This window comes from Rousettus aegyptiacus, unplaced genomic scaffold, assembly GCF_014176215.1.
Source record: "Rousettus aegyptiacus isolate mRouAeg1 unplaced genomic scaffold, mRouAeg1.p scaffold_m13_p_12, whole genome shotgun sequence".
Classification (NCBI taxonomy): Eukaryota; Metazoa; Chordata; class Mammalia; order Chiroptera; family Pteropodidae; genus Rousettus; species Rousettus aegyptiacus.
Window position 1 is genome coordinate 67,638,758 of NW_023416287.1, and position 1,153,433 is coordinate 68,792,190.

Consider the following 1,153,433-nt stretch of genomic DNA (forward strand, 5'->3'; position numbering starts at 1 on the left):
GGATGGCTGCAGACAATAGCATCCACGGTGGTGTTGGGGATGCTCTTGGGAATATGAAAAGGCAAAGAGAGAGGAAGGGGCATAGGAGCATTAGCTAATTGGGGTTCCTGGAAAAGACCGTGAACAGTGAGAGAGGTGTGTGTACCGCAACATGACAGGAATTCTCTGGGAGTGTCACCGGCTGACTAGATTTAAAAGAAAATGGCTTGAAGTGGTCTGGTGTAAAATTCAAGCTTACTTCAGTTGAGATGTGAATTGTCAATGGAATAGAACTGAGAGGGAAGCCGAGGAGGGATTCAGGGCCTGAAATATTCATTGTAGTGTCTGTCCTATAAAGGAATTTACAGCTCAGAGAATCCTTGGGGTGGAATGTAGCTGTGTGTGGCTGTATCTTATTTATTCCTCACTGCTGGGGGCTGTGTGTATATTAACATCCTCAGGAAATTGAGCCTCAGAGAGGCTAAGAAACTTTTCTTTATTGTTTATGCCTACAGAACCTGGTCTTCCTAGGTGGTCTCCCATCCAAGTACGAACCAGGCCTGACCCTGCTTAGCTTCCGAGATCAGACGAAATCAGGCTTGTTCAGGGTAGCATGGCCATACACTAAGTAACTTTTCCAAAGTAACACAGAAGGTATTTGAGAGCCCTGGGATTTGCATCCCAGAGTAACATCAAAGCCCATGCCTTCTTCACTCTGATGCGCTAATCTCCACTCCCCTCTTGGTCTGGGCAGCTCCTGGTTGGACCTCCACAGAGGGTGCAAGAGAAATGGAGATGCTCAAGATTTTCTGAAGAGATGACTATTTAGGCTAGCACGAGGTAAGAGAAGTTAGGGTGACGAGGGGACCATGTCGCTGGTGCTGGCTGTCCAGCCTTCCACTGGCCTTCCTAGCCAGGCCTCAGGGCATCTGAGGGTGTTGAAGACCAGAGACTGATGTGGGGGAGGAGGGCAAGTAACCAGAGGGGAGACAGCTTAGAGGAATAGAGAGAGGGGCAGTAGAGAGAAGCTATAAAAAACTTGTACTTGCAAATATTCATCTGATGGGAAAGGGACTGTTGGCTATGCTTTTGTTCCAGAAAGCATTTCCAGAAGACCTACCTCTTCAGAACATGCCTTCGGTTGTCTGCAGTTTATTCTTTCCTTCCTTCCTTAACTCATTCACTCAGGCAGGCAGTGAATCAACACTGACCGAGTATCTGACCGCCAGGGGTGAACAGTCTGTATCTCAGATGGGACATCAATGGTAGCTAATAATTTTTATTTCGGGCAGATTCCCTGTGGGGAGATAGACAAATGGCATTCACAACCAAGTCTGATGCTGTCACCTTGGATGGGGCGGCACCCCTGAGCTCACTGTCCAGATGTCTCTTATTCGATGGGGAGTGTTCATTTGGGTTCAACCCAGGTGTGAGTCAAACACTGGCCCTGCAGACCTGGTGCCAGGAGGAGCTGCAGATTTGCCTGGTCTAGTGGCAGCAGTGGAAGATAGAGGACTTGGGGTCACTCCTATAAGTTAGGGAAGCTCGGGGACGTCTTTGTCTCACTGCACTGGTGCTCTGTGTACAGGAGTGGGTGAGATCCAGCTCTGAATAGGAAACAAGTCGGATCTTTATAAAAACCCAGAAGGAGATGGAGCTATTAACTGAAACAGCTCAGTAAACATATTCTTTGTAGATCAGCATCACGCACAAAAGAGAGGAGGAGAGAGAGAAGAAAAGAGAAAAGTGAGAGAGAAGATAGGAGTACAAAGCGGGTAGATGAAGAGCAGAAAAGCTTTAGAAAGTGCTGGGGGAAGGGAACTGGAGGGAGGCCTGGGGCTCGCCCTAGGAGCCAGGGCCCACCCTTGGCTAAGGCTGGGAGGTCATGGTTCCCTGCATGAGGCTGCAGCAAGGATACAGCTACACGACAAGCTGGAGCCAGCCTTTAGACATCAGGGCAGCAGGGAAAGCATGAGGGGGAACTGGAGTATCTACCAACAAAATGACTTGATATCTGGGATGTGTTTCAATAGAACTCGTGAGCTGATGTACGTTGACACTAGGTGGTAGGGTACATGGGAGCTCTTTATGTAAGTATCTGTACTTTTTATTAAGTTTGAGATAAAAGGTTTATAATAGTAAAAAGTCTTTTAAAAATCAGGGAGCTATGAAGGAATTATACACTGCAGGTAGAATAATAACAGAAGATTATAAGCCATAGAACATAAGCAGAAATTAATGAGAATTGTGTCTTTTCTTCAATAACGCTGTAGACCAAGGGTTCTTAACCGGGGGGTGATGGATGAGCTGCAGGATCCCCAATCTCCTTGTAATCATGTGCAAAGTGACCCGATAGTTTTCAGCAAGTTTTCAAAGAATCTGTGACTTTCCTCTGGAGGTTAACAAATTGAGTTTTCTCTTAAATGTACTATGCATATATTAGTTACTTTGGCGTGTGGTTTTTAAATAGAGGGTTTGCTTTCTAGAACTGACATATTCACATCTAGGCCCTATGTTTTCACCCCTTCTCTCAGTCAATTATGCCTTGAACAGAGCAGAACTGGCTGGCCTGCTTTGAAGCCCAGGTCCCTGGGGGCAGCTCTAGGGCCCCAATGCCCCTGAGCCACCAACAGTGCAGGGGGGGAAGGGCTGTGTCAGATGAAGGACGCACAGTGGGAGGTGGGGACAAAGGAACAGGAGCTGTCTGGGGAGGCCAGTGAGGCTCCCTGGGGTCTGAGAGAGTGACAGGAGGAAGAGTTGTTGAATTTTGTCATCCTCTGGTAGACTCACTGGTTTTCAGTTACAAATGTCCAACAGAAATCACAGTTTTAAATAGTCTGAGGCTGAAAACCCAAAGAATTCCTTAGAAAAAACCTTTCCATCCCTCATGCAGTAGCATAACACCAGTCTGACCTCTAGCAATTTGCGGCAAATTCTTCTGAGAAGTCCAGGGACCCACGGGCTCCCCAGAAAGGGACAGAGCAGGCTGTCACCTGGGCTTGCAGCCTGGAGGTCAGGGAGGTGTGGGTTCATGTAGGGGACAGTGAGGCTCTCATCTGGGAACCATCACCACATTCAAGTCCAGGCTGGAAGGCCTATCCCACCCAATTCCTGAGGTGTGAAGGTCTTTTCTCCCCAGGGTCTGGTATTGTTCTGTAGCTAGGGCTCTGAGTTCTGCTCTCTACCACTCCCCTTCAGAGAAAAACAGGTAAGGGTAGAAGCCATTCCCCACTCTCCCACAGGAGGGGTACATAGACAGACAGACAAAGACCTGTGTCTCCCTGACCAGGCATCTGAAACCATTCAAATGCCCATCCCTTACGCAGAGGGAAATGGAGACCCAAGATGGGAGTCTGCCCATTCCTAGAATAGGCTGCAGGGCTGCAGGCTGGGGGGCAGGGGCGGGCGGATGGGAGAGCATCAAGAAAAAGGTCTGTCTCAGAGGCGCCTGATGCAGGCTTGTGGCTGGCGTGCATCCACCTGGGCTCTCACCTCAGAAGCTGCCCAACTCCTCTCCTCCGCCTCTCCTCCAAGTCCTGGTTCATGCCTTTCCTCATTCAGAGCCCTCATCCTGTAACTTTCCTCCTTTGGCATTCAGGGTTTGGATACCTCTTTCTCTGTCTCATGATGGAGAGATGGGCAACACCCCAGGGATCTCTTCTCTACACCCCGCTCCCACCAGAATCCTGACTCTGAAGGCATCATCCAGAATCCTCAGTTTCCTCCATCTAGGCAAACTGTGCGGGAAGATGCAAGACCAAAAGCAAAATGCTCAGTGGCAAATTCGGAGTTGTGTCCTCATTGTTCTTTATTGTGGTCTCTGCCTCCACTGCCTCCTTCCCCAGTTCCTCACAGCATTTTGACCCACCCTAACTCAGGTCAGGTGGCCTTGGTTTCCTCCTAGCAGGGTGGAGGGGGTACTTTCTGTTGCGCTTGGGCACTGTGGCTACCTATGCCCAGGAACCAAAAGAATGGGTTTGCAGTGGAGACTTTCAGAGACACATACCAGTCAAGAGAAATTTTTCTAATTGTGGAACAAGACTTCCTTTAATTGCTCCCATCACTTCCCAGAAAGCACTGCACTCTGCTTGGGCTCTAAATGAGGGCCGCAGACAGATTCCATGGAGAGAAGGACCAAAGCTACTTCTATGGCTGGCCTTGGGGCTATGAGACACAGCTAGCTTGATTCTAGGAAGCACAGACCACTGAAAAAGAGTCTTTTTTTTTTTTTAAACTGTGCTTTATTTAGGGCTAAGCTGGAGAAAGCGTCATCCAATAGTTACAGAAGGTTACAAGGAGTTTTAGGGAGTTGAGTGTGAAAAGAGCAGTTGTTCTGAACTGCAGCTGTTTTTTTTTTTTTTTTACAACATCAGGACATCCTAAAAGGAGGAGCCAAGAGGAAGAAAAAGAAAAAATTTTAAATAATAATTAACCAACAAAATAGAAAGAAAGGAAAGGCAGGAGGCCTGAGAGGAACCAGATAGTTGTTCTTCTGAAACAGAAAAGGAAAAAAAAAAAAAAATGGTAGGTCCGAGAGACCCCTGGCCTCCAGATGATCTGGACATCAATGAGAGAAGGGCATCAAGGCAGAATGCCAAAGCAAGTCTTCCCAACGATGCAAATAAATTATAATAAATATGTTATACTTTAAAATATATGTGTTCTTAAATAATTCAGTGTTTTTTATGATTCTGAGTTTTTTAAGCAATGTCTTTTTTAACTGCTCTAAAGTCATTTACCAAAGATAAATATCGTGCTTTCATTAAATAGTTTTCCTTGTTTTTTTCTCTATCATTACAATTAAAAGTCCTACAAAATATGCAAATTTATTTACAGAAAAACAGAGCCGGCATCATTTAAACATCCCTGTTTTTCAAAATTCCTTGTAAACAGTTTCAGAAATTCTTCAAAGATTGTTTATTTTTCTCTCTCTTGTTTAAGGTTTTTGTGTGTGTGTGTGTTGTTAGTTGTTTTAAGATGAAAGTTCCCAGGTCTCCCTTGCCCGGAAAGTCTCTGGAGCAAGCATGGAAGGCGAGTGAAGCGGAAGGTGTCGAGGGCTTGCGGAGAGCGGGCGAGGGCGCAGCTCCCGGAGCGAAGCGAGGCGAGGGCGGCTACAGTGGGCCTTCCTGCTGATGGCGCGGCCTCCACCGGAGGTGGGCAGCCAGGAGCCCGCAGGTCTGGGCAAGTCCAGCCTGACCCTCGGGGTCAATGGCGTCGTCCGACAGCACTCGCGGGGAGAAGGGATTGATGCTCAGTCTAAACTCTACAAAAGTACAGTCCTACAACATCTGGGATTTTAGCAGTAACGCTAACTTCTATAGGTTTTTTTTTTTCCTTTTTTTTTTTTTTTTTGCTTTCCTCTAATTTTTCTTCTATTATATAGGTATTTTAAACTTCTCCTTTTTAAAATTCTGTACAACTATTATGATTTTAAGAGGGGGAAGAGTTAGAAGCATTTACAGACTTTTCACAACAAATATCTTGCATTGTAAGTCCTTTTTTTTCCCCTCCTGTTTTCTCACACTTCACAGTTAATGAGTTTTAATATTTTTGTTGCTTTCCCCAAACATCCACCAATTTGTTCATCTTAACAGCTCCATCCAGACATATAATACAGAAAACCATAGGAAAGTGTCATAGACTTGAATGAGGGTAATCAAAGCGCCTCTCAAAGTATCAAAGAACTATTTTCTTGCTGTTTTAAAAGCAGTTAAGCATAAGGTTTTCTTTTTTTGTGTTTTTGATTTTTTTTGTTTTTTTTTTTTTAAATTTTTTATTACATTTTTCATAGAATCGCTCTAAGCTGTTTCAAGAACAGCCAGGAGGCAGGAAGGAGGTTCTCCTCCGTTCCCCCTCTATTTGACATAGAGCTACACATCTGCAATAAAAAGTTTGGTCCTTTGGTCCCTAAATAGCTAAAGGAATGACAGATAGAGATGCTCAGTGGCGGCCTCCCAGCCGCCCCCTGGGGACCAGGTCCCGCCACACCGCTTGCCCCAGCCTGCCGCAGGCGCCCATGGGCTGGAAAAGCCCCGGGGATCGGTAAGCAGCGACTCTTCCCAGTTCCCAGCCCTTCAGCCTCCCCATCTGGTCTCAAGTTATTTTGTTTTAAAAGTTGCCTTTTTTGTGTGTTTTTTTCCTCGTTTTTCTTCATCTTCTTCTTCTTTGTCATATATATTTTCCCCCAAACACGAGCCCTCTGAACTCCATAGATGCTATACTTTCCTTGAAGAAATGTTACAGTCACAGAGAGTGTCTGGAGTCCTCAGCTTGATTGATATTGGCTGATATGTCAAAGGTGTCATCCAACAGTTCTCATTTATAAATAGAGAGAGAGAGAGGTTTGTTTTTTTAATGTAGCCCGTTCAGCATCCTGCCCTAAAATGAAGAAAATCAGGGCTGATTAAGCCAAGAGAGGAAACACAAAATGCATTGAAACACCAAAAGGAACCTGCCTGGGGATTAGGGTGGGAGCTCTGGGAGATGGTGGGAGGGAGGGAAGAGACCAGTATGAAAATTAGTCATGATCATGATACATGAAGAGGAAATTGACTCTTCTATTCAGAGTAAGAAACCACTGGGAGATCTAGTGGTGATGTCAGTAGCTAAGGTTTAGTGGTTGGGAGAAGGGTCTCGATTTGGGTTCCTTTAGAGTTCTAGATTGGGGGTGGCTTGATCTAAGGAAAGAATTTGGGACTGTGGAACATGAATTCATCATTAAACTAATCTCTGAGGGATCTGGCCCAGATACAATATGTATACAGAAGCCTAGCAAACAAGACAGCAAAATTCTAGCAGCCCAGCCCACTCCTCCCCCACTTGAAGAAAAGAAGAAAGATTCGTGACATGAATTTCGCTGAATCCTTGCCCAGTTTCCAGCCAACCGCTTTTTCCCCAAGGTCAGTAACTATTTGCGAGGCTATGTATATATATATATCTGGATATATGTGTAGAATATATTCACATATTCACCTGCACATATGTGGCTATACATGGATATGTGTGTATGTATATGCATAGATACACACATACACACACACACACACAATATTTTTCTCATACATGCCAGGGAATTTAGGGGAAATTCAGAACTTCAAGGGAGTGGATGGGAGAGCCTAAAAGAAGTTAGAACGGATTTAATCATCAAACTTAAATTAACTTAGCCAGTTCTCGATTTTGTTTTGAATGGTGGCTTTTTGGTGTTTTTTCTTTTAAGAAAAAAAAATCATGATCTGACTAGAATCAGGAGGAGAATGCTTAATCATTGTGAATTAACAAATGAGACTCATCTCCATTCTAGCAAGCAGCTTCCACTTATACATGGGGGGTGACTGGTTACATCAAGAAAGTTAGAATTGCAAAGCCCCCAGTTGAGGGGACAACGTCATGCGTATATCAATCCATGCTGGCAGGTTTTTCACACTGTTGATTCAACAAACAGCAAACCGTACACAGCAGTCTAAACAATTACAACACCAAATAAAATAATAATAAAATTAAAAAACACTTGTCAAGGACCCTTTTTCAGTTGTAAACAAAAAGGTGCATTTTGCTTTTGTCAGTACTGTTTTTTCCAAACCAACCAAAAACCCTCCCAAAACCCCATTCCCCCCCCTCCCCTCCCCGCATTTAATTTAGCGTAAGTGGCTACAATACAAACCTTATAAATGTTACCAGGCTCTCTCTCAGAGGCCTCTGGCTTTGTACTCTAGTTTTTTGGTTTAGAATTTTTTTTTTATCATTCTGTTACTGTAGAGATTTCATTTTTGTTTTTTTGTTTGTTTTGTTTTGTTTTTCCTTTTGAAGTGAGATTTAAAATGGCCTAACTGGAAAAAGACCAGACCTAGGAAAGTGTCAATTGAAAAAGGCCCCCAAATTTCTAGAAAAAAATAAAATCACAATATTTTCAAGTGCAAGTAAATCAACCACGCATAGATATTTTTAAGATGTTTTCCTTAATTTTTAAGAAAAAAAATAATGGTTTGCACAGTTAAATGATCCCATGTTCGATAATTCAGGAATTCATCTTTATTTTTACTATTTTTTTTTTGTGCTTTTGTTTTGTTTTTTTCTCTATGTGACATCTAAAGAAGCATAAAAAACGCTGAACAAGAAAAACCAAACAACAGAAAGTAAAACCACTGCAAGCACCAAGAACGAAACAAAAATGAGCACAGCAAAAAAGATCGTGGCAGCACAAAAGTCAAGAGAATGCACGTGTGATCATGACTGGCCAATCATCAACTGATACAACATCCAAGAAAAAACGCTCCAATCACAGCACCTCCACGAAACTTGACGGCAATTGTCATGCAACCGATTCTTAGCCTTGTTACATGACGCCATCATGTCACACTGTGAACTTTGAGTTGATTTGAACTTACGGATGGGGGACTGTTTTCTCCACTCTCATGTGATTACGTGAACTTTATTCCTAGCTCAGCGCGAGACTGTGGTGGATTTGACTGGCCCTGGTTGGGTTGTTGGAATTTGATTGAATGACAAAAGAAGAAAAGATTTATATATATATATTTATATATGTAGAGAGAGAGAGAGGACAAGAGTGTGGGCAAGGGGGGAGGAAGAGGCAGGGAAGGGTGGGTGGGGTTGGGGAGTGTGGGAGGGCAGGGAGAGTTGGGTGGAGGGTGAAGAAGGGCAAGGAAGAAATTAAAACAAAATTCAAAGGAAAAATATTTATACAGCACCAGACCACAGCATCAATCTAAAAGCTCTGATGAGAGAACAGCAGTCAAATCATAAGAGAACTGAAAAGAACTCATAGGATGGAGGAAGCCGGCAGACAGACGACACGGGCACGTCAACGCACACACACACATACACACACGGTTGTTTATGCAGACACATGATACACTGTGAACAGCAGCAGAACCTTACACAGGGCCACTAAGGGCGTCCATCATGCGTTGGGAAGGGGGCGGCGTGGGCGGTTTGGCGAGGGGGCCAGAAAAAAATAAAACAGCCCCTCAAACCACCTTGGCCGGCAAGCAGATCAGGGAGCACGGTCTCTGCTTTATATCACCCTCGATTCTTTCTTTCTCCCCCAGGTGCCGAGCTCTCCTCACCTCCCCAGCCTTCTGTGGCTTCAGCCTGTGGACCAGCAGGGGGAGCCTGTCAGGGTGGCCCTGATTCGCCAGGTAGGTCAGAGGCTGGCTAAGGCGACTGTTGTATCCGCGGGGTACACTTCGCTGTCATAGTACAGACCACACTGGCAGCAACTCGGCCCTCCCACCCTTGGGTCCCACCTCGGCCGCCATCCCCAGAGAAGGGTGTCTCCACTACAAGAGCACCCACTGTATGATTTTATGATACTCTTCCCTTCCACTCTGCCTCAACCCTCTTTCCTTGGAACCTTCAGAAAATTAACACATTTAGCTTTCGGATTTACATTAACGTTCTTGGAAGTCTACAGACACACCTTGGCACTACTGATTTCATTTCATGATCACCTGACACCTTTTGCTTTGCTCCCAAGGTGGTTTGTACCCATGTGGCCGATATGGGGCTGCTTCTGGGCACGTGGAGTCTTTAGAAGGCTCTGCAGCTGTGACCCATAAGGCCCTATGGAAGACTGCAGGATGCCCTGCGGGGTAGGTAACACAAACAAGGACAGTCCACCAGAGCAGGGAGTGTGATAGCCCCAAATCACTAGTCTCTGCTGCTGTCACTTTGATCTGCTGACCTCAACTCCACCTCCTCCTTCTCCATCCCTTTATACCTCACAGCCCTCCACGTACCGCTTTCTAAACTGACCTGCCTCACAGGCCTTGACCTGTCTTCTTTACTGGTAGAGCTCTAAATGGCTGAAGCTGGGTTCCATTCTCTGTCAAGCATCATTGAATTACTCCGCTTTGTTGTCTTTTGCACTCCTTACCATGTCAGGGTCCTTTGCCCCCAGCCAGGAATCTGGGGAGTCCCCAGCACCCTCCCTGCCTGTGCCAAAGCCTGTGCCCCAGGTTTATCTGTAGGGTTTCCAATCCACCAGGTTTCTACACATAACCAATTTCCATTCTCAGCTTTGTTTTCCTTCAAGGAAGGTGGAAGGGAAGCCTGGGATTGTGAAATGTCACTGTGGGTAAGTTACAGAGTACCTGAAAGGTGACTGCTTTAAGCGCAAACCCGGCCTCCACCTCTGCCTTCGCAGAAATCCTCCCAGCCCCTCTTCCTCCACAGACCCCTGTCCTGCCTGCCCATCCAAGGTGGGTGCTCTTCCAATAGCAGATCTCCTTCACTCAGACCTGGGCCCATCTGCATGCCCACTAAGTCCTGATTACCAACCCATCCCAGAAGAAAGCCCTAAGACCTACCCATATATTCAATTGGTGGGCCCTTTGGGTGGGAAAAAGGACTAGGAATGGAGCAGGGCAGTGCTATCAGGTGTCAGCTACAGCAAGTGCAACTAAGGGACTCCCTGGCGACCCCTTCTTTCCCCTCCCCACCCCAGTCCTGAGCATCCCAGAGGTGTCCCCTCTTCTCTATTCTGTTGTCCTCCTCTGCCCACCCCCAGCTTTCCTCCAGCTGCCCTTCAGTGCCTGGCACTATCCTCGGTGCCAGGGATTCAAGCTGGAATAGTACACAGCCCCTCCTCGAAGCTCAATCCAAGGAGCTTTCTCATACACACTCTCGTCTCTCGTACACACTCGGTCCCCGACACACAAACATACTCTCACACTCATTCAACCTCTAAGGAGCCTCTCCAGGGTTCTGCATATGAACAGCTGATGACTCTCTTCATTAGGGAACAGCTGTGCCTCTGCCTACCAGGGGACCCCTTCCTGACAAGCCTCGGAGAGCATAGCCCTGTGGTGGCAGCAGGGTCACTGACCAGCATGGGGGAGCTTGAATCAGCCCTGGGGAGCTCCAATTCATGACCTGGGTGAAGAAATGATGGCCAGGCTGAACTGATTCAGATGCCAGGTCCTAAACATGAGCAGGGCTCCAGCCAGGGAAGGCCCAGGCCCAAAGCCACAGCCCAGCCCCATGTGGATCAGATCTGAAGCACCTGTGCCCACAAAACTTGGAGCAGACACTGTGCAAAAGCACACTCAGAGCCAATGCCCAGGGCCCAGACAGGACAGGACTCCATCGGAGTCAGACATGATATTCAATGTATCCTCCGATCCAGAACTGCCCTTGCTTGGGGTCCAGAGCCTGCTAGTGAGCTTGGTAGGGGACAGAAGACTTGGGTATTTGGCTGCTAGCTGTAGACCTGCCCATGTCTGTATTTTTGCCCACTCTTCCTGTCTTTTTCCTTCCTCTTAGTTTCCTGGTAAAGATTTTTTGGAGAAACTCTCAACTTGGCACAAGATCATAAACCCAAGCAGCCAGAGGGGCAGGAAAGCCAGGAACTGGAGAGGAAGGATAGCCATGCTCTCAGGAGACCCAACCCCAATCCCACCCACCTGGGGCCTCACTTTACGGAACCACAGTTCCCCACAGCTCCCCACAGCTGCCCTGCTGGGACCCTCTCCTTTCCCAGAACTGCCACACTCTCATCCTGACTTAGCCTTGGCCTCCAGGCCTATTGTACCTTCTGCCTTCACCACTGTGAGTTGCCAGCCCTGGCCCTGAGACCCCTGTCCATGTCGCCTCTTTGCTCCTGGGGATGGCTTGTCTCTCAGACCCTGCTCAGGATAGCCCTGCCCTTCTGAACACCTAGGATTTATCATTTGTAAACAGCATTTATTAGCCTGTAAAATTGTGCAGTTTTTTAGCTGCTTTTGCATGCTATTTCCTCCATCTCTGGCAACTTGACAGTGGTCACTTCCTATTGTCATCTCCAGGCCTGCTCCTCATCTTAGCACCCTCCTTCTGTTATAGCCTCTAATAGTTTTGAGGTGGGAAGCCTGAAAGGACCATGTTAAACTGCTGTCCAGATAGAGATTAAAGGCAAAGTTTATTATAGAGTTATGGCACATCTTTTTAGAAGACTGCTTAATAGGGAGGAGATAGTCAGATGCCTGACTCCTGAGAAGTGAGATGGCAGGACACACCCCTCTGATATTCAGGACAGTCTGGGGTAGGAGGGTTGGAGTGACAACAGCAATGGGGGTTTATCATTCTCCATCCATAAGGGAATTAAGAACATAGCCTCTGAAACTAGGCCCCGGGCTTCAGATCATGGCTCTACCAGTAGCTAATGGGCAAGTGACTTAATCTCTCTGCTTGATCTGTAAAATGGGACTAATAACACTACATCCCTTATAGACAGTTACAGCTATATACTTATATATAATAGTTATTATCGATAAGAACTGCTCCACACGGGCAGGATGGTGACCCATTCACCTTTGCTTCCCCAACTGTAAGCCCACAGGAAGGTGCCCACGCTCTGAATGAACCCGAGTGTCTGCACCTTCACCCAAGCCAGAGATGGGCAGGGGCGGGAACTCAGGAAGCAAGAGAGGCACGTTTTGCTTTTCCCACCTTGCAGAAAGTGTAGGCTCAGCATCCTCTGCAAGAGAAGGTAAGTGTGGGCTACTCCTGGCTAGATAAAGGGGTGTCTTGCTGGCAGCAGTAGGATTTGAGGGGAGACAGGGAAACTGGAGACTTCCTTCTAAACTCCAGACACCGAACCTTCACTCAAATGCCTAACTCTCACATGCCTGATCTTTCTTCCAACGCTTCTTCACCTCTGGGCATAAAAACTGTCATCCTTGACTCCTCTTCCTCTCACACCCACCTCTAATTCATTACAAACAGCATCCTTGGCTCTGCCTTCCAAATATATCTAGAACTCAACTCCCTCACGCCACATCAAATGCTATCATCTGGACTGAGTGGGCAGTGCTCTAGACCTTTGCTTTGGGCTCTGCAATCTATTACCACAGCAGCAGCCAGGGATCCTGCTAAAATGCAGGTTAGTCACACCACTCCCTACTCAGCTCTCCAATGGCTCCCCACTCCCAACCCCATATTAGAGAAGAGGCCTAAGTCCATACAATGGTCTGCGGGGCCTCCACAGGTGGCCCTCCTCACCTCTGGAGTCTCTTCTCTCATCATGCCTCCATGCTCGTTTCTCTCCAACCACTTTGGTCTCCTGCTCTTCTTCGAATATATGACCCTTGCCTTGGAGCCTTTACACTGCCTGTCCCCTCAGAGGGCAGTCTGCCTCGCCCTCTTCAGATTTGCTCAAATGTCACTTTCTCAACAAGGTAGACTACCTGATTTAACTATAACCAACAATTTTGACATGCTATGTAATTTACTCTTTGATCACATGTCATTGTTTATTGACTCTCTCCCCTGCTAAGGACAAGAATTCTTACCAGTCTTACTCAGGACTGTGTCCCAAGTACTTAACAGTATCTGGTGCACAGTACTATTGAAGGGATGGAGGGACAGAAGGCTGGGTGGCCTGTCTCTATCCTGAGAATGAGCTGACACTGCTGGAGCTCACAGTAATGGGGAAAACCAGTCTGAAGCTGGACTTTTGATGCCCTGGCACATCTCTCCTGTCCCCCCTTCCCCAGGAAGCCACTGTGTCTCCAGCTACAAAGCAGGACCCAGACTGAGAAGGAAAAGGTGACGACTGCTCACTCATCATGGCCTCTGTAAAACAGGCAGAGTAAGTGACCCCAGTTTAATACCATCACCCTCCTTAGCTTCTGTCCCATTCAGTTCTGTTTTAGCTAGAGTTCCCTTTGAAAAGTCCTGCCCCTCCTCTCCAGACTGAGCTACAGGGAATTGGAGGGGTGAGGGGTCAAGTGTCTAAATGCCACCAGCCCTCCAGGGAGGAAAGCTGGGGAGGGGAGAGCCAGGGAGTCTGGGAGGCCCCAGCAGAGGGCTACAGCTCCCCGCAGAGCCTATTCTGCCGCCCCTAAAGTCTCCCAGCCCTGAGCTTGCCATCTGTTCACCCCAGGGTTTTTCTGGCGAATAGAATTGCCAGTGGAGAACTGGAGGCGCAGGCTCGCCCCACCTTCTCAGAAAGCTTCCCTCTCTCCCGCCCCTTTTGGCTCTGCGCCTGCCCCCTAGGCACCGGGCGAGGCGCAGGTGGAGCAGGGCGCAGCGGGTCCAAGGCACAAGCCACGAAGATCCAGCCCACGAGTCAGGGGAGGCGGCGGGTCCGTCCGGTGTCCCCTCCCCAACCGCCCGTCCCCGCACCCCGGCCGCCCCCGGTTACCTGTGCGAGTCCTGGTCTCCCCCAGGGGACGCTCCCGCCGGCGCTCAGTACGGGCGATTGGCGTCTTTGGGCCGCTTCAGCTGCACCTTGAGTCTCTTCATGCCGATCTGAAAGCCGTTCATGGCCTGGATGGCGGTCTGCGCGCTGGCCGGGTTGTCGAAGCTCACGAAGCCTGGCGAGACACGAGGGACGAGGGCCTGGGTTTCCACTGGGCCGCCCCGGCGGGGACGGTTGGGTGGGGAAAAGGTCGGGGGCCGTGGGCGGGGCGAGGCCTGGCGGTGGCGGCCCCGCCCCGCGCTCCCGCCTCGCCTCCGGGCGGGGGCGGGGCTCGAGGCTCCTCCCCCCGGGGCCCCGCCGGCCTCGCGCCCCCTCCCGAGCCCAAGTGCGCGTGGCCCCTCCAGGGGCGAACGCTTGCGAGGCCCCGGGCTCGCCGACCGGCGCGACCCGGCCCTGGTCCCCAGCTCCACCTCGGCTGACGGCGGCGCCCTCTGGCCCGGGCCGGGAGCCCGCGGCGCAGCGAGGCTCGGACAGGCGCCCGCCCCCCACCCTGGCCGGCCCCGGCACCTCGGCCCTCTCCTGCGGGGGGAGAGGGCGGACACACCTGCGGGTGGAGGAGCTTATTGGACACTGTCCTCCCTGACAGGAGGGGGCCTGGCAGCGGGAGGGCACAGGGTGCCGGCCTGGGGAGAGAGAGGAGTGCGAGGGGGAGGGAGGGGAGGCACCACGGAGAAAACTTCACCGCCGTTTCCGGCCGCCCCCCTCGCGCGTGCTGTCCGACCCCAGGGAGGACATCCTTGCGGCCCCTCCGCCCCCTCCCGGTCCTGGACGAGGCCATCCCCAGCCGGGCTCCCGGTGGACACTGGAGTTCAATCCAGATCGACACGCTCTAACCCACCAACCACCTCGTACCCAGAGGCTCTGGCTGCCAGCAGGTGCTCTTGCCCTGAACTGAGAACGCACCAATTTGTCCCCTATGAACCCCTCCACAATAATAATACACACTACTAGTAAAAATCAGTCGAGAGCTATACCACAGACCGCGGAAGTGCTTTTCACCCCTTCACTCCTCCCCACATCTCTCCCAGGATGATATAAAACCACCCTTCTGAAACACGCAGTTCCCAGATGGGGATGGATCAGACTCCCAAATTTCATTTAGAAGTCACATTTTTGAAACTTGGTGTCCATCTATTTATAGAGACTACACATTACATAGGTATTTCCCAGAATGCCCCCTCGAGGAAGGGACTTCTGTGGTCAAGTAGATTGAGAGCCAGGCCCCTCTGGGTCAGTTCAAGTCACATTAACACATAAAAACATCCCCTCATCCTCCCAACTTCTTTAGTAAATAAATCTTTATATCTTTGTTTAACTTTGTATGTCCTGGAAATTATTTCACTTAGAAGCCTTCTCTCTATAAAATCTGCCTTTTATTTATTTAATTTTCCTGTAAAATCTTCCTGCAAAATAGGTGAAACTAAGTTTGACGAAGTTCTTAGGCCATCTGGTAAACCCGCGTCATTTGGGGTGCTTGTTCCCAAATTACCATTAGACATATAAGGGATAGATACACAGACCCACTGAAGCAGAAGCTGTCTTCTCCGTTAACTGTCTCTTGTACTTCTAGCTTGCCGGCAGCCCCTCGCTCACTCTCTCCCTTTTTACCTTGCCCCAGACACTGTCTCCATCTGTCCTCTTTTTCTCGTGTTCTTCCTGCATTTGCCCACATTTGCTCTTGCAGCCACGCATCATCAAAGACAGAGAGAGGGTGTGTGTACACACATGTGAGTGCAATCAAGAGCATGAGCATGTGAGCCCAGACGGAACTGGTCAGAGCCCAGCCCAAAGCAGCATAATCAACATCTGTATGAGTTATATGCCAAAATAGGAGAGATTTAGGATTATCCACAGTTGGAGATTAGTGCCAATAATCCTCCCACCTCCTCCACTCATCCTTTCCTGGCCCATCCCCTCCACATCAACTTATGTCTGATGACTAGTCAAGTTGTCAGTAGAGCAGAGCAGTTTTGAAATATGTGAATTATGTGTCTGTTATACTGCTCTCTCTCAGATTAAGGAGGGCGATGAACTAAAGCCTCTCTCCCTGCAGGGACAAGACAGCCTGACTGTAGATGACAGGTTACAACCCTCCCTCCTCTGCTGGCCCACCAACAGCTCCAACTACCTCACTACCTGCACTTGGTGGCTGTTTTTGCAAGGGAGAAAACAGGAGAAAAATAAAAAGGGCTGGAGGTGCTGTGATGTAAAGAAAGGGACAGCCACCAAGTGGGGAGAGGGGGCAGAGAGGTGCGGGAGGAGAGTGGCCCAGCCTCTGAGGAAGAGCAGAGTCTCCAGAAGCCCAGGGATCTGAGAGAACTTTTCCTCAACTAGTTTTGTTAACCGGCCAGCAGTCCGGGCAGGTTGCTCGTCCCATGCTGACAGGGTTATGGTGTCCAGTGACATCTTACTTCTTCTAGAACCCTTTCCCCTTTCCTTCCACCACTGAGAAAGCTCCTATTTCCCAGACCATGGGAAGCCTCACGGGTAGGAGGCCCTCCTGGTGCCCCTCGCCCCAGCCCTTCTTTCAACTTAGCAACCACTTTTGCTGCACATATGCTCACGAAAGCCTCTGGAAGATTCTGCTCATGCTTATGAAGAGTGAGTGGGGCCTTTGAGGGTTTCACTTTAACACAGGACCACGTTTACGACAAAAATAGCCCCTCCTTTTGGGAATGTAAGGGGAATCTAGAACTTCCTGAGGTTCCTACTCTGGCCAAGCCCCTCACACACCATCTGGTATAACCTCGTAGCATCCCTGGCTAAAGTCCCCATTTTACAAATGAGGACACTGAGGCTCAGAGAGTTAAATGACTTGCCCATGAGTGAGTGCTGGAGTTTGTTCTCACAGGAAAGGTTTCTGGGAGAGTTTCCGAAGGCTCAGCTATGAACCAAAACCCAAGAGGCTTAAGGAGGAAATGCTGGGCTGAGCAAGTATGGCAGGAGACTATCCTTCTTCAAGGCCAGTGGACGTTTAGCACCAGAAGTTTGTTCAGGAAGAAAAGATCCTGAGTAGAGGTACTCAGAGGATTTTTTCCCCCAAAAGCAGAGGAAAAAACCTTGGTCTTGGAGTATTTAAATGAGCTAATGGCAAGGGTATTGTTTGGGCAGGCTCTGAGGAAATGCCTTTAAAAAGCAGGGTTGCTCTTACATCAGACACAACATAAATACAGCAAGGATACAGCTGTAGACCAAGCCTGGCTCCAGCTCAAGTGCCCAGTGCTTTGCGGGCTCTTAGTCTTCTGTGGTGTAGGTAACATCTGAGGATTACTTAAAGAACAAATGAAAAGATCTCCAGGTTTTTTTTTTCCATACATAATTATAATTTACTAGAAGAAATAGTGGTCTAATATTGGAGGGGTACAACCGGGTCTTTTTCTCTGGTTTTGTTTTCTCAATACCCAAAAAGAAACAAGCTGCTAAGGCAACTCTATACCATTGAAGTAGCACAAATTTCGAGAAGGGACAATGGTGCAAAGGTTTTGACTGCTTTGGAGAACATGCTCTGAAACCTCAGGTCCTTCGTGGTTCTGGAAATTTGGTTTCCAAACTGGAATTTCCTTCACATGCTCTTCTTGATGCTTTCGTACTGTTTTACCTTCTCCCCTCTACCACCCCCAAGCTGTGACCTCAGTTCCCTGGCCAACATGGCCTCCTACTCTGTCCTCACAGGCCCCTGAACCCGGGGTCAACCTGGAGATACTGAGCTTCTGGCAAACTCAGCTCTGCTTGCATGTGTCACTCTCTGGGAACTGGACTCCTCAATCCTTGGTGAATCACACGAGTGGCAACAGAAGGAAGGGTTAAGGGGGGTGGAAGAGCGAGTGAGAGAGGGACCGAGGAGGAATGGAGGAGAGAGGTATAGGGAGGGCTTCCAGGTCTGAAGCAAATCAAACCGTAGGATGCCCAGTCAAACTGGAATTTCAGATAAATAATGAATACTTTTTCAGCATAAGTATATCCCGAATATTGCATGGGCCATGTTGAATGTAACATTCAGGACATACTTATACTAAAAATGCATCCATTGTTTATATGAAATTCCAATTTAACTAGGCACCCTATGTTTTAAATGACAACCATACTCCAAGATCCTCCCTAGTCTTCCATCTCCCATCTAACACTCTGCAACCAAGCAAATTCCCTGAAAGCTGTTATCTTCATTCCATTGCTCTCAGCTCAAAGACCTCCCATCATCTTCCACTGCCTACCACACCGCACGAAGCATGAAACACTCTCATTTTGAATGGTCAAGACCCTCCCCAGCACAGACCCTCCCTCACAGCTGGTCTCACCGAAACCTCCTTCCTCCCCAAAGCCTGCAGCTTCCTCACTCTCTGTCCTTCGACTCTTCTCATCCCAGCCCCATGTCTTTGCCCATTCTATTCTCTCTGCCTGGAATTCCCTCCCCTTCCTTTATTTACACCTGCCTTCCTCATTACTCCATTACTGGGTGCCTTGCAGATTTCACTGCTGTCGAATAGGTCTGATTTTCATCTAAGCTCAGACCTGAGGCTTCCTGAGGGCAGGGACCATTATCTTCTTCCTGACTCCTCAGTAGTGTGACTCTGGTGGCCTGGGAGGGGTGGGTGGGGGAAGGTGCGTGTACTGGATGGCAAGAGGGGAGCAAAGAACAGGGTAGACAGAGAAGGGGGTTGGGGACAGGATAGAGAGGTGGACAGAAGAGGCCAAGGGACAAGCAGCTGGGCAGAAACCCCGCCCCAAAGATCATGCTCAGTTTTCACCCCAGGGCCACTCTGATGATGATAGGACAGGGGCTGCTGGGAGAATGGGCGTTGCTGGGCTCTGCTGGCTGCCCCCTCCCACCCCTGCCCAACGTGGCTCCTCCCCCTCCTCAATAGTGGGACTTGGGCCTGTGGCTTGGAGGGGAACCTATCTCTAGGACTGGGAAAGTGGAGATAGGGAGCTGGGGAGCTGGATGGAGGGGGGTTGGGTGGGCAAGGAAAGCCAAGAAGCCAGAGTATAGAAGAGAGAAGAGGAGTGAGAGATGGTGGCTGGAGGTTGGGCCAGAGGGAGCACCTGGGGGGGGGGGGGCTATGTGAAGGAGCAGGTTAAAAGCAGTTGGACACCGGTAAATTGGTGCGAGCACCGCACTGTCCTAGGTGAAGCTAGTTGGTTTGTTATCTTTACCCACCAAAGCATTTACTTTGGTTAGTCGCCCGATCCACAAACACTTTCGAGGAGATGACATTACCGAAAGGGAGGAACATCTGCATCAGCTCAGCGTCCCCAAACTCCTGGGGCAGATGGTAGATGAACAGGTTACAGCCCTCGGGCCCTGCGGTGAGGGGAGGGGGTGGGGCGGGGGAGGAGGGATGGCGGGGTGGGGGAAGAGAGAGACAGAGGAGAGGTGAGCGAGTTAGGCAGCGGCAGCAGGGAGGGGTGGGGGCAAGGTTAGGAGGGGGGGTCTCATCCAAGATCCAAGAAGAGTGGGGGCTGCTGAGCCCCTAGTCTGAACTCTGGTCTCCACTCTGCCCTTGGACAAATCACTGAACCTCTCTGTGCCTCAGTTGCCTTTTCTGCAAAATGAATCTGTAATAGGGTGCCTGCCTGGCAATTCTGGGGCTCCAGGGGCAGAGGTGATGAATAGGTGAACGCAAGGCCTGACCAGCAGTGGAAATCAGGTGCTGAGGAGAGGCAGAGGTAGGGAGATAATGGGGGGACCTGCTGGGCGTCCCTCCTTTCCAACCACGCTGCTCAGGGGGAGGACAGAAGAAATCAGCCTGGGGCGGCTATACCGGTAGTGCCGGTGCAGGTAGGTGGCGCCTCCTAAACCTATGGGGTGGCAGCTCTGCCCATCCTCCTCCCTGCCCTTCAGTTCCTTCTCATCTGGTTCCCAAAGGCCCCACCTTCTCCTGTCCCAAACCTAAACCTCGGCCCTGGTCTTGAGGACAGAAATCAAGATTTATCCTGCCTCTCAAGTGGGCTAGGTGTGCAAGAGGGGCTTCACAGCAAGGCTCTGCAGTTAGCCAGGGGAACCCATGTGCCTCATTACATGAAAGGCTCTCCATTTCATTACAACAGTAACAGCTCTGCCCCTTCTACAGTTGTCATAGTGTCACCCCACCCCCCATACACACACTTCACAGATGAGGAAACTGAGGCCAGAGAGGTTAAATCACCTGCCAAAAGTCACACAGCTAGTAGGGGATGGAGCCTGGATATGGGCTTAGGCCAACTGCCTCCATAGTCCGTGCTTTCCTCTCTCTCTACCTCGCTGTCATAAATCTCAATACCCCAGAAACTCTGAACACAGCTGTGCCCTTTGGATTTCTGAAATTTCCAAATAGCTAAAGATTTACATTTTTCTGTTTCAATGACCCAAATGCTCAATTTTAGCTCTTTGAAATGGAAATTTCTCCAAGCTACTTCATCTATTTCCTGCCATCTTAAACGTAGTATGCCACAGATGATTTAACCTTTTAAAGGGTGGTCATTTCGACAGTTTCTAATCCGTGGAAGACATGCAAAGGAAATAGCTGCATTTGTTAGTTGCGTAAGAAGCAAGGTTCTGATCAGAGGCTGGTAGACTAAGCATGAACTCAAAAGTGAAGGCTGTAAGGCACCGACATAGGCTGATATGCAGCTTTCATGGCCAGAATCAACTGTCCTGGTTTCCTGGGAAGCGCAAGGCTGCCGGATAACCCAGTCCTGGGGCAAAGAGCTCACTCTGGAGTCTCTCTGCCCTTCTCTTCTTCCTCTCTTCTCATCTCCCACTTTCCTCTTTCTTCCCTCCAAAGACCCCTCTGACCACCAAAGCTGCCCTCTGAGCTGCTGGCCTCCTCAGTCCTTGGTCCCTGCCCTGCACCATCTGCCCACTCACCACCCTCCCCTCCCTGGACTGCTGTCTCCCAGGCAAGTGCCAGCTGACGGCGCGTTCAGAACCGGCGCAAGCATGCTCCCCCACCCATTTCCAGGGGTCCCCCATACTGGATCCCTCCAAGTTCTGGTGGCCCTCCCCTTAGCCCCATCCCACTGGTTCATGCTCTGTGAATTTGTCCCTTAATGGTCCCCAGCTAGATGTGAGTCCCCTTGGGGCAGGAACTAGCTCGAAGGCCTAATCTAAGCCACACCTCCTCCAGGACCTCCACCCAGATACTCCCCACACCCTCTCTCTTCAGTTGCTCCCTAAGTTCATACTCCATACTCTGTGGTCTGAAGCTCCTTCTCCTTTGTGCCTGGGAGGTTTTCTCTCCAGCCCAGACGGGACGATCTCTAAAGGCACAGGCATGTGCTGTCTCTTGTCCTCCTGTCCACCCCACCCCCATACCAGTCCCCCAGCATGTGCCTTCCCTCCTCCTCCCATCCCCATTCTTCAGAGGTTCCCTCTCCACTCCATGTCATGCTGACACCTGCCTTGAACTTGAGCCCTCACTCCAAGTTCAAGTTCTGCAAGGTGCTTTTATGTGGATGTTATGTCTGTTCTCCTTGAAGAGACAAGGAGCCTTTGAGGGCAAGACCTGTAGGCTCGGTCCCATCAGCATAAGCTGTGGCTCAGCCCTCCCGGCCCCAGCCTAGCCCCCTGCCCCTCACCCCTCAGCTGGGAGCCTACACATTGTCTTCCTTTGGCTGCCCCTGAGCTCTCACTGCAGCCCCTCATTCACAGATTATAGAGCACCCAGATGGCATAACCAGCAGGACTCTGGACATTAATCTGGTCCAACCCAGCCTTCTGAGAAAGTGAAATAAAGTTCTAGAGCAGAAAGTGACTACCTCTGACCACAAGGCAGCTCCTGGAAGAGCCAGAAATGGAGCCAATCCTGAGAGTAACCTCAGCCCATCTGTGGGGCAGACAGCCTCTGGGGATTCAGGCAGCTGCTGATTTTCAGGCTCAGCTCAAAGACAAGGAACTAGAAAGAGGGTCCTCCCCAGCAGCCAACGTGTCTGGTATTTCAATAGCATTACATGGGGGATGTGACCATTATGTAAAAAGACCAACCACTGGTGTGGCTAAAGGAATACAACCTTCTTTGTCATCATCCATACCTCATGTGGACATGGCTGTGGTCTGGCTCTAAATCACCCTCGACCTGTCTCCTCCCCATCCCCAGGCTCATCTCATCTTTTGCAACACCCATGCCTTTGCTCCTACTGTTCCCCCACCTGGAATGTCCATCTCCCCATCTCTGTGTGCTGAAGACCTCATTCTTCAGGACCCCCCCCCCAACCCCACCCCAGCACCATGAGCTTGCCCTAGGATGCAGCGTGGCTCTACAGGTATCTGGGTTTGCATCTCATCCTTCCCGAAGCTCTGCTCCCCAGGTTGGCTCATCCTGGGCACCAAGTCAGGCAGAACGAGGATAACAGTGGGAGATCCCTTGGCCTGAGGGGAGGCTGCAGTGGTGACTGCCCACACAGCGTCTGGTCTAGGGAGCAAGACATGGCAGTGGGGGACTGAAGCTGCTCAGAGACGGAGAGAAGGTATGAGGAGTTCAGAGCTAGATGCATGCAGTAGTCCAAAGTGTGAGGTGGGGGGCAGGGCAGGGACCAGATGGAGGACCTGAGTTTAAGGCCAGTGGTAGGGGCTGTCATGTGTGTTGTTCAGAGCAACACCAACCTATAGCCGTGCGTATGTGTGGGTGTGAGTGTGTGTAGCAGGCTTTAGATACCCTTGAGCCCACAACTTAGATTGCTATAGGGCGAGGGTGGGTCAGCCTGAAGCCAGTGGAGTGACAAAAGTAGTAGTGCCTGTGGGCTCAGCTCTCTGTCTTGCAATGGGCCACACTGGGATTCCTGGACCCCACCCCTTGTGGCTCTGATCTGACAGATGTGGTGCTGGAAGGCTAGGACTGGATGGGAAGAGGGCAGAGGCAGGACAGGCTCCAGGGCTCCAGCCCTGTGAGGGATCCCACTTCACTGATGGTGAGCCCAGGTGTCACTCAGGCATGGTCAGGGGGTCCCACTGTGCAGGACACCAAGGCTGAGAGGGGAGGAGTTGGCTAAGCTGGAAGTGAGACTCAGACGATTTTGCTTCCAAGCCCGGGCTCTTAGCTGTTCAGGCTCTGGGACTTGTCCGAACAAAGGGGTTTGGATAAGCAGACCCCTGGGGGTCTTCCCAGGACTAACGTATAACCCCAGCTTTGGAATGGTCTGCTGCTGAAGCTCTCTGCTGTCCACCTGGAGATGAGTGGACCCCGTTGGCCATATGGGCTACTGGGGCAAAGGTGGTAGCCTTGTTGGCCGGGTTACCCTTTTCATGGGGTTCGGGAGGATAGGACCTTGTCAGCGTTCCTGCCCCATGGGGCTAAGCTCTCTGAAGCCCAAGGAATCTCTTAGGGCAGACTTGCTTATGCAGCTGCTATAGGTCTCTAGACTCTGGAATGGGAGGGCACTGGGGGTCTTTATGAGTCCCAGCCTCCTGGGCCCACTGGCCTTGGACGGCCAACCCTGTTCACACCACGGCCTCTGGATGTGGTGTTCCAGGATCTCCTTCCACTAGGCCTGCACTGGGACATTCCAATCCCCTCACCTGTCCATGAACGCCTGCCCTGGGAGCTCTATCTCTCTCCCTGGTCACCCAGAGGGCACAACTTCTGTCCATGATGAACTGGTCTCCCTACTCCCTAGACACCCAGCCATGAACATTCCTACTTCTCCCCTTCCTCTCCACTGGGGAAGGGGGGATTACTGGACCCCAAGTCATCCAGGACCCCACCTTCTTAACCTCCCACCACTGGGGTTTGCAGAGATGCCCACGAGAATTCTGCCTCGGTATTTGGATTGGAGAGCACCGCATCTCACAATCCTTCCTTCTTCTCTCCCCCTCAACACAACACAAAAACATGGTCGTCTTTCCAATAAAATACCCAGCCAAAGGCCCAGGAGAACGGCCTCTTTGGGGAGAGAAGGGGGTGGGGAGGGGCCTGGGAGCCCGGCTGGCAGACTCACCTTCTCTCTGTTGCTGGGGGATCATTGGAGGTGGCTGAGGAAAGGCCTGGCTTATCTGACCATAGGCAGCAGGGTAGGCGGCTGCTGGAGGGCCAAAAAGAGGCAAGAGCGAGAGACGATGACAGCGACACGGAGAGAGACAGGGTAAGAGGCAGGAAGAAAGAGAGAAATTTCAGTTTTGAGCAGTAAAAGCAGACCAGCCAAAAAGTGCATTTCAGCTCAGACACTTAAGATAAAGCCAGCTCTCAGGAGTAATGAAGGAGAAGCAGCAGAGCAAAGAGGGCAGTGTGTGCATAAACGTGAGTATGGGTGTGTGTGTGTGTGTGTGTGTGTGTGTGTGTGTGTGTGTGTTACGGAGGGGGTGGAGGGAGAGAATTGTGACTGACAGCTCGCCTTGGGCTTTCTACAGTGGCTGGTCTCCTTCCCATTCAGCGACCCAAGAACATCTGCTCGCCCCAGGGCTGCCTCTTCTGGCCCCTCCTTTTTACTACCTCTGGCAGGGACCACTCCAGCTGCCTGTGTATGCCTAGCAGGAAGCAAGAGGTAGAAACTGCTTCCCCTCTAGGGCCTCTCTTTCCTTCAAACCCAGGCATCAATGCTTCCTGGGCCAGTGATTGTGAACAGCGGTGGGCAGCCCCCCAGCTCTGGCCTCGCCCCCAGTGCTGCTGTGTACATTGCTGCTCCTGGACAAATTGGCCCTGGCAGCATCATGGGGAAAAGAAATCTGGCCTCAAAGATGGGTAACTGCACAGCAGTCAAATCTTCAGTCAGGCTCACCAACTTGTTTACAGTTTTGACCACCTACCACTGCAAGGGCACCTATGCTATGATGGGTAAAATCTGCCTGCATGCTAGGGGGCCTGAAGAGAAGTAGGGAAGCCTGGAGTTGGGGTCTCTGGCAGTAAAGCCCTCCCTCCTTCCACCGAAGCCCTCTGCCACATCCTCCTCCTCCCCCCTCCCACACAGTGCTGGGCCAAGGCCTGGGGTAGGGGGGGCGCTAGAGCCCAGGCAGGAGCGGGGAGAGCCGTGGGGACGTGTGGATACTAACGACCTGCATACTGCTGCACTCCAGCGTAGGCCTGCTGCAGGGGGTCCGCGGCGGTGGGGCTCTGCGCTGCAGGGGAGCCAAGGGAGCAGAGGTCAGCGATGCCCGCCCAAACCAACCCCTCCCCCACCGTGCCCATGGAGACGACACTGTGGTTACATCGCCCCCTCTCTGGTGTCTGTCCCGGGGCAGGTCATCTGAAACAGGAACCCTGAGTGCCTGGACTCTGTTGGGGTTCCCTCTTCCTCAGTCCAAGGCCCTTTGAATAGAGTGGAGGTTGCCCACCCCGGCTGGCAGATGCAGGCCGCAGCTGGCGTGAGGTGAGGTAAGCGGGTGGTTCAAGGCTAAGAAGGGCTGGGAAAGAGATGCCAGAGGGGGCTTTGCCACGAGGGGCTTCGTGGAGACACACGAGGGAAGTGGCCATGGAGAAGGGCTGTGGGAAAGTGGGAAAATGGGCGAGACGCTGTCAGAGGGGTGGTCTCATTCTCACTTATCCTCAGCAGAAGGCGGGGCTTTTCCCAGCTGAGTGCGAGAAAGGGCACAGGGGGCCTCACTCTGCCACTCTGTCCTCGCGGGCCACTCACGCCTGCTCAGAGGGACCCCATCCCTTATTCTTAGAGAGTTTGCACAAAGCTTAGAGGCTTCTATTCCTAGGCCATGGCCAGGGACTGACCACACAAATGAGGTATGCCCCCACGGGCTGGGAGAAGGGTGGTGCCCACAGACACTGAAGAATAAGCAGACCAAGGACCTCCCTCCCACCCAAATTCATGACTCTGGGATGTCTACTGCCTAGTACAAGGAGAAAACCCTTGTGCTGATACCTTGGCAAGCAACTTAGAGCATCTGGACTTGAGAAAGGCTTAGTTCGCTTATTGCCTCTGCTGTGTCTGCAGAAGCTGTGGGCAAAAGCCTGGTGCATGGGCCAATGGTGGGTACTGCCTTTGGTGACCACAGCTAGCGATGACTGACATGGGAATGGGCCACGGAGGTGGGTGAAGACAGATCCAGCTACAGTATGTTTAGGGCAAACTGGATGACAAAGGGAGGCAGAAAGAAAACCATCTGGGCGTATCTGCCTGGCGACCTAGGCCTGCCAAGCTAACAGGCAGAGCCAGATTTTGGGTCTGCAGACCAGGCTGAATCCCCGAACTTCCCTTCTGAGCTCTTGTTTCTGAACTTCAGTAAAGTCCCACTAGAACAATAGCACCTGGGCCTCAGGGGAACCAAAGGAAATCCTGTGGCAGAGATCTTCAGAGACAGTGCAGGTGACAGCAGGAGAGCTGGGCCAGGGCACGGCTCAGAGGGGGAGCTGAAGATGGGTCAGGATGCAGGCCCTCGCCTGACCCTACCCTACCCCTATCCCTCTGTTGCCCCCATGGTGGAGACTGAAGTCAGGAGCTCCCAGTGCTGAGGTGGTGGTGCTGCTCGGTGGGGTGGGCCTCTTCCTCCTTCCTGCGGCTTCCTCTCTCCGACCCCTCTACCAGCCTCAGCTCTCTGGAGGGAGAGCCACATCCAGCTTGTCCCTTGGTCTCCTCAGCTAGCAACCACCTAGTACCTTCATGCAAATTAGAAAAAGGTTTCTCTTCCTCTGGGCACAATTTGGCGCGCTGTGTAAAATAAAACCTGAACACCTTACATGAGAGCCCCCGCCTGGCACAGTGCCAGGGTCATAGTGAGTGCTCAGCAATGCTGTGACATAAAGACTAAATGAATGGTCCTTAACGTTTGTGAGAGCCACTCCTTCAAGGGTGTTATGTGGCAGTTAAGGCCACACTGTGTGCTTCCAACATGGTCTCGATAAGCAAGAGGGCTAGGAAGTGGAGAAAGGCATTCCTGAGACCCCTCTCTGCTTCTCTGCTTAATGACCTCATTAGTAACTGCCAAAGGATGAACATTTTGAAGGATCTCGCTCATTATAGTGGCTCCAAACTCCACTTTAAAGATGGTAAATTAATTTTTCTAATGTACTACTTTTCTCCTTTCCTTTCCTCCATCCCTCCCTCCTGCTCTGGCAGGGAATTGTTTATAGAATGTGGCAGATTGTTACAAATGGGGGAACGTAACATTTCCAAATTCCATGAGTAAAATAGCTCACAGATGCTGGTGGAGGTGGGGAAGGAACAGGTTTGTCAAAATCCATGGCTCCAGATGGGCTTGTGGGCATGGAGGAGGGGGGAAATGAAACCACCCAGATGTGCTGGGGACTGTATCTCCCAGCCCATGAGCCTTAGGCAGGAGGAGCCCAGGAACTTGAGCTTGGTAGGCCCTCTCCCACCTCCAGCTTGCCAAGCCCCTGCTCTGTCTCCCTTGGCATCCTGGAGTCTTCATTCTGAAACAACACTCCAGACCCTCTGGGCCCTACTGCTTCTCTCTCTAGGCTTCTCTGGCCTCTTCTCTATGCACTGAGGGGTGAGTTGAGAGGCAAGCACTAGGACAAGATCAAGGACAGCTCCAAGTTCAAAGTCAGGATATTCTCCTCTATTTTTCTCTAGCACAGTGACCTTGTACTCTGCTGCTGCTGCTAGAACTTTTATATTCTCTGGATATCTGTGCCTCATTCCAGACACTGAAATCAGAATCTCTGGGCTTCTGAAGTTTTACAAAGCCACACGGTGGATTCTGATGGACAACCAGAGTGGGAAGCACTGCTGAGTCACATCAGGCTGACCTTTTCTGCCCTTGTGTGGCCAACCTCCTCACCATCCCCTCCTCCTCTTTCTGGGCCTCCAGGACAGCTGCTCCTTGTTCACCCTCCCCTCTCCAGGCCCTACCCATCTGTTAAAGTCCAATCTGAGCCTCCTGTCAGGACAGCTCTGTTGGGCTTCTTCAACCTACAGAACTCTCCCTTCATTCGAATTCTTTAGTATGTCAAGTTAGAGAGCATTCGGTCTTGATCAGACTCCATTTTGCTTATCGTTTAAACCTTCGGTCAATGTATACTGTGTTCCTGACTAGACTTTACCTCCCAGAAGACTGGCTCACATCTTGCTCTCCTTCTTGCCCCGTCCCCCCTTTCATCCAGCACACACTGGCACTTAATCGTAATTACGGGGACTTTGTAACCTCAACATCTGCCCTCTGAGGAGGAGGATAGCACTTTTGACATCCCTAATACACTGCCCCTTGCTGGTTTACTCTAGGGCTTCAAGCTCAGCTTTCCTGCTCTGTCACTCCATCTTCAAGACCAGAGACAGGAGCACATGGGAGAATTGCTAAGTTCGAGAGGAACAAAGTTAATTAGGAACGGGCCTCCTGGATCTTCCTGTGTGCCATCATTCATGAAAGCAGGGCCCGGGAGCTGTCCGATGTCCTGATATTCTGTCTGAAGTGCTGACCAGGGTTTTGTGTGCACCAAGGGACCTAACTGGTATGACCCTGCCAGAATGTCAATCTATACACCTCCCCCTCCTTTCCAAAAGAGTCTTTTCCTGTTTAACACTAAATATAATTATTCTTCAAGCTTCTATCCCCTCATTTATTGTGGGTCAAATTCACTATGAATTTGCAGTTACTAACCTCTCTGCCTGGTTGTAAAATTACATCTATTCTCTTTTTCTCCCCCGAGGGAGTCCCAGGAATGCGGTTCTTTATCACCTATCAGACTAACGCTTCTTCAAAGATGGGAATTTGGTCTCTCCCACCAGAAGCTCCCTGAGCGAAGACAGAAAGCTGGTTCTCCCTGATCACATTTGGGGTTCCGGTAAGGAATGGGCAGAGGGCAGGAGACACACATTCTCTGTCATAACAGCAAGGTCAAGGATAGAATGAACAAGAAGTGATGCATGGGTAAGGAAGGGCTGCCGGATGTGCTTACCTGGGTAGGGATGGATGCCATTGGCAAACACAGCTTCTGCAGCAGGCTGCCCATTGGCCTGTGGGGGGAGGCCAGTGAAGCCATTCACCCCAATGGGAGACGGGATGCTAGGCACGGCTGGTGCAGTGATGCCCGGAGGGGTGCTGCCACCTGGTTCCAGAGGTTGAAAGGGGTGGAGGAGGAGGGGAAGCAAGCAGAACAAAGGTGAAGAAAGACAACCCATGGAGCTGCATCTCCTGGTTCCAAGGGCCTGGGGATAGACTTGGATCTCACACACCAATTCAATCTTATCTGTGAATCATGCCTTGGATTGTCTTTCTGCATAGAATGATTCCACTCATTTCAACTGTACCCATCTTTCAAGGCAAAGTCCAAATTCCACCTACCCATTGAAGACTTCCTTGACCACTGACCACTCAGCCTTAGAACTGCAGCACATAGACTATTCTCAGTGCCCTTGACTTTGATCACACTTGGTCTTCCTTTAGTCTTTTTCAGTAGTTCTTGCTCAGCCCAGCTAAGTCAGGATGGGCTGGTCCTTGTTTAGCCACCAAAGGGTTTCTAAGTTGCTGGCTCTGCTCTCTTGTCTGGATCACTGAGGGGCTGATCTGTCTCCCCAGGAAGGAGTTTTGCTACTTAGGTGGAGGAGGTCTTAATTCTGGAGTTCCCCTGCAATGAGGGAGAAAGGACTTTACAGAGTCCAGACTCAGCCTTATCCATACACAAAGTAGATGCCTTGACCTCCTCCAGCTGAAGTAATGGTGATGCTCATCACCACAAGGGCAAAGATGGGTCAGATGACAATGACAATATCCTGTGCCCTCCCTATGTGGGGTGGGTGTAACCAAAGCTGTGGCTGGGTAATTGTGCTGAGGTCTCAGAGGCTGGAAAGGGCCTTCCTCTTTGTGTAAAAAGCAGGATCTCTTTGTGGATAAGGACTTGAGGCTGGCCTGGGCTCGGAAGTATCCATAAGTTGGAAACCAGAGCTGTGGGGTAGTGCTCAAGTTGGGCCTGAAGATGGCACAGTCTTCTTTTTTATGGCTTTTATCTGGGAAAGAAATAGCTCCTGGGTGTCATGAAGGCTGCTGCTATGACTTGGGTGCAAAGAGCAAAGGAAGCTTGGTGAATGAGAGCCTTGCATGTTGCTCCGGCCCTTGGGACTAGAGGTCTTCTCAACTTTGACACTATTGACATTTGTGGCCAGACATTACCTTGTTGTGTAAGTATGGGGGTGGAGGGCGCTATTCTGTGCATTGTCGGATGTTTAGCAGCATCCCTGACCTCTACTTACTGGATTACAATAACATCCCCCTCCTCAAGTTGTGAAAAGCAAAAATGTTTCAGGACATTGTCAGATATTGGGGTTGGGGACACCAAATTGTCCCAGTTGAGAATCACTGAACTGGACAATGATCAAGATCCAATTAAAAACACGCTTCGTGAGCAAAACTCTTTCCAACCTCCTTGTCCTTCGACAACCATGGTTCTCTCTTGCTTACTGTATAGTTGTCTTGGAAAAAGCCAGCGATTCTATGCTGGGTTAAAGGGAAATTAAAAATGGACTCTTCTTCTGTTTGGACCAGGGACCAAACAAGGCTACAGAATGGGCAGAACTCTTCTCCCCTCGGACCTCAAAGGGAGATGTGTTCATGTCAATTTCTTTCCAAAATGACTTGAGTGAAATTCCCACCACCCTGAAATCACATCATGGACTGGATGGGGCTAACATTCCATCCTCCCTTGGGTCCCTAAGGATTAGAACATTTTTGAGACAAACTGACAAAGGATGAGGCCTGCTTGAGCCCAGACACCATGTGCTCTTGCCACAGGATGGTCCATTGATAGCCAAAATTGGCCACGCAGAAGGTCCAGCCTGGGTCTAGTTGCTCTCCTGCTGGGCTGGGTCCTGTGCTGGTATCTGCCGGCTCACCTGAGGTTGGGGTCATGGGCGCGGCTGCCAAGCCATTCATGTTGAGGGCCGCCATCTGCTGCATCTGGGCGGCGGCGAAGGCAGCCATGGGGTTCAGGTAGCCGCCCTGTGCGACTGATGCCATTAGTGCCGCTTGCTGTTGCATCAGCTGGGGCAGAGGGAGTGGAAAAAATATCATGCGCTTCCGGGGGCAGCCCTCCCCACCCCCAGGGGGCTCAGCTCTCGGACACCAGCCTCCCAGGCCCTGAACCCCAGGGAGCTGAGACGCATCCCCCCACCGCCACCCCCAGAGAAGCCTGATGCCTCCCTCATTCCTGCCCTAGTTCTCAATGGCTATTAGAAACCACTCCTGAGAGGTAACCATTCAAAAGTAGCAGAGGATTATTAAGGACTCTAAAGTTGTTGTAAAGAGTCAAGGAAGGGGACTGGCTCCATGGGTGCCAGGTCAGCCCTGTGAAGGCCTGTCATTCATGGAGATGTGACACCCAAAGCTCTAGGGACACGTTGGATGAGCCTCTGCAGAATTAACTTAGCATGGATTTCTGTCCAAATGTTCTTACAAAAGTGAGTGGGGACTGGAGAGGTTGTTAAAATTGGCTAAATTTGGATACTGCTGAAGGAATGAGGTGAGCTTGCATTTTTAGAACCAGAACCCTGTCCTACCTCAGTACCACCCATGTGGGGGTTGTGGCTACATGTCTGGGAGACAGCTTAGGGGGGATGCTGGCAGAGCAGGCCCCAATGCAAAAGAAGTCGGTGGGCCAGGAGCCTGAGTCAGGGCCTGGAAGGACTGTTGGGAACCTCATAGGACCAGAGGCCTGAGGACACTCTTCCATGAGTGGGCACAAGTGTGGGGTGATGACAACCAAATACCTGGACTTCTCTCCCTCCTTCCAATTGGTGCTTCCTAGGATTCGACTAGCAGGAGAGCATTTGGGGTAACCCACTTCGCTGGCCTGGCTTTCTCTCCAGCTCCCCTCCTTAAGAAGCAGGACAGCAACTCACCTCCTCCTGGCAGCCACCAACTCACCTCCTCCTGGCAGCCACCCTAGATTGGACCAGCCTTCTCTCAAACCCCTCTGGCTTCCACTTCCCGGGTTCATTTCTGACCACTCTTCACTCCCCAGGGCTAGAGCAGTATTTTCTGGGCCGGGAACAGGGCTTCCCTCAGCAGTTAAGTGTCCCTGATGTGGGGCTCTAAGCAGAGTTAGCTAGAGAACTGCTGCCCTCCACCCGTTCACGCCCCCACTTACTGCCTGTGCGTAGGCACCGTAGGCCCCGAACGGGATGGCCATGGGGTTGAACATGCCCATCTGGCCAGCCATCTGCTGCATTCGCCGCATCGTGCGCTCCTTGTCGGTGTCGGCGAACTTGACCACGAGACTGGATGAGGCTCCCTGAAGCCGGGACTGCGCGTGAGGCCCACCTGCCCTAGCCGCTTCCGCTCCCAGCCGTCCAGCTGTCCGTGCCCTTGACCTAGGCCCACCCTTTCCTCTCCGTAGGGCGCTAGTGGGGGGTGGGGGGCCCACACTGGTGCTAGCCCAGGAGTCTGGGGTCTTAACTCAACCGCGGGCGTTTTCTGTCTGGGTGACCGCGAGCCAGTTCCTTAACATCTCTGGGCCTCAGTGTCCTTATCTGAGAAATGGGGTAATGGTAATGTTTTCCTATCTCGTGGGGAAGCTGTGAGCGCGGCACGCGTTTGTCACTGTACAGACCGAGCACGAGGGCGAGAGGGGGCGCTGTTGGTGCGCTGGGTTGGGCTGGGGTGTCGGTCCGCCACTATCCCGGTCCCCGCCCCACCCAGGGGTGGCCTCACTCACCGGCATGGTCTGGCTGCCGTGCAGCGCGTTGATGGCGGCTTGCGCCTCAGCGTGAGAAGAGTACTTCACAAAGGCGCACCCTGAGGGACAGGAAAGGCTGAGCCAGGGTCCGAGGGCTCAGAGGAAGGCTAGGGAAGCGCGAGGACTGGGAGGCGGGGCACGGAAGCGACCGAGGGGGCAGGGCGCATCCCAGAAAAAAGCAGAGTGGGTGAGACGGACAGACCAAAGAGAACAAGAGACACCGAGAAACGCAGAGACAAAGACCGGGCCGGGCCGGAGATTTAAAAGTACCCTAAGTCTCCCCGTGCCTGTCTGGACTTGGACCGCGACCCCTCCTTACCCACAGACCCGACCGCCTCGCCCCTTCCCGGCTTGTGGGTCCCGGCCAGCTCTCGGCGGCTGCGCACTCCGCCGGCAGGCTGGCGCCAGGCAAGACCCCACCCCGCTCACTCCCACCCCACCCGGCTCACTGCCCCCCCCCGACCCCACCCCGCACTCCCGCCCCGCCCCCACTCACCCTTGCTGTTGCCGTCGGGCCCGCGCAGGATGGTGCACTCCTCGATGTTCCCGAAGGCTTCGAAGAGGCGGCGCACGTCGTCCTCAGACTGCTGCTTGTTGAGCATACCCACGAAGAGTTTTCTATCTTCTGGAACAAAATTAGGAGATGCTTACCCGTGCCGAGGGCCAGGCGGCGCGTGGGCAGGCCCGGGGTGAACAGGGCACGGCGGGAGGAGAAGGGTTTCAGGAGAGAAGAGACTGAGCAGAAGCGATGGCCATGGCGGGGTCTCAGGGAGAAGATGGGGGCGAGGGTGGGGCATAGCCAGCTGGGAAGTTGAGGGAAAAGGGGTCGGGTCAAGCGGGATTGGGATTGCAGCGACTCTGCCCCCTCCTGCCCAAAGGGCAGGCCGCCCAGTGAGGGGGCAAGGCCACTCGTCTGGCCGCTTGCTTAGGACGAAGGGATCGTTCATGCAGCCCTGAGGTCCCTCTTTCCTCCTCTTAGACGCAGTATCTTCTTCAACCACCTTTTCTCACAGATGAGTGAGAAGAGTACTTCACAAAAATTAACTCACAACAGGCAAGCCTGCCACAGGGCTTTTGCATATGCTGTTCCCTCTGCCTTCCTCATCCTCCACATCACAAGGCTGATTCTCCTAGGTCTCAGTTTTATTGCTTCCTCATCAAGGCCCCTCCTTCCACTTCTCCTTGATCTCTGGCTCAGCCCCTCACTCTCATGGCCTGAATTTCAAAGGACAATTATTTACTGCTTTGCCTGTGTAGTTGATTTCTCTCTAGCTTCCTGCCACCACCCCTCCCTCAACGTGTGCTCCCTGGTGAAGAGACCAGGCCTTACTGGAGAAGCAGTATCTGGCATATAGCAGGCCTTCAGGACAGAGTTAGGGAATGAATGAATGCTTTACGCCATTCCCGGGGACATATCTCTTTTCTGTCTCACGTGTTTTTGCCTCCATCTGGTGCCCCCTCCTTGCTCCGGGTCTTCCTATTTGTTCATGCTGCAAATTCAGCCCTGGGGACTTTTGAAGAGCCTGTTCCTGAAGACTGGGCTCTCTCAGCAGCTCCCCCACACTTGTGTTGAGTACCAAATGGTTTGCTGACACAACTCAGCTGTGTGCTTAGGGTGACAGAGGTCACATTGGGTTGTCTGTACCAGCTTGTGACTTTGAAAAGATTGTCCACCTTGCAAGCTCTTCTTTCTTTCTTTCTTTTTTCTATAAGCTCTTATTTCAATGTGACTCCACGCCTCCCATTGAGCAATGGGGTTTATGTTCCCTCCCCTTGGATCTGAGTAGAGCTTGTGACTGCTCTAATCAAGAATGGCAGAAATGATGCCATCTCACTTCCAAGGCTAGGTCCTAAAAAGGATCAGCTTCCACTCAATTCTCTCTTTTGGTGATACTTGCCTTGTGGAAGCCAGCCACCATGCTGTGAAGAACCCTCAACCGGCTCACACCATGAGTGCACACAGAAAGGAACCCAAGCCCCCAGCTGCCAGTCAACAGCAACCACCAGACATGGAAGTGAATGAGTCCTCATGTGATTCTAGCCCCTAGCCCTTGAGTCTTCTGCCTGAGGCCCAGACATCCTGGAACAGAGACAGGCCTTCCATGCCATGCCCTGTTTGAATTTCTGACCCACAGAATCCGTGAGAATAATAAACAGTTGTATTATACCGCTCGCTTTGGGATTAAATTGTTATGCAGCCGTAGTAGCTGAAACAGGGGTCCTGTGGTGACAGTACTCAGCAGGTACTCACTAGATATATGTTAACTACTGAAGACTGGCACACACAGGCATACACAACCAAGGCTGCAGAAATGCATACACACGCCCCTCCCAAAGCTGCAATCGGCCATGTGTTTATGGTTTTCTCTGAAGGCAAGGGCACTCTGAGACCATGTCTCTCTGTATTCAGGGTGGTTGGTACCTCCTGCCCCCTCACCCACACTGCCAGGAGAGTTCACATAGAGCTGAGGGGCTGGAACAAAGTAGAGAAAACCTCCAGGTCCCTTCACTACTTCACGAGCCACCCCAGAGTCTTCCTCTTCAGGAAGGCCTAACCACTACCCTACTGGTACCGCTCAGCCCCGAGCACTTAGCACTGGGCAAGTGCTCAGTGATGAGATGGCCCTGGGTTCCAACTCCTTCCATACCCTGCAGTGCACCGCTGCCATTTCCTCTTACCGGTTTTGAGGCAGGGCACTCCAGCCTGCCCTCCACTACTAGTAAGCTTAAGCCAGAGCTCTGGGCCCGGGGCCCTGACCCCACCACCTGCCCCGGCCTGGGCTACTCTACCTGGCTTCTCCAGCCATGGCAGGGCTGGGCACACCACTACCTCATCTCCAGGGCTCACCAAGCAAGGAAACCAAGAGAAAGGGAGAGAGAGAGAGAGAGAGAGAATGAAAGGAGTGAAGCTGAGGAGGGATGGCAGGAGATGGGGTTGGGAGTAGAGAGGGAGGGAAAATGGCAGACATGGATGAAGGAAAAGGAATTAGAAACAGACACAGAGCAAAGAGAAGAGATGGGCAGGAAAGGGCAGAGACAGAGGAGAGAAGGTAGAAGGGCTTATGTTTAACTACCAGAAGCAGCAACAACACTTACATAAAATGAACTGGGAGCTTTTAAAACCTTTAGTGGAGTAATTGAAACTCTTCTCCAGGCCCAGAACAGTGCTCCCCCATCCCCAGTGCCTTTTAAAGGCTCCAAATTAATGGGATTTCCAGAAAGACAAAGAAGTGAAAAACCGCCTCCTGCTAATCCCAGGCCCTCCTACTTAAATATTTCTTTTCCCTGGGAAGGAAAAAGGAGGGGAAGAGAAGGCCCCTCCTCTGCCGGAGACTGATTTAAATGCTGGGACCTCAGCTCTGAGCCTTCTCTCCTGACGTCTGAATGTATTCCTTTATTATCATCATGACAGCTTTCTGATTGCATTAAAATTCATCCACACGTGCCTTTTTACCCAGCCACTTCCCTTTTGCCAGGCGGTTTTTTTTTTCTTCTTCTAATTCCTTCTTCCCCTTCCCCTGAAATCTCCCTTTACTGCCCAGTTCTTAGTTCTTTGCAGTAGGCCTGAGTCCTTCCTTCTTGAAAACTTTCCAAATGTGAAGGGAGTGAGGCTCCCCTTCTTGCTACTTGCCTAGATTTTCCCAGGGAAACTACAACTAACCTCTGAAGGCTGCAAGAAACCAAAGAAACCTAGCTCCAGGCTCACTTCCTCCGGGGTTCTTGAATGACTCCGCCCAAGGCAAAGGCTCGTTTGTTTCTAGAATCCTCAAATGGATTCAGTTTGTGCCCTGTTTATTTCCAATTGGCTTTTGTTACTAGGTGAGCAATTCTAAGGCTTGTCTTTTAAAATTAGCGGCTGGAAGAACTCTGAGTCTAAGGGTCAATCTCCTTCCAGCTCAGGCCTCCTGGCTCAGACCCCAGGGCCCCTGTACTCCTGCTGTAAAACTGCTCCCCCGCCTCAGTTTTTAGGTCTATAGAATGGGCAAAACTAGGCCCTCCTTCTGCGGCGGGTGCTGGGGTTCCAGGAGATGCTTCAGGGACAGGGCCTGGCTAGCAGTAATAATAACGGTGATGACCATTACTGCGACTCTCTATTCAGGAAGAGGAGAAAATGGAGCACCTTTCCCCCTTGGTTTGCCCTGCCCTAATTTGAGGAGGAGACAGAGATCATTTGGCGAAGAAGTCAGATGATCCATCCCTGATGGAGAGCACTTGAAGTAATAAGCAGGACTTCACTTAGGCTGTGGCTGACCGGCTGAGCTGCACAACCTCCCCATCCTCTCACCCCCTGTGGCCACTTTCCCAAGGCACTGTACCTAAGCTGTGTCAGATGACCAATGATAGATACCATTTGGCTGGTATTTTGGAACTGATACCAGTGAGTCTCAGAGAATGACTCAGTTCCCAACCTCCAACATTGACACAGACCCCTACTTCTTGGGACAGGCTCAGCAGTGGTCAGGACCACAGCCCGCCTGTCTGAGTGATATAGGGTCCCTAGGTGATGATGAGGCTATGGTGCTCTCACTTCCCCCCATGAGCCCTAAGCCTGAACCCACATTTGGGGTATGCGTGTGTTGCTGTTCCTTTGAGGCGATGCTCATTTAGGTACTGCTGGAACTGGGCCATACAGGGCACCTTGAAGGAAGATGAAGACAGGAAAGATCTCAGAGCCAGGATGGAGCCAGGTAGGAGGCCGTAGAGGCCACATGAGGCCCAGACGTGGGGTGATCAAGTGGGGCTGGTCCGAAGCTCTGTATCCTCCTCTCGGCAGAGCCCAGCGTAGGGCAGGGTGCTGCATTACGCTCACCTTCTGACTCCCAGGGCTGAGCACAGTGGCTGGCACGGGAAAGCACTGGCCGTCAGGCTCCTGCAGTCATTCAACTACTTGCTACGCACCTTCTCTGTGCTAGACACTGTTCCAAGCATTGCTTCTAAAGCAGTACACGAGAAAGGTGAGTCTGCTCACTGGAGCTCACATCTAGATGAGGAGACAGGACATCCACAAGAAACAAGTTCCCAAATAAGACAAAGGTCCTCAGGGCCATCACACAGTGGCTCCGAGAGCTGCTGTGTCCTACCTAGGAAGAACAAGGCCACAGAACGGCAGAGCTGGGAAATACCAGAAAATGCCAAGGGCCTCACCTTTTTTAGATGAGGAAATTTGGGGCACAGAGGGAGCTCAGGATAAACATCTGGGGTTCAGACTAAACATAGTCTCTTGACTTTCCCACATTGTAACCCCCTTGCTGCTGCCTTTCTGCTCTTTTAAAATGTGGGGGCCTGTGTCTGGGGTTGGGGGCAGGGTGAAGGAGCACCTCGGGTTCTGGGGAGCCTGAACCCAAAGAAGGCAACTTGGCTCACTGTGCCCAGATGTCCTGCCACCACTGCTGGGGAGTGGGCATAGTTTATACCCCCCAATGCCCCACCAAGGAGCTGTGGGTGGAAGAAGCCAATAAAATAATGGATGAGAAAGGTACCCAGTTCTGTCAGATGAAGGCGTTTATGGCAACCTCAGGAGGGACTGGACCAGAGCACCTGTCATCCCTCTTGGGTCTATCCCTTGGTCAGGCTTTCAACAGGCATTTATTGAACATTTATTTTGCACCTGTGATTTGGCTGAACAGGGCATCTGAGATGATTCTTGGGGGTACTCCTGGGTTTCCTTTTTTGGAGGGTTCTCTTCCAACAGGTGGGTGTGGGAGTGTGCATAGTTCTCGGGTCCCTGGGGTAGCCAGTCTTTGGCCCCCAGAGCCTCTGCCATGGGGTCCCTCACCCCCTTCCCATGAAAGAGGACAGTCAGGCCTGCTTTGCCACATGCAATAGCTCTGGACCACAGGCCAGAGGAGCCACTGAGGGGAGGGGGACATGGATGTATCCTGAAGTCTTCTGTGGCGAGGTGAGGAGGTGGGCTGGAGTTATGATGTCCAGAGGACATGCAGGGGAATCTAGGTCCACAACAGAATTTGAACACAATCCGAGGAGTGGAAGGGCCTCCTTCAGCGGCTCTTTTCACCTGCTCCCAAGTGGCCCCCGCCTGTGGCGGGGCTTGCAAGAAGTTTAACTTCGCTGTTCCAACGGCTGCTTGCCTTCTCCCTCGCCCACCAGCGTACATATTTCCCATTCCTCTGGCCTCCGGACTCCTATTTTCCCAGAACTCAATTGCACTGTGTTTGAGCTTCAGTGTCCCGACCCTAAAAAGCTTTGGGTGACGCCTCCCAGGAAGCAATAGGTGCGATGACAAAGCGGTGGGATCTCCTTGCCAGAGTCCCGGTTTTCCTCCACTCTGCCTCTGAAGGAATAGGTTTCTGTGCTCACTCACTCAGGCTGTCAGGGCAGAATGGGGCTCTGGCTGCAGGATTTACACTTTCAAAGGAGAGTCCAGAAAAAAAGAGAAGCAAGGCACCTGTGGCAGGTTTAGGATAGGCTCGTGCAAAGGAAATTTCAGGGTGATGCCTTAGGGCCCTCCCCCACAGATGGGCAGGTAGCACCTTGCTGGCTGCCCAGGATTAGAGGACCCCTGAGGGAGGGCGAGGCGGGCGGCAGTAGCGTCCGCTTGACTTGCCAAATGCCAGCGTCCTGGAGCTAATGCTCAAATTCCGGTTTAATTTTCAAAATTTGATTCACTCATTACCATCGGCATTAAACAATATTTTCTGCTTAAGGATAGACGGCTGCTGGGGCACTGTAGACAAGTGCTCAGATGGTTAATGACTTTTATTGCCGCAATAGATTTTTACCGTTCTCTCCCCTCCAGCTGCTGAAGAAGGGTTTGTAAGGAGACCTGAGCTGGGGAGAACCCCGGGGGTCTGGGGCCAGGAGGGCTGCCGCTTCTCTCATGCCCTCCAGCTATTGGCCCTGGACGTGGGCACGTTGGTGGCAGAGCCCAGAACCTCACGTGCTCCGTGCACCTGGCCCTCAGCTGCTGGCAGAGGCCTGAGCGCTGGAAGTTGTCCCATGCAGGGCCCTCAGGCAGCTCTTAGGCTGTGGGACCAGGAGACTTCCCTGGGTGCCTCATGGATCTAGAGGCCATCTGCCCTCCCTATAGATGACCTCGATGTCCCCGGGTTCACAGTTAGTGAATCTGAATGGAAAGGACCTTCTCCCTAATGTCACCATGGATGAGGGAAAACCTTTAATCAAAGGGACTGAGAGGCACGCACCGCCTCCACAGGAGTTGCTGGGTGGGTGGCATCTTCCAAATAGTAACTGAAGCTGTTTGTTAAATCCTGGTTGCCTGTTGCAACCTTAGGAAAGCCATGTACCCTCCCTGGGCCTCCGTTTCTTCATCTGTAAAAGGAGAGAATAATTGCACACCCTTCTGAGGGCTGTTGGGAGATTACATGAGTTGAGGTATGTGAGTTTTTTTGTGTGGATTGTGTGTGTGTATGTGTGCGTGCGTGTGTGTGTGTGTGTGTGTGTGTGTGTGTGTGTTTGGGGGGGTGAGTTGCACAGCCTTGCACTGAGTGAATGCTTAATAAATGCCCTTAAGCTGATTATAGCCATTCCTACTGCTCACCCATAGGAGTTCCTGCTGGTGGGCGAGGATGCCTGCCCCACTCCCCACCCCCACCCCCACCCCCATCCCCACATCGCAAGGTGTGGAAAGGACCCCTAGGGACATCGAACTGAACAAAATCCATGCCTTCCTCTGGCTAGCCTGAGAAGCCAGGCTTCCCTTTGCCTGCCCCTGACCAAATGGCAATGTTTGGGGGACCACTAAGATGCTCCCCAGCCTCCTCCAGGAGGTCTACCTGGATTGATTCAAAGCAAGAAACATTTCCCTTGAAGTTACTGAGCCCCACTATATGCTATTTCATGAATTTTCTTGATCCAGACCCGTCAAACACCTATGGCTCCTAAAGGGACCAGTCGGGATGAACCCAATCATTGAATCTAAATCTGTGCCATTTCCTACATTGCTGACACCCCTACCTCTAGTCTGGAGAACTCCTCTGCCTCCTCCTTGCCCTACCTCACTCCCTAGGTGGGTGGCACACAGTCTCAGATCTGCCTTTCGAGTAGAGAAGCAGTGGACAGAGCCAGGACTCCACATGCCCCTCCTCTCATGCCTGGGAACCCAACGGCCGCTCACTCTCCAGTTGGTTTGGGCAGTTTCCAGTATTTCCATCCACATCAGGGTGAGGGGCCTGGATTCAGATGTCTCTGCAGCTGTGTGACAGAGTCAGGTCCCCTCCTGAGCCATTCCCTTCACCTGAGATATGAGTCCCAGGCCAAGCATAGGAGGGTTCTCAGCACGATATGAACCAGTAAGTAGAAGAACTGTGCCCCTACTCTGTCCCCACAACATACACTGTGTCAGAGCCAGAGCGGGGGTAGGGGATGGGGGTGGAGGGAAGTGGGGGGTGGCGCAGATGGGTGGGAGACTCCTCAGCAGGATAAAAGCCTTCCTGCCTGGGAAGAAGCCTGAAGGAGACATCAAACCAGACCAAAGCCTGCTGGGGATGGGGGCTGAGATAGGGCTCCCCCTCCACCGGGGATGCAAATGAGGACTCTCAGCTGGATTTGGACCCCCAGGGAGGCGGTGCCAGGTCTTGATCTACAGCGCTTCTTGATCTACAGCGCTCCCTCCAAACAGTCTCTGTTTGATGTTGAGGGTGGGAGGAGGCAGGAGACTGGAGAACCATCTAGTCCCCTGGTAAACTAGATGTGTTCTCCCCGCCACTTGCATTCCTTCAGGCAGCTCTGCCTTCCAAATGCTTCAGGGTCAGGCCCAGTCCATGAGAGTGGCCTCCTCACTGTCTCCTGACACCGACCCAGGACCTTGCTGTCTGCGTTTCACACAGCAGCCAGAGGGGTCCGGTAAATCCCAGGCAGATCTCGACTATCTCCTGGTCAAACCCCATAGTGTCTCCCATCCCACTGAGGACAAGCCCAAGTCTTCTAGTGCCCTGTACACAGGCACCCACACTCCATTTCCCCACCCCCCCGATCCCTCCATCCCTCTGCTCCAGACACATAGGTCTCCCTCGGCCTCCCTGCCAGCTCCAGAACCCTTCACGCCCACCCCTGCCCAGGGCGTTTGCACTTGCTGTTCCTTCTCTTGTCTCAGGGATCATGTCCTAGACATCTGTAGGGTGCTGAGCTCCAAGAATCCCCAGAAAGTAGGAAACGAGTGTCCCCTGGAGATGAGTGGGCATCAGCCATGGTGTGAACAGAGAGCCCGAAGCGATGAGCTCTGTGGGCAATGAGGGGAGGGGGTGGAGAGGGGTCTAAAAGGCTTGAGCTGGGCCCCGAAGGATGAAAGCCTGGGTTTGCCAGGTGGAAAAGGCAAGGGGCAGGCTCCCAGGTCAGGGAGCAGCATGTGCAAGAGCAGGGAGTGTAAAGGGGAATGTGGTACGGGACACACACACACACACACACACACACACACACACACTTTTCTGTTTTCTATTCTCCCATCCATCATGTTCTAAACATTTCCCTGAAGGCCCAAGGCTTGGACCGTCACCTCTGATCATGAGAAGTTTGGCCTGGGACTCAGACCTGAGTTCCTCTCCTGCGTCCATTCTCACTGCCCACCACGCCCTTTGGCTCTGTCTAGCTCCTTCATTCATAGTGGCAGCATCCTGTCCCAATGTCACCCCAGTCCCTTCATGACAACAGCTGGTGGGACTCACCTCCCACATCATAGAACCTCTGCAGTTCCCAGAAAGCACTAGCTGGACCAACTCCCTCCCCAGGGCTTTGTGGTGCTGCCGCCCACGACAGCAGCTCTCACCTGCTGACTCTGGGAGGTGATTATAACAGCAACGATAATAAAATTAGCATGGTTCTCATTTCCGGAACACACTAGGGTCAGGCACTGAGATAAGCACTATACAGGTACAGCGGGTATTTTATTATTTCCACTGCAGAGAGGAAGAAACTGAGGCACAGAGAAGTTAAGTGCCTTCCTCAAGAATACATGCCCCGTCGTTGGTGAAAGCCGGGACTCACACTCAGGTAGACCAGCTCTCATCCTCCATTCTGACAAAAGATGGTGTTACCTGGGTATCTCACCTTTTTGTCTTTCCCCCACTCCTCTAGCTTAGCACAGACAATGGGCAGAGGCCTAGTAACCCCATTGCTCTGCAAGGGCCAGGATTTTGGTTCAGGGCTCGAACAGGAGAATGGCTGAGGCGCTATGGCCCCTGTGGATTTCTAATTGCCCAGGGAGCCCAGGTGTGCCTCACAGGGCCCTCACTAGTCTCACTCACCTCTCTACCCAAAGCCCAGCTTTCTTGAAGTCCCCTGGGTGACCAAAGAAGTAAGCACTTTCCTGATGAGTCCCCAGGCCTTTTCCTCACCAGGGTCTAGGCTGCAAGGACCTCTATCTTCACCACACCAGAAATCAGACTTGCTGGCAGAATCCCCTCTAACTACCTGCAGCCAGACCCCTGCTGGCTGCCCAAGATACAGTGGTGGCTCTGTGCTCTCTGGGGCTTACAGCATGTTTGAGGAACAGGACTAGAACTGGGGACTGTCACCACCCTGGGGGTCACGAGTGGCCAGTATGCCCTCATCTTTTGCTTTCTGCAGGTGTGGGGGCCTTCATCTAAGCAATAACTGAGCCCTGGAGACTTAGTACAGGTGAGGGGTCTGGAGACCACATACGCACCACCTGCTGCCTCCCTCTCTGGCCCTCTGACCCTTGACCCTCAGCTCTCTTGCTGGTAAGTCTGCATTAGGCATCCCAGTGGGAACCTGGGACACATTGTGGCTCTAGTAGAAGTCACCTTTTCCTGGGGCGGCAGTGCTCAGCCATCTCTCCAGATAACTGATTATACATTTGATCTGCTATATTATCCTTACCAGGCGCACGGCACACGACAGACAGCCTGGAGTTCTGTGGGGACTTCTCGGCAGCCGAACCCTGTTGTCTAATGGGGTTTCCACCAGCGTCTGGTGCACACTCCAGCATTTCACCCCTCACAGGATAATTTATAGCATAATGGAGACTTTTTTCCTTTATATTATGCGGAAGCATAAATTATTGCCTGTTTGTCCTCAGCTCTCAAGGAGACAGACAAAGCAGAGCTTTATTCCAGCAAGGGAAGGCAGTCTCTGTAGAGGACCAGTCGAGGCAGGGTGGTCCACGGCAGGAGGGGTAGGGGCAAGAGGAGGAGAGACCAAGGAATGCCATTAAGCACATCTCATTGACGGGGCAGAGAATGTAGTCAAGTCGGCCACAGATACTGGAGAAGAAGTAAAAGACCCACTTAGAGCTACTTGTCTCTATTAACATGGATAGAGGGCTTGTTAGTTGAGAGCTAGAGCTGCACAGTGGAGGCTGTAAGAATACACTCACCTACAGGCAACTTGACCACAGACCAGCCTCTAACCCTAGCCACAGGCTGACTCTCTTGTTGGCTGCAGATCCTCCCAACTGTGGCCTGACTCCCACACCCTCACAGAGAGAGTGAGTGGTCAGGGGTCCACCCCCTCCTCCCTGCACGACCCCTGCCACAGCCAGAGACAGAATGCAGTTGCCGGGGAGCTGGGCAGACCTCCTGCCTCTCTGATCCATGACCCATTTTTAACCTCGATGGGGGAACTTTGCTTCTTATAAGATGAAGCGGGAGAGTGGCACTCCAGCTTCTGACAGTCTGATGTCCATTTTCCTGGGGAAGTACAAGCACCTCAGGGTCACCCTTGCTAGTCTAACACAGCAGGAGTCACACTTGAACCCAGAGTCTGCAGCTTCCAAGCCCATCCCCCACTCCTGGACACTGGTAAGTTCTTCTGGGGACCCTGGGTGGGTGTGGGGTCTTCAGATGCCACCTGGTCCAGCTTCCTACAGTACTACTTAAGGAGGAGATGACACTTCCCGAACACCTCTGCAGAAGTCTCTCTGGCTCCCTGCCAGGCCAGGAGGAAGCCTGATAGAAAGTGACCTCATGTGCCCCCCCTGGAGGGTCCCACACTGTCCAGAGCCCAAGTCCTGCTCTAGAGCGCCAAAGGCCACTCCTTCTTCTTTGGCACTCCACCTGAGAATAACAGCAGGAGTCTTGGATCTTGTAAAAACAGGGTTCTCTGCCATGGCTGCTATGAAGATCACTTGGTGGTCTCCAAACATAGATGTCTAGAGCCAGCTCCTGAGATACAGATTTGTCTGGAGCCCAGGCATCAGTATTTTGGCTTTTGTTTTTTACTTTTTGAAAGTTATTAAGGTGATATCAATATACAGCTAGGGCTGGAAAAGGCTGAGGTGGGTCTTCTCCAGCCTGCCACTGCCATCTCTTGTTGGGCATGACCTCTCTGGCCTTCGGCTTGCCCACAGGAGCTCAGCCCTTTAGACTGCGGGATTCTGCACCCACCTTCTCTGCCCTGCCAGCTGAACCTGGACAACCGCCCACCCCCCCCACCCCCACCCATCCTTCACAGGGTCGTTCTGGAAAGACATTGTCATTATTTGGAGAAGCAGATGGGAGAGAATTATCTAGGTCGCCACACATTCGCCCTAGTGGCATCGCAGGCTGCCTCTTCTTTTCTCTCTCGTGTGCCTCTCTCCCCTCATGCCTCTGGCCAGCGCTGCTCTGAGAAGTGAGTCCTGGGCTCCTTTTTCATCAGCCCGCCAGTTTCCTTCCTGTCCATCTTTGTTCCAGCCACCCTAGCCCTCCTGGAGTGACTGCCGTCCCCACCCTTTCCCCACAGATCGCAGATAGTCCATGCTTAAGTACACACTGTATTAACTCATGACTGATAACGGACTACAGATAGACACAGAGATAGATGGATGACAGACATGATTAATAAATGCTAGATATCCAGATTAAATGCTGGATGATAGATAGATACACAGATGAGAGAAAAATGATTGCAGAAAGCAGATAGATTTATGATCAATGGTACATAAACAGAGATAGGGAAATGTGGATGGATAGATGGCCAAGATGTTTCTGAGGACTTCAGATACCTGAACTTTAAATTCGAAATGTCAGGAAACTAGCCATGGCTTCCCATACCTGTTGTGGTATTGGCTTTCAGAAGAATAAGGAATCCTGTTCTGTTTAAGACCTATTTTAAATCAGCTTCTCTTTTAACTTAGGTCTCTACCTCCACATGTCTGATGGGTTTGTGGTTAATGCAGGTTACAGTGGGGCTGGTTTCTGCGGACATGTGAAACTTCTCTTTGATGTTTCTCTGAGCCTGCAGGCAGGCGGGGGTGCCTCCTGAGCCCCCACTGTGCCTGTTGAGAACCTCCCTTCCTGGAGGTAGGCCTGTCCATCTCTCCCATAGGGGCATGCTCCTCAAAAGCCAGAGCCATGCCCTCCAACCCCACAGAGCGGGCTGGTTCTTGGAGTTAAAGGCAGGTGTCAGACCATCTGGTATACACAGACTCATCCATTCCCTCTCTCTGTTTGGGACCACAGCCTCAGAAAGGACAGTGTGAGCTGACTCATCCTGAGGCCTCACCGCGGGCCAAGCACTGTCACTTTAATGATGAGCACTTTAATTTCATGAGATGGGTACCACTGCCACTTCCATTTTACAGATGGGGAAATCGAGGCGCAGAGAGGTTTGGCAACTTGCTGGTGGTCCCACGGCTAATCAACAGCAGGGCCAGGATTGGAACCCAGGTGGTATGGTTCCTGAGTTCTCATCCACCATGGAAAAGGTACCCCTCACCCTGCTCACCAGACCAGACGCTCATAAGGTTCTGGTGAGCTCAGGAGAGCACATGGGTCTGGGAACTGGAAAGGGCTGCACAATTCGCAAGATGTTATTATTTCTAATGACTAATGAGACTGCAAAGGGAGTGTCAGTTTCCTCGAGAGAACAAACTGTTTTGCAGGGTGGCAGCATATTAACTGCGGGTGTGTGGCTGGCATTGCTAAGGACAGAGAGCCTGCTTTTGCCATTCAAAGAGGCCCTCTGAGACCTTCAGGTTGCAATATCTGGTTACCATGAAGTTCAGTTTACAGAGCGGCAGGAAGGGGAAATTTCGTGTTTCAGAAACCTGCCTGCCAGCTCAGGACCCCTTTTATTATTCGCCAGTCGGTCATGCAGTTAGTTGGTCAACGAACTATGTGCAAGGTACCGGGGTAGGAGATACAAGGAGTAGGTCTGGTCCCTGGATAAAAAGGCTTTGAAACTGGGACCTGAGTGGCCCAGCTGTGGAACAACAGATCTGGCTGGGGTCTGACAGAAGGGGAGCAGTGTGGAGCATGAAGAATTCGCCAGGGAGGGGCATCATGACAGCTGGGGTCGTAGGCACAGAGTTCTCTGAAAAGAGTTGGGCGTGGAGGGGTGCGGAGAGGGAAGGAAACCTGGGATGGGAGGCGGGGGAGAAAATGCAAAGAATTTCACTCAGTACAAATTAAGTGCCTGTTTGCTAGAAATTACAGAATCTTATTTTGAAAAGCAGAACATGCCCTTCCACCAGTAAGCCCTGGAGAGAGGTGGAGGGAAGTGACAAGCACATGGGGCCTACTGTGCCCGGAGCAGGTTTGCCTGGGAGTGAAGGAGGAGGGGGTGGAGACCCCACTAGCTGGTCAGTTCTCACCCGGCCACAGCCAGTTCTTCTACAGGGAGTGGTGCTGGCCGCCCCGTTGGATATCCCGGCAGCAGGTTCTGTGCCGGCTGGGCACTTCCACGCATTCTGCCACGTTTCACTACCATGCTTCAATGTAACATGCTTATACTCCCATTTGACAAATAGTTAACTGAGGCTCAGAGAGGCTGAGCAACAGGCTCAAACTGAGCAGTGGTGGTGCAGGCGGGATTGGTGCCAGGTATCTCTGCTGGCTGAGCCATGCCTGCTCTGGTGTGCAAAATACCATGTGACTCATGTGTGCCTGTCCTGGGGCCTGGAAGTCCATCCTTTGGGTTCTAGGCCTTTGGACTCAGCATAGCCCTCTTTCTGAAGGCCTTCGAAATATGGTGCTTATATCACTTCGACATGACTGATTTTGCCAGAAGATGTCCTCTGTGATGGAAGGGACCAGATAAGGATTTAGGTTTGCAGTGCCTGAGGCTGGACATGGAGCAGCAAGAGCTGGGAAAGAATTAGAGACTGAGAAGGAGGGTAAGGGACTGGGGAGGAGGATGTGTAGTGTGTGGGAGAGGGGCCATGAGCCACAGAGGGAAGGCTGGGCTGGAGGGGAGGGATTCGTAATGGTAACGGGGCCTGCTGTGGGGCCAGGTGTGATGGGCAGTGGAGCCAGGTGTGATGGGCAGTGGAAAGCGTAGGCTACGGCAGCCCCAGGAAGGACTCCACCTCCTTTCTTCTCCCAGTGCAGAGCAGCCAGATGGCCTAGGGCAGTAGTGCCATCTGACCTTGGGCTCCCAGGTACCTCAAGCTTTGTCTGCTGACTGCATCAGAAATGCTTCACTCTGAGACGGATGTGACTATTTTTCAAATGCATATAGATGCTGTTGTGACTTTAGAAGTACCAATTCATTTAAAAGCACTGCTGAATTCAAGGTAACTTATTGCCATTTTGCATTCCCCCAAACAATGGATACTGGAAGTAAAACATCTATCAAGGGGGGCGGGGTACTGATGAATTTTTGATGTTAAAAATGGCTCTTAACCTTGAAAAGCCTGGGCATGGGATCCAAGGAGGACAGTGGGAGCTTGAGGAGCAGAACTTTCTGTAGCCAAATCCTAGGCCTTTTGCCATCTCACCTGCAAGACCAGTGTCACCTACCCAGAGGTAGGATCACGGGAGGAACAGCAGGGAGGACTTTGGACCTGCAATTAGGAAACTTCCTCTAGCTCTGAGTCTCTCAAAACTGCACCCTGGGCCTGGTGTCTGCCCTTCTCTGAGCCTCATCCTCACGCTCATCCTTGGATGCAGCCAGGAGAGTGAAAATGATTGAGTCCCACAACAGTTTCCAGTTAAAAACCATGAGTCGGCATCTCTACTGATGCCAGGAAAGAAGCTTGCTGTCTTTCCACTATTGCGGGTGCCTAGTGGAGTGTCTGCCACATAGCACATGCTCAATAAATGCTGTTTGACTGAATAATAACAATAACCAACCTATTAAGAAAGAGATTTAGTCTGAGAATGCTCAAGTTGGGGAATGAAGCCTGGATCCACAGACATGTTTCTTTCCACCATATTTCCTTGTGTGATCAGGGTCTACCTTCAGGGAAGATTAAATGGAATCCCACCTTGGCCTTAGTGGCTGGGGGCTTGAATTTGGCTCTGCCTGTTGTCACCACCTCTGCAGGGCCATGGGACGATGAGGCTTGCAGCGACATGCTGACATGAGGATCCCATGGGTAAGGCCATGTAGATGTGGGATTGCTTTGAATAATGAACGGTTCATAGAGCAGTTGCCTCTTCTCATCAACTCCCCCACCCCACACATCGGAGATGCTCTTATCAGGTTTCCAGGGTCCACAGGTGTCCCTAAGAACATCCTATTTTAGCCAACTCTATTCAGACAGCACCTATAATTAGATCCAGTCCTTCTTCTAACCTTTGTAAAAACTGACCAGCCCCTGTCCCAACACAAGGCCCTATACCTTGTGGGCTTTAGAGCACTAATGGTAGCTACTGAGCCAATGAGGTTTTCTTCCAAGGACAGGTGCGTTTTTGCAAGGTCCTCCAAAACCCTGATTCAGAGGGATGAAGTTTATGGTGAAAAGTCAGGTCCTCTGACAGCAGGGGAAGATGTGTGATGGCTTGGAACAAGGAAACCTTCCTAAGACCCTCAAACCACCCTACAGAAGCATCCACCCATTCTGCCTTGGGTAGGGCTGGCTTCCAGGAGAACTGACTGCTTTTCTTCCTTCCCTGCTGACCGGAAGTGACCCACATGGGCCACGTACTTAGCACATTCCCTGAAACGGAGGAAAGTTGCCTGGTTATTAGTGGTGCCTAATGATATTTGCATAGATTAACAGACTTTAATGCAATCATGAATGCCACAATCCCGAGAAAATAATGAAGAAATCCATTACAAAGTCATAAAGTAACTAAGTCAATAGAGTAATAATTTGATCCCATATTAGTAATAATTTCATCTCCTGCTGCAAGGCGATTTTACAATGTGCACCATTTCTGGATACTTTTATAAATTTCACCTTTGTTTGAGAGAATTAATTAACAAAATAAAAAATACACTGCTGATATTTTATACAATAAATTAGTCATTAGTCTAAAGTGGCAGGCTGTAATAAAACTTATTAAGATAGATGTGCTAGGATTTCTAACTTCTCTTCAAGTGGCCTGTAACCCACTCACTAGCAAAACCTAGAGCTGCCTGGTGGTGGTGGTTCAGGTGGACAGTCAGAACTAGCAAGAACCCATGAAGAGGCCCACCCACACCTCTCCCTGGAAGCCCTTCCTGACTGCTCCAGCCCACACCAATGCCCCACCCAAGGAACAGTCCCTGACTCTGGTCCCACTCCCAGTGGAGCATCATTTTCCTAAGAGGAGTTTTCCTTCAGTCAGACTGAGCAGGGTTAGCGTTCTGAGGCTGGGAAGTCGATGCTGAATGGAAGAATACCTCCTGCCCCGACCCCAACCAAGGGCTGAACCAGAGAGCAGAATCTCCCTTCCGGCCTTTTCCCGTGGACCCATGGGCCTATTTTGAGCAGGATGAAAAACACTCCAGACTGAAACCAGACTCTGAAAGAGCTCTGACCTGTAACCAGAAATCAATTAGGGCAATATCAACAGCAAGGGGGAGATAAGAGGAGAGCAGGGAAATCAAAGACCAGACAGCGTGGAGGTGGGTGGGGGGAGCAGGCAACAGAGAGGCAGCTGGAAGGGGAGGGATAGCTATAAACCTTTCTTGTTCTCACACTCTCTCAGTCTTTTTGCCCACCGTTTTCACACAGCAGATCATCGGTGAGGTGTGACATGCAGGTAAAGGCACTGGGTGGCCCCTACCCACTGCCTTCCAAGGGGTCTTGAATCCCACCATTAGAGCCTCATCTCTTTGGGGTAAGCATTGCTATCTTCAGAATTCTCTTTGAAAATGCAAAATCACTTTATCCCTGTAGTCAACCTCTAACACTTCAGCGCTCATTCCTTTATCAGATCACGTTCCTCCTGCCTGCAGCTGCCTCAGAGCATTTGAGGGGGTGGGGTGGGGAGACATTTTTCCCACTGAGGCAGGACATCCTCTTAGGGGGCTGACCTCTCTTAGTTCTGTCTAGGACACACCATCCTTCTTAGGTTTTGTTTTGTTTTTTTTTTTTTTAAAGATACGATTTGCCAGCCAGCAGTGAAATGTACACATCTTAAATGTATCACTTAATATATTTTGACAGACACAAACACCCATATACCCCAGACCCCTAGCAAGACAACAGAACTTTGCCATCTTCCCAGAGGTCCCCTCCCGACCCTTTCTGGGCAGCATTCCAAACTCCTCAAAGGCACTCAGCATTCTGACTTTTCTCAACACAGTTTGGGTTGGCCTTTCTGGAACTTTATACATACTGTACTCATTTATGTCTGGCTTCCTTCAATCAGTATGCCCATGAGATTCAGCCATGTTGCCTGGGCCACGCCAGGGCATTCTGGCCCCTCGGTGCATCTGCTGCCTTCTCCGGGAGCTCAGTGGAGCCTGCTGGATGTGGAGCAGAGGCACTGCCACCCACAGTGGATGGCTCTACTGCTGTCTTCCTCTTGTGCGAGCTGGGAAGGGAGCCTGGCCCTGTCTGCACTGGGCTCGAGGGATCTATTCACCTCAGCTCCACAGATGGGCTAAGGAGTAGGGGTGTCCACTGGAGTTAGAATAAGAGGCCCAGGAAAGTGGGCTCTGAATCCAGGGCCACAGGACCTTAGGGGGACTATAGCTGAACTGTGAGGTCCAGGAACATCTTGAGAGTGTGCATAAAATGACCCAAGGATGTGCAAATGCTTCGTCTTCCAAAGACTATAGTTTTTCCCACCACAACATCCACTACCCTGGTTCGAGCCATGTCCGCCCCTCCTTTGCTACTGCAGTAACCTCCTAACTGTCCCTTGCTTACACCTCATCCTCTACACTCTGTCTCCACACAGCAGCCAGAGAAGCAGAGCATGTCCCTTCTCCACTCGAAGCCCTCCAGTGGCTCCTTGTTTTACTCTGAATAAAGCCCATGGTCTTTTAAATCAGGGGTACCCAAACCCCTGGCCGTGGGCCCGTACTGGTCTGTGGTCAGTCAGTTAGGAACTGGGCCGCACAGCAAGCGGCAACTGGCTGGCAAGTGAGAGAAGCTTCATTTGTTTTGGCAGCTCCCCAGTGCTAGCATCACGGCCTCAGCTCCACCTCAGAACATCAGGCAGTAGACTCTCGCAGGGGCACTGGCCCCTGGTGCCAAAAAGGTTGGGGATGGCTGTTTTAAATGTTCTACAAGATTTACACAGGATCTGTTCCCATCTTCTCCACCCACCCCTTCTATCCCTTCACCAGTAACACTCCGGCCACCCTGAGACCTGTCCTGACCTTGAACACTGGCTGACTCACTGGATGTTTTGATTGGGGATCTTGCTTACTGTCTGTCCCCTCCCCTAACTTGTAAGTCCTGAGAGGGCAGGGATTGCCCAGCACGCAGAACAGAGCCTTGCTCTGCTCATTAACCTTCTGTGACACAATTGAATGGATGAATGAAAAGCTTCCCTCAGTTTCCCAAAGGGGTCTGTGACCCAGAAAGATTAAAATCCTCTAGGCAGAGCCAGAGCGGGCAGCTTCAGTCGAGGCCAGGCAGAGAGGGCTCCAGGCGAGCTCCCTCCAGGCTCTCACGCAGCCACGGAGCCCTGGGGGAGCCGTGGGTAAAGAGACTGAAGGGGGATGGCGATGACCAAGGGCAGATCAGAGCAGGCGCAGTGGAGAAGAAACGAGGGTCCCGAATCAGTAATCTAGGCCAAGAGTTCCTTAAGGCAAAATATCTGGGTCTCTGAAACACACTTGTTGCAAAGACTTCCTTGATTTACGTGTTGTTTTACTCCCCCATCCTTTAGCAGGGAGTGGGTAAGGAGGGGTGGGAACAGGAGTAGCCCGGGGCTCAGCCACCCTGGGCTGGGAGGCTCGTGGGTGTGAGGGTCCCAGGGACCTGGTATCGGGAGCAGGGACAAGGCAGAACTGAAACAGAAAGGGCGTCTCGGGGCATCTTAGAACTCTCCTATCCTCAGTGTCCAGCTCATGGAGACAAGGAGGAGCTAGGGAGAGGGTACAAGGGAGCTGATCAAGGGCAGAGAGCCTGGGAGGAAAGGCCGAGGAGGGGAGAGGCTTGGTGGGCTCTCGCTGAGGATGAAAGGCACAGTGGATGTGGCCAGCTCCCACAACGAGCACTGCTGCCTCCCGCTCCCTCACTAGAAACCCCCTGTGTCACTTAATGTTTGCAGTTAAGTATTTACAGATATGTTCCCATGGCAACCGAGGCTTCAAAGTTACTCTCACAGTTCTGTTTTCTCAAATGTGTTTTCTCTGGTTGATTGCACAGTTTTCTGGAAGCTGGCCAGGCTGAGTGAGTTGCATTTCCAGCCCTGTGCGGTCCCCATCCCCCACTCCCCTTCTAAACACACCCTCTTGCGGCCCATAGTTCCCCTAGACTCCCCCTAGATGGGGGAGCTTGGTCAGGCTGTCCCAGGTCCCACTCCCCTTCATTACCTGGAGCCTCCAGTTTTCTGAGTTCATTGCAAGATTCCCTTCTACCAGGAAACCTTCCCCAGCTTCTCAGCCCGTGAGGAAGATCTGAGCCCAGGATTCCCTCTGTACTCCTTGAGGTTCCTTGAAGGATGGACCTTCCCTCTTCACCTCTGACCCCTGACACTTGGCCCAGGACCTGGTATATGTAACTTTGGCATTATAGACAGTCCTAGTTGTACCCCAGCTGGTATCCTGTACCCCAGCTCTTTCACAGCATTGCCCATATGTGTCCTGTGCATTCATTTCCCGAGCCTCTGCTCTGGGCCAGGCACTGTGCAAGGCGCTGAGATGCGGAGGAGCAAACACAGAAAGTCCCGGCCTGCATGGAGCTCCCCTTTAACTGGGCAGAGGAAGACAAGAAAAAACCAGGCAGTGGTCTGTGCCATAAATAAAATTTTAAAAGGTGGCCAATGGTGAAGCTGGGACTCTGTGTTAGCTGGCAAGTCAGGACAGGCCTGGGCGAGAGGGACACATAGGCTGAGACGTGATGAGCAGTGTCATACGAGGGAGAGCCGCTGGCGGAGGGGGCAGCTGGAGCGAAGGCCGGAGCGGGGATGTTTCAGCAATAGCTGTGAGGCAAGGGGGCTGCATCAAGGGATGGAGGGACTTGTGGCCGAAGATAGAGGCGGCAAGACCAAGGGAGGGAAGGACCCTGGACTCCTACCTGAGTGAGACCACCAGAAGCCCACAGAGAGCTGTGCACTGGGGAGACAAGCTCTGATGGGGCCACCACGTGGAGAAGGGACTGTGGGAGCATAGGTGGGTGTAGGGACATGAAATGGAGGGGGCACGGAGAAAGGAGAGACTCTGAGTGGGCAGGGGATGGAGGAAAACGACTCCAGCTAAAGTGAGGGGCCACTGCAGGAGCTCCCGCAGGCCCCGTGTCCTCACACTCTCGTCCCTGCATGATTCGGCTTTGTCTTCCGCCAGACCTGACACCGCAAAAAGGTAGAGATGAGTGTTGTTCCCCTGCCATTGTTGATGGTTATCATTCGCTTGCTGCACTGCATCCTGCACCCCATTACAGAACCCAGCAGGTTCTTAGAGAGCAAAGAGGCCTCCTCCCACAGCCCCCAGGAGTAATATTCGTCCCAACAGTGAGGTTTGCAGGGCGAGTGCTCCTAGAGGTGCCGCCCAGAGGAGCCCTGAGGACAGGTGTTCTCTCTTCATCTCATACCAGCGTTGTCTCATGCAAGGCAAGGGGTTAGCCCAAAGGACCAAGTGGCTTCTCCCAGCTCAGCCTTGCCTGAGCTGTACCTCACTGGGGAAGGGGTGGGTGGGGGGACACGCGCCTGCTCCTTGCCATTCCTCCTCTCATTCTGTGAGCCCCGGGAGCCTGGGTCCAGCCATCACTCTCTGTCGGACCTTGCTAGGAGTGAGAAGTCGCTGACTCTGCTAATGGTTCATTGAGTGGCTGTATCTTTATTATAAATGATTTAAGTCACCGGCATTTAATTGATGCTATAAATATGATATTTATGATACGGTATGGGAAATGACACATTCTTTTGTTACCATACATCATGGAGCATGTATCTTTCTGAAGTGGCATGCCTTCCTCTTCCACCTCCTCCCTGCTCTGCCGGCCTTGTCACCACGATCCAGACCTCTTGCCTGCTCCGGGCCTGGGCAGGCAGAGGAGGAGGTGGGCTGTCGGTGTGGGAACTTGGACCTGCCCTGGTTCCTCCACCTGAGCCTGGCTCTGGGGAAGACCTGCAGGAAGGGCTCTGAGCCTCAGGAAATGCATGACTTTGAGAAGCAAACGCACACACATACACACGCCAACGAAGCATTGTGCAGAGCCTGGGGGAGGACAGGGAGGGCCGATGCCTGCAGGGAAGGCTTTCTGGAGGGAGGAGGCTTTGAGCTGGGGTTTATGGCTCGGCAGGATTTAGAGAAAGAATGAAGAAAGAAGGGGCTGAGAGTCAAGACAGCAGAGTCACCCACATTTGGATTCCATTTCAGTCATTTCTATTTAATTTTAGTGTGACTGCGGGTAAGTAATTTAGTCTTTTTGAACCTGAAATCCCACATTTGTAAAATGGGCATGTGATCTTATTAGTACAAGTAGAACCATTACCTCCTCTATTCTGGATACCATACTTCTCTAAGATGGCCATACTGCAGGTAAATCACATTAAAACTCTTCATACTGGCTATTCTTAATTAACTCTGTGCCCACCCTGTATTCACAATGGAGAGGACGGAGAGCTAGAACCAGACTGAGGGGGCTCTTGAACACCAGTTAAAGGGAATAGGAAACAGGGAAACAGTCTAGATTTCTGAGTTTAGGAATAAAGTATCGGGAGGGTTTGTGGAACGCCAGTCTTGTGGAGGAGGGCAGGCTCATTGTGGGAGGAGCTGGAGAGGCCTGGCCGGGATAGTGGCTGGCTTCCTGTTCCACCCCATGCTTCTCTTTGCCCTGTCCCTCTAGCACCTCATTCTCTGAGGGAGACTCATCACTTCAGACTAGTCTCATGCCTGCCCATCCCCCATTCGCTTTTCTCAGAACAATGTCAGGTAGCAGAATGGGTTCTGAGACTGACTGAACTTGGGCTCACAGCCAAATTATAGATGCCGTCTTATTGCACCATCCCCACAAGGCCGCTCTTCTGAGCTTCGGGACCCCTTATCACCTCTCTCCCCTCTTTCATGCTTTGAGCTACTTTGTGGGAGGTCAAGAAGCTGCTACACCCTGAATCTCAATCAAGGAAGGGCAGCAGGCTGAACGACTTCTCAGCATCCAGGGGTCCTGGTTCCATGGCTGGGGGCAGGTCATTCAAATCTATGGGCAACCTAAAAACTCAGGTGATCCAAAGGGTTGGACAGCACTCACATCAGTTGGGATGTATATTGACTTTCAGAGTGAACCAGTTGGACGTTATGGGAATTTGGCCATTTTAGGAAAATGGCCAAGAATACACTGGAAGTACTCCTGTGTACCTCCTTCCTGGTTGGAATTACCCACCTAACACCTCTCCCCCTCATTATCCCCTCCCCCATCCTTGCTTCTACCCTCTCCTGCTGCCGCTTCTGAGTGGCAAAGTCCCCAGTACATTGGGAGAGTGCAGCTTCTGTCAGTATCAACAGGACTTGAGCCCCCCACAGTACCCCCTCCATGGAAGGGGCTAGAAGGCCTCACACTGCCTCTACCCCCTTGTCACTGTGGCAAGCGGCCTCCTCATGATCACTCGCATCTGATGAGGAGACAAGCTGAACAAAGGGCAGACTGCCACGAGGTCACCTAGGAGGTGGGGGCCGGGGGGTGCAGTCAATGACCGTGTTGGAAGGTGCCGAGGAGACACTGGGGAGCACAGGACACCCAGACCTGTTTCCGGTGGTGAGGGGGAGGGAGGGACATGACAATGAGGAGAGAAGCATGGGGCCACTTTAGATGGGAGGCAAAGCAGAGTTTCCTAGAGGCCGTGGGGTAGAGACCAGTCGGCTGAAGCAGTGGCATGGCAGCAGGTCAGACCCTTTGGGAGAGCGGGGGTGGGGGCAGCCGTGGCTGGGTGCAGACCGCCCTCCTCTGCCATTTTCCTTCCTGGTGACCGTTTTCATGGATTGGTTAGCAGCAGCAAGGGGCACAGGCTGTTTGCAAAACAGGGCACACCAGCCAGATCAGAGCAAAGGGACATTGAAATGGAGAGGGGGAATGAGGCTCCAGGAATTGGGGGCCCCCGAGGGTGCTGAGCAGGCAAGCACCTGAACATAGTATGACAATGGTGATCTGGAAGGAGAACAGATAAGGAAGCAAAGCCTGGTGGAGGAGGCCTGTGAGGAACTGGCTGCAATTGCCCCGGTGTCCTCAAGCACTTCCTCTGGCTTCCATTAGACACCCTGGGGTGAGAGCCCAGGGGCTGTAGACTGTGACCAGAAGCATGGGCGGGGGTGGGGGGCTGGGAGGTGGTCAACAGAGCCTAAGACCCCCAGACAAAGAGGCTAAGAGGAAGGGTGTCCTTGGCCTCTACCCTCCCCCCCCCCCCAGCCCCTCTGTAGGCATTGCCTAAGCCTGCTCAGCTTTCTCTGTCACGGGGAGAGATTAACATTTGAAATCCATGTGAAGGCCCTTACTCCCTCCCCACCCCTCGCTCCCCCCAAAAAAGGAAAACAGTCGTTGAAATTGAAAAATGGTGCTCAGTGAAGGGTTTAAAGACATTTTGAATTTAAAATATATTTTAAAAGTCATTTTCAGCAGTAATTATGTTATGATGGTGGGGCTCTTAGCAAAGGCAGAGTCCCACAGTAATATTAGACTAAATGAGAAGCAGCAAGAGCCTTGGTCTCCTGGAGCCCTCCGAACCCCATGGGGTGGGTGGGGGCGGTGGGGATAGAACGCTGTGCAGCACATTCTCCCTTCAGAGCCAATGTCAGAGTCACCTGGGTTCCCAGGACACAGGGAACTACACAGTTAAATGTGGCCCTGGCATTAAAGGGTCCTCCAAGACTTCTCCCAGAGCGCTGCAACCTGGCTGTTGGTATTCGCAAGGACCCTCTTGCGCCCGGCTTCCTGCCTGAGGGATATCTTACCTTCCTATGTCCCATTTCCATCCCTCACACAGGCACACCCTTTCCTTCTGCTTCCAGACACTTGCTCTGGGGGCCTCCTGGCAGCAGTCTCTCCACCCCTTTCTGAGGGGCCAGCTCCATGGGGAAGGCTCATTAGAAGTCTCCCCTGGTCCACAGCACCACCTGACGTGAGTGCTGCCTGCTAGGCTTGGACCTGCTACTTCCTGAGCTGGCAGCCGAGCTTGCAAGGAGCTGCCTTTCCGTGCTCCTTGACTGAGACTGTGGTCTACACTTTTGGGAAGTGATCGAAGACATGACTGCACTTATTTACACCTCAACGTTTTCTATCCTGTATCCCCAATGAATAAACCCACCTGCCCCTAGGCCCACTTTTCGCCCTCTCAGCGAGTTTACCCATCCTTCGCAGGCAGCCTCACCCACACAGAAGCACAAGCTTGTTGCAGCAAAGCAAGGTATGAGCGTGTACTGTTAATCAAACTCTGGAAGGGCCGGCCAGGCCCCAGGGGGTTCCACGAGAAAGCAGGCTGGCAGGCTGTGGGGAGAAAAGACAGAGGACAGAGGGCAGTGGAGAAGGGGTGTGTCTGGGTGTGTAGAAAGGTCCAGACCAAGACGCTAAAGGTAACTCGGGAGGGCTTCATGTAGGAGGTGTGTGAGACAGGAGCACAAGCCAACAAAAGAATAAGGAACAAGGAGCAGAGAATAAAAAAATAAGCTGAGGCTTCAACCTCTCCCAAGCAGAGAGAGCGCTGGCAGCCACCCTGGAGAGATGAGTTCAGCTCCCCAGGCTTCCTTCAAGTCCCCAAAGTCAGCAGAGACCCCGCGATGGGGCGAAGAGTACAGAACCAGGGTCTGGGAACTGTTCTCTGGGCATCGCCCAGCGTTCAGCCGCCCCGTCCCCGCGCGCTTTTTTTGAGGGAGGCTAGGGGAGAAGCAGTCGGTCGACCTGGCTGTAGTCCCCTCATCCCCGCGGCCCAGAGGCGGACGGCCAGGCGGTAGGTGCGCGTGGGTCGCCTAAAGAAGCGGACACGGTCTGGCTGCGCCTTGCTGGACAAGGGCACCCGCGCCTGGGCTCAGGTGGTCCCCCGGTTCCAAGTGGGAGCCACTAGGGTGCGGGGAGGCAGTTGGGGGACTGCGGTTGTGGCTAGGGACCGGAACCCTGAGGTGGTCTTAGTATGGATGGTGGCAGGAAGAGGGTAAGAGGCGAAATATAAAAATATCTGGGAGAAGCGCAGCGCCAGGCTACAGTGTTATTAACGAGAGCATCTTATAAAACTCTAGCCATTAATAACAGGCTGCCGCCACATCGGGGTAATTTATTCAAATTGCGGGTCCGGGACGGAGGAGCAGATGTTTCAGAGCTGCTGGTGTCACGGAACAAGTTCCAAGGGAGGAGGGGGCGGCGCCGCGTTCCTGAGGGGCGGGGCGGGGCTCTTCTCCCGCTTAGAAAGTCCCGCGTTCCACGGGGAGGCGGGGACCTCACCGCGGGCTGCGGGAGCCGGGAGGAGGGGTCCGGGGGAGGACAGCTAATTTAGTTCAACAAGTGCTAGGATAGAAAACCAGAGTGTGAGAACAGGCAGGCGGGTCCCTGCTGCCTAGAATGTGGCCGCTCCAGTCCTATCCAATTGAAATGATATGTCCTACTTAAAGTCCTCCACGGTGTTTCCAGATATGCAGCCTGGTGCTGGGAATCGGAGGGGCCTGTGCGCCTTCCCAGATGCACCCACCACCCACCAGATGTTGATCCCGGCAAGTCGACCTCTGTACCTCACTTGCCTCACCTATACGATAAAGCAATAATATCTAAGTCATGGAGTGGGGACAAGAGGAAACACGATGGCCTATGGAAGGACCTGGCCCACCCAGAGGGTGGGTAAGAGCGGTTGGTTTTCTGTACTACGCGGAGTGGCCCTCACTTGTGGTGAACTTAGTGCTTTGATTCCAGGTCTTTTCCTGCCTCCTAATGGCTTCATTGCTTTTACCCCAGTCTCAGCTAGACTGTAAATCGCCTGCGGCCAGGAATCATGTTGGCGTGGCCCATCCGTACCAGGTGTGGTGCGCACACAGTGGACGCTCGACCAACACTTAGGATGCCTGTGGCATGCGGAGGAGGCCAGGAAGCTCACACCGGCCTCCGTTTGGACTCCGTTACCTCTCAGCGCAGTTCCCTGGGTCTTGGCCCAAGCTGCGTGGAGTCCTAGTGGCGGGCTGGGGGGAGGGGGGGGGTTGGGGGGGGGGTGGTCAGAGCTTCAGAGTCTAGCGACAGCTTCCAGGACAGTCCAGGGAAGTCAGCTGGCCCCTGGGCTCCTGCCAACACTTGGGAAAGCAGAACTGTAGATAAAAACCCACCTGCCCGATTTTGCCCTTTTTGGCAAAGCAAATATCTTCCTTGTTAAGCCATTTCCGGCTCTAATTTACCCCCTTCCTGGGAGTGTCTAATGCTGGGGAGCAGCGGAGGACGCTGTCCTACCGATGTCTTCATGCTGCGAGTCTCGTGTTGGTGGTATGCCGGCAGTGGAGGTGTGGTGGGGTGGGGGTGGGGGTGGCACAGAAGGGCCCAACAAACTCCGGGTGCTTTCACTATTTAAAATGGGTGAAAAAAGATTTCCTCCTCCTTTCTGTTTTGCAGATCTGGATACCGTCTTACTGAATGGGCTTAAGCAGGACTCGGCCCAATCAAAGGACGATCTGTAATGCTCTTGGGTGTTCACCCTCATGCTTGGGTTCCATGCCCATCCATAACAAAAGGCCTTCGGCGGCCCCTCATGGCTTGTTGTGGTGAGCGGTGAGTGGCTACAAGAGTGACACTCTGGAAATGTCCCAGTTGGAGGCAGACACATCTCTTTGCACAGGCCCAACCCTGATGGTGACATCATACCGTGATAAGAGGAGAATGAGGAGGCCCTTCTGTCCCCCACACAGCCCTGACCTGAAATGACACCACTACAATGCTATTCCGTTAGGGAAAGATTGCTTAAGCAAATTCCGCCCTTGGCAGGACAGCATCAGTGCATTTATCAGATGCCGAGGGCCCAGGGACCCAGCAGAGGGGCCACTTTTGCCATCTCTGTGGTCTGGCCTGGGGACTGCCTGGACACGAGGGTGGGTTGGGGATAGGCTGTCAGAAGTTTGGGGGGAGACTATGAGGGCCTCCAATAGTGCCCCTGCTCCCAGGACAGGGGAGGAGAGGTGGGAGGGCTGAGATGAAAGGGGAGGGCTTGCTTCCCCTAACTCTCAGCCTGGCCCTCCCCCAAAGCGTTCCCTGCCCACCTGGCTCAGAGGTCAGAGGCAGCCTCCTGCCCCATGCCTCTGCTCCTGGCAAATCGGACCTGCTCGTAGCTCAAGGTTCATTTCAAATGAAGGAGAAAGTGAAGCCCCACACTCAGGGGCAATCAGCGTACTCCATGATGAATGGAGCCTGTGTCACTCAGTGAAAATGAATATTTCTTTGCGATAATGGCCAGATGGTAGCAACTCTCCGATCCAAATTAAAACATGCATGATAAATGCCAGGAAAACAGAGGAAGACAAAACCCCAACCTGGAGTGAATTCTCTCTATAAATCTTCCCCCTGTGCCCCCCTCCCCCACCGCCACTGCGGCCCTGCTAATAGCCATTAAATTATTAAGATGCGCTGCAAGGAGAATGCCAATGTCAGCGGCACCCTCCCTGCCGCCCACCTCTGCCCCCTGCCTGTGGGCCTGACTTTGAGGGGGGGGGGTTTGGGGGTTGGGGAGACAACAGAAGGGTCTGCTTTTAGGCCTGCAGAGAGCCAGGATGGTGGAGAAGGTTCCCGCTTAGAGGCACGAGTGGGAGCTGGCCTCGTGGTGCCATTACTGAGGGAGGGCCTGGGGCACAGATAGACTCTGTGGAGGGTCGGACATGCCTGCCCCCAAGGAGGGCACAGTCTTTGTGGAGAAACGAGAAACTCGCATACACTGCTTGACTTTATGGCTCAGACAGAGGGCAGGAAGGGGGTCCTGGGCCAGGAAAACCAGTGAGGAACAACCGGAGAAAGCATTCCAGCAGGGCGGGCTGACCTCCAGCCTCTGCAAAGCCTTCCTCCTCCCCAGGCCAAGACAGACAAGGCCCAGAGCACCCAGACTGGCTCTCCTCTGCTGGGAAGACATGGAGTCCAGACATAGACTCCCCTAGTCAAGTCCAGCTTCAGACCCTCCCCGAGTCCCTCTATACATCCTCCCTCCATTTCCAAAGGCATGGGTGAGAGGAATGAGGAGCTGGAGAGCCCAACCTGAAGGCTAGGTCCCAGCCTCATCCTTTGTGCCTCTGGTGGGTGGCATTGATATTGGGAGAACTTCCTCTGGGTGTCAGCACCCAGTGCAGACCCGTGAGAAGGTAGCAAGGCATGTGGGTCTGCCCAGAGGGGCTGAGGTGTGGAGGCTGACTACTGGCTGTGTGGTCTTGGGTAAGTCACCTCTCCTCTTCAAACCCTAGTTCCCCTCTCTATGAAAGGGAGTGCTGCCAAGTCAACCCCACAGGGCTGTTCTAGGGCTTGGGGACTCTTACTGGAGGATCAGATGGCTTCATGCGGTGGAGGTGGGGGTGGGGGTGGGGGGGTGGGAGGGTTGAGTGAGGCTGTACTGGATCTATCCATCTTCCTACCAGAGCCGTAGTGTGGTTTTAGCAGTAGCTGCTGCAACATTGCCTGAATCCCATGTGCGTCGTGCCGGGCTGGGCGGGGAAGGAGCAGACCTCTCTCACAGCAGGCAGGGCATGTCTGATCAGGAGGGCTGGGCAGCAGCATAGAGAAATGAGACTCTGGGACAGGCTTGGTGGACTTGGGCTGAAGGGTGAGAAGAGACAGGATTCCCCTAGACTCAGACACTGTGTGCATGTGTGTGCATGCCCTGGAATTTGAGGAGCCATTAGACCCACAGTACACCTACTCTGAATCTTCCAGAACATGGACCCTCCTCTCCAGCCAAACCAATTCTTCTACATTATTTAAACATATCTAAGATGCCACATACGTGTCTCCGTCTTCATGTCTTTGCCTGTGACACTTAGCCCGCATACTACCTCTTGGTAAACATGTTATCTCAATAATCTCCTCTTCCAGGAAGCCTTCCTCGTCCAGCCCCATTCTGGTAATTTAATGCTCAGTACAGCTCTGGCCCAAGACAGTGTAATTTTCATTTGCGCTTTGCTGATCACTCTTTGTCAGAGGTCCCGCCCCTGCCACTTCCTCTCTTTTTCCACGGACTGTACTCTAACAATAAAATAACTACAGCAGCGGCCATAAGGGAGGAGTCCACGGTTCACCAACTACATTCCACCTACAGGGGCTCCAAGGCGGTGTCATCGACCCCTTTGCCAGAGGAAGTGGGAGGGCATCACGTGGAAAGGGCAGGAGGTTTGGAGTCAGAGCACCTGGGGTGACCCAGCGCCATCCCGGCTGGCCTCTTGCTCTGGCTCCCTACCCCATCTGGTTGAGTGGCCCTGGACTACTGTTTCCACAGTAGCACTCCTATCATGTCACGGCCTGCCCCGCAGTCTTAGATGGCTTCTCTTTGCCTAGATGCGTCAATTTAAAGTACCTTCTGGAAATCAGTGCTTTTATACCTTGCCTTCCCCCCAAAGTAGACCCCTTGTTCCGGCCCCTCCGGCCCCTCCAAACTTGCCTTGGCTCAGGTTATTTTTCCTACCTGGGAAGCTCTGCCCTTCCTCGCTCAAATCCTCTCCCCTGTGAAGGCTGAGCAGGTGTTACCTGTTCTGATCACTCTGGTCCGTGCCATCTCTCCCAGCCACCCCCTTCCTCCCCCTGCACTACCTCTCCACTCCCATGTTATCAGGCTGTTCCAAGTGGAGTGAGCCAGGGACAGGGAGGGCACTGGAGACGTCTTGTCCTCATCACGTCTCATTCGATGCAGCACCAAGGACTGCCTGGCCCAGGAAGGACTGCCTGTGACATTCTCTCTCATCTTGCCCATCTCCTGAGAAAGGGGGGCTCTTCCTCCTGCGTGCACACACAATCTGGGCAACAGAACGCCATGGGAGTGGCTATGGGGTGGGAGCCAGAGGGTCGTGGTCCCCTCTCTCTGTCATTCCTATTCCTGTCATCAGCTCCTTCAGCCTGGGCACACAGGAGGCAGCTTTTAAATATCATCCAGGAGCCCATTTGCAATGATTAATATCCCATTTCCCCTGAAACAATCCTTTGCTAAATTAGCCGGGGCCGGAGGGAATTTGGCAAGGAGCTACGAGTCTCAACTTAACTTGCCGAATGGATTTAAAAAAAACCCTCAAAAACAAAATGCAGATCAATCAACACCCCTTCCCCCAGCTGAAAACGGAAAGTCCATTTAAACTCAGCAGGTTTGCAGTTAATTATAATTTCGCACCTATGGCAGGAGTTACGAGGTATTTATAATGTGTCTGCCCCACTAGAGCCTCCACAGGGTCTCCCTAGGGACCCTTCCCACCAGCCACCTCCTTCCCCCACCGCAAAGACCTGTCTTCACGCAGCTGTTGTTTGAGTTAGAGTGTGTAAACTAGAAGAGCTTCACGGATTTTTTAAATGTCTTTTTAAAGGGGGCTTGGGAAAGAAAGGAGACAAAGATTCTTTTAAGTTTTAAGTCAGAAAGAACAGGAATTATGAAGAATAAAACCGCAGAGCAGAGATACCTTGCACCTTGAGCTACAGAACCTACCAGATAAAAAGGCTTAAACAAAAGTAGGAGGGATTGTGGTCAGATATGTAGTAGAACTTCCTGCCCATCAAAGAAGTCAAGTCCTGGGTGGGCCACTTGGCCTGGTGATGAGGTGTCTAATCCTTCAGCCCTTCCCAAAGGCTGATCACCAGGAGAGGGCCTGCAAGGTCTGCAGTCGCCCCAGGCTGCTCCTGGAACACCACGACAGTCTAGGCCTTGCTCAAACTTCCTGACTCAAACTTCCTGAGCTGAACGCTGTGATGGCTTTTCTTAAAGACTGGTCCCAAATAAATTAGGGATTCAAGTACACGAAAAATCTGCTGGAATATTGGCTTTGGGGCCAATGTTCAAGGGAAAACATTACGATCTACAGCTTGAGAAATTCTGGAGGGAATAGGATAGGACAAGCTGATAAAACAGGCTTCCCAAACCCTAAAGAGGCAGACTCGAGGTGGAGGGTGAACGCTGAGGCTCCTTAACTGTCCCCCAGCTAAAGGTTCACCGTGACCCCTTGCCCAAGGCCCCTGGGCCCAGACACAGCCATGAGAAGGGAGGATGGGGATGTCGCAGTCCCCATGAGCTGAGGATGCTGGGGCTCTGTAGGCTCTGGTCGGGGTGGGGAGAAAGGAAATGCATCACCCCTAACGCATACACACTCACACACTCACATCCACGCCCGCAGTGGAGTCTCAACTGCCCAGCTTCCAGGGGTTGCTGCTGCGGGCACGCAGAAGGGGTGGGGGCGAGTGAGGGCCGGCTATTTCCTGCTCTGAAGGCAGACCCCTTCTGCTTTGGGTCCTCAGTCACCGGACCCCTTCTCAGCCCAGGATCACAACCTCTCTGCTAGGGTGGAGTTAGCACTGCACACTCAGGGGTCTCTCAGACAGGGTACAAACCGGGAGCCCCAAAGTCTGGATCCAGGGGGTGGCTCCTGGGGCTGAGCTGGAGGGGCTCCTGCTGTGGGGCTTGACTGGCAGCTGAAAAATGAGGCTGTTCTGCCCACCCTAGCCCCACCTCCCAGGGGGACCTCACCCAGGAGGTCTCACAGGGTGTTCACACCTGTTCTTCAAGCCTTTCCACACACTCTCCCTGCCCCTCCCCCTTGCACTTCATCGCTCTCAGGGGCTGCCTAGAGCAGAGGTCCCCAACATTTTGGCACCAAGGACTGGTGCCCCTATGAAAATCGAATGCCTGATGCTCTGAGGTGGAGCTGAGGCCGTGATGCTATGTTCTGAGGTGAAGCCGAGGCAGTGATGCTGGCGCTGAGGAGTGGCTGCAAATACAGACGAAGTTCTCCCGCTTGCCAGCCGCTCACCTCCTGCTGTGCGGCCTGGTTACCAACAGGCCATGACCAGTACAGGTCTGCAGCCCGGGGGTTGGGGACCCCTGGTCTCGAGTGCTATGTTTTTTTAAACCTTGTTTCCTATTGTCTCAGTGTAATTTTAGATGAATCTTCTATGCACTGGGCCCTGGCCTTTTGGCTTTAGGTTTCATTGTACACCCCCCACCTCCAAGTCAAGGGCATCCTTGTAGAACCCAGAGGCTTTTGTCAAATGAGTCATTTATTGTCTCCTCAGAGAGGAAAATTGAAACTTCTTTATATCGAATTTTTATAAAGCGGGACCAGCCTGCATATCCATTTCATCTATAGGTTCACTAAACTGATTCCCTGCAACATGGGACTAAAATGCCAGAAAAGCTCAGAAGTGAGAAACCGAGCATCCACGGGTCAAGATGGGGCCCCAGGACCTCGCAGCAGCAGAGACCTGCCCACCTGGGCCCACACCCCTCAGCTGGTCCCCACAGCCCCTCCCGCCAAGGCCTCCCTGACCACACGTTGTCTGTCTGTTTGGAATAAAATAATGCTCGGAGGAGAGATGAGGAACTTAATAGGATTTAAAGAGCCGCAGAAAACAGTGGGGCTGCAGATGGTGGAGGGGCAGAGAGAATGGAATCAGCCACGATTTTATGGTGGGGAACGTGGCCTCAGGAGGGCCTCAGAGCCGGGTTCGCATGCACTGTGTCCAACCTCATTAGCCAGCCCAGCGGGACTCCACTGCCACACTAGCGCCGGCCACGGTGAGGGGGGACAGGTGCCCTGAAGATCCTGTTAAATGACGGAGGAGCAGCGAAAGGCGCAGGGACTCCGCGTGGCTGAATGACTGGGCCAGAACCTGCTTCGGGGACTCATGTGAAAAAGGACTGACTCACAGGCCGTTGCACCTGCCCCCGACCCTCGCATGGCTTCCTGGCCCTGCCCAGGTCCTGCCAGAGACAGGATAGAGAGCAGGAGCTGGTGGGGATGAGCGGATGTGGGGTCTCTGGTCTGGAAGGGGAGGAAGGAGTGAAGCCTGCTGCAAGGTCCTTCGGCTCCAGGCAATTCTGAAGGACTCAAGGGGATATAAAAGAAGTTCCTTCACTTTCTAGAAGCTTTCCTGGGTGTCCTCAGATAGTAGATTACTGTAACTACTACTCCAGGGCCCTCTTCATGGCTGGAGCTCAGGGCTGCTCCCCTTGACCTCTGTTGAGCCTCCCCCAGGCCCTGCAGCCAGTTGGGGAACAACAGTTCCATGGCGCCCTTCCTCGATTCTGGGCTTCTCAGGGGAGCCTCAGCTGCCCCCTTAGCCTCTCTTCCCAGGGCCTGATAAAGGCCTCCCCACGAAGACGAACCTGGATGGGCCAGGGAAGGAAATTGGAAGCCCCCACCCTAGGCCCCCTCCCCCAGTGGTCCCCATCACTGAGAGGCCGTGACTTCTCTCTCGGCTTGGACCTCACACGTCCCAGCCAAAGGACCCTGTTGTCAGGAATGTGACTGTGTGCCTGTGTGGTTTTCTGTTCTGGGTCCTTTGGAAAGGTGAAGGGGATGGTGGCAGACCCTGTGAGACGGTTCACCCTGGTGCCGCACCTGCCCCCTTCCGTGGGGGCAGCCCCTCGGCATCTCAAACCCCTTCTTTGCCAGGACTCCTTCCCAAGCTGTCTCAGTTTCTGACTTCCCCAACTCATTAGCCAGCCATCTTGCTGTGTTTTCTATCGTTTCGTGCTGATGAGATAAATTCTGATGCCCCAGTCTGTGCCCTCCCCCAGCCACTGTGTCCCTGGCGGGGACATTTATTTTCCACCCTATTTGGAGTGTGTGTGAAATTGGGTGTGTGTCTGTGGGTGCCTTTGCCAGTGTGGGCCTCGGCATGTTGGCAAGGGTGACGGTGGTGTGACTGCAGACACAGCACAGATGAGGCCCACTTTAGCTACACCTGTTAACCTGTGGATGGTTACTGGCAAGAGGAGGGCGGTTTCTGGTGCTGGGGGCTTTCTAGGGGTGGGGGAGACAGCAGGCATCTGCGCGTGTGTCGGGGAGTAGTGGGGTGAGGGGAGGTGGTATCAGGCCAGTGTCTGCTATACCTGGCCCAGGTCTTAGAGGCTCCTTCTCTCTTCAGGGGCCCCTACTTGGCGGCTGACCTTCTGGGCCCTTTGAGGAGATCCCCAAGCACTCAGAGCCTGAATCCCTGGAGGGAGCCCTCACAACCTATCTAAGGGAGCTTTGCTGGTGGGAGAGCTTGTCCGGAGACCAGGAAGGATGAGGAGGGGGTCAGGGCTGCAGGCTGAGAGTGAAACTGAGAACCTGAAGGGCCACTGCTTCTGTGGAGACCAAATTCAGACGCTGACCATGAACCAGCTCTTGGGGCAGGTATCTCTGCCTGTAGAATACCTCAGAGCCTGCCCTAGGGAGAGTCCTTGCCTCTGAGATGGCCAAGGCAGGTCGGGGGCGCCCTCCGTCCTCCGCCCTCCAGGCCTTCACCCTCTCTGTCCACAGCGTACCTCACTTCCCTGGTTAATGAACTGGCTGGCTTATTTGAGGTGAATGTCAGTTTAAGTACAACTCCCTCCAGTAAGTGCTGTGGGGTTAACTGGGTCCTTGCATAGGGATGGCTCCTGACCAGGCCCTTTCTCTTTCGGTTTTCTTTCCCCGTCTCGCTGGAGCCCTGGCTCTTGGTGATGGTAGCAGAGCCTGTCTCCTTTCTTCCTGCCCACAGGACATGACAGCTGGGACACATTTTCTCTGCCTTGTCCCCCTGCCAGGATCAGTGGCTCTTGCTTCTGATGGAGACAGGCCCAAACTCTTGGCCTTGTGTTCAGGGTCCCATTTTCACTTTGTGTCCCTGCTGTCTCCTGCCAAGTCTACAACTTTTGGTCTCACCTCCTCCAGTAAGTCCTCCATGCCTGCTCTAGGCCACAATGAGCTCTCTTTTCTCTGACTCCCTCCAGCCCTGGAGCTCCTTGTCCAGCCTGGCTTTGCCTCCCTCACCTGGGACCCTGCTCTTCTCACTTCAGTTGCCTTTAGAATGGGCCTAGAAGCATGACAAATGCCTGTGGTATCTTCCCACTGTCCTGAGTCCCAGAGACTGTCCTGGGAGTCTGAGGAATGCAGAGCACCAAGGTGCGGGTGACTGACAGGCAGGGGTTTGAATTCTGACTCTGCCACCTTCTGAAACAAGTTACATAGCCTCTCCGTGCCTCGGTTTGTACCTTTAAGTGGGGCCAGTAACTTCCACTTCCCCAAACTGTTTTGTGGATTAAACGTGTTTGTTTAAAACCCCAGCCCTCAGTGGTCGCTTGTAAACAGTAGCTTTACTGGATAGTGAGTCTTCCTATCACCAGGGTAGAGGTCCAGAGTGGGGTGCCTGGGCAGGAGCGCAGTCTAGGCAAAGAAGGGCCAGAACCAGGACTGCCATCCTGTACTCTTTCCGGGGTGTCCCAGCCGAGCACCCAGCCAGCACCTCTTCCTTAAGTTCAGCGTATCTCTGATCCCTGCATCTTCACTCTAGTCTCTCTGAGGTAAGGTCGGAGCCACGCCCATACCAGAGAAAAACAAACAAGGCCCCTGGCCGTTCCCACTGGACGGTGCCTGTCAGCAGCAGCTAGCAATTCACGTGGGAAACTGGAGCACACGCAGACCTCCTGCCACCCTTCTCCATCCTCACGTGTCCCCGGGCTCCTCCTCCTCTGAGCGTGGGCCCATGTGACCACGGGATGCCTCTAGGAGCGCGAGATTTGAAATAAGAAGTTGGGATCTCGATGGGACTGCAGTGGGCCTTGGCCGCCCTCTGTGGCGGGCAGGGCCAGGAGACGCCTTCCTCACGCCCCCTGGCCCGAGGCGTGAACCTCAAATCCTAAGCAGAAAACTCATCACATTGCGCTGCTCCTGAGCATTCGGGTGCACTTGGAATCCTAAGGTTTACGTTTATCCCATGTCCTCAGGGCCTTTGGGAACAGTTTCTGGAGCTGGTCAGAGGAGAGCCAGGGTGGGGCAGACCCATCGTCTTCCTTTGGGGCCATTTCCTTTTCCTGGTTTCTCCTTTCTCCTCCTAGCTGCACCCCGAGTCTCCCCAGCAGCCTTGCATCTTCCCCTAGACCCACTTTCTTCCAGGCCTCTCTCTTCTTCCCTCCTTCTGGTCCTTTTCATCTTCCTACGCTCTTCCTTTCCCACTGAGTCCTACTCCTCCCTCCTCCACTCCCGTCCTTGCCTCATACCCTTCTCCCATTCCCATTTCTTTCATTTTTTTTAAATATTCACCTCTCCCCCATCCCCTCCTCCCAGAAGAAGTATTTAATGGATATTAAATTATTTTAAACTGACTTTCTCTTTTTAAAAACTAGCATGGTGATAGTGCTGACTCAGGATCATCTCACTGTTTAATATTGAATATGCAATTAATAGATAGATGTTTAGGTTTGGCTCTGCTTTCCCCCTTTCTACCGCAGGAAGAATAAAAGAGCTGATTAATCTGGTTTGGGGCAAGTGTCAGAGGCAGGAGATATATAGGAGAAAGGAGATGAGGTTAGCAACTTGTAGTCAGAGAACTATTGCCTCTGAGGCAACGGAAGGGAAGAAGGGTTTGAGTTAGAGCTCAGCAGAGGGGCTCCCGCCACCCCACTCCCGTTCTGGAGAAAACTGGCTGGACTTGGAGCTGTCTGCTCCGCACCAGACGGGCCCTCTGCTGCCACTTAGGGGCCTCCCTCCATGGGGCTCAACTCCTCCAGGTATGGTATCTCCCCTCCTTCAAGGCTACTTCCTCCAAGTCCTCTCTCTGGCTGTCTTCTTCCTGGGGAGCCCGTCTCTGAGACTGCAGGTGGCACTTATTCTCTGAGCTACCCACCAGGAAGGGAGGCTCTCGGCTGCATCCTGGACCTACTGCACCAACAGAGTGTTGCAGGTGAGTCATCGCATGATGGGGTGAGCCGGGCCCAAGCCCTGCTGGGCCTGCCTTCCAGAGATGGACTCCAGAAGAAGCCCAAGCTCTGCCATGTGCCACTGAGGAGAAGCCCTGCGTGAGGCCCTGGAAGGCCGAAGCTCTCATTGCCAGGCCAAGGGTGCCTGGCACAGGGTGTTTGAGGAGCTCTATGTACAGAGGGGACTGAAGCAACTTGATTGCCAGGAAGCGGGCAGGAGCAGGAGTGTAACCCAAGTGGGCTCTACTCGCTCAGGCCCTTTGTGCCTGAACCTTCTTTACCCCTAAACGGACCCATCTCCACTACCCAGGTCCTCTGGACAGAAAGCTCTTGGTGGGTCCACAGGAAGGTGTGTCTGTGACCTGGGACATGGGGCCCCATTTTGGAGTCACGACAAGACACCAGCTGGGCCCTGGTGGGTGGAATTCAAGGCCCAGGTCAGGAGGGGGCGGGAGCCATAGAGGCCACGTCCCCAGGTCAGGCCCTGCTGGGGCCCAGAGGGCAGCTGGAGGGACCATGGAGGCCAGGAGCAGGCAGTCTCCTTTTGTGACCACACTGTGTAGTTCCCTCAGGATTCTGACTCTGAATTTTGCCAAGTGGCTTTTGCCTATTTTACTTTTTGCTCTTAATTTTTTAAAAAACTTTTTTTTTGGGGGGGGGGGTTGTGAGGTGTAGGGAAGGGAAGGGAGACAAAAATTCCTCAGTTCCTCAGTGCCTGCCTGAAGTGAGAGGAGAGTGACCTTTCCACGCCCAGGCGGGGACAGCCAAGGGGCAAAGGGCCCTGGCCTGGACGTGGTGTGGGCACAGGCACTGGGCCAGAACCCAGGACGGCGGGCGCTTGGCAAAGGAAGCCAGGAGCCTGGCCAGGTCGAGCCTCTGTGTGCACTGGGGGTGGGCTCCCACTGGAGGGAGGGCGGAGTCTCCTCTCGGAGAACGGGGGCCCGTTTTTGGGGCGAGGCCTGCTCTGTCTGCTTTCAGACATCTCCATACCCCGCTGAATCAATCTCCAGGATCTTGACCTCAGCAGTCCAATGCTCCCACGGGCAACCTTTCTCAGATTTGCCTGCTCTGTCCTGGACCATCCATTTCTACCTTCCGACCAGGAAACCTTCAAACTGGGCAAGTCCCATCAGTGGGGGTTTCCTTGGTGACATGGAGGTGGGCTCACCTTTAAGGTGTCCTAAAGGAGGTAGAAGAGTGTCCCAGGACATGTAATTGTTTACTCACTCAAGGAAAGGACCGAACCCCACCATCCAGTAGACCCCAGTCACTGTCTCCCCACCAGTCACCCAGAGCTCTAAAGCCTTGTCCCAACCCCGACAGGGGACAGGGGAGCAGGAGGAGGCAGCGGGGAGTCGCTGCGTTGCCGCATTGGGGAGAGGGAGGGAAGGAGTGGGAGGAGGGGGGCAGAGACAAGTGGGCCCTCACGTGAAGGGGGCTGGCGCAGGCAGCTACTACCTCCTCGGCTCTCGCTGTCCGCAGGCTTCACCTGGATCGGCCGGTTCATCTGCAACAGAGCACGAGGGACAGTGTTAGAGCAGGCTTGGGGGCGGGGGCAGATACACCGACACCCAGGTGCGCAGGTATTCACAGGTAGATAGGCACACAGACCACGGCTACAGACACGTCCATCCAGGCACCCCCACAGCTGCAAACCTGCGTGTCTTCTCTAAAGCCCACACTCGCCTGTGCAGGGTCTAGGGCTCCATTGTTGCAGGAGAGTTTCTCTGAGTTAGAGACAGTGTGGTGTCTCCATCCCAACTTTGAGCAGCTCTCGCTAGCCTGTGATACCAGAATGTGCGATGTCCCCACAGTGCAGCTCTGGCTGGCCCTGGTTCACAGCTGGCTTTGCAAAAACGAGCTGATCTCCTGCTGCAGACTGCCTTCTGCCCACGCCTGGCATGGCAGCACGTTCCACCCCACCACATGCTATCTCGCATATGTGGGCTGTGGGTCCTGGGGTCCCCGAACCGCTGGGCTAGGGCTCCTGACTGCAGCCAGGTCCCTCCAGGGCATTTCCTGATTCCCCAAGCTTCCCGGCTGCCAGCTTCTCTCGGGGATCAGCTTCATGCCCGGCTCAGGCCACTAGGGGTCTCTGAACTCCAAGCATCCCAGCTCCGCAGTCTGTCTTTAATCCTCTCTGATGCTGAGGCACCAGGGGGGGGCTCTCCAGCCCCGAGGTCCCAAGATATTTCAAGCAATAAAAATGGTAGGAATCGCACAAATATAATCATATTTTATGTCTTTGCCAGTGCTTTTCCCTGCCATGCACCCCCCTCATCCCTGATCACATCTGCATCTCTCTCTCAAACACAAACCCTGGGAGGCAGGCAGGATGGGCACTAACACCCCCATTTTACAGATGGAGAAGCTGAGGCAGGGCCACCCTGGCAGGATGGCCCGGGGAATCTGGGTCTGCCAGGGCTATTTTGGGGCTTCCACCCCACACCAGGTGACTTTTTGTTGCCAGTTCCCCTAGTGTCCGGAGGCTGGACTAGTCAGTCACGAGCTTCCTCAGGCCTTCCGGTCTCCCGTTCGAAGTGAGTTTTGGCTGCATCAAGGCAACTGGGTGGGGAAGTGCGGGCGCCGGTGAGTCAGCAAGGTGACAACGGGGAAGGGCAGATTCACTGCCAGGAGGGACACAGGCAGGGTACAGAACGGAGGAAAAGAGGCCGGGTGGCCAGGAGGACAAGCCAGGACACTGGGGGCCAGTCCACTGATAAGGGGTCAGGGTGTCGTTGTTTGCCACGTGGCTCCCACGTGGCACACCTTAAGGAGCTGAGGGGAAGAAAGGTGATCTGTATGTAAGCTCTGCCAGCAGAGGAAACTGTTGTGTCACGAAGAGCTCCAGTCACAGAGAGAGGGAAGATGGACCTAATGAAGTTCCCGGCTTCACTTAGGGGGCCCTGGCTTCCCCACACACCGCCTCCATTTTAGGCATTTGGCTGTAGGCGAAAGGCTCCAAAAAAGCTCTCCTTGTTTCCCATCAGTACTATCAGGACTCAGCACCCACCCTTTCCTAGACTGCCTCTCCCTCCTAGAACACCCCTTTGTCTTAGTCTCCACCAAACCTACAGTATTGTCCTACAGAAAGGCCCCATAACTGACCTGGACCCAGCTCTGGCCATTGTCTTCCTTGAGGCATCTTTCCACAGCTCTCCTGCTTGTGTAATTACTATACTTCTCTGAGGGAGAGAGTGTTATCTCTCTCGCGCTCATGACAAGCCAGAGCTCCGAGGGGCAGCACATCTGGGATTCAGCCGAGACGGGTAGGCACAGTGCTAACAACACAATGGTGGGTCGGCTGACTGTCTATACTTAATCTCATTTGACCCCAGCTGCTCTTGGAAGGAGGGAGCCCAGGCAGGAAGTCAGTGGAGACAATGTCCATCTGGCAAGGGGAGTTTGGGGCCAGGTTCCTTGGGCCACCAAATCAAGTTCAGCCTCTTCAGCATGGTCCCTCCCATCTGGCCCCCACCTCCTCTTGCATCACTCCATTCCCTACATTCTAGTACCTTCCTCCCCCAAGTCCGTTTCCTTAACTTGCAAGCTTGTCTCCCACACCCGCACCAGCCTCCTCCTCGCGACTATGAAGGCTTCTTGGTACCCCATTGGGAAGCGTCCTGCAAAAAAAGTTCTCTTTTCCATCTAGAAGGTAGAGCAAGGCTGAGAACTGAGTTGCAAGGAAGGAAACTCAGGTACTCCGAAGGGCACACAACGCCGCTGCACCTGGAGGAACACGAATAGCTGCCGCGTGGCTGATGTTGCTATGTTACCATAACGTCCCCTATGATGCATGCCACTAGAGCTGGTCCAACTGTAACCCAGGAAATGGGAGTTTCCGAGAGGTTCGGAAAGGAGCCCGAGGTCACACAGGTGGCAATTGGTGATATCAAGACAAACCAGGACTCTTGACACCTGACTGCATGTTCGGGAGATGCTGGAAACCAGGCACGACAGGCTGAGGGATGGTCCAGGAAAGGTCAAAGCAGAAGAAGGGAGAGCAGGGGGCCAGGTGGAGGATTCGGGCTTTCCCGGCAAGGAGGGAGAGAAAGATATGGCTGAGGAGCGGCAAGTAGACGTGTATGAACTGAACCCAGCTGGGCTCTGTCGCTGTGGAGATGAGGAAGGGATGGTACCTGGGTGTTTGTGACTGACTTCTCTGCCCCAGGCTTCCCAGCCTAGGCCTGATGTGCTCCCTGCTCCCCTCCCCTGGAAGCTCTCCCTGACCAGGCCGGCCCTGGATGATGCTCCCAGACTTCCCCCGCGACTTGAAGCTTCCACGTAGGCCCCACTGCTTCCCTCTAATTTGACCATGGGCTTCCCGGGTCTTGTCCAACCTACCACCTGCCCTCAGCCATGGACTAGGCACCCATAAGGTGCTCCAAACAGACTGGTGGAGTGGAATTGAGTTGGCTTCTGGGTCGTTTTTCATGTCCCGTTATAATCTAGGGGTGGTCAACATCCAGACAGCCTCTGCAGGGCTGTCAGAGAGATGCCAGGTAGATGGAGAGATAAAATACGGCCTGCACTTTCTGAACTCTTAGCAGAAATAAAGTGTCAGGCCCTGTTGAGAAGGTTTCTCTGCTGGAGCAGGCTCTGTATAGATGCCTCTGGCCTCAAGGGAGAACTTCCTCCCTCGTCAGTGGCTCCCTTCCCGGTTCCAGACTCTGGCCCCATCCAGAGTCTTGTGGTCTGGTTTCGTCTTGAGGAGGGGGGAGTGGACAGATTGAGCCTGTCCTGGAGAGAAGAGACCAAGCCTGGGTGCAGAAGTGGCCAGTGAGGAAGGGGACTTCAAAAAAGGGGAGAAAGGGTAATGGAGAAGAAGGTAGGAGGGGCACGTGCCATCTTCTGGTCCTTCTTCTAACTTTGCAACCTTGGACCTTGGCCATGGCCTCAGGACCTCTCAGCCATACAGGTCCTAGGGCATTTCTTACGGATGAATATTGTGCTTCCAGGACGCCAGAGCTCACTTCATGGTGCCTTTCCCTTCCCCCAGCTCTTGCTCCTCTGCCCAACATCCTCCTCAGCCATGGTATCATCCTTCCAGGAGGGCCAGGGGCTAGGGGCTGCTGCAGACCTGGGCTGGGATGCAGGCACCTTTCTTGCTGATTCTCTTTCTCAGGTATCATCAGAGTCTCCATGTGCCCCAGTGGTCTACAGCCCTGATCATGTTTATAGGTGCCTGAGAGGGGTTTGGTGACTCAGGGCGATGTTCCCTGGGACAAGAGCAACTCCCTGCAGGCTTCTGCGGTCAGGCCTCCGGGGATACATCACCAACTTTTGTCTACTATGTTTCTGCTTCTAGCCCAGGGCCCTCTCAGGGGGAGTGAGTGGTCCCGGCCCGGGAGTGGGCCCCTCCCTGCTCCCAAGCACAGCAGAAGGCACCAGGTGGGTAGCTCCTTCCCACTCAGACCCTTTCTGCTCAGGCTCTGCCTCCCCTCCCCCTACCCATCTCTGCCACTTTTTGCATCAACACATATCCATGCATTAAACAAGACATTCCATTAATTTCTTCATCATCATAACTTAAGCTGGGACATACCCTTTAAATATTCATTCAGCTATGAAAACTGGGCATTAAAATTTTAATAATGTCAAGCTCATTTGAACCAGGCTCCTTGGGGACGATTACGATACAATTAGAATAAATACAATGATTGAGCCGGTCTAGTGGCTTTACCTGTCCGTGCAGCGTGGCTCCCCTGAGAAGGAGAGGCCTGTGGCCAATGGGCAGACAGACAGACTGACAGACAGGCCAGCCCAGCTCTTAGATTATGCCTTCTCTCCTACTCCCACATCCCTTCCCTCTTGCCTCTGTTCCCAGCTGTCGTTTGGCTGCTCCCACAGGTGTCTGCAGGTCTCTGCTGCTCCCTGCCCACTGTGGGCCAGGGTGCAGGAGCTACCCTCCCCAATCCGGGAAGATGACCCTGGTTAACAGGGTGGTTCAAGTTACCTCTTTCCTTTTTCTACTGGTACAAGCTGGGCTGTGCTCCTGTGCTTGGTCCTGTGTGACAGCCATTTCCCCATCTGTATCTCTCTTCACCCCCATTCTGTCTGTGTGGTTCCCCCAGGCTGGAATGAACACCCCAGCAGAGTGGGCAGGCCTACAGAGGGGGCCACCGGTCCCTGAGAGCCCAGATGTGTTCTTCCAACAGACCAGGAAAAGACTGTCTTCACCTGGCTTCCCTTCATCTGCCACACCCTCCTGAGGGCCCCCTCCACCTGTCTCCTCAGGCACTAGAGCCCTCTGCTTCCCACAAGGCCCCACTGTGGTCAGCTCAGAGCTGTCTCACAAATGCAAAGACCTGGAAAGCTTCCTGTTACTCCTCATTGGCCATCCGGACCCTGCTCTTCCTCAGTCAGACTGTCCTGGTTATGGCTCAGGCCCCTAGTCACACTCGGCCCTGCACCACTTTGCCTTTCTTTCTCTTTCTCTCCCCGCCACCCCCCCTCCCCCCCCCCCCCCCGTGCATACACATGTGCATGCTTGAGTAGTACTCTTAAAAGAATTCATGTGGGTTGGGGATTAAATGAGATAACGGAGGAAACTGTATAATAGGCTCTCAATAAACATCAGCTTCCACGTTGTTTTTCAATACATGACCCAGAAATGCCTCCGGGAGGTCTGGACCAATGTTCTGCACAGCGCCCGAAAAAGGGGAGGGAAGGATGGTTGAGGGGACAGCAGCGTGCTCTCCAGCCAGCAGCTGAGCCCCGGGATGTAGTTCCAGGGTGGGTGTCCAAACCTCCAAGCCGAGGGCCCCTTCCGGCTCCTTTTGGGATGTGTGAGCGGCTGGTTACACCCAGCTCCCTGCTCACCAGAAGGGCTTGCATGTCCCCAAACCATGAAGTCATGTGGCGTGTGGCCATGCCGATTCTTCTCTCATCCGAACCTGCGGGCTTCCCCGGAGGCAGCTCTTATCTCAGTCCCTGCCCCCCTATGCCTGGATGTGCTTGTGACAAGCCTGGCTCCTACTCCTTGTCTGTCCTGCTGTTGGTTCTCATCCCCCCAGAGAACGCTGGTTTTACGCTGTCTGCCCCCCTACCACAGCACGCGTGATGGTCATAGAAACAGTGAAGTAGCAGACCCCGCCCGCTGGGGCCCATTGGGACGTCTGTGCCCCAATCCCGAGGCATCACTGCTCTGGGAAGAGAGAGACATAATTTGCAAGTCCCTTTGTTGAAAAAGCAAGGAAAAAAGCATCATTAAAGCACTAAGATAAAACTTTTCCTTTTTTCCACAGTCTCTCTCTTTCCTGACTTGTCATGGTATTTTTATTTGCTATTTGATGTCGTTTTAAGTAAAGACAAATATAAATTTCAAATTATTAGCATGGATGCTACCATTCATCTTTTTATGTGTGTGATGTCAGTTTTAAATGCAAATATTAGAACATTTAAGTCCCATGCAGAATCACCAAAATTACACAATTTGTTTTTTTTGTGGCACGTGCCCGGACAATACCTTGAGCAGGCTGGAGGAAACAAAGGCAAGCCAGACTTAGACACCTTAAGGAGGAAGAGAGGGTCCCCTTAGGTATGGAGACCCCTCATAGGTACCCAGAGCTCCACCCTGCAACACAGTGGGGTGGAATGAAACTGAGGATTGCAGGGTTCCCCGTTCCACTGACCACAGGCAGACATGTTGCAACTTAGCTGAGGGTGGTCCCTGGGAAATCCTGCCAGACTTCACCTCTGCTCATGGCACCCCTCAGTGAACAGGAAACTCTCAGGGACATTCTAGGTACCAGGGCAAGAGGCTCACCCCACTAAGACATGGCCTCTGTTAGCCAGCCAGACATGCCACAGCCCTGTCAGCCTGAGGTACCACAGGTTGAGTGGAACCAGTCCTCCCCTGACCTGTACCCATGCCACCACCGCTGACTGGCTTTGAGGGCAGAGTGGTTGCACTTGAGGCCTGGGTTGTGTGTGGATTGCACAGGTGCCGGGAGGCAGAACTGCGCATGAGCAGAGGCCCCAGGCCCCCGTCATGCTCTCTTTCGTCCCATGGCTGCATTTACGAAACAAGGTCGAAGATAAAATTTAAAAACTTTAAAGAAGGTGATTGTAGAGTGCAAAACCCCAAGCATGGGACCCTTCTTAGTGTGGGGCCCTGTGTGACTGTATAGGTTGCATGTCCATGAAGCAGCCCTGAAGACAGTGCCTCTCTGGGCCCCCACCCACCTGGAAGTTTCTATCCTCTAACTCTAGGCATTAGGCATTTCCTTGACCATCAGGTGTTTTCAGCATTGCTCAGGTCTGTGCACACACACCAGCTGCAGAAAGGCTATGACTCAAGATTTATCTTTTAGAGATGACCTTGGACAATTTTGGAAGGGTATGCTGAGAATTTTCAGTCTTTGATATAAAAGGGTTAGTGGTGAGGAAGCAACCATCCAATCAGGACAGAGAACTCACGCATGAGATTATGGGACCTTAGCCTGGCGGCTCTCCAGCGACTCAGCCCTCCACCAGGACTTTGCACTTAGTAAAACGTAATTAACAAATTAATTAATAGAGAAGTTATTTGTTTAAAGCCCCAGGAGAGCAGATTCAGAATCACATGTCCTGTTGGAGTCCCAGTACTGTGCATAGTAGGCTCTCTGTAACCTTGGAATGAAAAAATGAACTCCTGCCCCGGTCCCCTAGTGAGAAGGGATCACAGGGGAATGGCAGCAGCAGTGCACATTATTTGTAGCTTGTTGTAAATATATTAATGTCGTAATTACCTCCTTAATAAATTGCATATGGTTCAGTCTATAAAGAGAGGTTAGAAATTCAAGGAAGCCTGCCTGTCGTCATCATAAAATTCTGCCCCAAAGACACCCCCAGTGGTAATTGCAGATTGGTACCTGCCTGGTGCCCCCTGACCACTGTCCAGACTCCAACGCCCACCCTTCCGGAGTGTGAGTGGCAGATTCCAAGGGTTACTTGTGGGTGCAGCAGTTTGGTCTCTTTTCTGCCTGGCTACCTACCAAGACTCCTCAGCTCTCAGCTTCGCCCTGGACCTTTCAATCCAAATTTGGTGTCCTTTCAAGCTCCCCATCTCTCCTTCATCGCCTTGCCATGACTTGGGACTACAGGGACCACTATGGTACGAAATTTGTTCTTGCTGCACAGAGAACGCAGCGTGGCACCTGGCACATGGTAGGTGTTTAATAAACGCTCACTGACCAAATGAATGACTGAATCCTCTGCTGTGCCCCATCGCCGGCATTGTTTCCTCCTGCCTCAGACATGCCCCTGCGGCAGGAGCGTCCAGAGGCCAGAAGTGGTCACTCGCCCAACAGCTGTTTCCCGCCAAAAGAGAAAAGCCCTTTAATCCTCCCTCCTCCAGCGAAGTGGCACGTTGTTGTATCTTCAGATTAGGAAGAGCTTATTGAAGCGGGGAGCATCGTTTAGAGAGACAGCCAGTGAGCGCAGATCAGAAGAACCCAAGGTTCTTGCTAAAATATGCAAGTCCACAGCCCATTGATATGCAAACCCTCCAGATAAGATTTTTTAATAAATCTGGTTCTGCTCCCACTTCCCTTTCTGAGAAGGCCATCTGATTCTCGTTGGGTTGGACACGTACCGGCATGTAGGCCCTGTCAGCTCTTCACCCCTCTCCTTATTGAGGCCATCCAGCTTGGAGCTGCTCCTGGGTGTGGCTGGCTGCCAGCCAAGGTTCTCAGCCCTTCTCTCAGCAAAGTACTTGAGGTCACCTCTGGGTCACCCACAAGAACCTCTCCATGTGTCCCCATGCTGCCTGCAAGGCCTCCTCCCTTTCTATTCTTTACCTTTATCCTCACCTCCTCTCACATCTGTCTAAAGAGCAGAGTCCAAAACCTTCGTGTCCTCCTCCAGCAAGCCCTCCATGATTGCGTCCACCCAGTCACACTAGTAACTCTGCAAGTCATGGCCTCTGGACTCATTTTGGTCTGCTGCTGTCAAACATGGCCCCCAGAGGATGAAGGGGAGAGGCCTGGGAAGCAGAAGGCACCCAGTTATCTTAATGACATGGCTGAGTGTGGACCTGGATGGGGGATCAGGAGGCATGGGAGGTGACAGTTATCAAGTCCTTCCCAAGCTCCAGACTTTGTGCTGACCACAGACGTGGCTCATGTCCTGTGCTCTCTGAAACGAAATGAGAGAGGTAGGCTATGGCCAGGGGTGGAAGGCATTCAGGGGCAGGAAAAATAGTAGGAAACCTGGGTGACTTGAGGGAAGGGCCAGCAAAGTGCCAAAAAGTATGAGGAAGGTCTCAGAGTATGTGTATGCAGGCAGGTCAAGCAGAGACAAGGAGACTGGTGTGACCCAAGGGAGGTCTGAGCTTGCGCTGTGGATACTGGCATCCCCTGTCAGTTTTGGGCAGCGACGACATTCCACTGCGGCCACGTTCAGAAGGAATAAGGGGGCAGCCACGTGCACAAGGGAGGGGAGGTGGGTCAGGGGTGCCTGAGAAATGCCAGGTGAATGTTTAGATCAGGAATGGCCAGCGTTGTATTGTTACCTGGTCCCCTCCCCACGTGTGGGAAGACAGAAATCCAAGGCTTGTGCACAGGATTGAAATAAAATTTCCCAAGCTGGGCTTTAATTCTTGGTTCTAGACTGACCTCTAGCCCCAGCCCATGCCTGGCCTTGTGTGCCTTCCATTGGAAGGGAGTCTGGGAGAAAAGGTGGTCAAATCTTAGCGTACTAAATGGTAGGGGCTGGGAGGACACCTTCTGAAGGCGCATGCTTCCTGAGCTAGCGGTCACTCCAGGCAAAGTAGGGCGGGGAGCTCTGTGTATGTGGCGAGGAGGCACGTGGCTCATGGAGCCTTGGTCCTAGCAGCCCCCTTTGCAGCCCACCAGCCTCCTTAGTTCAGCCCCCACGAACAGGCCCCTGGCAGTTGCTATGCAACAGGCTGCTCCACTCTGCAGTGTCCAGCAACAGCTAGCAGCACCGCAGGAGCCTATTGGTGGGGTGCCTGGGGCTGCCCCTCCCCTTCTCTCTGCTTTCCTCTCTCCCTCCTCCATCCCTTTCCGGCCTCCCCCTTGTCCTTGCTCTCTGCAACCTAAGTTTACAGAATGCTTCCCCCTCATCCACAGGGCAGGGGGTGGATTGGCACAAACAAAGGAAGTACCCCTAACCCCGGGGACAAGTCAGAGGTCTCTTCTGCTGGTTTTCAGGAGGGAGAGACTCCGTGGTCAGCTTTTTGTTCCCCCTTGTCTCCGCATTGCACTGGGGTTGTGGTTGGGAGCCATTTGTGTGGGTAAAGGCTTCTTGGCGCTGTAACAGGTGCGGTGGACAGGACCGACGCAGTCAGAAGTCGCCGAGATGGAATACAGTAGTGCAGCTGGGCTCACACGCCTTTATCTCCCAGTCAGGTCCCCCTTGGGTCCACGTAGCCAGGAGCAGCCTGTTTCTTTGTCTCCAAGCCCCACGTCTGTCTCACTCGTTCCCACCAGCATGCCAGGGCTGCCCTGGCCAGGGCGGGAAGACCTTCATGGTCTTAATTAAGACTTGCTGCCGTGGAAACCAAACTTATCAGCCTGCATGGCCAGGCTGGTTGCTAACCTTCTTCAGGGTGGGGGTGTGTGTGGATTTTTTTTTTTTTTTTAACAGCAGTGGATAGATGATTCTGGATGAAACAAGCCTCGATTTAGTTGGGAGGCCTGGATTCTAGTCCTAGCTCTGCCACTTACTTGCTCATACGAGATGGAACAATTATTTGACCTCTTAAGAGTCGCAACCCCAGGGGAGGATAGAGAGGATTAAATGCGATAGCTCAGTTAACAGTCTTAGCACAGCGCCCAGCATCTGGTAAGTGGTCAATACATGAGCGGCAGCTATCTTCTCCTCCTTCCTTCCTCCCTCCCTCTCCCCTCCCCTCTTCTTCTCTTCTCTAAGTATTTTCATCATTTTTGAGGGAATACCTAACGTCTGACTTTTTTGCTTCCCGCCCCCTATCCCCTGGGCTCTCTTTTGGACTCTACTAAACTGAAAAGATTGGACAGTCGCTGGCGAAGAGCTGAGACCTGGAGGTGGGTGCGGGAGTCGGCAAGTTCACCCTGAACTCAGGGACTTGTTGGTCAGCCATGGTCCCAAAGCCTCTCCTCCACCTGCTCCAGCTCTGCCCACTCTACTGGGCTTATCGGTACTGAAAGAGCCTGTTGTTTTGATGGGCCACAAAGTTCATTCATTCATTCATTCATTCATTCATCAATTCATCCACTCATCCATTCAGTCCTTATTGAACACCTCCAGGCGCCAGGCCCTGTTCTCTGGCACAAGGATGGCACAGCAAACCTGAATGACACGGCCCTTCCCTCCAGGCGCTCCTCACTGAGTCTGCAGAAGGGCCTTGATGACGTGGTATTCAAGCCCACACTTTCTGGTCTCCAACCACGCATGGAGCCTTCTGCCCTTGTGTAACTGATTCCTCAAACACCCAGCTACATAGCCCCACATTTGGCAGGAACCAGCCCCTACTCCTGTGGAAGTCCCTTCCTTAGCTCTGGTGGGTGGCTCACACATTATAGGGTGGGGGTGGGGCTCCCTTCTGCATGGGATGTCCTGGCACATTGATCAGCTCCAGTGATGAAGAGGATGTTTCCAGCCTGAACCTACTTCCCCTTGTTCCCCCTTATCGGCCCTGGTTCCATAGCTCTGCAGGGCAAAGCAAGCCCACCTTCCGAGCTCAGCTATGCAGACTTGAGAATCGGTTTCTTGCATGAAAACATTCTCACAGCCCTCCTTTCACTACAGGATTCTGGTTTCAGCCTGAGAGCTCACACCTGACTAGGGCCTGGCTCTGGGGGTCTGGGGTTCTGGGGCTCTGGGTCTCTGGGCATCATGGCGGGGTTCTCTCCAGCTGGGTCTGACCTTTCTTAGCCCACAATGGGACCACTGCCTTCCTGATTTAGACTCTGAGCCTCTCAACGAGCTGAGCAGGATGGGACTATGAAGGGGAATGGGTAGCCTGGCTCTGGAGGTTGGACAGATACCCTTGTCTGCGTTAACTGTGGCCCATTGTCCCTTTTGCTTCTCCCTGTTTCTTTTCAGCCTATCCCTGAGTTAAATGCTCTGAGTCCTAGCCTCCTTCACCCCAGCAGGTTGCCCTGGGACTGTGGACCCTGTTGCCAGGCTAAGCTCCCTCCATGACTGGGAGAGGGGTCCTGTCTTCCCCTCCCACCCACCCACCCGGCCCAGGGCCCCTCCTCCCCGTCTCACTGGGGCCTCCTTCCGAGGCCTGGAGAGAAAGTCCCCAGGCACATTAAAGGGAAAAACAAAGCCCACACCAAGTAAATGACAAATCTAGAGGAAATCAGCACCACAGCCTGATGATGCCGGCCAAGTGCAAATCTGAGTCATCCTAGAAATGGCACCGACATTTGCTTTTGGAATTTGTTTTGTCTCTGGGTTTTAGATTTAATCATTCTCTCTCTCTCCCTCTGCCCCTTGCTCTCCGTTTTCTAATATGAGGCTGTACCGCCAGCTCGTCCAAGTCTGTTTTCCTGGCATTAATTAACACAGCTCTCCAGCCTCCAACAGGCTAAATGATGAATCAGGTTAAATTCCAGACAACAGCCACACACCGCCATCAATTAGCCATCTCCGGGGCAGCTTCATTTATAAACATCGATCATGGCCCTCCTCCTGGAACGCACCGGGGTCTCTGGGTCACAGGCACTGCCCACAAGCGTGTCAGGCATAGGTGTGAGTGTGATCATGTGTGTGAAGGCTGGAGTGCGTGGTGCGTGTAAGCATGTGCGGTGCGTGTGGGGTGACTGTTGTGTGTACATATGGTGTGCATGGGGTGTGTGTGTGTGTGAGTGAGGTGTGCTCGGCTGAGGTGCGCGTGAAGTGTGTGTTGTGTGTGAGGTGTGTGGGGGATGGGGTGCTGGAGTGCATGGGTTGGCTCTTCATGCTGGTGCCCCCTCCTTGCTTCCACTGTTTCTTCTGCTTCTTTTCTGAATCCTCTGCCCTTCCCTGCTCATCCATCTCTGTCCCCTGAACACCGGGCTCTCCCAGGCGCTTCTGGTCCCTTAGCCTCTCCCCTTCCCTCCCCTCAGGGACTTTATCCAGCTTCTTCTCTTCAACTCGCATTCCCACGGAGGCAATCCCCAAATCCCCATCGCCACCTCTGCCCTCTTTCTCTGTCACATTCTGGATCCTCTTGGTCATTCTCCCTTGGCTGTCTCACGGGTATGCATGACCTCCAGCCCGAAGCCAGCCTGACTCTCTCCGTGAGTTGTCTGGGTTTAGGAATGTCACTGCCATTGCCCAGTGGCTAGGATCACACCTTCCAATACCTTCTGAGCTCGAAGGTTGAAATCCAACCCTATGACAGGCACTAGAGTCCTCTGCCTGGATTGTCCCCTCGTCCTGCCTCCTCTCACATTCTTTGCAGGAAGCAGGAAGCTTCTGATCCGTGACTCACTGGTAATCCCTCAGGGACTCCCACCTCCTCACACGGGACAAGTTCTTCCTCAGCCTCTTGGTGCTCTCCACCCAACCCCTGGCTGCATCCGTGTCACCCTCCCTCACTGGAGGGCTCCCGGCCGATTGCGCCCCCTAACGGCCGCGGCAGATGGCTACATTTCTCCCTCTTTCCTCCGTCCTGTCTGGTTCACAGAACCGCCGCCCCATGCAATGGCCAGAGTCGGCAACGCCTCGTCGGTAAGGGGAGCACCGGAGCATCGCTGAAAGCCTGATTTAAAGGGGGGCGGCTGGAGTTATTCTCAGACTCCCTTCCGGGAGCCCGCGGGCCCTGGCGCGGCGCGCAAAGGGGGATGGACATGGCCTCCGAGGCGGCCACCAGCGGATCATCTCCTTAAAGGTTAATTAAGAATCTGAAGCGGACAACGTGGTGCGGCCAGTGACGGCGGATGCGGCGTCTCTCCAGACCATTAAACACTAATTAGGTTTAGAAAGTCTATTGAGCTCGCGAGGTCTCGTCAAGGCAGGCGCTGGCCCCCGGATGCCCTTCGAAATGCCAGAGCTGTCACCCCTGACCCTCGGCTGAGCCCCCGGACCGGCCTCAAGACCTCGGGCTTCCGCGGAGTCCCGCTTCATTTCTCTCCATCTCATTGCCTCTCCCTCGCCCCGGCGGCGTCACTGCTCTCGCGTCTCGCTCCGGCGGTTCGCTGGCCTGGGCGCCCGATGACCTCCTTCCCTCTGCATCCCTTTCCTCTCCTGCGCTCAGCATCACCTCTGTCTCCCACGTCCTCCTTAGTGGCTCAGAGGTGCCGATTACAAAGCGGTAGCCGCGGCTGGTGGACGGGAAGCCGATGGTGGATGCAGAGATGGTGGGGTCGCGGTGTCCCCCTGGCCCCAGGGATCGCTGAAGCCAGGATAGAGGAGGATGTGGTGGAGAGATGGGGGAGGCCCAAGCCCCCTCCTCGGAATCCTCCCCACCTATTTAAGGCTCCTTCCTGAGACCCCCTCCTCCGCACGCCCGGCCCAGGCCTCGGAGCTTCCCCTCACTGAACTCTGCCTGCGCCCTCTCAAAGTCCCTGTTTCCCCAGGCACCTGGCTCTCCTGCGAGGCTGTCTTTAACAGGGTCTAATTTCATCCCCGGCCGCTGACTTCAACAAGTGCATGCATTCGTTCCTTCACTCCATCTTCGTTTGATTGAAACTCTTAAGAGCACTTAAGAAGAAAATGCCCATCAGAAGGCTCTCTCAATTTACTGCGATTTTACCCCCAGACTGGAACTCTGGTGGCAGATCCGTGGAAGTCATTTTTCCATCACCCCTCCTTATCTTTAGCACAGATAGCTTGTCACAGGGTGAAGGGATTTTCCACTTAGTGACAGAAGAATGCTCATGTCCAGATCTACCAGGAAAAAAGACTGCTCCACTTGTTTCTGGGTCTCTCAGGCCGTGGTGTAGAATTCTTGGCTCATTCTTCTAGAAAATTTGTACATTGGAAATAAATTTATATCCAGTGCTGCCTGCAGGGTCTGTCTGTATTTTACCTTGACCTCTTGCCCTATGTTAGTGACAAACATGTCTGAAAAGCCACCATTGTCACTATCTCTGTCACCCTCACCATCATTGCCATGACAGTCAGCATCACCATTGCCACCACCATTATTACTGTCACCATCACCACCACCACCACATTTTATAAACTAAATAGGATATGACTTAACTCATAGGGGTATTGCCAGCAGTAGAATTCTGGGTTTTGGAACAGGCAGGGGGATGTTTCAGGTGAGGTGGAGCCTTCCTGAGTCCCCTCACACCACATGGCATAGGCAGCCCTCTACAGCCTTTCTACACCTGTGATGTGAGAACAGCACAACTGGCTCTGTCATGACTAGCTGTGTGTCCCTAACTTAGTCACTTAACCTCTCTGTGCTGCAGTTTCATGGACTTGAAAACACAGGATAGAATTCTCCACCTTAACAGCATAGTGTTAAGAGCAGAATAAGCCATGCTGGCAAAAGAGCCCAAGACACGGCTTGACATAGGTTAATTTGCTTTCTTTTATTTATTTATTTTTTTAGTCAGTGCCCTGCACCCCAACGTCCTCCAAGGAAGGCTGGGAAAGGAGATAGGCAGTGTCACAATCATTTGGGTCTCACCACCCACCCGGGCCCCAGCTCCCAGGGTCCCCAACATCCTCTGACAAACAGAGCTGAAGTGGGCCTGTGGGCACTGGAGGCACAGCCCAATTTTACGAGAACAGAGTATTATGATTGCATTGATTTCCATCATAAATCATATTTCGTATCTTCTGCCTCGTTCTCCCGTGTGCCCCAAGTTAAGCTTTGGTATTTTCTTTAGCTGCTGCCACTGTCAAGCTTAGAGATTATATTAGGATAATGATGATAAATTTTGCCCTGCTGCCAAGCCACTCCCTCAGTGTGGGGAGGAGGAGTATTTGTACCCCAAATAGATCCTTTTACTGTAAAGTGGGGACTTGCGCTGGGCCTGGGGGAGGGTGTCACCTGAGGTTGGCTGTGTGGGTCCTTGCCCCTGAACATAGGGATGCATGTGTGCCTGTGCATGGAGTCATGTGTGTGTAAAGGCTTAGAAGTCCTTTTCCTAGGGTGTATTTTGTGTGGACACGTGGTTATGCTCCTACCAATGAATGAACACATGGCGGGAGGGAGCAGAGATGGGAAGCTGAGGGGAGAAGGTCTGCATGGAGCTTCCTGAGAGGTAGCTGTCCCCAGGGTTGGTATTTCCAGTGACCTGGGATTCTATGTGTCCCATTTTGTGCCCCATATGATGCATCCCGCATTAACCCTCATGCTGGCGCCTGGGGTTGCATGGTGGATGTTGGCACATATTTTTCTATAAGACCCAGGCTCAGGAAATTCAGTCAGCTCCCAGGCTATCCATTCTAACTTCAGAAATGCCACATATATTTGGAGGATGAAGTTGGTTTATGGCTCTCTGAGCTCTCAGCCATATGCCTCTGAGCTGGGCTGGGCTTCCTCAAGTGATGACAAAGAGACTGGGTCCCAGGTACAACATTGCAGCGTTTCTCATGAGGCTCTAGGCTACACCCGATAAAGTGGGGAGTCCTGGGGGAACCTGAGGGTTCTCTGAATTGGAAACCAGCCTTGGAGCGGGAAGAGGATTCAGCAGGGATGTAGTCTTGTGGCTGACCATTCATTCCCAAGTCGAGAGCCCTCTCCTGTCACCCCATCTCAGAAGCCTGAGAGTGGACCTCAGGGGCCAGTGTCTACACTAGGGCCTTCCAGACTGAGATCCTTGGGCGGCAGTCTGTCAGATTTTCTCAGATGGTCATGATAAACATGTCTCGTTCTTGAAGAATGTGTCCATGGTGATGGGGATGACAGTGACAGACTCAGAAGATGATAGGAGTCTAACCCCGCCACCCATGAAATACTGGCAGCGTTCTTACATCACCCTCCATCCCTTAAGCAGCCCCAACTTGCATGCCTTCCATGATGAGGAGCTCATTCCACCCATGAGTCGGATGTCTCTATTAGACACACTGTCACCGATGTCAGGCAGAAGCCCGAGCCGCTTGCAGCTTCCGCCCCTTCGCACGCTTGTATTCATATAGGAAATGTCTAATCTTTCTTCTTTAGGACAATTGTTAAAGTGAGGATGTTTGCAAGAACCACCGTGGTGAGTGGGAAAGAGCACCAGACTCTGGGACTCCTTGGGTGAGGTCCCCATGGGATGAGGTAGACTAGGAAGCTAGATTTCAGCAGATCTGACTGTGACCTGCAGGAAACTGATCTGTGAGTGAGTAACCAGCTCTGAGGTGTGGCTGTGCGTGCTGCAGGGGGTTCTAGCCAGGAGTGCAGGCTGTCTTCTCTCTGGAGATCCTAGAGGAGTGGAGGGGGAGGGAGCACTCACTCGTGCAACCAGCTCAGGATTCCAACTGCTGCTGACAGGAGAGGAAGTCTGGGCCACAGCCCACGCAAGGATGCCAACATATAGGTGGAAATATGCAGGGTGCTCAGATATAGAATAAGAACATCCATTTGGACCCACATTTTAAGGGGGTGTTTGGAAGCTACCTTACATGAGGGTTGGAGCAAGGGAAGGGGTATCACATTGTCACCAAGAAGCCGGAAAGGAGAGGGTGGTGGGTGTAAGGGTTTTCACCTAGCTCTGGGGTTAGGATGTGTCAGGAGCATGTCTTGCTCCAGCCAGGGCCCAGGCCGCCTCATAGTGTGGGGGGACTGCCACCTGTCTTGGGAGGGTGCTCTGGCAGATCAAGGGGCTGCCGTCTATGCATATGCTCAGTTGGGCCCAATGACTACCTAGTGTCCTTCTAACACTAGGATTGTAGGATAATGAAAGAAAAAGCTCCTGGAGCCAAGAAGGCTAAGGTTTCCATAACAGCTCTGCCACTTTCTGGCTATATGACCTTAAATAGCTTACTTGACTTTGCTGAGCCTCTGTTTCCTTATCCATAAAAAGGGAAATGTTAATTCCTACAACAAAGGAGTATTAAATAAGATATTCACACTGAGTTGCTAACCATGCTTGCCTCATAGCAGGCATTTGTCTTGCTAATGGATTTCTGAGGCCAGTACGCTCAAGAATCCCCCCTCCTCCAGGAAGTCTACCGTAATTAGTCCCACTTCTCTCTGACTGATCTAGGTTTCTCTGTTTGTTTGTGGTCTACCTCTAAATGGGTGTCTGCAGGCTGCATTATCTGTGGGGCTCAGGGTTGTGTGTGTGCGTGTGTGTGTGCGTGCACACACGGGTGCACATGTGTGCATTCTGGTCTCAAAGAATGGAGAGACATTGGCGCTCATCATAGGTGCCACCTCCAGTCTCTTCCTTCCTCCTCCAGCCCCCTCTACTTAACCTTCTAGAGCCATCCCTAGTAATTCTGTCCTGGGAGGGCTGTGCTCATTTCGCATCCATACGGAAATTTAGACTGGGGAAAAAATAACAGTGTGTGCACACACACAAACACAGACGCAGACGCAGAGGCATGTGGCAGATTCTCTGCCGCCTCCAAGTCCTCCTACTTCCTGCCAGCAGCCCCTGGGGCCCCTCAAAGACGGAAGCCGGAAGCCGTCTCTGAGCAGCTTCAGCTTGGCCAGCACAATGGCTGGGCCCCCTAACCGGCTCCAGGGGCAGCCTCCACCTCTCACAGAAGAACTGACCCCTCCTTCTGTTTTCTGTTAAGGTAGCCTCAGTGAGGGAAGGCCGCCGCCTCAGAGTTGGGGAGGCCTCTGGGAAGACCAGGAGTGAGGAGTGGGCATCCATCCTGCTCCGCACGTCACAGCCACACTCTGCCTGTCACTGGGAATGGCATCCCTAGGCCTCCGTTCTGCAGCAGCCCTTGCCCTCCTCGGGGAGCATAGGCCAAAGCACAGGGGAGGGAGGCTGGGGTCCCTGCAGCTAGCTCCTGGTCTTGTGACCCTGGGCGAGTTAACCTCTCTGAACCTCAGTGCCCTCATCTGGGAGATAATGGGGGAAGTAATAGCTTGTGTTTGAGCTAGCGTATGTAAAGATGTGTTGTGAGCCTCATGGGACAAAACCAATGCAAGAGAGTGTTTAATTTCACCATTCCTATTAGCGCGAGGAAGCCCCTGGGGTTGTAACATGTGATGGATTATGTGATGGGCCCCCGGTGTGGTCCCCGGGGCATATGTGTGTCTGTGTGAGCATGCACACTAGTGTGTGGGGGGATGTCTGCGGACCATCCGAGTCCTGACATTGAAGAAGAAGGTCCTAGAACCACGAGAGCGCCAGCAAGATGTGTGAGCTGAAAGCCCTGCGCAGCGTGACCACTGGAGAGAATGAACTGCATACTGGAAACAGCCCAAAGCTGAGTGGGAACACGGAAAAGATGTTCGCTGTGGCTATGTTCGTGCTGGGCTATGAATAGTGTTTTCTATCCTACTTCCTAAAAATTTAATTCGGGGAGAAGAGGTACAAAGAGACGGGAGTGAGAATGACTGTGCCTGCGTCCATTCGCATCTGCTGGAGTTTTCTCGTGAGGTCTGTGTGCATTTGGGTTGAGGCGGTCATGTCATGCCTAGCCATTGATGATTCTGTGTGTTCGCGTTAGGACTGAGCATGTCACTTCTCAGCGTGATACCCCAAAAGGCTCCAAGAAGCCTGAAACCTCAGAGGGCGCAGTGCTCCACACAACCACCAGATGGCACCCAGGTGCAGTCTAAGGGTTCCAAGCTTTGGGTGTCCGCTCCAGGCAGGCTTTGTGTTCAGCCTCCATGTCTGCCCCTCCCGCTCCTCCCCTATTCCCCGCCCGGGGGGCGTGGGGAAAGTGTGCGTGCCTCGAGGGTAGGGGGCAGGAAGAGACCAAGACCATCTGGGCACTGCCCACACTCCATGCCCTGCAAACCCTGGCTCTTCTGGAATATGAGTACAGACAAGTTTATGGGTGTATGTATGTTGTAGCAGACCCCATAGAGCCTCTTCATTCCCCAGACCTTCACCTTTCGCCCCTGCCAGTTGCCCCCACCAGGTTCCTCCCTCTTTCCTTTACTCACGCTGTGCCCCTTGCCAAGAAAGGCCTCCCTCCAACTCCATTCCTACCCATTCTTCAGACTTCTAAGAGTCCCCCTTCCCCAGAGAGCCCATTAGATCTCCTCAGCATTGGCCTCTGCCCTCTGCCCCTGTTTCGCTCCTTCCTTGACCACCTACTGTCCAGGACCGTTTAGCAGCTGCCTGCTGGAGATGGCTCATTCCTGAATCTCTCTAGAGAGGCTAAGTCCTGCAAGGGCAGGGCGGTCCCAGCGGGGGGGCTGGGCACCCAGAGTAGTCGCCGGAGGCCAGATCATTGAGAGTCACATTTTCCCACCTCTCCTGTTCCATAGGGTTCCAGGGAGCCGAAGCCAAGGTCAGGCTATTCGACTACACCCCTCAATCAGCCTCTGAGACAGGGGACAGGTGACTTGGAGATCCTGCACACTGTGGTGGAGCCCTGGGGTCCTGAGGGACAGAGGGAAAAAGAGGTAACACGGTGGCTCCTAGGATCCGTTTTTAAGACTCAAAGGTGGGCCATCTTCTTCCTAGTCAGGTATGGAAAGGAGGTCGCGGCAAGAGAAAGTACAGGCAGGCTCTGGAAGAACCTGTCCTTGCTGAGAGGCTCTGGCGTGAAGCCTGAGAGTTGTCTCCCTTGGGAGTTAACGGGAGTCACAATCGCTGCGTGCATTTACATGGCTTTCTGTTTCTTTCACTCTGTCTGCTCTCTGTGCACTAACGCTATGTTACATGTTGGCAAAGGACACACAGCTGCTTGTGAGCCTGAAGACAGGCTGGATTGACAGATGAAGGACACACAGCAAATGCCACCCACGGGGGTGGGGGGGGCGGCATTTGCCCTGGAAGCCCAGCCTGTGAGTGGCCTTTCAGCCTCCTAGTTTCATCCTCAGAAGTGCACAAAGGAGTTCTTCTCAGTTTTGAAGATTCCGGGAGGAGTATGTGCATTCCCTATTCCATTAGTGCCCATAGCCCCAAATTCCACTCCACCCTCTGGAAGCCTCTTCCTGTTTGTCCATAGTCTACACCAGCCCATGTGTGCAGGATGTAGGGCACGGTGAGAGGGGGAGAATTGAAGCAAGGGTGCGGAGAGCGGCTGAGGGGTGTGAGCCCCCTCGAGGGACCTCAGGCGCTCCGGCGGGGCTGGAGTCCCAGGACTGGTGGTATGGCACTCTTATAAGGATGGGTCTAATTAAAGCATCATTAGGCTGGACCAGGCCTGCATCCCAGCAGGGGCTGCACCCACTGCCTGTTCCCACAAAGGGAACTGCAAGGAAGCAAGGAAGTTGCCTTTCTCTGATTTTATTCATTATGCAAAATACCCTAAATGGGAGATAAAGTCGGGAAACAGGATTGAGATGAAGAGAGAGACAGGACAGAGAGATCTAGAGGGAGAGGCAGAGATGCCAGGGATAGAGCAAAGGGTCTAACCTGAGAGCAGGTATGACTTGGCAGCCTGGTCACCCATGGCCTCACTCTAACCTGGTGTGGGGACGGGGAAGTGGGGGCCGTGGTGTCTCTAAAGATGACTGCAGCAGCCAGCGCCTAGATGATGCTCCGTAGATGTTTAAACTAACTACGTGCTTTGGTGTGGTGATGGGCTGGCTTTTTGCTCTGTAGGGTCTTGGGCTGGGGACCCCTAGGAGGATTCCTTTAGGAGTGGCTGGGAGGAAGGCAGCTGTAGGCTGGGACCCTCCTGCAGGCACTTGTCTTTTGGGCAGGACTCAGGCAGGTGTCTTGCTGCTCCAGGCTGAAGGGAAAAATGGAAAGAGGCCCCCAAGAGGCTGGGGACCACTGAGACAGAAATGCAGGCAGCCTACCGTGAGGCTGAGGTTTCTACGACAACCCCGGGGCCTCTCTGCTACCTGGGGACTCGCGCTCACTCCCACTTGCCCACCCGCCCTCCTCAGCGCCAAGGTGGCTGAAGACAGGCTCTGCCACTCCCAGCATGTGCCTGACCCACGGCACCCCCAGGAGTTCTGTCCCAGTTCCTGGAGTGGCAGCTGGGCAGGTTACACACATTTAATTACTAGTAATTAAAAAACTGATTACTCCAAATGGTGCCTTCCTGGGGAGAGGCATGCTGTGCCTATCCTCTTGGCCCACTGTGGAGGCCATCTCTGGGGCGCGGACCAGGGACGTCCCACAGTCACCTCCTGTGTGTGGTAGGGGAATGAGGGGGTTCGCTCTGGTCCAGAACAGTGCCCACCTCCTCCAACCCGCCCACCCAGTGCCTAGTACCACACCACTGGAGCATCGCACTATTGAATGCGTCGCAATCCCCTTCTCCGGGTCCCTTTCTGAATACACACCCCTTGGGAGGTGACACACTCGGAACATGATAAGACAGAAGGAAGACGCCTCCACGAGGAGGCCCGGGGAAGACTGGGGTTCGGGCCCCCAGGGAGGAGGCAGGAGATGAACGCAGAGTGGGAAATAGGTGTGACAGAGTTGCCACCAATTTCATAACCGGCATACTGGAACTGAGCTGCTTCGGTCACCATGTGATTGAGGTTTGGTGCCAGGTATGAATGGCCCGGTGCTGATGGACCAACCATATCGCTAGGGCAGTAGGCAGACATCATGTATACCCGTAAACTATGTATGAGCGATGAGGGCCGTGAAAGGCTGGCAGGAGCAGAGAAAAGGTGGGGGTGGGGGCTGCCCAGTTTAGATCGGGCAGCTGGAAAAGGCACCTCTGAGATGTAACTGAGGGTGAGCACAGGGAGCCTCTGTTGGGCAATGGGAGCTGCTCGTGCAAAGGTCCCTGGGGTGGGCACCAGGTGGGGTGCGGTGGGTGGGGCAGGAGTAAGGCGCTTCAGGAAGGCTGGGGCGGCTGGGGGAGACAGAGCAGGCTCAGGCGGGGCTGGGGAAGTCAGCAGGGTTCCAGGACCCCATCCCAGTGAGTTGATGGGTTGAAGGAGGGAGTGCCTGAGCCGAGCTGTGGAGGACACAGCGGAGGGAAGGAGGAAAGAAGGTAAAGCGGGTAAGAGGTGGCCTGGAGATGGGGCCTCCAGGACCTGCTGATGGAGGGGTTAGAGGAGGTGGGGTGAAGCCTGAGGAAGCAGTTCCCAACAGCAGCAAGAGGCTGTGAAGACAGCTCCAGGGGACTCTCCAGGCTGTCTGATGGGGGGCAGGGTGTTACAGAGAAACTTGCCGACTCTGAGAGATCACTGCTAAGAGCAAGGGAGCCCCAGAGTGCCAGAGGATGCACTAGAAGTCCCCAAAGTCTTGCTGTCACTCTACCCTCCCTGGCCAAGGGGATTGGTGACAGCAGCCACGCACGGAAGATTTATCCATGGCTTCGCATGGAAGATGCTGATACACTGCTGTGCTCATCAATCAGGGGATCCTATGCCAATTATTCATTTATTAAGAAGGGGTTTGCGAGAACCTCCCCTGCCCTGCTCCAGTCTCTCTGTGCCTGAGTACCTGCTTCTAACCTGGAAAGTCTCCCTGCCCCCTTTGCCTGGGCAGGTTCCCCTCCCCCACCAAAGGACCAAGCAGCTGCACACACTCTGCTGAAGTTTCCTCCGGCCCTGCCCCGCCTCCCTCCCAGCCTGGGGGAGTCAGGGCCAGGTCTGAGCTCCTCTCAGAGGCTCCCTGGCTCCACCGGGAAAGGTTCAACAAGGAATCAACAAAGAAGTATGAGAAGATGGACAAAGTGGTGCCACTGAGGATTCAGGGTGCATGGTGCATGGGGCAGGGGTACCCAGTGTTTGGGGAAGGGCTGGCAGGGTTTAGCAGAGGGAGTTTGGCTCTCTTTGGCCTGACTGCTGTCACCTGACCTACAGGGACAGGGAGACTTGGCTCGGGTCCTCAGATGAAAGCTCAGTCTAAGGTGGGGCTGCCCCAAGGGGTCCGTTTGTCTCTTCCTCCAGCTGATTAAAAGGCTTGCTCCTGGTGGTGAAGACAAGGGCCAATCTTGGCTCAGAAGTGCCTGGGGGAGAGGCCGACAGGCTTGGTGTGGGTGGGGTGGGGTCGGGGAGCTTGAGCTCAGCCTGGCAGCCCCCCTTCCACCTCCCGGATGCCCTGCCACCCTGGATCCCGAGTTCCCTCCCATCTCATCTACTTCTGCTTCTCCTCTGGCTCTTCTCTCTGGATCTTTTTTCTTTTCTTCTCTGAACAGTTTTACAGAAAAACTGCAGAAATCCATTGGCATTTGACCCCTCCTAGCCTTGGTTTCCTCATCTGCTAAGCGGATCAAAATCCTTCACCTGGGTAAGGTGAGGCTCAGATGTGATAACACAGATAAACCTCCTGAAAATCACCCTGTATAGGAAAATCGTCCCAGCTCACCCCGGCTTTTTGCTGTCCCTTCCGTACTTCCCCACCAGAGCCCCCTCCCTTCAGCTAGGGATATGCACCCCCCCCCCCCCAGCCCACTTGCTCTAGACACGGGATCCTGTCTGTCCCCACAGCACAGCAGGGGTTCTGGGCATGAGGGGAGGAGCATTACTCTCCATAATCCTCCCTCCATGAGCCCATTCCACAGGCCTGGGGGTCCTCAGGGCCCAAGATGCATCTCCCCTTTGCCATCTGCCTGGATTTGCATCTCAAGGGACAGAACCCAGGCCTATGAAAGTCTGTGGAAAATTCCTTTCTCCCTGCCTTGGCCTTTGTGGATTCTCTCAGGAGACAAACCAGTCCAGAATCATTCCTTGTCTCCGTCCTTCTTCATTCTTCACCCGTCCTTCCTTTCCTTTTCTCGGAGGAAGCTTTATTATCACACACCTATGAGGCGAGGCACAGCCCTTCCCTCTGCACTGGGGGGAGGGGAGGGCAGTCACTCAGGGCCACCCTGGGCGGTGAAGCGATTACAGTAACACTGATTAGAGTACCACTGATTGGAGTAACTCCGTGGGTGCGGGGAGAGCTGGAGTGGGGATGGGGCTGTGAGAGGCGGAACTCACAAACCCACCCTGGCCATGCTTGCCCTACTGATCAATGCGCAGCTCCAAGGACCAAGCAAAGGAAGAACAAAGTATGAAGGTGTGTCTGTGGCGCGTGAAGAGAGCTCTGGAAGAAAACGGCCAGGCCATTGTGGGGTGACAAGAAGCCAGAGGGAAATGCAAGCTGTGGTCAGAGGATAACTCGCTTCTCAGAAACCAGGTCAGAAAATGCTGAGACAGGGGTCTGCATCGTCCTGTTTCCTAAGATGACTCCTGCACTCCCTCCCTGAGTCTGAATCAAGAACAGGGACTGTCCTGTCCCTCCTCTGGGGAGTCTGTATAGGATCTAACAGGAGCAGAATGGAGATAGTAGAGGAACTGGGAGGCTTCCAGGTCAAGGTCAGGGGGCCTAGGTGGCCTGTCAGTATGGAGATGTGGCTGGCTGCCCACAGTAGAGTTTTGGAGAAAGGAGGTAACCAGTAGAGCTCACATTAAATCAGAAGGCGTTACCATGGGCCTAAGGAAGAATGCCTTTTTTTATACAAAAGGTAATAATAGAAAGATGTATCCATTCACTCCGCAAATGTGGACCAGCTACTGCACAAGCACCAAAGGCATACTTGGAAGAAGACAGCCTCCACCTGTAGACAGATGATGTAGGTGGGGAGCTGACACCAGGCTTGCAGCTTGGGCCAGGCCTTCCAGGCCGTGAAGCAGCTTGAGGGCGGCTGGTGCAGTCGATTTCCACGGGACAGACGAGGGTTTGTTTGCCAGGCGCACGGCTGAGAGGGGCATTTGGGCTGAAGCTCAGCAGATGCAAAGGCTCAGAGACAGGAAACTGTGTGAACCACGTGGAGGGTGGAGGTCTACATGGAGGGGCCACTCAGAGTTCACACTACGGGATGGGGAGAGAGGAAATGGAGGTGTGTGGGGAGAAGCAAATGAGGACCAAGTCGAGGCCCCTGTGGGTGTCAAGGCCAAGTGAGAGGACTTGGTCCTGTAGTGGTATGCAGTCACCATGTTAGAATTCATAGGACCATTCTGGCAGCTTCCATGAGCAGAGGGCCAGGGAGGTCCTGAAGTCAGGCAATGGCAGTGAAATTTAGGAGAGGGACATGCTAGAGAGTGAGTCAGAAACAAGAAGTGATAAAATTCAGCATCCAGGTAGATGGATGAAGGCCATTAGCAACCATGACCAGGTGCCTGAGCGGGGCAGAACCTGGTCACACCGACAAATGCAGCCATACTGTTTGATGGATGGAGACCATACTGTCCACATAATTATGACTTGACCATTCCAGAAAATTTTCAACCCAGAAAGAGAAGTCTCTTTACTGTTTGTTCCAGGAACTTTCTGAAAATCCACGCTTCTGAATAATAAACCACTGGAGACCCCCTTTTGGGGATAATAGATCACTCACCTGGGCAAACCTGCTCTCCTGTGAATAACTGTTCACTCACCCTAGCCTGCCCCAAAGCCTCACTTTGCTGTGTCCGCCAGTCCCATACTGTCATATCGTGGACCTACTGGCTCCTTGACTAAACTTTAGCCAAGCTCCTTTCGCCATCTAGGCCTTGACCTTGGTGTCTGTCCTTGTCGGGTGTGATCACCCAGTTTTAGCAAGAATCTTGTCAAGTCGTTTAGCCAGAATCCCCTTACCCCTGATGTCTCCTCTTAAGGAATTTCCAACCACTGACCCCACCCTGCTCCTTGGCTGTAAGTCCCCACTTGTGTCCCTGTTTATTTGGAACTGAGCCCCGTTCTGTATTGAGGTCTCCATTTCCCTATTGCAATAGCTCCTGAACAAAATCTGTTTTTCCTGTCCAGCTCTGGTTTTATTTTGACAACACTGCCCAATCCCCATCAGGTCCCCACATTGCAAGACCTACCTTCAACTGGACCCCCAAACTTGTGGATAGCTCCCCCTTCTGAGACATCACCAGGGCCACCACAATCGTGGGCGCTCTGTCTTAGTGATATGAACAATGGACTTGGCTTTGTTTGGTCAATGGGTGGTTTTGCTGGTCTTTTGGGGGAGGCAGGCTGAAATCAGATGACCTTTCAAGGGTTCCTTGATCTCCCAGAGTCTAGAAATTTCAGAATGTCTGGTTCTGGGGTTGTAGGCTTCTCTCGCCCCAGACCCTAGGATTCGGGGAGTCCTAGTCCCAGGGTTCATGGTGTGTCTGACCTGAGTCCTGAGGGATACCGAGGGGAGGGAGAATGAGTCAGGACTCTACCACAGCAAGGCCGCAGGGAGAAGCTCTGACTAGCCTGGGCTTTGATCTCCTTACTGCCCCTCCAGGAAGCACTCGCCCAGAGGGCTTCTCCACACTGCCTTCAAGGTGACCTAAGTCTCACTGTTGGTCACATTCTTACCCATTTCCCCCCTTCTTCTTACAAGGTTTTATTTTTGGCCAGGTAATTAGCATAGCTCTTCTCATTAATATTATATTTAAAAGAGAAAAGGTGATGGTGGGGGACAGAGGAGGCTGGAAGGGAGGGGCCTGCATATGCCAGTAATTGTCTTGACAGCCGGAGATCCTGGTACAATGACAGTCTAGTTTAAGTGGCCCAATTAGCATAAGAAACGGCTCGCCAAAAGTTCTGAAGGCATCGTGTTGATTAATGCAATTTATCTTGCAAACCAGCGGCAGACAGCTGAATCGCTGCTAATGATTATTATATACATTTATACACATTATGTACATGTGGCCTCCTCTCCAAGAACCGCACCTCTCCCCTCTCCGCCTGCCCGTGCCCCCTGCCCAGGAGATCCCGCATGGCTCCTCCAGCCCCAAACCTCTGCCCAGGTTTCGGATGCGGTGACCTGTGTCCTCAACTTCAATTAACTAGTGGCCGAAATGGGTTGCCTTTCATATGAAAGGGCTGATTTTTCCCTGAGATTGCTTTGGAGTCTAGAAACAATGCTTTCAGGAATAATTTTCACCGCTCAGGTGACGCACCAAGTGGCCAACGGATAAAGTTAAGACAGTGAGGAGTCAAGACTGGACATACAGCAGGAGCCCTGGTCTTGCCACGATGGCCCGGGCCGCCACCCTTGCAGCTACAGACTCTGGTGTTGAACCAGGATAACAGTTTACAGCTCGATGCTTGAAAGGGAAGGGAGCGGGTGCTGCCAGCACCACACCACGCATGCGCTCTGTGCCACACCACGCATGCGCTCTGTGGGTGCACTGCTCCGAGAGGAGGTGGCATGCAGGAGGGACCAGGAGCCATTCAAGGGGACTCGAAGGCTTGATGGCAGCAATGTCATTGACAGTAATAAGGAAGTCAGAAGAGGGGATGGTGGTGGACTGGGGAGGACTAATGGTGTGGTGGTAAGGGTCCTTAGGATGAAGGTCGGAGCCAAAGGTGTGGGTTTGGAATTTTATTCTAGGACTTAGACTTTTAGGGGAGGAACTGAACTTTGTTGAGCACCTACTACGTTCCAGGCAGTGCACCAGGAGCTGGATTCCCCTCCCAACAGCTGTATGAGGAATATTATTATCCCGTTTTACAGACCGTCAAACTGAGTCTGGACGAGTAACTGACCAAGATCATGCAGAGTAAAGGAGAGCAAGCCTAGCCTCGTCTGATACCGCCCAGGCTCTGAGTTCACCACCAGAGGAAACGGGGCACCGCACATTGAGGAGCAGATGCCGAGGACCTGGGCATTCCCATCCTAATCTCGGAGAACTTCGCCAGACCTGCGTTAGGATGTTCGTCCTGGGGGCCGCAGACACATGTACGCCTGAAAACATTCTGCTCCCCATGGGCAGGTAAAAATGCACCTATTCTCTCAGCAAACTCCTGGTCCATTGTGGACCAGGTTCTAAAATTGGAGGGCTCAGAACAAGGGGTTCTCATTTTGCCTTCTGTTCCCTTAACTCCTTATCCTGTGGCTTGTGAGAGACTTGTGTGTGTGGGGGGGTGCTTTATGGGGCGAGCCGAGGTCCAGGGCCAGGGGCTCCGGGAGGGCAAGGGCCCCCTCAGCCCTTCCCACCACCCCTCCTTTCCAGCCCTTCTCATCCTCCGGGAGGTCTCTGATGAGCTTTTTGGTAAGGGTGTGCCCACTCTGTCGTTCAGATAATTTTGGTAATTCTGGGTTATTGTGGGAACCAGGAAATAGCTTTCAGGCCCCAGTGAGGCCTCTGCCCCTGGAAAGAGCGGTTTCAATAGGGAAGCCTGCTGGTTTTCAGCAGCTCCTTCTCTGCAGGCACCCAGGCAGGGCTCTTAGGGTTTGCCTGCAAGAGGGTGTTCAGGGGAGGAAAACTGCTCACGGGAAGACCTGGGCACAGCAGTGCAGCGGACACTTTGGTGCCTATTTATTAGAATGACGTTATAGGTGAAAGTTGATCACTGTGTGCACGGGTATATGTGCACGAGTGTGTATCTGCATGTGTGTATATGCGTGCGTGCATGCACGTTTGTGCTCTTGTGCTTGTGTGTGTGTGTGTGTGTGTGTGTGTGTGTGTGTTACCCTGGAAATGCCCCATTTGTGTCTGAGCATAGCTGGGTTTGTATGTGGCTGTCTGAGATGGTTGACAGCGTGAGCCTCCTTGGGGATGTGAGGTATGAGTGAAAAGGACACCGAGTTGTGTCTGTGAGTGTGTGCCTGACTGTTGGTGTCTATAGGCCTGTGAGTTTGCACACCCAGGTGAATATGTTTGAGAACATGAATCCCCATAAAATGACCTAATTGCCTCCGGGAATGCATGTGATGTTTTGGGGTCTATATACGTGTGTGTGAGACTGCGTGACCATGTTGGGAGGGAGTGTGTATGTGTGTGTGTGTGCATGCGTGTGTGTGCACGTGCACATGTGCTATAACATGATGAGCTGTAAATTGAAAACTGAAAACACAGGCCTGGAAGGACAGAGACAGAGGGCCATGATTAGAGTGGGTGGCATCAGTCTAGGAAGGCTCCTAGGTGGAGGTGCTTCTGAGCTGTAGATTCCCCCGCACTGCCTCCCCACCCCAAGCTGGGACCAAAAGTGATCCAAAGGCAGCCTCCCTGGGCCCTTGTGCTGCTGCCCCTGGGGGCTACACTAGCAGGGAGCCAGGACTCAGAGCCTAAGAGGCCTCTGCGAGGGAGCTGCCTCGGGGAAGCCTGCACAGAGGACCCAGGCAGGGCCTCTGAATGCCCTGCAGCCTCCTCTCCGAGCCTCAGCCTGCAGCCTCTCCCTGCACCAGCCACAGGCACCTGGCCCAGCCCTAAGCCTCTCTGGAAGAATTGCTATGGTGTGCTGAGACATCCTTATTTTCTGTTTCGGGCGGCCTGAAAGATGCCCCTACCTTCTCACTTACTATCATGGAACAGTGACCAATGGCCAAAACCACCTTGGGGCCATCATCCAAGCTTCTCTATCTAGTTTTTGCTTTTTAATAGGAAAATAGAGTATGGCACTCATTCACTTTAAAAATGAAAAACAGGAGACATAAAAGTTGATTTAATAAAGACATCAAATAATAAAATATTCTCCTGTTCTGCATTATGGTAATTGAAAAGAGTGACATAAAGGTAGAGACAGAACAGAGAAAGAGAAAGGGCCTGGCTGGGTATGCAACAGGGTCCCTGAAAGGCTCAAAGTGAGGGAAGGTCACAAAAGGAGGTACCAGGAAGGACAGAGGTGTAGAGAGAAAAGAGAGGCAGAGACAGAGCCTGGACCCTCAGGCACAGGGAGGACGCCAGTGTCCGAACAACACTAGAGGCCACCAGCAGTGGCAGCACAGTTCGTATCTGTTCTCACCAAATCTTGAAAGATACTATAGGAAAGAAACATGGAGGGCAGCAAGCTTCAGCAGCTTGCCCAGGTCCCTAGCTAAGCCACGTTCTGCCCTTGGTCTTGCTGACCCCAGCCCAGACTACTCTACCTGTGGCCCCAGCTTATGCCAGGTGCTCAGCGTCGGGCTCATGCCCTGCACCTCCGCCCTATACCCCTGGGCCTCTGCCCCAGCTCAGCCCTGTAATACCTCTCACTCCAGTGACCACAGCAGCCTCCCCTTGGGGCCTTCTTGCCTCTACTCTTCCTCCCTGGCCTGTGCTGCTTCTCCTGTAGGGCCCCAGGCTCTGGCTGCCCCCAGCCCCTCTCTCACCCATTCTTCCACCTGCCTGTGTTCTAGCCACTGTCTCTCTCCAACACATTGTGTGCTTTTTGTCTTGAAATTCCCATGGAGACCACGGAGGTGTGCGCATGGCCCAGTGGGAAGCTTAGAGGAGGATCTGGGGTGTCGGCAAAGTTTTCCAGAGTTGCTGAGGTTTGTGCTTGGAGCCTGAAGGCAGGTGAAGGTCTAAGAGCATTCCAGGTGGAAGGAATAGCAAGCGCAAAGGTGGGGTGAGAAAGTTTGTGCAAGGTGGCGGGGGCTGCTCCTGCGCGGGCAGAGAGGGGCCGGGGTGCGGATGGCAGAGACAGGTTGCCTGAACTATCCTCTCTTGTTCCGGCTCCTGAGAGAGCCTGGATGCACCTTGACCAAACATGGGCGTGGTGGTGCTTTGCAGGTGTGTGGGGTGTGGGGCTGCAGGCCCTTCCTCAAGCTGTTGCCTGATGCGCTTGCGGGTGGTGCTAGGTCAGCTCACAGTTGCCTGGTGGGCCATACCCTCCAGGAGGGCGCACAGTGTGTCTAGCTTTTCCCCTCTGGCTTAACACACAGTAGCAGCTCAGTTAAGACCCCCCCCCCCCCCGAGTGAATGAAGGGATGTCAGTCTTCAAGGAGAAAGCAAAAGACAGACTGGACCAGGTACTCCAAAGACTTGCTAGGAGTATCTTAGGTTTGCCTGGGAGGGCTGGCCGGTGGCCATCTCTGTGCCTGGAGCTGAGCAGCTCCAGACCACTTGGACCCCAGTGAGTGCACCCATCAGTTGTTGCCTTTTAGGCTGAAGCAGCCTGCTCTGCTCTGCCTGCCCAATGCCCCTAGGGTCTCAATCTCCAGGTACTGCCACCTGGGTCCTCAGCGTCTGACCCAGGAATGGAGCCTCAGAGGAAATGCAGGATGTGCATTAGTGAAGTTATTTAGACTCTTGTGTTAATGACTTCAAGGACAGCCCTCCTCCTGGATATGCAAATCAAGCCACGGGGGCTAATGACATGAGCCTGCTTAGCTTCTAATCGCACCCCCTACTTGGCTCCAGAGGTGTGGCCTGGAATGGTGCCTGGGTTCCACCCACAGATAGGAGCGTGGTATGAGGAGGCAGGCTTGCCCTGTGGTTCCCCTTAGCTCCAAGCTCACTTCCAGCTTTTTTCCTCCTGAGGGGTCACTCCCTCTCATCAAAGACATTTTAAGTGGCTTTTAAAGCCTTTGCTCAGGCTCAGTGCAGACTCCCCTCAGAGATGCCCAGCTGGGAGCTACCTGGCCCATTAGAGCTGTTCCTGTGGCAGCCCAGCCAGGGAAGGTGGGGGAGAGTGGGAGTGGGACCTGGGGAAGGAGAGGTGGAGGGGGGCCAAGGGAAGCTTCAGAGAGGGGGGGTCTGCGTGACCCCTGATGTCCAGGGGCACAAAGGCCATGATGCTTGAGGAGCAAGCAGGAAGCCAGAGTATCAAAGAAACCCTATGGTCAGACCCCTACCTAGACTTGTGGTCTGACAAAAGACTGCAAAGACCCCAGTATGTGTTCTGTGTGTACCCGATGGCACTGTCCCTCAGTCTTGGTGAAATGATCTCGGAGCTCAAGGCAGGGCTGGGCCCGGAGACCTCTGAGTAGGGAAGAAGGTCTGGCCATACTCACTTCGGCCCACATCACCACCTTGACCCCCAGGTACGAGGAAGATCTTTAATTGGGTGTCTGCTGAGCAGGCTCCTCCAGCCAGACGCCCTGCCCAGCTCTAGCGCCAGCTCTGAGGTTGTTTGTTGCAGCCCGGCTGCTGCTAGTCCTCGTCCTCCTCCTCCTCCACACACCAAATGGCATTTAAATGTTAATCAAGTCAGGGTTGCCATCTCTCTGCTCCCTGCTCCCAGCGGCTACTAAGGTCAAGACCAAGCCTGAGAGGCAGCCCCTACCTGGTCTGGGATTGTGGATTCTGCAGGTCTTGTTTACCCAGGGCCTGAGAGCAGCCAGACTCTGGGCTCCCAGGAAGGGGCATGGCCCACGGATGGGTGGGGGTCCAGGACTCAGGGCTGGGATGTGGGCAAAAAGCACAGAGCAGGCTGCCTTGCTGGGCATTCCTCTGCCAGGACACAGGGAGCACCGCAGAGCTGCTGCAGCCCGGTGGATTTACCCTGGACTTATCCGAGGGGCCTGTAGGTCAGAGGTAGCCCTTTGGACCCCTTTTCTCCTCACGGCCCTCCCTGAGCCCTCTGTCCTGTGGCTCTGCAGCCTTTCCCTTCCATCTCCTCCTACCCATCGCCGGCTTGCTCTCCATTTCCCTGCCTCCCGGGCCTTCCTCCTGTCTCATTCTGACGAATCTCTGTGCATTTGTACACTGCGGCTCAGGGTTCAGGCACGGTTTGGGCAGCTTCCTTGTCTGGATGATGAAGGCGATATTTGCACACGAGCCCCTTGGGAGATTACAGGAGAAGATGCCCAGGAGACAGCCTGGCACACAGTAGCCCCTCTCTAAATCCTCCATGCCCTCCGATTCCCTCTGAAACTCTCATTCCTCTCCATGTCTGCAGAGAGTGGAATCCCAGCTCTCTGGCGGCGGCCTGGAGGGCTACTCCGGCAGACGTGCACAGGTGCGCCTAGGCCTTTGTGCAGGGTCCTGGACGTGGGCTTAGGTGTGTGTGAAGAGGAAGGGGATGGAGAGATGGGTGAGGTCAGAAGACGCTGAGCATGCTTTTGTGCTTCAAAAAAAAACCATTAGTAGCCTCACGAAAGGAAGAGAACTTCCCACCTAGGCAATATTTTCATGTACAGAAATTTATCACTTACAAGGATATAGACAAGAAATAGGAAAGGAGGAAACATTTTTTTTCAGGTATCCAAAATCAACATAAAGAAAATAAGTACAAACATTTTTCATATCAGATCTTCTCAGGCCTTCTCTTACAGCCTTGTAATTCTTACTTAATGATATCGATAATCTGGGTTGTAAGCATAGAAGAACTTGGAATTAGAACGTTATGAGGGGTAGGAGGTGTTACCAGAGAGTTGCTCTAGTAGAAGTGGAAACTGTCAGCTGCCAGACACCTTACAGGGAGGATCATGGAAAGACCAGTGAGATTTTGGCATTAGAGAAGTGCGGGTTACCAGTGATCAGGGTTATCTGTGGTATTGAAATCAAGTTCTTTACTAAGGCTTCTGGGTAACTGGGTTTTAAGCCCTAAGGCTTAGGTGTCTTGGCCACACCTAAGTTGGGAGATGAAGGGTGGTTGACCCCTTCCTGACCACTCTTCCCACCCTTGCCAAGGGGCAGGAATCCTCCTTAGAAGGTAGGGGCATCTGCCCTCCCCCCAAGACTGAGGTTGGAGCCAAGGTCTGGGGAGGGGTCTTGATGAAGCGGAACAGAGAGGAATTCCCTCACAGCCCTTGCAAAAGGATAGGAAGAATTTAAAACTAAGTCAACAGCTGGACACACCACTCTTAAAAAATGACATTTGTCACGGACAATAGTTAAATTTTACCTCTGGGTCCAGGAAATCAACTGGGTGACTGTGACCGAGGGCTTCTTCTTGGCAGTAATTTGTATGATCATGACATAGAAATCTGGGTCAGAATTTAAAGGGAGACCAGCTTTAGATGAGCCTAAGGAAGAACTTTCTAACCCTTAAAGCTGTCTGACCCTGGCACTGAACATCTTGAAAAGGCTGTGTGCTCCCCGAACTTGAGATGTTTGAGAAGGAGAGGCCTTGGGTGGAACATTATCTGTCACTGTGTTCTCTAGCTCTTGGCCCTGCCAAGGAGAACATTCTCTGGTCTCTGTTTTCCCCAGACCAGAGCACTAGGGCTTGGGTAGGAAGAGCCCTGGAATGGACTCGGAGAACTGCTTACAGTGCGGAGCACCCGCCCAGCCAGGCCTTTGTTGTTACCATGGTTGTTAAGAACATCCACAAGGACACTCAAGTCACACACAGGTGTCAGCTCTGCCGGGTCCCAGGCCCTCTGCTCCTGACTTCCACCTGCTAGCTCACCCCGCATAAGTGTCGCAGGATAGGTCCTATTCCCTTTTGCAAAGAATGAAACTCAGAAGTGGGTGGCTCACGTGGGGGTGGAGGTGGAGGGGGCTGCAATCTGCCCAACCCCGATCCCATCTTCCCCACATCTTTGCCTGGTCCTCTCCTGGTGCAGTGTGACCTGAAGCTTGGTTCCCATGGAGATGGAGCCGGTGAAAGATACATGGGTATTCCCAGTGGAAGACCAGGAGGCTGGGCTCAGAGAGGGGAACAACATCCTTGGGGCCTCAGAGCACCAGGCTTGGAATCTGGGCTCTGCTCACCTGCCGCACTTCTGCTCTTCCCACTACACCCAGAACCACCCTGCCCTTCTCTCTTCTCTCTGCTTCCGCCATCTCCCATCCCCCTCTGAGCTCTTCTGGGCTTCTTACTGGTTTCCCATTTAAGAGATATTTACCAAAGACCCAGTGAAAATGCTAAGTGCTGAAGGATCCAGGAGTATAGGGGAGCTGGGATCCTGGTCTCGCAGAAGTTTTAACCTGAATCTGGGGGAGAAAATCTGGGAGGCTGTGGGACCTGCATCCACTGGAGGAGGGGATGTTGTAGGGTGTACGTGTTGGGGTGTTTTCAGGGGGAAGTGAGGGAGATGGGGCTCCAGTGGTGGGGATGGAGAGCTTCCTGGAGGAGGTGTGACCTGAGAGATGGAGAGGATGAAGCAGATGGACAGGAAGGTAGGAATGATGGGAGAGAAGAGCCTAACCAGAGACAAACATGGGGAGGGAAGAGAGAGAGCTGGTAAGAGCTGGGGGCAGGGCATGTGGGGCTTTAGGGCTTGATTTTTCCAAACTTGGGGAACTGCAGAGGATTCTTGAGCTCGAGTGGGGGTGGGAGAGGATACTCTGGGGATATCTTTCTTGTCTTGCATGACCCGCTTGAGACAAAGGGGACAGGGGAGGCACATCTGACTTGGATTTTTTCACAAGGAGCTCTGATGTTAGGTGCCCACCAGGTGCAAGATGCAGGACTGTTTTCCTCTTACCTGCTCTAAGAACATGAAAACGGAGGAAGGAAAAATGTAAATCAAATTGGGGAGGCTGTTTTTTTTTTTTTTTTTTTTTTTTTTTTCCTTAAGAGGCAGAAAGAGAAGGAGCGCACAAGTGACATTTGGAGCCATAATACCTTAAAGTCAATATCATTACCTCTGATATTTACTGTCAGCTTCGAGGCGCCGGTGAAGTGGGAAAGTTCATCCATCTCTCCCTACGTCAACTTCAACGTAGCGTCTCCAAGAGTCTCCCCATCCCCCTACCCTGCACTCCACTCCCCTTCATGCAATTTCAGTTAATTGTTTAGCTGTGTTAATATCCCCCACACTCAGCCAGACTTTCAGCAGGGTCAGGGCGGGTGGCCTTGGTGAAGAGGCAGCTGGTGGGCTGGGTCCACAGGGACATGAGCTGGGAATTCTTGGGGTGGAGGGAAAGCTCAGATCCAGGTTCCAGCCCCATCCAAACACAGCCTGTGGGCCATTTGGGTCTCAGAGTCTCCATCTGTGTGTGACCTGAGTATGGTGATGCTAGACATGTCCCAGGATACAGGCATCACTCACTTATTCATCAATCCATTAGACAAAGACTCATCCTTCCCCTTCCCCCAGCCCACCTTTGTGAGGCTTTGGTTTTCCCCTGCAACCCCCCACCCTCCCGGAACCCCCGGCGAGCCTGCCTTCCTCCTTCGCCCCTGCACGTTCCTCCTCTCGTCCTCACTCGCTTACACTCATGTTTGCAGGAACTTCTCTTTTAACCCTGGCTGCCTGTCTGGTCCTGGGGTCTTGACCCTTCCCCCAACGTGAGACAGTGGCCTGGCTCCACAGGCAGGGGCGAGAAGGCGCTGGCTGCTCGCCTTGGTTCCCCGCTGGCCTGTCTTCCCTCTGCCCATCCTGACTGCCCTAGTCCCTGACCAGCCTTTTCCCTGGGGGCCTGGTTTGATTTCAAATCCAATTTTCTGCCATAAAACTTCCTTTTTGTCTGTGTTGGCAGCCGGCTTCTGTCACTTTCAGCCAGGAAAGTCATTTTTCCAGACTGACCCCAGGGTTTGGGGCCACCTTCGTGTGGAGGGAGCAAGCAGCTGTGCCCTTTCCCGCGTAAGTACATGAGCCCAGGCCTGTCTGTCGGCCCAGTCCTTGTGGACAGCCACACACACACACACTCTCTCTCACACACACACACAGACACACACACAGCGAGCTGTCCATGCACACCTGTGTAGTCTTGGCCTCGTGCACCATCTGTGAGCGAGCGTGAGCAGGTGCCTGAGGACGTGGGTGAACACCTGGGTGCCCCTGTATGGGTAGGCATGCCTGTTCCTGCGGCACCCAGGCCTGCACACATGAGGCCATGGGCACGGCAACCCTCAGCGGCGTCTGCCTTCTTGGGGCTGTGTGCTTGTTTATGGGGTAATGGAGAGAATGGAGAGGAGAAGGAGGAGCAGGCTGGGGTGAGGTTCTTTAGAGATGCTTCCACAGAGGGATACAAGCCTCCTGCCCTCTAGTATCTCCCAGCTGCTCAGTCTCCCCCTTGTCTGTAACCTTTACTATGGGCCACCAGGGCCTACAATATGTAAATGTGTAACTGTCTCCCAAAACACCACTGAGGGGCCAGTGGGAGGCTGGGCTTGGTCCTAGGGTTCAGTGGGACCCAAACCTTAGCCCAGCCATTGCCCAAGGGCCATGCCTACCTCCAGATGCCTCCTTGCCCCAATTTACTGTGGTTATGGTACCTCATGGGGGACCAGCTCTCCGGGCCTTCTAAAGAATGCACGTGTGGCTCTGGGGGCTGCAGGAGAGGAGCGTAGGGTGCTCCCCAAATGTGCGGCTGTTTACCCCGGGTTTTCTGAGTCCCCGGGCTGCTCCCTCTCCTTGCTGTGCTTAAGGACTGACACTGTTTAAAAACCCTGGGATTGCCCCTTCCTCTCCAGTCTCCCTGTCGCTCTTTAGTTCCACTCCTCATTGCCCCACACCTACACCCAACTCCACCACACAGCTGCTCAGAGACACGCTATGGCTCTAGCTCTAATCCTCCAGTCTGGCATTCACTGTCTTCTGGGGTCTGGTCCCAGTGACCCTCCCAGGATCATGCTTCTTCTAACCCCATTCACATTTTCTGCTCCAACCAGGCCGTGGACTTACACTTTGTGGGGATCCAGCCACCATGGCATATTCTGAGAGACACAGCCCAGGAAATGAGCCAGTCCCCTGGTCCCTTGCATGAGACCTCTGCCAGTCTCCTTTGTGCCCTGGGGCCCTGGGCTGTGCAAGCTACAAAAAACTTCCTCTGAGTGAGGTTATACAAAGCCTTTGTTCTCTCTCCTCAGAGACTCACTAGATCCCCTCGCTGGCCACAGTCGAGTGTCGCCCTAAAGCAGAAGGCACCTACCGTTTGCAGTTAGAAGGTTGAGGAGAGAAAAAGTGAGGAAGCAAGAGACACCCCTAAATCCTAACTCTCGAGGCCTATGCGCTGAGGGCCCACTGAAGTTCCCAGCTCCTAGTCTAATAGACATAATCGTAGAAAGCTTCTCTGGGAAGAGTCCTTGCAGTCCTCATCTGGGGGACAAGCCACCCTACTTTCCTGAGTCTACAGAGAAGCAGGAGAGGCTACCGCCTCTCTGTCAGGGTGGGGCCGTCCTCCCAGGGTTATATTACTAATGGATTCTTTCTGCTGCTCAGAAGCAGGGGGTGGGGTTCCACTCTTCCCACCAGCCCCATCCTCCTTGCTCTTGGAAGTTACTGGAACAATTGCACTTAGGAGGGCGTATGGCAGGGCGGAGACACTCCTGGGAATTGTCCATACCCAGTAGGAGTCCCTGACCCCAGATGCACTTGCAAAGGAACTTCGAAGCCATCCGGTCTCTCCACATCTTGACCATAAACCCTCACTGAATTTCCCCACTTCATCTACACAGAGTGACAAGCCCACTGTAGTGCCTACGCATTCTCTATCCAGCAATGAAAGTTAGCATGCTTTTAGTGTTTACCTGAAATCTGACTTCTGGTAGATTCTGTAAGCGGCCCTCATTTCCTCTTTTGGAGTCACAGGAAGGAAACGAGCCCTTTCCTTGGGACCACCCTCAAATGACCATTTTCCAGTTGCTGCTCTCTCGGCTTAGCAATGACACGTCATGTGTCACACATGTAAAGTCTTCCACATCCTACCACGCGCCTCTGCATACAATGTCAACTGTCCTTGCACTGGGTCCCAGAACTGGTTCAGTAGCTCAGAGCAGAGTGGGACCAACAGTTTTGTCTTTCTATATAATACATAAATAATGCATTGGCAAGTGGCATTTCTGCCTCAACTTGAACTTTTTAAACCAATACATATATTTTTAAATGCCTACAGCACCTGGTAATCCTAGGTGATCTCCCATCCAAGTACTAACCAGGTCTGACCCTGCTTAGCTTCTGAGATCAGGGCGGCATGGCTGTAGACAGTTTTGTCTTTCTAGATGTTGTACTTGTCTTCATGTCATCTAAGGTACAGTTAGGTCCCAGAGCAGCTATATTATACTGGAGACTGCAACTGAGCTGTCAACAGCTGTTTGAAGCCACATCTTTCTGTGTGTCTACAGTTAGGCTGTCCACCGTAGGTGAAAGGCCCCAAATTTCTCCCTACTGAACTTCATCTTGTCAGATTCAACCTATTGCTTTAATCTGCTGAGATATCTTTGCATTCTTATTCTGTCACGTAATAGATGCACCTTTCCTCTCAGTTTTAAGGCATCTGAAACTTTGGTGAGTCTGAGTGACATACTTGAAGCCAAGGCACTGATAACAACGTGCCGTCAGGCAGGACCAAGGCCAGAGGCAGCTGCTTGATCCCGAAGACATCTCACTGAGTCGATGCTCTCTTAATTGTCATAATGCGTTAGAAACAGGTCTTCAACCAGTTACAGACCTCTGATTATTCTGTCACCCAGATCGTTCTTTCTTGACTGTCCGCAAGATCCTCATAAGAAAACTTGCTGAGGGTCACCCAACTCAAATTGACCTGTCAGTGAAGGACACCAATTGTCCGGCCTGCCTTTTGGGGGAGTCCTGAGAAGGACCCCTTCTCTCCGTCAGTGCTCATATGCCATCTACTTTAGGATGTTGCTGAGGGCTGACATGTACTCGCTGGTTTGTTGCTTGAGGAACCATCCTTCCCTCTGATGGAAATCAGACTTACATTTTCCTCTCTCAGCCTCACGGCATCATTCCCATTTGCCACGATCCCTCAAAGGTCATTAACCAGGAATTCAGTCAACATATGTTTACCACCCATGCTAGGAACAGGCAAGTATAAAGCTGAAAAGCTCATGGTACTAGCCTTGGAGCAGTTTACAAGGTGACAAGGTCCTGGGGGTGCCTGGTGGTTCCCTGGGGCCTGATTGCTGACCAGAAGCCCTGGGACTCTGGCCTCTGAGGGTGTGCGTGGATCTTCCTGGGGTGAGCCTTTTGCAGGTATTCCATCTAGCACCCCCTTTTCTCCAGGACTGCAGCCAGGCCTCTCCTGAAAGGAAGATCCTTCCTTCCATGCAGGTCCTCACATTGAATGGCTAGAAACTTCTCATGATCTGCAAGTAGAAAAGCTCCTTGAGCAATGCTAAGATCCTAGAATGGGGTTTCTTGGTTTGCTGCTGGATTGCGAGGAAGGAAGAAAAGAAGCGCAGTCTCGCTACCAGGACTTGGGCTCTCAGAGGCTGGATCGGGTAGTCAAGGTGCTCTGTGCTCCCGGTGAGTGTGACCAGAGAGCTGGCCCAGGACTGAATGAAAACAGAGCTAGGGTAGGTTTGGCACAGTCCTGAAACAGTGCCAGGTTTCGGTGGTGACAATAAGGATGACTGTGATATGCAACTGACTCAGGAGCCCAGGGAAAACAAGGCTCTGGGACCAAAGAGGTCACAGGACTGGCTTGGGGATGGGTATGGTTCAGATATTCCTAAGCACACCTTTCTTTTCTTTCTCTCTTTCTTTGTCATTGTGCAGTGGGAATGTGGTAAAAAAAAAAAAAAAAACAGTGTAGACAATAGAGCCTTGGAGAGAGACATGTTCTCTCTGGGATGGGCCTGCGTAAACAAGTGACTGGTGTGGCCTGTTAAGGCCTAGGGTGGCAGATGAGCCAAGGGACACGTGAGCACCTAGGTTTCCACCATGAAGACTCAATCCAACAACAGACACCCTTTACCTGCTCATTCTTTAAAGGTGCGTTCATGGGCACTATCCCCTCAACATCTCACAGCAGGTGAGGAAGATACCCAGGGAAAAGATGATTCCCATTTTACAGGTGGGGGTGCCAAGGTGGTGTAGAGAAACCATGGCTAGATTGAATTCTACCTGGAAAGTGATGGCAGAGCAATGTGAAGGGGGTGGAGCAAGCTCTGTATACTCCACCCGCCCACTGACCACACACTGCAACATCCCCAGACCCTGCCCGCAGACACCGAAGAGCCCCGTGCACAGGACAGAGTCTCCGGATCCTTGAGGAGCTTAGTGGGAACACAACACTGAAATCATAACGGTGGTGAACAGCATAACCGATGATTAGCAGATCTGAACGTTCACTCACTGGATTTTTACCACCATCCTGTGAGAGCCACACTTGGAGTTACCGCTTTACAGATGAGGAAACTGAGGCACAGAGAGGCATAGTGTTGTGCCCAAGGCAATCCAGCCTCAAAGCTGGCTGTGTCTCAACACCTCCCTGCCCAGGGTGAAAGAATGGCTCGGCCTCCAAGGAAAGGGGCATCGGTGGGAGGAAGTGGAAGTGTCTGAAAGGGTAGACCGGTGAGCGGAGGGGGCTGGGCAGGCCATCCGGGTGGGGGTGCCCTAGGCATGCGTGCTCCTGCCAGTCTGGAGTGGACACGACAGGCCCAGGTGGGCAGGCAGAGAGGTTCCTCCCAGCACCGCAGCCTCAGGCGAGCTGCCCGTGGGCTCCCAGACAGGTGGATGATCTACAGCTGCCTGGTGAGAAATCCGCTTTAATTGAACAATAATATTGGGGAGCGAAGAGCCACCATACATTAGCTCTCACCAAATGAAAAATTTGAAACCGTGGGAGGTGAGTGATGGACTGGGAGTGTGCATTTTATCCAAATCTACAGCAATTTACAGGCTAAAGAGACAGCTGTTCCCACAGGCGAGCCACTGAGCTCCCAGCGCAGCTCGGCCAAGAAGTTCCCTGCAGGCCCGCCTCACATCCCCCGTGCCCTTAGCCCAGCCCTCGTGGGCTCGCAAGACTAATTTTTTTCTTTCTTTTTTAAAAAAATTATTGTTTTAAGTTCTCCAATGGCCGGGTTTTATTTTTAAATTTTAAAAATTGTGGTGAAATACACATAACAAAATTTACCACTGTAACCATATTTAAGTATGTAGTTCGGTGAACTAATTTTTAAAGGCAGGCAGGGGGGCCGTGAGCCCTCTGCCTAGGCAGATCGCGGTCTGTGCCGCCCTGCACAGGTGCCAAAGGCATGGCCCTCACTGTCCTGTTGTCACATTTGCTCCACTTTGACCTCCGGCTGCCTGGATCCCATGACTTGCAGCGTCCTCCCATCCGCTGCCCTGCGGGAGGCTTCCTGACTCATCCTGTGCTCACTGATCTCTACCTTCTCTGGCCACCACGGAGCTCCCTGTCTGTCGTGGGGCTGCTCAGGTCTGAGTGCTGACCACGACAGGCTCGTGTGCAAAAGCTGGGTCTCCTGGGGTTTGCCCCCAGGTGTATGCAGGTGGGCACTCTTCCGCCGGGTGCTCCTGAAGTCCGGAGGTATTGTTCTGAATCAATCCTGATGGAAAAGCCTCAGGAAGGACATTGCGTTCCTCCTTCCTTTTTTCCTTCCCTGCGGAGGCTGACCCCTCAGAGCAGGGGAGCAGAGCAGAGGGCTGCTGTCTCCGCCCAGCACTGCCCTCAGACCTCCCTGTGCTTCTTCCCGGCCCTGGGTCTGGCCGTCTTTTTGAGCTGCAGCCTCTCCTCTGGGGAATGGAGATGGAGCGAGCTAGCGGCTGGTTGTGAGCGGGTGGCACAGGGCCCGGCCCAGTGGGATGACGATGTGGACGCGGGTTTGTCTGTGGCGTGGGCCTGTCCAGCCTTGGATCCGAGTTTTCAGGCTGAGTGTGTGCATGGGGTGACCATCACTCATCCACTGGCTACGGTTGGCCCGAGTGGGGTGCGGCACGAGGGCCTGTGTGCGTGAGCGTGTGCGTGTGCGTGTGCGTGTGTGTGTGACCTCCAAAACCTCCTTGCCGCAGAGTATAAATATTTATACAGATACCTGCCATAAATCTGCCTGCCTGGCAAACAAATGAATTGCAAAGGTAACTTTGGGGGGTTTTACGAAAGCGCTCGGCGATGGGGTTAAAGGACAAAGCAAAGGAGAATTGACATGACGTAGCCCCGGGTCGGTCCTGGGGCAGGCAGCCGGGTAACTTCAGGGCCTTCAGTGCTGGTCCCCTCAGTGAGGAGGGAGAGGCACACCCTACAGAGCCCCCCACAGACTGAACCGTGATGCCAGCATGGGATAGACGCACGAGTCACCCAACAACAGCCAACTCTCACTGACCACCAACCCTCTGCAAAGTTTGATCTCCAATAGCTCGTTTAATCCTCCATATTCCTGTGAGGTAGAGAGGAAACTGAGGCACAGAGAAGGAAGTGGCTTCCTTAGGTGGTGAAGCCAAGCCACAAACCTAAGTCTGTGAGGTCAGACCTGGCTCCAGCCAGCACCCAGTGCTGTGGCCCACGGCCTGGCAGGGGCTAGAGGCCTGAGTGTGGGGACGTGGGGTTGGGGTTTGGCCCAGCTCTCCGACTCTTTCATCCCTAAACATCTGCTTCTGATGATCCTCTCATGCTCCCAGTTTTCGGGCTCAGTCCCCAGGGAGCCTGAACCATCCAGAACCTCCCATGGGCTGGAAGAGCCTTTTAAATTGTGTCCACAAGAACCTATTACCTGGTATCTAGTTCCTCTGCTTTTCATGTAACAAATTATCCTAACGATGTGACCTGCGACCAGATGTTAATTGTAATGGAAAGTAATCAATTTTCTTTACTGAGCCCAGACTCGGGGGCAGGTTAGTCAGGAGCAGAGACGGGGTTCTTAATGAGGAGGGCACCTGAAGCCTCCAGTGCACCCCCATGGCTGCCTGCCTCCTCGTCCTTCCCCTAGCCCTCAGCCCTTCCTGCAAGGACATGCCTTGCTCCAGCCTTTTCCTCACCGGGCAGCCTCTCACTTCCCCAAACCATGTGCTCTCAGGGCCACCTCGCTCTCAGGAGCTCCTTTGGTTCCCTGACCTCATGGGTCCAGCTCAGTCCTCCTTGCTCTGTAATCTGCTCCAAGCCTCTTCCTGGCCTCTTCGTCCTTCTCTCCCCAGCTGCGAGCTCCCCTGCGGTCTGAGTGCCTCTGCACGCCCTGCACCCATCCCTTTCCGTGCTGTGTCCTGCAACTCTGCCCTGTCCCAGGTGTGCTCCCTCCGTCTGCATCCCTTTGGCCAGAGCTGTATTCCTCTGGACTTCAAGGCTTCCACATATACAGTGCTGGGCGCTGGAGAATTCCAGGAAGGCCTCGAGGAAGACTCGGCTGCGACAGAGCCCCTCTCCACTTCTCTTCTGCATGACGCATGCTCTAGGCTGAAGAACAAGAGTCTTGGGGTCCGGCCTTGCCTTGGTTGTAAATGGGCCAGGGTCCTGGGGCCTCCACGAAGTAGGCGGCAGTGCTGGCCTGGCTCACCTCCTAGGATGCAGCTTTCCTCTGCCCTCATCACCTGGAGTTCAGTTCATCGTGGTGGACGTGGAAATTCGAAAGCAGAGCAGACAGTCTCTTCCTACCTCTTGGGCATCTGGGGTTTTATACTGAGAACTGGCTTTCAGTGGGGTGAGCAGTAGGGAGGGTCGGGGAGCGGGGAGAGTGGACAAGAGTGTCCTGAGAAGCAGGAAGGCAGAGGAGCAGGGCTGGGAGGGCAAGGGGTGCACGCTCTGGCTTTGGGGCTGGCGTGGGCAACGCTCGCCTAACGACCCATCCATCTACTGAGGACACCTCTGGACTCTTTGGGAGCTGCCCATCTTGCTTAAGGCCCTGAGATTTACACAGCACAAAGGACTCGCAGTGTCAAGAAGAAAAAAGAAAGAAAGAAGGAAAGAAGGAAGGAAAGGAGGGAGGGAGAGAGGAGGGAAGGAAGGAAAGGAGGGAGGGAGGAAGGGAGGGAGGGGAGAGAGAGAGAGAGAGAGAGAGAGAGACTCGTTCCAGAAGAATTTAGTCAGAATCTGTGTGGGCCCCTGGCGTGGGGTGTTTTTTCAGCCTCTCAGTGGTTCTAATGTGCTAGCACTGGATGCAAGATTCAGGGGGGCAGGTGCCAGCCAAAGGGTCATTTCCAAAGGCCTTAGAAATGAGGGGGAGGCACCTAGGAAATAGCTCTGAGAGAAAATGAGTGGGCAACACCCAGGGTCTGGAAGGACCAGGGCCCCTCCTCTGTGCACGTTGAGTATGGACAGGCTGGACTTCCAGGAGCCTCACACAGGATAGGGGAAGACAGCCGCAGACCTCAAGAAACTAAAAAAGGTCAGCGGCCACTCACCCTGGCCCCTCTCAGGGGCAAAGCCGGCTCTTTAATTTTCCCTCTCTGCTCTGCTCCCACCTCCCCTCAGCCCACAAGTGCTCCGCTCCTCCATGCTTTGGGCAAAGGCTGGGAGAGCAGAAGACCCCTTGGATGCTTCCCCCCTCTCCCTGGGGCGTGAAAGGGCCCCGCATCCTCAGCCGCCCCTTGCTTGGGTAGCAGGAGTGGGGTCTGGCCTCGCAGCGGCTCGGCTGGCCTGGGAGGAGCAGGGAGTCTGGGGAGAAAGAGAGGCAGGCACTGGCAGGCCAGAGGGGTGGCCAAGGACAAACTCCCCTGACTTTACAATTTCCCTGTGAGTCCACAATTCTATTAAATAGGATAATGGATTTTAAAATGCCCAGAAAAGCGGAGAGTGCTGTAAGGTGGGCGGCATTATCGTTATTAACAACCGCATCCTTCTTGGAGCGTTGAGAGGAAATAAATCAGACAGTGTTCGCAACGAGCAAGTCCCTTGGAAGCATTCATTGCCACGAAATAAATACATATATATTATAAACCCCAAATTAAAGGGAAGTAGCACTTGGGGGTAGGCCATGCTTTTATTTTTTTAGGGTCTTATGGAAACCCACAGATGCTAGGAAAGTAGATCAGTGAGGATCCTGCAACCACACTTAGGCGTGCCGAAGCCTGACAGAAGGGGGCAGGGCGGGGTGCACCGGCCCCCAAGTCAACATGGAGGTAAACGTGGGGGTCCAGGAAGGCCAGGGTGGTCCCAGGCAGCCAGCACCTCCGGAACCCCTAATTACGGAGCATCAACTCTTCCTCGGCGTTCTCAAGGCCGACATACCTCTTTCGCCAGGAAGTTTCCCCCACTGCTCCCACCCTAACTAACCTCCCGCTCCCCCTTCTAAGCACCTTGGTCTTCCTGTCTTTGTATCCGACCCACAGGTCGCCCTGCTGTCCATCATGCGGTGTTGCTGTCCTGCCCCAGCCATGAGACACGCCTGCCTGCCAGACTTGCGTAGCCGGAGCTACTGAGGAAGTACAGAGGAAGCAGAGACGTGGCGACCATCCTACAAGAGACTATGGACATCATTTTTTCTCTTTTACCTCATTAGGCTTAGCTTCCAATTATGTGTTAATGATGCTGGCTGCCTTTCGTAGGTTGGAGTTTACTGCAGTGTCTTTAAATTTAATCACCTTCATAATGGCCAGCTCTGGCATTGCAAATAAGAGGCCATGAGAAAAAAAAAAAAAAGGTATAGTCCTTTGCTCCTAAATGAGCCGGTAAGATCTGGGGCCCCATGGAGGCCAGAAAAGTCTTTCAATGTCTCCTTGCCCTAGAGAAGTCCCAGGAAATTCATAGAACTGTCTTATACAACCCCCCACTGGACTCCCTCTGCTTCTTCATCTACAACTGCACCAAGAGGGATGGAGGTCAGACTCAGGGAAGGACTTCCTGCCTGGGCTGGGACATGAGCTAAGCTGGAAGGAGTTCTCCTGAGACAGTGCGTGCCTGAGCAATTCCGCTGGCCCCCTGCTGGCCCTCCTCTTCTTCTTCCCGTTTGTGCATGGTGCATGGTGTTGGAGAGAGGCAGAGGGGTGGATTCAATGTCAGGCTCTCAAGGAGCCTCAGCGAGAGAGGCTAAGCTGCCATTCTGCTCTGAGGCCCTTCATCCCTGGACCCATCCTCCTGCTCACAGGGCTGATGAGTCTCAGGGGTCTGGATTTTTTCCACTGAGCCAGAGCCCAAATTTGAGGTTCCTCCCAGCTTGGGGCTATTGCCCCCACCCTTCTCCTCAGTCCTGTTTTTGTTTGATCCAAAGATGAGTCACTGGTGACAGGGATGGCCCTCCCAAAACTGCTGTGATTTTGGAGCTACAGAGAGAAATTCCCCTGACCTTACCTCCCTCTCCGACCAGCTGCCGCCCTACCACATCCTGCCAAACACCACTCTCCCATGTCCCGCTTTATCTGCCACTATCCCTCTGGCGAAACTTCTGTCTTCCCTAGGGCCCACGTGGGGCTCAGCTCTCCTCTCCTTTGCTTCAGGCTGAAGGTCTGTGCACAACCTCCTTCTCCTCATTATTTCCACCAAGCAACACCCCACGGTGTCCTCGTCCAACCCCACATTCACGCCCTCCTCTCGACCCTGGCCTCTGCTTCTCCCGCCACTCTTCTACAAGTAATCTATTCATTACCCTTCCAGTCGCCATCCATCCATGCATCCACGCACCCCTTCATCCATCCATTTATCCATCCGCCCACCAACCATCTAGTCATGCATCCACTATCCATCTATGCGTCTATCCATTCATCTGTCCATCTATCTAGCATCTATTCATCTATTTATCCACCTGTCCACCCATCTATCTATCCATCCCTCCATCCATCCATCCATGCATCCAACAACCGACAACCTTAATAGGGCCTACTTGTTGCCAGGTCCTTGGGATTAGGTCTAGTTTTGGTTTTCAATGAGTCATATTGGAATACAAAATGTTGATAGTCTACCAGGCAATTTATGTCACAAAATCAGGAAAGATTTCTTGGAGAAGGTGAGCTGTAAAGAATAACTGGATAAAGTCCTCAACCTCTGTCTGGGATCCAGACTCTAAGATCTCAGAATACTGAAGGCTGGATCATATTGCATGGGGGCTCCTACAAGCAGGTGGCTTCCTTAGGCGGGAGCCTTGCAGGTGCCCTGGGGTAGGGACTGAACCCTCTGTCACATGAGCATGCCTTTAGAATGGGAGGGAAAAGAGCACCTTGCCTCTGTCATTTGAATGGGGTGTCCCCCGTGGAAGAGGTGGCACCCTCTATTCCTCCCCACCTCTTCCTGCTGCTCAGGCCAACACTGGAGTTTTTAAAACTCAGCACAGAAGGTGTCTTGTGGCTGATTTGCTGACTCCCAGCTGCCATCTGGGTTAAGGCTCAGCTTTCTGTTGGCCCCCAGCTCTCCCTCTTGCTTGGCCTGCTTCTTGCATCTACAGAAAATTCATAGCAAGTCCTTTTCCAGTCCTAGCCTCAGCCTGAGCTCTCTGTCAATTATCAGCACTGATTGAACATTTATTGATGGGCCCAGCACGGGCAAGGAGGGGAGGGGAGAGGCAACCCAGGGACTTGTAAAGGAGGCTTCCACCTGCTCCAAGTCCTGGGAATAGGAGCCTCTGGCTTGGGAGGCTGTCATAGGTAATAACTAGCACTGAAGGACCACTCTTTAACTTTTGTGGTCCTTAAAATGACCTGGTAAGGAAGTTAAAGCAAACCAAAAACACAGCAAATATTTACTTAGAGCTTATTCTGTGCGGGCACTGACTGCTCTAAGTGCTTGGTATCTGTTAACAGAGATTATCCTCATAGCAATGTGGGGACTATTAGGTACCATCTCATTTTATAGGTGGGAAAGCTGAGGCACAGAGAGGGGGCGACAGCCTGCCAGGCCCACAGAGCTGGTATCAGCAGTCAAGCCCCACTCTTGGCAATGCTCCAATCACTCTTCTGCTCCCTCTCTTGGAAAAAGCTTTTTGTAGAGAATGGGAAACACAGATCCAGGAAGATTCAGGCTCCCCTCCCCTCAAGCTGGTGGTCCATACCTCAACCTAGTTCCATCTCATTCATGGCAACTGCAGACTTGGGGCTTCTACTCCTTCGCCTTGTACCTCGTGCATGGAGAAAGGGAGGCATGTGGTGGCCCACTGCTTCCAGAAGTTCTGTTCATTCCTCCCAACCATGCAAAGGCTGATGAATTCACAGATACATATACACACATGTGTGCGTACAGACATGCGGATACACATACGCACACGTGTAATGCCTTTGCCATCTATAACACAACTAGCAAGCAAGCTTTCTCACTCTTCAGAACACAAGAGAACCAGGAAGTAGGTCATAAAGACCCCTAAGGTTTATTAATCCCTTCATTGATTCAACAAATGTAAAAATATTTACGGTCCATGTATTAAAACTCTTAAGCACTTTGTTCATAGAAAACCCGCTCTAGGGCTGGTAACCACTAGTTTACAAACACTGTCGAGAGGCTACTCCCCCACTTCCCTCCCCAGAAATGTGAGCCCCCAAACCTGGTCGCTGCTATTTTCCATGCCAGGGGCAAAGTCTGGCACACAGATCCCTGGATGACTGAGTGAAGCTTAGTAATTCTGGTTCCATCACCAAAGCTGATGGCGCCACTGATTTAGCCAAAAACACCAAGAGGCAGAGCAGAGCCAGTGGCACTGGGCATAGCAAGAACCCTCAGAAGATGGAGCGAGCGGGCGGTGGCCACTGCCTGCACACAACGGGCTCCCCCCACCCCACCTCCCCACCCGCCCTCCGCCCCACGCTGGCAGGCTCTTGACACCACTGCCCTGCAAAAGACAAACTCAGGTCAGGAGGAAAACATTAGGTGATGTTTTTACACTGAATAAGAAAACAGGCACTGAAATGCATTTGAGAAAGATATTCCCTCCAAGCAGTTAAAATAAAGTTTAAAAGTTTTGACGCTTGAAGGAAGCAATCCTCAGCCGGCTGAAAACTCTATTATACATAATCCTTAATTTCCAGATGGTTCATGTATAATACAGAAGTCTGTAATATACAGCCCCAGGATTTTTTCTCCCCTGCCAAATGCTATGTGGCATCTGTAAACCCCTCCTTCCTTTTCAAAGCACGTCCATATCCTTTATCTGCTTTGAGTCCTGTAATAGTCCTGTGATGCGGGGAGTCAGATATTAACCCTATTTTACAGAAGAGGAAATAGAGGCTCAAAGAGACGCTAGGTCTCGTGTGAGTTACGACAGCCACCTGCCCGGAGCCAGAGCTCCTGACACGAGTCCTGTGCTTGTGCTGCTTCCCTAGCCTCTCTCCTCACTGGCCAGGAAGGCGGCGACTCTCAGGATCTCGGGAAAGCACGAATTCTCCCCTCAGCCCGTCATACCCGCCCTGTGTGGGGGCCCAGATGCCCGTCTCTGGCAGGCCATCCAGATACCTTCGACACAGTGAATTCTCTCCTGCTGCTTGGCACAGCACTTCCCCCGCCCACTCCCAATAGTTCCCAGCTTGTCCTGCCTCCTCCATGGCTAATTGTGAGACTGGGCAGAGATGCTCAATGCCAGGAGCAGGGCAGTGGTATGGGACACTGAGAGATAAAAGATGATAGATGATCATGATGATGAAGATAGATAGATAGATATATCGATATATCGATAGATCGATAGATCGATAGATAGATAGATAGACAGACAGGAGTAATATGTGAAGGTTGGGTGATGGGAGGGGGATAAGTTTGGCTTCTCAAGAATCTTGCTTATGGGGTGGGGGAGGGGAGAATCTCTGTCCTTTCTGAGCTGCTAAATGCTGTCACAAAAACATTTATTAATATGCAAATTCTAAGTGGCAATCTGGACCCAGTCGGGTTGTGCTAATTTGCACATTAATATCTGTCTTCAGGCTGGCCTCAGCTCTGGAGAGAGAGGGGGTGGGGCTGGGAGTGGGGACTGGGGAGAGAGGGAACAGGTGGGGCAGGATGGAGGGGGCCTGGAGGGGGCCTGTGGCTCCTCCCAGCAAAGGCAGGCTGGGAGGGAGCCGGTGGAGGAACGGAGAAGCACTGAGGCTCACAAGGTTCAGTCTATGATCAAGACGCATTCGAACATTGGCTCTGGCCCCTACTGGTGCCTGGAGGTCCCCAGGGCCAGTTGGTAGTTATGCAAAGACAGGGGCCCTGCAGAAGTCTTAGCTCAGAGAGTGTGCTGGTCCTGACAAATGACAGAGTGAGTGTGGCAGGAGAAATAAGTGGATACATCACAGGACAGTTTGGCTGGCTAGAGTTGCTGCTGTTGTCTCACCGACAAAAACGGCATCTTTTGGGGTGAAGAAATGGCGAAGGACCCCTCCTTGGACTGGGGCCTGCCCTCCATACTCAGTGGTGGCTTCCTCTCTCTGCTTGTCCCTGAGCCACCTGCCCTCCTCAGTGCACTCGTACCCCCCATCCTGTACTAGTGAATACAGGACCATACATCTCAGGTTTGCTGCGTCAGCCCCGGTTCCAAACCTTGTTTCTTTGTCTCCATAAATATGGTTCTATTTGTCAGACCCTGGGTCTTTCTTTCTTTTTACGATCTCTTCTACGAGGTTCAGCAATGGCGACAGTGGCTGCGGTGGGATGGTCAAGGGGAGAGGGAGCTGGGTGCAGCTGCCTCTTTCTACCCTCGGATAATCAGACAGGCCATTTGCCATTAGAACCAATGCGTCCCCTCCTCTCAATCTACACCACCCTCCTGCCGATAGCTTCGTTCTAATTGGATTCAGTTTTCAAACCCTGCCTCGCGTTCCAAGCCTTCTTGATATCCCATCCAGAACTCTTTTTCTGTGGCGCATTGTGTCACCCACCTGCAGTTTTGAATGTTTCTCTGATAGTTTCATGTGTATATCGTGTTTTTCTAGCTACATGGGGAACTCTGTCCTCCGTGGTACTTGGCAGAGACCAGACATGTGGCCTGTGTTCAAAAAATACTTATAATTGTCCAAAGTAATTTCATCAGTTAACACCTTTTACCTTAGCATAGGCCTGTGAAATGGCCAGGCTGTTATTTCCAGACACTGTATTCATAGGGCTCGAGTGTGACATTTATTGTTACTTCACAAATTTAGAATTAGGGAATTCGTTTAATTAAAATAAACTAAACTTGCAATTCTTAAGATGGCCACCAGGTGGTAATATGCACCTTGGTATAGCCTTTTTGCTTTGAGTAGGTTTTCCAAAGACCATACATTAATGTATTTATTTTTCTTATTTTTCTACTATTTTAATTTACCTGCTCTTATGTTGCAGGCATATCCTTCCCCACCGCCAAAAGAGTGTCTGCTCTGGTGACTGACAGATGTACAGAGGATGACATTATCATGTGATATGTGTTGAAATAAATCAAGAGTTTTGAAAGCTTAAAGAAATAATTAACTTAAAGAAAGGGAAGACTTCACAAAGGAGGTAACATCAGAGGGAGGCGAATGAGGAGAAAACAAGAGTTTGTCAGGAAAGGTGTGTGTGTCCATGGGGAGGGAGGGGCCTTCCACAGAATGAGGTCGGAATGTGCAAAGAGCAGAGGCGATGATGAGGGAGGGATACGAAGGGAAGTGGCTGGCTGGAGAGTTTCCAGAACAGCGACCGAGGTGCTTCAGCAGCACGTGGGCCAGACTATGAGGAGCCTGAAACCGCTTCCCTTCCCCGCACTCCTGCAGGAAGGGTGGAGCACATAAAGAAAATGGCAGGAGTGTTTAACGGCGGAAGAAGCCGGCCTGGGGAGGTGCGGGCGGGCGAGAGGTGAGAGACTGACCTTTGGAGGCTGGCCGCTGAGCTGGAGCACGGCAGAGTCGAGGGGAGCGATGGAGGAAGGCGATGCAGCGTGGCAAGGGGAGAGGGTTGGACGTCAGGGGAAGGGATGGGCGAGGAAGAATCAGCACCGGTGATGAGCTGCCCTGACCTGGAGACAGTGCCGATGACGACACCATTAACCAAGAGAGAACACACGCTTTCCCACTAATTATCCTTAGAAAAAGTCAAAATAGAACTTTTGACTGAATTAAATTAACTCGAACATGGCACCATTAAGCAGGAGATTGGAAAGTCTTATAAAACAAGCCTATAAAGAAAACAACACCTAGGTACAATTCAGTCCCTTTCTCAATAATCTTTAACTGTTATGGTCCTAAATAGTTTCTCTTTTCCTAAATAGTTTTCCCTCAAGGATTTCAAAGAAGAAACCCTTGACTACACGCTCACCTCCTTGCTTTGCTCTCAGGGCGTGTACAGAGTTGGGTTCTGTGAATTCTCTTCACATTAAAAACGTTTTATTGGCTTCTCTAAGATAAGCCTGCACTCCCTTGCAGTGACCTGAAGAAGAAACCACCAGCAGAAAAAAAACTGAAAAGTGTGCCTCTCATCCTGGAGCTTTCTCGGCTCTTCATCTAAGTGGTAGCATCAGAGAGATGGGGTTCATGGGGTTGTGCCTGCTGTATCTAGAGCTCCCCAACCCCTGATGGGGATGTGTAGGTATGACTTTGAACCTCTCTCAAGGCACAAGTTCTAGAAGCTCAAGGAGAGAGATGACTCCAAGTTCCTCTGGTTCCTTGTGCATTATTTGTGCCTAAGTCTCTTCAGCAGAAAACTAGATGCCCTCCCCCTTTTCTGCCCTCCTACAGGTGTCCACTTTGTTGGGAGTCAAGGGGGTCCCAGAGAGTGGGACCCTCGACAAAACTGAACTTATGCCTTTGGGCCCTGCTCCTCACCCAGCAGAACCTGCCCTGGACCTTGGCTGGCCTCTGTCTCCATGGTCTGAGCCCTGGACGCCTGGGAGCACAGCCGCCCGGTTGCTTCCTGAACCTCCAAGTTCCCTCTTGTCATGTAGATGCTTGTGTCCAATCCTGGAGGTCCAGAACCTGCAGCCTTCCAAGTGCCAGACTTAAGACCATGACAGTCTTTACCCCAGGGAACTGGGTTCAGTTACTTCTCCTGAACCTCTTTGGACAGACCCTAAGACTTGGTAGAAACCCGAGACCCAGGTCCAAGGCTTTTTCTGGCCTCAAGAGGCTGGTGGCAGGGTCCAGGTTCTTCCTTTACCTGGCAGCTCCTTGTTTCAGCAGCATCCTGAGCAGATTTTCATCAACATGTTCTGCTTTCCATCCCAACTCATTGCTCCTTCTCTTTCTAATCCCCATAGATCTGTGCTGGCCCACATGCCCCAACTCCCCAAAGCCAAGGTTTGTCAGGGAGCCCTGGGCAGCGAGGGGCAGCAAGACCCAGAGCCCAGCAGAGCCAGGGTGCAGTGGCAGCCAGCCCGGGGTTCAGGGAAGCCCTCTCTCTCCATGGTGTCCACTCTGAGCCTCCTCCTTCCCCACCAGCTGATGACGCTCCAAATCCCTCTATGGCTATGGCCTTCATTATCCTTGACATGTCCCGGGGGCACAGAAGTGTGAGTTAGATAAGTCCTTTTCTTGGGGAAGATTTTATTAAGGGGAGAGAGGAAGGGAGGAGCCATCTGAGGTGAGAGAGGGGGCTTCTGTGAAGAGAAAAGGAAGGTAAGCACGAGGGGTCAAGGCCAAACGTAGTGCCAGACTTGATCCTAAATTTGATGACTGCTCTGGCTCTTCCTTATTCTCCCCCCATCCTTCCCCTGCCTTCTTCTCTGTCTCCCTCTTCACCACTGCCCTCTCTTCATTCTGTCCCTGCCAGGTACCAGCAGTGCCCTGGCCCAGATGTGATGCTGCACCATCCCCTCCCCAGCTTTTCCGATGCACGGGGCTCCGTTCCTGGCTTCCTGATTCGCTCGAGGGGGCAACACACAGCCTTTCAGGTCCATTGCTGTGATTCGTTAGCATAAGGGGCCATACGGTGAGCAGCTATTGCCATAAACGTTAGTAAGAAGGAAGAGGAGCCAAACTCCCCTGCACTGGATTGGGGGGGGGGCCTTACCAGGGCCTTGGTACCCCAGGGCCTCCTTCTCCAGCCCCTCCTCCCTCTACCCTCTGCTTCTGCCTCAGCACATCTGCACTCTCTATCCTGGCTGCTCTCTCATCCAGAAGGTCCTGGAGGGTGACCAGGGTCCATTCCATCAGAGGACAGGAATTTCCTGCTGTCAGCAGGTACTGTGGCTCCCTCCCTGTGGGCCTTCTTGAGGCTCCCTGGGACCCCCACCCACACACTCTCACCTGGGGCAGAGTCAGCACCTCATATACAGACCTAGAATCTTGTGCTGGGGAAACAGGGCAGGGGCATCTCCCCTACCCCCCAAATCCCCGATGGTTGGTTTAAAGTGAAAAGAAATACGGAGGGAGAGGGGTCAACAAGGTTGAGAGTTGGTGACATACCTGAAACCCTGGGGGGTGGAGCCAGACACAGTCATCGGTCTGACACCATCTGGATCGGAAGTAATAGGGATAGAAAAGAGGGTGGGCATCGGGGAGGAGGCTTTGACTCTCTCTCAGGAAGCCCAGACCGTCTCCTAGACGTGATGGGGGGAGCCCACGCCCAAAGGGCTGCTCGTCTAACTGCTGAGCACGTTAGGCCATGGGAATGCAGGGCTCCTAAAATTTATGGCTAGACTTTATGACAATGGAAATATTTTTTTAATTGAGGTTTGCACCACCATTACACTGCTAATTTAATTATTCCCTATATTTCATCCATCACCATCTGATCCTCAGGAAGCAAATAGCTTGTCTTCTTGACAAGAAAGCACCAAATTGATTAAAAGTGTGTGTGGGAGGGGGGCTGAGCTGATTTACTCACTATGGCTGGACCTCTGCGTGCCCAGGGGAGAAGGAGAGCAGGAGAAAGCAGGGAGCAGACATCAACTAAGTATGGTGACCTCCAGTAAACCTGTGAGTTCGAGCCCTGCAGCCACACGGTTGCACTGGAATACACGCTCACACCTCCATTCACACACACTCACACACATGCGCTCAGACATATTTATAGACGTAGCCTCAAGTATACCAGCAACACACTCCGCCCTACCTACACCTAACCTGTCACACAAGGCCGTGCACGCACAGCGTCCCAAACACACACAGTCACGCCTCACACAGTCGCACCTGGCTGTCTCGCAGAGGACACTGTCAGGAAACGGTCCGAGTCCCTCACGTTCCCTCACGCTCCGCAGGTCTTTCCGGGTGGGCCCGTGGTGAGTTCTGGGGCTCGAGGCTTGGTTCCACACAGAACTCAGGGCCTCCAGCCTGCACTGTCCCACCCAGGAGAGAGAAAATAGCAGCTCTGCCCTAGCCAGCACTTCCTGACCTGCTGGCCTCAGGACACCCTCCGCGGTACTCTGCCTGCCCCTACCGTGTGTGCGTGTGTCTGTAGGCATGCTCTGTGTGGGAGCCCACAGGGTAAGTTGATGGCGGTGCCCCTAGCCTGTCAGTTACACCATCTCTTGGCCTGCATCTCCTCCCAGGCTTGGCTTTATTTTCTAATGGTTTAGTGCAGGTAGGTCTTCCTACCCCACCTAGAGGGAACTCTTTAAGGGAGGCACTGGGCTTTCTCCTCTCCCTTCCTCTGATGGGTACACAGGGCCTGATGATCAATTTAAAGTGAGAAGAGGGACTTTCTCACTCCCTCAGTCAAGGCTTGCTGGCTGGAGCAATCCCACTGCTCTGTGAGAGAGAGCACTTGCAGTGTGCTGGGGAGGAGGGCCCTGGAAAAGTGGCAGGGGAAGCAGGTTCGGCCAGGGGTGAGGGATGGAGCAGAAGTATGGAAGGACAGAATGAAAGAAAGGAGGAAGGGAGGGAAGGAGGGAGGAAGGAAGAGCGGAATAAGAGCCACGAGAGGGAGGGAACAAGACGCAGCCCTGCGAAGAAGAGCTAGGTGGACGTGAGGGCTGGCAGAGGGGGTGGGTGCCATCAGTCATTGTGAAAGCTCCAGGTGCCCGGTGCAGGCCCAGCAGACCCCTGACACAGCCTGATCAATCCTAATGGAATGGAGCAGAGGAGCAGCCGCCGGAGGGAGCAAGCCACCCGTCCTCCCTGACGTCCGTCCTTGTAACTTTGTCAGCTGTCACAGCAGCCTAGAATGAGGAGGCTGCCCGCCTCCGTCATGTCTGGTCTCATCTAGCTGGGGCAGGGCTGCCGCCAGACAGAGGACAGGGGGAGGAGAAGGCAGAGGACAGATAATTTGGGGAAGGGGCACTAACTCATAGCCTATAGGTGGCCAGAGACAAAAGCATAAGGAGCAGGCGGAAAGAGAGGCTTCTGGGCAGAAGGCCCCTATACTTCAACCCACATTTGTTTCTTGAGAGGAATAGGGGGTCAGGGACCCCCAAACTTTCCATTAACCATCTCGGACACATGGACACACCCTCAGGCAAATCTGCCTCTCTTTGTGGTGTAGCATCTATGCCCACACCTGCAGGAATTCACCCTAGTGCTCCTTGCACAAGCAACTCTCTCTGTTCTCTGAAGTCCCATAGTAGCAGCTGCCTGCATGGCTTGTTCTGAACTCAGTGGGGGGACCTCCTGGCTCTTGGTGCTTGATAAAGTCCCATGTGTCAATGGTCCTGTCTTCCGGGTAGAAGCCTGGAATGTTTCTCTCAGTGCTGCGATCTGCTTACGAGGCTGCCTCCTGCACCATGTCATGGCTTCTCTTAGTCGTTCCTCTCAACGCCCAGCTCCTAGCTCAGTGAGCGGAACCTAGTTGATGCTCAGTCAACATTGGCTTCGGGAGCGAGTTCTGCTCTCCTGCACCCACCTCGGGGCTTTGCACAGGGCCACCCACAGATGGGGAGGCCTCCAGGGGCAGAGGGCAGGCGGCCAAGGGGATGGGACTCAGGAGAGATGGGGAGGAAAGGGAGGAGAAGCAGAGCTGGGATAGGGAGGTGGGGAGGGGCATGCTGAGCAAAGACAGGAGGCAGGCAGTGAGGTGGGCATTGTCAGCTGCAGCGTCTGCCTGCTGTACCCAACCCCGAGTGCTCAGATCCAGGGCACAATTGGTCCCAGGGCGGCTTTTCGTGTGGAGCTGAGAGCGCGGAGGGGTAAATGATGCTGCCTGCAACTGGGTCACAGGAACCGAATTCAGGCCCGGGGGGCCGTGGGCTCTCTGCTCCCCTTCAACCAGGATTACTTCTGTGATGATGATTCAGCTTTACATGTGCATATCCACTCATCAGTGTGGTGGGGGAAGGGGACAAAGAAAGATTTTCCCAGAAGAACAGGCTGGAAGCTGAGTCCTGTGGTGGTGGCTTCATCACCTATGAGAGGACCTCCATGTGGCCAGCCAGCCCACACCGCAGGGGACCCACGTGAAATGGAATGCCACTCTGAGTCACTCTCATTTTGGCTTCTGGGTTTGCACTAGGCCATCTGTTTTGCATAAGGGGCACACCCTGAATACTCTGTTGTGCACACCATGCAAGAGATGTGGACTATGATGAGTCTGCTCCGCACACGTCATGCTGACCCCGACCACTCACCACTCTGACTGCTAAGAACCCAACTAAGGTGAGAGAAGAGAGTCGGGGAGACCACTGCAATGCTGGGCTCTGCCTTTCTCAAAACAACAGGCTGTTTCCTTGGAAAGTTCTTTTGTGCTCACAGGGGGATGTTGCCCAGTGCAGCCAGGCAGCTGTCCCCTAGTGAGTGGGCCATTTCCCAGAAAGTCCTGGTCCCCAGAGCACGGGGCCCAAACGCACAAATACCCATTCTGTAATTCACAACTCAGACTGATTTTATCTGTTACAGAGATGCATGCACGTGTGTGTGTGCACATGTGTGTGCGCGCGCGCGCACACACACACACAAACACACACACAGCATCTTCTGCTGCCAGAGAGAGCCAGGTCTCTGTTCTGGCACATCTGAGAGACTTTGCTGAAGAAGGTGAACCTTGAAGAAAAGAGCAAGGTTCGAAGAGGTGAGGAAGGTAATTGGGAGGTGATTAGGTTTAGAGGAAGTTATGAGGGTGGGACCCTCATGAGGGGATTAGTGCCCTAATAAGAAGCGACACCAGACAGCTTACTTCTCATTCTCTCTGCCATGTGAGGACATAGCTAGAAGGGGGCTCTCTGCAGCACGGGAAGAGAGCCCTCACCAGGGCACCAACCCTGCCAGCCCCCTTAATCTTGAACTTCTAGCCTCCATAACTGTGAGAAATAATTTCTGTGGGATTCTGTTATGGCAGTCTTGGTCGACTGGGACAGGCCTCATGTGTTAAATGAACAATGGGGTTGGGGGGACAAAGCAGAGGGTTGAAGACTGGCTCTGTTCCTCTTGGGAAGACCCTGATGTCTTCCCACTACTGCCAGCTTGGCCTGGCCCCCAGCAGGCAAAGCCCACAGCAGACCACAGACCTCCCTGGCAGATGTACCTCGGACTTCCTCAAAGCCACTCAGAACTCTGGAAATCTAAGATGGGGTAAATGTTACATAATGGAGACATTCTTTGCTTTTCAGGGATTTTTAGGTTAGCCAAGAATTCACCAACAATTCCTTTGAAGAACCAGCTCTCTCCCTATCTTTTACGGGAATTTGACACAAAATCTGACCTTTTGGGGCCCAACGTTCACCACCAGGAGGGGCTGGCCAGAGACATGTGGAGAGCATGGAACCAGCCCTCTGGACACTCAGGCTCAGGTAAATGTGGGCAAGGCGGACTTGGGCTGCCAGGGGTCCTGGGCAAACACATTCCCCATGGACTGAGGGCATTGCTAGCAGGCTGAGGCCCCAACACCCCAAGCAATTCCCCAAAGGGACAAGCCCAGGAGGGGCCTGTGGTGTGGGAGTGGAGATATACTTTGGGGCAGTTCCACAGTCAGGGGGCGTAGATTTGGAGATGGGCTTCATGTCCCAGGACAGGTGTCTGAGTCTGTCCTGGTGATAAGGGTGCCCCTCTAGACAGATCCTTTTACCTCCTAACCAGCAACCGCCACCTCCAACCCCAGCAGCCTCTGAAGGTGAGAGGCGCAATGGGGAGCCACAAACGCAAAGTGCAAATAAAATTAAATAAGTGATATTCTTACCTGCCTTAATTTTTTTTTTTTTAAAGCAACACTAACGGTTGCAACTACAAAGGCTAAGAAAGGGAAGAAAAAAAAAATCAAAACCACCCCACCTCCTTGGAGCTCAGCGCCAGCGGCCGGCTCTGGGATTTGCATGACAAAAGCACTCGACAAACAACAACAAATTGCCAGCTTGTCGGGGGCCGCGGGGCGCACGCGACAACTGGCGTGCTCCTCCCGGGCAGCAATCGGCTCCTGGGGCCCGCAGGAGGGGCCGGCGGCAGATGCTCAGGACCCGCGGGCGGGGGGAGGTGGGGGGAGGGAGCGGGGAGGGGCGGCCTCGATGCCAAACCAGCCGTGACAGTGGCCTGAGCTCGCTCGACAACAGCAGCCACCCGCTCTGGACCAGGGGTGAGGGGCGGGGCAGAGGGCACGGGCTGAGCGGCCAACACGGAGAGGGAAGAGCGACGGATGTGGGCGGCCTTTTCCCTTCGGCTCACCTGCCACCGCTTTGCTCCTAGACCTGGCCTGCACCATCGGGCACACCACGGGAGCACCGCCGCCAACTGCCCCCAACACGCAATGGGATGGGGGTCCTGGAAAACAGGCTGCCCTTGGTCTAGGGTCCCCGCCGGGTGGGCAGCCCCTGTCCCCTGCTGGGCCTTGAGTCCAGCTCAAAGGCGGGGCTGGGAGGGGAGAGGGAGCAGGCCTCTCCCTGCAGCGATCTGGCTCCCCCACATGAGGTCCGGGCAGATGGCTGGTCAGAGCTAAATTGATTCATAATGATTTGTGTCTTCCTCTGCCCAGCAACGGGTAACTTTTCATTAGAGACACAGATGTCTTAATAATGCTATGCCAGGGTCCTCCCACAGCCACTCGGGGATCCACTCCACTCTACCATAGACAGAGGTGGGGGAGGTGGTGCACAGGGGTACAGCGGTGAGAGGACTGAAGAGCCCACCCCCATGCTAGCCCAGCAGAGTGCGCCATCTCCAGGTCCCTAAATGTCTGCTGCCCACTCCCCACGGTGGAACTCCTGATTCCCCGTGATCCACTGGGGCCACCCCCTAGCTTCTAGGCGGTGTAGGGGTGCTGCCAGCATTACTGCCTCTCCCACAGCCCATCTTGAGGACCCTTGCTCCTGCTCAGCCTCCCCACCATTCCCATGGCACGACCTTAAGTGAGCCCCATCCCCACTCCCAGGGCCTCCATTCCTGCTCCCCAATAATGTCTGAACTCCAGTTCCCAAAATCCTCCAGCACCATGGCCGCAGGGTTACCACATCTGACTGGCCAGTTTCTTCTCCCTGTTCCTTGGAATCTTTGCTCATCACAGTTCTGCCTTCTGTCTAGGTAAACCCAGCCCATGGTCTCAGTCCAGGTTCTGCCTTGCCCTCTATCTCTGTCTAAATATGCCCTCACTGGGCCACCTCCCCAGCAGTGCCTAGCACAGGGGAGGTGGGCTTACTCCCCACCGTGTCCAGGCCTCCTGCAGTCCTGCAGCATTTACAGCCATGGCCATGTGGGAAGGACCAGGCATGCTGGATCCTCTCACGTACAGCCTCTTGTGACCTGGAGCCTGGGTTAACGTCTCTGCAACCTTCCTGTCACCGTGTCCCACACTTTGTGCACAGCAGGTGCTCACTGGAGATTTGTCGAGAGAATGAGTGACAGTGTCTTGGTTTCCACCACCAGCACTATTCGTCATTTTGCAATTAGTAGGCCCTCGCTGGGCCACTCTTGTAAAACATCAACCCCACCGAGAGGTCAGATCAGGGAGGAGTAAATGCTAGGGTCCCCATCACCAAGTGTGACTGTGTCACCTGGAGATTTCCAGCCTTGGGGGAGGACTTCTTCAGCTGGTGGGGATGCCGAAGACCAATCCTGCGGACCTCTTGTTTGACTGTGACTAGCTCTGCCTGCCCGTTCGTGAGGATTCCAAATAACACGCCCCAGGGCCTGTTCTGATGCCTGCACACGGGGTGACGCTCACAGCAGAGAGGAAAGCAGGCTGGCATTTGGGGTGCTCTGCCTTCAATGCTCCCACAGCCCAGGGGGCCCAGCGTGAGCTCCCCAGCCCCAAGCCACATTCTCTCTCCTGTTGTCCTACTCCCTTCGCGGGCCCCAACAGTTTCTCTTCCCTGCTCCTTGGAATCTTCGCTCATCACAGTTCTGCCTTCTGTCTAGGTAAACCCAGCCCACGGCCTTGGTCCAGGTTCTGTCTTGTTTGTGAGGGCGAGTCCTTTCTCTCCATAAGCGGGCAGTGCTTGACCTCTTACATTTTCCCGAGGACCCAGCAGAGGCCATTTGGGTGAACCTGTGGGATGCTTCCTGAGAGGTTAGAAGCTCCTCTGCTCCCCCAAGTCACCTCCCGCTACACCACACACAGCTCTTGACCTCAGATTCCCTTGTACAGCCCTATGGGTGCACCCCACCAGTCCCATGCCCGTACAGCACATGCTACAAGGTTCCAAGAAAATGTGGTTCCAAGGCGGGAGTCCAAATTCTTGTCCTAGCTGTGCTGCCCTTTTCCCATCTGTAAATTTTGGCTATCGAGAACATGCCTCAAGATGGTGGATATGACTAGGATTTGAAAAGGCTTAGAAACAGACAAACATAAACGAAAGAAATTGCAGGGTGAGTCACGGCTAAAGGGCAGGTGGAGCAAACAGCCGGGAGGGCAAGGAGCTTGCATAGCTCATTGCTGTGTCCCCTGCACTGGGCTTGGCGCTGAGTGGCCCCCGTACTGAGTTCCGGCTTAGTAGGTGCTCAACAAACAATGGCTGGGGGGATGTAGCCGCCCTGTTTTGCCGCTGAGACAGCATAGATGAAACGGGCGGCTGGTCAGAGCTAGGTCACTTTGAGGCTGTGGTCAGGGGGGTCAGTCTGGGAAAGAGAATTTGGGTTCTTTTCTTTCCTTGCTTGTGGAGCGTGAACCTGTGACCTCAGTCTCGCTGATAGCACAGCCAAACCACCAAGCTTTCCTTGCAGACAGCCCTCCTGGAGGGAGCCAAGAACCATCCTTTCTACCTCCCCTGGCATCTCCCAGGCAGACTTGCCCTGCTCGTGTCTTTTGTTCTTCTTAATTAAAGTAGCAAGAGCCAGGATTCCGTCTCAGAAGGTTCAGCATCGTGTCTGGATGTCTTCATTTTGGCTGCGCCATCGGCGTGCCCGCCTGTGCTGGCAGCTGGATGCCGGGCCTCACAGGCCCCAGTGAGGAGGTGAGCAAGGGGGCCCTGACGGACTACCGCTCAGGCCACATGCCTTCCAATTGCCCCTGTCACCTCCGGCTTCTCACAAACCCTCACACCCCTCCCAAACCTTACAAAGTCTGCGGTTTGCCCTGGCAGATGTGGAACAGCTGTTCGGGGTTGGGTGCCCGGCTGTGGCCCCTGGCTTTTTCTGCGCTCCCTACAGCGCCTGCGCACGCAGCCTCTCATCTCTCTCCATTTAGAGAGCCCAGGCGCATGCGTGCACAGAGAGTCTTGGCAGACACTTCAGGGGCATTTGTTCAGGGAAATTTGCTGAGCTCTGTGGTCGGCCTGCTACTGGGCTGGAAAACTGCCCTCCTGGAGTTTCCAGTCTAAACTGTGTGGGGGAGGGCACTGCGGGCTGAGGCAGGACAGCTGGGGTAGCTCTGGGAGGGCCTCCTGCCCTCTCTAGGCTTCGTTTTTCTCATCTGCAGACTGAAGGTGTTGGTTGGGATCCGCAAACGGTTTACTGAGGAGCCCTGGGGAGTCTGTAACGGGGTTGGGGGTCTGGGCTCTGAGCCTCTTCTGGCCAGTTCCTCTTAAGCTGTACGGGTCATGCTGCCCAGAAACCAGACCCAGACCACTGTCCTGGTGTACGACTCTCTCTGTATTAGTAAACAATAATTGTGAAAGAACCCTACGAGGCAGGTATAGCCGGTTTTTTTTTTATCCTGGACGACATCCAGGCTTGGCTATGTGGATACAAGCTGGGACTAGAACGGCTGGGACAGGAACCCAGCTGTTCTAGGTCTCCCTCCGAGCCTTGCCCGTCCTAGGGGTCCTGTGCCTGACCTGGGGGCTCCTTGGATGTGCTTTATTCTGATTTGAGGTTGGCTCTGCCCTTAGAATCTAGAGATCCTCACAGCCCCCGCTGCTGTCCTGATTATGGGCTGTATCTTCTCTCCTGTCCCTCCCTGCCCAGGCTTACGCCAAACAGCAGGGCTGTAAAGGGGCCCTGGGCCCACCCGGAGTGTGAAGGGCACGTGCTTCAGGGAGGACATGTGCCGGGTAAGGGACAGGCACTGCCAGCCCCCGCTGCTGGGAGGCAGGGAGAGCTTTTATGGCCTGTGAGACTTGCCTCCCCTTCCCATCCAATAATAGTTTGGCCAAATTACTTCCTCCTCTAAAGTTCTGGAGTTTGGAGGTCAGAAAGGAAACATGCGCCAAAGAGGGACAGACGACAGCGGCAGTTCTGTCCTGGGGGAAAGGGTCGGTGTGTCGGGAAGCAAGAGCAGAACAGTGCTATTATGGATGGTGGCCTCTGCTGGGAAGGAGTCCCCGCTGCTCAGCCACGGCCCTACACACGTGGCTGCTCCAAGGCCTGGCTCCAGACAGTGCAGGGCCACGGAGAGCAGACCTGTTCATCTTGACGAAGAACCTGGCCCAGATCGATGGGAGGAGGCCTCTTGCTGTGGCTCAGAAGTGGGGCAGCAGGCTCCCCAAGAAGGCCTCTTGCTGAGGTAAGGCTGCACCAGATCCCTCCATCTCCCCCTCCTCCTCTCTGGCCCTTTGAAGTCCTCCAAAGGACACCAGCAAGTAAAGAAGGGCAGGCAGGAACACCAGCCCATGGACACTGTGTGGAGCCCCGGTCTGGTTCTCTGAGGGGTGGGATTCACGTGAGGGGTGAGTTGGTGGGCAGAGCGCTATGCTGCAGTCACAGTCACCTGAGCTGCCGCCATGAAGCCATGAGTCCCAGCATCTTGGGAAATCCCTTCTCCTGCGCCCCCTCTCCCCCGCCCGCCCCCTGCCATGTTCTCTAACCATATCCCCTCAGGGAGCTGGGAGCATTAACAGAGACCCTGTGCAAGAGGCTTGCAGGCTGCTCGCCCTTCATGCGCGTGTGCTTTGTCATGGGTGTGACTGTCCCACCTGTGCTAAGGCCTGCCGCTCCTCTCACTCTAGGAGACGTTCTTTACGGTTGGCAATTCCAGGGCCCCTAGTTCGATGCCGGGCTCTGTGCCAGATGACTGGGCACCGAGTTGAAAGCACAGAACAGTTCACGGTCATATTGAGTCAGAAGTACCAGGGATGCCAGGGGCTCTGTGGGGGCTTTTACTAACTGCTGGGCAATGGTCAGTCTAGAAGGTCCCAAACGATAGAAACACAAGGTGCCCAAGACCCGCCAGTCACTGTCCACTCGCCCAGGGTTGGTTTGCAACAGCTGCACTCCTGCGGAGCCTCGGCCGCTTGCTGTGCCTTCCAGGCACACGACCCTGCCCAGGACCCGGAGTGGGCAGAAATGCTTGGTCTGCATGGCTGGTGAGAATGCCGTGGTCCTGACTCTTGCACACAATTGTCCATCTAACTAGCTGTGTGACCATGGGCAAACCAATTCAACCTCTTGGCTTCAATTTCCCCAGTCATGTCCTCCCCGGGGCTCAGATATCCCCTGATAGTTTGCTTCCCACTCATGCAGGTGAGCCTCATTGATTCAGGCCAGCTGGAGGCCAAGACGTCAAGGGAAAAGTAAACACCAGAGGCAAACCTGGTGAGATGGTTCATTTTGTGTGTCGGCTTGGCTAGGCTACAGCACCCAGTTAGTCAATCAAATGATAATCCAGGTGTTGCTCTAATAGCATTTTGAAGATCTGGTAACAGTTAACGTCAACTGACTATAATTAAAAGAGATTATTCCCGATTGTGTGGGTGGGCCTCATCCAATCAGTTGAAGGGCCCTATAGGCAAATGGAGGTATCCCTGAGGAAGAAGAAATCTGCCTCAAGGCGGCAGCAACAGCTCCTGCCTGAGAGCTTCTAGTTTGTTGGCCTACCTTACAGATTCCCTTGACAATCACATGAGTCGATTCCTTGAAATAAATCTTTTAATCTATATTAACATATATTATGTATATGTATGCATTTAGTATATATAAATATAAGTTATATGTATGTGTGAGTGTGTGTGTGCATATCTCCTATTGGTTCTGTTTCTCCAGAGAACTCTGACTGATACTCCTGGGATCAGGAACATTTCCAAAGAAATGTGTTTGTTGCTTTCACATTCTTTCAGCAAATACTACTTAGAAACAAATCAGGCTGCCGACTTCAGTAAATGGAGACTCATTTGCAGTTAGGCATATCCATTGATCTTAAATATCTCCTCCTCTTTACCACGGAGCCACCCGCCCAGGCCCCGTTTCTGAAATCAGACTCGGTGTCTCCGTCCACCCCGCCTGCCCAGATGCATAGGCTGCAACTTGGATTCATGACCCCTAGACTCCGAGTGGATGAAGTACATTAGACGATATATTTTTTAAAAAGTTGACTGGTGTCTACATTACTGTTCTGAGCAGATGATGTTCTTTGTTTATGGGAGAAATTAGGCCAAATTCAACTTTTCCACAGATGGAGAAGCCTGAATTATTTATCAGAGGCTCATGAATTTGGTTCTGGCAAATGGCAGGGCCGAGGGCGGCTGATTTGTGTTTCGTTGTTGGAACAGCTTGATCCCAGCAGGTCCTGGGCCATCTTGATGCAGTGCTGGGCTTGGGGGGCGGGGGTAGGGCTTAGGGCTGGGTCTGGGCAGGGGTAGGTGGTGGGGACCCTTTCTCAGCACCTTCTGCTGGTTCCCGAGGCTGTGGGACAGGAGCCTCTGACCGGCTGCTTGGATGCCTGGGCTTCAATGGGTCCCCTGTGAACCCTAAGATTCAGGCGGGCTTTCTTCACTCAGAAAAGAGAGGGATAGAAATGGAGAAGATGGTCATTGCAGCTTGCCTGCTCCCACCAGGCCATTCTTTCCTTCAAAGCTGGACTGCAAGGCCCATTGGCACGTGTCCAGCAGCTCGGCAAGCACGGAGCGTGTGAAGGCCTCGTCTGGGGCTCCTCCCGCTGGGCACGGCAGCTTCATGGAAGAGAGAGTGGGCTCTGCGTTTGTCATGGAGGATGACTCAGGAAAATGCCTTTTAGTGTGATGGGGGCCATCTCAGTTACTCACACCAACTCATGTTGACCGAGAGCTGATTCCGGGTCAAGTGCCAGGCCTGAACTCATTTCGTCCTCAGACAGCCCTATGAGCCAGGTCCATAGAAAATGCAGCTAGGGAACCTTCAGGAGCCTATGTAAGACCTCTCACCCAGCGAGCCACAGGGCCCAGCTCAGGCAGTACTCCTGACCTCACATGACATGGGTCCGGGGGTCCCCTGGCACCAGCCATGAGTCAGAAAACCCCCAGCCTTGAAGGCTTTTGTAGTTGAATGGGGGAGATACTGTGGTAAAAAATCCTTTCCACCTAACACACTCACACAGGCCACTTCTCACCTCCCTGGGGGTGCAGGCTGTTATCAAGCCCAGTAAAGACGTGGGGACATCGCACTTCAAGAGCTGAGTTGGCCTGACAGGCGGCTTGCAGTCACCCCAGCTTTTTCTATCTGTCCAGCTATGTAACACCCTGGCCATGCCTGCTGTCTCTTTGAGGGCTGTCTGGCTTTCAAACCAAACTATGTGTGTATTATCAATTTACTGGTGGCCTGGGACAAATCATTACACCTCTAGGCCTCTTCCCCACCCAGTCCCCGGGTCATCTGGACTCCTTGTTCCTGGGCTTCCCTTCTTTTTTATTTCTAGGATCACTTGGTGGGGACCAGTCCCTTTTCATGGAACAAATGATTTGGTGGGGATGAGTAAGAAGCCTACAGAGGTGAATCTTTAAGTGTTTGGTTTGAACCATGTTAATTTGCAATCAAGTTTAATTACCATCATCTTTGAAGTAGCCTATGTGGGAAAAGAGGTATTTTGGCCCCAGCATGCTTGCTCCTGCTCCTAAAAGCTACTTCTACTGTCCTGCCTGGGACGTATCCCCGGCAAACCGCCTCCTTCTGGGCTATGGAGCTGCCCCTTTCCCTGACCCCTCCTGCGCTGGGCTCCACAGTATCCCCCATCCTTCTCTCCTGTGTTCCGGGCAGAAGCCCTTTTTCCTGAAGATGGGGTATGGGTGTGGGACGGGGTGGAAGCTCTTTGTCATTCTTTATTTCAGCAAAGAGCCAGAGTCTGGGTGAGGAAAAGGTGAGGAGGACAGACAATAAATAAGTAAAAAAAAGTAAATGAAAGCTCGAGTTGAAAGGAACTCCTCAAATTCAAAGTGGTCGTCCTTGCCCCTATCAGAGCCCCCTCCCCCATTGTCCCTACACTCAGTTTATTCTGCCCTGGAGACCGATGACGCTGCTCCTCTCGGCAGTCCTATGCCCTTCCACCACCTACCAAGTTCAAGGTCTGTTTCAGGCCTAGCTCAAGTGCCCCCTCCTCAGTGGAGCTTTCCCCAGCTCCTCCCCTAACACAAACCTTATCTTGACCTCCCCTCCTCCATGCACACACAGGCTCCCACACCAGTTTCCATGGTTCTGTGTAGGCCGTGTCCTCACACTCACTGGGCATGCTGGCCAGCTCCTGGGGAGGAGGGCTGGGAGGCACGTGGGGGACCCAGCAGAGAAGGAAGAGGGTAGAGAAAGATGCTTAGGCTGAGACAGCCAGAGTGAGGGGAGAGAGACATGGAGAGAGGCAGAAGTGATAGAGGCAGAACAAAGAAAGGAAGGAGGAGGGAGGGATGAGCCAGTCAGCAGCGCTTTTTGGACTAAATACAGTCCCGGGACAGCGAATAATTTGGGCCTGAGTCAGCGAGTTTCACCTATAAATTCTTAAGCATCTGTCAGGCCACCACTCCCCACCCAATGCTGCTAGGAACAGCTGCTTCAAAGGGAGCCTGAGCGGACAGTCTCATTTAGCAAATGAAGGGATGGTTTAAAAATAACGCCAGGAGTCACCCTCCAGGAAGGCAAGGCCACTCCCTCTCCTGCTGGTCTCCACGCCCCTCCCCCAGTCCAGCAAGGTTCACAAGAAAGGCTGGGGACAAATGGCTAGAGTGGAGGAATGGGGTAGAGGTGTTGGCATGCGACAACGTGTGACACTGTGTGACACAGGGAGGCAGTGCGGAGGGGGGTCGTGTGCTGTTGGGATGACCTGTGTTGCTGTGCGGGTGTGTGATGGTGCAGACATGTGAGGCCTGGCCCTACTTGTGCCTGAGTGTGTGTGCAGTCTTCTGGATGTGAGACTGAGAGATGGAGCTTGTGACAGCGTGTGACCTCGCAGGTTGGGGTGACAGATGCTATTCTGTGTGTTCCCACCTGGCAGAGGGGTAGTATTGGGCAGAAGCATAAGTAATGCATGTCAGCATTTCCATAAATGCACATTCAAATGATATGTAATGGGTCTTGTGCATGTGAGTCAGACAGACAGACACTAAGGCAGGGACCTAGCACATGGATCTTCTGGGTTGGGGCTGCCCTCAAGAAATAGGCCATTGTCCCCTCCTTTGAGATGGTCTTGGCAACAGACTCTCCCAGATTCGGTCCCAATTCTCATTTCTTGTTCTCAGAGGCCACTCCCTCATTTTGGCTCTAGGTGCCAATGGCTGGCCTTTCCCTGGCCTTGCCCCTGCCGTGAGGCCATCTGTCTGGGAGGCAGAATCCTTGCCTGGCAGCCAAAGTGGCTCAGAGCCAACATCTGAAGTGAGATCTCGACCACCATCCACTTGTTCCTTATTCCCTCCCAGGGCCTGGCTACGCCTCTGCATGCCTCATGTTGGTTACTCCTGCAAAGGTCCCTAAGCAGGTGCACTCAGCCATATTTCACAGACAAGACAGCTACTACCTAACTTGGAGAAGTCAAGACATAAGCAACACATGGACCCACCAGACTTCTGCCCAGCTTGTGGCCCATTCACTAGTCCACAGGGAAGCAGAGGGTCCCAGCCACACAGTGGGAGATGTCTCTGCTCTCTGGACCACACCCCACAGAGCAAGGGGCCTCCCTTTCCCATAGAACTCACCCCTGGGCTTCTTTGAGCAGGGTGCCTCCAGAATTAATTAAGTCGTTGTTTTCAGACCGTCAGCTTAATGACAGAGGTTAAATGGGGTCTGGGGATGGGAGATGGGGAAAGAAACTTAAAAAGCAGGAGCCTCGGCCTGGCCTGACAGGGTGTGTGTGCACCTGGATGCCCAGGCCGCCTCACACCTGGGTCGTGCCTGCCTCTGATGTCATCTGCCCTCCCACCAACATGCTCTAGTTCTTGGCGAGCTGGGCTCACAGAAGACTCAGAGGTATCCCGAGAAGACTCAGAGAACTAAGATGGAAGGCATGTCCCTTACAGCCAAGGCCAAAGTGATTCTTTAACAGTTCAATCCAAGGCACCTGGACAGCACCTGCCTTTCTAGCATCTTCTCTGTGAATCTGACCTGGTGACTGACATATCACCATTAGCACTTAATTCGGGGGTTAAGCATTGCCTTTCCTTTCCACCAGGCTTTTTCTTGCCCCAGTATTTTTATTTATGCTGCTCTACCCTCTAATATGTCCTTTATTTGTCCCACCAGACATACATTCCTTGTAAGGCCTGCCCGGGGTCCAGCCCTGCACCAAGCCTTTTGGCCTATGGGGAAGCTGGGCCAGTATCTGAAGGCAGATCTCACCTCTTCAGTGACCGTTTCTTTAGATCCCTGGTTCCTCCAGCTATTCCTCGCAGGACCTGTTTTCCAGATACTTCCTTTATCTCACCATGCAGTCGTTTTCACTAACAGTTGAACATACAGTCATTTTACAGTGGTGTCTGCAGGCCCCACGGGATTGTGTTTGGGGATTTCCTCAGCAGGGGCACAATCTACGAGATGATCCCATCCTCCCATTCCCTTGCTGGTTCAGATCTCTGCTCACAGGCCTGCCTAGCCTCAGGGCCAGGTAACCCGTCCTCACCTCTGCCCATTCCAGGACAGGCTCCAGTTCCCGCCTTTACCCTTCCCAGAAATAGAGCACTGCCCCTGGGCAAGGAGACCCAGAAGGTCTGAGAACCAGGATAGAAGTGTGTATATCTAACCACTAAGGCCAATGAGGTCCATCTTCATGTTCCAAAATGCAGGGTGACCCTTTCTCTTTATAGCGATCTTTTACTTCATCTGTAAAATGAGGTTGAGAGCTTAACTATGTGTGTATGTGTGTGTGGGGGGGGGCGGGGGGAGTAGGGTATCCTACGATTGCTTTGAATTTTAAGAGCCTGTAGCCGTGTCCTCCCTTCTAAAAGGCAACTGGAGTCTCACCATGTGTTGAAGGACAAAGGGCCTGGGCCGTGGGCAGGACCTGGGGCAGGAGTTTTGCAGGTGTGCCTGAGTGAGGAGGGAGTGTTCCAGTCAAACGCTAGCCAAGCTCCTGCCTTCCTCAAACACCCATCCGTCCCTGTCCTTCCCCTTCACACATCATTTCCATTACTTTAGACCAGGTGTGGAGTTTAGGGGGGTTGCTCTGAGCCTTCTTCAGCCAGGAGCGGAAAAATCCATCACGCACATAACATATATTTTAAAATAACTTACACGCATAACACCCCCACGCTTTCATTTCTGCGTCTCAGATCTGATTATCTGAAGCTCTCTCTCTTTTTTTAATAAAAAATTGCTATAAATCTTTTTGTCACTGAAGATATAAGACGCACGTTTGCTGGAGAAACTGCCTGGCTGCGTTGTTTTGTAGGCAGTTTGGTGCCTTGCTCTGGCTTATTTTTTAACTTCCCTATAGCTCAAGCTGAATTTCCAAGATGAGAGTAAAGGAGAGCTGCCCTGGCTGGCATTAAAGGGGAGAAAGAAGTTCTAGGTTTGACAATGTCCGTCTCAGCTCTACCTCAGGAATCCCATGCATGCTTCCTACACAGTCCCGTCTGGACTTGTCAGTGGGACCAAGGGGAAGAAGTGGAGATGCCCCAGGGTAAGCCCACCTGATAATGCATTAAAACCATCCATTCCTATTAGAAAGAATCCTTTGCTTTCCATATACATCCCCATTCTTCCAGCCTAGACAGACCATCATGTGCTATAGGCCTGTTGGGAAGGGGAGGGAGTGGGGGATGGGATGCCGGACATGGGGGAGCATAGTCAGTGGAGTCACCAAATATTTGCATGATAAATAATCCCAGATGGATATCTTGGAAGGTGGCTCTTTGCTGGGAAATTGTCCCAGCACACCTGACCCATTTGTTACATAGGCCACAAGCACTCTGAAAGGAGACGATATTCCCTCAGATGCTTCACTGGGGGTCAGGTAGAAGGAAAGGAAAACCCATTAATGCTGCACGGGGAATACAGCCCTTTGGGTGCAGCAGTCAGCAGATGCTCAGCAGGTGGACCCAGGGACTGCAGGCTGGGGAGGGGAGGTATAAGGTGTGCTTTTGAAAGAGGTTAGGTAGGGCATTGAGGGGGTGGGGAAGGGGAAGAGAAGTGAACCAGGGAGTGGAGGTGGGCACATCTGGGGGGTGGTGAAAGAGACCAGTGTGAACAAAATGAAAATCTGGGAGAGCTGCTACCAGTCTACTCATCCATTCATCCATCCACGAAGAGAATGCCAGGCCTCACATTGCTACACCTGAGGGAAGGCACGTGGCTTAGTGAAAAGAGCAGGAATCTTAGGGTCAGACAGATCTGCCACTCAGTGTTCTCTAGATCTGGGCCCATTTCCTCACATCTTTGTGCCTCAGTTTCCTCACCTGCAACACAGAGATGATAATACCGTCTTTATCGTTGCTATGAGGATTAGAAGCACCAGTATACATTAAGCTGGGCATGCAGGGGACGCTCAGCAGATGTTGGCCTGTCCCCCAACATCACTCCGGGGTGCTTTAAGGTGTCTCCTCCTGGTCCCGCCAGGCCCGCTTTACAAGGCAGGTTTTGCCAGCCCAGCGTAAGTGAGCAAAGCACAGCGCTCCCCAGTCATTCCCCCGTCTCATCATCTCCTGCCCGGGCTGCTGCCGGAGGAGACGTGTTTATTTGTATTTAATAAAATCCAGTAGCGTGGCCGTTTATGAATCATGCTGTAATGCAAAGAATAGATACCAGATAAATGTATATGTATGCGTGTGTGCATGTGTGTGTAACTATATATACACTCGTGTACATGTTTATTGGGATTTTCAAGCCCACCACATTATTAATCTGATTCAAAGCCTGCAGCCTGGTTTAATATATTAAGTGAAATGGCAAGTCTTTATCCATCTTTCCCTCCTCCTGCCCTCTACCTTCTGTCTGCTCTCCAGGACAACACCATACATATGCCATATTAGATTCCATTTTGGTCCTGTTCTGATAAGCAGGAGATTAAATAATGAATGAGATTCCCATTAGCTCAATTTTTTTTTTGGCATATTTCAGGCAACCTTTTCCCTTTTTAATTAAATCGGCTCTGTACTGCAGAATATTTTTACATTGATTTGAAAAAAAAAAAAAAGGATTTTTTTAAAGGCCTGGCTACACTGACATCCCTGTGTGTACGAAAACTTGGCCCTTCCGGAATATCGGTGAAGGGACGTGGCCGGGGTGCAGCTGGAGGGCAGAAAGTGGAATTTAGAAATGACCCCAAAATCTCAGGCACGGTAGCTCCATCCGCCTTTTCTCCTCCCCACCCCACGCCTGTCCGCTCTCCTGTTTCCGGGTCTCTGATCTCAGACTAAGGAACTTGGAGAGACGCGTTACTCCTTTATTTTTATTAGAAAGCAAGACCATTCATTAAATTGTTACCCCAAGCAAGATGAGAATGATGTGTGCGGTGCCCACCTGTCAGGAAGCCTCCCGTGCTGAGCTGAGGCCACTGCTTTTCTCTTAGGAACACTGGGCAGCATGCTTCGCCCTTTCAAAGGACAGCACGAGGGACCCAGAGCCCAAATTCCCCAAGATTCTCGCTCCTCAGAATGTCCTCTCCACTCAGGCTGCTTCTCTCCTGCTCTGACAAAACAAGTGTGTTTAATGGAAAAATTAAAAAAGTGGTTTTTCCAGGGGGCTGGATATAAGAAGAGAAGGCTTGGAGATGCCTTATAGGTTTGGCAAATCTAAAGGCCTCATCACACTTCGCTTTATGTTTCTTCCCTTCTTCTAGATGTTGAGGCAGAGTGTGGAAGCCCCACATTCCAGGCTCCTTTCCTCTGGGCCCTTCTCAGAATTTCCAGGCTCTCTTTCGTCGAGTCTCAGTGCTGCATGAGGCAGAGTGATAGGTAACGTAGCGCTAACCCTCCCAGCGACACTTCAGGCAGGCATCATCAGTGTTCTCAATGAAGGGACCAGGAGGCCAGGGATCCACACACCTGAGCCACCTGTCCACAGGCCATAGCTAAGAAGGATTTTCACAGGCCCCTTGTGAAAATCCGGGGTGCACATTGTCTTCCATCAACACAGGCCTTGCTGGGGGTATCCACAGTCTGGCTCTTCCTAGTGCAAGGTCCCCAGTGCTCCCTGCTGTGTGGTGCTTGGTGGAGTCTCTGCCCCCTTCTCCATTCCACCCCTCCTCTGCTCTGGGCTCAGCGGGGCTCAGTGGAGGCCTTGGTCTCGTGGCTGCAGTGGACGAGTTGAGTGGGTCGGGGCTGGTGATGTGCAGCGAAGAGAGACATGAGGAGGGTCTGGAAGCTGCAGTAGCCATGTCCTGGTCCTGCACGGGCCCCTCTAGACCGTTGGGGCCTCCTGCACCCAGCGCTTAGTACACATGGGTTGACTGACTGTCAGTAAAGGCCAAGTGGGGCAGGGATGGTGCTTGGCCTGCTGACTCTCTTCAAATACCCAAGGGGCGGCCATGCAGAAGAAACTAGAGCCTGACCCACATGTCTCATGTCCAGGGGATGTGGCTTTCCCCAGAGGTGATTTCCCATGTGAGTAAACACTTTCCTGTGGGCTTCCAGAGGTGACTGACCAGTCCTAGAATGGGGCTGGCACCTCTTGCTCCCAGGGTGAGTGCCCCAGGAGCAGGAGCAGAGGGTGAGCAGTGGGTGGTTGTGGGGAGGGTCCCCTCCTCATGTAATGCACTGACTTTCACTGAGCAGCACACTGGGTCCTGGAGGCAACTCACCCAGTCACTGAGTTGAGATGAATCTTGGGGTTATCAAAGTTCCCTCGGGGAAGCCTCTGGAGTGGGGCAGCTGGTCCCTGCACAGGAGGCCACCGGTGTTTTAGGACAACCTTGCTGTAAGCAATCTCTTCACGCCAGGCTAAATCTGCCTGCCAATCCCTCCTATACCCTGGTCCACTCTAGAATCCCCTTTAAGGGGCCTGGCAGACCCTAGCCCTGACCCTGCCAGGGAGGATCATAAAGCTTGAAATGGGCGCTACGTCCAGGAAGGGTTGGATGTAGAGGGTAAAGTTCACAGAGCATGGGCAGCTACGCCCTCCCAGCACCCCGCCCCGCCTCCCCCAGTTCCCAGCTCTCTGGCAGCTCATGGTGCCGCTGACAAGGGAGGAGAGAGCTGAAGGGTATGATGGAGAGGGGAGCAGAAGGACAGGCACTCGGGTTCTACACCTGAGACCTACCCTAGAGGATGTGACTCAGTTTACAGAATGGCTTTTTGCTTTTCCCTGCTCAGACCTAACATCTTCCAGCCTCGGCTTCCTCTGGGCAGTGACAGGATTTGCTTTGCCACGTGAAGGGAACACTTCACATGCAGTGCGTCAGAGCCATGCGCACCACCGGGCAGAGCGAGCTGCTCAGGCCCAGCCTCAGGGCCATTCCCTTCCTGTGGTTTTCATTGGTTGTTAGTTTTGGGGATGAGAAAGGCTGACAAGAGTGTTGGACGCAGAGACGGCCCCAGGGACATTTTCAGGGGTCAACTGGACAGAGAGGCCGCCCTTCCCTGTGAAGATGTGCGTGAGGTCCTCAGGAGAGTGTGACAAGTAAAGGACAGACGGCGGTGATAAGAGAAGCGAGCCGTGGACCCCCGCCCTCCCCCACACCTGCTTCCCTGGCAGCCTGGGCTTACACAATCCCTGGCTCGCGTTCCAGGTCCAATTAATCTACTCTCTCCCCTGTCTCCTTCCTTCTCCTGCTCCTGAAGACAACGGAAGGAGAGTGTGCCCTTTTGGCTGATACTGCTGCTGAATTATTTGAGAGACGAGACTCTAAATGGATGTTTAAAGGGCCAGAGGCTCAGGCCTCCGTTCCTGGGCACGGGAAGGTTTGGGCCAGCAGGCCGGTGGGACAGCCCCTGCCCTCCGCCCACCCCTTCCTGTGCTGCCAGAACCTGAGCTTGACGACCCAAGGATGGGGCTTGCCATCCCCACTGTGCCCGTGTACACGCATGGGCATCCTGCGCACATTCATGCCTTCACACCTCTGTGCATACTTGTACTGGCGGGTGCTGTCTCTGCACACAGGCCCAGACACAGTTTGGGAATGTGGGGACATGTTGGGAAGGGACGAATGTGGTGTGCGAAGGCTTCACGTGTGCCTAGCAATTGCTTTATGCGTGCCTGCATGTTGGCACAACTACCTGATTAGGGTGTGCATGAGTTAGCACACTCTAGCGTGCTCTCTGACGTGAGCAGAGAGGAGGTGAGTGTGCAAGTGGGCCAGACGTGGGTGTGTGCCCCCAGCCACATCTGCGGTTGGCCTCTCGGCATGGCAGGCGCTGACCTGTGGGGTGCTGCTCCCTCGTTCCCGGAGTCCTGTTTCTGTGAGATGCTGATAGGGAGAGGGGCTGCTTTCCCAGAGACAAACCAGTTTGTCTGAGTTTTGAGGAAGAGTCTTGAGATTTATTCTGAACTCAGAATTTAGAAGAGAGGGAATGAGTAGCCCAATGTGGGAGACACGTGCGTGTTTCTCTGTGCGTGCGATGGCACGTGTGAGACTGAGTTTGGGAGAACCCGATTCACATTAGCCACTGGTTCCTCTGTACGTGCGTGTGTGCGCATGGAGAAGGAGGAGGATGGAGGTCCAGCTTTGGTCAAACCATTCCCGGGAGACAAGGCAATGGGGCAACTTGTCCATGCGGGTTGCTGCTGCTCCTTCCTTCTCGTGCTACCCCTCTGGTAGGCGAGGGACTTTGGGAGCCGATTGGCATCGAGGCATGTAGCATACCTGAAATCCTGCGGTGTCTACCAGGTTCAGCCACATTGAAGGTTTCTGAAGCCCAGAACAGCCAACACTGAAGCAGAGCTCTCGCCGGGGTCAGAGGTGAGCATCAGACCAGTGGCTCATCAGGAAGGACGGCCGGAGGGAGGCTGAGCTGGGGCTGCCCGGGGAGCTGGTGTGGCTCCTCGTGTGCTTGGGTCACAGCCCTCAGGGGCCAGTTCAGCGGTGGTGATTGTCTTACTCCCAGGAGCAGTGCCCATGGTTTCCCTTCTAAGCCACTGTTTCTCCACATTCCGGCAGCCAGGAGTGACAAGAAAGCTTCTCCTCCCTGTTCACCTCCTTCGTGGAGCAAGTCCTGCCCACTCGGCACCCCTTTCTTTGATGTGTGTTGGTGTCTCTCTGTCTCTGTCTCTCTCTGTCTCTCTCTCTCTGTCTCTGTCTCTCTCTATCTCTCTCTCATTCCCGTACTACTCATCAACCATGAGCACTGCTGCCTGTCAGGTGCTAGGGGATGAGTTAGGGCAAAACCACATAAAACCTCGGAGTCTGCTTTCTGAACTTCAATTCAACCTCATACAAATCCATCGAATGTTCACTGAGCATCTACTGTGGGTTAGGTGTCGAGCATCCATTGCTGGATGATACCTCCTGCAGAGGACTTACAGCCTGGCGGGAGAGCTCACTAACAACGTGGTTATACACTGGAGTGTCTGGCGCTGTCTGCGGATGCAGAGGGGATGGTTGGAGCACATGGCAAGTCTCCAGGTGAGACTTCACTGAGACTCACATCCAATCCCAGAGCAGAAACTTCCGGGGCGGGGCAGACAACACTTCCCTCTTGCTATCACCTCCACAACCGTTAGTTCAGGTCTGTTTGGATTTTCACAGCATAGGGACAGATGAACATAAGGACAGATGGATGCACGGATGTTACTTCTATCACGCTTTGATCTCGTCGCTTTGGTCAAGTGGGTCAGAATTCAGCGCTGAGTGGCAGCGGTGACACTCGCTGCCTGCCATGGCTCACGCCAGGCCGTGGGGGATGGGCACAGGAGGCTCCCTCCCGGCCCCGGCTGTGCATACACAGCATTGGCTCGCTCCTCAATCATGCCTTTTCCAGCTAGCTGCTCCTGTCACAGCACATCTTGTTAGCCCTGGAGGCTCAATGAAATGGAAATTCATGTTTAAATTTAAAAACAACATATTGACCCTGGGAGCCGGCGATGTCTACATTTTTAATAACTTACTCAGAATGAAGGCTTGGATGAGCGGGTGTGTTTCTTCGCGTCTGTGTGTCACCCACGTGTGGACCTGTGTGTTTTATGGGGTGCAGTCCTGCCTTTGTTTATGTGGGCGTCTGTATCGGATTTCACCTGTGTCCGTGGGTGTCTGTGTGTAAGGGAGGGTGGAACGTCGTCATTCGTTCTGAGGCGCTGTGTGTTTCTCTTTGTGGTTGAGGCTGTTGTAAGGGTATGTTGGAAAGGTTTCATTTGACTGGGATGTGTTCAGATAGGGGAACTGGAGACAGGTGTACCTGACTGGGGACGTAAGACAATCCTCGCTTCTGCACGTCCATGCCTCTCCACCCTTGTGACATCTGATCTGGGAGCCTCCCTGTCATATGGTCCCTCTTTATTTCTTTATTTTTAATTTTTTTGATTACTGGACTTGATTACCTTTATCTATTTATTTTTAAGATTTTTTTTGTCTTTCCACCATTATTTTTATTCCCATTCTCCTGCCTCTGGCAGTCCCTCTAGTCTGGGCCCTCCATCCAGATGACCCCATGGGCCAAATGTGAGAACAGTCCCAGTCTATTGGGGTTTCCAGGTCCTCGGAGAGCCCTTCACCCTTTCCATCGTTTGGAAGGATCAGCACAACCCCTTGGGACAAATGATTCCTTCCCACTAGAGTCCCACAGCCTGCCGGAGCCCCTCTAATGCGCCTACCATCCTCCCTCATGTATGTGGCCCTCTGGTATGAAAGAAGAACAGTAGTCTGGTGGTCTGGAGGCCCAAGATCTGACCCTGCATAACCAGCTGTGTGGTCAAGCTAAATGTCTAAGGCTCTCTATACCCCAGTCTCCTTTGTAGGGTAAGAGGCCACAATAAGGTCTCCAGAAGGCCCATCCGAAAGGTCTGCCAGCTGTCATGTTATAATTTCCACTCTCCACTTCAGACTGATCATGATAATTCTGTTTCAAGCACACTCAGTGTCGGATCATTGACTAGGTACATGACAGGGACTCAGCAAACGCTTGCTCATTGACTGAGAACAGCATGATGCCAGCTTAGCTCTCCTATTTCTCTATTCATCCATCTATTCGTCCATCCATTTGCCTATTCATCTGCCTACCCTTGCATCTATTCACCTATCTCCTATCCACTCACCCTCCATTTACCCATCTACCCCTCCATCCATCCATCCATCCATCCATCCATCCATCCATTCATCCATCCATCTATCCAACCACCTACCAATGGATTCATTGTACAAACACTTCTTGCTTTCTTACTATACTCAAAGATGTGAAAGATGGCCTCCATCCTTGAGATGCTTGTGGCTTTCTGGTAAGAGTATAGAGCAGTGTAAGAAAGGCCTGGGGTGCTCTGGGGAGGGCTTGGAGGGAGAGACAGCATGTCTGACTGGTAGGATCAGGAAAGGTTTCATGAGCAAGGTGGTAGCTGAACTGAGCCCAGGGGGCTGGATAGGTCAGATGGAGAAGAAAGGAGACCAGGAGGGGTCCTCCCAGCGATGCACACAGAAGAGTGTTTGGCATGCAGTAAATAAGAAGAGGACAGCAGCAGAAAAAATTCAGCCCAACTGCCGGTCAGTGGCCTAGCGCACTTTCTTTCCTATCGCCTTGCAATTCTCTCATTACCCTCAGGACAAAAGCACAGAGGCACCATCACCTCTCTTTTAGAGATGAAAAACTTGGTGCAGGATGGTTGAGTGTCTGGCTCAAAGTCACACAGCAAGTATGTGGCAAAGTAGGGACCACGACCCAAGGCTCTGGGACTCCTTGACCTGGGGTCCTCCTCCCAAGGATGGGATAAAGAGCCCATCCAGAAATTCTTTTAAAAGTCTGAGTTTTTAACTTCAAGAGAAGTGGGAAGGGGTCTGCAAGCACTTTGTTTCTATTACCTATTGAAATTTGACATAATGTCTTGGCAGTTCCCCCTTAATATTCTGCTGTATATGGAGCCTGACGATTTCCACCATTGAATGTGACAGGTTGGGAAGATTAAAAAGAGGAGCTAAACTAGCAGCAGTTGGAGATGAGGAAAAGTAGCACATTTATGAATAATTTCAGCTGAATCCTCACAACACGACACTCCCTGGACAGAACACATTCATTATCTTATTCACCACGACTACTGCAATATTAGTGATTTGTTACCGAATCAATTATTAATTCATACAGGAGAACGAGGCTCTGTCACTTAACTCTTCTCTGAACATTGGGCCCGGGGTGGGGCAGGGAGGGGAAAGGAGCCAGATTTAACCTTCATTGTCTTGTTTGGTCTCTTCTAGAATGTGGAAGGACAGTTAAGGGTGGTGGCAAGTGGGTGAGTGAGAGGTATGGTTAGGGGGAATGTGTCATGCCCCTCAGCCCTGGCCTGAAACCATAGACACACAATACACGAGAGCTACGCAGAGCCTAGCGATCTGAGGGGGCTGATTCAGGCCATCCATCCATCCATCCATCCATCCATCCATCCATCCATCCATCCATCCAATTTATTGCCTGCCATTTGAAGTGTCTGACTCAAATAATTTGCTCTTGCCTATAATCCTCCTTCCTCTAACAACCCATGAAAATTCTCTCAACTGTCAGAGCCCAGCTCAAGTGCTCCACCTCTAGGATCCCCTGCGTCTCCTGCTCCCCATCCCCTATCTTGGAATTCCCCAGCCCTCAGCTTGAGGTGGATCCATACTTGGTCAAACACAATTTTCATGTGCGTGCCTTGTCTCCTTCACCCAAAATTCATCAAAATATCTTGGGAACGGCTTTATATCACCTGGTCTGCTCTTTGAAAAGAAAGATGCTGGGCCTCGTGGCAGACATACGGAGTCAACTCTGGGACTGGGGCCTTGGAACCAGCCTTTTAAAAGAGGACCCAAGTGGCTCCTTGGGCACACTCGCAAGTACAAGTCTCTTTTTCCCCAGTTTCGATGTCCTTCCCACATCTTCCCTGGGCAAAACAAGCAGGCACAGTGGAGACCTGAGGGTGAGTTGTCTAGTGAGGTGCTTCTTGCATTGTCTGACCAGTAGCTGGAACTCCCCCTCAGAAAAATATCCTGGCCCAGAGCCCACCAGGACAAAAAGGAGAGACAAGGTTACAGATGCCATCTCCACAGGGACCAAAGAGTCCCCAGTTTGATCCTAATCTTGGCCACCTTCAAACCCTGCCAACCCTATCCAGATGTTTTGTAGCTACTGTCAAGCCCTCTGGGCATCCCAGGCTCCCTGTAGAGACCGCTCAGAGCCAAGACCTACAGAGGGTCATGTTAAGAAATGTCATCTGCTAATTATGGGTAGTGTAGTTAATAGATTTATCTGCAGGATGGTCACAGGGTATTGTGGGACTGACTGAACCCAAAGTTCCTGAACCCAAAGTTCCTGAACCCTCAGTTCAAAGGCTGGCACCTGCCCATGCTTTCGGTGTGCTTGATCTAAAAGTGCCACCAATTAGAAACATCGTAGAAATTCGCCTCTCCTTTGAGACCAGTGTGACCCGACTGAAGACCCCAACTGTGTCTCCTCCTGTGCCTTTCCGCTGTCCCCTCCCCACTGAGCGGGAATGCAGAATGGTAACCACGTGATTGGGGAAGGGTAGCAGCCCCAGTGCCCAGCTCTGCTGGCAGTAATTACCACTGGATAAATAAACCAGAGCGGGACATTGTCTAGCAACCTAATTACAATGAGGTGCAGAGGCTTCAACCTTGGTAAAGTAGGGGTAGGTCTGATTTAGGTGGTGTCACAAACCCTGAGCATTCCTCTCGTCCTGTCCTGGCTGCTCTCTCCTCCTCAGGACCACCGGCCCCCTCGGAGCCTCCAAATGTAGTCCCAGCTTTCCCAGACTCAGGCTCTGTATGTATCCTTTGTCTCTTTCCCAAATGAAAGAGACTTTAGAGACCATCAAACCCAACCCTGGAAAGAGCAGTGAAGAAGGAACTGGAAGGTCTGGGTTCTGTTCCACTCCTCTCACTGTGTGACCCAAGTCAAGTTCTTTGGCGTCTCTTACATTTTCCTCATTTCCACGTTTAATGTGGGATAATAACATGTATTCTGACTGTCTCATAGGGTCGCTGTGAGATTAATGAGAAAAAAAATTGCAAAGCAACCCCCAAACAGGAAGAAGACCATTGGACAGCCTTTTTAGAGGCAAACTAATGCCCAGAGAGATTCAGTAACTTGCCAAAGGCACACAGCTCCACAAATCATTGAGCGGGCACCGGCTGTTAGTGAGCATGTTTGTTCCTTGAGAGCCAAGTTTTCTGAGCAAAGGGTAGGTGTACTTGACAATTTCTTCTAGAAGACTTGGCTGGCTTTTCGTGCTAACCTGGTGTCTCGTATGGAGCTGCTGCACACAGAGCGGGGGGAGGATGGAAGGGACCTGCTAGATCCCTTATGGCTGCAACTCAGGACTCTAGCAGTGAGCTCCTGGGGTTCAGGACCCTGCTGTCCTCGAGGGAGGGCACTGCCCTATTCCTCTTTATTGCCTCAGCTCCTAGCTCAGGGCTAGCACCCAGGAGGGGCTGAATCAATGTGATGGAACATATAGGCTAATTGCTAATCGATATTGGTTTTACTTTTCTGTGTTTGATTACATGGGTTTACAAATGAATTGCACTTTTAAGTGATGAAACTGCATTTCTTTATAATGATTCCAGGAGTATCTTCATGGTTGAAACTCAAGAAAGATGGACTGGGGAGGGAGTTCTACTTGGGGAATCATAGGTACTTTGTGAATCAGGATGAGAGGCAGGGGATAAGGGGCCAGAGTTTAGGTTTGTGACCCCAGAAATACCTCCTACCTGGGGCCACTGCCTCAGGGCTACTGGGAGCTGGAATGGGGGCCACGCCTGAGAAGGATTCACCGCATTCCTGGAAAATGGGGGGAGCCTTCCATCTTACCTTTCCTGGAGGAAAGGAGCCAGGAGAGATAGCTTGGAGCCCCCACTAGGGAGAGGCCCAAGGAGCTGTCTCAGGGTGTGGTCAAGGTGAGAGGCGGGGAGGCGGCCTTATCGCCTGAACTCTTAGATTCTGCCCCCATTGGTCAGCAAGTCAGCCTGGCCACCCTCTCCCAGGCAGGGTGGAGAGGGCTGAGGGAGGTAATAAAACCTGCAGGTACCAGCAATAGAGATCCTGGGAAAGAAATAGGCGCTCCCTATGGGGAGGGCTCCTTCAGGATTGTTTTAAGAACACAAAGAGCAACAGTCCTGCTGGGGTTCCTGGCCCATCTGTTCCTCCTCTCGAATCCCTGGGCCTCAGGCAGGACCAGTGCGTAGTAAGGATCCTGGGGAGGAATCAGTCCTGTGGTGGCACAGGGTCAGTAGAAGGGGCGTCCTCTGTGAAGGACTCACACAACGGCCACTTCGGGCTTCTGGCGGCAGCACCTCACACCCATGCGAGCCGCCTGTGTTTCTAATCCAGCAACACACTGACCCACCAGCTTTTGGCATCCTGCTGAGATGCTTGAGGGTGGGGTGAGGGTGGGGGGGAGTGGACTAAAGACATCCAAGCCCTGCCCTTGCCTGAAAGAGGCCTGCCCCAAGCGAGGGGACACTGGCCCTCGGAACAGGAGGACTGCAGAGGCTAATTCATGGCCAGCACCTTATGGCCGGCAGCAGCTGTGAGAGACAGTGTGGCCTCGTAGTTAGGGTGCAGACCCTGGAGCCAAACCGATGGGGGTTGAAATCCTGTCTCGAACCCTCAGTATATGTGACTCTGGGCAGCTGCTTCACTTCTTGGTGCCTCAATTTCCTTATTTGGTAAAAGGGATGACAGCACTCACTTCACAGGGCTGTTAGGAGCGGTGAATGGAAGAGTGAGTGTGATGTGCTGAGGAGGGTAAGTGCGGGGAGAAGCCTGGCTGTGCGGGAATCCTCAGGGAAGGCTTATGTAGGAGGTGGGACTCGAACTGGGTGGCAAGAGAAGGAAGTGCACGGAACTGTGTGAGCAAAGCGTGGAGGTGGGACATGAGCTGGAAACATTGGGCAGGGGGTGCTGTGTGTTCCTCACCAGCTTGTGATGATGCTCAGCACAGCAGGGCAGGGTTGGGGTGGTGCACGTTCCCCCAGCTCCTGGCAAAGAGGAGGAGACAAAGGCTTGTTCCCTGAGCGTGGGGGCAGGGCCTGCCTAGTGGTATAATTGCTTCAGCAAACAGGTAGAGTAGAGGCTTTGTGAACCCCATAAAGTGAACTTTCTGAGCACAAACCATCAGCCAGGTGCATCCACTGCCGACTAGGAAAAGTGCTCTCTAGTGCCCCCAGTAGATCTGCTTCCTGCTCTACTTGGGAGCCCCAACTGTCTGGAAGCCTGTGAGGGACCAAAAGGCCTCCCTTCGTCCCAGTAAGAGCCTGATTCCCTGCCTCGTTGCCTTGTTCTGGTCATGGCTCAAATCTAAGTCTCCTTAGCCAAGGTTCCTCCTCTCCCAGCTCGCTCTTTTCTTCTTTCCTTTCCCACCATTTGATCCAAGTATAGGATCTGCTGGATCTTTGGTCTTGGCTCTCCCACCTCTGACCTCATCTTCTCCCTCTCAGCCCTCTCAGGCCCACCCACATTCTGCCAAGAGTCTTGCAGCCCAAGGCAGGGTGCTTCCAGTTTGCAGAGGTGGAAACTAAGCTCAGAGGATTAAACAGGAGACATAATAGGCAGGCTGTAACCAGAACACAGGTCTCCGGCTCCCAGGCCAAAGCTCTTCCCACTCAGCCTGACTTCTCCGCCTCCCTAGGCTCTGGCTGGCTGGCCTTAGTGTCCACGGGGGTCTCTGCCTCCTTAAATACAGGGGGCCTCATCACAGTCATCCTGGGCTCACACAAAGCTTTCTTCTCTAATCACGTCAGCTCACAAGCATCTCTGCCTGGGATCGAGGAAGCAGCCTCTGGAGCCCGACCCTAACTCTCATGCTCTGATTAATGGCCACCCCCTGCTCTCCATTGTGTCATGTGTGTGAGTCATGTCTACTCGGCCAGACAGTGACCTGGCTGCCTGCTGCTGTGGCCACGTGCTCCCTTCTCCAGAATCCCCGTGGCCAGAGCGCACAGTGGGGACGCAGTGGGACCCGCTGACTGATAAATGGCTTGGAGACTCAGGCGTGAGAGTGATGGAGGCTGACCTTTGCTTTCTCTGTAGAGAAAGGGGCCTGTGGAGCAAATTAACCGTCAAGCCGCCCCGGCACAGTCATGTGCAGCCTGTGAGATGTGAGCTGTAAAACATCTGACGTGAATCCAAGCCTTCCGTAGTCAGTGTGGATTAGCATGGCCTGATTCTCTTCGGGAAGGCAATCCTCACACCTCCCTCTGGTCACCCACGCCAGTGTCTTTTTAGAAAGTGGCAGAGTGTGAGCAAACACGGAGAAAAGATATTCCTGGATCCTTGCCTTTAAGAACTCTCATTTTCAAAAGCCAGTCCTTCATATCTAACTCAGATCCTCTGCTGTAAGAGACGCCATTCAGTTGCCATGCCGTGGGCAACACGTTGTTACTTCCATGAGCTAGGTGGGGAAACTGAGTCTAGGGGGAAGGTGCTTTCCCCAAGATCGCAGAAAGGGTCAGCGCCTGAGCGGGCACCAGGCTCCAATCCCCACCGGGCGCTGCCAGTGTGCCCTCTTCCCTCTGTGAGTGAAGGAGGGTGGGGAGGCGACGGCAGCCCGCCTCACCGCCGGGATGGCCAGGCAGTGGCAACCCTTGTGGCCCATCAGGAAAATCAGCTGCGTTTTCCCTGCTCCCGCCAGGCCACCGCCTGGTGAAACAAACAGGGCAGTTACCAGAAAGGAGGAGCCTCGTGGCTCCAGTGCCCCCTTCGGTCCCACTCCTCTTAGCTTTGATTCCAAACACCTGCCCTTATTAAGTGCACCACTCAAAAGGTCAAGTCATCCCTGCCAGTGTCAGGAATGAGAGGGGAACCAGGAGAAGAGACTGAAGCTTGGAGGAGGGAGCGCGCACCTGAAGGAGGTGAGAGGGAGTGTATGGGCATGCAACTGTGAGTGTGCGCGTGTGTCAGTGTGTGTGGGCATGCACGTGAGAGGAAGTGAGGGAAAGCCTTGTGTCTAGAGGATGCTGCCTTTGACAGTTGTTCTGGTTACATTCATGGCTACACTGAAGCTCTATCCCGACATGTTTTGCCATGGAAACCAGCCAGAGACCACCCCCACACCTGATTTTCTCAATGGAAAAGCATCCTAAGTCAACTCTTGCATTACTTCTCCAGAGGAAATGACCCACAAATTCTCCTGCTCCTCCAAGCATCTGCAATGAGCAGTGCCCACCTCCAAACCTCTCCCGGGTTCGTCAGAGGTCACACAGTGCCCATCCCTCTGCCTCGTTTCTCTAAGCCACTTTCTCTGCTGCTCAGTAGGGCTGGGAAGGGTATAGAAGCAGCCAGTGCTCCCTAAATAGTATGCAGGTCCTACAGTTAGAAAGGATCCTCAACACACAGCTGGCTCATCAGCCTGAGATAAGCCCATGAAATGCCCTCTCTGGTGCTGTGCTGAGATCTCCAGAGGTGGGCTGGGCCCTGTCCTTGGCTCATCCGGGTCCAGCTGGGCTGGGAAGGTCTTCCTGTGAAATATGGCACTAAGGATTTGGCTGGGAGTCCTCAGGTCTTGTGTGGTACTGACTCAGGGGGACTGGTTTTCATGGGGGAGGGAGTCCCTGTGGGGCCAGAATGGGGTGAGAAAGCTTCCTGGAGGGGGTGGGGCAGAGGCGGGTCTGCAGCGGAGTTAAGAGACATGGTTGGCAGAAGCTGGGCCCTGAGTGTGGCACAGTTGAACTCGTTCCTGGCTGAGAGCAGGATGACGTGCTTGTCCACACTGCTGGCACGCGCTTCCCTGCTTCAGTGGCCTCGTTCTCCTCCTCCAAGCCCCGGCCTCGGGGGCAAAACAAGAGGCAGGTGGTGGGGTAAAGCTATTCTAGTGAGAAATCCAAAGAGTGGAGGTGCCCAAGTCCCAGCAAGAGCCATGGCCTTGGGCTCCTGAAGCTACCTGCCTCCCTCATCCCTAAGCCCTCTGGAAAAGAAGAAGGCTGCCTGCCCTCCCTTCTCCTCATCTCCATTAAAACTTCCAGGAGAATGGCTTTGGGGGCCTTCAGGGAGACTGGCCATGGCCGAGATGCTCTTAGATCTTTCACTGGGCGTTCATAATGCTGTCCTTTGTTGGCTCCCCAACAAGGAGGGGATACTTGGCCATATACCATGTCCATCTCTCTGGACAATGGCTAGAGGGGCAGAAGGCACATTGGCAGTCAGAGACTGTAGCCACCAGATCAGAGCAGGACACAGCCCTGCCCTTGAGTGAATGCAGTCCCACCTCTGGCTCTGGGCCTGACCCCTGAGAGCAGAGGATGGGCACCTCAGCTCCCGGCAGGACCTTCCTGCAAGCTGAGTCCTGGCCATGAGGAGGGGGAGGTGGGCACTCACTCCTTTACCTCGCTGTCAAGCCACCGCTTCTTCTCACTCCTGAATTTGGCTCCATGATTCTACCATGGGATGTATGCTATCAAGTGGTTATCAGGTGGCAGCCCAGACAAGGGGTGTCCCCAGAAGAGGGAGTATGGACAGAAAACTGGGCAGGAGATAGAATATTGGGACACCTGTCCTCTGTCTGCCATAGATGCTCAAGGAGATGAGAGGAAGTCAGATCCCCTCTCTGGGCCTCAGTTTTCCCTTAAGTAAAAGGCGTGCTGGCCTGGGCATCTGCCTTTCTGCCTGCAACTCTGGTGCTGGGGTTTGGTGGTGGGCTGGGGCCTGAGCAGGCCCAGGGGCTTCAGGGAGAGAGACCGTTTAGTGACACAGCCTTAAAGGGGGGCTCCGGGCCACACAGGGCCCTACAGGTGACCACCCAGAGCTGAGCTGGGGGAGATCCCCTGGAGGAAGCCACTAGGGCCCACAAAGCTGGTAATACACATACAGAAAATTGGGAGGGACGATTGCCTTTTCCGAGTGGGCTGAGTAAGGGCCAAGGGCGGGCTTGATGGTTTCTAGGGTCCTCGGCCCTTTCCTCCATCTGAGAAGCCAGTGACTTCTCAGCTCAGGCCGTGGAGGCACCAGGTTCTGGGGCAGAGACGGCTGGGGGCAGGGCAGCCCGACATGGAGTTGACGGGGGATGGCATCCTGTTTCCTTAAAAGTCTCATTAGGACACGTGGAAAACAATTTGCCAGGCCATGTTGCGTCGTCGCCCTGTGCGGTTTGCTGCACATTAAATTCATTATTTTAACAGGTCAATGCCTCTGACAGATATTCATTTGTGGGAGATGAGCACGGCTGCTTCTTTAATCCCCGTGGATTACTCGGCTCTCCCGAAAAGCGATCCCAGCAACTTGAAGAGACTTTAATCCCGATCACTCCAGACTGTTTATAAGGAGAAAAATAAACCTGCCCCATGAAACCGTGTGCCTGCCTCCCAGTCCTCTCCCAGTGCTGCCAGCTCTGCTGGGCAGAGGTTCGGCCGTGGCAGGTGCTGGCGACAGCAGGGACACGAAGCTGGGCCGCCTGGGTAAAGCCACAGTCCCGGCAGCCTAGAGCACCTCCTGCCAGAGGTCTGGGGAAGGTCCTAATTCTGATGACCAGCTGGAAGCTGGTCTTTCCTCCTTTGGCCTGTGCAGGATCATGGGCCAGAGCGGAAGGTAGGGGTCCTGGGGTGGCATTTTGAACACATTCTGTGAAGGTCTCAATAGTCCAGATAGGAAGTAGCACAAAGGATTGTGTTTATGAATGACAAGAGATTTCTTTCTGTCTCTTCTGGCAGGCACCCAATTCCCCAAATCTAATTCCTCCCAGGGCTGCATGGGGATCTGCTCTGTGGATGGCACAAGACCTTGATGGATCTGCCGATGTCCCCAGCTGGGTCCCTGTGGGGAGCTGATTGTCTCTCAGAGTTGCATCCCCTGTTGGAGGGAAGCCAACTTGGGCCTGACCCTGGACACCCTCTCGGTGGCTTCCAGGGATCCTCATGTCCTGGCTTCTCCCTCTCTGCAGCTCCTCCTCTTGCCTGTGGCTTACTCCCTATGCAGAAGTCACTCTCTTAGTTGGGTCTTCAAGGGCCTCCTTCCCTTCTCAAGGCCCTGGGTCACTAGCTCCAGCCGCCATTCTTGAGAACTTCCTTAGCTCGGGGCATCTCCTCTCAGAGTTGTTGCTCCCTGGGCACTGAAGCAGGGGTACAAAGAGAACCCCAGGCCTGCAGAGTCGTCAGTGTGACAGCGATAGGGGATGGCATGGGACCAACGACCTGCTATGCAATGCTTTGCTTTCCTCCCAGTAACAAACACACAGTGCTAGGCCTGACTGCTATCGGAGAAAATGTCTGGGGCTGTGCGTGTGCATGCGCGCACATGCTCATGCATGTCTGTGTGCATCTGTTGTATGTGCGACTTCACCTACTTGGGAGGATGTCCATCCATGTTCTGGGGGCAGTGGCTACCTGTCCAGTGCACAAGTAATTAATTGGTGGGTGATAAAGCAATTAGCCCCAGAGCTTTCGAAAATAATGAATGAGGGTCCTGTAGATGTCAATATTTGAAAATACTAATTTAAGGCCTATTAGCTGAAACAAATTTTAATTAAACAGGGAATAATCAGGGTGATGAGAGGAAAATAAAAGCTTGGGCCAGTGGTTGCGCCCTCATGAATGCAGAGCAAGGGGAAGGAGAGGCGCGGTGTGGATCTGGGGCTTGAGCCTGGCCAGCTGCCATTTGGCCTATGAGCCAGAGGGATGTGTAAAGAAACGGAGGTCACATTCCTGCACTGGGGTTCAGTCTCCTCACCTGTACAAGGAGGCTTCCAGAGTGGTCCTCAAGCAGACTTCTGACTATCAGGAAGGAGATGCTGGGGGCAGCAGCTAAGCAGAGAGGGTTTCCTCCATGAGGGTATCTGCGTGTGGCTGTGATTCCAAGGACGTCTGTGAGGCGTCACCCTACAGTAGCTGTGACAGTGCTCGCACACTCAGAGGAGCTGCGTCAACTCCAGTCCAGCTGACGAGATACATCAGCCTTTGGAAGGACTCATTACTTTTGTTTTCCCAAACAGGACCATCTAATTCCCTAAAATCTCAGCTTTGTACAAACTTTAAATCTGTACTTTGAGGAGGAAGATCTTGTGGAATGAGAGGATCTGGCTACATGCATGGTGCTCCTCTGAGTATCTGCTCGGAATGTTACTCCCCACCCTGCCATCGGACACCTAAGGCTGCTGACAATATTCTTTTTCAGCGAGAGCATGTTTATTCTCATTTCCCACTACGCACTCTCCACCTAACCCTCTCTTGGAAGAAGGACCCCCCACCATGGGTGCAGCCAGCCACGGAGGGAGGTCCGAGGGCCAGGAAAGCAGAAGTCTGCGTGTGTCTGCGTGTGCCTGCCTCTCTACGTCTGTGTCTGTGTGCACCATGTGTGCCTGTGTGTTCTCGTGTCCGTGTGCATCTATACATATGTTTGTGTGTAGGTCTGTAAGTGTGAACATGTGCCTATACGTGCCTGTGTGTCTTTGTATATCTGTATGTCTGTTTGTGTGTGCAGGTCTGAATGCGTATGTGTGTCTTGGTGCATGTTTGTGTGCATCCACGTGTACTACTGCTGTGAGTGTGTGTGTGTATGGGGGGGGGTGGTCCTGGGATTTCTAAGCGAGTAGTGCCCCCCATGCCGAACTGCTTTCTTCCTGGAGTCTGCTCTAGCAGGCAAACACAAGAACTTCAGCTCACCCCACTGCTCGGTTATTTATTTATAACCCGCCATGTTCCACAAATGATTGGGGGTGAAGAACTTGGTTAGCCTGGGGCTCCCCTTGGGCCAAGCACGGAGGCTGTCCTCTAAGGCTTAAGCTCACTTCAGTAAACCAGAACAACCTCATCTGCGTTTCGGACTGAACTCTGTTGAAAACAACACACATGAGCCGTATCCTTCCCTCCCTCCGCCTCCTGAGTCAGCAACCACCTGCGGTTCCTGCTTTCTGCTTCGCTTCTAGCATCCTTGCCCAGCCCCTCTGTTTCCCACTCTGAAACCAAAAGTCCAGGCCAGCTGGTGCCTCCAAGATCCCACCCTTCCTTCGGGTCCCTCTCCCTTCAGCATCTCCCTTTAGGGCCTGTGGCTCTCAATGCCCACTTTTCTCCTGCCCCCACCCTTGCAGGAGGTAGACTTTGGCTTTGTACCGTGTCCCCAGCCACCTGGCCTTAGCTTAAACTAGATTTGTGGCCAGAAAACACATGGCCTCCTGCCCAGTCCGCCCATCCCGCCCTTTGCAGCTGAGCACGGGCCGAGGGCCCTGTACACACAGTCAATGCTGCTGGAATTGAAAGTTGCATAATAACCTGGGGCCCCTTAGAAACTTTTCATCTCAACACGGAGACTGATTAAATAGCAACAAAAATAAATTATGTATACACAGGGTTGTAAAAGCACCCAGAGAAGGGAGACTTGGGGTCTGTGCCTCATATAAATGCAAATACTGTAATAGCATTGCAGTGGGTCCCCACTGCTACCCCCCGCCCCCCAGCACACACCTGGGGTGGGGAGGCTCAGAGCCAGGGAGATGATGTATATTATAGCAGACAACAAGCTCAAGCCTGCTGGGACTTTAAACAAAACCTAAAGCCAGGCGCAAAACCCAACCCAGTATAGAAACTGACCCGGGTCACTATGGTTTAGGACCTAGTCTGCAAAGGAAAGGCTGCAGAAGCAATTTGTGCGTCTAGAATCTGCTGGGCAGGTAGGGGCAGAATCTCAAAGGTGACAGGCAGGGTGTTGAGAGGAGTACTGAGCACGGAGCGGGGGGCGGGGGGGAGCTTGTTTTCCTGTCTCCTCAGCACCCTAAGTTGCTGTGAGACATGGCCTTCGAGCCTCGCTCCCCTTCGGGTAGCTAAGGGAGTGGTGTGTCAGGCCCACTCCAGTAACACCCCAGTCCCAGGGCTGAGCCGAAGTGCCCCCCCTCATTCCAAGATGCCCAGCTCATGCTGCTCCCCCCAGGGGAAGTGACTGCTGTTTCTCCTCACCCCCTGCGGATCTTAGCAGGGTGCTCACATCAGCAGCTCTCACTTGGTCTGAAGGTGGGGGCAGGAGCTTTTTATAGCTGCAGGTGTCTCTGGGTAAGTCTACTTCCCCCCACACACCCTCCCTTGCCAGCTTCCTCCCTCAACACTGGTTCTGGGGAACACATCTCCGAACTTGGCTGCTGGAGACCTGTGCAGCTGGGTCTGGCCTGGGTTTTGGGAGGAGGAAAAGAGGAAAAGACTCCAGACCCCACCTGCTCTGACTGGGCATCATGGCTGAGCTGTGCGCCAGGAGTGGGGATGAGTCATGGAGCCCCCTCCACTCTGCTCTGCTCAGGGACAGCTCTCTCCCCTAACTGCGCCTTATTTATCACCTGCCCACCTTTTAGTTTACTCTCTGGCATACCATAGGCACCCAGTTAAAAGTGGCCAACTGATTAAAAAGCCACTGGGCTGAGGATGAGAGTTCCTTTTCCTGGTGGTCTCTAGTACCCTCCTTATTGTTATTCTTCTATTACACAGCCACTCTGTCTCCTTTAAGTTATGTGAAACCTCAGTAAACCGGTCACGACAATAAGCTTAAAGTATTAACTTCCCCGGCAGGTGAGCCCAGCACTTTATACTTTTCAAAGTGCTGTCTCAACCTCCTAACACAATTTGCAAGGCTGACCATCACACCCAATCTACAGACGAGGAAACTGAGGTCCCAGGAGGCAGCTGACACATGCTCACATAATTAGGCCTCCTGAGTCCCAGGCTTCTGTTCTGTGGAAAAGCTATAAAAGCACGAAATAGGTTTCCCAGCCTTGAATATTTAATTTTCCACTGATTTGCAAGGAATGAAAGGCATGAAGGATGCCCACTTATTGCTGTGTCTGAGATGGGGCTGAGAGGCTAGAATGCTGGGGGCCTAGGCCCTTTACCTTGTGTCCCAACCGATCCCCTCTTTGGGTCTAGTTCTGCTGGTCCCCAACCTCTGGGTCACAGTGGCTGAGGACCAGCCAGCACTGCAAGACTCTGGTCCTCAGTGGATACTACCTTCTTATCTGTGCATCTCATCTCAGATGGCGGGCCGTAGTGAGGGTCGTCTGACAGTGGGGGGACATAGCCTGCAGACGCCCTGACTGCCCCGTCCCAAGAGAGTTTCCCCCACCTCCTGCACATCCCACTTAGGCTACTTGGGGAGCTTGGAGGTGGGGTAGGAAAGAGGGCATTTGTTTTCCTACAATTTATTTCAAAAGATCAAGTGAGAGAAAGAAGAGAAAAACAAATAAAAGAAATCATGTCAGGCTACACCATCTTGCACCTTTTATAAACAACAAACCAGGGGCCACGAGGGCTGCGCGCGAGCCAGGCAAAGGAAATCCAGTGCAGAGGGCTCAGGAAGAGCTATAAGATGCTATGCGAGCACGTTCAGAATGGAAAGTGCCAGGAGAATACAGCATCTTCTCACTCACGTGGTGTGGTGGAAGTGTCTGTGCAAAGAGTGTCGCCATGTGTCAGTGTCACACCTGAGAATGAGGGGCCACTTATTCTTACTGCTTCAGGGTTAGCAGCATTAGTCAAGGCAGGAACTTGGATGTCTCCTGGAAGGCCCCCCGAGGACAGCCGCCAGGATCCATGCCTAAGTAGTGCTGCCGCCTCCATGAGGCCCCGTGGGGAGACTGTCCTCTTGGATCGACCTCCTACCTCTGATGATTGTCCGAATATGTCCTCTTCGCTTTCATTGTCTTCATATATTTTATGCTCCTTTGATTTGCTCCTGGTTAGCGATGAGCTTTCAAGTAGTGCCACATTTCTTTCAATGCCCAGCTCCTGTCCCAATCCATGGTAGGTACAATGCAGGAATTCTATTGCCGTTCACACGTATTTCCAACACTATAAAACCAATTAACCGATTTGGTGAACTGGATGACCTGCCCGTTGGAGGCGAGGCGTGATGTAAAGTCGGCGGAGATGTGCCCCAAGGCAGTGAGTGTCACCCCTCCACCTCTCCATGTTCAATGCCTCCTGAGCTGATCTCTCTCTAAGAAGTGACTGTGCTCCCAGGAATACGAGAGCCAGCATGAGCTTGAGAGGTCATGTGAACCAACCTGTTTGTTCTACAGGTGAAGAGGCTAAGGGCCGGCCTAGGGAAAGAGCTGCTCGAAGCCGTCCAGTGGTCAGAGGCTGCCTCAGGACCAGGCCCAGACACTGTGGCCCGTCATCCGGTGTGCTGGTCTTGCCAACACTGTGTAGCACTTGATGTTTTCCATCGGTGGGGGCCATTTTTATAATGTCTGGCCCCAAACTAGATTGAATATTGTTTGAAGCAAGGATCGCATCTTCCACTCTGCCTGTGCCCCTAGAGTGTCCACCAGAGCACAGAGCACACAGTAGGTAACTAATAGTGCTATTAATATCAGAACCATTTTTGTTCTAACTTTTGGTCTTGGAAATGGTCTCAAAATGCCATGTCATGGTCATGACTGCCTTTGTCCTGGAACATATCATGAGCACTGGTTAACAATGCAATGGGTCACATGGCAAGTGGAGAGGTGACTGCAGGAAGGCGCATGGAAGCAAAGACCAGGTGACCTTTTGTGAGAAATGCTGGGGAGAGGATTCCTAGAGCAGTATGAGGATGGACCATGTGATTTCTAAGTTTCGTCCTCTCTCTAAGGTTTTATGATCCTGTCACTCTAAGGAGGAAAGGAGAGACGGAGCAGTAGACCGGGTAGCACAACCTGGAGCTCTGGAAGAAGGCTTGCTTGATAGAAAGCAGTCTTTGAGATGGGCCAGCTCCTACAGAACTTGGAATGTCTACGAGAGGCGGAGTTTGGAAGGTTTTAAATAGAGAAAACTTAGTGGAGCACTCATTACAGGTAAGGCACTATTTGCTGTGCTAGGTGCCAAGGGCAAGATAGAGAAAAATAAGGCCTGGAATTGGCTTCCGTGAGCTTAGAGTTTTGCTGGGAGAAGGGAAGCTGCATATAAACTCTGAAACATAAACTCTAAAAAGTAAATTAATAATACAAGAGTTAACTAATAGTTCCAAATAAAAAGAGAAGTGATGTTTTAAGGCCATACACGATTAGCTGCCCAATGATGGGTATAGACGACAAGGCCTTGGGTTGCACTGAGGAGGAGGGAGCACCCACTCCTAGCTGCAGGGCTCATGGAAAGCTCCAGAGGCTGATTTCAGGCATTTGCAGCCTATTAAATGCATTTGCGACCATTGGGATTTGAATTCCAAGAACCATCCAGCAGATCCCACCAACGTTCAAAAGCCCGAAGTCACTCCTCAAGCTCATCTAGGGGAGGGGGACGCTGTTACCCATTATCTTCAAGGGCTTCTGTGGCTCCTGTCCCTAAGGGCAGAAAGGGCTGACAAAACAGGGATCCTGCCCTTGATAGTAGGAGACCATAGCTGTAATCAATGAACATCTACTGCTACCAGCCTGTTCCACTGGAGGGAGGGGAGAAGAGACTCTTGTCCCTATACCTAGTTCTGCAATCTCCCCAGTGCCTGCTTTGGGATGCAGCTCCCTAGGCGCACCCTTGAACACCTCTTTCCAACCCCAGCCCCCACTTCTCTTCCTAGCTGAAACCCTAAGCAGGGAATATAGGCACCTCGTTTCTTTGCTGTCTCTTATATTCCCTGGGGAAGGACGGCAGCTTGGTGGCGGTGGTGGTGGTGGGGATCGGATCTTTGGATCACTTCCTCTAAAACCCTGGGTAGGAGGAATGGCATGTCCACAGAAGGGGACGCTCTAGGGAAGTGGTTCCCAACCTTTTTGGCACCAGGCACTGGTGCTCCTATGAGAATCTAATACCTGATGATCTGAGGTGGAGCTGAGGCAGGGATGCTAACGCTGGGGAGTGGCTGCAAATACAGATGAAGCTTGACTAGCTAGCATGCCACTCACCTCCTGCTGGGGAACCTGGTTCCTGACAGGCTATGGACTGGTATTGGTCTGCAGCGGGTGGTGAGGGGTTGTTGGGGATCCCTGCTCTAGGGGGATGTTGTGAGGGTTCAGAGCAGGCCCTGCCCTCCCTTAGTGGTTCCCACCTCTCCCAGGCCTTAGGTCCATTCTGGGGCTGCCCCTCACCATATCCCATGTTTTAGGACTCAGACTCAGCATTCTGGCTGCCTGTGAACAAATCTTCTTTTTAGCTGAGCTGAGACAAGGGGAAATTTTTTTAGCTGAACTTTCTCTGTGAGAAGAGCATGAGCAACTAGAAGGTCCAGGAACTGTAAATCTCCCAGGGGACCCAGGGCCTGTTTGGCTGACAGGTGAGATCTTGTTCTGGGGCTTGGATGGTGTGTGTGTGTGTGTGTGTGTGTGTGTGCACACGTGTGTGTGTGTGTGTGTGTGTATCTGTATTGTGAGGGGGGTGCTCCTGGCTTGTGGGGTGTGTCTGACATGTCACTGCCTTGCTGTCTGTGGTCCTATAGGGGTCTGGAGTAAGGCTGCTGCACCCCCTTCTCTCCACAGCCAGTGGCAGCTCCTCAGGTCCTTCGGCCACTAAGTTTCTCTCTCTTAGGAAGGTCTCCAATCCTCAGTTTTCTTTGCTGAGCTGACTGAGACAACTGACAGGTTTTGAACTTAACAAATGATCAAGCTCTTCTCAGCTCAGGATCCCAGCAACACCCACTTGCCTGGGTTCTTGGGGATGATTCATCACTCAGGTGCCTCTCTGGGCATCACAGCTCCCAGGTCCTAGCTCCCAGCTCCCAGGAACCGGCTCCTGGCTCCCGGCAGAGGAGGCCATGCCCTTTGGTTCAGCCTCAGTTAACATCCTGGTCCTTGGCCCTATGGCCCATGTTAGTGTGTCTTCCCAAGGGGCAGAACCCAGAAGGACCGTGAGCTCTCAGGCAGAGCCCTGCCCTAGCATTAAGAGAGCCTGCAGGGAGGGAAGGAGGTAAGATAGTGGATATGAGGAGACAAGCCTGGGAGGGTTAGGGAATGGTATCATACCAAGGCCAGAGTGAAGGGGTGGGAGGCGGGTGGAGGAGCTCAAGGACCTCGAGAGGCTGCAGCCCACTTGTCTCCTGTTCACCTCTCCCCTGGGCTGGGCCAGGATGGGAGGGGTGAGCTGGAGGCAGCAGGAGTGACTTCACATCCCTGTTGCTGTAGCTGCTGGGCTGAAAATAGTCCTCTCTTGGGCAGGCTGGCTCAGGGTGTGAAAAGCTCTGCTCCCAGGGAGCGGCAAGAACCAGCCAGGGAGAAAAACTAACCACAGGCCTGGTACTTGCTAGCTTAGCTGAAGAATGCAAGCATCAACTCGGCCCTGCTAACCGCTAAATTTGTCTAAGACCTGGTAACCGCAGACTCACCCTGCATAGCTCAGCACAAGTCCAATGTTGCCAGTTCAGACCTGCATCTGCATCAGGTCATTTCCCCAGGGCTTCCTGCCACAGGCACTGGCTGACAGGTGCACACCTCACAGCATTCAGTCCTCCAGCCACCATGGACACAGGGGGTTACCACCTCATTTTATAGATGTGGAAACTGCGGCTCAGAGAAGTTAATTAGGCTGCCTAAGATCACACAGCAATGGGGTGGGGTCGTGTGCCAGGGCTGTCTGGTTGCAGCCCTCTGGGAAACGGTTCCTCTTACTCCCATTTAACTGATGGGAGCCCCCCAAGACCGCCGCGCTTCTCCGGCAAACACTTCAGTCTGTAAAAGGTCTCCAGTCCCCATTCCTTATCGCTCAGGCTGCTGCCTGCTTCCTGCACAGGAGACAAGTGATGTGAGAAACTGCGCTCTCCCCATGGTGCGGGGAGTTTCTGGGCTAGGCAGAGTGGGCACTTCCCTACCTCTCTGCCCAGGGGCCTGGCATCTAAGAGCCTGTGAGATCACGGGTAACTTTGTCCATTCCCAGCACGATCCCCTAAGTTCATTTCCACCCTAAAGTATACCAGATAATTAAGTCTCTCTCAGGCCTCCTCAGTATAATGCAGATTAATTTATTATTTAAATCTGAATGGAATATTAGCTCATTGTCTTAATTGTTCTGATAAATGCTCCCACTCACCCCCTCCCCAGGCAGAATGGAAAGACCCCACAGGACCGGTGAGCAGCTGGTGGGATGGGCAAAAGCCCCGGGGCTGGGGACCCCGGGGAGCACAGATGGGCGTGAGCACCCATGTGGGGTCCTGCATGTCCCAGAACGGGCTCTCTCAATGCAGGCGCTGCCTCCCATCCAAGAAAGAAAGAAGGAGAAGGTGGGGAAAGCAGCTCAAGCTGGAGGCTTATGGGGCGGAGGGAGGAGGGGGGAGCCTCCTGTCTGCCTTCAGGGTGGAGAAAGCACTGTGGGGCCAGTTTCCGGCCATGTGATCTGAGAGCTAGGAAATTCTGAGCACCTGTCTGCCCTTCTCAGAAAGGGTTCTGGGATAAGGACACCTTCACCAAATGATCCAGAGGTGCTTTCGGTGGGGTCGGTTGTGGGGAGAAGTCCCACAAAAACTAGAGGCATGGGGTGCATATTGTCTTGGCTTTGCCAACACTCCACTTTCCCCTCTCCTCATCCTGTGTCCCAGGGGATGTTCAGCCTAGGAGGGTGGCCTCTTCATGGGAGCGCCACCTCCTCTCCTGGGAAATAGTCTCTGCAGAGGATTCTCAGGCAGACTCCAGGGCTCTCCCTGTTGCTTCTGGCTCCCGCAGAAATACTTGTTCAGCCTCCTGATCTCCACAGCCAGCAACAGAGATAATAAGACCCTTAACATCCAGAGAAGTACGCTGGCACGGGAAGGGAGCTGTGGACCTTCCTGCTAAGCACCTCTGTTATGACTGAATGCTTGTGTCCCCCCCCCCGAAGTGATATGTTGAAGCGCTAACCCCCAATGTGATGGTATTAGGAGGTGGGGACTTTGGGAGGTGATTAGCTTTAGATGAATGAGGTGATGAGGGTGGGGCCCGATCATGAGATTAGCACCCTGATAAGAAGAGAAAGAGACCAGAGCTCCGCCCCTCTCGGCCAGGTGAGGACACAGCGAGAAGGCGAGAAGGCGGCACTGTGCAAACCAGGAAGAGGGCTCTCACCAGGAACTGAATCTGCCTGCACCTTGATCTTGTACTTCCCAGCATTCAGAACTGTGAGAAACAAATGTCTTTTGTTTAAGCCACCCAGCTGGTGGTATTTTATTATGGCAGCCCAAGCTGACTAAGGCAGCCTCACCTTACATACGTGGAGATTGAGGCTCTAGAGGTCAAGTGATTCTATTTTGGTGCACAGTAGGGTGGTCACAGAACAAATGATGTGACTGGTGCTCCAGGTGCCAGTGTTCTCCATTGACGTATGGACTGAGTGTCTCTTGTGGGGGTGCTTGGCAGGATGGGATGGATGCACAGAGAAGACAGCCATGTGGTCCTGTGCCCAGGGTAGTGATGGAGTAGAAGTTACCTCTTCACAGAATAGATGTAGCTCAAACAGCTACCATGATGAATGAGAAAACCGAGGCCCATGAAGTTGGGGCTGGTGGAGGGGAGGGGCACCCTACTTCCTAATACTCTGTGCCTCCACTGTGTCTGAAGCTCCCCGGCCGCACCTCAACTTGGGCGTGGTTGGTATAGGGTCATGTTTACCCTGATGTCCCCCCGCCCCGGCCCTGCCAGGTCTAGAGTTGAATGGGAGCCCTTGGCGTAGTAGATATTGAATCTAGCCAGGAAAATATATGGGACCCGTCGTGTGGCTGTGGTTTTCTTCACACCATCCAGTCATACAGCTGGCAATTAATTTCCCCTATAAATGAAACACCTTTCATATCACTTTATCTGGAGAGTTTGAATTGACAGCAGCGGGTGTAATTTATACATACTTTTTACCCATCTGTTAGCATTCAGGCTTCAGGCTGCTTGCGTTTTTTTCCTTCAATTCTCTCCCCAAATTGAAAGGATTAGGTTAGGATTAGGTGAGTGTTTTAACCAGATATTCACAAAGATGGATGGCAGCGTTTCCAGACGGCCAATGCCCAGGGGAAGCCCTCACACAATGGTGGCCAGGTGGGGCTCAGTGAGCTGGGAAATTGCCTCCACCTGAGAGCCCAGCAGCCCCTGCCGTCCAGATGCTGGAGCTGCAGAGGGCTTCAGGGACTCTCCAGCCCTGCCCTTCATTTAACAGATGAGAAAACTGAGGCTCAGAGAAGCAAAGGGACTTGTGCAAGGTTGAACAGCTGGCCGGAGGCAAAGCCGGAGCTGGACCAGGGTCCAGCTCCAGAGAGCACTGCAGGGGTGTCAACTCCATTTTACCCTGAAAGGCGTCGAAGGGGAATGGACAGGGCCAGGAAATACTTGGCTGGCCAGGGGACAGTCCCTCCTGTCCTTTGGTGTCCATAGAAATGGGTTTCCGTGAACTGAAGCAGGTCCAAGTTAGGGCAGTTTCTGGAGGCGTTTATCTGATTGTGCATGCACCTGCATACGTGTGTGTGTGTGTGCACGCACGCACGCACGTGTGCATATGTATGCAATAACTGGGAGCACAGGAGGGCTGTGCCACTCCCGTCTGAATATCCACAGCCCTGTTATAGAATCCCATGGCCTTATTTTCTCTGATGTTCTGTGCCATCTTCTTTCAGGATTCTCTTCTTCCTGATCATTACAAGGGCCTTGGCGGATGGGTCCATGCTAGAATCCTTGGGGAACTCCACACCTGACCTGGTCCATCTTCATAGGCTTCTCCAGGAAGCTTCCCTCACCAGTTCCCCTGGCCCCCAAATTCCTGGAGCTCCCAAGTGGTATACAAATAAAGCCCTCAGGCTGGACCAGGTGCAGAGTTCAGTTTAGCTGGGCAGAATTACATCATCTTTGGTCTGGGCTGTGGAGCTAGGGTACAGGTGTATGTCTATTTTTGCATGTCATTGGGGAAATCTGTCCCCAAGACCCCTGAATCTTGAATACAGTGGCCCTTTCATTTGTACATTCTTTTGGCCACCTTGTATTAAATGTCTGCTGTGTATATGACCCTGTCTTAGGCTCCCGGGATGTAGAAATGAATGGTACAGGGCCCTGCCTTTAGAGGTCACATGCAGACCTCTAGCCTTGGGAATGGCCCAGCTCTGCCACTCAAGGCCATAGCAAGGTGTCAATGGCCACCCTGGCCACCGCCTCCTTCATTACCTCCTCTTGCCTTGGCTCAGCCCTGGAGCCATTAGCAGTGTGACTCTGTGAGTTAAAACCAGTAAGATAGCTTTGTATTAATGCAGGGGCCTGAAGAGATTTGGCCATTAAATGTTACATTAGACCCAAGGTGTCCTGTACACGCTCCCGGTGGAGTTTTTCAGGCAGCCTTGGCTGGGGGGCCTTGGTGAGGGGGAACGTGCTAGAACTAACAACCAGGTGGAGAGGAGGGATGCTGGGCTATGCGCTCTCCCTGGAGCTCCGAGGACATCCTAGAGAAACAAGGAAGAAGGGCAGGCGTGTCCTTGCCTCCCGTTCAGCCCCAGCAGGTCCTGCTGGCCATGGCTCGGTGCCCAGTTTGTCCTGGACCCAGCAGGGCAGCAACCAAGCTCACCTCGCAGTCCAGGGGCAGCCCTGATTTCACTTCTCTTCCCATCTAAGGAGCACTTCCTCCTCATTAGGCCAGATGTCCTGAGTTTTAGCTCCAAAAATACAGGCCCGGGATGGGAGACAAAGGAGAAGCTGGTTCCCCTTCTAAGGAAGAGGTGACACCCGAGGGGAATAATTAGCGAATGGCATTTGCTTAATTTAAAACACAACAAACTGCATCCTAGGGAGCAGGTGATTACTGCCTTGAGTGGCCAGGAGGGGAGAAATGGATATTGGCTAAAGTTATCTAGTCTTTCTGTGACCTATCTCACTCCCCAGCCACTCAATCACCTACCTCACACCATCTCAATACCTGCCCACCTACTTCTCCACCTGCCCAACTAGCTATTATCCAATTACCTTCCAAGGACCTTGGGCAAACCATGCAGACTCTGTCTTGGTTTTTCTGTTGCCAGTAGAGATAAGATTCTCCCCTGATTTCCTGAGCTTGTTTAAAGGTTCTGATTGACCCAAAGATGATTTGTAAAGTGGTACAAGGAATTCAAATACCAGATGGTGGGTATATTATCATCGTTGTCACTCCTACTGCCACACTGCTGATACCTAAACCCTACCTGACTTGAGATATTTTCTGATTCTCCCTTCTTTTGGACTGGTAACTATGCGCAGCCGCTGTAGGAGGACTTGGGGTTTGTTTTTAAAGACCTCTTCCCAGCCCTGGAGGGTGAGGCTGCTCCTGGGGGAAGCTCCAGCGGCCCAGTCCCCTCTTTGTTTTCCTGATGTTTCAGACACTGTTTTTAGAGCTGGCTCCTCCCTGCCTCCCAGAACTCAGCAATAGGAGGAGGAGGAAGGCACCGGGAGAGTCTGGAGAGCAGGCCTACAGGGCAGTAAGAGCATTATTGGCTGGGCCTGTTGCAGGGAGACCACAGACAGATGCCGGAAGTGTTTGTGTTTTCAATGTTAGGGCCTCAGAACCAGAAAAAACAAACTGGGAGCTTCAAAACCAGGAGGCTAATTGTTCAGATGGGAAGATATCATTTACAGTAATGGGACATGTAGGAAGGAGAGAGTAGAGCGAGCCAGAGTGGTTTGGCTGGGGCGGCCCAGTCCATCCTGGTATGGGTGATGGGGCAGCCAGGGGGGCCGACATCTTGAGCCAGGCCATCTGCCGTTAGTCACCCTCTAGATGACACAGTTACCCTCTTTTAGGGAAGGCGCACATCAAACAGAAAGGGACACCTCTCCACCCAGGGAGTTTAGGGTGGCAGCCAGCTCACTTCCTCACCCACTGGTAGACAAGCGGCCCTGGGGAACTTCTGTTTTCACCAGCTCAGTGCCGCCTTGAAAACCTTCCTGACCACTGTGACTCACACGTAGGCTCCCTCCCGGACCGTCCTGGATCTCCAAGTCTGCACTGCAGAGAGAAACCCTTGACCACGCAGCACCCTCTATCTGTAGCTTCTCCTTGGCTGGGCTCCCGCTGTGCCTGATACAGGGCTGGGCCCAATCAGACTTGGGCATGGAGACTGAATTACACAGGCGCTTTGGGAAAATGAATGGAGGGGGAGGAGGGAAGGATACAAATCAGCAGCAGTAGTTCAGCTGAAGGAACAGATGAAAAAAATGAGTAACACGGCCCATATGGGGTCCCAAGCCTCGAGTCCCTCATTCATCTGTCAGCTCGCTTGGTCTTGTCATAAGGAAGTAAAGATGGAAGTTAAGAATACACACTCAACATGCACCAAACTCTTAGATCTCAGATTGATTTTGGCTAGTCATATGAGGATACTTAAAACTGCAGATCTCAGGGAAAAAAAAAATCATCTTCCCTTTGAAGCAGAAAATGGCCCATTTACAAATTAATGGCTGGGTGGGCCAAGAGCCCCTCTAGGAAGGGAGAAGGGAAGGCCTTGTCAATAGCTCTGGAAGGGCAGGAGGGTGGAGGCTGAGGTGACGGTCATCACATGGGGCTTGACCCAAAGAGCATGGTGAGCCATGAGAAGGCCCTGTGGCGACTCTGGGGAAAAAGAAACCAGACATAGACGGCTTTCAGTTGACAGGGCATGCTTCCAAATACCAGGAAACAGATCGTGCTGTGCTTCTCCTCTGGACATTTGTTAAGAAGTGGCTGGGCAGCCAGGAGCACAGAAGGCTGGAGGGTGGTGGGAGCCACACGCACAAGAACGGACGGAAGCGACTTGGAATCTCATACTTCTCCAAGGAGCGCCAGGCAGGGCTCCATGATCTCTCCTCTCCTCTCTGCTCTGCTGAGCTCTCCCGCTTTTTCCCATGTGGTGCCTGCTACCAACCACGCCGCCTTCTCCGTCCCCCGATGTGCTGGCTTAGTTGCGCCTATCTTCCTCTTCTTGACTTTGCTCCAAAATTCTGCCCAATTCCTAAGGCCTCCCTGATTCCTGCAGCACTCAGGGTCCTCGCCTTCCAAGCACATGCGGCGAACACTGGGCCAGTGAGTAGCTCTATCTTCCTGAATGTGAGTCTCTGGGGGATGAGAACCTGGTCCTCTGTGACCTGCAGTGCCTGGGCATCCTGGCAGGCTGAGGCCCCCTCTCCTGCGAATTTGCACCAGGGGGCGACACTCTCACTAGTCTCTGCCCCCAAACCTCCTGGGATTTCTTTTCTCTCCTTCCTTTGCTGACAAAAGTGAAGGAAGAACCAAAGGGTGCCACCTTTTGCTTCTGTAAAAGTAGACTCAGGAGGCAGACTCTGGGCGGCAAGGGAGGTGAAGGGGTATCTGCCCTGCCCCACCCCACCCCGATTCCAGCACACTGTGCCATCCCTGGCGTGCATGGGGAGTGGGGGACAAGGCTGGCCGTATGAGAAGTATGAGATTCCAAGTCCCTGGATGGCTGGAAAGAGGCTGCCAAGCTCTGTCCCTGGAGGAACTCAGAAAGAGAGGCCAGGCCAGGGGGTCACAAGTGTGGAGGAGTGAGGAGCAGAACCCCGAGTCCTTAGCTTCCCCTCTGTCACCATGGGGGTCACTGACATGAGTCCAAGCCTCTCATTGAACTAACAAGCTCAGTCTTTTTTGGGTCCAATTTGTACAGCCTTCATCTATCAGATATTTACTGCCCATCACAAAAAACCCAGTAAGACATCAATTTAACAAATGTAGATGCTTCTCTCCTTAACAATGGGGTTATGTTCTGATGAATGTATCTTAAGTTGAAAATATCTTAATTTGAAAATGCATCTAATACACCTAACCTATTGAACATCATAGCTTAGTTTAGCCTACCTTCGACATGCTCAGAACATTTACATTGGCCTACAGTCGGGCAAAATCATCCAACACAAACCCTTTTTATAATAAAATGCTGACTGACTCATGTAATCTATTATGTGTATCAGTTTCATACCATCATAAAGCCAAAACATCATAAGTCAGGAAGTCTGAATTCAGTGTGCATATTTTGAATGGGGAGCCCTAAAATAGATGCTAAATTTTAGAGGTTTATGTAACTGAATGCAAGTCAAATGATACAAACGCGTGTATCGGTGAGAGTCCCCTCATCGTCTGTAATGTCTAGCCTTGAATCACAGCACTGCCACATACTGGTTGTGGGAATTGGGACCAATTACTTAACTTCTTCCTACCCCAATGTTCTTGTCTGTAAAACTGGTCATTGTGCCCATAAAGTGAGTTAATGCAAGTAAGCGCTTAGAGCAGAACCCCCTGAGATCCTCCTCTGTGTGAGGCTTGGTGCAAGGCTGAGCCTGGCACTGAGTGTCCTGGCCCCACACCAACCGCCTCTGTGGGCAGGGCAGGCCCCTTCAGGCACAGAGGAGACAGGAGCCCAGGACAGGTTTGGGAACACTGTGTGCAGTTGGTGGGGAGCTGCTGCTTGAGGCTTTGATGGACCTCCTGAGAGAGGCAACTGTGGGAGAAGGTGGAGGGCATCATCTGTGAGTCCTTCGGGGGTGCTGGAGTCCATTTATGGTGAGGTCGCTTATGAATATTAAATTCTTCGCTTCAGGCTCCGAAGAGTCCCACTGCCCTGCTCTACCCAAAAGTCAAGGTTACAGCCATAATAAACAAAGTTGCCCTTCTCCAGCAGAAATACTCATGAGTGCTCTCTCTCACGCGCGCACGCGCGCGCACACACACACACACACACACACAGAAAACAGTATCCAAGGAGGCACGGGGCAAGTGCAAGGATAGGCTCACAGGGGCAGTTTAAACCCTGGCTTCTCGGAGATGGATGAGGTACTTCTCTGCACTGCCATGACCACAGACTCAGCTCATGGTCCTTCACAGGCTCAGGATGGGCCCTCCAGGGGAGGCCCTGCCCCTCTGCCTCCCCCTTCAGCTAGGTTCTCAGAGACACTAGATACAGCCACCAAAAGCAACAGGAATTTGACTTTCCAAAAAATAGAACTTCCAGGAGAGGGTGCTGTTGGAACATCCTGTGAGTGGGATGCTGGCTGTTGACTGCAGTGGGGACACAGCCTGCTGCTTCCGGGGCAGAGGCCTGGCTGGGGCCTGTCCTGTTGGGAAGGGGGTGGGGGCCATGTAATTCTAACTTTGATGCATTTGTTAAAAATGCAGTAAGCCTGAGCGCGGAACCCTGGAACTTGCCTTCCAACTAGCACACTCAGTGCTGGCTGATTTAGGGGGTGGCAGAAGACAGGCCAAAAATGGTTGGGTGGGGCAGTAGGATGATGTGTCCTCCCCACTCGCCCCCATACTGAAAGTGAGGCCCCAGGATCTGGTCTGAGCCCCAGCTCCTAGGCTTCCCTGCCCCAGCGAGCATACCCAAGGGGCTTCTTCTCCATTTCCCTCTAGAAAGAGAAATAGAACCAGGAAGGGTTTACCAGTCGCAGAGGGGAGTTTGGGGCCTGCTGAGAAGGGGTCTGGGGTCTGGCAGGCACTGCGCTGGCATCCAAACGTGTGTGTGTGTGACTCAGGGTTGTCACCTCGTGGGGTGTCGCTACTGCCAGACAGCCGGGGCTGAGTCGCAAGGACACAATGATTAAGATGATTAAGCAAAGGAGAGAGTGGGACAGGGGAGGGGGAAGGGAGGCAGGGAGAGAGAGAGAGACGTGCACATAGACCTGCGGATGGGGTGACAGACACAGGGAGACAGAGCAGGGCGAGGGCAGAGGGACAGAGAGACAGGGAAGCGGGGCAGACGCAAGGACGAGAACTTGGAAAGAAGGGAACTCGGGAGAAAAGCGAAGGATGAGTCTGATTCATTTTGAATCTCCCACAGAGCTTCCCCTGAGGAGCTGAAAGAGGATGTTTGTTGAAAGAGAAGAGACAGGCTCAGCGCGCAGACAGACAGTGGGGCAGAGACGCCTGGGAGCGGCACATGGCCTGCTTGCCTCCGGGCCTCCCTCTGCCCTTCCATCGCCACCTCCATCCTCCTCATTATTATTATCTGCCCTTTGAGTGTCTGTGCAATGCCAGGCACCACATGCACCCCAGCTTTTATCCTCATAACAGCCCTCCAAGGCAGGTATTAATAGAAAATGTAGAAAGGGACAGGGAGGCTCAGGATGGATGGAACTAGCATCCTGACCTATGACTTTTTAGTGCCATCTTCCCCTCATCCTTGTTGCTGCTGCTCCAAGGCAGGTTCCAAACACGGAAGGTTTGCTTCCACAGGAAGAGCCCAACCTGGGCCATGAGGCTCTGATTAGGTGGGCTGGGACTGGGGTGTATGTGTGCATGTGTGATGAGGAGGAGGGTAGGGACTCTACAAATACTACAGCCATCCATCACTTTTGAACCCTCGCTATCCACATGCAGGCACTGAATAGATTCAAAGGGAGGATCCAAATCTATTTGGGAGAAGTGTGAGAAGTCTTGTGAGCTCCTGCCCACCCCTCCCTTGCACAGCCCCAGCCTGGAGGGGTGATGGATACCAGCTCTCCAGGATCCTCCCTGGGGGATGCTCCCCTGGAAAGACGCTACCAAGGAGCCAGGTAGAACTGGAAACAGAAGACCTCTTGTTGCTCCCAAATGCAGGCTGCGGGTACCCACTGCCAGGCTGCTGTGAGACAAAGGTCAGGAGAGCTTTGGGCTACTGATCCCACAGGGTCAGCTCTGAATCCTGCCTCTGCCATGAAGGAGCTATGTACTCTTGGCTAAGGTCCCTAACCTCTGTGACAGCTCTCCCACCTGTAAAATGGTCCCAGCCTCCAGGGTACAATCAAATGAGAATCCATGTAAAGCATCCAGCACAATTTCTGCCACACAGCAAGCCCTGGATATTCACTGACATTTCTTTAATTTTTAACATAATAATTCATTCTCCTTCAGCTGCTCCCCCTTCCTCTCTCCCTACCTCTCCCCTGCTCCTCTCCCCAACTGTCAAACCTGTTTTCAGAGGGTCTCCTAGGTGTCACGCCTCTGCTAGGCTGGGAGCCACACCTGGGAAGGCTGAGGTGTTGCTGGGGGAAAAAATTAAGTCAGTTCAACACTACTGGGCCTTTTCACAGGGCACAACTCTGTGATTAACGCAAGGCACATCAGCCTTTTTTCTCTCTTCAAAGAGCTTCCATCAAATAGAACCAGGGTAAGTACACAAGTGACTTCACTCATTCACTCACTCACTCACTCATTCACCATTAAAAATTCCTTCACTCATTATCCAGCAGTGTAGGATTAGTTGTAGAAGTGAAGAAATAGAGCAAAATTCTGCCGTGGCACTACAAGTGAAGTGAAAAATAAAGAAGGATCAGGCTGGCGAAGGTGAGGTCCCCTTCTGTGAGGCTGATGAAATGATATGGGGACGGCCTGGGCAGCCAGCAGGCAAGGGGCTCTGGAGCCCAGGAGCCAATCACCAGACACACCGAGTCTAAGTTCACCTGCCCCTGAGGGTGCCATGGGGGGCTTTACCCTGGTTATAACCCTCGCCCTCATGGTCGAGGCTTATGAAGGGCCTCGTGTGTGTTTTCTCTCCACGTCTTCTCAGCAGCCCTGGGAGGGAGCCACGCTGGGGCTGAGGTCCCCAGTGTCACTACAGACATTCATTGCATGGGAAAAGACAGCGACGTGCCTGTAGTTCCCAGCAGTGACTGTCAGAGCTGGAGCCAGAACACCAGACTCGCTTGTACCCAGGGGCTCCCTTTAGGCCTCATCGCCCCCACCTGGGCCTTCTCCAGATGCTGGATCGGGGCAGCTGCTTTTGTTTTTCTCTCAGCACTGGCTCATCCCCCAGCCCCAGGAGTTCCTGAGCAGCCCTCAGGGCCCAAAGGGACAGTGCCCTCCTCACAGCTCAGCTGCCAAGTCATTCATGTGGGCCCTGGGGTGGGGGTCGGGGTGGGGGTGGGATATCTGCACCCTCCACGCCTCTGGGCTTTGATCTGCTCTTCTGATTTGCATCTGCCCTAGTTTCAGGTTTGGGCCAATATTCCTGACTTCTTACTAATCGTTTGCCTTTTGGGGGGACACTCATTCATTGAGTCAGCCCCTGGCCTCACTACTGTTCATTCACATGAGCTGACTGAGCACCGGATGGCCAGTGCTATTGGGCACGTGTCCCCCTCGCCTCTGCACGTGAGCCTCTCCAGATCCCCCCCAAGACCCCAGCCTTCATTCTGCAGACAGGAGGGCGTCTCTTCTCAGAGTCGCCCTGGTGAAGCCTAGGTCTTGGCACACGGTGGAATTCAGTGCTCCAGCATAGCGAGAACTATGAGGCGGCTGAAAGGCCTATTGTGCAAAACATGACGTGGTCAGTACAGATAACTTTGGACTCTCGATTGCATCACCACACATCTGCTTCCTGCCTTGAACCCAGAGGGAGTGAGTTTCTCTTCACCGGAGGCCTGCGGATCCATGGTGACGATCGGAGCCTGAGGCCTGGGCAGGTCTCAAGGACTCTTTCTTTCTCCTCTGGAAGATCACAGGCTTTTCCGAGGAGGATGGGGCAGGGCTCCAGCCCACCTACCCTCGGAAGCCTCCCTGACCACCACAGCTGCCACTCATGGCCGTACCTGTTTCCCACACTATGGCCCCATGTTGTCCCCTCAGAAGCCGAGTAGGTCTCTTATTTTTCCAACTCTGCCCTCGGTGTCCATGCAGGGGATGTCCAGTTACGAAGCATTTGTTTACTGGCCAGGATGGGGAGTGGCTACCTTCCCCACGCCCTTTCTCTCCTGAAAGGGCTCTGGCGGCGGGAGCAGGCTCTGGCACCCAACGGTGCTCCGGCATCTGGGAGGCTGGCGGGAACTGCCACCAGCCGCTCTGACCGCCTTCAAGGGCACTGCCAGGAATAGATGCGGCCACCCCACTGCCTGCATGGGCCTGGCAGCCTCAGAGTGCCCTTTCTCCAGGCTGTGTGCACTTCGCAAGGAGCACTCAGCCCCAGCCGCCTGGTTCTTCAGGGGTGAGAGCTCAGCTTGGCCCCTGGTCTTGGCTCTTTATAATGTGTCCAGCCACCTTTCCACAACACAGCACAGCAGTCGCTACCTTGCCCACCTCTTGGCTACGGTCACTGGTCAACCAGATGCGGAGGCGACTGGCTGTTCAATGCCAGCACAGCACAGGCCTGACGAGCCCCTCAAAGGGTTTATCTGAACAGGAGAGGAGCCCTTAGTGACAGAGCTGTACCCCTTTGCTTTGTAGCCAAGAAACTATGCCAGGGAGATGAGGTGACTTATTCAGAGTCACAGTTTGCCAGCAGCGGAACCAGGCTACCAAACCACAGCTCCCCATCCCAGCTAGTAGCCTGGTTGTCCATAAGAAAAGGATGGCTCCAGGGTTGGGGGCGGGGGGCAGGGTTTTGGGTAGGAAAAGACACCTGAATCCTATTGGACAGGCGGGATTCAGGTCCTGAGAGAAGATGTGGAGAAGAATGAGCTACTTTTGAGTGACAGTGAGTGGCTCATTGTGGCCTGGATGGCGGGCCCATGGGGAACAGGGAAAGGGAGAGGGTAGCCTCTGCCCTCCTTTCTCTCTCTCTCACACACACACACACACACACACACACTCACTGTCCCAGGGAAAGGGGCACTGAGACACGGGAGCTCTATCCGAACTCTGCAATGTGACTCCAGGCTGGTAGGAGAAATTCCACCACCGACTCATTCAGTCTTTCAGGGTTGCTGAGTGGCCCCTGGTCATGGCATGACCGGTCCTGTTCCAGTATCTGGAGATAGAACAGTGAGCAAGGTCTCTGCCTTTATAAAGCACATAGTCTAGTGGAGGAGGACCAGCAATAAACACATAAGTCAGGGCAAAATGGGTTGGGCGGTGCTAGAAACAGCGAAGCACTGTGAGGGGGAGAGGATGCTGGCCGCGGGGCCAGGGGGTAGCTATTTTATGTGGAATGGTGTCTCTAGATAAAATGACATTCAAGAAGAAACCCGAAGGCAATGAGGGAATGAACCAAGTGAGCATGTGGAAAAAGTATGTTCCAGACAGAGGGAATGGCATGTGCAAAGGGCCTGAGGCAGGCATGTGTCGGGCAGCTGCAGGAAGAGCCATCTACAACCTGTGGTAGGAAGTAGGCCACAGGAATTTCTCAGCTCGCCCCCTAGGACAGTGTCCTCAAAAAGAGCCCATTGTGCATGCATGGCCCTGTTCCTGTGCCTCAGGACAAGCAAGTGGGGTTCTTCCCTCAGCTAGGTGGAGAGCTGAGTCAGCTTTGCTAAAAGGTGATGCAAAAATGAAATTTGGAATCTCTGGCCCAGACAGGAAAGGAAAAGACAAGGCCCTTAATCCTTAACTTCAAGGCGTGTTCTTAATTTAGTGTGAGGTGTTTTTCTCTGCCTACAACCTCCTGCTTCCACCCATTCTTCCACATGCAGACCCTGAGCAGGGACTCTATGCCTGCCCCCACGGACTGCAGGGGGCTGAAGTCCCTGTCTAAGGTGGGGAGAGTCCTGGGAGAGGCATGAGGGCTTCCTGGAGGAGGAGCCCAAGGAATACAGGCCTTTGGAATGACCAGTGCAGGGCAAGAGAGAACAAAGACTGGGAGGCTGAAGAGTGTGTGTGTGTGAACGGAGAAAAGGAGTGGTGAGGTTCTGGCCATGTGTCTGCTCCCTGTTAGGACTCGAGTTTGTTCTATTTTTCCTCTTCGTGTTTCTGCCTGAGTCTCTCTGCCAGTCTCTGTGTGTGTGTCTGTGGAAATGTCTCTCTCCGTCTCTATCTCTTATTGTTAGTCTCTGTCTCTCTCTTGGTGTCCGTCTGTCTCTGCCTCTGTCTGTGTCACTCTCAGTTTCCCCTCTTTATTTGGCTCCCTCTGTCTGTCTCTCAGGCTCTGTCTCTTTCGGTCTCCCTCCTCCCTGCCCCCCTTCTCTCTCTCTCTCTTTCTCTCCCTCCCTCTCTCAAAACAGGAAGAGGCCTGCAAAGGACTGCGATTTCCCTCCCTCCTGCCTCCCCACCTCTTCCCCTCCCCAGGTTTTTTCTCTAGCTCCTTATTCAAGGCAGATAAAGTACGCACAGCTGCTCCCAGCTGAAACAGGCTTTAATTGCACCCCCGTTGCCATGGCGATCCCTGATGATCTCCGTGGCTGGAATGATGCCCTCCGATCTCCCTGCTGGGGCCTTGGGGCTACACAGCCTTGCTGGCCCTGGAGCTGACCTCACGTGGCACCCTGGCACTGCCTCACTGTACCTCACGGTCCCCAATGCCTTCCCCCATCCCACTCTCCTGCCTCTGACACTCCTTGGGACATTCTGGAGTCCAGTGTAATAATGCACAAACTCCTAGGCAGGGACAAAGCATTCCTCTGTCATCAGCCTAGGTTCAAGTTTTGTGGGTGGGATGGAGGGGATCCAGGTCAGAATGCTGTGCCCTGGGCCCCCTCCCCTTACCTGGGGATTTTCCATAGCCACAGCCACCATGAATGTGGGAGGTGTATCAATCCAAAGCAGCCCATTTGCTGTAATTTCTATTTGAATGAGCCCCGGGCACAGGGAGGTGGTGGGCTCTGCCGAAGGAAGGACTCAACCGCCCCGCCGCCCCAACGGGTCTGTAGGGTGACCACTGCAGAATCAGGCTTCTTCCAGTCCCACTGCAGAAGACAGCAGGAGGGCAAGAGCAGAGACCCCGCTTGGCGTCTGGGGGTGACAGGGACACTGAGGAAACCACAGTGGGGTCATGCCATCTGGTGCCTGGGGGGCCCAGGCAGAGCCTGCTGTGGTCCAGGAATGTGAGCCTGATACAGGAAGGTGGGGAGGTGTGTGTGTGTGGGTGTGTGTGTGCGTGTAAGCACATATATGTGTGCATGTGTGGTCTGGCCTACTTCTCTGCTTTACACTCCCCTCAGCACACCCCTCCCCTGGACTCCAAGCTGGGCCACATTAGAGTGTGTGTTCACAGCTCAGTGGGTCCTGACAGGGGTCTCGGGGAGGGCAGGGTACTTAGTGCCCCAGTCAGCACACCCTGAGGAGCCATCAGGCAAGAAGTAGGCTGGCTCTGAGCAGCCCAAGAGGGCCTACTGCTGGCTCTGTTCCCTTGCCATCTCTGACTTCTTCTGGGCTACCCAAGCCAGCCCCTGCATCTAGTGGGGCCTGGAATGGAGTGGGGTTTTCATATCCTGGATCCGATGGGCTCCCAGGCCCCTCATCCACCAAGTAAACCTGAAGATGAGGGGGATGTCACTGCACTTTCTGTCCACCACCTTCCTTAGCATCTGAGCCCTCTTCTTGCCAGGCGAGCAGGTGAGCAAGGCTCCACTCTCCAGCCTGTGCCAGAATCCAGGGCTCTGTCTCCACTGGCCCCTTCTCTGGGCCGGCATGTGCTGCCTACCCATGGCCAGTAGGTGAGACAGTGAGATGCAGGGCAAGATCTCTTAGAATGGAGCATCTTTGATGGCCCTGCTCCCCACTAGCGATGGTGGCAGCTAAATGTTCACCACCCCAAGCCACATTTGTTAATATAATAATAGTAATAAAAGCAGCAGAGTCATAACAGCTACTGCTTATTAAGTGGTCACTACATGCCAGGTGCTATGGGTAGAACTCTACATGTACCATAGCATGATTCTCTCAACTCTTAAGGTCAGGACTGTGAACTTTGCAGGGATGGGGCGACAGGTGTCACCTGTCCAACCAAGGCCACTCTGCTCTTGGTGGCCATGCTTATGGGACCCTGAGGTAGACCCAGAGACCTGTGTCTGCCCCACACAAAGCTCTAGTGAGAAGCTTCCTGGTGGGCTGGCGGGGTCTCAGTGCCTCCTGCTATAGTAAGCCCACGGGTCTAAGGGACTAAAACGTCACCTCCTGCCTTGCTCTGGGGGCGGAGCAGCTGTTTCTGGGGGAGGCTTTCCACACGGGCGTCTGTGCCAGTGGTGCCCCTGCCTCACTGCTCACCCCGAGTCCACTGGCTGCTTCTCAAAGAATCATCTTTGCTCTCTCATAGACTCCACATTACTAGGTCTTCCATAAATATTTGCTAAATAAGTAAAGGAGTAGAAGAGTTATACTTCTTATATTGACTTAGGGCCTTGTCTTGACTTTTCCCTTTTCTCAATCCCAAAATGGCTACAGAATTCATCTTCCCTACTGCATAGCTGAGACTACAGTGTTGCCCCAAGCCAGGTCTCTGCTGCCTCTGGCCCCTCCTTTGTCCCCATTGCCGGAGGGAGTCTGAAACGGCTGGTACATCACCTGTGTGTGCAAGTCCCCTTTGGCCTGTAGAATCATGCCGCCTTCTAGGCCATTCCATTTCGTCCAGAGGCCAGACCCCCAGCCTCCTCTCTGTCACCACTTGCCACCCTCAGTTTTCTACACCTGGCCCTTGACCTTGTTGTTTCCTCTACCTGAACTACCCTTCCTCCTTTCCTCGGTCTATGGAAATAATACTCCTTTTTGGTCTGACTTATTTGTCACTATTTCCTACTGCACTCATTTTACTAAGCCGACCACGTTATGCTATGTGCTATTGCTATTTGCTGAATGAACAGATGCATATCAAGTTAGAGGAAACAGGCTGTATGTCTGGGGCACTCCCTAACTCTTAGCCCAGTGCTAACACTCATGAACATTCCCTAAACAACACCTGGTCAGCAGCCCTCAGGGCCATGGATAGGGGGAGTGGAATTCTAGCTGGAGACAGTATCTCCATCAAGAACCTACTATGTGTCATTCCCCAGACAAGACTGTTCCCTGCCAGAACCTTCACTTGGAGTGAAGGGTACTGTCCAGACTCTCAGGGGTACAGGATTTCAGACAAGCAGTTAGTGAAGAGGCTGACATTTGAGCTGAGAAAGACTTGGATGGAGAGAGGTTATTTTAGGCAGAGGGACCCTCAGGGGCAATGGCATGGAGGTAGGACAGTATAGTAAGGATCAATAGTGAGGAGGCTGGCTGGCCTGGGGAGCAGGCTGAGGGTAGGATGCAGACGGAGCACGGAGAGTCCAAGACAGGCTGCAGTCACGGGGTGGCAGGGGTATTATTCAAAGAAAATGCCCAGAGTAGCCTTTGCCCCAGCTTTTCTCCTAATGATAAATAAGGTAAAACAAAGATGCTTATTTTCCTAGAAGGAATTATGAACTCCCCAAAGGCAAGGGCTGGTTCTTCTCCTCCCTCCCATTCTCCTTCCACCCTGTGTCTGCCCTAACCCAGATCCTGTCACTCAAGCTGACCTTGGACTTTGCCTGGAGTTGACTGAGCAGCCCTTGGGAGGCAGCATCCCCCGCCGCATGCCCCGCCCCCATGCTTTCTCCTCCACCAATCTGCCATTCTAGCCAAAAAGCTATTTCCTTGCTGCCAGACAAACCTATCACATTAGGAAAGGAAAAGTTGTAATTCAGGCAAAAAAAAAACAAAAAACACACAAACAAAACAAAAAACAACAAGCAAAACAAAGAAACGCACAACTGGAAACAACCTTGCCAAGATTTTATTAGGTGGGAAGAAACTTCTCATTGCCCCGAAGGGTGCTGGGAGGTGCCAGGGGCAGGTGGCTCTGTTCTACAGAGGAGTGCTGAAATTCCAGAGTCTCAACCCATTCGAATGTCCCAGTCAGATCACTTGACTTCCTTGGTGACCCATTCTTGGTTGAACAGAAAGGAGCAGCCTTTGGCTGGCCTTCCTGCACCCTTAGCACCTGCCTCAGAACAGGTAGCCCCTCGCATGCCTGCACGGGTTCTACACACCTGGTTCTCCCTTATGCTCCTTAAAGGCAGCGATGTGGCTTAATCTTCCCTGCTTTCGCCCGCAGCCTTGCTTATACCCCAGCAATGAGCAAGCCATTTAGTTGAACTACACTGATGTAAGTCACGGCTACCCTGCGGACACCTGTCAATGTGAAAATGACCGTCAGGCATCAGGAAAAAGATGACTTTTTCCTGCAAAGGAGATTTTTCTCTCAACATCACGCATTGTTTAATTAACTGTCTCCATTGGGGCTGTCGACACACTAAAAGATATTTTTAAAAATCACATGATTAACCTTGGGAATGAAAGAGTCAACTAAACACATTATTTCCATCTTATCAGCTCAGGAAATAGGCTCTGGGTGTGCTAAGGCCCCTAATGCGGAGAGTGGCCATCAGTTACCTAATAGTCCTTGACCCTTTCCTTGCTGTGGCCACACTGGGAGGACACAGGCACCCATCCCTGGAGTCAGTCCCACCCCACCCTTGCTGGTGAGAGCATTCTCCAGAGCCGCTCAGAGTTTGCATTGCTAAGTGGTACTTTGGGAGAAAAAAAAAATCTACATTCATATATATTTCTCTCGTTCTCCACTCAAAATCTCTGGGCTTTTTAATATGAGAGCCTTTTATTTCCTTAAAACAGCAGCTGCTTTCATTTAGTTTGATGGATTTAACGCATTTCGAGGCTGGAGGAGCGGGTGGGAAGCAGTGGATTTCTCAGGCCTACCTGCTCACATCCCCCAAAGGATGAAGGTAACTGGTGAGGAGCAGCCCGCATCTGGGCAAAAATGAATTCTCCCTTCCTTTGTCTTAAGGATGTAGTTCATTGCGAAGATGCTCGTGAATGAGATTCTCCCTTTTAGAAATCTCTCTGCCTCTTCTTCCCCTCCTCCTCTCCCGCTACCTTCTCTTCAGTTCTAGCACTTGCCCTTCACTCCTGCATCTTCTTATCCTCCTGGGAAAGCACAGCTGGTAGCTGGGGCCACACCCAGGTCCTCCTCAATGCCATTCTCCTGGCAGGAAGGAACACACCTGGGGGGTCCCCAAGGACTGAGAACCCCTCCCTTTCGAGAACCATGATTGAGGAGCCAGAGCTGACAGGTCTGAGCCCAGAGAGCTTTTGCCTCCATCCCACAGAATCAGGGCTATACATAGGGTCGCAGAATTTGCAACTAGGTAACGATGATGGTGGACAGATGGTGGGTCCTTGTGCAGACCCAGACTGAAGAGACACAAAATCTCAGGTCATACACAGGGTCATGGCGGGGGTTCTTCCCCAGGGAATGGCTGACCATGAACTCAGAGCTCAGGAAGGCCGCCTCACTCCCTCTGGGCCCTGTGGGGCGCCCTCGCCTGACTGCTCCACAGACCTTGTTCACTCTTCTATCTCCAGTGCCATGAATCCCAATGAGTGAGTCCTTGTGGCTGATTCTGGGCCCTGTGGCTCCTGCTCTCATCCTGAAGTATCTATAACTGGCCTCGAACACCTGTGGCAGAGGGGACCCCAGAGCCTCAGTCCTGCTTCTGTACCTTCCTCTTTAGCAGCCAGCCGCCTCCAGGTTTCTCCCAGCTAGAGCTGTCCCTGGGCCTTCTCTTCCTTCTCCAGGGAAGATATTCCAGCCTCCCCTTCCCTTCTGGGGCCTCATTTCTCTCTTGATATTCTGAAACCCACCCTTCGTCTTGGTGCTTAGTAAGGGTTCAGTGGGGGTGAGCCTCATAGTGCTGGTTCTTTAAAGAGACAGGCTCATTTCTACCAGCTAGGGTCTCTGCCCTCCCTGGATGGACTGAGGAGGAAAGTTCTCGCCTCAGCCCCAGACCTCTGGGTTAGAGACCTAACTTGCCTTTCCCTGCCCAGCCTGCACTCTGAAAGCATGTAGTCCCTCAGGGAACCCTCTCAAAGGGCTACCCAGCTCCTTGATGGACTGGATTCTCTTACTTACAGGGTAAGTAAGGGCTTCTACTAACACTTTCTGATAGGATTCCCTTAGATCAAAGGCAGGGCGGGTCTTCTCAGCTCCCATTCACAGCTGGGGAAACGGAGGCCTAAGAGATCATGTGACACACAGCCATGAACAGTAGGACTGTGCTCCTCTATGTATCCTCTCATGGGCATAGCCATGTCCAGGTGAGAGACTGAGACCCATATCTACTCTTTGGGCTGCCAGTCTAGTGATCAGGCGAGGAGTATGGCCTTCGGGAATCTCCTCCAGGCCCAAGGCTCTATGTTTGGGTATCTGGGCTTCATCCCACTTCTTCATCCCCTTCTCACTGGGTGTGACAGTGTCTCATCCTCAGAGGCCTGCAGAATGAGCTCAGAGGCCTGCAGAATGAGCCTGACCCACAGACCTCCCTTTCTCAAGCCTCCTCTCATTGGCACGTCCTGTAAGCATCTCTCCCTGAGTGGTGGCATCCTCTCCTGATGGAGCTGTTGAGACTGGCTCCCCATCCCAAAGGTGCAGTGAGTGAGAGAAGGATGGCTCCATTGCTGGGTGCTTGCAGAAGCCAGCTATCTCCTGGGGAATGGGAGGGCTTCTGAGCAGCTGTGGTTCTCCTTGCAGGGTGAGGAGCTGGATCTACATGACCTTTGTCACCTCCAGAGCCTGCTTGGTGCTGCCTCCAGCAGACGGCCAATGGCGGTCCCTCATTGTAACCTGGGTCACTGCTGAATATAACCTTCCTCCTCCTCTGAAGGGTCTCCTCTCTTGAAAGCCCCCTCCAGGACTCCTGGCCAGCTCTTTCTGTGACCTTCAAACCTTGAAACCCAGGGCTGAGTTCTGGTAGGCCTCTGGGAGTGTGCTGTGCTTGGAGAGGGGTGGGGGAGGAGGCTTTCCCAACCCACCTCCCAGGCGGTCACTGAACAAATCCAAGGAGTTAATAGGAGCCACACAAAGCCTTTGATTTGCTCCAGAGATCAAGGGTCAGCCTGAATAACTCATTAATTAACCGAGCAAGGCTTCCTGCTATTGACAAGGTCTGGGAGCTCAGCCTAGGAGCAGACCTCAATCCTGCAGCAAGAAGACCATCCCCAGCTCCCCCTCCCCGTCCTTTCCTACTGGGCACCCACTCACAAAGGAGATGTCAGGTCTCCCAGACAACTGATAGATCTTAACTTCCCCAGGAGGATCTGGCCTGGCAGGATTGTGTAACCTCGATTTTCAGTTTTCGAGCCCGACCCACCCATTGTCTTCTTGTTCTACCCCCACCCACTCCCGCCCAGCCCTCACTGGCATAACATCCGATGCTCCAAGGATCCAGGCACGTGCTGGCTCCCACGCACTTTTAGACGCATCTCTTGGATGTCTGTCACCAGGGAGAGGACATGACAAGCTGATTCACACTGAGGTGGCAGGCTGAGGGTGTTGGAGAGTGGGTGGGTGGGTGGCTGATGATTTCATTTTAACAAGGGTCATGCTTTGACTTGAATAGTGTAGCTCTAATGGTGGGATTTTAGGCATCAGAGGCAGGCTAGGCAGCAGGATTATTTTGGTCAAGAGTCTTTCCCAGTGACTGCTAAGGTCATGGAGTGGGGCTGCTCTGTCCTAGGCAACTTTTCCGCCCATTAGAGTCCAGCTTCTTTCCCACCAGTATGAATGTCTAAGCACCTGCTTTGGCTACCTCTCTATCAATCCCTGGCACCTTTGTAAAACCTGAGTTTTCAAAAGGCATGCTGGAACTTCCACCTCTGAGGTGTTCTTTGCTCTAGGCTGCACCACTGAGGGAGATTTCTTCATGGAGGAGACCGGCCACCCATCCAAGCGTTGTCGAAGAGAGAACCCTGTCATCACCCATGGGCCTGCCTAGAAAGAGCACTGCATGACTAGGTATGGGTAGCATGAATAAAACTTTCTTCAGCCTACTATTTCTAGAGACCAAGACATGGAAGACCTTTATGCAGTTTGTAGCACCTCTGTTATTACTTGCTGAGGTCATTCCTGCCGATTGACATTTGCAGAGCCTATTGCTGCTTGCAGGGTCAGCTGTTTCTAGAAGGTCTCATCACTGGCTTTAGAGCTTGTTGCTATTTGTAGAGTCTGTTGTTAGCAGAACCTGAGCAGTGCATGCAGAACTCATCACTAGCCACAGAACTTGTTACCACTTGTAAAGTCCTTGGGGTTTGCAGACCCTGGTATAGCTTGCAAAACTCATTGAAGTTCGCAGAACCCACAGCAGTTTGCAGAGCCTGTTGTTTGCAGAGTCAGTCCTTGTTTGCAGAGTTTTTCACTAGCTTTCGAACCAGGTACTGTTTGTAGAATCTGTTGTCTTTAGCAGATGCCAGCTTTGTAGGCTGAGCTCATCAGTACCCACAAAGCTTATTGCTGTCTGCAGAACTTGGCTCTGTGTGCAGAACCTTTAGTGTTTGCAAGCCTCCTCTTGGTTGGAGAACCTTGGCTATTTGCGAGTGTGACATTGTCTATAGGATTCATCATTGATGATGAAGCCCTGAGATATTTTCTGATTCTACTTCCTGTGCCTGGATTATCTGCCTTGTGGTGAAGTTTAGAATGGGTGTCCACACCATCAAGTTTTAAAGTGTTTTCTTGAATGTATGAGTTTGGCATTCTTTCCGACATGGCTGCTGAGTTTATTCTTCACATCATTCTCTCTGGTCCCTATGTGTCCCCATGGTGCTGGCTTAATGCTTAGACTCAGTTTCTTCTCTAAAGCCAAGATGCTCAGGTTCTCTCCTTTCTACAGCTAACAGTCCATATAACCAACCCTCCCATCATCTTTGCTTAGAGCTCTTGAACTTCTAGTCAGGAACCTGGGTTTCCTTTATCTTTGACTCAGTATGTCTAAGGTCCTGCAGTCTACTCGCTGTAGACACCTAACATTTCCATATTCACAGATACTTATAGAATTCATGGGCATGACATCCTGGCAAGGGGGAAATGAGGACTAGACAGGAGTGGGGTGTTTGTGTCACAGGTGAGTCCTAATCCGTACCCTGGGGAGGCATATAACTTTGCTACTCAAAGCCTTGAAAGACTTATGACTATCTCCATCATCTCTGCCTTGTGGGCCTTTGTGCCCCATGAGGACTGGTATGAGTCTTGGCATTTGTTGTGCAAGGCTGTCCTTGGCCATAGCTGACACATTTGATTAACCCAGGTCACCTTTGGACACATTTGGCTCCTAACACACACCAGTTTAGGAACTCTGTGCTGGGCTAAGTATTTTTTGTGGGGACCAACTCTTCTAAATACACATGTCCTTTGACAACAGGGTTTGAATGGCACGATTCCAGGTACTTCTAACAAAAACCTAGTAGTTCAAATTCTAAATGGACTAGCAGTGTTGGCCAAGAGGGATGGAGTAGAAGAAATCAGCCCAGATGTCGCTGATGCTTCCTTAGGAATTTTCCTAAGAATCACCACCACCCAGGGCTTGGCATGTCTGAACACAAGTAGGCCCATGTGGAGATCTTAATACCAAGAGTTTCTGTTCTCAGTAAGTCTGTGATATGAAAACTCAAGTCAGGAGGTGATTATACACTTCCAATAACTCCCCAAACACATTGAGAATGGACTATGTTCCTGTCCACAGCCTAACTAGGAATTTAGCTTATGCTGCACTAAGGGCTCCTGAATTACCCTTGTTTCTTCTCCAGGAAGCCTAGGGAAGTCTCAGCTGAGGATCTGGTCTGGGCTAAAGATGAAGAGTGATGAGGTCTGGACCTCCTTGTCTTTCTCTGCCTCCATGCCTTGGGATGGCCTGTGGTTCAGCTTATGGAGGAATGGAGCAGGCTTGAGGCACACTCTTTCCCTTCCTGAAAACCATTTTTCTGTCCTTTGTTCTTTAAAGAAATTGAGCTCCAGATACATCTCATTGTTGGCTTTGTCCACAGGGCCCAAGGCAAGCACTACTGCTCAGGAGATAATTCAGACTGCTAATGGCATACAGATGCATGCTAATTCATGTGCACACACACAAATTAGGCTGCAATTATCACACTAACTATTTGCTAATGCTGGTTACCATTTGAACTATTACTCAGCCTTGGTTACCACAGACTCTGGTCAATATAACTCAGTATGAGGCCTGCCTCTCAGGCAGCCTTGGAAACTGACGGAAACTTAAGTCAACTTTAAGTAATTGTCATGTGTTGCTTCATTATGGGAGGTGGGCCTCCAAAGTGGCTGTGAGAATAGAATGAGCCTGATGGAAATTGACATTGAGATCCCCTCAGGAGAAGGAAAAGCCATCCACAAATACCATATAATACAACACATTATATGTATGGAAGACCAAGAGTGTAATGCACAAGGTATAGACATCCCATTCAACAGCTCCTCCTTGGCTGTCTACTGTGTGCCTGGGAGCAAGTAAATTAGAGGAGGAAATGTAGGCTAACAAGTAGTTTGTAAGATAAGAGCCACCCCACAGAAGCAGCCAGTAAACCCACAGGCATGAAGGCTGATTCACTGTTAAGTCCTGGAGGAGTTCATCAGGCCCCCTAGAGAAGGCAGGGCTCGAGGTTTGTTGTTAAGGACAGACAGATTTTAGGCAGGTGAGAGGAAGGGAAGTATCTCAGGCAGCCAGAACTGCTCTATAAGGAAGGATTGATCATGTGCGTTTTGCAAGAAAGGAGACAGAGGCCCAGAACAGTTAAGAGATTAGTTCCAAGGCCACACCGTTGGCCTGGTTGGGCTGGAATTAGAACCCAGGTAGGTCTGACTATGGGTGAGGACACGCAGAACAAGGTAGGATTTGAGGTAACTGAGAGGAGCTGTGACAATGGTGCTACTTAAGGGCACCTAGGAGGATCAAATTCATTCCACCTGGTAGGGAAATGTGGCCAAGGGACAGTAAGTGATACCATGTTTGGTCCATGGTGAGCAGGCAACAGAGTAGGGCAGGCGATGAGCTGTGGACTTACCATGAACACTTGAGTCCCTGGAGCCCTGCCCCCCAGCAAAACAGAGGTAGGAGCCAGTCTGGGTATTACCCTTGTATCTGTTTGGCCACCCTTGTCAGGAAAGGCTTCTCTGGCATTGCCTGGAGGTCTTAGGTAAGAAGAAAGAGAAGTGAGGGTCACTGATCTCCTGGGGGTATCCAATGGCCCCCAAAGAGCAGTTTGTTCCACTTCCCTTGGGCAGAAAGCTAGGAGCACTGCTGGCCCTGGTGCTGTATCTGTTCTCCCTACCCTTCTCTCTGCTGCCCTGGAGGCCTTCCTGTCTGGCTGGCCGTCCTTGGGCCCTGTAGGTATCATCTGCCTTCTCTACTAATCCCTCCCCTGTGGATGTGCCCGAGTTCTCTGAGCTGCCAGCCTGGCGGGCTCCTGGCCACCAGAGATTGGAGTTGACGGCGAGGCTGTCAGCATCCGCGAGTTGATACTGTGGCAGGTGCTGACATCCATTCTCCTCTGTTGAGGTGGGAGCTAGGGCCCCCAGCTTTGCTGAGGGAGATGAGTAGATTGCTGGGAGATGCTTGCAGGCCCCTTCAGGGGCAGGAAAAGAGGCAGCATGTACAAATAGATGGCCCGAAGTGATTTATCTGGGGAGCATGGGGGTGTTCAGGATCCAAGAACCAAGTAAAATACTAGAGTTTTTTGCAGAGTGCTTCACTGAACCCAGCCTGCACTCTGCAGACAACTGGAGAAGACTCAGTCCTTGTCCTTAGGGAGCTCCTTTTCCAGGAGGCATGATGAACACACAGAAGTCCCCAGAGAACATCCTTGATCTGTATAGGGTCCATGGGAGACTCAGTGGTTCTGATAGGACCAGTAACATAATTCACAGGTTTAAATTGAGAATGCAGACCCCCTTGTTCAAAAATTAAGAATTTCAAGATGGAGACAGCAGAGCATTAGATCAAGTGCTGAGCCCTCTAAGAATGAGGCTTTGTGTGACTGAGCCATAGTCTCACGAAGCTGGCCTGGCTACAGCAGGTCAGGAAAGGACCAGTTCTTCTCCTTCCAAGCCTTGCTTGCCCTGTTCCCCTCTTGATCCTTGGACACTAGCCCTTCAGAACCAAAGCAGGATCACCCACTGGGGCTCAAGATCTTTCCCTGGAGAGATCTTCTCGGGCCGTGACCTCTCTCACTTCCCAGGACCACACCCCAGCCCCCAGCCCCATGTTGCCCAGCATTCAGCCTGGAATCAGAGTAGGTCCCAGAGCCTGTCCTGCACAGAGCCCATGCCCACTGAGCACTCCTGCCAACCCAGAGGTTCTATACTTTTTGTGGGTCATTTTCCAATCTGTCCCCACCCCACCTGAGTGTGACACTTTACAGTCAGATTCCTACCTCCCTTCTCGTAGGGCCATTAAGGGCCGCTAATGAGGTTTCCCCTGGTTTATAGTAATGATACCTCCTGTCCACTCCCCCACATAGAGCAAACCACACCCGGCCACCCCCAGTCCCCTCTTCCTGACCTGGAACTGGGGTTACCCACCCTTATAGGCCTCCAGCCCGATGGCATATTTACAGAAATGCCACTCAGCAGAACAACCCAAATCAAATGAACGTTAACGGGAAAGCTGCTAGCTTCCAAATTAGCGGTGCATAATTAGTTTCATGCATAAACCTCTCGAAAGCACCGGCGTGCAGGCTGGTGAGACAGACAATTAGTTTTTGCGAGGATGAAGAGGAAGAGCAGAGAAGGAGTCAGGGAAAGCGGGGAGGGGGCGGCAGGAGAGGGGTGTGGGTTGAATGAAATACAGATTGCACTTGTACAGCAAAACCCCCACATTGCCTGCGTGCAGTGTTTTTCTCATGCCTCCAGTCCTCCAGCTTCGGGCTCTAATGGAACCCCCATCCCATCCATGCCCAGTCCTACTCCTTCCCCTGAAGGTTCTGGCCACAGAAGACACTCAAGAGGACCTTTCCAGGCCCCTGGCTGAGGCTGCGAGGAGAGACACTTTGATGCACTTGGGCCCTTGAGGGGAGATGTCGGAGCTTTGTCTAGTCTGCCCCATGACTCAGGGCTCTGCCTGGAGTGTGCTGGGTGTGGAGATGCATTTTGCAGATGGGCTGGCTGAGAATCACAGCCCCTTGTGAATTTTAGAGCTCCTGGCACTCCCTGATCGCAGCAGCCCCACAAGGGGAGGTGTCTAACAGATGGGGAGTATGGAAGGCCCTGTTTGCAGCTTGCCCTGCCGGGTTAGCATGGAGCCAGAGCTCCAGTGTGATCTCTAGACGTCAAAACCCAGCTCGCTCAGCCTACTGTACACCCATAACCTGCCCAGAGGAGGACCCTGTCCCGATGTCCTCAGATACGCTCCGAGATAACTACGTGCTCCGAATGCATTCCCAGTAGGTGCACAGGTCCCTGAGGACTCTCCCTGGACCCTCCCAAGTGCTCAGAACACAGGCAAACCCCATCCCCTAGGACCTCTCCAGCCACTCAGCCCTGCACTCTCCCCTCTCACACCACAGAGAGTCTGCCCTTCCCTTGGAGGATTCACAACCACACCCTGTCCTCAGCCATAGCTCTTGCTCAGATCCAGGCCTCCACCTTCTCCACCGCTGCCTCCCCAGACCCAACAAGTAGCCAGTAATGGGTGAGCGGCGGCAATCTCTCATGACTCAACTGTATTGCTGAGATGGGAGGATAGCTTAGGGGGTTCAGGCATGATAATGAGTGGCGGTGGGGGGTGGGGGAGGCTCTGAGGTGAAATGTGGGTGTTTACTCTCCTCCCTCATGTGAGAATCGAATCTGCATTTACCCTTGGAAGGATGGCAACACCAACCTCATGCTCTGCCTCTGGTCTCCATCCTGACAGGCCTATGAAAGGTCAAGGGCAGGACAATGGGTTTCTAGGCACGGCTGCTTTTCCCTGGGCTCCCAGGCAGGTCTTTCATCCTCCACAAGCCTTGCCCTATTTCCTCACCTCTCCGTTGGAGATAACAATCCCTGCTCTTCCTTTCTCAAGGTTTTGTAAGGATCAGTGGCAGCAGAAAGTGAAAGGCTTTCTGTTGATGCAGGCATTCTTCTCATTCACAGGTGTTATGACTGGGGCCCACAAAGGCTAATGCTCACCTTGGTTGTGAACCCTGCCAAGAACTTGGAGTGGCCAGTGTCTCTCCGGTCGGGGTTCTGCTGGGTGTCTAGGGCCCACCACAGGGAGACACTGTGATCTGCCCAAGGAGAGCTCTTTCCATGGAGGTATGCAGTCGTTATTGCTTATTATATATTATTTATTTAGTCTTAATTTGTAATTGTGTGATTGCCAGAGGATCTTAGTGCCAGAGGGACAGAAATGTACTGCCCAGTCCTCAATAAAGAATGCTTTTCCTGCCATAAATAAACAGAATATCCAATCAACTACCCATCAAATTGCTTGGCCCTGGCACAAACAGAACACTGCTAATGAGACACAACACACATTAGCTTAATGCTCTAGCAGGGGGAGCGAGCTGGCCTCTGAGTGCCAGCCTGGGCCATGGCGGTGGCCTGGAATGGGAGGGCCTCCACATGGGCACTGGGGGAGAGCTCTTCCAGCCAGCACCCGTTGCCAACGAGGCACCCTTAAGGAGCGGGGCTTGTCTCAGTGGGATCATTGCTGCTGACCCACTTCACTTAAGATAACATGGGTTGACTCGTACCCCTGTGTGCCCGGGTGCTGCTGGGTGCTGCTGGCAGCATCAGCAAGTCTTGTATTTATTCTGGGAGACACGATTCATGAGTTCAATGTGGGTTAGATATTTGAGTGAAATCATGTTGCCCATGTAGCAAGGGCGTGGAAGGTTGGTATGGGGGGAGTAGTCATGGAAGGCTGCTTGGAGGAGGAAGGTGTGAGCTCCTCATTCAAGGGTAAGCAAGAAATGGAAGGGGGTGGTTAATTCAGATGAAAGTCACGACATGGGCACAGGCATGGAAAGAAGGATGAGTACAATGTGGTGGCAGCAGAGATGGGCACCCAGGGGCTGGGGCAAACCCTGATTCTGGGAAAAGCAGGGGAATATAGATCATCAAGGATAAGGGTTGGAATCTGGGTTTTGTTTGGTAGCACCAGGGAGTCGTGGAGGTCCTGGGGTTCTGGGAAGATCAGGGTGGCAGATTTGAAGGCCACTGCAGACCTAGTTTAACCAGGTTCCTTCCCCAACAATCTTTCTTCCCAGCCCGGTGGGGCCAGCACAGCTTACTTTTGCCCTGTCTGGTCTGTCTGCTCTTTATCACTGTCAGCTGCTTAAAGCCAAGCCTGAGACGGCTGCCCTCCCCAGCAGAGCTGAGCTCCCCGAAGATAAGATGAATGTCTGCAGGCCACAGAGCTGAGATGTTCTGGAGGAAGTGGAAGAGGAGGAAGAAGGAATAAACACCCGTCACATTAATAAGAGTTTGGGAGAAGTGAGGGGCTGAAGCCAGGAATCTCCAGATGGTGTTTAGTGAAATGACAGTTTGATGCTTAAGAGGAAAAATGGAATCGTGGTATGATGGGAGCTTCGATCTTCATGGGGTAGGGATGAGGGGTGTGGATACATGGAGCCTGGCTCACACAGGCCTGACCAGAGACCATTCCGGGTCCTAGCAGAGAGAGCAAAATACTTCCAGAATGTCCACTCAAGGGCCTCACAAAGTGGCTCTGGTCCCAAGGATTCAAGTACATACCCGCACACACTTAGCAGCCAATCCTTGCACCAATGCTGGGTCCACAGGGATGGGTAGGACCAAGTTGCTGCCCTCCAAGAGCACATGGTTCAGGGAGAGGGACTGGCTGAGAGTTCATGTTAAACTCTGGTAACTGAGGTAGGCACAGAGACCTCCGGGGATACAGGAGAGGCATCTTATCCAGCCTCCTGTTTGAAGAAGGCTTCCTGGAGCATGTGATGTCTAGGCTGAGTATGGAATGTTGACCAGGCACTGGCCTGGCAAAGAGTTCGGGATGTAGGAGAATGCCAGGCAAGGGGGAAACAACAAGGCAAAGCATGGAAGAGAGAGTCAGGAGCTTTGGAGTGTTCCTGGATCCTGGCATCAGGCGGGAGTGGTGAAAGGAAGCTGGGCTAACATTCAGGGATGGGTGGGGAGGGCTCGGATGCTCCTGAGGGTGTGGAGAGTTAGTATGGGGTGTTCACCAGGAGCATGGGTACATGAATCTTTCCTGATCCCATTCCCTTGTCCATAGATGGCATCATCAGGGAGGCATCAGAAAACTTTTCCTACAGGTACCTGAAATTCTATACTTTCTTTGGGTTAAATAGAGCACAATTTTAGCATCCATCCTTGATCATGCAAGCACTTTCTCTGCTCTCTCCAGGGTGGAGGTGTCTGGGGCCTATAGGCCTTGGGGGGCCCTGAGGAGCAGTAGGGCCTGGGTGATGGGAGGCCATTCCTCCACCCTGCTGGGGCAGCTCTACTGGAGGGAATTTGGGTAGAGCCAGAAGGGCGGCAGCTTTGTTTGTTAGCAGTGGGGAGCCATGGCACTCTGAGAGGATCGGTCTGGCAGAGTTGAGGCAACTGTGGCCCAGGCTGAAAATAAGGGGCAGAGAGGCTGGTGTTGGGTGGAGGCTGTGGGGGACAGGCAAGGGAGGGGAGCAGGGAGACAAAGGAGAGAGCGAAGCAAGGAGAGTCAAGGAGTTCCAGGCTTCTGAATCCATTCTGTTTCGATTTCCCCCCAAGTCACACAGCTGCCAGGGTTCAGACAGATGCTGTGATTAGCATTTTAATGCATTTCAGAGGACCTTGTCCGAACTGCTCTGGAAATCAGAAATCAAGAGTTTATCTTCAGCTGTCCCTGTAGAGCTACATTCTTTTTCAATTCCAAAGGAGCCTGAGGAAGAGTGTGCGCGTACGTTTGCATACATGTGTGCGTGTGCCCGCGTGTGGGCATGTCAAGGATGCCCGTGTATGCACATGTCTTCCTATACGTATGTGTATTTACACATGCATCTGGTGTATGTCTATTCCTTCACATACACATATATTCCATGAACCCTGGTGTGCGCATGTGTGTGCATTTGAATTTTAAGTGTGTGCATACAGCTGCATCTCTGTGTGCACATGAACATTTTGCACGTGTGTACTTATTCTACACGTGCCTTTGCAAGTGTGACTTCATCCAGGATCATTCACGTGGAAGAGGGAGAGCTTGACGCTGGTTGAAAACAGGTCAGTGCTGAGTGACTCGGGCTGTCAGGGCGTCTGGGCCTCAGGTAATGGGAAATGCATTTCAAATGCGGCTGCAGCTGCTTGGCCTGATGCCAAAGCCATGTTTCCAAACAATGCAGGCTAGCAGGATTTTCGAGCAGTGTGGATTTTCTGGAGTTAGAATTCCACACCCCTTCGTCGGTGCCGACAGACTCGGGCCCAGCCTCTGAGAGGTCTCTGGAGCCCCAGACGGCAGATGGGACAGCTCCTAGTGCGTCTGGGCAGAGGGTGGGACTGGGAAGCTGGGAGCCCATCATGACACATCCTGTGCGATGGGCCACCCCTTGCGTTCCCTCTACCTGCTTCCCAAAGCTTTCTTCTTGTCACCCCAATCTGGCTACGGCTCACATCTGTTGAAGTTGTCCGGCTTCTGGCTGGGTGTCACCAGCCATTCAACTAGCTTCAGATGGAAGGATTTCCTTCTCTTTCCCTTGTCACCCTCCCTGGACATCCCCCTCACCCCAGGGATTGTAACTCTCAGCCCCAAAGGAAGGTTTCCAGGACCATCTTCCCATATTAGGGACAATGGGACCATCACTTTCCTTCCTGCAGGGAGGAACCTGTTCGACACCCAAGGCGCATCATCTTTAAGGGACCAGCATCACTGGCTCCTTTGTCTGGCATCAACTAAACTTCAGGTCTTTAATCCCTGCCAGATCAGCTCCTTCTGGAAGGAAGTAGTCTCAAGGGAATTACTTGTAGTCTCAGAAGCCCCTCAGGGCTGCTCTGGACTCAACCTGGATGGCACAGACTTCGAGGTGAGTTGAAAGGGGGGTGGGGAAGCAGCAGATGTTTCTTGTGAATTTGTTTAATGTAAATACATCCTCTATTTATCTTTGGCTGTTAATAAATTCACGCATTATTAGAAAATCCTTCATACCAGCAGACCCGCTGCATTAGATCAGCCCGTTTTAAGAGATTTCCTGTTGGCAGGATTCAAAGCCCACACCTGCAGCCGGCCCAGGCACAAGGATTTAACTGAACGCCGCAGATAATTAGATCAGTTAACCTCGCAAATTAAAACAAGCACATCGCATTAGCTCAGTTTATCCTAAAAGAAAATATTAAATTCCCCCAGATAAATCGTTTAATAAGAATAGAGGAAGATGGCACACACTATCTTCCCAGAACCTGTGGGCAGGAGCAGGGAGGGCTCAAGCAGCAGCCAGGTAGGGGGTTTGCCTCCTTGGACTAATGGTGACAGTTCAGGTTCTTGCCCGGTGATCTAACAGTGGTCAAAAGTGATAAGGAGCCCCAGGCAGGGTGCAGGGTGAAGCATTGGAAACACTACAGAGCTCCATGGGGTATGAGAAGAGTGAGCAGTGTCAGCGGGATTCAGTCCACTTTTCCACTTTACAATACAGGATGTTCCCTAGTGAAACCTTGCAAGTGTGTTAGAAAATGGGGTTCACTCCATCAGGGGAGACTTCTTGAAGAGGCTGTAACACACTACAAGTTCCTTCCATCTGGGAGATGCTCACTACTTAAGGAATTGGTTGAAGTCTTTATAAATTTCAAACCCAACAAGTCCGAAGAGCGAGTATTTTGGACTTCAGGAGAAGACAGTCTTTGCGAAATCTATGGCATAAAAAATTTTGGCCAGCAAAGGTATAGTGCAGACGACACTACTGTCTGCAGGAATATGTTACCTACCTAAGGAATGACGTGATTGCAAGTGGCTTACTGCTACTGTCACTCCATCCCTGTGCTGATTACACGTGCTTTGTATCTGTTCATTAAAGCAGCTTGGCAGGGCATTAACCTGGAAGCACTGTCGGATTGTCTACTCAAAAGTGATAAAACTGCACCGAGCACACCTCATAATGTGGGTGCTAATGGAAGCGAGTGTCCTCTCTAGTTCTAGGCCGTGTTTACTGGGTTTCTCAGTCAAGGAGCCTCTTTGAGATAAAGGCCGTGTTGCAAATGAGACAGGACCCAAATGTGGCATCTCGGCAGAGCTGTGCCCAACGTGTATGAACCTTCTTGGGCTGTATGCCCTCTTTGGGCTTCTGAGTCTCCCTTGCAAAATAGGGGGAGGGGGTGTGGTGCAGAGTGGATGATGCTAAGGACCTGTCCCACTCTAGTTTCTGAGGTTCTCTGGCCTTTGGGAGAGAGACATATTGGCAGAGAAGAGTCCCATTTACAGATTAAATCAAGGCTTCCAGACATCGCCGGACAGAGATTGGGATGTCCAGGATCCCAGAGCTGGAGGAGAACTGACATCACTTGGGGAGCATTTGTAACATGGATACCTGGTCATGCCCTGACTTCAGGCTTGTGTGTGTGTGTGTGTGTGTGTGTGTGTGTGTGTGTGTGAGAGAGAGAGAGAGAGAGAGAGAGAGAGAGATTTTGATTTAATCTCTTTTTTTTGCATGTGTTACAAATCTGAATATCTTAGAAGAATATCTCTGACATGCAGTCAGGTGGTTTAGGAAACCTCTCTAGCACCCTCCTGGGTAGGAAAGTCCTCCTAGTGGCTGGGGGAGGGAGTGTTAAGTTCCACTTATCCGCTGCAGGGTCACAGAGGGAGCCAAATGTTTCCCTAGACCCTCCTTCAGCAGGCTTTCCCAGTACTGAGTAGCCTCTGCCAGCCTGCGCCCCAAGTGTGCTACCTCTGCCCACCGAGGCTGCTCAGTGAAGGGAGACTCCAGAAGGCTCTCCACTCTCCCCAGCTCCCATTCCTGATGAGGGACTGGCATAGGCCTTCCTCCATCCAGACCGCACTGCTTCTCACAGTGAGGCTGTCACTCTCCTACTCAAGAAGCTTCAATGGCTCCCAAGCATGAAAAGAAAAGAGACCTTCCCCGTTTGGATCCCAAATTTCCTCTAACGTGAGATCTCCCAACCTCTTTTGAGCACCCTGAATTCCAGAAGTATAGTCTTCTCCCTCAAAGCCTTAACCCCTCCCCCTCCCTTGTGAACGCTGTCACCTCATTGGAATGCTGTCTCCAGCCCCTCTTCACCCACCCAAATCCTGCCCATCCTTCCAAGGACAGCGCCCCCAGTGCCCAGCGTGGCATAGCTCATGGAAGGCACTCTGCGCCTGACTTGCCCTGCTGCTGGACTACTCAGAGCTCTAAATTTCAGTCCAAAGTCTCAATCCATTGTCCTCTAATTGCTTGGCATGTATGTCTTTTCTCCTCTGCAGGAGGGAAAGCGCCAAGGGGCAGCAGGGTCCTTGGCCTCTCCTGGCTTCCACCTGCCAAGCAGCACCTAGCACAGGGCCATGCTCCTAGTGGGGGCTCAGGAAACACTTATGAATTGAATTAAAAACCTTCTCTCAGGCTCTGAGTGGTCCCAGCTGTTGGCTGCCAGCTGTCAGGGCTGCTGGGAGAGGCCGAATGCATAATCATTTCAGATTCCTGGGTCACCTGGCCTTGAAGGGCCAGCCTCCTGGACCATCTTCAACCACGTGGATGTCAGGGCATGATTCTGCTTCTGTTCTCACTGATTAGGGTTTTAAATCTTCTGGGCTCCCCTCACCCAGCTTCCAGGGCTGGGTGTCAGTGAACAGAGGGTTAGAGAGGGAGGTATGTAGGTCTCATGTTGGGGTTGTGTGAACCATTATGATGAACTTAGCTAACACGTCTTGTGGGGTCATGAAGTGGTGATCTCAAACCACTCTTTTTAAACACAGGCTGACCTCAGCAGAGAGGACCAGCAGCCTCCAGGAGGTTCCCGCCAAGCCCACACTCGGCTTCCATCCAGCGGGGTTTGTCCCTTTCCCCATGTGGCCAGCCCCATGCTAGGCTATGCAGCTGGGGTCTTGCTGTTGTGCCCGTGGGTGAGTTGTCCTCCAGACCATGGCTGATGAGCCAGAGTCAGGGAGACTCATTTCTCTGGGGTAGAGAAAATGGCTGTAGTAATGGCAGTAGCAGTGGAAGGACCATCACACATCTTGCATGTCTCCACAGGGTGCATGGAGCTTTGCACGCATCACTTCATGCTATGTGTAAACAGCCCTGGATAAAGGCACTATTGGCACCCCAGGGACAAAATGAAGAAACAGAGGCACAGAAAAAGGAAGTGATTTGCCCAAGACCACACAGCTCAGAGTGACAAAGCTGGGCTGGCTGAATTTGGGGCCTGAGACTGCCCAGTAGTGTGGTGGGCTTGGTCTCTAGGACCTGAGGGTCTTCAGGAGGGGAGAGATAGGGACAGATGGCGTGGTCATGAGGACTTCGTCCTGGGTTAAGTCCTGGGAATACAGGACAGCTGGTTTTGGCCAGGGGCTGAGGGCTACTGGGATTGCTTTGATGTGGAGAAATAAGTAAAATGCAAATAAGATCATGGGATCTTGGCTCAACTCTTAGAAGTGACTTGGTCCAAAGTAGGAATTAGCTGCACTGTCCTCCTCCCACCCACAGACTCTGTTTGAACACTTCTGTGACCAAAGGCTTATCATTTCTTGGGACAGCCCATGCCACCGGAGGGTGGGGAGGGCTTGCAGGCCTTCCTCATGCTGCTGCTGGAGGCGAGGATAGAGGGCCTGGGGAGCAGAGAGGAGCACAGGACAGCCCTGGGGCCATCTGTGACCTCTTCTTTTCTAGTTCTCGGTCCAACCAAGCTGAAGCTTATCATAAGTGTCAATTCTCATTTCTCTGGCAGGCTTTGCACAGGGCACATCCACCTCACTTCATACCCTCTTATACCAGGTTGAAAGTGTTGTGCTTCAGTCTCTGAAAAGTAAATTAGTCACCATGTTGCTGGCCCTGAGAAACTGGCGAGACCACTTTCAGAAGGTATGTATCCACCACTGCAGTGGTCCCAAACCAGTGAGAGTGGGGAAATGGAATGGAATGCTTGCGACATGGGACAGCTGTCTGTTGGCACAGTGGCCTTTGATTCTTTAATATTTAAGCCACATATGGAGCAGAGAATAGAAATTCAAGAAACAGATGATAAAAATATGGTACCTAAAGCGAGGAAATCTTCATGCCTCAGTATGAATCCCATGGAATTAGAAACCATGTCAGTAGTAGAATAGATATGCTGAGTTAGCAGTGCTATGTTGAAGAAATATCTCTGGAACACACTGTGAAACTACTCTTTCTGACTCAGCCTCCTCATATAAGCATCAGGTCATGATCTGAACTGAAAGCAAATACTGCCTGCATGTGGAGTGGGGCTGCTGCTCTGCCCAGCTTGCTCTTCTGTGACCTCTACTCCTTTCTATAAGGCTGGCAGGGCAGGCTCTACTGGCTTCTACTCTCTTCTCCTTCACTAACGAAAGCACTGTTTTGATCATGGCAGATATATGTCTGGTTTTGGCAACATATCCTCTTTCCCAGCCTCCCTTGCAGCTAAGGTAGTCATGTGACACAGTTCTGGCCAAAGAGACATACACAGAAGTCTACTGGGGAGGGGCATCTGGGATATTTTTTGCATTCCTGATAAAAAGCTCTATTACTCTGCTTGATTGTAGATAAAATGCAAGGAGCTGGGGCAGCCATTTTATAACCGTGAGGGAAGAGACTCTGACACTGACATGATCATGCGTTTGCACCAACACCAGATCCCAGACTCTGTGATATGCAAAAAATCAAAGCTCCATTTGTCAAAGCCGCTGCAACGAAATGTATATCTAACTGACGGAGTAGTCACTAAAACGAAGATTCAGAGAGGTTAAGTAGCTTCCTAAGGGCACACAGTACGGGTTCAGGCAGAGCTGGGGTTGCAATTCGATTCTGATGTCCGTGCAGAACAAGATTTCTCCAATCCAAAGGCAGTTCTGTAGGGCCGCTGCCCTGCCTCACATGGCCCCCTGGCAATCATGGCAGAGTTCCCTCTGAGAGCAAACTGGTCTCAGCCTAGGGGTGATAGGGACTAAGGATGATAACACCGTTTCTGCTCCCCGTGAAGCTCAGGTTTTCCATAGGGTTGGTGCCCCAGGATATGATGGAAGGAGCATGAGCCCAGGAGCCAGACTTCCCCCTGGCTACACGGCCTTGAGCAAACCCCTTCGCCTCAGTGTTCTCTTCCACAGGATGTGCTGGCATGGCTTCCTTGAGAGTGCCTGTGCGATGCTTTCATGACAAATAAGTGAGATAGTAGTTGTGCAGTGTCTGGCCCACAGTGATATAGTAGTCATCATGGCCTCTGTTAACTGCTCTTCCATTTGGCAGTCTGAAGTTAGAGTAGATCTGAAGCAGATGCAGACAGTGCCCTGCACATAGGCCCTTGGTCACCTCACTGTAGTGGCAGTGGCCCGACTTCCAATGGCCAGCACCTGCACTTGTTGCTCGAGGGCTTTCTCTGGCTATGGAGCCCATTTGCCACCCATACACAAGCCAGAAGAGCTGGGGAATTCATGGTTCCTGCACACATCCTCAACCAAAGACTGGTGGAAACTGGTGTACAAATACTCCAGCTCCCTTGACCTTGGGTGGATGGCCTTGAGGACTGTGATACATATTGGTCTAGAGTCCTCAGTGGGATTAAGCACTTACACTGGGAGCTGGTCTGCCTGAAAACAGAGTAGCTTTATTGGTTTCTTTTCCTTCTTGTTGGACTTTCCCACTATCTCCCCATGTTTCCTGGGGTCACCACTCAAAGAAGCCACTGGCACATTCCAAAGCTTGTCTGGAGTCTTCTTCTGGGAGCACTCAAACTAAAACAATATTTTTTAAAGCCTAAAGTGAGGCCAGTGGCCATCAAACGTTTTGTGCATGTGAATCTCCTAGGGATCTTATTAAAGTGCAGTGGGGTACAGTCTGAATGACATGATTCAGGCAGTCTGAGGTGGGGCCCAAACTGCCTTCCAGCAAGTGCTCTGGTGATGCTGATGTGCTGGCCCACATGTTTTCCAGGGTTTGGACCTCCGGTACTGTTGAACTTGTTTAAACAAGGGGAGAAGAATGTAGGTTAGAGCAGCCTAAGAGAGCTTCCTAGAGGAAAGCTCAGGCTTGGAGCTAAGTCCTGAACCTCGGAAGGACTGTGGTGAGTGGGCAGGGGAGGCAGGCCTTTCCACAGAGGAAGGAAGTTGGGAATTGCTGGAGCCTGAAGCTGTGTCTGGAGTGAGCAGGATGTGGTGACTCATCTGCTTGGAGTTGATTGGAGCCTGCAGGCTGCACGGGCCAGAGGTTCTGAAGGGCGGCAATGTGAGAAAGGCGTGCTCTGTCCTCCAACTGCATCCTCCCTGTTCTTATCCCTAACTCTGGGAGGAAAATTGGGACTTTCCTGGTTCTCTCCTTATTACCTTTCCAATTTCCTCTCCCTTAATGCTCTCCTGGACTTCGTCTCCCCTCTATGAAACCCTTTCTGGTCATTCTAGCTAACAGTCATCTTCCTCTTCTGAAATGTAATGAGCTATATATTCCAAATTACACATTTTACCATTGTATATTTTTATGGTCTATGATTATTTCATGTATGAATTAGGAGTCACCAGATTTTACTGTGGCAAAGGACTCCGAGGTCATTCACACTTACATCATTGTTTTGTCATTCATAATGATACCTGGATTATTTATAGCAATCCCCAGCATATAAGGGTCTTATGTGTAAGATTTTCATTATAGAATTAAGAAACAGGCCCTGAAAGGTAGGCTTGTGCCAAGTCACCCAGCTTCTTGGTGTCCTCCATGGACAGGAAGTGTTTCGGCATTATTTTACCTCTACCGTGCTGGGCACGGAGTTGGGCACATCAGGCTCACTTGCCTTGTGTCCACTCAGCCACCAAGAGAGAAAGCCACCTGCCTGGCACCCCCCACTGGTATCATCGAGAACACCACAGGTGTCTTTGATCAAAGCACACACTGGAACCACAAAAAACTGGAACCCTAAGAGACTTCACAGCAATTGTTTTTGTGAAGAATTGAAAAATAAAAAATTATACTGCTTTCTGCCATCATTACCCAGGGTTGTCCATCTTTGTTGGGACACGGCAGCCCACCATTCAGGAACAATGCAGATCAATGACACAGATGCCTGGCTCTCTGCTCATCCATACACGTGCCCTCTAGAAAAAATACCTCCAACCCTAAAACACATCCATGTGGGAGCAGGAGCTCACGCAGACCTGGTAAAAGGTCAACAGACCCTTTAAGAGTCTTATCTGGACTCACAAGGGCAGGTCCGCGAACAGCCTGGGACACCATCTCTGGCTGATACACATGTGCAGGGACACTTCTTCACTCCTGTCATCATCACCCACTGAGACACACGCCCGTGCCAGCTGTGACTGACTGCCCGGGCCACAGCACCTTCTGCACAGCATTTCCTTCCTATGAGCACGACCTCAAAGTGAGACTTCATCTTTCCAAATGTCACCCTGCAGTGTGAGCTGAGCTGAAACTTTCTAGAGAGGCCTGGAGGTAATGTGGATGGGAGAGGAGCCACGAGAATGGATCTGCTGCGATGCCGCTGGGAGGTGACAAGGCCAACAAGGTAGATGAGCAGGAAGAGAAGCCACCCCCTTGCTGCTGCCCCTTGCTCTGAATCAGCTCCAGGCACAGGAAAGCATTAGGGTCAGGGATTCTGAAAAGTGAAAAGTCGAGTTAACTGAGCCGCGTGGGCCCGATAGGCTTTGCCAGGTGCCACTGGGGACTGGAAAGCTTTTAGAGAGGGCCAAGAGTTTTTACAGAGGAAGTGATATTGGATTTGGCCTCCAAGAATGACTAGGAACTCTCCAGGCAGAGGGAATGACATGGAAAAGAGGAGCCTGAAGGAAGGTGATGTGTTTAGGCAAGAGCTCCATGGGTTTGGAGGGTTTGTAGCCAGGAGTCTGCACCCGCCCCCCACCCCCCACACACACACACCCAGCTGATTCTTAGGGATGACAGGAAGCCTGTAGGGTGGTCAGGTGGTTAGATCTTTATAATAACTAAGGCCGCCCTAATGAAGAATGCATTAGGGGGGTGAGAGTCTGGAAGCAGGAGACCACTGTGGTAGTGTGGGCTTCTCTAGGGCACTCTAGTTTGTCACAAGCTCTCTGTCATCTCAGCTCCTGGGAACTCCCATCACTACCATTTTTCAGTGTCTAAAGATATTTCTGGATCGTGAGCTGTCTTCACGCTTGTCTCCCAAACCCGATTGTAAGCTTCTTCAGCAAGGGGCTGTGTCTCAGTGATGTGTTTCTGATGCCAGACACCCCACCTCCTACAGAGAACTCTGCACAGGGCAGGTAATCTGCAAACATTGTTGCTGCCAATTCGGGTGATGACAACCATGATCCAAACCACACTAGGGCAAGTGCTCAAGAAAGTTGCGAAATGTCTGGTTTCCTCCGAATAAAACCTGAGCAGAGGGCAGGAGAAAGGCTTGGGCTGAGGGGCAGGGGTGGATGTGCCATCGGGGAGCCAGCTCTTCACTGCAGTCCTGCCCCATAACTGGTCCTCGGGAATGGGCAGTTTGGCTGTTAGAGAGACATATCTGACCTGTGCTTTACTGCACTCATCACAGTTGGAGTTGGGCAATGGAGAGGAGGAAACACTTCCTTGCCCTCCCACTCTCCTCTCCTCTTTCTGTCATCTTAAGTAATCTGAGTAATGCCAAGTCTATTATTCTTAGAATTTTAAAGTATGTCAGAGCTAGAAGGGACTCCAGAGGCAATCTGTACCACTGCCTTCTTTCACAGTCTAGAAGGTGGAGGCCCAGGGAGGTTCCAAACTGAGTGCTTTGCCCAAGGTCACAGGGCTTGTTTGGGGCAGGCTGGACTTGGAGCCCAGGTTCCACAGCCCTCGGCCAAATTCTGTCCATTATCTTACATGGACTCTGATTTATTTCTTTCAAGTTAGATATGATTTTGGACACAGAATCTCTCTGGTTCTTTCAGACAAATCAGTTGGGGGTCTTACTGATTTGTCTTACATAGTCAGGCCTGGGCTCTGTCATGGGGGCCACAGAGAAATGTCTTTGTGGGAGTCAAGAGTCACTTGCCTGAAAAATGGGAATGCCTTCCTACCCAGGCCAGTGTGCGTAGGGGCAGGGAAGAGGAGAGTAGGTTGTCTAGGGAAGAGGGGCAGTGTGGGCTAAGCCTTGGGCATGAGGAGGACTTTGAGATGTCTCATGGGAACGGGGTTAAAGAATCTGTTGATGGAAGCAGTGGGAGGCGAGCTGGGGCCATGGACTGGTGTGGAAGAGGAGAGGCAAGATCCGAGGGTGTCCCAGATGTAGCCTCTGCCCATTTGGCCCTCAGTCTCTGGATTTAAAGCATTTCTGCTCCTCCCTCGGGACCTTGGTGCTCCTGTCTACATAATGGGCCCAGCAGGGGTCCCCGGACTCTCAGCCCCAGTCCTTCTGTTAGTGGCATGGTTTATGTCACATGGTGAGGAGCTGCCAAATCACACAAATGTCTGCCCGATCTGTTTCCCGTCAGGAGGGGCTCTTCGGTAGGAAGGGACTGGAGAAACCCCATACACGGGTAGGCTGCCAAGGCCTGGGTTCTGGTCCCAGCTGTGTCATAAGCAAACTCTCAGCTCATGTCGCTGAGATCACAGATCCCACGTGGGTAAATGAGAGAACTGAGCTGGAAATTGGTGCTAAAACTGGCACCCCTTGGGCCAAATCTGGCCCACGGTGTGTGGGAATGGCCAACCAGAAATGATCTCTAATGCCTGGAGGTTGGCTTTGCCCTATTCCACTGCCCACTGCGCCCTCTGTGCTTACACCATCTGAATGTGTACCCTTCAATGAGCCACCTCTCACCTCTTACACTGTGGGAACTCTTGGGCTTGTCCCCTAAAGTTAGTGAGAACTAGTGAGTAAGAGAGAGGAAAGCCTGTCCCAGGCCTCACTGTGCCTTTTCCACCCACGCTTGGCCCTAGAATAAGGTTCTACACCTTAGCGCTGCTGACATTTTGGGCCAGATAATTCCCTGTTGTGGGGGTCGTCCTGCGTATTGTAGGGTGGTTAGTGGCAAGCTGGCCTCCTCCTATTCGATGCTTGTCATGTTTCCAGGCAATGTCAATATCCACTGGGAGGCAAAATCCCTCTCTGTTGAGTACCACTGCCCTAAACAAACAGATGAATAGTTCTCTTTGGGAAATAAGGGAGAAGAATGAAAGTATTTCAGTCATTTCCCCAACAGAGGGAAAAAAATCCATGAGGCAGAGGAAGAGCTGGTGAGACTCTTTCCCTCACCCCAGCTCCCTGTCCCCAAGACTCAAACGCTGTTGAAAACTGCTTATCTTTCTGCCATAGAAGAGCTATAGGGCTGCCCATTTCTCAGTGTTATGGGTTCAATTGTGTCTCTTCCCAAAGATGTTAAAGTAGGATCCTAACCTCTGGTGCTCGTGCATGTGACTTTATTTGAAATAGGGTCCTTGCAGATTATCAAGTTAAGACAAGGTCATTAAGGTGGGGGCAAATCCTATATGACTCGTGTCCTTATCAAAAGGGGAAATTTAGACATAGAGATAGATAAGCTTGCAGAGAAGATGACAACCTAAGGGTACCACCTATAAGCCAAGGAATGCCTGAGGCTACCAGAAATGATAAAAAAGACAGGGAACTCTCCCTCACAGCCCTCAGTAGGTATCAACCTTGCCAATACCTTGATCTTTTACTTCTGGTCTGAGAACTGTGAGACAACAAATTCTTGTTGTTTAAACTCCACTCCCCACCCTGGGTTCGTGGTACTTCATTACTGCAGCCCCCAAACAAGCACACTCGGCAAGAAGAAAAGCAGCAGGACTAGAGTGCTTGACGTGTGTGAGAATCTGGTTTGTGACTTCACCATCTGAAGCAGAGACACAGAAGGTGGCAGGGGCTGAGAGAGAAGATGCATGTACTGATGAGACCCAGGCTCGCCATGTAGAGACAAAAGCCAACACTGTGCCTATAGGATAGACAAGTGGAAATACACCGCATCTCTAAAATGAAACACTTTGTGCCAATCACCAGAAGTTGTAAAACTACCCTGAAGAATTAACAGCCTCCGTACATGCTAACTACATCCATCATAAATTCGTCTTTAGTTTCTGTTATCATATCACTGTCTCTGGGGACCCCTGTCTTGTCATCATTTGCCCTTTATAATTTATTCATCTTGTTCTTGCCTGCATCCTTTCTACTTATCATTCATCTTTACAGTTGTACATAAAATTAGATGGATCCTCCCATGGCAAGGCTGTCAGGAGAGAGATGGGCCTCATCAGGGGAGCCCCAAGAAAGCTGGTGGAGGTCCTTCAAGAGCCGCTGTGGGTGTCAAAGTAGAGGTGGGCTGGGCAGAGGAGAGGGAGGGAGGGCAGGAGGAAAGGAGGAGAGGAGAGAGGCAGGAGAGGCAAGTGAAAAGGATAAACGAAGAAAGGGTGGAAAGTGAGAGGGGGAACGAGAAAGAAGAAAATGACCAGAAGGGAGAGAAAAGAGGCATAAAGAAAAAAGAGAGACAAAGAGAAAAAAAGAGGAAGACAAAATGGGACCTAGGAAAACGAAAGTGACAGGAAGGGGGGGAAGGAGAGACATCCTGAGATAGCGGTGCCAGAAATCCAATTGAGCTTTTTTTTTTTTTTTTTTTTTTTTAATTTTCCATTTTAACATCTTTCCTGATAAACTCAAAGAAGGTCACATTGAATTTCCATGGAAATGACCCGTCCTGAGTTGCGGTGACCTGAGTCAGGAGGTGTGATGGCAGCGATGTTGCAAGTCTACTGGGCTGAACAGAGGGGTGGGGGTGGGAGACGGCCCAGAGGAGTGTGTTCGTTTGCTTTATATTCTCAGGTTGCCAGAGTCAGGGCACAAAAGCCAATCTTTAACTAGTGAATTGGAACTTTAATGTTTACCAAGCAGATACAGCTCCCACTCTCCCCACCCTCTCCTCCCCCTGCCTGCTCCCTCTTCTCTCTGCTTCTAGGTCTCTTGCTAACTGGACCCAGTTCTTTCCCTGCAGCAGCCCTGGTGAGGAGCCCCTTCTGCTGCCAAAGAAACAGAATGCTGGCCACTGCTGGCCGTGTTGCCCAGTTTTCTCTAATCAGAGCCTCTCCTCTGAGTCCCTACATTCCTAACTGGGGAAACAGATGGGCTCTTCCTGGAAGACAATTCCATGCAGAGTCCCAAAGGCAGGGGGAGCTTGGACTAAGCAGCAGGGACCTATTTTAAGGAACAGAATTCTTCTAAGAGGCCTCTTGGGTACTCTCAGGCCCCAGGGGGCTCATGGATCCTAACCTATCACACATGTCTTATTACTAGGCTAGTTCTCAGGCCAGTGCTCCCATCTGACATACTCATCTTCCTCCCAACTCTCCATTCCCACCCTGCCCATATCCTGAACAGAACCTTTGAGAAACTCCTGTGCCCCATAGTCATCCAGGTCCTCTCTAAAGCAACCAGTGGCGCTTTAGGAGAGGTGGGTGTCCTGGGTTTTGGTAGCAGACCTGGTGCTGGTGATGGCTTGGCAATTTATTAATTATGTGCCTTGGGCAAATTGTTTAATCTCTCTAAACCTGAGTCTGCTCATGTGTAGGGTATAATCATGATATCTTCCTCATGGGGTAGTTGTGAAGATAAAATAAGATAATGAGGTAACATACTTGTGGTATGGTTTTTGAGCTTCCACTGATCTCAAGAGACATGCCAACTTGCCTCTCAGTCCCCAAACGAAGACACTGGTGGGGGGTATCTCTAGTTCTGTCTTTGTTGTTGTTTGGGTTGTGGCGGTGGTGTGTGTGTGTGCATGACCACAAGGGGATTGTTTTCCTTGCTGCCAACAGGATGCTAGGCTCTGTGACTTGCTGGGGAAGCAACAGAATGGGCCGCCTGCACCATCTTCTCCCCTCCTTCTCTCCTCAGTGTGAAAGCGAAGGGCTGGTTTTAATGGATTGACTTTAATGGATTTTGAAGTCTGGAAAAGTGCCTAAATTGCTGAGGTTACCAGTTTTCCAGGTTCTTTTTTCAATTTCTTTCTCCTAAGTCAGGCATAGCGTGCACTCACCAGGGTACCTACTGTGGTCACTGCAGACCAGAAGGGGTCTCTCTCTGCTCCCCAACCAAACAGACAGCCATGAGCGAAGCCTCAGTTGGTAGAAACACCCATTATTTGGTTGAATAAAAACATTTTGCTTGGTCCTGTTCTTGTATTTGCTAGTGGTATACTTTCTCTGATCTCAAGGGAGAAAACCAACAAACAATAATAATGCCAGCCTGTTTTCTGGCATCTAAATGGCTCCACCTTAAAGTGTAATATTTTTTTTTTGGTCATTTTATTTTTTGTTTGCCTCCATGTGAGTTTGTGCAGGGACAATGTGCCTTGGGAAGTTCAAGCTGCAATCCTGTCTTTTCTCCCTGTCCCTCCCACTGTGGGCTGTGCCTGCCCTGAGAATTGTGATGAGGTCTTTGAGGCCATGAGTCTCCCCGTGAGGCCTTTGAAGAAAGGATGGTATTCCAGGCACTTCAAGGGGACTCTAGGCTATGTTTTAGTTCCATTGTTGGACTCTCTCCTCACCCCTCCCATTTCCCAACATACATTCATGTTTCTTTTTGTCCTTTCTCTCAAACTTGCCCAACTCGTCTTTGTGATTTCAGAAAAATGCCACTGGATCTCCCAGTATGAAGGATTAGCACAGATTATGGGGAACAGTGTTAATTATCGGTGGAAGGGGGGCTGGAGCCTCGCTCCAATGTGCTCCTGATTTCCCCTGGGCCTTTCTGCCTGGTAATAAGCCTTCTTTAATCTGGCAGGCCCCTTGGTGAAATCAGCACCACGGACAGTAGTATTGATTGCTTCTGAGAAACCATCACAGCTGCTCAACCAAATTACCTTTGATATGTGACCTTTAATGTAATTACTGCAACATCAAAGTATTTCTATAAATTATTAAAGAACTAATACACTCCATCATTTAGCTATTCTATTATATGTAAAATAAACAACTACAAGTTAATGTTAGATCCCGAACAATCCACACTTGCTACTGAAATTTCCCCAGTCCTGGGCCTCTCCCCCTTCAAAATCATAAGCCTCCCCCTCCCATCTTCCCTTTCTGTTTCCCCATTTAATTCCCAGCTTTTAGCCATCACAAAACTCCCTAGCAATCTCTCTCAAGCTGATGAAGGGCCTCCCATAACAATGTGGTATTTTCTATTCGATTTGGGTGGCTCTAAAATATCTATCACAATCTCCCCCCAAAACAAAGTACTATAAACACTTTATTAATCAGCACAAACCTTTCTCAGAAGCCTTTGATTATCTTACAATATGGCTTTATGCTTCGTGCATAACATGGGGCGATGTGGAGCATATTTCTGCCATCTTACAGAGGGCATCCAGAAAGTAATTACTATAATATATGTGCATGTAGCCGCCACTAAAAACCAACTGGGGAATGGCCACCGTGCCAGAGCTGGGTTCAACACAAAAACCGGCGTGGTGCACGATTTCCATACATTTGCATCTGCGGGAATGTTATTAAGGTGACTCAGCCCCGTGCTTTGCAATCACAAACACCAAAATACAATACAAAGGCTGTCTTAATGGAAGGAAGGCCCTCTCCACCCCTGAACGGGTAAAGAAGGATCTTGGATGGAAAGAAAAGACTGCCACGGCCGGGGGTAGGAAGGGGGGTTGCATTTCTCTCTGTCTACCTGGCTAACCTTTCTTGCTGTGGGACAGAAATGGAAGCGTGTGTTTACATACGTTTTGCTTTGTAAGAATGTAAACATGCATGTGTAAACATTGGTGAGCATACATATGGAACACACGTGCTTCCCTGCAGTGGCCATTGCATAACACAGTTTAAACACGGTATATTTATAAATTTTTAAAATTATGCCCACAAACACGTCTTTCTATTTAGCTTTAGATACCCCGCGAGCTGTATATCTCAGCCCCCCTCCCCCCATCTCTCTGAACCCATGGGAGATACAGCACAGACCCTTGACCCGAGAAACACTTCTTATTTTATGGTGATGAACTAGCCTCGATAATAGCCATGGCTGATATCACACCCAGTTAGGGGGGCCATAAATAATTCTCTTCTCCCCCGCACAGAAGCTATAAACCAGGGCTGAGGCGCGATAGTTTATCAAAGACGAGGGCTGGCTCCTTAAATAAACTGTGGTGATCTCACTTGCGGCGCCGAGCCTGGATGGGGAGGCGCCCCCTCCCGCCCTGGCCCCCACCCCAGAAACAGCCGGTGTCCGACGACGACGATCGGCTGGCGCTGAGGCGGCCCCACCACCGGGGCCCCGCGGGGCCTGTGGAGGCAGCTCCGGGCTCCGGGGACCGGGCACCCCGTGTTCTCGCCCGGGGCTCCCCGCACCGGCAGCGCGCGGAGGAGCGACCAGATCCGCAGGGGAGGAGCCCCGCCCGAGCTTTGTGGCCAGGCCGAGTTCACCCCTCGCCGGGGATTCCGTTGGGCCGGGACCGCGGAGTGCGGAGGCCACCTGGCGAGGTCTGAGCTCGGCGCCTACGAACCCCCGCCGCTGCCCGGCGCCTCGCGGCTCCTAGGGGTGAGAGCTCCCGAGCGAAGGCAGGCGGCGCGCGCCCCGGCCCGCGGTCCCCACGCCCGCCGCTTCGCAGCCCGGCCTCCAGAAGTCGCCCCCTGTCGGCGCGCCCGTCGCTCGCGCCTCGGCGGGCGCCACTTACCCCGGGCAGGGTCTTCTGCTCGTGCAGCGCGCTCTGGGCCTTCAGCGCTGACTCACGCTCACAGTAGGTGAGGAAAGCGCAGCCTAGGGAGGGAAGCAAGCGCCAAGAGGGTCAGTGGGGCGACCCCGGTCCACTGAAGCGCCCTCCAGTCGCCCTCCAGTCGCCCTCCAGTCTCCAGCCCCTTCCTCCTCTTGGTCCCTCTCCCCACCTCTCTCTCTCCTGAACACCCAGCTCGAGCCTTCTTGCTTCTCCGTTTTCCTGTCTGCTTCTCGTTCCTCGCGTTGCTGTTTTGTTTTGCTCCCTCAGCGAAGTTTCCCCACGCTGCATCTTCCCCCCTCCACGCCCCCTCTCCCCGCGGGTCTCTTCCTGTCCCCGTGCCCTGGTGCCTCGGGTGCCTCTGCCCTTTCTCTTCCAACCTTTCTCCCTCCCTCCCTTTCTTCCCTCCTCTGGGTGCTGTTTGCCTGTTTCAGCTCTGACTCCAATATCTCTCTCCCATAAGGGTCAGCTTCCGCCCCTCACCCACAGCACCTCTAGTTGCACTTGACCATGAACTCTTGTTTCAAGCCCTTAGGGGCACTGTTGCCTGCTGCTTCATCAGGGATGATGGAGAGAGCTCTCGGCCTTCCAAATAAAAGCTCCACCTGTAAGGAGGCCCCCAGGCCAGGCCGTCTTGAAAAAATGAATGGGGCTGCTCAAGTGTCCCCTGCCCCAGGCCATTGTCACATCTGCAGTGATATCTTCACATCCCTCCTAGTTAGAGAGCTTCTTGGGCATATCCACCCCGCCAATGTGCAAGGCTGGATCTGAGGTCAACTATTGATGTGTTTCTAATTCCCTGGGCGACCCTACCCCTGGCGAATCACGTCTCCAGTCCTACCTCAGTTTCCTCATGTGCATGAACTGAGAGGGTTGACCCCGAGTGGTCTCCAAGGTTCAGTCTGGGTTTCCCCTTGAGTGAGTCTGACAATGCCACACCAGGGCATCTAGATTTTTACAGAACACTGTGCTTAACTCAAGGGGTGACTGTTCAATGTGGGCCTTTCAAGCACAGTGACAAAGCAAAGAGAATGTTCGCTAATGGAAGAGTCTTTCTGGGAGTTCCCTCAAACTACCAGTGTCAGGGGCCTCATCCTCTGCCGAAGGATGTGGCTGAATGTGACTTGGCCTGCAAGGCCAGGGACCACAGGGAATGTCAAAAAGCCAACTTTGGCCAACAGCAGGCTTGAGTTCTGTGGGGGAATAGTGGCTTCGGACTTTCCAGAGCCACCCATGGCCCCAGAGGAGGTACCCTGCTGGCTGGCCACCTCCTCGTTTCGTCGTTTTCGTTCCCTCCCTTGTTTCATTCTCCTGTTGTCTGACCCCCCCAACCACTTGTCGTCACCATCCCCCCCTTTCTTTTGTTCTCATAGGCTCCTCACTTGGCACATCTCTCTCTCCATTTTCACTTCTCTCAGTCCCGTCCATCTTTCATGACTCCGATCAAGGTTCGCCTACTCCAGGCAGCCCTCCTTGACTGGTCTAGTCCATCACAACTACCTTTCTCGACTGTCCACAGCTGACCACTTGCTCATTCTTATGGCCATTTATTAACTGTTTCCTGAGTGCCCACTGTGTGTCAAGTTCTGTGTCAAGCCTTGTGGCTCATGCCCTCTTTACACAAGGTTTACAGGCTGGTGGTTCCAGTCTGGTGCCATTGTCAGCCCTTGTTACCAGGCTTGCTTGGGCCTCTTATTTTCCCAGGCACAGAGTGCTCCTAATGTCCTCTGAAGTTCCTGACTCCTCCTCCACCCAGTGCAACTCCTTTCCTCCTCTTCCAGTGTAGAAATTAGTCCTGCTTCCTTTCACCTCCTAGCTTTAGAGAAGATTTTGGAAGGGAATCTGTGCGTGAGGGGGCCACAGAAACGAGAGGAAGGAAGCAGGGAGAGAACGCTGGGAGACAGAAACTCTCGGCGCCCCCTGGGCCCTCTCTCTGCCCTACCTCCAACTCCTGCTCCAGGGCTGGAGAGAGCTGTCAGTGCCGAAAAGCTTCTCTCCCACTCCATCTCATCCTTCCCCATCCAGACCCCAGGTCACCCCTCCTCCTCCTTCCTCCCTGCTCCTCCCTCCTGGTCATGGCAGGCAGTTATTGATGGAGACACATAGGGGATTGAAATGAATAGCGGTCAGCAGCCCCTGTGACGCTGTCCCTCGTGCTGCTGCCTGCCTCTCTGGGGGCCTCTTTCCTCCTGTCCCCTCGCTGGCCTTGTCCTCTGCCTGTGCCTTCTTGCAACTGGGAGGCAGCTACTGTCTAGCTACCCGCAGGCAAGCCAGCTCGGGACAAGGTCAGGGGCAGGTTTGGAGACGGAGGAGGAGGGAGGAGAGGAGGAAGAGAAAGAGGAGGAGGAGGAAAGAGGAGGGAGAGAAGGAAGGAGGGAGGAGGCGGGGGAGAAAAATGACCATATTGTTTCCACGGCCTGGGATAACAAGGAAAAAAAAATTTTTTTTTTTTAAATCTGTTGCTTTTGTCCAGCTTCCAGGAATTTATGCCACCGCCTTTTTTTTTTTTTTTTTTTTTGGAGAGAACTTACAGCCACACTTGGAACCAAATTCTTTAAGAGACCCCCAGAACAGGTGTAACCTCCCTTGATATCACCTCATTCCATTCTTCCCTTTGCTCAGCCCCTGGCCTCCTTCCTAGTTCTCAGCCCTGCCGGGTACACTCTGTCTCAAGACCTTCGCACTGGTTGAGCCCTCTTCCCAGAATGACCCCAACCCCGGTATCTGCACGGCTTGCTCCTCAGGCTTCTGCTCAAATGTGCCCTCCTTAGAGATACCTCTCTTGACCACCTCATTTAACACCGTAACCCCTCCCCCAGCACCTACATACTCTCTGGCCCCTCGTCCTGTTTATTCTCCTTTTTGGCACCCCTTACTCCTGACACAGTATTTATATATTTGTATATTTGTGCCTTGATTGGCATTCTCCTCATGCTCAGATGAGGCTCCATTCTTGGTTGGTTCTCAGTGCCCAGAACAGGGGCAGGAACTCAATACATATTTATCGAGAGTATTGAATGCCGAACACGTCGGATACTTTGGAGGGGGCCGATAGGTGGGGAGAACGCGGAAAGGGTACTGGGAGGTTGGGGAGCTGACTGAGGCCCTGAGGACACAGGAACACAGGGCTTTCATAGTGGTGGGGGACAGAGGTTGCCTGTGAGAGTTGATAGGTGGCCCTGGCTGGGAGGACACTGCCCCAAGACTTCCTCCAGCCCACTCTCCCAGGGCCTGCCAGTGCAGTTACTGTCACTCCCCTGCTCTCACCCCGAGGTGATCACTCCCTGAACAGGCCGACGTGCAGTTCCAGACAGAAAGTTGTGTCCAGGTAGATCCTTATCAGCCAGGAGTCGCGTACTGATTCCTCTCTCCGTACACCAGTTTCCCCATCTATAAATGGGGACTGTTATTCCTCTCAGTGGCTTATAGGAAGACATACTAGCCAATGAGTATTAACAACCTCTGAAGAGCTCTCTAATTGCAGAGTGCAGTGTAAACACAAACAATCCTTCTAAAGAGGGAGGTCAGCAAGACAGAGTCCTTGCTTCTCCCCCTCTGTCAGGAGAGACTAGCCTTACATAGTGGCTGCCTGGGATAAACCCACCTGGGCCTGGGATAAACCCACCTGGGCCTTCTCAAATCATCTTTTCCACTAGTCTGATGCTGTGTCTGACTGGCTACCTGCAAAATGAGTTGTCTCACTAGGGCTCTTTAAAAAGGTAAATACAGATAAGCAGTTATTAACGGCTGACACCAATGTGCATGAAAAGACCACATCGTCTCCCTTGCTGAGGGCAGAGTCCTGGGGGAACAGCGGCTTGGTGGGAAGAGGGTGGCTTCAGGTGGAGAGTTTGCCATTACAGAATGTTGCAGAGCATGGTGGGCCTGGCGCAGAGGCCGAGGCGAGGGCTCAGGATGTCCGAGGGAGAGAGGGTGCCCGAGGCTCACTCACTGGACACTAACTGGTCTCTCACGTAAGGACACTGGATGGTGCACCCAGAAGCCCCACCCAGAAAAACTAGCTTTGACTTCCTGCCACTCACTCCTGATCCTCATAGGAGCTAAGGAGGGGACTTTGAGCTGTGAGGGTGGTGCAAGGGACCACAGCTCGGCAGTCACCAAGCCTGTCAAGCTCACTCTCCCATTGATGTGCTCAGGTGTTCCCCAGAGACATACCTGGTGAGGTCCTTTGGGAACTCACGGTCTAGTTGGGAAATGGGATTCTCTCAGGAAGCAGTTGCGTACCCATGTAAGAGTGTGGAAGACAAGGGGAGCACCAGGTTCTGAACCTGATGGTTGGAAAAGGAAGCATCCTTTCTGGGGATAGGGCTTGCCACACAGAAGTCTCTCCCTTCAGGACTAGCAATTCCCTTCCCAGTCCTGACCTTATAAGTATGCTCATATTTGTGCTCACAGAGGAGAGAGCAAGGGTCCATTGGGGCTGTTTAGAATAGCAAAAATGGAAAACCACCTAAAAGTCCCTCAGAGCAGGGATGTTTTCACATTTCGACTGTGAAACTCTCTACAGCTGTTTAAAAAATGAAATGATCCTACATGTACCAACATGGAAAGACACATTGTCAGATGGGAAAAGCAGATTGTGAAATCACATACGACAATATACAATAGGAACATATTCCAATAGTTCCATATGCGCTCAACTCTGTATTTGCACCATAGCACAAAGTCTAGAAGGGTCACGCCATGCAGAAAACAGGAAGTGTGGAGTTAGGGGATGTCTCCCATGACTTTAACTTTTTGTTTTGTTTTGTTTTGTTCGACATATTTGGATGCAGAATATATTCATGTATCACTTGCCTAATTAACTTTAAAGATAAAAAAAAAAAATCTTTACTGAAAGAGGAGGATGGACTAAAAAGGGTGTGGGGGAAAATGGGTAAGGCAGACAGGACGCAGGACTCATAGCCCGATGAGACAAAGATCATTGGGCATCAGCTTCCTGGCAAATTCTTCACGAGGGAAATGATCATGGGTGGATCCTGCTGCTCTCAGCTCTGCTGTGTGCACTGAACACTGTCCAGCACTCACATTTCCTTATGCTGCCATTTAACCTTTTCCCACTCACTATTCCTATTTATCAGTTTTGAGTCTTGCGTCTCTAAGCAGACTGCCAACTCCATGGAGACAGAGACAATGACTTCTAAGCAGAGGGCTGAGCTTCAAGCTCAGGTGTCTGAGGGCTAGGAGGCCAAGGAAACCCAGTGGAGGTGGGGGGTGCCAAAGAGAGAACAGGAAGCACTGAGGGCAGAGGAAGAAAGGAAGAGAGGAGGAGGGTGTGGCCAGGAGAGGTAAACAGCAGGGTGGGGGGAGTTGGGGGGTAGGTAAGCAGAGGGGGTGTTGCCAGGCCAGGGTGTAGGCAGGGTGGCAGACACCTTTCTCCAGCAGGGCAGCCTGCAGAAGATGGTGCAAGGGGCACTGTCGATTCCTGAGAAGGGCAGGCACCCTCTCCCACGTGGGGGAAAAAACACAGTGCAGCAGAATTAATTGCACAGAGATGGCAGTAATTTACAAAGTCCCCGTGAGCGAGTATAAAAGGCCCTTGTCATCGTGAAGTGAAGGAAGTACAATTTCCTGCCTAACTCTGAACAGGGCTAAAGCCTGGGGTGTAATCATCATGGAGGGGAAGGCTCCCTATGCGCTCCCTCCTCCCGCCCCAGCCAGGCCTTGGCTTCCTACTAATTGAATTACAGAATTATCTAGAGGAAGGTGGCTCTAGAATGGGGAGATCTGGGCTCTAATAAAAGATCAGATGCATCAGGCCAGTCACTTGGCTGGCCCGAAGGAAGTAGGAGGAAGACAGGTGTGGAAGTAGGATAGGGGACAGGAAGGGAGCAGAAAACCCATCAACCAGCCAGAACCATGGGGACAGGAGGGGCTCTCTGTTAAGTATGATCTCCTTAGCGGGTCCAGAAGGCCCCTCTCTGTCCCGAATCTCCGCTCCATCGACCTGCCATGGTGTCTGAAATCACACCCTCAGAGCATTTTCCTGAGTGGTTCTTACTTACCCCAGGCTGAACCTGAGAATCACCTAGAGGGCTTATAAGATAGGTGTGGACACTGTTGCAGTGGTAGAACCTCTGGTGGGGGGGGTAGAGGGAGGGTGAGAGGGAACTCTGCCAGCCTCCCTGGAGAGACGGTTGCTGGTGCTCTGAGCCCACATCTGTGCCCTCATCCAGCCTCTGTCCCCAATGGTCTGGGTGGGCAAAGGTGGCCTCCCTGGTGCCTCTAGAGCAGATGTCCCCTCCCCATATTTGTGGGTGAGACAGCTGCAGAGGCCTTCTTCATGCACGCACTCTTCCTCTGGGGATGCCCATCCACCTCCATGCCTGCCCCAGGTTGGCACCTCCTTCAAGACCCACTTCCTGGGCCCTGTCCTTCAGTTAGGCCCTAAGCACCTACCTCAGCCATCATGGTCTCACCTTCTATGAATTTATATGTGGCCATGCCCTTGACCACTGCCCATGGGCTGCCCCAAGAGTGAATCTTGTCTCCCCTTCTAATCTGTGAACTCCTTGTGAATGGGCCTTTGGGCTCAGCAGGGCTGGCACCAGGCAGAGAAATAAAACCACGGGCCCTACCTTGTCTTTGCTCGGACACTTGGTGACCCTCCTGCCACCTTTCAGGATCTGTCCCGGCCATTACAGTCCCCTCAGTCCTTTCTGCCCGGACCTTGCTCCCTCTTTCCTCCCTTCTCCCCAGGGGTACTCCCTGCCGGCGTTCCAATAATTCCTGCTGTTCTCCTCTCTCCCTAGGAGAGGGGCAATGATCACCCACCCACAGCACTTGACTCTGGCTTCCTATTGCTGCTCTGCCTCCAAGGGGAAAACCCAAGCCTAACGGCAGCATCCTTTCCCCTGATGCCTTCACTATGCCTCCCTCCTCTGGAGCCACATGTCCTTCTAGGAGTGAGCGAGCCTCCCCTCCTTTAGAAAGCCTTCCCTGACTACACCATCTCCTAAAGCCTTCCCTGACTACACCATCTCCTAAAGCCCTCTCTCATTTGGTAGTTAAAGTACGCTTCATCTTCATCGACTTAGCATTTATGTGTGTCTGCCCACATGGACATAGTCTACTATAGGACTATGAACTCCAGGGTCCCCTTCTCCCCCCAGTGACAGACATCACTGAGTGCAGCGTTTGCTAAACTACACTCTGCCCCTGGCTTGGCACGTCGAAAGGCTTGGAAGAGATGGCAGGGTGTGTGGAGAGGGTCTGGGATGTCCACTCCTCAGCTCTGGCCCCGTAGTAGTGGCAAGAACCACCCATCTTCAAAAAGGAGATCCGGGAGCTGGGGACGATGGGGCAGCCTGCAGGGGGTGACGGATGGCGCCCTCAGCCAATGAATCAGGGCTGCTGTCCTGCTCCCCTCCTCAGAGCCTCCAGTGCTGAAACTCCGCCTTCACTGGCTCCTGCTTTTGGGCTCAGCACTGCCCTCCTGCAACAACTCTCTTTAAACCAAAAACCCCAGTGGAAGGCATGGTGGTCTTTAAGTGTTTCTCAGAGTTGAACCTGGTTGTAGGAGATGGGAAACTAGACCCAGCTCACTGCGACTCTGATGTATCTCAAACTTCTCTCAGCCTCGTGCCCTTTGTGGTCATAAGACAGAGACGGGTACAGAGCTGGGGGTCTAGATCTCCCCAGACCCAGACAGGCAACCCCGTGACACCAGTCCTGCCTTCTCCGTCCTGCTGGGTACAGGACAGGGCCCAGTAATCAGACCAAGGGACCTAATTGGCTCTGCACCTCGGAGGATGAATCAGGGCCTGTCCTGCCGGTCGCCTTGTTTACACCCTCCGCACTGGAGAATTACATGTCTGGTGTCTGCTGAAACATCTTCATGGCACTGTGAAAAGGATGAAAAGTGGACATGACATACTGATGGCCTCTCAAAGAGCACTTGGTCCGTGGCCGGGGTTAATGGGCCTGTGAGCCTTGGAGGTGGGGGCTGGCGCAGGGAAGATGTCAGCCTCTCTGAGGCCCAGCCCACCAGGAGAGGTCAAACCCGCTCTGCCGACACAGGTGCTGGGTTTCGTTTCCACAGCCAAGGGGCTGCCCCTGTGCCTCTGTGGCCCTGCTCTGGGCTGGCAGCTCCTGCTGGTCCCCAGATGGCGAGAAGTGCTCCCTTTCATTTGTGCAAAGGGCTTTTACTTGCCCCAGTGCTGTCATACCCACGAGCTCATCATTCTTACACCTCAGAGTATGCTGGGGGGATATTATCAGCATCTGACAACTAAGAAAGCCTGTGTGACATGCCTCAGTGGTGAAGCAGAGACCTGAGGGCCCCAGATGGCTGGTTTGGTGCAGAGTTCCTGCGGCCCTCTCCAGAGGCCCTGGGTGGTATCTCAGGGCTGTGTTAGTGGGATTCCTGGGGGCCCCAGATGAAAAGTGTCCTCCCTCCATGCCCCACTCCATGGCTTGCTCTTGGGGTCAGGGACTTGGGGATGACCTCATTCTCTTCCTATAAGGAACCAGGCAGAGTCAGCCAAGGTCTCTGGGGCCTCACTGGGCCACAGGCGCCTGACTTCCCTCTACCCCTCGTGCCCTGTCCAATGTCAATGAAAGGCAGGCTGCTCCACAGAGGGCTCTATCTGAGCATCCAGGTTGGATTTAGAATGCGTGTAGGCATTTGTTACTCACACGAATGCCTCAATAAGTGCTAGAGCTGAGAAACTGAGCTATGTTCCCTTCTCATTAACTTGGTTGGGGAGTTTAGATCTTCCTGTTTTGAATTTCCTCAGAACAGGGTGCACCTGCCGAGAAGCCAGGCGTGACTCCGTGGGAATGGATGCCTGGCTCACTGAGTGCCACGGTGGAAAGGGCTCTCAGAGGCCCACTTGGCTTGGTCCAATCCACTGTTAAACTGTGGGAGATGGGCAATGTGGGGGGCCTCCGAGAAAGTGATGCCATCTCGACTGGTCTTGGAGGGAACTCGCCTTCCGTCCTCTGGCTCGCGTGTCTGCCTGCCTGCCTGCAGCTGCCTCCTCCCCTTCCCCTGTTTGACTGGAACTGCAGAGCCTCTCTGGCTGCCTTTGGCTGTGCCACTGACCCCCAGCCAGACAGGCTGAATTCCTCAGCATATGGGAATGACATGGTGTAGGGTCCGAGCCTCCAGAGGCCCCCAAAATTTGCTAGATTGTGTGTGAGTCTTATGCTCACAGAGAGAGCTCAGTAAATGCTTGCTAAGTTGCTTTCCATGGTGGTTGGACTGTTGAAATAGAGGTGGGGTCATTTTCCCCAGTAGGATCCCCTTCCCCAAGCAGAGAGAAGTGTGAAGAAATCCCTCCTCGGCATGTCCCCAAAGCCCCCACCCCCAGCCTGGCATATCCACAGATAGCTCTCCACCCTCCTGATGTCCTTGAGGGTGGGGCATCAGCCTCCCTGGCTCCTTTCTCCCACAGAAGGAGAGGATATCACACCCAGAAGACAGGGGACGGAATTGTCTTTTTGTCCCTCATCTCAGTCACACTGAACCACACTCCTCCACAGCATGTTTCCATGTCACCTCTAGGCCTGTGCTGTTTCCTCCTCCCACCAGAACACCTGCCCTGCTCCTGGGTCCCCTACTAAATCTCTCACCTTTGGAGCCCTCCCCAGCTTCCCAACCCTCACTGATTCTCCTTCCCATGGGTCCTTCCACGTCCAAGTGTTCAAAACATACAAACAAGTGCTTGGTTGAACAGAGTTTTCTGTCGTTTTCATAGATGGGAACTGTGTCTCTCCAGCTATACCACAGTCGTAGGGCTGTGTGTCCTCTCACATCCTGGACCAAGCCAGGATGGGGGCCTCACAGGAGTCGTTGAGCTGCTCAGAATCAGGAGGGGAGGGCAGGAGCCTACCCTCTGATTGCACATAGGCACTCAGGACTTGCCAGGTGACGTGTATTAATCTCACCTTTCTCCTCTGGCTCCTTCCTAACAGGCCCTAATTCACTTAAACAACAACAACAACAACAACAACAACAACAACAACAAATCAGAAGCACACCAACCAAGAAAATCCAACCTCAGCATCCAAGACAGGTTATTTTGAAAAGACCAATAGCCAAGAGTCCCACATTACAGGATCAATGTTTAGAAAATGTGATTTTCTTTTTAAAAGCAGAAAAACAATCTCACACAGTTCGGGCAGGCCACAGTCCAGCTCTTTTAGAGGGTGTCTTTCCCTCGTGATCTTGGCCACTTAAGCCACTATTTTGGCTGGGCTTTGAGCTTCACCCAACATCAATAAGATAGGTTCAATCACAAGCATTTAGCAATATCTAACCTGAGGGCTGAAGCAAAGAAGTAGTCAGCAAAAGGGACTGAGGTACTGGTCTTGGGAGTTAATCCCTGGAGCTCTCCCAGCCCAAGTCTAGGTATCAACTATTGTTCCCCTTTGAGGAGGGGTATGGGCTCTGGCTTTTGTTTCAGTCAGCTGGCCCCAATCCTGGGAAAGGTCAGAGCCACTCACAGTCGCCCTTCATTCATAGCTGATCTCGTGAGTGCCCATGGTGGGAGAGAGGCAGTTGGCGACTTGGGGGGGGGGGGGTGGTGACATATGGGAGGGTGGGATAGAGCCTTTGTTCAATTTGATTTCTTCCCTTCCCACCCACATGCCCACAGAGCCCACCAAGAAAGAAGATTGAACTAAGTCATTCATTGACCGGTATGCAAGACTCAAACCGTGTGAATAGGATCAGATAGAGTACTGTCGTCTGTGGAAGGCATGAAAGATGCTTCATTCATTCATTCCACAACCATTTTTAGATAGCCCTCCATTTGCAAGATGATGAAAGACATACACCCAGCTTTAAAGGAGACCCTAAGTAAACACACTTGCAAAGCCAGGCGATAAGCATGCAAGTATCTACCAAATCAAGGTTTGTACAGGGCTCATCTGTGGCACAAACGATAACAGCAGAGGGCTCTGCAATGCGAAGACAGAGGTGTGAGCTGCAGGGTGAGTCCGGGGACCCTAGAGGGCGTGGTCAGAAGGCTGGAGCCCCGGAGACCACTGCCCTCCTCCCCTTTAGAGCTCCTCCAGACGCCTTCCTCAGCACCTTTCCTTGGCTTTCTCTCTCGTCTCTTCTTCCTTTCCTTTTCCTCTCCCTTCTTTTCTCCTTCTTTCCTTCCTTCATTTCTTCTCTGTTTTCTTTCTTTCCTTTCTCTCCACCTCTCTTCCTCTTTCCTCTTTTCTTTTTTTTATTGTTGGCTCAGGGCTGGAACTCCATATTCTCTCTTGTCCACCTAGTTAAGTCCCACTTTAACCACTCTGGGATGCACTATTTTTTTTCATCCCTAAATAATGGTCACATCTGACCCCCTAGTTTCTGTCACCAACTAGCTGGTGCATCTGGGAAAGCCATTTAACCTCGTGGCCTGATTGTTCTCATCAGCAGGATGTCTGGAGTCCTGGAAAAGGTCTGCTCCCTTGGAGGGAGGTGGATCTGGTTCTAATGGTAACCTCTGCCTTGTTCTGGAATTCTCCGGGTAGATTGGGTAGTTAATATCATCCTCGGGTTCCTTACCTGGGAAAAGGAGGTAAGGACACTTACCTTCTGGGGTCTTGGGCATCCAGCAGGGTGCCAGGCATATAATTAACGAGGGGATTGTCGTTACTACTGTTGTCAGTAGCAGCAGTTGCGATGTGATGCTAAAGGTTCCCCACAGTGTGAAAAATAGCTTTGGCATTTATACTATCTGGTGTTGTCTGCTTCCCTTGCATGGGACCTGCACATTTACCTGATTATACCTTCCCCCATACAAATCCACATGGACATGGACCTCGTTGTGTTTCCTGCCCTAGCACAGGCCAGCATACTGGGGGCTCAGAGCGATTGATGGTTTGGTTTGCACTGAGAATCTAGGATGCAAGTGTGTTTTGTTTACCTCAGGTATCTAATATGCTAATGACAGGAGGCAGTAATGAGCTGACAGGGACCTGAGTGACAAAGAGCTGGCTTCGTGCTTCCCTAAAGAGGCACTTCTGTGTCAATTGTTTCTTTCCTGAGAGGAATTGTCGAGACCTGGGGGTGTGGGCTGAGAAGGTTGGGGAGAGGAAACCTGGGGGTGTCTCACTCCAGAGCAGAGCAGGCCCCTGGCAGCACTGTAATGGGAAAGCCTGGGAGAAATGGGCAGCCCCTGCAAGAGTGGGAGGGACTGGATGTGTCCTGAGCAATCTTACCCATGTTCCTCACTGACTTCTAGAGAGGCCCCTGTGAGCTCCAAGATGGCAGGGCAGGCCCTTTTGCCTTGGACCCTTGTACGCCCCTCTTGACAGGGGGCCTGGAGTGGCGAAAGGAAGCATAGATGAGGGATGGACACTGTTTTTGCATTCAATCTCTCAACAGGTCAAACACAGCCTACAGCAAGTCAATTAGTCTCTTTGAACTTCAGTTTCCTTTTCTGTGAAATGGGTTTTATATCCCTGCCTATGAGTCTGTGTCCCCAGCATCCAGCACAGTCCTGGCACAAAGTGGGTCCTAGCACAGGAGGGAGGGACCAGGAAGCGTACACTGTTCCTCCACAGAGGAGGAAAGGGATGTGTCTGCAAGTTAAGGTAAAACAATCATCCCAAGAGCATACAGTGAGACGATTGGAGCTTAGGTCCACTGCCTGGCCTCCTAGGTTGAGTGAGGGGAGCAGGTCTCTGAGAGGGCTGGGATCCCAGTGCAGCCTGAGGAGAAGAGAGCAAGCAGATGTTCGGTGGTCAATGTGGAGGGCCCCAGAGGAAGTGTGTAGGAAGCAGACTGTGTCAGCAGATGGAGGTGTGTCTCCAAGGCTTTGCACCAAATGGAAGAGAACAGGGGAAACAGATTCACTTGAGCAGAGGTGAGGGGCAAGTCCATCCAGTGTCTCTGCCCCTGCCTGGGAGGATAGGAAGTAGTGGACAAGGATGGAGGAAAGAAGGAGACAAGGATCTGAAACGTCCTATAGGTGTGTATAGTTCTCTGTTCTCACTGTCCTTGAGAGGGTTTGGTGGTGGAAAGGACTGGGCTGAAAGGGGGATTTGTGGGGGACCCAGGACCAGGGTTTGTTGAGCTATGCTCCGTAGAGCCAACCTGCAGCCTGGTGTTATCACTTTTAGGATAACATCTGGCCACGTCTCAGTATTTGTGTCCTCAGGTTTTACCCATTCTCTCGGCTTCCTCAAAATTTCCTTTAGACCTTTTCTTTATCTTGGCTGAGTTGACTGTACCCCACAGCTCGGAAAACCAGCTCAGGGAGCTGAGGCCCGGAAGGGGAAAGCTGAGGGGTGGGATAGGTTGAATGAATGACTGCTGGCTTCCTCCCTGGCATTTCCACTCCTCATCTGTGGCTGAGTACAGAGGCCCCTCCCCTGGCTTTACACACCCTGTGACATGCAGGACTGACCTCAGAGGCCCCCCCGTGGTCTGAGAGGCCCGGGCTAGCTGTGAGCAGAGGGTCCAGGACTAGAGTGAACGGAAATTGTGAGTGACAGGAATGCGGACAGAAGGGGAGCCCAGGTGCAAAGGCTCCATGGCAGAGAAGTGCGAAAAGATACTGCAACTTGGATCCAGGCCAGGACGGCCTTCTGGGGACCCCAGCTTCCTTGTCTGTAAATCCCAACCCGAGCAGCAGCTTGGCGCTGACAAAATCCCTGGGAATGAAAACGGGAAGGAAGAGTCAGGGCTCTGGATTTACTCCTGCTTCTGTTTGTTCCTCCTTCAGCCTGGAGGCCCAGGTGGGACATGTTAGAACCCCTCAACCCCTAGCAGGCCTCTGGGGCCTGCTGCTCTCGATTCTTTCACAAAGCGTCCAGAGGTGTCTGTCTGCCCTTTTCCCAGACCTGGCTTGAGGAGAGAAGGAAGGATAGAAGAGAAAGGACAGTGAACCTCGGTGGCTCCCAGCCTGGGACGGAGGGCCTCTTTGGACCAGAGGCCTGGGGAAAGCAGGGAAGGAACGAATGATTCGGCCCTTATGAAGGCAAGGAGTGTCCCTTGCGGCCTTGACAGAGGGGAGAAGGAGAAAGAAGCAGAGGAGCTGCTCAGTCCTCAGGTTTGAGCGAGCATGCTGTGTGGGGCCCGTGAGCATGCCTCAGGGAGACAGTATGCCCTCTGCAAGCGCACTCCGGCACTGGCCAGCGCGAAGCCAGCCCACCTTCCTCTCTACCCCTCTCCTTCCCTTTCCTCCCTCACAAGTGTCTGTTCCAGGCCATGCAGGGGTAGGAAAGGGAGGAGATGCACGGGGTGCAGTGGGCAGCAGGCCGCCTCTGCCTCTCACGACCAGTCCCCGTGAACCTCCATCTACCACACGGCCTGTTTCTGCGTGCCGGTCTAAATATAGCGATTGCGAGGCTCACTCTGGAATCGGATTCGATGTAGCCCTCTGGACTCAAGCTAACTTTTGGGGAGTAGTTTTCTTGGGAGCCTGCCAGTCCAATTCCTCCCTCATGAACACTAATTACTGCACAGACCTTCTCCATGAAATCGGTGCTGAAGCCATTTCCATCCAGGCGGCTCTCCAAGACGAAATTTTTCTACTGGGAACCGACAGCCGCAAATAAACCTACCATCTACTTAGCAACAGAGAGCAAGGGAGGTGGGGAGGAGGGGGGTGTGTGGAGAGTGGGAGGAAGGGAGGGGGAGGAAGAAAGGGCTCTGCTTTTTTTTTCCCCTTCTGTTCTTTATTTTGCAGAAAGGGTGTAATCAGTGCTCGCAGGAAAGGTGGTACAGGGTGTCTCATAAGATGGTGCAGTGGCCCAGAGGGAGGGGCCAGGCCACCTACAAGGCTAGTACCTGTTCTTGGCTGCTTGAGGTTGGCCAGGGTCCCCACTGCACTGCTGGGCACTGCTGGGCAGCTGAAGCAGCCCCCTAGCCTCTCAAGGTTTTATTCCCTTCTTACCCAGCCTAGCCTCCTTCACACCCCTATGGGCCCATGCCTAGCTCACTCGGCCCCTCCTTAGTGAGAATGGCCTCTTTCCACCTCTCTGCCTGGTGAATTCTCACTACCCATCAGTGAGGGCCTGGGGAACACCCTACCTCTGCCAGGCAGTGCCTCCTGATCTCTCTAGGTGGCACCCATCCCTCATTATCAACTCCAGAGGCCTATGCCAGGCCCCCGGCAATGGGGCCTGCTCTGTCCCCTTTTCTCCTTGGAGTCAGCTTATCAGTTGCCAAGGAAGGGGCAGGCACTTGGGTGAACGGGGCCTCATAGCACCAGCTTCCATCAGGTTGGTGTCACCACACACCTGTGAGGTAGATGCCCTTTTCATTTTGCTGAGGATAAGCCTGAGCTCAGAGTGGTCAGGCAGGATGTTCATGGCCACTACTAAGGAAGAGGCAGGGCTGGGATTTAAATACATGGGTCTGTGTCCAAGGCCAGTCACTGGGCTCTAGGGGCGCTCTCTCTCCCTCTCTCTCTCTCTCTTTCCCCTCCCTCCTCCACCCCCCGCCTGGCTCCCCGGGACCGGGACCGACCCATCATTCAGGGCAGTGTTCCTTCTGTCTACTTCTGCCTCAAGGGCCAGGCTAGGGCTGGGCGCTCAGCCTCCATTCTAGGAGTGTTTGCACCCAAAGGGCAGGAGAATTTCCCCCGAGGTTTCTCAAGGCCCAGAGCAGACCCAGCAAGTGCTTAGGACCACTGGCCATTGGCCAGGTTCCGGCGCTCCAGCCAGCGAAGCCCTCAGGGTCTGCTCAGGGTCATGACACGCTGTACAAACCTTGCTCATTCAGCAGAAGTACTGGTCTCTCCCCTGGCAGAGCTTCCTCCATGCCCTGTGTCTAGCTGTGTGCCCAGGGACACCCCACAGCAGGACTCCAGCCCACAAGTTACCTCTTCCAGATACCTCAACATCTCTTTTCTGACACCCATGCCCCCAGGATGGGGCACTCCCTTAAATCTATTAAGAGGGATCTAGCGCCACTTCTGCCACCAAGACCTGGGAATACCTTCAACTCTCTGGGTCTCAGTTTCTCCATCCATCAAATAAACATGATGCCAGTTCCTTTACCTGGGTGGGTGGTACGATGTCAAAGGACGCAGCAGCAGGAAGGACTGAGAGCTACTTGGATATCAGTTGTTTCTCTCACTGCCCGTTCCAGGCACCTGCTTCATGTTTACCCCCCGGGTGGATGAGTGAGGCCTGAGCTCAGCTCGCCTCTCCAGGGGAAGCCGCCAGACTCAGACAGAGCTCCCACCAGGGCTGGGAGAGTGGCTTCCTGGAGCGAGGAGATGTGAGGAGTGTCCTGGAAGAGCTCTCTCTTAAAAGAGAATTAAAGAAAATGGGTTTATGCTCAGGGTCAAGCCACCTCCCTGCTTTGGCCACCTGTGGCCTTATTTGTAGGGAGGGGAGTGTCATTGAATGTGCAGGTGGTGGGTAAAAATGGGGCTGGCACGCTGCTTGGCTCCATTACCTTTTAGCAGTGTGACTTGGAGCAGGTTTCTCAGCCACTTTCTCCCTCAGTTTCCTCACCTGTAAGGTGGGAGATTAACAACATTTACTTCACCGGGTTGCTGAGGGTTAAATGAGAACATATATGCCAGATGCTCAAACAGTGCCTGCATAGGTACTCCCTCGGTCAGCGTTAGCTCCTGGTGAATAGGTAATACCAGTCATCTTTAGCAAGATGAATCACTTCCTCTGTACCAGAGGCTGCGCTGAGGACATTGCACGCATTTTCTTACTTAGTTCACTGGTTCTGTTTTCATTGTGTGTGTATGTGCATACATATGTGCGAGAGAGACAGAGAGACAGATAGAGAGAGACAGAGAAACAGACAGAGAGACAGAGAGAAAAACATGTGAAGAGCCCCAAGAAGCAAGACCAGAGTGTTGCATGGAACTATAGATATCATTTAGAGACTACAGAGTAAGTCCCAGCTCCTAGCACCTGGCTGGTGTGAGGGGCTTCCTCACAGAGGATGGGCCTGAGCTATAGATATCTTGATGGCAAATAAGGCTAGTCACCTTCAGCCTGGGGCCAGCAGGAGCACTGGTCCTCAGGATGCTGAGGGCCACCCAGGTTGAGCCTGGTGAGGTGAGGGAAGGCCTTGGGGTTCCTGGTCAAGGAGAGAAGGGAGCCAACTGTCCTAGCAGGAAGTAGGATCCTAACACAGCTGGTGCCAGATCCATCGCCAGCTTAAGTCTGAATGGCTTCACCTGGCTAAGACCCTTGACCTTAGTGACAGGGGCCACCTAGGCTGACTCACAGCATCAGGGAACTCATCTGGGCTCTACACACTCTTCCTTTCAACACTTCTTATATTTTCTAATTTTGCTTCCCCACTTAGATTCCTGGTTAATCTTCTTCAGTGAAATTCTAACCTCCCTTCAGTAGAGCAAGGCTGAAAAGGACACTCTCGTTATGGGGGCTGCCCCAAGGGAAGTGTGGCAATGGGCACATCTGTCCTGGCTGGAGCTCAGGCTCAGTGAGCTTTTGGGGCCAGGTGGGGGCGACTACAGGGGACAGGCCCTCGTCTCAGGGAAGCATCCCCAGGGAGCATCCTTGGAAACAAAGAGGGTCCCAGTGGCAGGCAGCAGAGTGGGGCAATTAGAGGTGTGGGCTTTGGTATCAGATAAACCCGGGCTCCTTCTCTGGGCTTCACCACTTCCTGGCTGTGTGCTCTCAGGTGAGCACCTTAATCTCTCTGAGCCCCACTTTCTAAATTGCACAATGGGACCAATACAGGTCCATTTGACACATGCGAAGCTCCCAGTGCAGTGCCAGGCCCCACACCTGTTCCTTTTCTGATGTCATTGAGCAAAGGTGTGCTCTGGGTTGCACAGCCCTCCCTGAGCTGCCCTGGGACTTGTCTTTTCCAAGGGACAGAAGGGCTGCGGCCTTGGCCTAGTTGTCAGGTGTCCACTCCTTGGCCGTGGGCAGGCTGTACCTTTTGAAGCCTCAGCCCATGTCTGGGCCACCACCTCCCCTCTGCACCCCCCTGTTCTTTCAGCATTTTCTGTTTCTTATCTCAGGCGGAAGGCTGAGCAGAAAAACAAATCAAAGTTGCCTGCATGTCTTGGAGCCCGAGATGCTCCCATGAAGCCATCCCTTGCTTCCCATTACCCACCCCAATAACTCTTGTATATGGAGTGTGAAATAATTAGCAGCGGCAAAAATAATTTAGGAAACAAGAAGAAACTAATTGTATAAGCTCGTTTGGGGAAAACACAGCCAACCAAAAAACCCACTGTGTAGGGGGATGTGGACAGACCGACCAGCTTCTTGGAGGTCAAGGCCACGGATGGATCACCTGGAGGGCCCCTTGCAAGGCCCTTTCTCAGGACCAGCTTCCTCCATCCTAATTCTCCAAGAAGGGCTGACAGGTGCTATAGCCAGGACAAGCCTCCCTCGTGGGCCTAGGGGTGACTTCCCAAAATGCATCTATGCCCCCTATGTCAGGCCACACTATGGAGGCAGGTGCAGAGGGAGGTTGCGTCACTTGAAACAGTCTCATGCAGTCGCATGGGCCTGGTGACCTCCCTGACTTGAGTTGGGGCTGGGCAGCAGGCCTTGCACCCAGCAGGCCTGGAATGTTCCTCTTCCCTCCCCTCCACCACCGCCTTCGATACTCAGACCTTCCAGCCCCAAACAGAAGGCCACTGCATGTCATTGTGCAGTCGGTGATGCATTGAGACAATGCAGAGCTTCTCTGAGAAATGGGGGAAAGCTTCCGGTGCCTCCCATTTATGACCCTTCTACCTTTGAAGAGTTTGCTTTCTCTTTGATCACTTTTCTAACTCCTGAACTCCTCCCACTCTCTACTCCATTGTCCTTACTTTCCGGGAGGTGGAGGTCAGGCAGATGAAAAGGAGTGAGGAAACAGCCACATTTCTGAGAGGACAATTTCAAGGTAAGGGAATGAGGGATCAGAAAAGTGAAATAATTGCCAAAGGTCACAGTAACCAGGAAGGCAGCTCAGGGTTTGACATGGGGCTGCTGTTTCTTCCTTACCTAACCAGAATGGATAACTTGCTTAGTTGCTCAAGGCATCCAGGCAGATTCCGGTTGAACACAGAGACCATCTCTCTGTTCCCCTGAGGCTATGCCCAGGCCCCTGAGACCCCTGACTCTCATCTGAATGAGAGCTGAGCCCAGCAAGACGAGAATGCCTCACTGGCCCTGTACCCCTTTCTCTCAGGTGAGGTACATTTGTATTTGCAGTTAATAGAACAGATTTGCAAGGTTATTCTTAATAACAGAAATCTCCCCTCTCTCGCTGTATGCACCTGTCTTCTATCTCCTCACTCATCTTCTCTTGTCTGAGCTATTACAATGCCTCCTAATTTGTCCCTTGGCCTCCAGTGTCTCTTCTCTGGCCAGCACAGTGATTGCCTTCAGGATATGTTCTCATCTGTCACTTCTTTGCTTTGAAACCTTCCGTGACTTCCTATTTCCTTTAACAGCAGCATATACTTCTCATCTTTGCCTCCTTTGTGACATTGGTCTTTGTCCACCCCCTTCCTTTAGATTTCGGCTTCTTGGTGAGAAGGCACCTCATTGAGAGCAAACTGGATTCATATCTGGTTGTCTCTCCCCTCACTGTTTTTACCTGAAATCACCGTGTCTCCCATGCAGCCTTTAAGCCACAGTAGCGAAGTGTCCATCTCTCAAACACACAACTACCTGCTAAACATTGCTGCCTGGAGGGCTCCTGGCACCTGACATTCAACCTGGGCAAAGGGGCACCCATTATCTGGCCCACACATGCCAGTTCCACATAACAGGTGATTGGCACTATCAAGCCAGTAACATGAGAGTTCAACGCCCTTCTTCTTCATCCTCATCCACCCTACGGCCTTTTCCTAAGTGGACTCCTCCTTTACACTCCGTTGCTGCCTAGGCCCAGACTTTGTTATCACTTTGAGTTTGTCTCCTGAAGTTCTCAAGGGCTGCCATGTCCTCTCCAGCGCTCCTAGGCAGGCCTCATAAGGTCTCTCCTTTCTCCTGCTTCTTTTCCCGGATTTGGCTGAAATCTGGTGCTGAGTTGCCCTGGCAGATGAGATAGGGTGAGCTTGACTGGAGCACCCCAAAGTTCAGCCTAAGACATCAGAGGCTGGGAGCCAACAGAAATTCTGGCTGTTAAGCACCGGGCTGCACCATTAGTTTGGAATCAGCACCTGGGAGGAGCCAGGGGAAAGCATTTGGAGTCAAGACTCCTGAAAGGCAGGCCCCTCTGGGCCTATTTGCTGTGCTAATTGCCTGACAGGATTACAGGGCAGGTGTCCAGGACTTGGACTGTGGTCTCATCATACACTCAGTAGCTAAGGTCTTAAGGGGTGTGGGGTCGGGTGGAGTGCTAAGAAGATAAGCGTGGAGTGGTGGGGCCCCTGCACCTCCTGCTGGGCTAATGGATGGCACTACGTATGCATAGGCTGAGCATGCTTGTTCTTGAGGCTGACAAATGCCACAGGTGCAGCTGCAGGGGACATAAGCCAGCTGCTCCCATCACATCTGCATGATTGTTGTTCAAGGTCATGCTGTGAGCTTGAATGGTCTGGTAAGTCGGGGCTTTGGAGCCCCATCACTGATATTGGTGGGTCCCCTTAGCTAACCATCTCTTTCTAGCTGGAGAAGCAGGGATGGGAGGTGGGGAGGGTCTTTTCCCTCCAAACCAAGCCATCTCAACTGTGCACATGCCGATAACAACAATGAGAATAGAGTCTCCATGCTTTGGGAGAGAACAGCCATCTCTGGGTCTGTAGCTTCCCTCTCCTTAGGGAAGAGAGAATGCCCCAACCCATTCTTCTGCCTCCTGAGACTTCTGCTTACACTGCTCCTGCCCTGATGTAGTCTCCCTACCCCAAAGCCCCATCTTGACTTTTCTGGGATAACACAAGTCTCCCTCCCACTTGTGGGGCTTAATGGTTCAGCCATCAAAATGGACTTCCACCTGTCTTTCTCCAAATCACTTATACCAAATACATTTAATGAAAGAGTGTTATCAATTTTACATCCTCCCCTCTAATTAAAAAATATCAGCACCTGCAACTGCTTGTCTATCATAGAATCTAGAGGATATTGATTTCACATGGAAATGAATATGTAAATATCTTGAGTTCTGTAAAGGGCACCGTGAAGCTGGGACATCCATGCAATGGATGCCCTGGCCACCTTGGAGAGTCACGTGTGTTGTGGTGGGGAAATCCAGGAAATGGCATCTGAGTTTCCGACACCTCTCAGTTGATTGACCCAAGACCTGATCTGTCTGAACCTCAGCTTTGTTATCTGTGAAACAGGGATAGAACATTTCAGACAGGGTAGCTTCTAAGATTAGTGAAGGAATGATGCATACACAGTAGGCACTCAATACGTGCTGAGTTCATCTGAATCCAGTTAAAGACCTTGAGATGCACAAGTCAGCTTGGGAATTTACAAATAATAAGAAGACATCAGTCATATGACCAGCAATTCTACTCAGCTGAATACCTCAAAGAATCGAAGACAAATATTCAAATAAATATTTATACACACATATTCACAGCAACACTATTCACAACAGCCCCAAAGTGGAAACAATCCAAATGTACATCAGCTGATGAATGGATAAACAAAGTGTGATATATCCCTACAATAGAATACTATTCAGCCATAAAAAGGGAGGAAATTCTGATTCATGCTATAACTGTGGATGAATATTGAAAACATTATGCTCAGTGAAAGAAACAAAGGCCACATACTGCATAAGTCCATCTTTATGAAGCATCCAGAGTACATAATCCACAGAGATGGAAATGAGATTAGTGGCTGCCAGGGACTGGGAGTTGGTGGGGAGGGGGACCCACTGTTGAATGCACATGAGGTTTCCTTTGGGGTGATGAAAATGTCTTGAAACTTGATAGGGATGATGGTTGTAGAACCCCATTTAGTGAACGTACTAAATGCCTCCGAATTGTACACTTTAAATGGTTAATGCGTAATTTTAAAAAAAGAAAAGAAAAGAAAGCATCAGGGGGAAATTAACACACTAAGGCACACAAGCGTTGTCCTCCCTTTTCCCACAGGAGTGGGAGGCTCAGTGCATGCCAGGTATGTCCTTGCCCCAACCTGACAGAACATCCCTTAGGGCCAGCTGGCCAAATGACTTCAGGGACACTGACCTTCATCCTCAGAAGCTGGCATGAATCTATCATCCCAGGGTGCAGTCTGGGCACCTGGGCTCTCCTACTTCCCTGGGCTTCCTTGGCAGGCCTCTATCAGACACAGAGCAAGCTCTAGCCGTAAAGGTATCCCCCATTTCTTTAGGGGCCACCCTCATGTGCTGCCTTGCTCTCTGCCCTGTGAGGATGGTCCGAAGCCCCAAGATAGACTGGATGCTGATGGTGGCTCTATCCTCAGAGAAGGAGACTTGACTTGTTCATGGCCCTGGCCCAGGCTGCCTGCTTGCCCTGTGGTGTGAGGGGCAGATTTACATTGCCATAGTCCCTCCCTGTGGGATCATACAACAGTGACTTCCACTTCCTGGGCCCATTTCCCTTCGGGCCCGTGTGGCTACTCTTTTAGAAATGTCTTCCCCTTCTCCTCCAGGGGCTCCCACCTGGCCTGTGCACATGTGACCCCTCTCGTCACATCACTGAAACAGCCATGTAGACTTGTCAATAGTTAGTAGACCCAGGAGCTGTGCTTGAGAGTGAGACGCCGGCAGCCTCCTAGAGATGGCTCTGCCTTCTAGAACGGTGTTGACTTTCTGTTCCCTTTCCTTGAAGCAGAAGATGAAGCCGCGAGGCTTTTGTCCAAGGGTACTGCTCACTGCTAGTCGTCCCACTTCCTGGTCATGGAGGGCTCCCTCCAATGTCCTGTCCCCAGGTGGTGCTCTGTCATCATTTGTAGCATGAGTGAGAGGTAGGAAATAAGGGCAGATGGCCTCTTTCAGGGAGTGCTCACCAGCCTCTCCCTTCCCTCAGCATTTGAAGCCGTAGCCATAAACTTCCCTAGTCACTCACGCACCCATCATTCCCACAGGCAGGCATCAGCTGCCCTCTGCAGGCGAGGCACTGTGCTGGGCCTGGTCCCACTGTGTGCCACTCAGCTGGTGGGTGCATGAGCCTAGACTCCCCAGGCACCTAGAGCTCCTTGGGGCGAGGCATGTCTCCCCCATCCAGGAGTCCTGCACTGGACTCTAGTCTGTCACTTTCAACCCCACAGGCTTTGCACACCCACTCTCTTCTCCCTAAGAACCTGAGACATGGACCACTTCACCCCACAACTTGCTGTACCTTCTCCAGCTCTGTGCCCTCTGACACTCTTGGCCTCACACAGCCACTTGACACACTTCCTACCCCTTCTGCTGTCTCGGACTACCCACGTGTGAGTCTCCCCAAACTGCGAATCCCCAGAGGGCCGGAGCACACCCACTGCCGCACTCAATGCCCAAGGACTGCCACTAGCTGGTTAAAAAGGAGAGTAGTTCTGGGAAATAAGTTGCTGAATTACTCCTTTCTTCGTGGTGTTCTGCCTTTTTCCTTTCTTTCTTTTTTTAACCTGGAGGGAATACAACTCCAGCATCTCCACCCATTTTATAAATACTTTGACAAATGGTTGCTCTCCCGCCATGCTTACCCCAAGCAGGGGCATCTGTCATTTTGGAAGGCAACTGTTTACAGCCCTACGACCTGTAATGCAGAGTCAGCGCCTGGGGATGAGGGTGGAGGAGGGGGCGGTCAGGCAATTGTAATTCATCAAGTCCAGAAAAGAAAGAAAGAAAGAAAGAAAGAAAGGAAGGAAGGAAGGAAGGAAGGAAGGAAGGAAGGAAGGAAGGAAGGAAGGAAGGAAAGAAGGAAGGAAGGAAAGAAGGAAAAAAAAAAAAACCCACACAAGTAGGAAGTAATTGCTGTGTCCTTGGCAACGAAGCAGCAGTCTGGGGCCCTGTGCTCCCGGTCCTTCCCTGGGCAGGGCAGGGAGAAATGGCTGGGAGTGCGTGTTTTCTGCTCTCCTGGGCCATTTCGAAGGAGCTGTTTTCAAGTCACTTTTCAGCCACTGTTTGTTTCTCATTCATCTCTCAGCTTCAGGTCGTAGTTTCCAGACCAGTGTCATAGGTGAGAAGAGCCAGACTTCTATGAGCATGGAGGGGAGCACTGTGGAGAGGATCCACAGTCCACGATGACTTCCTACCAAGCCATACACCCCATGGGAATGACCCTCGGTGGGAGCTTAAGGAGGCTGCTGTCTCTTCTTCCTGCTCTTTCTCTCTGCCTTTGTCTTCTCAGGATCCTCCCTTCTCCCTGGAACTCTTCAGAAGGAACATTAGCCTTTGGGCCTATGGGTGTGTATATTGGTGGGAGCAGAGAGCAGAGGGTCTGAGGCTTTTGAGGTATGTGGGGTCTCAGAGGCTGGAAGAGGTATAGCGGGATCTCACTGGCACAGGGACCCAGGTAAAAGTGAAAACAGTGACTCTCCCCAGAAGTTCTGCATGAAAAGAGAAAACTTTCATCTTCCCCACACCCACCAGCCTCCTGGACTGGCCCCCTGTGGTCCTGCTGTGGAGGCTGGGAATAGAACAAAAGCCCTCCTTTCCCTGACCCAGATGGGTCCCTTTGTCCTCCAAAAACAAGCTCTGGTCTCCCTCTTCCAAGAAACCACTTCTCCCTCTTCCTTAGCCACTTCAACTTTAACGGGCGTCCTTCCCTGCCGCCTGCCAGGCCCACTCATCCAGTGCCCATCTGTCACCAGGGAAGTGGGGCGGCCCCCCAGACAGGCTGGGAGCAGCGGGAGAGTGGGAGTGAGCCTGTCCTCACGAGCGTCGCTCTGGTCCTGTAGGTGTTCAGCAAACGAGTGTCCATGAGCAGCACGGACTTCCGCTGGTGGAAGCTTCCCTTCCCAAAGAGAACCACAGAGCAGGGACATGGACCCTTCTTACGCGCACTCCAGGTTCTCCTTAACCTGGATCAACCTTCTCTCTCCAGTTTTTCATTTTTTAATTGAGGTATAATTGACATATAACATTAGATGAGCTTCAAGTGTACAACATAATGATTCGATATTTGTATACATTGCAAAATGATCACCACAACAAGTCTGGTTAAGATCTGCTTCATTCTCCATTTTATCTCCTAGGCTCTGCCAAGCAGTTCTTCTTACTGTTCCTAAGACGTTCCTCTCATTCCTACCACCACACTTGTGCTTACACTGACCCCAGACCCTGGAATACTCTCCACAGTCCTTATGGGTAGCTCTAGCCAACCCGTGCTTTCGAGCCAAGTTTAAATGTCCCCTCCTTCACAGAGCCTCCCTAAGTGTTTGTAAACCTTCCTTTCTCTTGTCTTGTCACAGCAGTTACGGTCCTAACTACCTCTCCGTGTGTCCTCTGGTTCAGGAGGACCTAAGCTTGTCCCTCTCCCTTTCACGTGGGTAGTGTGTGTGTGTGTGTGTGCGCACGCGTGTGTGCGCGCGCCTTCTGACAGGAATAGAATGGGCACCTCGAAGGTTATGGCTCTGCTGAGCCCAACAAACATAAGAGATGCTCATGGCAAGTCCCTGGAAAGGTGGTGACATCAGTCTCCCTAGTTTATAGCACCCCTGGTATCTCTTTCTGCATTTCTCTACCCTGACCCATCTCAAGCAACCAGAGCCCTTATGTTCTCTGGCCCTGGTGTTCAAGGTAATCTGCTCTTTGCTCTTCTTCCCTTGGTCAGAGAGGTCCTTGACTAAGAACTGAAAACATGGTCCCCTCTTCACTCCCACCCAGGAAGAGAGTGTTATACCAGGAACCAAAGCTTCCTGTGAAGGTAGAATGTTTTCCAGCCTAGGGTCTCCATTTGGTTGGTGGGTTGTCTAAAGTATGGTACATCACTGGCAAACGTTTATTGAGCTCCTACTCTATGCATAGCTCTGTGCCAGATGCTCAAGAGAGGGGAAGGGCGGCTTCTTCCTTGGGCATGGTGGCTTCTCCCTTGGGCATGGTATTGACCTCAGGGAGCTCAGAGTTCACTTGAAGAGTGAGTCTGACTCACACATGAACAGACAAATCACCTGAGGAGTCAGTGGGAAGGGAAGCTGCCTTGGCCACTCATCTGAAATCCATCCATTGAGCTCCTGGTCCCCAGCCCAAGGAGCCCCCTGTGGTAAACAAACAGCTTAAGTGAAGCAAAGGGAATTAGAATTTCTAAAACCTTCCGGTGGTAATAAAATCTAGGGTGTAAAATGGGTTAGGAAATTTATTTTTTCAATATATGATTTTTTCCCCCCTCTCTTTTAAAATCCACATATCTATTCTGCTTCAGGTTGGGGCTTTTTTAAACGGTTTTATTAAAAAAATCATTTACTGTGGGCTTTTCAGTTCAACTTTAACTGGACCGGGTGGAAATTAAAAAAAGGATATTTTAAAAATAAATTATATAAATTACAGCCCTAATTATAAAGGAACTTTTAAAAATGTATCCAAGCATTAAAAGAAAATCTTAAAAAAAAAAATGCACCATTTCCCTGTTCCATTGCAGGAGCATAATTTAGATACTTTTAACGAATCCTCCTCATCTTTTGGAAGAAGCGGGCTCTCCAGGCCCATTTGCCTGTGTCTCTTTCTGCGTGCTATTATTATTTGATAACTTTGGGCTTAAATCTGCATGAGAGCCAATTATCTCTCTTTGTCATCAAGCAGGCTTGCTGTTTGGCAGTGGTTTTTATAGTACAGTAAAAGCCTTACAGAGCCTGGAGGAGGTGGATTCGTGGTTCAGATTACACTCCATCTTGCCTCCCCCATGACTTTCCTTATTCTTTTTTTTTTTGTTTATGCTTTTCATCATTCTCTGATGCAACAAGTTTTCCTCCCCTAGCTGTGTGCCTCTCTTTGTCCGCCAACCCTTCTTCTCCCCAGCCTGACTTCCCTCCTTGAGGATTTCATCCTGTTAGGTTTTTCTCCCTTCTCCCCCATTTCTTGCAGACCCAGGCTTCCTGCACAGAAGTGGCAGGAACTGGCGTTTCTTGGCCCACCCTCCCGTGGGGGCCCGAAGCATGGTCATACTCGCTGTTCCTTTCGCTTGCAGGCAGCTTCGTGACTGCAGCACTGGAGAGAGGCAGGGCCCCTTCACGCAGGGAGCTCACGGTCTGACAGAGAGGACGAGCAGACCCACCTGAGGAGTGGCAGGAAAGGCTGGTGCAGGGCGGAGTGCAGAGTGTTAGAGGTGGTGATGCCACCCCCGGCCTGGGGCCTGGATGGCTCAGAGGGAGGGGGCCTGGAAGGCTGCTTCTTTTATCCCCCCACCCAGAAGAGAAAGGAGGTGATGACCGGAAAGGACAGGCAGAGCTTCCCAGAGGGTGGAGGACCTACCTACACCTAGCCCTAAAAGCCTGGATCCGGTGGAGAAAAGGAAAAGCTTCTGGGGCTGGGGAACAGCCTGAGCAGAGGCAGGATCCAGAACGGCTGAGGGCACTTCATCTCACAGGAACGCACGGACTTGGTCTGCTTTCCCCAATGCTGTATCCCTGACACCTGAACTGCGCTGGGTCCCCAGAGGCACTTGATTTGGTGGAGTAAGTGAGTGAGTGAGTGAATGAGTGATGAGGGTTGAAGAGAAAAGAGTAGAGAGGTTAGAGATGCATTAGGAGGCTTTAGGGTGTTAGACCTTTTTGGTTCTAGATGGCAAACTGCAAAAAATCATTTCCTGACTTTGCGGCAAAAAAGCATTTCCTGACTTTGCATCCTCCTAAGCTCGGAGTCCCCACCCCCTGCTTGTCCAGTACACCAGGCCTTCCTCTCTCTCCCTTGTAGGCCCTGTGAAGGCCCGCACACATTGTTCCCTCTGCTGGGGGGGCTCTGCCCCCATCCACCTGGATGACTGTTTTAGAAACAATTTCCTCCTGAAATTTTTTTCTGACCCCTACGTTCAAGTCAGGGGGTGCCAATGACTCTTGTCCTCACTAAATCTTCTATCTCCCTGCCAACTCTAACCTGGTTCCTGGCCAGCAAAGGGAGCTTAGGGAAGACAGAGCCCTAACCCTGCCCACAGACTGACCCTTGTCTCCATTTGGGCATTTTGCGCAAAATGTAAGTTACTTTTAAGAGTAGCTAGAATTAACTACACATGAACCGGGCTCTGTGGTCAGCATTTTATATAAGTTATAGCGCACTTCTCCAGCTGAGCCTCAGAGACGGTGAATGACTTACTCAAGGCTAAACATCACAGACATAGCAGAAAGCTGATTTAAAGCAAAGGTAGGTCTGGCTCAGAAGCCTTAGCTATTTCTATTATGCTATTGGCCATGAGGGCCTTGGGCCCAGAGAGGGTGGCGTGGGTGGCTGGCTCCTGCCGGCTGCACTCCTGTGCTGAGGGCTCAGCACCTGGGGCCACCACTGGGATTCTCCACCTGTTTCACCTCTTGACCAAACTCCCTTTCCCCAGGAGCTGGGTTAGTACAATTACATGGCCTGTATTGTCTCCTGTGAGACTGTTGAGCCCTGAGAATCTGAGGGGACCGTGCCTTCTACTTTGGGCATCGCATACCCTCACATGCGTGTGTGCGCACACACTCCACCCAGCACAGGGACTGGTGAGAGCAGCTGTATCTGCAGGCCGTAGGCTTCTACTTAGCCCTGAGCCAGCCAGGAATGCGGTGGGGACCAGTTACTCCCTCTCCTTGTCTTGGTTGAAAAGCTGCCATCAGAGGCTGTGTGCCCTGCCTCCTCTTCCCGCGCAAGAGAATTCATGAGCTTTGACCATCCCAGCACAAAGCCAGCTGTTTGCATTTGGAATTGGGGTGCCTGTGGGTCTGTTCCTGCCGGAGGGCATTTATCTTATTTTTCAAATGAGGGTTTACTGGAAGGTGATGGAAACTCCACGTTTTTTTGCAGGAGGTGTTTGGCGGGAAGTGATGTTCTGGAGTGGCTGCCAGGCAGGGGTGGAGCGGACCCTAGTCCTAGGAGCTGCCTGGTGGAGGTGAGCGCCACCTGCCTTCCCCGCCACTCAGTCCTGTGTGGACAGTTCCCTCAGTGACACTCATCTGTTGCTGTTTTAGCACAGAAGGTCACGTGTCCAGGAAACCTCTCAGTACCAGACAAACCAGGACCGTTGGTCACCCATCTCATCTAACATACTTCTTAAACAGTTTCCGGGGGGCGGGGAGGGTGGCTCCTCAGTTTGGCTTTGGGCACCCCTCTCCCCACTTTCTCTTGCCTCCTTCACTGTGGAGTCTCGTGTAACGGCCTTTGGGGGGTGCCTGATAGAGCACGGCTGGGTGATTGAGATGGCCGAGGTGTATACCACGTGGTGTCACTTTGCTCTGTGGGACTTTCCGGAGCCAGGAAAGGCACCTTCGATCCCAGGTTCGGGGCCATCACCCTCACAGGATTCTCTGCAGCAGATCACCTGTGTTTTCCTAGAGGTGGTGGGGGTAGGCTGGGAGTGGGGCGGGAGGGTGAGGCGATTACTCAGGCACCCTGTAATGACGGGTGAGTCCGTAATGGTGCAAGGGATAATGCTAGAACTGTGAGGTTCCCCTTTCCCCCTAAGCTTCAAAGGCGGGGCCACCATGGCTGGCTGGGTAGGAACTGGCCCCAGCAGGCCCTCCACTTACCCCTGCCCGGCCACCAGATCCAGTGCTAGCCACTCCTAGTACCTCTGTGGCCCCCAAGGAGGCCCTTCTGGTGGCTGCTTCCTGGCTTTTCGCTGCTGGCTGGCAGGCAGGCGGGTGGGCGGGCAGGCGGAATATTACCCTTAAGATAAATGAAGAAGAGTTTCAGCCCTTATTGGATTATAGTTTTTATTGAACTTTATAAATTCCAATTAGCAGACCCCTGGGCAATAAGCGACACGCAGCCCGTGGCTCACTTTATGGCATGATTATGACCCTGTTTATCCTCTCCTGAACGAGAAGTATTAATGGAGGAAAATGAAGGAAAGGGGACCCGAGAATACATAAAAACCGATATTGGTGACATGGAGATAAACAGACGAGTCAGGGAGAGACAACAACCTCCGGGTAGCAACAGGAGACAGAGAACCAGAGATTCCGAGAACCCGTGTGCTCAGAGCCATAGCCGGCTTCCCTTCCAGGGCAGAGAGCCCCCTCAACTCCTAATGGCTGCTGGGGCCTAGAGAACACCCCTCGCCCCCGCCCCCAAGCAATCTTATTCGGGCTGGAGTCTGATTTACTAAGTGCAAAGTCCTGGTTTGTGCACTTCTCCCCTGGGGCAGCCCACTGCCCTGACTCCACAGCCTGGCAGCTGGCAAAAGCCCAGTGGTTCTTTCCTTAGTGCTTCAGAGGAGTCCCTTGCCCTTTGAGAATCTGATGGACAGTAAAGGCATTCTTCCTAGAACACTATCCCCAGTGTGTGCACACACGTGAATGCACCCACACATGTACACATGCATGCACATACAAGCAAATTTGCATACAGTTTTAGGGGGCATCAGATCCCTGAAAATTGATCGTGGGTCTTGACCTTCCTCCAGGAGACTGAGAGATTAGATTAAGAATCCTAGAATTCAGATGGAACCAAGACCAATCTCCTGTCATTCTACCTGGAGGTGCTAAAAGCCCACAAGGAAGTGGACTGCCTCTAAGGGCCTGGACGCAGGGGGTGGCTTTTGGACCCCACCTGAGTCTCCCTTCTCCCTTGACACTAGGGTTTGTTCCCACCCGCCCAGCATTCAACTGTTAACAGCTGGACCCAGAACAGCGCCTGGGGAGCAGCTGCCTCTGAGAGAGGTGTGAGTGGAGCTGGCGGGTTTCTGAGCTGGCAAGGTCAAGGATGGCCGCCCTCGCCCGGATAGGAACTCTCGCTGCCGGGCTGCGTTTCCCCAGAGAAAGAAGCATGCTCACGGATGGCATGGCCTCCTCATTTCTCCGGGCTTTGTTTGTACCTTCCTCCCCCTTCTGTGGGTCATCTTTCTCACAGGCTTTGGTGTAAGATTAAAAAAGAAAAAAGAATTCCTCCTATCAGCATTTTGCCATTGTACAGAAGGAAGCACTAACACAGAAGTATCTAAGGCTTTTGTAATTTGAACAGGATGAAAAATGCTTCAGGTGTCCGGCAGCCTGCAGCAGTATATAAATAAGATGCTGAGATCCCTGGGCAGCTGAGAGTGTGTCCATCTGGCTGGGCCAGTTAGGGGTCACTGAAGAGCCCCAGTAGCAAGTGTCTCCAGCAAGGGTCTGGGCCTTGCCAGCCCCTGTGACTCATGGAGCCCTGACAGGCCTTGTCTTACTCAGATATGGATGTGTATGAGTTCCATGGTCATGAACTATACCAGCCAGGACTTGCCTGATTCCTGTCTACCAGAGGGATAGTGAGTAAGCCAGGGGGCCTGAAGAAGGATTGGGGACAGGATCGAGGGGGACAGATTCCTGGGCTGGCAGACTGGTGGGAGACTGGGTGTTCTGTTGCGGCCTGGGAGAATCCCGGTGTAGAAGGTCACTGTGGACACTCACTCACCAAGATATCGCTGCTTCCACCCCCTTAGGCAAGACTAGGGCTTCCAGAGAGAGTGAGGCCTCTGAGGAAAGAGGGGAGGCCTGAAGATTAAAATACCATCTCTCTTGTTCTTGGGTCTGTATTCTCTCATCCCAACCCCTGGGCACCCAAATTAGCTGAGCCTCACCCCAGAAAGATAGGCTACCCCTCATCCTCAGCCCAGGCTCTCAGGAGCAATCCCTCTTTTCTGCCCACATTTGAGCTCCTAGGCAAGGCGAACAGCTATCAGAGGGTGACAGACTTTGGGTGGCTGTATAGAAAATAAAGTTTTTCCCCCGTGTGGTTAGAGAAAGCTGGGTATGAGCGGGTGGGCGGGTGGACAGGGGGCATAACAAGACCTGAGATCAGAGCTAGGAGCCCAGAGGCTATTGGCTCTCCCCTTTCAGCTCCACCGAGCCCATTTCAACCTCCCTCCCCGCCCCGCCCCCCATGCCTGGGGCCTGCCTAGTGCAGCTAGCATCACCTCGGGTGAGGGCAGAAGCTTTAGCCTAGGTCCTAAAATATCTTTGGAATTATCTGTTCTTACCCAGAGGAACAGTCTTATGATGTCATGCATTTCTTGGTGGCACTCATACTACCATGCCCATAGTAAATGTTTAGTCCATGATTTGAGCAGTGTCAGTGCCAGACTTCTGGCATCGGAACACAGATGAGGCAAGCAGTGGGGGCTTTCGGGCTTTCCTGGCACCTCCGCAATCACCAGGAAAGCCCCTCTGCACACCAAGGCCACCCAGGCCCCTTGTCATGGGAAGGAATCCTTCAGAGGGCCAGGGGGCTTCCAGGATCTTTGGAAACAGATGAAGAAGGCACCTGCCCCGCAGGCTCTTGCAACTGTTGTGGACGGGAGTCTATCAGAGAGCTCCGGGGCACATCGTGCAGAGCAGAGAGAGAGACAGGGCTGGCCGTCACAAAGCTTGGGCTCTAGGCTCACCGCTGTTAACAATTAGGAGTGACTGTGACTCTGTCACTCCCCTCTCTAGTCCTTCCTTTCCTCATAGCAAAGTGAAAGAGTTGGCACAGCTGATCTCCGATGTCAGTGCCAAGTCTAAAATCCTCAGAATCCCCCCTCTGACGTTGCAGGCATAAACACAAATTAGCACGTATAGAGAACTGTGGCAAGTAATAATGGCCCCCAGCCCCCCTCCTGAAGCACACACACGCTCTTTTCTCTCTTCATGCCCCTGTAATAGATCATACAGGATGGATTACATTAATTTTCTATAAACTATATCAACTTGAGTGACATGTCCTTAAGGGTTGGCTGATTGATATCTACAATGCGGTCTTATAATCTAAAATCATATTAATATTAATATTAAAGATTTTCTGTCCTTTACTCGCACCATTAAATCTGGAGTATAAGGTGAAATTGACAACATACATTTTGACAGCTTATCTATAATAAATATGCAAATCTTGATGCCCACATGTCATCACAGATGCGCCGTGGCTCTCTGAAGATCAGAGCGTGCCTGTCTCCCGCGTGACATTTTCAGCGGAGGATCAGAGCACCCATCCAGGAGGCAGGAGCAGAGCTGGGTGCGTCTTTGCTTTTGGTGACCCGAGCCTCTCCTGTCTGCCTGTGAAAGCCTGTCCTTCATCCTGCCAAGCAGGCGGGAGGGGCTTGAAGAGTGACAGTCACAGAGAGCAGGTAACCCTGTACCATATACCCTCTGAAACACAGGAAAACCCAGCTTCCCTCTTGAATTTTCTTAAGAAACAAAGGGACTTTTGCTGTCCTCTCCACTCTACCTGGTTACAGTGTTATTACCACTTAGTTCCTAGTGAGTTAAAGAGTTGAGGCTTCTGAGTTGGTAGCTCTGGGGTCAAACCCTATCTCTGCCACTAGCCTCTGCTCTTGACCTCCCGTAGCCTCTGTTTCTGCATCTCTGAGTGGAGAAGAGAAATAGTACCTCCCTCCTAGTAGAAATGTGAAGACTGTATGAGATCATAGAAGCCAGGCGACCAGCACACACAGTAATGCCTCAGTAAAGGGCAATACTTAGATTATTTTCTAAATGAGTCCTACTTCCTCTGACCTCTGCAACTCCTTCCTGTCCCTATACCCTTGCCCTTACCATACAAAACCTACCACTCAGCACAGTGACCATTTCAGATTCTTCTCTGCTTCTGGCCTGCGCCAGATGTGAGCTCCAGATGGCAGGAACCACACATCTCCCTATGTCCCCAGCCCCGGACCCAAGTGGAGCTGAGACGGGGACTGGACTGAGACTGGGATTCAGGAATCGAACTCAAGGGGAAAGCAAGCCATCTCTCTGCTACCACTCTGCCAGGTTTGACTACACATAGTTGTGTGTGTGTGTGTGTGTGTGTGTGTGTACATATCGGAGGCGGGCAATTAATTGAGCCTTAAAATGCATTATTATTCTCCTTACATAAGAGAGGTTGAGAGAAAGGCTGAGGGAGGTGAATGAAGGAATTTTCAACAGGTGCAGGACTGTTTGTTTGAGAGAACTCCAGGCCAAGTCAGTGGTCCCATCCTCACTTTATACCTGCTGACAGGGTGGCAGGGCCTGTCACATGCCCTGGGGCCATATCTATGATCACTGGCTTCTTTCCAGCCTCTTTGAGCCCACTCTGCAGGGTGACATCATCTCCCAGGTCTCCCCATCAATTTGAACTGCCTCAAGGTTCTGGTATTGCATTCACTCCTTCCCCATCTAGTCCACCTTTATTCATGAAACTATCCCACATCAGTTCAGCCACATGGAGTGCTTCTGTCTCTGAACTCTGCAGAATTTCCAGTGTGAAGAACCACAGGATAATGTTTTTTGTCATACCTTCTTGCATTGTTTTGTAATTGTTTGGCAGTGGACAGGATTGTTCTCCACAACTAGACTGAGAATGTGGGACTGGGAATGGCTTTGCTTTCTCTTTGTTTCCCTGAGAGACTCGCCATGTGGCTGGGCATATGTGCAGATGTGTTGGGATTGGACCTTTCCACACTCTAGATCAGAATAGGAGCAGCCGTGAGGACCCTGTGGATTTGGAGAAGTCTTAAGAGGTTCAGTTGCTGGGCATCTCTCGAAAGGTGAGAGTTAACCTAGATCCACCTTCATGTTCTTCCACCTTCTTGGTCTTTTTTGGGACCAGAAGCAGGGCTTAGAGGAACCCCAGATGTTCTTCTGGGGTATCAGAAAACCCATTAACATCTCCCACTTCCCGTGCAGGGGTGGTCAGTGTCCCGGAGGAAGCTCTATTGTTTGTCACCTGTGCTAGCCATCCGTCACCATCCGTGGGCTGCTCCTGGTTCTGAGACCCTGCAGTCCTGACCAAGAGTAAGAAGTTGGTGACTCAGGCTGGGGAGATAGGCCTGTTAGAGGAGTACCACTGCCGGAACAGAGGGACCTGCCCAGATTGGGTTCTGAGAAAGTCAGGCCTGTTATAGGATACGATGAGTATCCTATAACAGCTGATTCCTGCAGCTGAGGCTGTGAGCAGAATAAGTCTTGGGAAGAGGCAGGGACCCCAAGGCCTACTGGGAGGAGCCCAACTTACAGGGCTCCCCTGCCCTTTTTCTCGCAAAGTCTCTTGCCACCAATCCCTTCTGGTCCTTTATTCTAGTTAGAAACTTGAGTCTTTACACTGTCTTTAATAAACAACCACCAATTAATCATCTACAATTCATCAGTCAACAAGAGGTGAAACTAGAGGAGAAAGAGTGGTGGAGAGGAGAGAGTGTGTGGCCTTGGGGAACACACTTGGGCTCACGGAGAATCCATGTCCACTCTACAAATGCTTTTCATTTGTACATTCATTCAATCGTTCAACAGATTGTGACTGTGTATGAGCTTGCTGTGCTGGGTGCTGTGGATGGTGGGCGGGGGAGCAGACCCTGCCTGGCACCCATGGAGCCTGTCTTCTGGGGCTGTGGAAGAGGTTAAATGAGCTAATATTTGATTATCACCTGGCACAGTGCCTGGCAAACAGCAATACCTCCATAAATGTTAAGTGAGTCCATCTGGTGGGAGAAAAAAGGCCACTTAAAGAAGGACCAGATAATATTATGGGGGAGGGAGAGGTAAGGAAATGGGTGAGGCTGCAGGGGGTGCCTGCAGCAGTGGTGTTGGTGGCTGGGGATGGGGGCGGGGGTGACAAGGTGGGTGGGAAGAAGGAAAACGGCCGGTTACAGATGCCTTCCAATGGCAACCCCGGGAATAAGGGTTCCATGGTCTTTTGAAACCCCTTTCTTCCTCCTCATTCATCTCTTCCCTTTCCTGCCTTTCTTTTCGGTCCTCCTCCTTCTCCCACCTCCTTCCCACAATTAACCCCAGGCTGTCCTGATTGCTCCCCACCCTGTTGACAAATGCCATCCCTTTCCTCGTTCCTCCTCCCCTTTTATTTGTGCTGACTTCACCTGACAAGCCCTAATCCCTGACTCAGAGCTCCCACTTCTTGTTAAACCGAAGGTAAATTCTCGGCCGGCGGGGCGGCCCGGAGCAGGAGGATCTAGACCGCGGAGAAGCCGCGGGAAATATTGATATTAGCCAACCTCTGGCGCCGGCCGCCCGCGGTGAAAATAGGACGCGGGGCCAATCAATTACCGAGCCATTAAGGGCAGGGAGCGGGGCGGGAGCGGAAAAAGACTGGGCTCCCGGCGCGGGGCAGCGCCCCTTGGGGGTGCAGAGCTGCGTCACCCTCTCCGCTCCGCGCGCGCACTCTTGCCGCGGCCCCTGGCGGTCACAGGCAGTGACCTCATCGGCGAGACGCGGAGACCCAGTGGGCCGGGCAGGGTCGCTGCGAGTCTCGGCGCGCGGGCCGCTCGGCTGTCGGCTTCCTGCGCTCCCTTTGTCTGCGCCTCCCGTCCTCTCCCGAGGGCTTCCCGCTCTCCAGCCCTCCCCTTTCTCTCTCTCATCCTGCCCTCCTCCTCTTTCTCTTTGTTACAATCGCTCCGCTTTCCTTGGTGTCTCTTGCGCGCCGGACCACCCTTCTTCGGTTGTGTTTCTCTGCCTCGCCGTTCCTCCCTCCCTCCTGAGCTGGCCACGCGGTGGCTCCTCATTCCAGTCCCCAGCGAGCTCTGAGCTCTGAGCTCTGCCGGGACTGGCCCTGCCGCTGCCATCCCTCCCTTCAGATTTCATGCCCATTAACATCTGTCTTCAACAACAGGAACCAACATCAGCCCCTTCTGATTTGGGGTTAATGACTTCTGGGAACCCTTTCCATTTTTCATTTGTTCCTTCTAACTCAGGCAGTAGCCTCGCCCGACAAAAGGACCCCCACATCTAGACAGGGAACCTGCTGTGCTCACGGGGACAGAGCCCTTTGCTTCTGGGTTTCTGGGGTGTATGGAGGGGAGTGGGAGCAACTTCGCACGTTTGTGTGGCTGCAGGTTCTGGGGATCTGTGACCAGGTTTGTGTCGGTAGAGGTGAGGGGATGGAGACAGATTGTGGATGTGAGCAAATATGGAAAGGTGTTTTTCTGGGGGAGAGAACCTTCTGGTTTCTTGATCTGACCATTCTTAGGGGGTAGGGAGGATGGCGAGGGAATGAGATATTGGGCTCATTTGGTGACTGGCTGATTGGTCTATTTCCTAAAACTTCCACAGGTTCTTAGACAAGCAAATGGGATAAATGAGTTTACATTTATCAAATGCGGGAGTCAATGGTACTTTTTCCACTCTAAAGAAAGATCATGCATTTTCCAAAATTTAAAATAGTAACAATCCCTTTCATAAGTTCCCTTGATCACAGTTGTCAAAACTGGCCTGCAATCTACAGCACAGGCCCCTGGTCATCAGCCAGGAAGCATTAGAAGTGCAAATTCTTCGGCCTTACCTACCTTTTTAGTTAGAAACTCTGGGGGAAGGGCTCAGCCATCTGTTTAAGAAGCCCTCAAGGGGACTCTGAAGAGCACTGAAGTTTGAGCACCACTGACCTCAATTATCTCAACAGCTCTGGGAGGTGGTGGGGAATGATTTTATCTTCTTTTTACCTCTGGAGGAGTAGTGGCAGAGGACAGCGAGTGGTCCGGTTGTCACCGGACCAGGGTTAGGACTAGTTCCTAATGTCAGTGTAAGGCAGTTGGTGTCAAAGGGTGCATTTTACTTCAGTTCACAAACACCCCTTAATGGAGTTAAGTGTTCTGTCTGGAGGTGACTGGCATTTGCCTGTCTGTGAGTTTGCCTATGACTTGTAGGGGCTGGAAAGGCTCTAGATCTTCAAGGCTCCTCTGGGGAGTACTCAGCACTTGGAATGAGGGTGACTTAGGGCATGGCCACTTGCATAAAAAGCAGGTTGATTCTTTAAGGCTGATTTTTTAATTGGAGCACTGAAAACAGCTTGTTGTAAAGCAGCGTCGTTCATATCAATGGCCTGACTCAGGGTTGTTATCAGGTGCCATTTAAAATATAGAGTCCAAGGCTCCCTTCCTGACAAACAGGTACAAAAGCCAGGAAGACAGGACTTCTAGGGCCTTGGGATCCTCCTGGGAGAAGCTCTGGTGTCCAGTGGGTATAGTTTGAACCCAAGCTCTACTCCTAAGGGACTATGTGGGGACTTGGGCAGGTCATGTAACCTGTCTCTCAGGAAAGAGTCCCATTTGTAAGGTGTGGCCACGATTCTTCGAGAGTTCTGAAACAAGCAGCTCTGCATCTCTGGGCCTCAGTTTCCTTATCTATCAAGTGAGCAGTTGGACCAGGAACCTGTCTATTAATGACAAACCACGGCCAATACTATTAATATAAGTAAGCTCCAAATAGCATAACAACCATTTAATAAAACCCTCAACCCACGGCAATGGTCTTCCACTGTCCCCACACCCTCTTCAGGAAGATCACCAATTGCCCACAAATGAACACGACCATCAAGAAGAAAATAGCAAGCCTTGTGCTTTGTCGAGCTAACCAAAAACCAAAAAGTGATGCCTGAGCTCCCTGACATCAGCTTTGTCACCCTCAGTTCAGCCTGTGCCCCTCTGGCTACAGGAAGCCTTGCTCCCAGAGGCGGCTGCCTGTGTGGATCCTGCATTGGAGAAGGGTCACCATCCTGGGTTGATGGAAATGGGAGAGAAGCTCAAGCCTCCCCCAAACTCCCTCCACTACCCTCCACTCCCCAGAAAACAGAATTAATTAGAATCCTCCATTTTCTGAGGACTTGGGTTAATCAAGGTTTATATGCAGTATTTTTTTTTTTTTTTCAGAACAGTAAACTGAACTGATGTTTTCCACAAAGAACATAGCACTTAGTGAAACTGCTGGGATGGGAACTGATCCTCACTGAACTGGAACATCAAACCATGCTCTGAGACAAACCTGATGTTTCACTTGGTTTCAGTCCGTGGTGAGAAAACAAGCAGACTCTGGGGTGGTTGGGAGAGAGAGAACACTGGCTGGCTTTCCAGGCTCTAGGTAGGGGTGGATAAATATTTCCTATTGTTATTCTCAGCGGAACACCTCTGTGTAATTTCCTGCTCACTCTGCACAAGTTTTGCTTCCTCTAAGGAGCTGCCTAGGGCCACAGGCCCCTTTGATCCCTTGTGACCTTCTACAAGCCCATAGACCAAAATGGATAACTTTGCACTTGATTTCAGACTATGCCAAGTTGCTTCCTAAATCTTCTCTGTGTGTGTTCCACTCCCCAACCAGATTTTAAGTTCCTTTAGGCTAGGAGAACTCAGGGGTCCCCGCACAGTTTTAACATATAGCAGGACTTTGATAGATACTTAAAACCACTGATGGAGCCAAAAGAATTCTTACCGATTGGCTAGGCCAACCTTTGGTTCACAGGCAAGGAAGCTGAGGCCCAGAGTGCAGAATGACTTGTTCAGGGCCTCACAGATAGTGTTTGGGCAGGAAATGAAACCTAAGTCTTGGCAAATATTAAGTATTTTCTGATTACAGGCATACCTCAGACATACTGTGATTTGGTTCGAGACCACTGCAATAAAGTGAGTGGTAATCTTTTGCTGGTGGAGGGTCTTGCTTTCGATTTGTAAAAAATATAACACCTGTGAAACAGTAAAATGAGGTGCAATAACACGAGGTATGCCTGTATACGCAACGTTAGTAAGGAAATCAGGAAAACAGGAACTCAAAAATAAATTTAATGAGAGGTTACATTGCTATTATTTCTTTGGAAGCACAAAGAAATAAATCAAAATATAGAATGCTCAAATTTACCGAAATAATTTTGGTCGTAAGAATTTATTCTACAAGTGGAATCGTACATGTGTGCAATGGATGTGGATAAAGATAATGACTGTGCGTGGCTTGTTATAAAACACGAAACTAGAAAGAATTGCAGTATCTATCGGTGAGGGGCTGGCTATGTAAATCAGTGAATAGCTTGACGGTGGAATACTATGCAGCTACTAAATGGAATGAAGTCCATCCATAAGCAAGCCGATTTGGAAAGATCCAATGTAATGCAAAGCAAAATTCAAGGTGCACGGCAGTGTGGGGAGTGTATTCCAATTTCCACAACAGAAAGCATCTGTGGGTGTGCTTGTGTGTGCCTGTCTGTACTTGGCAGATTTCTGGAAGAAAATACAGGAAATTGCTCTTGCTGGTGAGAGAATGGTATCTAGAGCGGGAGGGAGAATCACACTTCATTGTATACCCCTTTGCACTTTTTACCACGTACATATGTTATTTTTTATAATAATAATTAAAAACCTCAACGCTGCAGTCTCCTAGTTGAGTATTTCCCCACACTGTACCCAGCTACCTCTCTTGCTGTTATTCTTCTGTAAATCGGTAACTTGGAGTCTAATTGTAATTTTAAGTAGGTAATAAACAACAAACAAGCCATATGCTCTTAGCTCACCCCTTTATTTCTTTAACTCCCAAATTGCTGCTTTCCCAGGAGACTGAAGCTTTAGAGTGCGACACCCTCATGGGGGAAGTGCAGTATAGGGTTAAGAACTGGCTCTTAAATCCAGTATTTACTAGGCAAATTTCTCCAGTGCTCTGTGTTTGTAGGATACACATAATGTGTGTATCTGGTCCTCAGGTCTTGAATGGATGACCCTGACTTCTTCCTCTGGTCCAATGAGTTTGCTCCAGGCCCAGGAGGTAAGCAGGACACAGAATGCCCTGTCCAGTGCTTGGTCCCAGATAACATGGTCAACATACCCATGAGCCCACAGACACTGTCTCTGACCTTGGGGAGCCCAGACCTGGCACAGCCGGCCCACTGTATGAGCGAGATCCATGGAGAAGCAGATAAACAGAACACATCCAAATGTCCAGCACCAGCTCTCACATCAAAGAAACCAGGGTGAGGAAGGAAGGTAGGGGAACTAGAAGAAGGGAAGAATGCTCCAATAGATGAGGCGACCACTGCCTTGCCTTCCTACAAGCATGTTTTAAACTTGCTTTGCAAGTAGCTGGCGAATTTCTGGACAAGCCAGGGCTGAGCTTTTAGAGGGAGACCATGATGAGATACTGGTTGTGGGATAGAAACCTGGATTCTATTCCCAAGGGGACCAGCACCCAGCTCCCACCCAACAGCTATAGGAGATTGGGCAGGAATTTGACTTTGCAGGTGCCTAGGCCTCACCTCCAAGGATCTTGACTTTGTCAGTTCAGAGTGGGGCCTGAGACCTGCAGCCTGGGTCCCAAGGAGCTGTAAGTTAGAGGTTAAAAAATAAAGAGGTGAGCTAAGTCCTGTGGGTTTGCCATGCAGTCCACTCACAGAGTGGACAACAGTCACCACATGGGTCTAAACACTTTTGTTTTTATCAGTGTTGCCACACTCCTTTTCTGTTGTATTGTCCCTGAAGACTGCACCCCATCCCACCAACCTGGTCCGTTGTGCGAAGAGGACAGTGGGCCAGACTCTTTTCCTGGACTTTGGAGAAAGTGTAGTAATAGTTATTTATTAATAATAAAACTAACAATTGGGCTCTTCATAAAGATGATCTCATATAATTCTCAACACAGCCCTCTAAGGTTCTTACAATGGTTGTGTCTGTTTTGTGGGGGAGAAAACTGAGGCAGAGGAAATTAAGGAACTTGCCTAAGGTCTCTGGTGGGTCATCCAGTGCCTCAGGACCCTGCTGAGTGCCACTCCAGTAGTCCCATGGTCCCAGACAGTCTTCCCCATACTGAACAGGCCTGGGCTATGACCCCAGTGATGTCCTTGATGTTAGGCATGCCCAGGCAAAGGCCTGGGTCTCTGTGGCCCCCAAAGAGATGAACCCCCTTCCTGCCTGCCCAAGAAGGGGCTCTGAGAAGGGAGAAGGGCTAGCAAAAGTGGGTTATGACCGCCACTCCCCCTGAATCCCCGCCTCCGATAGTGGGAGCTTGATGAGAACTGAGGTTGGAGATTTCTTGTCAGCCAGACAGACCGGGGACTATACTTGTTTCCTGGGCCGGCCACCCTTGTCTCACTTCCTTTGTTCCCCTCCCTCTTCCTGCTGGTGATATGGTCACCTTCCCAGGAGATAAGACCCACATGGCTCTGTCCTGACAAGGCCTTTCGGCCCTATCTCCAATCTTCTCTGGGTTTAGGATTAATAGACTTTTTCCATGTTTGGGATCAATAAGTACAGAGAAGGGGGGGGCGGAGGAAGAAAAAAAGTCAGCAGGATTAAGAAAAAAAAGGGGGGACTGATAAAGATCTGGCCTGGGTAGCAGAGCCTTGGTGTTGCTAGGGATATCTCTAAGCCAGAGGGTGGTGCGGGTGGCGCAGGGGGTGGGCGAGAAGGTGTCTTGTCTGCTGGGTTGGGAGCTGGGGTGGTGGCCACCTGTGGGAGAGCAGGAATGGGGTGAAGTCACAACTCATGGAAGGGCCCTGGGGACCCTCAGCCTCAGTATAGGGCAGGTTACAGCCTGCATCTTGGCCCAGGAAGGATCTCTGAGTCCTGGGTTGCCTGTCCTGACATCTTCCCAGGTTCAGGAAGACCCTTCTCTCCCAGCAGCTAGTCCCCACCATGCAGGAGCTGGGCCCTCAAACTCTCTCCTTCCAGGACCCCAGGATCCCTTGAGGGGTGGACTATTTAGCTGAGCTTGCCAACCTGGAGTCCCAAAGCCCAGCTCTTTCTCAGTATTTCACAAAGCCTAATGGAAATCGCACATGTCCCCTTGATGAGGCTGCACAGAGAAAACAAAAATAGCACCTCGCTGCTTTTAGCAAGAATTATATCCACTCCGTGTGGCTAACACTGGTTGCCGCATGCCGATCTGCAGCTCTGATTAGCCTTTGATTAATAAAAAATGGGGAAGGGAATCAATTATTTATTTAATAACAGCAGTTTGTTTTAAAGGCAAAACCTTTAAGAAAGTGAAGGACTTGAGGGTGGGGTGGGTTGGGAGGGGACAAGCTGAGGGTCTTGGGGGTGAGAAGTTTGGGAACGGAGGATTTCCCTTGTGGAGCTACTGTTCTCTGGTGACCTGGCTGGAAGGTCTGTTCCATCAGAGCTTTTAGGATGTAGGGTGCAGCCCAGATTTGGGGGAGCCAGAGCAGCTAGAGTCCTCGAGTGCAAGGTAGCTGCAGTCAGGAGGGCGGCGTGCTGGTCTGCTTTGGTCACTGTGGGGGAGTGAGTGGGTGAGTCCCACTCCCAGCTCTCCTCAGAGTCTGCCTATTACCTTTGGCCTTAATCTCCGGTGTGCCAACCCCAGGAAACCTCCCCAAGCAAGGTCCAGATGTCCAGGCCCAGCTCCGCCCTCCTGTCCACGCAAAGGCCTGCCGCCCTGCCCAGCCAGACTGGGCTCCTCTCCCCAGCAGCTCTCCACCGTTACTCAAACTGCTTTCTCCTTGCAGAGGGCACTTCTGCTGATCTTTGCATTTCACAATCATATCCATTCATCAAGGCCAAGATCGAAGGACACCCTGCGCAGCAGCTCCCCAAGTCATCCCCTCAGGAGACAGCCTTTCTTCTTCTGAACGTTCCCGGCACTTTGAATGTGTGTTTCTGTGGCAGTTTGGGAAAATGTGGCTTTGTACTTTATTTCTTTGTAGGTATTTTGAGGGCAGGGACCACATCTCAGTCACTTTTGTAACCCCTGTCCAGGGTCTGTGGAATAATGAATGGAGGGGGAATGGATGCTATCTTTGGGGGAGACCGTACCCCATTTATATCTGAAACAGCTTTCAAATTAAAGAACAGACCTTTAAGGGAAATGACAATGGTCTCTTTGAGGGATACAGAGTAAATATATGCTTTTGCATCCGAGATAAGCAGATTAGAGACATGGGTGAGAAATTTGATTTTTTATTTTCTCGAAGGTAGGGCAGAAAATAAAAAAGCTCAGTGACGCAGGGTTAATTTTCTGAACCAAGCCTTTTGTCTATTGAAATAATTGGCCTCCTCCCTCAGCAATAATATTCAAACTCAGTTTTCTCATCTGTCAGCTGTGATAATAATTCTTGTCCCACTACACCCATAGGGCAGTTGCAAACCTTGTATGAGAGAAAACAAAGAGAGAACTTTGCAAAATAGAAAGTTCTCAGTAGGTGGGGTGTGTATCACCTTTTTAGACAATTACCGGTCACCTAAAGTCATTGTTGTAGTTCATCCTTCGGAAAGATGCACACTGCACAATTATTCAGGCGCCTAGGTCTTTCTTCCTGTCTCCATTATCTGCATATGTCCTATGGCAGTTAAATGTCCCAGAATTATCTGTGTTGTTGCCATTACTCCCTTTAGCACGTACTGGTACAGGTGACTACTTTCAGTCGGGCACCTTCCAACAGGCTGGCTGGGCCACTCCGGATACCATGCCCTTAGCTCTGGTCAGAAACATGCACTCGCTTAGGCGCAAATGTCTCCTCCAGATTGGTGAAGTGCATTGGGTTTTCTGAAATGTTTGCTTTCACAGACATTATCCTGTAAGCTCATCCCCAATTCCTTCGATGGGCGTTGGGGAACCCCACAGAGGGAGCTGGATTTGCTGAGCCACACGGAGACTACTAAATGTTTTTCTGCCTGCAGCATGGCAGGTGGGAAGTTTTTGAATTGAGGGTTTCTAGCATGGAGCTAATGTCCCTGCCCTCCTAGCCTTCCCAGCCACTGCCCTCTATAGCAGGGGGTACAACTTGGATGGGGGGCTTTCTGATTCAGAGAATAAACTACCTAGAAATTCAGTGGGTGGCTTTAAGAAACGTCCATTTGGAACTCCCAAGCTCATAAGCCAGACGAATTAAAGGGTGACTATTCGCACGGCGGAGGACTCTTTCATTTCTAAAAGGATTCCTTATAAGGCTCTTCTGATGAGCAAACACAGCATATTTCAAATAGGATTCATTGTAAAAAAAAAAAAAGATGACAAAAAAGAAGATAATAACGATTCGCGTTCACTATTTCAGGAGCAGTTCTTGTGAGAAGAGTAAGGCCCACCTGTTTCTCATCAAAGCTCCTGCAAGTCCCTCTCCTGGAGAAAGTGGGAAGCTGCAGAGACGGGGAGAAATTTGGGGGATGGAGATGGAGGCCTTGCGATGATGATCGATTCTGTCCTTCTCTGACTTGGAAGGAAACCTTGTTATTTCCCATCGCAGGGTGGGGAGGAGGGGTGGTCCTGGGGGTGGGGACTTGGTCTGCCCTGTCCCCTACTGACCTGACTTCCTGGGGTGTATGGTGGAGTTATTCCACAGCTCTGAATCCCACACGCTATACAGACAGATCTGCTGACCCAGCCAGGGCCGCGGACCTGACCAGGGGGCTCTGATGGATTCCTCTTCTCTCATTCGTTACCAGCAGGCTCCTGGCTTGGCAATATTTGCCTTATGGCATCAGTGCAGCATTTCCCGTATTCACAGAGTTAAATTAGTTAGCTGGATAGAAAGCTCAGAGATGATGTATCTAGTTGTCAGTCGTGACTTGGTGCTAATGGCACTACAATTTGGTTACAGCCCTCAGCGTCATTAATCATCGGCCCCCAGCCGGCTGCATATGGGGGTTCTGGGGACCGAGGAGGGCGGGGCCGGCTTCGGCAGAGAGGTGCCCGACACCCAGGCTGTGCCTCTCCCTCTTTCTCTGGGCAGTGCTCAGGCTCCGTCACCGGGCAGGTCGATGTCCCTTGGTCCCCACTGCCACCAGCACCACCAGCACTGCGCACCTCTATTTATTAGCATCATGCTACTTATGCTAATAGCAGACCGTACACTATTTCTGAGCATTAACATCTGCTCCAAGCAGCCGACTTTCACTTACAGAAACTGATTTCAGCTCAGTCAAGCAGATAAACAGAGAAATCAAAGCAGGTGGCTGAAAGTGAAGGAGGAATTCTCAATTCCTGCATTCAACCGATGAACTTCACTAAAGCCATAATTAATATTCAGATAACTATATTCCGACACATAGAATAAACAAGATCATTTAAAGGATGCAAAATACATCCCCAGGGCCAGAGGGGAAGAAGAGGGAGGGGAAGAGAGGGAAGGAAGGCAGAGGACTGAATATGAATGCAGACACTTCCCGGGCTGGCCTATTGTCTGCAGGGTTTCAGTCTTGGAGACAGGGGACAAGCCTCACACAGCCAACAATCTGGGTGTTTACAGAGCCCCTTCTGCAGGCCAGCAGAGGCTGAGGCCACTCGCAACACTGTAAGAAACAAGGGGAGTCTGAAGCGCGGCATCCGGGAGGCAGGGCTGTCTACGCTGTGAACTGGCAGAAACTGTCCTCTGCACTCCTCTCCTCTTGAAGGATGCTCGCCCTGGGGCCCCAGCTGCTGTGCCTGTCTCCCTGCACCCAGGTCCTCTTCTATAGAACATGCTGCTGGACAGCCTTCCTGCCTGCGATTGGCAATTCCAGGATTAAAAATAATACCTCCGTGTGATTTGGTAGAGGCCAAATCCAATGCTTTATATTATATTTAAAGCTATGAGATAGTATATCCCTTATTGCAGGGGTCCCCAACACCCCGGCAACAGACTAGTACTAGTCCGTGGCCTGTTAGGAACCGGGCTGCACAGCAGGAGGTGAGCAAAGCTTCGTCTGTATTTGCAGCCACTTCCCAGGTCTAGTGTCACCACCTCAGCTCCACCTCAGATCGTCTGGATTAGATTCTCATAGGAGCACCGACCGGTCCCTGGAGCCACGACGGTTGGGGACCGCTGCTGCTTTATCGGATTTATTTACCTCTTTTGGTTGTTTTTCCTAGGTAGTCATTTCAGAAATGTTAAAATAAGACTAATGCCACCATCTGGAACAAATTCCGAAGGTGATCATTCCTGCTCTCCAAAGAGCAATGGCCCCGTGAATCTGAGGTGCAGACTTCCCAACCAGGAGACAGTCCCCATGCGACTTGGAGATGCACAGGGCAAGATCCTGGACCCAACTCACTTTACCTCGTTAGCAAAGAAGGATGGTGAGAGTGACAGGAAAAGTTAATGGATCCCATTGCCCACTATGATACACGCTCCTTTGTGTGCGTGCGCACATGGGCGACGTAGAGAATTTATACAAGTCTATTGTTTAAGAATGTATATAGGTACCATCATGAGCTCTGAGGGGACAGAAAGTGACCAGGGTCCTTTGTGTGGGATCCAAACCAACCCTGAGCCCCACAGGAAGGTCGGGCAGCCACCAGAACATGGGGACCCCGAGGGGCCAGCTTAGGTGTGCCTTGACTTCACAGGGTTCAGCACTGAACTTCATCTGAATCCCTACTGGCCATGCCAAACAGAGAGTGGGGTCGTCCCTGGTGAAAGGCCTTTGCTGACTTTCGCTCTGCTCTGCTCTTTTTGGTTCCTGAGCTGCAAGGGCCCTGTGGCTAAACAACAACAACAACAACAACAACAGCAGCAGCAATAACAACAACAGAATGTTATCGATGACTTCAATTTCCACTTTGGGGAGACATCCATCTCCCTCCCCGTGCTCCTGCACATATGTCCTGTTTATGTCTCTTCCTCTGAGAATGCTGTTGACAATGCCGGGAGCCCCAAGCTGTGTCCTGGGTGCCATCAATGCTCCTCTGGAACCACTTGCTTTGCGGCTGAAATTTCCCCTGACGTCTAGAAAAATTTTTTTTTGGTTTCCTTGGAAATGACTCTCTCTCTGAATCACAGCTGTTTGCAGAGATGAGGGGAGGTGGGAGGATATTCCCTGGAGGGGTGTGGGGACGGGGAGGGGTGAGACCAACAGGGTTCCTCAGGGAAAGCTGAGTGCTACACAGGCCAGAAGGGCTGTGGGGTGATGCTGGTGGTCGTCAGGAGCCCCTGGGGACAGGCTTTAGTGTGAAAGATGGGTTGGAGCCTGGACAACTGGGAACTCTTTCCTCTCTGGAGCCTGCCTCCCTCCTATGTGCCCTCCTGCCTGCCCACCCCCTCTCTAAAGGAACCGGCTGAGCGACAGCCATCTTCCCAGCCCGGGCTAGATGTCCCTAGCTGCAGGTCTATGCCAGGCACCTGCGTGGTGGTACTTATGCCTTTCCTACACTTCTTTGTCTGATTTGAGCGCCACAACATCAGTGCGAGGGAAGCGAGGCAGGGGTCACCACTGCATTTTCAGAAGCAGATATGGAGCCATAAAGAGATTGTGACACACCTGAGACAGTGGCGTGAGTTAATGAATGGCAGAGACAGGCTGATCCCCGACCTCTAGCTTGGCAGGTCCTGACGCATTCTATATTTGCTCCTTCCCACCTCCGCACAACCTGCAGACGTGCACATCTACCTCACAAGGCCACAGGCTCGTGCAGACGGCCCACGTCCCCAGCTTGCTGTGTCTCCCACACACGCTTCTGCACGTAAAGCTTCGTGGTCTAAGAAAGACAAGGATGACACCTCCCGGCTGGCATGAGCTGTGTGCTGCGTGGTGAGGGAGGAGGCACCCACCTTGCCAGGAGGCTCAGGCTGACTGACTACACAAGATCCACACACATGCGACTGAGGACAGACGCGACCTGAGGTGGCGCGGTGCGACCCAGCCATTGCCGGTCTGCTCCTGGCCCCCAGCAGGACCGATCGGCCGATGCAGCTGGTCGCCCGCATCAGCCCGATGTTCCTGACGCCCCTCTGGCCGCTCGGCGCGCACCCGTGCTTTCTCCCACTCCCAATCTCCCTGTTCCTCCATGCCCTCCTGTTCTCCCCTCACGTTTCCTGCTCCACACTCGGTTACCATCACTTGATCATTATTGTCATCTGAGTCTCCAAACTGCCATTTTCCATGCCAGACATAAGCTTGTTCTCAGAGTGAAGAGAAGAAAAACCGAATTCAGACTCTGATCCTTTGGAGTTTGGGAAATCTCACTCAGGCTGGACGGAAGTGGGCCCGTGTATACTCAGAGGACCTGGGCTGTTCAGCTAGGAGGGGGACCTCTATTCAAGAGGAGTCCTGGGAAATCATTGGGGGTGTCTTTCTGAGAAGAGCAATCAGAGTGCTAACAGTGAGTGGCCTTTATTATTAAGGCAGGAAGGCTGGTTCCCGGTCAGGTCTCTGTGAAAGGACATGGTTCCTCTGTCATGTGTCTGCAAAAAGACATGAAAATTGCAGGTCTTCGGGGACCATTTCAGGCTGCTCTCTCCACCCTGACTCCACACGCGTGGCCTTTCAGGAGCTCTTTCTAGTCCACTGGCTGGCTGTGGGGGACTTAGGGGTGAACCCCAGAGGTGGTTTGCCTACAGAAAGCACACCCATTTTATGTCACGATTAGGCACAGGCTCATCTTGGGAGAAACCTCTTTTAATCAAGTCCAGGTGCCACCTTTACGGATGTGCTCGATTTGGGGACAGCTGAGATTTCTTTTGCCCACTCAAGCATAGCCCTATGAGTTCCACCATCCAGGTGACAGCTGCCTGGGTCCCTCTCCCATCTGGTGCACCCCATTCAGGTGTGTGAGTGTGGATATTTGTGCCCTGTGCCCGAAGGGCCCCAGGTCTGAATCCAGAACCAGGGGCTGCCACTCTATCCGTGAGGCTGTGCAGCAGTCCTGGTGCCCTCTGCTGGCCACATCTGAAAACACAGGCAGCCTCCATCCTGCCGCTGGGCGGGACATTTCGGGAGACTTCCAGGATGGATAAGGCTGACTGAGGGGGGATGACTATCCTTTCCCGTCCATGTGCACTGCTGAGAGCCTAATCTCTGTGCTATCTGCATAGGGATCCATCCCCTTTTTTTTCATCTCCCTTTGGTGGAAGGATCTCATGCCTGTTTCTAGTCTTTACTAGCTGTGTTGCCCTGGGCAAGGTGCCCAGCCTCTCTGGACCTCATTTTGTTCTGTACAATATCTTACTCAGAAACTTCAAAGCCCATTTCCAATACCAGTTACTATTTGTAATCTTTCCCACCCAGGGTCCCACCCACCTAGGAATGTCCATCTAACCTTTGGGCCTCCTTCTCAGGCTCTCAACTCCTTGAGGGCAGATTTTCATTCACAGCTTTTCTCTTTTTTGAATCCCCTGCAATTCTGTCTTTACACAGAACAGGCAGTTAACAAATACCTGTTGAACTGATTTGTGTTAAAATGGCTGCCTTGGACTAGAAATTCCCTCAGGTGTCTCTCCGGCTCTGGTTCTTTTTCATTCCAATTGTCGCATGTGGGTTGGTCTCATCTCCCAGGTGAGACTTTAGATCCCAGAGGGCAAGGTGTGAGGGAATCACTGTCCTGATGCTTTACTGGATTGAGAAAGCAATTTTGACATTGTGAAACAGTTATGCACATGGTTCTCCTTCTCTCTCTCACCAAGCGGTACGTTTTCAGGGCAGGACAGGAAGATGTAAGGCTCTAAAGAACATGCTAAGGCCCAACTCCTCCGCTTCTAACCCTCGTTCTCTCGCCCTCCGGGCACACTTCCCCTCATCCGCATCCCCACTTCCCAGTGCCCTTCTCCGCCCCACAGCATCTCTTTGCCATTGTGCCCTTTCCCCAGGCCAGTGGTGACCCCTGTGGCTTCTAACCGGCTCCTTCCCCTAAAGGTCGGCTCCTTCCCCTAAAGGTCGGGCTTGAGTATGAGGCGCTCCTCTGTCTTGTCAGAGTTGAGACGCACTCCCTTACATGATTCCTCTCAGGCTGCCCCAGCACAGCAAACACACTGCCTCCTGGAAACGACGGTAGCAGCTAACATTTATTAATAGCTCACAATGTGCGGGGAGCCACGCTGAGCTTTGCACATATTATCTCACAGAATGCTCCTAACAACCCTCTGCCACAGCTCTATTATTATCTTTGTTTTATAAAGAGAAAGGAGAGGTACAGAGAAGTGAAGCCACTTGTCTAAGGTCACACAGCTAGAGAGTGGGAGAGTCAGCATTTGAACTCAAGCAGTTCGATTCTGGAGCCCATGTTCATGACATTCTTTCAGGTAGCAGGGTGTCTGGGGTCGTGGACAAGGACTAGGCACCTCTCTCTCTTTCACACACACACACACACACACACACACACACACACACAGACTTGTGCTGTGCATATGTGAACATTCCTGTGAAGCCCACACATGCCCACATGTTTCTACACTGTTAGTGTGTACACGCATGATGTTCTCAGTTCCTTACTGGCCTGCAGTATTTTAGAAAAATGCTGTCTATCAGAATTTTCTGTGGTGAAGGAAATGTTTTATGTCTGCACTGCCTAATATGGTTAGTTACCAGTTAGTTACTTGCGGCTCTTGAATCGTTGAACCATGGCCATAAAACTGAGGAATTGAATTTTTAATTATATTTAAGTAAAATTAATTTAAACGTATATGTAAATAGATACATTTGTCTGTCAGCTGCCCGGCTGGCCACGTTGTGGGATGTTTGTAAGGGTAGTGGTGGTGTGGCCGTGTGTCTCTATGATGGTGATGAGGAAGGAGGCTTGGCTCTGGGCTGTCGGAGGAGAACAGTTCGGGTGTTGCAGGCCAGCCTGTGACTCTGGCGGGAACATTTCACCTGCAGTCTCCTTTGCCCCTGTCCGGCCTGCTGGAGCCTGCCAGGTGCCTAGATGAATGATTTCAGTCCTAATTTGTAAGTAAAACATCAGCTTATTTTGTTATGTGTTGCTTTTATTAGTTTTAACTTTAAAAGTGAGAAAAAAAGGGACAGCAGTCTGCCTCAGGCATTTGGTGGTGACTCTGGGGGCTAAACAAGTCCTTGTAGGACGCTTCTCTTCCTGGGCTTCAGAGAAGCCACTGGTGAGGTCAGGCTGGCAGGGGCGGTGGGGTGGGGGCGTGCAGGCCACAAGGACACGGGTGGTGGGGCAGGCAGGGTGGCGAGGCCTCAGCGGCTGCAGAGGAAAGAACACTCCGCGACCTATATCTCTGCTGTGAATCTGGCTGACTCACCCCTGGACAATTCCCACTCTCGCTCCTGGGTGAAATGCAACCTTGGCATCCTGGGAAGAGATGCTCCAAGGAAGACGCCACTGTGGCAGTGACCCTGGCAAAAGCTGGAGGGAATGAAGCTACAGCAGGAGGGACTTGGGTGGGAGCCTAGGAGGGACAGACCCAGGCTAAGTCTGGGAGATGGTATGAGGGGGGATGAGGCGGGAGGAACAGTCTCCTTTGCTGCATACGCTAATGACAAAACGAGGGTCGGTGGTGTCCAGTGCTGGTGTGCGCCTGCCTCAGCTGGGGAGAGGACCCCCGGACCCTGTCTCAGGCTTCATGCAAGCCCAACTCATAGTGTGTATTGCATAGTCCGTGACCTAAGTGATGCTCAGACCACGCTAGGAAGAGCGACAATCACATCTGTGAAACCTTGTTTAATTTGTTCTATTATAAATGACTTTAAATATCACGACACATGAATGCCTCTCGTACTTATGCCTCTCACCCAGGTCTGCACTCAGCTCCAGGCTCCTACATTCACTTGCCTTCTTAATGTCTCCACTTGGATGTCTGACTGGCATGCCACGCGCAGCATGGCCAAATCAGAATTTTGATCTTCCACCCCTAAAACTTATTCCTTCCCAGGAAATGGCGCCACTCACTGCTGAGCGGCTCAGATCTTCCTGGGCTCCCCTCTTTGCCTTCACTCCACATCCAATTCATCAACAAGTCCTAAGACTCATGTCCCCAGTATATCCTGAGCCCAACTATTTCTCGAACCTTCACTGTCCACCCTAATCCACACCCTCATCATTGCTCCCCTGGCCACCTGCACCTCCCTGTCTGCTCTCCTACAGCAGCTGGCTCCACACAGCAGCAAGAGAAATCTCTGCGAGATGTACATAAGAACGTGCCCCTTCCAGTTTCTCACTATACTTAGAATGCAATACCGCACCCCCTTGACCTGCCAAGCCTGACGCAACCTGCCCCCACCACCCTCCTTCCACCTGCCTCTCCCAGTCACCCTAGCTGTGTTCCTGTCACTCTGGGCTGTCTCCCGTCTCTTGAACACATGAAGCCCAGTACTACCTCAGGACCTTTGCACCTGTTCTTCCCCCGGTCCAAGTGCTCTCTTCTTCCATCTCTACTTGTTGTTTGGATCTTAACTTCATGGTCAACTCCTGATGTACACCATCCCTGCTCACACAGTATGGAGCAGCCTCAGCCACTTTCCCCATCCATACTTTCTAATCCTAAGCATAGCATATACTACCGGGTATTTAATTTTTATTTTTAATTTATCACCTAATTCTCATGAAAATAGAAACTCCAGGAGAGTCAGGAGTTTATCTGCCTTGGTCATTGTTGTGTCTTAGCAACTAAATTCTTGCCTGGCACAGAGTGGGTGATCGATACTACTTGTGAATGAATAAATTATTTAATTCTGATGGTGTTCGTCTGAGAAGGCTTTTTGCCTGGGGTAGAAGTGTGAGTTCATGAATGTGTTTCCTGGACTGGCTCTTGTATATGAATTGCAAGACTAATTAAACTCATACATATTTGTGGAAATGCAAATATAATTTTATTTACCAATGACTGTAATAAAGGTAAATGCTCCTTACTTAAACAAACAATTCACTTTGGGAATAAAGCTGTAAACAGAAGCAATAAATAAACACTCATTATTGAGTGCTTGCTGTGTATCCACCGAACGTCAGGAGCTGGCTGTTCTGAGCCTGCATCACGGCATTTGCACACGTGAGGACTTTCTCATCCCCGGACACGGGGCTTAAGCATAACGAGCACTCTTTCTTTACCAAGCCTGTGACTTTTTGGGGCGGACGCTGCCTCGGCATCCCTGCTCTGCCATTTCCTCACTGTGTGACCTAGGAAGTTACTTAAACTCTCTGAGCTTCCGTTTTTGTTTTGTTTTGTTTTTTTGTCTGCAAAGCAGAGACAGAAGCTGAACCTTCCTCCTACAAGAACTGAGAATATTAATTGCGATAGCACATTAGGATGCTTGGTACAGCGCTGAGCACATGGTAAATGATAAAGACATGATAACCACTTTTCTCTTATTATTATGATTATTACCATTATACAAGCCCATTCTAGATGTTCCTATATGTTCTCATTTAATTGCCACAGCAACCCATGGAGCTGGTGTTGTTAGTCCTGATTTGCAGGCTCAGAGCTCAGAGCTCAGGGACAAAAATGCCCGTGATCATCATCCAGCTCACAAGGATTAATAATACACAGGTCTTTGGACTCCACGTCCAGTGCTCTCTCCATGGTGCCACTGCTGCCTCTCTTGTTCTTGGGGAGAAGTTGGTGTGAATGAGAGCCCATCATCATACCCTATTTTTATTTTAACCCATTACCAAGCTCTGATCACAAACTCCTCAATGCCTTTGTGGACTCCCCGTTTCCAGTTACCTCCAACCCCTGACTGTGCTCTCCGAGTAGCTCCTCCAGTCTTCCCATACCTGCTGCCCCCAGCCTCCAGGAGTCCCTGTTGGTTGTGCCACCCTGAACTCTAAATCCAGCATAAACTTCACATCATAGGGCAATAGATGGTGAAACAGAAAGCGTTTCTAGAGGCGATCATCTCCATTCTCAGGCGAGAAAATGCAGAAGCCTAGTGACTTACTCCAGTGGCTCCTGGACTAGAACCCAGAGGTTCCACTCACCTCTGAACCCTGATGGGTCACAATCTGACCCACTTCCCTGGAGCCGGGCATCTCCTTGGTTCCCAGGAGAGCAGCTAAGGATACACAACAGCATCCCAAGTTGGGTTGCTGGTGGCAAGTTAGGGTAGGTTGTGTTTTAATTCTGCTTTGGCTATCATTGTTCCCAGTGTTATCTCCTCTGGAGTCTGTGAACCTCCCTGGGCAGGGGCTGTGGCTCTCTCTTCTAACTTCTCAAACAACATGCAGCCTGGTGCTGGTTGTGCTGCAGGTGTGAAATGGCTCAGTCCATATTGCACGAGGCTTCTAAGTGGCAGTGCCAGCTGGACCTAAGGAGAATCGGCACAACATTCACAATCGTTCTCTTTGGGAGGCAGAAATATGGGCACCTTTCTCTTGCTACATTCCAATCATGTTTATCCTTTCTGTGACAGGTACTGCTTACAATGGGAACATTTATGATAGCAATATTAAAAAAGCAACCGACCTTTGCCAGGGCCGGTCCCTCCAGGTGAGTGAAGGAGGCTACCATAAATCATGCCTGAGACGCAGTGCCATTGCTGTGTCTTGCCTTGGGGACCTCACAGTCTAAGAGAGGCTGGACCGACAGGCACTAACAATTGGGACAGCACGGTTGGTCTGGGGCCCTGAGGTGGGAGATTTCGATCTCTGGAGGATTCAGAGATTGACGAGGCCACCACCGTTAGCAGCTTCCTGGAGCAGGCTGTGTCTGCAGAAGAGCAGGCTTTGGTCTGGGGGAAGCAGAAGGGAAGACGGTGCACCAGGCTGCGGCAGCCTGAGTAGAGGTGGAACCGATCTCCCAGGAAGGCAGGCTGTGAGGATGAGGGCAGCAAGGCCAGAGAGTCTGGGATGCTAGTCCTTTTGACTTCTTTATCTTTCTCATTTTTTATACGGCTACAATTTATCACAAGCTTACCACATTCCAGGCACTGTGCCAAGTGCTTTGCCTAGATTGCTACATTTCATACTCAAAATTAACTCACTTAGGCAGTTTGTATATTCCCAATCACTAGACAAGGAGACTGAGGCTGACCTAGGAGGTAAAGTGACTTGCCCAAGGTCACAGCTTTTCGGAGTTTGACCTCAGCACTACCTGTGCTATCTCCAGTGCCCTCCGCCTCCCACTGAATAGGGTCTAGGAAGGCCTTGAAAACTGTGGGAGGTGCTGGGCAGGGTAATGACTCCCTGGAGCTGGGAAGAGTATAGCTTAAACCACGTGACAGAACTTGCACATCATGCATTACCAGAGGGACTTCTTGTGTGTGTGTGTGAGATCATCTGTGTGTGTCTATGTATGTGTGTGAGTGTATGTTTGTGTCTTATGTGTGAGTTTAGCTGTGTGATTGTATCTGTGTGTGTCTGTGTGTGTGAGTAAAGTGTGTAAGGGTGAGAGTGTGAGATCAGGACTTCCTTCCTACAGGTGGAGAACATATGTACATTCTGGTAGTTATGGAGACAGCCTAAGGAAGGGTTTTATGGTATAAGCACATGGTCCTGGCAGTCTGGGAGGCCATGTCCCTGGAGAAGACTGAAGCCCGGGGGCCACAAGGCAGGCAGAGGAAGTTAGGGACACTGGAAGAGTGTCCAGCTTTGGGGCAGGAGGGAGCCAGAGTATTCTTACAATCTGGACTGGGAGATGACCATGAGGCTGGAGGCTGTCAAAGGCAGCTCCGGGAACCAGACGTTGGCATGTATGGAGACTCCTGAGGTTGTTATCTAACTGCAGAGTCCCTGGTCCCATCTTCAGGGAATTGCAAGGTCCGGGGCAGAGGTCAGGATCTTCATTTCTCACTAGGTTTCCAGGATCCTGATACAGGAGTCCTGGGAAAGACCGGGGAGGGTCACGATCAGATCTGGGCTGCAGAAAGACAAGGCAGTTATCACCTAAAGGCTCCGCGTACCTGCAAGCTGCCTGCTGAGGACTTTCAGGCAAAACACAAATGAAAATCCTGGGTTTGAGCAGAAGGTGGTGTCCTTAGGGAGCAGCATGGCAGAGCCCTCCAAGTAAATAAGGGAAGTACCCACTAGATTTGTGCCTAAAACCTCTAAGACCCCCAGGGGCAGGTAGGACTGGCTTTCCTTCCAGCTCATGCTGGGGCAAGGCTGAGAGAGGGTCTGCCCTTTGTTTCTGCACCCAGAAGCTGAATCAGCCTTTAAGTGGCCTAGAGAGGAGGCAAAGGAACAGGGTACCTGTCCTAGATGTGTGGGTTGGGCTTAGGGGCTCTGTGTGCTTGGACAGCAGGACAGATCTAGGCAAGCAGAGATGTATTCAGCCAGAGAGCATTTCTTGGGGGAAAATGGCCCTCCTTTGCATTGTCCTTTCCCCAAGACACTGCTTCCAAGTGCTACCTCTGGCCTTGCTGGTCAGGTTTGAGCACCACCTGCTCCCACCCAGATGGAGGCAGTGGGAAGGGGCTCGCTCTTTCCATAGCTGGTGTTCCCCGCAGCTCGCTCTCTTTCTCTCTCTCTCTCTCTCTCTCTCTCTCTCTCTCTCTCTCTCTCTCTCTCTCTCTCTCACAGACACACACAGACACACAGACACACAGACACAGACACACAGACACACACACACACACACACACACACACACACACAGCTCTGTACTTTCAACTGTCTCCGAGGGGAGCTGGGTGCTCAGGGTTAACTTCTGGGAAGTTGAGGAGCCCCCGATCCCCTTTTCTTCTGGTCCCCCAGGGGAATCTGTGGGCAGGATGTCAGAAAATGCCACAGATGGCCCAGCCATGCCTCTAGGAAAGCAGTGAGGTCTCTGGAGGACCCAGTCTCACTTCACGTCCCACCCAATTCGGCTGCCCATGACCACACGCATGCGGGACCCTTCCCTCCCACAGATCTTTCCCACACTCCTCCCTCCCCGCCCCACCCTGGCCAGAGGTCCCTCAGAAGGCCCCCTAACTCACATGCACTGACAGAGAACTGCAGGAGTGCCCACCCAAGGAGTTGGACCCATCTTTTTTGCTGTTTTCCACATGCACTTGGTAGAAGTTCTAGTCATAGATGTACACACAATCTGTCACTTAAAAGCTGGCCCACACCAGCCCAATACAGCTCCCACATGGCCCGCCTGCACTCAGCACGTATGAGCACACACGGCCACACGTCTTCTTGTTTGGGTCTCCCCAGCTATTTCGGTGTATTCGCATGAAGATGGGGTGTGTGTGTGTGTGTGTGTGTGTGTGTGTGTGTGCGCGCGCGCGCGCGTGCGCGCACCCAGAGCTTTAGGATGGGGGCAGAGGTAGTCCTGGCATGAGACACTCTTGGTTTGAGAGAAAGAGTGAGGCTCACTTGGATAGCAAGTCCCAGGTGAGAGAGTTTTGTGGCCTTGGGGGAAACAGACAGCCCTCCCTTCCCTTTCCGGGACCAGAACAGAAGACACAGCTCTCTTGCAGTTGACACAGTCATATGACCCCTCAACTCCAACACACATGCACGCCTGCACACCAGAGACTCACAGGACACAGCATGAATGCAAAACACAAGGAGAAGACATGCATCACACAGCATGCCTCTAACAGACACACCGCATGCCAGAAGCATAAGCCGCACCACAATCACTCACAGCCCTTCTCTGCCATAGTCCCCAGAGGTGCGCACGAAGCCTCACCCCTCACAGCCCATCAGCACGGCATGTCCATGGGGGACAGGCAACACGTGCACCACCTCCGGTGGCACCTACAGCATCTCCTGGCCAGCACTTACGGTTCAAGTACATGCATGACAAAGCAGGCCTGCCTCATTGTCCCTGAAAGCCTCAATTTCTAAATGGTCTGCTCAGCCTTCAAATAGTAGAAATTTAGTAGACTCATTCCCACATCTTCGGCATTTTATTTTAAAGAAAAGGAAACCATAGATTTCTTGTTCTCTGATGAGCTCTTTGCCATTGATAACACTTGGTTCACTGTGTGTGTGTGTGTGTGTGTGTGTGTGTGTGTTTATGTGTTTATTCTCTTAATACAGATGTACAGGGCCACATTCTCTGCTTAGCCTATGATCCCATGGATAATAGGAGCCCTGCAGGCTAGGAGCAGGCTTACGTGGACAGCCGAGGACTCAGCGTGCAAAGATATCCTCCCTTGCTCTGAGCAAGTAACCTGAGTGCCAGCCTCCAGGACAAACTCTGGCTATAAACCTACTGGCTATAAACTCTCCTCTCCTCCCTTCCAATTGCCTTTTCCTGAAGGTGCCTCTTCGCCCACAGGTTTGGCTTTACTTATATGAGGCATGTCCATAGCAAGTGCATGGAACTGGGGTGGCCCCTGGAAGTCTTGTCCAAAATTTCTCCAGGACCTGACTTGGGTTTTGGTCAAATGAACAGAAATTTGGCCAGGATCCTGTGGGTTGACGCAAAAGGGAGATTGCAGAGGGAGTGTTCTCAACAAACACCTTCTGTTTATTTATTTCCAACGAGGATTTGGCCTTGGCCTTTATGGGGCTTCTGGGCCCCACGAGTGGGAGTGAGAGGGCTTTTGGCTGAAAGATGAGTTGAGGGGTCCGCTGTGCTCCCTCTCTACCTCCCAGCTGAGCCCCTGTCATCCCTTTCTCTAAGTCAGCTGATGTGACTTCTTCTGAAGAGTTTTGTGGCTAAATTGTGTCTATGGCCTTGTGGTTGTTTAAGCCTTACTCACACTCTGTTTAAGTATATGCATTTATGTGGTGTGTGTATCTCTGTGTGTATCAGTATGTTTTTATATGTATGTGTCTATGAATTGTGTTTCTGTGTGTATCTGTATTTTGTGTGTGCTTGCATATATGGGTATTTGTATGAATGTCCATATTTGAGCATACGCTATGTATTTCTATGAGTGTTTATTTGTGAGTGTGTCTAAATGTGTGTATCTATGTATATGTGTATCTATAGGTGGGTGTTTCTGAGTTATCTGTGCATCTGTAATGTGTACATGTGTGTTCATGTGTTACATGTTTTCAAAAAGTTCCCGTAAGACTGTGTGGAAAGACTTAAGAAAACATTAGCTTATAATGTTGCGAGACTCCAGCTTCCCCATCTGTAAAATGAAGGAGATGGAAGAGATGATCTTTTTATTTATTTCCATAGAGGAAGTTACAGTCATGGACATGTGGTGGGATTGAGAATATGACAAATTGAGGTGCAAATTCTGGCTCTGCATCTTCCTAGCACATAACCCTTGCATTACTGCTCTTGGAGTTTCTGTTACCTTGGCATTCAAAGGGGCACGGTGACATCTCTGTCGCAGTTTTGTCATGAAGATTTGAGGAGATAAAATAAGCGAGAGCCCGGCGTGTGTGCCATGTAGTAAGTGCTTTGTCAATACTTCCTTCTACCTCCTACCCATCCTTGAATCCCAATGTTGTCTCATGTGTCCTATTTCTGAATGAGCAGGACTGTTGGAGCTCCCTGTGGTCTGAGGGAGGTGCTAGCACTTAATACACGGCAATGACCCTGGAGAGCTTAACTTTTATACTGCATTTTCCCTCCTCTCAGCTCATTCCATCCTCACGATGACCCTACGAGGTGGGATGAGCAGGTGTCATTGCAATAACTTGAGAGAGGAGAAAGCTGAGACTCTGAGCGAGGTGGCAGGGTGGGGCGAGAACCCAGGCACCCAGCTCCTGAAGACCGTGCATCCTTGGTGTGCCACTTGCTTTTGCAGCAGGCAGTGCCCAGAGTGTTAAACACTGTCTGCTCCCGGGGGCCCCCGTGAGGCTCCAGGCCTCCTCCAACTGTCAGGCCCAAACTGGAGGAGCCTTCCCATGACCCCCAGATGCACACAGGTCACCCATGGAACAGATATGTGGAATCGGCCTTTAGCACAGCATTGGAAGGGTGACTTTGTGAAGGATGGCTGGTCACTCCCAGGGCTGGCTCTGATCCACCCGTGAGAAGTAGATTCCCCCTTCCTCAAACAGTGGAGGGTATGGATGCCCAAAGCCAGATTCCTTAGCCTCATTATCCACCTAATTTATAGGATTTGACTCTAAGTAGTGCTTGCCAATTTCCCAAAATCCAAACCACTGCAGAGAGGTGTGGCCTGCCCCCTGCCCCACCGAATGGGCCCAGCCCCCAAGAGATGTCTCGCGAGTTGGTGTGCTCAGCTTCACATTTAATTTTGGATAGGTTTGCAGGAAAAAAAAAAATCACCAACCATTCCTTAAAATATGGTTGCCCTCTAGCCAGGGGCTGCTCAGCAGGCCAGGCCCCAGGAATCAGCTTGTCTGGTGAGCAGCCAGGCCTCTGCCCCTCTGGTTCGCCTATGCCCCTTCCCTGGCTTGCCGGCTTTCATTCTAAGCTGCTCTCCTGTCTCCTGGCAGGATATGACCAGGTTGTAATTTTCCTTCATGATCCTTTTCCCATTTTTCTTTACAAAAAAGGAAATCAACTGTACCGGGTTGCAATAGGGATAAAAGTGGTAATATACAAGAAAGCACTTTACAGATTAAAATGCTATATAAATGGAAGGTATGCTATAACATAAATGAAATATATAATTTAATATCAATGATACAGTATATAAGATACATGGTTTGACTTTAAATAACTGAAACACTTTGGTTCATAGGCTATATAGGTACACTATATAATATGACTTAATTGGGTATATAGTGTGGTTTATAGTATGCACTGTGATCCACTGAATTATATAATCTCTTATGACATATCATATTCCTAGCACAGAGGAAAGTAGAATCGAAATCAGTCAACATTAGGCTATTTTGGCATTCGAAACAAGCCCCAGATTTGTGATTTTAACAGCTGAAGCTGGGAGGGAGAAAACTAAAAATATGTACGAATGAGGAAGATATCTCCATCGACCAGCAATGTGGCCCACTGGGCAGGGGGATCATGGGAAGGCAGAACCCGCAAGAATAAGTCTGGGGACGGGGCGCAGCAGGGAGAGGCCTCTCAGGAGGAGGTGCAAGAGTGGCACTTGGCAGTGATTGTTCCAACTATTTACGAAGCCAGATGAGGAGCTATAGGGCTTGCGGTGGCCCCGTGTCTGCTGATTACCTAGAGATTATATTGATGATGTAATAAAAATTCACTTTGTCTATTAAGTTTCACCAGGACAATCAGGAGAGATTAGATAAAAATCAGAGGAAATGAATAATAGAATGGAGGAGTAAAACCACGAGCCTCACGCCCTGCTATGGGCCCTGTCTGTCCCCCCTTTTCCTCCCCATGATGGGGCGTGAACCGAGAAGCCCCCACCCCAACACCCAAGCCAAGCTGAGCTGAAAATGTCCCCTGCGCTGGGCTGGTCTCAGGGAGGGACTCAGCACTCTGGATATGATGCGGTTTAAGTTTACTGACCATATTTAATATTTGATTAGACCTTTGGCACCACAGCCCCATGGGTGTGCCAGCCCTGCTGGGCGATGGGTAAAGCCATCAGGGCTTCGGCTGCGCGGGTTCCTGTGGTCCTGCAGCATGGGGAGGTGGAGTTCCGTGTCCGCAGCGACACAGATTTAGGCCAGGCAGGCCCGTGCCCCTCTGAATAGCCAGAGGTCTCCCAGCTTCACAGTGTCTCCCTCTGGCCTGGCTGTGCCGGAAATTCCCCTATTAGAGATGTTTCTTCAGGTTACAGCTTGGGCTCTAAAAGGTCCCTGTACGAGGCACGTGTCACCAGAAATGGTAACACATTAATGTCCATTAGCCGCCAGGGACACATCTGCCCAGTTTGATTTGTCAGATCAGCAAGGGGCAGGACTTTGAGAGGATAGAAAAAGGAGGTCACTTTGTGTTGGTGACTGTTGTTCTAAGAAGGCTGGGCGGCCTGAGAGCACCGGGGTTTGGGGCTTGGGGTGGGAGAGGAGAAGCGGCTGCAGGACGGTGGGCTGGGAGGCCGCCGGAAGACCCTCCTTGCAGGGAGCGGAGCTGTGTGGTTACTTCGGCTCCTCTGCAGCCCAGGTCTGCTCCTCTCAGTGAGATGCCAGGTGCCGAGCTCTGTGGAAAGCCTAGAACAGAGGTGTTTCCCTCTCCTAAAGGGTCAACCACAAATAATACGGTGTTTGAAGCCCCCAAATTCACCTCATTTATTCCTGTTGCTTTGGGCTGGGTTTCTCTCCCAGAGACGGGAGAGGCTTCCCCCATGCTCCCCTGCAGTAAATGGGCTGTCCAGGGGCCCTGGCACCATTGCCCGAGTGTGCTGTCCACCCTGGGAGCAGCTCTTCCTGGGACCTACCAAGATTCCTCCGGCTGCAAGAGCAGAACCACCCGCAGGAACTGCTGTCCTCGCGTCGTCCCCACTGCCCGGATGCCTCTTGCCACCTGAGCCGGGGGCCGGCACAGAAGAAGGGCAGAGGGTGTGGGGAGAATCTAACCTCTAGAACCTGAGAGTTTATCGCTTGGGACACTCAGCCGAGTGAGCCTGTGGGGACAATCTGGATGGCTGCTTCGGCGACAAGGAACATAGGCATGGGTTTAGATACTCCACGCGTAATTTTTCAGCCTAAGTGGGCTGCAGTTGGGACAGCTGAAGGACACTGCAGCCCCAAAGCCAGCCCCTGCAGGTTCTGTGTGTCACTGACTTCCTCGGCCATATCGGCAGCCCACCCACCTACTTCTGACCCCCACCTCTTCTCCCTCGGCCAGGCTGGTGGTGGGTCTAGATTTATTCAAAGTGAGAAATTCCTTTGTCCACTAGCCTGAGAATGAGATTTCACTGCAGTGGGACAGAAACAAAACACCATGGAATAAAAAGAAACAAAACAACCGGCCGGTCAGCAATCCAGCCTCCCTGCTCTTTTTCTCATGTGCCGGCCTTGGCTTTCACCAGCCCTTTCTACCTGGGATTCCGAGGGCAAGTCCTCTGGGCAGAAAGCCTGTACCTTTCTTTCATTACTCTCATTTTGGGGTTTTCATTCCCTACACAGGACATTTGCATTGGGTAGTTTTATATTTGTGCATGTGCTACCCTCTACCATTCCCAGCTATTTCATGGTGGTGAGGGTGGGTCCCCACATTCCAAAAAAGAGCTTGACCCTTAGGTCCTTGAATTGCACATGACTCTGGGCCTCCTCAAGGGAGGCCCCATCTGCCCCATCAGACATAAGGCTTCCCCATGGGGGTACATGGCACATCTCCCCCACCAAAATGGAATGTCTTGTATCTCTCTGTTTTGCAGAAACATGCCCCTGCTCCACGGAGGTGAGTATGGGGGCCTGTTCCCCTTGGGGGGGTGGTGGTAGGGAGGGTGTCCCAGAAGCTAGCTGCAGTTGGGTTGATGATGCCTCCACTCTTGCCTCAGCAGGCTTCTCCTCTGGCCTCTGCCAGCTTTGGGGACACTCTCTTCCCAGAGGTGTGGCCTCTGCTGTGGACCAGCCTTTTAAGCATTAGCTCAGCTGAGACAGGTCAGAACATTTAAAGTTAATGTTTTGCTGAGAAACTTGAGAAACAAGGGAGAAACAAAACCAAGGCCTTGCACACAGTGTGAGAAGGGGGAGCGGGTCTCCAGCTCCCTGTGTGTGGCCTGGGGCCCTGCTCCTGTTGACTCTCCTCCGTATGAGTGGTCAGCCATTGTGACCTGGTCCGCCACGTGATCACTCACAGCAGCCTAAGGGTGTGCTTTCCCTGTGCCGAGATACCCACTTTGACGTGTGCTCTCCTCTCTCTGGGGACAGACTCGGCTACCTAGTCCCAGGTGTCGCCCTTTACTCCTTATCCCACTGGATTTCCAAACTTGCCCAACATGATTACAACAGAACTGACTCTAAAATAAATGTAATAATTTACTTATTTAAGTAATCAAGATGAGAGTAAATAGAAAGATCTTGTTTTAATTAATTTTTTTTTTAATTGGAAGAGAAAATGAAACCCTTAATTAAGCCAGTGGCAGCTCTCCTGCTCTGCGTCTCTCTCATTCTGGTGACCAACTGGACTTACGTTGCTGCCCTGGGGCCTCAGCTTGACCTGGGTGCCAGGTGTGCCAAGTGATCACTAATTGATCAGTCCTCCGCCTAGTCCTGTTTCATAGGTGCAGGGTTGTGAACATGGAAGATTCTGGTGCCCTAATGTATAGAATTAAGAATAAAACATACTAAATTATAAATTGCTTATTCATTTTTGAAATGAAACAAAACTCACATGCATACTGAAACCATACAACACGTTCCGGATTTTCTGATTCTCCTCTCGTTTCGTGTGTCTCTCCCGGTGCCCCAGGTTCAGGTCTGACTTGCCTAGTGAGGGATGTGGCCTAGGGTCCCACGCTGCCCACTCAAGCAGGGGACTCCCGTGCAGAAGAAGTGGCCCACCCTCTCCCGTAGGGATAAGGAGTGAGTTTCAGGAGAGGAGTCTGCAGCTCCTAGATGCTGAGCCTGGGCTGCGGCAGGAGAAGCAGCGTCTGGGCATCAGGGGCCGGCGCCTGAGTGCACGAAGTTCCCCCTCTCACCATCAGAGGGCAGGCGACTGCTGAAGGAGAGGGGAGCCCTCCCACACACACGATTTGGGGGACCCTGTCCAAGGTAGGAAAAGGTCTAGAGGCAGGGCCTGGCTTCTGGGCTCTAGGCTGTTCTCCTAGTGCTCCTGAGACCCAGGTTTGGGGCTGAGGAAGGGGCATGGCACTGTGGACGGAGGACAACCTCGTCACCAGGACTCACTCTCTCTATTGGCCCTCTGTGGCCACGCTGAGCCTGTGCTGTGATGGAAGCGAGTTCTGAGATCTGAGAACCGTCCCAGGTGGCCTCAGTAGCTGGGTCTCAGCTAGGAAAGCTGGGTCATTTTCACTGGGGTGGGAGCAAAGAGACTGGCCAAGGTCCTTGGCCAGAGGACTGAGTGTAAGCACCTGGGTGGGACTCTGAGTGTCCATGAGGCCAGGGGACCAGCTTGTCCCTTGGCAGCCCCGGTGTGTAGGTTGAGAGGAAGCAGCCCACGTTAAGGGAGGATTGGATGTGGCTTGTTTGCTGAGACCTAAATGCTCCTCGAGGGAGCACCCAGTCCTAAGAAGCCCCATCTCACATCCCATCCAGAGGCGCCATTTCCTCACATTCATTTACAATCAAAGGCACCTCCCCTGCATCTTAGCAGTCTCTCTCCTATGATCCATCAACACTCCACAATGGGACCTGGCCTCTGAGGCAGGTTCCTTCCGGCTGCCTAGATGACAGGCACTGAGAAGCCCGATTAGCCTTTTTACCGGGCTTCTCTGGCCATCCCTGTTTCCTCTCTCTCTCTCTCAGTAGGCCCCAATCACTGGGAATCTCTCCTTTTCTCCCCCACCCCCCTCAGAACCTGCCAGGTGTTGCCCAGGTCTGACAAGAGGGTCAGGAATCTCCAGAGCTGGGGCTCCCGAGGTCAAGGGAGGAAAGGGTCAGGGGCATGGCCAGAGAGAATTCCAAGGCCAAGGACACATGGCCTTCCCTTTCCTTCCCACTGTGACTGGAGGTGAGCCTCAGTGAGCAATGACTTTCTGAAGTCCAGAACATTCCTGCTCCCACCAGTGATGATGATGGGGCAGGGCCCAAGTCCCTGCCTTAGCGGGTACAAGGCTGCTCTCTGTGCCTCATTCGGTGAGACCAAACCAAGCCAAGTATTGATTTGACAGAAAAATATGGATATGTTGGGTGGATAATGGTTAGGAGATCCTATTTCTTTCTTTTCCTGTTCAGAGAACACCTTTCCTCCACCTCGCCCCACTGGAAAGCAGAGGCCGGATGAGGGCGAGCGTTCTCATCGGTCACCTAGGGACGCCTCCATCCCTCTGGTCTCCTTCCAGGAGTTCAAGACCATGAAGCCTCAGGGAGCAAGGTCCCCTTCTCCCACCACGGCAAGCACTCCCAACATCTTCGCCTCTCCATATATTCTTAGAACTAGTCAATATGATTAATTTTACATGGGCATAATTTCCTGCTGTTGCCGGGGAGTCCTCCCTGCCTCGCGCATCAGCAGTGACATGATACAGTTTCTGGTTATATTGGTCAACCAAGATATTGATATTATTAATAATGGATATCTATATGCTGACCTTTGTCCACACAACTGAATCACTCTGAGCTGGCTGTCACATTTTTTAAGAGGTATTGATAAGCCCATTACTGGAAGGGCACGTATCATCTTAGGTGTGTGCTTTTCACTCACCTTCAAGCATCTACTGTGAAAATCTACCCTGGTCGGATGAGCTAGTGTGGGTATGGTGGCATGTGCAGGAGAGTTATGCTTGTGTGATGAGTGTGTGTGTGTGCGCGGGGGGGCAGACGTGTGTACATGTATATGAGTGTGGACGTGAGTGTGTTTATGAATGTGTGTGTGTGCGACTATTGTGAAGACCAGCCCTTTTAGAGCTGATCAAATAGTCAATTAGAGCATTATAGGGAGGTAGCAGAATCAGAGAGTTCCTACAAATACACTGTGATGTAGTGTTTGATCTTTAGATGCCTCTTGTCTCCTAGGACTTGCGCAGGAGGCTTGGCTTTATAAGGATATTATTAGGTTGATGCCTCGTTCTCTCAATGTACCTGCCAGGCAAGAGATCGCACTCACTGGGAGAAGTCTGGCCAGAAGCAGCCACAGTGAAATGCGCTGAAGTCCATGCTCAGGCTTGACTTTGGGGGCATGCCACCCCAGCCTCAGTCTCTTTCTCTGTGCAGTGGCAGCAGTAAAGCCTACTCTTCTTTCTTAAAACCAGAGAGGGGAATTTTATTCAGCTCCTCCTCTCAACTTTCTGCTCCGAAACTCCCAGTTATGGGAATGCTTGCCTCTCCATGAGGCATTGTTGTTTGTTACACATGGGATTGTGACCCGTTATCTATTAGTAGCATTCTGTGGGGTAACGCACACTTTGTGTGCTCATGTGTGTGTGTTGCACAGGCACGCAGATCTCATTGCTACATCTCTCTGTGATTATTGTCATTCCTACCTGTGTGAACAGTGGTGTCAAGGGCAGTGCCTCTATCAGATCAGTCTACAGAGATCCGTTGCTGTTTGGACCCAGACATGCTCACTTGTCAGGGGAAACTCCTCACTTGGCCCTGTAAAGGGAAGCCAGCTAGCTAGAGAGATCTTTTGGATCCTCAGACATAGTGTGTGAATAAACCAGACATGGATTAATTAGGTGTGACTGCATCATTAAATTAGAATAATGAACAAACAGCCACGTATGGCATTCAAATCTGCCTAGAATGACTCCAAGGGTTGCTTTCAAGTAAGTCACCTGTCAGTTTGTAGGTTTGAGGACTCTGGAGTGAGGTTCCTGTCTTATCTTGAGAAGTAGATTCTTTAGGCATCACCTAACCCCAGGCGAGAACCATCCTTCAATGGGCACCCAGCCTCCACAACTGAATCCAAACAATGACTTGGTTCAATACAGCATCATCTATGTACGCTTCAGCTGTGAGCATTTCTCAGCGTGAAATACGATGGTAGCACAGGTGCTCAAGAGACAGGAGGGAGAAGTTAAGAGGTGTGGGCAGCGGATGTGAAATGTATCGATCCCATAATATTTATGTGGATGTGCACATCAGCTTTTGTGTATGTGTGTGTACACACACACACCTTTTGCATTTCCATGAACTCTTTTCTTCTGTTGACACTCCACATTTTAGCCAGATGTATTTGAAGGTGAACTAAGTTTCCCATTGTGCCATTTTAGAAAGAGCTACTGAACGGCAGTCCCCTGACCTCATAGACAAAACCCCTCACAATCCCCATCCTAGGACTGAGCAGCTGTGCACCAAGAACTGCCTGTCTTTAGCAAAGAGGAGGATGTCAACCGCTAAGAGAGAGGGAAGAAAATGGAAAGGAAGCTTGCTTGCCTGGGCAGGGAGCTGTGGGAGAGTCTAATGCATGGGGGCTTTGTTAGTAAGATCTGTTAAGTATGTAGAAACCTTTGATCTGGAGATGCTCTTAACAAAGGTGATAATTAAAGCTGAGTGTATTGTAATAAAGTAACATCACGGCCAGTTGATGCACTGTCCGGAGCTGGCCTTCGTGTTTGTCATTTAAACTCTTGTTGGAGGCCAGCACATTGTCAATTTTTTTTCTGAGATTTGATCAATATTTTTGGGTGTTCTGTCCTCACGGAACCAGAACTATGTCTGTCTCCGTGAGGGTACCCATTTATTTACATCTTGCAGATGGCCACGTAGGATGTGTTCCTGAGCTGAGCTGCTGGGAATCGCTCTGTGCGAGAGTGTTAGTCAGCTCATGGTGGAGGGGAGATACGAGGGAGAATAACAGAAGCCAAATGTGGAGCAGGTGGAAGGGGAGAAGCCCTGCAAATGCATCGTCCTGAAACATCCCCTTGTACTCACAGAGGGACCCAGAAAGGAGGGCAATTACCCCAGAGCTGCCCACCTGGCTGCCTCGTTGGTTTCTGTGGGCGAGGCTTTGACTCTGGCTTTATACCCACGCGGGGCCACTGGAAACTGAATGAGCTGGGAAGGAGGATGCCCTTAGGGCAAGTATATCAAGTCTGGAAATTCCTTTGCCACCATTTCTACCCCTATCATCATCTTTCTGCCCTGGCATCTTTAACTGCACCCCCATCTTGCCAAATGGAACATGGATCTTTCTCTTCAGATCTCACTTTGGGGTTTGTGAGGGTTACTTTAAATGACAAGGAGAAGAAGGAAAGGAGGGAGATGCAGGATGATGATAAAAAGGCTACAACTAAATTGGGGGCTCCGTTCCTCTCCCTAGGCTATCTGGGTAGGATTGGATGCTTTCTGTGATTCTTGGAGCGGCTGTGTATTTAAAGACCTGCAGAAAAGGCAAAGGTAAAGGGAGTAAATGAGCTTCTCTTTTAGAGAGCCTAAAAGGTGGGCAGCTGGATTCCGGCCACACCCTGCTTGTGTTTTTAGGAAAAATGCAGCATCCTGCTTGGAAGACCCAGCTTGATTGTCATGGCCAAGTCTTGTGTGTGTGTGCGTGCATGTGTGTGTGCACGTGCACACATGTGTGTATGAAAGCACTATAGGAGAAAAGTGAGGCTGGGATGCCAAGGGGCAGAGGGTATGGAAGGGAATGCAGAGGTGGAGGGAATTATCTCTGCAGAGAGTTGGGCTCTGTGGCTGACCACTCAGATCCTGGATGGAAGGTCAGTGCTAAAATGAGTCGATGGGTGAGCAGAAGCAAGCAAGGCTTCAAAGGGCAATGGGTGGGGGGAGATGAAACCTTCTCCAAAACTTGGACTTCTGGCAGGGATATTAGACAGATAAATAAGAGTACACCTCCACGCTGAGACTAAGATCATTGACAAATCCAAGCCGCACGTTCTGAGGTGAAACGTGTGAAATCACAAGGACAGCGTCATCCTTCCCAGATTCTCTCCTTTTCTCCAACAACCACCTTCCTGATCATGCTTACAGCCTTTTAAGATGAAATTACCCCTAACATCATCTCCATGCCACTTACATTAGTCATTTCTTTTCTGTGTGCGTGCACGCAGGCGCGCGTGCGTGCTCACACACACACACGCGCGCGCGCACACACACACACACACACTCACACCCACACCCACACGGGCTGCAGCATCTTCCCTCCCCCAATCCTCCAGTACCCACAGAAACACAGACTTTCACACTCTCTAGCTCTCCTCTCTGCATGTCACATGGGATTTCCCTTCCAAATTCAGAAGCTGCTGCAGTGTCAGCCACCGTCAACCAGTGCTCCCAGCTTTGGGCTGGCACTGTGGCCCTCACAATGTTGTTTTCCTTATTTGGTGGGGCCTCATTCTCTGTTGCATCTCTCTCTCTCCTTTACAGCCTGGCTCCTCCAAACCCTGTTCAGTAGGTCTCCCCTAGGTCAGTTTGAAAACTGACCACCTTCTGATGATGACGTGGAAGGTGTGAGTCGTGCAGTGTTTTCCCCAAATCCATCTGAGGCAAGTAAGACCAGCGCTCGACCAAGGGAGTGGGGTCTTGGATCTCTTCTCGGGGTCACTCGGAAGCTCATCTCCCACCCTGGCGTATAAATTATAATAATAAGGATGATAACGCTAATAATAGTGATAGCGATGGCCATGCTCAAGATGCTGCAGCGTGGCAAGATGGCTGGGTGTCAAGAATACCCTCGGAAACCAGCTCTTTAAAAGCACTGTGATAAGTCTGCAACATGCCTGTGTGGGGAGCATATCTATGGCATACATTTTTGTAATTGTTTTCCTTTGGGTTGTTTTTAAACTATGACTTCACTCAAGAAAAGCTTTTCTTTTCTGTTTTATTTTGGTTTTGTGTTTGAGAAACCACAAACATCCAGCCAACTGGAGCAGGTGGAGAGAGTGAAAGTATGCCAAGGGGTTCTTTCAACCCAATCTAGAATTCCCATTAAAGCTGAGGGGGGGAAAGAGAGTTAACATCTCCCTGTCGAATTGCAGTGAAATCTAGGCCAGCTCTGGTTCCCATATGTGTGGGATGCGCTTAGTCATGCTTGCGCATGGATGCATATACGTGTACATGTGCATATTAACTTATCTGTGTATGTTGATTCCAAGGAGTCTGTTTAAAAGATAAATGAAATCATGCACAAGCAGCAAATAACCACCAGTCTCTTAAATAAATCAATCATTTCCCAATAATTTTTTCCTTGCTTCTAAATGGTATATTTATCAACATCTGGAACGTGAAGATTTTTTAAGGAGGCCGTTGCTTTGGTTTACTTTAGTTTTGCAATGATTACTATTGCTCACGTTCTTTAGTAAAACTTATTTTTAAAAAACATTTTTCTTATAACAATGATCCCGTTTTCCACATCTCTTTCTCACAAAGCATATCTTTCTTTTAAAAACTATAGGTGTGTGCCCAGCTGTTCTACCAGTGTCTTTTTCCCTGGATAGAAAAGAAGTTTTATTTCTTAAAGTATTTTTTTTTTTTATAAAAAAAGATCATCTTAATCGAGCTGATGCCCATGCTGATACTTCAGCTTTACTGTCTCTTGGACTCATTTGAAAACAGAAATCAGATAGAGCCTCGCTGGCTTTACTTCACCTATCTCAGGGGGAAAAAACAACCACAACAACAAAACAACGAGCCCTCTCAGCTAAAGCCAAGTGGCGGGAACTTCACGTTCTGAGAATTGTTACATCTTACGTGAAAATACAAAGCACAATTTTATGAAGATGATCATAAATCACCAAAACATGAGGATAATCTTCGCCCTTTCCCTTTCTCCCAGATATACCCCAAATCATGGGGCTTTAGGCATTTCTTACTCAGATACTGTTGAAATGAGATGTTGTGCATCTGGTGATAAGTGTAATTTAAAATGATATACTCTCCAATGCTCAATCCACAGAGGGTCCATTACTCTGTTCCCACCCTTGCTCCGGATGTAGTGTGAAAGTATGAGAGGCTGAAGTTCCTGCAGTTGTGGCTCCTGGGTTGGAAGCCCCTGGACTGCCAGTAGAGTAGATTTTCTTCCACACAGCAAGGGGAAATCTTAATGCAGAGTGGTTACCCAGGCCACAGATGTGTTCCGACTGGTTAACAAGAGGGACTTGGCTGTTTATATTAAAATGCATTGCAGGCTCCAGAAACAAGCACACATCAGTAGTAAAGACTGTTTAAACCTTTGGGGACAACCTTATGTTTAGATTACATTAATTCATAAATATTATACTAAATACCACTTAAATTGGACTTAAATGACTTCAAAGATAACGCATTATAATATGGCTATCCAGAGAGCACTAGTCTTTATGTCTCCCAGTAACTCAGTCTTTGCTGCCTCCTATCCTGCTAGACAAGACCAAAGTTATGAATGGATTGTGGGCTTGTTCATGTTTGATCCATTAATTGTGTATGTGTGTGTATGTATATGTTAGCAGGCATGGGTATGTGTGTGTATATATATACTTGTATACATTTTAAGCCACTGCTTCTGTTTGTTTTCCAGGGAATAAAATGAAGAAAAGAGCAATAAATAAAAAGTGAGATAAGGTAAGAATTAGACCAGTGGGTGACCTGTTCCCTTCTCCGAGAAAGAAAAATTCTATAGGAAGGGGCAAAATCGGTCCTCAGCTCACTTCTGCTGCTACCCTGGGAGTTTGCCTGTCTCTTCTTTAATCAATAGTACAATGTCTTTCTTTTTGGAGCCTGAAAAAAATAATCTTTCTCAAAGTGCTTCTAATGGGGGAAAAAAAGAAGGCTCAGAGTTAGCCGTGAGAGTTTGCATTAAACTAGGTTTTCTTCTTTAGGTATTGTTTCTTCAAATTGTAATTCTTGGCTTTTTGTTTTTTTCCCCCCTCTCTCTGCCTAGCACCCAGATCTCCCCCTGCCCAATTGCTTTTTGCTCTCAAGGGGGTGAATTCACCTTTATAATAATTACCCCAGTCCATATCCACTATTTGCTGCCTCTCCATCCCAACAGCCTTTCTCTGATACGGCTGGGTTTGCTCCACAGCACCCACTCACTCCCTCCTCCACAGACTCCCAATTTGACTGGAGTAATTGCCTTTTAAGGTTCACTCTACGCATGGCAGGTATTCCATTAACCCTTAGAAGTCCTTCCCTCTTTAGTTACCTGAAATGGCAGATGGCCAACAAATGGATATCCATCTGAAATCTCATGCATTTAATTTTTACTTATTTTTTCTTTTCATTTTTCTTTCTTTTCTTTTCTTTCTTTCTTTCTTTCTTTCTTTCTTTCTTTCTTTCTTTCTCTCACTCTCTCCTTCCTTCCTTCCTTCCTTCCTTCCTTCCTTCCTTCCTTCCTTCCTTCCTTTTTTTCTTTCCCAATACCACATATATCCCATCCACACTGGAGACCACTATCTTGAGATGTCTCTCAATTTTATCCCAGTATGGTGTCTTAGAAGTTACATATACAAAAAGAGGAGAGAAAGAGCCACAGATATCCCCCGAAACAAGGCTTAACAAAGGTATATTTCTATCCCTAGCTTCATGTTGTCATTTAGAGTTGGGGAAAATCTAGGAGCCAAATGCAACTCTTACTCTTATAGCCTCATCATGCTTTTGACTTAACAGTAATTAATCACCAATGGAAAGTGGGTAATTTTTTAAGGTGGCCGGAGGCTTATTTTATCAGGATTAGCTAATAAATCAGGCTGTATCACTGAAGGAGGAGTTCAAACTCTTCTAGGACTGAATAAACCAGACCTCAGAAACTGTCTCATTTTTTCAGCTCTCCCAGAGCTTCCAGGCACTGAGACATTGTGGCTCAACCTTGCCTATAAAAATCGAAGGGAAGAAGAAGCAGGAAGTTTCATAGGGAAAAATATGTGCTCAGTCTCTGAAGGGTGAGCTGCGACAAGGCACCCAGCATGCCGAAGCCAACAGGCCTGCCTGTGATGAACTGAGTCAGTTTAGGGGAAGAATTATTTAGAAAATGAAGTTTTCCTTGTTGTAGGAACACTGGTTAGATTTGTGTATGTATATATGTGATATTATACATATGATATAACTATATCATAACCTTTTCTACCTTCCTTATACAAATGATGACAATTCTACTTCTTTGTTACAATACAAGGGAGCCCAAATAACATCAGAAACAGTAATGATCCCAGCAAGAAGGGATAGTGAGAAGAAACGAAGGAATGTTGTTAAAGTTAATCTTAATTCGAAAAAAAGAAGCAAATAAAGTGCTCCAACCCAGATCTCACAGGAAGCTCAGCTCTTCACAACTGTCTTTTGCCTCTAGTGGGTTCTGATTTTTTTTCTAACTTGAAAATCTCAAATCATCACAAGAACTGATCATTAAGATGAGCAAAGGAATTCCCTACCTATGCTTTTTAATTTTAATTATTACTCTTTTTAAACCTGGGGACTTATTAGAATGACAAAGGTGTGGTACAATCCTAGATTAGCTTCTAGGGAGCTTGATTGGAAAGGGAAAAACTACATAGATATGGTTGACTTGAGAGGGGAGAAAAGGAAACAAATTTCGAACACTGCCTCCCCATTCCACCTTTCCAGTTTCTCTTCTGAATAGACAGACATTTTCTCCATATTGGATAAAGGTTGGTTTCTTTCTCTATTACAGCCCCCACCCTCACCCCACCCCAACAAACCTAGTATATTTCCATTCTTCTGTGTTTTTGTGCTACTCAACATGCCATTAACTTTAAGATTTACTCCTCAGCAGGCAAGCTGGAAGATGCTAAAGCCAATAAAAACTGCTCTCTGGGACTCCAACTATGAAGAGTTTGGAGCTGTGCTTAGTATTCGGATGAAGGGAGGGCTGGAGAAAGAGGGAGGTTGTGATAGTGAAAACCACTGCTGCTTAGAGAGCCAGACAGCTCCGTGCTCTGCACCTAATGTGCCGGAGGATCAGCTCTGTTCATAGCCCATTTGTGGCCAAGGATGAGGCGGCTCTGTGTGTGTGTGTGTGTGTGTGTGTGCATGTGCGTGTGTGTTTTCATCCTTAAAACCACCACCTCTAACACAGCATCTTCAGTGGCTCTCCACACTACTGTTTATTAAAAACAGAATGTCCACACACATCCTTTACAACTTCCATAGCCTGGTGCTCCTTCCTTGCCTGACAATCAATCTCTCTCAGAGAGCATTTAACTTGCCCACACAGCTCCAGCCCCAATTAATCCCCACTGCACATCCTATATATTACTGTTAGGGAGGAAAGCACTGGGCTAATTTCGTCACCCACCAGCCACCCACACACGTTCTACAACCGAACACATTTGGGGCTCTGCTTTAAAGATAATAAAACAAGGAGAAAACAGGAAGGCTGCAGACAATTCCCATGACCACTTCCTAAAAAGTTACTGGATTTTAATTCTTTGATTATTCTGTCTCCCCTCCCCCAAGCATTCACTAGCCACGATTGCTTCAAGGGAGAGAAATAATGTACTATAAACCTCTCTGCATGGTGAGTTTGGGATAATTTAGGCTACACCTTCAAAACGCGTATCTTGCACACACAGATTTCCCCCCACAAGCCTCACTTTCCTGAAAAGGGGATCGTTCAGGCTTGCCCAACTCCCCACTCCACCCTGGGGATAGCTGGTTCCTTGTTAATTCTTGCCTTAGGTTCTGTCCCTCCTTCCTTCAAACATCCAATCCCCCTCCCCCACTACTAACACCACAACCGGATTATTGAGGTACACAGCTCTATAGGGAGAGTTTACTGTTAAACTGATAAGCGAAATAAAAATAGCTCTTTAAATTTGTCACCTCACTCCTTTTTTAGACGGCTGCGCTCCTGCTACTCTGGCCCGGAGCGGAGAAGGAGGAGACCATCGCCTCTTAGTATTTTCAGCACCACAGCGATGGACAGCACCCGCGATCCCTGGCCGGCTGAGCGCCTGCCAGTCTGCTCAGCGTCCCGGGCTCTGCCGGTGCAGATGTCCCCATCCCAACCATTCAAGTCGCTGTACCCAAAAATCCAAGCCCCGTTTCCCTTTGATCCTGTCTTTCTCTTCTTCTTCTGCTCCCACTGCTCTCTCCACGGCACCGCTTCTATCAGCTCCTCGCCCCAAACCCAGCCTTGCCCCAGAGAACAGCTCCCCACGCACCCCAGTCCTGGTCTCTGCTGCCCGAGCGCCTCCCTCCTCGGTGTCCGCCCGAGGCTCCCTCTCGCGCCGTCTCTCGTTAGTCAGTCGCCTGCCGGCCGGCCGGCCGGCCCGCCCGCTCCTTCTCCACAGCAAAGTTGGGAGGGAAAGGTGCACTCACCTTTGTGCATGCCTGTGAACCTGTCCTTCAGAACCGTAAGCTCGTAGATCTTGCCGAACTCCTCGAAGAGGGGCTTGAGGTCTTTCTCATCCAGGTTGCGGGGGATCTGCCCAATGAACAGCTTGATGGCATCGTGGTCCTTCATGGGAATGGTCGACGGGTTCCCCGGGCTGTGGCTTAATCCGTTCATGTGCCCGGCGCTACCCGGGCTGCTGCCGAGCCCGTTGGTACTGAGGCTCGCGTTGTCAGCCTGTCCGTTTGCTAACGTGGCCATCTTTATATACATAGAGAAAATCTTCTTTCCTTTTATTCTTTCTCGCTCGCACTCTCTCGCTCCTCTCCCTCGCAAGCTCGCTCGCGCTCACACACGCACACACATACACACACTCGGGTTCTCTTCCCCTCGGTTTCTCTATACCTCGCTCTCCTCTCGCTCTCTGCTCTCTTTCTCTCTTCTCTCGCTCGCTCGCGCTCGCGCTCTCTCTCTCCTCTCCCCCCTCTCTCTCTCCCTCCCGCTCCTCTCTTCTCTCTCTCTCTCTCTCTCTCTCTCTCTCTCTCTCTCTCTCTCTCTCTCTTTCGGTCTGATCTGATTTTTTTTTTTTTTTTTTTTTTTTACATTGAACAGACAGGATCTCTGTCCTTTCCGTTTAAACAGGCTGGACCAGTTCAAGTTCCCAGTCAGACCAGGGGTGGGGGCGGCGAGTGTGCGCGCGCAAAGGAGGGGGGCCCGGAGACCTGAGAGGGCACGATGTTGGGGGGGGGCTCCCGCCTGGCAGCGGGCGGCGGCCGGCAGCTGGGCGGTGTGGGGCGGCGCCGGCTTTGCGCGCCTCCCCCGTCGGCGGCCCCGGCGAGCGGCGGTGGTACAGTCCGAGACAGCCCCCGGCTATAAATAGCGCCAGGCGCATGGCTCTTCGGGAGGCGCTGAGATTCCGGCGCGGCGGCAGCGGGGAGCGGGTGCATGTTAGGAATCGGGCTGCTGGCCTCTTCTTTGCCTTTTGGGGGTTCTTTTTGTTACAGCAGCAGGTGCTACTTTTTATATTTTAAAAACATAGGTTTCCATTTTCGTGTGGGTATGTAGGGTGGCGTTATCCATTGAGCTGCGCTCTATTAGGGTGCCAGGCGCGCGAAGCAAAGGCAGGGACGGCGGGCGGGGCAGCGGCGAAGGCGGCGGCGGAATGGGCAATTTTCTCTCCCATCTGGTTCCCTGTATTTATTTATTTAGACTAGAAAAAGCGAGCCGGCTTGGAGGGAGTCCGCCCAGCGATCCGAGTGCGCATTGATCAGTGTTGAGAGAAAAAAAGCTACAAAAATATATATTATGTGGATAATCTATAGACAAGAGCTCTTTCGCGCGCGCGCGCGCTGTCTCTCCGTCTCTTTCCGCTTTTTTCCTCCTCGCATTCCCAACCTGCCAGAGCAGCCCCAAATCTTCGCCCTCCCGTAGGGCATTTACCGCCTCCTAAGCCACCTGGGAGGAAAAGACTGGGAAGCGGTTGGGCCGCGCTGGGGGGGCGGGACGGGGCGTATCGGTTTGGGGCCTGACCCTCGTCCCAGCCCGCTTGCAAAGGCTGGAGGTGTGTGGTTCCGTCCCGGACTGCCTCCTCCGCCCCGAAGAGCGGCGGCTGGTCCGGCAGGCTGCTGGCGGGAGGAAGGTAGGAGCCGGGCGCCTCGGCCCGCTCGCCCGCGGGGAAGGTGGCAGGCTCTGGGCTCGGTGGTCAGTGCGAGGGACCGGCTTGATTTTGCCCTTGTCTGCTTTATTGGTTCGAATCGAAAAATAAAAAAAAATTTTTTCTTAATCTATTATCAAAGTAATAAAGACCTCGACGCTTTCCGGGCTGCAGCCGGACCCAGACTGGCGCGCCGTGCGCTGCCCCACAGGCTTCTTTTGCTACACCTCCCGCTCCAGAAGTGCGAGCCAGGGAGTCGCGTCTGTGGGCGAGAACCAAGGGTCCGGCCACCCAGCCCGGACTCCGCTGGGTTGCCCGCCGGGCTCGCCGGGGCTAGAATATCGGCTGCGCGGGAAGGGGAGTGGCTGGTGCGGGAGCCGGGTCCAAGCAGCCCCGCCTCTGGGGGTGAATGCTGGTGGTGAACTTGGGTTGGGAGAGCAGATTTTCATTTTAATGATGTTTACCTGCACCCCATCTTCTCCCACAGTTGCTTTTCCAGGGCAGCCTCTTCTTGGCTTCAGAAGCCAGCAAATTAAAATAACGCGCTGCTCCCCCGCGGGTTTCAGAGCAGAGCTTCTGGCCTGACCCTGGCCCGGCCCCCACCACCCCTTTCGAGTGTTCTGGGTTTCTCTTTTCTTGTCCTCGGATTACATGACGTTACTAGACGATATGTTTAAAATTTTATTTAAAGAAATGAAACCCCAGCTGCCTGAAAACAGAGACCAAGCCCGTTTGGTACAACCACAACGCGGAGCTCTCCAGCACCCGAAGGAGGCCTGAGGAGGCCCTGAGGTTTGCAGGCCCAGGGCCCACCTGGGACACCTCTCCCGGAGGATCTTGGGCCCAAACAACACAGCAAGTATAATCTGAGAACTGTGGAACTACATCCTTTCATTTTAAGATTCTCCTGCCTTTGCTTGATGGAATAGTGTGTAAGTACAGTTGATTCATAACTCGGTTCCCGGGCTTACATTATCCATTACATTATGATGGCCTAAGAATCACCCAAGTTGATGGAATCAAACAGAAACTCACACAGAGAGCCTCTCTGCCATGTGGCTGTGCGCTTGGTGTGCCTGTGAAGTGCTGTGATGAGGTGTATATCTCTGGTAGGCACATATAAGTTCTGAGTGTGTGGCTTGGAAGTATGTGTATATGTGTCATCAAGACTGTGGGTGCTTGTGTGGATGTAATGTGGATATGTACATAGACCCTGTTTGTATCCATACTCTGCCCCCGTGTGTGTGCGCGCGTGCGTGCACGCCCACCGGGCTGAGACCTCCTTCCTTTTCCCTCAGGACACATCAGCAGAGACCAATAACTTTGTCCAAAATATCTCCTCCAACATCGTCTGTGGTACTGGCGCTTACCATTCAGGATCGCACAACAGAAGTGGAATATATTTTCTGCCGTAATAGGGGAGTTTAGGAGAATAATTCCTGCTTGAGGTCTCTTTCTCTCTCTGCCTCCCACCTGCTTAAAGTGAAGTAAGAACATGGGGAAGTGAAGGGAGCAAGCTGAGTGGCTGGGGAAAGAGGGACCTGCATAGGAGAGGGTGGCCGAGGTTCACCCTCCACTCTTCCTGCCATCAGCCTAGACTTCATTCAAGTAAGTTATTCACAGGTGTTTCATTATTTATATTATTATTAATAATAGGCAATACATAAATAAAAGCAGTCACTGGGCAGGAGTGGGTGGGAGAGGAGTTGTTAATGAAAGGGGGCATCTGGTTATTTCAGATGCCTGTGAAAACTCCATATGGCATAGCACCAACTCCCTCTGGGACTACGCCTCTGCCCCCCTGCACCATGGCCCCCTCCCTATGTCTTTCCACATATGGATGCAAAGCTATGGAGAGCTCCTTTAGGGAAAGGTTCCTCGTCCTCCTATCTCTACCACCTGATTTGGATTTCGGCTGTCTCCCATTAGGGGGTTACACATTCCTCACCTCTCAGCTTTCAGATGTTTGGTGAAATGCACCCCCTACCCCCCACCAGCTTGCTGGGGCAGAAGCAACCCGGACACCAGTCCGCATATAACTGAGCCCCATATAACTGATTTGTTAAAGCATTGATCTCTCAAAGGTACCGAGCTGGATTTCTTAGGCTCCCACCTCTCTGCCACGGCAGAGTGTTGGGGATAAAGTAATACACACAGGTATCTCTAATGCAATAAAGAACAGAGCCCCTGAGAAAATTGTAAGGAACACAGTAGGTTGGCTCTTTTGTATCCTTGCCCTTGATATCTAGAAAGACTTGAGCTATTTTTATTTTAAACCTTAGATCATCAAAGAGAAATGTAATTAGGGAAAGATGGGGGCAAAGTATTACTGTGACATTTAAACAGATTTAAAACTTTTTCTCTAAGTGCCACTTCATGGCCACAATTATTCAATCCACTGAGAGGGAGAAGGCTGGGAAATGGAAGTGAGAGCTGGAAACATTGCTTCTCATTTTCTCTCTGTGCTTGGGGTTTACATTTTGTTGCTGATTCATTTTGGGGGTGTCAGGAAGCCCCCTTCGATGTGGATTTTGGCTCAGATGGTGTAATTATGCAGGCATTGCCATTGCCTCCTGCTACTCACTTCCCTTTGCTCCTCTTCTTCAAGGAGAAGGGAAGCCTTCTTTGTGTTCTGCTCCACTCTGAACCACCATCACTCTCTTCCTTCTGGCACCCACTGAAACACATTCCACGTCCCTGGCTGTGGCCACACATCCTCAGACCTGCTTTGGCTCTCCAGCCTGTGAATTTTTCTCTCCAGATTGTAAACTGGTAGAGGGTAGGAACCCAGTAATCGGATCCCTCCTCCTCTACAGCCCTCTCGACAGGCACGGGCACACAATAAATAGGTCCTCAGGATGGAGTTTCTAGACACCAAAGGTGAATCTGACTTTGGTATATGTTGGGGGTCAAGGCTGTATTCATTCGTTCGGGTCCTAAGGATGGGAAGCTGCAGGGACCTAGGCAGACTATCTGCCACAAGGCATTCAGAACTCAGGGTGAGAATAAGCAGTTTAAGACACATACCATAGTTAAGCTTCCCAAGGGTGTATGGCTTGACTTGGAGGCATCATCACTCAGTCATTCTTCCATTCATCTAGCCCTCCCAGTCTCCCACTGGAAGCAGCAAAGGTCAGGCTGGGAAGAATCTACTGTTTAGTTAGAGAGACCAAAATCACACCAAGTGAAAAGCCCCAGAACAGCAAATGACAACAGATGGTTAAATGTCTTCCAGGCCTGGGGAGTTCTACATTTGAGAAAACAGAAAGCTATCCAAGTTTTGTGTGATGATCTGTGAATGGGGTAGCAGCCTTGAGGAGAGAGGGACCCTTATGAAGGCAGGATGCAGAAGATGGTTGATAGCTAGAAAGCTGGATGATGGCCTGGCCTTAGGGCTAGGAGGGTAAGAAGCTGCTGGTTCTCAAGGTTATATTGAGAACAAGCTTAAAACAGAGCTGTGATCTGCATGGGACTTCCCTAACAGAGACCATACCTGTGATTAAACTTCTCTATGGTCTCTATAGATTGACTGCTCTGCCCAGACCTGCAGAGGGCAGTGAGGGTAGGCTGGAGAGAGGGAGATCCACTTGCTCTCTTTAGAGAACTCAAGCATTGTTTGGGTAAAGAGACTGGCTTAGAGAGCTGAGTAATCACACATGGGCACAACCCAACCAAATAAAAGATGTTGAGGATGTGTGCCAGGATACTCTAGAGAAGGTGGAGCTCATGTGGGCAGAAGCACCCAGGGAAGGCTTTCTGGTGGAGAGTGCTGGCCCTGCAGGAAGGGGTGGTTCAGCTTGGAAGAGGAGGGAGCTTGAAGCAGTGGGTGGAGTTGCCAGGCCTGAACCGGGGAAAGGCTCTAGGTTCTTGCATGATGGTGAGAAGGTGGAGGCTTCTAGAGGGGGCTTCTATGTGGAGGTAGGCTGGGTGGGCAAGATGGGGGCTGTGAAGGCAGCCTCAGTATTCTCCACAAACCTAGGGCTTCTCTGTCCTTGAATAATTAGGGAAGATTTAGTGCTATAAAGAATAATTGAGGTGGGAAGGGAGGAGGAAAACAGTCTTTACCTTCTCTCAGTTAATATTAGCAGCCTTTAGCCACCAAGAGTAGATGATTGAAGGGCTCCTCTGTCCTGAGTCCACAGCAGGCCTGGCTAGGGGAGCAAACTCACACAAGGGGACTCACAAGAATGATGCTCATGTTTCGAGAAACCCAGGGGCTCCCCAGGAGGGAATAGGTTGCCTCCAGAACTCAGGTGCCAGGGCTGGTGAGAAAGGGGCCTCTGGGCTTTCTTGCTCACTGGCTAAGCCCCAGGGACATATGGTCTTGGTCTTGTGGTGGCTTCTGGGCCCTAGAAAGTGGTGAGGAATGCTTTTAGGAGTCTCTAGGCCTTTGGGTCAGCAGAGATGTGCCTTTCATGGCCCTGTTTCAGGGTTCCGCGTGAACCTGGGGCTTCGCCTCACTTTTGCTGAAGGTGGACAGGAAACGGAAAGGCAGCGATAGAGGCGCGAGAAAGGGACCGGAAGTCATGGACCGGAAATCGCAGCCGAGCATCCTGCGTGGTGGGGATGAGAGAGCCAGAAATCCGCAGAAGGGACCCGCTGCGTCGTTGCTCTCCTAGGCCTCAGCTTTCTCCTCTGTAAAATGGAGACTGTGAGTTTTTCTTCTGTCCTCCTTTCCTCCCTCACTTCGCATCAAAGAAGGTGAGACAGTGGTGTATTTGTGAGGCAGCTGACTCAATGTTCTTGTAAAAAAATTAAGGTGAGAGTAGGGATGGAGGGTTCAAATGGGCTGCAGAAAGGTGCAGATAAAGATAACCTGGGTGCACTGAAGGGTTAGGAATTTTCTCCTTAACTTTCCCAAAGAATTTACATTTTTTTTAAAAGGAGCTCTGGCCAGGTAGCATGCGGTCCAACGGAAGTAGGCGCTTACAGCTGCATTTAGGTAAAGGGGGGCGGAACCAGACTGCCTGGCCTCAAGCCCTGCCTCTCTCACTCGCTAGCTCTGTGACCTCGGGCAGGTTATTTCATCTCTTTGTGGCTCAGTTTCCTATCTGTAAGATAGGAAGAGGACTAGAACCTACCTCATAAAGTTGGTATGAGGATTAAATGAGCAAATGCAGGTAAAGTGCTTAGATCATTGTCAGGCCAGCCAATATTATTGGAACATCACTAATTGGCTGCAGAGGGCTGAGGGCTTGCTGAGGAGCACCCGCATCCACTCCCATCATATCTGTCAAAGACGGAGGGGTGTCCCTCTCTGTCTGGGGCCTGACTTCGGCCCGTAGTGGGTGTCCTCACTTGCAGGACTATTTCTCAAGGTGCTCCGGGGGGTGGGAAGCCTTCCAGAGGGCAAGGCCCACATCACTGCCTCTTTTTGGGGCCTGCTTTAGGTACCTGCTTCCAGCACTCAGTGGCCCCTTCTTACCTGAGAGGTGTTGCCACAGCAAGTCCTTTTAATTGTGATGTTTTACTAATTAGTTTTTAATTATGTTAATTTATTGTACATGAGCCCTGAGGTTTTCAGATACTGGGTTCACTTTAGAAACTGAAATCATAAGTTGTATTTATTACACACACATTGCTGTGGGTAAATGTCACTTTATCGTGGTCACAATTTCTCTCATAATATTGCTTGATCAACAGCTTCGACCCGGCCTCTCTAACCTTCATTCTTCCAGCCACTACTGGGCTCCACAGAATACCCCACAATCCTGATAGAGTTGGGGTTAAGAAACTTAGTATCCACAGGCTCTGCAGATGACATGAATGAGTGAGGTGGCTGGGTGGGGACACAGGGAGACCCTAACTGGACAGGGGTTCAGGAAGGTGAAGCTGCAGGACATTTCTACCAGGCTAGATATTCAGAGGGTTGTTATGGGGGTCTTAGACTCACTTGCTTAGGGGGACCCCTCCTGTTCACTCACCCAGCAGCTGGGTGCTGACAAGAGCTTGAAAAGGAGGCTGCACATACATAACCTGAGGAGAGGAAAGGACAGGCTGGTGATGAGGATGGAGAGGGCACGTAGGCAGTCGAGTTAGGCACTGCAGGCCATGAATGATGTTGGCTTGTGTTCTGGGGGTGGCAGGTGACCATGGGGCAAGGAGTTTGCATCAGGGCCCACTTATAGGAAAGACAAGGTAGGAACTCACCAACCATATGCTGATGATTGCTGCTGATAACACGAAAAGTGCAGTCAATGTCACAAGACAGGGACAAAGAAGACACCTGGGTATTTACGAAGGATGAATGAGAAGGGAGAAATCACCCCTGGTCCAATACATGTGCTGAATAAGAAGGGCACTGTATCAGGCCCATTTTCCATAGATCATTTCTACGTTCAAAGGATGAAGGTTTGCTACCGCTCAATTTAAAGAAGATGCTACAGGTTTTCAAGAAGCACCTCCCCCCAAAATAATTTACAGATAGCAGCCTTCTTTTAGTAAATTTAAAGTCTTTCAAAGTGTGTATGTAAAGTTTTATATATAAATTCTGGTGTCTTACTAAACAGACACACTAATATAAATTTTGCTCAAAGAGTAAAATTTAAAGAACTATAATCTATGAATACAACTAGGCATTTATTGCTTAAAAATATGTATGCAGGACTTAAGCTACTGTACTATATGTAAATACATGCATAGGTGCACACATGGTGTGTAGAAAGAGTTTGGACTTTGGAACCAGACATCTTTAATTTACCTACCATGTGAGTTATGCTCTCAGTCTCAGTTTTCTCATCTGAAACATGGGCGTAATAACACTGCATGATTGTCAGAGGTAATAAATTACTAAAAGAGGTAATAAATATTTAGTGCTTACCATAGTTGGTACCCAGTAAATGTTAGCTATGATTATTATGAGTGCATTCATTAAGAAGTAAACTGATTCTCTCCCTTTCAGGTATAAATATAAGCTGTAGCATTTAGAATGTGTGTGGCCAGACATGGAGATTTTCTATGGAAGAGGATAGCTGGGCTTTCTCCTCAGTGGTCCTCCCAGTATGGTGGGAAGATGAGAGGGCTCTAAGTCTCTAGTTGTGGGTACAATGTTGTGTGAGGGATTTGAGGGAGTGGAGCCTGTGTAAGGGAGGGGCCCCATGAGTTTCATCCAACGCAGAAGCTCAGTGATTCCCAACTGTATTCAGGCTTAGAAAGTGGGCCACATGTAGCACATACCTACCGTTCCCTGTCCCCACTGTCAGGGAGTCTGCACCCACATATCTGCATTCCCTGGCATACAGGAGGCTCCTACACAGGCCTGCATGACCCACCCCCCTCCCCAGGAATGGGAAAGGTGGGCAAGCTCTGTGACTCATTCCCTGGCTCCGTGCCCTCTTGCTGAGTCACAGTGTAATTGATCCCTCCCTGCACCAGGTTTGTGCTCTCATGTGACCCAAAGCAGGGTCATTTCTAGACCAGCCAGGGCTGGGGAGGCCTGGCTGGGAAGAGGTGATTCCAGGAGAGAGGGAAGGCAGTGAGAACCTGAGGATGGCATTGAGCTGATGTTCCTGGATTTCTGCTGAGGTGTTATGTTTGGAGCAGTTGGGAGTTGGTCCATCACCCACTAACATATATGTTCTTTCCTTGGTATGTCCCCATCAGGGTACAGCTGTCTCTGTAAAAGTTGCCTACGGGAAATAATAAAAGGAGTGGTTTGATGTCTGGGAATATTCTTGAAGGTGTTCATGGTGTTTGTGCTTCTGAGACGAATGTACTTCATCCTTGTTTCCAAAATGAATTATGAGCTTAGAGGAGCTGAGGACTGGGAAGCAGGAGGTAGGGGTGTGTGAACCACACATTATACGAGGGCAGTGTCACTTCTTAGGGCTCAACCTCATGCTACCCTTGGCCCTGAAAGAGAAGAATCACCTCTCAAACTGAAGAAATGAGGAACTCCAGCCAGCAGGCATAGAACCCTAGTTCTCCTGACCCAATGGTGGAGGGTAGAGTAAGGGTCACCATGCCAAGGTCTTCTCCAATAGACAAATCTGGGGTGTGGTCTGTAGAGCTCTAGACGAGCAATTGTCACAAGGCTCTGCTCCTGACAGCATTACCACCTGGGCCAAGTCATGTAATTGCTCTTGGTTTCTGTATCCTCATCTATAAAAGAGGCACAAAATTCTCCTATCCCAGAGAGGTCTGTAATGAACATAACCAATTGTATTGTTATAAATCTACCCTCATTCCCATTTCACAGTTCTTTGTCCTGACTGATGGGCTGTCATCCATACTGTGAAATCAGTTGGGTCTTACCGACTGTTCCCAGTTCCAGTTCTGTGATGATCTCTTCTCACCTTGCCCTCCTGAGGGCAGAGCCAAGTCTTGATGGGATTTCATGTCAGAAGTCACTTCGTGGCCATCAAAAAACAAAGGGGGCTCAAGGGGGCTCTGACAGGACTCAGGCAAGACTTGTTGAATACCCTTAGGTCACCTGCTTCTCCTGTTTGGACTTCATTCTCTGATTTATGAGCTGGGGACAGTAATCCTTCCACTGCACACCTTGTGCAGAGTGGGGAGGATTAGAGGCCAGAATGGGCTTGCTTCCTGGAGTGCAGGGTGTGTATATTAAGATGGGTTCCTCTCTCCACCCACCCCATCCCTGCCTCTGCTCAGCTCCGGTCTCAGAGCAGCCCTGAGAACAGAGAGAGCAGCCTGGTTCTCACATCCATCCTCCTCCTCCTGATTATTTCTCCCAATCACTCTTAATAGCTGCCTGGCTTTTGGCTGCAGCCCGGTATATAATAACCTGCAATTATTGTCCACTTAAGCTGTCCCCAGGGCCTTGTCTGTTGCGCTGCCCAGGCCTGCACCACTGGCCTGCTGATTTCCCTGTCAGAGTCATGGCCAATGGGAAGAAAGCCCCTGAAGGGCTAGACTGACAACCTGTTTGGCACAGCTGCCACCTCCATGGCTGCAGCTTCTTTGGAGATGGGGCTTCAGAGGTGGCCCCCTACAGCCACAGCCTCATCTAGCCTGGGTGCACCACCTTTTTTAGAGCCTGGCCCCCTGGGCTGTCCACAGCCATCCTCATCTTCTGGCCCCTACCCCTATGATACATTGTCCTCATTTTAGCCTCTGTGCCTTTGTTTACCCTTAACTGACACTGCTTACTACAGCCCAGGAACTACAGGCTTAGTTCCTCTTCTCTACATACTTATAAGGGAGGCATTAGCTTTTTACATACCAGGCTACTGAAGATCAGAGAGGTTAGGTATCTTTCGTAGGGTCACACAGCCAGGAAATGACAGAGCAAAAATTCAAAAACAGATTAGCTGATAATGTCTCACTTATTTAATCTTCATGCTGTTCTGTCAGGCTCTTTTCATAACAAGACCTACTCTGCCTTGGCGACTCTGCTCAGCGCCACCTCTTTTGGAAAGCTGTCCCCATCACTGCAGTAGCACTGGTCTCCACTATTCTAAACCCTTACAGCCCTTGAATTGGAACCAAGTACCCTCAGCCCTACATTGGCAGAGCAAGAGTTTCTCTACTTGGCCTTCCTGTGCCATCTTGATTCACAAAGCATCTCTGTGTGTAAATTAGATATAACCGAGCTTTTATCATTGCTCGAGTCTCCCCTTCCTAACTTTGACTTATATTTTCATGAACATCTCTCCTAGAGCCTGATCCTTGCTGCTCCTGACAAGGGCCCTCACTCATCTGTATGGTAAATGTTTGTGTTTTCGCTATAGTTCCACCTGGTTCTGATGGTGCTGATTGTGATGTTGATGGGGATGACAGAGTCAATTTCTAGACTGCAAAAAAAAAAAAAAAATGCAAGTCCTGGCCACTGAGAGATGGCAGAACCCAAGGGTGTCTATATTTTCATATCAGTCAGAATCTATTAATTAAATGACCAGAGGCAAAAGAGGTGTCCAGACCCTAAGTGAAGACCTTTATCCTGAATGCTGGTTTCCTGGCGTGTGTCTGTGTGTTCGTCAGTGAATGTGTTTGTGTGACACATGGTAGAGCCTCTCAGGGCCTGTGATGAGTAGTCAGTCAGGAGTCTCCTATCAGGCCAGAAGGACCCAGAAGCTGAGAGCTGGGAGAGGCTCTGAAGCCACCGTGGAAAGAGGGTCCTTCTGTCTGCTGTCTGGTTGTCAGTCACAGTGGGCTCTGAGCTGCCAGTGGAGGAGGTCCAGGAGGTCAGTAGCCCAGTCTTCATTAGGTCTGCCCACCTGTCATGCACAGACCCCAGGCTGAATCCTCTTCTCCTCCTTTCTTCCTTCTGGGCTCACTCACACTTTGTCTGAATGTTTCTAACAGGCGCTTGCATTTTTCAGTCCTTTGTTTTGGAAGCAAGAATACTTTGCAGCCTGATACCTTCTCTGGCCCCTCAGATCTTCCCACCTTGGATTAGTCTGTTCTGAGGAGGCAGTGGGCCTTCTGTCTTAGCCTCCAGCCAGCTGCTCCTGGTGCCGACAGAACTCCCTGCTTCCACAGCAGGGGTGCATCGCTGGTTTCTCTCAGCCCTGTCTTGCCTCTCAGGCTGGTCTTCAACCCTGGGGGAGACCTCTCAGGAACAGCTGGGAAGGGATCCTCAGGAAGGGGCAGCACATGTGAGGACAGGGGCCAGAACCAGCCACACCACCTAATAACCTACAGCAGCACTGGGGACTTTATGCTGAGGGGCAAATGTTTACACTGTGTCTTTATTTTCTCTGTCATTTTACTCTTCTGCCCCAGGGCCCAGTGTATCTCATGCTAGGTGGATGGGATACTCACTCTTTTCAGGGTAATCCAGTCTTTTCAGGGTAATCCAGTCTCATATGGGCAAGTCTTCCATCTTTACAAGTTTTTCTGCCCCTTTCACCGATGGCTTCTGACGTAGGCAGAAGCTTACATACCCTTCGGCGAGGACGGGCCCTTTAGTTGTCCTTATGCTGTTCTCTGGGGTCTTATTGAGCAACTTGGGGTGCAACCGCCATGATTTCTATCCTGGGGTCCCCAGATTGGAAGCTGGTAGGCTCCCCTCCCGCAAGGCCCTAACCAGATGACACAGGGAGCCTCTGAGTCCCAGCAGTTCCTATCCCCAGCTACAACCTCTCACCCTCAGCCAGGGGCTGGGCAGACCCTAGCTTCCAGTATTCTCCCTGCATTTCCCACCTCAGAGAACAATCAGATAGCTTCTGGAATTCTCCCTCACCTCAGGCAAGTAGGATGAACAGGGAGAAAGAATAGATGAAATCTAATTAAACCTGTTTTTCTACCTAAACCCACTGTCCTTTTACCCTTCTGGGTGCTAACCCCAGGTTGCCTAGAGCCACCCAAGAAGGAAGTGTAGTCTGGTCACCAGCTTTGGCTTTAAAAAGGTGCCTTTTTCTCCCCCTCTCTGTTCCTGGCTTAAGGTTTAGCTCTGGGGTAGGGAGGATTGTGGTGCAAGAAGGCCCACCCTTCCTTGTCTTCATTCCTGGCGTTTCTCCCCAAATCAGGAAGCCTTCTGTAGTCTCCCCTGCCTCCACCCTGGGCCCGGGCACCCTGGAGGATGGTCCTATGGCCTGTGAGTGCAGCTCTGGTCAGTGTGTGACACCGTATATTCAAAGAGCAGCAAAACAACCAGTGCCCTCAAGAACCTGCAGTGAAGTGAGGTGTGGCAGAGTCTGCTTAAATCATTTATAACGACCCCCTGCCCCCCAAATATTTTCCTCTGAGGTGGCTTTTAAAACTAGTTTTGATCATTTGAAGAGTAAATCCTTAGCTACTTAGAAAGCTTGACAATCTAAAATTATTCATTTATCAGATATTTAGGTTAATTGAGATTTAGCATTTACTATGCAGAAGAGACATGACTGTAAATTGATCAGACGAGTCTTATGTGTAATGCTCTAATGTGCCCTAACTACTTTCATCACTTGTGGGTATACTTTTAACACAGCACCTGTTTTGTATGTGCACACGTGTGTGTGCGCGTGTGCACGTGTTTGTCAGGGACACACACGAGTGAGCGCATCTTCCTCATTGGGGTTTATTGTGTTTTCTTTGTGCTGCTAATGCTTTTGGCCTCTGGGGGTGCTATATATATACAGATGCAGAATTTGAGAAACACTGGATTTTCAACCTGAAAGGGACCTTAGGCACTTTATAATCCACTTTTCTCATTTTACACATCCAACAATTAACATGCACAGACGTGAAGTGACTTGCTCAAGGGTCAGTTGTAGAATCCAGGTCTCTCTTTTTTTTTCTCTATCACATATTCATTCATTCTATAGTAATAGATGGCTATTTCCTCAGTGTCCAGCATTTCTTTGTTTCTCTCTCTCTCCTTCTCCATTGTGCTTCCTTTTCACCATCAGTTTATCTTCCTCCTTTCTTACTCTGATGCTAGGCTTGGAGCTGAGGTGGCACAGGCAGGGGAGGTGCTGGCTCCCAGGGCTGTTGCCTCGGCAGCTGGTCAGTATAGGGCCTACTGAGTATTGGAGGAAGTGGAAGCACAATGTGTTCCCTGCTCCCCTATTAGTTAGCAACCTGGGGAGCAGTGCCTCAGCCCTGGAGGAAGAGGCACGGACCTCAGGGTGGGTTGGCCCCACTGTTATACAATCTGTTAGTAACCTGAACCTCTCTTCCTGGCTTTCTCCTGGGGGAGCTGACATTCTTTTAGGAGATGGAAATGGGGTTATCTCCTTGCCATTCCTCCCTCCTGAGTCCTTTTTTCTAGCCCAAGCCATGTGGCCTCCGATTCTGATACTGCTTTCTGAAAGATATACGCGCTCCTTGCCTCATATCCAGGAAGCACAGGAGAGTGTTCCCTTTCTAATCCTGCTTTCCTGATGTTGAGGTTTGGCTCCCAATCCGAAACTGAATGTACGGAAGTGACCGTTTTGATGTGTCTCATTTCGAGAGAGGCATGGAATCTCAGATTTGGAATGAAGCTTTGAGGTCCTCTTTTTGACTCCCACACCCTCTGGAGCAATGATCCTCTAGCATCCCTGAATTGCTTTAGTCAGTCTAACCATCTCCAGCCATGGGCTAATTCCTTTAAAAAGTCCTGCCATCCCACATGTCTCTCGAGATGCCCCCTCTCTCTTTCCTTCTGCCAAAATCTTGAAGCAGGTGGCTACCCCTGCTCTCTCTACTCTTTCATTCCTCCTTTGTTCTGTAATACACTTAGATCTGTCTTTTGCTACTTCCACTTTACCAGAATTATTCTTATTAATGTCATCAGTGGCTTCCTTGGCCAAATCCAGTACCTACTTCTGTAGTCTACATTTCAATGCTATTAACCACTACCTTGAAATATATTCTGTCTCTTTCAAGAAATACATTGCACTCTCTTTGTTCACCTATTAATTCCCACTTGTCTCTTTGACTGGGTCCTTTCTCCGGTCCTTAAATCTTGGTGTTACCTTGGCGCATCCTTGAATTTTTCTTCTTTTTATATTTCACAGTCTTCTAGGGCTGCCAGAGGTTAATAATCAGTCCCCTGTCATATTGAATATATCCTAGTCCTCTCTGCCCTGGTGAGTTTCAGCCCCTTATTTGAAACTTCCAGAGGTTCCCATTGGAAGACCTTCAGACTCAGGGGTTCTCTCTTCCCAGGAGAGAAAAAAAAAAAAAATCCCTGTTTTGGTTGGTGGCCCAATCATTTTACCCACTCATCTCAGCCAGAACGTGAATCATTCCTGACTGTATCCTTCCCTCATCTTATACATGCCCTCGGTAACCAGTTCTTCTAGCTCCGTCACATCTTTGCTTTCTTCACACCAGGCCCTCATTTTCTCTCACTTGCACTATTGCCATAGTCTTCCAACTGGTCTCTTTGCCGTTGCCCTTGCCTTTTCTGACCTACATGCATTTCACTCTCATTACAGAAGGAGCTTTCTAAAGCATAATTTGGTCATGCCTACTCCCTCCTTAAAAGCCTTTAACAACTTCCCATTGCCTCCAGGATGGAGCACCATCTCCTTGGTTTGGTATTTTAGGAATTGTCATAACTCGTCCTGTCCCCTCTGCTTCTCCTTCTAGGCCTGTCTCCTGTCACCTCCTCTGTCCCATTCTCCTATGTCTTCAGCCCCAGCTGGAACCAGTCTCATCCTTATTCTCCCTGTTCCCACCAAGTTCTGCAGATCCCTATGATCTCTCTGATTTAGGACCTGTGTACACATTGCTCCCTGTGATGCAGTCCTCACCCCCTTTCTTTTCCTAGCTAAATGCTGCTCAGTTTTCACATCTCTCTTGAACATTACTGCTTCAGGAAGGCCTTACTTGCCTGACCCCACAGACTAAGATAGGTGACCCATCGTGCACTCCCATGGTACTCCACTTTTTATAGCCATCAGCACAATTGGCACTCTTTAGTTAATTATTTGTTGATTCCTCCCTGCCCCCACCCCTGCCCCAATAGACTGTAAGCTCTTCTAGGGCATGACTGTGCCTTTCTTGTCAGTTCTCTATCCCAGCAACTGGCACCCCATGTGCACAATAAATTTTCATCTGACTGGGTGACTGGAGAGATTTGAAAATATTAGTCTGAGTAGGATCTTGATCCTATGAGTGGGCAATAGAGGCTGAAGTTTGTCCCCACTGCATTGGTGACTTGATGAGATTTTGAGTTTTGGGAAGATCGGTTGGGAGAGGCAGGTAATATCAGGGATCGGGGCCAGACAGTAGTAGTACTGGCATGAAGTGTGGGTCTGAAATGAGTGACTTTTCTTCTCTTATCCCATATGCTTCTAGTGGAGAGTCCAGGAAATGAAATCAATTTGTGCATAATTGAAACTGAACAGAATCCATGAATGGGCTTATAATAAGCTCAGCACATAACTGAAATGACCCTACCTTATTGTGGAAAGGTTTTTTTTTTTTCACTTTCTGCTCTTTCCTAAATCTGTTATTTAATCCCTTGGTCCCATTTCTTCCTCTTTCAAGGGTGGAATCCAGAAGAGGATGCTCTCTGTTTGGAATAATGTTCCAGTGTGGCTGCTAGTTTGTTAATATTATTGTCATTCTCTACAATACATATGCAACTTGCAGATATTGCATCTGGAGGCTTCTACCCCAGAGAAGAATAAAATTGCAGTTGGAAGAGTCCAAAGTGGCTGGTGTTCTGAGGTTCAAATCGGCTAATTTAGAAGCTTTTCCTGGCCCAGATTTCTGTGATAGGAACAAGGAGTACCCTCTCATGACTATCGCTCCTGTGACCCATGCTCTCCAGGCCAGTGACAAATCAGGAGGCTGCTTTTCTGCTTTTTGTTATACAGGGTTCTGCCCCATCTCTCTAAAGCAATCTTATAAATCATTGATGAGGATATTTCTATTTTTGTCTTAAATATCCTAGCCAAGAAAGCCTTATGAATACTTTCCAAATCAAATGCTGGCATTGCACGATGCTTCCTCATTAATGGCAGCCCCATTTCATTGTTTTTTTTTTTTTTTTCCCTTCTTGGCTCTCGCCATCCATGTCAGCAATGGCAAGTCTCAGCTTGGGGGCAGGGGCTGAGCCTGCTGCAGAATGCTCCGTGGACTCCCTTTCTTGGGTCGGAGCTCCTTCCTTCTTCCCCACGGCTGCCCCCTAAACCTCATCTGAAACCTTTAAACCTCAAAATGCTATAAATTATAACTGATATTTATTTTCAGTAAGGATTCTTCCTGTTGTCCATCCTGCCTCTGAACCCCCATCCCTCCATCCCAATCATCATACTTTGCCTAAGAGTTCGGCTCACAAAATAAGACATGACATCTATGTTCTCAGAGACTTCCTATGGGGGGAGGGGAGGGACAGGCTCTACATAGATAATGAAAGAACAATGAGGCATGTGATAAAAAGAGGTGGTTGTAGTGCTGTGGGAGCAGCCCAGGCTAGATTTGAACTGAGTTAAAAAGGAGCAGGAGTCCACCTGGCAGAGAAGGAACAGAAGTGTCTGGCCAGCAGGAGAATTGGTGATCTGGGGAACATGGTGTGTTGGAGTATGTTAGGGAAATTCTAAGTATCTCAGTTAAATACAGACTGTGGATTTACTCATCTAGAAGACAAGAGATAACAGTGTTGATGAGGAATTGGAGAAAAGGGAACCCTTGTGCACTGTTGGTGAGAATGTAAATTGGTGCAGCCACTGTGGAAAATGGTTTCCTCAAAAAGTTTAAAACAGAACTACTATATGATCCAGCAATCCCTGTTCAGTGTATATACCCAAAGGAAATGAAAATGGGATATTGAAAAGATATCTGCACCCTCATGTTTATTGCAGCATTATTCACGATAGCCAAGATTTGGGAACAACCTAAGTGTCCCCAACAGATGAGTGGATAAAGAAAGTATGGAATATATATATGCACACATGCAATGGAATATTATTCCACTACAAGAAAGAATGAAATTCTGCCATTTGTGATAACATGCGTGGACGTTGAGGACATTATGCTAAGTGAGATGTCATACGTTTGAGAGCAAGACAAATACTATATATGATATCACTTATATGTGGAATCTAAAAAAGTCACACTCATAAAAACAGGGACTGAAATGGTAGTTACTGGAGCCAGGGGATGGGGGAATGGGAGAGATGGCGTTTAAGGGTACACACACTTGCAACTAATAGATGAATACGCCTTGGAGAGCTAATGCACAGTGTAGCAAATATAGACAACAATTTGTATTATAATCATCAAACTGGTTAAGACACTAGATCTTAATTATTCCCACCACAAAAAATAAATGGTAATTATGTGACATGATGGAGGTGCTATCGCTATGATGACAGTCATATTGCAGTAAATAATTAAATCAACATGTTGTACTCCTTAAATTTGCAGAATGTTATATGTCAAATATATTTCAATAAAAATAAATAAATGATATTAATCCTAAGAAAAAAGACTGGAGTTTCTAACGGGGCATTTGTGTATCAGTAAGGGTCTGATAATGGAAAAGTGGAAAAAAGGCACAGGGACAGAGGACTGGGGAGACTTACTGCGCCATCCGGGTGCTCCTCAAATCACTCCCAGGTCATTACCACTTTCCCCTACAGCCGGTCTTCGCAATCAAGTTATGTATTATGATTCTTGGCATGAAACTAAAATGAAAAATGAATAATACCTTTTGTTTTACCAGATTTATATTCATTGTCTTAATTTTTCTTTCATTCCCTTTTTCTCTGGTGAGACATCATTCATTGTCAAAGAGTCTCTGCCTTTAAAGCTCAGGGCATCACCTCCAGCCCCATCTCCTACCCTTAGCAGAGGGTGACAGGATGACTTTTCAAACAGCTGTCCTGAGTGAACCCAGCAGCCTGTTCCTACACCTACCTGAGGCTCTCTGAGGGACCAGGCGCTACTACTAGGGGCTCCCATCATTGGCACTATGGCAGGGTGATGACTGGAACTACCCTGTATCACTATGTGAGAAGTGCTTGAATAATGTGTGGTGGAAGGCACTGTGCAGGTATTAAGATTTGCTGGCTTCCAGAACTGCCCTAAGGACTGCAGGACAGACTATACCTGTCCTGGGACCATTTGCAAGGGTCTTGGGTTTAACACTAGGCCTTGGTGCCATCTAGGTCTAGGGGTAGGTCTTTGTTTTTTGTTTGTTTGTTTGTTCGTTTGTTTGATTTTCCATCTGGTTTATGTTCCTTTCTATTTCTGCTAAATGCCAAAGGACTAAGAAGGAATCACTGATGTTGTTTTCCCTGGTGAGTGAATGAACAGGTCCACTTCTTTCTTCCTCATGGTGTTCAAGGCCCATGTGATCTGAGCCTACAGACCCTCCAGTATAATTTCTGCCTCCTAATTCAAACCTGTGCCATGGTCAGATGGCACGCAATGTCTCATTTCCAACTGGACTCCTTTGAGCCTGCAGCTCTTGCCTCTGCCTGTGATGGATGGTCCCCTGCCACCCATCATGTACCTCATCCCAGTTTGCTCATTCTTGGAGACCCAGGCTCAGGACCAAACCTCCTGTGAAAGCCCTCCTGGCTTACTGTGCCCTCATACCTTTTTAAAGATCTGAACTGGAAGCCTTAAGAGCTTTTCAGGGTCTGAGAACTCAGACGAGAACCTCACTGTTAGTTCATGTTGACTTCCCAAACTGATATAGCAGCTTCTAAATGATGGGGACTTTATACTTCCTGTCTTCTTGGAGACAGCTAGCATAGGACAGGCTGCAGAAATGGCAGTCAGCAAATATGGCTTAGCAGTGGGCAGCTCTTTTGTGTTCTGTTGACATTTTTCCCCTTCAAAATAAGTATTTTAATTTGCAGAGAATCAAATATGAAATCCCAGCCTTTGAGCTTGAAGGGCACTGGGCAGGCATTTGCTTCCTCCTCATCTCTAGGCAGGAATGTGTCCAATCCCAGGGGAAGATCCCCGCCAGCCTCCTCCTGGCAGCCTCTGTTGTCTGCCCCCATTCGGGGTTGTATTTGGCAGAACTCTAGGGACTCTTCCATGTATCTGACCACCACCTCTACCCTGGAGGGCCCAGTGTGCAAGCCTGCTCTGTGCCAGATTCTGAGGGTAAATGGGAGAAGTGGAAGATGCAGACCCTCCCTTTGGAAGCTGGGGATATGGCTTCCATCCCAAGGACAGTGCTGGGAGATAGGAGGTCTGTATAGGCAGGGGAGGCCATAGGTGCCATTCCAGATGTGGGAGAGGGGCCAGTGCTAAATCAGGCCTGTCTCCTTTTGCCTCTAGCACAGTTACTTTCTGATCTCTTCTCTCTGGGCCTCTGTTTTTTTCCCCTGTCAGGTGGGCATAACCAGCTGCTCAGTGGCCCACAAGATTGCAGGGAGATGACTTGAGGTAATGTGAGGGGAAATGCAGTTTTAAGGATGAGGGTAGCATCTGAGTGAGGGGTAAGCTTCACTCATTTAAAGTTTGGATCACTAGCTTTACCATCTCATTTTCATAGATTGCTTAATGAGTAGGTTGTACTATTTTTCGAGCTTTTTTTTTTTTTTTAATTGTGGGGTAGTTATATGGTTATAACATGCAACTGTACCAGTTCATCATAGCAGGACCCCTACCCCAAATGTGTGTGTGTGTGCGTGTGTGTGTGCACGTGTGTGTGTGTATGTACTCGGGAAAGTCATACCACAAGGCCTTCTCCTGGTGGAAAAGAAACCTGGAGATGGTTGAGATGCATCAGGAGGTTTGTAGCTCTCTAGTCCATCACTTTTAAAATCAGCTATGAATAAGGCAGAACTTGGAGGGGGTGCCCTAGAGGACTTGGAAGTCTAAACCAGGGCAAGGTTTAATTTGGGAAGTAGGTGTTTGTTCTTAAACATCACATTGTGGTCAGGCAAAGCTGCTTTCTCCAGCTGTGGAACAAAAGGCTGTCCTCAGACCTGGAGGCCAGGACGGGGACCCTGTGAAAGGGCCTGCATTTGGAATTGAGTCCATTTGGAATCAGATCAGAGATGTCTTTGGATAATGGAATTTGAGGCTCAGTCCTGTTCATTCCTGTTTTACTGGAATTCTTAAGATCAGTGTATGAGCTTTAGAAACTTGACTGTTTTGCTAGTTTGTTTGATTGATTGATTAATTAATTAAGTGCTCTGGCCTGCAGACAGACTTATAATTTTAATTAGTTACCAAGATTTAAAAAGAGACTTCAGAAGGTCTGGACCCATTAGGCCAGTATTCCTGCAGCTAAGCAGAGAGGGCGTCATGCACTCTTTAGTTACATCCCACTGCCCAGCTGTCTTCTCACTTTAGGCCACCTGCCTGGGCCCGTAAGCACTAGAGTTTGCAGCCCTGAGGTGGTCAGCTGCACCAGTGGGTCTCTGTGGGTACTCTTAAGTTGATAGCCTAGAGGTAATACATATATCTCAAACTAGAATCAGCTTTTTCAACTCCAAGTAGTTATTTCCCACCTATTGCAAGCTCCTGCTGTCTCTCCACTGCATTTTGAAGTATGGGTGTTGCGGACTGAATTTTGTGTCCCCGTAGATTTGTATGTTGAGACCCAACTCCCAATGTGATCGTATTAGGAGGTAGAGCCTTTGGGAGTTAAGTCTTGAGAGTAGAGTCCTCATGCGTGAGATTAATGCCCTTATAAAAGAGACCCTAGAGAGATTCCTCACCCCTTCTGCTATGTGAAGACTCAGCAAGAAGGTGGCCTTCTATGAACCAGGAAGTGAGGTTTCACCAGACACCAAATCTGCTGGCACTTTGATCTTGGACTTCTAGCCTCCATAACTGTGAGAAGTAAATGTTTGTTGTTTAAAGCCTCCCAGTTTATGGTATTTTTGTTGTAGAAGCCCAAACATATTGAGACACTGGGAATGATGCAGCAGCCAGTGGGCTTGGGCAGCGGGGAGGGCAGGGCCGTACCTGGCTGAATTAAGGAAGCAGTAAGCTAGGGGATTGAATTGGGGGTTGGATATACAGATCAGTCCTGGTTGGGAGTCTACAGGGAAACCTGGTGAACTTTCCATATTTGAAGCCTCATTTGACTCTTCAGATATGAATTCTCTAGAACTTTTTCCCTATAGGGAAGACATTTTTTCTCCCAACAGGCATAAGAAACTTGAGAGAAACAAAAATATATATAATCCAATTTTAACATAATTGTCCATAATATTGTCACTTTAAAAAATTATGAATATAAACACTTATTAGTTATAAAGTGTTGATAATAGACTCATAGAGATATAAAGACAGAACAAAGTCATATGCTTTCAGTAGAAAATGAAGAGATCTTTATTTAAAAAGCCAATTTTTCTTGAAACATAGCACATCCATTTTAGATACTCGGAGAGCTAGACCAGGGAACCTCTGCAGGCTCTGCGGCTCTGAAGTTCTGTGAAAATGCACCTCCTCATTTTCCATCTAGTAAAACAGTTAAATGGTTCTGTAAAACTCCGTCTGTTCATCGGTTATGCCGTGTCTAGCTGTGCTCTAACTAACATCGTATTAAGAATTGCATTTTTCTCTCTCCCGACTCAGATTTAAATCTTGTAATCACCGCTGGGAAGTGAGCTGTATCATCTTGAGAAATCAGACCACAGAGACAGGCCTGCAGCTGGCAGGCTGGGTCATCTTTAATCGCTTAACCCTTCATATCAAAGGATGGGTTGTAACAGCAGATTCCTCCTCAAGAATTTGCCATGGCAGATTTTCTCAAAGAAAAGCTGGGAGTTAAAATGAAACAGAGTGTGTACAGCAAAAGCCTTGCTTTGTAAATTGACTCTTGTGCCTATACCCACTACTGGTTTTATGTGTATCTCCATATAACTCTCTTTTAGGCATGTGTCCCTGTCTGGGGGCATGCGTGATGGTGATGTGTATGTATATGTGCTTTTATGTGAAAACATTCAGTGAATCTTCATGTGCATGTGTGGATGTGAGTGTGAATGTGTGTGGATATTTGTATGTCTAAGGAACAATTTTCCTTGTCTCATAAAATAAGATCCAATCTAGTCAAGGCTAGTATAGTAGATTGTTTGAAACAATGGCTGCAATAATTCCCTTTTTGTATTTATACCCTTGGACAGCGCCTCCTTAAACTGACTCTGGGCTTGGCCATGTGCTTTTCTTTTGTCAATGGGACATTACCAAATGTGATGCAGAGACCTGAAAAGCAACTACACCCTTAAGCTTTCTCCTGCTTTTGGGAATCCTCAGTCAACACAATGTCAGCGAACTGGGGCAAGCCTGCCAGAGACATGTGGCTCAGTGACCTCGCCACTCCAGCTGACAGCAACCATCAACTGAATGAGGCCATTCTGGACCAAGCAGCCCCTATCCCACCTGTGAGCTCTTTACAGCTATATAAGTGAGCCCAGGGGAGACCAGCAGAAGAATCACCCTGTTGAGTACAGCCCAAATGGCCCACCCACATAATCACTAGTTAATACTAAATGATTCTTATTTTAAATCACTAAATTTTGGAGTGGTTTGTAACACAGAAAGACCTAACTAATTGATCTAGTTGGTCATAGAGGGAAAAGGGGTGTTTGGTGAGAACTTGTGAACATGAATCATAGGAAGACATGTAATTCTATGTTTAAACATTTTTTTATAATCTTGTCCTTTATGAGTTTAACAACATAAAAAAAAAAAAAAGCTCTTATTGGAGACCTACCTTTAATTCTTACACAGAAATGTGCATTAACAAGACAAACAGGGCACAGGATGATAGTCCTGGCATGCTCCAACAATACTTACTAAGGCCTTGGGAAGGCCAAAGAGAAGCAAACCCAGGTGAACACTCTACTACAGAATCTGCATTGAGGCTACTATTTGCTCTTTGGAAGAGAAAGGATTTATCTCATCTTGGCTCTCAGCCTGCCTTCATGGGGTGGGCATCACTTTAGCAACTATTACCCAGGAGTTCACCCCAAGGCTTCTTGAATTCTTGAAGAACAGCGCCTATAAAATGAGGCTTTGAGAGAAACAAGATTCTCTTCCCTGAGGCCTGCCTTTTGGGAACCTGCCTCCTCTTCGGATAATTGACTCTAAGGATGATTGCCCCTCTCAAGTGAGACCACATGTAATTCCAGGAACAAGACCTTTACCCTTTAGACGACAACAGGATATCAGGATATAATGAATAGTCTTTTCTAGATGGCTCTAGTTCCAGAAGCAGAGGTTGGGTGAGAAAATTCTGTTTGAGAGAGGGAAGGAAGGAGGCAGTGGGGGAGGGTGAGAGAGAGCAAGAAAGAAAATGCAAGAATATTGGCTCAGAAGGCAGGGCACGTGACTGGCAGTTCCAGCTCTAGTCCTACTTTACAAGAAATTCTTACTTGGTATGATTTGAGAGAAGTTAGGACATAATCTAACCTGCTGTTAATATTAGTACTTTGAGTCTGAAAGATATTTTATTTCTGAGAATCCTCTCTTACAACACAGAAATACAAACATCTTTGTTATAGGTTAACACCTAAATAGGAAATAGCAGAGGTAAGGCAGAGGGTAAAAGGTTTGGAGCTGTTAGGGAACTCTGATGAATATGTGGGCACTAAGTACTTATTACATTTCATTCTTTAGGTTTTATACAAGCTTGGACCTGCACAGCCTTCTTGTAAATAAATACATCACACACTGCTCAAAAACATGTGCTATATCAACTAGCTCAAAGTTTACTTATGTTTTTTTTTTTCCCCCCATGGGGGGTGGTGGTTTAAGGACGTTATGTGTAAGAGAGGAAAAAGAATTGGATTAATAATTAACACAAAAGAAACTGCCTTTATTAACTACTAGCTCTTGCCAAACCCTATACACAGCCTTTTACCTGTAGGTGTGGATTTCCTTACATGCTCCAATTTTCCAGGTAAGGAAACAGATCCTTACCTGAAAAGGTCAAAAGTATCCTCTATGTGTATCATCTAAGTGTCAGAACTAAAACTTAAATACAGCAGGTCTGTCTGATGTTAAAGCACTACTTTTATTTTTATTTAAATTTATAATGAAATATTTCCTGACAGAAAACTTCAGAGAACAACACAACAAGAACTCATGTGCCCATCACCCAATTTTATTAGATCTTAGTGTTCTGCTATACTCTATATTTATGGGTTTTTTTTTAATGTGGGATATTTTTCTTTTAAAAATTTATATATAGAAATTCTTTGTGAAGTCTGGATATTCTATAGATTGCAACTATCTTCACTTTATGATGACGTTTAATGAGCAGAAATTTTCATTTATTTAAATTTAATCAAATGTGGTGAATTTTTTCCATCTTTTTAGGGTTTTTTTTTTTTTTGGTGGCTTGTGATTTGTGGGTTCTCTCTTTGAAATATTTTCCTTTGCTATCATCAAGATATCCTCTTCCTTTTCAATTTTAGAGAGTTTCTTCCCACTTTAGGTATCACATCTATCTGGTAATGTTTGTGAATGGAATGAGCTAAAGATCTACTGTGATTCTTCCCAAGTGGAGAATGACTAACCCCGGGATGCCTCATGAATGCATTATTCACCCTCATACATTATCTACCTCTGTGTGTAGGAAAGTTGCCTCTGAGCTCTGTGTTCTCTCTCACTCTTCTGTTGTCTGTTGCTGTGCCAGCACCACTCTATCGCTGTATTATAACTTGATATGGGTAGGGAACATCTCTTGATGTTGTTCTTCCATTTTGTCCTTAGATAATTTTACCCTTTTACCCATGCATTTTAGGATCAGCTTGTGCAGTCCCATAAAAAGCCCTGTCAGAATTTGGTTTATAATTGCTTTGAATTTATATATTAATTTGGGGTTGGCATTGCACCTTTATGTAATTGAGTCTTCTCAACTAAGCAAATGGTGTATCTTTCCATTTAAGTTTCTTTTATGATTTCGGTAACAACTTGAAAATTTCCTTTATAAAATTCTTACCTGGATTTTTTAGTTTTATTCTTAGGAATCTCATAGTTTTTCTTGCTATTGTAAATGAGATTTTTTTTCCTATTATTCAAATTGGTGTATAGAAACATTATTCATTCTTTAAGAATTTTCATTTGTACATAAGGATTGCTTAAATTTCTTGTTTGTTCCAATACTTGATAGATGCTTTCAAATTTTCTATATATACATATTATTGCTGCAAACAAGGCTAGTTTTGGGTCTTCCTTTCCAAATCTTTTATTTCATTCTTTTAATCTTGATATCATTACTTGGCCAGAACTTCTAATACAAATGTTTTTTGCGTGTCGAGAAATTCGTATGATATTTCTCCCTTATCTTTATATTAGGGCATCCTTATGTTTTTTTTTTTTTTTTTTTTGATAAAAGTATTTGGTCAGACTTCAAAAAATATAATCCTGAAGTTTATTTGCTTGTATTTTATTCAGGATTTTTATATCTGTGTTCACAAAATGTCGCATTTTGGTATCAATAAAATGAGATGGGTAACTTTCTCTTATTTTTTCTTTCTCTGAAATATTTTGTATAAGATATAAATTGTCTGTTCCTTGTAGATTTGCTACTTACCTTTAAGACTGTCTGTTTCTAGTGGTTTTGGAGAAAGAAGATTTTGATACTTTCCATTTTATATAAATTTTATGATTTCCTCCAGCTGGATGCGTATGTGGGGCACTTGTTTGTGTTGATATTGAGGTCTCTCACATCTAGTCACAGAATCTGTGGTTGTCTAGCCTTGCTTCCTGGCCACAAGGCTATGACGTTTTTTCCCCCTGCAGTTTTACTGTCCAAAATTTTCGCAAGACTGTTGGCCCTGGCAGCAGGCTACCATTTTTCTCTGGCCTCCTTTCACTTATGTGGGAGCTCTGCCCAGCCCTAGCTTCATGCAGTGATCGTAGCTGGTTTTCTGTCCAACTTTGGTCTCCTTAGGTCTTTGTTAACCTGCAGAAGCCAAGCTCTAAGACTCCTGCTTTCAGTTCTGGGGCCCAGGAGACCTGCGAGTCTACTCAATCCCTTGATCTTCTGTCCTTTTTCTGGTTTGCAGCAATTGTTTTTTGAGCTTGGCTATGGTTTTATTGGTTTTCTCTTTTAAGACTTTAACTCCTTGAAGCAGAGAGGGCTGTTAAAGTGGGAATTCATTGAGTCATCTTGATTGGAAGTTTCCCAGCACCTGCTTTTAACCACCAGACAATGTTACCTCTTTAATCGCGCCTTTAGGCAATATCTCATCATCCAGCCAGGAAATTGATGACTTGTTCACAGTTACCTGCACCCTGCTTTGAAGCCAATAAAACCCCTTTGCTGAGATTATCCTTATTTTTGACTAGAACATAACAGAAGAGCAGGTCATGAAACCAGCAAGGGTCTTTAGATGTCGATGGTCCCCTGGCCCCTTCTCCTTGCCTCAACACCTTCCACTTTAGAGATGAGGAAATAGAGATTCAGGGAGATAAAATTATTGGACCAAAGTTTCCCTAGCTAAGAGAAGATATGGGACTAGAACACCTAGGTAACCTGATTTCAAGCCTAATGTTCCTCCCCTCCCCCGCTCCCCGCCTCAAGATTAATCTTTGGTGACACATTAATAACACTTGGGACTTTTTATTTATTTATTTAGTCAGGGGGGAATCTTTTAAACATTCTAATATCCATCCTGAATTAGATGAATGGATTTAGAATTTCAGAGGATGGGGTTCAGACATTTGTATTTTCTCAAAGCTTACCAGGTACTTTTTGAGGCACAGTGAAATTGAGGACCACCACAGTGGATGATGTCCTATCTCTTGCTTAGTTAAGCCTCCCTCCACCCTCCCTGGCTTTTCTTTCCTCTGCAGGTAAGTTACATGAGCTGGACCATTATTGCTCTCTCTTTTGTCCTATTATTCTAGGTTCCTCCCTCCCTTATGTTTTGATTAGAATTTTCAGCACAAGATGTCTCTTCTGTTGTTTCTTGATCTTCATTATAACAATAATAGATTGCTTTTAATTGCCCATTTAAAAGCAACTCACACTTTTTCCCGGTGAGTTTGTGGATGAAATATCCATACAAATATGCGTCAAAGAGATCTGAACACTAATCACATATTTTCAGTGCTTAGATTTGGGTTAATCTTTGGTCCCTGACACTGCTGGCACTGTCTGTGTATCTGTGTATGGCCTCCTTTTGCCACGTGTATGTGTGTGTGTGTGTGTGTGTGTGTGTGTGTGTGTGTGTGTATTGTCATAAGCACCCAGGAGTGCGTATCTGCCGCAGGAACCAGACACCTGTATAACTTGTCTACCCTTCTTTGTGGCTTTTCTAGCTCATCACTTGCTCCCCTCAATGTGAACCAATCACTTTTCTGAATCTTGCGGTTACCTTTCCCTTTAAAACATAGTTTTATTGTAAATGTACATTCCTAAGATTATAATGCTTGGTTGGTTATTTTTAATTTTGTAGAAAAGGAAATCATGTTGCCTGTAGTCTCCTGGAACCAACTTTTTTTCAATAATATTGTATTGCCAAGAATATTGTTGTATGTAGCGGCAGTTCATTAGTTTTGAGTGCCTCACAATATTTCATTGTGGAGTACTCTAGATTACTTATCCATTTGGAACATTTCCTGATTTTTGCTTCCAAGAATAGTACTGCTATGAATACTTTTGTACATCTTCCTGTTGCACATATGTAGAAGTTTCTCATCAGTACATACTCAGAAGAAGAATTTGGAATTAGAGGATGTATAACTATTTAACTTTACAAAATAATAACAAATTCTTTTCCAATGAGATTTTACTAATTTACTGTTCCCCTGGCCATCCTGTGTATCCATATCATCCTTCTTAATTTTGCCAGTCAAATGAGTATCAAGGATATCTCATTATGCATTTTCTTGATACTTCCTCAAATGTGTATTGATCATGTGTATTTCCTCTTCTGTGAGATGGTTGTTCATGTCTTCTATCCCTTTCTTTCTATCATTCTGTTTGTTCCTTGTAGATTTATAGTAGTTCTTTGTATATTCTCAATACTTATCCTTTGTTGGTGGTATGTGTGGCAAATATACATTTTTTTCAATTTATAATTTGTCTTTTCCTATGTTGGGTGTGTAAGATCACATTTGGGCACCTTTCCCTCTTTTGACAGCTCTCTTCATTTAACACCATTAGCTGTCTACAAAACAGAACCAACACTTGACATAGTCTTGTGTTATATTCCTTAATGTATCTGCATTCTGGTTTTCATGATTTCAAGTAACTGTATGTTAGACACGTTTTAGGATCCCAGTGGTGGAGGAATGTCCCCAAGGTATTTATTTGCATTTAAATAGGGAGGTTTTAAGGCCTAGGATTATGACTTGGAAATAATATTTCTGGGCAGAGAGACTACTGTCCTCAACTCTTAGCTATCTGTACCCACAGCTCCACGGGTAGCTGAAATATGTTCAGGATTCACATTTTATAGAACTCTTCTGAAATACAGTTCCCCAGGAAGCTTTCATTTTTCTCCAAGTAGTAAAACTCCCACTTTCTGATAGTTACAAAGATAGGTTTTGTTGTCATAATGCTTTCTCTGTGTGCTGCTTTGCAATCAGAGTTTTTACCACTCAGTGGGTCCATCATTGAACAGCCCATTACGGCAAACACATATCTGTTTGCCTCTATTATTGTCATAATCAAAAGGCGGGGCTACATTGAAATATTTGCTTCGTGTATGCATATCTGTTATCCGAAGGGCCCTTTAACCTAAATGGTATGCTTTCTGTAATGTCTTCGGTTAATGAATGGGTCTGTGAGGGCCTCAGAGCAGTGCAATGTGGGAAGAATGCTATAATTTCTTTTTAACATGCAGGAATTCTGAATACGAGAAAATGCATGCCAAATTTTATTGCTTCTAAATCTGAATAATTGTATTTCTGGGCTGTGCATCTGGGTAGATAATAAAGCCACAAAACAATTTAATGAAACATATAAAAAATAAAATGACATTACTAAATATTATAATATGAAGAAACTATTTTTTGCATATTGTCACCTAATCTTTCAACCATATAGCAACAAATAATGCAACCATAATTGAAAGTTTTATTATCCTTATGAGTAAATTGAGCTCAAATTTACCTTGTTCTTGTTAGTTGGTGGGCAAATCTATTGGGGTTACTGACAGGATTTCATTTGTGTGTTGGATTATTTTTTTCTCTCTTTCTATGGAATCTAAAGTGATCAATAAATAGCACTGCTGCTTAATCGATTCTGAACTCAGCTCTTCAGAAAGCCACTTCTCGGCCCTGTGACCCATGCTGGCAGCCAGCCTTGTGTCTGCTGAGTTTCAGAAACTGACTCTACACACCATGAACCTTCCTGGTCCTAAAGCCCCACAAATACACCTAGGAGCCCAGTCTTTACTCTCTATTTGCTGCTTCCTGTATTTCCCTATTCCAGTCGTACAACTCTGGATGGGGATGGTCCATTTGCCATGGGAGGAGTTTGACTGCATTACTGGAGTGAAGACTGGAGATTATTGACTTGTGTTGCCTACCAAAAAGATCTCTCATTCCACTTTGTAGAAGGTCCACAAACTGCCTCCATGACAGAAATTAAGGTGGAGGCTGCGCCGTAGGAAGACACCCACTGGCGTTTCTGATCTTGAGACCCATGTGTTCTCAGGGTGGGCCATGAGATGTGGGGGATGCCAGGCCTCAGGAAAAGATGGCACATCTTTCTGAGGTGTCTGAAGTGTTGTGGGATAACCTCTCCTGATTTCAGTAGTAATTAAGTTTATATTTATTATAAAATGTTTAGCCTATTTTCTGGAGCTTCGGTTTGGAGAATCAATCTACTTGGCTTCCAGGTCTACTGCAGTGAGCCTTTTGAGATTGTGCAAATGTGAGAGAGGACAGTTCTTCATCAGCAGACCCCAGGGCACCTCACAGCAAGGAAGCCCAGGCTTCAGGCATCACGCCCTTCTTTCTCACTTCCAGGAATTCTTTCATCCCTCACATCTGCCTTAGGGAATAGGAATTAGCAGGAAAGGCTAGTGTCAGGCAAGTGACCTTTCCAGGCTGTCTACCCTGGGAGAGCCCTGGAATGGAGTCTGGATCCAATTCTATTAGAGTCCTCCCCCCGACCCCCCAACCCCTCCCAGAGACCTTGCTGTCTTTTCCTACCATTTGGCTTAGGTCAGGTCTACTCTAGCCCATCTGGTGTGTTTCAGTAACTTCATGCTTCAAAGAGAAAGGGTTGGGCTTTCCTCCCAAGGACCTGATGTGCTTATGCAGATGTACTCAGACCTTTACCCTTAACCTCCAGCTACAAATACAAATGAGTGAGTGTGGAGAGGAGACCCAATACATCTGGTCTCTGCTGCTGGGGGCTGCTGACCAGTCAAATTTCCTTCACATATTTTCCTTCCCCACCAAGAGCAAATCTGTGGGGCCCTTTGGTTACGCTTTATATCAGCATCCAAGTCCATCTGCTCCTGGAAGTCCTTCAGCTTCAAAGATAGTGAAGTCTCTTCTTAATAGATGCCGCATATGGTAAAGAAATCTCACCAACAATAAATTGCGCATCCATTGACAGCAATGTCATGTGATATTTTGAAGGAACTTTTTTTTCAAATGAGACATCCAAGAAATGTGCGGCTTGCTATGTCTCAAGTCTTTTGACTCATTCTCAGATTCTGTTGGGGGTGTCTGGGAAATGGAGGTAGTAGGGGAGAGGTGATGAGGAAGCCTCTTTACTTGCTCTTGTTCTTTGGATAATTCTGTATAAAATTTTGAAAACATTGGATTGGGCCAGTCTTTAATTTTCCTAGTAGCTCTCTAGGGGAGAACACATTCTCCTCACCCCTCATGTGGAGGGACATCTACACTCTTGACTTTGCCCCAGTCTCCCTTCCGTGGGTTGGGGGATGGAAATGAGGAGCAGGGGAGCAGTGATGGAGGACCCCGAACTCAGGCCTTGCTCTCCCTCTGGTCAGAGGCAGCCTGTCTGCAGGATTCCTGTCTTCTCCACTACAGTATGCAGAGCAGGAGAAGCCAGAGGTTGTTCAGCTGCAGGGATGCTAATTTAGGGATGAAGGACTGGTCACCTCACTTAGCCACAGAGCTGAAGCGATGCTCTCCAATCAGCTCTTAGCTGCAGTAGAGATGATCATTTGTTCTCCTTTTCTTAGACTCCCATGTCTATCCTTCAATTTACTTTGAGAGGAGAGGGAAGCAAGGCTGTTACTGATATATTTAAATTGTGATAGAGAAGAAAATGACCTCAAGGTGAATTTTGGAAGCAAAGTTGAATAGTAGCATAATTCTTTTAGAAACGTTTTTTTTCTCAGTTGTGTTAAAGTTTTGTTTTGTTTTTTTTAACTGTGGTAAAGTATCCATAACATAAAATTTATCATCTTAGCCATTTTAAGGGTATAGTTCAGTGTTATTAATTACATTTACATTATTGTACAAGCAATCCCCATAACTCTTTTCATCTTGCAAAACTGAAACTCTGTAACTAACCAAACAACTCCCATTTCCTCTTCCTCCATCCCTTGGTAACCACTCTTCTACTTTCTGTCTATGAATTGAGTCCACTAGGTACCTCACATAAGTGAAACCATATAGTATTTATGTTTTTGTGACTGGCTTATTTCACTCGACATAGTGTCCTCTAGGCTCTTCCATGTTTAGCATGTGCCAGAATTTCATTTTTTTTCTAGGCTAAATATTATTCCATTGTTTATTCCTTTGTTTATCCATTTATCTGTCAAAGGACACTTGGTTTGCCTCCGCCTTTTGACTTTTGTGACTAATGCTGCTATTAGCATGAGTGTATAAATATTTCTTTAAGATCCTGTTTTCAATTATTTTGATTATATACCCAGAAATGGAATTTCTGGATCATATGGTAATTCTGTGTTTAATTTTCTGAGGAACTGCCATACTGCTTGCCATAGCAATTGTACCATTTTATATTTCCAACAGTATACAAGGGTACCAATTACTCCACATTTTTGCAAACACTTGCTATTTTCCGTTTTTTGATAGTGACCATTCTATTGGGTATGAGATAGTATCCTGTTGTGTTTTTTATGTGCATTTCCCTAATGATTACTGTTGTTTAGCCTCTTTTCATGTGCTCTTTGGCCATTTGTGTGTCTATTCAAACCATTTGCCCATTTTCATTCAAGTGTTTTTTTTTTTTTTTTTGAGTTGTATGAGTTCTTTATATATTGTGGATATTAACACAGATATGTGATTTGCATATATTAATTCCAATTCTGTGAGTTGCCTTTATACTCTGTTGATTGTGTCTTTTGATGCACAATAATTTAAAATTTTGATATAGTTCAGTTTATTTATTTCTGCTTTTGTTGCCTGTGCTTTTGGTTTCACATCCAAGAAATGATTGCCAAATCCAATGTCATGAAACTTTTTCTCTATCTTTTCTTCTAATAGTTTTAGTTTTTGGCTATTATCATTAGGTCTTTGATGAATTTTGAGTTACGTTTTATATATGATGTAAAGTAAGGGTCCAAATTTATTCTTTTGCACATGGATATCTGGTTTTCCCCATTTCATGTTCTTGGCATCCTTGTTGAAAATCATTAAACCATGTAATATGATGGTTTATTTCCGAGCTCTCTCTTCTATTGCATTGGTCCATATGTCTGTCTTAATGCTGTACTGTTTCGATTCCTGTATCTTTGTAGTAAGTTTCGTTCTTGTTCAAGATTGTCTTGGCTATTTGAGGTTCCTTGAGATTGCATAAACATTTTAAGATAGATTTGACTTTCTGTAAAAACACTATTGTAATTGATAGAGATTGTGTTAAATCTGTAGATTGGGTAGTATGGACATCTTAACATTGTCTTCTAATCCATAAACAAGGATGTTTTTTCATTTATTTGTGCCTTGAATTATTTTCAGGAACATTTTTGTTTTAAGTGTACAAGTCTTTCATCTCTCGCTTAAGTTTTATTTATTTATTTATTTATTTATTTATTTATTTATTTATGACATTGGTTAACGAAATCCAGTAAGTTTCAGGTGTACAATTTAACAGTAAGGCGCACGCACGCACGCGCGTGTGTATTATATGTTCACCTCTTATAGTTGAATGGCATGAACAATAGACTAGTGGTTACCAGAGGGTGGGGGTGAGTGGGGAGGAGGGAGGTAGATGGGGTAAAAGGGGACAAATATGTGGTGACAGAAAGAAATCCTGCTTACGTTTATTTCTAAATGTTTTATAGTTTTTGATGTTTTCGTAGATGGGATTGTTTGCTTTTTAAAAATTTTTTGGATTGTTCACTGTTAGTTTATTGCAGTTTATTTTAGTGTGTTTATTTTGTATCCTGCAACTTTGCCAAATTTGTTTATTGGCTCTAATAGGTTTACGTGTGCATGTGTGTGTGTGCGTGTGTGCATATGCATGTGTATGTGGACTTTTTAGGGTTTTCTACGTATAATATTTTTAGAATCAAATGTTTCTTAAGTGAATCTTCTGTAATTCTTCAAGGGGTTTTCTTATCTCTTACCCCTTTGACTTTCTTCCTAGTATCAACTTTGGTCCCTTTGGAGCTTTCTTTTTATCTAGCCCTGTTACTCTCTGATTAATCTATTTCAGTGACTTCATTGTCCTTCTGGTAACCTCAGGGCAATGCCTGAACTCCTTAATAGGGTTTAGTAGGTCCTTCAGGATCCTGACCTGCTCTAGAGACCATGAATTATTTCTGTTCTTTGAACATACTCTGCTTGCCTTTGCACTATTTCCTTTGTTTGTATGACTGCCATCTCCCCATCCTCTATCTCTGGCTCACTCAATGTGTCAGAAAGCCTTTTTGGCCTGGTATAATTGTTAGGAGATCATAGTATATGACCCCATAGAACCCTGTGCTTTGTTCCATGGTATACCCATATAGTATTTTGTTTGTCTCTTTTTGTATGTCTCTCCAACTAGACTGTGGTGTCCTGTCCATATACAGGGGACTGTGTCTTGCTCCTTAATGTGTTCTCAGTGCTCAGCATAATTATAGGCATAGAAAAGGTGCTCAGGAATGACATGTGGTGTGAAGCTTTGGAGAAGTAGTATTCCATTCTCCGAGTGAAAGGGAGCAGAATGGGCTGGAACTCAGGGAAACTTGGGAGGCGGCAGATCTTCCTCTCTGACCTATTATCATTCTGACTGCTTCATATAGTTCTCGTAGTCAAACTACATTCCATGCAAAAAATATTTATTGAGCATCCACTTGTTCTTCTCCCCGGTGGCACATCAAGGTGGAAATGGGTTAAGAAGATAAGGAGCAACATTTACCTGGAAATTGATTCGGGTGAAACATCCTGGGGAAGAATGCAAAGTAGTAAAAGAATTCAGTGTATAAAGAATACAATAAAGGTGAGGAGAGGTGGTTAAAAGAACAAACAAGGGTGGAATTGGTTTGACACTGCAAAGAGCAAGACTAGGACCTAATGGGTCTGGTGTGTAGTGCCTCTACTAAGGCTGTGGAGTGCTTGATGCTTGGGCTTGAACAACAGAAGGATAGGAGTCCTGCCCTATGCTACAGGATTTTCTCTAGAAGGGAAAGCAAATAGCCCTTTTCATTAGCCTAAACATTTTGTTCTCAGTCATCACATAGAGTTAGGGCCAGAGGCTCAAGCAGTGAAAAGATGTAATACTGTGGTTTATTAAGCTGCTATTGTGTGCTAGGCATGGCACTGGCCTATGCTTACCATGCAGTGGCACTCTCATTATTTACTCCCAATAACATATGAAAACACCATCCCCATATGACAGATGAGTAACTGAAGGTTGAAAATTTGATCTGCTTCACAGTGATAGTTACTCTGGGAAAGAATCACATGGACCATATAAAGTATTATAAAGACATTTAGGAACTTAATAACCAGTTTGGGACTAGAGATACCTTTTGAACAATGTTTTTTTTGAAACTAGAGAAAACTGTTAAAGTTATAATTTCACAGACTTCTCTTTATCATTAATATTTTAAAAATCAGGTAAAAAGTATCTTCTGCTCCCCTGCTATGTATACTATGCTCCATTCAGCCCTCTGAGAGCCCAGGGAGAGGAAACTGGAGTCTTGCTATGGCTTAGTTCTACAGACCTGCTGGACATATTTTCCCACAAGACTTTAAGCTCTGAGAATGCTGGGGTTTTTGTTTTGGTCACAGCTGTATTCTTAGAGCCAAAAAGAGTGCCCAGTACACAGGAAATACTCAGTTAATATTTGTTGAATGAATCAATTAATAAATGAAAGTTCACTCACGAAATACAGCTAAAAACTGTGCAGAATAACATGTAATCTAACTCCAGGATGTGTTGCTTGAGACGTAAGATCCAAGAGCCACTCAAAAAGATGATGGCTACTGGCTGCCATAACTGGAGAAGGTAAGAGGCTACCGTTTGCTCTTTTTAGTGAAGATTTGGAGTTGAGTGTTGAAAGATGAATAAGTCGTTAGGATTAGGAAGGGCTATTTATAATATGAGAATAGACTAAGCCCGGCACAGGCTGTGGGGAGGATGCTGAATAGTGATAAGTAAACTGAGGCTTTAAGAAAGGAAAAGACCTGTCCAGCTTGTGCCTTGGAAATGCATAGATTTGAATCTAGGCAATCTGGCTGAATATAGAGCTCAATCTACATTTCTCTGATAAATCTGGATGATGGATGGGAGGTGGGAGATTGTGAGGAGCTATTTCAGGGGCAGAGAGGAGTTGTGAGGTGGAATGTCCTCTGATTTACACATATTTCTTGTCCATAGAGGTCTTCTTGTTGCTTCCTTTTCACCACTCAGTAGTTGGGGACAATATTTACATGGCCATTTCTAAGTGAGTATTAATGAGAGAACCACTTGGAAAAGGTGAAAAGTAGTACACAAAGACAGAGCATTTTTGTACTAGCAAGTGGTGAAAAATAAAGGGCATTTCAAAGAATATTATCACATAACTTGATTTTTGCATAGAGAATTCAGACAGACTGCTTTTTCAGACTTAAATAATCCCAGGATGAAAGGTACTATATAAATGCAAAGTATTATTATTATTATCCAGTGGTAGAAAAGGACATTTCAAAGAATGTTTCAGTACAGTACAATTTTATTTTGCACAGAGAGTTCAAGGGAAAAAGCTTTATTTCATAGACTTAAATAATATCATTATGGAGCTACAGTAAAATAAATAATACAGATATGGTGTTAAAATAAATAATACAGTTAGAAGGCTTAAATAAATAATGGTGGAGAGAGAAGAGAAATTAAGAGTCCTGGGAGAAGGCGGGGGAGATGCAATTTTGAATTATAAGTAGTAGAGAATTGAGGTCCAAAAACTCCTGAAATATTCAGGATGTTTCTATACTGACCAAAAAAAAAAAAAAAAGTTGTCATTGGACAGTTCACAGTTAGAGAATTGATCTGACAGTATTTTTATTTTTTATTGATAGACTTTCCCCATTGTTTCAATGAATGCAATATCAAAACTTTTGGCGAAAAGTTAAAAATAAATAAATTCATCATTTTATGGCAATTACACAAAACGACTTCCTAATTCTCCTTCCCTAATTCTTATTTCTTAGCCTGTCCCTCATTTCCTTTGTCCAGTTATAAATAAAACTACTTCATTTTCTGTCAGCTTCAGAGCTGTCCCCTTTAAAAATTCAATCTTACCCTGTACCCCTCTATCTACTTTCCTCGATGGGTGTAGATCCTGTCCACATCCCGTAGTTTAGTGTTTCTTTAGGGTCAGAATTCTTATCTTTATTATTAGAGACGGGGCTTCACCATTCCAGGCAGAACAATTGAACTTCTTTAGCCATGAACTTGAGGTGCGAGAATTTAGACCTGGGTTCTGAGGCATGAGATGGGTGTTCTTGGGAGGGGCTGCCATTACCACTGAGGTTGGTTCCAAGCTTGGGAGGAGAACAGAGTTCTGGTTCCTGCGGGTCGGAAAGTTGGAGCCAGAAGGGGACAGAGCACTGAAGTTGAGGTAGACCTCTTCCTCTCAAGGCGAGCATGAGATTCTGAATTCTTCCAGTTGTGGGAGCTGGAAATAGTCTGCGAGGTGAAAAGACCAGGAAAGTTTCAGAACTATGCTTGGAGAACAGAGAGATCCCCAGGAGGCCATCCGTTGATGTTTGGGGCATCTTGTCCTGGGAGAAGGGATGCAGGATGTTAGTATGGGCTAGAGGTAGAAGGCCTCAGGTGTTCTCTCCTTAACCCAAAGGCTGGCAAACTGGGCCCTCCCTGTGCTTGAGGGACTTTTTTAAGATTTTAGGACAATGGAGAGAAAATTCTTATTCAGGAGTATCCTGTTCAGGAGTCCCCTGCTGGGGACTCCCATTGGAGTGTTACCTTCTCATTCTCCATTCAGATGTACTTCTCACACACAGAGGTGACACACTGTATTTGCACTGAACCTGGCCATCAAAGCCTAGCTTTAGATCACAGCCTTTTTTAGCCTGAACTTGGTCCCCTCCAGCCTAGCTCCTGCAGTCTGTTAGGTTAAAGTGTTCACCTTGCCATTTATATATTTTATTTTCTTAGATGAGGCTTTATCACTGGGTGGATTTTACTTTGTAACTGGATGATGAACCTCCTGTTTTCGCTTGTCTCTTCCAGCCCATCCTTGTTTAGGTCTAGGCAGACGGTAGTTGTTCCATGGAGAATGATGGATTTGAAGAGAGGCAGGAAGCCGTGGCTAGCAATAGAATTGGGGAGGAGCAGGAGGGGGATTGAGGAAGCCCCAACCCCAAGCCTCCTGTCTACAGAATACTGCAGTGCCCTTTTGAGTTTCCTCCTTGGCAGTTGAGGTTACATGTCTACTGGGACAGTCCCACAGGGAGGGAGTCAGTAAAAGCCTGGGGGCATTGCTTCTGTGGGAGCAAGGAGATGACGGGTTAGATGTGATGTTATGTAACTTTGAAGGGAAAGAAAAAACAAAACAAAATAGAAAAGCACGGAAAATATAAATAAAAAGAAGTGCAAAGTTTTATTGTCAACTGCTGCTGTCACCTCCTGAAACTACAGTCGTATCTAAGAAATATGTGACATACTAATAGGAAGTAATTTACCCAAGGATGTTTTTGTGCCTTGAATTGCCTTCCCTGCTCAGCTGTGGGAAACTTTCCGAGTGTATATGCATGAGAGCCAGCGCGGTGCTTCAGAAGCTTCCCAATTTGTGCACAATGTGACTTTTATAAGGCCATTAAACCCATCTTGGGGAAAAGTGCTCTGGAAAACAGTGATACATGGAATCTCGAGGAGCCCGTGAAGGCAGAGAGAAATGGCAAAATGATGACCAAACCCTCTTGGGTAAAGTGATTTTGAGGTGACGGCTCTTTCTCTGCTCACCCTCCTGCCCACACCTGATTTCTTTTTTCTTTGCCCTTGAGGTTCTGCCAGCAGCTGGGTGGGCCCTTATTTGCACTGTCTTTGGTGCAAAGAGCACTGTCATTTTTTCTTGCTGTGGTTGGGTGGGCCCTCTGGGACCTGAGATTGGGACCCAGGCACATGGGGCTTAGCTCTCAGCCCAGAAACAGCCACTGAGCTGTTGTGACCCCAGCCAGGGAACTGGTGATGAAGCTCCGTAGCAGGTCCAATTAGACCCCTCACAGGCCACGCCCACAGAGGGGGAATCCAGGCGTTTTACTAGCCTGAGGATCCGGAGTCCTTGGGTAGGAGCAGGGAGGAAGGGCCAGAGACAAAAAATGTATATATAGGGAAAGAAGATGGAGAGAGAGAGGGAAAGAGGAATAAAGAAAGAGGGAGAGGGAGAGAAGCAGGAAAGGTGGTAGAGATGACAAGAGAGTGGAAAGAGAGAGAGTAAATATGAGAAGAATATAGTGGAGGGAGAAAAGGAGGACAGGAGGAGAAAGAAGAAAAGGATCAGGACACTGTCCTGCTTCTGTTTTTCTCTTCAAGTGCCTCCCTCTGCTTGTTCTTTAGGCACAGGCAGGGCCATGATCAGAGAATAGAAACCATGGCATAATTAGTAGCACCAGAGACAAGAGAGCTGCCTGTTGGGGGTGGGTATTGCCTAGCCCATGAAGAGCGGGTAGCCACTCAAGTGCTCCTTGCAAGTTCTTTCCCTTCCTACTTTTAATCATCTCCCTCCTATTCCAGTCACAGAGTCTCAGATCCCACCACCATCCCAAACCAGGGAGAAGGCACTGTGCAGTCTTCTGTATGCTGAAGGAACCAGTAAGGTGTTCTCCTTGCTGAGTGGGCGCCTCAGGAGGCTCAAGCTTTTAGCTTCCAGGGTGGGTGGGTGGGGGGGGGGATTAGCTGATTAGCCGAGATAAGAAGCCAGGGTATGAGTGGCGGAGGCGGCAGGGGAGGGGATGGGAGCATGCCTCTCCAGCCTCATGACTTGGCTAGGAAGCAGACTCAGGTAAAGAGCCACCAGGAAGGGAACCTGAGGGTGCTTCCTGGGTGTGAACCACTGAGTGACGATGGGGAGGGAAGGAAGCAGGGCGCCTTTAATTTGTACTCTGGCCCGCATATCTCTCCCTATGTCCTAGCTTAGGAAAAAAGAAATGAGCCCTTTATCAATTTTTAATAAATTGAAATGACAAATAATCCATTTAATAAATTATTAACTGAGAAAATTACTGAAAACTGAAATATCAAACAATCGTGAGCAAATGCTCGAAGCAGCGTGTTTATTAATAACCAGTCCTGCTGCAGGAGAGCGCTGATGTTGTGATTCTGACACAGCCACTGACCCACACCCACTGCGGTCCAGCATGTCAGGGGACCTGGGGGCTGGGGTATCCGCAAGGCCATGCTTGAGTGTGGGTGTGGGGACAAAGACAAATGGAGTAGTTCCTGTAGCCCTTGAGCCCGTAGCTTGATGGCTCACAGGCAGCACTTGGGGAGGTGGTACCTGGATGTGGCGCTTTGATAGCACCAGGATGAAGTCTCTGGATTCTGCTCTCATGGTCCTGGAAGGGGGCCAGAAATAATCTCACTCCTGGGATTTGTTTCTTTAAATCAAGAGCTTTGGGTTCATACAAATTGTTCGTGTGTGTGTGTGTGTGTGTGTGTGTGTGTGTGCATGCGTGCATATGCAAGTGCATGAAATTTTGTGTATGTAAAGGATGGCATCAGCCCCCAGTCTGCCTGGCTCGATGATCAGCTGAGCTGGCTATCCCACATCAGCCCTCACGTACCACAATGGGAGCCTAGGATGCTTTGTGACAGCAGGAAGCCTATTGTGAGGGCCCTGCCTGGGGAAGACTCAAGCATTATGTGGAGAGGGGGCCTTGACAGCAATTTCAGGAGTCTTTTTATAGAATGCCCTTGGTCAGACTCCTTTAATCCTCCTGAAAGACTTGGAGATCATGGAACCCAGACCATCATTTACAGTGAGAGAAATAGAAGTTCAGAGAGAGGAGGAGCTAGCTTGCTGTGTTGAGGCTAGTTGCGGATTGGCAGCGCCATCCAGGGCCCAGGTTTCTAGTCAAATGCCCTTCCTATTATGGCTCTAGATCTTAAGGCTGGTCCTAAGCTACTGTTTCTTCAAGTAGCCTCCCTCTCACCCCACAGTCTTCTCGCTTCTCTTGGAACTCCTACTTTCGCATGTAGTTGCACGATTCTCTTGAGCGTGACTGACTGAGGAGTCCTCTCTGCATTGGTCCTGCCTGTGGTAGGAGACAGTAGGCATCGTCTCCCCCTCAGTGCTTGCTTTGTCTAGAAGCGTAACCTAGCCAGTCTGCCTGCCTTTGTTCTCCCAAGACTGTGTTAACCTGGAAACACGTCTTCTCTAGCACAGCCCTGCAGTGGGGCTTGGGGATGGTCAGGTGACTTCCCTGTGTCCTAGTTCTTTTATCTGTAAAATGGGGATAATAATAAAGAATGTAATTTGTTGACCGGGATTGAAACAGTCCCATTATAAAAATACAATGCGGCACTTTGGGATGACAGGCTGTCGGCTTGAAGATGGTGCTGCAATGGGTATTTTTAGGAAGGAGGGAAGGAGGAAGGAGGGGTGGTTTATAAATGTTTGTTGCATTAAAAAATGTGCTAGTTTGAATTGTGCAGAACTAAGTATCATTTGTTTCTAGAAAAATTCACTGCTGTGGAAATGAATTAGTTTACATTGAATATGTGATGGTTCAGAGAAAGGGATATTAACCCAATTTGCATTTCTTTGAACTGAAATAAATTATTGCCATGTTTGTATTAGTTGGGTCAACTGGATGTGATTGGGTAGGCCTGCAGTGGGGCGGGCTGGCCGCGGGCTCAGAGGGTTGCAATAGGGGCAAAGTATGCAGATCAGCAAGTACCCTCCCGATCAGGGCTGATTAACCTTTTTTGGGGACTGTGGACCTTTTCAGGGGTCTGTTGAAAGCAGCTAATGCACCTATCCCACATAATTGTGTATGTGTTTCAGCACTCTCCCAGTTTTTCAGCCTGTTGTGGGCCAGGTGTAAGGGCTCCCTGTCCCAAAGAAGACTGTCCATTGTCTTGGTGTCTCATGCCCTGATTATAGCATGGGTTGGCCAGAGCCCAATTTCTGAGACCTCTTCCCTCTGTGTAAATGAAAACAGGACTTTGCTTCCGAAGAGAGGGATAGCCAAAGACAAGTTCATGTATATGCTCAGAGCTGGGACATTTCAGACCTATATAAGACACAGTCCCAGCTATGAGAAGGAGCTGGCTATGTGACCTATAGCTCTGTTAATTGCAAGAATTGATTTGGTGGGCCCACCTGGCAAGCTATGGCCCTTTCCTGCTTCTTTATGCCCCTACCTACTGAAATCACATGCTGAGCCAAATGGAGTGCTCTCTAAGGTCAAGGAGGTGCCAGTGTCTGGATCCTCCTAACCTGGCCCTGGCCTGGCCTCCAGGAGTCTTCCATTAGAGTGGGAAGAGCACAGAGCCAGCCAGCCAGAAGTCTACGCAAGCTGTTTAATGCCCAATAAATGGGGCATTTGTCAGTGATGGACAGTTTGTGAACTCTGACATTTGTGGATAGCAGGTGGCTATTATAGATGGACACCAAATATAAAGGTAAACCTAGAAGAAATGAAAACTAGAGGTATTCAGAGACATGTGCCTGGAATGTGCTGCTAGCCTGTGCAACAAAGGAGCTTTAGCTTCCCTGATTCTCTAACAGTCAGGGAAGGAGAGCATGGGATGGAGGAGGATGGAGATAGTCATCTTACCTTTCACCCAATAGAATGTGTCAAACTTTAGCTTATTAGCAACCTGTGGTCAGAGAGCCTTATTTAATGAGTCCTCAACCTGAACTTACTTTTATTGGAAAGAGGCAACTATAGGACAAGACGATAAGCGGGGACTTAAATAAAATTTCAGGGTGAAATACTTCTCATATCACTTTTCTGCTTAAAACTCATCAATAGTGCTTTAGCAATTTCAGGATAAAGCCTGTACCTCTGAACTCAGTATACAACTCACCCCATCCTACTTGACCAGTGGTACTGAATCTTCCGAATGTACTGTGTTTTCTCTTACCTCTAAACCTTTATTTCCATTGCTTTATCTGCTTGGGGCACCCTCTCCCCCCTCCTCATGGATGTCATCCTCTGAGCAGTTTTCTCTGGCTCCTAGACCAAGTTCAGGCCTCTGCGATAACACAATATTTTATCAACAGGAGAGACTGATAGGAACCAGCCAGCCAGTGGGTTCCTGAGGACAGAGACACCACCTGATTCACTGTTGGGTCCCTGTGGCCAGCCAGCTGTGTAGGGGGAACTTGGTAAATCTTGTTGAGTGCATACATTCATAAAGTAATGACTAAATGAAGGGCACTTCAGTCTCATTGTCCCACATTTCACCCAATCAGTTGATTATCTCTACAATATGAATATAACTCATATTTACTAAAGACTTCTCATCTGTAAAGTGGGGATTATACTGTCTACCTGATGGTTTTTGTGAGGAAGTAATGAGTTAATACACATAAAAAGAAGTGCCTGCCACTCTGTAAGTTCTCAGTGAATGTTAGGTATTATTGTTCTTCATAAATAAGTTGAGATAGACCCAACCGAGCACTGTCCTGGACACAAGAAACTTTACTCCCCTGGTTAGAATCCCCATTAGCAACCAGTTAGCGAAAATGCTTCTAGAATGCAACTACTAGGAGAAAGTCAGACTCAGACCTGGGACCAGGAATCAGACTTTTGGGGACCATCAGGACCCACAAAGGCTGCCAGTGTTGCCAGGTGCTGGGGTTGGATTTGGGGAATGGTGGTCAGGCGTGGATGGATGAAACTCCTAGCAGAGCTGGTGCCAATCTCTGGCTAGGCTTTACTTAAGTTAAGAAAAGGATTTCATGCTGGGTAAATGAGGTAATGAATGTGCAAGTACTTTGCAAACTGCAAAGTGCTATACAAATGTGAAACGTTATTGCACCCATCTATTTCTCTTCTTTGTGCTTTCAGGGTTTCCTAATAAGCACTCTTTTTGAGAGGTCTAGGCTGGCTTTAGAGTAACTAAAGGAAAAGTATGTGTGCAGTGTGGTAGGTAGGTGTACCCTGAGCATAGCAGAGGTCCTGGCTATGAAAGGAGGGACTTGCTGGCAAGAGGAATTGGGACATGAAAAGATTGAATGCTTCATGGAAATTAATCTCTCCTGACCTAGACAGTTTTTCTGGTCCAGGGCCATTGTGGAGCTGTGAAAATTATTCTAGAACGACAAAATAGTCTGTGCTGAGAAGGGTGAGAGTAAAACCTAGGGCTCTCGTGGCTACGAATAAGTATGGAGCGTCATGGGAAATGTCCCTGCTTCCTGAGTGCGTGCTTGCAGCTCAGTCACCCAGGATGCCCAAGGCCAATGCAAACCATTTCCAGCTGCTTTATGCAAGGAACACAGACTGGCCTGGAAGAAGGAAGAATTCTGACCCTCAACACCTCTGATGGTTTCAGTAGTGTGGATTCACCAGGATGATTTGCTTCTACCTGTGTCCGGCTTGCTCCTTGGCCTCCTTTCCCACCTCACAGCTTTGGTAACCAGGCAGAGACAGGAACTCGTGAAGAACATCAGCTCTACATTAGCAAGGTCCAGCCATCCTGGACAGAGCAGCCAAGGCACCAGATCCATTTCCAAAGTAAATATTTCTGAGTTTATGGTTAAACTCAGTTTTATTATTATGTGTACAGGAATACCTTAGAGACCCTGTGGGTTCCGTTCCAAACCACTGCAGTAAAGTGAGTATCACAATAAAGTAAGTCATAATCTTTTTGTTGTTGAAGGATCTTACCTTCAATTTGTAAAAAACGCAACATCTTTGAAGCGCAATAAAACAAGATATGCCTATATATTTTGCCAGGGGCAAAACAGCCCTACCTAAAGAGAGTCACATGAAATCTCAGCCTCTTATATCCCAACTAGGGTGTGAGGATGAAACCTTAGATGATTGATTGGATAATCATCAGGATAATGTCTGTGATTTTTCATGAGAGTTGTGCCTCAAACTCTTGGGAGCTGTCTACACCATTGACTTCCTAAAGCACTAAGCTGGAAAACGCATATAACACTTAAGCAGTGAGGCCTAAACATGAAGCAAGGCTTGTGTCCCCATATCTGTTTGTACACTGCTCTGTACCCAGCACCTGTCATAGTTCCTGATAGGATGGGGTCAAGTACATTTGTCCAGTGAGTCAATAAATAATGAATGTGAGCAGACCATACCAAGGTAAATTTCAAAGGTTTCAGCAAGACAATGTTGAGGCAGATTCTTTGCCCAAATGTTAGCTGATTTTCACATGATTAACCTTATCCAGTTATTTCCCCAAACAAATGGGTGTGATTTGTAGAGGCTGTTGAGGACACAAAAGGCAATGTGGTTGAAGGACAAAAAGGGCAATGTGGTTGAAGAATTCCATACCTCGAGGACCGGGCCAGGGAGTGACTTTGGCATGCTCAGTGGACAGTGAAAATTAGAGGGACCAGATGTTAAATTTGCACTATTTGCATCAATTAAATATGATTTTTTTTGAGTTTTTAGAAAACTACATTAATTTATTACCATTCTTACCACCCTCTCCACCCCCGCCCCAAAGGGTGTTTAAAAATTGCACTTGGAATTGAAGAAGGAAAGGATGTCAGCCATTATCTGGTCCTGCTGTTCTGAATTTTCAGAGCATATCAAGATCATCTGTGAAATTTTGGGAACTATAGCTGTCCAGGCTCCATCGCAAACCTACTCAATCCTGACTTCTAAAAGTAAAGCCTGGGGTGTTAAGTTGACAAAGCTTCACAGATGATTTTGATACTCTGAGGATGACTAGCATAGTTCTGCATTTCGCCCAATCTATTGAGTACTTTTGTAACATAAAAAGCAGTACTTATTTATATGGTACATCCCAGTTTCTGGGGCTTCTTAGAGTGTGCCCCCACAGCAACTTCCATATTCCGCATACTCTCTGATCAGGATAGAGCAGAGTGACCCTGATGTCGCCCACAAGAGTGGCATGGCCATTGGCCCTCACTGTTTTTAGGTTGGTTATATTGCTGCTCATGGGCACAACACAGGCAAGTTTAGGTGGAGGTAGAGGGAAAAGTAGAGCATGGGGCTATGGCCGGAGGGGCTGCTCAGAGCAGGATGCCTGTGACAGTTCTTTAAACGTGCCAGACATAGCGTATTCTAGGCCTGATTTATTCTTTCACTCATTCATTTTTCCATCATTCATCAATTGCTTACTGAGTGCCTACCACAAACCAGGCCCTGCAGACATCACAGTGTACCAGACAGCCACGTCTCTGTCTCGTGGAATTGATAGTCCGAGGTGGGGTGGGGGGCTAGAGGTGATAAATACGTCATCGCATAAATAACATTCATACAGATTTGAGTATGAATGACAGTCAATAGAGAAAGCCTCTAACTTCTTTTCACACTATTTTGTCCCCACCAAACACTACACAGTCAGTGAAAGTGGCCTTTTGTGTTCTGTAATGCACTGGTCAGTTACGCCTCATTCCTGCTCAGGAACCCCTCCCATGATCTCTACCTTCCTCCATCCCTCTCACTTTCTCTGTATAATTTACATGTTAACAATTGGTAATGTTGAATATTTTATAGGTGAAACAGCTGAGGACTGAAGAGCTCAACTGACCTGTTCTGTAGAGCATGGCCAGTGAGCGGAGACTACTCAGTGTCAGGCTCTGAATCCCGCCTTGTGCTTCTCCCTTAAGGCTCTACCCACGTTGGCCTCTCATCGGCCCCCAGAGCAGATTGCCTCAGTTCCTTCTCTTCCTTTTTAATTTTCTTTGTTACAGTCAAGGCTTCAATTAACTTTTCTCTGTAGAATGACTATATTAGGCAAAAGTTTGTGTGGGATCCAATAAAACGTCAGATGATATTGAGCATACGTCAGGCAAAGCCTGCAGCCCAATAAGTTATTATGTGTAAATGCTACAACTTTATTTTGAGGAGAATACATGTGTACTATCAAACTGTTTTATGGATACGCAGTGTGATTGATTACAGCATGCGGATCTGTCGCAACAGGATAAACTCAGATAGAATAATCTGTGGATATTTAGGCCTCAGCAATTTGTTATCCAAAGACGACTCTGGAAATGATAATTCCTCTCATTTCAGCGATTCCTCTGTGCCACACCCAATAAAAACCCATTTCCGGAGAGCCGACTTCTGATGCTAGGGTTCCTCTTCTTGCTGTACCTCCTTCCAGTTCCTCAACAGTGAACAATGGAAAGCTGTGTTTGCCATCAGAGCCATGACCGCACTGGGACTTGGCCTAGAATGGGCAGGTGTTGGGGGCTGGGAGCTGGGGCTGCTGCCCTAGAACAACCTCTGCTTCTAAACAAACAAACAAGCAAACGTGGAAAAAAATAGCCGTAATTTGTTTAGCACATAAAACAGTTTGGGGAAAATGGATTACATCAAGTAGCAGACTATATCGCAGATCAGCCCCGAGCAACTTGTTGCTAAAAAATAACTGGATGGAATTCATCAGCAACTTTTCAAATAACCATTTGTTTGAAAAACAAAGAGTTGCTCGAATGAATTAAATTAAGCTCCAGCCCTGGGTCTCTTTCTTGAGGCATTGCTGACTTTGTGAGGATATAGTGAATTTCTCTTGGATCCTCTGCAGTCTGGGGCCATTTTTTTGACAGGGAGTCACATTGTGTATTCTTTTGGATTCCTGTCCTGAGTTTTGACTTCTCTTTACTTGTTATAGAGCTTTCCTTTTCATGACCCAGTAGAAAGGAATTTGAGATCTGAAGGGTGAAGCCCTGTTTTAGCATCTTGGCTCTGCCTCCCATTGGTTCTATGGCTCTGAGTAAGGTATTTCCCCTGAGCCACAGTTCCATCATCTGAAAAACAGAGACAACGATACCTGTCCTACTCACCTTGCATGGTTATTGTGAGAAGTAACTAAGCAAATAAAATATTTGAAAACACTTTATAAACTGCACAATTCTATTTAAGAAATACTTATGAAGCCACTAAGGCTACTTACTTTGAGTACAAATATGGTCACTTTTATTTTTCTCATCAGTCATTTAAGACTTCAACTGCTGTTATTATCAGGAAGTCCAGTTCTTATTTCTTACCCCTTACCATGCAGATTTCCCCAAAAACAGAGAGAGAGAAAATTGAAAACCCATCTGTCCATGACACTGCTACTTGGGGAGAGGGGGGTGTCTTTGCTGACTTCTAGTCCACAGGGCCTGCGTTGTCTGTGAGTGCCAGCCTGGCACCTGCTGATGCCCTTGTGGGTCCAAATACCTGTATCTGCAACCAGTTCTGGGGTTTCTTACACTTGAGTCCTTGCTCTCACATGTCGAGCCACTCTGTTTACCCAAAGTACTTCTCCAGAGTGACTGGGTCCTGAGGCATTTCCAGATTTTACTACTAAAGGCATTACTACAGAATCACCTTGTCCTTATGAAACTTCACGGACCCTAGGACCGATCCTGGATCACCAGTTCATAGCTCCTCTTCCCTCATGGGAGATCCCCTTTGGGGCCCCAGTCATCCTTTTTTGTCAGAGGACTTGGCAGATTAGCATTCTGAGTAAGAGCAAGGACTCTGGAGGTTGGCTGCCTCAGATCAAATTCCAGCTTCACCACTTTTTTGCAGTGTGACTGGTAGAGTTACATAGCATCTGTGTATCTCAGTTTTCTCATCTGTAAAGTGGAAATAAAAATAGTCCCACCTCATAGGGTTTTTTGAAAACTGAATGAGATAATAGATGTAAAGCCCTTAGAAGAGTGTCTAGCATGGAGTAAGCACTATACAAGCGTTATTAGCTGCTATGTAAGATGACTGATCATAGTGACCTACATATACAGGTTTCCCTAATGTGAGCTTGTGCTGCAGGGATTAGGATATGGGCTCTGTCCCCCTCAAAAGGCTCTTGGGCTCCTAACACAACTAATACAGCTTAGTCCATGTCCTTTGCCTCCTATGACATTTGCCAAGAGTTAGACCTACTGAGTTAAACAGAAAAGGGGCAATGGGAAAGTTGGATCAGTTAGTTATGCTGTGTAAAAATTCACCACAAGTTGTAGTAGTTTAAAATGACAACCATTTAATTAGTATGTGCTTCTGTGGTTTGACTGGGCAGTCTGTCTGTCCTGGACTGGTTTAGTTGATCTCTGCTGAATTTTCTTACATGTTCGTTGTCACCTGGTGGATGGGTTGGCTGGTTGGCAACTTCGCGATCCAGGGTGGTCTCACTCGTGTGTCTGTAAGTTGGCAGGCTATTGGCCAGGAATTTGCCTGCTGTCTGCTGGGGTGCCTTGGTTCTTCTCAGTGGGGACTCTCGACTTCCAGCAGGCTAGCTTGTGCTTATTCACAGGGTTGTCTCAGGGTTTTAAAAGAGGCAAGATAAAAGCTACAAGACCTTTGAAGCCTAGGCTTGGGAGTGACATATTCTATTCATCAAATCTACTTCTTGATGGCAGATGCTTTGCTGCCAAGATTGTGGTTATTTATAGTTAATCATATTAATTAAACCCTTTGCTTAGGGCAGTGGGCTCTTTCTCAGTTTCCATTTATATTCTAAAAGTGCTGGTGATTTTACTGCTAATAAGAGTGCACACTCTCTTTTAAATTTTAATTTATCAAATACTATTTTCCTTGCACAGTGGGCTACAGTAAGACATGGTGCTCTCAGAGTACTCATGTTGATGATGGGAGAGAGGCTAACAGTGGTGTTACAAGTGTCTGGCAGGGTCTTTAGAAAAGAGGAAGAACTCACTGAGAAAGCAAAGTTAAAGCTAATCTTGAAAGATATCAGGAGATAGCCCTGTTTGGGGATAGATGGAGTAGAATGCAAAGATAAAAGTGAAAGTTATAGAAAAAGATCACCCAGTCCTGCTCTCTTAGTTACAAGTGAGAATAGTGAGGCCTGGAGACTCTTCCAGTTATACCCACATTTAGTGGAAAAGAAGAACTTAGGCCTCCAGGCTGCTTGTCTTTGTAAAGGGAATTAGGTCACCAAAGAGATCCATCACAGTTAAGTCTACCTTGGTAAGTCTACTCACAACTTAATCATGTTTCCTTTATAGGTCTCTGATTCCACCCTCCCTTATGAGAAGGTCCACATCCCCTTCCACCCTTTGCTCCCATATCCCACATATCTGTAAAAGTAAAGATCTGCTCTAGAATTGACTAGTGAGTAACCCAAACATATTGTCTCTACACAGGGCTGGCTTTTTAGCCTGTAAATGCATGTGTCCAGTGAGGCACCTCCAAGCAATGGGCCATGCTGTGTTACTGACTCCAACATCCATAGTGCATGCAACATGTCAGGAGATAACAAAATACAAAATTTCATCAGATATTGTTTTGTTGTAAAAAGATACAAGAGGCCATAAATCTATCATTATGCTTCTGGAACGCTTGGCCCTTGCATCCTGCCTTAATCAGAAACGCATTTCACTGCAGGGCGTTGGCTTTCCTTCTGTCCATAATCCCCAGCTGAAAACCTGGGCTGTCCCTAGCCAGACAGAAGTTAACCCACGAACCCCATCCCTGGCCATTGCACAGTCCTTTGCTTCATAACCTTTGAAGCATTCTCAAGTTTATCATCGCATGATAGTCTCATGAAACTCTATCAAGTAGACAGATAGAAAAGTCCTCATTTAGGGGATGAAGAAATGGAAACTCAGAGAAGTTCAGAAACTTGCTCAAAGCCTCTAATTAGTGAGGGGCTGATCCAGGACAGAAGGCCAGGTCTTGAGCGCTGAAGAACAGAATTTTTAAGGATAAATATAGAACCTTTGCTTGGCATCAGATTGTATCCTTAGGGTCTCCTGTGTCCTGATGCAGGTCTTGACGAAAGCAACCAGCATAGGTGTTGGTACCTTCTGAGCCCTTCTCTTTGATTTGACCTCTTTGTGTATGGACCAGTGCCTGACTATAACACCCAAGCGAGCCTTTCAGCCCCACATGGCCCTGCGTGTGTCAGAGTGCTTTGTCAGTGGGAAGCAGAGACTACAAGGCTGATATTGCATATCATAGACACCCTGTAACTTCTATCATACTACAGGCCATTCTCTGGTGGGCAGGCAAGGAATCCTGAAGCCATGGTTTATTTCACCATATCAACACGCACATACTGCCCAAATGTTATATATGAAGGAAGAGCCGTGGGAGCTCCAAGGGAGAGGAGGGCTGGCTTGGAATAATTGACAAGAGGCTGGTGATTAGATTCCTTTTGTGCTGTTGAGAACAGAACTAGGGCAAACCCAACTTCTGCTTTCAACAGCAGTTCCAAACCCTAGTGTCAGGAAACAAATTTTAATCCACCGCGAGGAAGAACTTTCTACCCCTTTAGAGATATTGAGAAGATGTTGTTGTAATTGTTTATCTGCAATTCATGGGAGTTGCCAGTTGCATTGCTGAAGAGCAAGAACTGACAGAGGAGGCTTTTTCAGTCAAACTAAAGCCCATCAATTTTTCTTTATTAGGCCCAACCATTGGTCCTAATTTTAGATTCTGGAGCAACATCAAATAAAGCTAATCACTCTTGCACATTTTGCAAGAGAGGCTTGTAAATGAGTTTCTAATTTGTGGAATTTCAGGCACGTTTATAAAGTGAAATGAAGAATTTCAGGCTGGTGGGGAGATATTTTGAGGCAGGGTGGTCTTTTCAGAGCCCTTAACTTATGCACAAAGCTGACCAGCTATCATCCTGGGTTGGATGGATGTGTGAGAAATTAATTTAGCTTTCAATCGCTAAAGCTCCTTTTGGTGAGAACAAAGTTACATCGGTAGGACTTCAGAAGTTTCCCCTGAAGGTAAATGCCCCTTGACCTTTAGACTCATATTTTGAAGCTGAGGTCCCTTATTTATAAAATGGCTATGTTGGATGGGGCAAGAGCAGGAGGGGCCTGCAAATGATCCCTGCATCTTCTTGTCCATTTGGTTGGGAATCTTTGTAGGAAGAATGCCGACTATTAGCTTAAGTTGTGTTTATTGTACCCACAAGGTTGGTCCTGAGAAGAGCTCTACCGGTTCACCAAGCCCCTGGTACTGGACATGGCATGTCATTGCTGGAGGGTGCCCTGGCTCCTTTGCGATTGCTGTCAGCTGAGAGCAACATTTCGCATCACCCAAAAGGCATTTTAGCTTCCCACTGGAAGTGCCAAGCAGAGACAGGTGCCACTGCCAGCATGGTGTGTCTTTAGAGTCACTGCCTCCCCTTTCCACATCACTTTCCTCCTTTCCACCCTCTTCGTTTGGTCCACATTGGTTTTCAAGTATCATGGAAGCAATAATGCAGTACTTTAGCTTCCAGTGAGGTGCTAGTGGCTCATTCTGTGCAGCCTGTATGCCTAGCCCAGAGAGGGTGGTACAGTCAATTTCCTGGATAATTCCTGCTTTCTTAGTCTTCTTTGTTTATTTAATCAACCAGTATTCCTCTTTCTTTTAGATAATAACAAAGAAATGCAGCCTGGCCCTCTATGTACGCATCTGAGCATCCATCCATCTATGCCTCCATCTATGCATCCATCCATCCATGCATCCTTCCATCCACGTGCCCATTCATTTATCCATTCATCCAGCTGTGCCTCCATGCATGCATCCATTCATGCATCCAAACTTTCATCCATGCATGCTTTTATTTGACAAGCACTTACTGAGCTTTGACAGAGTCAGATACTGTGCTAGGAGCGAGGGACACATTCAGGGTAAAATGAGGTCCTTGCATGATTATCTGAGTGATAGGCCTGCAAATACATGTGTCCAGTACAAAGAGATAGTCGCTGCAGTGGAAGTTTGCGCAAAGGTCAGTAGGACCCAGAAGAGGCCTGGTTGCCTGGGGAAGTCAAAGAAGGTATGAAAGGAGCCTTAATAATTATTGAGTCAGCATTTTCCTGACAGACAAGTGGTCAGGGAAAGCTCTGTGCAGGTAAGCTCTGTCTAGAGGTAAGAGACAGCATGCCACATTTAAGGTTCCAAGAGGGCAGGATCTGTACCTGCTTCTGCTCCTTACTGTACATCTGCTCATGGTAGACTCTTGTTCTTTCTAGAATACACAGCTACACATAAAGCATTAAGTTTGTATACTTGAATTAAATTTTTACTTTCTGTCAAACTAGTACATATACATGATCACAAAATTCAAATTTATGACAAATTTTAAAAAACCTTAGCATTTCCTTGGCCTACTCATCCTTACTACTGAGTCTTACTCCTTAGAAACATCATTATCAACATTTTAAACTCTTATTGCTGGCCTTTACCTTCATGTTTCTAAATATTATTATATTGCTCTATCTTCAGGACTGTATTTTTTAACTTCTCTCTGCAGAACTGCAGGCTTTCCCTCTTAGAGCTGCCACACGGGACTTTCTCTTTCTTCCATTCTCCAAATACAGTTATATTGCAGTTTTCTGTTAAGTGAAATTTTAAGATTTTCATATTTATATCTATGAAGATATTCATAAAGGAATAAAAATATTATTTACTTTCTTTTACCCTAGTTTTATTTGCTACAACTGACATATCGCACAGTGTAAGTTTAAGATATATAGTAATGACTTGCATGTATAGCAGACCCTTATCTGTGGGGGATACGTTCCAAGACCCGCAGTGGATACCTAAAACCATAGATAGTACTAAACCCTATATATGTTTTTTTAATATGTGTACATACCTATGATCAAGTTTAATTTATAAATTAGACACAGAAAGAGATCAACAATAGCTAATAATAAAATAGAATAATTATAAGACTATACTGTAATAAAAGTTATATGAATATGGTCTCTCTCAAAATATTGTACTGTGGTCACCTTTTCATTAAAGGAAGCACTTTACTGCTTCTCTTTGGCATATCTGAATTGCCAACATTGCTACTTTTACACTTTGAGGCCATTGTTAAGTAAAATAAGGGTTACTTGAACCTAAGCACTGTGATACTGTGACAGTTGACCTGATAACTGAGCTGGCTACTAAATGACTAATGGGAGGATAGTATACACAGGGTGGATACACTGGACAAAGGGATAATTCATGTCCTGGGTGGGATGGAGCAGGGCAATGAGAGATTTTATCATGCTACTGAGTACAGTGTGCAATTTAAAACTTATGAATTGTTTATTTCTGGGATTTTCCATTTTTTTCAGCCCTTGGTTGACCATGGGTAACTGAAAGCATGGAAAATGAACCCGTGGATAAGGAGGGATTACCGTATTGTGACATGATTACCATAATACATTTAGTTTGCATCCATCATCTCATATAGATTTAAAAGATTTTTTCCTTGTAAAAACATGGACCGCTTCATGAAGTTGCACATTATCCTTTTACAGGACCATGTTAATCTGTAGGTCATTCAAATTTTAGTATATGTGCTGCCAAAGTGAGAGCTTATTTTCTTTCTTAAACAACTTTTTGTTTTTCCGAGAACTAAAATGTCAAATTTAATAGTTTGCCTAGTTTCCTACATACCTACCACTGACTCTTCCCCAAACTTTCAGCAGAGCTATCAAGATCCCCTAGACACAGTCAAGCCCATTGGGTGGCTGAACAATGTTGGTTTTTCTTGACACCATCCCTCTGGGGCTTCCATACCCCAGCTCTATTTGATTTAGACTAGCTCCCTGTAGGTACGCTGCACCCCTCACATCTCAATTTCCCCTGCACTGCTCTCCTCTGATAATCTTCTCCCTGGATTTTACATCCTGTTTCTTTTACTCTCTTTGGTGAAGATCCTTTCTTAGAAGGTTCTCATGAAAACACACATGGAGTAAAATTTTAGAGTGCTTGAATATCTGAATATGTCTTTATTTTCTTTTTATATTTCACTTACCATTTGGCTGGATATAGATATCCACGATGGAAATACATTGCTCCACTGTATTCTAGATTCTAGTGTTGCTGTTGAGTAGTCTGATGCTGTCCTGATTTCTAGCCTTGTGTATTGATCTTTTTTTTCACCCTTCTCTGAAAGGATTTATCCCTACTCTGTGTTGTATGGTGTTTTGAAATACGCAATGATATATCGAGGTTTACATCTTTTTTTCATTCATAATTTAAAAATTTTCAATTACAATTGACATTCAATATCATTTTATATTAGTTTCAGCTGTATAGCATAGTGGTTAGACGTTTATATAATTTATGAAGTGATCTCTCCAATAAGTCTAGTACCCACCTGGCACCATACATAGCTATTACAATATTACTGTTATAGTCTCTAAGCTGTACTTTACATCCCTGTGATTATTTTGTAGCTATCAATTTGTACTTTGTAATTCCTTCACCTTTTCACCTGGCTTCCCAACACCCTCCCATCTGGCAACCATCAGTTTGGTTTTTTTTTGTTTGTTCATTTATTTTGTTCTTTAGATTGCACCTATAAGTGAAATTATATGGCATTTGTATTTCTCTGTTTTTCATAGTGGCTGCACCAATTTGCAATCCCACTAATAGTGTGTGAAGTTCCTTTTTCTCCACGTTCTTGCCAACACTTGTTGTTTGTTGATTTATGGATGATAGTCATTCTTATATTTGACCTTTTGATGAATCTTTTATACATCTGGAATTTCACACTCTGAAGTTATGGAAATATTCTTGGGATTTATTCTCTGTATTTGCCTCCTTTGTTTTCTCTAAGCTCAGTTACTGAAATTTCTATTAAGAGATTATTGGATGCTTTAATTTTTCTATTATTTCTTTTCTTATTTCCATACCATTGTCCTTTGTCTACTTCCCAAGTCATTTCTTATATTAATCTTCTAGAATTCTATTTAATTTTTTATTAAGGTTATTCCATATTGAATACCCATGCATTCCTTTTTATTTTCTGACTGTTCTTTTATAATAACTTTCTATTCTTGTTATATGGGTACCTATCTTATTTTTTTCTGAGGGTATTAACAATAGTTTTTTTTTGGAAAAAATTCCTTTGCTTCCTGTTTTCCCTTTTTCTCTTTTTTTTTTTTAAATTTATGTTTTTTTGTTAGAGGTTTTCTTAAATGCCTGCTGATCCTTGGCAATCTTTATATTTCAGAGTGAGGAACCATGGTGGTGACTGGAATTCTGTCGTTATAGGTGGTTCTTGTTGACTGATGGGCTTCAGTGCGAAGTGGCTAGGTCTTGGAAACTTTCTTAGCCAACTCATAAATGTCAGATTCTCTAGAGACAAACTCTCTTGCTTTCTGTCATGTCATCAGCCTTCTGGGAGTCCAGTAGGGGAAGGAAGTGGGATAGTGTCTCATCATTCAGTCTTTGGACTTCACTTTATGTAGGTGCTAGTTTTGAAGGAGACAGGCTGAGGCCTGTCCCTTAGACCACCCACATGTAGGAAAGAGGAGGAGGGTCAAGTTAATGAAGGGGACAGAATAATGGTCAGAATGTCAGGAAGTGAACTCAGGATGATTAATAGCATTGACTGTGGCCCAATAGTTGGCTTTAGGCAACTACTGAAGATCTTCCATGTTACAGTGGAGGTGGAATCCTGCTAGTGGGAAAAAGGGAAGCCAAATGACCCTGTAGAGATTGAATTTATCTTCTCACTCAAACCTTGCCCTTCCATGGGCATTGCTAGGTTCAGTTCATGTTTCTTCTAAAGGTTCTGAGTATATTCTGGAGAAATAAGGGATGCAGGCACATCAGCCATCAGAAGTGATTGACAGAAGACAAGTGGGATTCTTAAATGTATGAAAGTAAAACAAACACTTTATTTAAGGAAAAGGAAACTCAGAAAAAAAAAGCCTAATAAATAACTCAGTACAGCTGGCTTAAGCACTTTAAAGCCAGTGTCTGTGATAAGCAATGAAAACATTAATATAAAATGCTTCACCATAAATGAGAACAATTCAGGCTGATGTATTGCAGCTGAGCCGGCTGTTGGATGGCATGCTTTTAAAGTGATGTTTACATCAGTATTTTTTTTCCCTTGGTAACTAGTAGAAGGCAGAAATGTCTAGAAGCCCTACCAGGGTGCGTGTGGCTCTGAGCCTTAGGAGGGTGGGAGCCGTGCCAGGCAGCTGGCTGTCCTCTATGACTCTGTTTCCAGCGTACTTGAGACAGGGTAGGTAGAAACCCCAGAGCAGGGTGGCAGGGGGCCTGAAAAGAGAACTCTGGGTTTGGATTCAGTCAGTGGCCAGCTGTGAGGTCTGGAGACAGTGGGTCAGTATTTCTGGGCCCTTTGTTTCCCTAGCTAGTCCTGGAGGTCACAGAGTATATCTCTCAGGTGCTCCAAGACCTTTGTCCTCACGCCGCTACTGAGTCTTCTCTTTCTTTTCCTTGGAGTCTCTTGGTAGTGGTGCCCATTGAGCTCCTCACTCCCGAAGTTCATTCAAAACAAGCATTGTTTCACTTTGACATTTTAAAGTTTATAAAATGGAGGGAAGAATGCTACCTGTCCTACCACGTCAACATGGTTATGTAACAATCAGCTAAAATAGTCATACGAAAGAATGTAAAGCTTTCTTTTTAATGTATGGGTAATGTGATACTCATTCTCTAGAGCAGGAGTTCCCAACCTTTTTGGGACCAGGGACCAGCGCTCCTATGAGAATCTAATGCCCGATGATCTGAGGTGGAGCTGAGACGGTGATGCTAATGCTGGGAAGTGGCTGCAGATACAGATGAAGCTTTGCTTGCTCACTGGCCTCTCACCTCCTGCTGTGCAGCCCGGTTCCTAACAGGCCATGGACTGGACCAGAACTAGTCCATGGTCTGGGGATTGGGGGCCCCTGCTTTAGAAAACATTCCCCCTTATTAAACAACAACAACAATAATAATAAGAGCAGCTCATGTTAGCCAACTTTGTTCCAGGCCTGGGCTGAGCACAAAGTGGTCCCTCCTGATGACATACCCATTGGCTTCTTCTTGGTTCTGGCACACGCTTGGGTGGATAATCTTCTCTTGGTCTTTGAAAGCACTTTCTCCCTCTCTCAGGGTTTCGTCAGGATTCTGCTTCTCTCTTATTGCTTTCACCTGTTTTTCTTTCCCAGGTTTCTGGCAGTCCCGCTGGAAGACTAGGGAATGGGAGCGGTTTTGTTTTGTTTTGCTCATTATTGTCCATGAAATGAATCTCAAGATCCTTTCTTAAAAGTGTTCAACTGTCAATCACTAGGGGGAAAATAAACAGAACAGCATAGATGGGGAAGAGTGCAAAGATGCCGAGTCCTCTCGGTGTCTGTCACTGGCTAATGGTTCCCAAATCCTTTTTCAAATGATGACTCCATAATTTCCCAAGAAGGGGCCGAAGCCTCTCTCACTGTGTCTGGGGTTTCACTGACAGCCCTGATGACTTAGGAGCAAAAGAAGCCTGCTCAGACTCTTATCTTTAAGCCTGTCTGTTACCTTGAGGTGCCCCTCAGCTGAGGAGTTAGGCTGCTTCTCTGGACCCCATAGAGTTTCTCCCTGGACTTAAAAAAATCGTACACTATTTCCTATTAGTTTCCTATGGCTTCTGTCACACAAAAAAACCACATGCTTAGTGGCTTAAAACAACACAGGTTTATTATCTTACAATTCTGGAGGTCAGAAGTCTGACAGGTTTTAGTGGCCTGAAATCAGTGTGTTGGCAGGGTTGCATTCTTTCTGGAGTCTCTTAGGGTAAAAATTCTGTTTTGTCCTTTCTAGCTTCTAGAGGTCACCCACATTCCTTGACTCATGATACCCTTTCATCTTCAAAACAAACAATGGTTAGTTGAGTCCTCATATCCCCTCACTGTGATGCTGACACTCCTGCCTCCATCTTCCATCTTTAAAAATATCTTTGTGATGACCTGGGGCCCACCTGAATAATCCAGGATAATTTTCCTACCTAAGGCCAGCTGTCAGCAGCCTTTGTTTCCATTAGCAACCTTCCTACCCCCTTGCCATGTGAAGGAATAGATTCACAGGTTTTGAGGATTAGGCATGAATATCTTTGGATGGGGGGTGGTTGACATTATCCTGTCTACCACAACTGTCTACGATTGACTTTCTGTTTCTTGAACTTTTTTCCTTCTTGACATAAACAAAGGTCAGCTGTAAGGACCGCTTCTATTTTCAGGTAAAGCTGGTCTTGTCACCTGGGGTCCCTAGATGGACAGACTCACCCTACTTTCTCCTGAGGTGCCAGCCTTCCAGGAAACTCCATCACCCAGCAATCAGAATCCACTTCTGAGGCTTTGAAGAGCCTCTGTCCCATTTAGGCCTCATCGTCAACTCACACTTACGGTCTGAAGGAGCCTCTCTGTTCACAGCACAGTGGCGTGGCTGAGGGGCGAATGTGCTCTGAGTACCACAAAGGGTCCTGCTGCCACCTTTACTCGCCCTGTAAGGATTAATGATGACACACTCCAGTATTCTACTCCTGGGAATGGCCTCCTAGAATAATCACCATTTGTCATCTAAAATAGTTTGAACAATCAGAGACAAAGCTATACACACACATATTCTCTGAGATGGAAGGGAGAAGGGGAATTTTGTCAACCCCATATCATGAGGAAGGCCAGTGCTCTCCCTGCATGTTCATGCTGCCATTATCAGCCGAGGGCACAGTCAGGCAGCTCCAGGACTATGTTCTGGATCCGCCACTATGTCGCCTTGGACAAGCTACTTTATTTCTTTGAGCTTTAGTTTTCTTCTTCCCTGAACGGAAGACCTAATATGAAGAGTGAGAAAAAAACGTACCAGATGTATAATTCTGTACTCTTTCCTTCTACCACTTGCCTCTCCTTTCCCTGCCTTCTAACTCAGTTATTCACTCTTATTTCTCATTGTTCTTATCATGCTTCATTTATTTCTAAAGGGCCCAGGACTAACATGATACTATTATCAGGTCCTCCTTTTCTCTATTACCCTCAGCACACACATGCACACACTATAGAGAGATGTAAAGATGTAAAGGTGCCTCAGACTTCCTTTGTCAAGCATGGTTTGCTAATGGAGAGGAGCCAACCGCATAATGAGGACACTGGGGCAGGTCAGGCAGACGGAATAATGGGTGGAGGAGAGGAAGGCCGTTGGGTTTAGAATCATCTACATTAACCACCCCCACAGCTCTCTGATTTGAGAGCCCATTTCCCTGGCCCAGTGCTGCTGCTTCCCAAGCGCTTTCTCTTCTTCTATAGGGGATGATGAGAGCTGAGCAGCCTCATAGAGTGGGGGATTTGACGGTGGGTGGAGCCACCAACAATGATCTAGACCAAAATCAGCCCCAACAACTCCTCTTCCTATCAAAAGACATATGCACAGAGTACCAGCCAACATAGCTCTTCAGCGCTCCCTTCTGCACTTCTTTCCAAACCCCAGCCACTGCACTTCTTTCCAAACCCCAGTTATAAAGTTGAACTGAAATGTGTATTATATGGAAATATGTTAAAATATTATTAGGAACAGCTTTTGCATTAGTGGTAATAAATCCATACCTGCAGTCGCTTTTGATTTCTGTCTAACTATTTGATAACTTGAAAAATATAAATCCTGTTCCAGTGTAAATTTGGGTAAATGGATTGAAAGGTTCCTTCCTTAACTCTTCTGCTCCTCTGCCTCCCAATCCACTTGTCCCACTCCCCCAGGCTTATCCCATAGCACCATTCAGGATGGAGAGGAGGGAGGATAGCGGAGAGCTCAAATCTCAAATTACTGAGCCAACCTCAAATCCACTGTATGATCTTGAAGGACACAGGAACATGCAGTGCCCCTTTGTGGTAGACTACTTTTCAAATGGCTCGCAAGGATTCCTGCCTCCTGGTGTTCACGCCCTCTTATGCAGGCTGAACCTAGTGACCTATATCTAATGAGGAGAATACTATAAAAGTGATGGGATGTCACTGCAACAGCGATTAGGCTATAAAAGGCTTTGATTTTCATTTTGCTGGCCCTCTCTCTTGCCTTCTTGGCTTGCTGGCTTTGGTGAAGCAAGTTACCATGGTGGAGAGACCAACATAGAAAGGACCTGAGGATAGTCTCTGTTTAATAGCCAGTGAGAAACTTAGCCCCTCAGTCTAATGGCCTGAGAAGAAGTGAATCCTGCAAACAAGTGCTATATGAGCTTGGAAGCAGATCCTGACTCATTTGAATCTTGAGATGATTGTGGCTTCAGATGACATCTGGGTTACAGCCTATGAGTGACCCTGAAGAGGAAGACCGAGCTAAGCCATTCTCAGATTTCTGATCCACAGAAAATTGAAAATAATAGAGATAATAATAAATAATAAATGTGTGTTGTGTTTTAAGCTGCTGAGTTATGGGATAACTTAGTTATCTACGGAGTATCAGTAGACAACTAACATACCCCTCACTAATCTGTAAGATGGAACTATTCCCACCAACCCTCCTAAGTATAGCAAGAAGAATGGAATATTAAGACACATTGCAATATTGAAACTTTATTCTGGTTGCATCAATAATAGTCATTGATTTATTTCATAAATACTTACTGAGCATCAACTGTGTTCAGGTGCTGTGAACATAGACTACAAAGATGAATGCAAAATCCTTGTTTCCTTTGATGAGGTCAGGTCTTCATGAGGGGAGTGATATATAGTTTACAAACAGAGTGAAACATAATACATTGAATGTTCTGAAATACCCTTTAAATGGTTTGGAAGTGCAGACGCCAAATATAACCTCATTTAACAAAATTGCTCACCAAAGTAGCAAGAATTCTTGGAAATCTTTAGGTATTCCCAATTCCTCCTTTCCTGGTGAGAGAAACAACAAGAAAGAATGAGGATACAAGGAACAAAAGTCTTAGAATTCGATGAAGCCTTGGATAAAAGCCCAAAGTATGTGTGAGATGCACTCTGCTCTGTTGAACCAAGTCCTAAGCCATACTTTCAATAAGCGCCCCCATTCAGCCTCGCCTTTCCAGACACTTGGTACTGCATGAGGCGCTCCATCTGCATCGGCTCCTGTCCTGTAACGCTAATCCTAATCCTTCCAAAGTTTTTGTGATTTCTCCCTCTCATATGACTTCCAAAAGCCCCGGAATCCTAACTACATATTCCAGCACCAGACTCTCCTTTGTGTTATGTATATTGTTTGTTCATCCATTGACTCCTTGATGCAACAGGAAGGAAATGAAAGCCCCAGTCCCTTCAGGAGGTGACTGGGCTAAAAAGAGGATTTGTCAAAAGTATGTTTAAGGAATTGTTAGTCCACCAGAACCCTTTTAGTATCTAGCTTAAATTGAACCACAGAGGCCCACACTCTGAGTCAGTGGCTACAAAAGAGAGTGGATTGTGGTGCCTTAGTGAAAACAGCAATTAAATGAAGACCATGCATAGCCTATGTCACAGTTTCCCTGCTTTCACGTGGCTAAGACTTGAGTTGGTTCTCTCCATCTCTGACCTTTCCCTGATCCAGCATTAAATGCCTGCAGGACAGCTCTACTTGGAAATTTCAGTATTATCACAACTATAACCACGCAGGCCCAATGCACGTTCCCTCAGCATCATTCTGGTCCCCACACATCCGGGTATAAAGTGCCCCGGGGCCTTTGCACTGGCTGTTGTCTGCCAGGAATGCTCTCTTCACGTATTGGCACAGATTACTCACTCTTCCAGTTCAATTCCTTGATCAGATTTCACCTTCATGAGTCCTCCTCTGATTATCTTATTTAAACTTGGCAATCCTCTCTCCCCCATCCTGGAATAATGCTTGACATGTAGTCATCTCTCAATACATGTTTTTGGAATGAAATGGAGTGTTTGAACAGAAGCTGGAAGTCCATGTGTTATTTTCATTTGTGGTAAAATGTACATGACATAAAATTTGCCATTTTAACCATTTTTAAGTGTACATTAAGTGACATTAAGTAAATTCACATTGTTTTGCAACCATCACCACTATCCATTTCCGTAACTTTTCCATCATTCCAAACTAAAACTCTGAACCCATTAAATAATAACTCCTCATCTTCCCCAGGCCCTAGAAACCATCATTCTTCTTTCTGTGTCTATGAATTTGGCTACTTTATGTACTTCATACTAGTGGGATCTCACAATATTTATCCTTTTGTATCTGACTTATTTCACTTTGCATAATATTTTCAAAGTTCATCTATGTCATAGCAAATGTTAGAATTTCCTTCGTTTTTAAAGCTGAATAATAGTCTTTTGTAAGTATATATCATATTTTGTTTATTCGTTCATCTGTTGATGGTAAAATCTCATATTTTTTTCAAAGATGATGCTCAAAGACTAGTGTGGGATGGCAGGTGGGCTCAGTCACCTCTTGTGTTCTTCTTGATGGAGAAGAGCCACCAAGTTGTTTTTCCTACAGATTTGTGGTGCTTACTCATTAAGGAAAAGCAGTTCTGGACAATTAGGAGAGGCCCCAAACTTTGGGTATGAAATTATTTTTCTTTCTCTGGTACTACGGCAGAAGCTGGAGATAGAAAGAATTTAGTGAAAGATGCAAGGAAGAGTTATCTCCTTTGTGGTTCATAAATAATGAAAACGTGGAATCTGTCTCCAAACATTATTAATGTCTTATCCTTTCTTGTTTTGTTTGGTTTGTTTTTAAGATATGCCTATTTCCAAGATATTTAGCTTATGTAACAATGGGAATTGGAAGAAAGAATTGATGGAAGTAGAAATCGCATTCTTGGTGGAGGCGGGGGTAGAGATGTGAATATTCACCATGTAAAAGACATTCAATTCTACGCAGAAGGAGAGTAGACGACGCAGAGAGAATGCCTACAATATTCTCTACGTTTGTATGGTTTTCCCCACGTGGGCTTTCCTATAAGCAGCTCCATATGCATAGTTTTTAATTTTGAGACCAACAGTTGAATTCGACACTAACAGAGAAGACTGAATGAAATCAGAAGGTTAGTTTAGGATATGACCAAGACCTGCATTTCATAGGATTTTCTCAAGTCACAAAGTGCCTTCAGTGTTCTGTCTCCCCGTGGTCTGTGGGTTTGTGATATGTGATGAACTCCCTGATGCCAGACCTAGATTCCCTTGCCCCAAGTGGGCCTAACCTGCAGGAGCTGGCATGAGCTTTGCACAGTTTTCCTTAGCTCTCAATTACTCCAGGTCAATATCCACATCCTTTAGTCACCAACCCAGTGTTAAAAACCCTGGTTACTCTGAGTCTAAATGAGAACTAACCTAGGTTCACTTGGTTTTTCTTTACTTTAAATAACTCTATTTAACCCAGTAACTCACAGAGTTAAATTTAATTCATTTCAATTTAACTAAATCAACAACTCAAAGCAGCTTAGGTGAGAAATGAATTCAATACCCCAAAGACTGATTAAACTGCTCTAGTGGGCTCATGGTATGTTCTTAACTGTGGATAGTCATGAAGGAGGTTCAGTTGGCCTTTGGGCTGGCAGAAAGTTGTGGGACGAGTGTCTCCTCCTCCCCAACTGTGCGTATTTTATCCCTAGACTGCCCTTGTATTCTGGGCAAAAATAACTCATATAAATGCTGTCGTTTTTCAATTGTGAAAGTTTTTGTTCTGTTTCATGCCTCAAATTTGGAATTGTTAGTGTCTCATGACAACAGGAAGGATTGGAGGAAAAGAGGGTGGACTGGTACCTGAAATCTTGAGGAAAGCTGGCACTTCTCCATGGTATGCTCACTGTGCTTTAGTGAGGAGGTAGCTTCCACATTCAGGAAGGGAAGACTCATGCGGTATGTGTAGCCTTTTCATTGGCACAGACATGTTACCCACGAGAATAGCAACCAATTCTAGAAAAATAGATCTGTGTGCTGACAGAAGGGGCAGTGAGGAAAGGAGGGAGTCAGGAGGCTTTCTTGTATCCTGCTCATTATGGGATGAAGGAACTCTAGCAGAGTGGGAAGAACACTAGGCTCTGGGTTAGGAGTCCTCAACTCTGGTTCTTACTCTATGACAAACCAGCTGGGTGATCTTGTGCAGAGCACTTGCCTTGTATGGGCAAACTGATTGCTAATGTCTTTTAACTCTACAGTCCAAGCCCGTGGTGGTATCTATGGGAAGAGAAAGAAGCTGTCTGTGTCCCTGGACCTAGCTGCTTCTGGCTCCAGCAGTGGATAGCTGGAGCTAGTGTAGGCTTTGGCTTACAGCTAGCTCTTCAGTGTCTGCACCCATCCTGATCCAGCAGGTTAGCCCTTAGGTGCCTTGGCTCCATTAATCAATTGCATCTAAATTGATAATTTTGTTGTAGCCCTAGATGTTATTGTTAAAAATTTTTCTTCAATACCAGCCACCCCATCTCTGCCATTGAGTACTATCATGATAGTGTGAATATGTGCCAGGCTCTGTATTAATTACTTTTCATTCATTATCTCATTTAGTCTTCACAATAGTTTCATAGGGAAGTACTCTTCCCATTTTCCAAATGAAGAACAGGCTGGATTCCAGCCCACATCTACCTGATTCTGAAACTCATTCCCTTCAAGCCTAATGATACGATCTTCAGGGTGATTTTCTGTCACTGTTTTTTTCCCTTGCCATTGGTACTTTGGAAGGCACAGAATGGTCTCTTGACGCCCAGGCCACCTGGATTTGGACTTGATGCTCTGGCAAGTTTTTGCCTAGACCCTGTGGGCCTGAGCCTCGGCCCAGTTGCTTGCCTTCTAAGCTGGTGGCCATTTTCTGGCTCAGCACCACACTCCAGGATGTTGCCCATACCTGAATCTGATCACACTTGTCATTTGGCTTATCCTGCTGGCCAGATCATTTTTATCCTCTGAACTCTTGACGGAGCCTAGGTTGGCTTTGTCACAGCTCTTTGGGGCATTTGGTCCCTGATTTGAGGTTGGCCTTGTAGTTCTCAAAATTTCCTTAACCCTCCTCTGGGCATCCTTTGCTTGCTGCCTACCCTGCTGCTGAGCTCTCAACACCATTTACACCTGAATTCACTTGGCTTAGGACATTTGGGACCTGTGGGAAAGAATGTAGTGGAGCATGGTGATCCAGCTCCAGATTGGAAGATGAACCCTGGGGTCAAGCCAGCAGAGGGCAATGTAGGGGTTGCTCAACAGCTCTATAAATATCTCTCGTTTTATGCATGTGTTCCTTTCCACTTTCACTTATTTCTTTGTTTGTGGAGAGCTCTTGAGCACAGAGCCACAGGGGAGAGAGGCCTTTTCACTGAGGCAGCCCAGTCTTGTTCTGCCTGTGCTCCTCTCAGGATTTGGTTGTTTTCCATCTTAATTATGTTCCTTGCATCAGTGGCTGGCGGGCATACAACCTTTAGAGCAGTTTATCTTAAAAACCCACTCTCTCCTGAGAGCAACTGTTCTGTGGGGAACCGTGAGACTTCCAGGAATGCTCGCATATATGTGTGTGTGTGTGCGCGCGCGCGCGCGTGTGTGTGTGTATGTGTGTGTGTGTGCGCGCGCGCGTGCGCATGCGCACGTATGCGTGCATACGTAGGCAGTGGTGGGGACGGTGAGGGTTGCTTTCTCACTTACCATTACCTTGACGAATTCAGAGCTTGCTAACATGGGCTGAGGATACTGACATGCCCCCTAGCCTTGAGTCTCATCAGACACACAGACTTCTGCTTATGATAGCACTGTCAAATCAACTGCGGACAGTGATGACATTGTAAAGCAGAACAGAGGCTTGTCAGTTGATTAAATGGGTGACAGCACCATGAGTTTGGGTTATATGTGTCTAACTTAATGACTAACTGTAATATGTTTCTTTGGGTTAAGACCCTGAAGATCCCTGACCGAATGCAAATGTCATCCTGCAGAAGTAACAGTTTATAATGATCAACCATTTACCTTTTAGTGTAAATTAACTTTTATATTACACTCAATTACCAGGTGCAAAGTCTTCCCATATCTAGGAGAACTGTTAGATAATCCATTTATTTACCCTTTGACTTATACATTTGAGAATTTTTTAAAGCTTCGACTATGTACTTTGTCCTATACAGGGAGACGGAGAAAAGGAGAAGCCCTGGTCCCTTGAGGAAATGATTAAATACTTAGAATTTGCCACAGGAAACAACAGAGCATGTTAAAAATAAATTATAGTTAGGAGCTAGACCAAGTATTATAGACATAGCTGCACACTACTGTTTGTTGAATGGAGCAGGGTTAGATGGGGCTGAGGTTAGCTCCAAGGAGGAGCTAGGATCTACACTGGATTTTTACTCCTGGAATTGCCTAGATGAGGTTGATGTAATTAAAGTCAGATGAATACTATATCATAAATATTTCAGAAAGATAAAATGGGTGGACTGCAGGAACTGGAGAAAATAGAAGGCTTTTGTTAAATGGAAGGGAACTCACTATCTGATTCTATGATAGTGATACAAAGAGAAAGCCTTCACTTCTTCCCCTGCCTAACTGCCTGACTTCATTCTTTCTAGCAATGTCCATCTCTGGTTTGAATTTTCCAGCTCCCACTCAATTTCCCCATCAGCTTTGTGGGCAGGCATAATTCTCTGCCTACACTCAGTAGGTGCTTAATAAACATAGCAAATCAGTGAATAAATTAATAATAAACAGATAATCTTGAGTACATCTTCTAAGTTGAGCCATTTCAGAGGCCTCAATTTGGATTCTTCTGGACTAAAGTTAGTTTATCCCAAACCTGAAACTGGAACGGAAAAGATATTCTAATAAAAATGCTACATTTCAGTCACTAGTCAATGTTTCAATTCTCTCTGTCTCTCATGATCATTCACATAGCCTCACTCAGATTCAGTCAGACACAGCAATTGTTTATTTTACCATTTACATGGTTAGATGTTGTGGAACCACGAAGCAAAAGAAATGTCATCCTTGCTTTCTGAAAACTTGAAACTAGTTAATTTTATGTGGTGAGCACTTGAGGAATTTCCACAGGAAGAAAGAAATTTTAGATCTAGTCTGTAATAAGATGCCGCCCAAAATGCAAATGACTCTGATTTCTTTACTAAATATCAATGCTGTGGCACCTCCTTAGATGATGTCTTTCAGAAGATGAAACATCTGAGAAAGGGATCAGATATTCCTGACCCGTGTGTAATACTCTCTCTGGCCATGGGTCCCTCCACTCTGCCAAAAGCCAGGCTGAGGCTGGGAACCCTAATACAACATAGATACCAAGGTGTCCTGGAGGAATGCAGTGACTCAGTGTCCCCTCGAAAGTCCATGGCCAAAACTTATAGCCGTGTCCTGAAACCCCAGGATGTGACTGAATGTGCAGTCCCACAGCTTCTACAAAAGCGCCCATCAGTGGGACCTCAGCCCCAGAGGAAAGTTCCCTGTTCTGGAGATCCCCTGAGGTCCAGCCATGCCCTGGATCAGGAGCCCTATTCCTTAGTTCAGTTTCCAGCTATGTATGAGGAATCTGGGACTGAAACCAATGTTAAAATGCTTTTGTAACCTGTTCTTCTCTTTTCCTGTTTCTCCCCAATCAGGAAGGCGGAATATTTATATTTCTGCCAAACTCTCAAGAATTTGACCTTCAAATCTGCTCTGTCATTGGCTCAGGTCTTTTCCCGCCCACCCAGTGGCCATGCCAAGAGTCTGGACTGACTGTCACCATGGTGCCAGGAGAGGCACCATAGTGCCATGGATGACTGCTTCCTATAAACCACGATGATGATAACAACTGTGCCACCCCTACAGTATGCTCTGTCTGGGTGATTATAAGGATAATAAGCAGAGAGCACTAAATTTTGTGATTACTTTATAATTCAATAAATGCCCGGTGGGACAGAATTGAAGGCAGCAAGTCATGTATGAGAGAAACAATGGACAAAGTCAGACCCAGCCCAGGAGGTGAGGGTAGGGTCACACTAGTGTTGGACAGAAGATGGAGTGGCACAACTTCCAGGACTGGAACAGCATGGAGCCCAAACCAGGAGAGTCAAGGAGAAAGATGGAAGCTGGACATAATTCTCATGGATGAAATCTTGCCAGGTGAGTCCTTCCCAGTCATGCTAACGGGGCTGATAAAATGCAGGGACATTTTTTCAAGTCCTGTTGATGGAATGAGGTAGCTGTCTTCTGGGCTAGACCCCTGGGTTAGCCCTTAGGATTTAGGGCTGGAGCTGGGTCTGTACTACACCCACTGCTTCCTCTCCTAGGTTAGGACCCAGCACAGCTCTGTGCAGTCACTGCCCAGGCTTTCTTCTCATGGCAAATCCTGCCCACCTGCTGCAGCCCACCCCATTTGTCTTTGCCTGACCCTTCTTGTATCCCCCCATGATCCAGGACAGCATCACCCAGGCTTAGAATAGTGATTATTCCATAGGTGACTCTGGTTTGCTAGTATTTGCTACCTTTTGTATTTTTTTTTTTTTTTCGGATGGAGATCTCAGGGCTTACAGTAGATCCTCTGTCATGTTTGTTGATTGATGGTTTGATGTTTCCTTTCCATCTCACACCACTCACACACCTCCCCAAGCCCACTAATTTCTCATGACAATTTGGGATGAGATGAGGCTACATTTACCTTTTTTTTTTTTGCCCTTCATTAGAAATCTGCTTGGGTGTTGATTTTACAAGCTGTCTTTTTGGTCAGCCTGAACAGACTCCAAATCCAATGTTTCAAAACTGCCAATAGTACCTTGAACCTCCTGGGTGTAAAACTGGTTTTATCTGTGTATCATGTTTGTCATTTCTGATGGGTATCTTTTCTGTTCATAACATAGGTGAAGACTTAGCCAGGCATGGACTGGGACCATTGGGATGAAGACCTAGTATGAATAAGATCCAAAGCTGCCCATGAACAGAATGAGAACAGAGGCCCAGAGGAACTGAGAACCCCATGGGAAGTTCCAGAATGAGATTCAGGCCTGTGAGTAAAGTGCAATGCCCCATTGGTACAATAGTCACAGGCCACATTTCAGTAATAGGGGTTGAGTTAGCAATGGGGTACTGGGATAAGTAACACTCATGAATATAGATGGAAAGTGAGACAGCTGATAGCAAGGGACCCACTCTTTGACATCTGGAAGTAGATGGCCAAGAGGCAGAAAACACTCATCCTAAGAGGGATTGAGATGGCTTTTTCTCTTCCCTTCCTCCTTCACTTTTTTCATTAAATTAATGAACACTCTAGTAACTGCTGGGTCCTAGGATGTTCTGGTACACAAACTCTTTCCTGGAGCTTGGGGAGAGGGACAGACCAAAACTAATAAACAAATGCACGAAATAATTGTAAATTGTGAAAAGATCTATGAAGGAAGCAGTGCTTAGAGAGCAAATAATTTGTGGTGGGGAGTGGTTGGAGAATCACCTAACGTATGTTGAGCAAAGTTTAGCATGGATAATCAGGAAAGCCAAGATTTGAAGGATGAGAGAGAGAGCTGGCCAGGTTCAGAACACAGAAAAGAAACCCGTTAGAGAGAACAGCATATGCAAATGTCCTGCAGCAGAAAAGCCTTGGCTTGTTGAAGGAACTAAAAGGGGAAAAAGATGGTAGGAAAATGGGCAAAGAGGAGAGAAACAGATTACTAAAGCAGGCGTAGCTATAGGAACTTCATCGGTTAGTCAGCTTTTGAAAACAAACAACACTAACATTTAATATCTTAAAACAATAATGGTTTATTATTTCTCATGATTCTGTGGCGTTCTGACCTGGGGACGTAGCCGGGCCTGGAAGCTCTAGAATGGCTTTATTTACAAGTCTAAAGCCTTAGCTGAGGGGCAAGGATGGTAGGGATGGCTAGGTTTCCCTCTTTGTGGGGTTTCTTGTCCTCTATAGGAAGCCCAGGCCTGAGTACATGGTAATTGCAAGATTCTTAGCAGCAAGAGAGACAAACTCCATTGAGCAAGAGCTTTCTGAGACTCTGCTTGTGTCACATCTGTTATAATATAAGATTCCATTGACTAAAGCAAGTCACACAGCTAAGTCCTGATGGAAAGTCCAAAAGAATCCACCTCTTGATGGAAGAAACTGCTATTACATTGGTACAATATTGAAATTTTTCAATGTAATCTCAGGAATGAAAGCAGAAGCTTTGTTTATTAATTGGATACCTGGTCTGGGCTGGGCTTCATTCAATTATCCCTTCCTTCTTGCATTCGTTTCTTCCTTTAAAAAAAAACAAAACCTACTATATGTCAGGAACTGTCTCAGAGCTGCTGCTGAATAAGATGTAGACCTTACCATCAGGTAGTTTACATTGTAGCATGGAAGATACACAAACAGCCACTTACAATTTGGGGTGGCCAGCATTGTAGAGGAGGTGTGCTCGGGTGTAATGAGAGACAGAAGAAGGCAATTCAGCAAATGTGCCATGGAAGGAGGATTTCGATGTCTGAGCTTAGTTCTGAAAAATAAGGTGACAATGGACATTCAAGTAGCAGAAGAGGGGTAAGGTAGATATCTGAGGCAAGCAACAATTGAATGCTGAGCCTGGAGATGTGGAACTGGAGCTTTTTTAGTCCCACCTGCTTCAAGCCATACTTAGTCCTGAGCACGGGGTCAGGACTGGGCTTGCATGCCCAGTGGTGGTGGCAGTAGGAAACGAAGGACCACAGCAGTGGGGAGGAGTTGGGGCGGGGCTGGGTCTAACACTGCATCTGCACCCTATGCCCAAGGCTCTCTGCAGCTTGTGCTATGCATCTTCCATCAGACTGCAGACCCCTGAGTCACAGAGTCAGTGCTGGCAGACGGCCCTAGCAGAGTCCTAGGACCTCTTTGCCAGAAATAGGTTCTCAATTCTCATACAGATTGTGTCCTAAAGGGACGTAGGGTGTGAGTGTGTCATTCGCTGTGCTGTCTCTCCTTGTGCTGGGGATGGAGGTGGGGCAAGAAAAAGAATCTCGGGGAATGTATAAATTTATCCTGGCCTTGCCTTAAGAAAACCCAGCCACCAATCCATCAAAAATGAATTTGAGTTTGGATAACATTAGCGTTTAAGGCAATGATCTTCTCTTGTATTGATTCTCTGTGGGTTGAAATGGAAACATTTTTAGAAATGTTGTCTTAGGTTTCCTTAATCTGCGTGGCTCAGGGAGGAAAAAGCTGTTGTCACTCGTGCTAATAACCACAAGGAACATGGTTCTAAAGTGCTTAGCTGGAAAATGAATTTCAGAAGCCAGCCCTGGTCAGGTCTCCAGGGAAGCTGTTTCCTAAAAATTCGACCTTTTTGTTTCCTTCAAGGGAGTTGCCTCAGGTGCAGAGCCATTTGGGAAATAAAAACTAACAAGCAGAATTAAGGATTCCCAGGAAGAGAGGAGGTGGCATAGGGTGGAGTCCTCATCGTCTTGGGTGAGATGAGGGAGGGCTGCTTGTTCAGTTGACTTTGGAAGCCCAAGGGAGGCCTTTGCCACCCCTCATCCAAAATAAATACGTTTGGTATTCTTTTGGGAGACACCTTCTTTAAGTTAAGCCATGAAGATACTTGTTCAAATGTGCATGACGTTTAACTGTGTTAGTGGGAAATATGTGTTGTTAGCATTAGTCACAGAGTAAAGGGTCCTGAGGTGAGGGACAAGTTGGATGGAAAGTAGAGAAAGGAACAAGATTTGTAGCATGGGACACGGCTCAGTTAAGTAAGAGTAGGGTGCAGCTGGCAAAGGACAGAGAGGTCATGGGTATCTATCTCAGTTTGGTGTCTAAATGCATGGAGTTTGGCTTCCCCCCAAAAAGCGCTCTGGTCCTGCTAAAGGAAGTCATGTCTGTTTGTAGTTGGGGCTGAGCTTCCTAAAGACCCAACAGTTGAAGCCTTGCGTCCCAGCCCTTTGATGTAGGAGAGAAAAGTAGGGAGGTCAAAATCAGAATGAAAATGGAAATCAGCAGCCCTTTCCTCTTAGAACTTGCCTTTTTGCCTCTGGAGACTAGTAGAGCCCTTGTGGGTATTTGCATAAAGATAAGCTCTATTTGTATAAAGTGTTGGCACAGTTATCAATGTCTCCCAGAGGAGCAATCTGTCCTGCGGTCTTTTCCATTTGTCACCTGAGGTTTGTTACTTTGCACCTCTCTTGCTTCTTACCACCCACTTGTCCTGACCCAGATCTGTGAGGCCAGAGCGTAGGAGGGTGATGACGGATGGATGGACCTGTCTTCCCAGCCACGAAGGAGGGTCCAAATCCTGCCTCCCTCAGGGACTGGCCTTCCTTTTCCTCTTCTCATCCTCCTACAGCTCTCTGGCAACTGTGCTCCTCCAGAGTAACACCTTTATTTTCACTGTAAGTAGTTTGCTTCTAACAGTTATGATCCATGTTTCCCTCAGCATTTTGTATTTGGGCGTGGCCGTGTGTATGGTGGACTTAGACCTCAGAATGTGGGAAGGGGCGGCCTCTTCAATTCCCTGACAGGTGACCAGAGCTCAGGGGAGTGGGTTTCTACTGTCACATTGTTAAGACTCTTTACTTTGGAAGTACAGATGCTCAGTTCACATCAAGAGTTGGGGTTTATATCAGGTGAGGCCAGAGCAGGCACAGGCTGAACATCCTAGGACAGGGACTTAGGAGAGCAGAGCCATGCTGAGGCAGTAATGAATGGGGCACAGAGGGCTTTCAGATTCTAGGTCAGCTCTGCGGTCATCTATCTACTTGTGGTGAGGAAATCTTACACAGTCCCCTGCTTCTAACACTAGTCTTCTGTTGGCATGTCCATTTGTCCTACTGGCTTAGGGCTTCTGATGTCTAGTGCAAAGCCGGACACATCCTCAGTACCCATAAATATTTGTGGAATAAATAAGTGTGTACTGCCTAGGTTATGAAAACATCTCCTTTTCATCCACCTAGATTATTAGCATATTTAGCATGGGAACCCTATTTAAAAAATCTGTAATGCCTAAGGACCAGGTATACAAATGGAGATTATTAAATGCTTACACTGCTTGGTAAATAAACAGAAACGGAACAGATATTAGAAGATATGGTCTGCCAGCTTTCCTAATGGGGACTTTGGAGAACTACAGTTCAGCTTGTCTAGTAGGAAATAATTAGACCTTTGAGTGGGAAAACTGAGCAGGTGGGATAAGGGACTGAGGAAATAAAACAATATCTTATTCCAGGGGCCTCAGGGCAGAGCATGGAACCACTTGACTATAAGGAGAAAAATGACCCTCTTAAACCTCATTAACTCAAATTCTACTAATTTAGAGTAAGCAATCGCTCAGAACCTCAGAACTTAATTTTGCTTTCGCAGCTTGAAAAATGTGTCTGTAAAGTCAGTGAGCAGCGTCAGAGGGAAGCAGGAAGTGGGGATAGGGGAAGAATCCAGCTGACTGCCGACTGCCAGGCATAGGCCCAGTGTCAGTGCTTAGGAAATTCTCACTGACTTCTTGTTTAGTGGAGGCTCAGGGTCCTTTTTGTGCATACCACCCTCCAATATGGCCCTTAGCACAATGCAATAGACTGGGAGCCCCTGGAGGACAATGCCCTCGTTTCCTTTTCTCTGTATCCCCAGTTCAGAGCCTCCCTAAATAAATGGTTTTTGAGTGAATAGATAAAGCTTCAACAGAACAGTCTTTACATAAAAAATGATGCTGTGTTTATTTCAAACAGTCATTATTCCAGCAATAAGGTTTTATAGTTTTTAGCCCAGTCTTGAATAAATTGGTCTCCCAAACTTGGTATTACCACTATAGAGTCAATATTGAGAAGACAATTTGATGATAAGATTAAAGCCAATAGATTTTGAGTAGTTAACCTAATGGTAGTTAGATGCTTCATGTTATGTTTCACTTTCTTACAAAGGCGCCTACCCTCTCCCTCATTCTAGGATCTCAGGTCATGAAGAAGAAAATGAGTGAATGAGCAAGTGAGTGGACGAACAGATGCTTTACAGTCGCCCTTCATTGTGGTTCAGATCCTTTACCTCATGTTGCGGTTAGGGTGCCTCCTTATAGGATTGGGTGCACAGGTAGAAGCTATGATGGGCTTTAGTGGTGTGGACAAGCCTGGCTGGCGCTGGAGCCCAGCTGGGTGAAGAACAGTCCTGGAAGCGTAAACCTAAGGGCAAGTATGGGTGGAAGGCCAGCTTTGTAGGAGAGACTCTTATGGTGAAGTGCTGAGAAACACCTAGGTAATGCTCTGGCAAATAGCCTCAGGGAAGTCCTTAAAAGGGTAGGAGGAGGGATCACTTGTCAGCAACCAAGGGCCTGGCCAGCCGGTGTTATCCCAGGAACATTGGCAGGTCCCAGGGTCCAGGCCTTACACCCACAGAGCTGCTGTAGTTCAAGGCTAGGAACCTAGTCCTGGAGGATGTATAGACCAGGACATGTATTTAGGTGCAAAGAAAAGGACATGGATAAGTTTACTAGACTCAAGGTGAGTATTATTGGTCACAAGAATAATATAGTAGCCCAGTTACTAGTACTGGTAAAGAGAGGAGACAGCTGAGAAATTCAAAGGGAGGGCTTACAGAAATGACCACTCAGCAGGTTACAGATTAACCACATCCTATAGATCGCTGAATGGCATTCTAGAAACTCTTGTCACACCTACAAGAGAAACGATCCATAACTAAATAGGACTGGTGGTCCGGGAATTCCTTCCCCCTTGCAGCCCCCACCTGAAACTCCTCCTCCCATTCTGAGTCAGGAGGTGTATGTAGTAGAACCTCAGACAAAGGAATCACGCACCCCTTACATGGACACTGCAGAGGTACATAAGCTGTAAGAAATCTAACCAAAGAGAGCTCGTGCTTTTGTGCTGTTCAAAGCCTCACGTGTCCTGTTGGCCAATAAATTCTCCTTCCTCTAACAAAGTTGTCTGAGTGTCCAGTTTCCTCCTTCGGGTGCTGCTTCCTGCAACACTGGGACATGAAGGCCAATATATTGGGGCAGAGGTGACTTAGAGCTGAATCCTCTGAGTAACAATCTGCAATTATTTCCATTCCTTTTGGTAATAACTACCTCTAGAGAAGGAGTGAAAGTCAGCAGAGGTTTCTCTTGAGTCATAAGGCAGTATAGGATTCCTAGGTGTCAGATGTAGGACAGTGCCAGAATTGGTGGACCAATTAATTTGGACAAATCCTTCTGCTGAGGACAAGAAAAGATGAACAACAACGACAAAAAAAATGAGCAGTCTGAAGGCACTGTAAAGCTAACAAAGTAGTGAAGAATTTCTCAGATCAAAATCCAGAGACATGGCACTGGTAAATTACCTTCAACTTGGTGAACTAGAAATAAAAGAACCCTCTCAAGACTCCAGCCTGACTTGAGTTATTGGGACACCCAGAAATTCTTGATAGTTGAAACTCGATTAATGTAATCTAAGCATTTTAAAAGCAGTTATGGATGAAAGACAGATTGCCTTTAAAGTGTAATAATTAGATTGATGGATAACTTTACAATAGAAAAAAAAAAGCCAAAAGACAATGGAATAATATGTTGAATGTGCTGAAAGAAAATAACTACTGATCTAGAATTTTATCCTCTAAGAAGACACCCTTCAGGAATGAAGGCAAAATAAAGACATTTTCATACAAACAAAAGCAAATTTGCAACCAGCAATCTTACACTAAATGAAAAGCTAAGAGCATTCTTCAGGTGCAAAGAAAGAGAGCTGAGATGGAAGAATAAGGATGCAAGAAGGAATGAGGAGTGAAAAACAGAGTATATGACCGAAGCTAAATGACTACTGAATGTGTAAAATAATGATAATGTTGCATTATGGAGTTTAATATTTATATGAATTAAAATAAATGGAAAAGTGGCACATGAGTAGGAGAGGGCTAAATAAAATAATAGTGCTCAAATGTCTTGTTCCCGTCCAAGAAAAGATAGAGTTTCCAATTAACATTAGATTTTGATACATTAAAAATGCAAGTCATAGTTTTTAGTTTAACTACTAATAGAATGGAAAAATAAATGTATAATTTACAAGCTAGTACATGACTATCCTATTAAAGAGAAAAGCAATGCAGAATAAGAGAGACAAGTATAAACAAATATAAAGTGGTAGATTTAAACACACATGTCTCCATAATTACATTAAATGTAAATGGACTCCAATCAAGAAAAGACAAATATTGTTAGACTGGGTTAAAATATTTTAGTTGTATTTAGTTTTGAGATATACAACTAAAACATTAGGATAAAAAAATTAAAAGGATAGGAAAAGATATACTATGTTAAGAGCAGAGAAAGTAAGCTTAAAAATAAAAACATTACTAGAGATAGAATTTCTTAATGATTAAAGGTCAATTTACTAGGAGGAAATAGTGAAAATCTGCATGCATCTAAAAATATGAGCTTAAAACATAGAGAGTAAAAGTTGACAAACCTAAAAGAAAAAATAAATCTACAAGTACAGGATATATTTAGCATTTAGCATTCAATAATTAAAAGAATAAAGAAAAAATAAATGAGTAGAGATAGAAAATATTTTTTTTAAATGATGAACAAATTTGACCTAATATATATGTATATTAATATATATGACACACTGTACCTAAGAACTACAGAATGTACATTTTTTTTCAAATTTGACTACATCCTAAACCATAAAGCAAGCCTTAATATTTTGAAATATTAGAATCATAAGGAATTTGTTTTCTGATCATAAAACAAATGATCTAAACATAAATAAAATGATAACTAGAAAAATCCTCGTTTGTTTGGACATTACAAAATATATTTCTAAATAACCTAATAGTGAAAAAAGTCACAAAGTAAAATAGAAATTATTTGGAACTGAATTCTAATAAACATAAAATATATCAAGTATTGTGGAATTCAGCAAAAGAAATATTTAGAGGGAAACTTTATGCCCATAATGTACGTATTAAAAAAAGAAATAGTGAAAAATAACAACATAAGCATCCCTGCATTAGCAGATTAAAGCAGAAAAATTATGTGATTCTTTCAGGAAGTACGAAAAAGACATTTGACAAAATTCTTGATAAAAAAAGAAAAACTTTAGCAAGCTAGGAGTAAAAATAAACTCCCTTGTAGTAAAGGATAATCTTTCTGATTAAGGATATCGACAAAAATCCCACCATAAAATAATATTTTATTTCATTTAACATAATGTCTTCCAGCTATATCCATGTTTTTGTAAATGTCAGGATTTCTTTTTATTTTTGCCTGAATAATAATATTCCTGTGTGCGTATGTGTGTGCATGTGTGTGCATGCGTGTGCATATGTATCAAATTTTCTTTATCCATCCATTGATGGACATTTAGGTTTCTTCCATGTCTTGGCTATCGTTAATAATGTTGCAATGAATATGGAAGTATAGAGATCTCTTTGAGATCCTGATATTAATTCCTTTGGATGTACACCCAAAAGTGGGATTGCTGGATCATATGGTAGTTCTATTTTAATTTTCTGAGGAACTGCCATATTGTTTTCTGTAATGACTGCACCAGTTTACATTCCCACCAACAGTGCACAGGAGTTCCAATTTCTTCACATCCTTGCCATGTGGTTTTGATCTACATTTCGTTGATGATTAGTGATTATTAGTTGAGTTTCTTTTCATATTCCTGTTGTCTGCCTTTTCGGAGAAAAATATATTTATTTCCTTTGCCCACTTTTCAATCAGGTTGAAATAAACCAGACATGAAAGAAAAATACTACATGATACCACTTATATGAGGAATCTACAATAGTCAAACTTATAATAGCAGAGAGCCGAGTGGTGGTTGTCACTCAGGAGGAGGAATGGGAAGGTATCAGTCAAAGGTACAAAGTTTCAGTTATTTGACCCAAAAATCTACCGTGCAGAATAAAGCATATAGTTAACAGTACTGTATTGTATGCTTAAAAATTTGCTGATTTGGTGGATATTATGTTAAATATTCTTATCACTAAAAAAAAAGTAGTAATAATTAAGAGCAGGAAGAAACCTTGGGAGCTGATGGATATGTTTATAACATAGATTGTGGTAATACTTTCATGGGTTTATTACTTATTTCCAAATTCATAATATATATACAGCTTTGTGTATGTTAAATATACTTCAACAAAATGTTTTTTAAAAATAATAATCACTATTAATAATATAAAAAACTCAAGACAAAAAAATAATATTTTATGTATAAATGTTGACAAATTTTCTTCTGAGATCATAACCAAGACCAGGTTGTCTATTATCATTATTTCTTTTCAACATTTTGTTTGGTACCCTAGCCAATACACCAAAACAAGTGGAGAAATAAATATTATTTTAATTGAAAAGCAAGAAATATAATTGCCAGTATATATTCATAGATTATATTATTGTATGTGTGAAAAGAGCTAAACAAATTTAAAGAAATTATAAGAATTTACAAGTGCGTTTACCAACGTTTCTGTAAACAATAGGTCACTATTCACAAACCAATTGATTTTGAAATACCAGCCATAAACAATTAGAAAATTAGAATACAATATAAATGTAGCATTTATAGTAGCATCAGAAATATTTAAAAATCCTAAGAATAAATCTAAAAAAGATGAAGAAGCCAAGGTACTCTTGAAGAAGAGTGAGAGGATTTATTCTATTGAATATTAAATTTTTTCTTAAAGCCACAAAAATTAAGATAGTACAGTACTGTTGCAATCCTAGGCTAACAGACCAATGAGACAGAATAAATTGCCTAGAAACAGACTCATGTACATATGGACACTTGATGTATGACAAATATTACACTATATCACAATGGGTAAAAAATGATCTTTTCAGTAAATGCTTGTGGAACAAAATAAATATATGGTTAAAAAGATAGGAAAAGATTATAATTCCTACCTAACGCCATTAAAAATCAATTACAGATGGATTATGTATATACATTTAAAATGCAAAATAATAAATCTTCCGTAAGCCAAGATAGAGAACATGTTTACTATCTGAGAAGAGGGGAAGATTTTAAACCAGGAAACAACACTAATTATGTAGAAAAGATTGATAATTTATATTCAAATCTAAAACTTCTGTCCATTAAAGGAAATTATTGAGAGAGCAAAAATGCACCCTCCCCAAGAGTGAGAAAAGGTGTTTCCAACACATAAAACCAACAAAGACTAGTTTCCAGAATAGAGAACTCCTAAAGACTAAAAAAAAAAAAAAATAATAAAGAAAGAAAAAAAGAAAAAAATAAGGCAGCTCAATAGAAAAATGGTCTAGGGACTTGAATAAGAATTCCACAAAAAGGTAGTGGTCACATGATGTAATGTCCATCTCCATTACTAATCAATAATAATAATAATAATAGGGAAAATGCAAATTAAAATATGAGGTAATGCTACATAACTACAGAATAGCTAATTTAAAAAACTTGTTCATAACAAGTGTTATAAGGATATGGAGTAACAGGAGCCCTTATACACTACCAGTGAGAGTATAAATTGACAAACATGCTGGAAAAGTTTGCTTGTGTTTTCCAAAGCTGAAAATATCCACAACCTATGACCTAACAATTTCACCCTTAAGTATACAGTCAGCAGAAATTCATGCACACATATGCCAAGAGATAATTCACAGTCACCCATTGTTGGAAACAGCCCAAATGGGTATCACCAGTAGAATGGATAAATAAAATTTGGTATATTTATATCATATTCAGCAATGACAGTGAGCCAAACACTGCTACATGCAAAACACGGATGAATTTCACAAGTTTAATGTTAAGCAAATGGATTTAAAGACAATACAAGTGTGATTCCTTTTATATAAGGCTCTAAACAGGCAAAATATGGTATTCAAAAATGCAAATTAGGTTATAAGATTATAAAGAGAAGCACTCAAGTAATGAACATAAAGATCATGATAGTGATCTTTAGTTGGAGAGAGAGGGAGAGAGAGAGGGAGAGAAAGGAAGTGGGAAGTAGTTTGATGCCCCTGGGATGCTGGAAATGTTTTTAGCTTGACCTGGGTAGTGGTTATACCAGTGCTCATTTTGTAATTATTTACTCACATGCATATTTGTATTTTAAGTCTTTTTCTGTATGTATGATATAATTTTGCAATACAACAAAGTCGGAGTGAAGTTGAGAGAACTTTTTTTCCTCCTCTTTCTTCTTTTTTCCTGAGCATCATCTAGGTCTATGAGTCCTAGAATTATTTTATATAAAAACAAAATAAACATCTTTTTATTTTATATTTTTACAATTTATTCTTTAAAAAAATGTATTCTGTAAGATGTGTGAAGAAGAAAGAACTGATTAGAATCCTAGTCACCTCAGGCTCCTCTGTAGTACTTTCCACATTCTATTAGTTTCTGCAGTTGTGAGGTGGGAGGAGTCATACTGTTTGGGGTTTGGAGTTCTGAAAGCAGTGAATAAACTCTGGCTGAGATTTTAAAATATCCTTTGTTCATGATGATATCGATGCTCTGAATTCTTCTAGGATTAAGGAATATTACCTACCCACCTGCAAATGTAGACAGAGCTGGCGAATGTTGAGAATGCTAAGAAGGCTTCTCTGACCCTTGGAAATGAAGGCAGCAAACTCTTCACCCACCTGTCAGAGTACAGGAAATCTTCACCCACACCTGCAACCCCTTAGGGATTTATTACTTTGCTTTATAATTTTTCTCTCCTGACTCTCATAAAGGCAGTAGCCCCTGGGAGGGAGATATTGGAGACATATTTAGTGTCTGGCACCTCTGGGAGAATGAGTTCCTTGACACTATCTTCTCTGCCTGATCTCTGAGCACAGGGAGAGGTGAAGTAGGGAAATAGTTCTGTGATAGGGAAAAGGGAGGGATTCAGAGAAGGTTAAGAATAGTCACTTGTCCTTTTGTTATCGACTTGTAAGAATTACTTATACATTTTGGATATTAACCCCTTATCAGATACTTGGTTTGCAAATATTGTCTTCCATTCCATGGGTTGCCTTTTCCCTGTGTCGATTGTTTCCTTTGCTGTGCAGAAGCTTTTAGTTTGATGTAGTCTCATTTGTTCATTTTTGCTTTTGTTATCTGTGCTTTAGATGTCATATCTAAGAAATCATTGCCAAGACCAATATCATGAAGCTTTTCTCATGTGTTTTCTTTTAAGAGTTTTACTTTTTCGTGTCTTATGTTCAAGCCTCAGCTGCCCACATCCTTCCAGCCTAGTGAGACTCTCTTGAGGATCCTGTTTCTGGGGGCACCCCAAGGCATTCTGGGAGTTAGACTCTGGAGCAGGGGGAGCGGCTCTCAAAGGCAGTGTAGAAGGCTTGAGCTGAATGCTGTTCCTTTCTGACAATGTACTGCTGAAACCATGAGCTATGGTCAGGTGAGAACAACACTAGAATCCTGCTGTGGGGAAACCTACACCTGGCTCTGTTCTGGAAGAGAATGGAAAGGAAATCTAGGCTCTGAATATTGGTTCTGGTATTTTTTCCTCAGCTCCCTGAGCCAGCCCCATTGGACATATTCTTTTTTGGATCTCAACATTTCCGTGTACCTGTCTCACCTTGATTTCCCTCTGGAGGACTTCTGATATCTGGGAGCAGGAATCACCCATTTATCTCCTTTTTCCTTCCTCTGGATTAGGCTACAGAGCCTTCTTCTTCTCCTCCTAACTCCTTGCTACTAAGCCTCACTTGAATACTCTTCCAGGAAGCATTTGTGGCTTATTTTAACCAAAGCTTATCATCACTGTGGCACTTGCAGTGTGAACTGATGACACGGGTCTGCATTGTTGTCTAATTGCCCCCCCCCCCCCCGTGTGTCTTATCCTTTAATTTGATAGGGAGGTCTTTTAGAAATCTGCTCTTTATCTCTTCCAGATCATCCAGCATGCCATAGGGCTCCTTTTACACAGGATAAGGCCCTAAACTATCCATAAGACTCAGGAGGGTCAGGATAAAAAATAGTGACTACCTGTGGAGTCTGATTGGTGGTATTACCTTTGGAAACAAGAGAAACTGCTAGAAGTAAAGCTAGTTTTAGGAAAAGATAGTAGCATTTTTAATAGGAGACACTAGAGAAGCATGTGGAATGTGTAGTTGGAGCCTCTGACAATGAGGTGGGAGCTGGGGATGCAGATGTGGGAGTCATCAGTCTAGGGTGGAGATTTTTACTCTTATTAACACATATTTACTCAGCATAGCATTGGACCACTCAAAACAGTTGGGAGCATGTGTCAGACAAAAAGCTCTCCTCAGGGAGTAGCTAATCTCTGGAGAAGATGAAACATTGATGTGCTAAACAATAACCTATGATTATTTAAATAAATATCCAAGATAACAGTATAAATGATGTGCGGCTCAGTGTATAATTAGTTGACAAGTGAGAGATATAGCCAATAAGTCCTACTTATTCCAAAGAAGGGAAAAACATTTAGGCTGGGGGTAAATCCAAGGTATAAATTCATGCTGAACCTTTAAAAATGGGAGTAAAGAGAAGAAATTCCCAGGTAAGTTCAATTCATTAGCAAAATGTGAAGGTGGGAGTGTGCAAGTCAATTTTGGACCTATTCAGAAATGTCCAGGAGATTCCAGTTACAAGGAGATTTCAGGATAAGGCTCTAGTTACACCAGGGAGCCTCGCTCATCTGACTTTAATGTATCTTTGCAAGAAGCGGCATGACATAAGGCAAAAGTGCCTGAGATAAAAGGCATGGATTTGGGCTCTAATCCTGCTTCACCACTGCTAGTGGTGTGACCTTGAGCGAGACTTTTAATCTTCCTGAGTCCATATTTCTCACCTATGTTAAAGGGCTTTCGTGAAGATCCAAAGAGAAAGTATTTGTAAAAGTCCTCCAAACCCAGCAGTTCGTAGATGTTAATTATCATTATTTCTGGCGTACATAATATGTAATAAAATATATAGCGCCTAGTCCTCTCTTTGAATTTCTAAAGCCACCTAATGCTTGTATCATTACTTTTGACGTACCTGTACCAAGTGTTATTATCTCTTAATTGCTACATGAGTTTGTATGAGCTTCTTAATTAGAAAAAATACTCACTGTGGGCAAGAGTCTTATCTTAGACCTTCACTGAATGCTCAGAATATTGTGGGCACATACTAGGTGATCAAATATTGCTGCAATGATTGATGTCTCTATCTACAGAGACTAAAATAATCCCAAAAGATTTCCCAGGGGAAGTAGATCTTGGGGTTGACATTGACGGATGAGTAAGTAATGACAGGCAATGTTCATGGGGCAGGATGCCTGGTGAGGGGAATGATGTGAGCATAGTGGCAGATTTCTTAACTTTTCCAGATGCCCGATTTCTCTAGAACATTCCATCAGGTTTTGAAGTCATTTATCACCCTGGTGCTTTGTGAGAAAACCAAATGAAACAAAACCAAAAGAGAAAATATCCATTCAGCAGCTGGACAGCTCAGTTATTTTTAGGAACAGAAGAAGCCAGTGTTTGAGACTCAGCAAAACACCCCCACTCTGTTTGGGGTTGACCAGTCCCTGAAAATGCACAGATCTAAGCACTTTCTCAGCTGTAACTGCCCAGCACATGTGTATTTCTAATTCATTTACATTGAAGTCATCAAAAAAGGTGTTGACACGTCTTTAGCCTGGCCAAGTTCTTCATGGGTTTTCAGGAAATCCTAATATATTCTTCCTGGTATTCCAGGGTTGTTGGGTCTTGTCTTCACTGGGGACCCGGGAAGAGTGGAGAGTCTGGACTGGAGTCATCTCAAACCTGTAAAGCTCTGCTCTCCCTCACAAAGTCTCAGTGGCTCCTAGAGTCTGACTGGCTTGGAATGAAAACTAGTAAAAAGTATCCCCATGGTCTCAGATCTCCTCTCCTTGCTCCAAGCAGAGGATGGCCCAGGAGAGGGAGAAAAATGCTTTAGAAGCAATTTGGCCATTAGACAAATCATAGGATAAAGATAGTTTTAATTCTAGAAACTGTGTGACCTTGGGGGAAAAGTTTATTTTCTGTTCTTCAATTCCCCATAATATAGTAGGAGACTGATATTGCAAGTTTTGATCTACCTCCTAGAGATGGCTTGTCTGGTTGCTGTGTGGTTTGTGAGTTACAAAAGAAAAATATCACAGTAAGAAATTATTGTTTCCCAGGTACACAGATGGCAGTCCCGACCCCTTTGAGTAGAGTGTGTTCTGGGTATCCCATATTTAGCACTGGGAATGAAGAATGCTGAATTGTCTATCCTTGCTCTTCCTTAGGTTTGGTGAAGGGTCTAGCTTAGGTGTGTAACCCAAGTCCTGAGTGATGCTGACTGATCCACAAAGGGGTCGGGTTGATAGCTGAATCCCCCAGCTTTTCTGTTTAATACATACACAGTGTAGACCCAGAAGGAGACCTGCGTCCCTGCCAGCATAAACATAACTAATACCCCATGGGAGGAGATAAACATGTACACTCTTCAGAGGATTGAAAGCTGAAAAGAAACTTGGGAGCTCACAACCCTCCTCTTTATTTTAAATATGAGGAAAATTAAGGCTTCAAGATAACATGCCTAGCACTTACTGGACATTGAACATTGATTTTATGCCAGTTCTATGCAAAGCGTGGTCATATTTAGCAGCACCGGATAGAAAATATTATCCCCATTTTGCAGATGGAGCAAATGGGGGTGCAAAAGAGGTTGGTAACTGGGCAGTCACTCAGTGTGCAAATTATGACCTAAAATGTAAAATCAGCTCTGTTAATTTCAAAGGTCATTTGACACCCAGCTAGTTAATGAGTGGACCAGAGCACAGAACCCTGGATCTTCCATCCGAAGAACATTCTGAAATGTAAAAGTTGGGCTGTACCTCCAGCTAGCATGACTTCTTTCCACAGCACCTCCCACTGTCTGGTTGATGCACCAAGGGATTTGTTGCCTGGGGAGAAGAGCCTAGTGGCAGAAATAGACAAGGTAATGAGAGGGTAAAAACAGGTGGAGGGGAAGCAGAACCTTTCATCTCAGGGCACTGTGAAGGGAAGCCCCTGTGAGTGGCCTCCAAATACTTGATGTAGCCACCACGAGAGAGCAAGCAAGCTAAGGTTAAGAATTTAGCAGACACCAAATGCCATTCAGTTAAAAGAAGGACCACTAAAGTACCATACCTGTAAAAGACACTTGCCACTTTCCATCTTTTCTATCTACCCTTTATGCCCTAACACACCAAGGGTAGAAGGCAGAGTAGATGTACACAGAGTGGACCATGCTCCCTCTCTCATTCACCCATCCTTTGGGGAGGAGCCTGGCCAGTGCTGGTGGAAGGGAGGAAGTGATTCTTTATTGAATATATGATGGAGTTCTGGAGAAGGCTCAGCTCATTTGTGCTTTTTAATAATTAGAAGTAATTAGCTAGCAAAGGTGTGCCTGGATTGTCATTAAGTTTGGAAAAGGGGTTTTGACAAAGGCTATTGGAAAACAAGGATTGGGGAAAAAGCAAATTGTTTCATGTCTGTGCCCCATGAGTTCCAACTGTTCAGTGGGCTGATTATATCCCTCTCTTTTTCTATCTATCAAATGGAGGAAATATTAAAATGGTGTGTGTCCTTAGATAAGATTCCTCTTCTCCTTTTGGGCACATTTTGCATGTGTCTGCACTCCTTGGTTTAGGCCAGAAGAACAAGACCCAGATACTGCCGGGTTAGCTCTTCTTCCTCCCTGAAGAGCTATTCAGCACCAGAATGCCCACACATTGAGTGAAAGATGGAGTGAGAGAGAGAGGGAGGGAGGGTGGGAGAGGGAGGGAAGGAAAGAGAGAGAGAGAGAGAGAGAGAGAGAGAGAGAGAGAGAGAGAGAGAGAGAGAGAGAGAGAGAGAGAGAGATCGATCCAGGATGAGAAGGGATAAGGTGTAAGGAACAGGGGAGGTGAGAAATACAGCAAAGGGCAGAGAAAGGTGGACGGAAAGAGTAAGAAGAAGGGGAAAGGAGTGAGGGAGGGAGAAGACTGGAGTGAAAGGGTGAGAAGGGGGTTGGGGGAGAAGCGTGGGTTTCGGGGTCAGAGCTGGAGCAGCATCCTGCCAGGCCTGCTGCCAGCCGGCTGCTAGAACATCTGCATCCTGGTGGGGATGTTTCCAAATGGAGCTGCCTCTTCCCTGGACTCTACCCTACACATTCCCATGCCTGTTCAGTTATGCTCCTTCCATAACTTTTCCTCTTACTATTCAGCTTTTCCTCTTACTAATCAGCCACTCGTCCCTAAACAGCTAAATCAGCTCTGGACGTGGGTGATGGGTGAGCTGTTGGGGCAGGCAAGGGAAGTATTTGCTCTCAGACATCATGATACCAGGCATAAGGGGAGCTGACTGGCTGCACCAGTGCCGCCCTGACCTCTTGAGTAACTGAGTTCATGGAAAGAGCCTGGAAATGGGACTCAGGGTCTGGGGGACAGAGCCACTGTGTGGTCCTGGAGAGTTGTGAGTCTTATTGAGTATTAATTCCATCATCCGTAAGTAAAGTAAGGAGCTGAAATCCTTCCTGATGATTTGGAATCTTATTTATCAATCTTTGCTTTCTAGTTCCTGCGTTTGGATAGAGAGTCCAGATGAAAGTTGAAAGCCGTTATCCTCTTCTTAGTGCCTTTCGTCTTTCTGTAGCATCTCAAGCCTGTGGTGGGGTACCACCAGAGGGATCCCTGCAATGGTGCCCTTCTTGGGGGGTGCCAGATAGTTTCTCGTGTCAGGGCCAACCTTCATTCCTGATAAGGAGGAAAAGCTTGTCCTGTAGGCATCCCTGGCTTCAGTGGTCTCCTCTTAGTCTCTTCCAGGGCCCCCATCCTACGTGTCACTCTTGGACAGCCTCCCCACTCTGCCTCTGAGCTGATGGATAATTCGTCTCTGCTAAGCTGCCACAAGACCTGGAAGATTCCAAGTGCTAATTTGATGAAAAAATGTTCTTGTTTAGCTCTTCCCTGGGAAATTTCACTTTTAAAGGCCATTCTGTACTTTCTCCAGATGGCTGTTCTCCTGGTCCTTTTCCTCCTCCGCCTCATTCTTTTCCATGACTTTTTAGGTACCTGGAGAAGATATCCTTGGGGATGAGAATCCTGGGCAGCAAGGCCTCACTTATGTGGGGTGGGAGGTGATCTCAGGGTACCTCTTCAACCTCATGCCTTGCCTGTGGGGGAAGCCCAACAGGGGACACGATGCCCAAACCTCAGCTCCTATTATTGTCTGACCCCAGAGAAGCCCTGCCAAACTGATAGTGAAGTCATTTTCGGAGGCCCAGCCAGGTTTTTCTGAACCCTCTGGCCCTTGTTGGGAGCCTACCTTCTCTTGAATTCTCTGCTGTCACCCACCCTGCTCAGATCCTCTCGGGGAAATAGTGATGGGTATGGTTAGAGTGCGGGCCTCCCCACAGCCTTGCGCATTTATAGGGATCTAAACTAAATTGATGACGCCCCCTCCTCCTGGTATTTCAGGCCTCTATCTGTGTACAGCAGCAGGTTTAGGTTCATATGACCCTTTGAAATCACTCATTTGTAGTCTCTTTTAGTTTTGGCTTCCTCAAAGATCTCCAATGCCAAGGGAGTTTGTATATGTCCTCAAATGAGCAATGAGATTTGGGAGGACACTGGAAGGGTGTGTCTGAACATGGAGGAACCTCTGGCAGATGATCCCCGACAAGGGGAGAAACTGTGGGATTTGCTGTACCTAGGGGGCAGCACAGGTGAAAATGTAATTAGATGCCACAGGGATATTTATATAAATTTGTGAGATATGAATCCAGAATATCAAAATGAAACTACAAGGCAGGAAAGGGATTGCCATTTGTTGAACACCTACTGTGTACCATTTGATAATGCATCCACCCCTCACAACAATCTTACTAGGTGAGCATTATTATGCCCCTTTTACAAATAAGGACACTGGGGCTCAGGATTATGAAAATAAGCCTAAAATGATACCGCAGTCTTGGGATTTTAAGGGAACTTGGAATGTTTATATTCTGAGTGTCTTGGGGGAATGAGATAAGGGGGACACCTAGGCACTGCCTGTCCTCTGTTCCCAGTGCCCCCCCCCCCCACTACTCCCAAGTTGAATTCTTGTTGCTTTTTAAAGCCAAGTCCAGACTCAGCCCTTCTGAGAAAGTCACTCATTCCTCCTTCTCATAGCCTTTCATTTCTACCCACTGTCTGGAGCTACTGCAGTGGGCACAGGAAGAGCCAAGTGAGTTCATTTTCAATGTGGGACCCCTTCCTCTGGGAAGGGCTTTCATGGAGTCACTCCCTGACCACTCTTGCTAAGGTCCATGCTGATGGAGAAACTAAGTGATGAGTGTAGCTAATCCACAGGGTCTTCTAGGCTCCCATTTGCCTGTCTCTGATCTGAACCAGGTTTTCTAGAGGCATGGTGAGTCCCTTTGCATGGGGGTGCTTAGCTGGATCCTCACTGGAGACAGCAGAGTGCAGAGGAATGGCCAGTTGCCCATAAGGCCTTGTGCTGCCACAGATAGTCCAACAGCCCTGTCCTCAGCACCAATGAATTTGTCTATGTTCTTTCATTTTCGTTTGTCTGTGTACAGTGAGCTTTCCTGGGACATGTTGCTGGGGGGTAAATGGCGTCATAGTCACTGTGGCCACCTGCTGGTGCTTACAGACATCCTCTACCAAGACACTTAGCTTCCAAGACGGCATTTCATTTGCACTTTCCTGTATGTTTGATGAGTGGCCCCACCCACTGGGCATAGCTCTCTTTAGTGTTGGGTACCCCTACTTCCCCTGGGCACTGTTGCCTCCTCTACTATGAACCCCGTGTCTCGTCAGCTCTCCTGACCCACACACCACTGAAATATGCTGCTGGGCACCACTGCTGCTGTGACCGTCTCCTCCATGACCTAGGTGACGCCAGAGACTAAAGCTGTGTGGAGTCAACACATCAGAGGATGCCTCCCTAGTCTTCTGTGTGACGTACTTTGGTGTGGTCCCATGTCAAAGCCTGAGCTGTGATGCCTGGCAGCATTTTTGGTGAAGTGGCTTTTTCTGTATTTTACTTGTAGCCCACTTTCCCCCCTCAGCCGGAGGCATGGCTGGACAGGGAGGTGCATGCCATGTGAGGGACAAGGATCATGCTGTCCTCAAATGACCTTTTTCCACCAACCACTACTGTGCTCTTCCTGGACCAGGTTTGCCTTCCTGACTTCTGCTTATTTTAAGAATATTTTCTGCCAGGAAGCTGCTTAGCCCCCTATGAAACAGACTCCCAGTGGGTTCATCTCACTTGATTTCCAGACCTGTCTTGATCCCAGCAAGCTAAAACAGGGGACTTGCTACTCTGACCCCATTTGCCCCTTTATTATCTCCTCTGTGCTCTTTCTGCCTCCAGGGCTACATTGTGCCCTTTCTTCCGCCTGGAGTGAGTAGAGATGCACACCTGTGTTGTAATGTCTGGTGCCATCTTCACTTTGCTCCAACCCAACAGATCCTGTTCTCCTTAAAGGCTCATCTAAGCTCCCACTGCCTCAAGAATCTTCCCTTGAGCATTCAGTCCTGCACCAGGGCTTTCTCTGTGTAACTTCTACAGCCTTTAGCTGGAACCGCCCATGCAAACATGACCATTTTACTTGTGTTATAGATGGAATGTTTGTGTCCTCCCAGAATCCATATGTTAAAGCCTTACCCGTGATGTAATGGTATTTGTAGGTGGAACTTTTGGTAGGTGATTAGATCATGAGAGTGGAGCTCTCATGAGTGGGGTTAGGGCCCTTATAAGAGGCTTCAGAACACTCCCTTGCCCCTTTCGCCATGTAAGGACACAGCAAGAAGACAGCTATCTATAAACCAGGAAGACACAAGCCTGCCGGCACCTTGATCTTGGACTTCCAGCCTCCAGACTGTGGGCGATAAATTTTTGTTGTTCATAAGCCATTCAGTTAATGGTAATTTGTTATAGTGGCACAAATGAACTAGGACAACCCAGCCAGTTCTCTACCTGGTGTCACCTCTTCCTGTCTAGACTGGGAGCCCCTTGAGGCCTCGGAGTATGTATTTGCTTCCTTTACTTCTCACAAACCATTCACCACTTGGCAGGTGCTCAGCAGATCTTTGATGCCTGATTGAATAAAAGCAGGGACTTAGTTGGTGTAGGGCTGGGAGGTCCCAGTAGCCTAGTTCCTCCTGGGGATTAACCCTTTTTTTTTCTGTGTTGCCTTATGATCCTGCCATGGTTAATTAAGATGCATTAAGAAGTCTAGGGAACCGACATCTTCTGTTTGCAAACCGCGCTGTTCAGCCCTCTGCCCTTGTCCCCTCAGACGCCCGCTTGGCAGCTCTGCAGGCAACAGTGCCCGCCGGCCCCGTCCAGGTGTTGCTTCTCCTCCTCTAAGGAGGAGGATTCAGTTGCATGGATTTTGGCAAAGGTTTAAAAGCAGCAATAAATAACAAAAAATTCAGCATGCCATTCTGCATATTTTATAACTCAGTCTAATAAAGAAATAATCCAAGATGGCACCTGCTAAGAAAACTTAGTTTATTGAAATATGACTGTAATATAGAAAAGATGGCTCATACACTAGGCTGAGAGATATTAATGCTCTACACTTCAGCTGGTGTGTTTAAAAGAAGTCTCTCATGTATTTTATTTTATTTTATTAGGAGCCGTATCATTAGCTTTTAAAGACACATTGTGAGAGAGAGAAGAAAAGAGATTTGAACTATTGAAAAAAAAAAAAAACTCTCAGCAACTCAACCTGCCTTTCTCTATAGACGAACAAACAAACCAAAAAAAAAAAAGCTTTTTTCTCATGAACATTTTTTTCCAGCTGGGATATTAGGACAGTATATTAAATTCCCCCAAAAGGAGGCCCTAGAACTATTTACATAATAATGTCTCCACTGTGGTTGTGACAGATGGGCTTCACTGACGCAGACATACTGTTAGGGGCTTAGCAATAGATTAAAAAAAACCACCACAATACTGTGTAACATAATAAAAGTGTATTGTAATGTACATCATAACTTGTGGCCAAGGTTAAATTTGCAGTCGAAGTATGAAAGTCGTATTCCATTATACAAAATAGATGTTACATGGGAAGGCATTAAAGATGAGTTGACTCAACCATTTATTTTTAGTTTATATTTTATTCTATTTTCCTTGACTCTATTTATGCAATATTTTTTTAATCATATGAAATGACATCATTGCACACTTCTACCCTCACCCACCTTAGAGTAAGGGGCAGCTGGTGATCTACAGATTTTCTTAGCTTTGTGGATTCATGTTTTGGGGGGCTCTGACTTAATTCTACTAGAAAATGGCTGGTTGTGTGTGCCTATATCTGTTTCATTCAAAGCTTCTTGCTGGAGCTGAGACCAGCAGTGGCCTCTGAGAGTGGTCTCCTTCAGTTTATGCAGAGTCTTTGGAAACCAGCTACAGTTCAGGGGCCATGCCCGCCCTATCAAGAGGTGATGTGGACATGAGAGCAGAAACCAATCGGAGCCATCCTATGCAGGATGAACTGTGAACACCTTCCAAGGTGACCCTGTCTTTCTTGTCTGGGACTTGACTGTGGACCTCAGCTTGATGGTCATATCTCTCTGAATGTACCCAGTGTCCACCAGTATGCACTTCAAAATGCTGGGTGACAGAGGAGTCATTTCTGGAGTGGAAGATCTGCTGAAGACATTTCATCCTCATCTACTGCCCTAAATCTCCAGGTGCCTTCCAGTGCTAACAGAAAGGAAGATATGTTTTATAAAGCATATAGGATAGTAGAATTTTGGCGCCAGAACGAGATATTTGTGCAGATAACTCTCCATGTGCCTTTATCTGTAAAATGGAAACCATTTGGTTCCTACTTCATAGGAGTGGTTATGAGGTTTTAATGAAATAATACAAAGTGCCTTGCATATAGTAAGTACTCAGTACATGTTAGATATTTTACATTATGATTATAAATATTATCTCGCTTAGAGCTAATCTTCTGAAGACTGAAATGGGAGATTGAAGAACTGTGTGTTTCTCTCTCCGCCCCCCCCCTTGGGTCTCTCTTTTATCCAAAGAGTGGCTCTTTCTTTCACTTTTTTATATATATTTTTTTGCATTGGTTTATTTTGTTCCAGCCTCTTACTTCCTACATGTCCAATAGTAGCCATTATTCAAAGCTTCACTGAAATTTCTATCCCTCCCTGGACTAGCTGCTCACTCCTACAACTTGACAAACTCTGGCCTCCTCTGAAACCCAGAGCAGCTTTTATCTGCTCATCTATTTGGTTTCAGTTTGCAGGCAGACGTTAGAGAGGACAAAAGTGTCAGCTCCTAAGAAAACTTCAAAATGATCAGAGATAGTTTACAAGGATGGAGTTCCTTGTTGCTAAAAGTTTGAAACAGTGGCTGTGGGCCTTTGCGGGGATGCTAAAGGGTAGATTGCAGCATTCTAGAGGGCAAGAATTGCAAGTACTCTATATGAGCTCAACTAGTCCATGCCTTACCTTTAAAATATGAAGAGAGGACCCGGAGGCCCAGGTGGACAAGAGGCTGCTTTGCCCAGAGTCTCACAGCTAATAGTGACAGAGCTGCCTCTGAGCTTCAGCTGGTGGTCATTTCCTCTTCCCACCATGTCACAGAGGCTATGTGAGGTGTGGAAATTAACTGGGAGCCTTCTCTAAACTCTAAGACAAAAAATCACCTATCGTTGCCTTTTTTTATTTGTGATTATTTAAGTTCGTGCTTATTGATGAGTGATCTTTGTACCTATTATATATTTGATGAGGGTAGGACTATTTTAACTGCTTCTATATAGAAGTACACATTATACATAGTATACCTTAGGACACATTTTACCAACAGATGATCAGTTACTATTTGTTGATCCAACTTAAGGTACTTAGACCAGTTTAGGCTCTATAGTAGCCTGAGTTAATATCTTCAATTTGATCAAAAACAGTAACCTCTTAGGAGACATCAGAGATTTGGTAGAGAGCATGGCAGCTTGGAGAATTTTAAGGCATGACTAATGAGGGGTCTTTCTTCAGGGATTAGGCCAGGATGTGCAGAAAGAGGGAAACATCAGAGGGACCCCAGCCCAGCTAGTGCCCTGACTTAGGCAATTCATTCTGGGCTCCCTCTGCTAGGAAGGCTGAATGTTTCTGTGGTGGGGCCGACCATCAACTCTGGGAGGCCGGAGAAGTTTCCTCCTTTTGGGAGGAAACAAGCATTACTTTTTGAAAGACTCTGCTCTGGATTCTTATTGCTGTGGGTAATAGGACCTCAAGTACAATCGAGCTATGGCTCTACCTGTATGGGGTTATTTGAAGAGTACAGGAAAAGCCCTGTTGGCCACATCAGCACTGTCCAATAGAAATGTAACGTGAGCCACAAATGTGAGCCACATATGAAATATAAAATTTACTAGTTGCCATATTAAAAAAAGTAAAAAGAAGCAGATGACCTTAGTTTTATTAATCTATTTTTTTTAGTTCGGTATATGTAAAATATTCTAATTTCAACATATCATTATAAAAATTATTAATTAGATATTTTATATCCTTTTCTTCATACTAAATCTTTGAAATCCCATGTTTATTTTTACTTGAAGCGTATCTCAATTAGGACCAGCCACTTCTCAAGTGCTCAATAGCCCCATTCGGCTGGTGGCCATCATGTTAGATGAAACAGGTCTAAATGATCTCTCTCTTCAGAAGTTCTACCATTTGGGCCAGGGGAGGGGAGTAGATTAAGGGATTGTTACTGTTCTAACTCAAATCCTCTTTTAAGTGTTCATATTTTAATTTTTAGCCACCTATTGACCTTTAATAACAATGTTCAATGTTTTAAACATCTTTCCACTTGGCTGGGGTAGAAACATGAGCAAGGATTTAGCTCTGCTGGTGGAGTTTTGGATATCAAAGGCAGTTCTAAAAGGTAGCTGGAGGGACATTACCTGGAAGGCACTGGGCTAGAACAACAGATGGTTGAGATGAGAATGTGAATGACATCAGGGAAACTCCATGGCCCTGTGCGACAGTATTGATCCATGTAAGATCTGTAGGATTGAGATTGGCTGGCTGGATTCCCAAGCCAGCCTACGTGATTTTAGGGTAAATTTCGAATCTCTCTGAACCTCACCCTCCTTAACTGTAACCTGGGGATAATAAACCCGTTCCTGGTTTCCTCAAAGGGGTACTGTGAAGCTCAAATTATGTGATTCACTGGAAGTGGCTTTGTGTAAACACCAAAGTCCTCAGTGCCTGTAAATTTTAAGCCATCCAATTTCAATCTTCAGCAGGGCTGCTACAGTTAATTCAAAGGAAGCAAGTTTTATTAAGGACCCAGTCTGAAACCAAGTACTGTAGTGGAGGAGAAGGTTCAAAGAGGGAGGCATATCTGCAGTAATCTCCTACCTCAGTTGGAGTGACAAATTCAGACAAATAATTAGAAAACAGTATAATTCCCACAAAGTGGTTCACACAGACAATCTGAGGGCATGATGTGGGTGAGGGATCAGGAGGAGTCGGCTGTTAGTGGGGAAGGCACCCCAGGCATGATGCAGAGATTTTGAAGAGCAGAGCAGGATAGGAGAATATTCTTGGTGGAGTGTGCAGCCCAGACAAAGGCCAGGAGTGAGAATGAAAAGCCATACCCTGGGGAGAGTGAGAAATTTCCTGACTAGGACAGAAGAGAAGAGCAGAAATGGTGGCCATCAGGGTTCCTTTCCTGCCAGCACATTTCCCAAGGCATGTGATGTCAGGCAGAGACCAAACTTCCGATACCCAAGTCTTATGTCTTTCCCTGAAAGTTGCCCTGAAAGTGGGTCAGCCACTGCAGTGGAGACCAGCCCACATGAGGCGACTATGAAATACAACCACAGCCATGGATGCTGTGATAATCACCGGGGCAACTCTGGGAGGCTCAAGGAAAAGGGGCTCTGATCTCAGACTATCTCTGCTGCACACGACTGTCCCAGGAACAAAGCTGGACAGAAACCCCACAAAAACCAAAACTGTCGGGCATTTCCAGAGGTTCTAGGCATTTCGAGTTTTTGAGCCGGTTCTTTAATATCAGTTTAATATGGTTTTTAATATCAGTATTTTCCATCATAAATCCTCATGGCTTTATACACACAGGCAATTCAGACTCCATTTGCATGTACTGTAGGTGCCCCTTCATTTCCTTAGCAAGCACACACAGATGTCATCCTCCCCGCCCCATACATGCATGCACACATACATGTGCACACTTAAAACCACACAGGCCTTGGGAACAGAGAGGACAGATTTCTCTAATTAGAGAGCAGTGAATGAATAAAGACACAAGGCTGAGCTGATGTATGAGACTGTCAATCAAACATCCAACAGGTAGCTGTAGAAAGACACCAGGGGCATACTTGTCCCCTCTTTTTTCCTTTTGCATCAATTCCCCGCCAGTTCCAATATCCTTCAAGCTTGGGAATCCTTTGCTTGCCTGTCACTTCTCTCTCCTTCCTTAGGCACACCTTTTCTGGGGTTTAGTTGGATCTAGGAATGTGGAATTTGGAAAAGCCCAAATTATCTTTGTAATTTGCTTTGGTAGCTTGGATGGCAATAGGGAGCTTCAAAAAGTTCCCTCTGGCCCAGGAGATCTCTGCCTTGATTGTACTATCTCCAGCTCCTTCACTGTACTACTGCTCTGACAAGATGAATAGCACTATGTGATGTGCTAGTGAATGATGTGCACTTTTCTAGTGTTCTTTTACTGGGCAGAAATCTCAGGCAGTGGCCATTTTTTCTTTCCTATGTATTCCTTACACTTAGTGCAGAACTGGGCCCAACTTGTTAAGTACAGCATAGATGAATGAATGAATGAATATAAGATTTCTAGTTTACAAACTAATTCCATTTGCCAGTCAAATCTTTATCTTAAACCCCGGTCTGAAACGAAGCTCTGATTTTGTTGAGAGCTCCAACACCAACCAAAGAATGGCAAACCCAATTCTAGACAAGTTCTTAGTCCCGGCCCTGACTCCCACTGCCACAATGATAGGTAGACTGAGCCATAAGCACCACCATAGTTTAACTGAAATGACCCATCAAGTTAGCCAGATGTCAGAATGACCCCAATGATGCCAGAAAAATAAAGACAAGGGAACACCTGATTAATTCAGGAGCAGAATATTGTGCTGTTGCCTATGGAGCTCTCTGACACTCCTGGTCGTTGGGGTTCTACTTGACCTTCTGGGTGATGCATTTGCCAAGAGCAAGGATTAAAGTTTCCCAGCTTTGAGTCAAGGTTAGGTTCCAGAAATTTCTCTGTCTGGAGCTAAATTTCACCCTCAAAATTAGAGTCTAGTCAGTTTGCCCCAAAGTGGGAGGCTGTATGGACTCCAGGAGTTTCAGTGACTAGGGCATTATGACTTCGAGTAGGGAAAAGAGGGTATACTGCGCGCTGTCTACCTGGCAAATACCATGCAAGTGTTCTCAAATACACTATTTTGCCTAACTGTGGTGACAACTTCATGACTGGAAATTATTTAGATAGGACTAAGGCTCCATGAGGTAAGTTGCTCCCTGAGTGTCACGCAGATGCTGCCAAACATCCAAACCTGACATCTTTGTCCTGAACTCATGTATAGACTTTGAGTGGGAAAAAATGAGATGGCCCAAATGGATGTGGAATACAGTGGAAAGTGCGGGGTGGAAAAGACTGCATTTTCCCATTTTGCCTTTTTGCTTACCCTGGAGGGTCTGACAAATTCCTCCCACATTGAAATGAGACAGACCAGTCCAGAGGATTCGCATTTCAAGAGAATTAAGTGGTTTGAAAGGGAAGTATCTCCAGTGGTGGATTGTCAGTCACCTAACAGAGAGGACAGCAGGAGGCTGGGGTGGGGAGGTCCAAGGACCTGAGAGGCTGTCCTGTGTTTTAGCCTGTGCTTAAGTCTCTTTGCTCCTGGTTACCACCTTCCTCTGCCAGGCCCACTTCCTCTCTCTTTTCTTGTATGGCTCCTCTGTTTTCTCGCTTTCTTTTCAGGACTCCAAGTTGCTAGGCAACTCCAGACTGAAGCTGAGGTTCTCACTGTGTCCATGCAGGGACAGGGAGTTTGATGGAGCCCGTGATTACAGGTGTCTGTGCAGTAAGGAACAAAACAGCAGCAACTTCCCCTCGTTGCTTCCCAGAGACAGAGGAAATGAAAGGTCTAGACAGACAAGGGAACAAAGCTTTGTTTAGGCCACTTGCCATCTCCCTTTCCTACCTATTCTCTTGCTGCCTTCTCCCATCAGCAAAACTTCCTTCCATGCAGGCCCCAGAATCCTTCCGGTGCTCTTGGCCTCCTACTGCCCCGCTCAGACCCACCATGATCTGGATCACCCAGGCCTTGAACACCTCTCCTGGAGCTGCCATTATCCGTTCCCACATCAAGGACATTGTAGATCTCCATGGCTCAACTCCCACAAAGTACAAGTAGGCCCTGGTAGGGGGAATAGGAGTGCAGGGCTCCTCTGTAGCTGGAACCTTAAGTGAGAGCTGTATATGTCTCTGTTGTGCTCAGGTGACTCAGGGGAAGGGAGACGTCTGTTCATGGCTGGCCTGAGCTTTTCCCTGGGCAGTGGCAGTGCCCAGACTGAGTAGGGATGTTTCATCCTTCAGTGGTACAAGCTTGAACATTTACTGAGTCCATGCCTTAGGCCAGGTACCACCCATTCTTGGGGCGGGGGATGGATTCCACAAGCAAGGAAACATTCAGTCTGTGACCTTATGGAGCTAGTATTATACTGGAAAAGAAAGTCAGCAAACAATAGACAATTAAATAAATAGCTACTTCGGATGGCTTTTTTGACAGTTTTCTTATAGAAGAACTGTCCTGCTCAGAGCTGGGAGGGTCCTAGGTTCCTTTTGAGTAGGTTTCACCCTGGTACAAGGCCCAAGGCCCTGGAGTATCTGGCACCCATCACTATGGTATTTCTGGGAATAGTATCAGGCATTCCTGGTGGCAGAGATGTTCCAAGTGGGGCTTGGGGGAAGTTGGTCTTTAAGCATCCCCACTGTGCAGCAGCATCCCTTGTAAAGGCCTGGGGAAGGTAGTGGGAGGGCAGTTGGCACTCCCCTGATTAAACTAGCCTTCTGATTGAAAGTTGCAGCTGTCAGTTCGGCGGAGCTGTAGAGAGGACATGTGATCTAGACCTAGCCAATCAGAGCTCAATGATTAGTGATTAGTTAAGGTATGCACTCTGAGCTAAAGTTTGCCAGTTAGAGTCTACCACTGCACTTTGAGTAGAAGGACTCTTTTTCTGCTGTGGTTGCCAAGTTGGTAGGATGTGAGCATAGAGCTGCATGGGCAGTCTTTTTTTTTTTTTTTTTTTGAGAAGGATGCAGCCGATCTAGAGGAAATCAGAGCCAGGCAGAGAAGAGAGGCAGCTGAGTCTGAGGCCAGTGCACCTTTGAACCTTTGGGTTTCATAAGCTAATGTATTCCACTTAGTTATTTTTTTTATTATTTCATTATTTTATTTCATTAATGTTTAAGCCAATTTGCATGAGTTTTTATTATTTGGCCCTGTAGAATTTCTCTGTTCCTATAACTTTATCACTTACTCCCTGTCTTGTATCTCTACTGCCCAAGTAACCAGAGCTATTCTCCAGACTGAGGCGGCTTTCCTTAATCGAAGCTCAAAGTTTAAGGCTAGGGGCTACCTTGTTCCCTCTTCTTTCTGTCAAAACACTCTTCTTTCTGTATTCCATCTCTTCAGGGCCCTGCTCTCTGCCAAGGATCATTTGATTAAGTTGTACTGGGTTGTTATTGTCTAAAAATTGCTCTAGCAGTCGATAATCCTGTGTGGCATTTTTTACATTTGGACTGCAGTTCTTTGTGTCATAATCCATGGAACTGGATACCTAATGGTGGGAGCTCAGGCACTGTGGCAGGCTGCTGAAGACGCGATATCATAGAGTGCTGTTCCTAATGACTCCGAAGTTCCTTGGCTGGATATTCAGTTCTTCTGCCTATGTCCATGGCTGAGTGCCAACTCTCCTGGCTCATAGCAAAATGCCTGGTCCTTTACCACTGTGAAGAGGTCACGTCCTTTTTATAGAAAGAGGAAAGAAGGTTCTAAAGAGAAAGCTTTTGGAAATAGACATCTAGTTCGCCTCTGAGTCCTGGAGTGGCCTGGACTAGTCAGTGACCTTGTGGGGGTGTCACTTCTCATTTATAAAATAGAAGTGTTCCAAATCTGATATCTTGGGTGGGGTGTTTGTGACACTGAATGGCCTGTGGGACTTCTGTGTTTTAAAGTGAAAGTGTCCCCACAGGCGCATGAGGGATATTTAAATGGATACTTTTCACAGTCAACTTGCATTTCATGGTTTATTCATAGTTTTCTTGCTCCCTTCCACTGGTTTCAGGCTCATTTTGTGATTTACTCACGTTCATTCTGCACAAGGATGTGGGTGGGGAGTGTAAGTTAGCTCCAGAAGTTAGGACTTCTGGCTTCTGGCTGCTATCCAGATAATTGAGAACTTGAGGTACTTACTACTCTGGGTCTGGTTTTTTTGTCTGTAAAATGGGCGTAAGACCACTTTCTTTTTCTCACAGAGTTGGTTGTGGCTTATATGACACATTAAATGAAAATGCAATAAAGAGATAGAAGCCGTATAAAAATATCAGGAGATGCATCTGAGGCGCATCTGTAGGGAAGTAGGTGTCATGTCTGTCTTCTTCTCCTGGGGCTTATGTTCAAAAAAGATTGTTAATGACATTGTCAAGGCAGCAGGTGTCTAGGAGGGTCTAAAGATTACAGTAGAATTGACCATTCAGAACACACAGACCCAGACTGAACATACAGAGGTACCTTCTGCCTCTGCCCTGATCATCAGCATCTTCAAGGAACCACCCAGAGATAGAAGGAAGCAGAAAACATTAAGCTCCATAGAAATACCACTTTCGATGGCACCGTCAGCGTTGTCTGACAGACGCAACACTTACTGTGGCCAGAGAAATCTCAGGAAACATTAAAGAGGTCCTGGGGATTACATAGTCTTAGGATTGCAATGTCGATGGCTACAGCCTCTGTGACATCATAGGCGATGTCCCCAATGTGATGCAATGGAGTGCCCAGCTAGTTAAGAACTACAAAGGAAGATGTTTCAAAAGCGATCGTTTGACAACTAGAAAAAGAACAAACGTACCAGGGGAAAGTGCTTACTTTTGGTAATACACATTGGAAAATAAGCTCAGTCTTCTGCCACACTCAGGGAAGCAAGTGGTGCAAATCTTTTTCGCTGGCAGGGAGGTGGGGGCTTAAGGAAGTGAAGAGATCAGCTAAGGCTCCCACAACAAGGCTTGGTACTGAAGTGTGGTCTGTGGGCAGAGCATGAGGCCCTCCTCCTGGTGTCCCATTGGCTTGCTCTCTCAATTCCAGGCTAGTTAGCTACAAGGCAAATGCTTAGGCAAGGAAAAAATGTTTTGCCAGCTTGCTCCACAGGGAAAGAGTCTGTGATACGATATGAAGCTGAAAATAGAGTGCTTCAGGAAAGAACTATCTTGTGGTGGGTGTGGGGGTCCTCCTCCAGGAAGATGGGAGTTGAAATGAGAATGTGATGTCGGTCGCTGCCATGTCATACTGCTGAGCACAGACGCTCCGGGCTAGAATTTGGAATCCGTGTCACAAGAAAGGGGTCCCGCTGGAAAGACTCGTTTAGCAACGCTTCCTGCTGGGGTCTGTGGAACATCCTGACACAGTCCAGGGCTTGAATAGGGGCCAAGGATTTATCCAGAAACAGCAAGCCCTGTACAAAGACGATCCTGGATTTAGAACAGATGAAAGGTACTTTGAGGGAGTTCAAAGAACGGCCACTCGCTCCCTGATGGCTGCTTGCTGGATATTTTGAGAGGCGACTGGGGCATGCTTTCCCTCACAGCTTCTCCCATGGGTCTTTCCAACACCGTTTCTCTCCATTAGTGTATTCCAGAGCTTGCGGGCTTGGAAGTCTTAATACGGAAATTCCTGCAGTGGTGGGAACAGGCCTCTCCCAGCTGGAGTTTGCTAAGGCCATTATTCTGATGATGTTAATGGTGATTGATTGGCACTAATAATGGAGATGGTGAAAGTAATGAGGCCAGCCTGATTGGGTAATGGGAAAGATGGAGCATGTGGGCACGTGGTGAAGATGGTGATAGTGAAGGTGATGACAATGGCAGGGAGCTCCGTTTTAGAAATTTGTTGAGAAATCTGGGGAGCAAACTTTAGCTTGAACTTCATTTTCTTGTCTGGCAAAGTAGATTATTGCCCCTTCCCACCAAAAAAATCTACCTCTGGGAAAGGTGTAGATTTTTTGTCTGCGGTCGGTTCTGTCAAACTAAATCTTAGTGTCAAATTTATCGCACACCATGGCACTGGCTTTCTGGCAGGTTATCTAATGAGCCCAGAACAGAGTATTTTAAGATACAGACTCAAGCTGATGTTAGTAGCCACAAACAAACAAACCAATGACCTCTCAAATGTCAGGTTAATACAGAAAGGAGCCAATCATCATCATTTTCCTGCTCTAAACAATGTCTGGAGAGAAGAGAAGAGAAAAGTCAATCATCAAACTCCTCTTCAGGATCTGAGACAATCCTACTGCTTTCCAAGAGCGTTTCATATGAGGTTGTACTGTGCAATAAGTCCTTCTACTTCCCTGTTTCCACCTTTGAGTCACAACATTTTTGCCTTCCCGACTCGCTGGATCCAACTGGTGAGATATCAACATTAAGACAGAGGAACTTTGAGGTTCATCTGACTGTTGTGTATGGCATTGATGGCACCCCCGACAGCAAGGGACAAGTTAAGGCCCTGAGGCCTCGTACAAGAGGAGAGTGATGCTAGTTCCAGGAAATCCCAATTTCACTGATTACTAAAAACATTAAAAAAAAAAACAAAAAAACGATGAACCAAATTTAATCAGTTACCATCAAGTGAAAATATGTACTGGCAGCATACACCAATTTTGGTGAAATTGTGAAACATGAGAAAATTGATTTCAAGGTTCCTAGACATCCTTCAATTTTTTTTTCCTCCATGGATGTCCTGACCCACAAATCCCTGCCTCAGTTGTGCACAATTAATTACCCCTCCAGTCCAGGGCAAACTCTGGCAACACGTTCACTCTGAGACATTAGGGCAGAATAACAAAGGTACTGCTGCTGGTTCTATCACACTGCAACGTGCCCCCTTCCCAGGGGAGCTTCTTTTCAATGAAAGAGCCATGAGAGGAAAATGGTTACATGATGGGATCTGAAATGATGGATTAGCATGGAAAAGGCCCTTTGCCCTTCAAACTATGCCGCATTCGTGGTGCCAAGTGCTAGGATTATGGCAATACCAGCTAATGGGACTGAGGATTCTGCCTCCTCATTGGAACTATAGTTCTGGAACTTGCATCCTGTTGACTGGGGGTGTGAAAAAAGCAGTAACAGGCTGGTTGCCAAAGAAAGCCCACCTTTTCCTAGGAAGTAGCTTCTTCTTGAGAAAAGGGCAAGCTCAGAGCTGCCAGTTTCTTCATTGGTCCTCTTGTTTCATTAACTCTTCCTTTTTTGTGAGTAAAACTTTAGTACATGCTGGGCACATAGAGAATTAGGGAGAAGAAAACAAAGTTCAGAATATGTATACAAATGATTTGCTTTGCTGGTTCTCTTAGATCAGAATGTTCTTAAGAAAACTCACGAGTGTGTGTAAGTTTGGAACTAAGGAATACAGTGACAGAACCGCTATTAATGAATTAAAGTATTCATATACATAACAAATATACATGGATTAATTTTTATAGGGCCAAGGGATTGAGGGCTGAAAATATTCCAGAAAGGAGATCTGTGAGATAGCAAAGAAAAAAAAGGAAGTGTAAGTAAGTTTCAGTTATCAATTACTGTGTGACAAAATCATCTGACAACTCAATGACTTTAAATATAGTAATAATCTTATTATTATCATCTCTCGAAGTTCAGGGATTGACTACGCTCAGCCAGACAGTTCTTGTTCAACATCTCTCATGTATTTTCAGGGGTAGTGGGTGGGATTAGAGTCATTACAAAGGTTTTTCCACTTGTTTGTTGGTGATTGTTGCTGACTATTGACTTCAGCTTGGTTGCTTAACCTGAACACCTACACATGGACTTTACATGTGGCCTGGGCTTCCTCACAGAATGACAGCTGGGTTCCAAACAACTAGCATCCCAGGAGAACTGGGTGGAAGCCATACTCTACTTTTTGTCCTGGCTTCAGATGTCATGTGGCATCACTTCTGTTATAGTCAGTCATAGGCTTGCTCAGATTCAAGGGCAGGGAACATAGACGCTGTATCTTCATAAGTGGAATGTCAGTGCCAGTGTAAGAAGAGCACGTAGGATTGGAGAAATTGTTGCAGTCATCTTGTAAAACACAATCTGCCATGGATAAGACAGATCTGGATGCAAGTGGCTCTTGAATGAAATTTTGCTGAAGAATTAATGCTTTCAAACTTTGGAAAATTAGATAGCAAAACAAGGAAGCATATGATCAAATGAGTGATTATGTAACATGGTCAAGAATGGCTAAAAGGGTATGAGGGATAAGGTCTGGAGTGGTCAGAGCAAACTTCGTTGAAGAAGTAGAACTTTGAGCTGATTTCGAAGCCCAGAGAGGATCTATTTGGTGGTTTTTATTTATATTCATCCCCCCCCCCACCACCATACACATAGAAAAGAAATGAAGATAAAATAACGATGATTGGTAATGCTGCCTACTCAGATAACACCTTAATATTTCCATGCATATCTCTCCCAGCTTTTTTTCCCTAAAAATATATTACAAATTTGGAATTCCGCCTGACTTTTTTACTTAAAATATTTTGTGACTATTTCCCTAAACTATTCAATATTCTTCAAAAATATAATCTTGAATGAATGCTTAGCATGCTATCTTATGAATATGCTACTACTTACTTTCAACTGCTTACTGTTGTTCCATTTTTTTCCCATTGCTAAAAAACATTGCGATAAAAATCTTCATGCAGAAATCTTGGTGCTCATCTATCATTATTCTGTTAGGGTTGATTCCTAAAGGTAAAATTACTGGTTAAAATTATCCACATTTTAAACACCTTTCATGCATCTTATCATAGTGGCTTCTAGGGCAGAGTGTGCTCACTGACCAGGGTGAGTCCCCGTTTATTTGCAGATTTGGAATGCTGATTGTCACTGGCTGCAAATGAGTTTCCTATTCGAGTGACCAAAGTGGAACTTTCAGCTATAGTCGATTTTATCTGATTATTACAACAGTATCATCTTCCCATCTTTTTCTTTACCTTCTGGGTTACTCTTTATATAATTTGCTAGTTTAGGTCCATTGCCTATTTCTCCCATTGGTATTTTCCTCATATTGATTACTAACAGCTCTTTATAAATTATTAATCTTTTGTTTAACATATGTGGTACAATCATTTTTTTCACCATTTGATTTTTTACTTTTTATGTTTGTGGTATGTTTTTAGATATAGGGAGTTTTTTTTTGTTTGTTTTTTTAGCTTTCGTGTGGTCAAATCTAGTAATATTTTTATTTATATATATATTTCCTTTGCTCTTATGTATGAAGTGTCTTAACCGGAATAATAACAGATTAATTTTATTTTGTTTTCCCACACACACTCACACCCACAACAACATAGTCTCACATACACACATATAAAACATGTCATTCTTGAATCAGTCTGGACTATGTATGTTTTGAGTAGGGTTGTCCTAAAGATTGTCTCCCGGATATTTGCCAAGATGTTGGGTGATAGGGTATAGATCAGTAGAGGATAAGTGCAGTACTCTTTGCGAGGAGAGTCTGGCTGAAGTGGAGGGTGGCTCCTGGGAGTTAGATGGGGGGCAGAGCTGCAAGTGTAACTGCACTTAGATTCTGGAGGACCTGAGATGCCGGGCAAAGGGAGGCACCTTGTAGGCATCGAGAAGCATTGTAGGTTTGAGAATAAGAAAATTATTTTTTTAATCTTTTTTAACATCCCCTGAGGGCTCGGAAGGAACCATACATGCAACATTCCATTTAATTCTCACCACTGCCTATGAGGCAGGTGCTATTATTATCATCATTTTATAGATGATATGACTGAGGCTTAGTGGTATGGCTGGGAGTGAGTCCAAATCTGGCTATTTCTAAAGCTCTGTGTTCAACCACTACATATATTCATTTCTCAATATAATTAAAATAAGAGTTTCAGAAAGTTAATCTGAAACATTAAACAGGTAGAAGGAAGAGAAGAATGACTGAGGTAAGGAGCTTCTGAAATACTGGAGGACACAGTGAGGAGGGCCTATATTAAGGTGACATCAGGGAATGGATGATGGCGATGAAGAAGGAGGAGAGGCCAGGAGAAGCAATGCAGGGAGGAGGGGAAGGTGGCTTGCTGGATTTAGTATTCCTTCATTTTCGACTCTGATTCTAAATATCTGATGTCCCTCTCAGGCCTTGCCCATGGTCTTCATCAAATGATTTTAGCAGTTACCACTTTTCTAAAACACAAATAGAAATTTCCAAGGGCCAGATATTCTTGTGTGAAAATTAAGAACAGTATTGAAATTCTCTTTTTCCCATCCGTCTAGATCCTTAAAGGAAGCCAGTGTGACTAAGAGATTTTTTGGGGACGGGAGTCGGGGGATGATGGGATGGGGACTGTATCTTTATCCCTTCCATAAACATTAGTGAAGCATACAGCAGGCACATGCATCTACTGTGTGGGACCCAAAGACACAGCAAAACAGACCCTGCCCTCAAGGAGATTAAAATTGAGCAGAAGTAGTTACTTGTACATGTATAAACCTCATATGAAATGGAAAATGCCAAATCCCCCCAAAGAGGCATAGTTACTGAGTTATGGGAGGTCTGAAAAGAGAATTATTTCTGTTGGGAGGGCCACGAGGAGATAGAATCCTGAACTAATAACTAGTTTCTATGTTCAGGTCATGCTGGGCTTGCTAGAAGGAACAGATAAGAATCTTGTGTAACGAGAACTTTCATTCTTTGTTTGTAAGCCCTGCGACCTGCCCTCCTACAGGCATGGGTGACTCCCTTGGCATTTGTCCCTCCTTTCCCCAGCCACTGAGGTGGTTTTACTCTTCAATCACGTTGGTGTCATGCTATAATTACAATAATAGAAGCAGCTCAGTTGTTTTCTTTCTTTATGCATCTAAGATGTTCTAGGGAAGAGGACAAAAGCAGACGGATAAGAAATAAACTGCAGCTCAGTGCACAGAACATGCATCTTTATTAAAAGAATTACAGCATGGGTGCTGCTTTTTTTCTTCACCTAGGCACAAACTGAAGTTCTAACTCTATTTCAAAGTCTCCCCTAATGACTCAAACTGCATAGATCATCCACAGCCCTTATATTTACAACCCCCATTTGGTCTGTGGTTCTTGGTAACTGAGCAATCATAAATGGGCTTAGGTCTGCAAGAACACCCTGCAGAATGTCTGCTGAGGCTCTTCTGCCCCACTAGACAGGCCTACTAAAAGAGAGAGAAGGAGCCTAGCTGCTTAAGCTGTCCCAGATTTGAGTCCCAACCCTGTAGTTCCTAGCTGTCAATTCCGAGGGGTTACTGAACTTTTATAAGTACTAGTTCATTGACCTGTGAAAAAGGGATAAATAATAGCATTCATTTCTCAGGACTACATGAGTCTGTGGAGTAAGCATCCAATACATAGGTGAGATTAATGCAGAATGAGGACAGCCGGAGTTCCCAACTGGGTACAGTTCAGTGTATTTCATTGAGCTCTGAGAGCTCAGGACCATTTCCCTTTGGGCCACAAGTCTTCGCTCCATGTCTGCTTTATCAAAGCGTTTACAGTGGGTCTTTCCCATCTTGTTGCAGGGTGAGTAAATCCTGATGAATAAGTTTTTTGAATTATCATTTGGAATCTCTTCTGAGGTTTTGACTCATGCCTCAAGTGTGGAAAGTGTAACACTGAAACTGCAGACTGGCAGATCTTCCTGTTTCATGGCACATAGGCCAACAGAGCCCATGGCTCACTTGTGCCATGTCTGCTTGTGTCCTTGTCTGTACTTGACTAGACTGCGATCTCCAGGAGGCGGGGGATGGGTCCGTTTTATGTGTCTCGGCATTCCCAGGACATAGCATGAGCCTTCCACATGGTAGACATTCACTGAATATTTATTGAATGAATAGCATGATGCTGTATCTAGACCAAAGAATTAGGGCCAAATATCCTTTTCTGACCTTTAGTTTTTAACTTACCTAAATTCCAGCACAACCTAATGAACTAGGTATCATCGTTTCTAATCCGTTAGTAAAGAAACAGAGTTTCAGAGAGGTTTTTTACCAACCAACAGGGTCAGAGAATGACCTGCTTCCCTCCTGCTTCCGTTGTTTCCATTTCTCCTTAAATACTCTGGTTCTCATTTTGATCACACCACTTATTAACTACGATACCAGGCAAGTCATGACCCCTCATAAAGAATCACATTTTCTTACAGTGAGAACTGCCTCACCGTCTTGGTAACATTTTAATATTTTCTGGATATTCACATTCCTGAAAAATAAATGACTCATCATGATATTGTTTTGATGAAGCCTGAAAATGGCTGGTCTATTTTTAACATTGAGTGGCAGTAACTAATAATATTAGGTTTTCTTATCCTACTCCAAAATGAGAGAGAAGCAAACGATCACACGGGTTGAGGAGTATCTGTAAGAAGGGAGAATTGTGCTCCACACAGCACCCAGGATAGGAATTGCTTAGCCGTCTCAAGCACCTTGCCCTAAAGCTGGATACTCCAAGTCATATTGAGGTCTACTTGTCACCAGCACTATCTACTTTGCGATTGTTCTCATTTTCATTTACCAAATCTCTTTCTAGCTACACTCTTTGTGATTTCTCCCTTTCTGGCACATTTCTGTTTATAGAGCTCAGGTTCTATCTTAGCATTTTCAGCAACTTTCAAGTAATGGGCACAATGTGATAATCACCTTTTAATTTATATTTTTTGAAAGTATAAATGAATGAACTAATGAGTGAATAAGGAAATACATTTGGGAGGAATTCAGAATGGGTCTAAGCAGTGTGTGGTGCAAGGAACAGGAAGGCAAGAAGGGGTTTAGTGGTGGTATCTGGCGGTCACTGTGCTGGCTCTAGAGTCAGAAGGCTGAGTTAGACTCTGGCTTCACCACTCACCAGCCATGAGATCTTCAGTGTGTTATTTACCTTGTCTAAGCCTCATTTTTCTCATCTTTAAAATGGGAAACATGAGAATAGCTCTATCTCTTTGCTATCGCTATGTAACAAACTACCCCAAAACTCAGTGGTTTAAAAGAGCAACCATTTTTACTGTTCACATGGCTGAGGTCAGTAAGGGCTTTCTAGTCTAGACTGGATTTCACTTGGGTAGCTTCATGTCCCTTATCTTTTTCTAGTACCAGTGGTCTAGCCTGGGCTCATTCTCATGGGGATGCAGAGTGCGAGAAGCCAAGAGGAAACATGCAAGGTCTCTTAGGGCCTAGATTTGGAACTTGATGCTGTCATTTTCACTCATGTCATCGGCCAAAACAAGTCACATGGCCACACTCAAATTTAAGGGGAAAGAAAATATACCCTGTTTACCATAAGAGCATCCTAATGAATGGATGTTGCAGGTGGGGTGGAGGTAAACTATTGAATCCAGTAATGAATTTTACCATCATACCTGACTGAACTATTGGAAAAATAAAGGAGATAATCCTTGTTAAGAGTTTAGCATGGTGCTAGGTATGTTGTGAACACTTTGAATATGGTTGAGAGTTGTATAACTTATAAGCAATGTATAAATTGTAGCCAGAATAAGCAGGTGAAACAGGTTGTGATTGGGTGGTAAAACATTTATTAAACACCTATGTGCCAGGCACTGTCATAGGCACTTGAGATACATTTAAGAATGAAACAGACAAAGATTCCTGTCCATGTGGAGCTTACATTTCAGCAGGGAAAAATATGTGCATAGAAAAACATGAAATAAGTAAATTATACAATATATTGATGCTATTATACAGTATGTTGATGCTATGAAGGAATTTAGAAGAGAGTAAAGGGATTGGGTGTGATGCTATGGGAGCAGGTTGCAGGATTAAATAGGGTGGTTGGGCAGGCCTTCTTGAGAAAGCAAGAGCAAAGATTTGAAAGAAGGAAATGGAGTGAGCCAGGCAGATAGAGAAGAATCTTCTGGTCAGGCAAACTTCTGAGCGAAGGGTCTAAGGTAGGGATGCAGAGTGTGTTTGAGGAACAGCATGGAAGATAGTGCGATGGAGTTAAAGTTGGAGAAGTGATGGGGAGGGAAGACCTTGTAGGTCATTGTGAAGGTTTCAGTTCACTCTTAGTGAAACTGGATACCACTGGAAGGTTTTGAACAGACTTATGCTTCTTATGTCAAATGCCATGAAACTTATGTTTGAAGCATCCACGTTGGCTGCTATGTTAAAAATCTCTCCAAGGAGGCAAAGGAGACTGTGAGAGTAATCAAGGAGGGAGGGAATAGTCATGGGTGGGAGTGGTGACAGCAGAGGTGGTGAGCATCTCGAATTTGGATATGTTTTGAAGGCAGAACCAATGGAATCTACTGATCTGGGATGTGACAGAGAAAAGAGGAATCAGGGATGACTCCATGGTTTTTCACCTAAGTGACTGAGATAGCAGTCACTTAGGTGAAAATAGGATTGAGGTGGGGAAAAAATAGGTGTTCAGTTTTGGACATGTTCAGTTAGGAGGAGCTTTTAGACATTCAAGTGGAGAGTGTCATGGAGGCAGTTGGAAAAACTTGTCTAAGACATCAGGAGCTGAATCAAGACTGGACAGACAAATTTGGGATTCATGAGCCCACCACAGTATTTGGAGTCATGGGGAAAGTTAATATGAGCAAGGGGGTGAATGTTGCTAGAAAAGAGGACCAAGGCGCTTCCCCAGAGCACTCAACATCCAGGGAGAGTGTAGGGTCCTGGGAGATGGACGGTGTTGTCAAATGCTGCTGGTAGGGCAAGAGCGATTAAGATTGGGGATTGACAGGGGGATGTAGCAATGTGGAGGTCACTCAGGATCATGATGAGAATAGCTTTGGTTGAGAGGTGTTTGTGAAAGGTGGCCGGAGTGGTTTTAAGAGAGACAGGGAAGAGAGGGAATTGAGAGAGACTGTATAACCTTTTGAAGAGGTCCGTTGCAGAGGCAAACAAAGAAATGGGTCGGTGGTTAAAAAAGTGGGGTCGAGAGAGTTTTATTTTAATGATAGTCATAATGGCATGTTTATGTGCTCATGGTAATAATCCAGTGGAGAGTGAAAAACTGATAATGCAGGAGAGAATGGGAGAAAGGATAGTGATATGAAAACCACCAAAGGAACTGCTTAAGCTTTTCCGGCTTTTTACTCCTGGTATTCCTTACCACAATAGGGATATTTATTACATTATTATGATTCTCTCCTGTCAAATTATTGTATCAAGTCCCATTGGTAGTCTCAGTCCCACCATTAGCATTAGTGTTTCCTCCGTTGTCATCTATTAACCCTCCACTCAGGGCACAGCAGTAGCAGGGCATTTTTATTTTCTGAACATGGAGCCCTGAACCATTTACCATACTTTCCTTTGTTGCACAGATAAGACCATGAGAAAACAGAACGGGGCTCTCTGACCTTGTCCATGAGGCAATACAAACAAAATCTACTTTAAAACACCAAGGTCCTATTGAGACAAACTGGGACTGGCCATGAGAAGAAGGGATAGGTAGGATCGACAGCTTGGGAAATTTTAATGAGAAATGGGTCAGGTGAGGGTCTGTCCTGCTCAGAAGCATTGTGGAGGCATTGGTATTGGGAGAGGTGAGGTCTCCAGTGTCTGTGATTTTCCATTAAAGGATCCTACTTTTTCCTTAACTTTATCGAATTGGCACCCAGATTCTACCCTATGACCTTCCTCCATCCCCCGACCCCACCCCATTTGATGTCACTCTCTAGGTCCTGGGTGCAGATTCTCCCCTAGCCTTAGGTTGGCTGTAAGCTTTCTGAAACCAAGGACTGTACTTCTTTGGAGTGGGACAGCAGATTGGTTAGTACCTGGTGATTCACAGATGCGAGATGACAGGGGTTAGTTAGGAGCAAAGCCTGTCAACTGGAAGAAATTTTAGCCTCATCTTCAAGTCAGATGAAAGAGCAGAATGGATCAGATGGAGAGATTTCACCTCAACCTTCTATATCAAATTTATTGGATGGAGGCTGGAATCTGATCTTCCTGATCTTTTGATGACCCCAGTCTTCTTTCTTCTGCCTAGTCGGTCTACACCAGGAGCATGGTGGTCAGCCTCTTTGAGAGACAGTGAGAGCTTCCTCACTGGGGACGATCCATTGAGGCTGGAAGATGTCATGATGCTGTGGATGGGCCTCCTACATTGCCTTAGGTGTTCTCTAAGGAACCTATTGGTTTCCTGTGATGCGCCCAGCCCAGCCTAGATGGATGAGAGATAGTTCCCTCTGCTTATGCCATTCTAACCTCATATCCCTCAGTGCCATCTATGCTTTTACCCTGTATTCCTATGGCTGCTGCTTAACTGTCCCAAGTCTGCAGCTGACTTCTGCAATCCAGGCTACACATTCTCATTACCCACCTCTGTGGCCCAGGGCATAGGGGAGGGACTCAGGGAGTAGTATCAGAATCAAGATAAATCGAAGTCATCTTTCACCCACTTCCAAGTACAAGAGGGAGCCTGTGTTCTAATGACCAAACGGATCCTAGGTGTCACGTTAATAGGAGCCACCAGTGGTGTTTATGTCTGAGTCTCTGAGGTAGGTCTCCTGTTCTCTTTCTCCCTCCTTCCAATGTCATCCTTGAATGTTGGTTGATGCCTACCTTAACTATGAGAACTTAAGACTTTGATCATCATTAAAATGTACATACTCTAGAAAAAAATTGACATTTATGTTTTATTATTACATATCACTCCCGTGCGTGACTCAGTTTCAGTCAGTATCCTGAGGGTGCTGCTATAGAGGAGAGTGATCCTGAGAGGTGTGGGGTCCTGCTATAGGAGAGAAGAAGCTGGAGGAGGAGGAGAGCCCAGAAAGTCATGATTGGGGTAACCCCAAAAGAAATGTTTCTACCTCCATCATTCTGCGGAGCGTGAATTCTGTGCACCTGTTGCTCCCCTAGTCTCCATCTCGCCTCACACAGCAATTCCAAAAAGGCCTTCAGACTCCAGATGACACCCTTATCAATAAGCTTGCCTTGCAACTCCACATTTTGACAACACATTTCCCAAATTTAGTCCCCTAATCCACTCTCAGAATATATTATGCTTTGCACCCAGCAGATGGATTAAAAGCTTAAATCTTCTGCTTGTTCAGAAACCAACCAGAAACCAAAAATGCAAACACTCACACCCTGCAGGTGTGAGTACAATGGTTGGGGATGAGGAGAGAAGGGCGGGTGTATGCAAAGACCTGGGAGTGTGCGCTTTGGGGAGGAGAGAGTGCGGCAGAGAATGTGGGGAGATTGGGACATCGTTTGGGCTCTGAGCGGGCAGAAGGGCAACCAACTACTTTCTATAAACCCTTCTCAGCTCCCTGTATTTAAGTGTCTGTGTACCAGGCGAGTGTGTATGATAGCTTGAGTTCCAAGGCACGAGTGTGAATCCCTGAGTGTGGGGGCTGCCTGGGGATCTCAGCCAAGTTCTTACCAATACACAAATGAGCAAGAGAGAGAGCCCGGATCACACCCGCAGCACCAGATTCAGAACCAGATGCTGGGCTCGGGCAGGGCGCGTTCCTTTTTGCCAGCTTCTGCGGGAGCCTTGATGTCTTTGAAGGTCTCTCTCCATTTTTTGTGGTGTCCCAGGTTTTCATTATGTCAGAGACCACATCTCATCTCCCTTCTGTGCATAAAATCTGCTGAAATCTCTGCAAATGGAGGTTGTTATTTTGAAGGTGTTGGGGGAGGGGGACAAATTGGAAGAGAGGGTGCCATGGGGAATATTAAGTGTGACTAAATATAAGTCAGTGTCCTAAGGGTGCTGCTATAGGAGGAAGGGGAATGCAAAGGAATACCCAGGAACTGGGATCATCAGGGGAAGTAGAGATCACTGAGGATCCCTGAGAAATTTCAGAATTCTTTCCCCATTGTCTTATTTTCTCCTCATCACTGAAAAATTGCTCAGAATGCAATAAAAACAAGGTGTCCTAATTAAACAGATTTGTTTACATGTAGTGGCACGAAAAACTAATTCAATCTGATATATTGTACATTCCTGTGTACTTTTTCTCCTTTCCTTTATATAAAACTGCCCATTTTTAAATAGTATTGTACTTAAGCATCTTAAAGAGCATCCTTGATTAAAAGAAGACGAGCAATTTTTTACTCCCCACAGCTTTCGAAGGTTTATGTAGATAGGACGGGAAGGAGAGGTTGTGGGTGAGGGTTCTGAGATATCCCACCTGATAGTGTTAATGACAGTTCTGGCCATGTAATGACCAGAAATGTGTGCTATATGGTGAGACTGGACCTTAGATAAGCTTTCCACTGTGACCAAAGCAGAGAGAGGCCAAGGGGACTGGGAGCAGGTGGAGGCCTGATTTGGAGTCTCTATGCCTGAGAAGGAGTAGGGGCCATCAGCACAGGTCTTGCCCAGGAGGGCAGCAGCCCTAGAATCCTTGAAGAGTCCCACAGTATCATGGGAAAGAGTTCACAGAGAAGAGTAGACATAGAGAAACTGAGGCATAGTCTTAATAATAATGATGATGATTGTGATAACAAAAACGACATTTTGTGGAAACAACTGGGATGATTTTAAGTTATTACAAAATAAATTTTCTACCAATTATCCAAGAGAAGACCAAGATGACCCTTTGTCATCCCCTATCTGGGGATGTCTGAGCAGAAACCAACCTCCCAGCCTTTCAGGATTCTCTGAAAATAATTTTTGTTTTGAGGAAGAAGCCAGGCTAGTTTCTCACCATTCCTAGATTCTCAGAGCCGGTAACACTCAGGCAGCTTCTGGAGAGCAGGGGCTTTTTTCCTTCTAATCTTTAATCCCCTGTGCCTCAGACAGCACTAGGAGTGTGTGTGTGTGTGTGTGTGTGTGTGTGTGTGTGTGTCAATATTTGTAGATGTGAATTGGGAGCCTCTGTTCTGGACATATGCCTTGTTTGTTCTGACCTCCTTGCCTTTGTCTAAGCTGTTTCCTTCATCTGGGAAGCTCCCCTCATCCTGTCAAAATGGCAACAATCTTTTGAGTCCCTCAGACCCACACTCCCCTGGCCTGTGCTTTCCGTGCATTTATTTTTTACATTTATGGTCAGTTCCATGTAACTCAGCCTACCATTTAATAGTTCTTCTTTGTGAGTGCCTTTTGACACTGTCTTATCCCCTAACTGGACTCTGCTTTCTTTTCCTGTCTTTTTTCAAGTACCCAGTGTTGTTCTGGAGAGCCACGAGTGGTAGGCAGGATATCCTCACTGATGGGTTTAGCGGGAGTGATCATCTGAGAATTCCCTCCTCCCTTTCTGCCCACCTCCTTCCCTTCTACTCTGTTCCATGAATATTGAATGGATACATCACTGTAAGATCCCATAGTGACAACATGAATGGGGTACGATTTCTCTTCGTTGTTACATTGCTTGTAGTGAGCACCATCCTTGTCTGACTGTTAATTTGGAGGATGGAGAGAGAAGTCTGAGGTTGGGGGCTGCAAGGCTGCCAGTTAAATCCTCCCTCAGACCATGGTCTGAAGACCTCGCCTCTTTGCTTAGCTCCCTCCTGCTCTCCTCTGTCCTGCTGCACCCTCTACTACCCAGAGACCCTCCCCTTGCTCCTGTAATTTTAATTTAAATGTCTTGAGTTAGTGCTCAAGATAAAAGTGAAGCGAAAAACCCAGAATTAGACTCTCTTTGAAGGAAATGTGGCTTTATTGGGCCTCATTAGGCTATATCTGCTTAGTGGGATGGTGACTCCACAAATAAAGGCCAGAAGAGGAAAAGGTATGAAAGGCATGATGCCTGTTCTCCCACTTTCTCCTACAGTAGCTCCTCTCTGTGCATGTAGGATCTAGAGAGCGCATCCCTTTGTGGCATCCCAGATTCTCATAGCCATGTATTTAATGGTTATACTGATTTAGTTCTTCAAAAAGATTTATTGAGATCCTCCTATGTGCTGGGTACCATACTGGATGTTCTGATAATCTAACCCATAATTCAGAACATTTGGCCTAGCCTCAAACCCCACTCTTTCCCTTCCAAGCCCACTCCACCCAGCAAAGCCAGGTCTCTTACTATCCAGTGCCATCCTCTGGTCTCACACCTTCATTCTGGCTTCAAACACTGGCTCCGTCAATGGGATACTTTCTTCTTCTGGCCTTCTCAGACCCCAAACAAAATTCAGAGCCCTTCACACCACATAGCTCCCATTGAGCCTCCAGATCCACGCCTTACCTGCTCTCTGCTCTGCAGGATGCCTTGAATGAATTATATCAACAGGCACATGAGCCCTCTGGCTTCTGATTGGTTGGGCCAATTAGGAGGAACTTATCTGGGGTTAGGGTGTTTTCTTCCCTTCTTCTCTCTTCTGGGATCACATTACCTGTCATTGTAAGGTCCCTGCTCCTCACAGTGGCCTGTTCTACATAAGCCTCTCTCTCTTTCAGTGCCTGTGACCTCTCTCTCCCTCTCTCTTGCTTTCTCTCTGTCTGTCTGTCTCTGTCTCTTGCCATCACTTTAACTTGTGCTGATCACAGCTCCACTGCTGCTGCTACCTCTGGATTCCCATACTGGCTCTCCCTTTGCTTCTTCTTTACCCCTCTTCCTGCACTGTAATAAATGCTCTGCAAATAAACCTTCCTAATTTGAGTCTCCCATCCTTTCCTGACAGGACCCTGACATGAACTCCCCATATCAATTTCCCAGGCATTATTCTCTTTTCTTATTTTGGAACTCCTAAGGTCTTCTTAAACTTGGCACACATCCAAAAGTGTTTTCTGTATTCATTAAAAATATAATTATAATGCTGATATTTCCCTTGTCTTCTGCTTGATCATAAACTCTTCAGAATAAGGCCTGGATATATATATATTTTTCATACCTCTTCTAGGACTGGGGAGAAAGCAGATACTCTTAAAAGTGCTTGTTTATGGACAGATGAATTGTTACACTAGCAAGTTCAGTGCTGGATGTTCATGGGCTTAGAGTTAAATTTCAAATGGAAAGACAGGGTTCAAATCTGTCTTCTTTTTTCAGAGGGCTGTGTTACCTTGGGCAAGTCACTGCTCTTTAATTCTTAATGTGCAAAATTGAGATAATAATACAAGGAACTGCACCTGGATTTATCTCATTTCCATTATTACAAAAAGTATAGTTGTGGTAGTGATATAAGAAAACTTCTTAGTCTATTCATTTGAATTAAATCTCAAGATACAATTTGGGGGCAACATTGACTTCTACGGTGATTAAAAAATATTGAAACTGTGTATATGCTACTATTGCTTATTCGGTATTATATATAAGAGTTTTATAAATATTTTCTCATCTAATTTTATGTACTAGGCATCAGTAACCCCATTAAACAAAGGAGGAAACTAGTTTTAGAGGTTAAAGAACTTGCTTGAAGTCACAGAGTGAGGAAGTAGCAGAGTCCAAATTTACACTTAGGTTGCTGCCCCCTGATCAGGGCTCCTGACCCTTGCTGTGTGTTTTGCCTCAGTGGGGCTTAGCCAAAGCCTTCAGCCACAGATGTCTCCATGAAGTCACTGTCACCTTCCATATGTGTTGTGTACTTGGCTTGTCCCACACTATCTCCAGGAGGGAGCTTTCTCATCCGGAGCACTCTTTCAGAGCCCTTGGGGCTGACAGGTGTGGACAGCTGAGTGGAAGAAGGGAAAATATCCTTCCTTTGTTACATCCTCATTTTCTAATTGAACTCCTGATTTTGTTCTAAGCTGTAAAAGGGAATCCCAGTAAAATCTTGGAGAAGTAGACAGTTACCAGAAGGTCAAACCAGTGGTATATGTACATAGAGGAAGTGATCTGGGGGGACGTCCAGGGATTTTAAAAGATACTCATATCGAAGTATCTAGCTCACAATGTAAGGATATCAGGAATTTTTTAACAAGAGCTTCATTTCATTAGTAACAGACTGACTTTGACAAAACACACATCCCTTGGTGACACGCTGAGGCAGCATAACATCTTGAGCAATTGTCATTATTTGCCCACCTTAACATGCATGAGTTCAGCCTCTGGTTGGCACTGTTCGGGCCAGCAGACCTCCAAGGCAGAATAGGTCATGGGTCAAAACTTTACTTAAGCTAGAACTCATTTTTGTTGAGAGGTTGACCAGTATAGGTCAAAGGTCCAGGGATTGGTCAGACTCTGGACAAATTCATCTGAGTTCAGAATAACACCTGCCCAGATCTTGAGGAAAATTAGGCACCAGCAGAACCCAACAGCCTAACCCTCCATGTACCCAGAGGGGCAACAGAGCATTAGGGAGAAGGAAGTATAAACTTAAAAGTAGGGGTCAGGTTCTAAGACTCACATCAGAGAGATGTAATTCTAAATAGGGTACTTGGGACAGACTCTCACAACAGCCACGAGGAGGGGATTAAAATGGGCTCTAGAGACAGGTAGTTTCCCTGTGCCCTATGTTTTAGCACCTATGCTGATCCACAGAAGCTGGATGGGGTTACAGCTACTTGGAAGCATGCTTACAGACTGGATGCCATTCAGAATGAAGGAGCAGACCTGTTTGAGATCCTTCAACCAAGGGAAGAAGGAGGGATAAAATGGACAGACATGCCATCATCACAAAGTAGTCTGTAATGCCCAACTGTTGGTCTGGCATGGTGGTTAGGCTTATAACTCTGGAATTAGACTGCTGCCATTCAAATTTTACCAGCTAGTCTGGTTATCTATTGTAGGAGAGTGTAAGAAACAAAACTTTATTATTGGTTCTGTGGCTTGGCTGGGCTCATCTGGGTGGTTCTTGGTTGGGGTATCTTTTGTGGTTGTAGTCAGAGAGTAGCTGTTGGTTAGAGTCAACTGAAGGTTTGACTGGGCTGTATGTCCAAGATGGAGTCCAAGATGAAATACTAGTTGCATGTCTGGTACTTCAGTGAGTGTGGCTGCAATAGCTGAGGACCGTTCAGGTATTTTTCCCCCACATAGCCTCTCCATGTGGTTAGCTTAGGCTTCCTCTCAGCATGTCAGTCTCATGGTAGCTGGACTTCTTACCCAGTGGCTGGCTTCCCCCAGAGGAAGTGTTCTAAGAGGCTAGGCAGACACCGTAAGGCTTCTTATGATCTAGCCACAGAAGTCACACGGCACCACTTCTGCAATACTTGTTGGTCATACGTGAGTTACAGAACCAGCCCAGGTTCAAGAAAATGAGTCCACACTGTGGTGTGAATGTCAAGGTGTCTGGTTCACTATGGGGCCATTTTTGAAGACAGTTATAGTGTATTTTACCAGCTGCGTAAATGTAGACAAAGTATAGAGCATTCAGTGCTGCAATTTCTTCATTTGTAAATTGGGAAAGGAAACCATACCTACTTCCCAGGATTGCTTCCATATTAGCACTTATATGTCAAGGAATTTCCACAGTGACTAGCACAACTAAGGGGTTCAACTGCAGCTGGAACTTATTATTTATGCATTGTCCTGATGGAGTACTTGAATTTCTTTCTAATATTTTAATATGTCTGTGTCTTGTTTTTCCAGCCAGTCTGTTAGCTCCTTGAGGTCGAAGATTATCCTACACTTCTTTCTTTATATTTATTTTAGTCGCCCTCAATAAATGCCGATGGAAAGAAACTGAGAAGGAAAAAGAGATAAGGGAGCTGGGGACCATGCAAACAAGCTTGGGCATCTTTATCATTTTCTCCGGGCTCAGCATAGCACCCAAGCTCCTGGAGATCTAACCTTTGCCTTTTCTGGAAAAAACTAATAAGTTATCCAAGATTGTAAAGGGGACATTATTAATCTAGTTAATAAATTACACTGTTTTTATGAGGACTTTAGCCCATTAATTGTTTCCATGCAAATGGATGCTGTTAATTACAAATTAATCTTATCTTTTTGTTAAGGCAGGGCCATCAGGACCTCTACTTGGCAATACTTGTTGGCGCTTGATATGAATCAATGCTTATACTTGAAAGTAATAAAACTGCATTTCTTTAAAGATAGTCAATAAATCATATCTTCATTAATGCAGATAGGCCAGACCCCCTACTTGTCTAAATTAATGAGGTTCTAATTCATTACCGTAATTCATGTGTCCCCCTGGGGGATGGTGGCCAGCAGGGCAAGGCACATAGTAGGCAATTAATAAATCCTGTGTTTTCTGGGTTCTTCCACAGTGGGAGGCTGTCCACTGGTCTTTCTCCTCATCATAAAGCATCAGTTAGGTCCTCACCAGCCTTAGTACCATTTTACATATGGTCATACAGGACCCCAAGAGGAAACATAACCTATCGAAACCTGTTGCTTTTATGCTACATCTATGCTGGCAGCTCAAGTATCCTCAATTAAGAAACTAGGTGTGGGGGACATCAAAAGTATTGTTGGAGTCAGAGTGGTGACTTGTTTAGCTGGTACCTGGACTGCGTTAGTGCCTGAGGCAATTAGATGGGAACTGTCTTTCCTCGTGCCGTCTACCTAAGCATGATGTACAAACAAATGGGCAATGCCACCCAGATTTTTTCCCAGGACCCACTAGTAATCTCTTTTCCAGTGATATCTCTAAACTGCTTCTCAGCCTGTTTCTCTTCCCAGGTAGTTTTCCTGTTATAAGAGAGAACTAGTTCCTCCTCATCGTATTTATTGCTAGCCCGGGGCTGGGCTTCTACCCGCCTTCTTCCAGCCACTAGGATCTCAGGAGCCACACCCTGACTCCCTCTGTTTAAGGGACAAGTGCAGACCAGCAGAAGCAGGGGACTTGCCCACCCCTCTCCATTCCACCCACCAGCCCTGTGCACCAGGGAAGGGTCCAGATCCACCGCCAATATATGGAGTCGGGTGCACAAGAGAGGGCGGCAAAGAGGAAACATGGCTTCTGTTTTAGATACGGGGAGCCGGCAGCTTGATGAAACGTTTCCCTTCGTGCCGCCGAATTCATTTCTCTAAAGTTCCACTGTGCACAGAACCATTTGTTTCCACATTGTTTTTATTAAACAAGAAAGGCGAGCTTTATTACTGCGCAAATGAAAGCAGCCGGCAAAGACAGATACTTCCCAGATTCTTATTAATCTCCAAGAGTTATGGGGCCTCTGAAGTCCCACAGAAATTAACATACTCCACAGAATTCTCTTAGCGAGTCACCCAGCGCCATTCTTCTCCCCCACAGGCAGCGATCACTACCCCGCCCTGGCCAGCCCTTTGTGGCCTGTCCAGGACTTGCACACTCTCACCCTGACACGTGACTCCTACCTTCTTTTGGGTTGCATGTGTGCTAACCTCATGCTTTGATGTGCAGTACTGGATTTGTCTGTATGCTGATTCTGGGCATTGTCTGGAAATGTGGATTTAGGTATTGTTCAATTCACTTCCACATACAATTAAATATGTATGGATTATTTACGGTTGTTGTGTGGAAAGTCTTGACATCTGTGAGATTATATCCTGAGGCCTTGGTGAATATCAAACGCATGAAAAACACAGTCATGTATAATTCCTCCTCTCTATGAATGTGGTACAGTGATCATTCATTCATTCTGCTAATGTTTACTCAGTGCCCTCCATGAGTTGGTCACAGCACTCTCAGCCTCAGAGAGTCCTGGGCTTGATGGGGGAGGCTGGAGAGACATGGGAGAGTTTAAATGAAGGGAGGACAGGATCTGTCTTATGATTTCAAGGACACCAGCTGCTGTGTTAAGAAAACATCATCAGAGACAAAGACTAGAAGTAAGCCAAATAGTTAGGAGGGTATTGCAACAGACTGAAGGAAATGAGATAGACCAGGGTGGGCAGGTAGTAGCAAGAGGAGGAATTCAAGACATGTTATGAAGATACAGATGACTTAAGTATCTTTTTCAGATTTTTAGTGTGAAGTGTGTGGTACCTGCAAAGAGGGGAGACCTACTGCACTTGGGGAGGGATGGATGCTAGGCTTCCATCATTGGGCACAGAGCTAACCTGGCCTTATTGGCTCCTGAAGGACATCAGATCCCAGCAAAATGGTGACTTTCTGCTATGTCATGGGATTTTCAGGTCTCTTGTAGGCAACTGAAGATGGAGTAGTAGAAACTGTGAATGTCAGGGTCTATAATACATAAGAGTTAAATAGCATATATTAGTATAAAGCATTTCAAGCTGATTTTCCATTAAAGAAGTAAAGTAGCTCAAATGTCAACTTACAAGTGAGAAATCAAAGGCTTCAGAGAATTTAGGTGAATTTCCCAAAGTCACAAGATAATCAGGTCCAAGATTAAAGCCTGAGTCTCCTGCAAGTCTGGTCTCTAAGTGAGGCTTTTTCCAAGGTTACAGTGTGTGACTTTCTTACTGTGCACCCAGCTCTGCCCTAGGATAAAGGGGGTTGATGAAGAGAAAAAGGATGCCAGGGGAAATTTGGTCCCTGTCCTAGAGGAGCTAGTAGCTCCTTTGCAGATAAGACTCATATAACCAGAGAACTTTTAATGAGGAGTGTGTTCTAGAACAGCACTATTTAAAGTTTAAAGTTTAAAGTAGTGTCTGATCAAGTGCAAAGGCTGGGTTTTTCATTACAATGCCTCTAGACATTAGGAAGTTCATTCCCATGACTGTTCCATGATGGGGTTTGGATTTAAGGCAAAGCATATAGCATTAGTTTATGTTACTGGTTAATGTGTTTTGACAATTCGTATTCCCTGATAATATGTCCCCTTTTTTCCATCCAAACCCCTTGGCTCAAGCAAGGCCAGTGGCTCTAGGTCTTTCTCACAATAAGCTTGTTTTTGTTGTCAGTGCTTTTGCTTACCCTGGTCCTTGGTCCCCTTTGGAGGGGAGTCCCCTGTCCTTCAACTACTTCTTTCCAAGCCCACCTTCTCTGTAGGAAGGTCCCAGCCCCCCTGTTCTAAAAAAGTCATCCACAACTATGTACCAATAATTCCCCCAGGGGCACAGTGGGGAAAAGTCCAGAGAAAAGTGGAGGAGGAGTTTGGGGGTAAGAAAAACACCCAGAAAAGCATGAGCTAGGTATGGGGCAAGAATATAAGAAGAAGAATAGTGACTTGGTTCTCAAATACCTGGACGTAGGCATTTCTGGATGCTTGAAAGAGGTTACTTGAGGGTGAAACCACAAATCAATTTATATCAGAAAGCAATGATTGTATGGAACTTGTTCTCTTAAGGCAGGAGATAGAAACCAATTTGAAGGGTTCTGAGAACTCCACTGAGGGGCTCTGAGGGTCCTATTCATAGGGACTAAGAAGGTACCAGGAAGCAGGTGAGTCAGACAGGACAAGTCTGTCTTGCTCCAAGGGTGGGGCTTCTGGTCCCCAGGAACAGAGAGGGGCTGTCCTGCATGCCTCGTAAGAAAGACTGAGGGGAGGCATAGGCTCAGCTGGCACATGGGAGTCCTATTCTTGGTGCCTGACCTACTTTTATAACTTCTCCAAGCACGAGACTGCTGAGAGAGAAAGACATAGAGATAGAGACAGAGTTGGAGATGGAGATGGAGGAGGAGGGAGGTGGAGGGACGGGGAGGAGGAGGAGAAAGAAGAAGAAGAGGAGGGGAAGAGAGAGGAAAAGGAAGGGGGATCTGGAAAATGCACTGAACCTAGAATCAGACTTGTGGGTTGAAATCCAAATTCCATATTTACTAATTTTAAGAACTAAACAAATTTTTTCTCTTTCTGGGCTTGAATTTCTTCCCTGTGATATGAAGAATCATATCATATATTGCCAATACAACAAATGAGATGTGAAAATCAAATGAGATAATATATGCAGATACATTTTGTAGTGTGAAACATCTAATATAAATACGTATGTGTGTGTTTATGCCCCGCCCCCACTGATTTGTATGTTATAATTATAGCTCTGCAGGTGCCACATTGATTTCTCTTGTACCCTTGCCTTTGCCAATTCCCACATCCAGGGTATTCTTGCCATTTTTTTAACCACTGCCTTACACATTAGTCAAAACCATTTCTCAAGATTCCACTAAACTCCTTTGGCTTTTGGGAAGCATTTCTTAATTGCTCAAGTATCACTGATGCCCCCTTTCTCTGAATTGTGAGCTTGTAATGGGAGAGAATAACTCAGGAAGGGTTTCTTCCCCATGCCCCTCCCTGTCCTGGTGTCTGGCCATCAGAAATTGTGAGTTGTTTTAAATGTGAGCACAGGTGGATGTGTAGAAGGTGATATTGAAACCTGTAGGAACTATCGTTTTTTTAACATAATGTCTTGCAGTGTCCTAGGGCTAGAGATTGCGGAAAGAGGACAAAGATAGAGAGGTTTCTTGTTGGGCTAAGATGAAGAGGGCTGTGGATTTGTAATAAAGGATAGCCAACAAAATGGTGAGTTGCTTCCCACCTCTGTCCTGGGCTCTGATGAAGAGTGGGATTTGCCGGGCACGCTGTTGCCCTTCCTCTAGAGACAAGCAGTGACAGGTTGGAAGCCTAAAACTGCCGTAGCAAGTAAGTTTATTTTGAGAGGCATTTCATGGCTGTTTAAGAAATAGTAGCTCAGAGAACAGAAGGAAGCACCTCTCGACTCCTGTTTTCTGCATTTCAGGGACCATAGGCCATATTGGGAAGCTTTCGTCCTTGGGACAGAGAAGTATGTGTGTGTATGTGTGGGGGGGCAAATGTGTACTGATGCCAGGTTTCCCTGGGGATCATAACGCCCCATTATGTAGACTTTGCTTCTTTGTTTGCCCTATTGTACTCAGGCAGGGAGGAAATCCAACAGGAGGAAGGACTGAGTGTAGGGCACATGTCAGGAGTCCAGCTGCTCAGGACCAGTGGTTGTGATCTGACCCTCAAACACATCCTAGAATCTTCTCTAGTTAGTTTCTCTGTATGTGTCTTGTATTTCCAAGCAGATTATAACAACCTCAAGAGTGGAGACTCTATGAAATACTCTTATAGCCCATAGCTCTAGCATATTGCAAAGACTCCTCTAGCTGCCCATTGAATTGACATGCACACAGTACGAATCATAATAGCAACATATAACATAGGTACAAGCCAGGCCCTGTTCTAAGTATTTTACACAGATCACTCCATCTGATCCCCATAGGAGCCCTGTGCGGTAAATGTGATGATTAGCATCCTTTTACAAATGAAGTTACCAAGGCAGAGAGGAGTTGAGTAATTTGATTAAAGTTACATATCTTAAGAATGATAAGGCTGGGTTTGAACCCAGGCAGCCTGGCTCCAACATCCAAGCTGAATCGTGCTTTCTGCTGGATGTATTTGTTTGTGCGCTTGTATATGTGCAGGGCAGAGGATTTATATTTGTGTAGGAAGAGAAGGTAGGAATGACTGGAAGGATAGACACCCTATATGGGAGAATCCATGTGGGCTTTGAGGTTAAACCTCTTTTGCAAAGGTTGCATCCCTCTAACAATTTATCCAATTTCCACAAGTAGGAATATTCCTAAAATAGACTATTCCTTTATATGCTTTGTTTCTATTAACCTTGTCCTGGTCTTAATTTTAGAATTTAGGTAATCTTAACTCCTATTAGTTGTCTATGTTTTGAATTCTGTCAGTTCTTTTTGAGATCACTCTTCTTGGTGGCCCACTAAAAGCTCTTGGGCAAGTAGGCAGTGATGCTGAGGGCAGCCGGAAGCCCGAGGAACATGGCTGCCATGAGGCCACTATTAGGCTCCTTTCCACAAAAATTATGTGAGCTCCAATAGGGCTGTGAGGAATGTGGGGGCTGACGCTATTCTCTTTACATTTCCCATAGCCCCCAGCACAGGGTCTAGTATATAGTTGATATTTGATCTCCACTATTTATTTTTTATAGACCCACAGTGAGAAGAAATGATCTCTGCTTGGAGGCCTCTCCAAGTTTGGTTTGGTTCATGAGCAAGTCTTAAGTTTGCTTGGAGACCAGCCTTAGTGGACTCCAAAGTAAAATCCTCAGCTTAAGCTTTTTGTGGAATTTTTCTCATTGAGGGTGATGCCATTTCCAGAAAACAAATGTTCTTTTGGCCTATTGTGTATGTTATCAGACGTTCTATCACTTGAAACACCAGAAAAATATGTTTTCTCAACTGTAGGGATGTTGTCTTAGGGGAGAAGTTCTACACAATAGAAGTTCGGGAAACCCAATGATATGATTTAGAAGAAATTCAGTAGGTCAGAAACACTGTTGAATCAGAAATGTGGTGGGGAAAAAGGAGAGAAATCTGGAAGTTAGGGATTTTATCTATAAACCAAAGGCATGGTAAACTTTCTCACTTTTAACTTCTGTGGAAACAATGATTGTATACAATGTGCACTGCTAAAAACTGATTAATTAGCCAATCTAAATCAACAAAAAATGGTAAATTAAATTTAAGTAACATCTGCTTCTGTGAAATGTGTGTGGGGCAACGTGAGGGGAAATGTACTTTTTTGTTTGTTTGTTTGTTTGTGGCCTGCCCAATGCTGAGACTTTTGTGAGTCAGGCTTGACTGATCAGTGAGTTCATCAGTCTGTCCCTGTTATCTCTCCTGGCTTTGTTTTTCAATGAGCCTCCCCTCAGTGTCCCATCATCACCATCATCACCATCATCACCATCATCACCATCATCACCATCATCAACATCGTCAACCATCGTAACCATCGTCACCATCGTCACCAATCATCACCTTCTTCTTATTCTTCCTTCTTCTTTCTTCTTCTTTTCTTCTTATTCTTCTTCTTCTTCTTCTTCTTCTTCTTCCTTCTTCTTATTCTTATTCCTTCTTCCTTCTTCCTTCTTCCTTCTCTTATGCCTTCTTCCTTCTTCCTTCTTCTTCTTCCTTCTTCCTTCTTCTTCCTTCTTCTTCCTTCTTCTTCCTTCTTTTCTTCTTCTTCTTCATCATGCCTCCCTTTAAGCTATTCGTCCAACTGAAATCTTCTTTTTCCTCTGCTAATCTAAATTTTACTCATTCTCACAATGCTCTCAGTTCTTTCATTCACTTTACCCGAAGTTATCCAACATTCCTGCCTATTAATGGATACTTCAATGATTGTCTGGGCCACTTACTGGCCACTTGTTACATCCAGCTTCTTGAAAGCTATTCTGTCAGTTCTTATTGTTCTTATCAGTTTCATAGTCCCCCTGCAGCCCTGCTAGTAAATAAGGCCTAGGTTATGCAAGAACAAAAGATTCACAAATCTCAGTGGCTCAACACTATGAAGTTTTAGATTTTCATTCAAGGATCCAAGCTAAATGTGTCTCCTCCATCTAATAACTGTGCCTTGGAGTACAGGGTCTCTGGTCATCGTCATAGAGGTAGAGAGTTTTTTGTGGACTTATCCTGGATGTGATACATATCATTATTTTCACATTTATTGACCAATAACTACCTATCTGTAAGGCAGGTGAAAAGTACAATTTTCTAGGTTTATGGATGAGGAGAACTGGATATTGGTGAACACTATGATGCCAACCACATCTCCATCTAGATAATAACTTTGTGAGGGTAGCTTGGTGTCTCCCACGATGTTTTAGATAAAATCATCTCTCAATAAATGTTTGTTGCATAAATGACATCATTAATTACCCTTAATGAAGCATTAATTTGTTATAAGATTTATACTAAGAATGAGTAGAGTAGAATAAATACTTCTAATTAAGGTCTGGCACGTGGTATCATTCATTTATTCATTCATTCACTCATGTAATAAATACCTATGTAGTGCCTCACATATTCTAGGCACTGTTCTCAGCATTTGTGACAAGGTGCTGATCATTGTCCTTGCAGAGCTTGTGCTCTGGAGAAAGAAACAAAACAAATGACAAATATAACAGTTAAGGGCACTATAGTGTGGTAGAATGTGATGTGTTGTGGAGATAAAATTTTTAAAAAGTAGAACATAGGCGATATAGAGATTGTTAGGGTTGAGGTGAAGGTAATTTTATATAGGGTGGTCAGAGCAGACTTCATTGAAATGATACAAGGAGAGAAGTAGGTGAGGTAGTTAGCCATAGCAGGTATTTGTAGGAAGAGCATCTTTGAAGAGGGAACTGCCTATGCTAACGCCTTAACGTGTGACATGTTTGAGGAATAACAAGGAATTCCATATGGCTGGAGAGAGATAGTGTGAGCCAGGGGGAGATGAGTTTAGAGAGATATTGGGAGTGATATCATGAATTTTGTAGACCATTATGAGGCTATGTTTTTTTTTTTTTCTGAGCAAAAAGAGACGTGTCACTGAAGGGATCTGCTGCTTAGTAATACATAATTATATGTCTGTTATGTATTTTTAAATCCAAAAAGGAAAGTTTAGCTTTATATCTTATTTACATATGAAGAATCGTTTCTTGGCCCTTATTATAAAACCTTATATTTGCCTTTTCAAAGAACTTTTTCATGCATTATATCATAAAACAACAATTATAAATTTAGGAGAGGCTAGTACTATTATCATCCCTCCCCCTACGTATCACCATAATGGGGATGATCACTGGTACAACGTCCAGATGGAAATTGTGCCTAGAGTCCTGTGACCTAGCTACCTAAGGGATGAGGCTTTGGGGACTGGCTTCTCCTTTACCAGCCTCCCAAACTCATACTGAAAGGTCTTAAAGAAAGAAACAATCAGTGGAGTCACATGGGTGGTAAGATGAATTCCACATAATCCCCACTCTCATCAAATCTGAGCATCTCTTAATAAAACTCACAGTTGTTGCGAGGAAGGGATATGGGGCTCCAGTCTCTCCAGCCCGCTGAGCTACCACCTGTTCCCGGCAGGGGCTGCACCGTTAATCCCCTGAGCATCGTCGCTTATTTCCCAGCCTGCTTTCCCTTCCAGGAAGAAAATAACCACTGGTCTGTGAGCTACATCAAAGTCTTTTTCCCAGTGCCATCAGACTCTCCGTAGCCCCAGCCTCCATCATGCCAGCAGTTACTCCAGAGCGATGACCACGCTTCCCATCATTTCAAGGAGGAGAGTTCTTTTTAACTGTCTGATACCCACTCACTCCTGTTTTATTGTTTCAGACCTGCTGAAATTAGGGCTGTTTCCTCTCTCTGGACTAGGCCTCAGTTTATTTTTAAAAATTTATTTCATCGCCCTGTAATGGTGATTTTCAGATATGAGACCAAGATTGGCAAAGAGGGTTTCACGATCATCCCTCAATTTGTTATTAGACTCAGGATCATGAAATCTCTACAGCCTCTGGCACTGTTCTTACTCTGCCTGGATGGGCTCAACGTGGTTTTCATGGTGTATTCCCAACACATACTAAGCAAACACTTAGTCAACGATTGTCAGTACTGCCTATGGATTCAGTGTCCAGCCTTTCTGAAAATATTAACTCTTTGTCTGGTGGATATGTTTCACACTTTCCCTCATTTGGCTCTTTTTGTTGCTAATCATTGCTGATTACACTCCATCTGCCATCCCACCTCATTCTTTTCTGCCCTTAACTGTGCTGCACATTACCTTTCCTGGGTGACCTTGCAGCCATATGCCTGTCTTCCTCTTGGGTTCAGCGATGGGAGGCACCAGCCCAGGATGTTTTTGCTCTACTCTCTCCCCTCTTTGGACAGAAGTTCTGGCTATAGCTGTTTGTCTGTACCTGCAGCTTCCCAGGCAGGCCCTCTTCCAGGATTCTAGCTCTCAATTGGGTTCTAGTAAGTAACATCACTTCTACCTTCCTCCAGCCCCTTTAGGTCTAGGGTGGCAACAACCTCTGTTGTTATAATCCTTGGGTGCCTTGAAATCTCTTGTTGGCTTCCTGAAGCCTGCCTCTAGTCTTGTCACTAAATTCTTTTTAAAACCCCAGCTTGAAATAAAATAGTTTCAAATGACTGTTCCCACAATTTTCATGTGATAATAGCAATTAAACTGTTTCTACCTAAAAACAAACAAACAAACAAACAAAAACAACTCAAGTGCCTTTGATTTCCTGCTGTGCCCTCACCAATACACTGACGAAAGGGTTCTCTCTGAAGGCAGGGATAGGATTTGGCAATAAGCACTGGGGCTCCCAGTTGTCTTATTTCCCAGTTTCTGTCTTCACCCTTTTCTGCTGGACAGTTTGGTTAGGTGACTTCAACCACAGGCACACTTAAGGTTAGAGGTAAAGTCATCTATCAACAAGGGTGCACCACTGTGGGCATGAGCCAGTGGTCAGGCGAGGGGTTGAAATGAGAAAGTGTGTTCGTTGCCTCGGGGAAGTCCACAGACTGCTTGGGGGTATAAGAACTACATATCATCAAAATAATATTAATAATGACCTTGAAAAATGATAGTTATCATTTATTGAGCACTTAGTATGTATCAGGCTTTGGAGCATATGGTAGATTGTATGTAAATTGTCTCCAATTCTCATACTAACCTTTTAATGTCAGTATCATGACCTCCATTTTACAGACAGAAATGTGAGGCCCAAGAAAGCAAGTGACCTGCCAGAAGCTTTTCAAGCTAGAATAGACCTGAAATTTAAAACCAGGTGTTTCTGGCTCCAAACCATGATTGTTTTTTCAGCTATGCCACCTTGACCCATGAAATAGAAAATCATACAGGCTTATATAATGTATGCGATCCAGGGCTCAAATGGAAGGTAGCTCACACTCTGTGTGATGGAAGGATGGAAGGTCAGCCCAGGCAAGAACTACGTGGGCTGGAAGGAGCATGATAGATTTCATTAAGGAAGCAAGATTTGACCTACACCTGAAGGGAAAAAAAAAAATAGGATATTGAAGAAAGGAAAAGGGAAATGATGCCACAAATGCCAATGCTATATTCAAAAGTAATGGCTTCCGAACTTAAGGAACGCAGGAAGAGGCTGCCCATGCCACATGATTCTCCCTAAGACTTTGGGTTCCAGTTGCTGCTCTGCACTAGGATTTAGGGTATAGCTGTAGGTGGTGGTCCCCAACCTTTTTGGCACCAGGAACCGGTGCTCCTTTGAGAATCTAATGCCTAATGATCTCAGGTGGAACTGAGGTAGTGATGCTAGTGCTGGGAGTGTCTGCAAATACAGATGAAGCTTCATTCGCTCGCCTGCTGCTCGCCTCCTACTGTGTAGCCTTGTTGATAACAGGCCACGGCCTGGTACTGGTCCATGGCCATGGGGTCAGGAACCCCTGCTGTAGAGTTTAGCGTTCCTAGGGCATAGCTGCCTGCACTTAGAGGGTCTTCACAACTCTGCATTAGCTTAAACTACCTGGATTACCTTTTTAGAATGAGGGCCATGAGCTTCTGCTTTGCCTCACGTGTGCTCCTGGGGCCACACTCAGGAATTTGTCATCCCTCTATCTAGCTACCCACTTTTCTATTCATTTACTTACTTAGATTGATGTACTTATCTACTTTATTCCTTTCATTCTATCTCTATATCTACATGAAACTCTACTGTCAATCTTTAGCCGTGGACTCAGTCATGTACCTGCACTCAAGCTGGTGGGCATAGCTGAAGAAAACCCCACCACGCCCATGCCAATGGTGAATCCAAAACCTCACTAGATTCTCAACATCTCCCAGCAACTACTTTGCACGCCCATGATGTCTTCTCATTGTTAAAAATTATCATTCCAGACCCTTGTCATTCTTCTTTAGACATCTGCTGTCTACTCTCACCTCTGACTCACTCACCTGTCTTTATCCCTCAGGTATTCTTACTGCCTTCTCCATTCCTCTTTAACTAGTTTCTTCCATGCTTTGATGCCTCTGTATGCTCAGCATGAGAATAGTTTAACTTTCTTCCTGTACATTGCCTTTTACTCTGAAGATTGTCACTTCTCTCATTCTTTTTCACCTAATCCCCACTGTCTCTCCATACTAATTCATGAATACATGTGAGTTCTTCAATAGCCTGAACATGGAAGATGTATAGTAGAAATAGCTGAATCTAAAGGATTTTTTGTTCTTATCTTGCTTTTTGCAGCATATGGCATTGATGTCCTTCTTTCAGCAGAATCTTGGTAAACAGTTTTTCTCTTGTGATCTTCAGGGCTCCACTTTCTCTGAAGTCTTCTCCCCTTTCTCTAACCACTTCTACCTCTCTTTCATTCTCTGTTCTTCCTTTTCTTCTATCCTAACACAACATCTAAACTCAGAGTCATTATCTTTCTCTATCACAGAGCAAGCTGGTGCAGTGATTAGAAGCATGGATTCTAAACCCAGTTGATGTGGATTTGAGCATTTGAATCATGGACCCACCACTTCCTGATTGGGAAACACGTCATACCTTGCTGTGCCTTCACATTGGAATAGAGCCTAGCACATAGTTAGAGCTTAATAAATATCCATTATTATATATCCAGTTGTCAAACACAAATCTAAGTCATCCTGGACTTCTTCCTTAGCTGCTCCTCTAATCTAGCAGGAGAGATCTTGATCTTCTGATTGTCTCTCGGAAGTGCCAATTTTTTGTTTTCTCCAGAGCTGTCCTACTTAAGGTACTTATGTGGGGTTTGATTTTTAACTGTTTTATTGGTTTTAGCTTTACCTGACTTGATCCAAATTTGCAACCAAAATAATGTTTCTAAGAAACAATTTTGACCTCACTCACACTTAAAATCCTGCTGGGATTGCCACTGCCTTCAGGATGAAATCTAAATGCCTTAGCATTTAATAAAGTGTCCTTACATCTTCTTCCTGCTCTCTTCCAGTCAGACTTCCTGCCTCCTGCAAGTTTCCCAATATCCATTCCATGACCTAGCCATCTAATTCCTAAAGTTGCTCATTAAACGTGAGTCCAGATCTGCTTGGATGAGACTCACTGACATTGAATATCCCAGGAACCTGTGTATTTGACAAGTTTCTCCCACCCTGAGTGTGTCTGATGCACTTCAAAAATTGGAAACTACTGCTTTAGAAAATACAACAAAAGAGTGCACAGTCCTTACCCTTAACAAAAGGTTGAAATGAAATTAATCAATGGCTAGATGATGTAATCCCAGCTATAAATGCCATAGGAAGGAGGCTTCAGAAAGGTGTTGTCTTTCTATGTCTTTGCCTACTTTTTGTACAGTATTTTTTTATTCCATAACTTACTGTGCCTATTTTTTTCCCTAGCCTTTGGAGAGGACCGTGCCTTGTGAAATGTAAGAGGAAAATATTACTTGATCTACTCTCCATGGCCACTAAAATCTTTCCTCTTAACTATGTCTGAACCAAAACCCATGCTCTCACAAAATAAACAAGGTTTATTTAAATTCTGGGTTTATTTTGCATGGATCTCAGCTGGATCAGGGAATGAACTTTGTGGAAAGAGATACAGGAACCATCTCCGAAGTCTGAGGGAAAATGAGGTGAAATAATGATTAGTGTTGGAGTCAGAATTCCTGGGATCTAACTTAAGTAAATCAACATATTCCCTTGGGCAAGTCACTGATCCTTTGGGCATCACATTTGACACTTTTAAAATGGGTTGGGGAAAATGAGTATCAAATTAGTAGCATTAATGTACTTTCTTCATAGGAGCAATATGAGAATCCAATAGGATAAGAACTGTGGTGTCACCTTTAAATCTTAAAATACCATCATGCAAAAATGGATTACTAAGGCTTAGAAACATTATCTGAACCTCTGGTTGTTAAATTTTTATAATTGATATTTTTCTTCCAAATGCAAGGTGGATCTGTGATGTGGGTAGCAGCAGAGGTGTGAGAGTGGTGGGAAAAGGGTCTGTCTTTTGAAATGAATGTTAAGAGCAGGGGGAATCTATTCTACTAACCATTTTCTCAATGTTTCTCCTTCCTAAGAGGTTCACTACATGCCCTTGCCTGTTTCTTCTTCTTTCATTTAGAGCAAATTGAACTCCTATAAATCTTAGAATTAATCATGTTTGAAAACACCACATTTAACATGTTAATACTTGCTGCAACGTCTCCTGTGGAGATGTTCCCCACCTTTATCCCCAGCCACCTCTCAAACTTTAGCTCCCACTGGTTCCTAAAACCCAGCTCCATTCCAGCCCAGCTGCACCTCAGTGCATTGCCTATTGTGTGTTCAGTGCAGGCAGACATAGTAAGAAACATTTAATACACATTTCTTTGGAGGTAAAGTATATCACTTTTCTAGGCTCAAAGAATTCCCTTTGAGTAAATTTATAATACCAATTTGGAATGTTGAATCCAAAGTGGTCAAGTTAGATACCAGTTCAAATCCAATCAGAGCTCCGCTTCTTGTCAACAAAATTCATCCAAAGTTGGCCAGGTTTTGCTGCATATCTTGGTAATCCTTGGTTCTCTCTCTCCTCTTCTTCTTTCTTCCGTTTGGCCTTATACACTGAACAGGGCCAGGTTTTATTCTAGCAGACTTGGACAACAATAGATATGATTGTCAGTTTCCCTGGGGCTGGCCAGGTTTTTATGAAATTAGACATATTTGTCTTGATGTTTAGAAGCGAGCATGAAATTCAAATCTGTGTGTTGGCATTCTGCGGGCTGGGCCTTTAATATTCAATGACATAACTTCATTGCAGTTTTGACAACACTATATAGAAGTTGTGCTTACCATTGAAAATTAAAGCCACTGAAAGCGTTGACAACAGCAAAATTGTGAATGCTTCCCGGCTCCTGAAGTGATTGCTATTCCAGTTTGTCTAGAAGTGCTTATTGTGTTTGTAATGCCGTCAGTTCTACTTAAAGACGACTTGAAGTCGATGCCATACAGGTAAGTACCAAAAAATTCTTTGTTTTCTTTCCTCTTTCCACTTCCCCATTGCTTCCCACACAACTTTTCTACTGAAGGTATATTCGCTTTTGGTTATAGAGCCCCCGATTCCCTCAATTTCTGAGCCAGTTGATTGCATTTCTCTTTCAAGTTCCCAAGTTAACCAGACTGTCATTTTTTCTTTTGTTCATTTACCTTCTCTTTTTTTCTTTTCTCCCACATGAGTATCAGGGAGATTGCTTTTTAGTGACCCACCGCACAAATTCCTTGAGGGTAAGAATTATTTCCTCTTGTGTGTAAAGCAAATCTTGGCTGGGGAGCGGTGAGGAACATTTCGTATCTGAGGAAGAAGGATTACGAAAAATAAAAAACACAAATAAAAACAAAACTAATGCTAAAAGTAGGGAATGACTACTCTATTAACTGTGACTTCAGGTCCCATTCTCACAATGTCACAAATGGTACACAGAAAACTTAAAATAATTATTTAACAATGATTAGCTTTGTTTGCTGTTGTCGATGGTGGTTATATTAAAGCAAATGAATTAGCAGAGAATTCTGACAGCCTTTCTTAGGTTGGTTGCTTGGTTTGGTCTTTGCGGATTTCTTCGCCCTGTCACAAGTTGAGATAGAATGATTTTATCGGAAAGAATTTATCCCCGTACAAGTCTTTTATCCTCAAGCAAGCTGAGACCCTTGAAATCTAAAACTCAAGATGCAAATAGGAGAGTGGAGAGGACTGTCTGGGGCAGGTGTCTGCAGGAAGGGTCCAGCATGAGATAGCAGCTGTGTGGGTACCCACATCTGCAGTCGTGGGGACATTTAGACACCTAGTTGTTCATTCGACATCTAAATAGATTCAATATATAGATGTATATACCATGTGCCACATTACTTAAGACTCTCTTGCAGATATTGTTAGAGAAGTAAAGTCTCTCAGATAGTTCAAGATATGAGAGGCACATACCCAATAACTGCAATCACTACTGGGTACATCTGAATGTGAGGACAGCGAGTACTGGTTTGTTCAGTAGAAGAGATGCCTCCCTGCTGCCATAGTCTAGGAAAACTTCACTAGAAGATGAGAGTCAATTGTGTATCACCCAGATTCACCACTTAACCAAGTGCTAGCTTCCTGGCTGTGCTCAGTCATGGCCTCTGGGCTCCCTGAATGCACAGGTGTTAACTGTATTCAGTACTGGCAAAGATTGACAAGGCCTCTGACCCACCATTTCCTACACCTGAGGAGTTTAGCACTTCCAGATTTTATGCTGTGTTTAATATGTACCTAGTGCATTTCCTGGCACATAGTAGATCTTGTCTAAGCATTTGTGGACGAATGAATGAGAACCTGAGAGGGAGCTTTTGGGGTCATGCTGATGCAAGGTAGCTCCAGCTTTAATCCTGAGTGGGGTGGATCCCAGGGGCTGTGTTGAGAAAGAAGGTCAACCTCCAGGAGTGGTCCCAACAGAACAGAGATGCTCCTCGAGAACCTTTGTCTTTTGAGCATTTCTCTCCACCTTCATATTCCTTTTCCAGGTATTGGCCTGGTGTCTCTTTCAGAATTGATATACAGCCTTTCTGCCTCTGCAGGAAAATGTCTATATTTGCTCTAAAACTCCCACCAAGCTGCCACTAGAGGTGCTTTGAATTGAGGTAGCTTTGAGGATAGAGTTTCAGAGAACTCCCAGCTTCTCACAGCATCAGTTCTTTATTGCCACAGGTGCCATTTTATGTGTAGGTGAATTTTATCTACCTGGGACTGAGGGTCATTTTCTCCATTTCTATTTCTTCTGGGGAAGCTTCCCGCCCACCTCTTTTCAGGGTTAGCTCGCTGACCCTGGTTGGTTCGGTCAAGGCTGAACCAGGTAGCTTTCATTAAGATCTGCTTCCCCTCACTGTGATTTCTTGAGGATGCTGGTGCTCTCCCTCCCTTTGGATTCAACCAATGAAATTCCAGGGTCAGTGGAGGGTGCTTTCCATTTGTGTTCACCACTGTTCATTTAAGAAAATGATTTTCCACCGTCCAAGGCGGGAACCCTATAGGAGCAACTGAAGGACCCCTGGTCCCCGCATTCACACCAAGTGACTTCCTAGTGCACCCATGGCCAACAGCGGAAAGCGCTGAACCTCCATGCAGGACAGACTTGGCTTTCTCTCCTCCCTCCACCAGTCTGGAGGTTTCTGAGGTCACAGACTGAATCAACTGTTTAATTTCTAACCTCCCATGGCTCTCAATTTAGGGCTCGCCTATGGGGTCCAGCTACTCAATTAGGGCAGGCATTAAAGGAAGTGGCTGCTTTGACAGTGTGTTGTGGGAAGTGGCAGCTTATCCCGAATCCAGAAGCCTTTCATTCCTCCATGACGGTCTCTTCAGGATTTCTTAATCAGGTAGTCCCTTGGTTGTCAGTGCCATGGAAAACAGATAACGTTGACTTTAAAGCAATGCAAGGACATGGACTAGGTCTTGAAAAAAAACTGGGGCAGCTAGGGGAGACAGGCGCCATGATGGAGGAAAGGGAACTGATGATAAAATTGAAGACAACAAAGTGTTCTCTAGTTTGGACATTTTGCCAGTGGTGACCCCTGTCGTCCATCACCATCCCCTCTGCAGGGTTTTAGATCCCCTTCTCTAATTTTCTAAAAATAGGAGTAGCTATTCTTTATGGAGCACCTGCCTCTTGAGAGGAGATATTTTTTTTATTCCTCTTTGGAAATGAATGAGTGGAGACTCCAAGAAATAATCTTCTCAAGGTGGCACAGCAACAGATAGTGGAGCTGGCATTAAATCCAGGTGTGTCCCCAAAACGTCCGGCGCCACAGCCGCTCTGGCATCGCTGAACTCTCACTTCTGCTCTCTTGCTTTTCCTGGTCTGAATTTGGTAGTGACGTGAATTTTAAGGTGGCTCAAGAATGCTGATTTGTTTGGATCACACATTTGCTTCACTTAAGAGTCAAGAAGGAAGAGCACAGAGAGGGCCAGGATATAAGGTTTGTGCACTCTGATTCTGTTCACTCTTTTCTCTCCCACTTGTTCTTGGCAACTGTCCCTTAAGCCTGTCTGTTCTCTGCCTCTAATATATTATGCTGATATTTTATTACCAAACAATTACATTCACTAATTTGAAAAGGAAACGAGCAGGAAATTGCAATTATAAGAGTAAAAGCAATGCTCTTTTATTTCTCTCCTTTATGCATATGAAATATGGTTTGTCATTGCTGCAAAACAGACTTTCCCCCTTTTCCATGGCTCTTCACTGCCTTGTCTTTAATAATTGAGCAGAAACGAGAGTCATAATTAGATTTCTGATAACCGAGGAGATATCTATGGGCTTGCAGATGTGGAGACTCAGCTTGGAGCCATGGGGCCGGCACCATGCCTCCATGGGAGAAAGCATACTTCACGCTGTTTCACTCGAGTACCTTCCAAGTATGCTTTACATCGATGGTCTTCTGTGTAGGTTATTTGTTCACAATTATTGTTTCCTCTCTGCCATTGCCATGCTTTCCCACTGAATTGACTATGGGCTTGCCGAGTCTCCACATCTGCAAGCCCATAGATATCTTGCTTCGGTCAATGGAATATGAGTAGATGTGATGTACACCTGATTTGTACACCACATTGAGCAGGAGCTTTCATTGTGCTTGCATGATTTGGCCCTGCTTCTGCTGAGTGACACTCAGGATGGGGACTGCTCCATCTAGGTCCCTAAGAGATTACTGTGCATAGAAACGCCCTGCCGACTCCTGATGGATGTGTGGCGAGAGTAAGAAATAAACGTTTGCTGTTTTAAGCCACTGAGATTTGGAGCTGTTTTTTAATCACAGCATAGCCCAGCCCACCCTACTGATATATCTGTGATCTCATTTGCCTCTCATTATATCCATGGGATAAAGAAAAGGCTGATCACACTGGGTGGTGTAGGGAAAAGAGAGTGTGATGTGGAATCAAAGGGATCTGGGTAAGAATGCTTTTCTCATCACTGCTGTCTGTGGCAGGCTTAGCCAAGCAACCCAGTGTCCCTGAAAAATTGTTTTTTTTTTTTTTTTAATCTGTAACAAGGGAATAATAATACTTACCTTGAAGGTTTCTAAGAATTAAAAGTCAATGTGTACCAGAGGTTCTAGCATAGTACCCATCACAGAAAAAGCACCTAGTAAAAGATAGGTGTTTTAAAATGTATTATTTCAACATTCCTTTTTGATATTATCTCCATTGAATAGATGAGAACGTTGAGGCTAACTTGGCCACAGGGAGCCACCCAAGCTAATTTTATAACAGAGTTTCAGGTTCCAGACTAATACTTACTCATCGAGTTCCAAGTCTGGAACTGTACATAAGGGTCTGGGGTAAGGGCTTGGGGGAGGGTATCAAGACATGAAAACACTGTGTAGTGAGATGAGCTAGATAGCAGGGTAAGCTCCAAAGAAGCAGCTAGTCGGATTATCTGAGGCACACAATATTCTAAAGTTCTGATTTTGAATGTATAGGAATCACCTGAGTGGCTTATTAAAATGCAGATTCCCTGGTCCTGCCTCTACCTCTGCTTTCTACTTTAATGCTATCCTGCGTGATTAGAGGAGGGAGAGCATGGTGGGCTTTCACATCAGGTTCCCTCGGTTCCTACCCCTTCTCTGACACCTGCAAATTAATTACACAATCTTGGGCAAGGTACCTAACCTCTCTGTGCCTCAGTCTCATCATCTGTGAGATGGGGCTAATATTAATAGTTACATATTACAGTGAGATTTAAGTTAGGTAATACATGCAAAGCACATGAAATTTAGCAAACACTCAGTAAGTGCTATCCATTTGTATTCTGATGCATAGGCTCCAAGAACCACTAGTCCTGAAAATTTTCTAAGGTGGCCAGGGCAACCTCCTCCTCTGGTGTCCTAGCTGAGTACTCTTCCTTGGGGCTTCTCGAGACAATGGCCTCCAGCCTGTGATGTCTATGGGGGGATTTCCAATCATGAAAATTTTGATTGTGGGGCGTATTTGGATTAAGTAGTGCTTCCTGGTTGTTCTTAAATAGCACGTATGCTGCCTCCTCCTGTTCACCTTGCAGAGGTTCGCTCCGGGGGCAAGACCCTCATTAGCAAATGAGGAACCATCTCTGGCTGGCAGGTGGGCAGCAGTCCTGAGAAAGTCCTGGTGCTTGGTTGCTAGAAGCTGGAGTCAGGGCTGGATTTGTCTCAACTGAAACATTTCACTTATTTTACTTACCCTGTGCCAGATGCCTCATTTGCCCCATGTTAATCGCCAGATATTAGAGTCCGTAAGAATCACATTTACTATGAGACAGATTTTCTTCTTCTTTAATTTGTTTGAATAATTCATGTACAATTTAGAAGGATTAAATATGGTGTTATCTCCCACTCTGTCAAGAGCCACAGGTGAAAATCTGGTTTCTCAGAGGAGGCAGATGCCAGGCTGTTGGGGCCCTCCCAGGCCCCAGCCTCTCTGTGCTGCCATGGACTGTTAGATGCAGGGCCTTCAGGCTGCCCCTCCCCTTTGCCCCACTTGCCCATACTGGCTGTCCAATTTTTCCTATTGTTCAAAGTCCACCCCTCAGCAATCCATCCTCTCTCTCAGTGTGAGGTGCTCAGGCCATGAGAAGGCACACCGGGTTTCATCTGGGGAGTCGGGCCCTGTGCTGGGAAGGGCTGCCCACGCCCTGGGCCCAAGGAGGCTGCTGCCACAAATGGCTGCCATGAGCCAAGAAGGAGCTTTCGGGCATGCAGAGTAGGGCTCCTCCAACCAGACTGACAGGCAGATTTCAAATTCCAGCTCTACAAGTACTTGGGGGTAGTGACTGTCGGTACAACTTAATCTCCCTACTGCTTTAGCATCCTTACCTGCAGGAAAGACGAGAACAGTACCTCCTCATCACATTGTCCTGAGGATAAAAGTGAAAACAGAAAATACAGAAACATAGAAGTATAGGAAATGCACATAGAAACCACATAGAATGGGTGTGGCATTTGATAATCTCTCAGTTAACGTCAGCTGTTTTCATTATGTATCCCTTAGATCAGAATTTGGAGTTTATAATGAGATATAGGTTTTATCTATTCAGTTAAAATTAATTTTAATTATATAGACATTTTTAAATATATTCTCCTTGTAAAAGATTAAAACAGCACAGTGAAAACTATATTCTATTTTGAATGCCCCCACTTTATGCTCCTTCCCAGCATTTGTCAGTTTTCAGTTTCGTATGCAGCCTTCTAGGACTTTAAAAAAGGCATCTATGTACATATATGTACTTGTAGAAAATAATAGAGTCCATATAAGTATCGTATCTTTGTCTGTCTATCTATCTATCTATCTATCTATCTATCTATCTATCTATCTATCTATCTATCTATGTATCTGTCTAATCTGGTATAAATGGTATCATACCTATATGTCTAAACATTGTGTTTTGGAGATTATTTTATTTTAGAATATAAAGATTTACCATATTCATTTTAGCAACTTCATACTATTTCATATTGTGGTGATATCACATTTAATTTAGTCATTGTTTAAAATTTCCCATTATTATAAACAGTGCTATAATAAACATCCTTGTAAATGCCTCAATGTATGTATATGTCTTAAAATTTTCTCAGAGATTTTCATTTTCTCTCCAAAATGGTTGTGCATATTTACACTCCCCTCAATTGTATATAAATTATATGTTTTCACACCACCTTCCTTATTACCCTTTTATATTACCTAACTTTAATTTTGCCAATCTAAGCAGATTTCAAATTTTGTTGATGTTTTAATTATAACTTTCCTTATTCCTAATGAAGTTGAGCCACTATATATATTTATTGCCCATTTGCATTTTCTCTTTTATGGATTTACCTGTTGTGTTCATTGCCAATTATTTTATTGAGTTACTTTTTTTCTTCATTATTTTTGCAGAACTTTTAAAACATATTTTGGATCATAATTCTTTCTCTGCTATATTTGGTGACAATATTTTCCCCCATCCATTGTTTACTTTTTGTTCTATACATGTGCTTAATTTTGATTTAGTCCATTTATAACACTGTTTTTTAATGATTTGCTTTTGTATCATGTATATAAGTAGACTTTCCTTATCCTCAACATCATAGGCACATTTTCTTTTGTTTTTTAAAAGTGTCAAGTCTTTCATCCATCTGGGTTTTATTTTGTAATTGATATAAAGAAAGATCTAATTACATGCACTAGACATTGAGCTAAGAACTTTACATGCATGATCCATGTCATTCAAACTCTCTGAAGAGTTAGGTATTCTGACACTCACCTTGCAGATGAGGAAATAAGGCAAGATGCAGTAATTTTCCCAAGGTTCCAAAGGCCAACGCAGAGCAGCCATCTGAAATGACATCTATCTGTGGATTACACAGGTCTTTGCACGTTCAAATACCTCTCCTGGAGCTCCCTGCAGGCTGAGCACTGGCTGATCATGCTAAGAGGAGGAATTTGGATTAGGTATGAGAGAGCCTTTCTCCTGTAGAAACTAAAATCACTGAGCATCTCCAAAGGCCAGGAAAACAGGCACTAAAGGGGCAACAGATTTCTGAATAGGATGAAGAATTACACAGTCTGAGCAGCACTACTTATATGAACTAACTTTGGGCAGTGCTCCTTTCTAGGATATAAGAGGATGTCAGTTGGCATCCAACCCAGGCAGGTCCTGTCCCTCATTAGTAGGACAATGGTCCAGGCTTTGTTCCTCTCTCTTTATAGCAGGAAGGTTCCAGATAGCTAGGAGCACAATCTTTTCTTCGTTACCCATTTCTACTTTACGCCTTACAAGGGAGGCTGAGTATAGACTGGGGGTCACAGAGAGGCAAGGGAAGGAGGAGGGGGAAAGCTCTTTCTGGTTTTACCCTGCAAATTTTGCAGCCCCCACCTACTCACCTATATGGCTTGAAACTTGGTTCAACTGTTCTATTTCTCCCCAAAGAGCTGTGAACCACACACTTAGCAATGCAGAGAGATGGCTCCAGGCACCCTCAGCATTTATTATAAATCACTGAGACAGGAAAGATATGAGTCCCCACTTGCAGAATCACTGAAGCAGCAACTGTGGGCATATCTTACCCGAAAACGATTTCCCTGCTTTCTCCACCGCGCTCAGGGCTTTGGGGGCCAAACCCAGAGGAACTGTTCCCTAGGGCTGCATTCTCAAGTCCTGGGAAAGTTTTCTTGACATGATCCTTACATCAAGACACTCTTCAATGCTGGCATTTTCTTACCTTGAAACTGTCTCTGCTTGCAAGGATCCGCTCCACACCCACCCTCATGTCCTGTGGTATTTTCACATTTAAGCCTGCATTATAATACATTTTGTTATCTTCTACCTACTAATAGGTTTTAAGTTCAAGCCTTAAGGGAAGGAGTAGTCTTTATGGGAGATCAATAAAGAGTATTTAATTTCTATTTAAAGAGGTACAAAAAAAAAAAAAAAAGAAAACTTTTTTTCCTAATGAAAAAGAAGTTGATCTCCAAATCAACTGATTTCTTCTCACTCCCCCAAACATAATGGCCTCATTCCCCCCTCTAAATCTTTGTGCATGTGGTTCTTGCACCTGTGATGGCCTCTCTTCTAAATCTAAATAAGTGGGTATTTAGACTCTGAGTCGTGTTGATCAAGCTGGCCTTGATACGTTCAGCCACATAGCATGTGTTGTAAGATGGACGGGAGGGGAGAAGCAGCCCTCCTTGTGTGGTTTGCTCCCTGAATCTCCTCTTTGGCCCTGGAGCTGACCCTGTGTGTCCAAGACATAGAAGAGGCTGTGCAGATGTATCCACCAGGCAGACCTGGCCTGTGGTCTGGACCAGCCAGTGCTGCTCTTTGCTATTCTTATCAAGTCTCATTATCATCAGGTGGGTTGCCCTCCAGATGGCCCTGTACATGCACAGATGCTGCTGGGAAGGAGCAGGGGAGGCTCCTTGGTTAGCACATCAGCCCAGGTTAGTTTACCAAACTGACTAGTGCATCCTTTTGGCTCTGTCACGTCTTGTGGGCAGATTTCAACACAGATTCCTCAGCATCCCTTTCTTGAACCCAAACTCACATGGTCGATTTTAGATTTAGTAGCTATTTCTATTGATTAAGTAAGTAATGGGAGAGAAAGCAATATTCCCTTTACCGAAAATTATTGAATTAATATTATGACACTTTCCACCTGCCTCAGTGAAGATGTCTTCTTAGATAAATGTTAGGCTCATTGATTATTGTATCGTATATGCTTGTTCCTTGAGGTCACAGGGCAAGGCTACACCCTGGATGCCCTTTTCAGGGCATAATAATTTCCAGAGTTGACTATGGAGAAGTGAATCCTCTTCAGAAAATGGGAACTTTGGTGGGAGCCCAGTGGGCTGGGCCTCTCTGGCCTTGCTCTCTTGGCCTTAAAACTTGTGAGGGTCATTCTTGAATTTGCCTCTATGTGGAGGGAATTACAGGCAGCCTCCCAATCCTGGGCTCTGCTGCTTCTCATCATCACCACCTGACTCTCCAGGTGCGTGACCTCTCAGCCTATTTCCCTTATGCAATCTCTGAGTCTCGTCATGTTCCAGTCTGGTTAGGCTGTGGAGGTAGTGATTATGGTGAGTTTCTCGAGGATCTGTTGACTCAGTGATGGGTACTGGTGTACAAGAGCCAGCTTCTCCCTGTGCCTGGGAAGAGTCTCTAATCTTGCTAACCCTGGGTGTGGGATCTGTGTCAGAGGGAGAAGGTGGTTTTCCTATTAGTTTCCTATAGGACTGCTTTATGTAAGGGTCTACCTTGTTACAGTCAAACTCCATTTATTCCCCAAGCCCATATAAATGATTCTATGGAAAAATCTGGTGTAGAATTTAGTTTTAGAACAGGGCAGGGTGGGACAAACTGTGTTGGGAGGATCCAGGGAGACTTCGGGGGTTTCGGAAGTTTGATCATGAATCAGATTTTGCTAAGTGGAGAATAGGAAGGGCACTTGCTCTTTGAGAGCAGGGAACTAGAGGTTGTACACACTGTCCTAAAAGAGCTATTAGCAGGGCCAAGAGAGGGGGTGGGCAGGGTTGTCTGGGCGAACATATGGGAATTAGGGGAAATGAGGGGCCATGAGGCTCCAGTGACATGCAGAACTTTGAGTATGACTAGGAATTTGGATCTCTGTTTGACTGTGGAAGGGAAAAATCTTCTGAAATACTACAGGCTGCTTTGATTTAGAAAAGTCACAGTGCACATGGCTTTTGGTCAACAGAGTTATGGCATAGAGAAGAGTCCAGCTGCACGGTAATGACTTCTTCAGTTGTCTTTGGTTCAGATTGAAACTCATGCTGAGTGAGGGTCTATGGTGGCCAAGGGTCAAGGTGCACTGCTGTCAGATTTCAGAAGTGGCCCTACGAAGGGGCCTCTGGGGGTGAATGGCAGCTATACTTTAAGTACAGCCAAGGGGAACTTGCAGAGTGCATTATGAATCTAGTACACCTCTTTCTGAGGAGTCAGAGATTCTCTCTCTGCCTTGGTGGCCCATCCTCTGACTAGGGGAAGCACTTTTATAATCAGGGCGTAGTTGCTCAGACTCATAGGCAGTGCTGTGGGAGGGCAAGAAATGGGTGATAAGGGTGGTCTGGACTCTCTGGGTGGGGAATATGGGATGAAACAGGTATGGGTGAGATCCGGAGAGGCAGAGAGGACAAAACACTGTCATCCTTCAAAAGAAAAGCATCCAAGTGTCTTTTAAGTGCAATCAGCCAAGATGTAAGTGAGCATCTTTATGTGCAGCACCATATAAAGAGTACTGGAGGCAGGTCAAGACCAAAGTGAAATCAACGAAGTTTTTATTCTCTCAAAGCCCCCCTTCCACAGGAGACATTTATTTATTCACTCTCACTCATTTATTCATTCCACAAATGCTGAACTCCTAGTACATGCCAGCTCCATGCTGGTGCTGGAGATACAACCCTAATGGGGAAGGAGACACAGCAAGCTAACTTGTAAAAGGGCTAAATTACCTAAATAATGCCTACAAGGTTCTAGAGGGCTGGAATGGCGACACTGATTGACCAGAAAGAAGACCTTTTTGGAGTCTTGTGGAGACAAATAAGAATGATTAAAAGAAATAATCAATTGACATTTATTGTCTATGCCTGCCAGCCTGTGTACCGCTCATAGAGCGTGACATAGTCTGTGGGAGGAGCTGAGCAAGTAAGCAGATACTCATAATGCACCATATTGAGGGTGACAGCCAAGTATGAAAGAGTGCTGAGAAAGGAGGAGAGAGAAACAGAGAGGAAGGATCTAAGAGACTGTCAGGAGGAGTCAGTGGTGTGTGTGTGTGTGTGTGTGTGTGTGTGTAGGAGGGGCTGCCTCAGACACCTGAAACAACTCTGTGCTTCTGCTGGTGTCTGTGATGCTGAGGCTGGGAAGACACAAAGAGCACAGAAAGGAGGAAAAAGAGCTTCAGCTCTCATTCCTGTGAGTTACCGAGTGTCTCAGGAAAGTGTTAGGGAAGTGGGAAGATAGCTTTCCGATGATAGTGTTGCATAAACAGGCTTCCCAGGGACAGACATGTTGAAGAGGGGAGGGATGAAGCTCTGAAGTTTCCAGTCCTCTCCTGCCTTTCGAAAACCCACCTGCGAAAGTAGACCTAGGCAAGGAACCCATGTGATGCCAGCCCTGAGGGCAGAGGGGCTTGTGGGAGGAGAGAAGAAGGGAAACCTCCTGGGGCCTTCCCCAGCTTCATGAGCCATAATCTTGGGTTCTAATTTTTCATTTAGTCTGTAGGACTCATTTGCACAGCCATCTTAAATATCCTTGGAGTGCAAATCTCCTTGGTGGCAAGGGTCCCCATCATTCTATACCAGTGATGTCTGAGGTACTTTCCTCACTCGGCTTAAAAATTATATCACACAGCCCTCTTGGGAACCAACCCTCTTTGAGTTTAATTTATGCATTCGTTTTTTCTGGATGGCTTCTGGCGCTCCCCACGCTGTGGTTTGGGGCTCCTAGGCCACTTGGTGGGAGCTGTGATTATCACGCCAAATAGACTGCACCGTAAGAATCTGCCGGCTGCAGTGCTGCGGCCCTAGTGCCTCTGCCTCCATGGCTCCCCGCCGAGGCACCCCCCATGCATACCCACCCTGCCTGGGGGCACGATAAAGGCTGGCGTAAGTCCTGCTCCTCACACTGAGGCACCTGCGATCCCCAGTCAATGCTGGCTAAAGGCCCTGTGACAGGAAATACATTCAGGTCTCATCTCCACCGAGTAACTAAGCTCATTGAAAATACCTTTTATTCCCCTTAGTGGAAAGATTGAAACTATGTATGAACACCTGTGAACACCTGTGAACAATCTTAAGGATTGGAATAAATGGGACAGTTATTGACTTAGTCTGTTCAGGCTGCTATAACAAAATCCCATGGACTGAGTGGTTTATAAGCAACACAAATTGATTGCTGAAGTTCTGGAAGCTGGATGTCTAAGACCAAGTCCCTGGCAGATTCAGTGTCTGGTGAGGGCCATCTTCTTGCTGTAACTCGACATGGTGGAAGGGACTAGGGAGCTCTCTGGGTCCCTTTTAAAAGGGTGCTAATTCTATTCATGAGGGCTCCACCCTCAGGACCTAATGAACTCCCAAAGGCACCACCTCCAAATACTAATGCATTGGGGATTAAATTTCAACATATGAATTTTGGGAGGACACAACCATTCAGTCTATAGTAGTGATGGAATGAGATAGAAAAGAAGCAAGGATCACTAATTTTCATTGGTTTTCTAATTTTATTGCAAAATCTGCCTCCCAGTATAGCCACTGTAAATACAGTCTCTTGCTGGAAACGAGAGACTTTATATCTAAGAACTGGAGAACTGCCAAAGGGATTCCTCTTCAGAGTCCCTTCCCTGTAGATCTGTGTGTCCCATATCCCAGAGAAAGTCAGTCTTCAGATGGGTTTGGGGGATAGGTGACTCAATTCTTCCCATCTCGCTCAACCCCAAGAACTCAGCCTCGAAAACCGCAGACATCCAATACACCTTGCGGGGAATCTAAATGAATGCAATAGTCCCATTTCAGGGGGAAAGCAAGATTTATTTTTGCTATAAACTCTCATTGTGATTTTAGAGACATTTTATAAAATTAATAGACTTCAAGCTCTCTTGAGAAGAAAAGGCAGTAGAAGTTTGTTATTGTATATTCCCACATACAGTATAGTATTTGGCACATAGTAAGCACTCGATAAATGATTTTTGGGTGAGCTGTTTTAAATCCAGTACTGTTTAATCTATAGTAACTTTGATGAGGCTGTGGCCAGGACTTGGAAGGGAGTAGGCCCTGGAATTAGATTGGCTCAATAGCAAGGGGCAGATACTGATAGGGGTTGGGGGAGTTCAGTCCAATGGACAGAAAACTTGGTACTCAGTGGGCGTGGCCGATCAGCCGTGTGACCGTCCTAGTGGACAAGCTGCCCAGGGTGGGGAACAGCCTAGGAGGAAGCAAACAGTCCAAGAGTGTGTTCCTGTGCCAACCACTGTTCTCAGCAATCTATGTGTATTAACAACTTTCCTCTTCACAGCCAACCTGCGAGACAGGTAATATCGCTCTTTCTTTTACAGGTAAGAGAGTAGAGTGAGAATAAAGCAGTGACATTCTCAGGTCCACCAGTTGGTAAATGGTACCAGGACTCCATCCCAGACTAGCTCACTGGAGATGACATGCTCTTCATAGCTCCTCTCTACTGTTTCTCTGCAGTGGGGTCCTAAGGGTAGGCGGCATAAAACTGAGGAACCCAGGAGTCAGCCGATTTAGGCAAAGTCAGCAAGCAAGCATGGGGTTAGTCAACAGCATGGCTGTCCCTGTGGGTGGTAGCTGGGATCTAGAGCAGCACATCCTGGAGTGGCCGGACATTGGGTTGATGATGAGGACTGGGATTCATACACAGAAATAAGGAGAGAAGGCAAAAACCAGAATCACATAAGAAAGTTCCCTGGCTCAAGTTGGTATACTAAAGTTAACAGCACTGAGTCCTTGGATACTATGAAGGACTTCTGAAATTCTTCCTCTTCAGACTCGGTGTTGGCCAAGTACTAGGGCAAGAGTGAATATTATTCTTAGAATGTTAAAGCGGGAACTACCTGAATGAGGGAATGGGAGAAGGCAAAAGCCATCCAGCCTTATCTAATGCACAGACTTGCTTGATTTCCTTAGGATGAATACTTTCCTTTAGGCCCAGCCTGTTTTTCCATACCATACAGTTGGAGCTAGTGTTTATTTCTAAGGTTGTGTTATATGATGGAGAAAAATTCTGGGGTTCATTAAACAGTGGGACAGAGAAGAAGAGAATGAGGGAAAGAAGTAAAGAGAAAATCATAGCAGGATGATGTTTTCTTTTTCTGTAGCAAAGAACCTAAAATAATTGCATCTCCTGTTTGGAACGTTTTTATTTTCCACACTTTATTCATGTTTATGCAAAGCAATGGGTGAGGAGATTCATTCTTAAGGGAAATTCTTGCCAGGAATTGCATGGCTGTGCCCACATAACTTTCAGGTCATTGAGAAAACTGGTAAGAAACCAAAATTTACTTACAGTGGAAAATTGACCAGAAGTCCCTTCTATGCCCCTTTGCTTTTTAAACACTTCGTACTTATGTTTTTTATTTGGACAAATAAATTGATTTCCCTTTGAGTGTAACTGGAGAAACTTAAGAATGCCTGTTCAAGGTTGTTCAGTACAAGCCCAGGCTGGGAAACTCTCTGTGTTTATTTGTCGGGGGAATTTTTGTGAAATAAGAAAAGCAATGGTAGCCAATACTTTTGAGTAGGTAACCTTGCTAGGCAGCAGACCATCTATAAATCCATCTTTTTCTTTTAAGTGACCAATGCCTTAATTCTGTCCTAACAATCACTAATAAAACCAGCTTATAGGGCACAACTTCAAACAGACCCTAAAGTATAATAGCTTTGTTTCTTCGTTTCTTTGACATTGATATTGTAAAAGAGGCTTTGACTAATATAACAAGGATATTCTGGGTGGCTGAATTTCAGGCAGTGGCCACAGGCTGGTAGGGTACATTATTTTGGGCAGGTTGGCTTTTCTTAAACTCTGAACAGCACCACCACTCCACATAACAAAGAACTTCCCTTATAAATGTCCTCTTACCCATGAGTAAGAATGGGCCCAAGAAGCTGGTTGTTTTAGAAGGACTTTAATCAACTTGGTCTTCTCCAATGGATTGGAAAGAAAGGATAGGATGATACCAAGTAATGGTTTTAAAAATTAGATCTAATTTTTTTTTTTTTTAAATAGGGACAGATGTTTTCTAATTTCTGTCCTGTGGTATCAATATTTGAGCCTGGAGAGAAAGGGAGCTTTTGAGAGTGTTTATGAACTCTGATCTCTGGAGGAAATGGAGGAAAGAATCAGAAAGAGAAATTGGGAGAACTCAGAGAGGTTTGGGGTTGCTCGTCTGAGATGAGAAAACGTGAATGGATGAGCATAACATTCCTGGTTAGTACATTTCTTTCCATTCCCTAAATTCCGATACTCTTATCAAGTTCTTTGTAGTAGATGTTGTAGACCCCTTGTCCAGCGCTGAAGAACTCCTTCCCCCAGCTGCTGGGAATATTGGTGCCCTGGACTAGCCCTCATGCAGAGACCGGTGGATAATGGAGTATAAAGATGGGATACTCTGAAGGGCCCTCTCAGCTCCAGAACTCCCTGTAGTGACTGTATTGCAGTTCAACTCCTGTCGAGTCCTACTTCTTTCACTGCTTCATAGGTGTGGGTCCTAAGGACATCCCCGAAACCTCCTGTTTGCCAATCTTCATCTCAGAGTCTGCTTTTGGGGGAGCCCACCTATGATAAGTCCTCCTCATGTTCATAGTTCTTTCATCAGCACTCATTGGATGCTTGCTTTGTTGGGCTCTGTGCTAAGTAACTGGAACATAAAGAGGAATAAAACCTAGTTCTTACTCAAGCTGCTTACCATTTACCAGAGGCGCTGGTGGTCAGTAGCTGACTCCAAAGCTCTGTCTGAGCTTCTGTAATAGCAGGATGACAGAGTGGTGCAGAGTACCCATGGAGGGGGCGCTGGTGCTCTGAATGGAGAAGTCACCCCAGGCCACTCTGCTCTATACTTCCTGACCCTTCTGAGAGGTCTGTCTAGGAGACTGTACCTTCTCTAAGCAGTGGGTGCTCTTGCTTGCCTCCACATCTTTATTCTTCTAGATACTCTTTATTACACTTCGGGTGAGTGGTAGGAGGGAAGCTTGTTAGTGGAGGAGAATAGCAAAGAGAAACAGGACGAAAACTAGGGAAGATAGAACATAGTGTGAGGGTTCGATTTTGGTTTCCATCTGTTACTCAGCCATCATTTTCCTGCATCATCACCAAGATTAGGCCCCCCAGAGTTCTTGTACTCAGCCCTTCCCTCAAGAGGCACTGGAATTAGACACTGACCTGGGAATAATGTCAGAATCAATATGTCATCTTCCAAAGGAGACTTGCCTTCTGCATTATATCCCCAGAGGTGGGCAAGGTTTAGGAATATCCAAGGGGTCTTCCTGGTACTTCTGAAACTGGACCCAAGCAGACAGATGGTCATGTAGCCTTTTGTCTCCAGAGATGGTTATGGAGCACAACCAGGACTGGATCCTTGTGACAACTGTTCTTCTGTGTGCAGTGGCTAAAAAGAGGACTAGATAGCATACTAGTACACTCGTCTCAGGAAGAGGGGGGTCAATAACTCCCCTGACCTCAGACACTCTCATGCCTCCTACAAAGTATCTTCTGTGTGCTGAGCCCTGAACTGGGCCAGACAGAGGACCCTGGTAAAATAGACGTGAAGGTCCCAGCCTCAGAGCAGCCTATAGCTTAGGTGAGTTGACTGTACACCATCACCATGTGTCTCCAGTTTGGTGGAAGACAAACAGTCTGCACCCTGAGGGAGTCCCATGCTTCCTGGCCTAATTTGAAAGATGTGGTGTCTGCCACAGGCTAGTATTTAGGACATGCATTCATATTTAAAAGGCTCAAGAAAAGACACAAATAAGACATTAACATGTGTAAATGGTTACAGCTGACTAACTTGAGCTAGAGAACTGGACAGAGAGACAGGGCTAAGAGCAGGATGTCCCAAACACGTGGGGTCAGCCCATCAGCCCTCATTCAGATCAGATGGCAGTGGTGGCAAGAGGAGCAAAAATGGAGCACCAGGTATATTGTTAGACACTGGTAGTCAGAAAAGTCAATGTCTTCCCTATCCTAGGAAGAAGGCCATGTGAAAGCATGAACACTAACCAGGGGACATATTTAAGGGGCCACTACTAGCATCACTTGAGTGGTTTGTATGCCCAGGTTGATGTGCGAACATGATGTGTGTGTGTGTGTGTGTGTGTGTGTGTGTGTGTGTAATGTGTGCACATATGCACGTGTGTGTGCACATACTTATGGGGGCTTGCTTTGCACTGAGGTGATATTAAAGATGCCAGTACAGAAATCATCCAGTTCATCCTCTCTTCTTCCAGGAAGCTTTTCTCTTATCCAGGCAGCCACCTCCCTGGGTCTGTCTCACAGGCCTCCCCATGGGAACAGTTTTCTCTCCTGAGGAACTGGATCTCAGGCCCAGCTCTAGACTCTTTGTTGCTTTCAGGCATGAAGATGAGAATCTTTTCACCAGCTGACAGGTGTCAGGGGACACTTCAGATGGAATATGATTTGCCCAGACTGAAACCTACATTCTTGAGGTAGGATATAAATTTCCTACAAAATAAATAGAATCTAGAGAAACTGGGTCTATTGAGCAAACTTTTAGAAACAGATAATAAGGAAAGTTGGAAAGACAAGGCATGTTAGTTTACAGAGGGACTGGGATATGACCTTAAATTAGAACCACCTTAATTTGGGGCAGAGAGGGATTTACAGAAAGTTCTCTGGAAAGAGTAGAGCTTAAAGTAGAGCTAATTTTCTGAATTCTTGGGTTAAAGGCTCCCCATTGCTTCCCTCCCATAAGCAAACAGCAGTTAAAGAAGGGGTTTGATCCAGGGCTGCTGATGGTCTGGTTGCACAGTGGACAAAGGGGCATGGGTTCTGGACAGCCCTCTATGTGGCCTGTTGTTAATGGGTTTGGGGAGAGAGGAAGCAATAGCCTTGGATGCTCAGGCCTGACTCTCAGAGCATTTAATAAAGTGTCTGAAGCCCAGGTGAGGCGGTGGGCTGTGAGAGACATGGTCAGCCTTGGCTTCCTCTTGCCTTTACACAGCCCTTGGCTTTGACTCTCCCTGGTGGACCTCAACACATGGGCAGTGATCTTAGATCTGCTCCCTTTTCCAGTCTGCCACTACTGATCCTTACTTATTTCCCAAACCCTACTGCAGGTCTTTGCTCACAGTTTTACATCCACCTGGAATGTCCTTCACTGCTCTACATTGCCCACTGAGTCTCTAATGCTTGGCCTTGATACCACTTACTCCGGAAAGCCTCTTATGATTATGTTAGGACACAGTGCTCTGATTCATTACACTCCCAAGTTTCCACCTGCTTCACTACTCACATCTCACTCATCTGTGCTGGCTCTTCTGACTTACCTGAATGTTGGAATGCTTGGGACATCATCCTGGGCCTCTTTTCTTCTTTAATTACATTATCAGATTTCAGAGAAATTTCTTCACTTTAGTTACTAACACTATGTCAATAGCTCACTCAGAAATTAAATGTGTAGGCCTGGCCTTTTCTATGATCTTGAAGCTCATGTATCCAATAGTCTTCTCTTCCTCACTTGGATGTCTGATAGTAATCCCAGATCTCAAAAACCCAGAAAAGAAGCTCTTGAATTCCTCCATTGACTTCTCTCCCTGGTCCCAGTAAATGGCACCATCAAATATCTAGTTGCTGAAGCCAAGCAGAGGCCCAATCCTAATTTAGCTTGCTCCTTTATGAGAAGCCTCATCCTAATTTAGCTCACTCATTCAGTCCCTGGATTCTTTCATTGGCAAATACTACTGACTTTGCTTAAAATCATATTCTATATCTTTGTGAAATTTTCTCTCTCCACTCAGGACAGGTCACAATCTTCACAGTGGGGAATATTGCAGCAGCCTTCTCTTAACTCATCTCTTTGCTTCCACCCCTCACTTAAATCCATTCTTCACAAAGAAAATGACATTTTCAGAACATAAATCAAAATAGGCACTCCTCTACCCAAACCCTCCAATGTCTTTCTATCACATTGAGACAAAGATCCAAACTTCTTTTCCTGGCCTGCAAGTCTGTCCTTGCCAAGCTCTTCCACGTCACTTATTCCCCTCTCTTCTTGTTCATCACACTGTCCCTATAATGACCTTTCTGTTTTTCAGAAGCCACAACATTGTCCTTACCTCCGGTCGCTTCCTCTGTCTAAATGCTCTTCTCTAGCATCTTCATGAGGCTGCCTCCTTCTTGTCAGGCAGATCTCAAGTTAAATGTCTCCTCCTCCAAGAGGCCTTTCCAACGTTTAAAGCAGCTCCCCAGTCGCCCTCTATTATACCTCTCTGTTTTATTTTCTTTATAGCACTCATCACAATTTGATGCCATGTTACTTGTTTATTTGGTTTAGTTTGTATTGTCTATCTCCCCCTACTACGGCATAAGCTCCATGAGGACAGAAAGCCTCTGACTCATCCTCTACCCCACCACTGGATCCCAGCTTTCAGAGCCTTGCTGGGCACAGAGTAGGCACTCAGAGAGTCTTCAGTTAATGACTCAATAAATGAACACATCTCAAAGTATGCTGTTGGATTTGGAATCCTTTGTTTCCTTTCTTTGAGAATGAGCTGTAGCTGAAAGTAATTTTTATTCTAAAGGATTCAGTCTATATGTTTTACCCAAATGACATAATTGAAGTGCCTGACATTTCCTTAAAACTCTGGCATGGGCATCACTATTAATTATTTATTTGCTATTGAAGAGATGGACCATATCTGGTTTCTATATTTTTTGCTGATGGCTCTTAAGCTTTTGGATATTTGTGTCCAGCATGCCCTTCAAGCCCCAGTGGCTTGGCGAAGAGGTAGAGCTATGCTGGGGAAGGAGCACCGAGGCAGGGCTCCAGGCTGGGGAGCACCAGGCTGGCTTCACTACAGATGAGTTACAGCCCATGGGGAAAGTCATAGATCCAAATTGTGTTTCATAGCTTATAAGATGAGCTTAATAATTGTAGCCTTTCTAGCCCTATGAGGTTATCGAAAGATGAAGGAGATAGCAAACGTATATTTAAAGGGGAAGTGGCTGTCACTCCTAATTTATTTTTTATTCATTCATTTATCTAATATTTCAGAGCAAAGCACTTGATGAGCTATGTGGCTAAAAGGATATGAGTTGTGCACTATACACTCACCTCACAGGTCTGGTAGGGTCGATGCACACAGATGATGGTGGCGATAAGGGACAAAGTATAGCAGAGTACTGTGGGATTCGGAGGCAGGCCTGTAATCTAGGCGAGGAGACTCTTGAAACTCAGGAAGATGGCATTTCATAGAAGTCATACTTTTCCAAGACCAGTCCTCAGGGATCTGCAGAGTACCCAACCTAGGGGCCAGCACAGCTCCAGCAGGCCATGGACAGCTCCCAGCCAAGGCCATCCAATGACCTCTTTAGTCTCTTTGGTGGTAAAGCTTAAATTAGCTTGACCAGCAAGTCCAGAGGCTCTGGGGCAGATATTCCTACTCTTACAAAGACTTTAAAATTCACAGGAGAAAAATAGATACAGGTTTTTATATCCTTATATTTGCTCTTAATTGACTCATTTGAGCTTTTTCTGCCTTGCTTTCATGAGAATTCAATCTCATCTTCCCGGGGTGGTGGGGGAGGTTGTGTGTGTGTGGAGGAAGCCAGGCCAGAGTCAGGCTCTGAGAATGTCACAGAGTTCCTTGGGTCTAAGTTTGCCTAGAGCTACTATTTCCAGTTGGCAAAATCTTTTGCTCCAATTAGCGCCATCTCTGCCACAGCCCAGTTCCAGTTCCCTCTGCTCTTTTTTCCTATGTAAATCTCCCCTGGCTTGGGGTAGACAAGGGCCCTAAGCCCGGGACCCTTCGGGTAGTTGCTGGGGGAGAAGATCAGCCTGCAGGAGGTGGCTCAGGGGGTTGCTTCCAGTGGCTTGTCAGTTCTATCTTTCTGCAAAGCCCTCAAAAAGGGAATACATTCTAAATTTCCTCCATTACAGATTGGAAGGGCCTGAGACATGGTCTGTAGCCTCAGAAGAGAGGGCCAAATACAGCAAGTTTCTGTCATTCTCAGGAGGGAAGGAGCCTACTCAAAGGACCTGGTGATGGAGACTGTCCATGCAGACCCCAAGTGGATGAATAGTCAAGGTTAGTGCCCAGTTACCCAAAGGCTCCCTGGTGCAGTCAGTGAACTTCATCTTCATTCATTTATTTTTGAGGGGACAATTCTCTCAATAAATAAAAAGAAATGCAGATTTTCTCAAATAATCTTAGGAGAACTTTCTTATTTCTCAGAAGAAGAGAGAAAGTGGGAGACCTTGGTTCTTCATGGTTGGTCTGTGTATTGGCAACCAGTGGTGCTGCATGCAGTAAGTGGGAAGGCTGGTGGACAGCTGTTTTCTGTTCTCCTAGACTGCACATTAGAGAATGAGCCTGGGCTGTGACCGAGGCCCCCCACACCTGGGGAAGCAGGGTCAAGTGAGTGATGACCTTGAAGACTGGAATTCACGGCTCAGATTTTGAGGTGATTGTGCGTATGGGATGGCAACACTCAACACACCATCTCAAGGGGAGGAAAAAAACATCCAAATCATTTGGAGTTCATCTCTAGTTTATAGTGTCTGTGAACTTCTGACTGGCTGCTCCAGGAAGAAAAGAAAAAAAGAGAGGAGCTAACGTATACCAAATGTCTAATGTTCCAGGTGCTTTGTTGTTTTTTATACATTATTTGATTGATTCTTGAGAGCTACCTCTAAGGAAGATATTTTTATCTCCTTAATAAAGACGCTCATGGAAATTCTATATTTTATGTTCTTTTTGAAGTAGCTTATGTCACATCATCATGCTTAGAAAGTGACAGAGCTGAGATTTGAATTCATGACTCTTAGACTACCATTCCTTTCCATTACACCACACTGCCTTCGAGATCCCTCCCCTCTGTGAACCCTGCACAAGTAGAGCATGAACCACCAACCATGAACACATTGGGTTTCATCATTTTAAATATTTCTTGCATTTCTCCTCATGCAATTATGAAATTTTTAGTACAGAAGAGATGAGATGCTATAGTTCCAAGATCCCCAAGCTAGGATTCAGCAAATCTGAGTTGTAGACTTAGTTTTTGTTTGTTCATTTGTTTGTTTATCTTTTAGGGCTTCCTTTTCCTTATCTGGAAAGATCCTGTACTGTGTCTTATCTGGAAAACAGAGTGGTTGACACGGATGTGGCCTAAACTCCTCTTGATTAGATTAGGCTCTGACCCTAAGAGGGGCTCTGTGTTATTTATGAGTTTCCTTAGGGTCTGTAGCACAGAGCCAATATAAGGTTGGCATCAACAGACACACTAAATCTTTAATATGTTTGTATTGTTAATTCATAGTGATTACTTCACCAATAAGTGACAAAACACTAATACCTAAAATGCAAATTGACAAATAGTTGTTAATGTTTCCTGGCTTCTTATTAGGTGTCAGGCACTCTTTTATAAGAATGAGATGGACAATGGGATAACTAGCATGCACAGTGACTTACTTACTAATTTAACTACTGTGGTAGAAAGGGAGCCAATGGACCCTGCAACCCTGCTGAAAACCACCATAAACACATTATAGTCAATTTTCCGATGTATTATTGATTCTAAGAGGCATTAATTTCAAAACAAACAATGGTTTTCTTTGGTAATTTTCATGTTGTGGATAAAACTGTCATTTTTGCTGACCTGCCTGTTGTCATATATTATTGACTGCCTATATACTAAAATAAGTTATTTTATGGGTGTCTTTATTGAACTGGAAGAAGGGGACAGGAAAATATAAATGAGAGAAATATTAATAACTGTGCCTCCTTCTACACACCACTATTCTACCTAAACTCCATATAATACTCCTGTACCTATGGCTCATAATTTCTTTCCAATTATGTTCTGTAAATTTCTTCCCTCAGTTTCTACACACACACACACACACATACACACACACACACACACACACACACACACACAATTGCATGCTCCATGAAGATTCAATGGCCAGGAAGTCTACCTTGCCCGTGTCCCTGGGGATGGAAATTTGCAGCTCAGCATATGGCCTCCTCCTGCTCCTCCTTCAACTCCTCTTCTCATTTTGCTTTTCCCCTGTCAGTTTCATCTAGTTGTCATCACTGCACTGAAAACTCCTAAATATATACTCCAATATATATATATACATATTCCATCTCAGTTGTCCTTTTGAGTTTAGACTGAATGTCTGGACTTGTAGGCACCTCAAACTCAACTTTTTCAAACCAATCCCTCCCTTTCTCCAAAAACAATCCTCTACTGTGCCTTTCTGTCCTCTGTATACCCACCACTAATGCATGAAAGAAACTTGGAGGTCACATTACAGTTTGATTTCCTCTCATCTCCACGTCTAATCAGTGAAGGGCTAAAAAAAGACATCTCTTTTTTGATAGTAACTAAACAATTTTTCATTTAGTAAATTTGTATTAAAATATACATGCGAAAGGGTATACCATGAGGGGATTTTTTAAAAAGTGAATATACCTCTAACCACCATCCAAATCAAAAAACAGAACTATACCAGAGCGTAAGTACTCTCCTGCTACCTCCCAGTCACTGCCTCCAAGGGTAGCCATTCCCCAGACTTCCTACATCAGTGAAGAGTCAAGTCTAATTTTGAACTTTATGTAAATGGACTCATTCAGTATGCATCTTTTGTGTCTGGCTTCTTTCACTCAACATTTTGCTCGTGGGTTGCACCTAGGCTGTGATATGTTATCAGTGCTTTATTTCTCAGTGCAATGTAATAGTCTTACTTCATAGCAAGAAAGTTTTATTATAAAGTTGGTGTCTTCATGAGGCCATTTGAAAGCATGCCGAATAAAGTCAGTTCATGTTTGTGATATTTGAAGTATATCAGTAAGGAAGGTGAGTTACTCTGGAGAGGACCCATCAAGGGGCTAGGAAAAGTAAAAGTGAAACTTCTTCCATTTTCCTGAGTTCGTGCTATTCGTTGTAGTTTTGAAAGAAAAGTCATGCTTCAATTAATAACAGACAACGAAGTCAATATAATAGGAGCAGAGACAATGATGTGATCAAATGCCAAGAAATGACTGACGGCTGAAAAAATATTATGTGAGCCAAAGCAATTTCTCTTGACTTGTAACTTTATTCATCCAACGAATAACATTTCATCACAGTTTTATCAATGGAATGCAATTTCACCCAGATCATTCTGTCAACGACAAGGAACAGCATCAAATCATTTTGTCCACACAAATAAATCAATCGTTGATTATTATTTTCTCCCATTTGGAATCCAAGTAGGAGGACCAAACATCTTGAGTAAAACAAAGAAGAAAAAAATGGTTTCTATGTTGACAAATCTGTTGGGTGAATGAAATTTATGGCTTTTTTTCCTTTGACATGTTTTGATGTGAGGAGGGATAAATAAGTTTTAAATTTAAAACGGAGGCAAAGTGTAATAATGAACACATGGGGAGAGAATGCAACCATTTACTGTTCTTTACAGATACTATAGCATTTCTAGTTTTTCACTTTTGCTTATGTAGTTTTCCTTCCTGAGATTTCTTCCCCAGTCTTGGAATGTATGGTCAAGTTTTAGGCAAAATTAAATTACAAGGTCTTCCAAAATTAGAAAGCAGGAAATGTCATCCTTAACCAACAAACTTGTGTGGGGGGTGCTCTGGTTATGAACAATCTACTCTGCCTAGTCCAACTTTTCTTCTTGCTAAACATTTAATGCTGTTGAAAGCCCTTCCTCCAGAATCCTTAGTTGGCTGTCCATTACTGGTTGGGGGGAAGTTTGTTTTGTTTTACAAGTTTAAGTTGATATTCATGTTCTACATGGTAAAGTTATGTATCTTTTTCACTGAATATATTGTAGTGGATTGAATGCTTGTGCCCCTCCCCCACCAAATTCGTGTCTTGAAATCCTAAATGACAATGCTATGGTATTAGGAGGTGGGGCCTTTCGGAGATAATTAAGTCATGATGGTAGAGCCCTCATGAATGGAATTGCTGCCCTGTTAAAAGGGACCTCAGAGAACTCTCTTGACCTTCTTCTACCATGTGAGGATATAATGAGAAGTTAGCCTTGGCAATTGGGAAGAGGGCCCTCACATGACTATGAATGTGACCATGCTGGCCCTAATCTTGGACTTCCAGACTTTAGACCTGTGAGCAATAAATTTCTGTTGTTTATAAGCAACCCAGTCTATGGGACTTTGTTATAGCAGTCTTGGCTGATTAAAGCTTATATTATATTATGAGCATCTTTGTCAGATTTGCCCTAGGAAAGAGGAAGGCTCCCACCAGAATCTTGTGTGGAGAATGGTTTCCTCCCTGGGGCCAATTAGGTCAAGCTTAACCCTTGCTGTAGTTCCCTGGGGCACAGTTCTCTTAACTTCCTAAGGAAGACAAAGACTATTTGTAGCCCAGAGAAGAAATATAAATACGACCATACCACCCTGAACATGCTCGATCTTGTCAGATCTTGGAAGCTAAACAGAGTCGGGCCTGGTTAGTACTTGGATGGAAGATCACCTAGGAAGACCAGGTGCTGTAGGTGTTTTAAAAAGTAAAAAAAGAAAAATAAATAAATAAGATAAATACAATTTAAACCTTCAATGGAACATCAAGTTCCACATATAAGGCCAATCTGGACTTCAAATTCCTTGAAGTTGGTGAATTTATTATATATCTATGTCTCCAGTACATACCACCTGCTTGAAATAAGGGCTTAGCAAAGGTGTCTTTATGAAGATAAAGATAGTGATGATTATTTGTGGGTACAACATTTAAGGCATAAATGGAGTTCAAAGAGATTTGACTCTAATCCAAATACTTCTACCTAAATAAGTGTTCTGATGCAATCGCTATCTTAAAAATGACTCTCTTTTCCTGATATTAAAAGCAATGCTTATTCATTACATTAAAAAACCAGAAAGACATAAGAAACAGAACATATTTATAGTCTCACCTAATAGCTAACATTTTCTGTGTATTCTCTCACTCTCACATTCTCACTCTTGTTCTCTCTCTGTCTCTCTGTCTCTGTCTCTGTCTGTCTGTCTGTATGTCTGTCTGTCTCTCTCTATTTACCTTCATTTTGTTTTACAAATTTAAGTTCATATTCAAGCTATACACAATAGACTTTTTCACTTAATACATTATATTAAATTTTTGGAAACATATTTTACCAAAGCCCTTTTTTGAAGTCATGAAGTGTGTTCTTTATTAATTCTTAAAATTAGAAGTATAACATTTGTGGCACTTTTATACATGTGGGTGCAAATTTCAATTTATTTCCTTAGGAAATATCACTAAAAGATTTTTTAAAAATTTAAAGGGTTTTGATACTTCTTGCTATATTATCTTGCAGAAAATCTGAACCAATTTAAATGCCCGTTAACAGTATTTGGAGGTACATATTTCCAATACAATCCTGTCAGCATTGAAGAATGGAATTAAAAAAAAGGAAAAGCAGTATTTTTATAAACAGGAAAAAAAGAAAGCACATTGTTTTGATTTACGTGAAATACTAAATACTTCTTATTTTTGCTTATTTTTTATTTCTCTTTTGTGAATTGTCTGCTCATATTCTTTGCCCATTTTCTATTGATCTAAAAATACTTTTTATTTCTCTGTAGTACTGTGATATATAGTATAAGTATTTCCCCTAGATATATGCTTTTTAAAAAAAAAATAAATAAATAGTGATTCTCCACCTCCCCATCAGAAGTTCCTGATACTTATGAATTAAACTGTAGCTATCCTTTCCCTTAAAGATGTCTTTTATTTTGTTTTTAGGTTTAGATCGAATTTTAAAATAATGTATATTTATTTGTGTCTTATATTCCTTTTCTGTCTTACATTTCTTTTCTCTCTCCCTTCCTTCCTCCCTCTCTCCCTTCCATTTTATAATTAATAGGTCAATACCTCTGGGGTATGGTATAGGGCGGAAATCTAACATTTTCTCTTCAAATATGTAGTCAGTTGTCTAAGAGCCATTTATTAAATATTCTCTTCTTCCTTGATTTAAAATGTGATCTTGGTCAAATGCTGTATTTAATTTGTATTATAGTCTATTTCTGGAATTGCTTCTCTGTGCCATTGATTCATTTGACAATTCTCGCCCCAGCACCACATTGCTTTAATTAGTGAGTTTTGTAATCGAGTAAGTGTTATTATCTGGTGGTGTTCGTCTCCTTTCATTACTGTCTTTTTTAGGGGGCTTCTTTATATTTCTAGATTGAGTTTTACATTAGCTTTTCATGGGATTTTGGCATTTTGATGGAAGTGAATTGAAACTTATGAATTCTTTTCAGAGGAAATGACACATTATTTTGAAAAATAAATCATCTTCTTATGTTCATTTTTAAATTTGTTTAAGACTTTTATGTACCTCAATAAAGTGTAATAGTTTTCCTCATCAAATACTACCTAATTCCTAATGTATTGATAGATATTCCATATATTTGCTGATTTTTGTTTGGAAAGCCATTGTATGGTGTATGTGTGTGCATGTACATGTATGTATATGTGTGTATGTGTAGTGTATTCATCTACTAATATTTCTATTCTCTTAAATTTTCCTTTTTCCTCCTTATTCAAATATGTGTGTGTGTGTGTGTGTGTGTCCACACACACACACACACGCATATTTTTTAAATTTATTTTTCTTGTTTTGTTGCATTGGCTACATCTTCCAAAGTAAAAGTAGTAATATCTGGTACCCTTTGTACTGCTGCTCACTCTACTGTGGTGGATCCCTTCAGTGTTTCATCATTTCACCAAATGTCCACTACTCTTTTTAAGATAGATTTTATTTTAGAGGAAGAAAGCCTTATTCTTAGTATCTTGATGTTTCAGGGATACATAAAAATTGATATATTGTTTGACTTTTGAAATTATAGTAGTCCTTAAATTTCTTAGATCATACTTACAATTTTAATTTGTGTTAATATTTTATTTGGCATTTTGCATTTTATTGTTGGTAAGTAACATCTGTTGTTCCTGCTCTTTGCTTATTCATTTGTAAAATTTCTCCCCTTTGCAATTAACTCAGATTTTATTATGGTTAATATAGAATGCATTTTGTAGTTGTATGTGGGATGTGTGGGTATGTAAGTGTGCATTCTCTAGCAAGTTTGGGTATCAAGATTATGAAAAACAAACTGGAAATATTCTATTAAAAATGAACTCCAGAATACTTTATATAGCATAGATCTTATCTGTTCCTTGAGAGTTTTAAAGAACTCACATATTTTCCTCTACCATTTAAGAAATAATAAATATTTACATTTTGAGATTTTTCTTACTGTTTTTTATCAGTATAGATATTCTTTCTAAACATGAGTAAGTTTTGCTTCACTTATGTTTTCCTAGAAAATTGCCCATTTTATCATTGTTGTATAAATTTTTTTTAAAGTGTATGAATATAATTACTTTCTCATATCTAATGTTTTGTTTTTGTGTCTTTATGATTTATTTGGATATACTTGCTAGATATTTAGCTATCTGGCTTTTCCTTTCAAATATCTGTTTCTAGGATTTATCAATTTTCCATTTATAATTCATTATTTTCAAACGATTTTTAAAAATTTCTGCCTTCCTTGGGTTTATCTAATTTTTTTGATAACTAAGTTGGATGTGTTGTTCATTTATTTCCATATTTCACTTTCAATTTTGTAGGCATTTAAGGCCACATATTTATCACGAAAATTTTTTATTGTAACAGAGTGTTTATATATAATTTTCTATTTGTTATAATTTTCTAAATAGGCATTTAAAAATGTAGTCCTAATGTATGATTTAGGAATACTTTTTCATTTTCCAAGTAGTTATATATTATTGTTCCTGCTCTTTGCTTATTCATTTGCAAAATTTCTCCTCTTTGCAATTTATTCAGATTTTATTGTGGTTAACATAGAATGCATTTTGTAGTGCTTCAGGTACATTTGACAAATATAGTATTCTTTGTTGGTAGTGCATAGAGTTAGATACATGTCTCTATGGGACACCCAAGATAAAATTTAGTCCTAAGTGTTTTGAAAACAATAGATAGAAAGTAAATATCTGGTATCACTGATCGGACAAGAGCACACACAGCCATTGGAGAAGTGAGTGATTCCTTCTGAATCTTGATTGACCTTTTCATGGTCATTTAGTACCTGAAACAGGGGTCAAGCCTGACAGTAGTCAAGCCTGGGGAGATATACTAGAAATACTAGAACACAGCTGGACAGGAAGGTGAATCTCAGGGACAGGGCAAGAGTGGAGCAGGGACGGCAGCTGGAGGGACCCTGAGGGCAGGCCTGGGGCTGGAGCCTCTGGAAATGGGTGTATCTGTTGGCAAGAACAATTTGTTTTCTCCATCCTTCTTTATGAACTCTCAGTAAATCCTTGTTAAAGGCCGTAGTCTGCTCTCAGCCATGGAACTTAAAAGAAAGGTCTCTTATAGACTTATGCAGCAAGTAAAGGGGAGGTAGCCTTTGCAAGATGGTGGGCAACTGAGCTGACCCTCACCAGGCTCACCTGCAGCAAAGATGGCATCTGGACAACTGAACGAGGCAACCAGAACAGATGAACATGAAGGCTGTGTCTTTGGTATTAGTAAGGCAGCTCTGGGGGTCAAGGAACATTCAGGGGTTACAAAGAACAACAAGGAAGCACTTCAAGGGTATTTGTTATTGCCTGCCTGGATGGGTAAGTGCTTACCACGATAATAACTGGAGCCATAGATTGAATTTTATTTTAGGCCAGACCAGTGAGGTTTATTTTAAATCAACATTATTAATTATAGTATTTGGAACACTTCACTCTTTTCTGACAATATAATCAGCTCAAACCTGGAAGAAACGGGTCTAACTTTTCTCTGATTACTGTATGGCTCTGAATTTCCTCATTTATCAGAGATTCTGCTTTACATTTCATGATGCTATAATATAACATGAGATGAAGATGTGCATTTGTTGTATCCTAATTGGAGATCACACCCATAAGCAATTTAAAATGCCCCTCTTGGCTATTTAATGCTTTGTTTGCAATTTCTATCTCTGATTCCATTTTGTGTACATACATCTTGGCTAAGTGTTAACCTTTATTTCCAACCTTGTTTGGGTTGTATCTTGTGTATTTTGTATTTTGACCAAACATAAAAAGCCTTTGTCTATTAATGAGAGAGTTAATTACATTGACATTTTTAGAACCGATACGTATGGTAGACATTGTTGTCCCCTGCCCAACATCTGTTCCTTTCTTCTTTATCCTAACACAGCCCAGATAGTTCCAGGAATGTACCCTTCAAGCTCCAGGTGAATCTAACTCTGTCCCAGCTCCAAGGTGGGCCTGATTGGTCCAAGTGTTGTAATCCCATCCCATGCCAGTGATTGGCTCAGGAAGGGGCAGGTAACTCAATTCTGACCAAGGCAATGAGAAAGGAAATGGGTTTGGGGGTTATTCTGGAGAAAATTTCTTTGCTTCTAAAAAACCTATGGGAAAGGACAGTCTCTTTTCCTCTGCCAGGCCCCATTTCGTCTGGAAACTGCACTTGGACCTGCTATGGAGTGTAGAGCACTACCTGAGGGTGAGGTCTTCACAAAGGTGGCAGAGCAAAGACATGGGGAGAACCTAGGTTCTCGAAGTGTCCCTGAGCTTCTGATTAATGGCCTTGTGGTCATCCTATACCTTACATTCCTGTTACATAAAGTTAGATAGTTCTTTATTGTTCTTTGAGCCAATTTGAATCAGAGTTTCTGCTACTTATAGCCGAGAGCACCTAACTGACACAATGTGTTTATTTTTTATTTTTACCTTTATTTTATGCATTTAATATATTTCTCTCTCTCTTTGTTTTTTTTTTATCATTTACATATAGATTATATTTTGTTTGCTCATGTTTTCTCTTGTGGATTGGTAAATATATATGTTTTTTAATTCTAGTAAAAATTGAGTAGGTTAAACTATACTTACCCCCATATTTTTAGAAGTGTCAAAGTCAACATAGTAATGATTATATTATTATTACAGCTAATGTTTACTGAGCTCTTAACATATGCCATGCAAGGTGCTAAACAAGATTTATATATTTATTCATTCTGTCCTCACTGCAGGAAATACAGAAAGTTTCAGTAACTTCCTCAAATGAAGCAGAAACTGTTCTTAGCTATAGGACTTCCGTCCAATGAGACTGCAAGCAATTCTCAATATAGTTGGTCTATAGTTTAGTTGTAATTTTGACATGGTCGTGAAAGGAAGCAGGCATAGCATTTATCTTCTACCATTTTGATTGGAACTCTGGTTGTTTTTGTAGTTACCAGGGAATTTTAGATCCAAAATATTAGTAATTCATTATTTTTATATTATACATTCTTTCGATTAAAAAGTGTTTTTTAACTCATATTTCCTACAACCATTTAGACTCAGTTCTACATTTAAATGATTTTGATACTCACCACCATCCTTGTTAAATCCCAGTCTTTTATTCTAAATTACAACACAATTTATTAGTGGATTAGCTGATTAATTTTTGAGCAATTTCATTTATAAATATGTCTTTTTCATATAGTTTTAATAGAATGATTATTTGGTTGTCTATAGAATTTCTCCAGAAATCCTATGTATTTCTTTTATGTGTTCTCATATTTATTGTTGTGTGGAAGTTTGAACCTGTTCTTCATTTTTCCACCTTGTAGTCTATCCAGTTCATTTATATCCAAATGCTAATAGTGTGTGTGTGTGTGTGTGTGTGTGTGTGTGTGTGTGTGTGATTTTACCCAAGCTATATTGCACAAGTAATTTCTGACATATTCTCCTTCCAAATATTAAGACCTTACAAAAAACACCAAGCCCCATATGACCACTTTTTCCTCAAGTCCTTCCCCTAAGGTAATTATAGTAAGTCCTCACTTAATGTTGATGGTTCTGTGACTTCCAGTGAAAAGATGTTTAATGAAACCAATTTTACCATAGGCTAAGTGACATAAACAAGAGTTAAGTTTCTACGCATTTCATCAGCACTGTAGCAAAATGTTGAATGAGGCAACATTATTTGAGGACCTGCTGTACTGTGAGCATTTTATGTGAATCTTTCTAGCAAGTTTTCTACGAATTTACATACATATATCTATATAACTACAGGCAACACAGCATTACTCCAGAGAAACGGTGATCTGAGAATATGTCAAAGGCATCAGTGAGGGGTTTGTGCTGAGATGAGCTGGGATGAGGGGTTTGTGGTAGGATGAGAGCAGCTTGGTGGCCTAAGAAAGAAGATTCCGCTCTGCAACAGTGTCTGGCGAGGTGGATCTTGGACCTCCGATTCAAGATTTATTCCACAGACAAAAAACAAGGCCGTCTTCTCAAATCTGTGGCCTTGTATTCCATATCAGGCTCACTTGCCAACTTCAGGTACAGTTCAGCTTTAGAGTTCATGTAGTCAGTGGCTATTCTTCCCACCTTCTGTCCAAGGTGTATTTATTAGTCAGCACAGTTAAGTTTTCTCATTTCCTCATATGACTTCAATAGATTTGGAAACAAGAAAATCCCAAACTTAGGTGGCAAGAGACCTCCTTGGGAAGAAAATAGGCCAAGTCACTATTAGTGGGCAGGTTGACTGGAACTCCAGGACAAAATAACATAAGTTAGAAACTTTTCAGCAGTGTACCTTTAATCTTTTGATTAGAAAAGAGGAAGGCCTCTTTTCATGAGAAACAAACTTGTCCAATGAGGGTGGTGCTCTGAAAACTGAGCCAGAAAGCTCCAGGGAATGAGTTTGGGTTCTCCCTGGCTTGAGCTCTAGAGAAACAGTTCTCAGACACTTTCCCACCAAGTAAACCTACTGTACCCATCTCCTTATGGACACCATCGGATTTGTTTTCCAAGTGAACCAATTTAGTAAAAATATGTTTTCCCATTGTAATTATTCTCATAGCTTCTGAAGAGCATGTGGTGCTTCACATTACCACACCAGGCTACTGGTTGTCCTGGCAATGGCCAAGGAGGCTCGGCTTGATAAGCCCAAGGAACTTGCGGTAGACAACCTGGGCCAGGCTTTCGAGAGTTTTGAAGATAGAGCAATTTACCTCCCTTATATGACATATGTTTTATGTGTCATTCACATCCCTAAAAAAGGAACAGCCAAACACACTGGTAAGTGCTGACTTTTGTATCTGTTGGATCTGACAGCTCCTAGCCTTGCTTTAGGTAGTGACTGTCTCCCAGAACCATTCAGTTTAGTTGTCCTTCCTCCACCATGTCCCTCTCTATCTTGCTACCTGCTTTATTTTTTTATAACACTTATCATGGTTCAAACTTTACCCATGCATGTGCCTCTTGCTTATCCATCTCCCCCTCTGGAATGTATGCTTCATGAGAGCAGGGGTCTTGCTGTCTCATGCACTGCATAGCCCCAGTTAAGAGAAGTGGTTGCCATAGAAAAGCCAGTCAATGAACATGCATTTAGCTTGTTTAATGAACTCATAGGTTAAATTCCTAATGGTGGAAGTTTGGGCACTGGAGTCCAAGGAGGATAAAGAAAATGTGAAGCAAAATGACCTCAACTATATGGGGGTCTTGCTTATGTTTGAAAGTTTCCAGACTCTATGTGTGGTCAAGACCTGTGGTTTGTGGCCACGGAAGTGTCTTTTCTTTTTCATTCCATATTTGTATGTTGGAACAATGAGCTGGAAGATAAAAATGAATACAGTCAAATTCTGAATTTGGATTAAAATTACAAGTTGCACAAATATAAGATAAGGGAGATATTTGCTTACCAATAATTTATGGGGAAAAATTATGTTTTGGGTGACTCATCTTTTGTGAAAGAACTGCATAAATAGCTGTTAAAAATTTCACACAATTAATGGAATATTATGTCTACTAATAACACCAACATTCGTAGCCACCATTTTTTTGCATTAACTATGTATCAAGAATTGCACTTAATGCTTTTTATACATGACTGAAACTAATGACCACCTTATTACTATGCTCATTTTTGAATGAAGTGACTTAGGATCTGAATATTTAACTCGTGCATGACACAGAATTAGGATGTGGTAGAACCAAGTGTATCTGTTTGTAAAAGCTGTGGTTCTTAACCACTGATTGCCTTGCTGCTCTGTGTGTGTCTGAATACATCTAGGGCATTGGACTCAGCTCTAGTAGGTACATTTTAAGACAGACAATAACCAAACAGTGGCTGCACAGGGAGGTCACTGGCATGGAAAAGGGTGTGGAAACCACAGCATTCAAAGAGAACATTCAAAGAGAAGGAGGGTGTTTAGTGCAGAGGAGAGATGATGGGAGGTGGGGGTCAAGAATGAAAGAATGTCAAATCGAAGAGAGCAGGCCTGTCCTGCTTGGCTCTAAATGGCAGAACTGGAATAGCAGATGGAAGTTACAGTGAAGCAGATTTCTGTTTGACATGAGAACTTTCTAAAGGTTAAAGATGTGGGATGAAGCTCTTGAACTCACCCCTCTCCACCTTCCAAGCCTGTATAGCCATCTGTCAAAGATGTTGGATTTCGGGAAGCAGTCCCTTCCACCTCTGAGTCTGGGATTTTCTAGATAGGTTTAAATTTTATTTAAAAGAAATATAAAGACCATTCAAGTTGCTTTAAGGTGAATTTTGACTAGGAGCAGGGAGACTATTTTATTCTCTGAGTTTGTTTTAGCCTATTGAGCATGTAACTCTTCCAGTGGGGCCATAACTGGGGCACAAGGGAAGTCAGAAAAGGGAACTTGTATTTTTGCTGAACCTAAATTCTCTTTAAAACAATACTTTTTGGATAGTATTCTTATATTCTTCATTTCAAAGAATCATATATTTATTTTGCGTTTAGCCCTGAGTAGGTGATAATTTTTAAACGACACCCCTCTTTGTTCCACCAACTCCTTAATGCCATTCTGGGTGAAAACTGTACTTTGTGCTGCCTCTCGTGGTTGCTCCAACACCACATGTGCCTAGGTACACACAGAAACTATGCACATAGAAATGATCTGCATTTGTAATTCATGAAACCCAAAGAACAGTAGAAAAAGAGGAATGAATTCTACATGGTTACAAGGAAGGAGAGGGACAAACCCGGATCGGGGTGCATTTCTGCAAACCAGTATAGGTTGAATTTCCTGTGGAGGAAGTACCCTTACTTGTGATTTCTCATCAGCCTCTTGGTGCAGAGTATCTACAGAGTTCTAGATGAAATGGGCTTGTGTGTGATTTTGCAAGGTGTTCAAAGGGTAAATAGAATCTTGGAGTAAGATTTGAAGAGCCCAGCCTCTAAATTGTCCTTTAATGGATCTAAAATTTTACAATCAGAATGCTGCTGTTTTCTTTTCTTTTCTTTTTCTTTTCTTTTTCTTTTCTTTTCTTTTCTTTTCTTTTCTTTTCTTTTCTTTTCTTTTCTTTTCTTTTCTTTCTTTTCTTTTTTTCTCTTCCCTTTAGTGTGGGTGGAACCTACAAATATAGTGGAATAGTCACTCCTCTGATTGTGTTATGTGTTGACAACAATTGACCTTAAGAAAGGGAAGTTATTCTGGGTGAGCATGACCTACTAAAGTTCCCTAAAAAGAGACTGAACTCTTCCTGAAGAGAGATTCTGTATGAGGGAGATTCTCTATTGCTGAGAGCACCACTTTTCTGAGTTAAGCATTTCCCTAGGCATTCTTCTAAAGGCTTTTCCTTTGGAAGCTGAAATGCCTTGGCTTCTAATGCCATCATAGGAAGGGAGTCCTAGAGGTATAGTAGTTTATGGATTGCTTGGTTTATACCGTGCATGGTCCTGAGCCCATGGCATGTTTATATAATTCAATATTCATGACAGCACTGTAATTATATATTGTTACTATCGGTATTCTACATATGGGGAAACTGAGTCTTAGAAAGGTTAGATACTTATCAAAGTTTACACAGCTAGTAAATGATTGCTATAGACAGAATCTTTGTGTCCCCCAATTTATATGTTGAAACATAATTCTCAATGCAGTGGTATTAGGAAGTGGGGTCCTTTGGAAGGCGATTAAGTCATGAGGGTGGAACTCTGAAGAATGGGATTAATGCCCTTATAAAAGAGTCCCCAGAGAGCCCCTTTGTCCCTTCTACCATGTGGGAACACCATGAGATGGTACATTTATGAACCAGGAAGCAGGTCCTCGCCAGACATCAAATCTGCCATTGCCTTGATCTTGGACTTTCCAGCTTCAGAACTGTTAGAAATAATTTCTGTTATTTACGAGCTACCCAGTGTAATATTTTTTGTTATAGCAGCTCAGACTCATACAATGATAGAGAATGGATTTGACTTCAGAGCCTATGCTCTTAACCAATATATAATACTGTTGCTAACACTCTAAATGTAGTAATTACATGATTCTCAGAAACAGAAGAGAGCTCATCGCAAGAACACTGTCTATATGTGTATGTAAGAGAATGGTGAGGAAGTATTCATTGTGAATTAACTTGAATCCTAACCCCAGGTAAATTACTAATCTAGAGTTTATCTGAGATGATTAACGCAATTCTGACTTCTGATTTGGTAAGGTCATTATTAGCATTTTATTATTTACTTCAAGGTCGATTGAAGGTACACATCAGGAAGTCATTACTTACTGACCAGCCCAGCTATGTCCTTCCTCTCTCTCTCACTCCTTTCCTTCCTCTTCTTTCCTTCCTTCTCAAGTACTCGTTTATTTCTGGGTATTTGTTCTGTGCTGGCACTGTGCTATACACTGGAGGTACAAAGATGAGTAAGTCTCAGTCTATATCCTTAAAGACCTCATAGCTTGGAAGGGAAATTAAAAAGTAATTACTATTCAACATGACAATGGTTATAAAGAAGCATATTTTCCAAACCTTGTTTTAAGGAACACTCTTTGACAGAATGTTAAGTAAGGGTATCATGAAAAAGAAGTATTTCAAGTTGAAACAAGTTTAGGAAATCCTGGGTTAAATAAAATTAAGCAGGGTTTTTCTTACTGGAGAATTTTCAGACCCTTTAAATTTCTAATGTGTACTGTGAATCTTTAAAAAGGGAAGAGAGCATATTTTCCAAACCCATTTGACCTCAGAACCCTTCTTTATTCATGGCACACTTAATAAAATATTTATTCATATTTCTCTCCCTCCCTCCATCACCCATCCATCCATCCATCTGTCCATCCATCTATCTATCCATCCGTCTGTCCATCTATATGTTCATCCATTTGCCATCCATTCATCTAACCTTCCTTTCACCATCCAGGATTTCTCAAGTACTCACTATATGTCAGCAACGTGCTGCATCCTAGGAATCCATCAGTAAACAAATATATGGAGTTAGTATTTTAATTGTGGAGATAAATGCCAATCAGGCAAATAAATATATAAGATTACCGAATATGTTAAAATCTACATAGGAAAAGCCCAGGGTTTTAAAATGAGAAAGAAAAATAAAGTGATCTATTTGAAGAGGTGGTTGAGAAAGCCCTCTTTGAGCAAAAGACATTTAAAGCAAACACTCAAAGGAAGAGAATGAGCCAGCTTTGCAAAGAGCAAAAGGAAGAGCCATCCAGGAAGAGGAAATAGCAAGTGCCAAAAGCCTGGAATGCAGAAAGGCTTGGCAAGCTCCAGGAATTGAGCTTCCTCCAGTAGTGCAGGTCTGCTTAAAGGCAGAAAGCTGAACCTGACACATTTTTTAAGAATTAGATTCTCATCATCATAATATCACAGAGTTGGAGGAGACCCTGGCACTATCTATTCTAAGTTCCTATCCAAGAGGTTCCATCTTCTAAGAGGTTCCTGCTCTGCTTGGCTCTGTTTATAGGGTCTTTGCTTTTAGATGGAAGGTTAACTTCAGCCTCCAAATGTGCTGGAAAGAGCATTGCTTGCTATATTTTTCTCCTTCATATAAAATAAGGACCAATGAGGACTGAAAAAATTGCTGTGTTTTTAAAGAGAAAACATCTCTCAGAGCTGCAAATCCCAATACGAGTAATCATAGTTGATAACCTTCACTTCATTCTAGAAATAGGAAACAAGACTGAAAGGGAAAATTGACAAAGAAACTAGTTGTTGTACTTGACTCAGTGGCCAAGGAGGGGAACGAGAATAACTCTGATCTTGAAGCCTGAGTGCCCTGCTCCCAAAGCTTTTATCTTTCAATTCTCCCTGCAAGATTAAGCATCCCCAAACACCACTTTTATGGTCTCTGCCTTGGTTCAAGGAGCTACAATGGATCTTCTTTACTGTCAAGTCAACTGAAAACCTCTCTGCTAGACATTCAAGGCTATCAATATCATTGTTTCCTTCTGGTTGACCCTCTGACTTCTTGCTCCCTTACCCCAACACACACACACACACACACACACACACACACACACACATGCACGCACGCACGCATGCATGCACATGCACACGCACACGCACACGCACACGCACACGCACACACAAACAGAATTTGTTTTACTATACAATTAGGGCCACACAAAAATAAAGAAATAATTCAGGTTTAGGGGTCGCACCCTGGCTTTGATTCTCTGCCACGTGAAGGTGGCTTGTCTGTGTATATCTCACAGACCTTTAGCTTCCTCATGTGATTAATGGATAGAAATAATAGTACTATTGTCATGTAGGGGTGTTTTTATCTGAACTCAATTGTCATGGTATCTTACTTCTATAGCTCCCTCCTTGGACACTCAGTTCTTCCACCTTGTTTGCTCTGTATTGGTGCCCCTGCTCTTTGGTTCTTCTCTCCTCATTTGGACTACATGGTTAGCTAAGCAGACTGGCACATGGAGCAACTAAGGCCAGGGTCAGGGGTTCGGTCTCCTAATGGACCATTTTTATCCATGATCTATGAATGGCTGTAGATTCTTGACCACTTAGTGTCATGTCTTTTCAGTGGAGAAACCCATTCTTGCTTCAGGTACAAAGACTCCAACATGTGTCATAGAGGTGGGTCAGGAGTATTGTTTTAAATCAAGACACCACATTCTTTGTATGTTTCTTAAACAGTATGAATCTGGACACCCAGATTAGAACACAGCATCTTCTTATGATGTAGCCATAGATTGAACAGTTAAACTTGCAACTCTAGTCACAGAACACCCTTTAACTCCGGATTCAAAGGGTCCCTTAGTCTAGTCACTTTTTGACACTCTAACTGAGTGGTTTTACCAAGACCAAAACCCTGGCTTCAGTTTTGGGATCACTGGGCTTAGCTGCGGCCTAGGCATTGGATCTTTTATGCACTCCCATAGGTAACTCTAACATGCAGCCCAGAGTGTGAAACTACCTCCTAACCCTATCAAGACATTGAATAGACTCCCTTAATCCCTGTTGCAAGCTAACTCTCCCAAATCAGTCACAGCTGGCCCCGACCTCATCTACGCTGGCTTCCAAGTGTCAGTCAATGGGCTGATGTAATGCTAGATCTAACATGCCATCTACCCCACACCATTGCCACAGAGAATAACTACAACCTCCTACCCACTTGACCATAGCTTTGAATTTTAGCTCTGGGAATAGGTAATTCCCTAATTGAGGGTGTAGAATTCTCTCAATCTTCAACTCCAGAAAGAATGACCTCCTATTTTGGCTACAGAAAGTTTATTTTATTTTATTTTATTTTATTTATTTTATTTTATTTTATTTTATTTTATTTATTTTATTTTATTTTATTTTATTTTATTTTACTTTACTTTACTTTACTTTACTTTACTTTACTTTATTTTATTTTATTTTATTTTATTTTATTTTATTTTATTATTATTATTTTTTTATTCCACCTTCCTACTCAGCTGGCTAAATACTGACCCTAAGCCTAGATCCGAAGTTACCGCATAATCATGATCATACAATCTCTCCGTGTTCTGATCACTCCTGGACTCTTACTTTGGTTATAGATTGTTCCATACCTGATAAATTGGAAATTTGTAACACTAGCCACAAGTGGAACCCAGGACACCAGCCTCAGTGCAGTCTCAAACCTTGGCCATAAACTTACAACCTAGTCACAGAAAGACCTCTGTCCTGGATGACTACAAATGAAAAATTTAAATATATACTGATACCAAGAAACTAGAATATTAAATTGCATGTACTTATCTGCCAGCTTCAATTATCACTACATGGCCATCCATGTTTCATTTATATCCTTACCTACTACTCCTTTTCATTGACTCCCGGATTATTGTAAAGGAAATATAGACATTATCATATTCTATCACCTGTATATATTTTAGTTTGTATCTATAAAATGTAAAGTCTTTTGAAAAAGATAAATAAGTTATAACCATGATAAAATGATCACACATAAAACTTAACAGACTTAACAAAAATTTTTTACACACAAATATATAATAAGTGTTCATATTTCTCCAATTGTTATATGTCTTCAATACATTATGTTAATATATTACATATATTTTTTTTCAGTTTTATACCAATAAGGTCTGTACTTTGTTATTGGTTGATATGTCTACTTGTCTCTTTTATTCTTTGGGTTTCCTCTTTATCGCTTCTATTACTTTTGTTGTTGTTGTTGCTGTTGAAGGAACTTCCAATTACTAAGCCCTAAATGTGGGACCATCTGACCATTACTCCCAGCCACCAATGTACCAGCACAAAGTGGCCCACAGAAGGGAAGCTCTGATCCTCAGGGGTACAAGCCAGGGATCAGGTGGGGGTATCCCTCAATACAGCCACTAACTGTGTGACCAAATAAAGCTTCTGCCCCCTAGCTAGTGAGGAAAGTGTTGCTTTTTAATCAAATGATGGTCATGTCTTGTGTTTTTCATGGTCCTTCCATTTCCTCACTGCTGTTTCCTGACAAAGGGTCATGGCAGCAAAGATGTAGTCAAACAGTCTGCGTATATACATTAAAAACCTAAAACTGCATACATAGAATAGGCTTGCTGTTTCTGCTCACCCTTGGTCTGGTTACAGCAATAAGATTCACATAAGTCAGGATTCACAACGTAGAATCCTGCAGTCACTAAGATGGGTTACTAAGGTGGCAAGAGTCATCCCTTCTGAGAGTTTAGTGAAAGGAGGTGATTTGAACTAAGGAATCATTTATGGAGAGAGGGAGAAACAGCCAGACAGCTTCACATTCCTGAAAGGAAGGACCTGAATCTCAAAACGGCCTGGCTTTGGTGGTGAAGACTTGACTGGAAGAGTGGTGAGTTCACATTTGAGTGTTGGGATTTTTGAAGCATTTGGTATGATAAGTGTTGAGTGAAGCATCAGAAAACAGCATCTTCAGCAACTTCATATTTCCTTCAGAGGAATGATGCTCAAACTTCTTGGCTGGCATTCAAGTCTCTGCCCATCATTTCCCAGCCTATTTTGACAGCCATAGCTCCCTCTTTTCTTTCTACCAGAATCTCTCCAGTCAGACTGAGCTCCTTGCTGCTTCCCAAATAAGCCATGTTTTCCTTCTTCCTCTAGTCTGCTCATGTTTCTCCCTCCTCTTGGAATGCCCTTCCCACAGCCCTCGGGTGCACATGCTGTCCAGAATCCAGGATGATAACACTCACACCAGACAGGAACTATTAAGCAACAAAAGGTGGAATCAGCTTGAGTACAAAATGAAAGACTTGTTCAGAATGACCCAGAGCCTGGTACTGGAAGGTTTCTGGATGCCTAAACAGCCAGTGGAGGAGCACGAGCCAGGGGAGATGTCATTCCAGCCTGGTACCCTCACTACGGCTCAACTCATCCAAAAGGAAAGCTCGATGAAAACATGTTGAACAGAATTATACATGCTCATTTCTTAATATAGCTTTTAGATGTAATCGTAGGGAACGTTTGTTTTGGGTTTGAATTTCTCTAGGTTTTAGATACCATTTTCTCTCCCAAACTAGGTCATTTGAATTATCTGCTGATAGTTCAAATCTGTAGATAATTTGCTTTTACTCACATTCCTAAGAACTAATTACCTGTACATATAAAATGATGAAATCTCATTATATTTTCTTTTAAAACTCTGACATGCATTTAATTGCATTAGTCAATTATTACTGTACATGCTGAGGATTTGCTATTGACCAGCTCATGCTGGAATATTTACTGCACAGATGTGTTACTTTAATTAAACAAATGTGATTACACACATATCAATTTTTATTTGGTTTCAAAGCCCAGAATCTAAAAGTGATGCAGTTGGCAGAGTCGTGCAGTGTGGTGCTGGTTCCCAGGAACATTAGCGAGAGGCTCTTTCCTGAGGGAACGCCGAGTGCCTGCAGCTCTGTGTAGGAAACTTTAGCCACGAGTGAGTTTTCGTTGATGTATAAGTGCCATTGAGTGAATCCAAGAAGGGAACAAACAAATCAGCCATGAATCTTCCTGGAACATCTTCAGCTTTGTTCACTTATACATAGAGAGATGAGGGACCATGCTTGGAGAACTTACAGGAAAGCTAGTCTAAAAATCGATCTCTCTAAGAGTAAGAATTACTTGAAAATGGTCCTTGGTTAAATAGGTGAGCTGGTGTTTGTCTTTAAGATCGGGGTGATATGGGACAATGTTAGAACATTAGACTTGGTCTTTTGGGCTCCTTCCTGTCATGAGCTACAGAATACCCCACCAAACGATGAGCTTAGTATCAAGAACAATGACCACCTCTTAGTGCCTAGTCCTAACCAAGCAGTTTTGAGTAATAATGCAAAGACTTAGAAAATTAGAATGCGCTTTATGAATTGGAGTAATGTAAGACTCTATAATTCCTGGTATAATCACTGCACATATTGGTTACTTAGTAAATAGTCTTGGGTGCTAATAAAAGCAATAAGTTAGTCCATTAATCGATGAGTACTTACCAAGCACTCTATGAACTGGTCGTTGGTGGTCACAGACAGAAAGGCAGGCGATCTGTCCACAGGAGTGCAGTCTAGCTTTTACCTTAGTCTCACACATGAGGGGTCACCGTGTTGGTTTTCAAGGGTGTCTCTGGGCTTTGTGGGCATGGCCTCTGAAGAACCAACACAGCTGGTCAAGTTAACCAAAAGTTCTGCTGAAACTATGTGTTTCCAGGTCTCTTGGATGCAGGCAGCATCTCTAAGAATGAGATTGAGGAGGAAATGAGATGGGACATAGCTGAGTTCCCACACCCATCCTGAGCATGGAGAACTCACTGAAATGCTGAAAAGGGTGCCATCAACTCTAGGTGCAGAGAGAAACTTACCAACAGACAGTTAGCGAGTTGTTGCAAAATATAAAGAGGGCCCAGATTTTGGGGTGGCGCAGAGTTGGACGCCCAGATCAGGTGGGACACTGGGTGGCTTTGACCTCTTGTGATAGTTACCTAACCTAATGTGATGGTGAAAGTCATCTCCTCCTGCTGTTACAGTGATTATAAACCACGCCTATGTGATGCCCAGGACTTAGGAGTTTCTCAGGAAATTGTTTTTGGAAATTTGGGAGGATGGCAGTGAAAGAATGTAGACCAGCTAGGAAAGGTCACTTGTTGGAAAACGTTGTTTTGGTCATTTTGCTTGTGCCATTCTTCCTTGCAGCGTGCTGCATGCCACCGGCCCATTGCCACCTCAAGGGGATAGCCTGTGGTAAACACATTTACGAAGTTTTATGATCGAGAAGGTTATCTGGTTCAGCCCCAGAAGTGAGCTGCATAAAGTCTTTCAATTATTAAGTGTTACAGTTAGGGTTCAAACCCAGGTCTTACTTCAAGATAAATAAATGCTCCCTACATTATATTTCTCTATGAAATGAATGTTATACAAAATCCACATTTAAGAAGAGGAATAAAAGGAGGAAAATAATTAATACAAACTAAGAGTGGCATTTCAGGCACTTCTCTCTCACCCAAGGAGACATGGTTGGGATACTGTTGCAATATATCTGCCTTCCTGTTAGCTCTCAGATTATCTATACAAGGGAACACCATTTTTTCCTATGAATTATATTTGGATTTCCATTCATGTAGCTTTAAATATTGATCCTCTCACCTAGTTGTATGTTGGGGCAACATATTCCAGGCTCCAAGTCCCCTCTCATTCACCCCAGGGTTTCACCCCAGGGTTTCATACAAATGATTATTTTCCATGTGTGCCATGAAGCAAGCCTGGGGAGCATTGGCCTGATGAGACTAGCTGGTTCAGAACACACAGCTTCAGTCTTGGCTTTGCTTTGAATATCTAAATAATTCTAGCATGGCAAATTATTTGAGCCTCAGTTTCCTCATCAACGAAATGGATGTAATTTTATCTTGCAGTTTTGCCGCAAGGATTCAGTGAGATTGTCCAATATCGTGTATGAAATATCACAAATGATCAATAACAGTGAGTTGATTGTTCCACTTTTTTTTTTCAGTTTATAATTTGATTTGTTTAAGTGGGGAGTATAACTTCTGGCTTTTTAATACTTCACAGCTTGGTAGATAGAGTCAGGAGATAACTTAGTTGTTCAGGCTTTGAGCTTTGGCTGTGATCTGCACATGCCTCATCTTAAATTCCATTCGGTGTACTAGCAGGGATTCTGATCACTGCTTAGCGTGGAGCCTGGGACAAAGCCCTGCTGACTCCACCTCCTCAAGGGCTAACCCTGCACCCCCAACCCACTCAGCGCTCTGGCTGCTGATTTCATCCCTTTTCCAGGGCTAATTCTACTTAAAACCAGATTTGTAGGAAGCAGCACGTGTGCACACACAGCCAAAGCCTGGGATTGCTTACCCGAAAACAAGTTCTCTCCTCCTTCTGCTCCAGTTCTTCAGCTTTACCAGAAGTAGGAGTTGGGGGTGGGAGAAGAAATGGAGTTTGCATCAAGTGTGCTGAGGCAAGGCAGTTCTGGAGTCACCCTCCACCTTACCTGTCCTGGACTAGTTTGGGTCTGCAGCCACAGTCACCCAAATGAAGTGCAGTCCAGCCAGGCACTAGACTCTCCTCCCTTGGAGTGGGTCATTGTGGGTTGAACCCAGCACTGCAGGGGGTAAGGGCTGGGCTGCTCACCCACTGTACCTCATTATGTATTCCTTCATTGTTTCCTATGCAAATTAAGTTAATGAGAATTAGGAACATAATGGAGCCCATTCACCGTTCTAGTCGCTGGAAAATGGGTTTGACTACCAATTTTCCATTACAGCTGTTTTGTAATTACCGTGGAATACTCTGAATTCTAATGGAGACGCGGAGCTGCCTGACAGCCTCTTGAGTACTTTTTTTTTTTTTAAGGAAGGTTTTTTGTTTTTTGTTTTTTGTTTTTAAAAAGGGAAATCTAAACCCTATTTTTTTTTAAAAAAGCATTTCTTCAGAGTACTCACAGTTTTCATTATGAAAATCTCTATTACAGGAAGGACCTCTTTCCATTGGTGGGGGTTCCTGAACTTTGCAGCTGAGATTAGTTACCTGGAAATATCGGAGTTATCCCTTTCCTTGGAAGCAGAGTTTGGGGTCATAAAGTCAGGAGCTGCCCTCTGAAGTGGTCAGAATAGACCAGGGCTAACCTGCTCTCCTCCCTGCTTGATCTGATCTCCTCCTCATCCCTCCCCACACAGGTCCTCGGACCACACACCCTCCCTTTCTCACCTGTTGCAAAACTCTGAGCATTTACAGTGACATGGTTATTCTTTGATATTGAGTCTCTCTTTTTAGGCACCAAAGACTCTAGGAGGAAGAGCATGTTAAAAATTTAAATAGTTCAGAACTTACCATTAATTCAAAATTACCAACGGGAGCACAAGATGCAAGAGGATGAGGGTGGGGCTGATGACAATGAGCACTGAAGAAAGAGAACAGGAAGGCTATTGTATGTTGCTAAGCTGAAACATCATGTTTTTATTCCTATAAGCAGGGGAGAGACATGATTAGAGTTTGGTTTAGAAGGGTATTCTTGTTACAGTATAGAGAAGGGCTTTGAACATAGGTATCTTGGCAAGGAATTCTGATTACAGGACACATAAAACCCAGGTAAGGAGCGATGGCAGATGTACACTGCTCTTGATTGATGGGGGAACCATAAAGAATTGCACTTAAGAGTTCATAACAGGGATGGTGAAAAGTAGATGGATTCTAAAGATGCTTAAGAGGTAGAATCAACAGGTTTGATGATTAATTGAATACCTGTGTATTGCAGGGCAACAGGGGACCTCTAGGCTTCCTCCTTGGACTGTTGAGTGACACAATTCATCAAAATATAATAATAGTGAGAACTAAAATTTATGGAGAATATAATATGTGTCAGGCACTGTTTTGTTTTACATGTAGAACTTATTTCATCTTCTCAATAACCTAATGGGGTAAGAACTATTATTAACCTAAAATCATAAGTGAAGAAGCTGAGACATAGGGAGGTTAAAAAAATATACTTGTCCAAAGTACCACAGTCAGGAAGTAGTAGAGGCAAGACTCAAATTCGGGTGGTCTAGCTCTAGTTCTATAAAGCACGTGGTAACTCTTGGAAAAGGAGATTTGCTCTGGGGTGTGTGTGTGTGTGTGTGTGTGTGTGTGTGTGTGTGTGTGTCTGTGTCTATGTGTGTGTGTGTATGTGAGTGAGAGAGAGAGAGACAGAGAGACAGAGAGAGAGAGACAGAGAGACAGAGAGACAGAGAGGGAGAATAGTAGTTCTGGACCTGTGAATTGGAGGCACCTTTAGAGCACTGTGTAGATTCCAGTGGGAGCCGGGTGATAGGATGCAGTTTGGGAGGGAAGACTGGGCTTGAAACACAAGTTTGTAAGGTGTCAGTGTACCAACTGGCATTGAAGACGCGGAATGGTACAAAATCTCCTAAGATTTATGAATGAAGACCTCTGGATAACACCAGATTTTGCCTGATGGACTTAAGAAAAGGCCTTGACAGAAGGCGCTGAGAAGATAGCCCAAAGTAGGATGAAAGCTAGGAGAAGGTGATGTCTCAGAACCTGCCGGATGGGATGGTTAAGCTTCAGATCCTTGGAATTTAGAAAAAAACAAGGATGCCTTTTAGGTTCTTTCTCTAAAGATTAGACCCTGTAACAAGGAGTTTATTATCAGAGGTGATTCAGAAAACTCTGAGAAAGGAGTGGCTTTTTACATAGATAAGACTTAATCTCTGCCAAATTTTCCTGACTGTGCTCAGAAGTTATTTCTTAGTTTCAGCATCTTCTGCCACCTGGAGAGGCTGAGAATTTTCAAAACCATTAAGTCCTGGTTCCTTTTTATTTAACAGTTCTTCCTTCAATTTATCTCTCTCCTCTCACATTTTACTACAGGTAGCAGGAAGAAACCTGGCAGTGTCTTCAACACTTGTTTGGAAATCGCCTTAGCTGGATAACCAGGTTCATCCCTTGCAAGTTCTGCTTTCCCTGTACAGTGGATGACAATTGTGCTAAGCATTCTGCCACTGCATGACAAGATCCCCCTTCCTCCAGTTTCCAGTTACACATTCCTTGCTTCCTTCTGAGCCCTAATTGGCAGCATTTCTTTTTGGCCATATTTCTACTAACAGTCTGTTCAAGGCAGTTTAGGCATTCTCTATCATGCTCTTCAGAAATCTTTTAGACTCTACCTACTGCCTGTTTCCAAAGCCACTCCCACAATTTTAGGTGGTGGTTACAGCAGTACCACACTTCTGTACCAAATTCTGTATTGGTCAGGGTTCAACCACAGAAATAGAACCAGTTTTATAGATACACGCGCACACACACACACACACACACACACACACACATGAAATAATTTTTTATTGGCTTACATAATTGTAGGAGCCAATTAAGTAGTCTCTATAAAGCTATAGTCTCCTCATCTGATACAGGAAGTTGAGGCCTGAAGGCATATAGTCAGGAAAGGATCATGAATAGGCTGCAACCCATAAGCACGAGCCGGGACCCATGAGTATGGCCTGAAATCTGTCCACGTTTGTTGTCTCTGACTTTGGTGGCGAGGTTACCCAGCAGAAGCCAGGGCTTCCCAGCACAGACTCAAACACATACCTGGCCCAGGAGCCAGAGAAGTTGACAGAAGATCCTAGGGAAGGTAGAGGAATTGCTCACTCAACTGCTGCTTCATGCCACTGCAGTGAATCGGCATATCAGCAACCACAGGGTAGTTATAAAATGGCTACTGCTTCATTTCTGCATCTCTACCCACCGCACCCCAAATCTCCCAGAAATGTCCCCTGGGACTTATCCTAACCAGAAACATACAAGAAAGGAAATTATGGGAAATGTACTTAAGCATACCATGTGGACATAATACCTTTGCTCCAGTTACCCCGATATCTCTGCATAACCAAGCTCTTTTCCAGGAATACTTTCCCTTCTGCCTCCTACCTCTGCCCCAAACTGTACCTCAGCCCTAACAGTACTTGCACTGTGACTAGTCCTAATACATACTCATGGTATATGTTAACTTGCATTACTGCCTCAGCCACAATGTTCGATTTTTATTTATTTGTCTATTCCCCCCACTGGACTCTAAGCTTCTTAAAGTAATATACTGTATTTTCTCTTATATTCTTAAATGCTGATGCCTAGCATATAGTAGGTGTTTAATAAGTTTGAATGAATAAAGGAAATCACAATGTCTCTGATTTTAGTATCTTTTGGACAAAATAGTATTCTAACTCATGAGACCATTGCGAAGATGAAATATATTAATGTGCCTAGTTCATAACCTACCATGAACTGGGCACTCGACATACATTATGCTCGAGTCTAGCCCTTTTGTGTGGCAGATGGCCAGTAACGGCCCCTCACCCTTCAACACTACACCCTGTCAAAGTTGACATCCTGGAACCAGCCAGGTCAAGTAGATGGCAAAATCTTGAAGAGTGCTATATGTTTGCAAGCTCAGGAAGAAAGGAGTTACACTTTAAAAAATCTCTCTTTGAAGGGAGAAACATATGACCTTTACATATAAGGATTCCTCAGTTAGCTGGAGGTAAAATGACCCTGACTTTGGGGAAACCATGGTCATGGAGACATGTCGTCTGTGGAACTGAAGAGTAGTAGTGAGTAGGTCAAGTTCAGATCCAGGTAAGGGAGTTGTCAACTATCAGTTTGTTTATTGAACACACATTTACTGAGGACTTACAACTTTACTGGTGCTGCGTTAATGCTGGAGATATAGAGGAGTTAATATGTGTAAAATGTTTAGAATATTACTCAGTGCCTATAAACTCAAATATTTGATAATGTTATTGTTAAGTAATACATATAGTTATAAATTTATGCTTTATCTTTATAGACATACAGGAGTTATCTATTTTCTCTCTCTGTCTCTGTCTCTATGTCTGCCTCTCCTTGGTTTAGTTCCATGATGTGTCTTCCAGATCTAGACTGATTATCCATCCATCCGATTCTTAACTAATTACTATAATTTATTGAGTCCTTATGTGCCAGGAACTGTGCTAACTACTTCAATTTCACAAGAGTTATGATTAGATTCAGTTGCATATAACATAAACACTCATCTGATTTCTTCCTATCATGTAGAAGATGCCTGAAGCTAACAGTTAGGGCTAGTGAGGTAGTTCCAACATATCATTAGGAAACTTGGATTTTTTTATCTATTGTTTTGGTTCACTAGTTGCAAGGGAAACTGGGAAATGTAGAATTTTAGCTGGGAGACATCATTGCCTTGAATAAAAACCAGACCCTATTACCAAGAAGGAAAAGAAGAATGGATATAGACTGATATCACAGACTCTCCGATCCAAGCATCTGACTCTTATCACAAGTCAAAAGACAACCTCTTTTCTGTTTCCTAGGTTCTTATGAAGCCTGAGGAAAATGATAGATGTCCTCAGGTATTCTGAGGTAAAATCCGTGCTCAAATGTGGCTTGGAAGAGAGGTTGGATCACTCTCAGACCAGTGATAAGGAGTCTGGCAAGATGGTGTTTGGATCGAGGAATGAACTTTGAAATTGACTCTAAGAAATTTCAAGTGTCTAAGGATAAGATATTGTCCAGACCTAGTATTTCTGTTTACCACTGTTTCAGCCACTGAGGGATAAAATTTCTGCTGTATGTCAAAAGGGAGACAGATGTCTGTTTGAAAAGGAAAGAAGCAGAGGGCCAGTAGACACCTCTCACCAGGATCTAATTCACACTCAGAGAAGATTTGATCCTCTGGGCTCTGAGGGAAGTTTAATTGAAATGCAAAAACCAAAGGTCAAAACCATGTAAAATTTAAAGGCCATTTTTACTATTTGACAAGGAACAAATTGTAACTTTATATTGCTTTTAGATGCAATTTTGTTCAGTGAAATTAGATTATGCTCAACTAAAGCACCTTCTTTAGAGCTTTTAGATTAAATATTAGAACTTATTAGAAGGACCTTGATTTCGTCAGTAAATACCAAGGAAAATATTTGGTGGGAAATGCAGCTGCTTAATTTGCATTAATACAAACGAGAACTATTAAGCTTAGTTGATTAGCATATTCATATGTACTGTAGTCCCTGTGTGGTTAAAATAGATTTTGCTACATTCTGATTACGAACTCAGTATATGTATAATGCTGTGAACCAGAGCCTTGGCAATAGAGTGTGCCATTGGCTGTGGGTAACGGCACCAGTGGGAGGTAATATTTTGAGTACTGGTCTCAAGACTGCCTTCATAACCTGGTATTAGGCAAAGCCAGCCCCATCCTGAAGGCTCAGAGAGGCAGATGAATTGAGAGATAGTCCAGGGTAGAGCCTAGATTACTTGGGAGCAAGATATGTTCAAGCAAATATTGTATGAGTGTGTGTGCGTGTGTGTGTATGGTGTATGTTTCATTCATTTACTTATTTGTTCCTTCATTCGCTCAATGTGTATTTACTATGTGCCGATCATGTTCTCGACCCTTGGGCTGGTTCTGGGGTGACTCCTGAGAACAAGACCCACCTGAATAAAAGGATTTATTTCCTCAAGTTTCTTTTCCTCAATACTAGCTTGCCAAATCTGGAGCTGATCTTCTGACTTCCTCCCTGATTCTGTGACTTAATGGTTTCATGGCTAGGAATGTGTTTCTCTATGAAAGATGTCTCTCAACATGGGGAGCCAAGGGCAGGCAGTGGGGGGAAGGCTAGAGCTACATGACTGTTCTCACTCTCACAGAGCCTACCATGGTACTCAAGCTACCAGTGCCTAAAGAGGAAAAGCCCCTGCCGAGGAAGCTGGGGAGGGGCACTTTGAACCTGGGTCTTAAAAGATGGATAGAATTCTAGAGGTTGCTCAGTGAGTATTAGGGAAGAGCCTGAGCACACGGATTGGGGGAAGCATAGCGTCTGGGGTGGCTGCAGTGATGTTTTATTGAAGGAGGAGCTAGAAAATAGATGGAAGACACCGACTGATACCAGAGACTGGCCCATTTACCTTCTTGCCAGCTTGCTAACACTGGTGTCTGAATCAGTCACTCGGAAATCAGTTTGTGCTCCTTGTAAAAGTTTTCCAAAAACTGATTGTTTTTATTTTGCAAATTACAATCCCCTTTGACTTACAAATTAATTATGATCATTTAATTTTATTTCTGATAGATCTTTTAAAATCTGTCTTGTTAACTTCCACCGCACACCCAGTAGCTATTATATATACATATATTATATAATGTTTTATAAATAATAGTAATATTTTAGACAAGAAGGGAGGAAAGAAGAAAGAAAGAAAGAAAGAAAGAAAGAAAGAAAGAAAGAAAGAAAGAAAGAAAGAAAGAAAGAAAGAAAGAAAGAAAGAAAGAAAGAAAAGAAAAGAAAAGAAGGAAAGAAAGAGAGAAAGAGAGAGAGAGAGAAAGAGAGAAAGAGAGAGGGAAGGAAGGAAGGAAGGAAGGAAGGAAGGAAGGAAGGAAGGAAGGAAGGAAGGAAGGAAGGAAAGAAGGAAGGAAGGAAGGAAGTCATCCATTTCCCAACCTGGGATTACTATTAGGTTTTCTAGAGCAAAGGACTGGGCAGGCCTCCAGGTGAGTGTGACACTAGGTAGGCATCATGGGCCCAGCTCTTTCTGTCCTCTTCCTTTGCTGGCCCATTCCCCATTACATATTTGTGCCCCTAAGCAGGGCATTTTGTGTTCCCTGCTCCCACTAATGCATTTCTTTCAAATTTCCTGTTTCTAAGACTTCAACCTGAGGTGAATTTAGTTGGCCAGCAAGTGGCTCATACACTTGAATGGGTTGATGAATGTTGCCCCTGCCTTAATATATAAAGTTTAATGCCCTCTGAGGAGGACAGAACACCAAAGACATTGACTCTTTCTCGTCCAAGTGTCTGTCCTAGTCCCACAGCTTCCAGAGAAGACATGGGTCGGGTAACACCTTTTGAGATAGGTGACACAGGGGCCCCACGGCAGGGAGAGAAGGCGGCAAATTACTCACTCTTCTGAGGATTCCATTTATATGCTTTGCTCTCTCGTGCCATCACCTTTCTGAGACCCAATGTGGAATCCTGGAATTTTGGTGCCAGAAACCATTGCAGACCTTATTTTATTCTAAAAATAAAGAAGCCGAGGCTTAGGGGAGTCCCGAGATGTGCCTTGGTGATATAGTCCAAACCAAATGTCAGATCTTCTGAACCTTGGATCAGAATGTGAGTTACTGACTATTCCTAACATTTATTTGGTTTACATTGATCCAGGCTGCCCTCTGTGTGCATTGTAACTAGATGTAACAGGTTTTAAAGTATCCGCGTGGAAGAGAAAAGCTCACTGTTTTGTGACTTTCCTTGAACTTGACCATTCGATCATTCATTCATTCATTCATTTGTTCTTCTAACAAATACTTACTCAGCACCTTTCATGTTCAAAGAGCTATTCTAGACCCTGGAGAAGAAGTTGTGAGCAGAAAGGCAAAGGCCTGGGCTCAGGAGCTTACCTTCTAGTGAGCAGAGTAAGATGATAAAATGTAGCTGCCAGGTGCAGCTGTCTGCTCTGAAGAAGGATCCAGCAGGATAAGGGTGGTGGAGTGTGACTAAGCCATTGTCCTGAGAGGTGGCTGTGAGGGATCATTATTGGGAAGCAGATAAGGTGATATTCGAACATCATAAGGAAATGAAGAAAGAGACGTAGACTGTCTGGGGGGAGAGTGTTGCAGGTAGAGGCAGAAGATACAGCAGATGAGGAGAGAGATAACATGGTCCAAGGAAGGAAGAGAAGCAGGACAGAGGGCACAGAGGAACAGGGGCCAGGTCATGCAAGCGCGTGTGGGGAGGACGACATAAAATTTATTATCCAGTTGGTGCTTTTTGATAGCGAAAGGACATGCTGCTTATAATCATGGAAATTAGGACAGATGTAAGCAGTAGGGTCCAGTGCAGGCTGGGGTACATGGCCTTCAGCTGTGAAAGTCAGTGGGGGGTGCTGCCCCTTACTGTGGGTTGAGGAGGGCCTGGGGCAGAGGCAGGGAGCCGGGTCAGGAGACGATTGCAGTGTTTTAGGTGGGAGTGATGCGCTGAGAGTGGATGGAGGCCATGGAGGTGGGAGGAGTGTCTGGAATTTAGATACATATGGACAGTGGGGCTGACAGGGTTTGCTGGCATATTAGGTAGAGGGCGGGAGAGGAAAGGAGAATTAGGGGTGACTCCTGGCCTGAGTAACTAAAAACACATTTGCCTGTACTGAGATGCCAGGACACTGTCCGAAAACCAAGTGTGAGGAAAAATAGAGTTTGGTTTTATTCAATGCAATGGACTGCATGTTTGTGTACCTTACCCCCGAATTTATATGTTGAAATCCTAACCCCTAATGTGATGTAGTATTAGGAGGTGGAGCCTTTGGGAGGTGAGTAGATCATGAGGGTGAACTCCTTATGAATGGAATTGGTGTTCTTATAAAAGATACCCTGAGAGCCCCTTCACCCCTTTATCATGTGCAGACACAGAGACATCACAGCCCTCTATAAACCAGGAAGTGGGCTCTTACCAGACACAGAATTTTCCACTACCTTGATCTTGGATTTCCAGCCTCCAGAACTGTAAGCAATAAATCTCTATTGTTTATAAGCCATTAAGTCTGTGATATTCTGTTATGGCACCCCAAATGGACTAAGACATCCATATTACCTTTGATGTTCTTATTGACATCAAGTTATGATGTCATATATAGTAGAAATAGGAGTCATTGGGATATATACGTGGCATTGGAGGTCCCAGGGCTGAATGATACCCCCAAAAGAGAGTGAGTATAGAGAAGACAGTGAGGACTGGGTCTGGGCTCCACAAAGTTTACGGGTCAGAGGACCAGAAAGCCCAGGAAAAGGAGGCTGAGAAGGAGCAGGCAGAGGGGTGTTCAAGGGGTAAAACAAGGAGTGTGGTGTCCCAAAGTCAAGTGAGGAAAACATTACCAGGCTCTACTGTAATCTGTTCACTATATTTTGCCAGGACAAGGACTGAAAGCGGGATTTAATGGCAGGAGGGAAGCCATGTGATGATAGCCCTGAGCCCTAAGCCAGGCCTGTCAGTGAGGACAGCGACTGCTGTGTTGTGAGCAGTGTGTGCATGGGGGTGGAAGGTTAGAATATGAGAATGTGTTCCCAGCTGACCTCTCCTGGGGGAGCAGGAGCTGTGGGTATGTGTCAGGAGCCATCTTAAGACTAGAGGTCCGCCATTATAAATTACCAGGAAGGTCACGTAGCCAGAAAGAACTTGTTCTTCTTTTTGCATAAGTCCCTCAGCACCTCCTAACTAAGCAACGGGAAGCCGCAATAACCGCAGGACAGAACGACGCTGATACCAGCTGGCCAATCAGATCATGCCATATACTCCTCTTTCCCTAATCAGCCCTACCCCTTTCTCTTATTTCCTGTATAAAAGCAACTGCTGCTCAGAATAAAATTTGAGGCTTGATCAGAACACTGTCTTGCCTCCACTCTTTTCTCTCGTCCGTGTTACCCCTCTTTTCTTTAGGTTGGGTTCTCCTCGGTTCTCCCACCAAATAACCGGTCCCGCGGGCGGGACAGGTATGCAATGTGCAGTCTGGTCAACCAGGAACTCTCTGCCCTGTGGGCACAAACATCCTGTGATTAGTCCCCAACTGCATCTGTAAGATGTGCCTGGTGGAGATGGAGAACTTAGGAGGAAGAGGCAGCCCTGACATCAGGCAGTGGGAAGAGGTGGTGGTGCTGATACACCTCACTCTCCAAAATAAAAGAACAGAGTGGGAGCAGCATCAGGCTTACGTGGAGGCAAAGAAACAGCACTGGAAGTTACAGGTGGAACAGAGAGAGCAATTACTTGCAAAATAAGGTTAACTTGGGATCCGGATTTAAGGGTCAGGCCTAGCTTTTGCCACATCCTAGTTTGGCCTTTCTGAACCTTTGTCTCTTTGTCTCTAAAATGGGTTTATCCCTGCCTCACCTGGATTTCTGTAAGAGTTAAATGGGACAAATTATGCCGAAAATCAATTTATGTAGACAGTTTGTGGTAAAAATACAATGCATTCATCTTCTTTATCTTGGTGATTTTCATTACTCCTTTCTGTTTAAGTGGAAACAGATCTGGGGCTTATTTTCTAGGGGAAAAAAAACTAGGAACTGGGGAAGTAGTCTTTGGGTGGTGGGTGTTTAGGGAGTCTGAAGGAGAAAAAGTGAAGTGATTGCAACTCTGATAAGATCACTTCCAGTACAATAATGGCAGTGATGGTGATATGAGGCTTTACATTTACACATAGCATTATGTAGGACTCTCTCTACACATCTTCTCATTAAAGAAGACTGGTGTGAATCTGCCCATCTGGAGAGCCTGCTGATGAGAATAACGGCGGGCTTCCTGAGCAGACATCCAGTCATTCCTCCATGCTCACCGAGTCACCTTCCCTCCTGACATCATCTGAGGCTGACTGTTCTAGGTGACAAGCTCTGGGAACTCTCGCCCTGCTGTCTGTCCCCACAGATGGTAGGATGGGGGACCACAATGTGTGAAGAGAGCTAATTCTCAGTCCCATGGAGCATGTGCCTGAATGCAGGGACACAGTGCTGTGACAGCCATCACAAATGTCTGCTCCCGGTGGTTGGGCCATGTCCAGACGATGTTTGGTTAGAAGAGGGCACCCAGCTCTCTGTGGCCTCTGCCACTAGCCTACCCTCAAATCCCGTGGCTGCCATCTGACATCAGCAGGGTCACTAAGGAATTAGATAACCAAGGCAAGGTTGTGACTCCAGAAGGCTCAAGTAGGGGTGTCAGCCTGCTCACAAGTCCGGCTTGGGTAGTGCTGGGGGTAGAGGGTGGGGTTTTGTCGTGTGGAGAGGGGACAGGCTGGATGATAGATGCGGCTTTTGGAGTGGTACTATTTGAGGCCTGAAAGGGGAGGGCAGGCAGGTCAAGAATGAGGCAATGGGGCCTGGGATGGTGGCTGAAGCCATTTCTCTCTGACCAGTGCCAGCCTTGCAGATGGTAGGGCCCTGAGGTGAAGAGGATTGGTAGGCTTTACCCACCACCCATGAGCTGAAGTTGAATGACCCTGAGAGCCTGCAGTGTGCTCCCTCAGGGCTAGTCTTTTAACCCCTTTTAGTGCAGAGCTCTGTATGGCTTCTCCCACATGTGCCAAGATCTCATGGGTCAATTCAGCTCTTTCGGCTCCAGAGGTGACTGATTTGTCTCTCCTACCGGCCATGTGTGCTGCTCCCAGCAAGAGCCTGGCTCAGGGTGCAAGAAGTGTTGAGGGGTATGAAACACTTAAGCACAGTGGTGATGCTCCGTAATGACAGTTCTAGCACCAGTGATTGGGTGTGTGGGGGACGCATTTCAGGTCCTACAACGAACGTCAGAGATCAGTTTGTGTGGCTCCTTCCCTTCTCCATTTTTATGGCCCTGGGGCTCTGACTGCTCAGAACATGAGTAAAGCCCAGTAGAGAAAGAGACTGTTCACCTTCTCAGATTAGACCACCAGGGGGCAGTGGAGCACACTCACAGGCTGCCTGCAGCTGCAGACTGGGAAAGGTTGGCAGAAGCTTTTGAGGACGGGGAAACAGGCCAGGCGACCCCAGGATCAGTGACCATCTTCAGAGCATCCTGTCCCTTCTTAGACACTGGGAGAACTGTATTTTGGCCTCAGATCATTCAGCTTCTATTTTTACCCAGAAACTGTCCAACCTTAACAGCTTCATTATCATTTTGTTCTGAAACATTACTCTTATTTCCCTGGCATGAAGAGCCCAGAGAGGTTGTGTAACTACACTGAAGACACACAGCCATGAAAGTGGTCAAACACTCGATTTTTCTCTGTGAGATTTTGGCCCCAAAGACCTTCCTCATTGCTCCACAATGATGAATCCAGTCCTCACCCGGGAAGCAGGTGTCCAGGCCTCACTTTACACCTTTTCAGGATCTTTTGTGAGAGAGAAGAATCTTGCCTGGAATATGCATTTTTAACAAGCTTTCCAGGTGATTTCCATAAATATTCTAAATGGGGACCCTGTCCTTGTGAGGGAACCAAATCCTAAAGTGAATTTTTTTTTTAGCCTCCTGGCAGCGCCGCCCCGCCCCCCCACACACACACTCATGCAGGGCTTCGGTCACGCTGCTCCCACAGCCTGTGCTGTTAGCTGCCCACCTCTGAAGTCCCCCTCTGCCAAGGACTTCTCTCCATCACTCCTGGCTTCCCACCTCCCACTCTGACAGAATGACTCGCAGCTGCCCCTGACCACCTTACCTTCCAAAACGACAACAAGTTAATCTGATTAGAGAAATCAGTTCTAGCGGGATTAAGATAGAAAGTTGGTCATGGGAGTTTAGAGTAGGGCTTTCTGGCCATAACACCACAGCCTGAGCTTTTAATTCAGAAGTGCTGGATTAAACAATAAGACAATAAGGATGGGGATTTCAGAATGAAACATTCTGAAAGATAGAGATACTTGATACTCGGTTTACCTATACTAGGTGACCAATGCCAATTTTGGGTTTCGGTTTCATTGGAAAGAACATGTATCATTTTTTGGATTATAGAGATAACATATACGCATGCAAAACATGAAAACAATATAGAAAATATAGAGAGAACATTAACAAAAAAAACAATTCCTACCACCCAATTGGGTTAAGATGTCAGATAACATCTGTCCAGACACATCTCTATGAATATGACAAGGATGAGCAATTGCTACGTTTATTGAGTACATACTATGTGCCAGACATAGTCCTGTGTACTTCTAATATGTTCTGCCATTTGATTCTCATATGCCCCTTTGGAAGGTGGTGACAGTTTTCTAATGGTTAAACTAGAAATGGAGCAGTTGAATAATTTGTCCAGGGTGAACTACTACTATGTGATAGGTCAGGAACCCAGCTCAGGCTTCACTTATTCTGGAGCCCAGATTCGTATTCACTTTCTGACACTGGTTACATATGCAGCCACATGCACACCCCCACAGACACACACACACAACTCACACACACTCCGCAGACACACAGGGGTCTCTCTCTCTCTCTCTCTCTCTCTCTCTCACACACACACACCCTGCAGATACATGTGGACCACAGATACACATGGAACTAACTCTTAGCCTTCGCAGACACACCCACGGACTCACACACCCTGCAGATACACACATACCACAGACACACACAGAAGTCACACACACACACTCCAGACACACAGAAGTTACACACAGATACTTAGACACATACAAAACACACACACCCAAGAAACATACACATACCTCACACACATGCATACGCAGATCTCATCACATACTAAAAATACACACAGAACTTGCATGCATGCACATACTACAGACACAGAAAACTCACACACATACAACATGGATATACGCACAGGACTGACACACACATTGCAGATATACATACCACACAAATGTACATACACACACACAGTGTCATAAACACAAAAAGCCATAGACCTACACATATGCGGGCTCTTCTGAAATCTTTTCGTAATTCAATATATATGAAGAGCTAGTATTCATTTAAAAGCCTGAATAGTATTCTATTGCATAGATCTATCAAAGTGTTTCTGATAAAATCCTATTGATGTCTATCTAAGTTTATGAAAAATATTTAAATTATAATAAAATGATGATAATGAAAACTTGGTTTTCATTATGTACCAGGTTACATGTATTATATTATATAATCTTCACATCAACCCTATTCTGCAGATGTAGAAACTGAGGTTCAGAGGGTATTAGAACTTATAAGTGACAGGAACCAGAGCTAGGAAATCTTTCTAGACTTGCCTTCATTATGAGCTGGCTTTCAACAAACATCTGTGACCATACATGTTCCTGTTGGGAAAATTCCTAGAGGGGAATTCCAAGTCTAGAGTTATAGACAGTCTCCATTTTATACACGTCACTGAACTAGCCTTCAGAGAAACGCCCCAATGAATACACCCACTCAGTTCATGTATAAATGCCTTATTTTTCTTCAGTTTTGCCAGGACTGGGTACTTATATCTTTGCCTATTTGTTATGTTAAAAGTTATTTCTAAATATTAGATAAATTCCTTTAGGGAGTTGAGTTTTTACTGACATGGTCAGAGAAAGGTTTGTGATGAGGGAAGACATTGAAGGATGAGTAGGTTTGAATTAGCAGAGGATATTTTTCTTTGAGACAGGGACAGTACAGTTAACCAATATTCTGGGGTTCTTAGTGGTCTCAGGGATTCTAATCTGTTGGGTTGCTTGTAGAAGCTCTTGAGGCTTGCTTGTTACAATGACACTCTGTCCTGATGCTCAGAGTTTGGGAGTTTTGCTTCCTGTAAACAATGACACAGTGTAGTCTTGAGAGGCGAAGGAGAGCATGTGAAGGGGAGAGTAAAATACCCTCACCTAGACCATCTTCCAGACACATGGAGGGTGACACGAGGGGCCACCTCAGAAGCTCATTGGTGGTGATTTTGTACTCTGCGTGTGGGCTCTTTACCCTTGCACACTTCGCAGGCTCCCTGTGCCACACAGGCATTTCCAGAACAGCTGCATGGTACCAACTATTCTTGCCCTCCAGCTGGTTGGTGCTAGAGGATTTGGTCTTAGTGTGTGTTTTAGGCCTGGATCTCCCACAGGGAGCTAGCTGCTTGTTGCCTTACAAATAGTGGCTGTCCAGGTTCGCGTTTATTGGATCAGGATAGAATGGTGCAGGCAGCTCTGGAGGTAAAGCTAGGTCTGTGTCATATCCCCAGCCTGTGCCAGTCCTGCCCTGTTTCCGTCGTCACCTCCTGCCAACCTCTTTAGCTCAGCTCAGCACCCCAAGAGCTGGACAGCGCCAGGCAGCTCCCAGAGATCATTCAGCAGTTGTGGATTTGACACATGATCAAAATTGCGACTATTCCTTTCTCACATCCTACCTTCCTGGAAGTTTCTTGCAGCTTTTTCTTCCAGCTTCCCTCCCCCTCGCCCTCCCAGGCCTCGGATTTCTAGTTGTGTTGTAAATTTACTTCTAAGTGGGTTCCTTTTGTATGGTGGAAGAGAGAGAAGAAAGGAAAGAAGATGCTAGGGGGAACTGTTCATTCTATACTCAGTGTGGCCTGAATACTTCCGTTTCTACATAGACATTTTGTCCCAATAGCTGGGGCCCCAGAAAAGAAGCTGAATTAGAGCCAGCAGAGTAAATGTGGGATCTTTCTCCAAGTGTCTGAAAAAAAAAAAATATGTCAAGGCGCAAAGAACAGTATTGCAGTGGGAGTACATAAAAATAAATAACTTTCCTTTCTCCTTGGACTTGTTTTATGAGGGACTTTGTGGCCCTTGACTCTGGATAGAGATCAGGCTTTCACTTTGTCTACACTAGGGGTGAGAGTAACCAAAGGATGGGGAGCTGGCCTGCTTTATCTCCATGTCCAAAATACCTCTGGCCACCCCAGGAAGTTCTGTATATATAGGGGAGCCCAGAAAGTAGGGAGTTAGATACTTTTGGTAAATACAACAGATATTCATGTTCATTCACATGAATATCATTCCAAATTTCTCTTTTATACCATTTGTGTTTATCATACATTTTACTTTCATGTATACTATAAATAATACACCACTACTATTTTTGCTTTAGATGGTTACCTTTTAGGGCTATTAAAATAAGAATAAAGAAAACTTTATTTTTCCTTTATATGTATTCTGATTTCATCTCTCTTAATTTTCTTTTGTGTAGATCCCAGTTTCTGTTTGGTATCATATTCTTTCTGCCTTTAAAACTTTCTTAAATACAGGTCTCCTGACAATGAGTCCCACCCCCCCTTTTTTTTTTTTAGAAAATGTCTATGTCTCATTCACGTTTTAAAGAATTTTTTTTTTCTGAGTATAACAAATTGACTTTTTTTTTCCTCTCAATACTTTAAAATGCCATTTCACTTTTCTCTGGTTTGCATGGTTTCTGATGAGAAGTCTATTATAGTTTTTAGTTTTTATCTCCATTTCTCTATAGATGTCTCTTTTCTCTGGCTGCCTTCAAGATTTTCCTTTGACTTTGGTTTCTAGTAGTTTTTATATGCCATACTTAATTTTGTTTAATTTTTTCTCTTGCACAGTATCACGAATATCATTCATTCTGGAAATTTCTCAGCCTTTATTTTTCCATGTATTTCTTCTGTCCCATTCTTGCTCCCCTTTGGCCTTCTGAAAGTCAGTTTTATATGCACTACACTTTTTGATAGTATCTCATAGTTTTTGTGTGCTCAGTTCCTTTACTATTATTATTATTACTATTACTATTTTATTTCCTGTCAGTTTGGGTAATTTCTTGATTCTTTCTTTAGCCGTGTCGAATTTATGGATAACTCCATAAAAATCTTTCTTCGTGTCTGTTATAGTGCTTTCATTTGCAGCATTTCCATTTGATTCTTTTTTTTTGTTTGTTTCTGTTTCTCTGCTAACATAGTCCATTGATATTGCATGTTACCCATCTTTTTTATTAGAGCCTTTAACATATTAATTATAGTTATTTTAAATTCCCAGCATCCATGTCATATGTATATCTGGTTATGTTGATTGCACCATCTTGACAGTTTTTTTTTCTTTGCATTTTTGGATATGCCTTGTAAGTTTTTGTTGAAAGACACATCTTGTGCAAGATACTCAAGACTGAAGTAAGAAGTATATATACTTGAAAATGGGTGTGGCTTTTCTTCTGTTAGAACTTCAGTTTGGGAGTTTGCATTAATGTAGTTAGGAGCTGAGCTAGATTTACATCAGATGTTGCTATGATTACCTTCAATACATCACCTGCTTCACATTCCTTAAACACTGCCTTGTCTTGAGGTTGGGTTTGGTTTGCCAGAGTTTTTCGTAATGTCTAAAAACACTTAACTTTAGGCCTTCCCTTTATGATATTCTTCAGAAAGAGAAAGTTTCTTTCCTGCTCTTGTCCCTCTAACTATAGTCAGTAGTCTACTATTGTTTGTTACATATGCTTCTTAGCCTGTGGTGGGGAGCAGCTATATCCTCCGTTCTTCTAATTAGCTTCAGTCTTATACAGACACTGGGTCTCTGGGCCTAAGGGCTGTGGTCTTCTCAGTGCTTCTGCTCCTCCCCTGGGGGCAATTCTGGGTTTAGCTCCTTCCTGGGGGGCAATTCTGTGTTCTTGCTCTTCCCCCAAATGGAAGGGGCTTTCACATTGCCCTAGGTGTGAAAGCATGCCTTGCCTTCTTCCAGCAGTTCAAAGATTTTAATATAAAGAGGCAGTAGGCGTGGGAATCAGGATGGGATTTCATGCCCTTCCTGCAGCAGCTGCTGTTCTCTTTCTTTAAGCTTGCATGACAAGGAGACGCTTCTTCAGGACTCTCATCAGTCTTCTTTGTGATCGCTAGTTAGGTGCATAAAGAAGAGCCTGCGAGTGAGTGCAGATTTCCATTATATTTGCATCCTCAGGAGTTCTATGTCCTCTTGAGATCCATCACTTGGCCTTAACAGTTCAATAACAATTGTAGCTGAATTCTTACCAATGTCTGGCAGCATCTGCCCCAGGTAAGCAAGTGCTAATATCTGTCTTTCTTTGCATACATTTGTATTTACTTAGATTTTAGATCAGTTGTTGATTCTGCAAGCTCAGATCACTGACAGGTTCAAGCAAAGTTATGAATTTGTAGATTACGCAGCATTTTGTAAGAGTGGGAGTTATGCTCTTTCTAGCTTTCTGCATCTCAAGCAGAAGCCAGAAGTAGCACTATTCTTAATGCTCCCAAACCGTAAACTACAAAAATGCCCATTAACAGTCAGATGGATAGATATATCGTGGTACATTCACCCAAAGGACTACTATGTAGCAATGAGAATGAATGCACTATAACTACATAAAACAATGTGGCTATAACTCATAAATATAATGTTGATCTAAGGAAGCCAGTCCCAAAGGAATACATGCTGGCTATTCCATTTATATAAAGCACAAAACTAATCCACACTCTTAAAAATCAGGGGAGTGATTACCCTTGGTGGGCCAGAGATTAGAATGGAGGACAAGAGGGGCTTCTGAGATACCAGCAATGCTCTGTTTCTGGATCTACTTGTTGTTTCTATAGCTTTATATTTCTGGATATTCAATGAGGTAGATAAGTATAATATCCACTTTTCTGTATTTATATTATACGTCCTCAAAAGTAGTTTTAAAATTATACATTAATATAATTAAAATGTGGATTTATAACTAGATAGCAAAAAAAAATATTAAAAACCACTAAATCACAATCTAGCAAAAGACCAAAAATTAAAGGAATGCCAAGGAATCTTATAAAATGAAGTGTTAAAGCCTAAGGACATCAATTATGGCAATAAATATAAATGCTTAAAAATGTTCCCCATTAAAAGATAATAAAATATAATAAAGCTCATATATGTTTTTAATGATGTGCAAATGTAAAAGGACAATAGATGAACACTTTTTCCACTAGTTCCCTTTTCTTCTTAAATTATATTTGTGCTATCTCCATGATCTTGCGACAATGTAGCTAATTTATTAAATGGTGGATGGGACAAGGATGTTTGAAGATAGGTAGAAAAGAATAGGTCAGTGAGGGTGATAACTTGAGACATATAAAAAGTGTATAATACCTGCAAATTGATTTGGTTCTGAGCCAAACCACCCTTGGAATGTCTAAGGTAAATTGTTTTTGTTAATTTAGTGTCAGTATCCAAGCCTCCTAACCTCATTTCAATTCTCCATGCTGCAGAGCGCTACCCCCATGACTCTGGAGAATTCTGGCTCCACAAAAGAGATGGCATGAGAGGATAATGCTACCCTTTCCCAAACCCTAAGAAGGGAACGTTGCATAGTGTGGCCGCTATGTAAGTGAAGTGTAAAGGGTGAGATGAAGAGATCAAGCCTGGAGAACTTGCTGGAGGAAGATATAGGTATAAGGGAATTAGATAGAAGAGTTCTTGTTCATCTAGCTAGGGGAGTCCCATGGAGGTGGACACAGCAACTATTCCTATCAAAAATTGATTTGCGAAAATAGTGTGAGTTTGAGGTATTTTCTCACAGGAAGTGTTCAAAGACATTCTGGAAAATGAAGACCTGTAGATGAGGCTTCGAGTAATAAATGCATTCTTAGAATTCAACTACTTCATGTTTAAAATAAGATAAAAAGTGATTTTATCAAGATACATTAAAACATTTTACTTTTAAGAAATTGTTTATTATAATTTTCAAGAAAATTCTACCTTCATTATCTAATTGAAGTTCCATGAATTCCCTGTTTAGGAATATACAAAGTAATCTATATTTAAGATTTTTCCTATATCAAATTATCTTGTTACTTTTCAACAAATGTATTTGAGATCCCAACTATGTCACATACTATATGACTCCTTATAATAATACTTAGTTTCTATTGTCAGAAGTTCATTGTGATGGAGAGACAGTTATGGAGATAATAAGAACTCAGTGTTATAAATACTGCGATCACAGAATGTTCCATGTTCTGGAAGACAATTCTTCATCGGTTTCTCAAGTTTCTGCATTTCTTTTCAGTAAGGTATTAACTGTCTTTTGTTTCCAACTACCTTCTCAAGGATGTTAACATAACAAAAAAATCTTGGAAGATAATCTTTTCTTTTGGGGCAAAGAACAGGTGGGTTTACTACCCATTATAAAATATTTGGCTTCCCTGAGCGCAGACTTTCTCAGAACTTCACTCTCTGCATAGATGTCTTCTAGCTCCCTTTGAGTTACCCTGCGGGAACTGGAAACTAAAGAACATGCTGGTACTCTGGTTACTGTATAATACACTACTCATCTCTGACTCAAGAGTCTTATATCTTCTACTAGCATTCATAAAATGGTGGCAGGCTAACTTATTAGTTTATGTAGGTAGGATAAAACTTCAAACCCTTCATAGTTCTTGACACATACTGCTGTGGGCATATGAAGAAAGTGTACATACTTTAACTAATAGAGTAGTAATGATATATAAGTATATAAATAATATTAAGAAAATTGAGTTTGTGAGAATATGAGTGAGAAAAGTCAAGGGGAGAAAAGGAAGAAAAGTGAAGTTCTAGGTAGAGGAAATAGTAAAAGCAAAGACGAGATTGAAGGAATAGGGATGGTCAGGTGTGTTTGATATTAACCAAGAATGTGGACATTCTCATGAAGGCAATGCAATTGAGTGAAGTTACATAGAAGATGGTATCATCAAATTTAAATTTTATAAATGTCATTTTGGTAATAGTGGAGAAGGAGTTGGCAGGACCAAGATGGAGGCAGGGAGCTCCATAGACCAATTAGGAACTACTGGAGTAATCCAAATGAAGCATGATAAAAATATAAAATAGGGAAAATGGTTAAAAAAAGAAGAAGACTTCATAAAATATGAAAGGATAACCAACCTGTTTTGTTGAAAGGGCAGATTTTGGGACTTCTCTAGACTGGACATGTCTTCAATACCTGAGTAAATAGTAGTAACTTCTATCATGAAGATGGTGGAAGAATAAAGGGCCATAGCATCTGTAGGCGTAGTTGGACTTAACACAGCATGTAGGTATTTAGTTTAGAAAGAATAACCACTCTATGTAGGCAGGGTAGGTATTATTCTTGTTTGACAATGAAGGAAATTATGGTCTTGAGAGTAAAGTAGATTGCTGAGAGTTATATAGTCAGTGAATTAATACTGGAAACATGGATAAAATGAGTAAACCAACGACCTTTTTTATTCTGTTTACTGGGGCCAGTTGTCAACACTGTCATAGACCACTTATTCTCAAAGGATCTTGGATTTACCTGGGAGATGAAGGAAGCAGAAGGGAGAGAAAATTAAGGAGCTATATATTTTTCTTCCATTTGACAGATATATTGGACCTGTTAGTTCACTGCTATAAGAAAAACAGTAGAGGATTTGTGTTTGACAATGTGGGCCAAAGAGAGTCTGCTTTGTTAATAAAATAGCTCCAAAAAGTTTATTCTTAGGAATGCTAGACTTAAATGACCCAAGAAGAAATATGTTCTGCCAAAAGGCAGATATTCATCTTTGAACATCTAATCATTAGACTGTACTTGTTTACAATAGCACAAAGCTAGAACACTGGGATTGTGTTTAAATAATCTTAAAATGTCTCATCAACCAATTCAATGGAAATAGTGAAAAGCCACATAAGTTTTCTCATTTGAATTTTGCTATTGTAGACAGATTTTATTACTAGTTCCAAAACTAAGTTGTGGTATTATCTCAGAAAGTCAGTTATTCTGTGTTGGTCTCGGTTTGGTGCTTGGAACACAGAATGGTTTCAAATAATATCCATAGAATTGCAAGATCTTTTATCATTCTAACACTTTGAGAGTGGTTGAGAGTTCTAGAAAAGAGTATGCAAAAAGTATAGATGAGGACCAAGGTCAGAACATTAAAGAAATCTACATTTAGAAACTAAGTTGACAAAGAGGAGTTTAAAAGAGGAAAAGAATCAGTGAAGGGGACATGGAGGGAATGTTTGAAAATGATATTTCTGTCTTTTTTCTAAAGGAAAATTTACTGCTAGGATTCAGTGAACTTAATGAATTGGTTAGTGTTGAGCTGTTTTCTATGTCTGTAGAGGGCACTGTTAAAAAAAATTAAAGCCTGGGAAATCTGAGTTGGGTATAAAAAAATTACATTTCTGTTAAATAAGGAGAATGGGAAGTCTTACCCTCAACTTTCTCTATAATAAATCATTAAAAAGAAAATAATTTCCTACTCTTAGGTCCTAATCGTGTCCATTACTCATTGGCCCTGTTTTCGTTAGTGGGTGCCTTGTTATTCCAATCAAGATGTCAATTTCTGATGAGCGGAGTGACAGCACACATTGGATGAGCAATAAATGTATTTTAACTTACTTGTTTAAAATATTCTCAGTCTTCTTATAGTGATGGAGTCAAACTTGGAGTTGAAGGAAGACTCATGGAAATGTTTAGAGTTCACTTGACTAAAGGCAAAGTGATTTCAGGCTCCTTCAGGCTCTGAGAATGTCTGAAATATCTTAAGTGGACATAGACTTCCAGAGTCTCAGCTTGCTGCCTAAACTGCTCATTACCCTTTTGCCCTCTTTGCATCAATACCTCTGAGAGAGGCAGCCTGCTTTTTCGTCTTATAGGAAACACAATCTCAGAAAACAGCTGTGCTCAACTGTTGGATCCTAATGGTACATATCACTCTTGGTCTTTGGCAGAAGATGTCTTTGGTTCCCAAAATAACCTTAACCACAAGGTTAAGATTTTCCCATAATTGAAGAGTACTGTGAGAAAGAATCAAATGCATAAGGGCTGATAGACATTTACTCCATCCCGCTATACTCAACAATTTGGGCTTCTTTTGTAGTCACATTGGTGATGGCAGCCAAGGCTTGATCTCTCTGGATCCAGGCTCCCAATACAGAGTGGTGAAGGGTTGTACAGAGAGCCATCACTTTGAGATATGTCTCAGCCATTGATGGAGAGAAGTCAAATGGCAGAATGTCTAAGCAAAACCTTTTTTATATGATTCATAAGATACAGCTATAAGTTGTGCTGTCCTATACTTGGTTCATTCCAAGTCAACTCTCAGGGTTAACTGGAGCAAGACTCTCATGCCAGTGAATGCCTTTAAGTTCTTCTTGCTTCTTGCTCCTAGGTCCCTTTTGAACACATCTCTCTCTCTCCTTGGACATTTGGCAACTTATACTCTTCTTCCCTACTTAAAGACCTTCCATTTTTATCTTAGGAATAAATGCCTGGAGAGGATTGTATAGCACAGCTCCATGTGTATATTTGTATTTTAATAAGAAGTAAAAGCTTTGAGCAAATAAATGCATTGGCCTCTGGTGGAGTGTTTGTTTGTTGTCAGAGTGCTAGACAGGACATTTTGGGTAGGGGGACTTCTCAAATACATAGTTACTTACCTTCTTAACCTTTTTTGTCTATTACTGTTCTATAGGTATCCTATGAACACATACAAGGCTTTCAGATGTCTGTGCTCCTGCTGGAACTATTCCTTTGGAGAGCTCTTCTCACCCTCGCTAACTCCTGTATTATACCTTTCGAAACTAGTTCATTTATCCAATCTCAGCTCAGATGCGACTATGAATGATTTTCAAGTTTCTATGCTTGGATTTTCTAGTTTATTTCCCTTAATTTCCACAATAGTATGTTCCTCTTTTGGGGTTTGCATCACTTTCTACCTACGAATCCGTTGTTTGGATCACTGTTTTGTGCCACAGCACTTACAGTATAACCCAGTTTGGCATATAGAAGCTTTTTCAATTTTTAGGTAAAATTATCATCAAGCTTAAAGTGCTAAGCATTGTATCAGGTGCTTTTGGACCCATTATCAACAAATAAGTGTTCATTTGGGAATTTTTTTGTAACATTCCTTATTAGGAAATTTCATTTTCTGTACTACATGTATTTGCATTTGTTTACATTTAGTTCAATAGTCATGCATCGTGATGATGATTAAATGAATGTAAAAATTTCAAAACTCATCAAATTTTACACTCAAAATGGTGTGTTATAGGTAAATTATACCTTAATAAAGTTACTTTTAAAAATGGAGATAAGCCTTTGAGGCTAACTTGTCAAGGACCAGGAGACCATTTCCCCCTAACAGCCCAGCAGTCATCCAAACAGAAGACATGCACGTCCTGACTTGGCATTGGGGTACTCAGTTTTACAGAAAAGACCTCTGAGAAGCCTTAGAATCAGCCTGGAAGCAAGGGAAACCCCCAGGTTCAAATATTTGAAATCTGCTATTGTTAACTAAATTATGTATTTGTTTTTATAATAGAAATGTTTTCATTTATAGTGTACTTTCTATATAATATATAACAATTACAGTTACAACCACTTAATTTTATTGTAGTAAGGCAATTAACTATAAATCGTCTGTTTTACTAAGGATAATTAAAATTATCAAAATAATTTGTTTATTAGATCTCCCACATTCTAACCGCTGTCTTATCATTTGAAACTCATTCCATTTCTTTATAGAAACAAAGCCCTAGTCCAGAAGAACCTAAGTCCTAGCTTCTGGAACCCAGCCCAGAGTCTCTTTCCCCCCTAGTCTGGCCCATTATCCTTGGAGTTATTCTGCAGCCTACCTGAGGTCGTCAGTCTGGGGACGTTGCACCTGGGAGGAACCTCCGATACCTCCACTACTCCCTAAGGGTAGTGCCTGCTGACTTTCCTCCAGTTGACTGGCTGGATGGTGTTGGCATCCAAACTTCTCAATATCCTGCCTGTTCTGACTTATCTTCACAACTTCCTTTTCCCATTTTTCCAATTCAGCTTATTCCAAAACTGCCAATATTCCAATCGATCCCCTGTTTAAAATGATGCAACTTCCTAGTCAGTTGACTACAGATATTTTCTTGGTAAAAAACAATCCTAGCACTGTCATTTATCAGCTATGTAGATGTGAGCAAATTAATCTCACTAGTGATGATTATATTAGCTCTCCCTCCATTGTTTATTGTGATGATTAAATGAGTCAATCTTTGTAAAGCAGTTAAAACAGTGTCTGGCACCTTAGAAGTGTTATATAAGACTTTTGTACTATTATTATTAATTATTATTATTAAAGTCAGTATTAAATGCCAAACATATTGTCCACCCCATGATGATTAATAAATATTGGCTTTCATTAGATATCTCTTGATGCCCATCTGAAGTTGGCCACATGAAAGTTTTTGGAGTCTTTAAGAGGTAAAAAGGAGGAGGTGACCTTGGAGAATGGGCACTAGAGAAGGGGTACAGATCGGGGTGATGCCACAGAAGGAGGAAAGGGCAAACAAGTTTTATTATTTTGTTTAAGGTCTTAACTTCAGTTATTTCTTATGTGTGACTGAGTCTAATTTTATTTTTACCTTTTGCTCTTGGGCTGAAGGGTTGCTGATGCCAGGTGCCTCCTTTGCCTCTATTAAAAGCCCCCACCCCCCGCCCCCGCCAACCCACCAGTCTCTGTCCTTGGTGCTGAAGGGCAGGTCTCCAAACTGGGCCTGATTGACAACCGCAACAGCAAAAAGATGCGACAAGAATGAAATAAAAAGATCAGTCTTTGATTGGTGTGAGCAGCTTCACACATGATAAGTAAAATGCAAAGTCGAGCCCTGAGAAAAAGGCCACAGCATAAGATGTCCTGGAGAAGGGGAGGGAGGGCAACACCAGGATTGCCCTGCTAAACTGAGAGATGCTTTAGCCAGTCCAGCGATGTTTTTCATTTCCTTAAAGGAGAATGCATGTTCTGGGAAGGATTAGATTGCCCTTTTTGGGGTATCATCAAGCAACAGGTTGGGGATATGACTCATGATGCATCACAGTTATCAGCAGTTCCTACAGGAAAGAAAAATAAAGGCAAGTACCTACTGGCAAAGATACTTGGATACAGTTCAGTATCTACTACTTAGCAATGATTTACTAGATGGGGCTTAGTCCGTGGCACTGAAGAGAAGGGGAAAGCAGGGCTTCTGCCCCTAGGAACTGTCATTCTAGTGAGTCAAGACTCCCATGTATTAACAAGGACAGAAAACTGGTGGGCATTCAGTAGTAGGACTCCCTGGATTCCCAGGAAGAGAACCAAGTTCAGAGTAGCTTAAGTGAAGAAGCTTAATTTATTGACTGATAGAACTGGGAAAATCAGAAGTGGTTGCCCTCAGGGACTCATGAGATACATACAGTTCTCTTTCTGCCTCCCCATCTGTTATCCTCATCTTATTCTGATCAGCTAGGCTACTTTTTGCAGTGGGGGCAGCCACTGTAATTTCAAGTTTGTATCATGCCACAGTAGCCATATCAGAGGAAAGAGAAAGTTTCTCTCTTTCACAGTCGATATATAAAATTCCAGAGAATGACCTATATTGGGGTAGCTTGGGCCATGTGCTTATTTCTAGCCAATAATTGTAGTTAGAGGGTTAAGCTACTTTGATAGGCAGGCCTGGGGCATGTGGCCACTCTTATGAACTAGAAAGTAGGGTTCTGCCTCACAAAAGCCACATAGAGTGAGAAGGGCAACTCTCTAAAATAAAGATGGTAGCAGGTACTTGCTAATGGAAGGGGCGAAGAGGTCTGAGACATCCTGAAACAGTGGGTGCTCTGTTCATTGGCCTGGGCTGCTCTGCCCTGCTCAGAATTGAAGGCCGTGAAGGGTCAGCAAAGAGGACCAGGCTGTGGACCAGCAAAAGCAGGAAGTCTCCCCATGAAAAGTGGGACCTGAAAGGAAGGTGTTTTTGGAGGCAAAACTGCATTCTTCTCATGCAGGCAGAGCAGAGGCAGAGCAGCGAACTGGGCCCTGCTCCTCTTCCCCAGCACCCTCTTAGTCAGCGAGTGCTGGTTATCTAATAGAGGCCCCTGACGAAGCCACTTAGCGACACTCATGCTAAAGAGTGGTGACCTCCAACCCCGGAGCCTGGGTGCTCTGGCAAAGGCAGCCTGTCATCACCCAGAGTGTAATTTGCCAGGGACACGAAGGTTAACATTTTTCTCCACGAAAAACATCTTTAATGACCATCAGCAATCAGGACCTCCGATTTCCGTTTCATTTGAAAGCTTTTAATGCTTTCAGAGGGATAGATGGGGTGACCTAATAGGTCTTTTTCATCTCCGATTTTCTATGATTAATGAAGTTCAATTGTGCAGAATAAAATGGTGAGTTTCTCGGTGTCAGTTCAGCTGTATTCCTTTTCTCCTCCCTCTTTCTTTCCCCATTTTTTTTTTTTTTAGACAGATGATAATCATGCACATTTTCTCTTAATGCTTCAGGAAAAAAAAGGACTTTTTTTTTTTTTCCTGAGCTTTGAAAATGTCAAGGTGGGTGTTTTTGTAAATTGTTGCCAGATGCCACAGCCACTCCTCATTTTCCCACCCCCAGGATAGATCGGGTGCCTGCATTAAAGGCAATAGGGGCATTGTAAATGTGAAAACGTTTTATGTTTGCAGAGTTAATTAGACTGTTTTTCTAAGTACCTTCATAAGGTACATTCGTTTAATAACATGCTGACTTCTTGTCTTCTGGGGTAGATGCGATGGACTTTATTACCTTCTTTTGTCTGAAGGGAAACTGAGGCCCCGAGCAGTTGTTCAGACTTGTTCTGAGCTGCCCAGCTGGGTGTGGGGGGAAGGCTCATGCCAGTGCTTGTTGGATTCTACTCTGCTGCATCTGAGGATTATAGTGCAATTTTTAAAGCATCTCTTGAGGAAAATTCTAGAGGAATTCAGTGAGTCTTGTTCTCTCCTTGTCAGCCTGAAGATGTTCCTCAGTTGCAAGTCCTCTGAATTATGAAGAAGCAGACCTCCAGAGAACTGTCTGGGGAGCCGGAGGTTTTTCACCCTCATGCACTTTGCATTTGGAAGGGAAAGGCCCTGGGAATGGGATTTCCATGGGTTTGTGTATTTAGCTTTTTCTCTGGCTAAAGAGCAGTTCTGGGTATGCTGCTCAACACGAAGGACAGTAAGGAACCTTAGACAGAATTCCCTTCTGGAGGAGCAGAAACTCACTGGCTTTAAAGTTCTGCTGCTTAAGGGTCCTGGGTTGGTGCCAGATGGAATTCACATCTAAAATAAATCTATCCAAACAGTTAATCAAACACCCTAAAAGACTGAATTAGATTACTTTCTCATTTCTGAAATCATAAGAGAAAAAATAATTGCCAACACTCTCATTGATAATGGCACTCTGGCCTGAGTCCTTGCAGATTCCAAGTGCCCAGAGCACGTGTTGTGATGTGTAACCATAACTTTTTCAAACTTCCTACCTGAGCAAAACACGTGTGACAAAGGACTGGCACCAGGTTGCTCCTGCAGCTGGCCTCTGGCCTGGAGATTGTTCTCTCCTTACACAAGAGTGAAAGTCCTCTTTTGGGTCCATATTCCCAGAAGGAATCAACTTGTCTGCACCCAGAGCTCACTTCTTTGTTTCATGGCTTTGGAGGCACCTGTATGTAAGCAATATACAGGTGAAAACTCATCTCTGATGCTCTGTCTCTTTGTGTCTCGGAGGCCCTGGGGTTTAGAAATGAAGTAGATAATACAACTTGAAGCTGAGCAGTAGGGTGGGTCTCATTTTATGTTGGAAACCAACTTAAAGATGCTCTAGTGGAGTAATCCCCTGGTGGGTGAGGTCCAGTGGATGAAGCCCCGTGTCCATGAGAACCTCAGTGAACCTTTTCTAACTGAGAGATTAAGCAAGAGACGAAGAGTGAGGACCAGTTCTAAGGAAATAGGTGTACAGGAGTATTTTCTCACATTCTAAGGTCTAGTTCAAGGAGTAGTTCAAATATGCTCCTTCTGCAAACCTTGCCTGAGAATCTAGTCAATGCTCTTCATTGTTCATTCCTACGAATGATGTATGAGGCTTCCAATAGCTCCATGTCCTCTCCAACACCCATTTTCTGTTTTTTGTTTGTTTGTTTGTTTGTTTGTTTGGATAGTGTCCACCTTAATGGTGTCAAGTGGTATCTTATTGAGGTTTTGATCTACACTCTCCTAATGATTAGTGATGCTAGGCATCTTTTGCTGGGCTTGTTGGAATGGCCAGGAGTTTTGACTATACATTCCAGCTCAATGTTTCTCAACATTGATTGCATATTAGAATCTCCCTCAGCTTGTTAAAAAATGATGATGTCCATGACCCAGTAATTAGATTGGTATCTTGTGGCATGAGGACCAGGTATTAGCGTTTTTCACAGGTAGGACTGGGATGCGCTCAGTCTCAAAGCACAAGGCCTTTGGACTTATCTCCCGGTATTATTCTAGTTTGGGCACATACTTTTTTTTTTTTTAACTATTATTCTCATTTAACCCAATGAGAATAATAATATCTACCTAGCAGAATGATTTTGAAGTTTAAGTGAAACAATAATATGACATAACAATAAAAAGCATTAGTCTTAGCAGATGCATACTGTGAGAGAAAAGGGAAGGGGACATTTGTGCTCTTTCTGCACTTATATAATAACCGTGAGAGACATGCTCACCATGGGAGAGAGAGCAAGACACGAGGAGACTGATGAGGACCAGGAGCAGTGGTTCTCTGCCCTGGCTACACATTCAAATCATCTGGAGATTGAGAACTCACCTGTAGAGTCATTCGCCTACCTGCTTGCCACAGAGGTCTAGAGTTCCTGTTCTAGGTTCCTAGGGAGGACTCACATTCTCTGCTGTCAGGGGAAGCGAATCTCATTGGAGAATCACAGAGGGCAGAGAGGTTGCTTCAACCTCTCCTGAGGGCCTCAACCTCAAAAATAACCCAAAAATAATATGAAGGAAAAACAGTGCTAGGTCTTTTCTAAATTTCCTTGGCTTTAACGTGTGTTAGTAATAAAGCATGTAGGTGATTGCTTTAATTAAACATATGATTTCTCAGTTGATACAATGTCCTTTTAATTTCCAGTTCTTATTCTGCAATGCTGGTTCATGTGATTGGGATAATACCATTATTATTATCATTATTATTATTATTATTTAGTCTTCTAATATGACAATGTCTTGATTTAAATAAAAATGTCTTGATTTAAATAAAAAATTAAGTTTAGGTTTTTTTAATCTATCACATGCATTCAGGAAGGATTTTCTTTGATCTGATAAGGCAATTATTGAGTTTTAATTTAGTGACGGTGATTATTAATAATTTTTGGCATAATAATTTTTGGAGTTTATACCTCAGTTTTACAAAGCTGAAAAAATCTCTAATGTTTTCTGGCACACACTACTTTTTATATCTAACCAATGGAGAGTCTCTTTCAAATATATATGTATTTATTAAACATATATCTTTATTAAATATATCTCAAATATATATATATACACACACATATATATATAAAATTAGTCAACTAATCAGCATTAATCAAGCATAAATGTGTTCCAAACTATTTTCTTCTGTAGCCCTATTTGTCTTCTTTCTGTGTTCCTTTTTAATTAAAAACATGCAAATGGATTTAGGTCAGAAAGATTCTGGGGATAGAAGCTGTGCTCAGGAACAACTCTTGATAAAATTAGAAAATGAGCCCTGTTGGCCTTCATCAAACTCAACCTAAGTCAAATTCCAGCACCCTTCATTCCTTCTTACTTACTCACTTTGGACCCATAGAGCCCTAATTCGTGGTTTGCTGTTAAACCACTTAAAAAAAAAAGCAAGTCTCAATTTATAGCATTTGCTGATTTCCATTGTGTAAATACTCCTGTACCAGGGCTGACTTTAAGCTACCAATTTGACTTCACTGTAGAACAAGAAAGAGATATGCATATTTGGCTCTGGCAATCTGATCCTATAGGAGATGCCTAGAGCATACCACTGGCCCTATTGCTGTTTCTCCTGCCATCTGTGTCAAAACTCATTATCTGAAAAGGTTTGTATACCAGTCATTTACATCTTAGTATGAATTTCAGCCCCTTAGTTCCCTGTCTTAAAGAATGTGCCTTTCTACTTGGGAAGTCAAAGAGTTCTTTCCCTGTCCATGAGCAGGTAGAGAAGATATTCCAGGCAATCTGAGAAGACTAACTTTCCAAAGCACATATCCATGCGTGAGAAGAAAAGAACATATAAAAAGCCATAAAGGCTGGATTGTTTTCCTGAGCCTCTTGCCTATGTGTCCTTGGGCAAGGCATGTGTCTTCTTTGGTTAAGTTTCTCATGAGGGAGTAAGTCAATCAGCCTCCAAGGGCTCTGCCATCTCTAAGTTACCATTCTATACGGCATCTGACTCCACCCATGCTTAATCACAAAGCTATCAGTGGAGATGCACTGCGGCAAAAGGAACCAACCGGATTATTTCATTATGTTCATGTAAGCAATTGAATATTTTGATATGAAAAAAGTACAGAAATGTGTGAGGGAGTAAACGAGAGAAACTCCACAAACTGTAATATTTTAACCTGTCACTAGCATTTGTTAATGCTCAGAGAATCTATTCCTTGCAATCAAGTGGCATGTATTTATCATATAATCGTTACCTTATTAAGCTGTAATAAATGCCTAGTTAAGTGCATACAGGTCATTTCTGTTGCAATTTAATTACCAGCACAGCTAATTAGGCAATATACTCCATCACCATTTTTATTCAAAGGGCTTCCTGACTATATTAAACAGTTTTAAGGAAGGATCAGTGGAACCAAAATGCTTAGTTAGGAGAGGTAAAGAAAACCATTAACCACTGCCCCTGTTTATTGATTGCCTACTATGTGCCAATACTTTATAGAAACTGTCTACAAATTCTCACGACTTATTTAAGGGCCTTGGATATGGAAACTGTGCTCTGAGTGCTCATGATAGAGGGCCATTGGTATACTTTCCTGTCAGGGTGGCACCCATGCTTAGGAACCACAGGGAGAAGATGCTAATACTTTATAATGTCACAGTTCTGTTACTTAGTGGGTGCCTTAGAGAAACTCCGACCCAGGTGTAGAAGCCAATGTCCACAAAGATGTCTTTTTCAGCATGATTCATAGTAGCAAAAAATCAGAAACATATATGTCTATCAATATGAGAATGATAAATAAATTGAACATTATAAAGTGTATGTTCATCTAATACATCTAAACATCCATTACAGCAAATGGGCTAGGTGGCCTGCATACATATGGATGACCTGAAGCCTTAATATTGTGTAAAAAATGCAGTACATATAGATGAAAAGCTTGTAAATAATGTATATGTTATGGCTATGCACACAGTAGTCGTAAAGTCACGGAGAGAGTGATGGGGTTACATCTGGGGATCCATTCAGGTGAATGGGGCTGGAGGAAGGTGTAACTATCTGTTTTCTCAGAAAAATAACCATGTGAGGCAAATATGTCAAAATATTAATATCTATTAGAGCTGCATGGTGAGAATGCAAGTGAAAATTTTCTCTGAAATATATCACAATTTAGATAAAATGTGGTAAGTGAATAAGTTATAGAAATTTTAAAAGAATAAAACAGTGAAGTGAGGAGCATTTAAATCCAGACAACCCAGCTCTTGTTAGTGCTTTCTCACAAGGCTTGCTGTCCCTGTGGGATGCTGGGAAGGTACTAAATGACCCTTTATGACAGATACTAGAGGAAGAATTCTTGCTTTGGATGAGCTTGTTTTAGATGACCTGGAACTTTCCTTATAAATTTAAAGTAGGTCTTTGACAAAAAATATTTGTCAGTATTCCAGATGTAAATACATAGTGGCAGTGGGCACGATTCTCTCCAGGGTGCTGTGAGGGCAGCAGCTGGCTTGGAGTGGGCATGTGTAGGTGTGAGGGAGAAGTCTGTTAGAATGAATGGGGCCATCCAGAAGAAAAGGTCCTGTCCTGGTCCTCTGCTCTTTTCCTGGCAGTCAGAGCCTCTGTCCTCTGTGGTTTCTTCTTCGGTGTCTTTTGCTGACCCCCATCCTCCCCACCCCACCTTCATACCCCCAAGACAGGTATTTTCAGGTGTGAGGTTATATGGGCCTTCAGGTTATTCTCCATCTGGACTGCATATCACCAGGTGAGGAGGTTAAAAGCAACTGAGTTAAAGACAGGAAGCTGTCCAAGTTCCTAAATTCATCAGCACTCTTTGGTTACAAATGACAGAAAACCACTTTAAACCAGCTTAAGTCAAAAATAAAATGTGCATATGAGAGAGGGAGGGGTTCTACCTCTTTTGGCCCACATCACCAAACCACAGGGAAAGGCAGGCCTGAAATAGAGGTAGCTTCAAGGATGGCTGGACTCAAGATCAGACCTCATCAGGGCTCTCTATCTTCTTTCTGTTATTTGGGGGATGGCCCAACCAACCTTCTCCTAAGGCAAGAATTACTGTTGAAGGGAGATCCTGGCTTATAGCCTGCCAGCCTCACTCTGCAAACAGATTAATGACACCCTCACGTTGGGCAGTGTAGCCCATGCATCTTTTCTTTCCTTGATCAAGTCTGGAAAAATCCTAGGAAAGAACTCTAATCAGCCTGGCTTGAGGTACATACCATACACTAGCTGTGAGTCCATTGGTTGGTCTATCTAATTTCTCTTTGCTTTAATTTCCTTTACAAAGGAATAATAATAGGTAATAATAATAGAATATCCCTCATAGTGTTATTGGGGTGATCCATGCAAATCATTTAACACTGTGCTGGGCTCAGAGTAAAAGATGTTTTATAAACAACAACAAAAACATCTTGGGCCAAAGTGACAAAGCTGGTGAAGAGCTCTGATTGGCTGAGCCTTGTTGAAGATGCCCCACCTAATGGCAGGAGGCTCTGACCTGTTAGAGAAGGGTACTGGGCAGACCCAAAGGTGGCCAGGGCTGCTTACTCAGGGTTTTCCGCCTCTTCGGCTGGGAATGTCCCCTCAGTTCTTGAAGAATGTTCAAAGCTCCAATATCACTCTTTCCTTCTATATCTGTGTTCATCCCTGGTTTGGGCAGGCCTTCAGGGGGCTTGATGTACTATTGTCATAAACTCTTTTGCTTTGAGTACATGGCTTAGTGGTATTTAGGGCCTGATCTGCTCCCCTCACATGGTGGCTACAAATGGCCCCTGGATTGTACAATCGTTAAGGCAACTCTGGCCTCTAAGTCTCCCAAATGTTCTATCAACCATACACATCTGGAGAGATAAAGCAATGGGTAGAAGGGCATCAATTTTGACAAGGTACCCTGGCTAGACAAGAATTTCCTTGCTTAACCAGACAAGTACAGACATTTCTGTGTTCTTGTACTTAAAAAGATTACAGAGGAAAAAAAAAAAGATACAGGAGAAAATCTGCTGAAGGAAAAGAAAGAAAAAGAGAAGGAAATTAATATTTAGTGATCATTTTCACTGCATATCCTATTTAGCTTGACAAAGATCCTATAATGAAAGTATGTATATCCCCATTCACTGATGGAGAAATTAAAGTACAGAGAAGATAAGTGATTTGCTCAAGGTGACACACACTCTTTGGAGGTGAAAGAGGAGAGGAAGATGGGGATGAGGATAAGGAAGTATGATGGTGCTGGCAGCATGGCGTTCTTGACCTCAATTAAGTTGTCAGTTATTGCTGAGCGCTAACTTTATGCTTGGCTTTGCGGTAGATCACATGGTACATACAAACTTTTTCAGGAAACTGGGAGTCTATTATAAAGATAGTTCACTAAGTAAAAAAAGATGGGGGCAAGTTTCAAAGTAAAAGATAAAACAGTGCCTATCACAGACAGGAATTTAGAATACCTGCAGTGGGTCTCATGGGCAGGGTAGAAGCCAGGTAAGCTCCAGAGGGAGCAGGCTAGCTCACCTGCACCCCAGGGGTTTCATCTGGTGACTGGCCTCTGTGGGTCATACAGAACATAAAGAGGACAGCTACTGTGTTGAACTCTTTGACTTTGCAGAGGAAACCTCTCTCTCGCTTCCCTTCAATGTCTCTCTGGCCGCGGCCCAGCCTTACAAAGCAACAAAATAAACCCATCTAGAGTCAAGAATCAGGAAAGAGGGAGGAGTTGAGATAGACATTCCATTTCACTGAGCTTCAAACTACTGTTTTATAAAACCAAAGGACAACTTCCATGGACCAAGAACTGTTATTTTGCTGAGAAAGTGGTTCTTAAGACTAAAAGTGCTGACATTCCATGGGAAAAAAGCCCAATTCATGCCATGCCTGGAAGCAAATTTGCAAAAAAAATAAATAAATTTTTGTGTTGCTAAGCCAAGGCAGAATTTTCTCTCATCTCTCCACCCCCTTCCTCATTTTCACCGCAAAGTATCATTTTCTTTAGGGGAAAAAAAAGATGTTAACTAGTCCCTGATCTGATTAATGAAAGGCGTATTAGGAAGGAAAGTGACTTATCATTTTTGGTTGGGGATGTGTCTTTCCTATCCTCTTAATTTAGCCATGTGATCATGTACAGAACATGTGGTAGCTGGAAGAACAAACTCTATGTAGTTGCTATTTAGCCGTTAACTTGAGGGGATCACTTTTCTGGGCCACTTGCCTCAGTTTCTCCATAGGTAAAGTGACACTCAGTAGTTTTCAAACCAGGCTCTGCAGAGCCTTCTTAGGGGTTTCCTAAGGAACAGAAACAAGATGCAGAAGGTTAAGTGCATGGGACTACAGCCTCCTTCACCCCTAATTACTGCTTCAGGCAGAGCAGATGTGCTTTTATCTGCTTGATAAATTCATGCATTCTGGTAAAATTCATTTGAAGAAAGGGTATTGTCTATCCATCCCTTCCTTTTAACACCCCATGGCTTTAGGTCTTCACACTGAGCGCTTCTAACACATTTGAATCTGCCAGTAATCTGAAACAGATATTGTTCCTTCCCAACTGAATTCGTCATCGAAGACTAGGTGGGGGCTACAGCTTGGGTTTCAGAAAAGAGAGGGAGCCTCAGGGTTCAGAGCAGTCCTGGACAGTTTTATGGAAGAGGTGAAGATGTAACTGTAGGAAGTGATTTGATAACACAAATTGCATTCCTACCGCAGCCAGCTTAATCACAAATGTAGCCCAGGTAGCGTGATGCGAGAGGCTTTAGGGAGTCCACGCTGCTCCAGAAAATGTATTATCCTGCCCACCTATGCCTGATGACTGACATGCCACTGGGGGGAGTTGGGCTTATAAATTTAGGTTTTAATCTTATTGAACATGTTAATAGCCCTGTGGGTGAGTCCCTAGAGGGTGAAGCACATATGTGTTCTTTTGTAGTTAATAGGATAACTGAAAACTGGGTTTTTCAGGGGTACTTGAACCAGAAGAGTATTATGGGTTTTGGGAGAGAACTGAAAAAAAGATATCAAAAATGGACATTTCCCCATGTTACTGGTCCCTTTCATACAAACTTCAGCAATAAGAGAATCATGGAATCTCTAACAGAAGGGCCTCTTGGGACATGTGCTCTAACCTCTGACAAACACTGAATACTGTCCTGATACGTAGTGACCCTGATTTTGCATACACTAATGGTGGCATGGAACTCACCATCTTGCAATCAAGACTAGTCCCTTTATGGAGCATTCTGGGTAAGAGGAAAGTTCTTCCTTACACTGATATAAAACTTTCAGTATTTCAGTAATTTCACACTTTATTCCGGGAGCTATGCAGGAATAATCTACCACTCCTCCCATGTCAATCATGGTGTACAAGGGAAAATATCTGTCATGTCCCCCTCTGCTGTTCTTGTCCCTCAGTGTGGCTGTTTTACTCTAGTTAAGCAACTCGATTTTCTTCTGCTTTCTCTCACCTCCATGGCCTCATGTCCAAAGGCATTTATCTTGGTTTGTCAGGGTCCCATCTTAAGCTCCAAGCCCAGAATTGAGCATAACAATACTGAGTGCAAGAAACACCTGCCTGTTCCTCTTCTGGGTGGATGTAGTAGCTATACCCTGCTAGCCTAGACTTCGTTAGCTTCCCTGGCTTCTGCATCTAGCTGTTGTGAGGCTTTAAGAGAGACTTCTTACTCTTTCTTTATTTGAATGTCTCTTAAATCAGATTTTCCAAACCTTTTCCCAAGGTTGATTTTCAAAACTTAGATGGAAGTGGTGATGGTTAATTGTGTGTTGCTGACTTGAGTAGGCCATGAAGTGCCCAGATATTTGTTGAAACCTTATTTCTAGGTGTGTTTTGAGAGCATTTTTGGAAGAAACTAGCATTTGAATTGATGGACTGAGTGAAGCAGATGGCCATCCCCAATGTGGGTGGACCTCATCCAATCTATTAAAGGCCCGAATAGAACAAAAAAGCAGAGGAAGTTTGAATTAACTCTGCCTGAATTGAACGCTTGAGCTGAGGCACCCATCTTTTCTTGTTCTTGGCATTCCCTGTCCTCAGGCCTTCAGACCCAGACTGCAATCTTAACTCCTGGCTCTCAAACCTGCAAAGTGGGTTCCCAGCTTGTAGACGGTCAGTTGTGGGACATCAACCAATATCTTATAATAAATTATATATATCTTCTATTGTTTCTTTTTCTCTGGAGAACCCTGGCTAATACAGGTTTCTCTATGTGATCCCCTGCTAATCATAGTATTGTTTATAATCAGTCAAGGTCTTCAGTGTAGGGTTTTGTTATGCAACCTGCTCACTCCCTCTCTGGATTTATTTCAGGCAAATCCCGAGGCACTCACTTTCTTTGAATTCACTCTGCCACACCCTGGGCCCTTAGAACAGTGGTTGGTTCAGGACAGGCCCTGAGTAAGTAATTTCTGAAGAAATAGATGAGTGAGTGAATGACTAGGTAACTAGGTATAGAAGAGCCTTTATGGCCCACCCCTAACAATTTGTAGGTATGGTCAATACATACAGCCATGAATCTACTTCTACATTCATGGACTATTTGCCATCCCATATTTCTCTGTCTTATCTTTAAGAACATCATGAGAATTTTGTTGAATCACTTAAGAAATTACAATATGTTTTATCTAAGAAGAAAATGAGACTATTTTTACATGGTTTTTAGTTAACTCACATAGGATCTCTGTGATCACTTTCTTATATAAGAGATTCCAATCACTATCTCTACCCTGGGGTAGAGTTTCACTCTGTGTGCAAAGATTTGAACATTTAAAGGGGCTAAATATTAACATTCTAATTAAATGCACACATAAGCACATATAGACACACACAGAACAATGGAGTGATTAAGAAATATGACTAGTATTTAATAATGTTCAGCACTGAATGGTGGTTTGTGGATGTTTATTATTTTTTTCTTTTTACCTTTCTCTTTTTTCCCCAATTGTTTTATTACATGTATGAATTACCCATTTTATGATCAGGCATAGAGATTTTTAAAAATTTGATATGTGCTTTACCACCGTCCTTTTACTTACATTGGGCTTTAATTCTTGCTTAGACTCATTATTCTCCCTTTCAAGTTGAAGTTTATTAACATTGTCAGGGGAAACAGAGCAAAATAGAAAGTTAGGAATTGAGATTTCTCACTATTATCTCTTAACCTGATATTATCTTCCCAAAGCAATAAGCTTATCCCTCCCCTATTGTCTTTAAAATCACACTTGCTATTTTTCTCTAAATCTTAAATATCTTCAGTCTCCTCCAGGCTGTAGCCTTCCTAATATCATTCATATCCCTTGGTCAGGGAAAATAGTATGGATCATGTGGTCTGCTAAGCTCAAGGCTTATAGATGATCTAGGAAATGCTGTGGTCTTTAATTTCAAGAAGCATCCAGATTAATTTGGTGGTAGGACTTTCATATTAGGAGCCATAGTGGGTCATCATCCAACAGTGTAAAATCAAGTGCGAGGTCATGTAAGGCAAACTATAAATTTTCCTCAGAAAGCATGATAAAGGTCAAGGATAAAATATTAAACCCCAAGGCCATTATAGACAAATTTTAGATAGTCTTTTACTAATATCCTGATGATTATTCTGATTTATCGTATGAAGAAACTGAGTCTCAGAGAAAATATCTTAATCAGTCAAATATTATACATTGGCACATCCTGAACTGGAATTCAGGATGACTAGGGTAGGACTATTGCTGCCTCTCTCTCTTTCTTTCTCCTTATTTCTCTCTCTCTCTCTCTCTCTCTCTCTCTCTCTCTCTCTCTCTCTCTCTCTCTCTCACACACACACACACACACACACACACACACACACATTCACAGCCTACACCCACTCCCAATTCTGCTGCTTCTACTTCAAGTCTTGTGCCCTTCTGCCACATGTTGTCACCTGTCTTTTCTCAGAAGGCCTTGGTAAAGTTACACAGCTGAGCCTGGCAGGCGCCTGCCCCAGGCCAAACAAATAAACAGAAGAGAAATCTTTCAGACTGGGCACCAGGGAAAAGTGATCTTGATGTCAGTCCGTGGCATGAGCTGAGGCAATTGATGACTTGGCATTCTGTCCCCGAGTCATCAATCATATAGAATCAATCTCAGCTCCCTCAGGAGCTGGCCCATGGCTTACATAATTCTCTCTCCCTGCCACCAACCTGAACAGTCTGATCCCAATGGTGAGAACTGTTTTGTTCTGCATTCAGCATTGATTCACTTGGCCTTCGGTAGTATTTTCTACATTCCCCAGAAATGTCACTTAATTTATCCTCTCCAAGGTGACTAAGTTGCCCGGGTCTACTGTATCAAATGGGGTAGGTAAACCGAGAAACATGTCTGGCTTTTCACATCAAAGACATGGGCCTTAGGCCCCTAGACCAGGAAATCAACGCTCCACTCTCTGGCTCCTGTGCTTTCCATGAAGATGGGGCAGGAGCTGAGCATGGAGGCCAGGGCCTGGGCTTTCATATCTGATGGCCCTGGGTTGTTTCCATGACACTGCTACTCAAAGCTATGTGATCTTGAACATGTTACCTAATCATTTAATGATTAGGTTTTCTCATCGGTTAAATAATGATAATAGCACCTACCTCATAAAGTTGTAGGATTGAATTAGATCAGGGGCATAAATGCTTAGGACAGTACAAGGGCAGCTGTAATCAGTTAAATGCAGGTTATTAATATTGTGATTATTAGGGTACAATTAGGATTTTTTGGGTTGACCATACATATAAAGTTAGTGGCCATGAGAAAAAGGCCTTGAGAAATGGCCTGTCCAGAAAGAACTACTCTTCTAACTTGTCTCAGAATTAATATCTCATCAGCACTCACTTCAGTATCTCAGAATATGAGCCTGCTACAGACAGAATGTTTGTGTCCCCTCAGAATTCTTGTGTTGAAACTTAATTTCCAATGTGATGGTATTTGGAGGTGAGGCCTTTAGGAGGTAATTAGGTCATGCGAATGGAGCCATCATGAATGGGATTAGTGCTTTCATAAAAAAAGGCCCTAGGGAGCTCCCTAGCCCCTTCTTTCATGTGAGTAAGCAGCAAGAGACAGCAGTCTATGAACTGGGAAGTTGGCCCTCACCCAATGCTTAATCTGCCAGGACCTTGATCTTAGATTTCCCAGGCCCCAGAACTATCAGAAATAAACGTTAGTTGTTTGCAAGCCACCCAGTCTATGGTATTTTGTTATAGCAGCCCGAATGGACTAAGAAACCTTCTTCTAAGCAATTGGGTGTGGGCCCTATAGAAACTGGCTAAACAGTTTGTGGCATGTAGTAGATGGACTAGGAAAAGGTGGAAAGTGTTAAAATGAAACTCTGTGAACTCAAGACGTTTTTCCAGACAAGATCAGAGGAATGCGCACAAATGAAGGAGAGAGTCCTCATTCCCTCCATGCAAAGACCTTTTCCTTATTCCTCTTTGCAAAGGGGAAGACAAAAGAGTCTTGCTGGTAGGCGATATGGACCTCGTGGGACCAAATGGGGAGGAGAAGGAAAACAATGGGCCCAGGAATAGGTCAGGCTCAAACCTCTGGGAGGTGGCACTACCCTGGGAGGGCCAGCAGGGTACTTCCCTCTCAAGCTTGACCTCTGTGTATTTCTACATCTGTCTATCCCTCTCTCCTAGCAACTGATTCTGAGATTCCAAGGGCTGCTTTATTTGTTAGGAGACAAGGAGGCACTAATAAATTCCTCTGTGTGAGGTATTTAATTACATAATAATGTGTACACTAATCAGGGTAAATGTGTTTGTGAAAACACCTTGATATGGGAACAGTTAATCACCCAAGGCATTGCTTCTTAACACACCTTGGAAGTTAACTTAATTAAATTAATTAGAACAATGAAAAAATTGAACTGTTTATTGGTCCACAATGGCCTGAAGAAATGCTCCACCTCAAATGCAAGAACATCTCCCACACTGCCAACTATTTTTCCCCAAACCCTCAACCTTATGGTTATGGCTACATCCCAGAAGATAGCAGCCGGCAAAGCCTCCTTCTGTGCCTTACTGTGGATTGATTTTCTGTTGGAGACAGAAGGCAATCTGTCTATGTGCCTACGTGCACAATTGTGCGCACACGTACATGAGCAGACTCATGCACACATGCACATGCGCGCGCGCGCACGCACACACACACACACACACACACGCCTTTTGTGCACCAGAGCTCAGGGAAATTAAGAAAGCTTTTCACCAGGATTCCTTGAATGTACATTTTGTAGTCAACCACACAGTGGGCCACCCTGTGCATTCTAAAGGGAGAAAGGAAAGAATGTTTTCTGAGGGATTATTATGATCACCATCATTGCCATTACCATCATAGTTATCTATTAATAATGGTGTTAATAATCTGAATTTGCATAGTGCTTTAAAAAACAAAAAACCTCAGTATTTCTTAACTCCACCTCCCTTTCTACTTGGGCTTTGTATAAGATGACAGATTACTCCAGATGCCTGCCTCTGGGGAATCTATAGGCTATGGCATCTAGCCCTGACAACTTAAAAGTTTGTTTTTAACTTTTTGACAAGTGAACAAATGATGAGTAGTGTGTAAATAAAATCAATTAATGAGTGAACTTGTACAGCCTGGAAGCTGAGGACCACTTGGGGCAAGAGTATTATTTTGGGAGAATAATGCTCAGAAAGATGAAGGTAATGGGACTCCTAGTGATTGCCCCTCAAATCCAGAAACAGGAAGCCTCAACCTCCTAATGAGTCATGTATACCATAGTCAGTTTCCCCCTTAAGGAGCATTAGATCAGGAGCCTCCTTGACTTTGGCACTGCCACAAAAGGACTACCTGGACACCCTATAAGAAAACTACCTCCCTAATGAGCAGCAGCTAAATGCAAAGCTACTTCTGTAGCCTGAATTTCCTATTCTGAAAATAAGATACTTGATGCTGTATGGCCTGCAATTACTCTTTACATGTGTCTTTCCTTGCCCTATTTCAAAAAATTAGAACAGGAATAAATAAAAAAGTTCGCATGTAGCATCAACCTTCCTTTCCAAAATTCTTGCTAGCTCCAGGATAGGAGCTAGGGGAGAGTGTGCAGAAGAGGCCAGGGGAGAGTGTGCAGAAGAGGCCTCCTCCCACCAAGTGCTGAGGAACAGGGCCTATGAGTTTGCGTCCTCTGAGATTTTCCACTGTCCTCATCATAAACCTATTGATGCAGCTTGTCATGATTTTTATTTGATTAGTCAAAATGGAGGCTTAAGATTCTGAGCAAATCTATAGAAGTGTGTCGCCACCTAGCCTAAATACCCAAATAACCCAGCATTGCTTGTACACTCAAAGATCAGGCCAATCCTGGATCAAGATATAAATAGAAAAATGGGCATCATTTTTCGCCCTGAACATTTCTTGGGTCAGTGGAACTTTATGTCAGTCAGGGTCTTTGCAGAAAACTGGGACAGGAAGTACCCAAATGGGGGAGGGGATTGGCACTATTACGGAAAATCAGCAAAAGTGCCCAGAGCAGAGGAGGTGACATTACCAGCATGAGGCAGCTCAAGGCCTGAAGGAGCAAAGCAGTTGTTTGATCCAGAGAGACTGATAGCTACAATGGCAGAAAAGGAGATTTTGGTGGAGAAACACAGCTACCGCCAACCTGCAGACCATAGGGAGGGAGCCGAAGGAATAAAGCCTGACTGCTCTCTTCTCCCACCGGCTCATCTTTGGCCGGGCCTGGGAAAGGCAGAGTGCTAGAGAGTCTGGGTGATTCGGTCTGTAGAGGTCGGCCTGAGGCCAAGCAGTATAAAAGAGTGTAGAGAGTGGAGGCTCAGATCATCTGATATGAGTGAAAGAAAAATATTCTATAAAAGGGAAATAAATAAATAAAAGTCATGAATTTTATTCAGATGATTCCTTCTATATTGGAATTGCAAAGTTTCTGTCTTATGCTATTATTTAAATTCTCCATATATTGAAATAGATACCCATGTTTAAGCTACTGCCAGGCCATAATTTTAGTTTTTACAACTTCTCTGCAAATAATTGTCTATTTTTGTGTGTGTTTGGAGGTGTGTGTTGGGGAGGAGCTTGCAGATAGAGATTTCCAGTGAACCAGTAAGAAGGCTGGCTCCAGACCCCAGCCTACAAAAGACGTAGAAAAAAAGGAAGAAACTCACTATTCAGGAGGGGGTTCTGAACAGCAAGGCACCATGGTGATGAGCATTTAGCTCTTTCCAGATTTCTAGGTTTTCAAGTTCCTGAACTTAGATCAGATCTGCAAAGAGCAGTCAGACCTCCACCTGCCAGGCAAGCCAAACATACCACTATCATTCATTAGTCACTTAATTAATCAAACTAACATACACTAAATGTCTATTCTGGGTGAGGTACATAATGAGATATTATGCAGTTTAGAGTCTAGTAAGGAATTTACATCAGGTAAGTAAATAACCTCAGGTAAGGCAGTATGAGATGCACGCCTTTAAAGACCTGAAAGCAATGGGTTATCAGAGTTCAGTGGAAATAAAAGACACTACTAACTGGGTAATGAAGAAACTCTCCATGGAAAAAAGAGTATTTCAGGGGCTCTCAAAGGAAAGAGGTTGTCAAAGGAATTTGTTCTAAGCATCCTCTTCCCTTGCCACATTCATGTCAACTTGTATGCCTTTGCTTATTGTCTTTATACTGCCAGAGAGGCCCAGCTCCATGTCTTCCTTTCAGTGTTCAGGGCCTAGAGGAAGTGCTGCCTTTTCCAGGGAGTTCTTCCTTACTGTTCCAAGCCACATTGACCTCTCAGATTTGTGATCTCCAGAGGCTGAGCCTTTCTCTACTATTCTGACCTCTTCATGGGATGAGACTCGTTTTTCCCAACCACTTGAGCAGGCACCATTCTTTTTTCACAAGTAGCTTCAATGTTGCCCATCTGTATTCTGGAAGAGTGAGCTTTCCAAATGGGGTCTGGGTTGGGGGCAGAGACTTCAGATTGCTGTAATTTTTCTCAGAAATCTGCCCCAGGAACTGGAGAAGGACACACACAAGAAAGCCGGGTCTTCTGACGATGAAACAGGTGGTCTGGATAAACTCAGCCCCATTGCGGGGACTCTGCACTCACTGAGCCGGTGATCTGAGTTTCCCAGCCATTTATCCATCTCCAAGTTAACGTTTTTCTCAAAGATGATTATGGAAGAAAGATGCAAACGTAAGCAGAAAAGGTCCTCCGTGCCTCATCAGCTCAATCCTCCTGTAATTACTGCCCCATCAGACGGGAAGGACAAAAGTGTTCCTGGAACGTGATTCCTCAGCACTCCTCGTTCATCATCACCTGCACTCTCCGTCCCTGGGCTCCTGCCCTTCCCCAATGGTCCCTCCTCTCCTTCTTTGGTTCCTGTTCCGGTTCTCTTCCTCCTTTCTCCAGCCCCCAGTCCCTCATTTTGGGCAAGGTAAGAGCCTTAAGGCTGCTCAGGATGTTCCTTCTGTGTTTTCTCTGTCCCTTCATTCGTGAATTCTTGATAGCTCTCTAATGTGTTATGCCCCTCAGAGAGCACGAAAGGCAAAAGGCCAAAAAAGAAAGAAAAAAAAAGGATAAAGAGAAAAATATCTTTTATTTCTTTCATTCACACGGTTGGTTGACTTGCCCCTTAAAGTTCATACATAAATCCCAGAACGGCATGTGGTGCAAGGAGATAACACACGCCCAGAGGGAGTGCAGGCCAGTGCAGTGAGGGCCTGACTCTGGTGACCCTAGATGGTTTATCTGGTGGTCACACACCTTTACATGTCTTCCGCGATTACAGAAATCTTTGGATGGCTTGGTTGTGTCTTTGTGACTCTATGCCTCCAACTGGCCGAAGCTGAGTTAAAAGTCCATATGGAAGTTCCCACCTCTAGTTGAATTTGGCCTAAGTCTGTTTACTTCTCCATCTTACAGTTCAGTCCTGTTCATTTCATTTGATTCCATTCAGTTCAAATATACATTCGGGTCTGACCTTAAGAATTTTTTGCATCATTTCACGCAAACCGGTTCAGCGTCCCAGGAAGGACAGCAGCAGCAACACTCTCCACCAGTCAATCTGGTCTTTCCCTTTTCCTCTGGGCAGAGCTCGAGTCTGGCTTCCTGCCTGTCCTTCCAAGCTAGAGAAGTGGCTGAACAAATACAAGGGGATCAGGATCCTTTCCCTGACCTTTCTCCTTTAAGCTTATACCTACGATTGGCCCAGAATTCATTCACCGATTTTCCATATCCATTAATTGATTACTCATTGCTTCATGGATCTAGTCAACTCCCTCTTATTAGTGACAGTCACTGTGCTAAGTGCTGGGGGTATAATGATGAATGTGAAAAAGTTTTCCGTTCATGGCATTAGGACAAATCCATGGATTTCTCTTCTTTTAATTAACTTTCCCCCTCTACCTCTCCAAGGGACTTGCCAGTCAGCCCCAACCTCTTTAGCTTCTCTAGCTCTCCTGGTTTTTAACTTTCTTATTCCTACATGAAGTTGCATGTCATTCTCAGGGTCTGGAATTTGCCCCTGAGCAAAAGAGCAGGTGATAACTCTCCCTTCCCTTAATCGAGGATACAGCCGTTTTCTATCTTTAAATCTTAATTGATTGATAGCCAGATAAGCATTTTTTTTTTTTGAGTGGGCTCATATACTGTCTTTCTCTTTGCAGATTTCTTTGTAGATTTCATGAAAGTACAATGAGGTGCTGAGGTTCTGGGCTTATATTTACTCTTTACTGAGTATGTCTTATACCAGGGGCCATAGAGAAGGGGATTTGAGGATAAATAGGACCCAGAGTCTTCTTCCAAGAACCTTATAATTTAGCTGGAGGAAATCACACATACACATCAAATAATTAAAAAATAAAAAAGAGGGTTAATAACATGAAGAGTATAGTTGAAATTTTTGTTACTTTAGTATATAAATGGTGAAGATTTTCAGGATTTTGGAGAGGGAGGATTTACTCAGACCTTGATGGATAGTTAGCATGGAGGAGAGAATACCTTTATCCTTTCATCCTTCCTCCAATATCAGGCCTGCCCCCCTCCACCAGTCTTTTCTTACCCCCCTCAATACCCCAGCAAAGAAGAAGGAATAGCCCAATGTCATTAATTGAGTTTGGCACAATTGGTTGGATTGTATTTACTGGTAGGCAGGGTCCCTGAGTTAAAAGTCATACATCATGTGCTGCTATTTATCTCTTCCTTAGTATGATGCTGGGTAGACTTGCTAGGCATTTCTGGCCCTAGCCACTGTCGTGCTGGTCTTTATACCTCATTGGTGAATGTGGCTAGCAGGGTTAGTTATGTCTCAGCTTACAATGCAGACCTAGACTTCATAATTCCTTTCCTTCCTCAAGTGACTACAACCTCGTTCCCATCCAGAGGGCAGTAAGATTTCCACCTTGGTACTGTTGCTGCTTGGTGGGGAGGTGGCTAAGAGGTGCACATAGTTTTCCAGGCCAGAGTTATTTGCTTCATTGTAGCCTCATGGGCGCTTTGCATCTGGTATGGACTGTTTTATTTGGTAGACATCTGTGAATATCTTACTCCACTCATTCCTGCAATGTGGTCAGAATATTGTTTTATACTTTGTTTTGTTTGTTTATTTGCCCCAATGCAGTATGGTAAAGTAGAGTAGCAAATGTGTCTTTAAAAAAAAAATAATAAATGGCGTATTCAGGTATGGATGATGTATGGCTCTTGTTTCCAGCATGCTTTTAATGCCCTCCCTCCCTATAGACTCTTTGTGACTTCAGCAAATGGAAGCATATTTTTATCAGTTTACTGTGTTCCTGATTATCCAGGCTTGCTTCTGCTGGGCCTTTTCTCTTACACTTCATATAGAGTTAGTCTCTAAGATTTGCTAAGTCTCTCTCCTGTTCTCATTTCCACTGGAGCCAGTCTGGGAAAGACCCTCATTATAGTATGTCTGTATGTTGGCAAAAGCCCTCAGTCAAGATCTCTGCCTCCAGGTCCCTGCTCGAGGCACACATGTTTTGCCCATCTCTAGGTTAATCCCCCTCAAGCAGCACATTCACAGTATTTGTGGACTCCTCATTTTCTGTAGCATTCCCATATTCAGGTTTCTCCAGAATATGTATTTACTTTTCTTACCCATGTTCACCTCTCAGTATTTCCCAATATAAATGGCCAGTTCTGATTGACCTGGTCATGAACATTCTGCCAAAATCAAAGTCCCTGTTGCTGACAAGTCTTCAAAAGATTCTGTACAAAACATGCTTCTTTTTTTTTCCAGTTTATTTATTTTAATTAGTTTCAAGTATACAGTACATTGATTAGACACCTATATAGTTCATAAAATGATCCTCCCAATTGCTCCCTCCCTCCTCTGACCCTCCACCTACCCAACGTATTGATGCTAACTGCATTCTCTATGCCATGCTTCCCATCCCTGTGACCATCCATCAGTTACTAACTTGTACTTCTTTAACCCTTTACCCCATTCTCCTGACCCCTCCAAACCCCCTTTTCCTCTGTTTGTCACCAAATTGTCCACTAATTTGTGAGTCTGTTTTTGATTAGTTTGTTCTTTTTATTCCTTCGATTCTGTATATAAGTGAAATCATATAGTGTTTATCTTTCTCTGTCTGACTTAAATAACTTCTAGGTCTATCAAAGCAATATCTTTTTACATCCCTGTCTTTTTAATCTGTATGTGTCTTTCAATCTGAAGTGAGTCTCTTGTGGGCAGCATAGGTAGGGGGCTTGTTTTCCTATCCATTGAGCCACTCTATCTTTTGGTTGGAGCACTTATTCTTTTCCATTTAAGGTACTTATTGATAGGAATGTAGTTGTTACCATTCTTTATTCCTGTTTTTGATACATGTTTTTTCTACTTAAAGAAGTCCCTTCAACATTTCCTGTAATACTGGCTTGGTGGTGATAAATTCCTTTAGCTTATTTTTGTCTGAGAAGCTCTTTATCTGTCCTTCAACTCTAAATGATAGCTTTGCTGGATAAACTATCCTTGGTTATAGAACCTGGGTCTTCGTCACGTTGAATATTTTTTGAGAAGCCCTTCTGTACTGCATAGTGTCTTTTGAGAAATCAGCTGCCAGTCTTATGGCTGTTCCCTTATAGGTAAATATCTTTTTTTTCTCTTGCTGCTTTTAATATCCTTTCTTTGTATTTAAACTTTGGCACTTTAATTATAATGTGTCTTGGTGTGGGCCTATTTGGATCCCTGGTTTTGGGGATTCTCTGAGCTTCCCTTACGTACATTTCCTTTACCAGGTTAGGGAAGTTTTTCATCATTATTTTTTCAAACAGCTGTTCATCATCTTGATTTTCTTCAGATGATGGATATTTGACCCTTAATAGTGTCTTATATGCTCCTTAAATTATTTTTATAGTCTCGGCATCTTTTTTCTTGCCATTGTGATTGAGTGTCTTTGGCTTTTCTGTTCTCTAGATAAGGCATTTGATCCTTTTCTTTATTTGCTTTGTTTATTCCTTTGCTTATTCCATTTAATATACTTCTCAGATAGCGTATTCTTCATTTTGGACTGGTTCCTTTTTATATTTTCATTTTCATTATATTCCCATTTTCATTTTTATGTTTTTTTTTTTTATCTCTGTTGAAGTTCTCACTGAATTTATCTACATTTTCCAAAGGCTCATTGAGCATCTTTATAACTAGTGTTTTGAACTCTGCATCTGTTAGATTACTTGACTCTATTATATCTGGATCTCTGCTCTGTTCATATGGTTTCTGCTTTTTTGTCTTTCCATTTTGGCTGCTTTTCTGTGTCTGTTTCTATGTACTAAGCAAAGCTCCTAAGTCTCCCGGTCTTATTAGTGTGTGTTTGTGAAGTAGGTGTCTAGTGGCACTGTCCTGAGAGTGGTTCAGCTGCAGGCAAAATTCAGCTCAAGCCTCTGCTCCTTTGGGGTCACCTGTTAAGATTCAGTAAGCAATCCACAGATGCTGTGCTTATAGTTACCTCAAAAGGCCACATCAGAAACTGAGGTCAGCTGAGGTCACAACTGGATGTGGCTTGGTCGGAACCACAAGTTGCGGGAGGCGGGGTTTCAAGGATTCCTCTGGGTGGAGTGACCGCTGTTATCCAGTTTGATGACATCACGGCTATGGCAGTGCTGTGTCTGCACACTGGGAGGGGAGAGAGCTCAACAGGGAACAATGGCTACCACTGGCACTTCTGTACAGAGCAAATGTTGCCTTGGCCCTCACTCTGACAGTGTCTCCCTGGTGCCTCCTGCACGCAGATGAATCGGCACTGGTGCTCAGAGCAGGTCTGTCACCTCAAAAATCCACTCGGGGTGCGGCTCCTGCTGCTGCCACTGTGGCAGACCTCTGTCTCACTCAGCCACTTGTGACCTGGCAGCCCCACATCCTCATCCTGTCCTACCTTTAGCTGTGGCAGGGTGATTTCTTGGATTTCCCCCTAATTGTACAGGTTGTTCATCAAGATCCCAGGTGGTTTTTCTTTGCTGCTACTCCTTGTTTACATCACAACTTTGATTTGGTCACCAGAGGGATGAACAGAGCGACATCATCTATACCATTTTTTTTCCTCAAAAACATGCTTCTTTAACAAAGACTTGATACTCTTATAATAATTGTGAAATCATTGCTTCTAATCAAAGACATAAAATTTTTCAGCAGAAAATGATTAAAGCATAGTTAGGATGGGTTATATATTAAGGCGAAATATCAGCCAATGAGAGGAAGAAGGTATTATGTATGAAGTTTGATGATAGTAGTGTTCATGATGGATGAGTCCAGCAAGTAAATGCATTTTTCCAACAATCCAGACCCTTTTTCTTGTTTCTGCCCTATTTAGCAGAAGTGTGACAGAATATATATGTAACAAAACAAAGCACAGCATGATAGAGATTATTTTTGACCACTTTGTCTAGTGCTAGAAATCTGGAGATGATGGCCAACCGAGGCCAAGAGTTAAAGACACAGAAAGTTAGATGAGGTTTATTGGACCTCATGGAGCTCCATAAATCCATCTGTTAATTATAATCACTAATAAGCTATAGATACTGATGATCTCACTGTGATTAGTACCCATAGTTTGTTACTCCCAGTCTTTGTCTAGCTTGATATTTGGGTTTATTCTTATCATCTTAAATGTATTTCACCTGTAGAAAGTTGAAAGATGGAGCTATTTAACATAAAAGAGAAAAGACAAAGACCAGGAAAGCTGTAGTCAATATTAGCTCTCATCAAAAGAAGAGGAGAGACTGAGTCTTCAAATATATATGTATATATATTTTTTAATTGTTTCTCTTCCCGGTGGGGAAAAAAAAGCAGAGCACTAAGGGGCTATAGAAGCACCTGTATAGATCCTAGCTATCTGAAAACAACTTGGGCATTTACTGAGAGAACATGTTCTCTGCCACGGTTGCTAGAGCAGAGGTTTGATGCTGGCTTGGAAGGACTATTGAAAAGGCACTAGAGTTCCAGAAAGGAGGCTAGATTTCTGGAGTTCTGAGTCCTGCTTTTTCACTTTTTCTGTAGTTGTGCCTGAGGCTGAAGTGAACATACAATAATAGTTAAAAAATTATTATTGAATAATAATATGTGTTCAATAAAATTTCAGTTGAATGGGTTGATATCACTCTGTATAGAAGAAAAGAAAATTTCAAAATACATAATCTTTCAGTAAAATCATGAAATTCATTCCAGAACCCAGAATAAATGACTTTGGGGTTATTTACTTCTACTGGGAGGGCAAGACTATACCTCTTCTGTGGGTAATGTTTATCAAAAGGATTTGTATACACTGGGCACTATTACATGATTTACATGGGTTGATATTTGTGACAGCATTGTAAAACTGGCTGAGCCCTGATCATGGTGTTGTGCTGCTGTCTACCACACATGGTATGGTCTGTTTTTCAGCAGGGGGTGGTGAATGGAGCCCTGATGCCCCCATGATTGTATATGCTTTATAAGGAAAATAGTCACATTGGGAGATATCAGAGAGGGAAGATGGTGATGTCACCAGTGCAGGACCCTTGGCTGCTCACTGTTGTCAGGCTTTTAGCTTAGAGTTTAGTGGGATGTGCCCAAAGCTGAGTTTGTGGAACCTGGCCTCGTGTCGATCGGCTTCTCTTCTTTGTAGATGGAGAGAATAACTGCTTCAGAAGGCCCAGGGATCCATTTCATTCCTTACAAAAGGTATGGCTGTGACTTTATGTTGCATGGTCTGCAAGGATGGAAGAGAGCAAGAAGCAGAGAAGACTCAGGGCTATCTTGTGAAGGGGCCTCATGCAAAGTTTACTCTGAGTAGGCAAGATAATGCAATTCAGCCACTAGCCAGGAGCCTAAAGCCATAACCATATTTATAATATCTCTTTGGAATGTGCTGACGATTAAGGAAACTGCTCTTTTGTTGGTCCCCGATGCACTCAGGTTGGCCCTTGGCAAAATCTGTAATGCCCACCCCCTCCCTGCCTCTCCTTGCAGTCTTCCTCTGCCCCAGATTAAATGCTAGGACCTCATGGGGATGTCTCTGATTGCCCTGTGGCACATGATCGTTCTTCTGTCTCCCTCAGAGCATTGTAGTGTTTCGCTTGCATCTTTCTTATGACTCTCACACAAATCCATGTCTGTGGGGGTCCGTCTCCTCTGAGAGCTTTCTGGCCTGATGACTAATGAGCATTACCTCCTCTCTGGACCATTGGTTAACAAAAGAGAGAGTGTTCCCTCTCCCCTGGTATTCACCTTCAAATGAGAGCTCTTTAGGGGAAACAAAGAGACTTGAAGACCTGTTGGAACAAAGTTCATATGATAGAATATCCAGGAGGAGATTTTTTTTAAATGAGAGTTTGGACTTCAATAGATTGCTTTAACATGATTTCCTCCTGCTTCTCCCAAACCAAAAGTCTACTTGGCTACTTAGCCTCAACACTTTCCATATCCCTCTGATTTATAAGCCCCGTGGGTGGCACCATGTTTCCCTAGTGACTCTGCCCCACATCTTGGAATCAGTGTGAACTCCTACTTTTTCTGTTTATCAGCCATTTGAAAAGTACTTGCAGTTTTACTCCTTTAATGACTCTTTCTTTCCCAGTCTGTATGGCCTCCCTCCATTTAGGCCGTGATATCTGCCTTACTCTTCTCCTCAATCTGATCTCTCCCTGTCCAATGTGCCTATGAGCTAATGCTGTCCTCCTCCTCTGCAAGGCTGACCTTCTTGTACCCTTCCCTGAACAGCAATTCTCCCCAGTTCCCCCCCAGGTGCCACAGAATGAACCCTTGTTCTGTGGGTCATGCCCGTACTGGGGCTTCCCATGAACGACCCCATGTTTCCAACTTCATTTCCCATTTCTCTGTGTTACACACAAATACATACACATTTTCAAACACATACTTTCATGCAAACATACATTCACACATAAGTATATACACACATGCTTTCATATGCAGTCATACACTCATATACCACATACACACATACTCAGGTACACACACTATAAACATAACTTCACTCTTGCATAACTATTCTTTGAACTGTACACTTTGTACTTATCTGTCTTCTCCTGAAGAACCTGGTATCCCCAGTTCTGCAGGATCAGCCATGGAAGTTTAGTTTAGAAGTTGCCTACTTCATGAATTCCCCCACCGATTCTCTTCCAAGATAATGCTACCCCATGTCCTAAACTCTAGGGGAGGGTTGAGGAAGTGTGGGTTACTATTCATACGATATTTGCTTGAAAACAGTATAGCTTGCATATATTTAAAAACTGACTTTTACGGTGCTCCAAGAGGTTCAACTGCTTTCTTGCAGATGAGACAAAGAGACTCTAAGCAGTAGACTGATTTCTCCCTGCCTCTTAAACATCACTTGGCTTATATGTGGCAAAATAAGATAATTTTTTTAAATTGAAATCTCCACTTATTTTCTTTTTCTATAGGATTTTGCTAAAACAATTTTGAAAGATTTTTAATTAATATTTTTTGTTTCCTTTTGAAATGTACCCTGTTTCTCCTTGTCTTATTTTCCTTGGATTTCTGTGTGTAAGGTTAGTGACTTGCCCACAGTGTAGACTTAATGAATCCATGCTCTTGAGAAGTAACTGAAGTTCAGATGGCATTTCATTTTGGATCTACATTTCTAAAGTGGAACTAAATAGATTTTTTAAAAAAATCTATTCCAAGACTTATTCTGGGAAGCATCTAAAATTTGCTGAGATGGTGAACCTTTTAGACAGCAGTCTAATGTTTCTGGTGACACAAAACAGAGACAAGATCCTTGCTGTTAAAGAGTCAGATATAGAAAAACACAATCATCTCAGTATAAGGTAAAGCATATGACCACTAAAATTTGACCACACTAAAATGAGAGGCAAGTGGGTAGATAGAGGTCAGGGAAGGTGTTTCTAGTGCTAGAAGATGGTTTGGATCATCAAAACTTTGGAGGAAAAGATGGGAACATCTTTTTATTTTAGGCGATGGGGTCAGCAGATGCCAACACGGGGATAATTCTTCTTTGTTGAAAGAATAAATGAATTAATGCCGAGAAAGACTCTGATTCATATAAGGAAATCCTTTAAGTGACTCACACGAGCCCCTCTGATGATTTTCAAGGTCCAGCTAGGAACCACCTTCTCCTAAAACTCACCCCTTACTTTTCTCAACCAAATCCTCCACCAGAATTTATTTAGAATTTTTGACAATCACTGTACAAATGTTCTCTTTCTATTTTTAAAGAATTTAACAATTATAAATGTCATTTTTATGTTTTATTTAAACAACTTTGGAAGGTAGATATCACCATTTCCATTTTAGAGACCAAAACAACTGAGGCTCAGAATGATTAAGTAACTGACTCAAAGTCAATCAGCCAGATAGTGTAGTGTTAGAGTCAGACCTACACATACAAGGAGCGTGCTCTCTGCTTGTGGGCTGAAGTGTTTGACAAGTTGGGAACTCCAGGTTCAGAGGGAGACTGGAGCAGTGGTTCAGGTAATCTTTGTTTTATTATTATAATGTATATAATTAGTGGAAAGGTCAGTTTTCAAGAGTACCAGCACGTGTTACTTCTTTCTTCTCAAAGTAATGGTTTCCAATACCAGAGAGGGGAATTTATCCTCATCAACCTTCTGAGTGCATCCTGCAAGTCTCATTATCCTAAACCCACCTCCAAACGCAGTATAGTTTTTAAGACAGTGAAGTTGTCTCAACTATACTTAAGTTTGGGGTTAACTATAAGGAAAAGCATGAATTTATGTCTGATTCCTCTAAACTTTCTATTGGGCCTAGCATAGTGTTGTCATATACTAGAGAGCCAGTTAAATCTAATGAATGGATGGATGGATGAATGAATGAATGAATGAATGGACTTTAGGTCTCAGCAGCATAGGTGATTTTCTATGGACCCAGGCTCTGCTGGGTCTACAGCCGCCTGCTTCACACCCCAGAATGCATCCAGCATAACCACAATTTTCAATTCCCGGTCAAAACTCACCACTTCCAGGAAGGCTTTCCTGATTAGTTTTGAACTTCCTCTTCTCCAGTCTCATTTTTTTTGAAACTTGTCTGCCTGAAACCTTTCCGTTCTCTCACACCCTTCTCTGTTCCCTTTAAATGTTTTGTTCCAGTCTTACTGAACTATTACAAGCTTTCCATGAGCCTTTTGGGGTGCATCTTCCTTTGGCTTGAACACCTTGCTCTCTGTCATTCTCTCCTTTTCACCAAATAAATCTTACTTTTCCTTTAGGTCTCCAGCTAGAAGCTTTCCCTGATCCTCTTGTTCCAAGTCTGAGGTACATGCTCCTAACCTGAACCCCCCGGACCCAAGGACTTTCCTGCCATTAATTGCCTATTTGCTCCTTCATTTTCCTCATTAAATCTTAGGCACCTTCTGAGCAGGGAACTTCATTTATGGTCCCAGTAAGTAGGACAATGCCTTGGCATATTCTTGGTCCTCAAAATATACCTATTGAAGTAACAGATGAATGAATACATGGATGAATACTAGCAAACGCTGTGTATGCATGAGTGTGGGTGCCACTGCATTAAGGTAACATTTTCTCACAGAAATGCTGCTCTCAAGACATGAATGTGATTGAGTCAGAAGATATGAAAGATGCTTATGAGGCTCCTATGTAATTTTAATGGGTCTTTTTTTACCCTACTTTATTAATAAAGGGAAGAATGGAGTACTCCAGCATCTTTTATCTACCATATGTATTCAAATACAACAGAATTTCTCCCCAATAAAATTTAGGGTAAATTAATGATTTTCATTTTCTTGAAAAATTTATTTTTCCTTGAACAGATAGACTGCTGACCCAACATATAAATGTGATTTCCTGCTTAATAACGAGTACTGGCTGATATGGTACACTATAAAATGACCTTTGGTCTTATCATGAATCTGTGGGCTTTGGGCTAAGTGGGGTCATCCTCTGTAGGGACAGACCTAGGGCCATGATGTAGGTATTCCTGCTTTAGGGTCATCACTCCCATGGCTCAGTCAGTTCTTGGCTTCGACATTCTCAGTCAACCCATGGTGGATGGGGACTCATTTTGACCTGTTAGATGACTGTCCTCTTTGCTGCCTCTCGGCTGTGGGTGGCTCAGTCTCGAAACATACAACACTTGCCTTGAGAGCATCCCCATGTAGGTTTTCATACACATTTAAACATCCTTGACAACCAATAAATTTAATGAAGGTGCTTCTGGGAGACACAGAGAAAAGGAAGAAGTGGGTTGAGGAGAGGGCTGGCCAAGGATGCCTGTGAGGGAAGGGCAAGAATGAAGGTTGCCACGTGAGTGCTAAGTACTCTGGAGAAAAGATCGGAAAGTATTTTCCCCATGCAAGGGAAATTTCCTTCAAACACATTGTTCAAGTCTTATTGAATTACTGCAAGCTTTTTATGGGCTTTTTGAGGTGCTCTTTCCTTGGCCTGGAATACCCTGTCATTCTCTCATTTTCAACAGTTAAGTCCTACTATTTCCTTAGGTCTCTATCTAAAGGAAGATTACGAGAGGCCCACAGGGAAATTACAACTAAGCTCAGGGTCCCTAGAGCTGGTCTGTAGCCAGCAAAGAAAACCCTTTAGAGGCTATGGTGTAGACTAGGAACCTCTCCAGATGTTGCAAAGTCTTCATTTCATTCTACCTTGAGCTTGGAGCTCCATTCAATGAGATGGGGTTGAGCCAGAGGGATGGAGACCTATGGCCAAGAGGATTCTGCAAACCAAACTGCCCTGTAGGTAGAAATTTTACTGTTGTTAACAAAGTAGCAAATGCTGAATACAGGTCAGTTTTATATGTCAGTTCCAGCAGGTAAAAAATGCAACTATTTAGAGAAGAGTGAGAGAATGTAGGGAAAGCGCACAGGATAGTGCAATATCCCAGCATGTGTGACAGAGAGTTACCACTTGGTTTGAGGAAGCAGAAGTAATTACTAGACTCTGGAAAGAAAGAGCTGTGTGGAGGGGCATATTGATAGTTGCTATGACCTTTGGTTGAAGGTTGCAACTAGCTTGAGGTCACGCTGGAGGGAGGGAACCAGGACAGTTAACACCCCTCACATCTTTCTCCCATGTGTCCCATTGCCTAGAACCAATCAGAAGCCAGATGACAAGGGACCCCATTAAAATAGTTGATGTAGATCAGTCTCTTGGGGCATAGAGCAAGCAAGACAGAGAAGGATGCAGATTGGATCTGGAGGGGAAATGGGCAGTAGTCCACACTTACATGTTATCTTATTTAATCCTCACAGAAATCCCACCAGGAAGGTATTATTATGCCCATTTTACAGATGAGGAAACTGTTGCATAGAGAGGTTAAATAACTTGCCCAAATATACACAGTAGATGATAGAGCCAGGTTTTGATCACAGGCAGACCTCTTTTGGGGCCTGACCACTTAGCCACTACTCTAAACTAAGAAATCAGCAGTTGAAAGTATTCCTTTGGTTAGGGGCAGAGCATAATGTTTTCTGTTCCTTAATTTCTGAGTAACATGCTTTTGACCATGCCAGCCTTGTCTTAACTGAGTTTAAGTTGGCCTTTATCTGTTTTTGTCTCTCCAAGGGCTGGAGGGAGGCAGGTATGAGTATGAAAATAACCATCTTGGTTTAGAATCCTGGTAGGAATTGAGGTTCCGCACTGCTCCAGTTGAAGTACGTAATAAGAATAGATACCACAGGTGAGAATAAAGTGGAGGGAAGAGAACCGGCAATCATGCCCTGAGGTTTCCCAATTTTTGGAGTTCACCAATTGGTAGTAATTGGTTATAATGGATTCATTCTACTGTGCACCTGTAATTCCCCCTTTAGGACTGTGGTAGGCAGATTTCTAAGATGAGTCTGAGATTCTCAGCCCCTGATATACACACTTTCTCCTAGTTATTCAATCAAACATTAATCTAGGTACTGCTGTGATGGGATTTTGCAGATATAATTACATTCCAAAATAAGTTGACCTTAGGATGTAAAGATTAGCTGTATGGGTCTGACTTAATCACATGAGCCCCTAGATCTGAGTCTAGAGATCATGACAGAGGAAGTCAGAGATTCAAAACATAGGGTAGTCAATCTAAGGGAGATACTCCACTGCCAAAAGGGGCTGCTTGGCAAGGGATGCAGGCAGCCTCGAGGAACCAAGAGCAGCCTCTGGCTGAGAGAAAGGAAATGGGGACCTCAGTCCTACAGTTTCAATTCTACCAGCAAGCTGAGTAAGCTCAGAAGTAGATTCTTGGTTACGGTTCTCTTTGCTGAAAAACCCACTCCTCTTGGAGTGTACTCTGTCTTATCTTTCCACCTTCCAATTCCACAGGGCTGCAGCCTTCCTTAACTTGGCTCATCTCCTTCAAAAATGTACTACCAATAAATCTTACTTTTCCTAAAAACAAACAAACAAAAAACAAACAAACAAACAAACAGTAGAGTTTTTCTGGAACCTTCATATAAGAATGCAGCACAGTTACCACCTTGATTTCAGCCCTGTGAGACCGTAAGCAGAGAACTTAGCCAAGCATGACCAGACTTCTGAATTACTGTACTGTAAGCTCATAAGCATGTGCTGCTTTAAGCCTCTAAGTTTGTGTGTCAATAACTTCCTATGCATCAGTAGAAAACTAATACAAACAAGGTCCAAGTTACTCATTTCCCTGGCTTCCTGGAACACTCAGAACCACGTATCTCTCCAGAAATACTTCTTGTACTGGAGTAGGAAGCCGCCTTGGTCAAGTTATGTTCCCTTCTTGAGGGCAGCCTACATCTGATAATGGACTGATATAGGAATACAAAGTCTTGAGCCCCTTGCTTCATTTGGGACAACTTTGAAGGGCCATCCCAGCTTTTGAGTTGCCTGTAAGGTGGTCTCAATACTTTGTACATCACAATTTAACTTCTCTCTCTGCCTAGTCTTGCTTCCCTTACTCCCTCACAGATTGTCTTCCTGAGAGGATATCCCAATAAGCTTTTGCATGCAAATCCTTATTGCAAACTCTTTCACCATGGACCCAGATTTAAGACAACTCACTAGGTAAATGTGGAATGGAGGAGGAAAAACAAGATGAGTCTTGTCCCATAGGAGTCCAGCTGGGGAGAACAGACTCCCACAAGGAGCAGTAAAATAATAAGATTAAATACCACATGAGAATGTGTAACCCAGACTATGAAGGACCATGCATTTCAGTTATCTCAGGACAGACTATTTATATCTGTTTCCTGGTGGCTAAAATTAATAGTTACTCATTTGACTCTCAAAGATGTTCCAGTTTGGATGGCAAATTACTTGGTCAGTGTTCACAGAGTCCGTGAGTTATGGGAGTACAGAGGGTAGAAAGTCCAACACTAAGGGCTAAGGGATAGAGAAGTCTATATGAAATGGCTTTGGCGCTAGACCTTGATGGATGAGCAAGAATTTTGTTACATGGAAGCGCCGAGGTATCTCTGTGGGTAGGGAGGTAGAAGAGCATGGACAGGAAGATCAGACAGTTGGGAGTTCGTGTGTAGGGGGAGTGGGAGCAGCAGCAGCAGGAAGAGGCGGAGGAGGCTTTCATTATTGGAATGACATAAGGAGTGTGTTAATGGTTGTCATTTTATGAATATATAAAGCAAGGAAATCAGCACACATTGGTCATAGAGTATATGAGTGCCTGCATGCAGTCATATGATATATCCTCATGTCTTGGGGAAAATCAAAAGGAGAAAGGGAACAGATGGCTTGCCTCCCACTGTCTGAAGTGAGACCATTTTGCTTATCTGGGCAGCACTATTCTTTTATCTCTACCCAAGTTTGCTTATTTGTCCTGTACAGATGCCTTTGTGGTTTAATGATGAAAATCATGATGCTGATGGTAATCACTTTTCCTTACTTTTGCAGCCCTTGAAATGCTTTCAAAGTTGTTTCATACTCATTTTTTCATTTCGTATAATCCGAGATTCTCTTTTGTCTTCGTCACTGTCCTATGTAAAAGGCAAGGCAAGTATTATTATTTTTTCATTCAACTGAAGAGACACAGTCATTGGTTGAAAGAATTCTCAAGGGTAAAAGGTTAGGCGTGGAGCCCAAAGTGGACCCTGACGGTTGTGGCTCCCACATCAATGGTCATTCCACCACACTGTGAGAAGATAATGGTGGGTCTTTGTCCAGCAGAAACCTGATAAAATTATTACTGCATTGATTCCTCCTTTGGCTTCCCTTCCTGTATTTTGGGTACCCATTAAGACACTCCATTGAATCACTGGTGTCCCCCATCCCTGAAGATGCACACAACAGAATTTGCTGAACTGTACACTGAAAGATTTTTGTGGAAGTGCGAGGAAGATGTATCACTTCTGAGTAAATGCTGTTATTTCATTCCAGTTTGGATAGAAATACTAAAGGAGGAATAGTTTTATTTAGTGCCTGCTACATGCTTTACCTCAAGTCTTGACTACAACCTTACAAAGGAGGGGTGTGACGCTTGCGTGAAGAAATTGAACCAAGTGTTGCAATTGTTTGCCTAAAACCACAGATGATATTGGTTAAGCCAGTGATTAAACTAGTTCTGCCTGTATCCACATTCAGCACCTTTTCTACTAAGCCACTTAGGCTTTCTGGACTCCAGTGGCTTCAGTAGAGTCAAGATGAGGACTGCTTAGAATTCTGACTCTTTTTGCAGGCCTAGAGCCTTTGAGGATGTAATTATTTTAGCTATAGACCTTCTCCCTGGAAAAATGCACATTTATCTAGCACATTATATGATATTTCAAGGGACTAATGGACTGCCAAAGCTGTTGTGTAGTCTTCAGGTCAGGTCCTTTTGAGCCTTAAGGGAGGTTGAATCTCAAGAAAACAGAAGCAGAAAAGTTTCAGTAGCTCACACGGCCACCTGGAGCTCCTCATTTTTAATCTCTGCTGGGGATTAAAGGGTTTGGGTCTTTGTCTTAATAAAACAGGTTATTACCTAAATAGCTATTAAAGCAGCAGGAGAGACAGCTGAGCCAGCTGCTGGACAGAGTGGCAATCCACTGTTCTCTCTAGCAAACCTAAACCCTGGAAAATTCTCAATAAGGGGTACTAAAGTTTTGTTATTTCAGAGTGTAGAGTTTGTGACCGTAATGAGGCTTGGACATTTTCTATGACTCATGCACTCTCCCTCACCCTCCTTCTTTGGATTGACTGAAAGAAGTCAATGTAAAGTCCAGTTTTCCCTGCATGAGGCTTTGTCCCAAGGCTGTGTCAAAATGATGAAATATATCAAATTGAAAAACGGTGGAGTTTTTATTGACTTGGATCGATTTTTAAGATGGCCAGGAAAAAATATATCTGACTATGAAGAGTCTACTGATGTCCAATCACAATTTCAAGATTAGATTTTATAATATTTATTAACATTTAAATGTTTATTTAGATTAAATATCTGAAAATTTAGATATTTCTGTGAGGGCTCCCTGTTACCTCTTCCTCTAGCATTATGGCTGTATCCAATCTCATACCAGGCTTTCTATTCTGCTGTATCTCCCACTGCTTCTGGAAAAGCATCCTTGGTCCTATTCAGGTCCATTTTTCTATTCTACCTCTGAAAATGCCATTCCCCAAACATCTAGAGCTCCTTTGCCCCACCTGTCAATCAAAACCCATCCATCTGGCCTTTTGAGGGGATCAAAGTCTGGGACAATCTGTAGATCTGGTGTACCTCCTACTCTTCACCTCTCTGAGCCTCATCTGTAATAGAGAATGATAGTTCCTAAGTTATATTATTAAAATTCAATGAGATAGTATATACATAAAGCAAATGGCATTTATAGCTATTATCAGCTTCCTTCCTTAAGGACAGGCAAGTACTGCCTCCTTCAGAAGGTCCTTTTGGAAGCTTAACCCAGAGTTATATTTCTTCCTTTCTCTTAGTCTGCTTGAGTTGCCATAACAAAATAACACCAGCTGGCTGGCTTAAACAACAGAGATTTATTTTCTCATAGTTCTAGAGGCTGGAAGATCCAGATTAAGGTCCAATAGGGTCGGTTTTTTGATGAGAGCTAGAGCTCCCTTCCTAGCTTACAGACGGCGCCTTCCCACTGTATCCTCACATGGCCTTTCCTTAGTGCCTGCACATGAAGAGAGGAAGAGCCAGCTCTCTGGTGTCTGCTCGTAAGGATCATGATCCTATTGCATCAAGGCCCCACCTTTATGAACTCATTTAACCTTAACTACTTCCTTACTTCAAATATAGCCACACTGGGGGTTAGGACTTTAATGTATGATTTTTAAAGGGGACACATACACTCAGTCCTTAACACTCTCCAATGTGGCACTTGCTTGGTACTTACAACGAACACTCTCACATTTTAATATTTAAATATTTCCAATTTCCTCCCTGCATGAAATGCGTATTTCTATCTAAGACAGTAGCATTTCTCAACAGAGATCTGTTTCTCCTTTTTGTGTATGATTGTCATAAAATAGGGCACTTTTTAGTGTTAATAAATACTAGTTAATGAACTGGATGGTTGCTTTACTGATGTGAAGCCAATCAGTTTGACCTTTGCTTTATGAAATTGTAAGGATGTCGTGAGCAGATATATTATTCAGGATGGCTAGATTATTATGCATTAGTAACAAATAATCTCCAGTTCTTAGTGACTTAAAAAAATGTTCTTTCTCCTCATATTAGATATTCATCATGAGACATTAGGGAGTGGAATGCCTTCTCAGAGACTGCTGGTTGCTGTACCAGAGAGAAGAAAGAGCATTGTAGGGTCTGGTGTTGGAAATCAAATGCTCATTGGCCAGAATTCATTGGTCACAACTAGTTCCATGACCCCATCCAACCACAGGGGTGGGGGCAGGAAGTATAATCTCACCATGTGTCCAGAGGGCAGAGGAGGGCCGGAAATATTTGATGAATATCATTAGTGACCACCACAGTGAAGAAATGGATGTTTGTTTTCCCAGGAAGTGGGAAAGTTGACACTCATGTCATAATATTTATCTTTTATATGACCAGAGACTGCCTTTAACCTTCTACCCCTTCCCCATGCAAAATCAGCCAAGAAGTTTCACATCATCCATGAAGCCTGGATTGGTAGTTCAGAGTCACAGCATGTTGCGATTGGAGGAAACCTTATTTCCCAGCTAATCTGGGGACTTGCATGGTGACCCTGAGATGATCCTCTGAGTGATTTCATAGAGATTTACCCGGGGAGGGCTGTAGTAAGGGCTTTCATCAGAGTAGGAGAAACCCTAGATCCTATCTTGGCTTCCTCTCTGTCTGACTTAAATGTAGGGCTTCTTTTTTTTTTTTTTGTAATATATGTTTTGAAAACATAAATGGTGCTACAGAAAACAATTGAAAACCATGAATGTAGTCCAGCCACATAGGCAAGACATAGATGATTCCTTAATACTGTTTCCAAAACCTGATGACAGGCCTAATGGATTGACTAGACACCTGCCTCTGTACTGCCTGGCACAGCCTCTCTCCTTCGCTTCAGGACACTCTCTCCTGCTCTTAATCACTGTTCTTGAGCTGGGTTTCAGGGCACTCTCTACCTAGCCTGGGTAGTTGCTTTCCCTCTTATCAAGCTGTGAAGTGGCCTGTTAACCGTTGCAAATAGAGGTGCCTCCTCTCTGCTTGGACTCCAGGACTTTGCTTGCGTGGACCAATATATCATGCAAACTAAACTAAAAAGGAATTAGAATATTTTTGTCTGCTGTGTCTCCAAAATCACAGAATCCCAAAATGCTTAGGATCCTTTTAAAGTTGTTTTCCTTTTGTTCCTTTAAAAACTCTCTTTCTGAGCAAACCCAGGGCTGATGAGCTGTCCCCAAACTGCAGCACTTACATGCAAATATGGGAGAGTGACAAAGACCTTGATTACAGCTTCATTTGCTTTATGCAAGACTTCAAAAACCAGTTAAAGCCACAGAAAACACAAGGAATGGACTCCAACAAGTAGTGGCGGAGCCACTGGGGCTGTCTGGCAGGCCCTCTGCATAGTCACGCTCCCTCTCCCCTTGGGCAGCATTGGCTCTGCACAGTAAAGGAACCCTTGTTGGCTCCATGGACACTGTCCCCACACAAAACATCCCTTCCAGCTGCCTGGGGTTTAAACATTAGAGTTGGTGTTTCTCCCTTAGGTTTTGCATTCGGTCCTTGTTGAGATGCCTCTTTCACCAGGAACTTGCATGGACAAGCTGTCATCACGCATGGCCTCCTTGGTGAGAATGAATGTGTGAGAGCAAGTGTCCTGATGTGAGCAGGCGGAAGAGTGAGTTAGTGCTCTGAGGGCTTGGTGACGGGAGTTGAACACTAGGTTGAGAATGAGTGAACTAGGCAAGATTAAGTTCAAAAGTAGAAACTGGTGAAAATCCTCAACTTTGGGGTCACTAGTCTCCAAACAGTGGCCTAGTGGAAGAACAGGAAGCAAGTCCCAGCTCCATCCTTGAAATCTATTTGTGATCAGTTTACTGAGTGATACCTGGGGGCTAAAGAACAAGGAGGTATATGGCTTTGGGTCCTCACCACCAAAGACCTTAATTCATATATCTTCCCTAGTTAAAGTATGCAAAACCCACTGCAAGTTCTCCTGATTTATTAAATCAATTTATACAACTTGATCAGTAAAGGAAAGTCCCTGAGCTGGGAGCAGGGCTACCTCTGCCTCGAAGCAAGAATAGTCCAGTTAGGTTTATTAGGTTGAATGTAAGGAAAACACCTAGCTAAAGGATGGTGACCAAGGGCCCTAGGGTCTAGGGCCAGACCTCTTGCTTGATTTAGCTACTTACCCCTTGCCCTCTATCTGGCACAGAACGAAGACTGCTGGTATTTTTTCTAGTTATAAAAGAACATATATTAATAAATGAACAAGTGGTGATAATGGCAACCCAGTAGCATGGTGTCAAAGGCTGTTGACCCCCAAATACTGCAGATGCTCCTCTTGTTTTTGACCCTTAGGGATTTATCAGTAAGTCTTAAATTGACCACAAATATATTTTGAGAAAAGAATTGGGACTTATTTGCTCTTCTGCTGCCAAAATAACAGGGCCTAGTGACTGTAAAAGCTGTACTGGGTATACAGAAGGGTCTCAATAAATGTTCACCATTAAGACATCATAAGAATTTCTTTCTCCATAGCTTGTCATTAATGAACATGATCTTGTGGACTTAGAGCCCAGGTTGGGGGTACTGATAAAGAGCAGGAGGAGAAGGAGAATTGAGTCACTTCCCAGTAAAGCTTGGGTAAGGGGACAGAAGCCAGACGGCCTGAGGAGAGAGCTGCAGGACTCAGAGAGGAGGCCTGCAGATCTCACAGCATCCTCCCTTCAGTGCCTCTCATAGCCTCTGCAGCTTCGAATTCAGTGATGGGAAGACAGCTTGCTTCTCTCTGGTCCCGTCTCCCTCTGGGCCATAGGGACATCTGCATTTTTGTATTAAACTTCAACAGGAAGCTGATCTCCTGGTGTAGGCACAACTTGGTGTAAGTGCCTACAATCCTGAATGTTATGGATGTTTAAGTAACCTTTTGAAACATGACATAACTGGGTGGCTGTGCCATTAAGGTCTTGGAGCAACTTCCCTGGCCTTCTCTAGCCCATGTGTGATATGGATTAGCAATGCACTTTATAAGCCACTTCTCAACTGGGTCCAGGTCAAATACATCAATTATAGCTCTAATTTTCAAATATTCGAATTAGCTCAAAATAGTTATAATAATTCCTACACTCATTGTTGTCTTTTCTTCTTCTTCTTCCTCTCCTTCTCTTTCTCCTCTTCCTCCCACTCCTCCTTCTCCACTTTATTCTTATTCTTATTTTATTGCTGAGACACATAGTATTTTAGGAATCTCTTTTACTGGGATTCTCTTCTCTGCTCACTTCTTCAAACGTACTCCAGTCCTTTACCCTTAAACTTACATGTTTACTACCTACGAATTTGAAAGAATTTATTGGGTGAGGGAAGTTGTTCTGGCAACTATTTCTATTATGCATCTGATTATATTCTTATGCCCCCATCTTCCCAGTGACCATGATTAGCCTTTTCTTTCTGGCTTACATTTTACTTCAGATACCTCTTATTGTATTCTTAACATGATAAGAATTGAAAGACATCTGTTCTCCACTCCCAAATCAGTGATATCACCAAAATTGAGCTTGGAGACTGAGAGCCTTTCATTATTTCTATAATCTATACCTAAAGTTACTGCAAATCAATAGAAATTACAAGGGAACACAGTATTCTTGCAAAGTAATTGGAACTTCAAACAGGATCGTCTAGTACCCCTTTATAATTGGATTGTAACCCCAACACTTACTATAGTTCTTGTTGTCCTTCGTTATATTTCTTTGTGGGTTTTGGTGATACCTGAGATTCTTCGGGATTTACTTTGTAATAAACAACCTTTAAGAGACATGTGCATTTTTAGTGGGTAAGATTTTGTCTCATATTCACTGACATTGATTGATTTCCCCTATTTATAATTAGTGAGCGTGCAGCATAGAGAAGGATTTTGGGGGACCAGACTCAAGACATACACAGATGATAGTATGGGAAAGGGAAGAGGCAAAGGAGATGGAGGAGGAAAAGAAGGATATCTATAGCAGAAGTCTGCAGGAGGGTTCATGGAATGTTTAACAAGGGGTTACGACTAGTCATTGCATGGGATAGTCAGGATGTTCTAAAGAGATGACCAAGGTCAGGAGGCTTTGATGGCAGGGACTGGGGTTTATTAGGCTATCCTGCTAGATGCTTCTGGAGATGCCCCAATGAGCAAGACCAAGAGAAGCATAGAACCATCAAGTTTCAGTCCTGATAGAATCTTAGAGTTCATTTGGATCAGTCTCCATCTAAAGCCTGAATTGTAATGAGGACAACCAAGGTCCAGCCTCTGCTTTAGCACTTACCAGCATGCAAAAAGGTTGCTAGGGAGAATTAACTAATTCCATTTTTGAAAAATTCAGGATGTTGTAATTATCATCCCTTTATTGAAACATAATGTGACTCCAATAATTTCCATCCTAACTCCTTCTCCTTTCTATGTCTCCAAGCCCATATGCTGACAAAAAATATCTAATTGAGAAAGGCTGAAACTCAAACCACTAGAAATCTCGCATATTGACCTTATTCAATAACTTAGGGTCTTTGAGCATGGTAGCAACTTTGGAGTCCATCTAAGTATAGTACCAATTTCTCCACATTTATGTATCTTTTTCCATAAATACATCAGCTCAGGAAAGTTACAAAATTATTGTTATATATGTAATGGGCTAGTTTGGGAAGGGTATATATAGGTTTCAGGTTGAATCGAATTGTAAACATATAAGATTGAACAAAATAGTTGTAATCAGAATAGGATATAGGAATAGATTGAAGTGAGATGTACTGGAGTGGAAGAGAATGGGAGAGAATGAGATGAGATGGAATGACTTGGAATGAAAGAGAATTGGGGGCAGAATAGTATGGAAGGGAAATGGGTTAAGACCAGGCGGACTTGTATAGTAATCAAAGAACAGAGGCGGTTCTTAGGTGCTTTACTCTTCCACATCTTTTTTCTGCAGTCTCTGTGCATAACCATACTGAGCCTCTTGGATCTTCGCGTGTTTTGTACAACCTGATGCCAGTGTTGACAGAGACTTAGTGCTGCCATCAAGGGATTTACACTGCCTCTTTAATGTCCCCCTTCTGTGGTGGCTTTATAGCCCTGCTGTCCAACTTAATATCTTCAGCTTGTTATTTGGCACATGAGTCTCTTTGTCTCAAATGCACAAGGAGTGGGAAGGGGAATGAGCTCTCTGTGTGCAACAGCTGTGTCTGTTTCTGGGCTGGCTCCGGACTGGGGCCCTGTGACCATTCTGCCCTTAGATCTTTAGCATTTCTTACCCCAATAGGGTAGTTTTTTTTTTCCAAGGGAATGATGTGTGCAGCATCTAGACAAGCTAAAGGATATGTCTATGGGTCACTGGAGAGCACAGCTTCTCTTACAGATGTTCTGACTCTAAAAGTTGATATATTGAGAGCTAGTGCTGTTCTACCCCCTCTAGTTCTAGCAAGGACTACATCATACCCAAGTGTCTCTTGATGTGTGAGTGTTACATAGCACCTCTAGGAGTATTTCTGGCTGACAATGATTTATCCATTTTTATTTTCCTGCTCTGTTTTGTCTGAGCATCATCTGGGATTATGGTTAATATGCAGTTGGAAGCTAAGATTCCCAGGCCAGTGTTTCCCTGGGAATCATTTCTCTCTATGGGCTCCTAAGGGGCTGATGTGACTGTTGAATAGCTGACCATAGAGAATATGTGTGTGGTGTAAAAGATGTATGGGTTTCAGAGTCAGACAGCTTTGTGAGCACTGCCAGAAATAGGGGGAAGCAAGGCACTCACTCTTAGCCTCATACAGGTGCAGTATCAGCACCCGAGAGTAAGGACCTCCTGGAATTTTGCGCCTTGGGTTCTTTGCTTGCCTTATCCTGCTCACAGCTCTTCTTGCAGAGTTCAAATTCTGGTTCAGCCACTTCCTACCTGGGACCTTGGGAGAGTTATTTAACCTCACCAACTCTCATTTTTCTGACCTATAAAATAGACATCCTGATGCTTACCTGTCAGAATTCTAGTGAGGATGAGATACCTCAAGTTAGACATCAAGTAGAGGAAATGTCCAGTATACACCCCTCCCTGAAAGACAACAACAACAACAACAACAAAACAGACAATTAGATACAACAAAAACCCAAGTGCAGTGGTTAAGGGCTATGGTTGATTTTCTCATGAAGACTGTTTTTGATCTGAGTTCCAAGAGATCCCTCTGACTTGAGCAGACCTGGCATACATAGTAGGAACTGATGGGCTACAAAAGCTGGACTGGGACATGGGACAAAGAATTCCAGTGCTTTGCTGTACTTCCAGAGTAAACCTTCCACTCTTCTTAGAGTTTTATCATGGAAACAAGGTATTATCATGGAAAGCAGAATGTGTCTGTGATGCAGCCAGCTTCACCTCTAAGTCTTTATTTTCAAAAACAAATGGTGTTAGACATCATATACAAATCTGTGTGTCTGATAAAGGTCATTCGCAGCAAGGTTAATGTGCTGGTCTTTCCTCAGGACTCTTACCCCATCTGCCATACCCTCTCCATCGACTGCTTCCAAATCCTAACTTCTCTTTGAAGTCCATCTTAGGCTTCTCCTTCTCTTTGAAGTTCTCCTAGGCACTCTAGTTCACTTTTGTTCCTTTGCCCACTCTGCTCTGGGAGATAGTCAGTTAAAGACCTTCTAGGTCTGGGATTAGTATAAATCTGGGAACTAAAATACTGGTGCTGGCTTGGGTCAGGCACTGTGCTAGACTCTGATCTCTATCTTTTCTGATGTCATTGAGGGCATTCTGAACTTCTCTTCCATCTAGAGATCATGCAATGGTAATAGAGGGCATCATACCCAGAGCAAATTTTTGGGAGCAAGTGATATACAAGGTCAAACAATGCCTTAATGACAAAATCCAAGCCAGATCTCAGCTCTTCCTAACCAAGTTCTCTTTCTACAATTACTCTATAATTGTAACTTACTTGCATGTTGCTGCCTTGTAAATATCTGCTTCAGGGATGAGTAACTGGAAGCCTTCTACAACCTACCAGATAGTGAGTGATGTTTTTAAAGGAGAATTTGTTTAAGCAATGCACCTCCTTGTTGCCCAGCACAACATCTGGTACACAGGAGAAGTTCTCTAAAGGATTCCAGAAAAATCCCAAGTCCCCAAATACTTATTGACTTGGATTTGCCTGTACTAGAGATAGTCATATTCCAAAAACAATTTCTGCATGGGCAAGAGTTGTGTTATCTACTGGGATTGCTGTCCAATGTTAGCCACTTTAGGAGTCCAGCTGGGTGCAATATTCTGCAGCCAGAGAGGCCTTTCTCATGTCTTTCATATCTCATAACATAGACTGCTACCCAATCCCCAGTGTTGGAGTCTGATGAAATCCAGGTGACTGAAAAAATCTAATTAATATGGTTTTAATTATGCAGTAATAATACCTACCTCCCAGCATGAGAAGGTAGGATATTAAATTAGTAATACTAAATTTCCCAAGGGTGCTAAGACCCTTTAAGATGAGTTAATTTGAAAGTTACTGATATGATTAGAGAACAGAAATAGGCATATTTGAAAGATTTCAAAAGGGTAAGCAAACATCAATATATCAGTCAATTGTGCTGTCAGTCAGTCAGCAACTTAAGACAAAATGTTAGGCTCTGGCTGTAAAAAATAGGTGATACTCCTGTTTTTATACCGTGTATAATGAAGTAGAGCGGGCAAAACATGGACCCCTGCCTCTCCCTTAGTTCAGTGATCTCTCCTTCTTTCCACTTAGTGGAAGATGGGCTTAGAGTCTGGCAGACCTGACTGGAATCCTGGCTCTGGACTGCTCAGCAGGACAACTGTGGGGAAGGCACATAGAGATCATGAACTTCAGATTTCTTATTACTTTGAAGAGCTGGTAAGGATTCAAGGAGATAAGTGTAAATTGTCTGATTTATATCTTATTTAGAGTAGATAGTGATTATGCTTGCTTTCTCATTAGTGTGGGATTAGTGTGTGTGTGACATCTAGGAGATGCCTATGCACAGTTTGGAGTCACCTAAGAAGATGACAGAGCAAGAGAGGACAAGGATGTGTCTTGGGGACACCACCATTCTGGGTGTGGCCTGAATGGCAGAGACAGAATGAGACCAAGGCAAGACAAGGGTAAGAGAAGGCTGGACAAGGGTAAGACAAGGGTAAGAGAAACAGGTGGATACCAGTGTTTTAGGCTGGAGGGAACTCAAGTAGGAAAAGCAGAAGCTGTCAGAAAATCCCTAAGTCCCCAAACCAGGGGCAGACATCTTCATGAGAAGGATGTGTGGAGGGAGAAAACAATGGCAGAGGGTACGCATGGTGATATCCAGAAATATGTTAGTAAAAGAAAGTAGAGTGAACGTTTGAACGAAGCTGGATCACGAAATGGTGTCTTTTGTTTTTTTCTTTGTGTGACCCTCTGTTGTTGTTGTTGGTTGTGAACTACCAAAGTAAATTTCTATTTGGGAGAAAGAAGCCAGCAGAGAAAGATGATTTGAAAATGCCAGAAGCAAGGCATGGCGGCTAAGTGCTATTAGGTTCTGGAGTCTGAGCTCCAACTGTGGTTTTGCTGCTTAGTAGCGATGTAATTTTGAGCAAGTTACGGTAAACTCTCAAGCCTCAAATGAAAAATGAGGCTAAAAAGGACATGCCCTGCACTGGTTTGTTGGGAGGCACGAATGAGAGAGTTGGTGAAGCCCAGCATATTGGGCAATGAGCAGAACTCTGAGGAAGGAAATGTTTGGAGGTGGCAGCGAGAGACATGGCCTGGCTTCCTGTGTGGCAGGAGACAGCCTATTTTGGAATCATGCATGAATTTTTTCTTCTGCAAGAGAGAGGAATGAGGTGAGGCGTGTGGCTTGATGTGAGCACAGAGATAGCTTGGAAAGCAGCTGAAGGAGTTAGGATGGCTGTTGACTTACCTGTTAAGTGTGACACAGCTCATCTGCAGCCAGGGTGGTTGGTAAGGGCAGGTGTACCTGGGGATAGAGATATGTGGAAAGAATCCAGAGATATAAGGAAAATGGGAGGCACTGGGAAGGATCGCCATCATGGCAGTCACACAGGGCCCCATAGTTGAGATTTAATGTTCTGCCACTTCCATCTTGAAATTTTAATAATTTTATCTTTGAACTGCATCTTGTAAGTGAGTCCAGTGGAAAAATAGGGCATGTGCTGGAGACTTGGAGCCCGGCTCATGTGGCAGTTCCAGCTCCCCTGGGTGGCTTCTCTGTCTCCCACTCCCGACTCCCACCCATCCAAGCCTGGGCACACAGGAGTGGAAGGCTGCGGTCAGGCACACACTCATGCACTGGGATGTGAGGTAAAGTGAGTATCTGTGAGGTTCTGCACTTGCCTAGCAAGTACCCTTGCACTGGACAGAGCATGACATCGGATGGCAAGTAAAAAGACAGAAGAAAGAAAAAGAGTTTTCCTTGCTTTTTTGAATAAGAGGACCTGCATTTTCATTTTACATTGGATCTCACAAATTATGTAGCTAGTCCTGGGAAGGGGAGTCGCCTGGAGAAGTAAGAGAGCAGCAGAACAGGGCAAAGAACAGCAGGACTTGGTGCTTACCAGTTTCCGGTGGGCGCAGCTGGACAGGATTCTCTAAAGGGTCCATCAGTGCAGATATAGGAGTATAAGAAGTAGAGGGCAAGAATTAGTGAAGGACGGGTGTGACAAGGGGAGAACGGTGGAACTTTAATGGGGCAAAGGGACTAACGGTGCTAATGAAAGAAACATTCAAAGGACTGTGGTGTGGGTTACACTAGATAGAGAAAGAACTCAAACCAGATTAAGGAAAACTGTGAATATGTAGGATGAGAAACAGATTTAGGAGCCAGGCATGGAAGAAAGGAGGCTTGTGATGATTTGGCCAAGAAAGGGCATTTGAGAATTCTGAATTTCCAAAGTAGAGTATTTCCGGAACAAGTTTCCTTACATCTCATTAGTAAAGTTTGTAATTTGTCTTTTTTTTTTTTTTTTTTTGCCTTGCATTTGCAAACAAAACATTGCTCTCGGATTCAAGATTTAGACTTCTGAATCATAGTACAACTCATTTTTTTGTATAAGTAACATATGTTTGGCGTCTTTAAACACAATTACTTTTGTATAATAAAAGTGTTGATTTGATGATGCGACATTTTCTGCAAGTGTGTTTAAGAGAGTTTATGTTTTCATAAGTTGCAATGAAACTCAATTATGTATGTGTAATAAGGCTTCTGATTGTTACACTTAGACTTTTCTGTATAATGAAGCCAGCAATTAGAATTTGCTTGCTCTATGGCTGAGAAAACACACTTGTTTTGGAGACAAAAGACTCTTAATGAGCCCCCTTTTTTGTTAATTTTTTTGTTGTTGTTAAAAACCAGTCTATAACTCAAACATATAATTAGATTCATTAAAGGTTTGGATTTTTTTGTTGTTGTTATTTTTTTCCTCTAAACACAAAACAAAGCAAAAAGCAATAACTTTAAGGGACACGTGCTCTCAAAACAGTGAATCTTGCCACAATCTGACATTTTACCTTTTGAGCACCTGCCTCCCGTGCAGGGTTACATCTAGCTTTGCTCAGGAGGCAGAGGCCTGAGCATGGCAGCTATCTGATTGAGTAGAGACAAGTTCTTTCTAAGTGTTGCATAGGAACTAGTCTGGACATTACTCCTGGTGTTGAGCACTGGGGTTCCGCTTGCATCTCAGCCTCAGGGTTAGCCTGAAGCCTGGCTCAGGAACAGAGTCCACCTCCCCTCTCTGAGGCTACTTCTTGCTTCAGAGGCCTGCTAATGCTAAGATGGATGAGCCATTCCCTGGGCTGACAGTCAGAGCTGGCAGAGTTTTCTCAGTGGACTAAAAAACTTTGCCATCTCTTCCATCTCATAATCTGTATCCAATGTAGCAGCTGCATGTGGTCCCCTCTCCTCTTGGCCATTTACTTCACTGATGGCCACTCATGTCATTTTCACAGAAGGCCGTTTCTCCCCTGATTGTTCAGACATGTGGGGAAGGGCCCATGGGTCAAAACTTCCCCCATTATGTGTCAGTTTAAAAGGAAGCCCTTCTCTTTTTGGAGGTATTTTCTTCTAAGTCTGCTATTTAAAATTTCTACTCTAGAAGTGCTAAACTATTTTGTTGTTATTGATCATTAACAGCTTAATGAAAACTTGTTTTCATAATTTAAAATATGCTGGAAGGTTTTCAGTGTTGTGCCAGTGTCTGGTAAGAAAAAGAAAACTCTAGGTATTTCAAGCAGAAGGGGACTTAGTATAGGTAACTAGTTACACATGTGCTAGAATGGCTGGCAGAGAAACAGGAGAGCATGGGCTTCTCTGTGCACAAGGGTGTACACTGTGCAGATGCGGCCGGAGCTCTGCAGGTTTTGCAGCCTTTGGACTCACTGCTCTCTGCTGCCAGCAGGATCCAAGGAGCTCACAACCCTGATGGTCAGACCCTCAATGACATTGCCTGAGCCTTCGATTCCCCCAAAATCCCTTGTCATTGCCAGAGGCAAGAGGAAAATGTCTTCCCCCTCCCTCCTGCTTTCCAGTCTCCAGTGATTGCCTCTTAGCAGCAGCCTGTAACTGGCCCAGGATTCTGGGCCACATGGTTTCCAGAGAGAAAAGCAAAGCAGAATAGAAATGGGGTGTGAGTATCAGCCTACAGCATTTGGCACATTGGGGGCACATGACAAGAATGGTCTAGAAAATACAACCTTGTAATTGCCAGTGACGTCTCCCAGCAAACCCCAACCACAGCTGTGGATTTCATGTTCAATCAACTCTCTGAGCAGTGGAGGAGGGAAAACATAGTGGGGCAGTCTGTCGAGAATTATCAATATAAAGGAAAGACAGGTCAAGTTTGTTTGCTGGAATTAACAAACCTAAGACCGGTTCCATTCAGCCTCTTCTCAGAAGCAGACTTTAAAATTTTAAACAAAGGATCCAATTAAATTTGATCCAATTTAAATCCATTCAGTTCAGAAACCTTTATTAAATATCTGCGATGGATTGTGCCCTGGGCTAGATAGTTGCAAGAGTTACAAATTTGTAGCTGGCAGGCAGGAGCTGTGCTGCCTGCCACTGTAGATCTAAGTTGGAATAGATTCCTAGTTCCCCAAAAATCTTGGTTTTCGTTTCTTTGCTGTTTAGTTGCATAAAATGTGTACCTTTTTGGAAGAGGCATTATCACCCTCATGTTTTATATAAAAGGTCATTTACATTGAGGATTTCTTATGTGCTAAGTACTGTGCTAAACACTAGAAAAAGCACAGTCACATTAAATTCTACCAGAATCCTGGAATTTAGCTATAATTGTAAACTTTATTGTGTTTTGTTTGTTTGTTTGTTTGTTTCCTACAGATGAAGAAGCTCAAGCTCTGAGAAGTTAAAACGACCTGGCCAGCGGAGCCACCAGGTTGTTGGCAGGACCGCTAGTCCTCAAGCCTGTGGTCCCAACGTTTAGCTGTGCTGTTTCTCAGGTAAGTTCAGAGCCAACGAGCTAACTGAGGTGGTGGTGTATTGTTTAGTTCCAAAGATTTTTCCGCTTGGCTCCATAGACCTGGGATTCTATGGACTTGACATTTATCCCCACTTTGCCATTCCTGAGCAACGTTACTGTCTTTGGGCTTCATTATCTCATGTGTAGAATGAGAGGTTGACTAAGAGACTTTCCAATGGAAGCGAGGCTTACATGGGCACGTTCGGTTACCTCGACTTCCCTGTCCCATTCTCAGTCTAATTTTCCAACTCATCAAACCTGTCTCCTCGTTGCCTTTTTCACAAGCCATTTTTGCTTCATATTCTCACCACATGATTGTATTATTGCTCCACCTGGAGTGTGTTCCCTTTCCTTCCTACTTGCCCAGCTTAGAACCATCCTCTAAGCCCCTCTTCCTCCACGTAGCCACCGACCCGACCTCCAGAATGCACAATGTTCTCACCCTCCTCTGATCTTCCGTAGCACATATTTTTGTCTGAACTGTTGCCTTGAACAAGTAACTTGGCACTTTTATTAGCTTTTCACATGGCCAACTCTTGTTTCCCCATTGTTTGACCCTTAGGGGCAATTCATGTATCGTACTTTAGTTTTATCTCCATAGTGCCTAATATGGGTTAGAAAGGAGTCTCCTGAGAAGGTGGGCTCAGAGTAGAGTTTTAAAGTTGGGAGAAGATTTAGAAAGGCGGAGGTGATTAAGGATAGAGAGTATAAATGGCAGAGCACAAATAAAGAAGGTGCAAGAAAAGCTACTTGTTATTTGGGAGAGGCTACAGGGAGAAGTGGTTAGTTGAAACATACAAGCAGATTGGGCTGTGAGAAAGGGGATTCAAGACGTGGAGCCCAGGGGAAATAGACTGGCATCAGAGAATCAGAGGGTGGTTAATTTAACCCAGAGTTACTCAGCACTTTCTGTGTGCTGGAGAGACAATGCTGAGAAGGATGGAATCTCTTCTTGATTAAACGGGAGTTTATAATCAAGGTAGGGGCTAAAGACCAGATCACAGTGACTTCTCAGACCGAGTGAAATATAATATATGCCAACAAGAGAGGTGTTCCTGGGGCTCAGGGCTGGCTTCGGTCTACCCTGGCATAGGCAGGTTCTGGGCATGGGCCCTGGATGTAGAGAGCTAGGCCTTAATCTTAGCTCTGACACTTACTCAGTGCCTTACTGAGGGAAAATTCCTTGATTTCTCTGGGCCTCTGTTTCATTGCCCATAAAATTGGATTAATAGTAGCACCTAATCATAGGGTTATTATGAGAATCAACTAAGATCATGGATATGAAATTAGCACACTGTAAGGCCCATGTATGTACTCCATAATTGCTAGCTACTTTTAAACATTTATTTAAAAGGAAGAGAATGCGACCTGTGCTTGAAAGAGATTGTTATGAACCTCATGAAGGTGCTATGTGGGCTGGACTTTGAACAAAGGGTAGAAGAACTCAGTAGGTAGAGACTTGAGACTGGACATTCCAGGAAGAAAAGACAGCTCAGGAAGCTGTGTGGATGAAAAGATATGCCTAACCCCTGTGGGGCACAATTGATAGCCCTGCTTTCTGGAAGAAAAGGGTAAGTGACAAAGAGAAGATGTGATAATTTGGAAAGTCAGGAATGGGTTATGCAGGGCCCTACATGCTGGGTGGATAAGCTTATTCTTACTGGTGCAAACAATATAATGACTCTAGAAATATGAGCATGGCATTGCTGTGGACAGAACCAGGTGACACCAAGCATGGCCCAGGATGAGACCCAGGGCAGTACAGAGGTCAGTGGGGCTCTATCCCTCAGGCCGGCACTGGTTAACCTGTGGAGGCAAATTCACTTTTTTTTTCAAAGTCAGTCTCAGAGAGAGAAGGCCATGTGAATCCAAATATCCGGGCAGCAATCCCCAGCGGCGCCCAAGGTAATGAAACATTGGTATCTGCCGCTCCTATCTGTTATTGCTGATATTCAGATAATGATGCCAATACCAGCCTGGGAGGGAGCAGAAAATGCCGCTGGACCAGCTCGTTTGTCTCATCTCCTGGAGGGTCAAGAGGAGGGGAGAAAAGACAGGGAAGGAAGAAGGTAACCCCAGAAAATAAATCTCTTCCTCATTCTGGTATAAGGTAAAGGCAAAATAAGTTACTCCTGACCACCAAGAGCCATCTCTCCGCCTCTCCAGTCAGCTGTGGTGCTTGGGCTAATAACGATTACACCTCATAGCCGAACAGTGTTTTATAATTTTCAAAGTGCTTTCACATCTAGTATTTCATTTAGTGGTCATCATGAGAGAACCCAGACTTCAGGAGACACTAGGACTCATGCAGGGAACTTTTCTAAGCCCCATTTTGCCACCTCCAGCTCATCTGACACATCTTGAGGGAATTAGGTCAAAGTTGGAAGGGTAGAGGACAGGGAAGCTCCCCAGGTGGTCTCTGGTGGATCCAGAATCAGAGCTAGGGGGTGAGGAGCCATCCACACCTATGGCAGACGTTGACCATGGGTCAGGACAGGCTTTCCTCTGTGCCCCGACAAAGCCTCCGGTCCTTCTCAAAAAAGTACTGCCCGGCCACTACTAACTGATCAGAGCTGGCACTCAGAATGGAATCTGTTTGCTCTCCCTACATTAAGGCATGTCCAGAGCCTCTCCTTTTTAAAATGTCAATACTTGTGCAATGTTAACATATTAAGTCATTATCAGCCCCTGGCACCTTCACGTGGATGCATTTGTCAGGTGGCTATATGCAAACCCTCAGAGGAACTAATCTGGGATGGAAGAGTTTGTTTACTAAGGAATGCAAAGCCTGCTGGGAATATGGAATGACCATTGGTGGCTCCTCCAGCGGATATTCAGATTGTTTGATAATCTCTTGGGAATATGTATTGACTATACTCAAGAGTTCAGAGCCTGGGACCTTGGGCAAATCATTTAACTCCGTTAGGTTCTATTTCCTCACCTGAGAGATGAGAATAATGACATCTGCTCCTCCCAGTACAGAATAACTGCGAAGGTGACAGGCCTCTGAATGTATTTTGTATTTTATAAAGTATTGTACAAATGCAAGGTACATTTAGCTACATTAGGAAGAGACAAGCTCTCATTCCTCATGTCACATGTACATGAAGAGTGAGGAAAAGAGAGGCAGAGAGGAATTAATATTTATTAGGTTCCCAATTGCCATTCATCTTAAATATATTAGCTCATTTAATTTCCACAACCATCCTGTGAGGTCGATACTGTTGAGCCCATAGCCTTGCAGATCACACAGCCAGTATTTGTCAGAGGCTAGATGTGAACTCAAGTGTATCAGAGCACTCTTCCTACATCACAACCCAGGGCCTCACCCGCACACACTGGCACTCTTTATTTTCCCAAATGCTTCTTTTAGAATGATTTGGGGCTCCAGGTCAGAATGGTACAGGTGGGGAACAGGCAGGTGCCCTGTGACCAGAACCCCTGCAGATAGGTGATATTGGCTGTGAGATCTCCAGAAAATGATTTGGAAGACACAGTGGGAAAGTTGGAAACCTCTTCCATAGGCCTGGGGCAGGGTGAGGGGCAGCCAACTAGGGCAGAAGCAGCAAGAAGATCTTTTCACTCAGGTCTGTCTGGATTAGCACGAAGCTAGTGTACCATCCCCATGGGGGTAAAGATTGAGTCATAGAGGGACAAGGCTGGATTTCAGTGGAAGCAGCATGTGTAGCTGTCAAGGGTGTGAATGTAAATCCTGAGACAAGCTCACATTATCCACATTCTCTGAAAACATCTTAAGCATTTTATCATCTGTTCAAATTATTTGCTAGCACTGTATCAAAAATGGATATTGTAGTACATGACCCAAATGATAAATGTTCATGGAAACATTCAGCAGTGCAGTGGCACACATAAATGTAATTATTTAATGTACTTTTAGTTTGGTTTTCATGTGTTTGAGGAGTCGCATGGAGTTGGGAACACTATGATAAAGCAAACACATACATTTGCCGCACACTTTGGGTGTGGCTGTGTGGGGTTTGATGGTTTGAGAATAAGTGACTTTCATCCCTTCAGTGTTCTTGAGGGAGATAGAGGCACAAGAGATCATTTCAGTGTAGCAACTGATTTTCGTTGTTGCTGCTCTTGTACCTTGTACTTCAAATCAAATGTGTTTGATATGGTGAAAAATAATATGGAATATATATTTAGCACAATTTCTACCAAAGGCCAAAGCTAGGATTAAAGTTAAAAATAAACACTATAACCAGTGGCATGGAGCTGGCCTATGCTCTCTACCCCATGGTTTTGATTCACCTGGGAGAGAGAAAGCCCAGAGTAGTTACCTAAAGAGAAGAGGCATTGAGTCCTCTGGACACTTCTGCAACACGGAAGAAGGAATCCGCAGAAATAGCATCTCTTCGGGCTCCTTTACTGATGTGCAAATCTGTGCTGCAGGGAAGCTAAGGGGAAAAAAAAGAACCTTGAAGGATGTGGGATGAAAGAAGGAAAAACAGCAGTACAAACAAGAAAAAGAGATAGGAGAAGGCTGATTTAGTGGATTGTAGCTCAGCCTCGAGGTTGAAGAGTTGTTATATTATATATGGACGCAGAATTAAAATAATAGCCATGGCTTCTCCAACACTTCAAAAGAGTTCCAAAATGATATTCAGATCTCTCCCAAAGCCATGACCCTGGCAGAGGATAGCCAGGGTTGCATTGGGCTGGTCAGGGGATCAGAAGACATTCTGATTCTTTTATGGATGAGATCACTAATCATTAAGAAAAAGGATTCTGCTTGTTCTGTGAGGTCCCAAGGGATAGAAGCAGAACTCAGAGATGGACATTGTGGAGAGATGCATTTTGGCTCGTTATGAGGTAGATTATTCTAACAAAGCAGAGTGGTCCAAAGATGGACTATTTTGCATTAGCCTCTTATGTCCCTGTACCTAGAGCAGTGTCACCTTGGACTAGGTTGCTGAGATGTTAAAATTAGTTTCCAAACCTCCTGTATATTAGGTAGGCTTACCTGGGGAATTTCTTGAAAAATATGGATTCCTGACCCTTACTCTTAGAGGTTATGCTTCAGTGGTGAAAACTGAGAACTTATATTTTTATTTAACAAGATTTTCAAGTGACTTTTGTTCATAGAACAATATCTGGAATATTTTTTATGAATAATATTAAACCATTGTTTGAGCAATTGTACTCAATGCTCTCCAAACCCATTCCGTAATTGAACTCTAAACGAATTAGAATCACAGCCTTAAATCCACCGCAAATTTCCAGCTCCTTTCACCTGAGCACGTCAAATTCTTCTGTGGCTCATCTGTTGCATTCAGCACTCCTCTCTGAGTTACTTTCATGGTCTCCTGCTGAACTTGACTCCACATCTCTAGCTTCCCCCAGCTCTCTGTCCGGCATATCTTCAAGAAGAGTTTGATCATATGCAATAAAAATTCCCAGGTTAGATAAACTATATGAAAATATTCAGGATTTTACATAAAAATGCTCATATTTATCCAAGGAACACTTATGCAAAAAGGAAATAATAACTTCATTATTTTTATTGGTATTAATAATGGTTATTTCTCAATAATTTTATGAGATAATTTTGTTTTAATTCGAAGAAGTCACTACCCAGGGTCTATGTCAGCTTTTAAACAATTGATCAAAGACCTCCTTCATCATTTTATCTTGCACATATGTGATAGGGTAAAAGGAATCTTTTTGTTGTCTTATATAGATATAAAATAAATAGCAGGAAGGAGAAATTGTCACTTCACAATTCAGTCATGCTAGAAATCTCTGTTCTTCATGGGACGATGAGTGACTTGTCAGAATGTGACTCTGACACTTATATAGGATAACATGCAGGGTTGGACATTACCTCCTACCCATGGAGGACTTCTGGGTGCTCTGAGCAGACAAGACCTTTCTAAATGTCATGACCTGTTTGGGTCATTTGGCCGCAACTCCTGCACACAACGTGTGTAAACATAACTTGTGATTGATAGGTATTGCCTGACAAAAGCTAATTACAGAGAAGAAAAACAGGACTGGACAAGGGTAGTCAGAATAAGCAGTCTGGTAATGTGAGGCTATACTTAAACCCATCCTGACCCAGCCCTCCTCAGACACTAATAACTCCCTGGGAAGGGGTCCAGAGTTAGGGTCCAAAAGCTTAGGGTTTCCCCACTGGCAGCAGCAGTAGTGATGCTGCATGCAGATGTCAAGCCAGTCACACACTGAAGGGAGCCCCACAGTGAGGCAAAGAGTAATAGGCAAAAATGCAGTGACCCAACAATATGTAATGTGGACATGTGCCCTTTCTGCATCCCATTTGGGACTCATGGAGAACAGTACAGAGATCTCCTCTTGGAAGGAGGGACATGTTAATTCTCTGACCTTAAAGGCAAATATAGTACAATGACCCACCTCAGGACCCGTGAGTGACAGGCCCCAGGGAATATTTAAGGTACACAGTTACTCAAATCATTGTGTGAGGCACTGGGAAGTTCATGACAGAAATGAGAGAGATGTGGTTTCATTTGAAAAATGAAATGGATTTGGAAGTAGAAAAAGAGATCACACCAGTCAAATCATGGTTACCCTTCTTCCTTTCCTTATTGGCAATTCTTTAAATTCAAAACCAAATCAGTCACCAATATCAATGCAGGCATCTTTAAATGAAATAGCAAATATCGAAAGCTAAGTGTCCAGGTACTGTAAATTAATTAAATGAAGTCATGTTTTTCAAGTTTGGTGTTGATCTATTTCCACATCCTCTCTCTTTTCTAGATCTCATGATGGTTGGCATTCCCGTTACTGCACTTACCACTTTCTGATTTGCATTATAAATGATATTTATTGAAGGAAAGCCACAGACCTATGGGGAATGCCACAAATCCACAGTTGATGCTGTTGCCTTGAGGGCAAGTGGGGTGTTTGATTTTTTTACACCTCCCTTTCCCAGCTCCACTCTGCCTTTCACATGCTGAACAACACATATTTTATGAGAATGCCGTAAGGAGCAGGCACCGGTGTTGCGCAGAGGAGCAAGACAGTCGGTGCTCTACTGTCTGGTAACTATGACTAAGCAGTGCTTTTTCTGGAACAGCTAATACCACTAGTATTAATAGTAACAGGTGCTATTGGCTCTTTTCTGATGTAGTGTGCAGATAACTTACAGGTTAGTTGGAGAAACAAGACTTAAACATGTCAGACAAGAAAGTGTTTAAGCAAGATGGCAGAGAATGTGGATTTTAGAGACTTTATGGTGGAGGCAACAAATGAGCTGGTTTTCAGAAGGATTAACTGGATTTATATAAACAAAAGTCAATAGGTATGTGCTTGGGAGGAATTTCACCTCAAGCTCTATAGGAATTAAATATACAATCTCTAAATCAGTTATACTCAGTTGAAATTTTGACTCCATTAATATTCTAGGGCATTGGTGTCTTTCAGTCAAGTTGTGTGACCTGGAGCGAGTAAGTTAATCTCTAATTCTCAGTTTTCTCTTCTGTAAAGGAGGATAATAATATTTATCTGATCTTGCTGTATGGGTTCTTTAGGTATATGTCGAAACACTAAAGAGCCAGGTACTTTGTAATCACTTAACATGGATCAGTCAGACTTATTAGAAGCAGTATTATATTCTTAGTATTGCTTTTTCACTTGTATGAGTTGGACATTGAATATCCTCGAGGTCGGGGCCATGCCTCTTTTTCTTGTGGACTTCATAGCAGCCAGTACACAGTAGGTCTAGTAATTTCTTGTCAATTGCCTTTCTTGGTTCTTCTTACACATTCTACTGAATCACCTTGCCTCCTGCTATGCTGTTATGATACGGGTCCTTTCATACCCCTCCACAACTTGTGGGAATAAAATGTAGCAATGAATCTAGTCATATAGCATTAATTACACATGGTTCATGCAGCATCTCAAGTGAGTGAGTGAAGAAGGAGGATTTGATGACTCTGGGGCATTAGGGTCTTTCAACCAATAATAATATACTGTCTCCACTAAGTACCTCTGGATGTTTTCTGTAAGGGGACACACTGTTTTATATACAAGCAGCATAATCCCTTCCAATGAGGTCGTGTGGCCAGAGAGTCAAATGTCTGCACACCGAGTGGATAAAGGGCAAGGTTTTTCTTTGCCAATAAGGTCATGGTTTTATTTTATCTTTTTCAGAGCTGTGAGGCAGGGCACACAGGAGGCCGCAGTACTCTATGAGATCATAGAGGAGGGGGATGTATTGAAGTAGGAAACTGTTGGCTGGCTACAGGTGCAGAGGTTGGAAACTGATGCTAACACTCTGAATGAAAGCAAGGCTATACATGCATGTATGTGTGTGCGTTTGTGTGCAAGGTCGTGGGTGTGGGTCTGTGTGTACACATGGTGCTTTAATGTGCATATGTGTAAATGCATAAGTATGTGTGTTCTGATCTTCTGTCACCTGGTCTTCTGCCCCTTTCTCTTCTTCTTCTGCTAGGTTGTCTGTCTGTCTATCTGTTTGTCTAACTATCTCTGTCTGTCTGTCTATCTATCTATCTATCTATCTATCTATATTTTTCAATAGCCATACTTTATTAAACACTCTAGGGAAGACACTCCGTTAAGTGTATCTGTGTAACAATCTTCTAAGGTTATTTTTATAACCCCAGATTACCTTGAGAAACCAAGACTTAGGAAATCAAATAATTTGCCCAAGGCCAACCACCTTGTGAGTGGCCCAGCAAGGGGTCAAATTCAAGCAAGCACAGCCCTATATAAACAGCCTACTTGAAAAGATTCCGCCTTTGGACCAGTGTTCTCCTCTGCAGCATGTTCATATTTTTCAACCTAATTTTTTAAATCATTATATGCAGAACCCCAGCCACAATCCTCCTGCAGTAGTCTGTCAAGTCAGTACCCAGTTCTACAGCCTGGTCATCTTCCTTCCCTAATGCAGTAGCCCAAGGCAGCATGTTAAGCACTTGCTTCAGAGCAGTAAGCTTCTACTTCCCTGATCTTGTATAGAGATCATTCCTTTTCAGACCTTAGTTCCAGAGTCTTTGGGAATTTCCATAGCTAGTTCACAAAGCATGGAGATCAGGCATGGACCAAGATTGTTACACAGGCATGGAGATCAGGCATAGACCAAGAAGGGCCAGAGGGAAGCACTGACCAGCTGTTCAGAGAGGGAGGAGGTGAACAGGTTCATGTGACACTAGGCCTCCTGGGTGCTTCAGGGTCATCTTCATGCCATTTGTAGGCCCAGGAGTCCTAGGAGGATGTTATGAGCACAGAGGGCCATGCAGACTTAATACCTGCCAATGCCTCCAAAACCACATTGGAAGCACAACCTGTTGCAGGGCTGGGGAGAGTGGGGAAGGTTTTAGAGTGTAACAGGAATTTCACACGCAGGCTTCCACTCACTCAGTCTGGTGTGAGTTCAGACAGATTCTCCCTGCCCACGTGGTCTCTCTCAATAAGCTGCCTTGGAATGTGAAAATTCCCACTCTATGATAAAATATCACCTGGGAAGGCTAATGTAGAAAATAGCAGCATCAGGATGAATCAGTTTATTGGACTAGCCTTTGAAGGAAGCAGTGACCTGAGAGGTCTGGCAAGAGTTCTGAAAATGAAGACTGGTAAGTCTCTAGAGCTGAAATGTACAATATGGTAGCCATTAGCCATATGGGGCTATTGAGCATTTAAAATATAGTCAGTCTGAGTTGATATGTAAAATAGATGCTAGATTTTGAAAATGCAGTATGAGAAAACAAATGCAACATACCTGATTAATACCTGCTTATATGGTGATTGCATGTTGAATTGATTGATTTTGGATATACTGGGTTAAATAAATTATATAAAAATTAATTTCACCTGTTTCTTACTGCTTTTTTAAAAATTATAGCTACTAGAACAGTTAAAATTATATATATGGCTTGCCTTTGTAGCTTCTGTTATATTGATATTGGATAGTGCTCCTTTATAAGTACAATTCAATGAGGGTCTTTGAACTGTGGGGAGTGAAAAGGCTTGGGAAATGTGAAATTGCTATGTGCAGAGGTGATGGTGAATGCTAGAAGTATACCTTACCTATATTCCACCCTCTCTTGGGAAGAACCCACCTGCATTATCTTTTTAACAAGATCTCTTCTGGTGAAGCAAATATGTATCAAACCTCTGTATGACTTGTCATTTTCTTCTCTTAATGGTCTAATCAGCCATTCACCTCTAAATCTAAAACATCTAGAGAATCCATATTCTGTACCTAATAGCTATCTCTAACCTGTTCTACTTCAACAGGGTGATCTCTTCTTCCTATTGCACCCATTCCATGTTTATACTGGTCTCTTTCTCTCTCCCTTTCTCTCTCCATGCCCCACCCCAACTTATATTGTCTCACTTGTTTCTAAACATGAAGCACTCTTTGAGTCTCACAAAACCTTCCTTGACTACATGGATCCTCATTAATCTCCTGTCACTAACCTTCTTGGGTACTTAGTTCTCAAACTGCAGCTTTGATCATACTGCCTATTGTTTTCTTTTTATGTCGTGCATGGAGGTCCTGTCTTCTAGGTCCTAATTTATCCTCCACTGAGCCAAGCAGAGCATATACTTTAATAAATACTTCTGGCATCATTGTTTTGCTCTGCTTTGTCACGTCCTCCCATTAAATTTGTACCCCTTTTGAAGAAAGGCACTGATGGCAAGCAGCTCAAGGCCAGGTTACATGGCTTCTGAGTTTAGGGGCTCATTTTTAAGCTTGGCATCATTCAACCAAAATGTGTACAGGTGTTACAAAAATAAGGACTCGATGGCTACTGACCTACAATGACTTGTGAACATTTTGCTGGGCTAGCTGTCATAAATGTGTTCCCTGTGAGGCTGACACGGTGCCTGTGATTCCTTTGGTAGAGATGTGTTTTCTATTTGACTTGGTCTCCTTTAATATGTAAAATTCCTATGAGAAGGAGCACTTATTAACTCCCACATTCCAGAAAAAAATAATACGCCCATTAAAAGATGCTAGGTGGGAAAAATAAGAGCTCTAAGAGAGAAAACATTAAGGAAATGTGAGATGGGTAGCTAAAAATAGACTTGGCCTTGTTCCCAAATTTCCTAAGAGGTTGCCATTTCTTGGGCCTAGAAAGAGTTTACATCCTTCAGAATAGAGGCTGGAGGATTAAACATCATGTCAGTAAATCAACAGTGCTGAGAGATCCGTCAGTCAGTCAGTCTTAAGAGCATTCTTGGATTTGTGGGTACTTTGAGAAGGATCTTAGAGAAACCAAGGATAGGGCAGTTATTAAAAGAGATTAAAGGGTATTAGCTAGTGCCTCAGCAAGTTATAATTTTTAAAAAAGGGAATGGAAAGGAAACAGGAGACAAATTTTTCCAGTCGCTGAAATTTCAAGGAGTGAGCTGGCTTGTGAACCATTACCGCTTTATATTAATTCTCTTGTATGGTTCAATCTGACCTAAAGATGTGTCTTTCTCAGTGGGAAATGTCCTAGTCAGTTTCACCATATAATACAAAGAGGAAGTAGGCCTGGAGTCCAGGCAGTCAGGCAAACCTCAGGCGGTATTATTCTCTGAAGGATTTTAAATCCTATTCTGAAAATAAGTGAATCGTTCCTAGGACATGCCCTTAGCATGAGGAAGGAGAATTATCATGACATCTATCTGGGGGAAGTTGAGTTCGGGAGAAGTAAAAGAAGAGATCTCACTAGGATACCCGGCAGTCAAGTGTATTACCAAACAGCATGTTGTGACGTTCCTTTGCTGGTAGTTAGGACTGCAGAAGAAAGGTGGAAGGTCACGTACCTGATGAGGTTTAATGAGGTCTTTTTACTTCTTCACTCTCAAGAATCCTGCCTACTTTAGTCAAAGGGTTATGATTCCCATTACAACTTCTGTTTGATTACTGAAGACATCTCTGTTAACATGCAAAATGAGTAGCACCATATTTAATTGATGCCATTCATTTACCCTTAGGTAAGAATTAGATGTCTAAAAACTATTTTTGGAGAAAGAGACTAGGTCATTAGCTTACTTGATAACTGACACAATAGAGGAATTTACCAAATTTGCCACCATCACACTTTTACAAAAGTTTAGCCTTGATCATGATTGTGTGAAATTTTATTGTTTTAAAAGATCAAACGACAGTGGATCTAAAGCTCTTGGTGTTACTCAAAAGGAGATATTTTTAAAACTAACCATACATCAGGGTTTACATAAAACAAACGTCCAGTTATATGGAGACTTCTGGATTGCTGATTGACTTTTTTCATCTTTAATCCCCATATTTAGGCTTACATGAATTTGGCGTATTCTCACAGTGGTTTCCTAGTCCATGGCAGATTAGAAAGAAACAACACAGACAAAAATGGCAGAATCAGAAAGTGGGAGCTGCCAATCTGACAGGAGAAAAAAATAAAATTAAAAAAAAAAATCAGACATAAGATTTTCCAAAGGCACAGCAATCTGAGATTAACTGCCATAGGAACTAACAGTGCTTTATAGGTCAAGGCCCCCCTCAGATATTACCATGTGTCAGTGAAACAAGCATTGATTTTCATTAGCAATAACTACAAGACATAAGACAACTTTGGAATAAGATTCAGCCTCCTTGCCTAAGTTGAGGATAGATGCAGAAAAAGGAAAATTCTACATATTGAGCTATGAACTAAGGTAAGTGATTTACATATGTCATCCCCTTAATTTCTCAATGTTTCTATGTAGTAGGCATTTTAGAGAAGAAAAACTAAAGTTTGGTGAATAAAGATTAAGTTCATTGGTATCTCTACTATATGAGTGCCCATGTCTCTCTTCTCCCTAGCACATCCTCTCCTTGCCACCAGGGATAAGTCATTGCTGCCCTCCCCTTCACCGTGATCATTTCTTTCTTTACCTCTTTTTACACATTTGTTTTCTGAGCTCTTTCTTTTTACATTTCCAAATTAATTCTCTATCCAGGGTCTAGGTGAAGACCCATCTCCTCACAGTGGACTTACCTCACACCACACAGCTTCCTCCTTTGTCTGATTTCCATAATACTTGTGGCATCTCTACTGATGGCTCATTGATTGTTGCCTATCAACCCCTGGCTTCCATCATTCTTTATTCTGCACAACCTTGTGGTTGGCTTTGTATGCTTATCTAAAGGCTTGCTTCCTTAGGTCAGGAACTTTGTTTCTCTTTCTTCTTTTTTCTAATTACACGTAAAACACTTATTTAATCCTGGTAAATTCTTGATTATTTAGAATGCCCAAAAGTGAATTTAAGCATTCTCTTCTACACCTGAACTTTTTAGGTTAGCTGATATCCATCTGTGTCCTAGTCTGTGAAATACCAGCCTCTAAAAACCTGCTTTGGAAACGTCTGAAATAGCTTTACAAATTCTTTCTTCACCCTCGCTGGCTTGGCCTATGGCATATCTGATAATCTTCTTGCCTAAACTCTACATAAGTGGAGAGACATTTTTTATAAGGCTTGGAATCCCCAAGGATAGTAAATATGTTGAAAATTGCATTGATTGGTTGTTGCAGTCCTAAAATTAGAATGAAAGCAAATTTCTCCCCCATATTTAGCCTCATTGTTCCAATATCTTTGGCCAAAGTAGTTTCATCCACAGTTTCTTCTGCCCTCTTGCCTCCCTCTCTTTCTCCTTCCTAGTTCATAGTGAATTTCCTGCCTGCATCTCTCCATCCCCAGGAGTCACTGTCCGTTGCTAGTACAGACCCTTCCCTCCCTTCAATTCTCTGCCCGTAAGGTCACTTCATCAAACTAAAGCTCATTAAAGGAAAAGGCAGAGAAGGCGATTCACTATCCTGACCCCAGATATTGTAGCTGAAAAAGCCCTTTGCCTTTTATATTTCAACCTGAATAGGTGTATGACTCAGTAGTGGAAGGATTTGTAGCTGACACTCAATAGAAGCTGCTCTCGAATTTTGACAAATCCCATCTTGAGCCAAGAAGAGAAACAGATATTGATCCTAAGTGTACCTAATTCATCTCTGCACTTGTAATCCCAAAAGAAAATGCCTTCTATGACCAGAGGGCAGTCAATATTTTTTCCATCTTGTAAAATAAATAGCAGTTATTTTGGTGTGTCTTCATGTGTCTGGGGCACCAGAAGTAAACAAAGAGTTGATTTTTCCTTTTTCTATAGTGAGTTATAATAACTACTGGGTCTCTTGTTTGGGCTAATTAAAGCTATATCAAATAATTTGGATTGATGAGTGACTCAATTGTTTTATAATTCGGCCACCTTAACAAGGAAGCCTCATTCCCCAGCCTGGGGAGTGGCATATCTGCCGGGACTTAGCTGGAGACATACAATAGATTGCAAGAGAATTCATTTCAGGGGACTCTGTCTGAATCCAGCAGTATTACAGTTTTAGACACACAGGGGAGGTGTTCATATCAGCCAGGGGTCTACTTACAAACATGGTTTTATTTATTGTCCTTCCTCTCCTTTACCTGTGAGACTAGAGTTAGTTATGGGAGAACTTCCAGAAGGTCGGCAGATCAGGCCAAATAGAGAACTGTTCTGTTTCCACAATCATTCTGTATATTCTCAACCCAGATGGAGGGTCACAAGTTGTTGGAAATACTGAAAAAGTGATTTGTGTCTATATTGATCTAAGGCCCATATCATTTCCCAACCACCCCAGGTCAATTCCAACAAACAAGCACAAAATCTCTTTCATATCAAACACTGTACCTACACGTGGGCAAACCATCCGCTCAATTTCAATTTTTTCTCCACATTAATAATTGTTTTGATTATTACACCTGACTAGCTCACTCAGATAAACCAACCTTCTAGCTTCTTGAAAATTAAGAATGATATCAGAAATCAAATTTGGATTATTCAAAGCATATTACAAATCATTTTATTTTGGCAATCTAAAAGAACCATCTGGATTTTCCCCAGATTTTCTCAGTGCCCTGTTAGAATTCTTATTTGAATTCTTACCCACAGACAATTCTGATTTCCTCATAATCTGCCAAATTTTTTGGGTGTTGGGCAAATAAGGCCACATGACACAACAATCAGATATTAGGGAATTGTGCATATATGTATTTCACTCTCCAGCCAAACCAGCCTGCTCTTTCTTCCCACCATGGACCATAGATAGACTCATCTACTTAGGCTGCTGTTTGCTCCTGGAATGCTTTCTCTGCCATCAGTTCATAGCAAATTTGTGTCCTAATTGGTTTTTTTTTTTTTTTGACCCCTCTATGAATAGGCCTGCTGATTTTATATTCCAGCTTTGAGATGTTTCCTCTGAAAGCATGGAAAGTTCATGTGCAAGGCTGATTATTTTCATCAATGTGGAAATGAGTAAAAAAAAAAATATGCTAGACAAAACTAAACAAGGTCATTATCAAATTTATAAAATTTCTACCTAACGTGATTTTATAACCAAATGTTATCAAACTTAGTAGAAATATTAAAGCCATAAAACTCATTAATGTGAATGGGCAAGTGATGAAAGATTATGTATGATTTGATGAGGAGTTACAAGCCCTGAAAACTATCTTCAGCCTTGGTCCAAAGTAACTCTGTGTCCTTAGTTGATTTAAGCCACTTAATATTTCTGGGTTTCAATGTTCTCACTGTCAAATGAGGGGGTTGGGATTAGATGGCCTTTAAACCCCCCTGCCGTTTTAATATTCTATGATCTTGTATCTCAAAGGCATGTAAATAAGCCATTGGGAAGATTTACATTGTTTTCTTCACAACTTAATGCAGAAACAGAGATATGGGGCTTATCCCAGCATGGTTACAACTCAAGAAATATCAAGCTTATGTTGTGAATCTCCTTAGTAGATCAAGGCATTTACCAAGGTTCTTCAACACAGTCATCTAGGGTCCTAGGAATGAAAAAAAAATGTATTGCACATTGTCAAAACTAATACTCTTATGATGAAATTGCCTGTGGCATTACATTTCATAACATAACTAATATGATGACATATACGTATATACCGTGTACATATTTGTGATCATAGGTTTTTGTGTGTAAAATAAACCACCCTCCCCCTCCCCACCAAAAAGCAAAAAACCTCAGAGATAATCTCATTTGGTCCATCTTTTCACAGATGAGACTATAAATCTCAGAGAAAAGGAATTGCCTATAGCTACCTAAGTAATTTAAAAATTTGAAATTTCAATTCTTAGCTAATGCTCCTCTAATTCTTTTTTTGTTTTCCTCCACAGTTCCACAGGATGTACACATTATAAGCACGTATACAGTTATGTCATTGAGGGAGCATGAAAACATGTTGTTAGTTATTTATAAATATACAGTGGACCCCAGCAATAAGAAAAAAAATGCATTCTCTAGACCAACACAGAATTTTTAAAGAACATCCACAGACTTCAAATCTCTTTCTCAATCTCTCTAGGAATCTGACATAGCCAATATCCCCCCTGGCTTGTAATTTATCCAAAGTCACACAGTAAACTCAGGCTAAATCTAGATTTCTCTCCTGACTGGTTATTTTCAGAATTGGACCTGGAGCATGGGGCTTTTAGTTCTCAGTCTGTGTTTCTTCTCTCATATCACACTGACATTTATTCAAATATCATCACTTTTCCAACACCTAGGTATTTGCTTGAATACTTTCAATAAATAGAGTCCACTACAGCCTGAACCAGCTAATTCTGCCGTAAGAATGTTGTTCCCGATTTTGACCTTAAATCAGATTCCCTGTGACTCCCACTCATGTGTCCTAGTTTGTCCTCTGCTCCTTTGTGTAGTGACACCCACACCATAACACCCCATGATGTTCCTGTCCTGCCACCCTCCAGCCTTCCAGTACTGGGCTCAGCTTTCCTATTCTATTCTCCCTTTCATTCTTCACACCATGTTTCCCCTCTGTTGGGTATTTCTCATTGTCCTCGGGAAAACATTGTGCCCCAAATAGAACACGATTCCCTAGGTGTTCTCTGATCATTGTAGAGTATAGGGAGTTGTTATTCACCACGAACAGGATAATACCTTTCCATCAAACACAGAGACTCATCAGTTTTCACTTATTGCTTTGTTAAAGGGTGATGAATTTACTCAATCCTTACCTTGTTTCTCAGCGGAAGGCAGGCAGAGGAGCAATGGGCTTGATTTCAAGAATCTCTTTTCTGCTAGAACACTGAAGAGCTTGTCAATATCTTTTCTAGGTGTGTTTTGTCAAACCGATATTCCAATAGACAGCCATTAGCACCTCACCCTATGCTTCAGAATCACATTTGGGGAAATTTACTTTGACTGATCACAGCTTGCAGGGATCATTTGGTTCTATGGATCCAATCGTATGTTTCAAAAGCCATTTCCTATCAGGGATGATGTGTATACCTCTTGCTTACACTGATTTTGCAAAGAGCAGAAGAGACATATCTCCTTTAATTTTCTTTGAGGCTTGCCTGAAGGAAAGAACAATCTCTCTCCCCACCTCTCCCTCACCCCGGTAAGAGCCAGCCACTAAAGATAAAAGATATCACACCTTCTAAAAAATCTGATGAAAGCAAATTGTCACCTTATTGACATATTGAGATAGCAAATCACACAATGCATTTCTCAGGCCTCAGCAATATGGATGTTTTTCTTTCCAGAAATGTATCTGATTGGGGAAGTTTATTGTCCTATAGATTGTAATGTGGTGATCAGTCAGGTAAAACCATCAAAAGCAGAGTAACTCTGATTTTTATAATAAGTTATGGATGAATTTTCATCAGGGCACCAAAGAAAGATAAAATACCTAAGCAGAGGAGATTCAAGGATATGATTCTCTTCTATGGGAAGAGCAGTAATATTGGGGGGTGGGGAGGGCGGGGAGCAGGGAAACATAGTTTAATAGGCCAGGGGGAAAAAGTCCAATTGGTGACAAGAACAATAGATTTTACAGGAAAATATGTAATAAGAAAGAAACATTGCATTGTTTGGGACACCTGTAGTTAATTATTGCAACTAAAGACATTAAAATCAGTTTCTTTGCTCATATATCTTCATAGACTGTTTGGCAATATTAAATGACAAAAGCTTAATAATCAAAAGGACTGAGTTAGCAAATGTTTTCTAATTTTAATAACTTCTTGTTGTAATTACCAAGTCTTAGAGTGAAATGATTTAATTAGAAAGTAATCAAGAAGTGTCTACTGTTAATTGAAGGAATTATAAAAGATCTACATTTTTAATATATTTCTGGGGTAATAAAATTAGAATTTACCATAATTATTTTTAAACCACCCCAATGGGGAATGTTTAATGTGGGAACAAAGTATTGGATACTTCCAAGAGTGGCACCCCTCACTGAAAACAAGGTGAGATTACAAAATCTCATTTTTCTTGTCTGGAAAATAATACCGATATTGATAATAATAATAACAGTTAATATTTATTGAGAACATACTGTCTGCTAGAAAAAATAGTGGTTCAGAGTAGGAACCATATGTATTTTATTTACCAATGTATCTTCTCTGTGCATAATAGACTTTTGATAAAGAATCTGAAATCATGTTGAATGAATGTGGTGTAGAATCAGAAATAAAGAAGTGTGACAAGGTCTCTAAGCTTAGTTTTAATGGAGTTGGTCAGCTTATTCACTCTTTTTTTTAAAACTAGTTTCAGATATCAATACAATGGCCAGACATTTACATAATTTATAAAGCGATTCCCCTTGATTACTGTAACATCCATCTGGCATTACACACAGCCATTACAATAATATTGACTGTATTCCCTATGCTGTGCTCTACATCCCCATGACCATTTTGTAACTATGGATTTGTATATCTTCATTCCGTCCCCTTTTTCACCCAGCCTCCCAAACCTCCTCCCCTCTAGGAATCACCAGACTCTGTGAGTCTGTTTTTGTTCTTCGTTTCTTGTTTTTATTTTTTTTTGCTTCCTTAGATTTCTTATATAAGCGAAATCACATGGTATTTATCTTTCTCTATCTGACTTATTTCACTCGGCGTAATACCCTCTATGTCCATCCATGTCATTGCAAACGGTAAGATTTCATTTTTTTCTTTTATGGCTGAGTAATATTTCATTGTATACATGTACCATTGTGCATGTCTTTTTTATCCAGTCGTCTATTGATGGGCACTTAGGTTGCTTCCATATCTTGGCTACTGCGAATAGTACTACAATGAATAGATCTTTACGAAATGGTGTTTTGGTTTTTTTTTGGATAAATACCCAGAAGTGCAATTGCTTGGTAAAAAAGTAGTTCTATTTTTAATTTTTGAGGAATCTCCAAATTGTTTTTCATAGTGGCCACACCAATTTGCAATTCCACCAACAATATATGAGGGTTCCCTTTTCTCCACATTCTCACCAATACTTATTGGTTTTGATTTATTGATGATAGCCAATCTGACAGGTGTGAGGTAATATCTCAATGTGGTTTTAATTTGCATTTCTCTGATGATTACTGATCTTGAGCATCTTTTCATATGTCTTTTGGGCGTCTGAATGTCCTCTTTGGAGAAATACCTATTCAAGTTTTCTGCCCATTTTTTAATTGGATATAGTATGTCATCTGCAGGCAATGACAATTTTAGTTCTTCCTTTCCAATTTGGATGCTTTCTTTTTCTTTTTTGTCTGATTACTGTAGCTATGACTTCCCATACAATGTTAAAGAGGAATGGTGAAAGCAGGCATCCTTGACTTTTGCTGATCTTAAGGAAAACGCTTTTAGCCTTTACCCATTGAGTATGATGTTAGCTGTAGGTTTCTCATATATGGCCTTTATTATGTTAAAGTTTGTTCCCTCTATTCCCACTTTGCTGAGAATTTTTATCATAAATGGATGTCGGATTTCATTGAATGCTTTTTTTGCATCTATTGATATGATCATTTGATATTTATCTTTCAATGTGTTAATATGGTATATGATTTTAATTGATTTGTGGATATTAAACCAACCTCGCATCCCAGGAATAAATCCAACTTGATTATGGTATATGATATTTTTAACATATTGCTGAATTTGATTTGCTGATATTTTGTTGAGGTTTTAACATCAATGTTCTGGCAATGGGCCTATCACAGGCAATTTGTGGGTTCGGTGGTTCAGGGTCTCTGGGAGACACAGGGTGAAGTGAGCTGATTCCATCAGGCCAATGCAGATTGCTGCCAGCTGCTGTTTGCCTCAGGCCCACAGACCCTAGTGATCTTCCCAAGAGACACTGCAGTTTGAGCTAGCACCAGTGGCCCACCACCAAAAGTCCTCCCCCACCTTCGCCATAATGTGCAGGCTACCTGCAGGCAACAGGAGCTGAGGGCTGCTGCTTGCCCATGAATAGGCAGCCCAGGGAGGGCGCAGGGTGGAGCTGGCTGCCTGGCAACAGGTCTGCGGTGGGCAGTTTGTGAGTTGGGTGGGGCAGATTCTTAAAGAGACGTGGGGGGGGGGAGCCAGCCAATCTAACTGGGTCAATGCAGCATCAGAATTGGCCTTGTGGGGCGTGGGTTCAACACAGGCAAGATGCAGACTGCCCCGGAGTGGATCGACAAAGGAGCAATGGTGGCTGTTCCTGCAGCCCTCACTCTGGCACGCAGTTCCTTCCCATATGTGGTTTGAGCCTTCTGAGCTGCTGACCCTCTGCTGGAGCCTGGGGTGAGCGTCTGTGAGTGAGTCTGCGCATGGGAACTTTAAGGGGGATGTCTGAGTTTTCAGATTCCTTTCATCTCATTCAGATGGCCAGAGTCCTCACTGATTTTACAGTCAGGTTGTGGGAACTTCTTGGGACTGGATACTTGGGCTGGGGAGACCCTGTGTAGGGCTAAGGCTCCTTGTTTCTTTGGGGCCTCTGCACCTGCGCTCTTCCTCCTGGTGCTCAACTGCCATGCAGTGGTATGGACCAGCCCGCTTTGTGTGTCCACCCCTACTACACATCTCGATGTGGCCTTTTCTTTATATCCTCAGAGACATGTATTATGATCAGCTAGACTTCAGGTGGTTCTCCAAGTTGTTTGTTTAATAATCTGGTTGTAATTTTTATGTGGTCATGGAAGGAGGCGAACCCTGCTTTTGCCTAGCCTGCCATCTTGACTGGAGCTCCAGCTTACTCTTATCATTAGAACCCTCTGGTTGGCACATACTCTTTGGGGATTAATAGACTTATTTATTTTTTTATGAACTTCAGAGTATAATACACATTTCTAAGTACAACTAATTCAATTGAAGTAGCAAAGAACTTGCCATAGGCCCTAGAGAACATGTTCACTGTTTTTCTGCTACTCTTGTTTCTGCTCATAATACATAAGCATCCAAACACTGGGTATTAATGGATATTTATAGAATGGAATTAAATGGTAAAGAAGAGAATGAAGAGAAATAAAGAGAGGTTTGTGTCAATTCCATAAAAGTAGGAGTGGCGCTATTGAATTTTACAAAGATAAAATTATTCAGTTTCATGCTGCTAACATGGAGTCAAGAAGGTAAGATGTACCTTTAAATTACTAACTGTACAAAAGCATTCATTTTCCCGGACTCTAAAAAATTCACATCTTCACTAAACCCACCCATCTCTTGTCTTCCCTCCCAGTCCCATCACTTTGATATGCCTGCCTCGCCATCCACAGTCTTTAGCCACAGTCAATTATCAGGGACTTAATAGTTATGTGGAGTTTAACAACTTTTCTCTACATCTTGGACCATCAACTCCTCCTGGACTCTCATTAATCCTGAGAGCAATGGCTTAGACTATGATCATTATTGCTTTAACAAATACTTCCAGGATACAATGAAAGTGACTTTCCATTTATCTTCCATTGAAATTCATTCTGCAGGAGTAATACTGTGTGCTTAAGAGACACAAGCTATTGTCTCAAACTTTTAAAAAACGATATTATATGGAAAGACAATGGATAATTAAATGTTTTGTTCCCTGGATCCTTGGGTGATGTTTCTTAGATTTTACCCTACATCTGCATTTTAGCATACTGGATGTCAGAAAACCCAAAGCATTTCTCTCAGTTATCTTCTAGTTGCACCTTTTTTTTTTGTTAATACCCAATTTCATTCTCTTTACATCGAGTGTATTTCTGACTTCTCTGCCCAAAATGTAAGAATATATGCTTCCTTGTCTCCTAGAGATTTTTCTAATCTTCCAAGTCACCACTACCTTGTAGAATTAGGTAAACTCTGTTAACATCTTCAAGTTTACTAGGGAAAGCTGTTGTACAAAAAACATAATTTTGACACTGTTCTCAATGAAATTGATGAAATTATCCCTCTTTTGTCTAAGTTCGAAGGGGAGTGACTGGTGTTTTAAAAACAAAACATGTTCAGCTGTCATCAAAGTGATGCAACATAATCTTCCTGCTTTCAGAGAAATGTAGAATATGAGACTCATCTGAAACACACTGTGGCTGTAATGGAGAACATTTTTTCACATCTGAATTTTTCAGGAAAAAATATTTTGAAAAAATCTGGAATAAGCCAACAACTGTTTATGAAGAAGGCAGGATCAAGCAATATTTCAGTAATATGAATTAATTTTAAAATGACCACATCCAGGTGTATAAAGTTATATATTTTAACTGAAAAATATGAAGGGAATAGAGAGAGGATGGATAGTCATGTTTATCAAATTGCAGTTTCCAAAGCTAGGAGTCCCCATTTTAAAAACTGAAAGTGATTGCATTGAGGCAGTTGCAAAGGTATTAACATTTTTATTCTAGTTCTATGTCTATATGGAATGGATTAGTTAGCCGTTTGATAGCCACTTCCCTGTCTGCTGCTGAGAGAGTGACAGTGGCCAAACTAAGGGAATCATTTGGAGTATGAACATGGTGACTGATGCCATCAGCATCAGAACAACCAGATTAACCATGGCATAATCTAATTTACTAAATATGAGTAGGCTCTTAAAGCTACCTCAGCCCTGGGCTGCCCAGAGGACATATAAACTGTAAGAATAAAATTAGAATTATGAAGCATAGTGTGTCTTTTCCATTCTCCTGTCCCCTCTCCTGCTCCTTCTGCCCCTTGCCACCAATACCCATGACCTTTATTTAACCTAAATCAGTGTACTTGACTATTTTCTACTGTAAAATTCACATGTCTGGAGAAGCCTCAGTGGATGATTATTAAACTGAAACTTCACAGATGTAAGGCTCCCGTTCATGTTAGGCAATGTGCTTCTTCATGGGACCTATTACTTCTCGATTTGTTGAATGAGCAGTTTTCCTGTGCTTCTACCTACTTTAGGCCCTGGGTACCATGTAGTTCAAGTATTCCTAGTTAACTATAATTTTTTTTTATTATACATGAACTAATAATTTTTCTATTTTGATTGAGATGAACATACCATTTTCTTCCTTTAATCGTTCAATAAATTTAGTAAACTGATGTTTGAGATGTTTTTTTGCATTTTTTCCCATCTTTTATTGAAATATAATAGACTATTAGTTGCTTGTATTTACATTGTACAATTCAATGATTTTTTTCAATTATAGTTGGCATACAATAATATACCAGTTTCAGTTGTATAGCATAGTGATCACAGATCCACAGAACTCGCCAAGTGATCACCTCACTAAATCTAGTACTCCTCTTCCCCCTTACATATTTATAACAACACATTATTAACCATCTTCGCCATGCTATACTCTATCTCCATGTCTGCAACTATCCATTCGTACCTCTTAATCCCTTGTCCTTTTTTTGGTCACCCCAATCCCCATCCCATCTAGTATCCTCTAAATATTTTCTATATCCATGAGTTTATTTCCACTTTTGTTGTTGTTATTGTTGTTGTATATGAAATCATGTGATATTTGTCTTTCTATTCTACCCATTACATTCAGCACAATACTTTCTAGGTTCATCAAGGCAATATCTTTCTCCATCCCTTTCCATTTAGTCTCTGTGTGTCTCTTTATAGGCAGCATATGTAGGGGTCTTGTTTTCTTATCCATTGAGCCACTCTATCTTTTGGTTGGAGCACTTTATTCTTTTCCATTTGAGGTACTGGTTGATAAGAATGTAGTTATTACCATTCTTTATTCCTGTTTTGATACATGCTTTTTCTTCTTAAAGAAATCCCTCCAACATTTCCTGTAATACTGGCTTGGCGATGATAAATTACTTTAGCTTATTTTTGTCTGAAAAGCTCTTTATCTGTCCTTCAACTCTAAATGATAGCTTTGCTGGATAAAGTATTCTTGGTTGTAGATCCTGGGTTTTCATCATGTTGAATATTTTGTGCCAAGCTCTTCTATCCTGCATAGTTTCTTTTGAGAAATTAACTGCTAGTCTTATGAGTGCTTCCTTGTAGGTAACTAACTGCTTTTCTCTTGCCACTGTTAAGATTCTCTCTTTGTATTTAACGTTTGGCATTCTAATTATGATGTGTCTTGGTGTGGGCCTCTTTTGGGTTCCTGTTTTTGGGACTCTCTGAGCTTCCTGGGATTTTATGTCTATTTCCTTCACCAGATTAGGGAAGATTTCCATCATTATTTCTTCAAATAGCTCTTCAATGTCTTGTTTATTTTCTGGTACCCCTCTAACAGATATATTTTTACATTTAATGGTGTCCCATAGGCTTTTTAAATTATTATTATTATTATAGTCTTGGCTTCTTTTTTCTTGCCATTCTAATTGAGTGTCCTTGGGTTTCCCATCCTCTATACTTCATTTGATTCTCTTTTTTATTCACTCTGTTTATTCCATTTAGTATATTTCTCATTTCAGATAACATGTTCTTCATTTTTGATTGGTTCTCTTTTATAATTTCCACTTCCATTTTTATATTTTTTATCCTTTGTTGAAGCTCACACTGAATTCATCTCCACTTCCCATAAGTTCATCGAACATCTTTATAACCAGTGTTTTGAACTCTGCATCTATTAGATTGTTTGACTCCATTACTTCTGGACCTATATTCTGTTCTCTCATATGGTTTCTGCTTATTTTTCTTCCCATTTCGGCTGCCTTTCTGTGTCTGTTTCTATGTACTAAGCAAAGCTTTTAAGTTTCTTGATCTTATTAGTGTGGCTTGTGTAGTAGGTGTCCGGTGGCACAATCCTGAGAGGGGTTCAGCTGCAGGCCAAATTTATTTCAAGCCTGTGCCCTTCTGGGAACACCTGTTAAGATTCAGCAAGCAATCCACAGATGTGCTTATAGTTGCCTCAAAAGGCCACACCAGAAACCAAGGACAGCTGTTTCCAGTGTGAGTCTAGGTGCTACTCATCAAGGGGTACCTGACTAAACGAGGACACACCTGGATGTAGCTTGGGTGGGGCCACAAGTTGGGACAGGTGGCGTTTCAAGGAATACTCTGAGCTGAGAGACCCCTGTTGTCCAGTTTGATGATGTCTTCTCTGTGGCGGTGCTGAGACCACCCACTGGGAGAGAGGAGGGCTCAATAGAGGAACAATGGATACAGCCGGCACTTCTGCCCAAGAAAGATACTAACCTCCAGCTTTCAATCCAACAACTCGGTGTCCCTCTGTAAGTCCTTGGTGTTCCCTGTGCAACTAAACTGGTGCTAGTGCTCAGAGTGAGCAAGTTCATCACCACGGAAGTCTACTCACAGATATGGCCCCTTTAAGAGGTATCTGCAGCTGCTGGCTGCCGCTGCCACAGCCTCTGTCTCACTCAGCTGCCAGAGACCAGGGGCCTCATGTTCTTGCTCCATCCTACCTTCTGCCATTGTAGGGTGATTTCTTAGTTCTATCCCTAGTTGTATAGCTTGTTCGTCTAGATCCCAGGCGATTTCCCTTGTTGCTTGTTCCTTGTTTCTGTCACAACTTTTAATTGGGTGCCAGAGGGATGAATAAAGCCTCTATCATTTGTGCCATTTTTTTCCTCCTGATGTTTCAGATTTTGAGATAATCCTGCATTTTTTAATAAAATGCTATCTGGTAATGATACAATCTTTTTAAATGCACATTAAATGAAAAGTTTTAATGTTTTATTTAGGGGCTCTGTGTCTATATTTATAAGGGGATTAGTATATAAATTTTTTAAATTTTCCTTGTCCAAATTTGGTGCCATAGTTATACTAGTTTAATGATTAAAAAAAAAAGTGGAGCTCTTCTATTGTTTTTCTCTTCTTTGAAATAATTTGTAATAAATAACTTCTTTCTTGTCACCTGAATGTTATTTATACTAGCGTACTTTTCTGTATTTTATAGTTTCTCTATGTTTTCATTTTTATTGTCAAAAGTTTTTAAGTATTCTTTCATGGTTAAAAAATCCTATTTGCATTTTACCAATATGTGCTTTGTCCTTAAGCATGCATAAATATAATTTTAGGTTATAGAAACATTGGTCTGCTGGGTTTTTTTAAATCTCATATTCTATTGACCCCTTTTTAATTATTTTATTAATTTCTAATATTGTTAATTTTGCCTTTTTTATCTTTGTTTTTTTTTACTTGTTTAATCAAGATGTTTATCTTAATAATTTTTCCAAAGAAACACCTTTTCTTATTTTGTTGGTCTTCTCTAATGCTTCTTTGTTTTTTTCCTATTTAATAATAAACAGTATACAATTGCAACTAATTGATTAATTTATGATCTTATCATTGTTATTTCCTCTACTTTTCTTAGTTTATTCTTTTCCTTATCAAGCTTCGAGTTGAAATATAATTCACTTATTTTTAATAATAATTTTAAATGAATATTTTTATTGCTAAAATCTGCTAAGTATTCTATAGTTTCCATAATAAGTTCCTTTTTAATTCACAAGTTATTTAGCAATTATTAAAATAATATAAGCTTGTCTTTATTGTTTTATTCCTCTTAATTTTAAATTTAATGGTATTATGGTCAATGCATATGACCTTTATGAGATGGAGTGTTTGAAATTGGTCAAGTCTTGCTTTTTAACTTTATTCATATATGTGAATTAAGAAATGTTTTATATATACCTAAAAACATATAATCTTCATTTATTTTTCTGAGCAGAGTTGTGCAGATGCCCATTAGACAAATATTTTTATTTTGTTGTTAAAAACTTCCATATTGGTAAAGATTTATTGTCATTTGAATGTGTCAGTCCCTGACAGATGTATTAAAATTTCCACTATAATTACAGTCATTTGTTCTGAAAATTCCGTCAGTTTTAGCATGACATATTTCTTCATCAAATAACCCTCCCCTCACTTTATTAATTTAAAAATTATTTTTAGTTTTTAAAATAAAGGTTAAACTTATTTATAATCCACAGCTAATTAAATTTACTGATATTTAAAAGCCATTTCTGTGCTCATCATTGTGAGACTTACCTCTAAGTGCACGTTCTTGCTGAAGCAGATACCTTAATAATTTTTATGAAGAGTGTCTATGGGTAATGAACTAAGTAGTTATATAACTGAAATTTTCTTTTCAAGAAAACTCCTGGAGAGAGTCATCCACATCATTCTGTTCACTTTTTCTCTTCTCCACATTTTTTGATTCCTCCCTACTCCGACCTATATTACTTTCATTTCACTGAATCTGTTCTTATTAAGCAATGGCCTCCATTGCCAAACCCAATGGTCATGTCTCAGGGTTCATCTTCCTTGATATATGAGCAGCATTTGACATGATTTACTAATATCCTCTTTGGAATACATTCTACGTTTCCTCTTTATCATATTGCTCTCTCTGGGTTCTCCATCTACCTTGATGGCCTCTATTACACAAGCTCCCACACGGGTTCCTTCTATCTTTCCTTTGTGTAAATGCCACATTCCCCAAGGGTCATTTCTCAAATGTTTCTCTTTATCTCTAGTCATACTTGGCACATGGCTTTAATTAATATCTGGATGCCAATCTGTATCTCCTGTTCCAACCTTTTCCTCTAGATTCCAGATTCCTATATCCAACTGCCTATGAGATGTCTTCATTTGAATGAATATGTTTAATATTTTATGAGCAGAAACTGCCTCTTGGTTTTTATCCACAAACCTGTACTTGCTGAAGTTTTCTTCATCACATAAATGACAATTCCATTCTACCGATTCCTTTAGCCAATATTTTAGAGTACTTCTTCCTCCCACATTTCCTCCCCCTTCCTCTCCTCTTCTTTCCCTCTCCCCCTTCCTTCTTCTCCTTTTTCCTTTAAGGTCATTTTTGAGTCCTCTATCTGGAATTCATTGCTTCAGACACTTTTATGGATAACTTCCTGATTCCTTTGGGAATCTGTTCAAATGTCGTGGTTTCAGAAAAAGCTTCTTTTATGTCTCTTCATAAATGACATCTTGCCATCACCACTCTGTATCCCTCATCCTGCCTTTTCTTTTTGATAGCACTTATCACTTTGTGACATATTATCTGTTTATTGTCTTTCTCTCTGTCTTCATTAGAAAAGGGGCTTGAGAAAAGGGACTTTGTCTCTTCTGTTTCCTGCTATACCCTAAAGCCTAGAGCAGGAGTTGAAGCATAGTAAATATACAGAAAATTATTTGCTGAATGAATAAATTATGCCTTTGTTTCACATTTCTTTAATTCTAGCCTTATAGTTATTTTCCCTCAGCACTTCTAATATATTATTTCATTATCTTCTGGCACCTATGGCTTTATAAAGAGAGTTTTACTTGCTATCATACCAATTATCATTTCTTTCTATTAAGAGTGATCTATTTCTTTAAGATTTTTAAATTGTTTAATTGGTAAAATTCTATATTGTTTTACTTCTCCATGACTTGGAGTTGAGTTTTAGAGTTTTAAATATAATTTAAAGTATATATGATATGTATATAACATATAATATGTGTATGTTTTATAGTATACATAATATTAAATACACACACACACACACACACACACACACACACACACACACTGCTCCATAATCTAACTTTCTTTTAAAAGTTTTTTTTTAAATTAGAGAATAATGGTTTTAGTAAATTTTAAATAATTCTTAGGTGTTTCCTTCTTAAATACTATTTCTTCATTCTTTTTTCTATTCTGTCCTGGAAATTTTTCATTCTATTTTCTGGGCCCTCAATGACTTTCTTTCATATAAAAAGAATCCTTATTTCTCTAAATTATCTTTAAGTTCACTAATTCTAGTTCACTAAAGTCTAGAGTTTTTAAACCTTTAAATTTCAAAGCTTAAATTTTTAAGATTTCTGATATTTTTCTTTTTTATATCTTTTTGCTATTTACTTCTAAGTTTGTTTCATAACATTTAAAATATTTGTGGTATTATACCTTTTTGTATCTTTTAGGCATCATAAGCATTTAGTTAAAAACCTTCATAAGGTTGTTCTGTAAAACAAACTCCACCTGGCTGGAATCCATGTTACAATTTGTTAAAATTACAAATGACATATTTTATTAAGAATTTTGGAGGAGTCTGGGTCACTGGTGAGAGTCCTTAAGCCAGAGCAGGCCTTCCAAGGCTCCTGGCCCAAGCTGAGGCACTACCTCCACCTTAAATATTGGCTTCTATGTTGATGGTAAATGAGGAAAACTTTTGGTCATAGCTCAGGTTTGAATACTTGAACCTATTTTTGTTATCCTACTTTACATTTTCACTTTACTATATTTTTCTTATTTTTTTAATGTACTGTTCTGATTTTATTGGATTAAAATGATTTTTTTATACCTTCTTTTTCTCTCAACTGAAATAGGAGTTATTTCTGAAGTAGGAAGGCAAACATATTTCTATTCTTAATGGCTGTCTAAAATGCACATTTACCTAAAAATAGTTAAAAGTTGATCAACACCTTATGCTTATGAATCTTTAAAATTCATGTCTCCTCCACTTTCTATTGTCCTATATTTCCTGCCTTGTTTCTAAAACCCCAATTGATGTTTTTCAGTATTTTCCATCAATACTTCTTTTAATGCACAAAGTTGCTTACTATATTGTTTAATTTTCTCACTGTATGCTACTTCTTCCTTCTGTCAAGCTATGGGAGATGTGTTATGTTTAAAATATTCACTGTCATTCCTGCCATAGAATTGTAGTTCTCTTGCCTCTGGATATGAGACTTGGTTTGGCCAGTGAACTGTTAGCAGAAGTTAAGTGTGCCACTGCTGAGCTGAAGCTTGAGAGGCTTTGCTATGAGGGCGGCTGGACCCGAAGTGAAGAGGGTATGGCAGAGCTCTAGCTTCCCACACTGATGTGGGAGCTGTGCACCACTGTTGGTTGATGCAGCATAACCTAGCCTCTCTCCAGCCTTTCCCCATCAATATATAAAAGTCTGTCTTTAAAGAGCCTTTTCACTGAGAGTTTGCTTATAATGAAACCTTATAGTATTTGTCATAAAAAAGTATTATTATTATTATTATTATTATTATTATTATTATTATTCTGAAAAACAGACAATAAAACAGCTCCTGGAAGAATATACAACCAACTTCATGAGAGTCTGGGAAGCTGAGGGTCTGGAGCAGTGGATAAGGAAGGGGTCTCCCCCTCCAGCTTTTGTATAGTGTCCTCACTCTATGACAAAAGGAGAAGGAGGGATTCTTTAGTCAAATGAAAAAATGTAGAAAAAAAGCAGGAGTTGGAGGCAGGGGCAAACAGAACAGAAAAGACCACTATTGCCTGTTTGAACTCAGAGAAATATGCCTGGCCCTGTGTAGGAGGAAGAAGCCCCTCTGTGGGCTAGAAGTAGGATGGGCAGGGAAGTAGTCCTGAGATGACCGTGTCTCCCAGCACCGCAGGACCAGTGGGGTGGAGGAAGGGGCTGCCTTGGGTGCTGGTAGAAGATGCCGCTGGGGACCCTTCAGGGGCCTCTGGGATACACTGGCCACTGTGTACTTGTGTCACTCTGGAGATGCCCAGAGTTTTAAATGCTTTTTTTTTTTCCTCTTTATTTTGAATGAAACTTCAAAAAACAATTCATTAACAGTACAAATTTGTTTTAGAACCATTTCCGAGTTGCTGACCTGATGTTCCAATACCTCTTCAAGAAAGTACATACTCCTATGTAACTCAGTACAACCATCAAAATCAGAGAAATGACATTGGTGAATCTTTTCATCTAATCTCCATACCCCTTCAGTTTTCAGTAATGATTCTGATATCATTATAGCAAAAGAATTTAGTTCAGAATCGCAAGTTGCATTTAGTTGCAGTGTGTGTTTATTCTCTTTCAAACTTGGAGAGTTCCTCATTTATTTCTTTGACTTTCATTATCTTGACACTTTTGAGGTCTACTTGTCAGTTATTTTGAAGAATGTTTCTCAATTTGGGTTTGTGTGATGTTTCCTCATGATTGGATCTAGAATTTATATCTTTGGCAGAAATGTCAAAGAAGCAATGTGGTGTTCTGCTCATTGCATCTTAACAGGTGGCATAATTTTGATTTGTCCCATTACTGGTAATGTTTACTTTAATCACTTGACTAAACCTAATGTCTGCCAGGCTTCTCCATTATAAAGTTATTTTTTTTCTTTTTGTAAGTAAGTATTTTGTGTGGAGTTACTTTGAGTCAATGAAAATGTTCCATTTCTCAGTAAATGTCCAATTCATTCATATTTTAATATCCATGGCTTCCTAATAGATTATAATCATTGCTGTCATTACTTACTTTGGGATTATCCTAGATTAAGTTAATAGAAGACCCTTAGAAGCCAAACTCTGTTCTTTTGACACATCTCCAATATTCTTTGAGCACCTTCTTACTTTCAAGCACAACAAAAGATATCAATTTTATCTTAAACTCCTTCAGCTCTAGAATCAGCAGTTTCTCCAAGGAACACTGGTTCATTTTAGTGAGTGATAATATTTAGAAGATCAGATTTGGGTTCCAGAGATACTCAATAATATTGATATGTCACTCCTCTCAGGCCTTGTAAATGGACCAAGCTTAGGAATATGTGTACACATGGGAGAGGAGAGCATGGAGAAACACCTACATTTAGATATCTCTTTCTATTTATCAAATATCACTTATCTACTTTATAAACTCTGAGTTTATATTGATATATCCAATTCCAAACCAACACCACAGGATTCATTTTTATTTATGCACTTTCCATATTTATAACCACCTTCCCTGAGACTGAGAAACCCTGCTCCATGTTATCCTCAGTATATTTATTTGCTTAATCCCTTTGCATATAATCAGTCTCCTATCACCATGAATAGCTATTATTGCCAAGTTTACTGTCATTCTAATTGGCATTCCTCTGTAGGTAATATTTTTTAAATAGATTGTATTTTTTAGAAAAATTTTAGATTTACAGAAACATTGAGAATATAGAATAGTTTTCATACGCCTTGCACACCTATTCTTTATTTTTTAATATCTTATATTAGTTTGTTACAATTTTTACAATTAATAAACTAATATTGATACACTCTTATTACTAGAGTCCATAGTCTATTCATCTTTGTAGTTTTTACCTAATGTTTGTTGTCTGTTCCAAGAGTCCATCCAAGATAACACATTACATTTAATCATCATGTTTCCTTAGGTTCTTTTTAACAATGGCTATTTCCCAGACTTTGTATTTGATGACCTTATCAGTTTTAAGGAGTATTGATCAGATATTTTGTAGGATGCCCCATACTGGAAAATTTATGTTATTTTTCTCATGATAGAACTGAGGATATATGTTTTAGGGGAGGAAAAACCACAGAGGTAAAGTGTCATTTTCATCACAGCATGCCAATGTTACATACTATTGATATGACTAATGACTATTGATGTTGACCTTGATCACCTGACTGAGGTAATGTTTGTCAGGTATCTCCACTATAAAGTTACTCTTCTATTTTACTTTTTTCAATACTTACTCTTTGGATTTCAATTGAAAATGAAAATACGAATGAATTGGACATTTACTGAGAAATGAAATATTTTCATAGTCTCGAAGTAACTCCACACAAAATACTTAATTACAAAAAGAAAAAAATAACTTTATAATGGAGAAGCCTGGCAGACATTAGGTTTAGTCAAGTGATTAAAGTAAACATTACCAGTAATGGGACAAATCAAAATTATGCCACCTGTTAAGATGCAATGAGCATAATAAAACATTGCTTCTTTAACATTATTCTGTGTAGCCCATATTTTAAGAGTAGGGGATTATATGCTGTACTTCTTTGAAGGTGGAATGTCTATATAAATTACTTGGAATTCTTCTGCACTGGAAATTTGTCTATTCTCCCCTATATATTAATTTATTTGGTCATTTTTTATGTCAATATGGACTCATGGATATCTATTTTATACTTTGGGTTATAATCCAACACTATTTTGTTGCTCAAATTGTTCCAGCTTTGGCCATTGGGAGCTCTTTTGATTGGCTCCTGTGCTCCTTTGACATATCCACAATCATTGTGGGGTTTTTAGATTTTTTTCCACTCTTAATTTCCAGTAAACAAAATGTTTAATGTTCATCTTTATACTTCTGCTCTAGTACCAGAATCAGCTATTTCTCCAAAGAGTCTTGTTTCTTTTATTAGAGGATGGTATTAGAGACCAACATTGGACAGTAGGTTCATTTATTGCTACTAGAGTGTTGTTTTAGGCTCTCTCAGCTGACAGTAAAGAATTACATGTGTGTATACTAACTCATGTACATATACATATCAACAAATATTTCTGTATGTAACCACCTCTACCTGAATTAAGCTAAACATGAGTTGATACCAATATCATCATTGCTACATAGATCATTCTAGCCTCCTTTGCTTATCTGGAAATTCCTACTCCAATAGTGAGAATTTTAATTCTGGCACTTTTAAAGATTTTTTTTCCTCTAATACTCAGTTCTTTTATCATATTGAAACTTGGTGAGTATTTAATTAACACCATTTAAAACTTAATGTGCTCTTTTAAATTAAAATGCATCTTTTTTGAAATTATGTATCTGTCTCGGACATTAGATCTTTGCGTGCAGTTTTTCACTTTCTAATTTCTCCTACTGGAACTCCTGGTAGATATAGATAGAACTTCTCATTTTGTCTTTCATCTCTCTTGCCTTTTCTTTTGTAATTCCCATCTTTTTATATTTTTACACTGCATTCAGATGAATTCTTTCTATTTGTGTCAAGTTTAACAGTTCAAGTATGTTTCTTTACTTTTCTTTATCTGTATACCATATACACACCACCCAGAAAAAAGATATAAAATGTTTCTACTATCACAGAGGCTCATTTACATATCTACCGAGTCAGTATTCTCCTAATGAGTCTTTCACCGCTATAGATTATTCAGTGAATTTCATATAAATGAAACATGGAGTTTATACCACTTCCGTGATATAAATTTAATTTATAAGTTAAACTTGTTTAATTTGAGATAATTTTAGACTTACAGAAGTATTGCAAAAAATAGTTTTAAAAACTCAAACTATTCAAAAAATAGTTTAAAAAATTTTTATAAAACTTTCACTCGGCTTCCCTTTATGTCAATAGTTTATATAAGAGTATGTTTTAGGTGGGCATAAGTACTCATTGTAATTAGGTATTTACCTATATGTTGAATTGCTAGATTATGTTATACATGTATTAACTTTAATAGGTTCTACCAAACTTTTCCAAAAAGGGCATAACAATTTGCAGTCCAACTCATCAATATATAAAAATTCTCGTTACTTCATATCCTTGCTAATTCTTGATATGGATAACATTTATAATTTTAGATATTCTTCTGGGTATGTGGTAGCATCTCATAGTGTTGTTCATTTTTATTTTGGTTATAGCTAATAATTTTGAACATTTGCAAATACTCATTGGCCATTTTGAAATTCTTTTTAGTAAAGTACCTGTTGAATTCTTTTGCCTATTATTTTTTTTTTCTAATTTTCTTTCTCTTATTGATTTGTAGATGTTCTGGATCAGAGTTTTTTTGTCAGCATATGCATTGAGGATATCTTCTACTCTGTGAGTTACCTTTTGACTAATACGAAAATTAAAACAATGCTTGTGGAAGAAAACAGGAAAATATATTTATGACCTTGGAATAGGAAAAAATTTGTTAAATGTGACACAGAATGCACTAACATTAAGGAAAATATTGATAAATTGTATTTATAAAGCCGTTTTAATATACTTATTTTAAAGTCTTTTTAAGAGTTTGAAGCAAACTCTCCTTTGTTATTGTTGTTATTATGTGTATTGATTCTCTCTCATGGAGATTTATTTCTTCCAATGGTTTGTTTTATTACTATTATTAATATTATTATTAATCTATAGTCAGTATAATTTATTTTCTGTTGGACCTCAGCAGTTTCTGTACTGTGAAAGAATTCATTAATAACAGGATATTCTTTTGTCATTTCTGGAACTTTATCAGTTATGGGCCAATTTATATTTATTCCCAATTTGGGGGTTTCTATTCCACATGTGTGAATTTGGAACTCACACCTACACTTGGAGCAGACTAGGTATCCAATATATTTTGAGTGATCACACCCATAGCCTCAGGAAAATAATTATTTCTTGCTGTTTCCCCAGGCTGATGGGTGGAATTTTCTAATCTCTACTTAATGGATAGGAAAATGTTTGACAACTGCTAGATTATAGATAGCTCAGGGCCTTGCGAATACACTGCTCAAGCATGAGTGGGAGGTAAGCAATTCTGAATTAGTTTAGTCTCCAGTTTTGATTAAAATCCCTGCTATGATTAGCTCCATGTTTCCAAAACTCAGATATTTTAGGGCTACATCTAGTAACATCTCCAAAAAATATATTTTAATAAATTCTGGACAAGACTTTGAGGTCAAGGTCTTAGTCATCTTTGTATCCCTAAGTCCCTAGCATAATATCATAGTTTACTGATTATGTGAATAAATTAATATTAAATTTTATCTCTAATGAAAACTGAAATGTGAAGAAGATACTGTTAAAATTCATTTTCCTGAAAACTGCCTTTAGAATGATTCTGTTAATGTTTTGTAAGTTATGACCATTTGACAACAGTCCATGAGGAAGAGAATATGATAACCCTCTTGTCAATACTAAGGACGTGTTAATAATGAAAAAACTCTTATGTTCAGCCTATCCTGGGAACAACAAAGCAGACAATACACATCCATGTGTCATTTTCTGGTTGAGGACATAAAAACAGATCAAGGAAAAACTCAGTGCATCTTTAAATTAGTGGCACAGATCGATGCCCATATTTCTCAGTGTCATGTTTCATTATATTGAACCATTTATGTCATTGTAACCCAAGGTATCTTAGGTATCTTAATGGAACCTGACATCCAGGTTATGTTACATTTAAAAAAATAAGAAGCTATTGCATTTTGTTAATGAGGTGGAAAAGATTTCTGGTCTCTCTCTCTCTCTCTCTCTCTCTCTCTCTCTCTCTCTCTCTCTTATTTTATATTATTTTTTGCATAGTATCAGGTTATTATGTGTTTTGTGTTTGAGTGTTCTGTATTGAAGATTGAAATGATGCAGGCCTTCATTAGGTAGGACAAAAATATTCCTTTAGCTTGGCCTCTCACATCTATTTTATGTCAGTAATAGAAGTTTCAAGATTAGTTTTGGTATGGTAAAATTATTCTTTACGACAGTGTTTAGAGATGACCACTTAGATTGGGGTAACTCTTCTCTAATTTCCCAAATTAAAATATTACTCTTCTTGCAAAATTTTACTTAAATGCTATGCTTTCCAGTTAGTTTTCATTCTTACTATTTTGTTTTTTTAATTTTTTCCTGAACTTTCATAATAAGTCATATCTACTGATTTGACATATTGTTAATATCATAATAATATTATAGGTTTTTGAGTATATATATTATAGATTTTTGAGTATATATCTTAACTCTATTAAATGTCCCAAATTTCTTCAGGATAGAAACCATTTTTATTACTGTATTTTAGTGATTGTCTAATCTTCAGTGTCCATGAAATAATTTAGAGACTCTTTAGAAATTTAAATCTTTGTCACAGTGCCAGAGACTTTGATACAGTGGTTCCGAAGTGAGAATTAGTAATCTGCATTTGTAATAAAAATCTGCAGGAGAGTAAATACAAAGAATACCAACCTTAGGCACATCATAGTCAAATAGCTGGAAACCAGAGACAAAATACAAAGAGAAAATATTGAAAGCTGCTAGGAAAAAGCAACACATTATATGCAGTGAAACAATAATATGAAAGATGGTTGAATTTTTGTCAGAAACAGTGAAGGCCAGAAGGCAATAGAATGACCATCTTTAAAGCACCGAAAGAAAAAAAAAAGAACCTATTAAACTAGAATACAGTGAAAATATCTTTGAAAAATTAGGGTGAAATAGACATTTACAGATAAATGAAGCTGAGAGAATTTTTGCTGGCAGACCTGCACTATAAGAAATATTAAAGGAAATTCATCAAGCTGAAGGAAAATGATTTGAGAGGTAAATATACAAGTTAATATAAAAGACTAAATTTAAAATGTTCTCTTAATTCCTTTAAAGGGCAAATAAACCCTTTACAGTAAAAATGACATCATTTTAACGTTGAGTTAAAATATATATGGGAATAAAATGTATGACAATAATACTATAAAAGTTGGCAGAGTAGTAATAATGAACTGATTTGATGTTCTTATATTCGTGAAATTGGAAGTGTGAAGTTAGAGCTGGTAAAATAGTAATGGTAAGGTTACTCTGATAAATTAAGAATATGTATTGTAATTCCTAGAGCAATAGGAAAAGAAATAATAAAAAACAGTATAGCAAAAAAACCAATAGAGGAAATAAAATAGAATACTACAACTATTCAATTAACCCAAAAAAGTAGCACAGAAAATAAACAAAATAAAACAGAGAGATAAATAGAAAATAAATAACAAGATGATAGATTTAAACCCAACCATATAAATAATTACATTAAATGCAAATAGGCTAAATACTCAAATTAAAAGGCAGAGATTATCAGAATGGATATAAAATATATATTGTCTATAAACATACTTTGAATGAAAAGGAATATATATATACACATACACATAAAATAGACGAAATGTTAACACTTCCTCACAGTGGTTAATAGAACAATTAATAAAACATTCATTTAGGATATAGAAAATCTAAACAACATTATCAAAAACTTACTTGATATTAACAGAGCACCACATCTGAAAACTTCAGAATGTACATTATTTTCAAGTGCACTTAGAGCATTCATCAAGCTAGATCATATAGTGATCCATAAAATGCATCTCATAAATCTCAAGAAACTGAAATCTTACAGAATATGTCTTCTGACCATAATGAAATTAAATTGGAAATCATTAATGATAAGATATATGGAAAAAATTCCACCTCCTGAAGGGTATTTGCCAGTTTCTGTTCTGCATTTAATACTAATCTGCAGTTGCCACTCATCATGATCTCCACTACTCAAATTGCTAATCATTGGACATGGTTTTGAAGAATGATACAGACAGTACATTTAAGTAGAATCTGTAAATATTTTGTAATTATTTCTGATGTTACCTTTTCCTCGTTCGTGAGCTGATGGACATTTATGAAAGATACTGAGAGTCAGAGAAAATTACCACAATCCACCTAGGGAATTATTGGGGTTTTTCATTCAAATTGATGCCTTAGTAATGGAAGAATTAACAGGTTCCACCTCAACATGATGCTATATTAAACCTCGGTATCTTTGGGCCTTTGAGCCTTTTTAAAGTTTCTTGAGCATTTTTAAGTAGAAATAAATTCTGGCTTAAAAAAAAATTCCAAAGATTTAGAAATTAAAGACATATTGCTACATGACCCATGAGTTAAAGAAGAACTTATAAGGAAATTTGGAAATGTTTTTAATTGAATTATATTGAAGGTACTAAATCTTTGCACCTTATGAACACAAAAAACACATTAACCATAAAAAAATACATTGACCTTGCATGAGTGAAATTAAAAAGCTTGACGTTATGAAGTGATGTGGAACAACTGAAACTTTTATACATTGATGGTGGAAAATATGAAATGGTGCAACCATTTGAGAAAACTGGCAATTTTTCTTTTATAGCTAAACATACACCAGCACTATGACCCATTGATCCCACACGTAATTATTTATCTAAGAAAAATAAAAATAATTTGCTTAGATAATGATTTATATAATTACATTCATAATGAATTTATTCATTGTAGCCGTAAACTGGAAACAACTCAAATGTCTAATAATGAGACTAATGATAACAAAACATAGTTTATATTTATGCAGTGGGATACTAGCCAGCAACAAAAGTGAACAAACTGCTGATGCCCACAACAACAGGATTGATCTCACAGACTTTATGTTGAGAAGAAAAAGCCAGTATAAAAATAGTATACCCTATGTATACTCATTTAAATGAAGTTCTGGAACAACAATAACAAAAATCTTTGGAGACTGGAAGTCAGATCAGTGATTACCTGGAGTAGTGGGGGATTGACTGCAAAGGAGTGCAAGAAACTTTCTGTGGTGCTAGAAATATTGCATATCTTGACTAGTACAAAGGCTACATGCATACATATGTATATTTGTCAAAATTCATCAGAATAAACTTAAAATCTATGCATTTTATTTCATGAAAGTTATGCCTCAATTAAGTATTTTAATAATTTGAAAAGCATGTGGGCATAGAAATTCCTGGGCTTATTTTGCAAAGATTCTGATTCAGGGGGACTGTGGTGAGAACTAGTTAATCTTCATTTTTAACGAGAGGCCCTGGTTGATCCTAATGCATGTCGTCAGTTATTTATATCTTTGAAAATACTGATCTAACATATGTCCAGAAGTGCTGATCACATTTTGCAAAAGTAAATGAATTAATCACAACTTACAATGAATTTGTTGTCTCTGAATTCATCTCTATTTCAAAGAAAATATATTGACCTATTCTTCCCCCTCCCCATCCCCAAAATATCAAGCTTTATGGGTTTCCTCCTAACTGGAAAGTGTAAACTCTTCTCTTTATTGTTTCTCATGCCACAATACTTCCAGTGTTTGCTTTTGCTAATGCACTTTTCCTGCTCCAGAAAAGCCTTTCCCAGCTTTTCTGTCTGCCTTGTATCTTCTTCTTTGAATGCCCAGTGACACAAAACCCTTTCCAACTGGGCTTGTTGCTAATATCTAACTAATAATGATTTTCCCTTCTTTCAATCCTGTAGTTGTTATTGACTAATCTATTCAGTCTGGCACTTACACACATACCAACTGTATGGTTATCTCTTTCCCATGTGGGTCTTTTCTCTCCAGTAATATTGTAAACAATTATTGAAAACGTTTCTGCTTCTCTGTCTCTTGCAGCCTGTCTTCTTCTCCTACTATGCTAGTAAAATTAAAATGCTCAATATCTTTTTTTTTCTAAATTAAGGACACAGGATTTGGGGTTCAATATGAGTGAGAATTTCAATCTTGGCACCCACAAACTATGCAATATTAGGAGATGCATTTCTCTTCATTTATGAAAATGGGAATAGTAATTTTTTCTTCATAAAGGTTTTATTAGGATTAGATGAAGTAAAGTATGTTAGCCATTTAGCACATTGTCTGATATTTCATAAATGTTTAGCAAATGGTTGTTGACAAGATTGTTGTTGGTAATGTGCCATTATTGTGTAGTTGTGATATTATTATTTGTATTGTTAAAGACCATACTATATTAGACTGTATGGGAATTTAGAAATTATATAATCCAACCTATAATTTGAAAACCAAGGCCAGAAAGGAGCAGCCTATTGGTTATTTTGTCTTAAAAGAAGTTTTCAAGTTTCAAACTTTATATTCTGATTTACAGTATGTTGCAATTTTAAAACCATATTTGCTTCATACAGAGAATGTTATCCAAGTTAAAAGGAGTAAAATGCTACTTTCTGTTTATGTGAAAGGTAACCCTTAGAATTTCCTTTTTTTTTTTTTTTTCTACCTGGGTATGAACTGTTTTCTTTAAAATATAGATCCTAAAAGGTTATAAGAGGGCAAATCTTTTTCTATTATGCTCTGACTGCATGTACATCACACATATATTCTCGCATATTCACACATGTTCAGATCAACCTCATTAAGGGAATAAACAATTCTTAATTACTAACTATTCACTCCACACTGTGACAACACTCAAAGTAAAGTACGTCTGACCTATTTGGATTATGTGTTCTTAGTTGTTTAATTCTTGACCAGTCAGTTACAAATCTTACCCTGAAAATGCCCAGTCTCCCGATTTGGAAGCCGCTACAGCTCACAAGTGAGTCCATTTCTGCTCCATCATCAAGTGTGGCAAGAAACGCATGCAGAGAGGAAGTCTGTATGGAAATTTGCAGGTGGTAAGAGAAAGAGAGAGAAGAGAGATGGATTGTAGAACATGAAAAATAGAAATTTTAAATATTGAGGCTTTAAGAATAAATGAATGGATTAGGGCTGGGGAAAGTGGCCCTCTGCTAGAGGACTCCTGGTATGTGTACAGTAGTCGTCTTGTCTTTGCTATACACTCATCTTATTTTCCTCTGGAACTTTGGGTAGATGTTTAAAGTTGATGAAATGGATGGCGCTGCAGTCACCACACTCCCCCCACCCCCTATTTCTTATCCCTAGCCTTGGTGCTCCCTGGGTGTCTGTGGTTAAGTGCCCTAAGAGCTGCTGATTATTGTGATTTTCTTTAACCAGCTCGACACATTCTTTGCTTTTCAATTTTTGATGTCAGTCCTAATGTGTTGGGCCAAACACGCTAAAACTTGTTAAGATTCTCCAAATAGCTTCTTTGTGCTGGAAAAATCACACCAGTGACAGGCCCTCCTCTCCATCTCCTGGAGCTTTTATGCAAGTGCTATGCCCCCTACTGTCCCCATCACTCTGTCTCACAGAGGAACTGACATTTAAAGTCAGAGCTCAGATACCAACAACACCTATTATTCTTTTAAAACTTCGTTTCTCTCTATATTTCCCCTTTACTCCATTTAAATGCTGAATGTAATAAAGTTGCCAAAACTCTCCCTCCATTGGAGTGAAAACCATTCATTTGTCGTCTCAATTTAAGATTCCTGACTCCAAATAGAAGGATATTCTCTGTGGACGTAATGGGACATTTAGCAGTTCATTCATTTTCTTCACATGCTACTTATTTAGGCGCTCAGCGGTTGGCGGCTTTGATGTGGAGTGCCGAAATTATAAAGACATTACATATCATAAAAATATAAATGAAAGAAAACACAGACCCTCTTTTATATCAGGCTAAATTGACTGCTGTCATATTAAGGGTATTTTGTTTTATAAATTATACCCGTTTCAAGGTATTCCCTTGAGTCACTACATTGTCTTTTATTTCCTTTTCCTTTTCTTTTTTTTTTTAACAACAAAATGGGCTTTTCTTTTCCAATACATCGATGCAAAAAAACTATAAAGGACTCAAATTTAGAAATTAATGTGTCTGATACCAAACTTCACTTGGAATTTGCAGTACTGGGTCAGCAGGGCAATCAAGGCATGCATAATTTGCCAGTTCTAACTTACATCATTATATGTCAGACATAACAAGAGGACTTGGGAATAAAACCAGATTCATGAATTATATCCTTCAACATTTAGTTTTTTGAAAAAGTTCCATAAGTATGGCTGTTTATCTTAGTCTGTTTGGTCTGCTCTAAGAAAATACTACAGACTGGGCTGCTTATAAACAATAGAAATTTATTTCTCACAGTTCTGGAGGCTGGAAGTCCAAGATCAGGGTGCCATCATGGTTGAGTGAGGCCCCTCTTCCAGGTGACACGTTTTTCCTTGTATCTTCGCATGACAGCTCTTTTATAAAGACATGAATCCCATTTGTGAGGGCTCTACCCTCATGACATAATCACCTCTCAAAGACCCCCACTTCCTAATACCTACCTTTCTGACATACGAATTTTAGGGCACAACATTCATACCAAAGCACTACCTCTTTAATACATGCTCTGTGAAGCTAAGTTTTTTTCTAAATGCACTTCAATGATCCATTCTGTGTCCAGTCTTCATAAATGCACTTAATCCTGTTCCCAGGTTTGGTCCCTGTGGAGTGGGCATGGCCAGCAGAAAGGAGATAGCAGCTCGAAGATGGAAAACAGGAATACCTGGACTAGGAATGTCACAGGGGCCATGTGTGGGGTTGGCCAGTATGCTGGAGGTGGTGAGGGCCTTGTTTGGTTACTGCTATAAAGACATGAGATTGAGTGTCCCCCAAAAGAGCCAAGCTGAGATGGAGCTAGAAGAGGGCTGTGAGGTCATAGTGTCATGGTAAGGAAGAGAAGAATGAAGGTCAAAGATTCAGCTGAAAGAGGCCAGAGCAGAAGGAACAATGAGAATAGGAATTAGCAAAAGTAAAAGCAAAGAGATTTCTTGTGAATGGTCTGAGATAAAATATTAGCCAGATTTTCCTCATTGCCTATTATTTTTAAATATTACAAACTCATCTTTTTATAATTGCCCATTTTTGTCTAGACTTGACTTTTTATTAGCCAAAAATATATATTTAGGAGTAAGTACTTCCTGGGATCTCATGCTTTGACCAAATACTATTTTATTCATCCTTCAAGAAAGGGTGATTCTTTCTAGTATTACAGTATTTAATAAGAGGTACAAGTTTCCCTCTCCATTCCTTATTCCCTCTTTTTTGAATGGATCTGTGCCTCTGTTCCATCCTCACATGAGAGTCTACCTGACTTCTCTGTCATTTGAGCTGAAATTCTCTTGGTGTTCTTTAGCCTGCACCTTGGGGTTTAGAGATGGAATATCATGGAGAAGTTTCTCCTAGTTAGTGAGAGACTCCCGATGAGTACCCTAGCTCCTGAACCCCAGCCTGAACTCTCCCTTGTGCCATACTGCCTTTTGTTTAAAGCTAAGAACCATGATGGCTTAGACACCCTTGTCCCTATCAGCTTGCTCCCTCCTGCCTTGTTAGAGCTTATCTAGTAACTCTGGCAATAATTTGCAAATTATAGTGTAATAAATTCTTAATCCACTTTTATTTTAACATCTTCATTAATTATGTGGAAGAGGGAGACAACCGCCCGCTAATTAAATTTTCAGATGTTGCTAAATTGGGAGGAGTTGCAAACCCAGCTGAGAGCCAAAATGCAACATAAAGGAATCTGGAGAAGTTTTGGGGAAGTGCAAGTAGAAGACCAGAATGAGGTTAAAATTGGAAACAAAGACAACACTGAGGTCATCTATAAAGAAGGGAAATCAGCAACACAAACCCAGAGGCTGGAGCAGCCTGGGGAACCAGGCCAGTCATGGATTCTGACAGAGCGATGACGGGGGTCAGCGTGGGCAGAGTGACAGATTTCAGTTTTCTCCTCCCAGAAAGGAGCCATGCCTCCCAGAAAGGAGCCTGCTATGTCATGATGGCATCAGGCTTGATAGTTTTGGTCACAATGACATGTGGAAGCAATTAAAGAGAGTAGTACACCAACAACTCAGGGATGTGAAAAGCTTAGTTTCTTGCATTCCTCACAGTGCCTTGCACCTGGCTGGACACATGGCAGATGATAAAGATCAAATTTGTTAGTATGTGTGAAACTAGTTTGGACAAAAATACAAAGCACTATGGGAAGAGAAAAGATTATTATTTTTTTACCAGTCTTTGTTAATTCAAATTTAATGGAAGTTGATTAGGAGGAAAATGGCATATGTAGACAAAGAGGAAAAAATAGCAGCTAACATGATTAACAAGGTTTTCTCCTCCTAAGTGTACTTGCCCCATTTCTAGGGAAGTGACTTAGGTTTCTAGTATGCTGAGGTCCTTTGGTGACTGATCCCAGGAGTGAAATACCTTTGATGGTTTCATTAACTCTTTCAGGACAAGTTATATGGAGGGTGAGTAAGGAAGAATGGCTGCTGAGGTCAAGGTAGTACATTTGAGCACTATAAACATCATTGCCATTTTTTTCCTAGAACTACTAATTGACTCCTTTAACCTGACCATAATCTTTTCCCGTTAGTCACTTTGACCTTAATCAACTCCCAATTGTGGGCATGTCATCTCACTGCAGCATGACAGTGTGAGTCAAGCCTATACCTACTTATTCTTGGTCTCAGCCCCTAAATAACACCACAGAGGCTATGAATCCTGACAAGTATCCATTCAACTATATCCCATTGGTTACAAAAAATGATAAATAAAGGGTTCAGAGAGATGAATGCCCAGGGCACTCCCATCCCCAGAACTGGATAAAAGCCCAAAGGCTTTGGTGTTTGTCCTACTACGAAGGAAGAAGTAATTTGATCATATAAAAAAAAAAAAATAGCATTAAGTTTTTTTTCCTACAGTAGACTCTGAACTCTCGGAGGCCATGGGATATTGCTTTCCTTTTCCTTGTATCTTCTGCAATGCATACAAGTATGAACAAAAAGGGCCACTCAGTCACTGATGGATAGCATTAGGGAGAAATATTGCTTCCTCTCAAGTAACTACTTCCTCCCATTTAAAAAAAAAAAGGGATAAATATGCTGTTATTTTTGTTTGTTTGTTTGTTTATAACTCTCCAAAAGAAAAGAAAGGGGTGGGTAAATATGAAACATTTTTTAGTCCATTAAAAGGCAGGTAGATCATCCACCAAAAACATCAGATGGCTCTGTTGAGAAAACATTGGCTTTTGTCACCTCCTAGCTTCCGCCTGGTGAGTCAGGGAAAGCAAGAAATTAAAATAGCCAACCAGTAGGTTTAGGATTATATGGAACAAGGCTAATTGGTTTTTCACCTTATTTTCCCTGTCATTCCTTCAGGGATTAGGTTAAGCCTCTGTATATGTTTCATCAGGGAGTCATTGGGATTACACCTTGCCTTTCTGTCTATCATGCTGACAGCGCCTGTAATGTTGACTCGATTTTGATAAGCCCTACCACTCGTCATGCAACATCTTTTAGTCAAAACAGGTATATAATTTATGGTGCCCAAAGCAGTTGTTAGTGTAAAAGAATTAACTGGGAGGGAGACATGTGCACATGACAGTCTCTGAATTGTTAAGTGGCTATTCCTGCCTGCTTTGTGGAGATTGGCTTTTTTCCCTTTGAAGTTCTTAAGTAAGAGATAGACGCATTTGTCACTCAAATGTTGTGTTTTTTCCTGCTTAGGGAATAAAAAACTTCTTTATCCCCCTCCCCCGCCTCCCCCTCCCCCCATCCTGCATACACACACACACTTTAGCTCGGTGTTCTATATATTAAAAAATTCCCAGGTAGAAAAAATGGTGGCGAGTACTAGAGTTTGGGAGTGAGTTCAGGGAGTCAGCACCTAGAAAATGACTGTTGAGTGAGTGACAGGATGAGGGTGAGTGGTGGGGGTGGTGGGGCAGTTCTGAGACATCAGGTAAAGTGAGGCAAGAGCTGTCAGGATAACTGCTGGGCACTTTCTCTAGGAATTATAGGCCAATGGAATAAGGAGCCTGGTCAATCTTTGGGAAGCATCAGGGTAGGCATCGTGGGGCTTGCTGTTTCTAAGGATGCTCAGGCATATCACTGCTCAGATTCTGAGGTTCAGCAGGCTGGAATAGCGTATCCTAACTGACCCAGGTGTTATGGCTTAAATTATGTCCCCTCAAAAATAATATGTCTTAGTCCTGACCCCTGGTACCTCAGAATGTGACCTTATTTGGAGATAGAGTCTTAACAGAGGTAATCAAGTTAAAAATGAGAATTGTAGAGTAAGCCCTAAGCTAATATGATTGCTGTCCTTATTAAACAAAAACAAAAACAAAAACAAACAAACAAAAAACCCTCTAGGCAAAAGAGTCCCAGGGCAACACTTCTATAACGTTCTATTACTCAAAGCAATTCCCAAGGCCATCACAGGTTTAAAGAAAAAAGGATCATCCCAACTTCTTGGTGTGAGAAGTGACATTCTTTACAGGAAATGGAGGATTTTTAGGCAGCCGTATTTGAAAATTGCCACTGTAGAGATTTAATGGTATTAGATGGAATTTATAATCATCAATCTGCACCAGCTAATCACCTCTAGGAATCCCTTCCTCTCCCAATGTGGTGACTACAGTTACTAACTGCAAGCGAAGAGAATAGTGGTCATCAGAGTACTGGATTTTAACAGCTGGGTAGACAGCCCTGATAGAGATATTTGAGGACTGAAATTTAGGCTTGTGGACTAAATAGAATCTTCTATCTTTTTCTTTTTTTTCCTTCTTTAAATATTCATAGAGGAAGAAAATTGAGGTGAGATGGGCAAAATGCTTATTACCCACCTAGACGTCTTCTAAAATGGCTGTAATACTTTGCATTCCCTCTAACAATGAATGAGAGTTCCTGTTGCTCCACATCCTCATCAGCACTTTCTATTGTTGATGTTCAGGATTTGGGGAGTTCTAATGTTTTAATTTGGATTCCCCTAATGACAAAGGCTACGGAGTATCTTTTCATATTCTATTTGCCATGCATATACCTTCTTTGATGAGGTGTCTGTTAAGGTCTTGGGCGCATTTTTTTAACCAGGTTGTTTGTTTCCTTATTGTTGAATTTTAAGTGTTCTTTGTGTGTTTTGAATACCAGTCCTTTATCACATATGTCTTTTGCAAATATTTTCTCCCAGTGTATAGCTTATCTTCTAATTCTCTTGATGCTGTCTTTCATAGAGCATATGATTTTAATTTTAATCAAGTCTAGCTTATCAATAATTTCTTTTTTGGAGCATGTCTTTGATGTTTTATCTAAAAAGGCATCACTACATCCAGGGTCATCTATGTTTTCTCCTATGTTATCTTCTAGGAGTTTTATAGTTTTGCATTTTACATTTAGGTCTGCGATCCATTTTGAGTTAATTTTATGAAGGGTGTCAGGTCTGTATCTAGTTTCTTTTCTTTTTCTTTTCCTTTTTTTTTTTTTCATGCAGATGTCCACTTACTCCATCATCATTTGTTGAAGAGACTGTCTTTGTCTCATTGTATTGCCTTTCCTACTTTGTCAAGATCAGATGACTATTTTATTAGGGTCCATTTCTGAGCTCTCCATTCTGTTCCATTGAACCATTAGTCTGTTCTTTCACCAATACCACGCTCTCTTTATTACTGTAGCTTTATAGGAAGTCTTGAAGTCGAGAAGTGTCTTTTCTTCAACTTTGTTCTTTTTTTTAGATATCGCGTGTGCTATTCTGGGTTTTCGCCCCTCCATATAAACTTTACAAATCAATCTGTCAATACAGATGAAGTAATTTGCTAGGATTTTGATTGGTGTTGTGTTAAATCTATAGATTAAGTTAGGAAGAACTGACATCTTGACAATATTGAGTATTTCTATTCTTGAGCATGAAATATCTATCCATCTATTTAGTTCTTTATTTCATTCATCAGAGTTTTGTAATTTTTCTTATGTAGATCTCATGTGTATTTTGTTTGATTTATACCTAAGTATTTCATTTTGGAGGGTGCTAATGTAAATGGTATTGTATTTTTAATTTCAAGTTCTGCTTATTTGTTATTGCTATATAGGAAAACAATTGATTTTTGTATATTAGCTGTGTATCCTGCAATTTTGCTATGATTACTTATTAGTTCCAGGAGTTTTTGTTCACCCTTTTGTATTTTCTATAAGGCAATCAAATCATTTGTGAACAGAGATAGTTTATGTTTTCCTTCCCAACCTGTATTCATTTTATTTCCTTTTCTTGCCTTATTATATTACCAAGGATTTCCACTATAGTGTTGGAAAGGAGTGGTGAGAGGGGACTTCCTTGCCTTGTACCTGAGATTAGTAGGAAAGCTTTGAATTTCTCACCATTAAGTTGATGTGATCTGTAGGTACTCTTTATCAGGTTGAGAGAGTTTCTGTTTATTCCTAGTTTACCGAGAGTTTTTTGTTTTCATGAATGGGTGTTAGATTAGCTTAATTTTTACTTTTCTCCAACACACCTAACTTATGAACACCTAACTCCCAGCATGTATATTGATTGTGTGGGCTTTTTAAAAACTACTTTATTCAATGGTTATAGCCTGGTGACATATCTTACTTCTGAGACCCTGTCAAAGTGTTATCTCACAGTGTCTAGCAAAGTGTTGAATACATGTCCCATAATCTACAACTATTTAATGCAATTCATGAGAAAAATAAATACAAATTTGAGTTCATTCTAAAGTAATCAAATTTATTCTTTCTTAATGTTTAATAAACTTTCTTAAAGTTTATAATAAACTTATAAGTTTATCAATATAAATTATAGTGATAATATTAAACAATACAATTTAACGATATTTAGAATGCAGGTAAACTTATTTTAGAGTGACACAAGCATATTAAAGAGATCCGTATTCACCTTACAGTCTAATGAACCATGCCCTATGTATGTCAATGTCCTGTCAGGAAAAATAGAAAACCATTCTAGATATACCATATAGAGAAAAGCAAACTTGGAAATGTAGTTTCATCCTTTCTACTATGACAGTAGAGAAGAGGGTGTATGAGAGCAATTGTAGAACTGAGGGACAAGAGATACTAGGTGGTGCAGTTCACCCCTTTGACTTCTTAGCATCCATATACATCCACCTCTGCCTATAGTTATATTTTTATATAACGATAATAAAAATATCTTGCCTCTACCTGAGAGAATGTAACTAACCCTCATACTAATGAAGGTATGCTTATTCTCTTCTGAAAAGTACAGACACAAAATCATGTCTATATCTAAGTTTGGGTACTGTTAAGCTATTTTATTTATTTATTCTGTAACTGAAAGACTAAATTCCTATATTAACCATCACCAACATTCCTTATCCCAAAACATAAGGGAAAGACAGAATAGAAAACTGATTAACATATACAAAAATGTACATAAAAACCAAACAAGGATGCACACTGTTACCGTTCTCAATTCTGAAAGTGATTGAGTCTATAGTTGATATTTATAATTTTCTTATTTTACTACCCATTCATTCTATGTCCTTTGCTCACAACCAGCATCTCAGTGTTTTAGAGTTCTTCCATTGATGGCTAACTCACATTTCATTTCCATAAGTCTGACTTTAGTAGTCTGGTTTTATTGGATTACTGTAGTCTTCATTTACTATTAAACTTAGATGTACCAAGAGACGTTTCTGAGCATCCCTTAAAGCCTAGGAATATGTTGTCAGTACTAGAATCTCCAGAATCACAGTCCCCCATGCCATCTCCACTTGGCAGAGGGCAATAAACTCTCTGTTCCAGGATTCCTCTCCCTCTGTTTTCCCCTGCCATCCCAACATGTGATAGGTTACTTTTCTACCCTAATTACACATTTTGAGCTGCAAGTCATTTGTAATGATTTATGGCAGCTGTGCTTTTGCCAATCTAACACAGTATTTTTCTTATTACTTAATTGTTTTAGCAGTGCTTCAGCCATTAGTTTCTGAGTTCTGAAAACAGGAAACAGAAGTCTTCTATTATAGAAGCCTGCCTAATTAGCTCAGAGGCTGTCTAATGGGGGCTATTAAAAATGCAAATGAGGTATGATCAAACAGTGAAAAGTTTGGTCCTGACAGGATATACTAATGCATTTTCCCCCTTGCAGAATGCACTCCAATCATGAATATAAGCCATGTAAAATAGAGCTTTCTTGGTGATCGGGTTCCCCTCACTTGGGCTGGGTTGCAGCTTAGCAAGAGCTCTTAAGGAAACCATTCTTATTTTCTACCTCTTAATCTAAGGCAGTGGTTCTCAGACTTTAGCATGCATCAGGATCACCTGCAGGGCTTATCAAAACAAAGATTCCTGGACCGACTCCCAAAGTTTCAGTAGGTCTGGGGAGGGGCCTAAGAACTTGCATTTGTAACAGGTTCCTAGGGAATGCCAAAATTGCTTATCTGGGGACTCTTTACTTGGGGAACCACTGGTCTAAAGCCTGTTGGTTTCTTGCCTCTACTCTGAGTTTAAAAGCTCCTTTTTCTCTTCCTTCCATGCTGTCCTCCTCTGAGCTTTTCCTTTTTTCTCATTTGAGTAAAAGCACAACATCGGATCTACCCTCCTGCCAATTTTTAAGTATAAAATATAGTAATTTTACCTATAGGCACAACATTGTACATCAGATCTTAAACTTATTCATCTTGTGTAAATGATACCTGTTGATAGCAACTCCCCATTTCCTCCTTCCCTAGCCTTGGTAACCACCCTTCTATTCTTTGCTTCAATGAGTCTGACTCTTGTAGATACTTCAAATAAGCGGAATCATGTAGTATTTGTCCTTTTGCGCCTGGCTTGTTTCACTTGGCATAATGTACTCAGGTTCATCCACATTGTCATATATTACAGGATTTTCTTCTTTTCTAAGGCTGTATTCAGCCTTAATGTTCCATCGTACATATGTACCACATTTTCTTTCCCCTTTCATCTGTTGATGGACATTCAGTTTTCTTCTATATCTTGGCTATTGTAAATAGCACTGCAGTGAACATGGGAGTGCTGATATCTCTTTGAGATCCTCATGTATTTTGGATAAATACTCAGAAGTAGAATTGCTGGATCATATGGTAGTCCTATTTTTTAATTTTTTGAGGAACCTCCATACTGTTTTTCATAGTGACTGAACCATTTTGCATTCCTGCCAATTGAGTACAAAGGTTCCAATCTCTTCATCCTCACCAACACTTGTCTTTTTTTTTTTTATAATAGCCATCCTAATAGGTGTGAGGTGGTATCTCACACGTTGTTAAGATTTACACACTACCCATACAAATATATAATAGATTCAAAGCAAAACCCTATGAAAATTTCATTAGCATTTCTTACAGAAATAGAAAAAAATAATTCTAAAATTTATATGGAACTACACAAGACTGAATGGACAAACCAATCTTGACAGAGACGAACAAAACTGGATTCATACTTTCTGATTTCAAAACATTACAAAGCTACAGTAATTAAAACATTATGATACTGGCATAAAGACAGACATACAGACCAATGTAACAGAATAGACAGCCTAGAAATCCATGAACATATGGTCAGCTGAACTTTGACAAGCATGCCGAGAATATGTAACAGGGAAAGGATAGTCTTTACAATGAATGGTATTGGGAACCAGGATATCCATATCCAAAAGAATGAAATTAGATCATTTAATCAACAGAGTGAAAAGGCAACCAGTGGAATGGGAGAAAATATTTGCAAACCATATATTCGATAAGCAGTTAATTTCAAAAATATATAAGGTGCTCCTATGATTCAATAGAAAGAAATAATAACCTGATTTTTTAAAAAATGGGCTAAAGACTTTAATAGACATCTCTTTAAAGAAAACACAAGTGGCCAAAAGAATATGAAAAGGTGCACAACATCATTAATCATCAGAGAACTTAACTCAAAACCACAATGAGCTTTTTCATAACTAGCAATATGAGAATGTCTTAGTTAAACCAATGTTGACTCATTAGAATAGCTTCTCTGACTCTCTTTCAACTCAAATCAGGGTTATGTGCACATCCTTTATGATTATGTTATTATCATATTACTCAGTTCATGAGGGGCAGATCTATGTTTTGTGGGGTCTGAGGCTTATATAAATTGAGGGATCTTCTTTTAGAGAAAAAGTAAAAAAATTAATATAAAGTTGAATGAGGATCTCTGAAGTTTCCCAGGTAACTTGCCCTTGCACTACATTATGTTGAACGCCCTGATTCTTTGCATATCTCTCTCTCTCTCTCTCTCTCTCTCTCTCTCTCTCTCTCTCTCTCTCTCTCGAATTAGTGATTTCCTCATGGACTAGGATTGAATCTTATTTATCTCCATGGTCCCATATCCTATACAGTATCTAGCACATAGTGGATGCTCAATAGATGCTTGTTGACTTAATCTGTTTACATCAATTTAACACCGAAAAACTCCATGCCAGATTTCCCCCTCCCATAGGTTTCCAATGGCACTGGTGCCACTCCCTGACCACATTCCCACCACCATTCCCACTATGACCTCTTGGAATCCCATCAAATGTTTCATTTTCCCCAAGCACTTGAGGTTCTTAACTGCCTCCTTGTATTTCTGCATTTTCCCGTCATTACCTGGATAAGTTCTACTCAGCCTTCAAGATCCACTGCAGGTTTCATCTCCTTTTGGAAATGCTCTGAGTCTTTCAGGCAGAAAAAGTCCTGCAGTTCTTTGTTCAGACATTCCTTACAACATGCATCAGGTCTCTCTGCCTGACGCTTTTCTGCTAACCTAGTATGGAAGGTTGTGTAGGTTGCGAACAACCTGAATAACCATTTTTGGACATCCAACCCTCTTTTATTTATCTCTGTAACCCCAGCACCCTGTAAATTTGTGATAATGCAAACAAAATATGAACAAATAAAGGATAAACTTATTTTTGCTAATGATGTCTGAAGAGGGATATCTGCTATGCCAGAGCAAGAGGATATACAGAGAAAGGAGAGTCTTCCTGTGGCCAAGATCCCTTTGTAGCTCCTCATTCTTCTACTCATTTTAGTGAGAGTTTAAGTCCAACCAAGTGGCCTCACTTATACCCCCACACCCCCATCTTGCTCCTGGCAGTGACCTAGGAGTCCCTCTGTGTTTCTCTCCCTTCTTTCCTTTTGCCTATTCACAGCTCAGTACCAGATTGCATTTGCACTTTGAAAGAAAATAATTTGAAGGGGCATTCAGGTCCTGGGACACCTACCCTAGCACCTCCTGTGAAGGGGGTAAGCAGTAGGATGAGGAGGGGCAGGCCGTGCTGGTGACATTTTGCCTGCGGAAAGTACAGCAACTGGGACCTAGCCCCAGACCTGAATGAAGACACCAGCAGTTAGAGCTGGGTCTCACAGAACAGCGTTCCTCAGATTCAACAAGCTATAATCAAGTGCTGTCTTTTCATTCCTTCATTGGTGCATTAATGGAAAAGAAGCATCCTGTTGATTGCAATTCTTACTGCTGCTGTTCAAACTTTGCCCAGTGGATTTGGGTATTCTGAGGAGGGCTCCGACCGAAAGATGCCCTGGCTGCCAGCTGCTACTCTTCAGGTCTCTTTGCTCGTGACTGCTCCTTTGTGTCCAGAATATAAAATCAGGCAGAGGCAGTGCAAGCCAGAGCCTGCAGGTACTTAGGGCTCTCCAACAAAAACCTTCTGATCCCGACTGAAGTCCCCATCCTGGCTCCCAAGAAGCAATCTGCTTTCCCTCCTTCTCCCCCAAGTCTCTATCTACAGGAACTGGGCTCCTCAATTCTGCCTCATGCTGAGAATCCTGTTTCCTCTTTTACACTGGTAGCTGGCTGGGTGGGGATTTCACTTTTTTCCTAGCAGTCATATCTCACAGAGAACCTGAGTTTGGCTTCCAAGCAGAGGATTCTGAGAATCTGTACATACTGCTTCCTAACTATTCTGGCAAAACTGTTTTTGGATTGCCAAGTCTGTAACTGGGGAAGCAGGAGCATCACAAATATTGAGGGTACTTCTGCTGCCACCCAAACCATGGTGCTTATTCCAGAATAAAGGACCAGAGGTGCCCTTGTTCCTGAATCAATGTTGTCCTTGCCTGCCAGGGGGCCTCTTGTTACTTACTGCCCATCTTGCCACCTCTTCAATTCAAATGACCCTGATGCAACTTAATCCTTTAATTAGACAATTAGCACATCTCCATTGAATAAGATTTGTCCTTGTGCAGCTACAAAAAGAAATAGCACAAATAGCACGTCATGGAAAAAAAGATGAACAAGCAATTCAGTTTGTGGAAAGTGCAAAGGGAAGTGGTTTGGCCTTTATAAGGGACAGAGGTGGAACAACCAGAATCCCCCTAGGCTACTCTTCTTAGGACAGGGCTGAGATTCAGTTCTTAACAGTTTGCAAATATACACTGCGTCCTTAGGTCCTTGAGGTGGGGACAGGTTGGACTCCTCCTTAGCAGGCCCATACTTCTACCTTCCCTTTCCTTTTCTTCTCTAGGCTTTATAACATCAGCCGCCATTCACTGTAAGTTTTCTCTGTGCTTGTCCCCATGCTAAACCCTCTCCTCTCCTAGACGGTCCTCTGTATTCCTCAGCTTCCCACTCCCATCTCCCTGGGCAAACATTGTCTAGAACTGACAGCCCCAGAGGTGTCAGAATACAGCTTGTAGGCAAGGCATAATCACAGAGTGGAGACCCCCACCCGCATGGCTCCATGGGCGCGTGGGATGCTGACAATTATAGACCCTTGAGGCCTGGAGGAATCATCTTTCCCAAATGCTTCCAGGGTGAAAAAGACTAGTTTGGCACCTCTATCTGGGGCTTTAAGAGTTATTTTTGTCCTTGAAATCTAATAGTGGGTTATTGGTAATTATAGGAAAATAAATGGGGTAGAAATAAAGGGTTTTTGAAGATTTTTTTTTTCTGGTCCCAGTATTATATTTTGAATTTCCTATTCAGTTAGACACAACTCCTGAGACTATGACCTCTATGATTATAGCAGAAGAAACCCCCATCATCCACAAGCCCATGATTTCCACTTTGTTTGTATCCCTCTAACTGGCATAATTTCTTTGGAAACCACAGAGAAGGGATGTTACCTAAATGCTTGTTTTGCAGGGTGCCATTTTCATGCGTCAAGTTCACTTGAGGCAAGGGCACACGGGAGCCCAGTAGGTCTCCCTTCATTGGTCTTTGTTCAGCGTACTCAGAACATTTGCTCTGTCAGATGCTCTTAGTGGCTCCCTATTGCCAACAGACTGAAAGCCTCCTTCCTCAGCTGGGCCTCCCATTTCCTCTATGATTGGCTTGCACACTGTTGTTCAACCACTCTGTCTTATTCATTCATTCATTTCTTCATTCATTTCATAAATGTGAACTCACCACCTCTTCTATGTTAAAGAACCTGTTTTAGGTTCTGGGAGTATAAACAAGATAGCAATAATCTTTCATGTTTTCAAAGGTCTAATAATCCAGAAGAAGACAAAGACACAAACCGAAACCACCAGAAGCATTGTCTGTGAGTACGATGGAAGGCTGATTAGGGCAAAGCAGGGGTGCAAAGGAGGAAGAGATCCATTACATGTGGGAATGGGGCTGCCAGATAGACCAGAAAGGTTTCATAGAGGAAGTGCCTCCATGATGTAATTACATGCGTGTGGAGAAGCCCTTTCAGCTGGAAGCAGTGTCTTTAGTAAGGCCAAAGAGGAATAATGACCACAGTATACTCAGGAACTACAAGCCAGAACACAGCTGGCCAGAAAAATACTGGGTGGGAAAGCAAAGGCCAGAGTGTATAGAGCAACAAGTAAGCTATGGGAGCCATTAATAGATGCCATGTGTATATGGATAGTATATGTGTTGGTGGGGGGAGAGGTATTAACATGATTGGATCATAAGCCTCAGAATGAAAGAATGTATGTGTATGTGTTCTTGTGTTTAAAACTTATAATTAGATAACTAGTTTCTTGAATACTTAAAGGAGCAGTACAATCATAATAATATTTTTTATGGTGACGATTAACAAAATCCAAAAAGTTTCAGCTGTACACTTTAATAGTAAGGCCTACATATATATTTACACATAATAATTATTTTTTTAAACGTGAAAGATATTAATAGTCTAGAAGACATCCAATGATTGATTTAATCATAAAATGTGGTCTCGAACTTTATGGCTCAATAGCCCCTCCTATGTATGCAGTAAAACCTAAAGATGCTTGTGAAGGCCATTGGTTATTTTTGAGAGTCCGTAGGCAGTGACACATGGGCTAGCAGAACTGTCTCTTCTCTCAGGGGCACCATGTGGCTCCTACCCCCCTTTGTCTACCATTGTGGGGACACTGGCTTCAGGGGGCAGCATTTTACAGGATGAAAACATCTCCCCCTAGGTTCTTGGCCACACAGATTTCAAAGTAGCTGAACTTGTAGCAGAGACTCACTGAGGTCCTCCTGAAAAGCTGCATCCATTTCTGCCTTTTTCCTTGGCCGGGTGATCAGGACCTGCCCTGGGGTCAGATCATGGGTGGAAGCTATTTCTTCCCTCTCTCTCATCCCTATCCCCTCAGACACTTTGTATCATCCCTAAACATAAATGCTTCCATTTTGCTGCTTATTCTGACAACAGTAAACATATACTATTTATAGACACCAAAGATCCTGGCATCTGCACATTAAGAGCAAGGGACATTGAGCTCAGAAAATACTGGAAGAATGCACAGAGATTCAAGTTGCAAAAGCTAAGATATAATTCTTGAAAAAAGAAGGGGAGATAATGTGGGAATGGTGGAAAACAGCTTTAAACATATCTATTTGATCTCAACTTTGATAATTATAAAGAAATATAAATGTATATTTGGAAAAGTATTAGAAATTAAAAAGCCACCATTTTTTCATTACAAGTAACTACGGAATGTATAAGCAGATAGATTGTATCTGCAGATTGAAAGACAGAAAACCAAGGCAGGAGCAAAAATGACAAAACAGTGGAAAGCTTGCAACAAGATGAAAATGAGTAGGGGAAAGTACGTTATCCCAATAATTATAAATGCTTTAACTTTCAGTATTAAAATTGATGACTTTCATGTTGGGATAATGAAACTCCAAGAGAAAGAATCACCTAAAGAATATGGCAAAGGAAGAAAACTTAGAAATAAAAGGATGGATAAAGGCAAAACAGAAAAAAAAACATAAAGGAAATTAGTCCTGTAAATATTAATATCAGTCTATGTATAATTATAGTAAAACACATTGAATAATGATCAATAGTGTTTATCAGATGTGAAGTATTACTTTAAAAGGAATTAACATAGAGCAAGAAAGTGGAAACAACTGCCCTGGTAGAATCTTCTTTTGAATTTAGTTTAGCTATAAAGGGAAGAAGAGAAATGGTGCAGTAAATATTGGAGATATTTGTCAAGGGAAGGTTAAAATATATATACTTTATTGATTTTTTTTTTCTTTAGAAACAACACCGGTTTCATGTAGAACACTTGGAAAATAAAGAAAAGTAATGTAGAAGAAATCAAAGCTTACCCACAATCTCAGAAGCCAAGGGCAGCGCTCTTTTAATAGTGTTTTCCCCTCCTGCAGTGATGTGGTCTTGGAGAAGCTGTGGCCTGGGGGAGGGGAGTAAGCAGGAAATGACCACGTGAATATCCAGAAGGGAAAGTTGCTGAGTGGTGAGCATGGTTACTGTTCATCTCCCTTTCACTTACCTAAACCCTGATGTCTAGAAACACAAAGATTTTGCTGCCTACTTTTCCTTTTCTCCTATAGTGCCCAATATAACTAAGCAGGTGCAATGATTCAATAAGCAAAAGAGAAAGGGAGAAAGGAAGTGGACTGATACACTGAATTCTTACTTTAGGATGCGGTTCCATAGTGTAGCAGTTAGCACTTCTACTTTACACACAGAAGGTCCTGGGTTCACACCCCAGTGGAGCCACATGGTTCATGGTCTACAGCCACGCCACCCTGAACAAGCCTAATGTCTGATCTTGGCTCAGAAGCTAAGCAGGATCAGGCGTGTTTAGTACTTGGATGGGAGACTACCTAGGAAGACCAGGTGCTGTAGGCATAAATAAATAAAAAAAAAACTTACTTGTTTTTTAAAATAACAATTACATTCACTAAAAACTCAGAGAACATACAAAACTGAGAAAAGGCATTTAAGATGTAGCAAAGACAGGGGAAGGAGACCAGGAAAAGAGAAAAACTCAAGGTCTGATGTGTGACCTTCTTTTCTAGCCTTTAGAAAAGTAGAAGAGAAGGTGAAGTAGGGAGGGAAGAAACTGCTGAGAGATGGGCTTCTGAGGGTAAAGAGGGTAGGAGAAAACTCAAACAGAGAAAAGAATTCAAGACAAGAAGTTCAGCTGACAGAGAGCACGAGACCGATAAGTAGAAAGGTGGAGCATTTTGCTAAGTACATAGTTCCCTTTAGCCGGGCTGCACATGCAGCCTCAAAGGTAACTTAGAAGCAAGCTTACTCAATTTTAGTGGCTTCCATATTTTTTTAGTGGCTTCCAGGTCAATATCCAGACCAACGGTGCCTTACTGAGAAGATTGGGTAGTCACCAAGAGCCCATCAAAATGGAATGACTGCTGAGTGGAGGGAGAGATTGAATCATGCACCATACGCAGGAAGGCATCGTGTTCTATGGGGAATAAGGCACATTTGATTTTTCACATCAGTGCAAGCTTTCTCAGGCTAGAGGCAGTTCAACAAATATAGAGGGAGAAACAAGGCCTTTTTAATTTGGGGATTTTATGCCAGCAATCACCTTATAATAACAAAATACCAGTGCTCCCTAATGAATCTCTGAGACTGAGAACAGAAAGTACAGAAGTAGGGAATGTAGTAGGTGGGAAATATGGCTTAAAAGTGCTTTTTGGCTGTGTCTTCCAGATAATTCTAATGGCGTCTGCTTCTTCCCCACTTGTGCCTGTCATCCTCAGTATTAAGTTATGATGACGACGATGATTACTGATAATTAGCCCTTTCACGTATTTGGCATTTTCTACTATCTAAAGCACTACACATGGATCCCTCACCGTGAGCCTAGGAGACAGGAAGGCCTGGCTCTGCTCCACCCAGTTTTGAAATGAGGAGCTAGGTTGCTGGCCCCTGCCTTGGGTCACACAGGTTGTTAGAGACCCTGGGCACCTAATGGTGCCCACTTCTCTCTTTCTCAACTGAATATTTTGTTTTTTAGGAGGCTATGTATTTATTTCTACATTTGAGGATATAATGGATAAGTATATGAATATGTATATTTCATAATCAAAATTTGAGTTATTGTATTTTAAGTATATAGCACTATTAAGTTTAAGGCGTATCTCTCCCTCCCTTTTTCCATCTTGTCTCTGTTTCTATCTCTGTCTCTCTGTCTCTCCGTTTCTCTCCCTCTCTCTCTTACACACATACATACACACACACACACACACACACACACACACGCACACACACATTCATCCATTTACTTAGAGATTTCAAAGCATTTTCCAAATAACAAGACATTACCTCCTTTGTTATGGTCGCTGAAACTTTTGGCAGGCTTATTTCAGCTTTCTGCTTCTTCTATGTTTATGGAGCACAATCTAGGGATAGAACTGGGTATCCACGTTACATTTAGAAAACTGGATTTGGAAGAGTATGCATGTGAGGTACCACCTGCATCGCGCCTTGGCTGACTGCTGACTATTCTCCATGATCTGGAGCTAATCCCGAGGATTAAGTGAGCATCTGCTCCCCGTTGCTGACAGCCGGATAGGTCCAAGCCATAAACAGAAGGGGTGTGTCAGGCTTGGACAAACTAGCTAATGTGGAGAGCGCTCGGCTTCCTGGAGAGCCTTGGAGATTTGGCCGTGGTTGCTCTGCTCTGCCCTTCTGCATCCTGCTCTACTCTGCCTTCACCCAAGATCTCAGCCTGGACACTATATACAGTGATGGGTAAGGGCCAAGGTCAAACTGCTAGAGTTTGTACCTGCTATGCAGGCTTTGTGTGTGTTGAGTGAACTTGGACAGATTGCTGTGGGCAAAGAACCTCAGTTTTCTTATCCATAGAATGGGGATTGTGACAGTAATCCACTCTGAATTCTCATAGTTAGCTTTTGCACTGATTGCCACTGGGATGCATATCATCCCGCAGCTCCTTCTTCCTTTTGTTCCCTTCTCATCATTCCAGCTCAAATGTCACCTCCCAGTATTCAGTACATAACTGAATTTCCTTGTCCTCCACCACATATTATTCGGACGACTTTTTTGGCGTGCAACTTGTTAGGGTCATGCATTTATTTGTCTGTTTAATGCATCTGAGTCTGCGAGCATCTCCTGGGGAGGGTCTGCTTCAGATCTTAATTTTCTGCGCGTGTGCGCGCGCACAAACACACGTAAGGGAAGAAAGGGAAAGAAAGGATGGAGAAATGAATGAAGACACCACCTTTGTTTTAATCATCCCAATGTTAGTTTCTTTCCCATATTTTCTCCTCCCTAAACAAAATGGCCTTTGGGAGCTGCACCTTATAGCAGAAACTCAGCCGGAAGTCATCAGAGAGCACTCTAAGCAGCCCAATGTTCGGAAGTAGAAAAAGACCTCAATTTTGCGGTGGGACTAAAGTAGTGGTGGTAAAGCAGAAGACCCTAAGTCCCTAGGAGGCAGAAGGACTCTGATATCCTTTGTCAGGCACAGAGCATGTGAGAGTGAACCTTGAGCTCTCTCCTGAGGTAGAGCCTCACTTTGTCCTTCTCTTCTTGAGATTCCTCCTGAAGATGGGAAACAGGCAGACAACATGTTGAAAGGGTTGCATTCATCAAAAGTGAGGCGACTTTCTGGGGTCACAGGAGGTGAGGAGCACCACTATCTGGGCATTGGCTTGGCACCTGGGCATTGGCCCTGGTTAGGGAGGTTACAGATCAATCTGGATGGCCTTGGGCAAGTGGCCTAACTTCTGCGGCCTCGGCACCTCATCTGGAAAATGTAAAGCCCAGGTCTCCTCCAACTCTGACATGAGGTTGCTTGCCACAGCCCCTACAGACATCACCGCCTCCATGCACGAGACAGCAATTGGTATTTAAAATAATGGTGGTGAGTCAGCTAGAAGTGATGAGAAAATAAGGTTGTTCTGATTTATTCACCACAGTACCTCCAAATCTTGGAATCCTGAGAGCTGAGGGATTCTTCAGAGCTAAAGCTTCCAGATAACTGAACTCTATCCACTTTTAAATACCCAAATTGAATTTTATTCTAAACTTAAATATATATAAACATCTTAAAAGATTGTTTTCTTTATATTTAATATTTTGTTCTAATTATTATTCTCTTTGGGAAAGAAAGGATGGAGAGAATACCTTGAACTTCTCTGGCTGACTCTGGGCCATCGCTCTGAGCATGAATGCTGTCAGTGCAAGGGTACCCCCCAATTCCCGAACTCCTAGGCTCTGTAGTGGCTTTGAATTTTCTGTCCACTGACTTCCTCTGCATCTTTCCTCACTTCCTTCAGTCTCCAATGGTGTCACTGGGCAGGAACTAGAAGGGACAATGCTTTCATATATGCAGCCCCAGGCCTAGAGCAGGAAGGGATTTCCTCAAATTGCTGATCAGTGGCATTGCAGAGGGAGAACCAGCTCTTTATCTTGTGAGCCATAGTCTTGGAGAAATTCAGATGCCAACTTGCCTGTTTTCAATCCTCATTTTCTTTCTCAGAGGGTCTCTAAGCCATCCAATTAGAGTTTCAAGGTTGGCTCCTCATGGAGTTGATTGATATTGTTGCTGATGAAGACTACCTCATCATAGAACCAACTGCATATCATATTTTCACATTCTTCAATCTAGGAAAAGTCTTTGGTGAGGGCTAATAAATACAAAAAATAATTGCCTAAGGTAGCAACCCAAGATCCTGTTCCTGCTTGGGTACCTGGAAGACAGCTGGCCAAAATCACATCTAAGCATTTTATCTTTTCTTTTTTCTCTGTCTCTTTCTCCTTTCATTCCTCTTTCCCCCTTCTTCCCTTTCCTCCTACTCTTCTTCCTTCTTCTTTCTTTCTCATTCTCCTTTTCTGTCTCTCCCTCTGTCTCTGTCTCTGTATTTTTCTCTGTCTCCCTCCCTCTCTTTCTCCCTCTCCCTTTCCCTCTTCCCTGCTTCTTTCTCTGGTTGAAGAGACCCTAATAGCATGAAGCTCATCTCTAGTGTAAATCAGCTGTGGTGCTGCTCTCACATTGGGTGCTCTGCAGGTCCAGAACTCCAGGGACCATTCACTTACTCATAGCTCTTGACTGGTGTCTCAGCATACACCATCCTAGATGGGAAGTGAGAACTGGGTTGCCACCATGTGGTCCAAACAATGAGGGAGATGGCTTCTCAAGACTGTAAAAGAGGTAAAGTTTACATTGTAAAATGATGGCATCTTCCTTAGAAAGGACGGATCGGCTTTGTACCATGCATCCTTTTTTCTCCAGCTCCTGTGAAAAAGAAGCATATTTCTAGAATAGGCTGTAATGGATGTATAATGTGTCGATGAAGCTAGGTTGAATTAAATTTTCTGCATTTTTCTGGATAGGTTGTGTCACAAAAGAGATTCTTATGGGAGATTTATTGGGCCAAAGGGCAGCAGCAGTCATGCAGTACCTCGTACACACTGATACTTTCTGCTGACTCACCTTGGTTTGTGAGATAATTGCTGGGCCTGCAATTGTCCCACCTTCCCCTGAATCCTGGACCAAGTGTGTAGGTTTAGCTCTGAGATAAAAGGTCCTGGTCTCTGCAGGATACCCTTAAGGTCAATGGCAATAAGATGTCAAACTAGTTTCAGAACATCCTCATAGGCCCCAGCTCATGCTGCTGCATTCAGCTTTTTGCCCTTCATCCCTATTTCATAATCTAGCCCCCAGGGACCTTGATTGCCTTTCCTTTCCATAGGACATGGCATTAGTCCATTATATGGATAGTATTATGCTGGTTAGATCTAGCAATCAGGAAATAGCTACTACTCTATAGACCTTGGTAAGACACTTTCATGCCAGAGGGTAGGAAATAAACTCTATAAAAATTCAAGGGTCTCCTGCCGTTGTAAAATTTGTAAGTGTCTGGTGTTCTGGAGCATGATAAGGTATCTCTTCCATAGTGAAGGGCAAGTCGTTGCCTCTGATCCCATCTACTGAGAAAGAGACACAATGCCTAGGGACCTCTTTGGATTTGAGAGGCAACATATATCTCATTTGGGTGGGTTTCTCTGACCCATTTACTAAGTAACATGAAAATCTGCTAATTTGGGGTGGAGCTCAGAATAAAAGATGGCTCTGAAATGGTCCAGACTGTTATATAGGCTGCTTTGTCACTTGGGCCACGTGGTCCAGCAGATCCGACAGTGCTTGGTGTAAGTAGCAGATAGAAGTGCTGTTTGCAGTCTTTGGCAGACCTCTGTAGGTGAATCACAGAGCAGATTAAGATTTTGGAGTAAAATCATATTATCCATTCATATAATTATTCACCTATCAAGACACAACTTTTGGCTTGTTACTGGGCCTTAGTAGAGACTCAGTGCTTGACTGTGGCCCGCCAAGCTACCATGTAACTTGAGCTGCCCATCACAAATTAGTGTTGACTGATCCATAAATCCATGAAGTTGAACATGGACAGAATGTGTCCATTATCAAATGGAAGCGATATGTGTGACATTGGGCTTAAGCAGGCTCTGAAAGTGTAAGCATGTGTCATGAGGAGGTATCCCAGATGTTCATAGCCCCTATTCCTGCTGCACTGTCTTCTCTCTCAAACTATGGCCTTATAGCGAGCTCCCTATGATTGGTAAACTAAAGTAGATATTAGACTTGTATTTTATAGACAGTGCTGCACAATATGCAGTCACCATTAGAAAGTTTATGCCTGCCGCACTGTAGCCTCATTCCAGATGGCCTTGAAAGACTATAGCAATGGGAAATCTTCCCAGTGGTGAGACGTTGGGCAGTGCTTTGGAGAGAGAGCAGGAGTTACAGATCTATATCAGTTCATAGACTATGAGTGATTTAGCTTGCTGATCAAAGACTTGGTAAGAATATTAGCAGAAAACTGGTGACAAGAAGGTATGGAGAAGAGACATGTAGACAGACTTATCTGAAGGGGCACCATGTGACTCTTCACCAAAGGGTGATAACAGTAGAGTAGGATTTTAATCACATGGATAGGATGACCTGTCCTGTGGTTACCAGTCTGTCTCCTTCACTAGACATTCCTGTCATTTCCTAATAGGTTCATCAACAAAATGGCCATAGTGGCAGGGATGGAAGGTATATGTAGGCTCAGAAATATGTACCGCCACTCACCAAGGATGAACTGGCTATAGTCACTACTGAGTGCTCAATCTGCCAGCAGCAAATCCCAACACTGACATGGCACCATTCCCCAGGGTGGCCAGCCAGCTACCTGGAGGCAGGTTGATTACATTGGCCTGCTTCCATCATGAAAGCACTAGTACATTGTTCTTAGTGGAAAAAGGTATTTGCTTTCTGTATGGTTTTGCCCTATAGAGGCATTTTACTTATTAAAAGGTCATTTATAGCATTTTTTTTACACAATAAAAAAGAAAAAGTTGGTTACCTTATGTCCAGGTCCACACCATGTTAGAATATTCAGATTAGAAAGTTAATAAATTTCCCAGGGTAGGCTAGGTAATGCTGCACTAACAAACAACCTAAAACTCCTGATGGCTTCACATAATGCTTCTTCTTTTCTACTGTTAATGTAGGGTTAGCTGGGGTCTCTGCTTTACAACCCAGAGTGACAAAGCAACCAGCCACCCAGAGAAAAAATCTCATGGGGGGTCTTATCCCAGTGATGAAATTCATAGGCCCAGGCCACATGTCCCCCATCCACAAGTGAACCACCAGAAAGTTAATGCTACCAGAAGCAGAAATTTTGGTGATCAGAATTAATAAGGAACCTAGAGGTTAGGGAAGGCTGTAACTGGTAGGGTCCTCCTTAACACTGAAAAATGACAGCTCTTCGTGAGAGAAGAGACAGAGGAAAGACAAGAAGTAAAGATGCGGGATTGTAGCATTTAGTTTAGGGGCAGATGGTCAAGTACAGAGACCTGGGTTATTATTCACTGCTCTCCAGTACAGTATAACAAATGATACTCAACTCAGCTCCTGGTCATTAAGGAAAAGTAAAATTGCATTCTATGCAATCTGTTTAAGAGGTGTTGAACATTTATATTACATTTAAGAATTATTTCTATGCAAAAATCCCTAAAACATGGATATTTTATATGTAAAGGAACACTATGTTCAGCTTATTCTGCAAAGATACCTAATATTGGCAACAAATGAATTGTCACTGATTTTGTTATCATTGCAGTCACTATACCCATACCAGGTCTTATTTCTAAGTGATTTAAGTCACAAGGAACAAGAGAGGAGACCATAGCCTCGTTGGAGAACATCCACTCTTTAAATCTGTCAGTTGGCTGCTTTCAGCTGCATGAGTTGAGAACATGTTGGGATGATATGCAGCCCTAGATAAGATTGTTTTGAACAATATGAGAAATCAGTGGCATTTAGGCCAAATTAAATCTAATTTACTCTACAAATTGCCAAACTATCAGTCCTATTAAATCTGTTTATTAAAAGGCAGGAGAGTCGGCCTGGGTCGCAAGCTGTGGCTGGGATAATAAGACAAAGATGAAGCCTACTAATGTAGATAAATCATGTTTGATTTCCAGGCCAGAGGTAGCCAATGGGAGAGCTTTCACCTCTCCTTCCCTGTCATCCAGAGATATCTGTGAGCCAGTCAGAATGTCCCCAGAGTCAGGCCATACTGATTGATTTCCATGGCACTGGGAGGCCCATGTCATTGCCCCCAATCTGCGGTCATTAATAAAACCAACTCTATTTCTCTCTAGTTATCCATTCTACAAAATACAATTTAAGCAGGTTTTTATGATGTAGAGGTAAGTGGGATAAGGAAGGTAGGGCAGCAAATAATGGAGGTGATAGTGGCAGGAATAGGAGGTTAGGATTGTTATACACTTAAGTCCTAAGGTGAAGAAGCTAGGATAGATAACATTAGACTTTTATTTCCAAGTTACTCGAGGTGATCCACAAAACTCTGCAAGGTTTTGAGTTGAATTTTTGCATTTTAATAATTGCAGACATACACATAAAATGAAGGAAAAAGGGCAATGCTAATTAAGGCCTTATTCTTTAAGAAAGATCAGTCCTAATTTATAGTGCTTACCTGCTTGGAATGCTCTATCTCAAGGTCTCCAGCTACTAAATTCTACTCATCCTTGGAGGTCTATCTTCAATCCCCTCTCATCTTAAGAAGTCCTCTTTTAATATTCCAGTCCTTGCCTTTCTTTCTTTTAAACTCCTGTCCCAGTGAATATTAATAGCACTTGGCTTGACAATTATCATATCCTTCACCACATCTCACTTTGATGAATCTTTTTATAAAATATTTCTCTGAAACTACAAAATAAATATGTGGAAAGATCTAGTAACTTTCCCAAGATCACACAATTAGTAACTCGTGCTGTTCCTAAGCCCCCTGTCAATGTTTGATTCTATGGGATAGTCTGATCTTGAGAGGGAAGACATTTCATTAAGGAGGTGAGTTGGAATGGTGTAGGGACCGGCTGGAAAATACAAAGAGAACTGTACTCTTCTTTCTGGGGCTAGAAAAAGCAAGGGTTTCTAGGAGATGTCAAGCAATGGCCCTTCAGCCAGTGCACACAGACAGGCTGGGCTGAGACTGAATGACTGGATTCACTAATTCTGAAGAGCATTCCCTTTCACTGACGTGTGGCATGCTATTACCTTCCACATTTCAGATCTATGCTTTTCACTTTGTTCCACGCAGCTTTCAGCTCAGCCAGCCTTTATAGGATACTTTTTTAAACTAAGAGTAGAGAGTATGAATGACAGTAGAGAACGACCCTTGAACATACAACCTCACACCCTAAATCTTAATTCCATGGAATAAACTTGTGGGTTTGGATCACTATTGATTCAGTACAATCTAGTGCTAGGTTCGGGAAACCTCTGGAGGAAAGTTGAGGTGGGAGAAGGGAGGGATGAAAATGGCTCTCAGTAATCCAAAGGCTTTATTAGTCTGTAATTAGGAGTGATGGGAGGAAGCCAAGTGAGAGAAAATTTAAGCTGAATTGCAAGAAAAAAAAGAGTCCCTAACAATGAAGAGTATTCAACTGTGGAGGAAGATGACAGAGACAGAGCAGCAGCAGTCACTCATAATTTCTTTATTGGTAATTTGGTCTCTATATTTTGGATGAAATACACATCTGGGAACCATGCCAAGTCATGCAAGGGATGCCCTTTAACCGGCATTCAGAGTGATAGCATTAATGGCTGTGGGAGAGGAAAATGAGATAATCTTGAGAACCAGCTGAGAATGAGAAGTTCAAAGAACAAGGTGTTCTCTTAGGTTTGGATCCTGGTGCTGCGCGTTATTTGCGTTACGCAGAGTTGGGGGCCTGCACCACTGCAGCAAAAACCGGTGGTCTCACCTCTTTCTTCTAATACCTCTAGAGGGGTGTCTTTTATTCCCTTCAGCCTTGAAGAAATCCAAACTCTCAGACTATCAATACTCTAGAAAATGAGAATTAAAACATGACTCTGTTCCGTGTAACAGTTTTTTTTTCAGAAGGGAAAGAAGAGTTTGTCCTAGGGTTTTAAAAATGAATTAAAACATACATAAATGACCGCATCATCTTCTGGTAAGGCTTATTTATGAAAATGAACCATAGGTGCTTCCTATGTAGAACACTCCATGAGTGTTTTAAACAACAGCTCATTCTTCCTGTAGTCTCTCATTTAGGTGTATTTTTGTGTGCTGCTATTTTCATGTCACCTCTCTGTTCATAATCTTTCCAAGGACTTTTACAAGCTGTTCGCACTTTACTTTGGTAGCTATTATCTGCATTACTCAAGTTCTCTATTTTAGTTTGCAATATATTTAATGTTTACCCAGCACACACACATACATGCATGTGTGCACACACATACAAACAATAATAATAATAAAAAAACGCACAACCCTGTTTTCATTTAATATCTTGAGAATCTAATGTTTCTGGGAATATAATTTAAGGAAATGCCCAAATCTGTTTCCTACCTCTGCTAAAAAGGTACATGTGAATTTAGACACCATTCTTCCACCTAGAACTCAGCTCAGTTGATTATATAAGAAGTCTACCTACCCTATAAGGCTCAAGTCCAGCCCTGCTACAAAAAATAAAATAAAAATTAAAAAATATATAAAAATACTTTCAACCTCCCCAGGAAGGAGGGGTCACATCTTTCTTTGAAATCATGAAACCAGGTGAATAACCCAAGAATGCTCAACATATCCACCTTCTATGGAATATCTTTGTACTCATGCTTTATCTACCTTACTAGGTTGTACTAGGATGTACTTTCCTTGAAGTTGAGGATCACATTCTACACATCTTCACACTTCCCACAGTACTTAGCAAGGTCCTTTTAACCTGGTAGGTACTCAGAAAGAATCCTTTTTTAGAGAAAGAATAAATTAATAATCACAAGATGAATTTTTCATCATATCACTCATCCACTTAGGACATATTCTGCTTGATCTTTCTTCATTAGGCCCTGTGATTCCCCTAAAACCACATGTAAGGTCAATCCATTAGATCTCCACTGGTCATCAGCACCCTTTCCTGCTACGAAGTTCTTTCTTTTCACCCTTCTACCACAGAAGCTGAATCCTCCACCTAGAGTGATGGCCTCTTTCGGCTGGCACTTCAGGGCATCCAAGCCCTGCCTCTCCAGGAAGTCTCCTCTGGCCATCCCAGTTTTGGTGAAGATTTGGATTCCTTAAATTTTTTTTTCTTTTTTTTTGTAATTATAATTCACTGTACACTATAGCACTTAACTATTTTCTGTTTTAAGATTTTTTTCCCTTTAACTAGACCGTAAATTAATCAAGGGACAGAATAGTAATAAAAGGTTTGAACTCTGGAGTCAGCTGCTCGGATAGAATCTGACTTTGTACTTATTAATTTTGTTTTTTTGTGCAATTACTTAACCTCTCCATGACTCATTTTTCTCATCTGTAAAGAGGGGATAATGATATTGCATACTTTATAGGATTAAGTAAAGATTAAATGAGCTAATACTTGATCGGTGCCCTATATAGAAGCACTGTATTTGTGTATACTATTATTAATCACATCAAGGCTAAATTTTTGCCTTATTCTCTATCATCTAAGTGCATGGAAGAGGGCCAGACACATAATGTGTAATTAATACATTCTATATAAATGATCCATTCAATGAATATGTATTGAGTACCTCTCTAGGTACCAGGTTAGTTCCAAGGGCTAGAGATTCAGAAGAGAACAAAAGAGGTGATGTCCCCCTCTTAAAGAACTGATATTTTATTAGTAGATAGTAATAAATGTAATAATATATACAGTCTAATGCTTGTCATTATAAAAATCTGTATAATATGGTGTATATTACATATGTCATAAAATACTGAAACTGTATATATGTATATATATATGATAATATATAATATTACAAGTGTTTAGATATATGCTAGAAAATATAGCAATGTAAAGGGAAATTAAGCGAAGGGTCTTGTTTACAAAGGAGAGCCAGGGAAGAACTCTCTGATAAGGCGACATTTAATAAGAAACCTAAAAGAGGAAGCCACGTGGGTATCTGACTGGAAGAGTGCTCCAAGCAGAGAGAACTGCAAGTACAAAAGCTCTGAAGTTGGGAAGTGTTTTGTCCTATTTGACTGACAGCAAAGAAGGCAGTGTGGCTTGAGCAGCCAAGGGAGAAGAGTAGCAAGAAATGAGATTGGGACCTATTGGGAGTTCAGATCATGTTGGAATTGTAGATTACAGTAAGAATTATGAATTTTACTGAATGGGATGAGAAACCATTAATCCGTTGTTTCAGTTATCTAATGCTACGTAACAAACCACCCCCAATTTAGTGGTTTAAAACAATGACCATTTCATTACTGCCCACAAGTTTGCAGATCAGCTAGGGATTTCTAGTCTTCTGGCAGGTAAACTGATGTGGATAGTGACAGGTGGCCTCACTTACCCGTCATCCAGTTGCTAGGCTGGTCTAGGTGAACCTCAGCTGACATCATTCATTTCTGTTCCAGGTTGCCTCTCACCCTTCCATAAACAAGACTTGGCTTCTTTACATGGCAGCTGTGATATGTTGATCAACTGAGTGTCTGGAAATAATAAAAATATCTTATTTGTAGATTTGCTTATTTTTATGATATAAATATTTTTTCCCATGCTCATTTCAAATTACTAGTGGTTAAGCAACCGATGTACAAATTCTTGAATATTTAACTCGCCCATAGTAATTCTGCAATTAAGCCAGGTACATGCTATCAGTTCCATAGATCTGGGGCGAGGGGTTTTCCCTAATTAGGGAACATTTCTTCTTCCAGTGATAGTTTCCTTGTCCATTTTTCTCCTGCAGTTTTAGCTCTTACCTCTGGGCCCTGGGCTTCAGCTGCTGACAGTTCCTTTTACGTAGCATATGATCTATTTTTGTAAATGAGTAGCTCTCTCAGCTGCTTCCTGCATGTAGACATTCAGCAATCAGAGGTCATTTTTTATTTTTTATTTTTATTTCTCTGTTCCTCTTAGAACAAGCTAACAAAATTCCTGTACAAAACTTGTGAGCCTCCACAATATAACATTAATTTCATACCATTAAATGCAAAAGATGCCATACTCACATTTCTTTTTGATATCAGCCTCTCACCATTTGAGGTATGTTAGGTTAGTGAGGGATACAACCTTTAGATTCCTGGACACATTTACTTTACCCGAGAGACTCTACTAGGTGCCATCTATATCTTTCTAAAGTTTTACCAAGTGGTTTTATAGCTATAGCCTTGGTTTCATATTTCCACTGAGGTCAATTCCTTCTTTGAGAATATTTGGCTGGTTGGAAAGAATGAGGATGAAAACTAATTTTAATTTTCAACCTGACAAATCCTGGACTCTCCATATGTCTTTCAAATTTGCTGGCAAACAGAGAATCTCTCTTTAGCTTACCTACCTTGCAATATATTATCGTACATAGCTAGAAACATTCAGCTGATATTTTTAACATTCTATCTAGAGATTGCTTTAGTCAGAGCCATAAATTCATTAAGTACAGTTCTATGTTCCAAGTCCTGCCAACAGTATTTTTGTCAATTGTTCTGCCTATGTGGCATAGGTCTCTCTCTCTCTCTCTCTTTCAGATTCTACCTGCTGCCCATTCTCAAAACCAATGCCACATGTTTTAGTATTTATTATGATAGTACCCCACTCCTAGCACTAGTTTCTCTTTTGATAAACCACTACAGTGTATAGTAGCTTAAATAATGATAGTTTTATTTACTTTTGATTTTGTGGGTAAGGAATTTAGGCTGGAGTCAAACAAACACTTTTTTTTGCTGGTTTTACTTGAGATCACTCTTATGGCTATAGTAATCTGACAATTTGTCCTAGGCTGGATGATTTTAGATGGCTTCACATGTCTGGTGGTTGGATAAAGATGTCAGTTGGTGAGCTAAAGATGTCAGTTGGTCTACATGTCTCCATTAGAAGAGTCAGACAGTTTACATGGTGGTAGTAACATTTTAAGAGAGCACTCTCTAAATGCTTAAGCACTTTCAAAGATCTGTATGATGTTTATTGATATTATATGGCCAACCTCAGAGTCCATGCGTGAGGGGCCTACACGAGGGCATGGTGGATACAGAGGGTATGATTTATTAGAGGCCATTACTACTCTACTAGAATACCTAGAAGCAAGGTGGTTTTGTAACAAAAAATTAAAAAACATAGCATAGATTTTGGGATTAGACAGCAGGAAAATCTGGAAAAGTAGAAAGGAATGTATTAGTAAAATTTAGAAATATAATGAACAAAAAATTGAAGGCTGGAAAAATGGTGAGAAAAATGTCTTAGAGGCTGGAAAATAGTGGTTCATGGGGGTGTAAAATATTGGTTAAATTATCCCTTGTGGTACTTGGAAGATGGAAAATGTACCTGACGATCTTGTGAATTTGACTAAGTTTCCAAATACAATTTTAACAGCGTCAATTTGCTTCTTAAAATTTTGTATAATAAAATGTAGAAAGAAGATTAGCTAAAGTGCTGACTAGTTTATGAGTAAAATTCAGATGAAATGTAAAGGAACCAGGACTTTCTGGGTTGGAAAATAAAACTGGCTCACATCTCCAATCTCTCTAGGTGACCACAGATTCTCAAAGTAAGAAATAGCCTCAAAAAAGATCAAATAAAGAGTTCTCAAAACTCTTTTTTAAGACCTCAGAAAGATTCAAGCAGTGCATATTAAAACTTCACAGTTAAACAAAAGCATTTTTAAGTATCCTAATGGAGCTGTCCCACAGTACCCTGACACCTAAATTATGGAGATGTTTGTTTTGAAAATAATTCTAGACATGGTTTTGAGAGCATTGGGCGAACACTAATAAGATTTATTGAAAACCCACAGAGTTTTAAAGAGAATTACATTAGTAAAATTGGTGAAAGCACTGACAGTTTGGACTAAAAGGGGCTGAGGTAATTCAATATGAAAAGAGAACTCTAGACCCCAGGCTTCAAAGGTCAGGAAGCAGGCTGAAAAAGGAGTTCATATGAAAACACTTGATAATTTTCATGGAAAAGAAAGGATTTCTCAGAAGTTGTAACCAAAAGACCTGAAGAAAAATGGATTAGGAGCCACACCCTGGAAGCAGAGCTGGGCCTCAATTAAGAAATATTTCTTTATTGAATACTTGAAATGAATTTTAATTAATTAATTAATTAAAAATAAAAAGAAATAAAAGAAATATTTTCTATCCTTGAAGACGTGATTATGCCCAGGTATATTTCAGAATTATTCCAGTCACTTTTAGTTGAAGATTCTCTCTTACATCTCACATTAATCCTTAATTACTTCGATTACCTCTTTATTATCTCCCTGAGTCCCCCCTTACTTCTCTATAACATAAACTCCATATAGTAACCAGAGATACCCTTTTATAACTTAAGTTAGATCATGTTACTGTTCTATTTAAAATTTTTGTTGGTTATCTATTGTTGTGAAACCAACCATCCTCAAACTTAGAGGCTTAAAACAACAATAAGTTTATTTGTGGGTCAGAAGTTTGGGTTGGGCTTAGTTGGATGGTTCTTTTGCTGGTCTCACCTGGTGTCATTCTGTGGCTGTAGTCATCTGGCAGCTAGCTGAGCACAGATGGTCTTAGATGCTCTTTGATGTGTGGTGGTTTGTTCTTACTGTCATCCGAGTCACGTATCTCCAAGAGGTTATCCTAGGCTTCTAAAAGTGATGGCAAAAACATGGCAAGAAAGCAGTCCCATTTTATAAGTTTTTCAAGGGCCTGTCTGTTTTATTTTTTGATGACCCATTGACCAAATTAAATCACAGATCAAAGCCAAACATAAATATGGGACTATTAAAAGACAGTATCGTAGGGATGTATAATTCATAATAGTCTACACAGTCTAGCCTCTTGCCCCAGTAATTCATGGCTCTCTCACATGAAAAATAAACTCACTTTTACGATTTCTAAAGTTTCATTTAATCACATAATCTATCTGGAAATTTGTGATATTTTCTGCATTAAGTATAGACATCTATGAGAGTCCTCGAATTCATCATAGGTACATCTCAGGAGTATTCTTGATCTAGAGAACTATAAACTAAAAAGACTAAAATTTACATGTGCTTCAGAATGCATGCAATAGAGTAGAGGTAGAAACAGGAATATAAACAATAACAAATTATAGATCTTGCTTAAAATAAAGATAAGTGTGTCAGATAGGAAGGACTAAAGGAAAAAAGGAAAGGGAGAAACCTGGATGTCTTGGTCTATCAAAGAGGTCTCGGGTTGGTTCTTGAGGAATTTTATCAAGGAAGGGAGCACAGTATGAAGTGATTCTTAGCCTTTGCATGATGTGTGGACAAGACTGAGAAGCAGAGGGTTCTATTATGATTGGGGATGAGTAGCTCTAGTTATGAGTTTATGTTAGTAGTAATATGAAATTTATTTCCCTGAGCACATTGGAGGCAATTTCCCTTAAGTACATTGGCCATATTTTCTCAGCCTATGTTCTTTATACCTGGCTTTATGATGGCACAGGGTATAGGATGTAAAGACTGCCTTGGAGAACATAAGACACATGATTGCCATGCCCACAGGCATGCTGGGGGCAAGGCAAAGCTGACTAGAGCATTTTCAAAGCCGAGGAAAAGATGGGGTGATTTATATGTGTACAAAAACTATGTTTTAATCACAGGTTAGGAAAAGAGACCTCTGAAGATGCTATTAACCTCCAGAGGAGGCTGCATTCATTCAGCGAGTAATCAAAGGTGCTGGGGAACCACTGGGAATAAGGATAGTTAGGGTGGCCCATTAACCTCATTCCTTCCAATTCCATGATGTTAAACAACAGTTAAAATATCATGCATTTCTTTTCTGCCCCACCCCCTGAGCCCTTTAAAATAACTCATATTTTAGTCTTAATGAGACATGATAATAAAGGCAAGAATTTTAAACCTACCCGAGTAGGGAACTTTGGAGGGAACCTCTCATGAAGGGCACATTTTTAGTTCAGTAACTGACAATTATCTTCAAAGAGGTTTCAAAAACTGCTTCATAAATGTAACATCCCAGTCACATCCTTATTGTTTAATAGGGAGATATGAAAATTCAGTTGACTGAGCCGGCACTTCTGGGAAGATATTTTCACCTGCAATGGGCACTGAGATTACCTCTAAGAGAAAAGGTGCACATGGACACACCGCTCACTGGACTCTGTGAGTCTGAGCATGATCCAGGAGGCTCTTACAGCCCAGAGCATGCCTGTGTTATGCCAGAGATGTCACTCAGCCCTATGTTAGCTCTGCAATTCCTATCATCCCTCAAAGTCCAGATTAATTTGCCATCCTTCAAGGAAACATCCTTTGCTTCTCCAGCCCATTCTCATCTCTTTATCTAATTCCTACGGCATTTAGAGTTTAAGCCTCAAAATTAAGCTCTGATATTGACCATTCTATTAATAATACAATTTTAACATAATATGTGTGAAGCACTATTGCTTCAGGTACACATTGGTTTATGTGTGTGCCTGTGAGCACTTGTTTGATTTCACTACTCTTTACTCTAGGGAAGCACTTTGGATTAAATTTAATTCCAAAATATAAATTAAATGCATACAAAGGTTAAGATATTGTACCAAGATTGCATGGGTAAGGGTAGAATGGTCAGGGAATGGAGAAAGAAATTTAAAAAATGAATCGAAACTTTATTTGAGATTCTGACTTATTTGTGAATTCTTCAAATACAGTTAATTATTTCTTAGTGTATGCAGGGGCTGTGAGTGTAGAGATTTGTTCCTAATGTGAGCATCGGCACAGAATGACTATGGCACTTGGGCCAAATCACAAGGCCTTTGCCTTTCAATGCCACACATTCAGAATGGACATAGAACAATTGTTTCCAGAGTGATGCCTACAATCAGAGTATGAATAAGATGATCCACTGAGGTGTGGGAAGAGAATATAAGAACTTGTACTAGTAAAAGGATTAAATTACTAACATTTAATTTTTAATCAGCATGGGAGCCCTCTTTTAGTCCTTAAGCCAAAGAGTTGCATGACTCACAGAAGCTTTGAGGTGACCAGAAGGGAGGTGAAGATTTCATACTGTAGAGAGTTTGGTGGGTTACCTTGGCTACTTTGTTTTCTTTTAGTTTATATATGTCCAAATAAGTGTGCTTGTGGATTATATTTTCTCATTTTAACTAAGCCATTCTTCATAGAATAGAGAAATGACTTAAAATAATTTTGTGGGAAAACTGTGGACTGAAGGTAATGCTAATAATACAAGCCCTGGAGAATTGCCTTGTTAGGGCATGTTATAGCCAATACTGCTCTTCCGTGTTCTTCCTCAGCCTCATTGCCAGTTAAAAATAAGAGAAATCCAATCAGATCTAAAGAGTGGTCAGCCAATGAGTGGGAAAGTAAACACCTTTTGAAAATGGGTCTTTAGAAAGAAGTTTTTTATCCCCGTGTGATATTATTGCCGAAGATGATTAAAGCTCTTACATAAGCACATTAAAAATGTCAGGAAAATTTTTCTAACCTGTTTGACATTAGATAAGGTAGAAATTGACTAGGAAAATTCCAAAAAGTATTTTTGCTCATTGGGTACATAGGATTGGAAAATGAATTCATGAGTAGTCAGCAGAGCCAATTGTGCCTTCATCCATAGGCATTGTGTGTCTTCACAAGGTACCTTTTACACTTAGAACAGCCATGAAACGAAGGATCAAAATAAACCGAAATTGCTGCCAGACCTTACAATTGTTCTATCACAATATATTAAACCAAGACTTTCTGAAATGTGAAGCATATTCAGTCTCAAGGCTTCCGCTGAAAATATTGCTATGAATAAGGTTTTCAATTTCAATAAAAAAGCTAACATTAAATTACAATTACATGATGAAATAAAAGATGTAGATATTGGTTATTCATTTGCTTCTCATATCTTTAAAATTTATTTTTAACGGAAGCTTTATAATGAACGCAGCATATTAATTTATAGTATGTATAATGTATATGTATCTGTGAGTATGTATATATGTATGTGTGTGTATATATGTATATGTGTGTGTATATATATATATGTATGTATGTGTGTGTGTGTATATATATACATATATATATGCTTTTTTTAACATGGAGTCAGTGATCACAATTATTTTTTTATCCTGATAGGCATATATGACCAAAAACTGTTGGAGACCACTAGATTTGGAGAGTATTAGCTGCTTTTGAAAGTATTTTATATGAACGTAATAATAGTAACGATAGAATGCCACTTGAGAGGCAAAGTACAAGTTTACTGACCTGTACGATCAGTTAGGGCAATTAACTGCAATCAGATGCCAACAATAGATTTGAATAAATCTAATGGGAATGATTCAGTTTTTCTAAAAAATATATGATCCAAATTCTCTTCTCTTCAAGGACCTATTACGCAACCCTACACCTGCCTAACTACTCAGTGTCTGTATGAATCTTTCTCTTAAACCTAAGTGGCTCCTTGCCTTTCAAATAGAGCCTGCTTCGCACAGACGTTTCTTTCCTCTTCCCCATCTGAGATGCCCTATCGTGTCCTACTGACCTTCTTGTTGTGTCCCAGTCCTCCTCATCCTTCCCGACCAAGGTCAGCTCTCTTCTCCTCCTACAATCTTCTCAGGCCACTTTAGCCCACAATTTTCTCTTTCTTTTCTAAACCAATAGCAGTTTCTATCTCTGCCATTCATTTGACAATCAACTATATAATGCATTGTGACAGCTCTGATATTACATTGTGCCATATCGTTATTTCTCTCTCCTGTTTTCAGTTTTGTTTTTTTTTAATCTATTTCCCCTCACATTTTTCTTTATAACTATAACTTCACTCAAACATTCTTTACGGTAGGGGTGTCCCCCCTCCCCCCCCCGCCTTTCTGTTATATTCTTCCTTATTCTTTGCTCAGTAGGTAATTAGATTCAGAGAAGGTGTTTAATAAATATTAGTTATTAGAATAAAGGACGGGCAATTCTCTTTGATGTTATATTTCCTCATCTGAATTAGAATAAGATATACTCATAAGGCTATTGTAAAGATTAAATGAACAATGTATGTAAACTGCAAGGCAGAGTGCCTGCTACTTGGTAAACCATGGAAATTTTTATATTACCCAGGATTAACTCACTAATAGAATCTTTTTATGTCACAAAACTACCTGGTTATTTTCAAGCAGTAATTGGAGAGGAATGAATGATTTGAGACACATTTTGTTCATTTATTCACTTATATCAGGCACTAAAACAAGAGGTTTTAAATTTTCATTTTAGTGTGCCTTCTCTTCTTATTATATCATTTATTATCCTCTGAAATTTTCTTTCTATGATCAAGAGAAGGAATTATAATTTTCTTCACTCATTGATAATGGATGCTGATAGTATGATGGTCTCTCTGACAATTCAATATACTGACCACCATGAAAAAAGAGAAAAGAAATAGACACACAAATACACACCTGCAGTGCCCTTAATCAGACCTGAAGCTTCCTGCTGACAGATATTTAACTCATTAATTCTGTTTGGCTCTTGGTCTGACACCATCACTATAACACAATATGAAGTGGTAATTATCACAAAATCCAATGATACAATTTACCAGGAAAACCTTTTTTTTCTTTATTCATTGGAAGCTGCCTGCTCTGTCTCTTAAATTTGATCAGCATTTACTGTGATAGAAGAGGAAACCACAGCTTCGCATTTGCCTTGAGCCCTAACTAATGCAAAGGACAGTTCACTCTCAATCCAGTTATTTTTCAGATAATTCAGCACATCACTGGGTGCTTAAGAGTTTCTGTTGGTAATCTAAGAAGACAAAACAAATCTGAGGTTCTGTATCCCTTCAAATGGGTACTCTGGCTGGCTTGGATGATGAGCAGGCAGAAGCTGGGACCTCCTTCCTTCCTCGTGCTCTGAATCTATTTGTGCATACAGGCACTGAAGAGCTGGTCATCCATTTCATCCCATTTCCTAAATTAAATGGGCTGGTCAGTTTCGATATTCCTTCCAGGTCTAGATTTCTTAAAAACAAAGCCACAATTGCCAGATACTTCCTTAGGAGAGTGTGTTTAATCTTGAAGTCTGGGAACAGCCAACTACTACCTAGCTCAGGCTGCTGTTCTTAAGGAATATGTCAGAGTACTTCCCTGAGAAAATACTGCCTCTCCCTGCAAACCATCTCACTGCCTTGGGTTCTGCTAATCACTAAGCCCTCCTGTTCACCTAGTCAATGTCGGTGACCCTGAAAGGCATTTTACTTCCCTCACGGTCAGTTAACAATTGGGCAGCCATTTTTGTACCTGAAGGCATCATTAACCTTATCTATTTCAGCTTTTATTTCCAGGCCTCCTAAACCCTGACTTTTCTTTGTTTCTCTTTCTCCACTTCATCCTGACTTTAACGTGGCCTAAAACCCTTAGCCTGTGGATAGCGAGTTAGGAGTTGGAGGTGTGGAGTTGATATGGGAGAGGGGGTTCCTGTAGGTGGAGCAGAAGGTGAGGGAATAAACAGAGGTGCTCCTGCAATGAGCCCTCTGTCTTCCAGGCCGTCATTCCACCTCTTTTGACTCCATTTACTAATTCTTCATTCCTGGAGTTCATAGAACGTGGCACTAGGAGAAGAAAGGCAAAGGAATTCTTCAGGACACAAACCTGTTTAAAAAGTTCACTTTAACTACGTGAAATGAATGAAATATTGAACATGCAGTATATTATTTTAAAAAGGGATATTAAACAACAGTGCAGGGCTGTCTGGTTATATTACAATGTCTATCTTCTCATGTGTCAGCAACAAGTAACACTGAAGAAGGCCTAATTATCATATTCACAGTGGTACAGGTAGTAAAACAGTTATGCTTTGCATTGCTCAGGATGTTCAGCGCTGAAATAGATAAACTATGTGGGAGACTAGGAATAGGTAATTATTCTCTACTTACATATTCAGCCTCATAATTCTAAATTAAGGTAAGTGGAAAAAGCTTATAAAATATTCAAAGCTCCTTTATCTTTCCTCCTCCCTCTTATTAGAAACTGTGCATGAATTTGCATAGAATAAACCGAGCTCATAAATCAAAGAAGAAACTGCAAGAATGCTCTTTGTAAGTTATAATTTAAGGTTAACTGTAGCACATTTTGCTTACTGTATTATTAATGACTTTCGTTCACTCATGACAAGATTACATATTAAAAATTGTTGGTAGACAAAACTCAGTTCATAATCAATTTGCTTCTTAATGTGAGCAATCTGCGTGCCTCCCCACGGTGGAGGCAGGTTTAGCGGGGATAATGGAAGGAGTGCCTAGGGAAGGACCGTTCTCACACAGTTGGGCTCCCGCAGGGGCATGATTGACAGGCAGATCCAAAGGGGAATTAAGTGACTGGTGAAGGACAAACCTAGACTGCTCCACCGGGGCTCTGAGCTGCTCCCTGAGGCCCCAGGTTGGACTCCACCCCAAATCAGCCTCCTCTCTCCTTCCTCCTGCATTCCTACCTTGCTTGATTTTTTCCCTACTGCTGGCTAGTACTTGATGTCCTCTCATCCTCACAGCTTCACTAAAAATAAATTAATAATAATAATAATAATAAATAATCACATCCGTTTACTAGAAAATGTATCTCTTTTCTACTCTTAAACAAACTTGATTTCCATATGCTTTTTCAAATCAGGCTTCTAGGAACTCTAGCTGTCCTTTTTTCTCCTTCTTTCTCCATTTCACTCTGTGTTTAGGTTTTCAGCCAGTTCCTCTCCTTGCTCTTTACTTCTGCATTTCACCGATTCTGCTCTTCTTTAGAAATGTTCTTTCTCCTCTGCCTGAACAAAGAAATACCAACTCTGTCCCTGAGGTTATAGCTTACCACCTCCTAGGCCCATCTGAGAGTAAAGTGTTTCATTCTAAAAGGTTTAGAAACCAGCTGCATCCAGATACATATACAACAGAAAGATTTGTCTTCACTCTCAACTGAGATGCAGAGATACAGACAGAAGGTCCACAGGTTATTTTACTGGAAATCTACATAGGTGGGTTTGATGTTATACCTTGTACTTTGGTCTTCCAGTTCTGACTCTGCCTTGGATAGATTTTTGGAGGGAGTATAATCTCTGATATGTATATATGCCTGGGTGTCTTCTGAATGTATTGGAAAACATCTGAAAAATCTTATATTGAAATGCCAGATCACTTTGTTTCATTAGTGTTTTTAATTCTAGTGTTCTAAATTCAGAAGAATTGCATTCATTTATCTAGAGAATTTATTGCAACTATGACAAAAGCCTTAATTGTGCTGGAAGTACCTGAGGTTTCAGTTCCTTGGGCAGAGGAACCTTTGATGTAGACATAATAGTACCTATACAATTGAGAAAGCATTGACTATAGATCCCAAAATATTACCAGGGAGGATCGGGGTGGAGAATTGTTTCTTATTTGGTACTTATTTCTAAGCAACAGGCCTGACTTCCTGTATTGTCCTCCTTAGCCTCATAGACCCCTGACCCCATCCCTTCCACATGCACATGCTCCGAGGGACTAAATGCAAAACCAGAGGAGGCACATGAGACAAGAATGTGTCAAGGTATAGTGTTGGCAGAAATGAAAAGAATTGAGACTGAGAAACACACTTAGGCATGAGGTAGCATGGGCAATTAAAAGGAGTGATGATTCATCTTGGGTGTAAAGAAGTACAGGACATTAATTAAATTTAAGTTAAATAAAGGAAATGAAATAAAAAGTCAAAATGGACTTTTTTTTTTTTTTTTCCCCTGCCTGACCTTTAGAATTAAATGTTGTTAGGGTAGCATCCTCCATCTTCTCCAACTTGACTCATCTGTTGGGTGACCTCATTACTCTTTGGGCTTCAGCTCTCTTAATGGATGATTCTCACATCTCTAAACTCTGCACAGCATGCTGAAGGGAACTTCGGGATTGTGCTTTCAATGACCTGCCTTATGTATCCTTGCAGTTCCCACACAACACCTTGAAATCATCGTGTCTCAAACAGAACTCCCCTTCTTCCTCATCCAAATAACCCTTTGAACTTACTGTCTTGGTGCATGACAGCCATCCACCAAGCCCCCAAGTTGCCATCTTGTGAGCCTTCCTACCTCACATGCTGCCTCCAGGCTCCTGGCTCTCACAATTCTATCTAACACCCCCCAAATCCCCCCTCACTTGCAATCCCTTGGGCTTGCCTTAGCACAGGCTCTCTTCTGGAGGCCACTGGAATTGTCTGTTGATTAGTTCTTTTGCCAGAATTATTAACCCATGATATATCGTGTATGCTGCCATAGAGTAGCTTCCTAAAACAAACTTTTGGTCATGTCATTGCTTTATTTAAAATTCTTCACTGGCTTTTTGAATGATACATTCAGATTTCTCAGCATGGACATTTAACCCTTTATGATCTTCCCCATGCTTACCTTTCCATGATTTTATATTTTTTTAGCTATAGACTTCTCAAATACAAACATTTCTCTCTGTCTCTCTTTCTCTCTGTCTGTCTCTCTCTCTCCTCTCCTATACACCTAAATTTTCAGCAGCAACTCTTTTTATTTTACATTTAGCCAGAGGCAGAGCTTTTATTTCTGTAATGTTGCCAAAATGTTAATTTAATTCATTAAAAATGTATTATGCATCTATTATGAAATTCTAGGAGTTGGGGGAGGTTGGGAAGTGAAGACTTGAGTAAAAGCAGAGAAAGTAGGAAAATAGAGAAGGCCCAAAGGACTTTAAGAACTTTTAGCAACCCCACTTCCTTTCTAAGAGCACGGCAACCAGAAGCCCTGGGGAATGGTCCTGCTGAGCAGAGGCCACTCTGTCCTGGGACCAATTGCAATCCTAGATGGCCTGACCTTCCTTTGAGTGAGGAGTGAGTAATGGATTCAAACTGATCGACTGGAGCACATGAACTATTTTCTCAGCCTTTTAAACTCAGAGGCATAATACCCAAAATTAATACTCGAAATGGGACACTTATAATTGCACTATTATTTTTTATTTGGTTACATAACTCTAGCTGAGCTCGCCTGTGAGATTTTAGGCTCTCGAATTTGCAGAGTTCAGTTTGTCACAGGCAGGTGTTTAGTTCCTCTATTGCCATGAGATCCATCAAAGAAGAAGGCCTTAATGTTAATTAAAGTGCCAAATTGCCTTTGTTTGTTGGGGGTGCTGGAGACTGTGACCTAGCTAGCAGAGAGAGAGAAAGATCCATGCTCTCCCCTTAAATGAGAATTTTGCATCCTCGTTTCAAGTGGAGCTTTTCCGAACTGTGAGGGAATGGAAATTAAGAATGAAAGGAATAAAAAGGTGAGGTGTAGAATAGAACAGGTTTCTGTATTTCTGGTACTTGCTGGAGTCAAACAACAAAGGTATAAGCATTATAATATAAGGATTGCCTAGTAGCTTGTTTAAAAGTTACCCATCCAAGGTCACAAAATTATTCATAATTAATTCTCGATTGAGTGATGCAGACACGTGCCATAGGAGTTCTGAGGGGGTTGAGATCAGTGTGGATCGAGGTAGCACAAAGAATCTGAAAAGAAGAATAAGAATTAAGTGTGGAATGGGAGAAACAGCTTTGTGCAGGTGAGAAGGCAGTGGTGTCCCCTGTGTAACCCACTCTTCTCTGATGCTCCTAATAGGGTATCATGGAGATAGCTGCCTGAAGCAGAATATATACCATGTTTGTACAAACTGTCCTTGACACAATGCATGTAGAGAAAACCGTTCTTGAGGACTGGGCTGAAGTCTCCTGGATCTAGTCCTCTATTTTGTGTTCAACTCTATATTTTATATGGAAGCATATAAAGTACTTTATTTCCACCTCCTACCTAATTCCGTTCCTTTGGAAGATGCTAACTGCTATTGACACTTTGTTGTGTATCCTGCCAACTCTCTTTCTATACATTTATATATGCAGATAACGATACATATTAATATATATACAAACATTCATACAAATGCTCAACCTAAATAGTATCACATATATGTGTATATATGTACGTATATACATATATGTATGTATATATGGATATATATGTACACGATTATAATGAGTTGCTTAATTTATTGCTTACCCATGTACCCTGACAATCTTTCCTTCTCAGTTGCTTTCATATTTTTTAGTTCTACGTTGTCCTATAATATGAACAGCCCAGCAACATGTTACTAATAGGCATTTAGCTTGTTTTCAATTTTTCTCTATGGAAAAAAGCATCTTGGTACTACAATTTTGAATATAGTAGGCATTTCTCCATGGGACAGGTTTATAAAAATAGAATTGCTAATTTTGAAAAAAAAAAAAAGCCATTGAATTGAGTCCCAAAAAGTTTCTACCTATTTACATCCTATCAAAATATGTGTTAATGCCCATTTCCCCACATGAGTGTTATCTTTTTAAGTTTGCAAAATTTATGTGTGAAAAATGATATTTAATTATTGTTTAAAAATACATTTTCTTGGTTACTAGTGAGGTTAATTATCTTGTTATGTGATTGGTCATTTTATTTTTTCAAGTCTTTTTTTTTTATTGTTCCAAAGAAGTCATTTGTCTCATTTCTATTCCTCATTAATTAGAATTAAATCAGTTTGACTTCTGCTGAATTTTTCCTAACCATCAAATACCCAAGCCAAGTAATGCAAAAGTGTTAAGTGAGTTAAATAATCAATTGATCAATATGCATTCACTAGGCAATTAATGCCTCTAGTCTGTGCTGGATATTGTTGAGGATTCAGCTTTGGCTTTTAAAAAGCTTATATGATCTTTTAGAATGACAAAACTCAAACTGTAATCAATGTCAGTACCACTGTTTACTAGATCCCCAAAGACTGTAGGCAACCAGGGAAGAGAGGGGCTCTGTAGGTAGGAGGTCTAGTTGGCCTCAATTTTGGAAGCAGGCTCTTGGAGGAAGAGAGTGTATTTCAGACTAGGGAAAATAGTGTGAACCAGGGTATTAAGTGGGTTAATTTTGGCTTTTAGGGGGTAGCAAGGAGGGCAGCCATTTTAAAGCAAAGATACTGTATACCCACAGGAGTCTATGAATTCTTGAGCTGTTGTGAATACTCTTCCAGCCCCATCATACACACAGTGATTACTATCTCACTATCTACTATGAGGGCTTTGCCATTCTTATCCATTCTTTTCTTGACTTGCCTTTGTAAGACTTGAGGTTCAGGAAGACAGATAAAGACAAAGCAAGGCTCTCTCCTTTAAAGCTCCACTGGATCCCCCAGGAATCTGCTGTTCTGGGACCTGCCTGATTGCAGGCCCTAAAGCCTCATCATTTTGTCCAGAGGTGCCATTGCTGCAATTAAAATCCAAACCCAGAGTCAATTACTCACTGTGTGAATCACCCCCAAAAGATTGCTTTTTCCTTTTCCATTAGTATCACACATAATTGCACTCTGTATGGTTCCTAAAGTCTTATTCCTGACTTCAATGTCCATGAAAATCTGGAGTGATTATAAAGTTCCTCTATCTCCTATCACTGACCTCAATGACACTTTCCATAATGTTCCTTTACTATTTTCTTCATTAACAATACACCCACCTCCTACCATTAATTTTTCAGCTCCTTATGAGGAAAGAATCGCTGTGTTTTCCCTGCTGATTTTTCCATATGTTCATTTTCTTCTTTATCCTTTGTTTCTTTATTAATGGGGAATGTTAACACTCACATACTCTAGAGTTGTAGGGATAGTTAGTTTTGATGGCTCTCTGCTTTTTCTTTTATAGTTACTATCCATTGCGGACTCATTCTTCCTCACCTTTTGGTCCTCAGGACCACCAAGAGTTGATGACCCAGGGCATGACCTCTCTCAGGCTTTCTCTCTGATTTAATCTCAAGCTGCAGTTAACCCCTGCTTTTACTCTCATCCTGCTATTAAGTATGGTTGGCCCATATATTTCCTGCCCTTGGAGCTTGTTAAATAGAATCAACAAATTCATCATAAATAATTTAACAGCTGCTAACTACCACAACATGAGTTAACAACGGCAAGACTCATGCTGAGCCCTCAGCAGCAAAGGAGATGGAGAACGAGAAGAATCTGGGGTATGGTAAGGTATCAACCTAGCTAGATGAAGGAAGGGCAGTCCTCCATCTGCCATCAGAAGGGCTGTAGTGACTCCATTCCATATTTGGGCCAGAATGTCAAAGCAAAAGGCTTCGTCTGGTAAAAAAAAAAAAAAAAGTACACACACACACATACACACATACACACACATCAGGCTGTAGTGATATTTCGAAAAGTCAAAGTAGTAGTTCTTAGAGACATTTCACTTGGAACACAACTGCTAGCAGAAGAGAACATGGTAGGATGAGGCATTCAAAGGGCAGCTAGGGCATGAGCATGACACAACACAGTGTATAAAAATTCTAGACAAGCAGGTGAGTTTTAGGTCAGGGAACAAGGGACCCTGAACTGGAAACCCAAGCCAAGGTATAGTTATTGGCACTGAGCAAGCACTGCAGGGGCTTATAGGAAGACATTTAGGGAGTTTAAGGGCATTTAATGAACACAACCAAATCTAGAATAACTTAAGAGTTTATGATCCCCCCCCCAACTAACGTCTCACTCCATTTCAGTAGTTTGTCGTGATTTTTTTTCTTGTAAGTTGCTGTCATCAAATCTTTTCAATTTAGTTTCCATGAGAGAAATAATTATATTTCTTTTGCATTCATAATTTTACTGGTTTGCATATTATTTAATTTAAATGAATCGTTATAATAAAAAGCCCGAATTGGCAAGTATATTTTGTTATAAACACCACTGACTGGTGAATATAAAACTTACAGGTAGGAACAGAAGTACACAGGCAAACCAGAGAATCACCCCCCCGGTCAAATACTTTTAGTATGCTCTGGGCATCAGATAGAACACCAATTAATGCCAAGTGTGAGGAAAGTGTCATCTACTATCCCTCACTATACCGTCTCTCAGCAAGAATAAGGAGAGTAAGGTCCTGAGAGATAAGGGATTGGGATTCAAAAAGGGAATGTGGTTGAAAGATTAAGGATGAATAAGAGTTGCTTAAAATCTTATATTTATATATACCTACAGATGTGTATACATATGTGTGTGCATGTGCATTAATGTGTATTTGTGTGTTTATGTGTATGTTGCACAGAAATAACTCATGATCTTTGTAAAGGCAATTTCAAGCAAAGTGGTGAAGTTAGAGATCTGACTGCAAAAACTTAAAGTGTCTAAATGGCAACACAGTTGAGGCATTAGGTGTAAACTATTCTCAGGAATTAGAATCTCTGGTAAAGGAGCATGATAGGGGGTTCAGTGGAGGAGTAAGAGGAGATCAAGACAGATTTCTTTTAATATAAATAAGACAATATCATGCATATAGTTGAAAGTAGCATGCTGATGGAGAGGGATCTTGGAGATGAGGAAATAGAATGGAGGTAGCAGGGAAGATAAGACAGGCAATACAAATATCAGTACCCTGGAAAAGCAGGAGGAGTTTTAAGGCAAAAGCAGGGATGTCTAAAAACACTTAGACAGGATTCTGCAACCTCTGCAAGAAGAGAATCTATGGAGAAATATATATAGGAACAACGTTTTTAATGCAATGAAGTTAGCGAAGGCAAAATACATGCAGTGATCACTTAAATGAGGGAATAAAAACTGTTTGGGTAGAACAAGAAAGACTTACCAGACAGGGTAAGATTGAAATGCGAACTAAAATATGGAAAGACATTTTCCAGGCAAACTAATGGGTGGGGAATTCTGGGCAGAGGAATAACAGGCACAATCTCACAGATGTAGAAAATGCAGAGTTTTGATTAATGGTTTGGCGTGGCTTCTGAGCAGAGTACTTGAAGAGGGGGTAAAGCTGAAGCTGGACAAGTCAGCAGGGACAAGATCGTAATTTTAAATTTTTATTCTTATAATAAAGAGATTAGATTTTTCCCTATAGTTTGGGGATCTCTACCCAGCATTGATTTTGGAAGATCTGATTCATGTCTATCATGAAGTTACAGACACGATGCAATGAGACACATGATGACTATAACATTCTTCCTGGGCATTAGTTTCAGTCCGTTTTGAGGAGGTCTTTGTGCAGTAGCTTAAAGAGACATGTAGGATTTGAGGAACAAAACAGAGGTCCTTGTTCTATAATTTAGGCCTAATGAGAATTCTCAAAAGATATATTTTTTTCTGATCTAGAAAATAAGGTCGGAGGGATGTGCAGGGTTAAAATGTACAGGCTATCTTTATGTTCAATAAAACATTTTTAATTTTCAGAAAGAAAGAAAGGGAAAAAATAACAAGGAGGCTTCTGTCTGAAATCCCACGGCAGAAGTAAAAGGCTGAGAGAGAAGATAAATATGAGCTATCAGCAGAGAAGGAGAATTGCTCCTTAACCCAGCCGGCGGAGAATGGGTCCTAAGGAAAGAAGGGTTTAGTAAGACTTTCTGAGGCTTCTAAGGCTCCTATGAGTTTTCTTTCCTTTTTAAAAAAAACATCGACCAGAAAGCTTTGTTGTCTAGGAAAGGGTAAAAGGATGTCTGGCTGAATTGGAATTGACAAAACTAGGCAACTCAGAGAGGGCAGTCTCGGGAGCAGCCTTTAACCACAAAAGACATATTGAAGGCGATGCAATCGATAGAGCTGGAGCGGACACAGGAGGAAGATGATGAAACCCATCAAATTCGATCACTGGGCAGGAGTGGACAGTGTCAGCTTCCTCAGGGAGGGTCACTCGATGTCAGCCTCTATTCAGGGGCTTTCACCTCCTCTGCTGATTGTGTTGTTCGGATCATAAAATTTTGAGTGTCTGAAGGGAACAATGCATGCTATCTGCTCCAAACTTCTTTCTGGGACTGGAATCCCTTTCACTGTGGCCTGTACAAAAAGGTTTCCTGGATTCATGGGTTACAGAGTCATTCTATTCATTTGTTTAATCTTAATGTATTCCCATCTATTGTCAGTTTTAGAAAATCTGGCTACAAATCCTTTCCAGCTTTTCTCATCAAGTACTGTAGTCTGTTTCCCACCTACTTACCACTTGATTTGGCCCAAAAGAACAGGGAGGATGGGACAAATGTGGAAAGAATCCCTGACTGTCACAGTTGTCTAAGCCATGTCTGAACTCAGACATGTGAAATGCAGCCGACACCTTGTGGAGAGAAGTGAGCCCAGCTGAGCCTAGCCCCAAATGCTGACCCATAGAGTCCTTAGCAGATAAAGGGACTCAAAATAAACATTTTAAGCTAATAAGTTTTGGGGTAGTTTATTAGGCAAAATCAGCTAACCAATATGCCATCTAAGGATATGTTTAAGAAGACTCAATGTGGAAGGAATACAGAAATCCCTTCTACTGTAATTTCAGGGCTACTGGAGGCTCACCAAAAAAGTTTAAGGAGAAGATAACTATCTTGGTATCTATAAAAGGAGCTATCAAAAGCCAATGAAATGGAGCATTCTCTGCTCCTGGAGGGGTGAGGTGGGGAGTGTACTTTGGCATCTCTTGAGTGGTAAGTATGTGCCCATAGCAGAGTGGGATGCATCTGGCTATGGACTTGAATATGTGATCGAGGTCATCTCCTTTCTCTCCTCGCTCTGTTTCTCTTTCATCAAACAACCCTTGGATTATAATTTGGCTTCCAGTATATACTTGTTCACAGGAGAGAACATGCTTATCCATAAACACTGACATCTCGTCTATTTAATAGTTATATTTCTCATTGTAAATTAATGAATTGGGCTTCTGTGTTTTATAGATCGTCTCTGTAAGCTTGATTAATGCATTTGTTGTGCTACTAGTCTGATTTCAAGTCTGTAAGCCTAGGGTGCAGAGAGTTGTGAATTTACCAAGCACATGCTCTTTTACTTGAGTGCCCTTCGATGACAATATTTGACCTCATTTGTACCTTCTCTTCAAACTGCAGTAGAGCCCAGGTCCCCCGATGCCCAGACCAGTGTTCTTTTCATTTCTCTATGTTATTAATTATAATACTAGCTAATGTTTCTTGAGGGCTCACTAAGTGCCAAAGGCTTTACATCTAAACCTCACAATGACCTTAAGAGTAATGCTTATTCTAATTTTACAGATAAAGAAACTGAGGGCTGGAGGAAACTAGTAAGAACAAAGCTGGTAGTAGTAGTAGTAAGAACAGAGCTGGGGTGTAGACCAGAGATATGAATCAGAATTCTCACCTATGACCACCAAGCTACCTTGATCAATTAGGATAGTGTGATCTTTTATATATATATATATATATATATATATATATATATATATATATATATATCTTTTCTTTAAGAAGAAATTGAGAACATCTTCAAACTTTCATAAAATTAAGTCCAAAGTCCTCTATATGACTAAAAACCCTCTCTAATCTGATCTCAACCTATAGCTAGAACTTCATCTCCTATGTTTCATTTAACTTTAACAATCTATTACTTGAAATGTTGTATATGTCACACACCAGGCTATGTGCTGATGGAGAAATAAAAATGAGCAAAAAAGTTTATGACATAAACAGGCAGATTAAACACAAACCTGTGAAAATATAATTAGCAAAACTAGTCAGAAAGTAAATGATACTGTGACTACTTATAGCACAAGCAACTCACTTCTGAATTGGTGACATTGATGACTTAGAGAGAGATAGGCTATCAGGTCAGCTCAATGAGAATTGTGCCAGACTGGGAGGAAGGGAAAAAAACAAATCATTATAGATAAGAAGAACACTATAAGCAAAGACAAGATCTTAAAGAGAGCCATGGTCATTATGGGAACAGAAAACACACAAATATGATAAGAGCAAGAAGTATGATTGCAATTAATGTAAAAAAAAAAAGATTGTAGCTGGGTTGTAGAGAGGTTAAGAGGTTTAAGCATGAAGTGATAAGTCTGGTCTGGGAAGAGAAATTACATATTGTGATTTTTAAATCATTCTTAGTGAGTCGATGGTTGAAGACTTCAGTATAGACTTGCAAAGGCAATTGGTGTTTGAGAGAACTAATTCTGTGGTTCCCCTTTCCTGTTCTCCTGGGAACTCTGGTGGAGAATGGTGGGATGTCACAGGCACTAACTTGGTATTTCCGAAGGTGCATCCTGGATTTCAGTATTCACATAGCATGCTCCTCAAGTGATGGTTTCCAGGGTCACATATGTTTGTAATAGGCCTCATACACCCCCTCTTAAATGTTTACAAAGCTCAAGAAGATATTAAAACCCTTGAAAATTTCTGCTGCAGAAAAAAGTGTTTAGCTATATTTAGAATAGTTTCCCAAGCTTATTGTTATCGAATTTCCCTTGACTCATGTAATCTCTATTATTATCACATGGGTTAGTGTTCCCTTCTGTTGCAGCTTTGGGAATCTTCCATTTACTTGATGTCTTTCATTAAATAATGCCATAATATATCTTCCTTTTGGGGAGAATAGACAGAGCACAACACTAGCAATGGGGCAGCTGAGCTCCGGCTCTCAGGCTGATCAGTAGTGTGGCTTCGTGTGAATAATGGAGCTGGACCAACATTTTCTCATAGATCGAATGGGGCTGATGACTTCTGACTTTTCTCCTGTGAGAATCACATGAATAGGTTGCGCTAACATCGTGATAGTTTTGTGTATACAAGGATAGTTACTAGTTCTATACACTGAGGTTTTACTCTGCATCCTGAACCAGGTCAAGAGTGTGTTAATGTTATAACTAGATAATATCTTTGTACCATTTCTCTGGACCCAAGTGACCCGAAAGAGCATGGCATTAGCCTTGGCCCCTAAACTTGAGTGATCTGAGAAAAGAAGAATGAACCTTAAGAATAAGAAAATATATTTCAACCACCAGTTACCCTAAAAATGATCTGTCAAAAGTCCTGAATTAAACACCTGAGAATCAGGGTTCTGATGAGAGCTTGAGCATTAACTCTGTCTTGACTGGGTTAAGCCAGCTTTCTTCCATTTGCTGTAGTGTCATGACATTTGGAAAAAGGATTTTAGCCTAGACCAAGGTCAAAGTCCTCTCTAGATCTAACACTGTATGCCTCTTTCAGTGCACAAAAGCACTTCTCTACTTACATGACCATAAAGAAGGAACACATTAGGAAGTGATAGAAGGTTTGAAATTCTACATCATTCTGAAGGGACATTGAGTGTTTGTGATCTTACTTCCTTCTTCACAAGTATATATTTCTTACAGCAAAGAGTCCAGATTTAGCTCATGGAGTGTAAGACCAGAAATTTGGAATATTATGTTTTTATAATGAATATCCTATTAAACTCCAAAGCCCATCTCTGGTGATACTTTCTTTGGGCCATTTGTCCTCTCTGCTTTCAACATCTGTCTTGATAACTGTGTACCAGTTGTGAATTCATGTCCTAACTACAGAGGATCTGCCATATTAATTTTTGAGCTCTAGAAATCAGGGACCACCATGCATTGGCTGATCTAAATCCCCAAAGAGGCAAACACTGTCCCCAGAGCCCCAAATAAAAGTAGCAGCTGGGTTTGGCAGCACATATGACTTCTCTTTCAGTTTTTTTTTTTTTTTTCTGGATGAACTTCCAACAGGTTAATGGTTGGAGGAGAATTAGAAAGATGGGAATGTAAAGTGCAAAGGGAATGGTTTCGTGGATAAAAGTATTTTGAGGAGGATCTGGTTAGAAAATATGCTAGGTTAGGAGATGAAGCTACCTTTTATACTTTATTGTTGCTTCACTTCCACTGAGAAATCCACTCATGGAGTTAGCAGTGAGATAGTCAACCAACCCCAGGAATGCCAATATGTCAAAAGGAAACCTTTTCCCTTCAGCAAATAAAATATTAAGAGGGCTCAACGAAAGCCAGTGGGAAGTGGCCTGGAGAAGGAGATGAAAAATTAATTTTAATGCATGGGAGACTAAGTAATTCACTTATTTCACAACCTCAATCAATTTTAATATTTTAATATTTAATGTGAATGTGGTGCCTCTCCAATAATATTTTAAAAGTTGTTTCTCCCTTTTTGGCTTTTGTCCTATGAGAACTTTTTATTTTCTTAGCCATTTTTCTTGGTGTTTTGATTGGGAAGTTTCAGCAAATTTCACATTACCCAAGGCATGAATCTACCCTCTCCTCTCCTCATCAGTTTTAAAAGTTATAAGATTACTAAACAGTGAACAAAGGCAGCAGAACAACCCCAAACCAGTTTTTAGGCGGGCTGATTTTTAGAAAGGCCCCTGAACCCCAAGCACCTCTCAAGTCTTTTAGGGATAGGCCATTGTGTGGAGAGAAAAATGGAGTCATTTAGTCATTATTCCTCAGATACTAGCCCAAGAGGGGAAGCTGTCTGCCTTCTCCATAATTTAGACACTTATCTTACAAATTCACCAAGCTCGGTGATTTCTGAACAATGCCAGCTGTTAGGGAGCCATTTTCCTGGCATTTTCCCCATAATTTGATTTGAAAGGAAAAGATTAAACTCATTCCGACCCGGAACTGTCAGCCCGATGCCCTCAAAGAGTTTGACAGGAAAAGAAAAAACAAAAAACAAAACAAAACAAAAAAAAAAGCAAAAAAAAAAAAAAAAACCTCATAAAACCTTGCAGACTTTTGGATGATGAAATTACTTGTAACTGCACGTGAAAGAGAGGTAGTAAGGCACATGGCACATTCCAGACCGTAAATGTAGATTGGACAAACTGCAGAGATTTCTCCTCCCGGGATGTATTAAAGTGAAAGCTAAACTCACTGTGTTTCTTAAGTGCCAACTTTTGAGCAATGTTAATTTTAAAAAGAAAGATTAGACTGCATTTAAAGGGCGATCAGCTGGTATGAGTATGTTAGCATTTTAAAGATAACAGTAGTTATAACAACTAAGTTTTTCATGGCTCTATGATGCCTCATCTGATTCAGTAATAAGCATTCTGTTTATTCTTCCAGATCTGGGTAAACAGGAATATCAGAATATTTACATTTTGTTGAATGTTTATTTCACTTAATCCTCCCCTCACAAGAATGATCGAGATGATAATCTTACCTTTGCTTCTCTGATAAGGTCATTGATTCCTGGAGAGGTTAACTTGCTTAAAGTGAAACAGCTAATAAATACTAGAGCAAGGTATTGGTCTAGCTTTAAATCCTGGCGTCTTGGTCATTGTGTTATGCATTGTCCCTGCAGAAGGTGATGAAGAAATGTCATAAAAATTCTAATCCAAAAGTATGATATTTCACTCCCACTATCATTCATTCACTCCTACTATCATTCATATTTTTTTTCAAAATGTAAGTACTTTAAAATATCTTTTTTGAACTTGGTCTCATTGCCCTTTTGCCCTGGACTCTATCTCAGTTTATTAAAGGACATTTTGGGAAGTCCACTGTTGCCTCTGTTAGTACCACTGTCTTAATTTAGAAACAACTCTCAAATATTTCTAATTTCTTTGATAATCAAGTCAGTGTTTAATACCAAGAAATGCATTCTATTTTCATAACATAATATAACATAACATAACACACCATAACATCATGTCTTCTTTCAGTTTAGAAATAATTCGGTTCCTCTCATTTCACAGGTAAAGAGCTAGACACAGATGCTAACTTCTCAGAGTCACAAAGCTTATTGGTGTCCAAGCCAGAGCTGGATCCTGGGCTCCGGTACCCCAATCTAGTGCATGTTTCAGTGTTATATTTTAAAAGCATTAATACTTTTATTTTATACTACTTATTAGAGTAATGAGGCCCATATATATAAATATATAGGTCTATATGTGTATGCATATATGTAAAATTTATTGTGTATATTAATACTTTATTTTTCTCCCAGCTTCACTTTTTATGCAACATTTCATATGTCTTTCATGTTTTTTGACAATTAAGACTTAAAGTTTCCCTCTTTTTTCTTCATTCACATCTGTGCCTAGGACAGTTCTGACAAAACATTAAGTCCTTATTAATTATTTAATGATTGATTAATCTTCTTTGAGATTAATTTGCATGCATTTATCATTTTAAATTTCTCAGTATGTCATTTTTATTATTTCCTATTTACTTTTTATTGGTGGGCTTCCATCAAACTCAGAGATCATTTGTGGTGCTTAGACAGTGAATCCCATATTTCAAAAGCAACTAGGACACCATCGAATTTGGTTCTATTAATAGCTCATTTGACATTGCTGCAAGCTTCTCATTCTAAATTTCCATTCCCATATGCCAGTATGCCTCCCAATGATCAAAAGTAATGAAACTGCAGAAAAAAAATGCTTGGCTTAAGACCCAAGGGGGTCCCTCTGTCTTCCATCTGAGTTCTTGGTATGAAGGAGTGGAGACTTGGTGGGAAAGGACAGACTCACAGGAAGTGGGCAAGCAAGAAAGCATTAAGGCTAAATGGTATGAAAAAGATATTGGAGAAGGACTCCAGACCTTAATGGGGGGTTACATTTACTTGGGTTCCGGAGTAATTTCTTTATTAAGCAATGTGTAAAGATAGAATTTTGTCTTTCAGAATTCCCACAGATTGAAGGGCTGGTTAACCAACCTGTAATTACACAGTGCAAATCACTCTGCCTAAGGGAAAATGTGTGTGTGTGTGTGTGTGTGTGTGTGTGTGTGTGTAACAAATACTATTCTTTCTTCATTTACCTGCTTTATACTTGAAAGGACATAGGATGGCTTACAGAATAGACTATAACAACAAAGGAAATTAAGAATAGGTAACAAGAAGAATAAACAACAGTAGAGATTTAAAATGAAGCTAAGAATAAAGTATTCATAAAATGCATATCATAAATAAAGCATACAGTTGACCTTGGTAGATCAATAGAACTTTAGTGTCAAAGTGTTCTGACATTTACTAGCCTTGTGACTTTTAGAAAAGCTTGTTTACAAGTTGGACAAAATTTTCAATGTGCCTTGTTTTCAAATCCCTACAAAATATTATCTCTGTCCTGAAGGATCTGGTAGTCTAGATGGGAAAATAAAATTTACGCAACGGAAACAATTGCCATTTACTCTTGTAAATACATCCTTATACACGCTTCATCTCACTCTAAACCTTAATTTCTTTCCTCTTTGCTTCTGGTTCAGCCATACTGCGGCCTGTGCTCACTTTCTTCGCATCTTGTGGAAGGGCACAGAGGTAACAAGTATGCTCTCACTCAAGGCATTTTTTCACTCCTTCAGATCAACAGGAGGTTCAGAGTATCCCCTTCACCGACACCCACTGAAGGGTGTCTTCACCACTTTTTCACATCTTTTGCTGTGGGTTTCATTGTTGTTATTTTTCTTTTGACCAAAGTCTTGTTCTGTCCCAGTTTTTCTTTTCTTCCCAGATCCTGCCTACATCTACATTATCCATGCCCTTGGCAGCAAGTCCCTATATTACAACTTTTGTCATTTCTATCACTCTCAGTGGTTGCATTTGCTCTTACTCCCTGGGGTTTTACTCTCATTTAACTTTGACACATGTCTTCATTATCCTGGTGAGAAGAACTCCAGGGGCCTAGAAAGAACTGCTGGAAATGGCTTATACACTTTCCCAGAGGTGGTAACAATTGGGTGATGCAAATTTACAGAGGAGAGAATTGTTAGATCTTGAATGAGCACAGCTGTGAGGCACTCTTGATACTCTGTGAGGAGAAGGAAGCCAGTGCGGGGTGAAGTTGAATTGACCCTAGGGACATAAGTGTCTTATTAAGGCTCGGTGTTTAAAGGTGAGTAGCAATTCTACCTCATGCAATGTGGAGTTTGATTCCAAGGATACTCTATCCAAGAAAACAAAGCTATAGAAATGTCCTGGGTTTCAGTTATTACATAAGATATTGATGGTACAATGATGAATATGACACAGATCAAGGTCTCATGGAGCCCTCAGAGGGTCATGATCAGTTTCTATGTAAATAGCTACCCACGGGAATCCCAGTTTTACAAACTTTCTGAAAATGAATCCATGTAAGCAGAGCTGTGTTCTATTGCTAGGCAAATTCTTATCGAAATATTGTGGATAATACATTTGAAAAGTATTTTATGTATGTTTTAGCTTTTTAAGAGGAGATACTGAAAATAATTCAGGTTTTTATAGAATTTTCAAAGTCATAACAAAATACTTAACTTTATATTTTTAATTTAATGGCGTTTTTAGGATAAGCAGTGCTATCTAACTCTACTGTAAATGACTTTAAGTCGCAGTGATTCTTGGATTCTTAGATATGTATATATCACGATAATACCATATATATTTATGTGTGTGAGTATATATATAATATAGAGTGACATACACAAATTTTAACTATTTTTTTCAGTTTTTAAATGTGTTCTCAATCTTGAGAATCTAAATCTCCAAAGGTTAATGCTTTTAGTTTAATGTTATAATTTTTGGTGAGTTTGTAAGTCAAAATAAGATTTGTTTTTTTTTGACTTAATGGGAAAAAGAAGGTCAGAACATTCAGTTACCCTGAAGGGTGGGTGAGGCCTGCACAGAGAAGCTGTTATCACCCATTTTTTCACTTTTAAGGACAAATCCCAGTACAGATTCTACTCCCAGTCTTTGGAAAAGTAGACATATAGTTGGGGAAAAATGCCCCTTTCTCGAATCGAAGAATGATGCTTATTATGAATTTAACAGCACACCAGGCAATACCATACTTTGGCTTGGTGACATTGCTTTTCCTGAGGCTATTGAATTATGTGCCCTTGGGCGATCCTACTTAACAACTCCTCGGGCATTGACTGGCCTTGCAATATGGAATAAAAACAGTCATCTGAGTGTTTCGATCTCATGTTTGTCTTGGGATCACACACTAAAAATCAGCAACCTTCTGAGATAAACTACTTAACTGAGAAGAATGTTTACTGTTGTTTTACTTATACTCAAACTGAGATGGGAATTGGAAGACCAAAACCAGAAGGGTGTCTGGAGTCATCAGTGGGGCAGGAACAGATAAACATTATACAGAATATGAGTGGCAAGAGTAGAACCAAAGAGTGATGCCAAGAATAAATACTGCCTGTCTAAAAGGAAGATGCCAAGAAGTAAGTGGAAATGTACCAAAATCAGTATCAGGAAATATGAGGCTAAATCAGAAAGCTGGAGGAAACGACAAGACTCAAAAAGTTAAGAGGAAGATACACTGTAGGATATCCATAGAACCTGACTACTGGGCAACAGTCTTAAACCTGTGTCTTCTCCATTCATGCCATAAACCCTCCTTACAGCCTGATAAAAATAGAGTTCCATGTGGGATTTCTCAAACATCAGTAGATAACAGCCTTTCCTGGAAGCCTTATTAAATACATAAATGCCTCTTTCCAAAACCTGATCTGGTTATCCACTGGTTTTGAGCTGTGTGTGTGTGTGTGTGTGTGTGTGTGTGTGTGTGTGTGTAAGGGCAATAGTAAATATTTTTGGCTCTATGGTCCATATGCTCTTTGTCATAGTTACTTATCTCTGCTGTTTTAGCATGAGAACAGCCATATGCAATATGTAAATAAATGAATGTGGCTGTGTCCCAATACATTTTTTTTTTTTAATTACAAAACAGGTGGTATGCTGGATTTGGCCCACGGACTGTGGTTTCCTGACCCTGGTTTAGAGCAATGTTGTTCCTTCCTCCAATATGGTGGCCTAATGTATCTTGAAGAAAAAATTAGTTAAATACAGACCTTCAAAATAGAAAGCCAGATGTTTCTTTTAATCACCTACAGTTTTGCAGATAATGTTATTCTTGGTGCTCTGTATCTCTGTGTATAAAGGTTGCTGAGATATGGATGTACAAAAACTGTGGCAGCAAATACAGTTTATTTTGGAAGCTACTGGAAAGGGATCTCATTTCCCCAAGTAACTCACTCATTTACCTGCTCTCATGTCAGAAATTCCACCTTTAGTAAGTCAATTCAATTCATAGCCATGATGTTTCCTCATATGGTATGCAAACTAGAGAGAATAATTGTTTCTACCCTCATGAGGTAAGAAAAGCAAATTTCCTTTTGACAATTTAAATACTCCTGAGAAGGTAAGCAATACTTACCTAGAGGAAAAATGGGTTAAAGACAGAACTATGAAGATTATTTTAAGCAAGCATCAAGCATTAATAAGGAAGTGTGATTGTTTATAAAATTCTCTGTGTTTTTGTTTGTTGTGTAGGACATGACTGGGAAGGCAGTGATGGAATGTATTTAAAACATAGGAAGCATTGAAATAAGACACTTCCAAAGGCATTTTAGTCAAAACCCAGCTCCTCCATTAAGGAATCAGCTCATCTTTCACCTCCCAGTGGGGTGTAATCAGTTTCTTGATTAGCATTTGCAGTCACAAGGATTCAAAGTTGCTTCTACATGACTCTCTCAGGGACTCTCCAGGATTAGCTTAGAAAGAGGCAATTCCCTATAGCTGCCTACTAGCCTCTAGGACCTGGCTGTGCCACAGTCAAATGCAGAATGACAAAGCCATGTTTGCTTTTTGGGAACTCTTAAGTCTAGTCTGTGACATCCCTCTGTGCCCCATTTAAGCTTTCTATATTTCGTCTCTTTTGCACCTTGATTTTACTTCTGTCCAGAACTCCAACCCTTTCTTGAGTCCCTCTTTTTTCACTAAAATTAAAACCCAGTTTGTCTTTCATAGAAGTGTTAGGTAGCTAGTCAGACATGAGCTACAGGATAACAAAAGAATAGGGGCCCAGCCTAGAGACCGCCCAAAGAACACCCCAATGGCTATGCATGCGTACTAGGCAGAGTTATATGTCAGCCAAGTGTCAATCAAAGTGGCCTCACTTGCCAATCACCTGTGAAAGCCTTTGGAACCACCCCTCAAACGGCCCAAATATAAAGCAGACATTCCCACTTCTGGGTCCTTTTTGCCCTTCTGTGTTCTCTCTCCTTTTGGTGGCCTTTTGTGATCTTTTTGCCCTTTTGTAGCCATTTTGGCCCCTTTGTGTTGTTTACAGTGCTGAGACTAATTGCCTCCTTGGGGCATTCTTTGTCTTTCTAAAATATGCTTTTAATAAGACTATTAAATCTCAATGGCCTGTGATTCTTCACTGAGTCAATGAGGAAGAACTGAGGAAAAGTGCTAACTACACGTCTGCACCCTGCACCGCTCTTGTCCCACTCCCTCCCCGGTACTGTTGGGGTGACACCGGTGGACTCCGATTGGCCCCAATGGTGACAGAAGGATATTGTATCCTAAAACGGGACTGGACTTCTGGGATCAGGTAATTTGATAAACCAGTTGAGGACAATGCATTTTCAAGTTATTTGCATTTTTTTTTTTTTTCAGTTAAGGCGTTTGCATCTTACTGGAGGTTTGTTTCATAGTCTTTCCTCATAAGGATTTACTAATTGAGAATTGCATTTGGAGATGATGTTAACTGCCTCTGATGGAAAGGTTTTGGTTCAGAATGCTATAGTTAATTGAATACCAGGAGACTTGGGTTTTTGTCCTGTCTCAAATTACTAAATTAGTTATAAAACCATGTTCCCATTATGGATCTCAGTTTTCTCATTCTATAAAATTATAGTTTGGTATTACATGATTACTGTTTAAAACTCCAGGATAAGTTAATTTACACTAAAGTATTAATGACTGACAGTAGTTTAATTAGTTATCCAGGTACAACAGAATTTTGAAAGCTAATCTTAGACCTCAAAGCTTCTGCAGTGCTCTCATTTTAGACACCATTAACAATGTAGAGAATTTTCCAGTTTCCTTCAAATCATACTATGTGGACTGCAGTTGCAATTGAGTAAGACAATTGAGAAAAATGGCCAGGAAGTTTTTTTTTGTTGTTAAGGATTGATGCCTACTATGATTTCTGTGCGAATTTAGAGTAGGAAAGGACCTAGAACCAACATGGAGTAATCAGACATGCTTTACATTCAGCGATTTGGAGTGGAGAAGGAGTGATACTTTTGAGTGTAAACATTCCAAAAAGTTTCAGGAGAGAGAAACTTGCATTTGCTTGGTTCTAGCGCTTAGACACAGGGAATTCAATTTGTATATTAATTTGCATTCTCCTTCCTCTTGTTCTACAACCTCATAGACCCCTTTCTTGCTGGAAAGATTAAAAATTCTTTTCTAATAAACAGTCTTGCTTAGCTGTAATGCCTGGTGCAAGCATAGAATGATCTGTACCATTCTATCTCGAGCCTATTTCTCCACTCTTTATATATTGGTTATACTATGAGGGTAGGGACAATATTTCTCTTCTTTAATTTTGCATGTAGTATCGGAAGCACTTTAAATCTTCCATACCTAATTGGACTCTTCGCTCAAACAACTGTTTATTTCCTCTCATGAGAAAGGTACACTTCTTAATGTGTTATTCAGATTTGTTGTAATTCATGTCCTCATTCAACAGATAGTGATGGCCATGCTGTTGCAGGTGCTCTCGAGGTACCTGATCTAGTGAACAAGTCCACCAAGTCTCAACCTCAGAGTCTGCATTCTGATAGGGACAGGCAGACAGCCGACAATTAGAAACCCACATATGTCGGGTCATGACAGTGTTCTTTAGAGAAGAATAAAGCCGAGGAAAAGGCTAGAGAGCAATGGATGGGGAGTCAAGGGAAAGCCGCTCTGAGCAGGAGACATTTGATCAGATGTGAAAGAAGTAAGCTGGAGCATCACGTGGGAACTGGGCCAGAAAGTTTCTGGCAGATAGGCTGGCAGATACCATGCACTGTTTCCAACTGTTAATGATCTTCCCTGTGCACGTCAGCTCCGCCTGCCTGGACTCTCTCTTCTCATCGCTCGCTTTAAGCCATCCCCTCCTCTGTCCAGAGGCCCGTCCTGGTATTTACAGTTGATTCTCATTATTCACTGATTCCATTTTTGCCAATTCGCCTACTTGCCAAAATTATTTGTAATCTCTAAATCAATACTTATAGAATTTTTTGCGGTCACTCACGGACATGCTCGTGTCACCTGTATGTACCTTCCCAGCTGAGGCCGAACAGGATGATACTCTGCCATCTCATTTCCGCTTTCATACTGTCAACAAGTGTCCTTTCTGTGAGCTATTTCGTGTAACAGTTTTTTGCATTTTTATGTTTTTGTATATTTTGTTGGTAATTTACCTGTTTCAAATGGCCCCCAAGTATAGTGCTGAGTTACTGTTTAGGGTTTTCCTAAGCAAGATAAGCCGGGATGTGCCCCATGGAGAAAATATTTGTGCTAAGTAAGCTTCATTCATACTTGAGTCATAGTGCTGTTGGCCATGAGTTCAAAGTTAATAAATTGACAATACATATTAAATAAGGTGCCTTTAAGCAGAAACATCCATAATATAAGGTTTTTTTTATTGATTAGTTGATGAAAATGTTATGACCAGAGGCTGACAGGAGTCTAACCCTGTTTTTATTCTAAGAACAATGGTTCAAAATTTGCTAATTCTGTGTACTTGGTGGCTTTATAGAACATAACTACCTCGAGTAATAAGATTCAACTGTAACTTCTAGGTCCTGCTGCTACAGTGATTTATTTTGGAGTACCTCATATTTGAGTGCCCGATTATATGGAGTATAATGCTGCATTATATTTGCTTTAGAGCTTTTGTCTAATTTTTTTATGCACTTCTTTGATCCACCACTTTGGCCAGCTCCCAATTATTGAACATCTACTATGTGCCCAAAATGGGTATGAGATTTTCATTGTAATGACCCTGAGAAGTAAGTATTAGGAGGCCCATTTTGCAAATTAAAACCCTGAGGCTCCAGAGGTTCTGTGATTTGCCCAAGGTCATAATGCAAATAAAGCCAAAGAGTCTGGATTTGTTCCAAGGTTTGGCTGTATCTGAAGCTTTTATATCTTTCACAGTTCTGGATGCCTGATAGAAACTCAGTGAGCTAAAAGGGAGTGTTACACAAAGAAGACAAAAGAGGGAGGGGAAGTCAAGGACAATTCATGCTTTGTGTTGGTTGGTGGCAAAGCTATTTTTCTCCCTGAAAGAAAGAGATGAAAGTTCTGATATTCACATGCTCACCCACCAGGCACCCTTCAGAATTCCCATCCATCAGCTGGCAAATGGACACATTTTAACGAGCACAATCTCAACCAAGCAAGTTCTGGCAACAAAATATGCCTCCACTAATGATATTCAATTGTTCTAAGAAGACAAAATGGTCTGAAGTGTAATGAGATGCCAAACACACAAACGCACAAAACAGGCTGCTCATATTTAAGTCCTTATGTTTCTTGAAGTGAAAACTCATTTTAAGAAGATTATGGTGCATATATTATAAAGTGAGATGCTATTCCACATTCATGCCCCACTGGGGCCTTGACTGTATTAAAAAAAATGAAAACAAAACCAACAACAACATTTTGTTCCCACACAAGTACTTTGCTAATAGGACATGTGACGCGGTAGTCGTTTGTTTGGGTTATTTTTATTGCAGGCTTTATGAATGCATTCACTCTTTTGATACACAATGCATTCAGGAAATTTCTCAACCAGGCTTCTGAGAATGAGAACACCCTGAAACAAGGGACTGACTGAGGGTCAGGGTCATTTACATACAATTGTAGTTGATGAGGTGGGGTGAGATTGAGAAGAGAGTATATTTGGCTTCTCCGGGGTATGTTTTCCCCACCTTCAGGTTAGAACAAAGTGACTTCTACTGAGGTGATAGCCAGATTTTTATCCTTGACCACGTTCTGTTCAACCTGTTCATCAGTGGCAAAGATCCATCACAATTTCAAATACTTTGTTATAAGCAAAAGCCTTTGTTTTGATGAAATCCCTCTGTGAAATGTAAATAAAACATATGAAACAAATAATAAAGGTTGAAGAGTGGAGTGGGGTTCCAAACAATTTAGATCCTCTCCCTCCTGATTTTTCTTAGCTGCATCCCTGAGGCGGCTTCTGGAACTGCCCCCCTCCCTTCCCCAAGAAACTGTGAAAATCACTGAACCACAGGAAGTGAGATTTTTAAATGTCCATGGAAGATGGACCAAATGATACAAGGAAGGCTATGTCAGGCAGGGAAAAAGAAAACACCACATGTTTTCAAGAGAGAGGGTAAGTGGGAATGGTGAGTTAACACAGAAATTAATAATCATAGGAAACACTCACTGTTCCTATAGCCGGTGGAAGAAGAGAGGGGAAGAGATGTTATCAGAGTCCACGAGTACAAAGCATAGGCTACATAGTCAGTACCAGAACCATGACGAGGGCCTCACAGCTGAACCCGGGATTGCAGCCATTTCCAGAGGTGCCACTAGAGGTAGAGGGAGAGCAAGGAAGAAATGCTGCTTCTTCCCTCTCCTTGCGTCTGACCCCACCAATGACACCTACTGGATAAAAACTAGCAGGAAGCCTGTTAGAAAAACAGACTCCTAGCCCTTGGATTACTGAACAGAGAAGAGAAGGGCAAGTATGAGACTAAGAGGAAGTAGGTCAGTGACGGGCCCTGTTTATTTACTGGGCTTTTCAGCATCTACTCATACCCTTCACCTCATTTCTATTTCTGATACCACAGCAATGGTAACTCAGTGCTTTTGCTTAATAAAATCCAGTTCTCCTTGGTACACAGGATAATGCTCGTATTCTTTCACAAAGAGAAGACACTGAGTTGCAGTAGTCAATCTCTGCCTCTGTCCCTGAGTGATATTAGTTGCTCTTCATTTCAGTTACAAAGCCCATCCAGATATTATGTAACTTAAAGATGAAAGCTAAACTATCATCTACATTCTATATGAAATATAATAGGGAGAAAGAGAGGACAAAATTCTGTGTGTGTTTGGGAGTGTGGATAAGTAACAAGTAGAGAAGAAAAAAATACATTCCTGCTACAATCAGTGTTTCTGCATCTTGTCACAATGACATAGTTGATACTTGTAGCTCCCTCCCCCCCTCCATCACCCATTTCAGGTTCCCTCAGTCAGTACTCAGTTGGTTGGTGTACTTTACCTTTTGGGATACTTCAAACATTCCTTCCTGCAGTAATTCAGTTCTTAGTGATCTTACCAATATTAGATTCTTTTAGACTTTCATGACATAAATTTTTATTTTGAATTTCTTAGAGGTGCCCCTGGGAATCTCCTGGGATTTGAACGTAGTCTTTCTCTCCTCCGTTGTATAGCATGACTCTATCTCCTTTTCAGAATCCCAACTGGCCAGTAAGTAACTCTCATCTTTTCATCTTGAGTTAGTGGCATGAGAGGCCCCAAATGGCCCAGTGGTAATCTCAACTTCCACCTCAAAGGGATCATTGCTATGCCCATTGAAGGAAGCACTCTTTCTTTGAGAACTAAGAACTCTAAAACATAGCCTAAAGTTGCTGTAATGGGAAGCAAAATTATTTGGGGGTGGTTTATTAAGTGTAATAGTGAGAGGAGCAGTCCTACTTCTACCTATTCATTTCCAAACACATGCACGATGGCTGTAAAATAAATAGTACCACATATTGGTCACTAATTTAGAGCACATATCACATTTTGAAAGTGAGTTTGCAATTGGTCGTTGCATCATTTTATGTTGGCCAAGTACATCTGGAGGAGGGAATATATGCCATAAAACCAGTGAATGTTATGGAATTAGCCCATTATTACACTTTTACATTAAAATGAGGCGTTTGTTGGAACCAGTATTGTATAGTATACTATAATGGTGAATAATTCATTAATCTATTGGTGGTAGTGCTGGCAGAGAAAAATTTTGAGCAAGGAAAGAAAATTCTTATCAGAATAGCATTCTGGTCTATGACCATACCATCCTGAATGTTCCTGATCTGTGTCTGATGTCAGAAGAATAGCATTCTATTCTTTTGAGGGCATCCCACTGTTCCATATTATAGAAAAAGATTGAATATAATCAGACTGCCATCAGGTGACTGGGACAATCCCCTTGAGAAATGAAGATCTGTTAGGGCCTTTTGGAAGATTCAGCTTTCAGCAGTGACAGAAGCAGTTTTTGTTTTTGTTGTTTTAGATGAGGAAAGAGCTCGCGCTGTTGACCCGTATGCAACTTTCCATTTCTGCTGCTGTGGCTATTTAAATGTGAGTCCGTTGAATAATCATCAGGGTGGCTGGGCAGAGGCTGCCTAATATCCACAGGAAGGGTTATCTTGTCTACCTAATACTTGAGAACTTCCTCTGCTCTGGGTAGTCTTTGGTAATCAATCACACAGAACAAATATATCCTCTCTTGCTATGCTCATTCTGGCAAGTTTATCCCATACGCTTCCAAAGATGCAGTCAGAAGCAGAGCGAAAACAAGAAAAATTTCTTCTCCCCTATTTGCATATTCTAATTTCTCACTAATGTTTCCTTTGAGAAACCTAATAGAAGACTGATTGGCAAAGGAAACTGGAAAATTTAATTTCTAGATACCCAGCATTACAGAACAGAGTAATATCGACGTGAGGCTGTAAGAGACTAGGTAAGTAACTGACATAGTTACTGTTCACATAATAAATGAGAATTGGCACAGACCTTTTGAATAGTTATATGACTTATAGGTGTCTCTGTTTTTCCTTACGGCACATCATACGCAGATAAAGAGGATAATAAACATGATAAAATGTGCAGTGGAAGACCGTGTGCAATAAGAATAGCTATAGTGCAGGTCCTGGGAACTTTGTCTCTTTCCTCCAACCCAGGAGGTTAGGACCATGTCAAACTGAAATAATTTGGTGTTGATAATGCTTAGTGACATGAAGTAGTTAAGATGAGAAACACACTAAAATAAATGTGTGACTCGGGGGAGGAAGTTTTGGTTGATGTGAGAAGTCATGCCTTGGAATCACTTCCTTAAAAGAAGTGGTGTTTTAGGTGATTGCCTGCCAAATAGGAACCAGCAGGATGTTGTGGCTTAAACACAGCTTATTCAGACAAAGACTATATTTGTGAAATAAAACTTCTGTATTATATAAGACTGGTTAGATCTGTCATAACTTACCTATTAGTGAGCTTCACACTTTAAGAGCAATATTTGCAAATACAGTTTACAGAATGAGAATGAAGTCTAGATATCATCTAAAGTTTGCATATTACATGATAAAAATGAAAAATATTTAGTTGGCTACTATTTCACCTCAGTCAAGGAAAACAAAAGAAAAATAAACAAACAGAACTACATCAAACTAAAAAGTTCTTGCATAGCAAAGGAAACCATCAACATAACAGAAGACAACCTACTGAGTGGGGGAAGCTATTTGCAAATGATACATCCAATAAGGGGTTAATATCCCAAATCTATAAAGATCTCATGCAACGTAACACCAAAAAAAGCATCCAATTAAAAAATGGGCAGAGTTCATGAATAGACATTTCCCCTAAGAGGACATTCAGGTGGCCAATAGACATATGAAAAGACACTTAACATCACTAATCATCAGAGAAATGCAAAGTAAAACCACAGTGAGATATCACCTCACACCTGTCAGATCTGGCATGATCAATAAATCAACAAACAATACGTGTTGGCAAGAATGTGGAGAAAAGAAAACTCTTGTGTCCTGGAATTATAAATTGGTGCAGTTTTTATGAAAAACAGTATTGAGGTTCCTCAGAAAATTAAAAATAAGGCTATCTTTTGGCCCAGCAATTCTATTTCTGGGTATTTATCCAAAGAAATCCAAAACACTAATTTGAGAAGATGCACCCCAATGTTCAGCATTATTTTCAATAGCCAAGATATGGAATCAACCTAAGTGCCCATCAGTAGATGATTTGATAAAGAAGAGGTGGTACATATGTACAATGGAATATTACTTGGCTATAACAAAAAAAATGAAATCTTACCATTTGTGACGACATGGATGGACCTGGAAAATATTATGCTAAGTGAAATAAGTTAGAGAAAGAACAATACCATACGATCTCATTTATATGTGGGATCTAACAGACAAAATAAATGAACAAATAACAGAAACAGATTCATAGATGCAAGGAACAAGCTATTGTTTGCCATATGGGTTTAAAAGGTAAAAATTGGTAGTTACAAAATAGTCATGGGGATATTAAGTGAGGTATAGGTAGTATAGTCAATGATATGGTAATAACTATGTACAGTGCCAGGTGAGTACTAAACACATCAGGGGGATCACTTGATAAATTATATTAATGTCTCACCACTATGCTGTATACCTGAAACTAATGTAAATTAATATCGAATGTCAACTGTAATTGAAAATTTTTTAAAGGGGGGAAAGGTGAAGGGGAATAAGAGGTTCAAATTTCCAGGTACAAAATAAATAAGTCATGAGGCTATAATGTACAACATAGGGAATATAGTCAATAATAGTGTGATAGCATTTTATGGTGTCAGATAATTGCTGGACTTATCGTTGTGATCATTTAGGTATGTAAATGTTAAATAACTATACCTAAAATTATATAATATTGTATGTTAGCTATATTTTAAGAAAAATCTTTTAAAAATATTTAATTGGGAAAAGACTGAGGTTTATTTATATTTGTCTACATATTTACCCTTTTTTATTTGATTTCATTCTTTCCTGATGTTTTTTCTGAGTCCAACTTTAATAATTTTTCTGCTCCAAAACTCTCTTTAATGTTTCCTTTAGCACAGGTGTTCATTAACAGTTCTTACAGTTTTTTGTTTGATAGGACATCTCATTTTTTTACTTTCACTTTTGGAGCACATTTACATTTTGTTTAGAATTTTATGTTGGCAGGTGTTTTCTTTTGGCACTTCAAGGACATGTTATCTGGCTTCTATATCTTCCGATGAGAAGTCAGTGTTCACTCATTGTTTCTCATTTGAAGGTAATGTCTTTTTTTCCTCTGGTTGCTTACTGGGATTTTTTTTTGTTGTTCTTGTTTTTGGTTTTCAGAGGTTTTATTATGACATATATAGGTGTATTTTCATTGTAATTTTCTTACTTAGAGTTTTGTACAGCTTTTGGAGTCTATGTCTTCAAGATTTTCATAATTTTTGGAAAATTCTTGCATATAATCTCTGCACTTCTTTCGCTTCATTCTCTCTTATTTCTCTTTATGAGTTACAATTACACATATATTATGATTTTTCCTCCAGACCCATCGAGTGCTCGCTCTGTCTCTCTGTCTCTTTCTTTCTCTCTCTAATGTTTTCTGTTTTGTTCTCTCTTTACTGTAATTATTTTCTATTAATATCTCTTTCACTTCATTAATCCTCTCGTCAGCTGTGATACAGTGGCTGTTAACCTCATCTATTGAGTTCTTAATTTCAGATATTGTAATTTTTAATTCTAGAATTTCCATTTGATTCTTTCTTATAGTTTCCAATTCTATGGTGAAATGCTGTTATCTATTTTTCTGAACATGTTAATCAGTTATTTTAATATCTAAGTCTGACAACTATAATACTTGGAATGACTATGGGTCGGTTATTATTATCTGTTTTTTCTCTTTTCAGTTGTTTTGATTGAATGATGAACTTTTTTTTTTTAATTAAAAAAGAAAAATATAGAGGTTCTGGGTAATGTTTTTTTCCTCCAGAGAAGATGACTTTATTTTTTCTTTGACAGGCAGTAATAGTGAGCTGTTGCAAAGCTGGATTTCAGACTTTGTAAGTCTTGATATATCTCTTACTTGCCCCTACTCCTAACTGTACTTCTCTAGAATTTGCCACTGAGATCCTGGGGTGATTGTCAGGGAACTTCTTCCTAGGAAGGTTAGAAACTCCAGTTTTCCTCTGCAGAACTATAAGACTTCTAAGTCCTCTGGTGGGCTTTTTGCCTAATTTCTGTTCTTCTACGTACAAGTATAGAAGGGTCACCCTCACTTTTCTCCATCTTGCTTTTCTCAAGGATCCTAGCCTTTTAAGCCCAGCTGCGCTGATAAGTCCTAAGTCCAATGGCCTTTCTAGCTCTATAACATTGCTGAAAGCCCTGTGGTTTTTCTGTCTCTTCTAGACAAACTATGATTATATTCTCAGTGTCTCACCTTTCACTATTTAACAATTGGTAAAATCCGTGTGTCTTCTTTCTACCTAGAGTCTTGGATCCTCATGTCCTGGCTATCTCAGCAGCTATTTAATATGTTTGAACAGATCTTATTTGTTAGCATTTTATCCAGCTTTTTTGGTTGCTTTCAGGAAAAGTGTTGCCATGCTACAAGCTACCCTATCATAACTGGATGTAGAAACTGGTGTGAGGCTATTTTGAACAGATATATAGGGAGAGCCTGTGTCTTAGGTGTAGGCCTGTTGGATGCTAGGTATGTCTGTGGGAGGACAAAAGACAAAAAGCACAGTTGGAGTATGTTCATGTTTTTCTACCTTTCATTATTTTGAGAAAAACAATGCCTTTACCTTCACTTTAGACCTCTGCTCCAGAATCATGAAGAGGAAAATATGAGTGTGTATAGTCAGGTGCTTATAGGAATTATATCTGCTCTTTGAAGTTTCTTGAGGCTTTTTGATGGCTTTGCACAGAATCATATTTTTGTAAATATTCAATTAGTGCTTAAGACAAATGTGTACTCTACTCACTGCTTGTAAAACTCAATAGCTGGTCATTAGTTCAAGGTTCTTAATTATATTGTTTTTAACTTTATAATTCCTTTTTTCTTTATCTACCTGAGCTACCTACAATTGAAAAGTGTGTGTTGAAATCTACCATCTTTGTTTGTTTTTTCATGTCCTCTCACATTAATGTGCTTCTTTTAAATAATTTCTCTTTTTTAAAGTGTTATCTGTATCTTCTAATAGCTAAGACAAATACTTCAGTGTGCTTTTACTTCTCTTGGTGTCCCTACTGTAACATCTATCATACTGAAGTTATTAAGGCTTTTAATTCTCAGTTACTGCTGATGTATTGCTTGTTCTCTAGTTACTTTTAAAAGCAACAACCTCCAATATCAATATATTTGACATACAATAAATATCACATTGTATATGATATATTGTGTACATATATAAAATATTTGTTACATATAAAGTGTATCATATATAATATGTATCATATTATATTATATATGATCATATCATATGTGTATGTGTACAAATTATTACCTGGGTTAGTCTTTGCTCTTACTTAGATTCTTTATCCCAGACTATTTTCTATATGGCCCTTTTTATGGTAAAGCTTCTTAAACCTTCTGTGCTTAATTATATTTGAATGGTAGTTTGAGTGAATGGAAATTCTAGGTCTAAATTTTTTTCTTATTGGAACTTCTGGTTTTTATGGCAGGAGAGTTTGCCATACACAAATGTTGGTGTTGAATGAGTTACAAACTAAAATGTAAATTATACAAATTTTTAAAGAAAACAAAATGCTAACTTAGGGTAAGCAAAGATTTATTAAGATACAAAAAACACAAAACTTGAATAATTTGGTAAAATAAATGTCATCTGTTGTCTAGCTATCTACCCATCTACTATTAATATCAATTCAGCTTTTCGAAAGACCTGTAAGTGTATGAAACAGCAAGCTGTAGACTAGAAGATTCAAAATTTTTACATTAAAAAGGTATTTGTATCCTGAATATATAAATAATTCAAATAATCCAAGAAGATAAATTACCCAATTAAAAATGTGTAGAGGATTTGAAAAGACACTTCACAAAGAAGATAGGAATGGCCAATAAGCTTATAAAATGATGTTCATGATCCTTCGTCATCAGGGAAGTCAAAATTTACAGCACAATGATATAGCATTACAAACCCATTAAAATGGCTAATATTTTTAAAAAGTCTGAAAATACCAAGTTTCTTTGAAGATGAGAAATGACTGGACCACTCATATATTGCTGATGACAAATGTTAAATGATGCAACTCTACTGGAAAATAATTAAGCAGTTTCCTATAAAGCTGTACATTTACCATGTGACTCCACAACTTATTCCTTGATATTTTCCCGAGAGAAACTAAACCACATGCTTACCCAAAGACTTGTACATGAATGTACACAGCAACTTCACTTATAAGCGCTCATTAAGAGGTAAATGGAGAAACAAATTCTGGGATAGTTATTCAATGCACTTTTATTCTATAATAAAAGGAATAGACTCATGTTACATAATAAATGCAACAACATGGATAAATCTTAAAAAAACTATTCTGAGCAAATAAAGCCAAACACAAAACAGTATGAACTGTGTACTTCCATTTATAAATATAAATCTAAACTTATGTGGTAGAATATAGATCAGTGATTCCATGGGACTAGAATGAGAATTAACTGGCAAGGGTCTCAAGACAACTTTTAGAGTTATAGAAATGTTCTGTATCTTGATTGTCATGGTAGTTACATGGATGCATACATTTGTCAAAACTCAGTGTATTATAAATACTTATAAATTGTGCATTTTAAATAATGGAATTTTCTTTAATAAAGTTGATTTAAATAAAAAGTCTTTTGACATATCAATCCTATTTTTTCTAAAGAAAATAATTAGATAACATAAACTTCATTTCTGTAGTCATATGAGAGCTAAACCTAGAAACAACATACATGATTTAAAAATGATGCAGATGTGTGCTAATTGATATGCATAAATACTCTGAACACTTTTACATTCATTATTCAATTTCAGCCTTAGTAATAGAATGAATTTTCAAGTAAGTTTTGGGACAGACAAGAGAACTGAAGCTTTGAGGGAATAAGTGACTTGTTATATGGGTTGTAATTGAATAGCAGGAGTCCTTTGGAGGGGATATATATGTGTACTGTGTGCTTTCTTCTTACCATGTGGTTTCTCATGTTATACCTTTCAGCTGTACTTGTGTTCCAATATGATCTGTTACTTTGAAATGACAGAGCAGTGCTGAAGACATTCTGTTCGTGGTGGTTGATGTGCTAGATTCTATTCATCACTGTGGAAACATCAACTGCAATAGGAACCATATAAGAAATAAAGAAATCCAAAGCTAATATTGTGGATGAATGGCACTGTTCTGGACACATGCTTGGCATAATTCTGATTGAGTCGAAATGTGCTTCTCTCTCCAATCTGGTGCCATTGATCTTTGGATAATTTTGAGGCCAATGACAGTTCTTTAGTAGGACTAAGTTAGGTCTGATCTATTCCAATGTTTTATCAGGTCTTTACTATGTATCGTCTTTACTCCATCCATTGCCTCTTTTTTATTATCTTCATTTTTCTTTCACTCTCTTATGAAATTTTACTAATCCAGTGCTCTTATACTATTTTTTTTTTTTTTAGGATTTGTCAGTTAAAAGGTAGGGGTGTGTGTGTGTGTGTGTGTGTGTGTGTGTGTGTGTTCATATCTAGTTGTCAGAGACTCTGCACATGCCATAATCCCAGTGATTCATCAATTTAAGTTAGGGAAGTTCTACTACAGCCTTTGAGGCTAACTGAATTTCTACAATGTGATACTGTGATATTATTATTTATAATAAGATATATATCTTATTATTTATATAAATAAATAAATAAATATATGTATGTATGTGTGTGTGTGTGTATATATATATATATATATATATATATTTGATCTTCTGCCCAGTTCCCTGCATAAAGGCATAGAGCTCCTAAAACCCTTGGGATTTCCTGTTAGAAGAGCCCTAAGGTGTCTTTAGTTATGTTAATGAGGTGGCTTTTGGAGAGGTCTTAGGTAGCTTAAGGATGAAGGTTGGTTGCCAGAGGAACCAATTTTGTCATTAGAGTGTTGGAACTTTCAGTAACCCTTCTTTATTCCCCCTATGTTCTTCCCCCCGCCCCCCCAGCTCTAGGGAGAGGAGAGGGGCTAGAGATTAAAACCATCATCACTACCCAATGATGTAATCAATTATGATTATTAGTGAAGCTTCCATAAAAATCCAAAAGGACAGGGTTCCCAGAGCTTCTGGTGAACCCACGGGAATTTGGGGAGAACGGCATGCTCAAAGAGCATGTAAGGTCCCACCCTTTCCCCATATCTTGTTCTATGCATCTCTTCCATCTGGCTTTTCCTGAGTTTTATCTTTTTATAATAAACTGGTGATTTACTATGTAAAATGTTTCTTTGAGTTCCGTGAGTGGCTCTAGCAAATTAACTGAACCCAAGGCAAACGTGGTGGGAACATCTGATTTATAGCCAGTCAGTCAGAAGTATAAGCAACAACCTGGACTTGCCACTGTCATCTCAAACCCAAGCAGGGGGTTGTTGGAACCCTTTATCTGTAGCTGGTGAGTCAAAAGCACAGAACTTGTGATTGGCTTCTGAAGACAGGGGTGGGGAGGTGGAGGCTGCAGTCTTATGGGACTGTATCCTTAACCTGTGGGATCTCTGGGCAATAGTACCAGAACTGAGTTGAATTGTAAGACACTCAACTGGTGTCTAACAGAATTGGTGTGGGTAAAGACCTCCATACATTTGTTGATCAAAAATGTCAGAAGTTATGTTCTATGTGAAGGTAGAGACACACAGGGAAGAAGGACATATAGGAAGAACTAGGTTTTCCTCAACCCAGGAGGTAGACTGAATTGGGTTTCAGATACTATTTGAGATTCAGACCCACAGTTTTTTTTTTTTTTTTTCTGAAAATCGTAGGACCTTAGGACCAGATATGTTCCTGAATTTTTTATTTTAAAAAGATAATGCAGTCTATACAGTGAGATCTGGAGCACCAACCTATAAAGATATTAATATTCTAGAGTGAAACCTCTGAATATTCATGCTATATATTACCCTCATGTTAGTTCGGATCTGGTTTTTCTGTCAGATAAATTTGAGTCATCAGTTTCCAGTCATTTTTACATATTGGAATTGTGCATAAGAATTGTAGATCACATACAGTTTTCCGGGAGAGAACTCAACATTCTTTTAGCCTGTAAGCTATAGTCTTTTCTATTTTCTTATCTGGCTCTTCATGCCACTTTATTTATTCTCTTGTCTTTAGATCTGTGTCAGAACTTTTTTTTGGATTTGAATTTGTGTGTATGTGTATATATATATATATATATATATATATATATATATATATATATGTACATGGCTTTATCGAAGTATAATTTAGATTCCTTAAAATTCACCCATTTGAAGTTTACAATATGGTGAGCTTTAGTAAATGTGTACAGTCATGGAGGAACCGTGTGTACATTCAAGGTTCGGAATACTCCTCTCACCCCCAAAACGTCCTCCTGTATCATTATAGTCAGTATCTACTCCCACTCTAGCCTCAGGCCAGATAATCACTGATGTCATCTCTGGGTCTAGCTTCTTTCACTTAGCCTAATGTTTTGAGATCCATGTCATTGTGTCTATCAGTAGTTTGTTCTTTTTCATAGCTGAATAATATTCCCAAATGTATGTAACCAGTGAGTGAATCAAGAATATATGGCACAACTCTACAATGAAATACTGTTAAGCAATAAAAAGATCTTGTGCCTTTAATCTGTTATCCAATTTACCAGTCCCTGAGTCCCCGCTGTACACTGCATGCTTCCTTAGTTTAAGTGTCCCCTTACTTCCATTATGAGCCTTAGGCCAGCAAGTCTCTAACTAGCCCCTAAGCCTACAGGTCTCAGCTAGGAAATTGGGCTTTGATAGTATAGTGCACTGGAGAACTTTGGAAACCTAACTGACCTCCCCCTAGGTCAGTAGATCACAGCCATGACACTCTTTGATCCCAATCCAACTGTGTAGCCATCCAGGAAAGACTTTCCAATGATTATCAATTTGGCCATTTTGAGGCTGGACCTCAAAACTTTTCCTACTGGGCAAATGGTGGATCTTTCTGCCTACTGTGTTGAATTCCGAGATTCAGAGGTATGCCTACTTTCTAACAATGGAAGGGGATATATAGCTGGACCAGTAATATAGGAGAAAATCTATCCCCTCTATGGCTAAACTTTAGCCTTCATTTTATTGTATTTGAGCTCAAATCAGTTTACTATCCCCAGGAAAAGTAGCCTGAAAGGATTCCCTTCAGTATTCCCTCCACACTTCAATTTTTCGTTTGGGCACTGACATGCTTAAAGAGGCCAGGAATGGGGTGGAGGGAAATCAGTATGAAGAGCTGGTGGTTGATAGCAGGTTCTAATGAACTCCACTGCCTCCAGTGGCGTCAGCTCTTCTATGATGTTGGTTATGAGGGACATCATTTCCCTTTAGGACCCAGTCCAGGCGCAGCGACAGGACGTCCTATTCATGGAAGGGGCTGTTTAGCACCCGATGAAAATGTTCCTACGGCAGGGAAAGAGCTTACCAAGTTGCTCTCAGGATTCTGTAGAGGCTCTGAGACTAGACACAATTATCATGTATACTTCATGGCTAGAGGCAGAGCTGGGGGCAGGGCAGGTTGCAGGAGTGATAGGATAGAGCTGCTACTGTTCTAAATCTACAACATTTTTTTTTTGTCCTGTTTCACTCAGTATTTACAGTTGAAGGTTAGTTGCTGCTTTATGTTCTTGCTTTGGAAAAGTATTTAACTTCTCTACATCTATTTTTCCTAATCAGCAAAATGGAAATAATAGTGATAATGACATTTATTATTATATTATTATGTTATATATAAATATGTAGTCCTCTTAGGATAGTAATGCTGAAACCTAGTAATGAAATGAAGCCACTATTGCCTTACCTAATATTATTTTTCAATGGAAGAAATATTTTAGTGAGCCTATAGATTATATGTAGATAACAAAGAGGAGATAATCTGTTCAGTATCATGATGTATCTCTGTGTCACTGTAAACAGAGCTGCATTTCTATAGATTATTATGCAGACCCAGACATAATTGTGAGATGGAATGCAAAGAACTCCCCTCACCCCTCCCTCCCTTCTGGACCTTGAGATATTGTGGAAGAGTCAGTACTTCAGGCAGGGAACAATGGCTAAAGCATTCCCATTGAGGAGATGGCTGCATGCAAGATACAGACTATCCAATCTAGAAATTCTTACATTTTGTAACCAATGTCAAAAGATTTTCTGTGCTGTATTATCTTGAAGTCTTTGATAAAATAAATAAATAAACTCTTATAGCCTGGTCTATCCATTGTTCAGAACAGGTTCCATTCCTGCTGCAAGTGATGTAATCTAGGTATTGTAATCTCTAGCAGTGGTCACCTGTGAGACTCAATTATAATTTGGTAAGAGGTAATGTAAGGGGAGAAAGCAGTGTTGTCCTCTAAAAATGCTGATTGCCTGAGGCAATAGATGGTGGGACAGGTAGTAAGCATTCCATGGAAATTCCCAGAATTCCGTGGGGATTTATATCCAGTAAAATATTGGATTTACTGTGAACTCGGGTAGGATGAGGACTCAGGTGATTGTCAAATGGGCATTAATGGAATTTTCAAATATGGAAATCAAGACTTGGGGATAGGAGAAACCCTCGTGCTCCAGATAATCACACTCAGAGGTAGTACTTGTGCTGCCCTCATTGGTTTCCTTGGACAAAACTTCTCTCACATCCCAGCTACTCCTGCCTTAGGTTAGAGACAATAGAGGTGCCTGCAGATCATCTAGCCTCTGATGAGATGGTTTTCTCGTTGACTCTGCAGAGCTCCCACTTTACAAGAAAACATGGATGGTCACAGTGTTCATTTTTTATCAGCTGATTAAAATTCAGTGATGAGATGATCTGTTGCATTAACCACAGTTATACTAGGTCAGTGTGGGATTTCCAGAGGCTAACCTGCTACACTGCAGGTACTGCCTCAAAAACCCAGAGGATGGCAGGCTCAGTGCCACCAGATTCCACTACTTCGAACAATATTTAGAACAGACTGATCCAACAAAACTCTACAGGATGAACTGGCCAGTATATCCAAATGCTTTTACTCTCAGGACATGCAGAGCGAGTTTGGGGATTTAGTTGTGAGTTCAATTTTCCCAGAAGCTGCCATTGAAAATTTCTTCTCCCACTCCCCAACACACATATCTGCATTGAGGTCAAGAAAGTAGCTTATATGTTCACCTGCAGCCCTTAGGTACTAGAAGTACAGTGTTGTCACCAGTCAGGATGGGCATGCTTATTGTGGCCAGGTAAGCCAATGTGCACATCACCACAAAGTACCATAGAGAAGACTAGCTGTAGGTTATCCAGTCATGAGGGAGAGGCAACTTCTCAGTTCCTTAAAAAAAGGAGAAAACAGGTATTTGTTTTGGGAGCAGTAGAAAGCCAAGAGACCACACTCAAGTCTAGCAGTCCACCCTCCTCTCTGTCTGCTATCATGTAATTAAGACACACAATGATGAAAGCCCGACTCTTCTGTGACTCACAATATCATGACCGCCAAGCTGGACATAGATATAGGAAACCATTTTGAGAGTTCCCCACTGAGTGCCTGTATTTCTCCTCAGTACTTTTTATCTCCTGGCTGGAGACCCATATCTTCTACTTACCAATGAATTCTGCCAGAGCAATACTTGGACCCCATCCAGGCTCCCACTCTACTTTCCTGTCTCTGTCCTAGAACTCAAAACAACTATTCTGCTTCCTAAGTGGATATTTTTTAGGCCAGGACTGCAAAATCTTTTCCAGAATTGTGAGACTGTTTACATGCCATGGTGCTTAGCACCTGAGCTCCTTCCCTGGGTAGAGTATAGGAGCACTGTGTCTCAGACAGAAAGGCTCCTTTTAGCTCCTTTTTCCCAGACTTCATCTTTCCTCACCTCGGATTATTCCCCAATCATCTACCAGCCTTTCCTGTCTGGTGCCAGCAGGCTTGTGTCTGATCTGGCCTGAATAATGACATTTTCAGTATTGAGTATACTCAGCCTGGCTCTCTTTTGTACTTCTTCTCTTTATACGTGGAGATATACAGGAGAATTATATTCGTCAGGTGTCTGGTGCTGAGAATGTTGAGCACTCCCACAGAGCTCTCTGAAGGGAGCCCACCCATTACCTGACAAAATGGAGGGAATGGTAACAGGGAGGAAGATGGGATAATGCTGCAGAGAATGGATAGAGTGCTCATGCTTGCATAGAGAAGGAAGCCACCTGATGCTCTGCCACCAGGAGTCCTGGTAATATGCCTCTAGCTGATACCTGAGATGGTACTGTCACAGCTTCACACTCCTATCTTTTGATTTTGAACCCTGCTCTCTTTCATTTATGCGTTACTTCAATCAACAGAGATTTATCGAAATACTTTTTTTACATAATGGTCTGTAGTAAATGCAAAAACTATTTTAAAAATATGGACACATATTTTGAGGTGGAGGAGCTCATAGTCTAGTGAGAAATAAGTCTTTTTTATATTTATAGGTAAAAAATTATTGTATAACATGATTTGGGCTTTCTTATCAGTTACTTAAAGGAGCAATGGGAGAAAACATTAATTCTGATAAAAGAAATCAGGAGAAACTTCAAAGGAATTAGTCCTTTAGTTGAGATTTAAAGAATGGGTAAAGGTTTTCTAGGTAAACACTTACAGTAAAGGGATGTTGAGGGAAACCATTCAGGGTAGAAGGAACAAACAACTTGTACCAAAATAAGACGAGAGGCATCTGCTGAATAAGAACAGCACATAGCCCATGATGTTTTTGATAACTACCGGAGGACTGTGATGGTTAATTTTATTTGTCAACTTGATTAGGCCGCAGGGCGGTAAGATATTGTTTAATATTATTCTGGATGTTTTGGTGAGGATGTTTCTGGATAAGACTAACATTTGAATCAGTAGACTGAATAAAGAAAGTTGCTTTCCCAAAGTGGAAGGCTTCATCCAATCTGCTGAGGATCTGAATAGAACAAAAAGGCTTAATAAAGAAGAATTCTCTTTTGCTTCCTGACTGTCTTCAAGCTGGGACATCAGTCTTTTTCTGTCTTTAGATTCGGACTTGGACCAGATTACACCATTAGCTCTCCTGGTTCTCAGGCCTTTGGACTTGTACTGTGAGCTCATGAGCCAGTTCCTTATTCTCATTCTATCTATCTATCTATCTATCTATCTATCTATCTATCTATTGTCTCATTAATACAAGGACAATGAGTATCTTTGTTTGTTTGGGCAGTACCACAGACTAGATGGCTTAAACAATGGAAATTTATTTTCTCACAGTTCTAGAGTCCAGAAGTTCAAGATAAAGGTATCAAATTCATTTTGGGGCTTCTTGGCTTTTAGATGGTTGCCTTTTCACTATGTCTTCACATGCTTTCTTCAGTGGATGGGTATGGAGAGGATGAGAGAGAGAGAGAAAGAGAGAGAGAGAGAGAAAGAAAGCTAGTTGAGCTCTCTGGTGTCTCTTCTTATAAAGACCTTAATCTCATTGGATCACGGCCTAATGCTTATGACCTTACTTAACCTTAATTACTTCCTTAGAGGCCTGTCTCCAAATATAGCCACACTGGGTCTTAGAGCTTCCACACATGAATATTTTTTTTTCGGGGGGTGGGGGGCGGGGGGGTTACAAGTCAGTTTATAACATTGAATGAGGGTCGTGGGAGAGAAGTCTGGACAGGTGTGCCCAGAACAGAATGTAAGAGACTTTGAGTCTCATGCTAAGGGATTTTAATGTTTAGCCTGTCAGTGATGAGGAGTTATTGAAGGGCTGTAACTTCAGAAAAGAAATGATAAAACTTAGGTGAGAAAACTTACTCTGGTTTCTGGTTAAAAAAGCAATGAGAAACCCTAAAATATTCTGGGCACAGTTGCCAATGAGAATTTTATAACAACGAATTAAAAATGAGCACTCCTAACTGCTGGGAGATATTTGGAGATATTTAAACATATATGGTTCATGAAGTTGGACTAAAAAACAACAACAACAACAAAAACTGTGGCTCATTCATGCAGTACCACACTAACGAACATCCTCGTGGTGCTCATTTACCCCTGTTTAACATCTTCTCTGTGGGCTCAAGACCTAGTGTCTATAGTGCCTACACTGATGTTAACATTAGGAGATTAACCCAACTCACTGCTTTGGTACAGCCTTTTATAGTAGAGTTTGGTCTCCTTCTTCTTTAGATAGCAGGACAAGAGGAGAATGGGATAGTAGTGCAAAAAAATTGCCTTTTGGAATTTTGCATTTTGATCAGTAAATCCCACGCATGCAGTGGCAGAGACAAGAAAATTTCTAAGAACAGTGCACACTGGGCATAATTTTTTTTATTGTTTATTGTTTTAAAATAATTTATTTAGTTAGTTAATTATCACATATGGTGTCAGTTTTGAGAATCAGGCAAAAGTATAAGATATCAGTCATCTCAATCCAGCAAAAGAGGCCTTGCTGGAAGTTGGTGCCACATTTAGCATGAGGCAGTTTGGACTGGATGTCAAATTGCCATCAAATTTAAGATTTGAGAAGGCTTTTGTTGTTGTTCTTATTAGTTTTTTGACAAGCACTGCATGAATAGTAAGACCTAAGAATGATTACACATCATGGCTCTTGGAAAAGGTTAGATTGAAATAGACCACCACTCACTCAAGTATGGAATGGCTAAAGAAAGCACTAAATTATGCCTATATTGAACTAAAGAAGAATGGAACCTATGATGAAAATACTGAAGGAAAAAGAATATAAAGTATTATCCTGAACATTAATAGAAAACTAAGACTTTTGAAAATGATTTTGAAAATAACCATTTTCAAAATGATTTTGAAAATTTCTGAAAATTCCATGGCATGGTTAGTAAGACATAGCCTATATGAAATAAGGAAAGAGATCCATAAGACCCATAAGCACTGAAAAGGTTAAAATCAAACTACAATGTGATAAATTAAATAATAACATGGATAAGAAGGCAATTTGCATAAGCAAAAAAAAGATGATAAAAATTAAATATTGCAGAGGCTAAAATAAGATTCTCTTCGATGGTGATAAAATGCAGGATTAGAACTTTCTTAATCAGTGATGAGAAAGATGAACTTGAAGAACTTTTCCAAAATGTAGATTATCCTGTTTTCAATGCCATTTTGGAACCCAATTTAAAAACAAGAAACAATTACCTTACTGAATGGTGTGGATAGATACATTTGTCGATAATTTCTGAAAACAAATGAACCAATTTTCAACATTTTTTTCACCATTACAGGCGAAGATCACTGAAATTTTTTATTTAGGACACTGATTTTCAAAAAGTGTGATTCTTGGGTAAGCAGCATTAGCATCACCTGAGAACTTGTTAGAGCTGTGACTTCTCAAGCCCCATGTCAACCTACTTGAATCAGAAACTCTGGGAATGAGGCCAAGTAGTAGGTTTTTAAACCGGCTCTACAGGTGATACTGATGCAGCTCAATTTGAGAACTACTGGATTGAGAGAACAACTATATCCTTACTGTGATGAAGAATGTTCTCAGACTGCTTCCCTGATCACATAAGTTATCCCTTATCTGTCATTGCTCCAAAGACACACAAAATCCAGAAAAGGTTGTAGAGTAAGTGCTCTGCTAGTGAGAGATTGTATGTGCCTCAGATTCTCCACTCCCAAGTGAGAGAAGCAGGCAAAGTTACATAGATAACTGATTTTCCCAAAGAAAAGTATCAAAGTAATGTCAAATGTAATAATATGAATACAAGTAAATTAGAAGAAACATTTCCTAAAGTAAAGGTGGATTTATGTATGCAGATTGAAAGGGATTTTCTGCTCTATAGGCAAGGTGAACAAGAAGACTCATATTTAATGGGGGAAAATGAGGTATCATGTAAGGAACGAATCCTATAAACATCAAGAATGAAAGAAGGAAAGAAGGGAGGGAATGGAAGAGAGTCTCTCTAAGATTAAAAAACTTTGCATAGGGGTCAGTCTAGAGTTGAAATGAAAAATTAGGTTTACATAAGAAGATGAGCACTTATTCCTCCAAAGTTATCAGCAAGGATGTGTAACTCTTCCTCCAAGACTATTATCAGTGAGGATGTCATTATATGCAAATGTTGGAAACTTAAATGAGATAAACATTTGTAAATCACAACCTATTTCCAGGCACATGGTTTATGCTTATTCAGTTCCAGCCCTCATGCATCATCACAGCACCAAGCACAGGAATAATGAATACCTGACTCACTCCTGGAGTATGTCACCTTCAGGGACTAGAGTCTAGGTCATTAACAAATGTTTACCTTGGAGAAAAGAAGCAAGATCTGAGAACAGGTACTAATAGTCAATGAAAAGGAACATTAAGAGCGAAACAGTTCTGGGACATTTTATATGAATGGATATGTGTTTGGGACATGGGGACTGTGCAACACGAGAGGATGGTGTCAAGAAAGAAGGTGAAACAAAGAGAAAGGTGACAAGATTTTCAAATACTTCAAATACATTCCAAGTCAGGTCTTATATAGAAAAAGATATTCCACACATATTAAATGTGGCAGTGGGCACACATTCCTCCCCTCCACTTGCTTTCTCAGTAAGAGGAAGGCAATTAAGCTAACTTGGACTCTCAGGTCCCCCCAGGCTGAGATTCAACAGATAAGAAGTCACATTGCTTAGGTAGTACTGCTGCCATAGTCTGATGAAGACGTTCTTTCTTTCCTATAATGCCTAGCCAGGGAGACAAGCAACTGGAAACCTCTGAAAAGTTAATAACCATTCAAAGTTTAAAAACAAAATATGGACGATGTCACAAGTATGTACGTGCTAAGTGAAAGGTGAGTAGCTACAGAATGAGATACCGCCAGGAAGTAGAGACATCAGGAAGGCTTTCGGAGAAGGAGTATGGTCTAGGACTGTAGGAGCAGGAATCAGATAGGCAAAGAGCAGAGTGGTAACAGCATTTCAAGGGGAGAGAATAACACAAGGAAAAGTCAAGCAACTATAAGATGGAGTAGGTAGGTACTTTTGAGGGAACAGAGATTAAGTTTAGGGTAAAGTATACTAAAGTTAAATGATAGTATTTTGAGGTTTAAAATTTATCCTACACCTAGGAAGATCAGGTGCTGTAGGTGTTTTTTAAAAAAGCTTATCCTATGGGCAATGTAGAACCATAGAAATTTAAAGATGCCCTTCTTTCTATGAATTTCCAAAAATGGAATAGCAGTTCAACTAGTTCTATATCAAATGGTAGGTTTTCTTATAGCATCCTATATTTGAATATCATACATTCAGCAAGACATGATTACATTCTTGCTGTTTTTGAAAATCATGCAATTACCTTGATATTTTTGTACCATTAAATGTAAAAAAAAAAAAAAACTCTTATTTTCTTTCCTCTTCCCTTTTTTGGACTGCTTTTAGCAGTCTGAAAATCAGCTTTCATTTTGACTGCCGCTTAACAGAATTTGATTAAAAAAAGTAAACTAATTACAACGGAAATGCAGCCCTGCGAAGCTTTAAGAAAAACACATTATTTTGTTTTAGGGTTCAGTTACTATACATTCATTTATCATCTTTATAAGCGATGTGCAGGCGATGATGAATAGGCCTTGGCTTTGAATCAGGAAATGTAAATTATCCTCTTTCTTTCCTTCCTTTTTCTCTCTCTTTAAACAAATAATGAATACTAGTAAATTTGAAGCTAGCTGATGTGCCAAGAACTCAAGGACGATGTAATGCCATGAAAGCAGTGCAAGGGCTACCCATCTGACAGACTGAAGCCAAGAGAACTCCTGGTCCAGGGGATGTGTAACGTGACCTGGAGAGGGTTGTGTTCGTGGTAGAACCAGCTAGTTTGGAGGACTGTTGGTAAATGTGCAGGTTGCTCTGCAATTACTTTATATTTGAGCCTCTCTCATGCTGAATAGCCTTTGCCCTTGGAAAAATATCAAGTGTATTCCTTAAACCCTCTCTTATCTGGACCTTATCTATTTTGTCATAGGGCTTTGCCCTCTCTTCTTCCCCATCCAAACAATATTTGTCCTTCAAGGGCTACTCAGGTTTCAACCTCATTGTAAAGCCTTCCTTAATTGCTTCCCATCACAATCAGATTTATTTATAATATTGCAAATATTTACTATATTGTGAGAAATGGGTATACTGATAATCCCAAAGCTCAATTTTCAGGATGGACAAAATAAGTTTTAATGTTTGGGTAGCATTTGCATAGGGAGAGAAATGGGAAAGCACTTTTCCAGTAAGGTAAGAAAAAAAAGTTCTAGTGCAGACCATGGGCAAAGAGAGACCCACCCTAACAGGATGGCCATTATTCTATATAAGCAGCAGGGGGGATTTTAGGAAAGATAAAAGCTCAGGATGCTCACCTCGGGATAAATCTCAAGTTTAGCTTACACTTATCATTTGGTGTAGAAAAACAAACCTCGGTTGAGAGAAAATAGCAATATGAATGTTGGCTTTATTGGTGCAGAAAGTTATGCATACTCATTTCCATTTTCAGGGGTTTTGCAATATTTACATTCACTTGCATATAGAATGTTTAAGTTATTTGCATGCGTTCTGCAAATTAATTTAAAATTGGCAATTTATTTACATTTGGGTGGCGTTTATGGATACAGACATTAATCATAGATACTACTCACAGATAAAGTTATGTGTACATCATTAATTCCCATATTCTTGATAAGTTATGCCAATTTGTTTTTTATGTTCTTATCTTACACATATATGTTTTCCTTTCTAGAAAGAAAAAGTATTTCTACTCATCATAGCACAAAGAACATATTTACATATTTCCTTTTTAATTTCATTAATTTTTGTTTCTTCTCACAGTCTTTCCTTTGCTTTTATTATACCTTCTCTCAGATTGCTGAGGCAACGATTAGGCACATTGGCCTTGAAAAAAATAAATAAAGGAAAGGAAAATATGATGCTCTGTCACTTTAAAATGTAGTCCACTTCCACCAACATATTAAAAGTCTAAATATTTTATTGCGTAGGCACAATCTCATTTTTATTGCTCCAATCACAGCTCATTGGCTAGGATATGCTGGGCAGAGGAGTGAGCTGGTCAGCTAATAGCCTCCCTGCTGCTAAAATTAACTAATTGTTAAAGTAATAACCATGGACCCACATGGCCTATTTTAATAGTCAGTGGCAATCTGGGAAATTATTTTGCTGCTCTCATTTTAGTAAGTCCTCCTGTTGGCTATTTGCACCCCCTTTCTATCTTCTTAAATGTCCTCTTGGCGAGAAATATTTCAGTATGAATCTGCAGGGAGGTTTGGCCAGTTTCTCCAAGGTGAAATTAGGGCCCGTTTTTTCTTCTATAAATATGGGAAGAACATTCTATAAGTCTATGTTGGGGTGCATGGGTTGGCCATTTATCACTAAACTGCTTTTCCAACCTCATCTTCCCTCCTTTGTAACATGTGTCTCTGATATAAAATTTGCTTCACATCTTGCTGTGCCCTAACCAAATGTAAGCCATGATCTTGCCTCTCCTTTTTGTAGAAAACCCTTCATTCATTTCTAGATGATCACTCTTTTCTACATTGGAGGCCCAGGTAGGAGTTCATTCATTCCATGTCTCAGGACAATATTACTGTCAATATGGACCTATCCTCTGAAATTCCAATATATACTCTTGCTACAATACCATTTTGTCATGTTTTTGAACTTCACATTCCCCTTTATCTGGTGATTTCATGTGTACAAATCCTTTATTTATGTCTAAGCTTACATTTATCCAGAGAAAATTCTGTACTATTTCTTGTATCTCTCAGTACCCAGAACTGTGTTGAATATATTACGAATGTTTAATAAGCACATGTTGTATTAAGTAAATTATATGTGGGGATTTCTGAATTATATCTGCTATATAAATGTTCTCTGGGGATGTTTTAAATTCATTATATCCACAGAGGAAGAGGTAGAAATGAAAGGTACGTTAGCCAATTCAAGAGGTTCACCTGTAAGGCCTTCATTAACTATACCATGTATGTTACTTAATCACTGGAAAAGGTATGTAGGGCCTCTGTTAGACAGCTATGAGTTTGCATACCTGCGAAATATTTTTTCATAAGCTTTCATATCAGTTTAACATAGTCATTAATTCAGACTTTGTAAAACTTCACACAGCTCTCAATTGCATCATTGTGACAGTATTTTATGCCTATTGAAATAGGATTATTGAAAGTTTTTATATGTATTCATAATAGTACTATGTTGATACTAACTTTTAAACCACTTTGCTTAGAAAAAGTCAAAATAAAGAGACCTGAACACCAGTCCATGGATTTAAGATTTCATGCAAGTCGTAGCATAGTTTTTTAAGGCATGAAAAGCTTCTTAGGATTATATGTTTAATACTTTGGGTTAGTTATAGTTAACTCGTGGAACAGTCAAATTCTAGATTAATGACAGGTTCTAGTCTAGGTTGGTACAACTGCAGTAAAAAGCCCAGAGTCCTATAAGTGCCATGATTCTCACATTTCACAAAGATATAGAGCTCAACTATTAAATAAGGATTTAGATTAGAGGAGTCTTTCTGAAATTGTAGCAAGCCATAATTTATGATCCCCTCTATACAAGGACCCATTTAGTATCCTGAAGACTAATTTAACATTTGAATTTGATTTTATTAACTATATTTGAAAAACTCTCAAAAACTAGAGTTAGGACTCAGACAAATTGACATTTGTCTCCTGACTCTTCTACTTACCAGTATTATTTCCTTGGGAATATAATTATAATGTCTACCAACTTTATTTTTTTTTATAAGTTAAAAGAGGTGTGAATTTTCTTTCTGATGTGCTTTGGGAAGTAATAGGAACCAAGGATGATGACTGTTTATGAAAGAATCAGTAGTCATAGAATGAGGGCCTGAATGATTCTCTTATGCATCAAAGGTTGTGCATGGGATTTTTGATAACTATTTTGGTTGTTTACATGTCTTTTTTCTTAACTCCAAAGTTTCATGGGTTTAAGCAGATGAGATGCAAAAAGAACAATTCTGCACATATTTTGTATTATCATCTTCTTTGTTCATATAGAGGAACACAAGGTTTCAAGTCAGAGCTGCTTTCAACCTTGCCACAGTCAACTATTAATTACTTAACCTTCAAATTCTTAGCAACTTCTCTAAGCCTGGGCTTATTCATATTAAACATGGAAATAATAGATACACCTACTTCATAGGGCTTTTATGGAGATTTTATGAAGTAATGCTGCAGTGCATTTAGCATAGCACATTATACGCAATAACATTAGGTGTTTAATAATACTTGCTATTATTTCCAAATTCTAACTAAAGACTATTCAAACAAACTACACTTTGGCACATAGCAGACACCGAAAAAGAATCTGTACAATGACAGACTGCCACTCTGCGAAGATCTGATTAGCGATCAGGTGGACTGGGTATTAGAGGAAAGAGAAGAGCCACCAGAAAGGGTTGCCACCTGCCAGGGGCATTGATGATGAGCAATCTCCAGGAGGAACCATGACCTGCCTTCCTCTGGGAGTTTCAGGGCCCTGTGAGAGCTTTAAGAGGAGAGCTAAAGAGCTTTGGGTGTCAGCTCAGGGATTTAAAGCCTCTTCGAAGGAACAAAGTCACACCAAAGAGAACTTAGTTCTTTATATCCAACAATGAGTGCTTATGCTTAGGAAACTAAAAATACAGAGCCGGGCCTGAGATGTTTTCAGTATGAATCAAGTTAATCCCAAACTAAATTCTTCTCTGGCTTCTGGAATCTTGAAAGCATTGTTGGAACACAGGACAGGCCACCTCCAAATCACACAATCACGTTTTGATTACATCTTGAATTAAAATATTTGACAAGCGGTCAGTATCAGAAAGGCATGTTGACCACCCCTTGTTTCTTGAATGCAGGAAATAAATCTCCCCTGTGAAAAGTGCCCTCCTTGCTCCAGGGGAGCTGAGAGAGACATACTTATCACTAGAGTTAAGGAATCCAGGACCGAAGAGCTTGCATAAGCAAACCTTGTTACTTCTTTACTAATTTACTCTCAAGCCAAACTTTGTTTAGATTCTTCGCTAACGAATACCCAGACCTTGCTTAGATCCTTTCCTAATGAGCACTATTTTTTTGTCTTGTCCATTTTTTATAAATTTATTGTATTTTTTGTCTAAGAAGGATAAAAAGATGGCTGGTCCACCATTTCTCTGAACATCATCTATAGTCTCCGTGTGCACCTTTTACATTGGTTTTTGTCCTGTTAATCTAGTCTTGTGTCAATTTTATTACTTGTCTAGCCTTAAGAACTCAAAAAGGGTAGAGGGGGAATTCCCTCCTCCCCAACAGCATCAAATAGAATTCAAAGGGCACAGGTCAGCAATTCTAGGTCAAATGAGACTTTCAGATTAGTACAAAAAATTGGGTATGTGTGTGTAGGTAGATTAATTTTTTCAAGGCCTCGATCAAAGCTTTTTTTCTCTGTGATTTCCCAGTAGGTTATTCTTATGCCCAACCCACAAATTCCTGTAGCACTCTCTGTCATTTTCTGAGACTGTCTATCTCTAGTAGAGCTGAGCCAAGTTATTAGTTTAAAAGCTATCTTCTTCCCTCACCTAGATGGTTAAGTTTCCTGATATCTTTTCTTCATGTGTCCACTAGCTGCAGCCAACAGCAATTTACCAGGCACTAAGCAGGGCGATAGATCCTTAGTATGTGCTCATTTCAGAAAATAGAAAGAGCGCTTAAAACAAGTAAACAAACCAAAGGAAATCTTGCAAAGTATGTGCTAAACCATCTATGGTGTTTTTTTTTCTCCTTGAAGGTAAAGCTAACTTTGGGAGTTGCGGGGGAAGGTGGCCCATCTGGTTCTGTGACATTTTTCTGGAAATACCATAAAAACAAAAGTGAGAAATGTGCTACAAACTGAACAGTCATGATCCCCTCTCACATCTGAAAGGAAGATTGTGAGAGTAATGAGCATAAATCAAGGCTGAGCTTGTCCTGCCCGCATTGAGGCAAAACAGGTTTTGCTTTTAAAAAAACATCTGCCATAAGGGGATTTAAATTGGGTACTCCTGTTTTTAGAAAATCTCTATTTCCTTACAGGATGTCGGCTTTGATCACTAATCCCTGAGAAATGTCTTTAAGAGCTACTCCAATTGGCAGAAGTACCAAAGAGTGGGCGTGGGCAGGTGTGGGAAAAGAAGTGGGGGGTAAAAAAACCTCTTTTCCAAACTGATGTATTATATTTAAAATAAGACAACTCCCAGAGCCTTTTGGCTCTAATGATCCCCTCTGTGATTTTTCGAACAGAGTGGTCCAGGGACACCTTTAGAAGCCGTTTCCTTAGCAGGTCAGCACTTTCCATCCACCTCTCTCCCTGGCCAGTGGCATTAATGTGTGTTTGTCAATACTGAATTTCATTTGCCACATAGCAGCTCAGAGAGGGAAGCACATCGTGTTGCATTTTCCTTGCCTCTCAAACTGGAGTTCCTGTTTCTCCCCAGCTTTGTGTTGTCAGCAAAACGTAACACGTTTACAATCGGTCTCTTGATCTGAGGTAATTACCTGCAGGAGAAATAGCGAGGGTAAGAACCTAACTAGAGAAACCTTGTGTCATCACGCGGTGGGCTGCTGTCCTGAAAGTGTATCAGACTTGTCAAATTGGTTCAAATTAAATTGACACGGCGCTCTTCCAGGCATCACCGCATTATTATACATCTAAGAGGCCTTTTGGGCAGTAAATGCTTTCAGAGTTAAAAAGGAATGTGCAAAGGAAACTCAAAGGAGCCAGCAATAAGGACAACAAGGGTCTCCAGGAGGACCCGTTAAAACCGGCTACGAGCATGCGAAGGTTATGTTATTACTGAAGTTCAGTTTTGGTCTTCTCTCAGCAATTTTTAGTTCCATGCCATGGTGACAGAGGTGTCCCCAGGCCTTAGCCATGAAACCTTGGAACTATTTTTTTCTGCCTCCAGCTCCATTTATTTATTTATTGTAACATTTATGAGCTCGGTCCAGGGAAGCTGCTGGGTCCAGCGGCATCAGCCCCAGCCTGAAGGGAAACAGAGAAATTCAAATCCTAACCTTTCCCTGATGGGCCTGATGACCTTGGCCAAGTCATTTAACCTCAACACACTGGGGCTGTCCTTTATAACTGAGCCGGGGAGTAAATGAGCCCTGGCTCACCTCGCTAGGGTGTCAGGAGGAATAACTAATTAATGATTGTAAAGTACTTTGCAAACAGAAAGTGCTATACAAAATGCTTAATATTAATAATAAAATGCATTCACTGCAAGCCTCTAGGCATATGTACAGAAATAACGACAGCAATTAAAGTAACATGCTAACAAAACTCATTAACCCCCAAACCTCCTTCTGACTGTACTTGGCTGTTGGAGCTTTGTTGCTTTCTTAAGACTGCCATGTGGTGCAAGGAGAAAGGCCGCAAAGGCGGGCATGGCATCCAGCTCTCCCTCACTTTCTAGGCAGATTAGCGTGTCACCTGTTCTGAGAGCCAACAGTCTCGAAGCCCCCAATGGCCTTTCCTGCCCGTATCTTCCTGCGGGTCATTTCCTTCTTTCCGTGTGCTAGTTCCCACTGACTATGCCATTAGGTACCCTAGATGGCTCTTTTCTACTTTGTATGCTTCGTTTCCTTCCACGTGTATGTGACTTTTCTCTGCCTAGACTATAAGCTGCTTGAGGGCAGGGCTTCCCTTGTATTAAAACCCCTTAGTTCCTAAAAGGGGACAGTATAGAGTCTGTGCCCATATATGGTCCATGGACTAAGGGGCAGAGACTTTGCCCTCCCAGGTAATTGATTAGATGAAGGGGCGGGTCTTAGTTGAAAGGGCACCATACACACTGGTTATCTTGGTGGTTAATTGGCAACTACTGCTAAGAAACTCCAGAGGACTGGTAGGAAGGAAAAGTTATGGCATGAGGGGTAGGGATAGAAGGGGGGAAGAAAGGACCTTTGAGTTAGTTCAGAAAACCTGCAGCTTTGAAACTGGGGGGAAAAGAAAGCCGAGATAGAGGAAGTCACTTCAGGAAAAGAGAGAAGGAATTAATACAATATGCCTTGAGTAAGCACAAAACAGAGCAAGGCCTGAGGCGGGTCACAGCTAATATGGGATAGAGAGTGGGAATTTTATGCATGGCTGGAGACCTCAGCATTTTGAGGGAGGACACTGAGGACTTTGTGGAGACAGGCTGGGCACCTTATAAAAAATAATTATCTGTCTGTTTTCTCTGTAAAAACGAAGGGCTAATTTGAAAAGTAGTCTCTCTCATTACCTCCTTTCTCCTATTCTTTAATAAGCCACCGCTTGGGTTTTTGTTTCTCTTTAACTTTTAAATTTTGTAACTCACCTTGTCTGGAGTACTGGATCATGTCAGAATTTTTGTGCTGCAATAGCATCTTTTACAGAAAATAAAAGTGGTATGTAAACCACTTTTTTCTGAGGCACTGTGAATCAAAATTTAATCTGATTCCACCTTGAGTACAATATTGTAATACAGGATGTAATGTGGACTTCTAGATTGATGATCCAAATTGTTTTTATAAAAAATTGCCACATATACCATAAGAAATGGATTCCCAATTATAAATAAGAATAGTATAGTATTTACCAAGTGTTATATAAATCAACTCAGCAAAGAAAAAAGTCATATTCGATTTGATTGTTTATAAGAGATTCCCTGGAGAAGAGCTGCTTGATAAGGAGGGGCCTTGCACCTTAGAAGGACTAGCCAAGGAACTCCCAGCAGGGAGGGAGGCGGAGGACTAAAGTCAAGGGCTGTGAGAGGACTGGGGCCAGATGGGGGATGGTGCCTGTGAGCAAAGTGTCTGCTCACGGGAAAGGGAAAAGGAAGCAGCATGGGGAGGAAGAAGCTAACAGCCCGCTAACTGGATGCCGAGTGACACCAGAGTATGGAGAGAAAGATGTGGTCAGAATCCAAAGCAGAGAGCGAAGGCAGGAAACAGCAAGGTCTAGAGATCTAGCCTGGTTAGAAGCATGTTGCAAAGAATATTCTTGATATTTGACAGCCACTCCACCGATGATTCCCTCCTGTGGAGACCTGGAGTGATGGTGGACAAGCAGTTTGGGAGATTACAGGTCCAGAGATGACTTGGGGGGAAAAAATCTTAAAATTACTAGAAAAAAGCCAAGGAATGATATTGAGGAAGCACAAGCCTCTATTTCACGGCCAAATTAAAAACTCCCTGACTAGGAAGTTGATATCCTGTCTCAAAGTCTCTTTCTCGAAGGCTGGTCATAGCTTACAGGGGAGATGGCAGAAGAGGAAAGGTGGAATCAGTGTGCGTTCTGGGATCCAGTTGTGCCATCAACTTGTGGTGTGTCCTTGAACAAGTAACTTCACATCTGCCAGCCTAGTTTTCATCTGTAAAGCAAAGTGTTGGAGTTAGACAACCTGTGAAGTCCTCTGCACCTCTGATATCTAATGAAATCCATGATATCGACTGTCCGAAACCTGTCTTACACTCACTCAATGGATTAGAAGCTGACTTAGGTGACGTTTTCATTTCATTGAAACTATTATGAGTTTACCAAAGTGTGTAGTTTTAGGGTTTCATACCCATGGTGTAGAGTAGTCATCAACTAAAATCCATTTGGCAGCTTCTTTATGTTCAGCCCTTTGATAAGAGCTGAGGGGGTGAGCTTGTCTCTGCTCTTAAGCTGATAATCCAATGGGGGAGTCACATAAACACATGAAAAATGACGACGGATAAGATACATCATTAGACCTTATGTTTCATTGCCAAATGAGAGCCATAGACCAAGAATGCTTTGAGTTTAGTGCAGCATGAGCTTTCTGTGGGCTGATGGCCAGAAGCTTGAGCTAGGCCTTGGACAGTAAATATTCTGTTTATCCCGACGGTCCCTTCTAACCTCTTTGATTAGTGCTAGGTGTTAACCAAACACACACACACACACACACACACACACACGCACGCACGCACGCACACACACGGAGTCCAAAACTCATACAATGAGGCCCTTAGTGAACCTCGGTTGCCTATGAGGTAGAGACAGTGGAAATGATGAATGTAAGGTGTTCAAAGCCAGAAGCCACCATTTTGGGAAAACTCACCTGAGATTAAACATTCATAAGGTGGTAGTAGATCAACCACTAAACCTAGAGTCAGGACTCTTGGGTCCAAATCTTTATTCTGTCATTTACTTGAACTCTGAACTTGGAAAAACACTATTTGAGTCTTGCTTTAGAACCATACATTTTTCACTATATTCTAGTAGACTATGGTTTAAAATAGCAAAGTTTAGAGGTAGAGTAGGAAATTAGGGGACCAGCATGAAGATTCTAGATGTACAGGAGATCATTGGCAGAGGTAAAAGATGCTTCAAAAAGAGTAACTGTTGGGTGTTGAGCATAGAGATTATTGGTTTGTTCCACATTCTGGACTAGAATTGGCCTTTCTGAAATGATCTTCCCACTCTTCCAAAAATCTAGAATTTCTTCATCTTAGTGCACTCCACTTTCTCAGCAAACACATTTTATCAGCAGCTATAATTATACTGCATAAGTATTAGTCATAACAATAACACATAATTTATGGCCCAAGTCAGAAAACTATTGAAAGTAAAAAGAGGTTCTACTAACGATTATAATGGATAACAGTCGAAAAGCCAAGATTATTCTCAGGAAGCTGGAGGTATGATCACCTTGTCTATAAAATATCACTCTTTTTTCTCAACATATCAATTCTTCCTCTTTCCACATTAGGTGGCTTCATCCATGTACCCTCACAAAACATTGAAGATTTTCTTTAAACAAAGAAAGAAGCAAGCAAATGGAAAAAAAAAAATCTACCTTTTAGGAAACGAAGAATCCCTAGAAGACAAAGAATGCTAATATCAGGAAATTGAAACTCAAAAAGTTATTTTGAAGAAGAGTAAAACAGGACGAAAGGATGTACACACTTGCAAGAATGAAAGTTTGTGCACATACACACATGCCTTTTTTCAACGTACAATCTACAATTATGTAGTGCTAAATTATGGCCTGTGTGTGTGTGTGTGTGTGTGTGTGTGCATGTAAAAGTATGAATCTCTGTCAATCTCTATTCTTGGATAATAGAATGGGAGAGAAGAAAGCACTAGAGAGGCAGGGTGAGGAGGCATGTGTAATTTAAAATTATAACCCAACAAATTCAAAACAGGAAGGGTACAGCATTTTAAAGAGGCCTACAGATAACATCAGCTCATTAGTGGTTCCATTACAGTGTACATCGGTTTGCTTTTTCTCCTAGCACCAAAAAAAAAAAAAAAAAAAAGTGATCTATGTGCATGTGGGTATGGAGGAAGTAAATTAAATAAACATAGCCCAAGTTATTTTAGGGTATGCTGAGCATTAACTCTCATCCTTGAAGGTAGTGGCAAGAATTATGAAATATTTCAGTCTTTGAAATTAGCCACTGCACTTTAAATGTAATTGGATTCCAAAGGTCCATTCAATAGGTGAAGAGTGGGGGAGAGTCAGAATAAAAGGGAGTGGGAGCTCTGTCCACCAGCAGGATGGATGACAGGAAAATCTAGGATGCTGGCACAGCACGGCTGTCAATGATTGGAGAACTTTGTTTCCATTTGGAAATGATTAAGGTCTTATTGCTCCTGTCTTAGATATGTAAGACTTGAAATGCATCAGTTCAGTGTAACTAAGGTTGAATGACAACTCTATGCATGTAGTTAGCAAAGTTCATTGAGAAGGAGAGAAGAACACTGAATTTCAAGAAATTTGAACCATAAGAATTGAGTACCTTGATTGAATTTGATAGCTCTTAATGGGAAGCTGTACTGAACTGGCAAAAAACGCAATGAGATTTGGCGAAAAGGATCAAACTCAAATTTAGTTTTCAAAAAATGTTGCAATTAATTTTGCCCATTTTATCCAGTTAAAGTAGAAATTATTTTACATGAAGAAAGACCAAGTAGGAAATAGCAGGGTGGAATTTTAGAGGTGGAATTAAAAGAGGGCAATAGAGGGAAGCTAATTCACTTTTCTCCTCCAAAATATCCCCAGCAATCTTGTTTTTGGGTCTGTTCGAATCTTTTTTATTAAAAGTGGAGCAGTATTTCCTAGGGAGGATTTCTGCATGGAGCTTGGGTCGTAACCACTACACTGAGTAATCAGCAGGTTAATGAGCCATGTCATTTGAGAGTCAACTTGGATAGGCTGGAAGATGAAACAAAAGGCCCTGGATCCTGCCAGAGAGACCAGTTGGAGTCATTGATCCTCCCAAGACTAGCAGGTCAGCCAAGAAGAAGGGAGTTATTGTACAAGGAGCCCAGGACCACAGTTGAATATTGATGACTTCCTAGGGGTGGGAGTATTTACCCATGGCAATAGGGCACAGGAGAACGGGCCCCTCTTAGTGATTATGGCCTGAGTCTCACATCTCTACAGCAGGCACATGATGATGGCAGCCAAGAGGTAGCTCTCGGGCCTTTTGGTCTAGTTCTGTTCCTCACTTCCCAGAAGCTTTAATTTTCTTTTTAATCTTCTTATATTTAAGTGGAGCATCCATTCCACAGCTTGCATCTGCTATGACTGCTCCTATTGTCTGATATTGGACAAGCCTTTTCAATTTTCTCGACTCCTGTTTGGCCATGCGCAGTAAGGCCTCACTGATGGGCTTTATGGAACGATCTGGAACATTCTTCTCCCTATTTCATCCATGGTGATATTCTGAGAAGCATGAAAGGCAAAGACCCAGAATGATTCACTGAAGGTACATATGGTATTCATTCTGCAGAGAACAAATATGGAACAGGAGAAAAAGTGACAGTCACACCATTTGCATTTGGTATGTAAATTCAAGATACATATTGATTTACATGTATAATTTAGTAACCAGAAAAAAAAAAAAAAAAAAAAAAACCTAGATAGCTAAGTAAACATGAATACCCACCCCAAGCTAAAGGCTGGGCTCGTGGTGGTGTTTGTGAATGGCACTGTGTGGCAGTACATCTCAGCATGCAAATGTGTACAAACTTAAAACTGTTGCTAGGTTAAACAACACCTTTCCCAGGAAGCATGATAATTTAGCAGCTTGTGCTTTATGCTTTGGTCTCCAGGGCAGAAGGCCCTTCTCCCCACCTCTTAGCGAGGGCGGGACACATGATCCATCCCTGTTCTTTCCTTGTCGAAGTCTACTTCAAGCTGAGGTAACCCAGACTTTTAAAACATTTTCCCCCTTTTGTTGTTTCCATGCATGAAGAACTTGAACCTGTAATTCCCCATAATCTTCAAGTTTGGATTTAAATGCCTTAAGTGGCTCCATCTTTATCCAAACTTATTTCCTGTTCTCACAACCCTCCCCTTATCCCCAGCCTCTCAAACAGAGACTCCAGAGAGAATTGTTCCCTGGATACATGAATATTTCCACCATCACAATTTTGCTAATCCAGCAGCATCCAAGAGAATACCCTTTCCCTCATGCATCAATTTTCAAGCTCAGCTGGGACTAAATCACCTCTGCCAAACCTTCATAAAAGTGGAAGATAGGCTAATTTCTCCCTTCCATGACTAGTCATGGCAGTCGATTTCTCAACCTGTGTTTTCAGTCTCGGCCATACACAGTTGTATGAGACACTCTAATAATTTCCTAAGTGTCGCTCTTGGTTTTTCAAACAAAGGGAGTAAAGAAAGGGATTCTATCCTCTTCTCTACAAAATACTCTTTTTGGTGCAAAGATGGACATATTGATGATGTTAGCACATAGTGCTGGACTAAATTGAAAAAAATGTATTTCCCCATTTTCACTCTTTGTTTGTCATTATGTACAGCCTGCAATAGAAAACCTTCATCAGTGACCATGGTTTTAAAATGGGTTGGCAGAGGAATGTAAAGAGTATGAGAAACACATTAGTGTATGGATTCATGACTTTTCTTTTGTTTTCACCGTGCTGTGACATTTTTCATGAAGATTTCTTGTTTGTAATAAACAGCAACATGTGCGTACTATAAACCAGGGTTCCCAAACCTTGACAATATTAAGACTCTGGGCAAGATGGTTCTTTGTCATGTGGGAGCCTTTCCTGTTTATTGTAGAATTTTTAGAAGTGACCCACTACATGACAGTGGCACTCCCCACACTCCTTCCTTCTTGCCCCATGCTTCTTGACAACCAAAAATGTCTCCAGACGTTGCCAAATGTCCCTGGTGGACAAAATCTGCATCATTTCCCTCCACTCACCCACAGTGAGATACATTACTACAATTCATGATCTAAAATTCTTAAAACATTTGCCTCTCTTCAGTGGGTTAAAGAAACCTATATGATACCTTAAAATTTTACTTTTTGGGAGGGAAAATTCTGCTTTTTTCCATATTACTTGTTTATTATTTATTCTTAAAACATACTTTATAGCACTTTGTGTGTCCTTGACTCACTATTTTAAGCACTTTACAAAAATTACTCATTTAATTCTTATAACATACTCGTAAGTTATGTATTATAATCATTTTACCTGTATAAATGGGAAACTGAGGTCTAGAGAGGTTAAGAAATGTATCCAAGATCACATGACTAGTAGTTTGGTAGAGCTGGAGAACGAACCTAGAAGCTCTGGCTCTGAAATCTGCTTTTAAACACTGTGCCTTTCACACTGGCAAAAATTAGTTTCCTCTGGAGTAATTATCACAAATTCTAACTGGGTATTTTTGTAACTTTTCACCAGTTCATGGCGTGCCTAATTTGGATATTAAGCATAATCTCTATTAATTGTTTTAAATATCCAATACTTTTCTTTCTCCTTCACAACTTGCTGCTGAATGAGCTCTTTCACATGGGTGGGACTTGGATATATGCCTACATTGGACACAGGCATGTGGAGGGGTGCATTGGAGATTTTGGGTGTACTTCAGAGGCTGTGGAAAATATTCAGTCTATCATACCTGATTTAAACCCTTAGTTCTCTGTACCCACAGGAAAAGCCCCAGACTGATTGCCGTTTTGTATTTTCACCTGGCTCATATTGTCAAGCTATTCCCCAGTTCAAAATCTCTAGTGGGTCTTTATGTCCAGATGTACTGAGTCTAAACTCCTTTGACAATATATCAAGACCTTTCATTATCTCACTACTCCCCATACAGTCCATCTACTTGGTATGGGTCAGCATCCTCCCTTTCCCTTCTAAAGTCTACATGTCCAGGTACTCTGTTTGCCTTTTTAAGGCACAGCACAAGTTCAATTCATTCTGTGAGACTTCCCCTGTCACTGAAACCCTCAGCTTACATTTTCTGAACTCTATTTGCATCTGTTTTCTGGGCTATCCAAATCTACTTATAAGGGTCATATGTTCTTTGTTAATTTTATGTTTATATTCATCTTCTCAACTATTTTATGTAGCTCTTGAAGAATAGCACTGTGTCTTCGCATTCACTGACCTCTGCATTAGGCACAGATCAGGTACTCAGCCAAGGTGTTAGTCATCCATCACCAACGTTCATACTCCTTTAAACTTCTGCCTGTACTATCAGTGGATGCTAAACTTCAACAAAGTCTTCCAGTCCCTGACTTGTAGCTCTTTTGATGGTCAGCTTTAGGATACAAATTAGTAGTCCTCTCAGAATACAGTTCCTTCAAGAAGGTGAAGTAGTGTGTCTTATTCAGTCAGTACGGTGCAGTTGCTTACCTTCAAGGGAGGACAAAGACTATAGACATTTATATACTCTTGAGAAAAACACCATCAATGAGCACCAATAAATAATTTGGCCTTAGTGTGGATTGTACTGGGTGACTGCATCTGAGACATGTGGGCACATGTTCTTGGGTAAGGTAGACTTAGGTATCTGCCAGGCTTCCACCACCAGAAGCAACAAGTGTGAGAAGTGATATATATTTTTCAAACTAGTTTTTCATTGGGTGTTTATTTTTCTTGGTGATGAGGAAGGTAATACGTTCAGTGTTTATAGTATTTTGACTGTTTTCAATGCATGCAATGTCTCTCTTATGCTACATATAATACACAGAAAACAGGAGCTATTTCCCCAGATCTATAAACTATTGGAGTCCCAAGAAGGTATTTGCTTAAGTAAGTACGGAGACCGTCCCAAATTATTTTGCCTTTCTAGAGCCTTATAAGTCATTTTGGTTTTAGAAATTACATGAGACAGACAAGAGAAAACCATGAATGCTACAATCCACCAAGTTTATAACATAGTAATAAATTATTTATGAAATATTTTAACATGAAACTGGATTTTTCTTTTTCTAATATCGATTAGTCAATTAAAAATACTAAACATTGAATATCTTACATGCTTGGTGTGATGGGAACATAGTTTCTTACAAGGATTTTAGTAATGTCAACATCACGTAGAAAATTAACAAATGAAAATTTTTGCATGAGAGAGAATTCTAAAGAAAAAAACTGCAAAAGTAAAATGGATATTTCTTTCGTGCTGTACTTTTTTTTTTTTTTTTAATAATCTTACATGTTATGAGTGGATAATCCCATACCGCCTGCTTTATTTTTTTTTTTCATTTCTCTCACAGGTGGTAGAGATCATGTGTCTTCTGGATAACCTAGTCCATTTACTGTTCTAACTCTGTATTGGCAACTTTCTGGAAAATTTGAGCTATCTTATACCTGGCAGAGATCTGACCTTGTTTACTTCCAACTGACCTGTTACTCTCCACACCCCACAGTGACATTTTTATTACTACCAGTTCTTGTTAATGGGATTTGACCTATTTTTAGAACTAATAGGTGCATCACTCAATGGCTATTCATGCTATTTTTAAATTCCAACCTTCTAGGATTTTATGAATTCCAAATACTTTGCTTTTGGATAATCCAGTGAGGTGAGTTGGGCCTGTCCTTTCTCTAAGGACATTACTTGATTCTTCACCCATCTTCCTGGGAAGTTGATTTTTCTGTAAATCTATGGGAGGAAGTTTGTGCTAATAATAGGATGTAGGAATATATCACTTACTTTTCTTTTAGAAAAAAGTTCATGTTACAAGAGCTGAGACATTTAACAGCCAGGATAATCTACTCTAGGGGCACTTGGATAATTTCCTCTAAGAAAAGATTCTATACAAGAAAAAAATAATTTAAAACATGAAGCAAAGAAAGTATTTTTTTTTTTTCCTGCTAGGGTCAGATTTTCTCATAAAGGGCTCAGCATCCATGTGGCCATTGTCATGAATCTTGCATCATGGCTTTGAAACAGTGAGCAAAATACAGAGGTTCACATAAAGAGATACCTCTGCATGACTCTGGGTTGACATCCAGGTCCCTACCCCATCATTAAGATCCCATTTCTTGAATTGAATGGAACAAGCACATCAAAATATTCATTTATTAATCTAAGAACTTATGTGAGAAAGGGGTCTATGGGGAATTGAGAGATTCCTAATTCTAAGTCCTAATTCCCAAAGAGCTTTCAAAGGTCAAGTAAAATGCTAGGAATCATGAGTTTTTACAAAGCAAATTCTGAAGGTTTATGATCTGGGGGACAGATCTGAATCAGGATTCATTTCCTATTTAGCAGGGCAGTCTTAGGATTTGGAGAGGACCAACAAATGACAATGAATGAGTTTGCTTATACTTCACCACATACTAATTCACGATATTTTTATTTATACATCTATATTAATAACAATATATGGAAATAAGAGGAAACATTTGTTACCATGGGATCATAGCATACGATGGTTAATTTTTTGGTGTGTGCTTTCTATCTTTTCTGAGAGAGAGAGAGAGAGAGAGAGAGAGAGAGAGAGAGAGAGAGAGAGAGAGAGAGAGAGAGAGAGAGTGAATAGATATTCTTTTTGGAATCTAGGGGAAAATAAAATTTTTAAAAAGTCTTCCTTGAAGAAATAGCAATTCATGCATGGGGCCATATGCTATGAGAAAGACACAGCTGATGCATTTCAAGATTTAAGGGTCTGAGAGACTTTGTGGGTAACTGGCCCACATACATCCTTAAAAGCACAGTTTTCTCTAATTTGTTTCATTTCATCTTTATGTGCCCAGCTCTGTACCAAGAAATATAGGGCTAATTTAAAAAGTGAAAGTTCTGCCTCCTCATTCGTGGCAAATCTCTACAGAGGAGATGATGGACATACAGGGAAGAAGGTGTTTCATTGCACGATATCAGCAAATACCAACTTTTATGATGAGGATTCCACAGCTCGAAAGAATGCAGAGAAGACAAAACCAGGCCAAGGTTGCTGAGCTCTGATTGTAAATCTTGTTCCAGGATAATCTTGCCCCTGTTTACCAAATTTAGACTTCATTTTTTTAAATTCATTTTTATTAAATAAATTATACATTTAGTGTCAACTGGATGGGCACAATCCCCAAAACTGAACTGAACATGGTTCACTCAAAAAAGAGTGAACATGATGGGAATGCTATCTGTCCTTTCAGAGATCACAGTTGGTTCCTTGTAGCCATCACCACCACTGCATTTTTTGGCCCAGGGCAGACCAGACTCCCTAAGTCTAAAAGATAATGTTCCTGAAAAACTCCTAGGAGTGTTCAAATGACAATGCTGTGTTGTGACCAGCAGCCTTTTTTTCCTCAGAATGAAGAAAAGTTTCCTTTTAATATATTCTTCACTGTTAAGGATTTTGTAGATGCCTTAGGGAATTTATAGAAAATAAGACAATGACGATACTATATTAGCCTTGGACACCAGTCTCTGGATCTTTACAGTAGTGCTTCAGCTAGGGGGGCCTTCTCAACATCCTTGGCATGTTGTGTACCCATTTGTTCTCCTGGGAAAAAAGGAAAATCTCCAGTTAGAGGCAGGAAACTGCTCATACTAATAGAACCAAGAACTGATCTTTGGAGACACAATCCTCCAAGGAAGAAAGAAATATTTACTCTTCGAATTACATTCCATGTGATTCACTAGAGACTTTTTAAGTCCCTTCTAAGCGCAGCGGGTAAGCAGAAGATCCGAATATGAATGAAATAGCTCCTCCCTTAGGGAACTTTGGGGATATAGGATACAAATAACCTTAAATTCCATGAAGATGGTAAACAGCATCTAAAACAGTGTGTGACACATAGTCTGTGTTCAGTAAACATTTTTTGGAGCAAATAAGATAGAATATGTTAAGTGTTGAAAGTGGAGTCTGAATAAATGTCCCGGTTATTCAGAGAATGGAGATGTAATGCATGATTGGAAGAGACAATGAGAGTCTCAGCAAAGAGGAGCTTTGTGAGGTCCATGGTGATGAAATAGGGAAAAATAGAGAGGAGATGGAAGGGTGTGTTAGAGGAGGGAATGATTTGAGCAAGGTGTGTTAGAGGAGGGAAAGTAAGGGAGCTCAGGAAGTGAGTCAATGACGAGAGAAGATGCAGGTTAAGCAGGCTGGGCCCTGCTGCAGAGGATCTCCAATGCCTGATGTTGAAGATGCCCAGACTAGCATGAAGATGACAGGTGATGGAATGCCTTTCCACTGGCCTCTTTTTATTGAACTTTACTATTGGCAATGCTGGAGATTATAAAAAACACAGTTGTAATGAATAAGTTGGTATTAGTACCAGGACCTTTCTTCTTGACTTCTAGACAAATTGTTGTATTTGTTTCTGGTCTTTCTTTCACATCTCTTTTTTTGTCATGCGATTATATTGACCCATCTGTGTTTCTCCAGCTCTCTCTTTCTCCTCAAATTATAGTGTGGTGAAGTATAAAATAGTAAAGTGGCATGGTCTGGGAAGTAGGGCAAACATCTGTGTTGCATAATACGTGGATGGAAAAAAATGTTAAGGACTTTTGACCCAAAGACAGTCAGGTGTTCTTACTATACTTTCGAGGAAGAGTACAGAATGTCATGCAAGTGCAGATTCAATGAAATAACATGGCTCAGCCCCATTCTGCATTTCCTAGGAGCCAGACTTCTAGTTGTTATACCACAAGAAGGTCAATGTCTTGAATCTTTAGAATAAACTTTCACTAACCCGAAAGGGGTGGGGAAGGCAAATGGAAAGATTCCTTAGCTACATCTGGAATGGACTGGGCCAGTATAGCCTAGCTACATATGAAGTCCCTGAGTTTCTCTTAACCTTTCAGGCATCCTGCTGTCATGAGCCTTCCCATATCAGTTATGGGGATGTAGGAAAACACAAGCTGGTCTCTGATCATCACTACTTTTAAAGTCCTGATTTACTTTGTTTTCCTTCTACTCTGCTTCCTTCTCTGTCTCAGGGTTCCAGAAGTAATGACTCCTGCCCTCCTTGTTCTGTTTCTCTTTAATAATACCTGCTCCTCTGTTCTTTAGTCACTCTGAAGTGAACACGATCAGTGTCAGTCTAGAGAGTAATACATCCCAGAGAAATGTGAATTTTAACCCAAACCAAAGCCTTAAAGATCTCCCTGATTAATTTAAGGCTCGGGCTTTCTAGGGTCCCCTCTAGTGCCCTGAGGTTGAGAAGCATTATCTCTGACATGCATATAGGCAAAAAACTCTTGGAAGAGTCACACTTTGAAAGAACAGTTTCGTTATCAGATTTTGGAAACCATATCGGCTAATCCAGATCACTAAAAATGTTAATGTTTTGGTCTAAATGAGCCATTTTAGATTTTTTTTCTGGCTTACATCATGAGAATAACTCCCACTTCCATACTTTACTGAGTGGTATTCATTAATGATAAGCTGATAAATATCAGAGGTCCTTCGCTCTTGACTAACCAAGATATTTTATCTTTCTTTTATAGTTTTTAGATAGCGGTTACTGTATTTGTTAGAGATTCTTCATCAAAATCTTTTATTATTTTAATGAAAATGTTTGACTAAAACAAAATAAAATTTGTTTTCACAAGGTATTTGTTTTTACTTCTTAGTTCTTTCTTTTGAAATGCCAGCAGTACATGAAGAAAGCATACGACGCTAAAATTGTAACATTCAAATATCTATAACAGAATGATAGGAAAGGCCATTGGTGAATACCACACCAGACAAATGACTTGACCTGACACTTTGGTTTTTCTTTTTCCTGTAAGCTATTATTCTTTAATCTATAGAAAGCACAGCCATGAACTGGCATCCAGATGGGCTCTAACTCAAGAGCTAACCAAGGGAAGGCCTACATATCTCAAAGCAATGGAATTACAACTTTTCTTGAACAGATGGCAGAGCCAGAGACCTGGGATTTCCTAAAATGCAACCAAAAGGGACATTTTGTCTTAGTGCAGACATGTTAAATATCAACATTATTATAGAGAATGTTCTTCAAAACCTAGCTTCAACATTGATATAGTGTGGGGACAATTAGAACTCTTTGTAACATCTGATGCTCAAGTGTGCAAAGTGGTCCTCTGAGGAAATAGCACAGAGCCTAGGACAAGCACAAGATATATGAATAAACCAACATAATCACGCTCTAACCACTCCAGAGTCATTGGACATGGCCAAATACCAGCATATTCCTCCAGCAAAATGTTAGGTTGGGTAGCTCCTTAACCCTGCTTCCCTCTAATATCCAGGTGAGCTAACGAGTAGAGTGGAAGGAGGTCAGAAAAGGTAAGGTTCAGGCTAACTTCAGGTAGTCCTCTCACTAGTTTGTGCAAAGTGTAACTTAGGTCTTCTTCTCCCTTAGGCAACCATTGATATGTTATTCACTAATCAACAAAGAAATGTTTACACAACTACCTCTACATTTTTTCTCATGCTGACCTCTCCCCCCCCCCACACACACACATTTTTACATCTACTTCATTGAATCAAACCCTCACCATTCTTTAGATCTCCTCTGAGAGACTTTCAAAAAACATGAAATTATCATGCCGCACTATTAATTTTTGTTTCTCTTACTATCCATCTCGCTTGCTTTTTCGTAAGCTTCGTTATTAGGTATACTTCTCTCATGTGCGTCTTATTTGCGCAAGTTGATTTCTGGGCTCATGATGCCAGAGGAACTCACATATTTCTTTGTCTTGGATCCTTCTTATCATCACTTAGCACATAGTTTAGCAAATATATGTATATGTGAACGTACAATATATATTACATAACATACACATTTATTATCTCTATATAAATACATACTATATATTTTTCAATAACCAGTAGGTGTGTGTTATATAGGAAAGATGACTCAGTACGAAACTTTAACAATTATAACAGTTCAATAATGAAATATGGCTTTTCTTTCCAGGTTTTGGTACATTCCATTCATCTGTCCATCATTTGACTGACTTTCCCCAGAGATGATGTTATATGACTGCCTGAAGCAAATGCATATTTTCTCTTCCTGGGCAGAATTTTTCTCCTATAACCAAGGTGAGTTGTGCTGTGTACTGGAAGGAAACTTCAAAATTCTCTTTGTTGCTCTGTAAGATCTAGAGTCTAGAACAAAAGGTAAGTAGACTATTCCTTGTTTCATTTTCTCTGATTTTTCCCTCTGCCCTTTAACTCCTCCTAATGATCTAGATCCCAAGCAAAAGGTACATGTGAACTTGTCCCAGGGTCCCCGAGCCTTACCATGCCCAATTCCATTTCCATGGGAAAGAAAAGTTAATAAAATACTCTTCTAATAGTCACCACTAGTTCTTATAAATATTTTATTTTTAAGTTTCCTTTCCTTCCTCAGCTCTTGACTGTCCACATGTTAGAGAGGCATGGAAGGAGTCTGCTGTGTGCCTACTCTTGTCCACGTTCTCCAGGTTTTCAGTAGCTATAAAGACTTTTATTCTTATTGAACATCTTTTAGGGTTATTAGGGCATCACTAAGCTGAAGATTTGGGAGAGGAGTCGGATTTGTTTGGAATGGGGAACTAACACATTTGTGATGTGTAGTTATACATTTCACTAGAAGTGTTCAAGCACAAGTGTGTGTGTGTGTGTGTGTGTGTGTGTGTGTGTGTACATGTGCAGGTATGTGTATGAGAGAGGTTGATGCATTGGTGGGAAAGTTAGAGAAAATGTATATTTTCAGCCCCATGGGAAATTGTGGTCACCCTGTTGCTCCTGATTCATATTTATTTGAAACTCACATCCCTTTTTTTCTATCACATGGACATAGACATATATGTGTGTGTGTGTGTGTGTGTGTATACATATACATATATATATATATATATATATATATATATAATTTGACAGTGAGCTTGACTTAAATTCATGCTTTGTGTGTCACCCATATTCAAAAGTTTTGACATAATCACAAAAAAACTTTTGAGTGGGCATGATTGCATGTATTTAACCGGTCATTTGGGTATTTCCATCTATTCAACCATTCAATGGAAAGGTCCAGCCAATGCCCCTAATTTGACATTGTTAGTTGTGAGCTATTTTTTTCTCTTGTATCAACCACTGTGGCTAATTAGGCAGCAGATTTGAATCTTCATGAATTTTTCAGGCTGATACGTGTTCCTTCCCAGGGCTAATTTGCTGTTATCAGAGGAATGACTGGTGTACATTGTTGAAGGTGTCTGACCTTATTCTCCTATTCAGATTGAAGTAAGTTGGGGGACTGTGGCCAGGGAGGTCATTCAGTAAATCATCTCTCAGAAGACAGGCCTGCTTCAGAGAATGTCCTTTTCTTGCCCCCTTTAGCCTACCCCAGCCTCTGCCTGTGGGGCTCTATGAGAAGAATAAGATTAAATGAAACTTTTAACCAGAATTTCAGGAACTTAAAAAATTCAGTAGAGAACCCAGTTATAAAACTTATATAGAGACCTAGAATAATTCCATTCTATGAGCTTCCTGTGTTAACAATGAGGGGATTTGTCATACACCAGTACGGGATAGAATTTTGCATCGCTGAGTTGAGAAATAAGGAAAACTGCTCTATTATGTACTTTGCTATAGCTATTTTTGAGATGTTGGAAGAGTCTGGGTTTCCTGGGATGACAAAATAAGGTCATCCCACTTAACCTTTTCCTCTGTACATATGGAGAAAAGGCATTGTAGTAACCCACCCCTGCAAATTGTTGTTTTTCAATTACAACTGATTAGTGGTTGGAATTATTAATAAAAAGCATAGAACTATTTATGCCTGTTGAAAAAGTCATCAGTACTAATTTCCATAAGTTGGTTGCAATTTCCAGTAAGAGAATACCAATTAATTCATTCACTAACGATCGTAATGAGTTAGCCCAGTGGAGACTGGCATGGTAGTAAGAGCAGAAAAGTAGAGTTCGAGACTTCAGGGTTATAGATTACTCTTGACAATCCTCAGTACTTTAGATTTTTACCTAACCAGAATTAAAAAGTTCCTTATAAAACATGAAGAGATTATCTCAGGAAACATGGTTTCAATCCTCACTTCTTTCCTTTAACAATTTTTTTTTCTTAATTTTCCATTGGGGAACAAACTGTTGTATTTAGCCCTTTTTCTCCCTCATGATTTATATATAATTAAGGGCTCAGAAATGTTATCCTTCAGTTCTAAAAGAAGCTGCTACAGTGGAATACAAAGGGTCATTTTACTTATGGGTGTACATACTTTTTAATTAAAAATTATTTTATTGCTTTTGTTAAGTAATTAAAATTTACAAAGTAATTTCTCACAAATATTTATTAATATTAAGTTGTTTTTGGCATACACCAGTAAATTGCAAGCAATTGCTTTACTCTGCATGTATAATTAAAGTGACTAAGTAATTATATTTTTTCCTTGTATATAGTTGACACTATCACGTTTTTCTAAGTTTTGGTTCATTTTTATTTCCATTAGTGAATGCTTCATAGAAGCCAAGATAAGAGGTGTCAGTTAGCAAGGAGGAAAGCTGCTTCTCCTACTGAGCATTCGAGAAATGCAAACAAATATTTTCTGCCATGTTTGCATTCTTACATGCTTTGTTTTCCTAGCTGTCTTTCTTTTTCCTTTATCTACTGGCCCCGAACATTGTCATTATTATCTGGATGGTTATTTAAACATTTCTAAAATACATATCCTAACTAAAAATCTTAATGTTATATATTTAGACTTTTATTCAAATTGGAACAAATAGGTAATATGTCTATTCAGCTTTTACTCTGCTGAGTTCTTATCGTATCCTCTTTTGTTCTTCCGCTGATGTTATTAACTCCCTTACATTTTTCCTGATCATCAGCAAATGTCCCTAAGAGTTCCCAATGTGAGCCTCTGTGCCACATTCAGGGACTTCTATGCATATCAACTTATAGTCCTTACCTGCTGAGGAGCTCAGCATCGGATGAAGGGAAGGCTGAATCAACATGATGGTTTCTTCCCCAAATAAAGGAGAATGAAAAGCAAATGTGCAACAACATGCCTAGGAAACATCTGTTATTCTTAACCACAATACAGGATGAAGGGCTGCCAATGCAGAGAAGGTTAAGTAGCCGTGCAGGATCATGCTGAGAGTGGATTCCTTGGTGAATATCTCAGACAATGAAGGCAGAACCCAGGTCTCCTGCCTAAGCTGTGCATTCTGAGAAACAAAACCAGCAATTCTTTTTTTGGAACAAGAGAAATAGAGTGAGTTTTTCTGGATACTATTTGGAACAAGTCTTCAGTAGCAAGAAACTGGAGCTAAAGAAACAATTACCATAACCCAGATTTCTCTTGTGGCCAGGATAGAGTAACAGGGGCCGGATTTATCCTTACGCTTAAAACAATCCCTCAGAGGAAAAAAAAAAAAAAAAAGAAGACAAAACTTATAAAACAATGGATTCCAAGAATCTGGACCTCGAACAATAGATGGTGAACTATGAAAGATGGGAAACAAATGAACTAAGTCTTATAGTTTCCCGAATTGACTGCCTTGAGAGAGTTTCAGACTCTGGAGTAGAGTGGGGGGAGCCAAATGGAGCCCAGTGGACACCATGAGTTGAGAAGGTGGGGTTGGGATATTGAGGACGTCTGGATGGCTAGAGTCTGCAGGGCACATTGACAGAGAGGACAAAGCCACTCGTAGAGAGGAACCTGGAGATCTATAGAGGGTGACTCAGGATTTAGCAGAACACTGATTAGTGTGTACTGTGAGGAAACTGCTCCAAGCCAGGGAGAGAACCACCTGGAAGGATCACTGGAGAGAGCAAGTGGTGCTCTCATGGAGTCAGCATAGTGCCCATCTCCACCAGCCAGACTAGGAACCTCCGCAGTGATGAGGTTTTGGTAGCACTCAGAGGGCTCTTACCTCTGTAGTGAGATAGAAGTATCCCTGAGGTAAATGTTGCTGTGGTCTTGCCTAAAAATTCATGAAAGAGAGTCTCAAAAGAATCAGGCAATTTCAGGTGACACTGTAACCCACATTTGCAGAATGGTAGTTTTTGGAGAAGTGGGTAGAAGAGAAGTCTGCATTGTGGAAAGCTTTGCTGGCATCACCTTGGTTGCTGGCCAGAAATAATGGCCACGAATGGCAATGAGAACTCATATACTCAGCCATAATGAGAATTCCTGCAAACTCCACTCTGCCACCAACAGATGATCCTAGAAGAACGTCCACATTCAAAAAATCAGTAGTAAACAGAAAGGCACATAGACCCATTCTTTAAAAAGGATCAAAGAAACAGGACAAACAAAAGAATGGTACCTTGCGAGAGAATATGCTCCAGAAAAATTTTATCATATTTCAACTGGAAAATGGGATTGAACATATTATCAAGATTTTATTTTAGTGGAAAATAAATGCCTCTATTAAATAAAATATAAGGTAGAACAATTCAGAGGTGCAAGAGATTCTGTTAGATATAGCATGAGGATTGAAGGAGATAGAACCAGGACTGGAACAGCTTGTAAGATAAAAAGAAAACCATCACAGAAAGAATCCCTACTTACAGCACAAGGTAGAAAAAACTCTGAAGAAAACAAACAAACAAACAAACAAGCAAAAAATAATAATAAAAAAAACAAGCAAAAATATTAAGAGAGATGAACATTGGGTTTGCAAATAGTAAGCCAGAAGAAATGGAATGAACAAGATTGAAAACACTGTAATGATAGCTATGAAAGGAAAAGAGGTTTGAGCATGTCTGAGAAGTACCCCTAAAGAAAAGAAATGAAATACTAGATGAGAAAACTCTAAGTATTAAGACTTTTCACAAATAAAGGAAGATTTGAATCTTAGTAGTTCCTATACTTTTTTTCAAAACCCAACACAAGGTTTTCTTCCCCAGAAGCCTGTGTTTGACTAACTCCACACTGAACTACTCTATTTTTTTCAGCCCCAGTTAGTATACATTATAATGCATCTTTCCTCCAATTATTACACTAGCTTTTGTTGTTGTTGTTTTTAGTTTGAATAATTATGCACTTTTATGAGGAATGAGGCCGGGTCTTTCTCCTTTGATGTCCCCTTCTACACTTTACACAGACTCTTTGCAGAGTCCGGGCAGTGTAAACAGTAGAGCAAGTGTATGAAATGCAGCGGTCTCTGGGTGCTGATTTGACAGACCAGTTCTGTTACTAAGAATGCCAGTTAGCCTTCTCTTACTGATTTTCTTTTGCTTTCTTAAAGTTAAGTGAATAACTGAAGAACAGACATTCGATTAAGACATTAGAGGTTAAAATGTACTTTTTTTTTTTCTATTTCCAAATATTCTGAGTCAATTAAAGGTGCAGATACTATGAAGAGTTCTGGTCAAGGAGTGAGGGCACTGAAGTTCTAGTGCAGGGCTCACCACTAACTAGCTGTGTACCCTCAGATATGTCTCTTGATCTTTGTTCTGTTGCATATTGGGGCAAGAACAGTCCTGCCTCATGATAGACTCTCATAATTATATTTTGAATAAAGGATTAATTAGTTTCAGTTTCTTCCTATGTAAAATGAGGGGTGTGCACCAGCATGGTCTCTGTAACATGTTTCCACCATAAAAATCTGAAAACAACCTGCTTTCCTCTGATCGGTAAGCATTTCTGCTGTGTATTTTAATTGCAGTATCTCTGCAGATGCCTATTATTTTTACAGAAGATGTGCTTGTCTTCACATGTGCCGTTGACACTTTCCATGTAGATTTTAATGTCCATCCTAACTTGCACAACTTGTGAGAATGAACAGCCAGACAAAAAGTCCAGAGGGCATGCTGAAGGTTTCTTACAGGGAGCTTATAGCCTGTCTCCTTTGGCTAATTTGCGAAAGCATTTTTTGATTTAAAACAGAAGGAGAGCGAATCCCTGGGAGAAAACTCACATCCACTAATGTTCCTTCTGGAGTGAGTTATGAGAGGAAGCCCCAAATGGATTATAGACGAAGGTTAAACTTTGAGACACTAATTTATTGAAAAGGTAAAGATGGTAAAAGAACAAAAAGTACCCTGAACGCTATGTCCGCATGTCCTTTTTGCCCCATGCTCCGTGAGTTCCAGTAATGTAAGGACCTCTAAAAGGAATATCATATCTGCAGAGGCAATGTCACCCAGATTCTTAAGGAAAACCTTTTTTTACCTTGGAAACAATTGAAGTGATCATTTTAATTGGGTTCTCCAATTAGATAGTAATAGACAAACTTTACAAAAGGTATTTCATTTTGAAAGACAGCAAGCATACTAGAGTTGTATTCAGGAAAAAAAATATTTTTGTATGATGAATACAGTGATATTTGGTGCTATATTTCACCAATTTGAAGGTGTTTATGATTGTCACATTTCTAAATCATATAACTAACAAAATCTTACAATTTCTGTAGGTGAGGTGAGAGTTGGGTCCAGTTTTCATCAAGTACACATATGTAGACCTGGTTATAATTCCTGGCCGTGAAGCCTAGTAGCCATAATTTCTCAATATTTTAATCAATACATCTTGTAAGGGCCATTTGAGGAAGGAATATTCATATTGATTCTTTTCTGAAAAACCTGTGTTGACACCATCTATTAGGCTAAGATGCTTTCATCTAAACTTGCAGAATAGCGGGCAGTGGTTTGAAGGTTGTGGATACATTAATGGAGTAGTCTTTTAAGAAATGCTGCATTGCTGGTATGCTCAAAGAAGAGGACACAGAGGATAGTATATGTAAATCTTTATTTATTTTCTAAATATCAATACTTTAACATCTATTTTTTTTATTTTCTCTTCAAATTCCAGCTAATAAGTCACATATCCACAGAGCTCTCATTAAGTACTAGTGTTTGAGTGCCTGTTGAAAAGGTTGTGATCAGATGAACTTTGGAGAGTATACTTTAAAAAATCTTTATGGGATTCTTCAAAAGTCTTTTTCTAAAAATTGGGTGTGATAGATGAATACATAAATTGCCTCTCTTAATGGTCTCTATATCCATACTCTTTGCAAGATGACTTTGCACCAAGAATGAGGAATCTATATCTCTGCCTTTTGAACCTCGGCTGCCCTTGTGATTTACTTTGACCAAAGAAATAAGGTGGCAGATGGTGTATCACTTTTAAGCCTTAAGAAGCTTTGCCCACTTAGACCCTCTTTCATAATACTGTCATCACCACATAGATAATCCTGAGATAGTCTAATGGAGGTTGAGAGACCACATGGAGGAGAGTCTAGTTGTCCTATCAAGGGCATCCTAGACTACCCTAAAGCCAATCAACTTTCAATAACTCAGCCAAGATCAGCAGAGTTACCTTACTTTACATATAGACTTTTTATTGAGCCCTGCCAAGAATATAATTGACCAACTGACCTATAGACTCATTAGCAATAAAAAAAAAAATGCTTATTATTTTAAGCCAATGAGATGAAGAGATTTGTTACACAGCAATAGCTCACTGATACATGAGGGACAGCATATGCTTCTCTGCTAAAATCAGGTCAGCTTCAAGTTCACATCAAGATGCTTTTTCTGAAAGTGTTTTGAAGCTCTTGAATCCCACATATTCATCTATTTCTGCATTTCCCAGGAGTAGAAGCACTGAAATTCTGTATGACAGCCTGCTCTTGAGATATTTTCAACTTAGTTGGAATCAGGATTTGCCAGAAATGTTGTGAGACAGCTTGTTTAAGTGAGATTTCCGGCTCAGTTTCTTTTTTTAAAAAAGAGGGAGAAAAAGAAGTAAAAACATGATTTTTAGATGGAGTTTATCTGTGCTGGACACATTTGGACATGTAGCTAAGGAGAACCAATATGTAAGAATCTTTAAGTTCTTTAGAAACTTTGACAAAGTTTTAATTCACCTGAGAATTTTTAAGATAAAATGTTTGAAGTGTTCTTCCAAACTAATAACACTGACATCACAAATTACATCAATCTCTCACTCATCAAAAATGTTCTGTTTACAGAGTGCTCTGTAATGGATTTTTGGTTGTTGTTAAGTTGGATACGCTCTTTTACTATCTTGCTTGTAAATTATTGGAAGATTGTCTTTTTTTCTTTTCAGGCCTTACACTGTAAGTTGAGTTTTAGACACCTTACTATTTGGTTAATATTTTACATTTCAATTTTTCAATTCAAACCAGGGCACCAGAGAAGGATATGAATAAAACTTAAACTATAGGTGCACATTTAGAAAAAAGAAAGAGCAAATGATGAATATGTATGAAACTTATTTAAAATGCCATATTTATGAGGAGAGGAAAAATATTGGAGCCTCGCTTTCCCTTTACATATTTTCAAAACACCACATGGGATTGAGTGGGACCAAGTGAAAAGTATAAAATTGTTGGGTGTGGTGGATGTTTAAGTGTGGCAGTGCATTAAAAAGTTGGCAACGTGAATTCTCTGGGCTTGTGGGTAGGAAGATACAGGCAAGCCTTGGGATTAAGGAGAGACAAATAATCTAGTTAGTGCCTGATTTTTAATGGGACATTTGGCAGAATGCTTGCCCTCTTTTTATGTCAGTTTATTTCATCCTAGAGTCCAAGAGTGCAAAGGCCAAGTTGCTCCTCAGTGGGCCAGGTCATAGGCTTGCTTTTGCTTCTACAGTATCCTTATTGCTTCTGTGTCTGTTCTGTACCTGAACAAAATCAGAGTGATGGTGACAACAATGCCACCTTGTTATAATAGGCAGTGAAAGGGATGAAAGAGCCAGAGGAAATAGTTGACTCGAGAGATTTTAGTTCAGCTGGGAGTTATTTCACTCATTCTTTGCTCAGGCCAGTATTAGGCCCTGAGTGGTTGAAACAAGAAACAGAAGGGACAGGGGCTGTACTCTCCAACTCAGCGATGTCACATAGTATTGGTGCCCAAACCCTGAAAAATTATTCACGGGCACACGAGACATGGACAGAGGAGTCAGCGTTCATGAAGAAGTTTCTGGTTAAGTAAAGCATGGACAGCTGTTATTTGGGAGTCCGTGCATCAGTAGACATGAATAATGTAGATCTATGTATTAGCATAGAAAAGCCTCAAGTTATGACCCACAGGCTAATACCACTTGGTGTTATTATAAACTAACTAAACAAAACTATATTTCTACCTTGGAAGCGTAAAAATTTATAGACAAGGATGGAGGTGGCATACACAAAAGAGTTACCCCTGGGAAAAGGTGCTGAGATACAGGGAGGGGGCTCGTCAGGAAGTATTTTAGTATCTCGTCACTATAACACGTTATGTGCTAATTGAATTAAATATACAAATTTCAAATAATTAAAATAAGTGAATAGTGCCCCACTAGACACATAAAAACCAGAGGCATTAACCTTCAGGTTACTTATTTTCTGTCTACAGAAATAAGACTTTTAGAGGTATTTCATATTTTAACAGTATGAAATATGCTCTTTTTTTTGATTTCTATAATTACCACAATAGGTTAATTAAGATCCATCATCCCATGTAGATACAATAAAAAGTAAAGAACAGAAAATTCTTATTCTAATAAAAATTCTTAGTATCTAATCTCTTAACAACTTTCATATACATCACACAGCAAAGTTAATTGTGCATTACATCCCTAGAACTTTCTTATAACTGGCAGTTTTCACCTGTTGACCACCCTCCTGCAATTCCCTCTCCCCTAACCCCCTGCCTCCGGTAACTATGAGTCTGCTCTCTTTGTCTATGAGTTTGGTGGAGATTTTTGTTGTTGTTTTTTTATTTTTAATTAGAGTCCACATATAAGTGAGATCATACAGTATTTGTCTTTCTGCATGTGTCTTCTAGGCCGATCCATGTTGTCAGAAATGGTAGGGTTTCTTTAGTTTTAAGGCTGTGTGTCTATCATATATATATATATATCTCACAACAACTTCTTTATCCATTCATCTATTAATGAACATTTAGGTTGTTTCCACGTCTTGACTATTGCAAATAATGCTGCTATGACTTGGAGGTGCAGTATCTTTTCAAGTTAGTGTTTTTGTTTCTTTTGTATATATTTCTAGAAGTAGACTTAATGGGTCATATTAATGGGCAGTTCTATTTTTAATTTTTTGAGGAACCTCCATACTGTTTTCCATAGTGGCTGTAACAATTTACCTTCTCACTAATAGTGCACAAGGGTTTCCTTTTCTCTGCATTCACACCAGCATTTATTTCTTGTCTTTTTGTTGATGATCATTCTAATGGATGTGAAGTGATAACCTCATTGTGGTTTTAATTTGCATTTCCCTAATCATTAGTGATGCTGAGCAGTTTTTCATGTACCTGTTGGCCATTGTGTATCTTCTTTGGAAAAATGTTTATTAAGGCCCTTTGCCATTTCTTAATTGGATTATTTGTGGTTTGTTTGTTTGTTTGTTTCTTTTGCTGTGTAAAATCTTTTTAGTTTGATGTAATCCCATTATTTTTTAAATTACTTTTTTTTTTTTTTTTTTTTGGCTTTAGGAGTGATTCCATTACTATGTATGTCCTCTAAGGTTTGTCCTCAGCCCCCACTTCCTTTTGCTGGAAACTTTTACCCATTTCCACAGATCAAAGACAACCTTCAACAGAATGGCTTGCTTAATCTCTGTTTCCACTTTCACTTTTTTTCCACTTTGTTAGACATCTCCTCTTACATGTCCTGTCACCATTTTTGGCTCAATTTTTTTAAACCTAAATCTACCCCACCACACACATCCCTAAATGGGTTGCTTGTGTCGACTCCTTGATTTCTACCAAAGACTTTGTCATTCTTCAGTGTCCCACACATAGGAGCCTAGTTTACACTGTAATTACCAGCTTTTCATTTCCATTACATTCACAATATCCCACCTGGTCTTCCTGCCCAATATCTTTTGCATCTACGGTTTCATTTAAATCTGTACTTTTCCTTATTGAATTCTCTCAACCAAAAGCACAACCAAAAGTGAAGTAAAAACTTATACTACTTCTTTGAACAACTGATAACCTCCAAATATTTATTAATATACCTGCGTTTTCTGATTTATAATGGTTATTCTGGTTTCAGTTACACAGTTGCCACTTTCTCATTCTCAATTATTAATCAATCACCAAGAATTTACCAGGTCCAGTTTTAAGCCATGGGAGGTATAATAGACACAGAATACATGAGCTCTTATTTTGAGTAACTAATTGATGAAAGAATTCATCAATACATAAAAGAAGTGGCTTAAAATTTTTTTCATAGCAGTATAGAATATGCACAAAAAGCCGTGGAAACTAAATTCATGAAACTTCTTCACTTCTTCACTTCCATAAACATTAAGTGTCTACTACCTGGCAGACACTAATGTAGAGCTGAGGATATGGCATAAATAAGTCAATATGCCTTGCCTTTGTGGGGTTTTCAAGTGCGGGGCAATAGGTACTGAATAGGTTATCAAATAATTAAGATGGTTTCAGAGAGTAATAAATTCTATAAGAAAAAAATACAGGGTGATATGACAAAAAGGGCCTGGGGATGCAATTTAGCTAGAAAGATCAGGGAAGCCCTCTCCGAAGAGCTGCTGTTTAAGTAGAAACCTAATGTCAAAGGAGCCAGCTAGAGGGCATCTGGAGTTATAAGCTGGGCTCACTCTAAGAGCAGAGCTAAGATCATGAGCTTGGGGTACTTGTGGGATCACCAGATGAAAGAAGTGCTCAAAAATGATGAGAAACAAAGGGAATTGTATTGAATACCATGGGCCACTGGTCATTTGAAAGTTGGGAATATAGAGCAAGACTTGTGTGGAAGGAGCAAAGTACCTTTAGAGGGAAATTTCACAAATGCCCCCTCTGTAACCCTACTTTGATGAACAAGTGGCCCTTTCTGACCACACAGACTATGAAAAATCTCTCCAGAAGGCTCTCTCTGCCCCACCACACACGTGTCTATGGAGTAGCTTTAAAATCAGATGGATATGCAGGGAAAAGAAGTAGGAATTTACCAGGGAAGGGAAAAGCTAAGTGAATCAAAATTTTCCTAATCGGTTTCCAGAGGCATTTGTCTATGCAAGAATGAGATGTTTGATATTCTGGTTGAGTAAGTTCTTGATTCCAGGTCATCAATTATGATAATAGAACAAATCAAAAAGTTTCCAGCAAATAGAAATTCTTCATTTCCTGGCTCCCACTCAAGTTTATTGATTGAACTATTGGGTAAGACTATAAATTTCATGTAGAAATGCTAGAAAAGCTTTTGGCTGGGCCCTTTACTCTTTTCAATCTCAAAAATGGTTTGATGTGCCTGTGACAATTAGGATGCTTCATTCCTCCTCTCCTCTGCTTGTAGACAGAGGCAGGTGCTTTATGGATAAAATTGTCTTCACTCTTGTCATAGTGGGAATGGCTGGCCATATATATGACATGTTGAATTAAAGATATCTATGACCTTCATCTTCTTCCAAAATATTCCCTCCACTTGTCTTCTACAATTACTTAGAGTTATAAAATATAAGTTCCTCTTTAAACAAATATATGTTTCTAGGAGAGGAGGGAAGGCCTGGTTGTGTGACTTATTTATCTTTCTAAATAAGTTTATATTAATATTTATATGTATGCGCATGGGGACATAGTACAAAGTACTAAAAATTATATAAGATTTGGACGCTAAAGACTTAAACAAGGCCCAGTTCCCCTTCTCAGTAGCTGTGTGACTTGGCAAATTGCTTAATTTCTACAAACCAGTTTTCTCCTGTGCTAAACATAAACTTTATCTGAAGTTTAAATGAGATTGTGTTGTAGTTTTTGTAAATATAAAAGCAAATAAATGTAAACTATTGAAATAGTTATTAATAGAATAGTAGAGATTTGATTTTAAGGTTGTTTTCATTATCATTTTGGAAGGTACTGGAATCCTGAAAGGATTTTAAACAGCAAATTTTGTGTCTTTTGGATAAATTCAAAATATAATTAAAAGAATAACATTTAGCGATTACTTATTATGTGTTGGAGAAGATGCTGTGTGCCTTACATATATTCTCATTGCATCCTCGCAACAGCCCAGTGAGGTAGTTAACACCCAAAATACAATGAGTAATCAGGGTTATACAAGTTAATGTACTTCCTTAAGCTCACATATCAGTAACTAGCAGAGGTCTTCAACTTGGTTGCTTAATCATTCAGTAGCCCTGCCTTCTGCTCACCGCAGCACACCAATGCCAGGGTTGCAAAACTGAGAAATCAGAACCCAAAGTAAGTAGCTAGTGAAGGTGATGGAAAGTAGAAAAGAAGTGCTCACTGGGAAAGCAAGCTGGAAACTATCCTCATAGTCTTCCTAATTTTGCTTGCAAGTATCACTTTGTAAATACCCTCCTTTTTTTTTAAGCTCTAATGTTCTTCCAGGATTGTATATTTGATCCCAAGATGAAATAATACCTCCAAATCTCCATTCTTTCCAACATAATTTTCTCTTGGACTCCATTCTGCAACTTGTGCCCAGAGGAAGAACATCATGATGTTTATCATCTTCCCTTCTCTTACTCTCTCACACAATTACCTGGTTTTGTCTTTGAGGCATTTGCATTAAACTCCTAACACTCTAACCATCCACTTAGAATTATATGTTGTTGAATGAAATAGGGAAAAAAAAGGTAAGAAGAAAGGATTTTTCTGACATTCAAGATCTGGAGAGTCTCTGGACATCTTGAGTGACATATTTATACTTAGATGACTAAGTAGAGACCACCTTCAATAACAGATTGTAAACAGATGACCTCTCGAAAGTGCCTTCTCCCTGAACTCTAAGTGTTAATGTTTCTCCTAGAAATTCTTCTTTAATAACTTTAGCTGACACAAGTTCTCATCTAAGTAAAATCCACCCATTTTGGGCTATATCTCCTCCCTCTGAAATCTGTAAGATTGTCATATCTTTTTCACTAATTAGAATACATGGATCTCTCTTTAAATATGAGAACACTATCACTTCAACTGTTTGGCTGTAAATTCCTGGCAGACAGGGATGGTGTCTTGTTTAGGTCACTTTTCCAAAAAAGTTTCTGAGTACCTGCATAATCTGCCCCAAGTCTACATTCCTTTGGGAAGCCTGTTCTGAATACTACTGCACAAACATATACAGCTTCTTTCTCTATTTCCCTCTTATATTTTTAATCAGTACTATTTACTTCATGGTCTTAATTATTTGATGTGGCTGTGTTTTATATTCCGAATTATGATTTCAAATCCTGTAAGATAAAGGTCATGAATTTGCTTTCTATGCATTTCTTCCCAGGCCTAGCCATGGTAGAAGAAAAGTGTTCATTTCTCAGTAAATTATGATGAATGAATTGCATGCATACATGCATGAATGAATGAATTTCTCTCCTTGTGACCGTAGAGCAGTATGGCATTTGTAATTTCTCTCCTGGCATTTCAGTTGGCTTAGTGACTTTTTATTGGATAATTACTGCCCAAATGATTTCTATATCTCTCAACCACCATTTGAAAAGTCAAATTTAGAGAGCAGAATGATTGTCTGCAGAAACATCTTTCCTTTACGAGGAAAACCCAGCCTCTTACCTCCTTCTACCTGTGCCTGAAAATCTGCCCTCTCTCACTAATAAAAATGATTGAAAAGCACCTTGAAAATACAAAGTGCCATATAAATGCTAACTGAGGCAATAATAAAAACAGTAATAATAACTGTTTGCTGATAAACGTCACTTTCAGGCCCAGGGGAGACATTTCGCAGGGGAAAAGCAGAATGGGTCCTGTGCTTGTCCCTGGGCCATGCCTCACTTTGAATCACACTGTTCTCCCTCCATTTGGACACCGTCATTTGCAATGGTCATGAAATAGTACTGGTATGTAAAATTATTATCATCACCCATATTGTAGAAAGCAATGTGTAGCCAAGTAATCCATTACCTGACAATTGCCAGGGTTACCTCACTCAAGCTGGTCGTTTAGAAAATAAATGGACTTAGGAGTGAGTGCACAAGGACTGCTCAGCTCCCATTGGCCTCAGCTCAGCCCCTGGCACAGCTGCAACATTCACTCCAACTTTGTTCAGCCCCGAGCTGAGTTGTATCAAGAAACTGAGCCAATATGGTAGAATTTGAAAGGTTCTAGGGCGTCTCATGGACTTCCTCTTTGTGTCTCTATCCCTTTCTCTATTGAAAAATATGAAAGCAGGGACAGAGAAGATGAGACTCAGGGCAGAGTTTAATGGGAGAGTAGGAGAAGAAAGTAATTGAGAGTGTAAAATGTAGACCTGAGTGCATTCTTGTGAGGGATGCAGCGGGTGTTCTAAGAGAAGCACTCACCCCAAGAGTCCTGCAAGTGAGAGAGAAGGCAGAGGGCACTCTGGCACACTGACTTTTAGCAACAGAGGGAGAGGAAAGATATGTGAGGGAGGGAGATCCAGATATGATAAAGTGTTATCCATGCTGATTTTACAGACTGCGTCCCCTCTCAGTGAACATTTACAGTCAGGCAAATCATGTTCATTCTCTCTTCTGGGTTCCTCCTCCTCCATGCAGGACTCACAGTACTCCTTGGTCTTCTTCAGAGTCCAATTGAATCTGTCTTTTTCTGTCTCCACGGCTACCACTACAGTTCACCTGGATGTCCCACACTTAACTCACTCTACTTATCCAAAAGCACTCAATACCTTCAACTTCTCAGAGCCAGTTCCTTCTCTGGCTTGTAGAGCCACTCCCTGCCATTTTATCAGTTGTCAGTCTTCGCTACTTTCCCCTTTCCCTGCTTCATACTTCCCCCATCTAGTCAGTGGCTAAGACCTCTGATTTATCCTCTGTCCATCTCCTCCTCTCTATTCTCAGTGTTACTCCCAAAGGTCAATACTTTAAGGTAAAAGAACATGAAATGTCCTGATCTGAGCTGACCTTGAGGTGTACATGCTGGGGAGAGGGAGTGCCGTGACGTTGGGGCCTTCTTCATGGGCAGAGGAGGGGGGTCTCAGAAAGAAGCTGAGTTTACATGGAGCCCCTTTCAGAGATTAAGGGCAGAAAGCCAGCTTTCATTTATTATCATATATAACTTTTAGGCCTGAGATCAAAGACGTAAGGATTTTGTAATATACGATAACATTTATAGCTTTCAGTTGTTTATGGCTTTCAGTTGTTTATAGTTTTGATATTCCTGTACCTATTCCCCTGAATTATTAGCAATACAATCTCCATAAAGAAAGGGCCCAAGTGCTTTTTTTAGTGGTGCTAAAGAAGTGGGATGCTGGGAAGAATGTGGAAGATGATTGCCACTTTTGAGGGGAAAAACCCCAAGGGATAGAGGGAGTTGTGGCAGCTGCTAAGAATAGGGGAGGGTGGAAGAAGCCTATATTGCTGCCTCCCTTGCTCTTTTGCCTCCATCAAAAAACACACAGAGCAGGGGCAAGGCCAAAAGTAGGTTCTTAGGACCAAGTCACTGTGTATAAGACACTTTATATACACTGTCACTAGTGTATATTTTAACTTTTCACCTAGGTATGCCTAGGTGAAAAGTTAATATATATATTATTACAGATGAGAAGCAATGGTACAATATAGCTATTATTCTTCCATGGCCAATGTTCCTTTCCCATCTCTACTTCTACTAGTATTTTCAACTGGTAAGGCTGTTAGTCCCTGCTTCTCCTGCCCCAAATCTATACATGTGATCCATGTTTATGAATTACCATATACCATTTCTCTGCTGAGGAGTCCAAAATGATCTTATTACTTAGGGATTGAAGGGGATACTTTGAAAGAGAGGGTATCTCTCCTAAGTGATGAGATGACAGAGCCATGTAGGCTGGAAGTCTCCCATGTCCATCTTTGCTGCCATGTGGAATGAACCTATTGAGATTAAGTCCAGATTAAAATCAGAGCCAAAAGACATAATGTGGATTTAGTGGAGATGAGAGCAATGACAAAGGCGCTGAAAGGCTTTATACCTTTGGCTTCCTTCAGGCCTCTATCCAAATATCACCCTCTCTGACCACCTGGTAAACAAACAAACAAAGAAACAAACAAACAAACACCAGTGACTTCTATTCTGCCCAATTCTATGCTATTCTTTTCCATAGCACTTATCACTACCTGTCATCTTATATATTTAGAGATTTACACCTAGAGCCACTCTTAACCCAAGGTAGACCCCCAACCAATATTTGCGAAACAGATAAATGAGTCATTTCAACTACTGGATCCAGCATATGTATGACTAAAGCAGTCCTCATTCCTTGGACTTCCTCTCACTCACACAAGCTAGTTTGGTCACTTTTCGACACATGCAAGCTTGGGTTGAATTTCTGTCACTTAGTAATAAGATCTCTGACTAATACGTGGTATGCCACATCCACCTTCCCATAGCTGGTTCATGGTAGAGCCAGGAGCAAACCCGGGTCTCACAGACCCTGAACCATTGCTTTTCTAGACACCAGTGTCCCACTGGGGCATGATCCATTCACTCACTGATATTTTAGCCTGATGGGCTTTGAGAGAGAATTTTATCCCAGCAGCTGACACACTGGTCAGCTGGGGGAGGAAAGGGTCACAAGCAGCCTGGACGGACTGTACTTTGGGAAGGGTCAGGATGTGATGATTTCCCTTTGTTCGAACTGGCCTAATAATTCACTTTTTCACCAGGGCCAATCATCTTTATGAAGACATTTTATGATTTAAATTCTTTGAAGCTTTAGCTGACACTAAGTCTGAGAAAAACATAAAAAAAATTCATAGACCTCTAGGCTCAGGAAGGTCTATGGTAAGCAAGTGAAACTATAGCCTCTCCCCATGATGGAGAAGGATGAAGACATAGTCTGCCCTTGCTGTGGCTGGGGCTTTGTGATAATAGATTATTCCATATACATTTGAAATAAAATATACAACAAGACTAAATTTTAGTTATGGATATTGATTTTATTGACTAAAACCTCCTCCTCACAAACTCCATGGTTTGTCTAACAGAAATGTTACCATTTGACTAGGGTAAACAGGAGAGAGCCTAGAGGTCCATGCACTGAATGAATAACGAAGGCTGAAGATGTTTCTCCTGAGAAGGGGTCTTTGGAATTAAGACATCATGACAGTCTGTCTTTTGTGTCTCTGGGATTACTCCCTCTCCACCAGTTTCTCTTTTTCCTCAGGCTCCTAGTTCTCCTTCGCAGTACCTGCCCTCAGATCCCTCATATATTACAAGCTATAAATGACCCCAAATCAGTCTAAACCATGCTTTGATTACAAAGGAGAATGCCATTTAAGTTAAAAGCAGGCATTTTAATGGAACAACTATAGGCACAGTGACCAAATGGGGAGTACAGGGAGTCCCCAAAGTGTTCTTATTATTCTTGAAACCTTCTTATGCAGCAGATATCAATCAGTTCATTGCACTGAACATGGAAGTTTGGGTGTTTCTCAGTTCAGCCGGGACTAGAGATAGTACTTTAGCCATTTTGATGCACATTAGCATTTAGGCTTCAAGGTGCCTTTAGTGCAACTTGAAGCTGTGGGAAGGCATTGCCAAAGTGTGGGCCCTAAGTGAGGCAGGTGAGTCTAGTAGGCTGAGAAAGCAGGTGTCTTTCAGGACAAGGCACGGCATCCTGGAATGCTGGATGTCAAGATTTGGAGAGCCTGACTTGATCCGTCACTTCGAGAATCAGTTTGCTTTCCTGCTGGAGAGCTTCCCCCAGTATGCAGATTACTTAGCACATAGCGAATCTGTTATTCTGATTCTCCATCTCCAGTGGCATTTCCCTTAATCCATCTTAATAGACTCCCTCTAGAACCACACCCTGGATCGTGTCAAATGCCCAGGCACACGCTTGGGCTAAATCATCTTTTCATTGCAGGTTTCTGGGACTTCTCTTACTGTTTCTGCTGCCTTGACTGGCTACACCATTCATACCCACACCTCTCACTCCAAATAATAAAACCTCTTAAGTCTTCGCATTTGTCTGCATTCAGCCCTACTATTTAACCTCTTTAATATTTAATCCCTTCACCCGATAAAAAGGAAGTACTAATAGGTAGAGCCCATTATGCAGATTATTTTGTGAGGATTGAATGACTTAATAAAAATAAATGAGGGAAGGCTTCCTGTGATGCCTTGGCTTCATTATTTGGGGTGAGTACTCACTCATTAAGTGTTGGCTCCTAGTGATAGTGATGGAGACTGTGATAACAGTAGCAGTGAAGACACAATCTCCTCAGCCTACCCTTTTAACCACCTTATCTTTGACAGGTGGATCAGAGCCTAGAGTGTGCATGGTGTCAGAGTTTATTAATAGGCAGGTAACTGTACCAAGTTTTTAAATTTGTCCTTAGTATTTCACTCCTCATTCTTCGGCAAAGACTTGTCCCTGGGGGAAAGCCAGCCATGGCTCTTCATTTCTCTTCCATCATCGCTAAGACATGAGTAGATCATTTAGGTCAGGATGTGCATATGTATGTGTAGGGGTGTAATCTTTTTGTAATATCCCACCCCTGTACTATGAAGATGTCACCTACATTTTTAATTATAGGACAAGCCATGTTATATTTTCTCCTGTGTGTCATCACCAGGCTCTCTGAGTTGGGAAGCAGATCTCTTTTTCCTCTTTTTCTTTCTTATATATTTATTTATTTATGGAAATTAACTAATAGCCACACTGATAATATACCTCTAATTAAACATTCAGTGTTCTTTACTTTCTTGGCAAATATCATCCTTTGGAAATAATTTAAGTGTAATATGTCATCTGATTTTAAAAGTCTGATATATTTGTATTTTCTTTTATTAACCAGCTATTGATTTTTCTTTGTTGGTCAATATCAGCATTTATTAAGTTGAAGTTATTGTTCATTAGTCAACTATGGTCTTCCAAACTGAGGCATTTAAAAAAATATTAACTATAGATATGTTCATATATAGGGCTTTATTTTATTAGCTATGTGTTAAAACAGAATTCATGTTTAGTCTCATGAACCAGGTACATTTATTCAATATATTTTCTAAACCCATAGATTACCTTATTCAATATTAAAAATTTCTGCCTGTAAAGAATGTTTGAGTGCGGCCCTAGCACATGTTGCTAAAGTTACGTGTCAGACACCCCCAGGCCTGGTTCTGGCCTCCTGTTGAAATTTGACAGGCAGAAAATTTTTTCTGATTGTTTGATAAATTTGCACAGACTTCTGGGGCCCAAAATAACATGGCTGAGCATCATGTTGCCTGAAATTGTCAGAGGTTCATAGATAGGTGGAGCCCCTTGAGATGATCCCTTTGAAGCTTCCACTCAGTGCTGAAATTCTTTCCATGCCATTACCCCCACAGATCTTATTGTAAGAACGTTCTTACATGTATTGCACCTGAATTTATTACCTATAATTTCTATGCAGTGGTGATGCTTGTACCTTCTAGAATATGCTTTCTTAATATTTGAATAATTTTCTTACTGCCACACAAGTCTACTATTGGCACTCTAGGAATTTCTTTCACTTAGGTCCTCATTCAAAAAGAAAACAGATGTGAGATTCACTGGGTCATTTTTCCATGAAAAGTAAAACAGTTAAGAAATTAAGAATGGTTTTCTGATCAGAGATATATTTTTTAATTCTGGACAACTGCAGCATAGAAGGAATGGTGAGAATAGAATATGACAGTGTTCTCTTGGCCTAGTTATAAGAATTCACCATTGTTCTCATATCTCAGTGACAAAATGGGACATTATAACTACATAAAATGTGAAAGGACATAAAATATTGGGGTCCATGAAACTAGCTATGTGAGTGATAAAAAAGTCACAGTTTTAATTATTTTCTAACAGTGAAATATTATTAATGTTTCATCAATATGGAAACAAAAACAAAAGTTAAATAACAGAGTTGTCTTATGAAGGGATATATCAGTTCTAGCTGAAACTGTACTTCACCAGTCAGTTTTTCTGCTTATTTTGGTAAGTGTAGGGTGTTATATTGTGGGACGACATTGCTATGTGGCCCATCTTTACTCCCGCTTGTTGCTGCAACATTACTATGCTGTAAACATGGTCTATGAATAATAACAATAAGGACCAAAAAGGAAATAGGGACAATTCAGGGTAGAACAAATTTTATAATGGAAACAAATGTTTTACTGATTTTAAGTAAGAATAAAAGACAGCAGTATTTAGCATCATCACCATCATCACCACCAGTATCACCTGCATCACCTGCGTCATCACTGACACCACAGTTCTTTTCTTCCTTACCTCTGGCCAACTTTCTTCTGTAATATCCCTTCGCACTTGCCTTCTGCTTTAGAGAAATGCTCCACCGATCTCCAGTGCCACCGTGTTTCATCCTGCCCCATTTCTGCCCCAATTCCCCAACCCCCTCATTTACATTCAGATAAAACACATCCCCCTTGAACTTCTCCCTAATAGTCCCAACACATGAGATTCCCTGTCTCCTCTCAATTTTGTTTATATCATGTTTATGCCCGGCATAATATACTTCCAAGTGTATTATTTTCCACTTATTGCATAAATAAGTTATTTCCTTTATTAGAGTGAGTGCCTCTGTTTCTGGAGACAGTGCTGCTAGATAAGATAATAGCTCGATAGAAACCATAGTCTCTCCTGGTGGGGTGTTCCAGATAGAATATAAGTGTGATTATGAAAGATCTGGGTATGTCTGCTCAAGTCTGGGGTCTCTAGGGAGAGAAATCACCATCACCATGGGGTTAAAGGAGTCAGACACAGAAAGATCAACTCTGTAAAACATTTTTTCTATGTGGTGTTAATGGGGCAGGGACAGGGGTAGGATGGCAGATATGGAATTGATTGTAGCATTTATTCATACTTAATGATTAGCATGCATAAAAAATGTCCTTGGAACTATGTTGTTGGACTCCAGAGGTCCTATGTGAGTAGATGGTAAAAAGAGGTAGTAGAATCTAAGCTATTTTACTGTGACCATTTTGTGCCCATAGACTAGCAAAGCTTATGAACACTAATTTACAGGCATTTATTTATGCTGTTATAGACTAGAGAGTTTAAAATCATTTGTTTCTGATATTCCATTTTTAAGCTCTCCAGGGTAGCAATATTATTTCAATTTCATAGACAAAGAAACCACCAAGGCTCAGAGAAGTTAAGCAATATTACCAAGTGCACACAGCTTATGGACATGTGATTGTGTCTTGATCTGGGACCTAAATCTCCTTCTGCCTTCACCATTCTGCCCCACTATGGAGACATTTAATTAAAATCTTTTGAATGATTAAAAACTGAAGATCAAGCTAAGAGTTTGAGGCAGGGTACTGTGAGTCATATGCATCCCTTTAGGATAAGACCCAACTTTGCTATGATCACGTTCATTCAATTTTCATGAAGTTTATAAAGTCTACAAGCCTATCAATGGTGGACATACATCATGAATAAAACAGCTTTTTAAATGCATATTTATTTGATATTTAAAAATGAGAGTATGATCACTCTTATTTATCGACAAGATTAGACCTGGTGCTCTGCTACTCTTCTCCCTCTGCAACAGGGAGAAAGTTTATTCAAGGCCACATGATTCAGGGTGCATCATGGGGACAATATTCTTATTATTTAATATTTAAAAGCAATAATTTCAGGAGAGTTAACCTCATGAATTTTCTAATACAGTAAAATTAAATAAAAATACCCTAAATGCAGCTGATATAACCCCTTCATGTGCAATTAGCAAATATTAAATAGAAACTTTAATATTAGCATTATTCTTTATGCCCCAATGAGTGGGATATTATTTAAATTGATATGACATAAGAGGATATAAATAATTCCTAAGTGTAGATTTAAACTGGAATTTCCGTCAGAGTTTTAAATCAGTAAGTATTATCAATTCCCTATTTCCCAGTGTATCATTTATTACCAGCCTGAAGATTTTTTTTTTTTCAAAGAGATTAAATTAGCATTAGGGCAATGATAAACATTATAAATAAACACAAAAATTGCTTTTCTGAAAATCCAGTTGAAAAGAAAGTAAATGAATTGATGCGGTATCAAATTCCATCTTCCCTAGAAGAGCTCAGATACAGTTCCAAGCATAAGTAATCCTCTGTAACTTCTTTTGCAATCAAAAATGAAATATATTAAAACTGGAAAGTATAATTTCATTATCTACTATTTTAGATACAAAAACTAAGATTAAGAAATAGCTGTGGCATGAGGGGAATTCTGATTAGCTTTGCACCACTAGTTGGTCATGGCAGAGGAGAAGCCATCTCTTAAACCACACAGACGGGCCTGACAGCCTGCAGGGGAAGACCCGAAGGTGACAGTGGTGATCGCTCTCTTTCCCAGACAATTTTCTTTCCAGATGTGTCTGAACTTTTCAGGGTACGACTTAGGTTTTCATAACCTACTAGTGAAATCGGGCTTTTTCTAGTCTTAGTTATGTCCTAGAGTAGTTTCTAAAAAGGCAAAGAGATCATATGACTGCATACCCTTTCCACATTGAAGATACGGTGAAGAACAGTGACAAGGTGAGGCCTCAATGAGTAGATGCGTATGGGAAATTACCACTTCTTATGCTATGTTGGAGGCCATATTGTTTTCATGCCTAGGCATAGTGGAGAGCCACCCATCTGGTATTATTTGAGGATCATCCAGAAAAAAGTCTAATCTAAAATCTATGAGATCTTACAATGTCCTGAATATCCACTGCTAACATATCACCTCATTTTTTTTTTTTTTTTTTTTTTTGTATTATCCGTTTAAGACCAGAGTCCTAGGGCTGAGTCTTGTCCTAGGGCTGAGTCTTGTCACCTAATTTGATGTGACAGAAGCCAACCACTAAACTCCCCACCACTGCATCTTCCTCTGTATTCAGATCGTATTCCACAGTCCCTATCCAATTTAGTCCTAGCTTGCTCCCTCTCTCCAACCAGCCAATTTATGCGGAGGCATCAATAATACCACCAAATGAAACACAATTGAGGAATGATTAACACCAATCCAACACATTACATCATTGTGCTTCCTTCCTCCTTAAAATATAAGTACCCCGATAAGCTTATTGGTGAGATCACCTCATAAATTATATAAATGTCTAACCAGGATGCTATACACCTGAAACTAACATAATACTGAATGTCAACTATAATTTAAAAAAATTTTTTAAAGAAATCATATAAAACTACATAAATAACCTGAGAAGATAAATATGCAACCATTTATATTTTTATTAAGAAACAAATAATTCCATGATATATGGTCCTGTGGATAATAGGGAGCCAATGGACACCTGTCCTAGAAAAGGTGGCAGAAAGCTCTACTGTTTTCAGAAATTTTACTGTTTTCACTCTGCTGCCTGATAACTCTAGAACTGTATTTCTTTTTTTCCTTATTATTTTTTAAATTTTCTACCAGCACATATGGTAGAATTCTACCATAGGCTTCAGGCCTCCCATTTAACCTCAAAAAATGAAGAGAAAGCGATTCAGTAGGTGGTTAAGAATATGTCATAGGCACAAACTCAGCTTAAGGCATTATGAATTTTCTGTGGAGAAAATGCATTTATTCATTCTGCTCTAAGTCAAGATGGCTGGAACCCATTATCTCAAGCTTTGAAAAAAAAATCCCCTTTAGGATGTGAATAGCCTACGAAATATTTTAGTCAAAAATGAAGTTTTTGGAGAAAGTGAGGGTCCAGTTGAAACTGTTTAGGCTTGCAATCATCAAAGCTTTCTCTGAGCTCTTTAGATAGAAAGGGGCATGGAGAGTTAACGGGTGATATTATTCTAATTATTGTATAGCATAAGAGGGCCAATCTATTTCTGTAGAATAATAGAGCTAGGATGAGATTCGACAGCATCTGTCACAATAAATGCAAATATATAGAGAATTGACAATGAGCCATGATCTCATAAGTGATTCTATTTTCCATCTGAATAATGACAACGCTGCATTTCAAGCTCACATGACAGATACCTTCAGAGGCTCTCTGGGGTCGGCACCGAAGGCCCTTTCTAAATGCATTTGCATGGCTGAATGTATTAGGACTTGGAATTTTCTGAAGCTCTTTATGTCCATAGAGAATTTTCTAGATATTTTTTAAAGCATAGGTATTAAAACATTCCTTTTCATGGATGTTTATTAATTAGTTTTTATGTTTTCATTTCTGTGCTAGCAGCTTAAGGAAATGCAGAAGACATGATTTCTGTCCTAAAGGAGTTTACAGTCACATGGAGGAGACATGGGTAAATCTGATCATACAATCCTGGTACAAGATAGGTATTCTGTGCAAAACTGTGCTCTCTACAGTAAATACTATCTACAGAAGATCGTGCACTGAGGGGCTCAGTGAGTAATTCATAGAAGCGGGAGGACACAGACGGTGCCATGTGGGACAGATGTGATTGAGACAGGGAGGTAAGAATGAAGAAGTAAGGCGACTTGAACAAGCACCCATGCAGAAGATATAGAGCAATGCAAAGGCATAAGTGGAGGGAGCATTTTAAGTGCCACTGCTTGGCTGGCTAGGACAACTGAACCAGCCTAACTTGTACCTTAGGCGAGGCCCTCATCTTCATCCTCTTGCCTCCTTCATGACTGACATATGAAATGTGATCAGGGCACTCCTTGTAAGCCAGTGGATTAAGCAGCAGCACACTCTTTTCATAATATTGCAGGTTAACAGAGGAATGAGGCAGGAGACTGGACAGAAATAGCCACACACCATTTATTCTCTGCTATTTCTAGAGGGAAGAGAGGTTTGGGACAAAGAGCACTTGGTACTATCCAATAACACATTGACATTATATGTCAGATCAACCACAAGCTTATATCTCTTTCCCAGACCAGTAATATGTTAATTAAATATTAATTAAACCCTTCCCTTCCCTGATCCTATTAGGTCACAAGTGTTTGCCCAGCTTACCTCTCTTCTGCTATCTTTTTGTCTCTTCTGCCTGGAAAAGTTTCAAGCAGATTTCTACAGCACCACCCACCCTCTAAAACCACCATTCCTTGCTATCTCTAAATAAACAGGCCTTTTTGTTTGTTTTGTTTTTACAGTATTAAAAATAGCTCTCATTTTACAGATCTCCCATTTGCTAAGCACTAAAATAAGCATATCTCATGCATTAGCTCATCTACTCCTGTACAAAACCTATGGATGTTGGCATACCTGTTTACAGAATGTGAGTGCCTCTGCTAAGGCTAAGTAGCTAGTAAGTGGTAGATGGAAGATCTACCACTAAGCGTATGCTCTTTCTATCATGCTATACATTCACAAGGGAAACAAATGTGGTAACACTGGATAAGTTAAAATCGTGCAAGAGGTTACCAAGCATACTCAAAATAGTTAGTGCTCTTTATAAACAATAAATGGGGTAAAGTGTATTTACTCAATTTCAAAAGTATTTAAGAATTGCATATGACCCAGAATATAACGTGGGTTACCTCTGTGTAAAGTTACTGCAAGTGTAACTCAGCCTTACTCCCTCATCAGATCTTACTCATTAGTGCTCCTGTACTCTGATTCAGTTCAAGAAAATCAGACAGTGAAAGTGAATGGATAACCATTTCTCTGTGTCTGCAGGAGTGGATGAGATGGGACTAAAATTTAAACCAATAACTTGAACAAAAACTGTGGGGTAAGGAAGACGGAGGGGAGGACCATCTTGCAGAAGGCACAGAGAGTTTGAGGGGACTTCCTGAGGAAGATAAAAACAGACCCTATCTATCTTGGCTTGAAGCATGTACATAGGTAACTAAATCAGTCCTTGCAGATTTGACCTGAAGGTTGGACTTGTACCTATCTTGCTACTAGTTCTAGAATTCTGCAGCCTGTTCATTTTCTCAGACCTATCTTTCCTTTTTCTGGGAGTGAACCCTGGAGTATCCCAGTTAGCCCTGCTAAGACTTTGTGGGCTTTACCCATGGCAGGATCCTCTAGGGAAGGGAGGCAACCTCATATCTGGCTCATAGGATCATCCTCTGAGTTCTAGATTGTCCAGTAGAGACCTCGCATTGCAGCTTTTATTTCTCTAAGAATTATTGTTCATTCTGGCCCCAAACTCACTTCTTTCTTTCCTGACCCATTTCTTTCAGCCTGAAGCATATTCACTAGCTTTAAAAAAAAAAAAAAAAAAAAAAACATATGGGAATCTTAAATCAGTGTTCCAAAATTATACACTTACTTCAGATCTTCCATGGTCTGTTAATAGATGTTACATAAGAAGATTCTGTGAGTAAATAGGTTTGGGAAATGCTGGATTAACCAAAGCTATAACATGAATGAAGGAATCAACACCAACCAAATGTGGTCATTACTCTAAAAAAGGAGGTGGGAAAATGGTTTGAACATTCAATTATATCTGGAACATTTTTTTCCTTAAAACAAAAAAAAGAAAGAATATGTTGAGCAATGAGGCAAAATGTTAATCTTTATTTAATCTGAGATGTTGACACATGGATGTTTGTTTTATTATTATGTGTTTTTTAGTATGTTTAAAATATTTCATAATTAAAACTAGGTAAAGCTATTTGAGGTTTTTTTTTTTCTTTTTGTGAATGACTTTTAATTATTTTGTTGGTTTTTATTTTGAATCTTTAGGAGGGAGCTATAGCAATGAGTATGCCTCAATTATTGATAAGAAACCTTTTAGAGAGGAATATTCTTCTAGACTCTTGTCTCTGGGACACACATTGGGAAATGCCATCTTAGGACACACCAGTTTTCTCGTCTGTTTTTCTGATACCTATTCCTAGTGTCATTGTTGGCCCTAGGACTCTAAAGTTGGGAACGATCTTTTCAGAAGACTCTGTATTACCTATTAGTTAGGTTCTTATCAGGGTTAGCACATAATATTCACTATTCCCTGTTTCAGAGGGTTATCTCTCTCTCTCTTTTCACTCAGATCGTGATTACTTTCTGAGCATCCCATTTTAGATTATTTTTAGTACTCAGATGATTGGCATGTCCAAAATTCAATGAATAATCTATCCTCCCTTTTCTTCCAATACTCCTTGAATTATTACTCAGGTTCAGAACCTTCACACCCACTCTCCTTGCTCCCAGGAAGATGTGTTATAATTGCTACATATTTTAAATATATAGAATCTATAATAACCTCAGTCTTCTAAAACGGAAGTCGAGAATTATATTTTTTTAAAGTTTCTTTCTGTTAATTGCTCTATATTGAAATTGTATTAGTCACAGCAAATGACTTTAAAGGCATGGTTTGGCCTCAAGAAAAAAGTATGCTGATTAGGTAATGGAGATAAATTCTGATACATAGTGTAGAAAATAAATAAAGTGGCTGTTAATGCCATGCAAGGTTAAGATACCAGGCCATTCATAGAGGAGAGGCACAATACACTGGGAATAGCATAAGTTTAGGGAGCAGAGATGTGGAATGTTACCTGGACTCTGCTGCTAACTTGCCATGTGATTTTGATAATTCACTTCATTTCTCTGCACTCGAGTTTACTGTTTTAAAAAGTTACCATGAAATCTGTCCTACGTACTTCATACTGTTGATCAAATGAGAGAAAATGTTAAGAAGACATTAAAATGTCTGAAATGTTGTTGAACAAAAATGGGACAGATGCTCAGTATTAAAATTTCTTAAGGTTATTAAGTTGGATAGCTGTTGACCAAAATCAGTGGACTGAATATTTCCATAATAAAAGGCAGAGTAATAAAACTTTGATAGAAGGTCTTTGCTTGATCCACAGTTTATTCAAACTCTCAGTTGGAGCAAGACGTGGTTGAGAGGCCAGTAACAGAGGAAGGGTCAATGTACTGCTTAGTAAAGAGTTTGTGAGGTCAGGTGTTTAACCATGTGTGAAATATAGAATCTAGGCAAAGACTCTGTTCAAGTCAGTTATCAGATTAATTAAACCATGCACTCTGCATCTCTAAAAATACCTAGGACAGGCTGGCAAAAATGATCCTTGTCTCTACCATTGGGTGCCTTATTGATCTGCTTAGTCAGGGGTAATGGAGTTGGCTTTTGCATGGGAGTCTATGGAAGCATGAAATGCAGAGAGATGAAGTTTCTTTATACCTCCCACTCTCCACTGTATATCATCTGTTTGTAATCTACTGTAATATTGATACAATAGTTGTATTCAGTTTAAGAGGAATGAAGATAAAAGGAGAGAAGAAGGTAAAAAAATAAAAAGGTTGCAGGAAAAAGAAAAAATGTGGAATAACTCTTAGAGGGATTTATGCTAAAGGTGAGCTTTAGGAAAAATCATGACCAAGTAATGGGTCAAAAACAAACAGAGATGAGGGACATGTGCATTGGCATAGCTCCATATGGAGTTAAGGAATCAGTTCTGGACTCTTCCACGAGTTTGAAATTCCATTTAGCAGACCTGTCCCTGTGGGCATGGCATGGCACCAAACTCAGTGGGGAGTTTTGGAACTTGAGACATTGCAGACTATGTAATTTCTTAAGTGTCAGTCCTCAAAAAACTGTTTAATACTGTTTTGTCTTTCTCAATCTCTTTTCTTACTGTATGCCCATAACTACCAAGGAAGATCATTTGACCAGTGCTATCTGTCTCATGAAATTATCCTGGTAGCCTAAATTGGCTTAGGGTTTATTTCAGATGGAGTCATGTGGCTCATTTATTTAATTTGTAGGTCCTCTAGCCTAGCGTCACATTTAGAGCTTTCTATCCCTGTCCCAATCTCACCTCAAATTTGCCTTCCATTTTCCGTCCTAGAAAGTTTATACCTTGCCCAGACTGTGGTTCCTTCACACAGTACTAGTTTAGTCATTCATCAAACCAGGTTCAATGGTATCTCTATTAGCAATAGCACTTTAACTTTGAGTTACTGCCTATGTTTAAAGATAATAAAAATTTCTGTTCTTGACAATCTTTTAATTCAAAAGGTTTCCTATACAGATTGCATGTTCAAATTATTCTGAGTTAGTGAGATTTCACAGTATTACCTTGAGTGCCTGTTCTGCCAGGATACTACCCAATATTTAAATCCCATTTAGAGAAGCAGTTCGGAATCTTTTAAGTCTGAGAAGTAAAACAAAAATAAGTAAATTCCATTCTTGCTATGGTTTACCTTATGGCCTGTATGTTAATCGCCCAAAAATGTCCACAAGCATATAGGAAAACAAGTACTTATTTAAAATCAAAGCTGCTTGAATTCCAGATGGTTCAAAGTATATCTTAATCTATCTTGAGCAAGTCCCCTAATTCTGCAGGAACAAATGGTGGAATGTTATTAAAATGTTAATTAGTTAAATTTAGTCCCCAAAGTATAAAGAAAACAAAATTGCACCTACATGATTTTATTTTTACTAATGGGGGAAATAAATTCTGATATATAAAAAATAAGGTTATTTTAGGAAGAAATACATGATGTGAGTTTCAGATTAAAATATCCAGGGGTGTAAAGCAAGTCTGAACAAAATTATTGGGGTATATTTCCAACCTACTATATGAAGCTGTTTTCAAAATAAGCTATTTTTATCTTGTATCATGAGTTCTTTCTTTATTCAAATGGAAATTGAAGAGATAGAAATGCCAGTCAATGACAGAGCTATTGGATTTGCACGATTTGATTTTTTTCTATTTTTTAAGCTGTTGGAATTGGAAAGCCCTTTAGAGATTGCTGGAACCCTTAGATCATTTCTGAAACCCTACCATGTGAGGAAAATATCAGTGTCTGATGTTCTTCATAGAAAAGGCAGAATAATCTTCCTAATTTAAACATTTTGGCTATAAATCTTTAGATTGATAATGTGCAACTTCAAAAAGTTGATAAAAAAAAGATAAACGTCAAGATATAACAAAATGTGTTAATGAGAGTCTTGAGGGTTCATCAGTTTGTTGAGAACTCAAATCACAGTGATTCTATTGAGTAAGTTACATTTATATTTATAATTGGTTTAACTACTTCATTCTAACCATATGTTGGTAGCTGGTTTACTTAAAAGAAAAAATAGTCAAACATTTACTGGGTTCAATCATACAGTTTTTAAAAGCTTTGGTAATGAGGAACCAGCAAGAGTTTTTGAGCAGACATTTCATGTTATTGAACTTAAGGAAGATTAATATGGGTAATCTACCTAATGTATAGGATGCCTGTATTAAATAGCCTATAGCAGAGCACTGCTTTTGGTCAAGGCATAACTTCTAGAGTAAGCAAGTTATCCCACATTACATAGCGCTAACTGTGTATAGAGTGATCCTCTTGGACATTTAAGTGCCTTCCTGAGTACCCAACACCGAGTCCAACTCATGAATGACAGAACAAAAGAGAGACAACTGCAGGTTGAGAACCCAAGCCATTGAGTCTTATTGACAGTGTTTGTACTGCTTCTCCTTCTTAAAGTGATTGGTCACTGGTAGACTCAGCTGGCTAGGGGGCAGCAGTTGGTGAGACTTAAGTATGATCCACCTATTAAAGATGATTTTCAAAGTATAGGTTTATAAACGCCTTTCATTGTTATGAGTTTTATGAGCAGCAGAATTAAGTACACTCAACTCTCTCTATTGTTGGGCATTAGATAGGGAAAGATGAATGCAATCCAGTGTTCTTTTTATCCTTTATATTATACTCAAAATTATTAACCTGCACTTAGGACACATTTGGAAAAAAATACGGGAATTTGAACATCACATAGAAAGTCGGTCTTTGTTTTATAGGGTATTGGACTCTGGGAAAGAGAGAAGAGGAAGACAACAGAGAATAGTTTTTATATACTTCCCCTCCCCCCTATATATCATATGCAAAAAATAATAATTAAAATATTTTCCAAAGATTTTAGGTAGTGGAACTATATCCCCGGATGTCTGTGAGCAATGCTTTCTGGAGTCCATGTATCAATTTATATCTGCTTAACAAGAGGCTACCTTGAGTCCTTTGGAGAGCCTAAGTAAAGGCTACTCCCTGACAGAACACAGAGACAGGTATCTGCCTGCTAAAAGTGATGGTACTTGGTCCAATATAGCCTTTCAGAATGTGAGCAGACCAAAGAAACAGAGATAAGGGCTGGATTTATGAGAGAGACAGTAAATCTTGGAAAGGTAGACAGAAGACATGGATTCTGAGGAAGTATTTAAAGAAGGAAGACAGATTTTTCCCTATTTGTAGAGAGACTAAGTAAAGCAGATGGTTGCTTATGAAGTGTGAATTTAAGCAGGCCTCACTGCCCCAAATTATCTTTAATGCTGGCCAATCACTGTATCAGAAACTCTTATCACCAGGAACTTCTAAGTTGAAACTCTGATCACCATCGTTAAATGCAAATGTTAACTGGAAAGGGAAATGCCTAAACCTATGGTGCAGATACTGCTGTTTTTTCATATATGGGCCAATTCCCCTTTTATTGCTAACAATTCTTCACTTTTGTTCAGGTATGGGGTGAATATTATTAGATTTCTGGGAAGGTGGGCCTATCAGCTAGTTTACTCAGTTCTGGCCAAAGAGATATAAGGAAGATACTTCTGTAAAAAAGTCCTTTGAAAGATTTTTTCCTCTCTGATAAAAGAGAGACATGTAAAGTGACCGCCTTACCCAATTCTTGATTTTTATGAGGTTTTGAGAGGAAACAATGCCTGTAACTGCTGTATCAATCTTGTGACGATTAAAAGAAAGGCATGGGACTGAAAGAGATCCTGACTCAAAGCTTTGGCACCCACACAGCAATCATCAACCTCTGGACCTTCTGCTGATTTAGAAAATAAATCTGCATTTGTTTAAGCTTAAACAAATTAGTTCATTATTCTATTAGACATCTTAATTGACAACCTACTATTAAAACTTATTCCTAATACCTTAACAATTATATCAGCTGAGAGCAAGAGTAAGTGTGACTCCTCTCTCCTTGAATGTCCCTTAGCATTTGTAGTCTCACTCAGTTGGCACTACTATGATCATGCTTTGCATCATTAATTATCTTTTCCTATATGTAAATAGTAAAGATGTAAATATACAAGGTGTACTCAAGGATCTCTCCCAAATGGAAGTTCTTTGAGGTTAGATAAATTTAGTAGATAGGTAGACAGAAAGGTAGCTATTTATAGATGAGAAAGTCCCTGCACGAAAAGAGAATTTTAAAATTTAGCCATCGGTTAACTTTAGTTTCACCATCAGGAACACCTGAAATACATCTAGGCTCTCCAAGTCTGTGCGCAGTGGTCTAAGCAAACCATGGACCTCCAGTGTTTCCCCCTCCAGCTTCCCACATCTCCTCTCTCTGATATTTCTTCCATTTTCAGAATTATGAAGTATCTCAAAATGGCTAGGAGGATGCCCAGTTTCCTAAGTGACCCTGAATTATGTCAGTCTCTGTGGCCTTCTTCTGTTGCCTCAGTCCATCACAATATAATTCTACTTAGAATATTCTCCTCACAGTCTTACTGTTTTGTCTGCCTGGATCCCTAGACACTGTATAGGATAGGAGCCAAATGTTAGGAAATTTGCAAACAGTCTGGCTTGTGGAAAGTTATCTTTCTCAGGTCTGGATTCTGGTTGCTTTGCCTCAAATCACTGTCATGGATTTTCTTGTTGTGTATGGGTAGGTCTTATGACAGTCAGTACTTCTAATGGATAACATTTGGATCTGTATTTGTGCCACCCTGGTCCCACCCACATGACTACATTAGTTCAGCTCAAGCATAATATGCTGTTTGAATACTGTGCAATAAACCACCTGTTGCCCTTGTTGGAGCCAGCATCTGTAAGCTGGAATCTCCCTAATCCTATCACTTTCTCCTCCAGGCTCTATGTTGTCAAAGTCCTCATGATCTTTCTTGTATTCATCCTCATACTGAGAGAAATCGTAGCCCTCTCATTAGCAATTAGGCACAGTTATTTGGTCCATTTTCCTAGAGCATATGAAAATCATATTATTTTCCTAATCAAGTTTATTCTAAATTTCTACTTCTTATAGGATGGAACTCATGTGTTTTGGCCTGAAATATGTCACCTCCAACATTCAGCTTCTCAAATAATATCTCCTGGAATTTTCATGAATGTATTCCATGTTCTAATCTCCATTTAATACCTGACTTTTTCCTATATTCATGAGAAAATTTTACTAAGTTGTGATCATATTAGAGAAATGAGATAAACTTACCCCAAAATATTCTATTTAAATGTCAAGACTGGTGATCTCTCTTCTCTTTCTCTCTCTCTCTCTCTCTCTCTCTCTCTCTCTCTCTCTCTCTCTCTCTAACACACACATGCGCACACACACACACACCCCAAGAAGTTATGCGAAAGTCTGACACTCACATCATGAAGCTTTCTGGGAAGAACAGAACAGTCTCCAAAGCAGGTACAAACATGGCTTGAGAGAGTGGAGAAAAGAGATTGAATTAGGATTGTTTTGTGGTTAGGAGGAGGCTAGCGTGAAGGGTCTCATACCTGTTGGGGCTGGAGTTTGTATTGTTTGAACTTTGTAATGAGGCAAAAGAAGAGCTCACCCAGGTTTTCTTACCAGCCTTCCCAGATGTGGAAAAGAGGCAGGAGTAAAGCTCGAAAGCTGTTAATAAAATGAGGAGTAGGAATCATTTTTATACCCTGCTTAATCTTGTGTTTATAAATTAATTTAGGAAGGTCTTATTTTGGAGAGGCTACATGTTAAAAAATTAATCACCTTTAAAGAAAAAAAATTACAAGAGTAATGAAGGAACGCAGAACATGAGATGTAGGGGTCACCAGTACCACTTCATTTGTTTCATATTATGTTGTTTCATATTATTATGGAAGAATAGAAGAAAGTCTCGAATATCATTGAGAAAATGTCTTGAAACATTGATGAGTATGGTCCCCTAAATGAGGATTTACTTTTGCAAATCAAATACTTTTTGCATTGTGTTTTGCCACAAATGCATTTACTGTACATTACTATTGAAGCTGAAACTTTAGGGGCCCTAACTTGGAGAAGAGTTTTCCAAGGCATTCTACCTAATTTGTCCTTGGATTTTTTTATTCTTTACAGTTTAAAGCAATTATATACAGTTTAGGCTCTACAAAACCCAATTCATCCTTGTATTTCTCATAGCAGAGGGATGAAAATGTGAGAGTCATAGTCCTTTCTCTAAAACCTAAAATGCTTTGTAAAGTGAAAGGTGTGTACTTAAATATTCACACATAAAATGGAATGTTACTAGGGGAAGGCCAAAAGAAGTGACAAGTGAACACAGTGAGGCTACTTTCATTTGGGGTGCTATCTTGATTTCATGCAGAAAATGACTTTGGAGTTCAAAGGGTGAAAACATTGTGTAGAGCAATTAACATTGGACATTCCAGGCAAAGGCATTGAAAGGGTAGGTTAGGCACATTCAGGAAAAGTTTTTGTTTTTTACTTTATATATCATAGCAAATTTCAAATACAAAAAAAAAAGTAGAAAGAATAGTATCAGGCAGCATCTCGATTGCCTCTTCTAACATCAGTAGACCCTTCTAAGGAAAAAGCAGATTTAGATACTGGTTTAACCTCTCCAAATTACTCTATTCTCCCTATATTTGACCCATAAATTTCCTTCATTGTAACTGTCTGACATCTTCAAGCAAAAATAAAAATTTTTTCTATCTTTTCTAATTGCTCTGTTCTAAGGGTTGCTTTGAATTTCTGAAAGCAGGAATCTGGGAGAAAATTTTTATGTGAAAAAAACCCAAACTCCATGTACTTTACCTGGATCGTATCTCAGAGAACAGTCAAAGCAGATGGGAGAGTATGGTAACTGATTTAGTAATTAGAAATGACGTGGTTTTAATCCCATCACAAATTTTTAATAACTAAAGTCCTTGTGGAAATTATTTCTCCAAGTATGAAAATATAATGAAGAAAATGATGTCCACTTTTGCACAGAGTGGTTGGTGGCCTAATAACAGGAACTTACATATTTTGAACATTAAGTATATTTAATGCATTATCTCATTTGCTTTTTGCAGAATTTCTGCGATATGTTTAAGGTGACATTTCAGATGAAGTAGCTTACATAAAGATGCTTAGTAATTAACGAAACTAGCAGAAGCAAGGCCAAAAGTTAAATCTAAGTTCATATTTGAGTTCAGCTAGAACTCTTCAACATTATGCTAGACTGCCTTGCTATATACTAGTTTTAATAAGTCATAATTTTCATTTTCGCTCCAAGTCACACATTTGTAGCTAGTTTGCTTTGCTTGGTCCCATGTGCTTCACAAAAGTGTACTGTAAGTAACATTATTATGCTCTTCACTCAAACCTGCAATGAACCTTCTAAATTTACTATTTGACAATTCTTGTTGAATTGCCATGTGATTTAATCAACCCCCAACAAATTTTGAAAATACAAAAATGGCCAATATATACTTTTTAAAAAAACTTGTTACCGACAGATTCAGAGTACCTATTTCTCCGTTTTATCACCTTGAATCCTTTCTCATACCAAGCCAAATATCCTTATAATGAAACTCTGGCCTTATGGGTTTTCTCTGCTTTCCTCAATATAAGCTGGTGCTTTTTATATTTCTTATTTTTTTAACCTTAAAACTGACATTAGCTGGAACCGACTCAGTTTTGTATTTTTACTGACAAATCCATATTAATAACAACATCAATACTGTATTAAACCTGAACTATGGGAATGATTTTAATCATGCCAAAATTAATAACATTGTGTATCACCCAGAGAGCCTCTCAGGGAGGAGAGTGAAATGGTTATTAACTTGGGTTATTATTGCAACATTATAGACATTTAAATAGGCTATAATTCTAGAAATTTAAAGGTCAGTTTGATTTATTCAATTTAGTTTGTCATATGTTTGGAAAACTAATTAAAATCACCAACAACATGGTTATAACATTTTTGATGGCAAGTCAGAAGACTATATTTTGAGACACAATAAGTAATCATTTTTCCGGGCAAACCAAACTTTCTTTGTGGGAGAAAGAGACAATTTCTTCCATTCCTATGACTGGACGTAGGAAGGCAGGTTCTGTGGGTGCCTCATTTTTTGGATACATGAACTTCCTCCTCATAGATTTTTTGCATCAAAACACTGTTTCTCAAATCCTACTGTGATAGGGGCTGGCATTAGGAAGAATAGAATATGGATTTTTCCCCCCCATACGATTTAAAGTTCCAAAATAATCTCTCTGGCAGGATTTTCCTCTTTATCTGTTTCAGTGTCTCACATTTCTTCTCACTGGAAATACATTCTTCTGTCTTAAATAATTCTAGTTTGGAGAAGACTGATACAGCAAATCCTGGAAGGGTAACATCGTGAGATGTGTTTATTTTATAACAAAGTTTTATTTAAAAAGGCAATAGCATAGGACAATGAAGCCTAAAAATATAGAGAATAGAAGATGCATGCAAGAAGCTGGAAGTGGGAAGATAACAAAAAAATGTAATAAATTGTTTATGCCAAAGTAAATCAGGGATGACAAAAAGAAGTATTCTTTCTTTCAACTAACATTTAAATGGAACATTATATGTGCCTCTTTTATGTAGTATCTACCTATAGTTTTAGAGAGAATAATTCAGGTATGGCTATTAGTATATCAATGACAAAAAGAAATATGGGAGATGAAGTACCAGCATAATTAAAGGGCAATACATAAAGAGAATGTGAATAAGGTCTTTGGACCATTCCAATGGATATGACTGGAAGGAAATGAAATAATAGATTTGAGACCAACTTTCAGTCTACCCTCAACATTTAGCTGCCTTACATGATAATAATTATTAAGCTATATCTTATAGCCAAATAGCTTCTTAGAAGTCCTTAAATTATTTGAATGACAACTTTATGATCCCCAAAGCAGAAACTTCAGGCATGGGAATATCTACTTTATGTTGACTGCCTAGTGACAAGAAAGAACTGATTGAGAATGGGAAAGATGAAGGAGATGAAAACAGAAGAGTAGTAGACCATTTGGCTACTACCCACTGGGAAAGATTGGTAACTGTAGTAACTGTAAACATGGTACCTCCAGAATTTATCCTAGCTGAAAATAAACACATCACTGCTTTCTTAGGAACTATCCTGTGTCCCATTTGATATTACTGAAAGGTTTCTATGTAATTATGAAAACCACCTTTTAATCCACCTATACATTAAAGCACATAGATGATACAGTTTTTAAATTTAGAGCAGAGAAAAATAACTACATGGAGATATCAGGGAATATAATTAGGTATTCTTTAATAAAAGTTTAATTTTATAGACATTTAAATAGGCTATGAAAATATGATGTAAATATAATGTAAAAATCATATTGCTATGGGCAAGAGATAGTTCTACTTATTTGAGGTCTTTTGGAAAGGGTAAAGTAGGAGACGGAATGAGAGTTTACCCCTTGTCAACGTGTTTCCTCAGATCTGAAAGACTGAAGATGAAATCTATAACTGGCAAATAAGTTGTAGATTCTAGAAAGGCTTAATCCATAAATTTTACTGAGGATATATAAAAAAATAAATGTAAACTTTATAAGAATATTTTGGGGGAAATAACCTAATATCCAAGAAAATCTGGATTGCAGATGCTACAAATTATAAATAGAATGGTAGAGGAGGCAAACAGTTGTTCATCGGTTCTTTAGCACACAGTTGTGTGCTTGCCATGCACTCTCTGGCTGCCCTTCAGAAGCTTATGATGAAAGATACACTAATGCCAAGTTGTTAAAATACAAATTAAGTGGAAATTTCACAAGATTTGCATACTGTGCTTCATGAGTAAAGCAAAAAGAACAGTTGGGCATCAGGAGGACAAGATGATTTTTGTACTTGCTTGAGAGGAATTCATGATGGAAAAGAGTCTTAAGCTGGGTTTGAAAGATAGTTAAGGTTAAAGTAACTCAAGAGAGTGTGTTCACTGGAAAAGTATTTTTGCATTGGCCACTTGTGTGATTCTATAGCACAGAAATTCAGCTCTGTGTGTCATAATGTGAGATTATCTATTGTAATACAGAATTATTTGAAGCTCTTTCAGAAAATGTGATCCATACTGATGGACTATCCTTTGACTTGCCTCTTACTAACACTTACCTTCAGGTCTTTTGTCTAATGTAGCCACATCAGAATTTAGATATGTTAAGACCAGTGTTATGAATATGGGAAACGCTGTCACCAAAATGGACTAATAATCAGTGTTGTACATTTGAAATGGGTATGTGTATTTTAAAGCTGTATCAGCAAGCATATTAACCTAAACTGAGGGTAAGCAGGTTACTCTAAACCTATTTGATTTTTCAGGTTATGAAAAGAAGCATCTTGACTCTAAGTGGCTTGATTAAGAAAAGTAAATACCATCACCTTTTCACTCTGGACTTGTTGGGGATAAAGCAACCACCTTCTTCAATCCAATTAGCACAGAATCTTACAAAGGTAGTTGCTAAACAAATATAAATCTTATTTTAACCCAATGCATGTCCTTTAAAATTGATACATTCTACCATAAGCATGAATTAAATATATGAGCAAGTAAAAAAAATTGAAAAGCTGAAAAGTTTATTAGTTCTTCCTATCATAGGTCTTCCTATTTTCTAATCAAGGACTTTTTAATTTATGGCAAAGTTATTAGGATAGTAATAGCATTAAGGACATCTGTATCTACATGGGAAATTGAAGATATACTGAAAAATGTCAATTAAATATAGACTTCATAGAAATCATAGAGAAGATATAAATGATAAAATGAATATTCATGGAGAAAAATGAGAAGGGGGTACTTTTTGTGGAAGAGAATATATACAATACCAATGAAAGAGTCATGGGATCACACTTTGGAGGAAAACCAGAGCCAAGGGCATGCCTAAGAAACACTACTATAAAGGTTGGAAGTAGCATATAAATGTCTTATGCCCAGAGGTGGTGACAGATAGGAACAGGAGGACATAATCATCACTTGGTGGTACCTAATGTTGCCCACACTTCTGCAAATTATCCCTTTGAAGCATACCATATTTTTTTCTGAAGGGCCCCTAACTAATAGAATTATTGGTATTCAAAATAGCATCCCCCTTTACCCTAAAATATAGAAGGTATTCTATGGAATTCTGGAATATAACTGTTCACATTTTTTAATAACATGCCGATAATCTTCATGAGGACACTGATAATCCATGATCACAGTTATTAAAGTTATCACTGGTCAAGATATAGAATGAATTACAGGTTAGGGCAAGGTAAAAGGAGATTAAACAGTTGAGGAACTTATTTGCTATGGTGATAGTGGTGATTATGTATGATGTGATGGTGGGGCAACTGCCTCTAACTGTACTAAAGAGCTTACAACAAGAATAAAAAAAAGAAGCTTAAAGGTTTATCCTCTTAACTCAAGGCATAGACAAAGAATCAGTTTCTAAGGTGGCCTTAAGGGAAACTTCTTTTTTTAGCTACAGAGAGGGCATGGATAAAAATCAGACATAAGGTCTGGATGTACACATTTCTTAGTTGCAGTAGACACCATACTACGCTTTTATCTAAGCAAAGGTATTGATGGCAGAAAAGTATAATTTGGGATCTAGAATGAAGACATTTGGGCAAAGATTAATCTGAGAATTTTGCATTCTTACACCCCTCTGGAAGAAGATCTTCTTATAATCTGAGTGATCTAGCCTTCTTTCGGTGGGAAAAAAATAATTTGGTGAAATCAACTGGAGCAGTTGACTTAGACATGAATGCCTTTTCTTCTCACAGCCTTCTTGTACCACTTTCCATTGCTCATAGTAGTGTAAGAAGGTAAATTCAAAACACAGAAATAAAACAGTGTTCTAAGAAGGCATAATATATTCACCAAAAATGTTTTAGGATCGTGCTAAAATAGATTCCAATGGGTCAAGCCAAATATATAGAGATAGGGCACGCCCTTAAGATTCTCTACTTACTATATATTAGCTCATATGCCTGGGAGTATTATTAATTGGTGCTGAGTTGGTTACTTAAAGCCTGTATTCAATAATGGCCCATAGTCATTAAGGATGAGGTGCCAGAACTTGCCTGATATATGTAGAGTCTGAAGGCTTAAGGAGATGAGATGTTGGAATGGAATTTGTCATCTCTGGTTTGTGGTGTTTTTAATCAAGTGCTTGATGACTCTAGATTATACTATTGTGTTTTAACTTGACATTTCCTATTGGAGAATGGAATGTGGGCAGTTAGAAAAATCAACAAAGGATGGTAAGACACCAGGCAACCTGCAATAGCAGGAAAGAATAACAGCCTTTAGCATGAAAAGTCAGCAAGAGAAAACGTTGTGCCTGGTCTCTGACCATGAATAAAGTCAAGGGGAAATTATTCAGGAGCTGTGGCAACAGAGAATCGCAGGCAATGCAGAACTGTAGCAAAGCAGGTGAGTAATGGAGAATAAACACTTCTACCTTTCTCTTCTCCTTCACTCATCTTTTGAAAATATCTCCCATTTGACAAACCTAAACAGAACTGGGGACCAGGGAGACTCAGTGACTTAGGTTAAAGAGGTGAGTCTCTCAAGGTATACAGTACCACAGAGAAAGATGGAGACTAGATATGGAGGAAAATGAATAATCAAAACCGTTCACCCCTTGTCTCACTCAGATTTGAAGAAATTTTTAGAAGTTAATGTCATTCGCATCATGTTTTCTGAAAACAATTTAAGAACAATTATCAACTTAGATTTTTGGTCCAGTAAAAATTTATACATTTGGAAATTAAAACACCCAAACATCTGTAAGCACATACATACATATACAAATTTATAGACACCTCTTTAGACAACACTTATTATAGAGTAAATGAAAATGGAAATTGCAAACTATTCATAATTAATGATGTGAGTCCAATGTATTAAAATATGTTGGAAGCAATTAAAAGGATACTTGAGGAAAAATTAAAGATTGAAATGAATTTATTGGAAAAGAAATGATGAAATTGGGAGAAAATTTAAATGTCATTATTTTCAAAGAACGTGCTTATTCTCAAAAACCAATAAAACTATAGGTATTTTAGATAAAACTACTGGTATTTTAACAAAGTTCAGCAGTGTTTATCATATATATAATAAATTTTGAATACTAGTAAAAATTTAACACCACCACCAATAATCAGTTAGAAATTATAAGTAAAAAATAAAACACAATTCATAATATCAACAAAAACTATAATGTATGTAAGAATTAACTTAATCAAAAATAATAAGACCTCTTATAAGAAAAGTTTAGAATATAAAGAAAGTACACAGAAGATAATTTGAATAAATGTAAGGTCTACGTTCTTGGATGAAATGATTAAATATTATTTGTATGTAAATTATCTCTCTGTTTAGTTTATAATTGCAATGTGATTCTGGTAAAATATCCAGTTAGATTTAATGTTTAACTCAGTAAATAATATAAAATTTACATTAAAGAATAAAAATCTAGGAAGAAATGAGCAAATTTGTAGAAGAAAATTAGTTTGTGGGCAGGGGTTCCGTACTCATATGAAAAAGTAAGATGTGATACAAAGCTATAGAAAAAAAATGAAACCAAACGTCATGGTTTTCTAATAAAGACTGAGAAATAAATAGATCAGTGAAACATAAGTAACAGAGATACTGACTCATATTTGGAAGTGTAATATAGAATAAAGGTGGCATCTGAAATCAATGGGAGGGGAACACAAATTCTTGAACAATTTTGGAAAATTGGTTTATGATATGGGGAATAACAACACTAGATCACTACCTAATACCATATACAAAGATGAATTACAGATTAAAATTCTACATATAAAAGTAAAAGTATTAGGCATTAGAAATGTGTAGGAGTACAATGTCCCTGTGATGTATGGCTGATAGAGACTTCAAAAATAAAAATTTTAAAGCAGAACCATAAGGGATGGAAAGATACAGCAATATAGATAAAGGATAATACATTTGAGAAAGTGAAATTTATTCTCAAATATAATGCTGGTTTTACACTCAAAAATCAAACAACATAATTCAACATTAACAGAACAAAAGAGATAAAAACAAATAATCTTAACAGATATCTGTATCTATTACATTTGACAAACTTCCACACACATTCATCTTAAAAACTCTTAGTAAGCAAGGGTTTGAAGGGAGCTTCCTCAACCTGATAACATCTACTGGTAACATTTAATAGTGAAACTGAATGTCACTTCCCTAATATCAGAAAAAAGTAAAATTACTCTCACCACCTGAATTTTGCATTGTACAGAAACTGCTAATCAGTTCAACAAAACATGCCAATGAAATAAAAGGCATGCAGATTACAATGGAAAAAATAAAGCTGTCTTTATTCATAGATGATGATTGTTTATGTAGAAAATCCTAGGAGATATTCCAAAGTCTAATAAGGGTATTTAAATAGGTCTCAGGATAAAACAAGTCAAAATAAAATACGACTTGATTTCTGTATTTTTGCAAAGAACTATTGGAAAAAAGTGTTAATAAATATTGTTTACTATAGCATTAAAAACAGTGCAAAATATGGGCAAAGGCAGTACACTGAGAACTGTACAACATTGCAAAAACATATTAAAGATTTTTAAAAGTGGAGAGATGTTCCATGTCTTCTTAGATCAGAAGACTCAATGTTGTTAAGATGTGAATTCTCTCCAGATCTGTGCACGAATTCAATACAATTCTAACCAAAATCTCAGGAAGATTTCTATATAAATTGGCAAGCCTATTCTATAAGTTATGTGCCCATGCAAAAGACCTATGGTAGTCAAAACAACTTTAACAATAGAACAAAATTAGAAGACTGACAGTCCCTGATTTAAAATTTCTTTTAAAGCTACATTAATTAAGAGTATGCTGTTTGTTTTGGTTTCAGGATTGATGTATAGATCAATGGACCAATGTAAAGTCTGGAAAAAATAAATATAGGACAAGTATTCCCAATGTTGAGAAGTAAGATCATTGAACAAATGGCCCTGGGACAACTGGATATCTGGATATCTGTCCTGGGACAAATGGGAAAGTAAATAAACCTTGACCTTGACCTTTACATCACACCATACATGAGAATTTACTTGAAATGTTTAATAAGTTTAAATCTAAAAGCTAAAACTATAAAGCTTCTGGAAGAAAACATAGAGAAAGTCTTTATAATGTTGCAGTATGGAAATAGTTTCCTAGAACAATAAAAGAAAATAAAATGGTAAATTTGATCATCTAAATTTTAAAAATCTGTTTTTCAAAAGATAGCATTAAAATATTAAAAGGCAAGCAACAGATTGGGGGAGACAATATTTGCAAAATATATCTAATAAATTTTGTGCAGAATATATAAAGAACTCTAACAACTCAATAATAAGAAGATAAATAATCCAGTAAAAGAAGGGTCAAGTGATTTGTATAAATATTTCACAAAAGAAGGTATATAGATAGTCATAAACATATGGAAAGATGCTCGGTATCATTAAGTCTTCTTGATAATTAAAATTAAAATCACAATGAGATGCCAATACATACCTACAATATATAATGAAATTTAAAAGTCTAATGATACAACAGCATAGCATGAATATGGGGATACTAACACCCTTTAATTTGTCAGCAGGACTGTAAAGTGGTGCAACCACTTTGGAAAATATTTAGGTAGTGTCTTATAAAGTTAAACATGTCTTTTCCAAATGGTATTTATTAAAAGAGAAATGAAAACTTTTTTCTTTCACAAAATGACTTACACAAATGTTCAAGGTCCCTTTAATAATAATAGGAGAAAACTGGAAACAACCCATGTCCATCAGGTGAATGAATGGATAAACAAATTGTGGTATATTTATAAAAAAAGAAACTAGTAGATATCAAAGCAACACAGTTGATCCTTTTAATATAAGTGTAAGAAGTCTGGCACAAAGAACTATACAGTTATTATTCCTTATGTATGAACTCCTAAGGTAGGCAAATAAATCTGACTTTTAAAATGATTAATTTGATTAAATTAAAATTGTTTTTTCATTCAGTGATGAGCATCTTAGGCAAGAAAAAAGAGTACATTACACAGTGGGAGGGGAGTAATATTTAAAATATTTTGAAACTAGCAATGGATTAAGATTGTTTATCTAAAATATGCAAGTAACTCCTGCAAAAACAATTAGAAAAAGTCAGCAACTCAAATAAAAAATGGACAAAAAATATAAACAGGAAATTTATAGATGAGGTATTCCAAAAGACTAAAATACAAATGCAAAGCATATTCAAATTCATTAGAGAACCGTATAATGTAAAATACAAAATATGACATATTTTGCACCTACTAGAGCCTGCAGACATAAGGAAAACTAGGTAATCCTTGGTATTAGTGATGAATGGTGTGGCCATGCAGGACCATCCTGCATATTTGGTGAGAAAGGATGCTAGTGCAACTGCACTGGAGAGCAATTGCTGATCTGTAGAGTATATAATCTTTACAGATTGAGAGAGGTAAATTACAGTCTCCTGTTAAGGATAAGATTTTTCCTATATCCCGAGGGTATTACCCATGGTTTTTGCTCCAAGCTGTGTATGTGGAAATAAAAACCACTAAAGTTTCTGTGTATCTGACTTTTATCATTCAGAAATTTTAAAAGTGCCTTTTTCTGTCCTTTTGAATACTTTTGACTTGAATTCAACCCTGCCTAATGTTGGGAATGTGATACCTACTATCTTTTTCTTTGTGTTAGTCTGATTTGCCTTTGCCATTATTTTATTGTCATCTATCCCAATCAAGCCACTTTGTTGTAGGTGTTTCGTTTTCATTTGACACAGGTTTAAGTTTTATTCTAGGGTCTAAACCAACAGTTTCTATCAAGAAATGTACTTAATCCATTTAGTCGTTTACTTTTAATGAGGATGATTGATCTCTGGTTGTTTCTTCACACACACACACACACACACACACACACACACACAAAATCACAAAATTCTTCTGAGAGACAAAAAGATGATTTGAAAAGAAAGAAAGGCATTCTTGTATAGGACTTCTCACAATTATAAGCATGGGAGTTTTTTCTAAGTTAAGCTAAAAATTAGAGTGATCCTATAGAAAATAAGACTTGACTTTTTAAATCAAGTAAATATTTAGTTTATATAGAAACATTAAAGAAACAGCAATAGATGAAAAATTCTCACAAAAGTAGAGTAATATTAATAATAAATATACTGTGCCCTGGCCCATTAGTCATTCCTCTTGATCTCCCAGTTCTGCTCTCCAGAAGCAACCAGTTTTAGCTCTTTTTGTGGTTTGTTTCTAATAAGCTCTCAATATCAAAGAATGGAACACACACTTACTATTATCAAATAATTACTTGCACTTGCAGGTGGGAATATGATTATTTTATACTACTTTCCTTTAGCCTCTTCGCCTCTCCATTGTCCCTACAGAAAGACAGCCTTCTATGAACAAGGACTCAGGCTTTCACCAGACACTGAAGCTTCCAGTGACTTGATCTTCTACATTCCAGTTTCCAGACTGTGAGCAATATATTTTTGTTGTTTATAAGCCACCTTGTTTATGATATTTTGTTGTAGCAGCTGAATGGATTGAGACACCACTACATTGGTTATTCTATTACTTGCCATTTTTCCTGATTATCTTTGCTGCTGGTGACCCTTATCCTCTTGCTCTACCTTAGCCTGAGTAGTCTCTAGACTTGCTTGCAAGGCTGACAGGCTAGAAAATGTTTTGAATGGTCTCCTAGGCTGAGTTCAGTTTTCTGCTTTGTGCCCTTACTTCACTAGAGCTAAGATTTTGCTTTACGGTTTTTGTTATGCTAGAAAGGTCTCAGATACTAGTATTAGATGTTTTGCCTCTTGGACTATTCAATTTCTTCTGATAACATTTTTCTAATTTCCTCTGAATGAAATGATACTGCCTCTAAGGTAGAGTGTACCCAAATACCAGAATGAGAAAGGATTTACTCCAAGGTTCCAACAAGGATCTAAGTATCTTCAACAATTCACTCCATTTCTATTGAGAGTAATGTTCTATTGTTGTGCTAGTGAGTAAATATTGGGCAGCCTTTATTTAACTCAAGGATGGAGGACAGGTTAGATTAGATGGGGAGAGGGGTAGAAATGTCCCCTAGTTCGGTTGCTCTATTAACACAGAACTTTAATCAGCCCCTTTGTCATTAGCCCCTTTTACACCTGCTGCCCAGCATCTGTGCCTCCACTGTGCTCAAAGCCCCTCCATTCAGGAATCTGAAAGGCAAGCCATATTCCATGTAGTCCACAGACCTCTCTGGATTCTTCCAGGTCATGTAAGTTTTATTCCTCTGATATTATCTGCTTTCATGTTTGTATACACTTTCACCTTCCTCACATCTCTATTCTCTTCCATTTCTGGTGCTACCCTCCCTCATCTCTGTTATTGGTTTATTCCTTGTCATACCTCAAACCTTTCATTTCAGTATTTCAGTGGATATTTTAGAGAAATGTGAATTGAGAACTTGTTGCATATATGCAATCTTGTACTGGAATTCTATAATGTTTTATTATATGGTGAGGCAATTCCCCCCAAAATACTCTTCTTTTTCTCATTTGTCTTGGCTATTATTTCCTATTATTCATCCACATGGAGTTTAGAATCATTTTGTTAAGTTCAAAGAAAAAAAAATCCAATTGGAATTTTAATTGGAAATGCACTAAATTGATTAACTTTGGAATGATTGCTTTTTATTTTTAATTAAATTTCCAAGCAGTGTTTTTTTTTTAGCTTTGCTAATTATAAATTTCTAAATTTATTGCATTTTCATCAGAATCTGGCCTGTGCATTTCTCCTTTCCAAAGCAGTAGGGTAGTAAATGTGCTGTCCTTGGCATCACCTGGCAAGCACTTCTCAACATGCAGCATCAGCATCAACTGGGAACCATTGGAAATGCAAATTATAGGACCCTGATCCAAACCACCAAATCAGGAACTCTGGGTATGATGCTCAGCACACCCACCAGTGGACTCTGATGCACGCCAAAGTTTGAGAACCACGGATCTGATTAGCCATGTAACCTTGGGAAAAATGCTCAACCTAAATCTAAATATTCTCATATGTAAAATGAAGATACTATACCTGCATAAACTTAACAGCATTGTTATTAGGAACAAATGAACTAATACACATGAAGCATTTAACATATTTCCTGGCACACTGTGAATACGAAATGATGAGTAATGATCATCAATTATTACATTATCATAATTTTATTTTTGCCCAATACAAATCTGAAATTTTCTTTGTTGTTAACAATTTTTGCAAATATCCAGTGTTTGATGTAAAAATGAGTATATTCCTCTTTTTTATATGTGAAGTCTTTGCTGTCTTTATAAAAATAGATGTTATAAGTTTTAGAGCTTTTGTATACTTATTTCTATTTATTAATTATTTTGCTCATTGGATCTATAAAATATCTTATATTTTGTTAAACTCTCCCAAGACTATTATGTTTCTTTAAAATATTTCTTGAAGTTTGAAGATTTAGTTGATGTGTGACAATGCCCTGTGATACTACACATAAACGCACATCAAATTTTATTTATTATGATGATATTTTTATTATTATGAAATAATCTTTTGGTTGAGGGGTTTCCTTATTATTATCATCCTTGTGTTTATTTTAATTATATCTTTACCCATTCTTTTAATTTCAAGTATTTTCTTGTTTTTTTAACATCGAAGTCTCTTTAATAAAAGCTATATAAGCACCATATAGCTTTTATTAAAACATATATAAACCTATATATTTTAATATGGGAGTTATGGTTAGAATTATAATGGTATAGTTGTTCCCTATCCATCTGCTTTTGCTTTTATGTTCCTGTTCTGTGTGTCTGTCTGTCCGTCTCTCTCTCTCTCTCTCTCTCTCTCTCTCTCTCTCTCTCTCTCTCTCCAGACATACCTCAAAGATATTGCAGGTTTGGTTCCAGACCACCACAATAAGTAGTAATCTTTTTTCTGGTGGAAGCAAGTTTTTAAAAAACACAGCATCTGTGAAGCACAATAAAGCAAAGAGCAATAAACTGAGGTATGCTTCTATCATCATCTATCCTTCTTTTCTAACATTTGCTGTAGGTACTGTGTTTTCTGTTTTCACTCACCTATATTTTGGGAGGTTTTATTCATGGTTACTTTTACATTTTTTAAAACTATTATTTAATTGATGTTTCTCCAATTTCAACATTAAAAAAGAAATTACCTCCCTTTATAGGCTATGAAATATAATATGCTTTTAATGTTCTCATGCATTCATATTTAATATAAGATAATTTTTACCCTGCTATGGGATGAATTGTGTACTCCCCAAATTCAAATGTTGAGGCCATAACCCTCAGTATGTCTGTGTTTGGCGCTAAGACATTTAGAAGATAATTACAGTTAAATGAGGTCATGAGGCAAGGTTGTAATCTCATAGGACTGATTGCCTGATAAGAAGAGGAAAAGAGAGATCCCTCTCTCCATATGCCTATTCCAAAGAAAAGTCAGGTGAGCACACAGTGAGAAGGCGGCCAGCTACTAGCCAGGAAGAGAGCTCTCACCACAGCCAGACCATGCTGGGACCTCATCTCTGGCTTCCAGCCTCCAGAACTGTGAGTAAATAAATATATATTGTTTAAGCCACCCAGTCTATGGTATTTTGTTATGGTAGCCCAAACAGACTAACATATACACAAATCATTATTATTAAATTATCTTTCTTGCACTATTTATCTTGTTCCTAGAGAAGTTCTTGATATTTGGGTTGTTTTGCAACAATTTACAATCTTATTTTTATTGAAATAGCTTTATCATTTGTATTAGTCAGGGTTCTCTTAGAGAAACGGAACCAATAGGTAGATGGATAGGTAGGTAGGTAGATAGATAGATAAATAGATAGATAGATAGATAGATAGATAGATAGATAGATAGATAGATAGATAATAGATTGATTCAGCATGAGGGGTTGGCTCATGTGACTATGGAGGCTGAGAAGTTTCATGATCTGCTATGTGCACTTTGTTAGCCCAAGGCAGCCAGTGGTATAGTGCTAGTCAAATCCCAAGGCCTGAGACTCAGCAGCTTCAAAGTCCAAGGGCAAAAAAGATAAAACATTACACCTCAAGCAGAGAACGAACATCTATCCCTTCTCTGCCTTTTTGTTCTCTTCCAACCCTCCAGGGATTTAATGTTGCCAACTCACTTGGATGAGGATGATCTTCTTTAAGGTCTAGGGATTCAAATGCTAATCTCTCCTGGAAACACCCTCACAGACACACCCAGAAAATGCCTTCTACCAGGGGATCTGGGCCAGTCGAGCTGAAGTAAAAGTAACAGCCACGCCATTATTTCCTCTCTTTTTTTCTTTTTTTTTATTCATTACCATTGTAGGTTTTATTACATCTCCAAGTAATTTTTTTTCTCTCCCTAAAGAGGGCACATACACATCTGAGATCTTTACAAATGAAAGACAACTTGGACAAGTATAAAACCCTTGTTTCTCAAAAATTTCTCTTCAAAACTATGCTGCACATTTGCACTCAGTCCCTTCAGCATTCTGCTTAGCAAATGTGAGTTGGGATGGCAACATAATTTTTATGCCTTTGAATATTACCTGCTCACTTTTTCAGTTTGATATTTTTCTTAGTTTTGTAATTATAGTGAAAACTGACAGATGTAGATCTAACATGATTTTCTTTTCATTGATTTTTTTTTTTTTACCGAAAACTGTGGACCTTTATATCTGTACCTACTTTCTAGAGCCGAAGAAAGGCTTATATTCCAGTATATCTCTGATGTTTCCTCTCCTTTTATTATTCTTTTCTCTTTTTTAGAGACACTTCTTATCTGTACATTTCTCACCCACTTTGGATCCTCTCTATGAGTTATGATTTATTTTAGGACATTGGTCTTTGCTATCTGTGACAGTTTTATCAAGTTTGGCCTTCAAATCAGTGATTAAATCTCCTGTGATTTAAAAATCAATTGTCTTTATATGCTCTGACAAGCTTTTGAATTTTATTTTTTATTTCTTTATGTATATTAATTATCAATCTTCCTTTATTTTTATTCTGTAGAATTTGCATCTTAGCCTAATAGATTTCTCCTCATGGACCTCTGCCCTTTTTTTGGAAGCCATGCATTCTTCTATCCAATTGAGAAATAATAGGAGATAATTGATTCTATAGGAGATAATTTCCAGAGGTTTTCCATTGAGGTCCCCTTCGTTTTTTCTATTATTATTATTTTTTTCCATTTGCTCATCTTTGAACAGTTAGGGTTTAGCCACATATTTTAGAACTAACAATAAATATACATTATTTTAGATTTCTCTTGGTTTACTCTGAACAGTTTTTACCCCAGTTCCTATTGTAAATCAGACATGCATATACTACATGTTTCTGCTACAGAATCTGCATTTGCTTCTGCCCATGTTGGCTTAGTGATACTCCTGATTAAAAACAAAAAATAGAATGAGAAATGTACCCATTAATCCAGGGTCTTCAGACATTCCCCCTGACCCCACTTCCCCGTGACACATGATTTTCTTCTTGTGGAGAACCTTATTCCTCATGCTAAATTGTACACACATAAAGGCTTAAATGTGTTCTAAGTTTCTGACTTCTAAATGGAAATAAAAATTAAGGGGTGGGATACAGTGTCCTGAATGCTTAAAATATCAGTTTCTATGCAGAAAAGCAGCAGTTGTGCAATTCTTTCATGTTTCCTCTGAGCCTTAACCCTATAACGCCTGAAGGATAAGGTGGCTTCCTATTTTTATACAGGTGATTTTTCTTTCACAATTTAAAGCATGCCATACCCTGAGGTGAAGTCTGGGCAAATTTTCCCTGATGGCAACATTTTAGAGGAGGAAAGTGGGGTCCAGAGAGGTTAACTAACTTTATCAAGATCACATAGCTAACATAGATTTGACGGAGAGCATCAAGGTCCTCAGACGCAGCACAGTCTTCCTTAGTAGAACACCAGGCTTTCTTTCTTAAGATAAGTTCATTCACTGATAAACCTAAGGAAAACCTGAATCTGAGGATTCTCCAACAGCATGGAAGAACATTTTATTTGCAAGAAATAATATCTTTTATTCCCATACTGAATCTTATATAAAATAACAGCAAGATTCAATAAATGCTTACCCATATTGTCATTTATCAACTGAAACTCCATTGCAATGGAATTTTACCTCCTCGTAATGCCTTCCTTAATTGCACTCGCTCGTGTAATCTTCTCCTTTTCTGACCTCTTTTGATCCATATTGTTTTTACTCCCCATGCTTTGTGTCCTTTCTTGGGCTTTGTCTTCTCAGATGGCACCCGACATTATTGTTAGCACCCCACATTCTTATTGGCACAGGCCATATTTTATTCATTGTTCTACCATGCCATGTAGCATAAAACTAGGCCCACAGAAAGTGTTTAACCTGTAGCCTAATCTAGGGGATAATGCTAAAATAGCATGTTTCTTGGAGACAACTACAGGAAAATTAAAGTTTAACTAATTATCTAATAGTATCTGCATTTCTTTTAAGTTGGCTCAAAATAGCTTTTGTTTATCTTTTTTGTTTCCTCCCTTATGTAAGCAATTTTTCATGGATATTAAGATGTCTTGTTCAGCAACCATTTCATGAGCATTTCCTATGTGCTGGGCACTATGCCACTCTATTGGGAAAAATAAATGAATAAGATACAGTCTCACTTGCAAACACTCCCTATCTGATGAGCAAAACAGACATGTATGTAAATGATCTCAGTCAAATTTGGGAAATGCTCCAATAAAGTTATGCACTAGAGAACAGATCAACTAATTTACCTTGAGTGAGTGTCAAGCTCTAGCTTACTCTTTGTAGAATAAAATCCAGAAAAAGAGCCCAATCTCAAAGTACCAATAAAAGTGTAGTTCTCTGGAGACTTGAATATATTGAACAAAACTCATCTAATCTCGTCAATGGTGCTATTTGGGATTCTGAGGGCACTGGGACCTCAAAAGGACACCAGTAGACCATCACTAACAGCTTAAGAAATAATGAACATTTTTACAGTGATGAAAAAATAAATCCCTTTCCTGTGTCCTTCTAAATTTACTTTGACTAGCTATCGAACAGGCGCTTCATAGATTCAATACATCACAACGTATTAAGTGCTGCTCAGCTTCCGCCACTTCTGCTGCCCTGCTGTGGACCGTCTCTTTCTGTTTGCATCTTGCCTGTCCTCTGTGCATATAAACTAAGTGTCTCCATTTCTGCTCTCAGAGTGTACCATGCCATACAACCGAGATTTCAAGAACAAATATCAACAGTGGCTAAGCCAAACATATCTTGTCAAGAGAGTGCCACTGCAGTGTAAAGATTGATTTGTCGAGGGAGGTCTTGCATATAAGTAGATGTGAAGGCAAGGACTGAGGTTAACAAGTTTCCACTGTGGGAGTTTATTTATAACAAAATAACAAAAGGACAGTTCTGACTCTGCCAATTACTTTCCATCTCTTCTGTATCCATTGCTACAGCAGCTTTATTCACTGCCAGAAGTCAGCCCTCCCTGTGCAAATTCAGGTGGGGCCTTGTGGATGATAGTTGTAGATTAGGATGATTTCATGCCCATTAGTATTATTTGGAGTTATTCTCTGTGCCTATTTCAGTGCTTAGATGCACAGAAGGAGTAAAAGAGAATGAGGAGACTGTACTTTACATGTGAGGTGCTCACAGAGACTTGACCCATAGACATCACATAGAAGAAAGCGCATGATCAAGAGTTAGTTGCATAAATTCCAAACATGAAGTGCTGGAGGTCAGAGAAGGGAGACATTGTTTTGGTCTGGAGCAGCCGAGCATGGCTCACTAGAAGAGATGGTGATTAAGTTAGTACTTGAGGAGAAGGGTTAGGGAGCAGATTGTGGTCAGTTACATGGTTACTTGTAGATGGTAACATGTTACCATCTTTAATCTCAGTAAATTGATAGAATCAGGGCCAAGGCCCCATGGCTGGATACCTGGAGAGAGTAGATAGACATGTAGATAGCTCGATTTAGATACCTATCCACTCAACATATGTGCATTGCATGCCTTAGGAGCTAGGGACCCATTATTGTAAAGGATCCAGTTTCTACTCCAATGAAGCTCCATCTTAATAGAGAATAAAGATAGTAACATGCACTTAGGCAATTATAAGAAGACATGAAAAACTATTGTAGTGTCATGAAAAATAGAAGAGGGACATCTAACTTGGACTTGGACTTAAGTGAAGGCTTTCTACAGAAGTTGATTTCTCAGCTGAGAGAGCATGGGATGTAGGATAAGGGGCTACACTGATTCAATACTTCTGGCTTCTAGAGGCCAGAAAAACCCAGTTCTGCAATTAAACACAATTTTTTTTTTCTTGCATACACGGTATCCTCAACAAGCTCTTCTTCTAAAACTGCTCTCCCCAAAATGGTAGCATGTCACGACCAGGTCTAGGATCAATCAAACCACAAACAGTTGTTGGCCTAGCCTATTCAAGAGCAGGACTTCAATGTGTACCACGATAGGCTTTCAAGTCCTTAGAGGGAAAATCTGCAGCCATCTCATGGCCATTTAACTCAGAATATCAAAATCATTGTTGGGATAACACCATGGCTAGATGCTTTTACAGTATTACCCTATAAAAAGAGGTGGGGGGACTCAACCCTAGGAAAAGCCTGTCCCCTAATCTTGCCCCCAAACTGATCTTCTCTTGCATCTAAAGACTGATGTCGACCATGGCCAATTAATTCTTTAAAATGTGTCCTTGGACATGAGGAGAATGAGAGAGATGTGTGGGCACCATCTCTTTAGATTGTACAGTGGAAGAGACCAAGCTAAGTTGTAAACTTTTGTAGGTTTGTACTTTGGGCAGTGCATTTTAGGCATGGGTCCACCCTCCTCATCATCCCCAGCCCCAAATTTTCACAATCTGGAAAGTATTGTAGTTGCCTTTAAAATTCTGTTTCCTCTGAAGAATCAGCTCATGGCCCTTGTTCTTCCTCCAACTCCAACCTCCTCTAAATCTACTCTGCATGAGTACATCTGGCCTCCCTAACTGTAGGCCCTGTTTCTTTTCCTGACTTGGCCTAAGCACCCAAACTTTTAGTTCCACCAAGGTTCTTCCCACTTGGAATCTAATGTTGTTTCTGGACTACCGATGCCATCTTGCTATCTTTTCTTAATATCTGATAACATCCTGTGTTTGAAATGGCCACTGTGAATGACTTGGAAAGATGAAGAATTAGTGAAACAGCATGGTTGAGAGGGGCTTTTCTTACCTGTTTCAGTGTTAACTAGCACCCAAAGGTTGAAACCACATGGACTCATGATGAAGCTGAGAATGGATGTGTGGAAAACATTCAAGTGAAATTGAGTCCAGACAGTAAGAGAAGGTAATGGTAATTTAAAAAGAAAAAAGAAATATTGTATGTATTATACAAACACATGTAACATAATAAATTATGTATTAAATTCTTTTGATCAGTCCACATTGTGGAAATATCTATTATACATAAATAACATTTCCCCAAAGTGTATAGAGTATGTTAAAAATAAATAATTTATCAGAATTTTAAAAAGTGTAATGGTTTTGATGGTTATATTGCTAAGATATATTTTATTTCTGTGATTTCTTAAACAGACTATACTAAATAGCTTTTAAAACAATTATTGTGTTCTCCTTCATGCAGTTTTTAATTTGATTCTAGAAATTAATGACCTCAGAGTTATGCTTTGGTAGTTCTTGTGAAAATTTCTAAAATTTTTGAACTCTTTTCTTACTCTGAGGCTCTCGGCTGCAGGGTGTGATTTTTTTGAGCTGATTTTTCCTTTCAGTCTGATGATTTTAGTTTTCTGTGGGCTTGGAGAGTTAAATGTTACCATCATAAGATTCAGTGATAAAGTAAGTGCCAGTGGGTCATGATGACCGAGCCTAGGAGTTAAGTTTTGATATCCAATTTCGGCAATTGCTATTTAACCAATGAGCCACCTTTCCATTTCATTCCAGATTTTTATTTCTGTTCTTAATGTTCTAGATTGCCACAAGTGTGACATCAGAACAATAGGTCATTACTTTTTTTCAGTGTTATAACATGAAGATTTATTGATTTATAAGAGATACAAAGTTATAAAATCTAGAGCCAGAAGGGACCTAAGTCTTAAAGGAATCACCCATCTCTTTGAATTCAGTCATCCCAAGAATAAAAAATGAAGATGAAAGAGAAGTCAACTGGCAACCTACTCCATTGATTTAGTGGCAGGGTGGCATGCAACATATAGAGAATAAAGTATTAAGTTGCTTCTTTGAATTACATCCATTTTCCATTCTGAAGCTTGTGGACTGGTGGCTTTGGCAATGGAACTATTTGGACTACATTTTATCTTTTTGAAGGCTCTGGAAATGTTTGTTCAAACACAAGCAGTGATAAACAAGAGAAGGCTATCGAAATCTGCCTTTGGTTGTACAGGTATTAGACTAAAGTCCATTGAGAGCAAGTTTGGAGCTAGTCTGATCTCAACCAAAGCAGGTATAGAGACACTGCATTCTTCCATTAATGAATTTTTGGAGTACTTTGGGTTTCCAGGCTTGAAGTCACTAGTCCACAATGAGATCTCAGCTTACAAAAAGAGTAACTTTTGAGTTAATACTGATTCTGGAAAATATCTCATACCTGCCCCTAACTGCCATATTCCAAAGTCATCACAAATTCCTGAAAATAAAGAGTAGAGGGAGAGAAAGAGAGAGGAGAATATAGATTTTTGATATTTGGAGCCACATTCCCTTTGTTTTATATTGGACTAAGATCTCTTCCATTCTTCCTACCTTACATTTTTAAAAACCATTCAATAAACACAGAATAAATAGGTGCTGAGAATACTACCCTACACAAGACACACATCGTCCTGTCCTCATAGGGTTTACAATTTAGCTTACTCCCTTTTCATTTCGCCATTGAAATTTTGCCTTCAGCCTAGTGACACCTTACAGAGAGATTTTCACAGAGTTTTACAAAAGCAGGAAAGGCGGAATATAAGTAGATCATTGTCATGCAATTTTGTACCTTCTTTTACCTTTTTTTACCACCTACCACTCACCTGCATTTACTGACAGGCTATTTTGGAGGGAAGGAACATAGAAGCAGACGAATTCATATTCCTTCTCTTAGCTCCAAATCTCATAAAGGAAGGAAGATTCTTCCACATGAAATAGACCATAAACCAAAGGCAGAGTTTCCATGCAACCTTATTATCTGGTTGATTAGGCCCTAGTACTTTGCTTTTTATTATTCATTCATATATTCATTCATGCAATCACTCAATGAACATGATTTGAACACCAGTTAAAGGTAAGGCACTGATATGCACAAAAGTATTTTGAATAATAGGAACCGAGTCAAGGACAGAATTGAAAAATCCCTATGGACTTCATAAATGACTTCTAGGCATTTCAAAACAAAAGTCTTGACCTGTGTGACTTGCCCCAGGAGGCTCTAACTTCCAATAGGCCAAGTCCTTTAAGTTCGGTTTGAGTTAGCGATTTTCTTCACCTCCTCTCTCACCACATACACCTCCTTCTCTCCACCCTTCAAATAAAACTTAGACAGAATTTCTCCATCAAATAAGTGCACCAAGAAATGTACAATCAGGTAATTCCTGATCTTGTTCTTAGGTCTGGTAGTCATTAATATTTTCCGAGGGCCCAGTGGAAGCCTGAATTTTCATCGTAGGGATCTCCTACTATCAAAAATGATTCTAGAAAAACTTAAGAGAGAGCTTTCAATGTTTATTTTGTGATTTTTTTCCTAAACTTGTTATTTTTTACAACCAAAATAAAATGAAGTCAGAACAAAGTTTATACTGATTTTTTTTTTCAAACAGTTCTATCACCCTAATACATCCTAGTCTTTCGATTCTAATTGAACACAAAGAAGTCAACAATCAAGCTTTATTGCTAACTTCTAATTGGCTGTAAACTGGGGACCATGTGTTTTTACTAAACTTTACCCATCAAGAGCATCTGCCTTTACAGCATCACACATTCAACTCATTATAGCAGCCCACCTGAAGTTACCCTTGCCCCCCGTCCATACTGCAAAACCAATTACATTCACATATGTACCATACAGATTTGCTTTCAGCTTCATGAACTGGAACTCTTAGAAGAAATACAAACTCCTAGCTATTATTTTTTTGTCTTACTGAAGGTCCTACTCTGAGTCATGTTTCCATGCAGGTCTCGTCACTCTGGCTTCCCTACCAATTTCTTCTGTTTCTCAGGACCTTTTAACTCACATTCTCTTTTATTACAGAAATTACTATTGCCTACCTCTCTCTTGAGCTACTGTATCTCAGTTGAGCCTTGTGTAAGAAAGGATGGGGTGGAGATGACAGTGTAATACTGGGATGTAAAATGATTGGTGATCTACTTGAAAGTTCTCTCTACCATCTTTGAAATCTTTTCCACAATGACATTTGTCATATTCCATCATTTTAGTGAATTTTTTGCAGTGCTTACATTCAGCTCTAAAAGGAAGGCTCTCTGAAGGCAAGGACCGAGTGTTACGTATTTACTTGCTCCCCAACCCCAACTCCACATTAATCAAATTGCCTTCGGTGCAGTAGGTGCTTAACAAATGTGCTCTGAGTGAATGGAGTCCTCTATCATTACCCCTCTTGATGTCTCAAATTGGGATGTCACAGGAGACCGAGCCCTCCTGGGTCAATGAACTGAGCTTCAAAACTATTTCTCAAATGCTAATCATACATGCTCTTGATGAGGGGAACAATTATTAGTAATGATGTTGAGGAATGTGCCTTGGGATTGAAAGGAAGGTAGAGTTCTTTTCACCTTATAGGAAAACGTCAGTTAATTAGGACCCAATGAACCATAACCAATAATTAGAATTTATTTCTGATTCAAGAAGAAACAAAGGACAGAAAACTTGTTCATACTGAGGAATTAGTAAAATAAGAGGTCATGAAATTAAACAAAATCACATTGGTAACGAGCAGTTTAGGACCAGCTCTCTCTCCCACATGATACTCATCTGCATTTCCTGCTCTGGACCCAAAGATTACATTTGGGATTTTTATTAATATAGAAAACAATCCTTGAGCAAGTTATTTATAACTGAAATGTTTGAAACCCAGATAACACCCTGAGGGTCTCTAGATTTATAAATTACAGTGTTCTTAAGAGGAACTGAAAAACCTTAGTTAAAAACAAAACAGTTAACAAAATATTACTTACTGAATAAAAGCCTGATGCCAGGTGTGGTGGATAAAAGAGGTTCTTTACCTCGTACCAATGCTCCTTTCCCTGGACCGGCGATGAGGGACTAGCTGGAGACTTTTCTTTCTACTTTCTTGGGAAGACTGGAGAAGGTAACTACAGTTGACCCTTGAACAACACTTATACTCGGATATACTTTTTTATAAACACATTTGTTCTGCTCTTTGTATCCCTGCGCTTCGTATCTGCAGACTCAACCAACTACAGAACAAAAGTTTTTTTTTTTTAAATTACCACTATGGATTCCAAAACTGCTGATCTGAAACACTTTTTTTGATAAGCAGTTGGTTGAAACCACCGATGTGAAGGGGCATGCGTAGATTCAAAAGTTAGATGTTGATTTCCAGCTGCATGGGGGTCAGCACCCCTAATTTCCACCCCCCCCCTATTGTTCATGTGTCAACTGTGCTGCTCTTCTCTTTTTCTCTATGGCCCTTTTACATGGAAAGAGTTGTGACCAAATTAAATTGGTCAAATCATGTGATTACTGGGACCTGTTGACAGTAATGCACATATTGTACCTTGACTCTGGATCAGGGTAGTGGACTGTTGTCTGCTTCCTTCTCCCTCATAAGAAGTCCTCCCTACACAGAGAAGAACCCGCCTTTAGCCTAATTCCTAATTGGTTGGTAAAGAGGTCTACGCTTTCCTGTGGGCTCATTTGACCCCAGTTAATTATTAATGACATATGATGCCCTATTTGGGTCCTCAAACCATAGCCATTTCTGTGAAGGTAATTTTCAGAAACTTTATTAATCACTATTTCCAAATGAGCAATTAAACTGGTGTTTTTAGTCTTGTTTTAGCTAATGAATCTTGGGTCCGTTCTCTTTAGATTAAAACTTGAGGAAGGAAGGAAGGTGTCATTGTCACCATCAATTTCTAACCCTCAGATACAGTCAAGTCTAAATCATTATTTTAAGTCAACTTTCTTTCGTACTAGAATTCTAAAGAGGTAAAAATTTACATAAAAGACTTTTTAAAATAAATTTTAAAACTATTTTTTGTCTTTCTGAGCTGAGAACAAAGAGAGTTCTTAGTGGTTTGAGGCTAAAAGAGAAGGAAGAAAATTCTATACTTACCTTAAAAAGTAGGACAGTAAGTTGGTAAAATGCAATAGGATCTCTGAATTGTGTTGGGGGCCTACCTGAAGTGTGTGGCCTTATATTTAAAGTTAAGAAGTTGATATAAACCTTTCCAGTAATTACATGATACTTTCCTCCTTTTTCTTCCTCTTTCTTGAAACTATAACCAGTCTTCTGAATTCTGCCTCTGTTCTACGCTCATGGGCATGTGTGTGTTGTGTGTATATATATTGTCAGTATGTACATATGTAGCCCTAAACCAAAAATTGCTTAATTTGCCTGGCTTTGAGCTTTAAAACATATTGAATGTGTTCTTCTGTGACTTCATTTTGTTCTATATTATATTTATTAGCTACATCCATAGTGTTGCTGAGAGATGTAATTCATTTATTTCCACTCACTGTATAGCTTTTGTTTTTGCTATTACAAAAATGTTGTATGGCCGTTCTCACGCATAATTCTTGGTATATGTGTGCAATTTCTCTGAGTTACTTACCTAAGAATGAAATTGTTTGCTCATAGAGTAGACACAAGTTTAAAGATAATACCAAGTTGTTTCCCAAATTGGTGGTAGAAATTTATACTCCTTTCAGCAATGGTTTCTAGAACAATTTCAGTTGCTTAGATACAGGCACTAAATAGGCAGAAGGATAGGTTTAGCCAGAATGAGAGATTGCCCGATGAATATGATAGAAGGGGCAAGGGAATTAAGATTTTATCAAAGGAGTGATTAAAATGACGTTTCATGGAAATTAAGCTGAATAGAGTATGAAGTAAGTATTGAAGTGAGAGATGTGTAACAAAGGAATGATATGAAATCCATGAGTTACAGGTCCCTTCAGCTGCACTGCAGAGAGGTAGGTGCTGAAGGGTTGTTGCACCTTTGGGCAGAGAGCCAAAATATGAAATTTTAAGAGATGCTTTAGACTTCAGACAAAGGGAGAACAAATTATGTAGATAGATGTAGGAGGAAGGAGCAAAACCCTTGGACCTATCCAGATACATATTTTTGCTCTTTAGTCAGAAACTGTTCTGACAAAGTACAAAAAACAGTGAAATCTTGTGAGTTAAAAAACTTTGTATTCAAGTACATTTGAATGACCGTGACCAGGATGAAGGGGTATCATTGTGAGTATAAAGCTGTTAAGAATTTGAACTATATATGTGAAACAAGAACAACAGCAGCATTAAAACAAACAAAAAAGAGCATTTAAGTAGCTTGAGGAGTCAGTCAGCTCACAGTTGAAAAATCGAAATGGAAAATCAGGTTCATCATCTCTAATACCGAAGATGCTGTAAGTCGAGTGTCTGGAGTGCTGATTCTTAAGAATTTTTGGCATGGACTTTGGGGTTTAAAAGAAACTGTGGTCTCTCTCGGGAATAAGCACAGACTTCCATACACACTACAGTTTTCCCACTATTTCAAAAAGTTTCAGAGCCTCTGGAGCTCCATCTTTGGAACCCTCAGGGCCTGGGACAGAAGCATCACAGAGGGAAGCATCACAGTTCCAGGCTGGGGACCCAAGAGGGGCACAGAAGTCCCACTGACCCTCCGCTCATGAAACTGCATACTGGTAAGTAACTGTATTCAAAGGTAGTAAAAGTCTCTTTTTTTTCTGATTTATCTGCCCAAAGAAAAAACTATTTTGTGCTAAGGGCAATCCCAAATTAGATCTCTTATTGTGGACGGTCTCAGCATTTGATTTAATCACCGCACATTGTGACTTCTTTTTCAATAGGTTCCTCATTAGGTTATTAGAAAGTTAACGTATACAGATGCCTTATTATCAACAATATTGTTCCCCCTGGCTGTTTGCTAGTGCCTGGAGGGCATGGATGGTACTTGCATCTTATCTAGCCCATAGCAGTGTCATTGTAAACTAAGATACTCAAATGATATTCAATGCTTGATTGATTACTGATTGGTAGATGAATTAAATCTAAAATAAGTTTTAAAAATAACTGATAGCTTAAGAGTCTAGAGATATCAATGTCTTTCATTTTATTTAAACTCTTCTTTTGGAGGAGAGGTAGACACAGCTCTGGGCTCAAAAGAAGGAACTGAGCCCAACTCCGCAGCTGCATCTGTCAGGTTCCTGCTGCTGGGGTGAGCTGGGGTGGGCAGGTGGGGCAGGGATTAGGAAACAGTAACTTGGAAACTAGAGAGGGTCATGACCAGCAAGTGGGGTACGTAGGATTATGCCGCTGAATAGAGCCAGAAAGGTTAAATCCAGTTTCTATCAGACACTTAAATACACTCTAAAAGGGGAGTTTTCTTGAAATTGAGAGTGATAGAAACAGAATCGCAGATATTCAGGGAGATAAATGAGTGGGAGAGATTTATTGATGAAGCATGTGTAGAACTAAATGTGGAAGTTAAAATGGCAGAAAATGAGGTCCAGGAGAGGAAATTGAGGGAAGAGGCAGCATGTGTCAGAGAAGGAGGAGCTGGGGAACATAAAGTAAAGGCAGAGCTGTAATAAGAGTCACAGCATGGAGCTTGAGTTAGAACCTGAGGAATATGGGGGAAAAAATACTACTCTGGGCACTGAGAACATGCATCTGGATCCTGACATCAGGAGTGAGATATCATCTCATAAATTAACCCTAGGGCAATATCAACCTATTTATGTCTTTATCTCATTCTGTCAAAAAGAATTTCTAAATATCATAGATACCCGATGAATGTGCAAATAAATGAGTAGCTACAAGAATGGTTTGTCTGCAGGTCATGTGGAAGTGGGCTTCAGGGTCCAGAGTTAACTGTAAGATTTACAGCATGCTTATTCTCAGAAATTTAAAGCAAGTCTTAGATGATAACAATAATGAGAGAGGAAGATCAATTATATACGAATATCCTGTGTTTCTATTTCATTTCATAATAGGTTTTTATTCAAAGTATTTTTGGCTCCTTTAGTTCAGTGGAACTGATAAACTGATACCCTAGGGAGAGAAGTGAGGTCTGGGGTTCCGGAGCATAGGGGGAAAAAAATGTGGACCAAGCTCTGCGTCATTCTGTTACAAAATTTTTGTTTCAATTATCTCTTTCTGTGTGATAAGTCACTCTGGAACTTCATGGCTTAAAAACATGGAGTCACTCATGTGGTTACAATCAGATGGCAGCTATGACAGTAGGAAGGTCTAAGATGACTTCTCTCACATTTCTGGGACTTTGGAAGTATACTTTTATTTCCATGGATCTCTTATCATTTAGTGTTTCAGGCTTGACCTCTTTATAAGGGGGCAGCACAAGTCCAAGAGTAGAAGCGGTAGCTTCTTACATTCCAGATTTCAGAACTCATGAGATGACATCCCACCCCATCTGATTGGGCAAAGCAAGTTACAAGGCCAGCCAAGGGCCTCCACCTCTAAGGGGAAAGCTACAAAATTATGGCCAGGATTTCCAATCTACCACAATTGTCACTTAAACTCGAAGGCCTATTTTTTCATGAGCTTTTAAAATACAAATATGGTAAGTCCTCAATTAAAGTCATCAATTCTTTATGGTTCTTGGAACTGTGGTGAAATGATGTATAATGAAACCAATCTGAGGGTGGGAATCTGTGGTTGGGAACGCAAAAATACTGTTTCTATCTGTAGTCGGTTATATCTGCAGATGCAAAACCCGGGGATAAGAAGGGCTGACTGTATTTGTTGAAAAAAATTTATGTACAGGTGGACCCGCAGATTTCAAATCCATGTTGTTCAAGGGTCGACCATATATTTAAGAATATTTGGCATACAGTAGTGCTCAAGAATTATTTGTTGAGAGTATCATTGTTTGAATTGCTTTAAAAACACTTGGCATACGTAGGCTTCTGTCATTTAGTAAATGTTTAGTACGTGTTAGTTACTTTTAGTAATAGAAAATACTATCCATCGTATCTGTTTCAGATCATCTCTTCATTCATCTTTTACACATGCTGTTTTATATGACTTTTATAATTTACCATGCTTCTCATGTGTAGTACAAAACTGATGCATGATCCCTGCCCTCAGGGAGTATAAACTGCGCGGAAGTGACAATGAATGTGTACTTGAGAAGTTAAGACACCTTTGCTCCCTATCAAAGCATCAGAGTCAGTGAAGAGTTCTGCAGGTGGTACTGTTTTGAATGATGGTGAAAATTTTACAGAGGAAGTAGAACCTGTCATGGCCCTTTAGAGATTCAGAAGGTAGGCTAACTGGGGACAGCATGAGTAAAAGCGTAGCTGTGAGAATGTATGTGGATTTTTGTAGGGAAAATGAGAGGGCTATACAGGATAGGAGCATTGGATAGGCAAAAGTAAGAGCCAAGGCTGGAGACATAGACAGGGCTTTATTTGTGAGGATTAGATGCCAGGAGTTTCTAAGGGGTTTTGAGGAAGAGAGTGTCATTATGAAAGGTGTTGGTTTTTGCAAGACCAATTCAAGTGTGTTTTTTGAAGACAGTAGTCAGGCTGACTCTGTCAGGCACAGATTCCTGATTGTTCTGAGTAAATGGGATCTGGCTTGAGGAAGTGATCTGGACAGAAACTAGAAGTAGATCTCTCCTCCCTTACTCCCTCTCCCAAGTCACATACCTAGATCCCAGCTAGAGCTTTGCTGCAATCCCATTTCTGCCATGGAAACATCCCTAGTTTTTGAATCCCACCCTGATCTACTTCTTGTTCCACTTCCCAATTAAATGGCAGTTATAGAATTAGGTATCTTAGCTAGATGTGAAATATTGTGAAATTTGTAGTAATTAATGATGATTATGATAGCTATGACTTATTAATGACATAAGAAAGAACAAGATAATGTCATCATTAGATTTTTATAACTGTGTGAAGGAACATGGAAAAAATAGCAGTTACCATCATGACAGTTTCTATAACAAGGAAATAGAAGGCATTTCTGATAATAGGTAAGAAAGATGCATGAAAGTGAAAAGTTATTAGCGATCTGGGATGGTAAAAGGAATAAAAACTGTCAACTTAGAGATCTCTACCACATTGTCTGAAAATGTCCATACTTTTCAACAAAGCTGCCAAAACTGCAAGGGACAAGAGATGGGGAGTCTGTGCTTCCCTCTTGATTGGGATGGGATGAGGGGGCAGCTATTAGTAAGACAGCCATTAGCCCTTCAACAAATCCATACACATCTTCACCCTGAGGGCAGAGTTGCGTTTAAAACCTCAACTATAAAAACATACAAAGAACTAAAGAAAAAACAAAACACATAGAAATAATTTTATTTAAAGAATTATAAAACACACATGGTAAACATTATAAATCTTTGTGAAGGACTTTTTAACATCTTGATAGTCATTCTATGTTCTGAGATGAGGAGATGCAATATAAAAGAAATGTCTATTTTTCTAAATTAATTTATATATTTGATACTCCCAGACTAACGTTTTTATGTGTATTAACATTTTTATTGAATTTGATAAGTAAGTTCTCAAGTACATATGATAGAGAAAATATGAAAGTGTATCTAATGCATTTTTTTAAAAAGCATAACAAGAGGGGTAATTTTCCCTTTCATCATCAACACTACTAAAAAGCTAAACTAAAACAATTGATATTGATGTAAGATAGATGAATGGAAGGAAAAAAATAAAGATACTTATTCATAAAGTTGTGGAAATATATCTAGTTATAGCTAGTATTTCAAATAAATACAGAACTAATAATCTGTTGAAGAAATCATTTGAGGGATATTTGAATATTCATTTGGAAAAAATAAAATTAGGCCCCATACTTATATTACTTATGCATGGGTTTAGAAAATAAGCCAAAATGTAAAAAATACTTCTATTACAGGAGCATTTGGAATTGTTTAATCATATGTCAGGAAATTGTTTTTATAGCATTGACAAGGGGAAGGCCATCTTAAATACAATAGAAACCCCGATGTGAAAAAGTACTGAAGAATTTGATGCATCAAAAATCTTTAAAGGAGCAAAAACATTATTAATAAAATTAAAAGATAGTGAGAAATTAAAAAAGTATTTTAACCTCTTCAAAAATAATATTTAAAATATATAAAGAAAAAAATAGGGAAATTTAGAAAAAATGAGACAATTATTTAAATGACAAGTTCACAAAGAAGAAATGCAAAGGAAAAATAAATACATAAAATGCTTGATTTTACTTTTAATACAAAAATGAAAATTAAAAGACATATAATTATTGGGCAGGTAGTATTATAAAGCATGACAATAATCTAATGGGTGAGAACTTAAGAAAATAAATGTCATTTATCTGGTGACTGTGGAAAATGATAAAATATTTTGTGAAAATTTTAATTATTTTAAAAATGAACTCCTAAAAATTGACTTTCTTTTTTTCTGATTTGCAGTTCCATGACTTTTAATGCACAAATGATTTGTTTTGTTTTATTGCTGTATAATATACCATTATGTGGATGTACAGATTTTTTAGATATTCTGTCATTCAAAGACATCTCTAGTAATTCCTCATTCCTTTCCTAGTCTTTCTTGTTTCTTCTTTCTTTATTGTCTTGCTAGAGGTTCATTAATGTTTTTACTCTCTCCACAGAACCAGCTTTTAGTTTCATTGATTTTTCTGTGTTGTTTTTCTGTTTTCCATGTAATTGTTTTCAGCTCTACTGTTTATTATGTCTTTCCTTCTTGTTTTGGGTTCGTTTTGCTCTTCTTTATATATTTTCTTGAGATAGATGCTTAGATTGTTGATTTGAAGCATTTCTTCTTTTCTAATACAAGTATTTGATGTTATATAAGTTTCCTTAAAGCTTGCTTCAGCTGCATCATACTAATTTTGTTCAAAATGTTTTCCAGTTTTCTTTGACCTATGGATTATTTATGGTTATTTTGTTTAATTTCCAATTCTTTGGAGACTTTCATGTTGTCTTCCTGTCATCGACTTATAATTTCATTCCATTATAGTCAGAAAACATGTTTGTATTATTTCAGTTTTTCAAAACTTATTAAAGTTTGTTTTATGACCCAGAATATAATCTATCATGCTATCATGATGAATGTTTTATATTTATTCTATTATTGTTTGGTGCAGCGCTCTATACATGTCAGTTAGATCCAGTTTGTTTATGGTTTTATTCAATTATTATAAATCTATATATAAATCTTACCAATATATAGGATCTTACCATAATATAGATTTTTTTTATACAACCTTCATTATGTTATTGTTGCCTGTTTGGGGTTGACTAAACTACCTGAATTTATAACTTTATGTCTTTTATGTCTTTTGAAAGTAAGGCTTTTACATTTTTTTCATTGGAATTTTTGACTATAATTATTTCAAATATCTTTTACAGCATCACTTTATTTCTCTTCCTTTTCTAAAATCTAGTTCTACAAGTGTTAGACCTTAAAAAAAATTTTTTCACAGATCCATGCATCTCTGTTATTTAAAAAAATTAATGTATATTATTCATAGTGGATAATTTCTATTGAAAAGTTGAGTTTCTTGACTCTTTTTCTGTTACTTTCCACCTGGCTATTGAGTCTATCCTGAGGTTTTATCATAGTTTTATTGTCTTTATTGAGTTTTAATTTTGTTTTTCAGGTTTTAGATGTTCATTTTGTTCGCCTTAATATATTTAATTTCTTTTTTGGAATTTTCTATTTTCTTTGGTTTCAATAATATCAATGTTTGCCTGCTGATATATAGTAGCTGCTTAGACATCTTAGTCAGATAACCCCAAAATATGTGCCATCTTCATGTCATCACGTGTCAGCTGTCTTTCCCCATGTGAGATGAAACATTCTTAGTTCTAAGTATGCTAAGTAATTTTGGATTGCATCTCGATATTTTAAATAATAGGTTATGATATGCTAAGTCTTGTTTTAATCCTATGAAATATGTTGATATTTTTAGCAGATAGCCATTTTCTTTTTCTTTAAGTAATTTCCCATGTCCCCAATTCCTTCTGGAACTCTAATTGCTAGTATATTAGACCTGTTACTCTTGTCCCACAGGTCAAAGGTTCTCTGATCATGTTTATTTTTTCAATCTTTTTCTATTTCATTTTGAATAATTTTATTGCTATGTCTTCAAGTTCATTATTATTTCTTCTGCATATGTGATTTATCCTGCCCAATGAAAATTTCATTTCATAAAGTATAATTTACTTCTCTTCATGTTCCATTTTATTCCTTTTATTTATATCTTCCATTTTCTCATTCATTCATATTTTTAAATACTTGAACATAGTTATAATAGGTGTTTTAGAGTTCTTAGCTATTAATTCCATCTCTTAAAAAATTATTTCTGAAAACTTCTTTTTTAACACAGTTTTTTTTTCATCTGAAATATATCACATTTTTCTGCTCTTTTGGCATGTCTAATAATTTTTAAGTGCTTAGATTATGTTGTTTAAGTTTTTAAAATATTAGATTGTTACATTTATGGAATTTGTTCTTTTATTTAAAAAAGCTTTGCTTTTATTTTAGTATGGTTAAGTGACATATTTCCATTTCCTTTTTTTTTTTTTTTCTTTTGGCCCTACTACTGAAGTATGGCCCTCTTATCTAATGGCCCTCTACTAAATGCCTCAAGTTATATTGCCTTCTCTGGTTGAACAATTTGTGGAACTCAATTCCTGGCCTGTGTGATTTCTGGGATCTAGTCAGATTACCTGACTTATTGCTTATAATATACAGCATGTTTTATTATTCACCAATAGCTTCAGTGGAAACGTGGATTTCTGAAATTGTTTTTCTCCACAGTTTCCTGTCTTGAAATTCAGCCCTGCAACTCTGGTCACCTCAGACTCCCTGAATTTCACTCTCTGCCTCCTCCTCTCTGTCAGACAGTCATATTCTGCTTGGAAGTTACCTCTCATCCTAGTGTGGAATGTTCCTCATAGAATACGGTCTGAAATAAAAGCACAAATGGAGATACATATTATTTGTCAAAATATTTAAAAGTTATAAATCAAGCTAACAAAATATTAAATAAGATATAGTCTATCATCTTAACAAAAATAGATAAATAAAAACCTGAAAGGTCAGTTCCAAACTTGGAATTCTTAGACTCCTTGAATTTCTATCCCAGTTTGCCTTTTCTTCCTATCCACTCGTGTACTTTGTCCAACCTATGGCATAGGCCTGTCTCAGCTCTGCAAACAAGTTTGTGTTTTGTACACCATTGGTCTTTTCTGTTCTCGTGGGTGGAGTGGTTGTAAGGTGGTTATAAATGAAAGTAAGCCTTTTACTTTTTTTTTCATTCTATACTAAGCATGGCTTGAACATTTTACAAAAAGTGTTTTTATTTCTTGTAAAATTATTTGTACATATACATATATGCATGTTTAAAAACCTTCTCCACAAATATAAATGTTATAAGGTAGTCTATTGAATCCATAACTGAAACTGCTTCATTTTTCTCCCTTCAGTAGAAGCCAGTTTTACAAACTTAATAATCCAACTAATGTAAAGTGTTTGTATACATATGTGTGTGGGGGTGGGTGGGGGAGGATGTTGTGTGTGTGTGTGAGAGAGAGAGAGAGAGAGAGAGAGAGAGAGAGAGAGAGAGACCGAGAGGGAGACCATTCATATAAGAATATAAACATAGCTTTGAGACTATTTTACCAAACTTTACTCATTGAAATACTTATGGAAAAGTTTAATTTTATGTAGACCTCTCCTTGAACCAAATTAAATAAATTCAAATATGTAAAGCATTCAATCCTTGACTGTAATAGCCACTCAATAACGTTAGATTTCTACTTCTTCCACTCTCTCAGTTTCTCAGATATCATATATATTAATAGTAATCTCCCAGAGTAATTTCTCAATTTCTGTAGTCTAGCTTTTTAGTGACTCAAAAGGGAGACATTTCAGGTCATTTAGGAATTGGAGATGTTGACAAAGAGAACTAAACTTGGTAATAGATAGAGCCTCAAATCAAATTATGTGTGTTTAGACGTTCTTTCTTTCTGCTCTGAATCAGTATTATTTAGAAGAATAGGTATCATGAAAACCAGACTATTAAATTTGGAGAATGTGGCCTGTGCAAAAAATAAGGAAACACAGCTAAATATAATTTCTCATAAAAGAGCTAAATTTCAAGTATTTCTCTTCTACCAGATGTCTATGGAAATAGAAATTGGTTGAGAATGGAAGGATTTGATATAGCCTCACCTTCTGGTGGCCTTGGCCTAATAGTTTAACATACCCTAGGTCTCCACATAAATTTCAAGAGATTATTTAGTATGGTAACAAAACAACAGTATACATTTTTCTAAGGAACACCCTACAGATGTTCCTTTTCCTGGGTTGGATTGAACATGAGTCTTTTCCAAGGAACAGGATGAGCAACTTTGTATTTTTGCAGTTCTGTGTGGTTTGACTCTCAATCTCTGACCCTCCACCTTCTCTGTGCTGATCAATGTCTGTACTCCTTGAATGTCAGGGCTTCTGCGGACTGCCTGGATTAAGGTCTCCATGTCAGAGCCTGTTATCTGCTGCAGAGCCCCTAATGCCATTAGCAAGAAAATGAAAGAAGCTTCCAAACAACCTTCAGATCGATGCTAACGTTATAACTTCCAACAGCTGCTGCTGAAGTAGAAATCTAACATTATTGTTAAGACCTCCTCCTGTGTGGAACTTTCTTGACTCAAGTTTCATTCTGTCAATTTGACAAAGATGTTGCAAGCAAGCTGTTTTGTATCCAGGCCTGGGCAAAGCCTTGGAAAAGTGAAATGCATAGGATAAGTGGGTCCTTTCCCTCAAGGTAATAAGAGTCCAATAGGAAAGAGGGAAATTATAAAGCATTTACAGGATTGTGTATGGCCAAGAGGATTTCAATCATAAAACATAAATTTGGAAAGTGGTCTAAGGAGGGATATTCGCACTGGTACTGCTAGATGAAAGAATTTGAGGCAGAGGAGAGGAGAAAAATACCTTCTCCATGGAAGTAATAGCCTGTGGAACATGTTGTTTTTCTCAGGCCTCTGGTGCAATATGCAGCACTCTTCATTGCATTGAGTTTCCAGGTCCTTTCTAGCAAGACTCAGCATAGAAATAACAATATACCTCCCAAAGAGCAACACTGTTTCTCCTTGAGGTTGCTTCAGTTTCTTGCAGTGAAAAGAGGAAGAAAGTAGCAAAAATTTCCTGATAATTGTTTCCTTTCTCTTAGGAAACACAGTAATGGAAATGTGGCCCTCTTCCACCTAGATCGTGAAATTCTGAAATGGAATTTTCCTATGTTGATATGAAAAATCCATAGGCAGGGATTATAACTATCTAGCAGCCTCTCTTTACACTGACAGGTGGGCAGTTCTAGAATTGTGTCGGCCTAACCGCCTCTTGAGTGTGAACCATGAGTGATGCCTTCACAGTCTTCGTACCCTGAGAAAACTTGGAGAAAAACTACTTAGCTGTTCATTCAAAACTCTCAACAATCTGGGCCATACTTGTCCAATCTTTTTTCCACATCTTCTATTACTGACATACTCATCTCCAAAATATCTTTTGCACATATCAGGGGCTTTATTTGCTCACCATTTTCCTACCTTAAAAGCCCTTTCTTGGTGTTTTCTCCTCTTTACATCTATCCTTTTCTTCATAGCCAAGTTCAACCTAAACTTGTTCTACCAAGACTTTGCTGGCAACTCCTATGCACAGTGAACTCTAATTTCCCTGAAATTCTGTACCCCTGATTTCTTGAACCATTTATTTGGTCCTTACTTAGTACCTTCTGGCATTTCTTATTTTGTGGGTTGCACTCATATTTAATTTTCTGTGTATAAATATCTTTACATTTGTTAACCTAGTTTCTCTTATTAGAACATAAATTTTTATGTATGGAACATTTATTTTTATCCTACGTAAACATATTACATTGCTCCATCAATCTCTATTGAAGTAAAAATAGTCTAAGAAACTCAAAGACAGGCAAATCTTTTGCTAAAGTAAGGAATTCCTCAGTAAACAAAAATAAATTTTATATATTCCGCTTCTTTTAGATAACCTAGACTACTATAGATATAATTTTTCAGGAATTTGTGAAAGTTTTTTGAAAGACCCACTACTCATATGGTTTGCTTCCTACTTATTGACCACTGAGTTTCAACCTTTCATTTTTTTCTTGTTCTCATTATTTCTGAATTTTAAAATTCTGCTCTTAGATCTCCACTATTCTCCACCAGTACTCATTGCCCAGATAATTTAAACCAGTTCCATCCATGTCTTTAAGTACAATCTCTACACTATTGACTTTTAGCTGTATGTCTCAAATATGGACTTTACCTATGAATCATATATCTTCAAAAAGATATTAAGTAAACATCAAAAATTTAATGTCTCAAATTGACTCCAATATAACCACCTACATTACCTACTTCTTTTTAGTCTTCCAAATCTCAGACTTATTTCAGTTGTTCATACCGAAAAAGCTGAAGTCATTAAAAAATTAAATGTCTGATCATGGGAGATTGCAAAGATATATAAACAGAATAACGCAACGAGACCCCTTATGACCATCCTCAAGCTCCAACAACTATCAATGTTCTGTCTTTCTTATTTCATATATAACTACCTACTCCCCATTTGATTATTTTATACTTTTATTTTCTAAATAAAAGAGAAGTACAGTAAAATGGAAAAATTGTATAATTTTTGATGAATACATGCATCTCTGTAAACAACAGTCCAATATAAATTAATAAAATATTATCGACACACAAAGTTCTGTCATGTCTTTTCAAAATTAATCCCTTTCCACACTTAAAGACCACTACTAGTCTGGGATTCATCCATATTTTTTGCACCTGTCAGTAGTTCATTCTCTTTAGTACTGAGTATTCATTGTATAAATATATCACAATTAGTTTATCAGTTCTTCTATTGGTAGACATTTATGTTGTTTAGAATGTTTAGGAAATATGGATTAAATTACTATGAACATTCTTTAGTCTTTTTAAGGTTGTTTGTTTTCATTTACCTTGGCCAAAATATATAGGAGTAGAAAGATTAGATATATCTTTTCAAGTCCTTTTCCTTTTTTAAAAAGATTTGGTGGTTTGTCATTTTCAAGTTGAGTTTGGTATGTTGTTTACATGTACTGTATACAAGTTTTTTGTCAGAGAAATGTTGTGGAAATATTTTCTCCCAGTATGTGGCTTTCATATTCACCTTCTTCATGGCCTTTTGATAGGTAACTTTAATGAAGGTAAAATGATCAGATTTGTTTTTCTTTTGTGGTTATTGCTTTCTGGATCCCATCTAGGAAAGCAGTTCCTATCCCCAGCACATAAAAATATTCTATATTTTCTTTGAAATGCTTTATAAAAGTTTTAAGTTTTATGTATACGTGTTTTTTTATGTTTTAAGGTAGAGACTGAGGTTCATTTTTCCTTTTCATATGTATAGTCAGCTGTTGTAGAACCATTTTATTTTCCTTTTCCCTATAAATTACTTTTGAAACTTAGTTGAATATCAGTTGATCTAAGAATGTATATTTTGCCAATTTCATACTGTCTTTAATGTTTTAACTTGATAATAACTTTTGATGGAAGGTAGTTTAATTCCTCATTTTTATTTTTCTTTATCAAAATTATTTTGGCTGTCCTCTTTTGTATTTCCATAGACAGTACAGAATTATCCTGTAAACTTCTGTAGAGTCTACTGAGATTAGGATTAGGATCGCTTTGAATCTATAGACCAATTTGGGGAAAATTTACATTTTAAAGCATATAGTCTTAAACCACACATAGTCTTTCACTCTATGAATATGGTATATTTTTCCATTTATTTAGATCTTTAAATTTCTGTCATCGATGTGTTGTAGTTTTCAAGGTAGAGGTGCTGAACAGTGTTTATTAGAGTGTGTTTAAATATTTTTATGCCAAACTGAATTTTTATCATATCCCAATTGCTGCTGCTAGTATATAGACATATGATTGACATTTGTATATTAACACTGTAACCTAAAACCCTGCAACTCACTAGTTCTAATATTTTTGTTAACCCTTAATATTTTCTTTTTAAATTTTATGCCATCTGCAAGTAAAATCAGTCTTAAATCTTTCTTTTCCAGTTTTACAATCTTTATTTATGTTTCTTGCCTGATTACATTGGCTGGGAACTCCAGTATAAGGATGAATGGAGAGGGTGAAAATAAAAATAGCCTATTCTTGATCTTAGGGATTAAGAAGTCTCTATTTTACTATTAATCCTGCATGATTTTGTAGTTGTCTTTCAGTAGTATTAAAAAGTTCCTCTCAAAATCTATTTTGCTTAGATTTTTTAAAAAATCATAATTGTGTGTTTGATTTTGTCAAAAGTTGTTTCTGCAATATATTGAATTTCTCATATGATTTCTCTTTATTCTGTTAAAATAAGAATTATATTAATTGATTTTAACATATGAAACCAATATTGCATTCCTGGAATAAACACCTGTATGAAGTTTATCGCCTTTTTATATGTTGCTGAATTAAATGTGTGATATTTTATTGAGGATTTTTTATGTCAATGTTTTTGAGTAATTTTTGTCTTTCATTTTTTTTTTTTTTTGCTAAAGTATTTCTCAGATATTCGAATCATAATTTTGCTGGCTTCAAAAAATGGATTGTGAGTCTTTTATTATTTATTTTCTAAAAACTATTTTTCTTAAATTGAAATTTTGGTAAAAATTCTCTAGTAAAATGATAAGATTTGAATTTGTATGGATATGGGCATGTAATTTTTGTTTAAAAATTCATTTTCTATGATAAGTAAAGGGCAACTCAAATTTTCTGTTTTATCTAATTTCAGTTTGGTAGGTTGTTTTTCAATATGTTCTTTTATCCAAACCATCAAGTTTTTTAGTATAATGTCACTCAAATATTTTATTTTTCTTGTAATTTCTCTAAGATTTGTAGTTATAGCCCCAGATATTAGCAATTGATATTTTCCTTTTTCTCTTAATCTGTCTTACTAGTTTATTGATTTTATCAAATAAATAGTTTTTCAAATAAATAGTTTTTATTTCTGCTAATTTTCTCTATTTTAATTTGTTGTTTTTCTTGAATTTCTGTTTTTAATCTTGTTGATTTATTTCTATATATACTCTGAAATTAAGTTGGTTTTTATAAACTCCCTTTTTCATATACTCCCTTAGTTTATTAAGTTTGAAATTTAGATAAGTGATATTAAGTTTTTTCCCTAAGCCCTGTGTTAGCTGCATCCTATATATTTTGATATACTGTATTTTCATTACCATTTATTTTGGAAATTTTTGGTTTTCCCTTTTATTTCTTCTACTTTCTTTTGTTCATAGGTTATTTCAAAGTATTCTAATTTCCAAATATATGTAACTTTCTATGTATATTCTTCTGATTAATTTCTAAATTAACTTTCCTGAGTTCTGTAATATGCCAGCCTTTTGATATTTATTGGCACTTGTTTCATTGTTCAACATGTGATCTATCTTGTTGAATATTTTGTGTGACTTTGAAAAGAATATATACTCTTTTCTTGGTTGATTCTGTGTTTTATAAATGTCGATTAGATTAGGGTCACCGATAAAGTTGTTTGGATCTTATGTACCTTTGATAATATTTTGTAGTTCTATTAGTTACTGTGAGGCAGATATTAGAATTTTCAGCTATGATTCTGGATTTTTCCTTCTCTCTTTAATTTTTAGTTTTCCTTTTAATTCCTTTATTGGCCTTTTAAGTATACCATTTTATAGTGGTTTTTAATAGTATCTTTTGAGATTACACTAAAATGATGTCATTCTTGACACTATTTTTTACACCTCAGCATGTTTTCTTGACTCTTCATCAAATTATATTGAGTATATCTTCAAAATAAATCCAGAATTTGACTCTATCAAAACCATCTCCAATGTAGCCACCTAAATTTGTGCCATCATGCTCTTTCTTTCACCTTAGTTATTATAAAAGCCTCCGAGAGTATTCATTTGTCTCCATTCTTGCTCCTTCTCAGTCTATTCCAAACACGACAACCAGGGCCAGATCCTCTTCTGCTGCAAGTGAGATCACTTCACTTCCCTGTTCCCACTACACTCAGCATAAACGCTGAAGTCCCACCATGACATGCGAAGCCTGCGCGACCTGCTCCATCTTCATCCAGTCACCCCTTTGTGCTCATCTTTTATTATTTTCCTCTTATTCACTTTAAGTAAAAAGGAATCCTTCCCTTTTTCTTACCATATCAATTAGGCTTCTACATCAGAGCCTGTTATTTGCTACTTCCTCTATCTGGAACATTCTAGAATTTCTGAGATTACTTTGCTTCTCCAGATTTTTAGTAAAATGCCATCTTCCCAGTGAGTTTTTGTCTGACAACCTTATCTAAAAATTCTACTCCTCTTACCCAATTATCTCCTATCTCTCTTTCTGGCTTTGTTTTTCTCTTCGGCATTTTTAACTATTTAACATGACATTTATTTTACTTATTTATTTTGTTTATTGTAGCCGCTATTTCTTTTCCCACTCTCATTAGATTGTAAGCTTTGTGAGAGCAGAGGTTTTTGTTGGTTTTGTTTATTGTTCTGTCCATAGTGCCTAGACTGATGTCTTACATTCTGCTAATGATACAACTCGAGGTGCCAGATCTTCTCAGGCCAGAATATTTCTTTTGCACTTCTCAATGGTCCTGATATAATAATCTTTTAATCTTCCTTGATAAATGGTGAGCTAATCTTACCTTGAGTACCGTTAGTTAAATGAAGGTGATTTTGCTTCCTCCCCTGGGTACTTTGTTTCCAGAGTCCTAACTGTTCTAATAGTTACAAAGTTTTTCCTAATAATTAACCTAAATTCTCCCTCTGTTGAAACAGAAGCCCCATTAGCTCCTACTCTGTCCTTGTTGACTAATGAGAATAATTGGTCTCTGTCCATTTATACACTTACTTGCCTTTCTGTATTTGTGGATATCTACTGTGCCTCCCCTCAGCCATTGGTCAAGGAAGTGTGTCAGCAGGATGGCCACATGGGGACCAGCCAGGCCCAGAGCAGGCATCAGCAGCTCATCTCCCCACAACAGAAGTGAATAAAAATTGTTTTAAATAGTTAGTGAGTTTATGTGGTGAAGAGAGCTTCTAACTGGGGTTGGGTTCAGGTTTTCTATTGACATATAGTCGTGTTTAAAGAAACTTAAGACTTGTGAGCAGCTACAGAGCTGACTTGAAGCTTCATTTTTATTGACAATTAAGATGATAACAAACCCATACTGGATGCCCCTTCTTTTTTCTTCAAAAGGTGCTTTCTGGGTATCAATCTTTATAAATGCTTCTGTAACTCTTCCCACTGTTTCTAGCCTCCCTATCCTAAGTAAGTTTTCTAAAGTATTCTGCGTTTACTAGAATTCTGTGGAGTATTCTCAATTTAAACTGGCTAGTTGTGTTTCCTTAAATTTATTATTTACTTTTTCAATCTTTATAAGGGTATACTTTCTAAATCCAGTTGCTGTCTCATAATTTTCACCACTGTGCCTTTATTTTCACCATAAAGTTTCCCATTTATTTATAGTTGTAGCCAAAGATAATACAAAGAGAACAATGTTAATTAGCTGAATTATCATAAAAAAGAAGGAATCCTGACTCAGTAGGGAGATGTGAGTTGAAATTCCACCTCTTTCACTTAATGGCAATGTGGGCCTTGGGAAAATTTGTTTGAGTTGCCTCATGTTTAAATGAGGTTTTAGACTGGGTTAACTCTCATGAAATTTTTTTTTTTACCCTTAAGTTTTATAATTCTGTAAGGGAAAACACCTTCAAAAATCTATTACCATAATGCTAAGTTTGTTATCTGTGCATTTAATGTTAACTAACAAGGTCAGTAGAGAGCTGCTGTGGACTAGAGTTCATAATAGTGTGGACTAGAAAATCTCCTTTTGAGAGACTGTTAGTAGAAACTGATTCTCAGTAACTTTTTGTTCTTTTCAAGATAATTCTTTCCTAGGTTATTTTCATTATGTGTTAATAGAACTTATGTATTGAAGAACTTTTGACATTTCTTTGGTTCTCTATGTTGCAAGGTTTGATCTTAAAGTAGCCAGTGAACAAGCAGTTGGTATTTTATCTCAGGTCAGGATTTCTGGCCCTGTCAACCGTGCAATGGGACTAACTTCAGAGTGACAGCTGCTTATCATTCATGATTTGTCAACCAAGATGAACACTATTGACTGACACTAAGCTGGTGACATTTTATAAGAACTTATGATGGTGCTCACTGTAAATCTAAAGTCCCAGCTGGTCCGTCTGTCTGAGTCTTGTGTCCAAGTGCTTCAATACTTGTCTACATCATTTTAGAGAAGGTCAAGCTGCCAGTCATGCCATTTCACTGCATGACACAAAGTGAGAAAATTTGGGATCAGATGTGGAGAATCGGTAAAGGTCTTAATACTTAGCAAAGTGAAAGGCAAACTTATAGCAGTGGAGAGGGGGTGGGGGGAAGGGACAGGGAATATGAGAGAAGTAAGTGTGGGTTAAGAAAGATGAGACATTTAGTTTTGGGCATTTCTATAATGTAATATTTCCCAAGTGTTATCTTTACGCAGTTTTGAAGTCCTGGCGAAAGTTTTCATTTCCTCTTTGCAGGCAGTTTGTTGAGTCTTTGCCTTAATGACTTCTCTTATCAGTGTGTCACAATATGCACATATCCAGCTTCAAGATGTCCCCAGATCTGTTAACATCCAGGAACACCCTCTTCTTTCTTGGGCCCACAGAATTTGTCAAAATATCCAATCCCCAGGAAGCCAGTGAAAACTAACTAACCCTGCCATCCTTGACATAAATAAGCCTCTCCTACACTTTTAGCTTTCTATTATCCTGTCCTCAGATGCAACACCCTGTGCGTCCCCCCCCCGCCCCTCCCCCCCCCTCCTCCCCCACGCCCAGTTGCAGCCTAATCTCATTTGGATCTGTAAGTAACAAAGAGTAGTGCCTTTCACCTATCTAAGTCTTTTTGTTTTGTTTCCCACCATTTAGAGAATCTTTAAATTGTATAAAACAATATTACAACTGAAAATATAAATGTGGAAATTTTTGGTACCAAACACTATGTCTGGCACATTGTAGGAGATAATTAGAAAAGCATTAACAGCTTCATCTTTAGTGTGCTGTGTTGCTGTGATTTAACCCTGGATAGCTGCACAGTTGATATCACTTGAATCTTGCACTTAAGAGGCATTTCCTAGCTTTACGAAATGCACACCAGCTTTGGGACCTCAAGGTGACTATTGACATCATTGCTATTTCACCCCTGATGGTTCTTCCGCCACAGGGGACATCATGATGGGAAAATCATAGGATTTGCTAACATGACTGATAAGGATCAGAAAATCAAGCTGTAGATCTCAGTGTATTTAAAGGAATACCAACCAGGCTCTAGCACAGGAAATCAATTCCAAAACATGTAGCAGATGGACCGATAACCACAGGTAGAGTCCCTTGGTAAAATATTAACCTACTTGGATAAATATAAAGATCTGGTGCCTTTGAATAGAGGGTGATCAAAAAGGAAGTGTTAGAAATGGAAAAGCTCCAGTAGTGTACCCCACAAAAGGCTTAGACAAGGAAAAAAGTGTTCTGTCTAGCCCCTAGTCACCCACTTCTTCCCCTCCACATACACAAAATCTTTACTCCCATACTCATCATACTTATACTAGCCTCAGCTCTGGCTTTTACTTTCTTCTTTTGATTTTAGAGGTACAGACAACCTACTAGCAGTTAGCCCCTTTCATCCCAGTGAGCTGTTGACAACATGAGCTCCAGAAAAATTGCGGTAAGTTGGCCTACTTTTCTTCTTCATCTGACCCAGGGGGGCAAAAATGACTATATTAAAGCTTCTATTTAGATCAGTTTATAGTTTAGCTATTGATTAATTTGCCCATTGGCATTTTTGTTAACTTACATTTTTATATGCTATATCTGGAGTAATTAGTTCTATCAACTAATCGATGGGCATGCCCTACCATTAGTAAACACTCCTTTTTCTTCTGTGCTTATTTATATATTGCCAGTCATTCGAAACCAAACTCACTCTACTTCTTTTTCCATGACACTTGTTTGTCAGTTCAGGGCTGATCTGACTTTTATCAACTCTGAACTTAAATAGCAGAGAGATATTTCTTAGCCTTATGCAAGGAGGGAACATAAGGGAATGGCAACATGTCTATAGGGTGTTCACAGTCTAGGTAGGAAGTTAAGAATAAGAAATAAAATGGATTATGAGAGGGTGCGTGACTTGAAGGGACTCCTAGGTAATGTGTATTTGGGTGCATCATTATCCAATTTTTAGAACTGATTCTGGTGTTCAAGAAGTGGATGTATCCAGCTTTTGGTCACTGTATGATAAAAGATGATCATGTGCTTTAATTTCATTTGGATATTGAACCTTGGAGAAATCTCATATCACAAAATAGCTTCCTTGGCAGGGACTCCTTACACACTCTGTCCCTGATCTCTGGAGTCTCCCAAGATGAGAAGCCCACGCAGAACAGCGTTTGCATTCTTGCCCATGCCCTTTGGGGCCTTCCATGTTTTCTCCTATTTCCCTGCCTTTTCTTCATTTTGCCCTTCTTTTCTCTTTGTCTTTCTTGCCTTTGTTCTCTTTCTCTGAGGATCTTTCTGCCTGACTCTGATTTCCTTTGACTTTCTGACTTTAATTTTCATTTTCTGAAACTCATTCATCTCCTAATAATTTAAAAATGAAGACTGGGGGCCAGGGCAGGGGAAAAAAATCCCATCAAGACTTGCTAAAATAAAGAGGCTGTGTATTCATTGCCTTCCCAATGTCCCCACTTGCCTTAGAAAGTTGCATCCTTTGGCAGTCCTGTGACACAGGGGATTTGACATTTAAGAGGGAAAATGAGCCATTTTCATCAACACCATTCCTGCCTTCCTGGATCGAGATGTGATTGGGACAAGGGGATTAGAGAGATCCACTTAACATATCAGATGTTGCTTTTCTAGGTTCACAGCATTTAAACAAGGAAATCCACAACACTTCACTTTAAATTCTGTCTCTACAACTCTGGTTTAACTCTTATTCAAAGTCTCTGCTTAATATTGGGACTTTAAGGATGCCATGATAAAGTTCTCCTCAGTTTATAACCCCATTTTGTATTTAATCATGGATGGCTGGAACTTTTTAGATAGGACAGACTTTAATTCCTCAATTAGAGAAAAGAGATTTGAGCAAATATACCTGGAGGAGCAAAGACACTTAAATCCTTAATATAAAGCCAACATTCAAATTCTTTCTAAGAAAATTTTGCAACATCAGAGGTGAGAATTTAGGAGAAAGGTGCCTTAAAAGAAAAAGAGGGGAAATTGATTTGTTGGAAAAAACCTTCATAAAAGAAAAATCTGGTCCTCTTTTGCATATTTGCTAAGCACAGGTCTTGAAAGCCACAGAGTGTTCTTAGATATTGTGAAATTGGGATACACTTTATAGAAAATGCAATCTAAAGTATTCTTGTGAGCAATTACACACACACACTCCCTTGCATACTTTTTCATACATATACACTTTCACAAATACACACACAGAACCACGCACACATAGAAACACAGGCACTCAGATTTAGGATGAATCGTCAGAGGACAGGGCAGTGCTCATTAACGTTTTTGTTTGGTGGGGTTAGCGGCAGGACTGTATTTCATCATAAACAATTACTTTTTATTTTGTTAGAAAGTATTGTTAATAAAATTTGCTAATTCTATAACCTGTTTCTTTGTGACTTGACTAATTGTTTCCAGTCCACATATTAAAAAAAAAAACAACAAAAAAAAACCCTTGGTTCTTTTTACCTTTAAATATTCCTATTTCATTTTTTGAAGGACAGCCATCATGCTTCACTTAACTTCTTTTTGTTTACACTAAGATATTTTATCCTTCTAGCTTTAACTATTAATAACATCTCTAGAATGAGGCAAAATTCACTATATAGATACAGAACAATATGACAATGAGTTCAGAGCTCATTTGTACTGAAAAGAAATTTTCTATTTTATGGCATATACGATGTTCTCTAAGAATTTCTCTGCATATGAGCTATCCTTTCATATTTCTGTCCTCTGCTCTCAGTTATATGTGGGTGTTGAATATTTAGCTAAGACCAGTGTCTCATCTCACTTTGTGCCTGACTTCAGTACAACTTGCCATCTAATTCTCTCTATTGGGTAATAGGTACATCTAACACCTACCACAATACTTACAATATCTCTTATATATCTCTACCTAGTACATCCATTTTGATTCCTCAGGCTTCTCTCCAAGCCTGATTAGAGGTCAGCTGAAGTCTTATAATAAAACTACTGGATATTAAAGTATATTCCACCATTAAACAAATGAAATATAAAGTAAATGAATTAAGAATCCAACTCAAAAAAACTGAGAAAAAAAGGTATGGATAAAATAAATGCCAAAAAAAGAAAGATCAAGAATCAATTAAATTTTAAGTAATCATTCAAATGAAATACAAGAAAACAAATGCTATAAGTAAAACTAAAAATTCTGTCTTGACAAATAAGCACGTGAAAGTAAGATGTTCTTCGTCATATGTCATTAGGGAATTACAAATGAAAACAGTGAGCTATGAGTACATCTCTAGTAGAATGGCTAAAATCCGCAACACTGACCACATGAGATGCTGGCTAGGAGCTTTCATTTACATCTGGTGGGAATGCAAAATGGTACAACCACTTTGGAAGACAGTTTGGTGGTTTCTTACAAAGATAAACATAATCTTACCATGTGACTCAGTAGTTGCACTCCTGTATATATTTGTATATTTACCTGTATCAGTTGTGAACCTGTCCACACAAAGCCTACACATAAATCTTTAGAACAGCTTTATTTGTAATTACCAAAAATAAAAAAACAACTAAGTTATTCTTCAGTAGGAGAGTGGATAAACAAAAGTTGGTACATTTATACAATGAAATGTTATTTAGTGATGAAATGAACTATCAAGCTCCCAAAAAATTGTGGAAGAAACTTAAATACATATTGCTAAGTTAAAAAAGCCAGATTGAAAAGGCTGCATACTATATGATTTCACTTGTATGACAGTGAGGAAAAGGTAAATCTAAAGAGACAGTAAAAAAAGATTGGTGGCTGCCAGAGGTTTGAGGGAGAGAAATGGGAGGGATGAATAGCTGTAACATAGAGTATTTGGGGGGCAGTGAAATTATTCTGTATGATGAATATGACATTATAATTGTTATATATATTCACATAATACATATACATTGATATATATATATATATATATATATATATATATCTCATAAGATACTGGTTAAAACCCATAGAACTGTACAACAAAAAAGTGAACTGCAAACTTTAGGTAATATTAATGCATAATACATCAACATATGTTTATTAATTGTAACAAATGTACCATACTAATACGAGATGTTAATAATAGGGGGAAATTGCAGGGAGAGGAAGAGCAGTTTGTACATTCTGCTCAATTTTTCTGTAAACCTAAAATTACTCTAAATAATAAAGTCTGTTAATTAAAAAAAAATTCTGTTTGAAAAAAAGAGATATTATATTATAAAACCTTTGTTGACACTAAGAAAGTCCATGGAAAAGTAGTAAATAAATAATATTAAACTTTAAAATGGAATACAATTGCAGATATACAAGTAACTGGTTTTTAATCATTTATGTGTATTGTATAACAACCTAGATAAAATAAATACTTTCCTAAAAAATAAATGTAACTCAAGAAAATATATAAAATCAAATAAAATAAAAACTGTTAGAGACATTTAACGTATAGTCTAAATTCTTTCTTTCCCAAAACCCAAAATGTTAGATAATTTTAAAAGCAAATTTTGCCAACCATGAAGGAGCAAATAATTGCTGTCTTATACATAATAGTTCGGATAGTTAAAAATTAGAAAAATTTCTAATTAATCATTTTGACCTTTAATAATATTGTAATCAGAAATGGAAGGTAAACAATTCAGTAAAAAAATCAGAAAGTTTACTTCATTAAAAGGGTTAGTAAAGTCGCAATGAAATAGATTTTTATAATCAAATAGAATGTATTTCCCTAAGACAGAAAAAATATAAATATTTAAATCTCACTTTAGTTTAGACTTTAAAAGTGTTCTCATTAATTATGGGGCCAAGGCAAGGAATGTTTTTGTTCAACATATAACTTGAAATCAACAAATTTTAAAAAGCAAAAAGAACAAACAAAAATGTATAAAATTGAAAAAAATGTCAAAATTTACATGATTGCTAATTTATATTATTGCTTTATGAACAGAAAATTGCCAGTTTAAAATTCCTATTTAGTTGAGGTCATGGTTTTTTAGGAGAATAATTAACCAACATCGAATTTTTATGCTAGTTTTTAGCTCAAATGCAAAACACCTTTGTTACTGTAAAATAAACAAACAAAACCTGAGGCTTAGAATATAAACAGGTCCTGTTTTGGTAGAGACTCCAGGTTTCCAACAGACTAAAAACTAACCCTATCTAGAGGAGCCCAACTTCAACCCAGGTCTCAAGGAATTCCCGCAGATAAAGCTCAAATTAATGTGAAATGACAGTACAAAAGAAAATTTGAAAAGATGGCATCATGTGTGAGAGTCAGCAGAAAAAATACACATAAGATTAAGATACCAGAGATTTTAGATATTGTAGTAATACTCAATAGAAAATGAGAATAATATGATTATATAAATAAGTGAAATGTTGAGAAAATGAGTGGAAATAAAAAATTTATAACAAAATGGCTAAGAAAATTTTTAAAAGGGCCAAATGGAATTTCCAGAAATAAAAATGCTATCAAATGTCAAAAGAAAATAATAGGAATTCAACTGGGAGAGCTGCAAGGAAAAAAAAAAAAAAAACTATGGGAACAAAGAAAAGGGAAGACCTAAAGGCAAATAGGAATATCCTAAGACAAATTTTCATTAAACATGAAGAAAAAGACAGAGGAATTTTAGCCCACACTACAGGTATCCCTAGAGAATTTGAAGTCCCTGGTGTACTGTGGGTTACCATAGTAACAGCTAACATCAAATCCAACCAAATTTCTGACTAAATTAACACAAATAAGCCTAGCACATGAAAAGATGAGTTCATTTCCAATCATTGAAAATAATTACTTCTATATCCACTGTCCTATACAATATGTTCAGTTATCAACAAAAATTTAGGAGACCTCAAAAATAATAATAAACACAGTCCAAAGAGACAAAGCGCTCACTAGAATCAGACTCAGATATGATACAAATGTCGGAATCATCAGACAGAAAATTTTAAATGGTTATGTTAGTATGTTGAAGGCTCTAATGGAAAAGATATATAATATACAAGTTCAAAGACATAACTTCTACAAAACTCAAAAATAAGATATAAACTATCTAATAAAATAATTAGGTAAAAGATCTAACCAGACATTTCACCAAAGAAATATATGGCAAAGAAGCTTATTAAAAATTGCTCAACATCATTAGTCCTTAAGGAAATACAATTTGTAACCACTATGAGATAACAGTACACACCCATTAGAATTATTCTAATAAAAGATAAATTTTTGAGTGATAAAACTCTCATTCAGTTGCTGGTGACTGTTGTTGCTAAGAAGTTTAACATATACTTAACCTACATATTCCAAGACATTTACTGAAGTGAATTGAAAACTTGTATTCATACAAAAACCTATATGTTAATGTGTATAACAACTTTTTCATAACCACCAAAAACTAGGAACAATCCAGATGTCCTTCAACAGATGAATATTTAAATAAATGTGTTACATCTATAAAATTGAATACCACTCAACAATTAAACAGGGCAAACTATTGCTTGATGCAATAATATGGAAGAATCTTAAATGTGTTTTGTTAGATGAAATGAGACAAATGCATAGTGTATATAATTTCCTGCTTTGATTTATATGGCAAATCTTCCTTAGAGAATTCCTTACAGGAATAAGAGAAATAGAACATCACAATTGAGTACCACAATAATAATTGCTGTGGAGAAAATCCACTACTAAAATTCATGGGTGAAATTTTAAGGAAGAATAGGAGAATTACATAGTCTCAACTATCTCCTTAAACATATTTATTGATTAATGGAGTGGTTTTAATATATGTCCACAAATTATTTGGTTCTTCTCCCTCCCTCTAGGAAACAGGAGTTTAATTTCCCCTTCTTGGGTATTGGCTGGACTTAATTACTCACTTTTAATGAATAACATTTGGAAGGAGAAAAGTTGGAGCTTTACAGTGAAGAGTTTCATAATGGCAGACACCACTTTAATAAAGTGATCAAATTTGACATCATGAGTAATAAGTTATATTAATATCATGTCATCTCTCATGTGATGAGGAAGGCATTTCACTTCCGTGCTATTCTTCCTTAAATTCCAAAACTATGAGAAATATCATAAAAGCTAAAAGTGGGAGATATTATATTAGTTCAAGATCATGTAAACCAAGTGAAGACTTAGAAACTGTCAAACCAGAGATTACTAAGGGGACATGACCACTAAGTCCAGTGTGCTATCCTATATTCGATCCTAGAACAACAGCAAAAGAATAAAGTGTGGTTTAGTTAACACAACTTTATAAATGTTAATTTCTTAGATTTAATAAAAGTGTCATGGTTTGATAAGATGTTAACATTTGAAGCTGAGTAGAGGGCATATGGGAACTTCCTGCACTGTCCTTACAAGCTGTAAATCGAATTATTTCAATATAAAAATTATAAAATAATATATTTGTAATTGTTTTTCCCTACTCTGAAATAGTTTTTTGTTAATAAACCATCTTGGCCTGATATTTCTTTATAGAAAGATTTTTATCTGCTGATTTATTTTATTCAATAGATATCTAATGATTGTTTTCTTTTTTTGTTAGTTTGATGTTTTATTTTTCTAAAAATATGTCTGTTTTCAAGTTTATTACAATAACACTATTCATTGCTTTATTTTATTAATTTTTAAATCCTATCAGCACCTGTCATTCAAGCCATTTAAAAGACAGAATATTATTTTGGGGGTGGGTGTTTGTTCTTGATTAGTCTCATCAGACATTTCTATTCTGTTATCTTTTAAAACACCCCTCCCCCTATCCTCTCCTCAACACATTCACACACACACAGATATTTAGCTTTTTAGATCCTCTTTACTGAATCATTGTTTTCCATTTAATTAAGTTGTTTCTTTAAAAAGTATGTCTTTTTCTTACTCTCTTTAGAATTCTTTTTCTCTTAACATGCATGCTTATCTTATTGTTTTAGCTTTCTTTTCAAAATAAGCATTTAAAGCTATACATTTCCACATAACTACTAATTTATATAGTAAATCTACCATGAGATTTTAAGATATGGATAAAGTATAAATATTTTCCAGTGTCTAATATTATTTCTTTTTGACCCTTGAGTCATTTTAAATGTTTCACAGTTTCTAAATATATGTGGTTTTTATGTTTAGCTTTTTTTGTTATTTATTTCTAAGTCAAGTGCATTGTGGCAATGAAGGTGGTTTTTATTATATCAATCATTCTAAATTTCAGGACACTTGCTTCATGGCCAACTATGTGTTTAATGTTTATAAATGTTCCATATATGCTTGTAAAGTAGGTGTTTTCTGTGGTTACTGGAGGTGCTGTTCTACATATGCCCATTAGATGAATCTTGCTAATGTGTAGTTCAAATCCAATATATCCTTTCTAAACAATCTGAGAGTGTTGCCTTAAATCTACCATTATGGTAGACTTTTAAACTTTCTTCTAATACTTCTGTTAAGATAGTTTGACTCTTAGTTACTACATTCCTGGTGAATTAATATTTCCATTATGTATGAATCCTTTTACCTCTCTGCCTGTACATGGATATTATCTGATATTATTATCGCCACACTACTTTTTCCTCCTTTAATTTTCACTCTCTTTTCTCCCTTATGATCTGTGAATGTCAGTTTTAAATTGTATGTAAATAGATTTTAATTTAATTTCAAAATGTAAAATATTTAGTTAAGTTCTAATGTTTTATAACTTGAAATTAAATGAAAAAGCATATATTTACCATTTATTTTTTTCTATATATGTCATAATTTCTATACTATTCTCTCTCATTGTTAGTGTTTTTGATTGATTATTATGCTTCCATATTTTAGAAATTATATCATTTAATTGTTGATGGTGAAAATGCAAAACTCTTGAATTTAGAGTCTAAAATTAACAAATATTTTCATCTTCTTTAAAAAACAAGGACTTTAGAACATGTCATCTCATGTCACTGCACTCTCGACACACATATGATCTAAGTACTATAGTTAAACATATATCTTTAGCGTCATTCTTATTTTTGACCTGACCAATATTTGTTTATATTTCACATATATTTACACCTGTATTTTACGTATATTATTTTATTTTATTTTATTTTTATTTTTGCTGATCATTCCTTTGTTAACTTCTGGCTTTCCATCCACAATTAACTCCCTTCAGGCCCAAGGTACATTCTTTAAAATTTCCTTCAGTAGGTGTAGCATATTTTCTCAAATTTTATTTTTATAAAAATGTCTTTATTTCTCCCTGGTGTTTAAAACATAGTTTAATTTCATATACATTCTAGGTTGACAGTTATATTCTCTTCAGTAAACTGAAAGAAATTTCCCAAAGTCTACCTACTACTGTTGTTACTCTTGAAAAGCCAACCTCAGTTTAATTATCACTATTTTCAGTGTTCTCTACCCTTTATAACTGGCTGTTTTTAAGACCGTCTCCTTTTTGGGAAGAGAGAGGACTTCTCTATTATAGTTAATGGAATTTTCTTTTATCCTGTTTGATATGATTTCAGCTTTATGAAAAAATTTTTTTAGCATATGAATAGCCAACTTTTAAAGCGCTTCTCTTTGTTCCTTCTTTGCAAATTGTTTGGTTATTCAGTTCCTTTGCTTTTGTATATTCATTTTAAAATCTGCTTTTGCATATCTACAAAGATCTTCCTGAGATTTTAGTTGGGCTTATATTGACTTTATAGATGAAACAAGAGAACTGACATCTAAACAATATTGAGTACTCCAATCGATGGATTACAAGTACATCAATGCTATCACTCTCTATATTTTCTCTGTTACTTTCATCAGTGTTTTGTATTTATCTGCATACATATTTTACAGATATTCAGCTCTTGGTTTCCCAAGGCTAGAGAAAGTACAACTTGAAAATATTAGAAAGAACAGTTCTTGGAGATCATACAAAGCTGAGAATAGTTCTTGTTCTTTCCAACTAGTGAGAAAAAAAAAATCATAATTCGCAGAGCAAGAGATCGATTTCTCAACAGAACTTTGCTTCAGTAGTGAAGCAAAATTAGTTCCAGAAACAGTGTTGCTTTGGTCCTGCCAAACAAAGCTTAAAAGCAAAATATGAAAGGATCAACCTGTTCTCAAGTAACTTATCTGCATCCTAGCAAAACTTTTGAATAATATTCATAGGAATAATAAAAAAAAAAAAACATTCAATGCCCCAAATTATAAAATTCATGTCTGGCAAAAAATAAAAACTACCAAGCACAGAAAAAGCTAGATAATATGAAGCATAAAGAGGGAAAAAGTTAATCAATGACAACAGGCCTTGTAGTGACAAACATGATAGAATTTATAGACAAGATCATTTATAATTTTATAACTGTATCCCATGTGTTCAAGAATATAGAACAAAGGGGAATAATTGATCCTATAAACAAATATCAGTATGATATAAAAATGACCCAAATCAAACTTCTTAAGAGGAAAACCACAATGTCTTAAATTGAAAAATACACTGGATGGGATTAATAGATTAGACATTGCAGAAGAAAAGATTAGTGAAATTAAAAACATAGCAATGGAAATTTTCCAAAATAAAATATAGGGATGAAAAAGACAGAAATAAATAAAAAGTATCAGTGAGCTGTAGCACAACATTGGGCGGCCTCTTACATGTGTAACTGGAATCCCCAAAAAGATAAGAGATAAATGGTGACTGAGAACAATATTAAAGAAATAATGGATGAAATATATGAAAACCATACATCAACAAATTTAAGAAGCTTAACAAACCCCAAGCATAAGAAAAATGAAGAAAGTAGAGTAAGGCATATTATGGAACATAATTAAATGACTTAAAACCAAAGAAGAAGGGAGATATATTAAAGCAGACAGAGCAAACAGATTATGTACAGAGAAACAAACATAAGAATGATGGCAGAGTTGCTGACTAAAACAATGCAAACCAGAAGAAAGTAGAGCAATATCTTTGAAGTGTTACAAGGGGAAAAAAATCCATTAGAATTAATTCCATTTACAACAAAAAGGGTGTTCTAAATAATGAATGTGAGATAAAGACTTTTAAAAAACATAAAACTACCAGAATTCATAAAGAGCAAACATGTACTAATAACTTATAAATGAAGTCTTTTAAATAGTAGGAGACGAAATATGGATCTACACCATGGAACAAAAGGCACTGTAAATAATAACAATGAATGTGAATATAAGAGATTTGTTCCTTGTTTAAAAATCCTGAAAAGATAATTGACTATGTGAAACAAAGAGAATAGCACTGTATTGTGGGTTTATAACAATGTTAAAATAAAGGATGTAACAGCACTGTAACAAAGTCCTGGAAGATGAGAAACAGAAGTGTGCTACTATAAAGGTTTGACACTGTATGTAAGTACTATAATATCCCTTGAAGAAAGTTTTAATACTTTAAAAATGTAATCTATAGATTCCAAAGAAAGTATTAAAAAAAAAAGACTTATCCCTAACAAGCAAACAAAGGAAGTAAAATGAAATCATAAATAATACTCATGTAATTAAAAATAATGCACGAAGAATATTGAACACAAAGCAGATGAGATAAAAAGAAAACCAATAACAAAATTATAGATTTGAACTTAACTATGTAATAATCCCATTAAATATAAATAGTCTAAATACACTAATGAAAACACAAATTGTATTAAAAACAAGACCCAATTATATGCTGCCTCCAAGAAATCTGTTTTAATAAAAACACACAAATAGGTTGGTTACAAGTAAAAGGATGGAAAAAGATGTACCATGCTAATGCCAATTTTCGAAAATTTGGTTATATATAGTAATGTCAGATAAACTTGATTTTAGAGTAAAAATATCACTGGAGAAAAGAGGTTCATTTCATAAATATAAACTGGTCAGTTCAAGAAGAGAATACTGATCACAATGATCCTAGTGAAAGAACTTCAAGGACATAAACAAATATGCAATTCCACAATTACCAAAAAAATGTCAGCACCCATCTCTCAATAACTAATGAACAAGTAGAAAATTAGTATCAATATGGGAGATCTGAACAAAACTGTCAACCCCTTCAATATAATTGTTATTTATTGAACACTTCATTTAATAGGAGCAGAATATATATCTTTCCCAAGCACATACAGAACATTTACCAAAATAGACCATATTTGGGGCATTCAAAAGTTTCAATAAATGTAAAGACAGTAAATTCAAAAGGACACAAATCATACTCATTATGTTCTCTGAACAAGATGGGAATTAAATTTTAAATTAATGAAAGAAATATCATGAAAATATGTAAATATTTGGATAATATAAAACACTTCTAAAATTATAAAGTATTTTAAACTGAATAAAAGCCTTTTTTAAATGCAGCTAAAGCAGTGCTTAGAGAGAAATTTGTATCACCAAATGCTTTTATTAAAAAATGGTAAGGTGTTAATCCATGGCTTCAGCTTCCAACTAAAAAAACTGAAACAGAGCAGTAAATTCAAGCTACAGAAAAAATAAGAAGAGATAATAATAAAAATCAGAGATAAAATTAATGAAATGTAAAAAAGAAAACACTATAGAGAAAATGTGAGCCAAAACTGATTCTTATAAAAGATTAATATGATGATTCACCTTTATTCGCATAAATCATAAAAAAAGAGGTAACTTATTAATATCAAGAATGAGAGAGGAATATTATTAATAATTTTATGGCAATAAATTTTAATATATAGAAGAAATGGACAAATTCCTTCTAAAATAGGAACCATCCAAATTTACTAAAAAAAAAAATGTATATATATAGTATAAATAACCTATATATGTTCAATATATTTTAGTTAAAAACCTTCCCATGAAGGAAACTACAAGCCTAGATAGCTTTATTATGAATTATATCAATCTCTTAAGCAATAATACAAATTCTACACAAACTCTTCCAAAAACAAAAGAAGGAATATTTGCCAACTGATTATTTCAGGCCATGATATACTGATACAAAACCAACAATGACCATTATAAGAAAAGAAAACTATAGGTCAATATTTTCATAAATATCAATGCAAAAATTCTCTACAAATTTTTAATAACTTGAACCCAGCAACATATAAAAATCATAATACATCTTAACAAAATAGCACCTATACAAGAAACTCATGGTTAACATTTGAAAATAAGTCAATGTATGTTACCATATTAACAAGCTAAAACAACAACAACAAAAGAAAGCAAGAATAAATACATAAAAGAATTGAACAAAATCCAATATCTATTCTTGATTTAGAAGCAAAATAGAATTTTCAATGACCATAAATAGATGGAAGCTTTCCCGACCTGTTAGAGGGGGAAAATCTACAGATAACTTCACAGTTAATGGTGAAAAACTGATTGCTTTTCACCTAAGAATAGCAACAAGGTAAAGATGTCTAATTTTACCACTTTTATCCAATATAATACTTAAAAGATTTTAGCTAGTGAAACTACCAATAAAAAAAAATAAAAGGCATCAAAACGGAAAAAGCAAAAACCCCTCTTCATTTAGAAAATCCTATGGAATCTATAAAAAGTTAGTAAGAAGAGAATTTAGAAAATTTGTAGTATACAAGGTCAATCTACAAAATTCAACTGGATTTCTTTATGCTAACAGTGCACAATCAGAAATTGAAATAAAAAGAAACATTTTTAAAAGCATATATGAAACAATAATGAATGTGACAGAACGTTTGCAGAACCTCTACACTAAAAACTATAAAATATTTCTGGGAGAAATTAAAAGGACTCAAATTAACAGAAAGTTGTACTGTTTTCTTGAATCAGAAGACTCAACATAGAGTTGTTAATTCTTCCATAACTCCTCCATCTAATCAGTGAAATTCCAATCAAAGTCCGGTAATTTGTATCTCCCACTCTTGGAATGAGGGCAAAGCCATGTGAAATTGCCCTAACAAAAGAAGGGAGAGAGCAAATCTAGAGCCACATGCAGATGTGAGTCAGGGTGTGCTGTAAAAGGCACATAGGTGTGGATGCAGGATTTATCCTGAAAGGGAAAAATCTTATCACGTGTTCTGAGGTCTAAATATTGAAAAGGCTTCCTAAAAGCTTAACCCCTTTGCTAGATGTCAAGATGTTCTTTTCAAGATTCGGCTCAAAGTAAATTGCCTATGAATGGGAGAAGAGGGGTGCAGACTGACAGAAAACCCTCAAGCAATTTTTTTTTTTTTGTCTCTTCAATGTGGCATATATATAAGTAGAAGCACTTATACCTCCATAAAGCCATGCTTATATTATACCCACTTCTGCCTTCAGCTGTGATTTACTCTGAATCCTGCCTCACTTGCTATAAAATTCTGTCTGTCAGGAACACCTCAGTGAAATCTCCTTAAGGAAAAGCGTTCTTGCACCTAGGCTGTTGCTCTGAAAGCTGCCATCTGGTCTAATTCAACTCTATTTTAAGCTCTTGGATCACATGACTTAAATCCACATAAGTGTTGATTGTACATGATTGCCTTTATTGATTCCTGCTTGGACTGAACTTATTTCAGAGTCTTCAACCAACTTTAGCAAGAATTCTTGAATTTTTGCTCATTCTCTTCCTCTTGGGCTTAACACTGAATCTCTTCCTCTTCTTTTCTAATGCTATGTCTACAAAGATATCAAAGAGTTGAGTCATGTGATGATTACCCTAGAAATCTGGTTTCCTCAGACTCCAACATGTCTGAATCTATCTCTCATTGCCCCATACCTCTTAACTGCCTATTAACAACTGCATCGATCCCTTTCTTTAGGACTCTAATTAATGGCATTGACCTTTTAGAATTTCTGTCAGACATAGAGCTCTGTTCATTCTTCCTTCATGCATTTATGTCTGTCTTTTGCCATTCACTTTGATGCCTCCTTCCAGATATAGGCTACCTTCATCATAGCTGGATATTTACATAACCAGCCTCTAACCAGACTGGGTCAATCCCAGTGACATTGAATTAGAAACTTCTGAGTGAGCCCCAAGTACCTAGTTTTATTAATAAAGCCCCAGTAATTATGAATTACAGCCAGTAAAATTACTATTCTTATCTTGTATTTTTAAATTTTGAAATATTATTTTCCTTGTTATCTCTTCATTAAGGGAGACAGCTTCTAGAAGACAGAAATTGTCCTCATTTTATTATTCTTCTGAGCTCCTTGAATATAGGGGATACTCTACAAAGTCAGCAGCAGCAGATCAAGATAATTTAGGGCCACCTTACCGTAGTATAGTTGCTCATGTCCCTCACCCTCATGATACACCCTTTATTTATTTCCCCTTCACTTTCTATCTTTTAAATCCTTCATTCAAAGTCCACTTCAGAGCTCAATTTCTTATGGTAGTTATTTCTAATTCACAGTTTTCCTTTACCACACCCCCTACAGTTCATATCATCTGTGCCAAGCACTCCAGAATCAACTTAGTACAATTCTTCAAATGTTAGTCTTTTTTTTATAACTACCTATAAGGGTTATAATGTTTTCTTCTTCAGCTTTTACAGGGATATCTAAAATTAGTCTGAATATTCAAACAGAGCTTATTAAATATATGTTGCTTGTTTTCTCAATTTGTGTGGCTATAACTTGCTTTTAATGATCCCTTACTGAATACCAGATATGTGCAAAACATTGCTTCAGGTGTTGTGTTAGTATGAGCACACCCTTTGAAATGTTTAGAAAGGATTCCAGCGCCAAGAAGAGATGATGTATAAATTAGCCCCCAAAAGGTTTTATCATTAAGAAAATTGTAGCTACCACTGGGAGTTAATCTGTCTGTCTGCTGGAGAGTGTTGCGTTGTCCAACAGTTGCAAATAAAGAACACTTGTGAGAACAAATTCTGCTGTGCTAGAGCCTAGAGACAGTATACTCTCTGGGTCGTTTTCCATTCTCCCAGCTCAAAAGCAATCTCCCAAATCGGTCACTCACGATGGTGCTCAAAGCAATCATTCACGCTGCCCAAATTATTGACTTTTACTTTAAAAAGAGTGAGATGTGCCAAACTTGTGAATAAGGGGCTTTTCTAAAACTTTTAGTAAGGTATTAGTATTAAGAAATATTGACATGAGACTGGGGAGAGCAGGAATTTAGTCACCTTTTTGCTGCTACCCATGTGACATAGAATGAATCACTGAATGATATTGGCCCTCTGTTGTCTTATCTGAAATGTGAAAGTATGAAGTGTACAACCAGGTGTATGTGATGGTGTTCTCTGACTCCTTTTCTTTAGGTAAGAGACCTAGTCTTTCTGGTTACAGCTGTGGGCATGTGAGCCAGGCTGGGGAAAAGCATATCTTTTAGTGGTTTTCGGGAAGCATTAAGAAAGAATCTCCTTTCCGGGGAGAGGAGGAACAGGACTAGTGGTGAAGGATCAGAGGTACTAGTGTTCATGGTTTCACTTTCATAGAAGAATTGGTGGCAGAGAATAACAATGGTAAGCCGAGGTAAACAGAGGCAAGGGTTAGAGAGAATGCCTTTTCTTTGGTTACATAAGACAGAAATCTACCTATTTGAAATTTTTTTAAAAAATCTATCATTCGAAAGCAAAAGAGCTGTGACTGACAAATTGAGACTATAAACATCCGAATATGATAGTAAAATTATTAAGTTATAATATCAAATACTGGAGATTTGATCACTTTATCATCAGTCATAGTTTCCCAAGAAAATGAGAGTGTTGTGGTATCTGAAAAATCTAGTGACTAGGGTCATTGTAAGGTTGAAAGAGGACCATGAAATGGCTTTGGTCTATGTGTGGTTTGAAAGTTCAGGTGTTCTTACTTACTCATGGATAGAAAATTAATCAATAACGATTAGATGGATAAGTTTCATGAAAAATATTGTTTCGGTGTTTAAGAGCTTGGAAATGTGTCGTTTAGTGATATTTGAGTTTTTCTTTTTATCCACATAATAGCCGTGTGCTCTTACTGTCGCTTCATATTCATGATCCTCAGTTTTCTATATTCTATTACAGGATGATAGTACTTCAAAGGAAAGATGTAATGATGAGTTGAGAAAATGCATGTGTAAATTGTAAAGCACTATCCATTTAGAAATAATGTTTAAAATATAAATACCACAGAGAGAATAAACAAAATTTTATATTAAAATATAAATTACTATTTATATTGCAATATCTTTCCCAAGAACAGATTTTTATAAATATTACACTTTTACGTTAACCATGTCAATACGTGTGTGTGTGTGTGTGTGTGTGTGTGTGTGTGTGTGTGTGTGTGTAACATAGATTCTGGGGTATAAAACTATAAAAATCTCAGAGGAGAATCCCTCACTGATGCCCCCATTTGTAAGATTCATTTCAAAATGCATGTGCGCATACACAAACACACACATGTGCAAGTCATTTAACATCTAAACCATGCTTAATGAAAGACATTTATGTGTTTAAGTCCAATTTTCTTTTTTAACTCAATATTAAGAGATGTATCTATGGTGATGTCTATAGCTAATTCATTCTTTTTTCAATGCTATACATAGTATAGCATAGCATTATGTGAATCTACTACAATTTTCTATTGATACACTTTAAAAATGTTCAAAGTACTGTTACTATTAGAATTGCTGCTAAGAACTTCCCTGGTCATGTCTTTTGAAGCACACATTGAGTTTTTAAATCGTGTATCAAAGAAGTGAAATTGCAAACTTATAAGGTAAAGTCATCTTAAACTTATTAGATATTTCTGATATTTTTTATAAAGTGATGGTACAAATTTACCCAACCTATAGCTGTATACATGGTGTCTCAAAATTCTTTGCAGTTTTAAGCTGAACATTTTGATTCAGTTGCTCCATATACTTACGAGTGCTAGATATTTTCAAACATATTTTTTTTTTTTTTGCCAGCATGATAGACTTGAAATAGTATCTCATGGAATTAATTTGCATTTGACTAATAACCAACATAATTAAATGTCTTTATATATTTACTGTTTTCTCTTTTACATAGAGTTTGCTTTTTTCCAATTTTATTATTTGTTTTTTGCCTATGATTTGCGAGTCTACTTTATATATCCCAGATCCTAGATCTTTTTCCAGTTTTTATGTGTTGCAAATTAATTTTTCCAAAACTTGCATTGTTTTTTCATTGTCTTTAAGATATCTTTTAATGAATGAAAGTTCTTACTTGTGACTTAAATACCTTAATATTTTCCATTTTTGATAATATTTATGCTTTGGGGGAGAAATACTTTTCTATTCTATTATCTGAAAGGCATTCTCTTGTATTCTAATGCATTTATAGTTTTGACTTTCATTTTTAGGACTCTTATCCACAGAAAATGGATTATTGGGTTTTGTGCTAAGAAACTTTATTATTTTCTATAGCAATAATTATTTATTGCTTATTTCCTTTTTTCATTATTCTAAATTTCTATGTCTCTCAAATGTTTATAAAGTATTTGCCTATCTTTGTTATTTGTCACATAGTATTACCATAACTTTAAGTCTTGATATCTAGAAAAGCAAATTTCTCTACTTTCTATTTTTCAAGAGTGATTTAGCAATTTTTGATCTTTGCCTTTTCATGTAAATTTCAGAATTGGTACCTCAAATTCCATGAAAGAAAATATTGAGACTTTGAGTTTACATTTGCTCTGTACATCTATATATCAGTGCGGGTGAACTATTTGAAATACTAAATCTCCTAATCCATAAATATGGTATATCTCCCCATTTGTTTTGTTCTCTCTTTTTTTTTAATACTGAAGAAATATCAATTATTTGCATATTTCAAGATACAGGACTCTCTCTTTTTTCTCTGAGTATGCATTCCTTCTCCTTGAACTGAGTAGTATGGCTAAATTGGTAGGTTTTAGAAATCAGGTTTTTAGATAAGAATGACTACACTCTTAATCCAGTTTCCTGTTTTCAAGTGCAAATAGACAACACACTCATGGGAAAAACGTCTTCCTATTTAGTTTCTTTTTTATCTCTTCATAAGGCTAAAAAAAATCTCCATGGTGATCTTGTATCTAGTTTGTTAAACTTTTTAAATAATTTATTTATTTAGCTGTAAGAAATAATATTTTAATTACATTTTCCAAGTACTTGTTGCTGTCATAGAAATACAACCAACTATAGAATGTTAATTTTGGTTTTAACAATATTTATAAATGTTCTAATGAATTCAGTAATTTATTATAGATTCTTTTTGGTTTTCTATGTATTCAGTTATATTCTGTTCAAACAATTCTAAGTATGCTTGCTCCCTTGCAAACTATATATATATATATATATATATGTATATATATATATGTATATATATATGTATATATATGTATATATTTTTTTGTCTTTTTATGGTACTTACCTCATCATGAATAATATTAGATAGAAGGAGTTATAGCAGACATATTTACTTTTTTCTTGAGTTTAAAGGAAATGCTCAAATCTAACCTTCATTTAGTATGAAGTATTTGTGTGTGTGTCTGTGTGCATCTATATGTCTTTGCTATTATGTCTATGAATGGCAACTTCTGTATGAGCCCTTATGTGACATAATTTTTGCAATCAGGCCATATGAAATAATTTTCTCCTTTTTTTGTTTACCATGTGCTAACCTCACTCTTAAATTCACATTTAAACATTTAACCAAAATTTTGCATATTTTCCTTTTTTCTCATTTTATATTGCCACAAGTTACTAAGCACTTTATCTAAATGAGAAGAATCCAATGAAAAGTAGAAATACTAAGGACTAAGTATACATAGAGAAGTGAATGTCACGTCAATGTGACGTGGCATAAAGATGTGCTACTTAAAAAGCTGCCGTCAGATAACCACAGCTGAGGTTTTGCCAAATGATGAGCATAATTTGCCCTCAAATGACAAGTCAGAGTCTCAAATAAAATAAAACTAGTGACAAGTCAATCATTAATTAAAGTTCCAGAAGCTTGATTTTAACAAGCAGCTAAATGCTTGTTAAACTCACTAGGGTTCAGTCTACACAGGCCAAGTGATGTAGGAAGGTGGCACTGCATAATTTAGTTAGTAAATTAACATATCCTAGCCTGGATTATAGTATTCCAAGAATGGTCATTAGGACTTGAAAAATACCCCAGAGGTCATGTGGTCTAGCCTCTGAAGGGTGTTTTTCGCTATTCACTCCTAATTTGGTGGATATAACCAAAGTTTGATGCACTAGCTTCTGAAAACTTAATTTTCAATTGCAAGTACCATGTGTGGTTCTAATACTTCTTACACTAATTTCAAGAAGTTAGCTCCGAAACCCTATATGAGAAATGTAGACAGAACAGTAAACTCAAAAAGAATGAAGAAACCGATAAGAATGTAGGGGGAAAAAAAAGTAAAAATGAGAATACAGGAGTTTGGATGGGTGACTGGAGCCAAAAGGACAGCTATAGTGTGTGCATGGGGCAGGGAAGTTTATTATCCCCAAATCAATGCCCAGTTTACTCATCCTGAGTGATTGCTCTGGTATGCATCAGGAAGGAGCATTACACAGAGCTGGGGGAATCATATATCCACGTGAGGTGACATGTGGATTGAACTCAAGCTAAAGACACCAGGTTATGAGAGATAGCCCCTATAAGAGAATATATAAAGAAGATGATTTCACGGACTTTTGAGCTTCAGTTTTTTCATCATTCACTTTCTCATAGGTATGTGTCAACAGCGGATAACCTGCGGGATAGTTTTCTTTATAGACTCCAGTCTTCATCAGCATGAAAAATGTTAACTTCTTTACTTTTGGGGCTCTTTCTGTGGTGGACTCTATAGTAAATCAATATCCAATATGTTAAAGTCACATTTTCATTCTAGACAATTCTGTAAATATGGTAATAATTTATGGGTCAAATTAAAATGTGAGAAACTGCCAGATTGTTTTCAGAGTGGCTGTTTCATTTTACTAGGGTTCTGAGGGAGTGTGTGTGTGTATGTGTTTGTGGTGACAACAAAAGATCAACAGGAGGGAATTCTCTAGGGTGTTGGAACTCTTCTGTATCCCGTTTGTGGTGGTGTTACAAGAACTTATGCATGTGTTAAAACTTCTACAATTGTACACACACAAAAAAGTGAATACTACTTACTAAATATAAATGCATACAAATAAATAAAAGAAATACCAGTTTTTAGTTAGATGGCCTGCGAACATTCTTGGGAAAAAACATATTTCAAATTTTTTAAATACTTTAAGCATTTTCAGTTAAAATTGAGCAAGGCAATAAACAAATCACCGCCTAAGAAACCATAAACTTCATTTTCTTGCTTTTTATTTTTTGCACTCATCTATTTTAAGATTATATTTCATATTCCTTTGTACCTCTTTTAATTCTAATCCTGCATTTAAACCCTACTATTTAAAAAATGGCCATTTCCGTCAGTTCGGAGAAGTACAGAATTGTTCTAATGTTGTAGGCAGCGCTTATTTGATTCTTCAATGACAGATGTGGCAGTTTTTTTCATGGAACAGTTTCCACATATGGGTGGACCATATCAGAATGTGAATAGGTGATGAAAAGGATACTCATCATAAAAATGTGTTTTTAACAGAAGTTGTCTACCTCCACTTCCATAGAAGACAATCTACATAAACATTTAGGTCATCTTATTGCACTGATCCTTGTTGTCACATTGTCATTGCACTACAAAAACAGCATGCCACATCTATCCTGTCCCTTTAGTAATGATTTCGATGCAGTGTGATAAAAACACATGCTGTGTCATATGTTATATGTTATGTATTCTTAATTAGACATTTGTCAGATGTTTAATAATGACTGAAGTGCCACTGTGTCTAATATATTATGGAGTAAATGTGTCAAAAACCAGTGGTATGCTCTAAAACTTTATTTTAAAAGAGGCAGATTGTACAGCTCAGATGCTGTTGTTTGTGCCTGATTTGGGCAGCAACGGGATTCAAGCAGCAGATGATGAAAATCATGCAATTCGGATATTTTCTCCCTTTAGAAAAAGAGGCCGAGTAAAAAATGTTCATCTGATTCTCTGCCATTTTTGTAGCTCACTCTACTTAAACTGACTTCAAATAGAGTTACATTGATCAAATAGGCCAGTGTCACAATTTGTTGGCCAGAGAGCAGGAAAAAGACTTTCTTAAAAGATCTAATCTGTGACTCCAAATTGCTGCCACATAAATAATGTCAAAGGAAGAGGCTGCCGTGTTGGTGTAGCCACCCACATGAATTCTTGGGCTATTCAAGATGGGCAGATCCCCTCCTAAGGAAGTCATGAGGGAAGCTCATTAAACCAAGAGATGATCCCTGTCATTGTCAGCACCTTCATTAAATTCTTCTTAAGGTGTAGAAACATAATGGACACTTTAGGAACACATTTGGAATAAAAGACAAATGGAATTAAATACACTGGTGTATGACAATATTTATATTCTGTCTGATTTCTAGATAAATGTACTTCTATCTTCTGATTTGGAACAACTCTCAAAATTTCATATCTTCATTTATCACCAAATATGTATTTAGTGCCTCTGTGTCTTGGGCATCATACTAGGCCCTGGAAAGACGCCAGTGAACTAGTCGTACTTCCAACCCAAATTCGTCATTCTTGGAAAAAGCCTTAGCTCCAAGAAATCGACCTTCAATACTGAGGCTTTTTTTTTTTCATATGAATCTATTTGTGTTTTCGTGTATTCATATATACGTTCAAACATTATTTTCACCTTAGGTTACTAACTTTTAAAAAGTCAAGTCCTCCTCCTAGGGCTTTCTCTAGATTGTATAGGAGGCAGAGTCTCTCGATATCTGTGGTTTTGCTTTTCAGGTTTTTAGATGCACTAGAGTATATGTTATATTATGAAATAAGCATGTCTAAAAGTTTTACTCAATCAAGTTTTAATGTCTTTATATTTAATATTTTATATTAGTTCAAGTAACTTCTAGTGTTTTAGAATATTATGTTATACTTTACTATTTTCCCTACAATTTTAACATTCTGACTAGAAAGCTTTTAGCTGGCTCCAATTTACTTTAAATGAAGTTTATCAATACCCTCACTCCCTAATACCTGTATGTCTTAGTGCTAAATATGTCTTTATATATTTTTTAAATAAATGGACAACTGTTCTTTCATCAAATACTCCTCTCTGTATGCTCTTTCAGACTCACAAGTATGAAAAAATCAAAGCAGTGAGTGTTTAGGGTTTAATTTTTAATAAAAAAAGTTCCCCAAACTCAATTAAATTCTTACCGAATATTGAGTGAAAATAAAATATATTAAACCGCAAGAAGCAGCTGCAAATGTCTAATACATTGGATAACAAGGATTAGAATGCTGGATTGGGATCACATGCCTTCCTTTGGTTATTAGACGTTAAGAATGGGATTTTAGGAAGCTCTCCTAGATGCATTAGTCCCAGTAAAGTACTTACCAGATAATTCATTATAGTCTTTTTTTTTTTTTAGTGGGGAGGGGTTATAATTTAGAAGAACGCAATTAAAACTGAACTTGATAATTAATTCTGAACTGGTGAGAACTAGTTCCAGAGATTATGACTGTAATGCTGTGTAGTCATTGATATAAATATTCATGAGGTTTCATTGTTTTATGGTTTTCTCAAGCACACAGCTTATCTAAAGAAGTAAAATTAAAGTACCATTATTTAACATTACAATGCAAATAAGAATCAATGAAGAAAGAATAGTTAATTCACTAGGGAATGTGAATACATATAGGCACACTTAGAGACTCTCTCTTATATGTACAAATAAAATGTCTCCTGAACATATGAATTAAAAGATTTTGAAGAGAAAAGAGAAAAAGCAATATGAGTAAACAATTTTGGATCTTAATCTGGTCAACACTGGGTGAGTGAAATTCATTGAAATCGACTTAACCTACCACCAAAAATCAATCAACATATAAAACTAATCGTGTGCAGCAGAAGAGAGAATGAGAAAATGGTCTTTCTTATTCTATTTCCATCTTTTACCGAGCCATAATGCCATCATATCTGACCTTGAAGCAGATTCATCTATAACATGAAATTTTCAAGTAATCTGATAGAATAAACAGTGTATGATGAATGGATGAATGGATGGATGCATGGATGGAAACTGCAAAGAAAGAAGTAGCCAGAAAGCAGCCAGCCAGGAAAATTGAAATAGGTGGGAGGAGGGGAAAAGGGGAGAAGGGAGTACAGTTTCAGACCGCAGTCTTTGTTGTGATTTAATTTAAAAAATTCAGTCTTAATAGGATTCTTATAATTACTATTTGTTTATGTCCTCAAACTTGATAAAGAAAGAATCAGCACAAACAGCATATTCATTGAAAACTTTATATAAATTTGAGGAAGATTTAAGCCTTCTGTACTAGTATGCTCAGTTCGTTTATTGTTAAGCACCACAAAGTCAAATTCAGTATTATGTGATTAAGCTGCATCTGTCTCTGTGCAAGCACTCACCATATTTCTTTAAGTTCAGCAGGTGTTTTGCAAAGAATCTAAAGGATTTTGCACAAAATTAGTGCCTATAATAAAGCATTGCTGATGAAGAGACAGCTTTTTATATCACTGATATATTATAGTTTCTTTCTAATAAATGTCATTGCTAGATATTTCAAAACCTGAAACAGATTTGCTGACTGTACTGTTTTGAAGCGTATTTTTGCTGTGCCTTATTGCTAAGATGTTCTTTTATAGACATATAGTTTAGAAATTTTATTTGACACTGTTGACTACTAAATTAGCAGTTTTTCAACTTTGTAAGACTTCTGTCGCACAATTGAGATAAAAGGTAGGATGCATCACTTTTGCATTAATCTTTTCTGGCAATGTCCTAGGGCAATTTGAGACATAGTAATTGACACCCTAATTTGAGAAACAAATAAAAACAATATTGTTACTTGCTTTCTCCACCCCCCACACTCTTTCTCTGTCTTTCTCTCTCGCACACAAAACTTGAGAGATCCTAATGTACAGATCTTTTTCATTTTTAATTACCTGGATTGAACAGTTCAAAGCTAAAAGCATCATCCAATTGGAAGGCTTACTTCGTCTCCAACTGTTAGCATGCTGCTGTGCTCTCTGGGTTGACACATTGGTGGTATGCTGATAATCTGTTGGGGGAACTTTCTTCATTTAGTTAGAATTCTGGGTTAGTGAATTTCACGTATTGTCAATCCCTCAGCTCATTATCTGAATTTTCTATTTTCAGTGGAGACCAAAAACAGTCAGGTCTCCACTCCAACCACAGATGACAGTGTTAAAATTGGTACCCTTAACGTATAGGTACAATATGCCCATAAATATGGACAAAAACTGACTTAAGGCCAGTTATTGATGGATTCTTAATCTGTGCCATAAAGTACTAAGAGAGAGACTGATCCTTTGTGCCCAACCACAGCCCAAACCCTTCACTCAGAATGTGGGACAGAATACAAATACCATAATCCTGGTTAGTCATATTTAAAATCTAATTCTGTAAGAGCTCTTGATGGTGGTGAAGAGAAAGAGAAATAATAGCCACAATGCCTACTCTTATGAGCTTTGTCCAAAAATCCACATTCAGTTAAAAGCAGTTTTCATATGCTGACTGTTTGCCTACTATTTCAAGTGGGCACGGAGAGGGCTACGAAAAGTGTAAATGGTTTCTGTTATCAAAGAATATGTAGACTCTATCAATGTCAATATCACACATGAAAAAGTAAAATACACGTGTATGGGGTGGTAAATGCTAACTGACAAATAATCAGTAAGGGGAAAAAAATCCAATTCCAGAGAAAGAAAAAGTCAAATATTCATGTTGCAGAGTCTGTGTGTATCGAAGGGCGAGGAAAGGATGAGATAACATTTTGAGCAGAAACACTGTTAACAGCAAAAGCAGGGGTCTTCTTTCTCCGCTTAGGATGTAGGAAGTTGCAAAGGATGATCTCTCATTATTAATAGTTAGAAAAAGCTCATTAAACTACCAAATCATATCTTTTCAAAAGCTCATTAGCATGTTGAGATTACAAGGCCATCAGGTAACTTGCAATCTAAATGAGGCTGAGAACCAACAATTAAGCCACCTCTTGTCAAATGGGGATGAATGTGAGAGAAATGGCCATTAATTGGAGCTCAGTGACTTCAGTGGATCTGAGGGAACCCTGGGTGGCTAAGAACATGTGACAGCACCAGGTGGGCATTGTTAATACAAAATGTCACTGGTCAGAAAATCTTATCGAAATGGCTTGATCTTTTTGCAATAGCTAATAGATGGAGTTCTCAAAGCCAAAATAAATGGGCATGCCACTTCATGCCTACTTGATTTATGTTATGGACTGGACATTTGTGGCCTCCCACCCCAAATTCATATGTTGAAACTCTACTCTCCCAATGTTGTAGCGTTAAGAGATGGAGCCTGTGAGAAGTAATTAGGATAAGGTAATTAGGGTGCACCCCTCTTGAACAAGGTTAAGGCTCTGTATACAAGTCATGAAAGAGCTTGCTTCCTCTAGCTGCTCTCCATGTCAGGACACAGCAAGGAGAATGTAGTCTATGAACTAAGAATCAGGGTCGCACCAGAAACCAAATCTGCCAGCACATTGATCTGGGACTTCTAGCCTCCAGAAGTAAGAAGCAAATACTACCCAGTATGTGATATTTTTTTATAGCAGCCCAAATAGATGAAAACAATCTGTATAACCAAAAACCTCTATGTCTGGCAAAAAAAGCAAACAAACACAAAAAAACTTTATTGACTTTACATGATAGAGAATAATGTCTCCTTGTCCAATTTTCACTCCAAAGTCAGTTCACAGATCCAGAGTTTCTTGAATTAAAATAAGACAGAATTCCTTTGAGGAAAGATCCTACAATACATTCAGAAGTGTTACACTTTAATCTCCTTTCTAACTTTCCCCCAAAATAACCTTTAACACATAGACACTGAGAAAAAGGAAACCCCCAGACCCTTTGGGTTTTGAGAAGCACGTGTTTCTAAACCAGCTAAAGTCCCCAGGGACCCAGTAAGCCACTGAAGTCCTGTCAGATGTGATTGAGTGATGAATTAGATGCCGACCTAAATTCATCTTGCAGTAAACCTAGTCAGAAAAGCAATTCTGTGGTTATTTTACCAGTTCTTGAGATGATTTTTCCATAAAGAATAAGACAAACTGCAAAATCTATTTGGAGGAAGAAGTTTAAGTATTAGCAACACTTTTCACAAATATATATACATATATATATATGTTTTCATCATGAAATATGGATGGAAGTTGTAGACAAAGTAGAACTTCCCAATTTCTATTTGATTTTGCTTTTTTTATTAACGAGAATTATCTTTTTACATGGGAGAGTAGCATAAACATTAATAAGGTCTATGTTGTTGCTGCTCTACATAAACTCAAAATTGGAGACTGAGATCAATTATATTTTAGGGGTCTCGAGTAAAGTTTCAAATGAGATGCTCAAGGTTCTTTGAGGGACTTTGGAAGAATAAAAGATGTAGTGGAGAACTACTCAAATGACAAACTGTTTTGCAAAGGGAGAAGAGGGTAGTTTTTTCAACTCTCATGAATTTTACATCAAACTTCAGCAAGTTTTTATAAAGGAATATAAAGAGATGGTTTGTAAATACATCGCATTAGAAAAATTCATGACCATGGGACGCAACGAAAGTTCACCAAGGAGTAAAAAAAGCAAGGCATAATTTTGCTTTGCTACTAGTGTGTTACGTAGGGTAAATCAGGTAGTTGTGACATATCTGCATATAGCAGAATGTTTGGCAAGGTCTTTTTTGTGAGTAATAAGAAAAAGAATAGTTACCCACCTAATTACTTAGATAAGTAATGGGTTATAAAGTCATAAATAAATGTTGGTAATGGATTAATACAAACAATGAAGGAAGTTTTTAGTGGTCTGACACAGGCTCTGTATTGTGTAGTTTTCAAAAATGGCTTATATTGAGTTACAAAATATTGTCGTATGAGAATTTAGATTTCAGCCGCAAAATATAAAGAGTTGTGCTATGTTTGCTTTGAGTATACAGTCAAAGTTTTGACTGCCACAATAGAGGCTACCAAAAGATCTTCATTGGTGTTAAGGAAACAAACATCCAAGTAAAACATTAGAAACAAAGATAATGTTAATCTACCTCTATTTTAAAGGTGTCAAGCAATTCTGATAACTCAAATTTGAACTATAGGAAGTTCAGAGAAAGGAAATTAGAGTTTAAGAACCACACCATTTGAAGAATAGCTGAGAAAATTATGGATCTCTTTTATAGGTAAATAAAAATTATATTGAAGTGGAAAATGTGTGTGTTATAATGAATTTAAAATATATAAAGGCTGACATGTAGAAATAGAGATGACGTATGTCATCATAGGTCTATGTGATAAACAGATACTAAGAGAGGAAGTGTCAGGGGACAAGATGAAGTTCTATAGAAGGAAACATTTTACAGTTAGAACTTTCCAGGAAGGTAAAGAAGAGTCTTCAGAGGTGGTAAGTTGTCTCACTGAAGGAGAGTAAAATTAGAGTTTTTAGCTATTAGATGTGTAATTGACAGAAATGACCTTTGGGGTTCTTGCCAAACCTGAAATTTGATGACTTTATGACTACAAAATTATCCTAAAACTTCACCTCTACTTTTTATTTATTCTGCCCTCTGTTCCCCTTGTCACTGTTTCCTTTCTATTTTGTTTTCAGCAAGCCTTCTGAGAAATCCGTTTGGATTCATTTATTCTAGACATTCAAATTTAAGATTTGACCTCTCAGTCAGTGGTTACCAGCTTATAGAAGCACTAAATTATTTCATTTCTGATTTGATTTCCTCTTGTATTTCCCAAGATACACTCAAGAAACTTTGTTTTCACTGACTCACTACCTTACTTAAAAATACAATTATTTATTATGTGTCTAGGGTGAAAAAAAGCATTATAGAAATAGGAGGGACTCAGAGAAATAACATCATGCCTCCTGCCCCCAATTCAGATGCCTATGTCGCGTTGTCCACACAATGGGCTTATTATTTCCTGAATGGATTCTGCAATTTCTTTAAATATTTTTCCTAAATATAACTTAATAATCTTTAAAAAATTCATTTAACTTTGAATCTGTAAATAATATCATAGCTCATCTAACATAATTAATATTTTTCATAAGAAAATAAAAGTCCAAGTACATAACATCCTCAGAATCTATCTATCAGAACTTTCATACTGTGTCACATGAAGTGCCACCTAATGGAATTGCAATGAAGGCTGAGGAGGTGCCTTTGCATCCAGTCATCTAAAGATGCTGTAGAAAATGTGAGCAACAGGAATCTGGATTCTGATGTGAGTGTGCATGCTTATTTTCCGCTTCGGGAGCAGCCTTCTAAACCAGTGGTTCCCAAAAGCCTGTCTGCCGATTGGTCTCATCAGAATCACCAAGCTATATTAACGAAAGCATAAATTCCTGGATCCCTTTGCAAGAACTTAGTTGCATTAGATGTGTGGTTGAATTTGGAATCTCTGTTCTCAGCCTTTTCCACCTTTGTTCACCACCACTATGAAGGAAACATTCAAAATACACTTCTTTTTCACACCTCTCACAATTTTATTGTTTTGGTGGTTTAGAATTTTTAGTGTCACACTGTTCTTGAGTCTCTTTGGTAACTTTTACTTAAAACTTCTATTAAAATTGCCTTTCATATTATCAGTATTCGCTTAGATTTATTATTACACATTGCTCAATATTCATTTTTACCTCGACGCTTTTGTTTTCCTTTATCTTGAAATTTTTATCATGATTTATATTTATTTTGTCAGAGTTTTGTTTTTTTAAAGCATTTTTATCATTCATGGTACCACCTAGATGTTATTGTATCTAAGTTTAAAATTCCTTTATTTTGTACAGAAATCTGGAATCTGGATTTTTTTCAAAGCTCCCCTTTGCCTGCTGGTTTTAATTTGCAGCTAATATTGGGAGCCAGTTGCCAATTTTCTGACCCATAGCACAGTTATAAATCTCAGGTGCTAACATTCTACTGGAGAATAATTACCTACTCTCCTCTTTCCTGCTCATGTGGGCTACTCTTGGTAGTCTATTAAAGGTTGAAAGTTAAGTCTAATAAACGTCTATACCATTCTTACATATGTGTTGAATGTTGCTTGGACTGCAAGTTATTACTCACAAATTATTAATCTTGTCTCTGTAACTCCAAAGTAAAACCCTTGAGAACAAGGATTGTTCCCTCCTACCATGGCTGGTACTGTGGCTTATTAAGAGTGTGAATTCCTTGGAATTCAGAAAGTTTGTGTAGAAGCACACAGAATAGGTCCTCTCCCATTCTCATATTACCATAGAACAAAGAGATATCTGCTGTCTCCCAGAAGGTGGCCAGCTGAGTGATCTAGTTATTCTAGTGTCCTTCTTATTCTAGCATCCAAAGCAATATTTGTACCAATGGTTGAACCAGCAGTCAGTTTTTTCTTCACGATGACCACGTGCCTGTGGAATGGTCATCCTTAGGAACAGGTTAAAAGAAAAGTTTTCCTTTGTTCAAAGTAAGGTTAAAGATATTGCTAGTACCATCTTGGAGAGAACAAAAGAGACTCAGATTGAGTTGTTGAATGTATAACATTGGTCTGAATTTTACTCCTTGTTTTAATACGCACCTTTCTGATTGTGTTGTTGTTTTAGGTAACTATTTTTTAATGTTATACAAACAATAACTAAACAAGTTCATCCTGAAGATCCTAAACCTTATGGGAATGACTAAACTCCTAATCTCCACCAGCTCTCTCATCTCCCTTCAATTTATAACCCCTTTGCCGGTGGGCATACAACTTTCCTATCTCTAAGACCGTGGGCAATTTCTCAGCTTCCCTAAACTTAGGTTCCCTTGGATACGATGCAGTTGCTTTGTTCTGCCTCTGTATTCTAGGCTTCTGAGAGATGTAAATGAAATAACTAACTTATGCAAATGCTTTGAAAATTCCAAAAAAAAAGTGAATTTATTAGAATATGGATTAATAGTAATAATAACAATTATAAATATGAAATAATATTAAATATACATACATAATTGAAATAATTATTAAATTATTAAATATTAATAAAATAAAATGTCAACACTAAATTATTAAGCCTCGAGGGTAAAGACATTATAGCAAAAATTTTTGGAACTTAATGTCATAGGAAATGTGTTCAAAATATAAGTACTCAGTGATTAATTATCTGTTTTAATTTCCTTTTTGCTATATAATCTCATTAATATAACTTCACATTTAGGCATGTGTTGAATGTTATATAAATGAATCACATTTATATCATTTCCAGTTCTTGATATTTGGGAGGGGACTAGAACTGGACTTTAGACTGAAATATAACTTTTGCCTATATAGTATATATTAGTTTGCTAAGGCTGTGTATTCATCTGCTCAGGCTGCTGTGGACTGGATGACTTAAACAACAGAAATTTACTTCTCATAGTTCTGAAGTCTGGGAAATCCAAGATCAAGTTATGAGCAAGGTAGGTTTCATTCTGAGAACTCTACTCTTGGCTTGTAGGTGGTCACCATCCTGTTGTATGCCGATATGACCTCTTCTTTGTGGTTGCTCAGAATGAGAAAGCTAGAGAGAGCTCTCTGGTGTCTTTTGTTTTAAGGACACTTTTACTATTGGATTGAGGCTCCACCCTTATTACCTCATTTAAGCTTAATTATTCCTTAGAGAATCCATTACCAAATACAGCCACACTGGGGATTGGGTTTCAATATATAAATTCTGAGGAGCATAGACATTCAGTTCCTCATAGGCTGGTCTTACAAAGTACCAGAGATCGTGTGGGTTAAAAAACAGAAATGTATTTTCCCACAATTCTGGAGACTAGATCAAGGTGTCAGCAAAGTTGGTTTCTTCTGAAACCTCTTTGTTTAGCTTATAGATGGCTATCTTCACCCAGCATCTTCACATGGAGTCTCCCTCTGGATGTGCCTTTGCCTAATTTTCTCTTCTTATACAGACACTAATCATATTGGATTAGTCATAGGATCAGAGCCAACCCTAATGACCTCATTTTAACTTAATTACCTCTTTAAAGACCTAATCTCCGAACATAGTCAGTCACATTCTGAGGTAGTGGGAGTTAGGACTTTGGCATGTGAATTTTTGGGGGACACAATTCAACCTATATTATATATATATAAAAAACACTTAAGATTTTGAAAGTGTTTTTTATGTCTAGAGAAGCTTACGAGTTGCTGCAATCAACAAATATTCAATCGATACATTTCCAGAAATGACTAGCATCTATTCATTTATAAACTAGGTCTCCAAAAGACAGTCATTTGCTAAGTGAGTTCATTCCTCGATATTTACTGTAATGTAATAAAACATATTCTTAAAACTACATCCCTACTAAGTCCATGAACTTGCTTCATTAAAGAGCATGTCGTTTAGTGCCCATCTAACCCTTCGTGTGTATAGACATTCTGGAATGAAATTTTCAAAAGATTGTTCAATAATTTACACTAATCACAAATTCACACGACTGTCCCTCTTCAGTTAGTTTAAATAAGTGAAGATATTTTAAATTCCATCCTCCACTCCCAACAAAGAAGCTTTGCCTGCCCTTGTGCGAGTTCATTCAGTCAGACAGAAGTAAACCTGACTGGCAGCTTTCTAGCCTCTTTTTGTATGCAGAGCTGCTTGCATGAGGCCAGTATTATTAACGTTGAGGTTTGACATTTCAAAGGAACATTGAAAGATTTTGACCTCTTCTTCTAGAATTTGAAAGAGAAAGATACTGATGAGTCTCTTCACCTTAGCTAGTATGATTCTCCTCCTCCCTCCCCCCACTAACTAGAAAAATTTTTGGTTTTGTATCTTCAAAACAAGATTTACTTCCTTTTCTAATTAACTGTCAAGAATAAACAAAAATAGTCTCTTCGATTTTTGCTCTCACACAGGTTTTCTAGCCTGAGGAGCAACTTCACACGCAAGGTCTCTGTTACTCACCTTTCACCGTCATCACCCACAATTAAGACTCATTAAGATTTTCCTCACCTCCATCTTCCAAGGACAAAAATAATGCAGGCTATTATCATTTGTTTTATTCCAATAGGGAGGCCCATGGGGGATTCTATACTGAGAATTTCAGAATTTTCTTTTTAAATCACAAGGCTGAGAAATAATGAGCTCTTAGCTTAATTTTCCTTTATCTTTGTGTGTAGGTGTATAATGTTTATTCTGCTGAAACTTTATATCTTTTTTGGCAAAGTTCAGTTACTTTCCAACGTGTACTGGGTCGACTTACTTTCCAGTGTAGGCTGACATGGCTCTATTCTTGCACCATGTTGGGGTAAGTGTGCTGCCATTTCCTAGAAATCTCCACATCACCAGCCTTATGTGTAGTAACCTGAGTGAGACTGTTTCAGTAGGTGTGTATGTGAGTTTGTACATTCACACACCCTTGGTTCACAATGAGCTAAAATTTCACCAGCCTCCAGCTAAGATTAAGGAGCTGAATAGGTGATTTAAGATATTTTGTCAGCTGCTCCACAAACCCATGAAATCTTGTGATGATCTGACATCATAATTAATTCAATCTTCTCCCACTTGAAAGGCAATAAAACTTTTCAAATTATCCTATTTATTTCTGTTTACCTGAAGTGAATTATCTTGCTAACCTAGGAAGATGAAACTCCAGGAGGTATCCTCCCTATTGGGTCTTTTTTAAAAAACATAAATCACAAAGATATGCAAACGTGCAAATACATAGAGACACACACAAATTCCTACACAAACGAAATATAGAATTCCTCTCTGTCCCCCTCAGGGAGGTTTGGATGTCACTCTTTCGTTATTATTTTCCCACTCAAAAAATCCTAATAACTCTTCATTAATTATGGAAGGGGTCTCAAAATCTTTGCAATGAATTGCTAATATTTATATCTCAGGATCACTGAAATCTCTCCATGTCTGTGTGTTGGGAGAAGAGAGAATACAAGTTACACATGAAGTGATTATCCACACGAGCCTATTTTCTCAGAAATATGTGTTAAAACACAGAATAATAATTAAGGGAAAGAAGGAGATGTAATATCAGGAATTCTATAGGGTTGGACCTAAATCATGATTTGAGGCCTATTGGGGATTTCCAATTTGCAGGATTCTTAAGCATAATTTTTAAAACTTTGCATAATTTAATTCTTCCACACACCTCCATGCCATTTACCCCCACTGCTGCCAGTACGTACCCTATCACCTCACAGCTCCTGTATTCTCTCTTACCCATGTATTTTTCAAATGCCCAAACTCCCTTGACTCTCTTCTCATTTTCTTTTTAATCCAACCATTCTTATTCTCTCTGTGGAACCTGAGCTTCTTCAGAGGTGCCTCAGGATCTTCCACAGGAGCGCTGGGAATGGGAGGAGTTGTGAGGAGGGCTCGAACCTGGACTCTGAGTTTGTCTCTTCTGCTTTGACAAGATATGGTCTGTTTAGGTTGGAAAATAGGAATGTGGTCTAAATGAAATTTGTAACTACTTTACAACTCATCTCAAATTCAGCCCGCAATGATACCTTTCTCCCTGAGGTTCCTATACTACTTTCTGTGGTTATGTGGCTCTGGTATTTTTATTTATATATTTACATCTGCATGTGTTTTCTCTTCAATTTCAATGGAGGTTCTTTCTGAATGCCATTTATATCATTTGATAATGTTGTATTACTATGGTTTTGAAAGACCTGCCTACACTCAGTGCAACAATATGGATGGTTGGAGAGTATAAGATGCCCGAGTACCACACAAGAAATCTGTATTTTCATCCTTTCTGTTTTATCTCTGCTATTGCTATTAAGTGAGTCAGTGTGTTAGCAAATCAAGTAGTCTCACTTTAATTGCGAAAACTTTTAGATATGCTTCTTGATGGGAAAACAGTATTTGCATGAGTGAAACAACTAGATAATAATGCAGATTCCATAAAAGAAGTAGAAGAGAGGGTAATACAATAACCTGTAAAAAAAGAACAAAGAAGTAATTCATATATGTTTAGTGGTACTGCATTTACAAAATGTTTTTGTTAGCTCATTAATCAATGCCACAATCATTTTAATGAGATATTATTATCACCATTTAAGGCAAAGAAAATTAATTACCAGAGAGGTTAAAACTTTCTTAAGAACATACAACAGTAACTAATGATCTAAACATAAACCATAATTTTAAAATCTCCAAATCCTCATTTCATTTATGCTGAACTATTAGAAGAAAAACACCCAGTAGACGTTAATCTTGGATCAACTGATAGACTATGAAAATAAATGCAATCAATTGAGGAAAACCTTTAAAAGATTCTTAATTCCTTCCTTTCCTATATTTAATCTTTATACCATAAATTTGAAAAAATCTCTTAACCCTTTTGCTCCTTGAAATACCATTTGATTTGTATTTCTCTTCATAACCTAAATTCTAAAATGCTCTTCTTTCTTACCATCCGCTTTCTCATCGTAAACTTGGTCACCTTGAAATCCTTTCCCTCCTTACTTTGCAGAAATAACTGAGCACATACTTATAGTTGACAACAAAAAAATTTCTTAGTATCCTTAATATTTACAGTGGTTCTCATTTTTCACCTACTACTATTTTTTCAGGTTTTAACTCATATTATAGTTTCAAACTGAGGGACAAATAAAGTTCCTGGAATATAATTAAAAAGTGTTTTCAATGCAATTATTTTAACATAACTTCAATGGTTGATATCACAGAAAATTAAAGATGCAAATAACTCGTTATGTATTAATTTCATTCCTGGTTTCTACCCTAGAGAAATGTTGTATATATGTCGCTAGGGATATGCATAACAATTTTCATCGTAGCCCTTTTTTGAGAGAGAGAAAGAGAGAGAGAGAAGTCGAGAGAGGGTGTTCTCAAGGATTTGAAAGCTGAGGACTCTGGGAAAAAAAAGGTACCTTTTTCATAACTTCCTTCATCTATCCTAGCTCCAAACTATTTGTTTTCTGGAGCCATCAGACACTGGAAACATTGGATACCTAGGATTAAGTAAAACCTTGGGCTGGGGCTAAGTAAAACCATTTCCAAATGAGGGAACTGATGCAAGGCTTCCCTCTACTTAAAGCACACCTGGAACAAAGATCTAAAAGCAGCAGATTCTGAGAATACATAGGTCATCAGAGATCTGTGGGCCTTGGTGGACAGGCTCCAGCAGGAATCTCTATGCATGAGGAGATGAAGTCTCTCCAGGCTTTGAAGAAAGAGAACAGAAAGAGATCTGATAGCAGAGGTTCTCTCCCAGTGTATCAACAGGAGGTAGGCAGGTTTCTGTCTACACAGCAAGCCCATGGTCATAACAATGCATGTGCCTTTAAGAATTTGGAAGATTCAAGAGTGTTATGGACCTACAAAAATCAGATATGAGCCTCAGTATACAAACAAAATTAAAAATCCTCATCTCATCTCAGAGGGAATATGAAATAAGGAAGAAATTCAGAACAAACACCTAAGAAAATAAAATTGTCATGAGTCAGATAAAATACAAATTAAAAAATAGTTCATTAGGATTCCAGGTGCAGCAAAAAATATGTTTCCACAGCTAAAATATGTTTCTTCAACTAAATAATTCGTTATTTTAATGAAAGAGAATGATCATTATTAAGACCCAAAGTAAAGACTTAGACTTAGATGACATATTGAAACACAGAGGAAAAAATAGGGATAACTATCATAAGAAAACAGATAAAGAGCCATGAAGCATATTTCTCAAATGATGGGAGTTTCAAAGAGAAAAGAGTTTGATGGAAGTATCAATAATTAAAGAAATAATAGAAGAAAATTTTCCTGAGCTGAAGAATATATTAAACCTTGAAAAGGCTCACAAAGTTTCAATCTGGAGAAATGAGGAAAAAGAAACAAACAAAAATTAATAATAAAACACTGAGGCATATTCTATAAAATTCTTCAGCCATTCTAATGAGAAAGAAAAATCTTAAAAGCCCATAGGCAAAAGCACATGTTGTCTATAAGGGAAAAACAGTTCGGACTAACATTGACTTTTCATCTGCAAAACTGAGACATAAAACACAGTGCACTATTATTTACACATGATATTAAAAACTCAATAGGCAGATTAAAGTGCAGATTTAATATAGAGAGAATTTGTAAACTGAAAATTGGAATGAAAGAAGTTACTCAGAATACAGCATAGAGACATAAAGACATAAAGAGCCTGGTAGAAATTCTAAGGCAAAAAGCATATTGAATATCATTACATGATAATTAAAGAAATAATTTATCAGGAAGCCTAAAAATAAACTTCAAATTATATAATGCAGAAAGAGCAGAGATTGATAACATTGTCAAACCATAACCACAGTAAATTTAACATATACCTCTCAGAAACTAAAACAATCTGGGCAAAAATAAATGTATTAAGAATATATGATATTTAAATGGAGTATGGCTTGATGGATACTACAACCAGATCTATCTATCTATCTATCTATCTATCTATCTATCTATCTAATCTATCATCTACCTATCATCTATCTACTTATCTACATATACATACATATACATGCACATATACATGCAAATGTATCTTTGTACTTAATTATTAGACTTACACATATATTTATATATGATTTACAGTTCAAGCATTTATGGGACATTTACAAAAATAGAAATAGTTGTAGAGTTATCAACAAATGCCCAATAATCACTAACATACAGGCTACATTTCCTGGGTTATGATGAACTAAAATTTGAATTCAATAACAAAACGAAGAGCTAAAAATTCCATGCATTTAAAAATTAAAGCACCACTCCAGATAAACCATAAATCAAAAGATCATAATTAAAATTAGAAAATGATCTCAACTAAATGACAAAAAAAAAATAGTAAAACTTTAAGATTCATCTAAAGATAATAGAAGAAATATAGCCCTAAAAAAAAAGGAAGATTAATGTTGGATGCTTTTATATATAGAATTAGGAAAAAATAGTAAACTCAAAGAAAGAATAAGTGAATAATAAAGAGTAGAAAATAATAAAATATAAAACAAAGGTAAAATATGAAGGGTAAACAAAACAAATTTTGCTGGCAATAGTTGTTCAAACATTTTTAAAAAGGGAAGAGGACAAATTAGCAATTTTAAGAATAAAAAGATAATATAGATCTGCTACAGGTAAAAAAAATCATATGTCGATGTTATAAATAATTTTGCAACCAATTGAAAACTAAGATGAAATGGTCACTTTTCTCAAAAGAGTATAATTTATGAAAGCTGACACCTAAAAATTAGAAAACCTGAAATTAAGGCATTAGTGTAGAGTTTTATTTTATGTCATCAAAAATGCCAGTTCAGATGGTTTTCTTGGTGCACTGTTATAATTATCCAAAGAATACTTCCTGTTTTACATTTTTTTTACAGATGATAGAAATGTATGGATCATTGCCTCCTCCACTTTTGATCTAGTTTAACCTTGATAACACATCCAGACAAAACCAGAACACAAAATAAAAATTCAAAACACTCTCAAATTCTTAAATTAAATATTCACAAACTATATCCAGAAAGGTAAAACAATTTTTGATGAGGTTGAGTTTGTGTTTAAATAATATGGTGATTGAACATTAGAAATTCTAGTAAAATAAGTCATTGCATTAACATATTAAAAGTAAAAATGATATGCTTATATTAATTCATCTTAATAGATGGAGAAAAGACATTTGATAAAATTCAAAAGTCACTCATAATAAAACCTCTAAGCAAACTAAGGTTAGAAAGGAACTTCTTTTACTAGGCCAGGGTCACTCTAAGAAAGCACAGCAACTATCACTTAGTAGTGAAATATCAAAGGAAGTCTCAAAAATTTGGAACATTGAAAGACACTGTTTAGTACTGCTTTTTTTCTACATTGTTCCACAGTAATTAAACAAAAAATAGAACAATTAATAAGGAAGAAACAAATTATCATAGATCATATGTAAAGAATTCAATATCAATCTTTAGTCTTTAATTTTCTGCTTGCTATACTTTATTATTTTTAAGTAGGAATCGACATGCAATTTTGGTATAATATTGTTAAATGTTTTATGCAACTCAGAGTATGAATTCTTTACATATTGAAATACACCCAGATAGTTATTCGGTATATGGAAATTTTGAATCAAAGAAATGAACAACAGTATTCTAATCAAAAAGATCTTTTATTAAAACAATCTAAAGTTCTAAAACTTTTTCATATATCATTGCTTCACATGGTTGCTCATGTGAATGAATGGTCCCTTCAGATCTAGCTGCACTTGTGCCTCTAATCTGAGTCCAGAGAAACCTTGTAAAGGCCCTTGCTCTCTGGGTACCTGTGTTTGTCTCTAGAATATGTTTCGTGTGTGTGCTTGGTTCCCTCTGTTCTTGAACTATACAGATTTCTTTCTCATCTCTGCCTTTCTCTATTACTAATCCCACAGCCTTTCCCTTGCTTCATGCTGAGACAATTTTTTTATGGCTTTAGAGCACAAAAGGTTTAAGCATTGGGGATACAAAATCCGGAGAGACTTATAGTTTTTTAGTCATGCATATTTCCTTCCTAAAGGAAAATGGCAGAGCTGACAGATGGATTTAATCACTTGAATAAAATGGGATGGGGAGGTAATAAAGATAGAAAGAGTTTATATCTTGAAATACAGTCACAGCATAGCAGACCTTGTTGGAACCCACATATTCTATAGACTCTGCCATTTCAAACTGTGCTGGCCCCCTTCCAGTTGCTCATCTGATATCTGTATCTTGGCCTGAGGACTTTTCTGGAACCTTGAAAGGTCATGATCACTCTGCCTGAAGCCTGGAAATGTTGGAAAATTAATCCCATGTCACTTAGAAGCCTTCAATGACTCTTGAGAAGTAGTATAAAGTTACCTCCAAAACAAAACTTTCAACATTTCCCCAAAAGATTTAATGAGTCTCATTATGTAATATATAAGATGTCCAGCATACAATCCAAAACTACTTAACATGTGTAAAATCATGAACATCTTAACTCTCATGGGCAAAGATAACTAACAGAAGCCAAGTGAGTGTAACATTAACAGCATGGTAGAATAGGCAATTCCATCCCTTTTCCCCTGACAGGAACACCAATTTGACAATTATCCAGGGACAAATTTACTTTCACAAGAATTCTGGATTCCAGGTGAGAGATTATAGTACCTGAATGGAGCACAGAAACAAGAAAAGACACCTTGAAGAGGGTAGAAAGAATAGTTTCAATTTACTCATATCAACCTTCTCTTAAGCCCGTGAAGCACAGTGCTGAGAGAGATCCCCTTGGCCCAGGAGCTCTCCTGTGGGAAAAAGAGTTAAAGTTGAGTGTCCAAATTCACCATCCCCCACCCTAGCCCCAGCAAATTTTATTTCAGCCATGCTAATAAATGTTAGTGTCATCTCATCATAGCTTTAATTTGTATTTCTCTAATTTTCCTAATTTTCATTTGTGTATCTTTTTTAGTGAATTGTCTTTTCAAGTCTTTAGCCTATTACTAATTGTGTAGTTTGTTGTCTTGTTTTATAAGTTTGAGAGTTATTTTATGTTCTAGATACAAATCTTCTGCCAGGTATGTGATTAGCAAATATTTTCTTATGGCTAGTAGCAAGTCTTTTGTTTTTAAACATCTTTATTGAGATAATCATTTACATATCATAAAATTCATCAATTTTAAGTTTACAATAAAATAATTTTTAATAATTTCTAGATTTTTTCAGCCATTACCACAATCCAGTTTTAGTATATTTCCATCATCTAAAAAGATCTCTTATGTCATTTATAGTTTATTTTCATTTCTGCTCCCTTACCTAGATATTTTCTATTTCTACAGATGTGCCTATCCTAGACATTTTATGTAAATTTAATCATACAATTTGCAGTCTTTTTTTTTGGTCTGGATTCTTTCACTTGGGATCATATTTTTGAGGTTCATCTATGTTATAGCATATATCAGCAGTTTAGTCCTTTTTATTGCCAAATAGTATTCTATTGTATGGATATATCACAATTTTTCGTTCACCAGTTGAGGCACATTTGGATGGTTCATGTTAAGCCTATTATAAATAATGCTGTTGTGAATACTCACATGCAAATATTGGGGTAGAAACATTTCATTTCTCTGGGTAAATACCTAGGAGAGAAATTGCTGAGTTGTATGGTAACTCCATTTTTAACATTTTTAGGAGCTGCCAAACTGTTTTCCAAAATGGACCATTTTACATCCTAACAATCAAAGTATGGGGTTTCCTCATATCTTTTTTAATACTCAAATTGTCTGATTTGTCTTGTTTCACTTTGTATTTTTATTAACTCCTAGTGGGTGTGAAGTGTTATCTCATTGTGGTTTTAATATACTTTCATAATGGCTGATCATATCCTTACACTTATTGGCCATTTCTATATCTTCTGTGGAGAAATGTCTGTCCAACTATTCCAACCATTTTCAGTTGGTTTATTTATGTTCAGAGCTCTTTTTCAACTCCTCTGTGACTAGTAAAGATCTCATAACTTGGATCCTTTATGTGCCAACAATAATGTTCTTGATCCTATATATCCCACATAAAAACATAAACAAAAATAAATATTATAGGATGCTTTTAAACTTTAAAAAATTATTTTAGGATCTGACTAATATGGTTAACTCGTATATGAAGATGATTTAATGACTGATCTTGACTTTTCACTCCAAAGCGATAGTGTATAGGCTGAAGGGATTTAATCCACATTCAGCCTATACTCCCAATTTAGAAGAATGAGCTGAAAATAGTCACTTTTTGGTCTGGAGTACATGTTTCCCATTAGTTTTCCCCATGAAAGTATTTTGTAGAATAACTTCCTTGGTACTCAAAAAAATCATTTCTGCTTTTGTATGGAATTTCCTCTATGTTCAAATTATTTCTCCTGCCATACTTAGATATTCATTTTTTTTCTTCAATATCTATCTTATATATACATACTGGATACTTATGACACTAGACTGTAATCTCTTTTAAGGCAATGAACATGACTGTTTTGTTCCAACATGTATTTCTAGGATCTAAGGGAATGCATGTCTGAAGTTCACACTCAATAAAAATGTGCTGAATGCATGAGCAAATGAGTAGGTGCAAGGCAGCTTTTCCTGTGATCCAAGTACCGCCACTTACTCTGGTCCACTCCAATCTCTATCTCTCTCCCCTCTACTGCACTGAGGGCCTATATATCTGGTCGCCATTTAATTGTGCTCTATTGAAACCCATGAGTATGGAAGCCTTATTTTTCACAACAGATATACATTATTTGAATGGAAGGAATTTGATGTATCCCTGGAATGGGGCCTCCTTATCTTGTGTCTCTAACTCTCATAATTGTCATCATTAACACAACCTATAAGTATAAAGATAACACTGTGCTTCATTGGGGTTCAATTCAAAGAATACTAGGTCTGTGCCCCAATGATACAATGAAATGCTCATCTCATTTTAATCTTATGTATGTATACTAACACCCAGTCTTGGTCCTGATTTCTGTAACTAAGCTTGCACTTTAAATTTTAATTTTAGCACCAAGGCTTCTGTTTTGATAGCCTAGTGGCACCATTCTTTATGCTTGGTGCACTGTTTCTACTTGTTATGTATTACAACTGAACTTATTGTATCTACTGGTTATCCTTTAACCTTGCTTGAAAGATCAGAGGCCTTCTACCCACTGTCAAGGAATGAGAACCTATGCATGTGACTTGCTCCTCCAGTTTTCCATAGCTCAGAGCTCCCATACCCCTCCATTATTACCCTTGTCTGTCTGGTCTAGAAAAAGGATTTAATTTCTTCTTCAGTCTGGCAAGTCACCAAAGACCTAATTTTGACTCTCCTCTTGTCTCTTCCACAGCTCTTAGAAGAGGACTAAATCTATGATAGTCTCACTTTTAATTCTTGTTACTGAATAATTACTTTTAAACTCTTGACATTCCTCTTTGCTTTTTTCTTATATTGAAAAGACTTTTAAAAATCAGGCAAAATTCAGAGATCTCACTCTCTTCTTTAAACAATCCTGTGTTCAGAGCCATTTCCATGGTATATGAGTCCTAAAAACTAGAAGCAAAGAACACATGATGGAAAAATGTTTATGCAAGCTAGGGTGAGAGCTTTGCAGCTCAAAATGATGTCTTCAAATCCTGCTGGAAAAAAACACCACTCTGACCCTGAAGCAATAATTTTCTTTCCAACATAAAGAGTTTTGTGATTAGAACTGTTCTGATTTGCCGCAAATACCTTTTTCAAAGGATTTTGGTGTGCCTCATATTTAAGCATTATTCATGTTAGCAGAAAAATTAAATTCCTCAAATCCTATTTAAGGCTGGGATGGGGGGAATGAGAGCAGGGGGATTTACCCACTGATGCTAAAGTAGAAAACACAGAGCATGACTTGCAGCTGTTCAGCTCTGTCTTAAACAAGAAAACAAACCTCCTAACCAGCCACCACCAAACACCTTTCACTTGGTTCCCATGGCAACACCTCTATCCTCTGGTGCCCATGATGTCTCTAATGCCTCCGACTAGTTGGATTCATTGGCACCTGCTCTCCTTGCCAGCTCTTGTCAAAACTTATTAGAATGAGAATCTTTTCCGATAGCACTAGTGGGAGAAGAAAGCAAACACATTTAGTTCACCGGAGATCTCTTTCAACTCTCAGTCAAGCCAGCATCTTAGGCTTCCTAAGGAGGAGAGTACTCACTTGCCTGCGGACATGCTAACACTAATATGCATGTTGAAGCAGTGACCCAGCAGGGTGTGCCCTATGAAAGACTGTCCTTGCCCAGGGCCTTTGTTCTAGTCTATGGTACCCGGGTTTCTGATGCTTTGCAAGGGAAGGAAAGAGTTAGTCCAAGAAGCAGGTGTTTTGGTCCTTCAGACACCATCAGCCAATCGGAGCAGTCACTGGTGATGTAATGCTCTTAACTCCTCCAGTTTGAGGATTTAAGGGTGGGGATTTGTGGGGGTTTGGATTTTCTCTGGCCTATATTGAACTGGATTTTTCTCTCTAGCTATTTATGTCCTGTCACTTAAGTTCAGGTTTTCTGGAGAATGTGAGGATACTGCTTTTAAGACAGGATTCAGAGCAGAGCCAGACAAGCTGGATAAAACAGCAAGTATCACAGCAAACTTTTTGCCTATAATCCAGTGTTGTGGTTTTTTTGTGGCTTCCCAAGAGAGTTTCAAGTGATCCCTTCCTTCCCTCAACCTGAGCTGATCCCAGCCTTGAAACAGCATAGATTCCTTGATATCTCTTTACTCCTTCATCTCTTCAATTCGGTCTACAATTATCTATTAAAAATCTCCAGTACTAATGTGGAACCAGATGATTCTGGAGTTCAAGGGTGACTAATCATCACAGTTTGCCTCTGACTGGATTTCCTGGAAGCAGCAATTCCTGCGCTAAAACTGGGAAGGTTTCAGGCAAACCAGCTTAATTAGTCACCCAATGTAAAGCATATAATAAATGTTTTGGGGAAAGATGAAGACAGAATAAACTTTGTTTATTAGGAATATTAGAATAATAGAATATTAGAAATAATAAAGTAGAAATTATTAGAAATAATGGAAAAATTCTGGATTGAATAGAGACATGTAGTACCCTTTAAGTCTAGTAATTTGGTTCCCCTTAAAATCTATGATTTTAAATATATGTTCAATATTGGTTTAGTGATGATAGACAAACTGATTTTCTATTTATTAAAATGACATGCACCTCTTTTCAAAGGTTTATAGCTCTTATACTTACTATTTGGTCTTTTGTTTATGCTTCCCAAAGTTAATTTTCACTTTCTAAAGAAAATTAGTGAATTTTGGAAACTTTATTTAAGATTTTATTGGGGAAATAGAGGGAGGGGTTTACATTGCATTTCTTTAGCTATTAAATGGTATGTTTCTAAATGACAAATTTATATAGTACCATATATCCCGATTTTTAAATACCTTACTCTTGATTCCCTATTCTATCACAAAAAAGGTTTAGCACTTCAACTGCCACCATTGCGCACGCACACACACACACACACACGCGCAAATGATTGATTGCATTTTTTATATCATACTTTCTTTCTTGAATAATCAATTGTGTTTTTTAAAATTTTCTGTTTTTTTTTTCTCTCATCATTAATCTCTCCCTGAACTCTATCATAGATGTAAAACATCTTTAACTTCTGTGTCATGAAGATTAACTTATCTAAAACAGCAGTGCCATATTTTCCTTGGTGACTTCTTCCTGAAACCCTGTGTTCAATTACTTGTATCTGAGATGGTTGTTCTCTGGACTAGTGTCACAGTTGTCTTCCTGGGATCTCTGTCACTGGTACATTTCCAATATACTCCATATTTTTTTTTGTTGCCATGATCCCAGGTATTCCTTTCTTTTATTACTCACTTTGTGGAAATCCTTGCCTTTGTTTTCTTACATATTTTAGAGTCATCTTGTAAATTTTTACAAAAAAATTTACTGGAATTTTGATTAGGATTGCATTAATTATAAAGATTAGTTAGAAAGAAGTTGACATATTGATAATATTAGCTATTTTAATTTATAAGCATGGTATATTTCTATAATTATTTAGGCTTTAGATTTTTTGTTGATGTTTTATAGTTTCAGCACATAGACCTTTTATATATTTCACAATATTTACACATTGTATTTTATAGCTCATGATTTTTAGAGCTATAATAAATGATGTTCAATTAATTTTAATTTTCAATTTATCATTGCTAGTATGCAGAAATAAAATTGACTTTTGTATGTTGACTTTTTATCTTAAGACTTCGGTAAACTTACTAGTTAGTTCTATTAGTTTTATTGCACATACTTTGGGATTTTCTAGGTCTCAAAATAGATATATTTTATTTTGTTTTTTGTTTTTTCTAATCTGTATAGCTGTTGTTCCTTTTCCTGCCTTATTACACAGGCTGGAATCTCAAGTAGGAGATTGAAGAAGAGTTATAACAGTAACAAGAGTAAACATTTTGTTTTCCAATTATAGATAATGTGTTTGGTCTTTCATCTTTAACTATAATGTTAAGTATAGGCTTTCATTTTTTGTTTTTTTGAGATGTCATATATTAACTTATATTTCAGTATGGGGAAATTACATAAAATTATTTTGGGGAGATAATTTTCCTTTCCATTTTTCTATCTTCTCATCCTAAAACTCAAAATAGTTAAATATTAAATTTCTAGTATTTGATCATTTATTTTTTTGTTTCTTCATTTTTAATCTTTCTTTTTAACAGTTCTATTGTATTCCAATTTAAAAACCATAAAATTCACTCATTTTAAATTCAACGATGTTTAGTCAATTTATAAAATTGTACAACCATCATTACAATTCTATTTTAGAATAATTTTATTGCCCCAAGAAGAACCTTCATACTGCACTGCAGTTAATCTGGGTAACTACTGAGTGGATGTTCAATTGCTTTAGCACAATTTGTAGGGGAAAAAAAAAATCATTTCCTCCATTAAGTTGCCTTAGCATCTTTGTCAAAAATCAATTGACCATATAAATAACTATTTATTTATGTACTCTTAACTCTGTTTAATTTATCTATATGTTAATTTTTATTCTCACAGTGTCTTGATTATTTGTTGCTTTAAAACAACTTTTGAAATCAAAAAAGTCCTCCTACTTATTTCTTTTTTCCAAGAATTTTTGCATTTTCTTATAGATTTTAGCATCACCTTGAGTTTATCAATTTCTCCCAAACAACCTGCTAAGATTTTTATAGAGATTGTATTGGATCTACAAATCTGCAGCTATGTGTATAAATGTTCCTTTATGCTTAATACATTATTTCTCTCTCTCTACTTTTAAGGGGTTTTTTTTTGGGGGGGGGCTTTAATTTTTATTTTTTAATTTTTTTAACAATCTTTTTTTAATTAATTATTTTTTTATGGTGACATTGGTTAATGAAATCTGGTAACTTGTAGCTGTACATTTTAACAATATGGCATATATATATTTACATTGTGTGTTCACCTCCCATAGTTAGATTTCTTTCTGTCACCACATATTTGACCCCTTTTATCCCATCTACCTTCCCCCTCCAACCTCCCTCTACCCTCTGGTAACCACTAGTCTATTGTCCATGACCATGAGTCTCTATTTGTTTGCTCTATTCATTTGTTGCTTTTAGGTTTATATCCCACATATAAGTGATATCATGTGATTTTCAACTTTTCTGTCTGGCTCATTTCACTTATCTCAAGGTCCATCCATGTTGTCACAAATGGCAGTATTTCATCTCTTCTTATGGCTGAATAATATTCCATTGTATATATGTATCACAGCTTCTTTAGCCAGTCATCTTATCGTAGGACACTTCGGTTCTTCCATGTCCTGACTACCATGAATAATGCTTCTATGAACAGCGGTGTGCAAATATCTTTTTGGATATGGGTTTTCAAGTCTCTGGTGAAAATACCCAGTAGAGAGATTGCTGGATTATATGGCAGATCAATTCTTAGTTTTTTGAGGAACCTTCATACTGTTTTCCATAGTGGCAGTCCCATATATTTTCCCATTTGGGTGGTTCTCTCTTTATCTTGTTGATGGTTTCTTTTGGTGTGCAGAAGCTTTTTAGTTTGATGTAGTCTCCTTCATTTATTTTTGCTTTTACTTCCCTTGCGTTTGAGGTCAAATTCATAAAATCCTCTTTAAGTCCAAGGTCCTTGAATTTAGTTCCTATGTTTTTTTCTATGCAGTTTATTGTTTCAGGTCTTATATTCAGGTCCTTAATCCGTTTTTAGTTAATTTTGGTGTGTGGTGATAGACAACAGTCTAGTTTCATTCTTTTGCAAGTGGCTTTCCAGTTTTCCGAGCACCATTTATTGAAGAGGCTTTCCTTTCTCCACTGTATGTTTTTGGCTCTTTTGTCAAAAATTATTTGCCCATGTAAACACGAGTTTACTTCTGGACTCTCAATTCTCTTCCACTGGTCAGTGTGTCTGTTTTGCTGCCAATACCATGCCGTGTTGATTACTGTCACTGTGTAGTAGAATTTGAAGTCAGGCAGAGTGATACCTCTAGCCTCCTTCTTTTTTCTCCAGATGATTTTGGCTATTTGGGGTCTTTCATGCTTCCATACAAATCTGATGGGGTTTTTTTTCTATTTCTTTAAAAAATGCCAAGGAGATTTTGATGGAGATTGCGTTAAATCTGTATAATGCTTTAGGTAATAAGGTCATTTAGCTATGTTGATTCTTCTAAACCAAGAACACAAAATATCTTTTCATCTCTTTCTATCGTCTTCGATTTCTTTTAATAGGGTCTTATAGTTTTCATTATATAGGTCCTTCACATGTTTTGTTAGGTTTATTCTTAGGTATTTTATCCTTTTTATTGCAATTGCAAAAGGAATTATTTTTTCCACTTCTTTTTCTGATGCTTCATTATTAGAGTATAGGAACATTATGGATTTTTGAACGTTGATTTTATATCAACATTCAAAAACTTTACTGTATTTGTGTCAATGTCGAAACTTTACTATATTTGCTTATTGTTTGTAGGAGTGTTCTTGTAGAGTCTTTAGGGTTTTCTATATAAAGAATTTTGTCGTCTTCAAATAGTGACAGTTTGACTTCTTTGTTTCCTACTTGGATGCCTTTTATATCTTTCTCTTGCCTGATTGCACTCACTAGGATCTCCAATTTTATACTGAATAATAGTGGACAGCCTTGCCTTGTTCCTGATCTTAGAGGGAAGGTTTTTAGTTTTTCATCATTAAGTGTAATGTTGGCTGAGGATTGTCATATATGGCCTTTATTATATCAAAGTATTTTCCTTCTATACAAATTTTTTAAGTGTTTTGATCACAAATGGATGTTGTATCTTGTTGAAAGCTTTTTCTGCATCTATTGACATGATCGTATGATTCTTATTTTTTAATTTATTTATGCGGTGTGTCACATTAATCAATTTGCGTATGTTGAACCATCCCTGTGGCCCTGAGATGAAGCCCCCTTGGTTGTGGTGTATAGTCTTTTTAATATATTGCTGTATTCGGTTTGCTAATATTTTATATAGGATTTTTGCATCTGTGTTTATGAGAGATATTAGTCTGTAAATTTTTGTGTGTGTTATCTTTACCAGGTTTCAGTATCAAGGTAATATGGCCTCATAAAATGAGTTAGGAAGTATTGCCTCCTCTTCAATTTTTTGGAAGAGTTTGAGGAGAATAAGTATTAAATCTTCAAATGTTTGGTGGAATTCACTGGTGAAGCCATCTGGTCCTGGACTTTTACTTTTTGGTAGGTTTTTGATGATTGTTTCAATTTCCATACTGATGATTGGTTTTAAGAAATTTGATTTATTTGTGTTTGGCATAGAATTTTTTAGTTTATAATCTTTTTGAGCCATTGAGCCTCTTACACTGTACGTTTATGTGTTTCTCAAAATTTACAAAGGTTTTAGACTATAATATTTCAAAATATCTTATTTCTTCAAATATCAAATATCTTCTGGGATTTCAGTTACTAAATGTTAGTCCTTTTGTTATTATTCCAGGCCTTTGTGTTTCTTTTCTTTTCTTTTTCTTTCTTTTTTTTAAATTAAGTTTATCTCTGCTGTTCAGATTGAATCATTTCTATTGATTCACCTTCAAGTTAATTGATTTTTTTTCCTATCATCTCCATTCCTATGTTGAACCTATTAAATGAAAATTTTTAAAAATCTTTCTTTTTAGTTATTTTTTGTGTCTGCTAATCTTTGGCTAAAATATTCTATTTTTTTTTTCATTTTTTCAAGCATATTTGTAATTACATAGAATGTTTTGATAACTGCTTTAAAATTCTTGTAAATAACTCCAACATCTGTCTCATCTCTACATTGGCATGTGTTGATTGTCTTTTCTTATTTGAGTTGAGATTTTCCTGGTTCTTGATATGGCAAGTAAACTTGGATTTTATACAGTGTATTTTTAGTATTATGTTTCTATTTTAATATTATATTTAAGCAGGTAATCAGCCTATTTAAATCCAGAATGCATATCTTTTGTGGAATGCAGTTAAATTTTCAAATGAGTTTTCAAATCTTGCCTTGCTTTTGGACTGTCCCATTTGTGTGATATACAGGCACTAATCTGAAACCTGGGCAGTATTCCATACTGTATTTTAGTTTCCAAAACTTTTCCTGTGTCGATTCTGGTTTATTTCACCATGAGATGCTCAGTGTTTTGCTGAAAGGTCTATCTGCAGATTTTAAGAATCCTTTTTACTAACTCCTCCTCTCTGTAATTAATTACACACACTCTACTAATGATTACAGGTGGGGTATCCCAACTATTTGTCATTTGGTTAGTTTTAAGCAAAAACAATGTGTCTCTACTTCCCCATTTGGACAGGGTAAGAGATCTGTCTCTGTGTGTCTTAATGGGAAAAATGATCGACAAGGCTCTGACCCAGGGTCTCTGAAGCACCTCTTGTCCTTGGTTAGAGAAAACAGGCTTTTCTGGGAAGCTTTTTAAAAATCTGTCCAAATTGCCATTTCTGGGTTGTGGCCTGCTCTAGCATTTTCAATGAAATGTATATAACAGGAGAAGACAAACTATGAGCTGCAGGCCAAATCTGACCCACTATCTGGTTTTATAAATAAAGTTTTATTGGAACACAGTCACGATTTGTTTGCTACAAAGGTAGAATTGAGTAGTTTTGATAGAGATCACATGACCTGAAAATATGAAAGTATTTACTATCTGACCTTGCTGACCTCTGTTATAAAGAAAAAAGAAAAATAATGGACATAAAAAATATAAAAGGAAGGAAAAATAAATTCGATAGAATTTGCTGCTGCATTGTCCTCTGAATCTTCATTTCCCTAGGTAGACTGCCTTATTTTCTCCACCTTTTAGGGTCTTTGATCAATGCTTTATATTTTTCCAAGGCTGTAATTTTAACTAGTGAGAGGGATAGGGTAGAATGTGCTTAGTCCATTTTGTCTGGAATTGGAAGCCCATGAGTTTAATTTTAATGATTTATACAGAATCATCATGAATGTACATTTATTATAGGCTTCAAAGAATTTCTAAAAATAGTTTATCAAGTAAATGAGTAGGTCATCATAAAGTATAACAAACCAGAGAAATCTGAAAGTTAGGATTACCAGGGGCAGTAGAGTGTCTGGATTTTTCCTGATTTTACCTAATACTGGAGCAACAAGCTGCACAGTACTTGTAATGAAAGAAGCAAGAGGAAATGATGGGGCATATGACCAACATGAGAACAAAAGAACCCCCCAAATTAAAAGACATTTATTATAAAGATTGTCAAGTCAGTTTGAGAACAACAGTTGAAAATGATAAGAGTTCTGTATGCTCCAATAGTAGCTAAGTACAAATGTTCTGAGATAAGGCCTACAGGGCCTATAGTAGTCTGGTCCTTATAAGCTTTTAAAAATAACCAGCTGAGGCTATCTTCCAGACAGATCATCAGACTGAGGAGAAAACTACTGGGGGTAAAATAAAAATTGATCGAGAAAGGAACTACAGAGGTAACAGAAAGAGGAAATGTAAAAGACAGGGCAGGGGAACAGAGCCAATATAGCTTAGAAAACAAGTTACTATATTCCTTTTAACGAGGCACTAAAACAATAGAGAATTTAAATTTTTAAAGTTAGAAAAATAGAAAAGCTATCTAAATCAAGTCTCCCTTTGCAAGTTCAGGAAATTTTATTTTTCACATAATTGTACAACAGAAAAACATTGAGGGAAATTCCTGTACAAAGTTACTGTGAAGTAAAGGAGATGAAGGAATAGAATATCATCTCTCCAGTGAGGTAAACAATGCCAGGAAGGCATATTGAATAGATAGATGAAAACGATAATGTATTTTCAAATTAGCCTAAATATATGGATAAAATTTTTCAAATTAGCTAAAATATATGGATAAAATTAAATAATGCATGAAAGAACATAAATTAGAATGAGAAAAATTCAGAGCTAGTTGACAGAATTTAACAATTCAAAATCAAAGTAAGCATTAGCTTAGAAATTAAAGCTAAACTTGAATAAATACAAATGTAAATGAAAACAAAAATAATACAAATTTGAAAATATATGAACATAAAGAAATTAAAAGTGAGATTAAAAATTTCAAGAAAGTGAGATATTTAAGACAAAGAAGATGCGAAGCATGTATAATGGGAAGCCCTTAAAAAAAAAAAAGAACAAGAGAGGCAAAATATCAAAATCTATTGTTCATGAAAGTTTTCTTATATAAGAATTTGAATATACATATTGAAAGAAAATAACATACTCTTGATAATATTGACCCAGAATTACTAGCAGCAAGATATGTTCTGGTTACAATATCAGTCTTTAAGGAAAAATAAAAATAAATACTTTTAACATCTAGGCAAAAAAGACATGAATTATAAGAGAAATAAAATTAGATAACTATTGACTTTTAATAGCAAACTTTTATACCAAATAAAAATATAGTAATGTATTTAAGTAATTAAGGGAATAAAATCTGAGTCAAAGATCTTATATCCGGTAAAACTGATATTGTAATATAAAGTTACATATAAGCTGTTATTACCATGCAAAAACTCAAAATGTTGTTATCTTGAACTTTTCCTAAGGAATTTACTAGACATCAAGCTTTAGATAACCAAAAAGATTAAAAAAATAATTGGAATGAAAAAAAAATAGATGAATAAGGGGAAATACCAGTATTATTTTAAGATTCCTTTATAGTCCAGTAATAAATACTTCTAGAATTCAGATTGTGGTCTTGAAGTATTATCTTCCATTAAAAGAAATCAGAATTTCATAGAGAAATGGCTGAATCTAGGATGTCTACTCTGGAATATCTCATCATTCCAGATAAGAAGAAAGCTATCAAAGTCTTCTAGGGTTATGTCCAAATGACTCAGGAAACAACTTCCATATACAACTACAGGCCAAAGAAGTGACAATTTGAATTTTCATAGAGATAGCAATTTCAAAAGATTGAAGCCAATAAAATATGTTTAAATTCATGAGTTATTAATGAAAGGGAATCAATATATTATAAAAACTAAATAAATTAGAGAGATAAATTAAACATTTCATTGTATTTTCTGTGTAAACTATTCAACTGGATAACTGTAGTATATGAAGTATATTTCAAGAACTCCAGAGTCCTGTATCAAAAGGAAAGCTTAGCTTTTCTCCATCACCTGCCATTTCACTTGTTTCTTTCTCTAGCTTCATACAGATTTAATAAGACTATAATCTAAAATAGGAAAATAAAGATGGAATGTAAGTTATTGAGATAAGAGACAGCATCTAACCTAGGGTAGAAGAGAAAGTAGAAGTCTATAGAATACAAGAGCTGAAGGAAAGAGTGATTTGTTAGAGAAAAACATAATATTTTACAAAATGCTGAGATGGCCGAACAGAGATCTTGGTGTCTGTCCTGACATGAGAGAGAAGGTAGGTGGTAGTCCAGAGATGAGAGGGTAGGGCAGAGTGGAGAGGTACCCAACTGTGTTAGGGGAGGGCCACTTGAAGAAGCAGGAAGTGCGAATTCAGTGTTAGCAACTCCAGGAGAAGTGCAGACTTGCTTCTGTTGAAAAGTGATATGAAAAATAATAAAATAGTAGATCCCACTGGTCCAGTTTTCAGACTGTTAAACAATTTGGTGTGCTGGGAGGCTCTGTTACTCGGACAGTGTATGGGGGGAATCTGTAAATTGGAAGCCTTCCATGCCAGGGAATATGTCTTAAAAACCACCAAATTGGTTTTTTATGTTTGTAATAAATATTTTTCTTAAAAAATGATTCTAAAATGGTCTGTACGCCATTTAAATGCAATACTTTTAGTAAAGGAGTTGCTCGATAATTTGCTGAATTGCTTTAAATATGTTATGAGGATCATCAATTAAAGTTTCCTTGGTGACTTGGGGTTATCATTATCAACGTACTTGTTGACTAGAGCTATAATGCAGCTGTCTCCTCAGGGTCTCTATGAGGTATGATCAGCTATTTGTTCTAGCACTAAATAGTCCCCATTTGAGTACTTCGGTAGTTGTCTTGTTCCTTCACATGCCTTGCTCTTTTCTTTCATTCTTATTTTTATCAATCACACTTAACTGTGCAATTGACTGTTTTTAGTTTCTGTATGTTAGGATTAATCATTAAAGTTATTAATAAGTGTTTGTAAAATATCAGACAGCGCATTTCAGATCTGGGTTAGAATCCATTAATGGGTTGGGAAATTAATTTAGTGGTCAGAATTCACTTTCACTGTATGCATAAATAGAATAGAAAATAGAATTGAAAATATTTTGTTCATCATATGTGGCAAGTATAAATGTTTTCTGAAACCCAGTATTTATATAATGGTAGAAAATGTAAACTATAAGTAATTATTCGAATGTAACCCATAGTAAGAAACAATTGAATAAATTTTAAGGCATTGAATTTAACATTCCCCCCACCCCTCAAGTTTATTTTGTATAACTTCCTGATTTTTTTGCAGGTAATTAAGGAATAAGAATAGTTATCTCTATGCAAAATCTCTTTTTCTTAATTGAAACCTCATTAAGGAAAAGCCCTATGAGACCTCCAGTACCTATTTTAAAGAACAACTGTTACTAAAAAGACTGAGAATTCATGCAAACCTGACATCTTCTTGAGGTGACAGTTATGACAGAGACCCACTCATCGGCAGTCTCAGAAGTGAGAGCAAGTCTCAGGGAGGAAGAATGGGAGGAGAGAAGATCCTCACATATCCATGCAGTGTTTTGAGTATAAATATGGGTATGGACATGCTTTCATTTTGGAAGATAGCTATACTCTGATGTGCTAGACGCACTGAATCAGCCTCAGGAAAAAAAGGCTTCCCTAACTAGGGCTTAAGTCGCACTTTCAAATGACATTATAGCTGAATCGTTGAGGTTGCTTTTGTGCCCACTCCAGTTGACTATGGAAATCTAATGGGGGTTTTTGGCAGGAACCTGGTTCCAAACAGGAATAATTAGAGCTATTACGACATTTCTCTGAAACCTAAGCATAAGGGTAAAAGGTGGCTAGGCAAGGCATACATTAAAAATAGAAACAGAAATTCCTAACTATAGATAAGCTGGATATTTAAATATTTCTCAAGGAAAAAGGTAATGATGACTTTGATGATAATGATGATTTTATTAGCTTTAATGCTTTCTAGAACATCTGAGATGAGGTAGAAACACTGCTCTACCTCCTGATATTTTTTTCATCCTCCTTTACTTTTATTCCTCTACATTTTCTTCCTGCTATTTCTTTCAATCTTAAAAAAAAAATAAAGAAAAAAGTAAAAAAAAAAAAAAAAAGCAAACACCCTTATACTATTGTTAATTTATTGATCAATGTATAAAATTCTTTTGATTCCAGTATTGTGGAAGTCACTGGGTTGGCTGCTTTAAAGGATCTAAGAAGAGAGAAAAACCTGTTTCTCCACAGGTATGTAACACAGGGTGGTGAGGGCATTAGGGACGTAAGAGGAGGGGGTACAGGTCTTTATTTTCTCCATGGTCCAAATATATGCAGAACACAATCTATATATGTACTTATTTTTTATTTTTTGTTTTATTTTAAATTTTAAAAAGCTAGACATTTATACAATCTGTGAAGTGAGCCCCCTGATTACTCTAGCACCCATTTGGCACAATACAAAACCATTTCAATAATATCGACTATATTTTTCAGCCGACACACAGACCAGGAATTTCATTTTTCTTACCTTAATTTTATTTGCTAGATATCTGTCCTTTTAATATTAAAACCTGATAAAACCCATTTAATATAAAAGATATCTAGCATGATTACAAAAAGCCATATTTTTTACACCAACAATCAAAACTTTTCACCTTGTGTTTCCTTGGAATAGATCTACATGTTCAATAAATTGGGAAGCATGGTTTCCCCCATGAATAATACAAAACCTCAAGAAGATTTTCCCAGAAACTCAGCTTTCATTAGAATTATTCAAAGAACGAAAACTTCTCCTGAAAAGAATTCCCAATAGCTCATTTGCTATGTAAACAAATCGTGTGTCCTGAAGGTATGGTTGGAGTATATAAAATATTAAAATGTTGATACCTGATAGATTCTAAGAAGAAATTTAAATTTGTGGGCAAGCATTTTCAGGAGCAGTGGGAGACTCTTATGGTTCAATGAGTCTTATATTAAAAATAAAACACGGTAAAATAAATTTGCCCAAAGAATACTATAGGCATGAATTATATGCCTAGTATCACCATTACTGCAGTGTTGGATACCCTTCTGCTATTGTGGAATTGTAGAAAATGAGGACTATATCTACCAATTAACCCATACACATGATGCTAATTTGTATCATTGAATGGAAGGTAAAAGAGGTAAAGACAGTGAATTTAAAATAAAAGTGAGTGATGACAGCACATCATTATTATAAAAGTTATAGAGTTACGAGTAGCATAATGACATTTTGGTCAACAATGGACCACATATATGACTGGACCCATAAGATTAACATGGAGCTTAAAATTTCTTATTTCCTAGTGACATTGTAGCTCAATACATTACTCACAGCTATTAATATAAAATAAGGAAATAAAGGAAGAAATATTTTTGTACAGCTGTATAATGTGTTTGTGTTTTGAGCTAAGTGCTATTATCAAAAAGTTGAAAATTTAAAAGTTTATAAAGTAAAAAGTTACAGTAAGCTATTTAATTTATTATTGAAGGAAAATTTTTAAAAATAAATTTAGTGTAGCCTATTTGTATATTGCTTACTAAATCTCCAGTAGTGTACAGTGATGTCCTCGGCCTTCACACTCACCCACCTCACCCCTCACTCACTGACTCAGCCAGAGCAACTTCCGGTCCTACAAGCTCCGTTCATGGTAACTACCCTGTACAGGTGTACTTATCATATTTTTACAGTACCTTTTCTATGTTTAAATATGTTTAGATACACAAATACCACTCTCTTATAGTTACCTACAATATTTACTATAGTAACATACTGTGCAGATTTATAGCCTAGGGACAATAGGCTATACCATATAAACTAAAAGTGTGGTAGGCTATATCATCTAAGTTTGTGTAAGGACACTCAATGATATTTGCATAACCATGAAATCCCCAACTATGCATTTCTCAGAACGTACCTCTGTTATTAAGTGACACGTGACGGTCATTCACTGCATCCTTTCAGTACAATTACTGTGCTAAATGTTTTTATCTGCCTTTCCTCATGGTAATCTTCAAGATAAACTCCTGATGTAGATTTTAGTTTTATTTCTAAAACTCAACAGCTATCAAGTGAGGCCAGGCTTGTTCAGTGTCAACGATCAAAGTGGTTCATTCTTGTTGAAAGGTATGGAGGCAACACTGGAGACTAGGCATGTCCCCCGTCAAAATTCCAGACAGTGAGGGGATTCAAGATGGATCTTCAAATAGAAACTGAAATATAAGTATTGCTTTGCTAAATGAATGAATGAATGAATGAATGAATGAATGAGTGAGTGAACGCATAAATGAATGAATTGATTAATTAATATTTTGTTATATTTATGAACATGTAACTCAGAATGCACCAATTTAAAACTACGACATTTTGAAATAACTATTTTGCTAGAGGCCATAGTGCAAAGTGGAAGAAATCTTCCCCAGAGCAAATGACTGTGTTCTCACTGTCGATTACCCTGACACAAGGGCTATCTTGGATTAGACAATGAGGGATGGCGAAGCAGGCATTAGACCAGAGGGAGAGCAGAACTCCTATTCTTTCAGTCTCCTGGCATTTAGGTCTGGGCTTAGCAGCGGAGGAGCTCAGAGCACTCTAAACACTCTGGGCAGCTGCTCCTGACACATAGAGGTGAGTCCTGTGTATGGGCCTGAACGTCTATTCGGGCTCCATGATATTTGGCATTTAGTTGTCATGAATAACCTATCTTTAGGTTTAGACTTTGAACATTTGGTAAACTTTTATTAAAGGTAACAACCTAGCCTTGGCTATGTTGAAAGTCGGGCAATTTAAATCGATGACAGGGGAAACCCAGGAGTTCTTTCTAGGCAAGAGTAGAGGTTCAAATGTTTCATTAGCTCTCAGTAGAATGGAGAGCTCCTGGGGATATCACAGAAGAGGACAGTGTCATGAAAATCATGGATGCTTAAGAGCCAAGGGAGACATGGAATTGCTTCTAAACACTGTGAACAGCACTCAGGAAGACTCATATATTTAAGTGGCAGACATGTAGTCAGGAGTGAGGGACTAGGGGATAGGAGGATTGAAAGCAGTTCATCTCATACAAATGCAATTTAGTCTTGTGGGTTCTTACTGGTGTATACTGGGCAAACACAATCTCATACCTGCGATAGTTGCTGAGTTACCATCGTATAGTGAACAGAGCTGAGCCCTGCTGATCAGGAGACCCTGAGAGTGGCTGGATTAGTTCAGTGGGTATCCATCACTTTCTTTGAGACCAGGACTAATGATGTCGACATGTGTAATGCATACCCACTGGAAGCCGAGTCTTATGTTCAGTCCTCATTCCTAGCAGGCTAAAGCTCAGCTTTCTCTTTTCCACTCAACAACTCATATGACTCCAAGTTAAGTGTGAAGCTCTTAAAAGGATAATCTTAATTCTTTCTAATTTATATGTAAAGTAGAGGAAACACATGACACTGAGCAAAATGATCTGTAAGATGTCTTCCTAGCCTATTAATCTATGCATACACTATCTTCAGATAAATTGGTATGAACATTCTTCCAGGGGAAATGGTAAGAAGGGAGGAAAGGAGAGCAAGAAATTGGGTATGATGCTGTGATTTCATTCATACTGAGGGATGGGGAATGAAACAAGTAAAATCACAGGAAGAATCCTGTGGAAGAAGAGCCACTGTCTGCACACCTTAGAAACACCCATGTCAGGGAGGGGAGAGCATAACTATCTTCAAACCTCTGCTGAAGTTTAGGGAAGGCCACCTAAGACGTGAGTTACTATCTTCCCTCAAGGAAATGGTTCTTAGTGAAGAGTCAAGATGGAAAACAAAAACAAACAAACAGCAATGAAACTTCATCAAAATCCATATGTTTAGTTTCTGTTTAAACCAGGACCCAGGAAGCCTCATTATCCTCAGTACAGGATTCTCCTTAGTGTGTTAGGAGTGGCTTCAAGTTGAGGGGACAGGAGTGCCTGTGACGTCATCCAAACACTCCGCTAAGACCTTTGTTTCTTCACTTTCAGTTTGTCTCTCAACACCTCAGGAAGTCAGTAGATCATTGGTACTCACCCAGGAGGAGAAGTTGAAGTGCACAAAGTTGCAGAGATTCACTGCCAAGTGGAGGGAACAAAACAGAGTTTCTCCGTAGGGTTAACCATTCTCCAGCCCTGCTGCATTTTCAGTGTTGGCCTCTAGCAACAGGAGACGTGGCACCATTTCATTTCTCTTAAGCTTATAACCCGGGACAGACTCCCTGGGGTGGGACACCTCAAACAGAATTCATGCTTTGTATTGGGATTAGGAGATTTTCACTGGGTAAGTGTGACTTTCACTTCTGACAAGCAACGACATCACTTGATCAGCACGTAATTCTTAGCAAAAAAACATTTGGCTGAGCTAAATGGAAAAGCATCAGGCACAGACAGATTAGATTTTCCTTTAAATAAACATGGCCTTTCAAAAAGGCAAGAAAAACATTTGGAGCAAACACATGCCGGGCATGAAAATTTTAGATGAAATATCTACCCACCCCAAGCAAGAACAAGAATCACTCCACAACCTCTGAATAGTCAGAACCACTCCTTTGTTAAACCAGTGAGAATGGTTTAAAGGTGTTTGTTCTTACGGGCAGAGGTGTGTGTCTCTAACACCAAATTCTGCATGCCTCTGGTCTTGCAGAGTATTCACACTCTGTGATTTTTTTAATTAAATGGCTAGTATTTGGGATACTTGAAGCTGGCCCTGCCTTCAACTTGATCCTGAAAATCACAGAGAAACTTCTCTCCTTAAAGCCAGCAGCAGGTTCTTTATATTAAATTGAATGGCTGTATTATAGTCTAATCACTGCACACAAAGTCATGTTGATCAGTTTGCTTCTTAAAACTTCATAAAGATTTTCTTACGTGTCATCCATTGCCTTTCTGTTTTCGGTATGTGCCCTTTATCTTCTGCCCAAACCCCAATCCTTCCCCTCTACTCTTTATCTCAATGATCCAAATTAAAAAGCCCAGATCCTTTCATGTTTAATTTCCATCGCCAATCACATTCAGTTAAACATCAAGTCCAAATAACTTAAAATTTTCCTCAAATGTATATACTGATTTAATAACTACCTGTTAAACAATTTGATATGTATCAGCCATATACCGTACATTAGAGATACTGAGTGAAAAGGGTGATGTTCTCTTGGAACTTCCTTTTAGTGGGAAAGGCAACGAATAAATAAATAAGATAAGGGCATACATATATGGATACCTAGGAAGATGATAAAATAAGGTATTATGATTGAGAGTGACTTGCTTGTCCTCTCTAAAAGAGTGACATTTACACTGAGACCTGGATGATGTGAAAAAGCCAGCTACACAAATATCTGGAGGAAGAGCAGTCCAAGCTGAGGAATAACAGGTGCAAAGGCCCTGGGATAATTACTACCCTACCCAGTTAAGACAGCAAAGGACATTTGCCTGGAATATAGTGATAATGTAGTTTTAGAACCTAATGTTAAGGCTGAAAAGTAAGCCATGAAAAGGGCCCAGTGTACTGTAATAGAGAATTTTGATTAATTTTAAAAGCAATAAGAATCCATTGAGGGGTAAGATAATAACATAAATCTAAATTATATTTTGAAAAATCTGAAGAATGAATGCTAGAGATGATGGTGGCTTGGGTGAAGTGATAGATATGGAGAGAAGTTACATATTCTTTGGATATTAGGTAGTTATAGTTGATAAAACTTGCTAATGGATTGGATATGAAATGTAAGTCAGATAGAGAAATCAGGAATGAAGCCTAGGTTTCTGATCTGAATAACAGGTAAACAGTGGTATCATTTATTCCCATTTCCCTATCATCATCTTTCACTTAGATCTTTGCCTAGTCTAGTATCTTGTCCACCAAGCTGTAGGCACTCAAAAATCCGTCATCCACATTGTTATCAGGGTGATTCATAGAGAAAAAAATATATTCTCATTATTCCATTTCTCATAACCTTTTAACAAATCCCCATGACTCAGGAGAAATGACAAACTTCTTTATTCAATGTTCAATAATGTGGTAGACAGAATTCTAAGATAGACCCCTAACTTATATGCTAGACGTACTTGGCCTGTGTAATTCCCACCCCTTGAATGTGCTTAGGACCTATGAACGTGATGGATATCACCCCTATATTTAAGGTATGCTACATGCCAATGGGAAATTGCACTGGTAGGCCTGACTTAATCAGGTGAAAGTTTTTTGTTTTTTTTTTTAAACTGGCCTTTCCTGATGACAGAGACTATTTTCCTGGACTTAAAAAAGCAGACCATTACAAACTTTATAGCTGGCAGGAAGTGAAATTTGCCGACAACCATGTATGCTTGGAAGAGGACCGCAAGACCCAGATGGGACCCAGGCCCAATAGACACCTTAATTGCAGCTTTGTGAGACCTTGAGTAGAGATACCAACTAAACCATGCCTGGATTCTTGATCCATGAAAACTATGAGAAAATGCAGACAGAATACAGAGGATCAGGAAACTAATGCAAAGTCCTTTCATGTCTGCCATCTGTTGACTTCCAACCTTATCAGTCATCTTAACTGGCCTCATTCTTTACATTTCAACAGCACTAAGTAATTTACAGATTCTGGCCTTTACCTAGCTGTCTTTTACTCCCATGCCACTGATAATACTGACCCCTCTTTCTAGAATTTCCATCTTCTCTCTAACATCTAATCTCTACCTAGGAACACTGATATGGGAAGGCTTAGTTAAGTTCACCTTCATTAATTCACTCTTTCAATACATTTTTGTTGGCATCTACTTTACACTAGTCAGAAGATACAGAGTGATAAACAGAAATATCTGCATTTCCATTACATTCCAGTGGGAGAAAGAGCTCTTTAAAGAAATAAACAATCAAATCAACCTATTACTTCCAACTGGGATAAAATCTATGATGGAAAGATCAAACCAAAAAAAAAAAAAAAAAAAAAAAGCAATGGCTTCTCCAGAAAGCTTTCCTAATTCATCTTGACCTGTCCCACAATTTTCTATCTGCTCTCCATATATTTCAAGTTTCCTAAAGTTAAGGATGGTATTTTACTCTTCTCTATATCCCTGGTACCTAGACCATATACCTAACAGTTTGCATATGCACAATAATTTTTTTGAACAAATGGATATAGAATCTATCAGTTTCTTTTGGCCCCTATGAAAGCCAGAGAACAATGATACAAAATCAAAGCAAAACCAAAAAACCTACATACACTTTGTCCCTAAATCAAGAAGGGCCTGGCCTAGGGATTTAATATCCAATAGAGTAGAACCTTAATTACCTAGCTGCTGCTAGCATATTTCCCAGCATCTCTGAATACTTGTTTTAACATAACCCAGCAGCATCCTTGATCCCCCAAATGAATCATCAATCTGTCTTACTTGACATCTAATCATAGTCCCTGGTGCCCTTCCAGTTTCCTATTAGTTCATTTCAGTCCTCTGGGGTTTACTTGTCACCTAGCTCCTTTTAATCCCATTCTGCTTGCAATTTCTGTTGCATAGATTTCTATTAAAACAGATATTTTTCAATTTTGAGGCCTCCCAGCTACTTTGAACACCCTTTTAAAATTGAAGTAATTTATTTCCTACCTTTTCACTCTTGGTGGGAGCCAGGTACTCAATTCTTCAACCTCCTTTGCAGCTGAGACATACTCATACCTATCAATCAGACTCAAGGGATGGACTGTGAATTGGAAGATAGTAATTTAAACAAGTAGGCCTCATGTGGAATCCACATATGGTTTCCCGGAGCAGTGGTAGCTAAGGTTCTAGCAGAAGCATCTAAGGCTGGCTTCCATAGTATATCTGTGCTTGTCAGAGGTACCAAGTTATCTTCATGGGGCCAGTTCTGTGGTATGGCTTTGGACATTCTTCTAGGCTAAATGGTCTAGAGACTGTGAGCTATCCAATATTCTTTAATATATGTCTTAAACTATCAAAGCTAGTTTATATCTGTTGAACCTTGCGTGTTGCACCTCTAATTACTCCCCACCTACTTATCTCATCAGTTTAACATTCCTCTGAAAGAAACAAACATTCTAAGTGATGTGCTTGGTCTCTCTTGTCATCCTACTACCCATTGCCCCTGTTTCTTGTTACACACACACACACACACACACACACACACTCACTCACTCACACACACAACATACAAGCAGAATAGATGCCTGAGTGTGAGTAACAGTTCAAAGAGTACTAGTGTTTAGCAAGTCCCTCTGAGTTTGAGGTATTCCACTGACCTTGTTTTCTCTTTAGTTGGTCTCTCTGAGTTCCTGACATAATGTCTCAATACCTTTCTCCACCAACTGAGATCCTTCCCCAAGATGCTCAACAGCTAAGGTCTTACTGATAGAGCGGTATTATTCTATAAATCTCTAAGTCAGAGAGGGGAAAAACTTGGGCAACAGTTTCACCTGAGGAGCAGTGTAAGACTTGCTCATTTCCACATATCTCCCCAGAAGGAAAACTTACTGTGGTGGCCTCATTAGCAGTTGCCATACAGATTTGCTGCCAAGGAAACTATATCCACTTTGTTATCCAAAGCCAGAACTTAATCAAAAATGGAAACAGGAAAAAAGTTCTAAAACAAACAGCCTTATTTCTTCCTGCATCATAATCTTAGCAGGCCCGTTGTATTGGCAGGTGGGTTTACTCATGCAATTACACACACAACAAAGGGGAGGTAGAAAATGTCAGGACTAAGGTGCAGTGGAGTCCATCAATGCACTCCTCACCATTTTCAAAGGAGAAGTGAGCCCTTCATCAGCAGGAAGAGCAGAGTCCACCAGATGTAGAGCTCTGTGCGGGGGTGGTGATCTAAAGGATGCCCTGAGCATTCATGAGAGTGCCACGATGGGGTTCCCCAGACAGCCACACTGCTATATTAAGCAACCTTCTCAATGTTTTGTATCTTTTAAAAAAATTATGATCACCTGCCTTTGAATTTTGCACAATAAAATGTAAATTAATTCAAGACTCCAAGTATAATGGTGATTTAGCTTAATTTAGTTGTGAAACCAGTTACTCTCCTGACATCCTACCAAGGCACTTTCATGACTGAGAGAGTGTGAAAACGGCCTGCATATGGAGTGACCCTGAGCTAGCTTTGGTTCTGCAACTTCCTGGCCCTGGATCTCAGAGTGAGTCACTCCCCAAGCCTGAATACCTTTCCTGTAAAATAACAATCTCAGTACACACCCCACTAGTGATGTAGAAATGTGCCTGGCATATAACATATTTGTCATGGGCTTTCAATTATACTTTGCAGAATCTGTTGTTGCAGAATCTGTGGCCCACCTTATTCCAAGGCACAGAGTCCTAGAAACTAACAGCAAGGAGAAGAGAAAGCATTAGGAATATATTATCTGAATGGCTCCCTTTCTCACCTCTCTTTAGCCATGGTAGACCGGATACTGTCAGCATCTGAGTCTCCACATAAACAGCTGTCTCCATGAAACAAGGCAGGAGGCACATATTAAATAATGAAGATAGAATACATTAATTACACCATGGTAAGTAACAATCATATAAAATATGACCATTATATGATTGTTATTACTTTTACTGCATTATTCATGCTGACACAAATATAACAGCCCGCTAGTCATCAGTATCATACTGTTTTTATAGAGAAAGAAAATGGAGCTCAAACCATTTAATTGCCTAATGGTCAAACCTCTAAAACACCAAAATAATGGTTGGCAATGCATGAAAAGAGGCCAGCAAGTTTGCCAATCGGACAGCTTAATGACTGAGCTACATTTTAATTTTGACTTCTCATTCCACAGATGCCTTCCTAGCCTATCAGCCTTGTAACTGGGCAGAACAGGTTGCAACATATGGGAGTATGAATAAAAGGGCACATAATACATTATCCCAGCCTAGAACATCCAACATGGTGCCTCAGTTCTAGTATTTGGGGTTCATTTTTTCATTCTCAAAAACAACTTATTGGATCAGCTTTACACATAACGAACCTCTGAGGTGTTAACTCAAATCATTTAAGTATAATTATAGCACTAATATCTCACTTGAAGTGGGCAGGACTTTAACTCAATATAAAATTAGGAAAATGAAACCCAAATATACTTTCCGAAGAACAAAATTGTTGGCATCAGTATTAAGTTTAATGAATTAAAATTCTTGTTCTTTTCAGTACATTATACTACCTCTTATTAAGTCTAAGTACCCATGAGAATGAGTCTGGAAAGAGAAGGGAGGAGGTAGAAAGTGTATAAGGTAAAGAGAAATTTACGACTTTGTAATTCTCAGTGACTTTCTACATACTAAGCTGGATGGGCTTATTTCCCATCCTACTCCTCAGCTTCTTCCTCATACAAGTATGAAATGGGCAAAGCAAGATTTTAAAAAAATACACAAAGTTTTTGAAATTACTAAAAGGAATGAAAATTTACTCCTTATAGGCACTTAGAAAATATGCAATACAATTGGAACTGAATTTTAGATCCCTGTAGATGGCTATTTTAACCATATGTGGATATGGAAATTGACCATCAACGATTTAGTGAGGGCTTTCTGCGTGTGAAGTGGAGGCTGGGATCATTGTTTCTAGACTTCTGCTAATGTGGTTGGGTCTTAGCATGTTGGAGGAAGTCACTGAGAGACCATTATGCCTGTTGACCCACAAGCTGGACCTAGGCCATTGAGACTCCACACCCTATTCTCCTGTCCTTGGAATGTATGTTCCACTCACCACAGTGGGAGCCTTTTTCAAAGACACAGCCTTGAGAGAGCAATGTGTCATCTGGATAGTATACATGACTGAACACAGTTAAGACCTCTATATAAAATTTGGTTATTCTGGTGGGCAGGTATGAAGATCTACTTGCCTTCGTATGTAAGTTTTCTTGCTTATTAAAACTGCCACCTACCAATCTGGAATGCCCTCCCTTTTTCTTTGGTCTCACCTTGCCCTCTATATATGGGGGCTAGTTTTCACCCAGGAAACTCTCAAGGTTTTTAATTAACATCGCACCTCCTTCTACAGCAATGGCAATCATCATTATTTTGTCATTCCTGTGCATTTCTGCTAAATTTTCAACTACTATAAAAAAATTCAGAAGTCAAAGTAAGATATTTAAAAGTCTTCATCAGAAATTCCTCACTAGATGCCAAGTAAGACCAACTTCATGCTGGTAGCTCAGCTACTTTCAGGATTCCTATGACGATCTATGAAATGATGCATGTGAAATACTTTGTAGGAAAGGATTATATCTGTGTAAGATATTATTATTTTCAGATTTACTTATTTAAGTTAATAATATAATGGGAAATGACTTGAAAGCTGATATGATACCATGCTCACATTTTTTTTTGAAAAAATTTATTGGTGTTTTATTTTTTAGTAACTATCAAAAAATCACAAGTAGCTCTATTATTTTCTACTTCACATTATACTCATTATTTAAAGCAGTACTTAAATTGCTAATGATTCTAGTTTAATTTATTATTTCAGAAATTTTAAAAATATGTAAAAGTAGAGAAAGTGGCATCATGAACATCCTCGTATGCATGGACAAGTTTTAACAATTTCCCACATGTGGGCAAGTTTTGTTTTCGCTTCCACTCCCTTACCCCAACACACACAGTGAATTTTTTTTTAAAGCAAACGCTATATATAGCACCATTTCTTTCTTAAATATTTCAATGTATGTCTCTAAAATATAGGGACTCTTTCTCTGTGTGTTTATTTTTAACACAACCACAATAGATGACCACATTTAAAAGAAGCCTTTAGGAGACAATTTCCTATTAGGGGAGAATATTATGCCATGTGTCTTACTCAAGAATATTCCATGACTCCCCAATGTCCTCCGGATGAAATCTCAACCTTAAGATCTTCCTCTAATCAAAATCTTCCCATTGCCCCTTGCTCCATTCTCTGGGCATATTTGTTCACACTATTGAATCTATCATAATGCCAGGCCTCTTGCTGCCTTTCCAGATCCTACCTATTTTGCAAGAATTTGTCCAGTCCAACCTCTTGATTTCCACACATCATTACAGCCTCTAGTGATTTTTTTCCTTTTAACCCTTGTTGCATTCACTTTGCAATTAGAAGGCAATATTGCAGGTATTAAAAGTATGTGCTCTGGAGTTTTACAGAGCTGGGTCTGGGAATTTCTTCATAACTTGCTAGCTAAATGCCCTTGGAGGTTCTCCCTAATCCTATGTCCTCAGGGGCTAATATAAATGATTTTTATTGTAGTTAAGGAGATTAATTAAGTATATACTAGACATACTTATATATACATGCATTCATATATATACATATATATATATACACACATACACAACGTACACTCACACATGCACATGTGTATACACCACACACTCATAGACATACATACATTGTTAAGCACAGACAAAACATTCAAGGTAGTAGTATTACTGCCGTTGTTACCCAGTGCATGTAATATCATATTCTGTCTTTTGATATCTAATTTATTGTCATCTTTCACTATTTAACTTTTGGATTGTTAATTATCTCTTTTTGTATTTACTTCTAGACATCAGCTTCTGGAGGTCAGAGCCATCTTTGACTCTTCCATAGCAGTTGGCTTCACAGATTTTCAAAGATGTTTCTGGAAGATAGTTAGCCAGGGTGCAGAAAGTAGGAGAGACCCAGGATTTTGCCTCCTTCTCAAACCCCCTAGGATGTTGTGTTAAACAGGGCAACCTCTCCCCTTCTCTTCAGGCTCCCTGCCAGGGTGCTCTGTGTGTGTGGTATGGGGCACTTTAAAGTGAATCTGTAGATTTCTCCAAAAGAGAGAAACCTTTTATGCAGAAAAACAGGTGATGGTACAACTGGAAAAACAGTCATTTTTAACTGAAGTGAGTTTCCCGGCAGCTGCTTCTACCACAGGGCTGGCTGTCTTTATCCTGGAAATGTCATCCTGCTTTAGTCTGTAAATATCATGCTGTAGAGAACACCTTCGTGCTGGCTTTAGGAGGAGAGGAAGTCAACGTTGTACGGCAGTTTACTGTCATCCAAAGGACAATGCCTCTTTCTTGGATTTAATAAAATGGGAAGGGGGCTGGGCAGCTTGCCCCAGAGAAAGGACATGCAGTACCCCTCCTGCCATCACACTGTGGCTTCTTTAATAAAGTGATGAAAAGGCGTCTTTGTCCTTCGGACGCCGATCTTACTTGGGCGCATTCACTTTTTCACTTTGAAATGTGTGAATTCTCGGAATATGGCTGTGGCCTTCTTTTTTAAACCTGTACCTATAGTTTCTATCAAGGTCTGTGTAGGGCACTTTTACCTCGCAGTATCTCCCACGTCCAGGCCAAATCCTCTATTTCACCTTTTCATAGTCTAACACTGTGCTCACTAAAGATGTACTTCAGTTAACCAACGCTTTTTTGAAAATAAATTCCCTCAGAAATGTAAAGATTATCTTTCTTACTGTGAAGCATTCCTCACTGTAAATTACATAGTCAGGTTTCTCTGCATTCATTACCCGGCTGAGAAGAGAAAATGACAATTTCATTGTGAAGGGGAAATAATTTTTGGCATATGGATCAATTCTAGTAAGGGCCGGTCTGAGAGGGGGGTTGATATGATAGAATTTGTATAGCTAAAAGTAATTCTAAAGATGGCAGGTGGGTGCAGGTAGAGGGGGGCATTCGGGAAGGGATGAAAAGCCCTGTGGAGATGATGATAAGGAATCAGAGAAAGAAATGGAAAGCATGAAGGATAGACTTTTCCCATTTGGAAATTTTGCAGGTACTACACATACAGAAGTAGTAAGAGAGGTGGTTTAGAGCACAAGGTCTGGATACAAATAGTCTGTAAACTGATCCTCGTCTCCCTACTTATCAGCTCTGTGACTTTGGACTATTTACTTAGCTATCTTAAGCTTTGGTTTCCTTATCTGTACAATGAGGATGAAAAAGTATTCATAGGCTGTGTTGAAGATTAAAAGAGGTAACACGTGTTAGCATGGTGTAGGGCACACATTACATACCTACTAAATGCTACACATCATTAAACATATTCTTTTACTAAAAGTGGGAGAATAATAGTTGCTGTCAGAACTTCTGGTTTATAAACTGCCCATCATATGTAATCTTCCTGTCCAAGTTTCTCATTTAAGAGTCGGTGGTAAAAAAAAAAATCTATGCCTATTAAAGACTTGGCACTTATCTGTTTAATTTCCTAAGTTAACACTAAAGGAACAATCGGTGCTTTATAAAAACTATTCTAGGTCTTTATATAAGATATCTCACATATTCACACATTTAACCTTCACAGCAGCCCCATTTTTCAGGTGAAGATGTCAAGGCAGGGAGAAATGAACTTGTCTAGGGGCCATCAGCTATTAGGGTAGAATCAAGATTCGGCCTGCAGTGGGGGTGATTCAAGAGCCTAGGTTCTTACACTATAAGGCCTAGAAAGATACAATAAGTGAGAAGCAGGAATGGAGCTCAATCCAGTTTTCTTTGTTGTTCCCTCCACACACCCCCCAAATAGGGTTCTCCTTCCTAGCTTGCATCTTTCTTCCATGAAAGCTGCCTAGCTTAGGGTGGGAGGAGGGACTAGACTAAGTATTCAGAGGCCTGGGCTATAGCCCAGTTCTGCCACTGAATACCTATGTGACTTAGGATAGGGACTAAATAGTGATTTAGTGCCCTGGGCTTCAGTTTTAGCTTATGCTACTTGACTATGGTACCTGGTCCATAGAACAATGTTTGGGTTAAAGAAAAGTTAAATGAAACAGTTGCTGAAAAATTACTTTGAAGACTAGGAAACACTAAATAGCATTTAAGTATTATCCATATTATTACCAACATTAGTATCTTCTTTGAAAACATATTTTGCCCATAGTCTCACAACTCTGAATGATAATAATAATTATCTGAAGGTTTTTTTTTTTTATTATTCCAAACTACCAAGTCTCAGACCTCAATCTGATCCAGTTGGTCTGGGATGGGCTTATGGAACACGGTTTTTAAACCGCTCAGGCATTTCTCATTAAATAGGTTTACAAACCTCCAATCCATTCCTCAAAGTGTCACCCTGGATCACAGACTATCTCGAGTATTTCTCATTTGTATTTTCTTGAACCTGAGATTTATCTTCTGTAAGATTTATCTTCCTTAACAAAAGTTATATCTTCTTATTTTTTCTTATGAAACTTGCAGAACTGGGACTGCAAGTACAATCAGGACTGAGTAGAATAGTTGATTGAGTTGTATTATTGCCTTGATTGAAATCTTTTGTAAGTAGATCTGCTGCATACTTGTGTAAAAACAATCTTGAAAAGAAACATAATTAAAGTTACAAAGAGAACTTTTATTGACACTGAGGAATTACCTTCCTGAATGGCACCCCAAGGCATGGGTATAGATTAAATGACCTTTTAAGGTAATGACCCTTTAGAAAGGTTAGTCTTGATTCAAAGGCCAAATCTAGACAGGCAGATCATTTTGGAGAAAATAAAATAGCTAAAACCAGCCAGTAAACTGATTATTTAGTGAACTCTCCTTTAAATGAAGTAGTATTCTTAGTGCTTTGTTAGGGGGTTAAAATGTGACCCAGTGTATTACCAAGAAGTGGTAACATGGACCAGACTCTGCAACCAAATTTGGGCTTAAATCTGAGCATCATGATTTAACAGTTGTGTAGCCATCAGCGAATTGTCCGCTTTTCTCTCTGCCTGTGTTTTCTCATCTGTGCAGTTGAGAGAGTATAGAGTTAAATGAGTAACAAACACAGCAAAGCACATGTGCTAGCGCGTGGTGAGCACGGGATAAATAGCAGCTACTATTATTTTTAAACATAACTAATCTACCCAGAACTGTCTGTTTTCTCCATTTCCCCTGATGGTTGGAAGAAATTAATGCAGTTGCTGAAGCAGTGAAGGAGTACATAAAGCACTGGGAAAGCTGACTTAATACATGTGATTTAATTCCGGAATGTGTTTCTGAAAATCCCCCGACTTCTTTGTGAGTATCTGTTATCTCTATGCTTAAAAACAAGGTGCACAACACTTCTTGTAGCATTTTGGCTGCTGGTTTTAGAAGGGACATTGATAAATTGGAGAGGATCCAAAAATGATAAAAGGATTAGAGGATATGACCTACAGAGAAAGATTATTAAAAGAACTTCATACATCCAGCCTGGAGCAATGATGACAGTGGGTGGGAATATGATAACTGAACTTGTTACTAGGAATAGGTAAGGAATAAGGAAAGGAATTATTTTAGGTGATTAGAGTATGGGCAAATAAGGATCAATTGGCCTTAAACCAGAAAAGCAAGCTCTTGTGTGAAGTATTCTTTGAAGAAAAGTTACCAGAGTCAATTAATACCTCAATTAATAATCATCTGAGAGATGATTCAATGTAGCTTTTTAGATGGTACCTCCAAAAGCTGATTCTTCCACAGAGTCAAACCTGAGAGATGAGAAAAGAAGGTGTGTCCTGGCTGCCTGTGTTTTTTGGGGGTGAGGCCTAAGCCTTTAGGGAATGTACACATCTCCACATGGGGAGGATTTATATTCCTTTCTTCTCCACTTTTTTATCCTTTCTATAGCATAGTGAGTGGATTGGTAACCCCCAAAATGTTATGTACACTTCCTAAATCCTAAAATATGTAAATATGACCTATTTGTAAAACAGACAAACAAACAAACAAAAACAAAAAACAAAACAAAACAAAAAAACTTTGCCAATGTAATTAATTTAAGGATCTTGAGATGAGGAGATCATCCTGGATTATGTGAACGTGCCCTAAATCCAATAACTAGTGTCCTTATATGATACAGAATAGAAGACACAGACAGAGACACAGGAAGAGAAGGAGGCAATATGGCCATAGAAATATAGAGGTGAAGTAGTCAAGGAAGCTAAGGATTGCCAGAAGAAACCAGATGCTGAAAGAGACAAGGAAGCATCCTCTCCTAGAAACTTCAGAGGGAGCAAGGCCTGTCAACATCTTGATTTCAGACTTCTGGTCCCAGAACAGTGAGAGAATAAGTTTATGTTGTTTCAAGCCACTAAGCTTATGATAATTTGTTATGGAAGCCCTAGGAAACTATAGAACTAGTATGAGGGTAAATTTTAAAAAATCTTTTTCAAAATATAGAACTCCAAGAACCTCTCAGCATCAGTCTCCCCAAACCCCAAAGCTGCATGGAAGAATTTCATGTGGTTCCTTGTGGTTTAAATATTAGGAATGCCTTTAAGTTACTAGCTTACTGTGGGAGAGGGAGCTAGAGAAATGTTGGGGCAGGGTGGAGGCCTGAGATGCTGACCTAGGAAGGGGCTGTCCATGGAAGTCCATTGAAGAAGCAATCGCAGTGTCCAAAATTAGATACTGAATTCCAAGAAAATACTCAAGGATATGTTTAAGAAAGAAGTTGAAGAATGAAGGTGACAAAGCATTCACTAAGTGGTGGGCTCTGGGTTAACGTGTTTTACATACATTTTAATAGTAAAAGCTGTCATTTATCAAACACTCAACATGCTAGCCACTCTCCTAAAAACTATGTATGGTATTTTATTTGGTCCTATGGTATAATTAATGAAATTAATATCCTTACTTGCAGGTGAGGAAAATATGGTTTGGAGAGATAAGTCATTTGCCCAACTTTCTACAAGTAAATAAAAGATTCCAGATTTGAACCAGATCTGTCTGATTTCATAACATATGCAATTCTACTTAAGGTCACATGGGTAGTGAGAGTCAAAAATGGAGTTCACCCAGATTCCTGCCATTTGCAAGGGCTGTGCTCTTTCCTTGGCACGTCACTTGAAATTAAAAAAAAAAACAAAAAGTGTTGAGAAAGAATGAAAATGCTGTGGTGGATCGTATAAATTTATACACTGTAATCAGGACCAGGATGCTGTCTGGAGAAGGAAATAACCAGCTCTGCACCAGCGGCTATAGCTACAGGCACAAGAACACTCAGCTGTGGGCACTGAAGAAAAGACTCTATTGATGGATCTCTGGATGCAGAGAGACAGAATTAGAGAAAATCTTAGGGGGTGCTGAGTTCAGGGCCTTCAGTTCTGGGTGTACTACTGTCTCCAACATACAGTGAGACTCTTCAAATAACTGATTCTCACTCCTATAGCCTTTGAGGAGTATAGTCTTTATCATGCATCTCTTGTCCTAGGATGCTGCTAAGCCAACATCTGCCATGCCACTGATTACCACGTAAAGTGTTTTTAGGATTATACTAGAAAAAAAAAACATAACTTAGCAAGATAAATCTGCTGACACTATTTGGTTGTGATTGTCTTTTCACTCTGGGGCATAGGCCAGGCAATAGAAGTGTAGGGTATAGATTCACCCCTTTGAATAGAAATTGTAATCTTTGTATATATACAATAGTTATACATGTAATTTATACCAAAATGACAGGCAGTTGCAAAACGAGTGACTTCCTTCAATTGATGCTTTGGTGGCTCAAAGAAGGACTGGTGTGGACAGTGAAATTATATCATTAGGATTTAATTTTGGCTCTGTCACCTCATACCTGCTGCGTGACCTTAGTTAAGTTACATAATTTTTCTGTTTCTAAAACTTCTCATCTGCTAAATGTAAGTTGTAAAACAAAACAAAACAAAACAACAACAAAAAACATCTGATCTATTGAAATATTGGAAAGATTGAGATATTGTAAATAGTGAAAGTAGCACCACACCCTGCAGATGACAGCTGCACAATTGATGGTGCTAGTAGACTGAGTCGTTGTTGTATCACAAGTGTCACTTCTGTGAAGCCTGTCTCCATTCCGCTACTACTATAGAGGTCTGAAAGACTAGTGCATGACCCCTGACACGGGGGGCTCTTTAAGACAAGTCACAAATTCCTAACCTTACATTATTTTCTAAAAGTCAGTATCATTGAAGCATTTAAACACTATTTTGTACTTGTATTCACAGAGGATTAGGTTTTGGATCAATTGTCAGAGGACCAAAACTATCAAATTATTTTTAGGTCATGATGAGGGGGTTATGATCACATTTATGTGTCCTTTCCTATAATTAAGAGTTTGCTTCACAAAGTGGCTCATGAGGCTTGGGGGAACAATTTGTGGCCATGAGGTTTAATAATCTGAGAGTGAAAATCCTGCTTTTGTGACATTCTCAAAGATTTCTGACTTACAAAGGGGACAGGCTGCAGGTACAGGCACCTGCTTAGAAGTAGAGCTTTTTAGGCTTGAGCAAGATTTTGAGTCTCAGCTGATCCTGATCTCTGCACCGATTTTCTCTCAGGAAGTTATTGACTCATGTGTGAAAACCTCAGGGTGGGGAAATGTATGGTGGGACATGAGGCCTCTACTTGCTTTACACAGTTTTAATATAAACTTAAAGTGACACAAATGCTATCTCCTCACAATGCCACTACACAGGCTTTGGCCTACTGCCTTTCTTGTGTTCACACATTTAAAGCCATTCATTTATCCCTCTCTTGGGGCTTGCTTTCTGAGGATTTTAACTTCCTGGTTCTTTCTTTTGGTCATTATGGTAAAAACTATTTAGTTCTTGTGGCATCTCGGGCTCTCCAATCTGTACATGTTGTAGTTAGTCTTCTTGAGTGTGACATGAAGAAGGAAGTTCCACACATCCAAGTGCATTCTGACCAAGGCGTAAATATCATCCCCCTTTATAAATATTCTATCTCTTTTCATGTATGCATAATCAAAAGTTTTGAAATTTGAATTACAGTTTCACAATTTATTATTTGCTCATCTTCTAAGAACAATGAACTATTTCTCATCTTGCCTCATGCATACTTCATGTATCACTCTCCACTGCTACGCCTACAAACTCAAAAGTAAGCACTATTGGCAACAACTTATAGGACCGGTTGTCTCTTTGCTGGTATTTTATAATAAGATTCATCACTATGTTCTAGGACCCTTTGAGGGTAGGTGATCAGATCAGATTCAGAAATACACAACATGTATCATGTACGTGCTAAGCACATTCATACGTATTACCTTATATTCTCCTCACAATAAAACCAGGCCTCAAACATGTTAAATGTCTTACACTGCAGAAGTCCCCAACCTTTTTGGCACCAGAGACCAGTGCTCCTATAAGAATCTAATGCATGATGATCTGAGGTGGAGCTGAGGCGGTGTAGCTAGTGCTGGGCAGCTGCTGCAAATACAAATAAAGCTTTGCTTGGTCGCTCTGTTCCTAACAGGCCACATACGGTACCTGTCTGTGGCCTTGGGGTCGAGGCCCCTGTCTTATAGCACTGTGAGCAAGAAACAGAGTCAGAGCCTGAATGCATGTCTTCTGCTCCAATCACAGTGTCTTTACTTCATTTATTTTTAATTTTCTTTAAATTTGAAATAGTTCAAACAGAAAAGTACAGAGAGTAACATAACACATACTTGTGTCCTGAAACACCAAATTTGTGACAGCTGTAAAATATCTGAAACCATTAACTTTTAGGGTGAAAACATTGCTACACTTAATTTCAATAATTATTTTTTATGATGAGTTTCCATTTCTTTTTAAGTCAATGTGGCATATTCATGTTTTCAGAAAATTATTCATTTTGCTTAAATTTTAAATGCAGGTGTACAATGTTTTTAACAATATTTTCTTAATGTTTTAAATTTGATTTGCTCTATGTAATTATATCCCATTTCTTTATATCAATATTGTGTATTTGTACCTTTGTTGTTTTCCTCTCACTTCATTCTTGTTGAAGCTTTGTGTATTTTATTTATTTATTTATTTATTTTAGATATCTCGTTTAATATATTTATTACCTGATAAATGAATTATAAAATTACCTATATTAATCTGTGTTTTATATTCCGTCAAATACATGCTCTAATAATCAAAATAATCTGCTATAGTACATTATAGTTTCAAAATTGCTTTCACATTCTATGCTTCATTTGATTATAACAATGCCGTGGTTTCTGTTTGTTTGTTTTATTAAATTTATTGGGGTGACATTGGTTAATAAAATTAAATAGATTTCAATTCAATAATACATCATCTCTATATTGCATTGTGTGTTCACTCCCCAAAGTCAAATCTCCTTCTGTCACCATATATTTGATCCCTTTACCCTTATCTACATCCCTCCTCCCCTCTTTCCTCTGGTAACCATATAATTTCACTCATATGTGGGATGTAATACTGAAAGCAGCAAACCAACAAGACAGACAAAAACTGTTAGACACAGACAACAGATTTGTGTAATTTTAAAATTTCTTTCAAAAGTAAGAGCTTTTGGATTTATTGATGTGCTCTATTGTGTCTTAGGTTCTTACTTAATTATTTATTTTCTCTAGCTCACTTAGTTTTGCCCTTTTAGTATTCTCGGTTAAATGAGTTAAATGCTTAAGTGATTTATTTACCCTCACTCATTTTAGAAGATATGTTAAAACATCACCATTCATTTCTAAGTATTTTATAATTTTCATTTCCTTTTTAGCCCATAAGTTATAGAGGAATTAATTTCTAAGTATCTAAATACATGTTGTCCAAAGTATGCCTTTTGTTTATTCAAAGTTCATTTTTGTACAGAAGATGTAACTTGCATATTATTGATTCTTTGAAAAATTTTAGCCTTTATTGTGACTGAATAGTTGGTCAGTGGTTTCAGATATTCCATGAATATACCTTTTTTGTCATTTGTGGATATTTGTGTGTGTATATATATATATATATCAATCACATTAAGTTGCTAATTTTCTTAAATTTATTTTTCAAATTCACATACTGTAAGTTTGATTTTTGTGTATGTGTTCAATAATATAATTTTAAACAATGTATAGATTCCTTTAGAACCATCGCGATCAGGATACAGAATAGTTATATCACTCCAAAAACTCCCTCGTTCTATCCCTTTGTAGTCAGATCTTCTCCAAATCTATAACTCCTGGTAGCCATCACTCTTTTTGTCACTATAGTCTTTTCTTTTGAGAATGTCACATAAATGGAATTATACAGTATGTAACCTTTTGAGATTGGCTTATTTCATTCAATATGATGTCTTTGAGATGTGTCCAAGCTGTTAAATATAGCAATAGTTTGTTCATTTTTAGTGATAATACCACAGTTGGGCTATCCATTAACTTTCTGAAGGATATTTGAGTTATTTCCAGTTTTTGGTGATTATGAATAATACTACAATAATCATTCATGCTGTTTTTATTTCTCTAAGTGAAATACTCTCTCTGGAGTGTATAGCTGGATCATATTATCGGTATATGTTCAACTTTAAAGAAACTGGTTTTCCAGAGTCATTTACTATTTTGCATCCCCACTAGCAACATATGACAGTTGCCAGTTTCTTTACATTCTTTCCAGTTATTGTTATTGTCAGTGTTTTCATTTAAGCCACCCTAATAGATGGCCAGTGCTCTCTCATCATAGCATTAATTTATATTTCGTTAACAGCTATTGAGTGACACCTTTTCATGTTGTTTCTTTTGTTTCAAACATATTTCTTGGTGGAGGTCTGTTCAAGACTTTCATCCAAATTTTATTTATTTATTCATTTTTCTTACTGTCAAATGTTGAGAGTTATTTACATATTCTGGATACAAGTGCTTTCTGTATATGAGATTTGCAAATATTTTCTACTAGTCTTTAATTTGTTTTGTCATTCTCTTATTAGTGTTTTTTTTTTTTGTTCCCAAAACAAGTTTTAAATGTACTGAAATCCATTTTGTCAGGTGTTTTTATCTAAGGAGTGTACTTTTGGCGTCATGTTAAAAATTTTTGCCTATCCCTGGGTCATGAAGATGTTCTCCTTAGCTCCTCTCTCATATAAGCTAACATTTTCTCTCAATGCTACCTGACAAATGCTGTCTTCAGGACTGTCTTTCAAACCACTGACCTTCTCATCTACTATGTTTACTCTACAGTTATCACATCAGTCAAATTTTTATTTAAATGACTGTATTTTTCACTTCTAAACTTTTTAATTGGTTCTTTCCCCTGTATCTCTGACTTTATTTTCTATTTGCTTTCCTAATTTTTTGAAATAAATGCCATGTTGTCATTATCTTTTGAACATCTTCAGCATACTAAAAGCAGACTAACAGTAGGGTAAAAAACTGTTTGTTAAATGGAAAAAGGCATTTAATCCGGAATGAATATTTTGATAATATTCTTGTGCTGGCTGATCTGCTTACCATTTTAATTTTTAATTTGTTTTTGGAATTTTTATTTGTGTGTTCATTTTGAGTGGGACTTTTTGGTTTGTTTAAGATCTACTTTGTGTTGTACCAAAAGTTTGTGGTTATTTGTGTCCATTTATACAAATAAATTATTACCCCATGTTAGATATTTTATAGATATTTCAATGGTTTGCTTTGCAGGGGTGTTGGTATATTGAAGTTCAGCTCATTTCAGTTCGATGTCATGAGGATTTTTTTTTCTCCCACCTTCCTAGTCCTATAGAATTTAGTAAAAGAATAATTCAGTAAAGCAATTTGGGAATTCATTTTTAAACTCTCAGTGAGGAGGGAAATACCAACACAGTCCTAGCTTCCCAGGCTAAGAAAGGACCCAGGCCCAATCCCAGACCCAATTCTGTCATCAGAACAGCAGGCCTCAAGGGACATTTGGCTAATAGCTTTTCATTTTTATTCTCAAGGATTCTCTTTCTGTAAATCATTACCATTGTTGAGGAGGACTGACAATGACTGAACTTGAGGAGTCATCTTGAATGAAAATACTTTGTTCCCTCCCTATTAGAGTTTGGAACAAAATCTTGACTTGAGGAGATGTTTCACCAGTGCCTGCTCACTGGACCTTCTAGTTCTTATGCTCTGGAACAATGTCCTCTGACCACCACACAGAACATTACTTCCTTTCTTGGAAAACAAAGCCTCTTGCTTTCCTTCCTGAGATCTTCTGTTCCCTACTCACTCAAATATTTTAATTTTCATGCATTTGGAGAGAAACTTTTTTTTTTTTCACTCTCATGCAACATTCCATTGCTAACAGAAAGGCTATTGGGGCAGCTGACACAGTGGCTATTACTTTGAGCATTTTCTAAACAATGTCATTTGCTGCCCTTCTGCTTTCAATGAAATTATAGGGTGCTTTCTTCTTTGTGTAACAATGGAGCTCAGCTCCCATGCCAGGGGTCCTGAACAGATTCCATACCAACCTCCCAAGCCTCAGATTTAATGCAATTATCATTGAAGTTGTCGATTCAGGCACTTGCAGCTTCGCTATATTGGTTCATCTTGGCATGGCAGAAAAATGAGAAAGAGTTATAACTGGTCCAGATATGTGTGTGTGTGTGTGTGTGTGTGTGTGTGTGTGTGTGTGTTTGTGTGTAAAATATGTGCATATGTGTATATAGATAAATATAATATGAATATATGTATATATGTGCCTAAAATATATATGTGTGCATAGTCTCCTGCTAATTTGAAATGTATCCTGAGTAAATAAGAACAATATTTATAGAAATACACGGTGGTAGATCAGCTGTGAATCTGACCTAGGGGCTGATAAAGTCTCATTACTTTCGTCTACCTGACAAATGAAATGTGCCGCTAAGCAGCAGCTGAAAATTCAGTCAGAAACTTGCAGATAGGAAGCATCCTATATGCAAAATGGACAAGTTTGGTGAATATCTTGGACTAGAATGACACAGAATGGAGAATAAAGGAGAAGTTTCCTCTATCCCTTGAATCAGCCAGGCTGTTAGAAATGGTGGCATTTTTACTTGCTGTCACCACTCTATGACAATTCAAACCACTCTAATTTTCTTTACATTCCCAGTTGACAGAGAAAGCAATCCTTAACTTGTCCTAATTCTGAGATTCCCATTAATCTCTCTCCTAAAAACCAATCTAATGCATAAGTTTGAGCTGTATCTACATATCGAGTGGCAATCTCTAACATGGAGAGCACACATCCAAGGTGGAGTAATGATCAATTGATGACCTATTGAAACTATGGAGATTACTCTTTTTGCCTTATTCTTTTTAGTCTCTGTATTTGTGGATGTTTTTTAATGTTTATGACATATTTGTATAATTGTACACAGTATATTTTAAAATGATAAATATACAGATTTTATATTATATCTTATCACATATAATGAGCAATAAAATTTTAATAAATGAATATATTATTATATATAATATATATTATGAGCATATGCTCATTTTATTTTTAATGATAGAAACATGCAATTCAAACAATTTAAAGACCACTATTCTAGAGAAGAACTTCTCTTACTTTAATATGCACATAAGCCATCTGCGGGTTTTGTAAAATTCATATTGAGATTTGGTAGGTCTGGATGGGGTTAGAAACTTTGCATTTCTAACAAACTAGGTGATGCTAGTGCTGCTAGTCCTTGGATTACACTTAGGATATCAAAATATGATTTACTGAACTCTTGAAGTATCCTCTTCCCTAAATATTTCTCCCTCTGGGAAAGTGGTGATATTTGGAAACTCTTTCTGTGTTAAAACTTTTTTTAGAAGGCAGAATTATTGTTTTTTGGTTGTTTGCTTTGTTTTGTTTTAATTCAAGTCTCTCTAGATAGGTAGAATTATACAGCATGCTAATACGGGATTCTCTAAAAACAACCTCTTCAGCAGAGGCAAATTGTAGGAGAGAGCTGCTAAGCTGAGGGCTATCAAAAGGCAATACTGCCAACAACTGTAGGAATGAGTGTTTTTGTCTTGAGTACAGATCTGGGCAGCATACCACAGCATGTTTTATAATATATCCTAATTAACCCTTCATTACACTCAGACACACTTTATATAATAAGCTTCTCTGGGATTATGATGTGCCCCTTTTCCTGTAGAGACATAGATAAAATTTAGTGAGATGATTTAGAGCTCTCATTATTACTGGTCTTAAGACCACAACTGATGATCATCCAAGTTGAGCCAACTAATGCCAAGAAATGACCAAGTGAATGACCTAAGTACCCAACACAGTCTTCTCTGCCTTCATAGTTAAACAGCAGTTTGTTCTCTTCCTGATGATCGGCATCCATAACCCCTGCATTGCCTTCCTGTGATCTCTTTGAATAATACTGATAGGGTGGCAGTTATAGCTTAAAATTTCATGATATTCATGCGTTTTCCTATGTTCGAAGATGTCTCTTTCTGGGAATGAGAACCTCTAATCTTTCAGGGCCAAAATTTGGGTGATGGGAAGAACAAATTTCTTAAATGAGTCCCTAAGACTGATAGATAGTAAGTATGTTCCTCCTAGCTTCACTTCTTGGTTCCCAGACCCATGATATTTCCTATTGGGATCTTTGATATGTTCTAGAAATTGGCACTTTCTCCTCACAGGATGTCATCACCAAGCTGGTGCCTCAATTGCAACTTTCTCTATCAGTCTGGCATCTTCTGGGTAGCATGGAATATGATAGGACCAGTAGATCACAACTGTGGTCATGTATATACTGCCACATCTTCTTTTTTGTAAAGAGGCTCCTTTGGTGTAATGCAGCATTATGCAAAATACAGTCTCTTCTTGTTGCACTAAAAACAACTTGGGAAACAAGTCTTGAGATATAAATGATGAATCAGGTATGTCAGGCAATAAAAGCAAAACCATACTTGAATACATTTTAATTCAAGTATCCCAGAACCCATTCTTGTGAAGACTAAAGGATACAAAATGGGGTAGAAGATGAAGATAACTTTGATGCATACAAAACAAAGATATTTGAACAATTCTGAAAACTCTTGACCTTGAATGGCCTTGCAGAATTCTCCCACACAAAGACAAATGATCCAGGAGTTTATATACTTATGTGGACATGTCATTAGATATGGGATGCTCTTTCGAGAGGATGTGAATTTGGTCATGGTGACAGTCTTCAAGTCAAAACAATTCCCTTGGAATGATCCACCTGAGAGCTGTCAGCTGCTAACATTCCTACAACCTGGAAGAAATAATACTTTATTCCTTAAAGTGAATGAGAGATTTGCGCTGCATATCACAATACCACAGCATCCACTACAATGCATGTGGCTATATTTGTTCTCTGTTCTTAAAAGTGAATTAAGATCAGATCCTTTTCAATAAGGACAGATAAGTTTTCAGCAAAGGTTGTCAGATATGTGGTCAATATAAGACATAGAAAGTAAAACAGCATAAGATCTCTGGAGGTAGGAAAGTGGAGAAATCAGTGCAATTGAGAGAAGAAAATGTGAAAGGAGCAAAGACTTCCATAGCTATTTCCCAATTTGGCACCCACCTGGTGTTACTTCCTCTAAATCCTTGAAAAGATCATCTTTATGCATTGATTGGTGGTCCTTGGCCAGGTAGTGCGCATCTCTTAATGAACTCTTAATGAACCGAGAGCACCGTGTGCAATACTGCAGAAAGATACCAAGAGATAGTGACACCGAGTCTTAAGCAGTCTAATGTCTACGATGTAGTATTACAGACTGGACCCTGGTTAAAAAGGAACAAGGGAAAATGTGTAGTCTCAAAGCAAAGGCTTCACCACTACATGGAGCTTAGGAACATGGCCTGTATTAGCTCAGTCTTCCTCTGCTCTGTATGGCCAGTCTTAATTGGCTATCAATTAATCTTCATTAAGATGCTAATTACAGTCTAAGTTGTGCCCTCTTCCTAGGAATTTCTGCATAGCTAAGATCTTTTTTATTTACCTTTCTATAGCTCTTTATCATAGATTCCCACATGATCTCAATGTATTTTCATGTAGTAGATGTTCTCCTTGTTTTTTTATATGAAATAAGGAATTACAAACAAAGAAGTTACATTCTGTCTTTTCCTTGAACCCATCTTGCAACACGTTTACATGATACAGCCTCTCTGAGTCTTAGTTTTCTCATCCATGATATGAAAAATAATAATCAAATAATGAAAATAAAGATTTAGCAATAATAATGTCTATCCTATAATTTGTGCTTAATAATTTTCAACTGTTATTTAAACCATTTTTAGCTTTCAAATTTTTTTAATGTTCTAGGAAGCAAAATATACAATGTCGTTAAAACCATATGTCAACTGAGAATAAATGAATCCAGCAGAATTATGTGAATCAAGTACATTCGTGTTTCTAACCATATTTTGTTATAATTATTTTGGTTGTTCGGAATATTATGTGTATCTTTTACTTTTTCCCCCCTATATTTCAAGAAGCTAAGGTTTTCAGAGAGCTGAATGCCAGATAAGTGGGTCCTTCCCCTAACTTATTCCCAGCACAGTCGCTGTGTAGAAGACATTTAACATTTCATGTTTCAATTTCTTTATCTACAAACCAGAGGCCATCATCCTGACCTGCATCATCAAAAAGCAATTTCTATTAGCAAATTAATGACTGTTGAGGCAGCTATCAATGCTGAGTATCATTCATATTAGATTGGGCTTCAATTGCCAAACAGAAAGTGAACCATTCCAGGAAGCCCCTTTGGGAACAACAGTTTAAGTTTTTTTTTTTTTCTTTCTGGCTGCTGAGGAAAAGAACTGGTCAGAGAAGAGGGAAAGACAAGCGGGAGGAGAAGGGCAAAGAGGAGAGGAGATAAAACAGTTCAAGGTTGTATTTCCCTGACTTCATTCCTGCAATGTCGGCCTCACCCTTTGTGACAAGGTCTGGGGAAGATATAGTTTATGATGTGCTTCAAGTGTGATAAAGAAGCTGAGAGGTGAGTTCGGGAAGGGTTAGGTGTCCTTGAGGACCGGATGGGCTTGAATACTCTGTGAGGATGGATGTTATTAAATTGAATTATTATTATTATTAGCACTTAGACAATGTGGAGAGGAAAAGGAGGAGAAAGGAAGAGAGCTAAATTAAAAGTGTATTGGTCACATTGTGAAAAAATTCTGAGAGCTGCAGCTGACCTGTACTTTGGCATGTACATCTCAGGGAGGGGCTGGTTATTAAGTAGGCATTCTTTAATTCCATGATGAATGAGTTTTACTAAAAGTTTTGTTCTGAAGATTTGAAGGCAAACCCATGCCTCTTCTGTGGTTTCACTGAGAAACAATGTAACTAAATAGGATTTCTAAAGTTAGGTCTTCAAGTAACCTCTGTTCTAGCCAAAATGGTTTCCTTTGTCCTCATTTCCCTCTATTTGCCCATGTTATTTCACCTACCATAGTACCATCATGCCTTTCTACTCAGATTCCTATTCTTCCCTTCCATTCATGGACCAGTTTTGAAATAGCAGTCATCATTTTTATTGACAGTAGTTGACATTTATTAAGCACTTACCATGTGCCAGGTACTGTGCTAAGCACTTAGCATTTATTATCTCATTTTATCTTTACTTGTGCCCTATGAGTAGATTCATTTGACCCTATTTCACATTTGAGGATCTTATCTTAGAAAGGTATAGTAGTTTGACCCCAGGGCTTACAATAAGTGTCAGAAATGGGATTCGGCCCTGCATCTGACTCTAAATCTTGTTATCATAAATGCTACTGTTCTCCATGAAGCCAAAATAGAAAACTCTAATCCATACTGAGCTGTCAATCCTACCAGTTGCTCTCCATTTCCGTTGATTCATCCAGGAGTGTTAACCAAAGAACTGGGAGAAAATGGGAGGGATGATCACCACCCTGAGCAGCATTACTATCCTGAGGATTATCTTGTGCTAATCTGATGAACAACAGCAAAAATAATAAAGATAATTATCTAACCCACCAATGGAAGGGAGTTCAAGCCAAGGAAAAGGGCATTTAGGATAGATGAGAAAATGCTGAGTTTTTCCATAAAAATACAAGGCAATCTGTTTACATTATCCATGTACCATAAGCATCATGCACTGATGTTTAAATCTGTTTTTATATTACTTGACCTATCAGCAGCAGTAAACTATTGAAAGATTTCAACTCTTTGAAATACCACTTTTTTCTTCAGCTTTCACAATAGGAACACATTGGCCTCCTATTTAGAGTTTTCACTTACCTCATTATCCTCTATCTTCTCAGGCTTCTATGACTTTTCTAAATCTTAAAAGTTGATGTGCTCCAGCACCCTTTTTTTGCACTGTCTTCATCTCCATTCACTCTCCCTGTGCGAACTGGGTGACTGACCTTATTTATTCTCAAAGCTTAACTTCGAATCTCTACAGCCATCTGCAAAAACTTCATCTCTGGGCTTTCTCTAAACTCCAAACTAGATTATTAAACTAATATTTTAAAAATCTACATGAAAGTCTAATAGCCATCTCAAACTTTACCCAGCCAAAATGGAAAAAAGGTAACTTCTAAATTTCATTTAAAAATTCTTCCCCAAACGAAATCTTCCCCTCTTTGGGGGAAGGGAGAGCAGGGAATCAAAACACCACCACTACTCCATTGTACAAGATAAAAATCTAGGGGTTATCCTTGCTGCCTCTCTTTTACTCAGCTTACCATGTTCTCTCTAATGAGTCTCATCAATTGTCCCTCTAAAACATTTCTAAAATTAGTTCACTCTTCTAAATCTCCACTATCACCTTAATTCAAGGATTAATAATCTCTTCTGTGGATTTTCAAAATAAACATCTACCTGCTTTCTGCTTTTCCACATGTCCATGTTCAAGTGATCTTCCAAAAGGCCAGCAGATAGACTTCTTAAAAGAACAATCCAGATCATGTCACTCATCTGCTCAAACCATTTTCAGGATGTGCCATTCCATTTGGGCAAATACTCAAACCCATAACCCTAGCTCGCCTCATCTCTAACCACTCCTTCACTCCCCATTAGGACTCAGTCACATTTTTTTTTATCTTCTTTATATAATCCAAGCTCATTCTTGACTTAGGCCTTTTTCATATTTATCTCCCCTTCCTGGAATGTTCTCCCTCATGATTCACGTGGTTTTCTATGGTGTATTTCATTGTCATCTTAAATGCCATCTCCTATGCAATTCTAGTAGCTTCCAATCACCATGATATTATCTTATTTTATTTATTTGAATAGCCCATTTCTTTACCTACTCTTTTCATGTTTATTTTCTTTCTATTTCCTCCTCCTGACTAGAATGCTAATTTCTGAAAATAGCCCTTGTTTACTTTCATAATATTAGTGATTCAACAATGTCTTATATGTAGCAGACACTCAGTAGATTTAGTTGAAAAAAAAAAAAGGAGAAAAGAATGAAATAAAAAAGGAACAAAGAAAGAGAGATCATTTATTATCAGTGGACTGAGTATTATTATCCAAAGGATGAATTTGAAATTTAACATAAGAATGTAAAAACAGCGATGAAATTGTCACTGAAATTTAGTGAGGCCAGACAAATAATTAGAAGATGACAAATGAAGGTTGTGCCTAAAAAAAAAACAAAAACCTGTTTATATAAAGGACATTAAGAAATACCACTGTAATCAAAGAAACTATTGTAGTCCTGAACAGAAATCTTCAAACTCAATTGATATAGTACAGTAGAAAGCACTTTGGTGATTAAGTAAAAAAGAAGAAGAAAGTGATATCGTGAGATGATACTATACAGAAAAATCACTAGACAAAATATATGGGTATAATTTTTCTAATATAGATCACAAAAATTATACACAAAGAAGTTAAAGTATAGGGTATAGGAGGCAGACAGAGGACTTTTCAAATATTTTCATATTTTTCTCAGCAAAAATATCACTGTCTTTGCAATTATTTAAGTAAGAAACCTGAGTATTATACTTGACAAACTTCTCTTCCTTAAAATTTATATTGAATCAATAGGTCAGTTCTATCTGTAACCTAAATAAAACTAAGTTGCCTAAGCAGTCTAGTCTTGGCACAGTTTTTCATTTAAAAAGAAATTAATCAACTTAAGTCCTTATTAAGAATTCTCGAAACCACATAAAAACATGATAAAATATGAAACACCTTAAAGGATTTTTTTGCTCATTCTACATGTGAGTGCAAATAAGAGAGAGAGAAAGGGATTTATGAGAACGCGTGTTTATGTGTGTGTGTATACCATACACATGGTAGGTCCCTCAAAATCTTTCATTCCTCTCTTTATGTTTTCCCAACCTCTTTCTTTCTTTGTCCAACTACATTTTTTTGTTTGTTTGTTTTTATTCTTTCTTCTGCCTGGAGCACCTTCAGTCTACTCAGTGTAAGTAAAATTAAACAGATCTAAGGTGTTCTCGATTTTCTTTCTTCTTCATATGCCAATAATTGCTATTGCTTCTATCGCCGCTGCAATCTTATAGTCTAAATATAAAGTCTTCACAGTCACCATCATATTTATATATCTTCTCTGGCCTCCTGCAACTGCTATTTAGTTGATCTCATTCACATCTCTCTTTGCACAGTAACTCTTGCAATTTTTTTTTGACATAAATCCACTCAAGATACTTTTTTGCTTAAAACTCTTAAATAACTTCCAATTGCTAGTAGAATAAATTACAAATTATTTCACATAGGTCAAGAAGTCTTGTATGATATGACACCTTCCTAGTTTTTGAGACTCTTCTCATGCCCTATTCTACAACTCGTCCTAATCTACAACTGCCTGAGCTTTCCTTCAATCCTGGCATATTTTATGCTCCCTCCTGCTTCTGGATTTTCTCATAACTATTACTTCTTACTGTAGTGCTTCTTCCTGTATCCCAGCTAATTCTATTCATCCATCGGTTGGGTCAGCTAAAATATTTCTCAGATTAGCCCAGGTTCTCCTATCAGATGTATTCATAGTATAATTATCTTTTTCTTCAAAGCCCTTATCACAATTATAATTCATTGAACAAGTATTTGTGTAATTTTTTTTTACTCTTTCTTAGACTATCTGCTACACAAGGGCAATGATATTGTCATTCTAGACATTAACGAAATTTAAGACATATCATTTGTTGAGTAATTAAATGAATAAATAAGTGCATGAATGAATTTACTAGAGGTCTACGTATTCAAAAGACAACGTATGGCATTTTTCTGACTCTTCTTGCTGACAAGTTTACCTTTCACAAAGATATGTAAACAATAAACTTCCATAATTCACGATAATGAACAGGAAACATTGTTCAGTAGAATTATAATAGTAGGAAACTTAGGGAAATATGACCATGTCATCTTATAATTAATAACTTTGAGGAAGAAGTATGGGCTTTTTAATAACTAACATAATTTCCCTGACCTGTCTGGTGAGGGCACTGATAAGCATGGAATATGGACACCATGCCTTTACCTTGTCAACTTTGCATGGCTCCATCAGTATTAAGACTCCTGCCTCCTCTCTGTGCCTCCTATTTGTTATCACTTGTTTCCAGAAACCTTCCTAGCGGCAGCAATGATAAAATTTACTTTTATGTTCATCAGTACCGTACTCATCTTATATTCTCTACAGCAGTGATTATATTGACTAACTTTTACATATGTTTTTCTGATGCTTGATATATGTATTAATCTCCTGAAAGAGGAAAACATTAGCTGATTATTCTTACTTCCTCTGTATATTTTTGATTTTTTCCTACTGGAGCAGTGTGACTACAATGGGAATTATTTGATGAATCCATATTTTAAAAGACATTCACCTAAGATAAAAATAAAAGGAGGAGGGCATGCAAATAAGAGATGCATGAAACATTCTCTCATATTTTTAAGAAGTTCACAAGGAAAGTTCAAAACCAGAAGGAGGTGAAAAGCAAGAAAAAATACTGGATTCGGGAAAATGGTGATTTTTCACTCTGTACAGAGCTGGCAGAACATGGCTTAGGGTAGATAAGGTGCTGTTAAAAATGACAGCAAAGGCAGAATGATTCATTCATCTCTTTTTTTACTCCCATTATATTTATCAAGGAGAATGATCTCCAAACTGTAAAGCATAAAACAAAATGCATAAAGAGCAGATCATGAAGGAAGATAGATGCCAGGATCTTCAAATGGCATCTGACTGCTTTAAATAAACTTAATCCTTAGAGCATGCACTGGCTCCATGCTGTCTTTTTCATCCAATATTTCCAATAACATAAAATTCTACTTTAGTGTCCTAATACTATTTCTTCATCTCTGACCTGAACTAGCAATAGTGTGCCCAAATACTGCCCAGTAGAGCTTTTATATGAGTCTCTGGTTCAATGAGTAGTCCTTGATTGCCATTCCTGATAATGTGAATTTTACACCATTTCTGTGCTCTATTCTCTGGCAGAAGCCCCTTTACTTTTGTTTGAATAGTGGGTGAAGACTGGAGTACATTCTTCTAGAATACTCCACATAGCGAGCTCTGTTGAATGACTGACTACCTTTCTCAACTATTTAACAGATGCCCTCCCATGGCTCTTCCCGTTTGTAAAGATTAAGCCATTTTGATTCAACAGCCAGTCTATATATAAACTCTAGATTGTGCTCATTTAAATGCCAAGTCCTAGGTCCAAGAACTATCATATTTGTCACTACCTCTTAATGACACAAACTTAATTTTTCCTAAGGGATTCTCAAGATGCAGAAGATTCCTCTTCTTTGTGGAAACAAAGCCTGGGACTACACTGATGTTTGTCAGTTTCACAGAGACTTTATAAGAGCAGCCATCTAGAGTGCTGCCCTTCAGCCTAGGCCTTGCCAATGGTTTTGCTTGTTTGTTTTTTACATCCTTGACGACCCAGATTGTTTTCCTCCATAACTCCCTTCTGAAACCTTAGTCCTCTCACGCTCAGCCTGGTCACCTCTGATCACAAAGTGCAGCCCTATGTGAAGACCAGTAGGGTATTTCCAGTGGGTGGCACTTGTAGAAAATGGGGAAAGGATCGCCTTATCCTCCAAAGTGTCACTCACCTTAGTTTGTCATATATCTTTGAAATGACAGGTTTTACTAATAAAAATTACTCTTAGTTCTATAAAAGTAAAGAACTATCATCCTATTTTTTAGAAAAAAGTAACAAATATAGCACAGTTGTTAGGTAGCAGAACTCAGATTAAAATCTTAGTTTTATTAGTTCTAAAATGGACTTTTTTTACTATATTATAATATTTCTTGATATACCAAGGCATTATCTTTTTAATATATATATATATATGTCTGTATATATGTGTATATACAGACACATATATATGTATATATGTATATATATGTGTGTGTGTATATATATACACACACACATACACACACACACACACACACACATACACATTCCTGGGGATGTGTGACAGTATTTTGTATATTTAAAAATAAAGACTTATGTACAATGAAATATAACTTGGCCATAAAAAAATGGTGAAATCTTACCATTTATGACAACATGGATAGACCTGGGTGGTATTATGCTAAATGAAATAAAGCAAACAAAAGACAAATACCATATGATATCAATTCTATATGAAATCTAAAGAACAAAATAAATGAACAAACAAAATAGAAACAGACTCATAAAGAACAAAGTAATGATTGCCAGATGGGAGGAGAGTGGGGGCTAGGTGAAAAAGGTGAAGTGATTAAGAAGTACCCGTTAGTAGTTACAAAATAGTCTTGAGGATGTAAAGTAGAGCATAGGGAATGTAGTCAGTGATATCAAAATAACTATGTATAGTGCCAGCTGGGTACTAGACTAATTGGGGGATCACTTCATAAATTATATAAATGTCTAACTGCCATGCTATACACCTGAAAATAACATAAAACAATATTTAGTGTAAGAAAAGAAACAAATGAATTGCAGGGAACTTTTTCCAGTGTATCTGACATGTTAGAATAATAGCAATAAAAACCATTATTAATATTTTCCAAAAAAATGGAGATCTATGTCCAATAATGTTGGAAAAAAAAGGAGATAAATAAAGTTATGTGTCTTTGTTAATGAAGAACTTTCTACAGCCTTTGATAATGCTTACATGAATTGGAATCTCCAACAGTGGAGATACATAGTATATAATACTTTGCAAATTCATAGGTTAGCAAAGAACACTTTTTTTAATAGATCATTTTCTTGTAGATCTTACTTTGGGAAAGACTGCCAAATTTATTTTATGACATTAAGATTGTTCTCCAAATTCATTCACACTTTCCAGCAGGAAAGGTGTCTGGAGACAGGTATGAGGAAAAAACACTACACAACTCTGCATCCTTCTTAGAGAGATTTGCACTAGAGAAAGTTGGTCATGTCCAAGTAGAGAGGGTGAAGAGAAAGATATTTGAAGACAAACTTAGCCTAAATAATCTGACTGCATAGGATACTTCTGTGCTATATGTTAAAAGGTACTTCAGAATTTAGTGTCATATGTCATTAAGCCAAGCAAATAGAAATTTGCTTAAGTTACATGACTGCTTATGAGTTTCTGGTGCTAGAGTGAATTTGTTCAGTCTTTTTAGTTCTTATATCCCAGTGTCTTTGAAGTCAGAAGAAACACACACACACACACACACACACACACACACACACACACACAATCCCTTCACAAACCTGCATTTGGATCCAGGCATCCATGGGGCAAAGTTGGATCTCTATCGAATCACCCTAAACTAAAGCCTGTCAAGAGTCACATAGTCAACATGTAAATGCATTCTAATTAGTTTTTACTAAAGCTAACAAATTAGCTTTTTTTTTTTTACAGTCAAAGGCTAATTAAATCTATCAACACATTATATTAAAACTGTTTTGTTACTGTTGCCCTTATTTTTTTTCTTCTCTTTGGGTTAAATTTCCTGATTGACAAAGTATATCCTTTAAAATTTAATAGTGGTCTCTGCATGGTAAAACAAAACAAAAACAAAAAAACTCATGTTTGTTTGTCTGAAAATGTTTATTTTAATGTGTATTATATTGTGCAAAGTATGTAATTCTTTGTGAAAGTTATTTCCACTGAACACTTTGCAATCGTTTTTAGTTTTTTTTTTTTTTCCTGGACAGTCTTATTGTTGCTGAAATGTCTGCTTTCAGGTTGTCATTCCTCTTTAGTTATTATGTCTTTTTATCTGGTAGTTTTTAGATTTTTTACTTAGTCTGGTGTTTTAAATTTTTACTATAATGTAGAATCCTTCTTAGTATGAAGAACAGACTTTCGATTTGAGAATTGTGTTTTAATTTCAAAATACTTTTAGCCCCTGTCTTTTCTAATATAGCTTGTCTCCCATTTGTTTCACTCTCATTTTCTGAAATCTCAGATGAAGATAATCCAGGCTATGAGTTCTGTTTCCCATGTTTCTCAATTGCTTTTTCTAAATGAATTACTCATTACTATTTTCCTATTCATTAATTCTTTTTTTACCTTATTCAGTCTACAATTTATTTCATCTACAATATTTTATTTAATCTCAGTTTCTATATTTAATATTTCCAAGATTTCTATATAGTTTTTTTTTTATATCTACCAATTTTTTTCATTGATGCTTTAATTTGTTTCATAGTGTCTTGTGTTTTAATGTACATAATTCCTCCCATTTTCTCTTTGGGCATTGTAATTATATTTGTTTACAAAGCTTTGCTATACTGTTCTATAACAATACTTCATTCAAAGTTTATTATGTTGATTTTGTATTTAGTTGACTGTCTTAATATTAAGTTTACTTTATGTTTCTGTATTTCTATTGTAGATTTACTTTAGATCTCTCTCTCTCCCCCAATCTAGAGGTTCTGGGGCTGCATCTAATTCATCTTACAGCTCCAGTTAAGTATTAGGTCTTAAAATGGCAGTTTGGATCTCCTGTACCACAGATAAGTCAGAGCTATCACCTACCTATTCAGACATAGCTAACAGACTTGTTTCATCCCTGGCCATGAATTAAGCTACAAACTTAGAAATATTGATTAGAACTTCTCTCAGCTTTGTTTTTTCATGAATGAGGGAGCCCACCCATGATTCTACCTTTGGGCTTAGGTTCCCCATCTCACACTGAAATGGTTTCTTCCCCTTCATGCAAAGGCTTGCCACTTCCGCACACCTGCTCAAAACTCAGAACTTTAGCACCATTTATTGTAGTACTTTTTCTCAACTCTGGCTCACAGAGATATTTATGTTATTTTAAATTCAGCTATATGTTTTTTCTTTTTAAAATATTTTTATTGTCACCTCATATATTTTAGTTTATTTATTGAAAAATAAACTTATGCTATCATTTCTATTGGAAGGCCCAAATTTACAATTGTTACTTTTAATATGCCTCATATTTAAATGTGGTTGTAGACCAAAAGATTACTAAATCTGTGAGAAGAACTCAAAGGGAAAAAAATATTTTTACCTGATGGAGACAGATAATGTAGAGAACAAGCAAAAATTGAATAAACATCTCTCTCATTATTATCTTCAGATATACTAAGAACAAAATCAATAGATGATTTAAAAAAATTCTATTTAAAATTTAATATTTAAAGGGAAAAGTTTCTGAAAAGGTAACTTAATTTTTAGACATCAAGTAAAGCTGGAAGTTAAGGTAAAAATTTTCTTAAAGTATAACACAAAAATAGTGAAAATTGAAACGATAAAATAAAACAAGACTTGCCTAATCAATCCAGTACCTAAAGAGCTGATATAGAATCCAGAGCATGCATAAGGAACAGCTATATCAGAAAAAAGATTACAGGTATTTTTTTAATTTAGGGGCATGGAACTATTTTAAAAGACTATTTAGTGCTCAGCCTAGTGACAAATAATATAGTCAAAGACATGTCACTATAATGTTTAAGAACAAGGAAAGCCGATAGAATTATTAGACACACACAAAATAATGATTTTATAGGTTTTATTTTCAAAACAGAAAGAATGAATGTTAGAAATTGATATCTTCACAAATCTGAGTAAACATTATTTTCTATCTAGAATTCAGTAGCTAGCCAAACTATCAACTGAATGTGAGAAGAAAATAAACGCAAGCAAGGTTCAGAAAAACTTGCCTTCCTTTTGTGAGAAGCAATGTGATGATATGCTCTAGAAATAGTTAACCAACAAAGACAGAGACATGATATCTAAGAAAGAATGTAACAATACCAGGAGAGCATTTAATTCCTTGGACTGTAATGAAAAGCAAAAACATAAACCATTCTTAGAGAGAGGGTTCATGCTTAGATTGTAGAATAAGAACAGAGAGTTCTAGTAGAGAAGTCCTCAAGGAATAAAAAGAGATAACAGAATAACCGCTATGAGCATTTAGGAAAAGTATAGAATTTGCCTTTTATTGAACAGAGCGAGAGGAAAAAAAAGGCAAATAAAAAACTGATGAAAAGCAAACTGCTATATAAAAAAAAAGAGAATGCAAACAATATATTATTTGTCTCTGGTGAACAATATTTATATAATTATTATAATGTTAATATAACTGTTGTTTTAACTAATTCCATGATTTACTATTTTGGATATATGTGGAAGATGAGACACAGATGTTGTATGAGGAATAATGTCTAAAATCAATACAATATATAGCACTACATGTATCATATTTAGAAACATAAAGATGATTACTGGAAAACACAGCAGGAATGGTTGTAGAAGGGTCTACTGAGGCACCAGATTGCTATTAATTACTACTTGATTTTTTAAACTACGTGTATGCGGTATGTAGATAAACAGAAAACAACAACAAAAAACTCAGAGGTTCTCTCTCTATCAGAAAGCTTTCTATGATCCAGTTCACTGATTATCCCCTAGATTCAATCACAAAACACAGAAAATGATGAACAACCATTTTCTCACTTCTCCCAAGAAGAGTGCATAACCAGTACCATTTCAGGTGCATGGAGAAGAAGTCAACGCATTATATTTAATGGATACCTTAGGTCATTAGGACTTGATTCTCTTGCTTGATATGTAGGAAAAGTCTGCATGTGGGCTATGTTAACATTTAACCCATGGTTTTGATCATCTCTGCAGAGTATCTCTTCCCATTATATTTGAGGAGTCTTTATCATAGTGCTTATACTAACATTTTCTAATTCTCTGCTCTAAAGCCCATTTCTTTCTCTAGTTTCCTTGAAAGTAGGACTTTTTCCTATTTATCACTGTATTCCAAGTACAAAAACATTACCTGATATTTAATATACAGTCAATAGATCTTGACTTAATTGAGTTAATTAGTAATGGATATGTATCCTAGAAGACTAAACTGTGTCCACTGACGTGGTAGACCACTTAAAAAGCCAAGTCATTGCTCTGGTGTATTCAGTCACCAGTTGTTGGCACTTGGAAACATTTAAACTCTCTGAGGCTTGTGTTCTCTCTTACTCAGTGATGATAATAATACATTAGCTAAACATCTCACAGGACTGTTGCTAATATCTGAAGGAATGACGAAGATGGTAATATTGAGTAACCATCTATACAGGTGAAGGGATTATATGTATATTAATAATAATTATTTCAAGCACCTAAGAGCTGAGAGCCAAGGATATCTTACAAATATTATGGTTCTCCCTGCACAGCAAGGCTTGTCTTCTAAACCCAGTGAAGTGTTTAAGCTTACAAAATGATCAGAGTTAGCCAGAACTCCCAGCATGGCAGCCTCAATAAAGTGAGGGACGTGGGAGAATAAATAATGTAGATCTGGGTCCTGGAGTAAGTTTAAATGATGTCACCATATAAAGAAGTTCATAAGAGGGTTTTCTGTCCCTGGGCCCTGCATGTGCTGAATGCACACTGCAGTCTTCAGATTTATTGACAAGATATCAGAAAAAGGTGAGCTGCAGACAGATCTAATAAAAGTTAGACAGCCCTGTGCACAAATACCTCCCATTGTGGGCCAGCAAAATGAGTAATATCTGTGTGTGTGTGTGTGTGTGTGTGTGTGTTTTGTAAACGGACTTCACCCAAAATAATTCTATAAAAGCTGTTCATCTATTGACTTTCCCTCTCACCATCGGGAAATGAGAATTGAAAATATTTAAATACTGGCAGAGGGATGGGATCTGGGTGGCAAACCGATATTCTCTATTAATGTCCGAGATTTAAAGATCCATTTATCAAAACCTTTGGTGTGTGCCCAAGTCTCCCTGAATTAATGCATGCATGCATATGAAAATCAATGTTTCCTGCCCATATAAACACTGCAGCTCTGAATCAATCTCTCAAAGCCGAAGAGGGTTAAATATTTAAACAAGCTATGTATTGAAATACATTTTTAATGCCGTGAAGTCATTCTGGTGAAAGATTACTCAGGAGCCTTCATTACTGAGTGTAGAGAGTAATGTGGTATTATCGGAACAGATGGCCCAGCTGTCTGTGGGCTCTGGCCCCCCTCAGGATAGATTCAAATACTACTCCTCGAGTCAGCTGTTGGTAGCCAGTGGCCTGAATGGATGGCTGCCTACACGCCACACATCCCTACATGACAGCTATGCTGGCTGCTGTCTCAGGAAGCATTTCCTTAAGGAGTCAAATGCTGCTTTGATTTGATTTGATTTGATTTGATTTGATTTGATTTGATTTGATTTGATTCTTTGTAAGCACTTCATGTTTCTGCCGCTTGTTGTAAGGGGAAGCTGTTCAAGAACCCAGAATGGACGAGCTGACCATTCTGCTGCTTGTGGTCGGATTACTGCTGAGTTACTCACAAAAATTTGCACAGAGTGTGATTTAAGTCTGCCATCTTTTGTTACCTGTTTCTGATGAGGCATTCTAGTGAGTAGAAAGGCCACTTCACTGCACTTAAATTCAAAAGTCCTGAGCTATGTTGTTCTCAGTCCCTTGTTTCCTAGCTGTGTAGCTTTGGGAAACTTGCATAATCACTCTGATCTCAGTTATTTTCATATGTGATCACTGATGTTCCTTTCTTTTGTCTTTCTATAACCAGATTTTAAGTCACGTGATCATAAAAAAGGATAATAGAATGTTAGTAATGGAAAGAGGTCTGGTCTCCAAACACCTGTTAAAACTCCTTTGCCTCACCATATTTCAGTTTTGTTGTTTTTAAAATAAGATGAAAATTTCTGGGTTTTTTTTCTACCTCCATTGAGCATCTTGAAGAATCTGTTAAAATGTTGGAAACTATCTGTTAAAAATATGTGTTTCCATTTGAGAAAATGGGGAAGCTTCTGACACTGAGCTGGGGGTTCTCAGGTGTGGCCGATGTAGTTGGTATGTTGCAGCCTGTCTCTATATTATCCCATCTAGGTCAGATTAGCTATGTGGCTGACTGTTCATTATTACTCTCTAAACCATCTCATGCACAGGAATATGTCATGAAAAGCAACCATCTGAGGCAAAATTTATTTTCATACCAATCAGGTCAAAACAAGATGCCATATGGAATACAATGAGACCATAAACGATGGGTATACATTTGATTTTGGATTTGGGTGTTAAATAAAATCTAAAGGTAAATTTGATGATTGGTGAAAATCATTCATGTGTTAAATATTGACCTAATTAGACATTTTTGATATTTTCTAATTGTTAAGTTGATGCTGCTGTTGGTGCTCTTGGAAGAGAAAGAATACATACTCTTCCTAGTAGCCACAATTTTCTGTGGAAAAGCATGAAAAGAAAAAGTTGGAGAGGATTAAAAAGGAACACTTGGCAGCCTTCCTTGTTACAAGGCCTTCTTGTTATCATCTCACTAATTCAACAAGGATCAAATCATCAACTCTAAGAGGAATTGAAGCGGACCTTTTGAGTCACAGACTGATAGCTGCCATTTTCATTAGGTAAAGCCTGTCATTTCCTCTGCTTGTTTATTAGCTATGGAAGTTGAAGGCTGTATAAGTACAGCAGGGCCAGGCAGGTGCCAAGCCCTGCAGCCCTGCACTAGTTTGGCATGTTCAGGGTCCCCAGTTTCATTATTTCCTTTTTCAACAGACTAACTAGTTTCCACATCCCACTTATTAATTTCACTTCTACCCACGAGGCACTACAGTATTTCTATAGGCATCCAACAATACGTCCCTACCGGCAATGTCACCAACACTTGCTGGCCCATTGTGATTCAGATGTTTGAACCAATTGCTTCCTGGTCAAAACTTGTGATTCCTTCTGAAATCATAGCAATTAAGGGTCACACATGGATTTGGTCATTGAAGGTCGAGCCAATTCATGAATCCTCTGGGATATTCCATATAATATCTTCTTTCATTTTGCTTTTCAGTTTCCTCTATATCTATACGCCATTCCCTTCAGATGTTTGAAATGTTCCCTCCTCTTTTCCTAAATAAGCTTCATGGTTTCCATAAAGCATTTCATAACCAACTAGCCTTGTGAGTTCTTTTACTCATCTGAACTATAATACCACATGCTCTTTGAAACACTCCTTTGTCACATGAAATACAGTATTACACTATTAGCTAGGTGTTAGATGCACCAGCGAATCCATAGTCTTTATCTTCTGCCACCTAACTAGCCTCTGTGACTTTGAGAAAATGATTAATGTCTCTCATCTCTCATGGGAATAATACCTCCTTCACCAACTATTGTGAGAACAAAATAAAAATGTGTGTGAAATTCCTTTATAAATTTTAAAGTGTTACATAAACATAAGTTATTGTTTTTATTATCTTACTTCCAATCATTTTAGCTCTCCATCATTTGTCTTGCTGTGTAAAGATCAAGATTTTTTTTTGTTGGTTTTAGCAGAGTGATTTGCACATAAAGATTGAATTGATTGATTCATTTTTGCTTTCAGATTTATGATCCAAGGTCTAATAATATTTCAAAGTTGTGGCAGTCCATGACTGAGGTTTTGAGTTTCCTTTCTCCTTAGTCCTTGCAAGTTCAAATGGAGTTGGTTCCCATCTATATGAGATTATGGTCACTAAAACATGGAAGCTAAAGGGGCCTGGTGTTAGGGGCTGTGTTTTCTATATAATCTCATTATACTTTTCTCATAGCTTTCTAGTTTAGCAAAGGCACCTTGGCCAACCGTTCTTCACCAAGTTTTTATTTGATTTAACTGCTTTTAAAGTACATTTGTCTCATTTTGGTGTTCGAACTTTTAGCAAAAATATCTTCAGACACAATGAAGAAAGAAGAATAATAAAAGTGATTAGTAAATTTTGAATGTAGTTTTTATTTTTAAAAAGTGTCTTTCTAGGTATTATTTTATATAATCTTTTGAGTATGTCCACAGATAAAAACATTCTAAAACTCATTTTATAGATGAGAAAGCTAAGGCACCTAGCTCCAAAATAATATTGTCTACACATTTTTTCTCTTCCAGCATCAATAACTATAAATCTGAATTAGTTGAAGAAGCAATTATAAAATCATTTTGCATATCATCTGTATAAATTTCCCTACCTTGGGACAGAGGACTGGTCTGACTAACTAGAGATCTATGTAAGGAAAAGAGATGGTAAAAAAGTGATTTTTCCTACCCCAGCCTATAGCAGGCACTGCTGTCACATTTGTAGTCAGAATCCAGACTTGAGAGTATGCTCAAGGCAGCTGCTGAAGGAGGAAGTCTGAATGAATTGCTATTAGAAGACAACACCTAACATGTCCTACTAGAAGACATCCATAGTAAGATATAAGAGAAAAGATTATTTTATAAATGAAAAAAAAACAAACAAAACTTTCCACTTACACTTTGATAGAAACTTCTCTTATATTCATTTTGTTAATCAATTGAGAGTGTTCTTTTAGGCTTATTTAGATACAGAGTTTTATGAAAAATTCATGTATATGCATAAAAAAGAAAACATGGGTAACAAACATGGGTTTTGATGGTCCTTAATGCTATTCTAACTTTGACTTTTCTTAATTACTTCTCTATTTGGACATTAATGTGTGTGTGTTTGCATAAAATATTATCTTCTGTGTCACGAAGAGAAGTGATGTGACAGTATTACTTAAACTCGTAATCTACAGTTGCCTCTAGAATTTTTTTTTGAAACTGCTGTAACTCGTTCTGCAAGTTATGATGGGTATGTTCATTCAGTGTTGATTGTTATGATAGTCACTGACTGATAATTTGTGTTACTTTGTGGTCTTAGAGGCATAAAGGTGGTAGGACAAATGCATTTTTTTGTCTGAGAAAATGTGGAAATAGGAAATTAATCTATAGTCTGAGATTAGAAAGTGGCATAAAATCGGTTGTCTGGCAAATTCATCAGGCAAGTGGAGGCCATTCCTGAAATAGGTCATTCACGGGGATGACTTTTCTGTGCTCCCTAGGGCTGATGTAGTGGTGGAGATGAGAGAGTACACTGGGGGTTACTGGTAGAATTTAATTATCTAGGACTGGTCTATCCTATTATTTAAACACTGAACCTCCAGAATCCCAATATGATTACTCACAAAGCAAATATACTACTACTTAGAGGAGACAGCTCAAATTAGGCATCAAGCATTTAGAGTGCAAATCATGCCTCTGCCATTAACTTGGTGAAACTTCACTGATCCTTATTTTCCTCGACTGAAAATAGAAAGAATCTATTTGCCTCCTTTTCCTCATAGAGATTACTATTGGCTTTCATGGACAGTTATTTAATGGCTGCTACATACGAGGTACCCAGATATGTCCAACTTCATCTGGCTTTAACCATGATTTTATAACAAAGGGCCCTCGTATTACACATGAGATATCTGAGATGTCTGTTGAGTCACCAGGACTAATTCAAGTCATTATTAAATACCAGAGATTGGATTAAAATCTGGACCTGAGGAATCAAGTCCAGTTTTGTTATTAAGAGAATAATTGGGAAAGCTTAAAACAAAATTAAGGGCCATAGGGAAATAATGTTAACAATCATAGTCACTTTATATATGGAAAGCTTTCTTATCTCAAATATTTTAATTAACATTTATTTCTTTTCTAAATGAGGAGATGCGCAATTTCTGATTACCGAAGAATCTTATTTTGTGTCCTTGGATTTTTTTCAGTCTCTCTCACCTCCACCAATGCCTCCATTGCCAGACTCAGATGCTGATTGTTTTCTGAGAAAGTTGGACTAAATCGGAATAATATTGCAAGTCAGTCCCAACAATGCCATATTTAATAACACCCACAAGACAAAGGCTACATACACAAACATTCCAGCATACAAAAACAAACATTCACAGAGATCTTATCATGAACTTGGCACTGTGTTTTGTGATTTTACATTTGTCAGTTCATGCAATGCTTGCCATCTTGCTGATGAAAAAACTAAAGCCTAGCAAGGTTATTCCGTTTGTCCAAATTCACACAAAAAGTTCTTTTAATCCACTGCTCATTTCATTTTTGTCATCTGATTTTTTTCAAGTGGAGTGGAAATCAGAGATAGTTAAATTCAAATTCCTGTAGTAATACTACAAGTAACTATGTTTCCTTTGCGAGGGGGTTTTCCTTTAAATGGAATGCATAAGAATTTGAAGACGGCAGATAAGGAAGTGGGCTTTTGAAATCTACTGACTACTTTACTTGTAAGGAACACTAGTCATATTTTTTTCCTGATTGTCTGAGAATCTTCTCAAAGAGACAGGATTTTGAAGAAAATTAAAACAGCAACAACAACAATAACCACATCTGCAGAGACACAAACTCTGTTGTGAGCATTCTGAAGGAAGCATCTCGAACGCTGAGGCTAGTCTTCTTTGAAACTATTCTTGGATGGTTGGCTAGACAGTCTTCATTCTGTTTACGTAGAGCCTCCTTTTCATTTTGTGTGGTTCTCAAAACCCAGAGAAAGCTGTGCATCACACCCAAAGCTACTGTATGCAGACCAGCCTCTGAAAAGCTGCTGAGATCACTCACTAAATCACTCAGAGAACAAATGGGGGTATAAGTGAGAAGCCAACACTTTTGCTGGTTTATTAAGTACTAACTATATGCACAGCCCCGGTGTAGGCCCTTTGGAGGGTACAACAAACATGTGGTCCTTGACCTTAGATAGTTTTATATCCACACAGGGAGACTGGATAAAATGTGGATCCTAAAGCAATACAAGGCTAAACTCTAGTGTCGACTTGGAAGCTGCAGGGTGAGTCCTGAAGAAGTTCAGCAAAGGCAAAATAACCATGGAGAGAAAGATAGAAATGGGTTCTTGAAAGAAGTGAAAATTTCCATTGTCATTTCTATTGTAAAAGTCATTTGTAAGGAGATAACTCACAGAATCCGGCAACCTCCCCAATTACATTAAGAAAACCTATCTTCTCTGGGCTTTCCACATTATCACCATTCTCTTTTCCTTCCTAATGTGTTCTTTCTCTCTCTCTCCTTCCACTATTCCTGGGCTTTCAATATCCCCCCACCCCCGCCCCATACTTTTCCATATCTCCTTAGTCTTTGGCATATTATATATCTCCATATCTTGTCTTTCTCATGATCACTTTGTCTCCCTTTAATCATATCTCTCTTCTACTCTGATGCTATAATGTCAATTGTGAACTAATGGATGTACTAATAGAGACTTCTGAATTCAGGGGGAAAATCCTGGGAATTCTATGTTCAGGTTGTCAAGTATCAAAGAACTTTACAGATCCTCTGCCCAAAATATGTAAAAAGGAACTTCTGACATAGAAGGGCAATGCGTATAGAATGAGGTATAAAGAGTGGAGATCCTAGCGCCAAGGAGTAAATTGATATCAGCTGATCTCAACTTTCACCTTGGGCTCGTGCTTAGATATTTTAAGGAAGAAAAGAATCCCCTGCATATTGATTACCTACTATGTGCCAAGACTTGTCCTGGGCACTTTCAAACATTTAATTCTCCCAAGAGCCATCAAGGTGGATATTAATGTCGCACAATTATAGATGGGGAAACTGAAGCTCAGAGAGTTTAAGTTTGTCACCCAAGGTCATGCAGCCGACAACAGCAGAGAGTACATTCTGCCACCGTTTCTAATATCAGCTTGATTTCTATCTCCTTTCTCGCAAGGACCAATGCCACCAGACTATTGGCAAAGATAGCAATCCTAATAGTTGTCTCAGGCTTTTAGTAAATCTTTGATGTCCCTTTGTTGTTTAAGGCAGGGCCCTGGGTGCCATGCTGAGGAGAGGACAGAAACAGTCTCAGGCAGGCCAGGAGGAGACAGGGCTGGGGGCTTGGTCACACAAGTGTGGGCTAGAAGGTACAGAAAGTCTGCAGGTCAGAGGCCACTTTCCAGGGAAGTAAGCTAGGCGGGTAGATATCAAAAGCCCAAACAGTCAGGGTCCAGAGACTCAGTGATCACAGAGGCAGGGACAATGGTTCTATTGAACAGGAGACATGAAGGCAAACAAAGATCCTAGGACAGGCACTTTTTTGTTGCCTGCTGGGTATGAGCAGCTTTGGATCCTAGGTGTTAAAGAAAGTTACAAGGATCTCACATACCTGCAGGAAAACTATGCCCCTTGTAGAGCATAAAACGGAGATGTGGAAATTGTTTTACTGTGGTCAGTGCTGCAAAGGGACTAACTTTTATATTGGTTGGTGGATCTGAGACTTGGGCTTAAGATGTGAACAGGCACCTTGTTCACACTTCATTGTTGTACAGACATTGCTAGAGACAGTGAAATTTTGTGGCCTCCAGCCTCATAATTTTATCCCCCTCCCTTCTGCCTATGACATGGTATTAAGTATTATCCCTTTACTCTCATACTTACTTCCAACCCCTGTCAAAGCCTGCTTTCTGATTTACACTTAGTGGAAAATGATTAGAGGAACAAGTAGAGCACACTTCTTTCCTAGGGGAACTAACTGTACTCAGAAGTCATGAGAAGTCCAGTGAGAAAGACTCTTTGAGAAAGCACTGAGATGAGGCAGGGCTCGCTGCATTCCTTAGTCTTTCAAGAAGTGAGTGAGCAGGTGGCTATTCCACCTAGACATAAGGTCAGCCCTGACAGCAGTCAGTTTTTTGTGTGTCCTGGAACCGTTTTCTCAGAGTGACATTGACATATGTCCCCATAAATAAATTAGCAACCCTATCTCAGCTGACACGTTTGGCAGAAACAAGAAGTTCATGTGCCAGTATGTGGGTTAATTCCTGTGCCCATTCCACTGGGAAAGATCAAATGTATCGATGTGTGTTTTTATCACAAGCAACGGGATGCAGAAAGCTTTTCTTCTCTTTCTTGGTGTTCAGAGAAATGCATTTTGACTTATCTATATAAAAGATGTATGTGAGAAGTTATTAAACTAACAGAGAAGTGATAGAAAGATGGGAGGATAGGTGAGGCAGAAATAGCATTTTACAATTTACAAAAATAGAAGTAGGACTTCACACTGCTTACCCTTAAAATTCTCATTGCGAGAGGTAGATATTCATGTTCTTTATATGGTAAAGCTACTTCTGTTAAACCTCCATATAGAATTAAAGCATGAAAAGAAGGTAAACAATTTCCAGTGCTTTCTACCTTGCTACCTCTGAAAGAGCAGTGACTGCTCAAACGTGCCTTTATGCTTTCCCAAATAACTCACTACGAAAGTTTGGAAAACCTTGCATGTGCTAGTTCCTGCAAAAAATATTGCATGGGGTTAGAAAAAAAAATAAGTGGACAAAATTTCTATTACAAATAGTTAACTGGGAGAAGAATTACAGAAATAAACATAACAAGCTTATTTAATAAATATTGATCGAGCACTTGAACTGTGCCCCATGCTAGAATCAGCCTGACTCATGCTCATCTTATAGATGAGAAGCACTCCTCATCCAGATAACAGAATTTTTACTACCAATGTTAGCTCTGTTAACCTAGTCGAGATATTTATAATAATACATAAAGTATTTTGGGAATTCATCTATATATTTACTGTTTACTTACAATGTGCCATGTACTCTTCTAAATGCTCGAGATATAAAAGTGAACAAGACACGTGAAGCCTTTGCCCTCGTGAAACAGTCTAGTGCCCTCAGTTTTTTATGATGATGACACAAATTTCAATTGAGAGCAAGTGTACCTATTCGATGTAACGAGAACAGTGCTTTTCTTTTGGGTGAGAATTGGTACAAAGTCAAGATCCTCCTAGACTAGGAATTAGAGAAGCTTCTTAAAAAATTATTCCTTGAGCATAGCCAGTTCACCATCTCCGTGCTTGTGTTTTCATGTGCTCAGTAAGTGAGAGATGTCCAAAAACTGCATTGGACAATATGAAAGTCACGAGCTTCATGCGGCTATTAAAATTAATTTAATTTAATATCAAATTAAATTAAAATTCATTTTACACTAGCCTATTTCAAATGCTCATAGTCATACGTGGCTAATGGCTATCATATTGGATAATGAAAAATAGATTATTTTCATCATTACAGAAAGTTCTCTAGAATAACACTGCTTTAGACGGTAACTTCTGCTGTTAATATCTATGATTTTTGTTTTTCTTTTGGGTGTTATGCTGCAGAATTTAAGATGTTCTCCCTGTTTAGAAATTCTAAATCACCTTTCCTGTACATATTAAATGGCATTACTATGCACGTTCATATCGATGTTTATATTTTTTCGTATATGACTTTATCCCCTACTAGACTGGAAGCACTTCTGGGCAATGATCGTCCCATAATCCTCTATATTCTAAATACTTAGTACAGTGTCTTACAGATGGCAAGACCTCGATAAATGTTTGTGCTGATGGTGAGGAGGATAATTTCTGATATTCAACGGCACCCTAACAGACTGTGAGCTGTGCCTCTAAACAGCAGAGGGGACTTGTACTACAGAGAAGCCCTGAGGGACAGATCACGAGTTTGGACTTCGCCACATTGAGTTTGATCCCAAAGGCTATTTCTGCACATCAAGCCATCTGGAGATAGCGTGGGCGCCAGGCATCATGCCTGTGCAGTGATGTGTCTCATCCCTTGGTATTTAAATGCTATCTTGGCATGGGACACTGGTGTCCACAGTCAGCCACAGGCATAAAAAAAAAAAAAGTTCTGTCTCCAAGTTGTGAGCTGCAAACTTCATTTCCTTGGTTGAACTTAGTTATGTCTGGGGCCGGCCACTCATTCACTTCTACAGCTGCAGGATTCTCATTCTGGGTCCCTAAGAATATGATCACAAAAGCTTTATAATAATGAGATGAGATTAAAGTTTTAGGGGATGGGTCATGTCTAAATTCAGTCCTCAAGAAACTGAAAAATGACGTCTGCTCTGGAAGATCACGTCCGCTCTGGAGGATGAATTATTTTAAGTTATGTAGCCTTCAGTATTACTCAGGTGCATCAAGATCCAGCTGCCACAAGGAACAATATTGCAGCCACTTAATGTTTCAAATGATAAGATTGTCTTTTTCTTGTCTTTGCTCCCTTCCTTACTGAGGTCCATTTTCTAAGCTCCCTTGTCTACTTGTATTTGCATCAAAGGAACCTATACTTTTTTGCCCACAGTGTTGGAAATCTTGTGATCTGTCCCTCAGGGCTTCTCTGTAGTAAAAGCCTCTCTGCTGTTTAGAGGCACAGCTCATAGTCTATTAGGGTGCAGCTTTGGAAATTTGAAAGACTAAGTCTGAAGCAATAAGTCAGCATTTACAATACATCATTTTTTCAATCTTTCATCCTTCGAATAAACTCAGCATAGTAACTCTTATTAACTATTTGTAAATAAAGACTCTTAAGACACAAGAGCTTAATTGATTGTTGTAGGTCTCACAGTGAGATAATCATAGAACCAGAACTAGAAATCAACTGAGGACTTGAAAAAGTATCCGAAAAGAAATTATATAGTAAGTTTTCAAAGATGCTGGAAAGGATATGTCCACATTCTATATGTCCCTTTGCCTGCTACTTAATTGATTATCATGACTATTAATGTACGGGAATATATAATCAAATGTTGGGATTGTTAAAAAAAAAAAAAAGTTCACTGGCCTCAGAATGTCTACAATTCCAATTTGAAGCAGTTTTGAAAAAAAAAAAAAAACAATTAAAATTTCAGTGTAATGTATGTAAAAAGAAATATATACAGGCAATAAATAATAACTAATCTCAGAGGAGAACAGAACACTTTATGTATTATCACAGATGAATTATTATTGATTTGTAGAAATGAAATGGGAAGTAGATATTAGTCACTTGAATAAAAAGAGAAAGTAAAAAAACAATCAAATATAGAGGTCGGGAAGTCTAATAATGGCTTAGTCATTGAGGAATATGTACAAATTAAACAAGAAAGGCAGAATGGAACCAGATTCTGAAGGTATTTGAATCCTGACTAGGAAGTTTGTCTTTATCCTGTGCAATTAAGAGGTGCTCTTCAAAGAACACTTCAGTTCCCACCTGCCCTTCTGACCTTTATAGCACCATGCTTATTTGCATTCCTGACTTTGGTTTTTGATGCTATTCACGCTTTCATTCTGACTCTTTCCTACATCAGGTCTTACTGGCGTTTCAAGGCTCAATTCAAATTCTAACTCTTCCAGGGAAACTTCCTCAATTTATGCAGCAATTATATATAAATCTCGCAATTTTCCACTTACATGTTTGATTAGGTATGTTGCTATAATGTCATCTGTTATGCCTGTGTAAATCACATAACTCTGTACATTATAAACACTGTTAAAATGTAAACTCCTTAAGGTCAAAGAACATAGTTCATATCTCTGTTCTTTTGAAATGTAAGCCAGAGCTCTTTGTAAAGAGAATTACATTGACTTAAAGAAAGAAGGAAGACAGTAAGGAAGAGGTATTGTTTTTATGTAGGCAAACTTACTGAAATATAACTCGAGTACCTCCAAAGATACAAATTTTTAAAAATCATTGTTTAATTTCCATTCAATTTCTTCTTTAGGACTGATGGAGGAAATGGAATGCATGATAGACTGTAATATACTTTATCTCTAAAAACTACCTTTAAAAAAAGCTGAAACTATTCTGAGACATTTGAAAATCATTCTCTTTAGACATAGAATCTACCTTTGTGAATTCAAAGGGTTTGTAGAATAAAATTATCAACTTTGATTTTTAAAAAAGTGCCAAAAATTTTGAAAACTTGACTGTTCCTTCAACATGTATCAAAATCCTACTACGTGGGGATGCTGGACTAGAAATCACGGGAAGTTTGAAGGTGTACACAAAGACTTCAGAACATCTCTGACACCAGCAGAGGTCAGTCTCTTGTTCCTACTCTCCCTTATAAATTCTTTTTAACCAGTTATTGCAGTATGTGAAATTTTCTGCCTCTGCTTTAAAACTACAGATGCTTCATGAGGTCAATGTGTTTTTCATCTTGTCTGATACTTGACACATAAGAAGTTGGTAACCAGTAAAAGTTTGTTGAGCCCAATCGTCACATGCCAAGTATTTTACCTCACATTCTCTTTCAATTAATAACAGATAAGATAATTCAGACTTTATGCTAAAGATGAATTCTAGGTCCTTCAAGATAAATTAATGGTCAAAGACATTCATGAAGTTAAATTATAAAGATGGAAAGACCTAAGAATTAAAGAGTCAAGTATTCGTATATTCTTTCTATGGATTGCAGACATAATTAGAATTAACCGAACTGAGAACCTTTCAAAGCATTACTATTTGGAAGTGAGGGTCTAGAAGACACTTCTTGTTAAAGAGGAAATGGCCTTTGAAATATCACTTTGTGAAACAAAGAAACAGACAAATGGTTGATCCTGTATATCTGCTCATAGCACAAAGTATAGACAGCAGTCTCTTAGCTCTGTTTTACTGTGAGAAATCAAGCCTCAGGGGTCTAGGGTCTAAACCAGGGTAGGGATGTTGTAACTGAATAAACTGAACTTAGAATATGTCCTGCCCATTTAATGTTCAGCAAACCTCTTCCTCAGCTCATCCAACTGGGGACCAAAGGTTTTATTATTCCTCCCACATTTGGTTCCATTCTCTGACATTTTTCTTGTTGCCTGTGATTTTACAAAGCATCCACTCTTCACAAGTGAAAACTGATTTTGTCCAAACAGATGCTTGTTTCTATATTTTGCATTCTGGAAAAAAAATATGGATATGATTTGGTTGGGGAGGGGGCTAGAGAGAGATGAGGAATGAAATCACTGGTAGAGGCACAGCTTGAGCTGAAATTAGAAGCCAAGTGTGAGCTGTAAGCAGGAGGAAGGGAGTCTCCAAAGAAAATTTGTTGTATAATAAAACACTCATTGAAAATATTCTGACAAGGAGCCCTAACAAAATTCTCACGTATCGTAGACTAGATTATAAAGTGGTTTCTCTCCTAAATTTCTATAAGAATTTATGGTAAGCTAGATTTGGACAAGTTATTCCAAATGAATCAAACAATCAAATCCTCAATCAATTCTTCAATCAGAATAATCTCCTGAGCACTATTTTTTTTTGGTCCTAATCACTGTTAGGCTTGAATCAGAAGAATCAGGAGAAAACAAATAAAACTAACAAAAATAGCTTAGATGATGTTCAGGAAAAGCTCATTGTACAGATGGAAAAAAAAAAAAACCATAACAAACATGCAAAAGAAGTGAGCCATAGGAGACAATACAGGTAAGTTTTCAGGTATTATTTCTCCGGGCCACAGCTGGTCTATTATTCCATAGCTCAGTCCACTGCTGTCTCACTGAATTTCTCAGTGTTACTAAGGATTGGAGAAAAAGTATGATGCTTGATGTCCTACCTGCTCTGCAAGGCACCACAGGCACTGAGGCACCGCCCATTCTCCCCAAGCAACTTGGCTGCCTGTGTCTGAGACAGGCCTCACCTCTGTTGTTTGCCTGCCTCTGTCCAGAACCTGCTGAGCCAGGCCTTGGGAACTGTGTGTAGCCCATCCTCGGTGTCTTGAATCTCTAAAGGTAGAATTCATGTCCCTAACTAGGATAGTTGGTGCTTATTTTAGCTGCCAAAAAGCTTCCTAAAGACCACAAATCGAGTATTGGAGGTGACCCTGGCAACAAGAGTAAGAGCATCGCCTACAGATCCTCTCAACCTTTTACCTGCCTACCACTCTCCTCGCCAGGCTAGAGCGCTGTTTAAAAAGATTCTGGTTTTCTGCCCAGGCACAGGTCACTCAGAGCAGTCAGTCCTCATGTTCGTCTCATTCTCCAGCAACATGTGAGGGGAGTGCCCTTGCACATACAGAAGACACTCTGTTCCTGGTATACATTCACTATCGCCCAGATGTAATTGAAACAACTTCCTTCTAATCTGGTTTGGGCTCTGATGATAACTGCTTCCATTTATACAATCAGCTCACTGCTGAGTAACTTTGTGTTCTTCTACATCAATGGTAATTATTATTTTTATAGTTTAATTAGCAAACATTACATTTTGTTTGCCTTGCTAAGACAGTACCACCAAATTTAACAATAACATACTATCCCAAAGCTACCGAGGGACAAGGTGTTGATATCACAGCAATTTTTTTCCTTGTGTTTTTCCCCCTCTTCTACTATGCAGAGTAGTCATATTCAATTGGAAAATGTTAATGCTTCAAATTAACAATATTAGACCTATAAATATCATAATCCTGTAAAACTAACTCCTCAATTTAGAAATGAGGACACTGAAGCCTAAATTCAGTTATTTGCCCCAAATCACAGTCAGTCTGTAAAAAGAACCAGCTTTCTAACCAATATTTTCAGACTCCTGATAGAGTACTCATTTTTCCTCTGGATGCAGAAAAGAGAAGTCAAAGAGGTCAGGCTTGAAAGAAATAGAAAGTATTCCACCATTTATGGAGTATCTCCTGAGCGTAAGCCATATTACCTAAATTTAATGTCTTAAATTAGGTACCTAGGCCCTAGTCCCTACTCTCACACAAACCATCCATGAGACCTTGTGACTTGGTTCTCCCTGAACCTCTATTTTCTCCCTCATACAGTTAAGAGGACTGGCCTAGAGGATTCCAGGAATTCTTTCTTGCACTATCTTTATGGACCAAGTGTCAGCTATATCTTAAGCATCTAAACACCCTTTGAGTATTCTCTTTATCTTGTTGCTCCAAAGAGGGAGTGGGTTTTTTGCTCTACAGCAGTATTGCTATGTGTTCCTGGGTTTAACTACAATTAGAAACCTTTCAAATCGTTTTTTTTTTCCCCCCTCTTTATTCCTGAAACTGCCGGCATAGAGTCAGGGGGAAGAATGTATACCATCCCAGGCCTTGAGCACAGTGTGGGGGTGAGTGCTCAGAGCTGGGTCCAGTGCAGTAGGGGGCCCTCTTTTCCTCTCCCACAGCCTATTCTGGCTGTGTGGGCAAAGGGCTCTCCAGCCACCTGACAGCCTGTTTCTACATTATCACTTCTTTCCCCTCTCCAGTTTTATTAAGCATGTTAAGTAAGATGTTTTGCCATGTTCTTACAGAGTCTGTTGCATTGATTATTCACAATGCCATCCCCCCTCCTCCCATCCAGCTTGGTGTCCCCTCCCCTCCCTGCCTTGATTTATTACCCACTATATTGTTCCCAGCACAAACCTTTTTATCATTGTCACATATGTGAGCCTGGTGATGAGATATACTCAGTGGTGGCTGGAGGGGCAGGAGGAAGCTATAGGAACCAAGCAAGGAAGAAGTTTGCAACTGATTGTATCTTTTTCAAAACTCATAAATGCTTATATTTTGGAGGATGCCAAGCATAATTATTATAGTCTCTTTTTAATATATAATTTATCTATTTGAAGAACAATATTCAGATTTCATAGGCACGTTTTGCTAAGAGCCCTGAAATAAGTAAAAAAGGTAAAGGCAATCAATTATTGAATATTTAGTATGTGTCAATTATGATGTCAAGTGCTTTATATGGATGATCTCATGTGATTCTATGTCAGAACAACAAACAAAAAACACCTTGTTACATAGATACTTTTTAATTCCATCTCTCATTTTCATGTGAAGAAATTGAAGCACAAAAGGTCTAATCACATAATTACGAAGGGGATAGGTCCCCAGGTTTTTCTGACCTCAGAAGGACACTCCTAATGAGTATACAAATACTGTCTCCAGATCAGATAAAATGACAGATTTTTTTTTTTGTTAATGATCTGAGTGAGTTTTCCATTTACAGTTTTTGTCATTTGCTATTCCATAAATTTTGGAATCAGCTTGTCAATTCCACTAAAAATCTATTGGAGTTTTTATTGTAATTACATTGATGCACAGATTAATACAAAGAGAATGGTCACATTTTTATCATGACTATCGATAAAATATATCTTTCCTTTTATTTTGGCCTTCTTTTACCATTTTCTCTAAAAGTCTGGCATTTCTTTTGTTATATGAATTCTCAGATACCTTATGTTTTTAGATACTGTTGAAAAAGGAAATAGTTTCTTTAATTACATTTTTTGAATGATGTTGCTATATAGAAATGCAATTGATTATATATATTGATCGTACAGCCACATTGCTGAACTCTTATTATTACTAATAATTTTTCTGTATATTCTTTTTGGTTTTCTATGTAAACAATCATAACATCTGAAAAACATTGTTTTGTTTATGTCTTCTGATTCTTATGCCTTTACTTTCTTTTTAGTAATCTTACTTTTCTGGGCTAGGGTACCTATCATGATATTAACTGCAAATGATGAAAGTGAACATCATTGCCTTAATCTTGATTTTAAAGAAAATGATTTAAAACATTTATCTATGTGATAGAATATTGTCTCTAGTTTATTAGCTTTGTTGCTTGTCTTTATTACATTAAGGAAGTTTGTGATATTGTGATTTATAATAAGAAAATATAAGTGGTCTTATTCCCATTCCTGGCTTCCAAAACTCTTGGAATTGCCTGTGATGAGAGCAATAAATGTGTCTTTAAAGGTTTATTAGTGAGTAGACTTTTATAAAACACCCAAAGGTGGGCCTGGTTGCCAGCAGAAGCAACCATGTGATTAAAGGGTTGGAACTTTCAGTCCCATCTCCCTGACTTCTTGAAGGGGAGAGGGACTGGAAGTTGAGTATTATCACCAATTGCCAATGATTAAATCAATCATGCCTATTAATGAAATCTCCATAGAAACCCAAAAGGATTTCAGAGAACTTCTGGGTTGGTGAACACATGGAGATTTGGGGAGAGTGGCAGGCTCCAAGAGAGCGTGGAAGTACCTTGCCCTTTCCCCATACCTTGCCCTATGCATCTCTTGCATCTAGTTGTTCCTGGGTTATATCATTTTACTATAAACTTATAATCTTGCAAATAAAATGTTTCTCTGACTTCTGTGTGCCACCCCAGCAAATTAATCCAACCCAGGGAAGAGATATTTTGATGATCTGTGGACCCTTCTAAGAGAAATTATGTCTTGTAAGTTTAGTCAAAATCAAACTTTGAGATGCATTTGAGCATGGCGTCTCTAAGTAAGTCCAGTGTACAGTTCAGTAACTCACCCTCAAGGCTCTGACTGAGCTGGCCAATCCCCAGTGCCTGGACTCCCTGGCTTGCCCTGTACCTTCAATCTCAGTGCTGATTTCCTGTCTTTAATTCCCTGATCTTTGTCTCTGCCTATATCCTAACTGATTGTGTGTGTCACTTGCCTAACACCTTGCTTATCATTATGGTAACTAATGCTGTGGATTACTGCCCAGCATGCCAATCTGAATCCGCATAAGTTTATAGGGTGAGATTTCTCGGCTCTCCAACCTAGTCTAGGTGGTTCTCTGGGCATATTCTTCCCATTATCACTCAACTCCTGATTAATGGTAATTATGATCTTAGGAAAATAGCTAGTTTAGATGGTAAAATTTTGTACTTTTCACACTATGTTATACATTGGTTTAATAAACGACTATCTACCTATATATTATCTTGTCTACATAATTCCCAGCTACCTCAGGCCATTTCCCATCATTTCATGTTTCAGAAAATGGCATGCTTCAGCAAATCTAAAGGAGAGTTGTTATTTTTCTGGTATAAATATTAGTCAATAAGAAAGGGCACTTGAAAGTCAAAAGCCTTGTTTTTAAGAACAAAATTCAAACTTTTTACCTAATTAACATATTTGGTGAGAATGTACAATAACATGAAAGCCAGTTTTGCCTACTGTGGAACTAATGACAAATCCATTGACTTAAAATAGAGAATATGAATTAGAAGGAAAACAAAAGAGTTAAACAAAGTAAATGTTCTTGAGACACAGATAATCTTGCTTGAGTTTCAGGGATGAAAGTACATGACATATTCCAGGATCCGAGAATTCAGAACACCCAGGATCTGTTTTCTGACTGGAATTCTGGGAGGTTGAAGCCACATTGCAGTCCTGTGCCACCATGACATTGAGCTGTGGAGTTGTCTAGGACCAAGAGAAGTTAAGACAGTACCTACATTTCCTGTGAGTGTGCATACACGTGTGCGCGCGCACGCGAGCACACACACACACACACATACACACACACACACACGAATAGGTGCCCACATTCCTCATGTCTCTGAGAACATCATACAAGGCTACAGATATGATGGAGAAATCCCACAGTAGGAAGCACCATGGAAGTAAGTTCAGAAACCAGGTATGAGATGGAAGTCTCAAGGAGTGCCATTTGGAAGCAAGATGGTACCCAAGATCCAGAGGAGTTGATAGCTCATCCCAGTGGATACCAACATGGATAAAAGCTGAGAATTTTGTGTCAGATACCTGCTTCTGAGCATCAGGTGACACCCTGGGACTAAGTAGAAGAAAAAAATCCTTGAACTGACTATATTTAAACCTGGAAAGATGATTTGGACCATCAAATGAATATACACTTATGTCTTCTGCAATCAAATGGCATAGGAGGCTCAAAGAGGAGATTAAGCTGAGTTATAAAAAATAAAATAAAATTGCAGTTCCTGCACACCTGAGAGAGACAGTGAGAAGCTGCCACCATGTTTAAGTTTATAGGTTGGAAATTCTGGGAAGTTTTCAAATTTCCATTAGGAAATATCAGTACATTTTTTTTTTGGTTCTGTGACAGAATGGTAATGGTGCTCCAGGCATTATAATGGCTTCTGTTTACTGTTTATTTTCTCTTCTTTTTTTTTTTTGTTTGTGCGTGTTTGCATGTATGCATTTTGTTTTATTTATTATTTGTGAAACCAAATAACTTCTTGGGAAGCATATTAAATGTTTTGAAACTTAAATAAAATAAGTTTTCTCTCTGTAAATAGCAATATGCCATGCATTTTTTGTCGTTGTTGTTTCAGAAAGGGCTGACTTTGCCCACATGCATTACAAAAATACTTAGCACAGATTGGTCAGCATTAATGTTGTTTTCAAATGCTATTTATTTCAGTAGAAACTAGGCTACACGAATTAAATTTTTTGGACTATAAAGGGGTTAAGTGTAAAAACACTGAAGTAGAAACTCAAGGTAATTGGCACTATATTTCTGAATTAGCGCAGTGGTGTTTTTTTTGTTTTTGTTTTTGTTTGTTTTTTGGGGTTTTTTTTTGGGGGGGGGGGGTGGTTATAGGCCGATGCCCTGGCAAGTGTCCACAAACATGCTTCATATCCAGCCCTGCCACAAGTGGAAAATCTTGGCCAACTCTGATTTCTACCTCACACAGCTGGATCCAATAAACTACCTCACTCCTACTTGATGAGAAACACTTTTCATCTCCTTCTGTGGGAGACAGAAAGGCTATCAATCACAGTTGCCATCAGATTCTGACACTGGCTGAGTGGCTTGGCTTTCTGCCACAGGTCCACATGACATGTTCCACTGCATCACTCTGATTTTCTCTTTCCATAATGATAGCCATGGGCACTCTCCTTTCTCTCTTCTCGTCCCTCAGGGTGTCATCTTCCCCCTGATCCATTTCTGCCATTCGCAAGTAACCCATTTCTACCTACCAGTAGCCACTCAAGTTTAAACTCCATGAAAATAAAGTTAGCGGGAAAAGAGAAAAAGTTTAGTTTACTGAGTTTTCTATCAGTTTTATTGTTTTTCTCATTACTATTGCCTGTGTTGAAAGTATTGGAATAGACACCAAGGGACCTTAAATTAATCCCAGTTCTGTTTCTTTCTAGTTTTGTAACTTTGGGAAACTAAAAACAAACAAACAAACAAAACAAACAAACAAACAAAAAACTTGGCTGCACATTAGAATTGCCTGGGGAATCTTTTTAACATTTAAATGCCCAGCTGATACCCCAAATGAATTTATTCACAGTTTCTAGGGGCAGAAAAAAAGGCATCAGTAAATTTTGATACTCCCCAGGTGGTTGCATGCAGAGTCTGGGAACCACTGAGCTCACTTCCTTAAACCTTAGAATACTAATCAACTTAATTTTTATAACTTTTCAGCAAATCCTACCCTTGTAGGCTATAATTGATATTCTATATGTCAAAGTGCTTCGTAAATTGTAAATTAAGTCATTATTAGTATTTTTCATAAGGCATTATATTCTGAGAGAAGTAAAAGGAAGAATGTTCTGGTTCTCCTAGTTGATAGGATTGCATGATAGGTAATAACAAAGGTTAGTTACTCTGACTCTTCCTCATTTTCCTTTATTTTAGGCCCTCACCCAATTTTAACCACAAAATGTGAAACAACATGATGAATCCCAGAAAGCAGCCTCAGGAAGCTTCATGTTCTTCCAGAGCAAAAAGTATGTCTTACATGAGCTTAGTGTTTTAGAAAATCCTATTTGTCCCCTCACTCTATACTGTCTGTTCTACCCCAGTGGTCTCTGTAAGGTACCTGACATGATAAAGGGACTGATTTTTAAATAAAACTATTTAAAAATAAACTATTTTATATAAAATAAAAAGTAGGGTTTTGCTTATTTTGCACAGTTAGGGTTTTAAATTTTTGCTTTTAGTAGCTAAGACCATTGTGTAAATTTTCATATTCCCTTCCATACTGAAATATAATACTTTGTGATAGAAGAAGTATTCATATAATATTTGCAGAATGAGGAAAAAATCTGAAGGAATGACGAGTAAGAAAGGAAGGGCAGAGGTATCCAACTGAGAGCAGACTTGTGTGGTAGTACAAGCCAGAGGCCTGGATCCAGCCCTGTGCAGAGGACACTTTGTTGTGACAACACCAAAAATTGATTTGAAGAGGAAGGGCCTTAAGTGGGTTTAATCATGACAAAGACAAATTGTATCCTTCTTCTAAGGCAGGGGAAATCACACGGATACACACACAGACACAGGAAACCTGAGAGCTGGAGTTGTATTGGTGGTGATTAGGCTCGTCGAAGACGAAGGCCTCACATTTCTCTTGCCCAGATTGGCAGAGCCTTGGATCATTGAGCCAAAGTTGCTGCACCGACATACCTAGTGGGAAAGCTGAAAGTTTCATCGGAATGAGATTACACAACTCCTACCTGACAAACTACAAACTGCTATAGAGATACAAGGTAAACCTTTGATCCTCGATTTGGATATTTTGCAATCAATGGGAAGACTTGTTTTATAAAATAACACATTAGTAACTTTTAAATTACAACTTAAGTACCAGTATCCCTGAGTTCCCAATCGTTTTTCCCAACCATTTACTGATATTTCCAGAAATATTTCTGACAGGCATTTTAACACAGTGCAGACAAAAACGGGTTTGTGATTCTGCTTCATCAAACTTTCACTTGTCCCTTTTTTCCCATTATCTAGTGAAATCCACCTCCATTCACCCAGTTTTCCATTCTGGTAACCTGGGAACAGTGCTTTCACTTTTCCATTTGCAACAATTTGTTAACAATCAATTTAGCAAAGAGTAAAATTTCTAGATCCCAAATATTAATCAAATATTCTCCTAGTGCTCCATACCCCCTAAAACTGATATAGTTTAAATATTAATAGCCAATACTTGTATAGTGCTTATGATTTAATATTCTTACTATTTTAATACAACCACCTTCCGAGATAGATATGATTCTTATCCTTGTTTTACAGAGAAGCCAGCTTAGGTGCAGAGAGGCTCAAGGTTATTCCAAAAGCATTCCAGACCCTGATTTACACCTCGGTGTTGCTTTCCGACTTCATTTCCCAGCACTTATACCTTATATTTATTTATTTGTCTATTTATCTATCTACCTATTTATTTACTGAGCAAATTTTTATTTCGAAATAATTTTAGACTTTGTAAAAAGAATGATAAAAAAAAAATACATCACTCTTCTGCCATAGTCCCAACTGTAAAAATTTTCCCTACTTCTACCATTTGTTCTATACATACATATTCTTAATACTATTGTGATCATTATTATTCCTTTGAGTTGCTCCTGTGTCTTTTTATGTTGTCCTCACTATTTTTTGACACTTCTTCACTTTTTGGCATCTCTAGATATTTCAGACTTAACCTCTACGTTACCTGTCCAAGCCCTTGAAATAGTCATTCCTCTAAGGAATTCTGTTTTATTTTAGTACAAATGGTATTTAGAAACCAAAATATGGACTCTAGCTATTTATTGCACTTGAATGTCATTAAGCCATCTTAAACAACAGAGTTTTAAGCCTTAAACAACAGAGCTTGGAAATATATGTATTACACACACACACACACACAAACATATGTACACACATACCCACACTCATTCACATATCTATTTCTATAGCTATCTATTTGCATATGTATTGAAAAACTATTATTTCATACTTCATATATCCAATATCAATCTAATACCAGAGGATTCATTCTAGTTTCTCTCTCTACTTATTTGTAATTCCTTTTCCAACAGTGAAAAAACTAGCTATCAGTAGCCACATAAATATATGTACTTATTTTCCAAATCCTTTAATGCACATAAAGTACTTTCAACAGTTTTAGCCCATACCACTGTGAAAAACTAATTTACTAATTAGAGAATCATATTTGTGTACAGTTGTTTTAGTCTTAAACATTACAGTGCATATCAAAAAAACTTTTTTCAAAATTATTTAGTTATTTTTTTCATCATCTTCTTCAGTTTTCACAGGCTATTTGGAATAAAGTCAGATTTTTTTTTCCAGCTTATGTTTCATTTTGAATTAGTACAAATTCTGCTTGATTATTGAACTATTCTTTTTTTGACTATTTAAAACATTAACATTGTTCTAAATGTCAAAATGATATAAAAATATATACCCAGAGGGGAGTCACTAGGTTCTCATCTTTTTTACACTAGCTTCATTTATTCTTTATGTCAATTCTATTTCCCCACATACCCTATTGGTAATGAATCTCTTTAAAATCTGACTTACCTTTTCTATATTTCAGTTCTGCATAAATATCAGGTACATGTATATTTTCATATATATGTATATTTGAATATATATATTTGAATACATATTTATATTTCTTACATGAAATTTGGCAGGCCATAGATACACATTTTTTCTTCTTTGCTTTTTTAACTTAAAAGTATAGCCTGAATTTATTCCATATCAGTTCATAAGGATCATCAAAATCTTCATTTTTTTATAGCTGTATAATACTCCATAGTATCTCATAGTTCATTCTTTCAGGCTAATGTTTCCACGTACCCATGAGCCTTTTTAAAATGTAGATTCAGACCTTCCTTTAGGAAAAAAGTTATTGGATTATATATTTAAATATTAGTACTGTTTTATTGTGGGTTTTTTGTTTGTTTCTTTGTTTCTTAGGAACTACAGATATATGAACATTACCTTTCTTTGCTTGTCCTTAATTTTCACCATTTTTTCTCTGGATTTTTTTATTTCTTTTTTAAAACTCAATTTATTTCCTTTGGGGGTATTTGCTTGGCATTCTTCAATAACTCTTATTAAATACTCTTTTTATTCTATTAGTCTTTGAGAATTTTATCTTTATTCCTAGGTTAATTTTTTTTCTTGTCTGATTTCAAACAACTGTCCTTTCACCCCCTCACCCTCCTTTTTTTTTTTTTTTTTTTGCCAGTTTGTATTCTTCAATATGAATTTCTGCTTCAAAGTGGTTTCGATGATCCTTATCCTAACATTTTTGAGTACATTTAACTTATTTTGAGAGTTGTCTTACACTTTCTTTTGACATATGGTTATTTGTTTAGAGGAGAATTTCATCACTTAAGGTATGTTGAATCTTTTTTCTGATTTTTTAAATGATACATTTACATGGTTTTATTAGCTTTTTTCCTCCATTTATTTTTCAATATTAATGTATTTTAGAGGATTCCTTGTTTGATGGTGCCATCTGTTTTTCACAGTAACAAAGTCCATATTCTTTAATGAATGTGTGTGTGGTGGGGAAACATATATGTATCTTCTGATATTTTGATTCTCAGCCTTACAGGCCTCTGAACTTACCTTTCTCACATATTAACCCTTCAAAATTCAGTTTCCAAATGGCTTTTTTCCCTTCCATTTTGCTTGTTTAATCCTCTACAAATTATGTATTTGGAAGACTGTAATGTCAAGTCATGTATATTTTTAAGTCCTTTTCTTCTAGACTGTTAGACTGTTCTTTGATCTAAGCTACCAAGACATTTATTTTAAATGTTCAGTATTTTTCTCATAGTGTGGACTTCAATTTCTCACAGTGCTCTGAAGTCAACATAACTAGCTCTGCTTCCCCACAGTTTTTCTTGGCCTGTATTCATTTGCCACAAAGCCTCAAAGTAGGGAGTGAATGTGAAAGATTGCTTGCTGAGATTTGGTGCATTTAAAAATAAATTATGTTTGATCTTGGAAGCTAAGCAGGGTCGGGCCTGGTTAGTACTTGGATGGGAGACCACCTAGGAAAACCAGGTGCTGTAGTCATAAAAAAATAAAGGATTGTAAACTGACAAAGTTCTTGCAATCTGTGAGGTTAACCAAGGGTTGCCTCATCTAAAAAATAAATACATAAATAAAAAAAAATAAATTATAGTTATTATGAAGTTAGAATATTCCACATCTTCAAATTATTCTGAAAGTGTGAGGGTTTTTCTGTTGTTTTTCTCTATTTTTTTCTGCTATTCAGAATTCATGAGTTACTAATTTTGAAGGGAGTTTCGTTTCTGTGTTTTCATAGCTTCAGAAACACTACATTCCTTTGAGGCAGACTTCTGTTTCTACTTCCTTTGTGACAGTCATATCTCTGTGGAGTCCTCTAACTGCCCCTGTTGCCTTTCATGGGTGCCAGAGCAATCAATTTATGATGGAAGAGAAGCCGCTGTCCCCAGAGAGAGTGTGTGCGGCTTGATCTGCTCTTCCCTTTCCCCATGGCTTGTTTAAAAAGGTTTCATTGAATTTCTTGCATGTTGTGTTGCTTGGGTGTACAAAATATTGGCAATGTTTTATAATATGTAGCAAATCATTATGATGTGCTTTGGTGTTCATCGCATTACCATTAATCATCGTAAATTCACTAAGTGTATTCACAAAAATAAGGTAAGTAATTCCAACGACAGTTTTATTCATGAAACTCTCAATGTATTAATGTGTTTTCACCTTTAAAAATATATGCAAGGAGTTAAGTCATGTTTTTTCAATATCATCAGCGTCAAAAGTAGTTTATGAAGTCTCTGTCAGTATACAGTTCTACAAAGATTCATCTTTAGCAATTGTAAAGGATGGGGAATTCACCTTTGGCTCTTAGTGCCTTATTTTGGAATCACTGGCATACCCCAAATTCCCATGCTGAACCACTCCTCCTGGTTGTCCAGGTTCATTGCCCATTTTTGACAGATTTTTATGTTTATGTGTACATTCTATATTTCTTGCTCTCTTTTATTAAAATCTAACCTCAAATAAAAGGCATTAAAATACAGTGCCTCTTAGGGACATTTGCATGCTATTAAGAAATATTTTGTCTTAACCCAAAATAATGAAGTGCTAACTGTAGAAATTTAGGCACCACAGTGATATATTCGAGGGATTTTTATAAGCATGCTTCAGTTCATTAGACCTGGAAAACTGTCTTTTTTATTCTTTGTTTTTAGAAATATATCTTTAGAAAAAGGAAACTTTCGAAGCCTGGCTCTAGCATGCAATATCTGTGTGTATTTGACAAAAAAACTAACTTATGAGCCTCGTTCCTATTTCTATAAAATGAGAAACATAATCTTTTCTTGATAGGTCATGTTGAGGTTAGGGCAAAGAAGATGAGACATTTTAAATTCTGATCCTCATCTTTAAAATGAGGATAGATCAACACTTATTTGATAATCAAATGAAAATGCATATGTTAGGCATCTTAAATTACTCAGCACATGAAAGCCACCCAATAAATGCTAATTCTCCTTCCTGACTTTCTGATGGCTCACTCAACCAAATATTTTGAAACAAAGGTAATCTTAACCCTTTTCCTGTTTGCCCTGAGAATAAGCATCTCATCCTGTCTATACAAGGGTGCTGTCAAGGAAATATCCTGTTCCAGATATGTTCTGCCCATTAGAATAAGCAGTGGGTGGACTATTTAAGTCCCTTAATTCTAATAAGATACAACCTGAGAATGCTCTTGCTTTCTGGCATACAGAATAAACATCAGTCACGGAAATCCACAAAACCCGGTCCATGTAAAGTGTTAAGTTTCTTCAAACCCACGCGTGCTGTCCAGACTGCCATTTTTACTTGATAAATATCATCTTATTAATTTGCTCCTGTGTTTTCAATCTTCACTTCATCATCCATCAATCAACTATCCTTCCAAGCTTCATATTAAATACAAACATTTTTCAAAGTTCTGTTGTTTTATTAAAAAATATTTATTGAACCAATAATATATAATAGATACAACAGCTACTAAGATATTTGTAGATACTAGGTTCACAAATATTGTACACAATCGATAGATACATACAGGTTAATAAACTAAATGTTTATTTGTTAAGTTCTATACAAGGGGAACTAAATATTTGCTGTTCAAGCAGGAAAGAAAAACAGATGGAAAGGAGTGTTAAATTATAACCTTTTATAAATGTTAATCTCTTGATTAAAATGTTTATAGTATCATTTGTAGGAAAGTGTTTATTTTATAGGAAATGTACACAAGTCTTCAGGAATAATAGAGTATAATATCTGCAATATAATTTCATTTGGTTGAAAAAATGACAGTAATGGATACACATATGTATATACAAACAGAATGATGAAAGAAAATGACCAGTTGGGAAACCTGAGTGAAGATAAATATTCTTATAACTTCTCAGTATGTTCTTTGTAATTTTGAAAGTATTTAGAAATAAAAAAATTTTAAAAAGAGAGAGAGTAGAGAGTCATTGGCCTAAGTTGGGAAATGGGGTAATGGCAATATGTTGTGGCCAAGTTGACAGCATTGAATGTCACAAGCCTTGTGCTATTGATTCAGGACAGGGCAAATTTCCCCCCAAGTGACAGGGAGACCAAGCCCTGCAGTGAGAGAAGAAGAGCACCCTTTGGCGGAGAGTATAGAAAGAATTCAACACACACACCAAAGTTAGAATCAAAAAGAAAATTTTTTAGAAAAGGAGTAATGCTCCACAGACAGAGTATAGTCTCCTCTCAGAAACGGAGAGGACAGTAAGAGAGAGAGAGAGACAGAGTAAAGGCACTGAGAAGGCCCTGAGTGTTTAGGGAATTCACTTTATATGTCATTCTTCAGTTCCTTTGATATGGACACACAGTGAAGAAGAGTATGTATCACGGAAAGGTAAGATTATGTAGAGTGAAAGGCCTACTGGCAGTTCCTAGCCTTTAATCCATAGCTGCCCCATGATTTTGGCCATAGTGAATGACTCTTGGTTCCTGTTTCCCCTTCACAGGTGCAGAGAATGGGTTATTAGTAATCCAGCAGAAATCTTCCAACGTTCCGAAGGTGTCCTCCTGGCCTGACTGCAGGGCTGATCAGCATATTGCAGTCTCTGATTGTGGCCTGATTAACATTTAAATTCTCTTGCCTCCTTCCTACATTATTATCCATCATTTTTGTTGAATATTGATTTATAACACACACACACACGCACACACACACACACACACACACACATATATTATATTGTTCAAACATACGGGATCTTATGCTGTGAATATGTGAAGTATTGCTACTTTTTTCCCCAAGATAAAATGAGAAAGTGATATGCTAGTGTTTGTGGAAAATAGAGATTGGTAGAGATCTAAAGTCAGTATTTTGGAATTTAAGTTTGAAGAGGAAGACATTCTTTCCTCTTTTAACATCATATAAAAAACCATCTCTCCTCCTCTCACCCCTAACTTTAAACCCATTCCCGGTAGGAGCCACAGATGTTCAGTCATATCATTGTATAAATCATCATGTTTCATTAGATGAAATAACTTACAGGATGCTTTACAAAATTGGAATCTTTAAAAGATGTTTTTGTTTAGAGTAGAGTTGTTTTTTGGAACTTCTTGTCCTTCCAAGTTCCAATCTGTTCTAACAAATAGGCATCTGCTCAGAGAGTGAACTCAGGATTGAGTGGAGTGGCCTATACCATTCTTGTAGCTTCTACCCCAACATCTTTGACATCATGAAGCTGCAATGAATTCAGAGTTGGGAGACATGGAGCTAGGATTGTTGCCATCAGTACTGTTAAGGTGACTGTGTAAGTAACTTTTCCTTTCAAAAGCATTAGTTTCCCATTGGTAAAAGAAGAGTGTTGGACTGGATTTTCCATCTCTGACATTCTATGGTTCAATGAACATTTCGTGCTGTCGAATCCTTTTTGTTATGACAGTAATTAGTAGTTCCTTTCTGGATTACTTGGAGCATTTTTGAAAGGTTTATAGCTTATTTCTGATGTAGATAAATGTTTTTAAAATATTTGGTATTGCCTTTCATGAATAAAAAGGTGATTGAACAAAGCATCCATTCATCATTCTATGTATTGCCCCAAAACAACAAGTATAATTTATAAACCAATAATACTTTAGGGAGTGTTATATACATGTATGAAAGTAATGCCTTAAATTAATGGGAGGCAAAGGAGACACTAATCCAGCATTCCCTGGAGGTAGAGGGAGGAACTTAACCAGGGAGGAAACTTAGAAACATTTTATTGGATAATATAGGTGGTACTATATTGCTTTTACTGAAACACTAATAAAGAGAAAAGATCAATGACTCTGGGCTGGCCTCTTCTTTGTTTTCTAAGATATGTGAGAATGAAAGGGTCAGGCTGTCACAACAGGTTCCAACTGGAACCAAAGCAAATGCTGGATATATAAAAGGATACTTATAAAAGTCTAAAAGTATTCACTTTTTATATATTATTCACAGAAACATGATTTTTTTTTTTTTGGTTAAATTTAAGAAATTCTTGGTGATATTGTAGGAATTAGTGAAAATCAAGAGGTTCACTTTAGAATGATCATGGCCCATATGAAAAGACATCCTTTTAGAATTAGTGGAACTAATGAGAATTATTTGGTAACTTTTGTCTGTGATATTAAATGGTTTACTTTGTAAACTCACTATTTAGTATGTAGCATCATAAAAATGCTTTCTTATTCAGAATGCCCTTCATTCTTACATCGAACAACAAATCTCCAAAACCTTACTCGAATGTGATTTATGCTTCAACTTTCTTGAATTCTTTCTCTGTCACATAATTTTACATGTTTATAGGCATAGGTAGAATTCAACTACCTCTACATATCTTGTCTCTTTCTTATTGTGTAAGGTATAGCTAAAAATTTAGGAGGACACACAAAATAAGTTTTTGAGCAAATAAAACATATATTGGTAAGTTTATAGACTAAAGCTTATGTATATGCTATGAAAGAGAGCCATGTATGATGTTTTTAAAGCAGGACAAATTTACTCTCAATTTACAAAACATACTAATGAGTTTGTAAAGATTAAATGAGTTAATGTATGTAAGGCACTTAGAAATTGCCTGGTACACAGTAAGCATTCAGTAATAATTATTATTACTTAATTTCCGTGCCTATAAAATACAAACAATAACAAATCGAAAGGGAGAGAGAAACTGCTATGAGTGGGTATACTCAAAATAAAGATAGGTGACATTGTCAAGTACTATAAAGAGCTAGCAATATGATCAAAATCAGACATAAGAACTGAAAACAAAGCCATTGTTATTCATTTAGTACAGATCCAAACACATGGAAGCAGGCGTGGAAGCATCACTGTTATAGTACATTCCAGCAGTAATAGCTGTTAATGACAATAACTTTGAGTCATCAAGACAGTTGAAATGATATTCAATAACCTCTGTCTAAGAAAGCATGCAAATTTGTAATAAAAATTTATAGACTCCCATCGAAACTGGTTATGATTTTAATTTTAATATTCCACTCATAAACTCCCTGTAATCTAGAAAACCTATTTTCTAGACTCTTTGAATAATGTATTCTAGAGAATAAAGGTTTAGGTCAGTTATGTTAATTAATCTTAGCAATTTCTGGACATAGTTTTAGCTGCCCAAGTAGAAACCATATTTATCAAGGACAAAACATTATCTCTGGACGTATTATTCTCAAAGTGCATGACATAGGAATGAGTATTTGATTGCCATATTCCCCATATTTAATAAAATGGTGGATTCATTTTTATGTGTGGTACTTGGAAACCATAACACTATCTAGACTAGGAAAGAAAAGTAGTCAGCATTTAATTCCTTGCTTTGGGTTTGATTCAATAAATGCATCTCTTAAGTTCGATTCACAAGAAACAATGCCAGATGAGTATTCTAATGAAAGATGTTTGTTGAGAGTAGGGTCTAAGAAGAAGAGGACTACAAGATAAAGGATAGAGAAGAGGGAAAAAATTAACCAGGGATGTTCTCTTTAGCAGAGGCTGGCTTTAGTCTGACTCACAAGAAGCCCTGGAGGATGACTGGCATCACAGAGTTGGGCCATGAGGGCTAGTTTATTTTACTCCCATGTCAGTCAATCATTGCCTGCTGACTGCAGCCTGGAGAGTGTGGGGATGCAGGGTTACGATGAGACTTCCAGATGAGAAGTGGCTCCTGGTAAGCAAAGGGCAGTCATCAAGTAAAAGAGGAAACTATGAGCGGTTACCCCCAGATACCGCAGCTGCAGGAGTATGCACATACTGGTGGATGAGAACAATATTAGTGGAGTGAAGACAGCAAACACTAAAGTCTACCTCCTGTATTGCTCAGATTTACTTACTTTTCCCATTAAGTTCACATAATCCACGGACAGCTAATTCAGGGTCCTGGTTGGTCACAACTTCTAGGAAACCTACTAGAGTGGGAAAACTTGCTGCTGCATTTGGTCCTGAGGTTCTAACAATGCTTATTATCTCTCTAACCCATCTAGATTTCCCACATCCCCAATCAGCACTTTTATTGGATCAAGTGGGTTGCCTGGTGGGGTAATTTAGACTCTCACCCTGGAGGGATGGGATTCTCTGATACTATGTCCTCTTCATGCTCTGGTTATATATGTATCTACTCACTTTTAATTAAAGGGCACGAATATAAAAATATGCTCCACTGGATCACCTGCATGACAGACATAAGTCTCTTACTCTCATTATGCAGCAGAGTCCTACCTCCTTAGGATGACTAAGGTCCAATTTTCTCTTTTCCTTGTTGTTCTTACTGGTCTACTGAAGAGGAGATCAAAGTGAACTTGATGCAACCACAGGGTAAGTTTATGATATTTTTACTGCATTCCCTAGTGGAAATATCTTGGCTCTGGAACCCAAAACCTATAGTGACAGGGACTAGACATCCAAATTCCCAAAGTGGGTCACTGACGGTCATAAGAAGCAAGGGCACCTGAATGTCACCCCTTGGTTCCCAGGCCAATGCATTCCACTATCAGGAATGTAGCACTGTATAATGGCCATAAATTTAAAGTGTGTCCTGCAACCTGGAGAATTAGACCCCACCCTCACAGGGTGTTATATTCAGCTGTATTTTTGAGAGGCTATTCTAATGTTCTAACAGATTGACATCTTCTAGGTGGTACAGCATGTGGTAGGAGAGATGGATCCAAAGATTGTGGTTCACTGTTATACCTTCTTTTCCATAAGGTGGGCCCTTGGTCAGAGGTATTATTATGTAAGATCTCACATTCTTTAAATCTTCAGATAGAGGTGGTAGCTGAGACACTGTGGGAAAGAAAGGCAAACCCATGCCATAAACAATTGTCAAACTTAGTTTGAAATGTTACCAGGTTGAACATTCCAAGATCGAAGTACTCAGCTACTTTCCAAGGCTGGCTAACTTCCCTAAGTGTTGCTACCACATTGGAGCGACCTGTATGAGCCTAATTTTAGATGCGCCGTCTCCATTTATGATGGATTACTGCAGGACCCACCTGAACTTATGAATTTTGGGGTCTAATAGTACTTTGGCCTTGGTGGGCAACCCTAGCTGCATAGTCACTTAATGTCCCCCATTTCAATAACTGCCCAGTTTTTACCAGGGCCCAGGAGTATACTAATAACTTTTTCTAGTGGTGTACAGTTCTCTGCTCTGATGACAAGGCTTGCTCCAGAATCCAAAGAGTTTGTCCTGTGATTCTGTTTTAGGAGCTTGCCAAAGGCTTAACTAGGCATATTTCTTGGCTATATATACCTCTAGTCACATGGGTTATTCTGGCTGATGGGTCATATGGTTCAAGTGACAAATCTGCTTTACAGAGTCTAGATCTACTGCACGATTCTCTCTTGCTATGTACTCTGTTCAAACTGGCAACTTTCCATCCAACTCAATAATAAGATCAGGGCAGGATTCCCAGTGTGAAATGTTTTGCTTCCAGAACTCAAAGAGGACTGCCAAATATTGTGCTTCTTTCTTGGTGGTAGAAGGTGCAAATCGAAAGGTGCCAATATTTTAAAAGGAATGCCCCAAGCTTTCCAATATTACTGCACCTCTAAAAATGTCATTGATGCATTAGGCCCCTTGGTAGGGTTTATGTCCCACCATCTAGAGTACATGTGTCTTTTTGAAAAACCTAACCTATTTCTCACTTCATGTTCATCAGGTTTCATTGACATAATGTCATTGATAAAGTGAACAACCGTAACTTTCATTCTCCAGAATGTCCAAATAGTCAAGTCCTGTCAGATTATGAAAGAGAGGACAGTTTATATAGTTTGGGGAAAATTATACTTCTGTCTTTCCTGTCTGATGATAAACTGCTTCTGATCCTCTTTTGATTAGTATGGAAAAGAACAAAGTCATCGTAGTCTACGAATATTTGTAGATCTCCGTGGGCCAGGCCCCCCAGTTGCCATTCTGTCCTCTTTGGACATTACAGTCATTCTGTACACCTTGCTTTTGACAGTTAAGTATTGCCACCTGGCCTCCACTATTCTAGACTCCTATGGCGTTATTACTACTGTGGAACTCAGTACTATAATGTCATCTCATATTGATTACATTCAGACAGAGGACAGCAAACATTGAAATTCTAAATAAAGCCAGGGACCCCTTCATCAGGGCATTTCTTTATGACCTTGGTAAACAAAAGTTACTCTTGCCCTCCAATAATAGAGTCAACCATCAGGTCTTCCCGTCTTGTTATATTAAACTCATTTTAGCAGTCCACTTCTCTGAGAATTTGATTCTTTACTTGCTAGTTTGGCACAGCAGTTCATATATCTCTTCTGTAATTAACAAGTGCTATCTCTTTTCCAAACTTCACCTTGGGCTCATGCAAAGTGTTAAATTCTGTGTCGTAGGAGTGCACCCCACTATCTCTCTTATCCAATTACACACTCTCCTAAATCCCTCGGGATCCAATCTTACATGCAACAATATCCTGAAGCATTTTTGGTATATAATCCCCCTTTTCCCTCAGGAGACCCAGCATTTCCTTCATTGAATTATGCTAACATTTGGCACTATTTATGTATCTGATGATCAAAAGGAATGTAGAAATAGATCTCGAGTAGGGCAAGCTTTTGCATTGTCTGGCCTGACTCATTTGAGGCCTCTGCATAGTTCTCAAAAAAAGAGGAGAAGGCTGTATATTTCAACAAGGAGGACTGGTTTCAGGACTAAAGTGCTCAGAGCAATCAGGAAATTTAAGATTCTTAAGTGTATCTACCTAGATATTCTAATCTTGAGTCTCAGGATTCCTTTTCTTCCCTATTGGGTACCTCATTATAGCAAAGTAAATTTCCTTAGACTGAAAATTCACCTTTCTCTGAAGTTCCACTGTTCATAATTGTGATTTAAGTCCTTTGCCTGGTCTTTAGCTCATTTTCTCTTCAGCTGCAGGATGTGAGTGTTTCATTAAATACTCTAAATTGCTGATTATTCAATCCAGCTCTGGCATGTTTCTCCCACCAATGCATCAATAGCCCTAACTCACCTATTTCTGAAATCCTTATAGTTAATATTTTCCCATATCTATCAAATGCCAGAGACTTTACCTCATCTTGTACATCTTCTTCCACCTATGTCTCCTTCCAAGTTATTACAGATGAAAGTCTTAGCTCTCAGATTCCAAAGAATTCCAGGGACTATCAGTATTCCACCTATCAATCCCAATGGGCTGTCATTGCCATTAGGCTGGTGGTAAGTGATCAACCTCCAGAATCTCATATTTAGTCTTCTTCCTAAGACCATCTTCTGTATGAATTGTCTTAGATCCCTACAAGCAGATCCTAAAACATGTGAAATTCTTGTGAAAGTGATTCATCACTTTCAGGAGAAGAGGAAATAGAGACAGGATGAGGCAGAGGAAATGAACTAAGCAAAGATGTGATGTTTGCTGGAGTCTAGCTTCACTCTAATTACACGGGGAGCCCTGGAGTAAGAACTGTGCTCAGAGTTGGTCCCGCACTGGGGCAAGCGCCAGTCTTTTGTGCCCCATTCAGTTAGTTGTTGGTTGCTGGCTTCCCAGACAAGGGTGGGTATAACCACCAAAGCAAGGTGGCTCCCATTTAGACAAGGGCAATTTATTAGAGAAGGAATAGCAGTGAGCCAATCAATAACAGGAGATCTGGCAGGGACCCCAACAAAACCTACTATAACATATAATACAAAAGTAGGAACTTATGATCTTCCATAGAGTTTGGGGGGCATTCCTCCAAAGTTGAGTCAGGGTGTGCTCAAAGAAAGAGTAAAATAACATTAGAACCTGATAAACTCCACACTCAATTTAGATTAACCCTTGCAGATAGTATAATGCAGGTGAATGTGATTTGTAAAGTATTTGCTATTTACTTTCTAGTTTTTATAAATTGTTTTGATGTTTATTATAGAAAGCATATGCCAATACACTGATATCAACAAATTATTCATTCAACAAATATTTATTGAATACTTCTTTTGTATCAAGCACTGGTTAAGAGCTGGATTCTTAAGCATTTCACCCTTAATCATTTAGAAAATATGTTGGCATATTGTATATATTTATACATATCATAAAAAGTAGGTGAAGATAATAAATGTCATAAACTTTATAATTTTTACCTTATTATGAAACTTTTATCTTTCAGTATATATTGAGCTCTTTTACAACTATCAGAGTAAGGGTAGGTATCAATCTAGCAATTGTATTATAGCAATTTCAACTCTCTTGAAGAGCTTTGCGACTGAGTTCACCAAATGTGAATTAAATGTTCACGATATGAAACTCATGTCTTCAGCATTTTGGTGGAAAAATGTGAGTAATTCAGTCTTTCCCTCAAATGAGGATTATAATCAAGTCATCTTTTGGAAATCTTACACAATCTATGCAAAACAGAATTAGAAAAGAGTTAGCATTTTACAGGAAAATTTGTGTGTATGTGTAAAATCTCAAAATATACAGTTTTGCGAGTGTGTATCTGCATGCCTTATGCCCTAGTAGATTTGTTGTTTAGATACAGAGCATAAAAGCATTTGACATAATATTACTGAGTTACTTGGAAGTTATAACTTTTAATGTTTTTCTTTTTGAATGAGAAAACAAAAATATCTCTTTCTTTGTTCTTCTTACTGAAAATTTTCATGAATGCTGTTTCATTTTCAAACAACGTACATAGGTTAGGCCACAGAGAAGAAGCTAGCCATCGCTTGAAAGAAAAGCTGAATAAATAAGTAGCTATAATTATACATGTTGTATGAACCAGGCTACACAAAATACTGTGTGATAAATGTTTTAATTACATGAACCAAATACACTAACTATAAACCAAACCCTATATTTTTTGTATTAAGTACATCGTTGAACAGGGCGTTCTATGATGTTCTAAAGTGTGAGGAGGGGTTAGGAGCACATCTGAGGAAAGCTCCTGCAGACTGTCAAAGAAAAATGGGCTGTGAAGAAAATAAAAGAGGCTTTAATTAGGCATTAAGGTCTAAATGGCATCAATGCTGACAGAATCCTGTCAGAGAAAGGTTTCAGTGGGCCTGACAACATGGTGAGAAGTGACAGGCTTAAGCACATTTTGGTCTTTGGTGAAACTGCTATTAGAATGGTATTTTATTATTTTGTTAGGTATTTGATCATCTCTTGCTTCTATTATGTATTTCTTCTTAACCAGATCATATATTTTTCTATTCACATATTGTGCATGCTCTAATTTTTATGTTTAAATACACGTTTAAAAAGATAAATAGTTAGAATTTATATAGCCATTTCATATGTAGTAGTTCATTATTGATTTATATTTGCTGGAAAAAAAATAAACCTTATCTATGTAATTCTAGCTCTCCAAGTTCTAGGCTACTCAGTGACATCTGCTAAGACTCATGAACTTGGATTACCACTGTGGTAGTGGGAAAGCCAAGGGAGAGGTAACAAACAATGATCACTATGGCAACATCAGAATCAATCTTCTCTAGATCCCTCTTTACCCTAAGACCCTCCCATAGGCTAGTGGGCACAGCTAGAGTTGAAGAAAATTTTTCTTACTGAAACTTGTTCTGCTCTAAAATCTCTCCCTCTTTCTTTCTTCTAATCAGTTCCCCTAATCAGGCATGTGTGGTTTTATTCATTTACTCCCTCATTCTTCTCATTAATTTACTAATGCATGTCGAGTGCCATCCACATGGAAGAAGCTTTGTTGGAGATGTAGCAGGAGCAAAACCAACTCTACTTGCTCTCAGTAAGGTGGAGTAGACAGATAATTATCAATACATACATGCATATCCCAGATGTTAGGGGGTGTTTAGGACTATGACGACAACTATAGGGATGGACAGAGAAGATTCACTCTATTTTACATGATGTGGTCAGGGAAGGCTATATGGACTGAAGGAATAAGACATCCTGATATGAAATAATAAATTTGTATGGCTGTTACTTCCCCAAGGCTCATCCAGTCATGTCCGAGATAACTGCAAATTCCCAAGTTGGTGCGTCGAGAGCATCCTGCATCCTCCACGGTCCTGCTGCAGGGGCTCCCATTTTGAGGTTGTCACTACATGGATGGTTTTATTTTAATTAAATTATAACTTACACATAGTAAGTGTGCAAATCTTAAGTGTACAGCTAGAGGAAATTTTCATTTATGTGTATAATTGTGTAACTATCAGCCAGATTAAGACATAAAACATTTTCAAATCCCCAGAAAATCCTCTCACTTTCCTCTTCAATCAGTACCATCCCCCTAAAGTAGCCACTATTTTGGATTTTATCATCATAGATAGGTTTGCCTCTTCTTGAATTTCTTATAAAAGGTGTCATTCAGTATGTACTTATTTGCCTCTAGCTTCTTTCCTACAACATAATGTTTTTTTTTTTTTTTTGAGATTTATTCATGTGGTTATATGTATCCACAATTTGTTCATTTTTATTGCTGGGTAGCATTCCATTTTGTAAATACACTATAAATTTTTTCTTGAATACTTTTCTCTTAATTTTTTCTCTGATGACAGACATGGAGGTTGTTTCTAGTTTTTGGCCATTATACACAGTGCTTCAGTGAACATTCCTGCAAGTTCCTCCACCTATTTATTTATTTTATAAATATTTATGAGCACTTCTCTGTGTCTGGAATTCTTCTGGTCACTGGGGATTCAAAATGAACATGTTGCTATACACAGAGAACTCAAACTCTAGTGGGAAAATGGACATACAAATATAACTCACAAATATGTTATAAGAAGAGTTACTAGGTTAGTACTGAAATTGAAGTATGTACAGAGGAACAGGAATAAGGCCCAGGTTCTGCTTCATAAATCAGAGGATACTTTGTAGAGAAGGGTTGAAAGAGGCAAAAATATTCCATCTCAAGCTTCTATACTACAGTGTGGAGACTGTTTAGCAAACAATTTCCTAGGCCTCCCCCTTAGCGGTTCTCATCTTGTAGGTCAGAACCCACTTTTAAAACAATAAGATACTGATGCAGGTGGTCTTACTATCATACCTTGAAGCCAGCTGATACCTTCATTCTCCACATCAACAGCAATATTTAATGTACAAAGTAAGGGCATGCAATAAAGTCTTACAAAAAACTGCTTAAATTCTTCATTAAAAATGTATATTTTAGGCTAAGCTTGGATTTGAAAACAAAATCTCTATGTCAGGACACATTTTGTATTTGACTCAAGTGTAAGAGTTAGAGCTACTATTAAGGGAATCACTGTAAATAAATTTCATTACACGGAAATGTTCAGTCACTCACACTGGGGATACAGGAAGAAAGACTGGGTACTTTTCGATTTTCTTTCCACATAGCCAGAGAAAAACTCTAAGATGACTTTCTGATGGGAGAACAAAGTTCTTCGTATTTCCCCAATGTGGAAGAAAACTACATGTATTTCTGTCTTTTTTCTGTCTTTCCATATGAAGGAGCAGCAGCGAAGCTAAAACCAGGAAGTAAAAGTCATACGCCATCTTTTCAGTTCCATGCTATTCCAGTAATAATTTTTCTTCAGCTGATAGGATGAGGGAGTTAATCACAGAGTCAAGAACCCAGACCTACTTTGTATTTGGAAAGAAAAATTCTGGACTCTATTTTTCCGAGCAGTTTCTCAAGGAGTGATCCAGACCAACAGTATTGACATCGTCAGGAATCTTATCAGAGCTCTGGATGAGGCCTAGCAATCTGCTTTGATCATGTATTGCTGAAGTTTGCAACCAAGTAAGTTGAAGTGCTATTGGCCTTCAAGAAGTATGAGTCCATAGAGGAGGAAGTGGGGGTGGGAGTGTTTCAAATAAGGAAGCAGGGGTGAAAATTAAACATTTACTTTTGAAGGCATGAAATGTGAAGAATAAATAAATAAATAAATAAATGTAACAGAAAACAAGATCAATAGAAAATTGCTATGTATATGTTTTTCTTTAAAGTTTGTTTTCAAAGAACATCTAATCCATTAATGTTTATATTTTGTTGGTTTTAATTAAAATACATTTTTATTAAAAATTTGAAAGTTCCCTATCTCAAATACATGATAGAAGACTATGGATGTTTTGTTTTGTTTTTTCTTTGTGATCCCTAAGAGCTTTTCCTCTTCTTTTTGTATTTTCCAAATTGGATTTATTCTTATTTATCAAATTGCCATAATCGGAAATGAAATGGTCTCTATCACTCTAATAGAAGCAAGGTACATTAGTTGACATCCTCACTCTTTTTCCCATCGATCCCCCCACTTTTCTCACAATTAACGCACATTGCAATTTCCACCACCAACTATTATATCAAAATTATTATTTTTTTACTTTAGTTTCTTTTCTACCATGTTATAAAGTGTGAATTTTACTATAATTAGATTTAAACCTATGATTTGATTGTTTCAATGTTTACTGATGATCTCCTCACACACACTTCTCCAATAGCTAGTTTTTCACATTGAGTTATCTCTTGTGATTAAAATTTGTTTGTTCAACTTTATTTTGCCCCTGTCGTTGGTTCCTTCTGGCAAGCTCCCTAAATTATCAGTTGTTAAAAAGTGGGCATGTGTGATATGTTTCCAGATACTTGCTGTATCTGACCATGTCTATTGCTATCAAACTAAAAATAAAAACTTTAATGAGTTTAGATTTTTTTTTCTTGCATTCTTTCTATGTAAGTATGTAGGCAGGTAGATATCTATCACTTATTTGTCTATTTATCTATCATTTCTCTATCCACATAGAAATAATCTGTAATTACATACTAACCTATGTATTGTTAAACTGTAATTTTTCCTGCTAAATTATGAAGGCCATGAGGTCAGGTATGTTCCAATTTTCACAGAAACTTTCAAGGATTTTATCAATGAAGAGGAAAAAAAGGCATTGACAGAAGGAAGAAGACATGCAACTCAGGAAGATGGAAGATATCACTCATGTTTGTTCACTAATGGACATTTGCTGTAAAAATAGAGCAAAGAGAAAGGAGGTGTAAGGTTAAAGGGATAGTTACGGAAAGCAAAGTCCTTGAGGAGTCAAAGAAGGTAGGAGAGGAATAATATAAGGGTTTTCTGAGGTAGGAGAGAAACTGGTTCGTTCGTTGTATCAAAAGAGATGGTAGGGCATATTGAGACAGGTGAAGACCGGGTGGTGAAATTGTAGGCGGGAAGGTAAAATGCTTCTGTTCTGACTGCTCCTATTTTATCAGTAAAATAAGAGGCAGCAGAGTGATTCAGAGGAGAGGTATTAAAAATGATTTTGAAAAGGAATGAAATAATGACTTGGCAACTAGAGGAATTAGCTGATAGAGGGAAATGTAACACAGTTTTTCATGAACACTGAGGCCTGCTTGATGTTCGTCATCATTTATTCATGTCAGCCTGACTGAGGGTTGTTGCACAGAACCCAGGAGGTATGACGGAGGCAGACAGTTGAATTAAACCAGAGTTGGGGTTGGGCCAGAAGATTATGACAAAGCAAGAAAAAATAACAAAGTTGAGAATAAGCAAGGAGTGATTTTAATAATGTATCATGGAATCTAAACTAGAGAAAGTAGGAAATGAATTTAAAAGCGGTCTTCTAGAAAAAAAAAAAGGTAGGTGCAAGAGAAAGAAAGTATTGTTAGCTTTGAATTATTTATAGTACAGTTGGAGTACTTGCGAAAGTGAGTAGGAGAATGGTAAGTGTTGGTCAGAAGTGTATGCCGGAGATTGAAATTGTGAATAAGCACAAGGCTTAAGAGTAGGACTGTGAGTGAAGTTTGGGGAGGTGAGATAGAATAAACCACAGAAGTGGAAAATTCAAGGAATTGAGAGGGCAAAACCTAGTCTTACAGCCCGATCTATTGCTCTAGAGCTTTAACTACACTCCACTTTCTGACAAACCTCTCTGTTCTAGCATTCTGGACCTCTGAGAACTGGCTATGAACCCCACTCAGTCTCTGGCTTTGGCAACCAGTCTGAACATTTTAGCAGTATGAACACCTTGCCCTTCATGAGTGGTCCCTTCTGGCAAGCTCCCTAAATGCTCAGCTAACTCCAGCATCATCCTCCAGGGGCATTCAAGAACTTCTGAGTCCTGTCTAAATATTCCTTGAAATCTGCCACATAGCAGCCCCGAGGCTGACTGCACTCTAGATGACCTGTGCATTCTCCTCACCCCATCTAACAAACCTTTCCTAGAAGTGTCCAGGACTTAAGACTCTAAGCCTACTTACTGATATGTTAAATAAGTAAAACATATATTTATATAATTTTTTAGTCTTTCATAAACTCTTGCTTTCAAGACTATCTTTTATAAAGGAAAGTAAAAAAGTCATTCTTGAGAGAAAGTTGATTTCATAGGATTCTTTGTTCTCTGAGTAACCACACCCACATTTTCCTAGTTCCATTAACATTGAAGCTAAGTTTTGGAGGTAAAAGTTGAATAGAAATTAAGGGGCAAATTAAAATCCGGTGGAGGATATTAACAAAATACTACCCTGTGTTATTCATTTGAGACACCTTGGCATATTGGAAAGTGAACTCATGTTAAAATACATGAATGTTGGCTGGACTCAGAGTGTGACTTTCAGTGTGACCTTGAGTAATTCACTTCATTTCTCCCAGGTGCAGTTTCTTCATCTGGAAAATGAGGGTGTTGGCCTAGGTGAACTCTAAGAGACCTTCCAGCTCCAGGACTCAAGACCTTTAAATAAGGCTCAAAGACAAAGGCAATATCATGATCTATCGATAAGTCAGGTTTTAAAAATGTTTTCACTAATCTTAGCTTTTATGTTATTCAAGGTCATTGGACAAAGAACACAGTGTGCATAAAGGAGCTTATAGATTTTGATGTTTCAGTTGTCCAAAGGACAAGAGATAGATACATGTGTCTAATGGGTACTACTAAATCTGAAATAATGTAGTGAAAAGCATCATAGACCTTCAGAAAACATCTGGCTAGAATTTTTCAATGAAAGATTGATAAATTGGCCTTTATTTATGCCTCTTAATTAATGGACACTGATTTAGATGAACCAAAGAGAAATACATGTTTGGAGAGAACTTATTTTAAATATTCTTAACATTTCTTATTTCATTGCCATATGGTTCCAGACTAGAAACCAATAATTTTAATTTTTTTTTGCAAAACAATAAAATGAACGTTCTCCATGAATCTAACTGTGCACTGATCCTTTTGCTGCATTAACTGAATCATCAAATAAGGTACTTATCTGTATCCTGTAGCATATGGTAAATAACTCTCTATGAGCAAAATGGTGCAGCAAAAGAAACTGAGGAATTGAGGTAGAACATCCGAGTTCTATTCGACCGCTGCCAACAGCAACTGTGCTCTTAGGAAAGTCACTACTCCTTCTAGGCCTTGGGTTCCTCATACAAGGTTGACAAAAATGGTGACTAAAGTCCTGTTCTGTGGTATTGTGTTATGGCAGCTGTGGTAGACTAATATAAAGCCTAAATTCTATGTGAGTTCAGTGTTATGGATTTGTGTTCCCTTATTATTTAGCAGAGTTTGTTCTTCTACCCAAATGAGCATTTTAACTTCAGGGAAAGGTAGATGGTAGATTAAGCTCAGCAGAAAGTTAGAATATGACCTGGAATAAGAAAAAGAGTCCACTCCTTTCTTGACAAAGAACCGTCGAGATAAGAAAGGAAGACCAAGAAGGAGAGGGTGAGGTTGATTATGAGTTCGACCATCCTGCTTAGGGGCTTTGAGATAAATAATGGGAGAAGATGCATTGCTTAGGTTAAAGATAGAGATTTTAACTAAATCCTGTAGGAACTTTAGGAGAAACCACTAGATAGGGGTATTCAGAGCCAACATGAGCCATCCTTAATGCAATTAGAAGGGTGAAATTGTATGGCCAGGGAGTGAGTAGTTAGTTTGTACCTCTTCCCTGCCCCAGTCTTCAATGACATGGTCTCTCACTGATAAACCAGTGGGTAGCTAATGGGACCTTTTGTAGGGCAGGGGTGGGGAGGAAGATACTCTGGGAGACATGCTAAGGAGAAGGGTTGAGGTGGTCCTGAACCCTCTGGCTGGCTTGGGCCCTGACTGGAAGGGCATTACAGATCTTCAGAAAGTCCAAGCACCAGCAAAAGCCAAGGAGAGGCTTTGTTAGCTGGAATCACTGGATCTTACTGGGACAAGAAGGACAGAGCCAAACTTAGTTGTCTTTTGGAGTCTACAAAGGTGTAAGCAGAACCCACGGAAGTAAGGCTTCTCCCCACTAAGGCTCTGCGGCTATATATATTTCTTCCCAGACTCCATCAGGAAAAGGATTGGGTGCAGAGTCCTGAAAGATGTGGAATCCGTCTAGAAGAAGCTGCTTTGCCTAAAAAGTCTCCTAAAATCACTGGGTGGGATTAAGATACTCAGATTCAAATAAACATTGTCCCCTACCCCACCTCGCTCAATGAGTGGTCTGGCCACGTCAGGGCCCTGGCTACCCAGAAGCTGCAGAGGCGCTTCAACTGTACCACAGCAGTTTTAGAGACGTTCAGGTGATACAAGTACAGAGCTGTACTGAGGTTAAGTTTTCAGCCCCTCACATACGCCTAGGTCGGCACAGCACATCACAATCTTCAGGGCGTCTCATGTTCGCCTCATAATAGCACTCGGGGTCAGCTTTGCTCACACCTCTATTACAGGGTAGGGAAAGACAAAGAGGAAGTGGTAGGTTGGAGTACAGTGTTTGTTCTTCAGGTAGGTGCACAGAAACTTGGTGAGTCTCTACAACTTGTTCATAGTAGTCATTTTGTAAGTAGTGGATTTACAACGTTTGACCGCGCGGTTAAGAATGCCTGCGGCAGCACCGAGAACAGTGCCTGGCACAGAGCAGGCCCTCACCTCACATGAGCTTCTTTTAACTTCACTCCTAAAGTTGGGGTAATGCCATACTGCTAACAACTTGATACAACTGTAATAGATGAAAAGCTCCCCAGAACCTGGCCCTGGACTGAGATTAAGATTCTGACATCTCTAAGAATAATAATGATACTTTACCTTTTATCTTATGGAGAATGGAGATGTTTCAAAACAAAAGGATAAAACCAAGAGTGTTAAAGTGTTTTAAAGATAAAACACTACAGAAAGTGTTGCTAATTATCAAGCTTTGTTTTACTTTTAAACATCAGTTTTATTACATCATACATAAAACTAGATTTTCACTGTTGTTTTTACTTACTTACTTACTAGAGGAGTCAAATTTGTAGAGGCAAAAAGTAGAATGGTGATTGCCAGGGGCTGGGAAATGGGGTTAATGGAGAGGTTTAGATTAATGGGGACAGAGATTCAGTTTTGCAAGATGGAAAGAGTTCTGGAGATGAATGGTAGTGATGGCTGCACAACACTGTAAATGTACTTAATACTACTGAGCCTTGCACTTAAAAATGCTTAACATGATAAATTTTATGTTATGTGTATTTTACCATAAGTATACATTTAAAAATTTTCTTTTGCCTTTTTTCCTTGGATTACTGGAGTGGTGACATTTGGTCTTATCAATCATTACAACATCCATGAATGAATTGTTATAATCTCGCAGTAGGGCAGAGGAGCCCAGAAGATGTCTATTATATTTTTCAGAGGAGCTAGGGGAAGAAGTAAAGAGACAAGTCTAGAAGGAGGAAGAGAAATTCCACAGAGAAAGGGGAGAAGACACAGGACTGGGAAGCTCGTGGCAGCTCTGACTTTGTTATATTCACTCATCAGTTTTATTAATTTTTCTCACATGTAAATTACTAATATCAGTAGAATAGTCTGTGGGATGAGGTGTAGCTGTTTTGTATCAGAGACTAATCCTGATATTTTTATTTAAAACAACAGCAATATCGCTACAAATCATTTATCATGGAGGAACTGACAAGCTTTTCTGCAAATGGTTGTTGATGTGTCAGGTGTGTTTATTAGGAAACCACTGAGCAGGGGTGAGGCACTGGACTTCCCTTAGGGGTTGAAAAACTAAATTAGGGGAAAAACCAGCCACATCACTGCCTGCTTGGTACAGGCACTTTTATCAGAATCTAAAAATTAAAAGAAAAAAGGAAAAGCAAGACAAATAATTGGGTGTCTGGCTGGCTGTGGGTCTGACACACTTATCTTGGGCAGTGCTTCTCCCCGCAGACAGACACTACGTGCGGTTTTGTGTCAGCAGATGCTGCCATGTGAGCTGAGCTGTCTGCAAGCTGCCGGGCCCTGCAGTTATCAGTCCCTTAGCAGACAAAGGGCAGAATGGGTTTGGATGGGGCGGTGGGTGCAGGACAGGTCTGGCTGCAGGCATTAGAGCCCAGCTCTGTGTCTGTAATCAGCCCTGAGCCTGGCAGCTGGCCAGGAGGGCACAGTCCCAGTCCACAGCAGCAGGGCCCAGCTGAGGGTTGCTGCTTCCTCCCCAGCAACTCAACTGATGTGAACAGGTTCTCTCTTTACCAGCATGTGCCCATTCTGTGTCTCCTCATTACTAGCCACTAACAAACGAGAAATCAATATCCACATCAGCTTCATGTCATTGGAATTCTGGAAAGCAATTTGGTTCTGGGAAATCTAAATGGTTTTGTGGCTGTGGATGCCAGTTACAGAGTCATTGTACAAAAAGACTAAGCATCAGGGGGGGTAGGTACTGATTTTAAAAAAGTCCATAGGAATGAGAGTACCCACTGAAGTAAATGCCAACTTTATGTCAGAGTGGAAATATGGTTCTGAGCCTGCTCAGCAATAAGAATGCCAAGGGGTTGCATGGAGGCCCTGGCATTGAGTGGGATATAAGTTAGGACCAAGAACAAGAGTGCCTGCCTGGAAGTCTAAGCACTAAATAATGAGTTTTTCAGGGAAGCGGGGAATATAGCGGGTAGGGAGAGGGAGAAGGAGACGGATGAAGAGGAGGGAGAGGAAGAAAGGAGTGTGAAAGAGAGAGAAAAAAAGAGAGATTAATTTGTACTTTCGAACAGGGGAAAAATCAGAAATTAAGTTTTAAAATTGTTAATAATGTAACAATACTTAATTTTGATTAATTTTGGGGAGAGAGATTGAATGGACTAAAGGAAAATTTTCCATTTCCTATTTTATACTGTTCTAAAGGTGGTAGGAATACGAGTAATTTTTGTTCAGTATTTTTCAGATAAAGCCACACACACACACACACACACACACACACACACACACACACCTATATCTTCCTAACCATTAAGTGGTATGTTAGTTATATTCCTAAATTTTAGCCAAAGAAGCCTATATTTGTAGCTCAAAGTTTAGTTTTAATTTGTAAATCAAGATCATCTCTTTCTCCAAATAAACGTCCCCAGGGGAGGTAACCAGCAACCTGTGCAAGGGAAAGAGCTAGAGAAGCCATCAGAACAGAGAAGTGGGGGAGGGTTAGGGGCACTCTAGACCGTCAGTGTCTCTTCCACTCTTTTGAAGGCTAGTCATGGCTGTTAAAGGTCAGTGACCAAACCTGAGGGTAGAGCGTGATGGCCTATCTAGTTCCCATAGACCTGTGTCCATCACTTAAAAATGTCTTGATGTGAGGGCAAAAAAGAGTTGCTCAATGGACATATCGCTCCATCAATGTATCTGTATCAAACATCTCGTGTGTGCTTATTTCTATGTGAGACGCTGCGCGGGAGCAAAGATAATAAAGAAGGAAATTGTTGCTCTTATAATTTGTTTGTAAAAGAGGCATGCACATAATATAACTAATATCATGCTAGTAACTTGAAATTGGCCATATTAGGAATGTTTACATCATAGAAATTGGCAGAGTTTATATGTCAGGGCTTGAACTATTTTGTTGATTGTTGAGACTTAAGAAAAGTATGGAGAAGTGTTAATAATACAGATTAAACTTAAATAAGATTACACTTAAAAGTAAGTCATGTCTGTAGCCATCACATTGTGAATAGCACAAAGAAATTGAGGAAGTAGACTTCTAGTGTTTGAAAATGATTATTTGATTGAGCAAAGAAGTTACTCATATCTCATTGACAAACAAATGAAGTTCCAGCACACATCTTCACTGTTTCGCTATTGTCTGATAATCATCACTGTAAGACAGGGGTAGTGAACTATGGTCTTCAGGGATATATCCAGACTGCTGTTAGTTTTTGTACAGCCTGAGAGCTATGAATAGTTTTTACATTTTTAAGTGGTTGAAAAGAAAGTAAAAAAAATAATATTTTATGAAAATTCCAGGAAACTCAAATTTCAGTATCCATACATAAGGTTTTATTGAAGCACCCCCATGTCCATCCATTTACGTATTATCTATGGCTATTTTCATGAGCCAGTAGCAGAGTCGAGTAGTTGTGACAGAGTGTGTGTGCCCTGCAAAACCTAAAATATTTACTGGCTGGCCCTTTACAGAAAATCTTTGCCATTCATTGCTATAAGATGAAAATATCACCCCATATTCATGTTATAACTACATTTAGAGAGCAGGCTATAAAACATTTACCAGGACACCACGGGGCCAAATGGTCAATAATCTGAAGATGATAGGATGAGCCTTAATGAGAACAGAGAGGAGAGAAGCATGCACGCTGATTGCAGGAATATGGGTTTCCGCTTCTGTTTGTTATCAGTGACGGCACCGTCTCCTTCCTACCATCCTACACCACTCCATTTACCTGGTTCCCCAAGCAGCATGTGGAATTGCAAGGCTTGGAACCTGAGGTGTTCACCCCGGTCACTTGGCATCAGGGGCAGAGAGGACTCTATCGCAGGCACTAAACTCTTCTACCGTAACTGGTAGCACATTTGGATGGAAATATTTGCTCTTATTATAGTTCTATAATCCAAACAAAAGTGCTTCTTAGCTAGCAGAGGGCTTAACATCCTGCTTCTCAATGTAACAATTTTCATAACTTATGCTTCTATTGTTCTTGGATTAATACTGACCACATTTGAACGGGCAAATGGTAACCAATTAGCTTGAATTCTTTACAGTCAGGATTTGCTCTGTATCTCGATATGCCTTTCTTAATCTTCCCTTTGAAACATGTTTTCTCATTTAGGCCAGAAGTAAATAGCACAAGTAACTGGGTGGTTTTCTCCCCCCTTCTTCTTTTCTCTCTCCTTGAAAAATAATGCTGAAGGAATTGTTTTGCAGTTGAAAATTAATGTAACCTATTATGTCCAGGAAATTTCTTCAATATATTACTTGCCAAGCCCCTCGGCCGTTGTGAAGAAAATAATTTTAATTTATCTCATTTTTCACCGCTGAGTCAATGATTGTTTAACCTAAAATGCCATTGTGACTAAGTGCTCAAACCCCATGGTCCTTGGCTGTTTCGCGGGGACTCAGCTATTACATGTACAAGCCTGGGCCTTAGAAGCACCAAAATTGTCATATTAAAAGAGCCGCTGTCAACTTGCTTTTGTTTTTATTGTTTTTAATTTCTGCTTTTCCATTTTCTCTGCTATTTATAACGTTCTCTTTAAAAGTTCAAAAATAACATCTCTCTCCTTAGCCTCTTGGTTATTTTCCATTAGTGAGCATTTCTTTTCCAGCTTCCAGCTCCTTTCCTAGGGCACAAAGCAATGTCATCAGCTTGGGTTAATTTGGCTATTATAATTATGATTCCCCCTGTGATTCCTATGCAGTTTTACCCCCTAAGACCAGACCAGCATCCCAAGGGAACACAGAACCATGGCAATCACAAAGAAAAGTCGATTGAGTCATCTGTACGTTTTGCCAGAAGATTCCACATTAAATAAAGTCTACTGTTATTTTTAAATTCTCTTAGGGTAATATCACCACAGAGTTACATTTTCCATATTTACCTTCCTAGAGAAAAGTCCATTTTTCTAACATCTTACATTTTCTTTTAGGAATTTTATTTGTTGTTGTTGTTGTGTTTTCTTATGCATGATGTAACAACAGGGTTACGTCTCAGTGTAGGTTCCCCGGAAAGTAGGGCCAGAGACAAAGGTTTGTGTGTGATTCTGCTTTCTGGGGACTATGAACCCAGGGAATAAAAGTAGGGGATCAGGGCTAATAAAAGTAAGACATGGAAAGAAAGTGTCAAATATAAGAATGCATTACCAGCTGGCCATTACAATAGGCAACTGCTTCCTCAGTTTTATGGAAGCATATTTCAAGACCACCTCTCTGGGGTCAGAGAGGAGGAAGAATTTTCTACCATCCCCTGTTCTTCATCAGCCTATAGTTCACCTCATATGAATGGGTAATCTAAACACCCTGAACTTCTGGGATCTGCATGCCTAGACTGCACGCTGAGTATGTTCCTGTGGCTTCCCACACTTTGCCAACAGAGACTCGCTGGGGCCTGAGACACAAGTCTGAAATCAGGTGCTTAGGTTGCACCAGGGGGAGATTTCCTGGAGCCAGCAGAACAGGTCACCGCAGAAGTGGCCAGAAAAAGAAACAGATTCTGAAATGGTAAATAAGAGGTATCTGATATTAGTACTTAAATTCATGGCAGCCATTTTTAACTACAAAGGAAGAGATGGAATTCCAGAAAATTGAAGCTACTTGTCCAGAGTTACAGTTCCTGAGGACTTCCTGGCTTCAGCCCGTTCACATTCCATGAGGTCACAATGCCTATGTCGGCATCTGTCCTTGATGGGGCCAGAACCCAACATTTCCCTCCAATCCACACAACATTCCAAAACCTGGAGGAGGTCTCCCTATGTCATTCTGAAAGCCAAGAGAAACTTGTCTCCAAGTCACCCAAAAATGACATGTATTGGCCCCAGTCTATACAGAAATGTATCTATGCCTCTATTGTTCAAGATTGTTCTTAAACACTAGGAAATGAAGTTTCTGTGGTTTAAAAAAGGTCATTTACTCATTCAAGCCACTGGGGGGACTATTGACAAATTGCTACTTGATTTCCATGCAGTGTTTCCTTGTGGCTCAAGACAGCTTATAAGGCTTGATAAGGCCTATTTTATTCACTGGAAATGGATATTCAATCAGCCAATATTTAGTCAAGTGCACACTGTATTCAAAGTATTAAGACTGGTGCTCTGGAAAATAATGGAACTAAACCACACTCTTTCTCTTGGAGGGTTTTTAATCTAATGAGACAACAAGGAACGTAAAACAGGACTATTACCGACTGTAGGGAAGTACTCTAGATAGAGGTACAAAATGCTATGGGAACAGAATAATTCATTCTGACTCACAGTATAGAAAAAAGTTTAATAAGACTGTTGCATGTACATTTGGTCTCAAAGGATGAGAAGGGTTTCTATAGACAAGGAGGTGGTGCGGGAAGAATATCACCCCAAACACGGAGTTCTGAAACTGCATAAAAACAACTAGACAAATTAGAGTATGAGGTGGCTTCGGGGGTAAAGACTGATGTAGGGATAGAGAAATAGCAAAAAATGAGCATGTTGGAAAGATTTTTCTGAGGTTAGCCCAAGGAAAACCTGAAGGCCATTTTTTTTTTTTTTTTAAGAAAAACTTGGATTATATGAAAATGGAGGTCAGGAAAATGATTAATGACACTGTAGAGGTAAAGTGTCAAAGATATGACTTAAGTACTTTTTGTCTGATGCCTTCCGACCAGCACAGGTGGCTGAGAGTGAAAACACCTGGGAATGCTAACTGCCACCTAGCCACTGGAAACAACTCACTTGGGGCTTATTATCCCTGAGCCAGCTCAGATGCTCTAGTTCTTCTCCATAAAATTTGAGACTTTCCACAGGGATGACTAGGTGAATCTCTCCTAGGCAGTAAAAATGCAAGGATCAGACCTTTTCTTAGCAATGGAAAGAACTCAATTCAAATGTAGATTTCCACAACTGCTCAGGGTCTCTGTCTTTCCACTGGGAGAACTTTTAATCTTCTTCATCTCTGTCACCTGCTGGGATTTCATCCCACAACCAGGAAGCAGGTTGACCTTTCCTGGGAGGGAGAGCTCTCCTGGTAAACTAGTAAAACAGTTTTGTGAAAATTTTATCCAACTATTGAACGAATATTTCAATCTTTTACCCTCATGAAAACACAACACCTCTAGGAACGTCAGACAGTGCCAGTTTCCTATCCGGAGAAAAGTCAACCCAATTCTGCATATCGCTAAGCTAGAGTTCAACTCCCTTCACATTATTGTCATTGTGGTCCTTCTCTGTGTGTCCGTCAACCCTGTTCTTCCATTTTACTTTCTCCACTTCACTCTCTTGAAACCTCACTTTGTAAGCAATCTGTAGTCTCAGCATTGTCACAGAATATTGCTTCCTCCTACTCTCCCTAAGTGCAATGGGATTGTCCCAGTGGCTATAATTTTCAAATGTTTCTGAAGATTACGATTCATTGGTCTAGGGTTTGGGAAATGCAGCTCCGGCTTGGTCCGATCCCCAAGCAGAGGCTGTTCATTTTCCCCTTCACCACAAGCCCTGTAAGTGTCCCAAGTGTCCCATTGCCATGTCCGGACCAGTATTCTTTTATTCTTATGTAATATATACATGATCTTTTGAGACTCCAGCCACGTGACTGTGCCAGCTTCTTCAGTGTTCTCTACAGAATTCTCAGATATTCATCCCCATTTGGTGAAGACTTTCGAAACTGGTTCCAGTCTTTCTCAATATCCTATCTTCTATTATAGTAAATGACCAAAACACCTAGGTGGAAGATTCAAGAGAAGATTTTGTCTTCATAATTCTTTTTATGTCATAAAGTCCAGGGTTCTTTATCTCATATACATGTCTGCCTAATCTCTTCTTTTAGATAGGCAAATATGGGCCATGACCTGTGAATAGTACTGAGATATTAGTGAGAATCAGGATCTTAAGAAGTTGATCAAAAAGATTGTTGATACATGTGGTTTCAAAGATAACAATATGATAAAGTAACAGAATTTCCCTACCCAGAAAGTGACAGTTAGACAAAATTTAAAATTCTAGGTGAAAGAGAGGGAAAACTAAAACCTGAGAGAATTACTAGAGCTAATTAGTAAAAATACCTTGTTCTAACAGCCTTGGGCTAGACACGCCCTTGACCCTGTGAGAGGGAAGATTGAAAGGGACCACTTCTGAAATGCTCTCTCACAGCAATACCGGAAACCTTTGCACCACCATGAACAACTCTGCCCCTGATGTCTCACAACCTAACACCACAAGTCCTGGTCACAACCCCCTAACTTTCCCTCCCATCACTTACTCTCACTTTACAGCACTTCACCTGAATGAATCCAATAGGCTTTCACCCTTCCTGTTCCCCCTAAGACCTCGTGGCTCTATTTTTCATTTCCTTGCCTGCTGAGCCCAGAACCAATAAGAAATAACTTTAACCAATTTATTGCCAGCCCTTCAAGGTTTTCCTTTTACTTCTGTAAAACCCAAATCTTGGGTCAATTCAACCATTTGCCTTCACTTGGGCTGTTGAGAGCTGCTGGAGGAAATTATTGTGCAAAAATTATTAGACTATAAAAATGGTCATTTGGGAGGGTGAAAAGGGACAATAAGTAAGTTAACTATAGGTTACTTAAAATATTTTCTATCTCAAGAATCCAAGTTAGCCTCTTTGGGAATAAACACAGTGGAATCTCAAAGGCAGGAGATAGGTAGGACCTGGAGAGTGGGAAGGAAGAGTTAAGGGTCAACAATCAACTTACTCTGAGTCATAAAATCAGAAAGGCATTGAACATTTAGAAGGAGAACTGGCCCCATAAAGAAAACAATGCCTCTTAGTAAGCATATTATCTGCAACAAAGCAAAACGAATTTTCAAGCATCTTATTGAAACTGCTGGGGAGAGAAATCATGAAAAGTTTCTATTGAGCAAGGAATAGAAATTGGAAATTAATAATACGGTACTCATTATTACTAATTTATGATGTACAGAATGCCACTGATATGACCTTTATTTATTGCAATGTTGTTTTATATTGTTTTAGGCAGCATAGCACAGTTGGAAGGCTGAAGAGCATGGCGGTTAAAGGTCTGGGCTTTGCAGCCAGACAGCCTGGATTGAACTCTTAGCTCTGCCACTCATTAAGCTGTGTGAGCTATGACAGGATCCTTAATCTCTCTATACCTCAATTTTCTCATTTGAGAATAAGAATTTCTATTATTATTTCTCACCATTTATATTGAGTTTACTATGAGTCATGTATGTTCTAAGCACTTCACAAATTTTAATACATTTAATTCTCATAGTAGCCCTATTTATTAATAGGATGGCTCTACTGTTTCACAGATGAGGAAACTAAAGCACACAGGTGTAATAACTGGCGCAAGGTCACACAGCTAGAGAATGGCAATGTCAAATTTAAACCCAGGCAGAGTGACTGCACAGCTCTTACCCACTCTGTCCTCTGGTCCACCTCACTTCTCTCGAGGTCGTTGAAGGAGATGGTGATAAATGAGTTCACTACTCACCCAGTGCAATCAGGCATCACTGTGACCCCCGCCACTTGTCCTCTTAACAACTTCAAAAGTACCAGTGGGAAAGAGTGAAGACTACTTGCTAGAGGCCAGGCAGTAACACAAAATGGAACCATTCTATAATATTCTTCTGAGAAGTTTCTGGGAGAAATGAATGGATGAGGGGAGGCAGGTGTGGTGAAAGGTGTGGTATTACTTCATATGTGATAAATTATGAACACAGTTTTAATTGAGAATAAGGAGCAAGTGGAGACTAAAAGACTTAACAACCAAGAGGCTATGGATGTGATTAGTGGAGACAGATCCCAGAGGAGGCAGAAAATGTCAATTTAAGAATACATGAAAAGTAGGGCTCTCAGACCTTTGGAGGTCTGAGAGCACCAAGGATGTGAAAAAATACAGATAAGTTTAGAGAAGAATGGAAGGTAAATTGAATTATTTCACTTCTATTGACCTTTCATTGTTCAGTAAATATTTGTTGAGCCAATGAATAATTGGTATGTTCCTGAAAAGAAAGACTATGCCTTTTAACTTCTTGAGTATCCAGAACTTAGATTTGACACTTAATTAGTACTTTGGATGAGGCTGCTGTTGCTTCTGTAAATGGTCTCAGCCTAAACAATTAATTCGATTGATTCCTTTAAAAATCATACTGACCCACAATCTTGAAACACAAAATGATAGAGCCGGAAGGATCCTTGGAGACCTCCTAATAAGGTAGGCACGAATAAGGAGCTCATGGGAGGCATTTGGTCTGCAAACTGTTTTGTTTGTTCTGAAGCCTCTGGTGTTACAAGGTTTTTGAAATAGTTTCCACATTTTAAAACTGAAAGCTTTCCTATGAAAATCTGTACTTCCAGCCTCTTGTAAGATATTAGATTTTTTTCCCTGAGAATGCTGGAACTGACATTCTTAACATGTCAGCTATGAGGTGGCACTGAGGGACCATTGTCCCTCTAGGCAAGGTGGTTTGCGCAATTCCAGAACCCTTCCCAGTCACTTGATCATTTCCATTCTTTGTTCATACTGTGAAGGCATTTGACTTTGTAGCACCCACAAAGAAACTGACACACAGGTAAGTAAAGCGCTATGTAAAGAGCCGAAATCAGGTTTTCTTGTTCTTCATTATTGTCAATCTCCCACAGTTGCTCTATTTCCCAATTTTCTTTTGGAATAATATCATAGTGTGGTGATTCTATTGGGCTTGACTGTGACACGGGGCAAGCTAAGAAATGTAAACAAATCATAATCTAAAAGGAAATCTTTGATTATACAATGCATTAGTCTGATCCACACTTAGATTACCATGATCAGTTCTGGTCATCAAATTATCAAATAAAATATTGAAACACTTGACAATGCAAAGAGAAAGAGATGAGCTTGATCTTCTTCTGTGATTATATTGTATTAATGACTTCCTATCATTTAACTGGTTTCTGTAGCCTATTAGGGAAAATAAAATGTGCTAATATAATGGGAAGGGAGCTAAGAGATGAGCTATGTTACTTTTCCAAAGATGTTGAAAGGCAATAAAAGGCTCGATTTTTTTTTCTTGATAGTAGGTTCTGCTTTCCTAATCAGGGTGAAATAATTTATTAATCAATAAGATTGTAAATTAGGGGATTATTTATTCAACAGACCAGACAAAATTATATCACTCAAAAATTAAGCCGAAGGCAAAAAAAAAAAAAAAAGTTTATTAGGAGCTGGCATATTTTTCCAATTGGACAGTGTACCCAAGATATAATTTCACATAATGACATAGTGTAGGGAGTAACATAGTTACCAAAAACACTAATTCTCTTCACAAAGAAGTAAATTACTGAAGTATTACAAGGATTCTTGGTATTACTGAAGATTTGCTGCAATTTCCAGCTCACTCACTGTTGATTGGGGTGATAAAGTTAAAAAGAGATTCAGATTCTTAAATCTTAGGTCTTTTGGCACAAAATAACAAAATAAAGAGGTTTAAACACTGGCCATTGGGCATCTCTAGCATGATTATGCCCAGTTTATATGCTATTCCAAATAACAGATTTGAGTTAAGGCCTTTGCAGATGCCAATTATAGCTCCTATTAACCCCTCTTAAAGAAAGATGTGTGTTATTTCACTCACTTTTGTGCTTCTCTCTTGTCCCATTCCCTTGCTAGATGCAAGGAAATTGATAATTTCTAGACCTTAAATTATGTGGTGGGTTTATAAATATTTCTTTAAATACTTAAAAACATACAAAAGTTGCAGAAATACTTTTTATATGTCAAATCATATATAAAGAAACTTGGGGACTTCCAGTGTCAGCTCAGTGTTGTAGACAGCAGGAAAGAGCATCACTCACAATCACTTACATAGCAAAAGAAAAAGAGCCGGACAAACCACAAACAAATGATTTTCCTAAATCCATCAGAAAGCTGAATTCACAGATCAAACAACTAACCCAAATTATAGAGAGAGACAGAAATCTGCAACAAGAAACAGAACCTAAGCACTGCTTACCTGGAGTAGAAAACACCAAATGCCATATAAACTAGTAAAAATGTTCAACCAGAAATTTTTAATGAATTGCTAAAGGTTGGGTGTGGGCCAGCTGACAGTATAAAATTGGACCTATGTAAAGAGATTGAAAACATCAGAAATGGGATAAATGAAGATAAAATAAATTAGTTTTAATTACTTTAAAAGACAATGCAATGGAAGATGAAAGCAAAAAAAAAAAAATAACAACAACATATTGTGTCTTTGTAGTATGCCTAAAAGTAAATTACATGACAAATAAACATGAGGAATGAGGACGGAAGAAGGATTCAAAATACACAGTTGTAAGGTACTTACAAGTGAATCTATAAAATACTATTTGACTATAGAGTCAAATTATTTTAAAGTCTATTTTATAAACCCTTGGACAATCACAATTTATTTCTAAATAAAGTTTAAATAATAAGTCAATAGAAAAAATATAATTATGAAAAATACTCAGCTAATCCCAGAAAAAAGCAGAGGAAAAAAATAAAGATGAACAAATGATAACTGATATCTTTTAATTCAATAGTATAATAATCAGTTTAAATGTAAATGATCTCCACACCAGTAAACAGACAGATATTATTAGATTTGATTTTAAAAAAATCAGGATCTAATTACATGCTTCCTATAAGAAGCCTTCTTAAAGACATATAGAGTAAAAGGCAAAGAATGAAAAAAGACATATAATGCCAACACTAACAACAAGGGAAATATTGAGTATCGATAAAAGGTCACTTTTACAAAAAGATGCACACTTTGCTTCAAAATGCATAAAGTAAAAACTAATGGATCTAAGAAAAAAATTCCTAATTAGAACTGGGGACTTCAACACCCATTTTTCAGTCATTGACAGTTTTGTAAACAGAAAATCATTGAGAATATAAATAACATGAACAAGACTATCAACCAACTTGAAGAAATATACAATATTTCACCCAACAATAGCAGAACACATATTCTTTTTAAGTGTATATGAGACATTCACCTAGATATACCATGCTCTGGACTGTAAAAGATACCTTAAGATATATAAATAATAAAAATGATATAATGCATATTCTTGTACCATAATAAAATTAATCTGGAAATTAATACCAGAAGGAAATCTGGAAGAAACCCAAATATTTGGAAATCAAACAGCAGACATCTAACTGAACTGTAGATAAAAAAAATTCCCAAGAGAAATTTTAAAAATTAAAATACTTTGAATAAAATAAAATTTTAAATACAACATATGTAAATGTGAAGAGTTCAGTTAAAGCAGTTCTTAAGGGAAATGCATAGCATGAAATGCTTATATTAGAAAATGGAGAAAGAAAGAGGATTTCACTTTAAATATGAGATTAGTGGAATTAGAGAAAATTAAACACAAAGCATTAGAGAGGAGAAAATAATAAAATTAAAGTAGAAATCAGGGACATCTAAAAGAAAAACAAAAGAGAAACTCAATGAAACCCAAAGTAGTTTCTTTGAAAACATCAAAAAAGGTGTTAAACTTCTGGCCAGGCTGAAAAAAAAAAAAAAAGACGTAGATTATCAACACAAACATCACTGCAGTCTAAACACATTAAGCAAGACATGAACAAGATAACAAATATTGAATAAATATTGGCCCATAAATTTGACAACTTAGATGAAATGGATTAATTTCTTGAAAGACAGAAACTAACAAAACTCACTCAAGAGGAAATAGATAACTTGAATAGTCCTAAAATTCTTTTTAGAAATTGAACTTATAGTTAAAAACTTACAAAAAAGAAAACTCCAGGTCCAGATAGTTATACTTGCACCAAACATTTAAAGAAGGGAGAATAATGGTTTTACATAATCTTTTTTCAGAAAACGGAAGAGGAGGAAAAACTTTCCAATTCACTTTATGACACCAGTGTCACCTTAATGCCACAACAACATTAATGCACTACCAGAAAATAAATTTACTGACCAATAATTCTTATGTGAATAGACATAGAAATCCTCAAAGAAAATATCAACAGATTGAATCCAGGAATATATAAAATAGATGATATATCATGACCATGTACATTTTATTCCTGTCACCCAAGTTTGGTTCAACATCTGAAAATCAAAATAATTCACCATATTAACATACTAACAAAGGGAAAACAATCTATGATTATTTCAGTTCATGAAGAAAAAGCATTTGACAATAATCAACATTTATTGCTTATAAATATACTCTGCAAAATAGAACTATATGAGGACTTCCTTATTTTATGTAGCACTTCTATGAAAAACTGATATCTAACATCATACTTAATGATGACACACTGAATACTATTCTCCTAAGATGATGAAAAGTGCAAGTATGTCTGTGTTTTATTCGCCTTTGGGTTGGAGTTTCTACCAATTGGTGTAAGACAAGACAAAGAAATAAAACATCTGAATTGGAAAAGAGGAGGTAAATTTATAATTCCAGAAGACATGATCATCTACATCAAAAGTTCCACTGAACTTAAAAAAAAATACCCACTGTAACTAATATGTGGGTTTAGTGAAGTGGCAGAAGGCAAAGATGATGTTTAAAGATGAATCACAATTCTTTATAATAGCAACAAACAATTAGAAATTGAAATGAAATATAATACTATTACATCAAAACATACACAATACTTGGTGATGAATCTTAAGATGTGTGAGATCTGTACATTATTTTTTAATTTGCTGAAATTAAAGACTTAAATGGAGATATATATCATGTTTATGAGCCAAGAAACTCAATAATATTAAGATATCAAATTGATCTTTTGATTCAATGCAATTCTAATAAATCTTTCAGTGGACTTTTTTTTATAGAAATTGGCAAGCTTATTCTTAAATTCATATAGAAATGAAAAGTACATAGAACAACCAAAAATATCTGAAAATAAAAAATACTTTAAGAACACTAGCTGATTCTACAATTTATTCAAACCTCTAAGAATCAGAGAAGTGTGGTATTGGTGCAATGATAGAAAAATAGATCAATGGAACAGAATAGAATCCAACTATAGACCAACACATGTGTAGAAAACTTATTTTCAGTACAGGTACAAAGGGAATTTATAATGAAAAAATGATCTTTCACAAATCAGGCTAGAACAGTTGGATATCCATATGCAAAACAAAATGAACTTTGATTCATACCTCCAACCACACGTAAAACTTTAAAAACAGATTATTGAAATCAGTGTAGAACTTAAAATTATACAATGACTAGAAGAAAATATAGGACAAAATCTTTGTGACCTTAGGTTAGGCAAATATTTCTTTGGCATGACACCTAAACTAAGATCCATTTTAAAAAATAAAATAAATAATATTTGCAAAAAAAGAAAAAAAAACCCAATCATCTCTTCAAAAATACTGGGAAGAAAATGAAAGATAAACCACAGGCTGAAAGAAAATACTTGCAAACCACTCATATGATAAATGATTTGTATCCAGAATATACAAAGAAAACTAAAATCTCAACTATATATATATATATATATATATATATATATAGTCATCAGGATGCAAAGTAAACTATAGGGAATATCATTAATAATATTGTAATAGCATTGTATGGTTTTCCATGGTTGCTGGACTTATAGAGATTACTTCTTTAAGTATATAAATGTTAAATAACTAATATAATATTGTACATTAGCTATATTTAAATAAAAATTTAAAAAATCTTTAACAGATTTGAACAGATTTATGACACATGGGTGGTAAATAAGCTCATGGAAAGATGTTAACATCGCTGAAAATTTAACTACAATAAGATACCACTAGATACCTATTAGAATGGCTAAAATGAAAAAGATTAAGTAGAGCAAATATTGCAGGGACATGGAGAAATTAGAATTTATATACACTGCTGATGATAATGTAAACTGATACAATCATTTTGGAAAGTCGTTTGACGGTTTCTCAAAAACTTAATCATATGATCCAGTCATTCTAGTCCTAGGTATTTATGAAAAAGAAATGAACACATATGACCATACAAAACTTGTAACAAGAATGTTCAAGATGGCTTTCTTTGAAATAGCCCCAAACCAGAAACGACTTATATATCAAAAATTGAATGGAAAATTAAATTGTAGTTTATCCATAAAATAGAATGCTCCTCTGATGTGGTTCCATAGGGTAGTAGTTAGCACATCTGCTTTACACGCAGAAGGTCTTGGATTCATGCCCCAGTGGAGCCATCGTCCCTGGTCTATGGCTATGCCACGCTGAACAAGCCCGATGTCTGATCTTGGAAGATGAACAGGGTTGGGCCTGGGTAGTACTTGGATGAGAGACCACCTAGGAAGACCAGGTGCTATAGGAATACACACACACACACACACACACACACACACACACACACACACACGGGGGGGGGGGGGAGAGAGAGAGAGAAAATGCTACTCAACAATATAAAAAGAGTAAACTATTGATATGTGCAACAAGACTAATAATTTAAAAAATTATTATCAAGACTGAAAGCCAGACAGAAAAAAGATTCAATTTATAAAAACTATATAAAATTCAGATTAATCTATATTAACAGAAAGCAGATCAGTGGTTGCCTGGGGATGAAGGTTGGGGACAGGAAATAGTGGGAATGATAGATTGTAAAGGATATGAGTAGTTTTAGAGGTGATGGATATGCTCATGAAATTGATTGTGGTGATGGTTTCATAAGTGTATACCTCAAAATACTAAATTATGTACTTTAAATATGTACAGTTTATTCAATATAAAAATTACACCTCAATGTTTAAAAAAAACTTAATGATCCTGCTACCTTTCTTTGTGTTCCAGAAAGTGTGTGTGTGTGTGTGTGTGTGTGTGTGTGTGTGTGTGAAAAATAAAGATGATGTACTCCCCTGTTGGCTCAGAGATATTTTTCAATATACTCAGTGAGTTGGAGAGGATGGTTATAAAGTTGATAAATGCAATCATTTGAGATTTGTTATTTTTTCCTGTTTTCATCTCAGTTCTGCCCTAGTGGACCATAGCCTCTACACTCATTTTCTTTAAAAAAAAAAAAAAAAAAAAAAAAAAAAAACAGAAAAACAGACTCAGCTTCTTCTACTTTGTGAAGATTCTCTCAAAGTGAGTGATATTGGAGTCTCTACCAAACATAAGGTCTTCTTCCAAAATGTCTGGAAACAATATTATTCTAAAGGTTTATTTTCCTCAGTAATGCTGATGAAAATGTGGGGTAATAATTCTTAACGATAACACTGACCACCAATAATAATAAAGTTAATGAGGGTGCTGCTAATGATATTAATTATGGTAATACTGATAATAGTAATAGTTAAATTTGCTGGAAAGCCAGAAACTATTTCTAAGCACCTCATATATGCCATCTGATTTTCATCCTCACAACAAGTTTAGGAGGTAATCATCATCTCCATTTGCAAAGGAAGAAGCCATGCTACTAAGAGAGTAACAACTTCTCAAAGAGCATGCAAAGAGTTTTTTGTATCCTTGACGTCTGGTTTATGGTAACTGTGTATCAGTCAGGACACTGGCAGGAAGGAGATAATGGATCCAACATGTTTAATTGGGGAGGAACTATTTATATCATTGTAGCCAGAGTTAAAGAAATCAACTAAGAATCATGAAACTCACCGAGACTGGAAAATATGGGAAACTATTAGCTATGGCAAGCCTCAAAGAGACAAATTGAGAAACATTTTTCCCAAAATCTACAGAAAGCTTGGTAGCATGAGAGGGAACAGCTAGTGGGAGTTGTAACCATATGTGACAGTTGCAGCCAGAATGAAAGTGAGGCAAGGAGGGAGCCCAGGAGAGGGTGGTGAGATGAATGATCTTTCTTTCCTCTTAAACTGTGATTCCCTGATGTGTTCCCATTGTCAAAACCACTGGCAGTCAGAAGGGCAAGTAGCCCAGGTGGTTAAGTCGTTAGATATCAATTCCAGGCACAAAACAAAGTAGAAAAGAATGAATCAGTCAGTATCTTATTCTTTACTTTGAGAAGCTTGCCTCCTCAGCATTCTTTAATCCAACACAAATAAAATTATTTTCACACGTAAAATATGTCAAAAATATGTCAATAAAATTACTTTTACATGTAAACCTAAACTGCAAAGTTTGCTTCCTAAGATGCCAATAAAATGGGGACATTCATTGACTTAAAATATAGCTGCTGCAGTACTGCTCATGTATATTGCTATAAGGCCACAGTTAAGTCACAGCTTCTAGTCTGCATCCCTTTTATCCCGAACACTTTGGCTTCTTAATATCTTTTACCTGGTAGAAGAACCCAAAACTTTCTAGGTGATTCACGTCTCTAGTGTTCCTGTTGTCATGGCTTCGCTAATATTTTTTCTCTTAACTCTTGGACACAGGAGTATTGTGAGGTATCTGGTGAATATCCTGGATTCTGGAAATAGTTCTTCTTGCCCAAATTGTGCAGTAGCAAAATAATAAAGAAGATCAATAATGCCGGCCAGTAAAATGAAACCCACATGTTCCTGATCATTCAGAATATAAGCCCAGAATGTCCAACGGGTACTCTCTGATTCCAATTTAACAGAAACATGAAGGTTTTCTATTTCCTGGTAGAAGCATTCTTCCCTTGGACAAGAGGATCTCCAAACCCACAAGGCACAAGAATGTGCAAATGGGGAACCTCAATTTCTTTAGTCAATTAATAGGTATAACATGAGAGATACTACTCCCCTTCCATACCTGTATTCCTACAGATATGTAATATGGCTATGCAGGAAGACTTTATATGTTGCCTTTCCATTTAAGTCAACAATTGCATCCTTTGGATAGTACTTCAATCTCCTAGAACGATTTTCCCCTAATAGTGCAATAATGGAACCTTAGAAGTTTATTTCCTCATTCTATCAAGCCAGATAATTCTGAGAAATGGGCAATATGGGAAGACAAGCAAATTTTATGGGTGTGAACTTACTGCCATATTTTCTTCACCACAAAATAAGTTCCTTCATATGACATGATGTTATATGGAACATCATGATGAAGAATAAGGTACATTATGTCTAAAAAAAGTATTGCTGACTTAAGTATTGGAGACAGGGAAGATAAATCTATATTCAGAATATAACTCTATTCCCATGATGATAACTTATTCCTTACTCCATCATCAGGAGTCCAATGTAATCAAACTGCCATCGGGTGGCTGGTTGGTCCTTTATTAGGGATGGTGCCATGTCAGAAACTCAGCATCAGTCATCACAATTGGGTAATTAACAGACAACAGTGGTAGCATTCAGATCACCCTTGATGAGAGGAAGTGCATTATTTGGGGGCTTTTGCATAGAGTCCATCTCTGCTGTAATGAGTGCTTTGTACTTTGACCTATTGAAAAAACAGGATGGTTATGAAAAAACACTTATATCCATTACATTCATATTACGAAGAAATCCCTCTGTAATAAATGCTCCCAGGAAGACATTTACAGGGATAGAAATATCTTCATCCTTTTTATTTTCTTTCTAGTTTGCTGCAGACATGCACATATCTCTCCTCTGAACTTCCTAATCACTAATTTTCCAATCTTGTTTTTTCCAATTCCCTGACTAGCTGGCCAACTTCTTAGCCACTGCCTGTAAAAAGAATATACATCTGTAACTCAAACCATCTCTTCAATAAAAAGTAGATAATCAGATATATTCTTTGACAAGCTGCCCAAAGGGAGAATTTTCCTCCATCACTGTCTCTCAGAGACACCCTGTGAATGGACCTAAAATGCAACAGTCACTCACTTGTGCTGGAAATATTATACCATGAAGATTCATCTGTAAACTGGACTTATGGTTTTTCCTTCCCTGTTAGCTGGTCATAAGGTCACTCCCCAGTGTGGCCACTGGTGTGTTTGAGGAATAGGAAGTAAAGTAAGAAGAGCTGTTCTCTTTTATCTTTTGTGGTAGTAGTTCTGATCTTTTATTATAAAATATGGGTTGTTTTGTAATTATATGAGCTGGAACTCATAGGAGATTACAGAAGACTTATCTATGAAATGCTTTGTGAATGTTTCTTTATGCTTCATGAGGGTAACAAGGCTTCATGGATTACTAAAATCCATATTAGCCTTTGAATTCATTATATTATCTCAAAGTTTTAGGGAGGGTAGAAATGGAAAAATGATGCCCCACAAATATAACACAGATCAAAACTCTGATTGTGCCAATGCTGCATTTTTACCAATATATGAAAAGAGCAAAACATAGCTAAGGATGACAGCATTGAGAGCACAGTATATCCAAGGAGGTAGATTTTTTTCTCTCGAAGAGATTGGAAATACAGTAGTCCAAAAAATGAGTTTGTGCATCCAGTGGACGTATAGACCAAGTAGATAATGTTGGTTAGATCTTTATTGTCATGGACTTCCAATGACCCTCCTATAAATGTTCATGACTTCTATAGTGGCTCAACAAGGTCATTTTATTAACTGATACTTAAAATTATTTATAATCCTGAACAAAGTATTTCAATAAAAATTTAAACAATTTTTACATTTAAACATAGAATAGAACTTATTTTGTGCATTGAAAAAAATGGATGAGATTAATAGCACTTCATCGAATTTTTAGTATATTTTCAAAACCTTATTTAAGTGCCTGCATGGAAGATGTTATGCCAAGAATACACTCCAACCTCTCTTCATCAAGTGGACTGCCTTTCCTTTGACTGACTTGAAATGTAGTAATTAAAACCTCAAGTATCATGAAAATCATATGACTCCTCATGAATATAACACAAAATTATTGCAATACCATAGGGAATATCTATCATTTCACCTGCAGGATAACTTTAGTAAGCTACATCTTTATTTGGCTCAAATGCCTGAATTTCATTTATGGCAATATTTCTATAATTGGTCATAAGTTTCCAGAGACCCAGGATTATTTATGTCTGTTCTCAACTTGCACATTATGTGTCTGAGCATAGCCACCCAGCTTTGATCACAGTGATGTTGTCCTCAGGGACCTCATCTCACCAGTGAGGCCAAATTGCTAAAGAGACCAAGTTCAGAAATTTTACAATAGTCTCATCTGCCCTCTGAACTTTGGTCATCTTTTCAGCTAAAGAGAATTCTTGGTAATAAGTAAGACAATGTGTGAGTATGTGTATGCGTGTACCATTCAAATAAATTTGCTCAACAAGCATTTACTGATTGTTAATTATTTTCAAGAAGAATTATAACACAGTATATTCACAATGGTGACTGTGGAAATTAATTTTGGAGGAAATTAGGGACAGCAACATTCTTAGGGCAATGATGGACACCATTGTGTAGGCTAAATTTTATGGGGACAATCACAGTCATGCTAATCTTGGTATAAGTACATCCACTTTATAATTAGCAGCACCTCAATTAAGAGTAACTATATACACTGCAGCATTGCCAATAATGTGGTCCGTATACTAATAAAGTTAAGTTCCCGTATAAGTTCAGTCATGTCAACCATACATTCAGAAAGTGCTTGAATTTTCTGAAAACATATTTGTGTGTGTGTGTATGTGTATGTGTGGTGTGTGTGTGGGGGGGGATTACACTTAAATGTGCCATGTGGAAAATTCCCCAGCATGTGAATCCAATTTCTAGTGCAATTTATAGAGTGCAAAATTTTTCTTCGTGCAAATTTCATCTGTAATTTTTTCTCTTTTTTTGACTAAATTGTATTGAAAACAAATTAACCATTTCTGAGTACCTCAAGGTCATCATCATAAATAGCAGTTATACTACCATGCTCCACTAGTGTGATGCTTCCAGGAATTACATACTTTCCAAAGAAAAGCTCTAATTTGTGGTTCTCCTGTATCTGTTGCTACCTCCCTTACCATTAGTTTTATTATTTTTTTCTTTTTTATATCTCTATATGGTCTTCCTTTCTGAAAACTGTAGCTCCTAATAAACTGACTTTTCAGTGAAGTAGCAAAAGCATGAGTTTGTGGCATTGAGTAGCATAACTATTAAAAGGAGGACCTTGAAGAATTTGCTCAAATTCTCAGAACTTTACTTTCTTTGTTTTCTTTCAAGTTTCTCAACCTCTGTCACAATTAGCTTACTTATTTGTTAGAGAAATTATAAAACATAAATCTATATCACAGGACATTTTTTGAGGAAAAAATGAGATGATAAATATAAAGCATTTTGAATATGAAGCTTGTGACATGGTACAAAATATCATACTGAATGAACAGTAGCTAATGTTGATATTATCAATGGCACAATGGATCCAAAAGCCTTAGTATGTAGTAAGTGCTCAATAACTATTAGTTTATATTTTTTTTCTCTAAAAATAACTGAAAATGATTTACTTGAGAATGGCTTCCCATCTGTGTGTGTGGAGAAAGTATATGGTCTTTGTAATTCTCTTTTTCTTGCTGTGGGGCCATCCTTACTTATTTCTGGGTTCAAAGTTATGCTTCTATGGTTTAGATGGCTGGACATCTTCCTGTAAGGCAATTGTGCTATTATATTTTATACCTAGGAACACCAAAGAGTATAATTATCTGTCTCACTTTCCACAGCAGGTCAAGATTTAGTTAATTGACTCCAGTTCATTTTGCCCAGGGCAACTCCTCTGAGACAGATACCATGGTCACTAGTATTAGCTGATATGGACTGTGGTCTTATAGAGAAAAGAAGGATGAAGTTCTCCCAGTCCCAGAATTCCCAGTGACCATGAAACAGCCACTGGCTGGTAATAACTTCCTCTCCCCTCTGACTTGGAATGGATTGCAGGCACTGACCTAGAGGGGAAAGGCTTCATCTCCCAACATCAGCCAATCTCATCTCATTGCAAGGGAAAGGCCCCTGGAGACGTGCTCCTATCCATCATGTGGACAGCTTTGGCCAAAGTGCCCACTACATCACTGGCTTTAATAAAAAGTTGCTGGAGGCTGCAGTACTAGTGACAGATGTAAACCACAGCATGGCCAGAGCCTATGAATGCTACCAAGGTGGAAGTACACTTGAGAAGGAAGAGGAAGAAAAGGAAAGAGAAGACGAAAAGAGAAGTGAAAAATGATAAAGTAACCACTTCAGAATATCCATTAAAAGTGAATTTAATAAACTGAAATAGACTCTAAGGGGAAGACTTTAGTTTGAAAAGACAAAACCTGAGAAGAGTAATGGCAAAAGAGTACAAAAGGTAAAATAAAAAAGTAAATCAAGAGACCATAAAACGTCTCTTAAATCCAATAATGCCAGAATTAAGGGAGCAATTGGGTATCTGAGAAATGTGAAACAAATCTAGAAAAAGTAGTAACTTTATGGCAATTGTTATCACACAATTTGATAAATTTAAAAGTGTAATTATTTCTTAATGCATTTATAGAACTTCAATATTGTGCACATAGTAAGTTTTGAATAAATTTTGTCAAGTCAGTAATGATTCGCTTATTAGTCAAGTGTCCATATAAATGACAATCACTACTATTTAAATACTTGGGTGAGTCTCAAAGGGTCAGTTTATGATATTTTGTACCTGAATATTCCTTCTAATTGACTTAATGTCACTATTTCAGTAGCGTAAATAATCCAACAGTTTTCTCATGAAGTATATAAACCTGGAAACTAAGAATTCCTCCTAAGACACATTGTGCATGTGCACATACATGCACATTAGACTCAGATAGCTATGATAAACATGTTTGCATTACATCTTATAATAGGTCAGAGAGGAGCTCGGGATTTCACAATATTGAAAAACCTTTCTGATAAATACATCTAATTTCACTTATATGTGGAATCTAGGGAACAAAAAAACCAAACTAATCAAAAACAGACTCACAAATATAGTGGACAATTTGGTGATAGACAGAGAGGAGGTGTAGCTGGGGGGCTGGGAGAATGGGGTGAAGGATTTAAAAAGTACAAATTAGTAGTTGTTAGTTGGTCATGGGGGTGGAGAGTATGGCATAGGAAATGCAGTTAGCATTAATATATTGGCTAAGTGGAAAACCAGAGGAGAGAAGGAACAATTAGGGGAATCATTTTATAAACTATATAAATGTCTAAACAATGCACTGTATACATGAAACTAATTAAAACTAATTAATTAAACATAACAAAACAAAACAAAATATTTCTTCCCCAGCACATCCTAGGATGGAAATTAACAGCATGGAAGTCAGAAGAAACATGGCAGACCTCAAACCATGAACCCATGCAGGTCCTATGCAGAATGATCTCACTCACTGATGATGGAGGTCAATTCCACATACCTCATTGCTTTACACAAAAACGCACATGGTCAGTAGGGCAAGAATCATTGCTTCTGCTTCTTTTGGAAAATGTAGTGTGTACCATGTGCTAGGAATACAAATATGGAATTATTATATCCTCAGCATAGATGCTTTATAAATATGTATTAAATGAATGAATAAAATAATCCCTGTTCAAATAACCATAAAATAATAAGAAATCTGGTATAATTAGAATTGGTAAACTGTGCAACAAAGATGCAAAAATAATGTAGCTCCTTTATTTTCTCTAACCTATCTAAATTTCCTGCTAAAATTCTACCGCCAGGTAGCCATAAGATTAACTAAAACTTGCCAAATCTCTCTATCACTTTTGGTGTAATCATTCTCTTTTAGGTAAGGAAGGTATACAAGGCAGTGGATTTTTGTCTGCTTCCTAGTACAGAGAATGGTGCCTATTACATTGTAGACAGTTGATACATGTTTCTTGAATGAATCAATCAATAAATGAATAAATTAATCTATAAATGAATTCATAAAGCCCAGTTTCCTTTGGTACAACTCTCAGCTTTTTCTACCCTCTTCCCCCAATCCTCTCCTAAGTGGCATCCTGATGTATGGGGACAGGAACCCAAGCTTGTGTCCCAGTCTATGATGTCTGTGGCTTTGGGACTTGAGGTTAGTTTTCTCATTTAAGCAAGGACCTCTTGATCTTATTTCACTGTTCTGGTGCCATCTCAGCTGTATCTTATCTACAAAGCACTCTGATTTCCAAACTTAACTTTAATTCATACCCTGGGTACCCATCTCTCATTTTTAGGGTGGGTCCATTTTGCTTTTTGCCATGCTGTACTATCAGCATCCTTTCACTATCCTCTGTAAGACACGTGGGAAATTGCCTATCCTTTCTACATCACCCAGAAGTCGAGAGAGTTTCAGGACACTAGGAACTCCTTTCTCAGCCTAAGCATATTCTGATGCTAGTTTTCATTTGTTGGAACAGTCATGGATAGACAAGACCCCTTGCATTATGTTTTTCACTCTGAATTCCAAATGAAGAGAGGGAAACAAACCCTCCTTCTTTTCAGCTTTTCTTGTAAGTGCAAAATAAATGACAATTTTAAAAAATCCTCTAAAAATGTAGTCCATGTAAGACAATTCACTAAAGAATGAATTTGTCAGCTATACCAAATGGAAAAAAAAAATGATTTTAACAAACTATTAGGCATATATTTTATCATCTTTAACAAAGCTTTTGAATAGCATTTATTATTTTTCAAATGTTAAGAATCTTTAACATTCATTGATTTAATTTTAAATTAAAATCTTTAATTGTGCCCTGCTTCAAAATTTTGATTTGATTAGATTTAAGTTGATTTAAGTATGATTTAATATTAACATTTAAATTCAAAATTATAAGACTTAATCACCATATAAAAATTGAATCAAATTTAAAATGACATCTTCTAATTAAAAATAGTGGTTTAAATATTTTTTATTAATAAAAATGACAGGAATTAAAAATGATATAAACCCATACAAAGATAACATGAGAGATGATAACAGATCAGAGATATCAATACAAATTAGGAAGCTGGAATATGAGGGGTGGGTTAGAAATCAAGCAGTGGGCTAAGAATGCAGGCAGTAAGTGAAAATTTACTCCTTGAAAAATGAAATCTCCTTGTTTCCTTCTTTCATTTGGCTCTCAGGGCACTTGTGACCATCATTATTATCCTCTGAGCAACCTTAGGCATTTGAAATTTTCCTCTTTGGAGAAACAAACACAAATACTGCTATTTGTGGGTTTCCAATAAAACGGACAAGTGTCTATTCCTTCTAGGTAATGCTCATAGTTAACAATTCCTACCATCACCAACCACACAAGGTTTCCACAGATTTTTGTTATTTTACTCTTAAATATATCTATTAAATATCAGAAACTAAAAAAAACTGCAACGTCAAATAAAAGGACAAGAATTAATAATAATGAAAAGACAAGCAATAAAGAGAAATCACAGAGTGGAAGAACACTTCGAAACATAAATTAATGTCTTCTATATCCAAGTGAATATCCAACATATGTAAAGAAAAGAAATTTTTGTTGGTGAAATCTATAAGTTTTCAAAAACTAATTCCTGGAAAGAAGTTACTAGAGGGTGTCCTCTTAGCAAAAGGAGTGAGTAAATGAAGAAAGAGACAAATGTGTTATTCATGGAAAAAGGAAAACTTAGAGGAATGTAGAGAAGGGAGTTTGGATCAGTTTTCAGTTCATGTTGGAGCAGAGAATGGCAGGAGGTATGTCTGCAAAAAAAAAAAAAAAAGAATGTAATTCAAAATTTAACTTATTGTTGTATCAGCAGAGTAGTTCACATTGGACTCAACCTCTAGAAAATAACACCGTAAATTTTTGACAAAAAAAAAAAAATAATTTAAATAGCGATTTAAATGCACCAGAGGGAGAACAACAAAAATGCAGAAACTACAGGGGTGTCAGTTCTCGAAAGCTGAGATCTATTATATAAGACTTTTCAACTGAGGGCACTCTCCAGCTCATGAAGTAAAAGGAAGCTTGAGAAGACAAAGGACAAAGTTCAAAGCTGAAAGCACATCTGAAAAGTGAAAGAGAAATCAAAAAGTGAGTCAGAGAGAAGAGCACTAAATCCTTAGACGGCCCTTTAACTATGCTTGTAAAGTGGAACCTCCAAAAAACCCAGCTAAAACCAATACCTGGAAGTCTGAAAGATAAAAATTGAAACTTCAACAGTTGTTTACCACAGGGAATAAATTAAAAATGGTTAGAGTTTGAGTCTAGCCAAGTTAGCTCTTTGAGAGAACAAACAACTCTCTTAAAGATTACAGAATCCAGAATCTCTAAATATAACATGTGTACCACGCAGTATTTAATAAAAAATACTGGACATGCAAAGAAAGAAAATCAAAATATCAAAATGTAACCCAGAGTTACGGAAAAAAGTAGTTGATAGAAACTAACTCCAACATATTTCAGAAAAGACTTTATAGCATCTTATAAATATATTTAAGTACTTAAAGTAAAATGTGCTCTTACTAAGTGAATAGATAAACATGAAAACTGTAAAAAAAAACTAAATGAGCATTATAGAACAAGAAATTACAATAAGTGAAGTGAAAAATCCAATTAAAGAGTTTAACAGCAGATTAAGATAACAGAAGAAACAGTCAATGAAACTGAAGCTAGATCAAAAGAAATTATGCAAACCAAAGAACAGAAAGAAAAATCATGATTTAAAAAATGCACAGAATGGTAGTAGGGATGGATGTTCACTTCACTCTTAATCAACAGTACTGTAATGTTCTAGCTAATGCACGGGGAAGACAAAGGAAATAACAGCCATACAGCTTAGACAGGAAGAAATAAAACTTCCCCTTATTTGCATATGATATTATAGAAAATACTAAGGATGACTCTCCAGAGAATGATACTGACTAGGGAAAGTCAGTCCGAAAAGCTGAAATATTCTATGGTTTAATTTACATAACATTCTTAAAATGATAAACTTATGGAAATGACAATAGATTAGTGGTTGCCAGAAATGAAGGTGTGAGGGGAAGTGGGTATGGTTATAAAAGAGCAGCAACATGAGAGATCCTTTGGTGACAGACGTGTTCCGTATCTTGACTATATTCATTGTCATGTCCTGGTCATGATTTTTGTATTATAGTTTTGTAAGATGTTATCATTGGGGAAACTGGATAAATTATCTTCCAGCATTACTTTAAAAAATTGCTTTTAAATATACAATTCTCATAAATTAAACTTTTTAATTAAAAAAAAAAAAAAAGAACCACAGTTACCTGTGGGACAATATTACAATCTAAATCATGTAATGAGGGTCCTAGCACACGAAGAAAGGATAAATTGGCAGAAATTAAAAAATTAAAAAATGATGAAAAGCAGACTCTCAAACCCAACGTATTTAGTGAACCCCATGTTAAATGCAAAACATGCAAGTCAACAACCCCCCTGCCCCATACATACATGCACAATTAGGTATATTATATTTAAACTGATTTAAACCAAATATAAAGAGATAGACTTAAAAGTAGCCAGAGATAAATACCATATTACTTACAGGACGCTTTACTTTTTATCAAGTATAATGAAAAATGGTAAACAATAGAATGATATCTTTAAAGCACTGAAAGGAGGAAAATTACCTCCTTTCTATCAATCCAGAATTCTATCCAGGGGGGGGAAGCTATTTAAAAATAAAATTAAAATGAAAAGTTTTTATATAAATGATAATAAGAGTATCCATTGCTGGATGACCCTAAGTACAACAAATGATAAAAGACAGTTGGTCAGGTGAGGAAAAATAACACCAGATGGAAACTCAGATCTTTAGTACTAGATAAATATATTATTTAATGAAAATACTAAACTTTTTCTCTTAATTGGTTTAATTAACATATGACTGTATAGAAATGTGACATAACACTTAGGAGTTTATAAAAATTTGTATACTTGTTATTTATAGGACAACAATAATAAAAATAGAGACATACATTTGCAAAGTTTACATATTTTAGCTTAATCAATACTGTATAATTACAAAGTACACTGTGGTGAATTTAGGATATGTTGTAATTCTTAGAGCAACTAATACAAAATTAATGTAAAAAGATGTATTTAAAATTTAATAAAATAATTAAAATAAAATAAAACTGTATATTCTACTAAATAAAGAGAAAACAGAAGTAAAAACACATAGAAAATTGGTAGATAGAAATCAAATAATATCATTAAGTATTCAGTGTGAGTAAACTAATTTTCTTATTTTAAAGGCAGAGATTATCAGACTGAATTTCAACTGTGCTGTCTAAAAGAAAGAAAGGTAGATTGAAAATAAAATAATGGGAAAATATATACTAGTGAATAGTAAGCGTAAGGAAGATGGAGTGACTCTATACATAAAAGACAAAATGTATGCAAAAATATAATAGATATAAAGACTAATATTAATAATAATGAAATTAATAATTTCACTAGGAAGATAACACAATTACAGTAGTCCCCCTCTACCCAGTTTTGCTTTCTGGGGTCTCAGTTCCCTGTAGTCAACCACAGTCCAACAATATTAGATAGAAACCTTTAGAAATAAATAATTCACAAGTTTTAAAATGTTTAGTGTATCCATGCTCTGTATATGCTACCCTCCACTTAGCACTAAGTAGTCATCTTGGTTATCAAATACACTGTCACAGTTTAGCAGTGCTTCTTTTCAAGTAAACCTTATTTTACTTAATAATGGTCCCAAATCATTCATATAACTTTTATTATATTGTTATAATTGTTTTATTTTCTTATTTTTGTCTTTAATCTTTTAATGTGCCAAATTTATAAATTAAACTTTATTATAAGTACTTATGTACAGAAAAAAAAAACATAGTGTATTTGAGGTTTGGTTTTATTCTCAGTTTCAGGCATCCACTGGGGGTCTTGGAATATATCCTCCACAGGTAAGGAGGGAAATACTATATACATGTTTACACCGAATAGCAGAACCTCAAAATGCATAGAGCAAAAAATAATAGGAGAAAGATAAACAGGCAATGATACCTTAGGATATTAATACATTTTTCTTGGTAAATAACTTAAAAAATAAAATTATGTACAGTATATTTCTGAACACAGTGAATTTAATTAGAAATTAGTAACAATGTAAAATGTCAAAAAAGTCCTAAAATTTGGTAATTAATACTTTGAAATAAACTGTAGGTCAAAATATAATGAAGATTTTATCAACATTTGAGTGCACTTGTTAAAGTAGAATTAGAGGTAAATTAATAACCTAATTTTTAACTGTACGAAACTTTAAAAAGTAAGCAAACTAAACCTAAATTAAACAGAAGGAAAGACATAATAAAAAAAGATTGAGTAGAAATTAATGAAATAGAAATCAAACAAACAATAAATAATATTAACAAAAGCTAAGCAAGTCAAAAGTTGAGTTTTTTAAAAAAAATTACTAAGAAAGAAGAAATAGAAGAAGCACGGATAAGTAATTTCAAGAATTTAAGAAGAAAATATCATTATAGGTCTATCCGAATTCAAATTGACAAGAATATATAAATATCTGTACTATAGGTAAAATGGGCAAATTCCATGAAAAACGTAACTTTCCAAAAGTGACTCAGTTAGAAGAAATAGGAAATTTGTATAGCTTACTATTTTATAAATTAATTTTTTAATCAAACACCTTCCTGCAAAGAAAACTACTCATACAAAGTTTCATTGGTGAATTGTATAAATAAGAAAAATATTAATAAGCCCTTTCACAAAAGAGGTAGAGAAAAGTCTACTTTACCTCTTTCATGAGACCAGCATAATACCAATTTAAAAATCTGACAATAACATAAGAAAAAAAATAAAGACAATACTCCTCATGAACATAGATGTAAAAATCAATTCCAAAATGTTAGAAATCATTAGCAAACTGAAGTCAACAATTAAAAAAAATAAAACCATAACCACATAGCATTTATCCAAGAAACTCAAGATTTGTTTAACATTCAAAAAGCCACCAATGAAATCCATGATAGTAAGGGAATAAATGATAAACTACTTCCATTAAAACCCTTGTCTCAAGGTCTAGGTGGGGGCGGAACCCAAAATATGTTAGAATTAAACAGTAAGCACAGCACACCAGAGAAGTCCACGTCAAGAGAAGACAAGAGGCAGATTAGATTTTTTGGAGAGTTGATCTGACAGTATCTGGACAACAGCAATTCCTAGGGAATGAAGAATACCTATTGGGAGTATTTAAAGACTAAAAACAAACAAGCAAACAAAAAACACTGGAAGACTTATTGCTGTAATATGCACATCATACAAGGTAAAATAAGTATGTTGGTAAATAGTGAATTTACTCTTTTTATTGGCATTTCTTTCTAATATAGTGTAACCTACATACCTGTTGCCAGTTGAGGAGTCAGTGCCAGTGGAGAAATTTTCTCAGGTGAAAATTAAAATAAGAAGAGTATAAAATGACCATAAAATAACCCATGACTTTGTGTCCTGGATCTCTAGGCTAGGTTTACATTTAAAGCCTAAAGAAGTTGAACCACATTATCAAACAAAAGCATTTATATGAGCAATATAAAATAGAAACAAATGAGTGAGCCAGAAAACTGGATATAAAGTTAAAGTGCTGTGGGTTTTGTAAAGACTGTTTACTCCATGTCTCACAACTTCTCAGCTGTTTGCCAACAAAGTTCTGAAGACAAAGATCTCATCTTGTGTTTCATTCCTTTGCAAATGCCACTCCTACTTGAAAAAAATCCAACAGTCTTTCAGAGACTTCTTCCAAGACCCAAGTCCTAGCATTTAATATCTTTTTGTAAAAACAAAACAAAAACAAAAACAAACAAACGAACAACACCCTAAACCTGTGCCTCAGTTCAATCTCAGATTTTTTTTTTTCATGGATCACAAATACAAATGCCTAAAAGGAATAGATAGAAAAAGTGAGAGTAAGTAGAGATAATTATGAATCTAGCCATGATGGAGTAGCTGCTATCGCACTCCATCATGAAAAAATATAAAACTGGACATAACATATAAGTCGATACTTCTCGGCTATTGGACAACAGATAGTACAACTCTGTGATTCCTGACGGGAGGGAAACTCACTAGGTTAGTCCCATAATCATTCCAGCTTTCCACCAGATGACAGTATCCTGACTGTGGCACAGGGACCTGCACAAAGATCTCGCCAAGCTGAAGAAGCAAAGATCAGTTTAGAACTGGTGCAGTGGCTCGATTTGAGAGAAAGAAGGGAGATGAATGAGGGAGGTCAGAGGTTTAAGTGAAGTTTCCCCATGAATGTTTAACTGAGGGCTCAGCTGCACCTCTGTGGGACAAGACCACATGAGGAATACCAGAGAGAGCCGGCTCTAAGTTTGGCAGCGAATACAGGTTTGAGAAGTCAAGAAAGGCTGTAAGACTGGATTCTAGACTTTCCAAATAAAGCCTGCTCTAGAACTGTGCTAACATGGCTTAAAAACAGACATTAACATAATGCACAAAGGGGATTGTTTGAAGGTAAAGAGGGAGTAACTGAACTGCCTGCTAGAAAAGAACAAACTCTTTTCAGATACAGAAAATAAAATCTAAAGTCTTTAAATTGCATAAACCATGACATCTAGAATATAATAAAAAGTACTAGATATGTAAAGAAATGGGAATATGTGAACTAAAGGTGAGAAAATAAAACACAGCTGTCAATGAATACCAATCCCAAGCTGTCAGTTTGCCACCGATGTTGTATTAGTAGGCCATAGCTTTAAAGAATTATTAGGATGATTGTATCAGACCTAAAGGCAAATTTGATCTAATGGATGGATAGATAGAAAATTTTAGAAGATAAATAGAAACTCTAACAAGAATTACATGATCACAATAACTAAAATGAAGAATTTAGTTTACAGTATAATAGCTTGGAGATGTCATAAAATTAGGTCAGCAAACTTGAAGACAGATCAATAGAAATTACTCATTCTAAAGATGAAAAAAATTAAGGAAAAGTGAATAGAATTTCCCAAATGGGTATGTCATACAGTTTAACATGTGTAAGTGAAGACCCAAAAAGAAAAGAGAAAAAAATGGAACTGGAAAAAAAAAAAAAAAACATATTCAACAAAATAATAGCTCTTTTTTTTTTCAAATTTGATGAAACATATTGACTTCCACATTCAAGAGATAGAGAGAAACCCAAGAATGATAAATGCAGAGAAAATTACACTTAGGCCCATCATGATCAAACTACTAGAAACCCAAAATAAAGAAAAATTCTTGACAGCAGGTATAGAGAAGAAAGATTCATCACTTACAAGGCCAAAAATATGAATTATAGTTCTCTTTTTATCAAAAAGATAAAGGCCAGAATTGAATAAAATTATATTTTTAAAGAGCCAAAGAAAGAAAAGGTAACTGTTGTTCCAGAACTCTTTACCCAGCAAAAAACAGTCTTTAAAAGCAAGAGTGAAATAAATACATTTTCAAGTAAACAAACGCTGAGAAATTTGTTGCTAGCAGACATGCACTACAGAAAAGGTAATAAATGTTCTTTAGGCTGAAGAGAAATGATACCAAACAGAAGCTCTCACCTACAGGAAAGAATGAAGAGCACCACAAATATGAGCTCTGAAAATAGGTATATTTTCATTTTATTTTTCATAATTTCCTAAAAAGATAACTAGTATATAGAGCAAGAATAACAACATTGTAAGGTGGTGTTTATAACTTATGTGGAAGAAAATAATATGACATCAAGAATGTAAAGGGCTATTTGTAAAGAGGGGGGCAGGTAAACGGAAACTTACTGTAGTCAGATTATTACATTTGTGAATTAAGATGTGGCAAATGGAGAGTGGGAAGTGAGAAATGCTAAGTATGAAGTGGTACGATATTGACTATAAATAGCTTTTATAAGTTAACGATGCATATTTTTACCACTAGAATTTGAGTCAACAAACCACTGCCCACAGTCTAAATCTGGCCTGTTACCTGCATTTGTATGGCTCATGAGCTAAGAATAATATATTTAAAGATCTCTTAAGTGCACAAAAAATAAACCAGCAAACAAAAGGAATATGCCACAGAGATCACATGCAGTCTAAAAAACTAACATGTTTATTACCTGACCCTATGAGGAAAGTTTGCCAATCTGATCTAAAGCAACCAGTTAAAAATTCTATAAAGAAAAAAATAGAATACTAATATAAAATTAATTAACTATAAAGAATTAACCCAAAATCAATTAATAAAATAAAATCAGTTCATGGTAACAAATAAACAACAACGTTAAAAATCAAAAAGGGACAAATTGACATAAAATCAAACATATCAATAAGAACATTAAATGTTACTATACTAGACACCAATGAAAAGGCAGAGATGGTCATATTGGATAAAAATGCAAGACCCAACCAAGTACATGCTATCCACAGAAACCTACTTTAAATATAAAGACTCAAATAGGTAAAAGTAAGGCACACATATGTTAAAATAGAAAGGATGAAAATATATATACCATGCAAATAGCAATCATAATTAAGTTGACAGGGTTAAGCTGATATCAGACAAGTTAATCACAAGACTATTAGTAGACATAAAGAGGAGTATTTTGTAATGATAAATGGAAAGTTCATTAGAGGGACATGGCAATCACAAACATATATATGCTTAATAATAAAGCTTCAAAAGTATGAAGCAAAACTGAGACAATTAAGAGGTGAAATAGATAAAATAATTTAACAATGTAACAGTCCTTTTTCAGAAATTGGTAGAAAATATAAACAAAATATTAATAATGATATAGAAGATCTTAATAGTACTATCAAACGAATTATGCTAATTGACATTTATAAGACATTACGTACAGCAACTGCGATGTACACATACTTTTCAAGTGTGTAGACATGTTCCCTGAGGTAAACCATAAAATTAGCATCCATACATTTCAAAAAAAAAATTGAAATCTTACAGTCTATGTTCTCTTACCACAAAAGTATTAAATTAAAATTCAATAACAATAAGATATTTAGAAAATCCCAAATACTTAGACACCAAATACTTGCAAATACCACAATAATTTTAAAAATTGCAAAAGAAATTAGAAAAATAAAAGTTAGACGCAGAAAACTTTATAGTATATGACTGACTTTACATGGAGTTCTCCAACAGGTGAAACTAACCTGGAGTAATAGAAGCCAGAACAAAGCCTTCCTAGAACACAGAGCAGAGAGAAGGTTAAGAGCAAAGTGGTACACAAGAGGCTTCGGAATGATGGAAATCTTTTATCTTGACTGGGGAGGTAGCTACATGGTTTATATGTTTATCAAACCTTCTTGAGCTATACACTCAAATGTGTGAATTAAATTTTATTGTCTATAAAGTTGATTTTTAAAAACAGAGTAAATATGGAGTCTACAGACTGGAATAAAGGCATTTGAATACAAAAGTTATATGGATACTAAGCAGACCAAAAAAAACCAATAACACACTTGTGTGTCCAATTCAGGCCACTAGCGGCTTCTGCTTGCTAGTTACACTGGCTTTGTTGTCATTCCTCAAGTGACTATTTAATCCACTCTGTTGGCCCTTCAGCGGCTGTAGAATGACCATTTCTACTTTACTTTGTTCATCGGAATCCTACTCAGTCTTCAAAGCCCAGAACATGACTAAGCAATTTTTTGGCCTTTCTCCATTAAAGCGGACCCAAGTGATTTACCTAAGTTCCTATAGAGCTGCTTTGTATAGTTTTTAGCTTGAAATACAGATTTGGTAATACAGATATAACAGGTTACTTTTGTTTATAGCTCTTAAGGAGATAATTTTCTTCCTTTTTTTTTTTTTTTCCTGGAAAGAATCCATTTTGGACTACCAAAAAGGAACATTCTCATTTAGCTGGTGCCAGTCAAAATTCTCAGGATGTCATAAGGGAATAAATGGTTCAGTTATGTGCCCTGCCCCCCAACTTTGGGGGAGAATATTTTCAAATAATATAGATAAGCAGAAAGACTACTAGTGTAATGGACAGACATGTCTTTCACTTCGATTCTACAGTTACTAGCACTTGGTCCTATTTGCACTCTTTCTCTTTATAAACAATGTTCAAGTACATTTCAGAAATCCTAACATTCTACCAATACATTCCTCTCCAAATAGCATGCCTCTCCAAAAACTAAAGACATTCTCCTAAATAATAATACTACGATCACCTAACAAAACTAACAACAAAATCCTCAGAAAGTCTATACTCAGTTCTTATTCAAATTTCCCCTATTGTCCCCAAAACTCTTTTATTTTACAACTGTCTTTTTATTTTTTTATCAAGTCAGAACCAGTCAAAAACCATTTGATTAACCAGATTTTAAAAATAGATTGTGGTTTACATATATTTATACAATCTAACATAACCTTACACATTATATATTACAATATAAAAGAGACTCAAGAGGAGACTTGAAGCTAAGTAAAAGCAGGATAGAAGAAAGAAAGTGGATAGATGGAAGGAAAGATAGGGACTAAAGTATTGCCGATGTGATGTAAGCCCCTACAGGAAGATGTGGCTATCAGAGTCCTAAAATTTACAATTGGAAATAATACAACTGTAAAACTGGGCTAAGAATAGAATCAATGACAAATCAATGAAAGTGGCACCAAGATTACATGTGTAACTGTTCCTTGCTTTATTGTCAAGCATTTGAATCTTTCTGAATGAGAACAGACATTTTATAACATTCTGTTTAGCATTGGACAACTAAAGTGGTATGCAATACAAAAAAAAAAAAAAGAGAGACTTTTAGCTATAAATTGTGTTTTTCAAAGCAAAAGCTCCATAATAATGAACATTAAGGCATATATTTTCCTATTTTCATTTTTTCTTCTTTGCTCAAGGAAAAAAAACATATTATTGTGGGAATGTGTTAGAAATCAATGACAAAGTATTAGAAAATGCTGACATCTGGAAATCACTTCCCAGCAAATGAATCTAATTTCCAGTTTTAATACTAGGCCAGGTCTAGACAGTCCATTCTACCTGCAAGAACCTTCAGGGTGAAGAAGATATGTAAGTGTGAAAAAAGTTCCTATAATAATGATCTTATTCAGTTTCCTCATCTGGAAATCTTAATTCAGAGAGGTAAAATGGCACTGGGGATACAGTATAAACTAAGAATTTGCTGATTTATTGTGCAGGCAGTTTTTGGATTCCATTCCTAATGGCAAGAATTGGACTCCAGGTCTGGAGAAAGGAGCAGTTAAGAACATTTTGAGGTTTTTACAAAAACAAACCCATAAAACAAACAAACAAACAAACAAATAACAACACAAAAAAAGCAAGTGAACAAACAGAGAGTACTAATCTACATTTTGAAATCAGAATCACAATAATGCATCCTTGCTACTGGGAGTGAGGAAATACAAAACAAACCAAAGAATCTGTTCCAGATTTCTCTGTAACCTCAGAGACTCCAACACAAACATCTCTTAAGAGATAAAGCCTCCTAGAAGGCAAATAGAATTGTTTAATACCTTGAAACAGACAAATAAATACCTTAATGAAGATGAGAGTAAATATCCAGTCATATCTAATTGGAATTTCAAGATGAAACATAAACTTTCTCCTCAATAGGAGAAATGAACTTTCTCCAACTGAGTTGGAATTGAGGCACACACATTCTTGACCTGAAACAGACTAGGAAACGTGTTGACAGTATCTCACAGATTAGAAACCAAATATTTCAGTCTGGTAAATGATTTTAAATCATATTAGACACATTATAATCAGACTTATTTATATTGTTTTTGTTTTGTTAAAAAATCATGTATTTCATATGTGCACATTGGCATATGTGTAGTGATATACTTGTTTGTCATATTAAACAGTCCTATGTTTCACAATGAAGTATCTACATATTAGCAAGAAATAACTGTAATTTACAAAATACATACCAAAAATCATTCATTTACCAAAATCCATCAATTTTTCACACAAGAAGCCATTCAGAGCTTGAAACTGAAATTTCAATGCTTAAGTTCCTATTTCCCACTCTAGCACAGATCAAGAACAAGTTATAATACAGAACAGTGTCTTAATACTAATTAAAAGTACAAGTGAAAACAGATAGAATTATACATCAGAGAAATTCCGTGGGCATCACATTACTACAACATAATATATAATTAGTGTTCTTTTTTTAAAAAAGATATTTTTTCATTGAGATAATTTTTCTCATACTGCCAGGCACTGACTTAAAGTGTAAAATTCAATGAGTTTTAATAAATTTATAAATCCATACAACCAACACCACAATCAAGATAATAGAACATTTCCATCATGGACAACTCTTGCTGTGATTCCTATCGTCACAGATTAGTTTAGCCTGTTCGTGTACTTTATATGAATGAAATCATACATATCTATTCTGTTTCATCTAGCTTCTTTCATTTTATATAATTTATGTGAGATTCATCCATGTCGCTGCAGGTATCAATAGTTTATTGTTTTTTATGCTGAGTAATAGTCCATTGTGTGAATAAACCAGGATATGCTCATTGAATCTTCTGTTTATAGGCACTTGAATTGTTTTCAGTTTTTGGCTATGACGAATAAAGCCTCAAATCCATTCATAAAAAAGAAAAACAATTGTAAGTTAATGAGCTAAGCATTCATCTTGAAAAACTAGAAAGAGAATGGTAAGACAATCTAAATAAGCTTGAACAAAGTAAATAATGAAACTAATAACAGATTTATGAAATAAAAGGAAATCATTAAAAAGACTGAATTAATAAAGCAAAAGTTTATTCTCTGCAAAGACATAATTGACAAACTTCAAGAGAAAAAAAAAGAAGGCACAAAAATGTATATCAGGGCTAAAAATCCCCACAGATCCTGCTGACTATTAAACAAATAATTAAGAGTGTGAAAAAGATATTTATGCCAAAATATTTAGAAATCCAGTTAAAACAGATGCATTTCTAGAAAAATAAATAGCATATCTGAACAAAGCATAGTTCTATGAATAGCTCTATGACCATAAAACAATTGACTCAGCAATGAAAAACCATTCTTCCAAAGAAAATGGAGTCTAGATGGCTTCACAAGTAGTCCTAACTACTTTTAACATAGAAATAACCCGTCTTATACACAGTCTTCAGATTATAGAAAAAGACAAGATAATTCCCAACCTTTTATGTGAGTCTAGCATAACCTTGATACCAAAACTGGATGAGGACAATATAAAAGAGAAAAATTATAGGAAAATTACATGAACATAGATGTGAAAATCTTAGGTGCATTTAGCAAACTGAGTGCAGTAAGATAAAAATTGATACATGTCACCAAGTTGGGTTTTGCAAAGAAGGTAAGTGTGATTTAATGTTAGATAAGCAATCAATATTCCTTACATTAACAGGTTATGAGAGAAAAATCAAAACAGTTACCTTGATATAAAGAAAAAGTTTTAAACAAAATCCAACATCGTCATGTTTAAAATGCATAGGAAAGCAAGAATATAAGCAAATGATGGAAACTACCATAATCTGATAAAGGTTATCTAAAAAGAAAAAAAAAAAAAACCTCCATAATTCCTAGCAAAATGTGGAAAGCTTTCTTTTGAGACTGAAATTAAGAAAAGTATGTCTGTTATTATCACGTTCATGAACGTGACTAGGGAGAACCTAGTCAATACGTATGGCAATATATTAATAAATGGATAGATGATAGATAGATAGATAGATAGATAGATAGATAGATAGATAGATAATAGATAGAAGATAGCTGTTATAAAATTTGTATTTTGGGGAAAGAGAAAATGGCATTATTCAAAAATGATAGTCACAGATAATATGATGTCATATGTAGAAAATCTAAAAGAATCTATAAATAAACTATTAAAATTAATACAATAATATGGCATGTTTACTGGATACAAACTCAAAATACAAAAGTCAATTTTATTTCTAAAATATCAATAAAAATATTTAGAAAAATAAAAGTAAGTTACTTTATCTAGCTATACATATAGTTGCCATGTTTATAGATCGATTATCTAGAAATAAGTCTAGTAAAATATGTGCAAGGCCACTAATGAGAATGCCGAAAAATGAGAGACATTAGCGAAAACCTACATAAGTGGAGAAATACGATATGTTTATGGCTCGGATGACTAATGCTGTCCAGATGCTGCCTTTCTTCAAATTTAATGCAAACTTCAAAAATCTAAATTCCAACATGTCTTATTTAATTTGGGAACATAAAAGATTGATTTTGAAATTCACATGAAAAATGTAAAGGGACAAGACATGCTAGGAGAATACTATAGAAAAACTTGTATAGTAATTAAGATAGTGTGTTAATGTACAGACAGAAAATACAGCATGCATGAAAGAATCCCATGTATATATATAATTTGATTTTTAACAAGTTACGTGGTATAGTAAGAGGAAGAATAGTATTTTCAATATACATTGCTAGAAAAACTGAATATATATGAAAAAAATAAAACTCGAAAATTCTATTTATATTTTACATCAATTAAAAAAAAACACTTCCTTGTGCATTACAGACCTAACCATACAAGATGAAAAAAAAAATGAAGCTTTTCAAAATTATTATAAGAAATTACAGAAGAAAATAACATAAGAAATCATTTAGAAAATAATATAACTTGAGGATAGAAAAATTGCCTAAATGAGACATCAAAAGCATATGTCTATGGCCATGCCACCCTGAACAAGCCTGACCTCGTCTGATCTTGGAAGCTAAGCAGAGTCAGGCCTGATTAGTACTTGGATGGGAGACCACCTAGGAAGAGCAGGTGCTGTAGGGATAAAAAATAAAAGTATAAAGGATAATAAGCCAACAAGGTCCTCGCAATCTGTGGGATCGACCAAGGTTTGCCTCACCTTAAAAAAAATAAAAAGCACTAAACATATGGAGAATTATTAATACACTCAACTATATCAAAGTTAAAAACTTTAGCTTACCAAAAGATACCTTTAAAAGAGTGAAATGTCAGGCCACCTAAACTAAAACAATATTTGCAATACATATAACTTACAAAGGGCTCAACCAAAATATGAAAAGAATGAGTACAGATCAATAAAAAAGAGATGAGCAAAGCAATAGAAAAATGTGCATGACTCGAACAAAGTTGACAAAAGATCTGAGTGACCAATAAATGTATGAAAGACTGTTCTAATTTCATAATAACAAGGGGAGTGCAATTTACATCACAATGAGATACCACTATCCACCATCCAGATTGGCTAAAATAAAGAAATGTGAAAATACCAGGTGTTGACTAGAATATGTTACAATGAGAAATTCACAGTTTGTTGCTAAGAGTGAAAATTGCTTTACTGATCTAGCCTGTGAACCAGCAATTCCACTCATAGGTGGATATATTAGAGTAACATGTATGAATGCATACCAGGTATATAAACAAGACTATTCATTAAGAACTGTGCTTGTAATAGACAGAATTTGGAAACAATCACAATGTTCAGCAGTGGTATTATGAATAGGTAAATTGTGATATATATATATATATATACACACACACACACACACTATATATATATATATATATATATATACACACTATATGTACATACACTATATAGCCATGAAAAATAAAAAGTACAATTATATAGAATAACAATAGTGAATTCTAAAATCATAATGTGAACTAAAAGAAGTTAGGCACAAAAAAAATACTAATCTCTGAATACTTTTAAATGAACTATTAAGGAAACTGGCAAACTAAACCATGCTTTTTTTTTTTTTTGTAACGCATAACTAAGTAGTTAAAATAAAACAACAATAAAGAAGTGATTATCATAAAAGTCAGAGTAGTGATCACTTAAGAAGCTTTGCTCACATTGTTCTATGTCCTAAATGGCAAGAGAAGGAGTAGGTTAGAGGAGACTATGTGTATAATATATTATTGAACTGTACATTTGTGTTTTCTGCATTCCATATCTATTTTATTTCGCAAGAAAAATAAATGAATAATAATACAGGAAACATGTAGCATGCTATAGCATAAGATATTCTCATTCAAATAATTAACTAAAAATGGCTGCTTCCTTTTTCCAGAAACTTTTATCTTATAGCATTAACTTCCTTAAGAACTGAGATAAATGAGTCTCTTCTCCGTCCCATTTTCAGACATATTATATATTCTTGTAGGTGTTGGTTAAAGAAAGGAGTTTTCCTTCTTTCTTGGGTTTTGTTTCAAAGTTAGCACATAAAATAGCCAAGAGACATTTGCAAACTGATCTCAAAAGGTAGGTCTTGATTCAGAGTCTTGCAGCCTCGATGGCCTGTCTTTAATTAACAAAGCAGAGGCTCTAACGGAGAGGCCTCTAAGTGCCACTGCAGTTAATGGTCTGTTAGCATTTCATTTTAAAGGCCTGAGGATAGAGGGTTTAACCCAGGAAAGGGGACTTGGAAAACAAATTAGAAACCATCAGATGATTAGGCACCTTAATAATTCTATGTAAACCAAAATATGAACGAGAATCTAGAGGTCTTCATTTTACTTGGTTTGTACCTAGAAGTATAGTTCTAATATCCTGTTTCCCCCAGCCTAATATGATCGGTTCTTCTTAAAAATAAAATCTCTAAAGTAAATCGGTTTCGTATTCAACATTTGATATAATAAATCCCTTTGTATGAATGATATTTAATTTCTTGAAGATTCTTAAAGTCTTTTTGACTAAATAACATTTTATTGCATCTGTATTTCAGTTTGCCCTTTCTTTCTAATTTTAGAGAATTTATTTTAGTAAGTCCAAAAAACTTAAAGACCAGAAAGCCATAATTTCAGTGCCAATAGCCAACAGCTAAGAAACTTTTTCCCCAATGGAATGCAGTCAATCAGGAAAGAAGAAAGGCTCACCAAAACAGATTATTTTGTTTCCTAGAGAAATGGTCCTCTTAGAAGTATGCATGTATGCGTGTGTTTAAGGAGGAAGTAGCAACCTCATAAATAGGCATTTTTCTTTCTTTAAAATGAAAAATGGGAGGAAAAATGGTTCTCTGGGAAAAAAAAAAATGACAAGTTCAAATTCTCTTCCTCTTAACCAGCATTAGCTATCCTGTAGCTATTACACGTACCTGAACATTTCTTTAGTGATGATACCTACCACATGTGCCTCGGACCTCTCTCTCATCTTTAATTAGTTGAGATCTAGATCAGCTAACAAGTCTTAAAAAGACTGCCTGACAAGTTATTTTAACTCTTCAGATGTAGAAATTTCTCAGGTAGAATGTCTAATGAACAGGATCTGTTGATATTGGGAGTGACCTCTATTTAGTACTATCTAAATTCTTACCTTTAAACCTCTGGGTGTAGGCCACTTGTACTCTCCATCTTTATTTCCTTTGTGGCATTTGTTAGAAGTTGGTAGTCTTTTTGAATGTCATAACTTGTCCCATTAGACAAGGGTGACCCAAGAGAAATTTTGCTTTTTTATTTTGCCTTACATAATTTGATGTGATGATCATAGAGCTACTTTAAGGTGATACTCAGACACATAATGAAAACAGCTTCATCCTATTGCCTTCCCCTACATAAACATTCTCTCTCTAGTGTAAAACCAGAAGATTCTATATTTGGTTTTTGTAAAAAATACAAATTTCTTTAAAGGAGCTCTTTCTAATTGTATATTTCATGCTTCACAAATGCACACACAGTGACTTGTATGTAGTGGACACTAAATGGCTATTGGTTTTGTGTCATTAGATCCTTTTATTTATTCCAATTTTGTCTAAATAACCTAAAATGCAAGGTTTTGTGGGTACCGCTCTCCAGATTGGTTTATATTTTCTTGAATTCAATGTCTTCTTTTAGCAACGATGTCATTAGATAAACTGGTGTCTTGAAAATGAAGACATTGAAGTTACTCTGAAATTCATACTGTAGGTAGCTTTGGCAGAAGAGACCATATTATGGGGGAACATATTTGCTGAGGCTGAGGGAGAAGTCTCTAGACTATGATTCGAAGCCTGTGATATAACCCTTTATCATGGAGCATCATCACAATAGTGGGTGAAAAAAAACAACATTAAGAAAAAAAAGCACAGCAAGGGATACATATTTACATATTTTAATGAAAACAAATTATCTCTCCTGAAAGTAATTAATTGTGAAATTATTTAATTATGTAGCAGTAGTAAAGGGAAAACAGTAGTTGAGGTTTTTCAGTAAATTCCAGCTTTAAGTAAACAATTATTCGAGTCTGAATTCTTTATTAAGTTATTCTTTACTTGAAATTTCAAGATGTCAAGCCATTTTTTTTCTACTAGTGCTACACCCAAATGCAGCAATTACGCAATTAGAAGAAATTGCTCTTGTGGATTTTTTTTCAATTTTGAAATAGGCATTTGGAAAGTGATGGAGAAAGGAGAGGCAATAGAATTTCTGAAAACATGAGCTCGACTTTGAAACATTTATTCAAGCAAAAACTCTCATTGATTGCCATGCCTATTTCTCAGCATGCCTGCAGAAAAATAGAAATATAGATTCTAATATCGAGAAAAAAAACCCTATAGATTATCTAATCCAACTTCCCACACAATGCAAAAAATAGTCCCACTACAATTTCATTAGTAGTTCACCAATTTTTGCTAACACAAAATGTGTGGCCCAGAAATTAACTACCTTATAGTAATTGTGGGAGAGGTCTACTGGTTACATCCTCCTTAAAATTTTGCCCATCAGAATAATTTTTGCTGTTTGGTAGCATAGGAGGTGTCTGATTACCACTCTACCTTTAATTCATCAAATATTTACACGTGTTATTTATTTTTACCTTTGCATGTCTTTTCTGATTCATACTTAACATTCCTATTAGTCTCAAGAAGCCAAGATACAGCATGATTTTCTTGCTGGCCACTGTTCTGGATGCTCTCTCCCTTGTAAGAACTTGAGTGGGTGAACATCTCCTATAAAGTTTAGTTTCCCAAACTCAACATTATGTTCCAGAGTGGAAGTGGCACCATCATCACCACAGATCTGCTCATCAGATAATAAAATGTCAAATATTCTCTTTCCTGTGCTCTAAAATACATTTAAGCCTCAGCAAAGAGTATTGATTAACCACAAAGATGCCGCAGCCATACTTCTCAAGTCATCACATTGGTGCTGTGACCACAGTCAGATTATTTGACTTCTATGTGTCAGTTCCCACATCTGTAAAATGAGCATAATTATGGCACCAACCTCGTAAGATGTTCTTAAATAAATTGATATTTGGAAAGTTCTTAGAATAATGCCTAACACATAGTAACTGTTTTGTGTGTGTTTGTTCACAAATTGTCCTCAGACCATAGAGGGAAAAGAGAGAACAAATTGGTAGGTGGCAGTTTTAATAAGCAAGGGAACTTACATATGAAGTTTGTCTTGCGTGGCTGTAAAACAAGTAGATATCCTGAATCTTAAAAGTTTATATGGAGACCTTGACTAGGTTCAGTCATGTATACTGTCCAGATGTTCTCAATAGTACTTTGTTCTCTCAAAGCTGTATCCTTGAAAATGGCTCCCACTGTGGGAACAGTGGGCAGAACTCATATTCCAAGGACAGAGGAGAGGTGAGGAGTCTCCAGTTGCCTGGGTCCAGCTCTCAGGGTGACCAGCATTCATATTCATTCAATGACTTCCTCCAACAGCGTTCATTAACTAAATGGCTGAATCTAAGTCTTTATAGTTATATTAAATTTCTTAACTTTGCTTTAGGTCAATTGTTTTGGACTTTAATTTTTTATACATATGTGTTTAGCAAAGTGAGCCTTTTTTGATAGAAGAAATAGCATGCAGCACTAATATATAATAAATGAGGGAAGGGGTGCTCTGTGTGTGGCACCATGGCAACTAAGAAGGCATCTCTGCAGATGTTGGGTTCTGAAAAAAATGATGAAGATATACTCTTTTAACCCATTAATATTTTTTGGTCCTGAAATGTTTTTTACCATATACGGTGATGGTTCCATTCTCCATAATTTTCATAAGCAGAAATATTCCAATCTGCCTTTAGTCACTAATATGGTAAAAGACGATAAGTTCAATACAGGACAGTGACATCCCTGAAGTCTCTTTTCTTTCTTGCCTTTGAGCTATTAATTTACATTTTAATTTTTTGTGTGTCATATAACACTATCATCCAGTTCAACTTCCTGCATTTTTCCCAAACAGTATTGTGATTTTGTCAAATTCAATGCCAAAATCAAGCTATATGCTATGTACTTCCCCTGACCTGAATGCCTAGTAATTCTTTCAAGAACAAGGTAAATCTAATACATATTTTATTTGCACTTATGCTGGCTCTTAGGGAATCTCTTTTTTTTTTCTCTGTGCTGAGAATCCTCCCTTTTAAGAGATTTATCAATAATCTATGTTCAAATAGAAATAGAGATTAATAAATTTAACATTACCTGGTAAAATTTAGCTTTATAGTCTGAATATTGAGAACTTTTTTGTTTCTTGGTTTAAACTGACATATTACCTGATCATCCACATTTCTTACAGAAAATCAAAAGTGATTATTTAATGATGTCTTTAATTATTTCTGTCTCCTAAGTTTTAGATATTCAGGCTGGTATTAGTTTCCAGGGCTGTCATAACAACTAATGAGAAACTTGGTGGTTTGAAATGGTTTATATTTATACTCTCACAGTTCTGGAGGCCACTACTTGGAAATCAAGGTATTGTAGAATGGTGCTTTCTCAGAAGTCTCTGAGAAGAATCTTTATTTGCCTTTTCCAGCTCCTGATGGATTCAGATTATTCTTGGCTTTTCGGTGCATCATGCCATTCTCTGCCTTCATTTTCACATGGTTGTATGTGTGCATGTGTGTATGTGTGTATGTGTGTGTATGTGTGTGTCTTTTAAAGGATACTAATCATTGAATTTAGGCCTAATTCAAAACGATCTCATCTCATGGCCCTTAAACTTAATTATGTCTGTAAAAACCCCTTTCCCAAATAATAGTCACAAATTCTGGAGATTAGAATGTCACAGATCTTTTTAGAGGCAATATTCAATACACTACAAGGCTCAAAGACATAAATTCATATGTATTTGATAACACCCCCTCTTTTGTCTACTATTTAAGAAGGGTGCCTTGTACAGAAAACAGTCAAAGTATAAAGGATGAAGACAAGAGTAATAGTGAGGACACCCGAAACCATGATGTAAATGGTAAAAGAAACAGGGTTGTTTCTTCTGGAGAAGAAAAGACTTAAGGGGGACATAGTAGCTTTCTTTACCTTTTGAAAGGATGGCACGTGGAAGATGGAATTGACTTCTATGTAGTTCTTGAAGGGTAGAATTAAAAATGATGGTTAACGGTTATCAGAGGATAAATTTTAGGTTCAATTCAAGACAAACGTTTTTGAAATAATAGTACACAGCTGGGATGGATTATCTCAAAAGAGAGCAAATTACCTATGGCTGAAGATATTCATATACATATAGTTAGGTGTAGAAGTTGTAAAGCTAATTAAAACTTCTAAATGCTTTTATTGCTGATTGTTCTGTGCTTTTTAATATCAAGGTGTACATTAAAATCATTTCAGAATCTTTTTATACTTTTAAAGTTTCTCTAAGTAAGGGTGGGGTCTAAGCATGGGTATTTAATAAGTTTTCCAGCTTAATTTCCTTAATATCTATTAGTTTAGATTGAGGGATTTCAAAGTGTGATTCCAAACCAGATTGAGAAACACTGGTTTAGATGATCTTTAAAGTTCCTTCCAACCCTGAGATATTGATTCCAAGAGATGGAAGAGAAGGACAAAGTATTCAATAGACAACAAACCTAAAACTGAATTGAAAATGTGAATAGAGATTTGTGTGCAAGATTGCCAGCAAACTCCGCAGAGGCCATATTGTTCTGTGTATTGTTCTTCTAAGCCTGGATAATCATGTTCAATGATGTATATTCACTTCAAGAGGATTCTTCAAGTGTAAAATGTTCCTGAAAGGTTTAAACACCGTGAATGATCCCAAACACATCACTGTGTCAGGGGAACAGGGGCCACTAAGAATGCAACTATAGAAGAAAAATAAAAAGAATTGAGAGCTTGGCAATTTGATGTAAAGAAGATTGAGGTTATTACAGCCAGAGCTAACTCCCTAGCTTGGAGGAAAGAAGGACATTTTTATTATGGGCCAATGAATGTTATTAATATTTGGAAAACAGACTTTAAAAATTGAATTTACGTGTATACAGAATAGGAAAAAGAAAGAACACAGATTTAGGAACCGGGTTCCAGATGCATAGCAGGTGTAATCATATCGTCCCCTAGGTGAACATTCTGATACAGATGTAGCATGTCTATCATGTAGAATAACATGTGTTTGCTGTTATTCTACATGTAGAAGAACATGTGTCTCTTGGAGATAGGAAAGATTGCAACTGGTCAACCAGCACATATGTATTGAATAGATCCTCAGTGGGTAGCAATACCTTATGGTTCTTTTGCTTGCAAGCAATTAAAAAATTAAAACTTCAAACTGATTTAAAATAAAAGAAAAAAATAATTTACCGATTGATATATTGAGAAGTATAGTTTCTCAGTTTTCAAGAAAAAGATAATCTAGCAGCTAATTGACGATGTATCAAAGAAAAACATTTTGTTTACTTTTTTTTCAGTCTCTCTGCTCTGCTATCCAAGCTGCTGGCTTCTACTTGGGGCTGACTTTCCTGTGGTTGCATCAGAATTTCTTCTACAAACTAAGCCATTTTCTTTCATGTCCGTGTCAGTGGGAGAAAAAATACTGTTTTCCTTGCTCATTTCAGACTTCTCTCCAATTGAATTATCTTAGGTCATGTATCCATCTCTGAACCAATTACCATGGTAGAGGGCATGGGACTGATGTAGGCTAATTAGGGCCAAGTGAGGGGATGATATTCATCCTTCTCTAAACACAAGACTCCTTTTTGGAAGGAGAAAGAAAACATGAATGCTGGGCAGTCAATGGACAATGAAAAAGAGGTAGGTCAGAGGATAACTTAATAAACATTTGGAATTTTTCCTGAAGATATACTATTGATGAGTTTTTGTTTAAGCCTTATAAACACAAAGTTGTGTATGATATCTCTATCCATAAAATATTTTGACATTTTTTAATTTTTCTTTTTTCTTTTCAAAATGAAAACAATAGGAAAGCCATTTTATAATTTATCAAAATGTAAATTATCAGAGCATATCATCTAAACCCAGACATCACGGTATATGTACATGTGTAAATAGTCTCAAGAGAATACAGTTTTTTTGCAGTCAAAAAAAAGAAAGAAAGAAAAGAGAAAAGATGGCCACCTCGGAGAATGTACTATGGAAGGGCACAGGAGGAGCAAGCAAGTTCAGACCCCACGCCTATGCAAATCTAAGTCAAACATACATCCTTCCTGAGTCTCTAATTTACCTGTTCACTTAAAATAACCATTTTCTCTTCTATACTTCCTGGTTGACACCAGATGGTTCTTCTTTCAAGTATACTGAAAAAGTTCTTATTATCTTCACTCGGAAGCTGAAACCTACTGGCAGGAACCTGAGAGTGAGAAAATATGTTGGGGCCAGAGGATTATGAATATCAAGACACAATTCTTTGGTCAGCCTCAGGTCAAGGACATCCGGTACAATTTCCCCCACAGTACCACTATTTTTTACCCTTATTTGGTAGACTCTCAGAGAAGATAATCAGCCACCATGTGGTTTACCAGGCAAGCCAATGTATCAGTCTTCTTTCAAGAGATCGTCTTTATCTTTTCTTTGAAGTGGAAATTGAATGGTAGATAAAGCAGAGCAAAGCAGGTCCCACACTGCAGACTGCATCAGGTGAACAAAGTATTGCAATTAGTCAAAGCCACTCACTCCGGAAGGCAGTCTACGTACCTGTAAGCATGGGAGCATGCTCCACAAGGATCTTCCTTTCCTGTACACACTTTTAGGCCACTTATCAAAATATCTTTTAAGATCACATTCAGTCTTTTCCCTGGTAAATATAATTTTCTCCATTGGTTACATTTATAGTGGTGATTTAGGGCCCTTATAGATAGGCACTTGGGGCAAATGGCTGGATGGCTAGCTCCTTAATCATCTTCTGCAGTTAGCAGTTTTCACTGTGCCTGCCTTGGCTTCCTGCCTTGGCTCTGAAACACATTCTTACTAACGTGAGCATGATTTATCGGTGATCTCTCTTTAATAGGAGGGAGAATGTGGTGTAATTGAGAGGACCCTGAACTGACGGTCAAAGGAGGTCGATTTGTTCCCAAACCTGCTACAAATCAGCTTTGTGGATGTTACATCAGTTATGACAACTACTCTAAGCCTCAGTTTCCTTATCTGTAAGATGATGGGGTGGGATAAGAATTTCAGTCACCCATGTTCTCTAATTTCCATCTTCCCACTTATTTGAGCCTTCTCTGCTTATTTATCATGCCCCCCCGCCCCCCCCCGCTGCCAAGGCCATTATTTCTTAACTGTAAAGGAGATATGGAAAGGTTATGAATGTTTCTCATCTTCCTACCACACAAATATTATGTAAAAATAAATGACATATTTTTAAAAACATACGCTGCGGACCAGGCAAATGTGTGTATATTTCTTATTACCTTATTCCACCCATTGTTTATAATTACAGGTATATACTTGTGTGTGGGGAAGGCTTTCTCTCCAGCAAGTGGCCATTTTTATAGTGATAGAGATGTGTTTGGCAGCAGGAGCCAAATGTTTTGGGTGCAGCATCTGGCATGACACCAATATCATAGCAATAACTACCTGTCAATCTCTGTTTTTAAGAGAGAGCATTTATATACAAGCGGTTTTTAAACACTCTATTGTTTCCAGAGAGAACTGTGAGGTGCTATGAATTTATTTTCATATTCATTGCAATAAATATTCTATAAAGGCAAGAGTTATTATCTGTTCTGTTAACTGTGTATTCCCAGCCCTTAAAACTACCTGGCATATGGAAGGAGTTGTTGAAAAGTATAATTCAGCTAGTTTTAAAAGAAAAAGAGAGGTAAGTGGTCATCAGGTCAGTTATGCTTCACCCCATACTTTTTTCTCAGCTCAAGAGTAGCAAAGATGAGACTTCCCTAATTTAACCATCCCTAACATCTGCAATCACAGTATACCCTCTGCTCTCTAGTCCCAACCTTTTGTCTCCTGCCGACTGCCCCTCCACTTCCATGTACTTTTTTCCCCTTCGCTAAATGTTGTCCTATCTGTTAATGCCACTATAGCAGAGACTCCATCACCAGGTGTCTACTTAGCTAAAGTGCCCTTTAACAAGGATTAGCAACTTGTGGAAACATTAGATTGATAGTTGACTATTTTAAGCCATCGAACTGACATGGAGTAGGAGAGAAATGAAATTGACTTTGGTGAGGCATAGTGGAAGATGGGGGTGGGGAAAAGTTACTTCTACATTACTTTTTAAGAACTCTTCCTGAAGACATAGAGATTTGTTTAGAAAAGCATAGGATGTGATTTAAAGCAGGGGTCCCTAATCCCATGGGCCACAGATGGGTAACTGGTCCATGGCCTGTTAGGAATAGGGCTGCACAGCAGAAGGTGAGCGGCAGGCAAGCAAGCAAAGCTTCATCTGTATTTGCGGCAGCTCCCTAGCACTAGCATCATTCCTCAGCTCCATGCCAGATCATCAGGTAATAGATTGTTACAGGAGCATCGGTCTCTGGTACCAAAAAAGTTGGAGAACTCTGGTTTAAAGAATTGACAATTCAATTAGATTATCAAAATTAAGGAGCTCCAACCTCTTTATATTGCACAGGCACTGTTGAAAGAAGAATGTGGGATAGTGACAAATATGTATTCTTCTGTTTTTACAAAAACAATCAGATTTTAGGTTTTTTTTGTTTTAACTCTTCATATTGCTTTTTAGAACCATAATGGATTATACTAATGCTATTTAAAGATACTTTAACTGTATATTTCTATCTTTGATTGAATCTCAATATTTCTAATTATGAACATAGTTTATAATAACCTGCATCTATACCACATGCATTTTTTTCCAGCCCATATAGCATTTGCCTCTCTGTGTCTTGCATGCCTCAAGAATGGTAATGAGATGCATCCTTGCCAGACATGGAGGAAGGCAGTAGCCTGTGGTCCACCCTTGGGTCTAAAAAGTCAGACAACTCCCCAGTCCCAGGAGACTGGCATATACACTGACATGTAGAGCTCCTACATAATTTCTGTCCCTCAAGAGTCCTTCAGAGGCAGCTAGGTTCAGGACTTGAGGTCAGCTCTATAGAGGCCTCAGCTCCTATGAACTCCCACCCTAAGTCATCTTTGCTGATCACCAGATTCTGCGGACAGGTCTTGGAACCAATGTGGTTAGTTAGAGGTAGGTTCTGGTAGAATACCACTTATTTATTTTTCCTTACCTAATGCCCCCGGCTTCTTCTCAGATTAGAGTTCTCTCCAGAACCCTAGCTGAGAGTTCCACTCTTTAGAATCCTACCCTGTATCATCCAGTGCTCCTTCCTTGGTGTAGGTTAAGGAGGCAGGTACTATAGTTATGAGCATGGGCTGTAGAGCAAAGTCAACTGGGAATTGACCATGCTCAGCTATTTCTTCTTCTGGGAACTTGGCGAGTGACTCAAGGTCTCTGTCATACCATTTTATTTGTAAAATGGTATGATCACAGTCCCTCCTTTGTATTGTGAGGGATAAATAAAAACATCTACCATATGTATTTAGTCTGTAAATATTAGTAATAAAATGTTTCAAGAAGAGAAAGCCACCTTGTCTAATTCTAGCAGCAGAAAAAAAGATGTGCATGATCCTTAAGGAATTAGCTGGTTGAAAGATAATAAATGATGCATTATTTATTAGAGAGAAAGGTCCCCATAATGTATCTTCTCAATTACCATTTACTGAGATTGGAATTAACATTTTGCTTAATAGAGATTTTCTATAAGTACATGGAAGAGCTGTTCTTTTAAATGACATATAAAAATAAATTTAAACAATTAAAATCTCCTAAGCATGATTTAAACCTTTGATGGTTCTGCAGTCACTATATGATGTCCAAGTTACTTCGAGGTCATTATTATAAATATTTCACCAAGTACTTTCCTTTATACATGACATATGCTCAATAAGTATTTGTTGGTAGAGTAGTTAGATATGAATGGACATCGATAATCATTGCATTATTGTAGATGGATAAAGTGCTAGTAAAGAGAATGTCAGATATTTCACTGCCTAGAATATTACTGTGAAAAGCTTTAAGATCCTTAAGAACATCTTTTCTTTGGAGATGGTGAAGTGAATGTCTGGCAATCCAAAACTAAGACATGACTGGACAAAAATATGAGCCCTCCAATGTTAAGTTACAAAGTAGGATTGTCAGATAAAATATAGATGCCCAATTAAATTTGAATTTCAGGTGAACAGTGACTATTTTTGGAACAAGTAGGTATCAAATGATGAATATTTCTTAGGATAAGTATGTCCCAAATATTGAATGGGACATAATTATCCTGAAATGTTATGCGTTGTTTATCTAAAAATCGAATTAAATCGAATTTTTATTTGATAAATCTTGCAACCCTGCTCTAAAGCCCAATTGCTCTTTCAGATACTATTTCTGTGTGGCTTTCTTCTGTGACCTGATATAGTCTGAGATGTTTTTGGACCTACTGGGCAGCGAAACCTCTGAGATTTTGTGCTTCCTTCTGCTCCCCATGGCTGGGAAAAAACAAACCTCTGCCACATCCTCACCTAGCTCTTAAATTTGCTTGAAAATCTTTGACCCTTCTGCCAAATTCAAGTTTAATTGCTATCAAGATGATTCACTATCATCTCAAACTCTTCTCACTTATGAAACAAACTCTTCTTTCCTACAGCTCTTGTTCATCCTCTGAACTCCCAATTTTTAAAATGCAATAACCAATTTTTCAACAATTAAACTTGCCAAACCACGAAATAACTGCAGTCTCTTCCCCACCTCTGCTCACTACAGCCACATCCAATCAATTCCGTGGTCCTATTGTTCCTTTTTAAAAAAGCATTTCCTCAGCTCATCCCTTACATTGCCAAGGACTTGAGCCTAGCAGAGGCGCATATCTTCTCACTTTCAGACCACGTGATTTGGTCCTGACGGTTTCATCTTTCCCTCGTCCAGACAATTATGCTAAACTAAGCACATGCCCAGGTTAATGTCTCTAAAATACAAGATTTTCTGACAAGAGAAAGACAAATAGCCCAACAGAAAATGAACAATGTTTATGCACAAACAATTGGCAGTAGATAAATTACGAATGACTGAGAAACATATGGAAAGACACTCAATTTCATTAATGGTTCAGGGAAATATAAATTAAACTAATAATGAAACATCACTTTATGACCATAAAAAAAAAAAAGAACAGTAAAAACTAATGCTGAGAATGATGTAGGAAAAAGTGTCCTTTCATATATAGCATGTAGAAATGTGAATAGATAGATAGCTTTTGAAAGCAAGGCTAGCAAAATCCATAAAAATTAAAAATACACATGTTTTGACCAAGCAGTACCACTCATAGGAATCTAATAAAAAGAAATCCACCAATACTTGAACACATACACCCAAGGTTATTTGCTGAAATAGAATAACAACTCAAGAAACAAACAAGAAATCTTTGAGAGTAAAATAAGTACCAAGAAACAAGAAATGGTTGAAAAACTTATGGTCTATCCACACCACAGAATATTAGGCAGCCAATAGAAGAATAAAGTAGTACATTAGCAGTATAGGAGTAGATTCCAGGGGTGAGAAAACATGTAGAAACATGCATAAATAATCTCATTTTTTAATAGAGACTCAACCCATTTATTTATACCTACGTAATGTATACACATTGGTGCACACACATTCACATTCCAATGTGCATGTTAACATGGAAAACAGGAGCATGCACATCTCATAAACTCGTTAACATAACTCACCTGGATGGAGAGTAAAAGGGTTTGATGTGAACTGGCAGAGGTGGGGGCAGATGCAAAATATCACTTTTATATCTCCTGCTGTAACTTTTAGTAGTCCCTCATTGTCTATAAAATAATAATAACATTTAGTCTCTACTAGCTGACTTTGGTCTATTTTCTTGGCCTTCTACAGGCTGCTTCCTATAAGAACTTTCCATCCCAATCAAATCAGCCTTTTTACTGATCTCTCGATTCATCTTAAGTTTTCTCTTGCTCCTGGCCTGTACTTAACTCACACTCAGACAATTGTCCTCCCTTCTTTTCAGCTATTCCTTTCATGAATCCTTCAAATTTCATTTGCTTTATGAAGAGTTTTCTATTCACTTTGACCTTTTTTTGTATCCCTTCTGTAATAATGGTACTTCTATTTTCACAGTAACCCTTTCTTCAATGTCTGCCCATTCATCTCACCTGCTTGCCTGTGCAGACAACCTGACTACTAAGCCTAATGACCTACTCCAGTACACACCAGAAAGTGGTGAGCAGAACTGCCACTCCTATTCTTCCAATTCATGTTTAAATACAGCTTTCTCAGCCAAAAGCTTATGTTTTTTTATTAAACTGTATTTGCTATATTTTCTTGTTTTGTGTAGGAAAGAATGTCATCTGCTGCTCCATCTTTCTGGTTTCCTGCCCTCTGACTTTGCCTTTCTTCAACTGTGTCATGGGGCAGTTTTCTACAGCTCCTATGAATACTGATCTAGGTAGAAGTTAGATATACATCATTCCTATCAGTGAGGACCTGCCCCCTCACTATGCACTGTGCTCAGCATAGTGTATACAGTGATCATGCAATAAGTGTTTCAAGATTAGCCCTTTACAGATGATGTAGAAAAGTTAAACCTGTTATTTGGAAATCTGGTGACTTAATGACAAAGCCAGGCTCTCAGCTTCTAAACCTGTGTCCCCTTTTATGACCCTATGCAGGGCAGAGCTAGCTTCAGCGTCAGCTTCAGAGTCAGGACCTAGAACAGGGAACAACAGCAGGCTAGGATGGAAAGAAGAGCCATATCCTAGCAGAAGGAGAACAGGACTCTTTGCAATACAGTCACTGCTGGCAGGAGTTCAAATGAGGGAAAATTGAGGAGCCAGGAGCCTGGGAATCATTACAGGAGGTCTTCCTTTCGCCCCATAGGTGGTATACTCTGCAACTGGTTCAAGCCCCACTTGAAAATCCTTGTATGCATTTACTTTATATGTATTTATCGCCTATCTCTAACTTTTCTTTATGCTTCGGTATTAACACAATCAAATCTCGTTCTGGATATTGCCTATCCGGTTGCCTCCCAAGTCTAGTTGCTGCTCCCAGAGTGAAAGCAACCTCTTCTTGGAGAATATTTATTAGTTTATGTCTGTCTGGTGCTTTAGGAGTAAGGCTGTCTGCTTCTCATTCAAGCAAATGAGTGAAAAATAATGCCCTCAACTGGAAGGGGTATATCTCAACCTATTTGGAGCACACTCCTTATTTTAACTCCTCTGGAAATTTCAGAGAGGAAAAGCTGCCGCTGACAGGCCCAGGTTTCCTTTCGCTTTCCAGGTAGGTACAGCATCTATGAGCTGTGGTATTCACACATGCCCAGCGTGCTGCCAGCAGGGATCAAAGACAGAGTCAAAAGAGGCAGAAATAGCAGAAATCCAATTCAGATGCCTTTTCAGCTTGCTGTCATTTAGCATTTCATCTCCATGAATTTCCCAGGGTTCACACAGGAGTTGTGTGCATTTGAGTTTTGACCCTTAGCTGCCCATTGTTCCATTCCCTTTCTGAGTATCTAGAAATTCTATTAGTCAAAGGGGACACACATGGGGCAATAAGAAGTCAATCAACTCAGGATCCTGACCAAATTGTTTTAAATAATTTTGGGCTCAAAATGACCATATCTCTGCCCTTTTGCTGCCCATCCTCCTCCCCTTCAGTAATGCCTGCTTCTATTCTGGCCTGATGGGGTCAAAATATTATAAAATCACCCATTCTAACATAAGTCTTACCTGTTTTTTCTTGAAATATCAAAGAAGTCAGTGTGCACTGAGAAACACTGTATATCAAGAGGCTGGGTTCTCCGTTTCTCATTTGAACTTTCTGAGGTTCCTGCAACAGTAGTTTAAAGTTCAGTCAGTTTGATGTTATGACTTTGAGTTTGGCGTTTAAGGCGCTATGAAATAAACATCAATACAATGCTGGCTCTTGTTTCATTTGAACTATTTAGCCCTGTAGGGCAGACTCGGGCAAATCCAGAAATTTGAGTTTCACCGATTACTGAACTTTAAAGGAAAACCGAAGTTATGGATTAAGGGAGTCCGACTTTCAACAACTGCTTTTAACTTAAAGCAAACAGCTCAGTCTCCTCATCAGCATTTCTGAAGCCATTTCTGGTTAAAAGTTGGCCCCACTGGAAGTCAGTTTACAACCTGTCTCTATTCTTCCAGAATTACATGTTGCCATGGTTACAGTGGCTTCTGGAAATGAACTTCATAATTGCTGCATATTGCATATAAACAGCTGGATTCCCTCTTTCAATTTCACTCTGAAACAATGACGGCCCAAGAAAATGTCCTCGTATTTGAATCATTGACATGCCAAAGACCATTATACCAGAAGTGAGGCTACATGGCATAGGAAAACTTGAGGAAGTGATAGAGTCAAATTCCCCAGGCTCTGTGTATGTAGATGAATGTAAAATGCATATGTGTGATTCTCTATACACAGAATCAGAATACCTGAAAAGCTGAAATATTCCTTTGTAAAACCCATTAATCCAACTCTTCTGTTTTATAATGTATGAAACAGAAACCCAGAGACTGAGCATTTTCTGTGCAAGATCTCGCAGCAAGGCAGGTACAGAATGGTAGCTAGAGGATAATCTGGCGCTATGGATATGACTCCAGTCTGAGATTCAGAACCTGGGCTTGAGTTCTGGCTCTGCTATCAATTAGCTGTGTGACCTCCAAGCGACACATTTAACCTGGCACTCAGTCCACATCTGTAAATTAAAGGAGTTAGTTATAAATTTCGGTGCGTGGACCTGCCAGCATTGTCAACCAATAGCGGTTACTGAGAAGCTGTGATTAGTGGCTGTCTCCACCCTAACTACATGTTGTCATGGCCCTCCATGGGCTTCTAAGATTCCCACACCAGTTTCCCCTTGAGAGAAACACATTGATGTGATTTTTAAAATAAAATAGCTGTGAGCAAGGTGAGTTATTTCCCTGATTAAGATCAGTTGATGGAGTTAGGAAATCATGTAGTACAGTGTTGAGGGCATGAGGCCCAGGTGGGCAATGAGGGAAGTGTTTCTTCTGGAGAGGAAGTTTGCTTGAAAGGGACAAATGTCCTGGAAGTTTGTGGGGAACCCAGGTCAACACTGAGAGTTCATCTGGTTGATAAAATAGAAGGACTAAGCAGAGAGGGTGCAAAAAGGAGATGATGAGACTTATTTCACAAAATGAGGGATTTTTTTTTTTTCTCTTTTTATCCATTCATGTAGTTGTCTCTCTCTGGGAAAAAACCTCAAAAGTTTCCAAAGGAAAGTTATGCAGAAAATAATAAGACCACTAAGGTAATTACTTAAAAAACAAAAACAAAAAATAATTGACCACACGATTCTTAACAGAGAACTATTTATCTGTCCTGCCTTGAGCTTGCACTGTAATATCCCAGTCTTGCATGTAAAGCCTCAAAGACAGCCTCGTTGCTCTTGAGCTAAAGCAGCCTGCCCTCTCCCTCTGCCCTGTTCAGGTTTGATCTTCCACAGGTGAGTCTGCTGTGGATTATAGCCTGCCTGTAAAAAGAGAAGATTCCATCCTGTTCCTTGGAACTAGAATTTTGTTTTAGGCTGGTATTGGCCACAGTTTTCCATGAGTCTTGGAAAGAGGATTATGAAATGCTGCTAGCTACTTCTCTAAGTATGTTTGTTTATTTCCTTTATAGAGGATACAGTGTACTCATTTAAAAAAAAAAAAAACAAGAACAAACAATAAAAACAAATGCACAAAGTAATAAAAAAAAAAAAAACCCTTTAATTACCAGGGACAAGAGAGGGTCTCAGAAAGACTGTTGCAAGCCCCTTTTTCTCTCTTCGGTTGCAAGCAACCCTCTTGGTGTTCGGTAGACACAGGTGTAGCCCAATCCACTTTGGATCCTAAGAAAATTGATATAAATAAAGCCATTTCAAAATGGAGTCAGAACCATCATCCCAGAAGAAAGACCTTGCATGTCTTATTCCTTGAACTCTGGATTGTTTAGACTGGCAAAATAGCTTTTGGACCAGGCCCAACCAACATTGAATTTCGAACAACTATTTGTAAGCTAACAGAAAAGCAGACATAATGACTGAGATGACTGAAAATTAAGGACATTCTTTAGAATTAGTACCACCATATATAGCTAAAGAATCACTTAGCTTAGAACAAAAATAAATTCTTTCCACCTATTCATGTAAGTTTTCCCCTTCCCTTTTTCATAGAAACCTCTTTCCTTCACCTCATAATTGGAACACTATTTGGGTTTCTGCCAGAATCAGTGCTTCCCAGAATTGTAGTTCTTTTTGATCTCAAATAAATGCTTGTTGCCTCTCACTTTGGCTTTTCATTCTTAGGTTAATAATGCCCTCTTAGACATCACCTGGTCACTTGTACACTGAGGCTCTTCCTAGATCCTTACTTGCTGTAAATATCGTCCCCTGAATTTTTTTCATCTTCCCTCATCTACATGTTTCCTGCTATCCTTGTCACTGATAATCTCTTTTTGCCATTAAACATTACCCCTAAAAAATATGTCTTTCCCCCTATGTAGATGCTTTTTCATGCTTCAAGTTTTGACACATTTCACCAACTTTTTGAATCATGTCTTTCCTCAAATTTAAGATGTTCTTTGAGGGGAACAATTAGGTCCTTCATGTTTGGATTTCTTTCAAAGGACATAGCATTCAGTAGTTTTTTGTTGCCTTTTTTTTTTTTTGATATTTTAATATGCCTTGGAATTTTGATATCCAGGCTGATGGAATACAAATCACTCATTCATTAATTTTTTAAAACAAGTATCTACTATGTATTAGGAATTTTCATGAACAATATCTTATATCTTTGAAAAACTTTTTTTTTAATCCAGGAAAAAGGTAAACTAAAAATGAGATACATAAAGATGGAAGATTTTGTTAGCAGAGGAATTTGAATTTCAACCATTATTGTTTGAGACCCCAGGCTTACCAATCTTTTCTTTATTTTTATTTCTGTTCATGTGTGAGAAAATCCAGAGAAAAATTTCTGGGTTTGTTAGGGGCATAGGACAATGGGGGTATTAGAGATGTTAAAATAAGTTTTTCTAGCCTCTACTTCCATGGCTATGCTAAGGACTAGGACAGTCTATGGATATAGAGCCTCTGGCTAAAACTCTTTTGCACAGTTTATTTTAAGAAAATAAAGCTCACCTCTGTCCAGGGTCAAGATAGAAGATTGCTGAGTGAGGGCAGAGGTGGAGAGAAGTAGTGTTAGCAGACAGAACTTTCCATGGCAGAACTGTCTTCCTCCTTGTCTTATATAATCCTTATCCACTCACCCGGGGCTGTCATTCCTGCCTCCATGCCCTCAAGAGCAAATGCAGCCAGCGTAGTGACATTTTAATAATAATACTTTGTACTTATACAGCACCTGTCAGCCAATGATCTCAAAGTACTTCCCCTGAGATTAACTCATTAATCCTCACAAGGATAAGTGACTTTTCCAAGGTCACCGAACAGTGAATGTCAGAGGCTGCTGAGAAACTTGAGCTCCCCTGATCACAAAAAAGCTCTGAAGGCTGTCTACCTGCCTGCCTGTCACAAAACTTCCTCTGACACAACCCAGGCTTACAAAGCCAACATAAGTTTGTAATTCCTTCTTGGGTCTTTCATTTAAGTTGTTTTGTTTAACCAGTCCAGTATTCATACCACCTCTGTTTAACACCCCCTGCCTCCCTCCATAGCAAGAAATGTAAAAGATCTTGGGAGAGGGCACAGATTGCTGAAACCTACCACCTTGCAGCATGTACCACCTTGTTTCTTGGACTTGGTGATTAGCCACACACAGCTCACTCATCCCAGCAGAGTGAAGCAGGTGGGCAGTGGCACCTATAACCAGATCTATCTCATGAAGAGCATTAAGGGCAGGCTGGCCAAGGGTGAGGCTTGGCGCTCAAAGGTAGCTATACTTTCTTCCCAGTGCAGATAACAGCCAGCAGGAGGCGCTTAGGCTGGGACAGAAGGGATGCCCAAAGTAGCTAAGAGCACAAAACTAAGAACTTTGGGCAGCTTTGACCTTTGAATACTGAGACAGCCCCTGGGAGAATTGTCTTCCTAAGTGGTATAGCCCAGGCCATTGCTGGGGTTCACAAACTGCACCTCGTTCCCGCACAATGCTCAGATTACCAGGCAGGTGCCCAGGACCAAGATTCATACATAAGAGCATTGACTGGAGTCCGTATTTGCAAGAATTTGAATATTCAAATTCAAACTAATTGGAGGGGAAAAAAAAAAAGGTCCCTTAGAGAATGGAGAAAAGAAATTGGAAAGCATCTGGTTCAACCTGTAATTTGACAGGTTAGGGTCCTGGTTGCAGGAAGTTCCTCTGAAAATATTAAGGACATCTTCTAGGCCATATTAACAGGGAAGGTGATTACTACATGAAGGGTCAGGGCATCTCGAGAATTTTGTGAATCACTGGGGACCAGCTCAGGAATGAGTGCAGGAAAGGGCCTTTAGGTGGGGTGCAAGGGGAAGACAGGCGGAAGACAGTCTCTCTCAGTCCTGTTGAATATCCAGACTGTATGCCTATGAAAAGGTGTTTAATGTAAAGAAGTGCCCAGTAAATGTACTTAAAAATAGACTAAAAGATTTCAGAAGAAATAAAAGTCAGCTAGAGTTAGTGCTATCAGAAAAGTTCAATAGCGTGAGTAAAATTTAAACAAGGCCCTCAAGGGTAGGTTGGCTCTATTAGAAGGAGTGTACAAGAATGGAAGCATAATAACAATTACTATGGATTAAGCCCCCACTATGTGCTAGATACTTTGTATTCATTAGCATCTGAATCCTCACAATAACCTAATTACAATGTAATGATCACTCCCAGGTTAAAGGTGAGGAAGTAGGTTCAGAAAAAAACTTAAATAATTAAGTACAGATTACAGAGCAAGGATTAGCAGAAATAGTATTCCAATTCATCTGTCCCACACTTTTTTGCTTCTCTTTCCTCTATACCATGCCTTCTCTCTTTTACTACTCGATGCTTTATAAAAGTAGGAGGAATGCCAGGCGCAAGACATGAGGTGGGACCCCTACAATGGTGCCTTGTCAGGGGTAGATAGGACAATAAAATTAAAGGTGGAGTTTAAGGCTTTGAATCCCTAGTCAAGAATTTGGACTTTGTCCACCAGGCACAAGCTTCATGGAAGTGTTTTCAGAAAGGAAGTCTCCAGAGTGTTACGGTAGAAGCGTTGACCTAGCAGCAGCCTGGACTGTGGCGGGGGAGGTAGAGAGTCCTGTAGGAAGGTCATTGCCATTGTTTGGGCACAGGGTGGCACTGGGTAGAACTTCAAGCACCCTTGGTGAAAAAAGATGGATGTAAGAACAATTTAAATGAATACTCAAGAAGACATTGTAACTGTCAGAAGTCACCCTCTCGGACCAACAAAAGAACAGAATCATGAGGGCCTCAAGATCAGGAGAGCCATAAGATGCCCAACTGGGGAACAAACAAGCCTGAAGTACAATGGTCGGTTTTCCTCCTGAGGATTTCTGAGAGCAGGGACCCCATGCTTTGGTTATTCTCCTTAGGACCTGATCCCCCTCTGTGCTCAGGAATATCTACCTTTATCCAACCATAACCATCCTTGCTTTTATTTAAACATTCTCTTCTTGGTAGAGGCTGGTCGATTGGGTAGCTTTAATATGGTATTAAGTAGTGATTTGTAATCCAGCAGTCAGTGACTTCTCATAAGGAAGAGGCCATAAAGCTACATGGCCTCAAGGAATCTGCAATGTGGCTGGAGAAGATGGATTCAGGCCTGAATTGACTGTGGGAGGGAAGGCAGATTTTAGGCAAGGAACTTGGAGTAGTATATTGTTACATGATATCACATCGCAAAGAGGCCTGCATATCAATTGTCCTTATACTATCTGGCATTGACAGTCCATTCCCTTTTCATGGGCTCTTAACCTGCTTATTTCTGTCTACTACCTCTCTGAAGAGAAAACAAGGGTAATCTCATAAAGAGGGGGACTGGAACTTGTCCATGTCTCTGCTCTGTTTTCTCTGGGTTCTTGCAGCGTAGAAGCAATAAGATCTGAGAGGCCCAGGGTGAACGTGTGCTAAGTTCAGTTCAACGGCCCCTCTATCCCACAGCCCTTTACCACAAGTCGAAACAAAAAACTAGCTGACCACTATTTGCAAGCACAGTGGCCATGGCGAAAGCTGGAATGAAGGATTCAAGACAGCTTTAGAGATGGCGGCAGTGATGCAGCAGTAGGGCCCCGTGTTGGTGGAAGGGGCCACCTGAGTCCATGGTGGAGGTAGAGTTTATTATGTTTGTGTCCTAGCACGGGACCAGGAGGGATTTGAACTCTGTGTATTGAAGTCCTGGCTTCAGCGAGAAATGCTAGGGATTAGAACAACCCAGAGGGAACACTGGCAATAGATTGTCATTTTGTATTAAAAAACTGTCTCGTGGCCAAAAAGGTGGAACCCTATTTTTTATTCTCCCATAACTGCTGTCCCCCCATCTTCTCATAGAGGATTGGCAAGCAAGTGGAGCACTGTAAATGTCTGATTAACTACCTTTTGTATTTTTAATGAGGAAGTTTTAGAAATAATGCTTCCCACCATAAAAACTGTCTAACCTATTATGGACACAGAAGTTAAAATTTTCAAGCCGTTCTTAGGCCAGTGGAAGAGAGATTGACGAGCTGAGTGAAGCCAGGAAACCCAGACCAGATCATAGGATATGGTGCTGACCTTTTGTTCCCGCTGCTTTCTCTAAGGCTGCAGCTTCCACCAAAGCTGAGGAGCTGTCACTAAATTGTGCAATTGCCTCATTACAAGAGAGGGGAGCTGCACCCTAGGAACCCTCCCAGCCCCCTGAGGCACAGACACCCAGGATAACAGCGCAATGCACCCCCTGCTGGCTTTTATTGTATGCTAATGTAATGGGGCCATCAGTCTGAAGGCTGTCTGTGCATAGAAACAGGATTTCTTTTTGTCTAGTTGGAAGTCATTTGGAATTCCAGCAAGTAGAAATGAGCATTAGTGTTTCAGGAGGGAGGGAAAGAGGAGGAGGACACAATGTATAAAGAGAGAATGAATGGAAGTGGGTAAAATAAAGATTCCATGAGACAAAATGAAACTCGGAGAGCTTTCTGCTTTAATGAAGTATAACTGAAACACAATGCAGAGTAACAGACCAGCATATACAGTGTTTCTCAATGCAGATTACTAAAACATATCCACGGGGCCAGGGCTGCACACAGCAGGAAAGTCCAAGGTCACTCAACTTCTGAAGAATAAGACCTTGAGCACAGACTCATCCCCGGAGTGCGTTTTTCTTTAGGGGAGAGTTGCCACTTATTGTGTGTTTTCTTTCTTTCCAGAAAGAACATCATTCCTCTAATGTCATGAAAAAGGTTTCCATGATGCCTTTGGAATACCTTTCACAGAGGCATCTATTTCCAGGAGTGACTTCACAGACACTGTTATCAATTATACTGAAAGAAAGAGAAAAAAGAGGGAGGGGAGAGAGGGATGGAAAGAGAAAAGGAAGGAAGGAAAGAAGAAAGGAGGGGAGGAGAAATGTCAGCTTAGCCAATCCCATGGCATATGCCAGCCCCCGTACCAGTTTTACTCCTGGCAGTTTTATGGAAGTCTCTCCTCATCCCTAGATCATCTTTGAGCAGAAGCCTGTAGAGGGAGTTACATAAACTCACCATGGCACAGGCTTCACAGGTGCTTTCTCTCTCTCTCTCTCTCTCTCTCTCTCTCTGTCTCTCTCTGTCTCTCTCTGTCTCTCTCTGTCTCTCTCTCTCTCTCTCTCTCTCTCTCTCTCTCTCTCTCCTCTCTTTCTCTGGTTTTCTCCAGCTCTCAGACCATGAGGCACAGAGTTGGGCTCACCTGCTTCCTCACAGTTGGGTCCTTCATCTCTTCTTCCAGCTGAGCTTCGGGCCCTTAAACCAGGAAGCAGAGGCTGTATCATCTCTTTCTTTTGTATACCCCAAGAGTAGTATGATGAAGAGTTAGACTTACGAACACATCAGGTTTTCAATACACATCTGTTGAGTACTCATTTCCTCTATTATAGGTTTTTAAACACAACTTCATACCTAAGTTTTAGCTCTATCATAAAAAGATGTCCCACTGTATAATTTTTGTAATTATTGAAAAGAGTCTAACGGCATTATGTCCTTTCAAGGTGACGCCATCTTGTGTCAAATAGTATCAGAGCAATTTGGTATCAGGGCACAGAGATCAAGATGGACTCACAGTGTTGTAGGTGGAGGAGCCACCAACGAACCCTCTTCTCTCCTCATTGAATGCCAAATACATTTCCTGTGAGTTCACGTAAACATGGCTGTGGTTGAGATCCCAGTTATTTTCAACCACTCACCTGGATCATCATCCCTGATGTGTGGGCCATAGGAAAGCGGGACATGAAGGACTGAGTGAGGGTGACTGGAAGCAGCTCTGGGGTGTAAACTCTGCCATTAATCTGGCTGTGTGAGAGCGGGCATGTATCACCCCTTATCTTCGCCTCAGTTTCTGTCTGCAAAACAAAGACGTCAAACTAGGTAAAATCTGATAACAGGCAGCCTTCACACCTCAGGTTTCATCTTCTAGCCCCACTCTAGGAATTCAGTAGCAACCTCAATCCCTGGACACTTCCAGGAGCTTCACGCATAAGCACCCATGGTTTCTCTAACTCTCTTAAAGCTACCTTGTCTTACACAAAATTTTAATCCTAACGTCCAACAAGGTCAAAGGGAGTCAGCTTCTGAAATGAAAGATTAATGCTGCCACGGATGGGAAAGAAACCAGAGGGAGATTGCTGCCCGAGCATGAGAATTCTATCTTGTAGGACTTTTTTTTTCTCTTCACTGCAAATAAGGTTTATGGATTGCAATGAGGAGTCTATCGCATTAAAATAAGTCTTTTTACAGTATTTTCCCATTTAAGCCTCACATGGGCAGCATGCTGGATTGGGCCCGGAAAGGCAGACTCACTAGTTTTTCAATTTAGTTTGTTAATAGCCTGCCTTTCATAAAAGCATCAGGCACAATCACACCAATCCCTAAATCAATAGGATGATGCAGCAATGCCTCACAGAAATGATATTTTTTGAAATAAATATATACCATTCAGCCAGGCCCATTTGACATCAAATTTATATACTCAATAAGAAAGCACAATTAATGGTCCCGAACTGTATTTTCCTTCACCTATTTCACATTTCAAGAAGCACAGGATTTCTCAAGGAAAAAAAAAAAAAAAAGAAAAGGAAGAAAGAAAAAGAGCTAAAAAGCATTCCATTCATAAATGGAATGAAGGTATTAAACAACAATGCTGGCTTGTTGGGCCTTCTTACAACCTATTTATCTTGCTACCAATCTCATTTCTCTCTCCTTTCTGGTCTTTGCACAGACATTACCTCCTTAGAGAATACTTCCTTGATGACCTGTGTAAAACAGCATACCATATCCTCTCTGTCCATCTACCCTGCTCTTCTTAGCATTTCATTACCTTATATTTGTTTGTTGTCACAAGCTCTATGGGGGCATGGGTTTTGCAATTTTGTTTAACACTATATCCCTATTGCCCAGAAAAGTTTCTAGCTTCTGATAGGTGTCCAAAATAATTTCTCTAATAAACAAATGAATGAATGAATAAATAAATTGATAAATAACTACCCCATTTCCTCTCCGAGGTATATTGATCATGAAGCTGTGTGATCACATTCATACAGTAGGCAGAGCCAAAAAGCTTGTTTTTATGATATCTTCCACTGGGGTGTGTGTGTGTGTGTGTGTGTGTGTGTGTGTGTGTGTGTGTGTCTACACACATATATTGGGAGAGTATTCTATGCTATTATAAATAATGTAAGATAATGATAAAACAATGCTAATTAGGGAATATTACCAATATTTCCAGGCTGACCTCTATCCCTCGTCTGTGTCTCCACCTGTTAGAAAAATTTATCTTCACTTTCAAAGGTTTTATTGTTTCCTCTAACTGACATTTATATCCATTTGTCAGTTGAGTTTGTAGCAAAAATGGAAGAAAAAGAATTTATAAACTATTGCTATGAGTTATTAGGGAGAAAATATTTTATGTTCTTTGAGAAATCCAGCCCAAGACAGAAATCACATTTTAATTACTCTTGTTGCCAAGTTGTATTTCACTGAATCTAACATATGCTAAGACTGGACTGTATGGGATAACAGGTTAAACTAGGTTTTGTCTGGTGACCACTCCATGAGATCATTAAGGTACCATCTCCAATTATACCTCAGGTAGAATCATCTTTCTAGACTAGTACCAAGAGTACGTTTTTACCTTGAGTGCCTAGGTCTATTGGTTTGCGTTGTCAAGAAGTTTAAGTTGATCTGACAAAATCCATTATTGTCATTAGACAGTAACTACTAGGGCACATTACAAAGAATTTCAGACTACTGTGACGGCAGAATTTCAAATTTGAGTGGAGGGAATCCACATATGGTACTAGAATAAATATTTCAGGCAATAACCAGTTTTAAGTGATTTTAACCAATTGAAGAAGTAATAAAAAAATCTTAGCAATATGTGAACTCACATATTAGGTATTTTACATTATCTTCTACAGATGTCTCTGGAGAAATCAGCCATTTGGGGGCAAGGAGAAGAGGCCAACACTAAGAATGATAAGATCCATGTAGAGTTTCACTGGTGCAACCACAAATCCTGGGGAGAGGGCTATGTCCTAGGACTTCTGGTTCAGGCTCTTTGATATTAAAAAAGAAAGAAGGAAAGAAAGAAAGAGAAAGAAAGAAAGAAAGAAAGAAAGAAAGAAAGAAAGAAAGAAAGAAAGAAAGAAAGAAAGAAAGAAAGAGAGAGAGAAAGAGAGAAGGAAGGAGGGAAGGAAGGAAGGAAGGAAGGAAGGAAAGAAGGAAGGAAGGAAGGAAGGAAGAAAGAAAGACAGACAGACAGACTTGAGGTATCTGAAGGATCCTACTTTTCCTATGTGCTTTTTTTCACGTACCAGCAAAAAATTATTATGCTTATAACTAAAAGGACTGTTAATCATGTTTAGAGCAAATCACTAAAACAATAGCAGAATAAACAACTACGAAAAAAGAAAATTAATGGCATCTAAGAAAAAATTTAAAAGGCTAGTATCTATTTAGTTGTAAAATTTTCTGCTAAATCGTGGGACAAAAAGTGTATACGATGGTCTCTTTTTTTTCTGGAAGAGATAAACTATATGCAAACAAGTTCACCAAAAAATTCATTGTAGAACATTCACAACCAAGATTCTGTAAGGCCAGGGCTGTTGAGTCAAACAAGCTACAGAAAAGATGCATTTGAGCCAGACTTCGAAATGTGTCATTGCCACAGGTCTTCATGAGAATAACCACATGAGGGAAATAATTGACCTAAAGATCCTTATTAGGTTCTACATGGAACATCAGTCTAGTTCGTTAATAATCAACAGTTACCCTTACCATGCACATATTCTGTGCTAGGTGCTGCATTAATCAATCATGTCATTTAATCATTACTACTTCCCTACAGAGGTGGTCAGTGTCATTATTACTGCTTTTTTTATATGAGGAAACTGAGGCACAACAAGTTTAATAAGCTGTTTATGGTCCCATAGGTGAAGGAGCCAAGGCTCAAACCCTAATCTATCTTATACCAAAGACATTGAACTCAATCCTGCATTAAGAATAAAACTAAGCCTGAGTATTTATCATGAGCAAAGTGATTGTTCTAAGCACTGTGCAAGTACACCTCATTTAACACTTACAACAATGCTGCCAGGTAAGTGCAGTTATTTCCCATTTTACATATAAAGAAACAGAAGCAAAGAGAGATTAAACAATTTGTCCAAGGTCACATAGCTATGAAGTTACAGAGTTTGGATTACATCCCTGGTAGTTGGTTTGAGAGCTGGGTTCATAAGCCCTACACTTTAATGCCTCTCGAGTTTCACATTATACAAATGTTCTTCACACATCTACTGTCCATTCCACCCCACAATTTGCTTTTAAGGTGTGGAGATGATGTTGACATTTAAACTCCAATTAGTTTTCACTTCTCATCTGACTAGTTATTTCCATTTACAGACAGAACCAGCTATCTTGACTATGGGAGAGCAGATAGGAAATGATAAGAGTGCTATAAAAGAGCCCATTAGCTCCGAAACGTCTCTGCAGACTCCAGTCAAGGTTTTACATTTCCACTGTTTGGATTAAAATCTTTTTCAAGGTGAGAATTAAAGAAAAAAATGGTGTTGGCGGAGAGAAGAAACTTTATCAGAGATAAAAACCCCTAGTTGTGGTTAGCTTGAATAACTTTCCTTGAAAGAATGGACTGATTCGTTAGGATGGGGAGAGGAGAATAGAGAGGCACTAAAGGGGCAATATGAACTAGGCTGCCTAAGCACTCGACGCTGGGAACCGGGCACTGTAGAAAGAAACGGGCTTTGCTAGAAGAGGAGAGAACATCTGGTGGGAGAATAGATAGAGAAGAATAAATATTCTCCTTGGCCTCTGCATCATTTCCCTTGGCCTCAACTGTGTCTTGGGGACTCATAAGACAATGGGAGGATACCAGCCCCAGAGCAGCCGCATCCCCATATCTGCTGTGCATACAAGCATAGAGACAGGCTGGCATTGAGTAAAGCATGAGGGCTGGATAGTTAATGATATTAGCTAGTATCAGTTAATTCCACCTGAGCACAAAGGCAAATAACTCCTTTCCTTCTGTGTGGGGATTATCTGTTATAACCACTTCTTTTTCACAGATGCCTTTAGATGCCTTGCCTGGTCAGGGGATCGGGATATAAGGCTACACTTTGTTAATAATAAGTCAAGGATTTAGGACAACATACTTTACCTCTTAGGTCGTCATATCTGCATATATGTGTTACTGTTATAGTTTCTATTTGTCAAATATGTAAATTATGGGTGTTGCATACCCATAGTACTTTCCCTTCTCTAAGATAACATGCTGACCAACACTATGAGGTGAATATTCTTAATCCCATTCTATGGGTGGGAAAACACATTCAGAAACTTATAACTTACTCATGATTAAAGAGCTCTTGGGGCCAAGCCGGTATTTAAACTCAATTCTGTCTGATTTCAGAAATGATGAATTTCACCACTGCTGGCTTCATGTTTTCTTACATTATGGCCAATCTTTTACTGTTCAATGAAAAATAAAGAAGGAAGAAAAATAAGGAAGGGAAAAAATGAAGAAAGAATAAAAGAAACTTTATTCTTTTTCAAAAGTGTGTTTCAGGCATCAATATGCTAGGGACCTGAATTTTTGATGCAGAAAGGGGTATGAAAAGGTCCCTGGCATCCCACTTATTAAGCAGAGTAGAACATGGCCCTATATGCCTAACTCTTTGCATCACCTGAAGCTTTGATTGTGTCTCTGATTTTATTTGATACAATTTCAAGTGACTATTTTCTGGCCTGTAGATTTAAATCAAGGACGGTGGGGTATAAGGGGTGGTGGTGGAAAGTTTTTTAATTTAAGTTGCATTTTTGAGAACATAGCCATTTGGATATCATTCTTTATTAATATGCCACTCAGCATATTCATCTGGACATATTTAACCTAAAATTTTCTACCTCTTGAGGCTGCACATGCAGTAGATAGCATAAGAATTTGGATGAAGTATGCAAATCTGAGATTTGTGAGTCCTGATTGTTCATTGGAAGACAACAGAGGTCACAAATTAACCCAGCATAAATGGCATGTCTTCTGCATGGTGATGCCTGTGAATCAGGGAAAACAATCAAAAGGTCAGCTCATCCATGGACCACACAAGTCTACTTGCTAACCCTTTGTAGCAGACCCTGTCACTGGGAAATGGACAGAAATCTATAACACAAAGGGATGTAAAGTGATGCTGAAAAAGAGTTCAAAAGGTATTTATTAAAGGTAATTATCATTTAATCATATAAGAGATTGATTGGAAGTCCATGTAGAGGACAAGATGCTGAATTTTTATACTCATAGAGTTGATTTTCAACTCAATCTCTTTCCTCTGTGAACATAGAACCTACCATTGCTACAGGTTTAACTCAGAATTAGCATCTGGAATATCTATACTAGGTTTCCAGCCTCCTCTCGCAATTCAGACAAATTAACCCTTTGTTTTGGTGGAAAGAGGAATTTTCTCAGTGATTTATGCTTCTGATCATTTTTTACAAGCCATTTATTCTAAACAGCAGTCAGTAGAAGCTGAGGTTTAGTACAGTCACCTTAAAGATTTAGGTTCTCTTTTATAAACACCTAGACACAGGCCACAAATGCTACAAAGCCCTCAGAGTTTGGACATCACTCTTCCATTTCCTGTACTGGTTTTATATAGGTTCCTGATATGTGATTTGTGTGAGTTCACACCAGCACAGAAAATTAACCTATAAACTGTCCAGCATCGGATTTCTCAGGTTGCCAGTCAAAGAAGCTGCTGCTTATCTCACCAAGACCAAGACCTATTTAAAGTCCTCAGCCTTACCACTGTCTGTACCCTCTCACTGCTCCTCATCATTCAAGGATTCCTACTAATCTTTACACTCCTCAAATGACTTCGCACACAGTATATGCTTTCATCCACACAATAATCTACCTCCTCCCCAAATTATTACTATTTTTCTAACATTAGAGTCAAAGAAACAGGATTAGAGATGTAGGACGTGGCCCAGACAGGAAGACTTAAATCTAGGTGTCATGGCAGTGGGTTCTGTGTTCTGTCCTCTCTTACCCCTGCATATAGCCATTGACTTTAGCCTGACCCTCCAGAACTTTCTTCACCTCTGTCACTCCTCCTCATGACACCACCTCTAGAATTCATCTTGCAGACCACCACAGTCCTATGAGCCTTCCCTCTCAGAGCTCTGATTAAAGATCTCAGTCAACTGCTTTTTTGTGTTTATTTTCTACTTCTCATCAGATAAGGCCTGCCAACTAAATTTCAAAACCAAGCTCATTCATATCACAGTGTAATTGATAATATTTAGAGAGTCTAATAAATTAATTTCCCATAATGGAATCTTAACCATTATGAAAACTGGATTGGGACTGTTTGACTCTGTGCCTACTAAGACTTTTCAAAAACTTATATATACCAAACCTCTTCTTTAGATCTGCCTTTGTTTCAGGATCACTTTAGCTAAAATTAGGGTTGGAAAACCAATTGTCATTAGATAGATAGTAAAAGAAAAAGAAGGATTTGTTAAAAAAAAATTTGACCCCAAATCTTTCTTGTGCTGCCTATTATAAAGCCTAAAATTCCACAATTAGTCATTTATTTCTTTAGGTTACACATTTCTCTCCCAATATATCTCTTTTAAGTAGAAAGTGGTCAGAGAGCAAGACTTCATTAAGCTACTTCGATGTCTAATATTTCATGGTGAATGAGATAATCAGATATGTTTCTCAATCAGAAGAAAAGCCATAGCACATGTCTGACAAATGATAAGTGCTCAGTGACTGTAACTATCATCATTTTATCATCATGAGAATCAGGAACAAGTATCACATCTACATTTTAGGTCACTATTAATGCGGGGGTATCGATGTCTTGTTTCTTTAATGACTGGTACTTTATTTTTGACTGTGTAATCAAGAACAAAGTATTTAATAACAGTGAACCTCAATTTTCCCATTTAAAATGGCATTAATAATTTTGACCTCATAATTATAAAGATTAAGTTAAATTAAAAAAATCAGTCAGTGTAATGAAATGTACATTGATCTAAAATATAAGGTATTCATTAAAAATAAAGGCATCTCCTATGGACCCAACTGCTTACACATCCAAGTGACAGGAACACCATAAACCCAGCTCCCCCAGCCACTGCTGTTCCTTGAGCCTCCTGCTCTGACTCAGTGCAGAAGCTCACAGCAAGACCACTATGACCAATGGCCTGGCCTAGAAGGAGTTAATCACCGAATTGCCTCACAGATTTTTTCAGGGACAGCTAACTTGCAGAGTTCTAACTCTTACTGATCAAGGTTAGAAAAACACACATGTGAAAAGGTCTGTGAGAGCTCTATAGGTTTTTGGATAGGTTATGGATATATCTGTGTCTGGATTCCAGGTAACCCCACTTGGGGTCCTTGCTGAGCCCTCTATAAACATGAAAATTCCACCAGGAGGACACCAGAATCTCTACCTTCCCCATGACTTTTTTTTTTTTTTTTGTAGAAAAGTTATTTATTAGTTACTTGTACTATCTCAATTCATTTTTTGTTGTTCTTAATCTTTTATATTTTTAATAAATTTTTGTAAAACATGATCATTTGTCCATATACATGGACATAATAAAATAATTATTATGTCAAGCTACTTAACATAACCATCTTCTCTCATCTTCATTTGTGTGTGTGTGTGTGTGTGTGTGTGTGTGTGTGTGTGTGTGCGTGCACACTGAAAATACCTAAAATCTGTCTGAGCAAACTTTCAGTATTCAGTACAGTATTATTAGTTATAGCTATCATGTTCTAAATTAGACCTCAGACATATTTATTCTACATAACTAAAACTTCATACTCTTTGACCAACATCTCCCTATTTCCCCTACCTTTCTGCCATTGGTAATCAGTGTTCTACTCTCTGCATTTATAATTCATCCTTGTGGTGGTAAAGAGAGAAAGGCAGCCTTCCATTCATTCTTGGACACTATAAATAGCTGGAGATATCATCATTTAGCACTTCTTTGACTACTGAACTGGATAGCATTGACCTACCTGGATGGTAGCTCCATATAATAACTTGAGCTAACTGTCTACAATCCTGCAGTCCAGGAAATTTTGAACTCCTTGCTACACTAGTAGCATCTGTCAACCAACTCTAGGAAATACACATTAAGGGAGGCCACTGGGGTGGAATTCTTAACTCCATATACTTTTCACTAGTGGAGTCCATAAAATGCTGAATATGTTGTCAGCAGTTCTAGAGTGGGAACTTCCTATGTCTATCAAACCATCCCATAATCTGTGGAGTTAATGCTTGATTACTATGAACAGTGTCATGTTTTAATATTTCACTCTTTCCTCATATATGTCTTCCAAACAAAACAATATAACAGCAACAAAAACAAAAAGAAATATTAAAGTGAATATGTTCGGATCTTAGAGCCCCATGTAATGTCTTGAAAACCAGATTCTTACCTAGAATTCTAGCTCCATCTGTCAAAACTGAGACCTCTGTCACTATTATATGGGATAATATGGCTGAGAAAAGAGCAACTCCAGACACTTCTCTAAACTGGTCCCAGTGAAAGTCTACTATTCTACTTGAGAATGGAAAGCAATCCTCCACTTAGACCATTTTTGAGGCTTACAAGTACACCAGCAATGGTGAGGGCATCTAGTGGCGATGTGTCTATAACCTACTTCTCCTTTCAGAGTATTTCTCAGACAAATGTGAGAAACCCTGGTCCCTTTGTCCCGGAGATAAAACACCATTGTCTGGGTGGCCTCACTTCGTATAATACCTTCCCCACCAACAAGACTGGAGGTATCTCAAACAAACACTAATGGCTACATTGTTTGTGCTCTCATACAACACCCCCAATCTCTGTCCATGTTCTTCATACCTAGATTCTGTCTTTTCTCCTCATGTCCTGACAAGACCTTTCTTCTGGATTTCTTGATTGGCTTCAGATATCATTATCATTTCTGCTTGCACTCACATGGATTGTTCTTGGCACCATTCTCTCTGGCCGTAGGCCAGGTTCACTGGCCATTTCTTGCATCCAGCCACTCTCTCACAACTTTAGCCTGGCCTAGCTCTCACACAGAAGTGTTTGGATAATTTTAAGATAGCCATATAACTCTATCTCAAAATATTAAACTCTTTATTCACAATATTCTTTAATTTCTGCTTTTATATTCCCATGGCCTTGCCTGAAGATTTTGATTGCTTTTAAAATACACTCATCCCTAGAAAAGGGCATATTTTATACATCATCAAACATGTATACCTCCATAAGATAAAACCTTCACATATTTTTAAAAATATGGTAGGAGTGTCAAGGTAGGAAATAAGAATGAAGATCCCGACCTCCAGGCTGCAGTTGAGATGGAAAAAAATGCTTTGAAACAGGAAATGGAACCTTAGCTCCTGAAGATGAAACTTGCCACTCTCCCAATGTTGTGGAGAACTGGCCCTGTGTAGTTTCTTTCTCCATGAACTACAACTGCTTATCACAAAATTTTTTGACAGGCACTCAACCTATTTGGATCTGGGCTGTAAATATTTGCCCAGACTCTAAAACTGATGCCCTAACTTACAATGCACATATTGCATAAATATATGTTGATAAATAAACTTGGAAACTGGTGTATGCATTGCATGTAAACTCTCTTTTTTTAAGCAAAGATTTGAATTTTATAGACTGTAAAATATGGATATTGCTCTATTTATCTTGATGTACCTCTATGGAAAGGTGACTGCTGTGATTGGAAAGTCATGCCATATAATGAAAATAAGGTGCTCTATTTGGAATTTTAAGGTATCTCCTGCCCAATAGGTATAACCATAACTATCTTGAAAAATTGGTTGTTTATTGCATATATATTTTCAAGTGTTTTGGCTATATTCTTAAGTGGTTTATAAGCATTGAGAGGGGGGGAGCTGGTCACTGCTATGAATAGAGATTTCAAGGATTCTCGTTGGCCAAAGTAGGTCAAGAAAGCTAGTAATGAGAGACACATGTCGGCCTAGGTGGTATGGAGGTACAATGCCATCAAATATCAAAAACAATAACAAACTCGGACCACACTGTTAAGAAGAATTATTTGTATTTTTAAGTACTTATACTGGGAAAATTTGCCCGTTAAAGGACTAGATTATAACTGTTTTAGGCTTTGTGGGCCAGGTCTGGCTTTTGTTGCATATATTTCTTCTATTTTTCTTTTACATGTTTTTAAACCATGTTTTACAAAGGTAAACACCATTTTTAGTTCATGGGCCATGTTTTGCTTATCCCAGCTCTGGAGCAAAGGTCTTAAGACACTCGAACAGCAGAAAACTTTTATTCAAGAGAGATCTTATGTTCACCGCGGTAAGCAACATCAATCCAAGACTGGTGACTGGGAGGTTGTTGGTGGTCCTAGGACCCTGCCTACCTGCTTTTTTTTCTAGGTACTAGACAGCCCTAAGGAAACTACATAGAGCATGAGAGCTCTTGAGAACACTGCTTAGAAATCTAGATATCTGTGTCCTAAAGCATCCCAAGAACTTTCAGAATAGTAACAAAAATGTGCAATTATCAAAAACTTCAGATCTTATGTCAACAAGGAAGAGAACACCTAATAGTTTGACAGTTACCACACGCACAGTCTGTCTATAGCTCTATTATGCTCAGTATCCCAAGTAAAATCCTCATTTATTTTTTATTTTAATCTCTTATATGCACCACATCTTAGATAGAAATATCTTTACAGTTTACTCATTTCCTTCCCTTCTCAGTTCTACCAGAGAGAGTATACTTTTACCTCCTTACACCAAAATAACTGTGCCAGACTCTTAACTGGTTCCCTTGCAGGTTCCTTTAGACTCTCCACTTTTTGTCCCAGCCAGACGACCTCAGATAGGCTAAGTTTTATAATTACATTGCTCTGTTTTGGTCTCCTCATTCTCTCAATGACCTGAATTCAATTCAATTCGTTTCATCATTGACCAAATATTTATGATGCTCAAGCATTCAATGTGCTGGGAACTATAGTACTTCCAAATTTAGGTTAGAATCTCTGCCTTCTATTAGAAGAGATATGATGATGACACAATATCTGTGATGCAAGGTACAACGCAACAAGAGCCATATAGGTAGTGCAAGCAAATTTCAATAAAGTAGCTACAGAAATTTTCTGGCTAGTGAGATTGGGAAAGACTTGAGAAATTATTGAAATATAAAAGGAATTCACCACCTAAAGGCAAAGGGGGCAGGGCATTGTAGTAAAGAGAAAGGCATGAAGAGAGGCGCGGAGGAAAGAAAGTGCAGAGAATATTTTAGAAATTATGGCAGTATCATTTTAGCAGTTGCACGATAAAATAAACTTGGAGAATGAGTTAAGCTGTCTGTGGAAGGCCTGAAATGCCAGGCCATGCTGTGTGAGCTGTATTTAGTAGACTTTGGAAGAAAGCCAATGTTTTCTGAAGTCCATATGCCCTATTATTAGGTGAATGTGTGTTGTGTTTGCAGGGCCATGATGTGGTTAGTGAAAGGGCTTTAGACTGAAAGTTAGAGAACTCACAGATCTGAATTTCTGTTTTAGCTACCTCTGCTTCATCATTCTAGATTATCAATTAATCAAAAGAAATTGAACAACATGATTATTTAGATTTATATTTTAAAATGTTTGTACAAATTATAAGGTGCTGATGCTACATGAAAAATGAGGAAAGAGTTTTAGAAAATGGCAAGACATATTGGCTGTGGAATTTCCAAGAACAAATGAGATACAGTGGGGTTATGTTTGGGAAAGTTGGAAAACAAGAAAATATTTGTCTTTAACCTTTTCAACCTAATATTGCAGATCATGGCTCCCTGCCACCCTCACATTAGATCATAAAATCCTTAGAGAAGGAAGTGTATTTGCTTTGATCCTTGTTTGTATTCTCAGCACATAGCAGAGAGCCTGGCTCAGAAAAACTGCTCAGTAAATGTTTCTTGAATGAATGATCTCTCCAAACTCCCATCGAAGCCTCCACTCCAGAGAAAAATCTGTAACCAAATGCATGCTAACAAATAAAAGATTATCCATATGCTAAAAGAAATTTCTCTTACAAGATATTAATATGGACTAGCCCATTGTCAAGTAAATCCAATTTTAATGACAACACACACAGAAGAGGAGGAGCATCTTAGAAGGTTAACAACTGTCTATGCAGCTGAGCTGCCAATTGACTACTTCCTGCCTCTCCTTCACCTGGGGCCACCTTGATTTCCATCTAAAAGCCTAACTTGAAGCCTTGGCTTTTTCAAGTATGACCGCCTTTAACTAAACTCATTGTTTTACCCTGGCATATGCTAAGAAAAGAAACTATGGAGAACCTTCAAGTCAGACTCTGTAGATAATTTCAATTTTTTTTTCAGATTTCGAAAAATGCCCTGTGTGCTGCTATCTGCCTGTGGGAGTCACTGTGCTCTAAATCCACTGTCCTGATGTCTTGGCCTCCCAGTCCAGAAAAAAAAAAAATCATTCTCCTTTTCGCATGGAAATTTTCCACAGTTTAATACTTTCACTCTGCTGGATTTAGCTGTGTTTGTGTTAAATTCTCTTCCTTCAGTACATAGGAGATTTGGCATGTACTTGATCATGGTTTCTAGCCTGGTTTCTCTGATTACATGCCTACTGAATGCAGCTTAGACAAAAATAAATGTCATCAGTTGAAGTGGCCACATAGAGACTCAAAGTGGGAAGAGCCATAATGATGTAACTTCAGATATCTGCAGTGATTATACCCAAATATATTGTCTACACTGAAGTTACATATGCCATCATGACTTCCACTTAAGCTTGTATACAGTCTCCACCTTATATTCTGAAACACTCAGAGCAGTTTTGAAGACAGTAAAATGTAAAAATTGCAATAAATGCAAATATCATTTACTAATTTAATAAACTAGATCGACCTGTATATTGGGACAGAATTTTACTACAACAGTATGAATTAATCTAATGGAAAACCATGTATATCTTGTATATTTTATTTGCTACAAAAATGTTAAGAGAGCATGCTAATCAACATTTTTCATTTCCAGTGACAAACACCCAACTCACACTAACAAACTAAAAGTTTTGTGAAGAATGTATTGTCTTGCATAACTGGGAAGTACAGTAGGGTGTTGTTTCAGGTCCATCTGACTAAGTGACCCAAGTAGCACTATCAGAGATCCTGGTCTCTTTCTTCGGTTCTTTCATAGCTTCTTTCTATGTAATGAATGGACATGATGGTTTTCAGAACATTAAGATCCCAGGTGAGAGACAATATTTCTTGGATAGGTATTTTAGTTTTCTATTATTATAACAAATTACCATGACATTGGTAACCTAAAACAATACAAATTTATTATCTTACAGTTTGGAGATCAGAGGTCTGAAATGGATATGGAGAAGCTAAAATCAAAGTGTAAATAAGGCTACGTTTTTTTCTTCAGGCTCCAGGAGATAATTCACTTTCTTGCCTTTTTCTGCTTCCAGAGGTTGTCTTTATCTGTTGGCTAGTGGCCTCTTACCCCATCTTCAAAGCTAGCAGTCTCATCATTCTGACTGCTAATTTATTGTTACATCTTCTCTAACTCTCCTTAAAGGATGCTTGTGATTTCATTAGATCCAACATACGATCCAGCATAATCTTCCCATCCTGAGATCCTCAGTTTAATCACGTATGCAAAATCCCTCTTGCCATATAAACTAACATATTCATAGATTCTAAGAATTAGAATGTGCTATGGGGCGGGGGTGGGGGCGGGGTGGGCGATATTATTCTGCCTAAAAAACAGGTAGGCAAAAAAAAAAAAAAAAAAGTCCTAAGGAGGACTTTGAGTGATCTGCTTTCTGTGATGTGCTTATCTTCGGACAATCTCTGTGCCTGAGAGGGCTGTATACCCTGGTTGGCTAGGCTGGGTCACATTAGGCCAATCCTGATGGTGAGAGGGCAGGGATGATGATTTTAGCTTTAATCATATTACAAAGAATGGTTTCTCCATAGGAAAAAAGGGAGTTTCCTGTTAGAGTAGGGTAAAGGGATGCTGGAAAAGGTAAAAAATCCACTCTTATCCATTGCACAGATAAATGAGCAAGTTTGCCAGTTTTCAACCCTTCTAAGAAGGGCACTATGAGTTAACCATCAGTCATTTGAGAATCCTATTTTAAAATGTAAATATTAAATTTTGTGAGGGGACAAATATTTATATTGAGTCACATATGAGAGTGAAGCGTTTATCAAAATCTTACACTTTACGGTAGAATTGGCTGAAGCAATAGGTTACTTTGCGGGAGAAAGTTAGAGGACCTTAAAATGAGAAGTCCCAAAGAGGGCATAAAAAGGTCAAAAACATGAAGTGTGTACCTAGCCTCTCGCAGCCTGATCTCGGGCCAGCTCAGACTCTTCTTGTGTTAACATGTAAATGGACCCTTGGTAAATGGACCTGTCTCTTATATGGGATCTTTCTTTCTATCTACTCCCCTATGTTTTAGCACCTTCCCAAACTTGGGCACCATTCACAACTTTCCTCCCAGAACTCCCATCCTTATGCCTGCAAGATGGCAAAACCTACTCTGCCTCACAGCCCCAGAGGAGAGACAATTGTTCATAGGCAGAAGTATCCCTCCACGGGCAGCAGCATTTCTGCATTTGGGCATTAATTCATAATCAAACATTGATGAATCATGCCATTTTACTGAAAAGCACAGTCCTTAAGTCAACCACCTAATCTAAGGGAAGAAATTAAACTCTAAACCAACATAAACACATTACAAGTCATTAGTGTAATTAAAAAGGAATGTATAATTAAAACATTTGTGTATTTTAGCTCAAATTCATCTGCGGTCGGAAATTTTAATGAACTGTTCATCAAAGAAGTCTCGGGAGTCTGGGGATAAGTTTAGCATAACAAGAAACTGAATGTTTTCTTCCCTCTGCTTCAGGAGCCCCATTCCCTCCGGTTTCCAGAAAGTAACCTGTCATTGGTTCCACCAAACTAATAATGATTCTAAGTGGTTATGATTGCTTCCGTGTTTTAAACTGATGTTATCTTTTTATCCCTTAAGAATCATGTTTTTCATAATTACTTCTCTTTTGTCCTTTCCTTAAGACAAATGATTTTGTAATTAGCGATGAAGGAAGGAGTCGTCACTCCAAGACATCTGTCAAGTTGTCAGGAAGTATGTCTCCCTGTAGCTATATTTAAACTTTCTGTTTAATAGCCTCTTGCTTTATTTCACAAGAACATCTCTACGGATTCATGCCCAGGATCCCCTAATGATCAGGTTCTATAAAACGTAGAGCAATTAGACTCTAAGAAATATTGCTCTCCAGAATGTCCTTCCTAGTCAAAATGTGCACCTCTCCCACCTAACCCTCCCTTCCCTGGGCCTCCCTACCCACACGGATCCCCCTGTTCCATGCTCTGTAGGCTCTAGTTCTAGACTCTTGTGGATGAGATGATGGAGTGTGTCGACAATTAGGCTAAACTTTTCCCCAGTTTCAGCATTTGGTTGTAACAGTGCTCTGTCTCCAAGCGAATACAAGCTATTGTGAGAAACAGAACACTTCTCCCTTGGAGGGATCACAGTCATACCTGCGCTGTGTATTTCCCCTGCACCCTATAGAGAAATGGCATGCTTGTTCACATGTCTGTTGTTCTTCTGAATCCTCTGCAGCAAGGAATGGCCTTCTAATAACTCCTAACGCCTCATTCATTAGGAATAGAATCCATGTTGAGAGAAATACCCTGTGGATCCTGTGCTGAGGAATACAGGGAGCTCATCTTACCAAGGGATTCAACATTATTGCTAATCTCTGATTCAGATGCCATTCTGTCGACAGGTAACACCCTAAATCTCACAAAAGTATCAAGCTGCTCTAATCACTCACTCTCTGTATCCTTCAATAGCCCATGTAACCCGTGACGCTTGTTCTTCATAAGAGAAAGCTAAGCAAAAGGATTCCATGATTTTCCGAGTGCCACACAGAAGTATATCAGACAGATCTAGGAATAGCAAATCCTAATGACTGTGATCTGATTCTGACTTTTCACCTGGCCCTGGCAGAGATGCAGAGGCAGGACTAGCCCATGCTGAATTAATGAACACCTTAAGTTCCTTGCATATTTAAGGAGAGCATTAAAATTGGTCTATTTACCCCTCTTTTTGAGCACCTTACCAATTTCCCCCACTTTCAAAACACCCATTCTATTACTGGGCCAAGTCCCAGGGAGTGCCATCCTAGAAATTACCTGGAAATTAGCAGAATAAACTGGGAAAACCATTGCTTAAAATATTTTTCTTCATGAGAGTATTCATATTCAAGACTCTTAAAGATTAAGAGACTGTAAGAGACAAATGAAATGGCATTTTAAGGTAGAATTACAGGCATCAGAGAGATTAGGGCATCAAGATTTTTGTTTTCTGATGGGGCAGGCTAACTGGTCCTGGATCTCCTCTCATTGCACCATGTGGTGGCTGCTTATTCTTTCTGCCTGATATAGTAAATGAGCATAGCGCAATATGTGGGCAGAGGTGTGACAAACTCAGTAGCTGGAATAATAAGAAAAATAATTAAATCAGTGTGTTTACTTTCCTGGTTAGTTTTCCAACTTATTCCTTCATGAAGCTCATGGATCATGATTATATTTAAGATGAAATAAAATCACAAGATGCCTCTAAGCTTGCAGTCTTCTTTTTCTAGGCCAAATGCCACTCTTCCCTTATGGCTATTTTAAAGTTCCTTACATCCTTTGCACTCATGTTTCATTCTTTTTTTTAAATCGTTCTTCACATCAATGTCAGATCTAAAATACTTGTTGCAGTGCTACTTTGTTTTTCTGCTGTCAAGAATCTGAAAGGCTCCCTGACACCTTTGGGTTAATGCATGGCTTCATGTCACCTGCCCTCATCTCATCCATCCTTGTTGCTTATCACTTCTCAGCAGTGGACTTTCTGAGCTCGTTAAATTGGGCACCTCCCTTTGCTCCACCCACTTCAGCCAAATTCCTATTGGCTCAAGCTTGTTGACAATCTTGCAGAAAGTAGAAATAGTAAGAAGGTCTGAAAATGCCCGATAGGTGCCATTTCTCCACCTCTAGACTTCTTTCATCCAAGAGAAATAAAACTCTATCTTGTTTAAGCCCATGTCATGTCTGTTGTTGATCACCAGCAGCTGAATGCAATTCTTAACTCAAACAAATGCATGAAAACGACTAATTTTTCCTGTATAACCCATTAGTTATTCATATTTAAAAACAAGTGATACCTCTCTAATTATATGCTTTTTTTCCCCCATTCATAAAATGTTGCACTAAAGATCTCAAATTCTATATTTAGTTCAAATAATGAAATCACCCTTTGAGCTCTTATTTGGAGGGTGCTACCCATCCAGCACTTCTAATATTCACCCCTGGGCTCTCCTTCCTCTTCTCCAGCAGTGCTCTACTTGCCAAGTACCTAAAAGGGAAAAAATCATGTAAACATACAATCATAGCTCCTTTCCATTATGATCTCGAGTGGTTACCAATCCTTTACGTGAACTTGTAAACATATGGAGGCACAGCTTGAGTGCAGGAAGGTAGCCCAAAAAACATTTTTCTTATTTTTTTTCTAAATTATAGAAATTTAGAAGTCATGGGTGAATCAATGAGTGAACAAATGAATCATAAAGAGACAGCAACAATTTTATAATAAAAAAGAGAAAACAAGACAGACAAGACACCGTAAAAGCTTGGACAGGTGAAAAGATTTGACATGAGGAAACTCCAAAGTTCACAAACTGAGGAATCTTTTAATTTATTTTTAGTTTTTTGGTTTTGAGGAATCTTTTAAAAATGTTATTCACCTTTGAACTTACCACTCCCAGTTTTTGAAGCAATACTTACTGGTGTTAGTATTAGGGAAGAAAACAAAAAGATATTGAGCATAGACAGAATTTTAGGGGGAAATACCACAAAATAAAATAAGGATTTTGACCTTTAAGAGAGGGAAATGATGAGAGGAGAAACATTATTTTTGTAGGAATAAGAACATGGAATCTGCACCCCAGGGAGAAGAAACCTGGAGAGTTAGAAAAATGCCAAATGAATTTGTGAAGTAGAAAAGAAGAAAAGATGCATGCCTGTTTTCCCTGGGAGCTCCTCAGACTGTACCAAAGGAAGAGAAGGCTGGAGAGGAATAGCCATGGTAAGCTCACTGTGACATAAAAGCCAAAGGAAACTTTTCATGACCTAAAAGTGTGGTATGGATGTTGCCTATGTGTATTTTGTATGCAGAGAGGATCGATGAATAAAAGAGAGAGACAGGTCAATAGATGCCAGGGTCATCTCAGTGATGACCTTTCTGGATGAATGATTAAGGACCTGATATACCTTCACCTTTAACACTTTGGCACCGTCTAAGCCCTCTTGAACTGAGACCGAACCCTTGTGGAAAACTTGTCATCTCCATTTTACAAAAATATAAAGATATCCAAGTAACTTTTGAAATAAGGCCAATCTCGTGTGTAGAAAAAGAAAGAACATCAACCACAAGGCGATGAAGGTCATTTGATGGGTGCCTAATTAAGATGTTTTCAAGTAGCACATCCAAACCGATGTGCAAAAGCCTGTCATGATCGATTCTTTAAGTAAGAAATGTTCCCTTTAAGGCTTTCTTTTTAGTGTGAACTCTTCTAGGGGAAGTGATACATTAAGTGCCAACATTTTAATATAAAGACACATATGAGATTGCCATTCCAAGAGGCTGGGAGGATTTTAGAAAAGCTAGAATTTGAGGCTTGGGTCTTGCTATAAGATGACATGGGACTCAATCACAAGTGATAAACCTTGTTTATAAGTCCAGAATCAACGTTAGAACTGCTTGTGCATATATTTTGTTAACATTTCCATCCACAGATCCTCCTTAATCTGTTTCTCTCAATTTTTTCTGTAACAAAATGAGATCAATCCATTATATGCACACACACACACACAAGCATACTCATACATGCATTTATTCACACGCTCCCACACATACTCTCACTCACACATGCATACATACAATAAAGTTTGTGGTCTCCACTGCAATTACTGAATGTTAAAATAAACCTCAATTAAATAAGTATCCTATAATTTAAATGCCAGATCGATAGGCCTTTCTTCATAATCTTGAAATTTTTAGTTTCACCAAACATGCTACCATGAATCTATTTGTGATGCTTATTTGTTTGTAGCTAGATTAATGATCTTTTAATATTAATATAAACATGAGGAGCAGAAAAAAAAAAGAAGAAAAAAAATAAAAGAAACCCAAACATAATCAATAACATAGTTTTCAAATTAAATACAAGAAATATCTTTCTAACCATTTTAGCTATTTAATAGAGGAAGATTTACCTCTCAAATGGGTGAATGTCCTATCACACTCCAAACACTGTTGACATCAAGGACACTATAGAAAAGGGGTCTTCTTAAAGATCCTCAGTTGGGTACAAGTATCATTGCCTTCTTGGGTCTTTTCTAGCTTCATGGTTTTACCCTTCTATCATCCCATGTGAAGGACACATCTTGAAATACATCTCTTGCACACATTGCTACCACTGTAACTTATATGAAGTGCATGCCTCTCTGGACATACATGTTTCCAGCCATTGACATTGAGGCTTTTGAAAATTGTTGATGTCAGCAAGGTGGGTATTTAGAAGAACTAGATGTGTCAGAGTATTTATTTTCAGGATGTCTCCGGTGACCATGTTTTTCATTAAGGTTTCCAGCTGCATCAGGTGTAATTAATCCTAAGATTGTAATCTTATTCAGAAAAATGAAGTAAGAGAGGATACTGCTAAATAAATTTCCTGGCTATGAAGATGTCACTCCAGAGACCAGGATGTAAATATCATGGCTACTATTGTCTTTGAAATGACTGTTGAAAATATGTTAATAAATATTAGGTTTCACAATCCTCTGGAAAAAAATATATAATTGTATCCATGGGCATTTATTTAAAAGCCTGGAGCTCTAACTCATGTATTATGAGTTAAGAAATTCTATGTATATAATGATATACCCTCAAATATCCTCACAATACATTGCTTTAGATCCTGCAGTGCAACTATTAAAATCCTATCCTGACTTCCAGTTAGATGTGATAAATTAAATACACACATTTATCTTCTATCTCCTCTTGAAACTCCTCCATACTGGCAAAAACCAATAATGATATAGAAAGACAAGAGCCAATGAAAGATGTCAAAAAAACTTGACGCAGTGAAATGTGACAAACAGAGAGGTTACTAGTTGAACATCTCAGAGGAAGCTGAATCCTGAGTGACTGTGAAGAAATAGCCAAATATTGGCAAGATGATTCATGGCAAAGGCCTGGAAATGTGTAAGATTTTTAGAGACACCTGAGTCTTAAATGATGAAAACTCCAGTTGGAGTTGAAAATTGGAGAGTAGGTAGAAAGCCTTTATTGGAGCAAATGAAAATCCAGGTGCCAGCCCTTACTTTGGACAGCTGTGGGGCTAAACTCACCAATGGGGTCAGAAGGAGGTTTGTTTTCTGGAACAACAGGATCATAAAAGCTCTGATCTCAGAAATTATAACCTTATCTAAGGGTCAAGGTAAAAATGCTGCATCAACAACAGATGATTAATGAAAAGCTACATAACAAACTAATTAGATCCTGGAGTACTCTTTCTTATCATTTTCCAGAATGCTGAAAAATCAAGCTTTTATCTCTCAAGTCAGTATCTGAATGACTCCCAAAACACACTGGTCTAATGAAAAAGGTATCATCCTTTGATTAAACCAGAGTGACACCTACCACTTGACAGCCCCTCCTTATGAACACAAAGATCCAGATCAATCAGTTTTTAGTGCCTCACTCTTAATTATAAACTAATCACAAGTAATCACCAGATATTTGTGAAAGGCTTGAAAACTAAGAATGAAAGACCGACCAAAGCAAAGAATAAAAGCAGACCAGGAGAAACAATGTAAAAATCAAAATAAAACTTCTGGAGGTCTAAAATGGCTTTTTCGAGAGAGAAAAGGAAAGACATTGCATCTATGGAAAGAAAATTGGTTGCTTCACAAAAGGAACCTTGAGGGGAAAAAATAGGTTACTGGAAATTAAAAATGTAGAGCAGAAATGTAAAATTTCAACCCAAGGAATAGAAGTTAAAGAAACCTTCTAAAAAGCAGAACAAGAAGGCAAAGATAGAAAATAAAAGAGAAAGATAAGAAAACCAGAACATTAGTCCAGGATTATCACACAAGAGTTATAGGAGTTATAGAAATGGGGAACAAACAAAACTGAATCAATATTATTATCACAGAAATAATGCAAGGAAACTTCCTAGATCTAAAGGACATATTTCAGATTAAAAGAGAGAAGAGAGAGAGAGAGAGCACCCACCAAATATCACATAAAATAAAGAAAACAGACCCTCAGCAAAAAAAAATAATAAAAATAAAAATAAATATATATACATATATTTGTCATAAATATATGTATGTACGTATATATATATGTGTATATATACACACACACACACACACACACACACACACACACACACACACAATGAAATTCCAGAATTTTAGGGGCTAAAGAGAAGATCCTAAGTTTCCATAGATAAAAGGAGGGGGGTTTAGAAATAGATCACATTTCATTTCTAAAGAGATATTTTAAACTCAAAGAAAATGGAGGAAAGCTTTCAAAATCATAAAGAAGATAATCTACTTATAATTTAAGATCCAGCCAAATAATCAAATATGAAGGGAAAATAAAGACACGTTCAGGCATGCTGAGTTTCAAAAAATGTATCTCCCATTCATCCCTTCTAAGAAAGCTACTATAAAAGAATTTCTATCTGAATCAGAAAGATGTTGGCATAAGATTCGGGAAATGGGGTTTCAAAAGAAAAGGAGGCAATGAAACTCTCTGGATGATGGTAAAGGGAATTCCTAGCATTTTAAATGTTTCTAGAGTGTATCCAGCGTAGATGAAGCAAGAGAAAAGAGGCCGCAGGGTAGATATACAAAGGGGGGAAAAAAACAAAACTGATGTTTATTACACGACATTTGTAACTGTATTTAGAGATTATCTGCTCTATCAGAAAAACTTGGGGTGAGTTAGAAAACTAAACAAAAAAAGGCAATTATTAACTTCAGGGAAAAAAGAGAAAGTTTGGCAAGAATTGTATGATAACCATGGATCATGATTGCATAGTCCATTATAATGTTGACAGACTAGTAGGCCCATAGTGTGGATATCCGGTTTCTATCACTGAGCCACATAGGATTGAAAACATTATCTAATCACTTTATGTGTGCTGCGCTCTGTTGTTACATATTACAAATGTGTGTATATCTCTTGTCTTTCCACCTAAATCAGGAGCTGTTTGGGTAAGGAACAGCATCTTATGTTTCTCTAAATCCTCCACAGCTATAGACTAATATCTCAGTAAAAACAAAAACAAAAACAAAAACAAAACAAACAAACAGGAACCCAGTACACTAAGCAAACTTATCAATCACTAACATTTAGGTCTGAGGAAAAAAAATGACTAGAGTCAGGACATAAAGGGAGCAAATGATGATCATCACAAATAAGATACTTGCAATAATAATGTGAAATATAATAATTGATTGTTTCTTGGGTGCTAAAATTTTCTGGTCACTATTAGAAGAGCTTTATACACCTTAACTCATTTAAACTTACAAAACCCCAAGTTGAATATTATTATAATTTCCACTTTACAGGTGAGCAAATTGAGGCCCAGTGAGGTTAAATGTGACAGAGACAAATGAGACAGGACATATGCTTTTCCTTGCCCTCCCACACCTTGTGTCCTGAATTTCACTGGTGACACTGTCCAGAATGTTCTCATTTATCACTATGTCTGACCCCTCTCCAGAATCTATACTCTGAGGACAGGCACCACATCTTACATTCTCTTTAACTCACACATTTCTAAGCAGAGCATCTTGCACGGAGTGAGCACTCAGCACTTATGCATGAGCTGAACAAATGAGAAAGCTGTGATGGAAGAGGAGGCCTGCTGTGCAATCTCCAGCACAACACAAGACAGAGTTGTGGGAGACTGGGGCAGGCATGGCTCCATACACCATTCACCATTAAATGATCCTAAATAACTGTTCAAATATGCAAATGCTAGTCAAAATGTTCTATGCGATGTAGGTGAAAACATATTCGGGATAATTTTAAAACTTTTTCCAAAAACTAAATTAAAAAAGTAAAAAAATACACACACCACGTATCTTTTATGCTAATTTGCATTGTTAATGACTTATCTTTTGGGTATTTGAATCAATGTAACCCAGGATGGTTTTAACACATATTTTTTACAACAGATACAACAAATAAGATGGTTTTGGCTAAGTTTCAAAAGAGAAAGAAAACATTGAAGAAAAAACAGCTTTACTAGAATATTTCATATAATTTTGTGAATTTCTCGCGTTGCCGTATATGTAAAAAATTGAGGAAAAATAAATTTCTTTAAAAGATGTATCAGGTACTGGTTGTCTTAATTTAAGGCAGCAAAGCAACGCTGTATAGTGAAAGCTCTGGTTTGTTTCATTCTGATTAAATGGAGTTTCTGTTTTAGTTTAGTTTAGTTTTGTTTTTCTCTATCAGGTCTTTCCAAGCTTATCTTATAATCAATACATGCTTTATTTTTGTCTTTACCAAGCTGGGGGACTTTCAAATTATTGTCTAAGTTTCAGTCCCTCAGGTACAAGGCATTTCAGTCTGAAAGGATGTCTGAGCCCTTTGCTGTGTGTGTGTTAATTAGAGTTGGTTTCCTGATCTTTGCTGTCAGTTTCCTCTGCTCCACAATTTGAGAGACAGTGATGCTAAACCAATCCTCAAAGATCTCTGGAGACCATTTCCAGTTGCATTACTGATTTATTTTTGTCTTCACCAGATGGCTCCAGGTTCCTGTGACTGTACGGGAGTCCTTTTGATTATCCTATTTATCTCTCCCAGTGCTCAATTTAAGGGTCAAATCTCATGTAACACATTTGCCAGAAAGATAAACCATTCAAGCCCACTGCTGTCTGGACACCATACTTCTGACATATGCTCTGTGCCTCATTACACACCAAAGTTATTAGATTTAATACATGTTTTTATAAACTCCATAACCAAAGCAGGCAGGGTTTTTGTTGGTCCGTTTGCTAATCCTTCAGAACACACAGCCAATAGAAGGTCAGGAGCCAGGAGGACTTTACAGAAAGGAGGCGACTCTGTGGGTCCCCCAAGGCTCCCTCACTGAGGCCTTTCTTAGCTTTATGGAGGTGGCCATGAAAAAGATGAGCAGAATATTTTTAATGAAACCAATAAAAATGCAAAGGAAGATTTAATGTTTAAAGAAACAATAAATCAAAACTGACAACTGAAATGCAATATTTCACCATGAGATTGAGGAAATCAATTCATCCAAAGGGCACACTTGGCTTCTGTTAAAAAAAAAAAAAAATTCTACATACTCACACAATAAAAGCCATCATATCAGGTGAGGCTAAATAAGCTCTAGTTAATGGATTTTGAAACCTTGAAAAACATGCATGAAGCCAGACAATACAGAGTCTGATGGCATTTGGATTAGCATGCACACCCCCTCCCACACATACACACTCATACATACAACATCTACAATCCAAGAATCATAAATTACTATGATCAAGACCCTAAGTGGAAGTTAGGACATCAAAAAAAATGTCTATTGTTCAAAATGCTCTGTGGGCTCCAGATTGCCTAATTGCTAGATTATTTACTTCGATTTCTAAATCATTTCCTTTTAAGACGTCCCATAAAATAAAATAATATAAGTGAATCCCAAAAACAGAAATATTAACTTGGCCTTCATCCTTAGGAAGAAAAACAAAGAGAATCAGGTGCTTTCAGCCCACCTCATTACACTTATACAGAGTGACCCTGGGGAAAATTAAATTTAACAAAAAGTATTCCTGCCTCCTAAGGGCTTGAAAGTCAATGAGAAATTGTCACCTGCACTAGAAATTATAAGATGATGATGTTCGTAGCTAGGGCTATAATAGAGGTTGAAATAGACAATAAAAATGGGCCTGGACATCTTAGAATGGTTTTAAGAAGAGATATGATTTGATGGAGACCTTGAAGAATGAGATGAAATATAACAAGTTGACATAATTTGTATAATTTAGGGAACAGAGAAAAGAGTGAAGGGTAGAGAATGATGTCAATAGTGCAGTTAGGCAAAGATAGAAGCAAAGTGCAAGAACAGGGAGCAGGCATGCAGGAGGCAGGGTGAGAGAACAGAGGACAGAAGGGTAACAGCCACAATTAATAACAATAAAAGAACTAAGAAAAATGGCTATATATGGGATGCTTAGTCTTGGCACTGTGCCAGGTAATTAGTATGCATTTCCATATTTAATTCTCTCCACAGCTCTTCAAGGCAAGTATTAACTTCATTTCATATCTTGGGAAACTGAGGAATACAATGTTAACATCACTTGCCTAATGTCCCAGAGCTTGTAAGTGGCAGAGTCAATATTCCAGTCCTCTTTGTGACTCTGTGACATGGAGACACATCAGAACTCTGTACTGGTGCCACAAAGGCACTGAGTGGGAGCCTTCATCCACCCCTGATGTGGCTCCTCTCCATACTCATGCATTCTCTTTCATTCCTCCCACCTGCAATATCCCCTGTGACATTCTACAAATCGCTTAATTCCACCATTGCCACTGAACTTCCTATGACAGGTCCAAGCCTCAGTGACTTAATTCTGTTAACTGTAACAATTTCAGTTCCAGTTCCATATTCCATCATGACCCTGGGTTATTCCGGAGGTGTTGGTTCACATATGTGTTTTATCTTTTTAAATACATTTCTATTGATTTAAGGAAAGAAATATTTTTCTGACTTTTAAAAAATCTTCCATAATTAAGAAGTTACCTCCTTTATGCTGATAAGCTGATTAGTTGATTACGTTTTTCCTTAAGATTTTACTCAGCCCCACCCCCAAACGCTTACCAAACACAGTAATGAAACCCTCAGCAACCAAGTCCTGGAATTCAGGTTCTCTGCATGTGAACTTGATTCTAGAACGTACCCTTTAATTCTCATAAGGTGTTGCCCAGTGTGATTCAGAGATATTGAGGAATATGACCAGAGTCATACAAGGCCGCTGCAGAAAAGGAAGGGTTAAGATTTGAACATGAATTTGTCCTTCTCCTGAGCCAAGATTCCCTCCTGTGTGATCCCTTATCCTCTCAGTATGTATTTTCACTGGATCACAACTCTAGTAGGTTTTTTTTTTCAATCTTGTGAACTTTCCTTAATATCTCTACATTATTTAATTAAAAACAAATACACAAGCATTTCTTTCGATGGTCTTTAACATAAGTGCATAAATAAAAACTTTTTAGGATAATATAAACCGAACATTCCTAGGGATGACGCTAAATTCTGAAATACTAGAAGCGAAGGGGAGACATACATAAACGCTCTAAATACCTGGTATCTTTTGCTTCATAAAACACATTTTTACCATATTATAGTACCCTTTTCAAGAATATATGTATTGTTTATAGCATTTATTGAATACGGTTTAAAATACATTCTTACAGACATCAATTTCTGTACTATGAAGCAGTATTTTGTTCATTTTTTTTTTTTGCATTTTTTTCCCTGTTTCTTCCTTCAGTTATATGTCAGCTGTCACATATCCTTCTGTCATCAGGCATATATCTAAGAGCCTACTTCTAGGTCACTGCTTCTAATTCCTGTGGGAAGAGACGCTAGAAAAGCAGGCTTGTTAATGAAATCACAATGCCTGAATGAGGCCTGGGGGAATTAAATGTATGGCTTTAGTGCTTGTGCGTCGTCACAGCTATTTTAGGAGCTTAAAGGCCTTTTGTGACATCTTCCTTGTAGATGTCTTTGGTTGAGCTGGCTGACATCTGATACCTTGGACAGATATGGTAAATATAAATTCTATGAATAGAGTCTCCTGCAAGGTCTTTGTTTAAAGATCACAACAAAGGGACACAATTATTTTGATGCTTAAACTCATAGTCTAATTTTGGAGGAAAAAAAACACATCACAGATATATTATCTATGAAGTAGGTAAGCCTCAAAAAAGTTTTTGTGACCAGATAAGTATGGAGCCAATGTTCCCTTGAAGAAGTGAAAGATACAGTCTGGAACAGACACTCCCATCTGGGCCATGCCATAGAAGTGGGAGTAAGGAAGTCACACATGGGATGGTTAATAACTTAGGTGGGCTTGATGTCTAACCAGCAGGAGATGCGACAATTTATTGCAGAGTGCAGGAGAGGTTAGATTTCAAATTGACTAGATCTTCAATGTTCAGAGCTCCCTTGTGTTCATGTGTACTCTGAATGTCTTTGGGATTCTTACTGACTGCTCTTAATTTAGACCTGTGACTGTCAGCCTTTTCACAGAGCCAGTGCCTCTCTGAAGTCACTTCTTATGAAGCTTTGTGAAAAATTTGGACAGCTTAGGACACACACACATGTAGGAGAGGAAAAAAGAAAAGAGAGAAATGAGAAAGTAGGTAGATTTTATTTTTCTGCAGTTGGCCTTTATTTTTTAAATAACCTTGTACTCCTTTTCAATTTCCCCTCAGAACCGGTTTCCCTCCGCTCATTCCTTTTTTCTTCATTATTTTAATGGCTACATCTTTGCTCTGATGTGTCAATGGGAGTGGAAAATCCTGTGAAGCAAAGGCTTAATGAAATGCCAGCTGGAACAGAGGGATAAAGTTTCTTTGGAACAGCTTCAAAGGGATGCGGGCCGGGCGAGCTACAGGACAATGGCGACCAGGCCTGAGGACAGGGACAGCTTGGCCAGCTGGCCTGGCCTGGTCCTAAGAGGCATGAAGGGATGGGGACCCACATCACTGAGCAGTTGAAGGTGCAGAATGGGGGATTTAAAACACATATGCACACATAGCCTGCGCCCTTATATTTTATAACAAATGGTATTCTCATGAAATGAGGGGCCAAAATGTGACTCCTGCCAGAAGCATGAGCTAATTTTACTCAAAAGCCTTGGATTCCAAAATACTGCCAGGCATGCCCCACCCCCCTTCTCCACACAACATTTTGGAATAAATTTTACATTTCTTTTTAAAGGAGAATTACCACAGAAACCTTAGTTTTGATATGACTTGAGAGAGATTTATGAACACTCATTGGTCATTTTTGGTCAGGTGGAATTTCTCTTTTTTTGTGAATAAAGCAGGCAAAGTGGCTGGGAAAATTAGGTATAAATCTAGAAATCTCAAATGCCATGTCTGGTTGTTGGCCTTATTTAGACCTTGGCTTCAGAGGCCCTTGGATTTTGAATGACATCAAAATAATCCGCTGTAGTTTGTGCCTAGAAAGGAGTTTTAGGAAGCTACAAGAACCTCAACCTCTACCTGGTTCATTTGTGTATATTAATACACCTTATATCAAACTTATTTTCTTACCTCTGGTATTTTGCTATTGAGGGCATTTGATCAATTGCACAGAGTCTCATTTTATTGAGTTAACTTTCAGAATTCTTGAAATCGTGGGGACGAGGGGCTCTGTCATTCCAAGCTGTCTTCTAAAAGCTGAGATACCTCAAGCCTACAACAAGCATAGAAAAGAATTTTCACCCATTTTCCTTGCTTATGAGAACTGACAAAAAAAAAAAAAAAAAGGTTTGAGATATGTTTTATGTTCCAAACAAGAAATATTTACTGAGAACTCAAGACTGATATGACTCCTACTCCTCATGGCCTAGAACAAGTAAAATATAGACCTTTGTTCAGTTCAGTTCCATAAGCAGGTATAATAAATCACCCACCATTTGTAGCTATTGAGCTACCCGCTGAAGAAAGCACCCAAGTAGGCGTTTGCCTTGCTTTAAGAGACTTTATTATGGGCAAGAGAGACAAGATTCTACATACAAGATTTTATTTGTGTTGATCAAAAATAGTAGAATAGCAGAAATTTTGTATGGCCCCAATCTAGTTTTAGAAGAAATTCTAAAAATAGACATATGTCTAGGATTATGTAGATTTTGGCCAAGGTGTCCTAGAGGAGATGCCACTTGGGTTTGATTGGTACAAAGAGAGGAAAATATATTTCAGAAGAGATTCTATACACAAAAGCCTAGAGGAAAGAAGAGACATGACAAAGAACAACTACAAAAATACAGTATAATAGTTTAAAATCATTCAAGGAGGCAAAGAGTATCTGCGGGTGATGCCGGAGAGATCAATGGGGCAAGAACAGGAGGACTTGGAGCATCAGGCTTGGGCTTGATCTCATAGATCATGAAAAGGCAAGGGAGCCTTTAATGACGGGAGGGGTCAGGCCAAGTATAGAATGCGGGATACGTTCTGGTTCGCCTATGGAGGATAGATTTGGGGCAGGGGAGGGTTAGGGTCTATTTTCTCTTCCCCCCACTCACACCTGTCCTCTGTACTTCTCTGCTCTGCAGTATGACCACTATGGCCTATATTGCCCAGGACCCCTGCCACACCTCCCCTGGTAGAGGCTCACCAATGGAAGGCATTGGCAAGATACTGAGGTCAGAGGGAAGGATAGTTTGTGTACACATTCCCCATGTTTGTATGCCTCCCAACATGTTTAGCAGTGTTTGTACTCCTCTGTGGCCACATCACCTATCAGGCAGCCCCTCTTCTTTGGCACCAGCTGTTACCAGACTCCTTCGGGGTGGTCATGGCTTTCTGTTCTTGCTATTTTAGCTTGTTTACCATGTCTTTTCGGCTTCATTAGTCCACCCTTTATTAAATGGTCCCTTCATTAAAATCTCTTTAACTCAACCCTTTGAATTTAGAATCTCATTTATTGCCAAGCTTTGACAGAGGGTCAAAGATACACACAGAAAGTTTAATTGAGAGAATGCTATGATAGGTCAACTGAGAGATATGCAGGATTAGAATCTACCAGGGGTATTCTACAAGAATTTAAGATGTGAAAATCAGTGATTGATTAGACTGGGTTCTCTAAGACCAATCAACATGAGGTCAGTTTTTAGAAGGGCAGTTAGGAGACTAGGAAAGAAATCCAAGGCAGAGGTCAGTGTTCAGGGGTTCACAGAGCAGGGTCTAGAGGTATTGAGGTGAGTGCCAGTCCTAAGGCAGAACAGTTTGAGTCTAGTCTTGCCTACTTCAAAGACTTACAGTTCTATGAGTATTATAAAGCACTATATCCAGGTAAAGGCTAATGTATAATTATAATAATTATTGCATTTACTTTGGATATTTTTATGCCTAGATTAATATGTTTTGATCATACATAAAAGTAAATCAGAGGACTGCAGGTAAACAGGAGATGGTATATCTCTCAACTTTTTAGTTTAACTGGAGTCAATCTTTCATTTAAGACTATTTCTCCTCAAAATGCTCAGTCTTATGTCTCTGTTTACCTACTCTTGGCACTTACTGTTATTTGCAGTTAAGGAGGAAAAAATAACGCCAACTATCCCACACCATTTTGCCATTGTCTCCGTAGTAGCTTTGACTTTTAGTGGCTTCTGTCAGGTGAATATTTCCCTCGAATGATGATGATGAGGCCGTTTACCAGTTCATTCAGGAGAGGACACAGGTTGGTCCAAGATAAAAATCAAACAGATAACCTAGAGTTAAATATCCCTGTACAGCTCTCACTTGTCTCTTCTTTAATCTAGTACATATAATTCACAGAGCAATTAATGCTTGGATAATTAACCAAGCATTGACTAAACTTCACTACTCTTGGTAAAGCTACCACCATCCTGGTGAAGCAACCTAGAAAAAAAATAATCAGATGCCTAAAAGATCTCTACTTACAAAGGCTTATATATATATTTTTTTGCTTCAGCTGTGGGTGCTTCTGTAGGAGTCTGCGACCCACTGCTGTGTGTAAAGCTCCTTTTTTGCCTTTGTCTAAGTCTGGAAGGCTTTGCTTAAGCCCAGAGCACCCAAAAGCAGAGCAGTTTTCTTCCAGCTACCACTATAACAACAGCTGCTTACCTTTGGTCCAAGGTGTCATAAACTGTTGTGTCCTGCCAGCCTTATATCCCACATTTTATTTTTATAACTTTTGGTTATAAAATAGGAAAGGGGTGTCCAAGTTAGGAGCCTTTCATTTTTTCTTAGATAGAAAGGCAGATATGGAGGTATTTTCTAGGACTGCCATCTTGGTAATCTCAACCGTTTTTTAGAAAGTCCTTAGGAAGGGCTTATTGAAACTGAATTCAGCACATATAACATCTCAGAAGCACTTGAGGATGTAGTTGATCACCAGAAATGTTCAACCGCATAGCAGACGAGATCATCTCTATGAAATAATAAGCATGGTGTTTTCATAACAGTTAGGAAAAAACTATTTCAGCTGGATGTATTACTTGATGGATTCAGATATACTTTTATTTGCATAGTCACTCTTGAATGCCTGCAGTCTGGCTGGGACTGGGCCACACACTCAAGAAAGGCAGAGGAACAGTGGACATTCTTAAAGTATGGTAAATGCATATACACACTTGCAAGATGACACAAGATTAGATATAATTATTTATGAAAGTTCCCCAAATGCAATAGTCACATGACAAAATGATTTCTCATGTAACAGAGCTACTGCATATGCGGCCTTTCAAGACCTCAGTCAGGAACTCTGGCTGTTTTATGGAACATACCATTTAGGCATCTGACAGAAAGTTAAACTCAACTGTGAGAAACACATAGAAAGAATTGTGCAATCCATATGAGGGGAGGGTGTTCTAAGCTCCCTAGACCACATTTATAAATATTCCCCATCTGGGTGTCTGTCGAAACCAGATTAAGATATTTCACATTGCTAGAACTCTTCATAGCTATGAATATAGGAAGATTTGGTTCTTCCATTCGGTATTGTTCTCAGCTTTGGCTGCAACTTTTTCAAATTTATCTTCTAAACTTCCTCGTGAAGCTTCTCCTGTCAGGGAAACAGCCTAGTTTGCATTGATGCACTGGTCATTTTCACTTGCACATCTTGCTCATGCTGTCATTCTCTCACTGATGCATTCACACATATTTATGGTGTCTCAACGAGGTAGCTGCCCCTGGGATATGCCAACGAACCAAAAGCCCAGTCCTCATGGAGGTTACATTCTATTCTACGGGAATGACTGACTCCTTGTTGTCCTTCCCTTTCCTACCAATTTGTTAAACCAAGATACAGTCCCACCTCTTTAGCATTATATGGCCATAAATTTATATCCTTAGAAATTGTGCTTTCTAAAATGTGAACCACCTGTTCTGTTTTTACCAAGCAACACTTCCATTGAGTGTGAGCTTGCCTGTATGTAATTATTACACTTACTTAGTTTGATGCACTTCTTTATATTCTCATGATCTTGCCACATTCTTTTTGCTTTCTCTAGAGCACCTATTAGGTAATTAAAACATTTAGATTGATTGATGATCACATATGCTATTTTCCTATAATAGTCATCAGAGAAAGTGTCTTAAGAAAAACCTAGCATTTTTATGGTATTTTGACCTTTATATTAACATACAGTCTCAGGTAAGTAGGAAAAGTGGTATCATCTCAATCCAAAATACAGGAGAGTTAAAAGAAATTCAGCAAATTGCTCAAAGTTACAGAGCAAATTAGTTCCCAAACTAAGAGTAGTTTTGAAGTTTTTTGGGTCCTATCTTGTGCTTAGTTTTCCACATTCCATAGGGTTCCAGTGTTATAAAATAACCTGCCAGATAGTACAATCAATACTTTAGGTAGAATAAAATGTTGTGCACAAAAATTTTCAATTATTCGTGAAGGGAGACATACAACTGTGATTGAAACCTGCAGGTAATTCGGAGACTTCCATTTAGTTCATCACCATCCTCTACAAAATGGAGACAAATGGCTTACTATGGCATGTTCTTTCCTCTTCTCTCTGATCTTACATTTATGTTTGTAGAAAACAATTCCAATCCCATTGTCCATGGTTATAGATCTTATCCTCATTGAGTAGTTTGCTATGTGATCTTGAATATGATTGTGAACTCAACTATATGGACTTCAAATTACCCAAAGAGAAAATAGGGCTAATAACTGTTCCCTAATGCCTCATGAAATAATGGCGTTATATTGAGATGTATGCCTATTTGTTAACACAAAGTTAAAAGCATCATATAAATGAAAGCTCCGATACAAGACCCAGTCCCAATAAGGGTTATTTCCAATTATAAACACAGATATGGATTTTTTTCCTTCTCTGGATTCACAGAGTACCTAGCATTCATTCCATGGTGGTGGAGCTTACCGACAGCCTTGTATTAATCACAGTCTTGTCTTCCTCCCTTAATAGGAAGATTATAGTAATTCATTCATATAGTCTTTCAATATTTTCAAAGTTGTTTCTTTTTCATGATCTCATCACGTTCTAAATCAACCCAGCTGGATACTGGAGTTTCCATTCCTCGAGGACAATGGTGATTTACCAGTCAGTTGATGCAGAGTAAGGACAGGAACCTTATTCCTTCACACCACAGGCATTGATCTTTCCCCAGGGCTGCACCCCACTCACTCTTATGGTAAGTGTGCTCCAGTGGGAGACTAAGATGTGTACCTTTTCTTTCTGGAGCATAGCACCTGTGCTCATTGAAGGAGCTTCAATACACTTGATTGAATTCATAACTCCCAATAGAATCATTTATCATTTGATAAAGAAAAATAAGAACTTTAACCTATTTTGTTTATTTGTCTTCCAACCATCTATTGTCTGTTTTACCTAATACAAAGTATAAGTTTAAGACAGGAAAATATGTAACATTTAGGTAATGGGCATAGTAAAACTTCTGTACATGTGATTCGGGTATGATTTCTATACCCGAAAGGGAAGAAATGTGTGATTGTAAAGTTTATTATTTCTATTTAAAGTGTAGATGTGTTTAAGCAGCTGTAATGATTTTCTTTAATGTGTTGAGAGGAGGGGATGCTTGGAAACCTGGAGGCTGTCTCTCAGCTTCATGACTGAGGAGCTGTGTGACATTTGTCAAACCAATTAACCTCTCTGTGTTTGAGAGTTTCCATGTTTTGAGAAGGTTAAAATAATACTTGTTTTTCTATAGCTGTCTACAATCACAAAGTGAAAGACATGTCTGAGGGGAGCTAAGGCAATTATTCAGATGATTCAGGCTAAAATCAATCGTGCCATGAAGGAAAATGGGGGGGGGGGGAAGTGTGCATTTGGACCTCAGCTGTCCAGATTGCCTGTCGACATCAATCAAATTCACAGAATAAGTGGTTCAACTCTTTGCTTTTTTTTTGCTTGTGTTAAGAAAGCACCTTTAGGGGCATATTAGCTTGTTAAGACCAATGAGTGATCATTAATGGCTTCAGGCCACTTAACAGATAACCAAGAATACTTGAAACACAGGAGGCTCTGGATTACTGGAATGTCTATGTTTTGAAAGATACTCATTTCCCAAAGTCACCTTAAAAATTAGCATCGAAAGCGAAAGGGAGAAAAAAAGGAACACAGATTTGGTTTTGTGTCCAGTATATGCTAGACATTGTGACATTATAAGATACAGAGTCATAGAAGAAGACACTAAAATTCAAAGAGAGTGAAGACTCCTAAATCACATAATTAATAGCTGACACTCTGGGGCCTGGAACCTCACCCCAAGTCTGTGACCTGCTACCATATAACATGTGCCCCTGGTGCATACCTGATATGATTCAGTAAAATTCAATAAACATCAGTGACTCCCTATAAAGTGCCAAGTATGGTGCCAGGAGCTGAGTACAATAATGTGAATGAGTCATGGTTCTACCATCATGGACTCTTATCCGCATGAAGTGAAAGTGACACACATTAAACTTGACAATAATGCAGCATGAGCCATCTGCATGGGAGTGTAAAAAAGGAGCTGAACCACAGGTTTCTCAAAGCACCTTTAAGGAATGTATTGTTCTCAGGGCTCGGAATTCTTTATCTTCTTATATTAGATCATAGGTCAGGAAAAGAAGCTAGCTTAAGTGAGTTCAGAGCAGATAGGACCTAACACTTTAAAAACATGGAAGACAGAGTTTAAATCCCAACTACTTCATTTACAATGTATTCCATACAACACAAGGTACTTAACTTCTCTAAGCCTCAGAGCCCGCCTTGGTGATGGAAATGACTGCTTATAGGACTGTTGTGATTAGAAATCACAACTGCAGAATGCCTTATATACTACCTCATGGTCAACACTAAAGAATATACCACCATCATTAATATAATTTTTTTCTTTAAAAAATATGATGAGCAGCTTACAAACAGGTCTACCAAAGATTAAAGAGTGGCTGTCTCTGTTAGCATTGTTGTTCATGAACTAAATCATTCATAGAACAATCAATGAACTTATGTATTTTTAAGTTAATTAATCATTATGCATGAGCCACTGTACTTGGCACATTGATTAATCATCACCTACCAAACATTCTGACATTCAATACCATTTCTATTTTGGTCCTTGTCTCTCTTTACAAAAGTGAAAATTTTCATATTACCACAACTACCATGGAACATCCTGCACATTTAGGACTCTCCTTTTGTCATTCTGAACTTTCTGTGCCCACAAACCCCACCCTGGCACACAAGGCAGCCTTAAATAATAGTGTTCATCAATTGTGGTTTTTGATCAACTGATCCCTACCTAAACAAAAATATTTGGAGTGCCAGGGCCAAGTGAAGCCTCTTCTGCATAGACCAATGCCTCTTCAGGAGCTGAAAACTTAAAACTCCAGCCAGTGCCTGAAATATAGTACGTGCTTTCATGTATTAATCAAGTGGAATCAGTATTGAGGGAAAGAGGTATCAATTCCAGTTAACATAACTATTGAGAGTCTATTTAAATAGGCACAGAGATCTATAAAAATAGAGTTGTTAGAGGCAATAGGACAAGTTCTCTCTCTTTGCTTTAGAGTTCTTGCTGGTGGTAGAGTTCGTAAGTTGTAAAGATGTGCATAGTTATAAGATTCTTTTAAAATTATTAACCAGCTACCATTAGTGCCGAGATGGCATGTAATTATACAAACTGACCCAAATATAGAATGTTGATATCTACAAAACACTTGCTTCCTTAACTAACAAACTGACCATATAGATAACCTGGCCTTGTGAGAACCCAATCAGTGAGACGCAAGGCTGGATCGGTTCTGGTACTTCAATTTAAATGAGACCACTGGCATAGGCGGCACACTGGTTAAGCGTTATGAATTAGGCCAGAAAAGATCTGGACCAGGACAAGTATAAAACCCTCAGTGCTCTGCTAAGAGAACACAAACAGAAAAGACATTTTATTGGACAATGATAAAACCTGGTTGTAAATGAGAAGATACTAATTGGTGATATTTGAGTTGGACAAAAAAAGCAAAAAGGATTTGAAAGGCCTCCCCTGCAGCCATGTCAAAAACTAGGGTGGTGACAAGGCCCTTAGATTAGAGGCATGTTCTCTAAAGACCCCAAGCTAAGAACTGCAATCAGAGGAGACAGATGCTTAACATGCAATGCTATAGCCAGAAAAGAGGCTAATGAGATTCCAGGCTTCTTGTCCACAGGGCCAGCCATCACAGTGTCAGCAGGCAGGGAGGCTGCTGTCCCTCTTATAACCACTCTTCTGAAACTGTATGTTTGACATGGTGTCTGATTCTCAGCAGCTTAATAGTGACGCTGTCTACTTAGTCCGGTCAGACTGCAGTAGGGGGACAGGGTGCTGATTAACTGGCTAGAAGTAGATGCCTTCTTAAAAGTCTGCAGAGGGCTTGTGTGTGGGACAGGAAGCCACAGTCATAGAAGACATGGGGTAGAGGGGACACATACATAGGGCTCTATGGAATGAAACCGGGTTATTGGATTTGGACTGCTAAGGGTGAGGCAGATACCCAATTCAAGCCATGCAGATGCTTTCCAAATTTCATAAAGTAACCCAGCCTGAAATATAAGAGCAAAATGTAGGAGAGCTTGTCCCCCTTTCTTACTGGAGAAGTGAATTTGTTTTGTATTTGGTTTAAAATTTTAACAAAAAGCAAACAAGTAAAAACGATAACAACAACAAATATACATATATATATATGTGTATGTATATACATATACCTGTTTATACCTGGTTGATGAAAGGAGCCAGGTAGGGTCAACAGATGGTGTCAACGTAAGGAATATAGTAGATTAGGACACTGCAGCCTTGGTACTACTTACTATGCAACAGAACCAAGTTTCTTAATCCTTTAAATTGTCAGTCCCATGATCTTGTGAGCAACATTCACCCTTATGGGGAGGTCCTAATGAAATAATAGATATTGAATTCACTTTAAAAATTAAAAATTTTATACACAAATGAGACATCTGTGATTAACCCTTCTCATTCACTGCTTTGCTGATCAATAACTTCAACCCGAACACTTCGATAAGTGTTTAAGAGAAGAAACTGATGGAAACATTGAAGGGGGCCAGGAGTCAGTGATAAGTTCCTTGTCTCCACAGGCACAGTGCCAGCTCTATTCTTGAAAGTATGATTTGAAAACTTTCATAATTATTAAAAATGGGGTTAAAAAAACTGAAAAGATGAAGAGAGCCTGCCGATATGCTCAGTGTTTATTGACTACTTAGCAAACTTACTATCTGAAGTGGTTAGAATCATTCCATTTAAATACTGCCATGGTGTGTGGATCCGTCTTACTCATGCCCAGAGAGACCTGGGTGGGACTGCCATGCACAGCTGCACCGGCCATGTGTTACACAACTTTCGTTGCAACATTCTCATAGCCCTCCATGAGAATAGCATCTCCTAGAGTTGTATAGTACAAAGATCCCAATTAGGGAATAATTCTAAAAGAAGATATTTTAGCCTGTATTCAACCTAAGTCATAATAATTTTTTTTTTATGTAGGTGAGAACACTTTTTGGTTTCTTCTACATCCAAAAAAATATAAAAAGTAGTTTACTACAAATCATTTTGCTTTAGAGGAGAGCTACCTTCTTCCCACGGCATTATCTCCTTTCTGTGCTTATCTCTCCAGCATGGGGCCAGAAAAAGTGACTCTGATGAGTAGAAATTCAAGCATATGAGAAAATAGATGAGAAATTACTTTGAGGGGGTGGCTTACACACTATTCTCTTCCCACAGAGTTGCCCTGTAGTATAAAAGAAACCATTTCTAATTTTCAGCTTTAAAAAAAAAATGATTTCAATGGAAGTATTTCATTTTCCTTCAATGACCTGACTCATTATTATTTGTAGCTATAAACCAATGACACTGATATTATTATGATGCCAAATTGAAGGGTGAGGATGCACATTTTTCCATTACATAAATCATCTGTCGTGAATTAGGTGCTTCTCAAAATGCGAACTTAGAAAATGCATTTATTTTTGTTTCTTGTATGTACCTGCTAGTATACATTTGTAATTGAGCTGTTATGAGAAAGTGTTCTATAGGTTGAGATTTTCCTCCATCCTGATCCCTCTCTGCCTTAAGTGTCTTCTACCCTCAACAGTTGGGAAAGGGATGGCCGAATGCTATCTGATGATTTCCACCTGTGCTCCCCAAGCCTCACTTCTCAAACCATTGCCACTCTTGGGTGGGAAGCGGTCTATAGGAAAACAGCAAAAGTCAATTCTCTTTCTCTGTGGGGTACTGAGAACTGGAACTGCTACACGTCATGGGATTTTAAGGAGTGCTCTGTTCATTTGAGCCATATTTCCGTTCTTCGCTGCCAAGTTTATTATGCCACATGGGAGAAGAACTAGCTTTAATTCATCTTTTGAGACTATGATTGAATATTGGTAATAATAGTTTATAAAAAGGTTATTTCCCATTAGATGCCATCTTGAACAGATTTGTACATTTTTCTGTGACTGTTATAGCTTCATGGAAGGGAAGGTCAAATAAACACAAGACAAGAGATATAGAAACAGCAGCTTAACTCATGAAACTGGAAGATAGTATGGCAGGATATACAGAAATTTACTTTGCAAACAATTTTTAGGAAACCAATAATCCTGTCTAGAAAGTTCAATTTTCTACCTGTTTTTACCTTCTCTTCTCACCTCCATCTGAGGTTATTTCCCCAGGTCCTCAATCTATTGATTGTGAATCTATGACCAGCCCTAATTAAGGATATTAAAGCAGTAATCTATGAGCTACCTTCTTCATTGTCTATTATCATCAATGCTATCATCATTCTTCGGTGCAGGCCAATGAGAAAGAAATGTTATCAATTATTTCGGATATATGGATATCATGGATTTTTCTACTTTGTTGCCCAACCTACTCACAAATTATGTTCCTGTTGTCACTATGAGGCTGAGCAACAAGGATAGATATATCAGCACAGATGTCTTACCCTATGTCTGTGTCAAAAAACAAGTAAGCTTGATAGAATTGTATACCAAAAGGAGTAGATTTTACTGTAAGAAAATTATAGCTCAACTTTTTAAAAAATTTAAATATGATTTTCTTTTCAATAAATGTTATTAGAGGATCTACTACTTGACAAGACCTAGATTCAATCATTAGGGGATTAGTTATGAGCTTTGCTCATCTATGTTTTTACACTTTATCCCTAATAACTAAGGTTTTCTGAAAGCAATTGTTGATACAGTGACAGATAATATTATTTTCAAAAATTCATTAGCATGAACTTGTGATCATGTTTTAGGTCTTTCTCAAATCTGACCTCTACCAATAAGTTTCCCTGACCAAACCTTCCAAACAATTCTTCAAGGAGGAGAATATGGTTTATATTTGGGCAGCACTTCCTAGTTAGAAGAGTGATTTCTTACATGTTACCATAAGCTTATTATCTTTACTTATCAGATGAAGAGAGTCAAGGCCAGTAAGGTTAAGGAGCTTTTGCACTACACACAGCTAGTTAGTAATCTAAACCCAGGGCCATTGACTCCACTGTTCTTTTTGCCATGACATATCACCTCCCAGATGCACTCTGCTTAATCTGTCTTAGTCTGAGGGCCTTTTGGACACTGATGCATCTTTTCCTCTCATAAGTGAAGCCTTATGTTTGGAAGGCCACAGAGGAGAAGGTTCCTTTCCATTTACAGTGCAGTCTGAATATGAAACAATGACACAGAACCCACAAAAAGGGCAACAGGGTTAGGAATATGAGTGTCCCTACACAAAGGATGTATAAATACAAATGTCTTCACACACTTTCTCCATTTCTCCTGCATTTCACTTAGATCTTATTCAGCTTCTTCAAACCAAGCTTTTTCTCTAGAAGGTCATTACTACTCCCTATATTTTTCTCTTTAAGAACATCTTCTGGTAGTCTTCCATTCTCCTTAAACACCCACATTCCTCATTATCAAAAATTTATCCTCCTCTGAGCAATTGTCTCTATTACAATCAAATTCTTGTATATCGCCCTTTCTTTTACCTCTATTTATCTTTAGTCATTCATTGCTTGCTATGTAATGCACAGACCTGTGATATCATTACTGTCAAGGGTTACATATTTTTCAGCTCTATAGACACAATTATAAGGTACACTCAAATACCTTTTGATAACTCAATTGATTACATCTCACTTAGATTCCCCTTTCGTATTAGTTTGTGAAACTTCAAGTTGAACATTTATTTTTAAAGAAATTTTTGCTCAGCCTGCAACTATGTCCTGTTTTCCTCTTTTTAAAACCGCTGAGTCCCAATGGATAGGTCATAAAGGGTCGTACCAGAATGTTTGCCAACATATCAAGAGTCAGATATTAATTCATTGGTTTCACAGATCCATATTGAGCTTCAAGTTTGTGAAGCCCCTGTGCTGGGTCCTGCTGCTTTTAATGATTCAATCCTGCTGAAAGACAAGATCTCAGTTATACACACAGGGAAAACTTTGACCAAATGATGTACGGTCTTTCTCAGAAACTTCCACGTCCACATGAAGCCTTTGTGTGTATAAAGACTAGCAAATGCAGCATTTAATGAACATATCCATTTCTATCTCTTTTCTTAAATGCTGACATTAAAGTAATTTAAAACATGCTGGAATAATGATGAAATCAAGAGTAAAAACACTTTGTTTTTTTTTTTTATTTTAAAAGCACAGGGTGTCCTCCACTGCTCTCCTCCACCAACCCACTTTCATTCCAAACAACACAGCTTGTTTACCTTTAAATATAACTGCTGAGATCCCTACAGAACAGGAGGAGCCAGAAAGGCAGCAGAAGGGGAAGCATGTGGAGAAAGGCATTGGTACCCTAAGGGACAATTTTTATCTCAGGAGAACTGACCTTTTAGAGAAAGCAAATTGAATTATCTTCCTCATCCTTTACTTTTCTGTGACATCATTAAAATGCATGTTACATACCAACACTCGTCGTTTTGTATTCATAACCTTAAACTAAAATTAATCAGTTGTCACAAGGACTTAACACATTTGTTAACAGTTCCTAGCCAAAAATCTGTATTGTTACAAGAAAAGCAGCTTTATGTATACACCCTTGCGAAAAACACAGAGGAGAATTAACTGGTGGACAATCAACAGTCTTTCTTCTGTCAGAAACCAATAGCCTCCATTTTCATCTCTGGTTGCTGAACTAGTGTTCCTGCTTTGATGTTTGACATGAAGGTTAGTGCCTCAAAAGTTGGAAATATTTTTTGTCTAAGTCTGACTGACTAATATAAATTAGACCCTACAAAGTTTAATAGATATATAAATTTAACTAATAAGCATATATTAAGCTCTAATTTGGACCCCAAACCCTTACTATGGATTTGTTATTTGACACATATTTATTGAAAACTTAAGGTGCTGGTGAAGATTTATTTATGAATGTCTCAAAGCTGTTGCCTGTGAAAAATTCTCAGTCTGGTCAGGCAAAAGATGAATAAACAGTTAACCCACGACATTATGTTTTAATTCTCTACAAAAGAGAAGAGACAAGGCAAGACCCAGAGAAATGTGCTGAGGTTTGATGGCATTGTGGGGACAATTCGAATCATTGGAGAGTTTGGAGAAAGAGCGTGACTTGATCTGATTTGCATTTTGGAGGAGAGCAATACTAAAGGAAGAAAGACAAAATTAGTTCAATTTTTTTTTCATGCTCCACATGAAAGATGATGGTGACGTGGCCTGTATGAAGGTAGAGAAGTGGAGGGTAGGAAGAGGTGTTGAGTTCAGCCTATGTTAGGGAGGACAAAGAATCAACAAGAACAGCTGGATGATCAGATATGAAAGACATTTAGGTGTGAGAAACTTGTAGCCTCTACCCTCCAGTACTTCATATTCTGTTTAAGAAAACACAGTTGGAAATTTAAACTTTCATTTTTTAAAGCAATTTACTGTCGTAGAAGTAACTGAATTCTATAATTAGCTGATATCCTGCTATATCATTTATTAGCTCTTTTGCTGGAAATATTTACTTTCCATGTTATGGCCACGAATGTATGGAAAATATGTGGTACTAAGAGATAATCTAAGATACTAGTAAATAATGCTATAAAATGACCAGTACGATATTAGCAAACTAACACTAATTATATGTCAGATAAAGCAAAATGGTTAATTAAGACTTTTTTTCTTTTATATGTCTCTAAGGAGGAAAAGAATCATTCTGTTGTGCAATTAAGAAATTGAACAGACATTTTTATGTTTCAGAATATCTCTAGGCAATGGATTACTCACCTCCCTACATCAATATTTGATCCCTATTTGTCAATAAGTTCTTTCGTATGTCTGACCATAATTCCTCCAATTTATTTAAGTCCCTTTCGACTGGATCTTCTCAGGTTTCTTTTTTTCTCTACCAAATGTGGTTATTCTTATGTGGAGAGTTGCTTATCAGTATGATTTTATTCATTCTTGCTGTGTTGGGACTTTGGTTATTTTCCTTTGTTCTAATAGCTTTATTTGAAGAACATGCTAGCATATTTCCTTAATACTGGCATACGTTTTCTAAACATACCTCTGCTAATCACTGCTATATACAGTGGGAAAATGACAACAACTTATCTTTGCTATTTTTCTAAAGTTTTCATTCCTCCTTCTAATTTTGAATTTTCTCTCAGAGAAACGTATATGAATGTTTGTTCCAAGTAGCACATTTTCCAAGTAAGCATGAGGCATTTCCAGTGAAGTTGCTAAATACCTCTGATGTACAGAATGGTTGTTCCCATATTCTAGATGGGAACTTGGAGCAAAAGGAAGATTCTGACCTGCCTACCTCACACAGCACTTAGATACCCATGTTTAATTAATTCATCAAATAATTTGAACATGCTTGGCCTAAATGTAAGTTCATATTTTTTATTTCTAGTGCCCCAGCCTTTTCCTTTAAGAAAAACCCTCAGCCAGCCCATTATTTTTCTATTCTCTGATTAAACTTATTCCCAGGAAGGGAACTTGTCTAACTTAGGTATGTAGTTCAGACTGTGTATTACAACTCTCTAGGAGATTTTATTTTAAGCCTTCTCTGTATTTGTGAAATGGAAGGTGTTGTCCCCTGCGAATGAATGCAGGTGCTAACAAGCTCATTGTGGGGATAGCAGAGGTCCTCCCCAGAGCCCGTTAAATGCTGCCACAGAGTCACAGTCTATTCTGTCTCTATATAAAGTAACTGTACATCCAAATAATGACTCAAGTCTTCTCTCCAGCTGTTAATGTTGGCGACTCACAGAGTCTGAAATTAGAAGCTGATGCAAACTCAGACTCATCCCTTGTGGCAGATGACATGAGTACATCGTCAGAGGCTATGTGGTCAGAGCTGAACTCAGAATCTGAACTTTGGCCTACTGATTTCTGATCGGGGTTGCTTTGGTGAGTTACTCTGAGTTTCGTTACCCTCCTCTGTAGTATGGAGAGTGTAGTCATAGGGATACGTATATTTCATAGGGATACTATAAAGATCAAATGATTGTATGTTTGAAGTTCCCAGAAGAGCGCGGCATGCAGATTGCAGAATCTTATTAAGCATCATTTCCACTCCACCTCTTTCTAAGTTAAAATCTGTGAGCTTTGGATATGCTTTCATTCTAGTTCCTGTCCAGGGTCTTAGTCCTTGGGAGGAGTAAAGGAGGGATATGTAAGAGAAGGTTATCATAGGTGGCTAAAATTTATAATAACTTTAATATGCCACAACCTTTTTAGTAACCAGAAATTTATATAACTGTGACCAATTCCCAGGCTGCCCAAAGGAAGGGTACTTATTCAAATACTTATATTTATGAAACATTCAGCATAAATGTCTACTAGAGAGTACATACCTGTGTATTTATAAAGCTTCAGTAACTGCCCAGAATCCCCACAGTCACCAGGTCTTCCCCCCTGGCTCCAGATAAGAAATCTGTGCTCTGAGCAGTTTACAGCCTAGATTGCACATGGTGGAGAGATGGACTACAATGCACCATTTTGTGAATCTGTCTACTTCTTCATACACAGGTATATATAAATACAGCTTTATAAAATCCTCAGAAAAGGCTGACCCAAAAGCAAAATTGGAAGTATAGTCATAGCATTCACTCAGGAACAAGAACCATCAGTTATTGCAATGCTTAACAATGGCTAAGGATTTTCATCTTAGGCCAGAAGCTTCTTTGAAATGGCTTAGGATAAAATAATACTAACACTAACATTTTTCCTATAAATTTTAACTATAAAATCAAGTGGAAAGATAAGAGCCATTATGAAATTTTATTTTAATTATATATATGTAGTGGTATTTTTGTCTAGGATTCACAGATGATAAGGATTCACAAGTGAAAAGGAAATGTTGAATTATCAAGTTCAAATTGCACATGTATTGAAGATGAAAAAAGTCTTGTTCTTTTACTTCTAGTTCTCTGTCTCTGTCGGCAAGGCTGTGTGTGTGTCTGTGTGTATGTGTGTGTGTGCACAAGCATGTGCAGGAGTGGCTTCCTATTCACAACCACCATCCTGTAAACATTGGCTTTCTTAAGTCCACCCACCTCACTGGAATAAAAATTTTAAAATAATTCAGCATCTAAAAGCACTAAAATGCACATGGGCCCAGTTGGCAGTTATTTTATGCCTATTAGGCCCTGCAGCTTACAATAAAGAAGGGAGCTGGGCTTCTTCCAGCATCACAATGACACACTATTCACGCATCAAAAGCTATACAAAGAGGCAGTTGATGTTTATGGGTTCCTGTTTGCATGATGCTACTTTGGTAGCTCAGCTCTAAGGTTTCCTTTGAAGGGAAAGGAAATGGAATGTGTGGAAATGTTGATAGTGAATTCCATCCTCCCTTCTCAGCAAAGCTAAAGGGTATAATTTCCAAAATAGCCTCATCTGAAATTTAGATAACATTTGACTCTTCCCATACCTCTGTGAGACCTCTGTCCAGAGGTAGGGGAATATTCACGAAATCTCCTGCTTTATTTCTCGCATAGGACTCTGAATAATACTCAATCTGAGTGTGCTCATGTTTAATGCCTTTTTTTATGGAAGCAAATTTGCATTGATAATAACCAGAATATGGATCTGTTATATAGTTTGCTAACTTTCCCTCTTCTAAGGACAGATTTCCAAAATCTCACTGAGAAATAAAGTTTGGCAGATTAAGGGTAATAGAGAAGCAATCTAGGTTTCTCTGCATTCCTCTTTGGGTAAAACCAAGGTCATTTGAATGCCTTTAGAGTTTATAACCTTGGGTATTGAATATATTAAGGTCCAGTGTGTGTAGTGGCGAGGTGTGTATACACTGTGAATATGTAAGTGTTTAAGTATTTACTAACATGCAGTCATTGATGCATTGCACTTTAGAGAGTCAAGTTTGTCATTCATACAAGTAATATATATGTACAAATTGAACAAAGTACAAAGAGGAGCTACAAAAATGACGGAGTGGATGAAGGCCCTAACATATGAGATGAGATTAAAAGAATGTAATGTGTAGCTCTGTGAAGCTGCTCTATCAGTCTCTGCCTCAGGGCTGAAAACCCCCAAAGAGGAATTTGCAGGCTAGTAAAAGGGGCATTACTGAGAAGGAAATGAGCAGAGAGGAGTTGTCTGCATATTAGGGGAAAAAGTTTGTTGGATGAGAAGCTATTAGGTAGTAGAAATACCTCCCCGGGGAGACAGTGAAGTCTGTGACCCCATTAAGGGGGACATAAAAGCCTGACGGGATGGTCCAGTTTCCCAATTTGCTATAGGGAGGGCCTCCTCCAGGCCCCTCAGAGACTCGAAGGGCTGGAGGATGGAGTGTGACTCCCTCATTTCTTACCATTTATGGTTTCAGCTTGGTGCTGAGATGAATACTGAAGGTGGGATGCCTGAGCTACCTGGATCTGACGCCAAGGTTAGATTTTTATAATTCTTTGATACATATTTAGGTATTATCATCAGACTCTTCCTAAACCTTTGATATATTTAAATGAAATAAAACCTCTAGGTTGCTTTGGAAGCAGCATCATTCGATGCATGCTTTAATCTGGAGGCATTTCCCCGAATATTTTTTTAAATGTGCGTGAATGTCCTCTGGGGAGCCAGATAGAAAATGAACCTGTTTGAACTGCAATTCATCTCAAAGTTAACTGTTTTTATGCAGCCTATGTTATGTTGTGTGTGTGCGTGCCAAATCTGCAGTCATGCTAATGGAATATTAATGTATTCTTACTAGGTGGACAGATCAAGGTTTAGAAGGAAACAAACAAAAAAAGAATAAAAAGAAAATGAAGAAGAAAAGAAAAGGAAAATGAAAGAAACTGTATCCATTTGAATTGCGAGGTTGCAGCCACAACCCCCCCAGGGAAAGGAGAGGGGGAAAGAGACACAGTGCTTTCTCTTTATCTTGCGAGCAATTACTGACAATTTGTTCTGGCCAGTAAAACTTCTGATATTATCATGGTTGCTGAGTAATTTATCATCAAAGTTTAATGTGAAAACAGGTGACTGTGTAATCACCAATCTAGGAACAGAAATAGAATCGTTATTATTTCTGCCTGAAGAGAGAGATTTTTTTTTTCTGTCAATTGACTTAACGGCCAAAAGGCTGTTCATCATATCACCATGAATTATAAAACCTCTATTAAATATTCATAAAAGTTTTGAAATGAATGTGTGATAGAGATGAAAGCTGGGCTAATTTAAATACCTACCAGACCTGTCTTAATTACAGAGGTAAAATGAGATATAAAAATTATAGCAGCAAGGAAAAAAAAAACTTGAAACCGTTTGTTCCATACATTATAGAAATGCCATTGCAAGCCACCATACACAAAGCTGGGAGCTCACAGGACGGTACTGACTTCCATCCCCCTTAAAGCATTGCTGAAATGGAGTTGGCAATGTCTTTCTTCTACAGAAAATAGAAGGGAAGCATCTTTGGCACTTTAGGCCAAATGATTTGTCTGGCTCTCCAAAAATGTAAATAAAAATCACAACTGTAGAAACTCATCCATTTGCACCTGCTCAAGTTCTGAGATAAAAATCAAGCGAGGCTGAATAGAAGTTAGTATGTGACCAAAAGAAACTCAATGAAAATTTCCGCTAATTTTTCATGCTATGCTTGTGTGAATTTCACGGACTTGTGAAAACGACACATTGTCTGTTTCGTTATATTTCGTTTCGTTTTGTTTTAAGCTTAGGCTATCATAACCTCTTCTGCCGCCTTAAGAGGGGCATTCTCCAGGGGTGGTAGACAGTCATAGGAGAATCAATCAGAAGCCAAGATACATTCACATTCTCAAATAATCTCAAACATAATTTGCTAAGCAAAGGCATGTATTTCTTGTTCAGCCTCAAATGAGGATAATAGAAATGCAGTTATAATGTTGCTCTTTCATCTTTAGGCAAATATCAAACCTGACATTAAAAGCTATAGTATTTGCGAATTGGTCATTAGTACATAATTGGTATATATCTCAAGGTTACCCTGTGCTCTCAAATATTTTTTAAAACTAATCACCCAGGTTTTGATGGGTATATAGAGGCAAAGAGAAAAGGATACTTTCAGGGGCATAGGTCTGTGTTACTTTGTGATGGACTCTCAGGCTAAAAGTCAGGTACCAGCTGGCTTGACCTTGAGCAAGGTGCTTCACCTTGCTGAGTCCCAGAGCTGACATCTGTAAAATGAGGGGATTAATTTGGTGGTGGCTAAAGACCCATCCTACTCTAAAATTTTGTAAGTCTACAATTATAAATAGGATGATAAGATGCTCTCTGGCTCTTAGGCTGCCACCCAGGAGAATGAATTCCAGTTTTAATTTCCTTTTTGGTGATAGGAAATCTGAAGACAGGCAAGGTTAAATGACCCACCCGGAGGCCCAGAGCAATCAGTGATGGAATCACAGCCTCAGCTCACAGCCCTGGTTCCTGGCTTCCAGTTTCATCAACTTATTGAAACCAAGTCTTTTAGGCTGTTTGTTAGCATATTATTGGCTTATTCTTATCGACATCTTGGATGATACCATTGATTCAGTGAAAATGTTCTATTTAAAAAATATTTCATAAATAGATATTGCCACTTCAATGAAATTTTAGGTTCCTTAGCATGCATATTACACATGTAGCTTTGTGTTTGTTTAATGTTATCAAATACTCTATTACCACAAATAATGTGGAAAAGTTTAAAATGAAAACATAGGAATAATATCAATAAAATCCAAGATGGAAATCTTTTAAAAAGTTATTGAAAAGCAACTTAAAATAAAGAGATGGTGAAATATATATTTCTCTCTTTATCTTCCCTCCCTTTCTCTCTTCCTCAGTTTACTTTTACTTAATTTAGCTCATAAACTTATTTTTCTATATTTTTATTTTTTTTTCTTTTTAGTGTACCAGTAACCTTCCTGAGCATTGCTTAAACATCTGATTATTTCTCTTAATCAAAGCACTCTATCTCTGGAAGTGCTTCAGTATGCTAGGGGCTGGCATCCTGTGGCAGAGATGTCAAAAGTCAACTTGTAATGACAGTTAACTTTTAATGATTTGCCAAGGTAAATATACCTTTACCCATATCAGTCCTGAACCAAGGATATATTTTTTGTAGAAGATGAGTAAGTCCAGATTGAGGTCAAGATTTGGTTCCTAGGTGAGAGTGTTGTAAGTGGGAGAAGATGAAGGAAAAAGACCAATGAGAAGGAGCAGAGTAAGAAGAAAAAGGATGTCACAGATACACTATCGAATGGGCTTCGTGATAACAATGACTGCAAGTACATGTGGTGGGTGCAGAAGGCAAGCGTGGCAGCACCATCGGTTTTTCAGTCTTATCATCAGTTGCTCTATATGTGTTTTAATAGTGATCAAAAATTTTATCCAATTTTTATTTCAGAATGATCTTTATTTTACACACTTTCGTATACCTGGCTAAGATTTCAGGACCTAACACAAGGATAGAGGTTGCTTGATATATGTCCTTTGATAGAATGCTTAGGGTACCTATTGCATAAAAACAAAACAAAAAAACAAAAAACAAACAAAAAAAACCCTCCAAAATTTAGCAGCCAAAAGCAAGAAACATTTTCTCACTTTTTATGATTGTGTTGCTTGACTGGACTCACTTGAGTAGTTCCTCTGATCTACATGATGTTGTTGATTCTAGAGTCATCTGGGTGTTCAACTGTGCCAGATCTTGTAAGATGGTTTACTACAAGACAGGACTGGCAATTGGTGCTGGTTGTGTGGTCAAACAAACAACCAAAAAACTATGTTTCCCCTACATATGGACTTTCCATGTACCTCTAACTTCTCTCGGCATGGCAACGAGTTACCAAGAGCTCAAAAGCAGAAGCAGCTATCTCTTTTTAGACTTAAAGCTTGAAATACAAAGTGCCACTTGAATCATATTTCATTGGTTAAATCAAGTTACAAGCTCTGCCCAGGAACAAATATGGGGACTATATAGGATATGAGGCATAGTTTATTAAGGTACACAAAAAGTTCAATTAATGACCAACTTCAAGTAGGTAATACAAAAAAATGAACATTAGAATATAGTCACAGCAGGAAGCATTCAGATAAAATTGTAAAAGATAACCCTCTAACTGGATATCACAAACCACACAGAATGACAGACAATGTAGAGGATACTTTTCTCCTGCTTAATAGCATATTGGCTAAAAGTATAATTTTGCTAAAAGAAGGTCTACCTCATACATTCTTGACTTGCCTTTCTAGTAATTAAATGATGTAAAAGGCAAAATACTTGCTGGTGTCCTATTTGTTTTTGAATTTTTTTTCTGATCGATAAAGGCTAACTACTTCTCAATGTTAAAATCAACAGAATCTCTGCAAATATATATTTTCTTTGACTAAACTGCATAGAAATGACATTGCTGTCTTAAAATAGCTAGAGGTTATTATACTAAGTGGTAGCCAAAGGGTGGGGGAGAGGATAAAATTAATAGAAAAAAAGAACTAGAACTGTCTAAAAGTTAGATTGTTCCCCAATGGAATGTGTGGTTTATTGTGGTAGTAAGCCCCACATCATTGGAAGTATTTAATTCTCATTCAGAGAGTAAGCATTTCATCAGAAATATTTCCAAGTCTATTTGTTTTCTGAGTTGTATTAGCAATGATTTGGATAGCCTGAGCTCAGATGTGAAATCTTTGAGAGGATTTTAATCATAAGCTAAAGCAAAATACCCTTCCATTTAATTTTTTGTTTACACTTAACAAGGATGATGTTTACTAATGGCATATGACAAACATTTGGTGCCCGCATGATAAAAATAAAAAGACTAGAAAAATTAAAGGTGAATAAAATGGAAAAGGAAAGAAAGCTCTGAAAGGGGTTTCATTCTATACCTATGATATATGTTCTTCCAAATAAAGATAATATCTATACAAGAAAAAGATGATTTGATGGGCAAAAATTTCCACATTCCAGTGAAGCAGTTTAATATTTTGGCTGCATGAAACCAAATAACGAGTATGAGTGGGCTGTCGCCAAAATTTCCCTAATGAATTTTTAAACTTTCTCTAAAGTGGGCTCCTTGACAGGAGTGGGCAGATACCATGGGCTCCTCGATAGTGAGTATAGCATGATATCTGGAGCCTTCAACATATACAGCAATCCACTTCCAACAAGTTAACCATTGGAAACCATGTTCCTTTCTTGCAATGGTCCAGAGCAAGTAAGACCCCACTCTCCCTGGACAAATTGTGTTTAACCAAAACAGCTTTTAACTGGTGGCCCATTTCCATTATTTTTTCCTTCTCTGTAGAGATAAAAAAAAGTCTGGCTCATACCCTTGCAATAGTTCTCCCCTTAATGAAAACATAGGCTGTGTTTATATGCATAATCGGGTTTAAAAAAATATAGCTGAAAAACACATTTAGCAACAGGTTACGAATTATTTTTAAAATAATAATAACTTTATTTCTTTTTGCAAAACTAAACTTTAAGAAAGCGTGTTATTTAAATAACTTCTGAGTGTTTATTAAAAATATTCAGTAATATTAGTTTATCAACTTTGAGTCAATCCTTTATTTTATTCACAAATTTCTAAAACATATATAAGTAGCAGGTTGCCCTTTCCATGTAAAAAGCAATTCTAGGGTCTATTTTAAAACAGTAGCTGGGGTCACTTTATCACAGAAATGATGACAGTTAGCTAAGGGCTCAGAACAATAGTGTGTCAGAATTTATGGCCACTCATTTTAACTACCTACTTCAGTTTTGGAGGTCTTTTATCAGCACCCCTGATGGTTGGCAGCCCAGCCTCAGCTCAGATGGCACCTGACACTCCCAGGAAAGGAGAGGAATGATGTTGAAGGAACTTGATGTGAACCTATGCTATGCTATGTGCTTGAATACACAACTTGTTTAAGCTGCACAACACCGTGTTTATACACCACGTACAAGGTAAGGAAGCTGAGACATGAGTGCTTCAGTGACTTCTCCAAGGTCACGTAGGCACTAGAGAAGATTATCTTTTGACTATTAGATTGTTTATCACTGAGTCCAAATCACATTTGCTATGATCTTCTCTTAATTCTACTACTTAGGTAGATAAATTTTCATTTTCTCACCTATTCTTACTTTGTGACTTCGCTTCATATTTAATAAAGAAAATACAAAGATATCGGACGGAAACTTCTTCAGCTGTCAAGGACTAAATCTTCCACCAGATACAATTAAGCCCATATTCATTGACTGCTATTCTGGGTGAATGATGCTCCCTTGAGCTTATGGCCCAATCCAGATATTATCTCCTTTTTCTGCTCCCCTTAAAGTAAAACTACTCAGCTTTATATATTCATCATACTAGGTTCCTCACTTCTTAATCTGTCTTCAATCCACTCCAACTGTGTTCCATCTTTCACTTCACCCAAATTTGACTAGTCATCGTCAGTAAAACACTTCATCATGACAAAACCAAAGACCACATCTATGTCCTTATTTAAAATTATAACAGCTTTTTATGTGGTTACCGACCCCTTTTTTCTTAGAATATTTATTTTTTGTCTTGGTCTTTATGACTTCACACTCTCTGTGATATGTCCCTACACCACTGGCACCCACTGACTGCTCCTGTTCATTGGTTCTTCATTTATTGCCTGACCTGTAAGTGCTGGGGTGCTTCAGGAATCAATGCCAGGCCCACTTCTCTTTTTAAATATTTAACTTTTCTTTCTAATGAAACATGAAACTAGATTTTTAAAAACTCAAATTGTACTAAAAGAGCATACATATAAGTAGCATTTTCTCTCCTATGCCTCCTCAACTCCCAATTCTACCCCTTCAGAGGCATCTACTTTAAACTCTTAATGCTTTCTCCTGGTAAATACCTCCAGGTTTGTTTGTTTGTTTTTTTTTTTTTTTTTTTTTGACACTCACCTTGCAACTTTTTGATTTACCTGTTTTTATGTGCTTATATTTCCTCTGTAAAAGACAAGTATTTCTTGCATGGTTTTGACTTTTTCAGTTTTCAATTTCATGTATTAACTCAGGTAGTTAATACATGTAGATAAAGGAAAAAAAAACATGATTATATGGATAGTTATCTTAACAGAAATAAGTTGAATCTTGGTGTCTTCCAAGAAAAGAACAAGGTGATCACTGTTTAGAGGAGAATGAGTGTGCCCTTATTGCACATTTATTTTGTTGGGAAAAAAAATAATCAAGACTATCACAGCCCATCCCTCCACCTTGCTCTACCAACACTACTCTCGTGACCAACCCAGAGTCAAGCATTAACTTAATCATGTTCAGTTACGTTATCAAGTGGACCAGAAAAATGAGATGATATTTCAAAGGGGTTCATTGATACCTTTTTGACATGTTAATTTTTTTCTGAATATGCGTAATATGCATACGTAAAGCAAGCCTTTCTTAGTTCTTGAGAAATGAACTATAAGAACATTAATTAGCTGGTGTAGTTACATATTTGTATATACTATAAATTACAGAGAACATTAAATGTTACATATTTGTGTATACTATAAATTATAGAGAACATTAAATATTATAAAACATAAAAGTATGTAAGCAATGCCCTTTACCTAATAATTTTATGTAGTTCCCTGAATCTCCGTGTGACCTCACTTAGGCAGAATGAGGTCACAACTGCTGAAATGGAGGTTTATTTTATCAGAAGCTAAGAATACTCCAGGGCTACTGGAATTCATAATTGTTGTTCTCTGGGAAGGCTGGGAAGAGGATGGACTATCAAGCACAGATTTTTGAACTCTTCCCTTCTTTTTATACTCTACTTCCTACTGATAAGATCAAATTTATTGTTTTTGGTTATAGTGAGACAACCTCTGTCCTCTTTCTAGTGAAGCATTGAACAAAGAGTAGAAGGATTCCTATTGCTACCCTAACTAGACACTCAACACAAGAGTTAAACTCTGAAAGCAACCATTATGTTCAGACGTGGCCAGAATGGATTGTAATTCACATGATAACTTGAAGTAAAACACATGTGAAACGCACATGAGTATTTATAGACAAATTCTATGTGTTAGAGTGGGGATTGGGGAGGAGGAGGTCTTAAATACCATAGAAAAAATAAAAGGGGGTCAGATAATCCCAGCCCCTAATCCACTTCAATAAAAATAATGAGAAATGACAAACAAACATGAAATAGTAGAGAAAGCCACATCAGTTTATATTATCAAGGGCCTACTGAATGTATTCTCTAAAGGGAGAAATGATGACTGCAGAATCAGCCGAGTTGGGGTTATCAATAAGGGGAAGGAAGTATAACTTGTGAAAGAAAGAATGACTAGAGCTGGATCTTGCAAAAAGCGTAGTGCTTGAATAGGTGGAAGAAGGTAGAGGAACATTCCCGCCCAAGGAACCTGGAAATGAAGATTTCAACAGGGAGTAGAAACAATATTTGAAGAAGTTATGAAAGCAGAGTCAGAACACAGTAAAAGGGGCAGTGGGAAGTAAGGAGTTACACATTATAAAGATTCTAAATAAATGCATTCCACAGTTTGTATTTTAGTTACAGGTGCTAAGAAGGCACCAGGAGGTGACCTAGAACCCACTCTATACATAGGTGCTAACCCTGAAGGGAAGAGAATGCAGGCCCTACCTGGTTTGTGTCCATCAAGGATCCATGGAAAGTTACTTGTCCTTTATGGTCACTCTATCTATACCTACCCTATACCTCTCACCCTTGACCTGGAGTCCATGGATCCATGAATGGTGCAAGAGAAGTGGAGTGAGGGTATCAGAAGACAAAATGAACATGGAGTGAGTATATCTATGTTTCCGAGGTTGGAGAGAGTCTTTATATTGCAGGAATGTGGATGGAAAAAAGTTTTATACTAGTTTTAGGGCTTCTAAAAGAATAAGATATTTCATTTCTAATGACATCCTACTGATTCCCTAAACTTAACTTTTTCTCTGTTCACATACATTCTTAGAAGTAAAAGTTTTTCCCCTGATGAAGAGTTGTCAGTGCGAAGGGTCTCTGTGAGGAAAAAAATCCATTTAGTGAAAATTTCTCCTTGTTGTACATTTGTTATTATATTGCTGTCCTTTCATTTTTTAATAAATGATGCAAGGTAAAAGGCTTCCCTTTTCAGAGTCCACTGGGCCATATATAGCAATCAGCTAGCTATTGTTCATTGAGTACCCATAGCTGTACTACATTGAGTCAGGCACTATGAAGGGATATATAAAATCTCTATCTCTGCTCTCAAGCACCTTACTGATTTTTTGAAGCTGAGATTATTAATTTAGATAAATAATTTTGTGGCATCATTCGAAAAGTGTATATATTAGAGAGCAGTGTTATTAGCGTTCATAGGAAAAAATGATTCTTTCCATTCAGAGAAGTCAGAAAAAGCATCATAAAAATGATTTTGAAAATGGGTGATAAGGATTGTGTGATGGGGCAGGCTTAGGAAGGGCCTTATTCCAGGCAGCAGGCAGACCAGGTACAAGGGGAAGCTGTGGGAATGAGCAGAAAGAATGCTGCCTAGATTGAGTGGGTGGATATGTTGATTAGGGATGAGAACTAATTACATGATGGGAGTTTCCATTTTTTTTAAGAACTTATGATTGCCAAGTCCTGCGATATATGCTTTTAATGATGTATTGTCAATTTAATTTTCCAATGGAATAAATTCATTAAAAACTATTTTCTAATACTCATTATACCTTTAGATCCTCAAGTCCCAGTCCTAAGCAGTCCCTCATTTAAAGTGGACATGGATGTAGACTTTTGCCCCAGATGACTTGCATAAACTGTTCATAATACTCTCTTTTTACCCTTGCCAGTAGTTAGCTTGAGGATGCAAAGGCCTAAGCTAACTTGGACCAATAATAAGAAGGTGATCACATTTGGGAAAGCAAGGGAAGCTTTTCTCTCTTTCCTAGAGGACATGAATGAGAATGTATGTTGTTCTAGTAATGCTAACAACATCTTGGGATCAGAGAGATAGCCAGTGTGAGGTCAAAGCCCACACATGCTGGGGAGATGCAAAATAGTACCGAAAAAGGGAACTGAGCCCTAGTTACAGTAGAGATGCAGCATACACTCAACTACCAGTTAGGATATTGAAAAATGTTATTCATGACTTAAGGCCATTGGAGCCAGATTTCTAAAACCTGAAGCTAAAGGCATTCTAACTCATAATTATTATAGCAACTCCATAAGATACATATTAACATAATCCCTCTGCAGATGGAGAAATTGGGGGTACAAAGAGATTGAATATCTTGCCTAAAAGTATACAAATAATAAATGTTGGAGCCAGTATTTTAACAAAGAGCATGTATTCAGAGGGACATACTCTTATTCCCTGTACTCTCTTGCCTCTGCAGATATGTATGCAATGTCTTTCCAGAGATGATAAAGTGGCAATCCAACACCATCCACCCAACTGTAAACCCAGCTGTGTCAAAAACATATTCTTAGGCTGGACTTTTACACTGGCATCTCTGATAAAAATGAGGACCACCACGATGATACCAGTAATGATGGTAGCTGATGTTTTGGAGATTTTATAATGTGCCAGGCACTGATAAAATCATTTTATAAAGCTTGACTTATTTAGTGCTTCCCAAAACATTCTAAGGTATTTTCTATTATTATCTTTATTTTAGAAACGAATACATTAAGGAACGGCAAAATTAATGCCTACGTTTGATGACATCCAGAACAACCGTGTCCTGAGTACTGTATCCAGAGTTTTGCAGTCATTATCTTGAATTACCCTTATAGCTCCAAGGCAATGAAAAAATGTTATCAGCATTTTGCAGACGAGGAAACTGAAGCAAGAGTTGAATAACTTGCAGAACACACACGCCATAAACACAAGAGTTAAATGCAGACCAGTCTGTGTGTTTCCAAACCCCTCTCTCACTGCCTCAAGTTTCCATAGATATGAAGCATGCAGTACAGGCATCTTGGAAGCCTCGGCTTTGGTCTTTTTAGCTTTGCCTTGGAGAAAACCCCACTTCCCAGCTTTACCAGGGACAGCAGACACTGAGCGACAGAAAGTACATCTGCCACAGCCCTGCTGATCCTTACTTCTCTGGAGATCCCTGTAGGCCTGGCTCTCAGAGGGAGAGCCCTGGACATGTGCCTCAGTTTTAATCAAGTTGGACATGTGGGGAGAGGATCTTTCCTTGTGCTATTTCTGTATTTCTTTGTCTGGCCCCAGGTTAAACACAGAATCACAATGGAGCATTTCTATAGAGGAAAGAGAAAGAGGTCAATAGAATTTCTTCTGCATTTACAAAGGTCTGTGGCTTGGGCAAATTTTTATTCTGGTGCTCATCTGATCTGTGTCAGCCCGCCTTCTCTGTAGATGTACACTGGCAGGTTAGTGGCCAATATTTGCTTTGACAAGACTTGGTTTCCCAGTGAGCATAGCGGTTCAGTGTAGCAAAAGAAATGTGTGCTGCCAACCCTAGGCTGATACTATTTCCCATCCATAAAGCTTTCCGGTCTGGCAGGATCTGGGGGATAAACCTCAAAATTTATCTGCTCTGACTGACAAAGCTGGAATGTACATCATTCTGTGATCTTAATTATTCTTTGATGGTTTGGGAAGATTACATATAAAAGGAAAGATTGTATCTCAAAGTATAGAATCCTAGAATATTAGTGCTTGCTAGAAGGGACCTTAGAGAGGATTCAGCCTTTCACTCCAGATACAGACAAAATGAAGCTCAGAGAAGTGAAGTGTCTTGTTTGAAGTTACACAGGCTATATTTATCAGATTCTAGATAAGACTCAAGGTCTAGTCATTGGTCACCCTTCTTTCAAGCACATTATGTTGTATTTTCTTTTGTTCTACAAATAATTATGTATATAATGCAAATACCTACCTGTTTGTTCACTAAATATCAAGAGGGTTGCAGGTAACATGTGAAAGATAGTGCGTTGATGGGGTAGAAAAAGGGCAAACAGGGGAACGACAGGGCACCCACAATGAAAATGTGGTCACTCATGCTTTTTTCCTCTCTCTTTTCTCTCATCCTCTCTATCTATCTTTTATAAGAAATACCTCAATTATGTAGTCTAAACTTTATCCATATAAACATATTAAATATTTAGAGAGAACAGCAATAATCATAAACTTGATATACTAAAACTCAAATTCTCACGTATAGCTATTTAATTTTATTAAACTAACAAGGTAACTGTCTTGGGTATCCCATCTGCTTATCAAAGCCCATTAGAAGTTGTATGTTAAACCAGAAGGCTGGAGAGGTTCAGGATGCTAAAAGCTATTAGCAAGAAGACAAAAAGAGATTTGAAGTAGTAATGGGCAGTCTGACACTTGTAAATGAGCTTAATACAGGACCAGATTGCCCTAAAATACAACTGCTCATCTCACGAATTATGTGGTAACAGACAGTTCCTTCTTCTGTAATAAATACCAAGGGCATTTTATTATTATGCAAAAATTTCTGCTTGTAACATCAAGAATGCATCACCAAGAGATAACTGATGTTTGGGTTATGTTTAATAAGGCAGGAAAGTAGGTAGTTCCTTTCCTTCATTAAAAAAAAAAAAAAAAAAAGAAGACAATTTAAAGGGGCCAGTGTATTTATCTGGAATACACTTTTTTATTTTTTTTCAGATTGCTGTACTTTTGATTATTGCTGCAACCAAAATAACACTAAACACTGTCAAGTCCTCAGAGAAATCTGACGGCTGGAGAAGAAGATATCTGGCGAGAAGCTTTGTTGTCTCTTGGATATTGGGGACGATATACCTTACAGTTCTTTTCTGGTTAAACGTAAGAAAGAGCATAATTAATTTTCTTGGTCCCCTACCTCCTCCTTCAGTGTAATTCTGTTTCCATCATACCCTCACTCCCACTGCCCTTCTTGGCTCATTATGTGAACAAAACCTGACTTGTCCAAACCAGTGGCAGGAGTTTGGAAATACTGCATCAGAAAGTTGCCTTTTTAAAACAAGAATCTTTAACCTCTGGGAAAGATTTTCATTCTCCCGTTACAAGATGCTAAAGAAACCACACATTTCTCATTTTGGAAAAGTGTGAGCACATAGCTCAAGTGAATGTAAATTAAGTATTCATTTCATTACTTACTATGAAATACAATGATGCCCTTTTGATAAAATATTAAACCTGTAGTGTTTGTATTGGATTCTCTTGGAGCTTCTTGAAGTTACCTCCCCAGCTGAGTTATGCAATTTTCTTAACCTCAGTCTTAATTTTTGTGGGTGGACAGGCAGTAGCCTTTAGTTTTCTGGAGTTTCCGGAGAGGACAAAAGCTCATAAAGACATTCAATTGCTCCAATTCAAGCCAATGTCTAAAGGTTAACATTTTCTCTAAAAATAGCTTCAGGATTTAAGAGAATCCTAGGAAGGTGGTGGAGTAGGGAGCACCAGGAATCTCTTTCACCACCTAGATAATAATTGCACTGGCAGGATCTGTCTGATGTAATTACTTTGGAACTCTGGAGTCTATTGAAGCCTTCCAACTTCCAAAGGAAGCCTCCAGTGGTAAATTGTGGTAATTTTCAGTCAATTTCAGCTCTTAGCTCAGAAGCAACTACATATCCCCCACCTTCCACTCCCATGGCAGGCAGCTGTGCACATGTTCCTGAAGCAGTTTGCACACAGCTTATAAGAGTCAGGGTGTACAATAAGGAGACGGTCCTCCAAACATCAGGAGTTTGTATTCTGATCACTGATTATAGTTTGATTGTGAAAATGCAGACAAAGGGGTGGGCAGCTATTGTTGCCTCCCACTTCCATTTTTATAAGTCCTTCCTTTTCAAGCTGAAGCAATTTCCAAAGGATATATAGGGCTGGTGCCTTTTTTTTCCTCCTGCATTTTTCTTTTCTTGGGTGCTAGACATTGAAGAATAACACATTCAAAAGCAAACAAATACATGAGGAAAATTAGAAGATTAACACACATGCTCAGGGAAAGGCTCAGGCTCAGAAAAAACCTGAGAAGACCTTAAGTTTATACCTCAGGCTGATCCTCCACAGAGAGACATCTTGCAACCATAAAAAGAAAAAACAAACAAACAAACAAATGAAACTAACAAATCAGCAAATCCTGGGAAGAAGAGAATATGACTACCAGAACTATCACATTATTAAATTCGAATGCTTAATTTCGACCAAAAAATCACAAAGCATACAAAGAAACAGAAATGTGTGATCTATACAAAGAAAATGTCCCTGAGAAAGACCAAATAGTAGACTTATCAAAGATCTTTAAATGTCTATCATAAAAAAAATATTTGAAAAACTAAAGAAAAATGTAGAGAAAGTAAAGGAAGTTATGTACAAAAAAGTAGAAATATTAATAAATAGAAACCTAAAAGAAATTGAAAAGAAATTCTAATGCTTAAAAGTATATAACTACATTTTTTAAACAATCACTAGAGGGAGTCAAAGTTGGATTTGAGCAGGCAGGAGAAGGAATCAGTGAACTTGAAAATTCAACACTGAGTCTAAGGAACAAAAGGAAAAAAAAAGATGAAAGAAAGTGAAGAGACAAAGGGACTTGTAGGGCACCATCAGAGAGGGCAATGCAATAAATGAGAGAGCAAAAAACCCCCCAAAATATCATAATGCATATAAAAAACATATAGTAAAGTAAAACAGAAGTAAGTTCCTCCTTATTAGTAACTACTCTATATGTAAATGGATTAAACAATAAAAGTTATTCCATAAAAATAGTAACCAAAAGAGAGCTGGGGTGGGCTATAACAATAACAGAAAAAATAAACTTTAACTTAAAAAAAAAGTTACAAAAACAAAGGACATTATATATTAATGAAATGTTCAATGCAGAGAGAATATATAACAATTATAAATGTTCTAGTCTAAAATAAAAATATATGAAGCTCCAAAATATAACACAATTAAAATATATGAAGCAAAAATCGACATAATTAAAGGTGAAAATGTATAGTTCTGTAGTAATAGTTGAGGACTTCAATACCTCATTTGATAAAAATAGAACAATCTGAGAGAAGATAAATATGAACAATAGAATAAATTAGTTAGATTTAACAGACATTCACAGAACACAAACAAATGAAAATACATCCTCAGGTGAACATAGGACATTTTCCAGAATTAACTATATCGTATGTCACAAACTAACTCTTAATAGATTTAAAAAGAGAGACTGCATTCAAAGTTTCTTCAACCATAATAAGTTGAAATTAGAAACCAATTAACAGAAAACTAGAAAAAAAATTTAAATTTTTAGAAATTAAACAACAAAATCTAAAATATTTACTGAATCAAAGAAGAAATCATGAGGGAAACAAGAAAATACTTAGAAATGAAAATGAAAACACAAAATGCTAAAATTTATGGAATGAAAGGAAGGCATTGCTAAGGGGAAAATTTATAGCCATAAATGCTTATATTAAAAAAAAAAATCTCAAAGCAACAACCAACTTTACAATTTAAGGAATTCAAAAAAAGAACAAACTAATTCTAAAGCTAGCCAAAGGAAGTAAATAATAAAGATTAGAGCAGAGAAAAATTAAATAGAAAAACAACAGAGAAAAATCAATAAAACCCAAAACTGATTCTTTGAAACAATCAACTGAATTGGCAAGCCTTTAGCTAGTTTAGAGCAAAAGAGAAAAGACTCAAATTACTAAAATCGGAAATGAAATTGGGAACATTACTATTTTACAGAAATAAAAGGGATTATAAGCATATTACAAACAACTGTATGCCAACAAACTGGATAACCTAAATAAAGTGAACACAAATTCCTAGAAATACAAAACCTATCAAGATTTAAACATGAAAAACTATAAAACTTGATTAGACCAATAAATAGTAAGTAGATTGAATCAGGAATCCAAAATCTCCACCCCCGCCCCCCCAAAAAAACCCTGGACCTGATGGCTCCACTGATAAATTTGATCAAACATTGAAAGAACACTAATACTTTCTAACATTTTTAAAAATGGAAGAGGAAACACTTTCTAATTCATTCTATGGAGCCATTATTGCCATTATTACCAAAGCCAGACAAAGACATCACAAGAAAAGAAAGCACTAGACCAGTTGCCTTTATGAATATTAATGCAAAGACCCTCAACAAAATACTTGCCAAATTAAGCAGCACATTAAACAGATTGCATACTATAACAAAGTAGGATTTATTCCTAGAATGCAAGGATAGTTTAAGATATGAAAATTGATCATTGTAAAACACCATATTAGCAGAATGAAGGAAAACATTATCTGATCACCTCAGTTGATTCAGAAAAAAAAATTTGACAAACTTTAACACCTTTTCATGATAAAAACAATTAAAGAACTAGAAATAGAAGGAACCTACATTGTTATTATAAAAAACACATGTGAAAAACCTACAAGCATCACACTCAATGGTGAAAGACGGAAAGCTTTTCCTCTGAGATTAAGAACGAAGCAAGGGTCCCAGCTCTCACTTCTTCTGTTCAACATAGTACTTGAAGCACTAACCAGAGAAGCAGAAAAAGAAACAAAAGGCACCCACATTAGAGAGGAAGAAGTGAGATTATCTTTGTTCAGAGATGATATAATCTTATATGTAGAAAACCCTAAAGATCTGAGAAAAAAAAAAGAAAAAAGAAAGAAAAAGAAAAAACTGCTAGAACTAATGAATGAATTCAAAGAAGTAGCAGGATACAAAGTCAACACTTTTAATCAAAAAAATAAAAATCAGTTACATTTCCTGCATATAGTATTTGTATTTTTGTGACTGGCTTATTTCACCTGCTATGATGTTCTTGAGGTTCATCCATATGTAGCATGTCAACATTTATTTCCTTTTTAAGGCTAAATAACACTCCAATGTATGGATAGACCACTTTTTGCTTATTCATTCATCTATCAATGAACACTTAAGTTGATTCTATGATTTAGCTATTGTAAATCATGCTGTTAGGAACATAGGTGTAAAATATCTCTTTGAGATCCTGCTTTCAGTTATTTTGGCGTATATGTTCAGAAGTGTAATTACTGTATTATGTGGTAATTCTACTTTTAATTTTCTGAGGAACTGCTATACTGTTTGCCACAGCAGCTCTACCATTTTTCATTTTTCACTAATACTGCACAAGGATCTAAATTTCTCTACATTTTTGCCAACACTTGTTATTTTATTTTAATTTTTAATAGTAGCCATTCCAGTGAGTGTGGCACAGAGTTTCAGTTTTGCAAGATGAAAAGAGTTCTGGAGATGGATGGGCGTGACGGTTATACAACACTGTACTTAATACCACTGAATTACATACTTAAAAATGGTTAAGATGGTAAATATTATGTTATATGTATTTTACTACAATATTGCTTTTAAGGTGAGTAAAAACCTTTAAAATTTTTAATTAAAAATTTTCAAAAAGCTCAAGGTTTTCTATTATAGCTTTATCAAATGTCAGAAGCAGAGGAAATCTTAATTCAAACCTATGATTTTACAGATGAGATTATAGAGGCCAGTCAGTAAAAAGTAACAAATCACTCAACAATGGAATCCATATTAACTGTAATCTAGATGCTTAGTGCTGTGTTTATTAATATAGAGGATAGAATAGGTTTTTAAGACATAGCCTCTACCCTTATAAACATGAAAGTCTAGTTTGAGAGTCACTGCTGCTGCATTTAACTCAAATAAAGTTAAATTAGTAACATAAGAGTATACTGGTATTGCTAGTAAGTGTTGTATAAGCTCATAGTATTGATGCTAAGTATCGTAAAACCTGCTTTTATAAATAAAGTTTTATTGGAAAACGGACATAATCATTTATATATTGTGTATGGTTGCTTTTGCACTAAAAACATTTAGTATTTAGTAAATACTAAAGTATTTACTCTGTCTCTTTACAGAAAAAATTTGCCAACTCTGATTTAGAGAATAACTTCAGTAAAGGCTTGAAAGTCCTTAGAGAACAGGTGAAAATTGAGATAGGCATTTAAAAATTGGCAGCATTTAGACAGAAAAAAGAAAGAGAGCGTGCCTAAAGAGGAAAAAAATGCAAATGAAGGTACAGAGTGAAAAATAGGTATAGTGGAGATTTCTAACAAACAGAAGAGGCAGAGAGTGAACAGGTGGCGTGAAGACAGACCACAGAGAGTCCAGGGCCAGGCTGAAAAGTATCAACTACATAGATGAGAGGTACAAAGCTGTGGAAAGAATTGAAGTATATTAATGACAAGAGGAAAGTCACATGTAAGGAAGTTTAATCTGACAGACAGAAAGTAGGATATAGAGCTGAAAGCCACTCTGATGACTTAACAATAGTGATTACTGCAGGTAGATGGTCTTTTCTCAGAAGTTTTCCAAGTGTCTTGAGACTTTCAAATGCAACACTAGTTCACTGTGGACTTCGGGGAGAATAGGAAGTCAGGCTAAAAGGGGAAACTGCTGTATGGGACCAAAGGAAGATGCTATTCAGACCATAAGCAAGAAACAATTCCCGGCTATCCTTTACCTTTTAGTTTTTAAGAGTGTTAGTTAATACTTTTGAGTATTTACAATGAACTAGGTATTACTTTTTATGCATTAGCTCATATAATTTTGTTTTTCTTTTCAGATGAGAAAATAGGCTTAGATACGACGGAAGTTTCCAAAGTTCCTAAAGATCACAGGCTAGTAGGGTGGAAATTTCCAACTAGATTGTATCTTTGAGCCGCCATGCTGCCTTGGCAGCCTATTTAAGCCTGCATATTTCTTCTCTACTAGAAATAGAGGTTTTCATGATTTCATTCTAAACTCTTACCTTAGTGGTGAGAAGATGATACTCCAGAGAGAGGAAAAGATAAGCTAATTTGCCATCATTTGTTCTTCTGCATTTTGTTGGCAACTATTGTTCCTGAAGTTTTGGTGTTCTATGGTCTAAATTTGGGGTGGTTGGTCCTCAACTAAGAGGACATTTCTGTGATCTTGTAGGAACTCATCCTATAATTGTTGGTTAATTGTTTCAAGGGAAGGTCATTTGGTGGAGATGAAATTCTCATCATTTGACAATGTCTGATAAAATTTCTTTTTAAACAGATTAGTAAGGAGAGGAAGGGATATGAAAGGAAAAAAAGTTTACTAGGCGGTAGCAAGAGAGAAGCTGTCTTTCACACAATGACACTGACCTCAAGCCACCTCTTCAGGGAATGGAGGGTATAAATTACCAGGATATGATTTTAGAAGTGATATCCCAGTTGAGCCAGGAGGTCTTCACAATTAAAAGGTCATTTGCATAGTTAACAATGTTGCCACAGCCCCATTATTGCTTCCTCTGGAGCCACAGCAAAGAAAATCATCCGAATAAGTATGGGTTATTATTTTCTTTTTTAAAAAAAAGGAAAGCTGAAAAGCATTTACTTAGTCCTTAGTGGTGTAGCAGGCAATGTGGAATATCTTTCATCTAAATGAAAAATTGGAAACATAACTTTTATGCCTAGATACTATCAGGGAAATCAAGATATTAATATACAGGCTGAGAGAAAATGAAGCTGAAATGAATTCTCTCCTTTTATTTAATGACTGCTGAGGTTGGGATTTTTTTTACAGTGGAAAAGTGAATCAAATACCATTCCTTTTGGCTAATTGTAAGCACATTGTGGCCGGGGCTATTCATATGTTTCTATTGCATTTCAGAGCACCGAACTGTGCTGGGATATAAAAAGTGCTTTGAGATAGTTACAAAATAGTCATAGAAATGTAAAGTATGGCATAAGGAAAATAGTCAACAATGTCATAATAAATTTGTAAGAAGGAAAAGGGTTACTAGGTTTAGTGGGATGATCACTTTGTGAGTTATATAGATCTCTAATTACTATGCTGTACGACTAAAACTAAGACATTTTTGTATGCCAACAATAATTGAAAAAACTCATTGAATTATTAAATATGAACAACTAATTGTCTATTATATTTCAATAAAACTGTAAAAAAAAAAGTGCTTTGACATGCCAGCACTTAGCTAGGTGGTTTATAATCCTGACTCTGTAAAACTATTGGTCGAACCAAGAGATATTTATGGAGCACCTATTATGGAAAAGTGTCTTCCCCCATATGTTATTTATTAAGGATGCTCAAACACATTTTAAACAATGTGAATTGTGCTGAGGTGGAAAGAAGTTGTACCAGATCCCCAAACCCCCAAATCCTCTACTGGACACCTGACACCAGCACAGGTTTGACAGGGTGAGATGCTGAGCACAAATGCCGATTGAATTTAAGCCTTGTTTACTTCTATAACTCTCTGTACTAACAGCTTACCATGCTCTCCTTGGTTCCTCTATTTCTGTCACATCTGGTGCAAAAAAAAAAAAAAAAAAAAAACAAGAAAGAAAAAAAGATGAACAAAATGTCCAGTGAGTGAGGGGGCTGAGGTCACAGTTGGGAGTTGGAAGGATTATGGTACACTTAGAGCATGATTTGCATAAAATATTTAATGTGATGGTATGATATATCTGTTCACCAACCTCTGTGATCTTCAGATATCAAAGTTAGTCTCCTAGTCTTCACACAGAGCACAAATTTTGAGCATTGAGGCAGCACTGCTTGAACTATTCAGACTTTCTCATTTGGCAATGAATTTGGCTAAGGGAGCACACTAGTATCCAATTAGATTGTCACTAAGTTTCATACATGAGTACAAAGAAGGAGAAGGTCTCATTAGCATCCTTGAAGAGCATACAAGTAAATGGTTCAGAAACTTCAAAGACTAGAGACACACATGGACAACTGAAAGGAAAAGGAAAATTAATATATACTATTTATTTATACAATGGCATGGCTGTAGAGCTCATTAACTTCAGAGTCACTACAAAACTCAGTGGCTTTTCTACTCTTCAGGTCATGACTTGAGATCCAGTTCAGCAATGATCAGGAAGAAGGGTTCTTATAGAAAAAGGGCATGGCGATAACATAATTGCACATCCTCTACACCTGGAACTGAAACATGAGAGGTAGAGGTGAGGTTGGATGTAAACAGATGCTATCCCACCACCATATTTTGCGTCACACGATTCACATACTTTACAGCATTTCTACCAAGTAATTTCTAGAGTATCATAAAGCCTGGTCATTTATGCTTTGTTGTCTCTGTAGTGAATGAGCTTGGAATTTGTACTTTCTTTTAGAAAGGTCTGGGTTCAAACCCAGTCTTGCCATTTTCTCACTATATAACTTTGGACAAGTTGCTTATCCATACTGAACTTAAATTTCTCACATGTCAAATGAGACTACTATAATAATATTAGGACCATGGGTTTGAAAGTGAAATAGGTTTAGTTAAGTATATAAAATGAATTCCAGTGAATATTAATCCTTTCCTTTCAATATCTTGGTAGGATAAGAAGCAGATGGTAGAGTGACAAAATCATTTGATTTAGTGTCAGAAGACCTTGATGTTATGTACAGCAGCTAACTTGGGTGTGGCCCTGGATAAATGTGGGAAGACTCTCTGAGCCTCAATAGCCTGGCTGAAAAATGAGAAAGCTCATTTAAACATGCTTATGAATATCTTCAAGAAGGTAAATGACACACAAAGCTATGGGGGAGGCAGTACAGAAAATGAAAGAGTTGCTTGGAAGGGAGGAGGCATCTTTCAAAATCTACCTGAAATTTTTACTAAGATCAGGTATTAATCTCAGGGTTTAGCAAAATATATATATAATGAAGAATATAGCCTAATAACAATGTGACTACAGACTATAAAATTAGCCTAAAGAAATGTTCCTTAATATTTAGGGCAATGGCTAGCATTTATGAGTGCATATTACTACAAAAACTGAGCTCATGCTTTATACTAAACATTTCTTTTCTCCCTACAGAGACTGCATTAGGGCACAGAAACTAAGTTGCAGATAGGGTAAGTTTCAAGGCCTCACAAATTAGAAACAGTGTAAATGGAATTCCAATCCAGGTTTTTTTGGCTCTAATTGGAGCCTCCCCTAAACCAAAGCATTTTCTTTTATATTCAAATAGGTGTTGGCTTTTCAATTTGATACTTTCAAAAGATACCTATTCAGTTCCTACAGCCAGAATCCAAATCTTCCTCGGTATGCCTCTTGAGAGTTTGCTTCCAGAAGAACAGAAAGTCCTCTTATTCTTTTTTCTTTTCTAACCACAGCCTATTTAAAGTCCAACTGTTTTCCTAAATTTTGATTTTATACTTGCTAACCAGACTTGATTCCAATGATTATTTTCAGTGTGAAAAACTAAAACCATGTTCAAAAGACAAACTTTTTGCCATGATTGAGAATAGCTAAAACAATATATACTTTGGGTTTTGAAGGCAATTCCAAAATCGCAGTTCCAGAAATGGCTCAGATCACTGAAACGATTGTATGGCCTTTTAAGTTGATTATTTTGATTATGAAAGGACCTTTATTAAGGTTTACATACTGGCATGAATTTTAAATATGTAGCCTTGGTATCTTATTAAATTCTTTGACATCCCTACTACTGAAGTATTCCAAAACTGGTGTGAGAACTCCACATTGATAGGATGGACATACCAACAGAGAAAATTGTAGAATAGAAAAAAACAAAAAACAAAAAACATACAGAGGCTGCTCCATCTCTTATGTTATTTTTATGAGTTACTTACCCTGGGTCAATGGTTTTAATCAGCAGTCTATTTTCCTCCCAGGAAGTCTAATCTAGAACCCCATGTTTAGAACAAATAAATCCACTGCTGTAGATGTTGATGTGCAACTGGGGGACCCAGAGATTAACCCATTAGTCTTATTCTAATGACAGGAAGAACAAAGAAAGTATTCATGGTATCCAAAAGGATTTGTAGGTATAGCTTAAAAACATTACTAAGATCATTCATGGATTTTCTTAAATGATGATTTCCTTTGTATGTCATATTCTAAACTGTTAGACTTTAATTTCCTCACTCAGAATAAAGTGGCTGGACTACACAGTTTATCTGTAAAGTCTCTTCTGATTCTAATTATTTGAGATCATAGATTCCACTGATGACTCCAATCAGAAAGTAAGAAATGTTTAGTGATGAGTTTCCTATATGTGGCTTTAAATCATTAGAAGTGTGCTAAGGTATATATCCTGAGAAAGTTGTGATTCAGGTAAATTTCTTCCTCACTCTCTCCATACTAGCTCTTTCTAATAATAAGCTCACGTAAGAGTCTTCAGAAAGATCTATCGTTGTGTTTTACTGATATTAAAGTACTTGACACTTGCACGTATTTCTCCAATCTTGGCTCATCCTATCCACTGACATCAAATATTACAGTTCTCACCAGGTCATGAAATGTTTCCAAACATATGGCAAATAATGCAACTAATTTAACTAATATTTTTGACCAAATTACATGTTTCGATGCTGAAAGAAAAGTTCTGTTAACACCTCTTCTTATAAATAAAGTTGAGGTGATGGTAATACTGACTTCATTAATTGATGCAGATTAAATACAACGAATGTAAAGTAATCAGAGCAAAATTAATTTAAGAGAACAAACATTCTCTAAAGTAATTGTTTTTGTTGTGATTGCTCAAATTCATGTTAAGTTTCCACCGCTTAATTACCTATTTAATCTTTCAATTCCATTTCTTTGTTTGTAAAAATAGAACATCAATAGCAACTTTTTGGGGGGATAGTCGTGAGGATTAATGAGATCACAAGCATAAAAAGAAAACAAAGGCTGACACATGCTCGACCCTCCATCAATGATAGCAATTATTGTATCTACATATTATACATATTAAAATTCATGGTGAATAAAAGGAAAGAGTAACAATCAGGCTTTTATTCATTTTAGATTATTACCTCAGGTTGTAGAAAAAGAAATACTATTACTGGCAATAAAACAACTTTATTGCTGGATTTCTTAAGAGATACAAGGTGACAGAGGCTAAAAAGACAAGTACATTACCAGTTCTTCATTAAAAAGGAAACACACACACACACACACACACACTTAGAATGCACATTTGACACAGTACTCCAAATGATTTTGCAGAGGTTCCTAGCATATGTTAAGGAAGATAATTTGGAGAGCAGAATAAAGTATAAAAGATGGTTTTTAAAATTACATAGAAACTTCCTATCAAAAGGTAAAAAACTGTTATGTTATTAGCACATTTCCTTCCCAATCTTTTTTATAGTTTCATTAATTGAATACATACTTTCTATGAAATGTTTTAGCCCTACTTTTACATAAAATCATATTATGAGCATATTCTGACTTTGTGAAAATTATAAAAAACCATTAAATAACTATACAATTTTCCTCATATTATTCGAAAATTTCAAAAATCCAGGTAATAGATGTCTTTTTTTTTCACACGACTGTTTCTCAAAGATGTTAGGCAACTGGGTGTTAATTAATTGTTTATTGAGCATCAGGTAAAGGTCTTTGTATTGTACTAGCTCTATAGGATAAATAAATATAGACTACTTTGAGAAAAATAGAAATACACCTAAATACAAAGTATCAGAGTTTGTAATTTAGGATAGAGATACTTGAGGGAAAAATGAAAATGAGGGAGGAAGGGAGATCCAATGGAGAAAGAGAGGAGAAAGGGAGGAAGAAGATCAAAAAAGCCATAAAGCAATGTTTTTCAAGCTGTGGGTTGTGATCCATCAACAGTCACAATCAACATTTATAAAGAAAACAAAAATGAATAGAAGAGAAAATATTAGAGAACATTGCACATTATACTGGTAAATGTTTATGAAATTTTGTTTCAGTTATATTATGCACTCTTTTATGATAGAAAATATATTTCTGTCTCGGGGGAAAATTTAAGAAATGCTGTGTTGAACTACTGTAGTCTTTGGATTTCTGTCATCCATTAAACCTATTCTTTAACTTAATAGAAATTTGAGATCCAGAGAAGAAAAATAAATTCCTCATGGTTATAGGACACATAGAGATGGAGCCCAATTCCAGTCCACTGCCCCTTCCTCACTGCACCAAATATTAATTTGTGAATTATTTTTTTTCCTGTCAAACTTACAACTTGTTCCATATCCAGTCCTTGTTAAGTGGGTTTTCAGAGTATTTTTAGTTCTAGTGCAAGCCTGATGACTAATTGGAGGCATCTATGTCTTATTTGTCACACTAAAAGGAGGACTTGGATAAAGCCATGATATGGAGAGAGAACTAAAATTACTGTTCCTGATTCAATGGCATTTATGCTTCTAACCCTGCAGGGTTTCATAATCTTGTTGTAAATATAGTCAATGTCAAATTGTATGGTGATTATACAAAAGAACACTCTATGTGCCAACAGAACATTCTCAGGTATTATGCCTTTAAGTTAAAATTTATCGAAATAAAATGATCAGGGGCAGGGAGGGGGGGTAGAAGTACAATGCAGTTTGCATTCTTCAGAAGCCTTGCTCAATAAGTACTGAGTTTTGATCGATTGATACAGTGTCATATTTGACTAAAGAGGTGGGGAAGTTGCTACTGTCGCTTTGTGCTGGATGGCAGCAGAATGCACTATTGATTTTATATGTTGGATGGGTTGTCAGTGTATAGTGCATTGTTGATTTTGACTTTTATAGCCAACATGTTTCCTTTAATTGGATCATTTGTAAAAGAGAGGAGGGGACCTGTTCTCCTTTGACAGTGACTGATTACAATCATTTCATGTTTGTCAATATTTGATAAACCCACTGTTACCCAACAACATGGCTGCCTTTTTGCGTTTGTTCATTCTGGTTCCACTTCTCTATTTACCCCAGTATCACTTGCAACTGATCTGTCCCAATTTCCACTCACAATTTACTGCTATATTTATTCTTTCAGCAACAGACACTCAATTTTTTTCTTAAGTTTGCCAAGCAAATTTCTTCTGACAATAATAACCAATCTACTTCCCAACAATCTCTTCAGTCTCTAGCCCCTATTGATCCCCTTCCCTTCGGCAACTGTTACAAACTGTTAAGTTATGCAAAGTATTACAAATATCCACCATGAATCTGTAGTTATATATTTTGAACAATCAGATTCCAAGAATTCTTGGAGGAAAGACTAACTCATTACTATGAACCATCTTTGCTCTCTCATATTCGGATTATTCCATGCCTGTGGATCATAGCTTATAAATTAACTCTGAGTGGAAATCATGGTTCTTAGACTACTTTAGCTGTTCCTAGAAAGTGTCATTATATGTAATTAAGAGGAATTGTTGACTGATGTTTTAATTGTGTCCTAGATGCTCATTTGTTTGATAGTCGCTGATGTTATCTTTTGTACTCTATAGTCCTCTAGTTTCTTCCCAGAATGAGAGAAAGATTGTCAATTTGGTTGCTGTCCTCCTTCTGCCATGTACTTAAAGAGAATCTTCTCAGCTCCCATTTTCACCTAAGTTTCTTAGACTCAGACTTGGAAATATTTCTAAGGTAAGTTTACTAAGACTAGAAATATTAATGGAAAAAGACTGGATTGAAATTAGGAGATATGAATCACAGTCCTCTGGACCTTATCTCTACCAGAATTTATTCACCTATAAATTGTGAAGGTTATTCTAAATAGCTTTGAAGATCCTTTCTATAATTCTTTACAGTTCTTTTGTTCATGCTTGCCAGGCTTCAATGCTACCTGACTGAAGCTTGCAAGGCAACCTATGTATTTTTCAGAAAGAGACCTCCTAATGTAAGTAGACAATTCAGGAAGTTGAGGCGTCTTACTGTTTACTCTTTGGACAAACGTTGTCAGACTGCCTCTGGACGTTCTCCAAGTAATGGTAGATGACGATACCATTTCTTTCTTTTCTTTCTTTCTTTTTTTTAATTAATTATTTTATTTTATTTTTTGACTACAAATCACATACTTTGCTGACAGGTTTTCCTGTTTGTCCCAAGGATGAGTATTTCAGAGACCAAATCTTCATTAATTAGATAATTCTAACAGCATATAGACAAATATAGCATGTTGATTATTTGCAGGTACAAACATTCACTGTAACCTCATTGACACACACAAAAAATACAACTGGAATTAGTGAGATTCAGAGGAAGATAGTATTGGCTCTATGGAAAACAATAAATACCAAAAGGCTGCTTTATAGGCATTTCTCACTTAACATTATATATAAGGAGATATTTTCATTTACTTAGAATATTTGTAAATCTGGTATAATAATATTGGAAAAATGTGTGAACTTGGGATTTGAGACAAAATGTAATTATCATCATATTTAATAGCTAAACCAATTTTACTAAAGGTATATTAGTCTGAACTGAGTGGGTCAACAAATTTTTAATAGTTTTATTTATTTTTTCTGATCATTAACTTCACCTGTGACTATCAAATTTCTCTTCCTATCCAAAGAGATAAAGGCAGCTCCTAGAGTTAACAGATCAGTTTTTGGTAGATACAACTCAATTCTCTCCGTTAGGGACCTCCAGTGAGTGAGGCCTGCTTTTCAATACTCCTTCCCTTTCTCTCTACTTCCTTTTTTCTCTGGTAGGTTGAATCCTGGAAAATTGATGGAAAAGATGAACTGTATCTTACTTACTTGTAAACCAGTAGAGAAACTATGTGCTGGGCATTCAAGTTGTGGCTCAGAGGGTCATGTGTTAAGCCCTGCAAGAGGTAAGTTCTTTAATATGGAAAATTTTTATGGCTTAGCTTCTCATCACTTCATCTCAGTTCCAATCATCGGTAATATACAAGGTATTTTACATCAGATATCTTCCAGTATTAGTGGCACATTTTGAGGGTAATATATGCAAGTCATTTCAAGCCTGTCCAAGCTTGATGCATGTAGTTTGCCCAAAGGAAACTCACTTTATATACTTTGGTACTTCGATGATATGAGTGCATGGATGCCCCCTCTTTGTCTACAGATTTTCTCCAATTCTTTTTCTCCAGCTCAAATAGGCCCAAGGCCAGATTAGCTAAAATGATGTCTCAACATATATTTAACCAGGGAATAAAAATCATTTTTCTGGTAGATACCATCAACATGTACGAAGAATTGGATATTGAAGCATTCCCTTCCCAACAGGAAAAAAAATGTTATAACATTTTTTTCTCAAGTTAACATCTCACAGTTAAATAATTTTCCTTAATTTCCTTATTCAGCCAATTAGATAGGCCGAAATTCTGAAGAATGCAACTTGGTTCTACAGGAATATGCATTGCATATGACTTACTTTATATTGGTGTGTACTTGGGACTTGTTTTCAGCTTTGTGGTTTTGATTTTAATCTAACGTGAGTGGAAAATCCCATTCAATATCAATGTACATAATCTGAATTTGTGCTGTATAAAGAGAATTGGAATGCATTGAAAACTTCTCTTTGTTCTTGAAATGGCCAAATCACAGATTCATGAATAATTTGAGATTTAAATGGAAACTATTAGATAGTATCAGGACAGAAAACCATCATGTGCTTAGGTGTCAGCAGTTTCACCCTCTATTGCTTTAGTATCATTAGTGCAAATGTGAAGACAGTGTAAAGGCAAATGATATCTTAATATTATAGTAAAATAAGGGTCTCCCATCCACGCTTTGAAGACAGCTGCCTTAGACATTGTCATAACCACACTTAGCCAGGTCAAGCAGTCCTACGGATGCACAGTCAGAGCATCTAATTTTTCAAAGTTATATTTAACATTCCACTATGATTACGTGGGTTGAAGAAAGCCAAATCAGATGTCCTGCCAATGTCTAATGCTCTATGGTTCTTGTGTGGTGCGGCATACTCTTAGAAAGAGAACAGGAAAAAATAGCTGAAAGAAGTACAAGAAATAGTTTCAACATTTCAGAGGGCAGAGGTTCATCAAAATGTTCCCAGTACCATATATGATAACGTTCACAAAGGAATGTTACAGAAAGTTTGTATCATGAGAGAGTGCAGACAAGGTATAAGTCATGAGAGTCTAGTGCGTGGGTAAAACAGCACCAATAAGGGAGGAAGCAGGTCAACTTCCACATCTGGGCCACTCTGCAGTTATTGCTATTAGATCTGTAAAGGACACATCCGCCAAAGACTACTATTTAAAACGCAAGGCAGGTAGAGAATTCTCTCCAGCCTTATTGTGCAGTGTTGCTGGCTTTATTTTTCCCCTTCATCTTTTTTTCCCCTGCTTTTAAGAGTTTCAGTCATTTTTATTCATTTCAACAGCAGGTGTGAAATAGTAGGCTGTCATCTGCCTTTTTGTAGTGCTTCAGACCAAAATTATAAATGAGTTGACATTAATGGCAGTCCAGAATTTAGTGCTGTATTGGTAGATGGTATTGAAAATGTTTTGATATGACAGATGAAATGCCTGCCACTGAAACTTTGGTTAGACTTCAGCTGGCTACATCTGGCAGAAATTTTCTCTCTCTCTCTCTCTCTCTCTCTTTTATGTTTTGCTGTTGGTATCCAGTTATTAAGACATTTCTTTATTTTTATACTCCAACTTTCTCTATTTTTTCTGATGCTGAATTTTTAAGTCTTTTTTTGTTCTTTTTGTTGCTTTCAACTTCTGGCATAATTAAGAGCTAATGGAAAGTAAGGATGGTCTCAACTAGAAAGAGCAGGGATTGAGTAAAAACTCAAACACCTTATCCTTTATCAAACTTCCTGAAGAAGGCAAGGCCCAAGGCATTCAGAGATCTTCCACAGTGCATGCATCTGTCCTACTCTATGCACGCATGCATGCACACACACACACATGCGCACACAGACACATACGCACTTGGTTAAAGTAAACATGAGGAGAGACCTGGCAGGAAGAATTCTCTATAGTTGGCAATATAGGTTACTTTGCAGAAAAATAACAGTGGTCCATGTTTAAATAAGTTTTTGAAATGCTAGTTAAACAAAAATGAATGAATTTCTTTTCTGAGAACTCCTTGGAGTTTCGAAGAGTGATTTTCAAGGTATATTTTCTTTCAGTCACTATGGTCCCTAAGTTGTTACTTCATATGGTCTTTTAATTAATTTTACTTATCTACGGAAAGACTTGCTCTGTTAGACCAGACAAATGTTGACCTAACTACTTTATGTGAAAGACTATCTTCCTCATATTACTTTTCTCAAGAGTTTCAAAGATAAAAATATTTATTTCCCCCCTCCTTGTAAACTCTGTGCTTGTTCACACATATTGAGATTAATTTACTGGAGCAAGAGGAGGAAACTAAAGTTCTTTGGATTAATATAAAACCTGAACTTACTTGTGACTAGGAGAGCTCTGTTAAATTACACTATATTCTCTTTTGTCTTGAGATATTTTCCTGCAATTTTCCTATATTTAAGATGTAGCTTCTATGAAATTTTAGTTCTGATATGATATATTCCTATGAGATATTTAGGAATATCCAGGCTTGCATGAATCCCAGTTATATCTTGAGGTCTATGATATCAGAAACATCTAGTGTCTCAGAATTTTCCAAGGTAGATGGTTTATGTCATAAGAAGCAAAAACATCATAAAACAAAGGTAAACTATCTGGATGAGATCTCTAAGATAAGCATTTCTGAATTGGGAGTGAATATCACATTTGTCATGTATATAGCTCTTGAGAATTATATAATATTCTCTGCAATTATCATGAAGTGAGTGAGTACAGAATTGGAAGAAGGAAGGAAATGAACTAATGGCCATTATCTAAAATTGTTGCCATCAAAAGGTATGCTTTGAAGATGGGCATCTTGTGGCTAACCAAGGTTTCTGTGAATCTGCAAGCTAGGCTAGTATCAGTCCTCTTTGATGTCACACCTAATAAAGAGGATCATAGTGCATTATCTCTTTTATGAATGAAAACAGGGGAAGCAATGAAGGAAGAGACCAGAGGCTGCGAGATCAGTTGAGAATTTATATGAAAGTTAACATATATTTCTACTGTTACTTGGTAATTATTTCTTAGTCAATGATGATATATTGTTATTGGTGCTTTTTAAAACTTTTTGGGACCAGCATTTGCATGAAATTATAAAACAATGTGGAGAGTATATATTCAGTAAATATTCAGAGTGCTTTGGGAAAATAATAGAAAGACCAGTTGCCTTGTATCATCCTCAAGTCTTCATGAAAAATATGACATTTGTACTGAGTTTTAAAATATGAATTGTTTTCTAGACAAATAAAGGAAAGAATAGTGCATGGCAACTTCTAGGATAGCTAAGCAAGGCCTAGAAAATTGAGTAGGAGCCGTATTATGACTAGCCAACATAAAGATTTGGAATATTTCTCTAGAAGCCATAGGATGGCCTTGGAGATTTTAACCACTGATGTGACATGAAAGCAAATTTTGTGTAGAATGTGAGACAGATACACGTGATAATAGGAACACTTTTTTTTTTTTGATATTAACAAATATAAATGTAGTACTGTCATTTACCTGGTAGAATCTTCCTATGACTTGATAAAACAATAAGAACACCACTTGCCAAATAACAGAACAAATCAATCATGATGTCAATTGTCATAGTCTATGGGTTTTTGAAGGAAAAATAACTTATTTCTCTAAAATTTACATAACAATCTTCCCATATATTAAATTTGATTAAATTTAATAACTTTTTATTGAATATGTAACCATCTGATGAGCACTGTCTTGCATACCAGCAATAAAATACTGAATAAGACACAGTCCCTGCCACCAAGTTTCAATTGATTGGTGTAACCAGGTGGGTGACCAGGAAATCTTCATACCAGTGTCATAAGTGTTGTAATAAGGGTGTGTAAAGGGGACCCAGGGAGAGCTGCACATTTCTGCTTTCTTCCTTTTGTGTGTGTGTGTGGGCAAAAGAGGCAGGCAAAAGGAGACTTGCTGAAGAAAGTGTTATCCTAAATGTTGGTAATACTACTATATTAAAAATAAAATTAAAAGGTGCATTAGTTTGCTAAGGCTGCCATGACAAACTACTACAGACTTGGTAGCTTAAACAATAAAACTGTATTTTCTCACAATTTAGAAGGCTGGAAATCCAAGATCAAGATGTCCACAGGTCTGATTTCTCCTAAGTCCTTTCTTCTTGGTTTGTAGATGGCCACCTTTTTACTGTGTCCTTACTTGGGTTTCTCTCCACCTCTTGGCATCTCCACCTCTTCTTATAAAACTATCAATCCTATTGGACTAGGATCCCACCTTTATGTCCTTGTTTAACTTTAATTATCTCTTTAAAGGTCATATCTCTACAGACAGTCACATTGGGGCTTAGGGCTTCAATATATGAATTTTACAGCAATACAATTTAGTTTCTAACAAAAGGAATCAGATATTTTTGTGTTTCATATCCCATTTCACTAATGTTTAGCTAAATGCATATAGCTAAACTAATTCAGGCAAAGGTGTTAACAGATTTTTTAAAAACTGTAATATATAACTTTCCTAGCATTATTTCTAACCGATGTCTCATGTAAGAGTTCTCAGCTTTAGGAGAATCTAAGGGAGGATACAGTTTAAAGCAGTGGATGGAATTTGATGATACCCCTAAAGCACACCCTCCCTGCGAGCAATCACCTCCACAGTCTATGCAAAAGGACTAGTGCTACAGTACCGTGCTGTTCTGGTGGAAGAGAGAATTAAAGCACATGGGCTCCATGCTTCCCTTGTTCTGTGGTGTCATGACTGCCTACATACTACTTATTCAGAGATCTGAATTGGAAAAGTACATGCACAAATACACACACACCTGAACAACAGCAGCTATGGGCAGACTCTTTGTGCTTTCTTTCCAGGTGTTGGGTTGCCACGTGCACACAGTAAACAGTTTTAGGCTGAAGAGCTGGGTGGAAGGTCAGCTAGGTATAAGTGGAAAGATCTATGTAAGGAGAAGAGTGGAGAAATAGAACCAGAGCCCCTAACCTGTCAGCAAATGGCAGGTGTCCCTGGTATTGGGGAAGTGCTTTAGAGGACCAGAGTTCAGACTGCTCTTGAGAACTCCTTGAAGTCTGGGAACGTGTAGGGCACACCACAGATATTCCCTATTTTGTTTCAGTCAGAGAAGCATGTTTCTGTTAGGTAGCTGGTCAGTCATGAGCAACAGGGGAACAAAGGGATAGGGGAACAAAGAGATAGGAGCCCAGTCTAGAGACTGCCCAAAAAACTCCCTATTGGTAGCTAGAGAATCCCTCCTGCATCCCCAAAGATAAAGGACGGGACAGCCATGATCTTAGCTGGTTTAACCTGGCCACAGATGCCTGCGCAGAAGGTACTAGCCTAACCTGCCCATAATCTAAGCCTCATTATACTATTATTATAACACCACATTTATGCCTGGAAGTTCATGATTTTAATTATGACAGACTGACTTCTGGGTAAGTGCAAGTGCAATAGGTAAAGTGTCATACAGCATCCAAGTGTCAATCAAAATGACCTCACTTGCCAACTACCTAAAGATGCCTTTGGAACAACCCATCATGGCCTAAATATAATTTAGAAAGTCCCATTTCTGGGTTGTTGTTACAGCTCTCTTTGCTAAAACATGTGCCTCCTTGGAGCGTGCTTTGTTTTTCTAAAATATGCTTTTTAATACATCTTTTCTAAATCTCACTGACCTGCGAGTCTTCATTGCATCAATGAGGAAGAACTGAGGAAAATTGCTAATTACACTTCTGCACCGTTACTTCCCCCACGGCCTCTGGGACAACAATGAAGTTCAAATCACCCCAATGGTAACATTTTCATTGATTTAACAGTTGCATTTCTGGCTGTGATTTCATTTCAATAAAGTCTTTTCAATTATAATTTATAAAATCAGGTTCTCAGTAACTCTGGATTAACTGAGTAAACCCAAAGATGTTAGAGGTATGTTCAAAGAAATATTTAAGGAGACAAGTGGAAAGAAAAGTGTTCTTTTCCATGGGTCGCCCCTCTCCTCCTCTGGCAATTTAAAATTTGCCTATCAACCCAGGATCCACTTAGTACCCATCTCCATTTACATCACACCTCATTCCACAGAGTCTACAGCATAGCTCCTAACCTTCGATCACTCACAAACTTCCTAGTCTCTAGTATGAAACTTATCTCCACAATCAGACATAGTTTTCTGTGAGGCGGGAGTCATATGTTTCCTTTGTTTGCATCCTCATTGGACACAATATTGTGCCTGATGTGTGGTTATCCATGCACTCATCCAGGCGTTTAACATGTATTTATCAGGCACCTACTAGCACCTACTATTTGCCAGGTGCTCTTTTCAACTCTGGGTTTATAGGATTAAATAAAATGTCAAAGTTTCTGACTCTCATGGAATTTAACAGAAATGCTTGACTAATTGGTATATGATATTTTGTGTGTGATAATGTCAGTGGTGCATTCCATAAGATCTAAAGTTTTGAATTTATAGTTAAGAAAGTAAACAAAGGATAGTAATAGACTCACTTTCTGATGTTTGCACAAATCCAATTTGGGCTTTCTTCCCTTTAGCACATGACAAAACTACAGGGCCTCCCAGGGGCAGAAAGAATCCATCACAAGGGACCTGGAGTTATATTGGAAAGAATTCCGACCAAAGAGATTTATGAGGCAGTATAGTCACTGCTCAGGGGAGGGGAGGGTAGTGCTATAGCTTAAGATGTTTAAAACCTGGCTGCAAGAGAAGCAGGAAAATGCACCACAGGGAACAATTCCCTGCCAGTTTCTGAGGGATGGAAAAATGACTTAATGGCACTTTCACTGTCTTAACTTAGGTGATTTTTTTTCTAGTAAGCAGACATCTTCTATAATTCCTTTTGTAAATAGACTCATGAGATATAGATATGCTTTTCTCTTATGTGACTTATACAAACTACTATAGTTGTTTTGTTGGCTTACATGGAGTTAGAAATTCATGATCAAGTGATGAAATGGACTAGATAGGCTAACCTACAAATCATTTCTTTACCCAAGTCCTGGGTTAAATCATGCCCAACTCCAGAACCCAAGAGATACTTACGGAGCTTTAGAAACTCAAAGGCTCAAAGGATCAAAAAAATTGGAAGGGAGCCTACAGGTTATCTATTTGAAATGTTGACATTAGATGTCAGTGAGCTAGAGGTTCTTATTAAAGCAACTATGGTTGGAAATAGGTAGTTGGGGATAGAAGAATTGTATGTATTAGAAGTTCCTTCGGAATCTGAATTCAATCTTTCCTTCTGACATTATATCCCTAATGTGCCTTCTCAATTCTATCAGTACTCTCCAGCACACAAGTCAATATCCCAAACAGTAGTTCACATTTACAGCTAAGGTGCTCTCAGCTTCTCAGCTAGGCTATCCTGAGATTCAGCTCAAATTCTTCCTCATTCAAACAAAACAAAACAAAACAAGGAAAATCAACAAACTTTCCAAGCCAAGGAAGCCAAGACTATTTGCTTATTCTTTTAAATTCTAATGAAATGCATTGTCTTTCACCCATTTAAGCTTAGAATGAATTGTCTTATATTGTAAATGCTCTTTTTTATGTTGACCTACTATGACCATTTCCTGGATCCTGCTGCATCTGGCATGGGTAGAGGCTTGATTGATATTTAATGGATTATAGGGACAAAGTCATTTTTAGTGCTTGAGAAACTGACTGGAGATACGAAACAATCTAGGTGACAGTACTGTGAGTTGATCTATCAAATCTTTAAGAGACGGCTAAATTTCCATGCAATTTAAATTGTACCAGATCATATAAAAAGACAAAGCTTTTCAGCTCAATTTATGTAGCAGTATCATAAACCTGATACCCAGCTTGGCTAAGAACATGCGTATATACAAACACATATTCATGCACACATGCACAAAATCACACCTATCAATATAGCTGCAAAAATGCTAAGCAAAATATTAGCAAATAAAATAATGTACCATATCAAAAGAATGATACAGCATGGCCAATAAAATTCACTCCAGGTTTGCAAGCTGGGGTTACTTTTAGGAAAACAATAAATATAATTTATTCCATCAATAGGTTAAAGGAGAAACAAAACATGACTGATTTAATGAATGCTAAAGTGTATTACATTATATTCAAATTAATTTCTGTTATTAAAATAAACAAACTAAAGTTAAAGAAACTTCAGAATGAACTAGAAATATGAATAAAAACCTGATTTCCAAACTAGGTACACCTTATTTGACTACACAACTCCAGAGGCATTCTCAATAAATTTTCGAACAAAATGGAGATGCCCCCAGCACTGCTGTTATTCAACAAGTTTCTGAAGTTCTAACAGATGAAATAGGATAATAAAAAGATAGAGATATAAATATTGTTAAGAAAGTGACAAAATACCGTTACCTACAAATAATAAGATTGTCTACTCCCCAAACTCAGTGAATCAAAAGAAAAATTATTTTGAGCTAACAATGAAATACAGTAAAGCTTATAGTTACAAAATAAGTAGAGCACTCTAAAGCTTTCCTATAGAGCAGTGATAACCACTTAGGACATATAAAGAAAAAAACAGATTCTCTTTGCCATAGCAACCAAAATAAAAATATCAAGAAGTAAGCAAAAAAGTATTCATCAAACGAGTCTATAAAACTTTACTTAGAGATACAGTTACACATTTAGATTTATATATGTATATATATTTGCCTGTATGCACATGTGTGTATGTGTTTATGTGTCGTGTATGTGTGTACAAATAAATAGAACTATGTCCTATGTTCCCGGACGGAAAAATAGAATACTGAGAAGATTTTATTCTTCTAAATTAAACTTCATTTTTTGTACTATTACAATAAATTAAATTTAAAGAGCTATACATTTCTTCTAAGAATTTAAATAATTGAGTATGTACATCATTTTGGAAAAAAAATGCTTGACCAGGGGTTCCTTATCTTATTATGTTTTACAGCTTCAAAAACTTAAAGTGTGGTTTTGGTACATAAATAAGCAAATAGATCAATAAAAAAGATAAAGTTTAGAAACCAACCATATTTCCTTTCAGAATTTACTATATGATATGGAAACTATGTCAAAAAGTAATAATATACTTTGTAATAAATGCAGATAAAAAAGAAAATATTGGATTTTATTTTAACATACTATACCAAATTCAATCACAGAGAGCTTAAACAAAGACATACTTTTAAACTTCAAATATTAAGATACTTACTAGTAAATATTTTATTTTAAGGTATGGAATTGCTTTTCATATGATACTAACAGCAAAGAAGAAGATTAAACAGGAAATATTGATAGATGTTATCAAGAAAAATTTAAAAAATCCATAGAGAAAAAGAAAATAAATTTGAAAAGATATTCGTAAACTAGTATAAATATTTTCAGTATGCACAACAATCATGAGTTTAACCTCTTTATTATACAAAGCATGTTTTCTAATTAAAAGAAGTATTTAAAAATGGGATATGAATATGAACAGATAATTCAATAAAGATATAAAAACAGTCAAATATCTGAAGTATGTAATAATTTACCTCAGAACTTCTACTTCTATAGATTTTTTCTAAAGGAATCCAGATACTTAAAGCTGTGCTCACAGGCTATGTAAGTATAGGACAACACTGTTTGTATTAACAAACAACTGAGGAAAACCTGATTTTTATAGGAAAGAGCCCCATTAAACAAATGATGAATCAGCCTACCACGGATTAAGAATTACATTTAGATGAAAAATTAGTGATATGAAAGTTGTCTATAATATATTTTTAAGTAGAAATGCAGGTAGCAGAATAATATGTGTGATAACAGATCTTTTTTTGTTAGTGGTTTTATATGCTCATACATACATATATCCATACGCTTCTTAAAGTTTTGTTAAGAAGAATGAAAACAATGGCTATATCTCTGTGGAATTATCAGAGTTATGAATGTTCTTTCTTTTTATTTATCTTCATTATTGACCCATTATTGTTTTTAATATATATATATATTTACTTGTATAAGATATATATATTACTTGTATAAGATATATTTATTTTTTCCGTTAGAAAAATGGTCCTGAAAAAATGTTAAAAACAAAGACTATCTTATTTTTTGTCAAATTTTTTGAATCCCTTCTCTAAACTACCACTCTTATCCTCTGGTCTAATTATTTCTAAGGTTTCAAGGCTTAGCCCTGCTCCTAGGTGTATACTGCTTCCCAGCCCAAGTCCTAAATAATCTGCTGCCTGCAGCCACTAAGGCATCCCTAAAAATAACCAACTGCATTTGTACTATTAGCTAAGAAGTGAATGTAACCATATATATTAATCCTCATTTTTCTAGAAATTAGTTTAGAACATGCCTTTCACTCATAAAAGACAGTTCTTTCATTTTTGAATTGCGAAGTATACTTCGCATTAAAATTAAGGGTTTCTAGACAAATTATCCATCCAAATGATAGGCACAGTGCCCAGGCCCTACCACACATTTCAGAGTTCATGAAATGTTGGAGGAGGTCATTGAAAGGATGTGACCTTCTGACCTGAGAATTAGATCCAGGCAATTGGTGGCTCCTCACCTTCCTCTTCTGTCCTTGGAATGTTCCTACGCTAGAAGCTGTTTCAAGAACACAGCTTTGAAATAGTAAGGTGGCATTGTGATCATCTGGGCTAATATGCAACTGAACTTAGTTAAGGCCTCTATATAAACTTTTAGGATTCTGATTGGAAGGTGCAGAGATCAACTCACATTGCAGTCACCCAAGATAAGCCTCATATGTAAGTACCTTTGCTTATTAAAACTGCCAACTACTAATCTGGAGTAGTTTATCTCTTCCTCCAATCTCTCCTTGATGTCCCTATATAGGGGCCAGTTTGAGAACCAACATGAAAATATTTCAATTATAACTTTTTTAAATAATAAGAAAAAAGCACATACAATATTAGTAAATAATATTCCATTATAAATCCAGCCTGGATCATATTTGTCTTTATACCAGGACGGTCATAATATAATATTTTTAATTGAGGATGGGGCCTATGATAGAAAGTGCCTAGAGTCCCTAAAAGTCATAATGCCATCTTGAGTGATTCATAGTTTGAGTAAAATGCTGAGTTTCCAGAGAACTTCAAAGCTATCTGAAGGTCAAAAGATGTTACTCCTTCCAGTAGGCTCTGTGACTACTCCCTTGACAGGGCTGAGTAATCGACTCCCGCACACTTTCCCTGGAGCCGGAACTCAGACTCTGAATCCTTCTCAGAACTTCCTGTTGCAATCACTTCTGTACCACAGCCTCTACTTCTATACGACAGAGCAGAGTTTTCAGTTTGCCTCTTGTAAGCCATAAGTAATGGAAGTTAATTTAGAATTTCTTAAGTGGAATGAAAATATCAGAAAATGGGACTCTAATAAGGTCTAGGTTTATTTAGTTTTGTTTTTTTGTTCATTGTTGTTGTTGTATTAGTGATGGCTTCTTAAGGTTTTTGAGAACTCAGAAATGAAAATGCTGTGTTTTGAGCTGAATAAAGGGAGTTGAGAAATCGGGAAAAGTAAATCCTTATCTAATGAAATATATATGCAGTATGATTCCCTGTCGGGGCGAGGGTCGGGGGGAGGAGGAGAAGAAAAAGAAAAAAACAATTTAACTGATAAAAGCCAAATATCAGGAGACATCTTTAAAAATAATATTTTGGAAGCAGGAAATGTCTAAAGAGAAAAAATGGATAAATTATATTGTAAAGAAACAAATTTTTGTCAAAAGATGAGTGTATGTGTACACTTCTGTGGGTTTACATGCTGGGTCTCCGTATAAAATGTATTTCATACTGTGGGCCATGGTCAAACAAAGCTCTAAAACCACTGCCAAAATTGCTATCAGGAGAAGACCTCATTCAATCTCAGGTTTTTGTCTCACCCCAGAGTGGAAAAGGCAGGTGAAGGGTATTGAGGAAGAAAAGAGAGAGGAGATGCATGGTGAATGTCAGGACTTCTTCGAAGCGAAACATCTGTTTACAAAACAAAATTAATTAATTAATTCAATGCCATTTTTCTTGAGAATAAAACCAAAGCAGACCCTGAAATGGCACTGACATTGGTGGTCCAAGCGTCCCCTACTGCTTTCTATTAAGTTTGAAAGAACAGGAATAAAAGCTCCATGAGAGATTTCAGTTTCATTATGTTCCCTGCAGTCTAAAAAGCAATGGTAAGTGGCGTCAAGGTCTTTAAAGAAATCTGAACAATCACAACAGCTTCCAAATGTTTACTTTGAAGGAAGGAACGTGTATTTTTCTCCACATGAAAACAACAACAAAAAAAGCCATCATTCCCAAATCTGAGTGCACAAATGAAGAAATGTGAGAGATGGGGTAGGGAGGCCTTGACTCCCTGTCCAGGTCCCCTCAGGAGGACTGTGTCGGTAGTGAAGCAGATAAGCCCTCACCTTCCCGCAAACACTTGCCTTGTTTCACACCAGCGCCCATATTAGACATAAAAGCTTAAAGTGTGTATGTGTGTGTGAGAGTGTGATTTTAATTCACCTTCTTGAAATACATCTGTGATCATCTCTTTGGAATTCCTGTTTACATTTTACAGTTTTTGTTTATAAGATAATGTGGTTTTTACATTCAAATTGTAAACATCCAGAGAAATGAGGCTGGTTAAGTCTGGTTCTCTTCAGTGAATAACACTATAATGTGGGTTTAAAGAAGAGAGTATTACATGAATAAATGACTAAGAATTCTTTTAAAAACCATGTAAGAATTCTTTTTGGCCCTAATTCTTTATGTTGGTTAATTCCAGTTAAACTCTATCCAGGTCTCATTTTCCTGAAAAAAATGGAGAACGATATTTGGTAATCTCTAGTCTATCCATCCTGTGGAATGTTATGAGTCTCACTTCATACCACATGGAAACATCTACGATTCCTACATGACTGAGTATACCCTAAATACATTTGAACTTGACTCTGTAGCATTACTTATCAAAGTGTGGTCTGTGGACAGGTTTTATCACTATCAGCTGGAATACTCACCACAAACTGGGGCAGAGATCTGCATTTATAACAGGAAGTCTAGAGGACTGTTAAACAAAAAGGTTAAATAATGAATTAGGACACACCTTTAGAGAAATCCTGGACAGCAATGGATCTGGGGGAAGAAGGGCAGCACAAGAAAGGAGGTGTTGGGGTTCAAAGTAAACATGTCTGTTTCCCTGAGGTGAACTTATTTACTTTCTTACACTAAAGGGATAGGGGGTATGCTGTCCCTGAGTCTAGTTTAACAAGATTCTCCTCTCATTTAGAATAGTCCAAGGAACAAATTCCTCAGTGTCCGAGGATGACCACAGGCTTTGGCATCAGACTGGTTACTGGAATGTAGCCTGCCCAGCCTCATCTGTACAGTTAACATTCTAATACTGGCCTTAGAGGATTATAGTGAGAATTCTATTAAACAATCTATGAAAAGTGGCAAATAGTTAGTACTCTGGCTTTAATGTCTACTTACATGTACTACTATCTTCATTTATTTATTCATCTGGATGTATTATAAAAAATTTGAAATAATGTAAGTTATAGCTAATATTTGGAGCTCTACACAGTTTTACAAACATTTTCTTCTTTATTCTTCATAATGCCCTGGGAGAGATATATATCAGCATCCTCATTTCATGGGAAAGGGAATTGGGACATTGATAGGTAACATAACATCACCTTATTATCTGGATTCATATCTCACCATTTACAATGTACTAGTTTTGGGCTGGACATGAAAACGTATAAAACAAAGGCTTCAATTTTTAAGATTCTTGTACTCCAGATGCAAGATGTACACATATAACTAATATCAAGTAATATTAATAAGTCCCAAGGGTTATGAATCAAAAGCTCTAAAAGTCTGGGGAAAGAAGAGGTCATTTTCAAATACAATAATAGTAAAGACTTCAAGAACGAGGTACCTTTTTAATTTAGGCTTGAAAGATATGTGGATCTGATAGGTAGAGATGCAGAAAGGTCTGTTAAAGAAAAGGCCACAGCTGGAATAAAGCTGCAGAAATGGAAAAGCCCAGAGTACAATGGGAGAGGAATAAATAAGCCGAAAGTAGGAAATGTGTGGACAACAAGTCGAGGGAAAAAAACTGCTGACATTTAATAGACACCAGTAAATATTTATGAAATGAATACAAAGTTAGTTTGAGGCCATTTGAGAAAGCCTCGAATGTCAGGCCAGGTTTTGGACTTTTCTGGCAGGCACTGGGTAACCATTTCAGATTTTTGAGTCAGAAATGACACACTGAGAGCACATTATAACTTTGCAAGCAGTTTCACAATAGTCCAAAAAGGGAAGAGACAGGAACAGTGATAAATCAGAAAGCAACTATAAAATTATGTACAAAAGTAAGGTTCAGAGACATGACGGTGCTGGTATTCATGGAGAGTAAAGAATGGAAGGTGATGAAAGATTTTTCTCAAATTTGGCATATAACTTTATTCATAAACAGAGACAAGCACACACACATCCATGCGTGTGTACATACACACACACACACACACACACACACACACACACACACACACCGCTGTATAGCCTTTTAACATAGGAACATACATATTCACCCAAGAAGACAAATATATTCTCCCCTTGGGAAAGAGAACCAATGCACGCCATCTATTTTTCATCTTCCCATTAATTTTAATTACAGAAATGCAATGTATTATGCTACCTTTAAAACTGCATATCATGAATGCACGCTGAGAGCCCTTTCAAACTGCATTTCAAACAATTCCATTTCTAAGGTCTGTGTTAAAGGAGATAGGGAGGAACTGACACTGTGTCATTTACATATCTACATTTTAATGTGAGTTTTTGAAATGTGCTCCCCTCTAACAAATGACGTCTTTTGAATCCCTTACTAAAAACTTTTGGGATTTGTGTCCTAGAGGAGGACCCTGCTTCTCTAGAAAGACAATAGACTAGAAGCTCCAGGCCCTAATGTCAGATTTCTAACCTTCCCCAATGTTTGCAAAATGTTGGGCTATTTCTGAACCAATATTTTGGTAGGTTCTGGCTGTCATCAGCCAGGAAATGTGTTGTTCACCTTCCCTTCCCTTTTTCTGAACACCTTGTCCTGCAGCACAAATTTCTGCAGCACAGACAGAAAATACAAAATGCATAAGTCCTGGTAATCATACAGAGGAAGAGCTCCATTTGCATACCCTTCATAATTCAATTTAATTTTTTTTTTTTTTGTCAAGAGTTCTGAATGCTTTGTGTTTGCTTTAATCAGAATGTTGACATTTACACTGAAGCCAATTTCTCTTTTTCTCCTCCGTGTTTTGTTTAACCACGACAAGTGACAGCAAACTGGAAAGAACAGACTTTTTAAATTGGCTCCTTGCCCAGAATGCATCATTTCTCTTGTAGCTTTTCCCCCCTTCCTATGCATCGCAAGAGGAAATGTGAAAACATACTCTGCGAACACAAGAGTGAGGTGTTAGTGCTTTTAGATAAAGATTTGTGTTGTATTTTAAAACTAGATTGCCGTACAGTTTCAAGCTATTAGTAGGAGCCTATTACACAGTGGCTCTGGGTCCTTGGAGGGATATACTTAGTGTATTTCAGTAACTCAAGGCAAATAGAAAACTACATATGAAAATGTTTAATGGCAAAAGCATTAACTGCTGAAGGCTGTAGGAAGCAATAAGCAAGCATGGCACCTGTCATTAACTCTTTCTGACAATATTTTCACTGATTTTCCTCTGTCATGCCCCAAATGGTGGAGGGAAGCATCGATGTGAAAACAAACCTGTATATAGCCATTCAGAAAAGCTTCAGTGCAGCAAATCCCCTGCCCTTTTTAAGCACACGCTATTGTTGGGTTTCACGCTTGATGTCAAGCAGTTCTATGAGAATGTAGCTTCTATTTGAATTAGAATTTGTCCATATGTTTGATTCAATGGTTTAAACCAAAAATATGTTTGCAAATAGCTTTTATCAAACAGAGAAGAAAAATACAGCACCAAAGCCCCACCTGGTTGAAATAAAATATGTCCTGTCATAGAATCTAATTGAGCCTCAACAAAGGGACAACGAACAAAAAACCTGGGTTCCAAATAAACCAGACACTGAAACAATAGATTCCTCTGATATAATATGATATTAGGAGTCACTGCAGTACCACCTAAACTTCAGGCAGAAATCTCTTCAATAAACTCTTGAAAATGTCTTATTTTTGTGTATCAGAAATTCAAGCTAAACAAATTTCAGAGAATTAGCTGAAGAGAATCAGAAGAAAGATCCAATGAGAGTAATGTACTCTTTCCAATCTTTCTGTTGCTTTAGTAATGTGAAATTCCACATGTTGGTCTTCAGAAAGTACAGTCATGCAGAAAACAAGGCACCTGGACAATAATCTTCAAACTCTGGATCATGATTTATTACTGTGAATACATTTTTAGTTGCTCATAAACAGCATTTTGTTAACTATAAAAGCTCAATATAAAATATAACAAACAATTTGAGCCTTTAGTAAGCTAAGTGTTTTAGTAAGCATGAATTTTTAAAAATTATAACTGTGTATGCGAATTTAGGCATGATGTAAAAAATACTGTTTGTCAGCAGTCAAACAATTTTTAAAAATGCTAAAACTGTAAATGTACCCAAATTATACCTGGCCTGTCCACATGCTATTGTGCCTTAAAACTCACCATTGCAATTTGCTGAAAATGAAAGGGTGTCTATTCCTGAAAACTGAATGTGAGTTTACCATAGACTCTGTTACCATCAGAGGCCCCCGGAAGAACATAAGAGCACTTGATACTTTAGCAAAGAGATGAAACAGTCCCTGGCACATACAGAAGAAGAAATACATTTGTATTGAAAAAAAGAATGAGTGAAGAGTGTTAACATGGAACACAGACCAGAAAAAGAAGGTAACAGATTATAAAAGAAACTCATCCCAAATGTTACCAGGTGCTGACAAAAATCTGTGATTGTCTATGTTAATGTTAATAGATGTATCACTCCAATTTCTGTCTCCATTGTCACAGGCATTGTCCTTGTGTGTCCCCATGTCTGTGCCTGTTCTCCTCTTCTTATAAGGACACTAGTCATACTGTATTAGACCCATCTTAATGGCTTCATCATTATTTAACATCTGCAAAGGGCTTATTTCCAAAGAAGGTCATGTTTAAAGGTACCAGGGATTAGGATTTCAACATACCTTGTCAGGGACACAATTCAACCATTTTAAATAAAATAGCTGACTACTTACAAAGAAATGAAGAGTGAGCAGGACAAGGTTTGAAAGCACACTAATGTTTGAGACTGTTTGCCCTCTCAGTATATCTGCCAGTTCTAGAAGAGGGACTGGGAGCCTGAGAGGCTAAAAAGGTGAAAGTGTTTATGACAGACTCACAGAATTATGGAAAGTGGGAATTCAATGCCTGCCAATGGAGTGTCTAGTATGTTATGCTTCCCAAAACTTTCAACTGGGCTCCCATAAGCTACGGACTAGGAAAGGCAGCACATAGAATAAGCAATAGGACATGAAAGAGAAATCAAAGGTATCTAAATTGGAAAGGAAAAGTAAAACTCTTGTTATTTGCAGATGACATGGTACTATATTTAAAGAACCCTAAAGATTCCACCAAAAAACTGTTAGAGCTGATCAATGAATTTAGTAAAGTAATAGGATACAAAATAAGTATTCAAAAGTCAGTGGTATTTTTATACACCAATGATGAACTTTCAGAAAGAAAAATTAACAATCCCATTTACAATTGCATTGAAACAATAAAATACCTGGGCATAAAATTAACCAAGGAGGTAAAAAAAATCTGTTCCCAGAAAATCATAAGTCATTGAAAAAAGAAATTTAAAGATACAAATAAAAGTATATACCATGCTCATGGGTAGGAAGAATCAACATCATTAAAATGACCATACTATCCAAAGCAATCCACAGACTCAATTCAATGCAATTCAAAATGGATTAAAAGCTTAAATGTAAGACCCAGAACCATAAAATTTCTAGAAGAAAACATAAGCAGTAAACTCTGTGACATTGCTAATAGCGATTTCTTTTCAGATACATCTCCTTGGGCAAGGGAAACAAAGGAAAAAATAAACAAATGGAACTAGATCAAACTAAAAAGTTTTTGTAAAGCAAAGGAAACCATCGACAAAATTAAAAGACAACTGCTTAAATGGGAGAAGATATTATGACATATTTAATAAGAAGTTAATATCTAAAATATATAAAGGACTCATACAACTCGACAACAACAACAAAAAAAGCCAAACAATCTAATTAAAAATGGGTAGAAGACCTGAACAGATATTTCTCCAAAGAGGAAATATAGATGACCAATAGATAAATGAAAAGATGTTCAAAGTCACTCAGATAAATGCAAATTAAAACCATAATGATATATCACCTCATACCTGTCAGAATGGCTGTCATCAATAAATCAAAGAACAACAAGTATTGGTAAGGATGTGGAGAAAAGGGAACTCTCATACATTGTTGGTGGGATTGCAAATTGGTACAGCCACTATGGAAAATAGCCTAGAAGTTTCTCAGAAAATTAAAAATGTTATACTTTTTGACCCAGAAATTGCACTTCTGGGTATTTATCCAAAGAAAATCAAATCAATAATTCATAAAGATCTATGCACCCCTATGTTCATGGCAGCACAATTTACAATAGCCACGATATGGAAGCAACTTAAATGCCCACAAACAGAGAAATGGATAAAAAACTTATGATTCATATATACAATAGAATATCACTCGGCCATTAAAAAAATGAAATCTTATGATTTGCAATGACATGGATAGACTTAGAGATTATTATGCTGAGTGAAATAAGTTAGACAAAGATAAATACCATATGATTTCACTTTTATGCAGAATCTAAGGAACAAAAAGAACAAACTTATCAAAAATAGACTCATAAATATAGAGGACAATCTGGTGACAACCAGAGGGGAGGAGGTTGGAGGCCTGAGACAAAGGAGTGAAGGGTTAACGAAGTACAAATTAGTAGTTGATAGATGGTCACGGGGATGGGGAACGAGGCATAGGAAATGCAGTTAGTATTAATGTAATGGCTAGGTGGAGAACCAAAGGAGAGAAAGAGAAGTTAGGGGGATCGTTTTATAAACTATACAAATGTCTAACCAATATACTGTATACTTGAAACTAATAATAAAATAAAATTTTAAAAAAGTAAAAATAAGAAAAAAAAGGAGAGACCTTGATGATTGTGTATTTTGGAGTAAATAGACTTCAAAATTAGTACAGACAAGTCATTAAATGAACAAACAAAAAAGCAGCAACAATAAGAATCCTGTGATGAGAAATCAGAATCTACATTATAGAAATGTCCAATTTTCATAAAAATATTATAAGGCATTCAGTGCAACTGGTGTTTACATAGCTATGAATTTCTGACCTATATACTTTTCCTTCACTTTGAAGTTCTAATATTTCTTGCAAGGCAGGACTACTAGTGTAAATTCCCTTAGCTTTCGTTTGTTTGAGAAAGTTTTTATTTCTGTTTACCTTTTAAAGGATAATTTCACTGAATAGAGAATTCTAGGATGGTGGGTTTTTTGTTTTTATTTTATTTTTTTAGCATTTTAAATATTTCATTCCAAGGTCATCTTGCTTGTATAGTGTCTGGCTGGTGTGCAAATCATTGTTCCTCTCTAAGTAAGGTGTTTTTTCCCATTCTGGCTTCTTTTAAGATTTTCTCTGTTATTGTTTTGTTTTATTTGCTTGCTCGTTTGCTTTTGCAGTTTGATTATAATATGTCTAGATATGAAATTTTTTGAAGTTATCTTGCTTGGTGCTCTGTTCTTCCTAGATTTGTGACTTCATTTCTGCCATTAATTTTGGAAAATTTTCAGCTATTGTTACTTTAATATTTCTCTTACTTCTTTTTCATCTTTCTTCTTCTTCTGGTATTCCTATTACTCATGTATTGCATCTTTTGTCATTGTCCTATAGTTTTTAAACATTCTGTCCCATATTAACTTTTTTTTCTTCTTTTTTCAGTTTGAGAAGTTGCTATTCACATGCCCTCAGCTTACTGATTTGGTCTTTGGCCATATCCAGTTCACTGATAGGCTTATCAAAGACATTCTTCATTCCTTTTGGTGTTTTTTATTTCTAGCATTTCATTTTGATTCTTTCTTAATTTCCATCTTTATACTTACATTATCCATCTGTTCTTTCATATCATCCATGTCTTTCATTAGAGCCCTGAGTATATTAACTACAGTTGCTTTTAAATTCTTGGTTTGATAATTCCAATAGCCCTGTTATGTATAAGTCTATTTCAGATGCTTACTTTATCTCTTCAGATTGTTTTTTCTTTTTTTCTGCTTTTCTTTTTAGCAGGCATTGTAATTTTTTGTTGAAAGCTAGACATGATATATTGGATGATAGGAACTAAACTAGATAAGCTTTTGTGTAAGGTTTATCTGGATAGGAGTCATCTTTGTGTTTATTGTTTGTCATAGCAGTATGTGTTAGAGACTTCAATTTCCTCTTATGTTCTTATTTTTGTCCCTCTGTTGTTTTGGTGTTTCCCTAGAAATTCTTAAATAGAGTCTGAAACTTAACAATGTTTTTTTGGTTTAATCCAGTGTTATACAAAGGCCCCTTTTACGTGGTGGTAAAGAGTGTCGGGAGGGGAAACATCCTATAATACTACAAGGTCTCAGTCTTTTAGTGGGCGTGTGCCCCTTAACTGAGATTTTGGCAGATGCTTTCTCATCTTTTGTTTTCTGCTTTAAGTGAGACAGGAAGTATAGAGGTGGCTAGAGTTGTGTAATTTCACTTCCTTCATCCCAGGTAAGGCTTTGGTGATGTATTTTCTCTTGCTTTATAAGCCTTTGTTGTGAAGAATTATCTAGGCTTAATTTTAAATGGTTATTTTTCTTATAGATATTTCAAAATGGTTATTTCCTCCTTCCCTCTGGCCAGACAAGTGGAGATTTCCCTCTAGTCGTCACCCTGAGAAACTGATGGGATTCCTGAAAGTAGAACCTCCAAATAGACTGATGGGATTCCTGAAGGTAGAACCTCCAAATAGACTGAGCCCCTAGGAATTTTTAACCCTCAAGCTAGTCTATATTCACCCTCTAGGGATTTATTGAGATCGCCATTTAAATGTTCCTAACATTTCTGGCTCTGGCAGCTTCTGCTTCAGGTAAGCAGATCCATATCTCTACATTTGCCTATCTCTCCACTTTTTAGGTGTTTGTTTATCCAGTGTCTTCAATTTTCTAGAGGACCTTTAAAAAGGCATTGTTTGTCAGTTTTCTTAGCTTTTTTCTTTATGTGAGTGTTGAAGGGATGACTTGCCAGCTTTTTCATATATTGGACCAGAAACTGGGGGCTTGTATAGCTTTTTAATGAATATTCTAGATATTATACTTATTTTATATATTATATTTATTATCCTATTATTATATTTATATATCAGAATTTACTAGTTCTGTTACAAAATTGAGTAAAGTGTATAGAGCTTAACTCCCTTTATATTTCTTTATCCTCCCCCACTTCTAATTGTCTTAAATATTTCCTCTACATACATTTGGAACCACACCGAAGAGTATTATAATAGCTACTTTAACCATTAAACACAATGTAGAAGAGTAGGGGAGCCTACTGCAGTTGCCTATAGTTTTGCTTACAGTGTCCTTTCCTCATTCCAACATTCCACGTTCCCTTTTCTCCCTTTCTCTCTTGAAGTATCTTTAATTCCTTTCATTCCTTGTGACCAACTGTCTTCAATTTCATTTGAGAATGCCTCAAATTTCTTAGTTCCTGAAGGATATAGGATTTTGTGTTGACAAGTCTCTTCTTTTGGTACTTGAAAAATGTTGCATTACTTCTTTTTGTTCTCTGTACTTTCGCACGAGGAATCCACTCTCATATAGATTGCATTCCCCCTATAGGTAAGGTGCCATGTTTCTCTGGATGATTTCATGTTTGTTTTCTTTAATTTTTTGAAGTTTATTTATGATGTGACTTATCTCTTGGCACGTGTTTCTGTGGGGTTTTCCTTTGAGAGTCACTGATATTCTTCAACTTGTAAATTTATGTTTCAGGCCAAATTTGTGAAAATTTCAGCCATTATTTCTTCAAATGTGTTTTTTTTTTCCAGCCATGCCCTCTACTCGCAGAACTCTGATGACATGAATATTTAATTTTTTATTGTAGTCCCACAGGTCTTAGAGTCTGTTTATTTTTTCCAGTCTATTCCCACCTCCACCTCCCCATTGTTCTGATTAGTTAATTTCTATTGTCCTATCCTCCATTTATTTATTTTCTCTCTTCTCTACATTTTACTGAATCTACTCAGTGAACTTATTTTGTTTTTGTATTGTTTAGCTCTAAAATTCCCACTTGTTTTTTGATTTCTATCTCCTGTTTGCTGACAGTTTCTATTTCTTTAAGACTTATTAGTTTTATTTGTTTTAAGTGTGTTTGCAATTTCTTGTTGAAAATTTTTGTAATGGCTGCTTTAAAATTTTTGTCAGATCATTCTAATATCTCTGTTATCTCTGTGTTGGATTCATTCATTGTGAGATCTTCCTCGTTTTTGGTATGACTAGTGAATTTGGATAAAAACCTAGACCTTTTTTTGTACTATGTTAAGAGACTATTTAATCTTATTGAAACCTTTCTGTTTTACCTGGCTATTTTGACACTATTCCAGCAAGGGAAGGGTAACACTGCTTCCTTACTCCCAGGCAGAGGAAATTCTAGATTCCCCACTCAGGGGACATTGACAACTGAGGGAAGGCCCTCCCCTCTACTGATTGCTGGGCAGGGTGGGACTTCCAGTCCCCATGTGGTCTCCACTGATAATGCATGTAGAGGTGGGTGTGGCCTTGTTATTGTTTAGTAATGGTGAATGTCCTAACTCTCTGCTGGGCCTCCTGTGACTTCATCTCATAGAAAGAGAGGGGCTTATTATTAATGTTAAATGGAAGTAGAAGCCTCCTCAGGTGCTCATTACTTGCCAGTAGATATAACAGTCCAAGCTCTTTACTCGGTCTTCTCTTATACCACCCCAGTAGTAGTTGGGATGCCTCCTTACAGTCTTATGAGGTTGGAAATATAGGTTTCCCACTCAGCCTTTGCTAACCTGGGTGGAGGTTCAGTAATAATTTTGTTGTTGTTGTTTTTGTTTGTTTGTTTTCTGTGCTATTTGTCTGGAGTAGAGGAGCTACTGTCTAAAAACTTTCTCTCTTTTTTTTGTTTTTGTTTTTGTTTTTAAATCTTGGTCCTTTGGCTAGAGAGAATAGGCTTTTATTGTAACTTTTTTTTTGTCAGCACCTGTTGATGTTTCTGGTTTGTTAGCTTCTTCAACTCCAAGTCTAGGAGATGTGAAGCAAAAATAGAAAACTCAGGAAACTCGCTCTTTTATTGCACCTCAGGTTCTGTGGTCTTTAAACTATCTGCCTTATTCTCTTCACATTTCAGAAGCATCTTATGTTTACTGTATTTAAAATGTCCATAGTTTTTAGTTAAACTTATCAAGAATAAAAGGAAAAAGGATGTCTACTCCATCTTCCTTTTTTTCCCCTCAAATAAACCAATCTTGTGCCTATCTCATAGATTTCAATTTGATATTTTATCTACGTCATACTCTCTTTTCCACATCTTTATATGGATGGCATTGTAACTCAGCTTAAATGTTACCTTTTTGGATGACCATACCAGACCAAACAATCTAATCTTCTCTTTTACAATGTCATTTACTATGACATGGCACTCACTGCTTAATTTTATCCATAATAATTAATATATTTTCTTATTAGGCTTCTTTTTCTATTTTGGTACCTATTTCCTGTCACTGGAATGTAACATTCATGAAAGCCAAAACCTGGTCTATCTCAGTAACTACTGTCTTTACATATTTATAGAATAGTCCATGGCACAATATAAGCATTCAACGAAGATGTGTTGTATTTGAGTGAATAACACAATGTTTCATTTTATATTTTCTTGGTTTGGGCTCTCATTATCCCCTGAAGAATAAATATATTTCATGATATTAATAATAGGAGCTCTTCTTTGCCTTTCTTGATAGATAATCTAAGTTTACTGGCAAGCAGGAACTGCCTGAGTGACAAGCTTATGGCTTTGTGGTTACATCCTAAGGATAATTAACTCTCCTAGGCCAGCTGTGACCCCTGCTGGGAGTCAGCCTGTGTCCAACATGATGACAGAATTGGCCCCAAATGAGGCCACTATACTTGAGTCTCTTCAGTGACTCCTGAGATTTTAATGAACCTAAGACCCTGCTAAATATGAAAACCAAGGTAGAATTTAGAGACCAGTTGATTCCCTAAAGAGCTCTGCAAAGGATTCGAGAATTTTAGAGAGTCAGTTTGAGTGATTTCCAGCAATAATAATATAGCCCTTTCATATTTTCTTGCATTTGTTTTGTATATTTTGCTGCAATTTTCTCCATGTCTGAGTTCAACAAATAGAAATTTAGTGTCTCCGTTTTAGGTTGTTCTCACCTTTTAACATGCAAATACTTCAGGGAAGGGGAACAGCTGGTCAGTCATTTTGACCTTAATGTAATGAGTTTATTAAAGCCAGTCTGGAGAGGGACTTCTGCAGTATTCAGTGTATACTATCCCATAAACATGACTATCTTTTGAAGCTTGCCAGTACTAGAAAATTTCCCCACAGGAGAATTTCTCATACGTACAGCAATACAGTGACCCTAATACATGCAGATGGAAGGCATGACATGGAAAATTAGTAACTGGATCTCAGGAGAAAGTGCCACTATGGAAAATTAAGTTGTGTTGGGGAGGCATAGGGAACTTCTATCACAAGCTCATTGGGTTTCACATAATAAATGGCCAATGTGTCCAATGAAAATCCTGCTTAAAATCTTATTATCATTTTAGATATTAGAATTCTATTATTTAAAGATAAAATTAATTGCCGTAAATAAAATAAAGTGAACAATGTAGTTGGGAACAACAGTAAGGGAGAAAATTAGATTGCTTAGACTGGGGCGGCCACCCAAAAAGGTGACATTTGAACTGAGATCCAGACCATTTACTCCTATCAAGATATGAGAAGGAGATTTATAGGCAGAGAAAATAGCAATAGAAGTCCATGAGGTAGAAACCAGTTTAGTTTGCTTGAGAAATAAAAAGAAAGACAAGAATATAGAGGGCAGAACTTTTTAGAGTTGTATGATCTTTAAACTATGTTTTCTAAAAATAATAAGTGCAAACGAATATTTGGAGGGATAACAAAATAGAAAATGACAGGGAGGTAAAATCTTGCTTATAAGAAGTTCCAACTTAGAGTTTTATGTCATTTCTGATATGAATATTATAATTTTTTATGTATAAAAATCATTTTTTATTTAAATAACTCTTGAACAGAAAATCCAGAATGATAGCTGAGGTCAGGAGCTATGTCTATGAGTTTCTGGCTCTAGGCACTTAAAACTGATTATAGATCTCTGCTTTAAGCAATGAAAATGACAAGCCTATTTTTGTGTGTGTGCGTGTGTGGGAAGGAATTAACCAATAAAAGTAACCTTGATTTAAAATTAACTTCCCGTCTCCTTATTTGTATGTCTTATTTCTTTGATTGGGGATGAGCTAAATGCTCCTTGTGATCCTCTTAACCTGGAGCTCTGTCCCAGGTACAGACCATAGATGGCTTTCTAAATCACAGCAGTATAGATACACTTACCTCTGAGCTTCCTGACAGGATAACGAAATATAACTATGTGACACACTTGAGTTTATGAGGAAGGACATGATATAACACTGTGAAAACTTCTCCATAATTAGCCTAACCAATGGATGGATGCTAAAAGATTTAAATATCCTTTTTCATTTGCTTAGTAGACAATGAGAATAAACATCTGTCAAAATGCCATTTGTCTAATTGTCCGATGGAGTTATTCCATCTCAATAAAAATACTGAGGATCAAAAATGGCAAATTTTAAATTGATAAAACATACTTCTCCAAATGTTATTACTGTAAGATTCATGTTAGGCCTTAGAAAATAACATGGAATAAAGCCCATTTTACCTTCCCATTGCCCTCTCCATTAAAGGGGCTGGTGGGAGGATCAATCCAGCCTAAACTTCACAGGGCCCCAGGCCTTCTGTAAGTGTTACCATAGGGATGTAATAACAGAGTATGAGAAAGACAGCTCAGAGGCAGTGCAGAGAGGTCCTCCCAGACAGTTGTCAGATCCTGGGGTCTTTGGTAGGTAGTGGGAATCAGAGAGTGGAGCCCAGAGGTTGAGCACAAGAGATAGTGATTCAAAAGTGATGGGCCCCAGAAGGATGGTAAGGCCAATGCCAGGAAATTCCTTCTGTAGAACTTTGCCATGTTGCACAAAATATATCATAGCATGCAATACTGGAGACAAATGAGTATCCTTTTCTTTCTTACTCAGTTTTTTTCCATCCCTCAACTCGGCAGTAATGCATCCTGAGAGGCTGCTAGAGTTGGCAAGAATGGAGAAATCATATCCAGTGAAGACATTCGGCCAGCACCAAGTCCTAAAATAGTCTAAGTATTGTTCCGTGGCCAGTAGGACTTCCATAAAATTCTCAGGTCCCTGAAGAGAGTAGGGGAATGTAGGCTATACGTGCTTAGGTTGGGGACATACAAAGCAGGAGCTTAAGCAAAATCTGTGATAAGGTCAGTGGATGTCAAAAACAAGAGCAACGAGGCTTGGTAGGATAGAAAACATGGCATTATTCTTTCAATCTGTGGGTTTCTGTGAGTGGGCACATGAGCCACCATATCCTGAACCGGAAGATAGCTTTTTGTGGCTGTTGCTGCACAGAATGAGCTATCAGTCAGAAAGACTTCTGCAGGTGTTCTCCCCAGAGGTCAAACTGGCTCAAACCTGAACCCTCTAATCATATCTTTGGTCTTTGTGTCAACTGACCTACATCCAGAATCATCTCAGAATCATCACACCATAAACTCAGGTGTGATCCAAGGGGATTAGAAATAACGAAAAACACTTTTATCACTCAAGAAACTCCAAGGATTCAGAGTCTTCCTTCCAGGAAGCAGTGGCAAAGGCCAAATTCTTTATTATTTAATGAACTGAAAGAGAGAAAGGGGAGAAAATTCCTGGATCTGCTGATCTTAGACTCACTTCCAGATAAGGGATTAAGAGAGATCTTAAGTGAGTCTTGGCTTAGTTTAAAGTTTTACCAGGAAGTTAAAAATAAAAACAGGTAAATATGAGTCGTTTGGTAGTTCTGCTGTATTTTCCCCTGGAAGAGCCCATGGATTTGAATTTACAAATGTGTGCCACCATTCCCTGTGCACTGGACTTACTGAAATTATTTGTGCTGATTTCTTTTTTGTTCTTTTGATGGTCTCACATTTAGTAAGTGTTTCTTTATATTTTCACAATTAACATAAAGAGTCGGTGGAGTAAAGTACATAAATAATAATTTGTAGTATTATGTTACTTGTCTAAAGTCACATAGGAAGTTAATAGCAAATTTGGACTATGAGATTATTAAACGTTTAGGATGTTTCATGAAAGGTTTGAGTTTGTTTCCCAGTTACATGATTTCATGTCAAGTTTATATTCCCTTTCTATATTTTAGTCTCTCATCTAGAAAATGAAATGCAATAATACACCCGACTTTTCTTATTGCTGTTAAGGCCTCTGTGATGATGTGTGATGATGTGTGAAGCACGTTGAACATTCTGCATGGAGCTTGGCACAAAATAAAACTTCAATAAACACTACAAATTAACTATTACATACTGAGACTTAATAAAACTCATGGTAACTGATATCTAAAGATCTTACCCATTGTATTCCACTGCCATTAAAAAGAAAAAATATTAATTTCATAATTGAGGAATTGCTGTGCTAATAGGTTCTGGTTATTTTATCATTTTACAAGGTAATAAAATGTGAATACCTTCCTTGTTTTATCCCACGGTTCCTCCACATTGGGGCACTATGTCAGAGAAGGAAATATATATATTCCCAGATTCGCTGAATGAGACAACTCAAAAAGATCTTAGATCAGCTACATATGAAATCTTCATTTTGAATCTTTTTGAGTCTTGCAATTTTCAGGTTATGTGACCTCTTCAAAGAAACTAATTCTGAATCCTTATGAGATGTAGTAAAGTCAGTTATACATTTTTTTCTTCCTGCTTCAAGTGCTTCCTCCATTTGGGATGTTTTGGGATCTGGTCACTCAAATGGGGGTTTCTCTTTTGTTTAAAGATCTTATAAACCTTTGTTCTGTGCACTATAGCCATAAACATTTTATTTCTTAAACTAATTTAACCTTTTATATCTGTAAATGTGTTTTCATTGAACTTTAAAAATATATTTGAGGAAGTGTTTGTCATGAATCCAGAACATGCAGTCTTTGAAACAATTAGCAAATGGATCAGAATTCTTATGAATGAGGTAGTTATTTCAGAAAGGCACTAACAACTATCTTAAATAAAGGAAATGAGAAGAATAATGGATGAATTCTACAGAGTGAGAAGTTCTGAACTTGTCATAAAACCCAAAACACCATAAAGCACCAATAAATTTGAAGATATGAAAATTAGGGAAAAAAGTGTCATGATAAAAAGCACCATAAGCAAAATCAAAGACTAGAAAAAAATACAATACACAATACTCAAATCACAAAAGGCTAATTTCCCTATGAAAATATTCTAGAGCTCTAAGTAAAAGATCAAAGAAAAAAATAGACAACATATATAGCCCCAGAAAATAAATGTAAATGGCTTTTAATGTATGAAATAATTATAAACATGATGTAATAGAGAAGTACAAACTATAACAAGTTTGAGATAACATGCTCATTTAGATTAGAAATGATATAAAATGTCATGACATGCTTCCTTGGTAAAGGTGTAGGGAAATTCTCAGAATCGCTAGTGTGATTATAAATTGGTACAACCTCTACAGGGAGAAATTTGGCAATAGTTGTCAAAATTACAAATACACTTACTCTTTGAGGAAGCAAATCTACTGCTACGATTATATCATGATGATGTTTATTATTAATTGTAGTTTGTTTTTAATTGTAAAAACTTGCAACAGCTTTAATGTGCATTAATAGGAGATAAATTAAAAATATAATTATGATAGATCTATACAAGGAAATATTATTAGCAGTAAAACAATAGTATCAGAAAATCTTTCTGTACTGATAGGAATGATCACTAAAATGCCTTGTTAACTGAAGAAGATGCAGAATTGTGTGTAAACTATTATGGTCAGCTACTTCTATGTAACAAGGTAGTGGATAGAAGCTTTTTATACATATTTTCGTGTAACTTGCTTGAAAATGCATAGAGTAGCTCTGGAAGGAAGGCCATGAATATGAGAGCAAAAGTGTTTGTAATAAAGGGAACTAGTGTTTGGTATCTGATTTTACATGGAGACTATTCACTGTACTTCTATTTCTATCTTTGATTTTTGAGCCATTTTAATCTCTTGCCTATATAATATATATTTTAGTTAAGTTTAAAAATAAGCATTAAAGTTGTTTATAGTTATTACTTCTGATATTTTTTCAGTTAAAAAAATAGTCCATTACATTATTTTTATGACTATTCTGATGAATGAATAAAATACTGGACACAGAGAGAGGTAGAGGAGCAAAAGAGAACATAAATCAGCCTTATAAGTCAACCCTTAAAGAGTTGGCAGAAACAAATATTTATCAAAAGGTTATCTAAATTAAAATGAGAATTCAATTTACCTATCTTCTGAGGAACATAGCTCTCCTGCATACTGAGGTTGTCTACTACTAAGCATCTGAAAAGTCAAGGGCTGGTCAGGTTGGGAGTTGGTACCTGGATATCTCTGTTAGCTAAGTGACCTTGAATGATTTATTGGATTTTCCTTATTTTCCACTTTGGATTCCTAATGGGAACATTTCAGATGGCAAATTTCAATAGGAAAAAAAAATATAACATAACCTTTTAGGAAAAAAGACCCCTTCCTTAATGGGGGATTTCACCCATAAGGATAACAGGCTAGAATTCTCTGTAATACTCCATTCATTTGCTTACAAATTTATTTGCCCATTTCAGTCATCTCCCGTCTTCTCTGGCCTTCTGCGGGCTGCAGAAATAATGTCCATAAGTCCTGACACAGGCATGCAGGGAATAAGATCTTTCCCCTTATTCTCTTGGTGAGCGGCACAGCAATGATAACAGCATTATCCCTGTTCTAAGACATATTTCATTTCACAGGTGCCACATTTAAGAGAATCAGGTTCAGTCTTCTATGGCCTCACTTATCACATCTAAATAATCAATTAAACATTTTTTTATTCTTTTTTTTTCTAACTTTATTGAGGAATTATTGATGAGTAAAATTGCATATATTTAAAAATACTTTCCATTCGTATTGTCATTATTAATGAAGCAGGAGGGCAAAATAGACATGACCCAGATCAATACTTTAGGAAATCCTTGGAGTAAAAAGCTGTATAATAGTTGAGGAGTAGGTGACAATGAAGAAGGACAGGCGGTAGATTTGCAAGGGGGCTGTTCAATTCATGCAGAGATGTGAAGTGCATAGGTAGGATGTATAACTCATAATTTGGGGGCACTCGCTGACCCTGGAGATGGTGCTAAGGCTCTAATGAAACAATGGATAGGAATACATGTTGCAGATATTATTCAGAATATGTCTTAGCATTTTAGGAACTTTTGGAATTATGGGTATCATCAGTCAAGTACCATGGAAAATTTACTTTGAGATAGAGATTGATACAAAGTGTGCTGGAGAATGCTCTAAGGGACAACATCTGTGGGAGGGGAGAAATGAAGGATGTAGGAAAAGGCAGAGGAGAAGTTGGGCTGCAGTACAGTGGCAACAGAGGCCTAAGCTGATTATATGGGGGTCTGGGATTAGCCCTGACGAGTTATTCCAAATTAGAGCCAGGCTTTTATCCTCTTCAGCATTTTACTGTTATTCCAGATAGTACAAGAGAGCTGGCTCCTAGAAAGGAGGTATAATCTTGGACAGAGCTGCTTTCCATAGTCAAAAGCCAATTTTGGAACAGGACCGACTGGGCTGAGAGCTATCCACACTAACACTTCCGGCATCTGGGGAAATTAATACTTCAGCCCTGATGGTGGACATCTGGTCAACTACCAGAGCATCTAGTACAAATAGGGCTGCTCAGGTTATGGGTGGGATGTTATCTACAAACTGCTAGATACAAAACATTTAATTCAGATAAATTACCTTTCTCTAAGAATAGTATGGATGGACCCATTGGCTCTTTCCTCAGAAAAGAACAAATTGTGACTGCTGTGAATTACCCTAACAGTTCACTTCCAGGATTTCTTCAGAATCTGATAGAAGAGGATTTGTTTGGCACTGGCATTAACCTATATTCCTGGCACAAGTCTTCATCCCCTCAATCACATGCCTGAGAACTCAAATAGCTCACAGTCGGAACTGCCTGCAATTTTACTTGTGATAACAAAATGGAAAGGTTCGAGCCAAGAAAATTTTAAAAAGACATACGGCATGACAGATGATGCCTCACACCAAGAAAGCCAAGGGCAAGTTAATCCACCCTTACCTGAGGGCATTCAGATATGAAGAAAACGGTGTACAAATCACAGCTGAGCCCTTCCCAGTCAGCAGGACCAGAAGCAGGGCTGGCCATATGTGTAGGTGGAGGAAGTGACTGCCTACACAGTATGATTTCAAGGGGTCAGCAAAGCCCTAAGTTTCCAAAGTACTTCCTCCAGATGTAGTTTATTTTCTGAAATTCGACCATGCCTTACTTATGGCCTTGATTCTTGTTAAAAAGTTAGCTCCATTTGCAATCAATCATTCTAAAGAGAGAGGGACAGGAAGTCATGAGAAGTGGTTTATCCTAATCATACCAGAACTAGCTCATGAGCTTGGATAAAATTCTTTTCTTTAGGACTTAGACTCTGCGGTTTGGTGCAGTATCTGCAATCCTGATACCTTTTGCTACTCCCTAGTGCATGTGTGGTTTCTGGATTGCTCATTTCAGACCCTCTTCATCACTATTGGCACCTACTTTGAAAGTTCTACTTTGGTTCCATTGCTGATATTGGATATTTGACTTCTGTATCTTAAATACAGCAAAATTTTTGGGTCATAGAACCAATATGCTCAGTTCAGGAAAAGTTCTGTGCCTTTTCCAGGAACCCTCCCGTTAGATTTAGTGTGTGTATGTGTGTGTGTTGAAGGAAACAGGGTAGGACAAGATGATCCCTCCTCTAATTCTGAGCTCGAATTCCATTCTCTGCTATCTCTCTGCATATTACCATCCAGCTCCACCAAAGTAACTGATCAATAAACCCTCATACAAACCAGAGTGCTGATAGTCCCTTTGGATATTCTACAGATCAAGAGTATGGTGCAGACTTAGCCCCACTATAATACTTTCAATTTTCCTTTTTTATTTTCTCCTAGATGTCTCACTCAGCATAGTGACTGGTATGTTTTGAGTGGATATTTAAATGAATGGATGAATGGGTAATTATGAAAGACAATGAAAACAATGAGGCAATTAGGCAACTTCCCCAAAGAGAAAAACAAGGATGGGAGTCTAAAGAAAATTATTTACTGAATAGGATTAAGGAAATTAACAAAGGGTATTGATGCTCCTGGGACTAATAATGCATGAAGCCATGATCACCTCTCAGGCTAAAGGGCAAAGAAGAGAGCTGCCTGGCAAGGTGTATGGAGGGAGGGGGGACCCACCACCAGACCATGATGACAAAACAGGGAGGGAACGGCGAGTCTCTTTTCTTCTTCCTTTTCATCTCCTTCTGGTACCTCCCACTGCTCAAACCAAACTGGAAGCCAGGGAGCAAAGGGGGATATCCAGGAATCAGTCTTTAGAAGTCAAAACCCAGACTCCTACTGGACAGAGAAGGGAGTTGTAAATGAGGGATGTTAATGGAGAATAGCAACACAAGAGATATGAGAGCAATTTTTCATGGAGGGGAAACTGCATGCAGGGATAAGATCCTAGAGAGAGAAGGAGGCTTCATCAAAAGGAGAAAAAAGTCACGTGAAGATGCTGGAGACAATGACAACTAATTCTAGTTGTATCTAGTTTAGAAAAGAATGGTTCTGACAATTCCTTTTAAGAATCTTGGTTCTCTTTCCATATGAGATTCTCTTAAGTAGTACTCTTGGGTGCCTGCTGTGTTCTGAAAAGGGACAAACTTAAACAATACTCTTTGTAGAATAAATTAAAATAATTCCAATAATCATTTCCAAACTATTTTATTGGTACCAAGCACTGTGCTAAAAGTTTTATCAAATTTATCTAATTTCATTCTCACCAAAGCCATGAGAGTTATAATTTCTATTTCACAGTTGAAGAAATTGATGATAATGGTGGTAGAGTGACTTGCCCTAAGGAGGTGAGAGGAGCAGGTTTGTACAACTTTAAATCTCATTCTCCTAAACGTTGGTTAATTACTTAGTCAAACTGGTTTGTATGTGGATCATATGTGTGAACTTTTCTTAAACTTACATTTGAACTAGAGGATTTAACTAGAAGTTTGTTCTTGCTGGCTTCGATAGGTAATTACCAAGTGGTTGATATCTCCATTGGAGGAACAAGGAGGGAACTTAAGTGATTCACATAATTGCTGAGAAGATCAATATGATCAATCAGTTTGGAAAGCCAAAATTTTTGTTTACTATTTGTATAAAACTATATAGAGACAGTGGTGTACCAAACAAATACACCAGATACTTTAAGAACCTAGGTTGTATGTGAAGTTAATTAGAACCTAAACTATACTACAGCTTCAGAATAAGGCAGTGTGAGCACAGTAGATTATTTTGGTAAGACACAAATCTTTGCTTTCTAGGTTAAGAAGAAAGAAGAAAAATTTTCACAATCCTTTATCAAGAACAAACCAATAACAGTCCAAGGAAAACTGTGGCTTTTAAATGAGAGAAAATTGAATTCTAATTTTGTAATAGTACTTTTGATACTAAAACTCATTTTTAAAAAACTTAGATAAGCCCATTCCAATTTTAGCTTGACCACACATAAAATTCTTTCCCCAAGATTCATTTTTCACAAACCTTCTTTGTTTTATTAAAATCTATTCCTATTTTGTTCTACGTGTTTTCCTCTTTCTCAATCGGTCATTTTACTTTACTTACCTACTTTTTATACACTTTGTTTCCTATCACCTTTATTATGTCTAAGTAGTTTTAGTTAAATATATTGATTAGGATTCTTAATACTTACAATCCTTACTTCTTAGTGAAATCTCAGAAGTAAGCAATTGTGAACTATCTGTCGCACTAGCATTCTGTGAATTGGCAAATTTATAAATACATTTTATAACTTCTAGAAATGTATTCTTCCCAACAGTAAAATTTTTAATGTGGTATAAAGCATGTTTACCCAAATAGACCCAAATATCTTTAGTTTCTCTATAAAAGCAAGCCAAAAGTAGATAAACCTATGTTCAGTAATTAATGTTTCAGTATTTTACTTTATTTTGAAAAGAGCTAGATATTCAATTAATATCCATCATTTAACTCATTTCAGTATAACATTAGGTTTCAAGTTACCAAAAAGATTTTAGAAACTATTCTTAAGTAGACTTAATCATAAGCATAATTATTATTAACTTTTTGTTTATAAACTTTTATCGTATTTACATCTACTCGAGTTACTTGTTCTTAACAACTATGTTTAGATTACTCATGATAATTTCATGAAACATTAAACACTAAACCATCATCTTAAATTATCTTTCTTGATGATAATTTCTGTAACTGAGATAACATGAGCTTAGCTGACTTTTAGTAAACCAAGGTAGAAAAAAAGTATAATATTTAAACTGACAACTCTAAAGTCATGCCTGTTTTAATTAAACCAATACACTTAAACCAGGTTTTGGGAGAGAAATCCATATTTTGGGGGCATCTGACCTGATGGTTACCAAGCTAAGTTCTCATGACACAAAACAAGACAGATAAGAAGGCAATAGTTCTCCCTGGGATAGAAAGGATTGATAACTAATGGGTATCCAAAAGCAAATTCACAAATTACAATTCAAAGATCTAATTCTTATGATGTTTTTTTTCCTGCCAATCTGAATTTGGAAAGTAAGGGACAGTATGAAAGTTTACCTTCCTCTCTGGACCAGACACTACAGATAAAGATCTGGAAGAGCTGATTTTGGTAAGACTCTTTAATTACCCTTTGCTGGCTTCTGTCACTTTCTCATGATCCCATCTGCAGGCTCTGGAGTACGTAGGGTGTCCCAGCAATTCTCATCCTAGTCACCAGAAACTGTAAAGGAGGAAAAATAATTTTTCTCTACCCTTTACAGCAACTGCTTGGCTGAAACCCCTTTATCTCTAGGGAACGTCATAAATGGATAAGCTTATCTCAGTTAAAAGTTATCCACTGAGGGGGATTGGAGGAAAGAATGGTGTAGATGATAGAAATTTTGTTCATCCCTCTTGCGACCACATAAAAGTTGGATCGGAAACACAGAGCAAACAGCAAGCGAGTCACCTGGGATCTAGATGAACAGAAGCCCTACAACTAGGGAGAGAAAGGTAGGAGGGGATGAAGACACAAGGTTCCCGTGTCCCAAGAGGCTGAGTGGGACAGAGGTTGTAGCAGTGGCAGCTAGCAGCTACAGATGCCTCTTAAAGGGGCCATGTCCCAGAGTGGACTTTTGTGGTGACAGACCTGCTCACTATGAGCACCACCACTTGGTTGGCTGCACAGGGTCACCAGGGACTTATAAGAGAGCATCGAGTTGTTGGAGTAAGGGTTGGAGGCAAGATTCTCTCCTGGGCAGAAGTGCCTGTGGTATATATTGCTCCTCTGTTGAGCCCTCCTCCCTCCCAGTGAGCGGTCTCAGTGTCGCCAAAGAGGAGACATCATAAAACTGGATAACAGGTCGCTCTGCCCAGAGGATTCCCTGAAACTTCACCTCCCTCAACTCGTGGCCCCATCCAAATTATATACAGGTGTGTCTTGCTTAGTCAGGTGTTTCTTGCTGAGCAGCACCTAGACTCACACCGGAGGCAGCTGGCCTCAGTTTCTGATGAGGCCTTTTGAGGCAACTATAAGAACAGCATCTGGGGATTGCTTGCTGAATCTTAACAGGTGGCTCTGGAGGGGCACAGGCTGGAGATAAATTTGGCCTGCAGCTAAATCCCTCTCAGGACTGTGCCACTGGACACCTACCACACAAAGCCACACTAATAAGATTGGGATACTTAAGAGCTTTGCTTAGTAAATAGAAACAGACACAGAAAGAGCCCAAATGGGAAGACAAAGAAGCAGAAACCATATGAAAGAACAGAACAGAGATCCATAAATAATGGAGTCAAGCAATCTAACAGATGCAGAGTTCAAAACACTGGTTATAAAGATGCTCAATGAACTTATGGAAAGTGTAGGTGAATTCAGTGAGAACTTTAACAAAAATATAAAAAATATAAACATGGAAATGGAAATTATAAAAAGGAAAAAGCCAGAAATGAAGAACACATTATTTAAAATGAGAAGTATATTAAATGGAATAAACAGAGTGAATAAAGAAGAGGATCAAATGACCTATATAGAGGATGGGAAAGCCAAGGGAACTCAACCAGAATGGCAAGAAACAAGAAGTCAAGACTATAATAATAATTTAAGAAGCCTATGGGACACTATCAAATGTAAAAATATCCATGTCATAGGGGTACTGGAAAATAAACAAGACTTGGAAGAGCTATTTGAAGAAATAATGATGGAAAACTTCCTTAACCTGGTGAAGGAAATGGACATAAAACCCCAAGAACTCAGAAAGTCCTCAAAATCAGGAACCCAAAGAGGTCCGCACCAAGACACATCATAATCAAAATGCCAAAAGTTAAACAGAAAGAGAGAATCTTAAAATCAGCAAAAGAAAAGCAGTTAATTACCTACAAGGGAGTACCCATAAGACTGACGGCTGATTTCTCAAAAGAAACTATGCAAGACAGAAGGGGTTGGCACAAAATGTTCAATGTGATGAAAACCCAGGATTTACAACCAAGGATACTTTACCCAGCAAAACTATCATTTAGAGTCGAAGGACAGATAAAGAGTTTCCCAGACAAAAATAGACTAAAGGAATTTATCATCACCAAGCCAGGATTACAGGAAATGTTGGAGGGACTTCTTTAAGAAGAAATAACATGTATCAAAAACAGGAATAAAGGATGATAATAACTACATTCCTAGCAACAAGTACCTCAAATGGAAAAAAATTAACTGCTCCAACCAAAGCATAGAGTGTCTGAATGGATAAGAAAACAAAACCCCTACATATGCTGCCTACAAGAGACTCACTTCAGACTAAAAGACACACAGAAACTAAAGGGGTTGGAGAAAGACATTGCCTTGATGGACCTAGAGGGTATTGCACTGAATAAAATAAGTCAGATAGTGAAAGATAAACATTGCATGATTCCCCATATATGTGGAATCTAAACAAAACAAACAAAACAACATAAATGGGAAAAAATCCATAGACAGAGAGAATATTTTGAGGGCTACTTGATGGGAAAGGGTTTGGTGGGATGGTGAAAAAAGGCAAAGGGATTAAAAAATACAAATGGATAGTTACGAAATAGACATGGAGATATAAAGTGTAGCATAAGGAAAATAATTAATGTAATAAATATGTAAAGGGGAAGAGGGGTGCTAGATTTAGAAGGGTGATCACTTTGAGAGTTACTTAGATCTCTAATCACTATGCTATGTAACTGAAACTAATATATTATTGTATGTCAACTATAATTGAAAAAGAACTCATTGAATTGTAAAAAAGAAAAAAAAGTTATCCATTGTGGTCACTGCAATTCAAGATTATACTTGGTAGATTCAACTTGCCTTAAAACAAAATTTTATTCCCCAGAGACCTCACGACTGACACAGTCCAATTTGAGTCAGACCCAGTTCCACCCAAGATCCAGCCTGGCTTCTATGACGGACTCAGTCCCACCCTGTTGTTGGTCCGGTTTCTAAGTCGGACCCAGTCAGACCTCGGATCCAGCCTGAACCCGGTCAGGTTTCTAAGTAGGACGAGTTTGACTTCGGCAGGTTTCCTGACACACCGTTCAGGAAAAGAAATGCTCAAACAGAGTCCGACGGAAAGCTCAAAATACAAAAGCTGAGGAGCTGGGAACTGAGAGGGAATTACCCACCACATCCAGGAGCAGTGAGGAAACAGCTGAGCTCACGGAGCTCAACAAGTATGTACGTCTGGTCGGTCGCTCATTGCTCCTGGGGGCTGCCAGGGTTCTCCTTCGGTTCCTTCTTCTAATCCTAGACTTGTTAAGAGATAAACTGAGGCATATTAAAATATTAAGAGTTTCTTTGAGCAAAATCAATTTGAATCAGGCAGTACCCAATTCAGCAGATGGAAAGGAGTTCCAAAGAGCTGTGAAAATGAAAGACTTATTGCCAGAAGGGAGAGGGAACAAGAAAGTTAAACTAGGGAAAAAAGTGGGTTGGTTATTGCAAAGTCACATTTTTTTTTCTTTTTTAAGGAATGGCAGTGACCTATGAAGCAGCTTACCTAACTAGTGCCGATCAGTTGATTCCTAAATGACTAGTTCAAAACTTAATTTCTGCAAGAGGCAAAATAGTAAAGTTTTGATTTGGTGTTGTGGGGCTTACCATAAGCAACTCCACCTTGAGCTTGTTATCTTGTTTTTTAACATGGGACATATCAGGCTGTATTTTAAATATTTACCTAGTCTCTCTATAATCAGCACATATGCTTCTTGAAATTCCAGCCTATGTCTTTTATTATCTTTAATTCCTTAACCTGAGCACCTTATTATATCTTTAGATGGCACCATTTTTTAATTGAATTGTGATGATTTATTACAAGACTTTGGAAAATAGAAATCACTGTTCATGTGTAAGTTGTTGTCCTTGTATCATTAAAAGCATAGTTGAACTCCTTCAACTTTTTTTGTGGACAGGACTTTTGTATGCCATATTATCATTTAAATGCAGAGGAGGAACTAGCTATTTCTTAGGAACATTTTGGTGACTATTCTTGTAAAGGGAAGAATCACGTTAGAGTTTAAGAGAATTCTGATTTCCATACATCGGGTTTGCTTCAAGCAGTGAGGATCTGTATGTGGCAGGATGGAGAAAGCTGGGAAGCATAGCTTTTGGGACTAGACTGGAATTTAATATGTATTTTAAAATACAAATTGCATCTTTACATGGTGAGGTCCATGTTGTGATGATGGAAAGCAAATCTGTATTTTTGTAGCCAGGTATCCACTACAATAATCTTAAAGTCAGTATAAAATAAAGGTGCTGATAACCATGTGGAAATAGCAGAAAGAAAAAAAAAAATTCACACATAACTTCTTATTTTCTTGATAATGTTTGCTTTTTCTTGTTCCCTCCACTATCTCACCAGACAATAGAAATGAGGTGGTGGAAGGCAGAGGGCTGGTTAGTGGGGGAAGAGAGTCAGAAAGTATGTGTGTGTGCCTTTGATGGTGGGTGGGGGTTGGAAGGGGAACAGTTAGGAAGACCAAGAATAACATTTCCATCTAATGTCTAATGGAACAGACATGCAACACTATTAGAAAATATTCCCATCAACTGTTTTTTTTTCTGTTTTTGTTTTATCATTATTATTATTATTAATATTACTTTTAGAGTGAGGAGTTTGATACATAAAGTAATTATGTATTCTCTAGTTCATTAAATGAATCATCAATTACTGAATAATCACTAATCGCTTGTTTTGGGCACTGAAAATAAAGAAGTAAACACTCAGACATGGTCTTGTAGTGCTTACCATCAGCATATAAAGGGAGACTCCTTTCTGGTAGGAGCTGGATATAATTCTACAACATCGTCTGATTAATTTATTCAATAACCTTTATCTGTGAGTCCTCATACACATCTCATGAAGAGTTTTGTGAAGTAAGAGATGAGATGCCAGTGGGATAAATCCAGGAAGAGAGGGCACATGCATATAGCCAGGTATTATAGCAGATTTCCCTAAATTCATGACACAGGGACTTTTTGGCAAACACACACACACACGCACACACACACGCACACACACACATACACCCTGACTGATATTGTGCCAGTATACTCTGCCTGATCCATCTTCTCATATTTGATGGGTAGAGAAACAGAGTCACTATCTTTTTATCTTATAAAGTGTTATTATTATTATGTAAATATTAATAATTTTGCATTATAGTAACTTCTGTTTGATTACAGCAATTACTGTCTCATGCACCTTTATCACAGTTCCATATACCTCTATAAAGATATGAGAAAACCACAACATTCCCTTTCCCTACTTTCTCTTGTGGCCAGACCTACAGTCTCAATCAATAGAAAATTTTTTGAAAGGGCATACACCTCTACGTCTTGCAAATATCTGATGTGCTCACAGTGACAAGCTTATTTTGCTATTGTACTTTTCACACTTTACTGAGCTCACTCTCCTCTTTTCTGACACCTGCCCCAGGTAACATCCTACTGAGTAATTTCTATTTTCCCACTCACCATATCCCCAGCCCTTGTTCTCAGGCTCATGAACAAGCAGCTCAGACACTGGCTCTGATCTGAACCTTTCCTACCCCTTCAGGCCCTGTTCCCATTTCTCCAAAGTACAGTCACTCTGAGCATAGACTGAGCTGGTGCCACACCAGCAAACATTTTCTTCACAGCTATCAGAGGCCCCAGCTCTGCATTCTCTCCAGCTGGTGACAAACGTTATAATGATAAGACCCTTCTGTTCACTCCATTTGACTTTACCTTGACTCTTAAAATATCCATCAAGAATGCTTTTTCTTTTTTTTTTTTTAATGAGAGTGACCTAATGCCTTATTCTTAAAGGTGAGTGGTTCCTGGGCCAATGGGAACTGAGTAATGGTGAGGAGGAGAGGGTGCAGTTGGAGCTCATTAAAATTATTATACATTTGAAACTATTTTGCCGAGAGTGATTGGCTATTTCCAGTTGACAAGATGTCAGTGCAGGGTTCATTTTATTTCTGTCTTTGTCTAAGTGCTCCTAGTCTCCCAACACTTCTGCAATGGGATATAATTCCAAAGCTGTTATGTTTGATCATGTTTGTTCCCATATATATCCAATTATTAAATTCCCCCAGAGAGGTTGATCTGAGTTTAAAGTGAAATGTGGATGACTCTATCCTTTAACTCTATTGCTCGCAAATTAATGCTTCTGGCTGCCAAATAACACAGGGCTTTCTGGTGGTATTACAGAATCACAGAGCGTATTCTATAGGAGACCATAAAAATTACTGCATCCGATAGCAGCATTTCTATATAATGAGAAAACCGAAGCCTAGAGATACTGAAGTGTTAGACCAAGGTCACACAGCTACTTAGTGGTATCCCCAGGAAGGCATGTCCCCTGACCCCTAAACCAGGGCTTATCCTATCTCATCTCTCTCTATTTCTATTCATTTTATTTCATATCACTTTCAATTCAAACTGTCACATTCGTCTATGATGATAATAGAGAGAAGGGCAAAATAAACATTTAAGATTTAGTTGAGAAATATTTACTTATGCCTCACCTGACTTATATATGAAAAGAGTATTTATTATATGCCTAGTATAAGGTAATTAAGATCACAGTCTGTCTAGTCAGACTGCCCGGGATTGCATTTCAGCTCCATCGGTTACTAACTATATAATCTTGGACAAGGGGCTCACTGTCCCCATTTCCTCATCTGTAAAATGAGGATAATAATAGTACCTTCCTCATGCGTTATTGCTGGGCTAAGTGAGTTAATCGATGTAAAGAGTGAGAAGAATGTTTGGCATGTAGTAAGAGCTACATAAGAATGGATTATCATCTGATGAAGATTTTGCACTGAGAAAACCCTAAGTGGAAAAAGTCAGAAGGAACTGGAAACATCAGAATTTCACTCAATTTCCATCTCTATTCTGGTACTTAACCACCTCACGCTCTTTTACTGTTATTTCTCTTTAAGTAGCTTTGCACCTTGGCATTCATGTTTGTTTTATTTTTACCTGCTCATGTAGTTCGGAGCCATGCACTGCTGTCCCATAAAGTGCAAATCCAGGAGATGTTTGGTGAATCAGAGTCTATGGCTAAGAAGAAGCTGGACATATGTAAATGATTCAATATCAGTAGAACAGAGCATTAGATAAAGAATAATGATATTGGAAATTCATTCAATCAACAAAAATTATTAAGTGTCTGGAATATGTTTGGCACTTTTACATCATTGAAAAATGCAGATAAAAACTCTGCCCTCATCATACTTACAGTCTATTAAGAGATGATGCACATCATAATAAATAAGAAAATTAGATGTGTGTGACAGGGTAAAAAGTGCTGTGGAAGAAAATAAAGAGAGCAGAGGTATGGGAGGTACTTGAGGAGGTTGGTTTAGCCAGGGTAAGGAGGGAAGGCCTCATTTCAGAGGTAGCACAAGGTCAGTAATGTCTTGCAAGAGTCCTATGGAGAAAGGAAGTGAGGAGGCCTGGGTGGGAAAGAGCTTGATATGTCTAGGAGCAGCAAGCAGAGTGACTGGGACTCAGCAAATGGGGTTGAGAGTGGTCAGTAGTCTGAGTGATCACAATGGGCACCAGGAGCTCCGGTCATCTTGAGACTCGTAGGCCTAAGCAAATGGGATATTTTGACCCAATAAGTGACGTGATCTGACTTTCATATAACAGACTCATTCCTGTGGCTATTTTGAAAGTATTTGGTGCTAAAGACTTTGCAAGCAACATTCCATTTCATTACACAACCTACAGGTGGATTATTTTTTCTAAGATGAAAATCGAAGTTTATAGATACTCGTAGTGGCATATCAGGGATTCAAAATTAGATATGCCTTGTCTCAAAATTCTATATTCTTAACCATTGATTCTTTTGCCTCCTACATTCTTTGAAACCTTAGTCACATTATGGTTCTGAAAGAACTTTTTATTTTCTAGCAATCTCCTTCTCTTTTGTTCCCTTAAAATTGCGAGTTATCAAATATCTAAATATTTGCTCTATGCATATGCTAACCTGGGGAAAATGTGTGTGGAAATGTGCGTCAAGTCTTTTGGCATATGTATTAGCCTGACAAACTGACATGAATCACGTGGGTTAATATGGGCAATGTTGAGATTATCTTCAACATATGAATCAATACTGTGAGAACAGGCTAAGGCAAAATGAGGACTTAGGGACATATCAAATCCATCTTCTCCACAGAAAACAGCCCCATCTAGAAACAGGTTGTACTCTAAAATCAGTTATTTGCTTAGAACCTGGAGGAGAATATCCCATACAGAAGATGTTAGATGTGTGGACTAGCACACAAAGTTGATATAACTAACAATGTCCCTGCACTATAACAGCCTCGACAGTAGCTTTTTGAGACATCATCTGTCCCTTGCCCCAACAATCTATTGTCAAGTAAATTGTTTTGCTCTTCAACATTCTTCAAATGTATTTTCTAATTTCTTTTTCTCCTATATCCGTTCTGCTCTAGATGTTATTATTTTTACCTAGATGTTAAAACAAAAACAAAAACAAAATGCTTTTTTTTTATGCCAGTCTCTTCTTGCTTACGATAAATGATTCTGTTGCCAAAAGAATTAAGTGTGAATCCAGTGCTAACATTCTAATCTATGACCTTTTGTTTATTACCTTATCTCACTTTATTCCTGTCAAATTTAATTTTTCATTTTGTCCCCAATGAAAACTATACTTTTTAACCTTTTTATGATTTTACCCATGCTTTTTTTTTTCCTTTAAAAATTTTTCCTACCTCAACTACCCACCATCAAAACCCTTTTGCAAACAACACCTCACAAATACCTCTTCTGCAGACAAAAATTCCAGTGGGGAAACACAACAATTTATTTTTCACTCATGAGAAGTCTGCTGTGGGTCTGGGCCATGATCCAGGGCACTGTCCTTCTTCTCGTGGCTCAGGATCCAGGAAAAGCTTGTGGACGTGGCACCTCCATATCAATAAGTGCTTCCACAATTGCCTTGGCAGAAAGGATCTCACATGGGAAACTCTATACTCTGGTCTGGAAGTGACATATCATTTCCACCCAGAACCCACTGACCAGAGCCAGCCATGTGGCTCTACCCAAGTACTAAGGTGAGGTGGTCTCAAAGGTGAGTCCTTGCATGTGTTTGAAAAAAAGAGAAAACCAAATATCAGTTAGCACTAAGTTTCTATTTCATTCATGGTGGATTTTCACATCTCCTTAAATGATAATAATGGAGTTATTTGTGAATATGTCCCCTACTAATAGGAAAGCAGTACCTTTTAATTGCATTTAAATGAATCTCAAGGAGGCATATCCAGAATCATTAGAAAGGCCTCACTCTGTCTCTGACCTACCAGATATACAGACTCTGCTTCTAAACTCTCCTTACACCTGTTACCTGGATATGCTCATGGCCTTAGAAACTGATAGAGGGAACATGATCAATGGTGGGTCTTCCAAGGATTCTTAAAGATATTTTATTAATCAGAGAACTCCTTGTAGCCTCTTATATGAAAATAAGAAAATGCTTTTTTTCTGATTTTTGCCTCAGTTGTGAATCGTGCAAGAGCCCAGATTTCTGTGATATGGTGGAGAGACAACCTTTCCTAGGATACAATCTCAAAAATTCCCAGAAGTAACAGAACATGAAAATGTACCGTTTTCCCATTCTCCCAGATAACAATTTAAGAGGCAACATCTATAATTCCAGAGCCTCTCTGTATAGAGGGCATGGAGGAGAGGCAACTTTTGTCTGACTATTCTAAAAGTTATACATTCAACTAGATTATTTCTGGAACCCACTGTGCTGAGGGAACTTTTAGCAATGTGGGCTTTCGAATGAGAAAACGATGAGACAATATTGAGCCATACTCCAGATATAATTTCAAATGGAAGCTTTCTTATCCTTGTAGCATCTTGAATAGAACTCCAGATAAGGACATCTGGTTCCTGGAGCATAGAATGTTTGAGATTTGTATTGATTTTGGTCCACTAAGTTATAACCATTTGTCATAGGCCTCTTCCTAATGAACTAAACTATGAATACTGAAGTCAAATTTGAATTTTGAGAGAAATCTTCAAGCAAAGTGTCAGCAGGGTTTACTAGCAAATACTCAGTCCATAAGTGTTCTCCACAATGCTCTCAAAGCAGTTAATGTAAGGTTTGAGTTTACCCTGCTTCCACAGTGCTCTGACTTACTACAGAAAAGCATAATGGTCAGGAAAAAAGGCATGGCCATAGACTCTTCAATTAATACATATATATATGTAATATATATATATGTTACATGTATATTTATATATGTAATATAGATATGTGTGTATGTATTGTTTGTGTGTGTATATATACATTATATCTATATCTATATCTTCCCTTATCACTGTAATTTTATTGTGTCTCATAAAAAACAGTGGCTATGGTTTCTGTAAAGCAAATAAGACTCGCTGTGTTTACACCAATTGATTTTCAACATTTGGGGATCATAGCTTCTTTAAACAACTGATGAGATCCTTTTGGATTGATTTTTATGGATCTTCTGATAAGATCTTATTGATCTTTTATTTAGAAATATGCAGACAAATTTGAAAACATTTTTAAGAGGTTTATAACCATCTGAGGTACCACTTGAGGATGGAACTGAGATTAAAGATGTTAATATCCATCAATAGCCAGATTCTGCAATCACTCTCATGATAATGTATACGGAAATAAATCTATACCGCAAATACTTATGGTAGGTAAAATGAGGTCCTGATCTTCCATAGGCTTCTCTAAGATCCCAAAAGAATGGATAGTATGAGCCCCAAGTGTATATCTCTCCCAGCTTCTCACAACTAATGTCTAAAATCTGTGGACTCAGAGTCATTTCAAATCACTGATTCAAATTTAACTGAATCAGAGAATCCTCTAATGGGACTTAGTTAACTTCTAATTTTGACTATTGATCTTTTGTATATTTTTTCAAATCTACTTCATCACCAGTCAATTCTGGGACTTGTTCTCTGAGGACTTGAAATTATAACTCTCATATCACCCTTAAGCCATTGTTTTGTTCTGGCTTAATTCAATAAGATTGGACTTTTGCTTTGGTCTTGACTTTTTTTTTTTTTAAATTATTATTAGTTTCATTAATTTTATTCTTAGTATACAGTACGTTGGTTAGACATTTACATGTTTTAGGAAACGATCCTCCTGATTGCTCTTTCTCTCCTTTGGCTCTACTTCTTTTATCTCAAACACTATATTGAGCTTCAGTTATTCTCTGATGTGCAGTCTCTGGTGTGCAGTCCATTGGTGAGATGCAGCTAATTAGTTCCCCAACAAGGATGTGCCAACTGAGATCTAATAATACCAAGCTGTTTATCGTGCCCTAAACACACCTCTAGGCCTCTGTCTACATTGTAACTCTGTCTGGAATGCACGTCTCAGCTCCTTTGTCTTCAGAATCATACTCTGTTCCCCCTTAATTACATCGAAGAGTAGCTAGGGGATTTAATCCAAAAATATTCCCTGACATTGTCATCAAAATCAGTTTGGGTCTACCTCTCTACTCTGATATTATATCTGCACACCCTGTCATAGCACTTACTATGTCATCTTTAAATGACCTCTTTATATGTCTGTCATTCCTCTAATGATGACCTCCCATGTGCAGGAATCATCACTTATTCTTCCTCTGTACCTACACTTATCACAATCCTGGGCACTTCTAGATACCCGCAGGCACGGCACTTTCAGGTATCTGCTTCGTATAGCTCCAGCTTTGTTTCTCCATCCACCAATATAAGCTCTTTGATGATAAAGTCTCAATTAGTGATGGAGATATTGTGATACTTTATACACTGTGACTTTTGTGGCAGCACTTCCTTCAGAGATCATCTTTATAACTTGAGAAGTTACCTAAATCATGAAAATTACAAGTGGCTGCCTTGAGTGTGTGATGAAAAAGGCTAAGAAGAAAGAACACTTGTGACTGGTGAACAATATCATCTGGGGCCTTTATAGTGTATACCACTAAGGCACATGTTAACATGCATTTTCCCATAAAGTAAAAGAGTTTTATGATAATTTCAAGTCTATTTCTCTGTTCACTTCTTTTGCTGCTATGAGTAGCCCAAACTATCCTATGTGAGAATTATCTTGTTGGTACCTTGGTGAAAAATGTCAGTGCTGGTAGAACCAAAAGCAGAACATGGTGAAGCCTCCAGATTGCCACTGCTCTGTTATTCTCTCACAAACAATAGGCTTATCTTTATAAACTTTGATCATGATTAGGGAGGTCTGGGGAAGGAGAGGGCCATTCCTACACTGCATAATTCTACAAAGTGCCATTCAAAAATGTGGTTGTTAGAAAATAACAAAATATTCCCAAGCAGCTGCTTTAATATAAGGCTTATAAGATAGAGGTTTGTTAGTTAAAAATTTCCCAAATACCTCAGATAAGAAACCTATCCTGGGGCCTGTTTCTTTTCCTTCTTATTCTCTCCAAACCTCTCTGGAAATCCAGTCTCATCTCATCATATCTAACCATTCTTCAGAAGATCAGTGATTCACTAAATATTTACTCTATATGAATCTAGTCCGTGGTCTCAGAGTGTCTTTTTAAAGACAAGGCATTTAGTTCTTTGTCTGAAACAGCCTACTGTCTCATTATAAAGTCGATAGATACAAATAAAACCACCAGTATAACATAATGGCAATATAAAATGAAATTATACATTTGTGGTACAGACTCTTATTGCTATGGGAATCCCAAGGAAGAAGGAAATCAGACTTGACTTGCAACTGGAATACAAGAGAGCATTGCTCTGATGAGGAGTACCACTTCTCCATGTGAGGCTGCAAAGGCATGTATACCTGTATGACTGGGTTTAAACTTTGGCTTGGCTCTGAAACTAAAAGCAAAGAAGAAAAGTCATGTTTTATTATCTGAAAAATGGTTCTAATAATAATATAAAGTGACATATTGTAAAAATAAATAGCATATGTAAAATTTATAGCATAGTTTCTGACAAATAGTTAACACTCAATTAGTATAATTCCTCCTATTTTCCAGGTTTTTTTTTTCTTTATTAACCTATGAAAAAAGGCTATCATTAGCCCAAGGATACCCCTGGGAGTAGGAAAACATTAATTTACATTGGCAATGAACTATAATTATTGATATTAGATCTTTTCTTAATAGCAGAAAAGATGGTAAGAAGGAAGAGTATGCTGGCAATGAGCACCCAAAGTGGGTGAAACATCACGTAGAGACAAAATGATATGAGCAAGGAGAGAATACTTTCCAGTATTTCTTGCAGCCAACATTTCTTAGAGAGTGAATTGTGGTCAGATAGAAAAAAAAGAGATTAAGAGCATTTCTACCAGGAACGAAGCCCACAATGCTTAGAAGTAGACAGTTGGGAGACTAGTTGGGCTGAAGTAATTGGTTTCTGTTTGGATTATTTTGAACCAAAATATTTAAATAACAATAAAAAGGCAAATAAAAAGCCCTAACTCTAGACAAGACACAGAAGTTCCTAAAGTGAATAGTTACCTACCTACTCATTAGAGCCAAGTGGGTGGAGGACAGAGCAGTTTGGTACAGTAAGGAGATTTAAAATTCCACTGGAAGGTTGAGTAGTTTGTCCAATATATTTATAAAGCCAAGTCATGCAAAGTTCCCCCAAATCAAGGCCCAAAACTCCAGAAAGCTTATATCAAGAAAATCAAAAAGAAAATCATAGTTCTTGAAAGGAAAAAGAAAAAGAAAGGGGAGAAAGAAAACAAGAGAGAAAAAGAGGGAAGGAAGTAGGAAGGGATGGGAGAAGAGAACAAAAAACGTTTTGCCAGTCAATAAAACTTACCAACATAGTTATGAGTTTTTCTCTCAAGTAAGTTTACTTATAAGTGTAAGAAACTCTTTTACTCAAGTATCCAAGGATTGTGTGGAAGCCAGTGAGCACCTCCCATCATGAAAGGAATTCTTGCCCTCACTCCTACAAAGTCACAGACTAATTTTCTAACTGCTGGGAACAGAAACAAGGAGAGACTGTCTTCCGATCTCACAACCTGTACTGTAATCAGTGTGCCAGCAGCCCTAGTGGATGTCTCTGATAGGGTCCTGTGAGAACTCTCTGCCAGGTCTGAGCTATTGAACACGATGCTGTATGTACGAGTGAAGGAGAATCAGCTCTTGTTAGAAGATTTTACCTGATCTAAATCCCCAAGCAACTGTTGGATTGTGGTATTTCCCTCTCAGGCTTTGGCAATACTGGAAGTTCTCAATCAGAACATGGCAATCATACAGTGATTACCACGGAGATAGTTTTACATGGTTTTACGTGGCATGCCCATGGATAACACAAATAGTGCTTAAAAAAGAACTAGGGATATGTGTCTGGGTCAGCCTGGATCTATAGGTATAACAAATGCTAAGGCTGAGATGGAACAGAAATCTTCAGTCTTTATATAAGATCATGCTCTGACAGCAAGCAAGAGAGAAGTGATTGATATTGTTGGTCTTCTGTTGTGGATTGCCTGTCTTCGCTGTTCTATAGGACTTCTCCATCACTAGATACTTTGCGAGTGACTACTCTAGGATAAGAACTATGTGAGGCTTTGCGATACAGAATGAGACAAAATAGACAATTTCCCTTTCCTTTATGACTATATTATCTTCATAGTTTTGTTTATTTGTTGCTTGCAATTAGTAGACTGTAAGCAACTACCCTTTCTGAAATGTTCTTTCTCTAAAACTTAATTTTATTCCTGATGCTATGCTTCTCTGCATAACATTATTCACATTTCAAATTAAATAGTCAGGCAAGTAACTATGTATGAAGTGCCAGAGTTCCCTGGTATATTATATATTTCCTGAGGGCAAGGTTGAGCCTGTTTTGTATCCCCAAGCTTGGCACATACAAATTTGCTTCTTTAATTAAATATGGGAGTGTTTGACTGATTGATTGCGTCTCTAATTAAAACTCGACCATTCCCCATATGAAATTTGTGCAGCTATGGTTAGGAGCACAAAGTCTGGGAGCAAGAGTGACTGGATTTGAATTCCGAATGACTTAGAGCAGCTCTCTAACTTCCCTGTGCCTCAGTTTTCTCATCTGTAAACCAGGATTAAAAGTAGTACTTACTTTATAAGCTGTTCCCAACATGTAGTTAGTTAACCCATATAAAGAACTTGGAAGAGTGCGTGGTGCATAGTCTCATGTAAGTGATTGCTACTGGTGGTGGTATTATTATTATTATTATTAATTATTTGCATGGCAGCCCCTCTTTTATACAAGCTCACACACACAACTTGAGATGCATGTTATCTGTACTGTTAATTGTTTTTTAGAGAAGTCCATTTCAAATAATCTGGTCACCTATCGCCTTTAAATATATATCATTTTATGTGTTCCATTATATGGCTGAGAAAATGTGGCAATGGTCACCAAGTGACACAGCAACAGTATCTTCCTGTTTTAGATTGTATTGTCTTCTCTGTACAAACGTTGACCAACTTTTGACTACATGAGTATCTCCAAACCATATTTTCAGAAACAGAGGGAGAGTTATAACAAAAATGATAAGTGGCTGAATGAAAATTTTATATATAACTTCTGATAGGAACTAACTACAGCTCTGGAGTTACTGTAACTTTAAGCCAATAATTTGATCCATTTCCTGGGTGGATGGACTGAGGCATTCAAGGAACATAGAGGTAATCAGTTCTTAAAATTCTATTTTTCCTATACTTCCTTTCAAAAAGACCAAATGGCAGAGAACCAAAAACATGGCCATAGGACAAAACTGAATATTACTCTGGTCTTGATCCAAATCACAGTGAAATAAATTTAATTTCAATCTCCCACAATCAGGTTTTATTTGGCACAGAATTGGTCCTGTCTCTTTTGTTATTTTAGCAAATAGTAAATACAATTTTGTAGATAGTGAGTGATAATGGAAAGTTATAATTTTTCATTATTTTATTAAATATATTATTAAATTCTCTGTTTAAATATCTAACTCTATATCTGTAATCCTAGAAAATGGATCAGACTTTTTATTTCAACTCCTCATCCCACAAAAATTGTAGAACACGTCCTTGGAACCAATGTGTACTTAGAGAAACGTGAATTGGAACTCAGAAATTGATGTTCCAGACCACTTTCTACCTGTGCCTTTTCTAATTTATACTAATATTCTAAGATCATTTAACTACTTAAAACATATTAACGTCATATGTTTATATTGAACTTATGTGCTGGGCAATATTCTGAGAAGTGTACCTATATAAACACATTTAACCATAATGCCTTTATGAAGTAGATATTAGTATCTTATTAGTATTTTATGAACGAGGAAAGAGAGACATGGATCAGTTAGGTAACATTCCCAAAGTCACAGAGCTCGTAAGTGGCGGAGCTCAGAGACAAACTGGCCATCTGGCTCCAGTCTGTGCTTTACAATTGTGCTTTACTACTTCTCAAAATAAATATCAATATGGTCATTAACTATATTTTGATAATCATTTTCAGTATGTTTCACTTTAGAAGAAGTATTTTTAAAAGTTAAATTGACCCATCTTTTAAATAACCTACAAATTGGATTACTTGGATGATAAGCTTACCTTCCTGAAATGGTTGAGTTCAATTCAGTTTCCTGCCCCGTATTGTACATTTCTAATCTCAATTATCGCTCCTTTTTAGAGAAAAATTTGCCTTAATTTACCCCCAACATTTACTTAGGCTTCTTGCCTTCACTAATATCCACTGGTGTAGATCCCAGACCAGTAAATTAATTTCAACATTAACCTACACAAAACCGCAACGTGAATGGTAAACAACTCCAACACAGTGCATGTGATGAAACTCCAGCATAGCCAGCACAATCCGAGACTTTCTCATTCTGAAAAAGGAGAAGTGACATAATCTGGCATGCTTTGGGAATGCTTCCTGGAGGAACCCAGATGTATACCAAATCCTGAACAGTAAATAGGCTCTAGATTCTGGAACAGTGAGAGAAGGTGTTAAATAAAGAGGACAGATCCCAGGTCTGCAGACCATTCTTCCTGGACACTTGTGTGAAAACTGGGCTGCTGAGGCTGATGGTCACTACTGAAAAGCAGTGAATAACTTAGCTTATATATTTTCCTCTGTCCCCTCAGCTACTGTTTCTCTCTCCACAACATAATCAAGAAACTTATAATGCATGTTCTTTTAACCTAGAGTTGTCTTGCATTTTAACAACACTGTTAACATAGGCCAAGACCTAGTTTTCAAATTAAAAAACTAAAAAATTTCTGAAATTCAAAAATTAGAGATCATTTACACACTGAAACAAGTAATGCAGTAATACTTTTGAATTTGTTGTGGGCCTGGGTAGTAGCAGTGGTGAGTCTATCCTTGGCTTGTACTGGTAATCAAAGCTCATATCTCTGAATTCTGAAATGGAGGACTGAAGTTGGTAGAGGCTGACAAGGTACAGAATGCATGCAGGGAAATTCTATAATTTCTTTATTACAGAGAAGCCTTGGGTCACCCAGAAGTCAGAACCATGTGCCAGATGATTTTCTGAAACACTCCCATGATATATGAGTGGTTCTGTTGGTCTATTCTTTGCCATATGATACCTGGATTTGGATTGGGTTTTTTTTTTAGATACTCTGGGTGCTGAGAGTAAAGGAAGTTGGCAGCTTAATTCATTATAGTAATTCATGTGTTTAATCTTTCTTTTTATATGAGCTCTGTGGTCTGCAACTGTGGTACATACAGTATTTATAAATATAATTAATATGATGTCCACTTTCTAGAATATGATCAAATGAAACAAGAAAAATAACATTAAGTCAGTGGCTGGCTAGACTCTGCAGTCAACTGTTTATGAGCAATCATGACTTTGTTGCCCTCATTCAATAAATATGTAGGATCAGAAAATCATAGAGATCCTGAGCTAAAGGGACCTTCAGGTCTCAGGTGACCTAGATCTGTATTTTTAGATGGGTGGATGATTATCCAAGAGGAAAACCCTGGAGTTCCAGCCATGCATATATTATAAACTTTTAAAGATAGGACCATCATTCCTTCACAGATCAAAAGAGTATTTTATACTTTATATGTGAATGGGATTGGGTAAGTTTTGTGGTTAATAAATGGAATTATACATGTATTATCATCTTTTCTTTTGAGATGCTTAAAATTTAGGATGTGAAGTACGTTGAGAATGTAATGTATACTCCTGTATGTCACCTCAAACCAAAAGGATGAAGTAGAAATATGAGTCATTCTCAGAATAGCTAGAAAAGTCATTTTACATGTTGGTAAGGCTGCGGGTGGCAACCTGTAGAAGGAGGCAAACAGCAGGCGAGGGAGAGCTGTCATCAAAATCTTAGTCTGGGTGCGGTATAAATAAAGCCCTAGACTTTTGCCTATCATCTTCCTGAGCATGCATAGGCATTTTTGGCTTGAACCAGCAGTATCTATTTCAAAATTACTTGGCTCTACACAAGCTAAGTTTTAAGCCTCACAGAGTACAAGGACAATTGTACAAGGGAAAAAAGGTGTGGAAAGAGAACAAGGAGGGAGAGTGGGTAGTGATAATAGCTGGGCAAACCACAGTCTTGATCTCCATCCACCTAATATCTTCCAAAACTTGGTCATCTTCAATGGAAAACACTTTATACAAATTTTTGAATTATGTGTGATCAAATGTCAACATACAGGTAATGCCTCACAAGGTGTATTTAGTAGATAAAAAGGAAACTTTTAATGCCATCATGGATAGCCATGAAAAAAGCATCCATAAATGAACAAAATAAATGAACAAACAAATAAATGAACAAATAAATAAAAATTTTATAAACAAGTTACACTGACTTTGTTAAGCAGATAATCATAAATGTAAGTATTTTAGTTTGATAGCCAACATTTCAGCAGTAAGGAAACTTCTATACCTAACAGTTGAATCATTTAGAATAAAGATGCAGATTAAGAGGCCACCTTTAAATGTAAATTTTGAGGGGAATATATTGAATAACCAATAATCAAATACTTAAAAATTTATTTATAAAGCAGACTGCAGTTTTTTTCTTTTTCTTTTTCTATTTTTTTTTTTTTTAACCAAAGAGCTTCCTACTATACCACCATGATAAGCTAAGAAGCACTACAGGGAGAATTTAATGAAACAAGAATAATTTGACCTGGAAAATGAGAAGTTGCGGTAAGAATAAGAAATATTGACCATTTTTCTAATCATTAAAAAAATGCTCCTTCATTACAGTAAGAAAACTTTAACCAGATAGAAGGAAGTTGTTTCTGGGAATAAGAATCTGCAGTAAACATAAGCCATAGGAATACATTTTACATAATAGAACTGGTTCTCCAGTTGTTTGTCTAAGGCAGTTAAATCGAACCTTGCCTAAAAATAAGGTAAAGAACTGGTTGAACTTTCAACCAGAATCTACCCAGTTCTGTCAGATTAAGCTGCAAAGAATGAAAATATATGACTTTCATGAAAAATCCTGTTTCTTTTCCCACTATTTGCTGGCAATGGGACCCTGGAGGACTGGGCACATGTTGTTTCAACAGAGGTCATGCTGATGACATTTCTATAAATTTTTTTCTCTTTCTCAAAGGATCACAGATAGAAACACTTGAAAAGACCTATTGTGCCCTTCTTCTGTTCCCCAGAGGCCCTACAGAATTGCTTCCAAAGTTCTTTCTGCTATGTCAAATTTCAAATAAACCTATAAATGAAGTATGCTTCAGGGCCTTTGAGAACTCTTTTGTAATCTAATGGATCTTCTATTTAGAGTATGTTTCTCAAAGCAAACCCATTGCAAAAAAAAAAAAAAAAAAAAAAAAAAAAAAAAAATCCCATTTCTGTTACCAATTTCCTCTGAATTGCTCCTAACTTCTTCCTCTGTGTCTTTGGTCACTGCTACCAAAGAACCTAATCATGTTGACAGCTATGTCAACCACCCAGTTGACAAATAGAGTTTTGTCCATTTCAAATTTTCAACCATCCTGTTCAGATGGCCTCTTTGTTACCACTTCTCTGAGGTGTTTGAATTCCTACAACATAACAAATATCATATGATAAACCTGGGCTGTAACCTGAGTAGATTATGGGAGATGTGAGGAGAGAGGTGCTATACTTGGCATCAACCCAATTCTCAGTTTCCAGGTAGACGACACACTGACAACTTCACCTTTCCTCCACCCTCAGGGTCTGTAGCTATTGCTGACAACCTGTGTCCCTTTAAATAAATATTTTGTAATAAGTAAGAGAAAAGAATCTGTCCTATTAATTTCTTTGTGCTCAAATGAACCTAGCTGATCATTACAGCCTGTGTGCATGTGTATAGCTGTGTGTGTGTAGTTATAGTTATATAGTTATATATTTTGTTTCTTACTAAAGGAACGGTTGAATAGAACTATCTGGTTTAAAGGATGAGCCTGACTGATTACTGTAATTCATAGGGCCTTAATTAGCTGCACAAACCATTAGCTACAATTAGACTATTATAAAACACTTGATGCGCTATGTCAACCATGGGGCCTCATTTATTCTTGTGGCAGGGATCAGGAAGGGGGAGGGCAGGCACACTATACCGCCAAGCATGCTAATAAAGAATGATTTTTGATTTAAGATGTTGCCGATAGTGCCTCAAAATTAATCTCAATAGCTGTCTAATTTGTGTCGGTGGATGGTATATTTATTGTAAAATGACACCAAAGCTAAATGAGTTACCTGAAGCAGGAGTGTTAATGTCAGTGCCTGAAGATTCAACTCCATATGCTGGGATACCATGAGATGCTGGTCCTGAGTGCTCCCAGCAGACTACTTGGCCTTATCAGTCTCAGAAAGCTCAGCAACCTGACTTCTACTTAATGAGTCTTAGATAATAATAATACAAGAGAAAGAGGGCGAAATGGAAAGACACTATCTAGAACAGGAAGATACAAAGAGAGGTGAGAAAAGAAGATAGAAAGAGAGGGAGTAGAGAGAGAGGAGCCTGCAAAGAAATTTATAATATAAGTTTCCTAGGGCAAAGCTTAGCTCTAGGTAATTATAGAAGTTGCAAAGATAGTAGAACCCAAGGTATCCTTCAAGAATTTCTTCATTAAAGAAGAAATGAAAAGGACGTGGTGTTGGGTAATGGTCTCCCAGGAGGCAGAAGTAAAGCAGGAAACATCTTTTTCCACTCAGAGACCATTTGATAGTAATATTTCACATTTAAAAGAGCTTCAAATCTTTAAATCTCATTCATGTTTATTGGTACTTCCCACCAAGTGTGGAAGTCAGAAATGGTGAGGAAGCTTTGATTCAAGGGGCTGGGGAGAAATACACATCCACCGTCCCATGGTCAGTTATACAACTGCAGGATTAGAATTCAGATTTCCTAAATTGATTCTTTTCAGAATGTATTTTCAAGGTAGTCTTTGAATTTGGCTAATCTTTACAATTCTTAAAAATAAAAGCATAAATAAAAAGATTTCTTGGCCTTCCCCTAACTTTCTGGTTTAGAAACTAGAAGTAGCAGTGAATCTGGGAAATTTTTACTTTCAGAAATCTCCCCAGATAATTCTGATGATCGAAATTGGAAACTACTAGATCGGTGGTATTTAAACCTGGGCATGTCTCAGATTCAATCTATTACTGGGCCTCATCCCAAGCATTTCCAATTCAGCAGTTTCTGGGGGCTGAGAATTTGCATTTCTAATAAGTTTGCTCAGTGACATGTGATTGCTACAATTATTGTGGTGATCACATCGTAAAGTATATAAATGTCAAGTCACTATATCATATACCTGAAGCTAATTTAATATTGTATACAAACTATACTTTAAAATATATATATATATATATAGATATATAAAGGTTATTTCTTATTTTCTTAATAGTTCAAGCAGGTATTGGTAGTCAGCATGAAACCTTTCCTTACTGAGGATTCAGTAACCAAGGTTCCTTATAGCCTGTGCTACTACCATTACCTCTAGGGATTCTGTAGTATCTTCCTCAAGACAGAGGGCAAGAAGGCAGAAAGCAAAGTGTGTGGAGGGGCCACACCCAAGCCTTGGCCTAGAAATGGCACCCACACTTCTGTTTACATTCCATAGGCCAGGACTCAATCACATACCACACTAAACTATAGTAGAGGCCAGGAAATGTCATATTACATTGTGTCCAATATGAGAAAATAGATTTTTGATGAAAAGCGTTCAGTTGTGGCCATAGTCAAATACTTGGAAGATGTCATATGCAGTTGGAGAGGATGTGGCAAAAGTGGGAAAGAGAAGTAACTTGAACAAAATCTTTTGAGTGCTACAAACAGTCATGCTGAATCTAGAGCTTCCTTCAAACTTCAAAGTTACATGAACCATTTTTTTTTTTTTTATGTAAGTTAGGTTGAGTTGCTTTTCTGTCACTTAAATTATAACTAATAAAGGGGAAAATAAATATTTAGTTCTCTGGGAAAATGGTATAGAATATGAATCAATGATATAAAATAAGTTGATTTTTAAAATTTTCCTTTTCTGTTATTCTGCTGCTAATTGTGATAGAGGCTCATTATGGCAAGACTGTCAACTAAACAGTCAAAATCTCTTGGAAATTTGTGTCAGTGTAAAGTCAAAATTTTCTCCACTCTACGTGAGACCCAGAGAAGATAAGCCCCAAAGCTAGGATGATGTCCTGAATCTTCTGGTTGTTCACATGCAATTCTGGTCACTGTTCTTAAAATAAACATAGCAGAACTAAAGAGGTTTCAGGAAAATGACATGTAGATGATTAAGAGGGGTTTGAGGGAATCATTGCTTGATAATGACTGAGATAGTTAAGGAATACTTACATAGGAAAGAGAGAGATATATGGAAAAAGGCAGTATGTTTGGAGCCATAAAGTCATGAAATGAATGCCCAGCAGTTCACCTAAAATTCAAAAGCATTTAATGAATGCCAGGCCGGGCACTTAGGGATGCAACGATGACTCCACCATGGTCCTGGTGCCACACTCTCTTGTACAGAGTACAGAGTTTAATAATTTTTTCAGACATTTGGCACTGAATTTGAAATCTAGCTCTACCCCCTATTTCTTAACAAACTTAAGAAGTTATTCAACTGCCATGAGATTTTTTTTTTTTCACCTGTACAATGGGGATAAAAGTAAACATGTCATATGGGACGTGCCTCAGACAATGTTGTAGATATTGATCCTTACAATAAGATTCAATTCTATTATAAGGATGACAGTAATTCTTGAAGCTTAGAATTTAAGTTTGATATAAAGTAACCTTATTAAACAAAGGTAGAGATGACGTGATGAAATATGGTGTTCAAATAACAGATGAGAGGCGGAGAAAATATCAACGTCACTTTTCATATTATATCAATGAATAGATTCTTAAAAAAAACAGTTTGTCTTGTCCTATCATAATACTTTAATAATGATGCTTGATAAAAAACACAACTTTTGGAACAATAGTCAGTAGGACTCATAAAAATAAATTTAGATCTAAATAATGTGTGGATAAATGTTAGACATTCATAAACTATATCCAGATCTCCCTTTTCCTCAAGTTATTGAAAGAAAAAAAAAAAAAGACTGTGTTGGAGATCAGATTAGACTGGCCTCTCTGATGTCTCTTAATCTGAGCTCATCTAGTGGGGACACATGTGATCCTTAAATAGTGATTTATTTCTTCTAATCCACTTTACAGCTATACTGGGCATAATCTGCATCTTTCTCTCTGGATATATTTTGTTACATCATCTATATATGATGTATATGTATACATATATGTGGCGTATGTATAAAAACATAATATATGTGAAATATGTCTAATATATTTTAACCTTTGTTTAATCTGTATACCCGACAGTTACAAAAGCCATCACTGGAAATGCATTTCTTGGATTGGCACACCAGCCTAGTTTAGGAAGATCTTTATGCTATGGAGTAGTGGGAGAGCTCCTTTGCTATGCATCCTCTAAGGACAATTGTCATGGAAAAAAAAAATTCAACAAGTGACTTAAGAGAAGTAAGTGAATTGATGAAAATGAAATATATCTGATCACCCTTGATCATTATATACAGGGAAGATTATGAGTATGAGACACAGAAGTGTAGCTAGGATAAAATTGAAAAGTGTCCTTGTAGAAACAATCTAAAGAAATCCAAACTGGAAAGGACTTTAGAAGTTGTCTAGTCATCTGTGCTGTTTCACAACTGAGTAAACTGAGGCCTAGAGAGAACTGAGGGGCTCTAAGCCTCATGTCCTCAGTCTTCAAACAATGTAGTAACTTAACACTGAAGTTAGTGCTGCTCTGTAATGGGGAAGTGACTTAAGACACCTCGGTTTATATATACATAGTAAAAGAAGTTTCTAGGTCTCCTATCCCTTATATTTATCAATTCTCTTATATATTATAGAAGCTTAGTGATTCTTACATGAATCAAAACTAATAAGTATAAATCACAATTTGTAAAAATAAATTAAAGCATAATTTTTTAATTGTTTTACAAATTGGTGCATGACATAATTTCTTTAAATTGCAAACTCACCACATGTGTGCAGAAAACATAGTTACACAAAACCTTTTAGGAATGTAGTAATTCTGTAAAATTTAGATGGTCTTAAGAATGTAGAAAGAAATTTATATTCTATGAAAAGAAACTCATGATACAAAATTGTCACCCTCTTGCTAATCTTTTAAATATGAAAGTCATTATACTTAAAGAAATCCCAATTCTATAATATTTTCTTTCCACTTTAACATCCCCAAATGAAACAAACAAACAAACAAACAAATGAAAAAACCCACTAAACAAGATAGTGGAACATGTCGAATCAGCCTTAATTTTTGGCTTCTGCTCTGTAACTATGGCACCACTCTATAATTACAGCTAAGAACATAATCCCAACTTCAAGAGATAACATTTAGACATAATACTCCACTGGAAGAGGCTGTCTCAGCTGTAAATCCAGGTTTATCGAAGGCCACCCCATAACCATCACACACCATGGGAGCCTCTGTTGATGAACTACAGAGATATTTCCAAAGATGGGGAATTATTGGGTTTCTTCTGTGTAGTGCCAGATGATCTGCCACTTTTAAGTCCTAATACCTGCAGCCGCTGAGCAAAGAAAGGGCAGGTAAAAAGGCTGTGGGAGGAAAATACCGGCCTTCTTTGGGAGACTGGGCTCAATCCTCCTAAATTCCTTTAACGCAATATTTTTGCTCCTTCTTGTTCTGAAAGAAAAAAGATGCCTTGCATTCAAATTTATCACAATCGAAATAAAAAATGTAAAAGATCAGTATAAAACATTTAACAGCAACAGTTAATAATGTATATGATAACATATTGCACTAATATATTGACAAATGTGGCAATAAAGTATTAATGTGATTATGTATCATCAAATATACCAACCATTCATCCTCTCTTCTGCTCCAGTTTAAAAACAAAGCAAATCCTGAGACTATAAAGTGGAGATAAAATCTCCAAGTGTCATTTCAATTAAGCACATCTCAGAAACTCTACCCACAAGCTCCTGAGGAGGCAGGTTTTCAGTTTGATTATGACAAAGTGTCTTTAGGAGTGGTGACAAAAGCCACAAGAAAATAACTTCTATATTTAAATCCAAATCTGGAGATCAAATTTGGTTAGCCTTGGGCAAAGCTGAGATGCCAATAAACTGTTTTTCACCGCCCTCCTCTCCTTGTTTAGGGCCAGTTTTATCAGCTTAGCTGGGCTACAGAGCTGTTACATGATCAAACACTAATCTAGGTGTTGCTGTGAAAGTACTTTGAAGATATAATTAAAAGTCATACCGAGTCAACTTTAAGTAGGGGAGACTGTCGTAGGTAATCTGGGTGGACCTGATTCCATCAATTGTAAGACCATAAGTTCAGAAATGAAGTTCCCTGAAAAATAAGAAATCTTGCCAGTGGTCTGCAGCATCAGGTCATGCTTGAGAGTCCCAGCCAGCCCTTCTGGACACTCTGTCCTACAGATGTAGTACTTGCCTAGCCAGGCCCCACAATCACATAAGCTAATTCCTTATAATAAATTTCTAATGTATATCTCCCACTTGTTCTGTTTCTTGTTAAACTTTGTTTCAAAACCCATTGCTACCCTAAACTACCTAAAAAAACTGCTATTATCAGGAAATAATTTGTTGCTCTTTACCTTGACATCCGGGCATTTATGAAATTAAACTTTGTCCTGTGCAAAACATAATTACAAGCAGCCATGAACAGGTAATGGATGAAGGAAAGAAGAGGCAGGCATTACATCATTCTACCTCCAGGTTATGTCATATAGGCAGCCCTCTAATTTGTTTATAGGTCAAGCTAGACTTGAAATCATGTTTTTAAAGGTGTTGCCAATATTTCATTATTTTTTTTCTCTTTTTCTGGGATTTTCTTCTTACAGTGGGTTTTGGATTATACATTTAGCATTTGAGATTATTTTACTTATATATTCCTTTCAGTTTTAGCCAAGATTTTAATATAGTAGTGGTCAGATCATTGACCTATAAAAAGAGCCTATGGTGAATCATATAAACTATACTAATAATAAAGCAATACATATTACATGGTCTAGATTTAAGATATGTGGTTAGAATTATTTCCAGGTTTACTATCTGTGGTAGAATTGTTCCAAATTCTTCAGTTCCTCTGTCATAAAATTAAATATCTACATTCTTTGTCATTCAGCTTTGGAGTACATCCTACCTGATAGGCAGAGTATATTTTCCCACCTGTTGATGTTGAGTGAGATAATGTGACTTACTTTGGCCTATGGAATGTTAGCAGCTTTGACAGGAACAGAGACACTAAATGAGCTTTTAGGCTTTACTTTGATTTCTTATACTTCCATGGTCCATTCTGAGAACATGTCCCAGGTCACTGTTGGTACAAGGAGAAGAAGAAAGCATGTGTAAGAGTTCTGCATTTTCTCTGTAGCCTCGTCAAGTCTAAATGAATTTAGCTGTCTGGACAAGCCCAGTTGAGATCAGCTGCTCAGGAATGAGAAGGACAAATTTTTTTTATTGGGAAGCAATGAGATTTTAGTATTGTTTCTTATGCAGCATTTTCCAGTAGCAATCTTGACTAACAGACTATGCCCAATCCACTTTTCTTCACACCATAAATTAGAAAAAAATCATTTCAATTTAGTTTTGTGTTACTATTTTTGTTTTCTCAGAGTTTTTAGTCAGAATTTGGCCTCTAAAACCATTTTAGAATAAATTTTCAGGAAAAAATAGTAGAGAAATAATATTAGAAAATATAATTTAAAAAACTTTAAATGAAGATGAATGGCAAAATAGGTTAGAGTAGCTCATCTATTGGAAGTTGAACCTTAAAGCAGTGAAATATTAGGTTAGACAGACGGACCTCATTGATTTTCTGGTGAAGAGGCAATATTCAGTTGATGACTTAAACACATAATTGATTTGACCGAAATTCATACAATGATACAAAATTCTGTGTATAACCCTGTCTGGCACACTTTTCTGCAACCATTCTCCTACTTAAATTTTAGCCTCAAATGGCATTTTCTTATACTTTTCATAGGAAGGTAAATCAGTTTTGCCTATTTTTGCCAGGGTTTGTCAAAATGTAAACTGCACATGACATTTGATACCATATTGTTTAACAGTTGTTCTACAGGTTTACTCAAGAAAGGTACCCAGATCATAGTGCCCATCAAGACGAGACTGAATAAATTAATTGTAATAATATTTATATTGGAATACCTTGTGACCTGCAAAAGGAATAAGTAGTGCTATGGTAACATTACCTAGATATAGTTGTAGATAGGAAAAAGCAGTGTTCATAAAAATTTGAATAATATAGCTTCTTAGGTGTGTGCATATATTTAATACATATGTGTGTATAGAGTTATGCACATCAACTTTTCATTCTGAAGAACTCAGAGCAATCTCATTTGTGAGTGCTGCTGGGAAGAATAACATTTTTTCACTTTATATCTTTCTGCACTCATATTGCCTTGCCCTTTCTTTTCCTTCCTACTTTTCTTTTTTTCTCTTCCTCCTTTTCTTCCTTGCTTCTTTTCTTGTATGGGAGCTGTTTAGCAGAATGGAATTATGACTTGGTTGTTGTTGTTATTATGTCTCCTTATATGTTTGTGTATCATAAAAACATGCATGGATAAAAATGGGTAAAATAAAGGGCCTCTCATCTTGAAGACATTTTGAAGCTGCTTCTGTGCAGAAATGCTCTAACTAGCCAAAGAAGACAGTTCTCTTTTTCCCTGTTGTCTCTACTATTCTCACTTGTCACCAATTACCATACTTTCTTCATTGTTATTTGTAGATGGCATATTGGGGTTAATAGAGCATTTTTCAAAGGATTAAAAAAACACTGGGAATTGGTTGTGCATTAGTAGACAACTTACTGTTTGACCTGGTGAAATTTTTCTACCTCTCTGAGCTTTAATATTGTCACCTAATAAAGAAAAAAAAATACAATGGTGCCAAAAAAAAGTCTTTATAATACCATACAAAACTAAGAAAAGTAGTATGCATTGAGTATCTACTGTATGTCAGGTACTGCCACATATATGAATTAATTTAATGCCTTTAAAAACTATCATCTGCTATTTATAGATAAACAAATTGAAACTTACTGTCAAAATTCAATCAGCAAATAAGTGCATAGGACTGGGTTCCCCCTACATCTGTTTGAATCTTCTGTGCATGTTTTATCATGATACTCATTACCTTCTTCATTATAATAAAAAAATAGGCTTTGCCCCTATTTAATGTGATTTAAGACATAAGTAAGTAGTTTAGGTGGAATTTGGAAATACGAATGGGAACCCTGAATGTCACTGGGCATTAGGATATTAGTAATCTCCTTTGGCCACTTACCTTTAATATCCACTGTCAGTGACAGTAGTTTCCAGCCAATTTACTCAATAACCTACCACTTTGAAGTATGTCATGTGCCTCAAGTATAGCATCTGGCTAATTCAGATTCTATACTCGATTATACCATCATTAAAATAAAAAACGTTGATCATTGACAGATCCTTAGGCTGATCATTCCTTTCCATCCACATGTTAAAATATACTTCTCCATGGACAATTTGGTGGTTAAATTGCCTCCAAACATGAAGCAAAGCATCTCTAGCTGCCCTGTAAGTTTAGCGATTTAACTCTCACTTAGGCTAAAAGAGATAACTTAAAATTTTATTACCTAAAGAGTTGTATGCTATTCCAGCATTTTTTATCTTAACTCAGAATTTTCAAGGGCTTCATGAAAAGTAGGCTTGTACCTCTGCAGCTAGCATTTTTTTTTTTCTGAAAGATCTGAAACTTCAACAAGTTTTAAATCTTTATGAACTCAGAAAGTAATAAAGTCTAAACCCAAAAACGACAGTATGGGTTATAGGTAGACCAAATAATATCGAACATTTCTTTTTCTCCTAGCAGTACTCATCTTTTCAAAATGGTAATGCTCATTGTGGAGAAGATAGTCAGAATATGGAAAATGTAAAACTGGAATTAATGTCAAAAACAAAAAAAAATTTGTGAAGGCTCCATCACTCATATTTCTATGTGATGTGGGGAAATTATTCCCTTCCTGAATTCCCAATCTGAGTATGATGGCAGTTTCTTATTCATTTCAAAAATATTGCTTAAAGAACAAATAAAATAATACTTAAGATCTAGTTGTCTTTGCAAAGTGCTATTATAAACATATAGCAGCTCCATGTTTTGTTTGTTTGTTTGTTTGTTTGTTTCTGTTTCAGGAGAATTGTGACTATAGTCATTCAAAATTTTGTCCAAAATCACACCCAGAATTAGCAATATAGGAAGAATTAAACTCCAGATATGCTGCCTCACAGTTGGTGCTTGCCACATAACCCCTTGTTTTTCTCACCTGATAGACACTATTTCTTTCTTTTGTATATGCTTTTAGTACATTTATTTCCTTCCTGAGTTCTTCAATAAAAAATGAGAGAAGAAAGGCTTTAAGCCAAGGTTCCATAGCATCAGTTCGTGTATATTTTTTATCTATTTGTTTTCTCTTTGTCAGAATATCAAGATCGTCAAGCATAATGCAACTCATACACTGTGAGGCAAGTCGCCCTGTCATTAATCATCCATAATCCTGTTTCTTCCTTTTGTTCTTCTGACAGGGATGTTTCCCTGAAAAGATACTGAAACAGTAGTTTATAGCTTTAAAGACATCTGGCCAGTTCTCCATTTCACTCTTGAAATGATCTGCAGATTACTGCTTTATTCCAAGGAGCCAACAAGAGCTCTCCACCAACATAGGGTCGACTAGAATAATTGTGGTCTCTTCTCTCTATATTGGGAAGATGAATAGGGCTTGTCAGAAGTTTAAGAAGAAAAGTGCTAGGCAAGAACAACTTATTTAGCTTGGTAAATTGAGGGGAAAGAAGTAACTTTAAATATATATTTAAAATACGTAAACACTTATTATCAAAGCAAAGGAAGCCCCCTTTTTTCCATATTTACTGAATCTGAAGCAACCTTAATTCAACTTTTTATTTAATAGGACCAAGATTATCATGGGATTTTATTACTAATAGGAAAAGTATAATATAAAACCTTAAAGTTGATAATTTGATATACAAAGATGCAGATGTCTCATATAAGAGATGCTCAGTATACACTTAATACCCTCTCTTTGTTTTAGCCACAAAAGGCATCCAGAAATTCTTTAGTCAGTGTCATTTTTTTGAATGATAGGAGGCAATAGAGAGAAGGTGGCTACTCTGAGAGGTGGCTACTCTGAGAGAGATAGGTGGTTACCTCAAGCCATTATCAACCATTAATGCTCCAGCCAAGACTATTTCAGCCACTGCTTTTAGAAGAGAGCAAGAAAGTATGAACACCTCTGATGGGGAGATTAACCGATTTGCCAGAGATACTGGTATGCAATATTGTGACCAGTATACCTTAACTTTGGAGTAGACAGATATAAATTTCAATCTTTTCACTTAAGAAATCTTGAGCAAGCTATTTAACATCTCTTCACCTCAGTTGTCTACATCTTTAAAATTAGTATAATATTGATACCTACCTCATAGGCAGTAGAATTTAAGTAGATATAATGTGTGACAAGTGCTTATTATAAGGGTTCATTCCATTGTAGTTCTTAAAATTTATCTTTTTTTTTTTAACTGTCCTGGGCCAACTCAAATGATTCTTCTAGCTTCTCACTCCATCCAGCACACACATTCATTTTATTGCCTATCTTTTCGTATTGCCTGTGTTCTCAGTACCCTCAAGGCGTTTACTTACAGGCAGGAATCTTCCCTGTTGTTCTTCATATGCTGAATAAGTTTTAGAATCCAAAAGTTGGATGTATGAATGCAACAATGGTGAGATATATACTTCTTCGATGAATGACTCTCAGTTTCAGATACCTAATAGGACTCCATACAAGTATGTATATACATAAATCAATGAATAGAAAGTGATATATTTGGTTTGTAGCCCATACTCTTAAATATAACTTCGCATTATGTTTTTTACCTCATATGATTGGCACATGGTAGCACATTAATTAATGTAGACCGAATGACTAAATGAGTGAATAAATTAATTAATGCATAGCATGCATAGGCTGTTTTCCCTACTAGCTTTCTTTAGAAACACACACACACACACACACACACACACACACACACACACACACGACAATAATTCTTAAGCAGAAAGAAAAATCTAGAGACAAAGCAATGCATCCTATGAACTTTTTCTATTCTGATCCTGATATACAGTACTTTGGCAAATGGGTAGTACATGAAAGTTGAAAAAAAAATAAAGTTAGGCAACACTTTGTTTTAAAACACTTAGTTTAATTGAGTGTTACTGTAACTATAGTTCTCAATCAATGCCTCTTAACTAAAAAAAATTCAAATGGCCAAAATTTCCCTATGGGGAATATTTCTGAAAGGTTTGACAGATTTCAGAGGGCCCTGGGTTATCATCATCCATAGAACATCTCATGCTAATGAGTGGATATATCAGAAATATTACATAAAGTTATTTAATTCTGTTCTACTTCATTATTGATGACACTGCTATACAGAGCCATGAAAACCCTTAGCATAGAGAATGGATATGGACACAGAAATTGAAATTATTTATGCTCTTTGATGTACACTTTGTTCTTTGCTACCACAATTTTGCCACTATGGCCAGAAGTTGATTGAAACAAGCAAATTGTCTCTCTAGAGTGATGGATTCTACCACAAATTTTCACATTTTAACTTTTTTTTACATGCAGTACCAGAGCCACTCATATTCAGAATAGGCAGAAGACTAATGACAACGCTTGAAATAATGCCCTAACGCCAGACATACCATCTGGCATTACTTTAGAAAAAGTCCTTAATTTTTAAAGGCTTCCCAGACACGGAAATACCCATGGCTACTTTGAGGAAGGTTAACACCTCAAGCATTATCAACCATTAACGCCCCAGACAAAACTGTCTCAGCCCCTGCTTGCAGAGGACAGCAAGACAGAATAAGTACCACTGATGGGGGGATAAGCAAGGGCAAAGAGCTTGCTGAATGCTGGTGGGGCAGAGGTGTGCTAAAGATTCTGTCTGATTTGCAGTTATGCTGGAAACTGGCCAGATAATTGAGATTGTTCTTGACTTCTCAGAAAGAGGATTTCTGAGTCACATCTTAAATAGAAGCTTTAAAAACACATAATCTTCTGTTTTCTCAGCTTAGCCTTTCCAGGTTTCTAAATAAGAACTTAGATTTCATCTCTACAGCAAAATAAGAAAAAAAAAATTGATGGAGAGATGAGGCAATCACACGAGTAACTAACGATGCCAGGTCTACATTGTCTGAATGAAGAGGAAAACAAAATCAACTAAATCAAATAAAATAGGCCAAAATCCACTTTGTTTTTTGCTTAAAACACATATTTGATATAACCTATTAGATAGTCTGAATTATCTAGATAATTACTTTTCTCTATTTTTCACTTAATTTGCCAAGATATACAAGGCCTGAGGATGGGTACCCGTGAATAAGAATGTTTTCTTTGATTAAATTCTCTACATAATTACTCGACTCTTCAAGTTCTTTTGGCCTGCACACATTGCCTCTGCATTCCTCTGGGGCACTATTATTGGACTAGAGATCTTTTCTGTAGGTTCTATTCTCATGCAGAGAAAACATAAGGCAAAACAAATCTACTGGTTTATAGAGACTTTTGCAGGGACATTTTAGACCAAACCTACCTCTTCCCTGAAGTCTGTCTTAACTCTACAAATCAGCATTAAATTTTCCATCTTGAGACAGTGTAGGGTCTGTGTTCCAGCACTGAGACCGCCAAGGGTTCCCCTAGTGAATAGCACCATCACACTTTGGTTTTATTGAGTGAGATATGCAAGCTGAGGGCAGGAACTGGATAGGAGGTGGCTCCCCTACAATAAAGGAATTTTTTAAGAGTGGACTAAGGATAAGTTTTAATAAAAAGTCTAGTTTTTGGAATGATTGAGTAACTCTGAGAACAGAGATGTCAAATGATTTTCTGACATATGTGTTACCGCCCCACCAGACCTTATACAAAACATCCATTTTTCATGAATGTGCCATAGCCTAGGAACTATCCTATTGCAGTGTTGAAGCACTGAAACTTTTTGCAGCATGAGCACTATGTAGCACAGATGTTGCCATTTCCAAAGGTGGTGACAGTTGAAGAAGTTGCATGCAACACCGATTTAATTCTGCTCTGGGTCATTTTTACCTCCTCCATATGCCCCAGTAAAAGTGCATATTTTATCCATTTTTATAACTCCCTTGTGCGTTGCATACTTATTTTCGAAACTGTAAATATCAAGTGGATTTTTGGTAAAAATTAATCTCCCAATGGACAAGAACGCCATAATCTGTATATAAACTTCAGTTACACAGAAATGATAGGTGGCCTTTGATTGCCTGCAAAAGCCTTCAACTCCTGTTTCCTTTTTAAGTGCCACTGTGAAAGCCATGCAGATCACTTACTGTACAATTTCAGGTGGGTCATTGTCAAAGACAGTGAGGTGAGCAAGACTCTTTGGAGTTAACACTCAATAAATAATGTGTTAGCCCTGTGTTCCAGGAAGTAAATGATGCCAAGGCAGTTATGGAAAGTAATAGTTTCAACTTTCCAGTTTCTTAATCTAAGGCATCCTTGGATTCACTTGCAGCTTCATTCATTCATGTATAGAATTTCCTGTCTTTTCAAGATGTTCCATCCATATGCAGAATCCTAGAGCAGTGGTATCCAAAATAAAAGCACTTGTGTAGCAGCAGGTACACATGACTATCCAGAAGGGTTGCAGAAAATAGAACCTCTTTTTGTAAGCATCTCAGTTGATAAAAAGAAAGATAATCAGCTTTGCAAATATTTACTATACAAATTGCCACTTGTTCACTCAGTCTGTCCATACAGCAGATGGTCACGTCATATAGAGTAGGTGATGTGTCCCGAGGGAAAAATGGAACTTCTGCATCTCAGCAGGAATGATGGAGACCTCTTTAGTGCCTCACTACCTCTTATCATACTGTGATGAATTATGGTTTACATCTATCGGGTTATATGGATTTAGGGATTTTAGTTTTGATATTAATTAAACAAAGTTTCACAAAATGGGTGAAAGGCTTAGAATTCCAGAAAAATAGCTGCAGACTGAAGATAGTATAAATGATGCATGCACAAACTGAAATCTCCATGCCTAGTGCATGAACTTCTTCATATCTATACAAAAGAAGAACAAAAAGAGGCTAATATTTTAAAAAATGGGTCCAAACTTTGAAATTATCATTGACTATTTAAATATGGATATATTTCTAATATTATTAACAAAGAACCTTACTCTAAACATACTTTGTCCTCTGAGAGACTAATAGGTGATTATAAACTTGAAAACAAATAATCTATAACATGAAATCAAACCTGTAATTTTTCAGCAGTATTTTAAACTGCTTCACAAAATTTCTTTGAAGTACTCAAAATAACAAAAATAAATACTTGTAAACAATAAAAAATAAAAATTAATGAATAAATAAATACTAAGAAATCTGCATATTTTGAAACTGCATACTCAAAAGTGTTTAAAAATACTCAATTTTGCTTTTAAACCAATCTTAAGCCCTTCTCCCTTATGTGTGATAAGGCATGTTTAACAAACATTACCTGAACTACTTTTAATCCAGGTTGCCCCCTCTATAATAATGTTCCATTATGACTTTTTAATCTTGCACATTAAGGACTTTCATTAAAGTAAGCTCAGGTTAGCATTTTTTAACCTGCTCTAAAATGTTAGCATGAGCCACAGTGGACTACCAGCTCAATAATCTTCCAATTGTCCCAAGTCAAATGGCCCATTGAGGCTCTATTTGTTCCAGTCTATTGGTTAAATATGTATTTGTGTGTTTTTAAAAAACATTTAGTTATTTACCTACGAGGCCTGAACAGCTGGCCTACTAGTAAAGGCATTAGGAGATAGTTGAATTTTAGACCCATTCAGTTTAAATACATTTTTTATAATAAAAAAAAATTTCAAAGGCAAAATCTTATTTTTGGTTCTGTTCTCTCTTATTGTATAAATGTAGATTGTAGGTGCATGCTTTGCATATTAAAGCCTGCTATGAAAAGTACCTGTTAAAAATAATATTTGTTTATGCTGTGGGTCAGTGACCATATCTAAGGTATAAGATTTCAATAATATATGTTATTTATTTTTCTTTTAAAATCAAAAGTAGTTAGACCATATTATGGAGTTATTCCAAACCTATAGACACAACTTTTTAAATTTAGTATGTTTAATTATATATACATAATAAAACTAGGACAATCTAATAACACATATGAACTTTATATATTTAATTTGTGTAGCCAAGATATTCACTGTAGATGGCTATCACTTTAGCCATTACTTTTTAAACTCCTGAAAGAATTTAGATTTTTATGTTAATGAATACACACACCTATACACAAACTTAACATTGCATATTCTGAAGACATTATGTTGAACTAATCCTGGAATATCCTCAAAAGAAAGCCAAGAGGACCTAGTACCCGGAACAAAGTATTCCTTCGGGACCTAAGTAAGCTGCATGACATGATAAGAATTCTTTACTTATACTGAAAGAATAGAAGAAATTGGCATCTAATAGGCTGGATTTAAAGAACTCTGACTTTATACTCCTTTAGAAGCACAATGAATATTTTATATGTTTTATTTCATCTACTGAAATGTAAACTCCTTGTAGACAATGACAATACTTTTAGATCCTTCAAAAAATTTTATTGGCCAAAGGCAAGGTTATAACATACCTAATGTCTATCATGTATTTAAAAGTTATAGATTAGGTTAACATAATGTTAAATGAATTATTATATGATACAAGTGTGCCTTTATAACAACCTGGAAGTCTAAGTTGAATTTAAAATTCTCAGACACCTCAGAGCTCTGTCTGAGCATGGAGGTGTGGGGAAATTGGCCTCAGCCTAGGCCGTCATTCACCTGCCTTTTCTTCCCATCCTCATTAGTCACACACTGTAAGGAAATCCCCTAGTCCACATGCCTGACTTCTTAGAAACTTTTTACTTAAATGACCCTTGGCTATCCTTCAAGTCTAAGGGTTTGCATAACCCAAATACTAGCCAGCTTCATGGACCTGGGAAAAGGCCCATGCAGTACCTAGAAGTAGACTTAGGACCATTTAGAATGAGAATTCCATGGTCTCCAGAATCCAGAACAGGTCTAGAAGGGAGAACACAATCCACGTTGACATGTTGCTTTAGCCCTCTGGCCTTCCTATCCTTGCCCAGGCTTAAAGTCTTTGTTATTTATTTGTGTTCCTCATGGTGCTCAACACAGAGTCTTGCCAGGTATTATTTGGTAAATATTGATTAATTACTGATTACCTGATTAATGTTAAATGAAGTTTTTCATTTATTTACTCACCATAACCACCACTCTAGAAAATGAAACCCATGAGATAAATATTGTATTGATGTGACTTCTCTGCAAGCATCTAATAAAATGAAAAGTTCATTTTATTTTATTGTTACATGTTAGCCTAATCATGGTATCATTTTAGAATAGACTTAAAATTTTCAAACAGTAAATATAAAAGGTAACTCAAAATCAAAACAAGTTTCAAGTTTAGATGCAACTACACTCTTTAGGAACTTCAGAATATTGGTATTACTGCCTGGCCTCTTAGATGGTCAGAAGAATTAGAAGGGGCTCCATCAGTCAGTGTCTGATAGCTTGTTTGAAATAGCTGTTAGCATATTGATTAAAATGCCACTGCTTTTACATCTCTTTATAAGCATAATTCCTAAAAGTATTTAAGTATCCTTTAAACTATGAATTTAAAAAGTTACTAAATTTCATATGTTTTTCTTGAAAAAAAAGAAAGAAAATTTCAAACTCGAATATCTCTTGTCTCTATTTGGTCTAGCAGCTGCCTTGGACATTTTTCAAAAACATTTTTTCAAATATGATTTGCAATTTTAGACACTGACTGGATCTTTCCTATAAGAATCAAACTTTTTTTTTTTTTTTTTTTTGAGTCTGAGTCTCTATGCTCCAGCTTTTACTCAGCCTTGTTCAAATCCCAGCAGGAAAGATATGTGCAAAAAACTAAAACTGAAACTCCTCTACTGAAAAGTTAAAACAGATAATTCACACATCAAAAATGTGCTGATTTGAATTTAATGTCTTTAAATCAATGGTTGCATTTTAATGTTTCATATGATTATCACATTATAGATAAGTCATGATAAATAATTATAACTTATTAATATCCATTTTTAGGAATCCTGAACAATTAGCAACCTCGTGCATGGCAAATTCTAATTTTGTTTACATTTATATTTCTAATCCTGGTAGCAAGGCACAGGACAAATTCATAAACCAGTAGCACAGACTGTGCAGTACCTAGAAGATGCTGTATGGAAAACTATACTATCACCACAAGTGACTTAAACAGAATAAAAACATATAAATTAGATGGAAATAAAAATAAATACATAAAATGAGAGAAAAAATATTTAATTGTTGCTATGAGTCAACTAGGTTATATTAGTTTTTAACTATAGTAAGTTGTTATGCTTCAAACAGAACTATCGCATTTTTCAATTTATCTAACGGGATCCCATTCTAACAACATTTAAGTAAAAACTTGCATCTTCATTATGTGTTAGTACCTCAGTTTTCTACTTTAGTCTCATACCTGTGTTAAATAGAAAACTTGTATGAATTCAAAATTACTTGAATTTTCTGATGCTTTAAAACTGTTATAATCTTTTTCTTTCAAATAGATTTTTAGGCTTTTTGGAAGTAGGAGTATGTGAAAGTGTGAGGCATTTGTTGTTTTTCTCCACTAAGGAATATTAAAAACATTGATTTCACACATAACATTATTTAAGTGTCTTCAATTATATGTAAGGTAAAATTTTCTAACATTGAAAAACAAAAGCAGTCACTCCCAGATGTTTTTTAAAATGTACACTTATTGTTGGTTTTAAATTTCTCATCAATTCTTCCATTTATGTGGCTTTGCATGCATCCAACTTTCTCTACCACCTTCTGCAACATAATCATTGTTAAAGGGTTTTTATGCAATCCCAGGCATCTGAAAGAAATATTTTTTTCTTTCTTTTCCCCATCAGCTCAAGAAGCTCAAACATTTGACCATGTTCACACATTTCCCCAGGGATGCTGCAAGCTACAGGAAGATGAGATGGTTTTGTCTTTTGTTGCTGCAAGTGTGGCAAATCCCTTTCTGGCAAAGAAAATGAGTGGAAAGATAAGTGAAATGTCAGGATAACTTGCTGCTTAGCTAGGGTCATATGTTGAGAGAGAAGGAGAGAGAGAGAAAGAGAGATAGACAGGGAGGGAGGGAGAGAATGTATACATTCATAAGCTCTGAGTCTTTCCTGAGATTTATATAAATACTTACATAGTTATTTCATTGCTTAGTTAAAGCTGTTAGTGATATGCATTTTTTTTTTTTGTACATGAATGAAACAACTCAGACCCTTATTTGGCTTCTATAGGCTATGAATTTTTTCAATTTTCCAGGTCAGAGAGTTTACTTGATAAAGCTGAAAGTGGCCTTTACTTGACCTGAAATAAAGAATGACTGCCTTTTGACCTAACCACAAATAAGGGCAGGTCATGCAACACTGTACTCCAGCTCAATTCCATTATTATAAACTTCTTTAAAATGAAAGAGCACAACTTAAAGAACTACCTACTGAGTTTTTTCCCAAAACATCCTTTTCTCAACACTGGTTCCAGTAAAAAAGATGAAGTGCCACTTGTGGTTCTGGGCATAGGTAAATTGTGTGGAAACCATGAGATGGGATTTTTGGCTTATCTAAGTTGCTGTTGCCCAAAATTTCTCTATCTACTTATATCCAAAGTACATATTATTAAACTTTGGGTGGTAGCACTATCTGGAGAAGACAAACCCTGTGAAAATGTAGTCTTGTTACTCAGCAATTAACTCATTACTGCCTTTATCATGCATGAGCTAATTAACATGGATATGTTAAAAAATATAAATATTTATCTAGGATAACCAATGAAAGGAAAGCAGATGAGTCTGACTACTACACACTGGACATGTGAGAGACCTAGGCTGTACCAACCATAATGCAGGGGGAAATCTCAAGGTAGGAGATGGGGAGATAGAAAAAGGGAAAGCATTTTAGAGCACAGGGGAACCATCTTTGCTCTCTTAGGTGAATGAAGGTGACTTCTCAGGAATTCTAGCCTTGGGAGAAGTGACCTCAGTATAGATCCCATAACAGTGGTGAATCAGAGTACTGCTACTTGCTTTGAGGGACCTGCCCTTATCCAGGGTGGGTGGAATCAGGAGGGTACCAACTACAACACAGGAGGCAGCAAGAAACCAAAGGTAATAGCATCATCATGCAAAGCTCATAAAGATGGAGCACTCAATAGCGTGTGTGTAGGAGTTAAAAAATGTTGAGAAAAAGTTGTTGAGCATTCCTCTACCCTCAGTGCTTTTTTTTTTTTTTTTGGTCCTATTTGTTGGAGAACTAAGAGTTTAGCAATTGTGTCAAAGTGGATCTTCCTACAGAGAAAACAACTTTAAAAGGGGTCTAGTTTGTATCAACATATATGGAAAATCAGACACAATTGCCTTCCTGTTAAAGTTCACATCCAAATGGATGAAGCATACAAAAACCAAACAAACACAGTCAACTCTCCAAGTTGTTAAAAAGAATTTTGGATTGAAAATAAAAAAGGAGATAAAATCATAGAAAATTTATTTTAGATGAGGTTTTCCAGAAAGCTTTCATTGAGGAGGTGACAGGTAACATTAGAACCAAAGAATAGAAAACATAGGGACAGAGCTTCTGAGTCCCTGAGTTAGCAGAGAGCTTGACACAGGTGGGAATGGAAAGAACAAGATAGTGAAAGGTAGCAAGGAAGAGGGAGGAGAATGCTGCAGGCAAGTTTGGAGATAGGACTACAGCTCTAGATAAGAGGTCTGGAGTCACACTGAATACAAAGTCATTGTAGGTGTTATAGGGGTGTGGCAAGATCAAATTTACATTTATAAGTAATGAGAACCCAGAGCAGGGCCAAGAAGCAGAGGTGGGGAGGGGCCAGTTACAACTATTGTTATCATCTAAGGGAGATGACATGTCCTAGACTGATATAGTGAAAGCAAGAATAGAATTGGCTGATAGATTAGAAGTGGCAGTGAGGAAGAAGGAGTCACTGAGAACAAGAACTGATTGAGCCTTTTGTAAAGAATCAAAGGGGTGAGGACAGAAAATGAGGAAACAGGCAAGAAATTTTGGGGAAATTATGAGTTTTAATTTACACATATTGCGATAGAAATGTAAACCAGGCAGTTGCACATGGAATTCAGGGGGAAGTACCATAATAAAAACAGTCTTTTGTTTATTTGCTTAAATCCCTTTGAATTTCTTCTGCATGTTGGTGGCCTTAAAGAGGCAATTTTTGCTGTCACTGTTACTCATTCACGCAATTATTCATTTATTTATTCGAGAAGATATATTATTCAAGGCATAGGGCCAGTTACTGTGAAGGCATGAAAATGAGTCATATACACTTACAGGTTAGATGACGCTGGACAGAGAGCATTCCTGGATTTCTGACTCCAGCACTATGCGTACACATCTGTCACACCATTTTGGTTTCAGCATGACTTTGGCCAGTAACTGGACTTGGGCCATTTTCTTAATGTCATGTCCCTCATCCTTAAAAATGAGAACACTAACACCTTAGTTTATGGCACTTTGGGAAATGTTAATGTAGTAAGCCTAGGAGAATAGTGACCAAAACATGGTCAATTCTTAATAAATCAGTTAGTGTTGTCTGTAGCAATATTTGGTTGTACAAAATTTAAGGTGTGACAAATGAATATGGGCACCAGCAAACTGGAAATTACCTGGAAGAAAAATGATCAGGATGCCAAAGAATTTTCAAGCATAGCCTGACAAAGAACACAAAGCAGACTGGATGTTCAGCTTTAAAAAAAGGCTTTAGAGACATGTCATGGTGCATTAAAGTGAACTTCTGTAATAAACAAGAAGATAAGATGCTCTCGTTCTAAAAGCAAAAATAAGGCACCTGGATGGTTTACTTTATTGGTTAGTGAATTGCACAGTAGGACTGTGTTTAAGCTGAGCCTAAATAATATTTAAGTGAAGATAAAGTAGAAGGCCAAATACTCATCTAGGGAGAGGCTGAAAAGGATGACCTCCTGGTTCTTTTATTTTAAACCTAGTGTCACTTCTATCAAGGAGTTTATAATCTACTAGAGAATTTAAGATGTAGGAGAAATTAACTGTATTAAAAGGGAGCAAGGTGTATAGTGTGTTAGAAAATTTTCTTTCAAATACAGCAAAAATCTTTTTCCCTTCAGGAATTCTTTCGAAAACTCAGTGTGCTAAATTTGAGCCCTTTTGATAAGTCAGACCAATGGCAGATATTTAGTCCTATCTAAATTGTGATTTAACTTTCACTGTTTTAGTATTATCTTCCTAACTAGACTTTTATAGTTGGAAAGGATTAAACGATGTCAATAATTCAGTCAGGCTTGTTCCCTGAATTTAATATTTGAACATGTGACCTGATAAATAATTTTTGACCCTTCCAGTTGCTAAGGGGATCTCTTGAAAGTGCATCATCATAATTAAATTTACAAGGTATGTCATGGCTTATGAAGTTATTGGAAATAACACTGACATTGAGATCTTTCAGGATATATGTCCCACATTCTGTATACAGACAGACTGACTGTGTGAATGAATCAAGTTGGAGTGTGATTCTAACATTAATACAAGCTATGAACTAAAAGTCCCTGTCAATTGTGGAAGGTTTTCCCAATTCCATGCTGCAGAAACTTACAAGAGGACCAACTTATAATGAAGTCCCAGTACTCCCGCCTCTTGTCCTCTAGGAATTTGGATCCTGGGCAGAGGCCATTATCTTCCTGAACTATCACCCAACATTCAGAATAGAAGGTTCAGGGCACATGAATAATGCCACACTAGGAGAGGAACATCTGTGTTCCCAAGCTTACCAATTCCCACATGCCTCCCTGTCTACCTGTTGTAGCAGAGCTGCAGCAAGTAGCCAATTATTTCAGAAGGCTTTTGTTTTGCAATAAGGCAGGTTTGCTGACTGCTGCACATTAATTCCTGGCTGCGGATATAATGGCTACCTGGTTAGTTTTGCCTGCAAATGTCAGCCCATAGCAAAACACCTCTAATTCACAAAATCTACCACTATTAAATAGAAACAAGATTAAGGCTCCTCTTGGATCTGATTTGAGAGTAATTATAATTTAACCTACTAGAAATCTTCATAATAAGACTATTTGACCTGCTTCCATGGTGCAGATAGAAGAAAATCCTTGTAGAAGGAGAATTCTAGCAATGGACAGACTTCAATGTTAAAGATACATGTGGGAACTGATGGGAGAAGAGAAAGGGCCTCTGCTCACATAACATCTTATAGAAAGAATGCTCATGAAGAAGGGCATGGGGTCTCAGAATCCTGAAGAAGAGGAAATAGAGGCAGTTTAAAAATATTTTTAATATCATAAGTGCTCCAATTTGTTTTTAGCCACAAATTTATCAGGCTCCCACTAGGAAAACCGAAAGCACACCAGTTATTTCAATGGTAGAATGTAATAGAGCAAGTTAGTTAAAGAAATATTGGAAGACTGAAAAAGTAAAAAGACCACTGAGGTAACACAGAAGTAGACACTATAGGAAGCAGCTTCCACTCCTGTGCCCCAGGAAAAGAGTTTGGAGTTGTTAGAACCCAGAAAATTGGAGGACCCACAAATTTGGAACCAGACCTCCAAGAAGGGATCATTGTCCAGCTGCTGCCTGAGAAGCTGCGAGGGCAGGACTGTGGCCTGCACAGCTGGGAAATAGTAGTCTATAAAATGCTTGAATGTCTAAGGAGGTACAAGCTGGAATCAACTGCTAATAGAACCAAAGAGCACTGCTAGAGTAAGAAGCATCTATGAACAAAAACATAAGAAAGAGCCTCTTCCTCTCCCATCTTTTTGTCCTCTCCTTCCCAGGTGACACCTAGGAGAATAGAATAGGAAGATATATTTAGAGCCGAGAGACAGTATCTTAATGGCCAGCACAGCTACAGTGTTAAATTTACTCTGAAACTTCATATAACAGTACCTTAGATATCTTATGACACAAGTACTTCACTTTACCCATGTGGAAAACAAGGCAGAGAAATATAAAGTGACTGGTTCAAGGATTCAGAACTTGAGCCCCTATCTCCTAACACGAGCTTACAGCTCTTTCTTCTCATCCAAGCATCTTTTCAAAACCCTTTTGTTCAGTGGGAATTTATGTAATAAGATTCAAGAAGAAAGCTTTCACTTTGCTATCAGATGTCAAGTCCCAAAGCCTTCTGCTTCTTTTTCAGGTACTCTACAACTGTTAATCTAGCACCTTACAACTTGCAACAGTCAGTAAGAATTCACTTTCCCTTTTGAGAAAATAATGTTTTAAATGATACCAAAATAGTCATTAAACTGTTTTCATGCCTGTAGTTTTGGATTGTTGAAGTGGGAGAGCTAAGAGCATCTTGCCTATTTAATTTGATAAGTAGGCAACTTGGGTCTCTAACACTTTGGCCACTTACATGAATCACCTAGCAAGTGTATGAGGAGATGGAGAGTAAATAGCCTATCAGAGGATCAATCCATACATGTAGTTCTCATGCCATTTTACTAAAATTATTCTTTTATTTTTGACATTCTATTTAAAAAGTCTACTAAATCATTTTGTTCAAAGTAGAGAAAAATATTCTTCTGTGCTCTTGTGTAAAGTACGGGGGGAAAACAACAACAAAAAGTGTTTAAGGTGTCTGATGGATTTTTTTCCTGATTTTTGATGGAAAGTTATATAAAAAATTTAGAGATATTGAAAAAATTTACCAGAAAAAAATATGACAGACACATTGGAAAAGAAGCTTGTAAATCCAATAGCAAGAAATTTTTTTTTGATCTGTTTGTCCTTTCCTTTAGGTTAGTACTTAGTATTATTTACATATTCACTAATTTACAATAGAGACCTTTTAAATGTATCAGTAGGTCGATAAATCCATAATGTTAATAGGGCTGTATTTAACACCGCCTTTATGGGGAGTTTTCTTTGGATGATGTATTATATTGCTATAAATGCTATTACCAAAGAGATTTATACCTATAGATTGGGACTTTTAGCAAGTTGATCAGTCAAACAAATAAGGAATCTTTGTAGATTTGTGTGCAGCCTGAATATATTCAAGGTAAGGAATTTGATGGGATAATAGCTTTCTGATTTCCTGAGATTCAAACCATCTGTCTTGCTATTTTCTCTTTCCATGCTTCTGGGGTGCTGGTTTCCATCTCTAGGCCTTTTTAACCTTTCTCTTCCACCTAGAATGTCTCCATTAACATTCTACCTAGCAACAAATCCACCTTTTCAGAAGTCCTACCTTACAAATCAGTTCATTTATGATGTCCTCCTATACAATCCACTGTGTACCATAATTCAAATTCTTTGCCTTTTTAGAAATAGTTAAGAATGATACACTGTCACTCATGGTTACTATTATTTCATGGCTGTTTAATGTGTCCTGGACTACGAGCTCTTCAAAGAACGTTTCCATTCCATCTACCTTCCATTGTACCAGCTTACCATCTATCAAGCGCCAGGTGTATTCTGAATTCTTCTTTCCTTGAATTACCAGTGTACGTATTCGTAATGTGAGCAATTTCCTACGTCTGTAGAGCATTTAAAAATTCCAAAGCAATTCTATAAACATTATTTATCAGAACAATGTGAGAACCATGGTTGCTAGATAGCGTCATTTCTCTATAATTAAATATAAAATGAGCAAACAAAAAAACTTAGAGCTGATTGGTTAATGGAATATATCATAATAAGAGTCAGCAAATGCAGAACTAGGGCAAAATACAGAGTCTCTAGAAAAGTAACTCCAAAAATCTTTTGGTTAAAAATTTTAAGGCATATCTTTTATATTTTCTCTTAAGAGAAATTCACTGAATCAATTCAAAATGAAAGTAGGGTGGTGGAGTAAAACAAGGCTATAATTATTCTCAAAGCATGATTTCACTAATGTCTCTAATCCAAATATCTTAGGTTTTTGTTGTTGTTTCAAATTTAGATAACCATGGCACTACTGCAACCTGATGAATTCAACCTTTTGGTGGAGAGCCTAAGAATAAACATTATATTTCAAAATTTACTAATATAGAAAACTGGATAATCGAGACAAACTATCCGGGTGCTTATGGGTCTAAAGAGTGAACGAACTTTCTCCTGTGAAGCTCTAATTCTCAGAACAAACTTTCTGAATTTTTAGTTTCTTAATATTCCATCTCCTCTATCATTTACAAGTGTAGTTTTCATAGGGTAACTGTAAAATAGGTATAAAACTCACTTAAACATCCATTAATACTTTTAACTATAGCTATCAACCCCTAGGGTGTGTTTAAAGGTGAGAGGTTGGGGCAGGAAGCCATAGGTGGCAGAATATTATATTTTGCCAACGCCATTGACAGGCAAAGGGCATTTCATTTTCAGAGCACTTACTCATTTCTAATGGTAGCTGTTCTCTAATTTTTCCTATACATATGTGCAAAGGCAATTTGGAACAAATCTAGTAATGTTACTAGAAATATAATTCCTGAGATGTGGGTAGTTTTTTTTTTTTTTTTTTTTTTTTTTCCTGAGAACAAGTTTAGAAAGAACTCTGCCACCATCATTGTGCTTGGAAGTATCCCATTTGAGTGGAAGCAGCTTGGGAGTATATGAGATGGAGAGTTCAGGTTAACCCTCTGTGGGGTTAGGGAAGATAACACCAGGAGAGAGAAAGACCAAGACTATAACAGGGGTCTTTGGGCATCCTGAATATCTCAGTGTAAATCAATTCATCAATAACATTAATCTTCTAGATGAATGTGTTTGTAATATCTCCAATGCGCCATCTTTCTATATGTCTGTATATATATACACACATAAATGCACGTAAAAATGTAATTTTATTATTTTAAATGTTACAATTCATTCAGCAATTATTAACTGAATGCCTGTAGAAAGCCACAAAAATATAATTTCCTTCATGTTTAGCCCATTTTCTTTCATTTACTTCTTTCCTGTTTTGTTTCTGAGTCGTATGACATGCTGTATAGACTAAAGCAGGTTATATTGGACTAAATAACTCATTCTAGTTCCCATCCTGTGTACAATGCTTATTATTTGGGAGGGTTCCACCCACTAACAACTCTGGCTTCAGAATATATTGTTTTCAGAGCTCTTCTGACATCACTCAGGCATGCTGATTGTATACAAACAAATATGTCTGGGCTTGATAAGGCTAAATTGCATATAAGCTCAAGTTCTTCTTTGCTATTATGTTTAAACAAAAATAACCATGTTATTTTCAGATCCAGTCAGGCCGCAAGAAAAGCTACCAACTCTTGCCAAATAACAAAGGACAGATTGGTAAGAACAGAGGGGAAAAAGACAAAACTTATTTTTCTTCTTAGAATAAATGAAGAGTCCAATTGGAAGGCTGGAGGCATTGTTTGATGGACTGGGCTGGGGCCGAAGCCAGCTTCCCCATGCCTCGATCCCCTCTAGTCAGAAAGCAGCACTTTTTAAAAAAGACAATGCTGACTGTATTAGAGAGAGAGAGAGAGAGAGAGAGAGAGAGAGAGAGAGAGAGAGAGAGAGAGAGAGAGAGAAGGAGAGAGAGAGAGAATATAAGGAATTTGGTTCTTGTGATTATGGAGCCTGACAAGTTCTCAAGATCAGCAGTCAGTAAGCTGAAAATCCAGGAGAGCTGATGGTATAGTTCTAGTTCAAGTCCAAAGTCCTGAGAACCAGGAAACCCAGTGATAGAAGTTCCACTCCACAAGCTGTCAGGTGCTAAACTCCAAAAGAGCCAATGTTTTAGACCAAGTTCAAATGCCAGAAAAGACCAATATCCTAGCTCAGCAGTCAGGCATGAAAAGTTTCCTCTTACTTAGCCTTTTGTTCTATTCAGGTCTTCAACTGATTAGATGAGGCCTGCCCACATTAGAGAGAACAATCTGCTTTACTCAGTCTACTGATTCAAATGTTAATTTCATCCAAAAATATCTTTATGGTCATACCTAGAATAATGTTTGGACAAATGTTTGGGCTTCCCATGACACAGCTGATACATAAAATTAACCACTGCACTGTGCTTGACACCAAGGACTTTAGAAGACTGGGAAATTGAATGTCATGTAGTCTAAAGCCCCATTCAGGAAAGGTATCCCTTTCTCCACTTCCTTCAAGGAGTGTCATCCAGATTCTGCATATGCATCTCAAATTACATTTTCCGAGGTGGCCCACTCTATTGTTGGACTTTTAGACTAAAATAGTTATTAGTCTCTGACCTAGTCACTTTCTTATTTCTATACCTTTGTTCGAATACTTCCTCAGCTTGGAATTTTTCCACAAGTAGTTCTTGCCCTTTGAGTCTTCTCTTATGTTGTCAGAAAGATACCTAAGTTTCTTCAGAAAGTTCACTCCAGTAATAAAAAGCTAACAATCACGCTACAGGGGAAAAACTATTAGATGTGCAAATATGTACAAACAGTAAATGGAGGTTGGGGAGGGGAGAAGGCATGATGATCATAATTTCTGTGCTTAGCTCTTGCTATAAGCACACTGACTAGTCACATTATAGACTAACATCCTCTGTATATCTTATATTACATTAGACACTATACATAAACATGGATTCTGAACTTGGATTGTTACAATGTCGATTAAGAGACAGAGATAGGACATGTTACAAATGTAGTGGAAAGTACAGAGCAATATATGAGAAGCAGTCAGTGGGTGGTCAGGCTGAAGGAGCTCAGAGGAGGAAGTAATCAGTGGAAGCAGATGGTTGAGATGGGCTTTATGTTTTCATCCTAATGTATATTGTTTATCTTCTCCTAAAACGAAGGGAAGAGTTCTTAGGAAGGGGAAGGGATACCTATAAGGGGACAAAGGTAGGAATGGGCAGCGCTGTTCAAGAATCCTTGAATGGTCACACTCACTGAGATGCAGGCCTCTGAACTTCTGAAGGTAAATTACTCACAATGAGAAATTGCAGTAGGCCTGACACAATTAGGCTCCATAAGATTAGGAGAAAATCCTGAAGAAGTTTGCTGGCTCTAGGAATTTAAGGTATTTATTTACCCAGATTGTAGGAGCTGTTCAGATAGATATGAAACTTGCCTCTACACAGCTGTCCTCCTATGGGCTGGTGGCTACCTCTTGGGATGAACCGAAATTTCAGTCTCCTTGTGAACACTAATTTTCACACCCCAACTGCCAAGAAGGGGGAAATTAATGTTGCTGCTGACAGTTATTCCAATTTGGGCCCAGGCCCTTCGTGTCAAAAATCTCACTGGGATACTTAAGAGTTGTATCTGGATTTGCAATAAAGAGCTACTTTAATAAAATAAAATAATAAAATAAAATATAAAATACAATTAATAAAATAAAACAAAAATAAAATGCTGCTAAGTGATAGTGTGTTAGAAGATCTTTAGGATTAGAAAAAGGCTACCCCTCTTTACCCTTTAATTTATTTTAGAAAAATTATTGCATGTATAACATGTGTTGGGTATGTACAAATGCTGTAAGGTGGGTGGAAGGGGAAAATAAAAGCAAGATATAGAGTCTGACTCCAGGGATTTAGAAGTCCAGTTTGAAAAAGAAGTTACTGATTATGGTGCAGTGCCTCAAACATGGTCGTTGCTCTAAAAACCTTTGTTGAATCAGTCATCAGGTAGGATACAAAAGAAACAAAGGCAGATAAAACTATTTAAAAGATAGAAATGATGAACAAAAATTTATTTAATACCAAAATATTAACATTCCCTCCCACCCTCTGCCATATCTTTCCTGGCATCGGTTCCCTTTTATTGTGTGAATCTTTAAGAGAGCAAAATATGGCACACACCCTTTTTATTTTCTATTGTTGAACCTCCATGCATGCAGTTTTCACTATGAGAAATAGTTAAGTTCAATTAGTTTGTGCCTCACGTCTAGTTATCACTCAGCTGAGCTGACTGCTGAAGCTTTACATTTTCACGTTACACTCCTGTACATATCTCCTTTTTAATTATTTCTACAGGTTTTAATTTGTAAACTGTCATGTGAGATCTGGGGTTGCATTTTGCCAGAGTAACTGATATGATTGCAGAAGCAAATTACAGCTTTACCTGAAGCTTTTCTCAGACAAAAAAAAAAAAAAAAAAAATTACATATTTCTAGTTAGTGCTGGGAGAAGAACTCTCTAGAACAAGCTTCTGAGCAAACACAACAATTCTGGTCTTCTAAAAATTGATATATTCAATTAAATGCTCACAATCTGGTTAGCTTTCAAAAAATAATATTTAAAACTGAAAGCCTCACTGTTATAGTCATGACACTAGGTAGTGAAGCTTGTATCATTATCGCTCTCAAGATTTTCATCTAGTAATATGCAGCTTCCAAACTCTTATCTTCAAGATCAGAAAGCAATATGACTTATAGGTCTCTTGCAATAAATATCATCATCATTTTAACTTGATATTCCTTATAGTAAAACATTTTAATTCAGATCCCACCACATTAAGAATAGGTGGGACTGAAATTTAATTTTAAAATATCTTGTTTTATTTCTTAGAGAGATCAAAGATTGTGACATACTTTTAGAAGGCATCCTTAAATGCACAAAGAACTAAAGTATGTTAAGAAATATTAACAGTTAATAAGCTCTGTAAAGCCAAAACAGGCAGTTAATAAGCTCTGTAAAACCAAAACAAACACATATAGTTAAAAATTACTTTTAGCAATATAGGTTTGCTATAAACACAATACATATGTTTATATATACATGAATATGTATATGTGTGTATTTATACATGTATGTGTATATAAATATTTGCTAGTTACAAATGACTTTTAGCTGATCAATATCGTATGCACTAAATGGTACTAATGATCTCAATGTTGAAAAGATTAAGGTCTAGTTATTATAAGTACTTGAAAGTAATAGAATTGAATCAAACTGCCCACAGATCTGACTTCATTAATTCACAATGTCTTGCCCTCTAACTAGAGTAAATTGATGTTTTCATTCTAGTTCATTTAATCAAATACTGGAGGAGCAAGAAGGAGAGGATGGAGGAGGAAGAAATGCAAGGAACTTTTACTTAATATTTTAAATGAGAAGTCACAGCTGTCAATTCTCATTGACATTTCCCCATACTCTGCTTAATTAATGCCTTTATTGCCATAAACTAAGTCTGTTTCTGCTTGCTAAGTGCAAACTGGAAGAGAAGGCCATTTAGTCTGAAATTTTGCCTTCCCAAGATGTTAACTAGCAAGTTTAGCTAGCTCTCTTTTCTGATCACAATCTGGTAGGCAGTTGAGCATGTAAATGCCTAGTCTGGGTAAGATATCATGAAAGAACTTGAATTTCATATTGTGGACTTGGTACCAAAGAGGAGCCATTGGAAGTGTTAAGCAGGGTTATGGGTCAGTTTTGCTGTCATTTTAACAGGGCATCTCTGGGTACAACATGGTGAGAAGAATGGATTGGAGTATAAGACTACCTGGCATCAGCGACTTTTTTAATGGGCCAGAATAGAACTGATATACTGAGGAGTCCAGGGGTCCCAACAGAGAATATTAAGGATGATGGTGAGGAAATATAGTCAATGCAGATTTAAGATCTATAACTAACAAAGTTGTGCTTTAGCACATACTGGGTGCAAGGTTTGGGACACTGTTTGTGATGTTTCTGAGTATCCTACCTTGACATACTACATGAATATCAATGTCTTACTCATATGAGGAATAAGGAAGAAAACCCTTCACAGATTTGTAAGGAAGACTACCTAACCCCTTTGTCCCAGCAAGATTACAGTGTAACCCTGGAGGCAAGTTCAAGTACAGATTTCAACCATTGAGTACTTATTATTTGCTAGGTAATGCATTATGTAATCATTTATAAAGGAACAGAGACTAGAAGATGTAGGCATTTAATGAGATACTAAATTATATTATAAAAACTAAAAGAATTAGAGAAAGTCATTGGAGGGGTGCTAGATTAGAAGGAGCTTCAGTAAGAGATGAGATTTAGTTCTCACTATTCTTACAAGTAGGAAGCAGCCTCCTGGATAAAGCAAAACTTTAGAACAGGCACGATGGAGCAGAAAATCTGGCCATTACTGTGTGGGTACCCATGCCCTAGTGGCTGTTAATAGCAGTTCTCCAAGTGGAAGTGAGACAGTAGAACTGTTACTCTGGTTGTTACATAGAACACTCATGCCAGATGGAAGAAAAGGTGGGTTGGTCCTTTCAACGGACACATTTGTAAGACCATGAACAGAGGAGAAGAGAAAGAGCCACAAAGTTGTAACATTACAGTATATGAACTTTTTGGTATGTAGATTATACTTCAATAAAAAGATGGGAGAAAAATCCCAGTGAGGATGATGAATTAACAGGCCTCTCAGGAGAGCAGGGACTGACACTTACAGATCACCATATAGTTTATTATTTAATGGAATAAGCTACGTTTTATGAATTAGCACATTTCCCACCATTTCTAATCTCAAATGTCCTAGAATGTCTGTCCACTATAGTTCAAACCATTTTCTATGACCAGAGTTCAGTAAATGCTTATCGAATTAAATTTTACTAGTTAAAAAGAAGAAAAAAAACACTAGATAAATAAGAAAGATAGTGAGATAGAAATATACTAAAAACAAATTAATTTACAATTTAATCCATGGAGCCACTTTTGCAAAATGCTGAATTTTGGAATTTTTCTAAAATGTTCAGGGGATGGTTTTTTATTTCATCCATGCTCCTCTGCTTATATCAACAGTACTAGAAATGTTTCAAAAAAGTGCATTTTGTGAGTTTCCAATGACTTACTTGCTCACTCATCTCATTATCTGGCAGGCCGTTTGTCTTTCTTTTTTCCCTCCATCTAACAAATGTAAAACCTCCAGGGTTTTCTATACATATCCTTTTTGAAAATGTTTGTTTCTGTTTGTATGTGGGTGTGTGTTTCTCTAAAATATAGCCAGAACCCATTAGAATATGCTGTCAGAGTCAGTGGTAGGATTTTGTGTCATTTCCCTTTCGACTTGAAAAATAGCATTTTGAAAAAAATATTTTTCATACACGACATTTTTCTCCCTATTCACTTTGATAGCACCACCTGCTTCAGGAAATATATATTTTCCACAAACCACTCAAATGAACTAATCCATTTTCACTATGTGTCCTTTTTGGCAAAATATCTACAGAATTTGCTTTCATAAAGATAAATTCTGTTGTTTGCTTCTGTCTTTTTTTTCCCCCTCTCTCTCTTTTTATGAAAGGAAAATGACTACTTGTTTCTTCCTTGTGGGGAAATGCATATAGAAATGAAATTCTAAAAACAATTAAAACCAATGAGTGAAACTCTGATTGTGGACAAATTTATTTTAATCTCTCTGTTCCTCATTTTTTTCATCAGTAAAAAGAGAATTTGGGAGCAAAATGTCCCTCGAGTTTTATTTGCTAAAGTTTTTTGTCTGTGATATTTTTGCCTAGAATTAGAGGTAGTTTTACTGTGGGCTTCTTGGTATTTTAATACTGGTATAGTCAAATATGGAATTAGTGGTACTGTCAAGCCTGGCAATAATTTTCTCGTGTGGAAAGGAAGAGAGTGGAATCATCTTTGGGATTACATGTATCCTAATCAAAAGCAAGGGAGCAAGAGAAGGGTAAGGCTCAGGTAAACTTTGTTTCTTACAGATCACTAAGAGGCATTAGTCACCAAGAAACTCCTTTGTGATGGAATGTGCAGATGCTTTCCTTATAAGCCTGCTTCCCAGCCTGGATTTCCAAAACTGAAGCTTCGCCCAGGGGTTTCCTGGTCAAATTGGCAGGATATCACAAGGAAAAGAGGCCTAAATTTCAATGTGGACCTTACATCTCTACACTTTAAGTCTTGTATGTAAGAAAAGGGCAAACATCCACTTACCTGGTTGAGATTTGGGAAGCTCAATCAGTATCTACAAAACTATTATACCCAATATATGCACACACATATATGTATTTTTGTATTTATATATACATACATTTTAATGCATTATATCTTTTGATAAAGAGAATGAGAATAGACATCTTCTATAGGTATATGACACAAATTGTAAGATCTAGACCAATCTAAATTGAATACATGATGTTAGGCTTGACAAATCCATTTTCAGAATCATGTCTTATTGTAGAGCTTAGCATCTCATAGGCATCTGGATGATTTTAATTCTGGAATCCCAACCAATGCTTTAAAAATGTGCCCATTGTAAGTGCCCATCTGGAAATCTAACTTACATCATTAAGGTATTTCATGTTGTGATAACATGTTCATACCACCTTTAAAAATGTTTCAGTTTCCTGTGGAGAGTGGCAGAGAGGAAAAGGGTGAGGAGAAGAAGAGAAATATTCATTGAGTGTTTATTACATGGTAAACCTATTATATGCATTGCCATTTAAAAATATTACTACCTCAAGAAGTAGGTGTTATTATTATTCCCTATGTCAAGAACAAAGACTTTATGCAGGCTAAATGACTTGCTCAAGGTCACACAGCTGCTAAATGTCAGACCCAGGGTTTAAACACATGAAACTTGACTGCAGAACCCGAAGTTTTAACTACTTCTCTAAACAGCTTCTCTTTCCTGGATTTTCTAAGCTAAATTCATTGCAAGGGAGAGTGACTTCTAACCAGGCTTTTAAAGCTTATTTCGACATGGGTGCCATTAATCCCTTCATGGGACAACTTGTGCCCACTCACTCCCTCAGTGTTCTTGGCAGCCAGTGAAGTAGGACTCCAGCTGTGGTTCAAGACAACTGTTCAGTGGTGGGGCTCTGATTGAATCGTGACTTTGGTGTATTTAAGAGAACACTGGATCAGGCATTTACAAGGCTGGGGCTCCGATCTCTTTATACCTTGAGCCATTTTCGTGAAGTTAGGCAATCCATTTAATCTTTCTAAGGTTTAGTCTTTTCATTTGTAGAATGTGGATAATAATATGTGTCCTATTGTTTTTTTTTTTAATGAGATACTACAAAGAAATCACAGAGAATGTGCAAAATCAAAGATAGCCATTACTATTAGTTATGATCCCTATTTTACCAATAGGATAACATGTGGCCAGAGAGATAACTGACATGAAAGTAACAAAGCTAAAGAGTGACTTTTACTCCAGTGTTTTTCCAACACGTCATGGTTCTCCCTGAAGCCTGTTTTATTTCTGTGGTTTTAAATAAGAAAATTCATAAAATCTGTGTCTCGATTAACTATTACCAGTCCACTCCCTTCTCAAAATAATTAACAAATGTTAGGAGATGTAATACTACATGTCTAACCTCAGACAGCTGGATTTAAATTGCCTATGTGGAAAGCTCATGGCATTACTAACTAGAGCTTGCCTGCCCCATTTTTTTTTTTTTGTCACACTCTTTTGTTCAGCGTGGATTACAGTTACTTCTGATATGAAGAAGCCATTCTACTTGCTGTTCTTGAATGGCCCTCTAAGCAGGATTTTCCCAAGAGCTTTCACTTGAAGGAAAGCAGAGCAGAGGACTGGTTTTAGAAGTGACTGCCACATGGGAGAATCACAGCCTCTGGGGAAAGGTCTCACCACAGGCTATTATTAGATTCAAGCTCTGAGTTTGAAGTGAGACTGGAAAGTGAGACTCTGCTTGCACATGCATGCACACTGTAGGTGCTGGGGTGCCAGTGAGTGGAAGGACTCACAGCCGCCTCCTTAGATAGCATCTGGCTTCCTCTGTTCGCTGGGAAGGTGTGCAGTCACGCTCTTCTCTGTGCACACTTGAGAAGAAAACCGTTTTGGAGAATGCAGTTGCTGTGATGCCAAAGTCGGATAGGAGCAGGAGTGCCTCTCAGGATGAATTTCCACTGAGGTCAGGCAGAAGAACAATGAGGTAGAAAGAGCATTGAATGGGCAGCCAGGAAACCTGGGTCCTTATTCCTGGGAGCATAGCCAAACGACAAGTCCCTGGGTCTGTCGATTCATCTGGAAAATGAACAAAGTAGATTTACAGAACTCTAACTTCCTTTCTAAGGCTAAAATGATAAATACATAGATTCCCTCACTATATATCAGTGTCTTTATACCAATATCTGGACTTGTACCTACTGACAGTGCCATGGAGACCTCTTGGTACAATACTTAGTAACCCAATGTGTCTCTTTACCTTACCATTTATATAATTTCAATGACTTCAAAAGTCCCTTCCAAATTTAGGATTCTAAGACTCTTGAGTCCATAATTTATTAATTATACATATGTTTCATTTCAATAGAGGCAGTTTTTTCTTCCCCTATAGTCCTTACTTCATAACATTTGGGTCTTCAACTGCAGGCTCAAACCTGTCTCCCTGAGCTTCTAATCTCACTGTAAAGACTCTCCATCCTTGTTCCATTATGATCTCTTTTGTATCAATTTAACTTACATCAACAAATTATGGCATCTAAGTTCTTTCTAAAAGTCTACGTATGTTAATTGCCACAAATACAGCAGTAATAGTAATAGACATAATAATCTACATTTAAAAAATATTTCAAAAAGCTAGTGAACTGTTTTTGAATCCTGTCTCTGCTACCTATTAGATGTGTGACCTTAGGTAAAGTACCTAACCTCTCTGGACTTCAGTTTTCTGTAAAATAGCAATCATAAAAGTACTTAATTCACTACAGATTTTGGAGTACACAATTGTGCATGCTTATAGGCACACACACCCAATCATTACTGTATGCTTTGCTTTTTAAAAATCATTTCTACATGTGTGAGCACATGTACTTTTTTAGACAGGTTTGGGAGATAGAGAACTCTATAGTCATAAATGTGGAACACAGAGTAAGCTAAAAGCTACATTATCACCACTAATAACATCTAGTTATCAGTAACGCTAATTCTAAAACAAATATTTGGCTAAAAAGGAAAAGTAATATTTTATAAATAATATTAAGGGATACAAAAAACTGGGAGAAAGTGGAAATCAAATGAAACACTAACCAAATGGCCACTTACTGATTTTAAACAATCAATAGTTAGAGACATATCCATGTACCAATATCCAAAGAAATAAGTTAGGCTAAGCTAAGACTTTATTCATGCAGACTAGAAAAAGATCATTCACACATTCTCAGAGCTAGAGGGGCTGTTCAGAAGTCACCAGGTTCAATGTCTAGCCATCATGAGGGAGTTGATTGGGAATGATTCATGATAATGACAATGATCATGACTAGCCAGATTACTCTATTTTATCTGTTTTCAACAAATTTTCTGTTGATCGTTGTCTTCCCAAAAAGACCACCAGAAAAACAGGTTGATCAAACAAAGGTATATTAGATTTACTAAAGCAGAGACAAACACCACCTTTATAGAGTCTTATTATCAGCATGATACTCTCCAAAACCATTATCTTTTAGATCTTTTAGATCGGGGGTTCCTGACCCCTGGGCCACAGACTGGTATCAGTTTGTGGCCTATTAGGAACTGGGCCGCACAGCAGGAGGCGAGCAGCAGGCAAGTGAGCAAAGCTTCATCTGTATTTGCAGCCAGCCACTCCTTAGTGCTAGCATCAATGCCTCAGCTCTACCTCAGATCATCAGGCATTAGATTTTCATAGGGGCGCCAGGCCCTTGTGCCAAAAAGTTTTGGGATCACTATTTTAGATGACTCGAGTCCTTTCTGGAGAAGGGACTTGAATTTCAACCTTTCGGTGAAAAGAAGAATTTGTAATTCTAAAATAAGAAGATGTGCCTTTGAGTGACTTTAATGTTTGAGTGCTGTATATTCACCAAGTGATAAGGAGAAGATAGTCACTTTTTGGATAGTTCTCCAAAGGACCATCCCATATTGATGCTTAATAGCATAAGATAGGTACATTTCTTTTAAAAAGGGGGGGGGCAGAAAAACTCTAGGTGGCACATTTCAGACTCTCCCCAAACAGAGGCTAAACCTCATTTGTTGCAGTTTCTCCATGTTGGCTAGGCCCTAAAATAGCCCGTAATCCCCGGGAACTCAGGATCAGGAGGCCACATTCCCGGCTCAGGTGTATAAAGAAAGCTCATCATCCCAGACTGAACCTAGGACCCAGGCTCCCTCCAGCTAATGGGATTCTCTGGGGTATCCAATCCACATCTAGCTTGTCTGATGATGATGGGAGTTCTGGAAGGACAGACAATAGAAGGTGGATATCAGACTCTAGACCATAGAGCCCATGAAGCCTCTAGAGGCTCCTGTCTGCCTGTCTGATTATTATGGAAGCATGGGAGTGGGGTGGGGATGACTATATATTTATCATCACCTTTCCTTCTTTATTGTTGCTGGACTAAAATTTGAAGTGTGTCCCGAATCCACAATACTGACCAGTATGCAATATAAATACATAACATGATCACTTATTATTTTAAAGATGCAGATCAATCTCGTTATATGCAGATGAGTATTGTCCTTCAAAACAGTCACATTGAGAGGCCATGTACTTAATTCCAAAGATGCCATCATTCTCCAGATATATTTAGTACCTCTATAAAAATGGACTCAGTATCATGTTATGATCCTCTGGAGAAAGTGCTATCCTATTATTCTATACATCAGAATCATTCCCTCCCCTTCCCCAAACACATTTTACCTAAGTTCTCCAAATTTGTCTCTAAAATGATTTTTGGAGGGCTTATCAAAAATAAATCCATCCTACTGGATAAAGATTTATTAACATAGAGGATGTTCTAGCAAATGCGACATGTTTTTCCAGAGTAAATCTCTCTAAATGTTTTACACAGGAGCAGCATTTTTGGAAATTGCATATAAATTTTCACAGTGATTTCGTTAGATTTTCTTTGGTTTATGTGTAAGTACTAGTATAAGTATTGGATATCAGTCTTACTTTCTACTATAATAAAATTTGGTAGTGTCTATCTCAGCAACTAGTATATGAGTTTTTCTATGAGGAGTGCAGATTACATCTAATAATATATACTATGGTATATTATATAAATAGAAATGTATTGAATACTTCTCAACTGGCTTGTTGATAACCCAGTCTCTCTAAACTAGTGATTGTCATCCCCAGATACACACTGTAAGAGTCATCCAGATTCTGATGTGATAGGTCTCGGATGGAACCTAATCATCATTATTTTTAAGGAGCATCCCAGTGATTTTAGTATGTAGCCAGAGTTGAGAATCATTGCTCAGACTGTCCATAGAAGTTTATTTTCAATGTCTCGGTCCCTCAGATGGCTCCTTTCTAAACCTCTCAAGGATCTTAAAGTCTGTAAGCCAAAATTATAGCAACCATTCCTCATTATTTTAAACGTGAGTGTATAGAAGGATAATCTTACTTGATTTCTTAACCATTCTCAAAAAAAAGTATTCAATAAAGATTTTTAAGATGTTGAATAAACGTGGAAAGTAAACAAGGACCAAAGGAGAGAAAACTAACAGAGAAAGTTATATTAATTGAGGAGGGAAAAGATAGGAACAAAAAGCAGTATAAAACTACAGCTATACATATGCTTATATATACTAGTTATAAAAATACTTGTTGCCCTAACCTTTACTCTGAGCTCTAGTCTCACATCTTTAACTACTTACTCATCCTTCCTATTTGAATGTCTAATAGACATTTCAAACTTAACATATCCTTAACCTCACTCTTGATTTCACTCTTCCTTAAACACGTTCTTCTCAGGGGCTTCCTAGTCTACTATTTACCCAGTTGTTTTGGTCATAAAAACAAATAACAATGTTCACCCTCCCTATGTCCAGCATATGAAGAAGTACTGTCAACTCTGCCCTTAAAACATACACTGAATCTGAGCAAATTTCTACACAAATCCTGCCTACCCTATTCCCAAATCCAAGTTGAAATTCTCAACATTTAGCCAGAGTATCAAAATAATTTTCAAACTCAACTTCCTGCTTCCACCAATGGTCATATCTCACTTTTCTTCACATAGCAACCAGTGATCATACGAGGGCACACATTGTATTACCTTACTCCTTTGCTTAGACATTACAGTGGCTTCCTAATACCCTTGAAATGTCCTGTAAGGCTTGCTCTGTCACTCGCCTAGCTCTGTGACCTCACCTTTTGCCGCAGTCCCCTCATTCACTATATTGCTCTTGATCTCGTTGCTATCATCAACACGACCAATTCACTCCCAGTTCGAAGCCCTTACACTTGCTGTTCTCTCTCCCTGGGACAACCTCCCACAGGAGCTTTCATGGCTCCCTTTTTCTCTGCTCTAAGGTCACCTCTTCAGCTAGCCTTCACAAAGATAGTTCTTTGAGCCCAGCCACTTTCTTCATATCCTTGCTCTATTTCTCCTTAGCACTTATTACCATCTAAAATTGTATCATTTACTAGCTTAGTTCTTTATTTTATGTCTAGTTTCTCTCACTTTTTCATTTGAGTAAAGCCCTGAGGTCAAAGATTATTGAATATACTCTCACTGGCTTCCCATTGCCTAGCACCAAGCCTGGCTCATGGTAGGAACTGAAGAATGTTTATTAAAGTAAATAACAAAAGGAGGAATTAAATGTATTTTTAGCTTTGAAATTCAAATCATCTAAGTTTCCTGTCACCCCTAGAAACTTCCCAGTCAAAGTGTAGAGATGGAAATGAGAGATACTCCAGGGATAAGACCTGGGTACTTGCCTGGTCCATCTTGCCATGCTCCTCAGTCTTAAACCTGTCTTTTTCTTGTTTCCACCCCTGTGAAAATTGTTTTCACTCTTTGTCATTTGCACTGGCATTCTGTCTCCCCGTCTTGGTTTTTAGTTTCTCCACAAGAATTTCGTTTATCTGTAATGAAGTGCATTGGTTAGAATACCAGTTTTTATTACAACTTGGAACTAAAATCAACTGGGCCTTTCTGGTTCACCATTATGAGGAGATTTTAATACATAGAATTTTTGTAAAATTAAGCGAGTTTTCCTAACTGGCACCCTTAATCTTCATAATAATAGCATATCCCTAGTACATTCCAAAATCAGAGGCTGCAGGGAAAGTATTTGCATAAATCCAGCAGCTCAGAAAACTGTCATATTATCATTCTAATATTGCCTTAGATTAGTGTTTTCCTTCCATGTTAAATTTATTTATAAAGAGAGCACAAGGAAAAATAAATTGTATAGGAAGAGGAAGAGTTTATTCCTAATCTAAAAAGATACAATAATAATTAATGTGTGTATTATTAAATTAATCTACTTTCTCATCACATTAAAAGTTTTCTTTTATCTAAATTTATTTGACAATCTGGGTCATTTAGACCTATAATTAATTTACATATAGGCTTTCTTTTTCTTTACAGTATATATCCAAGGCCTATATTGAGCCTGTATGCACAGGTATGGCCTTATTAAATGTTTATGACCAACATCTATTTTGGTTGGTTTAGCTTCCCTTATGATTATTAAGTATTTTGAATATCACCCCTAGAAACACCAATCAACAAGTCTCTGTAGAATATTGAGTGGGCTAGTCACAGAAGTGACTATAAAATAGTTTAAGGCCTGGCAGCTGCCCTTGATGAAATTAGAAGTGGACAATGGATATAAACATGCGCACACATCATATGTGTGTGAGTGTACATACACACACACAGTGCCATGAAAGACAGGTAATAGCATGTGTATTATTTAAATAAATGTGATGACAGAGTCAATTCGATGTTATTCCAATATAAAAATTCTGAGCCCCTGCTCAGGGCAAGGCCCTTAGGATAGTGTTCCAGGGACATCTGTATGGTGAGACCCAGTCCCTCTTATCATGGAGCTCAGTATATAATAGGGCAGTAAGAGGGTAGAGGCTGCAGAATGAACACAGCCTAGAGTATCAAAGATAGCTGAGTGAATGGCAAGAAACTTTAGCTGGGTCTTGAAGAATTAGTGGGAATTACATGAAAAGGCAGTTATAGCTAAAGACTGTCAGACAAAGTACAGCTAAATCAAAGGAGTTAAAATAAAAATATGAGACTTGGTTGGATAAAATGGCTATTTAGATTACAGCAGGAGATCTACTTTGGTATCAGGTAGAAGATGCTATGCAAGGGGAGGTCAGTGCACAGATTGGAGAGGCTCCTGGAAATTGGGGTGAGTTTGTGTTTGCAAAGGGAAACTCCTAGAAGACAGAGAAGTGAGAAACAGGGCCAGATTTGAGATACAAACAAACACAAACAGAAACATTCCCAACTGACAACAAACTCAGTGCCCATCAGTGGCAGACTAGTTTAATAATTTGTGGTGCATCAATAAAATGGAGCATTATGGAGCTATAAAAAAGCTATAAAAATAATGAAAAATATCTCTTAAATTTAATGAAAAATAGTCATTAAAAATCACAATAAATTTTAAGTGAACAAAAGCGAACCGTAGCAATTGAAGTTTGTTAAAAAAAAAAAAAAAGGGATCAAAAGAGTTTCAAAAGTTGCGCAATATTAGTTTTAAGGAGGTCTATTATATGTTGACAGAAGGAAATGACTTCAAGGGTGAGCACTGAATGAAGTGCACAGGTTCATATTATAAAATTTTATCATGTTATTAGCCAATATTACCCCAATAAATTTAATTTTAAAAATATAATATTTTTTAAAGTTAGTTTTCACATTCTTTTACTAGAATAGAGTCCTAGAACTCTTCATGCAATGATCACTGAAGTCGGCGTGATGAGCTCCAGATGGCAAGAGTCGAGAGATAGCAGTAACTGCTGTGAGACTTTCAAGTCTGGTTTTAGGTTAGTTGGCACATCACTCACTGAATGTGCTAATGTTTAAATTGTCATTTGCTATCCTTAATTTTTAAGGACAAAATGGGGATCTGAAGCAGGAGATTTTAGGTGTAATGTGTGAAGTTGACAGACAAAGAGAACATTAGCCCGGCATGGATAACTTATGTATCACAAGTTACATATTTTAAGTAAATGTTCACTGGATCATTTAACTTGGCATTTATAACTTGTGTCAAAAATAGAAACTTTGTTCACCGTGCAAGGTACAAGACTTATCATCTTCTACAGAGATAGAGAAAAACCTCATCTGGGCGAGAGCAGAAATCTGCCAAACTTCTTTGACTTTGAGAAGGTTATAGACAAGGTTGACAGTGTCAATGCATGCAGCATGATTTATCGTGAGCTTCAGAAGGCCCTCAATAAAGTTCCACATGACAGCCGTCCACTGAAAGCAAGAGCTAAGGAGATCCAGGGTAGAGCATGGGAGTGAATAAAGAACTAGTTTTAAAAAAATAAATAAATAAAGCTAAGGATAGAGATGCTGCTGACATGATGAGCTACATTACCTTCCAGATAAGTTTAATAATGGCTAAGATTTTTATATAATTGTGTTAGTTTTCAGAGTCGAGAGTGGCATCTCAGAATGTTTATTGTGATAGAATTGCAGAAACCAGAGAGCTAAGTGCTTAATAGCCTAGATAAGATTAATTTCAAGTTAAACTGCCCCTAGCCTGGTTATGTTTTTACAGATTGCCTCAGTATTTGATCAGGAAATAGGCAAAAAATAAACACTCTTGGTGAACCAGCAAGTTGGTTTTTTTAACAGTAGAAATAGCTTCAACAGCTAAGATGGAGCTAATGAAACTGAAGATATGGTGGAACATATATTAGACGAGAAGCAAGGATACCTGAGTTCCACCCACCTGTGAGCATTTAAGCAATTCACTTAAACTTTTGGGCCAAATTTTAATCTTTAAATGAAAAAATTGGAAAAATAATTTCTGAGGCTTGTTTTAAGACTAACCTTATATGATTATGTCACATAACCTGTGATGATAATTGTGACTAAAAGGTTCGATATTTAGCATGAGTGACCAGGAAATTTAGGGATGTCTAGATAATTTAAATCTACAGAGCAGAAAAAGCCCCCTCTAGTCCCAAATTCATATAAATTGCACATAATAGAAATAATAACGAAAGAAATCCCAAGTATTTTCTGTAAATTAAAGTTGTTTTTACTAAATTATTGGGCCATATTTTTTGGATGTGTGCTCTCAAACAAATTAATACTGCCCGTAAGGAGAAAAAAAAATGGAGATGCAAGTGTCTCAAATATATTGGATACATAAAAGCTGGAGTATGCATAATCATCTTGCAAGAGTTCTTAAATCTCTGTATATAAACTGTTTAAAAGTAAATTAAAATTATTCCTTAATGAAATACAAATCTGAAGTCACTTGAATAACTAATCATTTTATGACCCATGCAGTGAATTTTTAATGCCTGCTTCTACCTGATTATTTTAGATATGTCTGTGTTGTAAATTAAAAGCTACATAAATCATTAATATGTTGATACAGATCAGTGAACTGCTTACACTATATGCAATTCCTTAGGACATACAATGTCTGATTCACCTCCCTCCCTTTCAATTATATAGCTACCAGGCTCTTTTCCTCTGTTCATCTTCTGCGAGGGCTTATTTGGTAGAACTGAATGTTGAAGCTTTTATCAACTTCCCAACATAGTCTGATGCTTCCAATCAAAGGGGTCTTACAGTAAAAAAGTGAATAAGTCCAAAATCCAAAAGTGTGGAGATAAAAACTGTGAGGTGAGATACTTCTTCTTTTTTAAAATATGTGTTCCCAGGAAACTGAGGCAACAAGACATAATCTCTATACTTTCCTGAGGTCATTGCACCTATTTTACCTTCGCTGAAAATGCCATGCTCTTTCTGTACTTTGAGTTAAAGGATCCTTGTTGCTTAGTAGGAGGGCTCTCATTTTCTCCCTCTGTCAATCCAATAATTATACTTCCTTCAGAGGCCAGCTTAAGGTCTACATTATCTATGATGCTGATTAAGCTCACCCATGATTAAAGAAGTACAATCCACTTTGGAGTAACTATATTGAATTAATTTTGTAAAGTCTCTACTATGAGAAATAATTTCTTCGAGATGCTATAGAAAGATAATGAAGAGAAAGACATGGCCACTGGAGTATAATTGGAACAGCAAAATACACACACAAAAAATTGTCAAAAAGTAGTAAATGTCATGAGAGAACATCAAAGAAAGTGCTATGGGTATTTTATTGAAGAAGAATTAATATAGAATTCAAAGGATGAATAAGAAATTAACACAGATGCATGGAGGAGTAAAAATAAGTTCAGATTAAGTCAAGTGGTCAAATGTGACTGGCATAGGGTATAGTCAGAACATAGCGGAAGTATAAATTTTTAAATGTTGGGTTGAAAAATACTGAAAAATCTAAGATGTTGGAATTTACAATTTTTCTTAATCTGAAAGTAAAATGGTCATTCAAATCTTTTGAGCTCAACCATGGATAGTAGGAGAATTGTATTAGGTTATAGACTTGAAATGCTGAGAACAATTAGAGGCAAATCATCCATTCCATTTTCATTTGACATTGTCAAATAGATGTCTAGTAGATACCAGATTCTTGGCCTGGTGCTGAGTAGCTAAAAAAAAAAAAAGTCCTTACATTTAACTGAGCTTCATTTAACTGAATGAAAACAAACATGATAAACAGAAATAGATAACTTATAGTGAAGGAAGCAGAGTTCCCTGGGTTTCCTATTTAAGATAGAATGGTCAAGATAAGCATTTCTGAAATCATTTCATTTGAGCAGAGTCACAATTAAAGTGTAGAAATAAGTCATGCAAATCCTAGAAGTTTTTGGTGCTTGTTTAAGGGATGTCCAGTATACTCCTTATTCTTTTGAGACAATATCATATGTTCCTTTACCTCTACTTTTTTTTAGCAGGGGAAGGAGGGAGCAGGGACTGTCTCAGAGAGTGACTAGCTCATTGGACATGCTGCAGGAAGCATATAATGGAGATAGAAAAAAAATTACTCTACCATGAATTCAAAATGCTTGGTTTGAAAAAGAAGTTCCTTAGAACTTGCTGAAGTCCTTTAACTCAGAATCATAAGAACTTTAGCTGTTGTGAAAAAGCTGCCAGATCCCTTGAATAAAAGAAACCAATGATGAAATTATTTCTAGTAAAGCGAGGGAAGATATAACCTCATTAATCAACACAAAGCCTAAGAAATATATTTTTCAAATGAAGAAACAAGAAAAGAAGAGAAGTAAATTAGAAGTTATAGGGAAAAAAGGGAGGCAGGAAAAAAGAGAGGAAAGTGGTATAGCTTGGGAGGAAAGAGAAAATTATTAGAGAATTAATGACAATGTGAGAGATGATGAAATTAAAGAAAAGCCATAGGAAAGTAGGACCATATTTCTACTTCTAGATATTGGGCATTACTGGTTTAAATAATCTGTCTGGCTCATTTGCATACTGATAAGCAAGGATTAATGAAAACATGAAAGCCTCAAAAATTTTAGTTTGATATTACTATAACTTTTATAATAAATAGGTATTTTTACTAGGGATATTGCCATCCAGAACCAAACATTAGAGTTCTTTGGGACAGGAGCAAAAGACTAAAGGAAATTAAGAACAAATTATTGCCACAGAATGGAGTTTTGGAGTGACTAAAGAGTAAATAACTTGCAAAAAGGAGGAAAGTACAGAAGGGACAGACAAAAAAAATTGCATATAAACTTTATACAATAACTAACCTGACTCTTATACTACGCGTGAGCAGGGTATATTTCAGGTGGCCGGGCAGAAAGCAACGTCAGGCTAAAAAAGCGGAATTCATCTGAATCTCACTACTAAGAGGTAGATTTTGGAGTTTTAGTCAAACAAAATAATCTGTTATGAGAACAAAAATAAATTTCCTTCAGAAAATATAATGGAAAACAAAAAAATCTCCCCAAATTATCAATCATAATGTCTACAAGAAATAAAAAAAAAAAAATAGTGGACATAATAAAGAGAAAAAATGATCAGTAGAAATCAACTAGCAGATGACTCAGGTGTTATAATTAGCAGACAAAGCTTTTAAAACAGATATTACAAAAATGTTAAAATGTTAAAGGAAAAATAAAATGAAGAATAAAAGAGATGGGGAATATCAGCAGAAAAATAAAAATATTTTAAAAAAACAATAAAATTCTAGAAATGAAAAGTATAGTGTCTGAAATAAAAATTTCACCATTTGAATTGAGAGCACACTGAATACAAGAAAAGAACTATTTAAAAAATAATTAAGGTAGCACCGTCTCAGCAACCTGTGGAATGATGCTAGAAGAGAGAGAGATGCTAAGAAG

The 1,153,433-nt window shown here is 41.6% G+C and overlaps 1 protein-coding gene, 4 long non-coding RNA genes and 3 pseudogenes across 55 annotated transcripts; 6 read left to right on the forward strand and 2 right to left on the reverse strand.

Moving 5' to 3' along the window:
* Positions 1 to 485: 485 nt before the first annotated feature.
* Positions 486 to 604, reverse strand: LOC118610348 (annotated as a pseudogene).
* A 3,870-nt stretch (positions 605 to 4,474) lies between these two features.
* Positions 4,475 to 293,531, reverse strand: CELF4 (CUGBP Elav-like family member 4). 50 transcript variants are annotated; one of them, XM_036229968.1, is made up of 14 exons: positions 292,986 to 293,531; positions 217,143 to 217,225; positions 72,174 to 72,252; positions 33,215 to 33,343; positions 32,698 to 32,777; positions 32,131 to 32,274; positions 30,878 to 31,025; positions 28,948 to 29,097; positions 25,134 to 25,199; positions 24,086 to 24,166; positions 19,392 to 19,475; positions 14,721 to 14,799; positions 14,120 to 14,291; positions 4,475 to 6,357 (listed from the first exon to the last, which is right to left on the reverse strand). In XM_036229968.1, exons 1-14 carry the CDS (start codon positions 293,269 to 293,271, stop codon positions 6,331 to 6,333), a joined length of 1,608 nt encoding a protein of 535 aa, XP_036085861.1. In that variant the 5' UTR covers positions 293,272 to 293,531; the 3' UTR covers positions 4,475 to 6,330. The 50 variants fall into 50 exon arrangements, with proteins under 50 accessions (XP_036085861.1, XP_016013514.1, XP_036085864.1 ...); XM_016158028.2 differs by having other exon boundaries at positions 24,086 to 24,169; XM_036229971.1 differs by having other exon boundaries at positions 33,215 to 33,340; positions 72,204 to 72,252; positions 292,986 to 293,439.
* On the forward strand, positions 254,216 to 261,771 carry LOC118610035. Its single transcript, XR_004953708.1, has 2 exons — positions 254,216 to 257,579; positions 260,272 to 261,771. It is a non-coding gene; the product is annotated as an uncharacterized LOC118610035 (long non-coding RNA).
* A 392-nt stretch (positions 293,532 to 293,923) lies between the features above and the next one.
* On the forward strand, positions 293,924 to 582,183 carry LOC107517388. 2 transcript variants are annotated; one of them, XR_001598494.2, is made up of 6 exons: positions 293,924 to 294,008; positions 295,344 to 295,584; positions 361,671 to 362,175; positions 362,910 to 363,055; positions 547,219 to 547,337; positions 582,067 to 582,183. It is a non-coding gene; the product is annotated as an uncharacterized LOC107517388 (long non-coding RNA). The 2 variants fall into 2 exon arrangements; XR_001598496.2 differs by lacking the exons at positions 547,219 to 547,337; positions 582,067 to 582,183 and adding an exon at positions 448,858 to 449,288.
* On the forward strand, positions 453,326 to 453,444 carry LOC118610505 (annotated as a pseudogene).
* A 110,730-nt stretch (positions 582,184 to 692,913) lies between the features above and the next one.
* Positions 692,914 to 740,290, forward strand: LOC107517389. The gene is made up of 3 exons (XR_004953709.1): positions 692,914 to 693,032; positions 739,139 to 739,228; positions 739,892 to 740,290. It is a non-coding gene; the product is annotated as an uncharacterized LOC107517389 (long non-coding RNA).
* Positions 740,291 to 821,593: 81,303 nt separating this feature from the next.
* LOC107517390 lies at positions 821,594 to 888,711 on the forward strand. The gene is made up of 3 exons (XR_001598498.1): positions 821,594 to 821,622; positions 827,726 to 827,794; positions 888,662 to 888,711. It is a non-coding gene; the product is annotated as an uncharacterized LOC107517390 (long non-coding RNA).
* Positions 888,712 to 952,604: 63,893 nt separating this feature from the next.
* LOC118610516 lies at positions 952,605 to 952,723 on the forward strand (annotated as a pseudogene).
* The last annotated feature ends 200,710 nt before the right edge of the window (positions 952,724 to 1,153,433 follow it).

Excerpts from the sequence above, each read along its gene's own strand:
- CELF4 (XM_016158022.2), bottom strand. The coding sequence starts at position 293,271 with ATGTATATAAAGATGGCCACGTTAGCAAACGGACAGGCTGACAACGCG. Across the intron at positions 32,778-33,214 it reads GCCCGACGGCAACAGCAAGG|GGTGCGCCTTTGTGAAGTAC; the intron begins GTGAGTGGGGGC and ends CCTGTCCCTCAG. Across the intron at positions 19,476-24,085 it reads CCCCCAGCAACAGAGAGAAG|GGCCCGAGGGCTGTAACCTG; the intron begins GTGAGTCTGCCA and ends CCCTCACCGCAG.